This window comes from Scyliorhinus canicula, chromosome 19 (assembly GCF_902713615.1).
Source record: "Scyliorhinus canicula chromosome 19, sScyCan1.1, whole genome shotgun sequence".
Taxonomy (NCBI): Eukaryota; Metazoa; Chordata; class Chondrichthyes; order Carcharhiniformes; family Scyliorhinidae; genus Scyliorhinus; species Scyliorhinus canicula.
Genome location: NC_052164.1, coordinates 7305233 through 8431199, shown reverse-complemented (window position 1 = coordinate 8431199; position 1125967 = coordinate 7305233). Strand labels below are relative to the sequence as shown.

Sequence of the window (1125967 nt, the reverse complement as noted above, 5' to 3'; positions counted from 1 at the left end):
CCCCCCCCCCCCCCCCCCCCCCCCCCCCCCCCCCCACATTGGTACCGAGTGGAGGGTACCCTGTTTCTCCAACACAAAATGAGTGTTTGTACCGTTTGGCCTTGTATATATTTTTTACTGTTTTAATAAAATGATCTGAAGGTGAGCTGGATCAATGCACAGTTCAAATGATGGCAACGTTGACGGTATTTTGGTGTAATGTCTATACTTCTCCTGGCGTCAGCGATGTCTCGAAGCTAAGATGCCATCATTACGTTGCCCAGAAACCAAATGTTCACCAGGAAGTTTAATCAATACACGCATTTCTACACCCCGCCCCTTTCTCCCCTCCCGTGTCCAAGATTCTTAAAACAACAAATGACATTTATGTCGAACCAACAAGGTAGTGAAACCCTAGGTGCTTTTTATTTGCTCATGGGATGTGAGAGTGCTTGGAAAAGCTTGAATGTATTGCCCATCCCTAATTGCCCTTGAGAAGGTGGTGGTGAGCCCACTCTTGAACCGCTGCAGTCCTGTGGTGTAGGTACACCCACAGTGCTGTTAGGGAAGGAGTTCCAGGATTTTGACCCAGCGACAATGAAGGAACAATCCGTATAGTTTCAAGTCAGGATGGTGCGTGGCTGGGCAGCACGGTGGGCATTGGTAGCACTGCAGTCTCACGGCGCCGAGGTCCCAGGTTCACTGTCCGTGTGGAGTTTGCACATTCTCCCCGTGTCTGCGTGGGTTTCGCCCCCACAACCCAAAGATGTGCAGAGTAGGTGGATTGGCCATGCTAAAATTCCCCCTTAATTTGAAAAACAATAATTGGGTAATCTAAGTTTATTTAAAAAACAATGGGAAGGTTAAGGTTACAAATTGGAGAGGTTTTAAATTCTGCCTGGTTCTCAAAACAACCCAAAATGATGTGCAGGGTAGGTAAATTGACCGCACAAAACTGACCCTTAATTGGAAAAAAGTATTTGGGTAATCTGAATTTATACAAAAAAACAAATTGGAGACTTTTAGGGAGGAAATTCGAGAATTTAGAGCATAGATTTCTGAAGGCAAGTCTACTAACAATTGGGTGAAAGAAGTAAAGGATACACAGGTGTCCAGAGTTGGAGGAATGCAACAGGAAGAGGTTATAGATAAAGACGAGGCAAGACTATAGGGGTATTTTAACATGGGGAAATAGGTTTTAGAATGGAGATGGTGACTTAAGCACTGAACTATTGACAGAGGATAACAAATTTACACCAGAGGTTACAATTTAATTATTTTAAGAATTCCCAGCTTAGAGAATCTGAAGACACGTGTTGTACATATGGGCTCCTCACATTTGTTTCAATATGGCTGCAGCTGCAATCAATTGGCATTGCGATGAAGCTGTTTTACCAGGACTTTGCTACAGATTTGGGATTTGGAAAGGGGCTGCAGTAATATAGGAAACACACAGCTAGTGTGGGCATATCACACTGCAGTAATATAGGAAACACACAGCCAGTGTGGGCATATCACACTGCAGTAATATAGGAAACACACAGCCAGTGTGGGCATATCACACTGCAGTAATATAGGAAACACACAGCCAGTGTGGGCATATCACACTGCAGTAATATAGGAAACACACAGCCAGTGTGGGCATATCACACTGCAGTAATATAGGAAACACACAGCCAGTGTGGGCATATCACACTGCAGTAATATAGGAAACACACAGCCAGTGTGGGCATATCACACTGCAGTAATATAGAAAACACACAGCCAGTGTGGGCATATCACACTGCAGTAATATAGAAAACACACAGCCAGTGTGGGCATATCACACTGCAGTAATATAGAAAACACATAGCCAGTGTGGGCATATCACACTGCAGTAATATAGAAAACACACAGCCAGTGTGGGCATATCAAAGTGCATGAATTGCAATACCATCATGACTAGTTCATCTGTTTCAATGATGTTGGTTAAGGGACACAACAGTTCAATGGGATCTTTTGCTTTCACCTTAGAGGGCAGATGGGGCCTCGTTTGCTCATGTCTTACTTTTAAAAATATTTTTGCATTTAAGGCTCTACGAAGGGACTTCAACCATACGTACACCTTTGACCCAGAGGCAAGAGTAAAGCCACTGACAGCTATATAAACGGTATAGAAACTTGACCAGTGCTGTTAAATATAAAGTTAATTTTCCAAGAACATAGAACAACATAGAACATACAGTGCAATAGGAGGCCATTCGGCCCATCGAGTCTGCACCGACCCACTGCAGCCCTGACTTCCCCCCTCCATAACCCAATAACCCCTCCTAACCTTTGTGCTCGCTAAAGGCAATTTATCATGGCCAATCTATCTAACTTGCATATCTTTGGATGGTGGGAGGAAACTGGAGCACTGGGAGGAAACCCACGCAGACACTGGGAGAACGTGCGGACTCCGCACAGACAGTGACCCAGTGGGAATCGAACCTGGGGCCCTGGCGCTGTGAAGCCACAGTGCTATCCACTTGTGCTATTGTGCTGCCCTGTGGTCAGCATAGTGGCACAATGGTTAGCAATGTTGTCTCAGGGCGCTGAGGTCCCTGCTTTGATCCCGGCTCTGGGTCACTGTCCGTGTGGAGTTTGCACATTCTCCCCGCTTTTGCGTGGGTTTCGCCCCCACAGCCCAAAGATGTGCAGAGTAGGTGGATGGCCAGTTTAAATTGCCCCATAATTGGAAAAAATGAATTGGGCACTCTAAATTTATTTTTTTTAAATGTTGGCCAGACACACACCAGATACACTGGTGTGCTGTAAAATATAGAGTGCCACTGCATAGACACGTGCTTTCATTTACCCTGACAGAGAAAATTATAGTCTTTAGGGAAAAGCCACGGGACCAAGTTAGGTGCAGCAAGAATAAACAGAACTGGATGATTATTTAATGTGTTTCAGATATTAGGAGCTCCATTGGCAGGACATATATCGAACAATGAGTACGCAATTGCACCAGTACTGAATCAATATTTATAATTTTGGTTAGAGTGTGGCCAGTCAGATTCTGTTGGGAATAGTTGATTCCTCTTTGCAGTCTGCTTGTCAATCTGGACTGGAAAACATTCTGGGTTTTATCTCATTATTTTTTTTTGCAGAACATCCATAGAATCCTAGCGTTAGCACTGCTGCCTCACAGCGCCGAGGACCCGGGTTTGATCCTGGGCCCCAGTCACTGCCCGTGTGAAGTTTGCATGTTCCCCTTGTGTCTGCGTGGGTCTCACCCTCACAACCCAAAAGATGTGCAGGGTAGGTGGATTGGCCACGCTACATTGCACCTTAATTGGAAAATTCAAAACTAACAAAAAAGAAACAAATCTGTGCGAATGTGATGACGGCCTGTGCAGGATAGAATTTAAAGACACCAGAAATGGAAAGCACTCCAAAAATGAATTGGGTACTCTAAATTTTTTATTTAAAAAAAATAAATTTAGAGTACCCAATTCATTTTTTCCAATAGGGGGGCAATTTAGCGTGGCCAATCCACCTACTCTGCACATCTTTGGGTTGTGGGGGTGAAACCCACGCAAACACGGGGAGAATGTGCAAACTCTACACAGACAGTGACCCAGAGCCGGGATCGAACCTGGGACCTCGGCGCCGTGGGACTCCTCTAAATTAAAAAAGAATGACTGGAAATTATACATTGGAGTTAATCACGAAAACCAGAAAGTAGAGATGAGGTGGAAGCCTGGTTTTTGAAATCTGAGATTGAGTAAGAAGGCAAAATAATAATAATAATCTTTATTAGTGTCACAGGTAGGCTTACATTAACACTGCAATGCAGTTACTGTGAAAATCCCCTAGTCGCCACATTCCGGCGCCTGTTCGGGTACACGGAGGGAGAATTCAGAATGTCCAATTTATCTAACAAGCACATCTTTCCGGACTTGTGGGAGGAAACCGGAGCACCCGGAGGAAACCCACATGGACACGGGGAGAACGTGCAGACTCCGCACAGACAGTGACCCAAGCTGAGAACAATAATCATGCTATATCCTGATGACCCTGGAATAGAATGAGACGTTTGACAGTATGAGCTGGATTTTCGGAAATCAACATTCATGGTGAATATAAAACAGAAAGGTTACTTTAAATTTTAATGTGATTGCAAATCTGTCTCACATCCACCAATGGAACTGTAGAATCATTGTAGATACAGTGTAGGTACAACCATAGTACGGTTACGGAGGGAGTTCCAGAATGTTGTCCCATCGACAGTGAAGGAACTGGGATATATTTCCAAGTCGGTAGCGGCACGGTGGCACAGTGGTTAGCACTGCTGCCTCAAGGCGCTGAGGTCCACGGTTCGATTCCGGCTCTGGGTCACCGTCCGTGTGGAGTTTGCACATTCTCCCCGTGTTTGCGTGGGTTTCACCCCCACAACACAAAGATGTGCAGGGCAGGTAGATTGGCCACACTAAATTGCCTCTTAGTTGGAAAAAAATTAATTGGGTACTCTAAATTTAAAAAAAAATAAAATAAAAAAATATTTCCAAGTCGGGGTGGTGAGTGACTTGATGGGGAATCTTCAGATGACGGAGTTCCCAAGTCTCTGCTGCTCTTGTCCTTCCAGATGGTAGTGGTCGTGGGTTTGGAAGGTGCTGCCTAAGGAACCTTGGTGAGTTCCTGTTGTGCCTCTTGTAGATGGCACAGACAGCTGCTATTGTTCGTGGTGGTGAAGGGTTTGAATGTTTGTGGAAGGGGTGCCAATCAAGCGAGTTGCTTTGCCCTGGATGATGTCATGGTTCTTGAGTGTTGTTGGAGCTGCACTCATCCAGGAAGGTGGAGAATATTCCATCACACTCCTGACTTGTGCCTTGTAGATGGTGGACAGGCTTTGGGGGGGTCAGGAGGTGAGTTACTTGCCGTAGAATTCCTAGCCTTTGACTGGCCCTGGTAGCCACAGTATCAATATATTCTTTATTAGTGTCACATGTTGGCTTACATTAACACTGCAATGCAGTTACTGTGAAAAGCCCCTAGTCGTCACATTCTGGCGCCTGTTCGGCTAGTCTCATTAATGGTGACCATGATGTCAGTGACCAGGTACCATCAATTGTTGTAAAAACCCAACGGCAGCACGGTGATGCAGTGGTTATCACTGCTGCCTCACGGCGCTGAGGACCCAGGTTGAATCCCGGCCTTGGCTCAAAATCCGTGTGGAGTTTGCACATTCTCCCCGTGTTTGCGTGGGTTTCATCCCCCACAGCCCAAAGATGTGCAGGCTAGGTGGATTGGCCACGCTAAATTGCCCCTTAATTGGAAAGCAATAATTGGTTACTCTAAATCTATTTTAAAAAAATTGTTGTTAAAAACCCATGTGGTTCACTGCACCGTTCCGGGAAGGAAATCTGCCATCCAGGCCCTCATGTGACACAAAGTCCCAGAAATGTAGTTGACTCTGAAATGGCCGAGCAAGCCATTCAGCTCAAGGGTAATTAGGGATGGGGAACACACGTTGACCTTGCCAGTGATGGCCACATCCCATGAATTACAAAAAGTGACTTATATTATGCTTTATATGGCCACAGTCCAGCCCAGATAAAACACTGACATGCAATTTGAAGTGCAGTTACTGATGGTTTAAGAAGGCAGCTTACCACACTGTTTATTAAAATAAATTTAGTGTACCCAATTCATTTTTTCCAATTAAGGGGCAATTTAGCCTGGCCAATCCACCCACCCTGCACATCTTTGGGCTGTGGGGGCGAAACCCACACAAACACGGGGAGAATGTGCAAACTCCACACGGACAGAGACTCAGAGCTGGAATCGAACCTGGGACTTCGGCGCCGTGAGGCCGCAGTGCTAACCACTGCGCCACCGTGCTGCCATTACCGCCCCCTTCTGAAGGGAAACAGGAATGGACAACAAATGCTGCATTTGCAAAGTAATGTCCACATTCCATGAAATAACATACAGTGAAGCTCTCCAGATGTAGGACACAACGCAAGCAAGGTCTGCACAGCAAATTCCCCAAAAACAGCAACGTATTCATGCCCAGACAATCAACTTCTGTGATGTTGATTGAGGGGATAAATACTGGCAGCACACCAGGGATAACTCCCGTGCCCCTTTGTGAAGTCATGGCAAGGAATGTGTTGTGCTCACCTGAGAGGGCCTTCGGTTCAGTTGCTCATCCAGAAGCTCATGCCTCTGGGGTTGTGGTTGTTGTGACGTTTTGGCAATCTGGGATGGCATATGACTTTTGTTACCATGGCAACCAGGAATCCCCCTAATGCAAAAAGCTTAACGCAACCGAGGAATTCCCTCTAATAGAATCATAAATACAGTACCATATCTCATGACATCATCAGCGCAGCAACAATCATTAAACATTAAACTGACATTGGAACAGCTGTTTGCAGTTTACAGCAGTGACACTAATCTCAGCATCAGTATTGCTTTCAAAGCGGTAATCCCTTGGTATGTCTTTGAAGTCTTTCGTGCTGCAGCATTGCATTTATACCACTTACTCCCACATTCTGGGAGACTTTAGCCCTTCGCCTACTGAATAATTAAATGGCAAGATCTCTGCAGACCAAATGTACACAATTACAAATCATTGGATTAAAAAAAAAACACCCTTTACCAGAAATGTGCTGGAGCATGAAGCGAGCCACGAACCATTTGTGGAGAATGTGTAGACCCCACCGTCAATGCCGAGTGACTGAAGATCCACTTACGGCAATTGAACAAATCTGAATTCGAACGCCACCAAGCATCTTTATTTGATTTCTGAACTTTCCTTCCTTGTGCCAAGAAGAACTCAGAAATCTGACTGAAGGGAGTATGATTTAAGTGTCAATCAGGCACAGAGGGAAAGTAGTTTTTTTTGGGACACTTAACTGCACTCTTGAGATTTTTAAGGAAAGGGAAACAAGTTGCATTTTATACAGGATTTTTCACAATGTCTGGATGGCCCAAAGTACCTTACGGTCAGTGAATAGCATTGGAGGGACATCCCACTGCGATGTTAAAATGCAGCTGCCCAACTATTGCACAGCAAGATCCCAATAAGAATAATAACCTGCCTCTGGTGACTTTTTGGGAGGACTTTTTTTTAAAATTTAGAGTACCCAATTATTTTTTTCCAATTAAGGGGCAATTTAGCGTGGCCAATCCACCCAACCTGCACATCTTTGGGTTGTGTGGGTGGAACACACACAGACACGGGGATAATGTGCAAACTCCACACGGACAGTGATCCAGAGCCAGGATTCGAAACCGGGTCCTCAGCGTCGTAGTGCCAGTGCTAACCACTGCGCCATGTGCCAACCTGTCTCTGGTGATATTGGCAACTTTCCCAATGCCTGGCGACTTCTGCAATAACCTTGCAATTGTAAGAAAGGGTCCATTGATGGATGAGATATTTTAAATAAAATAAACAGGATTAGACAGGGCAGACTCAGAAAGAATGTTCCCGATGGTGGGGGAGTCCAGAACTAGGCGTCATAGTTTGAGGATAAGGGGTAAAGCTTTAGGACTGAGGTGAGGCGAAATCTCTCCACCCAGAGAGTGGTGAATCTGTGGAATTCGCAATCGCAGAAAGTAGTTGAGGCCAAAACATTGTGTCATTTCAAGAAGGAATTGGATATAGCTCTTGGGGCTAAAGGGATTAAGGGATATAGGGGGAAGGCGGGTATTGAACTTGATGATCAGCCATGATCAGAATGAATGGCGGAGAAGGTTCGAAGGGCCGAATGGTCTCCTCCTGCTTCTATTTTCTATGTTTCTATGGGTAAAGGTTCTCGTGAATCCAGCCATTGGAATCCAAGGCGAGTGTGTTCCCCCAGATAATCACATATAATAATCCAGTAGAGAAACTCAACATACCTCAAAGGTATAAATTACATCAATATTAGCAAAACCAGCAGGGACCACTGTGTTAAATGGATGCGGAAATACAGCGTATAGCATAGCTTTATGGAGAACCTGTGCTGTTCTATGATAACAGAGCCGGTGTAAGATTAGTTTATTGGTGAAAAGAGATGGGGCGAGGGCGCCTGGATTTGAGCCAGGGATCACATCATCTGCAGTCAAATGTTCGACAACTGAATTACACCCCTAGAGACAGTCAGTCGAATTATGTACTTTAGTATAACATGACCCGTTAGAACAAGGGTCACGAAAAAGAGCCAGGGTCATTTCAAGCAATTATTAGAAAATATTAAACATTGCTTTCAAAATATTCTGTTCTTTCGAAACCGGTGCGAAGAATTTAGATAGTTGAAAAGAAAAACAGACTATGATAATTACGATGCAGAGGGAGGTGGCGTAACTTTTATTCTTTGGGGGGGGGGGGGGGGGGGGCTCACTGAGGAGGGATTTGAATTTGAGCCAGAGAACTTGGGAATTTACAAGTTCTTACGCTGAATTAAATCCACTCGCAGCTGACACTGCTACATCAATTTTCAACCAAATATTTCACTCACTTACTGGGGGTACCCTGGGGCGAGAGAGGTGATATTTAATGCGCTAACTGTGAAAAGTTTTTTGTTTTGAAGACGATTTTTCTGGCTGGCTGTCACATTTTCTGGGTGCATGGCCTGGTTCTGAGGGTGCTCATACAGACTGCACCACCCTCAACATCAGCCCAGGGATCCGTACTGGATAAAATGTTAGTGTGTTCCAGCTCCCCGATGCTCAAGACTTGAACATACAACCCAGGCTGACATTCCAGTCCAGCACTGAGATTGCTGCAATTTCAGAGCATCAAAAACTAAAGGCTTACCTGCTTCCGCAGGTCGACTTAGGAGACCTTATGATGCTTTTTTTTGAAGAGAAGCCCTGAGCTACATGTATCCATCAGCCGAAGTGTGTGGGATCTTGCTATGTAACACCATGATGGCTGCCACCAGCAGTAAAAACACGAGTTAAATTTCAATGATTTTCAGACACATTGGTGGCACAGTGGGTTAGCCCTGCTGCCTCGTGTCGCCCAGGTTCGATCCCGGCTCTGGGTCACTGTCCGTGTGGAGTTTGCACATTCTAGGGCAGCAGGGTGGTGCAGAGGGTTAGCCCTGCTGCCTCACAGCGCTGAGGTCCCAGGTTCGATCCCGGCTCTGGGTCACTGACCGTGTGGAGTTTGCACATTCTCCCCGTGTTTGTGTGGGTTTCACCCCCACAACCCAAAGATGTGCCGGTTAGGTGGATTGGCCAGGCTAAATTGCCCCTTAATTGGAAAAAAATAGTGGGGTACTCTAAATTTATAAAATAAAAAAAAATGAGTTTGCACATTCTCCCCGTGTTTGCGTAGGTTTCACCCCCACAACCCAAAGATGTGCATGGTAGGTGGATTGGCCACGCTAAATTGCCCCTTAATTGGAAAAAGTGAATTGGGTACTCTAAATTTATTTTCAAAAAAATGTCAATGACTTTTTTTTCTATTGGTTTATGGGGTCTCCATTGGCTAAGCCAACATTTATTGCCCATCCCTATTGCCCCCTGTAGCTGGTGGTGAGCTGGCCCCCCCTGAACCCGCCACAGTGCGTGTGGCGTAGGTGCACCCACTGTTCGGTTAGGGAGCGACTTCCCAGAATTCGATCCAGGGACGGTGAAGGGACGGCCAATAATCTCTGTGGTTTGGAAGACACCATGTCAATGGCAGGGTTCCCCGGCATCAGCTGTCCTTGTGCTTCCAGGTGGCAGCAGCCGTGGTGAAAAACAATGAAAAATGATTATTGTATAGACTCGAATAATCACAGACCTTCTGCGCTGCGACATTGTGAATCATATTTATGGAAATGCGTTCAACATGGAGTCACCTCATTCCTTTTTTAAAATAAATTTATAGTACCCAATAATTTTTTTTCCAATTAAGGGGCAATTTAGCCTGGCCAATCCACCTAGCCTGCACATCTTTTGGCTTGTGAGGGCGAAACCCACGCAAACACGGGGAGAATGTGCAAACTCCACACGGAGTTGGAATCGAACCTGGGACCTCGGCGCCGGAGTCACCTCATTACTGGCACCATCTAACTAACAATTGCGGGAGGCTCTCAAAGGGGACCCTGCTGGGGACTCGTGTCCCTTTATGGGCAAAACCTTGCAGCGGCTGAAAGAGCTGGTTAGTCAGCCAAAACTGCAAGAAAATGGGCGGAACCTTTTTCGAGATATTATTGAGGAGGCATTTTTGAGGTGTTAAGCGATGATGAGGAATGAACTGTCTGGGAGGACGGGTGGGAACAGATTCGACAACAATGCTCCAAAATAATTTGCTCAGTACTTGAATGGGAAAGTGACTTCTCAGTGAGGGAAGAACAATTGTCTGAGGTGAACTGGATAACTTGTTTCACCTCCAGCATCCAACCCGCTGTGGGAAAGGGTACTGTCTTTGCACTGTCTGTGGGAAAGATTTAAAAACTAATTTTAAGTTTTCCACTTTTCTTGCTGCCTGGTGTCACGCAGAATATTTGCACAGGATGTTCCACTCTAATCACCATCTGAGGCTCAGTGGTTTGCCCTGACAGCACTAAGTTAAAAGATTATTCCAGTTCCAGTTTGCCCTCCAAAGAGTTCAGCCCCCTAATCCAGGCTGGCAGCTCAATGCAGTGCTGAAGGATTGCCGTATTGTTGCAGGAGGCATCTTTCAGATTACAAGCTAAACCAAGGACTTGCCTACCTTCACAGGTGGATATCATAGAACTTACAGTGTTGAAGGAGGCCATTCGGCCCATCGGGTCTGCACCAGCCCTTGGAAAGAGAACCCTACTCAAGCCCACGCCTCCATCTTATCCCAGTAACCCGACTTAACCTTATTAGACACTAAGGGCAATTTAGCATTTACATACACAGATACATAGAAGATAGGAGCAGGAGGAGGCCTTTTGGCCCTTCGAGCCTTCTCCGCCATTCATCACAATCATGGCTGATCATCCAACTCAACAGCCTAATCCTGCTTTCTCCCCATAGCCTTTGATCCCATTCTCCCCAAGTGCTCTATCTAGCCTCCTCTTGAGTATATTCAATGTTTTAGCATCAGCTGCTTCCTGTGGTAATGAATTCTACAGGCTCACCACTCTTTGGATGAAGAAATGTCTCCTTATCTCTGTCCGAAATGGTTTACCCTGAATCCTCAGACTGTGACCCCTGGTTCTGGACACACACATCATTGGTAACATCTTCCCTGCATCTACCCAGTATAGGATATAAAAGACACAATTTGAAGAAAAGTCCTTGACTGCTCTTATCCCGAAGTAACCAGACACGGAATAACGTATCTGCTGATTTATCGCTGTCACAATCTCTTGACCACTGCCTCTCTAACCAAAATCCCAACTGATGCATTGGTAAACCTGAGGGACGATTTTGGTAAACCACCATTCTGAGAAACTAGCAAAACTGATTTTAATGATCGCAGAACTACAATGCCTGGCAGATTCCATTATAAATTCCTGTTTGGAAAACAAATGCAATATTGAGGGGTGGGGGATTGAGGGGGGGGGGGGGGACACCTTAATTTGAACTATGGGCTTCCTGATCTGCAGTCAGATGCTATACCCACAGCAGTACAGATGCATTGACCAGAATCAAGGAAATGCACATGTGTTAGCACTTGTCATACCCACCAAAATAAATAACCATTGCCCCCAATTGGACCAGCAACACTTTCACATGTCCCATGAATGTCATTTGTACCACAATTGACTATAGCCAGAACTAGCTACTGAACAAAGTGCTGCAACTACAGGGAAAACAATCCTACGGTACGATTCCCAACTGGAAAGACTTGGGGGGCACATGGATTTAAACCAAAAGCCATGTGATGCCCCCACATCCACACACACTGGGCTTTGCCTTATGCATTATGCACCTGATAGATGATGGTCTACACTTCCCACAGAACTATCAACCCCACTTAATGGAGGCTCATTTCCATCTGGATTGGAGACTTACCAGCATATCCTTGGGCGGCAGGTTTGCACAGTGGTTAGCACTGTTGCTTCACAGCACCAGGGACCCAGGTTCAATTCCCAATTTAGGTCACTATCTGTGTGGTTTCCTTGTGTCTGGGTGGATTTCCTCCGGGCGCCCCAGTTTCCTCCCACAAGTCCTGAAAGCCGTTCTTGTTGGGTGAATTGGACATTCTGAGTGTGGCGACAAGGGGGTTTTCACAGTAACTTCATTGCATTGTTAATGTAAGCCGACTTGTGACACTAATAAAGATTATTGTTGACCTCATTCCTGCCACAAAAGCATTGACATATGTGGCAAGGTCTCACTGGTAGATATCCAGAATTCAACCAGCTGTGGGGAGATCCTCTTGTCAGTTCACTCACCTCCAAATTTAAAAAAAACTATTTTTAAGATTCTCTCTTCTTCTTGGTGCGTGGTTTTGGTTGAAGAATACTTGCATAGGCTGCTCCACTCTAATCATTGGGTTGGGCTCAGTGACAGGAATTTCACCTATCAAATCTAAGATTGCATATTTCTCTGAAGAAGTGATCCTATTGGCATAAAGCTCAAGAACTAAAGGACACTGAATTACGGTGATTGGCAAAAGAGACAAAGACAAAATGAGGTAAAACCTTTTAATGCAGCAAACGATTAGGTTCTGGAGTCCACTGCCTGTGTGTCTGATCGGCGCAGGTTCAGTCGTGGCTTTTAAAAGTCAATTGGATAATTACCTGCACTTTTAAAAACTTGCCCAGCTTTGGGAAAAGCAGGGGAGTGGTACTAGTTTCACTTAAATACAACCAGCACTGACACAATGGCCTCCTTCAGTGCTGTGACTATTCCAACAGCAACATCCCAATTGATCCATTCATTACATTAAAGGGGTGATGTTGGTGAAAAACCTTTACAAGGAGCTCTTATCACTGAAAACAATGATCACACAGGTGCAATGCAGAAAGGATTACATGATAACATTGCATCTCCAAAAGGATACTAAAGGGGGCATCCGGACTTGAACCAGAGACCTCTTGATCTGCAGTCAAATGCTCTACCATTGAGCTATACCCCCAGGGGTAGCTTGTTATGCACTTCAGAATAAAAAAGTTTATTGAAAAAGACAGCATCAGTGCTAATTGGAAATTTAATAATAACAATAATAACTTTTATTGTCACAAGTAGGCTGACATTAACAATGCAAATAACTGCTGTGAAAATCCCCTAGTCGTCACATTCCGGCGCCTGTTCGGGTACACAGAGGGAGAATTCTGAATGAATAATTCACTTAACAGCATGTCTTTTGCGACTTGTGGGAGGAAACCGGAGCACCCGGAGGAAACCCACGCGGACATGGGGAGAACATGCAGACTCTGCACAGACAGTGACCCAAGCCGGGGTTCGAATCTGAGACCCTGGCGCTGTTAAGCAACAGTACTGTGCTACCGTGCCACCCTTTTGAAGGGGATTTGGGCCATTTCATGAGATATTTGAGACGATTAAGATACAATTTTTTAATGCACGGAATATGTTGTGAAATGTACTGGCTGAAAGGCTGGTGGAAGCAGATTCAACAGGCACAGACAAAAATGGAATTTGATTCATTCCTACAGGATTATGAAGTAACAGCAAGCATTGCTGATCAATTGGCTAGTTCTCAAGGGCATCATGGTTGCGCAGTGAGTTAGCATGGCACCGCCGAGGTCCCAGGTTCAATCCTGGCTCTGGGTCACTGTCCGTGTGGAGTTTTCACATTCTCCCCGTGTCTGCGTGGGTTTCACCCCCACAACCCAGGTTAGGTGGATTGACCACGCTAAATTGCCTTGTAATTGGAAAAAATGAACTTGGGTACTCTAAAATTAAAAAAAAAATTGGCTAGTTCTCTTGAAGAGCTGGCACGATGGCACAACAGGTGAATGGCCTCATTCAATGCTGTACAATTTGATGAATCCAGAGCTGGTGTAACATTAGCAAATCTTAAATGCGAAAATGAAGTCAGAGGTATAGCCGGGGTGAATGCATCTCCAACAATCCACAAGAAGCTTAAAACCTTCAGGGAAACAGCAACCTGCCTGATTGACACCCCATCCACAAACATTCCTTCTTTCCACACCGATGCAGCCGGATACAGTGTTTTCCAAACTATTTTTCCAGCGACCCACTTTTACAAAAAGGTCGCTTCTTGCAGCCCACGCCACACTCAAAATAGAGTCTCAATAGTTACTTTTTTAAAATGTTGCATTCATTGGCAGTTCTGTATTATTCAATGTAAAAATTATAAATAAAACATTTATTCAATTTTTCATTACTTGGGAATTCAAATAATTTGTAATTTTCCCCTGACTGGGACGGATGGAGTTCTGAACCCACACCCATAGAATCCAAATAGTGCAGAAGGAGGCCAATTGGCAAGGTGGCATGGTTGCACAGTGCTTAGCAATGCTGCTTCACAGTGCCAGGGATCCAGGTTCAATTTCGACCTCGGGTGACTGTCCGTGTGGAGTTGGCATATTCTCTCCATGTCTGTGTGGGTTTCCTCCCACAGTCCAAAGATGTGCAGGTTAGGTGGATTGGCCATGCTAAATTACCCCTTAATGTCCAAAGGTTGGGTGGGGTTATAGTGATAGGGTGGGGGATTGGGAATAGGTAAGGTGCTCTTTCAAGGGTCAGTGTAGACTTGATGGGCCAAATGGCCTCCTTCTGCACTGTAGGAATTATATGACCCTCTGAAAGAGCATCCTACCTCGACCAACTCCCCATCTCTATCCCCATAACCCCACCTAACCTCTGGACACTAAGGGGCAATTTAGCATGGCCAATCCACCTAACCTGCACATCTTTGGACTGTGGGAGGAAACCGGAGCACATAGAGGAAACTGATACAGACACGGGGAGAACGTACAAACTCACGCAGACACGAGGATAATGTGCATACTCCGCGTATACAGAATTAAACCTGGGTCCTTGGTGCTGGGCTAATCATTATGTCACCCATCTCTCCCCACCCCCTCCCCACAACCCACCCCCCTCCCGAGGTTGAGAATGGGTCAAACATGACTCAGCCTCATAGCAATGGACCAATTAAAGGTGACGAGAGCCCCACAGGATGCACAGGAATTATCTGCTCAATTGTGTATATGGGAATCCTCTGGCTACAAGTTGCTGACTGGAATATTTGTGGAACAATAATCCAGTAGGCAGTCATTGGGCGGGAGAGACATGCCTGGTAAAAAAGAGCAGAAAGCACTACTGGAAACTGACTGTTTAGAAGGAGTATCTTCAGGAAAAAGTGTGAAGGGAATTGACTTATCTGGTAAACTCCAGTTTTAGTTGCAGGTGCTGACTAACCTGGCTGATCAGCTGCTGCAGAAACAGGAGTCACTGCTGAGAGGTGTGTCTATGGCTGTGACTGTAACAGTGACCCCGGGGCGCCACAAAAGACCACAGCACCGTCTTCTACATCAGCTTCATGTACTGCAGTGAGAATTTACCCAGAGAGAAAAAGGAAAAAATGGTCAGGCCATCTTTGCGGATAATTTTCGGTGACCTCTTGGCAACCCATTTTTCACCATCCTGTGACCCACTCACGGATCATGACAACCACTTTGAGAAACACTGATCTACAAGATGCACAGCAGGAACTCACCAAGGCTCCTTCCAAACCCACCACCGCTACTATCTAGAAGAACGAGGGCAGCAGAGACACAGGAAAACCACATCCTGGAAGTCCCCCTCCAACCACTCACCATGCTGACTTGGAAATAAACCACCGTTCCTTCACTGTGGTCGCTGGCTCAAAATCCTGGAATTCCCTCCCTAACAGCACTGTGGGTGTACCTACACCACATGGACCGCAGCGGCTCAAGAAGGCAGCTCACCGCCACCTTCTGAAGAGTAATTAGAAAGGGGAAATTACTGCTGGCTGAGCCAGCAGATCCCATCCCTTGAATGAACATCCAGTTAGTAAATGAATGGATTTGAACCAGGAACCATTTTATCTGTAGTCAGTTGCTTTGCTGGTGATGTTTACCCAGCATACCTAAACTCCCTTGCAAGAGCTTGCGGCCAAGTAATTCAACAGATGATGGGCTAAGCTTACCACACAACTCTCACCATTTGGTTGTCATATATTTCCAGCCAGTAAAGACATTCACTCATCCCTGGGAAGCCCCACTCCAGTTCTGCGATCGCATTTCTGACACCGGAGTGTTGACGTTTGTGGGAAGATCTCACCACTAAATGCGCTGAATAAAACCTGCTGCATACAAGTGCCGGCCGCAAACATTCAAACGCTATTTTTAGATTTCTATTTTTCTTGGTGTACGGTCTTGTTCGGAGGACGTTCAGACTGAGTCAAAATAATGTGAGTTCAAGCTCGACGAATTGCAGGACTTTGTCAAATCCAGGCTGATAATTAGGCACAGTATTGAGATAATCGTTGGCGGAACCTTTATCAGATCAAATTTTATCCTGAGAGTTTGTTTCGCTTCTGAACAAGTTGAAAAGCTTATGGCACTATTTTAAGAGCGGCACAACAGAAGGATTCATTGTCCAAACATTTATCTCATTGCTGCTTTAAAAAAAAAAAAATTTAGACTACCCAATTCATTTTTTCCAATTAAGGGGCAATTTAGCATGGCCAATCCACCTAGCCCTGCACATAGAACAGTACAGCACAGAACAGGCCCTTCGGCCCTCGATGTTGTGCCGAGCAATGATCACCCTACTCAAACCCACGTATCCACCCTATACCCGTAACCCAACAACCGCCCCCTTAACCTTACTTTGTAGGACACTACGGGCAATTTAGCATGGCCAATCCATCTAACCCGCACATCTTTGGACTGTGGGAGGAAACCGGAGCACCCGGAGGAAACCCACGCACACACAGGGAGGACGTGCAGACTCCACACAGACAGTGACCCAGCCGGGAATTGAACCTGGGACCCTGGAGCTGTGAAGCATTTATGCTAACCACCATGCTACCCACTTTTTATTCCAATAAGACATCTTTGGGTTTTGCGTGTGAAACCCACACAGACACGGGGAGAATGTGCAAACTCCACACGGACAGTGACCCAGAGCCGGGAATCAAACCTGGGCCCTTGGCACCGTGAGGCATCAGGGCTAACCCACTGCGCCACCGTGCTATCTCATTGCTGCTTTTGGGAAACCTGCAGTACAGACATCACTGCCTCTGTCACAGAATCCTCAATCTCCATCATCATTTCACTGAGTATATTTTGGTGACGAACCCTTAGGAAGTGTTTTTGTCAACTGCTCTTAATTATCACAGAACAGGATTGCAGGAACGACTGTGTCTTGAATTAACATTTATGAAATCATGTGCAACACTGATGAGGGCAGCACGGTAGCACAGTGGTTAGCACTGTAGCTTCACTGCTCCAGGGTCCCAGATTCGATTCCTGGCTTGGGTCACTGTCTGTGTCCGGAGTCTGCACGTTCTCCCCGTGTCTGCGTGGGTTTCCTCCGGTTGCGCGGGTTCATTTCCCGTACCAGCCTCCCCAAACAGGTGCTGGAATGTGGCGACTAGGGGCTTTCCACAGCAACTTCATTGAAGCCTACTCGTGACAATAAGCGATTATTATTAATATTGTGATCTGGAAAGAATGATATTCAAAAAAGAATTGGATGGAGACCTGAAAATTTACAGAGCCGCGGGGAAAGAGCCGTGGAGTGGGGTGAGCTGGATCATTGTCTCCCACAGAGCTGGCAAAGGCACGATGGGCCGGGTGGCCTCCTTGCCGCTGTTCCTTGCGTGTGTTTTTGATTCTGGGTTATGCAGCGTAAAACCATAAATTAAGCTTCGGGTTTAATGTTCTATTCTGGAAGCAGAGGGCCATGATCACAAAGGAATGCAATGCAGACCGTGGTTACACTAAAGCCACATTTGAGATGAATCATTTGATGATCTTAGAGTCGACTTTAATAACAGGCTTCTGTCCCAAAGTGCTCCAAGGGACGATTCACCGGGCCTGCAATTTAATGTCACACTGTCCTCTTTAACCATTCACTGCATCTGCTTCGTCCCCGTTCCAGTCACTCAACCTTAGATCTGACAAGGTTTGGACAGGTTTGACGATGTGTTGTAACTGGGAAGGGTGCGGTTAGATTCAAGAATAGTGAAAGGTTGGAATAGTCGAGTCAACAGGAAATTGAGTATCTGACTTTTTTGTTGCCGTTGAAGACATAATTTGATTCCTGTTTATCACAGGAGATTGCGGGTTAGCCCTGCTGCCTCACGGCGCCGAGGTCCCAGGTTCGATCCCGGCTCTGGGTCACTGTCCGCGTGGAGTTTGGACATTCTCCCCGTGTTTGCGCGGGTTTCGCCCCCACAACCCAAAAATGTGCAGAGTAGGTGGATTGGCCACGCTAAATTGCCCCTTAATTGGAAAAAATGAATTGGGTACAAAAACCCGAAGACGATCATCTGCAGCCTGCAGAATCAGTTCCAACACCACCCTCAAAATACATCCAGACGTTCACTCATCTCTGCAGCCTTTGTGGGATCTTGCTGTGCTTGGGTGGGGCTGGGGGGGGGGGGAGGGAGGGGGCGTTGCTCAACTTCACCGCAATCGCCGTCTGAGTCAAAATACGACCTAAATGCAAGTCTCGGTGTTAAGAAATCGGATTGTAACTGTGATTCGCCACCACTGTCTGTTCCATGTGATTTAGACAACTCTGAGATTCTGAGCTGCAATGACCCATCACATGGCAGCCCAGCCGGTTCAGCCGCTAAAATTTAAACATTTGCGACCAAATATTTTTTTTGTAAAGACGGATCAATGATTTGGCAGCATTCGGGGCGGGGGTTAAAGGCCAATGTCCCTTTCCTGCAGCAACTGGCCAATCTAACTGACAATAATTCCTTGCTCAGAGAAAAGCCAGTGAGATTCAATAAAACCTAAGGGATTTGTTGAATTGCTGTTGTGACCGCTTCTCCCTGTTGGTCAGGAATCGGAGCCACCCCTCAGCTCTATCTGTTGGTCAGGATTCGGAGCCACCCCTCAGCTCTATCTGTTGGTCAGGAATCGGAGCCACCCCTCAGCTCTATCTGTTGGTCAGGAATCGGAGCCACCCCTCAGCTCTATCTGTTGGTCAGGAATCGGAGCCACCCCTCAGCTCTATCTGTTGGTCAGGAATCGGAGCCACCCCTCAGCTCTATCTGTTGGTCAGGAATCGGAGCCACCCCTCAGCTCTATCTGTTGGTCAGGAATCGGAGCCACCCCTCAGCTCTATCTGTTGGTCAGGAATCGGAGCCACCCCTCAGCTCTATCTGTTGGCTGCACATTTGATGGTCACCAGCGAGGTTGCTGTACAATTTTCAGTGATGTCTTCAGATTATTACAGCGTCCGTTCCATACCATATTGGATTCATTTTCACTTTGTAATTGTAGCGCGCCTTTGCAATGTATCTGTCAGCCGCCTCTCCAATAATTGCTTAAAAAAACGTACAGAAGTGTATAGGAGTCACCTCCACACTAATTGGTCCTGGATCGCATACACACACACACCCTCACTCACTCACTTCCCACACTTTCACTCACCCACATCCACAAATATTATTTCCCACCCACACATCCTCACTCACACACACACTCATCCTCACACCCATCCAAATTCTCACACACATACACACCCTCACACCCAAACCCTCGCACACACACACACCCTCACATCCACACACACTCACACACATACTCATCATCATATTCACTCTTACACACACACACACCAACTCATCCTCACACACACACACAGAGCCCACACACTCATCCTCACACACACACACACACAGAGCCCACACACTCATCCTCACACACACACACACACAGAGCCCACACACTCATCCTCACACACACACACACACAGAGCCCACACACTCATCATCACACACACACACACACACAGCCCACACACTCATCATCACACACACACACACACAGCCCACACACTCATCATCACACACACACACACAGAGCCCACACACTCATCCTCACACACACACACACACAGCCCACACACTCATCCTCACACACACACACACACACACACACAGCCCACACACTCATCCTCACACACACACACACAGAGCCCACACACTCATCCTCACACACACACACACAGAGCCCACACACTCATCCTCACACACACACACACACACACACACACAGCCCACACACTCATCCTCACACACACACACACACACACACAGCCCACACACTCATCCTCACACACACACACACAGCCCACACACTCATCCTCACACACACACAGCCCACACACTCATCCTCACACACACACACACACACACACAGCCCACACACTCATCCTCACACACACACACACAGAGCCCACACACTCATCCTCACACACACACAGCCCACACACTCATCCTCACACACACACACACACACACACAGAGCCCACACACTCATCCTCACACACACACACACACACACACACAGCCCACACACTCATCCTCACACACACACACACACACACACACAGCCCACACACTCATCCTCACACACACACCACACACACACACACAGCCCACACACTCATCCTCACACACACACACACAGAGCCCACACACTCATCCTCACACACACACACACACAGAGCCCACACACTCATCCTCACACACACACACACACAGCCCACACACTCATCCTCACACACACACACACACACACACACAGCCCACACACTCATCCTCACACACACACACACAGAGCCCACACACTCATCCTCACACACACACACACACAGCCCACACACTCATCCTCACACACACACACACACACACACACAGCCCACACACTCATCCTCACACACACACACACAGAGCCCACACACTCATCCTCACACACACACACACACACACACACAGCCCACACACTCATCCTCACACACACACACACAGAGCCCACACACTCATCCTCACACACACACACACACACACAGCCCACACACTCATCCTCACACACACACACACAGCCCACACACTCATCCTCACACACACACACACACACACACACAGCCCACACACTCATCCTCACACACACACACACAGAGCCCACACACTCATCCTCACACACACACACACACACACACACAGCCCACACACTCATCCTCACACACACACACACAGAGCCCACACACTCATCATCACACACACACACACACAGCCCACACACTCATCATCACACACACACACACACAGCCCACACACTCATCATCACACACACACACACAGCCCACACACTCATCATCACACACACACACACAGCCCACACACTCATCATCACACACACACACACACAGCCCACACACTCATCATCACACACACACACACAGCCCACACACTCATCCTCACACACACACACACAGAGCCCACACACTCATCCTCACACACACACACACACAGCCCACACACTCATCCTCACACACACACACACAGCCCACACACTCATCCTCACACACACACACACACAGAGCCCACACACTCATCCTCACACACACACACACACAGAGCCCACACACTCATCCTCACACACACACACACACAGCCCACACACTCATCCTCACACACACACACACAGCCCACACACTCATCATCACACACACACACAGAGCCCACACACTCATCCTCACACACACACACACACAGAGCCCACACACTCATCCTCACACACACACACACACAGAGCCCACACACTCATCCTCACACACACACACACACACAGCCCACACACTCATCATCACACACACACACACACACAGAGCCCACACACTCATCCTCACACACACACACACACACAGCCCACACACTCATCATCACACACACACACACACACAGAGCCCACACACTCATCCTCACACACACACACACACAGCCCACACACTCATCCTCACACACACACACACAGCCCACACACTCATCATCACACACACACACACAGAGCCCACACACTCATCCTCACACACACACACACAGCCCACACACTCATCCTCACACACACACACACACAGCCCACACACTCATCCTCACACACACACACACAGAGCCCACACACTCATCATCACACACACACACACACAGCCCACACACTCATCATCACACACACACACACACAGCCCACACACTCATCATCACACACACACACACAGCCCACACACTCATCATCACACACACACACACAGCCCACACACTCATCATCACACACACACACACACAGCCCACACACTCATCATCACACACACACAGCCCACACACTCATCCTCACACACACACACACAGAGCCCACACACTCATCCTCACACACACACACACAGAGCCCACACACTCATCCTCACACACACACACACAGCCCACACACTCATCCTCACACACACAGCCCACACACTCATCCTCACACACACACACACACAGCCCACACACTCATCCTCACACACACACACACAGCCCACACACTCATCCTCACACACACAGCCCACACACTCATCCTCACACACACACACACACAGCCCACACACTCATCCTCACACACACACACAGAGCCCACACACTCATCCTCACACACACACACACACAGAGCCCACACACTCATCCTCACACACACACACACACAGCCCACACACTCATCCTCACACACACACACACAGCCCACACACTCATCATCACACACACACACACAGAGCCCACACACTCATCCTCACACACACACACACACACAGAGCCCACACACTCATCCTCACACACACACACACACAGAGCCCACACACTCATCCTCACACACACACACACACACAGCCCACACACTCATCATCACACACACACACACACAGAGCCCACACACTCATCCTCACACACACACACACACAGCCCACACACTCATCCTCACACACACACACAGAGCCCACACACTCATCATCACACACACACACACACAGAGCCCACACACTCATCCTCACACACACACACACAGCCCACACACTCATCCTCACACACACACACACAGAGCCCACACACTCATCCTCACACACACACACACAGAGCCCACACACTCATCCTCACACACACACACACACAGAGCCCACACACTCATCCTCATCACACACACACACAGAGCCCACACACTCATCCTCATCACACACACACACACAGCCCACACACTCATCCTCACACACACACACACACAGAGCCCACACACTCATCCTCATCACACACACACACAGAGCCCACACACTCATCCTCATCACACACACACACAGAGCCCACACACTCATCCTCACACACACACACACAGAGCCCACACACTCATCATCACACACACACACACACAGCCCACACACTCATCCTCACACACACACACACACACACACAGCCCACACACTCATCCTCACACACACACACACACACACACAGCCCACACACTCATCCTCACACACACACACAGCCCACACACTCATCCTCACACACACACACACACACACAGAGCCCACACACTCATCATCACACACACACACACACAGCCCACACACTCATCCTCACACACACACACACACACACACAGCCCACACACTCATCCTCACACACACACACACAGCCCACACACTCATCCTCACACACACACACACACACACACAGCCCACACACTCATCCTCACACACACACACACACAGAGCCCACACACTCATCCTCACACACACACAGAGCCCACACACTCATCATCACACACACACACACACACAGCCCACACACTCATCCTCACACACACACAGAGCCCACACACTCATCATCACACACACCTGATCTCACACACTCAGCCCACATTCACTCGCTGTCACACGCGCACACACCCTCATACTCTCTCACACTCACACTCATTCACCCTCACAGACTCACAGTCAGTCACACACATACACAGACCCTCTCACAAACACACAATTACATGAAATATTTTGCTTCTCAATATTGTGCTGGTCTGCCACTTGACACAGAATTCAAGCGTTCCCCCTCTCTGAATAGGAGCCTTCATTCCCATTTGCCATAGACACAGATCACATTCTATAACTGGGCATATCTTATTCCATAGATTGTGCATTTAAAAGTGTTAGAAATATGGGAATATATAGCTCCCTTCCGCCACTATTATGTTGAATTTTATAACAGAATGCTTATTTGTTTTAAATTAAGTTCATTGTGTGGGTCTGTTGTATCGGGGAGGGTCGCCCCAGTTTGAATGGATAGTTGTGAAGCTGATATCTGTTGGCACTGGGTCAATTTAATGTCACCCCCATTGGTCCCATATCTGAAATATTAACCATTTTTGTTTCTTTCACAAAGATACAAACCACTCATTTGTATATTTCCAGATTGTTCTTGGTTCTGGATTCTGTCCCAACTCTACTTTTTAAAAAAATTTAGAGTACCCAATTTATTTTTTCCAATTAAGGGCCAATTTTAACATGGCCAATCCACCTATCCTGCACATCTTTGGGCTGTGGGGGCGAAATCCATGCAGACACGGGGAGAATGTGCAAACTCCACACGGACAGTGACCCAGAGTTGGGATCGAACCTGGGACCTCGCGCCGTGAGGCAGCAGTGCTAACCACTGTGCCGCCGTGCTGCCCACCAACTCTACTTTTGGGGGACAGTGGTTATGCTTTGGTTATGTTTTTTATCCTGTCTTACCCTTACCTTGTGAATCTCTTATGTTTGTCTGGGTGGAGGGTGGTACTGGGTTTTGGGTTTAGGTAGACTTGTAGACCATTGCTCTGTTATTCCTCAATATATATATTCCTCTTTTATTTTTATTATTATTAAACAGTTTGTTCATGTTCTACTTATTAAAAATATTTTAGTTCTGTGTGTGTGTGAGTCTGATGACTCGGAGTTCACTCCGGTTCAGTAGATGCAGAAACCTGACGTTGGATTGAGGAGCGAGCTGCGGCTGGATTGCAAACTGCATCTGCCGATCCTTTTCATCTTTCTTAGAACTGTCATATCGATTATGGAAGTCTGAAATAAAAACTGAAAGTTCTGCTGAAAACATCAGCAGGCCCGGCAGCATCTGTGGAGAGAGAAACAATGTTAACGGTTCGAGTCTGTGTGGCTGCTTCAGAACTTCCCAGATAAACCAATGTTTCACTGACTGGCTTACTCTGTTTTCATTTAAAAAATTTTTTTAGAGTACCCGATTCATTTTTTCCAATTTTGGGGCAATTTAGTGTGGCCAATCCACCGACCCTGCACATCTTTGGGTTGTGGGGGTGAAACCCACGCAGACACGGGGAGAATGTGTAAACTCCACACGGACAGTGACCCAGAGCCGGGATTGAATCTGGGACCTTGGTGCCGTGAGGCAGCAGTGCTAACCACTAGGCCACCGTGCTGCCTTTGGCTGGCTTCCTCTTGAGGACTAATTCATTTTCCTTTACCACACTCCTGCTCTATAGCGGATGGCTCTTGTCACTTTCCATTCAGTTCCAGGCCTGACTGGGTGGGCAGCACTTTGAGTCGGATGGTCGCGGGTTCAAGAACTAATCTAGAGATCTGAGCAGCAACCTCTAGGCTGGTTCTGTCCTGGAGCTGTACGGAGTGCCGCACTGTCAGAGGTGCTGCCTATCGGATAAGATGTCCAGCTCCTCTGCCCCCTCTAAGTGGATGCGAAAGATCCTCGGTCACCGAAGATGATCGGGAGGGGTCTGACGGAGAGGTTGAACGGGAGGGGGAGAAGGTGGAGAGGGAGAGAGGTGAAGAGAGGCTAAATTGGCAACTCCTGCTCCTTATTCCTGTGTCCTAAGAACATAAGAACTAGGAGCAGGGGTAGGCCATCTGGCCCCTCGAGCCTGCTCCGCCATTCAATGAGATCATGGCTGATCTTTTGTGGACACAGCTCCACTTTCCGGCCTGATCACCATAACCCTTAATCCCTTTATTCTTCAAAAAACTATCTATCTTTATCTTAAAAACATTTAATGAAGGAACCTCAACTGCTTCACTGGGCAAGGAATTCCATAGATTCACAACCCTTTGGGTGAAGAAGTTCCTCCTAAACTCAGTCCTAAATCTACTTCCCCTTATTTTGAGGCTATGCCCCCTAGTTCTGCTTTCACCCACCAGTGGAAACAACCTGCCCGTATCTATCCTATCTAGTCCCTTCATAATTTTATATGTTTCTATAAGATCCCCCCGCATTCTTCTAAATTCCAACGAGTACAGTCCCAGTCTACTCAACCTTCCTTGTAATCCAACCCCTTCAGATCTGGGATTGACCTAGTGAATCTCCTCTGCACACCCTCCAGCGCCAGTACGTCCTTTCTCAGGTAAGGAGACCAAAACTGAACACAATACTCCAGGTGTGGCCTCACTAACACCTTATACAATTGCAGCATAACCTCCCTAGTCTCAAACTCCATCCCTCTAGCAATGAAGGACAAAACTCTATTTGCCTTCTTAATCACCTGTTGCACCTGTAAACAAACTTTTTGCGACTCATGCACGAGCACACCCAGGTCTCTCTGCACAGTGGCATGCTTTAATATTTTATCATTTAAATAATAATCCCTTTTGCTGTTATTCCTACCAAAATGGATAACCACACATTTGTCAACATTGTATTCCATCTGCCTTACCCTAGCCCATTCACTTAACCTATCCAAATTCCTCTGCAGACTTCCTGTATCCTCTGCACTTTTTGCTTTACCACTCATCTTAGTGTCATCTGCAAACTTGAACACATTGCACTTGGTCCCCAACTCCAAATCATCTATGTGAATTGTGAACAATTGTGGGCCCAACAGTGATCCCTGAGGGACACCACTAGCTACTGATTGCCAACCAGAGAAACACCCATTAATCCCCACTCTTTGCTTTCTATTAATTAACCAATCCTCTATCCATGCTACTTTACCCTTAATGCCATGCATCTTTATCTTATGCAGTAACCTTTTGTGTGGCACCTTGTCAAAAGCTTTCTGGAAATCCAGATCTACCACATCCATTGGCTCCCCGTTATCTACTGCACTGGTAATGTCCTCAAAAAATTCCACTAAATTAGTTAGGCACGACCTGCCCTTTATGAACCCATGCTGCACCTGCCCAATGGGACAATTTCCATCCAGATGCCTGGCAATTTCTTCCTTGATGATAGATTCCAGCATCTTCCCTACTACCGAAGTTAAGCTAACTGCCCTATAATTACCCGCTTTCTGCCTACCTCCTTTTTTAAACAGTGGTGTCATGTTTGCTAATTTCAAATCCGCCGGGACCATCCCAGAGTCTAGTGAATTTTGGTAAATTATCACTAGTGCATTTGCAATTTCCCTAGCCATCTCTTTTAATACTCTGGGATGCATTCCATCAGGGCCAGGAAACTTGTCTACCTTTAGCCCCATTAGCTTGCCCATCACTACCTCCTGAGTGATAATAATCATCTCAAGGTCCTCACCTGTCATAGCCTCATTTCCATCAGTCACTGGCATGTTATTTGTGTTTTCCACTGTGAAGACCAACCCAAAAAACCTGTTCAGTTCCTCAGCCATTTCCTCATCTCCCATTATTAAAACTCCCTTCTCATCCTCCAAAGGACCAATATTTACCTTAGCCACTCTTTTTTGTTTTATATATTTGTAGAAAGTTTTACTATCTGTTTTTATATTCTGAGCAAGTTTACTCTCATAATCTATCTTACTCTTTATAGCCTTTATAGTCTTTTCTGTTGCCCCCTAAAGATTTCCCAGCCCTCTAGTCTCCCACTAATCTTTGCCACTTTGTATGCTTTTTCCTTCAATTTGATACTCTCCCTTATTTCCTTAGATATCCACGGTCGATTTTCCCTCTTTCTATCGTCCTTCCTTTTTTTAGTATAAACCTTTGCTGAGCACTGTGAAAAATCTCTTGGAAGGTTCTCCACTGTTCCTCAACTGTTTCACCATGAAGTCTTTGCTCCCAGTCTACCTTAGCTAGCTCTTCTCTCATCTCATTGTAATCTCCTTTCTTTAAGCACAAAACACTAGTATTTGATTTTACCTTCTCACCCTCCATCTGTATTTTAAATTCCACCGTATTGTGATCGCTCCTTCCGAGAGGATCCCTGGGCGCGATTCTCCCAACGGGAGACTGAGTGCCGACGCCGGAGTGAAACCTGGTGTGTTTCATTCTGGCGTCGGAGGCCGCTCCTCGCCCCCTATTCTCCCCCCCTGGGGAGCTAGGAGCGGCGGCGCGTGAATCCCGAGCGCCCGGCCTTGACGCTTGCGTCAAAGCGAGCGCCGGGAATGACGCGGCCGGCGGCACCGAAGTGACATCAGCCGCGCATGCGCAGGTTGGCCGGCTCCAACCCACGCATGCGCGGTTGCCGTCTTCTACTCTGCTGCCCCGCAAGACATGGCGGCTTGATCTTGCGGGGCGGCGGAGGGAAAAGAGTGCGTTGTTTACAGATGCTGGCCCGACGATCGGTGGGCACCAATCGCGGCCAGACATCTGATGAGCACGCCCGTGTGCTCGATCCTCCCTCCGCCCCCCACAGGCCCCACACTCACCTGTCGCGCACTGTTCACGCCGGCAGGGACCAGGTGTGGTTGGCGCCGGCGTGAACCGGTCGGGTTCAGCAGGCCGCTCAGCCCATCCAGGCTGGAGAATTGCTGGTCGCCATGAGAAACGGCGAGCGGTGATTCTCCGAGCGGCCTGTCGAAAAACGCGACACACCATTTTTGGGGGGTGGGAGAATCGCGGAGGGTGCCAGGGCAGTGTGGCGTGATTCGCCCGGCCCTCCCGTGATTATCCCACCCGGCGTGGGGTGCGGAGAATCGCGCCCCCTAACTATGAGATCACTAATCAATCCTGTCTCATTACACAGGACCAGATCTAGGACCGCTTGTTCCCTCATAGGTTCCATTACGTACTGTTCTAGGAAACTATCACAGATACATTCTATAAATTCCTCCTCAAGGCTGCCTTGACCGACCTGGTTAAACCAATCAACATGTAGATTAAAATCCCCCATGATAACTGCTGTACCATTTCTACATGCATCAGTTATTTCTTTGTTCATTGCCTGCCCACTATAATGTTACTATTTGGTGGCCTATAGACTACTCCTTTCAGTGACGTTTTCGCCTTACTATTCCTGATTTCAACCCAAATGGATTCAACCTTAGAAAGAACAAAATAACAAAGAACAAAGAACAAAGAAAAGTACAGCCCTTCGGCCCTCCAAGCCTGCGCCGACCATGCTGCCCATCTAAACTACAATCTTCTTCACTTCCGGGGTCCGTATCCCTCTATTCCCATCCTATTCATGTATTTGTCAAGATGCCCCTTAAATGTCACTATCGTCCCTGCTTCCACCACCTCCTCCGGCAGCGAGTTCCAGGCACCCACTACCCTCTGTGTAAAATAACTTGCCTCGTACATCTACTCTAAACCTTGCCCCTCGCACCTTAAACCTATGCCCCCTAGTAATTGACCCCTCTACCCTGGGAAAAAGCCTCTGACTATCCACTCTGTCTATGCCCCTCATAATTTTGTAGACCTCTATCAGGTCGCCACTCAACCTCCGTCGTTCCAGTGAAAACAAACCGAGTTTATTCAATCTCTCGTCATAGCTAATGCCCTCCATACCAGGCAACATCCTGGTAAATCTCTTCTGCACCCCCTCTAAATCCTCCACATCCTCCTGGTAGTGTGGCGACCAGAATTGAACAGTATATTCCAAGTGTGGCCTAACTAAGGTTCTATACAGTTGCAACATGACTTGCCAATTCTTTTCCTCAATGCCCCGGCCAATGAAGGCAAGCATGCTGTATGCCTTCTTGACTACCTTCTCCACCTGTGTTGCCCCTTTCAGTGACCTGTGGACCTGTACACCTAGATCTCTCTGACTTTCAATACTCTTGAGGGTTCTACCATTCACTGTATATTCCCTACCTGCATTTGACCTTCAAAAATGCATTACCTCACATTTGTATGGATTAAACTCCATCTGCCATCTCTCCGCCCAAGTCTCCAAACAATCTAAATCCTGCTGTATCCTCTGACAGTCCTCATCGCTATCCGCAGTTCCACCAACCTTTGTGTCATCTGCAAACTTACTAATCAGACCAGTTACATTTTCCACCAAATCATTTATATATACTACGAACAGCAAAGGTCCCAGCATTGATCCCTGTGGAACACCACTAGTCACAGCCCTCCAATTAGAAAAGCATCCTTCAATTGCTACTCTCTGCCTTCTATGACCCAGCCAGTTCTGTATCCGCCTTGCCAGCTCACCCCTGATGCCGTGTGACTCCACCTTTTGTACCAGTCTACCATGAGGGACCTTGTCAAAGGCCTTACTGAAGTCCATATGGACAACATCCACTGCCCTACCTGCATCAATCATCTTTGTGACCTCTTCGAAAAACTTATCAAGTTAGTGAGACACGAATTCCCCATCACAAAACCGCGCCGCGTCTCGCTAATACGTTCATTTTCTTCCAAATGAGAGTAGATTCTGTCTCGAAGAATTCTCTCCAGTAATTTCCCTACCACTGACGTAAGGCTCACCGGCCTGTAGTTCCCTGGATTATCCTTGCACTACTCTTCTTTTTAAATAATAGAGTACCCAATTATTTCCCCCCCCCCCCCCAATTAAGGGGCAATTTATCATGGCCAATCTACCTACCCTGCACACCTTTGGGTTGTGGGGGTGAAACCCACGCAGACATGGGGAGAATGTGCAAACTCCACACGGACAGTGACCCAGGGCCGGGATTCGAACCCGGGTCCTCAGTGCCGCACTCCCAGTACTAACCACTGCACCACCGTGCTGCCCTATGAAAGAACTACTCTGATTGATATCACCATCCAGCTCTTGGTCTGTAGCACTAATATGGTGTTCATGGTCAACAACGGGATTCCTTGATTAACATGAAGATCGGGATTACGGGGAGAAGGCAGGAGAATGAGGATGAGGAACATATCAGCCATGATCCAATGGTGGAGAAGACCCAATGGGCTAAATGGCCTAGTTCTGCTCCTACATCTTCTGAACTTATGAACTCACTGCCTGAAAGGATGGTGGAGGCAACATCACAACATTTAAGAGGCAGTTAGATGATCACTTGAAAAGCCATTGCATACGAGGGTATTAGCCAAATGCTGGAAAATAGGATTAGGATAGTTGGGTGCTTGATGTTGGCACATGGATGATGGGCCGAATGGCCTCTTTCTGTGCTATAAAACTCTATGACTCTATAACGTTATAACCTGAAAGCTTTCAGTTTCACCTGATGCTGCCTCAGTGTTAAAATGAAAGGTGAGTTGTAGGATACACACCCAGTCCTATTAAACTCAGAATTCATTTTCTGGGGCGTGATGCATTTGGAGCCCTGCATCCTTGACTTTAATTATTCCGTTATACCTTTCCTAAATTTCTTCACCTCTTAACCTCTTACCCTATTTAAGATGCTCCTTCAGACTTCCCTTCTTCATAGAGCTTTTGATCACTGACCCTAATACCTTCTTGGCTGGGTGACATATTTTGTGTGAAAACTGCATTTTTGGGACTTTTTAACGACGTGACAGGCGCTCTCTATATACAAAAAACAAATACTGTGGATGTCGGAAACAAACACAGAAAATTCAGGATAAACTCAGCAGGTCAGGTAGCATCTGTGGAGGGAGGAACAGAATTCATTCGATCCCAGACCCCAGACCCCAACAGTGGCTAGGATACTGGACTCAAACCTCAATATTTCATCCCAATTTGGAAGACTGAGGAATGGATACCTCGCTCCAGGAGTGATTTCACGGAGAAATAGGGACATGGTAGATTTTTAAAAATCAATTTAGAGTACCCAATTCATTTTTTCCAATTAAGGGGCAATTTAGCGTGGCCAATCCACCTAGCCTGCACATCTTTGGGTTGTGGGTGCGAAAGCCACGTAAACACGGGGAGAATGTGCAAACTCCACACGGACAGTGTAGCCACCTGGGGTGGCCACGTCCCGATTCCAAAATGGACATTCGCAAAGAGTGCAGGGAAAATTGGACAGTGCTAGAAAAACAAGCAGGTACAAGGTTTCCTGTGGATTGGAACTTGCAGCTCCCAGACAGAACTGAAACTACAAGCCATTAGCATAGTAATGAGCTATCTCCAGGGACAAAAGAGAAACATTTAAACAATCGGTACCAGGGCAGACTCCCCGGCGCCAGTGGAGACTAAAACAAAGGCAGACCAACTGTTACCTAGGGCCCGGCCAGCAATCGGGGAACGACCCCGTTATTGGAGAGAATCAATACAAACGATTGGGACATGGTCCAATTAATTGGGGCCAAGTTCAGGAACTGCCCAGAAGGGCGCGAAACCCTTTGGGTATAAAGAAGAGTCCCCGAGGTCAGTTCGCTCTCTTCTTCTTCACCTTCATCTTGGCCTTGGCTCTCAGCGACGATAGACCCGTAAAGCACCAGCCAAGTAAGTCTAAGGTCAACGCACGCTACGAGATAGGCGCTCCTCGCTACTATTCTATACCAGTTCGAAGCCAGCAGTATCAGAACTGGACAATGGCCATTGTTCCTCTGACTGAGTGGGCCACTCGAAGCTAAGTATAGGCTTTTAGTAGTAGTTGTAGTTTAGTGAGTAGAGTTTGTGCATGAGTAATAATTGACTGTGTGTGTAAATAAATGTGCTTTGATTTCAAACTTACTAACTGGTGTATCAAGTCTTTGATCAGTATCTGGTTTTGAACCTTGTGGTGGTATCAAAAAGATACCTGGTGACTCTTGAGCAAAGGTAATTAAAACAGAGCAAATTAAGGAAAGCATAATGAGCAACAGGACAGTGACCCATAGCCGGGATCGAACCTGGGACCTCGGCGCCATGAGGAAGCAGGGCTAACCCACTGCGCCACCGTGCTGCCCTGGGATACGGTAGATTAAAACAAATTTTATTACTAACACAGTATAAAATCTTTAAATACACATCAAAAAATAGCTTATAATTATCCCTTAAACTATACAATTCGATACAGTGAATACAATGCCCTTAATTGCTATCTTCATTCCCACTTAAACAACAAGAAAAACCCATCTCAGCTCTCAATCCATTTTACTACCAATACACAGAGGAATACATGTTTTCCAGAGATGTTCTTTGAGAAAGAGAGACCTTTTGAAACTGCTTTAAAGACAAGATCTGACTCCTGTCAGACCCATGCACAAACCCTGGTTGTATGTTCTCAGAAGATCCTTCTCAGTTTGTTTCTGCTGCCCCTTGTTCCCAGACTAGTCTGCAATGCTTTAAAGATTGTTAATCTCTTTTAACTGAACTGCAGTAAGAGTAAAACAGCTTCACTTCTGGACACAGCTTCATTCAGTTCAGAACTGCACTGCTTTCTCAAAATGCCTGGTGCCTTAGCTCCACCCAGCACCGACATCACCTTACTGAGCTGAAAGCTAATTAACTCCACTGAGTATCCCCTTAATCCAAACAAAATTCCATTAGCCCAAGCTTTTTACTCTGCTTTAATTGCACCCCTGGCTCCCAACTTCTCAAACTAAGATTTATTTTAAAAACATGACTGCAGCAGTCACCCACACCAACTCAGGTTTTTAACTCTTACTGCACCAAATACTTTCATACAATTCATCTGAAATTCCTACATTCATCACATTCATCGCACATCACTGACTCTTACCAACTTTTACAGATGCACCATAGAAAGCATCCTATCTGGCTGCATCACAGCCTGGCATGGCAACTGCTCGGCCCAGGACCGCAAGAAACATCAGAGAGCCGTGAACACAGCCCAGTCCATCACACGAACCTGTCTCCCATCCATTGACTCCATTTACATCTCCCGCTGCCTGGGGAAAGCGGGCAGCATAATCAAAGTCCCCTCCCACCCAGCTTACTCACGCTTCCAACTTCTTCCATCGGGCAGGAGATACAAAAGTCTGAGAACGCGCATGAACAGACTCAAAAACAGCTCTGTCCTCGTTGTTACCAGACACCAAAATGACCCTCTTATGGACTGACCTTTTTTTTTCATAAATTTAGAATATCCAATTCATTTTTCCACTTAAGGGGCAATTTAACTTGGCCAATCCACCTAACCTGCACATCTTTGGGATGTGGGGGTGAAACCCACGCAGACACGGGGAGAAGGTGCAAACTCCTCACAGACAGTGACCCAGGGCCGGGATTCGAACCCGGGTCCTCAGCGCCGTAGGCAGCAATGCTAACCACTGTGCCACCGTGCCGCCCCCTTATGGACTGACCTGATTAATACTACACTCCTGTATGCTTCACCCGATGCCGGTGTCTATGTACTTACATTGTGACCTTGTGTTGTCCTATTATGAATTTTCTTTTCGTACACTAAATCACGCATTATCAAACTTGGGGGCGTGACCCGCGGATGGGTCGCGGACAGGTGTCGGGTGGGTCCCGGAGCCGGTGATCGGGCACGCATGCGCAGTGCGACTGCACCTTTTTATACGGTGGCAGCCTTTTTTTTTTACAAGTTCTGGGGGCCAAAGGGACCCAAAACCATTTCCTCCATTTTTGTCACCAACAAACAAGGTAAGAGAAAATGGTGGGTCGCGCAGGTCAGCCGGCCTGGGCCGCGAAGATCGGCTGGCGAGGGTCGCTAAGGTTCGGCTGGCGTGGGTCACGGAGGTCGGCCGGTGTGGGTCGCGAAGGTCGGCCGGCGTGGGTCGCGAAGGTTGACCAGCGTGGGTCGCTAAGGTGGGCCAGCGTGGGTCGCTAAGGTCGGCCGGCGTGGGTCGCGAAGGTTGACCAGCGTGGGTCGCTAAGGTGGGCCAGCGTGGGTCGCTAAGGTCGGCCGGCGTGGGTCGCGAAAGTCAGCCGGTGTGGGTCGCTAAGGTCGGCCGGTGTGGGTCGCGAAGGTCGGCCAGCGTGGGTCGCTAAGGTCGGCCGGCGTGGGTCGCTAAGGTCGGCTGGCGTGGGTCACGGAGGTCGGCCGATGTGGGTCGCGAAGGTCAGCCGGTGTGGGTCGTGAAGGTCGGCCGGCGTGGGTCGCGAAGGTCGACCAGCGTGGGTCGCTAAGGTGGGCTGGCGTGGGTCACGGAGGTCGGCCGGTGTGGGTCGCGAAGGTCGGCCAGCGTGGGTTGCTAAGGTTGGCCGGCGTGGGTCACGGAGGTCGGCCGGCGTGGGTCGCTAAGGTCGGCCAGCGTGGGTCGCTAAGGTCGGCCGGCGTGGGTCGCTAAGGTCGGCCAGCGTGGGTCGCTAAGGGCGGCCAGCGTGGGTCGCGAAGGTCGGCTGGCGTGGGTCACGAAGGGCGGCCAGCGTGGGTCACGAAGGGCGGCCGCGTTGGATCCCGAAGGTTGGCCGGTTGGTAAAAATGGGTCCCCGGAAAAAAGTTTGGAAAACACTGTACTAAATGATCTGTTTGAGCTGCTCGCAAAAAAATACTTTTCACTGTACCTCGGTAGACATGACAATAAACAAATCCAATCCAAGTTGACGTAAAATCTGGGCATTTCCAGCATTTTCTGTTTTTTTTTTCAAATGTGCTTTTGCAGAGATAATGCTAACTGATACAACAAGCTTCCACAAATTCACAGTTCTGCCTGTATTTATAATTATGGTCTCCATTAAGATGCTTCAGCTGTCAATTTCAGTGTCAGGGTCACTGACTTAAGTCTTGTCACTCTCAATATTTGGAAACAATTTGAGAAGAGTCAGGAACCAGTAACAGATTTTTTTCAAAAAGGATAGAATGGTTCTCAGTCAAAAGGCAGAGGCATGTTGCCCAGTTCCTTCCCTGGGGCAAACACTCCCCTCTTAGTGAATGTCTGTCTTTCTCTGTAATTAATGGGTTGTTGAAGAAATCACATTCTCAGAAGTAACACTCTGAAAAGTTGCACTCTCCTGCCATTTTGTTAACATTCATTAAAATTACAGTGAGAGAAAAATCCACAAGATTTATTGCAATTTCTGGAAAACTTTGTGAGTTTCTTATTAACTGTTGGTTAAATGGCAATAATTAGTGAGCGAGCTGCAAGTTTAGAAGCAGAGGTGACTGGGCTGTTTCAGTGTGTTCGCCACTGGCCTTTCAGCCTAGGGTGTAGCCCAGAGTGAGAGGGGAGCATCTTCTCTCTCTGCTTGCTGTAAGTGTGCTGCATGGCATTGACTTGGCGGAGGTCACTGACCTACAGAAAGCTGCTCTGAATTTAACATAATTAGCCGTGTCATTCAGCAGACTGGAATGGGAAATAGAAAATTGTGCAGTTAGAGGTGCTTTTCTGAGGTTGGGGTTGAGACAGATCATTTGGGCGAAGTTGAGGAGTTTGACCGACTCTGAATTATATACCTGGGACTGCCTTATGTTGATGAGGGCCGGGATTCTCCCCTACCCGGCAGGACGGGGGGTCCTGGCATGTTGGAATGGCGTGAACCACTCCGGCATCAGGCTGCCCCAAAGGTGCGGAAGTCTCCGCACCTTTAGGGGCCAAGCCCTCACATTGAGGGGCTAAGCCCGCGCCGGAGTAGTCCCCGCTCCGCCGGCTGGCGTGAACGGCCTTTGGCGCTGACGTCATCCCGGCGCATGCGCAGGGGAGGGGGTCTCTTCCGCCTCCGCCATGGTGAAGACCATGGCAAAAGCGGAAGAAAAAGAGTGCCCCCACGGCACAGGCCCACCCGCCGACCGGTGGGCCCCGATCGTGGGCCACGCCACCGTGGGGGCACCCCCCAGGGTCAGATCGCCCCACGCCCCCCCCCCCCCCCCCCCCCAGGACCCTGGGGCCCGCTCGCGCCGCCTGCTCCCACCGGTAAGGTAGGTGGTTTAATCCACGCCGGCGGGAGAGGCTTGTCAGTGGCGAGACTTCGGACCATTGCAGGCAGGAGAATCGCCGCGGGGGGCCCACCCACCGGCGCGGTGCGATTCCCGCCCCCGCCGAATCTCGGGTGGCGGAGAATTCGGGACACAGCGGGGGCGGGATTGACGCCGGCCCCGGGCGATTCTCCGACCCGGCGGGGGGGGTCGGAGAATCCCGCCCATGGTAACTGAGCGTTCCATTATCGATGATCTAACATCAATATTCCTTTGCCCTAATAATACAAGAATATATGAGCTAAGTCAGTGAGAAGGTCATTCAGACTTTAAAATCTATTCCACCTTTGATAAGATTATAATTGATCTACTACCTCATGCTCATCTTCTCATTCTGCTGCCGTGCCCTTTCATTCTCTCAATATTCAAGAACTTACCAGTCGCCGAGAATTCACAGCCCTCTTTCTCCTCGTCTGAGTTCCAAATGGCCAATGCCTCATTTTGATGTTGTGACCCCAAGTTGTAGGTTTCCCAGCTGGGAAAACATTCTCCCAGCAACTATTCCATCAAACATTTTAAGAATGATTTATATTTCAGGGAGATCGCTTCTTCTAAACTGCAGGGAAAATAAGGTGAGTATTGATTCAACAAAATACATTCCAGCAACATAAAAAGTCAGAGGTGCGCTAATGACTGAGTTATTATAGAGTCGGAATGGCACAGAGCCACTTTGCTGAACTACACAAACCCGGAAAGGCACATGAATCCCAGTCTGCACTGAGATCTGGACTTTGGTCAGAATTGAAGACAACTTCCATTAATCAGCTCTTAAACTGGCAAAAGGAATTACTATCTAAAGTTAGTGAAGGCAGTGGTGTAGCGGGATAAATTTTTTTTTAGAGTATCCAACTCTTTTTCTCCAATTAAGGGGGCAATTTATCGTGGCCAATCCACGATACGCTGCACATCGTTGGGTTGTGGGGGTGAGACCCACGCAGACACGGGGAGAATGTGCAAACTCGGCACAGACTGTGACCCAGGGCTGGGATTCAAACCCGGGTCCTTGGCGCCCTGAGGCAGCAGCGCTAACCACTGCGCCACTGTACCGCCAGTGGCATAGTGCAATTGCCACTGGACTAGTCATCCAAGAGACCCAGGGCAATGCTTTGGGGGACCCAGGTTCAAATGCCAGTTGGTGAAATTTGAATTTAGTAAAATAATCTGGAACCACGAAACCATTGTCAATTGTCGTGAAAACCCATCTGGTTCACTAATGTCCTGTAGGGAAGGAAACCTGTCGTCCTTACCCGGTCTGTCCTACATGTGAGTCCAGACCCACAGCAATGTGGTTGACCCTGAACTGCCCTTTGAATGGCTACTCAGTTCAAGGGCAATGAGTGAGGGGCAAAGTATGCTGGCCCAGCCAATGACAGCCACATCCTATGAATAAGTTAAAGAAAAAAAATCTCAATTACTCCTAATTACTGCCTATCGAGCCCTGTCAAAAGACAACCATGCACCGATGGACATTGGGAAAACAATGCTAGACCCACTAAACACAATAATGGCTTTTTGAGTGAGCTGTCAGAGGGCCTGAAACCTGGAACCATATCCCAACAAAAATTAATCTTCTGGGAACAGTGGGGAAGAGGAGAAGAGAGAGAAGCAAACTGAAAAGAGGTTGCCAAGAAGTAAACTACAAGGAATTTAGAGTTCTTCTTCTTCAAGTATTCCTGAACTTCCCTTTGCTGCCGGGGCTGGGCAGGTTGGGATCTGTATTTCAGAACATAAAATCTTATTTAAAAACTGTGAAAAGATTGGCTCCAGTTCTGTCCTTCACTGCCTATCGTTCTGAAAGATAATAGGGACAGAATGGGAAGGAAGGTGACAAAAGGGATCAGATACAACAGAAGAGAAGGGAATAGGATGTGATGACCCAGAAATAGAGAAGGGGCAGAATGTATCAGTTGATGGGGAAATCCAATTGAGAGTCCGTACATTCCATCTGCTCCCTTCTCATAATTGGCACTCTCTCCACTTTCCTCTCCTCCTTTAGCAATCTACTTACAATTCAGCTCTTCGGACATGTTTTGGTCACTGATTCTAATAGCTTTCTTTTTGGCCTCTGTGCTAATTTTATATTTGACTGCATCGCTCTGAAGAGCCCTGGGACATATTTCTATGGTAACAAGTTGTTGTCAAGTGAACACTGAGAGTATTGAAAGAATGGTAATATCCAAGCAAGATGTCTGGAAGTTACATCTCACATTCTCTATAGCACGGGTTTATTGAAAAGCCTGGATGAAGTGTAGCAGTACGGGAAGAAACCATTTGGCCCCAATTAAGATAGAGATGAGCAGAAGGACTTTCGCTCAGAGTCATGAATCTTTAGAACTATCTTCCCTGGAGAGGAATGGAAGAAGGATCATTGAATAAGACAAAGGCAGATAGGTTCTTGACTAACGAGGGATCAAAGATTATCGAGTATAGGCAGTATGTGGGGTTGAGGCCGCAGTCAACCATGATCTTATTGAATGGCAGAGCAGGCTCGAGGGGCTGAATGACTTACTCGTAAGCTTGTATGTTGTGTTATGGCTGTCATGATATGCAGACGTGCAGATAATGATATACAGACAAGCACAGACAGGCAGCTAATGAACACAGAGAACAGGACATGACCAATGAGCAGGCAGGACACTCAGGGGTGGTATCTCACTTTAAAAGGCACGAGGAACTCACACTCCGCCTCTTTCCACTGATGAACATCTACAGAGTGAGTCAGGGTGTATGTACAGTATCACACCTCCAGCACGTGGCTAAGAGCTAGTCTGGTTCAGTCAGACAGAGTAACCACACTTAGGTTAGCAGAGAGTCGAACTCGCAGAGAACTGTGCTAACTGTGCTACTGGTTCAATAAATCAGATTGAACTAACTTCAAGGTCTGGAGTATCTTTTGGTTAAAGCTGCATCCAGTTGCAGCCTGCGTTACCCCAGAGTACATAACACAACAGTGGCGTTTACACCAACAAGGTTGAAATGAGGTAACACCCAAAATGTAAGAACCTAGGAGAATTTGGGAAGTTTAACATTTAATGAACTTTGAACTGCAGTTATTGTTTTATCTAGGCAAATGCGGCAGCTACTTCAGGCATAGCAAGATCCCACAAAGAATAAAGCCATAGAATCCCCACAGTGCAGAAGGAGGCAAATCAGCTCATCAAGCCTGCACCGACTCTCCGAAAGAGCACTCCACCTAAGCCCAACCCTTGCCCTATCTCCGTAACCTAACTTAGATGAGATTTAGATTTTTTTTTAAAAATAATTTTTATTGAGAGAATTTTTTACATGAAGATATTTACCCCAACTAACTATAAAATATTACAAAATATTCCCTCTTAACAAATATCCCCCCCCCGCCCGAACTCGCGCGCGTTGTCCCCCCCCCCCAAAAACAAACAAAGCAACAATCAACATCAGATATGAACTGCGAGCAAATTTGCCCGCGTTTCAACCGTAAATAACCCACCACACCCGTTGTTGCCCCCCCCCCCCCGGGTTGCTGCTGCTACGACCTCTGTACCCTATCTCTGAGCCAAAAAGTCGAGGAACGGCTGCCACCGCCTGAAGAACCCTTGTACCGACCCTCTCAGGGCGAATTTGACCCTTTCCAACTGAATAAAGCTTGCCATGTCATTAATCCAAGTTTCCACGCTTGGAGGCCTCGCGTCCTTCCACTGTATTAGTATCCTTCTTCGAGCAACGAGGGACGCAAAGGCCAGTACTCCGGCCTCTCTCGCCTCCTGTACCCCCGGCTCCACCCCAACCCCAAAGATCGCAAGCCCCCATCCTGGTTTGACCCTGGATCCCACCACCCTCGACACCGTCCTTGCCACCCCCTTCCAGAACTCCTCCAGTGCCGGACATGCCCAAAACATATGGACATGGTTCGCTGGACTTCCCGAACACCTGACACATCTGTCCTCACCCCCAAAGAACCGACTCATCCTTGTCCCCGTCATATGGGCTCTATGTAGCACCTTAAATTGAATGAGGCTAAGCCTCGCACACGAGGAGGAAGAATTAACCCTCTCCAGGGCATCAGCCCATGTCCCATCCTCTATCTGTTCTCCCAGCTCCCCCTCCCACTTGGCTTTCAGCTCCCCTACTGATGCCTCCTCCGCCTCCTGCATTACTTTGTAGATGTCCGATATCCTCCCCCCTCCGACCCAGACCCCCGAGAGCACCCTATCACTCGCCCCCCTACTGGGGAGCAAGGGAAACCCTTCCACCTGGCGTCTAGCAAATGTCTTCACCTGCAAATGTCTAAACATGTTTCCCGGGGGGAGCCCGAATTTCTCCTCCAGCTCTCTCAGGCTCGCAAACCTCCCATCTACAAACAGATCCTTCAGCTGCCTGATGCCCACCCTGTGCCAGCTCTGAAATCCCCCGTCCATGTTCCCCGGGATGAATCTATGGTTCCCTCTTAACGGTGCCTCCATCAGACCTCCCACTTCCCCCCTGTGTCGCCTCCACTGCCCCCAGATCTTGAGGGTGGCCGCCACCACCGGGCTCGTGGTGTACCTCGTGGGAGGGAGCGGCCATGGCGCCGTTACTAGGGCCCCCAGGCTTATGTTGCCACAGGACGCCCTCTCCATTCGTTTCCAAGCTGCCCCCTCCCCTTCCATCATCCACTTGCGCACCATCGATACATTTGCCGCCCAGTAATACCCCGAAAGATTGGGTAATGCCAGCCCTCCACTATCCCAACTCCGCTCCAAGAAGACCCTCCTCACCCTTGGGGTGCCGTGCGCCCACACGTAGCTCATGATGCTACTCGTCACCTTTTTGAAGAAGGCCCTAGGGAGGAAGATGGGCAAGCACTGAAATAAAAACAAAAACCTCGGGAGGACCGTCATTTTAACGGACTGCACTCTGCCCGCCAGCGACAGCGGCACCATGTCCCACCTTTTAAATTCCTCCTCCATCTGTTCCACCAGCCTGGAGAAGTTCAGCTTGTGGAGAGTCCCCCAGTTCCTTGACACCTGCACCCCTAAATATCTAAAACTCTTTCCTGCTCTCTTAAACGGGAGTCTCCCAATTCCCTCTTCCTGGTCCCCTGGGTGTATCACAAATACCTCACTCTTGCCCAAGTTTAGCTTGTACCCCGAAAAGTCCCCAAATTCTGCTAGCAGTTCCATCACCTCCGGCATTCCCCCTTCTGGGTCTGCCACGTATAGCAGCAGGTCGTCCGCGTATAACGATACCCGGTGCTCCTCCCCGCCCCTTGTCAGCCCTCTCCACCCCCCTGAGCCCCTCAGTGCCATCGCCAACGGTTCAATTGCCAGTGCGAAGAGCAGGGGGGACAAGGGGCACCCCTGTCTGGTCCCCCGGTGGAGCCCAAAATATTCCGACCTCCTACCATTCGTCACTACACTTGCCATCGGGGCCGAATAGAGCAGCTTCACCCATTTAATAAACCCCTCCCCAAATCCAAACCGTTCCAGCGTCTCCCACAGGTACTTCCACTCCACCCTATCAAATGCTTTCTCCGCGTCCAATGCCACCACTATCTCCGCCTCACCCTCCACTGCCGGCATCATGATGACGTTTAGCAGTCTCCGCACGTTCGTATTAAGCTGCCGCCCTTTCACAAAACCCGTCTGGTCCTCGTGTATCACCCCTGGCACACAATCCTCTATCCTGGTAGCCAGGATCTTTGCCAGCAACTTGGCGTCCACATTCAGGAGCGAGATAGGCCTATATGACCCACACTGCACGGGGTCCTTGTCCCGCTTCAAGATCAGAGAGATCGGTGCCTGCGACATTGTCGGGGGCAGAGCCCCCCCCTCCCATGTCTCGTTGAAGGCTCGTACCAGCACAGGGCCCACCAAATCCGCATATTTTTTGTAAAATTCCACCGGGAACCCGTCTGGCCCCGGCGCCTTCCCTGTCTGCATATGCCCAATCCCCTTGACTAGCTCCTCTAACCCCATCGGCGCCCCCAGCCCCTCTACCAGCTCCTCTTGGACCTTGGGGAACCTCAATTTGTTCAAGAAGCCCTCCATCCCCCCTCCCCTCGTCGGCGGCTCTGACCGATACAGCTCCTTGTAGAAGTCTCTGAAGACCTCATTTACTTCTGGCCCCTTCTGCACTCCGTTCCCACCCCTCTCCCTCACTCCCCCAATTTCTCTAGCCGCATCCCGCTTGCGGAGCTGATGCGCCAGCATCCTACTCGCCTTCTCCCCATACTCATAAATCGCGCCCTGCGCCCTTCTCCACTGTGTCTCTGCCTTTCTGGTGGTCAACAGGTCGAACTTAGCCTGCAAACTGCGCCGTTCCCCCAACAGCCCCCCCTCTGGTGCCTCCGCATATCTCCTATCCACGTCCAAAAGCTCCCCCACCAGCCTCTCCCTCTCCTGTCTCTCCCTCCTTTCCCTATGTGCCCGTATGGAGATCAGCTCCCCCCGGATCACCGCCTTCAGGGCCTCCCAAACCATCCCCACCTGCACCTCCCCCGTGTCATTAGTGGCCAGATATCTTTCAATGCTCTTCCGGACCCTCTTACACACCTCCTCATCCGCCAGCAACCCCACATCCAGGCGCCACAGCGGACGCTGGTCTCGCGCCTCCCCCATTTCCAAATCTACCCAGTGTGGCGCATGGTCTGAGACCGCTATGGCCGAGTACTCCACTTCCCGTACTTTCGGGATCAGTCCCCTGCTCAATACAAAAAAGTCAATTCTAGAATAGACTCTGTGGACATGGGAGAAAAAGGAATACTCCCTCGCCCTCGGCCTCCCAAACCTCCAGGGATCTACCCCTCCCATCTGCTCCATAAACCCCTTTAACACTTCTGCCGCTGCCGGCCTCCTACTCGTCCTTGAACTCGATCTGTCCAGCACGGGGTCCAGCACTGTGTTGAAGTCCCCCCCCATGATCAGGCCCCCTGCCTCCAGGTCCGGAATGAGGCCCAGTAGGCGCCTCATGAAGCCAGCGTCGTCCCAATTCGGGGCATACACATTAACCATCACCACTTTCTCCCCCTGTAGCCTACCCTTCACCATGACATATCTACCCTCTTTATCCGCCACCACCTCCGCCGCCACGAACGACACCCTCTTCCCTACCAGGATCGCCACCCCCCGGTTCTTTGCGTCCAGCCCTGAGTGGAACACCTGTCCCACCCACCCCCTTCTCAGGCGGACCTGGTCCGCCACCTTCAAATGGGTCTCTTGTAGCATTGCTACATCCGCCTTCAGTCCCTTCAAATGCGAGATTACTCTCGTTCTCTTGACCGGCCCATTCAGCCCCCTCACATTCCAAGTGATCAGCCGGGTCGAAGGGCAGCCCGCCCCTCTCCCCTGCCGACTAGCCATATCCTGTCACCTGCTCGCCCCGAGTCAGCCCTCCCCTTCTGACCCGCTCCCCATGGCGATGGCGCCCTCCCCCCACCCCTCCGGTCCTCAACTTCTCTTCCCTGGCCTTTTCAACAGCAACCCGGTAGCCCCCCCCTTCCCCCCTCCCCTTCCCCCCCCCCCACCCCCCTCCCCCCCCCCACCCCCCTCCCCCCCCAGGCTAGGACCCTTCCTAGCCGCGATGCACCCTCCATAGTACTTCCGTAAGCCAGCTGGTTTACGCTGACCCGGCTGCCCCTGCCACAATCCGACTCCTCCCGGCATGGGGGACATCCCCCCCCTTACCACCCCTCCTCGACTCCGCTCCAGCGCGGGAAAGGGAGCCATTGCTGACCCCGCCCCTTCCTCCCACCCTCCTCCCTCCTCTGCCCCGCGCGCGGGAGAGATTTAGATTTATTATCATGTATACCGAGGTACAGTGAAAAGTATTGTTCTGCGTACAGACCAGGTAGAAGGCTCCATACATGAAAAACATAGGACATACAATAAATACATAATTTAAATACACATCTTCGGACACTAAGGGCAATTTAGCATGGCCAATCCACCTAACCCGCACATCTTTGGATTGTGGGAGGAAACCGGAGCACCCGGAAAACCCACGCAGACACGGAGAGAACGTGCAAACTCCACACAGTCACCCGAGGCTGGAATCGAACCGGGCCCCTGGCGCTGTGAGGCAACAGTGCTAACCGCCGTGTAGATAAATGACTCATTCTTCTGTCATTGATGGTGTTAGAAGAGGGAGAAATATCGGCTAGGCCACAGTCCTCTACTCTTCCATGGGATCTTCACCATTCCCCTGAACGAGCAGACAAAATATCCACAGAGTGGGTTGCAGTCAAATTCCATATTTTAAAAGCATGTATGGTGTATGAGGAATGGGGCAGTGAAACAGTTAAGGTGATCTACAGGCTTTAGGTGCTTGGCAAGTACAAATCAGCACAGGGGTTTGAGTTTGATGTGTCTGGATTTAATTCAGAAAATAATCTCCGGGAGAGGGAGGCGAACAAGCCAGGTGTTGGATGGATTGAGATTCGGCTGAATACAGGAATCTGTAAGAAACTGATTGGGGATTGTATTCAGGGGCTTGCATTCCCAGGGCAGACGCAGCCTATGTCTGAATGGCTACTAATGATCTCATACTTCACACTCCACAACAATCAGGCCTGACGCCTTTAGCAGGGTTTGAAGTTAGGCTGAGCTCTGTACAGCTGATCACCTTAGCCCTGCTGCTTGTCATGATATGCTCTCATGTACATAATGAGATACAGACAGGCAGTGACAGACACCCAGAACAGCCAATCAACACACAGGACAGAAGAAAACCAATCACCAGGCAGAACACTAGAAGGTGGTCTCCCACTATAAAACACACAAGGCATCAACACGCTGCCTCTTTCCACTGGTGACAACTGTAGTGACAGTCAGGGTGTATATATCAGTTAGCACCTACTACACGTGGCTCAGAGCTAGTCTGGTCTAGTTAGTTATAGTAAGGGCGCTTAGATTAGTAGAGTGTTAAACCCACAGCAAACTGTGTGCACTGCTTAACAAGTTCAATAAAGCGTATTGAACTAACGTCACAGTTTGGAGTCTACTTTCAAGTACAACTGCATCCAGTTGCAGTCTGTGTTACCCCTGGGTGAATAACACCACATGGTACCAGTGGTCTACTATCTCTACGTGGTTTTCCTCGAGTGATTCCGTGACGACCAGCAAGTGCCTTCCAGCGGCCTGGAGAAGATCCAGGCCCCTCCACAGCTACGGATCTCCGGCAATCTCGGCGCCAACTGGCGGGTCTTCAAGCAAAGGTTCCTTCTCTGCATTGAGGCCTTAGGCCTCGAGGATGCGTCCGATGCCAGAAAAATCACGCTGCTCCTATCAACTGCGGGGAACCAAGCTATCCAAATTTTCAACTCGCTTAATTTTACCGACAGCCAGGACAAGACCAAATTCAAGGCCGTTTTGGAGAAGTTCGACAGTCACTGTGAAGTTGAAACAAACGAGAGCTTTGAGCGCAATATCTTGCAGCAAGGCCTTCAGGGTAAGGATGAATCTTTCCAATCCTTTCAAATTCATCTCCGTATATTAGCGCAGTCCTGCAATTATGGTGACACCGCTGATTCCATCATCAGGGATCAGATCATGTTTGGGGTGCACTCCGATTCCTTGCGGGAGCAACTCCTCAAAATTAAGCAAATAGGGCAGCACGGTGGCACAGTGGTTAGCATTGCTGCCTGTGGCACTGAGGACCCGGGTTCGATTCCAACCCCGGGTCACTGTCCGTGTGGAGTCTGCACATTCTCCCCGTGTCTGCGTGGGCTTCACCCCCACAACCCAAAAGATGTGCAGAATAGGTGGATTGGCCAGGCTAAATTGCCCCTTAATTGGAAAAAATAATTGGGTACTCTAAATTTTTTAAAAAATTAAGCACATGACTCTGCCAGTCGCAATCGAGACGTGTATAGTACATGATCATGCGAGAAATTGGTACTCCCGTCTCAAATCGGCAGAATACGAAAAACTTGCCTCCCACGAGGCAGGGAGTGTACAGGCCATCGCCCGGATGCAGCACCTCAGTATCGATGAACGCGGCCATTTCGTGCGCTTTTCCCGGGGCACCACGCATGCGCAACACGAACGGGAGAGCGAAGCAGCCGAAAACCAAACTGCGCAGGTTCGCATGTCGGCTGACCGCACTGAGCATGTGCGACGACGCATGGAGCTTAACAACGTCAACGTCATGACGTGCCCGAACTGCGGCACCGCCCACTTAAAACGGCAATGCCCTGCAAAAGGGAGGCGATGTTTAAATTGCGGGAAGCCTGGGCATTATGCAGCCGTGTGCAGGTCTGCACCACCAGTCAAGGGCCAGCGATCCCAATTCCAACGCCAGCCCGTTCGATGTGTACAGCAAGGTTTACTGGATTCTGATCTTGGTAGCAATACGGATCCAGAGGACGACAGCCTGGAGTCCGCCTATCGTGTGGGCATCATCACTACATGTGAATATACCTCCTCAACTTCAGCAAGAAGCCTATCTATCCTCAATGTGGATTCCGCGGACGAATGGCGCGCTGCCATACACGTAAATCAATGCAACATCCAGTTCAAGCTGGACACTGGTGCTTCTGCCAATCTCATCTCTCAAGCTGGTTTTGACCGCATTATGAAGCAACCCAAAATTCTTCCGCCAGCCTGCCAGCTCCTCAATTATAATGGCAATGCCATAACTGCACTAGGATCTTGTCATCTATTCGTCTCCAACAAGACCATCAGTGTCAGACTGCGATTCGAAATCGTCAAGCCTGATAAGGCATTCCTGCTCGGTGCCCATGCATGCAAGCTACTCAACCTCGTACAGCCAGTCCATGCCATGTCCGCATTCAATGTGGATCTTCAGGCTGACATTCATGACATCCTTGCTCAATATCCGGATGTGTTTGATGGAATGGGTACTCTGCCATACTGCTACAAGATCCGACTCAGGCCTGATGCCACGCCTGTAATCCATGCACCACGCTGGGTACCGGCTCCTCTGAAGGAAGGTTTAAAGGCTCAGCTACAGGAGCTCCAAGACCAGTGACGGAACCGACTGACTGGGTCAGCTCGATGGTCTGGGTGAAGAAGCCCTCAGGAGAGTTGCGGATATGCATAGATCCCAAAGATCTTAACCAGAACATAATGCGGGAACACTACCTGATCCCGAAGCGGGAGGAATTGACCAGTGAGATGGCACATGCCAAATTCTTCACGAAGCGAGATGCATCGCGTGGTTTCTGGCAGATACAACTGGACGAGTCCAGCAGGAAGGTCTGTACGTTCAACGCATCATTTGGCCGGTACTGTTATAACCGTGTCCCGTTCGGCTTTGTCTCAGCCTCTGAAATCTTCCACAGGATCATGGAGCAGATGATGGAGGGCATTGAGGGTGTGCGTGTCTACAATGAAATCATATGGTCCACGACCCCCGAGGAACACATATCTCGTCTCAAACAAGTCTTCGACGTGTCCATGCAAACGGCCACAAGCTGAACAAGGCCAAGTGCTCCTTTGGCATGTCAACCATCAGGTTCTTGGGTGACCAGACATCCCAACAGGGTGTACGACCAGATTCAGACAAAGTGAAGGCCATTAACGCCATGAAGACCCCGGAAGACAAAAAGGCGGTACTACGCTTCCTCGGAATGGTCAAACCTCCACGGACGCAACCCAGGACGGCATTGGTGTGGTGCTCCTCCAGAGGGATGACTCCTCGTCCTGGGCTCCAGTTGTTTATGCGTCAAGGGCCATGACTCCTACTGAACAGAGGTGCGCCCAGATAAAAAAAGAGTGCCTGGGCCTCCTAACCGGCATTGTAAAGTTCTGTGACTACGTCTACGGTCTACCAACATTCACAGTGGAGACTGACCACAGACCCTTGGTCCATATCATTCATAAGGACTTGAATGACATGACGCCCAGGCTTCAGCGCATTCTCCTTCGACTCCGAACGTACGATTTTGAGTAAGTATACAAACCAGGCAAAGAGCTGATAATTGTGGATGCCCTGTCCCGCTCCATCGCCCTGTGAAAAGGTTGACTTCATCCACCAGATTGAGGCACAGGTGCAGCTGTGTGCCAGCAACCTCCCAGCCTCAGATGAAAGAGCGATCAGCATTCGTAAAGAGACTGCCAAAGACCCTCTTCTGCAGTGGGTAATGCACCACCTTGCAAATGGCTGGCAAAAAGGGCAATGCCCTCAGTTCTTTAATGTGAAGGACGACCTGACAGTCGTTCGGTGGGATCCTCCTCAAGCTAGATCGTATCGTTATTCCTCACAGTCCGCAGAGCTTAGTGCTCAACAAATCCACGAGGGACACCTAGGTGTTGAAAAGTGTAGGCGCGGGGCCTGCCAGGCTGTCTATTGGCCTGGAATCAGCCAGGACATATCCAACATGGTCCTCAATTGTGCAACCTGCCAGCGTTTCCAGCCTGCACAAACAAAAGAAACACTCCAGCAACACGAGGTCGTGACCTCTCCGTGGTCCAAGGTGGGAATCGACCTTTTTCACGCCAAGGGGCGTGACTATGTGCTCATCATAGATTACCTCTCAAATTACCTGGAAGTTGTGAAGCTGTCAGACCTCACATCGAGGACAGTCATCAAGGCCTGCAAGGAGACATTTGCCAGGCACGGTATTCCACTCACTGTCATGAGTGACAATGGTCCCCGCTTCCACAGCCAAGAGTGGTCCAATTTCGTCGAGTCGTACCAATTCAACCACATTACCTCAAGCCCACACTACCCGCAGTCCAACGGGAAGGCTGAGAAAGGGGTCTATATAGTGAAGCAACTGCTCTGCAAGGCTGCGGACTCTGCTTCTGACTTCAATCATGCGCTGTTGGCGTACAGGGCAACCCCTCTGTCCACCGGTATGTCTCTGGCTCAACTCCTCATGAATAGAGACCTGCGAATGACTGTTCCAGCCATACACTTACCAGACCTGGATCACCTCCCAGTGAAGCAAAAGGTGCAGCAACTCAGGAACTGGCAAAAGCTGACGTATGCTACCGATTTGCCTGTGCTATCTCCGGAAGATGCTGATCGGATCAAGCTACCTGATGGAGGCTGGTCGACAGGCTGCTCCCAGATCGTTTGTAGTTCGTATGGCTGATGGCTCCATTGTCAGGCTCAACAGAAGGGTACTGCGCAAAGTTGCCTGGCCACCACCAGATCCTACTTTTCCAGATGTTGTTATGCCTCCTCCGGACACCTCGCACCACGAGGCCACCAATCTGGCAGCAATCCCACCTGTCAAGGCGCCGTCGTCCCCACCTCCACCTCTCAGGTGGTCGACAAGGATCAGACGCAAGCCCTAAAGATTAGCCTTATAGACATTCATCTTGTAAATTTTGTTATATATCTGCACGCTAGACACCTCTTATGTATATATTCATCCACTCGCCATTTAATGTAAGTAGTTATTCATTTAAATGCAGTCGCATATGCACCAAGCAACCAATATTTATTTTTAAAGAAAGGGGAGATGTCATGATATAAGAACATAAGAACATAAGAACATAAGAACTAGGAGCAGGAGTAGGCCATCTGGCCCCTCGAGCCTGCTCCGCCATTCAATTAGATCATGGCTGATCTTTTGTGGACTCAGCTCCACTTTCCGGCCCGAACACCATAACCCTTAATCCCTTTATTCTTATGTTCCTTTTAGACACAGCAATGATATGCACTCATGTACATAATGAGATACAGAAAGGCTGTGACAGACACCCAGTACAGCCAATCAACACACAGGACAGAACACAACCAATCACCAGGCAGAACACTAGAAGGTGGTCTCCCACTATAAAACACACCAGGCATCAACACTCTGCCTCTTTCCACTGGTGACAACTGTAGTGACAGTCAGGGTGTATATATCAGTCAGCACCTTCTACAGGTGGCTCAGAGCTAGTCTGTTCTAATTAGTTATAGTAAGGGCGCTTAGATTAGTAGAGTGTCAAACCCACAGCGAACTGTGTGCACTGCTTAACAAGTTCAATAAAGCGTATTGAACTAACGTCACAGTTTGGAGTCTACTTTCCAGTACAACTGCATCCAGTTACAATCCGTGTTACCCCAGGGTGAATAACACGACACTGCTAATTTATACTAAAGTAGCAATTTAATTGAGATGACCCATGAGGGTGGATGAAGACCTCGACCTTTTAGCTGCTGTCAGTGCTGCCGTTTCTTCATCGACAATGCCACAACCTAAAAGATTCACCAAACCCACTTCGCCAACCTAAACTGGTTGGAGCAACGCTACTCAAAATATTACAAACGGATTCATCATTACGGACCCACCCCAGCTAAATGATAATACTTTATAACACTCATAATATGACAATGCTGCAGGTAGAGAGTGTTTTAATAATGTTTTTTTAAAGACGACATACTTACAGATATTCAATTACAGATTGCTTTTAGACACAGCAATCTTCATGTTGTTCTCAGTGTACTCTCCGCTCCTGGGTGAGACAGACAGTCCACACAGCCCTGCCCTCCTGGCTGACCCCAAACCCACACCCAGTCTCCTATCTGAAAGACCACCCCTGCTCGGTAAGCACTCACAGATCCCTCTGGAATATTAGTCCAGTTTGAGAGCCCAGTTTGGGTTCGTGTAGACCTGTAACACTTTTTAAAAATTACATTTAGAATACCCAATTCTTCTTGTTTCCAATTAAGGGATAATTTAACGTGGTCAATCCACCAAACCTGCACATCTTTGGGGTGTGGGGGTGAGGCCCACACAGACACGGGGAGAATGTGCAAACTCCAGGCAGTGACCCGGGGCCGGGATCAAACTCAGGTCCTCAGCGGCATGAGGCAGCAGTGCTAACCACTGCACCACCGTGCCGCACACCCTGAATCAGTTTTGCAATGGGATATTAACCCTGTTTCTCGCTCCACAGATGCTGGTGGAGGAACCTGCTGAGTATTTCCATCACTTTCAGTATTTCTTTGAGTGACCAGAAAACACAGGAATCCCCCCCTGCCCCCCAGCCCCCCCAAACCCACCCCCCCAACCCCCCCAACCCCACCCCCCCAACCTCACCCCCCCCCCCCCCCCCCCCCCCAGCTCCCCCAACCTCACCCCTTCCCCAGCCCCCACAACCCCACCCCCTCAGCCCCCACCCCACTGTGTAAGTCCTGGACTATAACATCAGGACAGGAGTTGGCCATTCAGCCTTTCTACCGCCGCTTAGATGAAACATTTAGCAGAATGCTTTGAACATTGGAACGTTCTCCATTCTCTCCACAGACTTGGTTTAAACAGCATTCCTGTTGTTGTTGCCAGTTTTCGACAGGAGGTGGCAGAGTGGTTCTGAGTTTGTTCTGAGGTGCCGCAGTGCAGGGCAGAATATTCTAATGTATATTCCATTTTTCAGATGTTTCAGTCCCCGGCTCGGCTGATTGTCAGCTCCAGCCCCCTGTTCTAGGCTCAAATAGACTATTATCATTAGTTTAGATTTTATAAGATCAGGAATAGATTGAGTGTTTCACAATGTTCATCTTCCAACCTTCTCCAGGTAACCTGCAAGTTGATTATTTATTCTTCCTGTTTTGCCCGTCAGTACCTGGGCTCTGCTGGCTACCTACAAGGAACAGGAGGAGGCCACTCGGCCCCTCGAGCCTGCTCCGCCATTTAATAATATAATGGCTGATCTGATCACAACCTCAAATCTGCATTCCCCCTACCCCCTGACAATCTATCACCCCGACAACCCATCACCCCCGACAACCTATCACCCCCGACAACTATCACCCCCGACATCCAATCACCCCGACAACCCATCATCCCCGACAACCTATCACCCCTACAACCTATCACCCCAACAACCTATCACCCCCGACAACCTATCACCCCGACAACCTATCACCCCAACAACCTATCACCCCCGACAACCTATCACCCCCGACAACCTATCACCCCAACAACCTATCACCCCCCGACAACTTATCACCCCGACAACCGATTACCCCCGACAACCGATCACCCCGACAACCTATCACCCCGACAACCGATTACCCCCGACAACCTATCACCCCCGACAACCTATCACCCCGACAACCTATCACCCCCGACAACTATCACCCCCGACAACCTATCACCCCGACAACCTATCACCCCCGACAACTATCACCCCCGACAACCAATCACCCCGACAACCCATCATCCCCGACAACCTATCACCCCTACAACCTATCACCCCAACAACCTATCACCCCCGACAACCTATCACCGCGACAACCTATCACCCCAACAACCTATCACCCCCGACAACCTATCACCCCCGACAACCTATCACCCCAACAACCTATCACCCCCGACAACCTATCACCCCGACAACCTATCACCCCCGACAACCGATCACCCCCGACAACCGATCACCCCCGACAACCTATCACCCCGACAACCGATTACCCCCGACAACCGATCACCCCCGACAACCTATCACCCCGACAACCGATTACCCCCGACAACTGATCACCCCTGACAACCTATCACCCCCGACAACCTATCACTCCTGACAACCTATCACCCCCGACAACCGATCACCCCCGACAACCTATCACCCGACAAATGATCACCCCCGACAACCTATCACCCCGACAACTTATCACTCCTGACAACCTATCACCCCCGACAACCCATCACCCCCGACAACCTATCACCCCGACAACCTATCACCCCTGACAATCTATCACCCCCGACAACCGATCACCCCGACAACCTATCACCCCAACAACCTATCACCCCCGACAACCCATCACCCCCGACAACCCATCACCCCCGACAACTATCACCCCTGACAACCTATCACCCCTGACAATCTATCACCCCCGACAACCAATCACCCCGACAACCCATCATCCCCGACAACCTATCACCCCTACAACATATCACCTCAACAACCCATCACCCCCGACAACCCATCACCCCCGACAACCCATCACCCCCGACAACTATCACCCCCGACAACTATCACCCCTGACAACCTATCACCCCTGACAATCTATCACCCCCGACAACCCATCACCCCCGACAACTATCACCCCCGACAACTATCACCCCTGACAACCTATCACCCCTGACAATCTATCACCCCCGACAACCAATCACCCCGACAACCAATCACCCCCGACAACCTATCACCCCTGACAACCTATCACCCCGACAACCTATCACCTCAACAACCCATCACCCCCGACAACCCATCACCCCTGACAACCTATCACCCCGACAACCTATCACCCCCGACAACCTATCACCCCGACAACCGATCACCCCCGACAACCTATCACCCCTGACAACCTATCACCCCGACAACTTATCACTCCTGACAACCTATCACCCCCGACAACCGATCACCCCCGACAACCTATCACCCCTGACAACCTATCACCCCGACAACTTATCACTCCTGACAACCTATCACCCCGACAACCTATCACCCCTGACAACCTATCACCCCGACAACCTATCACCCCTGACAACCTATCACCCCGACAACCTATCACCCCTGACAACCTATCACCCCGGACAACTGATCACCCCGACAACCTATCACCCCTGACAACCTATCACCCCGACAACCTATCACCCCAACAACCTATCACCCCGGACAACTGATCACACCGACAACCTATCGCCCCCGACAACCTATCACCCCGACAACCTATCACCCCGACAACCGATTACCCCCGACAACCGATCACCCCCGACAACCTATCACCCCGACAACCGATTACCCCCGACAACTGATCACCCCTGACAACCTATCACCCCCGACAACCTATCACTCCTGACAACCTATCACCCCCGACAACCGATCACCCCCGACAACCTATCACCCGACAAATGATCACCCCCGACAACCTATCACCCCGACAACTTATCACTCCTGACAACCTATCACCCCCGACAACCCATCACCCCCGACAACCTATCACCCCGACAACCTATCACCCCTGACAATCTATCACCCCCGACAACCGATCACCCCGACAACCTATCACCCCAACAACCTATCACCCCCGACAACCCATCACCCCCGACAACCCATCACCCCCGACCACTATCACCCCTGACAACCTATCACCCCTGACAATCTATCACCCCCGACAACCAATCACCCCGACAACCCATCATCCCCGACAACCTATCACCCCTACAACATATCACCTCAACAACCCATCACCCCCGACAACCCATCACCCCCGACAACCCATCACCCCCGACAACTATCACCCCCGACAACTATCACCCCTGACAACCTATCACCCCTGACAATCTATCACCCCCGACAACCCATCACCCCCGACAACTATCACCCCCGACAACTATCACCCCTGACAACCTATCACCCCTGACAATCTATCACCCCCGACAACCAATCACCCCGACAACCAATCACCCCCGACAACCTATCACCCCTGACAACCTATCACCCCGACAACCTATCACCTCAACAACCCATCACCCCCGACAACCCATCACCCCCAACAACCTATCACCCCGACAACCTATCACCCCCGACAACCTATCACCCCGACAACCGATCACCCCCGACAACCTATCACCCCTGACAACCTATCACCCCGACAACTTATCACTCCTGACAACCTATCACCCCCGACAACCGATCACCCCCGACAACCTATCACCCCTGACAACCTATCACCCCGACAACTTATCACTCCTGACAACCTATCACCCCGACAATCTATCACCCCTGACAACCTATCACCCCGACAACCTATCACCCCTGACAACCTATCACCCCGACAACCTATCACCCCTGACAACCTATCACCCCGGACAACTGATCACCCCGACAACCTATCACCCCTGACAACCTATCACCCCGACAACCTATCACCCCAACAACCTATCACCCCGGACAACTGATCACCCCGACAACCTATCGCCCCCGACAACCTATCACCCCGACAACCTATCACCCCCGACAACCGATTACCCCCGACAACCGATCACCCCCGACAACCTATCACCCCGACAACCGATTACCCCCGACAACTGATCACCCCTGACAACCTATCACCCCCGACAACCTATCACTCCTGACAACCTATCACCCCCGACAACCGATCACCCCCGACAACCTATCACCCGACAAATGATCACCCCCGACAACCTATCACCCCGACAACTTATCACTCCTGACAACCTATCACCCCCGACAACCCATCACCCCCGACAACCTATCACCCCGACAACCTATCACCCCTGACAATCTATCACCCCCGACAACCGATCACCCCGACAACCTATCACCCCAACAACCTATCACCCCCGACAACCCATCACCCCCGACAACCCATCACCCCCGACAACTATCACCCCTGACAACCTATCACCCCTGACAATCTATCACCCCCGACAACCAATCACCCCGACAACCCATCATCCCCGACAACCTATCACCCCTACAACATATCACCTCAACAACCCATCACCCCCGACAACCCATCACCCCCGACAACTATCACCCCCGACAACTATCACCCCTGACAACCTATCACCCCTGACAATCTATCACCCCCGACAACCCATCACCCCCGACAACTATCACCCCCGACAACTATCACCCCTGACAACCTATCACCCCTGACAATCTATCACCCCCGACAACCAATCACCCCGACAACCAATCACCCCCGACAACCTATCACCCCTGACAACCTATCACCCCGACAACCTATCACCTCAACAACCCATCACCCCCGACAACCCATCACCCCCGACAACCTATCACCCCGACAACCTATCACCCCCGACAACCTATCACCCCGACAACCGATCACCCCCGACAACCTATCACCCCTGACAACCTATCACCCCGACAACTTATCACTCCTGACAACCTATCACCCCCGACAACCGATCACCCCCGACAACCTATCACCCCTGACAACCTATCACCCCGACAACTTATCACTCCTGACAACCTATCACCCCGACAACCTATCACCCCTGACAACCTATCACCCCGACAACCTATCACCCCTGACAACCTATCACCCCGACAACCTATCACCCCTGACAACCTATCACCCCGGACAACTGATCATCCCGACAACCTATCACCCCTGACAACCTATCACCCCGACAACCTATCACCCCAACAACCTATCACCCCGGACAACTGATCACCCCGACAACCTATCGCCCCCGACAACCTATCACCCCGACAACCTATCACCCCGACAACCTATCACCCCGACAACCGATTACCCCCGACAACCAATCACCCCGGACAACTGATCACCCCGACAACCTATCACCCCCGACAACCTATCACTCCTGACAACCTATTACCCCTGAAAACCTATCGCCCCCAACAACTGAACAGCCCGACAGTCAACCTCAGCCCAATCGTGCACAAAATGCCAGCTTGGCACCCTAGCTGTGCCAGTGCGGCATATTGACAGTACCAGGTTGGCACCAGCAATACCAGGCCAGCCCCCTGCCCAAAGGACATGCGGCTGGGGGCTTCCGATCCCCATGGAGACCGCCCCACAGGTATCAAAGGGAACTCACCCAAGATCCCCAAAGCAAAGGGATTGAATCCCGAAGCCTCAGGTATCTTGGGAATTTGCATTTTAGAGTAAGGCTTACTGCCAAGCTCCAATATGCAGATTTGCCAAAAACTAATCCCGCCCATTGTGGATCGGATTCCCCTTGCAACGTGTCACGAGATTGTGTTGAATCTTGCGAGGTGTTGCGAGCTGGGTAGGTCCCTGGGTCTCCCGGATTTCAGTGCCCGTGCTGCACCGCGCGCGAGCTGCTTATTTCCGACGGAAAATCACGTCCTTAGAATTTTTATCAGCCCTCGGGAGCTGAACTCAGAGATCGGGCCGCCATTTCGAAAAGGTTCCCCACACCCCCCTCCCATGGGAAATGTCAGCCCCCACACTCATGGACACTATCCCATAACCCCTCAAGTGAGGACAACGCGCTACGGGATCCCTGGGGACCCCTTCTTCAGGCCCCCCAAGCCCACTTAAAACTCCACCCTCCTAGGACCCACACCTGTCTCCCCTCCAATATCTTGGAGGCCACTATTTACCCCTCTGCATCCCCACACCCTTCAAACCCCCCACCCTCCTTTCATGGACTTGGCCCCCCCACGGCCCCTGACCCTTGGCAGTGCCACCTGGGCACCCGGTAACCCTTGCACTGCCGCCCTAGCATCCGGGTAATGCTCCTGCCAGCTTGGCAGTACCACCTGGGCAGCTTGGCAGCACCAGGGTGGCTGTACAAGGTGCCAGCCGGGCAGTGTCAAAGTGCCCATGTTCCAGAGGGAAGGCCAGGGAGCTACCCAGCACTGACCCTGACCGACCGGGGTCTCCAACGGCCTGGGAGAGCCCTGCCAGGTGCTGTTCTGCCTGGTCCCTGGAGAGGGCGGTGAATTGAGGGAGGCCGGTAGATGCTGGGTAGGTGGGCCCTAGGTAGGTTTACTTCCTACTTTAGCAAGCGCTGTTTGGTCCTGCCCCTTTTGGGCGGAGTTCCGACTCTGATTCCCCGCGGGACCTGGTGGCTGCTGGGAAACCCGAGGCTACAGGAGCAGGTCAGAGGCCAGGATTTTACAGCCAGTAACTCACGTCCTTACTTACTGAAGCATGCGCCAGCTACAAGGCACAAGTCAGGAGTCTGATGGAATACTCTCCACTTGTCTGGATGAGTTCAGCTCCAACGATACTCAAGAAACTCAACACCATCCAGGACAAAGCAGTGATGGTCAATAAATAGTGGCCGAGCCAACGAAGCGCGCTGCTGCGAAAGAACACGCAAAAATGACGTTTTACCTTGAGCCTGTTCTGCCACTCAGTTGGATTGTTGGTTGATTGATTCCATAACTCCATTTGCCCATGTTTGTGCCCCTGATGGAAAATGAGACTCTCTCCAGGGTGAGCATAATCTCCTCTCTGCTCGACCACATTTCTCTGGAACAGGCCGCTCAGTTCATTCCCAACAGTGTGAGGTTGGGGGGGGGGGGGGGGGGTTCAAAATGTCATCCTCCCCACCCTGGGTGTCTCCTGCTCCCTCCCCCTGTACACATCCTGGCTGATCAGAAAATACTGCACTGCCCAGTGTTCACCAAATCTAACCATAGAAACATCACTGAGACCCAGAGAGAAAAATCAGACGTAGATTGTTTTGTGGAAAGATGTAAATACAGTAACAACAACTTGCAATTGTGTCACACTTTTAATGTTCTAAAATATCTCAAGGCACATCACAGGGGCCCAATCAACAAAATTGGTCACTGAGCCATTTAAGGAGACATCAGGACGTGTGGCCAAGTGCTTGGCCAATGCGGTAGATTTTAAGGAATGCCTTAAATGAGAAGAGAAGAGCGGCACGCTGGTGTAGTGGTTAGCACTACTGCCTCACGGCGCTGAGGCCCCGGGTTTGATATGGCTCTGGGTCGCCGTCCGTGTGGAGTTTTCACATTCTCCCTGAGTCTGCGTGGATCTCACCCCCCACGACCCAAAGATGTGCAGGGTAGGTGGATTGGCCGCATTAAATTGCTTCTTAATTGGAAAAAAAAGAATTGGGTACTCTGAATTTTTTTTTAAATGAAGCGAGAGAATTGTAGGACTGGAGGAGGTCACAAAGATGGGAAAGGATGGGGTTGTGGTGGTATTTGAACTTGGTGGATTGGTAAATACAATAATGAGGCAGGAAATGGTTATTGCATTATAGGAAGTAGCTGACACACTTAATGTGTCATAAATGTTACAGTGAGGAAAGAAGATGATAAATAAATTTATTTTGCCTTAAACGTTCAGGCTATGAGCAGAGTAACACCAAAGCTGAACTATCATTAATCCTCTGGCATTATTGCTCAGATACAATATACAGGCATCTCGTCCTTTATCCAGCAGATGCTCTTCTTTCATTTTCTCCTTCCCCTCCTCTTTGCCTTTCTCTCTCCTTTCCTTTACCTTTTGTCCTGTGCAATTTACTTTTATCTCTTTATCTCTCCCCTTTCTGTATTCATCCTCTCCTCCCATCTTTCCACACATCTCTTTTCCCTTTCTTTCCATCCACCCATCTTCTGTTCTTCTGTTGAATTATTCACCTCTCCATCCAGTTCCCTCCATCCAGTTCCCTTCCCTTCCTTTCCTCATCTACACATCCTAACTTTGCTGTCATTTTTCCATCCTCCCATTTGCCCTCTCCATTCATTCATCCTTCCTGTCTTTTTTCCCTTCTTTTATCTCACTACTTTCATTGTCACCCTGTCTCCCTTCCTTCTACTTCTTCGTCTCGCATCATCTTCCTTTCTCCTTCATTTCATTTCTCCACTCCCATTCCTTGCAGGAACAAGCATTGAAAAGGTTACAGAGTAAACAAAGCAACACTTTCACTCGATATTGAGTCAAATCTAATTCATACCCTAATGCAACCTATCTCCAATTACTGTATTCAATGGTTAAATCATCAAATTGTTTCTTCAGCTAATGAGACAAAGCTCTAATTACAAGAACAGCTTTAATTAAGTTTATTAAATCTCTTCTGTGCGTTTGCGGAGGTGGTGAAGGAATTGAGCTTGACATTTTCTCTATGTGAGTCTGATGTAGTTTAAAAGGATGCTGACAAAGTCTGTGGAGGTAATGTTTTTACCTGTTTGATAGCTTCTTTGTTGGTAAACAATATATCTCAAGTAACAATGGATGGATTTCAGCAAAACACAGATAAAGTATAGGCCACGGAAGAAGAGATCTAGTTTTTGGCAAAGATGTGGATTCAGATCCAGATCCTGGAATCGTTTTGAGGATCTATTAACATTGGGATAATAATAATAATCTTTATTGTCACAAGTAGGCTTACATTAACACTGCAGTGAAGGTTCTGTGTAAAGCCCCTAGTCGCCACATTCCAGCGCCTGTTCTATGCTACCATGATAGGGCAAATGGACTTTCGGTTTTAGAATGTTGTGGATTTGTTTAGAATATTGTGGATTGTCTCAGCAGCTGTGGTGGAATATGCGTGGCATGGTAGGACAGTGGTTAGCACTGTGGCTTCACATCTTTGGACTATGGGAGGAAGCCGGAGCACCCGGAGGAAACCCTTGTAGGCGTGGGGAGTCCGTGTAAATTCCACACAAAGTCTCCACATACCAGCACTTTCCATGACGTGCTTTGAAATTTCACTCGTGAAAGGTCTAACGTTTAGCCCATGCGCCCCTCCTGTCAATGTGTCAATATATCAGAAAGTCCAATTACATTGTTAAGCTAATTGCCTAATTAAAGACAGGTAATGACTGTTGGCTCAACCTCCAAAATAGTATAAATGGACCCAGCCGGAATAGTTGTTGTGGGGGTAATTATAAGGTGTTGGTTGCAAAATAAACTTGCTGAAGGTAAAAGACAAGCTGCTGTATTATTTCTCCATCACATACTGACATTTAATATTGACACCTCCTTCTTCCACCAACCAATCCTAGATTCCCCAACAAGCGGGAATGCTTTCTCTCTATCTCTTTCACTTAATGTCTGGAAAACCCCGATAAAATCACCCCTTTATCTTTTAACCTAATCTAATTGAGGCTTAACATTGATAACGGAACTTGATTTCACAGATATAGAGAAACAATGTCCTCTGGGGTGAATCCAAATCAGGAGAACACAATTAAAACATTTAGAACTTGAGGGTAATTAGGAGTCACATTTTCACATTTGGAGACTTCAGGACTGAGATGGATAGATTTTTATTATGTTTTTTGAACCCCCGGCCACCCCCAGATTGAAAGATTCTTGCTGGGTAAGGATAGCAAGGGATGTACAGAGTAGGATTAGATCTGGGGTCAATGTCAAGCACTCTTTGGGAATAGCACAGAAGATCTCTCCAGTACCTGGTTAATATTTATCCCTCAACTTAATGCTGATTATCTGGTTGTTATCTTGTTGCTATTTCTGGGAGATTGCTGTGTGCAACCTGACTGCCACCTTTCCTACAATACACCGGTGACTACACTCAATTGGCTGTAAAGCGCTTTGGGATGTCAGGTGGTGCTATATTAATGCAATTTTTAAATTGTCTTTCTGCTCGGTCAAGATCCTGGCACTCCCTCCCTAACAGCACGGTGGGTGTACCTACACCACATTGAATGCAGCGGTTCAAGAAGGCAAATAGGGCTGGGCAGCAAAAATGTTTGCCTCGGACATCCCATGAAGGAATTAAAATATGTTGCGTGGAACAGGCAGGCCTGAGCAGCGAAGCCCACATCCCTTCAATGAATATTAATAAAGAGGACCCCCAAGAAAAAATATGTAACACTAAACATATGAGTGAAAGAGAAGGTATCTTTCCAAAGGGATACAGTTTGTGAACATATTATCGATCATTAATACTATCTCATTTAGTAATTAAAAATTGTTTTTAGAGTGTCCAATTAATTTTTTCCAATTAAGGGACAATTTTAGCGTGCCGAATCCACCTACCCTGCACATCTTTGGGCTGTGGGGGCGAAACCCACGCAAACACGGGGAGAATGTGCAAACTCCACACGGGCAGTGACCCAGAGCTGGGATCGAACCTGGGACCTCGAGGTCACAGGTTCGATCCAGGCTCTGGGTCACTGTCCGTGTGGAGTTTGCACATTCTCAGCGCCGTGAGGCAACAGGGCTAACCCACTGCGCCACCGTGCTGCCCCATTCAGTAATTTAGTGGAGATTTAAAGTAAGATGTTTGTCATCTCTCTTCCCACAGACCCAGGGAAACAAGTTAAGTATTTGAATTTTGTAGAACAAGTATATCAGGAAGAGTTTGTTTGGAAGTCTTCTCTGTATCAAGAATGAATTTGAACTTGAGGAAACAGAGCCTCAATTTAATTAACCATCTCATTTATGGATTGGTCATTTGCAGCCTTTCAAAGTGATTTCTTCAAACCTTCACTCTAACCTGACGCTGCAACGTCTGAACTACAATTGAGGGACAAATGCTTAAAATTACACCCACATCAGCACACACCCTGATTATTAAAGCAATACCAGTCTTTTGTTAATAAATGTAGAGCACCCAATTATTTTTTTCCAATTAAGGGGCAATTTAGCGCGGCCAATCCACCTAGCCAGCACATCTTTGGGTTGTGGGGGCGAAACCCACGCAGACACAGGGAGAATGTGCAAACTCCACACGGACAGTGACCTGGAGCCGGGATCGAACCCGGCGTTTCGGCGCCATGAGACAGTAGTGCTAACCACGGCGCCACCGTGTCGACCTAAGACATTATGAGTCTTGCTGGCTCGAGTGGTTTAAGGCATTGCCTTCTGGTCACAATCTGACTCTGAAGGTCAGAGATTTCCACTCCCGACAGTCTCTTTCGCATCTCCTGGAGGGTGGCGAAGATGTGGAACCTGTTAACACATGGTTGAAGCAGGTAGTCAGATATGTTACGGACATTATGGTGGAGGTAGAAATGAATAGAAGGTTTTGCAAATTAAATCAGATAAACTTAGATGGAGGAGGCTCATAAACACTGGAGTGGACTGGTTGGGCAAAATTGTCAACTGCGCTGTAAATTCAATGTAAAAATTGATACCACGTTGAGATGATAAAAAGTCTCTTTATTATTCTTTCAATATGTATCTAAAGCTCAGAGAATATTCCTTTGCTTCAGAATGGGAAGTCTTGTGCTGTAGCCGTTAGTGCTCCTGTCTTTGAGCCATGTGTTCTGGGGCTGGTGGGGAGGGGCTGGTGGGGAGGGGCTGGAGGGGAGGGGCTGGGGGTGAAACTGGAACAAATAACATTGCTGCAATGCCTGGTAAAGTCTGAGTGAACATTTAACATTCAACACCATCTCCCCTATCCACAGTCACTCTGCATCACATTACACAGCAAATGTTAACGGCGTGAGCAACACGTTACAATATTAGGCTCAGCCTTGTACTGGCTGAGTACCTCACGGTAGCTACTGGGATCTGCAGAGTATTGTTTTTACTGTCGTTTCTGTAATTAGTGTTTCTCAGTGAGGTGATGCTGGTTAGAGGGAGAGGGTGAATGCAGCACCTCCTTCTCCAGTCACCGGAGTTGGATTATCAATGTGTGATCAGGAACCTAACACTCGGATGTATTCTGGACCCCAACCTTGTGCCCTGGTTTTGTCATTCTTATGATCTGATTGTTTTTTTTAGATGTAAATGGCTTCACTGGGCAGGAGGAGAGTTCAGTGTCAAATTAGAGGCTCTGGACATGTCCAGGAGGCAGGAGCTGCCTGCCTGGCATCAGCAGCAAAGTCAGATGGCAGCCATATGGGCCTCAGAGACCTCGGGTGAGCGCCCGCACTGGTCCATACAAATGGGGACCAGCTAGAATGGCACTGGTGGGAGTCTCCCAGGGAATCTGTGGCCCCCAGCAGCATGTCCTTTGGGCAGGGTAGTGCCTTGTTTGAGCCACCTGGGTGCCACCCTGACAGTGCCAGCCTGGCACTAATGTGGTAGGGGGATGGGAACAAAAAAAAAAGGCAACACGGTAGCTTCGCAGCTCCAGGGTCCCAGGTTCGATTCCCGGCTTGGGTCACTGTCTGTGCGGAGTCTGCACATCCTCCCCGTGTCTGCGTGGGTTTCCTCCGGGTGCTCCGGTTTCCTCCCACAGTCCAAAGATGTGCAGGTTAGGTGGATTGGCCATGATAAATTGCCTTTAGTGTCCAAAATTGCCGTCAGTGTTGGGTGGGGTTACTGGGTTATGGGGATAGGGTGGAGGTGTGGGGTTGGGTAGGGTGCTCTTTCCAAGAGCCGATGCAGACTCGATGGGCCGAATGGCCTCCTTCTGCACTGTAAATTCTACGATATTGGAAACTGTCGCTACCTTACCGATTACAGCAGGCAGCTCCTGGGTAGAGCACGGAGGCTGAATGAGGCTGGTAGGGGCCTGGCATGAGAAGGTAAAGCCAGGACACATACCGGAGGTAGTTGGTCTCACAGATTTATTGCCAAGGCAATCACAGAGAATTTCATTGGGGCCCCATGGTGCACAGTACAGTACGGGTTCACTGGAAATTAATTTGAAAATGGCATTCGGGAACATGAGGGAAGGAGCTTCAGGGATCATTTAGTTGGCAGAGACTGTGTTCCCTGCTCCCTCTTTCCCAGCTCTTTCAAATATTCAAAACTGTGCCAGAGGCATCGGCATCCATGATGACCCCAGGGCCATGATTTTTAAAGCCCACCCACAGCAATAAATGACTCCGTCAGTCTTTGGAATTATTGGCCTTGGTGTCAGTTGTGAGGCATCCCCAGTCCAGCAGAGGTTAGATAAGGCAAAGCAGGGCAGCACGGTGGCCTAGTGGTTAGCACAGCTGCCTCACGGCGCCGAGGTCCCAGGTTCGATCCCGGCTATGGGTCACTGTCCGTGTGGAGTTTGCACATTCTACCCGTGTCTGCGTGGGTTTCGCCCCCACAACCCAAAAATGTGCAGAGTAGGTGGATTGGCCACGCTAAATTGCCCCTTAATTGGAAAAAATAATTGGGTACTCTAAATTTATAAAAAAAAGATAAAGCAAAGTTCCCTCTAGTTTTTCCTAAACCTCTAAAAAGTTTCCAGCATGTGTAAGGGCCCTTCCTGCTGATTACCTTATTTCCCTTTTCTTTACATTTGCCGTTATCATGTGTGATCCATGGATGCTCAATGGACGTGTATCTTTGAGTCAAGCAGCAGAGAGAAGGAGAAATTGAAGAAGCTGCAACACGGTATATGGTGTTTGAACAGCAAGACCCAGACTTTTCGGCACCTGAGAGATGGGGTGGGGCTCAGTTCAATTGATTGGCTGGTGGCCAATGAATTGGCCAAATGGCCGTATTCTGTCCGGTAACAGGTGGTGATTGGACCTGCATGCACAGAGACAGGGACCTGCTCTCTCTCTCTCCAGAAAGGCTGTGAGTTGATGCATTCCTGAACCTACAGAGATCTGAATGAATCTACAGTGAAACCCTCAAATTGAAAGCAAAGTATGAAGAGAAGTAAGGTGCCAGCAGCAACCACCTGAAACAAAGACTTTTATCTTTTGATTTTCATCCTTATTATTTTCATCCCTTTCCTCCCCTCTATGTTTGTCTGTCTTGTGTGTGTGTAGAGGGTGGGGCAAGTCAAAGTGGTGGATTGGGAATTAGATGATAGTTAACCAATTCTATTGACTGCATATAGTTCTTATTATAACTAAAAAGTAATTGTGTTTAAATTTACAAACCTGGTGACTGTAATTATGGGGCAGCCAAAGGCCAAAGACATCAGGAATTTTTCTAAGAATTATTGATTAATTATTTTCTTTCAAAATAAATTTAGAGTACCCAATTCATTTTTCCAATTAAGGGGCAATTTAGCGTGGCCAATCCACCTACCCTGTACATCTTTGGGCTGTGGGGGTGAGACCCACGCAAACACAGGGAGAATGTGAAAACTCCACACGGACAGTGACCCAGAGCCGGGATCGAACCTGGGACCTCGGTGCCGTGAGGCAGCAGTGCTAACCACTGCGCCACCGTGCCGCCCTTTATGGTTGTATTCTATGCTATGGGGCATTGATTCACCAGATGGGTTGGGTCACCATTACTGAGATTGCCTTTATATTCCAGATTAATTCATTAACTGAATTTAAACACCACAATCTGCCATTGTGGGATTTGAACCAATGGCTTCAAAGCGCTAACCTAGGCTAATAGAGGTGGACTATTAGTCCAGTGACTTTACCACTATGCAACCATCACCTCCATTGTGGTATCATGGTTTCATAGGTCCACAATTAGCAACCGTTGGGCAATGAGGACACTACATGAAGGGAGAGATATAAATTCTTATTGGAAGAAGAAGCACGCACGCAAACAGCGACAGGATCAACTGCGTTATCTCACAGGAAAGTAGCATGTGGTCAATCACAACCTACAAGCATCTTGGCTGCGATCTGAACACACACAGACACCAGCAACCTTCTGGCCTATGTGAGTCAGATACACACGGCATTTGCCAGCTGCGTGTGCCACACCGCTCAGAGGACTTGTTCAATGGCGAATGAGAAATGTCGCACTGAGTTGTGGCTGGTACAGAAATCTGCTTTGATGCTTGAGTTGAATTGTAGGAACAGTGAAGAGGAATGGCATTGTTTTAATATTAATTTGATTTAATTTTATTCTTAATCATGAAGAGCCTGATTGTATTGCAGGTTTCCCCAGGGACATTTGTACATGAAACATCAAAGGAGAAGGCTTGAATACAAATCGAACAAAAGCACCAACTGTTCAAAAGCAACCAAGGGAAATGTAGCAACTCATCAAGAACTAAAATAAGGCTGCAAGATTCTGGAATTATTCATTCCTTTGATTAAAGCCCCTCCTTTTGTGAAGGTTCTGATTCCGCCCTGCAGCCCAATTCCACCGACATCTGCACACTCCAGTACATTACCTGAGTGGCCCTTCTTTATGTTATTGCCAGCTATTCGTATCTTGGAGGCATCGCACTTGAACCCAATCCTGTCGTCTGCACATGTGCAGTTTGAAACCTTTGGACAGTGGTGAGGGACAGGGAGTCCTTTTTTGAAGTTTGTCTTGCCTGGCTTGGAGCAGCAGAGATTAAGCTCAGTACTCTTACAACTATGCAGGATTGGCTAACTTGGCGAACAAGCAGGAAACCAAGGCCGGGATTCGCCAGGCGGGAGGGGCACGAGAATCCCACCACGCCGCTCCGGCGCCAGGCCGCCGATTCTCCGGTCACCGGAGAATCGGCGGCCATCGCACCCGCGTGGTCGCCGTGTCGCCCCCGCAGCGATTCTCCGCACTTGACGGGTCAAGTGTCCGCCGAGTCCTGCTGGTGTGGTTTACATACGGTCCTACCTGGAGGGACCTCGGCATTCTGGCTGAGGGGGCCGCCCTGGTGGGGGAGCGGGGGGTCCGACTCTGGGGAGGGGGCCTCCACGGTGGCAAGACCCGCGATCGGGGACTACCGATCAGCGGGCGCACTCATTCCGGGGGGGGGGCCTATGTTCCTCCACACAGGGCCCCTGTAGGGCTCCGCCATGTTGCCCGGGGGCCGGCGCGGAGACGGCCGTGGCGTGCATGCGCGGACCCGCGCCGGCCGAAGAAGAGGAGGATAACTGGGCCTGGAGGCCCATTAACACCGGTGTCGCTCGCGCCGGTTTTGACGTCGGCGTCAACACTTGGCCGAGATATCGGTAGATCCGGCTCAAATCTTGGACTTCCTTGTTCTCTATGGGTCTGTACCACACCGGGCACTGCACTTACCTAAAACAGTCCCTGGCAACAATTCAAAGTGAATTTTTCTGGAAACCATTACTTGATCCAGGACTGTGACAGAGGTGCAAACATTTATCTTGTTTGTTCAATATTACAAAATATTACAATCTTTTATTTTTCCATTTTGCAGCAATGCGTAACGATTATCAGGTCCGATTGAAGAAAGAACTTGCATTTATATAGTTATGGTCGCTTTGTCGTACAGAACTAGAGTGTTGCTGCTAAAGGGGCTTTTCACAGTAACTTCATTGAAGCCTACTTGTGACAATAAGCAATTATTATTATTAAAAGAGACATCTTGCTGAACCTTTTCATCTTGCACTCATCGGGAAAGATTTGCAAGAATGCCAATTCTAAAGGAACAACCATTTATACTGCATGAGAAGAGAATGGTTGTTTGTGGGCATGTGGACTGAGATTGATGGAGCCCTGCCATGGAGAATGCACCAGGGAACAATTAACTGCCAAGTTTTGTTTATGTTTAGTTATTTATTTATAGTTAATAGTTATTTATTAATTGTTTATTTATATGGTTCCTTTTACAACCTTAGGACATATGAGAGCCACTTTTCAGCCCATTTAGTACTTCTTAAAGTGAGTCACCATTGTAATGTAGGAGATGCAGCAGCCACTTTGTGCACAGCCAGCTCTCACAAAATGCAGTGAGATAAATGGACAGTCATCTGTTTGGATGAAGATAATCATGGGATAAATATGGCCAGGATAAACAGTTCACTAGGGACCAGAGTGTGTGAGCTGCACACTACCATTCGCTGTGTCATTCCCTAGTTTGTTTTTATTGTTCACGAGATGTGGGCTTCGCTGGCTAGGTCAGCATTTATTGCCCACCTTTAATTGCCGCTGAGAAGGGTCTCGCATCCCCCCGGGGATCCCGACCGCTGCGTGTCCAATCCTTTGGGACATCTTTGGGTTGTGATCCACGCAGACACGGGGATCCTACCTTAAATTCAGTATAAAAAAATAAATCTGAGGATAAAAATCAGCCAGAATAACCTTATTGGATTGTCATTAAAAACTCAACTGGCTCACCAATGATCTTTCGGAAAGAGATGCTGTGACCCAGTCTGGCCGATCTGTAACTGCAGATGTTCTCCACTGTGGTCTCACCCTGACTTATCAAACCATTCCGTTGGAAAAGGGCAGCTCGGGGTGGTCAGTAAATACCGGCCTTGCACTTTCCAAAAACGAATAAAAGAAAACAAGAGAGACTTAAGTTGAGCAGGAAAGATGGCCATTGGGAGTAAAACCAGGCTGAATAAGAGGTCAGATTGTAAGTAATTGAAAGGAAAACCAATCAGATGGCTGAATGTCAGACCCCATCCTTTCTATTCGGTCTTTCGACAGTGCAGCCAGAGATAGTTTGTTATTTAATTACTGCCATTACTTATTTCAAGACCCACGCTGACAATTGACACCCACCTTTCTTGCAGGAACTTTGTAGCTGTAAAGATGAGAAACAAAACAAATAAAGACTGTTCCAGAAAGCCTCCCCCATGAACTGTTTTAATTGTAGTCAGTAAACAACTCGTTACACCCTTGGCTAGCCTTCATTTTCATTTCCCAATTTGCGTTATATCAAACGCTGGGAAAATGTAAGAGTTGCATCAAACATTCAGCACCCAGCTGAAGGTTAGAATTCATTTGAATGATTAAGTAGATTTCTGCCATCTGGAGGATGTTGGTGGTTTTGCTCAAGCCAAACACTGTGAAAACACAGCAGGAGGCCATTCAGCCCATCTTGAAGAGAGCTATCCGATCGGTTCCAGTTCTCAGCCATTTCCTCACAGCCCTGCAAACGTTTCTTATCTTCAAACACTTGCGGTGCATGTCCGCACTGACGGCACTGCCCAGAGGCACTCGGTGCCATGAATAAGGCGTTGATGGAACCGGTAAACACAGTCAGGACACCGGGAGGCTTATTACAACCTTAATACCCGGCATTCTGGTTAGAAGGCAGCACTGATGGTTTCAAAGTGTGAAACCTTTCCTCGGCTGCCTTCCTTTTACTGCAACGCTTCCTCTTGTTTGAGATGGATGATGGACTTGGGCTTGATGTAGGAATGGTTTCAAGACCTGTGTATTGAGTCAGCTTCCACATGAGGATATTCCCTGTGGCTCAACTCAGTAGAGAGAGAAAAAGACACAACGACAACCTGGAGAGATGGCTATTTAATCAAGCTTGTTACATGTACACGGAGAACACACCTGGATATCTGCCAAGATCTGTTCTGCTGAACAAGGACCAGAGCACAGTACTTACACAACGTTCAAAAATCAATGGCCCACCCCAGTTGGACATGATCCAATCCCTGAAGCTGCTACGTTTAAACCTATCCAATAGAATTGCATGCAGTGTTTAAAATTCACCCAATAGAATCGCAAGCAGCGCATGATTGATCCTCATCCTGACAGCTGAGTTTACTAGTAATTTGCTGTTCATTCACTGTCTGTGAAAAGCAGGACAACAAAACCCGCTTCCTGCATTGTTTCACAAAGACAAGATACCAGGGGCGAAATTCTCCGACCCCCAGCAGGGTCGGAGAATTGCCTGGGGCCGCTGAAAATCCTGCCCCCGCCGTGGCAGAGATTCTCCGCCACCCGGGAAGTGGCGGCGGCGGGAATCTCGCCACTCCGATCGGAGAGGCCCCTGCGGTGATTCTTCGGCCCGGATGGACCGAAGTCCCGCCGCTGGGAGGCCTCTCCCGCCGCCGAGGTTTGAACCACCTCTGTAACGGCAGGATCAGCGGCGCGAGCGGGCCCCGGGGTCCTGGGGGGGGGGCGGGGGGGACGATCGGACCCCAGGGGGGTGCCCCCACGGTGGCCAGGCCCGCGATCGGGGCCCCCCGCTCAGACTCCGGGCCAGTGCCCAGGGTGCACTCTTTCTCCTTCCGCGGCCGCCACGGCCTCCGCCATGGCGGAAGCGGAAGAGAACCCCACATCACGCATGCGCCGGTGGTGACGTCAGCGGCAGCTGGCCGCTGACATCACTGCCGGCGCATGCGCCGACCGGCGAAAGCCTTTCGACCAGCCCCGCTGCCGGGGGCGCCGGTTTTTTGCGCCAGTCTTCTGGTGCCAACCGCTCCGGCGCGGGGCTAGCCCCCAAAGGTGGGGAGAATTCCCCACCTTTGGGGAGGCCCGACCCCGGAGTGGTGGGCGCCACTCCCCTACGCCGGGACCCTCCGTCACGCCGGGTAGGGGAGAATCCCGCCCCAGAAGTGACGTCCTTTTGATCAAGTTAGCTATCCTAAATCCCATTTTATTACTTATTACTGCTATGTCCTAAAAAGACATGTTTAATGGTTAATAATGATTACTCAGTCCCATAATTCATCTCAATCCTTAATAAAGTAACTTATGTAAAACTACTCTAGTGGCATGCCAACGATTCAGTTTTAAGAGGTATCATCGCTGAACCCCCTCCTTCAGAGCTGAAGATCGGAAAGTAGGAGCAGGCCATTCGGACCCTCAAACCTATCCTGCCGTTCAATAATATTGCGGATGATCCGTATCCTACCTCGTTCACCTGCTGCAGCTCCAAATCCCTTAAGCCACTTGACTAAAAAAAATTTGCTCCATATCGGAGAACAGTTAGGGTGTTGAAGGAGGCCATCAGCCCACCGGGTCTGCACTGGCATTCCAAATGAGCACGATGACATTAGTGCCACTCTCCTGCCTTTTCTGCGTAGCCCTGCACATTTTTTCTATTCATACATATTCAAATAACCATCTAATGTTTGAATGCCTCAATTGAACCTGCCTCCACCACATTTCCAGGCCGAGCATTCCAGACCCCAACCACTGGCTGTGTGAACTTTTTTTTTCTCACATCACATTTGCTTCTTTTACAAATCGCTTCAAATCTGTGTTCTTGATCCTTTAATGCATGGGAACACTTTCTCCCCGTGTGGTTAGCACGGTTGCATGGTGGTTAGCATAAATGCTTCACAGCTCCAGGGCCCCAGGTTCGATTCCCGGCTTGGGTCACTGTCTGTGCGGAGTCAGCACGTCCTCCCCGTGTGTGCGTGGGTTTCCTCCGGGTGCTCCGGTTTCCTCCCACAGTCCGAAGATGTGCAGGTTAGGTGGATTGGCCATGCTAAATTGCTCCTTAGTGTCCAAAAAGTTTAGGTGGGGTTACTGGGTTACAGGTATAGGGTGCAGACATGGGCTTAAGTAGGATGCTCTTTCCAAGGGCCAGTGCAGACTCGATGGGCCGAATGGCCTCCTTCTCCACTGTAAATTCTATACTCTGTTCTGCCCCCTCAATATTTTAAACATCTCTACCAAATCTCCTCTTGGCCTTCTCCTCTCCAAGGAGAACATCCCTGGAAACATTTTTGTAAACCTCTTCTTGCACTCTCTCCAATGTGTTCACATCCTTCCTCTAGTGAGGTGCCCAGAACAAAGAACAAAGAACAATACGGCACAGGAACTGGCCCTTCGGCCCTTCGGCCCTCCAAGCCCATACCAGTCATGATACCACCCTTGGCCAAAACCTTCAGCACTTCCTTGTGCCCATCCACTCTATCCATGTACCTCATAATCTTGTAGACCTCTATCGGGTCAGTCCTCAACCTCCGTCGTTCTAATGGAAACAGTACACAATACTACAGCAGAGGTTGAACTAGTGTTCTATACCAGTTCAACATAACCTCAATGCTGTTGTACTCTATGCCAATATTATTAAAGCTGAGGATACTGTAGCATTATTAACTGCTCTCTCCACCTGTACCCCTTAATATTCTTTTTTTTTTTTAAATTTAGATTAGCCAATTATTTTTTCCAATTAAGGGGCAATTTAGAGTGGCCAATCCACCTACTCTGCACATTTTTGGGTTGTGGGGGCGAAACAGGGAGAATGTGCAAACTCCACACGGACAGTGACCCAGAGCCGGGATCGAACCTGGGACCTCAGCGCCGTGAGGCGGTTGTGCTAACCACTAGGCCACCGTGCTGCCCTTCCCCTTAATATTCTTGACTAAGAAAAATGTATCCATATCAGATTTTGGGTTACTAATTGAGTGAGCATATACTTCTTTTTGAGGGGTGAATCCCACACTCCTACCATTCTTTGTGCGAAAAGTCATTCCCTAACTTCTCTCCTCAATATATTAGGTTGGGTTAGTGGTTAGCACTGTTGCCTCATAGCGCCAGGGACCAGGGTTCAATTCCGGCCTTGGGTCATAGTCTGTCTGGAGTTTATACATTCTCCCATGTCTTGCTTGGGTTTCCTCCAGGTTCTTAGGAATGGGTTAAGAGACATTCCAATGACATGTCAAATTGATGTTAAGTACCCAATAGTTGACACTGATATGATGTTAATACCCAATAGTTGACACTGATATGTAAAGGGATTGCAGGTGGCACTTGTGGTGGTGATAGAGTTTTGTACAGAGTGTGCCATCGAGTGTGTTATAGAGTGTGTCATAGAGTGTGTCATAGAGTGTGTCAGAGAGTGTGTCATAGAGTGTGTCATAGAGTGTGTCAGAGAGTGTGTCAGAGAGTGTGTCAGAGAGTATGTTCAAGGTAAATAAAGGTGTCTTGGAAAAGGAGCAGAACCCTTGACTCTTCATTCAACAGCAGCCAGAAGCTAACACTGGTTTCCACCCACTGCACAAGTTAGGTGGATTGACCATGCTGAATTTAATGTTCGGGGATGTGCAGGTTAGGTTACAGGGTTAGGTGGGGTGGAGGGGGAAGAGGAGATATGTGGAGTGCTCTTTCGAAGGGTCGATGCAGGCTCGATAGGGATTGTACTGTAGGGATTCTATAATACATTTCTATCTTTCCTCTGTCTTGTTAAGGGTAATTACCAACAAAAAACATGAACTCTTTCTCTCTCCACATATGCTGCCTGACCTGCTGATCATTTCTAGTATTTTCTGGTTTTATTTCAGAGGTTTCCCTCACTCGTAGTATGTCTTTCTTGCCTTAATGGTCTGGTTCTGATTTCAAGGTTATGCCCCCTTCTCCTGGCCAGCCCCACGGTTGAAAAAAGTTTCTCTCTATCTGACCCACAAATTACTTCCAAAGTCCTCAGAGCGTCAAACTAATCACAATGCTCTGATAGAACAGCAGAGCAGGCCCAAGGGCCTAATCCTGCTCCAATCAGCGTGCTTGATGCAGAGCTATTATCTCAAACTCTGGTTATTTTACAGACACCAGATGTGATGAAGTCTTTGTAGAACTGCCTCTGTTGTACACGATGTTTACGCTTTCAACACATCCTGCAAATAAAGATTTATTGACGGTAAATAACAGAACAGCGACGAGCACGAGCTTTGATTCATCATTTTAGAAAAAAATCTTGGTGTGCATTTTGGAACCTTCAAAGCCTGGATGACAACGGCGACCAAAGAAAGGTTTTCATTTCAGTTTAATGCTCAGCCGCGGAATCAGTTGTTGCTGACACAAGTGGCGAATGGAGTTTGTCCTCCATTAGACTGACAAATAAAAGCATCCCAAACTCTCCAGAGACAGACGCAAGGGGGGGGGGGGCAGAGGTCTTTTTAACAACTTCTCTTTGTTTGAGAGCGGAGAAGGTGAAGGCGAGATTTAATAGGGGTGTTCAAAGTCGCGATGGAGTTTGATTGAGTAAATGAGGAGAAACTGTTTTGAGTGGCAGACGGGTCAGTAACCAGAGGCCACAGGTTGAAGATAATGGGCAAAGGAACCGGGGCCCACAACACAAATATTTATTTTTAATGCAACCAGCTACGCTGATGTGGAATGTGCTGCCTGAGAGGAGGGAGGAAATGGTAACTTTCGAAAGGGAATGGAATTAGTTGAAGGGGATAAAGAATTGCGGGACTATCCGGGGGTACGAGGAGAGTTGGACAACTGGTGGAGTAGTAACGTCGCAGGACTATTAATCGTGAGGCCCAGGTTAATACTGCGGTGACATGGGTTCAAATTCCACATGGCAACTGGTGGAATTTAAGGTCAATTAATAAACCTGGAAGAGCCCATGTGGCTCACTGATGTGCAGAGATAAAACTACGGTGCAGAAAGAGGCCACTCAGCCCATCGTGTGAGTAAAGAAAACAGCTCCTCATTTTAATCCCACTTTCCAGCACTTGGTCCATAGGGAAGGGAAATCTGCCGTCCTTATCTGGTCTGGCCGACGTGTGACTCCAGACCCACAGCTATGTGGTTGACTCTTAACCGCCCTCTGAAATGACTTGGCAAGCCACTCAGTTCAAGGTTAATTAGAGATGGGAAACAAATGCTGGACAAGACAGTGCTTCCCACATTCCATGAAAGTGTTGTGGTGATGCTTACCTGGAACGATCTCAGGAGACTCAGGTACAATGCGATTGTTTATTCTTTCAATGCATACTGGGAGAGAACTACATCAGAGGGACCTCAGAAGCAGAACTCTGCCAGTTTACAGATCTGCCAGCACCTTTATACACTGAAAGTCACGTACACACAACATTGTTAAGACTCCAATGCTGCCTGCATGTAGGTTTATATTAAACCGATATCTCTAGTTCCAGATGTTAACGAGGTTCGCGAGGCAGGGACCTCCTTTCTTGGGCATTGTCTGTCCTGCCCTATCTTTCCAGAGGATATATCTAATCTGTGTCTCGATGTCTGTTCCTTCGATAATAAACAGCCACGGCCTCGCATTGGAGTACAAGATTTGACTGGGAAACTCATGGTACTGATATGTGTTGTAAGTTAACCGCCCATGTAAACATATAGCTAGTGGCACCCTTTACCCCATGTGCACTGTAAGTGCCCTTCCTGCTTATTCCCTTATTCCCCCTTTCTTCCATTTTCCTGTTATCAATTTTGATCCATGGGTGATTAATGGACATGTGTCTTTAAGTCAAGCAGCAGAGAGAATGGGGAGTTCAGAAGTTACAGGAGAGAACACACTGTGCTAGTCTCTGCTAGTTTGAACAGGAGCTTCAGTCTTTACAGCACCAGAGAGAGAGAGATGGGGTGGGACTGGGCTTGATTGATTAGCTGGTCGTTGATGAATTGGCCCAAAAGGCTGCACTCTGCCCAGTAACAGGTGCCACTTTACCTGTGCTGGCGATTGGCCCGGGGGTGCTGTGCCCTTATGAGGTGGGGTGGGGTGAGAAAAAAAAAGAACCATTCTTATTATGTTGAAGATTCAACCCACAAAAATAGATTGTTATTGTGCAATAGGACATACGAAAACAGATTCATAAAAGTATTTTCTATTTCTTACATGTATATTTATATTAAAATTATTCAACAAATACTTAAGTCTTACCTTCAATTTGTTATTTTTAAAGGGAGGAGTGATGCTGACCCTTTGCTCACACGTTGGTTCAATATTGGGAGTACCGCTGGTGGGCTGGACTCTCATATCTGACACATTCACAGACACACATCCAGAAGAAGCACACACACAGTCACTCTCTCTCACATACATTTCCCTCTCTCTCTCATACACACATAGACACACTCCCACCGCCCTTGCTCTCTCACACACACTTAGCCCTCTGTCACACAGTCCCTCACGCAGACTCTCGCCGTTCACTGACATACATACCCACACCTTCCCTCATTAACACCCTCTCGCCTCTTGCACACACACACTCAACTCTCACTCACATACACACTCTCGCCTCTCCCTCGCACACTCTTGCCTCTTCTTCACATGCTCTCGACTCTCCCTCCCACATACGCTCGCCTCCACACACACACACACACATTTACAAACACACACTTGTCTCTCCCTTAAAAACAAACTCTTGCCTCTTCCCCACACATATACACCCGCACGCCTCTCCCACACACAGACACCCACCTCTCCCTCACACACTCTCTCTCACATACATCTTTACCTCTCTCATGCACACACTCACTTGTCTCTCTCACTCATGATGTGTTGGGTAAGCTGGGTCTGCGAGGATTGCGTTTACTGCAGCAGTGAGAGAGACAGGCTTCCAACACTTGAAGAAATGCAACTCGATTTTATTGAACTCTTAACTATGATACATACTTTAACTGTGGGTTGACACTATGCTGAGTTGACTGGAGACCTGAGGCTAACCTGACCAGACTATCCTACTACCACATGGTGGATGTTCTAGTTGTTGCTCACAGGCTCTGGCTGTCTCAGAGGCTGCATCCCGAGAGAGCGGGAAACCTAGTGCCCTCTGGCTTTATAGTGGCCGTGTCCTGTCTGGTGATTGGCTGCTGTGTTCTGCGTGTTCATTGGTCATCCTGTGTGTCAATCAATGTCTGTCTGTGCACCTTCATATACTTGTGTGTATATTATGACAACTCACTCTCACCTCTCGCTTACACATGCATTTACACAATCACCTTTCCCCCTCTCTCATACACACTGACACCTCTCACTCTCATACACACAAACACACACATACACACTCACACCTCTCCTCCAAGTTTGTCTCCTCTCCTGCTCTGGCCTCCCCTGCCCCTGGCCTCTCTGGCCCGGGCCTCTTCCGCTCTGCCCCGGACTCTCCTGCCCTGACCCGGGCCTCTCCTGCCCTGACTCGGGCCTCTCCTGCCCTGACCCGGGCCTCTCCTACCCTGACCCGGGCCTCTCATGCCCTGACCCGGGCCTCTCCTGCCCTGCCCCTGGCCTCTCCTGCTCTGGCTTTGGCCTCTCCTGACCTGCCCCTGGCCTCTCCTGCTCTGGCTTTGGCCTCTCCCATTCTGGCCCCAGCGGCAGCCTTGGTACCCCAGTCGAGGTTTCAATTTGAAACAATGGTTGGCAGTTCACTGTCAGTCACCATCAACTGGTTCCTTGTCCATGGCAGCGTCTCTACCAATCAATGCCCACTTGCCTCTGCTCTGCAGTCTCCTCTGATACAATGTAAAGCTGTTATTTCCCCTAACATTATATTCTTGTGATTGTCCTGATCAGGACAAGACGAGAAGCTTCCGACAAAATGTCTCTTTCTCACAAAACTCCGGTTCTGTGCTGCCAAACTACAATTCATAAAGAAATGGAAAACTTTGCTCTGTTGCTGTGGTTTTTACTTCACTGCAATCTCTGGGAAGTGGAAATGTGTCACGTGTCTTTGTGATACGTCTGTCCCCCTCCACAGCTCCATTTTTCTCCTCGTCTGGGTATCCAGCGCCTCTCACCCCCACAGCAGTGGGTGAGAAATGAAAACATCTGCAATCATACAGCACCTTTCACAGCCAATTAAATACTTCTGAAGTGTTGTCACTGTTAAAATGCAGGAAATGCGGCAGTCAGTGTGCGTGCAGCAAGCTCCCACTGAGATTGCCAAATGAGGTTAATGACAATCTAACCTGTTTTTAGCGATGTTGGTTCAGGGGTAGAAATTGGCCCAGCAGCAGTGAGAGAAAGAACATTTCTTCAGATGGTATAATGAAATATATGGGGCTGGATTCTCTGTTTTTGGGACCATGTCCCCACGACATCGTTAAAGCTGTGGGCGGAATTCTCCGCTCCCGGGGAAAATCGGGAGGGCCGTCATGAACTCGGCCGAGTTTCACAACGGCCTCGGAGGCCGCTCCTCGCCCCCTATTCTCCCCTCCCGGTGGGGCTAGGAGCGGCGCTCCGTGACTCCCGGCCGCGGGGGCGTCGTGCAGAGAATGTCGCGGCCGGCGCGCCTAATGACGTCAGCCGCGCATGCGCAGGTTGGCCAGTTTCAACCCGCGCATGCACGGATGACGTCATCGCGCAGACGGCACGAACCCGCGCATGCGCGGTTAGCGTCTTTCCCCTCAGCCGCCCGGCAAGACGTGGCGGCTTGATCCTGCCGGGCGGCGGAGGGGAAATAGTGCGTCCGATTTGGACGCTGGCCCGATGATCGGTGGGCACCGATCACGGGCCTGTCCCCTCCCGAGCACAGTCGTGGTGCTCCCGTCCCAATCGGCCCCCTAGAAGCCCCAAACGGGCATCCGGCGCCCGTTTCACAACGGCAGCGACCAGGTGTGGTTGCCGCCTTCGTGAAACGGTCGTGAACGGCCGGCCGCTCGGCCCATCGGGGTTGAAAAATCGCCGTGAAAAACGGCGAGCAGCGATTCTTCCGAGCCGGGGGGTGGGGGGGGGGGGGGGGGGGGGAGAATCGCGGGGGGCGTCAGGGGGGCGTGAAAATTGTCAGGGGGGCCCTTCTACGATTCTCCCACGCCGCGTGGGAGACTCAGACTGCGGACCTGGACCACGGAAATAGTGCCCCCGATCGGCCGCTCGCCTGAAAAAACCCCAGTCCCGAATGAGGCCCCGCACTGATCGCCAATCGACCATCCCCCGACTGTGGCGGCACCGGGCTGAGTCTGCAGCCACCACACGGCTATCACGGACAGTGGGACCATGAGTGGTCAATGCCGTCGGGAAATCGGCCGGTCGGGGACGGAGAATAACAGGGCGGATCTCGGGCAATGGCCTCAGGCGGTGGATAATCGGCGCAGCGTACTCCCCGGGAGGCGGAGAACGGCGGAACCGCCGCCGACCACGATTTCATGCAGGAAACTGGATTCTCCGCCCCGCCGCCGACCGCGATTTCAGCGTTGGGGTGTGGAGAGTCCAGCCCATGATATCCACCTGAGGGAGCAGATGTTTTGCCTCTCATGCGAAAGTCAGCACCTCTGACAATACAGCATTCCCTCAGATCTGCAGTGGAATCATGGGGCCCCTCGGTAATACTGCAATACTGGGAAAGGACAAGACATGTTGTGATTTTCCCACATTTCTCTTCCCCTTTCATATCTCCCACCTTTCCTTTAATATTTGCTCAGCACTTCCCATCATCTTTCTGACTGGAGACATGGTGGTTTGAGGCTGCAGATGTCTCCATGATCAATACTGATCTGACTCAGTAATCAGAGGAATAAACTCTATTGCGATGACTGAAAGGCAAAATGAAGACAGGGAGGCCCAGCCTCCGACAAACGCTGATGATTCTTCGCTCTGGAAAGAAGTTACGGTCAAAGTCTGCTACAGGACTTGAAATTCTGCCCTCTTGATTGACAACGTTTGCATTCAGCAACTTACCATCTCTGTCACATACATTTGACACGCATGTGTTTATATACATAAAACATATCATTACAGAAGTCCACTGACAAGAATATTACAAAAACAATCTACGACCTGGAATCTACTGTCAAGTCAATGTACTGATGTTGTTATTGATCTTTATGTCAATCAGCGTGACTGGAATTTGCAGGTTTAACTTGAACTGCCAGAATGATCACTACTGTTTACTGCCTCCTTCATCAGCCAATCGGATTAGATTAATGGATGACAAAAATCCTACCGGTTAGCAGTTTGGTTTATTGGTAGTTTACTAATAAGTATTAGAATCTAGTTTCCGGCCTGGTGGAGCATTCCTGCGGAACATGCCGTAGGTTGCTTGGAAAATCCCGCCCACACAGTGCCTTTCACGACCATAGGATGTCCCGAAACATTTTTCAGCAAAGCAATACCGTCCAGTGTTCCAATGTAGGAAATGTGGCAGTGAACTGTCTCACGGTGAGATCCCACAGACAATAATGTCTAAATAATCTATTTTTCATAGATTATCATAGAATTTACAGTGCAGAAGGAGGCCATTCGGCCCATCGAGTCTGCACCGGCTCTTGGAAAGAGAACCCTACCCAAGGTCAACACCTCCACCCTATCCCCATAACCCAGTAACCCTACCCAACACTAAGGGCAATTTTGGTCACTAAGGGCAATTTAGCGTGGCCAATCCACCTAACCTGCACATCTTTGGACTGTGGGAGGAAACCGGAGCACCCGGAGGAAACCCAAGCACACACGGGGAGGATGTGCAGACTCCGCACAGACAGTGACCCAGCCGGGAACCGAACCTGGGACCCTGGAGCTGTGAAGCCATTGTGCTATCCACAATGCTACCGTGCTGCCCAACTGTTAGTTGAGGAGTAAATATTAACCAGGACATCAGGGATAGCTCCCCTACCCTTCTTTCAAACAGTGCCATGGGGGTCTTATACACGTACTAAAGAGAGCAGAGGGATTTTTGTTTTGACACATCGAAAGAATAACACCAGCAACACTGCAACACTCCTTCAGTACTGAACTGGGAGGTTTAATTTAGTGCTCCAGTGCGGGACTTAAAAACCACAGCTTTCTGATGCAAAGTTAGAGAAACATTAACTGAGCCATAACTGACATATCATGGAATGCAATATCTGTGGCAGAGTCAACATAAGACCATAAGACAAAGGAGTAGACATAGGCCACTTGACCGAATCGAGTCTGCTCCGCCATTCAATCATGGCTGATATTTTTCTCATCCCCATTCTCCTGCCTTCTCCCCATAACCCCTGATCCCCTTATTAATCAAGTACCTATTTATCTCTGTTTTAAAGACACAGTGAATTGGCCTCCACAGCTTTCTGCGGCAAAGAGTTCCACAGATTCACCACCCTCTGGCTGAAGAAATTACTCCCCATGTCTGTTTTAAAGGATCGTCCCTTTAGTCTGAGATTGTGTCCTCTGCTTCTAGTTTTTCATAAAAGTGGAAACATCCTCTCCGTGTCCACTCTCCAGGCCTCGCAGTATCCTGTCAGCTTCAATAAGATCCCCCCTTATCCTTCTAAACTCCAACGAGTCTCGACCCAGAGTCTTCAACCGTTCCTCATACGACAAGCTCTTCATTCCAGGGATTATTCTTGTGAACCTCCTCTGGACCCTTTCCAAGGCCCAGCACATCCTTCCTTAGATACGGGGCCCTTAAACTGGAATGCCACTGAGGTTGTTACAGAACTATTGTGGAGGGAGTCATCAGTTCCAGACACATCCCTTATACATGTGGCCTCATGTTTCACAGAAAAACGAGTGAACATTTACCTGGGAAGGTGCTATGAGGAGAACGATATCTGATCAGCCGCCTGTTATATGCAGCATCTGATATTTAGTTCCACTATATACTAGAACAGAGTACCAGGTGCTGCAAACCCATAACCCCACCTAACCTTTGGACACTAAGGGACCATTTATCACGGCCAACCCACCTAACCTGCGCATCTTTAGACTGTGGGAGGAAACTGGAGCACCCGGAGGAAACCCACGCAGACACGGGGAGAACATGCAAACTCCACACAGTCACCCAAGGCTGAAATTGAACCCGGGGTCCCTGGCACTATGAGGCATCAGTGCTAACCACTGTGCTGCCGTGCCGCCCTAACCTCTGTGCCTGTTACTGCCCAACAAAAGTTTTCGCACCAAACTCTTTGTACTGAGAATCACTGACTACATGCACACCCTTATACAGGGAGTCACTATTTCTAAGTTGCTATAAGGGAGTGAATTATTATTATAGACTCTCTTCTCAATCTTCATCATCTTTAAAAATATGAATTCACAAGGCCCATTTGGATGAGGCAAAATCTCTGTCTCATCGTTATTTATTTATTTATTTATTTTTAAATTTAGAGTACCCAATTATTTTTTTCCAATTAAGAGGCAATTTAGTGTGTTCAATCCAACTAACCTGCACATCTTTGGGTTGTGGGGGTGAGACCCACGCAAACACAGGGGGAATGTGCAAACGCCACACGGACAGTGACCCAGAGCCAGGATCGTACCTGGGACCTCGGCGCCATGAGGCAGCAGTGCTAACCCACTGCGCCACCGTGCTGCCCGTTTCCGCCTCATCTTGACTCAAGCTAGGTACCGGAGCTCGGATACATCACCAACACACACATGGAGTCTCAAATACCCGAGACATCAAAAAGAAAGAACAACTGAAATATGGAGAATATTTGTTATTTTCTGGAGAGATTTATTGAGTGGAAACATCAATGTTTCTCTCATTAATAATTGACTGTCTTCAGGGGACATCTGTTCAGGCTGTTCATGTGTAAAGGGAAGGGGAGGGAGATGGAGAGTAATGGCTTCTTTGAACAGATGCATTGATTTTCAAATGATTCAAAGATGTTTGCACTCAGATTCCGGGTAATGACAAACTCTTAATAAATACAGCAAGAATTCTTCGGACTGTGGGGAGGGGAGATCGAAATAAACAACCATAATGTGGAGCCAGGCCATTCAGGGGTACTGTCAGGAAGCACTTCTTCAGACAAAGGGGACTGACATCGGGACCCCCCCCCCCCCCCCCAAATCCTGCGGAGTCTGGGGGGGTCAATTGAAACTTTCAAAATTGTGATTGACAGAATTGTGTTGAGAATTAAGGATTACAGAATCAAGGTGATTGAATGGAATTAAGGTACAGGTAGGGCCTGGCCTAAATGAATTAAAAGAAAATTAATTAATTGAACGTGACTGTAATAAGCCCATGGAGGCAGAACTCTCTTCACCAGAATCCCTTTTATTAACAAAGCCAACAGAAGTACGACCATGTGCACTCAGCTTACTGGCTACTCTGGGAGTGCAGAGGACCTGACACTCCCTGTTATATACACAGAAGGGGTTCCTGATTGGGCCACTAATCAGGGCCACTAATGATTATTGGGCCACTAATCAGGGAACTTGTATTCCAATTGGCCAATCTTAATCTGGGCGCTGCCTGACCATAGCCAGTCACAGAGGTACATCTCACAGGCCTGGTCTAAGTCATTAGAGTGAGCATCACTGGCAAAGTCGGCCTTTTACCCCACGCTTAACTGCCCTTTACTGAGCGGCTTGCTGGGCCAGTTCAGGGGGCATCTCTGAGTCAATCACGTTGCTCTGCGTCTGGGGCGACATACTGACCAGACCAGTTAAAGACAGAAGGTTTCCCTCCTCCAGGCATCAGAGGTGTTGTTTTTAGGATGTGGTGTTGAAACTGAGGCCCCATTTGCCTCTCAGGTAGACACAAGCGATTCCTTGGCACCACCTTGGAGAATAGGAAGTGGGTTCTCCAGGTGACCCGGCCAATATGCATCCCAAAGCCAAGGCAGCACGGTGGTGCAGTGGGTTCGCCGGATTTTCGGCAGCCCCAGGCGATTCTCCGACCCTGCTGGGGGTCGGAGAATTTTGCGCCAGGAATGTGAAGGAAGGGCAGCACGGTGGTGCAGTGGGTTAGCATTGCCGCCTCATGGCGCCGAGGTCCCAGGTTCGATCCCGGCTCTGGGTCACTGTCCGTGTGGAGTTTGCACATTCTCCCTGTGTCTGCGTGGGTTTCACCCCCACAACCCAAAGATGTGCAGGGTAGGTGGATTGGCCACGCTAAATTGCCCCTTAATTGGAAATGTATTTATTTTTAAAATTCATCCCAACACCAACACCTGAAGCAGATCTCACAGCCATTCATCTCATTGCTTATAATCTCATTCACCAGAGGAAGGAGCAGTGCTCCGAAAGCTAGTGATTCCAAACAAATCTGTTGGACTTTAACCTGGTGTTGTAAGACTTCTTACTGTGCTCACCCCAGTCCAACGCCAGCATCTCCACATCATGGTTTATAATCTTTATTATTGTCACAAGTGGGCTTACATTAACACTGCATTAACACTGTGAAAATCTCCTAGTTGCCACATTCCGGCGCCTGTTTGGGTACACTGAGAGAGAATTCAGAATGTCCAATTCACCTAACAAGCGCGTCTTTTGGGACTTGTGGAAGGAAACCAGAGCACCCGGAGGAAACCCACGCACACATGGGGAGAACGTGCAGACTCCGCACAGACAGTGACCCAAGCCTGGAATTGAACCCGAGTCCTTGGCGCTGTGAACCAACAGTGCTAACCACTGTGCTGCCTTGTTCTGTGCAAATCGGCTGCAACACATAATACATTGCAAAAATTAGTTGTCAGGTGCTTTGGCACATCGTGAATGTGGGAAAGGTTTTATATAAACGCACAACTTATTTTCTTTTATTCACAGTACATTGTCACTGCAAGTGCAATGTTGATTGATCCCAGTTGGTTTGGTACGGGAGTTTAAATCGGTCACAGCGCCTCAAAGAAACGATGAAGCATTCGATTGCCATCCAGTGCCTCATGATGAATAACGTGTGTGTGTGGTATGTTGAAGTTTGTTGCAAAATGGTTAGCAGAATGGGAGATATCCAATTGAAACATGCACTGTTCTGGGACGAGGGTAAATGCTGAGGGACTGTCTGCCCTGATTGAAGAATCTAAAACCACAGGGGGTCAACCAATTAGGACAGGGAGGAGGAGACGCTTCTTCATTCAGAGGATTGTGAATCTTTGCAAACCTTTTATCGCAGAGACCTGCGAATGCTCAATTGGTGAGTAGTGTTGTTGCTTCGCTGTTGCTTCACAGCGCCAGGATCCCGGGTTTGATTCCCGGCTTGGGTCACTGTCTGTGCGGAGTCTGCACGTTCTCCCAGTGTCTACTTGGGTTTCCTCCGGGTGCTCCGGTTTCCTCCCACAAGTCCCGAAAGACGTGCTGTTAGGTGAATTGGACATTCTCCACTCTCCACTTGGCTCTCCACTCTGCAACTGGATCCTTGACTTTCTGACCAACAGACCACAGTCAGTAAGAATGAACACCAACACCTCCTCCACAATAGTCCTCAATACCGGTGCCCCACAAGGCTGCGTACTTAGCCCCCTACTCTACTCCCTGTACACACACGACTGCATGGCAAAACTTGGTTCCAACTCCATCTACAAGTTTGCTGACGATACGACCATAGTGGGCCGGATCTCGAATAACGACGAGTCCGAATACAGGAGGGAGATAGAGAACTTAGTGGAGTGGTGCAGCGACAACAATCTCTCCCTTAATGCCAGCAAAACTAAAGAGCTGGTCATCGACTTCAGGAAGCAAAGTACTGTACACATCCCTGTCAGCATCAACGGAGCCAAGATAGAGATGGTGAGCAGTTTCAAATTCCTAGGGGTGCACATCACCAAAAATCTATCCTGGTCCACTCATGTCGACGCTATCACCAAGAAAGCACAACAGCGCCTTTACTTCCTCAGGAAACTAAGGAAATTCGGCATGTCCACATTAACCCTTACCAACTTTTACAGATGCACTATAGAGAGCATCCTATTGGGCTGCATTACAGCCTGGTATGGCAACTGCTCGGCCCAGGACCGCAAAGAACTTCAGAGAGTCGTGAATACCGCCCAGTCCATCACACGAACCTGCCTCCCATCCATTGATTCCATCTACACCACCCGCTGCCGGGGGAAAGCAGGCAGCATAATCAAGGATCCCTCCCACCCGGCTTACTCACTTTTCCAACTTCTTCCATCAGGCAGGAGATTCAGATGCCTGAGAACACGGATGAACAGACTCAAAAACAGCTTCTTCCCCACTGTCACCAGACTCCTAAATGACCCTCTTATGGACTGACCTCATTAACACTACACCCATGTCTGCTTCATCCGATGCCAATGCTTATGTAGTACATTGTATATAATGTGTTGCCCTATTATGTATTCTCATGTATTTTCTTGAATTCTGTTTAATTCCCTTTTCTTCCCATGTACTGAATGATCTGTTGAGCTGCTTGCAGAAAAATACTTTTCACTGTACCTCGGTACACGTGACAATAAACAAATCCAATCCAATCCAAAATCTGAATTCTCCCTCTGTGTACCCGAACAGGCGCCGGAGTGTGGCGACGAGGGGATTTTCACAGTAACTTTCTTGCAGTGCTAATATAAGCCTACTTGTGACACTAATAAAGATTAAAATGTTGTTCAAGGCTGAGATCGACAGATTTTGTTTGGGCTCTAAGGGTGTCAGGTGATATGGTCACTGGGCAATGAAAGTGGAGCTAAGTCAAAGATCGGCCACGATTCTATTGAATGATGGAGGAAGCTTGAGAGACCAAAAGGCGTATTCCTGCTTTCATTTCCCATTCCCATTCTTCCATGTGCGTGTTGGTGTAGGATGGTATTTAAGCCGTGATTCATCATTCCAGAGTCCAAGTGCTCAGGCCGACGGAGAATCGCAACAAGGTCACTCTGCCGCTAGGAGCGCCGGTGGGGAGTAATTCACGGAATGCTAATGGCCCAGCACACTGGCAACCTGCAGACCACCCAGATCCCCAGGAATCTGATTCACTGGGGACGGGAAGCCCATCGAGAGACTGAGAGGCTGGAGCAGCTTTTAAACGCCCCACACAGCCCACACTCTCATTTGCAGCCAACAGGATGCTGGATACCGTCAAGGAGAGGAGAGGAGATATACCCTCTTCCTCAGGAAGGGGCAGAGGCAACAACCAGTTATAGTGAACAAAGCCAGAGGAGGTGGCAGGAGAAGGGAGTGCTGGCAACGTCAGCAAGAGGGCTAGTGCGCAATGCAGGAAAAAGATGGACAACCTCCTTCCCGGACCATGGGACTTGCGAAGGAGGCTGAAGAGATGGTAGTGGTTGACATGGGGTTCAGCATGTGGCGACGAAGTGAGTCCAATGTAACTATGGTCTCCCTATCACAAGTGAGTCTCTCCTCTCCCACAGATCAGTCCTTCCCATGATCTGACCCCGTGTCTTTGTTCTTCCAAGATCCTCATCAAACAAGACCGGTCTGTCCAGAGTCACAGCCCCTATCTAGGCCTTCAGAACACCCTGGAGCACTACCCCGGGGAAGACACCAACGTCTCGGCACCAGCACCATCCACCATCGCAGAGACTGTCACATTGTTATTGATCAGGCTCCTGGATCACCCTCTGGTGGGCACCACACACTTGCTGCAGCACGTTGGGTGGAGACAGCGACTGTCAAGGGGGTGGACGGTCGGAGGGCATTGTCCGATCCCAGGGAACCTTTGCCCCCAAGACAGATGTTGCGCTTGTGGAAAAGATGACCCCACCACTGATCTAGATGCTGAAACAAAGCCAGAATTGACAGGAAGGGGTGCCAGCGACTTTCCAATGCCTGCAAGTACAGCTGGCAGAGACTAGCCACCTTCAGGCAGAGGAGATGTTTCCGACAGTACGTGGCACCCAGGCCAACATTGAAAGGAAGATGAGGATGGTGTTCAGGTGGAGCCAGGTGAGGACCTGGAGCTGGTATAAGCTCCAGGTCCAGAAGCTCCAGAATAAAGGGATTAAGGGTTATGGTGTTCGGGCCGGAAAGTGGAGCTGAGTCCACAAAAGATCAGCCATGATCTCATTGAATGGCGGAGCAGGCTCGAGGGGCCAGATGGCCTACTCCTGCTCCTAGTTCTTATGTTCTTATGGTTCTTTTCACAATGGAAGGCCTGGGGCAAGAGGTCAGAGCGATATGTCAGGATGCCCCAGGCTTGGACACTCTCTGCTTTCCATGGTTGAGGCGGAGAGCAGGAGAGCTCAGTCACAGGCGGACATGTCCCGGGAGCACATGGACATTGCTGTGGTGCTCCAGAGTTCAATCCATTCGAAAAGGGTCATGGCTGAGAGAATCAAGTGCATTGGCTGGGCGCTGTCTGACCATAGCCAGTCACAGAGGGACATCTCACAGTCACAGAGGGACAGGACCAAGGCAATGAGGGACATGGTTCACTCGCTGAGGGATATGTTCCAGTCATGGGGCTTCATGGCTGAGGGCATCGACACCGTGGTTCAGGTGAGGGCGGGCCTCCGGACTGGCAGGGCCAGTTGCTGTGGCACCCCCCGAGCTCACCCTGTCTTCACCTCTGCCCCATAGAGTAGCCCAGGGGCTTGCAAGCAAACCAAGGTAGAAGGAAGTGATGGACCACATCCTGAACCTCCCACAGGAACACTTCACTGCTTCCGAATTTTCCGCACTCGACACTGGCGCATCTGCTAGCAAGTGGGCAGAATGGGGTGACACGTTATCACCCGTGACAGCCGAAAGTCAGCTTTCCCCATCCAGGCCCGCCAAGGAGATCACATGGCAGAGGATGAGCAGGCCGCCTCCACTACTGATGTGCCGCCTGGGGCAATAATTAGAAGGAGCAATAGAGCACAAAAGAAAAGAAAAATAGATGATACACAAGATGGCAGAGGTGCAGTAGATTGTACACGGGCAGAGGAGTTACCGGTTGTTTGGCCACCTATTCGGACAATCAGGATGTGATCACCTGGTGCATCAGTCCTGACTGACCCGTTCAGCGGCCTGTCGAGCCAGCTCCAGGTCTTTACCTGGCTCTTCCCGGAGAATGGGAACGAGACTGCCGCCCGATGTCGATCCCATTTTTTGGCCGATGCTCCATTCTCTGTCTGATTGGAATTCCTGATCGCTGGGGCAGGAAATAGTCCTGTCCTTAGTGCTGGCTGTTATACTGTCCTCGCCTTATCGCTGATTCCCATTGTCCCTTCTGGCACATGATAAAGATTTTCACAGTAACTTCATTGCAGTGTTAATATAAGCCTGCTTGTGACACTAATAAAGATTATTATTACATGGTGACAGCGTGAGATTCCCGACATCATCCAATGGAATTGCGCCTCAGGTTCGAGGCTTCGGGAGTGGTGTGGAAGGTGAGAACTGAAACAATTTGAGAGGCAATCTGACATTTAATTAATCTGCACTGCAGGAATTATTACAGAAGGAAATCCCAAAAAGCTGAAGTAACCAATTCATTAATAATAATAATGAATGTTTCACTGTAAAAGACACTGAATTAAGAGAACTCTAGATACTCCACAAAGTTCAATTAGCTTCAGGTCTTCTCTTCCATTTGGAACAGGCTGAAATGTTCATTATCACTGGATGAAACATTTTAGTGAGAAAAGCAGTAAGGGTCTGGTTTAGCTCACTGGGCTAAATCGCTGGTTTTTAAAGCAGACCAAGCAGGCCAGCAGCACGGTTCGATTTCCGTACCAGCCTCCCCGGACAGGCGCCGGAATGTGGCAACTAGGGGCTTTTCACAGTAACTTCATTGAAGCCTACTCGTGACAATAAGCAATTTTCATTTCATTTCATTTCAGTATTGTTACAATGGACTGTTTGGACTTCAGGGGCGGAATTCTCCGACCCCCCGCAGGGTCGGGGAATTGCCTGGGGCCGGCGCAAATCCCGCCCCTGCCGTGGCCGGAATTCTCCGCCACCCGGGAATTGGCGGGAGCGGGAATCACACCGCGCCGATTGGCGTGCCCCCGCGGCGATTCTCCGGCCCGCGATGGGCCGAAGTCCCGCCGCTGACAGGCCTCTCCTGCCGGTGGGAATTGAAGTACCTCTGGTGTCAGCGGGATTGGCAGCACGAGCGGGCCCCCGGGGTCCTGGGGGGGGGGGGGGGCGCAGGGCAATCGGACCCCGGGGGGGTGCCCCCACGGTGGCCTAGCTTGCAATCGGGGCCCACCAATCAGTGGGCGGGCCTGTGCCGTGGGGGCGCTCATTTTCTTCCGCCGCCACGGCCTCCACCATGTCGGAGGCGGAAGAGACCCCTCCTACCGCGCATGCGCCGGTGGTGACGTCAGCGGCCGCTGTTGCACTGGCGCATGCGCGAACCGGTGAAGGCCTTTCTGCCAGCCCCCACGCCGGGCGGCGGGCGCCAAAGGCCGTTGGCGCCGGTTTTGGCACCAGTCGGTGTGGCGGAAACCACTCCCACACGGGCCTAGCCCCTAAAGGTGCGGAGAATTCCGCACCTTTGGCGAGGCCCGACGCCGGAGTGGTTGGCGCCACTCCGCTACGCTGGGACCCCCGCGCCCCGCCGGGTAGGGGAGAATCCCGGCCCAGCACCCTACCTGACCCTGAATAGGGGCTTCCAACTCTAATTCCTCTCCATCACCATAGCCTTCAATGTCCAGTATTGCAACTGTGCATTTACATCTACTGCTAAAAGCTTCAGTGGCACCTTAGTCACCTTCAGTCTCGACTATTCCAATGCTCCACATATTGGTCTCCCACCCATTGTAAACTATCATTTCATTCAAACACGGCTGCTACATTTCTGAATTATAAATTCTCTCTCAGCGTGTACCTGAACAGGCTCCGGAGTGTGGCAACTAGGGGCTTTTCACAGTAACTTTATTGCAGTGTTAACGTAAGCCTACTTGTGACAATAATAAAGATTATTATTATTATTATTATTATTAATAATAAAGAAAATAAACCGAGGACAAAGTAACGGGGGCAGCCCTTTAAAGGTACACTGCCTTAAACGAACACAAAGAGTAAATGAAACTTCCAAAATCAAACCAAAATGTGGTTAAAAGTTAAAGCACATGAGACCCTGCGGTGCCCACCAAGAATGGAATGTCCTGATGGTGCCCATGGACACCACATGCTCCCTCTCCAGGGACACCCACCATGACTGAGAAGTCTGCCTTCCTCTAACATATCTGATTTCCATCGTACGATCATTGATTTCAGCTGTCAGGACCCGAGAGTTAGGAATTCCCTCCCTACATGTCTCTGCCTCTCTGCCCCTCTTTGTCCCCCCTTCTTAAAACTTGCCTCTTTAATTAGGCTAATATCTCTGAAAGTGCCTCAGTGTCAAAGCTTGCTGAATGAGCCTCCTGTGAATCTCCTTGGAATGTTAAAGGCGGTGCATGAAATACGAATGCAGCTGTTGCAGCCAGATGTAAATAAAGCAGCTTTGACGTGAGCCTGAAGCAGAAAGTGAGACAACGGCTCCAGTGAGAAATTCGGCCTGATGTTTGGAAGGACATTGTTGTTATTACATAAGTCATTACATAACTTAGTGTTATGTAATGAGCCAGAATTGATAAAAGATCTTAAAGTAAGGGAACACTTAGGAAGCAGTGATCATAATATGGTAGAATTCAGTCTGCAATTTGAAAGAAGGAAGGTAGAATCAGATGTAAAGGTTTTACAGTTAAATAAAGGTAATTACAGGCGCATGAGGGAGGAACTGACGAAAATCGACTGGAAGCAGAGCCTAGTGGGAAAGACAGTAGAACAGCAATGGCAGGAGTTTCTGGGAGTAATTGAGGACACAGTGCAGAGGTTCATCCCAAAGAAAAGAAAGGTTATCAGAGGGAGGATTAGGCAGCCATGGCTGACAAAGGAAGTCAGGGAATGCAACAAGGCAAAAGAGAGAGCCTATAATGTGGCAAAGAGTAGTGGGAAGTCAGAAGATTGGGAAGGCTACAAAAACAAACAGAGGATAACAAAGAGAGAAATAAGGAAGGAGAGGATCAAATATGAAGGTAGGCTAGCCAGTAACATTAGGAATGATAGTAAAAGTTTCTTTAAATACATTAAAAACAAACGGGAGGCAAAAGTAGACATTGGGCCGCTCCAAAATGACGCTGGTAATCTAGTGATGGGAGACAAGGAAATAGCTGAGGAACTTAATAAGTACTTTGCGTCTGTCTTCACAGTAGAAGACATGAGTAATATCCCAACAATTCAGGAAAGTCAGGGGGCAGAGTTGAATATGGTTGCCATCACAAAGGAGAAGGTGCTAGAGAAACTAAAAGGTCTGAAAATTGATAAATCTCCGGGCCCAGATGGGCTACATCCTAGAGTTCTAAAGGAGATAGCTGAAGAAATAGTGGAGGCGTTAGTTATGATCTTTCAAAAGTCACTGGAATCAGGGAAAGTCCCAGAGGATTGGAAAATCGCTGTTGTAACCCCCCTGTTCAAGAAGGGAACAAGAAAAAAGATGGAAAATTATAGGCCAATTAGCCTAACCTCGGTTGTTGGCAAAATTCTAGAATCCATCGTTAAGGATGAGATTTCTAAATTCTTGGAAGAGCAGGGTCGGATTAGGACAAGTCAGCATGGATTTAGTAAGGGGAGGTCGTGCCTGACAAACCTGTTAGAGTTCTTTGAAGAGATAACAAATAGGTTAGACCAAGGAGAGCCAATGGATGTTATCTATCTTGACTTCCAAAAGGCCTTTGACAAGGTGCCTCACGGGAGACTGCTGAGTAAAATAAGGGCCCATGGTATTCGAGGCAAGGTACTAACATGGATTGACGATTGGCTGTCAGACAGAAGGCAGAGAGTTGGGATAAAAGGTTCTTTTTCGGAATGGCAACTGGTGACAAGTGGTGTCCCGCAGGGTTCAGTGTTGGGGCCACAGCTGTTCTCTTTATATATTAACGATCTACATGACGGGACTGGGGGCATTCTGGCCAAGTTTGCCGATGATACAAAGATAGGTGGAGGGGCAGGTAGTATTGAGGAGGTGGGGAGGCTGCAGAAAGATTTAGACAGTTTAGGAGAATGGTCCAAGAAGTGGCTGATGAAATTCAACGTGGGCAAGTGCGAGGTCTTGCACTTTGGAAAAAAGAATAGAGGCATGGACTATTTTCTAAACGGTGACAAAATTCATAATGCTAAAGTGCAAAGGGACTTGGGAGTCCTAGTCCAGGATTCTCTAAAGGTAAACTTGCAGGTTGAGTCCGTAATTAAGAAAGCAAATGTAATGTTGTCATTTATCTCAAGAGGCTTGGAATATAAAAGCAGGGATGTACTTCTGAGGCTTTATAAAGCACTAGTTAGGCCCCATTTAGAATACTGTGAGCAATTTTGGGCCCCACACCTCAGGAAGGACATACTGGCACTGGAGCGGGTCCAGCGGAGATTCACACGGATGATCCCAGGAATGGTAGGCCTAACATACGATGAACGTCTGAGGATCGTGGGATTATATTCATTGGAGTTTAGGAGGTTGAGGGGAGATCTGATAGAAACTTACAAGATAATGAATGGCTTGGATAGGATGGACGTAGGGAAGTTGTTTCCATTAGCAGGGGAGACTAGGACGCGGGGGCACAGCCTTAGAATAAAAGGGAGTCACTTTAGAACAGAGATGAGGAGAAATTTCTTCAGCCAGAGAGTGGTAGGTCTGTGGAATTCATTGCCACAGAGGGCGGTGGAGGCCGGGACATTGAGTGTCTTTAAGACAGAAATTGATAAATTCTTGATTTCTCGAGGAATTAAGGGCTATGGGGAGAGAGCGGGTAAATGGAGTTGAAATCAACCATGATTGAATGGTGGAGTGGACTCGATGGGCCGAATGGCCTTACTTCCGCTCCTATGTCTTATGGTCTTATGGTCTTGTGGACCACGGAAGCAGTTTGCCCATCTCGGTGAAGTGCACAGAGTGGATTGGTATGGCTTTATGAAGCAGAGGGCAGACAGTACGGGTACAGTAGTGCTCTGACTGTGAATACAGTAATAACGCTGGACCCAGGTTCACGCACAAAACATCAGACCACACACACAGTCAAAAATACAATTTAAAAGTTATTGATCGATATCCTGCAATCAGACCCACTGAAGTGGAATAAAGGATTGGAACCACAGTTTTTAATAAGAGGTAGCTGTCACCACTCCGACATAGAGAGGAATGATCTCACACAGAATGTCAGGCTTGTGACAATAACCTTCATGGGAGACATTTGACCGACAAGTCTTATTGGTTTCTGACAAAATGCATTAAAAAAATTCTATCAAGGGATGTTGGCATCGCTGTCAAGGCCTTCATTTATTGCCCATCCCTAACTGCCCCTGGGAAGGTGCTGGTGACCTGCCTCCTTGAACTGCTGTTGCCCATGTGGCGTGGGTTAGAAGAGAGTTCCAGGATTGTGACTCTCTGACAGGGGAGGAATGCGGATATAGACAGTACGGTATGTGACTTGGAGTGAAACTTACAGTTAATCAGGTTTCCCTGCATCAGCTGCCCTTATCCTTCTAGACGGTGGAGGTTGCTGGTTTGAAAGATGCTGTCGACATGTGGAAGAATAGGTGGAAGATATTGCTGTTCATGCTCATCACTGATGGAGTGAATGAATCTTTCGGGTGGTGGAAGGTGTGCCAATCGTCCTCGATGGCGTTGACCTGTTTGGGTGTTATTGATACTGCTCTCGTGGACAGTATTCCTTCACATTCCTTTAAAAATTTTTTTAGAGTACCCAATTCATTTTTTTCCAATTAAGGGGCAATTTAGCGTGGCCAATCCACCTACCCTGCACATCTTTGGGTTGTGGGGGCGAAACCCACGCAGACACGGGGAGAATGTGCAAACTCCACACGGACAGTGACCCAGAGCCGGGATCGAACCTGGGACCTCGGCGCCGTGAGGCTGCAGGGCTAACCCACTGCGCCACCGTGCTTCCCTTCCTTCACATTCCTGGCGCGAAATTCTCCGACCCCCAGCAGGGTCGGAGAATCGCCTGGGGCTGCCGAAAATCCGGCCCCCGCCGTGGCAGAGATTCTCCGCCACCCGGGAAGTGGCGGCGGCGGGAATCTCGCCACTCCGATCGGCGAGGCCCCTGCGGCGATTCTCCGGCCCGGATGGGCCTAAGTCCCGTCGCTGGGAGGCCTTTCCCGCCACCGAGGTTTGAACCACTTCTGGAACGGCGGGATCGGCGGCGCGAGCGGGCCCCCGGGTCCTGGGGGGGGGGGGGGGGGGGGGCGGGGGGCGATCGGACCCCGGGGGGGTGCCCCCACGGTGGCCAGGCCCGCGATCGGGGCCCCCCGCTCAGACTCCGGGCCAGTCCCCTGGGTGCACTCTTTCTCCTCCGCGGCCACCATGGCGGAAGAGGAAGAGAAACCCACATCGCGCATGCGCCGGCAATGACGTTAGCGGCCAGCCCCGCTGCCGCTGGCGCCGGTTTTTTGTGTCCGTCTTCTGGTGCCAACCGCTCCGGCGCGGGGCTAGCCCCCAAAGGTGCGGAGAATTCCCCACCTTTGGGGAGGCCCGACCCCTGAGTGGTTGGCGCCACTCCCCTACGCCGGGACCCCCCATCACGCCGGGTAGGGGAGAATCCAGCCCCTGATGTGTGTCTTGTAGATTGTGGACAGGCTTTGGGAAGTCAAGATTTGAGTTACTCCCCTCAGAATTCCCAGTCGCTGATCTGATCTTACAGCCATTTTGTTTATGTGGCTGGTCCAGTTCAGTTCCTGGCCATTGGTAACCCCTACTATGTTGGTGCTGGGAGATTGAGCAATGGTAATGCCACTGAATGTCATCGAGAGATGATTAGATTCTCTCTTGTTAGAGATGGTCATTGCCTGGAAATTATGTGGAGCAAATATTATTTGCCACTCAACATCTCAAGACGGAATGTTGTCCAGGTATTGCTGACACAAACCCCTTCAGTATCTGTGAATTGCAAATGGTGCTGAACGTGGACAATCATCAGGAAACATCCTCACATCTGAATTTCTGAAAGAAGGGAGGTCATTCGTGTAACAACTGGAGATGGTCGGCCTCGCACCCCCCGCTGAGGAACTCCTGCAGTGATGTACTGGGACTGAGATTATTGGCCTCCAACCACCACAACCATCTTCCTTTGAGCTTGGGGTGACTCCAGCAAGGGAGCGATCCCCCCCGATTCCCACTGACTTCAGATTTGCTGAGGCTTCATGATGCCACACCCGGTTAAATGCCACCTCAGTCAAGAGCAGTAATCTCAATTCCCCTCTTTTTTTTTCCAATTAAGGGGCAATTTAGCGTGACCAATCCAACTAACCTGCGCATCTTTTGGGTTGTGGGGCGAAACCCATGCAAACACGGGGGAATGTGCAAACGCCACAAGGACAGTGACCCAGAGCCAGGATCGAACCTGGACCTCGGCGTCGTGAGGCAGGAGTGCTAACCACGGCGCCACCATGCCGCCCTCAAGTCCCCTCTTTTGTCCGTGTTTGGAACTAATCTGTTATGAAGTCAGGTGTTGAGTGGCTCTGCGGGAACCTGAACTAAGAATCAGTGAGCAGGTTATTGTTAAGTAAGTGCCACTTGATAGCACTGTTGATGACCCCTTCCATCACTTGATTATTGAGAGTAAACTGATGGGGCAGTAATTGGCTGGGTTGGATTTGTCCTGTTTCTTGTTACTGTACTGGTTACAGCTTGGCTAGGTCTTCAGATCTATATTAGTGAAGAAAACTTGCATTGAAGGTTAAGAAAGCAAAGTAAAAAGAAAACTTGCATTTATATAGCAGTGTTCACCACCTTGGTACATTTCAAAGCACTTTACAACCACTGAAGTAGTTTAGAGATGCAATCACAGTTGTAAATGTAGGAAACGGGCAGCACGATGACACAGTGGTTAGCATTGCTGCCTACGGCGCTGAGGACCCGGGTTCGAATCCCGGCCCTGGGTCACTGACCATATGGAGTTTGCACATTCTCCCCGTGTCTGCGTGGGTTTCACCCCAACAACCCAAAGATGTGCAGGGTAGGTGGATTGGCAACGCTAAATTGCCCCTTAATTGGAAAAAACACGATTGGGTACTCTAAATTTATAAAAAAGTAAATGTAGGAAACACAAAAGCCAATTAGTGGGCCATGAAATCCCACAAACAGTCATGGGTTTATGACCAAATAATCTTGATGTTGGCTGAAGGATAAATATTGGGCAAAACAGCAGGGTGAATTCTGCTCCTACGTTTAAATAGTGCTGCAGAATCTTTTCCATCCAGGTTTGACGTGGCCTTGATCTACCATCTGGTAGGATTGAATACCTACAGTGCAGAAGGAGGCCATTCGGCCCGTTGAGTCTGCACCGACCCTCCGAAAAAACTGCGGCCCACTCCCTCATCCTAACCCCACCTAATATTTGGACACTAAGGGACTGGTTGTGAGATAGCCCACTTGTGAGGGCAGATGGGACCTGGCATGAGCATAAGTGAAAGACAGCGCTGCCAACAGTGTGGCACTTCCTCAGCACTGCACTGGACAATCAGCCGAGATTCGCAGCTTAGGCTTTTGAACTGGGGCTCGAAACACTAGAATGCTTCAAAGGGCTACAACTAAGATGGCATCCTGTCTGGCATTCTAACAAGGGCACACAACAAACTCTTCAATCTGATGAGAGACGAAACGATGCGCTGAATGACTCGAGCCTGGTTTTGCTTCTGCCTGGCAGTCCGCTAAGGTGTCAGCTCGCTATTCCTTTTCCTACAGAAAACTGTAATGACAAAAACATTCCAATAAGGCAATAGCGTCTTTCATTTCCTCCTGAGGTTATTTAATGCAATCCTTCATTTCAGACTCCTTCCTTCTAACATGCTTAGAATACGAAAAGAACATTAGCCGCTATTTTATTTGAAGAACAGTTTCCCCAACTGAAGATAGGATTGTCCAGCTGTGCAATTAAACCAAACTTAAAACGACAATTCCATTTTGACTGATGGTAATAGCACTGACTCTTAATATTTTTCCACATTCAAATCTAGCGTTACAGGAATTAACTATCGGGAACGACTGATCAGACTGGAGGTGTTTTCTTTAAAAGAGAGAATGTTGAGGAGTGACCTCATTGGGGTTATGAAGGTGTTTGACAGGCCAGGTGTAGAGGAGTTTCCCCTTGTAGGTGAGATCAGAACTACTGACCTTAAAAAGAAAGTGTATTGTCCATCACAGAGAATCTAGACAGTGTTAATAACATTCATAGAGGTTGCTTGACAGACAAACCCCATAGTCTCTTGGTAAAATGCATCCTGGTGCTGATCACTTGCATTTAAAAATGATCAGAATCAATCTAAAGAATTAATAATAATAACAATCTTTATTATTTTAAAAAATAAATTTAGAGTACCCAATTATTTTTTTTCCAATTAAGGGGCAATTAAGTGTGGCCAATCCACCTCACCTGCACATTTTTCAGTTGGGGTGAGACCCACGCAGACACAGGACTCTACACAGACAGTGACCCTGGGCCGGGATCGAACCCGGGTCCTCGGCGCCGTAGGCAGCAGTGCTAACCACTGGGCCACCGTGCTACTCTAGCAATTATTATTATTGTCACAAGTAGGCTTACACTAACACTGCAATGACGTTACTGTGAAAAGCCCCTAGTCGCCACACTACGACACCTGTTCGAGTACACTGAGGGAGAATTCAGAATGTCCAATTCACCTAACAGCACGGCTTTCAGGATTTGTGGGAGGAAACCGGAGCAGCCGGAGGAAACCCACGCAGACATGGGGAGAACGTGCAGACTCCGCACAGACAGTGACCCAAGTGGGAATCCAACCCGGGTCCCTGGCGCTGTGAAGCAACAGTGCTAACCATTGTACTATCATGCCGCCCAATGACTGAGTGATAAATATTGGCCAGAAGAACTGGTCTGCAGGTGCTGCTGGAGTTTGTTTGAGTGGTTGAAACACTTACCACAGGGATAACTCGCCTGCTGTTCTAAAGGATAGTGCCGTGGGATCTTCAGCATTCACCTGAGAGAGCAGATAGGACTTGATTTGAGGTCTCATTGGAAAGGGGGCACCTCCATTCAGTACAGCGATAGAATGCCAGCCTAGATAGTTGTCGCAAGTCTTGATGATGGACTTGAGCCCTTAACATTCTGACTCAGAGGTGCAAGTGCTCCGAGCTCACCAGAATAACCAGCGAATCTGCTTTTCGGTGTTGATTGAAGGGTTAGTACTGTCCAGGATATTGAGATGACTCTTTTGCTCGCCTATGAAATAGTGAATATTTGATTCACAGCTCAGGAGGAAGTCCTGGCTTTTGTTTAACATTTCATCTGAACCAGGAAGAAAAGAATAGAAAGGAGTGTTGATGGTGTAATATCGGAGGAGGTTTGTGTGGAGGGCAAACAGCAGAATAATAATAATGCTAATCTTTATTATTGACACAAGTAGGCTTACATTAACACTGCAATGAAGTTACTGTGAACGTGAGGGGCAGGATTGCCTTTCTCCTCTGTAGAATTCTAGGCATTTGATTGCATCACATTTGGTCCCCATGAGGGGGCGACTTTCAAAGGCTCGGTTCTGGGTACCAAATCTTCCGATGTCAGTGAAGCATGGCAGGGGGAACACATCATCACAGTTGTAGGTCCTGCTCAGTTTAGCAAGACTTTACATTGGCGACAGAGTCCCTCGATACCCAGCCTGATGTACCCGTACCAGCCTCCCCAAACAGGCGCCGGAATGTGGCGACTAGGGGCTTTTCACAGTAACTTCATTTGAAGCCTACTTGTGACAATAAGCAATTTTCATTTCATTTCATTTCATGTACTTTGGAAACTGAGCCTGTTGTGCATCTCCTCCCTGCTTACATTTTCTTCTCTTTCTTCTTTAAATTTCTGAATTGCCTAGAAAGCAGTTCCTGGGTACAACTCGAAGAGTCATTTTTCAGACTATTTGACCAAGTGATGAATCATAGCCCGGCCTAGTCCTGCTCTGATGATGATACTCACATTTGACAGGATATGGGTGAGAATTAAACACCTTATTGGAGTGGGCCACCATGGGCTTCCAAATTTCCCCCATCATAGCAACAGTGGATGACCTCACTGTTAGGAGTCCTGGTTAAGCCAGCCTTTAATGTTTGTCCGGCTGCAGTTCATGGATGTCTGGAGGTGAGGTATTGAAAAGAATGGTGACAGTTCCATTCATGCTTCCGCTTGATAAGTATTGTTTGGATGGACCATATTTCACTTGGGAAAAGGCAAGTATGAGCCAGTTTCTCATTGCCTTCCTCGTGCGCATTTGAAGGGAAGACAAACCCTCTTCCCAGAGGTTCCTCTGCCTGACAGCAGCCAATTGCTGTCCTCTGAACTCATGTCTCCTCCACCTGCAGTGGCAAACAATCCATCGCATCCACTGTTGCTCATTATGGTAACCTTAGGGCAGCACGGTGGCGCAGTGGTTAGCACTGCTGCCTCAAGGTGCTGAGGTCCCAGGTTCGATCCCGGCTCTGGGTCACTGTCCGTGTGGGGTTTGCACTTGTGTGGGTTTCGCCCCCACAACCCAAAGATGTGCAAGGTAGGTGGATTGGCCACGTTAAATTGCCCCTTAATTAGAAAAGTGAATTGGGTAATCTAAATTTATTTTAAAAATTATGGTAACCTTGAGCACAGGACCCTTCCAGGTGCTCCCAGCCAGGCCAGCTGGACCTGAGGGCTCAGAAAAGGGCAGAATCAACCACTCTCTGGGGGTCATTCAGATACCCCTACTAACTTGTCAGAGAAGCTGAAGAGGAGTTTAACCAGAACGGCTTCAGGGATGAGTGGCTTTATTTTTTGTGTGGAGAGTCCAGACAAGCTGATATTGTACTTCCGAGAGGAGAGAAGGTTAAGGGATAATTTAATAGATCGGTTCAAAATTCCGAAGGGTTTTGATAAAGTAGATAGGGAGGAACTGTTTCCACTGTCAAGATGGTTGGTAATCAAGTTTTAAGATAATTGTCAAAAGAGCAGGGGAAATCAGAAAGATTTTGTTTCAGTAGCAAGTTATGAGTTAAGAACATAAGACCATAAGAACTAGGAGCAGGAATAGGCCATCTGGCCCCTCGAGCCTGCTCCGCCATCCAATGAGATCATGGCTGATCATTTGTGGACTCAGTTCCACTTTCCGGCCCGAACACCATAACCCTTAATCCCTTTATTCTTCAAAAAACTATCTATCTTTATCTTAAAAATATTTATTGAAGGAGCCTCAACTGCTTCACTGGGCAAGGAATTCCATAGATTCACAACCCTTTGGGTGAAGAAGTTCCTCCTAAACTCAGTCCTAAATCTACTTCCCCTTATTTTGAGGCTATGCCCCTAGTTCTACTTTCACCCGCCAGTGGAAACAACCTGCCCGCATCTATACAATCTATTCCCTTCATAATTTTATATGTTTCTATAAGATCCCCCCTCATCCTTCTAAATTCCAACGAGTACAGTCCCAGTCTACTCAACCTCTCCTCGTAATCCAACCCCTTCAGCTCTGGGATTAACCTAGTGAATCTCCTCTGCACACCCTCCAGCGCCAGTATGTCCTTTCTCAGGTAAGGAGACCAAAACTGAACACAATACTCCAGGTGTGGCCTCACTAACACCTTATACACTTGCAGCATAACCTCCCTAGTCTTAAACTCCATCCCTCTAGCAATGAAGGACAAAATTCCATTTGCAACATTCACCTGTTGCACCTGTAAACCGACTTTTTGCGACTCATGCACTAGCACACCCAGGTCTCTCTGCACAGCAGCACGTTTTAATATTTTATCATTTAAATAATAATCCCGTTTGCTGTTATTCCTACCAAAATGGATAACCTCACATTTGTCTATATTGTATTCCATCTGCCAGACCCTAGCCCATTCACTTAACCTATCCAAATCCCTCTGCAGACTTCCGGTATCCTCTGCACTTTTTGCTTTACCACTCATCTTAGTGTCGTCTGCAAACTTGGACACATTGCCCGTGGTCCCCAACTCCAAATCATCTATGTAAATTGTGAACAATTGTGGGCCCAACACTGACACTGTGTTAGAATGCACTTGATTAAAGATCGCTGGAAACTGATCTGATAATAACCTCCAACAGGAATCTGAAAGCATACTCAAAAAGGCACAAATTGCAGCGTTATGGGGAAAGAACAGGTGGATGGAGGTAATTGGATAGCACTTTCAATAAGCCGGAATATGAATGACGGGCTGTATGGCCTCCTTCGATGCTGTAAGTTTCTACAAAGCTAAGCGACACATTTACTAAGTGAACCATTGAGGTTCCAATGTTCCGAAGTGTAGCTCAGCCAAAGATTACTTACATTCTATAAATGTTGGACTGTTCGCATCACCTGCTGAGAAATATTTTCACAAATCCAATGGCTCTTTAAATCAACAAGAGTTTTACATGCAATGCAGCTGAATTGCATTTAAATGAATTTTTGGAATAAAGATACACTATAAATTTGTAACAGATAGCCTAATGCAGTAAAGGCGATGGGATTCAGGCACTTACTCATGGATTTACATCTTCGTATTGATGCTCAAGGCAGCCTCTTAGATTCTGCAAAATCACTTCATTCCCTTATGCACAGAAATGCCTCATAATTCTCCGTAACCCAGCCTTTCTCAGGGTCAGTTGTTTTACTCAAGGAGAGTAATTGGAAAACCATTGTCCATGTGTGTGGGGGAAGGCGCAGAAAGAATATTGCCTGGTAAATAAAGTACCAAAATGCTGAAAATATATTGAACATAAAACATACAGTGCAGAAGGAGGCCATTCTGCACCGACCCACTTAAGCCCAGTGCAGAAGGAGGCCAAGTCTGCACCGACCCACTTAAGCCCTCACTTCCCCTGTATCCCCGTAACCCAATAACCTCTCCTAACCTTTTTGGTCACTAAGGGCAATTTAGTATGGCCAATCCACCTAACATGCACGTCTTTGGACTGTGGGAGGAAACCGGAGCACCCGGAGGAAACCCACGCAGACACGGAGAGAACGTGCAGACTCCGCACAGACAGTGACCCAGCGGGGAATCGAACCTGGGACCCTGCCGCTGTGAAGCCACAGTGCTATCCACTTGTGCTACTGTTCTGCCCCATGTGGACATCACTGGCTGGGCCAGCCTTTGTCGTCCATCCCTGAGGTTAATTAAGAGTCAACCACATTGTTGTGGATCAGGAGTCACCTGTAGGACAGATTTCCTTCCCTGAAGAATATTCTGAAGCAAGCTTTTGACCACAATCGACAATGGTTTCATGGTCATCATTAGACGTCTAATTCCAGATTTCTATTGAATTCAAATTTCACCATCTGCTGTGGGTGGGATTCGAACCCGGGTCCCTAGTGCACACCACGGGTCTCTGAATTACTAGTCCAGTGGCAATACTGTACCACTACGCCACTGCCTCCCTGTATATTATATTTTCTTGTTCCTTCGCAGGATGTGAGCTTCACTGGCAAGTTTAGCATTCATTGCCCATCCTTAATTGCCCTCGAGAAGATTGAGCTGAGCTGCCGTCTTCACAACCAAATAACTTGTGAGGCCCCTCAGAGAGGATCAGTAAATTGTGTTGCTGTGAGTTTGATATCACAAACAGGGGCCAACAGATTTCCTTCTCTCAAGTACCTGAGTGAAGCATGCAGATTTTTAATGACAATCCAGTGATTTCATGGTCACTGCTACTGATTTCAGTTTTATTCAGTTAAGTTAATTTAAATCCCCCAGTGGCCGTGTGGAGTTTGAATTCATGTTGCTGGCTGCCGAGTCCAGTAGAATGATCAAAATGCTCCCATTCTCACTCTATCCTTATTCAAATTCTTAAATACTCTTATTAAAACAATAATAACATTGGCTGGTAGTCAATTCAATCAATAAAGTCCTTGAACCATAATTTATATCCTATTTACTGCCTTTGGCTGACATCTTTGATCTTCATTGATCACCAGTACATATTGAATTACAGCAGCGAAATAAGCCATTTGGCCCAATTAGCCTGTGCTAGTACTTATGCTCCTCATGGGACGATGAAATCTGAACTGAACCTCTCTGAGGGTATTGCATTATTGCATTATTATTGCATTTTAAAAATAAATTTAGAGTTCCCAATTATTTTTTCCCAATTAACGGGCAATTTAATGTGGCCAATCCACCTACTCTGCACATCTTTAAGTTGTGGGGGTGGGACCCGCAGGGACAGTGACCCTGGGCCGGGATCGAACCCAGCTCCTCAGCGCCCTGAGGCAGCAGTGCTAACCATTGTACCACAGTGCCGCCCTGCTATTACATTTTTGGATTCTGAATGAAGTTAAGATTCTAACATGTCTTGCCTTGTGGTTGAATTAATGGTCAAAATATCAGATGAGAAACAAAACAAAAATATTGAAATGCTTGACACAGTATTTATATTTAAGTAGTCTATTCTAATGGGCCAGGACATGCACACACAGGGCCGGCTCAAGGCACCGGCAACTCGGGCAGTCGCCCGGGGCGCCATGTGCTAGGGGGCGCCAGACTCGGGTCCCGCGCATGCGCAGTTGGGAGGGCGCCAACCAGCGCATGCGCGGTGGCCGCACTCCCCCAGTGTGGCCGCACTCCCCCAGGGCGGCCCCCCCCCGGTCCGTCCCCTCGGTCCGCCCCCCCGCTCGGTCCGCTCCCCCCCCCCCGCCTCGGGTCCGTCCCCCCGCCCCCCCCTCGGGTCCGCCCGCCACGCCCCCCCCTCGGGTCCGCCCCCCCCGCCCCGCCCCCCCTCGGGTCCGCTCCCCCCGCCCTCCCCTCGGGTCCCCCCCCCGGGTCCGCCCCCCCCGGGTCCGCCCCCTCTCTGCCCCGCCCCCATCTCGGCCCCGCCCCCCCTCTCGCCCCCCCCTCTCGGCCCCGCCCCCCCCTCTCGGCCCCCCCCCTCTCGGCCCCCCCCCCCCCCCAAGGGCGCCGAAGTTCAGCTTGCCCGGGGCGCCAGCAACCCTAGGGCCGGCGCTGTGCACACACTCCAGCATCTGTTGAGATTGAGTTGGTGATACTGCTGAAAGGTTTCTTTCTGTTTGTGCATGGGATGCTGGTGGCTAGACCAGAGTTTATTGTCCATCCCTAATTGCCCTTCAGAAGGTGGTGGTGAGCCGCCTTCTTGAACAGCTGCAATCCCTGAGGTGTAGGTACACCCACTGTGCTGTTAGGGAAGGGAAGGGGTTTCAGAAATTTGACCCAGTGACAACGAAGGTGGCTTCAAAAATTCCCTTGGTACTGCAATGAGCTTACTTCTTGCACAAATCAGTCAAGGTGGGTGTGTGTGTGTGTGTGTGTGGTGGGGTGGGGGTGGGGGGTGGTAATCAACTGAATATTTTAAAACTGATATTGATAGATCTTCGTCAGGCAAGAGTGTAAAAGGTTGCAGAAGCAGGGGGGGGGGCTAAGATACAGATCAGCCCATGTTCTTGATGCATTGGGTGGAACAGACACGGAAAGCACAGAAAACTGGCCATTCAGCCCCACAGGGTCCATGCTGGAATTTTTGCTCCACGTGGGCCTCGTCTCACTCGAACCCATTTTATCATATCATCAAATAATTAAATTCCTTTCTTCTTCATGTACTTATCAAGCTTCACCTTCAATTCATCTGCGATGCTTATCTCAAATTGCACACGTAACAGCAAGTTGCACATTCTAACCATTCTCTGGAAAATAAGTTTCTTCTGAACTCCCTGAAGAATACAGATTGTATTTTATGACCCTCCCCCCAGCTAGATTTGACCTCCCCCACAACTATAAACATCTTATTTATGCCTACTCTAACAAATCCTTTCACAATTTGAAAGATCTCTGATGGGTTACTCTGAAGTCTCCTCTTTTTTTCGAGAAATCTCCAGACGGCTCAATCTTTCCGGATTATTACTCCCTGGGACATTATATTTTCATCTGGGGAAATATGAAGAGTCCGTGCTATTGTTACCAGTCAAAATAGAATTGTCGTTTTGATATTTGGTTTCATTACACAGATGGACAATCCTTTCTTCAACGGGAAAACTGTTCTGAAAATAAAACAGTGGCTCAAGTTATTTTTATACTCTGAACATGTTGGGAGGAAGGAGTCTGAAATGAAGGATTGCATTAAATAATCTCATGAGGAGAGGCCTCACAGAAATGAAAGACGTTATTGCTGAGACCTTATTGGAATGTTTTTGCCATTAGAGTGCAGAAGACAGTTTTCGGTAAAATGAATAGCAAGCTGACACTTTAATGGACTGCTAGGAGGCAGCAAACCCATGCTCGAGTCACTCAGCACATCGTTTTGTCTCTCATCAGATTAAGGAGCTTATTTTGTGTCCTTGTTAGAGTGCCATTCAGCTTGTGGCGTCAGATGTAGCTTTGCTGGGAGCATTCTTCACTCTGTCAGAATGCTACGGATCTGAGTCCTATTTCAGAAACCCCAACACAAAATCAGGCCTGACACACAGTGCTGCATTGTTGGAAATACTCTTTTTTGGAGCGGATGTTAAACCAAGACTCCGCCTGCCCTTATAGATGTGCCACCTGTCAAACTTTCCGATTACTGTTCAGGTTAATGGGGGTGGATTCTCCCTCGCCCGCTGCGGAATTTCCGATGCAGCGGAGAATCCAGTGGCGTGGGGGAAAAAGCTGTCCGATGCTCCGGCCCCCAGTTGGTGACGGCATCGAGGTTTATTGAATGGGCTGGCCACCGGATTCTCCACACCTCCGCGATTCTCCGGACACTCTGGGCCGGGATTCATGCGGGCGTGGGTTTGTACAAGTATTTCCCAGTGTGGCTGCACAGTGGGGCAAGGGGGTAATTGTTTAAGGTAGGTGTCCCTATCAGAGGCCACTCCTCTTTCCACATTGAAAATCCTGCTGCCCCCCCAGCCCCCTCCAGAACCTCCCCACCCACCAGCTCCCCCCCCCAACTAGACCCATCTTCCAGGCCCCCCCCCCCATCAGACCCCCACCAGACCCCCACTAGACACCTCACCAGAGACCCCCAACAGAGACCCCAGCAGAGAACCCACCAGTCCCCAACCAGAGACCCATCACCTGTCACCCCCACGAGTGACCCCCACCAGTGACCCCCAACAGGGACACCCAGCAGAGACTCCCCCCCAGCATAACAGAGACACCCCATCACTCACTCCTGCCTGGAAGCTCAGACAGAAACAGTGAAAAATCACTCCTTTAAAGCTCACCCGTCCCTTAAACCAGCTGCCTCAGGCAGAGAGAGTAGCAGCTGTAACTTCAAAGAAAGTGAATGTCACAACACCAGGGTTTAAGCTCCCTGAGATCATTTGATCTGCAAGGCTTCTATGCACTTCAAAGAGAAAACACTTTTATTGGGCTTTATTCCAGATGTCTGGATTGTATAATTTAATTTCCCTTCACGCGTGAATGGGTCTCAAGTACTGTGCTTTGAATCTGACTGCAATATTTAGAAACATTTAGTATTTAAGTGCTTTCACTTTCTCTTTTTCTCAGCAGAAAGCACTTAAATGCTTTTGATGTAGTCATGCATCGTCAGTCATAGCTAGATGGGGCAGCAGGTGTAGGGGAAAGGTGAGTTTTAAAGCAGTGATATTTTCTCTGCTGTGGGGTACTGATAAGGGGGTTTCTCTCATGAGGGTCTCTGATATGGGAGGTCTCTGATATTGGGGACTCTGGTGCAGGGTCTCTGGTGGGGGGTCTCTGGTGAGGGGGGTCTCTGCTGAGGGGAGTCTCTGGTGGAGGGATCTTTGGTGGTGAGGTTTCTGGTGCGGATCTTTGGCGGGTTCTCTGGTGGGTGGTCTGGGGGGGGTCTGGAAAGGTGGTCTTTGGTGAGGGGGTTCTGGTGTGGGGGCAGCCATGCCACTCTGAAGGTAGGTGGCTGGGTGGTGGGGGGGTGGAATTGCATTGTGGGGGAGAAGGGGGTAAATGCTGGACCTCGCTATTGGGCCACCTGCTCAAAATGGCAGCCCGATAGCGGGATTCGTGTCGGAATTACTTAAGATCCCCGCCATGCAGTGAATCGCCCCTGGACGCGGCTCACAGTGCAAGCGCAAACCAGAGGCGATTCTGCTCTGGCCGGAGTACATCGTCTCTCAAACGGAGAATCCCGCCCATGATCGGCTAAGTCAGACCTCTAGGAACAGTAATTTTCTTTTAAACCCGCTTTTCATTGCTGCACCATTGGCGGCAGCATTGCCTTCGCTCCCTCGGCCCTACAGTTATGGGGATCGGGTGGAGGCGTGGGCTTAAGTAGGGGGCTCCTTCGGATGGCCGGTGCAGACTCGATGGGCTGAACGGCCTCCTTTTGCACTGTAAATCCTATGATTCTAAGCTGTAGAATTCCCTTCCTAAACCTCCCCATCTCAGCTCTGGGCAGCGATCTACATTCTCCCCTTTGGGAGCGTAAGTGGATTTTCCCAAAACACCCAGTGCAGAAATGCCAGCCACGATGGCAAAGTTCAAATAATTGGTGGGGGTGTCTTTGGTGGCGAGTTCTCTGGTGCGGATCTTGGTGGGGGTCTCTGGTTGGGGGTCTCGGGTGGGGTGTCTGGTGGGGGTGTCTGGTGGGGGTGTCTGGCGGGTTCTCTGGTGGGGGTGTCTGGAGGTGTGGTCTCTGGTGACCCTCTCACCAGAGGTATGGGGGCAGCCATGTTACTCTCATGCATGCATTCTCTGAGGGGGGGGGGAGGGGGTGGCTGGGTGGTGACTTAGCAACACCCGTGACTGGGGTGGGCTTCGTTGGGCGTATCTGCACTATTGCATCTGTCAGACGGCACTTAATCCGAGGCCTTCTCTGATTTCTGTGGGAAATGTTAAAGATTCCACAGAACCTTTGAAGAAGAGCAGGCGGGTTCCACCTGCTTCTCTGGGCCAATATTTACCACAGAACAAACATCACTAAACCAGGTTATTTGGTCATAAACTACTTGCTGTTTTGTGGCACCTTGCTGTGTTCAGGTTGTCTGTTATGTTTCCTACAATACCATAGTCGCTACCCTTCAAAAATATTTAATTGGCTGTAAAGCACTTTGGAATAACCTGAGGTTGTGAAAGGTGCTATACAAATGAAAGTGTTTCTTATTGTTCTGGTGTCTGCTGAGCGTTACAGATTCCATAGTGATGAAAACAGCAGCATATTGTAAATCCATTTTGCACAGCAGATTCCCTGCAATGTATATTCGATGTCAATTTAAGCTGAACATAAAGCATTGCAGCAAACACTGTTGTCTTACTGTTAGCTCCATGACTGATTGGTATTGAATAGACCTCGTCACTCAGATAATCCTTCAATCCCTTCAGATCCAGTTGCCAATGTCTCTTCACCAGGTGCCACCTCCCTCCTTGAAAGTACATCTCCCTGGACTCACTTCCTTTCCATAGCTTATCTGAATTATTCTTATAAAAATAACTGTGCAAGTTTCAGCAAGCTGCAGTTTATGTAAAAGCCCCAGAAATGCTTTCAGTGACTCCACTGGGAAAAGTTGGTTGTTAGATGCGTGTTAAGTTGGCTATATTTGGATTCTCAGTAGCTTTGCTGGTGAACATATGAAGCAACGACAGATATTTCAACATTTATACACGTCCTTTTTCTGTACTGTGTTGGTAATGATGACCGAACGAGAGAACTTGTGTTTCAATAGCTCTTTCCTTGACCTCAAGAAGTCTCCAGTCGAGTTACAGCCACTGAAGTACTTTTGAAGTGTGGACCCAGTTGCGTGCGATTTGCTGCAGTCAATGTTAATGAATAGCGGCGGCACGCTGGCGCAGTGGTTAGCACTGCAGCCTCACGATGCCGAGGTCCTGGGTTCGATCCTGGCCTTGGGTCACTGTCCATGTGGAGTTTGCACACTCCCCGGGCGGGATTCTCCCGCAATTGACAGGATGGCCCGACTCCGGCGCCAAGAACGGTGCCAATCACTCCGGCGTCGGGCCAACCAGAAGTTGCGGAATCCTCCGCACTTCCAGGGGCTAGGCCGGTGCTGGAGGGGTTGGCGCCATGCCAACCGGCGCCGAAGGGCCGGTGCAAGTTGGTGCTTGCGCAGAACTGCCGGCGTGGTTCCGCGCATGCGCAGACCGCCCGGCGTCTTTCCTGTGCATGAGCAGGGTGGTTCTTCTCTGTGCCAGGCATGGCGGAGCCCTACAGAGGCCGGCGCGGAAGGAAGGAGTGCCCCCACTGTACAGGCCCGCCCACAGATTGGTGGGCCCCGATCGCTGGCCAGGCCACCGTGGCCCCCCCCCCCCCCCCCCCCCCCGGACCGGATCCCCCTGCGCCACCCCCCCCCCCCCCCCCCCCGGACCGGATCCCCCTGCGCCCCCCCCTCTCCCCCCCGAGGACTTCAGTAGCCGGCCTACAAGCCAGGACTGGCCAGGGACCAATGGCCGCTCAGCCCATCGGGGCCCAGAGTATAGCCGGGGGGGCAGCGGCCCTCGACCGGCGCGGTGTGATCCCTGCCCCCGCCCGAAAACATGCGTCGGAGAATATGGCAGCCAGCTCGGAGTGGGGGGTGGGGTTTCACGCCGCCCCTGGATATTCTCCAACCCGGTGGGGGGGGTCGGAGAATCCCGCCCCACGTGTCAGTGTGGGTCTCAGCCCCACAACCCAAAGATGTGCAGGGTAGGTGGATTGGCCACGCTAAATTGCCCCTTAATTGGAAAACAAAAACTATTTGGATACTCTAAAATTAAGAAATAAATTTTGTGAAGAGCAAGATTCCACAAGGAGCCACCTTTCCCATGGGGCTGTTCAGCAATTGGGAATCCACTACAAAGAAATGTGAGAGGGAACATTGTAAACAGAAAGTGATGACGACCAAACAAAATCTGTAACATTGATAAATATTGTCCTGGACTTTGGGAATATCCTGTCATTGGAGGCAGTCCAGGGAAGGTTCACCAGGTCGATCCCAGGTATGGAGTGATTATCTTATGAAAGCAGGTCAAGCAGGTTGGGCCTGTACTCATTGGAGTTTAGAAGAATGAGAGGCGACCTTATTGAGTTATATGGGGTATGACCCTCCGCCCATGCTGCGCTGAAAAGCAACTCGCTGCAGCGCAGAGTGGCCATTGAAAGCCAGGAGACCCTCCCCCTGGGATCCCATATTGCATTTGGGCTGGGGGGGGGGGGGGGGGGGGGGGGGGCGCGGGGGGGGGGGGTGTTGTCGGGTTTGGGAGCCTCAGAGGTCGGGAAGCTTTAAATGGCGTCCCGATCTCACACTACTTCGGGGCGCTTCCCTTTGTAAAAAACGGGGCTATGTGCGGCCTTGGCCGTGAGTTCCCCATTCAGGCCCCTTATTCAACTCAGTGCTCACCCGGGGAAGATCGTGGCCATCGGATTCTCAGGGGGTTGGACAGGGTCGATGCTGAGAGATTGTTTCTTCTTGTGTAAGAGTCTCGGACCAGAGGGCATAATCTCAGAGTGAGGGGTCACTCATTTAGTTGAGGAAAAATTCCGGGTGGAATTCTCCATTTCTGCGGCTAAGTGCCGACTCGAACGAAAAATCCGCAGGGGGTTCACGTCAGGGAAATCGTCACGGGCCCGTCACTGATTCCGGTACCGGTGAGAGGGCTAGCACCTGGGCCACGTGAAATTCCTGCGGAACATGCTGACAACGGCCGGGGAATGGCCGGGTTCTGGGCCACGCATGCCCACGGCTGACGACCTACACCGGTCGCGCCGTACAACATGGCGCCGGCCGTGCGAGTAACCTAACCCTAAAACCGCGACCCCACAGCACACTCCCTGCCCCCCCCCCCCTCCCCCCCCATCCCTAGCAGATGCCTTTCCGGCCAGCGGCATGGATCCCGGCTGAGTGTGGCGGTGATGGACACAGTCTGCAGCCGGCACGCCGACTCAGATCACACGCGTCCCGCGTCGTTGGGAACTCGGCCCATCGGGGGCAGAACATGGCGCGTAGGCCGGCCGATGAGGCACCAACAGCCTTGCGACTGTGCGTGCCGCGTGTCACGATGACGCCGGTTTGGAAGGGGCGGAGAATCGCAACCAGCGTCACACCGGTGCCGGCACCGATTCCGATTTCAGCTTCGGGAAGCGGAGATTCCCGTCCTCCTTCTCTCAGAAGGTAGTGAATCTGGGAAATTCTTTACCACAGAGAGCTGTACAAGTTGGGTCGTTAAGTATGTTCAAAGCTGAGATGGAGAGATGTTTAATCAGTAAATGAATCAAGGGTTATGGCGATAATGCAGGTATTTGGAGTTGAGGATTATATCAGATCAGCAATGATCTAATTGAACGGTGCTGCAGACTCCACGGGCCAAATAGCCGACTTCTGCTCCTATGTCTTCTGGTCTTATGAGAAGGTGATGGAACTTTGTTTTAAACGATTGCATTTTCCATTGATACAATTGATTGGCTCAGTTACTTTGTACGACAGTTAAAATTCAATATGAGGACTGGTCTATCATTAGGTAAGGATGAAAGATTTCCTTCCGCTAAAGGACATGAATGAGCCAGTTGGGTTTCGACCCCATGGTCACTTTTAGTTATGACAGATCAACCTGCTTATGGTGGTTTTAGAATTCACTTTCTTTAAGGCTAGTCCTTTCTGGTAACACTAACAAAATCCTTTGTGGACGAGAAAGCATGTTAGTAAAATCAAATCACACAAGAGAAAACAGAATAGAAGGAGCGAAGAACAGATTTTGCATGAACTCAATGTAACAAGGAATGGCTTGACTATAGATGTCAGGATTTCCATTAATGATAGGCCAATAATTGCTTTCAGTTTTACTCAGGCAGCAAAGCTTCCAGGAACATGAGGGCATCAGAACATAGGACCCTTGAGGGAAAGGGTATCAGACTGAACAAAACTCACACAAACCTCCACTTCTCTTACAAATAGATGTAAAATTCCCATGGCACTATTTGAAGAAAAACAAGGCAATTCTCCCCGGTGCTGTAGCCCATATTTATCCCTCGGCATCATTAAAAACAGATTACCCAGTCATCACCTCAGTGTTGCTTGGAGCTTGTTGTGCACAAATTGGCTGCCGTATTCCTGACGTTATAGCAGGTTTCAAAAAACTCTTTCATGGGATGTGCACATCCTTAAAGAACCATCCTAATTGCTCTTGAACTGAGTGGCTTGCTGGGCCATTGCAGAAGGCAGCCAAGAGTCTACCACACCTGGAGTCACACAGAGGACAGCCCAGATAAAGACAACAGATTTCCTTCCCACATGGACATTAGATAGTTTTTAGAACAATTAGCTTGCAATCACCTTGACTGAGGCTAGAGGATCGGGACTTTCTAGTCTTGCTCCTGGGCTGCCAATATGTATTGAATGGCAAGTGACGAGACAATATTCAATCACGCCAGTGATTTATTTAACTATGAAGAACTTTAAATACTGCACAGGTCTAGTTCCCTCGACTCCCAAACATACTCTGACCAAATGCCAACAGCCAGGACCAAGCCCAAACACCTGATAGATAGGCTAACTTTTGCGTGCTCTGTCCCCATAGGCTCCGGGACTGTCACCTGTCCCTTGAAGGATCGCCCCTTAAAAGGGCCACGCTACCACACATCCAGTTGCCTCTTAAACATATTTACATGAACTATGTCAATGACCTTAACTGGTAACCAATTACTCAAACTTATGAACTCTTGTAAAAATCAGTTTAATCCAAATTGTCTTCCTAATTTTAAGCTGGAACGTTTTCTGAACACTTTATCATGTAAACAATATTAATTAGATTTTCAATGTAACTCCACCACATACTAGTCTCAAATTCACAGTATTTTTCTACAGAAGTACGTACCTGGTGTGTTTCTCCACCCCCCACCCCCCGCTCAGTCTCTCTCCCTTTTCCCCCACTATTCCTACTCCTAACCAAAGTGTTAGGGTACAGCAAGTACACAAGCTTGCCATTGATTCTGTCTACACATCCCGCTGCCTCAGGAAGGCAGACAGCATTATCAGACACCCCTCCCACCCAGGCATTGCCTTCTTCCAGACCCTTCCATCAGGCAGAAGGTACAGAAGTCTGAAGACCCGCACATCCAGACATAGAAACATCTTCTTTCCCACAGCTACAAGACTCCTCAACGACTCCCCCCTCGGAATGATCTGTTCCCTGTAAGAACACTATTCATGACGCCCTATGCTGCTCTTGCTCATGTATTTGCTTTGTTTGGCCCCTTGTTCCGCACTGTAACCAATCACTGTTTGTCGATGTACCATTGTCAATGTTCTCTGTTGATTATTCTTTTTGTTTTCTATTACGTACTGTGTATGTTCCCTTGGCCGCAGAAAATACTTTTCACAGTACATGTGACAATAAATCAAATCAAATCAAAATCAGTTGGGAGCAGTTCTACCATTCCAAATCTCAGTGACCATTCTTCATGTACGTGCGTTGCCAACCCTCCAGGATTGCCCTGGAGGCTCCAGAGGGGAAAAAAGAGACAGGTTTACTAACAGTCAAAAATCATTGAATGAGGTATAACAGTGAGCCACAAGTATGGGCCTGTCAGGTGACCAATGATAGGGGTGTAGGGAGAGGACAGTTGAAGACCTGAGGCCATGTGATGTCACCTCCAGGAACACGTCCAACCAGAGGTCACAACTCTACTGGACAAGGAGGCTAGTGGGCTCCTTTGGAAGCCAAACGTTGGAACCAGAGACCAGGGGTTCCTCTCCTCACCCCCCTTTGGGCTCAAGGTGTGCGTTCGAAATGTAACATATAAATTGGGACACCAGCCAAAAGATTATCTTCAGGTAAGAGTTGCTGATGCCAGTTTCAGTGTCCTCACCTCCACAACATTACTGCCAAAATAGGTTGCCAACGGCAGTCCGAGGATTGAACAGGCGACCCTCTGTGACCTGTACTTAGTTTAGTTGCACAGTGCATTTTGTTCACTCATCTATCTGGCGAGATCAAACTGATTTGAATGCAATGGCATGATATTCCCCATTTTGTGTACAGGCGAAATCATTCATAGCTCTCCAATTAACAAGATTGCATTCAATTAAGAAGCTTGAAGTAACAAGTTAACTAGCCTTGATACATACCCATTCAGAAGGGGACGGCACACTTATTCTGCTGACACTTCATTCTCTGCACGTTCCCGGACATTTGATGCAGAGAGAGCCATGAAATTAAAAAGTTGTCTGATTCAGCGAACAGAGAAAGAAGTCACCCTGGCAGCGCTTACACTGCTTGAAACAATATTAAATGCCATATGAATAAACATTGAAAAATGGAAAACTAAGGATGAACAGATGGTTCCTTCAATGTGATCAACATAGCCTGCAACCAAATGATTGCCTTGCGCTTCCCGATAAGACCATTGCAAAACAAGTTGGAAAATCTGATGAGACCAAACTAGGTTTGATTAATTTTGTGGCTGGGTATGGTCGCACTGTGAATATGTTACTAGACCAGTAACCTAGAGGCTAATAACTCAAGATTTCAGTTCAAGACTTATCACTGCTGTCGGGGAATTTAAATACACGTAATTGAATTAAAATTTGTGTTAATAATGGTGACCATGAAACTCGTGGGTTGTTGAAAGAAGCCATTGAGCTCACAAACGTTCTTCAAAGGAGCCTTACCCAACATGTGTCTCCAGGTATATGGTTGACTCTTTGTTCCCCTGCGAAATGGTCCAGCACACCTCATCACCACCTCCTCGTGGGCAGATAGGGATGGGCAATGAATGCTGGTCTTGCAAACAATGACCACATCTGCGGGATGGATAGAAAAACTGTTTCCCTTTGGGAGCAGCCCTATCTTTGGCTAACTTGAATTGATTACACATTTATACGCCACCACCAAATGGTAACCTAAAATATTCCGGCAAGTTCTCTCGGGCACTGCAAAAAATGACAAGTAAACAATAAATAGCTGGAGTGACATAATATAGTGAAACAAAATAACAATTAGGAACAAGAGGACGCCATTCAGCCCCACGATCCTAATCTGCCATTCAATGCTGAATATGTCTTAACTCCATCCACCCGCTTTCGTTCTGTAACCCTTACAACTTTACCCAACAGAAATCCATCATTCGCTTTTCAAATTTTGAATTGACCTCTGGCCTCAACAGCTTTTTGTAGCGAGAGTTCCAGATTTCCACTCCCCTTTCTGTGAATGGGCTGATCTATAATTTTAACTTTATACTCCCTTCTTCTGTACTCCACCATAGGAAATCGTTCCTCTCTCTCTCTAAACTATTAATTCTTTAATCATTCTGTGAACATCAATTGGATCACTCTTTAATCTCGCGTTTCAAGGGAATTCAAGCCTTGCCCATGGAACATGTCCTCATAATTGAACCCCTCAGCTCTACTCTCATTAAATCACAATATGGGACATCACAGGTGGAGAAGGTAGTCAAGAAGGCATGCAGCATGCTTGCCTTCATTGGCCGGGGAATTGAGTATAAGAATTGGCAAGTCATGTTGCAGCTTTATAGAACCTTGGTTAGGCCACACTTGGAGTATAGTGTTCAATTCTGGTCGCCACACTACCAGAAGGATGTGGAGGCTTCAGAGAGGGTGCGGAAGAGATTTACCAGGATGTTGCCTGGTATGGAGGGCATTAGCTATGAGGAGCGGTTGAGTAAACTTGGTTTGTTCTCACTGGAACGACAGAGGTTGAGGGGCGACCTGACAGAGGTCTACAAAGTTATGAGGGGCATAGGCAGAGTGGATAGTCAGAGGCTTTTCCCCAGGGTAGAGGGGTCAATTACTAGGGGGCATAGGTTTAAGGTGCGAGGGGCAAGGTTTAGAGTAGATGTACGAGGCAAGTTTTTTACACAGAGGGTAGTGGGTGCCTGGAACTCGCTGCCGGAGGAAGTGGTGGAAGCAGGGACGATAGTGACATTTAAGGGGCATCTTGACAAATACGTGAATAGGATGGGAATAGAGGGATACGGACCCAGGAAGTGTAGAAGATTGTAGTTTAGTCGGGCAGTATGGTCGGCATGGGCTTGGAGGGCCGAATGGCCTGTTCCTGTGCTATACTTTTCTTTGTTCTTTCTTAATTATTGTGAATATCGATGATCACCTTGCTACCTGGTGCTGCCAATCAGGTGTAAAACCCCCAGAAGTACCGATGGATACTGTATTCTCCCTTTTCAGGCCTAAGCAGTCATGGACAATACCACAGGCAGTCAGAACAGTTACAGCCCCCCTACCCCCTGCCCACCCCACCGTGCACCTGTTGATTGCTTCTTTTCTGGAGACAGGCTGGTAAGGGGCAGAGATTGATGCTTTGGAACCAATAGGTATTAATGATCAGCGGCAGATTGCGTTCGTATGACCTTCTTTTCTTGCCTGCTCTGTCAGCAGGGAATATTTGTCCATCGTGCAGAGAGACGGTATTTGTTAATGAGCCCTTTGTGAGTTACAATCGGCTACACAGCTCCAACGTGGCAATGCAGAACACACTCAGTCTTGGATCGGGTGTAGCGTGTCAATACTAAATCACTCCCAACAACATCATTGGCCAGCATTGCTCATTGGCCTGCTGTTGTCAAGGTTGGTGCTGACAGCAATGTTTATTTACTTACTTATTTTTAAAAAATTAATTTTTGTATCCCGTCCTCAAAGTTACAAGGCAAATGCACAGAGTGGACACAGCAAACCCTTAATCCATCGCATTGCTTGCTCTAATTCTAATTTAAATTGAACCCAATTCATGCTGTTGGATTCTCCGCTGGTGGGAGTCTCCGCTTTGCCGGCAGCGCACCCACGCCTGCGGGTTTCCTGAAGGTGGTCACAATGGGAAACCCCATTGGCCGGCTGAGGGAACGGAGGATCCCGCTGACGGCGAGGCAGCGCCGTGCCAGAATGCAAGGCTGACGAGACGGAGAACCCCGCCCACCGTCTCCGTAAGAGAGACATGCAAGTTCCAAGCTGACAAGAAAAGGCGTTGCACCTCATCTTGGGTTTGGTCTGATGCTCAATCTTCGCCAAAAGACTGAGGAGCGATGACGGCGATGTTTATATCCTTGACGCGGAGGTGGTTGTGTCATGGTATTGTCACAGGACTAGTAATCCAGCAGACCCATGTTAATGATCTGGGGACCTGGGTTCAAATCCCGCCATGGCAAATGGTGAAATCTGGAATTAAAATCTAATGATGGCCATGAAGGCTTTGTTGATTGTTGTAAAAACCCATCTGGGTCATTAATAACATTGAGGGAAGGAAATCTGCCGTCCTTACCTGTGCGTACATCTGACTCTAGATCCACAGCAATTTAGTTGACTCTTAAAATGCAAGGCACAGTCGGGCAATTAGGGATGGGCAATAAATATAAAGGGTTGTAGGCACCCTCCCAAATAGAAGGTGGACTTGCATTTATGTAATTTCTGGATGTCCCCTGGGTAATTTCAACACAATGAAGAACTTTTGATGGTTGGATTCTTGCAAACATTTCTGCCTCAAGGCTTTTCAATTTAATTTGCCTTACAGTTAACTGCTTGTCCAGAAGGATTTGTCTTTGTTTGAAGAAAAGAGATGCCTTCAAATCAACCTTTAAAAGGCAGCAGTACTTCATGTTTCATGCCACTGTCGACTCATTCAAGAGAAACCTGGATAAACACGAGGGATAAAGAAATGCCGAGTTCTGGGAATAGTATTAAATAAAATGAGTTATGAGAAGGCTCATGTGGAACATAAACACTGCTATGGACCAGTTGGGACAATTCAAAGTAAGAAACTGACCGCAAAATATGTCAAAAATGCAAGAAAATATTCTTATCACTCGCGACACTGTGGGTTGATTGGGAACATGTTCCTCTGACCGCTTTTATGCTATTAGCAAGAATCCTATTTCTATCTGACATTACAGAGCACAATCCACAGGCACAGTTGCTGTTTTGAAATCAGATGGGATCAATTTACAAAGTCTCGCCCTGTTACACAATAAAGGGTCCAGGCCGGCTTTCATCGCTCCCACCAGTCATGGCTGTACCTTCAGCGGTCTCGTTGTGTAAACCCGAGAATTCCTCACCAAACCTCTCCATTTCTCACTCCCCCTTTAAGATGCTCTGGCCACGGGGAATTAAGGGAAATGGGGAGTGAGCAGGAAAGTGGAGATAAAGCCCAACACTAGCTATGATCCTATTGAACAGTGGGCTGCTCCATATCTCCCCATGTGACTTGATGCCACATTTTGTTTGACAATGCTCACGTGAAGGGCCTTTACAGTGCTATAGTAGTCTCCTGCCTCCTCCCTCACTTATGCTAGAACATGATTCCAGTCTTCACCCGACACTTGGCCATTCTGTGTTAGGGATTGGATTGGATTTGTTTATTGTCACGAGTACCGAGGTACAGTGAAAAGTATTTTTCTGCAAGCAGCTCAACAGATCATTCAGTACATGGAAGAAAAGGGAATTAAACAAAATTCAAGAAAATACATGAGAATAGGGCAACACAAGATATACAATGTAACTACATAAGCATTGGCATCGGTTGAAGCATACAGGGTGTAGTGTTAATGAGGTCAGTCAATAAGAGGGTCATTTAGGAGTCTGGTGACAGTGGGGAAGAAGCTGTTTTTGAGTCTGTTCGTGCGTGTTCTCAGACTTCTGAATCTCCTGCCCGATTGAAGAAGTTGGGAGAGTGAGTAAGCCTGGTGGGAGGGATCCTTGATTATGCTGCCCGCTTTCCCCCGGCAGCGGGAGGTGTAGATGGAGTCCATGGATGGGAGGCAGGTTCGTGTGATGGACTGGGCGGTATTCACGACTCTCTGAAGTTCCTTGCGGTCCTGGGCCGAGCAGTTGCCATACCAGGCTGTGATGCAGCCCAATAGGATGCTTTCTGTGGTGCATCTGTAAAAGTTGGTAAGGGTTAATGTGGACATGCCGAATTTCCTTAGTTTCTTGAGGAAGTATAGGGGAACAATTACATAGAATTTAAAGCACAGGAACATGCAACTGGCTCCACGATCACCATCACAAAAACAGACTATCTGATCATTATCACGTTACTGTCTGTGGGAGTTTACCGAGTGTGAATCGCCTGATCCATTTTCCACGTTAGAACGGTGACAACACGTCTGTGGTCATTCCAGGAGGTGCGCAGTGAAAGGCCACACGGGTTTCTTTTAAACAGAAAATAAAACCACTACCACACCTCACAAAACAAACGTCCTGGACAGAGACTATTGGGAACTGCCGGTCTGGGAACTACATTTAAAGGTCTCGCTATCGAGACCCAGTTGGGCGGGTCACCGGCCGCTCATCACGGGAACCAGTATTCTACGAAGCCCAGGGGAGATTAATCAGAGACCCTCCAGTGGTCTGCGTGGGAGTTATCACAACTTCAAAAGCACTTTGGGCCGTCTGGTGTTTGTGAAAAGTGCTGTACAAATGTACGTCTTTCTTTAAAAAAAATAAATTTAGAGTACCTAATTCATCTTTTCCAATTAAGGGGCAATTTAGCATGGCCAATTTACCTACCCTGCACGTCAGGAGCTGGTTTAGCACAGTGGGCTAAATAGTTGGCTTGTAATTCAGAACAAGGCAGCACCGTGGGTTCAATTCCCGTACCGGCCTCCCCGAACAGGCGCCGGAATGTGGCCACTAGGGGCTTTTCACAGTAACTTCATTGAAGCCTACTCGTGACAATAAGTGATTATTATTATTTTGAGTTGTGGGGTAACCCACGCAAACACGGGGAAAATGTGCAAACTCTACATGGGCAGTGACCCAGAGCCAGTTTCGAAGCTGGGACCTCGGCGCTGTGAGGCAGCAGTGCTAACCACTGTGTCGCCATGCTGCCACGTCTTTCTTTTTAAATAACTCTTTTACCCCATCTGTCTGGGTTCAACTGAAACCAGGGCCCCAGAGGTAAACAGCTCTGGCTCACAACAGCAACAAATAATATCATTTATATAGCACAGTTAATATAATAAAACTCTCAATGCGATTAGGTTTTAAGAAATGTTCAAAGAGAGAGGTTGTGAGAGATGGAGGGGTTTAATAAGGGTATTGCAGAGCACTTACCACGTTATTATAATGAGTTACAGTCACCATTGAATGCTGGAGAACAGATATCACTTTCCAATTCTCAGGGGTGAAATTTATCGTGGGCATTTATGCTAAATGGGCATTAGTGAAGCCACAGTCCATTTTGCACTCTGTCCGATTTTATTTTCCAATCAAGTGACCCATCTCTAGCGGATTGGAGCAAGTCTTAATTATCCCTTGGTCCAGGTAACATTCTCAAGTGTGTTTTCAGCCTCTCATTAAAAACTCTGTACAGGGTGGCGCAGTGGTTAGCACCGCTGCCTCACGGTGCCAGTTCAATCCCGGTCCCGGGTCACTGTCCGTGTGGAGTTTGCACATTCTCCCCGTGTCTGCGTGAGTCTGGCGCCCACAACCCAAAGATGTGATTGGCCCCGCTAAATTGCTCCTTAATTTAAAAAAAAGAGCACGGTGACGCAGTGGCTAACATTCTTGCCTCACTGTGCCAAGGTCCCAGGTTCGATCCAGCCCCAAGTCATTGTCCGTGTGGAGTTTGCACATTCTCCCTGTGTCTGCGTGGGTTTCCCCCCACAACCCAAAGATGTGCAGGGTAGGTGGATTGACCATGTTAAATTGCCTCTTAATTGGACAAAATGAAATGGGTACTCTAAATTTGTATAAAAAATTAAAAAAAACATCTGTATGATCCAGAATTCCCTTAGCCCATCTCTGCTTATCCTTCACCCCCTTTTGCCCGAATTAGATTTGCTTCATATTGAGGTTTGGGTCCACTGGTGCCAACTACCCTCCAGTGCCCTTTCCTTTTTTTAAATATTTTTATTGGTGTTTGGAGATGGATATAAAAAAACTGAGTTTTGCATATAAATGACAATGCAACAACAATAACAACAAAAAGTAGAAACAACACTATTTGAGTCTCTCGCTGTCACTATAACCATGACTGGGGCACCAATACGTATTTACATTTACATCTTTACAGTATTGTGAAATGAAAATGAAAATGAAAATGGCTTATTGTCATGAGTAGGCTTCAATGAAGTTACTGTGAAAAGCCCCTAGTCGCCACATTCCGGCGCCTGTCCGGGGAGGCTGGTACGGGAATCGAACCGTGCTGCTGGGTCTGCTTTAAAAGCCAGCAATTTAGCTCAGTGAGCTACACCAGACCCAATTGTTTGGTTTTTACAGTGATTTGATAGGTTTCAGCTGGGTGGTGGAGGCTGCCCCCAGCTTTACCCCCATATATACAGATATTTTCCTTTTCAAGTTGATTATTCTCCCTGTGGACATTAAGCATGGTAGAGTATTAAATCACAGAGGGTAAGCATGATCCTATAATTGCAAATTGAACTTCTATCAGCAGTAACTGAGATAGTAATGCAAATAAATGGGTAGATCCCTGCCTCTGAACAGGAAACTCCAGGTTCAAGTTCCACCCCAGGATTTGATGGCCAGCAAAGGTGAGTCCATAACACGCCAAGCAGATTTGAGTATCAAGCTGCAAACCCTTCCGACTCACCAATGGCAGGTGGGAAATAAATTGAAGCTTCTTCATCACTATCCCTATCTCCAACTACAACATGCATGGAAAGTGTCTGTTGCCATAGCAACTTGGGCTCCGGCAAGTGGGGTGGGGTGAACTGGCTGGCTCCAGGGGCGGGTGGCAATCAGATTGGTGCCAACAGGCTAGAGCTTAATTCCTATTCTGGCTGGGGTAGAGTTGGGACCTGCCCCCTTGCCATAGCTGTGGCGGAGATTGTGACTGAACAAGAGGAATTTGCAGCACTGGCCATTAACTCATCCAATCTTGGGGCAGCACAGTGGCGCAGTGGGTTAGCACTGCAGCCTCACGGTGCTGAGGTCCCAGGTTCGATCCCGGCTCTGGGTCGCTGTCCGTGTGGAGTTTGCACGTTCTCCGCGTGGTTGCATGGGTTTGGCCCCCACAACCCAAAGATGTGCAGGGTAGGCGAATTGGCCATGCTAAATTGCCCCTTAATTGGAAAAAATGAATTGGGTATTCTAAATTTATAAAACAAAACTCATCCAAGCTTACCTGTAAAACCCTCTTTTCTTCTCTTCCTCGTGTACTAACTTCTCTTTCAACACAACTATATTCTTCAACTCAGCTATCCCATGTCATAGGAAGTTCTTGATGGAACCATCAATTCACCAGACACGTGTTTCCGATATGAATATAGGCTTTAATCTACTTACTACAGAGCCAGCCTGTTACCCGTTGATGAACTCTCGGTTAACTGCAGGCTGACTCTGGACAAGGGTATTTATACAGCAGCACATGGGGAAGGAGTCATGGGCGGAGCCAAGGGTGGAGCCCTGTACAAGCTCCTGAGCATTCCCAGAGCTACTCCCCCTAGTGGTCGGATAACGCTACTGCACTTACAAGATACAGTGTGAATTACCATGTTACATTCACCACATTCACCCCCTGCAAAAAAATCAAGTGTGGCGGGGGTGGTGGTTTACAAAGTCAGTCTGTCCGGTGGTCGATCTGTCCGCTGTGATCTGCGGAGCACCGGGGTTGCAGCCTCTTGCGGTGGCTGGATAGGTGTTGTGTGCTGGGCTATGATGGCGGAACCCAGGGAGGGTTGTATCCAAGCTTCATACTCTCCTGGTTCGACCGGGGACTGGGGGCGCTAGGGGCTGGCCGGCGCGGGTGCACGGAACTGGTGGAGCGAGCTCGTGGGCTCAGGAGCGCGAGGGGGTGGCAGCATGGGGTGTAGGGTGAGAGATCCTTCTGTGGGGGCAGAGGGGGCGCTGGATCCGGCGGGTGCCAGATCCCGGAGGGATACGGTGTCCTGACGGCCGTCAGGGAACTCGACGAATGCGTACTGGGGGTTGGAGTGGAGCAGGCGCACCTTCTCAACAAGGGGGTCGGTTTTGTGCCCCCTGACGTGTTTCTTCAGAAGTACGGGGCCCGGCGTCCTCAGCCATGCCGGAAGTGAGACCCCCGTGGTAGTGCCCCTGGAAAAAATGAAGAGCCTCTCGTGAGGGGTCTGATTGGTCGCTGTGCACAAAAGGGACCTAATAGCGTGGAGCGCGTCTGGAAGGACTTCCTGCCAATGGGAGACTTGGAGCTTTCTAGATTGGAGGGTCAGTAGGACGGTCTTCTAGACCGTCGCGTTCTCCCTCTCCACCTGCCCGTTCCCCCTGGGATTGTAGCTGGTAGTCCTGCTCGAGGCAATGCCCTTGTCGAGCAGGTACTGACGCAGCTCGTCGCTCGTGAAGGACGAACCCCGGTCGCTGTGTACGTAGCTGGGGAAACCAAACAGGGTGAAGATGCTATGCAGGGCCCTAATGACTGTGTGGGAGGTCATGTCGGGGCACGGGATAGCAAAAGGGAAACGGGAGAACTCGTCTAAGACGTTTAAGAAATAAATGTTCTTGTTAGTTGAGGGGAGTGGCCCTTTGAAATCAATCGCAAGGCGTTCAAAGGGCCTAGAAGCCTTGACCAGGTGGGCCCTGTCTGGTCTATAGAAGTGCGGTTTGCACTCCGCACAGATCGGGCAGTCCTTGGTGACCGCTTTTACCTCCTCATTGGAGAAAGGCAGGTTTCGGGCTCTGATGTAGTGGGCGAGTCGGGTGACCCCCGGGTGGCAGAGGTCATTGTGGATGACTTTCAATCGGTCAATCTGCGCGCTGGCACATGTCCTGCGGGATAGGGCATCCGGAGGCTCATTGAGCTTCCCGGGTCGATACTTAATATCGTAATTGTAGGTGGAGAGTTCGATCCTCCACCTCAGAATTTTGTCATTTTTAATTTTGCCCCTTTGCGAGTTGTCAAACATGAAGGCAACTGATCTTAGGTCGGTGATGAGGGTGAACCTCCTACCTGCGAGGTAGTGCCTCCAGTAACGAATAGCCTCCACAATGGCTTGTGCTTCTTTCTCGACTGAGGAGTGTCAGAGTTCTGAAGCGGAGAGGGTACGGGAGAAAAATGTGACTGGTCTCCCTGCCTGATTTAACATGGCTGCAAGAGCTACCTCTGAGGCGTCGCTCTCAACCTGGAATGGAGTGGATTCATCCACCGCCCGCATGACCGCTTTGGCGATGTCCTCCTTGATGCCGCCGAAGGCCTGGCGTGCCTCGGCTGACGGAGGAAATCATGTGGCCCTAAAGAGTGGGCAGGCTTTGTCCGCATATTGAGGGACCCACTGGGCATAGTAGGAGAAGGGCCCAAGCACCGTTTGAGGGCCCTGGGGCAATGGGGGAGGGGGAGTTCTAAGAGGGGGCGCATACGGTCCGGGTCGGGGCCCAGGATTCCGTTTTCCACGACATAGCCGAGGATGGCTAGTCTGGTTGTGCGGAAAACGCATTTCTCCTTGTTGTATGTGAGGTTCAGTTTCTGTGCCGTCTGGAGAAAACGGTGGAGGTTGGCGTCGTGGTCCTTCTGGTCATAGCCGCAGATGGTGACATTGTCCAAGTACGGAAATGTGGCCTGCAGCCCGTACTGGTCCACCATTCGGTCCATTGCTCGTTGGAACACCGAGACCCCATTAGTGACGCCGAAAGGGACCTGGAGGAAATGGAAGAGGCGGCCATCGGCCTCGAATGCCTTGTAGTGACGGTCCTCCGGGCGGATTGGGAGCTGGTGGTATGCAGACTTCAGATCCACCGTGGAAAAGAGCCGGTACTGGGAGATCTGGTTTACCATGTCTGCAATCCTGGGGAGGGGATACGCATCAAGGAGCGTAAATCTATTTATGGTCCGACTATAGTCGACAACCATTCGGAATTTTCCCCCGGTCTTAACGACCACCACCTGAGCTCTCCAGGGACTATTGCTGGCCTCTGTAATCCCCTCACTGAGAAGCCTTCGGACCTCTGCTCTAATAAATACCCTATCCTGCAGGCTATACCGCCTGCTACAAGTGGCTACGGGTTTACAGTCCTTTGTGAGATTGGCGAAGAGAGGAGGGGGGAGATTCGCAGCGTAGCGAGGCTGCAGATAGTGAGTGGAGGCAGGGGCCCTCCGAAGCTGAGGGTGAGGCTCTTAAGGTTACATTGGAAGTCTAGGCCTAATAAGAGTGGCGCGCAGAGTTCGGGCAAAACGTAGAGTTTGAATTTTGAGTAGCTAGCGCCTCGGATTGTGAGTGTTGCGGCGGTGCGCCCCTGGATCTGGACCGAATGGGAGCCTGAAGCGAGCGAGATAGTTTGCTGCACGGGGAAAATGGGGAGCGAACAACGTCTTACAAGGTCTGGATGTATGAAGCTCTCAGTGCTCCCGGAGTCGGAGAGGCATGGCGTTTTGTATCTGTTGATATGGACCTCTGCCATCGAATTTCGCAGATGCTTCGGGCGTGATTGGTCCAGAGTGACTGCGCTGAGTTGCGGGGAGTCGGCAGCTCAATCAGCTGTGCTGGAGTGGCCCCGTGATGACTGCCCTCTGAGTTCATAGTCGTTATAGTCGTATTCTTCCGCTGAGTTGTCCGAGCGCGGAGATGCAGGTCGGGCCCGTGGATTGCACGTGGCGAGCGGCGAGGAAGATGGCGCCCAAGATGGCGGCCCCCATGAGTCGCACGTGGCGGGTGGGGGCGGAGTTGGGGCATAGGCCGCAGCGTTTCGGGCCCCGCGGGCCTGCGGGTGTGGGGAGCGATTACTTCATGCCTCTGGGGAGTTGGAAGCTGGGGCCCTTTTAGCGAGGCACACTCTTGCGTAGTGTCCTTTCCGCCCGCAGCTGCTGCAGGTCGCGTTGTGGGCCGGGCAGTGCTGCCGTGGGTGCTGATTCTGGCCGCAGAAATGGCAGGCTGGAGCAACGTAGTGGCTGGCAGGGGCAGCATAGTGGCTGGGGCAGCATAGTGGCTGGCTGGGGCAGCATAGTGGCTGGCTGGGGCAGCATGGTGGCTGGCTGGGGCAGCATAGTGGCTGGCTGGGGCAGCATAGTGGCTGGGGCAGCATAGTGGCTGGAGCAGCATAGTGGCTTGCTGGGGCAGCATAGTGGCTGGCTGGGGCAGCATGGTGGCTGGCTGGGGCAGCATAGTGGCTGGCTGGGGCAGCATAGTGGCTGGCTGGGGCAGCATAGTGGCTGGGGCAGCATAGTGGCTGGAGCAGCATAGTGGCTGGCTGGGGCAGCATGGTGGCTGGAGCAGCATAGTGGCTGGAGCAGCATAGTGGCTGGAGCAGCATAGTGGCTGGCTGGGGCAGCATGGTGGCTGGAGCAGCATGGTGGCTGGAGCAGCATGGTGGCTGGCTGGGGCAGCATGGTGGCTGGAGCAGCATAGTGGCTGGCTGGGGCAGCATGGTGGCTGGAGCAGCATGGTGGCTGGAGCAGCATGGTGGCTGGCTGGGGCAGCATGGTGGCTGGAGCAGCATAGTGGCTGGAGCAGCATGGTGGCTGGAGCAGCATGGTGGCTGGCTGGGGCAGCATGGTGGCTGGAGCAGCATAGTGGCTGGAGCAGCATAGTGGCTGGGGCAGCATAGTGGCTGGGGCAGCATGGTGGCTGGAGCAGCATGGTGGCTGGAGCAGCATAGTGGCTGGGGCAGCATAGTGGCTGGGGCAGCATAGTGGCTGGAGCAGCATAGTGGCTGGAGCAGCATAGTGGCTGGGGCAGCATAGTGGCTGGAGCAGCATAGTGGCTGGCTGGGGCAGCATAGTGGCTGGGGCAGCATAGTGGCTGGGGCAGCATAGTGGCTGGAGCAGCATAGTGGCTGGCTGGGGCAGCATAGTGGCTGGGGCAGCATGGTGGCTGGGGCAGCATGGTGGCTGGAGCAGCATAGTGGCTGGGGCAGCATAGTGGCTGGGGCAGCATAGTGGCTGGGGCAGCATAGTGGCTGGGGCAGCATAGTGGCTGGGGCAGCATGGTGGCTGGAGCAGCATAGTGGCTTGCTGGGGCAGCATAGTGGCTGGCTAGGGCAGCATGGTGGCTGGGCGGCTGCGTGCCACAGGCCTGGGGGAGTCGCTGGTCGGGGGCCCATGATTGGGTTGCGGGGTCCGCGGGGAACGGGTTAAGGCTGCGGAAGGAGACCTCCATCATGGTCGCAGCTTCCACAGTTGTTTCTAAGTCCTGGGCCCCCTTTTCCAGCAGTCGTTGGCGCACATAATTAGACCTGAGGCCCGCTACAAAAACATCGCGTACAGCAAGTTTCCTGTGTTCGGCCGCGGTAACCGCTTGATAATTACAGTCATTTGACAAATTATTGAGTTCCCTTAAAACTTCGGCGAGTGATTCTGTCGGCCGCTGGCGGTGAGTCGTGAACACATGGCGAACGTAAACTTCGTTAACGGGCCTTACATATATCTTATCGAGTATCGCTAGCGCCGCAGTATATGAAGCGGCCGAGTTTAGTTGCGTTGAGATTCTATGGCTCACCCTCGCGTGCAGTAGACTTAACTTCTGTTCCTCTGTCGTTTCGGCTGAGCTCGCTTCTGCCAGGTAGGCCTTAAAGCACCGCAGCCAGTGGGAGAAGATTTCTTTAGCCTCTACATCCTGCGGGTCGAGTTCCAGGCATCCAGGCTTGAGGGCTGATTCCATGATCGATCTTGACTGTTCTTAAGTAGATTAAATTGATGGAACCATCAATTCATTAGACACGTGTTACCGATATGAATATAGGCTTTAATCTACTTACTACAGAGCCAGCCTGTTACCCGTTGATGAACTCTCTGTGAACTGTAGGCTGACTCTGGACAAGGGCATTTATACAGCAGCACAAGGGGGAGGAGTCGTGGGCGGAGCCAAGGGTGGAGCCCTGTACAAGCTCCTGAGCATTCCCAGAGCTACTCCCCCTAGTGGTCGGATAACGCCACTGCGCTTACAAGGATACAGTGTGAATTACCATGTTACATTCACCACAGTTCTACATTGTAACTTTATGGGTGAAGAAGGCTTCAGTTATCCTTATCCTGATTGCAATGATGAGGAGCAAGCCCATGGCCATCAAAGGGTATCAATTGATTTTGATCCCTTCTATCAGTCAGGACCTTCTACCAGGATCTCAAATCTGTGCTTTCCCCTCTCTACTTGAGGCAGTTCACTTCATGAGCAACTGCATGACTCAATTATTAATCCTTATCTGATGGATGTCTGCATTGACTCACAAACTTCTATAAATGTGCCATGGAGAGCATCCTGTCTGGCTGCGTCACAGCTTGGTATGACAACTGCTCAGCCCAAGATCGGAAGAAGCTGCAGAGTGTGGTGAACTCAGCTCAATGTATCACACAAGCTTGCCACCCTCACATTGATTCTGTCTACACCTCCCGCTGCCTCAGGAAGGCAGACAGCATTGTCAGAGACCCCTCCCACCCAGGCATTGCCTTCTTCCAGACCCTTCCATCAGGCAGAAGGTACAGAAGTCTGAAGAACAGCTTCTTCCCCACAGCTACTAGACTCCTCAGTGACTCCCCCTCGGACTGATCTGTTCCCTGTAAGAACACTATTCACGACGCCCTATGCCGTTCTTGCTCATGTATTTACTTTGTTTGGCCCCTTGTAACCCATTGTAACCAATCACTATTTGTCAATGTGCCATTTGTCAATGTTCTCTGTCGATTATTCTTTTTTGCCTACTATGTACGTACTGTGTACGTTCCCTTGGCCGCATACTTTTCACTGTACTTTGGTACATGTGACAATAAATCAAATCAAATCAAATGACCTTTATCAAGTTTTACAGCAGGCACTTGTGGGAGATTTCCCCTGTGTGTTGTGCGTGTCAAAATCATAAAACTGTTTAAAAAGAAATGTTCCTGCATCGGTATCAGAGTCACGCAAAATATTCCCATGAAGAAATTGTGCATTCGTCCAAGAGTTCTCACAATCTCTGTACAGGGCAAAGTGTTATCTGCACTACACAGCAAAAAAAAACGATCAGATCTCAAGGTTCAGCCATTTCCTAAACTATGAGAGAAAAGCTCGAGTAATTTATAACTCTCATCAGAACCAGTCAATTACACAGAACCTCACACTCACCACGAGGGATTGGCTCTTCTTCCAATAATTTATTGCACAGGATTAATTTAATGGGGCATCTCCGGATTTGTCACCAAAGCTGAAGAGGTTATGAGCCTGGGAGTCAATAATCAGCTATCATATCTTGTTGAAGGCTCACTCTCAGAAATGCTGCATCACACAGCAGGGAGGGGGGGGGGGGGGGGGGGGGGGGGGGGGGGGGGGGGGGCATGGATAAGCTCCCGTGGGCAGCCAGCAAACGGAGGTCTACATCAGAGAGAGAGAGAAAAAAAACAATCTGCAGATCAATATTCTGGTCAGGCTCGTTATCTGGAAGCTGGAGTGATCCGGTGTCCTGATAACATTCCTTGCCTTGCTCAGTTTGAGAGGGAGTGGCCTTCGAGCTCGGACAGTCACGAACCTGCAGTCAGTTGACTGTGAAGGTTAGAGTATTTTTGAATTAATATTTACTTGTGGGGAAGACACGCAAAGCTAAAGGGATGGTGTTGAGTCGACTCAGTTGGCTGCACTGTGAACACTGAACTGAAAGATTATGAGCTAAGCATATTCTAAGGTGACACTTCAGTGCAGCAACATCAACTTGCATTTATATAGCCCCCTTTAATGTAGTAAAGGAAAGGCACTTCACAGTGTTATCAAACAAAATCTGACACGGAACCACCTAAGATTGGGATAAGTGACCAAAAGCTTGGGAAAACAGATGGGTTTTAAGGAGCACTTATAGCTTTAAATTGAGGGGAGATAGATATAGGACAGATGTCAGAGGTAGGTTCTTTACTCAGAGAGTAGTAAGGGCGTGGAATGCCCTGCCTGCAACAGTAGTGGACTCGCCAACACTAAACGCATTCAAATGGTCATTGGATAGGCATATGGACGATAAGGGAATAGTGTAGAGGGACTTTAGAAGGGTTTCACAGGATGGTGCAACATCGTGGGCCGAAGGGCCTGTACTGTGCTGTAATGTTCTATGTTCTATGTACTTTTAAAAAATGTATTTACGGGATGTGGAGCTGCAGGATGGGCCGGCATTTATTGCCCGTCCCTAATTACCATTCCAGAGTCAACCACATTGCTGTGGGTCTGGAGTCACATGTAGGCCAGACCAGGTAAGGAGGGCAGGTTTCCTTCCCTAAAGGGCGTTAGTGAATCAGATGGGTTTTTGCATCAATTCACAATAGTTTCATGGTTATTCTTAGACTTTTAATTCCAGCTTCTTATTGAATTCAGATTCCATCATCTGCCCTGATGGGATTTGACCCGGCGTGCCCAGAGTGCTACCCTTGGTTTCTGGATTATTAGCCCAGTGCCAATGGGACATAGATCGGAAGAAACGTTTCCCCTTAGTAGAGGGGTCAATACCGAGGCGGCATAGATTTGAGGTAAGGGGGCCAGCACGGTGGCACAGTGGTTAGCACTGCTGCCTCACAGCGCTGAGGTCCCAGGTTCGATCCCGGCTCTGGGTCACTGTCCTTGTGGAGTTTGCATATTCTCCCCGTGTCTGCGTGGGTTTCACCCCCACAACCCAAAGATGTGCAGAGTAGGTGGATTGGCCACACTAAATTGCCCCTTAATTGGAAAAAATGAATTGGGTACTGTCAATTAAAAAAAAAGTCTAAAAAGATCCGAGGTAAGGGGCAGGAGATTTCGAGGGAATTTGTGGAAAAACGTTTTCACCCAGCGGATGGTGGAATCTGCAATTCGCTGCCTGAAAGAGTGGTAGAGACAGGAACCCTCACAACATTTAAGAAGCATTTAGGTGAGTGCCTGATACACGGCTACGGACCAAGAGCTAGAAAATGGAATTAGAATAGATAGGTGCTTGATAGCAGGAACAGACACGATGGGCCAAACAGCCTCTTTCTGTGCGGTCAAACTCTAGGCTGTATTACTGTATTACCACTATGCAACCACCTCGCCAATGAAAGAGCTGGAGAAGTGGAGGGGTTTAGGGAGAGAGTTACAGAGTTCAGTGTCCAGTTAACTGTCCACCAATGGTGGAAAGATGGAAGTCAGGAATTAGAGGAGAGCTGAGCAAGTGCGATCACCCCAAAATTGATGTCTCTAAAACTCCTCCGATTCTGTTATATTCCTCCCCCCGATTATATCATCAGGGCATCAGCCTTTGAACAATTGATTTTCACAGGCTGGAACTCCTGAACGCCACCTCTGGCTTTGAAGCAGCTCTCTCCTCTTTTCAAAGACTTCAACCTTAATTGTGCCTTTGGCCGCCGTGCGGATTGTACTCCGCTCCAAACTCCCACCTTTGAAGTGCTTTGGAATGTCAAACTGCATTAATTGATAGTCGACAAAAGTTGTTGATTTGCTGTTGAGCAACACCCTTGCACGTAATAATTCAGATGGGGAATGGAGAAGACATCTGATAAATTGTCTTAAGTTTTTGCTTTGAGGGTTTGCAATCCTTGGTGTACCAATGACTGACAACAAGCTGTTACTCTGTCTGCATCACTTGCTTTCTTAGTTAATGAATCATTATTCAAGCCTTCAGTAAACACACAGCACTAGCCTAGAAATGAGATGTCAAGTCTGTTGATGTTGGAAATTTGTCTTTGCTGTTCAGCCGTCTCAGGTTTGTAACAGCTGGTACCATGACACTGGGGCACGTCAATTTCACTCTGTGGAAAGCGGAGATACGTAACTGGGAATTGTAGGGTACTCAGAGCCAATTCACCTCCCCCCCCCCCAAACTCCATCTTCCCAGTTTATAGTCATAGAAGTGAAGGCACAGGAGGAGCTCAATTATCCATCATGCCAGTGGCATTCAAGTGGACTTTCCTGTTCTTTTTTCAAACAAACTTTAGAGTATCCAGTTCATTTTGTTTCCAATTAAGGTGGCAATATTACGTGGCTCATCCACCTACATTGCACATCTTTGGGTGAGATCCAGGCAGACGGGGAGAATGAGCAAACTGACTAACCTGTTCTAATCACCATTCGTACGCAGCACCCTGGAGTCGCTTTATATTGTCAAACATTTATCAAGTTCTCTTTTAAGTGAGATTACAGTCTCGACCTCTTCAGGGAGGGCATGTCGCACTTTCTCTGCTGCAGTCCAGCTCCATTGGCTGACCCAAATGTCTTGTCCAACGGGCCATTTTTCAAATGCGGAAGTAGTTGAAGGATGCAAAACAGGTCAATACCTGTACTGAAGCAGAGGGAATTAAACCTAGGTGTACCGGAAGGCTGGTTGTTGAGCAAGGGAGAGGAGAAGGTGCAAATATGTGTCGCAGCAAACTTGCAACATTCACTTTCTACCAAATCAACCAAATCAATGGTTAGGCCTCAGATGAAGATTGTGTTCAATCCTGTGCTATATGTGACATTATACAAATGTACAGCATGTGAAGAGTTAATGCTATGTTAAGCCTAGCCACTAGAGGGAGCTAAGAAACAGTACTATAAATTGCACTGGCTTAAGGGGAGGAGTTCATACTGGAGCTGAAGAAGATAAGTTCGATGGTGTATTGCAGAGTTAGTTAAGATATACTAGTTATTATTAGTAGATAGAGATAGTGTTAGTGAGTGTAGTTTAATTCTTACATGTATGTTTGCTATTCAGAATAAGTGTCAAACCCAAATTTGGTAGTGTTAATAAAATTAATTTAGTTCTTCAAAAGAACTTTGTGTATCTTTGTGATCACTACGACGTCCATCCTTAAACCTCCTCACAAAGATCACCACACACCATACTTTAAGAAGGATATCAGGGCCTTGGAGAGGGTACAGATTAGATTTACTGGCACAGTACCAGGAATGAGGGACTTGAGTTATGTGGAGGAGCTGCACTCATTCTCTTTAAAGCAGAGAAGGCTAAGAGGAGATTTGATAGAGGCATTCACAGTAGCACAGTGGTTAGCACTGTAGCTTCACAGCACCAGGGATCCGGGTTCGATTCCCGGCTTGGATCACTGTCTGTGCGGAGTCTGCACATTCTCCCGTGTCTGCGTGGGTTTCCTTTGGATGCTCCGGTTTCCTCCCACACCGTCCCAAAAGACGTGCGTGTTAGGTGAATTGGACATTCTGAATTCTCCCTCAGTGTACCCGAACAGGCGCTGGAGTGTGGCGACTAGGGGCTTTTCACAGTAACTTCACTACCTTGGTAATGTAAGCCTACTTGTGACAATAATAAAGATTATTATTATCATTAAAATCATGAACCGATTTGATACAGCAAATGGCAGACGACCAGAGGAGAAGGATTTAAGATGTTTGGCAAAAACCCAGTGATTATATGAGGAAACCTATTTTAATGCAACAAGTTGTTGAGATCTCGAATTAATGGTGGAAAGTGTGGTGGAAGTAGATTTAATCATAGCTTTTCAATGGAGATGGGGACTCCTGAGGGGGAAAGACTTGTCGAGCTGTGGGGAAGAAAAGGGAGTGGGAATAACACTACAGCTTACCCAAGCAGACACGAGGCTCTTTCTGTGCTGAATGGTTCTCTGATCCTACAGATAGCAACCAGGAGCAGAAAATCTCCAACAATGTGCAACTGCCGAACGTAGAGACACTGAGCTTCCCCATGAGGCCAGCATTGCGGATCGGGATTGGGCAGAGAGTCGGGTGTCCAGCTGAAATTGAAACCAGCTATTCCTTGGCCTTCTGTTGATCACAGGATGGGGGTTCCCACCCGCGCGCCAGCGGGAGGATGCTAATGGATGCCAGCCCGGCACCAGATTCTCCGGGCACTCGCGATTCTCCAGTACTTGGGCCGGGATCATGTGGGTGAAGATCACTACTGGTATTTACCAGATGGCTCTGATCTCCTGGCCCTCACTGTGGGCCGAGGGGGTCACCCCTTAAGGGTGATGTCCCCAAGGTCCACCTGAGGGCCAGCCACAATGCACAACCTGCCCACCCCTCCCCTACCAGACCTCCACCGCCCCCCCCCCAGAGACCCCCCAAAATGGCAAACATCCCCAGAGACGCCCTAGATTTGGAAATCCCCCCACAGAGACCCCTATGCTAAAGGGGCCCCCACAGACCCCCTGTAGAGGTCCCTTTAGTTAGGGGGTCTCTGGTGGGCGGGCGGGTCAGGTCACCCCCGTAACTTGGGGGAAGGGGGAGGGACCCAGAAAATCTGGGGTTGGCGGTTGAATCGCGATACGGGGGGGATTCCCTCGTATTCCTCACTGTGCTTAAATTGGTATGGCGAGGGATACTGAATTGCTTCCTGGTTTCTGCTCCTAACGGGAGTGCAAACCAGTTCGACTTCACCTCAGACGGGAGAACATAGAGCGCCATGTACCGGCCGCGATCTGTCGGAACCGGGGTGGCACGCGGCCAGTGGATCCCCAGGGTCTCTGCCGGGAATCCCAACGGCCATAATGCCCTGCGGGATCGAACCAGATCTTGTGAGATGTCGCGATCTGGGACCCACCCATTGTGCACGGTTCATCTTTGCAATTCTCTCAAGCCACTTTTTGACGTAGTGCTTGGCTTTATACCTGACAACATGTTGACTCATTAGTAAGTGCCAAGGTGCCAAGGCTGACAGTTTGTCCACACTGGAGATGGGACCCAGGGGTGCCCTGCCTGTGTGAGTTGGAGTGTGGGTGGGGGGGCTCGAGGACCCCCTTATAGTTGAGTTGGGGCACTGGGGGGTCCTGGGGTCACGCCGGATGGTTGGGAGATCGAGGTGCCATTTACAAATGGTGTCCCGATCACTTTCTGCACTGAGCAGCTTTGTTCTTTGGAGATGCTCAGTGCAGGAAACGACGCTAAAGCAGCCTCGATGTGGGGACCGTTCCCCGCTGGAGCCTGGAATAGCAACAGAGTGCTGTTAGATAGCGGGGCCGTTCCCGGTGCGACTCGCCCTGGAAACCCCCGCTGCGTTCTTTGTTCTTTACGGTTTTGGCCAAGGGTGGTATTATGATCGGCACAGGCGTGGAAGGCCGAAGGGCCTGTTCCTGTATTGTTCTTTGTTCTTCTCTTTGTAATCTCTCTCCCCACACTAACACAACGGACTCTGTTTTTTTTGGTTAGATTGCGACCATAATCTCCCAAATGGTGAATCCTACCCACTGTGGTTAAATGTAAAACCTCCACTCACATGCTATCTAGGATCAGATACTTTGGCACAGGGTGGTGGGGGTGGGGGTTAACAAGGTCTGAAAACCTGATCTGCTTATCTCAATGCCACTCTACAAGGAACATGACAATTCCCAATCATTTAGTGAAATATCCTCCCCTCCCTTCCCAGTCACCAATGTGACTTGTACGACACTAGTTTTTTTATACAAATCTTTTTATAAATTTAGAGTACCCAATTCATTTTTTCCAATTAAGGGGCAATTTAGCGTGGCCAATCCACCTACCTTTGGGTTGTGGGGGGTGAGACCCACGCAAACACGGGGAGAATGTGCAAACTCCACACGGACAGTGACCCAGGGCCGGGATTCGAACCTGGGACCCCGGTGCCGTGAGACAGCAGTGCTAACCACTGCGCCACCGTGCTGCCCCACCTCCCCCGTTTCTATATAAATTAAACCATGTCAATCAATTTAACTAAATTTGGCTGCAAATTGCTGCTGTAATCTACACTGCACAGGAAAGTCGGAACCCAGTAATTTGTTAACTAAAATAGAACAATATAGAACAATAGAACATTACAGCACAGTACAGACCCTTCGACCCTTGATGTAGGGCATCTACACTATTCCCTTATCATCCATATGTCTATCCAATGACCATTTAAATCGCCCTTAGTGTTGGCGAGTCCACTACTGTTGCAGGCAGGGCATTCCACGCCCTTACTACTCTCTGAGTAAAGAACCTACCTCTGACATCTGTCCTATATCTATCTCCCCTCAATTTAAAGCTATGTCCCCTCGTGCTAGCCATCCCCATCCGAGGAAAAAGGCTCTCACTGTCCACCCTATCTAATCCTCTGATCATCTTGTATGCCTCTATTAAGTCACCTCTTAACCTTCTTCTCTCTAACAGCCTCAAGTCCCCCAGCCTTCCCTCATAAGATCTTCCCTCCATAACCAGGCAACATCCTGGTAAATCTCCTCTGCACCCTTTCCAATGCTTCCACATCCTTCCTATAATGCGGCGACCAGAACTCCAAATGCGGCCACACCAAAGCATCTGTGCTCTTTATTCAACTTGAACCTGTTCCTCAAATTGACGTTTGTATTTCCTCCACTCTTCTCAGCACAGACACATGAACAATTTTATGGGACGGGGTATAATTCTGGTTTTGCGCTCGCTCAAATTGACTCCTCACTGAAACCAAAGGAGAGTGAAATTGGACTGGATTAAACTGGTCATCGGACTGTCAACCCACTCATTTCCTGCATGGTGGGCTTGGTTAGAACTGAACGGAGGGTGGCGATAGAGGACGTAGCGTCTTGGGGGATGTATTGACTGGCACAAAGGCAGAGAGATTCCTCAACCCAAACCACAATAGAATTACAGGCTGTTGCCGGACTCCTACTTTAGAGGCATGAGGCACTCAGTCACATTGACACCAGCTACTGAAACATCTGTTGTCTTTAATTCTTTCCCTGTGCTATTTTTCAAGCGCCCATTAATGAAATCCCAATAATGCCAGACTGTGTGTTTTTTTGAAGTGGCATTAAATAACCCAGGCTGGACTTTAAGCACAAAATGTTGCTGGATACGTCAAAGGAAGACATGGAAAGGTCGGCACCCGTGGTGCAGTGGTTAGCACTGCTGCATCACGACGCCGAGGACCCGGGTTCGATCCCGGACCCGGGTCACTGTACGTGTGGAGATTGCACATTCTCCCCATGTCTGCGTGGCTCTCACCCCCACAACCCAAAGATGTGCAGGGTAGGTGATTGGCCACGCTAAATTGCCCCTTAAAAAATAAAATAAAATTGAGAAAAAAACTTGCATATCAGTTACACTTTTCACAAATACCTCTGTGTCTCAAAGCTTTTAAAATTCATCGACAGGACGTGAACATCACTGACAAAGCCAGAATTCTTTAGGGCAGCACGGTAGCACAAATGGATAGCACCATGGCTTCACAGCGCCTGGGTCCCAGGTTCAATTCCCCATTGGGTCACTGTCTGTATGGAGTCTGCACGTTCTCCACGATCTGTGTGGGTTTCCTCCGGGTGCTCCGGTTTCCTCCCACAGTCCAAAGATGTGCGGGTTTGGTGGATTGGCCATGTTAAATTGCCCTTAGTGACCAAAAAGGTTAGGAGGGGTTATTGGGTTACGGGGATAGGGTGGAAGTGAGGGCTTAAGTGGGTCAGTGCAGTCTCAATGGGCCGAATGGCCTCCTTCTGCACTGTATGTTCTATGTACCCCCTAAAATATACTTCATTCATTAAATTTTTAAAGTTCAAATCTGACATTACATAAAGTATAATACAGATGAGTTTTTTCAGTCCAGTATCAGAGGTGCCTCATGACACTGGCCATTTCAGGTTATATTTACAATATTAATTTCTGTTCAAACATATAGCTGAACTTTCCAGCCCCTTGGGTTTAATGTAGAACATAGAACATAGAACAGTACAGCACAGAACAGGCCCTTCGGCCCTCAATGTTGTGCCGAGCCATGATCACCCTACTCAAACCCACATATCCACCCTATACCCGTAACCCAACAACCCCCCCCTTAACCTTACTTTTTTATTAGGATACTACGGGCAATTTAGCATGGCCAATCCACCTAACCCGCACATCTTTGGACTGTGGGAGGAAACGGGAGCACCCGGAGGAAACCCACGCAGACACGGGGAGAATGTGCAAACTCCACACAGACAGTGACCCAGCGGGGAATCGAACCTGGGACCCTGGAGCTGTGAAGCATTGACGCTAACCACCATGCTATCCCTTTGCAGCAGCTGCCCCTGTCTGTGTCCCTCCGCTTGCAGCTCTGGGCCTTCTGCATCACTCGATCACCAGCAGTCCCGTGTAGCGGAAGAGCAGGAAGTTTCGGGTCTACCAAAGAACACCTTTCTCCGAGCTGGCAGTCCTCCGGCAGCGGTTGACATTTATCTCGCTGTGCTTCCCTGTAAAGAGTGGCGAGAGCTCAGAGGAAAAAGGAATGGGGGGGGTAAGGGGAGGTACCAAAGACGTTGACATCAACATTGATCCCTTGTCCATTGTTTGGATAAAATGGTTGGCCTGAACCATGAGGTTGTATCAGTGCCACAGTCCCCCCACATTAAAAGACTCCACACACTTTGCCACAAGCTGCACTCTGTGGCAATTATCCACTGCTCTTCCAGGGACTACCAACAGAAAAAGGATAAAATGGACAAAAAATTCAATCAAAGTCTGGCTAAACATTTTGCTGCTTTACTTAATGGAATTTTAAACCCTAATTGTAACAGAATAGTTTGTATCATTGATGCAACATAAGTAAATGCCTTTTATATGGTCTTCAATTGGTGAGTCTAATGCTTTCAAACTTAATCAGGGACAGAGAGACCAGATGGGGGAATACTCTGATGGGATGCACGGATTAGCCAGGCTGCTAGACAGTCTGACTTGGAAAGGATCTTGCGAAGAATTTTCTTTTTATTCACTTGTGGGATTTGAGGTTCGCTGGCTGCGCCATTGTTTATTGCCCATCCTTAATTGCCCTTGGGAAGGTGGTGGTGAGCTGCCTTCTGGAGCCGCTGCAGTTCCTGAGGTGTAGGTACACCCACAGTGCTGTTAGGGTGGGAGGTCCAGGGTGTTGACTCAGTGACAGCCGCCCAGCCCTGCCAGTTGGTTTCGCCATTCAGTAAGATCATGGCTGATCTTCCAGCTGAAACCCATTTTGTCACCCTGCTCCCTTATCCCTTGAATCTCTTGAGTCCAAAAATTTATCAATCTCCATTTGGAATATGCTCAACAACTGAGATCCGCTGATCCTCTGAGGTAGAAAATTCCAAGAAAATACAAGCCTCTGAGTGAAGACGTCTCCTCGTCTCAGTTCCAAATGGCTGCCCCCTCATCCTGAGATGTGGCCTCCAATTCTGAATCTTCAGCCAGAACAAACAGACTAATGGTTGACTTCACAACAATGATGTCCAGACTGTGTCACGAAGCAATTCCAAAAGCTAATGGCACGGGGATATTTGGTCAGATCTGAGTGGTATAAAGCTGTTGACAGCGTGTGGAGGCTGTGCAGGCACTAAAATATCTTCTTACCCTTCTCCCAGGTTTTCTCCAGGACATGGGTTGAAGGAGACGGTCCAAGGCACCAAAGACAACAGAGAGAGAAAGGAAAACGTGAGGCGAGTTGCTGTGGTCTGGAACACACTACCTGGAGTGGAAGCGGATTCAACAGTAACATTCAAAAGTCAATTGCATAAATATTTGAAGGGAAATAATATGCTGGCGTGCGGGGAAAAGACTGGGGAGTGGAATTAATTGGATAGCTCTCCCAAAAGCCAACACTGGCGCGATGGGCTGAATGGCCTCCTTCATGTTGAAACTATGAAATTTAGCCTTTGCTAGTTGTGAATTCTTGACTAGACAGGAAGAATGAAGAGCTCTCATCAAGTCATAGGCAGAACATCAAGCTGACATCTGTCATGTGATGCATGGTAACAACATCTATTTTCCCTGTGTATTTTCCAGCTCATTCTCTGATCGTGTCCAGCTATTATCTCAAATCCATGTCTTACTCAGCAGTAGAAGGCAGAAAATTATGTTTTAATTTTTCAAGGCAGGGACAGAACCTAGGCTGAGACCCCCAGTCTAAGAACTGAGGGAGTTCTGCACTATCATGACTACTGTCTATTAAACCATCTGCCCTCTAAAGGATTTCATGTCATTATTTCAGGGGAGTACTTCCTGGTACCATGGCCAATACCATGGCCAATACCTATCCCTTAAACATCATGCCAAAAATAGATTATCCGGTGATTATCATATTGCTGCTTTGGGATCTTGCTGTTGTTGTGTTATGCTGCTTTGTGTAGCATAAGCTGCTTCCTTGATACATGCTTTGACAAAGGAAGCTCCAGACTATGAAATGAGTTCAACGTGTTACACTTCAAAAAGCAAACTCAGCTGTACAGGGCTTTGGGACAACCATAGCAACAGAAGGAGCCATTGGATATTTCTGGCTACTCAAGAATTGCTTTCAAGTCAGTTACCATCCATTTTGTTTTCCCCTCCCTCCCCCTAAGTTTTTTTTTCCTCTTTTGCTTCTATTAGGTAACTGTAACTTGTTACTGAGATCATTTTTTCGCTTTTCTAGAAGCCTCATATCCTTCTGAACTCTTTTGGGGTTTCTGGTAGCAGATTTTCTACTTTAGGGGCTCCTCCAGACAATCACCCAAGCTGGGACCTTCACCAGACCTACAACACTCCAAGATCTCTGCGTCGCTCCATATCTACCCCCCCCATGCCCATTCCCAATTCCATTGGCGGCAGTCCCTTGGGCTTTGTGGGGTCTAATCTCCGGAATTCCTTGCGTCAATCTCTCCGTCTCTACGTTCCACTTGTCCTTTAGGATTCTGCTTAATACCGATCTCCTTGACCAAGCTTTTGGTCACCTGACCGAATATCTCCCTGCGTCTCGGGATCACGTTTTGTTTGATAGTGCTCCTGTTAAACATTTTGGGATGTTAGGTGCTATTTAAATGCAGGTTCTTGTTGATGCTGTTCGATGACGAGGCAAAAGAGCAGCACTGGGAAAAAGAAAGGAATGGTTGAAGGGTGGTCAACAGAGGGAGATAAACTCATAGGAATGCTAAACACATCCAGGAGCCCAGGACAAGCCCTGTACTTAAGGGCAGCATGGTAGCATTGTGGATAGCATTGTGGATAGCACAATTGCTTCACATCTCCAGTTTGATTCCGGCTTGGGTCACTGTCTGTGCGGAGTCTGCACATCCTCCCCGTGTGTGCGTGGGTTTCCTCCGGGTACTCCGGTTTCCTCCCACAGTCCAAAGATGTGCAGGTTGGGTGGATTGGCCATGATAAATTGCCCTCAGTGTCCAAAATTCTATGATTAACCTAGGACAAAAGTTTGGCACAACATTGTGGGTATTTCTCTATAACTTCTATAACTTCTCTGAGGAACACTGCACAAGGAAACTCTACTTCTCCGGGGGGGGTCAGTGAACAGTGCCATTTTTTATAACTGACATCCACAGAATAACTCAACTCCTGACTTCCCAAAGCATGTCCACCATCTACAAGACACAAGTCAGGAATGTGATGGAATACTCCCCACTTGCCTAAACGAGTGCGGCTCCAACAAGACTCAAGAAGCTCAATGGTATCCAGGACAAAGCAGCCTGCTTGAGTGGCACCTTACCCCCGACCTTGCAAATTCGCTCCCTCCACCACAGGTGCACCACGGCAGCGATGTGGACCATCTGCAGCAACTCGCTAAGGCTTCTTCAACAGCACCAAGTCAACACCATTCATCCCTGACAGCAGCGTGGGTGTCTGTACGACACACAAACTGCAGGCGGTTCATGCAGGCAGCTCACCAGGAATGGGCACTAAATACTGGCCCAGTCAATGACACTTACATCGCATGACCAACTTTCAAACAAAGCTGATGTATCAGTTCCTGATGTGGTCAAGGTCATTCTGGCTTATACGTCTTTGCCGCTGAATCTTTTCAGGCTGCTATTTCATAGAATTTACAGTGCAGAAGGAGGCCATTCGGCCCATCAAGTCTACACCAGCTCTTGGAAAGAGGACACTACCGTACCCCACACCTCCACCCTATCCCCATAACCCAGTAACCCCACCCAACACTGACGGCAATTTTGGACACTAAGGGACAATTTATCATGGCCAATCCACCTAACCTGCACATTTTTGGACTGTGGGAGGAAACCGGAGCACCCGGAGGAAACCCATGCACACATGGGGAGAACATGCAGACTCCGCACAGTCAGTGACCCAAGCCGGGAATCGAACCTGGGACCCTGGGGCTGTGAAGCAGCTGTGCTAACCACAATGCTACCGTGCTGCCCATGTTATCAGGTATCAATAACACCAGTCAACCTTTGTGTTAGCATTAAGCAGGTGATTGATGCCGAATTGGGCCTGGCTTTCGTCATTTCCCCTTTCGACAGTGGGAAGCAGTGGGAGAGGACACCCCCAGATTGCAGCCTCCAACAATAGCACAGCCAGGAGAGTGATTCAGCAATCGCAAAGGACAGGACAGGAGGTTCAAAGGGTGTTTGTGGAGGATTTTCATCGTCGCTTTCACGGTAATAAGTAGCAACAATGAGTATGCCAGCTCTGACATGCCACAATAAACACCACCTCATCCCATTTATTGTTACAGCATCGCTACCTTTGCTGTTACCACACAAATCCAGCAGCACACCAGAATCAGTCAAATGGTCAGATTCTGTTATTAAAATATATGGTCCAGGAAACCAGTGTGAAAAGCAGACTTGCCTCATTTGGGCTGAGCAAGGTTCAGATGTGAGTAAGATTCTTTACGCTGCCACAGCAATGACCCCACACTCCACGTCACCTCATACAGCCACAGTGACGCATATATTTTCACCAAATATATGCCTGCAGTCAATTCTGTGTCAATTGACTCAGATTTACAGATTGCTTTATGTCACAAATCTACGCAAAATTGGATCAAAGCTGCCAAAACCCACCTCACTTAGATCAATTAGTGACAGCAGAGATAGATGATTTCATAGTGGGGGACTGTGCCCGTGCGTTCCAGTCTGTATTATTTCTGTATCACACTGGGCACCATGGGTCTGTAAGATTACCTTTATATTAATGTTGCAATGGTATTAGTGTTAAGGCATGGTATCTGTTGGTTAGCACTGTTGTTTCACAGCGTCAGGGTCCCAGGTTCGATTCCCGCTTGGGTCACTGTCTGTGTGGAATCTGCATGTTATCTCTGTGTCTGCGTGGGTTTCCTCCGGGTGCTCCGGTTTCCTCCCACAAGATCAGAAAGATGTGCTTGTTAGGTGAATTGGACATTCTGAATTCTCCCTCCGTGTACCCGAACAGGCGACTCGGGGCATTTCACAGTAACTTCATTGCACTGTTAATGTAAGCCGTCTAGAGACAACAATAAAGATTATGGGCGGAATTCTCCGCTCCCGGGAAAAATCGGGAGGGCTGTCGTGAACTCGGCCGAGTTTCACGATGGCCTCAGAGGCCGCTCCTCGCCCCCTATTCTCCCCTCCCGGCGGGGCTAGGAGCGGCGCTCCGTAACTGTCGGCCGCGGGGGCGTCGAGCCAAGAAAGAGTACTAATGACGTCAGCCGCGCATGCGCAGTTTGGCCAGCTCCAACCCGCGCATGCGCGGCTGATGTCATGACGCTGACGGCACGAACCCGTGCATGCGCGGTGGCCGTCTTTCCCCTCAGCTGCCCTGGAAGACGTGGCTGCTTGATCTTGCGGTGCGGCGGAGGGGAAATAGTGCGTCCAATTTGGACGCCGGCCCGACGATCGGTGGGCACCGATCGCGGACCGGTCCCCTCCCGAGCACAGTCGTGGTGCTCTTTCCTTGCTAGGCCACCTACAAGCCCCAAACGGGCTTCTCACTCCCGTTTCACGACGGCAGCGTGAAACGGCCGCAAACGCAGGCCGCTCGGGCCCACCTGGGTCGAAGAATCGCCGTTCGCCGTGAAAAAAGGCGAGCAGCGATTCTTCCTAGATGGGGTGGGGGGGAGGTTGGAGAATCGCGGGGGGCGCCAGGGGGTCGTGAAATTTATCGGGGGGCCCTCCCGCGATTCTCCCACCCGGCGTGGGGAGCGGAGAATCATGCCCTATAATTATGAAGGAGGGGGAGGTGTTGGTACTACATTAATTTAAAAAAATTATAAATTTAGATTACCCAATTATTTTTTTTCCAATTAAGGGGCAATTTAGCATGGCCAATCCACCGATCCTGCACAACTTTGGGTTGTGGGGGTGAAATCCAAACAGACACGGGGAGAATGTGCAAACTCCACACGGACAGTGACCCAGGGCCGGGATCGAACCTGGGACACCAGCGCCGCAGTCCCAATGCTAACCATTGCGCCATGTGCCGTCCTGGTACTACATTAAACAATCAGGTTATCAAAAGCAAAGAAAAGAAAAATAGGAGCAACTACTGGCTATTTGACTCTTGCGCCGGAATTCTATGTCCTCTCCTTGGTGGGTTCTGAGGCTGGATGGGGGTTGGGGGAGGGGGAATTGCAGGAAGGGATTCTCTCTGAATTCCTGCTCACCCTGACCTCATGGTAACTCTGTGCCAAGGTGGGCACGGCCTTGGATGGGATGCCTGCCATTGTCCAAATTGTGGTGAATGTATAACCTATAAATCCACACTGTATATCACTGTGTCGCTGTGGGCTCCATCTGTGAGCCGTTGCGCGGCTCTGCCCACAGGGGGAGATGAGGAGCATGTACAGGGCTCAGCCCTTGGCTCCGCCCACAACTGGAAGTATAAAGTGCTGCGGTCCTGCGAGCCTGCCTTCAGTTCAGCTAGTCGCAGGCAGGCTCAGTTGTAAGTCGATTAAAGCCACAGTTTACTTCAACTCGTGTCTCTGAGTGAATTGATGGTCGCACCACAAATTATGGCTCTTAAGTGGCCTTTTTGATGACCACTTGAGGGCTCTTTCCTGCCCAGCCTCAATTGATAGGCTGGCGGGTGGAAAAAGCTTGTGCAGGGGGCGGGGTGAGAACCAGAAATGAAGAGAGTTAGATCACGTTGAGTGGAGGGAGGCACCTTTACCAGAACATCCCTCCTGATTGGCGAACCCTCCCCTTAAGGTCCTGTGACTTCTGGACCCCCCCCCCCCCCCCCCCCCCCCCCCAGCCACGACCTGTCCCACAAGATATCAATCATCCCCCTCGTGACACTCTGGGCCGTTGCTTCCCTCCCCACCCAGACCCCTGACACATCTTTTTCGCTCGTTCCCTCGACTTAGGCATGTGACCCTCTTGCAGTGCCTCTCCTGGCCACTGCAGCACTGTTCGTGAAGGGACTGGAGAGCTGCCAGCGAATGTGATTGGTCGGCAGCTCTCCAAGGCAGGACCTCCTCTCAAGTGAAGGGTGGAAGTCCCAATTATGTCAATCAACGCTCATTCAAGTGTATTATGGCAGTGGGGCTGTAGTAGTCGGCGGGGATGTGTTTTCCGCTCATTCTATGGATGGCATGAGCCGAACTCCGTCCATCCTAAAAATGCAGACATGAGTCTATTCCACCATTCAACAAGATCACGGCCAATCTTCCACCTCAACTTCTCCACATTCTTATTCTCTCTTCAAATCCCTTCATTCCCTTTGTATCCCAGATTTCATTGAACTCTGTCCAAAATATCAGGTCTGTATCGTATACCCCAGCGACCCAGGTCTGTGTCGTATACCCCAGCGACGCAGATCTGTGTCGTATACCCCAGCGACCCAGGTCTGTGTCGTATATCCCAGCGACGCAGGTCTGTGTCGTATACCCCAGCGACGCAGGTCTGTGTCGTATACCCCAGCGACGCAGGTCTGTGTCGTATACCCCAGCGACGCAGGTCTGTGTCGTATATCCCAGCGACGCAGGTCTGTGTCGTATACCCCAGCGATGCAGGTCTGTATCGTATACCCCAGCGACCCAGGTCTGTGTCGTATATCCCAGCGACGCAGGTCTGTGTCGTATATCCCAGCGACGCAGGTCTGTGTCGTATATCCCAGCGACACAGGTCTGTGTCGTATACCCCAGCAACGCAGGTCTGTGTCGTATACCCCAGCGACGCAGGTCTGTGTCGTATACCCCAGCGACGCAGGTCTGTGTCGTATACCCCAGCGACCCAGGTCTATGTTGTATACATGATTGATGTAGGTCTGTGCTGTATATCTGAGCGACGCAGGTCTGTGTTGTTTTCCGCAGTGACCCTCGTCTGTGTCGTATACCCCAGCGACCCAGGTCTGTGTCGTATACCCCAGCGACGCAGGTCTGTATCGTATATCCCAGCGATGCAGGTCTGTGTCATATATCCCAGCGATGCAGGTCTGTGTCGTATACCCCAGCGACCCAGGTCTGTGTCGTATATCCCAGCAACGCAGGTCTGTGTCGTATATCCCAGCGACGCAGGTCTGTGTCGTATATCCCAGCGATGCAGGTCTGTGTCGTATACCCCAGCGATGCAGGTCTGTGTCGTATCTCCCAGCGATGCAGGTCTGTGTCGTATACCCCAGCGACCCAGGTCTGTGTCGTACACCCCAGGTCTATGTTGCATACATGATTGATGTAGGTCTGTGTTGTATACCTGAGCGACGCAGGTCTGTGTTGTTTTCCGCAGTGACCCTTGTCTGTGTCGTACACCCCAGCGACGCAGGTCTGTGTCGTATACCCCAGCGACGCAGGTCTATGTTGTGTTCGGATTACACAGTGTGTTCACATCTAGATGTTAGTGTTACACTGGGCATTGCTACACACACTAATCCATGGGGAAGCCACACGGTGGGGCCATATATCAGGTACGACAGATTTAAATATTAAGAGAGTGCTGTGTTGTAAATTAGACTGCGCTGTTGGCATAATAATGTCCCGTGAACATCAAAGTCACAATTCACAGAGCCCAACGAATGCATTTTCTATCAGGATTAATCTATTGAGGATCCTGAAAGGGACTAATAAAAAGAGCAGATTAACATGACATGATTGCTTTAACCATCTGAGTGCTAACGGAGGAGATAATAAAGGAGTCATTTTTTATGAAATTGTTACCAGCAGCACATTGCAAGTTGTTACAGAATCTGATTTCCCTGGGGACTGCTAGCTGCTAGTATTATTCCAACTCTCACCCCTCCATCCTGGCAAAGGAGAAAAATCCACAGCTGCATTCTATTCCCAAAAGCAGCTGATGCCTATGCCTAGCTGTGGCTGCGGCAGTCACCATTGCATTGTGCCATTGCAGCTATGCATACGTTTCAACCCCTGTGCGCTGGCTGAGAATCACCCAGCGAGTGATAATGCTGGAAGCCAGCGTCAAGGCGCCCATGATGGGCATTGGCACTTTTCAAAACTGGAAAAGCTAGCTGGAAGGCAAAGGCCAAATGTGTGTTGTGTAACCAGAGCTGGAAACAACAGGACAGGAGGCAAGGTAAATCAGGAAGAAGTGAATAGTTGGTTCCAAACTTGGGCGTAAGATAGGAATCGTAGGTATTTTGGGTAAAACATTGCAGAGATTGAGGTCGCAGGCAAGGTGGAAGTAAAACTTTTCAAGAACATCTTTAGGATGTAGGCAGATTCAGTGATTACACTGCAGGGTGCACATCACCAAAAATCTGTCCTGGTCCACTCACGTCGACGCTATCACCAAGAAAGCACAACAGTGCTTATACTTCCTCAGGAAACTAAGGAAATTCGGCATGTCCACATTAACCCTTACCAACTTTTACAGATGCACCGTTGAAAGCATCCTATCGGGCTGCATCACAGCCTGGTATGGCAACTGCTCGGGCCAGGACCGCAAGGAACTTCAGAGAGTCGTGAATACCGCCCAGTCCATCACACGAACCTGCCTCCCATCCATTGATTCCATCTACACCTCCCGCTGCCGGGGGAAAGCGGGCAGCATAATCAAGGATCCCTCCCACCCGGCTTACTCACTTTTCCAACTTCTTCCATCGGGCAGGAGATACAGAAGTCTGAGAACACGCACGAACAGACTCAAAAACAGCTTCTTCCCCACTGTCACCAGACTCCTAAATGACCCTCTTATTGACTGACCTCATTAACACTACACCCCGTATGCTTCATCCGATGCCAATGCTTATGTAGTTACATTGTATATCTTGTGTTGCCCTATTATGTATTCTCATGTATTTTCTTGAATTTTGTTTAATTCCCTTTTCTTCCCATGTACTGAATGATCTGTTGAGCTGCTTGCAGAAAAATACTTTTCACTGTACCTCGGTACACGTGACAATAAACAAATCCAATCCAATCCAAAAAGCAATTAATTGGCTTTATAGCTATTTAGGACATCTGCAGTTCATGAACATGGTCATATGCTCCAAGTTTCTTATTCTCTCCTCTAAAACAAAAGCAGAAGTTTACTAAATGGCGCTCAGCAGTGCTATGGTTATTGAAGGTGTAATTTTAGAATGGTGCATTAGGGAGGGAGTTCCAGGATTTTGAACTGGTAATGATGAAGCAATGGTGATGTATCCATGTGTAACCCAGAAGGCAGATGTGGGTGGTTGTGTTCCCATGTGTTTTTTGCCCTTGTCCTTCTAGCTGGTAAAGGGTTTGGAAGCTGCTACCTAAGGTGAGTGGCTGCAGTGCACCTTGTAGACGGTACACACAGTGCCGCCCCACACGGTAGCAATGTTGTACCATGATTCTCCCTCTTGTACAACTTGCTCTTGTAGTTGGCAGGAATAGAGATTTGTTTCTTGTTTAAGGTTACCAAGTGTGGTGGCCCAGGGAAGTGAATGAGCGTGGGGTGGGTGGGGGTGTGTAAGCATTCTAAGATGATGCTTTCAATCGGCAAGACCCATTCTCCAAATTTCCTCCCTGAATTTCTCCCTCTTTACCAGCATTGTGGTACACCACATGGACTACAATAGCTCAAGAAGGCAGCTCATTCCCACCTTCTCAGGGGCAATTAGGGATGGGCAATAAATGCTGGTTCACCCCGAAGATCCACGTCCCCTGAATGAATTGAGAATAAACCCTCCCAATCTTCATTTCAAACCCACCAGTCTGACCAAGCTTTTGGTCATGGCTCTTTACTATCTCCTTCTCTGGCTTGGCCTCTATTCTTGCCTGATACTGCTCCTGTGTAGCAACTTGCATCATGCACCTATGTTAAAGGTGTTGAATGAATGATGTTAATTATTTATAGTTATAGTAGTGTTAGTATTAGTAGTTGTGGTAGGATTAGTAGCAGTGGTTGGAATTCTAAACGTTACATTATCAGTAGCAATAACAGTTGTAATAGTAATAATCATTTTTAAAATCATCTTTATTAGTGTCACAAGTAGGCTTACATTAACACTGCAATGAAGTTACTGTGAAAAGCCCCTAGTCACCACACTCCGGCGCCTGTTCGGGTACACTGAGGGAGAATTCAGAATGTCCAAATTACCCATCAGCACGTCCTTCGGGACTTGTGGGAGGAAACCGGAGCACCCAGAGGAAACCCACGCAGACACGGGGAGAACGTGCAGACTCCGCACAGAGAGTCACCCAAGCCGGGAATCAAACCTGGGAACCTGGAGCTGTGAAGCAATAGTGCTAACCACTGCGCTACCATGCTGCCCAACTTTTTTGATGGTCAGTCAGATTTCCCGTCCCGCCCACAATGATTCCTGTGGCCAGCGGGACTGGAAGATTTTGCCATCTCTGTGAACAGTTGACACACCAATAGAAGTATTAATATTAGTAGCAGTAATTGTATTATTAAGTTAATAGTAGTTTGCAATTGTCTCACGATCAGATGTTCCAGGTCGAATAGACACGCTCAGAGGATTAAAGAAAGCAGCAGTATAAAGTTGGGAATGCAGGGCATGTCAATTGATGCTGTGCTACTCCCCATCATGGGGGATGGCACAATCCAATTACATACAGGTCAGAGTCACTTCCTGGGAGATTCCATTTTGAAAGCGGGGGTCGGTTAGCTGAGTTGCCCAGATATTTGGAGTGTGGAGCAGAATGAAGCACAGATGCAATCCCTGTGCTGTCTGTTGTCGCTCACGTGGGGGCAGCAGCCTCCTTGTCTTGCCCGTGCTTGATGTGGAGTGGTGCCCCCTCCAGCTACCACCTGTGTCTATCTAATGGAGATAGAGATGCCCATGGCTCCTCATGGCCCACAGCACTCTCAAAAAAGCCAGTGAGTTTCCAGAATCAAATCCAGCCCCCTGGGTGAATGACGCAATTCCAGCTCCCATTCCACATCTGCTAATGATGTGAGCATTCATTTGCTTTCCTCTTAGTATGTAAAAATTCCGAATGTGCTCAAAGGTTAATTAGCTGTAAATCAATCAGGGAATTGGGTGTTTACCATGTTTTCATTATACAGCAACGTAGATGCCAATGCAGCTTGGAAATTGCTACAATTGGGTTTTTCATGTGCAGCCTGACCTATTCACAGGGATTGAATTAGTGCCACTGAACCTGATCTTTAACCACATCCACACAGATCTGAATGCATACATTCAGCTTCACAAATTCACATTCACCATTGCCACTCACTGAATGGAGATCACACCACTAATTCCCCAATCCATTCCCACATTGCTAAACCCAGAGCCAGATACTCTGCTGTGTCCATTGAATTTCAAATCCAGTTCACACACAGTCCAGACAACTAATGTAAAAGAAAATTTGCCATTCCTGAATATTCACTTCCATCCTTTAGACCAGCGCTGTCCAATATAAGAATGTAAGAACTGGGAGCAGGAATAGGCCATCTGGCCCTTCGAGCCTGCTTCGCCATTCAATGAGATCATGGCTGATCTTTTGTGGACTCAGCTCCACTTTCCCACCCGAACATCATAAACCTTTATTCCTTTATTCTTTAATTTTAGAGTACCCAATTCATTTATCCAATTAAGGGGCAATTTAGCGTGGCCAATCCACCTATCCTGCATATCTTTGGGTTGTGGGGGCGAAACCCACACAAACACGGGGAGAATGTGCAAATTCCACACGGACAGTGACCCAAAGCCGGGATCGAACCTGGGACCTCGGTGCCATGAGGCAGCAGTGCTAACCACTGCGCCACCGTGCTGCCCTTTATTCCTTTATTATTCAAAAAAATAAGAACATAAGAACTAGGAGCAGGAGTGGGCCTTATGACATGTTCGCCACTCGTCACTTGTGGCGAAATAGCCGTGGACTATTGCTGGTGAACTGTTGCTACGTATTGGGTGAGGACTTAATCAGATGGACATTAGGAGTCTGTGAGCAGCCCATTCAACTGAGGACCCAGTTCCTGACTTTGTTTGCAATCCATGTAAAAAAGTTGAAAAGCTGAAATAAATTCTTAACATTAAAAAACTGTAGCCTATCTTCATTAAGGTATGCGTAAAGATATTCATCAAATGGGTGAGGCTGCTCTACGCGGCTCCGATGGCAAGTGTAGTTACAAATGGAAGGAGATCGGAGTACTTTAGGCTCTATCGTGGGACCAGGCAGGGGTGCCCCCTGTCCCCCTTGCTCTTTGCACTGGCGATTGAACCTCTGGCTATGGCGTTGAGGGAGTCAGGGAGATGGAGGGGTTTGGTGCGGGGTGGGGAGGAACATCGGGTATCGCTCTATGCGGACGACCTGCTGTTGTATGTGGCGGACCCAGAGGGGGGAATGCCGGGGGTGATGGAGCTGTTAGCGGAATTTGGGGGCTTCTCGGGCTATAAACTAAATTTAGGAAAGAGCGAGGTATTTGTAGTGCATCCGGGAGATCATAGAACATAGAACATAGAACGATATAGCGCAGTACAGGCCCTTCGGCCCTCGATGTTGCACCGACATGGAAAAAATCTAAAGGCCATCTAACCTACACTATGCCTTTATCATCCATATGCTTATCCAATAAATTTTTAAATGCCCTCAATGTTGGCGAGTTCACTACTGTTGCAGGTAGGGCATTCCACGGCCTCACCACTCTTTGCGTACAAAACCCACCTCTGACCTCTGTCCTATATCTATTACCCCTCAATTTAAGGCTATGTCCCCTCGTGCTAGCCACCTCCATCCGCGGGAGAAGGCTCTCGCTGTCCACCCAGATCAAGAGGAGGGAATTGGGAGGCTCCCTTTTCGGAGGGCAGTGAAGAGTTTCAGGTACCTGGGGTGCAGGTGGCCAGGAGTTGGGGGACTCTCCATAAGCTTAACTTCACCAGACTAGTGGAGCAGATGGAGGAGGAATTTACAAGTTGGGACATTGTGCCGCTGTCATTGGCAGGCAGAGTGCAATCCGTCAAAATGACGGTTCTCCCGAGGTTCTTGTTCCTCTTCCAGTGCTTGCCCATCTTTATCCCTAGGGCCTTTTTTAAAAGGGTGACCAGCAGCATCATGGGCTTTGTTTGGGCGCATGGCACCCCGAGGGTGAAGAGGATCTTTTTGGAACGGGGCAGAGATAGGGGGGGGGGCTGGCGTTGCCCAACCTCTCGGGGTATTATTGGGCGGCCAATGTGTCGATGGTGCGCAAGTGGGTGATGGAAGGGGAGGGGGCAGCATGGAAACGGATGGAGATAGCGCCCTGTGGGGATACAAGCCTGGGGGCCCTGGTAACGGCGCCGTGGCCGCTCCCTCCCACGAGGTATACCACGAGTCCGGTGGTGGTGGCTACCCTCAAGATTTGGGGGCAGTGGAGGCGACATAGGGGAGAAGTGGGGGGCTCGATGGAGGCTCCGTTGAGGGGGAACCATAGGTTCGTCCCGGGGAACATGGATGGGGGATTTCAGGGTTGGTACAGAGCGGGCATCAGGCAGCTGAGGGACCTGTTTATTGACGGGAGGTTTGCGAGCCTGGGGGAGTTGGAGGAGAAATTTGGGCTCCCCCCGGGAAACATGTTCAGGTATCTGCAGGTAAAGGCATTTGCTAGGCGGCAGGTGGAGGGATTCCCTTCGCTTCCCGCGAGGGGGGTGAGTGACAGGGTGCTTTCGGGGGTCTGGGTCGGAGAGGGTAAGATATCCGATATCTACAAGGTTATGCAGGAGGTGGAAGAGTCGTCAGTAGAGGAGCTGAAAACTAAGTGGGAGGGGGAACTGGGGGAACAGATCGAAGACGGGACATGGGCTGATGCCCTGGAGAGGGTAAATTCTTCCTCCTCGTGTGTGCGGCTTAGCCTCATTCAATTCAAGGTGCTGCACCGGGCCCACATGACTGGGACGAGGATGAGTAGGTTCTTTGGGGGTGAAGACAGGTGTGTCAGGTGCTCGGGGAGTCCAGCGAACCATGCCCATATGTTCTGGGCATGCCCGGCACTGGAGAAGTTCTGGAAGGGGGTGGCGAGGACGGTGTCAAGGGTGGTGGGATCCAGGGTCAAGCCAGGATGGGGACTCGCGATTTTTGGGGTTGGGGTGGAGTCGGGAGTGCAGGAGGCGAAAGAAGCCGGTGTTCTGGCCTTTGCGTCCCTAGTAGCCCGGTGGAGGATGTTGCTACAGTGGAAGGATGCGAGACCCCCAAGCGTGGAGACCTGGATCAATGACATGGCGGGCTTCATTAAGCTAGAGAAGGTCAAATTCGCCCTAAGAGGATCGGTACAAGGGTTCTTTAGGCGGTGGCAACCTTTCCTCGACTTTCTGGCTCAACGATAGGGTACGGGGACAGTAGCAGCAGCAACCCGGGGGGGGGGGGGGGGGGCGGGGGGCGAGGACTATGTTTGTTTATTTATTTAAATTTGATTTATTTAATTTTAATTTATGGTTAAGTTCTCTTGTTGGGGTTGGGGGGTGGGGGGATGGGATACATGTGTTGATACGGTTTGGGGGGTGTTACGGTTGTTATGGGGTAGTTTGTTGCATATTATTGTTTGTTGTTATATTTCTTTTTATATTTTCTGTAAAAAATTCCAATAAAAATTATTAAAAAAAAAAAAGATATGCGTAAAGATGTCCCCACGGAATGAAGTGAAGGCATGTTTTTTAGCTCCCTGGCCTGCCCCAGCACACGGTCACCTGTCCCTTGCTTTCAGTTGCTTCTGCTATCTTATCTTTTGCCGTTATTAGCACTTTTCACCCCTGTTCGTGGCACCGTTAACCGATGCCGTATGGCCATGAGAAATTTGTCCATCTCTCCTTTGCCCTGACCCACCCTTGTTCTTCTATTCACCCCCACCTCCTCCGCCCCCTTTCCATCCGCAGAATTATTTACATTTCTACCTTTTTCAGTTCTGTCGAAGGGTCACTTACACTCGGTAAGACCGACTTTAATAAGATGGGGCAGCAAACTGGGAAAATCTACGAATGGGTAAAACAACTGAAGGACAGTGGAAGAAGATTAAGGAAACATTTAACGCAACAGGGAACCAGTTTATTCTCCTGAGAGGGAAAAGCTCCACTTTGCAGAAACAAACAGCCATGGACGGCTAAAGAGATAAGGGACAGCAGCAAACTAAAAGAAAGGGCTTAAAGAAATGCAAAAAGAGCACAAAAATCCGACCAAATGGGAAAGATACAAAAACCAGCAAAGAGTCACAAAGCAGCCTGTAAGAGCTACTAAAAGGGATTATGAAAGGAAACTTGCAAGGGACGTCAAAATCAATAAGAAGATTTACAGTTACATAATGGGAAAACAGGTGGTCAGGAGCAATACGGCCCACTGGAAGCTGAAAGGAGGGATAGTGTCAGTGGCTATGGGGACGTGGCAGACATGTTGAATAATTACTTTGCCTCAGTATTTACAGCAGAAAAGAAGGATAGCTGGGGCAGCACAATGTTGTTGTGGCTAGCACTGCTGCCTCACGGCGCCGAGGTCCCAGGTTCGATCCCGGCTCTGGGTCACTGTCCGTGTGGAGTTTTCACATTCTCCCCGTGGCTGTGTGGGTTTCACCCCCACAACCCAAAGATGTGCAGGGTATGTGAATTGGCCAATCTAAATTGCCTCTTAATTGGAAAGAAATAAATTGGGAATTCTAAATTTATTTAAAAAAAGGAAAGAAGGATGGCTTGTTGGAAGTCCCGAGGACATTAATAGTGAATCGGAGACAAGGGCTAAACAAAATGAATGTCAGCAAAACATTGATAATGAGGAAATCAATGGAATTTAAGAGTGACAAATCCCCAGGACCTGATGGTTTCTATCGGAGACTATTAAAGGAATTAGGGGAGCACATTGTAGATGCCCTAATTATAATCTGACAGAGTTTCCGGGATTCAGGAGCAGTCCCTCTGGATTGGAAAACTGCTTATGCTACTCTGCTTTTTAAGAAGGGTGAAGAGGAAAACCAGGGAATTACAGACCAGTTAGCTCAACCTCTGTGGTGGGGAAATTGGAGGAGTCCATAATCAAGGACAGGGTAACCGAAAACCTCAGAAACCTTTCAGTTAATCAGGAATAGCCAGCATGGATTCAGACAGGTGGGTCATGCCTGACAAACCTCATTGACTAAGGTAGTGGACGGGGAATGTCAGTGGATGTTGTTTATATGGACTTCCAGAAGGCATTTGATAAAGTCCCACATATAAGACTGTTAACTAAGGTAGATGCAGAAGGGAATGAAGGCAAATACTGACTTGGTGGGACATTGGTGACAGAAAGTATAGATAACGGGTAATTACTCCAGTTGGCAGCATGTGGGGGCTAGTGGTGTCTCACAGGGATCTGTGTTAGGACCTCAATTGTTCACATTATTCATTAACGACTTGGGTATTAGAATTAGAACCGTACAGCACAGAACAGGCCCTTCGGCCCTCAATGTTGTGCCGAGCAATGATCACCCTACTCAAGCCCACGTATCCACCCTATACCAGTAACCCAACAACCCCCATTAACATTATTTTTTTAGGACACTAAGGGCAATTTAGCCTGGCCAATCCACCTAACCCGCACATCTTTGGACTGTGGGAGGAAACCGGAGCACCTGGAGGAAACCCACGCACACAGGGGAGGACGTGCAGACTCCACACAGACAGTGACCCAGCCGGGAATCGAACCTGGGACCCTGGAGCTGTGAAGCATTGATGCTAACCACCATGCTACCGTGCTGCCCGTAATGGCATAGAAATTCAAATACCCAAATTTGCTGATGACACAAAGTTGGGCGGCATTGTAGACAATGTAGATGACAGCATAAAATTATAAAGGGACATTTTATAGACTAGGTGAGGGAAGAGACAGGGAACAATAGAGGAGAGCCAGGGAGGGGGAGAGGGGAGGCAGGGAAACGTTAACAAACTTGGCATCCACAGGAACAGAGAAAACGGGAAGATGGGAGGGCCGCAGAAGCGGAAGTGCGCACGAGACGACAACGGCAGCGAACTCCGTCCGGGAGAAGCAAGGGACAACACCACGAACGGATGCCTACATATGTGTGTAAACAACCTTGCCAAGTGTACAGAGCTGCTGCTGTTGGATGGGGCATAATACCGTCCGTTGACCTCTCGGGGTCAACTTAGATCACCAGGCTAAATCGCTGGCTTTTAAAGCAGACCAAGCAGGCCAGCAGCACGGTTCGATTCCCGTACCAGCCTCCCCGGACAGGCGCCGGAATGTGGCGACTAGGGGCTTTTCACAGTAACTTCATTGAAGCCTAATCGTGACAATAAGCGATTTTCATTTTTCATTTCATTGCATTTTCAAATTAAACGTCAGCAGCAGCAGCGATCCATGGGGGAGGGGGGGTGGGGGTGGTGAGTGCTCCTTTGGGAGGGTGTGGGAAGACTGAGGCACGTGGGGTAACGTCTAGCTAATTGCTATTGTATATTCTCTTTCCGCACTATGTTAATATTCACTCTATGTTGCTGTGTTAAGTTTATTACTATTTATTATGAAAAATTTTGCAAAAAATATTTTTTTTAAAAATTGATAGACTAGGTGAATGGGCAAACTGTGGTGGATAGATTTCACTGTAAGTGAGTGTGAGGTTATCCATTTTGGTCCCAAAAACGATGGATCGGAGTACTTTCCAAATGGTATGAAGCCAAAATCAGAGCATGTCCAAAAAGACCTGGGGGTTTGGGTGCAAAGATGCCACAAACAAGTGCAGAATGTAATCAAGAAGGCTAATGGAATACTGGCCTTTATATCTAGTGGGCTGGAGTATGAGGGCCCAGAGGTTACTCTACAGCTTTACAAAACCCTGGATGGACCCAACTTGGAGTCACTGTGAGCAGATTTGGGCACCAGACCTCAGGAAGGATATTTTGGCCTTGGAGTGAGTGCAACATAGGTTTACAAAAATGTTAGGTGGACTTCAGGAGTTAAGTTATGAGGAGAGATTACACAATTAGGCCTATTTTCTTTAGAATTGAGCAGGTTAAGGGGCGATCTGATCAAAGTATTCAAGCTGTCAACAGGAAAAGACAGAGTAGATAAATATAAACTTTTTCCACTGGTTGGAGATTTTAGAAGTAGGGGGCAGAGTCGTGAAATTAGGGCCAGACCGTTCAGGAGCGATGTTAGGAAGAATATCTTCACTCAAAGAGTGGTAGTGGTTTGGAAATCTCTCTCCCACATACGGTAATTGATGCTGGACCAGTTGTTAATTTTAGATCTGAGATAGATAAATATTTGCTTAGCAAAGGTGCTAACGGATATGGGCCAAAGGCAGATAAAGGGGTTGGGATTCTCCATCCTGCCTCCCCCGTTTTCCCACTCAGCACGCCCTCTCTGGCAGCGGGATTTTCCATTCCAGCAGCTGGCCAATGGGCTTTCCATCAGGAAAACCGTGGGCGCGGCTGTGCTCCTGGCAAAGCGGAGGATCCCGCAGGTGGAATTTGGCCACGAATCAGCCATGATCTCATTGAATGGCGGATCAGGATCAGGGGGCTGAATGCAACATTTACTTTATTCCTCTCCACTGTTGCCGCCAGATCTGCTGAGCTTGTCCAGCATTCTCAGTTTTTATTGGAAATATCTTATTTGCTGCATCAGAATTGGATTCTGTGGACGCCATTCAACTAAATGAGAACAAAATCCCACAGAGAGCGCGTTTAGCCGCGTGCTTACCGGCTCGCGCAGCACTGAGAAACACATGGCTATAAAACGCCACTTGCATTAAGCAAGGGGCCTCAGCGGGGAACGTGCAGCCGAGGCTGCATATAGCCCCGTTCTCTACACCGAGGAGCTCCACTCACCGCAACTCCTTCGTGTAGGAACAGATTGACCTGCTATTAGAAAATGGTATCCCGATCGCTGAGGCCCCCCCCTAATCCCCGCACCTCCCCAATCCCCGCACAGGACATCCCCAGACCGATCGCCAGCATGTCACCTTGGCAGTGCCAACCTGGCACCCTGATGGCACTGTCAGCACCAGGATATCCAGGTGGCACTCACAGTGCCAGGGCACCCTCTTGCCCAAAGAGCATGCACCTGGGGGCCTCCGATCTCCTGGGAGACCCCCATGAGCGCCGTTCTGTCTGGTTCCCATTTGTGGAGACCAGTACTGAACAGCACTCACCCGAGGTCTCCAAGGCAAAGGGAGATGGGTGCTACCCCTCGGGTATCTCAGGAATCTGCACATTAATGTGCGACTAGCTCTCTCATTGTAATATGCAGATTTGGTAAAAAGTGATCCCACCCACAATGGGCAGGATTTAGAACATAGAACATACAGTGCAGAATGAGGCCATTCAGCCTATCGAGTCTGCACCGATGCACTTAAGCCCTCATTTCCACCCTATCCCCGTAACCCAATAACCCCTCCTACCCTTTTTTGGTCACTAAGGGCAATTTATCACGACCAATCCACCTAACCTGCACGTCTTTGGACTGTGGGAGGAAACCGGAGCACCCGGAGGAAAACGCACGCACACACACGGGGAGAACGTGCAGACTCCGCACAGACAGTGACCCAGCAGGGAATCGAACCTGGGACCCTGGCGCTGTGAAGCCACAGTGCTAATCGCTTGTGCTACCGTGCTGTTGCAATTTACATCGCAATGTCTCGCGAGATTGCGTTAGACCTCGCGAGGCGTTGCGAGCTGTGTAGATGCCAGGAGTGGGGTCTCCTGAGTACTTTAGGCCACGCTACGCCGTGGCGTGCTGCTTTTGAATGGGTGCTGCAACTAAAAACGTGCTTTGACACAGCTGCTGTTACGGTGCTGTGCCCAATACGCATCTCGAGTCCTGCCCCTCAATCACACTTCACCTTTGGGAGAATTAAATAAAATTCACCCTATCCTTTTTTTACATTTTGCATCATGTGGGGAATATAATGATCAGTTGCCACAAGTGTGGCGAGCAGTAAAATCCTATTGGGCGACATTGCCCTTCAATAACATGACAATCACATTGGCACCTACTCACATACAAACTGTGTGCAGAAACACTGCGACACTGGGCGTAAATTGTGTCCTAATTAAAGGCAATGATGGAATGGTGTCAGACATGGCAATTACTGCTGCAGTATAAACTTTTCTCATCCGTAATCAATGAAGGATTAAAACATTAACCGTCAACAATTCTTTCCTCAAGGACCCACAGGTTAATTAAAATATATAAATCTAGTGGCTGTTTGGTGGCGATGTTTGTTGTGAATTGGATGCAAAAGTAAGAAATTGGCAGAGATCGAACTAAATGAAGTGCCTGGAAGGAGGCTTATGTACAAAGATACAAATTAAGAGCAGGCTCGGGCCACTCTGCCCCTCGAGCCTGCTTTGCCGTTCAGTAAGATCCTGGCTGTTCCTGTGTGCCACAACTCCATTTCCCTGCCTCCACCCTTCTCTCTGGGAATGGTAATGTCACTGCTCAGTGACACAGGCTAATGTGCTGGGGACAGAGGATCAAATCCTATCATATCTGCTGGTGGAATTTAAATTCAATTATTAAATCTGGAATACCAAGCTAGTCTCAGTGATAAATGTTTTGTTATGCTCTTGGCGTTGCATAAGCTGCTTCCTTGATAGTCACTCTGACAAAGGAAGGTTCAGACGTGAAGATAACTTCAACACGTTTATTAAACTATTTACAATTCTCCTACACGGATTCGCCACTATTGTTAATCCTGCTATAGCTACTCAGACTGACGAACCAGTCTGCTACAATCCACGTGGTGGGTGTGATGTTGAATCAACCCTGTGTCTGTACTCACTGAGTGTCTCCACTGGAAAGAGGAAGATCCTGTGTGCTGTGTCCTTTATATATGGGCTGGTGTAATGCCCCCTGTGGTAGTGTCACCTCTGTGTGTATCGTGAATGCCCATTGATCGTGTCCTATCTTACTGACCTATTGGTTGAGTGTCTGTGTGTCATGTCTCTGGTGCTCCCTCTAGTGTCTAGCTAGTCTACGTGTACTTACATTAACCCCTTGTGTATCAGGGGCTGGTTTAGCTCACTGGGCTAAATCTCTGGCTTTTAAAGCAGATCAAGCAGGCCAGCAGCACGGTTCGATTCCCGTACCAGCCTCCCCGGACAGACGCCGGAATGTGGCGACTAGGGGCTTTTCACAGTAACTTCATTGAAGCCTACTCGTGACAATAAGCGATTTTCATTTCATTTTCATCTACAGTGATGCATAACACCACGATAATGACCATAGAAACTGGCATTGAGCACACACACCACTGGACGTGACAAGGGAAAAATGGGAGGAGGACTTAGGGTTTGAAATAGCGTAGGGACTCTGGAGCGAATCACTGGATAGGATCAACTCCACCCCCACTTGCACAAGGCTAAGCTTAATGCAGCTGAAAGTGGTACGCAGAGCTCACTTATCTAGAACCCAAATGAGCAGCTTCTTCCTGAAGGTGGCGGACAAATGCGAATGGTGTCTAGAAGGCCCAGCCACCCACACCCATACGCTGGGTCTGGCCCTACGGCCCTACACTTGTGGGGTTCTGGACAGCCTTCTTTGAGGCAATGTCCAAGGTGCTGGAGGTGAGGATGGACTTCAGGAGCCTTTGCCCGAGAGTGGCTGTCTTTGGGGTATCTGAACAGCCAGATCTCTTCATTGGGTATGGGGGCCGTATCCCTTGCCTTTGCCTCCTTAATCGCCTGTTGGGGAATCCTGCTCGACTGCCGATTAGCAGCACCACCCAAAGCTGCAGACTGGCTATCCGAACTGTCGGAATTTCTCCAGGTGGAGAAAATTAAATAGCTCCCGGTTGGGACTATGAAAATGCCGGTCCCACTTCGGGCCGGCTTTCATAGAGCAAGGTAACGAGCCCTGGCTGAATGGGCCTCTGACCACTAATGGGGAAACTCGTATTCTATGAGTCCCATGGGGAGGTGGATTAGTGTATCCCCCTGGGCCTTGTTATTACAAGTTCCATAGCCACAGGTGGTGCATCCTTCCCAAGAGCCCTTCTTTCTCACTACAATGTATCTTTGCTGACTCTTATTTGTTATGCTCAAGTGAGAAGGTGTGAATTGGCTCCTCTCTATCCAGCCTGCACTGGCCATCAGAAAGGTTTAAATTTATTTTCCACGAGGGTATACAACTTGCCCGAATCCAAAGGTATTTACTGTTAAATAAGGAGCCAATAAAACAAGGTTTTCTTAAGTCAAAGAAAGTGCGGATTTATTAGCCACAAAACCTGAGGGGGGAAAAAAGTAATAAAAATGCAACATCACACACCCAGGTATCAGTAATAGGGAAAGTTAGAATCCAATAAGAAATTAATTAATAGAATATATGATTAAATATCCTTTGATTGTTCTTGAGGCGTAGATTGTTAAACACTGCGGCCAATTTAGGTTATCTAGATTTTTGGATGTAGTCAGCTGGAGAAGATGTTGCAATTCTTATGAGACCATGGCTTGTTGGTAGATTTCTGTTATGTTGAATTATCGAACCAGTTAATTTGCTTGTTCCATGAGAGAGAGAGAGAGAGAAATCTTTTCAGCCTTTCCCTTCTGCTAAAGCCTTTTGCAAAATTCTCCCTTGAGGATCTGCAGCCTGCTTCGTTATCCCTCGCCCCTCATCCCTCACTCCCTCTGCATTTCCGTGGGATTTTGGGGGGCTCCATCTGTGGCAGGCATCGTTTCATTATCCAGAAATCTGCATTTTAATGTCTCTTCCTTGGAAAGTGAAGAGTTTCAGTCGGTGTCTGGGCTATGAAGTGACTCTCTTCACACTTCCTTGAGGGCTCACCTTGTAATGTGGCATTGCATTTTAAAGCAGTTTAATCTGGGCTTGATTCAGCCAAAAGGGAACAAAGACCCCTAGCGAGCACGTTTAGCTGTGGGATGGAGGGAGGCAGGGGTGAGCTCTGGAAGACGCCACCGTCACCTGGCGCTGCCAGTCCTGGAAGCCCACTCTCGTCTGCCCCGGGGTGGCAATGCCCTTTGCAATGACACATTGAGATTGGGTTATGTCTCTCTGTGTCTGTGACATGCCATTCTGTGACTGGCCAACGTCAGTCAGCACCCGGGCCAATGCTTTCGGTGTCCTCAGCCCTGACTCTCTGTGAATGGGCCAAGCTCAGGAAGGCCGCAGCAATGTCCATGTGCACCTGGGGCATGACCACCCGTGACTGGGCTCCCCTATCCTGTGCCTCAGCCATGGATATCACAGTGTGTCCCAAGCCTTTGACGTCCTGACACATGGCCCTGATGGCTTGCCCCAGGCCGTCCACCGTGGACACCACCCTTTCAGTGTTGGCCTGGGTGCCACACATTGTCGGCACCGTCTCGTGCACCCAAAGGCAGCTGGACTCCTCCAGCTGTATCTGCAGGAGCTGGAAAGTTGCTGCCACCTCCCTCCTGTAGAATCTGCCTCCGCTTCTGCACCAGGGACGGGGTCAACTCTTCCAGAAGAGCAACATCTGCCTGGACGACAGCTGTCCCCTGGGTTGGGCAGCCCTCTAACTGTCCGTTCCCTCGGGAGACCCTTCCTCCACCCGATGCCCTGCAGCATGTGTGCAGTGATCACCAGAGAGTGGCCCAGGAGCCTGATCACTAACATTATCCACTGAGGTGATGGTCTCTGCCATGGTGGAGGATGCAGGTGAAAGCAGTGGCAAGACGTTGGTGTCTTCCCTGGAATGGTGCTCCGGGGTGTGCTGAGGATCTGGCTGGGAGGCAGCGACCCTGGACAGAATGGCCTCACCTGATGGTGATCATCCACGACAAAAGACATGGGAAGGGATCTACCAGTCACGTTGCGCCCGAAAAGCAGCCTGGCATGACGCAATGCGCCCGGTAGATTCCAGTAGATCTCACTTCCAGGATCTACCCTGCTCGCCATGCGTCACAAGATCTAACGCGATGGCGCGAGATGTTGCAATGTGAATCCCACCCATTGTAGCAGGGGCACTTTCTGACAATCCACATATTAGAGTCAGGCAGCGAGTCTGACTCCAATATGTGTTCCTGAGGTCTATCTAACAAACAGAGACCAGGCTGAACCTCCCTCCTGGCCTCCACTGCGTCCAGCAGCCTTCCCAGCTCCGTGTCTCCAAATCTTGCGGCTGGGCCTCTCAGTGCCATGGCTGCGAGCTGAGTGGGGTCGGTTGAGCAACTGCTGTTTCAGTGCTGCTCGACCTTGTTAGCGGGCGAGGTTGGCGAGCGCGGATCCGGGGAATCAGCTGGCCAGGCTTCGTTTGCAGCGGGAAGCCCGGGAGGCCTTGTTGAATGGACCAATTAACGTTGAATAGCATTACTGGCCTCGCCGGGCGGAGGGCCGGGGAAATCGCGGCAGTTCCCGCTCGCTACCACACTGTGAAATCTTTCTGGAGAATCGCGTCCTTGGTCTTCCAATTCAAAGTGAACATCACTCCCGAACATCCACTAGATTTATATATTTTAATTAGGTCCTTGAGGAAAGAAATTTGTCAACCTTTAATGTTTTAATCCTTCATTGATTCTGGCTAGCGAAGTCTGCACTGCAGCATCTGTGATTGCAATATCTGACATTATTTCATTGTCTTCAATGATGACACAGGCTAAATTTGATGCTGGAATTTGCACCTGTGTGCATTGTGTGTCTCTGTAAGTGTGTGTGCATTGTGTGTCTCTGTAAGTGTGTGTGCATTGTGTGTCTCTGTAAGTGTGTGTGCATTGTGTGTCTCTGTAAGTGTGTGTGCATTGTGTGTCTCTGTAAGTGTGTGCATTGTGTGTCTCTGTAAGTGTGTGCATTGTGTGCCTCTGTAAGTGTGTGTGCATTGTGTGTCTCTGTAAGTGTGCATTGTGTGTCTCTGTAAGTGTGTGTGCATTGTGTGTCTCTGTAAGTGTGTGTGCATTGTGTGTCTCTGTAAGTGTGCATTGTGTGTCTCTGTAAGTGTGTGTGCATTGTGTGTCTCTGTGAGTGTGTGCATTGTGTGTCTCTGTAAGTGTGCATTGTGTGTCTCTGTAAGTGTGTGTGCATTGTGTGTCTCTGTGAGTGTGTGTGCATTGTGTGTCTCTGTAAGTGTGTGTGCATTGTGTGTCTCTGTGAGTGTGTGTGCATTGTGTGTCTCTGTGAGTGTGTGTGCATTGTGTGTCTCTGTGAGTGTGTGTGCATTGTGTGTCCCTGTAAGTGTGTGTGCATTGTGTGTCTCTGTGAGTGTGTGTGCATTGTGTGTCTCTGTGAGTGTGTGTGCATTGTGTGTCCCTGTAAGTGTGTGTGCATTGTGTGTCTTTGTAAGTGTGTGTGCATTGTGTGTCTCTGTGAGTGTGTGTGCATTGTGTGTCTCTGTGAGTGTGTGTGCATTGTGTGTTCCTGTAAGTGTGTGTGCATTGTGTGTCTCTGTAAGTGTGTGTGCATTGTGTGTCTCTGTGAGTGTGTGTGCATTGTGTGTCTCTGTATGTGTGTGTGCATTGTGTGTCCCTGTAAGTGTGTGTGCATTGTGTGTCTCTGTAAGTGTGCATTGTGTGTCTCTGTAAGTGTGCATTGTGTGTCTCTGTGAGTGTGTGTGCATTGTGTGTCCCTGTAAGTGTGTGTGCATTGTGTGTCTCTGTGAGTGTGTGTGCATTGTGTGTCCCTGTAAGTGTGTGTGCATTGTGTGTCTCTGTGAGTGTGTGTGCATTGTGTGTCTCTGTGAGTGTGTGTGCATTGTGTGTCCCTGTAAGTGTGTGTGCATTGTGTGTCTCTGTGAGTGTGTGCATTGTGTGTCTCTGTATGTGTGTGTGCATTGTGTGTCCCTGTAAGTGTGTGTGCATTGTGTGTCTCTGTGAGTGTGTGTGCATTGTGTGTCTCTGTAAGTGTGCATTGTGTGTCTCTGTAAGTGTGTGTGCATTGTGTGTCTCTGTGAGTGTGTGTGCATTGTGTGTCTCTGTGAGTGTGTGTGCATTGTGTGTCCCTGTAAGTGTGTGTGCATTGTGTGTCTCTGTAAGTGTGTGCATTGTGTGTCTCTGTATGTGTGTGTGCATTGTGTGTCTCTGTGAGTGTGCATTGTGTGTCTCTGTAAGTGTGTGTGCATTGTGTGTCTCTGTAAGTGTGCATTGTGTGTCTCTGTAAGCAGGGCCGGCTCAAGGTACCGGCAACTCGGGCAGTCGCCCGGGGCGCCATGTGCTGGGGGCGCCATCAACGAGTGCGTGACCGGCGTCAGAGACCTGCCGACAGAGAGACCAGCCCGCCGATCGGTGAGTCCCGATCATATACCAGGTCACTCCCCCCCCCCCACCCCCCCCGGACCCGACCCCCCCGACCCGACCTCCCCTCCCCCGACCCGACCCCCGCCCGACCCAACCCGACCCGACCCGCCCCCCCCACCCGAAGTTCAGCTTGCCCGGGGCGCCAGTAACCCTAGGGCCGCCGCTGTCTGTAAGTGTGTGCATTGTGTGTCTCTGTAAGTGTGTGTGCATTGTGTGTCTCTGTATGTGTGTGCATGCATTGTGTGTCTCTGTAAGTGTGTGTGCATTGTGTGTCTCTGTAAGTGTGTGTGCATTGTGTGTCTCTGTAAGTGTGTGTGCATTGTGTGTCTCTGTAAGTGTGTGCATTATGTGTCTCTGTAAGTGTGTGTGCATTGTGTGTCTCTGTAAGTGTGTGTGCATTGTGTGTCTCTGTAAGTGTGTGTGCATTGTGTGTCTCTGTAAGTGTGTGTGCATTGTGTGTCTCTGTAAGTGTGTGCATTATGTGTCTCTGTAAGTGTGTGCATTGTGTGTCTCTGTAAGTGTGTGTGCATTGTGTGTCTCTGTATGTGTGTGTGCTTTGTGTGTCTCTGTAAGTGTGTGTGCATTGTGTGTCTCTGTAAGTGTGTGTGCATTGTGTGTCCCTGTAAGTGTGTGCATGCATTGTGTGTCTCTGTAAGTGTGTGTGCATTGTGTGTCTCTGTATGTGTGTGTGCTTTGTGTGTCTCTGTAAGTGTGTGTGCATTGTGTGTCTCTGTAAGTGTGTGTGCATTGTGTGTCTCTGTAAGTGTGTGCATGCATTGTGTGTCTCTGTAAGTGTGTGTGCATTGTGTGTCTCTGTATGTGTGTGTGCATTGTGTGTCTCTGTAAGTGTGTGCATGCATTGTGTGTCTCTGTAAGTGTGTGTGCATTGTGTGTCTCTGTATGTGTGTGTGCATTGTGTGTCTCTGTAAGTGTGTGTGCATTGTGTGTCTCTGTAAGTGTGTGTGCATTGTGTGTCTCTGTATGTGTGTGTGCATTGTGTGTCTCTGTATGTGTGTGCATGCATTGTGTGTCCCTGTAAGTGTGTGTGCATTGCGTGTCTCTGTATGTGTGTGTGCATTGTGTGCCTCTGTATGTGTGTGTGCATTGTGTGTCTCTGTATGTGTGTGCATGCATTGTGTGTCTCTGTATGTGTGTGTGCATTGTGTGCCTCTGTATGTGTGTGTGCATTGTGTGTCTCTGTATGTGTGTGCATGCATTGTGTGCCTCTGTATGTGTGTGTGCATTGTGTGTCTCTGTATGTGTGTGCATGCATTGTGTGTCTCTGTAAGTGTGTGTGCATTGCGTGTCTCTGTATGTGTGTGTGCATTGTGTGCCTCTGTATGTGTGTGTGCATTGTGTGTCTCTGTATGTGTGTGCATGCATTGTGTGTCTCTGTGAGTGTGTGTGCATTGGGTGTCTCTGTATGTGTGAGCATGCATTGTGTGTCTCTGTGAGTGTGTGTGCATTGGGTGTCTGTGTGTGTGTGCATTATGTGTCTCTGTATGTGTGTGTGCATTGTGTGTCTCTGTGAGTGTGTGTGCATTGGGTGTCTGTGTGTGTGTGTGCATTGTGTGTCTCTGTGTGTGTGTGTGCATTGTGTGTCTCTGTATGTGTGTGTGCATTGTTTCTTTGTGTGTGCGCATTTTTACCCTGATTCAACCAATTGGGAGCAAAGTCCCATAGCGAGGGCGTTTAGCCGCGTGTTTCCTGGCGCTCCCAGCTTTGGGAACAAATGGCTATGCAACGCGATTCGCTTTGTGTAAGGGACCTCAGTGGGGTACACACGGCCAAGGCCGCACTTTGCCCTGTTTTGTACACTGGGGAGCTCTGCTAGCTGGAACTCCCCAGTGTAGCGAGAGATCGGGTGCCATTGTTAAATGGCGTGCCAATCTCTGAGGCACCTGAAGCGACCCCTAACCCCCCCCAGCCCGAACGCACTATGGGGGTCCTCGGCCCCCTCTGAATTCCCGCCAACACCCAAGCACGGCACCGCGGCCTGATTGCACGCGTGCAGAAAATGCACCAAACTGACACTGTGGCACCTTGGCAGTGCCACCTGGCCACTTGCCAGTGTCTGCATTTGGCTGTGGAGAAGGAAATTGGTCAACAGTCAGCCAGGGCATCCATCCTGGGACCCGCAACTACCACCCCCCGCCCACCCCAACCCTAAACACCTTGTCCTCAAGATCCTGGGAGCTGAACAAACATCACTCTGCCCGGCTCCCTCAGCCATCATGCCTGGGACCCTCAGCCTTTGCCATTGAGGGAATCTCCCCCTAACTTGGATTGGAGAGTGATGAAGCTGAGATTGGTGAGACACACTGACGATGGCCAACTGCCTGTGGCTTGATTTGCTGGACTGTGAGCGGACACAAGATCTAACTAGGGCAGCACGGCAGCACAGTGGCTAGCACTGTGGCTTCTCAGCTTCAGGGTCCCAGGTTCGATTCCCGGCTTGGGTAACTGTCTGCGCGGAGTCTGCACGTTCTCGCCGTGTCTGCGTGGGTTTCCTCCGGGTGCTCCGGTTTCCTCCCACAGTCCAAAGACGTGCAGGTTCGGTGGATTGGCCATGATAAATTGCCTTTAGTGTCCAACAAGGTTAGGAGGGGTTAGTGGGTTAAGGGGATAGGGTGGAAGTGAGGGTTTGAGTGAGTCAGTGCAGACTTGATGGGCCGAATGGCCTCCTTCTGCACTGCATGTATGTTCTGTGTTCTCACAGAACCATCGAGGGAGATCCAACACTGCACAATTGATGCCCCACCTTGGACACCCCGAGGTCTTATTGCAGCCATCCCATCATGCTCCTTGTGCTTTTAAACTCGGCTGAGAGGCCATGTTGGAACCCTCACTCACCCTTAACCTGACTGTCCCACCTCCTCTCTCTGAGTGACAGCCAGCGAGCCACTTGTGCCAGCAACCTTCATTCCCACCTCGACCAGAAACTCCAAGACCCCAGGCTACGGGCAGCAACATCAGCAAGGCCGTGCTCAGCTCACTTCCACTCATCGTTCGGCCATGAGAGGGCCCTTAGTGGCGATCCTCTGCTCTTTGATGTATGCATGTTGCCAGTAGATTCTACGGTGCGAATGGACCTCTGGTGCAGCCTGCTAGGCATCAAAGGTTGCAGGAGACCCAGTCTATAAACATTTCTCTCAGACAGGGTACCTGCTCGTTTGAGATGGCACTTCAGAGTTCACGGATCGTCATGTACAATCGCAACTAGCGAGGTTAATCCCTCCTTTGAATTAGCCGTTAGCTGCCAAGCTAGAGGTTGCTCACAGTCAATGGGCACTGAAAAGGACTTTAAACAAGCAGGAGAAAAGGCGAATCTACAAAGGGGGTGAAATAGATTTTCAAGAGACAAGCTGCAATCTGTCTCTGTCCTGCAACTGTTTTGTAGGCTGCAGCTGGGATTTATCCTGTTATGGGTGTTTACCAGAAATAAAGCTGGTTTCAATGCTCCACATATCCAAAGCCCCCTCCGCCCAGTCCACAGGTCACCCCCGACCTGGCTCCCACCAGCTCCCCAACCCCCAGCACCCTTGAAGGACGCCCCCACATCCCCCTCCCCACACAGCACCCGGTCAGCAGCTACTGTTCCCTTGTGCTGCCTGGAGGTACGTGGAGAGGGCTGCTCACCTCCTTGCTCCCTCTCGGAGTCCATCACACCTGGTCCCCGCTTTTGTAGAGCCGTACAGAATGACGCCCACGTGACCTCCCACTGGAGGGATGTGGGTGGCAGCTGGACTGCTCCTGCATTTGACTGTAATCTCGCGAATGAGATCAAAATTAATGCATGAGGTGTGACCACGTTTTTCCCCTTTCAGGGCAAGGGCCGGGATTCTCCCCTACCCGGCGGGGCGGGGGGTCCCGACGTGATGGAGTGGCGTGAACCACTCAGGCGTCGGGCCGCCCCAAAGGTGCGGACGTCTCCGCATCTTTAGGGGCCAAGCCCTAACATTGAGGGGCTAGGCCCGCACCGGAGCGGTTGGCACTCCGCCGGCCGGTGGGAACGGCCTTTGGCGCCATGCCAGTCTGGGCCGAAGGGACTTCGCCGGCCGGCGGAAGTCCGTGCATGCGCCGGAGTGTCAGCAGCTGCTGACGTCATCCCCGCGCATGCGCAGAGGAGAGGGTCACTTCCGCCTCGGCCACGGTGAAGACAATGGCGAAGGCGGAAGGAAAAGAGCGCCCCCACGACACAGGCCCGCCCACTGAACGGTGGGCCCTGATCGCGGGCCAGGCCACCGTGGGGGCACCCCCCAGGACCCCGGAGCCCGCCCGCGCCGCCAGCCCCGCCAGCCCCGCCAGTAAGGTAGGTGGTTTGATTCGCCGGCGGGACCGGCATGACAGCGGCGGGACTTCGGCCCCTCGCGGGCCGTAGAATCGCCGGGGGGGGGGGGGGTGCTGCCGACAGGCAGGGCGTGATCGTGATTCGCGCCCCCGCCGAATCTCTGGTGCCGGAGACTTCAGTCCTGGTCACGCCAGCGGGAGTGAGACGATGGCAAACTGTTTGTGCCCGGGGCATTTTGGGGGCTCTCCCGCAATTCAAACAAACAAAGAACAAAGAAAAGTACAGCACAGGAACAGGCCCTTCGGCCCTCCAAGCCAGCGCCGACCATGCTGCCTGTCGAAACTAAAATCTCCTATACTTCCAGGGTCCGTATCCCTCTATTCCCGTCCTATTCATGTATTTGTCAAGATGCCTGTGGTGATTGTAGATCTGAGCAGATGCAATACAACTGAGCAAGCACTAGAGGGAGCACAGGAGAGCTATAAATACACAGGGACAGGAAGTGAGGACACACTTCACAGAAGGGGGACTTGGCAGCAGGACTGGCAGACACAGGCAGGCAGCATTTGAGGTAGCTGTAAGTTAAGCTCTTAAGACAGAACAAATTCACAATAAAGCATCTTCTCCACCTTTGAGACAACGAGCTTTATTAAGACACAAGGATCAACACATGGTACCAGGAGTGGCTTCAGACGCTTACTACAAGACAACTCAGCTGCAGACACAGAAAGACCAAAATGGCAAGAATAACTGCTCCTGGACATTCGACTTGGGAAGACCTCGCTTATTCGAGGATGTGGCTTGGAACCCCACCTCAGCTGGACATGACCGCCAATGTAAGAAAAAATTTAAACAAATGTTCGATTTTTATATCATAGCTAATGATTTAGCAGCAGCCTCAGACGAAATTAAAATAGCAATGCTCATCGCAGGACATGAAGCTAGAAAAATATATACTGGATTTAAATACTCAAACACTGAAGACAGCAACAACTTACAAATAATACAAAAAAAATTTGAAGAGTACTGTATGAAATTTGAACAAACTGCACAGAGACTGAGTGATGCAAAACTCAAAGAATCACTAAAAGAACACAAAGGGTTCAGTCAAGAAATCGAGAGTGAAAAGTACAGATCAAAAGGAAGAATAAATTTTTCACAAAGCCAAAACGCTGAAATCCAGTCCAGATCGAAAGGAAAAGGTAACTTACAACTTTCAGAAAGAAAAAAACGCTGAAATCCGTGCTAAAATGGCGTTGGAGGACATTTTACAGACTCTGGGAGACAAAGAACTAAAATCTGCGTCTGCGCACACGCAGGAAACGGAAGCCGCGCATGCGCAGTGGACACAAAACCGCACAGTAAAGGAAGGCCGATGTGCGCATGCGCGATTGATTCGTACGCATGCCGTCACGAGCGTCATGATGTCTGAGGATCCGGACCACACCCACTTAAAAGGGAAATGCCCGAAAATTGAAAACAAGATATTTAAAGCTGTAAAACCAAATTTTCTTGCCTCAGAAGACAGAAAAACTCCTGAACTTAAACCAGCAGCTGAAAATAACTCTCACAACACCCTGGAAAAAGCAGTTTGCACCACCCAAAGTGAAGAGAACAAAAAAAAATTCGAAACAAAAAAAGATGATTTGTTTTTCGAACAATACTACTCAGATATGGCTGAGTTATTCGGATCTGCTGATCACAACATCAGCGACACAGTCGCAAAGCTCAACACGAATCTACTCGTGGTAGATGAATCCAACACCATGGTGCCATGGCAGATCGTCGATACATTGGATGACAGCAATACCCAAGACGAAGACGACGCCACACAGAGAGCACAGAAAGACTCCACAGAGAGTGCGATGACAGGCTCCACAGTGAGAGTGATGAAAGACTCCAAAAGGGAAGCAAGCAAACACTCCCTGGCGAACACCATGCATGAACAAGACCATGAAGGTCAACCCACCGTATCTGAGCAACCGCAAGCAGACTATGAAAGTCTACCAAGCTCACATAATCAAGAAGAAGACAATGTACATCTACCCACTGCATGCGAAAACAGTGACAAGGTGATCACACTCAGGAGGTACAGGATCACAGCGAGACTGACAGTTTTCAGCTTGTCTGTACAGAAGCACAGAGTAGGGCCACACAAGAGTCCAGTGAGACCCCGCCAATAGAAACCATGCAGATTTTGACTCCAGAAGAGGAGCGCCAAGAGTCCAGTGAGACCACGTCAACTGAAATCATGATGATTTTGACTCCAGAAGAGGAGCACCAAGAGTTCAGAGAGACCGTGTCAAATGAAATCGTGAAGAATTTGACTCCAGAAGAGGAGCACCAAGAAAGCAAAGACGAGGAATTAAATCCACCACAAACGACTGATGTCACCAGCATCAATGAACATCAGATCATTCTTACCATTCTCGAGACGAAACGTTCAATGCAACAGATTCCACAAAGGACACTCGCACCAATAACTGTGACAATGACTCAAATTATCCACACGGGACACTCATTGAGCATAACAAGAAAAACAAAAGCCACAAGAAGCACTGCAGAAACAAGAACAACAACAGCACCAACAAAAACTACAAGCACAACGACAAAAACTACAAGAAGAACAACAAAACCAACAAGAAGCATAACAAAGATAGCGACAACAACAAAGACAGAAACGACAAAATCAGCAACAAGAACGGCAACGAACAACAAAGACAGGAACGACAGAAACAACAGCAATGAAACAACGACTTGTACAACTCTGCACATGAAGGACAATGCCACAGCACACTGCAATGCAATGACAAGACTACAAACATGCCATGGGATGACAACGAATCACACAAACTCACATCTGCTCCAGAACAAGCAAGCACACCAGCTTTCAAGGCAGATGACATACTAAATCGATACCACAAGCACAGAAAAAAGTCCATGTCAGTCAACATCAGTGGTTCGACCATGCAAACACCATGGGATGACGTATTGGTTACTTAAAATAACAAGAACACTGACAACATTCACCACGTCAACAACGAAAAAGAAAAACTCAGTGAACAAATTCATCAAGTTTGGACTCATAAATGTTTTTATTACGATTGGACTCATAAATATAAATTGGCTTTGTAAAATATGCAATAGCACCATCTCTTGTATAGATACACATACCGTAAGTAATCTAACTGTTTTGTACAATTTTCTTTAACAATGTACAGAAAATATGTAAAGAAAAAAGGGGGGATGTGGTGATTGTAGATCTGAGTAGATGCAATACAACTGAGCAAGCACTAGAGGGAGCACGGGAGAGCTATAAATACACAGGGACAGGAAGTGAGGACACACTTCACAGAAGGGGGACTTGGCAGCAGGACTGGCAGACACAGGCAGGCAGCATTTGAGGTAGCTGTAAGTTAAGCTCTGAAGACAGAACAAATTCACAATAAAGCATCTTCTCCACCTTTGAGACTACGAGCTTTATTAAGACACGAGGAACAACACAATGCCCTTTAAAGATTCGCCCGGATTAGCGCTGGGCGCAATGCAGCCAGAGAATTGCCCTCAATGTCGTGAAGTTTATTTTCCGTGTGAAGCTCCCTCCACCCCGCCTGATCGCCTGCTATTTCTTCCCACTTGTGTTTATCTACCTTCCCCTGAAAAACATCCATACTATTTGCCTGGAGCTGATTCATGTGGGAGAGAGTTCCACGTTTTAACCACTCTTTGTGCAGAGAAGTTAATGCTTCAGGATAGGTTATTAAAGATGAATTTAAAGTGGTTTCCTGCTTCCACAATGTATTGTGGCCAAGTTTTAACCAACTTTATTGTTGCTGTAAAAGTTAATTGCTTGTTTAACATGAGACACTCTCAGAAGCATGGAGAGGGAAGGGTGATAGATGTTTTATTCTTCTTAATTCAATAACAATCTCTGAATGACCTTTAGTTGTGTATTGTACTGAGTAAGACAAACACATGATCAGCTGCAGGCAGGCATTATTGAACTAACTTTATATACACCTGCCCACTTAAAAGAAACAACTCATATGTCAAAATATAAAACGTACATTATTTCCCAGAATACAATATAACGAAACATTCACAATGCCTGAAATTTAATAGATTGGGTTGCAAACTTGTTCTCATGGAAATCACAATTAAAACATATGTGACTGAAACTATTTCAATGTAAAATAAATACTTTTTCTACACCCCAGAAGGTGTTTAACAAAAATATTTGCATTCGACAAGAAATAATGAAAAGAACAACTTTCTCTTCTTCTTTCCTGTACATACTGTCAATTAACACGTCAGTTTCATTCTCTTTCTGTCTTCGTATCTCCTAATATTTATTTTTAAAAAATAATTTAGAGTAAACAATTATTTTTTTCCAATTAAGGGGCAATTTAGCGTGGCCAATCCACCTACCCAGCACATCTTTGGGTTGTGGGGGTGAAACCCACGCAGACACAGGGAGAATGTGCAAACTCCACACCTACAGTGACCCAGAGCCGGGATCGAACCAGGGTCCTCAGCGCCGTAGGCAGCAGTGCTAACCACTGCGCCGCCGTGCCGCCCCGTCTCCTTCTATTTCTATCAGCTCTGCTCTTTCAGCATCTCTGACTGCTTCACATCTGAACTTAGACTAACTACAAACTCCACTTAACGGTTGCGGCTGCGACATTGATTGATTTGAATTACTCCAAAACCCCGACCAAAATTTCCATGAACACGGAAACGCTCTACATCTGCACGAAAAATAACGCAAAGGTTTGAATCCTGTGTAAATCAGCAGCCGCCTCCACCAGGTCGGGGCCTGAAGCTCAAAGTCTGCAGATTAAACCTGGCATGAGAAGGTTTGAACCTTGCGGATCTCTTTGAATCGCCAGGTACCTTTCCTCAGAGATAAGGGACGAGACTCTCCGACCTCAGCACCGGAATTGCGTGGGGGCGGAGAAAAGCTGTTCAAGCCGGAAATCCGGTGCAACGGGCTTCCGCGATTTTCCGCGGACCCGCCAGGCGCGCCGGCGACGTGGCGATTCTCCAGGCTCGACGAGCCGAGTGCCTGCCGAGTTACGCCAAGTCCCACCGGCGTGGTTCAAATGCGGAGGGATCCGACCCTAAGGGGGGCCTCCACGGTGGCCAGACCTGCGATCGGTAGCTACCGATCGGCGGGCGCACTCATTCAGGGGGTGCCTATGTTCCTCCGTGCCGGGCCCCTGTAGGGCTCCGCCATGTTGCGTGGGAGCCCATGCAAAAACGGTCAGCGCGCGCATGCACGGACCAAAGGCCATCTGGCATGCACATGCTCGGTTGCACAGGTGTAACTGCAGGGCCCCGCCGGCAGCCAGAGCTGTGGGACGCAAGCCTGTGCCCTGCTAGCCCCCTTGAAGACGGAGAATCACCCCGGACTTTCTAGGAAAAATTCCGGAGTCATTCTCACCCATTTTCCGGCAGGCGTCCCCAGAAGGGAGAATCCTGCTCATGGCATCTCTTTGGATATGGTTCGTTTGGGAGAGGTCAGGTGCCCTTTGAGATTGCTAAAATGTAGACTTGAATGTGCATACAAAGGTGCAGAAACTCACTGGAACTGTCAAAGCTGACAAAGAGCTACCAAGGACCTATCAAAGCTGCCTGGCATTTAACTCTGCTGGGCTTTAAATTTAAAAAAATGTGTGGAGTTAAGAAAAATAGTACTGGCTATTTCATGGTTCCATTAACATAAACCTAAGGGTTATCATTATAGGATTTGTGTTGCAAGACTGATTTTACAACCTTACATCATCTCAGTTGAGTGCCTGTTAAGTGAGCAGTTTGATTGATAGTTCCAAGTGGTTATAAATAGAGATGTTTGTTTTCCTAATAGATTAAGTACTCAAGTAAAATGATTGTTTTTATAAGGGAAACTTAAGTGCTTAAGTAAAATATCATGAGAAATTAGTTGAAGGAATCTCATTGTATTGAACATTTTTTAAAAATCAGAGTTAAAAAAAAAAGTTACATAATTGGGCATTATTTTATGTTTTCTTTAATTAAAAAAAAACTTAGAGTGCCCAATTTGTTTAAATTAAGGGACAATTAGCATGGCCAATCGGCTTACCCTGCACATCCTTAGGTTTGTAAGGGTGAGACCCACGTAGACACGGGGTGAATGTGTAAACTCCACACGGATAGTGACCTGGGACCGGGATCGAACCCGGGTTCTTAGCGCTATGAGGCAGCAGTGCTAACCATTGTGCCACCCAACATTATTTTATGTTGACAGAGTTCCTGAGGTTTGCCCATGATGGATGCTAGGTAAATTGTCATAAAGGTGTAAAGTCAAACATTGATGGGCGGGGGGTGGGGGGGGGGGGTGGGGGGGGGGGGGGGGGGGGGGGGGGGGCACAAGTTGGCATGCGTTGGCACTAAATTGACATAGTGTGGCATGGGGGTATAAAGGTCTGTGGAGGCTATGTACAGGGACATAGACTGAAAAAGAGGGCATGGGAGTCCATGGGGGATGGCTACAGGGACATATGTTGGTATGGAGGGTATAGGGGTTCATGGGGGTGGATACAGGGACATAGGTTATTATGGGGGCTCAAATGGGGTGGATACAGGGGCATAGATTGGCATGGGAGCTATGGGGGTCACTGGGTCCATGAGGTAGTCTGTGTTGGCATGGATGGGACGTGTAAAGTATATGGGGTTGAGGAGGGGTGAAGGGTGAAGGTAGAGGGATATTTGAATGTTTTTTCAATGTCCACACAGTGCAAGTGCACAGAGGAGGCTTCCAGCCAGCTCACATCCACACCTGGCAGTCTCCACGTGCATTCCAGGGCCAGTGGGCTCAACCTCTCAAGCAGCCCACTGCTCCCCCGGACCAAAATCCCCAACCTGCAGGTCTCTTTATTCTGGGTTGGGTAAGCGGAGCTGGGAAATGTCCCGACTCTGCCCACCCTAACCTGGAGCAAAATCCAGGTCCCTGACTCACTTTGCTATACAAGTGGGTTCTGTAATATCGGCAAACCTTCAGTTTCATTTTGATGATGAATGTAGGTGCATTTAAGGAGAAGCTGGATAAGTTACGTGAGTTAGAAAGAAATAGGAGGCGGATAAGGCGGATGAAGAGCCTCTGCTGTAAATATGATATCATTGCGGAGTCTGCACGTTCTCCCCGTGTCTGCGTGGGTTCCCTCCGGGTGCTCCGGTTTTCTCTCACAGTCCAAAGATGTGCAGGTTGGGTGGATTGGCCATGATCAATTGCCTCTAATGCCCAAAAAGGATAGGTGGGGTTACTGGGTTACAGGGATAGGGTGGAGGTGTGGGCTTAAGTAGAGTGCTCTTTCCAAGGGCCGGTGCACACTAGATGGGCCGAAAGGCCTCCTTCTGCCCTGTAAATTCTATGCAAACCTGAAACATGAACTGTTTTTTCTCTTTACTGATGCTGCTTGAGTATTTCCAGATCATCCCGTTTTAGTTTCAGATTTCCAACATCTGCAGGATTTTGCTTTTGCATCCAAAATCAGCTGACATGCACTTCTTTCACTTTAGTTGTCTCTGCTGCTCACAAGCGCGAAGGTCAAACATGCAACCCCGAGCTATTTTAATTTAATTCTCCACCCCACTCCCGCTCGGCCCTCCCTGTCCTCACCTTCCATACTTCTCATGAAGCCCAGTGGAAGCTTGAGGAACATCACCTCATCTATTGATTGGCCACTTTACAGCCTCCCAGATTCAACTTCGAGTTCACCAATTTCCGATTCTAACCACCACCTCCATTTTACACAGACAGAAGGTGCTGCTAATTTATTTTTGCTGTTGCCACATGCAGCTCCCACCATTTCCCCTTTTGTTGTTCAATTTCTCCTGACGTCCGCCCAGTGACAGCCCATCCATATTGTTCTTTCCCTCACCTCGCTGCCTCCACCATCGCTTAAAAACTGTTCCAACTTCTTTCTGATGAACAGTCGTCAAACTAAAATGTTCAATCAGCTCCTCTCGGTTTCTCTCTCTCATTAGCTGCTGCCTGGTCTGCCTGAGTATTTGCAACATCTTCTGATTTGAATCAGCTCCCAGATCTGGCACGGAACCTCCTGGACAGGCTGAGAATAATCCATGTTGGATCCCTGGAAAGGAGTGACATTCATTTTCAGAGCAGATGGAGAACTGCTGAATATGCGGAGGGCAAAAAATTAAAGAAGCCATCATTCACGGCCCAAAGACCTGGAGGCTATCAAGAATTGTGTTGCATCAGCTGCCAAGAAGTACAGTCAATCCATCAATCTGTACAAGGCAAATTATGTTCTGGTTCTGCATCTGATTTACACTCCCATCACTCCCAGCTGAGCTCAATCCAGTAATTTACCTACTTGGGCAAGTGCCAGTCAGAAGCATCTCCAGATAAAGATATGCTTCATTATCTGCAAAAGGTTTGCCCAATTTCCTTTTCTGATGGAGGTTGTGGAGTGAAATTGATCACAAAGCTCCACGTTCGATGAAGTTATGTTTGTGTTGCCTTTTTGAATGGCTGTGTGGCATCTCAGGGGCCACTGGGGACGGGCAATAAATGCTGGCCCTGCCAGCGATGCCCACATCTTGTGAATGAATTAACAAAGTGAGCTCAATTACGGGGGCAGTCTGCCAAATCTTCTCTTGTGATCCCTTCAGGGCAGCGATTGAGGAGTAGTGTAATTATGGTGTTTGCAATGATAAAGTGATTCAATACGATAAGATAAAGATGAACTATTTCCTCTGGTCGGGGTGCGTCCAGAATGCCCGGGGGTGGGGGACGGGGGTGGGCGGGAATGGGTGGGCAGTGAGGGGCACAATCCTCAAATTAGAGCCAGACCTATCAGTGGTGATGTTGGGAAGTTCTTCACAGAAGCAGGAGTGGAGATCTGGAACTCTCTCCCCGCAAGGCTGCGGTTGTTGGGGTCAATTGAAACCTTCAAGACTGAGGCTGAATTTCCTGCTCCTGCCAACGGTGGGAATTGTGACGGGCAGAGGCACTAAATTTGACATTATGGAAAAGACAGTTCTCTGCTGGCAAGAACTTACTTCCGTAGTTTTTTCTCCCGACTTTCAAGGTGGGTTGGATTGGATTTGTTTGTTGTCACGTGTACCGACGTACAGTGAAAAGTATTTTTCTGCAAGCAGCTCAACAGATCATTAGGCACATGAATAAAAAGGAAATAAAAGAAAATACATAATAGGGCAACACAAGGTACACAATGTAACTACATAAACACCGGCATGGGATGCAGCATACAGGGTGTAGTGCTAATGAGGTCAGTCCAAAAGAGGGTCATTTAGGAGTCTGGTAACAGCGGGGAAGAAGCTGTTTTTGAGTCTGTTCGTGCGTTTTCTCAGATTTCTGTATCTCCTGCCCGATGGAAGAAGTTGGAAGAGTGAGTAAGCCGGGTGGGAGGGGTCTTTGATTATGCTGCCCGCTTTCCCCAGGCAGCGGGAGGTGTAGATGGAGTCCATGGATGGGAGGCAGGTTTGTGTGATGGACTGGGCGGTGTTCACGACTCTCTGACGTTTCTTGCGGTCCTGGGCCGAGCAGTTGCCATACCAGGCTGTGATGCAGCCCGATAGGATGCTTTCTGTGGTGCTTCTGTAAAAGTTGGTGAGAGTTAATGTGGACATGGCGAATTTTCTTAGTCTCCTGAGGAAGTATAGGCGCTGTTGTGCTTTCTTGGTGTAAGCCACAATGCAAAAGATTCAGCCATGACAACCCCACACATTTATAGCTACAAGACTCAGGGATGAATAAGGCGAAGATATGTTTTTATATCTTCATGTTTTGATGCAGGGGACACTCCAACACCTTCAATGCCATCCTCAATGTGCCGCCAAAGGTCAACAATCTCACAATGATCACTGAGGAAGCGTAAGTGACCTTCAACCCCAATGATGGGGTGATTCCTGGAAGGAGCAGTAGCCCAGGAAGCATATGGCTTCTGTGGAATGTCCTTCCTGCTGCGCAAGTGCACAACCTCAAGCAACTGCCCAAAGTGAAGTCCTTTCGATGATAACACCAACAAGTCAGTGTCCTTCACGAGGGTTAAACGCTGTTGGACACATCAATCCACCCATGCATGCATTGCTGCAGTGTAGCAAGAGGAAAAACGTTTGTCAGTGGTTAGGGCTGGACCATCTCAAGGGGGAGCTGCAACTGCGCAGTGACATCTCCACGGCAACCCTCATGCAGAGGCCGCATCCAGGTGCTGACACCCCCGAGATGCCATTGGACATCAGGACGCAGCGATGAGTGACATGAGTGGGTGAACCCAAAGATAGACGTTATATTAGTCAGAAATGTCCTCACTGACAGTGCTTCAGCAGGACCATTATGTGATTATTGAGTCATTACCCTACATTAGTCGGAAGCCTGCCAATGTTACTTCCTGGATTACTTTGGTATCTGGCAGATACATCGCTCACACAGCTTTGACATGGCAGTCAATGACATCTTGCTCACTTCATCAATACTCAACAGCAGATGCCAGAGTGTCGTTTTCACACCATTACAGTGCTCAAAATTGACTATCTCATCAAGGCCAATCATTTCTTGGAAGAATCTTGGATCATAGGTTTTACAGTGTAGAAGGAGGCCATCTAGTCCGCACCGGCCTTTTGAAAGAGCGCCCCATTTAAACCCATACTTCCAACCCATTCCCGTAACCCAGTAACCCCACCCCACCTTTTTAAGGGCAATTTTAGCATGGCCAATCCACCTAACCTGCACATCTTTGGCCTGTGGCAGGAAACCGGAGCACCCAGAGAAAACCCATTCAGACATGGGGAAAATGTGCAAACTCCACACGGATACTGACCCAGGGCCGGGATCGAACCCGGGTCCTCGACACCGTGAGGCAGCAGTGCTAACCATGAAAGCCGAAGTTAATGAGTGCACAGCCATGTCATTTATTAAATTTCAAATTGAGTTCTTTGGTCTCAGATGATTCCGTGAGGCAGCTATTTGGGGGCAGCACGGAAGCACAGTGATTAGCACTGTTGCTTCGCAGCGCCAGGGTCCCAGGTTCGATTCCTGGTTTGGATCACTGCATTTGAGTGAAGATTGCTTATGCAAGATAATTATTGCATCCACAAACTACAAAGCTCAGTGCGACAGCATCAGGATTATCATTAACCTTAATTCCCAGGAGCACACATTACCTCTGCCTCAGATGCAAGGGTTACATGTGTCTTATGCAGCCAGAATTTTGATGTGTGAAGTGCCTTTGTTAGAACAAATGAGGGAGAAATGTGATGGATTATCTTTAACTCTGAAGAAGAGTCATGCAAGCTCAAAACATTGGGCTGGATTCTCCATTTGGGACTATGTTCCTACGCCGGTGTCAAAACGATGGAGTTTTACTCCTGAAAATCCTGGATTAAAGGGACACGAATTCCCAGCCCTGTGGGGGGGGGGGCTAGCAGGGAGCCGGAGTAAATCTCGCAGCTTTTGCTACAGATACGGACCCCAGCAATTCTGGGTCTGAGGCCGCGCATGCGCACAGCGGTGGCCTCCAGCGGCTGTGCCGTGTTCCATGGCGGAGTTGGACCATGGAGGTAGATCCACAAAGGAGACCCTCCGATCGGCTGCGTGCCTGACCTTCAAACCCCACACGGACATTCGCCGGCCGCCAAAAACGTCCCCCCCTCCCCCCGGCTTCCGATCCGCCCGCCCCGACCAGGGCGTCCACGGACTGAGTCCGCAGTCGCCACGCAAGTATCCCGGCCGGCTGGACCAGGTTAGATCCACACCGTCGGGACTTTGGCCAGTCGGGGGCAGAGGATGTGGGAGGGGGGCCTCTGGCAATGAACCCTGGCGGCGCGGCGTACTCCCCGGTGACACCGCTTTTCGGTGCCCGGAGAATCGGCAAACCGGCGCCGGTCCCGATATCCGGATCACACTGGATTCTCCGCCCCTGCGCCGGCCACGATTTTTGGCGTCGCGGTGCAGAGAATCCAGCCCCATTAACTCTGCTTCTCCCTCCACAGATGCTGCGTTTTTCCAGCATTTTCTGTTTTACTTCAGATTTCGAGCACCCACAGTTTTTGCTTTGACTTCACACTTTTTCACTGTGCCTTTTATGCCCTTACCGAACTGTTAGGAAATGGTGATAAAATGGAAAGTAAGGAAATTCAGTAATTGGGAACGTGTTCTGGTGGTTAAATGTTGAAAAAACAAACTATTTAAGAATGGAAATTTTAGCACTGACAAGTTGGCTGGGTTGGTGAAATTAGTGTTTTGGTATGTTGGTAAGCCGAGCCACACTGTAAACAGATGTTTGTTTACCTAAGGCAAGTTGGTAACAGTGGAGGATAAAATTTCAAAAGTGTTAGTAAATATGTCAAAAGTTCAAAGGAGAAAACGGCGTGTGAATGTCACAATTACATTCTAAAAGGTGAATTCACAAAACTAAGATAATTAAGAATGACTTCTGAGAAGGTTAGTTCAAATAAGAGGAGAAGCAAATGGATACCAGTCTGTCGGGAGCAAGTTCACCGTACGCAAGCTAGCTGTTTTTGAGAACGCAGAACACAGCACGAAGCTGTGTCAACTCCCAACAAGCTGTGCCTGGAGAAACGCCTGCTTGAGAAGCTGGTCGATCTATCTGAAGTCGGGAGCAACACTGAAAGATATAAGGGCCTGGTGTGGTAACTATTGCTGGATTTTGCCTATAGTTGTAAAACCAATGGGATGTTGCTTGGGGAGGTTTAACCTGAAGTTAGGAAAATCGAGGGATTTTGGAACTGGGTAAATTTACAGATACTGTATACAGCCCAAAAGCTAGTCAGGTGTGTTTTTAGATGACTTTCATGTGTGTTTTATTGCTTAATAAACCTTTAATTTGCTTAAAATCATCACAAAAAAGGGTTCTAACATCCTTCACAAGTCTTTACATCTTTCATCACATTATACTAAATTGTAAAGTACAGTTGAAGTAGGCGTTCAAAGCCTCCTTTCTGGAATTTGTAATTCCCTGGCTTTTAACATCAGTTATGCTCTTAACATTAACATAGAACATAGAACATAGAACAGTACAGCACAGAACAGGCCCTTCGGCCCTCGATGTTGTGCCGAGCAATGATCACCCTACTCAAACCCACGTATCCACTCTATACCCGTAACCCAACAATCCCCCCATTAACCTTACACTACGGGCAATTTAGCATGGCCAATCCACCTAACCCGCACATCTTTGGACTGTGGGAGGAAACCAGAGCACCCGGAGGAAACCCACACACACAGGGGGAGGACGTGCAGACTCCGCACAGACAGTGACCCAGCCGGGAATCGAACCTGGGACCCTGGAGCTGTGAAGCATTTATGCTAACCACCATGCTACCGTGCTGCCCACGGTAACCCGTGCCCAACATAACCCAGGCCGGTCAACCCCTCACCCCCGCCCTGCATTAATCCCCCTCCCCACTCCCCCACCACTCCCCCTTGTTCCTCCCCCATCTCCTTGCCTGTACATTTGTTCTGCTGAATCACGCTCGCAATTTTGGGGAGTGCGTTGGGGTGGGTTACGCGAGGCGGGTCCAGGAGGGGCACGGAAACTCTCGGCTGGGATCTTTCTGTGCGAAGTCGCCGTGAGCCTACGATGGCTCAAATCAAGGTGCGGTTATGGGGCACCCCCTGGCGAGGTGAGGTTCGTTGTATGTGTCATTCAGGCTGGCGCTTGAGAAGACATGGCTTTTTATAGAGAAATAAGATATATATAAACACTCAAAACTGAATGTACACTTGGATGTACAATGTAAATAGGTTGTGTTATGTCCGTCCCCCCCCCCCCCCCCCCGCCGGAACGACCTGACCCTGCGGCCACCCACCCCTTCCCTCCCGCCCTTTGTTATCTCCTCTGACCCCCCTGCTCTGGGAGTGTCATCTTATACTCGAAGGAGCCAGTCCACGTGGTAGGGGTCACAGTGTGTTTTCACAATCACGTTTTTACTTTCTGCTTTTATTTTGTCAGTGTTTTATTTGAATAAATACTTTTGTGTCAAAAAAAAACAAAAAAACAAAACATAACCCAGGCCATCAAAGATAGCTTCTCGCTGGACTATTTCTCAAGCTCATCCCGAAGTGTTGATTATGAAGGTGACATAGAAACTGTGCTCTGTATCTGTCAGGAATTGCAATCCTAGTTCCCCACACAACACAAACTTTACCAATGGAGAACTCATTGTTCTGCATTTTAAAAAAAATCACCTGATTTCTAAATCCATTAGCTGCGTTGGCCACCTATTCACTGTTTTAAAATAAATTTAGAGTACCCAATTATTTTTTTTTCCAATTAAGGGGCAATTTAGCGTGGCCAATCCACCTAACCAGCACATCTTTGGGTTGTGGGGGTGAAACCCACGCAGACACGGGGAGAATGTGCAAACTCCACACGGACAGTGACCCAGGGCCGGAATCGAACCCGAGCCCTCAGCGCCATAGTGCCAGTGCTAACCATTGAGCCACATGTTGCCCGGCCACCCACTCACAGATAATCACATAACGATGCCAATACAGGGTTGCTATATGTTTTCTACCAATGCTGTGAATGGCAACTCATCCACGTGTGAACGGAAACATGTACCTTTCCTGTTGAGATCCACCTCGAGTAGGGATGGTAATCTACATATAGCTTGGGTTTACAATGATCTCCCAATTATCTGTATTTAATGTCTTCCGACAAGAAGACAGAATCAAAAGCCATCTCTGTGATCGGGCTGCTGCTGAAGTGGGTAACTGGAGACTTTGGATTCCGAATAGCCGTCAGTGGCTTCAGCCAGTTTCAATTGTGAAATTACGACTGTCCAAGTATTTATGACATCTTCTTACTCCCAATGCTTCTCGTTGTACCTGAGCATAATGCCGCTCACTGGCATTGAGGATGCATGAGGCAAAAGCAATCAGTCTATCCTCATCATTATCCAACGCATGAGAGATCACAGCACCTACCCCGTGAGCAGAGACATGACTTGCCTGTTAATCTTTTTGGGCACATTGTAATGTGCAAACATTTACCATCTACCACTTAACTCTCACACAACTGGAATGATTTGTCACACTCCCTTATCCAATTCTATGGACACCCTCCCTCAAGTGTTCATTCAATGGATGCAGTAGGTTGCCAAGGTTGGTATAAATTTTCTGTAGTAATTCACCAAGCCTAAAAATACATGAGTATAGATGTATTCTAAATCTGTAGCTCTCGCCCTCGAGAGGTGAGCCCTATATATGACCTTCAGCTGTATCAGCCCCAACCTCGCCCATGAGGCTCACTCTTCATTGCACCTCACACCGCAAACCCTCTTCCATTACCTCCCCAACTCACCTTCAAACCTGGCCTTAATCCCTTCTGTGGACACAGCGTGTCTTTTGGATTAGCAGGGGCGAGTGAATTCGTGAGCATTTCGTACACCCCTAGACCGGCTTCTGTCAGAAATAGTAAGAAGTCTTACAACACCAGGTTAAAGTCCAACATGTTTGTTTCAAACACCAGGTCATTCACCTGAGGAAGGAGCAGCGCTCCGAAAGCTAGTGTTTGAAACAAACATGTTGGACTTTAACCTGGTGTTGTAAGACTTCTTACTGTGCTCACCCCAGTCCAACACCGGCATCTCCACATCTGTCAGAAATATCAGCCTTTCCCCATCCTGCACAAGCTGATTAACAGCCTGTACATCGAGGATATTGTTAGCAGTGAGATACATCGCTCGCTGCTCCAGATAAACACCAAAGACTTTCACGCATGACTGTACTCTCACAGTCACCCACTAATACATGTGGATGCAGCGTTCTTCAAAAGTTAGCTGTTTACAGACAGCCTTTTCACGAAAACTTGATTTTTAATACAAAAAACTCACAGTTCTACTTGTTTGCTGCAACCAAATTTATTCAGCTGGAGAAACTAAAATCCTATCCTCGTCGCCAGACTGTGATATCTTTGCAGGACAGAAAAGAGGCATTGTGGCACATGGAAAGCCTAGTACCAAATGAAACTGGTTTAATCCAGTTTTGACAATATATACATACATACATACACAAATGGCACAAGGAGGTGCATTATGTAGATAATTGGTTCAGGTTCAGATGAGCAATGATATAGTTGAAGGACAAAATAGCCTCGAAGGGCTGAAGGACCCATCCCTGTCCTATTTTCAAATGATTCTTGAGCACTGCTGCTGCAGCAGTCCATAGATAATCAGTGTCACAAGTAGGCTTACATTAACACTGCAATGAGGTTACTGTGAAAATCCAGTGAATGTCAGTGCTGTTATGCACTAGATGTGTTCAATATGGTGGCCAGGGTGTGTGGGAATTGGATAAGGAAAATCTACATCTGGAAGATAAATTTAAACAGATAAAAATCACAATCATCAGCAAAAATATCGCAGAAATGGACACTTACTCAGCAGAGTTTTATTGACCCTCTTCTCCCACTAAGCACTTGGTTGCCAAATCAGACATGGTTAGACATTTCCAGGTCATGACCTTTTATCCAAAGTCAGATCCTCATGGAGACGACAGCACAATTCGTGAAGGTTGGCAACCATTGCACACAATGTGCTATTGTTTTTATTCAAAAGCAATGGGCTAGATTCTGCAGCTAAGTGCCGATGCCAGCAAGGTACCCATGGTGTTTCACGACGGGGAAAACGGCGCATATCCCTCACCGATTCCGGTGCTACATAGAACATAGAACATTACAGCGCAGTACAGGCCCTTCGACCCTCGATGTTGTGCCGTCCTGTGAAACCCCTCAAAAGCCCATCTACACTATTCCCTTATCGTCCATATGCCTATCTAATAACCATTTGAATGCGTTTAGTGTTGGCGAGTCCACTACTGTTACTGTTACAGGCAGGGCATTCCACGCCCTTACTACTCTCTGAGTAAATAACCTAACTCTGACATCTGTCCTATATCTATCTCCCCTCAATTTAAAGCTATGTCCCCTCATGCTGGACATCACCATCCGAGGAAAAAGGCTCTCACTGCCCACCCTATCTAATCCTCTGATCATCTTGTATGCCTCAATTAAGTCACCTCTTAACCTTCTTCTCTCTATGAAAACAGCCTCAAGTCCTTCAGCCTTTCGTCATAAGATCTTCCCTCCATACCAGGCAACATTCTTGTAAATCTCCTCTGTACCCTTTCCAATGCTTCCACATCCTTCCTATAATGTGGCAACCAGAACTGCACGCAATACTCCAAATGCGGCCGCACCAGACTTTTGTACAACTGCAACATGAACTCATGGCTCCGAATCTCAATTCCTCTACCAATAAATGCTAACACACCGTATACCTTCTTAACAACCCTCTCAACCTGGGTGGCAACTTTCAGGGATCTATGGACATGGACACATGAGATCTCTCTGCTTGTCCACACTACCAAGAATCTTACCATTAGCCCAGTACTCTGTCTTCCTGTTATTCCTTCCAAAATGAATCACCTCACACTTTTCTGCATTAAACCCCATTTGCCACCTGTCAGCCCAGCTCTGCAGCTCATCTCTGTCCCTCTGTAACTTGTAACATCCTTCTGCACTGTCCACAACTCCACCGACTTTAGTGTCATCTGCAAATTTACTCACCCATCCTTCTACGCCCTCCTCCAGGTCATTTATAAAAATGACAAATAGCAGCGGCCCCAAAACAGATCCTTGTGGTACACCACTAGTAACTGGACACCAGTCAGAACATTTCCCATCAACCACCACCCTTTGTCTTCTTCCAGCTAGCCAATTTCTGATCCAAACTGCTAAATCACCCTGAATCCCATGCCTCTGTATTTTCTGCAATAGCCTACTGTGGGGAACATTATCAAACGCTTTACTGAAATCCATATACACCACATCAACTGCTTTACCCTCCTCCACCTGTTTGGTCACCTTCTCGAAGAACTCAATGAGGTTTGTGAGGCACGACCTACCCTTCACAAAACCATATTGACTATCTCTAATCACATTACTCCTTTCCAGATGATTATACATCCTACCTCTTATAAACTTTTCCAAGACTTTTCCCACAACAGAAGTAAGGCTCACTGGTGTATAGTTACCGGGGTTATCTCTACTCCCCTTCTTGAACAACGGGACAACATTTGCTATCCTCCAGTCTTCTGGCACTATTCCTGTAGACAAAGATGACTTAAAGATCAAAGCCAAAGGCTCAGCAATCTCCTCCCTAGCTTCCCAGAGATTCCTAGGATAAATCCCATCCGGCCCAGGGGATTTATCTATTTTCACACTTTCCAGAATCGCTAACACCTCCTTCTTATGAACCTCAAGCCCTTCTAGTCTAGTCGCCTGTATCTCAGTATTCTCCTCGACAACTTTGTCTTTTTCCTGTGTGAATACTGACGAAAAATATTCATTTAGCACCTCTCCTATCTCCTCGGACTCCACGCACAACTTCCCACTACTGTCCTTTACTGGCCCTACTCTTAACCTCGTCATTCTTTTATTCCTGACAATGTGCTATTGTCTTTATTCAAAAGCAGCAGGCGGGATTCTGCGTTCCTGCGTCCCTGGTGAGGGACTAGCACCGGTGCCGAGTGAAACACCCGTGGATTGCGTGGAGAATGGCCTGAGAATGGCCGGGTCCCGGGTTGCACGTGCACAGCGCTGACAAGCATCAGCCTTCACCCCTACCGGCCGCGCCGGAAAACATGGCGCTGGGTCATGCTGGACCGCCTACCCGTCCGCCCAGGCCCCGCCCCCTGGCCAGCCCCACCACACCCTCCAGCCCTAGCAGAAGCCACCCGGCCAGTGGCACAGATCTCGGCCGAGCGTGGCGGCGCTGGACACTATCTGCAGCTGGCATGCCAGGCTCACAGCCGCTGGGACCACATGTGTCCCGCGCCGTTGGAACCTCAGCCCCTCGGAGATGGAGCATTGCGGGTTGGATGGCTGATGATGCGCCAACGGCGTTGCGACTGCGCGCGTCCTGATGACGCTGATCTGCAGGGGGCGGAGCATCACGAACCGGTGTCAAACCGGCGCTTGCCCTGATTCCGATGTCGGAAGCCATTTTCCGACCGATCGCCGTTCCCGATTTCAGCCCATTATGTTTCAAAGTTGACCTCTGCACTTACGCCTTGATTCCAGATTTGAAAGCTGGACTGTACAGTCCCACAAACATCACTGGAAAGACAGATCTGCAGTGCAGTAATGCATGAAAATAAACACCTTATTAATCCTCAGCTTGCTTTGAATGTCAAGGAGATAAAAATAGCTTGTGTGTTGCACACTGCCATTTTAAAAGGGAAATGAGCAGTCCGCTCTGGGCTGTGGTAATTTACTGTCAGGTAATACTTCAAACTATCACTTTGATGCCGCAAATTTGAATTTCATTAAATATCTTAAACCAGAAGCTATGGTGATGTTTTATATTGGCAAATACTCTGGGGTAGGAATTCAGCTCAGGAAAATTTCATTTTCATTACAGCTGTGGGGGGATATACCTTCCTCTGACCAGCATGCTCTCCCCATCCACACGGTCAATCCCCCCTTCCTACGCTTCTAATGGCACTATTCACAGGAATAGCAGAGTTAAAGAGGGTACAGAGGCACTGGAGAAAGGGCAAAGGGAGATTTGGATGGATGATGCTCGAACAGAGCAGTCATGCCCACCAGGAACGACTGGACAAGCTGGAACTGCCTTCTGCAAAAAATAAAGGACTGTGAGGGGTGAACAAAGTTAGATCTTTAAAACTTTGTGAGGGTTTGATGCAGTAAATGTCACTGTGCCTCCACTTTTTTGGGGAATTGAAACTAAGGTCCATAAATACTAGATGTTACTCAACCCAAGAGGGAATTCTGGAAAAACATCTTTACCTGAAGGGTGGGATTGTAGTGTATAAGCGACTTCAAGTTTACTCCCTGTTTATTCCTTTATTTCTCCTTTCTTTTATTTTGGCAGTTATATTTTTGATCCATGGATGATTAATGGACATCTGGCTTTAAGGCAAGAAGCCTGTACCTTTAATTCCAGCCGGAAGAATCCGGAAGGCTGTGCCTTAAACAGAAGCTGCAGACTGGCTGCAGTCAGTGACAAAGAGATGGGTTGGGACTTGGTTTGATTGATTTAGCTGGTGGCCAATGAATTGGCCAAAATGGCTGCGCTCCGCCTGGGAACAAATTGGACCCTATTCCACTGGGATGTTTTTCAGAGTTCCGAGGTTAGGTTTCAGTTTTCATTCTGGCAGCACAGTAACAGAGAGATCCAGCTAACTCTCCCCAGAGAGACCCAGCTAGCTCTCCCCAGGCAGATCCAGCTAACTCTCCCCACAGAGATCCAGCTAACTCTCCCCAGAGAGATCCAGCTACTCTCCCCAGAGAGATCCAGCTAACTCTCCCCAGAGAGATCCAGGTAACTCTCCCCAGAGGGATCCAGCTAACTCTCCCCAGAGAGATCCAGATAACTCTCCTCAGAGAGATCCAGCTAACTCTCCCCAGAGAGATCCAGCTAACTCTCCCCAGAGAGATCCAGCTAACTCTCCCCAGAGAGATCCAGATAACTCTCCTCAGAGAGATCCAGCTAACTCTCCCCAGAGAGATCCAGCTAACTCTCCCCAGAGAGATCCAGCTAACTCTCCCCAGAGAGATCCAGCTAACACTCTCGCCAGAGAGATCCAGCTAACTCCCCCAGAGAGATCCAGCTAACTCTCCCCAGAGAGATCCAGCTAACTCTCCCAGAGAGATTCAGCTAACTCTCCCCAGAGAGATCCAGCTAACTCTCCCAGGGAGATCCAGCTAACGCTTCCAGAGAGATCCGGCTAACTCTCCCCAGAGAGATCCAGCTAACTCTCCCAGAGAGATCCAGCTAACTCTCCCAGAGAGATCCAGCTAACTCTCCCCAGAGAGATCCAGCTAACTCTCCCCAGAGAGGTCCAGCTAACGCTCCCCAGAGAGATCCGGCTAACTCTCCCCAGAGAGATCCAGCTAACTCTCCCAGAGAGATCCAGCTAACTCTCCCAGAGAGATCCAGCTAACTCTCCCCAGAGAGATCCAGCTAACTCTCCCAGAGAGATCCAGCTAGCTCTCCCCAGAGAGATCCAGCTAACTCTCCCAGAGAGATCCAGCTAACTCTCCCAGAGAGATCCAGCTAGCTCTCCCCAGAGAGATTCAGCTAACTCTCCCCAGGCAGATCCAGCTAACTCTCCCCAGAGAGATCCAGCTAACTCTCCCCAGAGAGATCCAGCTAACTCTCCCAGAGTGATCCAGCTAGCTCTCCCCAGAGAGATCCAGCTAACTCTCTCCAGGCAGATCCAGCTAGCTCTCCCCAGGGAGATCCAGCTAACGCTCCCAGAGAGATCCAGCTAACTGTCCCAGAGAGATCCAGCTAACTCTCCCAGAGAGATTCAGCTAACTCTCCCCAGAGAGATCCAGCTAACTCTCCCAGGGAGATCCAGCTAACGCTTCCAGAGAGATCCGGCTAACTCTCCCCAGAGAGATCCAGCTAACTCTCCCCAGAAAGATCCAGCTAACTCTCCCAGAGAGATCCAGCTATCTCGCCCCAGAGACATCCAGCTAACTCTCCCCAGAGAGATCCAGCTAACTCTCCCCAGAGAGATCCAGCTAACTCTCCCCAGAGAGATCCAGCTAACTATCATAGAACATAGAACATAGAATGATACAGTGCAGTACAGGCCCTTCGGCCCACGATGTTGCACCGGCATGGGAAGTCAAAAACTAAAGGCCATCTAACCTACACTATGCCATTATCATCCATATGCTTATCCAATAAACTTTTAAATGCCCTCAATGTTGGCGAGTTCACTACTGTTGCAGGTAGGGCATTCCACGGCCTCACCACTCTTTGCGTAAAAAACCTACCTCTGACCTCTGTCCTATATCTATTACCCCTCAATTTAAGGCTATGTCCCCTCGTGCTAGCCACCTCCATCTGCGGAAGAAGGCTCTCACTGTTCACCCTATCCCCAGAGAGATCCAGCTAACTCTCCCCAGAGAGATCCAGCTAACTCTCCCCAGAGAGATCCAGCTAACTCTCCACAGAGAGATCCAGCTAACTCTCCCCAGAGAGATCCAGCTAACTCTCCCCAGAGAGATCCAGCTAACTCTCCCCAGAGAGATCCAGCTAACTCTCCCCAGAGAGATCCAGCTAACTCTCCCCAGAGAGATCCAGCTAACTCTCCCAGAGAGATCCAGCTAACTCTCCCCAGAGAGATCCAGGTAACTCTCCCCAGAGAGATCCAGCTAACTCTCCCCAGGGAGATCCAGCTAACTCTCCCAGAGAGATCCAGCAAACTCTCCCCAGTGAGATCCAGGTAACTCTCCCCAGAGAGATCCAGCTAACTCTCCCCAGAGAGATCCAGATAACTCTTCCCAGAGAGATCCAGCTAACTCTCCCCAGAGAGATCCAGCTAACTCTTCCCAGAGAGATCCAGCTAACTCTCCCCAGAGAGATCCGGCTAACTCTCCCCAGAGAGATCCAGCTAACTGTCCCCAGAGAGATCCAGCTAACTCTCCCGAGAGAGATCCAGCTAACTCTCCCCAGAGAGATCCAGCTAACTCTCCCAGAGAGATCCAGCTAACTGTCCCCAGAGAGATCCAGCTAACTCTCCCCAGAGAGATCCAGCTAACTCTCCCCAGAGAGATCCAGCTAGCTCTCCCAGAGAGATCCAGCTAACTCTCCCCAGAGAGATCCAGGTAACTCTCCCCAGAGAGATCCAGCTAACTCTCCCAGGGAGATCCAGCTAACTCTCCCAGAGAGATCCAGCTAACTCTCCCCAGAGAGATCCAGCTAACTCTCCCCAGAGAGATCCAGATAACTCTCCTCAGAGAGATCCATCTAACTCTCCCCAGAGAGATCCAGCTAACTCTCTCCCAGAGAGATCCAGCTAACTCTCCCCAGAGAGATCCCACCAACTCTCCCCAGAGAGATCCAGCTAACCCTCTCCCAGAGAGATCCAGCTAACCCTCTCCCAGAGAGATCCAGCTAACTCTCCCAGAGAGATCCAGCTAACTCTCCCCAGAGAGATCCAGCTAACTCTCACAGAGAGATCCAGCTAACTCTCCCCAGGGAGATCCTGCTAACTCTCCCCAGAGAGATCCAGCTAGCTCTCCCCAGGGAGATCCTGCTAACTCTCCCAGAGAGATCCTGCTAACTCTCCCAGAGAGATCCAGATAACTCTCCCCAGAGAGATCCAGCTCACTCTCCCCAGAGAGATCCAGCTAACTCTCCCCAGAGAGATCCAGATAACTCTCCTCAGAGAGATCCAGCTAACTCTCCCCAGAGAGATCCAGCTAACTCTCTCCCAGAGAGATCCAGCTAACTCTCCCCAGAGAGATCCCGCTAACTCTCCCCTGGCAGATCCAGCTAGCTCTCCCCAGGGAGATCCAGCTAACACTCTCGCCAGAGAGATCCAGCTAACTCTCTCCCAGAGAGATCCAGCTAACTCTCCCCAGAGAGATCCAGGTAACTCTCCCCAGAGAGATCCAGCTAACTCTCCCCAGAGAGATCCAGATAACTCTCCTCAGAGAGATCCAGCTAACTCTCCCCAGGCAGATCCAGCTAACTCTCCCCAGAGAGATCCAGCTAACTCTCCCCAGAGATCCAGCTAACTCTCCCCAGAGAGATCCAGCTAACTCTCCCCAGAGAGATCCGGCTAACTCTCCCCAGAGAGATCTGGCTATCTCTCCCCAGAGAGATCCAGCTAACTCTCCCCAGAGAGATCCAGCTAACTCTCCCAGAGAGATCCAGCTAATTCTCCCCAGGGAGATCCAGCTAACTCTCCCCAGAGAGATCCAGCTAACTCTCCCCAGAGAGATCCAGCTAACTCTCCCCAGAGAGATCCAGCTAACTCTCCCCAGAGAGATCCAGCTAACTCTCCCAGAGAGATCCAGCTAACTCTCCCCAGAGAGATCCAGCTAACTCTCCCCAGAGAGATCCAGCTAACTCTCCCCAGAGAGATCCAGCTAACTCTCCCCAGTGAGATCCAGGTAACTCTCCCCAGAGAGATCCAGCTAACTCTCCCCAGAGAGATCCAGATAACACTCTCGCCAGAGAGATCCGGCTAACTCTCCCCAGAGAGATCCAGCTAACTCTCCCAGAGAGATCCAGCTAACCCTCCCCAGAGAGATCCAGCTAACTCTCCCCAGAGAGATCCAGCTAACTCTCCACAGAGAGATCCAGCTAACTCTCCCAGAGATCCAGCTTACTCTCCCAGAGAGATCCAGCTAACTCTCCCCAGAGAGATCCAGCTAACTCTCCCCAGAGAGATCCAGCTAACTCTCCCCAGAGAGATCCGGCTAACTCTCCCCAGAGAGATCTGGCTAACCCTCCCCAGAGAGATCCAGCTAACTCTCCCCAGAGAGATCCAGCTAACTCTCCCAGAGAGATCCATCTAACTCTCCCCAGAGAGATCCAGCTAACTCTCTCCCAGAGAGATCCAGCTAACTCTCCCCAGGGAGATCCAGCTAACTCTCCTAGAGAGATCCAGCTAACCCTCTCCCAGAGACATCCAGCTAACTCTCCCCAGAGAGATCCAGCTAACTCTCCCCAGAGAGATACAGCTAACTCTCCCCAGGGAGATCCAGCTAATTCTCCCCAGGGAGATCCAGCTAACACTCCCCAGAGATCCTGCTAACTCTCCCCAGAGAGATCCCGCTAACTCTCCCAGAGAGATCCAGCTAACTCTCCCCAGAGATCCAGCTAACCTTCTCCCAGATAGGTCCAGCTAACACTCCCCCGAGAGATCCAGCTAACTCCCAGAGAGATCCAGCTAACCCTCTCCCAGAGAGATCCAGCTAACACTCCCCATAGAGATCCAGCTAACACTCCCAGAGAGATCCAGCTAACACTCCCAGAGAAATCCAGCTAACTCTCCCAGAGAGATCCAGCTAACCCTCTCCCAGAGAGATCCAGCTAACTCTCCCCAGACAGATCCAGCTAACTCTCCCCAGAGAGATCCAGCTAACTCTCCCCAGAGAGATCCAGCTAACTCTCCCCAGAGGGATCCAGCTAACTCTCCCCAGACAGATCCAGCTAATTCTCCACAGAGAGATCCAGCTAACTCTCCCAAGAGATGTCAAGCTAACTCTCCCCACAGAGAGATCCAGCTAACACTCTCCCCAGGCAGATCCTGCTAACTGTCCCCAGAGTGACGAAGCTAACTCTCCCCAGACGACCACTATAAGGGCTGACTCTCTCCAAAAAGCCTCTGGCTGCTGTTGTCCTGGAACTACAGAGGCCTAAAGATGAACCACGAACTAAAAGCACAGTTTGATGAGAAAGAAGGTGCCTCTGCAGGGAACGCTATGAGTAATGCATTTCTAAACTACAGAGTACCTGAATTAATTAATGAATTTACAAAGAAGGTCATTGCAGGCGAGCAAAGACTTTGGGCGGGATTCCCCGAACCCCTGCCGGGTTGGAGAATTGCCGGGGGGGCGGTGTGAATCCCGCCCCGCCGCTCCGATGCCGGCTGCCGAATTCTCCAGCGCAGTTTTCGGACGGGGGGGGGGGGATCACGCCACGCTGGTCGGGGGCCGTTGGAAGCACCCCCTCCCCCCAGCAATTCTCCAGGCCCCATGAGCCGGGCGGCCGCTGATTTTTCGGCCAGTCCCGCTGGCGTGAAATGGACATGGGCCCACACGGCGGGACCTGACTGGTAGGCCGTCAACTGGAGTCCTGAGGGGTGGGGGGGGGGGCGCAGGAGGATCCGGCCCTGGAGGGGGGCCCCCACTGTGGCCTGACCCACGATCGGGGCCCACCGATCTGTGGGCGGGCCTGTGCATTGGGGGCACTCCTTCCTTCCGTGCTGGAATCTGTAAGGCTCCGCCATGGCTGGTGCGGAGAAGAAACCCTCTGCGCCTGCGCAAGAACACGTTGGCGGTTCTGCGCATTTGCAGGACCATGGCGGCCCTTCGGCGGCGGTTGGCATGGCGCCAACCTCTCCATCGCCGGCCTAGCCCCCGGAAGTGCGGAGGATTCCGCAACTTCCGGGTGACCCGACGCCGGAGTGGTTCACAACGTTCTTGGAGTCGGCCCATCCTGCCAATTGCGGAAGAATCCCGCCCTTTAATCTGGAAGCTCGCTGTGAGCAAGAGTATGCGAAAGAACCATTGTCTGAAACAAAGACTGCTTTTCCCTCCACTTATGATTTTTACCCCTTTCGAACCCTCTGTGTTTGTTTGTCATGTGTGTGCGTGTGTGTCTGTGTGTAGAGGGTGGGGGCAAGGTAAAGAGGGAATTAGGTGTTCACTTGCTGGTAACCAGTTGTTTTTACTCCATATTTCATGATAGTCCTTGTTATAAATAAACAGCAATCGTGTTTACATTTACAAACCTGGTGACTGTAATTACTGGGCAGCCAAGGGCCAAAGACTTTGGGTATTTTTATAAGAATTATCGGTGAATTCACTGGCGTTGTGACTCCAGGGTAGTTGGGGTGGAATCGATGGCGCATTAACCCAGGGTGACGCCACAAGTGGTTGAGGCAAACTGCAATGATATATTGATGGGAAAGCTGGATCGGCAAATGAAGGAGGAAGGAAGAAGAGGATATGGTGATACGGTTCAGTGAAGTAGAGTGAAGAAGGTTTGTGTGCAGCATAGACATCAGCAGTGACCAGTGGGCTAAATTACCTGCTATAGTGCTGCTATTAATTATATGCAATGTAAATTCATTAACAGTGTTGAGCATGCAAGTATGAAGCTGGCGATTCTCTCAGATCTGTGACCAAGCAGAATACTGAGACAATTAATGAGCAGCTGCAATACCCACATCACAATTGTAACATCAAAAGTTAACATGGAAGAATTTCTTCAATGCATTTCAGATTTCCTTAGGGAAGCTGAGCTGACTCTGAAGCACTTACTTCTGGCTCTTATAATCAGATGGAACCCTTGAATAACAGGCATAAACAATACAGACGATCTAAATTTTTAATTGACCCTTCAGCACAAAAGACATGTTGCAAGCAGCCCTCGTCGCTACATTGCTGTTATGTTTGATGAGGCAGTTTGTTGTTTAATGCATGATAATAGAGTGGGGAAATATTTAATATTTGGGGGCCACTTGCAGGTGGGGCTCAATCGGGAACATCCTCGCCTCTCAGCAGAAGGTTGTGGGTTCAAGCCTTGCTCTAGAGACTTGACGAGTCTGTGCTAACCCAGTGTTGAGGGAATGGTGGACTGTCATAGTTGCTGCTCTTCAGGTGGGCTGTTGAACTAAGGTCTCATTGGGTGAATACAAGAGATGCCATCTCATTACTTGAGGAAGAGCAGCTTCTGATAGCTTGGCCAAAATTTATCCCTTACCCATTTTCATAAAACAGATGACCTAGTCGTTTATTTAATTGCTGTTTGTGTTTTGCAAGGTGGGAAATCCGATGGAGAGTTGGTGTGGACTGCACCTGAACAGCCGCCTCTCCGCTGTTTGTGAGAATTCTGAAAGATGTGTGACGCTGGGGCAGGATTTGTGGAGTTCAACGACAACAAAACTGGCGCCGTACCTGGACCGATTCAGCGACTGTGGAGGGGCTAGCACCGGCGCCACGTGGATTCTAATGAGAAACGGTGCCGGATTCGCCAGGTCCATTATTAACACTCGGGAGGCTGACAAGCTGCAGTCGCATGTTAGCACTCCACTCCCCACACACACTATGCCAGCCAACAAGATGCCACTGATAGTGCTGGAGCACCCATTCCACTTATGGGTCGGCTGGGGCAAGAGGGCACCCAAGGGGAGGTTGCCGGGAGTGACACCCATACGACCTGTAGCCCTAAGTTCACAGAGGGCAGTCAGCGGGTGCACAGCTGAATGCCTGCCTTGCCGGCTGCGGCAATTGTGCCCCACGCCCTTCCTCCCTGACCCCACAGCCCACCTCTTGGCCATCCCCCGATACTCCCCCCCAGCCCTGGCAGAAGCCCCCCGGCTAGCGGCACGACTGTCAGCAAACTATGGCCATGTTGGACCCTTTCTGTACCCTCTCTCTCTCCCTCAGCGGCCATGGGACCTGTTCACGATTTATTTATTTCTAAAAAAAAAAAAATTTAGAATACCCAATTCATTTTTTCCAATTAAGGGGCAATTTAGCGTGGTCAATCCACCTACTCTGCACATCTTTGGGTTGTGGGGGAGAAACCCACGCAAACACGGGGAGAATGGAAAACTCCACATGGATAGTGATTCATTCATTCAACCTGATGAGGAATTTACCCTTGATTTTTCTGACATTTTTGTGAGCGAAAGCGAGACCTTCACAACTTCAGGACCTCCTGTTGTAGACGGAGCAAAGACTCCAAAGAAGCCAGGCTGACAGGGTACAAATCTCTTTACTCCACACTGGTCAGAACGATCTCTCTCGCCACTCCCCGCAGGGTCACCTTCCCCGAACTGCTTCCAGGTCAGGATTTATATCCTGTGGGGAGCTCCTCCAACTGTGAGGAAGCTCTGCCCCCGAGTCACCTGGTAGCTCATACTCTGAGGTATAGGAGGGGAATCGGATATTATACACGTCCATCCCTGTAGGGGGTTGTGACACCTCCCATGATGCATTACAGCCAAAAAATAACTTTTTTTCTTTTTTTAAAATAAATTAAGAGTACCCAATTATTTTGTTTGCCAATTAAGGGACAATTTAGCGTGGCCAATCCACCTACCCTGCACATCTTTGGGTTGTGGGGGTGGAACCCACGCAGACATGGGGAGAATGTGCAAACTCCACACAGATAGTGACCCAGAGCCGGGATCGAACCTGGGACCTCAGCGCCGTAGGCAGCAGTGCTAACCACTCTGCCACCGTGCAGCCCTACTCGCTTTTGTAATGTAGGGAACATGACAGACAACTTGTGCACAGCAATCTCCCACAAACAACAATGTGACAAAGACCAGGGATCATCCTTGGGTCTTGAAATAAATGGTTAGTGAGATATTTGAATCATTGGTTTTAATTTTTCAAAATTCCCTAGATTCGGGGCAGGTTCCATTCATTTCGAAAGTAGCAAATGTAACTCCTTCATTCAAAAAGGGAGAGAGACAGAAAGCAGGAAACTACAGGCCAGCTCGCTTAACATCTGCCATAGAGAAAATGTTAGAAGCCATCATTAAAGATTCATTAGCAGGGCACTTTGAACAAATCAGGTAGAGTAAACATATGAAGAGAAATCATGCCTAACCAATTTACTGGAGTTCTTTGAAGGTGTCACATGTGCTATGGATACAGGGAAACAGGTGGATGTACTCTATTTAGTATTCCAAAAAGCAGTTGAGAAGGTGACACATCAAAGGTTGTTATTGAAAATAAAAGTTGGTGTATGTGATAACATATTAGCATGGGTTGAAGGTTGGCTAGCTAACAGGAAACAGAGGATGCGATCGAACGGGCATGCTGCACTGGAAAAGCAGCGCACCACGGTGCAGCATGGCCGACAGAAGCCGGGAGACCCGCGGGGCAATTCCCCGAGCCCCGCGCCGGGCCGGAGAATCACCGCAACCGGGCCATTTGCCAATGATACAAAGATAAGTAGAAAAGTAAGTTGTGAAGTGGAATCAAGGAAGCTACAAAGAGACATGGATAGGTTAAGTGGGCAATGATCTGGCAAATGGAGCGCAGTGGAGGAAAAGTGAAATTGTCCACTTTGACAGGAAGAATAAAAAAGAAACGTAGCTGAATGATGAGAGATTGCAGAACTCTGAGACTCAGAGGGATTTGAATGTGCATGAATTATGAAAGGCTGGTGTGCAAGTGCAGCAAGTAATTAGGAAAACTAATAGAATGCTACATTTTCTTGTGAGAGAAATTGACAACAAAAGTAGGGAAGTTATGCTTCAGTATTGCAGGGGATTGGTAAGACCACATCTGGGCACTGTATACAATATTGGTCTCCTTATTTAAGGAAAGGTGTAAATGCATTAGAAACAGTTCAGAGAAGGTTTACTAGACTCATACCTGGAATGGGCGAGTTGTCTTATTAGGATAGGTTGGTCAGGTTAGGCTTACACACACAGGAATTTACAAGTGTAAGAGGCGGCTTGACTGAAACCTGAGGGGTATTGACAGGGTGGATGTGGAGAAGATGTTTCCTCTTGTGGAAGAATCTAGAACTAGGGGGGGTCACTGTTTAAAAATAAGAAGTTGCTCATTTTGGACAGAGATGAGGCGAAATCTTTTCTTTCAGAGGGTCGTGCGTCTCTGGAACTCTCTTCCTCAAAGGGTCAGTGGAAGCAGAATGTCGGAATATTTTTAAGGCAGAGCTGGATAGATTCTTGGTGAACAAGGGGGTGAAAGGCTATTGGGCGGAGGCAGAATGTGGTGTTGGAGGCCCAATCAGGTCAGCCATGATCTTATTGATTGGCGGAGCCGGCTTGAGGAGTCAAAAACAAGGGGGGGGGGGGGGGGGGGAGGCCAGGGAATTACGCACCAATCTGCGAGGAGCCTTTAAACTCACCGGCAGGAAATCCCTCCAAGCGTGGCCTCAGCTGGGAGAACTGCCCAAGGCCAATAAAAACGGCAAAGTGCTGTTGATAGAGGGATCACTGTCTGTGCGGAGCCTGCACGTTCTCCCTGTGCCTGCGTGGGTTTCCTCCGGGTGCTCCGGTTTCCTCCCACAAGTCCCGAATCCATTGGTCATGAAAGTTGCTATATAAATGCAAATGTTCCTTATCCTTTGCGGGCAGGATGGAATTTAGCCGTCGCTCCCCCATCACCCGTAGGGGATGTTTGGTAACATTTGTGTCTGAGTTAATCTGTGAGGATCGGGCCACTGGGTTGATGTTTTGAATGTTTCCTTTGTCAACATGAGTCAGCAGAGGAGGGGGGAAAATCGAGCAGCTCGTTAAAAAACGTCGTGTCGCAAGCTTGATTTCACCAATCCACAGAGTTTAATGAATGAGTCGGTAATGTAGTCTGAAGCTGGTACTCCTATTCAGATTGCCATCCTCCTATGGCACTGCCTTCAGGTTTAAATAGAATTGGGAAACCTCCACACACTAAAGACGAGGACTACACAGGAACAGGAAGGAAGATTAATTCAGATTGCATTTCATCTGTGTTATTAATGAGAACAGATACACACATGTGAATTTAAGACTTGTGTGATGTCACTCGCAGATGGAATTACTGCCTTGAAGTTCAATGGGAGGAGTCCATTACATTCTGTTTGCTTCATTATCAGTCTGTGGAGAGCTGATGGGACTCTGTCTCGCTCTCTGTCTGTTTTATTCTGTGTGCAGGTATCCTCTGGTTATTGAAGACCCCAAGGGAAGTTAAAGTGCCAAATTCTACAGTGCAGGGAGACCACTGAGGTTTAACAGAGCGGACTAAAAGGTGTCGTGAATCGAGAAGCACTTATTCGATGACACGAAGCTGGAAGCAGGAGTGGACTGGACAAAGGTGTGGAGAGTATGGCAGGTAAAGGGCCCCACACTTGCTGGGGCGAGCTGATGCAGGAGACGGGGCAATGGACCTCAGTTTGACTGGGGTGAGGAGACAGGGAGGAAACAGCAGCAGAGTCTTTCTAATGTTGATGCCATTCCAGAGTGCAGCTTCGTCCTGAATGTGCACCTGGAGGCTCCACAGGCAATTTTTATATTCTGTAAATAATCAACGCCAGAGCACATGTCGAACAAGTGGAAAGGGTTCTTTGCTCAAGTGTGATCTCCACTGGTTGATAATGGTGTACAGCTCACCGGAGACACATCATAATTGGACAATTAATGGACCCGACAAAGGCAGGAGCTCAGTTCTCAAGGTTACAATGAATACTGACTGATAATGTATCAAGAGAAGATTCACTGAGATAAGTAAGATTCTTTCTTCCTAAGTGTTGGCATTTCTATTTATACCATTTCCTCTCCTGGATGTGCAGTTACTCTTTTTTAAAAACATTTCCAATTAAGGGGCAATTTAGCCTGGCCAATCCACCGACTCTGCACATCTTTGGGTTGTGGGGGTGAAACCCACGCAGGCACGGGGAGAATGTGCAAACTCCACATGGTCAGTGACCCAGGGCCGGGATCGAACCTGGGTCCTCGGCGCCGTGAGGCGGCAGTGCTAACCACTGTGCCACTGTACCTCTCTGATGTGGAATTATTCTGATGTACAGTGTCACAAAGCTGTTTACCTGATGGTGCCTCAGCTGAGTGTTAATCCTGTGCTCTTTCTGGACTGAGGTGTGGCCTGATGGAGGTTGTTAAGATTACAAAGTGGTTCCTTAAAGTAGAGACGGAGAAAATGTTTCCACTTTTGAAGACCAAAATTCGGGGCCATAAATGTGGCATAGTTGGCAGTAAATCCAACAGGGAATTCCGGAGAAACCTCTTTGCCCGGAGAGTGGCTAGAACTTTCTACCATACAGAGTGGTCACAGTGAATAACATCACTGTATTTAGGGAGAAGCGAGGTAGGTACATGAGGGAGAATGGGTTGAAAGGTTATGTTGATAGGGTGAGATAGAGTAAAGTTGAAGAAGGCCCTTGTGGAGCCTGTTCCGATGCAGTAATTTTAAGGAATGTAGATTGATTCATATCGTAAAATGTGTAGTGCCCAAAACTGTTTGTGACAATGCAGAGGCGGAGGCGGAGTGGTATTATCACTGGACTAGTAAACCAATAATCCAGGGTAATAATCTGGGGTCCCAGGTTCAAATCCCGCCACTGCAGATGGTGAAATTTGAATTTAATAAAAATCTCGAATTAAAAGTCCAACGATGACCATGAAACCACTGTTGATTGTCATAAAACCCATCTGTTTCAGTAATGTCCTTTAGGGAAGGAAATCTGCTGTCATTACCTAGTCTGGCCTACATGTGACTCCAGACTCATGGCAATGCGGTTGATGCTTAACTGCCCCTTCAAGCCCATTTAGGGATGGGCAATAAATGCTGGCACAGCCTGCGACGCCCACATTCTATGAACGAATAAAAAAAATATAACAAGCGGAATAATTAATGAGCAACTGCACCACCCACACCAGAACTGTGATATTAAATGTCAACATGGAAGAATTTATTTCCTTGGTTTAATTTCAGGATGTTTCAGGAAATCAAGCAGGCTCTGAATGAGAGATTCTAATGCATGATCCATGAAATTAACTGTTCAATTGTCTAAGGAGTCTTGCCCTGTTCTCACCCAACACATTCACACAGGAGCCATGGTCAGTATTGAAGAATGGTGACTGTTTTCTTCCAAACCCAGACAAACATAACTCCCGCACTGCTGAACCAATAGACATTAAATAACTCGGAGACTTGAGCATGGGGTGAAGGAGCACTGGAGCGTGTGGGGCTTGGGACTGGACACTCAATGCTTTTGGTCACAGGCACCTTCCACACTCGAGCTCTCGACCAGTTACCCTGGACAAATATGGGTTTGTTATAGAGGAAGACAGCTATATTAATAATAGAGAATAGGGAGATGGTACAGAAACTAAACAATTACTTTGTACCTGTCTTTATGACAGAAAGTACAGAAAATGTTTCAGAAATACTAGGGAACCAAGTGGCTTGTGAAAACGAGAAATTGAAAGACATTTGTTTTAATAAAGAGGTTCCATTGCAATTCTTTTCCCGTACCTAACGCTGCACTAAGGCAAACTTTTGTCTGTTTCCATGACTAGTAATTCCTGGAACAGGTCGCTAGTCTGTCACCAGGGGCTTATAGCTTGAGAGGCCATGCTCCCTATCAAGTGAGGCTGACAAAGAGGTGCAGCAAACAATTAGTAAGGCGAATGGTATCTTGGCTTTCCCTGCAAGGGGATTTGAGTAAAGGAGTAAAGATATCTTGCTGCAATTGTATAGAGTCTTGGTAAGACCTCACCTGGAGTATTCTGGACAGGTTTGGTCTCTATATTGTCATGTGAGAGTACCCTTAAGAAATGGGTGTTTCAAAAATGTACCTTTAAGAAATGGAGCTGCTCATGTTACTGGAGTGATGTCAGAGTATGGGTGGAGCTGAGCTCTACTTCTGCTTTTTAGTTTCAGTTTGAGAAAAGCTTGGGTATGTCTGTGTTTTTCAGTGAGCTGCATCTGGAGTTAAAAACAAAGAGCTATACTGTTGATCTCTGCCATCCAAAGACTGTCTATGGATCATTTGGTGAACCCAGAATTTTAAAAGCCTCAGTATTGAATGCAAACCTAATGTGCTCCTGTTTGAAGGTTTATTAAGTCTTTTGGATGTTAAAAGGACAGTTTACAGGGTTAGTCTTTGGGGTTGTATTTGAATTAATGATTGCTTAGGTGTTCACTGTTTGTTTTAAAAAAGGTTAATTTGAGTTCATAGAATAAACATTGTTTTGTTTTTAAAAAATACTTGTCCATTTCTGCTGTGCCACACCTGTAGAGTGGGCCATGTGCTCCCCATACCACAATCTATTAAAAGTTGTGGGTCTGGTGAACTCCATGATACACTTTGGGGTTCTCTAAACCCTGGCCTGTAACAATATCTAAGGAAGGATACACTTTTCACAGAGGAAGCGCAACCAAGGTTCACCAGATTAATTCCTGGGATGGTGGGATTGTTTTATGAGGAGATATTGAGGGAAATGGGATAGTATTCTCTTGGGTCTTGAAGAATGGGCGGGATCTCATTGAAACGTATCAAATTCTCACAGTGATGGGCGGGATTCTCCATCCCGCCCCCACTGGCAGCGGGATCCTCCGTCCTGGCAGTCGGCTAATGGGGTTTCCCATTGTGGGAACAACACGCCGTCGGGAAATCCATGGGCATGAGTGTGCTGCCGACAAAGCGGAAGATCCCACCAATTGGGACTCCAGTCCGTTGTTTCCCCTGGTTGGTGAGTCCAGGGGACATAGTCTCAGAATAAGGGGTTGGCCATTTAAGACTGAGATTCCTTCACTCAGAGGGTGGTGAATCTTTGGAATTCTCTATCCCAGAGGGTTGTGGAAGCTCCATAATTCCGTTCAGGACAGAAATCGATCGATTTCTGGATATTGATGACATCCAGGGATATGGGGTTAGTTGGGAAACATGATGTAGAGATAGATGGTCAGCCACAATCTGTTTGAATGATGGTGCAGGCTTGATGGGCTGAATGGCCTACTCCTGCTCCTAATTCTTACGATATTATTGGCCTTGAGCTGAATCTCAGGGCTGTAAAATGGGCCTGAAGGGATTGGCTAGCCGGTGAATATAATCTGTGCTATTGTCCTGCTTGGTAGGTGAGGACCCATTCCAGTATTTCCAACTTTGCCCCATCACCACGAATTCACATGGCCCCCTTAGCACTGTCCTGAAATTCAGAGGAATGGTTTCTTGTCTGAATGAACTTTCTCCGGGCTTTGTTTGGAGGTAGGCTGCATTCTGAATTGGTGGAGGCCATTCTGCCCCTCAAGTCTGTTCCACCATTCCATTAGACCATGATTGATTTTCACCTCAATCCATTCCCCAGCTCCACTCCAAATCTACTGATACTCTTACCCAGAATGTGTCAATGCCTTTAAAAATCCAGCTGGCCCCCAGCACCCATAGAATGGAGAGATTTATAAACCTAGACATTTCTCCTACCCCTTGTGTGAAAGTGCTTCCTCATTTTGGTCCAGATCAGCCCAAGTCTAATTTTAAGATTATACCCCATCAATCTGGGTAGTTTCCAGCAAAGGAACTAGTTTCTCTGGAAGGGATCTTCTGGGCTATGGGGAAAAGGCGGGAGAGTGGGACTAACTGAGTTGCCCTTGCAGACACCCAGCATGGACTCTGTTCCTTCCCAGTGGTGGGACCTTCTGGATCCGTCGAAGTTGACGCCCACCTGAGGGGATCTGTGCAGGGGTTTGCCCGGAGGTGGCGACCATTTATTGACTTCTTTGCGGGAGAGTGAGCGTCAGCGGGGGGGGGGGTAGAGTAGAGTAGGAGGGAAAATATGGCGAGTAGTACCGGTGGGAGAGGAGCAGGCTTGTGCAATATGTTACGATGGAAGTATTGAAAGTACGTGGATGTTTGCACATTTTTGCCTTTTTTGCTTTCTTTCTGATGATGTCTGTAACTGTTTATAAAGCCAAAAACTACCTCAATAAAATTGTTTATTAAAAAAAAAGTTGACGCCCGCCATAGTTCCCTGGCGGCAGGACCAGTGAGCGGTGAGCCAAGCAAAACACTGGAGACTTCAATAGGACTGCAGGATCCCACTCGTGGCCAATGGCAAGGCTCCTCCTTCACGGGGGAAAGCGTGTCGCGTCTTTTTGTCCGACGTCATTTCGTCCAACGACACTTCGTCCACGTCTTTTGGTCCAACGTCTTTTTGTCCGCCCGTCTTTTGGTCCAACGTCACTTCGTCCAATTAAAAAGTTAAAAAATCTAAAAATGCATTTAAAAAGATCTAAAAGTTTACTAAGGATGAATTCCCGAAATTACTTAAAATTGATGTAAATTGTGAGCAACATTCCTCAAGAAATCAATTTTCGCTGTAGGAACATATTCAACGACCAATGTTTTGAGGCATTCAGTTATTTTCTTGTATCGCGTACATGACGTCGACTGATCTCCCCTGAAGAATTTGAGCCTTTTTGCCTATTATTAGCCCTTCCCTGAACTTTGCCATTTCGGGATGGGCGAATTCGGGATTAGGAAAGAGACCGATAATATCTATCCTTTAACGAGGCTCGTTAAAGGGGAGAGAACGATAATAACTATCCTTTAACGAGGCTCGTTAAAGGAAAGAGGCTGGTAATAAAGATCCTTTATTGTATATTATGTGCATTTGAGAAGATTTCTATTTACAAAAGTTAAAGTGGAGTGGAGTGCTACTAAGCAAGTTTGGTCATGCTAAATTACTAAGCTACTAAAAAAGTCTTTGACAAAAAAAATCATCCGACAAAAACACGTAAAAAGTCACAAAAAATCTTTGACGAAGAAAATCATCCGACAAAAACACGTAAAAAGTCACAAAAATTCTTTGACGAAAAAAAATCACCGGACAAAATGACGTTGGACCAAAAGACGAGCGGACAAAAAGACGTTGGACCAAAAGACGTGGACGAAGTGTCGTTGGACGAAATGACGTCGGACGAAAAGACATAGCACCGGGGGAAAGTGCCCCGGGGTTGGGGGGGAAGCTTGTAAAATCCAGTTAATAATTCTGACTAACCTATCAAATCATGTTCACATGCCAAACTCCTCGATCGTTTCACTCCCTCCATCTTTTTTAACTACGGGAATAGTAGTCACGTTTATGCAGCCTGCCCTCCTTATTTCACTGCCGAGGCCCAATGTCAATCTGGTGAAGTGACATTAACGATCTGGAAGAAGGAACTGAGGACACTGTTGCTAAGTTTGCAGACGATACAGAGATATGTAGAGGGTCAGGTAGTATTGAGGAAGCAGGGAGCTGCAGAAGGATTTGGACAGGCTAGGAGAGTGGGTAAAGAAGTGGAATACAAAGTGGAAAAGGGTGAGGTTATGCACTTTGGTCAGAGGAACAGAAGCATAGACTATTTTCTGAATGAGGAAAGGCTTTGGAAATCTGAAGTACAAAGGGATTTAGGAATCCTTGTTCAAGATTCTCTTAGGGTTAACGTATAGGTTCAGTTAGCAGTTAGGAAGGTAAATGCAATTATAGCATTCATTGAGAGAGGGCTAGAATACAAGAGCAGGGATGTACTTAAAAAAAAAGTAAATTTACAGTGCTCAAATCTTTTTTTTCCAATTAAGGGGCAATTTAGCGTGGCCAATTACCTACCCTGCACATCTTTGGGTTGTGGGGGTGAAACCCACGCAGACACGGGGAGAATGTGCAAACTCCACACGGACAGTGACCCAGACCCGGGATCGAACCTGGGTCCTCAGCGCCATGAGGCAGCAGTGCTAACCACTGTGCCACCATGCCACCTAGAACAGGGATGTGCTGCTGAGACTGTATATGAGGCTCTGGTCAGATCCCATTTGGAATATTGGGAAGAACTTACCGGTTGTTCACGCCGCCATGATATTCCGGTCCCTTGACAGCACACGGGTTTCCCAGCGACGAGGGGAGAAAGCAACGGGAAATCCCATTGTGGGCCACCTCTGCCACCAAAAGCCATGAAGCAGGTCGGCTGGTAAATCCCACCCGTTCTGAGCAGTTTTGGGCTCATATCTAAGGAAGGATGTGCTGGTCTTGGAGGGGGTGCTGAGGAGGTTCACAAGAATGATCCCTGGCATGATGGACTTGTCCAATGAGGAGCAATTGAGGATTCTGGGTGTGTACTCACTGGAGATTTGAAGGACGAGGGGGGATCTCAGTGAAACTTAGAGAATATTGAGAGGCCGAGGTAGAGTGAATGTGGGGAGGATGTTTCCACTAGTAGGAGTGACTAGAACCCAAGGCCACAGCCTCAGACTGAAGGGACGATCCTTTAAAACAGGGATGGGGAGTAATGTCTTCAGCCAGAGGGGGGTGAATCTGTGGAACTCCTTGCCGCAGAAGGCTGTGGAGGTCAAGTCACTGAATGTCCTTAAGACAGAGATAGATAGGTTCTTGATCAATAAGGGGATCAGGGGTTATGGGGAGAAGGCAGGAGAATGGGGATGAGAAAATATCAGCCATGGCGGAGCGGATTGGATGGGCCGAATGGCCCAATTCTGCTCCTGTATCTTATGGTGTTATGGCTGTGGCAATATTACGACTAATTAAAATTTGACATTTTCTGCTATTAATAGCTTGTCGAGATGGCATAGATATGTTAACCAGAGTGAAGCTCCACCACCAATGCCCAGGCGCTGGTTCAGCACACTGGGCTAAATCGCTGGCTTTTAAAGCAGACCAAGGCAGGCCAGCAGCACGGTTCGATTCCCGTACCAGCCTCCCCGAACAGGCGCCGGAATGTGGCGACTAGGGGCTTTTCACAGTAACTTCATTGAAGCCTACTCGTGACAATAAGCGATTTCCATATGGAAAGTGTGAATTGAGATGTGCGATACCTTCAGCTGCACTTGAGGGAATATATATGGCTGGGATCAGCTACTAAATCTGTTCATTCCATTGTCTAATAAGTGATAGAAATCACACAGCCCGCCCAGACCATTGGAGTAATTAATATTGATCATCAGGCGGTGACCTGGCCAATTTGCAATGCCTGTCAGGTGAAGTGCCGAGGAGGAGCCCAGACAATTTAACGAGGAGCGGCAGTGAGGGAGAATCCCTCATCAGATGGAGCATTGAGGGAGGACCTGTAACGGCACAAGTCCCAGTGCATTCCCAGAATTCCAAAAGAGCAAATTCAACACTGACGTCACAGACAGTACGTAGTTGGAGCTCGGAGCTTGGGTAAATCAGGTGAGTAAACAGCAAAAAAATTTCCTTCTTTCAAATAATTCAGAGGGCCTGGAGGTAAGGAGAGAGGAACTGAAGGAGTTTGAGAGCTGAGATGAGCCCCAAGGAAGTGTGACCGTCAGGAGCAAGGTTTAAAAAAACAACTGTAAAAAAGAACTGACTCAGCAAAGGGTAGGTATTGATTGGTCAGTCGCTGGCGAGTTTTTTCATTACTGTGGTAACGTGGCCCCTTTAAGGGGTCAGGCTGCATGGACCACGTGACCGGCTTGGGGCCAATCGGACAGGTGCACTCAAATCCTGGCCAATGGGGAGATTGCGCGGAACCGTGGGAGCAGGACCCCAGACAGTATAGACCAGGGAGCTGAAGTATAAAGACCTATCGCAGTGTGATCTGTGCCTGTCATCAATAAACTCCTTGGGTGGGATTCTCTGACCCCCGCTGGGTCGGAGAATCGATGGGAGGCGGAGTGAATTCCGCCCCCGCTGGCCGCCGAATTCTCCGGCACCGGAGATTCGGCGGGGTGGGAATTGCACCGCGCCAGTCGGCGGCCGCTGGCAGCGCCCACCCCGGCGATTCTCCAGCCCACAATGGGCCGAAGTGCCGCTGCTTCTATGCCGGTCCCGCCGGCGTAGATTGAACCAGGTCCCTTACCGGCGGGACCTGGCGGCATGGGGGGGACTCCAGGGTCCTGGGGGGGGGGACGGGGGGATGCGGGACGATCTGGCCCCGGGAGGTGCCCCCACGGTGGCCTGGCCTGCAATCGGGGCCCACCGATCCGCGGGCGAGCCTGTGCGGTGGGGGAACTCTTTTCCTACGCACCGACCATCAGTCTCCGCCATGTCCGACGCATAGGTGAACCCCCCCCCCCCCCCGCACGCGCGAGGATGACGTCGGCAGCCGCTGACGCTCCCGCGCATGCGCGGACTCGCACCGGCCGGCTGAGTCCCTTCGGCCCCGGCTGGCATGGCGCCAAAGGCCTTCCACGTCAGCCGACGGGGCGCCAACCACTCCGGGGCAGGCCAAGCCCCTAAAGATGCGGAGGATTCCGCACCTTTGGGCGGCCCAATGCCGGAGTGGTTCACGCCACTCCGTCCCGCCGGGACCCCATGCCCCGCCGGGTACGGGAGAATCCCGCCCCTTTTGTTTACTGCTGGAAGCCTCCAGCGTGTGTCTCGAGCCACCACACTGGCGAAGAGGTCAAAGTGTTTGATCGCAGCCGATTGTCATCGTGAATCAAGGGGGGAAAGAAGTTGAAAAAGTTGAGAAGCTCCAGCAAGAGTCGGAAACATTTAAACTGTGAGTGGGAACTAGACCCAATGACCAAGGGGTTGAGTAATGGAGTCGGTACATCGACCGGCTCCGTTTCTTCTTTACCGTGAATGGGATCACAGGCGAGGACAAGAAGAGGGTGATACCTCTGACAGTTTAAGGGTGGCCAACATATAATTTGATTCAGAACCTCACGCCCCAGAGGCACCCGACTCAAAGACCTTTGACCAGATAGTGAAATTTGTTAAAGAACATTACAGCCCAAGGCTCTCAATTATCCTCCAAATTTATATGTTGGACTCTGTAGTGAGGGGTCATGAAGAGTCTGCCTCAGTCTTCATAGCCAGGCTTCACCAGCTTGCTGAGCACTGTGAGTTTGGGAACGCACTGAGCAACATGTTCCACAGCTTTGTGGGATACATAACCTTAATATACAGAAGAAGCTCCTGGCGGAGATCACAATTATGTTGGGAGAAACGATTGAGATAGCTCAGGCACTGGAGTGCGTTGAAAAAGGCACCACTGAACTTCAAAGCATGGCCAAAGAGTGTGACGACTTTAGGAATATTTGGATTCTAAGTATTGGGCAATTTATGGATTAAATGCCTGGGGTTAGAGTGTGTTTGACTGCAGTGGTCATGTTTTTTTAAAAATAGCTCTGTTTTTGCAGGCCCTGTGTGCTTCTAGCAGCCAAACGGTGAAATTGACAAAGGAATGTGTTTTTCAGTCTGGGCTAATGGACTATGGTTTGACTGGAAATGTCCCTGGGGAGTTAATGTGCTTTGCTGCCTGCAGAGATAATTTGTTTTTCAGCTTGGGGAAATTAGGTCATTGCTGGGAGGAGCCAAGGAATACAGAGAGACATTTTGAAAGGCTTTAAAGAGGCAGTTTATGGAGAAACTATAGAGAGAGGAGTTGAATTCTGATCTGCCTGACACTGAGTCCATAATTCTCTCACAGTAATATAGATTGAGATCTGTATGTTTTTTTCTTGTTGTTTAATGGGAAATTGAGTAGTAGTGTTTAAGGGATAATTTTAATCTGTTCTTTTTGGGTGTGAAGCTAAGAAAGTTAATATTCTACTCACAATAAAGTTTTACTTTAAAAATACCAAAGCCCTATTTCTTCGTGCAATCACCCTGGAGCGAATCATTCTTTCTGCACAGTATTACAAATGAACTAAAATATTGGGGTTTTGGTCCAGTGTCCAAGCTAGTATTGGGGTCTGGGCTGGGGTCGTAATAAGGAGAGATTAGCTAAGTAGGGGGCGGTACGGCCACATGGTCTGTGCTGGAATGACCAGTGATAGCTCAGAGACAGAATACATTCCCCGGGACAGGACCAGAACCTAAGCAGTGGGAAGGAATCGGGGCTTCAAACCAAATCCCAGGAGACCTGCCATGTTTGCGAGATTGTGTGCTTCCGTTTCAACTGAAGGGGGAACATTTAAGCATGTTGCCGTGTGAGGCAATGTGCACTATTGCAAAGAGAAACAGCAGCAGCAGTCCACAGCACCACAGAACATGGTGGGGATGAGCTCTGAAAAAGAGTATGCAATGCATCGGCTGAATGCCATCCAATGGAATAAGATGACTCCAATTGAAATTGTCTTGAGTATAAATGGTAAACCCCTTAAAATGGAAGTCAACACCGGGGCTTCGGCGGTGGGTGAGCAGACCTCCCGATATTTTTGTGCAGGAGCAAAATCTTTAAGCTTGAAGAGTATGACAGCCAGGCTTTCAACACACACCGGGGAGATTTTGAAGCTCCTTGGAACAGCCAAGACCACAGTGCCACAGAGGGCAGGAGGCCCATCTGCCTTTGGTTGGCGTGGGAGGACATAGACCCAGTCATAGAATCGTATCATAGAATTTACAGTGCAGAAGGAGGCCATTCGGCCCATCATGTCTGCACCGGCCCTTGGAAAAAGCACCCTATTTTTGTCCATACCTCCACCCTATCCCAGTCTGGTGGGAAGAGACTGGTTGCAGAAGATTAGGCCCATTAAGCCCAACTGGTTCCAAATCTTCAAAATATCTGACGGTGTTCTCCACCATATCTTAAAGAGATATGAAGACATCTTCCACAAAGAATGGGGCCGGATTAAAGATGTAGATGCCAAGATATATGTCAATCCGGATTCGATACCCAAGTTCTTCAGAGCCAGACCAGTGCCATACACATTGCATCAGAAGGTTGAAGCAGAGTTTAAAAAAAAATTTAGATTACCCAATTATTGTTTGCCAATTAAGGGGCAATTTAGCGTGGCCAATCCACCTACTCTGCACATTTTTGGGTTGTGGGGGCGAAACCCACGCAGACACGGGGAGAATGTGCAAACTCCACACGGACAGTGACCCAGAGCCAGGATCGAACCTGGGACCTTGGCGCCGTGAGGCAGTTGTGCTAACCACTAGGCCACCGTGCTGCCCTTGAAGCAGAGTTAAAGAGATTGGAGAGCTGGGTATAATCAAGCCGCTGCAGTTTTCAGAGTGGGCGGCGCCGATAGTCCCTGTCCTTAAACCTGGTAAATCGATAGGGATTTGTGGGGACTATAAACTGACCATAAATCAAGCTGCCCAGGTTGGTCGGTATCCGAATCCCTGAATTGAAGACCTGTACACCAAGCTGGCAGAGGGGGACTCACCTATTCAAAATTGGGCCTCAGCCACGTCCACCTGTGACTAGAGTCGGACGAGGAATCTCCGAAGCTGCTCCAATTATACCCATAAAGTCCTCTTCCAGTTACCAGACTGGCATTCGGCATCACTTCAGCCTGTGCTATCTTCCAGCGCACAATGGAAAATCTCCTCCAGGGAATTCCCACGGTGATGGTTTACCTTGATGACGTGCTAGTCACCGGCACTACACCAGAAGAACACCAGGCCAGTCTAGAGGAAATATTAAAGACGGTGATGCAGGGATCCATTTAAAATGTGAAACATTTACTTTTCAGGCCTCCGAGGTGACGTACCTAGGGTTTTGTGACAATGCGACAGGGTTGTACCCAGTGAAAGAAAATGTCACGGCCATACGGTACATCCCTGCACCCAGAAATGTCAGCGAGCTGACCTCCTTCCTTGTTATGGTCAATTACTATGGAAGGTTTATTTTGAATCTAGCCACAACATTGGCACCATTACACCAGTTATTAAGGAAGAATCACGGGTGGCAATGACACATTGCTAATGCGAGTGCACAAAGTCGCTTGCCCCTACCCAAAGGCATTCCACCACCACTGTCGCATTCTAGGCCTAAACCTCCTAAACACCCTGCCAGTGACCGCAGGGAACATCCACAGCTGAACCCAAAGAGACCCTCTTCTTTCACAGCTTAAACGAATGATACAGCCTGGCTGGCGTTACGAGACGTCCGAACAGCTGAGGCCCTGCCTCACTTGTCAGGATGAGTTGACATATCAAGATGGTGTGATTCTGAAGTGACCACGGGTGGTCATCCTGCCTCAAGCCAGGGGGCCTCCCTTGAAGAGTTTCACAGGGCCCACCCAGGACAAGCAAAGATGAAGATGTTGGTGCGCAGTTATGTCCGGTGGCCAGGCATAGACTAAGCCATTTAAAAACTAGTACAACAGTGCCACCCTTGTCAAATGCAGAGATCTTTGCCACCTTCTGCCACCCTTCTCCCCTGGGAATGGCCAGGTTGCCCATGGAGCACGGTCCACGTTGATTATGCAGGCCCATTCCTGGGCAAGATGTTTTTGATGCTGGTTGCTCACTCGAAGTGGCTATCAGAGTTGGGGACCATGTCCTCGTCGGCCACGATAGACGCCTTGTGCTGAATATTTGCCATCCAAGGGCTTCCCATGTTTTGGACAATGGCACCCCTTCGATAAACCACTTCGCCAGAGGTTGCCTAATTTTTTGCTGTCGCACAACTCAACCCATCATTCGGCCACAGGGGTCACACCAGCCGAGCGGCTCATGGGTCATCGGTTGAGAACCTGATTGGATCTTGTATTTCAAAATTTGTCGGGGCGGGTGGAGGCACGTCAGGCCTCCCAGAAGAGTCAGTGGTCAGAGCAGAGCGGTGAAAGATCGTTCTGGGTGGGAGACCTGGTTTTTATTGATCAGGCTTGTTTGGGGCCTAATAAGGAAGGATGCATTGCTGGACCTGGTTCTGCAGAAGGAGACGGGCCAAGTGGATTAAGTGTCGGTTGGGGAAGGCTTGGGGAACAGTGATTATGAAATCGTAAAGCATTTGTTATTTATAAGAAAGGAGCAATCCAGAATAAAAATATCAATTGCAGAAGGGCTAAGTTCAATGGGATGAGAATGGAACTATTCCGGGAACATTGGAATCGAAGGTCCTGGAAAAAGGAGAATGGAAGACGAAGTTGCCTTTTAGGAGGAGGTGGTTCAGATAGAATCAAGGGTGCATTCCAACCAGGAGGAATGGTAAGCAAAAACAGAGCTCCCTGGAAATAGAACATGGGGGTTTATGGAAAGACGGCAGGTTGCTAAATGAGAACAAGCCTGAATGGAGAAAGTTCAGAGGAGATGTCAAACGAAAATTTGAGAGGCAAAGTAGTGAGAGAAGAGACAGGCAGGTACCATAAAAGGCAATCCAAAAGTCTTCTGCAGGCACATAAATCGTAAAAAGCGTAGTATGGGGGGTAGTCAGGCTGGTTAGGGACCAACAAGGGGACATGAGCATGAAGTTAGAGACTGTGCTTGATGTACTAAATGAGCACTTTGCAAGTATCTTTACCAAGGAAGGGACAGTGTAAAAGCAGAAGTAAAACAGGAGCTAGTTGAGATACTGATACCGGATAGGCTAACAGTTGATAAAGAGAATGTATTAGAAATGCTGGCTACACTTAAAGTGATACGTCACCAGGGGCCAAGGCTGCTGAGAAAAATAATGGTGAAAATCGCAGGACTGACCATAATTTTCCAATTCTCCTTAGATACAAGGGCAGTGCCAGATGACTTGTGAATGGCAAACGGTACAATTTTGTTCTTCGCGCTCTGAAGCACGGTAGCATTGTGGAAAGCACAATCGCTTCACAGCTCCAGGGTCCCAGGTTCGATTCCGGCTTGGGTCACTGTCTGTGCGGAGTCTGCACTTCCTCCCCGTGTCTGTGTGGGTTTCCTCCGGGTGCTCCGGTTTCCTCCCACAGTCCAAAGATGTGCAGGTTAGGTGGATTGGCCATGATAAATTGCCCTTAGTGTCCAAAATTGCCCTTGGTGTTGGGTGGGGTTACTGGGTTATGGGGATAGGGTGGAGGTGTTAACCTTGGGTAGGGTGCTCTTTCCAAGAGCCGGTGCAGACTCGATGGGCCGAATGGCCTCCTTCTGCACTGTAAATTCTATGATCTATAATTGTGTTAAAATAAAAAGTGGTCCCCGTTGCCTGGTCTCAGGATGTTATTGTGGAGGGGGATCTGTTCCATGGGATGGCCATTGGCCCCTGCGCTTGCTCTTTGTGAACTGTGGTTATGTTTCTCCTAAGCACATTGGGTTAATGCATCTTGTCATTTTGCACTGAAGATGAAGGAGATTTGGGTTTATATCGCATCTTTCATGATCTCAAGATTACCACAAGTTTTTCATGGCAAATTAAGTACATTTGAAGGGTATTTACTGTTAGAATGTAGGAGATGCAGCAGCCAATTGGCACACAGCAAGCTCCTACTGTGATATTGACCAGATAGTTTGTTTCTTTGTGATGATGACCGATGGGTGAATGTTAGCCAGGACACTAGGAAGAGCTTTTCGTTAACACAGTACCTTGGGATCTTTGATGGCCACTTGAGCGCCCAGGCGGTACCTCAGTTCAATTTCTGTTCCTAAAGACAGCACTTCCAACAGTGCAGAGCTTCCTCAGTACTGCTCTGGGCAAATCAGGCAGAACTAAATCATCTAGCCTCTGGAGTGAGGCTCAAATCAGGAAGGAGCTGAGTTTGAGGGTCTCCTTTGCACTGAGTTAGATGACTGGCACAGCAGGGTGGGCAGTACAGCAGATGATTGGCACAGCAGGGTGGCAGGACAGCAGGCAGATGACTGGCACAGCAGGGTGGCAGCACAGTAGATGACTGGCACAGCAGGGTGGGCAGCACAGCAGATGACTGGCACAGCAGGGTGGGCAGCACAGTTGATGACTGGCACAGCCGGGTGGGCAGCACAGCAGATGACTGGCACAGCAGGGTGGCAGCACAGTAGATGACTGGCACAGCAGGGTGGCAGCACAGCAGATGACTGGCACAGCAGGGTGGGCAGCACAGCAGATGACTGGCACAGCAGGGTGGCAGCACAGTAGATGACTGGCACAGCAGGGTGGCAGCACAGTAGATGACTGGCACAGCAGGGTGGCAGCACAGCAGATGACTGGCACAGCAGGGTGGGCAGCACAGCAGATGACTAGCACAGCAGGGTGGCAGCACAGCAGATGACTGGCACAGCAGGGTGGCAGTACAGTAGATGACTGGCACAGCAGGGTGGCAGCACAGCAGATGACTGGCACAGCAGGGTGGGCAGCACAGCAGGCAGATGATTGGCACAGCAGGGTGGCAGCACAGCAGATGACTGGCACAGCAGTGTGGGCAGCACAGTAGATGACTGGCACAGCAGGGTGGCAGCACAGCAGATGACTGGCACAGCAGGGTGGGCAGCACAGCAGGCAGATGATTGGCACAGCAGGGTGGCAGCACAGTAGATCTTACAACCCTGGGCTGAGCAGACGAGGCAGCAAAAATCATCTTGGTTTCCCAATTTCTCTCATCTGAAGCCTGTTGAATAGTGAGCGTGGAGGGGGTGGCACGATGGCGCAGTGGTTAGCAATGCTGCCTCATGGCATCGAGGTCCCAGGTTCAATCCCGGACCCGGGTCACTGTCCGTTTGGAGTTTGCACCTTCTCCCCGTGTCTGTGTGGTTCTCACCCCCCCACTGTCATAATATACATCCATGTATATGATGGAGTGCAGACAGGCAGTGATTGACACACAGGATGACCTGTGAGCACACAGAACACAGCAGCCAATCACCAGCAGGACACGACCACTATAAAGCCAGAGGGCACCAGTTTTCCCGCTCTCTTGGGATCCAGCCTCTGAGACAGTCAGAGCCTGTGAGCAACAACTAGAACATCCACCATGTGGTAGTCAGTTAGTCTGGTCAGGTTAGCCTCCGGTCTCCAGTCAAGTCAGCATAGTGTCAACCCACAGTTAAGCATGTAATATAGTTAGGTATTCAATAAAATTGTGTTGCATCTCATCAAGTGTTGGAAGCCTGTCTCTCTCCACACTGCATCAAGCGCAGTCCACACAGACCCAGCATACCCAACACATCACTCACAACCCAAAAAGATGTGCAGGGTAGGTGGAATGGCCATGCTAAATTGCCCCTTAATTGGCAAAATACAAAAAGAGGAAGAGTGAGGTGTGCCCAAGTGTGGGAGCCGGGCTTGGCTATGACACTACCCCAACCCCTGAGGCTGCAAACTCTGGATGCTTTTCCGGGGGTTTTCATCACAGGACCTCCTGCCTCTAACTGGCCCACCCCCACATCCCTGCCATTGGTTGGCTGAAACGTCCATCACGACGGTGCCCCGCCTTCTCACAGCCAGTACAAAAGATACACTCAATACCTCACAACCTGCTATCCAGCTTTTTGTTCCCCCAACATTGCATTTTTTTTAAATACAGCAGACCAGGAAATATGTTGAAAGAAATGTTTCATTGCCCCCAATATAAAAACACACCGTTTTTTATTTGAATGTCCCCTCCCCCTTGGCTTGTTTGCAGTAGTGTTTTGCGGGGTTCATCTTTAACCCTATCGCAGACTCTGGGACAAACCCGGAACCCAGCGGCGCAATGAATGGGTTGAGGGGGTCAATGGGACTGAGCTTCAAGTGGGGTGCTGAGCTCAGTGTGTGTTAACCGGGGAGGGTTAGGCGTCCTGCGTCTTGCTGTGAATTCAGCTTCTCTGCCTCTGACAGTCAGTCACATTGCTGGGGATGAGCTCCAGGCCGGTGACCGTGGGGGGATATACACTGTGCACCCTGCCAGACCCCTGCAGGCAGAGCCATGGCTGCTGGACTCCGGAGCCCTACTGCCTGCACTCCCTGCCTCCTCCTGGAGGAGTGGTCCAGGGCTCATTATAAATACCAGCTGCAGGGGCTGGCACCAAAGCAGACGCCTATAGCAGCGAGGGTCCTTTAACTGGAGAACACATTAATCTGTCATGGGCTGATTTTTTTCTCCCCCCCCCCCCCCCTTCTTCATTCCTGCTCTCCTGTGCACACGCTCTCTCTCACACATTCACTCACTCACACACACACAGACACACACTCTCTCTCTCCAACACTAAACTGAACGTCGTCAATGGTCTACTGGATCTGAACCACAGCTGAGTGTCTTACAAGATGGGAAATACTCCTTCTCAAGGCATGTCATCCAAATCTCCATGCATTGTTAAATAGAAGGTATTTATTTGTGTTCTCAAATGCAGCGTTGCTGGTGACTTGATATGGGGGGGTGGTGGTGGGGGAAATTTGTTAATGCTGGCAGAGGGCTGGCTCTGTTGATGGCAGGGAGGGGGAGAAAAAGAGGGGGGGGGGGGGTTGCTGTCAACTCTCTTCCAGGTAAGTAGACAAGGCACGCTCTTCAAAGGAGGAAAAAAGCATTGGTGCCTGAGCTCACTCTCTCTGTGTGTGTACTGCATGCCTGAAGGATACTAATCTTGTCGTTCGTGTCCAATGTCGCTATCTCGTGATATCTCTGGGACTAGATGAGGAGTATCTGTTGCGGGATGATCTAGGTTGCTCAGTAAAAGAAGGCTGTGGCTGCCTCTATCTCTCTCTTTGCCTCTCTGTTGCTGTCTCTAATTGTAAATCTGCTCGGACTGAACAATGTCTTGATTCTAACTGCTGTTGTGTAAAAAAAAGTAATGTGTCAGTGCTCTCTTGTTGGTACACTCAATACAGTGAATATTCTACTTGCTGTTTGATGCTGCTTCTATTGCCAGGCGGATGGCTGGGTTTATCTGACATGCTCCGTGCAAATCCCAGAGCAACCTGGGCAATATGGGGGACGAAGATTATTCTGCCTCCTGTGGCAATGGATCTGTGGGTTTTACCTTGGTGTTGGAGTGCAATCTCGTTTGAAGCCTTTTTCTTAAAAAAAAAATCTGAATTGCAATTGTTCAGTTCGCAGGAAAAAACGAATATTTCATTTTGCATTAAGTAGATTGTGCATGCAGTGTTTGACTGCAAGGGGGTGTGTGTGCTCCATCTGTGCGTTAGGAGCACTGGTGTATCTTAAAACTAGAAGCACTCGCTCTCTATCTGGGCGAGCTAGGTGTGTCCAGTCTGTGAAGCTCAGTGGGCTGTTAGGGAGGGGAGAGTGGGATTTGGGGGGGTGGGGTGGTAGGATAATTATTGTTGGAAAAATAGATCGGACAGTTTGGAAATAATGGGCTTAAATGATTTCCTCACACTGCCGCCTTCCTGGGATTTTGACAGCTGGGCTGGGCTGCATTGACTGGAGTGGTTATGTAAATAATTTATTCCTTTTCCGGAATGGCCTGAAATATTGGACAGACGCTGAGGTGCGGTTAACTATAGGACCGAGCAGAGAATCTGTCACTCGCTGTGCACATTTCATGTCGCTGGCGGTGATCAGGGGGAGATTGTTGAGGAAAAGGGGCACTTCAGAAAAAAAAACCAAGTTGCTTGTTTCAGTATGAGGCTTTTAAAAAATGTTTTAAAAATATATGATGGGCACAAGTCGTGGATGATGATCACCAATGTGTGTTTCTCAACCTGATTAAGTGCCCAGCAAGGCAAGGGGCAGAGATGCCAGCAAGCTGGTATGGGAACTAGGTCTCAATGGGGAATTTAATAGAGGTTATCAAATTCATGAAGGTATAAATAAGGAGAAACTGTTTCGAGTGTGTCGGTAAGCAGGGGGGGGGGGGCACAAATTTAAGGTAATTGGCCAAAAAGCCAGAAGTGAGGTGCAGGGGATTATTTTCAGAGGACAAGTGTGATCTGAAACTGGTTCCTTGACAGGGTGGTGGAAGCAGGTTCAATAGTAACTTTCAAAAGGGAATTGGATAAGTGCTTGAAGAGGAGTGAAGCTTACAGAGCTATGGAGAGAGCAGGGGATTGTGCGAATAATTGGGCAATTCTTTTAAAGAGAGCTTGCTCCTGCATTGGATCATTCTATTCATCAGCCTGAAATGTAATTAACAATACAAGTCACCATTAGTGAAAATTATATCCTGAATAAATAGCTGGATTTTATTCATTATTAGCATAACAGTAAAATAACAGCTTTGTGTTCAATGACATTATTAAATGTTCTTTTGTAAATGTGGGGCTGGGTTTTCCGGTCCTCAAGCCGTCTGGCTCTCAGCAGCGGGCCATTCGTTGGCAGCGGGATTCCCATAGAAGCCACCCCAGGCCGCCGGGAAACCCACAGGCCGGAGTGCCCGGCCAGCAGGACAAAACATCTCAATAGCCGGAGAATTCTGCTCCAGATTTATATCTCATTAATCCCAGGTCACAGTGCAATGAGCAGATATTGGGCTGGGTTCTCTGATTCTGAGGCTATGTCCCCCATGCTGGGATGGGAACAATGGCGTTTTGCTGGGGGCTCGCAGGAAGGCAGCCAGCTCTAGCTGCCGATACTCCCCGGAGAATTGCCGGGTCGGAGGCTGCGTATGGGCACAGTGGCGGCCTGCAGCGGGCGCGCCGTGATGCATGGCGGCGGCCGCTCGCGGACCCGGCCAGCGAAATAGTCCACCACCCCTTCGGCTGGCTTGCGCGACCCAGACCCCCCCAACAGTGCCCCCAGCCCCGAATAATGTCCCCCCTGCCCACAGATTGCCCCCCCCCCCAATTGTGGCAGCACTGAACTGAGTCCACAGCCTCCATGCCAAGTCCCCGACGGGTGAGACCATGAGAGACCCACGCCATCGGTAACTCAGCCGGTTGGGGGCGGAGCATCGGGGGGGGGGGGGGGGGATGCGGCACCCCATGCAGAGCCCCTGATTTGGTTGGAACTGTCACTGGGCACCGGTCGCCGAACATGATTTCGGTGTCGATGACTGGAAAATCCAGCCCATCGACTCTAAAACAAGGACTTGGATATTTAAAGCATGTTATCACATGGGAATGGTCGCTCATGTGACTAATAGTTGGTGTAACTCTGGAAGACCCTGGGCGGGATTCTCTGTCCCACCAGCCCTGTTTTCCGGGCATCGCACTCCCACCAGCAGTGAGAGTTTCCGTTCCCGCAGCCCGCCAATAGGCTTTCCCACTCCTACACCGTTGGGAAATCCTTGCGCTGCCAGCGAAACGGACAGCACGGTAGCATCGTGGGTAGCACAATTGGTTCACAGCTCCAGGGTCCCAGGTTCAATTCCGGCTTGCGTCCCTGTCTGTGCGGAGTCTGCACATCCTCCCCGTGTGTGCGTGGGTTTCCACCGGGTGCTCCGGTTTCCTCCCACAGTCCAAAGATGTGCAAGTTAGGTGGATTGGACATGATAAATTGCCCTTCGTGTCCAAAATTGCCCTTAGTGTCCAAAATTGCCCTTAGTGTTGGGTGGGGTTACTGGGTTATGGGTATAGGGTGGAGGTGTTACCCTTGGGTAGGGTGCTCTTTCCAGGAGCCGGTGCAGACTCGATGGGCCGAATGGCCTCCTTCTGCACTACAAATGCTATGATCTATGACAGAGGATCGCGCTGCGTGTTTTTTGAATTTCTGCATGTGACCATATTGTGTCCGCTGTCCCTGTGATGTGTCTGTTTTCAAGAAAAATACGAAAACTACTTGCATTTATGTAGCCTGTTTCCCAACCTCTGAACATCACAAAGCACTTTACAGCCAATTAAACTCCTTTCTGAAGTCTGAAGTACGAATGTCAGCTAATTTGCACATAGCAAGCTCCTACATGTATCCTGGCAATAACAAAGAGATACACTGTTTTGTCATGATTTTTGTGGAGGATTACGTATTGGCCAGGGCAGTGGGGACAAGTCCATTTTTCTTATTTGAAACAACGGCGTGCGATTTTTCTTGCATTCAGCTGAGAGAACAGACTGGTCCTCGTTTTGAGATCGCTTCTTCAAGCCAACAGCACCTTCAACAGTGCAGCACTCCCACAATACTGCCACTGGGTGTGTAAACCTAGATTAAGTGCTCAGATCACTGGAGTTGGATTTGAACTCACAATCCTCTAATTGGGAGGTGACCATGTCTCCGAGTGATGCTTCAGTGTAGCACTGAACATCAATTGTAAGATATGGTCTACGGATAAAACCGAAGATCACCAAGTTTCTGTTTATTATGCATGCTTATATCTAGCTGTATGTTTCCAGCTGTTGTACATTTCCAGTGGGATTCATGCAGCTCTCAACAACCAACGCTCACAGACACTCTGAAGACAGTCTCAGGAATTATAATCCTTGGAGTTTGTTGAGGCTGTAATTGGAGTGAGATATTCCACAAATCTCCCTGGTCTGGGGCTGCAGGAATCTTGTCCTTGCATCTCTCCGTCCTGAATATCAAATCATAACTAAAGAAAAGGACATTTTAGAAACAGGGGAAAGCAATTTGGCAAAAATAAAAACAGCTTGTAGCTCCACATCACTGAGGCAGGTGTGGGGATACAGAATAGACACTGTTCCCAGGTCAGAGACGTCACCCCGAATCCCTGAGATAGTGGCATTTATATGGCTGGGAGTTGATTGCGATGTTAGAGCAGCTGACAACCGCTCCCAGCTGAGGTCCCTTCAGCTTTCCTCCATGTTCAGTTGTAAAAGGAGACACCCGGCCCCCAGACAAGGGAATCGATCTTGCAGGATCAATAACACCGCGTAGTAATGGTCTGGACCTTTCACATTGCCTCCAAATGCATTTCAAGGGCATAAGAAATCAAATTTCCTGGGGAGGGTCCAGGACAACCCCCCAACACACACACACACACACACACACACACCCTCCCTCACCAGTCTTTAAATACATTGCACTGACTGAATGTGGAACCTGCAGTCGGAATATCCACCCATTCCCCACAGCCCACAACCCAAATTTAATGCACCAGACTAAAGAGGATGGTGTTAGTGGAACTGGGGGGGGGGGGGGGGGGGGGGGGGGCACTGTAAAATCTATCTCTTCAATTCTCCAATCCCCTACCTTCTCCACCCACCCACCCCCTCCCTTGACAAGCATACAGGGAATAACTTCTCCACTCTTCTCCAAAGAGTGCAATGTGATCTTCATATCCACCTGGGAAGATAGACGCGGCTTCGGTTTTCCATCTCATATAAAAAAAGGCATCTCTAACCATGCAGCACTCCTTCAGTACAGCACTGGCTGTGTCGGTCTAGATTAAGTGTTCACGTCTTGAAATCAGACTTGGCATGGGCCATCTCCTACCTGAGCAACACTGATGAGCTTGTCCTCCATAACACTAACACCCCACTCCTCGGAAGGCTCAGAAGAAGATCCAATGCTGGACGGAGTCAATTCGAGCTGAAGTTCCCAATTTCAGTTCTTCAGTGTTACCGGGTCAGCTGATGACAGACACAGGGGTGCTACTATTGACCTCAGTCTTCCTCCATTGGGCAGAGACAAGTAAATCTGATCTTTGTCCAGTGACCCCTGCTGGGAGAGTACTTTAGTGGACCATAGCTGAGAAGTGAATAGAGCATGCCTTGATAGCTGTGCAGTTTGCACTGTTTCAGCTGGTAGTTAATAAATAGCCACTTCTGTCTGTGTGGAGTTTGCACATTCTCCCCATGTCAGCGTGGATTTCACCCCCAAAACCCAAAGATGTGCAGGGTAGGTGGATTGGCCATGCTAAATTGTCCCTTAGTTGGTAAAAAAAAAAGAATTGGGTACTTTAAATTTAAAATAAATAAATAAATAGCCACTTGGATGAGAGTGACTGGAGTCCATTGAATCCGTTGCAAATTCCACTGGACAGGTAAAGAATGTTCATCACTAGCTGCACATGGGTTCAATGGTGACCAGCTAGCAATGGAAGGAAAGAAATCAGTAGAAAAAAAATGTCCTCCAAAAATCAGTGACAGATCAAATAACGGTAATGGACTCGATTTGCCCTGCACTATGTCGCTGGGATTGAAGGAGAAAGGGGGTTAATGTTAGGCCTCTTGTCCAATATGTATAACTTCTTACCTGTTTCATGTTACACAAAGCCTTGCGCGTGAACCCAACAACTTAATAATGATCTGGGTCATTACGTCTTTGCTATTTTGTGGGAGCTTGCTGTGCCAAAGGTAGCTGCTGTGTCCCTGACATTACCGTCCACTTTGAAAGTTGTTAATGTGCGTGTTGGGCCATTCTGAGGCTGTGAAAGGTGCTCAATAAATGTGGGTCTTTTCTTTAACTTTGCGACCAGGCCGTGATTAAATAAAGTAATTTGGAACATTCCAGGGATAAATTGGTGGTGCTTTTGTGTTTGTCAGGTATGTTTGGCCAGGTAACATGGAGATGTTAACCCTGGTCATCTTTTGTTTCCTAAATTGCTAAGCTCACTGCTCACACGCCGGAAGGAGGTGTGACTCGGATGTAGGTCAGAAGCACTGCAGCTCTCATTCCGGACTGACATTCCCAGCGACTCTAAAATTCTGCTAGTGAGGTGATAGTCAGTGTCGGGCAGCATAGTTGTTATAGAACATAGAACAGTACAGCACAGAACAGGCCCTTCGGCCCTCGATGTTGTGCCGAGCAACTATCACCCTACTCAAACCCACATATCCACCCTATACCCGTAACCCAACAACCCCCCCCCCTTAACCTTACTTATTAGGACACTACGGGCAATTTAGCATGGCCAATCCACCTAACCCACACATCTTTGGACTGTGGGAGGAAACCGGAGCACCCGGAGGAAACCCACGCACACACGGGGAGGACGTGCAGACTCCGCACAGACAGTGACCCAGCCGGGAATCGAACCTGGGACCCTGGAGCTGTGAAGCATTTATGCTAATCACCATGCTACCGTGCTGCCCTGTGACACTGAGAATGTTGTGTTATGTTGTGACACTGAGAATGATCTGGAGATACAAGTTCAAATCCCTCCTGGGTAACGGGGGCATTTAAACTCAATCCAGCTGTACTGGGAGATGGTGGTAATGTCGCTGGAGTAGTCATCCAGAGGCCAGGCGTGGATTTAAAATGCCACAGCGGCAGCTGGTAGAATTGAAATTCAGTTAATAAATCTGGAATTATAAATCTTGTGTCAGAAAAAGTGACCATGGCAGTTATCATCGATTGTTGTAAAAACCCACCTGGCTCATTAATGTCCTGTTGGGAAGGAAATCTGCCGCCCTTACCTGGTCTGGCCTACACGTGACTCCAGACCCACAGCAATGTGGTTGACTCTTCACCACCCTCTGAAATGACCCAGCGAGTGCCACAACTCAAGGGCAACGAGGGGTGGGCAACAAATGCTTGCCGTGCCAGCGACACCCATATGAAGGAATATCAAAAACGAAATAAATCTGGAATTTACAGGTCGTTGAAAAAACCCTTCTCTCTGATCAACCTTTTGGTCACCTGTCCTTGTTTCTCCTGGTGTGGTTAATTTCATTTTTGATTGATAATGCTCCTGAGAAGAGCTTTGGGATATCTTGCTCTGTTGAAGGTGCTGCAGGAATGCATGTTGTTGTTGTACACGCATGGTTACTTAGGGATGGTATCAGAGAATTGCGTGAGGAGCTTTTGTGCTTTATGGACAGGACATTCCAGCGGGGGCGGGGGGGGGGGGGGCGGCTTGCACTGAAATTGAAGCACCAAATGCATGGTACAGGCGAGCACCCGAGTACCAGCCCCTTGAGACACAGGACTCCGCAGGAATTCTAGTTGCGTGAAATATGCGTAAGCCTGAAATAGCATCCACCTGAGCCAAGCTGCACAACACCTTCGAACATGTAGCAAAGCCAGGTCATGCGTAAGGACATGGGTAAATAAAACTATTTAATTGAAGTGATGTTTCCAACAAAATCCCACACTGACCCTTTTGGGCTGCAAATAGAAAGCCAATTTGGAGTACTCTCTAACGGCACTGAAGCATAGACAGAACTGAAAAGACAAACAAGGAACAAGTGACTGCTGATTAAAATTACCAGGATATACATAGTGACGTGCCTACACTTCCAGTGCACACGAACACAGTATTAATCAGCAAATAGCTTGTGCCACATAGCCAACAGAGGAGCATCAGTACCATGTTACATGATCTGATGGTTGCTGTTAAAAAATTCATGAGTTATTTCTCCCTGAAATGTTGATGTAGTTCAGGTCTATGGATCAATCCTGATGACTGCAGCATTGTTACATACTTGATACTCTGAACTGAGGGAGGGGTGTGAGGTAAGGTTGGAAACTGTGGGTTGGACTTTATTCCTGGTGGTTTCATCATGTGACCTCTTGTCTCCAACTGCTCCGCCCACACTCCTGCCATTGGTCACCTGGCATGCCTATCATCCCGGGGCTCTATCATGTACAGCCAGAGAAATGGCCAGACTGCTAGTTACCTCAAATAGGCAGCATGTGGCGCAGTGGTTAGCACTGGGACTGCGGCGCTGAGGACCTGGGTTCGAATCCCCACCCTGGGTCACCGTCCGTGTGGAGTTTGTACATTCTCCCCGTGTCTGCGTGGGTTTCGTCCCCACAACCCAAAGCTGTGTAGGGTAGGTGGATTGGCCACGCTAAATTGCCCCTCAATTGGAAAAAAAAAATTGGGTACTCTAAATTTATTTTTAAAAATTTACCCGTCAAACAGCCTTTTTTTTATCTCCAATCTAAATATTCAAAGAAAATGAAATGATCAAGCCTGGATAGTTTTTAATAGCCCGATAGTTTTACGGCTGGGTGTTACCTGCAGCAGTTTCCTGCAGATGAATTTTTAATTGCTGGAGGGTTGGAAACACAACAGGGAGGTTAGAGGACAGTTATTGTGTCTGTCTGTTGGCCTCAAAATAGTGGCGCTCATTTTCTAATCAAGATGTAAACGGTATCTGAGCCCAACAAAGTGTTTCAATTGGCTACTAAAATGTTACTATTGCACATACCTGTATCTTTGATATGCCCAACTTCCTTTCCATCACATGACTGATCGGGAGCCTCTCCCACTCTGACTGTCTGCACCTTGACATGTGTTGAAAATATTTTCAGGTGAAAACTCAAGTTTGGCTGCCTTATGAACAACCCTCCCTTGGTCATCAAGTCCTGAGGTTGGAATTGTAATCAGACCATCTGGATCAAGGTTAGGGACACTATCCACTGCACAGCAAGAGAACATAAGAACATAAGAACTAGGAGCAGGAGTAGGCCATCTGGCCCCTCGAGCCTGCTCCGCCATTCAGTGAGATCATGGCTGATCTTTTTTGGACTCAGCTCCACTTTCTGGCCCGAACACCATAACCCTTAATCCCTTTATTCTTCAAAAACTATCTATCTTTATCTTAAAAACATTTAATGAAGGAGCCTCAACTGCTTCACTGGGCAAGGAATTCCATACATTCGCAACCCTTTGGGTGAAGAAGTTCCTCCTAAACTCAGTCCTAAATCTACTTCCCCTTACTTTGAGGCTATGCCCCCTAGTTTTGCTTTCACCCGCCAGTGGAAACAACCTGCCCACATCTATCCTATCTATTCCCTTCATAATTTTATATGTTTCTATAAGATCCCCCCCCCCGCATCCTTCTAAATTCCAACGAGTACAGTCCCAGTCTACTCAACCTCTCCTTGTAATCCAACCCCTTCAGCTCTGGGATTAACCTAGTGAATCTTCTCTGCACACCCTCCAGTGGCAGTACGTCCTTTCTCAGGTAAGGAGACCAAAACTGAACACAATACTCCAGGTGTGGCCTCACTAACACCTTATACAATTGCAGCATAAACTCCCTAGTCTTAAACTCCATCCCTCTAGCAATGAAGGACAAAACTTCATTTGCCTTCTTAATCACCTGCTGCACCAGTAAACCAACCTTTTGCGACTCATGCACTAGCACACCCAGAGAGGCTGTTAGGCATAGGGTTGTTCTCCTTGGAGCAGAGGAGGCTGAGGGAGGACCTGACTGAGGGGTACAAAATATAATAATCCTATAATAATCTTTATTGTCACAATTCGGCTTACATTAACACTGCAGTGAAGTTACTGTGAAAATCCCCAAGTCGCCACACTCTGGCATCTATTCAGGTGCACAGAGGGAGAATTCAGAATGTCCAATTCACCTAACAGTACGTCTTTTGGAACATTTGGGAGGAAACCGGAGCACCCGGAGGAAACCCACGCAGACACGGGGAGAAGGTGCAGACTCCACACAGACAGTGACCCAAGCAGGGAATCGAACCTGGGACCCTGGCGCTGTGAGGCAATAGTGCTAACCAGTGCGCCACAGTGGCATAGATTGAGTAGATAGGCAGAAACTTTTACCCTTTGTAGAGGGGTCAATAACCAGGAGGCACAGATTTAAGATACGGGGAAGGAGTTTGGAGGGAATTTGAGGGAAAGCTTTCTCACCCAGTGGGTAGTGGGAATCTGGAACTCGCTGCCTGAGAGGGTGGTAGAGGCAGAAATCCTCACAATGTTTAAGAAGCATTTAGATGGTCATTTGAAATGTCATAGCAAACAAGGTTACAGACCAAGTGTTGGAAACTGGGATTACAATCGATGGGGACTTGATGGCCGGCACGATGGGCCATTGGTCCTCCTGCTGTGCTGTAAAACTCTACCACTCTCACTCTAATCACTCCACATTGAAAGCCGTGCCTCCAGCCCCTAAACTCTGGAAATTCCCCTGAAAACCCTCTGCTTCCCTCTCCTTTCAGATGCTCCTTAAACCTCCTTGACCAAGCTTTCTGTCATGTGACCTAATGATAAAATCCCGACAATGCAGAAGGAGGTCATTCGGCCCATCGAGTCTGCACTGACCCTCTGACAGAGCACCCCAAACCCAGGCTCACGCCCCAAAGTCCCACCTATCCTTTTGCACATTAAGGGGCAATTTAGCATGGCCAATCCACCTAACCTACACTCTTTGAACTGTGGGGGGAAACTGGAGCACCCGGAGGAAACCCACGCACACACACAGACAGCTTCCAAACTCCACACAGTCACCCGAGGCCGGAATTGAAACCGGTCCAAGGCGCCGTGAGGCAGCAGTGCTAACCACTGTGCTGCCACCGTGTCTCCTTCTGTGATTGGGTGCCACATTTGACCTGAATGACTGCATGAGAGCCGAGGGTTTTTGTTATATTTTTCAGATTTAATGGTTAATAAATTTGCTCCTTCTTTGACTCAGAAAATCCTCGCTTGGCTGGCTCCTCAGTACTCACAGTTTAAATAGTAAAATCCATTCTGATTTGGAAAAGGATATCCTCATCAATACATTGTTGTGACCAACCCAGGAGGTTGACTAGAGGGGGAGCTGGTTTGCCTCTTCTCACCTGCTTGTAACAGAGTTGGCCCCAGTGTGAAATGGAGGTGTAGAGTTGTCTGTGGTTTAAAATGGCTGCCTATCCAATTAAGCCAATGGTCTTTTTTGCGATATTACAATGATTCCTCCCCCCCCCCCCATCCCCACCAATAATGTCCCTAACCGCACCCCTCATCAATGGGCTTGAGCAATTGATAGTGTGGTGAATCTGGAAGTGATGATTCTGAGACCCCATCCTCAGTGGAAAGTGGCATTCCGAGGAAACTGTGGACATGCCACCCGTTATTTCCCAGTTGTGTCCCTACGGATCACAGCAAATATCAGCTCAGCAAATTTACCCTATCATGAATCAAGCTGCTGAATAAAGTTTGAAGAGAAGAAAGACATCTATCATATAGACAATGTATTTCAGATAACAGTTAAAACACGTTTCACTGTCGTGTCAGTTATGCAGCACAGTCAATAATTATCAGAGGTTTCACAAAGTACTGAGATAAAGTCTGCTGGCACTGCACACTCGTTTATACTGTACATAAAATATTTACAGATTCTTTGTTCCTCATTCACACTTGCACATGAAGCATTGGCAATTGAACAACATACTGGTGTGGAGGCTGGAGGCACTGTCCCTCCTCGTGAATGGAGGAGGAAATCCCCATTCAGCACTGAGTGTATATTCCGGCCCTACCTATTCGGGGCCGTGTCCACCTCAGCCCTGGCTAGCACTCTTGCCTCTTCATTCGAAGATTCTGGGTTCAAGCTCTGCTCTGGATATTTAAACTGATTGACACTTCAGTCCAGTAATGCTGCAGCGTTTGAGGTACTATCTTTTAGATATTAAATTGCTGCTTCAGATGGTTATAAACGCTCTCACAGCACTATCTGAGGAAGATTAAGGGTGTTCTCCTGGTTACTATTTGTCGCTCAAATGGCTGAAAGAAATGATCAGCTCTATTGTAATAATAATAATCTTTATTAGTGTCACAAGTAGGCTTACATTAACACTGCAGTGAAGTTACTGTGAAAAGCCCCTAGTCGCCACATTCAGGCGCCTGTTCAAGTACACAGAGGGAGAATTCAGAATGCCCAATTCACCTAACAGCACACCTTATCACATTAGTGTTTGTTGGAAGCCTCAGGTGGTACAATGGTTAGCACTGCTGCCTCATAGCTCCAGGGACCCAGGTTTGATTCCACCCTTGGTTCACTGTCTGTGTGGCATTTGCATGTTCTCTGCGTGGGTTTCCTCCGGGTACTCCGGTTTCCTTCCACAGTCCAAAGATGTGCGGGTTAGGTGGATTGACCATGTTAAATCACTCTTAGTGTCCAACAAGGTTAGACGGGGTTATGGGGATAGGGTGGGGGCATGGGCCTAGGTAGGGTGCTCTTTCGGAGACTTGGTTGAGACTCAATGGGCTGAATGGCCTCCTTCTGCACTGTAGCGTTTCTATGATTCCATGATCCTGTGTGAAAATCAGCTGCTGTGTTTTCTACATTCCAACAGTGGCTATATTTCAGAAAGTAATGAATGGGCCATAATGCTGAGGTAGTGAAGCTTGCTATAAGATACATGCATACAGTTTCAAAGTAAAACAATGGATTCAGTTTTAGCGGGAGTAGAGTTCTTCTTCCTTCCCTTCAGGGTTAATGATTGGAGAAGACCAGGATTTCTTCCCAAATTAGAAGAGTTAAGGATGGGAGAGGGTGTGGGAATAGGAAGAGCCATTCCCACATCTCGCTCCTTCCATTCACCAAATGCTCTGTCATGGATTCTCGGCTGAGAGACTTAGCCACCCAAGTGAAACATCTAACCTCCGATGTGATCTTCCAGAACGTTCTATTTGACCGCACATACTATGTTATCTATTGTTGGCCAATTATCGTCTTTGGTGTGACACCTCCATGGCCAGGACCGAATTCCATTGACCATTCAGTCTTTTCTACCAGTACCTTTCCTTAGAAATCCTCCATCTCCTTAATCAGCTATCCCTCCAATTCTTTTCCATAGTTTTTGATGAGCATGATTATGAGCTATTGTACGAGGCATCAAAATCCCCACTGTGATGTGGGTGGCACGGAAGCACAGTGGTCAGCACAGTTGCTTCACAGCGCCAGGGTCTTGGGTTCGATTCCCGGCTTGGGTCAATGTCTGTGTGGAGTCTGCACGTTCTCCCCGTCTCTGCATGTGTTCCCTCCAGGTGCTCCTGCTTCCTCCCACAAGTCCTGAAAGACGTGCTGTTAGGTGTATTGGACATTCTGAATTCTCCCTCTGTGTACCTGAACAGGCGCCGGAATAGAACATACAGTGCAGAAGGAGACCATTCAGCCCATCGAGTCTGCACCGACCCACTTAAGCCCTCATTTCCACCCTATCCCTGTAACCCAATAACCCCTCCTATCCTTTTTGGTCACTAAAGGCAAGTTATCATGGCCAATCCACCTAACCTGCACATCTTTGGACTGTGGGAGGAAACCGGAGCACCTGGAGGAAACCCACGCAGACACGGGGGAGAATGTATAAACTCCACATGGACAGTGACCCAGGGCTGGTATCGAACCCAGGTCCACGGCGCTGTGAGGCAGCAGTGCTAACCACTGCCCCACCGTGACGGCCCACAAATGGAGTATAATGTGGGCAAATGTGAAACTGTCCATTTTGGCAAGACAAATAGAAAAGAAACGTATCTGAATGACGAGATACACAGAGCTCTGAGGTGCAGAAGGATCTGGTTGTCCAAGTGCATGATCACAAAAGGCAAGTTTGCAGGTCCAGCAAGTCATTAGGAAAGCTAATAGGATGATACTGTTTACCGTGAGGGGAATTGATTGCAAAAGTAGGGAGGTTATGCTTCAGTTGTACAAGACATTGGTGAGACAACATCTGGAATACCACATACTGTACTGGTCTCTTTATTGACGGAAGGATGTAAATGCATTAAAAATAATTCAGAGACAGTTTACTAGACTAATACCAGGAATAGGCAGGTTGTCTTATGAGGAAAGGTTGAAGAGATTAGGGGCTGGATTCTCCGTTTCTGCGGCTAAGTGCCGATGCCGGCGTGGAGCCCGTGGTGTTCCGCAACTAGCAAATCAGCGCAGAGCCCTCACCCATTCCGGTACTGGTGAGGGGCTAGCACCGGTGCCGCGTGATGCACCTGCGGATCACGCAGAAAAAGGCTGGAGAATGGCCACGTCCCGGGCCACGCATGCGCACAGCTGACGACCGACACCGGTCGCTCCGTACAACATGGCGCTGGCCGTGTGTGTAACCTAACCTGCAAACCACGACCCCACAGCCCACTCCCTGGCCAACCCCCACCCATCCCCCCTGCTCTAGCAGACGCCATCCACCCCCGGCCGGCGAGTGTGGCGGCGCTGGACACAGTTCGCAGCCGGCACCCTGGGTTCCCGACTGCTGGGACCACACGTGTCCCGCACCATCGAGAGCTTGGCCCACTGGGGGCGGAACATCGCAGGTGGGCCGGCCGATGACGCGCCATCGCCGTTGAAACGGCGCACGGCGCGTGTCACGATAACGGCAGTTTGGAGGGGACGGAGCATGGCGGACCGGTGTAAAACCGGCACCGATCCCGATTTTGGCGTGTAAATCCATTCTCCGCCGATCGGCGAACACAATTTTGGTGTTGGGTTACAGAAATTCCTGCCCTGGGTTTGTAACCACTCGTGTTTAGAAGAGTCAGAAGTGACTTGGTCAAAACTGTTAAGATCCTGAGAGGATTTGACTGGGTGGATATGGAGAGTATGTGCCCTCTTGTGGGAGAATCTAGAACTAGGGTCACTGTTGAAAAAACAAGACAGAGGTGTAGAGAGTCTTTTTTCCCTCAGGGGGTTTGAAGCTCTGGAATTCTCCTCCCCCCAAAGGCCGTGGAAGCGGAATCTTTAAATTTTTTAAGGCAGAGCTGGATTGATTCTTGCTGAGCAGGAAGAGTAAAGTGTTATCAGGGGTCGGGAGGAATGTGGAGCTGAGGTTATAATCAGGTCAGCCATTATCTCATTGACTGGCATAGCACAATCGAGGGGGCGGGTGACCTACTCCTCGTAATTCGTATGGACGTATCTATGTTCATATGTTTGTTGGCTTGTGTGAGGTTACAGAGATAGGAAGGGTGGAAGCCATGCGGGGGGCGGGCGGGGGAGGGGGGGGGGGTGGATTTGAAAATTTTGAAAACAAGCCTTGCCAGATCAGGAAGCATTGGGGGTTCCTGAACACAGGAGTGACAGATAAACAGTGCCTGATATCTGTGAGACTCAGATCTATTTTGTTCCACTTGTCTCTTATTCTTTCTCACAGCATTCAAGGAGACACAGCATAATGTTAAGGTGCCAAAAGGGAATTCCAAGTTTAATCTAATTTTTAGCAGATAGAATTGTGGAGCAGTTTACCGGTGAGGAAATGGGCCCACAAGGCCATGGCAGGGTTTAAAAGACACAAATGGACTATTGGTCCGAGAATCACAGCAAAAAGCCTGCTGGGAGATTAGGAAGGGTAGGCGTGATGGGCCAGTGGTTTAATTTGGCCCAAAACATTTAACTATTCTTTTTTTAATATAAATTTAGAGCACCCAATTCATTTTTTCCAATTAAGGGGCAATTTAGCGTGGCCAATCCACCTAGCCTGCACATCTTTGGGTTGTGGGGGCGAAACCCACGCAGGCACGGGGAGGATGTGCAGACTCCGCACGGACAGTGACCCAAGCCAGAAGGGAACCTGGGACCCTGGAGCTGTGAAGCAATTGTGCTATCCACAATGCTACCATGCTGCCCATCTTTGGGTTGTGGGGGTGAAACCCACGCAGACACGGGGAGTATGTGCAAACTCCACACGGTCATTGACCCAGAGCCGGGATCGAACCTGGGACCTCGGCACCATGAGGCAGCAGGGCTAATCCACTGCGCCACCGACATTTAACTATTGTAAGATGGAAGTTTGTTCATATATTTTTAAGGAGCCTTTTCAAGTGTTAAGGACATCCCAAAGTGATTCGCATATAATGAACGTGTAGTTATTTTTGTTATGCAACTGATGAGCATTTCATAGAATTTACAGTGCAGAAGGAGGCCATGCAGCCCATCGAGTCTGCACCGGCTCTTGGAAAGAGCACCCTACATCCACCCTATCCCCATGACCCAGTAACCCCACCCAACACTAAGGGCACTACACGGAGAGAATGTGCAGACTCCGCGCAGACAGTGACCCAAGCCAGAATCGAACCTGGGACCATGGAGCTGTGAAGCGATTGTGCTAACCACTATGCTACCGTGCCCTGCCATTTTCCAATTCTGATGAAAATTCCTTGATGGGAGATGTTAAGGATATTTTTTCTCATGCATGCTGCCAGGCATACTGAGGGCTTTGATGCAATATCTTGTTTTTAAATCAGATATGTAATTAGTTATGCAGGATAAAGGAAAAAACATTGGCCAAGGAACCTGGGACAACAATTGCTTCTTTTCAAATGGGATCTTTCAACATACGTCTGGAGGCAGCGAATAACCTCACCTGAAAGAATGCACTCCCTCAGCACTCGAGCATCAGTTTAGATTAACACTTGGAGTGGGATTTGAACTCATAACCTTTAGATTCAGAGGCAAAGATCCTTCCAAATGTGGAACGTCACAACATAGAAGCTGAGCTTCACACCCGCTGGCAGTTTACAGAATCATAGAATCCCTACAGTGCAGAAGGAGGCCAATCGGCCTGTCGAAACCCACGCAGACACGGGGAGAATGTGCAAACTCCACACGGACAGTGACCCAGAGCCGGGATCGAACCTGGGATATCGGCACCGTGAGGCAGCAGTGCTAACCACTGCGCCATGTGCCGCCCAATATTTTATTAATTATACACACATCCCTGTGCAACAGTGATGCACAGTAAAGAAATACTTGCATTTTTAAAAAAAAATTATTTCTAATTTAAAAAAAAAATGTTTTTTTTAAAATATAAATTTAGAGTACCCAATTATTTTTTCCAAATTAAGGGGCAATTTAGCATGGCCAATCCACCTGCCCTGCACATCTTTGGGTTGTGGGGGCGAAACCCACACAGACACGGGGAGAATGTGCAAACTCCACACGGACAGTGACCCAGAGCCGGGATCGAACCTGGGACCTCAGCGCCGTGAGGCGGTTGTGCTAACCACTAGGCCACCGTGCTGCCCATACTTGCATTTATATAGTGCCTTTCATAACCCCAGTATATTCACGGTGAGTTACTTTCAGGAGAGTTGTGAGGAAAGTAGCGGCCAAGTTGTGTGCAAACTCCCGCAAACAGCAAAATGAGCAAGTAATCGGTTTTGGTGATGGTGGTTGAGAGTCCAACACCAGGGAGAACGTCACATCTTCGAAATAACACCATGGGATGTTTTACAGGCGTCTGAAAGGGCAGGCGGTCAACACTGTATCTGAAAGACAGCACCGGTGGTAGTGGAGCACTCTGTCAGTACCACCCTAAACGCCTGCCTAGTTAGTGAGTTTGAACCCATGACCTTTTGACTGAAAGGCAAGACTACTATGTACTGAACCAAAGGCTGACGCTTGCAGCTTATGCCCTGGTTGTAATAAGGCATTTGGAAGGTTGTTAATGAAGTTTCCAGTGTTGCAGAGGGTGGATTGCCTTCAATGAAGCAGCTGTGTAAATTGTACTTTGTTCCTGTGTAATGGAGCTTTCATTTCTGTTTCTATGTTCAGGGTTGCTGACGAACAAATTACCCACTTTACCCACAGATCAATGACTGGAACAATTAGAGGACTAATTTGGTGTTTTTTACGGCTGTGCATTTTCTGATGAACCATTTTAACGTTTCGTGTTCAACATTTGGAATTCCATCACCAGGGATACTGCATGGTGATAAGCATTGACAGAGGAATGGATGGAAGATCACTGCCCAACAGAAAACTTTGTGGAGATTATTTAACATTCGTCCGTCCTCCAGTTTAATCCAACTCTTGGGTCCCTTATTAGAATAGTTAACAGAGAATTAACAGAAAAGTAGTTTAGCTGCTAAGATCACCACAAGGAGTGGACCATTCACCTCCTTGAACCTGTAAGAATTATGTTTTATCTGAATGTAATCTCCATTTGAGCCTTGTTCCCCCCTCACCCCCACTGCCACCCCCCCCCCCCCCCCCCCCCCCCCCCCCCGTTCCCCCCTCACCCCCACTGCCACCCCCAATATCATTGTGTAACAAAGATCTATCCAGCTCAGTCTGGGAATTTTCAATTGTCCTCCAACATCACCAGGTTCTGGGGGAGAGAGTTCCAGGTTGTGTTTCCTGACATCATCCTTAAATGGTCTAACTCTAATTTTAAAGTTAAGCCTCCCTTGCTCTGAACTCCCACCGGAGAGAAAATAGTTTCTCCCTAACAACCCTATTGAATCCTTGCTAGATCTTAAACACCTCAGTTAGATCACCAATTAATCTTCTATACTCAAGGGAATGCCAGACTTGCCCATGCCAGCTGGCTTCATAATTCAACCCTTTCGGTCCCAGTATCATTCTGATAAAATCCGACTCGAGCATCACCTCGTCCCATTCCCCACTCCCTCAGATTTACAATTTTAAAACAATTTCCCCACAGCCCTGACCCACCATTTCTCTGATACCTCCTTCAGCTCCACATGATTCTTCCTCCATCGCCCCCCCCCCCCCCCCCCACTTCCCTCTGCTCAGCCTGTTAAACCCGCAAAGGTGACAAAATCTTTTTGATTGCATTGAAATAAAATTTCTTTACCTCCTTTGCTCCTGTTTGCCTCTCCTGAAGGCAACAACTCCAAGCTGATCTCAATCACCTCCCAGTACTTTACCCAACTTTGTCAATTGTGAATATCGGAAGGCTGTTCAACAATGGGGCAGCACGGTAGCACAAGTGATTAGCGCTGTGGCTTCACAGCGCCAGGGTCCAGGCTCGATTCCCCACTGGGTCACTGTCTGTGCGGAGTTTGCACGTTCTCCCAGTGTCTACGTGGGTTTCCTCCGGGTGCTCTGGTTTCCTCCCACAGTCCAAAGACGTGCAGGTTAGGTGGATTGGCCATGATAAATTGCCCTTAGCACCCAAAAAAGGTTAGGAGGGGTCTTTGGGTTATGGGGATAGGGTGGAAGTGAGGGCTTAAATGGGTCGGTGCAAACTCATTGGGGCGAATGGCCTCCTTCTGCACTCTGTGTTTTATGTTCCAATGGGGATCTGTCTTGGTCAAGTCCACACGAGCTGGTGCACAGCTGGTTAGCTGGTTCTCCCTATCTTCGGGACACTAAGGCTAATTGCAACCTTCCCACTACATGTGGCTGAGACTCAGACTTGGCCACTGTTCAAACCTGGAGTATTGCACCTCTCTTGGGCAGCAGCTCAGGATTGAGGATGACTTGCTTCCGCTCTGGTTCGAGGGGCTCTGAAGTGGCTGATAAGGCCAGAGTGCGGTCTGCAGAACGTGCCACATGTGGGCCAATTGAGCCTGAATTTTCATAGTCAGAAGGACAGGGGAGCAGCCGAACACCAATTCTGGAAGTCCTGTCCCTGAACCCGGAATCCACCATTTCCACTGGGAAGGAAAATGAAAGATATGATGACAGTGAGAGATGAGCAGGATGGGAGGAGTGTCATGTGGAATATATAGACAAGCATAGATCAGTTAGGTAGAATTTACCTGTTTCTGTGTTTCAGATATTTTTATCTAACCCCTTACAATGAACGGAATGTCGCACTTTGCCTTTCTCAGCTGCTTACTGAGTTTTATTGAAACCCAATACATCAGTCAAACCAAACAGGAGAGGCAGATGTGTATAATGATGCACCATTGTTGCAGACGCCACCACACAGATAATATGAATCTATGCAACATTCTGTTATTGAATATGGATGAAGAGTATGGATAAAAGCAACTGATGAATTAGAGATCTGGACCAGGGGGGACAAAGGAAATGTATCTTTTAAGAAATGTTTAGACCTTGTGCAGGCTGATCGATGATGATGGAAGTCCCTATTTCCCTTTGCTGCATTGTTACTGAAGAAAGATGAGATGTAGACGTTACTGCACATTGCATTTAGCAGGAATAAAATAGATGTAATTACCGAAACATTTATCTTCACTCAATATTCCCGTGGCCAATTTACTTCCCTCTCTTAAGAGAGAGTCACGTGGAGGGAAAACATTCCCTCCACAACAATAGCTTTCATTTGGATTGCGCCGTGAATATACAAACATTCACCATAGTCAGGCAAAGGGCAGCTGGTCTCTCAATGCTATCCGAGTAAAACATAATAAAACCTCTTGGGATGCTTCACAGGAACATGTTCAAACAAAGATGAGACACTAAGCCACAGAAGGAACATAGGAATGGGAGGAGACCATTCAGCCCCTCGAGCCTGTTCCACTATGCAATGAGATCATGGCTGATCTGCACGCTCACTCCACAAAATCGCCTTTGCTGCATATCCCTTGACGTTTTCAGGTAATAAAAATGCATAAACCTCAATTTCAATAGAGGGAGATTTTAGGAGAGCTGATCAAATGCTTGGTCAACGAGGTAGATTTAAGGAGGGTCATGAAGCAGAAGAGAGGGCCACAGAGGTTTACTGGTGGAAGATAAAAGCTCAGGGCCTGGGTGACTCATGATACAGTTGGCAACAGTGCGGTGAGGGAAATGAGGGATGTGCAGGAGGCCAGAATTTGAGGAGGGCAGAGACCCTCATAACTGTGCAAAAGGCGGTACAGAGTGTGTGCCTCGTGCCAGCTGCCCGCTGGTGAAGGGGAAGGCTCTGATGAACCATCCGGATGAACCTAGTCTTTCTCTCGCATATCCACTCTGCATTTCCTCATTTATATTCCAGTTATATGAGCCGACTGCATTTTCTGTATATTAATGATTGTGTAACAGAAACCCTTATCACGTCTCGCAAAGTACTTTCCTTAATGAGTTTCTTTGAAGTACAATTACTTTTAACTAACTTATTGTATGCAAAATGCTAAGAGGCAAATCTGAGAAAAACGATGAGCCACCATGTAAATTCAATTCTTTATGATCCAGTCACAATTACACAGGAATTGCACAGCCAGGGTCTATTACTGACACGAAGTCCAACTCCCTCATTTATTGGCTTAACTCTGATGTTTATGTTTGACATGAACCTCCTCCCAGCCTTTATCATCCTCTTCATATTGTCTCCCTGCTTCCCCAACTCGTTGAATTTCAAATCTGTTTCTTAATTAAACCTTGCCAAGGCCTTGCCCCATCCTAAGTCCCCTCCTCCTGCTTACACCCTCTCCCTGCAACTTCCGGCCTCCTAATTTCAGACATACCCGGCCAAGATATATTCAGGCCTTCCATTAGGCCCTCTCCCCATCACTGACAGAATCTTCAGGCACCTGACTCCAACTTTCTGGAATACCCTTCCGTTTGGAACCCTCCATCTTTAAGGACCTATCAAAATCCAGCTTTTCAACTCATTGCTGTATAATGCACACGGTTGGTGATGACAGCATCACCGCGTTGCTTCGTGCAGTAAGGTACTAGATTGTTCCACGACATCCATCTTACCCTGTGACACAACCACAATCCTTTTTTTGAAAATTGTACGTGCCGTTAAAATAACCAACAGAATTTGCAACATTCCAGCCGCTCATAAGAACAACGGCAACCTATATTGTAAAAGTCAGATATTTGGCCAGGGAGAATTAGACCATAAGATGTAGGAGCAGAAGCCAGCCCATTGGCCCATCGGCTCTGCTCCGCTATTTAATGAGATCGTGACTGATCTGATCTGACAATCCTCAACACGTCTTTCCCACCTTCTGCCCAGAACCCTTGATTCCCTTACTGTTAAAAATCTATCTATCATTGAACATACTTAACCCAACCTTTACAATCATCTGCAAAAAATAATTCCACAGATTCACTATCCTCGGTGAGAAAAAAACTCTTCCTCATCTCTGGGTGACCCCTTACTTTGAGATTATGCTCTCTGGCCCTAGACTCTCCCGACATTGACGACTGTGTTTTTAGCTGCCTAATCCCTAAGCTCAGGAATTGCACTCTAAGAAAGGTTGAAGAGGTCAGGCCATTTCCCATTGGAGTTTAGAAGAGTGAGAGACGATTTTCTGGAAATATCTCGGATCCTGAGGGGATTTGACAGGGTGGACACCGGATATCTCCTCTTGTGAGTGGGATTTGAACTCGGGGGCAGAGTTTTTAAAAAAGACATCTACCTTTTAAGATAGAAATGAGGAGAATTGTAGTTGTGTCACAGAGTAACACGGTGGAACCGTCTTGTCCATTATTGCAACCAGGAAACACTGCTGAAGAAAATGACTCCAATGCTGTGATACTGTGCATTATACGGCAAATATACGGTAATCGTAATCTTTTGAGATCATATCACTTAATTGATTATTCACCTAAAACACTTGTGGCAAACTACAATGCACAAAATGGCTGACAGCCTAATCCCTCGGCATGGTGTACCTATGTCGTGTATTCAATATGGGGCGAAGAGATTGTGGGACGCACAAGAGGCCTGGTTGGGGGAATATAGGCTTGTTTGAGTTTGTAGTGTTGGAACAGATAAGATGAGAAAGTGTGGAACCAGGTGTAGGAGTCCCACTGACAATGCAGAAGTTAGAGATTAATGGAACCTATTTTCTCTCCATTCGCTGGTTCTTTTAGGCTGGGGTTTATTCAATAAGTGCCAATTCACGTTCTCTGTGCCCCATCCAAGTGGCCAATTTTCAACTAGTCAGTGTTAACTTCCTGGTTAATCATGGGAGTCACAACTTCCATTGGGATAACTCGAAAATGAGCAGGAGTATGTTCCATGGACCAGAGCACAGCTGTGGCTATGGTTCTTTACGCTATTTTCAGATATGTAGTAATCCAGGAGACACAAAGCGGAAGGTTTCAAAAGATTTATTCTGAACTCAAAAATAAAGCTGCAGCCACGGCAGAATGTGGGTGGCACGGTGGCACAGTGGTCAGTACTGATGCCTCACAGAGCCAGGGACCTGGGGTTAATTCCGACCTCGGGTGACTGTGTGGAGTTTGCACTTTCTCCCCGTTTCTGCTCTCCTCCGGGTGCTCCGGTTTCCTCCCACAGTCCGAAGATGTGCAGATTAGGTGGTTGGTCATGCCAAATTGCCCCTGCAGGAATAGGGTGGAGATTGGGCCTAGGTAGGGCAGTCATTGGAAGAATCTGCAGACTCGATGGGCCGAATGGCCTCCTTCTGCACTGTAGGGATCTAGTATTCTATGAAGTGTCCGAGCCCTGGGACGACATTTAAAGGACTCAGTAACGAGTCCCAGCTGGGCGGGCCTCCGCCCGTTACCATGGAAACCCGTACTCCACCAGCCCCACAGGGAGACTGATAAGTGATCAACCATGGTGCTCATGATGGTTATCAGAAGGTGACTGTTTTCAAATGTTTCAGATATCCTGCAATGTGCGATCTGTGATAAAAATCATGCCCAATAGTTCTGGGACAATTTTTATGACACGCAGGCATAGTATTCCAATTTATTCCCTAGATTAGGATCTCTGACCAACTTTACCACTTGTTGCTTTCCTTGTTTTTTTGTAAATAATTGCGCTGTTAGAACTGATAAGAGGGAATGTCTGACTGTTGTTGGCACGCTCAAGCAGGTCTGGTCGTTTGCCATTCAGTTTGAGCACATTAGGTTCATCCAGTCAGGAAGCCTTATTTTCAGACCAGGTGATTTGAGTGTAAGATTTATCACTTGGAGTTGCAACTAACACAAGTATTTTTCTAAACACTGCCATAAATCCAGTGTGCCGTTTACCTCGCTTACACTCTGATGCTGAAAGTGCACAATTTTCCCATCTGTAGTCAACAGCAGATAACCTGAAACTTGTGCCATCATAAATAGCTGAGATTAAAACTGTCACCAAAGTCGAACGCGTTGGTGCTCTTTTCTCAAGTGAACTGAGGGGTGACTTGATAGAGGTGTTTAAGATCACGAAAGGATTTTGATGAGGTGAACGTAAAGATGATTCCCTGAGTGTTGGGGCAAAGACAAAGAGCCATTAATATAACACATTTACCACTGAATGCAATGGGGAATTCAGGAAAAACGCTTTCTATGGTTGGAATGTAGAACCTGCTATCACCAGGGGTGGTTTGAGGTGAATAACATGGAGGCACTTAAGGGGAAACCAGATAATGATGAGGGGGGAAATTAGAGAGGGATATGTTGATGGGTTGGATGAAGAGGTTCAATTCGAGCATATACACTGGCATAGCCCAACTGGGCCACATTTCCTGTCCCTCTATTTTATCTTCATTCAGAATCACAGAATTGTTACGGTGCCGAACGAGGCCATTTGGCCCAACGTGTCTGCACCAGCTCTCCAAATGGACACGTTACCGATGCATATTCCCTCGCCTTCTCCCCATCACCCTTTCATGTTCTTCCCTTACAGAGAACAGTCCAATGCAGAATTTACAGAATACAGAATTTACAGAGGGTCTATCATAGAATCTACACTGCAGAAGGAGGCCATTCGGCCCATTGAGTCTGTACCAGCCCTTGGAAAAAGCAACCTACTTAAGCCCACACCTCCGCCCTATCCCCGTAACCCAGTAACCCCACCTAACCTTTTTTTGGACACTAAAGGCAATTTAGCCCTACCAATCGACCTAACCTGCACATCTTTAGACTGTGGGAGGAAACCGGAGCACCCGGAGGAAACCCATGCAGACGCGGGGAGAACGTGCAAACTCCGCACAGTAACCCAAGCCGGGAATCAGACCTGGGACCCTGGAGCTGTGAAGCAACAGTGCTAACCATGTGTCGTCTGAAGGCAGGCCCCTGATGGATAATTGCTGAACCACCGCAAAGCATCATGGGCTGGATTCTCCGCTGTCAGGATTCTCCATTGCGCATTAGCGCACCCGCGTCCGGGGATTTCCCGACGGATGGGGCTGCCCACAATCGGAAAACCCATCGGCTGGCTGGCGGGACGGAGAATCCCGCCCCATGAGTTTTGAAGGGGGAGGAGGCAATCCGCGACGTTGACATTAACCTGATCCCCACACTAGCCGTCTAGCCAACTGAGCTCACCCCTCCCCTCCAGAGCTCACCCCTCCCCTCCTGAGCTCAACCCTCCCCTCCTGAGCTCACCCCTCCCCTCCTGAACTCACCCCTCCCCTCCAGAGCTCACCCCTCCCCTCCCGAGCTCACCCCTCCCCTCCAGAGCTCACCCCTCCCCTCCAGAGCTCACCCCTCCCCTCCAGAGCTCACCCCTCCCCTCCAGAGCTCACCCCTCCCCTCCAGAGCTCACCCCTCCCCTCCAGAGCTCACCCCTCCCCCTAATACTTTTGTGAGGTTCAATAAGATTTGAGTCTAGTCTAATTTTAATTGTTAATGCCTACTCAAGGGAATATTCATTGATCACATCGGTTGGATAAGGCACAGAGTACCTCCTGCGATATGAGGGATTGCATTTCCATTCTGCCTGTGTTACTGGTAATCCCAATGTAAACAAAAACAAACTTTAAAAATGACTTTAAATGATACCATCCCCCTGTCTGGTTTATAAATAGAACAATGAAAGTAAATACGGATATTCCCAGTTGTCACTGCCAGATGAAAAAAATGAAATGAAAATCGCTTATTGTCACAAGTAGGCTTCAAATGAAGTTACTGTGAAAAGCCCCTAGTCGCCACATTCCGCCGCCTGTTTGGGGAGGCTGGCACTGGAATTGAACCTGCCTTGGTCTGCTTTAAAAGCCAGCGATTTAGCCCTGTGCTAAACCAGCCCCTTGCTAAACCAGCCCAGATAGACTCCATATTCTCCTTGTTCCAATATTTACAAATCATTCCCCAAACATTCCTGTTTTATTCCTTGTACAGAAACCACATTACTTCCCATCCAATCTTATTATGTACAATTGCATCAGCTAAAAGCACTGCGCATTGAACCCCACTGAATTCCAGTGGTCAATTAACAAGGTCACTTCCTATTCACTCCTGTGGTGTGTGCATGTAACAGGGAAAATGGCTCCCATTGTGCAAAATTCCAATGAAACAAACCACTTTGTAGCCAAGCAGTTATATGGGCCGGAATTATTTGGTTGTTCCCGCTGGCAGGATCTTCCTGCCCCGGCGATGGCAACTGCCCTGATCGTGGGTTTCCCAGCATCAGAAACCTTGTTGTCAGCGGTGGGATCAGTAGATCCTGCTGTAGGCCGGCAGTGTGTCACCTTCGCGGCTGCGAAACACGTGTGAGGAGGAAGGAAGAGCACGGAAAAACCCCACCCATAGAGTTCTGCTTTATTGTCACTTAAAATATACATATTCTTGGGATGTGGGCTTTAATGGCAAGGCCAGCATTTATTCCTGTTAATTAGATGTGCTTGAGACGGTGATGGTGGAGGGCAGCACGGTGGCGCAGCGGGTTAGCACTGCTGCCTCACGGCAGGTTCGATCCCGGCTCTGGGTCTCTGTCCATGTGGAGTTTGCACATTCTCCCCGTGTCTGTGTGGGTTTCGCCCCCACAGCACAAAGACATGCCGGTTAGGTGGATTGAACGTGCTAAATTGCCCCTTAATTGGAAAGAATGGGCGCGATTCTCTGAAATGGAGACAAAGTCCTGATGCCGGAGTGAAAACCGGAGTGTCTCACTCCGGCGTGGGAGCCCGCTCCCAGCCCCCTATGCTCCCCCCCCCCCCCCCGGGAGGCTAGGAGCGGCATCGCGTATTTTACGCGACGCCACTTTGTACACGGCGCCAAGGCCCAGCGTACCCCCCCCACCCCCACAGGCCACCTCCCTAGCGTTCACGCGCTGTTCCCGCCGGCAGCGACCAGGTGTGCATGGCGCCGGCGGGAACCTGCCATGTTGGGACGTCCGCTCGGCCCATCCGGGCCGGAAAATCGCCGCTCGCCTTTTGCAAACGGCGAGCGGCGATTCTCTGAGCGGCCAGCCGTGATTCTCGCCGTGCTGGTTTGGGGGGGGGGGGGGGGGGGGTGGGAGAATTGCGTGCGGGTGCCGGGGCGGCGTGGCGGGACTCGCCGGTGCTCTGGCTATTCTCCCACCCGGCGTGGGGGTGGGGGGGGGGGGGGGGGGGGGAGGGGGGGGGGGGGGAGAGAGGGAGAGAGAATTCCGCCCAATGAAATGGGTACTCTAAATTCATTAAAAAAAAGAGAGGGTGTTGGTGGGTGGGTTTCTACTTGAATTCCTGCAGTCTACATGATGTAAGGCCCTTTTTTACCATTTATTTACAGGGGGTGGACATCACTGGTTAGATCAAAATTTGGTGCCCATCCCTAATTGCCCTCCTTCAGAGGGTATTTAAAAGTCAGCCGCATTGCTGTGGGTCTGGAGTCACATGTAGACCAGACTAGGTAAGGACGGCAAATTTCCTTCCCTAAAGGGCGTTAGTGAATCAGATAGGTTTTTACGATATTCGACAATAGTTTCTTGGTCCAGATTTTTAAATATTCAGTACAAATTCACCTCTGCCGCGATGGGATTCAAACTGGGGTCCCCAGGGCGTTACCCTGCGTCTCTGGAGTGACAATAACAGTGCGCCACCGCCTCCCCTTGCACTCCAGTAGGTAGGAACGTAGAAACACGTCATTTATCCTCTTGACCTCATTCCAATGAGATCATGGCGGAACTGCGGTCGATGACCTTTCCCCTTTATTCCTTCATATCTTTCATTAACGAAAATCAATCTCAGATTTAATATTTACAACTGAGCTCGGCATCAATTGCTATTTGTGGAAGAATGTTTCAGACTTCTGGAACATACATAGAATATACAGTGCAGAAGGAGGCCATTCGGCCCATCGGCTCTGCACCAACCCACTTAAACCCTCACCTTCCACCTTATCCTCGCAACCCAATAACCCCATCTGACCTTTTTGGTCACTATGGGCAATTGAGCATGGCCAAGCCACCTAACCTGCACATCTTTGGATTGTGGGAGGAAACCGGAGGAAACCCACGCACACACGGGGAGAACGTGCAGACTCCACACAGACAGTGACCCAAGCCGGGAATCGAACCTGGGACCCTGGAGCTGCGAAGCCACATGCTAGCCACTTGTGCTGCCGTGCTGCCCTAAGTGGTTGTACTACCACTTTATGTGAAAATTAAGTTTCCTAATTTCCCACTTGAAAAGTCTAGCTCTGATTTTTATGCTATGTTCCTTTGTCCTTGATTTCCCAACCTGGGAGTGCCAGGATTTTGATCCAGTGATAATGGTGGGTATAATTAGATTGGTGAGTGACTTTCAGGTGGTGGTGTTCCACACACTTCCTGTCCTTGTCCTTCTCGATGTGGATTTGGAAAGTGCTGTTGAAGGGACGTTGGCAAGTTTCCAGAGCTAATTCCTTAAATAGTACACACTCAGCCAATGGTTGGAGGGCTGAGTTTTTAAGTTGGTGGTTATGGGGCTGATCATAAAATAATCAAAACCAAATGTCTCTCCAAAAAACACCCCTCAGCAATTCCTTTTACTGCATAAAATAAATGAAGTGCAACATAATTTACTGGAAACCTCAGAGATTTTTTGACAGGTTTCTGCATGAGCACATTCCCATTAAAGTGAATGCTGTGAAAATAGATGGGGTACAAAGTTGGAAAGAGGAGGAGAAACCAAAGAGTTGGCTGATGGGAGCAATGGCTCGGTGGTCTCACCTCTGACCCCGAAGGTCAAGGTTCAAGACTTACCCCAAGAACTTGATCCCATAATCTAGCCTGACCCACTCAGCGCAGCGCTGGGATGGAACCGCCTTGCCTGCTCTCTCAGGTGGATGTATAAGATCCAATTTATTTATTTGGATGAAGAACTGGGAATTTCTCCCCACTAACATGGCCCGTGGTCAACATCACTGAGGAGATTATTGCTTCATTGCAGTCTGCGGGAACTCATTGTGTGCAAATTGGCTCTATTGCTCGGCAGTGGTGGAAAGTTGTAAGAAGCGGGTCCAGCTGTGACATTGGCATTGTAATGGACAAGGACTATCATGGGCAGAGTCAGGAGTATAATGCGTGCTGCATGTAGCAGTTGGGATATGTAACGGATGGGGTCTATCACTGGAGGGTGTATAAATGGTAGTGATACTTAATGGCCAGTATCCATAACATCTTTGCCTCTCACTGACGTCCTGCACAAGAAGCGGGGCCTACCATGCACTGGGTCTCCAACAGGAATTATGTGTATAAGACAGAACATCAGACTGGCTGAGTATAAAGGAGAGGGTTGTGTAAATGGCACAGTGTAACCAGTTGTGTACATAATGAGAGGATTGTGTAACCAGTTGGGTATGTAATGAGAGGTGTGTGTAACCAGTTGTGTAACGAGAATGGTATGTAACCAGTTGGGTATGTAATGAGAGAGGTGTGTAAACATCTGGATGTATAATGAGAATGGTGTGTAACCAGGTTGATATATAATACGAATATGTAACCAGTTGTGTATATTTCGAGAGGAGTGTGTAACCAGTTGTGCATATAACGAGGGGAACATAGAACACTTAACAGGCCCTTCGGCCTTTGATGTTGTGCCGAACTTTGTCCGAAACCAAGATCAAGCTATCCCACTCCCTGTCATTCTGGTGTGTTCCATGTGCCTATCCAATTAGCGCTTGAAAGTTCCTAAAGTGTCCGACTCCACTATCACAGCAGGCAGTCCATTCCACACCCTAACCACTCTCCGAGTAAAGAACCTACCTCGGACATCCCTTCTATATCTCCCACCCTGAACCTTATAGTTATGCCCCCTTGTAACAGCTGCATCAACTCACCTCCTGGCTCCCCAAACTACATAGCACAAGAGAAGAGTGTAATGGAATACTGGCCATTTGTCTGAATGAGTGCAGCTTCAACAACACTCGAGAAGCTCAATATCATCCAGGATAAAGCAGTCTGCTTGATAGGCATCCCATCCACAAATATTCACTCACTTCATCACCGATGCACAGAAGCAGCAGAGTGATGCAATGCAGGAACTCACCAAGGCTCGTTAGACAGCACCTTCAAACCCAGAACCTCCGACATCCAGAAAGATAAGGACAACAGATCCATGGGAACATGACTTTCAAGTCACAAGCCATCCTGATTGGAAATATATTGCTGTCCCTGGATCAAAATCCTGGTACTTTCTCCCTAACAGCACTGTGGGTATACCTACACCACATGGACTGCAGCAGTTCAAGAAGGCAGCTCCCGAACACCAGAACAATTGGGGATGGGCAATGAATGCTGGCCTGACCACATCCCTTTGATGATGTTTTTTAAAAAAGTACAGTAGCCCGGGGGTGTGTGCGTGTTTGTGTATATAACTAGGGGGATGTGTTTTTGTATATGACGAGGGGGGGTGTACGTGTTTGTGTATATAATGAGAGGGGTGTGTACGTGTTTGTGTATATAATGAGAGGGGTGTGTACGTGTTTGGTTATATAACGAGAGGAGTGTGTATGTGTTGGAGTATATAATGAGAGGGGTGGGTACGTGTTGGGGTATATAACGAGAGGGGTGTGTACGTGTTGGGGTATATAACGAGAGGGGTGTGTACGTGTTGGGGTATATAACGAGAGGGGTGGGTACGTGTTTGGGTATATAACGAGAGGGGTGTGTACGTGTTTGGGTATATAACGAGAGGGGTGTGTGTGTGTTTGGGTATATAATGAGAGGGGTGGGTACGTGTTGGGGTATATAACGAGAGGGGTGTGTACGTGTTGGGGTATATAACGAGAGGGGTGTGTACGTGTTGGGGTATATAACGAGAGGGGTGGGTTCGTGTTTGGGTATATAACGAGAGGGGTGTGTACGTGTTTGGGTATATATAACGAGAGGGGTGGGTACGTGTTTGGGTATATAATGAGAGGGGTGTGTACGTGTTTGGTTATATAACGAGAGGAGTGTGTACGTGTTTGGGTATATAATGAGAGGGGTGTGTATGTGTTGGAGTATATAATGAGAGGGGTGGGTACGTGTTGGGGTATATAACGAGAGGGGTGTGTACGTGTTGGGGTATATAACGAGAGGGGTGGGTACCTGTTTGGGTATATAACGAGAGGGGTGTGTACGTGTTGGGGTATATAACGAGAGGGGTGTGTACGTGTTGGGGTATATAACGAGAGGGGTGTGTACGTGTTGGGGTATATAACGAGAGGGGTGTGTACGTGTTGGGGTATATAACGAGAGGGGTGTGTACATGTTTGGGTATATAACGAGAGGGGTGTGTACGTGTTGGGGTATATAACGAGAGGGGTGGGTACGTGTTTGGGTATATAACGAGAGGGGTGTGCACGTGTTGGGGTATATAACGAGAGGGGTGTGTACGTGTTGGGGTATATAACGAGAGGGGTGGGTATGTGTTTGGGTATATAATGAGAGGGGTGTGTACGTGTTTGGGTATATAATGAGAGGGGTGTGTACGTGTTTGGGTATATAATGAGAGGGGTGTGTACGTGTTTGGGTATATAACGAGAGGGGTGGGTACGTGTTTGGGTATATAACGAGAAGGGTGTGTACGTGTTTGGGTATATATAACGAGAGGGGTGGGTACGTGTTTGGGTATATAACGAGAGGGGTGTGTACGTGTTGGGGTATATAACGAGAGGGGTGTGTACGTGTTGGGGTATATAACGAGAGGGGTGTGTACGTGTTGGGGTATATAACGAGAGGGGTGTGTACGTGTTGGGGTATATAACGAGAGGGGTGGGTACGTGTTTGGGTATATAACGAGAGGGGTGGGTACGTGTTTGGGTATATAACGAGAGGGGTGGGTACGTGTTTGGGTATATAACGAGAGGGGTGTGTACGTGTTTGGGTATATAACGAGAGGGGTGGGTACGTGTTTGGGTATATAACGAGAGGGGTGTGTACGTGTTGGGGTATATAACGAGAGGGGTGGGTACGTGTTTGGGTATATAACGAGAGGGGTGTGTACGTGTTGGGGTATATAATGAGAGGGGTGTGTACGTGTTGGGGTATATAATGGGCAGGTTGTGGAACACACAGTGTATATAGCAGGCAGGCCAGACTATACAGGGTCTGGGCTATGGGGTATAATAACTGATCCACTATTGCCCCATTTCATTCCACCACCGAATGTTTGAATTGGCCTTTGATTCTGAGTGGGACTGTGCTGTGGGAGGAATGACGTTCGAGTCCTCCCGGGATGCCTTGTGGACCAACAGCAATTTTCTCATTTATGTAAATGTTCTCCCTAGTGAGGCCAAATGTGAGATTGTCAGATTTGTGGCTGACAGTTCTGTAAGAAGAAGAATAAAAACCAAAGATTCAGCCAAGGATATGGACGGGGATTTCGATCCGTTATGCAATTGGGCAGACAGATGGCAGATTGAATTTAACAATGGCAAATGCAAAGTATTGCTTATTGGATGGAACAATGTGCAATATAAATACAAAATGAATGGAATACAATTAGCATAAAGAGATGCAGACTGAGACCTGGGGCGTAACAGGGCAGCCATCACTGTCAATCTGGCGTGGCAGTTTACAAAAGCTGATCGCCTGATCAGTGGAATATTGAATGTGCTGAGCGTGTACCAAGCCCACTCCACATGTGCTGGGCACTCTTTCCGTTACCAGATATGTACTCATTGGAGGAACTGCAGTTCCTTCCCTGTCGCTGGGTTAAAATCCTGGAGCTCCTTCCCTAACAGCACAGTGGGTGTATCTACACCTCAGGGACTGCAGCGGCTCAAGAAGACGGGACCACGACCGGATCAGCCTTAATCTTACTGAATGGCGGAGCAGGTTCAAAGGACAGCATGGCCTACTCCTGCTCTGATGTTCCCGAGGCGGAATTGTACGCCCACCCGTAGTGGGGGGGGGGGGGGTAGCATAAAATTGCATAGACGGAATACCCTCCAGGATCCCACCCACCCCAACACAGATGTAATTTCACACTTGGGCGGGTAGGGCCGCAGACGGGAAGCTCATCCATCACCCATTCAGGCCTTTAAGCCACCACTTCAGGGCCAATCAAGGGCCACTTCCTGCCCAGCCTCAGTTTTGTGGCTGGTGGGCAGCAGTAGAGCAGAGTTCAACCTCCCAGGGCATTCCCTACCCTCCTGCCCCTCGATCCCCTGTACTTGGCTACCACTGTAGTGTTGCCCCGCAAAGTTCAGACATGGCTCAGCAGCACCATTCTGGCCAGTGCAGTTTTAATGAAATGGATACAGCGGGGGGGGGTTTCCAAATCTGTGTTGTGGTCACGGGCTAATCATTTGTAGTCTCGAGCTCCAAGACAGAATGGCAACTATTGAGTTCAGATGCACAAAGTTCTTAAATTTATTTTTCCCAAATCGTTGGTCAATGGGACAGCTTTGCACTTTTACCCATTGAGTGTCAGCCTTAACGCAATGGTAGCACCCGTCCCTTTACAGGAGAAAGTTGTGGGTATGAGGCCCGCCCCCCGCCCCACAGACTGGACACGTAATCCAGACCTGACTCTTCCAATGCAGGACTGAGGTCAAAGCTTGGGCGGGATTCTCCGCGATCCGGCGGGGTGGGCCACCCTGGCGCCGAGCAGTGGCGTGAACCACTCCGACGTCAGGGTGCCCCGAGGGTGCGGAATCCTCCACAACTTCAGTGGCTAGGCCGGCGCCGGAGTGTTTGGCACCGCGGCAGTAGGCTCGGGAGGGCCCGGCCAGTGGAGTTGCCACATGCGCGGGAGCGCCAGCGTGTGCTGGCATCAACCCAACGCATGCACAGGGAGGGGTTCTTCTCCGGACCGACCATAGCGGAGATTGACAGCGGCCGGTGCGGAGGTAAAGAGTGCCCCCATGGCACAGGCCCGCCCGCGGATTGGTGGGCCCCGATCGCGGGCCAGGCTACCGTGGGGGCACCCCCCGGGGGCCAGATCCACCCACGCCCCCCCCCCCCCCCCCCCCCCCCCCCCCCAGGACTCTGCAGGCCACCTGTGGCACCAAGTCCTGCCGGTAAGGACCTGTTGCGATTCACGCCGGCTGGACCGGCCAAAAGTGAACGGCCACTGGGCCCATCGCGGGCCGGAGAATCGCCGGGGGGGGGGCGCGCTGCCAGCAGCCGCCGACCGGTGCGGCGCGATTTCCGCCCCCGCGCAAAACCCCGGCGCTGGAGAATTCGGCAGCCGGCGGGGGCATGATTCACGCCCCCCCCCCCCCCCCCCCCCCCCCCCCGGCGATTCTCTGATCTGACGGGGGGGTCAGAGAATCCCACCCAACATGTTTCAGATCAGTTAAGGTCATCTTGGATTAACATGAAAACCACATCGGACTGTTATCAAGAAAATCAGGGGTGTTTACTTGGCCTCCTGGCTCATGCTTATCGCTCAACAAATACCACTACAGCAGATCATCTGGGCGGGATTCTCCGACCCCCTCGCCCGGGGCCGGCGTCAATCCCACCGCCGCCGTGTCCCGAATTCTCTGCCCCCCGAGATTCGGCGGGGGTGGGAATTGCGCCGCGCCGGTTGGCGGGCCCCCCGCAGTGATTCTCCGGCCCGCAATGGGCCGAAGTCCCGCCGCTGACAGGCCTCTCCCACCGGCGTGGATTAAACCACCTACCTGCCCGGCGGGATTGGTGGCGCGGGCGGGCTCCGGGGTCCTGGGGGGGGGGCGCGGGGCGATCTGACCCCGGGGGGGTGCCTCTGCGGGTTTTTCTTCCGCCTTCGCCATGGTGTTCACTATGGCGGAGGCGGAAGAGACCCCCTCCCCTGTGCATGCGCTGGTATGACGTCAGCAGCCGCTGACGCTCCGGCGCATGCATGGACTTACGCCAGCCGGCGAAGTCCTTTCGGCCCCGGCTGGCATGGCGCCAAAGGCCCTTCACGCTAGCCGGCGGAGTGGGAACCACTCCGGCGCGGGCCTAGCCCCTCAATGTGAGGGCTTGGCCCCTAAAGGTGCGGATCTTCTCTGCACCTGTGGGGTGGCCCGACGCCTGAGTGGTTCACGCCACTCCAACACGCCGGGACCCCCCGGCCCGCCGGGTAGGGGAGAATCCCGGCCTCTGTTTGTGTCTGATCGTTGTTTGTGGGAGCTTGCTGTGCAGAAATTGGTTGCTGCACTTCTACATTACAAACAGTGGTTACACTTCAAAAAGCAGCTGGATTATTGTGTGCAGTTCTGGAATCCACATTATAGGAAAGATGTGATACCACTGGAAAGGGTGCAGAGGAGATTTACCAGGATGTTGCCTTTTCCCTTTGGTGGAGGGATCAGTGATCATAGATCATAAAATATATACAGCAGAAGGAGGCCATTCAGCCCATCGAGTCTGCACTGGCCCTTGAAAAGAGCACCCCATTTAAGCCCACACCTCCACTCTACCCCCATAACCCCACCTAACCTTTTCTTTGGACACTAAGGGCAATTTATCATGGCCAATCCACCTAACCTGCACATCTTTGGACTGTGGGAGGAAACCGGAGCACCCGGAGGAAACCCACGCAGACACGGGGAGAACGTGCAGACTCCGTACAGACAGTGACCCAAGCCAGGAATCGAACCAGGAACCCTGGAGCTGTGAAGCAACTGTGCTAGCCACTGTGCTACCGTGCTGCCCCAGGGTGCATAGATTTAAGATGATGAGGAAGCTTAGAGGGGATGTGAGGAGTAACGGGCGGGATTCTCTGTTGCCCGACGCCATTATTGTAATCGCCGATCGGGCAGAGAATCCATTCCAAAGCCCAAATCGGGGCCAATGAGGTTTGACGCCAGTCAGCCATGCTCAGCCCACTTGGAAGTGGCATCAACACATCGCGTGCTGCACGCCGTTGCAACGACATCGGCATCGGCGTGTCATCGGCAGGCCCTCCCGCAATGCTCCGCCCTGATTGGCTGAGTTCCTGACCGCGCGGTTGACGTGTGGTCTGAGCGGTCAGGAATCCAGCCTGGCGGCTGCGGACTGTGTCCAGCGCTGCCAGACTCGGCCGGCATCTGTGCCGCTGGCCGGGGGGGGGGGGGGGGGGGTTCCACGAGGTCTGGGTGACTGGTGGGGGTGGCCAGGGGTTGGCCTCTGGGGTTGCGGGTGGCGGGTCGGACTTCCGCGTCATAAAACGGCCACAAATTCTCCGGCACTTAGCCGCTGGAACGGAGAATCCAGCCCATCGTTTTCACCCAGTGGGTAGGGGGAGTCTGGAACTCGCTGCCTGTGGAGACAGAGACCCTCATAACATTTCAGAAGTATTAAATGTGCACTTGCGATGCAAAGGCTATGGGCCAAGTGCTAAAAAATGGGATTAAAATGGTTGCTTTGACTGGCACTGACGTGATGTAGACCTCTATGATTCTATATCTCTCTTACCTCATTGGCTGCAAAAGTTCCTTTAGATGATCGGAACAATACAGGTGACAAGCTACCACCCCTTCATATTCTAATTGCTCACAGAGAAGGTTGGATTGGATTTTGGTTATTGTCACGTGTACTGAGGGACAGTGAAAAGTATTTTTCTGTGAGCAGCTTAGCAGATCATCAAGTACATTAAAATAAAATAAAAATACATAATAGGGCAACACAAGGTATACAATGCAATTCCATAAACACCGGCATCGGATGAAGCAGACAGGGGTGTAGTGTTAACCAGGTCAGTCCATAAGAGGGTCATTTAGGAGTCTGGTGACAGTGGGGAAGAAACTATTTTTGAGTCTGTTCGTGCGCGTTCTCAGACTTCTGTATCTCCTACCCGGAGGAGAAATTGGCAAGAAGTAACTACGGGGGCCACAGAGATCGGTGCTGGGACCCCAGCTATTCACAAAATATATTAATGATTTGGATGAGGGAACAAAATGTAACATCTCAAAGTTTGCAGGTGATACCAAGTTAGGTGGGAGGGTGAACAGTGACGAGGATGCAGGGATCCTACAGCATGATCTGGACAGGTTGGGCGAGTGGGCAAACCAATGGCAGATGCAGTATAATTTGGATAAGTGTGAGGTTATTCACTTTGGAAGCAAAAACAGGAAAGAAGATTACTACCGGAGTGGTTGTAAATTGGGAGAGGGGAGTGTGCAACGGGACCTGGGTGTCCTTGTGCACCAGTCGCTGAAGGTAAGCATGCAGGTGCAGCAGGCGGTAAAGAAGGCTAATGGTATGTTGGCATTCATTGCGAGAGGTTTCGAGTATAGAAGCAGGAATGTGTTGCTGCAATTGTACAGTGCCTTGGTGAGGCCACACCTGGAGTATTGTGAGCAGTTTTGGTCTCCTTCTCTGAGGAAGGATGTTCTTGCTCTCGAGGGAGTGCAGCGAAGGTTTACCAGACTGATTCCAGGGATGGCGGGACTGTCATATGAGGAGAGATTGACTAGGTTGGGATTGTTCTCGCTGGAGTTCAGAAGAATGAAGGGGAATCTCATAGAGACTTACAAAATTCTAACTGAACTAGACAGGGTAGATGCAGGGAAGGTGTTACCAATGATGGGTGTGTCCAGAACCAGGGGTCACAGTCTGAGGATTCAGGATAAACCATTTCGGACAGAGATGAGGAGACATTTCTTCACACAAAGAGTGGTGAGCATGTGGAATTCATTACCACAGGAAGTACTTGATGCTAAATCATTGAATATATTCAAGAGGTGGTTAGATATAGCACTTGGGGAGAATGGGATCAAAGGCTATGGGGAGAAAGCAGGATTAGGCTATTGAGTTGGATGATCAGCCATGATCGGGATGAATAGCGGAGCAGGCTCAAACGGCCTGGTTTAGGGGCTGGTTTAGCTTACTCGGCTAAATCGCTGGCTTTTAAAGCAGACCAAGCAGGCCAGCAGCACGGTTCGATTCCCATACCAGCCTCCCCGGACAGGCGCCGGAATGTGGCGACTAGGGGCTTTTCACAGTAACTTCATTGAAGCCTACTCGTGACAATAAGCGATTTTCATTTTCATTTTTTCATTTCAAAAGGCCTCCTCCTGCTCCTATCTTCTATATATCTATGTGTTCCAACAAGGGCTGCAGTTCATTGGCTGAATGGCACTTCGAGATAGTGCCTGTAGAAATACAACTACTTAATTTTCTTTTTAATGTCACTTATCGCCATGGAAACCACTGATGCATCTTCATCCAACAATGAGTCGTCGAGTTTTACAGCACAGCAAGAGGCCTTTTGGCCCATCACGTCTGTGCCGGCCATCAAGTGTCTGAGAATTCTCTTTTATCACAATGACGTGATCCAACTGCTTGCCGGCACGTGAAAGATTGAATGTGAAATTTTCCATCAGACTCTCTCACCTTGTGAGTGGGCCGGGAGCCCCCTGCTCCTTTCAGATTTCACATCCTTTGTGTCAATAACAGATTTATTTTTGAAACCCAACACAGTTTGTGCAAGAACTCTGACCTCTTTCAAATGCACAATTTCACCTCTTCACTACTGGCAGTCATGGGGACAGCTGTCTGGGCCCGAAGCACTGGAATACCCTCCCTAAAATTCTCTATTCGCCTTTTAATTTTTTCCTTAACGCTTAATATCTCTTTTTGCGGTTCGGTACGGTTTTGTGTCTGATAACCCTCCAACAGAACACCTCAGCATGTCTTCTTGCCAAAGGTCTCGTACACATTCAAGTGATTGTTACTTGTTGAACCGGATCACAGCCTCAGTTAAGAGATGAAAGAAGCAGTTGATGCTAAATCATTGAATATATTCAATAGGTGGCTGGATATGGTACTTGGGGAGAATTAGATCAAAGGCTATGGGGAGAAAGCAGGATTAGGCTATCGAGTTGGATGATCAGCCATGATCGTGATGAATGGCGGAGCAGGCTCGAAGGGCCAAAAGGCCTCCTCCTGCTCCTATCTTCTATGTATCTGTGTGTTCCAACAAGGGCTGCAGTTCATTGGCTCTGTTTCGTGATATCTGTGCTCACTGCCTGTCACCATCTCTAACGTGGTGCAGTGGAGTGGGGCAGTGGGGGGGGATGTAGAAAGTAAAGGTGGTAAGAGAGATTATTGGTCTAGAACGAAGCAAGATTGCAGTCAGGAGCTGATGTGTGACTGACAGTCACTGTCACCTGTGTCTTTACTTGCAAGTAAATAAATAGACATCACCAGAACTTCAACTCCCTCATTAGTCAGTGAAGTTGAGTGACATATGTACCTTTCTCATCAAGTTAGGCATTGAGCTATGGCTTTCCCTTGTGTGGTACATAAAATAGGCTGTCAGACGATAAAAAGGCCTTCTTTTATTGGCATTCACCTTGAGTTCTCACCTCACTGAATTAAGCACAAACTACATCGCCCTGAAGACGGCCTTGTGGTAACATTGCGTCCTTAATGTTATGCTTCCAATCAATTAATCCTCTCCAGCAGAGTTGGATTGTTTGCTGCATTGAGGGACGTGTCTACTCGCAGAGGCTTGGCTCCAAGTGACACGCAGAACACAACAATAAACTGTCCATAGTTTGGCACTGAATTATCAAGGTGACTGGCCAAGGCCATAGGGTGACTGGAGGAGATGTCGCATTTCTTTACCCAGAGAGTAGTGGGGGCATGGAATGCACTGCCTGTGGTAGTAGTTGAGTCGGAAAATTTATGGACCTTCAAGCGGCTATTGGATAGGTACTTGGATTAGGGTAGAATAAGGGAGTGTAGGTTAACTTCTTAAGGGCAGCACGGTAGCATTGTGGATAGCACAATTGCTGCACAGCTCCAGGGTCCCAAGTTCGATTTCGACTTGGGTCACTGTCTGTGTGGAGTCTGCACATCCTCCCCGTGACTGCGTGGGTTTCCTCCGGGTACTCCGGTTTCCTCCCACAGTCCAAAGATGTGCAGGTTGGGTGGATTGGCCATGACAAATTGTCCAAAATTCTATGATTAACCTAGGACAAAAGTTCGGCGCAACATCGTGGGCCGAAGGGCCTGTTCTGTGCTGTATTTCTCTATCTCTATCTATCTCTATCAAACAATAAGAGGGAATTTCAACGAGCTTTGAGATGCCAGCATGTGGAGCTCTGGGATTGTGCCTGACCCAATGATACACCTGATCTGAAGGTCACTGATGCTGTCACGGGAATGACACACAGTGCCCTATTCCTCATCAGCATGGCCATACCATTATAAGAAAAGTTTAGCTCCATGAAAAGGGTACAGTGACCATTGCTATACTTCTACCAAGACCTAGGAATTAGATTTACAAAGGAAGGCTTGGCAAATTGGTCATTTTCTCACTAGAACAAAGGTTAATTTGGAAGTGGAGAGGTGGGGAGGGGCGGGGTGGGGATGGTGGGGGCGGGGGGGGGGGGGGGGGTCTCACTAAAGGTTTACAATTCATCTGGAAGGGATATTTCCATTGGTTGGCTAATCAGCAATAATGGAGTTATAAACTCATGGTCATCGTAAGAAGGGGGTCGTTCGGAGAACATTGGTCACACACACAACTCTGAGAATAGCCAATAGTTGAAAACCCTGTTTTTTGAGAAGTGGGTGGCATCTTTTCAAAGGGAATGGGACAAATGTTTGGAAACTGGAGACTATGAGAAGATGAGAAGATGCTGGGAAATGAGATTGCGATCTTTGGCTGATTATGCTTGTGTGAGGTGCTCCGGGGAGAGCCTTCTACATTAAAGGAGTTTTATAAATGCAAGTTGTTGATTTGTAAACAGTTGCGGTTGAAGAACTGCTGCATGCACAGGTGTGATGGGGCAAATGGTTTATGTCTCTCATTGCAGAGGGGAGCATTTTCAACTCTGACACCAGCAGTGAAATACTGAGTGAATGCTGTACTGTTGGGAACAAGGACACAAGAAGGTTTCTCACAAAGGCAAACATGAAATCAAATCCCCTTTGGGTCATAAGTAACACAATTGAATTATGTTTATTTAAGAGCTCTGTCATGATATGCAAACATGCAACCAATGAACACTCAGATTAGGACACAGCCAATGGGCAGTCAGGACACTCAAGAGGTGGCATCACCACAAGGGGGCATGACATAAACACTATAAAAGGGATCAGGCACTCACACCCTGCCTCTTTCCACAGACAGACATCTAGAGAGTTAGACAGGGTTGATCAGCAGCATCACACCCCAGCATGTGGCTTAGAGCAAGCTGGTATAGTTAGACTGAGTTACTGCAGTTAAATTAGCAGAGAGTCGAACTCATTTGAGAATTGTATTAATAGTTCAATAAACACGTTGCACTCATTTCAGAGTTTGGAGCATCCTTTAGTTAAGACTGCATCAAGTAGCAGCCTGTGTTATCCGAAGCAGAAGAACACAACAAGCTCTACCTAATTATATTTGGTTATGTACCATGGATAGGAGTGGGCGCAGATTGAAATATGACATCTTTAAATGAGTTCACATTCAGCATTCACAGTAGACACTGCTGATGAAATTGGCATCAATTCAAGATGCAGTTAAAGGTTTCAAATTGTTTCAAATTCACATTTCCGAATTTGGCCGAATTGGGAAATGCAGCCTCCAATTTATCCATTTTGGACAGCACACTCGTTCTGAAGGGTGATTCTGCGGGATCCTGACAGATATTGGAGATTTGGTAATATCTATATAGTAAGACAGGAATTGTTCAACAACAGTAGATCACGGACGATCTAGTCACCTTCTACCGTTCTGGTAATCAAACAATACAAGAATGGGGTTGTTGATTAACCACAGGAATCAACCTATGTCAATGGGTCTACAACAGGCCCAGAGATGAGACGAGGTAGATTTTAAGGAGCCTCTTAGGGAGATATTTAGGGAGGGGATTCCAGAGTTAAGGATCCAGGCAGCTGAAGGCACGGCCGCCATTCTTGGAGAGATTAAAATCAGGGATTCGCAAGAGGCCAGAGTTAGAGGAGTGCAAGGGATTTGGAGGATTGGAGGAATTAACAGAGATGGGAAGCAGCCAGGCCCTGAAGGGATTTGAAAAAAGGCCAAGAATTTCTCTTGACTGGGAATTGTTGTAGGTCAGTAAGCACAGGGGTGATGGGTCAATAGGATTTGGTGTGAGCATGGCCACGGGCAGCAGAGTTTTGGATGACTTCATCTTTATGGAAGGCAGAATGTGGGAGACAAGTGTTGAGGTAACAAAGGTGCGAATGAAGGTTTCAGCAGGGGCTGAGCTGAGGCCGAGGGTATGAAATCTCTTTAAAATCACAGATGGAACGATCCATATCCTGGGTCCCCTCCTTGTTTCTTCCAATTGCAATGATGCCGATGACAGAACATAAGAGAGCGAAGTCTTGGGTAAAATCACCGATTTAATTCCGATCCACAAACTGTTCTAGGAGGAACTTGTTCACCCAAAGGGTTGTGAATCTATGGAACTCCTTGCCCAGTGAAGCAGTTGAGGCTCCTTCATTAAATGTTTTTAAGATAAAGATAGATAGTTTTTTGAAGAATAAAGGGATTAAGGGTTATGGTGTTCGGGCCGGAAAGTGGAGCTGAGTCCACAAAAGATCAGCCATGATCTCATTGAATGGCGGAGCAGGCTCGAGGGGCCAGATGGCCGACTCCTGCTCCTAGTTCTTATGTTCTTATGATCTCAAATCATTGTCTTACTTGGGGCTTGATAAAGAACCCCCCCCCCCCTCAGAAAGATGTGAAAATAGGAGACCAAAACAAATGCCAATAGCCTTATTAAATTATCGGAGGAATCTCACAGTTCAAAAAAATAAATCTAGTGTACCCAATTCATTTTTTCCAATTAAGGGACAATTTAGCACGGCCAATCCACCTACCCTGCACATCTTTGGGTTGTGGGGGCGAAACCCACGCAAACATGGGGAGAACGTGCAAACTCCACACGGACAGTGACCCAGAGCCGGGATCGAACCAGGGACCTCGGCGCCGTGAGGCAGCAGGGCTAACCCACTGCGCCACTGTGCTGCCCCGGAGGAATCTCAGTCAATCATTTGTCACCTAAAATCATGAGCAAAAGCCACGCAAAAAATTATTTTAATCACAATAATCGCTTATTGTCGCAAGTAGGCTTCAATGAAGTTACTGTGAAAAGCCCCTAGTCGCCACATTCCGGCGCCTGTTCGGGGAGACCGGCAAATAAATGGAGCAATGAGATTGAGATCGCCTTTCTGAAGTGTAAGGAACCTCATTGCATGGCCTTTGCAATGAAGCTTTCCGTGTTATACCAGCAGCTTTCGCATTATTCCATTACTGAACGACCTGAGCAGTAATTGGAAACGTACTTTGAAAGGCCAAGCACTCGAATAGAAGCAGAGTAATTGATAAGGAGAGGAGAAAAAGTCACATTGAGTGGAGGCTGCACCTCACATATTCAACACTTAAATCTGGCAGATGCTTTAATGATCTGACAGTTGTCTGAGAGCAATATTTCAACCCCCCAAAAAAACCCCGCAGAGGGGTGAAAACAGTGTTTTGCATAATTTCCAAATTGTAGCTGATGCTGTGACATGTGGCATCATGATTGTAGGTTAATACTCCTCACTGTGGTCGTCATAACTACAGTTCGGATCCAAGACAGCACAATTTGTCTTACCTTGCTGCAGCTTTGGTCTCTCTGCCTGAACGGTGCTGGAAACAGATTCAGTCGTCACCTTCTGAGATTCAGGAAGACCTGGGTCACGTTGTCCATGAATCGTAAAAGGCTGGTATACAGACACAGCAAGTAATTAGGAAAGTGAATAGAACGTTATTGTTTATTGCAAGGAGAATTGAATAGAAAATTAGGGAGGTTATTCTTCAAGGCATTAGTGAGACCACACTTGGAATATTGTGAACAGTATTGGTCACCCTATTTAAGGTATTATGGAAATGAATTGAAAGCTGTTCAGGGAGGGCTTTTTAAAAAATATTTTTTATTCTCCTTTTTCACATTTTCTCCCAAATTTAAACCCAACAATAAACAATAATCAGTAATGAATGTAATGTCAATCCCCGTGTTAATAACAACAATCCCATCCTCCCACCAAACCCCCAAACATTAGCCCGCATGTTAACATAAACAAATAACAAAAAGGAATCAGGAATCACCCATAGTCACCATTAACACATACAGTCACCCCCCCCCCCCCCAACTCAACTAACCCCCCCTAATGTTCGATGTAATCCAATTCTCGAAAGTGCATACGGAATAACGCCCATGAATTGTAGAACCCCTCCATCTTTCCCTTCAGTTCAAACTTGATCTTCTCAAGAGTCAAGAATTCCAGCAGGCCCCCCCCGCCCCCCCCCCCCCCACCTCCCCCCACCCCCCGCCAAACCAGGGCACAGGGTGGAGAGGTTGATCTCGATCCCAACAGGATCCGCCTTTCCAACCACGGCTGGGCCGACACCCCGAATATGGCCTCCCGAGGGCCCGGGTCCAGTTTCACATGCACCACTTTAGAGATTACCCTAAACACCACCTTCCAGTAATCCTCCAGCTTTGGACAGGACCAAAACATATGAACGTGGTTTGAGGGGCCCCCTCCCGCAATATTCACACACATCTTCTACCCCCCTCAAAGAGCCGGCTCATCCTCGCCCTCGTGAGGTGCACTCTATGCACCACCTTTAGCTGTATCAGCCCCAACCTCGCGCACGAGTTGGAGGTGTTCACCCTCCGGAGCACCTCACACCAGAACCCCTCCTCCATATCCTCTCCCAACTCTTCCTCCCACTTTGCCTTGATCCCTTCCAGCGGCGCCTTCTCCTTTTCCAAAATAGCCCCGTAAACCGCCAACACTACCCCCTTCTCCAGTTCCCGTCATCAGCACCTCCTCCAGCAATGTGGAGGCCGGCTCTACCGGGACGCTCTGTGTCTCCTTCCTGGCAAAATCTCGAACCTGCATGTATCTAATTATTTCCCCCAGCTCCAGCCCATACTTCACTTCCAGCTCCTTCAATCCTGCAAACCCACCCCCAAGAAACAAATCTTTTAGTGTCTTAATTCCTTTCTCCTCCATCTCCGAAAATTTCCATCCCATTTCACTGGCTCAAATCTATGGTTCCCCCGAATCGGCAGTCCCCTTGACCCTGCCCCCAACCCTAAGTGCTGGCGAAACGACCTCCAAATTCTCAACAAAGCTATTACTACTGGACTCTGTGAGTACCTCATCAGGGCCGTCGGGAGCGGCGCTGTCGCTAGCACCTTCAATCCCGACCCCCTTCACAAACTCCCCTCCATTCAGACCCACTGGGAGTCAACCCCTCTGACCCAGCTCCACACCTTCTCCACATTCACCCCCCCAGTAATAATACATCAGTTTCAGGAGACCCAAACCCCCTGCCTGCCTTCCCCTCTGTAGCAGCACCTTTCTAATTCTGGGCACCTTCCCTCCCCATGTGATCAAGGTAATCATCCCTTCAATCTCTCTAAAAAAAAGCCTTTGGCAGGAAACTCGGCAGGCATTGGAAAATAAACAGAAATCACGGCAACACGTTCTTATAACCGCCTGTACCCGGCCTGCCACTGACAGAGGGAGACCATCCCACCTTGCCAGATCGGCTTTCACCCTCCCCACCAAACTAGAAATGTTGTACCTACGGAGCCTCCCCCCAATCCCGAGCAACCTGCACCTCCAGGTATCTAAAATGAGTCCCTGCCCTATGGAATGGCAGCCCCCCCCCCCCCCACCCCTGCTCCCACCCTCGGCCAAAATACCACAAAATACTCACTCTTGTCTAGATTTAATTTGTGCCCTGAGAAAGACCCAAACACCCGAAGCAGCTCCGGTATTCCCCCTATAGACACACTCAGTTCCGACACGTGTAACAGCAAGTCATCGGCATATAAGGACACCCTATACTCTATCCCTCCCCGTACTATCCCTTTCCATACCCCCAAACTTCTTAACGCGATGGCCAACGGCTCAATCGCAGGGCAGTTCAGGGAAGGTTTATCAGGCTAAATACCTGGAATGGGCTTGTACCCATTGGAGTTTAGAAGAGTAAGAGGTGACTTGATTGAAATGTAAAAGATCCTGAGGGGTCTTGACAGGGTGGATGTGGAGAGAATGCTTCTTCTTGTGGGAGGATCTAGGACTAAGGGTCACTGTTCTAAAATGATGGGTCGCCCATTTAAAACAGAATCATAGAATCCTGACAGTGTTGAAGAAGCCCATTCGGCCCATCAAGTCTGCACCGACCATCTGAAAGAGCACCCTACCTAGGCCCAATCCCCACCTAAGCTTTGGACACCTAGGGACAATTTATCACGGCCAATCCACCTAACCTGCACATCTTTGGACTGTGGGAGGAAACCGGAGCACCCGGAGGAAACCCGCGCAGACACGGGGAGAAAGTGCAAACTCCACACAGACAGTCACCCGAGGCCGGAATTGAACCCGGGTCCCTGGAGCTGTGTGGCAGCAGTGCTATCCACTGTGCCACCCTGTCACAATGAGGTGAGATAATTTCACTCAGAGGATTGTGAGTGTTTGGAACTCGCTTCCTGACGGAAGCAGAATCTTTGAATATTCTTAAGGCTGAGATGGATAGATTCTTGGTAAGAAAGGGGGTGATAGGTTATCTGGGGGTGGGGGGGGGGGGGGGTGAGGTAGGTGGGATGCAGATTTGAGGTTTCTATCACATAAGCCACGATCGTATTAAGTGACAGAGCAGGCTTGAGGGGCTGAATGGCCCACTTCCGGTTCTTGTCCGATTGTTCAAAAAATAAGGAGATAAATATTTGGAAAAGAGAATTTGCAGGTCAGTGGGAGAGAAAGGGACTAATTGGATTAACATCCGGCAGCAACATATAAAAAGCTGAATGGTCTCCTTCTGTGCTCTAAGATTCAATGTTACCACTTGAAAATAAATGAAAGAGCATTTCTATATTGTGCCCTCCGATGTCACAAAGTGCTTTACAGCCAATGAACTTTTAGTATGTAGTTATATAGGAAAAGCATCAGCCTTTTTACACTGCAAGATTCCAAAGGGATTGGGATAAATGATCAGATAATTGAAGTCGGTTGATGGATAAATATTTTCGCTGATGTGTAAATATTTTTGAGAACATTGGTAAGACCTCTCATGCTCTTCTTGAAAGACGAGCGTGGGATCTTTCACATCCTGCCGAGAGGCCAAGAAGAGGGTCGGTTTGACGTTTTGTCTGTAAAATGGCGCATCCAACAGTCTGGCGTCCCCATAGTACCGCAAGTCTATTCTTGTTCCTCCCCTGGGCTTGAACCAATGGGAAGCTGTTATGGCAGAAAATGGCCGATTCCCATTTAAGTTCTCTGCCCAGCTAACAACCGGTGCAGCCAATCACTGGGAAGCATATTTGGTTCCTCATATGTGGATGAGCTACCAAATCTTCCTCTCTTTCTCCGGGCAATCCACCCCTGCCTCTCCCCAATGGTTCAATCTCTGAATGTCCAAGGCAATTTAGGAAGCAGAAGATTTTGCTTCAGGCCATCCAAATGTCTCCAAGATCGATTCCAAATTAACCTTTGCATGTGGTCAGTGGACAGAATATTTCTTTCATTATTATCTTCCACAAAAAGCAGGATAAATCCAACCCGACCAATTACCGCTCCGTCACTCCACTCTTGATCAACAGCAACGTGATGGAAAGGGTCATTGACAATGCTGTCAATGGCGTTAATGAAATGAAATGAAAATCGCTTATTGTCACGAGGAGGCTTCAAATGAAGTTACTGTGAAAAGCCCCTAGTCGCCACATTCCGGCGCCTGTTCGGGGAGGCTGTTACGGGAATTGAACCGTGCTGCTGGCCTGCTTGGTCTGCTTTCAAAGCCAGCGATTTAGCAATAACCTGCTCACTGACGCTCTGTTTGGACTTCACCGGGGTCACTCAGCTCCTGACCTCAGTACTTCATTTGTCCAAACATGGACAGAAGAATTGAACTCAAGAGGTGAAGTGAGAGCGACTGCCCTTGACATTAAGGCAGCATTTGACCGAGTGTAACTCGGAGGAGTCCGAGCAAAACTGGAGCCAATCGGAATTAGGGGGGAAACTCTCTACTGGTTGGAGTCACATCTGGGACAAAGGAAGGTGGTGGTGGTGGTGGTTGGAGATCAATCATCTCAGTTCCAGGATATCACTGCAGGAGTTTCTCAGGGTAGTGTCCTAGGCCCAACCATCTTCAGCTGTTTCATCAATGACCTCCCTTCCATCATAAGATCAGAAGTGCAGATGTTAGCTGATGTTTACACAATATTCAGCACCATTCATGACTCCTCAGAAACTGAAGCAGTCCATGTCCAAATGCAACAAGACCTGGACAACATTCAGACTTTGGCTGAAAAGTGGCAAGTTAGATTGGTGCCAGGAAATGACAATCTCCAACGGGAGAATCTAAACATCTCCCTTTGATATACAATAGCATTACCGTTGTTGAATTCCCAACCATCAACATCCTGGGGGTTATCATTGACCCAAAACAGAACTCGAGTATCCAATAAACACTGGGGGTGCAAGAGCTGGCCAGAGGTTAGGCATCCTGCAGGGAGTAACTCACCTCCTAACTCCCCAAAGTCTGTCCAGAATCTACAAGGCACAAGTCAGGAGTGTGATGGAATACTCTCCACTTGCCTGGATGAGCATAGCTCCAACAACACTCAAGAAGCTCAACACCATCCAGGGCAAAGCAGCCCAATTGATTGACACCCCATCCACCGCCTCGAACACCCACTTCTGACGCACAGTGTCAGCCGTGTGCACCATCTATAAGGTGCACAGCAGCAACTCATCAAGGCTCCTTTGACAGTACCTTCCAAATCCATGACCAGTACCAACTAGAAGGAGAAGGGCAGCAGATACATGGGGACACCTCAGGTTTCCCTCAAAGCCACACACCATCCTGATTTGGAACTATAATCACCATTTCTTCACTGTCTCTGGGTTAAAATTCTGGAACTCCCGCTCTAACAGCACTGTGGATGTACCTACAGCACATGGACTACAGCAGTTCATGACAACGGTTCACCACCTTCTTCTCAAGGACAATTAGGGATGGGCAATAAAAGTGCTGGTTTAGCCAGTTCAAGAATCTGAAGACTTGCTTTGGGGTGTTATATGGTAGAACATAAAAATTGTTTAATTGACAAAAACAATCCACACAGCCGTTCTAGTTTGTCTTCAATCATCCAGGTAGTCATGGACTCTGGGGGATGGTTTAGCTCAGTTGGCTGGACAGCTGGTTTGTGATGCAGAGCGAGGCCAGCAGTGTGAGTTCAATTCACGTACCGGCTGAGGTTATTCATGAGCCTTCTCAACCTCACCCCTCGCCTGAGGTGTGGTGACCCTCAGGTTAAATCACAACCAGTCAGCTCTCCCCCCTCAAAGGGGAAAGCAGCCTCTGGGACTATGGCAACCTTTATATACTTTTTGTCATATAATATCTTCATATTTTCCCTGCCATTGTCTACGGTAGCTCATGAGGTACAGTCTGAGACCGAAGCTTGTGGATTCCTGACCAACTCCAGAGACTTGGGGATAAAGTCTCCACCCAACAGCACAGAATTGCCAAAAAACATTTTTCTTGGAGCGAGTGCCGTGTAAATTTACTAGAATGATACTTGGATCCCAAGGGTTCAATTCGGGGGAGTGTTTGCACAGACCAGAGATGTGTTGCCCAGCATTTAGAAGATTAAAGGATGATCTGGTAGAAGTTTTTGAGGTATTAAGAAGAACAGATCGGGGAGGTAGAGAGAAATATCTCTGCTGATGCAGGCTCCATACAAGGGAGCATTGTCTAAAGATTAGAGGCAGACCTTTCAGGGTGAAATTGAGAAGCAGTTCTACACAAAAGGGCTATCAAAGTTTGGAACTCTCTTAGACCACCAACACTTAATGCTGGTTCAATCCTTAATTTTCATACATGTTGGATAATCTAAGGTATGAGACGGGGCAAAGCTGTATACATGGTGGTAGGTTGCATATCAGACATTAACTCATTGAATGGTGGTCCAAGGTTGAGGGGCTGAATGGCCTTCCCCTGTTCCTAATTCCTAGTTGTTGTCTTTCGGTGAGACGGTGAACTGAGACCCTGCTTGGTCTCTCAGATGGAGGGAACAAACCTCTTAAGACTATTTTGAAGTAGATCCGGGGAATTCTCTCTGATGATATGGACATGATTCACCTGTCAACCAGCGATTGTGGTCATAGATTATCATAGAATTTATCATAGAATTTACAGTGCAGATGGAGGCCATTCGGCCCATCGAGTATGCACCGGCTCCTGGAAAGAGCACCCTACCCAAGGTCAACACCCCCACCCAACGCTAAGGGCAATTTGGGACACTAAGGGCAATTTATCATGGCCAATCCACCTAACCTGCACACCTTTGGACTGTGGGAGGAAACCGGAGCACCCGGAGGAAACCCACTCAGACACGGGGAGGATGTGCCGACTCCGCACAGACAGTGACCCAAGCCGGAATCGAACCTGGGACCCTGGAGCTGTGAAACAATTGTGCTATCCACAATGCTACCGTGCTGCCCACTGTGCTGTGGTAATGTCACTGGATGAGTATTCCACACGCCCAGGCTAATGCTCTGGGGTGGGTGGGGGGGGTGGCTGTTTGGGGGGCGGGGGGGGAGGGGGGGAGTGCAGGGCTTAAAATGCCACTGTGGCATCTAGTGGAATTTAAATTCAATCAATAAATATCGGGAATAGAAAGCTGGGCTCATTACTCATTAATGGTGACCAGGAAACTATGATAAATTGTTGTAAAATCCCATCTAACACAGTGGTTAGCACTGCTGCATCACTGCACCAGGGTCCCGGGTTTGATTCCCGGCTTGGGTCACTGTGCGGAGTCTGCACGTTCTCCCCGTGTCTGCGTGGGTTTGCTCCGGGTGCTCTGGTTTCCTCCCACAAGTCCCGAAAGACGTGCTGTTAGGTGAATTGGACATTCTGAATTCTTCTTCTGTACCTGAACAGGCGGCGGAATGTGGCGACTAGGGGCTTTCACAGTAACTTCATTGCAGAGTTAATGTAAGCCTACTTGTGACAATAAAAGATTATTATTATTATTATTATTATTATTAATGCCATTTAGGGAAGGAAACCTACAAGTGACTCCAAACCCACAACCATGTGGTTCACTCTGAACTGCCCTGTGAAATGGCCGAGGAAGGCACTCAGTTCAAGGGTAACTAGGGATGGGTAAAAGATGCTGGCTTTGCCAACAACACCCACATCGCATGAAATAATAAAGGAAAGAAAAGCTATTAACTTATTGCTGTCTTTGTGGTCTTGCTGCGTGCAAATTGGTTGTTACGTTTCCTACTGTACAACAATGTCTACACTCATCGTTTGTAAAGCTCTTTGAGACGTGCTGAAGTCACGGAAGGCAATGTCCTTTTTCAAAAGCAATTTGATACCGAGAGTGAATTATAATCGAGGTTCCTATGACTTCTTGGTCTGCAGGCCAACCTTTTCTGTCCTGTGCAACTTGCGCAATGTAAAGCAGAGTTTTCACTTACCCTGTTAGTGGACCTTGTTGGATGCTTGTCTTCTGTTGACAAGTGGCTGATACCCTTTTCTTCAGCTGACTCTGAACGAAGGAAGCGAGAGACTGCAGTTGTCATATATCAATCCACTTCTACTTTTATCCTGTCAAACAGGCTCACAAGTATCGCAGTCAAATGAATGGCAAAGGCATCACAGGCCACCTTAAAGATCAACTAAACAATAACACGTTCATATCTATGAGAGACAGAAAGAATACCACATTAATAATTGTCTCAGTTGATAAGACATCTCGGCTGCTCCCTCAACATCACCTCACTGGATATGTTTACATCACAGTAACCATGGGGATTAAAAGAGAGTCGAGCCGCGGTTGACAACGCAAGTCAGTGAAAACAAAGACAAATTAATCTAATGGAAAAGCCAGAGATAGTTCTCCAATAACCATGTTTATTATGAAAAGGAGATCAGCCAAATATATTCTCATCACAGCAGCAGCAAACACAAGACAAATAACCTATTTTTCACACTTGAATGATTCAAATTCACTTAATTCCAATCTGATTTCTGGCACTAAATTCCCACTTGGTCGTATTATCTGTGCTGCTTGATTCAAATCATTACATAATTCCATTTTTCTTCACATGTTTGAATTACCAGGAGCAGGCCTGTGACCATCACACATGTTACCACTGCTCGTTTCACAAAAGATTTGGTAGTAACTCCTTAGACAGATGTCCAATTCCAAATCGCCAACAACGTCTGCAAGAAAAAACATGTCACCCTTCCCTCCGCTTCAGCCAATTCCTCTCGCTTGCCCCGTGTTTTACTCCACCCCACGCCTTGTGGCCTTCTTCAACTGGAGGGTGAGGTAGTTTTCTGTCATGAATATCTCATTGCTGCCCTTGACTTTGTGACCATACCCTCAAAGTTGCCCACTCTCCCTCCAATTTCTACCATCCGTCTCACACTTAGCAACGGCACAGTTCAAGTTGGCAACTCAGCGGGCAGGACTGACTGCGCTTCTAATAATATCATTTATTTTAGTGCCCAGCTCGAGCACGAACTGACAGCTGTCCCCAGGAATGTCAAAACCATGAAGATTATTACAAAGGTAAAGGAGTTTGCCTTGACTGCAGATATATAACATGATACCTAGCCAGAATTCACAAAGGTTTGAGTCTTGCTGGCTGACCCAATCCCAGTCCATCCACCTCCAGGAGTTCATTCAAAGTTCTAATAATATCAAACTTGCAGAGGTCAACTAAACCCCTTCGGCCTAGAATGGTATGCTGTCTTTATCTCATTATTACAAAAACTTTTTAAAAAAATGTTTTTTATTGGATTTTTGCAGAGTATATTTTGCCGTTATTTACACAGGATATGATAGGTCTATATATATATGTAAGTAGGCATCCGTACATGCCGGCGGGGCACTTCCAGAGGGCAATCCTCGAGTGGGTCTGGTGCCGGTGTTGCCCCTCGCTTCTCCAGGTCGGATTTGCCGCCGTTGTCTTCTCGTGCGTGTTGCCGCTTCATACGGTCCTCCCGTCCTCCGCATGTGTTCTCCTTTTTCTCTGTTCCTGTGGATGTCACGTTGGTTTACGTTTCCCTATATCCCCCCCGCCCCCCGGGGTTTGCCTTTTCTTCTTAGAATGAGTTGCCCCCCCCCCTCCCGTTCTATCTCTCCCTCTCATGTTTTGGCTATTTTCCCCTGGTTCCTGGCTACCTGGCTATTTTTCTCCTTGTTTGTTGGCCACAAACAGGTCCCAGAACAGTTGCATGAATGGCTCCCACGTTCTGTGGAAGCCGTCGTCTGACCCTCGGATGGCGAATTTGATTTTCTCCATTTGGAGAGATTCCGAGAGGTCGGACAGCCAGTCTGCAGCTCTGGGTGGTGCTGCTGACCGCCAGCCAAACAGGATTCTACGGCGGGCGATCAGGGAGGCAAAGGCAAGGGCGTCCGCCCTCCTCCCCAGGAATAGATCTGGCTGGTCTGAAACCCTGAAGACCGCCACTATCGGGCATGGCTCCACCCTCACCCCCACCACTTTGGAGATTGCCTCGAAGAAGGCAGCCCAGTACTCCCCAAGTCTGGGGCAAGACCAGAACATGTGGGCGTGGTTGGCCGAGCCTCTTTGGCACCGTTCACATCTGTCCTCCACCTCCGGGAAGAACCTACTCATACGGGTGTTAAGTGGGCTCTTACAAAAACTTTTTGAGTGATGTACAATAAAGGTTTGGGTGGAGAAGTACACAGTCAAGGAATTACAGAGTTGTATCAGCACAGAAAGAAGCCACCTGCTCCCAGTAGCCCTGCATAATCTTCCTTTTCAGTTAACAACCCAGTTCCCTCTTAAATGCCTCAATTGAACGTATCTCCACCGCGCTCTCAGGTGGTGCGTTCCAGATCGTAACCATTGCTGTTTGTAAATGTTTTTCCACATGTCTCCTTTGCTTCGAGAATTTGACAAAAATAACAGCAATGCACACAGTCCCTCTACTTCAAATCCCTTCTCCGATTTAATTAAACTAGATCTGGATTCAAAGCCGATGACCATCCTGAGGATGAATGGCCTGATGTAATCTTTGAACGATAACACATTTTAAACAATGTGATCGTGGAGCGATTGCAGTAAATGAGCAAGTGAGTTCTCGCAACTGTGCTTTTAAATCTGAGACCAGCCCAGATGGAGCACTCCTTAAACTCCTGCACTCAAGGCTAGTGCAAATCTTGGTGTTTACGCATTCAGCAACCCTCTTGCACTTACTGCACGAAGGTTGTAGGTTCAAGCCTTACTACAGGATATTTTTCTAGCCTGATTGTCAAATCCAATGCAGTTCTCGGGAGAACTACGTTGTTCAGGTGATAGTCTTTGGGTGATTTGCCTTCGATATTTGTCTTAGTTTGGAGTAGGGGGCTTTCTGGTTCAATGGGTCGTGACCCTGCCCCTGATCCAGAAGCTCCATGGTCAAAGCCATCCAGAACCTGATGGCCAAGAGAGTTGGCGGGAATCTCCATCCCGCCAGACCCGTTTTCAAGCCCAGCGTGCCCCGCGGCAGAGGAATCCTCCATCCCAACATCCGGCCAATGGGGTTTCCCATTGTGGCCACTCCCACGCCATTGGGAAACCCACGGGCGCGGGTGCGCTGCCGGCAAAGCGGAGGATCCCGCCCTTATGTTTAGAATGTGGCTGGAAAGGTTAAGTATCAACTTGTAAATCCTTTCAACGCATGTCAATGGAAGGTCAGTCATGGCAGGAAAGAAATTGGAAAGCCTGCCATCACTACTCATCGCGGCAGGTTACAACATGCACATAAAAATGTTAGTTGCCGCAGCGGCTAGGATTCCTTGTGGAGCTGGATGGCCAATGTGAAGCAGGGCTGGAATTCTCTGGCTGTTGGGGTTCTCTCTTCCCAATGGCAGCGCGCCCCCCTGCCCACAGGTTTCCCGGCGGTGTGGGGGGTCTTCAATGGGAAATCCCATTGACAAGCGGCGGGAGTGGAGAAGGTCACCGGCAATGAACGGCGCGCCGCGGAGAAACAGGTGGCTGGGGGACCGGAGAATCGAACCCCACATTGCTGCCAACACTCCTGATCTGGCTGCTGTGGATTTGGGACTCGGCTCTTTGTCCTACCCACGGTGGAGACCACGGCACCGCGGGTCATACCTGCTTTTGGGCAGGAAACTGTTTCATAGAATTTACAGTGCAGGTGGAGGCCATTCGGCCCATCGAGTCTGCACCGGCTCTTGGAAAGAGCACCCTACCCAAGGTCAACACCTCCACCCTATCCCCATAACCCAGTAACCCCGCCCAACACGAAGGGCAATTTTGGACACTAAGGGCAATTTATCATGGCCAATCCACCTAACCTGCACATCTTTGTGACTGTGGGAGGAAACCGGAGCACCCGGAGGAAACCCACGCACACACGGGGAGGATGTGCAGACTCCGCACAGACAGTGACCCAAGCCGGTAATCGAACCTGGGACCCTGAAGCTGTGAAGCAATTGTACTATCCACAATGCTACCGTGCTGCCCTGTTGAAGAAGTTCAGAGTGGTCGTGGAAGAACATTGCTACAATCATGGTGCAGTATCTCTGTGGCAAGCCTCGCTGCGGGGGGTTAGACATCTTTATTTGAAGCTGTACTCACTGGGTGTTAATTCAATGTATAAATTATTCCTGTTTTTCACACATCTGAAGTATTTCGTGAGAAAAGACTTTTCCTAATGTGGTCACAGAATAAATTCCAGTAATTATTAAACAGCCCTCATTATCTGGCACATTAATCTCCGTGTTAGTCAGACGCAATTAAAGAAAGACATACATTTTATACAGTGCTTTTCACATTTCAGAATGTCCCACTTTTGAAGTCCAGGTATTGCTGTAACATCGAAAATATGATAGCCAAACTGCGCACAGTGAGATCCCATGAGTGGCAACAACATGATAACGGCCAGGTATTCTATTTTCAGGTATGGGCTGAGGGTTAAATATTGGTTCGGACACCTTGAGAAACTCCCTCCTCTTTCTCAAAATAGTGCGACGGAGTTTTTGATATCCGCCTGATGGGAGTGATGGGGCCTCGGACCCCGGATCTCCACCCCCGGAGCCTTCAGCACGTTATACAGGCTGACCCATGGGTGCAGTACTGAGGGAGTGCTGCACTGTCAGACGTTCTGTCTTTCTGATGTGATTAACTGACATCCTGTTTGCCTGCCTGGTGGATGTTAATGATTTCAGAGCACAATTCAAATATTTATCTCTCAGCCAATACCAACAGAATTTGATTGATTGGTCTCTCATTACCCTGTAAACCAGTTACTGTGTTTACCTACATAACAATCGCTCTACTTTAATGGTAACCCATTGGTTGTAAAGCACTTTGAGATGATTTGAGGACATGAAAGGTAAATTATCAGTGCAAAGTTTTATTCTTCCATCTGAAGAAACTTAATGAATAGAGCAGTATCTTGAAAGACAGGCTCCCACCAGGTAGATCAACGAATAAACAGTTTATTCAGTTAAGTAACTATTTACACACAGAGAGATAAAGGTTACCATACTCCACGCCTCCAGACTCCTAACTCCCCGGGGAAATCAGCGCCAGGATTTGGAAGATCTGGCCCGATTGGCTGAACGGGACACGTAACTCTTTGGGAACTCAGCCCTCAAGGGAGTACGTTACCAGATTCCTCCCCCTTTAAGTTCCCCATTCACTACTTTGAATAACAAACAATCTACTTGCAATATTATACAACAAATGGATCTCAACCCAGTCCCTTATAGGGATGTTGATCTGGGGACTTTGGGAGCTGGTGGGTGCTCCAGTGGTAGAGGTGGGTAGGGGTGTGTGGGGTGGTAGGGGGTGTGGGGGGGGGGGGTGGTAGGGGGTGTGGGGGGGGTGGTAGGGGGTGTGGGGGGGGGGGTGGTAGGGGGTGTGGGGGGGGTGGTAGGGGGTGTGGGGGGGGGTGGTAGGGGGGGTGGGGGGGGGTGGTAGGGGGTGTGGGGGGGGTGGTAGGGGGGTGTGGGGGGGGTGGTAGGGGGTGTGGGGGGGGGGGGGGTGGTAGGGGGTGTGGGGTGGTAGGGGGTGTGGGGGGGGGGTGGTAGGGGGGGTGGGGGGGGTTGGGTTGGGGGGTTGGGGGGGGTTAGCGGGGGAGGAAGCTGGGGGTTGCTGTCCTGCAGCCTCTGCATTCTGGCTGTACCTATATCAAAACTCCACAGGCTGCCATTTTAACCCCACAATTTCTCAGAGAAAATGATTGGCTGGAGGGAAAGGTTAAATTAAAAAAAATAACAAAATGATCTAACCTGATATAAAAACAGAAAGTGGTGGGAAAACCCAGCGAGTCAGGCAGCATCTGTGGAGAGAGAGTTTTTAAAAAAATGTTTTTTATTGGGTTTTTGAATAAAGTATAATTACAGTTATGTACACAGAATAAAGTATATATATATATAGAAGAGAAAGAAAAAGACTGGTATGATATTGTCCATTAGCTCAACAACAGCAACTCTGTACAGGTAGCGATATTATTTTTAACAAATAGGTAGTCACCTGTTTGTGGTTGGGGGGGGGGGGGGGGGGGGGGTGCGGGGGACTGGAGAGGTACATATATATTTGGGTGCCGGAGAAACAATTACATTGGTTATGTCCAATACAGGGAGGGCAAAACGAGAATGGATCTGGTGTTGGTGTTGTGACTTGCTTCTCCTGGACGGTTTGGAGAGAAACAGAGTTAATTTTTCATCAGAACTGAGAAAAGTTCGAGATGTAACAGGTTTCAAACGTGGAAAGGCAAGGAAAGGGGTGGGGGGGGGGACAGGAAAGAATTAAAGGGAAGGTTGATGTTGGGTTGTTGCAAGGAGGGATTAAGTGACAGGATAGATGATGGAGCAAGGACTAGGTCTGACTTGAATTTTTTATCAAATATTATAAAAGCATGATGTAAAAATCTAGATTTCCCCCCCTATTATTTTCTGACATCTTTGCATTCAATTGTTAGACCCTGGGTTTTAGGATTTGCTTTCCTTCCCTTAAGTAGCCAGAAGGGGGCAGACATGACCTTCTACATTGTCCTGAAGTTGGTGACATTAGATCAATTACCTGGTTTGGAACCGAACCAATGTTAATCTACTGATCTATCTGAATTAGTCCTCGTGAGCAACTTCACTGATGCAGGAAATTACTGCCCACTGGATTAGTAGCAAACTTGTATCTCATTATTTGGCAGCTAATAAATGCCTCACCTCGCACACTGTACTATAACCCTCTTTACTGGTGTAAGGTAATGTGCAGATGGTCACTCTTCTCTCTAACTCACCACCCACAATGATACCAATTGTGCGAAAATAGAAAAGTGACCAGTGATTACATAAAGGAATTGAGGGGGGCAAGAGAATGGATCTCGATTTGGAAAAGAGACAATAAAAAATTTGGAATGAGCAGGTAAAGAACGAAGAAGACGGGTTGGATTCTTCCGCCCCCGCCCCGCCCCGCCCCGCCCGCCGCAGTCTCGGGCGAGACGCCAACAATGGAAAAGCGGGAATTGGCGGGATTCTCCGGTCACCAACTGAACGTGGCCAGAGAATCCTGCCCTAAATAAAGACTTGCATTTATATAGCATCTTTCACAACCTCCAGGCAGCTCAAAGTGCTTCACAGTCAATAAAGCATTTGAAAGGGTAGGCATTGTTGTAATGTATGAAATATGGCAGGCAGTTTGCTGACTGCAAACGCCCGCAACAGTAGTGTTGGAATGGCCACACAATGTTGATTGAGGGATAAATATTGGTCAGTGACCCAGGGAAGCACTCCGCTCTTTCTCTTTGAAAAACGGGCTATACTGTATTACGATCACAGAGAGGGCAGACAGCACCTTGGTTTACCATCTCATCAAGGAAGGTAACACCATGGAGAGTGCAGCACCCACTCAGCACTGCACTGGAGTGTTGGCCTCGCCTTTTGTGTCCAAGCTTTGGTGTGGGACTTGAACCCAATTCCTGCCTCAACAGCAACTAATCCAAGGCTGACACCAAATCTCACTTGTATTTAAAAACAGGCCGCTTTCACCATAAAACCAAAATTTGTTCAACATCCTGTGACATCACTGGGACATTAACCAGATGGGGGAGAGGAAAGTGTCTTTTAGTTGGAATTATTCATAATAATAATAATCACTTATTGTCACAAGTAGGCTTCAATTAAGTTACTGTGAAAAGCCCCTAGTCACCATATTCCGGCACCTGCTTAGGGAGGCTGGTACGGGAATTGAACCTGTGCTGCTGCCTTGTTCTGCATTACAAGCCAGCTATTTAGCCCAGTGTGTTAAACCAGCCATGCACCTTAACCCTAAACCATAAACCCAAAGTAAAAAGTCTTACAACACCCGGTTAAAGTCCAACAGGTTTGTTACAAACACAAGCTTTTGGAGCACTGCCCCTTCCTCAGGTCATTCACCTGAGGAAGGAGCAGTGCTCCGAAAGCTAGTGTTTGAAACAAACCTGTTGAACTTTAACCTGGTGTTGTAAGACTTCCTACTGTGCCCACCCCAGTCCAACGCCGGCATCTCCACATCATAATCCCAAAGACTGAGAAGGCTGATTATTTGGCGGAGAAACGGGATGTGATTCTTAATGTCTTGAGTTTCTGACTGTGTGGTACTGCTGACAACAGAGACGTGAATCAACAGCCAGGTGTGAGAGTCATCCCAATTCATCCTTTGGTTTAATGGTAGTGTTGACGAATATGTATGTGTGGGTTCGCCATCTGGGATGTGAGCGTTGCTGGCAAGGCCAGAAGCTGTTGTCCATCCCTAATTGTCTTTGAGAAGGTTTTTCCTGGACACAATCTCAGAATCAACCCTGGATGTGTCTTGATGTTCGAGGAATGGACCCATTGTCACTCCATGGACTTATCTGAGGTGATTGATTGATTTGATTGATATTTTATTGTCACATGTGCCGAAGTACAGTGAAAAGTATTTTTCTGCGGCCAACACAGTACGTACATAGTAGACAAATAAAAACAAATTGACAGAGTACATTGACAAATGGTACATCAACTAATAGTGATTGGAGAGCAGCATAGGGTGTTGTGAATAGTGTTCTTACAGGGAACAGATCAGTCCGAGGGGGAGTCATTGAGGAGTCTAGTAGCTGTGGGGAAGAAGATGTTCCGATGTCTGGATGTGCGGGTCTTCAGACTTCTGTACCTTCTGCCTGATGGAAGGGTCTGGAAGAAGGCAATGTCTGGGTGGGAGGGGTCTCTGATAATGCTGTCTGCCTTCCTGAGGCAGCGGGAGGTGTAGACAGAATTAATGGAAGGATGGCAAGCTTGTGAGATGCGTTGTGCTGAGTTCACCACACTCTGCAGTTTCTTGCGATCTTGGACTGAGCAATTGCCAAAGCAGGCTGTGATGCAGCCGGATAGCAAGCTCGCTTTGGCACATCTGTAGAAGTTTGTGAGAGTTGATGCAGACATGCCAAGTTTCTTTAGCCTCCGTAGGCAGTAGAGACGTTGTTGGACTTTCTTGACTGTCCCATCAACGTGAGGAGCTCCCTCAATGGAGAAAATTATTGTTCACTTGTTTGTAGCAAAATTGTATCTTACCGTTTGGAAAGTTGTAACTGTTGATTCGACTGACCCCCAATCCCTCACACAGCCAACTAGTGTGTTGACACACATTTGGCTCACACGTGGAGATTGGATATGTTTCCACTGGCCCTGTGGCTGCAGAGGATTGGGAGAACCTTGGATGAGTTCCAAGTTGTTGCTTCTCTGGGTTGACGCAAGTCTCAGTGTGACAACAGGACTATTTACATGAACGTTGCACAGTTTCTGGAGTTGCAGGATCTCAGCGCCATTTGATTATTACATTATTACTCTGTAATAATATCATTATTAAACCATGATCTTATCAGATGGTGGACCAAGCTCTAGGGGCTGAATTGCGTGTTGATATATGTATTATTGAGTGACAACTGAGAGATGGTGCACCCGCTAGATATGAGAAGACTTGACTCATCCCAATTTATCCTTAGGTTTAAGGTGGTATTGACGAATATGTAAGTGGATTAGCTGCCAGCCATCTCAATGTCAGAAACTGTATCCATGTAGATAGGGAAGCTGCCCTGATGCTTTAATAGATAAAATAACTGCAGTTACTGAGCGACACAATGCAAGGTTCGAAGTTCAACCCCTGCTCTGTATTTAATCTGCTGATCTTAATCAGGGCATTGAGGACTTGGAATGGGCCCATTCCCTTCTAGGTAATGGAAAAGAAAAATTGTTAACTAGTCTCTCTTTTTTAAAAATAAATTTAAAGTACCCAATTATTTTTTTTTTCCAATTAAGGGGCAATTTAGTGTGGCCAATCCACCTGACCTGTAGATCTTTGGGTTGTGGGGGTGAAACCCACGCAGACACGGGGAGAATGTGCAAACTCCACACGGGCAGTGACCCAGGGCCGGGTTTCGAACCCGGGTCCTCAGGACCAGGAAGGGGTTAACGGCCAAGTCAATTGTTGCTGCCCACAGGCACTTTACCCGACCCTGGAGACTGGTCACAATGGGATAATGTTGGTGGTGTGGTACAAGGCAACATGTGGAGGGAGTGGGGTGGGGGGGGGGGAGAAAGAGTAATTTATAAATTCTAGTTTCTGTGCCATGGCTGATACTGCCTTGCACGGTTGTCAAGGAAACACGTCAGTATGATGTTGTTCTGGGTGAAGTGCCTGTCAGGGCTACCATTGGGATGCAGTGCATGTTTTCAGTGGGTGGGTGCTGTCTCGGTGAAATACAGACAGTGGAAAATCAGATGTTAATAATTTAATTGTATCAAGTCTTGCTGACAGCTCAGAGCAATGTGAAAACAGGCTATTGAATTAATTGTAAGGCTGGCCTTTCTTAAAAAAAAATCTGAAAAATTGAAATCAACCTGTACGGTGCAGTCAGTTGCGTTTACTCCTGCACTTCTGAATTTAACCCTTTGCTTATCATAACCATATCACCCAACAGACTTTGAAATTCCAAGTGGCTGTGTAAGTCTCAGGGCTTGGATCTTTTCTTGCTCGAGAGCATTAGAATTTCTTCCTGCTTCCGAAATGGGTGACAGAAAATTCGGGAGAGTATGTTTAACAATGAGACTAAGTTGACGTATCAGACTGATGTTAAAAATTAAAATGTGTAACCTGCTGTCCACTAAGCATAAATTTTTCCTCATTGATGAGGTCCCATTAATACTGGAAAGTCGGCAGATGTTCAATACCCAGAGTTTCCAGTAGTAATAACTGGGTTGCCAAATTTCCAGGATTGGTCTGATGTCTCTCGGAATTGAAGATGAATTTCCATTTCAATGCTGTGAGCAAACCCAGGGAAAGAACCTATTGCGCATTGGATTGTACTTTTTATTCCATTCGATTTCCACACTTTATTTATTAATTGTATAATATTGGAGGTTGGAAAAGTCGCCGGTCAACAGTCAAGAATGATTCACTTGGTCAACTAAGCTTGCTCTCCGATTGGCTGTGGAGAGGTGATGGAGCAGGGGGATGGTCATGTTGAGGGGGTGATGGAGCAGGGGGATGGTCATGTTGAGGGGGTGATGGAGCAGGGGGATGGTCATGTTGAGGGGGTGATGGAGCAGGGGGATGGTCATGTTGAGGGGGTGATGGAGCAGGGGGATGGTCATGTTGAGGGGGTGATGGAGCAGGGGGATGGTCATGTTGAGGGGGTGATGGAGCAGGGGGATGGTCATGTTGAGGGGGTGATGCAGCAGGGGGGTGGTGATGTTGAGGGGGTGATGTTGAGGGGGTGATAGAGCAGGGGGATGGTCATGTTGAGGGGGTGATGGAGCAGGGGGATGGTCATGTTGAGGGGGTGATGGAGCAGGGGGATGGTCATGTTGAGGGGGTGATGGAGCAGGGGGTGGTGATGTTGAGGGGGTGATGGAGCAGGGGGATGGTCATGTTGAGGGGGTGATGGAGCAGGGGGATGGTCATGTTGAGGGGGTGATGGAGCAGGGGGGTGGTGATGTTGAGGGGTGATGGAGCAGGGGGATGGTCATGTTGAGGGGGTGATGTTGAGGGGGTGATGCAGCAGGGGGATGGTCATGTTGAGGGGGTGATGTTGAGGGGGTGATGTTGAGGGGGTGATAGAGCAGGGGGGTGGTCATGTTGAGGGGGTGATGGAGCAGGGGGGTGGTGATGTTGAGGGGGTGATGGAGCAGGGGGATGGTCATGTTGAGGGGGTGATGGAGCAGGGGGGTGGTCATGTTGAGGGGGTGATGCAGCAGGGGGGTAGTGATGTTGAGGGGGTGATGGAGCAGGGGGGTGGTCATGTTGAGGGGGTGATGGAGCAGGGGGGTTGTCATGTTGAGGGGGTGATGGAGCAGGGGGATGGTCATGTTGAGGGGGTGATGCAGCAGGGGGGTGGTGATGTTGAGGGGGTGATGGAGCAGGGGGATGGTCATGTTGAGGGAGTGATGCAGCAGGGGGGTGGTCATGTTGAGGGGGTGATGCAGCAGGGGGGTGGTCATGTTGAGGGGGTGATGCAGCAGGGGGTGGTCATGTTGAGGGGGTGATGGAGCATGGGGATGGTCATGTTGAGGGGGTGATGCAGCAGGGGGTGGTCATGTTGAGGGGGTGATGCAGCAGGGGGGTGGTCATGTTGAGGGGGTGATGGAGCAGGGGGGTGGTCATGTTGAGGGGGTGATGGAGCATGGGGATGGTCATGTTGAGGGGGTGATGCAGCAGGGGGGTGGTCATGTTGAGGGGGTGATGGAGCAGGGGGATGGTCATGTTGAGGGGGTGATGCAGCAGGGGGGTGGTCATGTTGAGGGGGTGATGCAGCAGGGGGGTGGTCATGTTGAGTGGGTGATGCAGCAGGGGGGTGGTCATGTTGAGGGGGTGATGGAGCAGGGGGATGGTCATGTTGAGGGGGTGATGGAGCAGGGGGATGGTCATGTTGAGGGGGTGATGCAGCAGGGGGGTGGTGATGTTGAGGGGGTGATGTTGAGGGGGTGATAGAGCAGGGGGATGGTCATGTTGAGGGGGTGATGGAGCAGGGGGGTGGTCATGTTGAGGGAGTGATGCAGCAGGGGGGTGGTCATGTTGAGGGGGTGATGCAGCAGGGGGGTGGTCATGTTGAGGGGGTGATGCAGCAGGGGGTGGTCATGTTGAGGGGGTGATGGAGCATGGGGATGGTCATGTTGAGGGGGTGATGCAGCAGGGGGTGGTCATGTTGAGGGGGTGATGCAGCAGGGGGGTGGTCATGTTGAGGGGGTGATGGAGCAGGGGGGTGGTCATGTTGAGGGGGTGATGCAGCAGGGGGGTGGTCATGTTGAGGGGGTGATGCAGCAGGGGGGTGGTCATGTTGAGGGGGTGATGGAGCAGGGGGATGGTCATGTTGAGGGGGTGATGCAGCAGGGGGGTGGTCATGTTGAGGGGGGTGATGCAGCAGGGGGGTGGTCATGTTGAGGGGGTGATGGAGCAGGGGGATGGTCATGTTGAGGGGGTGATGGAGCAGGGGGATGGTCATGTTGAGGGGGTGATGCAGCAGGGGGGTGGTCATGTTGAGGGGGTGATGTAGGGGGAGATTGTCTGCTGAAACCCCCAGTAAGATATTCAACGAGTCCCTAAGTAGGAAAGGAGTTAGCAAGTTGGGACGCACCCATGATCAAAGAGGTGGGATTTTGGGAAGGTTTTGAAATGGAGGCAATGGTAAGGTTACGGGGGCGGGGGGTGGGGAGGAGTTTAAGATGAGTTTGGGAACGTGGCTGACGGCTCCTAGTATTGAGGACAGAAAATGAGAATGTAACATTAAAATTGATTTCAACAACTTAATCGCAGTGACGACTTTCTAGAACCAGGGGCTGAATTGTCCGTTTGGTTCGATTCAATCAAATGGGAACAATGTCCCACAGTGAGCGTGTTTAGCTGCGTGTTTCCCGGTGCTCGTAGTGGCGCCAGTATAAGGGGCCTGAACGCGGAATGCACAGCCGACTCCACTCAAAGCCTCGTTTTGTACAGTGGGGAACTCTACTCACCAGAACTCCCCAGTGTAGCGAGAGATCATCTGGCATTTGTAAATGCCGTCCCGATCTCCTAGGCTGCCGAAACAATCCCTGACCCCCCCCCCCCCCCCCCACGCAGTTCTAAAGCACTATGGGAAGGTCCACAACCCCCTCCCCCCCCCCCCCCCCCCCCCCCGGCAATAGCCACGCAGAGCATCCCCAGCCCAATCACGTGCGCAATAAATACCAGCTCAGAACCTTGGTAGTGCAAACCTGGGGCACCCTGGCAAAGCCACCTGGGCATCTTGGCATTGCCAGTGCTGGCACCCAGATGGAACCTCCAGGGTTCCGCAGCAGCGCCAGGGTACCACCCTGCCCAACGGGCATGCACCTGGGGCCTCCGATCTCCTGTGAGGCCCCAGGAGATCCTCAACATACTGAGTCTGACAATGTAGTTGAAAACACCTTAATTCATTTTCCTGTTCTGGAGGTTTTTCCACCAATCTCTCCACCCTGTTTCTAATTTATTTCATCCGCTTGACTGCCGTAAAACGTTAAACTGTGGGCTATTAGCAGCAGCGGAATTGTGCCGCAGTTCCCGATACACCTCCCATCTACCATTCCCACAAAGCCAGGGGATCAACCCTAGTTCTATGAAGAGTGCAGGAGAGCATGCCAGGAGCAATATCAGGCATATATGAGGTGACAACCCGGTGAAGCTACAACACAGGACTACTTGTGTGCCAAACAGCGTAAGCTGGAGGTGCTCCAGAACTTTCCACACCTCTAGCCAAACTGTTCCAGCACGGCTACCACACTGGCATCTACCTGGAAATGTGGAAGGTTGCCCAGGTGTGTTCTGTACTTCAGAAACAGGACGAAACCAACCCAGCCGATTACCGCCCTATCAGTCTACTCTCCATCATCAGTAATGTGATGGAAGAGGTCATCAACAGTGCTATGAAGCGGCACTTACTCAACAATAACCTGCTCACGGATGCTCAGTTTGGCCCCTGCAAGACTCGCTCAGCTCCTGACCTCATTACAGCCTTTGTCCAAACATGAATAAAGGAGTTGAACTCCAGAGCTGAGGTGAGAGTGACTGCTGTTTGACATCAAGGCAATCTGAGCGAGTTTGGTATCAAGGAGCCCAAGCTAAACTGGTGTGAATGTGAATCAGGGGGGAAGCTCTCCACTGGTTGCAGTCACACCTGGCACAAAGGAAGATGTTTGTGGTTGTTGGAGGTCAAGCATCTTCGCCTGATTGAGTGCAGCACCAATAACACATCAGCCCGACATCTTACAGGACAAAACAGTTCGCTTGATTGCTCCCCTTTCACAAACATTCACTTCCTCCCCCACTGATGCATAGTTGCAGCAGTGTGTACCAACTGCAATGTTTCATTTATCACGGCCCATCCACCTAACCTGCACATCTTTGGACTGTGGGTGGAAACCGGAGCACCCGGAGGAAACCCGCGCAGACACAGGGAGAAAGTGCAAACCTCACACAGTCACCCAAGGCCACAATTGAACCTGGGTCCCTGGCGCTGTAAAGTGGCAGTGCTAACTGTCCAAACATGTGCAGGTTAGGTGGATTGGCCATGATCAATGCACAGGGTTACAGCCTGGGACAGTGGAGTGACCTACGGCAGGGTGCTCTTTTAGAGGCTCGGTGCTGACCCGATGGGCCAAATGGCCTCTTTCTGCACTGTAGGGATTCTATGGATTCTATGATGCATTGCGGGAATGTACCAAGGTATCAACACCAGCATGTTCCCCTCCAAGTCACACACCATCATCACTTGGCAGCATATCGTTGTTCCTTCACTGTCACTGGGTTAAAATCCTGCAACTCGTTCTCTAACACAGGGACTGCAGCGGTTCAAGAAGGCAGCATACCATAACCTTCTCAAGGGCAATGCAGGACCAGCCATTGGCTCTTACATCCCGCGAATCAATTTTACGGAAATTTGCCAGGGATGGCCGACTAAATGTATTTGACTTCGCACCTTCCTAATTGCATTAATCCAAAATGCAAACCACAGGCTGAAACTTTCTAAAGGCCCTTTGTTCCTGGGCTAAGTTAAAGTTTAACAAAGATCTTAACTGCCCTATGATACTGTAGCAAAATTCAATTCTGTTGGCAGCAAATTAATCTTGAATGAATTAATTGAAGAAATATTGCCTTGGGGGTGGCAATTCCATTTGAACAAAGGACCTTGATGGACCTTTTGGGGAAACTCCAGTACAATCAGCCAGTATACCGTTTAAAGTTTACACTTGTGCCACATTTGATTTGTTTAATAACTGTGTTCAGATTAGTGCAAATTTATGGTGGTTTTGCCTCCTTGAACTTAACATGTCTGATTGAGGCAAGGCCATTCAGACCGTGTCGTACTGTATCCAGAATGCATTTATCATTAGGACGCCCATTTATCCTGCACTTAAAGACATGTAATCTTAAAAGCAATTTAATATTCCAGCGTCTACTGTGTCAAACAATGAATTGAAGACAGGATGGGACTTCCAGCAAAGATAATCTATTTAAATAGCGCACGATAGCAAACAGTCCACAGAGTCTAGTTAACAACTACAGCAGATATAATTCATTACCAAATGTAAAGCCAAGGCTCCCAATGAAAGCATGGCCATTTCTTCAACAAAGTATAGAGAACCGTTGCATATGTTTGGAGTCACAGCAAAGCAGACTCCAGAGGAATTATCCAATCTTGTCCATCCTGCCTCAGACTCGCTCTATGCAGCCATTTAATATGTGCTACTCCCCCTTCTCAATCACTTCCATTCCCATGTTAAAGCTTTGATTGCTCCCAGAGTTGTTACCTTCCTGGGAGTCCATTCTATATCCCCACTGTCCCAGGGGAGTATTGAAAAAAAACAAAGCTGGACTCAAAGGACATCATTCAACTATTTTATGATCTGGCATATTTTTGTACTGGTTAAACCCCGGGGTTTGACTGTCGTTCCAGGCCCACAGTAGCATGATCAGCCACATCTAAACCATGCATTTCACATATATGTTTAAGAATAAGTTTCTGCTTTCTTCCCATTGATGCCCCTTAATTCCCAATCTCAAAAAAGCCCTCTTACTGCCCTAGTGTGAAGTTTTCTGTTCCATATGACTTGACAATGAGTGAGGCTGTCCTATGCAGTTCCCTCAGGACACTTGGAGTCATCAACAGGAGACCTTCACAAAATACAATTTGAGTTGGATAAGGGTCCCAGTGTCTGAAAAAGTCAAACCACTGGATCCCATTAAACTTTCACTCCAATTGAATATTGTTCAAGGTGACAAACTAATAATGGTTTGAGACCTGACAATATAAGAACAGACATTGATGAGACAATATCTGGCGCGATTTAACCAAGCGATTTCTGTGGGTAAAGTTCTCCCAAAAGGGAACAAAGTTCCCTAGTGAGTGTGTTTAGCCGCATGTTCCCGGCACTCGCAGTGCCAAGAAACACATGGGCTGGGATTCTCCGCCCCCGTGCTGGGTCGGAGAATCCCCGGAGGGGCACGAGAATTGTGCCATGGCGCCCCGACGTCGGCTCGCCAGTTCTCTGGCGCCGATTTCCGGGGGGCCCGGGGGATAGCCGGCGCGCCGGTTGGAGGCCTCGAACGGGCCGATTGCCCGCTGAGTTCGGCCGAGTCCCGCGGCGTGGATTACGTAATGGTCTCACTCGGTGGGACCTCGGAGTTCTGTCAACGGGGGCCGGCCTGGTGGGGTGAGGGGGGAGTCTGACCCCCGGGGGGGGGGGGGGGGGGGGGGGGGCCTCCATGGGGCCTGGCCCGCGATGGGGCCAACCGATCGGCCGGGCGGGGCTAGTTCCGTGGGGGGCCTATATTCCTCCACGCCGGGCCCATCTAGGGCTCCGCCATATTACTCGGGGGGCCAGCGCGGGGGGAGACGGGAACCCACGTGCATGCGCGAACTCACGCCGGCCGTAGCGCGCCAGCTTTCGGGTGCCAGAGCAGGTGAGACCACTCCGTCGCTGTACTAGCCCCCTGGGAAGGGGTGAACAGCTGCCAGGTGAGGCACATTGATGCCGGAGTGGCTCGCGCCACTTTTCATGCTGGCGTCAGAACTTGGCCACAGGATTGGAGAATCCCGGCCATGGCTATTCAACGCGACTCGCGTGCAACTCACTCACTCACACTCACTCACTCACACATTCGCTCACTCACTCACACACTCACTCACTCACTCACCCATTCACCCATTCGCTCACTCACTCACACACTCACTCACTCACCCATTCGCTCACTCACTCACTCACCCATCCCCAACACTCACTCACTCACTCCAACCTCACACTCACTCACTCACCCATTCGCTCACTCACTCACTCACTCACTCACTCACTCACTCACTCACTCACTCACTCACTCACTCACTCACACACTCACTCACTCACTCACTCACCCATTCTCTCACTCACTCACTCACTCACTCACTCACCCATTCGCTCACTCACTCACACACTCGCTCACTCACTCACACATTCGCTCACTCACTCACACACTCACTCACTCACTCACCCATTCGCTCACTCACTCACACACTCACTCACTCACTCACCCATTCGCTCACTCACTTACTCACTCACCCATTCGCTAACTCACTCACACACTCACTCACTCACTCACCCATTCTCTCACTCACTCACTCACTCACCCATTCGCTCACTCACTCACTCACATTCACTCATCACTCACTCACTCACTCACTCACTCACTCTCCGAAAAACTTACTACTTTGGCCAAGTATTAAAACATGCTGCTGTGCAGAGAGACCTGGGTGTGCTAGTGCATGAGTCACAGAAAGTTGGTTTACAGGTGCAACAAGTGATTAAGAAGGCAAATGGAATTTTGTCCTTCATTGCTAGAGGGATGGAGTTTAAGCCGAGGGAGGTTATGCTGCAATTGTATAAGGTGTTAGTGAGGCCACACCTGGAGTATTGTGTTCAGTTTTGGTCTCCTTACTTGAGAACGGATGTACTGGCACTGGAGGGTGTGCAGAGGAGATTCACTAGGTTAATCCCAGAGTTGAAGGGGTTGGATTATGAGGAGAGGTTGAGTACACTGGGACTGTACTCATTGGAATTTAGAAGGGTGAGGGGGGATCTTATAGAAACATATAAAATTATTTTTTTTTAATTTTTTTTTTTATAAATTTAGATTACCCAATTATTTTTTCCCATTAAGGGGCAATTTAGCATGGCCAATCCACCTACTGTGCACAATTTTGGGTTGTGGGGGCGAAACTCACGCAGACACGGGGAGAATGTGCAAACTCCACACGGACAGTGACCCAGAGCTGGGATCGAACCTGGGACCTCAGCGCCGTGAGGCGGTTGTGCTAACCACTAGGCCACCGTGCTGCCCGAAACATATAAAATTATGAAGGGAATAGATAGGATAGATGCGGGCAGGTTGTTTCCATTGGCAGGTGAAAGCAGAACTGGGGGCATAGCCTCTGAATAAGGGGAAGTAGATTTAGGACTGAGTTTAGGAGGAACTTCTTCACCCAAAGAGTTGTGAATCTATGGAATTCCTTGCCCAGTGAAGCAGTTGAGGCTCCTTCATTAAATGTTTTTAAGATAAAGATAGATAGTTTTTTTGAAGAATAAAGGGATTAAGCATTGTGGTGTTCGGGCCGGAAAGTGGAGCTGAGTCCACAAAAGATCAGCCATGAACTCATCGAATGGCAGAGCAGGCTCGAGGGGCCAGATGGCCGACTCCTGCTCCTAGTTCTTATGTTCTTATGTTGTTATGTTCTTTAGTCCCCTGTTCAGATACTCCATATGTGTCTCAATGACAAACTTTCGCTGCTAATGCTCCTGTGACACACACTGACTCATTTTAGTGCATCAAAGGTGCTATATAAATGAAAGTTATTGCTGTTTCAGATGAGGACTGGTCCCCAATCCCACTGTCCCCCTTCCCTACAGTTGTACCCACTAAGAGACAGGGATGAATAGTAGCCAACTGGATGAGGTATTGCTGTCAGTGAAACTGTGTTACAGGAGGCAGTCAGTGCCTCTTGGCAAGGGAGGGAAGGGAATAGAAATTGAGGAGTAAAGAAAAAAATATCAATTCAGAGGGTCCCTTGCTGCGATGGAAGAAGCTGGTGATAGTGTAACAATTTCTCTGCTGCTTCTCTGCTAAATGGTGCTGTCTGCAGCTGATAAACTATGGAGCTTCGCTACACCCTCCTTTCATATTAATCATACCCCACATTCCATTCGGGATATATATTACCTGCAGAACCAGAAGAATTTCAGAAGGTTTGAAGGTTCTATTTAATCTCATTGGGGCACAGCTCTGTTAATTCTCGCACGGCAGCGATGTTGCTGGTTGACGAAGGAAGGGGCCAGTCTCGCCAATTTGTTGTGCCATCTTTCATTGAGGTCGTAAAGTGCGAACAGTATTCTTGGGCACTGGGCACGCGGTTGGCGCAAAAATCACAAAAGCAAAATGTCGCGGAGAGCAGAAATCAGAAATACAAGCAGAAAGTGCCGGAAACACTCAGCAGGTGAGGCAGCAGCTGTGGAGGGAGAAGCAGGGTCCTGCCAGCAGCGGGCATCATGCGGGCGGGATGGCAACATGTGGTGTTTCCACCACTGACGGCACCGGAAAATGCTGCCCAACCTGTCAGGTCTGCCAACTTCCATCACCAGGACAGTTCTGATGGAAGGTCACAGACCCAATATGTTAATTATCCTCCATAGGGGTGGGTTGATACAAGTCGCACAAGCAGGAAACCTGATCAAAGCCCATCACCACCAGAAGCTTGGGCTGAAATTCAGGTGACACTTGAGAATGAGCCAACCTTTGCGAACTACCTGATGCCTGGTCAGAACCAAGGAACGCAAACAGACCAGATGAGAGAATTAGAATCCATTTGGCCTGTTCCAAAATTGGAAAAGTACCTTGGACACCCCCCCCCCACCCCACCCCCCCCCCCCCCACCCCCTCCCCCCACCCCACCCCTCCACCCCCCACCCCCCCCCCCCCCTTGGACTGTTCCAATTGTATTCCCAGTCAAAGATATATCCATTCCTCTCTGAGTTTATGATTTACTATTATTAGCCTCCAAACAGGCGCCAACATAATGCAGAGATCCATGGCCAAGTCAAGTCGCAATAAAGGCCCTATTTTAAAAAATATTTACAGTACGCAATCAATATTTGTCCAACTTAAGGGGCAATTTAGCCTGTCCAATCCACCTACATACACAACTTTGGGTTGGCTGGGGTTGCAACCCACGGCAGACACGGGGAGAATGTGCAACTCCACACGGACAAGTGAGCCCAGCGTCAGGATTGAACCTGGGACTCGGCACCTTGACTGGCAGCAGTGCTACCCACATGCGCCGCCCTTAAAAGAGCCCATACTTTCAGCTCACTCCACTCTATCCCCGTAACCCCACCTAACCCTTAGAACACTAAGGGTAATTTAGCATGGCCAATCCACCTAACCTGCACATTTTTGGACTGTAGGAGGAAACCGGAGCACCAGGAGAAAACCCACGCACACACGGGGAGAGCATGCAGACTCTGCACAGACAGTGGCCCAAGCTGGGAATCGAGCCTGGGTCCCTGCTGTGAAGCAACAGTGCTAATCACAGTGCTACCACACCGCCCTTCGTGATGAAGAGTAGGGGGCACCTGGATTTGAACCAGGAATCTCCTGATCTGCAGTCAGACTCTTCCACTGAGCTATACGATCAGCCATTCCATGTAGCCGAATTGTCATGTTTTCTTTTACATCTCGCCAGGTAAGGACGCTAATAAGATTTTTCTGTCATTTAAGTTTCTTGGCTGAGTTCAGTCTAGACTGAGATTGACTGGAATAGGAATCATGGTGAGTTCTGAGGTTCACTTTGGTGATAATACATTGAAACCCTTTTTAGCCGCACTGTTGGACCTCACGCCACTGAATTGGGCGAAATGCAGCCGTGGTGTTTAGTTTGCATCTTCAAATTTCCTGTAAAGACCAAGTTAATGATAATAGGATTTTCGGGTCTGTAGCTGGACATGGCTCAATATTGTGTTTAGCCTCTTCCTTACTCTTGGCGGCTCTACAGTTACAACTTGTCCCCAGATCTGTTCATGAAACAAACACATACAACACTGGCAATTTTCTTCAGCTTTCTCCAGTATGGCTTTTGACAAGTTAATTGCTCAGGCAGTTACAAATGCAGGCCTGCAAAATAAAGGCTTGAAGCCTGCTTCCTTCTTTATTGGCTCATAAAATGTTTTATCTTTGCCCTGTTGCACTGGACCAGGTAATTAAATGCTGCGAGGAACACGGACATTTCCGGAGCTACTGGGGCTACGAAATGCCATGATCAAGGATGAATAACGTGGGAGTTTTGACTATCGGCCTCGGACAGAATAAGGTGTAATGTGACCATTTCCTCACTCCTCTGAGCACATCCGGAGAAATAGCTGCCCATATTGACTGTCTGCACTGATTCATGAAGAATGGCAGCTCGTAGGACACAGCACCACGTTAAACGATACCCTAGAGTCGATTATCATTCCAGGAAAGGGAGGGAGAACATTGAAATGGGATTGTTGGACACAGAAATGCCTGTATAATAAAGCAAAAACTTGATGGGTGAGAGGGAAGTTATGACACAAATCATGTTGGGATATTGCATATTAAAATCCCAACGTGCCCGCAGGGATTGAGAGTTCTGGTTCTTTGACACTTGTGGAATAAATGACTGAACTCCCGTTCCAAGCCAGCCAATCTTTTCTCCAGAGAGACTCTGCACTTGCTCGTGTTCCCCTGATTTTCCCCTATGGAAGTTACTGGGCAGCGTGAGCAGACGTGCTGCATTTATTCAACCTTTTCTCTCAAGCAACGGCTCCCATTTGTCTAGAACTGTACGAGGCAATCGGATGGCTTCTGTGCTGATGAGATGCAGAGCCAGCGCAGCAAGGCACTTAATCAAAGTGTGGGAGATGTTATTGCAGACTACACTGCTGACAACACCTTTGCACAACATTTCATTGAGAATGGAGAAGATGGGTTCATATCTGGTTGATTTGTGGTTGCCATTGTGAGGCGGTGCTCTCTTCTCTGTACTGTTCCCTCAACTCATATTTCAAGGGGCATTATGCTGTCTAGGGTTGGATAACAAGATGAAGCAAGCACACCAGGAGTCGATATTTTGTGGACTCTGGTTTAATGGGTGTTAGCACTCTTTTGACTGGCTCATTTCTGATTTTAAGTGTGGGGCCCAATTGTTGTCCATCCCTAATTGGGAAGGTAGTGGTGTGTGGCCTTCTCGAAGTGCTGCAGTTTGTACGGTTTATGTGTAGGGCTGTTTGGGAGGCAGTTCCTGAATTTTGACCCCCTTCGATGGTGGAACAGGGGAATGTTTCCAAGTGAGAGTGGTGCGGGAATGAAAGAGGAAGTTGGAGGTGGTGATGTACCTCTGCATCTGCCCGCCTCACCCTTCTCGTTCCTGTGCCTGCCCTCCATCTTGTCCTTCTCGTTGGTAACACATCTTTTTGACTAAGCTCTTGGTCATCTAACCTAATATTTCCTCATGCAGCTCAACTTTGTTTTATAATGCTGCTGCCAAGTGCCTTGCAGTGATTTATGATATTTAAGGTGCTATAGAAATGCAAGTTGCTGTGGCAGGTGCTGGCTAGTGTTGCTGAAGTTGCCTTGCTGAGCTGCTGCCGTGCATTCTGCTCTTCGTGGAACGGTTTCATCCACGAGTCGCCTTGCTTTTGTGAGTGAAAGTCAGCCAACTGTGTGTCGCACTGAAGGGACCTCACACCCTACGGTGCACAGATAGGGGGCGCAATTCTCTTAAAACATTTCTAAGTTCATTTGTGGCGGGCTTTTCATGGAGTTTCTGCCAGCGTGTTCCCCACCGCTAGTCAATGACACTTAGTAACTTTTTTGGGCCCTGGTGGAGTTTCTCACTGGTTTCGCCCACACTTAGGGTGCCTCTTCCCAAAAGGGAACAACGTCCCCTCGCGAGCAGGTTTCACCGCGTGTTTCCCGGTACTCGCAGTGCCGACAAACCCATGAATAATCAACGCGATTCGCCTAAACGGGAACGCGTGGCAGAGGCCGCACATCGCCACGTTCTTTTACAATGAGGAGCTCTGCTCGCCGGAACTCCCAGTTGTAGCGAGAGATCAGGCGCCATTTTTAAATGGTGTCCCGATCTCCGAGGCCCACAAAGGAAATCCCCAACCGACCCCCCCCCCCCCCCCCCAGCCGGAACGCAGCATGGGAGGCCCCCCAGACCCTCCTCACAACCCCAACACCCACAGTGGGCAACCCCGGCCCAATCACGCATGCGCACAAAATGCTGGCTTGGCAGTGCCAAGTGTCACAAGGGCACCTTGGCAGTGGCAGTGATCGCAGGGCTGAGGAGCTGTGGCACTGTGGTGTCCGGGTTGTGTCGGCAGAACAGGTGTTTGTTATCAGACTTGGGAAATCTCCAGAAACGATAGAAGGATAGAACTGGAGCCAAACTTTACACATTTCTATATTTATTTACAGGGTTCTACATTACAAGCGTGCGCCTCCTAATCCAAAAATATAGTTTCACTCTGTGCCTATTATAGGGGTTCAAGTGAGCCCTCAGTTGTTGCCCACCACCTGCAAACAATTAAAAATGACTAAAACGTGCAATTAACAAAATCTGGTGAGAAGCTGATAACTTCTCGACTGCAGCCAAAGGGAAGAGGCTTTTATTTCTTTAGAAAGTCACAAGGTTCCAACAGAGTGGTAGGGCTCAGCTTTTAGTGGGTTGGTAGCAGATGGGGTTGCATTTCTGACCTTCCTTTGAGACACCATGTTAGTAATGGATCCACACCATGTCATGTAAAAATATTTTAAATATATTTTCGAGATTTCCAAATGGCAGGCCAGACTTCAGCTGCACAGAGAGGGTGTCACCTCTTTGCATTCTCTCACATAGTTATGAACTTGAGCATCAAGTACATTGAGCAAGATCTTTCCTCATTCTCCATAAACCTGAGCTGACCCATATCCTCTTGTCCATATTCTACTTCACACCAACACCTGCTCACCCATCACCACGACTTGCAGATTTTACATTGGTTCCCAGCTCACCAAGTCACCAGTAGTTATACCATTTCAATTTGGAGCTTGGTAGACATCTGGATGAATTGGAGCAGATATCTGGAGACATTTTAACATTAAAAATTCTCATCCTTGCATTCAAACTCCTCCATGGCCTCATTTCCTCCGTCTCGGTAAGCTTCTTCCAGCCCTACAACTCTCAAAGATCTCTGCATTAATCCGTTTTGGGTTTTGACCCACCATTGGATGCCATGACATCATCTTAAGCCCAGGGATCTCGTCCCTAAGTCCTTCGGCCTCTCCCCTTCCCTCTCCTTCATTTTAACCCCCCCCCCCCCTCCCAAAAAAACTTGTCCCGTCAACCCAGCTTCTGTGGTTCCTTATGCGCCTTGGTGTCCAAATTCTGGTTGATGGTTGCTCCTGTGAAGTATTTTATTCGCTTCAAGAGGCTATGGAAATGTAAGTTGTTGTTGCAGGGGTCACACAAAGTTGTGCACACATTCCGGCACCGGGTAAAAGAATGGCACTGCGTTGGCCAGTGACACAAGGGCAGAATTTTATTGTCTTGCCCCTTTGACGGGGGTTGACAATTTAATGGTGCGGATGTTGTCCATGTTCTTCATGCAGGGAGGATACAATAAGGGGAAGCTGATCCTAGCTGCGACAAATCAAAACTCTTCCAGCGCTACCTCTTGCCCTTTGCCTGTCCTAGAACTTGCATTTCTAATTCCTCCATTCCATTCTGCTGACTGACCTTCCCCAAGGTGGTTGCTGCCCGATTGTAGAAACACGGGGCCATATTTATTAAAATCTAGTTGAACACGCAGGGAAGAGCTTAAAGAAAATTCAGCAACAGCTCCCCTGTGGTATGGGAATAATGAGGCATTCTGAGCCAGATTGACTCTGGTGCAGGGCTTGCTGGTGCTTTACAGTATTCCAGGCAGCCTATTATTCAGTGCACATACACTCTTCGGAAAAACAACACGTCACAAAGAAGCATGTGGCACTTAATGACTTTTACGCTTGGCAGCTGATTGCTTGCTCTCATGTACAAGTCACATCAGGACCAGCTCTCAGATTGTAGCCTGGCCCGATGAAGGGGCGCCTGAAGGTAGATTGCGTTGTGGGTTCTTTTTTCCCTTTGTTGCTCACTTGGATTGAATCGGATGGAGAGCGTTTTAATGCACCACTTCTCTGTGAGCAGCAGGCCTGGAAGTGATGTGAAAGTAGGGTCCAGTTTGGTTCCCTATTTGACTTAATTTTATTTTGCGATTGCTTCTCTTCACACAGAAGAAATTTCTCCACTCAAGTTGGCTAACCCTCCAGGGATTGTTCCGGATTCCACAGGAACGAAAGAATGTATCCTCCATGGTCTTTGCCCCTGCCCATCTCTGTTAACTCCCACTTTAAACTTCTGGGATCTTTGCATTCCTCCCATTCTGGGCCTCTTGTTTAACTCCGATTTAAATTAGTCCACCATTCACATCTGCACCTTCCTGGGCATTAAGCTGTGGATAAAACATTGCCACGTCTTCATGTCTCTCCCCCTTTTCGATCTTGCTAACCCTTGACCAGGTCTTTGGTCACTTGTCAAATATCTCCCAATGTGCCTCCATGTCAATTTTGCCACATACTCTCCAGTAAAGCTCCTTGGGGCATTCTGCAACACCAAGGGTACTGTATAAATGGGTGCAGGAGCGTTCTGCAGACGAGTGTTGTGCAGACGAGTGTTGTGCAGACGAGTGTTGTGCAGACGAGTGTTGTGCAGACGAGTGTTGTGCAGACGAGTGTTGTGCAGACGAGTGTTGTGCAGACGAGTGTTGTGTTGTGCAGACGAGTGTTGTGCAGACGAGTGTTGGGCGGACGAGTGTTGGGCGGACGAGTGTTGGGCGGACGAGTGTTGGGCGGACGAGTGTTGGGCGGACGAGTGTTGGGCGGACGAGTGTTGGGCGGACGAGTGTTGGGCGGACGAGTGTTGTGCGGACGAGTGTTGTGCGGACGAGTGTTGTGCGGACGGGTGTTGTGCGGACGAGTGTTGTGCGGACGAGTGTTGTGCAGACGAGTGTTGTGTACGTGGATTGTGTATAGGAGTGTTGGGTACAGGAGCGTAAAGGTACCAAACATAAGATATTCCGGTTGCTCCCGCTGACAGGATCTTCGGGCCCCTCCGAAGTGATGGGGATTTATATGGACAGCCTGCGGGAAACCGCGCTATGCTGAGGCTGGAAAGTCTTGATGAGAATCTTTGAGGATTTTCCGGCCCTTCCCACAGTTGGGATCTTCCCATCCTGCCAAAGGCAACCCCCCCCCCCCCCCCTCCCCCCCTTCCCCCTACCTCCACTGCGGGATCCCTGGCAGTGGCCAGGCAAGGCTTGCAAAATACCGGAGACATCGTAGGATCCAGAAGATCCTGCCAGATGCCAATGGCAAGCCGGGTCTGCTGCCACGCGAGAGTCTGGGAAAACCAGCCCATCCTCTCTCAGAATGTATTTCTTCCACCTGTTGGACAGCCGCTGACACATTCAGAAGAAAATCTTCCTTGTAGACCTTCATGGTGTAGTGGTCCAACACGGGTGCCATTATTCTCATTTGATCGGATGGGGGTTCAAATATTCACTCTATTCCTTTGAATTCAGATTTATCCCAGTCCATCTAAAATGATTGAATTGCCGGCAGAATTCTCCCCATTTTGCCACCTATTTTCCTGTGCTATATGCGATAATCCAGATAAAAGTATCACAAGATCTTAAGACCACTAAACATGCCCCCAAGACATTTAAATCTATCACAATTATTTGAAATCCTGTTTGCATTGATATTTAACTGTGCATCTGTCAATATGAAGAAAAGGCTGAGAGGAGAGAGAATCCAGTCGAAATCAAATAATCAAACAGATTGCTATCTTCATTTTCACCATTGAAACAAAAGCAAAATGGAAATTGGAGAGCTGTTTGAGATGGCAAACTCTCAACAAAAGGCACAGATTTACTTTTAGTGTTCCTCAAACAAGACTGGAGATTGGAAATGTTTTCTTGCCTCGCCTGGATCTGGAAAAAGCAATAACATCTTCAAAATGGAGCTAGATAAATGTTTGATGGGAAGTGGATTTGTGCCAAGCAGCTAGATACAAAATGATACCAACACACGGCTCAACCTTTCCTGCCATTCACACATTCTAATCTCTTTATGTTCCAGTATCGGCAGCCTTAATTACCCCCATTTACATTCCTTTTGTCTTCTGTCCTCGACATCTTTGTCTGTCTCCACCTATCACTGCTCCCTACCCAGCCCCATGTCACCCCCCCTCCCCACAACAGCATAAATCTGACCCTATTTCCAATTCTCTCCAGCTTCGACAAAGAGCCACCCAGATTTGAAACGTTAGCTCCCTCCTCTCTCCACAGACACTGTCAGACCTGCTGAGATTGTCCAGTATTTTCTGTTTTTGTTTTAGTTGCAAACTGGGATGGCCCAAGGCAGGGACAATGGTTCCTGTACGGTGGTAGAGAAGGAGAACATTAACCAGGAGACAGCAGACCAGAGTTGTGCAGTGAAGATGTACGTGTGGATGAATATCTTGGAGTTTGCTTGGTAATATGTCGATGACATCAAGCTGGTGGATCATTCATGGTGGGGGGGGCGGGGCCTCCATGATGGCCAGGCTTCCGATTGGTGCCGGTCTTTTTGGTGCCGGTCCGCGCTGTGGGTCGGGCATGTCGCGTGGGGCAGCCACCAAAGGCCGCCGCCGTGCGCATGTGCGGACCCCCGTCCGGAAGTGCAGGGCCCAGTATCAGCAGGCGGAGCTGCGAGGAGCACTCCGGGGCCCTGCTAGCCCTCTGTAAATCGCAGAATCACCCTGGACTTTCTCCAGGTAAGTCCAGAGTGATTTGCGTGCGTTTTCCGCGGGCGTGGGGACATAGCCCCATTTTTGGAGAATCCCGCCCCCTATCTTTGGCTTAAAAGGGAGACCTCTTATTCTTAAACTCTGCCCCCTGGTGCTAGTCTCCCCCACATGAGGAAAATTCCGTCCAATATCCACTTTATCCTCTCAGTGTCACCTCTCAGTGTCATCTCTCATTCTTCGAAACTCCAATGGGTGTGGACCCAAACTGTCCACCCTTTTTTCATGAACCCTTGATCCCAGAAATGAGTCTGTGAACTGTTTCTCACGCAATTACATCCCTTTTCAAATAAGACCAAAACTGTTCATGACTTCAGAATGTCCCAAAGCCCTTTAAAGCTAATAATGGAGTTTTGATGTGTAGTCCGTGGTATAAGGATGGATGGATGACAGTCAATTTGCACACAGTAAGGTCCCATCCTCGACATTTAACGTGAATGTTTTTGTGATAAATATTGACCGGACCACAAGGGAAACTCTTGGAACAATGACACAAGGTCTTTTACATCTGGGACCTGATCATTGAGCAGTTTCTCGAGCAATGCAAAATACTTTTAGTGCAAAACAGGATGTTGGCCAACTCTCTGAAGTGCAACATTATAAAAAATTAATTTTTACGGGATGTGGGTTGTCGCTGGCTAGGCCAGCATTTATTGCCCATCCCTAATTGCCCCTTGAGAAGGTGCAGGTGTGCGGCCTTCTTGAACCGCTGCAATCCATGTGTTGTAGGTACACCCACTATGCTATTAGGGAGGGAGTTCCAGGATTTTGACCCAGTTTCAGTGAAGGAACGGGAATATATTTCCAAGTCAGGATAGATAGATAGATAGATAGAGAAGTACAGCACAGAACAGGCCCTTCGGCCCACGATGTTGCGCCGAACTTTTGTCCTAGGTTAATCATAGAATTTTGGACAATTTTTCATGGCCAATCCACCCAACCTGCACATCTTTGGACTGTGGGAGGAAACCGGAGTACCCGGAGGAAACCCACGCAGTCACGGGGAGGATGTGCAGACTCCACACAGACAGCGACCCAAGTCGAAATCGAACTTGGGACCCTGGAGCTGTGAAGCAATTGTGCTATCCACAATGCTACCGTGCTGCCCTTAAGAAGTTAACCTACACTCCATTATTCTACTCTAATCCATGTACCTATCCAATAGCCGCTTGAAGGTCCCTAACTTTTCCGACTCAACTACTTCCACAGGCAGTGCATTCCATGCCCCCACTACTCTCTGGGTAAAGAACCTACCTCTGACATCCCCTCTATATCTTCCACCATTTATCTTCAATTTATCTCCCCTTGTAATGGTGTGTTCCACCCGGGGAAAAAGTCTCTGACTGTCTACTCTATCTATTCCCCTAATCATCTTATAAACCTCTATCAAGTCGCCCCTCATCCTTCTCCGTTCTAATGAGAAAAGGCCTAGTACCCTCAACCTTTCCTCGTATGGTGAGTGACTTGGAGGGGGACTTCCAGGTGGTGGTGTTTGCATGTGCCTGCTGCCTTTGTCCTTCCATAGGTGGTAGTGGGTTGTGAGGTGCTGTCCCAGGAGCCTTGGTGAGTTCCTCCAGTGCTCCAGTAGATGGTACACATGGTTCCTGGTGGCGGAGGGAGTGAATGTTTATGGAAGGGGTGTCAATCAAGCAGCTGCTTTGTCCTGGATAGTATTGAACTTCTTGAGTGTTGTTGGAGCTGCGCTCATCCAAGCAAGTGGAGAGTATTCCATCAGACTCCTGACTTGAGCCTTGTAGATTCTGGACAGGTTTTGGGGAGTCAGGAGCTGAGTTACTCGCTGCAGAATTCCTAGCCTCTGACCTGCTCTTGTAGTCACAGTATTTATGTGGCTGGGTCCAGTTCAGTTTCTGATCAACGTTGACCCCGAAGATGTTGATAGTGGGAGATTCAGCAATGTTAATGCCATTGAATGTCATGGGACGATGGTTGAATCCCTCTTATTGGAGATTGTCATTGTCTGTCATTTGTGTGGCATGAATGTTACTTCCCACTTGTCAACCCAAACCAGGGTATTGTTCAAGTCTTGCTGCATTTGCACGTGGACTGCTTCAGTGTCTGAGGAATTGCGAATGGTGTTGAATATTATGCAGTCATCAGCAAACATCTCCACTTCTGACCTTATGTTGGAAGGAAGATTATTGATGAAGCAACTGAAGACGGTTGGGCCCAGGACACTACCCTGAGGAACTCCTGCAGTGATGTCCAGGGACTGAGATGACTGACCTCGAACAACCACAACCATCTTCCTTTGTGCCAGTGGAGTGTTTCCCCCTGATTCCCATTGACTCCAGTTTAGCTTGGGCTCCTTGATGCCGCACTCGATCAAATGCTGCCTTGATGTCAAGGGCAGCCACTCGCACCTCTGGAGTTCAGCTGTTTTGTCCATGTTTGAACCAAGGCTGTAATGCGATCAGGAGCTGAGTGACCCTGGCGGAACCCAAACTGAGTGTCAGGTTATTGCTGAGTAAGTGCCACTTGAGAGTACTGATGATGACCCCCTTCCATCACTTTGCTGATGATGGAGAGTAGGCTGACAGGGTGGTAATTGGCTGGGTTGGATTTGTCCTGTTCCTTGTGTACAGGACACGCCTGAGCAATTTTCCACATTGCCGGGTAGATGCCAGTGTAGTAGCTGTACTGGAACAGCTTGGCTAGGGGTGTGGCACGTTCTGGAACACAAGCCTTCAGTACTATTGCCGGAATATTGTCAGGGCCCATGGCCTTTGCAGTATCCAGTGCCATCAGCCATTTCTTATTGTCGTGGGGTGAATTGAATTGGCTGAAGACTGACATCTGTCAGGCTGGGGACCTCCGGAGGAGAGTGAGACCGATCCTCCACCCAGTATTTGGCTGCAGATTATTGCGAATGCCTCAGCCTTGTCTTTTGCACAGATGTGCTGGGCTCCCCCACCATTGAGGATGGGGATATTTGTGGAGCCTCCTCCTCCAGTGAGTTGTTTAATTGTCCACCACCATTCACGGCTGGATGTGCAGAGCTTAGATCTGATCCCTTCGTTGTTGAATTGAATTGATTCGCTCTGTCTATTACTTGGCCTGCGAATGGTCCTGTGTGGAGCTTCACCAGGTTAATCCCACATTTTCCGGTATGTCTGGTGCTGCTCCGGGAATGCCCTCCTGCACTCTTCATTCAATCTATAACCTAACAGCACGGGCAGCACGGGAGCACAGTGGTTAGCCTTGTTGCTTCACAGCTCCAGGGTCCCAGGTTCGATTCCCAGCTTGGGTCACAGTCTGTGCGGACTCTGTACGCTTGTTAGGTAATTTGGACAATCTGAATTCTCCCTTTATGTACCCGAACAGACGCCGGAGTGTGGTGACTAGGGGATTAACTTCATTGCAGTGTTAATGTAAGCCTACTTGTGACAATAAAGATGACTTTAACTTTAGAACATGGCAGAATTCTCCGCTCCCGTGAAAAATCGGGAAGGCCGTCGTGAATTTGGCCGAGTTTCACGACGGCCTCGGAGGCCGCTCCTCTCACCTTATTCACCCCCACCCGGGGGGCTAGGAGCAGCGCTCCATAACTCTCAGCCGCCGGGCCTTGACGCTTGCGTCGAGAATGACGCGACGGCGGCGCCTATGTGATGTCAGTCGCGCATGCGCAGGTTGGCCGGCTCCAACCCGCGCATGCGCGGCTGACGTCACGACGGCTGACGGCTCCAACCTGCGCATGCGCGGCTGACGTCACGACGGCTGACGGCTCCAACCTGCGCATGCGCGGTTGCCGTCTTCCCCTCCACTGCCCCGCAAGACGTGGCGGCTTGATCTTGCGGGGCGGCGGAGGGGAAAGAGTGCGTCGCTTGGAGATGCCGGCCTGACAATCGGTGGGCACCGATCGCGGGCCAGTCCCCACCCGAGCACGGCCGTGGTGCTCACTCCCCTCTCCGCCCCCCCACAAGCTTCAAACGAGCATTTGGCGCCATGTTCACGACGGCAGCGACCAGGTGTGGTTGCCGCCGTCGTGAACCGGTCAGGAACGGCAGGCCGCTCGGCCCACCCAGGGCCCACTCCGAACGGGGGGTGGGAGAATCGCGGGGGGCGCCAGGGGGGGCGTGTCGTGAGTCGCCTGGCCCTCCCGCGATTCTCCCACCCGGCGTGGGGAGCGGAGAATCGCGCCCCATATATTGCAGAAGGAGGCCATTCGGCCCATCGAGTCTTCACCGACCCATATTAATCCCTCACTTCCACCCTATCCCCGTAACCCAATAACCCCTCCTAACCTTTTTGGACACTAAGGGCAATTTATCACGGCCAATCCACCTAACCTACACATCTTTAGACTGTGGGAGGAAACCGGAGCACACGGAGGAAACCCACGCAGACACGGGGAGAACGTGCAGACTCCGCACAGACAGTGACCCAGCGGGGAATCGAACCTGGGACCCTGGCGCTGTGAAGCCACAGTGCTAGCCACTTGTGCTACCGTGCTGCCCAATGGCGTAGATGCAGCCAGCTAAAAATTATCCAAGGTATAAGAAGGTGGAGGAGCTTGTGTTTGTTGAAGCCTGAGTAAGGATGAATTTGAATTGCAGATTGTGCAACAAGTCTCACATTCAATGTAGTGGCGATGAAGTGTGGGTGTGTGAGATGACTTTAGGGTAATGCTGACTATGCTGATGTTCCTGGATTAGAGACATCTTAAAGCTCAGCTGGCGGAGCAAAAAAGGAGATTTGGGTCCCATCATTCATAGTTAACGTGGCAATTATTAATGATAAATAGTTGGAATTTTAAATTTCTACTCTTGCTTCCAAATCCCTTCATGACCTCATCCCTCCATATTTCTGTAACCTCCTCCAGCTGTCCGCCCCTCTGGGATCTTTCTGCTTCGTCAATTCTGGCCTCTTGGGAATCCCTGATTTGAATTGCGTGCTCTTTCCAAGAGCCGGTGCAGACTCGATGGGCCAAATGGCCTCCTTCTGCACTGTAAATTCTATGATCATCGATAACCGTACCTTCAACACGAGGGTCCTGAGCTCAGGGATTCTCTCTCTTAACCATCTCCACCTCTCCAATTCATTTTCCTCCTTCAGACCCACCCACTTTGACTGTCAGCTTTTGGTCACCTGACCTCATATCTCCTTCTGCACTGTCGGGGTTGTGTGAATGTACGATGTGGCTCAATGTCAAATTCTGTTGGCGAACACTCCTATGATTGCCTTGGGACATTTTGCCATGTTAAATGTGTTATATAAATGCAAGTTTTAGTTTGTCACAGCTCCTTAACCAATTTCATCAGGCATTTTGCTTTGAGTGAGAAAGGATAGAGAGAGAGAGGGAAAGAGAGAGATTTTTGAGGTCCCCACATCCACTACACTCACTGCCACAGAGGATCACGTTCCAGCAACTGTGTCACATCAATTTTACATCAAAGCAAAGAAAAACCGTCAGCTTTTAAAAGATTAATGATCGAGACCAAACTAAATGTTTCTCTTTTTTTTCCCCAATTATTGGACAACGTAACAATGGACGGCAGCCAGACCTGGGAAACCAAAGATTCGAACTATCGGGGAACACTAAAAGGGTTGAAGATCTTTCCTCCAGGAAACAAAAAGGTTTAGGGGGTGACCTGGCAGAAGCCATATGGAAGGGGGTTTGACAGGGTTGTCAATGTATCTACTTTCAGAGGAGTCCGGACTCGGGGATCATAATTATAAATCAGTGAGGGCAGCACGGTGGTGCAATGGGTTAGCACTGCTGCCTCACGGCGCCGAGGTCCCAGGTTCGATCCCAGCCCTGGGTCACTGTCCGTGTGGAGTTTGCACATTCTCCCCGTGTTTGCATGGGTTTCACCCCCAAACCCAAAGATATAATTATGCACCACTGTGCGGAGTTTGCACATCCTCCCCGTGTGTGCGTGGGTTTCCTCCGGGTGCTCCGGTTTCCTCCCACAGTCCAAAGATGTGCGGGTTAGGTGGATTGGCCATGATAAATTGCCCTTAGTATCCAAAATTGCCCTTAGTGTTGAGTGGGGTTACTGGGTAATGGGGATAGGGTGGAGGTGTTGACCTTGGATAGGGGGTAGAGTGCTCTTTCCAAGAGCCGGTGCAGACTCGATGGGCCGAATGGCCTCCTTCTGCACTGTAAATTCTATGTAATCTATGTAATGTGCAGGGTAGGTGGATTGGCCACGCTAAATTGCCCCTGAATTGGAAAAAATTAATTGAGTACTCTACATTTATAAATAATTTTTATTGAAATTTTTGAAAAATGTATAACAACAAAACAATAATAATAACAATAATAAACACCCCCCCGGACCCGTAACAACGCATATAACGAGCCCCCCCACCCTCCCCAAACCCGATGAACAACAAAATAAATTAAAAATAAATTAAATTAACATAAACAATACCTCCCCCCCCCCCCCCCCCCCCCTCCCCCCCGGGTTGCTGCTGCTGCTGACCTAGTTCCCTATCGTTGAGACAGAAAGTCGAGGAAAGGCTGCCACCGCCTAAAGAACCTTTGTACCGACCCTCTCAGGGCGAATTTAACCTTCTCTAGCTTAATGAAGCCCGCCATGTCATTGATCCAGGTCTCCACGCTTGGGGGTCTCGCATCTTTCCATTGCAACAAGATCCTCCGCCGGGCTACTAGGGACGCAAAGGCCAAAACACCGGCCTCTTTCGCCTCCTGCACTCCCGGCTCCGCCCCAACCCCAAATATCGCGAGTCCCCAGCCTGGCTTGACCCTGGACCCTACCACCCTCGACACCGTCCTCGCCACCCCCTGCCAGAATTCCCCGAGTGTGGGCATGCCCAAAACATATGGGCATGGTTCGCTGGGGTACTCTACATTTATAAAAAAAAGTTAAAACTAAGACACAGCTTCCTTCTTTGCTGGAGAGCATTTATTGGCTTTGTTCACAATCGACACTGCTACCAGCCAGTGTCCCAGCCTTCCCCATTTATAGGTGTACAAATACCCATCACCTGTTGAACAATGTAATTGCCATGAATCCTTAACAATGTAATTGATATTGACAAAATGGAGCATTAAACAGCCGCACACAACAGTTTGATCAAATGGCTTGTTTCTGTATGTCCTATGTATGTGAATGAATATAAATTACGTTAAAGATTTAAAAAAAAATCTCACTCATAAAGTGGAATAAACATTTGGAATAATGTGATGGGAGGAGTAGTGAAATGAAACCTGCAGAGTAAAGATTTCAGCACCAATAGACTTAATGTTGGAGAACAAGGGGCGGCTTTCTCCCAACCCATGGTGGAGTGTCCACGGCGTCATAAACGCTGTCGCGCTTTACAATGGCGTGAATGGGCCGCTGCCAGGTGTTATTCTGTCCCCCACAGGGGGCCAGTACGGCGCTGGAGCGGTTCGCACCACTCCTGCTGCCGATCCCGGTGCGAACTGTGTGCCACAGGATCCGTGCATGCGCAGTGGTGCTGGCACCAATGCAGGCATGCGCAGTGGCCCCCTTCAACGTGCTGGCTCCGCGCAACATGGGTACAGGGGCCGGCGGTTAGTAAAGGAGGCCCCCAACCAGCAGGGCCTGCCCGCCGATCGGTGGGCCCCGATCGCAGGCCAGGCTACCACGGAGGCCCCCCCAAGGGGTCAGACCCCCTCCCCTTCCCCCACAGGCCCCACCCGATCCTTCACCCCCGAGGTCCCGCCGGCTCAGAGCAGGTTAGAACGGCGCCGGAGGGACACGGCCGCTCGGCCCACCCGGCGCGGGGTCGGAGAATCCCCCCCCCCCGCAATGTCTTCCAAACTCATTCAGCGCATCTACCACAATTTTCATTATAGAGCCAAAGAATTAAAAGGCTGAATCAATAAAATAGAAGGTTTAGAAATACCATTGTCATAATATAGTGCAACCACATAATTGAAAGCCACAGAATTTAACCTTGCAATAACGATTAAAAATCTTTGATCTAACTGCGGAAGGCATGAGGAACATTACGCATCATTTGTTAATTTCTAGTGTCCGTGGAGCTGATTTAAAAAAATATACCCAGCCACAAAGAGGAAAAAGAAAAAAATAACGTCCCTCTGTTTGAATTCTGAAACCTGGACAAGGCAGGAGGAACTGAGATCAACCAAGTGGGGTGGTTGGTCGATGTCAGGCTTTATCCTTAGTTTTCAAGGTTTGGGAGAAGGTGTGTCTGTGGGAGGCAAGGGGTGGAGAAGAATGGACTCAGAGTAGGAAGTGGGGTTTGATTTCAGCGACTGAGGATGGAGGATAGCGTATTTTATCTTACTATTTTATTCTATGAATCACCACCCTAACTTGGAAATATATCGGCCGCTCCTTTACTATTGCTGGGTCAAAATCCTGGACTCCCTCCCACTGTGCGGGAAGCACAGTAGCATAGTGGTTAGCGCTGTTGCTTCACAGCGCGCGAGGGTCCTGGGTTCGATTCCCAGCTTGGGTCACTGCCTGTGCGGAATCTGCCCTTTCTCCCCGTGTCTGCGTGGGTTTCCTCCGGGTGCTCCGGTTTCCTCCCACAAGTCCCGAAAGTCGTGCTGTTGGGTGAATTGGACATTCTGAATTCTCCCTCAGGTGACGGAATGTGGCGACGAGGGGATTTTCACAGTAACTTCATCGCAGTGTTAATATAAGCCTATTTGTGACATTAATGAAGTTGATTATTATTAACAGCACAGTGGGTGTACCTACACCTCAAGGACTGCAGCGGTTCAAGAAGGCCGCTCACCACCACCTTCTGAAGGGCAATTAGCATCCTGCCTGTAACCTGACGTTCCTGAGACAGGATCCAAGTCTGGCTCCTTGCAATCTCAGTTGAAAGCCCGAGTCAGGAACTGAGGACAGGGTAGCCATGGTAACGTACCCTGAGAAGAGCAGTTTGAGCTGAGGGCAAACTTCTCTTTCCAGGAGATGGATGTGAGCGGCCATCGTTCCTAACCTGGAGGGATTCAGCCATCTGCTGCGTTCTGGGCCACAGTTCATTATCAAGAAGATGGGCTATTTTTGTTTAAAAAATATTAGCGTGTAATACCCTGCTGCCTTGTCACAGTGCTGACTGGGTATTGATGAGCCCTGTCTGTTCCATCAGGGAGGGATGGCCTTAATCTTGCCGATGTAACCTAGAATCACAGAATTATACAGCATGGAAAATGGCCAATCAGACCAGCCTGCCAGTTCCTCCTCTTTGATCTATCCAATTAGCCCATTTCCCGGCATCTGCGAATCTCTACCATTCAAACACTTATCCAATTCCCTCTTGAAAGTTACAGGACGGGATTCTCCAAAATCGGGAAAGGCAATTGGGTGGAGAATCGGTTCCAACGCCGAAATCGCGGAAGGCGCCGATTTGGCACCGAATAGTAATGCTCCAGCACCTTGGCAGCGGCATCAACGCACATACAGTAAACACCGTTTGTGTATCATTAGCGGGCCGGACCCGATATTCTCTGGGGGCCTCTGCAATGCTCTGCCTCCGATTGGCCGAGTTCCCGACGGCGCGGTTCACATGTGCTGAGGGAGAGAGAGGGGGTGTGAAAGGTGTCCAACAGCGCCATAGTTCACTGAAAGTTGTGCCGCTGGCCGAGGGGCTTATGCCAGGGTTGGGGGGAGTAGTGGGGGGTGGCCAGGAGGTGGGCTGTGGGGTCTGGGTGGCAAGGAATATCATTGCCGCAGTTGGCAAGGCAGCCACGTGCACGTTGCTGAATGCCCGCTGTGAACTTAGGGCCATGGGCCACATAGGTGCAGAATCTGGTGCTGGAGAATACGGCAGCCAGCGCCGGAGCAGCGGGGCGGGATTCTCTGACCCGGCGGGCGGTTCGGAGAATCCCGCCCACTGTCTCAGAAATGGAGAACCCCAATGATTCTTCTTTCAAACTGCGTTCCAGATCATCACAACATGCTGTGTAAATGTTGTTCCATCACTGCTGCCTCGGATTCTTTTGTCAATCACCTTGAATCAGTCTCCCCTGGTGACTGAATCTTTTTTAAAAAACTCATACGCCGGATGTGGTCATTGCTGGCTTGACCAGCGTTTATTGCCCAACCCTAATTGCACTTGAGAAGTTGGTGGTGAGCTGCCTTCTTGAACCGCTGCCGCCAAGCCAATGTGGTGTAGGTACACCCATAGTGCTGTTAGGGAGGGAGTTCCAGGATTTTGACCCAGCGACAGTGAAGGAGCGGCTGATATATTTCCAAGTCTGCCACCAGAAAATGTTTCACCTCATTTATTCCATGAAAATCCATCACGATTATGAACATCTCTATCAAACCACCGCCCTTTACCTTCCCTACTTTCAGAATAATCCCAGCTTCTCGAGTTTCTCCATATATTTCGGCCCCGGTACCTTAAGATTGATCACTTACATTTTTTGACATTAAAATGAGCCAGTTATGTTGAAGGTTTGGCGTATTAATCTTTCTAGATATTTTTCAGAATGTAGACAGTGGCTTTAATGAATCAGAGGCCAGTTGCATTAAATCAAAGATTTCTCAGTTGACGTGCAGGGAAAGCAGCCATCACCTGTGGCTGATTCACTAAATGTGCCTAGAATAACATCAAGCTGATTCTTAGGCCCAGGATGCTGGTCTATGAGGCCTGAGCTCTCAGCACCTTTTGTGGCTGTGAAACATGGGCAATTTACAACTATCAAGAAAGGAACTTTAATCTTTGCTGTTTGTGGCTCATTCTGGGTGTCAATTGGAAGGGGAAAATTATGAAGATGACGAGCCTCTCAAAGGCAAAGCTCCCAAGTATGTTGGCCCACATCAAGCAGAGGCAGTGTCGCTGGCTTGAGCATACCCGCAGGCTAGACACCAGTCGCGTACCTAAGGATTTTCTGCGTGATGAAGTAGCCAGAGCCTGACGGCCAATAGGACGTCCAAATTCAGCTTCAGTGAGATGAGATGGGCCAAAGGGCCTCTTCTGTGCTGTATGACTCAATGACAGAGGAAAATGGTGACATCCCCTGTGGGCCAGCGGGTACCACCATGATAATCGCCGGCTACAGGGTCTTGGCATCAGGCGCCAGCCAACACCGGGATCAACAATCCTCAATGGACACCTGATAACCACATCACTTGTTGTCCTCTCCATCAGACTGAAACATGGAAGGAGAAAATGCCGGAACACTCAGTAGGTCAGGCTGACGCTGCTGTGAGGGAAATAGAGTTGAATGTCACTTCGGACCGAGATGAGGAGAAATTTCTTTACACAGAGAGGGTTGTGAATCTTTGGAATTCTCTACGGCAGAGGATTGTGGAATCTCAGTCATTGAGTAGGTTTAAAGCAGGGATTGATCGGTTTCAGATTAACAATATGGTAAAGGGTTATGGGGACAGTCGGCGTAAAAGGCTTTGAAGAGTCCGATTAACCATGAGCGTATTAAGTGGCAGGGCAGGCTTGATGGGCTGAATGGCCTACTCCTGTTCTCTGCTGTGGTGGGATTTGAACCTGTGCCCCCAGTGTGTTAGCCTGAGCCTTGGATTACGAGTTCAGTGACATTACCAACTTGCCACTTTCCTAAAGTGAACCTTCATTACAAGTTTCATTTTTAATAGCCAGGAGGTTCACTGAAGAAGTATATTTGGAAAGATCAAAGTTGCATTTCTATAAAGAAGAGCCAGTACAGATTTGTTGAGGGCAAATCATGTTTAACTAATCTGATTGAATTTTTTGACTGGGCCATTCGACCCCTCCATTATGTTCTACCATTCAACTAGATCATGACTAATCTGTATCTAACTCCAACTCTACCTTGGTTCTGTATCCCTTGCCCAACAAAAATGAAACAGTCGCCTTATGAAGTTTTTAATTCAACTTGGCTCCAAAGAGATGATGTTGCAAAGCAAAAAGGTACAAGTAAAGAAATGACAGATGGCTCCAGTGCGATATAAATGGTTACCCTCTTGTTGAGTGATTGGTTTCAGCATTCTCCACCATTGTGGTGATCATTTCAAAGGCTCATCTTCTCCCAGAACTGGAGCCAGTATCTCTCCCTGAATGGAGAAGGGCTTTCTCCAGCTCATCAAATGTTACATACACACTCTGAATCTTGCATTCTTTTTCTTCAATCTTCCTCCACCTTTTGGTGAGGCCACGCAGCGATTTGAAAACCAAGATGAGAGGATTTTTAAATCCACGAGGGTACGTCATCAACAGCACAATTATATATCTGCAGGATCTGGAAGTCATAAATCTTCGAGGCAACGGCTTGTCCTATAATTTGGGGCAGCTCAGTTGTGAATGAACATTAGTTGTTTTTTGCAAACTATGCACCTATTGCAGTCTGAGTTTCACAATAAGTCTGCCTCACTTGCTGCCTGGCTGGGCAAAAAAAGATTTGTTCAAACTTCCTCGTGCACCGCAGCAGAAGATGAAGCGACAGACTGTCACGGTTCCACTTCATAACTTGCAATGGGTTCTGCTGTCGGCTGCAAACACATTTGGAATATTTTTAATGAAAACAACATCTGCTTTCTAGCACAGCTCTGCACTGGTTTCGTTTTTTTTTTATCAGTCAGGAAATCTCCCGAAAGAATATATTTGAAAAGGTCGGTAAAGGAGGGGTCAGTATGGATGTGTTGAGGGAATATCATGTTTGACTAACCTGAATGAGTTTTTTGACGAAGAGTTGTCGGGGCAGTGCAGTTGATATTTTGCGTCTGGAGATTCAAAAGTATGTTTGATAAGGTACCACACAATAGGTTTATTCGCGAATGAAAAGGGTAGTTGTAGCACTGAACAAAATAGACTTAAGAGATGCAACACAGAAAGTTTTTGTGTATGTCTTTTATTTGGACCGGAAGGAGGTACACGGCGGTGTTCCCCAGGTTTCAGCACCTGGAACAGTGCAGTTTTTGATGTTGGTAAATTGGACATAAGGGAACAATATCATAATATGACGATGATATGAAATCTGGAAGTATAAGTAAACCATGAAGAAGATAACAAGAGACTTCAAGACAACATAACCAGTTCAGTGCAATGGGCAGACACATGGCTGTCGTGTTATTGTAATAATTTATTGTGCAAGAATCGAGGCACCAATCACTCATAGGGGGGACTGGGTAAATGTGTTGTGGGTTCATGAGGCACATGAGGAACTTTAAAGATATAAAGCTTGAAGGCATCAGAGCTGTGTGGGCATGCTCTGCTCAAGTGAAGCTACAGTAAGAAGTCTTACAACACCAGGTTAAAGGCCAACAGGTTTGTTTCAAACACAAGCTTTCGGAGCACGGCTCCTTCCGCAGGTGAATGGCGAGGTATGTTCCAGAAACATTTATATAGACAAAGTCAGAGATGCCAGACAATGCTTGGAATGCGAGCATTTGCCGGTAATCAATTCATTACAGATCCAGAGATAGGGGTAACCCCAGGTTAAAGAGGTGTGAATTTAGCTGGTTTAGCTCACTGGGCTAGATTGCTGGCTTTTAAAAGCAGACCAAGCAGGCCAGCAGCACGGTTCTATTCCCGTACCAGCCTCCCCGGACAGGCGCCGGAATGTGGCGACTAGGGACTTTTCACAGTAACTTCATTGAAGCCTACTCGTGACAATAAGCGATTTTCATTTCATTTCATTTGAATTGTCTCAAGCCAGGACAGTTGGTAGGATTTTGCAAGTCCAGGCCAGATGGTGGGGGGTGAATGTAATGCGACGTGAATCCAAGATCCCGGTTGAGGCCGCACTCATGCGTGCGGAACTTAGCTATAAGTTTTTGCTCGGCAATTCGAAGTGAAGTGAAACTAAGACTGGATCACATGACTCATTTCCCATCCAGCAATGTCAGGCTGATATCCCCTAAAAATGGTCGGCAATGGTCAATGAAACTCCTCACAAAAGTGTGAGGTGATATATTTTGATAGAAGGCAAGGCAATATAGGCTCAATGCAATACTTGCTATGGGGATGCAGGTTGAGGAAATTTGATAGAACAGCAAAAATAAATATTGACATTGTGTGCAAAACATAGCAAAGTGAACCAAAGTGTGACATGTGATCATTGCCAACAACATTTGACACCAAGTCCTAAAGGGAGATGCGAGGGCAGGTGACTATGGCTTGGTAAACAAAATAGGAAAGGAGTTTCAGAATTTAGGATCAATGCAGCTGAAGACATGGCTGCCAACAGCGGAGCGAAGAAAACTGGGATGCTCAAGAGGCCGGATTTGGAGGAACATCGAGATCTTGGAGGGCTGTGGAACTGGAGGATGTTACAGGACTAGGGGATTGTGGGGTAACGAAGGGATTTGAAAACAACCTCTCGAACGTCCCAGGACCAATGTCTGCACCTTCCATCAGTTTTCACAAAAGCTCATGCTGTATGTGGCAATGGCACATGGGTAACACATCCCCTCGCTGGCAATGTGTAAAGAACAGTTATTGTAACCAGAGGCGGATTTAGAGTTCATAAGGCCCTGTGCCAAGTTTCATTTTCGCCACCCCACCCACCCCTCCATGCTGGGTCTGAAGGCCGAAGCCCACTCCTCGCACACACACTATCTCCCTCATCGCCCCTCGGACACACTCTATCTCCCTCATCACCCCTCGCACACACTCTCTCCCTCACCATCCCTCGCACACACTCTATCTCCCTCATCACCCCTCGCACACACACTCTCTCCCTCATCACCCCTCGCACACACTCTATCTCCCTCATCACCCCTCGCATACACTCTATCTCCCTCATCACCCCTCGGACACACACTCTCCCTCACCATCCCTCGCACACACACTATCTCCCTCATCACCCCTCGCACACACTCTCTCCCTCACCATCCCTCGCACACACTCTCTATCTCCCTCATCACCCCTCGCACACACTTTCTCCCTCACCATCCCTCGCACACACTCTATCTCCCTCATCACCCCTCACACACACTCCCTCACCATCCCTCACGCACACACTCTCTCCCTCACCATCCCCCTCACACACACTCTCCCTCACCATCCCTCGCACACACACTCTCTCCCTCACCATCCCTCTCACACACTCTCTCCCTCACCATCCCTCTCACACACTCCCTCCCTCACCATCCCTCGCACACACTCTATCTCCCTCATCACCCCTCGGACACACACTCTCCCTCACCATCCCTCGCACACACTCTATCTCCCTCATCACCCCTCGGACACACACTCTCTCCCTCATCATCCCTCGCACACACTCTATCTCCCTCATCACCCCTCGGACACACACTCTCTCCCTCATCACCCCTCGCACACTCTCTCTCCCTCACCATCCCTCGCACACACTCTCTAACTCCCTCATCACCCCTCGCACACACTCTCTCCCTCACCATCCCTCTCACACACTCTCTCCCTCACCATCCCTCGCACACACTCTCTCCCTCATCACCCCTCGCACACACTCTCTCCCTCACCATCCCTCGCACACACGTTCTCCCTCATCACCCCTCGCACACACTTTCTCCCTCATCACCCCTCGCACACACTCTCTCCCTCACCATCCCTCGCACACACACTCTCTCCCTCACCATCCCTCGCACACACTCTGTCCCTCACCATCCCTCGCACACACACTCCCTCCCTCACCATCCCTCTCACACACACTCCCTCCCTCACCATCCCTCGCACACACACTCCCTCCCTCACCATCCCTCTCACACACACTCCCTCCCTCACCATCCCTCGCACACACACTCCCTCCCTCACCATCCCTCTCACACACACACCCTCCCTCACCATCCCTCGCACACTCCCTCCCTCACCATCCCTCTCACACACTCCCTCCCTCACCATCCCTCACACACACTCCCTCCCTCACCATCCCTCGCACACTCCCTCCCTCACCATCCCTCTCACACACTCCCTCCCTCACCATCCCTCACACACTCTCTCTCCCTCACCATCCCTCACACACACTCTCTCCCTCACCATCCCTCGCACACACACTCTCTCCCTCACCATCCCTCGCACACACACTCCCTCCCTCACCATCCCTCGCACACACACTCCCTCCCTCACCATCCCTCGCACACACTTTCTCCCTCACCATCCCTCGCACACACACTCTCTCTCTCTCACCATCCCTCACACACACTCCCTCTCCCTCACCATCCCTCGCACACACACTCCCTCCCTCACCATCCCTCGCACACACTCCCTCCCTCACCATCCCTCGCACACACTCTGTCCCTCACCATCCCTCGCACACACACTCTCTCCCTCACCATCCCTCACACACACTCCCTCTCCCTCACCATCCCTCGCACACACACTCCCTCCCTCACCATCCCTCGCACACACTCCCTCCCTCACCATCCCTCTCACACTCTCTCTCCCTCACCATCCCTCGCACACACACTCCCTCCCTCACCATCCCTCGCACACACTCCCTCCCTCACCATCCCTCTCACACTCTCTCCCTCACCATCCCTCGCACACTCTCTCCCTCACCATCACTCTCACACTCTCTCCCTCATCATCCCTCGCACACACTCCCTCCCTCACCATCCCTCGCACACACTCCCTCCCTCACCATCCCTCTCACACACTCCCTCCCTCACCGTCCCTCGCACACACTCCCTCCCTCACCATCCCTCACACACACTCCCTCCCTCACCATCCCTCGCACACACTCCCTCCCTCACCATCCCTCGCACACACTCCCTCCCTCACCATCCCTCTCACACTCTCTCCCTCACCATCCCTCGCACACACACTCCCTCCCTCACCATCCCTCTCACACTCTCTCCCTCACCATCCCTCGCACACACACTCCCTCCCTCACCATTCCTCGCACACACTCTCTCCCTCACCATCCCTCGCACACACTCTCTCCCTCACCATCCCTCGCACACACTCTCTCCCTCACCATTCCTTGCACACACTCTCTCCCTCACCATCCCTCGCACACACACTCCCTCCCTCACCATCCCTCGCACACACACTCTCTCCCTCACCATTCCTCGCACACACTCTCTCCCTCACCATCCCTCGCACACACACTCTCTCCCTCACCATTCCTCGCACACACTCTCTCCCTCACCATCCCTCACACACACACTCTCTCCCTCACCATCCCTCGCACACTCTCTCCCTCACCATCCCTCGCACACACACTCTCTCCCTCACCATCCCTCGCACACACTCTGTCCCTCACCATCCCTCGCACACACTCTCTCCCTCACCATCCCTCGCACACACCCTCCCTCACCATCCCTCGCACACACACACCCTCCATCACCATCCCTCACACACACTCTGTCCCTCACCATCCCTCACACACACTCTCTCCCTCACCATCCCTCGCACACACACTCCCTCCCTCACCATCCCTCACACACACTCTCTCCCTCACCATCCCTCGCACACACACTCCCTCCCTCACCATCCCTCACACACACTCCCTCCCTCACCATCCCTCACACACACTCTCTCCCTCACCATCCCTCACACACACTCCCTCCCTCACCATCCCTCACACACTCCCTCTCCCTCACCATCCCTCGCACACACTCTCTCTCTCCCTCACCATCCCTCGCACACACTCTCTCTCTCCCTCACCACCCTTCTCACCAACCCCCCCCCCCCCACACTCGCTGGTACTCCTCCCCCCACCACCACCCCGGCTAGCGCCAGTGGTGTTGTGGGAAATGTTGAGGTGCAGGAGCTCTAAGCTTTGGTCATATAATTTTATCTTGTGTTGTTTTCCTATGTATTCATCATTTGAGTTCCCAAATGTGAGACAAACTTAGCCTTTCACGTGAAAAATCTAAGTGCCGGTTAGCATTTTATTTCGAACCATGAATCACTGAATCATCCGTCTTTAGCATAGCTAGACATTCATTATGCAACAGTTTATGTAATTCAAGCCTGTGAAAAACAATGAATTACAGAGTTTTACTGACAAGCTATGGAACAAAACAGTGTAAATAGAGTTAAGATGCAGACCAGCCATCACCACAAGACAAGATTAAAGGAGTAAATGGCCTGGTCTTCTCCCTACTTTCCTATCTAGATATCAATGGGCAGGACTTGGCACATGTGTGCAATGCATTCACACATTCTCCAGTCATTTCAACCGAGTCTATATATGAGTCTACATCTGAAAGAACTATTGGTCAGCTAAAAGAGAGTCATATAGTACCTCTCTGATTTTCTACGGCATTCAAGGTTAAATGTTACCAGGTCCAGCAACCTGGTCAATCTTCAGTGCCTCAAACCAAGCTAAGGCCATTTACAGTCAAAGATGCAATGGCTAAAGCATTTGTACCTATCGCTGTATCACCTTCAATAGAGAAAACGAACACAAAACATAAATTTACATTTCAGCCATAGAATACATATCCGAGCCACCATGCTTAATCTTTCAAAGGACCAATGTGGCTTTTCCGACCACTAACAGAACAGATAAATCTTTACTGTGGGAATGCCATCCGATCAGTTATTTTCCCCCCCATTGCATTTCTGGCACTCACTTGTGACTTTAGTTAACATCAGCTGAATCTGATGCCTACACGTACAATCTTACCAATGTTTTATACTTAGTGAAATATTTATTTTTGAGGCTACTTTATGATAACTTATGTAAACAACTTTATTTTTCTTCGCTATAACTTATTTCCATCAACTGGCAGGCCCCAATCTCCATTTTTGAAACTGTTCTTTACACCTGCAAATTAAACCCATTCAACAGCAGGAAACAAGTTGGCAGCAGCTGTAAATTTCACCCCAAACGAAATCTGATGATTGTATATGAATTGAGGGGTTCCTCGGACCAGAGACAGTGACAGGAATAGAATCCATCTCACGTTCATATCTGGAATAAAAAAGAGAAGTGTGGGGAATAGGACAATGTGGATGGTTCTTTCTGAGAGCTGTGAAGTGTCAATGATGTGCTAAGTAGCTTCCATCTGTGCTGTGAATTTTTACCATTCCCACATGGAAATCAGATTTCATCCCAGGAGTGCTGCTATCGATTAAATCCATTACTTCCCGACATATTGAGTAAGGGAGAAATCCTAGCCTGCACCCTCAACTATCTTTTCACTGCCTCTATTGAATAAGGGGGCCTCACGGTAGCATGGTGGTTAGCATCAATGCTTCACAGCTCCAGGGTCCCAGGTTCGATTCCCGGCTGGGTCACTGTCTGTGTGGAGTCTGCACGTCCTCCCCGTGTGTGCGTGGGTTTCCTCCGGGTGCTCCGGTTTCCTCCCACAGTCCAAAGATGTGCGGGTTAGGTGGATTGGCCATGCTAAATTTCCCGTAGTGTAAGGTTAATGGGGGGATTGTTGGGTTACGTGGGTTTAATTAGGGTGATCATTGCTCGGCACAACATCGAGGGCCGAAGGGCCTGTTCTGTGCTGTACTGTTCTATGTTCTAAGGTAATGCAGCCAATTTCTGGCCAATTATCATCGTTACATAATATAGTGTCATGGGAGCGGTGTTTTCAGAACCCCAAAATGTACCATGGAGTTGAACCAACCTCTCCCTTTAATATGTTGCTGCTTTTGAGGCACACGGCTTGGTCTCCAGGTGTGGTATTACAATTATGGACACGTGGGTTTTTAAACACAAAACAATGTTTATTCCATGCATTCAACTTAATCTTTTTAAATAAACATTGGATCATTTACCACCCCTTACTCCAAAGATAACCCCAAAAATAATACAACACTAAATAATTCCTCAAAATGTTCCTTCAAACCTCCAAAAGACTTCACACCTTTTAACAACAGAAACACATCAGGTTAAAGACATTACTATTATGAGTTTAAATCACCCAAATGATTCAGAGATAGTCTTCCATGGCAGAAATCACAGCAAATCCAGCTCCCTGCAAATCACAGACACACCCAAGCTCTTTTCCTCAAAACTGAAACTAAAACACTGCAAAATGGCTGAGCTAAAAACCCAGCTCCACCCACACTCTGACATCGCTTCAGTAATATGAGCTGCTCTATTTCTTAAAGGTACATTGCTTAAATATCCATTTCTTAAAGGTACTCTCACATGACAATAGGTAAGCTAATTTTAGGTATTGTGGTTATGCTTCAGATGGGATGAATTAAGTGATTGACAAAACTTTGGGGAGCTAACGAAATCTACATATTCTTGGAGAATTTGGCTTTATGTGAACCAAGTCTTGTTACTTATTAGGTTGGTGTTATAACTTGCCTGCTTACCACTGGCTGGGGACTACTAACAATCCCACAATCCTATGGGAATATGAGCTTCCCCAATGAGGGGGGCGGAGAAATCATTAGCAGACTCCCTGCATAAATAGAGCTGGCCCGTTTGGAACCAGCTAGAGAGAGAGAGGCGTGAACAGCAAGGGAAGTTGCTGCTGTTGTGTATATATATGTTATTGTAAATAAATGTTATTTCTTTGGATCCTTAAAACTCGGGCTGGATTCTTCGTGGTCCTCACAAAAGTTGGGAAGCCTGAAGAGGTCGCAGGCCTGGTCCTAGTATTCTACAATAGACGCCATTGCCTAGATTTGCTCCTGCCTGTGATAACACAAAGGAAGAAAGGACATTAACTGAAAAGCAGAATACATTGTTCTTTCAGAGGGAATTCAGGCTTAAAATGGACTGACTCAGCCTCCTGAATGGGGAGTAGGTCTTACGAGGAAAGATTGAGGGTGTTAGGCCTTTCCTCATTAGAACGGAGAAGGATGAGGGGAGACTTGATAGAGGTTTATAAGATGATCAGGGGAATAGATAGAGTCGACAGTCAGAGACTGTTTCCCCGGGGAGAACAAACCATTCCAAGGGGACATAAATTTAAGGTGAATGGTGGAAGATATAGGGGGGATGTCAGAGATAGATTCTTTACCCAGAGAGTAGTGGGGGCATGGAATGCACTGCCTGTGGAAGTAGTTGAGTCGGAAACATTAGGGACCTTCAAGTGGCTATTGGATAGGTACATGGATTACGGTAGAATGATGGGGTGTAGATTAATTTGTTCTTAATTTAGGACAAAAGTTTGGCACAACATCGTGGGCCGAAGGGCCTGTTCTGTGCTGTATTTTCTATGTTCTGTGTTCAGCCTCACCTCAGTGCTAGAGTGAGGGATTTACTTACAGAATGTGCTTCTCTTTCTTGCTAAGAGGGTAATCTCCTGCACACTACGTCTTACTGTGATGTTGGCTACCCTTTGAACACCTCCAGTAGCCAATCCACCTAACCCACACATCTTTGGACTGTGGGAGGAAACCGGAGCGCCCGGAGGAAACCCACACGGACATGGGGAGAACGTGCAGACTCCACACAGGCAGTGACCCAAGCCGGAAATTGAACCTGGGACCCTGCCGCTGAGAAGCAGCAGTGCCGACCACTGTGCTGCCCAACCTGTGAATGCCTCCACAGTATCTGCCCAGAAGCGAGAGCTGCAATGGATCAAATAGATCGTGGCCCCTCATCTGTGCTTGGCTGAGAATAGTGGCTGACTTTTCAATTGATGTTGCAATGTATGTCTGTACCAGATTGGCTGTGAGCAACATAAATCAGAGAGCCTGCAATTTGGTGCTCCCCTGCCTTTGAGAGCCCCGTGCCAGGCATGGTGTGTCTGCTCCATTGTAAATCTGCTCTTGTTTGTAACCGTAGGCTTGTGCCTTTCTAGTTGCTGTCTCACTGGCTGGATTGTATGAGACCATCCTGTTCTTCTGTTATCTTTCTGTTAAACCCTCTTAGGACTGGGATAGCCCTTGTCTTCAATGCTCAAGATCCAGGGAATGTTTAGCACAGGGCTAAATCGCTGGCTTTGAAAGGAGACCAAGCAGGCCAGCAGCACGGTTCGATTCCCGTACCAGCCTCCCCGAACAGGCGCCGGAATGTGGCGACTTGGGGCTTTTCACAGTAACTTCATTTGAAGCCTACTCGTGACAATAAGCGATTTTCATTTCATTTTTCATTTTTCATTTTCCTCACTCTTGGATAAGTTATTTGTTTCAGTCAATGCTTAATGCCACCAGAAACTGACATCTTCAGAACCATTCATGCAAAATTGTGTTGCTGAAGGTGCAAATTGCCCGAGACTCTGTAAGTGTTGACATTTGTGGGATCAGTAACAAGATATTGGTCTGCTTCAATATCACTTGTTCTACATCCCTTCTTAAATCGGATGATGAGATCTACAGCCAGGTGGAAGTGATTTTTTTTCACAGGGTGAAGCAGACTTTGTTGCTGTTGTAAATCGCTCTGAAACTCACGTTATTTGTCAACCCTGGTCAATCAGTACCTCAAACCTCATTTGCCACCCAGGTTAATAGGGCTGTTAAGAAGGCATATGGTGTGCTAGCCTTTATAAGCAGGGGGATTGAGTTTCGGAGCCACAAGGTCATGTTGCAGCTTTACCTAACTCTGGTGCGGCCGCACCTGGAGTACTGCGTGCAGTTCTGGTCACCACATTATAGGAAGGATGTGGAAGCTTTGGAAAGGGTTCAGAGGAGATTTACTAGGATGTTGCCTGGTATGGAGGGAAGGTCTTACGAGGAAAGGCTCAGGGACTTGAGTTTGTTTTCGTTAGAGAGGAGAAGGCTGAGAGGTGATTGAATAGAGACATGTAAGATAGTCAGAGGGTTAGATAGGGTGGACAGTGAGAGTCTTTTTCCTCGGATGGTGATGACCAACACGAGGGGACATAGCTTTAAATTGAGGGGTGGTAGATATAGGACAGATGTCAGAGGCAGTTTCTTGACTCAGAGAGTAGTCGGGGTGTGGAACGCCCTGCCTGCAACAGTAGTAGACTCGCCAAATTTAAGAGCATTTAAGTGGTCACTGGATAGACATATGGATGAAAATGGAATAGTGTAGGTCAGATAGGCTTCAGATGGTTTCACAGGTCGGTGCAACATCGAGGGCCGAAGGGCCCGTACTGCGCTGTAGTGTTCTATGTTCTATGTTCTATGCTGATGCATTTCATCCATCTGTGAGTCCAGGAGGGGAAATTCTCTTGCTGTGCCAGTTCAAACGCTGGTGTGATTGGGATTTTGTCCGATGCTCAACTCATTTTGCCCCCTTTACATATTCCTGGAAGCTCTTTTTAACCCGGTACCATTTTGCGACCGTTGACTCCGGAGTCGTTGGTGCTGGTTATCACACCGGCGTGGGGACATAGCCACATTATTAGAGAATCACGCCCATGTGTCAAGAAATGGAGAAGGTTTTAATGTGCTACATATTCCATGGCACAATCAGGCACGGCATTTTTCAGAAGGGTTGTCTGCCATATCAGGTGATATCATTGTATGAGATTTGATACCATTGAAAGAATATCGTGAGAGGGCTCATAGAAACGTACAGCACCAACGAGGTCATTTGGTCCATCGTACTTGCCTCATCTGGAAAAGCTCTCCATTCATTCCACTTCCCTGCTCTTTTTCTATTGTCCTGACATTTTTCCCTTTCTGAGTAATAGACCCAATTCCCTTTTGAAAATTGCTGAGACATATTTGATCAACTGTTCGAATATCTCCTGATGTGGGTAGGTGCAAAATCTTTGATTAATAATACTCCTGTGAAGCTCCTTGGAATGTTTCAGCACGTTAAAATTGTTACAAAGAACACAGAAAAGTACAGCACAGGATCAGGCCCTTCGGCCCTCCAAGCCCGTGCCGACCATGCTGCCCGACTAAACTAAAATCTTCTACACTTCCTGGGTCCGTATCCCTCTATTCCCATCCTATTCATGTATTTATCAAGATGCCCCTTAAATGTCACTATCGTCCCTGCTTCCAACACCTCCTCCGGCAGAGAGTTCCAGGCACCCACTACCCTCTGTGTAAAAAAACTTGCTTCGTACATCTCCTCTCAACCTTGCCCCTCGCACCTTAAACCTATGCCCCCTAGTAATTGACCCCTCTACCCTGGGGGAAAAGTCTCTGACTATCCACTCTGTCTATGCCCCTCATAATTTTGTAGACCTTGTCAGGTCGCCCCTCAACCTCCGTCGTTCCAGTGAGAACAAACCGAGGTTATTCAACCGCTCCTCATAGCTAATGTTGTGAATGAAATAAACTTTCTTCTACTCATCCTTGCAGCAAAACGTATTCTAGAGCAGAGCAACTCAACACAATAAAAACAATTCTCCTCTTCTTCTCTCTGGTTCTCTTGCTAGTTATCTTAAATTTATGGCCTCCGCTTATCGATTCGTTCACCAGAGTAAACAGCTTCTCCCTGTCTGCTCAATCAAAACACTTCATACTTTTGAACATAATCTATAATTCTCCTGGCATCCTCGGCCAGTCTTTATTCATCAGCCAACAGCACTTGAACAGATTATCTAATCATTATCTCATTGCTGTTTTGTGAGATTTTGCTGTGTGTGAACAGGCCACGGCGTTTCCTCCATTACAATAGTATCCAGTTCTGAAAAGTGCTGTACTTTTGGATGTCTTGAGGTCATGAAAGGCACGTTTAAATGTGAACACTTTCTTTCATTTTCTCTTTACACACCGATTATTTTGCGATATCTGCTTTGACAGATCTTGCTATGCAAGACTGACCTTCAAGGACAAAAAAAATCTCCAGCTCTGTTAGGTTTGTGTCTCTTAAGAATATTTATTGCCGCTCTTCAAACGGGTGAATGGAAATTTGTTCCCTTTTTTCTGATATACAGACTCAAATTTAATTTCCTGATCATTATTTTTCAGCGACTGTCTTTTTCATTTAACAATTTCTATTTTATTATGATGCCAGACCAGACCCCAACAGTGGCTAGGATATTGAACTGAAACCCCAATATTTTATTTTAATTTTGTAAGACTGTGATTAAAGGATACGTTGCTCCAGAAGTGATTGCACAAAGAAATAGGGATATGGTAGATTAAAACAAACTTTATTACTAACACAGTATTAAAATCTTTAACATCACATTAGAAAATAGCTTATAATTACCCCTTAAACTATACTACTCAATCGGTGAATACAATGCCCTTAATTACTTTCTTTATTCCCACGTAAGCAACAAGAAAGAAAAATCTCAGCTCTCACAGAATCCCTGCAGTGCAGAAGGAGGCCATTTGGCCCACCCAGTCTGCACCGACCCTTTGAAAGTCTGCCCTACCTAGGCCCACTCCCCCGCCCAATTCCCATAACCTCACCCAATTTTTGGATCTATCCCTGTAACCCCACCACACCTGCACATCACTGGACACTAAGGGACAATTTTAGCATGGCCAATCCACCTAACCTGCACATCTTTGGACTGTGGGAGGAAACCCGTGCAGACATGGAGAGAATATTCAAACTCCACACAGACAGTCACCCGAGGTCAGAATTGAACCCAGGTTCTTGGTGTTGTGAGGCAGCAATGCTGACCACTGTGCCACTCAATCCATTGTTAAATACCACCGGCACTCAGGAATACTTGCTTTACCGATATGTTCTTTGAGAAAGGAAGATCTCTTGGCACTCCTTTAAAGACAAAATCTGACTCCTGTCAGAAGCATGCAGAAACCCTGGCTATATGTCTTCAGAAGCTGCTTCTCAGCTTTTTTCAGCTCCCCTTTGTTCCCAGAAAAGTCTGCACTGATTTAAAGACTTCACTTCACTGCTTCACTTCCGGACACAGCTTCACTCAGAGCAGAACTGAACTACTTTCTCAAAATTCCTGATGCCTCAACTCCACCCAGCAATGACATCATCATAACCAGCTGAAATCTGATTAATTCCACAGAGAATTCCCCTAATCAAAAGAAAATTCCAAGCTTTTTATGATGCTTTAATTGCACCCCTTTCAAATCCCAACCTTTCAAAATAGGATTTATTTTAAAACATGACAGCAGCACTCAAACACACTCTAACCCAATCTTTTAACCCTTACTATAATGCAAACACCTGAAATTCTTACATTCATTTCATTTCTTTCTTCTCTTTCTTTTGCTCCTGTGTCACATTTCCTTTCCCCCCACTTGGGTCCTATAGGTTACTTGCTCTAATTTCCAGAACTGGGTGATCAAATCAGTGTTAAGAGGTTGGGACTTTCCAGCAGTGGAGCTGGCTCGCCATTGACCGTCCGTGGGGTCTTCCAGTCCCGTCGATGTCTGCGGTATCTTGCGTGGCTCACACACATCCCACCGTGAGGTCTCACCTTCGGCAAGACCGGAGGAACCCGCCTGTGGGAAATGTCGGAATATCGTGCCCAATATATGTGTCTATTGGGGAGAGAAAAATAAGTAGGATAAATTCGGTAAGAGAATAGCGAGCCCACTAACGTTCAGAGGAATTTCCAGTCATTATGGAGAGAGATCCTGGGAGCCATAGAACTGAACCCAGACCGAGGGTCAAGACTATTCGGGAAAAATCAGCAAGGGGAGAATGTAAGAGATGAAAACAGACGAAAAATCGACAATGTGTTGAAATAGTTATAATTTAAAGGTTCAACATTGAAAACTACTAGGGTGTGGCCAGGACCAATGGAATTGGAATTTCAGCAGGTTAAAGCAGGGTGATTTGATAAAGTGGATTCATAATTGGCTTAATGATAGGAGACAGAGGGTGATGATAGATGGCTGTTTGGTGTTTGGAAGCCAGTGACCAGTGACATACCACAGGGACCTGTGCTGGGTGCCCTATGGTTTCTCATTTATATCAATGACATAGGTGACTATGTGGGGGGTAGGATCAGCCAGTTTGTGGATGACACAAAGATTGTCCGGCTGGTTAACAGTGAGGTTGAGTGCCTTGGATTACAGGAGGATACAGACGCAATGGTCAAATGGGCAGATAAGTGGCAGATGGAATTTAACACTGCAAAGTATGAGATGATACACTTTGGAAGGAGTAATTTAACAAAGAAGTATATTATGCAAGGTCTGACAATGGGAATTTCCGAAGAACAAAGGGACCTTGGTGTGTTTGTCCATAGATCTCTGAAGGACAGGTTAACGGCGGGGGGGGGGGGGGGGGGGGGGGGGGGTGGAAAAGACGTATGGGACACTCGCTTTTATCAATCGGGGCATAGATTACAAAAGCAAGGTCATAGAATCATAGGATTTACAGTGCAGAAGGAGGCCATTCAGCCCATCAAGTCTTCAAAAGTGCACCCAACCTAAGCCCAGAACTCAACCCTATCCCCCTTAACCAAACAACCCCACCTAACCTTTTTTTTTAACACGGCCAATCCAACTAACCTGCATATCTCTGGACTTGTGGGAGGAAACCGGAGCACCCGGAGGAAACCCACGCAGACACAGGGAGAACGTGCAAACTCCACACAGACAGACAGTCAGTGACTCAAGCCGGGAATCAAACCTGGGACCCTGGAGCTGTGAAGCAACTGTGCTAACCACTGTGCCTCCCCACGATGGAACAGTATGGAACTTTGGTGAGGCCACAGCTGGAGTACTGTGTGCAATTTGGTCGTGACATTACAGGAAGAATGTGATTGTGATTGCACTGGAAGGGATGCAGAGGCGATTCACCAGGATGTTGCTGGGATGGAACATTTAAGTTATGAAGAGAGGTTGGATAGGCTTGAGATGTTTTCGCTGGAACAGTGAAGATTGAGGGGCGACCTGATCGAGGTGTACAGATTATGAAAGGCATGGACAGGGTGGAGACAGAGCAGCTGTTCCCCTTTAGTTGAAGGGTCAGTTACGAGGGGATACAAGTTCAAAGTGAGGGGTGGGAGGTTTAGGGGGCGATTTGAGGAGAACCCTTTTTACCCAGAGAGTGGTGACAGTCTGGAATGCACTGCCTGGGAGGGTGGTAGAGGCAGGCTGCCTCACATCCTGGTTGAGTACTTGGCACGTCGTAACATTCAAGGCTATGGGCCAGGTGCTGGCAAATGGGATTAGGTGGGCAGGCCAGGGCCTTTCATGTATCGGTGCAGACTCGATGGGCCGAAGGGCCCCTTCTGCAATGTAGTATTCTGTGATTCTATGAAAAGAGGTGAAATGAAAATCGCTTATTGTCATGAGTAGGCTTCAAATGAAGGATGGAGATCAAAAAATAGAAAAATAATGACAATGAGTTTAAAGTCAGTGAAATGATGTTTATATTACAGAAGGAAGCCCCTTTCTCCTGTTTTTGACTGGTTTTATCACTGTTGTAAGCAATATAAAACCACGATACAGTTAGTTGCCAAGGAGAGTGACATTTCCCTTAGCCAAATGACATTGAAGGCTGACATTATACAGCACTCACTGTGATATTAAACTCATCTGAGATGGACTCCTGAAAGTGGGGGTGAAGGACTTGCTCACTTCACATCTCTTTGCCTGGTAACCCCAAGTTATACTGTCGCTCGTGTGTTAATACAGACCCAGCACTGTTTGAGTGATGCAATAATCCTGAGAAATCTCGGTCCTGAAGGCTCGTTGACCATGAAAAGGAAAACAACATTTGTCAGATGCCAGTAAAATAATTACTTGCACAGGGAGGAATAGAGGGAGTAAAGCAGGATTTTAAACATCATCATATTCAGTGAGCGTGACGGGGTAGCTGGTTGCTGTGAGGCACTGTTCGTTGGTATCTCTCAGGCATCCCGTGTGACTGACAGGGCTGTTGATATTAATGATGTAGATGGTTGCTAGCATGGCACATTGCACAGCTGACAGATCTCCTCTCAAACTCGCTGTCTGTTTGTTAGTGCTGCCTTGATTATGCATTTGCACAAAGTTTAAAGGGGCAGTGTTTCATCAAATACTCACTGGATTATATAGAGTTGGGTTGTCAATTCTGGTTGGATATGTATTCCTGGAAGTTCCCATCTCCAACCACCTCTCCATCAGTCAAACACTCTTTCCCTCACCCTATTAGAATTTTTAAAATCACGATTAAATATGATTTTCAAGGATGTGGCGAATATAAAAAATTATCACACTTTATAGTTTGTATTTTTGCAGTAATATTATTAAAATCTAGGTTAAAATGCTTACAGATAGTATGTCTGCTAGAGCTCATTAAAAGCGAGGTAATCTGATTTTTGCAGGGAAAGTGTTTTGCTAATAAATACTAAAAGCCATTTTACCTGTTTGCAAATAGAGAGATAATGTAACAGTCTGATCATGGCTAAACAAGTCAAGGCGCATCTTATAACAAGAGACAAAAGAATGCTGTGTGCATTGAGTGCCACTGGTCTGTCTGGAAAAAAGGAGTTGCTTCCAGGGCTCTAAGCTGAGCTGGATGTTTTCAGCTTGCTCCATAGAACCCATAGGAACCCAACAGTCCAAAAGGAGGCCATTTGGCCCATCGACCTTTCACCGACCATCTTCAAAATCATCCTACCTAGGCACAGTCCCCGCCCTATCCCCGTAACCCCACTTAACCTGCACGTCTTTGGACACTTAAGGGGAAATTTATCATGGCCAATCCACCTGACCTGCACATCTTTGGACTGTGGGAGGAAACCAGAGCATCCGGAGGAAACCCATGCAGTCACTTGGAGAACATGAAACCTCCACACAAACAGTCCTAAAAAGAGGTTTCTCTCTTCAATAACTCTGCACCAAGATATGCAAGTAAAACCTGGTTGTCAATTTTATACATAAATGGTATTTGAAATATGCAGGTTACTTAATTGGAACGTAGAGGCAGGTTTCGGGAAGCAAGTTACAATGTTGAACCTGTTAACTATAACGCTATTTCTTTCTTGCAAATCTGCTTAATTCTGTGTTCCAATTAAGCTTTCTTTTTAATATAAAAGCTGTCTGCTGGTCAGTGTTAACACTCCTGTGGGGCAGTAACGTCTCTTCACAGTTTTAGCAAAATGTAAATAGTTGGGTTCTAATCCGGGATCTTAATCACAATTGGGATCTGGTGCGGGCACATAACAAGAAAAATGATAAAACATAGCATTTAGCTGAGAGGAATTTGAAGTAATCTATTTGAAACATAGAAGAATGAAGTGGCTTGACAAGGGTAGCTGCTGAGGAGAGGTTTCCTCTAGCTGGGGAATTGAAAACACGGGGGCATGTTGTCAGAATAACGAGTCAGTCGTTTAGGACTGAGGTGATGAGTGTTGAAGAAAAAAATAGTCAGCACTTCGAGTTTTCGCGAAAGGTCCTTTATTTAACACAAAGATCGTGGAGGGAATTAGAATGACCCCAGTCTTTCCAAATGTCCCTGCTTTACAAAGGTAAGGCGAGTAATTTATATAATACAGTAATCAATATCTAGGACGAAGAGGCATTCTTTAGATTAGTCAAGAAGATAGAAAAGCGAGCAAAGTTTAATAACAGGCCTTGAGTTCCTCGCCTAAGAAAAATAATTATTGTCTGCTGTCAGCAAAACAATGTGCAGTTGTACGCCTGTTTACATTGTATGATCTTCTGACTGTTTCATACAGAACTTCGAACTTTTTGACTAAAAATAAGGCTATATATCCATCATGCTTTGCCAAGTGCCCATTTCCATGAAATATAGTCAAGCAGCTGATTAAAATAACATAGGGTATTTAAGGCAACTAATCCGCCAACTAAAGCCCCTTCTACAAAGAGAAACTTCTTCACTCCAAGGGTTATGAATCATTGGAATTCTCTGCCGTAGAGAGTTGCAGATGCTCAGTTGTTCAGTGTGTTCAAGTCAGAGGTTGATATGCTTTTGGGTACTAAGGGGATTGAGGGTTACAGGGACAATGCAGTGTTGACAATGATGTAGACATTGAAGCCATGAAATCTTGTTAAATGGCGCAGCATGCTCAAGAGGCCAAAGGGCCTCCTCCAGCTTCTATTTTCTTATACTTCTCTTGACGCCTTGCTCTTCAGTTGCGTAGTACGTTGTCCAGGAGAATAATCTTGAACTCTTAGAGACACCAGGACAAATCTGGGGGGCTGATACCCAGTTCAGTGAGGTCACTGTATTGGAATGTGACTCCAGAATCCTACTGTTGGTGTTCGTGGGGAAAAAGTCTCCCTCCCCTTGCGATATTCTTCCCATTGTCATTCCCTCTTCCTCCAACCATCTGTGAGGGGACAGAGGTCTTACATTTTGTCCTCACACCCACAGGCGCAGCTGAGTGAATTAAAAAGGACAATTCACACTTTGTATATGTCATGTGGACGTAGGGAGTGGCTGAAGAAGAGAACGGAAATTCTCCCAAATGTCCTGTCTGACATTTATCCCTCAACCATATGTAGCACAGGCTGTGAGATTCTCTGGAGAGGCTAGTTTGTGCCTACACCTACCCAACAAATTCCTATTAAAAAAACAATTCTGTTTGTGTCCAGCCCCTCAAAATACCTTCAGCGCAGTGTGAACTTTGCACATGATTCACCTTTTTAAGATTTACCATAGTACGATCCAATTGCAGACTAATTGAACTGATGGACATTTAAGCAGGGCAGAGAATTCGATCTTAAATGACGAAGGGGTCAGATTATGATCCAATTAAATGAGTTGAGTGAGTGTTAGATAGTGCAGAAGGAGGCAATTCAGCCCATCGAGTCTGCACTGGCCCTTGGAAAAAGCACCCCACTTATACTCGCGCCTCCACCCCATCCCCGTAACCCAGCAACCTCTTCAGACACTAAGGGCAATTTATCATGGTCAATCCACCTAACCGGCACATCTTTGGACTGTGGGAGGAAACTGGAGCACCCAGAGGAAACCCACGCAGCACAAGGAGAATGTGCAGACTCCGCACGTACAGTGACCCAAGCCGGGAATCGAACCTGGGACCCTGGAGCTGTGAAGCTACAGTGCTAGCCACTGTGCTACCGTGCCGCCGGGTTGCCTCCAGTTTCCTCCCATGGTCAATTGGTGATTGATGCTCCTGTGCCATCAAATGGGCTGCAGTGTTGTCACGTAGGAGACATGACCCTCAATTTGTGCACAGCAAGCTTTAACAAACAGCAGTCAGAGATGTCAGCAAACAATCTTTCGTGATGTGGGTCATGGATAAATGTTGACCAGGAGTAACAGGGAAATACAGCCTCCTCTTTTCAGTTAGTGCCAAGGGACCTTTTAAGTCCGTTTGAGAGGAGAGGCAGGGCCCTGGTTTAATGCCTTGTGTGCTTTATTTTATAACGGCAGTTGTAAAGTAAACAAGTCTGCTCAAAGTCAACAATGTGTGGGATCTTCTCTGACAAGGCCCGTTTTAAATTGTTTCTTTGCTCTGCAGAGTTGGGTATTGTCTTTTAGCCAGGATCCTCTCTGTTGCCTAGTGACCACTAACAGCTAGAAGGTAGACAGAGCACGGAGGTAAACATGAGCTTTACATTCGGACCTTGGAAGGCCAGTTGGGTGGTTAATGAAGTTTAGAGAATGTTTGCTATGTTGTCATAGAAACGACAATTGTATTTTACAGCTGAACCTATCACCAGATCATTGGGAGCCCCCCAAAAATAAATGAATCCAGAGGTGCTTGCTATTTACACTAGTCCAGGCTTACATTTTTTGAGAAACGTTTGAAGGTTGCTGTGTTGTATGTTGCGAGCCTTACTCGAGTCTATGCTTTGCTTTTGAAGAGCTCCATGTCATTCTGCTCTGCATTGCTCGTAGCCTCTTATTAGTAATCAGTTGGGTTGTTCATTCATGTATGTGTTTGTGTGTATGTTGACTGGGGCCCATTGGGCCTGGTTTATGTGTGGCTTCTGTACAGTGACGATTCTATGCAGCTATGTTTGTGAAGGAGATGGGAACAAACTTACAAATCACAGCTTACTCTCAAACTTCAAATGGTTTGGAAATAAATTTGGAGTCAAAGCTCCCAAACTAACTGGTCCTGTGCCCTGCGTAAAACTGAGGGTTATTGGTCCACACTGGAATAAAATCTTCTGCTAAACTGCACCTGACATATAGGCTTCCTAAATCCCTTTAATTCCATTTCTCCCTGAGTTGGGAAAGTGGTGTAGGGAGACGACAATATTATATAAATCTCCAAATACAACAGACAGAGCTGCCATCATCACTGTACGAGTTACTGTAAGATCTGGACTCTAAACTACAACTATGTACAAGTCACATATACACATTTGAAGAATTCGAGGTGCAAGAAAGTCCAGATTTTACAGAGAAATGCTTCCCCTTGAGCTGGTGCTTTTCAACTCGCGAGTGTCTATGCCTTGCGGATATCACTGGGGAAATCGGAGCAGTGCGGTAGAATTGGGCCTCAGCATTCCCAGCAACGTTTGTGTTGTACGGACACTAAATAGCTGCCGGCTATTTGAACCGAAAGATTATTGAAAGTGACAGTCATTTAATAAACCTGTTTGCTCTGTTCTAGATGAATTTGGGACATTTAGAGGTATTTGACTTGCAGAGGTGATTCCTGTTGATGTTTATATTTATTAGCTGTTTTGAGAAATTAATAAATGCATTTTCCTAACTGTTCCTAACTGCTGAATGTGGTGAGCTGCCTGCCATGTAATGAAAGATAAAGAGATGCAACACTGTGGGTCAGTGGAAGGACTGACAAGGTGAAAATGAGGAGCAACAAACTAGTAAGTCATATATATATATATGCGTATATATGTATATATATATACAATATATATTTAGCCCCACTGCCCAATATATCATTGAAGTTATTAATGGTCATCTAGCAAAGCAGATTACCTTCATACAACCCATGTCTATACCGTGGTGGGTAGGGAAGGAATAATTACCTAAACCCTCTCTGCCCCACTTCCTCACAGATTCATGAAAAAATTGATCCTGAATGAAATACATGCGATTAATCAGTTTCCCTTTCATTCTCAAAACCCTTTGCTATTTATCGCTTGTTTTTTGGAAAGAACATAATTTGTTCCCCCATCTCCCATGTCCAAATTAATAACTGAAAACATCCTGATTCATGAGTGAAAGACCAAAGCTTTAAAAAATGTCTGTAATTTTTAATAATTCATATTGCAAATTAAACCTCCTTGTGCAGGTTATGTCCGTGATACCATTTGGAATGAAATTTTGCAGAGTATGAGAAAAGGTTTTTGCACGATGCGGACTAGAATCAGGCGGAGGCCGTACGCCCCCTCGACCGAGCCTGTTCCACCTTTGAAGGAGATCATGGCTGACCTGGACCATTCACCCGCCTTTGTTCCATATATTTTAATGCTCCTTATAAAACACCTTCAATCTCAACTTCAACATTCTCAATGAACCCCCTCAGCTTTTTGGAGGGAAAGGACTTCCCATGCCCTGTGTGTGAAGAAAGGCCTCCTGTCATCACCGCTGAACAGCCTAGCTTTAATTTTCAGGTAATGCATCTTGATTCCCGTCACTTGAGGAAAAAAGTCTCTCTCTATCTGTCCTGTTACTTCCTCGAATCAAACCATCACTCACCAAAAGGCCTTTCTATTACAACTACCTGCTCCTCCAGTGAGTAGAATCTATATTTTGTGGTAATGAGTTACATGCACCAAGAAACTAAGATCTAGGAGTAGGCCATCTGACCCCTCAAACCTCCTCCGTCATTCAATAAGAGCATGGCTGACCTCTTTGTGGACTCAGCTCCACTTACAAGCCCACGCACCAAAACCCTTAATTCCTTTACTGTTCAAAAATCTATCTATCTTTGCCTTAAAAACACTCAACGAGGTAGTCTCAACTGCTTCACAGGGATTTCCACAGATTCACGACCCTTTGAGTGAAGACGTTCCTCCTCAACTCAGTCCAAAATCTGCTCCCTGTGGTGATATGCATCACTGTAAATACACAAGGGATTAATGTAAATACACTACGACTAAGCAAACACTAGAGCGAGCATCAGAGACGTCATGACATGCAGACATACAGCTAATGAACACATAGAATAGGACACGACCAATGGGCAGTCAAGACATGCAGAGGTGACGCACTACCACAAGGGGGCATTACACAACCCATATATAAGGACAGGGCACACATGCTCTGTCTCTTTCCACAGGCGATACTTAGAGAGTAGGACAGGGGCAGATCAGAAGCATCACACCCACCATGTGGCTTAGAGCAGACTGGTTAGTTAGACTGAGTTACTATAGCAAGATTAGCAGGAGAGTGGAACTCATAGAGAACTGTGCTAATGGTTCAATAAATCACATTGAACTTACTTCAAAGTCTGGAGTATTTTTTGGTCAAAGCTGCATCGAGTTGCAACCTGTGTTATCCCAGAGTACATAACACAACACTCCCCCTTATTTTAAGGTATGCCGCCTAGTTCTAGTTTCACCTGCCAGTGGAAACAACCTCCCTGCTTATATCATCTATTCACTTCATCATTTTATATGTTTCTGTAACATCCCTCATTCTTCTGAATTCCAATGAGTATAGTCCCAGTCTACTCATAAGCCATCCTCTCAACTCTGGAATCAACCTAGTGAATCTCCCCTGCACACCTCCAATGCTAGTACATCCTTTCTCAAGGAAGTAGACCAAAACTGTACACAGTACTCCAGGTGTGGCCTCACCAGCACCCTATACAGATGCAACATAACCTGCCTGTTTTTAAATTCCATCCCTCTAGCAATGAAGGACAAGATTCCATTTGCCTTCTTAATTACCTGCTGCACCTGCAAACCAACTTTTCGTGATTCATGTCCTATTGCAGCAGGTCTCAGCGTGGACAGTAGTGAAGGTGCTGACTGGCGTCAGATTCAAGGGATTCGATAGACGAGGACCAGTCTGGCTTTTCCTGATTTCCTCGGTCATTGGCCACATCTGGAAATATTCACACTCCAACATCTGGAATCAGAATTGGTCAAGACTGAAATGATAACTGTACAGCTTCTCAAAAGGAGAAATGAAGAATTATTGTTCAATGCTTTCAGTCCAATAGTACACAACCTTCACTCTGTAGCCTGTGGACAGTTTCCTTCTCACAAATCACAGAATCCCTACAGAGCAGAAGGAGGCCATTTGGCCCATCGAGTCTGCACCGACCCTCCGAAAGAGCACGCTACCTAGACCCACTCCTCTGCCCTATACCTGTAACCCCTCCTAACCGTTGGACACTAAGGGGCAATTTAGCATAGCCAGTCCACCTAACTGCACGTTTTTGGACTGTGGAAGGAAACCGGAGCACCCGGAGGAAACCCACGCACACACGGGGGGATGTGCAAACTCCACACAGTCACCCGAGGCCGGAGTTGAGTACGGGTCTCCGGTGCTGTGAGGCAGCAGTGCTAACCACTGTGGCACCCTGCTGCCCCATAAACATAGTTCACACCCATACAGCAGATAAAGCCAGCATTGCCAACTCTGTTGGACATTCCTGGAAGTGTCATCATTTAAAAAAAAATTTAGATTACCCAATTATTTTTTTTTCCAATTAAGGGGCAATTTAGCGTGGCCAATCTACCTACCCTGCACATCTTTGTGTTGTGGGGGTGAAACCCATGCAGACATGGGGAGAATGTGCAAACTCCACACGGACAGTGACCCGGGGCCGGGATCGAACCTGGGCCCTCGGCGCGGTAGGCAGCAGTGCTAACCATTGCACCACGTGCCGCCCTTGGCAGTGTCATCATGTGATCCCTCATCTCAAAGTGGCCTGCCTCCACTCTCCTTTTATTGGTTGCCTGACAGATCCACCCTCTGGATGTTATGTCTTCTCAGGTCAATTGTAAAGTGAAGGGTCTTTCTGTAACTCAATTCCCAGCTGTCAAGCAGTCAATCTTCCCATCTCTAATGCGTCTGCAACTAATAAATGAAAATGCTCATCGAAAATGAAAACAAAAATACCTATCATGGCCTCTGCTCATGATTTACAGGAACATCCGTTCAGTCTCTCAAACCTGTTCTGCCATTCTCCAGATGTGGAGATGCGGGATGGGCACAGTAAGAAGTCTCAGAGCACCTCCTTCAGCAGCGTGGAAACTTGTGCTTTCAAATGAACCTGTTGGACTTTAACCAGTTGTTGTGCGACTTCTTCCTGTGCCATTCAATCAGATCATGGTTGACCTGTCTCTTAATTCCAATTACCTGTCTTGGTTGCATATCACTTAAAACAAAGGTCTGTCAGCCTCATTTTTGAAATTTTCAATTAATCCCCAACTTTAACACCTTTTTCAGGTGATGGGGTGCAGGGGTTGGGGGTAAGTACTGCAACTTGACAAGCAGCCTGATTCCTTCCTTCAATCCCCCTGCCTGCCACAAGGAGTCCAATTAAACAATTAAATTAAACAAAAGCAAGATTATTTCCACTGGTCCATTCAAACATTGGACTTTGTGAGGGTAAAATTCAACCTTTGGAACATGAAATGGATGGCAGTAACTTGGTACTTGTAATACACCCAGTCCAACAATCTGTATCAGGGCGGGGTTAGTCCTACCCCTGAAATTTTGACAAAAACTAAGAATTAAAATAACAGCCAATTTAAGGTTATCGGTTGGGTTCACAGAGAGGCCCACCTAATTTTGCCAGATGTTACACATATTCATACACAGTAGGGACCTGCCCTCTGCAACCAGAAGGAACACGTCCAGTCATTGTGCCTTTTTGAATTAAATAAAAGCATGGAGGCAATAGTTGCCTGGTACATTCTCCATGGCAAAGTCTTGACCAATCAGAGTGGACTTGCCAATCAACCAGAATCCTTTTCTCATGCAGTGTTAATAGTTGCTCCCTTTGCAATTTAATCTTTTTGCAGCTGCTCTGGTGAGTGCAAGACGAGAAGCTTTGACAGCATGTTGCCTTTTTTTCAGCATTACCCAAAGGCAAAATGTTGCAAAGGCCAGAAATCTGAAACAAAAAGGGAAAATTCTGGAGCCACTCAGCAGGCACCTGCAGCATCACTGACGAGAAAAGCAGAGTTAACATTTAGATCGATGATTTTTTTTCAAAACTGTTTGACAACGCAAAAGTCAGAACTGGACCTGGAAACACAGCATCGTGAATTTTGCCTTTCTGTCTCTGAGCAATATACCTGAAGCTAACTGTGAATACCTGTACAGCTACCTCCTCCTCCCTGTGCAAGCTCTCTGCCATCAATTCTTCTGAGAGCTGGCACGCAGAAACACATCCAATATTTGCTCGCATTTATTCAAGAGACTGGAATTGTGTTTGTTTAGTTTGTGACACCTTTGCCCCTGACTCTCTGAAAAATCTGTTTGAGTGGCGTCAACAGCTCTTAGCTCAAATATCATTTTCTGACCTCAATTAGCCGATAAATTTTATTTTTCAGAATAGTTCCTGGCCATCTCCATTCTAATGTTTCAGTCCAATGGCATTATTCAATTAAAAATTGGGTCTGGCCTAGCCAGCTATCAGATGAATATCTGACCAGTCGCTTCATTGATTGCAAGTGATCCCTGCTGTCGAACAGGCTGAATTCCACCCATATTATGTATGGAATAATGCAGCTGAATCTTATCACCTATTTATTGGTCTTTCCCACTCAATATCACAAATTAAAAGTGATATTTGAGCTTGAAGTGTATCTATAAATATACAACTCTTTTAGTTCACCTTCGATTCCCTCTGTCCCAATTCTCATCCCAATTGTAAAACCACAATCTTTGACCCAAACATTATTTTTTCAGCAGTTTGATTCGGCAGTGTGATTTTTTTCCCGCATTGTCTTATTTTTCACACTCCAGTTCCTGTTCTGAGCACAGCAATCTCCTCTTAACACATTTCCCACAATTTCAATTCAATAGTAAATCTATATTGTGATACGATTTCAAATAAGTGACTGGAATTATTGCAAGGGAGCCTATAGCCTGGTTCATGCAACCCTTACCTAACTCTTTATTTTAGCCAATCCAAATGTTATGTTTCGTACTGTAGAGTCCTGTCGAGCTTTCCAATATCTCATTCAAATGGCCACTTTTAAAAACGAGTCTCGGCCATGATTGCAGGCCGACCATCTTAATCAGCAAGTTCGGTCATATTTTGCCAGTTTCAACGCTGGCCAATGGGAAAGCCCCTTGGAGGCGGAACCTCAGTTAATTTCTCACCCAATAGCAAAGCACATTTCTTCACATCCCACTATGGACTCTGGCAATCCCACTGCCAGCATGTCGTCTAACGACAACTAATTCACTTTGAGAATCAAATCTGAGATAGTCAAACAAACATAGAACATACAGTGCAGAAGGAAGCCATTCAGCCCCTCGAGTTTGCACTGATCCATTTAAGCCCTCACTTCCACCCCATCTCCGTAACCCAATAGCCCCTCCTAACCTTTTTTAGTCACTAAAGGCAATTTAGCATGGCCAATCCCACCTAACCTGCACATCTTTGGACTGTGGGAGGAAACCGGAGCACCCGGAGGAAACCCACGCAGACACGGGGAGAACGTGCAAACTCCACACAGACAGTGACCCAAGCCAGGAATCGAACCTGGGACTCTGGCGCTGTGAAGCCACAGTGCTATCCACTTGTGCTACCGTGCTGCCCTGGTTTAGTTCTTCAGCAAATCACTTTCCCACCAAGGAAAGATTTGTTTGGTTGTTAATTAGTTAATACGGTTGAATCGTGAATAACCTGGGTCAAAATGATTCTGGTCCAAGCTCCCATCCCACTGATATCTGGAGCAACCAATGTAATGAGATACACACCCAGAGGTTCGTGTATAGGAATTGGGCGGGAAATACATTTTGGGAATAGGAAGTTAGGATTTAGGAACAGAAGTAACCATTCAGCCCTTTGAGCCATTCTATAAGATCATGGTTGATCTGGTTGTATCTCAACTCCACTTTGCTGACTGCCCAAATAACCCTTGACTTCCTTGTTTATCAAAAACCTGCTTCACTCTCCCTTGGATAAGTATAAGGATGCAGCACAATCAAACCACCCACCCGCTATTTCCTGCGGACACACTGAGTTCAGTTTGGTTGAAGTTCCCGTGGGAGAGGGGGCCAATGAGGGAGAAACACAGGTTGCATGCATTCAGTGTAGAGGACAGCTTGGTTAGTGTAACTCCTGGTCTTGCTGTGCCTGACAATATGAGAAAGCTGAAGGAGTGTGACCCTGCAATTTCAGCTAGGTCAGTTAATTCATCTCCTTCATTCCACTGACTAAGCAATGCCCACAAGTAATGCTGTCAGAATTTACTGATTTAAAAGTATCCCTGACAGAATTAGACAAATAGAAAGATGCTAATGTTAACCCTGCTAAGTTTTAATACTGAGCATCTATTTTTCTTCGGATGTTCTTTATAAAGACAACTGATTAAGGATGCAAAACCAAATTTGAATGGTTTATCCCTGCTAATGGATTGTGCTTGAAGAATCCTTATTCCATTGGAAGTTGGTGAAAATTCTGCAGTCTAGTAATGTGATGATATAATTGGAATTAATTTTCAATGTTATGGGATGTGTGGCACATTGATGAAATAAGCAATAGGATAAGTAGAACATCACACCATTGATGGTGTGTTACTAAAGTTCGGTCACTCATGTGAAAGATCGCCCGCTTCTACCCCGCCATGCCCACCATCTCCCTCCACCACACCACTCATTAATTACGGTGCTTTCGCACTTGTGGCGAGACTCCAGTAATGCACCATCACCGGTGTGATGTCCTTGTATTCATTCAGCAACGCTCGGTCAAGCAAGCTGCTGGCACAACCCAAATCATTGGCACAAACTGTCACTGTCTGCCTTACCCCATAGAAACGTGCCTCCTGCCCGCTGACCCACAGAGAGGCATTGCACTTGGAAGCTGCGAAGGAGTGTGTGACCCCCTCGCCCATTTACCCGGCTGGAACACATGGAGCAGAGGTGAGTGGTTACAACTTGAGGGTCAGGTGGTGATTTGAAGAATCTAAGTCACATTCGAGGGGAGCGGATGTGGAAAGTTGTTCCAAAAAAAAAAGCAGCACGGAATTAAAAGAGTAACCTTGTCTTTGTAGAAAAGAGATTGTCGACAAATTGTCCTCTTCCTCTTAAAGCCAATATGGACATGGAATCGCCTTCTCTCTCCTGGAGTGGTAGGTCATTGGAATGGGAAACATGAAATGTGTGCAAAATAGAGAGGTGTACATTAGCAAGGTGGAAAAGAAACGTGTTATGGAGTTTCCATCAGTGGGAAGCTGTTGTTAGCAGGTTGTTCAGGAACTGGGATTTAGGTTTAATTACAGTTTTGAGCTATCCAATCCTGTGGTTTGGGTTAGTCAGGCTGCATCAAACTTAGTTCAGGCACCAAAGGAAATTAAAGGGTTTGAGGCAGGTTCACAGGGATTCAGGAATGTTGTGTTCTTCGTTACAAAGAGAAAATCCAAAGTACTTTTCATTGCAGTAAAAAAGCTGAAAAGGGGACATGATCATTGGCGCGCTGAGCGGGTTGGATAATACAGATGTCAGCTGGTTATTTAATTTGGACAGAACTGGAGGACATGAGGCTAAAATTAATGAGGCTAAAAATGACTCACATAATTCAATATTTTCTCCCCGTCATTAAGCAAAACACATGCTGTGGAGACTCTCATTATAAAGTTAATGCTGTGACTGTTGGCACAGTGTCTGGGAGTGGAACCTGATCACCAAAACACCAAATGTTGCCACCATGAAAATGCCAAGCCGGAAGCGCACCTTCACTAAGTGACAGGCAGGGCTCAGTTGGTAGCACTCCTGTGTCTGAATCAGAAGGTTGTAGGTTCAAATCCCGCTCCAGGGGCAAAGATCTCCCATCTGGGATTAAGTCCCGTGGTGGGGACAGGAACGGGGAGTGCTTTCTGCTGTGGAGGCTGGAGGTAAACCATACCAAATCGTCAGGGGTTTAGCATTCCGCGGTGGGGTGGATATGATAGCGCACGTCATGTCGTCATGTCTGGGTGAAGCTCCTGATTAATGAAGACGGATCTCCAGGAACACACTGTGGCTGGAAGATTAACCTTCTCAATGACAGATTCCAGAAGATCCACCTGTAGAATTTCCCCCAACAAACCGCTGTGGTGTTCCGACATTCAGGCTTGCTGGCGGCTTCCATCCCGAACACCAGAGGCAGGCCCAGGTGAGTCCCGACTTGTACACGGCAGTTATTCCCACACGCGTTCTGAACCAGTGTGTTTTCCTGCTGGCACCATGGAGAGTTGGGCATGGGTGGTAGATTCTGGTTGGGCGTTCATTGGCATCTCATTAGTGGGATGCAAGTCAGTTTCACTCCGGCCTCCCATGGGTTTCCTGATTTGCCATGGCGGGCACCAGCAGAGGATCCCATGGGAAATACGAGCCTCGGACTGGAGCACAGAAACCGCGGCTGACACTGGATTGTGGCACTGAGTGGTCTGGCGGAGGGACTGCCGCTCAGATGAGACATTAAACATCTGCCCGCTCAGCCGCACGGAGATATCCTGTGACACAAATTTGAAGAAGGAAAGGGACTTACGTTTGGTTTCCTAATCAATGTTCATCAACACCCCAAAGCAGATTACCTGGTCATGATTGTACTGCTGTAATAATAATCTTTGTTGTCACAAGTAGGCTTACATTAACTCTGCAATGAAGTTACTGTGAAAATCCCCTCGTCGCCACATTCCGGCGCCTGTTCGGGTACACGGAGGGATAATCCAGAAATGTCCAATTCACCGAACAGCACATCTTTCGGGACTTATGGGAGGAAACCGGAGCACCCGGAGGTAACTCACACTGACACGAGGAGAACGTGCAGACTCTGCACACAGTGACCCAAGCTGGGAATCGAACCTGGGACCCTGGCAATGTGAAGCAACAGTGCTAACCACTGTGCGGCCGTGCCGAATTTCTATGGATCAGAATAAGGAGGGATACGTTTAATGTTTCTCTGCACCAATTAGCTGCTGGCTACCCACATTACACCAGTGACAATGCCGGAGAGATACTCCATTGTTGTAAAGTGCTCTGGGACAAGCAGTGCCTGTGAAAGGCGCTGTATAAATGCAACACATGTTCTTTCTGAGTATGTTACCGCGCTAACAATGACTGGATCAAATAACATATTGCAAAGAACATTAAATTACTCTAAAGGTGATAGGACCAAACGACATAGTCCAGATTATCTTGTACATTACTGGAACAATCAGCTCCCGAAAACTTGTGTTGCAAATTGATGCCGCCAAAGGTTTGTGCTGCGTAAACTAGGCAATTATTATCGAAGGTTACAGGTGGCTGGGTAGCATACTGAGCACTGCTGGGAGATCAAGGGAGTGTCAACTGTGGACAGTAGCCAAGCAGGTTTAATGGCTGAGCTGTAAGCATGAGAGCTGATTCGACGATTGGAGCTCCCGGTGAGATGCGCCACTCGCAGGAACGGAGGATGAAGGATGTGTCTTTTGAGCATGTGATTGTCTAGATTGTGTTTACTGTAAGCACCACTTTCACTGGGAGTGACTCATTGTAGAATTGGCTCTTTGATGTCTCACCTTGATTATCTTCAAGGCTCAGGGAAGCAATTTTCAAAAATTGTGCAAGGAGATTAAATGGATGGGTGGAACCCATGATGTTCCCTGCAAGGAATTAGATTGATGAGCCGAATGTCTTCATCAAGTACTTTCCTGCACCACCAATTAGTTCCTCAGGCTCTCATTATGACGCACGCTTGATTACGTGATCTCTGGCATAGCTCAATGTTTGAGTTGCCAATTCTGGTTGGATGTATGGTTGAAAACGTCACCATACCAGCTACCTGCTCCAAATGCCTTCCAGTCAAACGGCAGATTTTTTCATCTCCAATATTTCCAAGTAACAAATAAAAATGCCCAAAGAAATCGAAGACAAGAATTATTTTTATGTTCCTATGATCTTTCTCCTGTATTGCTCACTGCGGGAGCTGAGATTAATCATTCGTTCCTGAAGACTCCAGGCCACCTTACACAACATACGCCCATTCGCATCAGGAACTGTAAAAATACTTTGTGCATGATCTACTCATTCTCTAACCAGCTATGAATTCCCATGTGACCTATTTTACATGGTTTATATATCGATTCAGGTGTGATGCAGATTGAATTGGACCATTTACAAAACTCCAATTTCACAGTTTGAGTCCAATTAGTCTTCAGTTTCCTAAATTCCTCTTTCAGTGATGAGGTTTGTGTATCTAGAGGTGAACATTCTGGTGTGCGTACATATGATTGTGATGTGCATGTGTGCATGCATGTGTCTACATGTGTGTGTGTGCATGCATGTATATGTGTGTGCATGTGTGTACATGTGTGCGCATGTATGTGCATGTGGCTGTATGCAAACACGTGTGCGTGTGTGTCTGTGCGTGTGCATGTGTGTATATATGAGTGTGTGTGTGTGAGTGCGTGTGTGTGTGAGTATGTGTTTGTGTATATTAGTGTGTGTTTGCGTATATGAGTGCATGTGTATGAGTGTCCGTGCGTATCTGTATAAGTGCATGTGTGTATATGTGCATGTGTGTATATGAGTGCTGTGTGTGTATATATGAGTGAGTGTGTGTTTGTATGTATGTGTCTATGAGTGCATGTGTATATGAATGCATGGGTATATGAGTGTGTCTGTATGAGTGCACATGTGTATTAGTGTGTGTGCATATGAGTGCATTTGTGTGTATATGAGTGCATGTGTGTGTATATACGAGTGCATATGCATATGAATGCATGTGTATGTATCTGAGTGTGCTTGTGTGTATATGAGTGCATGTGTGAATGTGTTTGTGTGTATGTGTGTACAAGTGCATGCGTGTGTATATGAGTGCACATGTGTGTATACAAGTGCGTGTGTGTATGAGAGTGCATGTGTGTGTATGTGTGTACGAGGGCATGTGTTTGTACATCAGTGTGTGTTCATATGAGTGTGTATGTGCGTGTGAGTGCGTATGTGTATATGAGTGCATCTGTACATGAGTGCGCGTGTATATATGAGTGCGCGCCTGTGTATACAAGTGCGTGTGTGAGTATGTGGGTACAAGTGCATGTGTGTGTATATGAGTGCACGCGTGTGTATACAAGTGTGTGTGTATGCAAGTGCATGTGTGTGTATGTGTGTACAAGTACATGTGTGTGTATATGAGTGTGTGTTCATATGAATGTGTGTGTATGAGTGCGTGTGTGTATAAGTACATTTGTACATGAGTGCGTGTCTGTATATGAGTGCACATGCACATATGAGTGCATGTGTGTATATGAGTGCACGTGTGTGTATACAAGCGAGTGCGTGTGTGTGTGTACAAATGCATGTGTGTATGAGTGCGTGTATGTTTACACGTGCGCGTGTGTGTATAGGTGTATGAGTGCATGTGTGTGTGTATATGATGAGTACGTGTGCATATGAGTGTGTGTGGATGTGAGTACGTGTGCATATGAGTGTATATGGGTGTGTGTGTGTGTGTGTATATGAGTGTGTGTGTGTATATGGGTGTGTGTATATGAGTGTGTGTGTATATGAGTGTGTGTGTGTATATGGGTGTGTGTGTATATGAGTGTGTGTGTGTATATGTGTGTGTATATGAGTGTGTGTGTGTATGAGTGTGTGTGTATATATGGGTGTGTGTATATATGAGTGTGTATGTGTGTGTATATGGGTGTGTGTGTATGAGTGTGTGTGTATATGGGTGTGTGTGTGTATATGAGTGTGTGTGTGTATATGAGTGTGTGTGTATATGAGTGTGTGTATATATGAGTGTGTGTGTATATGAGTGTGTGTGTATATGAGTGTGTGTGTGTATATATGAGTGTGTGTGTGTGTGTATATGAGTGTGTGTGTATATGAGTGTGTGTGTGTATATGGGTGTGTGTGTATATGAGTGTGTATGTGTGTGTATATGGGTGTGCGTGTGTATATGAGTGTGTGTGTGTGTATATGAGTGTGTGTGTGTATATGAGTGTGTGTGTATATGGGTGTGCGTGTGTATATGAGTGTGTGTGTGTGTATATGAGTGTGCGTGTGTATATGGGTGTGTGTGTGTATATGTGTGTGTGTGTGTATATGAGTGTGTGTGTATGAGTGTGTGTGTGTATATGAGTGTGTGTGTGTATATGAGTGTGTGTGTGTATATGAGTGTGTGTGTGTATATGAGTGTGTGTGTGTGTATATGAGTGTGTATATGGGTGTGTGTATATATGGGTGTGTGTGTGTATATGAGTGTGTATGTGTGTGTATATGGGTGTGTGTGTGTATATATGAGTGTGTGTGTGTATATGAGTGTGTGTGTGTATATGAGTGTGTGTGTATATGAGTGTGTGTGTGTATATGAGTGTGTGTGTGTATATGAGTGTGTGTGTGTATATGAGTGTGTGTGTATATGAGTGTGTATGAGTGTGTATGTGTGTGTATATGAGTGTGTGTGTATATGAGTGTGTGTGTGTATATGAGTGTGTATGTGTGTGTATATGAGTGTGTGTATATGAGTGTGTGTGTGTGTAAATGAGTGTGTGTGTGTATATGAGTGTGTGTGTGTATATGAGTGTGTGTGTATATGAGTGTGTGTGTATATGAGTGTGTGTGTGTGTAAATGAGTGTGTGTGTGTGTATATGTGTGTGTGTGTGTATATGAGTGTGTGTGTATGTGAGTGTGTGTGTATATGAGTGTGTGTGTGTATATGAGTGTGTGTGTATATGAGTGTGTGTGTGTATATGAGTGTGTGTGTGTATATGAGTGTGTGTGTGTGTATATGAGTGTGTGTGTGTATATGAGTGTGTGTGTGTGTATATGAGTGTGTGTGTGTGTATATGAGTGTGTGTGTGTATATGAGTGTGTGTGTGTATGAGTGTGTGTGTGTGTATATGAGTGTGTGTGTGTATATGAGTGTGTATATGAGTGTGTGTGTGTGTGTGTATATGAGTGTGTGTGTATATGAGTGTGTGTGTGTGTGTATTTGTAACAGCAAAAAGGCCAATTTTCTTTCTTATTTTTCTTGCTTTGGTTGCTGGTTTTCCTTTACAGCAGTGTGGCGGCGTATCATACAGTGCAGAAGGAGGCCATTTGGCCCATCGAGTCTGCACCGGCCCTTACAAAGAGCACCCTACTGAAGTCCACGTATCTACCCTATCTCCGTAACCCAGTAACCCCTCCTAACCTTTTTGGACACTAAGGGCAATTTAGCATGGCCAATCCACCTAACCTGCACATCTTTGGACTGTGGGAGGAAACCGGAGCACCCGGAGGGAACCCACGCAGACACGGGGAGAACGTGCAAACTCCGCACAGACAGTGACCCAGCCGGGAATCGAACCTGGGACCCTGGAGCTGTGAAGCAACTGTGCTAACCACTATGCCACCGTGCTGCCCACATGCTGCGTGTGTGTGTGTGTGTATATGAGTGGGTGTGTGGAGGAATAAGGTTTGGTCCTGAGGGGAGGGATAAATTCCTCATGTTTTGGTTGCTCTGTGGTTGCTAAGTCATGGGCTTTGTGGAGATGAAAGGCTTTAGAGTAAGCGCTTTAAAAACAGGTTGATAAAATTGGTTGTGTTCTTTCAGCAAAAACTCGAATCAGAAGCTGCAGTGGCAGCAGAAGAAAAGGAATATTCTACCTTACGTTTCTTAAAATTAGCAAAATGTTGCTGAGTCCAAAATCAACCTTGGATAAAACAGAGGACCATTAAACAACGATGAAATGTAAAGTCATCAGAGCAAGACAATGTGACTTCAGGAGATAAGACTGAGAGGACCCTTTTGATGCATTTGGACCTGACTATTCGAATGGTCTCCCAACCAGTCTCCATCTTCTTTCCTGCATAAAGTTGATCTGAGCCAAAGTTGCTGAAGTTCTTAACCATAAGACCATAAGAGCAGAATTAGGCCACTCAGCCCATCGAGTCTGCTCCACCATTCAATCATGGCTGATATTTTTCCCGTCCCCATTCTCTTGCCTTCTCCCCATAACCCCTGATCCCCTTATTAATCAAGAACCTATCTATCTCTGTTTTAAAGACACTCAGTGATTTGGCCTCCACAGCCTTCTGCGGCAAAGAGTTCCACAGATTCACCACCCTCTGGCTGAAGAAATTCCTCCTTATCTCTGTTTTAAAAGATCGTCCCTTTAATCTGAGATTGTGTCCTCTGCTTCTAGTTTTTCCTATAAGTGGAAACATCCCCTCCACAACCACTCTATCCAGGTCTCACAGTACCCTGTAAGCTTCAGTAAGATCCCCCCTCATCCTTCTGAACTCCAACAAGTACAGACCCAGAGTCCTCAATCGTTCCTCATACCACATCAAGTTCCATTCACCCATCATCCTTGTGATCGCTGACATGGATTGGCTCCAGGCCCAGCAGTGTCTCAGTTCCTTGTTTTTGCAAATCCCTCTGTGGCCCTTGCCCCTTCCTACCATTGTAATCTCCTCTAACTCTACAACCCTGAGATTTTGCACTCCTCGATGTCTGGCCCCTTTGCACTTCCACCATCAGCTGCTGATTTGAAACTCTGGGACACACATAGTCCAAAATTGTCTTTGTGTAAATGCAATAATTGGCAACCACCAGTTTGCTAACTAACAACGACCGGGTTTATTATAAATTCAAACTATATACAGAGCAGCAAACTCAATGTTTTCATTCTCAGCACTGGGATCACAACTGGCTGTAAAAGCCCTCGCTCCGCACCGAGATCCCCATTGGCTGATCAGAGCACATCACTCTTCTGATGCAAAACCCCTTAAAGGGGCCAGCTACTACATCCCTCCCCCTTTAAGTCCCTTATTCCAGACTACATTTTTAACTTATATAACTTGCAAAACATTAGCAATAATAAACAATTTATAACGCAGTTCATCAGATACTCAGTCTGTCAAGGGACCTTCTCTGTCTGCGGGAGTGACACAGCTCAGCTAGTTGAGGTTTGCTGTAAATGGAGCTTCGGTTGGATCTGCTTCGATCTCCCGGTACCCAGCACATCACTTTCCACTTTCTCCCCGGTTCCATTGGGAGCAACACTTTGAGCTGTTCCCTGGCTGTTCACCACATCACAAACACTACATGCAGGCACTATTGGATCAGGCAGTAACACTGGCTCTTGGGGCGGCTCCCGTCTTCACAAATTGTTTCTTCAAAAACTTTTGCTTTGTGGACAACTCCCGGGACCAGCTTGGTCCACTTCCAAAATTCTTCACAAAAACTGGATGGTCTATCTCAAATGCTCTCTACCTGTTTGCTAAATCATGGTTCCTTTTCTAGCAACGCTGCCTTACTGCCACCCTCTCTGCCAAATTTGGAACGAACCTGGTTCCCAAGCCCATCAGCAGCCCAGCTGGAGCTAGGCCAGTAGTGGGATGCGGGATTGTTCTGGAACCGCGCCATCTTGGTTCCCAGTGACGCAGCTGATTGCTTCTTCAAACCAGCCTTGAATATCCGAACTGTGTGTTCAGCCAACCCATTTGACAAAGGGTGATAAGGTGCGGTCCGAATATGCTTTATCCCGTTAACCGTCAGGAACATCTGGCATTCCACACTTGTGAATGCCGTTCCGTTGTCAGAGATGACGTCAGGTACGCCGAGGGTGGCGAAACGTTGGCACAGGTTCTCAACTGGGGTGTAGGAAGTTGTGGACTTCATTTCAAATACCTGCATCCATTTTTAATGGGTGTCCACTAACAAAGGGCACATCACGCCCATGACTGAGCCGCATAACCCACATGAACTCTCACCTATGGCCAACCCGGCCATTCCCAGGGGTGCGAGGAAGCTGCAACTTGCAATCTATGGTGTGACTGGCATTGGTTACTTTCTTTCACAATCCTTTCCACATCAGCATCGATGCCAGGCCACCAAACATAGCTTCTCGCTCGCATTTTCATCTTGATCACACCCGCATGGACGTTATATAATGCTTCAAGCAGTAATTCTCTTCCGGGTATGGCGACTACCCCTCTCGTTCCCCAAAGGATGACACCATCCAGGAAACTAAGCTCATCTTCCCTGAGCTAATAAGGCTCAATCTCCCCTGAAGCTTCCTCATTCCGCCATCCATAGAGCATCATCTGTTTAACCTTCGATAGCAATGGGCCTCTATTAGTCCAGTATTTAACTTGTTGCACCGTCACAGATAAGGGGTCCAGAAAGTTTCAGGGTTTTACAATCTCTGTCGGTACGAGAGGGGGTAGTGCGCTTTCTGGAAAGGGAAGGTGACTAAGGGCGATTGCATTGGCTGGGTGAGCCCCTGGCTGATGTTTGAAGGTATATTTGTGCCAATAAGAAGAGCGCCCAACATTGGGGGTGATTCTCCGAGCCCCGCGCCGGGCTAGTGAACCGCCGCAACCGTGCCACGAGGCCCCGACGACGGCATGCGATTCTCCGAGGTGTAGAGAATCAGCGCGGGCCGCTGGAATCGGCGGGGCCGCCGAATCTCCGGCCTGGATGGGCCGAGCGGCCGCGTGAATACGACAGAGTCCCGCCGGCGCCGTTCACCCCTGGTCGCTGCCGGCGGGAACTCTACGCGAAGGGTCGGGGGGCAGCCTGTAGGGCGGGGAAAAGCGATCCTTCACCGGGGGGGGGGGCCTCCGATGGGGTCTGGCCCGCGATGGGGGCCCACTGATTGGCGGGCCGGCTTCCCCCACCCCCCGCCGGGCCTACTTTGTTGCGCGGCCGGCCCCTGAACACCGACGCCATGTTGAGTCGGGGCCGGCACGAAGAAGTCCCCCGCGCATGCGCAGTTTGGCGTGGCGCCCATTTGGCGCCGGGAATGAGGCTGGAGCGGCGTGAACCGCTGCAGCGGCATGCTGGCCCACTGTGGGGACAGAATCGGTCGTCCTTGTGCCCGTTTTGCGCCGTCATGAAACGCGATGGCGTTTACGGCGGCGCGAACACTTGGTCTCCATTTCTGAGAATCGCCCCCATTGAATCCCAGCAGAAGCAATTGGTGGAATCGCTTTGTCTTCTTTGAAAGGTCCTAAAAGTGGCCTGTGGTCTGTGATGGCAGTGAACTGTCTCCCGTGTAGGTGCTGATGTCTTGATGCCAAGGCAGCACGTGGCGCAGTGGTTAGCACTACTGCCTCACGACGCCGAGGACTCGGGTTCGATCACAGCCTCAGGTCACTGTCCGTGTGAAGTTTGCACATTTTCTCCATGTCTGCGTGGGTTTCACCCCCACAACCGAAAGATGTGCAGGGTATGTGAATTGGCCACGCTAAATTGCCCCTTAATTGGAAAAAAATAATTGGGTACTCTAAATTTATTTTTAAAAACTTCTTGATGCCGTAGATAATCGCCAGACCTCCTTTCACGATTTGCACATCTGTTAGGATTCTTTACCCGTACTCCATTGAGGTGATAACCCATCCCGACCCCATATGGTGATGCATTGCATTTTCTTAGAGGCATTGAAATGCACTAGTAGGCATGAAGACTGAAGAGCCTGCTTAACATGGTTAAAAGCCTCTTCCTGTGTTTTTCTCCATCACCATCTCTGGCACTTCTTTAATGGCACATGCAATGAACATAAGAACATAAGAACATAAGAACTAGGAGCAGGAGTAGGCCATCTGGCCCCTCAAGCCTGCTCCGCCATTCAATGAGATCATGGCTGATCTTTTGTGGAATCAGCTCCACTTTCCGGCCCGAACACCATAACCCTTAATCCCTTTATTCCTCAAAAAAGTATCTTTATCTTAAAAACATTTAATGAAGGAGCCTCAACTGCTTCACTGGGCAAGGAATTCCATAGATTCACAACCCTTTGGGTGAAGAAGTTCCTCCTAAACTCAGTCCTAAATCTACTTCCCCTTAATTTGAGGCTATGCCCCCTAGTTCTGCTTTCACCCGCCAGTGGAAACAACCTGCCCGCATCTATCCTATCTATTCCCTTCATAATTGTGCTCGCAATGTGAATAGATTTGGGAGGAACTGCCCATAATAGTTGGCCATCCCCAGGAAAGCACTCTGCTTCTCTAAATCTACATGTTCCTGGGAGAGACTCCCTCGCACCGATAGCACTCTATTATTCCAAGGCTGCGGCTCATTCGGTTTCCACGTTATTCTCTCTCCTTAAGCCAGCACCTTCACTCCTGGTGCCGCTTGCTGCTTGCAGCTTCCGGTCTTAACTAGTGGACCTCATCGCTCTGTGCACTTTGATGCTCCTGGGCTCCCGTTTTGAATTCTTTATCACTGACACTATCTCCAGAGTGTGGAGTTTGAACATTCTCCCCATGTCTGCGTGGGTGTTACCCCCACAGCCCAGCTTGCCCAACACATCATGGTACCAGTGAGTAATGCTGAAGTTTGACGGACCTACCTTGAGATAATCTGCCTTTGACCAGCGATCAGCCATCCGGTAACGTGGACAGCGTCCGCCCTCCCCCACAGCTCCGCATCGCCGGCAACCTCAGTACAAACTGGAAGATTTTCAAGCAGAAGTTCCAGCTATATCTTGAAGGCACCAACCTTGAGGCCACATCGGAAGCCAGGAAGATCGCATTCTTCCTTTCTACAGCTGGGGACCACGCTATCCACGTCTACAACGCTCTCACATTTGCTGCAGGTGAAGACAAAACGAAGTTTAAAACGGTCCTGCTGAAGTTCGACAGCCACTGCAACATTGAGGTCAATGAGAGCTTTGAACAGTACGTGTTCCAGCAGAGGCTTTGGGGTAAGGATGAACCTTTTCAGTCCTTTTTAACCCATCTCCGCATCCTCGTGCGGTCATGTAACTATGACTCGACAACTGATTCCATGATCCGGGATCAGATTGCTTTCGGGGTCCACTCAATTCCCTTCGCCAGCAGCTCCTAAAGGTTAAGCAGCTCACCCTTACCATACCATCGAAACCTGCGTCCTCCACGAGCACGCTAACAACCGGTACTCCCATATCAGGGCAGCAGAAACGGCAAGGCTAAACCCCCACGAGGCAGAACGGGTACAGGCCATCAAGCAAATGCAGGGCCTGAGCCTGGATGAGAGTGGCCATTTCACGCGCTTTGCCCGGGCTCCAGCGCATGCGCGCCACGACCGAGGGGACGGCGAGACCGACGACCAGCCTGCGCAAGTGCGCACGTCGTTCGACCGCACTGTGCATGTGCGGTGGTGCACGGAACGTCCAGATGTTGGCGTCATGACTTGTTCCAATTGTGGCTCCGCCCACTTAAAGCGGCAATGTCTGGCAAAATCTCGACGCTGTCTCCAGTGTGGCAAGCTTTGCAGATCTGCTACACTGCCCAGCACACAGCGATCCCAGCCACAGCGCAGGAGCATCCGGTCAGTACAGCAACCCGTGACAGACTCCGACACCGACAGTCTACCAGATCCCGACGCTGAGTGCCTCAAATCCCCATTCCGGTTGGGCATCATCACCAAGCATACACTGCCTTTCTCAACGATGGTGAAACAACTCCCAATTCTGAGCATTGATCTGGACGACGAGTGGTGTGCCACCCTTACGGTTAACAAGGCTCGCATACGCTTCAAGCTGGACACCGGCACTTCAGCAAACCTCATTTCAAAGTCTGACCTCGACACCATCCGTGTCAAGCCAAGCATTCTTCCACCGGCCTGCCAGCTCCTCGACTACAATGGCAATGCCATTGCTGCCAGTGGCTCATGCCAGCTTGTGGTGTCCAATAGGTCACTAAAAGCAACACTGCGATTTGAAATCGTAGGAACCAACAGAGCTTCCCTGCTCCGTGCTCGGGCCTGCAAACTCCTGAATCTGGTGTAGCGGGTTCACACCATGTCGTTCGCACAGGCAACAGCGTCGCCAGATGATAACTTCCAGGCTCAACTCGATGACATCATAGCGCAATACCATAGCGTGTTCGAAGGTATGGCACACTCCCATACCGATACAAAATCCTATTGAAGCCAAATGCCACCCCTGTGGTTCACGCACCGCATCGGGTGCCGGCACCCCTCAAGGACCGCCTCAAGCAGCAGCTGCAAGATCTCTAGGACCAGGGCGTCATTTCAAAGGTCACGGAACCCACGGACTGGGTTAGCTCCATGGTTTGCATCAAGAAGCTGTCAGGGGAACTTCGAATCTGTATCGACCCCAAAGATTTGAACCGCGACATCATGAGGGAATACTACCCAATACCTAAATGAGAAGAGCTAAGCAGCGAGATGGCTCATGCCAAATTCTTCACGAAGCTGGACGCCTCCAAGGGGTTTTGGCAAATACAGCTGGACGCGTCCAGTCGAGAGCTGTGCCCAGTTAATACCCCCTTTCGGTCGCTACTGTTACAACCGAATACCCTTTGGCATCATCTCCGCCTCGGAGGTGTTCCACCGCATAATGGAACAAATGATGGAGGGCATCGAGGGGGTGCGAGTGTACGTCGATGATGTCATTATCTGGTCCACAACTCCTCAAGAACACCTCGATCGCCTCAAGCGGGTGTTCCACAGGATCCACAAGCCTGGCCTCCGACTCAACAGAGCCAAATGCTCATTTGGTCGACCAGAATTCGTCGCCCGCCAGAGACTGAATTTTTTTTTTTAAAATTTAGATTACCCAATTATTTTTTCCAATTAAGGGGCAATTTAGTGTGGCCAATCCACCTACTCTGCACGTTTTTGGGTTGTGGGGGCGAAACCCACGCATACACGGGGAGAATGTGCAAACTCCACACGGACAGTGACCCAGAGCCGGGATGGAACCTGGGACCTCAGCGCCGTGAGGCGGTTGTGCTAACCACTAGGCCACCGTGCTGCCCTACAGAGACTGCATTTATAGACTGAATGTTGCATTACCTCGTGATCTCAGCGTTTACACATCTGTACATATTATTTTTTTTCTCATGTTTTATCTGCCCTCTATCTGCACTAGACATCTTCCCATGTAGATACGTTAGCATATTCTGTATATAGTCAGGTTCCTGTACACACATTCATTATTTATTGACCTGAACACATATTTATTTTTTAAAAAGGGGGGGATATGTCATAATATACATCCATGTATATGATGGAGTGCAGACAGGCAGTGATTGGCACACAGGATGACCAGTGAGCAAACAGAACATAGCAGCCAATCACCAGACAGGTCACAACCTCTATAAAGCCAGAGGGCACCAGTTTTCCTGCTCTCTCGGGATCCAGCCTCTGAGACAGTCAGAGCTCGTGAGCAGCAACTAGTACAAACACCATGTGGTAGTCAGTTAGTCTGGTCAGGTTAGCCTCAGGTGTCCAGTCAAGTCAGCATAGTGTCAACCCACAGTTAAGCATGTAATATAGTTAGATGTTAAATAAAATTGTGTTGCATCTCATCAAGTGTTGGAAGCCTGTCTCTCTCTACACTGCATCAAACACAGTCCACATAGACCCAGCTTGCCCAACACATCAATTATCAGGGGTCAGAAAGGAAAATTGCTGATGCTTTCACTAGTTCCGAATCAAAGGAAGTTGCTGAAGGATGTCGTATTCTACATGCGCATAAGTTAGAGCAGCTGGACAGAGTTTTATATGAATGGTTTTCATTGAAATGCTCAGAGGGTGCCCCCATCTCCAGCCCAATGCCCATTGAAATGGCGAAACAATTTCACGAGGAAATGAAGTTGACTGAACTACGTCCATTTTGTGACGGTGACTTGTGCCCATCAGACTTCGTCACGGCATGAGGAGATTAGACGTGCCCGGTGAACAATGACTGTCTGACCCTGGGGAGGCAGAAAAATACAGTGAATTTTCTGACATGTGAAGCGCTGAAAATAATCCAGCCCTTGGTCAAACTTATGACGTGGACAAAATTGGCTGATGTCGGCAATGTTTGCTGAATTCTACCTCGGAGGTGCGAGTGTATCAGGCTCTGCTGCCTTTAAGCAGAATAAAGGTGGAATTCCGGTGATTATGTCTGCAGACATAAAGTAAACAAGTTCTTGGTGCTTGGAAAACGTCAAGACTCCTGGGTCATTTGAAGGTGTTGCACAGATACGGATACCTGTAATTTACGATGCACAGGTTAATGCATGAATAGACAAATAAAGTGTTCGAGAATGGTTTCCTCGTGTTTTTGAAACCGCAGTGTAAGAATGTTTCAGAAAGATAGGCAAGCCTGAAGATACCGAAACGCTTCAATTGCTTGATAATTGTCGAGCTCACCCGTATGAATCTGAGTTAGTGAAGGTGGCTTACCAGTTCCTGCCTCCCAATCTAACCTCATTAATTCTACCAATGGACCAGGGTCGTCCAGATTATGAAATGTAGGGGGTGATTTAACAGGAGAAAAATCACAGTTCGCTTCTGTGCACATTTAGTGGGGAGCTCTTCACCTTCTGCAGTGATGAGAATAATCCCATTATTCCAAGTTTTTTTTGTACTTTGATGGGGCGACTCTCATTTCCTGCACGGAAGAGCTCAGCTCGCCAGTGCAGGAAGGTGACTCATGGATCGAGGCCCCATTTTTAAAGGCAGCCCCAATCTTTCGACCCCTTTCGGCAGTCCCATCACGGCTTCCAGATCTCCCCCCCCCCCAACGTACCTCTTCCAGGGTCCTTTGAGACCCCCCTCACCCCACCTCTTAAGGGCACCCTGGACCCGATCCTTGGCACCGGACGCTGGGTGGCACTGCTAGGGTTCACTGGTGGCAGTGCCAAGGTGCCTGGGTGCCAGCAGGAGTGCTAGGGTACCAGCATGCTCAGACCCCGACCACTCAGGCACTTCAATGGCCTGGGAGACCCCGTCCCCCGGTGCTGTTACGACTGGTCCACGTTTGTGGACCACGCTGGGAAGGCCATTAGTTCCAGGGCCCTGGAAGAATACGGCGATGACAATTTTAAATGAGCTTAATAGCTCACTGAAATATACTTATCTTGATCAGGCCCAGTGGGGGCGCGTTTCATATCGCGGCACCTTGCGATGTTGGGTTGAATCTCGAGTCTCAACCGTGAGATTGAGAGATTCTCGTGAGATTCAATAGCCTCATTGTGACACTAAGTCGAGTGCGATGAGGCCGGTAAATCCCGCCCGTTATTGCAGACGAGGTTTCTTGAGAAAGTTAATCAATCTTGAAGGCGCTATACCAAACTTTCAATCTGTTTGGAGCATAAAAGATGCAATTGTTAATATGGCCTGCACCTGGAAATCAGGGACAGGAGCAGCATTGAGGTGGGCTTGCAGGAAACTGCTGTCCAATGTTACGTTTGTATAATTATCTCACAAGATGTAGGCATCATTGGCCAGGCCAGCATTTGTTTCCATCACTGCTTGCCCATGAGAAGGTGGTGGTGAGCTGCCTTTTTGAATCGTTGCAGTCCATGTGGTGTAGGTACACCCACTGTGCTGTTAGGAAGAGAGTTCCAGGATTTTGACCCAGTGACAGTGAAGAAACGGTGAAATATTTCCAAATCAGGATGGTGAACGGCTTGGAGGGAAAAACCCAGGTGGTGATGTTCCCCTGCACCTGCTGCCCTTATCCTTCTACCTGGTAGAGATTGTGGGTTTGGAAGGTGCCATTGGGTGGGGTTACTGGGTTATGGGGATAGGGTGGAAGTGTTAACCTTGATGTGTTCCTGCAGCGCATCTTGTGGATGGTACACACAGCTGCCATTGTGCGTTGGTGGTGGAGGGAATGAAGGTTTGTGGAAGGGGTGCCAATCAAGCGGCCTGCTTTGCCTTGAATGGTGTGGAGCTTCTTGAGTGTTATTGGAGCTGCATTCATCCAAGCAAACGGGAGTATTCTCTCACGCTCCTGAATAGAGTCTTGTAGATGGTGGACAGGCTTTGGCGAATCAGGAGTTGAGTTAACTGGCACAGGATTCACAGTCTCTGACCTGCTCTTATAATCACGGCATTTAATGGCTGGTCCAGTTCACATTCTGGTCACCGATTGTCCCCAGTTGTTTATAAAAGGCTGTTCTGTTGAAGAGCATTTTGAATTATTCAATGTAAGGCATAGAAAAGATACATTATCCAATATTCTGGAAATGATCAATGATACTCCGTTTACACTCCCAATCAGCAAACTGCGTGCAAGTGAGATAGAAGCATTGGGTTGGAGCTGCCACAAAGGCTGAAGTGACACAGACTGTGAGAAGCACAGCAATCACCGAGAGTGCTGTGAATCCTTTAAAGCTGAAGGAGACCGAAAAAGACTCTGATTAAGAAGATTTCACGAAGAGGAGAAAATAGCTAGAGCTAATGCTGCTTCAGCTTTTGATACATTGGTTACATGAGCTGAAATACAGGCTTGTTACTCTGCACAAGAAGATATGCAATTGCATTTTCTGCACTCTACTCTCAGCTGAAAAGGCAGACGGTAAATAGGCAAAGTGACCTCAGGGATTTATTCAATAGAGCCCAGTCCGGTCTCCTATTCCTTCAAATCTTCAGGAACAGTTGTAAGAGGTGCTCAGGATTAGCTCTCTTAATACCTGTACACTATTATCGTATGCTTTAATTTATGTTTTAATGTACTGTTGAAAATTAGAAGTAAAAGGAAACTTGTTACTTTCTGAATACTTGTGTATTATTTTGCACTTTATTCTTTGCAAGTTCATGCCACAAGTATTGTGCTGTATTCCGTCAGTAAATGGAACTCTCAGTTAACCTGCACTTTTCTCATGAACCAGCAGCGTCTATTCTCTGCATATGTCAGATAATAAAGATTTGACTGTATTTGTCAGCCCAAGTTTGATTGCCAAAATGGTGGTCGATTTATTACATTCGGTATTATTAATGTGTAAATTGCCCATCAATAGGTGCGAGGAAAGGGTCACATCGTGAACTTCAAATTGCCATGATTTGCTGGTCAGGATTCTCAGCCTCTGACCAGCTCTCTCAGCCTCAGTAATTGTGTGGCAGGTCCATCTAAGTTTCTGTTCAATGTTGTTGGTGTAAGGTTCGATTCTGCTAATGTCATTGAATGTCAAGGGGAGGTGGCTGTACTCTCTCTTGTTGGCGATGGTCAATATCTGGCACTTGGGCGGCACGATAGCACAGTGGATAGCACTGTTGCTTCACAGCTACAGGGTCCTAGCTTTGATTCCCAGCCTTGGGTCCCTGTATCTGCATGGGTTTCCTCCAGTTCCCTCCCACAAGTCCCGAAAGACGTGCTGTTTAATTAATTGGATATTCTGAATTCTCCCTCTGTGTACCCGAACAGGTCCCTGAATGTTACTTGCCACTTACCAGCCCAAGCCTCAATGTTATCTAGGGGTTGATGCATGTAAACATGGACCGTTCATCATTTGAGGTAACGTCATTAATGAAGCTGTTCTTCCTTTGCACCAGACTTGACTCCAGCCAACAGAGTCTTTCTCCCTAATTCACATTGACTTCAATTTTACTCGCGGTCCTTAGCGCCATACTCAGTCAAATGATGCCAAGAGCAGTCATTGACACCTCCAGCTTTCTTGTGTGTAATGAGGCCTGGGGCTAACTTGACTTGGCAGAACGCAGTCTGAGCACTGGTGAGCAGGTTGGTCTATTGACCGCACAGTTTACCAAGATCCCAAATACCCTGTTGCCCTTGCTACACCCTCCTGCAATGCAAAATACTTTAGCTAAAGGATAAGGGGGAAAAAGTGTAATTAATGGTGCATAGCACGATGCCCAAATCCAGGAAATTCTGGGCCAATCCACTAACAATTCATTTTTATTCCATAAAAGGTTATTTTTATAAAATGTAAATATCTGTCGCAGTTGGAGATGTCACACTCTGTTGCAGATAAAAGGGAACTGAGAATATATCTTTCTAGCTGGCTTTACAGACCTTGGGAGCAGTCAGGGATTTGTAATCTTCCGGCAGTGCCCAGGATAACAGCCCCCCCCCCCCCCCGTGATTAACCTCAGCATGCTCTTAATGTGTTTCAATAAACCCCTCCCCTGAAGCGAAATTAGTGCTCCTAAAATGGTACATTGTAAAAAATATTTTTACTTTTAACATATTGCAAAAGCAGGATAAAATTAAAATTAATCAACATTAACAACAAGGGCAGCATGGTAGCACAGTGGTTAGCACAGTTGTTTCACAGCACCAGGGGTCCGGGTTCGATTCCCGGCTTGGGCCACTGTCTGTGCGGAGTTTGCGCGTTCTCCCCGTGTCTGCGTGGGTTTCCTCCGGGTGCTCCGGTTTCCTCCCACATGTCCTGAGAGATGTGCTGTTAGGCGAATTGGACATTCTGAATTCTCCCTCCATGTATCCGAACAGACGCCGGAATGTGGCGACTAGGGGATTATAGTAACTTCATCGCAGTGTTAATGTAAGCCTACTTGTGACACTAAAGATTATTATTATTATTAGAATTTATGAAGAGTCTTTAACATAGTACAAATCCCCAAGGTGTTTTGAAACAGGAAAAATGGACAACCCTTGAAGATCCAAAGAAGGAGACAAGAGAAAGATCAAAAATATGGGAATAGGAGAATTAGGCTGTATGGCCACTCAATGCTGGTCAAGGTAATGACATATCTCCAACCTTTACTCCTGATTCCCTTCTTATCCCTGTATCCATTGTATCTTTAGTGCCCAAAGATCTATTCATCTCATTCCTGAAAAACACGATGACTGAGCATCTGTAGCTCTTTGTGGTCGAGAATTCTAAAAATTCATATCCGTCTTACTGAAGAAATTTCTGCAGACCGTGGCCGGGATTCTCCGGCCGTTGAGATTCCCTTTTCCCGCCGGCGGCTCACCCTGGTCCACGGGTTTCCCGGCGGCATGGGGCAGCTTCAATGGGAAATCCGGAGAATCCCGCCCCTTATTCCTAAATGGCTGACCCCCATATCCCGAAGTTATGATCAAAAGCCAGGAACGGGCAGGTTGGAGGTGGGTTTGGGTTGGGAAATGGACATTTCACACTTTAGGTCCTTTACCTGATCCAAACTCACCTGTTTTGTTCAGGTTAGAGTTCAGCCCCAAGAATCCTAATTCTCGGTCCTCCAGCCCCTGGATTCAGGCACTCAGTACCTATCCTGCTGCCATGGACAGAATCTATAGCTGGGATCTTCTCGGTCCCAGAAGTGGGATTCGCGATCGGCTGCCAAAATTGGGATTCACGCCGTGCGTTAGACCCGTTGCAATTGTCCAAGCCGTCCTGCTGGCCATAATGGGATCCCCGCCCCATGGCAGTGGGAACATGCAAAGCACAAATCAGCATTCATTTGAATGTGATTGATGGGCTGGAAGCCGCTTCACCCTCAGCCCATGATGCTCCACATCCCCCCCACTCCCCCCCCCCCCCCCCCGAGCCAGGGGTCACGCGGGCATAATTTGGTGCAAGCGCTGAGGAACATGGACCTGGTGGCTTGCAGTCTGAGTAGTGGTAAGGAGATAAGTACCTTCCTAACAATTGGCGCCAAGGAGGTTCCTTCATGGGAGGGAGGGGTCAGGGGGCTTGTGCTGAGGTGGAGGGGCTCAGGTCAGGGCTCCTTCCTGGGATTCTGCTGGTTTGGCTGCTCTCTCCACCTGCAGCCAGTATGTAAAAGTTAAAGTGTTCTCATAATAAAGTGCAAGTGTTCTCATCTGTACTCCTAAACCTTTTAGAAAATCTGTCAGTATGCCAAGTTTAAACGTCTGTGAAATTAAGGTGAAAGCAATCCCTTTGAAGTAGAGGACACCTTTGAAGTATTTTTCACATATTCAATTTCATTGCCCGTTAAAGTATAGAAGTCTGTGTGTACTCCGAGAAGACTGAAAGCTTTGATCTGCGTTGTTTACATTCAATTTCATGCCCCATTGCCTGCTATTGGTTTCTGATTGACAGGTCGAGGCAGTTTCAAAAGGGAGAATCAGATTGCTTATTTATATAGATCTGCAGGGATCCAGTAATTTCAGGGTAGCAGGTGTTTTACTAAGTCTGCCTCTTTGTTCTCAAGTGCTTCCGAGAAAATGCAGGGGCTGAAACGGGATTCTGAGGGGAGAGGTGGGGGCGCACTTGCCAGCGATTATGGTGGGATCCGAGCGCTCTTCAGTGGAGTGGGACCTGTCAGAGAGATTATATCCCACCCTCCTCGGTTGCAGCGTGGACCCCAGTGCGCCATGGAATGGCATGGAAAACCCGTTTGAGAAAAAAAGAACATTCTCAGTGACATGGCATTGCACACTTGTCCCAGGCTTTAAAAATGCTTTAAAATGCCACCTGTCACTCACTTGACTCACCCACACTATCACCCTCGCAAATATTGGATACAGATGAGGGGAAACCATTTTAATTACAATTTATGATTGTCTCAGTCTTTCTTTAATGGAAAGTCTGCCGTTTCTTGGATGAGTTGATGTTATAGTGGAAGTGAAGGTCTCGTATTTTCACTTAAATTCAAAGCCTCTTGTAGCCAGCTTCTCAGAAGATTAGTTCTCAGGTAAATTTGAAGGTGGAACTGGATGTGGAGAGCCCTTCATTTACAAGGTGCGATTGTTTATTCCTTGGCTGCTTAGTTGAGGTGCAGTGAGTTTGATAGTTGTCTGATGGAACCCTGCAGAACAGCTTGTTGCTGTTTTAAACGCAGGCGACAAACATGTCTGCCTCACCATGTGACCAAAGTCCTTTTCCAAATAAGTTGGGTGGCTTGGTCAATTGTACATCCTGTCTGATGGCTTTTAAACCTTGAGTTTAGGACAGACAATGCCTATGTATCTGAGTGACCCATTCATTTGAAATTACCCTTTTTAAAAAATATTTTTATTCAAGGTTTTTTTACATTTATACATAAAAGTATCAGAAGACCAAAACATCAACATGAAGCAAAACTAAATTACCCTTTTAAATTAGTTTCAGGCAAAGGCATTGAGTCAACATCAATCTGGAAAGATCCCTTTGTTCCCCCCTGAGACAGCACTATGTTTAAATCCACAAAAGAAGTCAAGTGATCCGGGGCTGACCATCTTTTTGTAGCTTTTTAAAAGTATTATGTATTGACTGAAGGTTCAAAATGTACTGGAACATGGCACTGTCAAGGCCTCGAAGAATTGTACACCTTTCGAGGAGATCATCTCTCATTTTTCTGTACTCCAGAGGTTTAAGAGAGGTGGTCAACAAGCTTGGTCAAAGAGGTTGATTTTGCGGACAGTTTTAGAGGCGATAATGATGGAGGTTTAGGGAGGGAATTCTAATGCTTAACGACTAGGCAGCTGAATGGAGGGTCACCAATGTTGGAGCAAAGAAATTGGGGACACACAAGACATGAGGGTTGGAGATCGTAGAGTTCTCAGTGGAGGTTACAAAGAGTTCTGTGGGTTGTAATGATAAGTGTCCCTTCATTGCTTTCCCCAACCCATAGTCTCCCTGTCCCTTTGTAACATCCATAGTTGAATAGCTAATTAGGTGACCTTGCAAGATCTTTTATGACTTCTTGTGAGAACATCTCCTTGTGTGCTCTCTCCTTTTCGTCTACTTTTTTTTCAGAGTTTTCTTTCTTTCTGCCAGTATCGTTCTTTCTCCAATGCCCCGAGGCTAGGCAAAGATCTTCCAAACTGCCCCGATAATGTGTCTTAATTCCAATATTACAAGTCATTTGCAATTGGAGTGAGACTGCCTTAATTGCCACCAATCCATACCACCATTATAGGGCAGGATGATTTCAAATTGAATTTTGGAGCTCACACGTAAAATTCATAAAGATATCTGATGGAGATTTCACATGGATGCAGTAAGGGATGCTCTTTGGTGATTGGGATCAACACATATCGTGAAGGGAATGTAGCGGGAGCAGATTTTACACCTCACCTGTGCTGTGTACCTGATGTGCCAATAGTGGATCAGGTAGCGAATGCAATGCTTGACTCTGCATCTCATCCCTGCTGTGCCTGGTCTCGGAGTTGTCATTGTTGATCTTTGGAAACAATCATTTAGTAAATATTCCTCGTTCTGACATCTGTAAATTATTTCGCTGAGGGTGGTGGAATTCAGCACTGCAGGACTGTTTTAACAGATTGCGCTGTGATTACCCTTTCTTTTTATACCAATTTATTTTTATACTGAGGGAGGTGTAATGTCTGTTTCCTGAATCCAGACTCTTGTGTAAGATGGAGTTCAATTTCATGAATGATCCAAGGAGCAGTACGTTGTTTGCTGCTGTTGGATTTTTAAAAATTGGTGTTCATAAATATTCTAATCTAAATGTCCCTTCCTCCTCCCACTATCTTTCCCCAGCTGTCCAGCCCCTCAGTAACTAAGCACGTATGATTCCCTGGCTTCCTGCCACATACCCCCTGAACACATCTTGGCATTCAGACAGCCGGACTTGGCTGAGACGCACCCAGTACCATAAACAACAGTAGAGTGCATCATATTGTGGGTGTGTGAGAGCAAGAGAGATAGGGGGCAGAAGGCCAAGAGAAGGGGAAAAACAAAAGGAAATATTTTTTATAAACCTCTTTGAAAACAATAGGCAGCTGCTAAGGAGAGTGCTCACCATCCTTGTTGATAAGGGGACAACTATGAGAAGGGGGTGGTGAACGCAGGACTGAGAGTGTTGTACCTAAATGCGCCCAGTATACGAAACAATGAGCTTGTAGCGTATATGGAAATTGGCGGGTACGATGTCATGTACATCACAGATAAGCGTCTGCAAGGGGATCAAGGCTGGGAACTAAATATCCAAGGATATGTGTCCCATCGAAAGGACAGGCAGATGGACAGGGGGGCAGGGTTGCCTTGTTTGTCAGAAATGAAATTGAATCGATAGCAAGAAGCGATATAAGGTTGGCAGGTGTAGAATCTGCATGGGTAGAGTTGAGGAATCGCAAAGGAAAAAAGACCCTGATGGGTGTTATGTACAGACCGCCGAGCGGTAGTCAGGATGTGGGGCAGAAAATAAATCAGGAGATAGAAAAGGCATATTCGAAAGGCAAAAATACAGTAATCATGGGGGACTTCAATATACACGTGGACTGGGAAAATCAGGTTGGTAGCGGATCCCAAGAAAAGAAGAAACGGAATTTGTGGAATATCTATACGCTGGTTTTTGGAGCAATTTGTTGTGGAGCGCACAAGGGAACAGGCAATCATGGATTTGGTGATGTGTCATAAGGCAAACTTGATTAGGGAATGTAAGGTGAAGGAACCCTTAGGGAGCAGTGACCACAATATGATAGAATTTACCCTGCAGTTTGAGAGGGAGAAGCTGCAATCAGATGTAACGGTATTACAATTAAATAAGGGTAACTACAAAGACATGAGGGCGGAACTGCCCAAAGTTGATTGGAGAAGGAGCAGAGCAGGGAAGACAGTGGAACAGCAATGGCAGGAGTTTTTGGGGGTTATTCGGGAGGCACAACAGAAATTCATCCCAAGGAGGAGGAAACATGCTAAGGGGAAAGTGAGGCAACCAAGGCTGACAAGGGAAGTCAGAGACAGCAGAAATCAATGAAAAAGCATACAAAGTGGCGAGGATTAGTGGGAAGCCACAGGATTGGGAAGCCTTTAAAAACGAGCAGAGGACAACTAATAAAGCAATAAGGGGGGAGAAGATGAAATATGAATGTAAGCTAGCTAGTGACATAAAAGAAGATTGCAAGAGTTTTTTTGATATGTAAAAGGTAAGAGAGAGGCAAGAATGGATATTGGACCACTGGAAAACGAGGCTGGAGAAGCCATGATGGGGAATAAAGAAATGGCCGAGGAGCTGAACAGGTACTTTGCATCAGTCTCCCAGTGGAAGACACCAGTGGCATACCAGAATTTCAAGAGAGTCAGAGGTGAGTGTAGTGGTCACCACTAAGGGGAAAGTGCTGGGGAAACTGAAAGATCTGAGGGTGGATAAATCACCCCGACCTGGATGGACTACACCCCAGGGTTCTGAAGGAGATAGCTGAGGACGTTGTGGAGGCATTGGTGATGATCTTTCAGGAATCACTGGAGGCAGGGAGGGTCCCAGAGGACTGAAAAATGGCTAATGTAACACCCCTGTTTAAGAAGGGAGGGAGACAGAAGATGGAAAAGTAAAGGTCGGTTAGCCTGACTTATATCTTTGGTGAGATTTTAGAATCCATATTAAGGATGAGATTTCAGGGCAGCACGGTGGCGCAGTGGTTAGCATTGCTGCCTCACAGTGCTGAGGACCTGGGTTCGATCCCGACCCTGGGTCAATGTCCGTGTGGAGTTTGCACATTCTCCCTGTATCTGCGTGGGTTTCGCCCCCACAACCCAAAGATGTGCAGGGTGGGTGGATTGGCCATGCTAAATTGCCCCTTAATTGGAAAAAATGAATTGGGTACTCTAAATTTATTTTAAAAAAGGATGAGATTTCAGAGTATTTGGAAGTGCATGATAAAATAGGACTGAGTCAGAACTGCTTCATCAAGGGAAGATCATGCCTGACAAATCTATTAGAATTCTTTGAGGAGGTAACAAGGAAGTTAGACAAGGGAGAGCCAATGGACGTGATCTATTTGGATTTCCAGAAGGCCTTTGACAAGGTGCCGACCCGGAAGCTGCTAAATAAGATAAGAGCCCATGGTGTTAGGGGTAAGGTGCTGGCATGGATAGAGGATTGTCTGACTGGCAGAAGGCAAGAGAATGGGGATAAGGGGGCTTCTTCAGAATGGCAGCCGGTGACTAGTGGGTCAGTGTTGGGACCACAATTATTCACAATATATATATTAATGATCTGGAAGGAGGAACTGAGGGCATTGTTGCAAAGTGTTCAAATGATATAAAGGTTTGTAGAGGGACAGGTAATGTTCAAGAAGTGGGAAGACTGCAGAAGACATTGGAGAGGCTAGGAGAGTGGGCAAAGAAGTGGCAGATGAAATACAAAGTGGAAAAGTGTGAGGCTATGCCCTTTGGTAGGAAAAATACAGTCATAGACTATTGTCTAAATGGGGAAAGGCCTCGGGAATCTGACGCAGAAAGGGGCTTAGGATTTAGTTCAGGTTCTCTTAAGGGTAACATGTTCAGTTCACAGTTAAGAAGGCAAATGTAATGTTAGCATTCATTTTGAAAGGGCTGGAATACAAGAGCAGGGATACAGCTATGTGGCTGTATAATGTTCCAGTCAGACTCCATTTGGAAAATTGTGAGCAGTTTTAGGCCCTGTGCCTAAGGAAGGATATGCTGGCCTTGCAGGAGGTCCAGAGAAGGTTCACAAGAATGATCCTGGGAATGAAGGGCTTGTCATATGAGGAATGGTTGAGGACTCTGGGTGTGTACTCGATGGAGTTTAGAAGGATGAGGGGGGTATCTCTTTGAAACTTACAGAATATTGAGAGGCCTGGAGAGAGTGGGCGTGGAGAAAATGTTTCCACTAGTAGGTGAGACGAGAACCCAAGGCCACAGCCTCAGACTGAAGGGACAATCCTTTAAAATTGAGATGAGTAGGAATTTCTTCAGCCAGAGGGGGGTGAATCTGTGGACTACTTTGCCGCAGAAGGCTGTGGAGGCCAAATCACTGAGTGTCTTTACGACAGAGATAGATAGGTTCTTGATTAATAAAGGATCAGGGGTTATGGGGAGAAGGCAGGAGAATGGGGACAGAAAGATAACAGCCATGATTGAATGGCAGAGTAGTCTAGATGTTCCGAATTCTGCTCCTACACCTTATGCTCTTATGATACAATAATATTTGTGACCTTTGTATAATTGATGAAAGTTGTTGCTAGTGTGGCCTTTTTAAGAAGCAACTATATCCAAAAATCTGTCTTGTGTTAGATTAAAGAGGTTCCTGTGCCCAATCCTTGTTACACTGCGTTGGGTGCACTTTCCTTGTTTAGTACGTTAGTTCAAAAATAATTATGGAAAGGCATGGGTTTGGCGGGAATGATGTGGCTGTGTGTGTCATTGAATTCTTACAAAGGCAATGCCCTTTTATTGTTAGATGTAAACATTTAATCCTGACCACCTACCCAAAGAGAGAAAAAAAGGGTAATTTGTTCAAGATAAAGTTTCCTTATGAACTATTTCCAAGAATTCAGGGATTTCTTTCTCTCAAAGATTGAGGGGTATATTCCCTCTCTCCTTCTACCCCATTACCAACCACCTCCTTCTTCAACCTCACATCATTTTGCAGCATCTCTCATATCTTAAAGTCTTTTCCCAACGTTCATCTTCTCAATGAGACTCACACCTGCTGATCACCTTCACATCCACGCCTCCACCACTTGAGTATCTATCCTGTCTCCATGTCCCAGAATCCTAATTCACCCCTCCAACTACCATCCAATCTCCAACTTTCCTTCTTGGTCATTTTAATGGTCACAGGAGAGTCCGGCTCAAAAATGTGGAGAAAATCTATTTATTGTTTCAGCAAACTATATACACCCAACATTTAGGTCCCAGATGGGACTACTCTCACTCGGCTCCTATCTCGACCGGCTTTTATGTTCATTACTCTATCGATAGGACCCCCACCGCTCATCGGGGAAGCTCGTATTCCACCAGGCTCACAGAGGGGTGGGGAGGGGGTGGCTGATCGACCCATCCCCATTGATCTCGTGCGGGTTCTAACAATCATGATCTTTGGATGTGATATGGCCTGCAAACTTACTTTCCCAGTTTTTCAGTTCTCTGTTTACATCATTTCTGTCTGCTTTCTACACTGTTCACAGCAGTGAAACCACTCAGGTCATAGTCGCCCATGAACCAGTCTGTGACTGTGACCATTCCACTTTCACCCTCTTTGACATCTCTGCAGCATTCACCATGATCTCAGGCCATCCCCTTCCTCCTCTTTCCCCATCTTCCCTCGGTGATCCGTCCTTGCCGTCTGGTTCTATGAGCAATATGTACTGAAGGAAGAATAAGGAAAGGACCCACAAGTGACAGATCTACTGTCACTATTAATGGTCAGATAACACGCAGAGACAATATTACAAGACATCACCAGCACGATTGAGTATTAGTCTGACAGGAAACAGAGGGTAATAAATGAGTCATATTCTGGTTGTCAGGATGTAATGAGTTGTGTGCAACAGGGCTGTAGCCTCAACATTTTACAATTTCTATATAATTGTTGGATGAAGTGTCAAAGGTATGGGGCGGGATTCTCCAACCCCGCGCCGGGTCGGAGAATCGCTGGCAGGCCGCGTGAATAGCGCCACGCCATCCCGACGCCGGCACGCAATTTAATCGGTGCCATTGGCGCCGACATGGTTGGCGTTGCGCCGGTTGGGGCCGCTCTTCGCGGCTGGCCCACTGATTCTCCGGCCCAGATGGGCCGAGCGGCCATTAGAAGAGAGCCGAGTCCTGCTGGCGCCGTTCGAACCTGCTCTGGGCCGGCGGGACCTCAGCGTATAAGGGTCGGGTGGCGGCCTTTGGGGGGGGAGGGGGGACAGACCCTGGGGGGGGGCCCTCTGATGTGGCCAAGTCCGCGATCGGGGCCCACCGTTCGGCGGGCCGGCCTCTATGGCTGGGGGCCTCCTTTCCTATGTGCTGGCCCCTGTAGTCCTGCGCAATGTTGCGTCGGGCCGGCGCGTTGAAGGAGGCCACGGCACATGAGCGCGTTGGCGCCGGTGCCACTGCGTATGTCCTCGTTGACGCTGGCGCAACTGCGCATGCGCGGATCCCACGGCGCACAGTGCGCGCCGGGATCTGCAGCTGGAGCGGCGTGAACCGCTCCAGCGCCATGATGGCCCCCTGTAGGGGCCAGAATTAGTCGTAGGAGCGGCCCGTTCACGGCGTCATAAAACGCAACGGGGTTTATGATGGCGTGGACACTCTGCCACGGGATTGGAGAATCCCACCCTTGGCAGCTAAATTTGCTCATGACACAAAGATTGGTAGGAAAGTGAGGCGACAGAGGGATATAGATGGATTAAGTGAGTGGACAAAGAACTGGCAAATGGAGTGTAATGTGGGAAAGTGGGAAATTATTCATTTTGGCAGGAAAAATAAAAAATAAGCATATTATTTAAATGGTGAGAGATTGCAGAGGTTTGAGAAGCAGAGAGATCGGGGTGTCCTAGTCCATGAGTCACAAAGCCTCGTATGCAGGCACTGCAAGTAATTAGGAAAGCTAATAAAATGTTATCATGTCACCAAAATGTTACCAAAAGTAGGGAGGTTATGCTTCAGTTACACAGGGCAGCAATGAGACCACGTCTGGATTATTGTGTGCAGTATTGGTCTCCTTTTTTATGATAGAATGTGAACACAGTTCCGAGAACATTTACTAAACTCTGTTTCTCTCTCCATAGATACTGCCAGGCCGGCTGAGTTTATCCAGAATTTTCTGTTTCAATTGCCAATCTAATGGGGCTTGTCTTATGAGGAAAGTCTGGACAGGATAGGCTTGTAAATCCTGGAGTGCAGAAGAGTGAGAGGTGACTTGATTGAAACGTAGTAGATCCAAAGGGTTTTGACAGGGTGGATGAGGAAATGATGATTCCTCTTGTGGGAGAATACATTGCTGGGGTTCACTGTTTAGAAATAAGAGCCACCCATTCGGGGCAGAGATTGGGAGGATTTTTTCTCTCTCAGAGTTCTGACTCTTTGGCATTCTGTTTGAATATTTTTAAGGCAGAGCTAGATAGATTCTTGATAAGCGAGGGGGTGAAAGGTTATCAGCAGTCAGCAGGAATGTGGGGTTGAAGTTACAATCAGATCGGACGTGATCTTATTGAGTGGTGGAGCAGGATCGAGGGGCCGTGTGGCCCACTCCTAATTTGTACGTTTGTGTGTGCCCTCCAGAGATTTCATAATGGTCAGGCCAGACTGTGTGTGTGTGGAGGACTACGGACAGGATTGGTAGCAACAGTTCAAAAAGGGAGTGATGGAAGGAAGATTAATATGAATGGTCCCAAGTGGAATGGGATGAGCTGCCAGAAGAAGTTGGAGAAATTGGAGGATTGCTGCTCAGAGAGAGGGTCAGCAAATCAATTTGAGATTCTCTGAACCACTGAGAGTGGATCCTCACAATTTACATCCTTTGAGGACCAGGGTACACTTGGATATCTTTGGACATCCTAGTCAAACGAACATCATGACAATCCAGGTTAACGTAGCATGGTCACGCCTGCATGGTCATGGGTCCATGTGATGGTAGCTCCGTTGGCTGGGCAGTTGGTTCATACAGAGATGTATCGGCTGGGGTTACCGTGAGGTTACCATAAAGACCCTATCTTCTCAACTTTGTCCTTCACCTGAGATGTGGCGACCCTCAGGTTAAACCATCACTAGTCAGCTCTCTCTCTCAAAGATCTATGGTCCTCTGGGACAATGGCGACTTTCAATTACCTTTTCAGGTGATGTTGGAAATGGAAGTTGATCACCTTGTGGACTGAGCATCTTTGATCGTGCCAGGAACTGCTCTCAGCTGTGCCATAGTGTTGTCTGACTGTGTATACATCCCAGCTGCATTCCTCGTGGATTTCATTTGGAGAGAATATCACCGTCTGGTCAGGGAATAGTATTGAAGGAAAGTCAGCAAATGGCCATTGCTCAAGCAAGGACTGATGGAAGAGATGCATGCAAGCCAGATTGATGTAAAATATGTTTGCTGTGGTGCGTCCCTCCATGTGGACCAGCTGAGGCCTAAACAACATGGCATCCCATTGGCTAGGCACCTGTCCTCTCAGTGAAAGGGGTCAATTAACTTATAAATGCTCAGCTATAGCTGTCCAAGTCGGGAACCTATTGCTTCCAACAGCAACCTTCCTTAAAAAGATACCATTTCATTGCTGCACAAAAATGCTGGATAATTCTAAATGCAGGAAGTGGGCTAATCCATTACTCCCTGAAGGAAATCTCCCCATCTCCGTTTAAAAATCTTGAGAAAGAGAATTCAATATAAGAACTGCAAAGAGATACAGCCTCAGCTGAGACATGCTTTGTCAATCACAATACATTTTTGGACCTTTGGCTTTTTGCATCTATAAATAGTTTAGGAATATAGCATCTATTACATCATGTCTGGAGCGCAAAAATAGGCCATTTGGCCTGACCTAGACTCTGCCAGTGTTGATGTCCCACAACACAGTGCTTCATCTAACCCTATCAACAGATCCTTTTATGATTTCCTGCTGCCTTTTACCCTCAATATATACTTTATTTATAAAAGTACATTACATGATTGTTCAAAGTTGCTGCAAACCAGCTTACGTAAGGTGCAAACCAAATCAGTTTCTTTTCAAAATTGTATTTTACTCCAAACAAAGAACAAAGAAAAGTACAGCACAGGAACAGGCCCTTCAGCCCTCCAAGCCTGTGCCGACCATACTGTCCGTCTAAACTAAAATCTTCGACACTTCCTGGGTCCGTATCCCTCTATTCCCATCCTATTCATGTCAAGATGCCCCTTAAATGTCACAATCGTCCCTGCTTTCACCACCTCCTCCAGCAACGAGTTCCAGGCACCCACTACCCTCTGTGTAAAAAACTTGCCTCGTACATCTCCTCTAAACCTTGCCCCTCGCACCTTAAACCTATGCCCACTAGTAATTGACCACTCTACCCTGGGAAAAAGCCTCTGACTATCCACTCTGTCTATGCCCCTCATAATTTTGTAGACCTCTATCAGGTCACCCCTCAACCTCCGTCGTACCAGTGAGAACAAACCAAGTTTATTCAACCGCTCCTCATAGCTAATGCCCTCCATACCAGGCAACATCCTGGTAAATCTCTTCTGCACCCTCTCTAAAGCCTCCACATCCTTCTGGTAGTGCGGCGACCAGAATTGAACACTATACTCCAAGTGTGGCCTAACTAAGGTTCTATACAGCTGCAACATGACTTGCCAATTCTTATTCTCAATGCCCTGGCCAATGAAGGCAAGCATGCCGTATGCCTTCTTGATTACCTTCTCCACCTGTGTTGCCACTTTCAGTGACCTGTGGACCTGTACACCTAGATCTCTCTAACTTTGAATACTCTTGAGAGTTCTACCATTCACTGTATATTCCCTACCTGCATTAGACCTTCCAAAATGCATTACCTCACATTTGTCCGGATTAAGCTCCATCTGCCATCTCTCCGCCCAAGTCTCCAAATGATCTAAATCCTGCTGTATCCTCTGACAGTCCTCATCGCTATCCGCAATTCCACCAACCTTTGTGTCGTCTGCAAACTTACTAATCAAACCAGTTCCATTTTCCTCCAAATCATTTATATATACTATGAACAGCAAAGGTCCCAGCACTGATCCCTGCAGGACACCACTAGTCACAGCCCTCCAATTAGAAAAGCACCCTTCCATTGCTACTCTCTGCCTTCTATGACCTAGCCAGTTCTGTATCCATCTTGCCAGCTCACCCCTGATCCCATGTGGCTTCACCTTTTGTACCAGTCCACCATGAGGGACCTTGTCAAAGGCCTTACTTGTCCATATAGACAACATCCACTGCCCTACCTGCATCAATTATCTTTGTGACCTCTTCGAACAACTCTATCAAGTTAGTGAGACAAGACCTCCCCTTCACAAAACCATGCTGTCTCTTGCCAATACGTCCATTTGCTTCCAAATGGGAGTAGATCCTGTCTTGAAGAATTCTCTCCAGTAATTTCCCTACCACTGACGTAAGGCTCACCGGCCTGTAGTTCCCTGGATTATCCTTGCTACCCTTCTTAAACAAAGGAACAACATTGGCTATTCTCCAGTCCTCTGGGACATCACCTGAAGACAGTCAAGGCCTCAGCAATTTCCTCTCTAGTTTCCTTCAGTATTCTGGGGTAGACCCCATCCGGCCCTGGGGATTTATCTACTTTAATATTTTTCAGGACGCCCAACACCTCGTCTTTTTGGATCTCAATGTGACCCAGGTTCTGTATACACCCTTCTCCAGACTCAACATCCACCAATTCCTTCTCTTTGGTGAATACTGATGCAAAGTATTGATTTAGTACCTTGCTCATTTCCTCTGGCTCCACACATAGATTCCCTCCCCTCTCCTTCAGTGGGCCAACCCTCTCCCTAGCTGCCCTCTTCTTTTTATGGACGTGTAGAAAGCCTTGGGATTTTCCTTAACTCTATTTGCCAATGACTTTTCGTAACCGCTTCTAGCTCTCCTGACTCCTTGCTTAAGTTCCTTCCTACTTTCCTTATATTCCACACAGGCTTCGTCTGTTCCCAGCCTTCTAGCCCTGACAAATGCCTCCTTTTTCTTTTTGACGAGGCTCTCATTTGGATATCTCTTTTGGATATCTCTCATTATCCAAGGTTCCCGATATTTGCTGTATTTATCCTTCTTCCGCACAGGAACATGCCTGTCCTGAATTCTTTTTAAACTTACATTTGAAAGCCACCCACATGTCAGATGTTGATTTACCCTCAAACATCCACCCCAATCTAGGTTCTTCAGTTACCGCCTAATATTGCTATAATTAGCCTTCCCCCAATTTAGCACATTCACCCTAGGACCACTCTTATCCTTGTCCCGCAGCACTTTAAAACTTACTGAATTGTGGTCACTGTTCCCGAAATGCTCCCCTACTGAAACTTCTACCACCTGGCCGGGCTCATTCCCCAATACCAGGTCCAGTATAGCCCCTTCCTTAGTTGGACTATCTACATATTGTTTTAAGAAGCCCTCCTGGATGCTCCTTACAAACTCTGCCCCATCTAAGCCCCTAGCACTAAGTGTGTCCCAGTCAATATTGGGGAAGTTGAAGTCTCTCATCACAACAATCCTGTTGTTTTTACTCGTTTCCAAAATCTGTCTACCTATCTGCTCCTCTATCTCCCGCTGGCTGTAGTAAACCCCCAACATTGTGGCTGCACCCTTCTTTTCCTGATCTCTACCCATATAGCCTCGCTGCTCTCTGAGGTGTCCTCCCGTCGTATAGCTGTGATATTCACCCTAACCAGCAGCGCAACTCCTCCACCCCTTTTACATCCCCCTCTATCCCGCCCGAAACATCTAAATCCTGGAACATTTAGCTGCCAATCCTGTCCTTCCCCCAACCAGGTCTGTGTAATGGCAACAACATCATAGTACTAATCCAAGCTCTAAGTTCATCTGCCTTACCCGTAATACTTCTTGCATTAAAACATATGCACTTCAGGCCACCAGACCCGCTGTTTTCAGCAACATCTCCCTGTCTGCTCTGCCTCAGAGCCATACTGGCCCTATTCCCTAATTCTCCCTGAATTGCTTTCACCTTCTGACCTATTGCTCCGGTATCCACCCCCCTGCCATACTAGTTTAAACCCTCCCGTGTGACATTAGCAAACCTCGCGGCCAGGATATTTATGCCTCTCCAGTTTAGATGCAACCCGTCCTTCTTATACAGGTCACACCTGCCCCTGAAGAGCTCCCAGTGGTCCAGATAACGGAAACCCTCCCTCCTACACCAACTGTTTAGCCACGTGTTTAGCTGCTCTATCTTCCTATTTCTAGCCTCACTGGCACATGGCACAAGGAGTAATCCCGAGATTACAACCCTAGATGTCCTGTCTTTTAACTTTCTGCCTAGCTCCCTGAACTCCTGCTGCAGGACCTCATGCCCCTTCCTGCCTATGTCGTTAGTACCAATATGTACAACGCCTCTACCTGTTTGCCCTCCTCCTTCAGGATGCCCGCTACCCGTTCATAGACATCCTGGACCTTGGCACCAGGGAGGCAACATACCATCCTGGAGTCTCTTTCACGTCCACAGAAGTGCCTATCTGTGCCCCTGCCTATAGAGTCCCCTATGACTATTGCTGTTCTGTGCTTTGACCTTCCCTGCTGAACATCAGAGCCAGCTGTGGTGGCACTGCTCTGGCTGCTGCTGTTTCCCCTGATAGGCTATCCCCCCGACAGTATCCAAAGGGGTATACCTGTTCGAGAGGGGGACAACACAGGGAATTCCTGCACTGACTGTCTGCCCCTTCTGGTGGTCACCCATCTCTCTGCCTGCACCTTGGGTGTGACCACATTTATATAACTCCTATCTATAATGCTTTCTGCCACCTGCATGCTCCTAAGTGCATCCAACTGCTGCTCCAACCGAACCATGTGGTCTGTGAGGATCTCCAGTTGGGTGCACTTTCTGTAGATGAAGCCAATCGGGATGCTGGAAGCCTCCCGGACCTGCCACATCTCACAGTCAGAGATTGACATTGCGTCAATTAATTATTAAATTAAATTTTAAAAAAAAGTTTTTTTAAAAAGTTACTGTTAACTATATGTTTCCTAGTACTAGGTTACAACTATAAATGTGAAAGCTGAATACAGTACTCTCCGATCTCTGGCTTAGATACCCCTCTAAATTATAATTAAGTAATTAAGTAATTATGTTTAATTAGTTTAACAATGCTTAATTTTTAAATTTAGTGTAGATTCCCAACCAGCCAATCAGGTCACAGCTTTACTGTGATGTCACTTTAGTTTGCCCCCACCCCCACACAATTTGAAAACGTAACAAATATAAAAATAAAAATCACTTACCTTCCCAGGATGCTCTCTGGTTCTCTCCCTGCAGATTAAAAGATACAGGCCAGAAAAAAGAGAACAAAACGGTCGGGACAAAGCACCTTCTCCCACTCTGCACCAAATTACCACGTTCCAATTCCCACTCTGGATGTGCCGCACTCCAGCTGTGTCTCCTTGACATGCGCCAAGCTACTCTGATACAATTACACTAAATATTTAAAAGGCCGCACGCGATCTAACGAAATTGGGACACAGTCCCAGGATGGGCACGTTTAGTCGGGAGTTTCCCACGCGCAGTGCCAAGAAACATCACGCTGTCCACCGGGACTCTGGTTCAAATCGGGGTCTGAGCGGGGCACTACTCAATCAGGCCGCACTTAGTCCCATTTCATGCACTGAGGTGGTCGACTAACCGGAACTCTTCAGCGCAGGGAGCGATCGGGACAATTCCCCCTGTCACACTGGCATCCAGGTGGCACTGTGGCACTGCCAAGGTGCCCAGGCGGCACTGCCGAGGTGCCCGGGTGGCATCAGCAGCACCAGGCACCCCCCTGCCCAGAGGACAAGCACCTGGGGGGGGGGGGGGCAATCTCCTGGGAGACCCTCACGAGTGCCATTCCGCCTGGTCTCGGTTTGTGGGGACCAGTACTGAGCAGCACTGGTCTGAAGTCTCCGAGGTAAAGGGGATAGATCCCAGCACCTTGGGTATCTCAGGGAAATGCATGTTAGAGTGAGACTAGCTGTCAGGCAACATCCTGGCAAATCTTCTCTGCACCCTCTCCAGTGCAATCACCAAAATATTGTGCAGCTCCGACATAACCTCCCAGCTCTTATAATCTATGCAATGACTGATAAAGTCAAGAGCCCCACATGCCTTCTGAACTGCCCTATTAATCTGTCCTACTGCCTTCACGGATCTGTTGACAAGCACCCCAAGCTTCCTAGTGTCCTGCCATTCGTTAAGTACTCCCTTGTCTTGTTATTCCTTCCAAAGTGCATTAGCTCACACTTTTCTGGGTTAAATTCCATCTGCCTCTGATCTGCCCATCTGAGAAACCCATATATATCTTCCTGTAATCGAAGATGTCCCTCGCTATTAACCACCCTTCCAATCTTCATGGCATCCGCAAATTTACTGATCATCCCCCACCCCACCCCGCATTCTCATCTATATCGTTTATATGCACCATGAACAATAAGTGGACCAATCACTGATCTCTGTGGTACGCCACAGGACACTGGCCACCAGTCACACAAAACGTCTTCCAACACCGCCCTCTGTCTCCAACCACTAAGCCAGTTTTAGATCCAACTTGCCAAGTTACCCGAGATCCCATGTGCTTTACCATCTTCATCAGTCTCCCATGGGGGTTTCCTGCGGGTGCTCTGGTTTCCTCCTGTAGTCCAAAGATGTTTAGATTAGGTTAAGTGGTTATTGGGATAGGGCGGGGGAGTGGGCTTGGGTTAGGGTGCTCTTTCAGAGGGTCGGTGCAGACTCGATGGGCCGAATGGCCTCCTTCTGCACTGTAGAGGTTCTATGATTCTATGATGATTCAATGTGGGACCTTGGCAACGGCTTTGCTGAAATCCATATAAATGATATCAACTGCACTCCCCTCATCCACACACTGATCGCCTCCTCGAAAAATTCAATCAAATTTATTAGGCATGACGTCCCTCTAACAAAGCCATTCTGACTATCCCTGATCAAACCTTGCCTCTCCAAGTGGAGATTAATTTTTTCCTTCAGGATTTCTCCTATAGTTTCCCTACCACCGGTGTGAGATTCATTGGTCTGTAATTCCCTGGTTTACCTCCACGACTCTTCTTGTAAAGTGAAACCACATTAGCTCCAATCCTCTGACACCTCCATGTGGCCAGAGAGGAATAAAGAATTTGGGTCAGAGTCCCTGTCATTTTCTCCCTTGCCTCCCACAGCACTCTGGGATATAACTCATCCGGACCTGGGGCTTTATCCACTTGTCCTGTGTTAATGGAGTTGCTCAGGATGAATCTCAGCAAAGCCCACTGCATCTCGTTGCAGACTTTCTGCGCAATGGCACATTCTAGAAGGAGGTGGCCGGCGATCTCTTCTCCACCCAGTCACCTCAAGAGCAACATGTGGAGGGGGTGAGATTCCCCTTTAATGCATCTGTACTTTTTGCCTGAACTGCTCAGTGTTGTAGACAGTTCCATTTTCTCACTGTCTTCAGCATTGAACATAGAACATACAGTGCAGAGGGAGGCCATTCGGCCCATCGAGTCTGCACCGACCCACTTAAGCCCTCACTTCACCCCATCCCCATAACCCAATAACCCCTCCTAACCTTTTTTGGTCACGAAGGGCAATTTATCATGGCCAATCTACCTAACCTGCACATCTTTGGACTGTGGGAGAAAACCAGAGCACCCGGAGGAAACCCACGCAGACATGGGGAGAACGTGCAGACTCCGCACAGACAGTGACCCAACGGGGAATCGAACCTGGGACCCTGGTACTGTGAAGCCACAGTGCTAAACACTTGTGCTACCGTGCTGCCCAAGTAGGCTTTCTACCTCCCTACAGAACACCAGGAATGTAAAAACATTGACTGCTCCTTTGCTTGTTAATGAGTCTGAGAGAGAGGGAGATAAGATTAGCACAAGGGCAAATTGTCAAAGTACACCAAAGGAAATTAGTTCTGGCTTCAGCTCCTGAATAAATTATGCAAATGAGAGTTGGATAACACAAATTCATTCAATGATCCGTGTTCCACGTGTGCTGTGTCGATATGGTTTCGTCTTGCTGAATTTTGGGTTGAAGGAGCATTTAAAGCAACCTTCCAAACCTTGTACCCCTTCAGACTCATCTCAGAGTTTTGTCAGTGTGTGTGACAGAAGAGACTGATAGATTGAACTATTGTTAAGATGGGGAGTAGACACTTGAAACCTGTGGGAAGAAAATGCTAATCAATGATGAGTCATTCCAAAATGGAATATTGCAATGGTTACTTTTGGGCAGCACGGTAGCACAAGTGGCTAGCACTGTGGCTTCACAGCGCCAGGGTCCCAGGTTCGATTCCCCGCTGGGTCACTGTGCGGAGTCTGCACGTTCTTCCCGTGTTTGCGTGGGTTTGCTCCGGTTTCCTTCCACAGTCCAAAGACGTGCAGGTTAGGTGGATTGGCCATGCTAAATTGCCCTTAGTGACCAAAGGGGTTATTGGGTGACGGGGATAGGGTGGAAGTGAGGGCTTAAGTGGGTCGGTGCAGACTCGATGGGCCGAATGGCCTCCTTCTGCACTGTATGTTCTATGTACTAATTTTATTCTATAAAGTTGGGAGTGACTACACTGGCGTTATTAATACATTGGAGTGAATATGTTGGGGTTATTTTTGAGGAAGGGTGTTTGTGATCTGGACACTAGACTCATTTCAGAATAAAGTGCTGGTAAAGGATTTCCACAAGTCTTTAGCCACCTAGGCCTCAAACTCTGGGATTTTCTCCCCACATTGCTCTGCCGCTCTACCTCCCCTTTCTCAAGTGGATCCTGAATAACCTAATTTGACAACCAAGCTTTTGGTGACCTCCTTCTTTGGCTGAAGCTTCCAGCCCAGTGATCCACCTTGGGATGCTTTCCGATGTTAATGTTGCCATATAAATGCATATTGTTACTGTTGACAGCAGGGATGGTATTCCGCAAGGGAAAGAACAGTCAGGCCAAAGGTTTTTTTTTGTCCAAACTTAATTTTGAATTTATAATTTTAATTCCAAAAATGTGCAGGTTGGGCGGATTGGCCCCTAAGTGTCCAAAGCTTAGTTGGGGCTGTGGCGGTGCGGGGGAGTGGGCCGAGGTAGTATTATAAGGTCCGGAAAAGAGTCCACACCAAGCTGAACAAACAGATTGAGTCAAGGGAAAAAGGTTTAATGCAACAGAACAAGAGTATCGAGCAGGTATTCTACTACAGGAGCCAGCACACAGTTCATGGCCCTCCAGGATGTAGAAGGTAGCAGCTTGCCCCTCAGTAGGAGAGTGTGCATTCCCCATAATCCTTTGGGAATATCAATCTCCCAGTATCATAAGTGACCAATGAGCTGCTTAACGAAATGAAATGAAAATCGCTTATTGTCACGATAAGGCTTCAAATGAAGTTATTATGAAAAGCCCCTAGTCGCCACATTCCGGCGCCTGTTCGGGGAGGCTGTTACGGGAATCGAACCATGCTGCTGGCCTGCTTGTCTGCTTTCAAAGCCAGTGATTTAGCCCTGTGCTAAACAGCCCCATAACCCCAGGTTATGACAGGTACGATGCTCTTTCAGAGGGTCGGTGCAGATTCAATGGGCTGAATGGCCTCCTTCTGCACTGTAAGGATTCTATGATTCTAGGGGCAGCACGGTAGCATTGTGGTTAGCACAATTGCTTCACAGCTCCAGGGTCCCAGGTTCGATTCCCGGCTTGGGTCACTGTCTGTGCGGAGTCTGCATGTTCTCCCCGTGCGTGCGTGGGTTTCCTCCGGGTGCTCCGGTTTCCTCCCACAGTCCAAAGATGTGCAGGTTAGGTGGATTGGCTATGATCAATTGCCCTTGGTGTCCAAAATTGCCCTTAGTGTTGGGTGGGGTTACTGGGTTATGGGGATAGGGTGGAGGTGTGGACCTTGGGTAGGGTGCTCTTTCCAAGAGACGGTGCAGACTCGATGGGCCAAATGGCCTCCTTCTGCACTGTAAATTCTATGAAATTATCAATCCTGCTCACAATATGATTCACTTACGCTTGGTAGAAGCCACATAATTTCATACACAGCAGGGGCCTGCAGAAGGAACATGTCCAGGTGTTGCACCTTTTTTGATTTTATCAGAAGCATGGTGGGGGAGGGTTAATAGATCCCTGATGCCTCCTCAATGGTGATGCCTTGACCAATCAGAATTGATTTGGTAACCAATCAGCCCCCTTTTCTAATGCATAATGAATCGTTGCCTCCTTTGAAATTTGGCACTCTTGCATCTGTCCTGAATGATCACAGGATGAAAGGCTTCAGCAGCGAGACTCAAGATAATTTCAGGAGTACTTCAATAGCCGAAGAAGGTTTACTGAATCCACTAGGTCAGCGACAGTGAGTGTGTTTCTGTGACACTTGCATAACAAACAGCAGCCTTTTTCAAAGCAATTTATAAGTCAGTTATTCGCTGATTTCCATGCAATTGATCTGAAAATGTGAAATTGAATCAACTTCAGAGATATTTGTTGGAAATAGTTACTGAGGGCAGTTTCCTGGGAGAAATGATTAAATCAGCGGGTGGTTGTTTATTCCAAAACACAGATAGCACGGTTCCCATTTGGAGAGGAGAAAGAAAGAGGATTGCACACAGTCGTGCTGACATTTTTAAGAGCACCCCTTTCAATTTTGTAAATGAGCACGCATCATCAGATAGTTCAGTCTGGACTGTGCGAATCTCTGCAACACTGCATTCAGACACCGAGAGATTTCTTTCCCTTTAGCTTTGTGGCATGCACCATCGCTTTCCATGCCTTCAAATAGTCTCCTCAGTGACTGGGAGAGCTTTATTCTGCTCTCTAGTATGCTGTCATGCAATTAGTTGCAATCAGAAAGCAAGTTCAGCTTCACTCCATTTATCAATATTTCTGTCTTGCTGTTATTAGAGAGCCACTGTTGATGCTGAGAAGTGTTTGTCAAGCCTTTTCCGCAGAAATGGTCGCACTCAGTGATTGAAAAGGTTATGGGTCCCAGCTCCAGTCCACGGTTTGAGAGCATAATCTAGGCCGATTCCATTGTCAGAAATGCCTTCCTTTGGATGGTTTATCATACCGAGGCTCCACCTTCCTAATTAGGTCGATTTTAAAAGCCCCTACAATATTATTTAGGAAATAGCGGGGAATTCCCTCGGTACCTTCCCCATTCATCTCTCAATCAACACCACTAAAAACAAGTAGATTGGACAATGTGGGACAATGTTGGGGACAGAATGGGCATTTATCAGTGCAATTCTGAGGATCTGCAGTCCCCCAACCCTTTTCTATGCCCACACTTCCTTCTCTCCACCGTTGGTGACCAAACCTTCAGCTGCCGAGTCCCTGAACTCTGGAATTACCTTCCTACCTCTCTCTCACTCCCTTTTGATACAACTCACCCTAATATCGCCTTTTACTGGTTGGTATTAAATTTCACTTGCTAACGCTCCTGTGAAGTAGCTTGGGGATTGGGACATTTTACCACGGGAAAGGTGCTATATAAATGCAGATTGTCGTGAACATTCCTGTGCCCAGGATGCACATGAAGCACTTTGGGGGGAAAGCAATGTGAAGTTATATAAAGTTATAAAAAGCAATGTGAAGTTATAAAAAGCAATGTGAAGTTATATAAAGGCGAGTCTGTCTGTCCTGTCCTCTGCATTCCTAAGTGTTTGTCAGTCAGGACTGGAGTGCTGTTACATCTTATTTTGTCTACACTTTGAGTCTGATAGCCATTCCTTTCTGATCACAGTGCGTGAGGAGCATGCTCTCGCTTGGATAGATTGAGTTAGAGGTGCAGTCAGGTGGAATTGAACACGGAAAGTGAATTATCCTATTCTAAGCAGTAACTAACACATCAAAGGAACTAATCAAGCCGAAAACAAGGACCTAATGGAAAAAGCAGTGGGAGAAAATTTAACACTCGACCCAACTGGGAAAGTGGACAATGCAGCCTCCTCCCCCCCAGTCACATTGATGTATTTTATGGTCGATATTCTCTCCGAATTGGTATCACCAGCCTTTGTGAACACATCTTCTGTCCCCAACAATCTGGAGTATCTACTTTCTAACAATGTGTAGGTAAATAATAACAAGACCCAAGGATCATATCCGAATATTTAATGTGTTGTATTAAAAAGAAACTACTTGCGTTGATGCATCACCTTTCGTAATCTCAGGAGACCTTAAAGCACTTTGCAGTCAATGATGGATTTCTGAAGTATCATAACTGTTGTTGTGTCGCTACTACAATTTTCCAGGTGACATTATGCGATTCTCCTCGCTTTGAAAGGGGCCTGAATACTCTCAGAAAACTGACACACAGGCTTTTAAACCAACAAATAGCTCTATTTACACATGGCAAATGGATGAATAGTAAAGAGTGTAGTACAGTGGCACGCACCTTGCTCCACACTCCTCGATTCATAAAATAATAATGACAGCGTTTACTTCCTCACGAAAGTTAGCCTTCAAACAGGAACGTATTGACTTCATTCTTTCCTGCTTCTCCAGCCCAAAACCAGAAAGAAAACCATGTAACCCAGCGGTTGTTTGCTCCACAGCGAATGTAGACTGACCCTCCGATAAAGCAGAAATTAAATTGGACCTCCTCTTGACGTTTTACCAAAGACAAAACCGATGGGCAAATCTCTTTAAATTAGGAACATAACAATAACAACTTGCATTTATATAGCATCTTTAGCACGCCCACTTCAGAGGAGAATGAACAAACACAAGTTAACTCTGAGCCACATCTATGAAGTTCGGACAAGTGAGCGAAATGTGCGTCGAACGTTTCACAGAAGGGCCAAATGAACACGAAAAGGCCATTGAGCCCCTCGAGCATTCTCCTACATTGTAGTTTATGGCTAATCTTGACTCCACCCAGACAGCTTGGTTCCATTACCCTTAATGCCCGTGTCTAACAAAAATCTATCAATTGCAGTTGTGAGAAATTTAATTGACACTCAGCTTCAACTGCCTTTTGTCAGAGAGCTCCATATTTCCACTACACTGGTGTGAAGAAGTATTTCCTGCCCCCCCCCCCCCCCCCCAGCTGAAGTAAGGGTTATTCTCCCTGTCCAGACTCTCAGCTCCTTCAATCATGTCAATCACATCAATAATTACATTAAATAGACATTCAGCAATATCGAATGGTAGTCAATCTTGACATTTAAGAAATGGTTCAGGTTCAATGTATTGGCTCAGGTTAATCAAACAGGCCACCCTTCAGATTTACACATTGTGTCGATAGTTGAGACTTCTTTAAAATAAATTTAGTGCACCCAATTAATTTTTTTTTCTCAATTAAGGGGCAATTTAGTGTGGCCAATCCACCTACCCTGCATATCTTTGGGTTGTGGGGGCGAAACCCACGCAGACACAGGGAGAATGTGCAAACTCCACACGGACAGTGACCCAGAGCTGGGATTCGAACCTGGGACCTCGACGTCGTGAGGCTGCAGGGCTGTAATTGAGACTTGTCTTGTGACACCCTGATACCCAAAACTTTGGCTCGGAGGGCTTGAAGAATGCTTTGTCTGATCTTAGTTGTCAATACTAATCTAAAAACCCAATGCAATCAAAAAGCATGTGTTCTTTTCACAATCCTGTCCCCAGCCAATCTCGTTCCGGTTTTACGAAAAAGACGTTGACCTGGATTCCCTGATGACATAGGGATTCCTGAGGTGAGTTTCGAAGCTGGAGGGCTCCAGGTGGGGGGCCTGCTGCATTCCTTCCTCTACCCCGATTAAGCCTGGGGTAGGAAGGCTCATGAGCCGTCTTCGTGCCCTGATGCCAATTGAGGCCTTTAAGTGTGCAACCCACTGGTACTCAACCAGCAATGGACAACATGGGCACCACATGGAGAGTCCGAAAACAAGACAGATTTGGCTGCTTAAGATTAATTCAAGGACCAAGCATAGAGAAAGGAGGTTTTCCACTGAGAACGACCCCTCTGCCCTTTCTTCCAAGCCCTGTTGCCCTCCTTCACCACCCACCAGCTTCTTTCACCCATCCCCCCTCCCCCACTACCACCACCATCATCCTGCCCTCATTCACCTATGACCTGGTTGCCTCACTGATCATGGGTCCCTGCTGGGTTTATTGTCGGAAGCTACATGGCTCCCCAGTGGCACTGATAGCGACAAAATGTTCTTACCCTCTGACTAGCCAGCAGGACGCAGGAGTTCCATCCCAATGGCCCTTGATCTCAGGGAACAACAGTGACCTTTCCAAAGAGGTGATGAGGATCCCTCACTGTTGTCTGGATTAACTGGTGTCCATTGTGGGTAATGGTACCAGGAAAGTACCACTGACTTCGGAGGCCAATGAAGAGTCCAGCAGAAGCTTTGGTGAGTTCTGCCTTAATTGGTGTCAGTGGGTCAGCAATTGGGTGTTACAATAGACCCCAGTATATCTGAACGAGGGAAATATTAAGCAGAGTTCCCACTCTGACCACTGTCCAATAATATCTCCTGGACAGCAAATAGAATTGGAATCTGGCAGAGCTGCTACTCAACATAAAGGCTACATGTAAACCGTGGTCGAAGGTGGGCAAGGGTATCCGAGGATGACTGACCTGTGGAACAATACTGTAAGGTGGTGTTCTGGTTGTGTTAGTGAGATAATAATCCTGCCAACATGACTTCAAATCCCAGCATATAGTTTGAGAAGTTGGGTTCAGTTTCTGTTTTTAAGAAGGTTGGCATTAATATTAATGATCATGAAGCTGTTGATAAAGTGATCAGAAAGCCATTGTTAATTGTTCTAAAAACCGAACTGCTTCTCTTTCGGAACAAGACCGTTGTTTTCTTACCCTCCTCAGTGTACACGTTGACACACAATAACATGGCTGAGCCTTAACTTCTCTCTGAAGTGTTTCGTCATCGGAGCTTATAGAATAGAACAGAACCAGGCCGTCTAGCCGGTCTCCGTGAAAAAGTGAAAAGAAGCTCAAATTACGTCAGACCTTGGAAGTCTGAAATAAGAACGGCAAATGCTGAAAACTCTCAGCAGGTCTGACAGCACCTGTGGAGAAAGAAACAGTTAACGTTTTGAGTTCAATCTGACTTCATCAGAACACCTCATTCATACTAGCTAAGGCAGCACGGTGGCACAGTGGATAGCACTGCTGCCTCACGGCGCCGAGGTCCCAGGTTCGATCCCGGCTCTGGGTCACAGTCCGTGTGGAGTTTGCTCATTCTCCCCATGTTTGCGTGGGTTTCGCCCCCACAACCCAAAGATGTGCAGGGTAGGTGGATTGGCCACGTTAAATTGCCCCTTAATTGGAAAAAATGAATTGGGCACTCTAAATTTATTTAAATAAAAGTTCATACTAGCTGAACAACAGCAATTAGCCTCAAGTTGACCTCAGCTTGAAATATCTGCCTTTCATCTCAATACTTTTGACATTAACGTGTGAAATGTGATGGATGTTCACAAAATGATTATACAGATAGACTGAAGCCCCTCCAGCACAACACACAGCTCCAGATTACCTGAGTCCATTCATAAAGTGTCATCATTGGATTGGTGATAGATGGCCCGGGCGAATGTTTCCATTGAAACTGGCCATTCTATCTTCACCATGCATCATCAATTCATTCCTTTTCCCTATCCCCGAATGTTTTGAGAGCTTGCCGGAGTTTCAAAGCTTTAATTCTCGTGATATTGGCATCGTTGGCAAGGCTGGCATTTTCTCGCTGCCCCTCCCTAATTGCACTGAGACGCTGGTGGTTGTGAACCTTTTTCTTGCATGGCTGGCAGTGGTTTGATTGAACTGAATGACTTGCTCACTAAAGATCAAGATATTGAGTCAGGCATCACCACTGCCAGTCAAGTGAATTGTTGTCTCTGGGATGTTTCTTGGGTGTTGCTGTAGCTTCACCCACCCTGATGCAGTCTATTTCAGCACACTGACAGAGTGAACAGCTCCTGACTTGCTCTTATGTTTGGCCCAAGATATCGTTTGGGAATGCTGATCCTGCAAGATGTTGATGATAATGGGAGGAGGAGCAGGGTTTGAGGGGCGGTGGGAGGGTGGGCTCAGTTACAATGGTACCATTTTATTTGCATTCAAAACAGTAACTATTTACCATTGGTCAGTCCAAGTCAAGGTGTTATCCAGCTCAATTATGGGTAAGCACGGATGAGTACCACAAAGGAGATTCTCTCCTTTCCTCTTACACTTAACCTTTGGATCATGTGCTGACCAAGGCTGATGACGTTGGAGTTGGGTCTTTCTGGTGGAACCTGAACTGAGTATCAGTGAGCAGGTTGTTATTTTATATCTTTAAAAAATTTTGTTAGCTGGTTATTAATTTTAACTTTCCCCTGGAGTTACAAGTGAGTGGACAGGGTAAGCCGCTAATTCGTCACATTGCTGGCTCCAAAAATCAAGTCAATTTGAACCCAATTCATGGAATCCACAAAAGAGACAAATAAGATTCAAGCTGATAAGAACAGCCATCACAACTGATTTCAATCTTGGGTGAGTGAGCGGGTTATTGGGTGAGTGAGCGGGTTATTGGGTGAGTGAGCGGGTTATTGGGTGAGTGGGTGGGTTATTGGGTGAGTGAGTGGGTTATTGGGTGAGTGAGTGGGTTATTGGGTGAGTGAGCGGGTTATTGGGTGAGTGAGCGGGTTATTGGGTGAGTGAGCGGGCTATTGGGTGAGTGAGCGGGTTATTGGGTGAGTGAGCGGGTTATTGGGTGAGTGAGCGGGTTATTGGGTGAGTGAGCGGGTTATTGGGTGAGGGAGCGGATTATTGGGTGAGGGAGTGGGTTATTGGGTGAGTGAGCGGCTTATTGGGTGAGTGAGCGGGTTATTGGGTGAGTGAGCGGGTTATTGGGTGAGTGAGCGGGTTATTGGGTGAGTGAGTGGGTTATTGGGTGAGTGAGCGGGGTATTGGGTGAGTGAGCGGGTTATTGGGTGAGCGAGCGGGTTATTGGGTGAGTTAGCGGCTTATTGGGTGAGTGAGCGGCTTATTGGGTGAGTGAGCGGGTTATTGGGTGAGGGAGTGGGTTATTGGGTGAATGAGGAGGTTATTGGGTGAGTGAGCGGGTTATTGGGTGAGTGAGTGGGTTATTGGGTGAGTGAGTGGGTTATTGGGTGAGTGGGTTATTGGGTGAGCGAGCGGGTTATTGGGTGAGTGAGCGGGTTATTGGGTGAGTGAGCGGGTTATTGGGTGAGTGGGTTATTGGGTGAGTGAGCGGGTTATTGGGTGACTGAGCGGGTTAAAGAGGAGTGAGGAGGTTATTGGGTGAGTGAGCGGGTTATTGGGTGAGTGAGCAGGTTATTGGGTGACTGAGTGGGTTGTAGGGTGAGTGAAATAACTCACTTACACTGAGAGTGCCTCGTGTGCAGGTCCCAAACTCATGTCAATCTGAACGCATTCTCCAATTTGTAGCTACCAAAGTATTAATGCCTCGTTCTATTCGAAGAGTTAGGGCGGGATTCTCCGGCCCAGTCTGTGGTGCTGCCTATTTGAACGTGATGTCTGCTTTGACCGCTCTGCTCCTTCCCTGCAGCTCTGCAAATGTTTCACCAAGAATTTCATCCAATTCCTCTTTGAGAGGTATTGCTAAATCTGCTTGCATTAACCTTTTCAGTTGATGCAATCCAGATCATAACTCCTCATTGAAGAAAAGATTCTTTATGTTGCCTCTGGGTCCTTGACCAATTACTTTAAATCTTTCAACTCTGGGTTGCCAATTCTTGTGTCATTGAGAACAGCTTCTCCTTATTTACTCCATCAAGATTGTTTCTGCTTTTTAACAGCTCCATCAAAGCTTCCCTTAATCTTCTCCACTCTGTGGAATATTTGAGCCTCATACTTTTGAAATGAATAATAGGCGTCATCAAATTAAGTGAGGTTATTGCTAGCACAAGACCATTGCATCCAGCTTGCCCAGGCAAATTAGTACCCCCCCCCCCCCCCCCCCCCCCCCGTCACCGATTGCATTACCAGCAGCAACCACCACACCTCAGGGCAGTGCATGCAATGGAAAGTGGCTGGCTTCTGGTTGGTGCTGGTCGGTGTGTGGGATTTCTGCTCCTGGATTCCTGAATCCTTGGCAAGGCCCAATGTTGGTTTGTTAATCCAATCGTGCCTCTCCCTCAGAAGGCACACTGGTTTCCCACCGGTTCTCCATCAGCTGAGATGAACCCGTGTTACTGGCATGGAATCCCACCTATTTTTTCTTGAGCACCCAGCCATCTGCTCATTACTGCAAGATCAGAAAGTAATTGCCGTTTCCTACTCCAGCTTAATTAAGGTTGTTTTTTTACTATGAGCATGCGGAGAGTAAGGGCTTGATTAAGAATGACCAATCTATATCTCCAATAGGACTCGGCAGTTTGGGACATATTTCAGTCTTGGGCCCAGAGATGATAGGATGGTACATTATAACCCATTCAACCATCCAAGTATGAGTCCACTGATATTGCAGTAAAATTACTAATAGCTCCCACTTCAGCCTATCCAGACTTTGTCAGGGAACACTCTGCATGCAGAGGCAAGGCTCCAGACCGCAAGACAGTTCCTGATCCCTATCACCCTACCCCCAACAAAAGCTTTTTCATCCCACATCTCCGATTCCCGCCAGTCATGACCCTTTTTAAAATAAATCACACTGGAGAGCCTCAGAATATTCAGAAAGTGGCTACCTTTGTTATCACTTCCCCTCAAGCCCCGTGAATCGATAAACATCAATATTTGAACAGTGAACAACATCAGTCTTGTCGGGATAATAGAAGAAGCAAAGGCTGGGCAATATTTGGAGTCTCTCAGCATTGACAGTAAAGGTAATGAATCTCAAATGTGCTGTTTCCAGGATTCCCAGGACTGAAAGGAACTACAGTCATGGGGGATGGGCGGGTGCTACCACAGCACCCAGGATCAGGGAGGAGAGAGGTCAGCCAGGGCTCCTGGTCCTGATTGCAATCGTCCTGTGAGAACATTGGACAAGCGACATATTTAGCTGCCGTGCGCCTCATTGTCGATCACCTCCTGTTTCTGACTTCTCATCAAGAGAGAAGAGAGACAGCTAACCCAGTGAACTCTACTGCGGCAGAGCGTCACCTTAATCACAGTAGTTTGGTAGTTAGAGGATAAACTGTTACTTGAAGGGCTTCTCACTGGAACCACCGCCTGTGAGTGCTGAAGGACACCGACTGCGTCAAAGCTGACAAGAAACCATTTCAAAAAGAAGTTCACCTCCAAACGTACATGTCAATCAAAATAGCTTCTGATCAGTTCAAAAAAACGTCAAAAGGAAAGATCTAAGAGGAAGCAGAAAAGAAAACCTTTAAAATTCAAAGGATCAACGCCTCTCCATTAACCCATTGTTAGTCTAGCTGCCGTGAGGTTTTACAGGATTTTATAATTTGTGATTATAAAGCACCTTATCACATTATCGGAATGTCTGAGAGCCCTTCACACAATAAATTTGAAAGGCAGTGCTTGTTCCGTCGAGAAATGAAGCACAAATCTCCACCAGCATGAACTGCGATGAATTCTATCAGATCAAAGTGTATAAAATATTAAGATAGATGCAGAGACAATATTTCCTCTGAAAGACACATCAAGAACAAAGGGACTTCATCTTCAAATTAAAGTGAAGGACATCAGGAAGTGCATTTTCACAAAAAAAGGCTTGTGGAAATGAGGAATTCTCCCCCCAGAATGCTGGGAGAGCTGGAGTTTATAAGACTGACATCAATAACTTTTTTTTTTGATTCTGGGTATCAAGAAGCGTCTCCTGATCCTGTCACCTGCTGCGCATCAACTCTGACTCAATAGGTAACACTTTCACCCCTGGGTGAGAAACTCCCACGTCAAAGACATTAAACATGTAATGACACATCAGTGCTTCATAGTTACAGGTGCCACCTTTCCAAGGAGCCATTAAACCGAGCTGCCATTTGCTCCATCAGGCGAAGATCCCACTGCACCATTTCAAAGAAGAGCAGGGCCGACCTCCAGCACGGGAGCATAGTGGTTAGCACAATTGCTTCACAGCTCCAGGGTCCCAGGTTCGATCCCCCGCTGGGTCACTGACTGTGCACAGTCTGCACGTTCTCCCTGTGTGTGCGTGGGCCTCCTCCGGGTGCTCCGGTTTCCTTCCACAGTCCAAAGATGTGCAGGTTAGGTGGATTGGCCATGATAAATTGCCCTTAGTGTCCAAAATTGCCCTTAGTGTTGCGTGGGGTTACTGGGTTACAGGGATAAGGTGGAGGTGTGGGCTTGTGTAGGGTGCTCTTTCCAAGAGCCGATGCAGACTGGATGGGCCGAATGGCCTCCTTGTGCACTGTAAATTCTAGGATCTCCCAATGCCCTGCCCGGTATATTTCACTAAAACAGATGTTCTGGTAAATATCGTATTGTAATTTATGGGACCTTACTGTCCAGAAACTGGCTGCTACATTTTCTACATTACAACAGTGACTACGCTTCAAATGCTTCATTAGCTTTGGGATATCCTGAGCTCCTGAAAGTTGCTATATAAATGCAAGTTCTTTTGGTTTCCACGCCTCGATATTGTGCATTGGAAACTGTTCAGCACAAATCTTACTTACAAAGACATTGTTCCTTTAAGTATCTCTTCTTTAAACCACCTATTGTCTGCCTGCTGTTCCATCACATCTATCCCCTGGGTTACATATGGAACAGAACAATGTTGTCGTGGCTTTAGCAAGAATTAAAGAAAAGATGTATCAATATTTAATGAGGATTTTGTTAACAATACAATTTGCATGGTGATGTGTACTATTGAGTCTGGCAGGAGGGATTAAAGTCGTTACAATCATCTGCAAAGCAGGAGCATTGATGGGGAGGTGGGGAGGTGTTTGACCAACCTCGACTGTACGTGTGTGAATGGTGCCCTGGTTGGCATTCCTTGGCATTCCTTGGCATTCTGGTGAGACCCATTCATTTTGCAGAAAGGAACACATGAGCTTGAAGCCCTCAGCTGATACAGAAAATGATGGAGCTGTGTTTGGGAACATGTCCATCACTTAAAAAGTACCTCACGTGAAGAATACGGACATCCCGAGGTTGAGAGGAGCTAAATAAATTCAGGTTCTTTATTGCTTTTACCGAGACCTTTGCCCTCTCCCAGTTTAGGAACTGAGAAATTGTTTTTGGGGTTTTGGGGAATATGACCTTCTGAGTTCTGTGTTCCTCCAACACTGGCTTCTTCCACATTTCCCAATTTCCATCCCACCTGCCCTGATATTTGGTAACCCTCCCGTGAACAGAAAATTACCCATTCACAATTCACTTCTACTGTCGTCCCTTTTTGAATCACATCAGGTCTTGTTCCACTGACTTGGACTGAAAAAACTGTTAGACAAAGGTCATCATTCTAAATGATCTTTCTAAATTGCTATTTAATACCCTTAAACAAGCTCACATCTCTGTAATAGCTACTTTCTTGTTACAGAGCAGGACAAATGGTTCGTGACCCCCCCCCCCCCCCCCTCCCCCTCCCCCTCCCAAACCATTCTTCCCTAAACCCCACGTCACTTACGGGATGTGGCGTCGCTGGGAAGGTCAGCATTTATTGCCCATTCCTGCTTGCCTTTGGAAGTTGATGGTGAACCACTGCAGTCCTTGAGGTGTAGGTACACCTATTGTGCTGTTAGGGAGAGAGTTCCCTAACAGCACTATGGGTGTACCTACACCACATGGACTACAGTGGTTCAAAAAGGTGCCTCATCGCCACCTTCTCAAGGGAAGGCGGTGATGTAGTGGTACTGTCACTGGACCAGTAAACCAGAGACCCAGAGTAATGCTCTGGGATCCTGGGTTCAAATCCCGCCACTGCAGATGGTGAAATTTGAATTCAATCAAAGAAAATCTGGAATTAAAAGTCTAATGTTGACCATAAAACCATTGTCGATTGTCGTAAAAGGTAATCTGGTTCACTAATGTCCTTTAGGGAAGGAAATCTGCCGTCCTTACCTGGTCTGGCCTACATGTGACTTTATAGCTGGATGGTTGACGCTTAACTTCCCCCTCAAGGGCAATTAGGGGTGGGCAATAAATGCTGGCACATCCTTCAACATCCCATGAATGAATAAAAATAAATTAGGGATGGACAATTAGGGATGCTCGCCTATCCATGAAAGAATTAAGAAGGTCGCTTTTGGATGTCCCGAGGTCATGAAAGGCACTATATCAATGCAGGTTCTTTCCTTCCAATTGCATGTAGCCCAAGGTTAAAAATTATTTTAAAAATCAGATTGAATCATTCTCAATTTCTAATCCAGAACATAGAACATAGAACAGTACAGCACAGAACAGGCCCTTCGGCCCTCGATGTTGTGCCGAGCAATGCTCACCCCACTTAACCCACGTAACCCGTATACCCGTAACCCAACAATCCCCCCATTAACCTTACACTACGGGCAATTTAGCATGGCCAATCCACCTAACCCGCACATCTTTGGACTGTGGGAGGAAACCGGAGCACCCGGAGGAAACCCACGCACACACGGGGAGGACGTGCAGACTCCACACAGACAGTGACCCAGCCGGGAATCGAACCTGGGACCCTGGAGCTGTGAAGCATTGATGCTACCGTGAGGCCCCTGGAACATATCTGGGAGAATGGAAATCATGGAGATAGTTGGACATGGATTGGATTGGATTGGATTGGGTTGGATTGGATTGGATTTGTTTATTGTCACGTGTACCGAGGGACAGTGAAAAATATTTTTCTGCGAGCAGCTCAACAGATCATTAAGTACATGGGAAGAAAAGGGAAGAAAAGAAAATATATAATAGGGCAACACAAGGTACACAATGTAACTACATAAACACCGGCATCGGATGAAGCATACAGGGTGTAGTGTTAATGAGGTCAGTCCATAAGAGGGTCATTTAGGAGTCTGGTGACAGTGGGGAAGAAGCTGTTTTTGAGCCTGTTCGTGCGCGTTCTCAGACTTCTGTATCTCCTGCCCGATGGAAGAAGTTGGAAGAGTGAGTAAGCCGGGTGGGAGGGGTCTTTGATTATGCTGCCCGCTTTCCCCAGGCAGCGGGAGGTGTAGATGGAGTCAATGGATGGGAGGCAGGTTTGTGTGATGGACTGGGCGGTGTTCACGACTCTCTGAAGTTTCTTGCGGTCCTGGGCCGAGCAGTTGCCATACCAGACTGTGATGCAGCCCGATAGGATGCTTTCTATGGTGCTTCTGTAAAGGTTGGTAAGGGTTAATGTGGACATGCCGAATTTCCTTAGTTTCCTGAGGAAGTATAAGCGGAAGCATTGTGCTTTCTTGTTGGTAGCATCGACGTGGGTGGACCAGGATAGACTTTTGGAGATCCTTAGGAATTTGAAACTGCTAACCACCTCGGCCCCATTGATGCTGACAGGGGTGTGTACAGTACTTTGCTTCCTGATGTCAATGACCTGCTCTTTAGTTTTGCTGGCATTGAGGGAGAGATTGTTGTTACTGCACCACTCCACTAGGTTCTCTATCTCCCTCCTGTATTCTGACTCATTGTTATTCGAGGTCTGGTTTGTTGTATCGTCAGCAAACTTGTAGATGAAGTTGGAACCAAATTTTGCCACACTGTCGTGTGTGTACAGGGAGTAGAGTAGGGGACTAAGTACGCAGCCTTGCGGGGCCCCGGTATTGAGGACTATTGTGGAGGAGGTGTTGTTGTTCATTCTTACTGATTGTGGTCTGTTGGTCAGAAAATCGAGGATCCAGTTGCAGAGTGGGGAGCCAAGTCCTAGGTTTTGGAGCTTATATGGGTTATATATTTGGACAACAAATGTGAAGTCTCTTTTTATCTCAAAATGCTGACCTTTTAAAAATCTTCCTCTTTTCTCCACACTCAGTCCCAGCTCATGCCTTTCCAAATCCTTGTTAAAACCTCACCACAGGTGTGTTCTGATAATTAACACGCTTATTTTACGAAAGGACCAAGTTCCTTGAATCAATAATCAAGTTTGAAGCATATTTACACTTGAACGATCCGTTTAGAGCAATTGTCCTCCAACAAAGGAAGTAATGGAGCTGATGTAAGGTGGCGTTTTCCAATTTCCAATGTACCCGTTTCAATAAAATCTTTGAATGGTGGAAGGTACAAGGCCAGACTTAAAACAGTTCACGTCACTGGAACACCTGACAGGTATCCGGGAATGAGGGATCTCAACAACGTCAGAGGAGCAGAGAAAGTTAAGAGGAGATTTAATAGACGTGTTCAAAATTTCTGAGGGTGTTTTGATAAAGAGTGGACAGGGAGAAGTTGTTCCACGGGCAGTGAGGTTGTTCCCTGGAGGACACGGATTTGAGATAATTAGCCAAATGTTTCAGTGAGAAATTTGAGATTTTGTTTTTTGGGGGCAGTTGGAACACTGGTAGACATGGTGGTGAGGGCAGATTCAACAGGAACTTTCCAAAGGGGAACTGGATAAATACTTCAAAAGGAAGGAAATGCAGGGATCTCGGGAACAGCAGGATGTGGGAGTAACTGGATAACACTTTCAAAGGGCCAATGCAGACCCGGCCTGTATTCCACACTCCCCCCACTGGCAGGTTTTTAGACGGGGGGGGGGGATAACACAAATGGACTTCCAGCTGGGCTCCCACCCACCGGCCTCGACCTCTCGGTGATTTTATGCCGGGGCGGACGAGGCCTCGGATAGGCGGTCCACACTTGGCCCAATGGAAGCCCTGACGTGGCCTATTATTGACCACTTAAAGGAGCTGTTTCCCACCCAGCCTGGATTTCTAGAAGCCCAAAAATGGGGTTAGACCTCGAACAGGAAGGGGAGGGACCACCTCCGTCAGAAGCCCCTAGATCTGAAGACTGCTGGACTTCCCTCTGACTCCCCCCCCTCCCCCTCCCACCACCCGCAGCCTCTCTTCAAGTACCCCAATCCCGAACTATTCTCTGCCAGCCCCCCAGGCCTTCCCTACCCCCTCTGCCCTGAGACCCCGACCACCCACCTTTTTGTGCACTCCAGAGACTTTGGCTTTGTGGAACTCACAAAGTTCCACTTCTGTCCAGATGTGTTTCCCGCCGACGCCTCCAGGTGGCGGCAATGGAGACCTCGCCACCCGAAATATCCTGGCTAACATGTCAGCTCCTTATCCCAGCATTGGTATTCTAGCTGATGAAGATTAACAAATTCACACGAGACGAAGAATTGAAGTGAACAGTGGTTTTAATCAGCTAGATCTGTGCCTGCCTGCGACTGCTCTGTACTGAGTGCCGCCTACAGGCTGCAGGTTTATATACCACCCCCGAGGGGGCGGAGCCACAGGCAGAGCCCACAGGGGCATCAACATAATACAATACAATACGTGGTAAATTGTAGTAGCAATACGTTCACCACACAAATGATCTGTGATGTCTCTGGGGCGATCAATTAGATTCTCTGAGGTTGTCTTGCTGGGAGTGGCCTGGTGTCTGTACCCAGATTATAAACTATCCCGCAGTCTCAAAGAGTTAGCAGATGTGAGAAGATTATAGATGCGAGGTTGAGAGCGGCAATAAATTAGCGGTTATCCAACCCTCAACCCATCAATCCCAGGGATACCAGCATTTTGAGGTTCTAATAATCTAACTGAAGAGATGCTGGACACGGCAGCCGGGAACTGGCTTTTATTTCAGAATCAAATTCTGCTTTCCCCTCCTCATTTCCATAGATTTCCTCGTCCGCGGAAACACCTTCCTCCTGCAGACGTAGCCCCGAGGGACTTGTTTGACTTTCATTTGACATCAGCAAATCCCGGAGGACCCTCTGAGATAGTCTGGTTCTGACTCCCGTGCATTCCAATCAGCTCAATGTCAGCAATCTGGTTACATTGTCTTTTGAAAAAATAAATCAAGGTCTCTCACTTTGAAATGTAAACCAGTGAATTTATCCTCCAATGACACAAAGGATTATTGAGTTTGTTTAATGTCTCCCAGGTGGACGGACGCGATTATGCCAAATGCTTATTGCTGTGGTGGGTGGATACCCATTATGCCAGCTCTGGCTGCGTGGGCAGAACTCTCACCTCGAAGGCAGAAGGTTGTGGGTTCAAGATCACCTCCAAAGAAGGGAGTGGAGTATCGAGGCTGTTTGCCTCGTGCTGCATGGGTGAAGGTGCTTTGTTTAGGGTGGGCCATTAACCAAGACCCCAGCTGCCAGGCATTAACGGTGCCAGAGCATTATTTTAATAACTTTCCCCAAACCAGCATCACTGAATTAAAAACAGGCCACCTGCTCATTATAATGTCACTGTGTGTGGGATCTTGCTGTGTGCTAATTTGCTGCTGTGTTTCCTACATCACAACAGTGACCACTTAAAAAAAAAACTCAATTGGTTGAGGTCATGGAAGGATCCAAGGAAATGCAAATTAAAGAGCACACTAGCGCCTGGAGCCAGGGGTCCTTGCAGCTCGGAATTAAAGCTGGATTGCTCACATGGGGATGGGAATAGTCATTTCCTTTCGGCAGGGGAAGAGTTTGTGAAAAGGCCATTCCTTCTGGCTAGCAGAAACAGTAGGAGGAGGGGAAACAGGACTGAACACTCACATCAACACACAACACACAACATCAACACACAACACACAACATCAACACACAGCATCAACACACAACAGCAACACACAACATCAACACACAACACACATCAACACACAACACACAACATCAACACACAACATCAACACACAACACACAACATCAACACACAACATCAACACACAACACACATCAACACACAACACACAACATCAACACACAACATCAACACACAACATCAACACACAACACACAACATCAACACACAACACACAACAGCAACACACATCAACACACAACACACAACATCAACACACAACATCAACACACAACACACATCAACACACAACACACAACATCAACACACAACATCAACACACAACATCAACACACAACACACAACAGCAACACACATCAACACACAACACACAACATCAACACACAACATCAACACACAACACACATCAACACACAACACACATCAACACACAACACACAACATCAACACACAACACACAACATCAACACACAACACACAACATCAACACACAACATCAACACACAACACACAACATCAACACACAACATCAACACACAACATCAACACACAACATCAACATACATAAGAACATAAGAACATAAGAACTAGGAGCAGGAGTAGGCCATCTGGCCCCTCGAGCCTGCTCCGCCATTCAATGAGATCATGGCTGATCTTTTGTGGACTCAGCTCCACTTTCCGGCCCGAACACCATAACCCTTAATCCCTTTTTTCTTCAAAAAACTATCTATCTTTACCTTAAAAACATGTAATGAAGGAGCCTCAACTGCTTCACTGGGCAGGGAATTCCATAGATTCACAACCCTTTGGGTGAAGAAGTTCCTCCTAAACTCAGTTCTAAATCTACTTCCCCTTATTTTGAGGCTATGCCCCCTAGTTCTGCTGTCACCCGCCAGTGGAAACAACCTGCCCGCATCTATCCTATCTATTCCCTTCATAATTTTAAATGTTTCTATAAGATCCCCCCTCATCCTTCTAAATTCCAACGAGTACAGTCCCAGTCTACTCAACCTCTCCTCATAATCCAACCCCTTCAGCTCTGGGATTAACCTAGTGAATCTCCTCTGCACACCCTCCAGCGCCAGTACGTCCTTTCTCAAGTAAGGAGACCAAAAATGAACACAATACTCCAGGTGTGGCCGCACTAACACCTTATACAATTGCAACATAACCTCCCTAGTCTTAAACTCCATCCCTCTAGCAATGAAGGACAAAATTCCATTTGCCTTCTTAATCACCTGTTGCACTTGTAAACCAACCTTCTGTGACTCATGCACTAGCACACCCAAGTCTCTCTGAACAGCGGCATGCTTTAATATTTTATCGTTTAAATAATAATCCCGTTTGCTGTTATTCCTACCAAAATGGATAACCTCACATTTGTCAACATTGTATTCCATCTGCCAGACCCGAGCCCATTCACTTAACCTATCCAAATCCCTCTGCAGACTTCCAGTATCCTCTGCACTTTTCGCTTTACCACTCATCTTAGTGTCATCTGCAAACTTGGACACATTGCCCTTGGTCCCCAACTCCAAATCATCAATGTAAATTGTGAACAATTGTGGGCCCAACACGGATCCCTGAGGGACACCACTAGCTACTGATTGCCAACCAGAGAAACACCCATTTATCCCAACTCTTTGCTTTCTATTAATTAACCAATCCTCTATCCATGCTACTACTTTACCCTTAATGCCATGCATCTTTATCTTATGCAGCAACCTTTTGTGTGGCACCTTGTCAAAGGCTTTCTGGAAATCCAGATATACCACATCCATCGGCTCCCCGTTATCTACTGCACTGGTAATGTCCTCAAAAAATTCCACTAAATTAGTTAGGCACGACCTGCCTTTTACGAACCCATGCTGCGTCTGCCCAATGGGACAATTTCTATCCAGATGCCTCGCAATTTCTTCCTTGATGATAGATTCCAGCATCTTCCCTATTACCGAAGTTAAACTCACTGGCCTATAATTTCCTGCTTTCTGCCTACCTCCTTTTTTAAACAGTGGCGTCACGTTTGCTAATTTCCAATCCACCGGGACCACCCCAGAGTCTAGTGAATTTCGGTAAATTATCACTAGTGCATCTGCAATTTCCCTAGCCATCTCTTTTAGCACTCTGGGATGCATTCCATCAGGGCCAGGAGACTTGTCTACCTTTAGCCCCATTAGCTTGCCCATCACTCCCTCCTTAGTGATAACAATCGTCTCAAGGTCCTCACCTGTCATAGCCTCATTTCTATCAGTCACTGGCATGTTATTTGTGTCTTCCACTGTGAAGACCGACCCAAAAAACCTGTTCAGTTCCTCAGCCATTTCCTCATTTCCCATTATTAAAACTCCCTTCTCATCCTCTAAAGGACCAATATTTACCTTAGCCACTCTTTTTTGTCTTATATATTTGTAAAAACTTTTACTGTCTGTTTTTATATTCTGAGCAAGTTTACTCTCATACTCTATCTTACTCTTCTTTATAGCTTTTTTAGTAGCTTTCTGTTGCCCCCTAAAGATTTCCCAGTCCTCTAATCTCCCAGCAATCTTTGCCACTTTATATGCTTTTTCCTTCAATTTGATACTCTCCCTTATTTCCTTAGATATCCACGGTCGATTTTCCCTCTTTCTTCCGTCCTTCCTTTTTGTTGGTATAAACCTTTGCTGAGCACTGTGAAAAATCGCTGGAAGGTTCTCCACTGTTCCTCAACTGTTCCACCATAAAGTCTTAGCTCCCAGTCTACCTTAGCTAGTTCTTCTCTCATCCCCTTGTAATCTCCTTTGTTTAAACACAAAACACTAGTATTTGATTTTACTTTCTCACCCTCCATCTGTATTTTAAATTCCACCATATTGTGATCGCTCCTTCCGAGAGGATCCCTAACTATGAGATCATGAATCAATCCTGTCTCATTACACAGGACAAGATCTAGGACCGCTTGTTCCCTCGTAGGTTCCATTACATACTGTTCTAGGAAACTATCGCGGATACATTCTATAAACTCCTCCTCACGGTTGCCTTGACCGACCTGGTTAAACCAATCGACATGTAGATTAAAATCCCCCATGATAACTGCTGTACCATTTCTACATGCATCAGTTGTTTCTTTGTTTATTGCCTGCCCCACCATCTCGTTACTATTTGGTGGCCGATAGACTACTCCTATCAGTGACTTTTTCGCCTTACTATTCCTGATTTCCACCCAAATGGATTCAACCTTATCCTCCATAGCACCGATGTCATCCCTTACTATTGCCCGGATGTCATCCTTAAATAACAGAGCAACACCACCTCCCTTACCATCCACTCTGTCCTTCCGAATAGTTTGATACCCTCGGATATTTAACTCCCAGTCGTGACCATCCTTTAACCATGTTTCAGTAATGGCCACTAAATCATAGTCCTTCACGATGATTTGTGCCACCAACTCATTTACTTTATTCCGAATACTACGAGCATTCAGGTAAAGTACACTTATGTTGGTTTTTTTACCTCTGTTTTGAATCTTAACATCTCCAGTTTTATTCCTTTTGTTATTACTGGGCCTATTCACTGTGCTCCCCTCAGTCACTGTACCTTGTACTGTCGCCCTTATGGATTTCTGACTATGTCTTCTCTGCCTTGCACTTTTCCCCTTACTTCCTTTTGTTTCTGTCCCTGTTTTACTACCTTCCAACTTCCAGCATTGGTTCCCATCCCCCTGCCACATTAGTTTAAACCCTCCCCAACAGCTCTAGAAAACACCCCCCCTAGGACATCGGTTCCAGTCCTGCCCAGGTGCAGACCGTCCGGTTTGTACTGGTCCCACCTCCCCCAGAACCGGTCCCAATGCCCCAGGAATTTGAATCCCTCCCTCTTGCACCATCTCTCGAGCCACGCATTCATCCTATCTATCCTGACATTCCTACTCTGACTAGCTCGTGGCACTGGTAGCAGTCCTGAGATTATTACCTTTGAGGTCCTACTTTTTAGTTTAACTCCTAACTCCCTGAATTCCGCTTGTAGGACCTCATCCCGTTTTTTACCTATATCGTTGGTGCCTATGTGCACCACGACAGCTGGCTGTTCACCCTCCCCCCCTAGAATGTCCTGCAGCCGCTCCGAGACATCCTTGACCCTTGCACCAGGGAGGCAACATACCATCCTGGAGTCTCGATTGCGTCCACAGAACCGCCTGTCTATTCCCCTTACGATCGAGTCCCCTATCACTATAGCCCTGCCATTTTTCTTCCTGCCCTGCTGTGCAGCAGAGCCAGCCACGGTGCCATGAACCTGGCTGCTGCTGCCTTCCCCTGGTGAGCCATCTCCCCCAACAGTATCCAAAGCGGTATATCTGTTTTGCAGGGAGATGACCGCAGGGGACACCTGCACTGCCTTCCTACTCTTGCTCTTTCTTTTGGTCACCCATTTTCTATCTCCCTCAGTAACCTTCACCTGCGGTGTGACCAACTCGCTAAACGTGCTATCCACGACCTCCTCAGCATCGCGGATGCTCCAAAGTGAGTCCATCCGCAGCTCCAGAGCCGTCAAGCGGTCTAACAAGAGCTGCAACTGAACACACTTCTTGCACGTGAAGGAGCCAGGGACAGTGGACGTGTCCCTGAGCTCCCACATCGCACACGAGGAGCATGACACGGGTCTGGGATCTCCTGCCATGTCTTAAACCCTTGGTAAACTTAAACAACTACAATTTCAAAATAAAAATAAGTAAATTAGACAATGAAAAGAAAAAGAGAGACTACTTACCAGTCACTTACCAGGGTTAAAGAGCACCTCCTCACACTCTGCACCGAATTACCTCACTGCACCAAATTACCAAATTTCAATCCTCCACTCTGTACGAGTCTCACTCCGGATGAGTCTCCTGGAAAGTGCTTGCTTACTTTGTGCGCAGTCTCTCTGTCTTTTATACAGACCTCAGCTAACCGATGACTCAAAAAAATACCTTAACTTCAAAGAGAAGAATACAATGTGCCCCTAAACAGGCCTCAACAGGCCTCAACACATCAACACACAACACACAACATCAACACACAACACACAACATCAACACACAACATCAACACACAACACACAACATCAACACACAACATCAACGCACAACATCAACACACAACACACAACATCAACACACAACAGCAAAACACAACACACAACATCAACACACAACGTCAACACACAACATCAACACACAACACACAACATCAACACACAACACACAACATCAACACACAACATCAACACACAACACACAACATCAACACACAACACACAACATCAACACACAACACACAACATCAACACACAACATCAACACACAACACACAACATCAACACACAACACACAACATCAACACACAACACACAACATCAACACACAACATCAACACACAACACACAACATCAACAGACAACATCAACACACAACATCAACACACAACACACAACATCAACACACAACATCAACACACAACACACAACATCAACACACAACAGCAAAACACAACACACAACATCAACACACAACGTCAACACACAACAGCAACACACAACATCAACACACAACAATAAAACACAACACACAACATCAACACACATCAACATCAACACATAACATCAACACACAACAGCAACACACATCAACATCAACACACAACATCAACACGACATCAACACACAACATCAACACACAACAGCAACACACATCAACATCAACACACAACAGCAGCACACAACAGCAACACACAACATCAACACACATCAACATCAACACACAACATCAACACACAACAGCAACACACATCAACACACAACATCAACACACAACAGCAACACACAACAGCAACACACATCAACATCAACACACAACATCAACACACAACAGCAACACACAACAGCAACACACATCAACATCAACACACAACATCAACACACAACAGCAACACACAACAGCAACACACATCAACATCAACACACAACATCAACACACAACAGCAACACACAACATCAACATCAACACACAACATCAACACACAGCAGCAAAACACAACACACAACATCAGCACACAACATTAACACACAACATCAACACACAACACACATCAACACACAACATCAACATCAACACACAACAGCAACACACAACAGCAACACAAAACATCAACACACAACATCAACATACAACAGCAAAACACAACACACATCAACACACAACAGCAACACAAAACATCAACACACAACAAAAACACACAACATCAACACACAACAGCAACACAAAACATCAACACACAACATCAACACACAACAGCAACACTCAACATTAACACACAACATCAACACACAACATCAACACACAACACACCCTGCTGGGTTTGATTTTTTTTAAATAAACATTTTATTGAGGTATTTTTGTATTATAACAACACAATGTACATGAAACTATAAACATAGTGCAAAAGCCGTCTCCCTCCCTTACAGGTCCCACCTTTATTAACCCCCTACTCTAAGCTAAACTAACGCCCCCCCCCCCCCCCCCCCCACCCCCTTCTGCTGATGATTAATTTTCCGCGAAGTAGTCGACAAACGGTTGCCACCTCCAGGCGAACCCTAACAGTGACCCTCTCAGGGCGAATTTCATTTTGTCCAAACAGAGAAAGCTAGCCAGGTCCGATAGCCAGGACTCCGACTTCGGGGGCTTTGAGTCCCTCCAAGCTAATAGTATCCATCTCCGGGCTACCAGGAAAGCAAAGGCCAGAATGTCTGCCTCTTTCTCCTCCTGGATTCCCCGGTCTTCCGACACCCCAAAAATCGCCACCTCTGGACTCAGGGCCAACCTTGTTTTTAACACCGTGGACATGACGTCTGCAAACCCCTGCCAAAATCCCCTAAGCTTCGGGCATGTCCAGAACATGTGGACATGGTTCGCTGGTCCTCCTACACATTTTGCACACCTGTCTTCCACCCCAAAGAACCTGCTCCTCTGGGCCACTGTCATGTGAGCCCAGTGAATGACCTTGAATTGTATCAGGCATGATCTGGCACATGTTGCGGACGCGTTGACTCAACGCGTTTGCCCATAAACCATCCTCTATCTCTCCTCCCAGCTCCTCCTCCCACTTGTGCTTCAGCTCCTCGGTCTGTGTCTCCTCTGACCTCATAAGTTCCTTGTAAATGTCCAAGACGCTCCCTTCTCCGACCCATCCTCTGGAAACTACCATATCCTGAATCCCCCTTAGCGGTAGGAGCGGGAAGGTTGACGCCTGTTTACGTAGGAAGTCCCGCAATTGCAGATACCTGAAATTGTTTCCACTCGCCAACCCAAACTTCTCCAACGCCCTCATACTTGGAAAGCTCCCCTCTATAAACATATCCCCCATCCTCTCAATCCCTGCTCTCCACCATATCCGGAACTCTCCATCCATACTTCCCGGGGAAATCTGATTATTACAGATTAGGGACCAGGCTGATGCTTCCTCTGCTCCCACATGTCTCCTCCCTCTGTGTTTGCTTAGCCAATGTCATAGGGTCATTACCGCATGGAAGGAGGCCAATTGGCCTATCAAGCCTATGCCTGCAGAAATTGGATTTACTGAGGGGCACCTCCCTATATTTAAACAGAGGACGGTGTGATTCTGCAGCCAAATATGCTCCCACTGAGCGACACCCCCAGGTGGTAGAATGATACCTACGGGAAGGTGAGGGTAGGGGGGGGCAATATCTAGACTGTTGATTGCGAAGAAAATACTCTGGGGATTTTCTTGGCGAAGTGTACGGTTTTCACTGAGAGCTTGATATATTCCAGCCCGAACTGGGATCCATGATTAAACCAATATTTGTCCTTTTGGAGAATCACGCCAGGGACTAATATGGACAGGGAAAAGTGATGCTTTCACTGGCAAATGAGGTGCCGATGAGGATAGTTGAGCAGACCGACAGCTACAGAATTATTGTGGCCTAATGGAGGGCCAATCTTTTGATACTGTGAAAGTGCAATTGGAATTGACTTTGGGGAGAGCGTTTTGGGGGCGTGTGTAGAAGGAGGTGAGGGATGTAGGAGTTGAATAGCACAGTAAATTCCCGCTTAATGTTGATCCACTTTATCCTTGTTTCACTTTAACGTCATTAATAAAGTAATGTCGACATATCCACTTCACTTCAACTTCGTTGGCCACTCTTTTCTTGCCTGTCTGCTCGAATGACATTTCCCCGTAGTGTTTCAGCCCTCAGCCTCAGTCCCTCTTCATCCCGCTCACACCCTTGCCGACCCTCCAGCATTGTCACTCCCTGGCTCAGTGACTCCTGGCCTCTTTTCTGACCATAGTCCTTGGGGTCTGATCTTCAGTGTCACCAAATTCCTGGGTACTGACTTCAGGCTTAGTTTCTGAACTCACACTGATGTCCTGGGCTCCACCTAGTGGCAGATACTGGTTGGTGCAGATAGTTCCGGGACTTCGGCTGCTACTTGCACTGACTGCACTGTGGGGCTGGTTTAGCTCACTGGGCTAAATCGCTGGCTTTTAAAGCCGACCAAGCAGGCCAGCAGCACGGTTCAATTCCCGTACCAACCTCCCCGGATAGGCATCAGAATGCAGCGACTAGGGACTTTTCACAGTAACTTCATTGAAGCCTACTCGTGACAGTAAAGCGATTTTCATTTTTTCATTTTCACCTTCGACCACTAGAAGGAGCTGTACTGAGGAAAGTAATGTAAATTTTAAAAAACACTTTATTTGTATTATATACTGTATTTCTTTTATATTTAGTGATGAGTTTTATTTTGCAAGTTATTCCAGCTAGGAATGCACAATGTTGCACCTTTGTGGGACAGTATTTCAAGTTGTATCTTATTGTTTCTCAGTGAGCAATGTCCGAAGGAACCTAACTGTGGCTTTAACATTGATTCCTATGGGAGCACACGATTCACTTAAAGTTGTTTCTCTTAACTTTTAGCAATGCAACCACAACTTCAAGTGAGAGCTGACTGTACAATGTGTGACCAGACCTTGAGAGTAGAGGATGCACACGAGGTGACAGGGTCCAGTGGTGGGATGAATATGGGTTAAACAAAGAAAGAAGCTGCATTTATCTAGCATCTTTCATATCCACAGGACTTCCCCATGTACTTTTCAGCTAATGAAGCAGTTTTTGAAGTGTGAACGCTCTTCTTTGGAGGGGGCAGTTTGGAGAGATTGGTGCAGGCGGGGGGAAAAGGGCAATGGGAACTGAGATGGAGATTGAAATCAGAGAATGCTTCAACATTCTGAGGGCAGAGATTGAGGGGGGAAAGGGCAGAGAGTTGGGGAAGTAATGTTAGAGAAGAAGAATTTCAGAGGGAATGTGAAATAATTGAGAAACTGGCAGGAGGAGGAAAGGGTAGCAGAGGGCAGGGTGAGCCTGATGAACAATGGCTTTGCTGACTGGATTTCACTCTCTTGCTGCCTCCAGAGATGGGCTCGTAATATTGACAGAGCAACAAAAGGCAAGTGCATCACTTCCCTACCCCTGCCACCATGGAGGGCACATTTGACAATACAGTAGTCCTTCAACAATTGCTTTTACATTATGGCATTTTCAAATTCCCAATTTGTCAACATTCCATCACGGTCCTCCCTTCTCCTGATTCGCCCATAAGGTTAAGAAAGTTAAAAATGTGAAAAGGAAAACATTTGAAGGGCTGTGGGGGAAAAGCGGGTATAGTGGGATTAATTAGATAGTGCTTTCAAGGAGCTAGCACAGGCTGAATGAGCTGAATGGCCTCTTCAAGTCACCTCATACTTTAAGTAAAGGACACATCTGGAGCCAGTCTTTTCCTTCATGTAGATTTATTCAGACGAACATAGCTAATGGGCGCGATTCTCCAAAATGGAGACTAAGTGTTTACGCCGTTGTGAACGCCATCGCGTTTCATGATGGCGTGAAACAGCCGTGGTGACAACTGATTCTGGCCCCCATAGGGGCCCAGTACGACGCTGGAGCGGTTCACGCCGCTCCAGCCTCCCTTCCCGGCGCCAAATGGGTGCCACGCCAACCGCGCATGTGCAGTTGGGCCGCGCCAACCTGACGTCTTCGGCGCTCCGGCCCCGACGCAACATGGCGCGGGGTTCTGGAGCCAGAAGCGGAACAAAGTAGGCCCAGGGGGGGGAGAGGCCGGCCCACCGATCGGTGAGCTCCGATCACGGGCCAGACCCCTTCGGAGGCCTCCCCAGGTGAAGGAGCGCTTTTCTCTGGAGTCAGAGGGTAGAGTGCAGTGCAGCACTCTGCCATTCCGCTTGGCCGCTTGACCCATCCGGGCCAGAGAATCGGCGTTCCGGCCTCGTACAGCGGCCTGCGACTGGCACCGTGCCAAACGCGCCAACGCAAATGCTGGCGTTCCTCCACACCTCGGAGAATCGCCCGCCGGCGGCGTGGCGCGGTTACGGCGATTCTCCGGCCCGGCGCGGGTCTCGGACAATTGCGCCTAAAGTCTCCCCTTTTCCTCCTGTAAACCTGTTCTTATCCACTTAAGAATAATTCCTTAATCCAATTAGTAACAGCTGTTCCCATTTACAAACCAAAGCTTAAACTTCATTGTGCAGAGATTCCAACATTAAAGAAAAAAATAGCAAGGCATTTTTATCTTCAGACAAAAAAAATAAGTCACACGTTTCCAAGACTCACATCATGAATCATCCTTGTCGTACTCCAAATAATATCTCACCAGAAACGTTTCCTTTGGTGACCGGTATCTACCCATTTGAGTTTGGAGATTTCCTCTCTGTTCACCATTTGTTTTAGACTCGCAATATAGTTTCTCAATCTGTTTTCAATTATCAATAGAATAGACGGCAATTCTCCTGGAACTCAAAGCCAAGGGGCAACATTTCCCATTCTATCCCCCCCCCCCCCCCCCCCCCCACCCCACATTTGGTATTCAAATCTGAGACATCAAAACTTGTAACCAATCTTGTCCATGTGCCAAATGTCCAACAGGATTTTGCACTATCTCCAATTCACCTTTGGAATCATCCGCATCGTTCTGTGAGGACCGAGCCTGATTGACTGTGATGGGGTTAAGTTTTTCTGCACAAGGTTGTTGATGTAAAGCAAAATCAGGCCCAATATGTTTAAAGGCGACAGAAGACTGACTCCCAACCTTAAATTCTGTTTGAATCTTGTCATGGACATTGGGCAAGACCTACTGACTGTGTTCCGCCCACAAGGCAGCGCAGTGCGGCTGGGAGATGCTGGGTGATCCTGCTTCTGGGATCTACCTGGTTCCCCACGCCTCGCCAGATCTAACGCAATCTCGCGAGGCGCCGTGATGTGAATGAGCGAGATCACCTTTTGACAAATCTGTATATTAGAGCGACACAGCTAGTCTCACTCTCATATATAATTCCACAATGTACTCAAGGCGTGGGATCCACCCCCTTGCCTTGGAGATCTCAGGCGAGTGCCGTTCAGTGCTGGTCTCCACAAGTGGGGACCAGGTGGAACGGCACTTGTGGGGGTCTCCCAGGGATTGGAGGCCGCCAGGTACTTGCCCTCTGGGCTGGGTGGCAGGCTGGCACTACTGGTGTCACCTTGGTACTGCCAGTCGAGCACCCTGGCATTGCCACCTGGGTGCCAGCCTGCCACTGCCCATGTGCCAGGTGGCATTGCCAGGCTGACATATTTCCTGTGATTGGGGGGGGGGGGGGGCTGAGAACCCCCTCGAGGTGAGTTGGGGGTGAGGGCGTGGTTTGGGGTCAAGAGATCATTTTAAAATGGTGTACCAATCTCATCCTGCACTGACTTGATGGGCCAAATGGCCTCCATCTGCACTGTAAGAATTCAGTGGTTCATACGTTGAGTAAAAGACACATTTGAAGCCAATTGTTTCCTTAATACACGTTTATTCACAAAAGCACGGACTCCATTTTTCTCCCTCTCCACCGGTATTTCAATCAATCCAAAATAGTAAAAATTCCACTTGTAAATAAAATTAACAAGATAGGTTTACTTGTCGTCTTCGGTGTAAAGACACTTTTTTTTTAAATTTAGAATACCCAATTATATTTTAATCCATTTAAGGGGCAGTTTAGTGTCCCAGAGGAAATTGTTTCTCCGTATCAGACATGACCAATGGGAGGCACCCTCAGCTCCAGTCGGAGGTTGTGGTTTCAAGCCCCACTCCAGAGATTAAACATAAAATACAGGTAACGTTCCAGTACTGAGGGAGCCCCGCACTGTCAGAGGGTCAGTACTGAGGGAGCCCCGCACTGTCGGAGGGTCAGTACTGAGGGAGTGCTGCACTGTCACAGGGTCAGTACTGAGGGAGTGCTGCACTGTCAGAGGGTCAGTACTGAGGGAGTGCCGCACTTTCAGAGGGTCAGTACTGAGGGAGTGCCGCACTGTCAGAATGTCAGTACTGAGGGAGTGCTGCACTGTCAGAGGGTCAGTACTGAGGGAGTGCTGCACTGTCAGAGGGTCAGTACTGAGGGAGTGCCGCACTGTCAGAGGGTCAGTACTGAGGGAGTGCTGCACTGTCAGAGGGTCAGTACTGAGAGAGCGCCGCACTGTCAGAGGGTCAGTACTGAGGGAGAGCCGCACTGTCAGAGGGTCAGTACTGAGGGAGTGCCGCACTGTCAGAGGGTCAGTACTGAGGGAGTGCTGCAGTGTCAGAGGGTCAGTACTGAGGGAGTGCCGCACTGTCAGAATGTCAGTACTGAGGGAGTGCCGCACTGTCAGAGGGTCAGTACTGAGGGAGTGCTGCACTGTCAGAGGGTCAGTACTGAGGGAGTGCTGCACTGTCAGAGGGTCAGTACTGAGAGAGTGCCGCACTGTCAGAGGGTCAGTACTGAGGGAGTGCCGCACTGTCAGAGGGTCAGTACTGAGGGAGTGCCGCACTGTCAGAATGTCAGTACTGAGGGAGTGCCGCACTGTCAGAGGGTCAGTACTGAGGGAGTGCTGCACTGTCAGAGGGTCAGTACTGAGGGAGTGCTGCACTGTGAGAGGGTCAGTACTGAGGGAGTGCTGCACTGTCAGAGGGTCAGTACTGAGGGAGCGCTGCACTGTCAGAGGGTCAGTACTGAGGGAGTGCTGCACTGTCAGAGGGTCAGTACTGAGAGAGTGCCGCACTGTCAGAGGGTCAGTACTGAGGGAGTGCCGCACTGTCAGAGGGTCAGTACTGAGGGAGTGCCGCACTGTCAGAATGTCAGTACTGAGGGAGTGCCGCACTGTCAGAGGGTCAGTACTGAGGGAGTGCTGCACTGTCAGAGGGTCAGTACTGAGGGAGTGCTGCACTGTGAGAGGGTCAGTACTGAGGGAGTGCCGCACTGTCAGAGGGTCAGTACTGAGGGAGTGCTGCACTGTCAGAGGGTCAGTACTGAGGGAGTGCCGCACTGTCAGAGGGTCAGTATTGAGGGAGTGCTGCACTGTCAGAGGATGAGTACGGAGGGAGTGCCGCACTGTCAGAGGGGTCAGTACTGAAGGAGCGCCGCACTGTCAGAGGGTGAGTACGGAGCGAGTGCCGCACTGTCAGAGGGTCAGTACTGAGGGAGTGCTGCACTGTCAGAGGGTCAGTGCTGAGGGAGAGCTGCACTGTCAGAGGGTCAGTACTGAGGGAGCGCCACACTGTCAGAGGGTCAGTACGGAGGGAGTGCCACCCTGTCAGAGGGTCAGTATTGAGGGAGTGCCACCCTGTCAGAGGGTCAGTACTGAGGGAGTGCTGCACTGTCAGAGGGTCAGTACGGAGGGAGTGCTGCACTGTCTGAGGGTCAGTACGGAGGGAGTGCCGCACTGTCAGAGGGTCAGTACTGAGGGAGCGCCGCACTGTCAGAGGGTCAGTACTGAGGGAGAGCCGCACTGTCAGAGGGTCAGTACTGAGGGAGCGCCGCACTGTCAGAGGGTCAGTATGGAGGGAGTGCCGCACTGTCAGAGGGTGAGTACGGAGGGAGTGCCGCACTGTCAGAGGGTCAGTACGGAGGGAGTGCCACCCTGTCAGAGGGTCAGTACTGAGGGAGTGCCATCCTGTCAGAGGGTCACTACTGAGGGAGCGCCGCACTGTCAGAGGGTCAGTACGGAGGGAGTGCCGCACTGTCAGAGGGTGAGTACGGAGGGAGTGCTGCACTGTCAGAGGGTGAGTACGGAGGGAGTGCTGCACTGTCAGAGGGTCAGTACTGAGGGAGTGCTGCACTGTCAGAGGGTGAGTACGGAGGGAGTGCCGTACTTGCCCCTTTTCCATCACTCCATCATTGGCAGTTGTGCCTTCAATTGGTTTGGCCGAAGCACTGAAACTTTCTGCCAAAATGTCTTTGACCGTCTCTCCTCTGCCAATATACCCATCGTACCAAGTCACCCTGGTGCTTGCTGATCCGTATTGGCTTCCGGCCTGGCACTGTCTCATATTGGCCGCACGGAGGACAGTGGCTAGCACTGTGGCTCACAGCACCAGGGTCCCGGGTTCGATTCCCCCTTGGGTCACTGTCTGTGCGGAGTCTGTACGTTCTCCCCGTGTCTGTGTGGGTTCCCTCCGGGTGCTCCGGTTTCCTCCCACAGGTCCTGAAAGACGTGCTGTTCGGTAATTTGGACATTCTGAGCAGGATTCTCCCAGCCCCGTGACAGGCCGTAGAATTCTACGCAACTGCGCCACGCCGCCCTCCCCCCCCCCCTCCCCTCCCCCCCCCCCCCCCCCCCCCACCCCCGACGCCGGTACGCGATTCTACTCGGAGCGGAGAATCGCCGCCATTGGCGCCGGCACGTTTGGCGCGGTGCCAGTTGGGGGCCGCTCTACGCGGCCGGGCCACCTGTTCTCTGGGCTGGATGGGCCGAGCGGCCACTCTAAAAGGGCAGATTCCGCCAGGGCCACCCACACCTGGGCGCAGCCGGCGGGAACTCTGCGCGCAGGGTCAGGAGCGGCCTGTGGGGGGGGGGGGGGGGGGGGGGGGGGGGGGGGGGTCCGACCCCGGGAGGTGCCTCCGATGGGGCCTGGCCCGCGGTCCGGGCCCACTAATCGACGGGCCGGCTTCTCGCTCCCTGGGCCTATATTCTTACGCGCGGCCCCTGAACCCCCGCGCTATGTTGTGTCGGGGCCGGTACGTTGAGGGAGGCCACGACGCATTCGCAGGTGGGCTCGGCGCACAGTTCACGCTGGAATGAGAGGCTGGAGCGGCATGAACCGCTCCAGCGCCGTGCTGGCCCCCTGTAGGGTACCCCCAGCGGCCCACGACAGCGTTTCCGACAGCGTGGACACTCTGCTGCCGAATGGGAGAATCCCACCCTCTGAATTCTCCCTCTGTGTACCCAAACAGGCACCAGAGTGTGGCAACTAGGGGCTTTTCACAGTAACTTCATTACAATGTTAATGTAAGCCTACTTGTCAGAATAATAAAAGATTACTCATTACTAAGAATTTGGTCACCTGTGTTAATAGTTCCTATTTCCTTCAGCAGTTTGTTTGATAATGCTGCTGTGAAAACCTTTCATTTGATGTTTCACTGGGTGTTAAAAGTGCTATACAAATTCAGGCTTTTGTTGTTGTTCACTGGGCCTCTTTGGCAAACATGGCTCAGCTTTGCACAGTTGTATAGAAGTCGAGTTTCAGATCTCCCAACATTTTGAATGTCCTGGAATGTATTATTTTGCAGATTAAATCCCCAAAACCTTTGTGTTTTTAACACTCAAAATGGTTTAAATGCCAATTTACAGCCCTGATATAATTGAGCATTGCTAATTAATACAGAAAGGAATCTCTGGTTCTGAGCGACTGATTGGATTAGATTGGATTTGTTTATTGTCACGTGTACCGAGGTACAGTGAAAAGTATTTTTCTGCGAGCAGCTCAACAGATCATCATGAAGTACATGGGAAGAAAAGGGAATAAAAGAAAATACATAATAGGGCAACACAAGATATACAATGTAACTACATAAGCACCGGCATCGGATGAAGCATACAGGGTGTAGTGTTAATGAGGTCAGTCCATAAGAGGGTCATTTAGGAGTCTGGTGACAGTGGGGAAGAAGCTGTTTTTGAGTCTGTTCGTGCGTGTTCTAAGACTTCTGCATCTCCTGCCCGATGGAAGAAGTTGGAAGGGTGAGTAAGCCAGGTGGGAGTGGTCTTTGATTATGCTGCCTGCTTTCCCCCGGCAGCGGGAGGTGTAGATGGAGTCACTGGATGGGAGGCAGGTTTGTGTGATGGACTGGGCGGTGTTCACGACTCTCTGAAGTTCCTTGCGGTCCTGGGCCGAGCAGTTGCCATACCAGGCTGTGATGCAGCCCGATAGGATGCTTTCTATGGTGCACCTGTAAAAGTTGGTGAGGATTAATGTGGACATGCCGAATTTCCTTAGTTTCCTGAGGAGGTATAGCCGCTGTTGTGCTTTCTTGGTGATAGCGTCGACGTGGGTGGACCAGGACAGATTTTTGGAGATGTGGAGGAATTTGAAACTGCTCACCATCTCTACCTCGGCCCCGTTGATACTGACTGATTGACATTTGACTCCAGACCTGTTTCAATGTCCTTTTCCCACAGTAAGGAGAGAGCTTTTTAATATTTTGCTGCAATCCTAGAGCAAGGCGTCTCAAGCCTGGGCTTTGACTGAAATTACTTTGATGTGTTTCTCCATTGGGATCAATCAAACTATTAACTGTAAAGTTATTCAACATCAGACGGGTTGACCTCTGCTCACTGTTCCCTTGCTTTTAAATGTTAATGAAATCAGGGAGTAGAAAGTTATGCTGCAAAGAGATTTTTAAACTTTCTTCTAATTTTATCGATTGCAACAACTGGGATGCTATGCTGAACTTTGCCAATTATTCCTTAGGCCTCTGGGTGGAAAACTGCATCCAACTTTCGGAAATAACACTTTGGGAAAGTTGGCAAAATCTGGGCGCGGGCGTCTGCGAGATTTACCAAAATGGTACCAGCTCGGGCTGGAGGGACTTCAGTTATATGGAGAGACTGGAAATGCAAGGATTGTTCTCCTTAGAGCAGGGAAGGTTCAGGGGAAGATCCAATAAAGATGTTCAAAATCAGGAAGGGTTTCTTTTGTGGAATCATTTAGGAGATGTTTCGGGTGGGATTTGAAGGCGGGGGGGTGTAGGAGTATGGGGGTGGTGGGGAGTAGGGGGGGGTATGGGGAGGGGGGTGGAGACAGGGGGCAGCAGGAGGTGAGTAGTTGAGGAAAAAATATTTTGTGCAGTGAATTGTTGTGAAGTGGAAATTGATGGCGGAAGCAGATTCAATTAATAACTTTCAAGAGGAAATTAATTATACCCATGAATAGGAAAGATTTACAGAGCTTTGGGGAGAGTAAAGGGGAGTGTGACTCACTGGATAGCCCAGGCAGGATGGGCTGAATTACATCCTGGAGGATTCTGCGACATACACACCTACAGACCTATTTGTCTTTGCAGCTATTCGGGCTGGACTGACTTCCCATCCAGTTGGAGGGTTTGTGAGAGCGAGTTTGCCGGTTAATGTTTGTTTATCTCAGTTCTGCTCCTCTGTCTGAGTGAGGGTTGCAGTTTTAAGCAGGGGAGCAGCCTCACAATGCTGACTGCTACACACCCCAAGTGCCCACTTTTAACACAGGAACTCAAAGCTGATTGCCACAGGGCTATTAGTTCAAATTTGTTTTACTTCCATGGACATTGCACTGTGCAGTTAGAGGGGCTGGAGTCCTGGCTGGCATACGGAGCGTATTGCCACCTACCCACTGACACCAGCAGATAGCAAAGTTGACATCTATACCCTCTCTGACCCACAGCCTCAGCTCCAAGCAGCCACTGATTGTGAGTAAGATTCAACTCATTGCGGTAATGGGCTCACTGCGTCCATTTGTAAAATATCCTTCCCTGTTGTGAGAAGCCCAACTGCAAACACAAATTTCTCGGGATGCGAGTGTCACTGAGAGGGATGACAATGAGGCATCTTCTAGTTGCCCTTCGCAGGCGATAGTGAAGGCGGTTTTCCTTGAACCGATGCCCATGGTTTTTATATAACTGTTTAGTCCGGTACAATGAAGAGGTAACTGTGAAAATGACTTGCTGAGTGCCTCCAGCATTCTCCTGTTTTTATTCAGGGTGCATCAATGCAATAAAAGTTCAATGTCAATCTGGAAAGACCAGCCAGGGTAAGGATGGTAAATTTTCTTCCCAAAAGGCATCATTGAACCAGTTGGATTTTACAAAGAATCTGTCAGCTTCATCCCTCATGCATTTTATTGAAGTCAAATTTTCAAGCTGTCATTCATGGGATTTGAACTCCCAATCTCTGGTTTACCAGCGCCAGGCACAGAACCACCGCACTGCTGATTGTCCGCCTGCAGTTTCTTTTACAGAGAAAACAGGCAAAATGAGGGGAGAGGCGAGGCAGGAGATGGGGGCTCTGTGGTCTGGAGTTATTCCAGGACAGTCGTGCATTAGCAGCACAGATAGAAAGGGCAGGAGGATTTCAAAGGAAGCAGAGGAAGACAGCTTGTCTCCCAGAGAAACGGCCTCACCAGACTCGGCTAATTGGCCCTTTCCTCCCCGGAAGGCTTAAAAGAGGCCGAAGAACAAAAAGAGATGCAGAATGCAGAAGATCAGAGGGGCAACTAAAGGATGGCCTCAGAGGACGGAACACAAAGCCGTACGTGGTTGTAGCAGTGTAGGCAGAACAGCAACCTCCCTCCAATGCATCCTGAACCATGACACCAGCCTATTTGCAGCTTCTTACTAGCCACATACTGTACTGGCAAAATGTTCCATTATCCTTAATCTTAATGCTCAGTGGTGAGAAACTGATTGGTTCTCTTTCGGTTCTGTAATTCTTACAATTTCTATCCATTACTGTACAATAAAAGGACCTGCTGTCAGCCACTGCATTGTAAACAGGGTCCTCAAGGTGACCTGCATGTCTCAATGATATTAAAAGCTTTCTGTTCAATCTTATCATTTGTCGTGTTACCTTCAATCAGACCCCACAGCGGCCACTAAAACCTTGTCAATTTCACAACCATGTAACCAGTGGCAAATTGGGTGGGGGAAATGTCTGGCATATCTGATGGGTTGTCTCTGTGACTAATTCATCACTTGCCTCTGTCCACCCAATCCCAACTTCGCTGCCCCCCCCCCCCCCCCCCCTCCCAAACCCATTCTGCCCACTCCACCCTCACTGCCATCAACCTCACCCCGGTCAGCTCCAGTCCCAGGCCTCACCAACAACCAGAAATGCCCCAACCTCATTTCTGCTCCTCCCCAGTAGCAGGCATCACAATCTCCACCAGCCTGTGAGCTCAGGGATTGCTGTCACTGCCTCCAGTCCCGAGGATCTCTTTATTTAGTGGGTCTCTGGGGGGGGGCATTAGGGGGGTCTGGTGGGGCAGGGTGGAGAGGTCTTGCATTGTTGAGGGGGAGGGTGGCCCTCGAATGGACTTTCAGGACAACCCCCCGCCCAGACCCCCTCCGTAAGGAGCTACCCCCTTGGCCTGTACAATGTCCACCACGTCAGGGCCACGTTGTCCATATCTGCTGTGATTCTCATTCCCATGATCCCTGGCCCAGAGGACTGGAGAATCACGCGGGCCTGGGCAATATGGTTCCCGGCCCACTAAGTAGATGCAAGTGGGACATGAGGACTCATTTGCATCCATCCTCCCGTTGGCGCACGGATGCGAACCTCGATCCCGATGCCAGAGGGGGGCTGTAGCATCGGAAATGAGTCGGTGCCCGTCGCTGATCCTGATTTCTCCCCGATGCTGGATTCTCCGCTGCATCAGGAACTCCGCTGCTGGTGGCAGGCGGCGGAGACTCCAGCCAGATGGACATTAACCCAAAGCCTCAACCAACTTCTCAAGAGGATGTGAAAGCTTCGATGATACAAGACAAAGAATCGGGCAATTCTCTGCAATGTCCTGGCCAATATTTACCCCTCAAACAACACCCCCAAAAAAAAACAAATTAAGTGGGCGACGTGGTGACGCAGTGGTTAGCATTGCTGCCTCACGGCTCCGAGGTCCCAGGTTCGATCCCGACTCTGGGTCACTGTCCGTGTGGAGTTTGCACATTAGAACATAGAACATAGAACAGTACAGCACAGAACAGGCCCTTCAGCCCTCGATCTTGTGCCGAGCAATGATCACCCTAATTAAACCCATGTAACCCGTAACCCAACAATCCCCCCATTAACCTTACACTACGGGCAATTTATCATGGCCAATCCACCTAACCCGCACATCTTTGGACTGTGGGAGGAAACCGGAGCACCCGGAGGAAACCCACGCACACACGGGGAGGACGTGCAGACTCCACACAGACAGTGACCCAGCCGGGAATTGAACCTGGGACCCTGGAGCTGTGAAGCATTGATGCTAACCACCATGCTACCGTGAGGCCGTGTTTGCGTGGATTTCGCCCCCACAACCCAAAGATGTGCAGGGTAGGTGGATTAGTCACGCTAAATTGCCCCTTAATTAAAAAAAAGTAATCTGATGCCTTAACGCATTGTTGTTGCTGGGACCTTACTGTGCACGCATTTCCTTCATTCTTTTTAATAAAAAAAAAATTTTAAGTGGCCAATTATTGTTTTTCCAATTTATCATGGTCAATCCACCTCCCCTGCACATCTTTGGGTTGTGAAGGTGAGACCCAGACAGGACAAGGACTATGTAAAGGTCCATTGACCTCGGGCGGGAATTTGCGGTCCCCCCGCCAGGCGTGGCCGGAGAATCCCGCCTCTCATCTCAGTAATGGTGACCGCGTAACTATCATTGATTGTTGTAAAGACACATCTGGTTCACCAATATCCATCGGGAAGTAAACCTATCTGTGACTCCAGACTGTCAGCAATGTGGTCGACTCTTAACTGCCCTGTGGAATGGCCTCGCAAACTATTCCACTCAAGGGTAATTAGGGATGGGCAACAAACGTTGGCCAAATCAGCAACACCCACATCCCATGAAAGAATAAAGTAAATGCTACTGTGAATAAATCTGCTGCTATTTAACACAGGCACAAAGTGAGATGTGGATGAGTATTGGCTGCAGCCGTTAAACAATAAATACTTGGTTACAATTGGTTGGTGTGGAGCACAAACCCCAGCATGTGTCTGTTGGGCCGAATGGCCCAACATAAAAGAAGGAGCCAAAGTGTCAGCTTGAAAGAACAGCATCCCTTTGTTGGAGAATTTTCAAGCAGTTCCTTGGAAAAATTTGAGATATCCTGTTCCGAATATTCAAATGCAATGCTATCATGTTGGCTGATGGAAAGGAAGAGTTGGAGTTTCAACCTTGACACCAGTGATCTCCATTACCACATTGGACAAGACACGACAGGTAGGCATTCTCCCCGTGTCTGCGTGGACTTCGCCCCCACAACCCAAAGATGTGCAGGATAGGTGGATTGGCCACGCTAAATTGCCCCTTAATTGGAAAAAAAATGAACTGGGTACACTAAATTTATTTTAAAAAAAGACACTACAGGTATCCTGGCTACTCTTGTTAGCCACTCAACTCTGGTTGATTGTTTCCAATGACCAAAGATAACACCCACTACCTGATTGAGCAAGTCATACATAGCTGAGTATTGATATTGTAATCTATTGATCCAGTCCACATTTTTGTTCTGACACTAACTTAAGTTTACTGATGGATGCCATGTTTTATTTCCGACACTAATTGCCGTATTTAACCAATCCAAATTTTCGATCTGGCATTTAGGGCCGTATTTTCCCATTTGCAGTGGGAATTAGGAGGCGGGTTCGATTCCGGGTTGTGAACCTGCCCCTCAGAGAGAAAAATTCCAGCATTGATCCATTCCAGCTCTTGTATCCGACACTAACTTAGTTTCGTGATCCACTCCCATGTTTTGTTTTTGACATTAATGTAGGCATCGAATCCATTCCACAATTTGTATCTGACATCAGCATTAGCCTGAATGTGAATTTCAGGGCGAGATCTACCAGCTGCGTTGCACCCGAAACGCTGCAAGGCGCAATGCGATCGACAGATGTCGGGAGATCCCCCTTCAGTGATCTACCCGCTCGCCACACCTCACGAGATCTAATATGATCTTGCGAGACATCACGATGTGAATCCCACCCATTGTGGGCAGGATCGCTTTTGTGCCAATCTGCATATTAGAGTGAGGCGGCTAGTCTCACTCTAATCTGCATTCCCGAGAACTACTCAAAGCATGGGATGGACCTCCCGCGCCTTGGAGACCTCCGCCGGGCGTCGTTTAGTGCTGGTCTCCATCAATGGGGTGGCACTTGTGGAGGTCTCCAGGGGATTGGTGGCCCCCCAGCTGCTTGCCCTCTGGGCATGGTGCCACCCTAGTACTGCTGGTGCCACTGGGCACCCTGGCACAGCTAGCCAGGCACCCTGGCACAGCTAGCCAGGCACCCTGGCAGGACAGTGCCAGGCTAGCAGTGCCAAACTGGCATTTCCCTGTGACGGGGATAGGACCCAGTGGTGCCCTGTGTGGGTGCAGGAAGGTGCGGTTGGGGGGGTGGGGCCTGAGAACCCCATATAGGTGAGTTGGGGCTTTGGGGGGGAGGTTCTGAGGTCGTGGGTGGGGGGGGTCCAGAGATTAGGACACCATTTAATAATGGCATCCTGATCTCCTGCACCGAGGAGTTCAGGCAAGTGCAGTAAAAGGGGTTAAGCTGGCCTCGTCAGAGCGTTTCCCACTGAGGCTCTGTGTCTGCCCGAATGGGCGCTCGATAACGTGGTGTTTATCGGCTCTCTGAGCATCGGGGAAACACCTGGCTAAACGCATTTGCTACGGGACACTGTTCCCATTCGGGTAGATCACCCCCTCAGTTGTAATCCAGAGTTGGCAGCAAAGGAGATTTGTGCCCAACATAACAGAGGTCAAGTGTGACAACTGCAGGAAGCCATTGTCTCCAGGCTGTGTCGAGAGGCCTCCTTGACCAACACATCAGAACTATTCAACTGTATTTACCATAGGCGTCTCAGTGATAATGTGTGAAGACAGTGAGCCAGGTCTTATTGCCTATATACCTCAACACAGGGACATCGGATCGTTGAAGGAGGGGGAGGGTGGAGAATGAAATTAGGCCGAACACGATTGGCACATGGATTCCTGGTGGGCCGTGATCTCCTGGAGCCTTCTCCATACCGTCTCTCCCAGAGATTCTACCAAACAACTGAGCAGAAGGGGAAGTGGGTGGCAAATTTGGGGCAAAGGCCTCCCACATCCCCTTAACGTCACCACTAATTCTGTCATTTGTGAACACCTTCATCCATATTTTCTTCTGCTTTGAGTTCATGTTTGGGTGTATTAAATTTCATACCTTTTTCTGTCTTCCATAGATTTCTCCATGACTCCTATGAAACTTGGATCATACAAGTACAAAACCACCTATAACCACCCACCTGTTACACAAGGTATTTCTCAATCTGAGAGGGGATCTCACTCTACTACATTCTCTCGCTCTCTCTCTCTCTCTTTAATTTGAAGGGGTTACTTTGTGCATTTGACAGGTGAAGTTCGAAAGAAATGGAGGTTTTTTTTATCAAGCAGATTCCATAGGTGTTCCAATCGGATGTGCGGCTTCCAACCGTGTTACCATGGTAACAACATCAATGGCAACCTCCACAAAAATAAAAGCCTTCATTCACTGGCTCTTTCTGGGTAACAGGATGGTGGGGAATTACGATACGCTAAAGGTGAGAGATGGCACCACTGGGAACGGACCTGATTCTGAAGACCTGCTGCTGCCCAATTATCAAACCATGAGTTACCATGAGAACGGGTAAAAGGAGAGCAATAAGAGTGGAAGGAGTGGGGAGGAATATGTTATGATATTGCAATCAGGAACTTCAGATTGACATCATTAAACCCAAGCACAGTCCATGAGATTGATTGAGGCTCAAACCTCAATAAATCTCTCATCTTCTACACTGTCTTTGAACAAGACACATTTCCAGGTTGTCCACGAATATTAATGTGATTTCCTTCCTCTGAATGAATGTGATTCCCAGATTAGATGGGCAAAGCCTATTAGACAGCCATGGAACGGTATTACATAACTGAGATCAGGCCATCGCTGAGCCTTCAAGAGCAATCAATAACCCCTTGACTGGGCATCATTGTTGGCCAGTGAGCTAGAATCTTCAGAAAAAAGAAGAAAAATCATTGAGTAAGTCTTTTTTTAAAGGTTGTGTAAGAAGATAACAAACCTCAATAATTTAGGCGGAGGTGGTTGTGTAGTAGTAATGTCCCTGGTCTAGTAATCCCGAAGCCCTGGCTAATACTCTGGGAACATGGGTTCAAAACCTACCAATTGATGAATGTGAAATATAAAGCTAGTCTCAGTAATAGTGGCCGTGTTGATTGTTGTAAAAACCTATCCGGCTCTGGAACGTCCTTTTGGGATGGAAATCTGCCATCCTTACCCGGTCTTGCCTATTTGTGACTCCAGGCCCACAGGGTTGATTCTGAAATGCCCTCTGAAATGGCTGAGCAAGCCACTCAGTCCAAGGGCAATTAATGATGGGCAACCCATACTGCCCCTGCCAGAGATACCCACATCACAAGAAAAAGAATAAAAAATCCTTTGGGTGTGCTAGTCTCCTTCATCAAAATGTCTTCCTTCCTCATAAGCATGAATATTTACAGAGAACCACAGGCCTGTTCCTTCACTAAGAATTACTGGAGACAACAGCACCGAAACAGGCTACTCAATCTGACTAATTTGGGCTGGTGTTTATTTTCCATTTGAGATCCTCTCAGTCTAATTCTCTCTTCTGGCCTTGACCCCCAAATTCCTCTCATTCCCACCTCCCTCATATATTTACATTGCATCTTTCAGGAGCTCCGGATGCTCAAAGCGTGTTACAGCAAATGAAACGTTTCTTGAAGCGTAGTGGCAGGAAAGAGGGCAGCCAATATGTGAACAGCAAGCTCCCACAAACAGCAATGAGCTTATGACCAGACCATCTATGTTGGAGATGTTGGTTGAGGGATGGCCATTGGGCAGGACACCAGAGAGGACAATCCTGCTGTTGAAATAGTAACTGGGGGATCCATTCCATCCGCCCTGGTTCAATGTCTCGACCAAGAGAAATCACCTCCGATCGTGCAGCACTCCCTCAGTATTGCCGTGGGAGTGTCAGCCTAGATTTTGCGCCTGAAGTCCCCGGAGTGGGACCTGAACCCACAGTTTTCACATTCAGAGCAGCTTCCCATTAATAGCAGAGTGACAGAAGCCTGCAATCGCTGCCTAATTCCATTGGTCCATTTTGGTGCAATTCCCCAGCACAGAAGATGGTGGAATTTTGAATGTAAATTCTCTTCAGGGCACATTGAGTTCCTGCTATCATACAGTGCAGAAGGAGGCCATTCGGCCCATCGAGTCTGCACCGCCCCACTTAAGCCCTCACTTCCACCCGATCCCCATAACCCAATAACTCCACCTAACCTTTTTGGTCACCAAGGGCAATTTGTCATGGCCAATCCACCTAACCTGCACGTCTTTGAAATGTGGGAGGAAACCGAAGCACCCGGAGGAAATCCACGCAGACACGGGGAGAATGCAGACTCCCCATAGACATCTTTTGCAGTCATTTTAAAATCATCATGCTAGAAGCTAGCCCCACCTACAAACCTAGCCGCACCCCAGGACAAATGAATTTCCATTGGTCGTTTCTGCTAACTGTGCTCGTTTGTGGGACTTCAAAGTGTTATGATCCCAGTTATTGGACGGGAAGATCCCGGAATGGAATTCTGCCTGGAAAGACCGACTTTTACTTTTTTTATAAAACGTGGTGTACACAGGACAACTAATTAGTTTTAACAACAAGAAAAAACATTTATTAAACATGAAAAATTGAATTATGATACAATACTCCTTTACTCACCCCTTTAGCTGCACACAGGTTTTAGGATTAACCAAGATTACAAAATGCATCTTAAACTATAATGGTCCCATTAATGCAAAGTTCCTTTTAAGCACACAAGATGGCTGTGGTCAAATACATTCTCCACTCTGGACCCCAAATTAATGTTTGTGGATGTCTCCTCAGAATCCCCCCAGAAGATTATGTGTTTCAAAACTCCACTCCGCAAAATACAGGTTAAAATCTTCTCTCACAATGATGCTGTCCCTCGGTGGTTTGCATTCCGAAACCCAGACCAGGTTTTCCAAATTACACTTTTAAACAAAGCTTCTGCTCCACTTTTAACAGTGAATCCAGTCCAGGATTTTACATCAACCCCATTAGGATTTCTTTGACTTGACTGCTGTGCAAACAGTTCACAATTGCTTTAACACTCGATTCATGAGAACATAAGAACTAGGAGCAGGAGCAGGAGTAGGCCATCTGACCCCTCGAGCCTGCTCCGCCATTCAGTGAGATCATGGCTGATCTTTTGTGGACTCAGCTCCACTTTCCGGCTCAAACACCATAATCCTTAATCCCTTTATTCTTCAAAAAACTATCTATCTTTAACTTAAAAACATTTCATGAAGGTGCCTCAACTGCTTTACTGGGCAAGGAATTCAATAGATTCACAACCCTTTGGGTGAAGAAGTTCCTCCTAAACTCAGTCCTAAATCTACTTCCCCTTATTTTGAGGTTATGCCCCCTAGTTCTGCTTTCACCCGCCAGTAGAAACAACCTGCCCGTATCTATCCTATCTATTCCCTTCATAATTTTAAATGTTTCTATAAGATCCCCCCTCATCCTTCTAAATTCCAATGAGTACAGTCCCAGTCTACTCAACCTCTCCTCGTAATCCAACCCTTTCAGCTCTGGGATTAACCTAGTGAATCTCCTCTGCACACCCTCCAGCGCCAGTACGTCCTTTCTCAAGTAAGGAGACCAAAACTGAACACAATACTCCAGGTGTGGCCTCACTAACACCTTATACAGTTGCAGCATAACCTCCCTAGTCTCAAACTCCATCCCTCTAGCAATGAAGGACAAAATTCCATTTGCCTTCTTAATCACCTTTCTGTGATTTCTTAATAACCAACTTTCTGTGACTCATGCACTAGCACACCCAGGTCTCTCTGCACAGCAGCATGCTTTAATATTGTATTGTTTAAATAATAATCCCGTTTGCTGTTATTCCTACCAAAATGGATAACCTCACATTTGTCAACATTGTATTCCATCTGCCAGACCCTAGCCCATTCACTTAACCTATCCAAATCCCTCTGCAGACTTCCAGTATCCTCTGCACTTTTCGCTTTACCACTCATCTTAGTGTCATCTGCAAACTTGGACACATTGCCCTTGGTCCCCAACTCCAAATCATCTATGTAAATTGTGAACAATTGAGGGCCCAACACGGATCCCTGAGGGACACCACTAGCTACTGATTGCCAACCAGAGAAACACCCATTAATCCCCACTCTTTGCTTTCTATTAATTAACCAATCCTCTATCCATGCTACTACTTTACCCTTAATGCCATGCATCTTTATCTTATGCAGCAACCTTTTGTGTGGCACCTTGTCAAAGGCTTTCTGGAAATCCAGATATACCACATCCATTGGCTCCCCGTTATCTACTGCACTGGTAATGTCTTCAAAAAATTCCACTAAATTAGTTAGGCACGACCTGCCCTTTATGGACCCATGCTGCGTCTGCCCAATGGGACAATTTCTATCCAGGTGACTCGCTATTTCTTCCTTGATGATAGATTCCAGCATCTTCCCTACTACCGAAGTTAAGCTCACTGGCCTATAATTTCCTGCTCTCTGCCTACCTCTTTTTTTAAACAGTGGTGTCATGTTTGCTAATTTCCAATCCACCGGGACCACCCCAGAGTCTAGTGAATTTTGGTAAATCATCACTAGTGCATCTGCCATTTCCCTAGCCATCTCTTTTAGCACTCTGGGATGCATTCCATCAGGGCCAGGAGACTTGTCTACCTTTAGCCCCATTAGCTTGCCCATCACTACCTCCTTAGTGATAACAATCCTCTCGAGGTCCTCACCTGTCATAGCCTCATTTCTATCAGTCACTGGCATGTTATTTGTGTCTTCCACTGTGAAGACTGACCCAAAAAACCTGTTCAGTTACTCAGCCATTTCCTCACCTCCCATTATTAAAACTCCCTTCTCATCCTCTAAAGGACCAATATTACCTTAGCCACTCTTTCTTGTTTTATATATTTGTAAAAACTTTTACTGTCTGTTTTTATATTCTGAGCAAGTTTACTCTCATACTCTATCTTACTCTTCTTTATAGCTTTTTTAGTAGCTTTCTGTTGCCCTCTAAAGATTTCCCAGTCCTCTAGTCTCCCACCAATCTTTGCCACTTTGTATGCTTTTTCCATCAATTTGATACTCTCCCTTATTTTCTTAGATATCCATGGTCGATTTTCTCTCTTTCTACCGTCCTTCCTTTTTGTTGGTATAAACCTTTGCTGAGCACTGTGAAAAATCGCTTGGAAGGTTCTCCACTGTTCCTCAACTGTTCCACCATAAAGTCTTTGCTCCCAGCCTACCTTAGCTAGTTCTTCTCTCATCCCATTGTAATCTCCTTTGTTTAAACACAAAACACTAGTATTTGATTTTACCTTCTCACCCTCCATCTGTATTTTAAATTCCACCATATTGTGATCGCTCCTTCCGAGAGGATCCCTAACTATGAGATCATGAATCAATCCTGTCTCATTACACAGGACAAGATCTAGGACCGCTTGTTCCCTCGTAGGTTCCATTACATACTGTTCTAGGAAACTATCGCGGATACATTCTATAAACTCCTCCTCAAGGTTGCCTTGACCGACCTGGTTAAACCAATTGACATGTAGATTAAAACCCCCCATGATAACTGCTGTACCATTTCTACATGCATCAGTTATTTCTTTGTTTATTGCCTGTCCCACCATAACGTTACTATTTGGTGGCCGATAGACTACTCCTATCAGTAACTTTTTCGCCTTACTATTCCTGATTTCCACCCAAATGGATTCAACCTTATCTTCCATAGCACCAATGTCATCCCTTACTATTGCCTGGATGTCATCCTTAAATAACAGAGCTACACCACCTCCCTTACCATCCACTCTGTCCTTCCGAATAGTTTGATAGATTCCTAGACTGTATTAAAGTATCATAAGCTGTTTTATTTACCTGCTGACCCACTTTAAATATGGTTAATGCAGTTGTCTCTTTAACTCAGAACACTTTATTTACTCTTCCTTAAATTCTTCTGAACAATACCTTGGGCTCAGTTCTTTTAACTTCAAGCGTCTAAATGTTCTTTCTGTCCCAATTCCCCGGTTATCGGGATTGCATCTTGTTCCTTAGGAAGCCTGCATCTTTGCAACTCTCTTGTCCTGTCCAGCTTCTCCTGGCAGTGTTGAGAGCTGTTCACTCTCCAGTGATCTACCACCAACTGCTCTGGCTTCCAGTTATAACTAAGAACAAAGGAAAACCCTTCCCTCTAGGAAGTGGGCCATTTAATAAGGACACGAGGATCCACACCAACTAAAATAAAAGAAACAAAGTACAGCACAGTATATGCACAGCCCGGTCAATAGAGATCCTCTGCCCCTACCATGCGCCACGGGGAAGATAATCATACACACCCATAGGCCCCATGCTGGCTATTATAGGCTCCTGTACCCATTACTATTCTTCACTCTGTAGCCCTCTCTAAGCACAATAGAAACACATTTGGAACTTAACCAACTCCCACACATACAAAGACCTTTGTCCAGCATAAATATAACCATAGGTTTTATCCTTCCAGGCCCAGAAACATTGAACTAAACCCACTTAAATCTATACCTTATTTCTAACGTGAACAAATTCAACTATAAACCCCTTAAAACCGCCTTTATTTTCCTAACAAAATAAGCACTAAAAAATAAGCCAGAGCTTAAGGACACCAGTGAAGATATATTTAAATAATTTTGCATGTATTTCTTTATATTTATTCAGGAACTCACTGCTTGCATTCAATCTAACTGGAAGATAGATCTGTGTATTTTCTTAAATTCACTTTCAGTAATTTAATTCACAAATTGTGGATTGACAGTAATTCAAGTGCATGTTAATTCTGCGAAAACTATTTTTAACTGTGTTACTCAAACTTTACCCAGTTACTACTTAATATTGCAAGGAACGTTTTTTAAAGGAACATTCTTTTGTCAAAAAAAGTCAATAAAATAAAAAATGAGGAACATAGATAAGGTAGATAGTCGACATCTTTTTCCAGTGATAGAGGAGTCCGGAACTAGAGGGCATAGGTTTAAGGTGAGAGGGGAGAGGTACAAAAAGGACCAGAGGGGAAATGTTTTCACACAGAGGGTGGTGAGCATCTGGAACGAGCTGCCAGAGGCAGTGATAGAGGCGGGTACATTTTTGTCCTTTAAAAAGCAGTTACATGGGCAATGTGGGTATAGAGGGATATGGGCCAAATACGGGCAAGTGGGACTAGCTTAGTGATAGAAATGGGGCGGCATGGACAAGCTGGGCCGAAGGGCCTGTTTCCATGCTGTCAACATCTATGACTCTGACGCTAAAAATTTAGACTTTAAAAATGCAGTCTAATTCTGCTGTTTCGTTGTAAATTCAACCTCTGGCAAAACGTAATGAGCTGGCAGTAAGTTTTTTTAAGAATCCACTTCTTATAACGTTTAAAATCCATCGCCCAAGAAACACAGTAAAATATGACCATGCAGCAAAAAACAAAAACCTTCTCGGTGGGTCATTGATGCTGCCTTTATTCTGATTTATAGTGACTCCTTTATGTTAAATTCCAAGGTAAGTATTGAGATCAGTGTTGGCAAAGCATCAGTCACTTCTGTCCCTCTACCATAGACTGGTTAAAGGGGAAATTGTGAGAATATCAACTTCTTACCTGTTCACTCTGCCACAAGAAGACCTATTGTCCCCGGAGAGGAGTTACGTTGTTAAAACTAGGAAATAATTAATATTCTGTCTCTGAGTTCCTACCTGACTGGAGTATTAATGGGACTCTGAATGCCTTTAGGTCTAACTACAGAATACGGCTGGTACTGTGTGAGGTACGAGAAATCTTTTACAACATGCAAAGTATTTACATTATATATCTTAATCTTTCAAATTTCAGCAAATCATTATCTACCATTTGTCCGGCAGCAGGTTCAATTTGATTTACTTGCCAGGGAGGGATTTACAGAGCTCCAGACAAAGCACAGGGATGTGGGATTAAGCACTGCCACGCTGTCAAAGAAACGGGCCAAATGGCTCCCTCTGTGCTGTAAGTTTCTGTGATTCTCATAACTTTCAAAAGAGAATTGGATTAATTCTGAAGGGGGGTAATTTACAGGGTTATCGAGAAGGAGCAGTTGAGTGGGACTAATTGGATAGCTCGACCAAAGAGCTAGAACAGGCATGATGGGCCGCATGGTCTTCTTCCAGGCTGTATTATTCAATGAAACTTTTCCTCCTGCCAAGAACATTTATTCTTTCTTCCCAACTGTCTGCGTTTCCTGACACAGGGAACAAACCCAAATTCAGTGTCACCGAACTCAATATTGTTTTGATCCACCCTCTCTTCCCTCCAATTGTTTTTAACCTCCATCTTACATTTTACCCCTGGTCTTTCCACTAAGCTTCACAATCAGGAAAAGGTGTGGCTACACATAGATCATAGATCATAGAATTTACAGTGCAGAAGGAGGCCATTCGGCCCATCAAGTCTGCACCGGCTCCTGGAAAGAGCACCCCACCCAAGGTCAGCACCTCCACCCTATCCCCACAACCCAGTAACCCCACCCAACACTAAGGGCAATTTTGGACACTAAGGGCAATTTAGCATGGCCAATCCACCTATCCTGCACATCTTTGGACTGTGGGAGGAAACCGGAGCACCCAGAGGAAACCCACGCACACACGGGGAGGATGTGCAGACTCCGCACAGACAGTGACCCAAGCTGGAATCGAACCTGGGACCCTGGAGCTGTGAAGCGATTGTGCTATCCACAATGATACCGTGCTGCCACATGTCCCCATGTGTCCAAACTGTTCTGCCCTTGTCACCGGCTGCTTTATATCTGCCTTGAATCTGTTCTTCATTCCCACAGTTGACATTCTCCATTCGCATGATGAGTAACTAAATCTATCTATACATAGAGAGAAAAGCAGCGTCGACTCTATCATATCAGAGAGGATAGCTGACACGAGGTAATAAAACTATCAGTTAATGGAGGAATGACCTTAAACCATGAAAAAAAATTAAGCGTTTTACAGGGATCACCTAATCACCTTGATTTAAATTATAGGCTTTGTTCACCGTACTATCTGTAATTTATTATAATCCATATCGTGGTATTAATCAGATACAATCATCCTTAATGAGAGTTAGAAGAGCTAAAATGATACTAATGAAATAGCTCATGACATCGATGCAGAATAAGAGGGTCACATGATTCTCTGTAGGTTTTAAGAAGGGAATAAATTGCCTGGTTGAATTTTTGAAAGATTATCCTTTCTATGATAGTCAGCTTGGGTTCATTGGCCTGCCTGTTTGTTGATTTGCCCTTCTGATTCTGCCGCTAAATGATTCACGTGGAACCTGTGACTCATTGTCCAAGTCTGACTTTCCAGTGGGTGAACTTTCCCTTAGCTGTGAGGTCAATCACATGAGGAAGGGCAGAGATTTAAAGTAAATGGTGGAAAGGTTAGTGGGAAGTTGAGGAGAATTTTTTACACCCAGAGGGAGGTGTGGGCCTGGAATTCACTGCCTGAAGGATTAGTGTTGTTAGAAATCGTTACCTCAATAAAAAAACAGTTGGACGTGCTGTTGAAGTGCTGTAACCCGCAAGACTATGGACTTGGTCCTGGAAGGTGGTATTAGACTAGATGGTTCATTTCTGGTGTGCAGGAACACGCTCAGATGATCTCCTTTTATGTCATACATTATTCTCTGTTTCTGTATCCCTACGATTTAACATTTAAGGCTATTTTTCAGCCTGTTGTTACGACTCGGTGAAGACAGGTGAAAGGGCTCCCCCTTTTCTCCCACTCCTCGTTCGATCGTAACAAGATTTTTTTACATTTCAGAGAATTAATGTGTTAATTCAACGCATGTACTTAAATGTTGATGCAGCTGATTGCAAAAAACTCAGTCTGACAGGCTTCCTTGAGTTTAAACGAATAAGGACACGATTCTCCCATAAGGGAATAAAGTTCCATAGTGAGCACATTTAGCCCGTGTTTCCCAGCGCTCTCAGTGCTAAGAAACACATGGCTATTCAGCAGCCAGAGCCACACATAGGCTTGTTTTATACAGTGAGGAGCTCCGCTCACCAGAACTCCCCAGTGTAGCAAGAGATCGGGATGCCATTTTTAAATAGTGTCCCGATCTCCAAGGTCCCCAAAGTGATCCCTGACCTCACAGGCCACCCCCGGCCCGATCGCGCATGCACAGAAAATGCCAGCTTGGCACCTTGGCAGTGCCTACTCAGCAGTTCCCATGCCAGTGCCACCTGGTCACCTTGGCAGTGCCAAGCTGGCACCCAGGAGGCACAGCCAGGGTGCCCAGGTGGCAACAGCAGTCTCAAGGTCAGGGTACCACCCTGTCCAAAGGGCATGCAGCTGGGGACCTCCAATCCCCTGGGAGAACCCCCACGATTGCTGTTACATTTGGTCCCTGTTTGTGGGGACCAGTGCTAAACAGCGTTCACCCGAGGGGCGGAATTCTCCGCTCCCTCGATAAATCGGGAAGGCCGTCGTGAACTCAGCCGAGTTTCATGACGGCCTCGGAGGCCGCTCCTCTCACCTTATTCACCCCCACCCGGAGGACTAGGAGCGGCGCTCCGTAACTCTCGGCCGCCGGGCCTTGATGCTTGCGTCAGGGCGGCGCTCCGAGAATGACGCGACGGCGGCACCTAAGTGACGGCACCCTGGAGCAGGTTGGGCGGCTCCAACCCCGCATGCGCGGCTGACGTCTTCCCCTCTGCTGCCCCGCAAGACGTGGCGGCTTGATCTTGCGGGGTGGCGGAGGGGAAAGAGTGCGTCGCTTTGAGACGCCGGCCCAACGATCGGTGGGCACCGATCACGGGCCAGTCCCCTCCCGAGCACGGCCGTGGTGCTCATTCCCCTCTCACCCCCCCCCCCCCCCCCCCCCCCACAAGCCTCAAACCAGCATTTGGCGCCATGTTCACGACGGCAGCGACCAGGTGTGGTTGCCGCCGTCGTGAACCGGTCGGGAACGTCAGGCCGCTTGGCCCATCGGGGCCGGAGAATTGTCGGTCGCCGTGAAAAATGGCGAGCGCCGATTCTTCCGAGCGGGGGTGGGAGAATCGCGGGGGACGCCAGGGGGGCGTGTCGTGAGTTGCCCGGCCCTCCTGCGATTCTCCCACCCAGCGCGGGGAGCGGAGAATTCCGCCCGAGGGCTCTGAGGAGAAGGGGATGAATCCCAACACCTCAGGTATCTTGGGAATCTACACATTCCAGTGCGACTAGTTGTCTCGTTCTAATATGCAGATTTGCTAAAAATTGATCCCGCCCACAATGGTGGGAATTTACATCGCAATGTCACGCGGGATCATGTCGGATCTCACGAGGCGTTGCGAGCCGGTAGATCCCCGGAACAGGGCCTCCCGGCTCTTATCGGCCACACTGCACCGCGGTGAGCTACTTTTCCAGTGCAACGTGGCCATTGGATCGCGCCCAAAGTGTTTTCTTTGTGCTTCATAACACAACCCGGTAAAGATATTAAAATATTAAAACACCTGAATAAACATTGCATCACACACACAGCGCAGGGATTTTGTAGATGTCTGGCCTTTGATACGCGATGGGAAATAGTCGATAGTCTATTCATGTTAACAAAGGAGTTTCCACCTCCCTTGGTCAAAACTATCGACATACAATAGAGGCAAATAGATCTCCTCAACACGTCTCGTGCTTAATCAGTTGCATTAGTTCTCCTTAGTTACCTGGTTGCCCTGGAGACACAAAATCTGAGGTCTGATTGGCCTTGCCCTTTTTGGGGTAAATTCTGAAAAAATGGGCCAGCTGGGGTTGTCTTTCAAAGGGCTGGTGCAGACTCAATGGGCCAAATGGCTGTTCTAATAATAATAATCATTATTGTCATAAGTAGGCTTACATCACACTGCAATGAAGTTACTGTGAAAAGCCCCGAGTCAGGGCAGCACTGTCAGGGCAGCACGGTAGCGCAGTGGTTAGCACTGCTGCCCCACGGTGCCAAGGTCCCAGGTTCGATCCCGGCTCTGGGTCACTGTCCGTGTGGAGTTTGCACATTCTCCCTGTGTTTGCGTGGGTTTCACCCCCACAACCCAAAGACGTGCAGGGTAGGTGGATTGGCCACACTACAATTGCCCCTTAATTGGAAAAAATTAATTGGATACTCTAAATTTAAAAAAGAAGAAAAGCCCCTAGTCGCCACATTCCAGCGCCTGTTTTGATACACAGAGGGATAATTCAGAATGCCCAAATTACTTAATACGCACGTCTTTTGGGACTTGTGGGAGGAAAACGGAGCACCCGGAGGAAACCCACGCAAACACGGAGAGAACATGCAGACTCCACACAGACAGTGACCCAAGCTGGGGATCGAACCTGGGACCTTGGAGCTGTGAGGCAACAGTGCTAACCACTGTGCTACTATGGTCATCACCCATTTGTTGTGCAGGCAAACCTCTAACTCAAATCTTACATGTGAGACTTCAGTTGCTTAGTGGGAAGAATAATTGAGGTCGTTTTCCATGATCTTCAACTAATGGTTCCCACGTAACCCTGACAATGAGGAGAGCGTGCGTGAGGAAATCAGCCAGGGATCCTGGTTGCAAACTGTAAACATCAGTGTGCTGGATTGGATCCGATGTGAAGCTCACCATAGCCCACCAATACTCACTGACTAGATTCAGAAACAAACGTTAAGCACTGGGGATGGGGTGTAATCATGCCCAACGACAGACTGTATTGTCAAGGTGCAAGATAGGGGCAAGATGGATTAAAGTGAATAAAACTTTGTGTCTTTCAAAGGCAGCACAAACTGGGCAAACTTCATTTTAAGTGATTTTTGATTTAAGATATGTTTTAATTCCCAGGATGCTGGAAAGGTCAGCATTCTAATGCCCAACCTGAGTTATCTTCATTGCTCAGAGAAAATCAAATCACTGCGGATGCTGGAATCTGAAACAAAAAGTGAAAATGCTGGGAAATCTCAGCAGGTCGCCTGAAGAGTTTCCACTGATGCTGTCAGACCTGCTGAGATTTTCCAATTTTCTGTCTTTGATCCTCACTCTTAGCTATATTTTTATGCAGTCCCAGCATGTGGGCTTTGTTAGATAGGCCAGAACTTATTGCTCATCCCTAATTGCCCCTTGAGAAGGTGGTGGTGAGTTGCCTTCTTGAGCCGCTGCAGGCCATGTGGTGTAGCTATTAGGGAGCGAATTCCAGGGTGTTGCCCCAGCGGCGATATATTTCCAAGTCAGGGTGGTGAGTAGTTTGGAGAGGAACCTCCAGGTGGTGGGGTTCCCAGGTATCTGCTGCTCTTGCCCTTCTAGCTGGGAGTGGTCAATGAATTTAGAAGGGTGCTGCCTAAGGAACCTTGGTGAGTTTCGGCAATGTATCTTGTAGATGGTGCACACGGCTGACTCTGTTCATCTACTGGAGGGACTGAATGCTTCTGGATGGGCTACCAATCAAGCGGGGCTGCTTTGTCCTGGATGGTGTCGAGCTTCTTGACTGTTGTTGGAGCTGCACTCATCCAGGCAAGTGGAGAGTATTCCATCACACTCCTGACTTGTAGATGGTGGGCAGGCTTTGGGGAGTCAGGAGGTGAGTTCCTCGGCACAGGATTCCGAGCCTTTGACCTGCTCTTGTAGCCACAGTATTTATATGGCTCGTCTACTTCTGTTACTGGCCAATGGTAACTCCCAGGATGTTGATACTGGGGGATTCAGCGATGGTAATGCCATTGAATTTCATGGAGCAACGATTAGATACTCTCTTGTTGGAGATGGTCATTGCCTGATACTTGTGCACACAATATTACTTGCCACTTGTCAGCCCAAGCCTGGATATTGTTGAGGTCTAGCTGCACTTGGACATGGACTGCTTCAACATCTGAGGAGTGCAATCATCAGCGAGCATCCTCACGTCTGCACTTATGGGGGAAGGAAGGTCATTGATGAAGCAGCTGAAGATGTTTGGCCCGATGACACTACCCTGAAGAACTCCTCAGGAAATGTTCACAGGTTAGTTAAGAATATATCATATTGGGGTGCGACTGGAGTCACCTATAGGCCAGAGTGGGCAGGTTTTCTCCCTGAAATGACATCAGTGAATCAGAGGGATGTTTATGACAATAAAACAGTTTCATGGTTATTTTTACAATAATCATTTTTTTTTATTTCCAGAATATGATGTTTCTTAACCTAACTTTAAACTTTTACATTCTTATGTGGGTGGGGCTTAAACTCTTGTTCTCTGGGTCAGTAGATTAGAAATAATACCACTAAATTATCATACTTATCTTAATTAAGATTGTCATAAAAATTTTCTTTTCAAAGCCTGTCCTTTCTATGAACTCTGGACTCCACTTCACCGAAATAATTAATGATGAAAATTTGACATTGGTGGAAGAAGCCGAGTGCAGAACACGTGCCATTATCCCACCTCGATTTCTGGCCAACTTTATGTCCAATTATAATCATGGCTGTGAGGGATCTGTGGGGCAGTTTGATGCTGTCACTGCCCGCATTGTTCAGCAGCTGGCTTCATTTTTTATGGAATGTCCCTGACTACCCCAGTGTGAAACCCCAACGCCCAGAAGCAAAACGCGAACACTGGAAGATTTTCTGGTATGTGGGAGGGCAAAGGTCATTCAAACAACTGGATCCGTGACCTACTGACAGCACAGAGTGATGTGTACAGCTCAGCCTTTCCCCACCCACATATTTCTACTCTTGACATAGTTCTTTATTTCTCCTCTGGGACAATGGTTAGCACTCTCACCTCTGAATCAGAAAGTTGTGGGTTCAAACCCCACGGCCGAGACCAGAGTGCAAAATCCAGGTTGCACTGGTGGGTCTGTCATCTTTCAGATGTAACATTAAACCAAAGCCCCGCCCATCCTCTTAGATGGACATAAAATATCCTATTGCCCGGCTTTGAGGTGAGGGAAGGCAATTTTACGTATCTTTATCTGTACCCATCCTTTAATCAACATCTCTGAAGAAAGGGCAGCACAGTGACGCAGTGGGTTAGCCCTGCTGCCTCATGGCGCCCAGGTCCCAGGTTCAATCCCGACTCTGGGTCACTCTCCGTGTGGAGTTTGCACATTCTCCCCGTGTCTGCGTGGGTTTCGCCCCCACAACCCAAAGATGTGCAGGGTAGGTGGATTGGCCACGCTAAATTTCACCTTAATTGGGTAAAATGAATTGGATACTCTAAATTTATATTTAAAAAAACATCTCTGAAGAAACAGATTACCTGCCTATTATAAAATTGATGTTTGTGGGAGCTTGCTGTGCAGAAACTGTCCTCTGTGTGTCTGCTCTACACTTCATAGCAATAAATGACTTTGTCTCCACAAGGACTGTGCCGTGGTCACTTCTACCGATACTGCCATGGACAGATGCATCTACAGCAGGCAGGTTGGTGAGGATGAGGCCAAGTATGTTTTTCCCTCTTGTTGGTTCCCTCACCACCTGCTGCAGTCCCGGTCTAGCAGCTATTGTCCTTTAGGACCCAGCCAGCGCGGTCTGTGGTGGTACTACCCAGCCACTCTTGGTGATGGGCATTGAAGTCCCCATCCAGAGCATACTCTGCACCCTTGCCACTCTCAGTGCTTCCTCCAAGTGGTGTTCAACATGGAGGAGAACGGATTCCTCAGCTGATGGTGGCCGGTACGTAGTAATCAGCAGGAGGTTTCCTTGCCAGTGTTTAACCTGGAGCCCTGAGACTTCATGGGGCCCAGAGTCGATGTTGGGGAATCCCAGGGCTCCCGATCCCGATCCCAGTCAGAATCCCTCCCGACTGTATCCCACTGTGCTACCACCTCTGCTGGGTCTGTCCTGCCGGTGAGACAGGACAGACCCAGGAATGATGATAGTGGTATCTGGGACATTGTACGGTATGATTCTGTGAGTGTGACTATGTCAGGCTGTTGCTCTCCAACTTTCAGGACGTTGCAGGGTCGGCAGGGCTGGGGGGGCAGGGCTGGGGGGGGCAGGGCTGGGGGGGGCAGGGCTAGGGGGGCAGGGCTGGGGGGGGCAGGGCTGGGTTTGCCGTTGTCGTTTCCGGTGCCTGAGTCGATGCTGGGTGGTCCATCCCATTTCATTCCTTTTTCTTGTGCATTTTCGTAGCGGCTAAGTACAACTGAGTGGCTTGCTCGGCCATTTCAGACCCACATTTGAAAATCGCTTATTGTCACGAGTCGGCTTCAAATTAAGTTACTGTGAAAAGCCCCTAGTCGCCACATTCCGGCGCCTGTTCGGGGAGCCTGGTACGGGAATTGAACCCGTCACATGTAGGCCAGACCAGGTAAGGACGGCAGATTTCCTTCCCTAAAGAACATTATTGAACCAGGTGGGTTTTGACGGCAGTGGTTTCATGGTCATCATTAGACTTTTAATACCAGATGCCAAGTTAGCCAGGAAGGACCTAAAGGGAGAGTTAAGAAGAGCGAGGAGAGGACACGAAAAGTCGTTGGCGGATAGGATCAAGGAAAACCCTAAGGCTTTCTATAGGTAGATCAGGAACAAAAGAATGACTAGAGTAAGATTAGGGCCAATCAAGGATAGTAGTGGAAAGTTGTGTGTGGAATCAGAGGAGATAGGGGAAGTGTTAAATGGATATTTTTCGTCAGTGTTTACACTGGAGAAAGACAATGTTGTTGAGGAGAATACTCAGGTACAGTCGACCAGGCTAGATGGGATTGAGGTTCACAAGGAGGAGGCGTTAGCAATTTTGGAAAGTGTAAAAATAGATAAGTCCCCTGGGCCAGATGGGATTTATCCTAGGATTCTCTGGGAAGCCAGGGAGGAGATTGCAGAGCCTTTGTCCTTGATCTTTATGTCGTCTTTGTCGACAGTAATAGTGCCGGAAGACTGGAGGATATCAAATGTTGTCCCCTTGTTCAAGAAGGGGAGTAGAGACAACCCTGGTAATTATAGATCTGTGAGCCTTACTTCGGTTGTGGGTAAAATGTTGGAACAGGTTATAAGAGATAGGGTTTATAATCATCTTGAAAAGAACAAGTTGATTAGCGATACTCAACACGGTTTTGTGAAGGGTAGGTCATGCCTCACAAACCTTATTGAGTTTTTTGAGAAGGTGACCAAACAGGTGGATGAGGGTAAAGCGGTTGATGTGGTGTATACGGAGTATACGAAATAAGGTTGGGGAACTGGCAGCATGGGTTGGTACCTGGGACTTCGATGTTGTGGCCATTTCAGAGACATGGATAGAGCAGGGACAGGAATGGTTGTTGCAGGTTCCGGGGTTTAGGTGTTTTAGTAAGCTCAGAGAAGGGGGCAAAAGAGGGGGAGGTGTGGCGCTGCTAGTCAAGGACAGTATTACGGTGGCGGAAAGGATGCTAGATGGGGACTCTTCTTCCGAGGTAGTATGGGCTGAGGTTAGAAACAGGAAAGGAGAGGTCACCCTGTTGGGAGTTTTCTATAGGCCACCTAATAGTTCTAGGGATGTAGAGGAAAGGATGGCGAAGATGATTCTGGAAAAGAGCGAAAGTAACAGGGTAGTTGTTATGGGAGACTTTAACTTTCCAAATATTGACTGGAAAAGATATAGTTCGAGTACATTAGATGGGTCATTCTTTGTACAATGTGTGCAGGAGGGTTTCCTGACACAATATGTTGACAGGCCAACAAGAGGCGAGGCCACATTGGATTTGGTTTTGGGTAATGAACCAGGCCAGGTGTTAGATCTGGAGGTAGGTGAGCACTTTGGAAACAGTGACCACAATTCGGTGACCTTTACGTTAGTGATGGAAAGGGATAAGTATACCCCGCAGGGCAAGAGTTATAGCTGGGGGAAGGGCAATTATGATGCCATTAGACATGACTTAGGATGTGTTGGTTGGAGAAGTAGGCTGCAAGGGTTGGGCACACTAGATATGTGGAGCTTGTTCAAGGAACAGCTATTGCGTGTTCTTGATAAGTACGTACCAGTCAGGCAGGGAGGAAGGGGTCGAGCGAGGGAACCGTGGTTTACCAAAGAAGTGGAATCTCTTGTTAAGAGGAAGAAGGAGGCCTATGTGAAGATGAGGCATGAAGTTTCAGTTGGGGCGCTTGATAGTTACAAGGAAGCGAGGAAGGATCTAAAGAGAGAGCTGAGACGAGCAAGGAGGGGACATGAGAAGTCTTTGGCAGGTAGGATCAAGGAAAACCCAAAAGCTTTCTATAGGTATGTCAGGAATAAAAGAATGACTAGGGTAAGAGTAGGGCCAGTCAAGGACAGTGGTGGGAAGTTGTGTGTGGAGGCTGAGGAGATAAGCGAGATACTAAATGAATACTTTTCGTCAGTATTCACTCAAGAAAAAGATAATATTGTGGAGGAGAATGCTGAGACCCAGGCTATTAGAATAGATGGCATTGAGGTGCGTAGGGAAGAAGTGTTGGCATTTCTGGACAAGGTGAAAATAGATAAGTCCCCGGGGCCGGATGGGATTTATCCTAGGATTCTCTGGGAAGCCAGGGAAGAGATTGCTGAGCCTTTGGCTTTGATTTTTAGGTCATCATTGGCTACAGGAATAGTGCCAGAGGACTGGAGGATAGCAAATGTGGTCCCTTTGTTCAAGAAGGGGAGTAGAGATAACCCCGGTAACTATAGGCCGGTGAGCCTAACGTCTGTGGTGGGTAAAGTCTTGGAGAGGATTATAAAAGATACGATTTATAATCATCTAGATAGGAATAATATGATTAGGGACAGTCAGCATGGTTTTGTGAAGGGTAGGTCATGCCTCACAAACCTTATCGAGTTCTTTGAGAAGGTGACTGAACAGGTAGACGAGGGTAGAGCAGTTGATGTGGTGTATATGGATTTCAGTAAAGCGTTTGATAAGGTTCCCCACGGTCGGCTATTGCAAAAAATACGAAGGCTGGGGATTGAGGGTGATTTAGAGATGTGGATCAGAAATTGGCTAGTTGAAAGAAGACAGAGAGTGGTAGTTGATGGGAAATGTTCAGAATGGAGTTCAGTTACGAGTGGCGTACCACAAGGATCTGTTCTGGGGCCGTTGCTGTTTGTCATTTTTATAAATGACCTAGAGGAGGGCGCAGAAGGATGGGTGAGTAAATTTGCAGACGACACTAAAGTCGGTGGAGTTGTAGACAGTGCGGAAGGATGTTGCAGGTTACAGAGGGACATAGATAAGCTGCAGAGCTGGGCTGAGAGGTGGCAAATGGAGTTTAATGTGGAGAAGTGTGAGGTGATTCACTTTGGAAAGAATAACAGAAATGTGGAATATTTGGCTAATGGTAAAATTCTTGGCAGTGTGGATGAGCAGAGGGATCTCGGTGTCCATGTACATAGATCCCTGAAAGTTGCCACCCAGGTTGATAGGGTTGTGAAGAAGGCCTATGGTGTGTTGGCTTTTATTGGTAGAGGGATTGAGTTCCGGAGCCATGAGGTCATGTTGCAGTTGTACAAAACTCTAGTACGGCCGCATTTGGAGTATTGCGTACAGTTCTGGTCGCCTCATTATAGGAAGGACGTGGAAGCTTTGGAACGGGTGCAGAGGAGATTTACCAGGATGTTGCCTGGTATGGAGGGAAAATCTTATGAGGAAAGGCTGATGGACTTGAGGTTGTTTTCGTTAGAGAGAAGAAGGTTAAGAGGTGACTTAATAGAGGCATACAAAATGATCAGAGGGTTAGATAGGGTGGACAGCGAGAGCCTTCTCCCGCGGATGGAGGTGGCTAGCACGAGGGGACATAGCCTTAAATTGAGGGGTAATAGATATAGGACAGAGGTCAGAGGTGGGTTTTTTACGCAAAGAGTGGTGAGGCCGTGGAATGCCCTACCTGCAACAGTAGTGAACTCGCCAACATTGAGGGCATTAAAAAATTTATTGGATAAGCATATGGATGATAAGGGCATAGTGTAGGTTAGATGGCCTTTAGATTTTTTTTCCATGTCGGTGCAACATCGAGGGCCGAAGGGCCTGTACTGCGCTGTATCGTTCTATGTTCTATGTTCTATGTATATGGATTTCAGTAAGGCTTTTGATAAGGTTGCCCACGGTAGGCTATTGCAGAAAATACGGAAGTATGGGATTGAAGGTGATTTAGCAGTTTGGATCAGTAATTGGCTAGCTGAAAGAAGACAGAGGGTGGTGGTTGATGGCAAATGTTCATCCTGGAGTTCAGTTACTAGTGGTGTACTGCAAGGATCTGTTTTGGGGCCACTGCTGTTTGTCATTTTTATAAATGACCTGGAAGAGGGTGTAGAAGGCTGGGTTAGTAAATTTGCAGATGACACGAAGGTCGGTGGAGTTGTGGATAGTGCTGAAGGATGTTATAGGTTACAGAGGGACATAGATAAGCTGCAGAACTGGGCTGAGAGGTGGCAGATGGAGTTTAATGCGGAAAAGTGTGAGGTGGTTCACTTTGGAAGGAGTAACAGGAATGCAGAGTACTGGGCTAATGGCAAGATTCTTGGTAGTGTAGATGAACAGAGAGATCTCGGCATCCAGGTACATAAATCCCTGAAAGTTGCCACCCAGGTTAATAGGGCTGTTAAGAAGGCATATGGTGTGCTAGCCTTTATCAGTAGGGGGATTGAGTTTCGGAGCCACGAGGTCATGCTGCAGCTGTACAAAACTCTGGTGCGGCCGCACCTGGAGTACTGCGTGCAGTTCTGGTCACCACATTATAGGAAGGATGTGGAAGCTTTGGAAAGGGTTCAGAGGAGATTTACTAGGATGTTGCCTGGTATGGAGGGAAGGTCTTACGAGGAAAGGCTCAGGGACTTGAGGTTGTTTTCGTTAGAGAGGAGAAGGCTGAGAGGTGACTTAATAGAGACATATAAGATAGTCAGAGGGTTAGATAGGGTGGACAGTGAGAGTCTTTTTCCTCGGATGGTGATGACCAACACGAGGGGACATAGCTTTAAATTGAGGGGTGGTAGATATAGGACAGATGTCAGAGGCAGTTTCTTTACTCAGAGAGTAGTAGGGGTGTGGAACGCACTGCCTGCAACAGTAGTAGACTCGCCAAATTTAAGGGCATTTAAGTGGCCACTGGATAGACATATGGATGAAAATGGAATAGTGTAGGTCAGATAGGCTTCAGATGGTTTCACAGGTTGGCGCAACATCGAGGGCCGAAGGGCCCGTACAGCGCTGTAATGTTCTATGTTCTATATGTTCTAAATGGCACCTTAATTGATTCCAAGAATGAATCAGGCTCAATGACGAGTGTTATAACCCACATGAGATCTATGGGGTTGGAACAGTCAATCGCCCCGTGGGCCTCGCCGAGTACGAGCTCCCCGGCTAATGGGGTGGGAGCCCGAGGACATTCGTGGTTAAGTTCTTTATAAAGTTGGCCAGGTATGGAACCGACAGAGCAGACCCACCTGGGATCTGATGTATATTGTAAATATAATTGCTTCGCAATAAACATAGCTTTTTTTCACCTACTCGATTTGGGACTCATCTGTGGCTTACCAAACTGGCAACGAGGATAAAATTGGACTACTGTCGATGCTGCTACACTGTCGGATGAACAATCATCTCCTTTCCACTGCTGGACTAAGGTTGGAGTGAATTTCTTTTTCTATCACAAAAAGGTCGGACGTGTTCGACGCAAGCATAGAGGGTTGGACACAGTGCGCAGAACCCATGCGTTACTTTTTCTGGGCGAACACTATCACCGATGTGGATCGACAGACAGTGATATTACTGACTGCATGTAGAGTTCATACCTATGGAGTGATAAAGGGCCTTGCATATCCCGCAGCTCCGGATACTAAGACTTTTGAAGAATTGGTAACCATAGTAGCTCAACACTTCAACGCTAAACCGTCCGTTATGGTGCAGTGATACCATTTTAACGTGGCAGAGGGGATGTTTGGAGAGTCCCTACAACTAAGGGGAACAGCTGCTCCCCCTCTATCCTGTCTCTGCCCCTCATAATCTTCTACACCACAATCAGATCGTCCCTCAGTCTTCTCTGCTTCAATGAAAACAACCCAAGCCTATTCAACCTCTCTTCATAACTTAAAAGTTCCATTTCAGGCAACATCCTGGTGAATCTCATACACACCCCTTCCGTGCAATCACATCCTTCCTATAATGTGGTGACCGGAATTGCATGCAGTACCCCAGCTATGGCCTCACCTAAGTTTTATACAACTCCAAAAGAAGAGCAGTGGGGGGGGGGGGGGGGACACAAAAAGATTAGGGTTAGGGTTTACCCTTCCCCATCGCAGAAGCATCACCCACACCATTGTGATGACATTTTGTGGCATTCTATTTGCTGTTGGATTGCTGATTTCGGAAGAGTGTAGGCTCCTGGCTGACAGTAAAAATCGATCCAAGTCAGCAATCAGTCTTTTTGTTTTCCAATACGCGGAGGAAGATGTGTCAGACGGATGGTTTTGTTGGCTGACTAATGGCTAGAGCATGGGGTCAAGTCATGTATTGAAACCTCCAGGAATACATTCGATCACAATTGGCAGCCCGAGAGTAACATGAAGTGGGGATGAGGTTGAAGTGGGGGGGTGGGGAGGCAGGGTGTAGGGAGGCAGGGTGTGGGGAGGCTGGATGTGGGGAGGCAGGGTGTGGGGAGGCAGGGTGTGGGGATACAGGGTGTGGGGGGCAGGGTGTGGGGAGGCAGGGAGGCAGGGTGTGGGGGGCAGGGTGTGGGGAGGCAGGGTGTAGGGAGGCAGGGTGTGGGGAGGCTGGATGTGGGGAGGCTGGATGTGGGGAGGCAGGGTGTGGGGAGGCAGGGTGTGGGGAGGCAGGGTGTGGGGGGCAGGGTGTGGGGAGGCAGGGTGTGGGGAGGCAGGGTGTGGAGAGGCAGGGTGTGGGGAGGCAGGGTGTGGGGAGGCAGGGTGTGGGGAGGCAGGGTGCGGGGAGGCAGGGTGTGGGGAGGCAGGGTGTGGAGAGGCAGGGTGTGGGGAGGCAGGGTGTGGGGAGGCAGGGTGTGGAGAGGCAGGGTGTGGGGAGGCAGGGTGCGGGGAGGCAGGGTGTGGGGAGGCGGGGTGTGGGGAGGCAGGGTGTGGGGAGGCAGGGTGTGGGGATACAGGGTGTGGGGAGGCAGGGAGGCAGGGTGTGGGGAGGCAGGGTGTGGGGAGGCAGGGTGTGGGGGAGGCAGGGTGTGGGGGGCAGGGTGTGGGGGGCAGGGTGTGGGGAGGGCGTGGGGAGGCAGGGTGTGGGGAGGCAGGGTGTGGGGAGGCAGGGTGTGGGGAGGCAGGGTGTGGGGAGGCAGGGAGGCAGGGTGGGGGGGGGCGGGGTGTGGGGAGGCAGGGTGTGGGGAGGCAGGGTGTGGGGAGGCAGGGAGGCAGGGTGTGGGGAGGCAGGGAGGCAGGGTGGGGGGGGGGGGCGGGGTGTGGGGACGCAGGGTGTGGGGAGGCAGGTTGTGGCGAGGCAGGGTGTGGGGAGGCAGGGTGTGGGGGGCAGGGTGTGGGGGGGCAGGGTGTGGGGGGCAGGGAGGCAGGGTGTGGGGAGGCAGGGTGTGGGGAGGCAGGGTGTGGGGAGGCAGGGTGTGGGGAGGCGGGGTGTGGGGAGGCAGGGTGTGGGGAGGCAGGGTGTGGGGATACAGGGTGTGGGGAGGCAGGGAGGCAGGGTGTGGGGAGGCAGGGTGTGGGGAGGCAGGGTGCGGGGAGGCAGGGTGCGGGGAGGCAGGGTGCGGGGAGGCAGGGTGCGGGGAGGCAGGGTGTGGGGAGGCAGGGTGTGGGGAGGCAGGGTGTGAGGAGGCAGGGTGTGGGGAGGCAGGGAGGCAGGGTGTGGGGGGCAGGGTGTGGGGGGCAGGGTGTGGGGGGCAGGGTGTGGGGAGGCAGGGTGTGGGGAGGCAGGGTGTGGGGGGGCAGGGTGTGGGGAGGCAGGGTGTGGGGGGGCAGGGTGTAGGGAGGCAGGGTGTGGGGATACAGGGTGTGGGGGGCAGGGTTTGGGGGGCAGGGTGTGGGGGGCAGGGTGTGGGGAGGCAGGGAGGCAGGGTGTGGGGAGGCAGGGTGTGGGGAGGCAGGGAGGCAGGGTGTGGGGAGGCAGGGAGGCAGGGTGTGGGGAGGCAGGGTGTGGGGAGGCAGGGTGTGGGGAGGCAGGGTGTGGGGAGGCAGGGTGTGGGGAGGCAGGGTGTGGGGAGGCAGGGTGTGGGGGGGCAGGGTGTACGGAGGCAGGGTGTGGGGAGGCAGGGTGTGGGGAGGCAGGGTGTGGGGAGGCAGGGTGTGAGGAGGCAGGGTGTGGGGAGGCAGGGTGTGGGGAGGCAGGGTGTGGGGAGGCAGGGTGTGGGGATGCAGGGTGTGGGGAGGCAGGGTGTGAGGAGGCAGGGTGTGGGGAGGCAGGGTGTGGGGAGGCAGGGTGTGAGGAGGCAGGGTGTGGGGGGCAGGGTGTGGGGATACAGGGTGTGGGGATACAGGGTGTGGGGATACAGGGTGTGGCGAGGCAGGGTGTGGGGAGGCAGGGTGTGGGGAGGCAGGGTGTGGGGAGGCAGGATGTGGGGATGGTTTATTTGCAGCGCACAATCATGGCAAAACAAATGAACTCCTTTTGTAGACTCTGAACAGGTAATAGTTACAGTCACACTGAGGGTGGAGCATTGTCTTTAATATATCGCCCTGGTTTTAATTGCTACCAGGACCATGTGAGGCAGATCTTCATTTTAATCAGATTGCAGCAGTTCTATTTAGACAGCCTCTTGGAACTCTGAAAATTCCAATGTTTTGGCAGTCCCAAACGCTTTAAGGAACTGGGGTTTAATTGTTTACCGAATTCCTGTGTATGTGACAGAGAAGCTGACATCACTTCATATTTCTTTTACGTGGTTTCTACAGATGGGTAGAGTCCTGGAGACTGACCGGGAATCTGTTTGGCCCATTGTGCTGGGGGAAGTACTTTTTAAAACTAGGATACTCTGAAAATGCAGCAGGCCCGTCAGCAACTGAAATGCACCGTACAGGCTAACGGTAAACAGGGAAAGAAAGAATTTGCATTTACAGAACATAGTTCAAAGCCTCAGGGATTTACAAAATGGTTCGGGCCGCTGAATGGCTTTTTGAAGTGGAGTGACAGCTGTAACGTGGGAAACGCTGTAGCCAATTTATAAACTGCCAAAATCAACAGTTTAATCAACAGCCATTTTGACATTGGTTGATTAATATTAGCCAGGACACCCAGGAAGAAGTCCTTCTTCAAATAGTAATTTAGAATCTTTTGCCTCTCTCTGAGAGGCCAGAATATTAAAGTCAGGTTTAACATCGCTTCCAAATGACGGCACCTGCGATAATCCGACGCTACCTCAGTATTACACCGGGAGTGTCAGCACAGATTATGTACTCAAGGTTCATGCAGCAGGTCAAGATCTTCAGGTTCAGAGGTGAGGGTTCTACCCACAGAACCAAGGCTGACATTGATGCCTCACATGTCGGTTAAAAATTGGATACTGGGTTTATTTCTGGAGGGATTATATTCATTGGAGTTCAGAAGAGTGAGTGGGGCATCTCATTTAAACTTACAAAATTCTAACAGGATTAGACAGGGTAGATTCAGAAAGAATGTTCCCGATGGTGGGGGAGTCCAGAACTAGGGGTCACAGTTTTGAGGATTAGGGGTGAACCTTTTAGGACTGAGGTGAGGAGAAATGTCTTCACCCAGAGAGTGGGGAATCTGTGGCATTCACTATCACAGAAAGTAGTGGAGGCCAGAATCTTGTGTATTTTCCAAAAGGAATTAGATACAGCTCTTGCGTTGCGGCTAAAGGGATTGAGGGATTTGGTGGGTGGGGAAGGCGGGATCAGAGTATTGAACTTGATGATCAGCCATGATCGTGATGAATGGCGGAGCAGGCTCGAAGGGCCAAATGGCCTCCTCCTGCTTCTATTTTCTATGTTTCTATGGGTAACGTTATGCTAAACATTGTATTGAGCCATGGTTAGACTTTAGTTGGAGCACTGTGTATAATTCTGGTCATTATGTTATCCAAAGATATAGAGGCAGTGGAAAAGGTTCAAAAATGATTAACAAGGTGGTACCAGGTTTGCCTATCAGAAGAGGACAGATACCCAGGAGAGGGTTCTCTTGAACAGAGAAGGCTGGGGGGTTGATCTAATACAGGTCTATAAAATTAGGGAAGCTTTTGGTGGGGCTGACATGGTGAGAATGTTACCCGCTGTGGGGAAGAGCAAAAGCGGAGGCCATCAATATGAAATAGTCACCCAGAAATCAAACAGGAAAACCTCTCTACCCAGAGAGTTGTGAGAATGAACTTGCGACCAACAGGGTATAGTTGGTGTCTAGACTAGGGGAGGCTAGTTAAACACGAGAGAGAGAAGGACACAGAAGGTTTGTTTGGTAAGAGTTACCTGAGAAAAACCTGGAGAAGACATGAGGGGAACATAAATACCAATGTGGACTAGTTGGGTGAATTGGTCTGTGCTGCTTCTCATCCTTATGTATGTAAGGGATAACAATGATTTCCCTAATCTAGAGGTGCTGAAGTAAACGTAACCCCATTGTGCACAAATGAATCAGCTTCATATTTGCTGGATTCCGTGATGGCGTAGCCACTTGTTGAAAACTGGAGAGTGGAAGGTGTTTGGGTACAGTCTAACCCGCTCTGCCATTAGGTGTCTCGATTACTCTCTCTCTCTCTCCACTTCCTTCTCACTGTAATGACTGCAAGCTGATGTGGCCCGCTCAGGCGAGACAGAGAGGTTTTGAGAGGCGGGCAGCCTTGAGATTTGGAGTCCCATCTTGACTCTGTTCAACCATTTGACTTAACACCGAGCCAGCCTGAGGAATCAGCAACATTTCTTGATTCACAAAGAGCAGCGGGTCGACAAAAATATTCCCAATCACCCAGTGCTGAGTCGCGAGAAGCTGGAAAATAATGTCCCAGTAATAGAACACCGAGATAAGAAGAATGAAAAATCGATTCCAATCTGTTTCTCTCATTGAATTGGATATTGATTCTATCTGTGTAAGATCTGTTAAGCTGTGCCTGGTGGAGACGGGCAATTAATATGCATTTCATCAACATGAATCTGACAGTACAGAGGGATCTTAGAAAGAAAGTGGCATCTTTCGGATAAGATATTAAACTGAGGCTTCATCTGCCCTCTGGATGTAAAAGATACCATTGCACTATTTCAAAGTAGAGCATTAAAGTTCACCACCAAGTCCCGAGTCAATATTTACACCTCAACCAATATCACTTAAAACAGGTTATCTGGAGATTACCTCATTGCAGTTCATGGGATCTTGCCGCACAGAATTTGGTTCTACATCTCCGAGACAGGGACTTCAGGGGCACTTTGCTGGTTGCTCAGCACCTTGGGACATACACAGGTCATGAGAAGGGTTATAGAAATTCTTTCCCTCAATAATAATAATAATCTTTATCAGTGTCACAAGTAGGCTTGCGTTAACGCTGCAATGAAGTTACTGTGAAAATCTCCTCGTCGCCACATTCCGCGCCTGTTCAGATACACAGAGGGAGAATTTAGAATGTCCAATTCACCTAACAAGCACGTCTTTCAGGACTTTTGGGAGGAAACCGGAGCACCCGGAGGAAACCCACGTAGACACGGGGAGAACGTGCAGACTCCGCACAGACAGTGACCCAAGCCGGGAATCGAACCTGGGATCCTGGTGCTGTGAAGCAACAGTGCTAACCACTGTGCTACCGTGCCGCCAGCCAATGGACTGGCCCAAGAGAAAGAGGTAGAATTTGTATTTGGGCTTTCACGGTGATGTCACAGGATTTCTACCTTCCCCTGTGAAGGCCGAAGGGGCCTCGATTTAAAGTTTCATCCCGAAGAACACAGATCCCAAAAAGGCAGCACTTCCCGGGTGCTGCACTGAAAGTACCGGCCTGGATTTTCTATTCCAGTCTGCTGCTTAGAATCATGACCTTCTGACTCAGACGCAGGAATCTTACCAACTGAGCCAATGTTGACACCTTACTGATAAATATAGTTCGGTAATAAATGTAGCATAAGGCAGGTTCTGAATATCACACTGCTCCGAATGTAGGTTTGCGAAACAGATTGACATATTTCTAACAGCTTTTGATGCCTTCATTAAGTTTCCAACGCACTGCTGGATCTCTGAGAATTGATAGGTATCTAACACTACAATGACTTTTTGAAAAGGGTTGATTTTTGCTTGTCAGAACCTTGAATTCAGAAGCAAATTTCTGTGAATACATTCGGAATGCTAATTGCTGGGCTTTCCTTCCATATCTTGCATTGTAATGTGTGAGGAACATTCCTGTAGCATTAGAGGAAGGGTTGCTCTAAGGGTGGGATTTGCCATCTCCCCCACCCCCAACTCCCATGGCGTGCAGCTTCCCATTGGCTACAGCCACGATCTTCTGGTCCCGCCGATCATTTCGCGTTTTGCGTGGCTCACCTGTCGTGCAGCGGAAAATGTGTCATGGGGGAGGGGGGGGAATTGCCTTTGCTGGGACGCCACAGCCAACAATCGCCTCGCCCGTCTCACCAGCACTCCCTCCCCACAATGCCCGATGCCCCCTCCGATGCCTCCCCTCAATGCCTGCTCCCTCCCCCACTACAAAGGCTAGAAAATCCCCCTCAATGGCAGATCCCCCCTCCACATACCTGCAAGACCCACAATTGCTGCTTCCCCATCACTGCCAAGTACCCCCCCCCCCCTCCCTTCAAAGGCCTTGGCCCCCTCCTCCCCAATTACCACACATAATGGGACTGCCCCGGCACTGGCTTCTGGCACTGCGCCAGGGCACAGGTTGACATCGGCTGGCACTGATAAGTTGGCAGTGCCATTCTGTGCCAGGGCAGTGCTAACTTGTGCCTGGGAGCAATGAAAGGGCAGTTCCTGGGCTTGTTCCTCTCCCCCTCCCCTCCCCCCTTATTCTTACCTTTACACCTCCAAGGAGGTCCCCTCGACAAATTGACGCGGCCATATATCTGTTGTAATGGTAAGAATGTGAAGTGAGGGGGGATCCTATAGCGGGAACCCATTAATTACATTGAGGTGCTCACCATTTGTGGGCAGGAACCTCATTACGCCATCGATGAGGTGTGTTGAAAATCAGAAAATGCAATCTTGCCGGCGAGGATCGGCCAACCCGAATCGCGCAATGTCTTGTGTCCACGGCGCGGTTCTTGCTGCCGGCCAACACAGGCGCAAAATCACCCCCTCAGCCTTGGAATTATAAATTTGGAGAGGTTCTGTTAACTTTGGGTAGATCACAAGGACATGTCTAGGTTGGTGTTCACACCAGTAATTACAAAATGTTGCGAGGTTGGAGGAGAGGGATGGCGGAGCCAGTGAGACATGGGGGGGAACGGAAAACAAGGCTGAGAATTTTCAAATCGAGATGCTGCTTAACCAAGACCCAAAGTGCTAGTGTAGAGGGGAGGAAGAAAAGTGTCGGACAACATATTTGGAAATTGAAAAAATAAGAGAAAAGTTCAAAGCAATCAATGACCGTAATGTCAAATAAATAGAATTGGGGGCAGGATGGTGGCGCAGTGGTTAGCACGGCTGCCTCACGGCGCTGAAGTCCCGGGTTCGATCCCAGCTCTGGGTCACTGCCCGTGTGGAGTTTGCACATTCTCCCCGTGTCTGCGTGGGTTTCGCCCCCACAACCCAAAGATGTGCAGGGTAGGTGGATTGGCCACACTAAATTGCCCCTTAAAAAAAATTGAATTGGTAATGATGCTGAATGAAAGATTGTCCATCAATGCACCAGACGTTTGTCATATGTTGTCCAGGACTGAGGGAGAACTATAAGAAAAGGATGTTCTGATATAACAGCTGAGGCTAAGTCTTGAACAAAATCAAAGCTTTTTTTTGATGGGGTAATTAAATGTTTGGCATGGAAACTGTTGAATAATTTCAACCAAAAGGAGGAATAGTCTCCAACAAGGTAGCCCTTTCAAGATCATACATCAACGATAAACGTTTGTACACGGAACAAGCATGTCAAGAACGTTGCGTTACTTTCTACGGTAGCAACATCACACTTGACTGAACCTTCCTTCTTTTCAACATGTCACTCGGATCCTCTCTCTCAAGTCCCACAGAGAAACTGAGGCAGAAAATAAAAGGGGGAGGACATCAGGTGTGATGAAAATCTAGAGGAACTACACAAACTTGCTTCTCACACCCCTGCCTTGCACCGACTCAGTATGGGATCTCCAGGTAGCTCGCAACGGCAGCTTCAAAGGTGATTGCTCATCTTCAGGTGTCTTTTCAATGTGAACATTCGTGGATGTGAAGCGGCAGAACAGGGCACAGAGTTCTGCATAACCGTAGCGATGAGTCTCAGGTGCCTAGGGATTGGATCTAATTCACCCGGAGCATGAAGAGGAGCCATGGTCACTCGGCCTGAATATGGTGAAAGCAGCAATTCCAATCCCAGGACTTTGGGTGTTCACCTCAGTTCAGAAGTAGAATCAGTGCTGGTGAGTGGGAGGGTCATGGCTTCGAGCCGCACTCTGACACTGGGCTTACCTGTGGCCTAGCTGACTGGGTTGGCCTTCAAAGGATGACTAGCAGCAAAAAGGTAAGTTTAACAAAAATGTCCAAATATGGAGCTGGGGAGGGAGTGGGTGGTTGGCTACAGGAGTGCCCCTCCCCAATTCCACACTGAAAACACCAGCCACTGCTGACCACTGCTCCCCCCACCCCGTCAATCCCCACTCGTCACATCCACCTCCGCCTCCCAATCATCCATCACCTCCCCTGATAGCCACATTCCCCACTCCTGCCCCTCTCCCGATGTCCACATCATTCCACAGCCCCCCCACCCCACACCGCCTTTGCTTCCCCTGTAAATACTCACCAGGTGTCAATGGCAGCAATGCAGAAACGCAGTGGTCCGATGTTACAAACATCTTTGGCAGTGAATAACCCGTAACTCCCAGTCGGTGTCTGGTGGTATTTATTTGAGGTTGTGCCCAATATCAGGTGAGCATCGGGACAACTCACTCGGACGTGGGGTTTAATCCCCACAAGTCACTGCCCCGGGGTGTCAAGGTGCTGTTGGGTTGCCAGTGCACTAGATTGCCCTCAAGTCTCCAGAAATCAATGGTAAACCTCCTGCGCGCTCTAATCGAAAGCTGGGAGAAAAACCACACGAGGCATTAAATACTCCACCTTTTATTCATTTTCCTTGACGACTTTATTTGTTGTGGAAGTATTGGATATGGGGGGAAAGTGCTATTTGACAAGGTGGGGCAGTATGAGACAGGACATCATGAGATAAACCGCCCCCCAGGAAGGCATCTTGCCACATTTGGCCAGTGTAAATGATTGAGAATCAAGTTAGTTCCAGGCAGTGTCCTCTCTCTCTCTCTCTCTCTGCAATGTTATATGTTGATTGCTGAAGCAGCTTGTTTGTAATTCTGAGAAGCATTAACAACGAATTGAAGCAAAAGCAAAATGATCTGATGTGACCACTGAGGGAATTTAAAATCAAACTAAATTTTTACCGATGTACTGGAAAGCAGAACGACTTTACCGGAATAATGAGAACCTCTACATGTTCATCCCTTCTCACACGTATCTCCAGCATTGTATCAGTGAGAGGCAGAGAGCTGTACTGGTGATGCTGTCAGTCACACAGAGGTCTACATTGACACTCTGCACCTTATCACAGCCCAGCACAAGCAGCTTTACTTGTTTCTCTTTCCAGAAAATAGAACTTCACAGCACAGAAGGAGGACATACAGCCTATCAGGCCTCTGCCAGCCCTTCTCAGGGGCTGTCCAGTTTATTTCCGTGCTCTAATTCCTTCCACATAACCCTCGAAAGGATGTAGTACATTTACGGGCCTGAGGGAAAGGTTTGTCTATTTGTGTTCCATCAAAGCCCCACACAACTTTGAATGTTACTATTAGGTCATCTCTCTGCTTTGAGGTGAACAATTCCATCCTCTCCAGTCTCTTTTTAAAAACATTTATTGAAGAGATGTGGATGTCCCTGGCTAGGCCAGCATTTACTGTCCATCCCTAGTTGCCCTTCAGAAAGTGGTGGTGAGCTGCCTTCTTGAACCGCTACCGTCCCTGAGATGTAGGTACACCCACAGTGCTGTTAGGGAGGGAGTTTCAGGATTTTGACCCAGCAAAAGTGAAGGAACGGCGATATATTTCCAAATCACAATTGTTTCATATAACTGAACTTCCTCACCCCGAGAATCATCCCGGTAAACCTCTTCTGTGCCCTCTCTAAAGCATCTCTAAAGCATTTGGGCACAACTCAATGGGACAAAAGGAGAGACCTGTTTTGGGTGTTTGGCGACGAGGCTTTGCCCTTTTTTTTGGCCTTGGTGAGCAACGTCCTGCCGAGATTGCACTTACCTCATTTCCTGCACTGACAATCCCAACTCGCCAGTGCAGGAGAACGACTTGTGGATCCGGGTGCCATTTTTAAATGTCGCCCGATCTTTCGACCTCCCCTCAATGACCCCAGCGTGGTCTCCTGGACTCCCCTCCCCCCCCCCCCCCCCCCAACTGCACCCAATGTACCTCTTACATGATCCCCGAGTCGCTACTCAGCCCACCTCTGAAGGGCAGGCAAGGCACCCTCAGGCCTGATCCCTGGCATGGGCAACCTGGCACCCGGGAACCTTGGCACTGCCCACCTGGCATCCTGACAGCTGCCCTGCCAGACAGGCAGTGCCAAGGTGCCTGGGTGCCAGTGGGAGTGCAGGCGACAACCCTGCCCAGAGCCCGACCAACGCGGGAGTCTCTAATGGTCTGGTTAAAACTCACGAGTCGTTTGGAGCGTCATGAATCTTGTGAGAACCTTCTCGCAGGATTCAATGGCCTTGTCACGTCTCCAAGTCGGGCTTGACGAGGCCGCTGAATTGTGCCTGTTGATATTTTTCCTACAGTTTGGTCACCAAAATTGGACACATACTCCAGTTGAGGCCTAACCAGTGATTTGTGAAGAATGTAATCCTTATTTCCTCAAGAATCTCTTTAACCTCTGGTTGGTCATGAGTAACTGCCCCTGATGTAGTCCATAACCATTTATAATCGTGAAATGTAAGGATACAGACAGGCAAATATAGTTTTGTTTAATTGCTCCCCATTGATGCAGTGTCAACACTTAGTAAGTCCAGTTGGACGCATTTGCTCGACGAATCATCGCTTAACCTTCCATCTCTAACCATCCACCCCCCCCCCCCCCCCCCCCCCCCCCACACATACACACACACACACACACACACGTTTGCCATTGCTCCATCCTTTGGGTACCCTACTTCCAATGGCCAAGCGGAAAGCTGACTGACTCTTTATTATCCAATTTGATTCATCTTGACTTTGTCAAACATCCTCTTTTCCCTCAAAGGCAATATTTTTTACAACCAGTCAATAACAGTGGCAGCGCCAACGACCTAAGTTTAATTCTGGTCTTGGGTGACTGTCTGAGTGGAGTCGGCACGTTCTTCTCGTGTCTGCGTGGGTTTCCTCCGGGTGCTCCGGTTTCCTCCCACAGGCCAAAGATGTGCAGGTTAGGTTGAGGAGTTATTGGTATGGGGGGGAGGGGGGGGGGGGGGGGAATGGGCTTGGGTAGGGTGCTCTTTCAGAGGGTCGGTGCTGACTCGATGGGCCGAATGGCCTCCTTCTGCACTGTAACATTCTATGATGATTCATTCCAGTAGAACTAAACAACAACAACACATTTCTGCTTGGTCCTTTTTAACAAAATAAAACATTCCAAGGCATTTTTATTTTTTAAAATGACACTGAGAAACATAAGGAGATACAGGTTAGATAAGAATATAGAAACAGGAGTAGGCCATTCTGCCCCTCAAGCCTGTCTCACCATTCAATGGGATCATGGCTGATCTGTGACCTAACTCCATATACCTGCCTTTGGCCCATATCCCTGAATATCTTTACTTAACAAAAACCTATCTCTCTCAGATTTAAAGTTAACAACAGATCTAGTTTCAGCTTTGTGGGAGAGAGAGTTCCAAACCTCTACCACATTTTGAGTGAAGAAGTCATTCCTAAAATCTCTCCTGAACGGTCCAGCCCTAATTTTTAGATGATACCCCCAAGTTTTAGAATCTCCAACCAGTGGAAGTAGGTAATCTTTATCTAACCTGTCTTTCCCTGTTAATATCAGAACAACCCTGAACCGTCTACATTCTAGCATTAACAGGTGTAATTTGAGTAATCTCGCCTCATTACTCAACCCTTTGTAATCCAGGTATCATTTTTGTAAACCGACGTTGCTCTCCCTCCAAGACAAAAACATCCTTCACAAGTGTGATGCCCAGAACTGCTCCCTCCAAGTGGGGTTGAACCAGGGTTTTATATGGCTGCAGCGTAACCCATGCCTTTGTATTCCAATACTTTATATATAAAGGCATTCCATTAGCCTTTTTGATTATTTTCTGCACTTGGTCCTGGCATTTTAAGGATCTCTGCACCCGAGCCCCCAAGTCTCTTTGGACAACCACTGTACTTAACCACTATCCATTTAGAAAGTTAGAAAGTCTTTTTTTTGGTCCAAAATGGATAACCTCACACTTGCTTCAATTAAATTCCATCTGCTACAATTTTGCTCCTTCACCTAGTCTGTCAATATCGCCTTGCAATGTTATGCTATCATCTAGGGCTAGGCTGTCTACAATGCTACCTAACTTTGTATCATCCGCAAATTTGGATTCATGACTTTCTATGTCATCATCCCAAGGTAGTAATGAATAGTGTGAATAATTGAGACCACAACACAGATGCCTGTGGTACCCCACTAGTCACCTCCTGCCAATTAGAATAATTACTCATTAACCCCAGTCTATCACCCTGCCACTCAACCAGTTTCCTAAATAGGTTAATAATTTGCCCTCAATTCTGTGGACTTCCACCTTAGTTAACAGTCTCTTGTGAGAGGCTTTACCAAATGCCTTCTGATGACTACATAAATAACATCCATAGAACATCTCCCTGTCCACTACCTCAGTCACTTCCCCACCAAATTCATAAAGATGAGTCAGGCGTGACTTTCTCTTCACAAATCCATGCCGGCTCTCTTTGATCGACTAAACTTTTTCGAGGTGTTCAGTTACCCCCATCCCTGGTTATAGACTCCAGCAATTTCCCCATCACAGACGTTAGTCTAACTGGTCTGTAATTCCCTAGTTTCCCCCTTTCACCCTTCTTAGAAAGTGGAGTGGCACGTGCAATTTTCCAATCCAGAGGGACTATTCCTGAATCTAGGGAACTCTGAAAGATTATAGTCTCCTGTGTATCTACAATGTGCTCCCCTACTTCCTTTAACACTCTTGGATGGAGAGAGTCAGGCCTTGGGGATTTGTCACTCTTTACTTCCATTAATTTCCTAGTTACTGATGCTATACTTATGTTAATTGTATTAGATCCCTGTATTATATCTGCTATTCATTTTTTCGGGACTTCCAGCAAATTATCCTCTTTTTCAACTGTAAACACTACAGGCAAAGTCATTTTTTAGCATATCTGTCATTTCCCCGTTATCACTAACAATATCTCCATTTTCAGCTTTTAGTGGCCCACATTGCTCTTCACCAGCTCCATTTCCTTTATATAACTATAACATTTCTTCTTATTGATTTTGACGTCCCTTGCAAGTTTCCTTTCATAATCCCTTTTAGTAGCTCTTATAAATTGCTTTGTGACCTTTTGCTGGTCTTTGTATCTATCCCGTTCGTCTAGATCTGTGCTGCGCGTTGCAATTTTTTGCAACCTATCTTTTAGTTTTATGCTGTCCCTTATTTGTCCCTTATTATGGCAGCACGGTAGCATTGTGGTTAGCACAATCGCTTCACAGCTCCAGGGTCCCAGGTTCGATTCCGGCTTGGGCCACTGTCTGTGTGGACACTTCACATCCTCCCCGTGTGTGCGTGGGTTTCCTCCGGGTGCTCCGGTTTCCTCCCACAGTCCAAAGATGTGCAGGGTAGGTGGATTGGCCATTATAAATTGCCCTTAGTGTCCAAAATTGCCCTTAGTGTTGGGTGGGGTTACTGGGTTATGGGGATAGGGTGGCGGTGTTGACCTTGGGTAGGGTGCTCTTTCCAGGAGCCGGTGCCGACTCGATGGGCTGAATGGCCTCCTTCTACACTGTAAATTCTATGATCTATGATTATTTCTTTAGGTGTCCATGGATGTTTTTTCGGTGAAGTCGAGCTTTTCCAGCTCAGGGGTTAAAACTGGTTTTGTATCTCGTTCAATGTTTATTTCAATATTTCCCACTGACCGTAAGTGTAGTAATCCACGGGAGGCAGGAGTTCCGTCACCACACCAATATTTATTTACAATAACGATATTACAGGAGCAGCTACAAACAGTGCTGCTAGCAGCCCAGTCAACTTAAGACTGGCTCACAAAGCCTACACAGGTGATTATATGGGCCCAATCAATGAGCTATCATTGTGGGAGCTCATACTCCAATTGGCCAACCAATAAAGCCAATTGGAGTTCATTACAGTAAGCAGAGACTCAGAGGCAGGATTTAACAAGTAACTTAAAGGATGAGAGGGAGGCAGAGGCGGAGCAGGGTAGGGAGAGAATTTCAGAACTTTGGCACTTCTTATCCACCCTAACCAGTCTCCTTGTAATTTTATCCACCTCAATGATATCTCTCTTCGGACCTTTGGCCTCTCTGTTCCAAGAAAACAACCCCAACCTATCCAATCTTTCCTCATTGCAAATGTTCTCTATTCCTGGCAACATCCTGGTAAGACCCAATGACCCTGCCGAGTGTGGTGACATCCTTCCTGTAATGTGGTGAACACAACTGAACACAGTACACGTGCTGTTGTCTCGCAAAGAAAATATATGAATAAATAGGAAGAATTTATATGTTTTTAGGAATTTATAGTTTAGAATTTAGAAAGTGGACATATGTTCAAGTGTAGGCATTTCTATCCAGAAGTTTTAAAGCAGACAGCTCGCAGCACGAGGCGACAGCTTGAGTTTCGACAAGTGACTGGAGACCCCGGGAGCGACGGTGGGGGGGGACCTGGAGGAAACGGTCACTGACCAGGACGAGCGGATCAGATCGCCTCGCTCGAGGCCGAGATGGCAAGGTTGGTAACAACCCAGTGAGTGCTCAAGGGGAAGGTTGATGATCAGGAGAACAGGTCCGGTCACCAGGACCTGAGAATGGTCAGGCTACCCGAGGCCACAGAGAGCAGAATCCTGAGGGAGTACGTTGCGAGGATGCTCGGGAAGCTGGTAGGAGGGGGAGGGCTTTGCCAAACCCCCCAGAGGTGGACTGGGCCTACAAAGTCAGGCGAACTGCCGGGGGCAATAATAGTCAAACTCCATGGCCAGGATTCTCCCTTCTAGGGACTAAGTCCCCACGCTGTCAGGAAAACCGGTGCCAACCACTCCGGTGTCAACAGCCGCCGAAAATAAGGAATTCTCTGCACTTTCAGGGGCTAGGTTGACGCTGGAGGGGTTGGTGCCGCTCCAGCCGGCAGCGAAGGAATGGAGCGAGTTTGCGCATGCGCGGAACGGCCGGCGTGATCTCGCGCATGCGCGGACCGGCCAGTGTATTTCCACGCATGTGCAGGGGTTCTCTTCTCCGCGTTGGCCTCTGGGCAATATGGCAGAACCCTACAGGGGCCTGTGCGGAGGAAAGATGTCCCCCCACGGAACAAGCCCGCCCGCAGATTGGCACGCCCCGACTGTGGGCCAGGCAACTATGGGGCACACCCTGCTGTCGGATCCCCCCCCCCCCCCCGTGCCCCCCCCCCCCCCAAGGACCGCCCCTGCATACTCACCTGCCAGGTCCCGCCGTGTGTGAGGTGAGTAATTCACGCCGGTGGGACTGGCAAAAACTGGACGGACGCTCGTCCCATCAGGGCCTGGAGAATCGCCGGGGGTCGCTGTCAACGACCCCTGACAGGCGTGGCGGGAATCCCGGCGCCGCCTGAAAAATGGCACCGGAGAATAGGGCATCCGGTGTTGGGGTGGGGGGGCTGGATTCGTACTTCCCCTCCGGGTTGGAGAATCCCGGCCAATATGTTTCAGGACAAAGAGTAGCTGCTGGACTGGCCCACGCGGTCGTGTAGATGGGAGGAACATGCAATCCGCACCTCCCAGGACATTGGAGCCGACCTTGCCCAGTGCCGGGTGGAATTTAATGGGGCCAAAGCGCCTTTATTTAAAAACTGCTGTTCAGCATGTTGTACCCAACGAGACTATGGTTTACCTACGACATTAAAGAGCACTTTTTTAACACGGCGGAGGAAGCAAATGAGTTAATCTGGAAACATGGGTTGGGTGGGGGAGGGGAGGGGGCTAGAGGGCAGAATTCTGCTCACAAGAGCAGCACGGTGGCGCAGTGGTTAGCACTGGGACTACGGCGCTGAGGACCCGGGTTGAAATCCCGGCCCTGGGTCACTGTCCATGAGGAGTTTGCACATTCTCCCCGTGTCTGCGTGGGTTTCACCCCCACGACCCGAAAGATGTGCAGGATAGGTGGATTGGCCGCGCTAAGTTGCCCCTTAATTGGAAAAAAATAATAATTGGGTACTCTAAATTTGTTTTTTAAAAAAGAATTCTGGTCACAACAGGTCACATATGGAGGAGGTTGGAAAGTGGAATGTGTTGGAGGCCATCTTGGATGGCCCATAAACAACATGAAATCCCGGCATGCAGGGGCAGGTCCGCGAGGTAAGTATGGCTGACCCCACAGGAGGGGGTAGAGGAGGAGGAGAGAAACCCCCCCTCCCCCACATCAGAATAGTCATCTAGAATGTGAGGGGACTTAATTGGCCAGTGAAAAGATCTAGAGTCTTTGCCCGTCCAAAAAAGCCTGAGGGCCGACACTATCTTCCTTCATTAGAGACACCTCCCACAGATGTGCTAAAAGCAATGGTTTTAGAAAGCTGAAGAGAGAACATGTCTCTCCGCTTTTCTCTAAGACAAGCCATACAATGGAGTTATGATTATCTAAAGAGCAATGATCTCAGGAGAGTAGAGAAATGAAAAGAAGTTTCCAGCTGGTCTGAGGTTAAAGGTGTGAGAACAGAAGACTGTTTAGTAGACAGATAGAACTCAGAAGAAAGCTGAGAGGCCATAAGGACATCGGAAGTGGTTTTCAGGTTTGTAACATTGTACTGTGGAATGTGAATTGAAATATCTGTGGAAATGGTGCCTGGACCTCAAGTGTGTAAAAGCAGTCAAGACAAAGAAATCCTAAGAGGCATTGATGTGAAATCTGGAGTGGATTCGCTGGTATAAATGGAATGGAAGCTCAGTTCAAAAGAAACCCTTGGAAAATGTGAAAAGCAACTTGTAAATGGAAAGGTTTATTGCGAGAGAATGTTTTAAAGCGTGCTTTTGGGAGTGGAGTTTGGAAACTCTCATGTGACAATCATCTGGGCAGATTCTGGGGAGAAATCCACACTCACTAACTTGGGTTTAGAGTAGGGAGTGTTTTTGACCACAGCCCAAACTGTGTGTTTTAAAAAGAGACTTTGTGTGATAATGAGACCATTGTATTAATCTTCAAACCTGTGTGTAATTGTTAACCTATGGAGGCAGTAAAGGAATAGTGTACTATAATCCATTTTTTCCATTGTTAAAACTAAGTAGGGGTCCTGTGAATTTTTAAAGTATAAGTTTCATCTTCTGAGCCAGGGTTCCATCCTGGGATCTTCCCATTCAGTTATAACATCAACTGGGATCGGAACAAAAGTCATTTTCATAGAAACTTTAAAAGCTTTTATGATGATATTGTCTGTCCTTATCTATTCAGGAGAGATTCTTCGAACCTACCTCAGCAAATTAGAACATAGAAGATGGAACATACAGTGTAGAAGGAGGCCTTTCGGCCCATTGGGTCTGCGCCAACCCACTTAAACCCTCACTTCCATCCTATCCCTGTTACCCAATAACCTCTCCTAATCTTTTTGGTCACTAAGGGCAATTTACCATCTCCAACCCACCTAACCTGCACATCTTTGGACTGTGGGAGGAAACCGGAGCGCCCGGAGGAAACCCACGCAGACATGGGGAGAACGTGCCAACTCCACAGACAGTGACCCACCAGGGAATCAAACCTGGGACCCTGGCGCTGTGAAGCCACAGTGTTATCCACTTGTGCTGCCCCTCTGCTTAAAGACAGATTACTGTCTGCCTACCATCTACTTAAAGACAGACTTTAAAAATATATTACTCTGTGAAAAGTTTAAAATCGCTTTCATAAAAAAAAGGAACAATTGGATGTAAACAAGAAAAATATTCGGGCATTTTTAAGTACATTATGACCACATATAGACTCACAATGTGGATAATAAAACCATTAAATAATAGTGAATAGTAAGGACCACATCTAAGAGGAGGAACTAATTAAAAAGTAACACCCATTACTGCTAAAGAATGATGTCATCTGGTTGAGAAAGATGTAACTGCTCCAATCGAGGAGTTGGATATTGTAAAGCAGACAGCTTTTCTGTCCAACAACCAATTCACTCAGGATTCAGGGCAAACATTACTTTTAATACTGATGGGTATTCTTCCATTGATATTAGCTGAGGCACTGTAATTTAAAAGTTTATTAAATTCTGTATTTGAACTAACGCTGCGATATGCTTATCCACTTTATAGTGTTAAATAATGCTGTAATAAACTTGTAAATAAGTTGGTACAATATAATGTCTCTTGTAGTCTCATGCATTCAGTATAAGAACCAACTTTTCTTGTATTTTCTGAACGTGGGAAGATACAATTTTTGAAGACAGACCCCCACCCCCAGACCCTTTCAATATCCGAGTAGTTATAACTTGGCTAACAAATCATTCACCTGAGGAAGGAGCAATGCTCCGAAAGCTCGTGATTTGAATCAAACCTGTTGGACTTTAACCTGGTGTTGTAAGACTTCTTACTGTGCTCACCCCAGTCCAACGCCAGCATCTCCACATCATAACAAATTATTTGACAGGATATCTGGGAAAAGGTAATATCTCTTAAGAGTCTTCTTGAGGGAGACATGGCTCACGTTCTCAGACCCAAAATAAGTGTCTGCGTGAAGTTGCTGCCTTGAACTCAGGTGGGGGTGATTGTTGATAATCTATATTTGGGGCTGGAGTTAAAATCCACTTCAGCTAACCGAGCATTTTATACAGTTTTTAAAAATTAATTTACGGGATGCGGACGTCGCTGGTTAGGCCAGCATTTATTGCCCATCCCTAATTGCCCTTGAGAAGGTGGTGGTGAGCGGCCTTCTTGAACCGCTGCAGTCCTTGAGGTGTAGGTACACCCAGAGTGCTGTTAGGGAGGGAGTTCCAGGATGTTGCCCCAGCGACAATGAAGGAGCGGTGATATATTTCCAAGTCAGGGCGGTGAGTGACTTGGAGGGGAACGTCCAGGTGGTGGGGTTCCCAGGTATCTGCTGCTCTTGTCCTTCTAGATGGCAGTAGTCGTGGGTTTGAAAGTTACTGTCTAAGGAACCTTGGTGAGTTGCTGCAGTGCAACTTGTAGATGGTGAAGGAACCTTGGTGAGTTGCTGCAGTGCACCTTGTAGATGGTGCACACAGCTGCCACTGTCAGTCGGTGGTGGAGCATTGGAATGCTTATGGATGTTCGAGCAGAGATTCCCTACTGTAAAACATTAGGCCTGAACCCATTTTCTATCTGCTTTTAGGGATTTGTAAACATGCACGCCAAGGTCACTTTGCTCCTCTACACATTGCAGTATCCTATAGTTTATTGTGCATTCCCTTGTCTTGTCTGTCCACCTCACTCCCCATTATTAGGAAAGGCTTGGGCTCTTTTCCCTCGAGAGAAGAATGCTGATGGCCTTACGGGATATACATCGCAAAGAAGGGTCAGCAATATAGGATAGTTAGTCAACATTCACACAGGGCTTCAGGAGAAATGTCTGTACCCAAAGAGTAATGTGAATGGCAACTAGCTGTCACAGGGAATGGTTCAGACAAATAACAGAAGGGAAGCTAGTTAAACATACGAGAGAAGAAGGAATAGAACCTTATGTTGATAGCATTAACATCAGAAGGTGAGGAGAGACTGGTATGGAACACAAACTCCTGTCTGGATCAGTTGTGCCAAATGGCCTGTTTCTGTAAATACTGTGTAAATATATATCTTGAGTTTTATTTAATGCAGTATTATGTAATTGTATTTGTATCCAGCAGATGGAGCTGAACCTTTTATCCATCCATTCACAGGATGTGGGCATCGCTGGCAAAACAGCATTTGTTGCCCATCCCTAATTGCCTTTGGGGAGGTGGTGTCGAGCTGCTTTCTCAAACCGCTGCGGTATGTGCCCAGACCCACCGTGCTGTTGGGGAGGGAGTTCCAGCATTTTGACCCAGCAACAGTGAAGGAACAGCGATATAGTCTAAAGTCAGGATGGTTGCGGCTTTGGAGAGGAGCTTGCAGAGGGTGATGTTCCCTTTGCTTCCAGTTGGTGGCGGTCACAGATTTGGAAGGTGTTGTTGGATAAGACTTGGCCAGTTGCTGCAGTGCATCCTGTCGATGGTGCACATTGCTACTACTCTGCATCAGTGGTGAATGCTGAGTGATGGTTGGGGTGGCTGATCAAGTGGGTTGCTTTATCCTGGAGATAATTCCTGGTTGGAATGTCCAGGACCTAGAAAGGTTACTGGGGTCCGAGTTGAATCAATGGTTTCTGTGGCAGCTAATCAAAACACAGATAAAAAGAAAACTGTTTCAATTTAATGAGTATTATTCAATCCAGTTCCACCACACACAGTTACCAGCTGCTACCCTCAAGATGTTCATTCTCGGGTTATTAACCCTGGTCTCCGCAAATCAAACGTGAATCGCTAGGACAACCCAGGAAAGAAAATCATACGATTCATTAAAAAGTCAAGTTTCCATAAATGGTCTTTGAATGGTTTTGTTCATAAAAATCAAGGTCAACCAATCGGGTAATGAGAATCTCCTATTGGTGTGGGAAGTCAGGGATGGTCTTGTTGGGTGACCAATCACAGGAGCGTGAGAGGGTGAGGTGGCTGTAGGAAGGGGGTCATGTGTTGATACATAGACATAGAATTTACAGTGCAGAAGGAGGCCATTCGGCCCATCGAGTCTGCACTGGCTCTTGGAAAGAGCACCCTACCCAAGGTCAACACCTCCACCCTATCCCCATAACCCCATAACCCAGTAACCCCACCCAATAATAAGGGCAATTTTGGACACTAAGGGCAATTTATCATGGCCAATCCACCTAACCTGCACATCTTTGGACTGGATACCTACAGGAAAAACTTGGAATTGTGTCATGGGGGAGGGAGATAAGGATGGGGTGGGCGGCACGGTAGCACAGTGGTTAGCACTGTGGCTTCATAGTGCCAGGTTCCCAGGTTCGATTCCCGGCTTGGGTCACTGTCTGTGCGGAGTCTGCACGTTCTCCCCATATGTGCGTGGGTTTCCTCCGGGTGCTCCGGTTTCCTCCCACACAGTCCCAAAAGACGTGCTTGTTAGGTGAATTGGACATTCTGAATTCTCCCTCAGTGTACCCGAACAGGCGCCGGAATGTGGAGACGAGGGGATTTTCACAGTAGCTACATTGCAGTGTTAATGTAAGCCGACTTGTGACAATGAAGATTATTATTATTATTATTATAAAGGAACGGAAATGTGTCCATTGTTTTGCTCCTACCCAACCCTGTCATGGTCTGACACCCACGGGCCATTCCCCATTCCTGCCCCCTCCACCCACTTTTTCAGCAACTATTGCCCCATCCTCTGAAAGTCCCTCCCAGAGTCCCTCTGACTCACGTTGCCACCTCCCAAACCCCCCGTCCTCTTTTTAATGTTGAACGTTGTTGCTTCCTCCTATCTTCCTCGACTGAATGATCTCAATCTTGCTGTATTGGACTCAGCTGTAACTGTCTCCATGAGGGTTGCCGCAGGAATGTGAATTGCCGTACAGACCTTGGATACATGTGAATAATATGTTTCTCTTCACCTATTTAACATAAATCAATTCTCTTATCTTCAACATGCCCACAGTAAGATCTGTGTGCTGTGTCAGCTCTTTCTCACTGCTCTGTCCCCTCGCTCTACCTTAATTCATAATTCTCAATATAGCCTCAACTTCTATTGTTTTTATAAATTTAGAGTAACCAATTATTTTTTTCCAATTAAGGGGCCATTTAGCGTGGCCAGCTCACATATCCTGCACACCTTTAGGTTGTGGGGGTGAGACCCAGGCAGACACAGGGAGAATGTCCCCACTCCAAACGCACAGTAACCCGGGGCCAGGATCGAACCAGGTCCTCGGTGCCGTGAGGCAGCAGTGCTAACCACTGCGCCACCATGCCACCCAAATTCTATTATTTTAATGCCAAATGGCTCTGGTGTGAAGACAGAAATCTCCTGAAGACATGCGTTCTATGAAATCCTGCTACTATAATGAAGGACGTACATTTATTTCCTCTTTTAAAATAAATTTAGAATACCCAATTCATTTTTTCCAATTAAGGGGCAATTTAGCGTGGCCAATCCACCTACCCTGCACATCTTTGGGTTGTGGGGGTGAAACCCACGCAGACACGGGGAGAATGTGCAAACTCCACACGGACAGTGACCCAGAGCCGGGATCGAATCTGGGACCTCAGCACCGTGAGGCTGCAATGCTAACCACTGCGCCACCGCGCTGCCCATGAAGGACATACATAACAGGACTAAGGAAACCATGTCCGGGTTTTGCATAATGGACTTGTGTTAAACTGTGTGACTGTCTGACTCAAGGAAATCAAGTGGCACTGTTGCCTTTTTTACCTGCGATAACTATGGCAGTCAATAAGGTTGCCCTTCTTTCTTTAGATCTTGATATTATGTTGCTCAGAGTCGCCAGGTATCAATGATACCACCACAAGGTTCAACCGGATATCGATCAAAGAGCCAAACACCAGTTTGTTAGTTCAAGGTCAATGGTACTTTATTTACACACTAGATTTACCATGCAACATAAACACTACTCGTTATACTACACCTATCAACACTGACAACCTGTACTTAACTTCAGGCACCCGGATTAGGTCAGAGGAACAGTGGGCATTGTTCGAATCTGGATCTATTGGGTCTGGAGCAGTAACTGCTGCCCAGCTGGGCCCATCCGTCTGGTAGCGGGCGTTGAACTTGAACTTGCTTCTGGTGGTGCTGCGATTGGAGATGGACGTTGCCTGAGCGCCAGGTCCAAGACAGGCCGAACACATGGCGGTGTCTCACTTTATCCTTGGGGAGTTTTGCGCTCTTTTGCGCGGTCCTTCGGATTGGACCCCACAATTTGGGCAGTTCCCGATCACTGTATTCGATTTGAGCCAATAAAGGGGCGGGGCCTTGATGGCTGGGCGTGTCCTAAGCGGTCATTGACCCTGTTGTTGATGCTTCCTGAGCACAGGGAGTGGCGCCGAAATATCTGGGATTGTATCGGTTACTCAAGTATCAGTCCTTTGTCTGACGGAGATGGGCCATCAAAATGCTAATCGGTTGGGGGTTTCGATGCTGTCTGGATTCTTTGCTCACAAATACACATTCAGGCTCAGTGCCTGCCTGAACCTTACATTGTCCATATTTCCCGTTGGGCTTTGCGAACATCCATGTTTCTTGTTGTAAGTGGCCATCCCAGATTGCTACAGCATGGTGGGACGGTGGTTAGCACTGCTGCCTCACAGCGCCAGGGACCCAGGTTCAATTCCGGCTTTGGGTAACTGTCTGTGCGGAGTTCCCACGATCTCTCCGTATCTGTGTGGGTTTCCTCCGGGTGCTCTGGTTTCCTCCCACAGTCCAAAGATGTGCAGATTAGGCAGATTGGGCCACGTTAAATTGCCCCTTAGTGTCAGGTTAGGTGGGGTTACTGGGATAGGGGAGTGGGGTCTGGGTGGAGTGTTCTTTTGAAGGGTCGGTGCAGACTTGATGGGCTGAATAGCCTTCTGCTCCACTGTAGGGATTCTTTGATTCCATGGCTGGGATTTGTGTAACGGAATGCATTAACCTATTCTGATATGTGGGCTGAAAATGAATATGAGCAGGATCTCTGCAAACGGAAAAGCAAAATACCAAGAATGGTGAAAATCTGAAATCAAAGCAGAAAATCCTGGGAATACGCAGCCAGCCAGGTAGAAAATCCTGGGAATACACAGCCAGCCAGGTAGAAAATCCTGGGAATACACAGCCAGCCAGGTAGAAAATCCTGGGAATACACAGCCAGCCAGGTAGAAAATCCTGGGAATACACAGCCAGCCAGGTAGAAAATCCTAGGAATACACAGCCAGCCAGGTAGAAAATCCTGGGAATACACAGCCAGCCAGGTAGAAAATCCTGGGAATACACAGCCAGCCAGGTAGAAAATCCTGGGAATACACAGCCAGCCAGGTAGAAAATCCTGGGAATACACAGCCAGCCAGGTAGAAAATCCTAGGAATACACAGCCAGCCAGGTAGAAAATCCTGGGAATACACAGCCAGCCAGGTAGAAAATCCTGGGAATACACAGCCAGCCAGGTAGAAAATCCTGGGAATACACAGCCAGCCAGGTAGAAAATCCTGGGAATACACAGCCAGCCAGGTAGAAAATCCTGGGAATACACAGCCAGCCAGGTAGCATCTGAGGAGAGAGAAATAGAGTTTAAAATTTTTAAAAAAAATTTCAAGCACCCAATTCACTTTTTCCAATAAAGGGGCAGCTTTTAGCATGGCTAATCCACCTACCCTGCACATCAAACACGGGGAGAATGTGCAAACTCCACACAGACAGTGACAGAAAAATAGAGTTAATGGCCGGGATTCTCCGGCCCGATTCCAGGTCGGTCTCGCGCCCTGCTGCCGGCTGCACCATTCTCCGCCGCCGTTTTTCGGGGGCCGGCGGGATTCCCGCCACGCCGGCCCCCCCGGCAATTCTCCGGGCCCCGATGGGCCGAGTGGCCAATGAGTTTGGCAGAGACCCTCCGGCGTGGATTACTCACCTCCCACACGGCGGGACCCAGAAGGTAAGTGTGCGGGGGCCGTCCTGGAGGGGGGAGCGGGGGGATCCGACCCCGGCGGGGGGGCCCCCACGGTGGTCTGGACCGCGATCATGGCCTACCGATCGGCGGGTGGGCTGGTTCCGTGGGGGCCTATTTTACTCCGCGCCGAGCCCCTGTCGAGCTCCGCCATATTGCCCGGGGGCCGGCGCAGAGAAGGGAACCCCGCTCATGCGCGGGAATATGCCGGCCGTTCCGCGCATGCGCGGGAATACGCCAGCCATTCCGCACATGCACGAACTCGTGCTGGCCATTCCCCGCTGGCTGGAGCTGCGGGAACCACTCCAGCGGCAACCAAGCCCCCTAGAAAGGTGGGAATTCCTCAGATTCGGGGGCCGTTGACACCGGAGTCGCCCACGCAGCTTTTCATGCCTGTGTGGGGACATAGCCCCACTTTTAGAGAATCCCACCCAATGTTTCTGGTGGATGATCTGTCATCAAAACTCTGGTCATCAGTCTGAAAAGTTAATTCTGTTTCATTCTCCATCGATGCTGCCTGACGTGGTATCTTCTGCTTTTCTTCCATATAAATGGGCCTGGATCAGCCAAGAAACAACCAAGTCACCAGCCTATGAAAGGAAAGGTTAATATTCATGTCAACCCTTTTGTTGAGTCCAGGGGAAATGTTTCCATTTTCACCTCATCTCAGAGAATATTCATTTTCAGGATTTTTTACGATGATATTTTCAGCCTTTCTCGCTGTTCCTCCCTATCAGGTCTGGATGAATAGATGTGCACGAGCCAGCTCTGTGTAAGGAAGACTTAACCTCATCTTTACAAGTGGACCTGGGCTAAAACACGGTTTGATTTCCCGCAGGGATCGTGGATGTATCCAGTTCACAACCGATCTTCTATTTCTGGGAAATTGTAGAGATCGCCCAGCTCCAACCACTAATAGAACATTCAAGATGCATGAGGGAGGGTTTCACACATGATAATTATAGGGCAGCAGAGCTGGGCAGGTTTGTGGCTGGTTTAATAGTTTAGACCAGGAGTGGATATGGTAAGGGGAAGAGAGAGATACGTGCCAGTAAATGGTCTTACATGAGGCTTGTGAGTGCATCTATTTGCGAGAGGATTTATATTTAGTCAGCAATTTACACCCACAATTATATATAAAAGGAGACTTGATTTAGCTTGAAACAAAATATCAGCGAGAAGTGAATGATGGATAATCATCATAGAATTTACAGTGAAGAAGGAGGCCATTCGGCCCATCAGGTCTGCACCGGTCCTTGGAAAGAGCACCCTACCCAAGCCCACACCTCCACCCTATCCCCATAACCCAGTCCACCACTAAGGGCAATTTTGGACACAAAGGGCAATTTAGCATGGCCAATCCACCTAACCTGCACATCTTTGGACTGTGGGAGGAAACCGGAGCACCCGGAGGAAACCCACGCACACACGGGGAGAACGTGCAAACTCCACACAGCCAGATAGTCAGTGACCCAAGCCAGGAATCGAACCTGGGACCCTGGAGCTGTGAAGCAATTGTGCTAACCACTATGCTACCGTGTATATGAGGACAGTAGGATGTTCCAAGGTGATGTTGGAACCGGGATCAGGAGTCAGTTTGGTGAAGCCTCTCCTTCCCCATGGGGAAGGGATATTCAGCTTGGAGATCTTTCTCTCAGCTCTCTTTGCACAGTCTGAACATTCCCCCTGAGGGCAGTGACTCCACTGTGATCCACCAGTCAGTCCATCAATTTGTCAAAGCAGATTGACATAATGAACGCCACACCAAATCCGGGTAGTTGGAAGAGCGAGCAGTCATCAGTTAGACGATGGGTGTCCACCATGCATTCCAACACACCTCAGGTTGTCTCAGTGTTTGACAGCAAATTAAATACTTTTGAAGTGTGTTGACTGCTGTAATAGAGTCATGGAGCACATCATACCTGTGGCATTTCTCTGAAAGAGCTATCCGGTTCAACCCATTCCCCTGCAAATATTTCCTTTTTACGCATTTGTTCAATTCCCTTTCAAGAATTACTACTCAGTCTGCTTCCTTCCACCCTTTCAGGCAATGCATTCCAGATCAGAATAACTTGTTCACAGAATCACTGATGTACCATCAACTCACTGCTAGATGATGAGAGCGAGAGAACATGGGCTTTATTACACAAGAACTTGCCTGCCTGAGATCGCTGTAACAACTGAGCGCCGCCCCCAGGTGGCCGGTCTATATACCGTCTGGGGGGAGTCCAGGGGAGTCCAAGGGGAGTCCAGGGCCGGTCTATATACTGTCCAGGGGAGTCCAGGGGAGTCCAAGGGGAGTCCAGGGCCGGTCTATATACTGTCCAGGGGAGTCCAGGGGAGTCCAAGGGGAGTCCAGGGCCGGTCTATATACTGTCCAGGGGAGTCCAGGGGAGTCCAAGGGGAGTCCAGGGCCGGTCTATATACTGTCCAGGGGAGTCCAGGGGAGTCCAAGGGGAGTCCAGGGCCGGTCTATATACTGTCCAGGGGAGCCAGAGGCGGAGTCCACCAGGGTTCCAGTACAATACATGGAAAGGAGATCATATTACCATTCCCTGGCCATAGGCCACGGTACTATACAGATTATGGTGAATACATTCACCACAATCACAGAATTGTTACAGGGAGTAAGGAGGCCATTTGGCTCATTCTGACTGCACCAGCTCTCCAAACAAGAATCATGATTTTGTGCCACTCCCCTGTCTTTCCCCTGTACCTCTGCCCATTGTTGCTATTCAAATAATCATCTGATGCCCTCTTGAAAGCTTGGAGTGAACCTGCCTCCACCACACTCCCAGGCCGTTCATTTCAGACCCCAAACACTCATTTGCTTCTTTTGAAAATCCTGTTCCACGTTAAATCTGTGCCTCTTATTCTCGATCATTTTACAAGGCGGAGCAGTTTCTCAATGTCTACTCTGTCCAGCGCAGGGCGGCATGTGGCACAGTGGTTAACACTGGGACTGCGGCGCTGTGGATCTGGGTTCGAATCCGGCCCTCGGTCACTGTCCGTGTGGAGTTCGCACATTCTCCCCGTGTTTGCATGGGTTTCACCCCCACAACCCAAAGATGTGTAGGTGAGGTGGATTGGCCACGCTAAATTGCCCCTTAATTGGAAAAAGAATAATTGGGTAATCTGTCCAGCCCCCTCATGATTTTGAACATCTCTATCAAATCTCCTCTTCGCCTTCTTCTCTCCATGGAGAACAGACCCAACCTCTTCAATCTATCCTCACAACTGAAGTTTCTCTTCACTGGAAACATTCTTGTAAACATCTTCTGTACTGTCCCCAATGTGGTCACATCCTTCCTATAGTGTGGCTCCCAAAACGTTACACAATATTCCAGCTGAGCTTTAACGAGTATAAAATTAGCATAACCTTCTTGCTCTTGTAACCTACGCCCCTATTAATAAAGCCAAGCATGCTCTATGCTTCATTAAAGGCTGTCTCCACCTGTCCTGTCACCGTCAATGATTTCTACACCTATACACTCAGGACCCTCTGCTCCTGCAGCAACTTAAGAATTGTACCCCCTATTTTCTATTGTCTGTTGTGTAAAAAAATATTTGCTTCACCTCCTCCCCTGGCATTTTTGCCATGTTGCTTAAATCCATGAATACCTTCCGCCAGTGGAAACACTTCCTTCCTCTCTACCCTATCAAAACCCTTCAGAATTTTCAACACTTTTTACTAAATCTCCCCCTTTACCCTCTCCTATCCAGGGAGAATAATCCCAGATTCTCTTGTCTCTCCACATAACTACAGCCCCTCATCTCTCGTGTCTTTCCCATCAATTCCTCGCATCCTCTCCGAGGTCTTGACATCCTTCCTCTCCATGTGTTGCCCAGAATCAGGCTTGATGCTTCCTTCAGCTGAGGTCGAACCAGATTTGTGACAATGTGCGTGTTGTTTAATGCATGCCCTCTTATTCTCCTTTAGATGCCGACAAATCCAGCTCGCACATGATCTCTGCAGATGATGCTGAATACCCCAGGGAGTATAGGACCCTGGGAAATGGAACTCGACGCTTTTCCAACGTGGGCCTCGTTCACACCTCTGAGAGACGGCACACGGTGATCGCAGCACAGAGCCTGGAGGCCCTCACTGGCATGCAGAAGTCAGACATGGAGAGGAAGAGGGAAGCCTTCCTTGATCACCTGAAGCACAAGTACCCTCACCACGCCACAGCAATCCGGGGGCAACAAGAACGGCTCAGAGAACAGGTACAACAACAGCACTTACTTCTCTCCGTATCACATTGAAGAGGGGCCTGGAGCACTTGTACAGAAAAGTTAACTAATGAATCTTGAAACTTAAAAGCAGACTGTTATATTTTGAAACAACTTCAAAATGGAGACTAATTAGCACCAGAAAGTTAGCACTTTCATCTGGAATTTACATTTAACCCAGATTAGTGGGATAAAGCCTTCCCTCTCTCTCTTGCACTGTTAGAGCTCAGGTTTAATGTAGAGTGAACCAGTTAATTGTGGCCGTGACTACATAACACAAAAATGCTAATACCTGGGTCCTAAATCCTTTCACGTTAGTCTGTAGGGAAGCCAGTGGAATAATGGATGCTCTTATTGAGGATATCCATTCAGATATATTGTCGGGTCACCTTTACCAGAGTCTTTAATCCCTGTTGTAGCTGACCTGGGAGTGCCTGTTGCTGATGCTGGATATATTCAATGTTACTTTACTTGCCGAAAATTAAAATCCTGAACCACCCGACGGAAACTTGCATTTAAAGAACTTTCTATAAATCTAGAAAACCTTCACAAAGTGAATCAGAGAGATCTGATCAATGGTGACACAATCAAAGGAGGTAGCTGAAGAGAGGTGACCAGAACAATACCCGAGACCCATCTCGTAGACGGCGCTGCTGTCAGAGTCTGTCTCTCACAGATTGGTCACGTCAGCCATCAGCAGAAGTGCACCAGATGAAGCCACCCCATCCCTAATAGGTTTGCTGCCTGCCCATGTCGGCTGTCAAAGCAAGGATCCTGTCACTGTTGCCAATGACAACACCCAACAGCCTAGTCAAGGAGGAAAATGTTAAGGAAAGGAGGGATAATGGAAGGTAGATCCAGATAGAACAGTACAGCACGGTAGCATGGTGGTTAGCATAAATGCTTCACAGCTCCAGGGTCCCAGGTTCGATTCCGGCTTGGGTCACTGTCTGTGCAGAGTCTGCACGTCCTCCCCGTGTCTGCGTGGGTTTCCTCCGGGTGCTCCGGTTTCCTCCCACAGTCCAAAGATGTGCGGGTTAGGTGGATTGGCCATGCTAAATTGCCCGTAGTGTCCTAAAAAATGTAAGGTTAAGGGGGGGTTGTTGGGTTACGGGTATAGGGTGGATACGTGGGTTTGAGTAGGGTGATCATTGCTCAGCACAACATCGAGGGCCGAAGGGCCTGTTCTGTGCTGTACTGTTCTATGTTCTATTGTGGTTAAAGACATGGCTGCCGGTGGTGAAGGAAGACAGAAGGTTTGCGCACAAGAGGCCAGAATTGGTGGAAGAGAGAGTTCTGGGGAGTTTGTGGGTCTGGAGGATGTTACCGAGTTAAGGACAGCAAGGCATTGAGGGAATTTAAATATCAGGCTGACAATTTGAAATTTGAGGTGTCGGAGTGGCTGGAAGCCAATGTAGGTCATCAAGGACAGGACTGATGGGTCAGCAGGACCTGGTGAAGGATAGATTATGGGCTGCAGAGTTCTGGGTGTGGCTTAGAGAGTCGAGAGGGAGGCAATCGGAGTCCTGTGTGATAGGCCGGAGGAGAGGGAGATTTGGAGGTCATCGGGCCTTGAGGAAAGGGTGTCCCCAGTCAGAAAGGATCTTCTGATGGAGGCGCACTTCCTGCCCAAGATCCAACTATCTTTATTTATGCACATCCTCCCCCACCTGAGCTGTCATCTGCCCACCAGCCTACAAATTGAGTGGGAAATGCCCCTATGAGTGGGTGTGGAGAGCATTAGCTATGAGGAGCAATTGAATAAACTCGGTTTATTCTCACTGGAATGAAGGAGGTCGAGGGGCGACCTGATAGAGGTCTACAAAATTATGAGGGGCATAGACAGAGTGGATAGTCAGAGGCTTTTTCCCAGGGTAGAGGGGTCAATTACTAGGGGGCATAGGTTTAAGGTGCGAGGGGCAAGGTTTAGAGGAGATGTACGAGGCAAGTTTTTTACACAGAGGGTAGTGGGTGCCTGGAACTCGCTGCCGGAGGAGGTGGTGGAAGCAGGGACGATAGTGACATTTAAGGGGCATCTTGACAAATACATGAACAGGATGGGAATAGAGGGATCTGGACCCAGGAAGTGTCGAAGATTTTAGTTTAGATGGGCAGCATGGTCAGCACAGGCTTGGAGGGCTGAAGGGCCTGTTCCTGTGCTGTACTTTTCTTTGTTCTTTGTTCTTAAGTGACCATTAAGTGACCACTTAGTGACCTTATATGGGACAAGATGGGGCAAGGGCAGTTTCCCGTACAAGGCCCTGCTTGCCTCAGCGTAAGATTGCTTCCAGGTCAGGGTGGATGGGAACCCAGAGGGAATCCCATCCGTGCTATTTCACACACTGCCCCCACCCCTCACCCCCCTTCTCAGAACCTGTCGGGGAAGCATAAAATGATGGTCCTGTGCTGGATGATGCCTCTAATAGGGGCACCACATACATAAGGAATAGGGATAGATCAAGGATAAATCGCTAGGGGCCCCCAGAGATAATGGTGCAACGGTGGAAAGTGGAACCATTGTGGGAGATGCCTTGTCTATGTTAAGATAGGTAAGTGTGAGGGCAGCACGGTGGTGCAGTGGATAGCACTGCTGCTTCGCGGAGCCGAGGTCCCAGGTTCGATCCCGGCTCTGGGTCACTGTCCGTGTGGAGTTTGCACATTCTCCCCGTGTCTGTGTGGGTTTCATCCCCACAACCCAAAGATGTGCAGAGTAGGCAGATTGGATATGCTAAATTGCCCCTTAATTGGAAAAAAAATGAATTGGGTACACTAAATTTATGAAAAAAAGATTGGTAAGTGTGGAGTCAGGTGAGAGCTGGAATTCATAGAACTGGGCAGTGAAGGAGAGATGATGGAGGAGAGGTGGTATGGTCAAAGGCTGCTGAGTTATGGAGAAGGATTGGGCCACCATTATGGCTGGAACAGAGAATGTCATTTGTGACTTTTATCAGGGGTGTTTGAACAGTGTAGCGGGAGTGAAAAGCTGATCATACAGATTCAAGTATGGAGTGTGAGGGGCATGGACTCTGGGGGGGGGGGGGGTGATGCATGATCTATTGCACAAAGACTCAGATTGGGTACAACTGTGGCTTTATTGCAGTCAGATGGGTGGCCTCCTGCTGCAGCTGGCGAAATGGCAGATCAATGGAGGACACGCATATTTATACAGCTCCTAGTGGGCGGAGCCAGCCGGCAGGGGCTACCAGCGAACCTGTAGTACAGGTCCTACCTTACATTCCCTAATACAGGTGTACACAGTGGTTCACCACAGGGGGGCATTGGAATGTTGATGAAGTTTGAAGAGGAAAGGAAGGTTGGTGATCGAGATGCCATTTGGAAAGAGCACAGAGGCTGGGTGGGTATTTTGAGAGGGTTGACGGTTCTGAGAATAAGGGAACAGTACCTGAGGCCAGGAAACCATTTACGATGTCAGCAAGATTAGGGTTGAGGGAGCAACTTTTAAAACTTTCAGTTCCATCCCACGCACAATAGAGGTAATGGCACCAGGCTGGATATAGATACATAGATACATAGAAGGTAGGAGCAGGAGGAGAAGCCCTTCGAGCCTGCTCCACCATTCATCACCATCATGGCTGATCATCCAACTCAAAAACATATCTTGGTTATATTATTTTATACATTTGGAATTTAATCTTGTTGCATGCGCTGCTTGCCTACTCAATTTGCTGATTCAGTCTATATAACAAAATGGTGATTTGAGTGTTGCCGATACTTTCCGATGCTGGAGTGATCGTCACTCCGTGATGCAACAGGCTTGTAGATAGACGCGCTCATCTTTGTCTCCAGGCCGGTGCACGGCCTCACCCCTCCCTCAGTCTCCAAACCCCTTCAGCTCCACATCCCTCGAGATATCAGCCTTCCTCCAATTCTTGTCCCTTGGGCATTCCCAACTCGACCATTGGTGGTTGTTCCTAGACTCTAAACTCTGGAATTTCCTCCTTAGATCTCTCTACTTCTGTCTCCTCCTTAAAAACTATCACTTTGACCTGCCCCTAATATCTCCTGATGTGGCTCAGGGTCAGTTTTTTTCTGGAAAACATTCCTGTGAACCACTTTACTAAATTAAAATTGCTCGATAAATGCAATGGCTGAGGACAGAATTGTGCACGGCTCATAATCCTCAATCAAATACCTCAAACATAGGCATTAGCCATTTATTGAAGTGGCTAATCACTGAACGAAGGCATGACATGAGTTTGTTTCTAAACCTGCATTTATATAGCACCTTTCATGGTCTCAGGAAGTTCTAAAAAGCTTTACAGCCAATGGGGCACTTTTTAAAATGCAGTTATTGCTGTAATGTAGGAAACACAGGAACCCATTTGAACACAGCAGGATTCGGCAAACAGCAATTTGATAGTTGCCAGATTGCCTGTTGGTTGAGGGGTAAATATAGTCCAGAACACCAGTAAAGGCTTATCCTTGAAAAACGCATTGGGATCTTTACTATGTACCTAATAGGGAAAACCAGGGCCTCAGTTTAACATCTCATCCATATGGAGAAGCTCCGACAGCGCAGTATCCCTCAGTGTTACGCTAGTAGTTCATGTCCAGATTTTGTGCACAAGTTAACTGACAAATTGCTGACTCAGAAGCTACCAATGGAAGCACGGCAGACACGTTTACTTGGGTGTTATTTGGCATGACTTGGGTGGCACTGTTGAATCACAGCGTCAGGGTCCCAGGTTCAATTCTCCGCTGGGTCACTGTCTGTGTGGAGTCTGCACGGTCTCCCCATGTCTGCGTGGGTTTCCTCCGGGTGCTCCGGTTTCCTCCCACAAGTCCTGAAAGACGTGTTGTTTGGTAATTTGGACATTCTGAATTCTCCCTCTGTGTACCCGAGCAGGCACTGGAGTGTGGCGACTAGGGGCTTTTCACAGTAACTTCATTGCGGTATTAATGTCAGCCTACTTGTGACAATAATAAAAATTATTATAAATCAGCTCAGGAGACAATAATGTTTTTAATTATAAATTTAGATTACCCAATTCTTTTTTGTTTTCCAATTAAGGGGCAATTTAGCGTGGCCAATCCACCTAACCTGCACATCTTTGGGTTGTGGGGGTGAAACCCACGCAGGCACGGGGAGAATGTGCAAACTCCACACGGACAGTGACCCAGGGCCGGGATTTGAACCTGGGACCTCAGCACCGCAGTCCCAGTGCTAACCACTGCGCCACGTGCCACCCCTTGCTCAGGAGACAATCATAACCCATCATGGGACTGACATGATAATGAGATATTGGCAACTCCTTTCACTCTGTTGATGATATTTGAGCTCCTTGTATTGCCAGTGCCTGGCAATGTGATTCAGACTATTGATTGTCGCACATTTCCCTGTGAGAAATGCCTGTGTATCTGATGCCAAGAATAAAGGTGAGACCTCACTTACCTTCACCCGTCATCTGTGCAGCACAGGTGTGGTTCCTGCACCGTATGAGGTTGAAGAAGGACTCCTCTGCTGAGCTAGTGATGTATTCAGGGAGCGGACAGCTTCAGCACTTGCAGACGACAGCAGAGTTTCCACCGGTGCAGAGTGGCTGTCAACATTCTGGGATGACGTGATCTCAGTGAGGGTTCAGGTTGTCATTTGCAGTGTGAAGACAGAAACAGCCCTGACTGCTGAGAGTTCACGGAGACAGGAAAAGCGGGGGAGGAGAGGTGAAAACCAGGTGCACTGAAGACCCTCAGCCAAACTTAAGAACAAGTCCATAACCCAGCACTCTTTATTATAGAATGGTATAGCATAGAAGGAGGCCGGTCAGTCTATTGTCCCAGTGCTGGCTATTTTGTTGTGTTGTGCTGTTTCGGATAACACAGGCTGCTACTTGATGCAGTCTTAACTAAAGGATGCTCCAGACTCTGAAATGAGTTCAACGTGTTTATTGAAATGAAATGAAATTGAAATGAAATGAAAATCGCTTATTGTCACGAGTAGGCTTCAAATGAAGTTACTGTGAAAAGCCCCTAGTCGCCACATTCCGGCGCCTGTTCGGGGGGGCTGTTACGGGAATCGAACCGTGCTGCTGGCTTGCTTTGGTCTGCTTTCAAAGCCAGCGATTTAGCCCTGTGAGCTAAACAGCCCCTGAGAACACAGTTCTCAAATGAGTTCGACTCTCTGCTAATCTAACTGTAGTAACTCAGTCTAACTGTAGCAGCTTGCTCTAAGCCACGTGCTGGGGTGTGATGCTGGAACAGATTGGCTCTTTTGCTGCAGGTGATCAGAGAAAATTTTCCCGTTCTGATTATGATGTCACTGACAGGGAGTGACCAATCCAAACTCGCTTCTCTTTTTCGGCGGTCACTCGTTAACGGGTATGATCATCAGGGTCGTGTTTCTGGTCACGGGTTCTGCGGGTTCTTGCGTGGCTGATGATCCGGATCCTAGACCTACATCTTCAACCGCACATTTGACGGGTGTTTCCAGGAGCTGGGATCGGTCCTTACACTCTAGATCGCTGGTATTCCTTCCTCAGGCTCCTTTTCCTGGCCTCCTCATGTCATTGGGTGTCTTGAACGATTGTGTCCCTTCCATCAGGAGCTTCCTCCGGGTAGGTCTCTTCCGAGTAAGGGTCTCCCAGGCGGTGAAGACTATGTTGCATTTCGAGGTAAGATTTCAGGGTGTCTTTGAAGCACTTCCTTTGTCTTTCTCTCATTCGGAAGCCTTCCTTCAGTTGGGCAAAGAAGGTTTGCTTTGGCAGTCGGGACACATGGTCGGCCCAGCGGAGATGGTTTCAGATGATCATGGCATCGATGCAGATGCTCTTGGTTCCTGTAAGGACACTAATGTTAGTCCGCCTGTCCTCCCAGCTGATGCGGAGAGTCCATCCCAGACAGCGTTGCTGGTATCTCTCCTGGGCCTTGAAGTGGTGTCTGTAAATAGTCCATGATTCTGAGCCACGTAGAAGAGTTGGATGGATGACAGCTTTGTACTCGAGGATCTTGATGTCAGCACGGATGTCACGGTGTTCAAAGACTCACGTCCTTAGGAGCCCGAAAGCAGCTCTCGTGGATTGGATACAATGTTGGATCGCCGCGTCGATGTCAGCCTCGGAGGAGAGGTGATTCCCCAGGTATGGGTAAGGTTCCACGTTTGGTAAGGTTTCTCCATTGATCTTGGTGGAGGGAGAGACCGGATCTTTCCCAGGGGCTGGTTGGTAAAGGACTTGACTCTTCTTGCGGCTAAGGCTGAGACCGATTCTTTGGTATGCTTCCACGAAGGTGTCAAGCGCGGCTTAGAGATTCTGTTCTGAGAGAGTGTAGATGCCGATGTCATCCACATACTAAAGTCCCTCGAGTGATGTCACTATCATTTTATTCCTGGATTTCAAACGATTGAGGTGGAAAGGTTTTCCGTCCATCCTGTGGACGATGTCCACTCCATAGGGAAGTTTGTTCTTGACAAGGTGGAGGATGATGAAGATGAATAAAAGGGTGGGGACGATGACCCATCCCTGCTTGACTATTGTCTTAACCTCAAAGCTTCCAGTCTTTTTCCATTAGCGAGGGCTGTCGGCGACATTGTTACTATACCCTGGGCTAGTCTGCGAGCAATCCCAGCCCCAATTTACCCAGAGTCGTAACGCAGGTGACATTAACTCGTAATGTTAAAAATACCGTAAGTCTTTGATCATTGGCTGCCCAATAACTAGTCACCAGGCTTGTAAATTTAAACACATGTAACTTTTATCAATAACAGTAACTATAATTAAATAGGTAGAACTGCAACTGGTTAATTATTTTATAATTTCCAATCCCCCCCCCCCCCGCCCGCCTTTTACTCTCCCCACCCTCTGCACACAAATAAGACAAACAAACACAGAGGGGACGGGTGTAAAAAAACCGAAAAGTAAAAGGTTAAAGTCTCTGTTTGAGGTGGACATCTTCCAGTTAGATTCTTTCTGTCTAGGCCTCCAGTTGGATGTCTTTACCTTCAGTCTGCAATTGTTTTCATTGTAGATTCATCAGGATCTCGAGACTCCCCTGCAGACTCAGAAACTGCAGGCAGGAAACATTTGGGAGAAAGAGAGACAGAGAGAGCAGCACACAGCCATTCCCCTCAGCATCTAGGAGCTTTCTGCCAGTTCCTCTGAAAAAAGCCCTCCTGGTAGGACCCAATCACTGTCTGTTGCTGGGCAGAATATGGTCCCTGGTCAATCCATCGGCCACCAGCCAATCAATCTTCAGCTCTTTCCAGTTTTCCTTCACTCTATTAGAATGGACACTTTGAAGATTTTGGAAAGACATTGTTGGAAGTTCATTAGCATGCTTGGATCTTGAGGCCGCTCAACATTAATCTTTTTTATGCGCTGTTTCTTCATCTTCCGCTGCTTCCAATGGAGTTTGATGAACATAGGGGAGCGGATGAGCCGGTGGTCTGTCCAACAGTCATCGGCACTGGTCATCGCTATGGTGATGGGGGCATCCTTTGGTCTCGGGATCGGGCGGTGACAAAGTCAATCATGTGCCAGGGCTTCGATTGTTGGTGTCTCCAGGAAGTCTTGAACTTGTCTTTTTGGTGGGACAGTGTGTTAGTGATGTTCGGTGGTGTTCCGCGCATTTGGCGAACAGGAGAATCTGGTTAGAGTTCCAATTCCCAATTCCTTCCTTTCCGATAGTTCCTTTTCCAGATTTGGGAGTCCTTTCCAATCCTAGCATACAAACTCCCACACTTGCCCTGGACAGCCACTGTTGGGACAGTGAAGAAGGAACATGCTATGAAACCTCATGTTCGCTCACCTGTAATTGCTCGATGTTGGTAACTATTGACATCGGAATATGGCCGAAGGTTACGCTCAAGAAAGATTTGCGGAATGTTAGTTTGTGCCCAGCACGTGATTTTTAACTATATCCAGATAAACTATTTACTTCAACTTCATTTACTCAACTTTGTTCCATATACCTAGTGATCCAGAGATCTGTTGTTCTTGCTACGATCCCATCCCAGTTGATGTTATATCAGGACAGGAAGATCCCAGAATGAAACTCTGACTCAAAAGAGCATAACTTTTACTTTTATTTTCTAAAACATGGAGGAATAGAGTCACAGGATCGCTAATTAGTTTCAACAAGGAAAACGTTTATTAAACGTGAAAAGTTAGGTTATTATACAGTATTCCTTTATTCCCCCTTTGCTCAACAAATACACACAGATTTACAGATTAACATGGATTACAAAATACATCTTAAACTACAATTGTCTCATTAACACAATGTCCCTTTAAATACCGAGATAGATGTGGTCAAATACCCACTCCACTCTGAACCCCAAGTGAATATCTGTCGGTTTCTCCTCAGAATCTCCCAGACGAAGATCATTCTCCGATATCTGGCGGGCAGGCCATACCGGCGCCAAAGAGTGGCGTGAACCACTCCGGCATCAGGCCGCCCGGAAGGTGCGGAAGGTTCAGGGGTAGGCCGGCGCTGGAGTGACTAGCACCATGCCAATCGGAGCCGAAGGGTCTCCGGCGGCCGGCGCGAGTTGGCGCCTGCGCAGGAGCGCCAGCGTGTCCTCAGAACCGCTGGCGTGATTCCTGCGCATGCGCAGTGGGTTTCTTCTCCCCACCGGCCATGGCGTTGCTTTACAGCGCCCGGCGCGGAGGTAAAGAGTGCCCGCACGGCACAGGCCCGCCCACAGATCGGTGGGCCCCGATTGCGGGCCAGGCCGTCGTGGGGGCCTCCCCCAGGGCCAGATCCCCCTGCGCCCCTCTGCCCCGATGACTCCACAGACTGCCCGCAGAGGCAGGTCCCGCCATTAAGAACCTTGTGTAATTCACGTTGGCGGGGCAGGCCGAATACGGGCGGCCGCTCGACCCATCGCGGAGCGGAGAATCTTGGCCCCGACCGGCGCGACGACATTCCCGCCCCCGCCAAAAATACAGCACCGGAGAATTCGGCAGCCGGCGTCGGGGCGGGATTCACGATGCCCCTCGGCGATTCTCTGGCCCGGCGGGGGGGTCAGAGAATCCCGCCCCAGATAAGAGTTTCCAAACTCCACTCCCATAAAACATGCTTTAAATCTTCTCTCATTATTATGTATTCTCTTAGCAGTTTGCATTCTGAAATCCATTCCAGGTTTTACAAATGACTCTTTCAATGCCCCATTTTCAAAAGCAAATCCAGGCCAGAATTATACACCACCCCCTTTGAGGTTTCTTTTGTCTTAAATGCTTTTACACAAAATTTGAGATCGAGCCATCAATTTCCATTGTTATTTCAACTCACGTTCCACAGGTTATAGTAAAATCTCACCATGCTGAAAATCACATCAGATGTCTTTCTGGTGTCTCAGCCTTCTCAGCTCTGTCTGTCTGTACTGAACAGTTCCCTGTTCTAGCACATTTAATCTCAGACTTCTTGGAAACTTCTCTTCATTTCTCTAGTTTCCGTAGCTAGCTGCTCATCAGGGGCTGAATTCTCCCCTACCCGGCGTGACGGAGGGTCCCGGAGTAGGGGAGTGGCGCCAACCACTCATGGGTCGGGCCTCCCCAAAGGTGGGGAATTCTCCCCACCTTTGGGGGCCAGCCCCACGCCGGAGCGGTTGGCACCAGAAGACTGGCGCAAAAAACCAGCGCCCCCGGCAGCGGGGCTGGCCGAAAGGCTTTCGCCGGTCGGCGCATGCGTGATGTGGGTTTCTCTTCCACTTCCGCCATGGCGGAGGCCGTGGCGGCCGCGGAAGAGAAATAGTGCCCCCAGGGCACGGGCCGGGAGTCTGAGCGGGGGGCTCCGATCACGGGCCAGGCCACCATGCGGGCACCCCCCGGGGTTCGATCCCCCCCCCCCCCAGGACCCCGGGGCCCGCTCGCGCCACTGGTCCTGCCGTTACAGAGGTGGTTCAAACCTCAGCGGCGGGAGAGGCCTCCCAGCGGCGGGACTTCGGCCCATCCGGGCCGGAGAATCACCGCAGGGGCCTCGCCGATCGGAGTGGCGAGATTCCCGCCACCACCACTTCCCGGGTGGTGGAGAATCTCTGCCACGGCGGGGGCGGGATTTTAGGCGGCCCCAGGCGATTCTCCGACCCTGCTGGGGGTCGGAGAATTTCGCCCTAGATCTCTGCACTTGTTTTCCTTACCCTTACTCCATGGTATGTTTTTTCTTCTGACAAAGCTGAGAGAGATGTTCCCTCCATAGCCTCCCAAACAAACTGCCTTTAGGAGACGAAAGGGAAAATGCTGGAAAATCTCAGCAAGTCTGGCAGCATCTGTAGGGAGAGAAAAGAGCGAACGTTTCGAGTCCGATGACTCTTTGTCAAAGCTTTGTCAAGCAGGGCCTGAGAGGGGTCATGGCCATGAAGAGGGGGAATTGAGGGGGTGCCTTAGGGGGGCCAAGAAGGCAGCGGGAAGCCTGAAGGGGGGTGCATGGAGGGAGGGGGTTTCTGATGGGAGCATGGAGAGGAGTCTGAGGAGGGATTATGAAGGTGGTGCCTGAGGAGGCGCATGGAGGGTGGGGGGGGGGGGCTGATAAGGGAGAGGCTGGAAAGGGGGGGGGGAGCCTTAAAGGGGGAGAGGGGGGAGGGGGAGTCCTTCAGTGACCCCCGTAGCTGGATATCGCTCACTGAGGGGGGGGGGGGGGGGCAAACCCAATGCAGGCAAGGATGGATGGGATGAGGGAGTGGGTCACCCTAATGTGTGCGTGGTTTTGAGGAGGGGAGGTGATGTGGATATTTAGTGGTGGGGGGAGTTTGCCCCTCCTATGTCATGAGTTGGAAATGTTGCCCCTGTCTGCAGGGGGGGTCATGATTTCTGTGAGTGGGACATGTGAGGGACCTTCAACCTAACTTCAAGATCGGGGCACGCTGTATAAACCATGTCCCAATCTCTGAGGAGCTGGTCTGTCAGCGCCTTTAGCTCCACACTGCAGATAATATTGGAAGTGTGGGAAAATTCAGTTGGAATCTTCCCAAGCTACAACAAAATTCTTCAACTCGCGTTGAATAAGGGGCCTGAATGAGAAATGCACGGCCAAGACCACACATAGCCCCGTTTTGTACAGTGGGGAGATCCGCTCACCAGAACTCCCCAGTGTAGCAAACGATTTCTGACCCCCACCCCCAGCCCGAATGCAATATGGGAGGGTCCACAGCACCCCCCCCCCCCCCACCCCCCCCCCCCCCAACACCCACACCGGACAACCCTAGCCCGATCGTACAATAAAATTGCAGATTGGCAGTGCCAGCGACTGACGGGCCAACGAGAAACATGTGGCTCAGGGAGCGGAGAACCCCACACTTGGTCATTGTTTTGGGGAACTGCCCCCTTAGTCTCCGTTTATCAATGAGGTTCCACAATCATAAAACCCACTAAAATCTACCAACTCTGCTGAATATGTTCGATTGACACACCCCGACCCCAGTCACAACTGTTTTTTAGTGACACTGCCCTCTGTGTGAAGCAACTCTCCCCGACATCACCCCTGAATCCCCCAGCTTTAATTCTCAGCCTTTGGCCAGGATGTTATGGCCTTGCTGCCTGCTGGGATATTACGAGGCCGCTGAAGTGATTGGCAATTTAAATGGCCCCCAGTATTAACGGGGGGGGGGGGGGGGGGAAGAGACGCACCATGTCGGGCTGGAAGACCCCGGCCTATGTCTCCTGACATCAGAGGAACTATTTCTCTCTGTCTACCCTGTCAACTTTTAAAATCATCTTAAACACCTCAATCAGATGATCTCTTAATCTTCCATAATCAAGGGAATTAATGCCTCGCCTATGCAGAATGTCATCATAATTGAACCATTTAAATTCTATCATCTGCCAATCTCATGATTCACCTGGAAAATTAATTCTCAAGGGGTGGGATTTTCACCCCCCCCCCCCCCCCCCCCCAACCCTCCGGAAGATCCCGCTGACAGGAAGGACCAGGAAATTCATTAATGTGTGCCCTCACTACTGTTGGACAAAAGTTGAATTTCCGCCCCCTGCCACAAATATGGTTTTATTTTAATAAAATATGCGTTCATAAAAAATGAACATGATCTCATTCGTTGATCCAGCAGGGAGAATACTCCCATCAACACACCTCTCAAGTGGCAGAGCAAATATAGAGTCTAAGGTATTGAGCAGATCTGTTCGAGCACATCATTGTATATCAAGTGCACACAGTCCTTTTATCTACGTTTTGTTGTAGTGTTTGTTTAGCTACTGTGTGGACCATTGTTGTACCAGCAAGATAATTCCAAGAGTCAAACTGTGTGGGAAGAGGGTTTCGAGACTTGAGAAATCCTCCCACTTACCTACAGTTGCGGTCTGCTTTCTCAGGGAATATTTTATATATTAATCACTCTCCAATGAGAAGTCAAATCCTAGGACGTTATTAACATTGGCCAGGTTGTTGAAGGGTCGTGGAGGGGTAAATTGATCCAACATGACTTTCATTTCTTTACAGTTTAGGAGATGGGAGGGGGGGGGGGGGTGGAGCGGGGGGTGATCCGTTTGAGGTATGTAAAGTGCTATAAGGATTCAATAGGGAGAAGACAATTTCCTCTTCTGGGGGTTTTAAGAACATGGGAACGTCAACTTAAAATTATAGCTGAGCCATTCACTGGTGAAATAAGGACACATTTTTTCCACAAATAGGATGGTGGAAATCTAGAACTTTCTACTCCGGTAGGCTGTGGGTATTTGGCCAATTTGAGCTGACGTGATTGAGATGGGTAGGTTTGTATTAGGTAGGGCTCTCGATAGATACATGGCAAAGGCAGGAAAATGGAGCTAAGCTACCGATCAGCCATCTTCCAATTGAATAATAGAATGGACCAGTTATTTGCTGAATGGAGACATTGGGCGGGATTCTCCGCCCCGCCAGTCGGCCAATGGGATTTCTCATTGTGGGCAGCCCCAATGCCGACAGTAAATCCCCGGGCGTGGGAACGCTGCTGGCTCTGCAGAGAATCCCGACAGCGGAGAATCCCGACAGCAGAGAATCCACCCCATTGTGTATTGGAAAACACAAAGTCGCTTCGAGCAGACAGTTCAGTGGAATTTACCCTGACTCCGTGGCCAGAGATACACCGACTGGAATTCTCTGCCCATTGGGATGCTGTTTTACCGCCGGCAGCGGACCCTCACCCACAGATTTCCCAATGGCGTGGGGTGGCTTTAATGGGAAATCTCATTGACAAGCGGCGGGAGCAGAGAACCCCCCCCCCCCCCCCCCCCGCCCCCCGCCAGCGAATGGCGCACCACCGAGAAATTGGGGGAACAGAGAATCACACTCACCATATCCAATGGAAGATCCATAATGTGACTTGCATTGGTTCACGCTGGCCCCTGGCCACGTAGCATCCTTCAAATCAGCATTGAGTGAAGACGGTTGTGTACTTAGCCCCTCACCTCTGGCTCATTGGTCATTGACTGGCGTGGCTAGATCCTCGGGCTGGACTGTTCGGGGTGATGTCAAGACGCACTTCTTCACACAAAGGGATAGTGAAAGTTTCGAGCTCTGACTGTTGAGGCAGAGTTCTATTGAAAATGGGTGGCACGGTGGTACAGTGGTTAGCACTGCTAATGCGATTTCCCATTAAAGCCGCCTCACGTCGCTGGGAAATCTCTGGATGGGGAACGGCTGTTGGTGGCAAACGAGAAGCCGCAGAATTCCAGTCAGGGTTATGAGATCAGGGTAACTGTCTGGTCAAAACGGCTTGCGGTATCCAATACACAATGTGTCTATTCAGCAAATAGCTGGCAGGTCAAAAGTCAAGTGATTTTTTTTTTCATCAATTATTAATAATAATAATCGCTTATTGTCACGAGTAGGCTTCAATAAAGTTACTGCGAAAAGCCCCGAGTCGCCTCATTCCAGCGCCTGTTCGGGGAGGCCGGCACGGGAATTGAACCCACGCTGCTGGCCTTAGAACATAGAACATACAGTGCAGAAGCAGGCCATTCGGCCCATCGAGTCTGCACTGACCCACTTAAGCCCTCACTTCCACCCTATCCCCGTAACCCAATAACCCATCCTAACCTTTTTTGGTCACTAAGGGCAATTTAGCATGGCCAATCCACCTAACCTGTACGTCTTTGGACTGTGAGAGGAAACCGGAGCACCCGAAGGAAACCCACGTAGGCTCATAGAATTTACAGTGCAGAAGGAGGCCATGCGGCCCATCGAGTTTGCACCGGCTCTTGGAAAGAGCACCCCTCCCAACCGCAAACCTCCAGGGAGAACGTGCAGACTCCGCACAGACAGTGACCCAGCGGGGAATCGAACCTGGGACCCTGCACTGTGAAGCCTTGTTCTGCATTACAAGCCAGCTGTTTAGCCCACTGTGCTGAACCAACCCCTTGACAGGATGTGAGCATCACTGGCAAGACTAACATTTATTGCCCATCCTTAATGCTCTTGAGACGTTTGTGGTGAAGAATCAACCACATTGCGGTGGATCTGGAGTCATATATAAGCCAGACTGGGTAAGAATGGCACATTTCCTTCCCTAAGGAACATTAATGAACCAGGTGGCAATCCGGCAGGATTACTGATACTAGTTTATATTCCAGACTGATTCAATTAACTGAGTGCATAATTCCCAGCAGTCATCCCTTGAGATTATGACTTCAGTGACCCAACCACTATGCTGCTGTACTGTTAAAAGGGCAAAAAGAAATATAGGTTTCGAGGGGTTTGGGGTCCAGAGAGTGGGGTCAAGGCAGCTAAAGTCACAGCCCCTCCAAAGTTGCGTCAAGGGGGAAGGGTACACAGAAGGGCTGCAGGACACGGGAGGTCTAAAGCAGTCACAGGGAAAAGGTGCAGCAAGGTCCAGGGGGAATTTGAAGACTGAATGAAATGTTTATATTGAATACTTTGGAGAGCAGCAGTGAAATATCAGCGATGAAAATGGAGATGATGGGTAGCATGGTGGCGCAGTGGTTAGCACTGCTGCCTCCAGTGATGAGGACCCGGGTTCGATCCCGACTCCGGGTCACTGTCCGTGTGGAGTTTGCACGTTCTCCCCGTGTCTGTGTGGGTCTCACCCCGACAACCCAAAGATGTGCCGGAAAGGTGGATTGCCCCTTAATTGGAAAAAAAAAGAATTAGGCACTCTAAATTAAAAAAAAAGAAATTGGACACGATGACTGGATGGGACTTGGTGTGGGGTAAGGTATGTTTTCGAACAATTGGGATGGGAATGCGGTGAGGAGTGTACGGGAATAACCAAACCTGAAATTGCATGGACATATTGCAACCCAGCACCGTACCAGCTGGCGGATGAACATGATTGCCCTCCTGGGAAATGATTGTCTTATTAGGGTTAATTTGCAGAGAGCGAAATGGAAAATTGGCAGGGAGGACATATCCACAAGCTTCTCACAAATGAGCTCAGACCAAGGGACATGGGCCCAGCTCCCAATTCTGGGAATAGACTAGGGTGTCAAGACTGAACCCAAATGGTGAGGAGAAATCGTTAGAATGAAAGGAGAATCAAAGCATCCAAAATGATTAAAGGATCAACGAGCAGAGGCTGTTTGACCGCAGCATCACGGAGAATCTCCATCGCTATTTGTGACCTGAGGTAGTCACTGGGTGTGTCTCCTGGATCGATGCTGTTTGTCAAAGACGCCCCCTGGCCTTGCCCCTCCCCTACCCACCCAGCACCCTACCCCACTCCCAAATCTATAACATCCAACCCGACAACCTCCAAGATCTCAGCATCCTCCAATTCCGGTCACTTCCACCCCCCAATTTTCATCATTCTACTACTGCGGACCACCTTGAGCTGCATAGACTCTGAGCGCTGGAATACCATCCCTAAACCCTCTAGTCACTCCATAAAACCTGCCTCCTTAACCATCTGTTTCACTATCTTCTTATGTGGCTCAGTGCTTACCAAAGCTCCTGGGGAGCACTTTGGAACATTTTCACTGTGTCAGAGGCATTATATAAATGTTTGAGAGGTGAGAATGGATCTCATGTTCGAACTGCGAAAGAAAAATCAATGAAGGTGCATGGTTTATGCCCGAGAAATAACTGATCGTCTGGACCTGCACTGGCCACTTGACAGACAAATGCCCAAATGTCTCCATTTTATTTCTTCTTATTTCTTGACCAGATGTTTAAGATGCATTTTGTGGGACTAAAGTGTTTGGAGAGGCTTCTTCTTTATTTGTTATGTTGCATTGGTGTGCAAAATGCAAAACCAGAACATTAGGTGAGCCAGTATCAGCAATTTTTAATATCTGCAGATTGATTTAAACAGTAAACCTGGCTTCCTGAGATTTGATGCTTCATCTCAAAGCATCCCAGAAGCAGTCAAGGCTTAGAACATAGAACAGTACAGCACAGAACAGGCCCTTCGGCCCTCAATGTTGTGCCGAGCCATGATAACCCCACTCAAACGCACATATCCACACTATACCCGTAAGCCAACAACCCCCCCCCCCCCTTAACCTTACTTTTATTAGGACACTACGGGCAATTTAGCATGGCCAATCCACCTAACCCGCACATCTTTGGACTGGGAGGAAACCGGAGCACCCGGAGGAAACCCACGCACACAGGGGGAGGACGTGCAGACTCCACACAGACAGTGACCCAGCCAGGAATCGAACCTGGGACCCTGGAGCTGTGAAGCATTTATGCTAACCACCATGCTACCCTGCTGCTTGGACTGGATATTGCAAAAACCATGGAGAACTCTTCGGGATTCTTATGGGAAAAGGCGACACTGATAATACTGGAACTTATAGTTGTAGAATTTACAGTGCAGAAGGAGGCCATTCGGCCCATCGAGTCTGCACCGGCTCTTGGAAAGAGCACGCTACCCAAGCCCACACCTCCATCCTATCCCCATAACCCAGTAACCCCACCCAACACTAAAGGCAATTTTAGACACTAAAGGCAATTTAACATGGCCAATCCACCTAACCTGCCCATCTTTGGACTGTGGGAGGAAACCGGTGCACCCGGAGGAAACCCGCACAGACACGTGGAGAACGTGCAGACTCCACACAGACAGTGACCCAAGCCGGGAATCGAACCTGGGACCCTGGAGCTTTAAAGCAATTGTGCTAACCACTGTGCTAACGTGCTGCCCAACTGTTCAGGGGAAATCTCCTGAATTTCCTATATGGGGCAGCGTGGTAGCACAGTGGTTAGCACAGCTCCAGTGTCCCAGATTCGATTCCCAATTTGGGTGACTGTCTGCGGTGTGACCGGTATTAGATTCTGACAGGCGGACTAGAAGTTCTTAGCTTAGAGGTGAGGGGGCGGGGGGATTTGTTCAACACTGCAAAAATAATTTCTGGTCCCAGGACTTACGTTTTGGATGGTAGCAGGTGACCAAAATGAGTTTAGTCTTTGAACGTAGACTATAATAATACTTTGTGTTTCAGTAATTGAACTTACAATGTGACCACATCTTTTCTGCTTCAAAGTGTTGAATGTTTCTTACAGCAGGGCTTTGAAGCTTGGAGTGCCTGCGAGTTCAGGGATGCAGGGAACAAGATAGAGGCAAAGGTAAGTGAGATTATTATAAAAAGAATGAAGACTAAAAGGAAAACTAGACTGATGATTGGATGGAGCGGTTTGCTATCATGTTGGGAGAAGTGGGGGAAAGTGGCATCTGCACTGGGAAATATTAACGTTTTGGCAAGATCTCAACCCAAAGTGTGAGCAATGTGGCTGGGGAAATCCAGCCAAAGGGTGATAGAACTTCAGAATGGTATGTGGTGTTTTTGAAACAGAAATAGCAGCATTGAAGGTCTCCCTTCCTACCAGACCCTCAATGTTCAACAGGACCATTGAGCACCATGTTAATAGACCATGCAACTACATCCATGTACATAGACTGTGTGCATACATGATGTAAATACACCAATGTAAAAACACCCATGTAAATACACCATGGAAATACACCCATGTAAATACACCCATGTAAATACACCCATGTAAATACACCCATGAAAATACATCAATTTAAATACATCAATGTACATATACAATGTGGATGCACCATGTAAATACACCTGTAAATACACCCAAGTAAATACGTAATGTAAATATGTGCAGGTACATACACTCATGTAAATACACCCAAGTAAATACACCTTGTAAATGCACCCAAATACTCCATGTAAATACACCATGTAAATGCACCCAAATAAATACACCATGCAAATGCACCATGTAAATACACAATGTAAATACACCCAAGTAAATACACCTTGTAAATGCACCCAAATACTCCATGTAAATACACCATGTAAATGCACCCAAATAAATACACCATGCAAATGCACCATGTAAATACACAATGTAAATACACCCAAGTAAATACACCTTGTAAATGCACCCAAATACTCCATGTAAATACACCATGTAAATGCACCCAAATAAATACACCATGCAAATGCACCATGTAAATACACAATGTAAATACACCCAAGTAAATACACCATGTAAATACACCCAAATAAATACACCATGCAAATACACCATGTAAATACACCATGTAAATACACCATGTAAATACACCATGTAAATACACCCATGTAAATACACCCAAGTAAATAAACCATGTAATGGTGCTGGGCAGCACGGTAACATTGTGGATAGCACAATTGCTTCACAGCTCCAGGGTCCCAGGTTCGATTCCCGGCTGGGTCACTGTCTGTGTGGAGTCTGCACATCCTCCCCGTGTGTGCGTGGGTTTCCTCCGGGTGCTCCAGTTTCCTCCCACAGTCCAAAGATGTGCAGGTTAGGTGGATTGGCCATGATAAATTGCCCTTAGTGTCCAAAATTGCCCTTAGTGTTGGGTGGGGTGACTGGGTTATGGGGATAGGGTGGAGGTGTTGACCTTGGGTAGGGTGCTCTTTCCAAGAGCCGGTGCAGACTCGATGGGCCGCATGGCCTCCTTCTGCACTGTAAATTCTATGCAAAAAAAATTCTATGAAATACACCGTGAAAATGCACCATGTAAATACACCCATGTAAATGCACCCATGTAAATACGCCATGTAAATATGTGCATGTACATACTCTCATGTAAATACACCCAAGTAAATACACCATGTAAATAAACCCAAGCAAATACACCTTGTAAATACACCATGTAAATGCACTATGTAAATGCACTATGTAAATACACCATGTAAATACACCCATGTAAATGCACCATGTAAATACACCATGTAAATGCACTATGTAAATACACCATGTAAATCCACCCATGTAAATACACCATGTAAATACACCATGTAAATACACCATGTAAATGCACTATGTAAATACACCATGTAAATACACCATGTAAATACACCATGTAAATGCACTATGTAAATGCACTATGTAAATGCACTATGTAAATACACCCATGTAAATACACCATGTAAATACACCCAAATAAATACACCATGTAAATACACCATGTAAATACACCCATGTAAATACACCATGTAAATACACCATGTAAATGCACTATGTAAATACACCATGTAAATGCACTATGTAAATACACCCATGTAAATACACCATGTAAATACACCATGTAAATACACCATGTAAATACACCATGTAAATACACCCATGTAAATACACCATGTAAATACACCCATGTAAATACACCCAAATAAATACACCATGCAAATACATCATGTAAATACACCATGTAAATACACCATGTAAATACACCCATGTAAATACACCATGTAAATACACCCATGTAAATACACCCAAATAAATACACCATGCAAATACATCATGGAAATACATCATGTAAATACACCATGTAAATGCACCATGGAAATGCACCCATGTAAATACACCATGAAAATACACCATGTAAATACACCATGTAAATACACCATGTAAATGCACTATGTAAATGCACTATGTAAATGCACTATGTAAATACACCCATGTAAATACACCATGTAAATACACCCATGTAAATACACCATGTAAATACACCATGTAAATGCACTATGTAAATACACCATGTAAATGCACTATGTAAATACACCCATGTAAATACACCATGTAAATACACCATGTAAATACACCATGTAAATACACCCATGTAAATACACCATGTAAATACACCCATGTAAATACACCCAAATAAATACACCATGCAAATACATCATGGAAATGCACCATGTAAATACACCATGTAAATGCACCATGGAAATGCACCCATGTAAATACACCATGAAAATACGCCATGTAAATACACCATGTAAATACACCCAAGTAAATACTCCTTGTAAATACACCCAAATAAACCATGTAAATACACCATGTAATGGTGCTGGGCAGCACGGTAACATTGTGGATAGCACAATTGCTTCACAGCTCCAGGTTCCCAGGTTCGATTCCCGGCTGGGTCACTGTCTGTGCGGAGTCTGCACATCCTCCCCGTGTGTGCGTGCGTTTCCTCTGGGTGCTCCGGTTTCCTCCCACAGTCCAAAAATGTGCAGGTTATGTGGATTGGCCATGATAAATTGCCCTTAGTGTCCAAAATTGCCCTTAGTGTTGGGTGGGGTTACTGGGTTATGGGGATAGGGTGGAGGTGTTGATCTTGGGTAGGGTGTTCTTTCCAAGAGCCGGTGCAGACTCGATGGGCCGGATGGCCTCCTACTGCACTGTAAATTCTATGAAAAAAAAATTCTATGAAATACACCGTGAAAATGCACCATGTAAATACACCATGTAAATACACCATGTATTTACACCACGCAAATACACCACGCAAATACACTACGTAAATACACCGTGTAAATACATAATGTAAATAAACCATGTAAATACACCATGTAAATACACCCATGTAAATACACCCATGTAAATACACCCAAGTAAATACACCATGTAAATACACCATGTAAATACACCATGTAAATGCACCCAAGTAAATACACCCAAATAAATACACCATGTAAATACACCCATGTAAATGCACCATGTAAATGCACCCAAGTAAATACACCCAAATAAATACACCATGTAAATACACCATGTAAATACACCATGTAAATGCACTATGTAAATACACCATGTAAATGCACCATGGAAACGCACCATGTAAATACACCATGTAAATACACCCATGTAAATACACCCAAGTAAATACACCATGTAAATGCACCATGTAAATACACCATGTAAATACACCCAAGTAAATACACCCAAATAAATACACCATGTAAATGCACTATATACACTATGTAAATGCACCATGGAAATGCACCATGTAAATACACCATGTAAATGCACCATGGAAATGCACCATGTAAATGCACCATGGAAATGCACCATGTAAATACACCATGTAAATACACCATGTAAATACACCATGTAAATACACCATGTAAATACACCATGTAAATGCACCATGTAAATACACCATGTAAATACACCATGTAAATGCACCATGTAAATACACCATGTAAATACACCATGTAAATGCACCATGTAAATACACCATGTAAATACACCATGTAAATGCACCATGTAAATACACCATGTAAATACACCATGTAAATACACCATGTAAATGCACCCAAGTAAATACACCCAAATAAATACACCATGTAAATACACCCATGTAAGTACACCATGGAACTGCACCAGGGATGTTCTTTCCCAAATTTGGAATATTTTGAATATTCCAGCTTTCGTTGTGGTATGATGTCGCAGTGTAGTAGATTACCTTCCTGGGAAGGTGAGTGTCCAAGGACTTCTCCTGGAACTTGAGAAGTTGTTGTTGTGACAGTGTTCCCATTATGGTGTTTAATCGGGAATTCCAGGAATATTGACCCTTTGAAAGAATGGTCCAAGTCAAGATGGAGTGTGACTTGGAGGTGAGGGTGTTGCCACAAATTTGCTGCTCTTGTGCTTCGTGATAGTAGAGGTCACAGGCTAGAGCAGTGATCTTGAAGCTATTTTGGTGAGTTATCACATGTGCTTCTCATTCTGCAACTACATTGTGCCGATGATGGACAGAATGGACATTAGGTCAAGCGGTGGCAATAGTGCTCATGGGAGCTGTTGATTCTTGGATGGTGTTGAGCTTCTGGAGTTTTGTTGCAGACATGCCCATGTAGAGAGTTCCATCTTGGTCCTGACTTCAACCTTGCAGATCCTGGGGGAGTATTGAAGGGGTCAGAAACTTATGCTTTCTTCACCCCCTCCTCTGCTCTTGTATCACTGTATGTTTCATCCAGTTCTGGGACTGGCTGTAAGGGGCAATTCTGATCTGAATATCAACAAAGTAAAGTAAAGCACTTACAAAATGGACAGAATTAATCAGTAAACGTCTTAATGATGCCTGTAAAGTGAGCATTGTCATGTGTGAACGCAGATTGATTATTGGAAACCAAACTATACCAGCTGAGGAGTTTTTTTCCCGGTTAAGATTATTCCTCCTTCTTACCAATTTCCCCTTTACTCCCACTCTGCCCGGCTTGTACAAGCGTGCCTGATGCCAGAGACTCTCCTATCGTAATCAGCCAATCGTTGTGTTGCTGACACCAGACAGTTTTTCTTCCCACTTGCAAATGAGTCAAAGGAAGTTCAGTGAAGATGTGGAAGTTGCCAAAAATGTCAATGACCATACAGATGACCAATTGTCAAAAGGGAGAAGGCATGTTGTCTGGGCATTAAAAAAAAAGCCAGGGCGGCACGGTGGCACAGTGGTTCGCACTGCTGCCTTACAACACCAGGGACCCGGCTTCAATCCTGGACTTGGGTGACTGGCTGTGCGGAGTTTGCACTTTATCCCCGTTTCTGCTTGGGTGTCCTCCGGGTGCTCTGGTTTCCCCCCACAGTGCAAAGATGTGCAGGTTAGGTGGGGTTAAAGGGATGGGGCGATGGAGTGAGCCTCGGTAGGTGTTCTTTCCGAGAGTCAGATTAGACTCGATGGGCTGAATGGCCTCCTGCACTGTAGGAATTCTAATTCTATCCCTCCAGCTCTCATCCTTCACATTCCCATGTCAGCTCATGACGTTCCCCCCTCCGCCCCACCAATCCCCATGGCTCTTCAGACCAACTCAGGCATCGTTCCCACCCCAATGGCCCTTGAGAGCCCCAATGCTAACTGAATGCCAACCTATGCTCCCCAGACACCACCTTTTCCCCCTTAGAGCTACCATGCCAATTTACCCAATATGCACCATGGGCAGACCCAGGATCCATGCTGAGATTAAATAAAGATCTTAAGTGTCTATTGATGAATTCATCATTGTAAATAAACACTGATAAACTCATTGATTACAGTTAACCTTCTTTAATCCGCTATAAAAACAAACATTGGAATACATAGATTCACTTCAAACAGTGTATAACCACTTGGTCGGGGCGGCATGGTGGCGCAGTAGTTGGCACTGCTGCATCATGACGCCGAGGACCTACCTGGGCTCGATCCAGGCATCGGGTCACTGTCCGTGTGGAGGTTGCACATTCTCCCTGTGTCTGTCTGGGTTTCACCCCCACAATTGCCTAATTGTTTCTAAATTGAATAACCATTTGGAGCTGTCAATCAAACCGTGCACTGACAGCCCCCCCCCCCCACCCCAAGGGAACCTGACCTCTCCCAAAGCTGTCTTGGGACCATATCCAAAAGGCACCTCTTCTAAGGGTACCCCACTTCTCCAAAAGACTCTGGAAGCATTAGACCTTCTCCCAGCAGATCTAAAATGCACAGTTAATGTTTTAGCCATCCCACCAGCAAAACTCAGATCGGCATGATGTTGCACCTTAACAGATGCAGTTGCCTCTGTGAACCATAGATATGCAATCTAGAACCTACCCCCTTTGACCGCTGTGAAAATGGTGGATGCCGTGTTTGTGGGCTGGACTTCCGGATTCCAACCCTCTGCTTTGGGGCTCTCCTTCATGATGAAAATTCCGGCTTATGTGATCGTCCTGTTTCAAGATCCTGTGATTTCCCCGCCTTTCACTGAACCAATCTATTCTTAAAATGCCGACGTGACCTCTGCTTCAATCGTTATCTCTGACAGTACATTCCACTACTTCTGTGCAAAACAATGTTTCTGCTATTTTCTCATAAATATCTTCCATTTAATCTTTTATCCATGTTCCTCATTATAAATCCCAAAATTATTGAAAGCAGCCTGACTCTATCTACACCATCTGATCTCTTTGCAATTTTAAATACCTCTATCACTCTGTAATCATCTCCCTTTTAACAGAAACAGCCCCGATTGCTCGATGCATAAACTCACTGACCTAATGTGGCTTCAGGTATTTCTTTATACGACTGGGTTCGGTGTCTCCTCTGAGTCCTGATTCTTTTGATATCATCAGAACTACAGTTTAAACAGGGCAGCACGGTGGCCTAGTGGTTAGCACAACCGCCTCACGGCGCTGAGGTCCCAGGTTCGATCCCGGCTCTGGGTCATTGTCCGTGTGGAGTTTGCACATTCTCCCCGTGTCTGCGTGGGTTTCGCCCCCACAAGCCAAAGATGTGCAGAGTAGGTGGATTGGCCACGCTAAATTGCCCCTTAATTGGAAGAAATAATTGGGTAATCTAAAATTTAAAAAAAAAAAGAACTACAGTTTAAATAATAACAGACGACAGAACGAATTAAAGGATGCTCATTCTTCCTTGAAAAGTTTCAACCCGAGAAAATATGTCCTCGGCCTTTCGCTGATTCCCGGGTTCACAAAACCTATGGAGAAAGCTGCGAGTGGCATGTGTTAGTCTCGCTTGAAATGAAGTGATTGGGAGAGGAATACATGAAATATTTCAAACCTGTGTTCAAACCCCTCCAAGGCCTCACTCCACCCGATCTCTGTGACCTTTTCCAGCTCTGTAACCCTCTGAGAACTTTGTGCCCCTCCAACCCTGCCCTCTTTGGCAGCCCCAGTTTATTTTGCCCCACCAATGGTCGCGGTGCCTGCAGCCACCTTGAGGCACCGAGTCTGAATTCCCTTTCGAAACCTCACTGCTTATTCATTTCTCTCTCCTCCTTCAACACATCCCTATGTCCAATCTCACTAGTCCTCACACCTCCATCTTCAGCTCAGTGTGAATTTTATATTGTCCTGGAAAGTATCTTGTGATATTTTACTATGTTATATAAATATAAATATAAATACAAGCCATTGATATAGTTAACCAACCAACAGATTAGAGATGGTGGACTGGATTCTCCCAAAATGGGACCATACCCCCCACGTCGGGGGGGCCCTGCCGGGGGCCAGCAGGGACCCAGAGTAGTTCACACAGTTTTAGCTGCGGATACGGGCCCCCGCACATCCGGTTTTGAGTCCGTGCATGTGCATGGAGGCGTCCTCCAGCAGCCGCGCCGAGCGCCATGACGGACTCGGACCGTGGAGGCAGATTAAAAATGTAGACCCCCCCCCCCCCCCCGATTGGCCGCGCGCATCTGACAGCCCGGATCTGTGTCCCCCCCCCACGCTGCCGATAAGGCACCCCCTCCCCCGCGTGTCCGATCCCCCCGCCCCGCACCAGGGCGGCCGTCGACTGAGTGCGCAGCCGCCATGCTTGCATCCCGAATGGCAATAGGTGGTTAGTTCCACGCTGTTGGGAAGTCGGCCGGTCGGGTGCGGAGGATCGCTGGGCGGGCCTCTGGCGATGGGGCCCCCAGCCGCGCGGATTACTCCGCCAACGCGCTGATTCTCCGGTCCTGGAGAATCGCCAGACATGCGCCAGGCCATATTTCGGCGTGAAATTGGATCGTCCGCCCCCGTGCCGAACATGACTTCGGCGCTGGACTGAGTAGAATCCAGCCCGGTACATTTGGAAGTCGATTTAAGGCAGAAGAGTACAATCGTTAGGAACAGGGGAAGGCCATTTGGCCCCTCAAGTCTGCTTCTTTGTTCGATAAAGTCATGATTGATCTGATGTGGCGTTGCCCCCACCTACCTGATCCACCCCACCCCTCTCCCCCCCCCCCCCCCTCCCCCAAGACCTATGGCTGAACTGAAACAGTAGGATAAAGGGTCAACGTTCAAACTGAGAATAGACGAAATAGAACAGATATCAGGAGATGGTTCTGCACACACATCAACAGACGGTACAGACGTCCAGGTGGGACAGTGGGGGTAAAGATCCCTGGAAACAAGTAACAAACAATTGGATGCTCTGACTGAGGAGGAAGGCTATGGCCATCATTGGATAGCTGGACCAAAGTGACCCCCTAATCGCCGACTGTGAACTGTCACAAAGTCATCGGGCTGGATTCGCGCCCGCAGCAAGATCGCCAAATACAGGACGGGAACCATGTTAAGGTCCGTTGACCTCGGGCGGGAATTTCGGGTCGGCAGGTGGGGACGGCTGAAGTATCCCACCCACAGAGTTTTACAGAACAGAAAGAGGCCGTTCAGCCCATCGTGTCTTTTCTAACTATCAAACACCTATCTACTCTAATCCCATTTTCCACCACATGGCCCGTAGCCTTGTACGCTATGGCGTTTCAAGTACTCATCTCAATGCCTCTTAAATGTTGTGAGGGTTCCCGTCTCCACCACCCTTTCAGGCAGCGAGTTCCAGATTCCCACCTTCCTCTGGGTGAAAAAGATTTTCCTCAAATCCCTTCGAAATCTCCTGCCCCTGACCTTAATTTCATGTCCCCTGTTGTTGTTCATTACATCATTTAAAAATTAGAGCCAGACCTTTCAGGGGTGAATTTGGGAAACATTTCTCCACGCAAAATTTAGAACATCTCAAAATGATGCTACATCAATTGTAATTTTAAACCAGAGATTAATATTTTTTGTCAGCTAAGAGTATGAAGAGATGTGAGACTGGAGTTAGGTCACAGATCAGCCATAATCTCAACGAATGGCACAACATGTGCTGGAGGCTGTGGCCTCCTCCTCTTCCTATCTTGTTCAAATCCAGCTCCTTATTCTTCCCAAATGTGCCATGTTCTGAGTGTGGCCTACCAGAATTTTGTTGACCATTGCCCACGCGCAGGGTTGCTACTTTCCACTGATCTCCATCTGTGTAGTTTAGATCTTAGATTATAGAATTTACAGTGCAGAAGGAGGCCATTCGGTCCATCGAGTCTGCACCAGCCCTTGGAAAGAGCAACCTACCAAAACCCATGCCTCCACTCTATCCCAGTAACCCCACCTAACCTTTTGTACAGTAAGGGACAATTTAGCATGGCCAACCACCTAACCTGCACATGTTTGGACTGTGGGAGGAAACCGGAGCACCTGGAAAACCCCATGCAGACATGGGGAGAATGTGCGAACTCCACACAGACAGTCACCCGAGGCTGGAATTGAACCCGGGACCCTGGAGCTGTGAGGCAGCAGTGCTAACCACTGTGCCACCGTGCCACCTACCGATGTGACTGAGGTGATACACACATAAAGCGAGGGCGAGTGAATTGAGTGAAGTGATCGCTCACAACATTGACTGTAAGAGCCGTGCGCTCCCTCGGCCTCCAAAGTGTAAATAATCCTTTTGTTTTTACCATACGATGTTGATGACAGTTCTATCAATATATAAACGATTAAGCATTTTCTCTAACTTGTTGTGAAATACTTGGCTTGTATTAAATGTATTTAACCTTATTCATGGGGTAATGGTTAGTGAAGAAGCCCTGATTTCACTCTTGTGGCCCAATGAGATGAAGGGGGGGTTGGACACACATGTGGTCCACCCTGGGTTGCCCATCACTGGTTTAGGCGACTTGAAGAAACTTTGTGATTTCGGTGCTGTTAGCTTGGTCCAACTGCGATGAAAAAATACCCCACTTTTTAAAATACCCAGTGGGGGTTTTATCTTTCTTTGCATCCCTCTGGATTTACTCCTGGGTGTCACACGCCGCACATCCCAAAGATTAATGTTAAATTCCGGGAGACCCCAGGGTGATATCCGGAGGATTGTCAGTTAGTGCTGTCAGCCTGTGTCAGGTTCCAGGCTGCACTCTGCTGCTGATATCGAGGAGGGGAGGAGAGGGGGAGGGGAGAGAGGAGGGGAGAGAGGAGGGGGGAGAGAAGGAGGAGAGGAGGGGGAGAGGACAGGGGGGAGAGGACAGGGGGAAGAGGACAGGGGGAGAGAAGGGGGAGAGAAGGGGGAGAGAAGGAGGAGAGGGGGGGAGAGGAGGAGGAGAGGGGGAGAGAAGGAGGAGAGGGGGGAGAGAAGGAGGAGAGGGGGAGAGAAGGAGGAGAGGGGGGAGAGGGGAGGAGGAGAAGGAGGAGAGGAGAGAAGGAGGAGAGGGGGAGAGAGAAGGAGGAGAGGGGGGAGAGAAGGAGGAGAGGGGGAGAGAAGGAGGAGAGGGGGAGAGAAGGAGGAGAGGGGGAGAGAAGGAGGAGAGGGGGAGAGAAGGAGGAGAGGGGGGAGAGAAGGAGGAGAGGGGGAGAGAAGGAGGAGAGGGGGCAGAGAAGGAGGAAAGGAGGGGAGAGAAGGAGGAAAGGAGGGGGAGAGAAGGAGGAGAGGAGGGGGGGGGAGAGAAGGAGGAGAGGAGGGGGAGAGAAGGAGGAGAGAAGGAGGAGAGGAGGGGGAGGGGGAAGAGAATGAGGAGAGGAGAGGGAGGGCAGGGGGGAGAGGGCAGGAGGGAGAGGGCAGGGGGGAGAGGGTAGGGGGGAGAGGGCAGGGGGAGAGGGCAGGGGGGAGGGCAGGGGGGGAGGGCAGGGGGGAGGGCAGGGGGGGAGGGCGGGGGAGGGCAAGGGGGAGGGCAGGGGAGAGGACGGGGGAGAGGGGGCAGGGGGAGGGCAGGGAGAGGGGGCAGGGGGAGGGCAGGGGTAGGGCAGTGGGGAGAGGGCAGGGGGAGAGAGGGCAGGGGGAGAGGACAGGGGGGAGGGCAGGGGGGGAGGGCAGGGGGGGAGGGCAGGGGGGAGGGCAGGGGGGGGAGGGCAGGGGGGGAGGGCAGGGGGGGAGGGCAGGGGGGAGGGCAGGGGAGAGGACAGGGGGGAGGGCAGGGGGGGGAGAGGGCAGGGGGGGAGGGCAGGGGAGAGGACAGGGGGGGGAGAGGGCAGGGGGGAGGGCGGGGGGAGGGCGGGGGAGGGGGGGGGGGGCGAGGGGGAGGGCGGGGGGACGGGCAGGGGGAGGGCGGGGGGAGGGCAGGGGGAGGGCAGGGGGAGGGCGGGGGGAGGGCAGGGGTGAGGGCGGGGGGAGGGCAGTGGGGAGAGGGCAGGGGGAGAGAGGGCAGGGGGAGAGGACAGGGGGGAGGCCAGGGGGGGAGGGCAGGGGGGAGGGCAAGGGGAGGGCAGGGGAGAGGACGGGGGGAGGGCAGGGGGGGAGGGCAGGGGAGAGGACAGGGGTGGGGAGGGCAGGGGGGAGGGCAGGGGGGGAGAGGGCAGGGGGGGAGGACAGGGGAGAGGGCAGGGGGGGGAGAGGGCAGGGGGGAGGGCGGGGGAGGGCGGGGGGGAGGGCGGGGGAGGGCAGGGGGAGGGCAGGGGGGAGGGCAGGGGGAGGGCAGGGGGAGAGCAGGGGGGAGGGCAGGGGGGAGGGCAGGGGGGGAGGGCAGGGGGAGGGCAAGGGGGAGGGCAGGGGAGAGGATGGGGGAGAGGGGGCAGGGGGAGGGCAGGGACGAGGGGCAGGGGGAGGGCAGGGGTAGGGCAGGGGGAGAGAGGGCAGGGGAGAGGACAGGGGGGAGGGCGGGGGGGAGGGCAGGGGGGAGGGCAGGGGGGAGGGCAGGGGGGGAGGGCAGGGGGGAGGGCAAGGGGAGGGCAGGGGAGAGGACGGGGGAGGGCAGGGGGGAGGGCAGGGGGGGAGGGCAGTGGGGGAGGGCGGGGGGGAAGGCAGGGGGAGGGCAGGAGGGAGAGGGCAGGAGGGGGAGGGCAGGGGGGGAGAGGACAGGGGGGGAGGGCAGGGGAGAGGACAGGGGGGGAGGGCAGGGGGGGGAGAGGGCAGGGGGGAGGGCAGGGGAGAGGACAGGGGGGGAGAGGCAGGGGGGAGGGCGGGGGGCGGGCAGGGGGGAGGGCGGGGGGAGGGCAGGGGGAGGGCGGGGGGGAGGGCAGGGGGAGGGCGGGGGGAGGGCGGGGGGAGGGCAGGGGGGGGAGGGCGGGGGGAGGGCAGGGGGGAGAGGGCAGGGGGGAGGGCAGGGGGAGAGGGCGGGGAGAGGATGGGGGGAGGGCGGGGAGAGGATGGGGGGAGGGCAGGGGAGGATGGGGGGAGGGCAGGGGAGGATGGGGGGAGGGCAGGGGAGGATGGGGGGAGGGCAGGGGAGGATGGGGGGAGGGCAGGGGAGGATGGGGGGAGGGCAGGGGAGGATGGGGGGAGGGCAGGGGAGGATGGGGGGAGGGCAGTGGGAGGGCGGGGGAGGGCAGGGGGGAGGGCAGGGGGGAGGGCAGGGGGGGAGGGCAGGGGGAGAGGGCAGGGAGAGGATGGGGGGAGGGCAGGGGAGGATGGGGGGAGGGCAGGGGAGGGCAGTGGGGAGGGCAGGGGGGAGAGGGCAGGGGGAGAGGACAGGGGGGAGAGGACAGGGGGGAGAGGACAGGGGGGAGAGGACAGGGGGGAGAGGACAGGGGGGAGAGGACAGGGGGGGAGGGCAGGGGGGGGAGGGCAGGGGGAGAGGGCAGGGGAGGGCAGGGGGAGAGGGCAGGGGAGGGCAGGGGGAGAGGGCAGGGGAGGGCAGGGGGAGAGGGCAGGGGAGGGCGGGGGGAGAGGGCAGGGGAGGGCAGGGGGAGAGGGCAGGGGAGGGCAGGGGGATGAGGGCAGTGGAGAGGGCAGGGGGAGAGGGCAGGGGAGAGAGGGCAGGGAAGAGGACAGGGGGGAGGGCAGGGGAAGAGGACAGGGGGGGAGGGCAGGGGGAGAGGACGGGGGAGAGGACGGGGGAGGAGGGGGCGGGGGGAGGGGAGAGGGGGGCGGGGGGAGGGGAGAGGGGGCGGGGGGAGGGGAGAGGGGGCGGGGGGAGGGGAGAGGGGGCGGGGGGGAGGGGAGAGGGGGCGGGGGGGAGGGGAGAGGGGGCGGGGGGAGGGGAGAGGGGGCGGGGGAGGGGAGAGGGGGCGGGGGGAGGGGAGAGGGGGCGGGGGGGAGGGGAGAGGGGGCGGGGGGGGAGGGGGAGAGGGGGCGGGGGGGGAGGGGAGGGGGGGCGGGGGGAGGGCAGGGGGAGAAGAGGGGGAGAGAAGGGGGTGAAGTGAGGGGGAGAGGACAGGAGGGTGAGAAGGAGGGGAGAGGAGGGGGAGAAGTGAGGGGGAGAGGACAGGAGGTTGAGAAGGGGGAGAGAAGGGGGAGAAGTGAGGGGGAGAGGACAGGAGGGTGAGAAGGAGGGGAGAGGAGGGTGAGAAGGAGGGGAGAGGAGGGAGTGAGGGGGAGAGGAGGGAGTGAGGGGGAGAGGACAGGAGGGTGAGAAGGGGAGAGGAGGACGGGGAGAGGAGGGGGGAGAGGAAGGGGGAGAGGACAGGAGGGGGAGCAGGAGGGGAGAGGACAGGAGGGAGAGAGGGGGAGAGGACAGGGGAGAGGATAGGAGGGTGAGAAGGGCGAGAGGAGGAGGGGGAGAGGAGGGGGGGAGAGGTAATGGGGATGAATTACTGAACAAGCGGTACTGAAGGGATTGGCTGGCCAAGGAGCTGTGGCCCTGAATCAGCTGATGGACAATCCGACAGCCTCACACTGTGAGGAAGCTCAGTCACTCCTCCTGGCCCAGCCCATCAGTGACGCCACCGGGATTCACCAACTCGCCCACAAAACAGATAAATCCCAGAGTAAATGGGGGAGAAAAGGGAAAGTTGGTCAATCGTTTTGCAGAGGGAAAGAGGACAAAGGAAGAGTTGAGTGAGTGAGCAGGAGATTGCAGCCCGGAGTGGAGAGTCTGTGTGGGGTGACAGCAGCAGGAGGAGGAGGTAAATCAGGCTTTGCTGCAAAGGCAGCTAAAAACGCAGAGTGCTGCAGCTAAAGACTGTGCAGTGAAACAGCCCAGTGTGTGTGTGTGTGTGTGTGTGGAGACAGGTGGAGTGGTGGTAACCATGGAGAGAGCGCACTTCCTTTTTTAGGAATGCAGTGATATCACGTTGCAAAGGTCAGTATTGGGAAAGACATTTCAGTGGCGAGTTCCCGGGAGCGCTGTTAGGCTGAAATGTAACAACAAGAAATTACCTTCACATGTCGGAGAGGATATAACCCCAGGGGAGAGGGCTCTTGTCCGTACGGTTTGGCAGGATGTTTGGGTTGCCACAGCAAACATTGTCACTCAGGTGGATTCCTGTAGATAGCTGAGCGGACCCAAGGAGCTTACCTGTTCACCCCAAAATACCTGCTGCTCTCCAGGTAAGTCCAGACTCACCTGAACTTCTTGACCTGTTTGCTGTGCGTTTGACCAGCCCCAGCTCTGTGCAATGACAGCTCCTGTCCAAACTGCTCACTTAATCCAGCTAGATTAGCTAGAGGGAGGGAGGGAGGGTGGAGGTGGAGGAGGAGGAGGAGGAGGGGGAGGGGGGGGGGGGGCTCTGTTCCTCTGGTCCTCTGGTCCTCTGGATGACTGTCATCTGATTTAAAGTTGTACAATCATTATTGTTGATTAACAACATCAGCCCCGGGAGTGTGTGCCATCTCAGCCAACTTCGGTCTGTGGGCAATGGTTCCAGTGATTCTATGAGCAAACAGATCAAAGTTCTGACGGTTTTATGTGGTAATCTGAACCCAGAACTTTTCTTACAGTTCAGTCAGTAACAGGTAGCCAGGATAAGTGTCAGGTTGGAATCTAATCCGGGGTGTTCTGTTACTTATTAGTCGAATGCTGGGTCTCTGATAGTGAGTCACACTTAGGAATCAAATTGAAAAGTTCCAAATACTTATTTATGGAGTAAGTTACAGGCTGGAATCTATTTGAACAATTTGAATGGTCTACATCGATCTATATGTGGCACAATGCAGAAACAGGAGTTTGTCTGTGTGGAGTTTGCACTTTCTCCCCAAGGGTTTCCTTCGGGTGCTCCGGTTTCCTCCCACAGTCCCATGGATAGGTGGATTGGCCAAGAGAAATTGTCCCTTAAGAGTCCAAAGTTGTGCAGGTCAGGTGGGGTTGCAGGTACAGGGCAGGGGCATGGGCCGAGGTGGGGTGCTCTCTGAGGGTCGGGGAGACTCGATGGGCCGAATGGCCTCTTTCTGCACTTTCGGGATTCTGTCGGAGTGAATTACAGACTGAAATCTAATATTTGAGGTCATAAAAAGTAGTAAACCTAGGGCGGGATGCGACGTAGTGGTTAGCACTGGGACTACGGCGCTGAGGACCCGGGTTCAATCCCAGCCCTGGATCACTGTCCGTGTGCAGTTTGCACATTCTCCCCGTGTCTGTGTGGGTTTCACCCCAACAACCCAAAGCTGTGCTGTTTAGATTGGTCATGCCAAATTGCCCCTTAATTGAAAAAAAATAATTGGGTACACTAAATTTATTTTAAAAAAAATAAAAGATTATAAACCAAGAGTTAATGTTTATAATGGTCCTGAACTCTTAAATTCAAATGATTAAATAGATAGATAGAATTTACAGTTCGGCCCATCAAGTCTGCACCGGCTCTTGGAAAGAGCACCCTACCCAAGGTCAACACCTCCACCCTATCCCCATAACCCAGTAACCCCACCCAACACTAAGGGCAATTTTGGACACTAAGGGCAATTTATCATGGCCAATCCACCCAACCTGCACATCTTTGGACTGTGGGAGGAAACCGGAGCACCCGGAGGAAACCCACGCAGACACGGGGAGGATGTGCAGACTCCGCACAGACAGTGACCCAAGCCGAAATCGAACCTGGGACCCTGGAGCTGTGAAGCGATTGTGCTATCCACAATGCTACCGTACTGCCGTTGTGACATTAATATACACATTTGACCAATGTAGGGGGAGGGGGAAAGCTGTATAGGGGAAATACGTCTGCTGCAGCTGGCCCACAAAGAATGCTGAAACATCACCTTGTCTGGCGCAGCTACCTCCCTTTCGCTGCCACCTTTCCCAACCTTGGGAAACCGGGCTTCCAAATGTACTGTGGGAATCCTGATTTAAATATGTCAACGTAGAGTCCACGTTGGATTCCTTGGGCATCCTGATATTAGCCGTCATAACAGAGGCAATGGCCACAGTCAGGATGTAATTTTGTATTTGGCTCTTTAACCTCCTTCACCATCCTCCTGCTTGTAAGTGACGAGGCTACGGGAGAAGTAATAACGAGGCTTTAACGCTGGGAGTTCAAGCGGGTTGTTTAAGGATTCCCAAACCACCAGCTCTGTGTTTGTTGAGCATTAACTTGCAATCGATTACAACATGTGCTGCTCCTGTCACCTTGGTTGGTGTAATATTCATAGAGCGAAGTCAGTTATTACTAAGAGTTAGCAGTTGCTTTGTCCAGGGGCTGTTTTGGAAAAATGCCCTTTTGGGTGGCAAGTCTTAAAGATTGTGGCAGAGTTTGTCACACGACAGAAAGTTCATGCCTGAAGTCTATAGTGTCATTGGAAGGAAGGGCCAGTGTCATGGGGGCCTCGCGTGTATGTTGGGAAACATTTCCTGTTTACATTACTTTAAAAAGGGATCTTATGAAAGTGGTTAGCCCTGCAGCCTCACGGCGCCGAGGTCCCAGGTTCGATCCCGGCTCTGGGTCCCTGTCTGTGTGGAGTTTGCACATTCTCCCTGTGTCTGCATGGGTTTCACCCCCACAACCCAAAGATGTGCAGACTAGGTGGATTGGCCAGGCTAAATTGCCCCTTATTTGGAAAAAATTAATTGGATACTCTAAATTTTTTTTTTTTTTAAAGGGATCTTGCCTCAATTATCTTATTAAAGAGTCAGTCAGTCTGCTGTTGATTTGAGGAAAGAAGTTACATTTTGGGTGTTCTTCAATAACATCAATGAAACACTCAGGGACTTGACAGAGTCGATGCTGGGAGGATGTTTCCTCTGGTTGGGGTATCTAGAACCAGGGGTCACAGTCGCAGAGTAAGAGATCCACCAGTTTGGGACTGAATTGAGGAGACATTTCTTCATTCTTCACTATGAATCTTTGAAATTCTTTACCCAGAGTGCCTTGAATATATTCCGAGATTGACAAATATTTGGATATTGAAGGAACCTAGGGATATGGGGATAGTGCAGGAAGGTAGAAAAGCTGCCATGATCCCATCGATTGGATTGGCTCACGCCTGCTCCTATTTATTATGTTCTTATGTAATACAAGGCTGAGAAAGTTGTGGTCAAATTATACAGGGCTTCGATCGGACTACAACTTGAGTACTGTGTTCACAAATGTCGCCAAGACCCTAGGGAGACACTCAAGATTGGAGAGGGAATGCAGAGATGATGCAGGAGCTTGATCTCCAGTGCTAAAGATTCAGTCGAAAGATTGGAGAACTTTGGACATTTCTAAATTGAAAGTTGTCCGAAAGGTGATATTATGAATGATGTGAGATTAAGGACTGGAAAAGATGCATCTGAAATATTTCTGTGAACTAAATTGGAAAGATGAAACGACTCGCAGTTCAAACTAGCAAAAGGCAAATTACGGACTGATATCAGCAAGCCCTTATTCACGGAGAGTAAACGATACAGGAAATAGACTGCCAGATACAGTAGTACACCTGAAATCCCTGGAGTCATTTAAGAGTTGATTGGATGCTGCAATGCTGGGATTTGAAGGCTTTTTTGGGATGGATGCATGAAGGTGGACCTAATGATCTTCCTTGTGTGTTATTGACTTGTGGCCTCTTGTTACTGAGGTCTTTAGATTGACCCCTCCCCACCAACAACACCACCAGCTGACTCCACTTCTGACATTCCAAATATGTTTAAGTTGAGCACCGTGGTGAAGGTATTGTACTAACCATTCACCATGTATTACACTGTATCACGCTGTTGCCCATGTGGGCTCCACCTATGGACCGTTGTATGATATTACATAGAATGAATCCGCCCCTGGCTCCGCCCCTTGAGGGGAGGTATAAAGAGCAGCAGCCCTGTAGGCAGCTCTCAGTCACAGAGCAGTCGCAGGCAGGCACTGTTCTAGTCGATTAGAGCCACTGTTCACTTCAACTCTCTGGCTCGCGTGAATTGATGGTCGCATCAAGCATTAACAGAGGAACTGAGTTTCAGAAATTCCAGAATCTCTCAGCATGAGGAAGCAACCAATTTACAATTAATGAGGCAACTGGGTCACTCATTGCATTTTGTGGCGTGTTCATTCACTTAGAGCAGGGAAAGGAGGAATTGTTAAGAAGTCGATAGATGTTATGATCGCAGCTTTGCAGGTTCTGTTTGGATTGATGAATTCAATAGTTTTCCCCGTGTGTATTCATTTGTCTTGTGATCTGTATCTCCAACTCTTTCACAAACAACAAAAAGACTTACATTTATATAGTGCCTTTCATGATGAGTGTTGGGTTGATTCACTCAGTTGGCTAGTATGTAACGCAGAATAATGCCAACGTTATGGGTTCAGTCCCCGGACTGGTGGTTCACAGAGGCCTGACCTCCTCATCTTACCTCACAGTGATGTGGTTGCCCTCTAACTACATATAGGGTGCGATTCAACCGGGAAAAAAATCTATGTCCAGTTTTGGGCATGTTAACCATGGCTGCAACATCGAGAAACACTTGGCTATGCAACGGCCCTGCTGGGTTTTTTTCAGCCTCAAGGAGTTTCTTTCTGCTGAGGCCGCACTCGGAGTCATTTCCTGTTGAAGGTCAGCAGGAGGAAAGGCTCCTCGTAGATCGGGTGCCATTTGAAAATGAATGAAATGAAAATCGCTTATTGTCACGAGTAGGCTTCAATGAAGTTACTGTGAAAAGCCCCTAGTCGCCACATTCCGGCACCTGTCCAGGGAGGCTGGTACGGGAATCGAACCGTGCTGCTGGCCTGCTTGGTCTGCTTTAAAAGCCAGCGATTTAGCTGAGTGAGCTAAACCAGCCCCATTTTGGAAGGCTGACCACTCTCCGATCCTATTTTCCCATTTCCCCCCTCTCCCATCCTATTCAGCCCCCCCTCCCCATTATGTTTGATCCCTCCTCCTCCCCACAAATCCCGGGGAGGCTGCGGGGAACACCCCCTCAACCCCGAGGCCCCCACCCCGGGCACGACCCTTGGCAGTGTTAACCTGCCATCTCGGCACCCTGTTACCCTGGCAGCACCCAGATGGCACTGAGGGAATACAGAGGGAATGCCATGATGCCACCACGCCCTGTCCCCGACCAACTAGGGTCTCCTTTGGTCTGGGAAGTCCCCCCCCCCCCCCCAACGGCTCCTCCTCAAAATGGTGTCCTGGGATTTATTTTTATAGATTTAAACTTCTTTTTTCCAATTAAGGGGCAATTTAGCATGGCCCATCCACCCACCCTGCACATCTTTCTGGGTTGTGGGGGTGAAACCCACGCAGACACGGGGAGAATGTGCAAACTCCACACGGACAGTGACCCGGGGCTGGGATCAAAGGCTGTGGGGCAGCCGGGCTAACCCACTGCGCCACCGTGCCCCCCTCGTGACCTGGGAAATTTTAAATTAAACACCTGATGGGAACGATGAACTCTGCTTTAAAGATTTATTTGCTTACGGCCAGATCGGCATTTACTGCTGATCCCTACCTACCCTTGAAGCTGGTGATCTGCCTCCCTAAACCGCTGCCATCCCTGTGCTGTAGGTATACCCACAGTGCTGTTTGGGAGGGAGTTCCAGGGTTTCGAGCCAGCTTCATCCAACAGGCAGCTGCTGAAGCAGTGCTGCACTCCCTCAGTGGGTGTGGCCGCTCTGCATTTTGTGGTCGTGTCTCAGGATTGCGACTTGAACTGACGATCTTCGGACTCAACAAACATTTCTTGTGCTCGTGAGCTCTATTAATAAGACAGAAAAATATATTCAAAGGGAAATTGAATTGTGAAGTGTTTGCCCTGCATTGGCACTGCCATTGTCTTCCCAGAATTTAATAGCACCGTTGCAGAGATTCTGCTGAATATACGATCAAGCCAAAACAGCATGGGCGCGATTCTCCGATCGCAGGACAGAGTGCCCGCGCCGTCATGAACGCCGTCGCATCCCACAACGGCGCAAAGCGGGTGCGGGCAGTAGCGATTCTGACCCCCATAGGGGGCCAGCACGGCACTGGAGTGGTTCACGCCACTCCAGCCTCACTTCCTGGCACGCACCGGGGGCGCCGCCAACCCTAGCATGTGCAGTGGCAACTCGCCAACCCGCGCATGCGCGGTGGCCTTACTGAACGCGCCGGCCGCGACGCAACATGGCGCGGGGGTTCTGGGGCTGGACGCGCAACAAAGTAGGACCGGGGGGGGGGGGGGAGAGAGACCGGCCCGCCGATTGGTGGGCCCCGATCGTGGGCCAGACCCCATCGGAGCCCCCCCCCCCCCCCCCCCCCCACCCTCACAGGCCACCCCCCCGACCCTTCGCGCAGAGTTCCCGCCAGCAGCGACCAGGTGTTGACGGCGCCGGCGGGACTCTGCTTTTTCCACATGGCCTCAGGGCGGCGTGGCGCGGTTGCGCCGATTCTCCGGCCCGGCGCGGGACTGGGAGATTCGCGCCCCATGTGTCCAGGAGCATGGATCACATGACTAGACTATTGGCAGCCGTGCCTTCAGCTGCCTTGTCCTAAGTCCTGTCATTCCTTCCCTAAACCTCTCCACAACTTCCTCTCGTTTTAAGGGCCTCCTTATAACTCTCAGACTTTAATTAAACTTTTACTCACCTCTCCGATGTCCTTCCCTTCAGCATCATTTTTATATTCTCAAATAGCACTTCTGCAAATCACCCACGGATGGGTTTCTGCCTTAAGCAGAATATAAATGCAATCATTTGTTGTGAGAATAGATTGCAAAGCAGCCTGCCACCAGGATTTACCTCTTGTTAAACTGTGCTCTGGTGAAGGTTCAATGGAGTTGTGGGTGATTACATGGTATCAGACTGTTTGCCCAGGTTTCTGCCTGTTGTTCCTGACTCTGTGTAATCTGCCGTGCAGTATAAACACGGTAGACAGTGTGTTGTGCTATATTGTTGTTGGTTACTAATTATCCAGCATGAACTGTCGAAAGGTAGGACTACTTTTATTTTATGGTTTTAAGAAGTTACACATTCAGCAGTTTACTAAGTCCCAAAGATGTACAATCTTCATAATTCAACAAAGACTATGTTGTAGCTCAATGCCTCCAGTCTGGAGCTACTTGTTTCAGTCTTGCTGGACAGATAGCAATGTGTTGTTAATGTTGTGTTAGTGATATACTCCATTATTGATGTGACAATTGGCCACCAGGTTAGAGTGTTATTAACTATTTCAATTGACGCCTGCTTGTCCTCCTATAATCTACCCTCCATAAATTTGAGGTCATGCAAAATGCTGCTTCCTGTGTTCTAGCGCACTGCAAATCCTGTTCCTCTTTCAGTTCTGTGCCCACTGACCTATTCTGACCCCCAGTCTTGAACTTAAAATTCTCCCCATCCTTCTTTACAAAGCCTTCCATGTCTTGCCTCTCCCTATCCCTGTAATCCTTGCCTCTCCTTGGGCTGGATTCTGCAACCCCCCGCTGGGTCGGAGAATCGCCGGGGGGGGGGGGGGGGGGGCGGTGTGAATCCTGGCCCCGCCATCTCCCGAAGTCTCCGGCACCAGAGATTCGGCAGGGGCGGGAATCGCGCCGCGCCTGTCGACCCCCCCCGCCCCCCCCTTCCCCCAGCGATTCTCCGGCCCGCGATGGTCCGAAGTCCCGTCGGCGGGAATCAAACCACCTACCTTACCGGCGGAACCAGGCGGAGCGGGTGGGCTTCAGAGTCCTGGGGAAGCAGGGGGGGGGGCGCGGGCCGATCTGGCCCCAGGGGGTGCCCCCACGGTGGCCTGGCCCGCGGTCGGGGCACACAGACCGGCGGGTAGGCCTGTGCTGTGGGGGCACTCTTTTCCTTCCGCGTTGGCCACAGCCTTCACGATGGCGGACGCCGAAGTGACCCCCTCCCCTGCGCATGCGCGGGGATGATGTCAGCAGCCGCTGATGCTCCGGCGCAAGCGTGGACGTCCGCCGGCTGGCGAAGTCCCTTTGGCCCTGGCTGGCGTGGCGCCAAAGGCCTTTCCCGCCGGCCGGCGGGGCGCCAACCACTCCGGCGCGGGCCTAGCCCCTCAATATTAGGGCTTGGCCCCTAAAGGTGCGGAGAAATCCACAACTTTGGGGCGGCCCGATGCCGGAGTGGTTCACGCCACTCCATCCCGCCGGGACCCCCCGCCCCGCCGGGTAGGGGAGAATCCCGGCCCTTATCCCTGTAATCCTTACCTCTCCTTTCAGTTATTTGGGCCTCAAGCACAGGAATGCCTTTCCTAATCCCCGCCACCTCTCATTTGCTTTCCTCCTTCAAAGCACTTCTTAAAAACTATCACTAGACTAAGCTTTCGCTCACCTGACCCACTATCACCTTCTAGACCCTGTGTCATATTTTGTTTCATGATATTCCAGTGAAGTTTCTTTGGGATGTTTTATTACATTAAAGATGCTATATAAACATAAGCATCCTATCTGGCTGCATCACAGCCTGGGTATGGCAACTGCTCAGCCCAAGACCATAAGAAACTACAGAGAGTCGTGAACACAGCCCAGTCCATCGCACAAACCTGCCTCCCATCCATTGATTCTGTCAACACCTCCCGCTGTCTGGGGAAAGCGGGCAGCATAATTTAAAAAAATAAATTTAGAGTATCCAATTATTTTTTTCCAATTAATGGGCAATTTAGCGTGGCCAATCCATCTAACACGCACACCTTTGGGTTGTGGGGGTGAAACCCATGCAGACACGGGAAGACACGGCTAACTCCACATGGACAGTGACCCAGGGCCGGGGTCGAACCTGGGTCCTCAGTGCCATAGGCAGCAGTGCTAACCACTGCGCCAGAGTGCAGCCCCAAGCGGGCAGCATAATCAAAGACCCCTCCCATCCGGGTTATTCTCTCTTCCAACCTTTTCCATTGGGCAGAAGATACACAAATCTGAGAACAGATTCAAAAACAGCTTTTTCCCCACTGTTGTTAATAATAATCTTTATTAGTATCACAGGTAGGCTTACATTAACACTGCAATGAAGTTACTGTGAAAAACCCCTAGTCGCCACACTCCGGCACCTGTTCGGGTATACAGAGGGAGAATTCCGAATTTCCAATTCACCTAACAGCATGTTTTTCGGGATTTCTGGGAGGAAACCGGAGCACCCGGAGGAAACCCACGCAGACAGGGGGAGAACGTGCAGACTCCGCACAGACAGTAACCCTAGCCGGGAATCGAACCTGGGACCCTGGCGCAGTGAAGCAACAGTGCTAACCACTGTGCTCCCATGCTGCCAGACTACTGTTATCAGACTCCTGAATGACCCTCTTATGGACTGAACTGATCTCTCTATGCACCTTCTCTCCTGAGTAGCACTATAATCCATTTGCTTCACCCAATGTCCATGTATTTACGTTGGGCGGGATTCTCTGAGCCCGGGGCCGGGCCGGAGAATCCCCGCGACCAGCGCGAATCGCGCCACGCCGTCCTGACTCCGGGATGCGATTCTCCGCTCTGCGGAGAATCGGCGCCATTGGGGCCGGTGTGGTTGGTGCAGAGCTGGTTGGGAGCCGCTCTACTACGATTCTCGGCCCGGGATGGGCTGAGCAGCTGTCGGGAAAAAGCTGAGTCCCGCCGACACCGTCCACACCTGCTCTCAGCCGGCGGGAACTCGGTGTGGAAGGGTCGGGGGTGGCCTGTGGGGGAAGGGGGTGGGGTCTGACCCGGGGGGGGGGGGGGGGGTGGCCTCCGATGTAGCCTGGCCTGCGATCGGGGCTCACCGATCGGCGGGCCGGCCTCTGTGGCTGGTGACCTCCTTTCTTCCTTGCCGGCCCCTGTAGTCGTGCGCCATGTTGTGTCGGGGCCGGCGCGCTGAAGGAAGCCGGCGTTTCTGACATCATCAACACTTAGCCTCAGGATCACAAAATCCTGCCCATTTTATATATATATATATATATATTGTATGTCGTACGTTTTTGATGTATGAAATGATCTGCCGGTCTACGCAGAACAATACTTTTCACTGTACCTCGGTACACGTGACAATAAATTTAAATCTCATCTAAAGATATTGTGTTGATAAAGAGTTATGCTGTGAATTGTGAATCTCCAGAAGATGCTGGTTGATTTACCCTGTTTGCTGTTAGTAAACAGCATCTCCAGTTCCTCATTATTTTTAACAATCTGCTGGATTTTCACATTAATTGCCCATTTGGCAGAAAGTTAGGGCTTGTACACAACAGCACAGACACTATTTTAATGGTGGGTTAATTGATAATGATTGTCAATCACCTTTTCCAGAACAGAAAGGGAACTAATTCAAATGTTGAGTTTCATTCCTGCAGAGACTAAATTCTTAGAGATTTTAAAAAATTGTTTTTTCTTGCTGTACCTTTCTCCTCCTCCGATCTTTATTTATTTCAGTAAGAAGTCTTACACCAGGTTTTATTTATTTCACTTTCTCTTTTTGATTTGACACTAATTCACCCCCATTTCCTTCTCCGTGGTTCTGAGTCCTTCTCTGTCCTGAAATGTCATCAGTTATAAGCAGACAGACGTGTTCGCAAAGTTCCCCAGATGCTCTGTCGCCCTCGCTCTGCTATCAGCTCTCACTTTGAGCAAGTTGCTGAAAAGATATTTTTCGAGCAGAAGGCTGGAGGAAGAAGCTCAACAGAACAGTACGTGGTGTCCAATTCCGACAAGATCTGGCTTGTTATTGCACAGGAGACTGGTACGACGAGAATCTTCCAATTTTGAAACCCAGCGGAACTGCAGTAATAACAGCTGTTAGCATCGATGAAACCTTGAGACTGAGATCACTTATCAAAGAGAATGAGATGGTTTGAAGTCCACTAAAACACACGAGGGCTTTGCTTATTTTTAAAAGTCCGACTCATTAATATCTCAAATATCTTACTTTAAATGGAGTCATTCTGGTTTAAATAAAAACCCTTCTCTTCAACTTGCTGTCAATATTCAGACTATTGGAGTCTCCATTAGTTCACTGACCCTCTCCTGACATAATCCGTCTCTAGGAGACTACGTTACTGCTTACTGCACCGTCAACAAGGCCATTCCAGAGTCATTTCCTGTTTGGATCGGGTGACCTCCTGACCTTTGTACAGTTTTGGATTACTGGGGGAGGGGGGAGGGGGAGGGGGGGGGTAATAACCGCCACGGGGAAGCCATTCTTGATCTCCCCGCGGGGCCCGTGGAGTATGAGATTTCCAAATGAGGGGCAGAGGCCTACCACCTGGGGGCTTGTTGTGAGCTAACATAAAAGCCGGCCCAAAACAGGGCCTGGTGTGGTTCGCCCCCCCCCCCCCCCCCCCCCCCCCCCAGCTAGGATTGCACTGTTAGCGATATGCTGTGTTGTGCAGACCTTTGTAAATAGTGTAAATGAAGCTACGTTCATTTACCACCAGCCTTCTCTGAGTCATTAAAGGGGAAAAAAGAAATTGATCTTGATTAAAGGTGCAGCAATTCCACAATCATGGAGCAATATTTTGTTTGTTGTCCGAGAGGGTTTGTTTTTTTTTTTAGCCCATAAATTGGGATGATCGAGTGGTTACTGGGTCCCAACTTTATCAATAATATTTCAATAATGTTGAATCTTATCGTTAAGATGATTCCCCTTCACGGGAGAGGTGGAAAGGCAGCATTGAAAAATTTTCCCAGACTTAATGGGGCGGAGTTTTCATCCCAAAGTGAGGAGCGCGAGTCGGGAAGGTTCCTGACCTGGCTTGTCCACATTGAGAGAAAGTGTCCACAAATACAGGATTTTAATTCTCGGGGGAGCAGGTGCAAACTGCAGTCAGGCAAGTCGACTCAGCAAACAGTTTTGGAGGCAGCCACAGGGGCTTCTGGGTGGGGGTGGGGGTCAGAGAGCAGAGCTATTAATCTAGCAATGTTTTCCCTGGGGATCAGGTGTTTCAGTACTATAATAGATGAGTGGGCTGAGTATGACTCCATGAAAACTGTAGAGAACCAGTGTGTGCTTATTTCCACATTTGAGTCGGCCAGGTCAGAGGTGCATTGTGTGGGCTCACAACCTGAACCAGCCTATGTGCTTAACAGGTACTCCCGAAAATTGGAAAGACCGGGAATGGGGTTGGAAGTACCGTAATCGGAACCTGCGTTTTAAAAGGGCTCCCGAGTCATCCCAACTTGACAAAAGTCCAGCCCAGTAACTTTGAGCTTTACTCACGTGCAGAGCGTGACTCAGTATTATTGCAAATTAACTGTGCATTTTGCACATCCTCAGATGGTACTGTGGGTCACGGGGGGAGGATTACAGCTGTAACCATCGACCTCTCAATGCTGTGCAGGAGCTGTCCCTGTTTATGACTCTTTGAGTGCAGAGTGAGTGAATCAGCTAATGTTGGACAGCTGAATGGGGCCAGTCTTCTGCAATTGAAGGTGGGGTACAGAGCAGATGGGGAGAAGGAATGAGTCACTGTCTGAGGTTTGCTTCACTCTAACTTACCAAATGAGTAAACTAGAAACGAGTATATGATGTGAAGAATTGAAATGATAGGTTCAGAAAGAATGTTCCCAATGGTGGGGGAGTCCAGAACTGGGCGTCATAGTTTAAGGATAAGGGGTAAACCTTTAGGACTGAGGTGAGGTGAAATATCTCCACCCAGAGAGTGGTGAATCTGTGGAATTCACTCCCACAGGAAGTAGTTGAGGCCAAAACGTTGTGTAATTTCAAGAAGGAATTAGATTTAGCTCTTGCGGCTAAAGGGATTTGGGGGGGGGGGGGGGGGGGGAATCAGGGAATTGAACTTGATAATCAGCCATGATCATAATGAATGGTGGAGCAGGCTCGAAGGGCCTAATGGCCTCCGCCTGCTTCTACTTTCTATGATGTTGGTTTCCTTTGCCATTTTCCTCTTCAAAGGGAACACCTTTATTCGCCCTACTGCGTGAGACCTTTGCCTTCCACCCCCCTAAAATATTCCCATATCCCTCTGATATTTGTAATTGTCTCTCACACCTTTGGCCTTTACCTCCCTGCCCTTGAAATCTATCTCCTTGATGATGTCTTTGGCTTCTCCCCAAACAGTAAATGCCAATAACAATCTGAATGCTTGGAGTTGCTGATACAGCGGGAGAGAGCCTGTCCTCACCGGTTCAATTTCAAATAGCGTGTCATTTCTGTATTCCCCAAAAAACGTTTCACATCACTGAAATCTCATGTGTTCCCCACCCCCACCATTCTCCTTGTTTCCAGCTCATTGATCTCCTAATCCTCTGAACATCACTTGAACATTATTCAACAACGTGCATTCTGAGTAAATGCAGGTTCCTGCTTGGGTTGCTATCGTATTTATGGCATCACGGACAGACGGTGCAATCATGCATTTGATGATGTGCAATAGCTTTTACGCACACACACACACACACACACACACGTGCATGATTTCATTGTTTTGAAATGTTTTCCGGGGAATAAACTAATGACACACTGCTCCCACCTGTATCAGCTGCTCCTAGCTTTCAGTAATATGACAGATTGTTACTGGCATTATTTACTGATTCGCTGATTCAGAGAAGCTGCTGACGTTTCCTTACTGTCGCAGCTGTGGTTTGTGTCACTGGAATGTGTGGTGATATGCCTGTCGATAATATTCCGTGTATGCAGCAGTGTGACCTCCCACCAGCAGGTGGCATCAGATATAAGCCAGGGCAGATCTGGTGATCCTCCGAAGGGTGTAAGATGTACATGAGGACACTCGTGCATAGGGGTAACTCCAGGGGAGTCTAAAGAAACTCTACGATAACTTGCTCTGTATCAAATCATTACCTTGCATGTACATTCCTGGTTTGGACAAGTCACCTGCAGTTCTGTAGATTCCTTGCGAGACAACGAACTCCAAATGGAACAGAATGGCTCGGTATTGTGGGTAGGTGGTTGGTGCTAGAGGGGAACTGTTTCTGGGACACAGTGGGAAATTTGAGCTTTTCCTGGCTAATGTCTTGGATCTGCCTTTCCCAGGAGATGAGACCTGCTCACCCTAACCGAACACCCCTTGCATCAAGCATTTCGAGCTATTGTTAGCAAATTGGTCAGACCAATGTCCCCTCAATTGTGTCCTCACAGGCCCTGGTTTCCAATTGTCACTGTCTTGTATAGGCACAGTCGCACTGAAACCCCTGTTGCCACCAGGTCCTCCTGGCCACCCTTGGTGAGGCTCCGAGTGCAGAAACATGCCACTCAAAATGCTACTACGGTGAAGATAAAATGAGTTAACAGCCATGTTCAGATACAGATAGTGATTGAACGTAAGTGCTAAAATCACCAATGTTTATTGCTAGACCTGGTTACAACATGTTTGATGCGACTGATCTAATAAGTTTATATAAAGTACAGTAAATGTATCAACAGGGCAAGTTGGATTCTGTGGGGAAAAGTGGCTGTTTCACTTTTACTGCAGCAATGATCCTGCAGCCCTCTGAGAGTTATTCCTGCCATACAACTGCACATCTAATTAGATCTCCAAAAGCTTTGGCCCTTAATTCAGTCTCTGTGTGTTTAGGAGCAGTGAAGTTTTATGCAGAGTCTGTCCCATTGCACTTGCTGAAGAGAGAGATTAATCACTTTCCCCTCTTCCCTCAATGAATTGCGGAATATTTTAACTCCATGAAGATAATTGACAAAGTTAAGCACAATTCACTATTTGGAGGATGACATTGTGGTTTTCTGTGTTAAGGAAACCATGTTTCAAACTGTACGGTGTGCTGGTGAGTCAGCACCTGGGGTGGGGAGGTGAGGGGGTGGCGGGGGTCCTGCATCCATTTCTGGGCACTGAGGACAAAGAATGATACAGCACACAGAGAGAGGGTGACCATTCAGCAAGCTGTGTCCATACTGGCTCTTTGGGAAAAGCCATTCCACTGCCCTGGGCTCTCCCCACAGCCCTGCAGCAGTTTCCTTTTCTAGACGATAACCTCATTTCCTTTTTAAAGTCACTATTGAATCCACTGTCTCCACTCTTTCAGACAGTGCCTTCCAGATCTAGATTGGAAGAAATTCTCCTCGCTGGCCCGTCTATCGAGTACTTTAAACCGGTCCCCTCTGGTTTTAATGGCAGAAGCTTCACTAACCAGTGTCTCCTTATTTACTCTATCAAAACCCTCTATAGAATTATCCCTTAACCTTGCCTGCTCTATGGAGAGCAACCCCAGCTTCTGCGATCTCTTCACGTTGAAGGTGTGTACAATGGGACTTTCCCAGATAAAAAGATAGCTAATGGCGAGGAAAATGGTGAGTTGATGGCAAACTAATCACCTCAAATCACCATGGCATGAGGCCCAGAGAGAGGCTGACTGACTTGGGCTTGGCACAAACTGCGGTCCATGTCCAGCGTCCAGCTGGTTTCGAACATTGCTCAGTGGGATCCGTTGGAACCCGGGTGTTTCCTAAAAACTTACTCCAGGAAAATTATTTGAGAAAGTGGATTTGGTTGAATTCTCCACTCCCAGCATCATACAATTTACAGTGCAGAAGGAGGCCATTCGGCCCATCGCCTCTGCACCGGCCCTTGGAAAGAGCACCCTACTTACGCCTTCACCCTATCCTTGTAACCCCCTAACCTCACCTAACCTTTTTTTGACGCTAAGGGCAAATTAGCGTACCCAATCCACCTAACCGGCACATCTTTGGACTGTGGGAGGAAACCGGAGCACCCGGAGGAAACCCACGCACCCACGGGGAGGATGTGCAGACTCCGCACAGACAGTGACCCACGCCGGGAATCGAACCTGGGACCCTGGAGCTGTGAGGCCACAGTGCTAACCACTGTGCTGCCCGATGCAGGGGCGGAAAATCTTGCGGGAGCCAAAAGGTCAGAAACCCGCTGGCCTAAAATCCGCTGTAGCCCTTGTCCCAGTGGCTGGTCAGCCTACCCACTGACCGGTGGCAGGAATCCCATTTGCATTCATTTACATCTCATGAATACGCCTCAAACCAGCTGCCCACCATAATCCTGTCAGGCCTTCCAATCCCACATGACCCCAGCGGGGAATTATGTCGATCTCAAACCTAGTTGCTAAGAGTGGCATGCACAAGGGTGCCAGGCTGGCAGTGCCAGTGTGCCCAGGTCACACCAACAGTGCCAGGGTACCACCCTGCCCAGAGGGCATGTGCCTAGGGTCCTCCAGTCCCCTGGGAAACCTGTATGAATGTCGTTCCATCTGGTGCCCGTCTGTGGAGACTAGTACTAACTGGCGCTTGCCCGAGGTCTCCAATCTCCAAGGATAGATAGGGGATACAGCCCTATCGGCAAACTGCACATTGAGTGAGACTAGCTGTCTCACTTTAATATGCAGCTTTGTCTAAGGTGATCCCACCCACAATGGGCAGGATTTACGTTGCAACGTCTCGCCAGATCTAATCCGATCTCGTGAGCTGGGTAGATCCTGGGACGGGGTCTCCTGGCCTCTATTGGCCACACTGTGCCGCAGCGAGCTGCTTTTGACTCCTAGCTCTAGGTTCTCCCACAAGGGGAAACATCTTTTCCACACCCACCCTGTCAATACCCCTCAGGATCTTATATGTTCCAGTCAAATCACCTCTTACCCTGCTTAGCTCCAGCAGGTACAGGCCTAACCTGTCCAACCTTTCCTCATAAGACAACCCAGTTTTCTGAACTGCCTCCAACTGCACAATTGCTGCTGCCTCCCAATCTCATTGCTATTAGAGAGTGCAGCTATCAAAGTACAGTGACAGCCATGAATCAGTTGGTAGCAGTCTTGGCTCTGGCATTGTGGGTTCAAATCGCACGGCAGAACATTGAGTACAAAACCAAGGCTGAGACTTGCAGTGCTGCCCCGTCAGAGGTGCTGTCTTGGAGGTGAGATAGTAAAAGTGCTCAGATGCACATAAAACATCCCACCGATACGATTTGTGGAACAGCACTGGAGATATTTCCAGCCCCCTGGCCAATATTTATCCCTCACGTAACATCACCAGAACAGATTCTCGGGCCATTATCACATTGCTGAGTGTGTGATCTTGCTGTGCACGGATTAGATGCCACATTTCCTGCATGACTACAATTCAGAACGCATTTCATTGGCTTCAAAGAGCTCATTTTCATTTTTCATTTCCAGACATTCTGAAGTTATGAAATGTGTTATATAAATGGCAAGTCCTTCTTTTCTCCAATTCAGCAAAGATGAGGTTAGTGGAGGCAGCACCTATCTACTGCCAGAGGCAATAGTGACACAGAGCTACGATCCGAGACGCAAGATGTCTATGGTTTCTAATACTCTGACCCGATATAAACACTGAGAAGATTTGGGGAACCTACAAAACCTTTACAAAACCTAACTAATCTCAGCATTTGTTGCCATTGCTATCGCTTCTCAAAGGCATTCACAAGTTAGTTGGAGTGCAACGATTGTTATGTTGAGACATCAGATTCATTTAAATGTACCCACATGACCTTCAAAACAAAAAGAAACAACGTTTGATTATTGTGTTGTGTACTCTTCAGCTTCTGTCTCATCAAGTCACTAATTCTTCCAAACTGTTTACAGACCTTGAGAGGTACACAACGTCAATGGAATGAGGAAAATGGAATATAGAAGTAGGGATGTTTTATTACAGTTAACCATATCTGGAGTACTGTGTACAGTTCTGGTCTCCTTATTTACGATCGGATACAAATGTGTTGGGAACAGTTCCAAGAAAGTTCACTTGACTGACACTTGGTCTCGGGAGGTTATCTTAACGTAAGGTTGGACAAGTTGTTCTGTTTTCAATGGAGTTGAGAGGAATGAGTGGTGATCTTAAACGTAGAAGATCCTGAGGGGAGTTGACGGGGAGGATGCTGCGAGGCTGTTTCCCGCACGGGAGTGATTAGAACAAGGGAGGGGCCCGGGTTAAAAATAAGGGTTTGACCATTTAGGAGGGAGATTAGAAGAGGGGAGGGATTCTCTGACCCCCTCCCGCCGGGTCGGAGAATCGCCGGCGGCGGCGTGAATCCCGCCCCCACCGGCTGCCGAATTCTCCGGCACCGGAGATTTGGCGGCGGCGGGAATCATGCCGCGCCAGTCGGCAGCCGCTCGCAGCTCCCCCGCCGCCCCCCCCCCCCCCCCGGCGATTCTCCAACCCACGATGGGCCGAAGTTCCGCTCGTTCTATGCCGGTCCCGTCGACGTAAATTGGACTATGTCCCTTACCGGCGGGAACTGGCGGCGCGGGTGGGCTCCGGGATCCTGGGGAGTGCGCGTGTGCCGTGGAGGCACACCTTTACTACGCACCGGCAATATAGGCCTCCGTGATGGCCAACACAAAGGATAAACACCCCCCCCCCCGCACATGCGCAGGGATGATGACAGCAGCCGCTGACGCTCCCGTGCATGCGCGGACCTGCGCCGGCCGGCGGAGTCCCTTCGGCCCCGGCTGGCGTGGCGCCAAAGGCCTTCCACGCCGGCTGGCGGGGCGCAAACCACTCCGGCGTCGGCCTCGCCCCCGATGGTGTGGAGGATTCCGCACCTTTGGGGCGGCCCGACGCGGAGTGGTTCACGCCACTCTGTCCCGATGGGACCCCCCCCCCCCCCCCCCCCCCCCCGCCCCACCGGGTACAGGAGAATCCCGCCCGAGATTTTTTTTCTCCTTGAGCATTCCGAATCTTTGGAACTCTCCTCCCCAGAGAGTGGCAGAGCCAGGTGCCATTGAATTTTTTAAGGCCGAGATAGATAAGGGCCGGGATTCTCTCACCGCCTGTCGGGTCGGCGAATCCCCGGGCGGAGGCGCGAATCCCGCCCCACCGCCCCGACGCCGGCTGCGCTATTCTCCGGTGCCGCTTTTCGGCGGCCGGCGGGATTCCCGCCATGCCGGTTGGGGGCCGTTGACCGTGGCGACCTCCGCCCCCCCCCCCATTGATTCTCTGGGCCTCGATGGGCCGAGTGGCCATCCCGTTTTGGGCAGTCCCGCCAGCGTAAATTACTCACCTCGCGCACGGCGGGACCTGCCAGGTAAGTGTGCGGTGTCGGTCCTGGGGAGGGTCTGGGGGGATCTGACCCTGGAGAGGGCACCCATGGTGGCCTGGCCTGCGAGTGGGCTGTTTCCATGGGGGCCTTCTTTCCTCCGTGCCGCCCCCTGTAGGGCTCCGCCCTATTGCCCCCAGGGCTGGCACATGTGCGGAAAAACGCCGGCCGGTCTGCGCATGCGCGGAAAAACACAGGCCGGTCTGCGCATGCGCGGAAATACACCGGCTGGTCCATGCATGCGCGAACCCGCGCCAGCCCTTCGGCACCGGCTGGAGCGGCGGCAACGTCTCCGGCGGCAAACTAGCCCCCGAAAGTTTGGAAAATTCCTCAGTTTCGGGGGCTGTTGACGCCGGAGTGGTTGGCACCGATTTTCCAGCCGGTGTGGGGACTTAGTCCCCAGAAGGGAGAAACCTGCCCAAGATTATTGACTAACAGAGGGAGTCAAAAGGGGGAGAGAGGGCAGGTGGAATGTGGAGCTAAGGCCACAATCATCAGCCATGATTGCATTGAAATGTGGAGCAGGCTCGAGGGGCCGAATGGCCTACTCTTGCTCCTAATTTGTATGTTTGTGTGCAATTTCCAGTATTCCTCTCTTGATTTCCTCACTATCTGTCAGTGGTCTCCGTAGTACTGGGGAACAGTATTCACTCTGTGTTCCGATTAAAAGCAGATAGCGCGCTGCAAAAACGCTTCTTTGTGCCCAGTCGAAGGGACATTGTGATCTCGCCAGACAGCCAACAGCCACTTTCAAACCCCATCAACTCTGTCAGAATGACCTGACGAGGAGAGGGTGGGGGTGTAAGGGGGAAACGAGCCTGAGAGTTCACATATGTTGTGATAAGATGGTGTGCACGGCAACTAGATATGACTTGTAACAGATATTGAGTAATCACATCTGCAGTGCTCATTCTAACCACAGGCCACTACTTTCACTACTGTCACTGTGAACCGATGCTCACACCCAGAGGTGGCTGGAGGCCACACTCTTGTGTATTTGAATTTGCAGGGATTGTGGTCATGTACACACTACATCAGCACTGCCAACAGTGACAGAAAATTCAACACTGCTCACTAGCACGGTGTTAGCGCTGTTCCTTCACAGCGCCAGGGTCCCACATTCAATTCCCGGCTTGGGTCACTGTCTGTGCGGAGTCTGCACGTTCTCCCCGTGTCTGTGTGGGTTTCCTCCGGGTGCTCCGGTTTCCTCCCACAAAGTCCCTAAAGACGGGCTGTTAGGTGAATTGGACATTCTGAATTCTCCCTCAGTGTACCCGAACAGGTGCTGGAGTGTGGAGACTAGGGGATTTTCACAGTAACTTCATTGCAGCGTTAATGTAAGCCTACTTGTGACAATAAAGATTTATTATTATTATTATTATTACTATTATTATTATGGGGCATTTACTCAAGTCGAGCTGAACCCATCTCTGTAACATCATGCCTCTGACCCCTGCCCTTTAGCCCATCCCTCCACCCTTCCAAAGGAAGTAGGGGGGAGGGATGGGCTAACGGTCAGATGTTGGCAACTGGGCCTTCAGCTGCCAAGACCAGAGGATCCGTGATTCCCTCCCTAAACCTCTCCACCACTCTATCCTCATTAAAACTATCCTTGAAAACCTGTCAAGCTTTAGTCACCTGTTCAAATATTGGCGTATGTGACTCAGTGTTAATTGTTTCTTGGGACAACATCCTGTCAGGTGTTTTACTACATTGGTGCTGGTAAACACAATTGTTTTGTGGAAACACACAGCATTCTTCACCAGCTTCCTGTCGGAGTCACTTTACCGACTGATGTACAGTGTGAGGCAATGTATTTCATTGCTTTGCAATCTGTTTACATTTCACACAGTAACATGCGCACTTTACTTATTACATTATTATGCCATGTTCTCAATTGGCAAGCCCTTTTGTGTTTACAGAAACAACCTCAATCAAGGATTATCCTTCTAATATTTTTACGCTGATGTTCCCTTCATTTTGCCAGTTTTAAAAAATAAATTTAGAATATCCAATTCATTTTTTCCAATTAAGGGACAATTTAGTGTGGCCAATCCACCTAACCCTGCACATCTTTGGGTTGTGGGGGTGAAACCCACGCAGACACGGGGAGAATGTGCAAACTCCACACGGACAGTGACCCAGGGCCGGGATTCAAACTCGGGTCCTCAGCGCCGTAGGCAGCAATGCTAGCCACTGTGCCGCCCCTCATTTTGCCAGTTAACGAACTGTGCAGAATGCCAGTGGTTTGGAATTTTCTACTGGGCTCCCTGGCCCAGTCCCCTGACCATCTCTGTACTGCCTCCAACTCTGTAACACACTGAGCTCATAGAATCATAGAATTTACAGTGCAGAAGGAAGCCATTCGGCCCATCGAGTCTGCCCATGCATCCACCCTATCCCTGTAATCTCGTAACCCCCACCTCACCTTTTCTTTGGACACTAAGGCAATTTAGCATGGCCAAGCCACCTAACCTGCACATCTTTGGACTGGGGGAGGAAACCCACGCAGACACGGGGAGAACGTGCAGACTCCGCACAGACAGTGACCCAAGCTGGGAATCGAACCTGGGACCCTGGAACTGTGAAGCCACAGTGCTAACCACTGTGCTACCGTGCCGCCCAGAGCAGATACCTCTCCTCTAATTCAGCCCTCTTGACCATCCTTCAGTTTTCGTCGCTCCACCACTGGCAGCTGTGCCCCCAGCTGCCTCGACTCAACTTGCTACGTCAATGACCTTGCTTCCATCACAAGGTCAGAAGTGGGGATGTTTGCTGATGATTGTTCGGATACTGAAGCAGCCTGTGTCCAAATGCAGCAAGACCTGGACTCAACATCTGGAATCCCCCCCGCCCACCTCAATCCACCCACCCTGCACATCTTTGGGTTGTTGGGGGTGAAACCCACGCAGACACGGGGAGAATGTGCAAACTCCACACGGACAGTGACCCAGAGCCGGGATCGAACCCGGGACCTCGGCGCCGTGAGGCAGCAGTGCTAACCACTGCGTCACCATGCCGTGCTGCCTGTGTTGCTAGAACTAAATAGAAGTAACGAATTTTTTTTGAAAGCGAGGTATTGCTGGTGCCTCTGTCACTGGCTTTTGTAAAACACAAGCGATGCAACCATGTTAGTTGATTAGATTTCTTTTTTTCTCCATTCTAAGTCATGTACCTTTGCTCAGGGAGATTTGGCAGTTGTCCCTCAGGCCTGTTTTAGGGGGTGCGGGACCCCCACTCTCTGAATCAGATTAATTATGGGCTGGATTCTCCGGTGCGCCAGCCGCTTATTTCTCGGCCGTTCGCTAGCGGCAGGATTTTCTCTCTCAATGGGATTTCCCTTTGAAGTCACCCCACACCGCCAGGAAAACCCAGGACAGGGATGCGTTGCCACGGGAACCAGAGAATCCCAATGGGCGCAGAATTCGGGCCCAATATCTGCACAAAAATCCCAAGGGGCATTACAGACGATAAAGTCCTGGGGCGGGATTCTCCGACCCCCCTCCCTCCCCCAAAACCGGGTCAAAGAATCGGCGGGGGGGCGGCGTGACTCCCGCTCCAGCCGGCTGCCAAATTCTCCGGTGCCGGGGTTTTGGCGGGGGCGGGAATCGTGCTGCGCCGGTCGGCGGCCGCTGGCAGCGGCGCCCCCCGGCAATTCTCCGATGGGTCGAGTGGCCGCCCGTTTTCAGTCAGTCCCGCGGGCGTATGTTACACCAGGTATTTGCCGGCGGGGCTTGGCTGCGCGGGCGGCCTCCGGGGTACTTGTGGGGGCGCAGGGGGAACTGGCCCCGAGAGGTGCCCCCATGGTGGCCTGGCCTGCGATCGGGGCCCACCAATCCGTGGGCGGGCCTGTGCCATGGCGGTCCGCCATTGCCGGTGCAGAGACAAGCCCCTCTGCGCATGCGCTGGGATGACGCCAGCACATGTTGGCGCTCCCACGCATGTGCCAACTCGCGCTGGCCGGCGGAGGCCCTTCGGCGCTGGTTGGCGTGGCGCCAAGCCCCTTCCCCACCGGCCGGCGCGGCGCAAACCACTCCGGGGCCGGCCTAGCCCCTAAAGGTGCGGAGGATTCTGCACCTTTGGGGCGGTCCGACGCCAGAGTGGTTCACGCCATTCCTCGGCGCCGGGACCCCCCGCCCCACCGGGTCGGGGAGAATCCCGCCCCTGTTTTTGAATGTCGTCACTGTTCTAACACAGGAAAAGTAGCAGCCGAATCGTGCACAGCAAAATCCCACAACTACAATGTGATCCATGACCAGACAATCGATTTGTGTCAGTGACTCGGGGCATAATTCCCCTGTTCTTCAAAATAGTGACGCAGGATTTTTCACATCCGTCGAAAAGGGTAGTCAGGCCTCCAGCTAAATCCAAAAGACAGCACCCCCAACAGTGTGACACGCCCTTTGTACTGCACTGGGAAGGTCGACCTGCATTTCCATGTTCAAGTTCCTCAGGGTCGTGTCCTCGGCTCAATCATCTTCAGCTGCTTCGTCAATGACCTTGCTTCCATCACAAGGTCAGAAGTGGGGATGTTTGCTGATGATTGCTCGGATACTGAAGCAGCCTGTGTCCAAATGCAGCAAGACCTGGTGACAATATCTAGGCTTGGGCTGACAAGGGCAAGTAACGCTTGCGCCATTCAAGTGTTAATGCGGGCCTGTGCCGTGGCAGTCCACCATTGCCGGTGCAGAGACAAACCCCTCTGCGCATGCGCTGGGATGACGCCAGCACATGTTGGCGCTCCCGCGCCGGCCGGCGGAGACCCTTCGGCGCTAGTTGGCATGGCGCCAATCCCCTTCCTCACCGGCCGGCGCAGCGCAAACCACTCCGGGGCCTGCCTAGCCCTTAAAGGTGCGGAGGATTCCGCACCTTTGGGGCGGCCTGACGCCGGAGTGGTTCATGCCACTCCTCAGCGCCAGGACCCCCCGCACCCCCACGAGTACCCCGGAGGCCACCCGTTCAAGATGACCATCTCCAACAAGAGAGAAACTAATCAGCGCCCCACGACATCCAATGGTATTGCCATCACTGAATCCCCCACTACCAACATCCTGGAGGTTACCACTGACCAGAATCTGAACTGGACTAGCCATATAAATACTGTGGCTACAAGGGCAGGTCCGAGGCTGAGAATCCTGCGTTGAGTAACTCTCCTAATGTCTCAAAGCCTGTCCAGCACCCACAAGTCAGGAGAGTGTACTAGAATACTCTCCACTTCCCTGGGTGAGGGGTGCTCCAACCACACCCAAGAAGCTTGATACCTGGAAAATCCTGGAACTCCCTCACTAACAGCACTGTGGAGCTACCTACACCTCCGGGACTTCAGCGGTTCAAGAAGCTCAGCATCACCTTACCAGGGGCAGGTAGGGATGGGCTATAAATGCCGGACACCCACACCCCATGAATGAAGCAAGAAAAGTCTCTGAGTCGTGACTTAAAGCAGCTCAGAGAGAGGCATACCAGCTTTAAATTAAGTGGGTATCATGCCCTCCTCCACTACTTCCATTCTGGATAAAAACGATTCCTCACTGTGCACAGAAAGCTGGCTGATTATTGTAAAGTCCGCAGAATGGGGAGGGGGTCCGCTGTAGGGTTGCTGGTCAAGGGGATTGGAGCTGTGCATCTGGTTGGGTTGATCCATCAGTAAGTGGCATGTCTCCTCCATCCCCTTACTGGGCAGGCTGCTTTCACACAGTCGGTTGGAAAATTGACGCTTTGTGATCTAATTGGATTCATCTTAAATGTTAGTGAAACAGCTTTCGCCCTATCACCAAGATTTGAATGTCGCTGACAAACGTTTCCAAAGAAAAGGATGTTGAATATGTCGATAATTGTTTTCTTGGACTTGCTTGTGGCATCATCTTGGAGGTTAATCTCCAATTTCAGAAATTTCTGGGCCAATCCGACAGGGTTGGGGGGGGGGGGGGGGAGTGGTGAGGGTATACACTAGGGGGCGGGGGGAGGAGAATCAAAACTGCTAAGTATTGACATACCCACACATCTGATTCTCTTCACACATCACTGAATACTTGGTTGGACCTCTTTGCATTCTGCATGTTCTGTTGTAAAAGCAAACAATACCTCACAGAAGGTTTTTCATTACAATCGTGCAACTTTTGATGGTAAATAGCGAGGACAATGTCAGTCCCTCCAGCTCTTTAGTTAAAACTTCCCAGTAATGAAGGTAGCGTTACCTGTTCCCATGGTAACAAAGTGCTGCCGATGAAAGAATAGCTCCATAGGATCTTTCTCAAAAGATTTTTGTGTGCCAGTCTATTGTTTAAAGTCTGCCCCAGTAATTAACCAAGTAGTACAGTGAAGGCACGAGGAATCTGATGATTAGTAGCAGTTCAAGTCACGATGCCAGCAGTGACTGAGTCTAGTGTTACCAAGGGAACAGGATGCCTGTACTGTGCCTAATTGATGAACATGATGTTGGGCCAAGGAAAGAAAATAAGAGTTCACTATTACTACCATTATTATTAAAGTGATTGTGTGTGTGTGTGTGTGTGTGTGTGTGAATGTATCTGTGTGTGTGTGTATGTATGTGCCCATGTGCATGTACCTGTGTATGTATGTGTGAATATCCGTGTGTGTGTCTGCGTGCATGTATCTGTGTGTGTGTGTATGTATGTGTGTCTGTGTGCATGTATCTGTGTGTGTGTGTATGTATGTGTGTCTGTGTGCATGTATCTGTGTGTGTGTGTATCTGTGCGTGTGTGTATGTATGTGTGAATGTCCGTGTGTCTGTTTCTGTGTCTGTCTGTCTGTGTACCTCTGTGTGTGTGTATGTATGTGTGAATGTCCGTGTGTCTGTTTGTGTGTGTGTCCGTCTGTGTGCCTCTGTGTGTGTCTGTGTGCATGTATCTGTGTATGTGTCTGTCTGCACATGTCTGTGTGTATCAGGGGTGGGGAGAGAATGTGGACATCAGGTAAGGTCATAATTGGATATGGTTGTGACGCTTTCCTTAGTTGAATACTCTTGAACTCAGAGCCCCGGCGCACCATTAAAGCAAAGTATGAGCTGTGCAATTCTGAGGGTGATCACTGCAGGGAAGAAATGGGGAGAAATCTGAGCAACAATAATAGCTTATTGTCACAAGTAGGCTTCAATGAAGTGACTGTGAAAAGCCGCTCGGCGCCACATTCCAGCGCCTATTCGGGGAGGCCGGTGAGGGAATTGAACCCGCGCTGCTGGCCTTGTTCTGCATTGCAAGCCAGCTGTTTAGCCCACCGTGCTAAACCAGCCCCTCAGTACGGGGCCTGGTGGAACTACTGCAGTTGATGGAAGAAGATTGAGTGGGCGTGTGCTCGCCAAAAGGGAGGGAGGAAGAGCATTTGACAAGCCGAGCCCCCAATTCAACGAGCTAGAGGCTTTAATTATGGGGTCAGGTTGCACAGTCTGGGTTTGCGTTCCGCTGTGCATAAGAAATTGAGATGTGATTGCACTGAGGAGTAGGTAGGGTCAATAGAGAGAAACTGATTCCTCTGGGGGAGGAGTCCAGCACAAAGGGGGACATCATCTTAAAGGTGGAGCTAGAGTTTAGGAGTAGTGTCAAACAGCATTTCTTCACGCAGAGTGGATCTGGAACTCACTGCCACAAACACGTGGAGGCTGTGATTCAACTGAAAATTTCAACTTTGCGTTTGACGGATGAGTGTTGTGTAAGGAGGTTAAAGGTTACATGACCAAGGTGGGTAGTCAGGGTGAAGATACAGAGCAGTCAGGATCTAATCGAATGGGAGAACTGTGACGAGGTGCAGAATGGCCTCTTCCCATTCCTGAAGGAAAAATCAAAGGCAAGTCGACCCCTCATTAAGTTTTGAATAATTCTTATCAGACAGTTACGAAGAAATACTGACATATACTTGGCAGTAAACCCTTTATCCAATCACTTGGCCGGAGAGTTGTTGGGAGAGGAGAGGGTTTGTCAGGAGGGTGGGGGGGGGGGTGAAAAGAATTGTTTCAAAATATTGACGTGTGGAGCGAGTGTTGGAAATTGAAATGACCACGGCTGACAGTGTTGTCTGTGAATGAGTTGAAGAAACAAAGACAGACTGTGCTCCACGAAGGTTGAGTGGCTCCAGGGTGAGATAGCATCTGAAATCTGTCTTTGTTGCCGTGTCTCTCGCGTTATTTAGGGAGTTGCTTTTGTGGCAGACTTGACATTGTGGATTTCTGTTGTCTACGGAGCGGAGAAGTTGAGTCCCACAATCAATACGAGTACAAGAGCCAAGGCAAGGCCATTAAACATTTTATCCATTTTCATTATCCACCTCCTATATTATGACTTTGACCACCGTGTCACACTTTTCCCAATCACTGTATATCTTTGGTGGGCACAGTAAGAAGTCTTACAACAGGTTACAGTCCAACAGGTTTGTTACAAACACGAGCTTTTGGAGCACTGCTCCTTCCTCAGGTGAATGGAAGGAGCAGCGCTCCGAAAGCTAGTGTTTGAAGCAAACCTATTGGACTTTAACCTGTTGTTGTAAGACTTCTTACTGTGCTCACCCCAGTCCAACGCCGGCATCTCCACATCATATCTTTGGTGAATGAGAGGATAATTGAGACCTTTTTAAGTGCTTCAGTAGAGTTAGTGTTGGGGGAGGGGGGGGGGGGGGGGGTCTTGTGGCGCTGTGGGTAGGGTCCCTTCCTCTGAACCAGAGGTTCCGACTCTCACCTCAGGACTTCACGGTTCAGAATGCGGCCAAACAGGTTGAGTAGCCAGCTGTACATTCTTCCGACTTACGCCAGTGACAGTCGGTAAGAGTCGCCCCCCCCACCACCACCACCACCACCACCATCGCTATCCACAGCTCCAGACTACAACATCCTGTTGTGTTATGTACTCTGGGATAACACAGGCTGCAACTGGATGCAGCTTTAACCAAAAGATACTCCAGACCTTGAAGTTAGTTCAATCTGATTTATTGAACCAGTAGCACAGTTAGCACAGTTCGCTATGAGTTCGACTCTCTGCTAACCTAAGTGTGGTTACTCTGTCTGACTGAACCAGACTAGCTCTTAGCCACGTGCTGGAGGTGTGATACTGTACATACACCCTGACTCACTCTGTAGATGTTCATCAGCGGAAAGAGGCGGAGTGTGAGTTCCTCGTGCCTTTTATAGTGAGATACCACCCCTGAGTGTCCTGCCTGCTCATTGGTCATGCCCTGTCCTCTGTGTTCATTTGCTGCCTGTCTGTATATTATTATCCGCATGTCTGCATATTATGACACATTCCTGAGTGAACTGTAACACACCAGAATGAGTATTTACTGCACTAGCTGCCACATAGTCTGTATAGGGAGGATCTGCTTGAAATTCTTACATCTTCAAGTTTAGATCACAGCTTTCGTTACTTGGTCGGAAAAAAAACCCCCCCCGATACACTCCGCGAGTGTCTCTCACATTCGCGGGATGACCCAAAGCACATTAAGTATCTAGTCACTGTTGTAAAGTAGGAAATACATCAGCCAATATGCATGCAGCAAATTGCCAGCAACAGCAAAGTGATAACGATCAGATAATCCGATCTGTCTGGAGATGTTGGTTGATAATCCTGCCCCTGGGCCCTCCACCAATCTTCCGCCTGAATAGAATCCTGGAATTCCTAGGTAAAATGCATCGGAGCTGGCTACAAGAGGAAAGAATCGACAAATGGAGAGAGAGCAGTGCTCCTGTTTTCTTGCTCATGTGAAATGACTGCCTTGTGTTTCTTGAGTCTGAACCCTTCATTAAGTTGTGTATGTGTATTTCCTGATTCCAGTGTTTGCTATGAAGCTTTGTTTTAACGGATGCGGAGTGGGCCTTGCATCTTTCAGCCTGTCTCCCATTCCCTGATGGTGGCGAAGAGGCATTTGAGATGCTGCTGTTTGCGATTGGCTGGGGTAGAATCAGACAGTCCGCATGAGGCCCATTTGCTCATCAAGCCAGTACCACCAAAAAACTACTAATCTGCACTGATTCCACGTCCCAGCACTAGGCTGTGAATGTTGTGACATTTTGAGTGCTCGTCGAAGTGGAAGATTGTGAGGTTTCCTGTCTCAACTACTCTCCCAGGCACTGCGTTCCAGCTTCCCGGTGGAAAATTGTTTCCCTCAAGTCCCCTCTGATCCTTCTACCTTTCACGCTTGTTAATGACCCTTCAGCAAATGGGAACGACTGCTTTTTACCCACCCTGTCCATGCCCCTTATACACCTCAAGAAGAAGTCTGTTCCTCAATTCAACCACCCTCGCCTGTGAGACACCCATGCCCCATGTGAAGCTCTAACCACCGCACCTGGAGTCTTTGTGCATCCCCTTCCAGTAACCTTTGACCTCACTTGTTTGTCAACTTTATCTTCGCCAGGCCACTCCATACCGGTTAAACCTCAGACCTTTGCTGCGATGGCTGCCTGAGCCCCCCAGCACAGCGCTGTCCAGATAGACACTGGTGTGTGGCACCAGGGGGAAGGAGACGCCTGTCATCCCCAACCCCAGGCACCGTGCTGACCCGAGACGGTGACACAGGACGGTCCCTGGGCCCAGCAGCACGGTGCTGACCATGAAGACCAGCTCGGCCTGGAGATGGAGGGCAGGGGCCGGTCTGCCCCAGCAGAATGGTGAACAGCACAACACTCTGGCAGAAAGGCTGTTGCACTGATCGCAAAGTCGCTTGCACACTGAGGACCTCCCTTGTGTACGCCACTCTTTAGCATAATTTCACACTGGCAAGATTGAAATGTCCAATAGGAAGCTGGTGGGAAGCTGTTTCAATAAACATTCATCAGGTGCAAATGAAGCCTTCACACCACCAATCAGTGGGAAGACCCACCCACCATTAAGTGAATTGCTATGTAATTTTGCGCCTGCCACCTAACCCACAGGCAGGATGGGAGAATTCACCCTATGTGTGCCTGCCTAAATGTATGTTGAATGTGTGGGCATGCGTGTGTGCGTTGTGTATGTCTGTATGTGTATGCACGTATGTCTAAATTTGTGCGTGTGTGTATTTGTGCATGCCTGTGTGGCTGTGTATCTGTGCATGCCTATGTTTGTGTGTGTGTGTGGCTGTGAATTTGTGCATGCTTGTGTTTGTGTGTCTGTGTGTGTGGCTGTGTATTTGTGCATACGTGTGTGTGTGTGGCTGTGCATTTGTGCATGCCTGTGTTTGTGTGTGTGTGTGTCTGTCTATTTGTGCATGTCTGTGTGTGTGTGTGTGGCTGTGTATTTGTGCATGCCTGTGTGTGTGTGGCTGTGCATTTGTGCATGCCTGTGACTGTGTGTCTGTGGCCGTGTATTTGTGCATGCCTGTGTTTGTGTGTGTGTGTCTGTGTATTTGTGCATGTCTGTGTGTGTGTGTGGCTGTGTATTTGTGCTTGTGTGTGTGTGTGTGTGGCTGTGTATTTGTGCATGCCTGTGTGTGTGTGTGCGGTTGTATATTTGTCCATGCCTATATTTGCGTGTGTGTGCGGTTGTATATTTGTCCATGCCTGTGTTTGTGTTGTATCTGTAAATCCTCAGATACTTTCGACCAGTTCACTTAATCAAAGGTTTTATCTAGGGTGTCTTTATTTACGAAGAGAACAAACCACAAACACAAGTTCAAATTCAACAATATTTATTTAACACAATTAACCCTCACATTACCCACAAAATATTAGCAGTACCCAAGATCAGTGTATACTACCCGCAAAGATGGCTTGGTAGGGGTATGGGTCTGATCGCTGGCGTTCCACTGGCCCGTCTTCATGAAGGTGGTTCTCGCTGGCAGTCCCTTCCTTCCTTCTGGTCTTCCCTGGCCTGGTATTCACTTCTCTGCTCGGGTCAAGGTCTCCTCCCATGCCGAGTCTTCACTGCCGAGGAGTCCGGAGTGCCTGTTTTTATCCCTCTCCGGCGTTGTGCCCTTTTCCCACTTCCGGTGGCCTTTAGCCAATGGGGTATTGAAAGTGGCCTTTTGTGTCCAATGATCCAATTGATGACCCATTGACAGGTCACCTCGGCACGCCCCAGGTGTCCATCTCCAGTGGCCGTGTTTGCATGTACACATTGCCAAATAAGGTGATGGTGCGAACTCTTGGCACCCGGAAGTCTGGCTCGGCCTGGGTTTGCAACAGTAAGCCAGTGCATATCAATCGGATCGATTATCCTGGTTGGCACGGTAGCACAGTGGTTATCACTGTTGCTTCACAGCGCCAGGGTCCCGGGTTCGATTCCTGACTTGGGTGACTGTGTGGAGTTTGCACGTTCTCCCCGTGTCTGCGTGGGTTTTCTCCAGTTTCCTCCCAGAAGTCCCGAAAGACGTGCTTGTTTGGTGAATTGGACATTCTGAATTCTCCCTCCCTGTACCCGAACAGGTGCTGGAGTTTGGAGACTAGGGGCTTTTCACAGTAACTTTATTGCAGTGTTAATGTAAGCCTACTTGTGACACTAATGAAGATTATTATTATTATTATTATTGATGGCCGATTGACAGCTCGGGTGCAGACACATCTTGGCAGCCTGTCTGACCTCCAGTGTATTCGAACTTGGCCACTCCGAAGTCCAGCACAGCCTCTTGGGAGCGACTGTGCTTTGTCTTAAAGTGCCCAATTCTTCAATTGAAAATGGCCAATTTCAATTGTGCCTAAGCGCAAGACCCTGCTTGGTCACCACATTTCTGTGGGTGTGTATTTGTATGTGTTTGTGTTTGTGTGTGTGTGGGGATGTGTGTGTCTAAGTTAGTGTGTATATTTGTGCGGATCTCTGTCTGTGCGTGTGGATGTGTACTTGTATGTATCTGAGTTTGTGTGTGAGAATGTATTTGTGCATGACTGCCATTGAGTCTGTGAGTGTGTATTTATGCATGTCTGTGGGGGTGTGTGCATATGTGCGTGTTTGTGGCTTTGTATTTGTGCATTTGTATGTTTGTGTGTGGGTGGGGGGTCTGTGTGTGTCCATGTTTGTGCATGCCTGTGTTCTTGTGGGTGTGCTTGTGTGGGTTTGTATTTGTCTGTCTGTACTTGTGTGTATGGGTATGTGTTAGTGCATGTCTCTGTGTGTGAGTGTGTATTCATGCGTGTCTGTGTGTGAGTTTGTGTGTATGTGTGGGTGTGTGTGAATGCCTGCATTTGTGCCTGTGTGTATTTGTGTGTATTTTTGTGTGTGGATGTGTATCTGTGTGTGCAAAATAAGAAATGTGGGCATCTATAGCTCATGAAATAAAATTCCCCAGAATAGTTGCTGACTGTTAACTTGGCAGGCAACACACCATTAATCTTATATCGGGGTTAATTCATGTTTAAATTTAATTACAAACCCAACAAATTTCTTTTTCCTATTAAAATGACACTTACCTTGAAAAATTAATACATGAAATTCAGCATTAAAATTACCGTAACTAAATGATTAGAACATTACACCCTGCTCAAATTCCAAATTATTTTAAGAAATCCCTGTTGGCCAGTAGTTTCATGTTTTTACAGCTGGGAATTAATTTTTTTTTGTGTACACTAAATGCGTTTTTAAAAATCTGTTTTCATCTGAAATGCTGATTCCAGCTTTCACCTGACTGCAACCCCCCCCCCCCCCCCCCCATCGTGGGGTTCACCTCAGGCAAACTGCGCCCCACCCAACTCCCTTGCCAGCCGCTAACATAAGGAGAAGGTGGCTGTGGGGTTGGGGTAGAGGGTGGGTGGTGCAGTGACCGATGGTGCTTTCTGTTCCCCATTACTGTCTAACGAGCTTTGATGTTAAGGGTAGGGACATGTGGCGACGGTAGGTGCGGATTGAGCGGCCTAAGAACTCCCTCATGGCTTGCAGTGGGCCAGAGCGTTCCCCTGAACTGCACCTCAGCAAAATCGCAACACCTCCGTGAAATGTGGAAGATTGTTTTTCGGGAAAATGAGGAGTGGGGTCACAGTATGTCCAAAACTCAAGAAACTGGGAAAAGCCCCAATTCAAATTTGGGAAAGCTGGTGTGTCAACTGAAAATTTCAAATCTGAGATTGTTTGATTTTTTTTTATTGTACAAAAAAACCGATGTTACCAAGGTCGGTAGGAGGAGTTCAGATCAGCCATGTGATCGTCTAGAATGGCCAACCAAATATAACGGGCTGAATGGCTGTGGTTCCGAAAGTGTGCCACATTTTTAGCGGTAATTATTACGAGAATTCTCTCTTCACACTTTCCATTTTTTAAAAAGTGTGTCTCCACACGCACACTATTTGTTCCTTTGGGGAATGGTGGGGAAGCGCGGGGAGGATTTCTGGGTTGATTATCAACCTGTTGACCCACATTACGAATGGCCGTTCCTTAGACTCGGATCTGGTGCCAGTTGTACCCAGGAATGGTCCCAGGGACACTCTGCCTCTATACCTCCTAAGACTGTCCTTAGAACATAAAAACTAGGAGCAGGAGTCGGCCATCTGGCCCCTCGAGCCTGCTCCGCCATTCAATGAGATCATGGCTGATCTTTTGTGGACTCAGCTCCACTTTCCGGCCCGAACACCATAACCCTTAAACCCTTTATTCTTCAAAAAACTATCTATCTTTATCTTAAAAACATTTAATGAAGGAGCCTCAACTGCTTCACTGGGCAGGGAATTCCATAGATTCAAAACCCTTTGGGTGAAGAAGTTCCTCCTAAACTCGGTCATAAATCTACTTCCCCTTATTTTGAGGCTATGCCCCCTAGTTCTGCTTTCACCCGCCAGTGGAAACAACCTGCCCGCATCTATCCTATCTATTCCCTGTATGTTTCTATAAGATCCCCCCGCATCCTTCTAAATTTCAACGAGTACAGTCCCAGTCTACTCAACCTCTCCTCGTAATCCAACCCCTTCAGCTCTGGGATTAACCTAGTGAATCTCCTCTGCACACCCTCCAGCGCCAGTACGTCCTTTCTAAGGTAAGGAGACCAAAACTGAACACAATACTCCAAGTGTGGCCTCACTAACACCTTATACAATTGCAGCACAACCTCCCTAGTCTTAAACTCCATCCCTCTAGCAATGAAGGACAAAATTCCATTTGCCTTCTTAATCACCTGTTGTACCTGGAAACCAACTTTTTTGCGACTCATGCACCAGGACACCCAGGTCTCTCTGCACAGCAGCATGCTTTAATATTTTATCATTTAAATAATAATCCCGTTTGCTGTTATTCCTACCAAAATGGATAACCTCATATTTGTCAACATTGTATTCCATCTGACAGACCCTAGCCCATTCACTTAACTTATCCAAATCCCTCTGCAGACTTCCAGTATCCTCCGCACTTTTTGCTTTACCACTCATCTTAGTGCCGTCTGCAAACTTGGACACATTGCACTTGGTCCCCAACTCCAAATCATCTATGTTAATTGTGGGCCCAACATTGATCCCTGAGGGACACCACTAGCTACTGATTGCCAACCAGAGAAACACCCATTAATCCCCATTCTTTGCTTTCTATTACTTAACCAATCCTCTATCCATGCTACTACTTTACCCTTAATGCCATGCATCTTTACCTTATGCAGTAACCTTTTGTGTGGCACATTGTCAAAGGCTTTCTGGAAATCCAGATATACCACATCCATTGATTCCCATTGTCTACCGCACTGGTAATGTCCTCAAAAAACTCCACTAAATTAGTTAGGCATGACCTGCCCTTTATGAACCCATGCTGCGTCTGTCCAATGGGACAATTTCCATCCAGATGCGTTGCTATTTCTTCCTTGATGATAAATTCTAGCATCTTCCTTACAACCGAAGTTAAGCTCACTGGCCTATAATTACCCGCTTTCTCCTTACCTCCTTTTTTAAACAGTTTTTAAAAAATCACACCCAAAGTGTGCATGTCGCTAACATCTGACCTCATGTCTGTGGTGATATGCATCACTGTAAATATACAAGGGGTTAATGTAAATACACTAAGACTAAGTAAACACTAGAGGGAGCACCAGAGACATCATGACATGCAGACATACAGCTAATGAACACATAGAATAGGACACGACCAATGGGCAGTCAAGACACCCAAAGGTGACACTACCACAAGGGGGCAACCCATATAAAAGGGCAGGACACACATGCTCTCTCTCTTTCCATAGGCGACACAGAGAGAAGGACAGGGGCAGATCAGAAGCATCACACCCACCGCATGGCTTAGAGCAGACTGGTTAGTTAGACTGAGTTACTATAGCAAGATTAGCAGGAGAGTCGGACTCAAGTAGGAGAATTGTTAACTGTTCAATAAATGTGTTAAATCTATCTCCAAGTCGGAACCTTCCTTTGGCAGAGCATACATCAAGGAAGCAGCTTATGCTATATGAAGAAGCGTAACACAACAACGTCAGTTGATGATTACACTTGGAGGTGTGTGTTTGTGTGTGTTTAACACCACAGATGATCAATCACTGCACCTCTATATATAAATATGGATCATTTAAAAAGATTAGGAGCAATTTTACTGATCCTGCACTCCCTACAGGAAACCGCACTTAAAGGGGGTGTGAGTCAGAGACAGTGTTAACACTCTGCATCCCCTTTTTCTGATCTGAATTCATTGTTGTTCCATTGCAATTTGGGAAATTACCTTGCCGTGCGCACTGTGGAGGCCACTGTGGCTAAAACAAGTTTCTCTGGAAATAAAGGCTGGAATCCTCCAGCTGCTGCGATGCTCTCCTCTCGCCGGCAGCACACGCCCGCCCGCGGGTTTCCTGGCGGTATGGGGGGGGGGGGGGGAATTCAATGGGAAAATCCACTGACAAGTGGCGGAAAGAGAAAATTCCGTTGCCAGCGAAGGGCGTGAAGCCTTGAAACACGCAGCTGGGAAACCGGAGAATCCCGGCCAAAGAATGTTCATTTCACTCTCGCCCACTTCCATAGCTAGTTATTCCTGAAACTGGTTGCTTGTCTATCGTTGGGGGCTTCTCGCTCGAGGGACGACACTCCACATCAAACATGGCTGACCAGGATTCTCTCCTGCTCCTACTGCCACCCATTGGTGTGTTTTGGATTCAGGTTTGAGGTTTCAGGTTGATGCTCAACCTGTTTGGCCACATTACGGTTGTACGTTCCTTGGACATCAATCCTGGAGTGGGACTCGAACCCGGAAACTCTGGCTCAGAGGCAGGGAGGCTACCCACTGCACCACAGGACCAGGAACATCCATCATTGCATCACAATCATTGAAATACTTTAGCAGTATTGTAACGTAGAAAATGAGAATCCAAGTTAGAAAGCAGCAATGAAATAACGATCAGATAATCTGATGTTTGTTGAGGGGCGAATGTTGTCCAGGACAGGATTGCCCTGCCCTTCTGGGAAATAGTGCCTTTTATATATAACTGAAAGAGCAGATTCAGCTACCGTTTAAGGTCAAATCTGGAAGCTAACTCCCTCAACAGTGCAGAGGTCCCTCAGCGCTGTACTGGAGTGCCAGCCTCCATTACCAGTCTTGACTTTGATATCTTTTGACACCGAAACTTGGGTGCTGCTATCAAGCCACATCTGGGACGGGATTGTCCGACCCCCCCCCCCCCCCCCGCTGGGTCGGAGAATCGCCGGGGGTCGGTGTGAATCCCACCCCCTGCCGTCCTCCAAATTCTCCGGGCCCCCAAAAATCGGCCCGGTGTGAGTTGCGCCGCCCGCCTCGGAGAATGGCGGGGGTCCGGCGCGACTCAATGGGCCCCGGGGCTGCCTGAATTCTCCGGCCCGCGATGGGCCGAAGTCCCGCCCGTCTTTTGCCAGTCCCGCCGTTGTAAATTGAGTAGGTCCCTTACCGGCGGGACCTGGCGTCCCGGGCGGCCTCCGGGGTTCTTGGGGGGGCACGGGGGGGGGGGGGGGGGGATCTGGCCCCGGGAGGTGCCCCCACGGTGGCCTGGCCCGCGATTGCGGCCCACCGATCCGCCGGCGGGCCTGTGCCATGGGGGCAGTCTGTCCTTCCGCACTGGAGGCTGTACCGGTCCGCCATTCCCGGTGCGGAAGCAAAGCTCTCTGAGCATGTGCGGGGATGACGGCAGCACACGCTGGCCCTCCCGCGCATGCGCCGACTCGCGCCGGGCCGGCGGAGGCCCTTCGCGCTGGTTGGCGTGGTGCCAAGCCCCTTTCCCGCCGGCTGGCAGGGCGCAAACCATTCCGGGGTGGGCTGACCCCCTGAAGGTGCGAGGACTCCCCACCTTTGGGGCAGCCCGATGCCGGAATGGTTCACCCCACTCCGTCCCGCCGGGTCGCGGAGAATCCCGCCCCTGATATGTGCAATATTATAAAGTAAAATACTGCAGGTGTTGGATATCTGAAATAAAGACAGAAAGTGCTGGCAAAACGCAGCAGGTCTGGCAGTTTCTGTGGAGAGAGAGAGACAGAGGGCAAGATCTCCTGGATGTTCACGGTGGTGGGATCATTCTGCCCCGCCAATGGCGTATCCTCGCCATGGGTTTCCTGACGGTGTGCGGTGGATTCAATGGGAAATCCCATTGATGGTGGCAGAACCCAGAAGATCCAGCCGGTGGCCAATGGCAAGTGCCTGCCATTGCCGAGAATCACGCTACAGGGAGGCTACAGCATCTCACCCAGAGATAACGCTTTGAATCCGGTATGAACAAAAGGTTCCGGAGAAGAGTTGTGCGGACTTGAAACATTGAGGGTGATTCTCCGCCCGCATTGCACCCGGCGCACATCCCGCTATTCCCGGAGAACAGCGGGGGAGCCCCTAAACGGGATTCGTGCCAGCCTGTGGCACTGGACACAATCTGTTACGCCCAGCGTGATCACTCTCCCGCTAGGTGTGAACTGGATGAGTATATTCAAACGTGACCTGTTCCGGACACGGGAGAAAGTCTGCCTTAGTGACCTCTCAGTGCAGGTAGAGAATTGGAACCCTCCCTCTCCCTGTATCCTGCAAACCATCGACATTACAAAGTGACCACAATGCAAAAAATGTAGCTACATAGCATTTTGTGGGTGAACTGAGGCCATGGAAAGGACTCTATAAATGCACGAATGTTTTTCTTTCTGTGGTCGAGTGTTTTTATTAATGTTAAACCAGTTTACAGTAACACTCCCCAGTGAATAAGCGACTGATCTAGTTTTCTGCAATCTGAGTTTAAACACTGGCTCCAATCTCTGGCAATAAACTGTTCTTAATCAGTCCCACCCAGGTCACTGCAACCCACTGCACACATGCAGCAAATCACACTCCTTCCCCCTTCCTCTCTCAGTAATGGTGCTGATTGTTGTGCTCACAGCAGCTCACACTCCAAGAAACCTTTTGTCCAGAGATTGCTGGAGATACAAGTCATACCCGGGGAAAGGACAAGAGCTCTTTTCATATCCTCCGTTCGGCTGAATTGAACTTTGAACAGGTTTTTCAAGAAGAGTTTTCTGCTGAGAGAATGGTGGTGGGGGGGGAGGGGGGGATGTTTTGGATGCTTTAGAAAAGGGCTAGCCCAGAGTCAATGGGCCAAACGCCCGTGGATTTCTGAAATTCAAAGGAGTGAAATCACAGGCGAATCTTTTCATTTAGCTGATAAACAAATTCCTTGCCAGCTATTTACTCTCGACGCTTTCAATATTTGGGGGGAAAAAAGTAACCCTTGAAATATTTTACCACAATTGTGCTCAGAATTATTAACAATTAACTTTGCAGTTAAATGTGTGAGGGACTCGCACGCCCAATGTGCGGCTCTGGAATAAAGTTCCCACATTCCATCTCTCCTTCGAGAGGGAATGCCGGAGAAACGGGATTGTTCTGTCCCTCTTCAAAAGCTGTGTATATTAGTGGCAGCTCGGAGGCCCAGTGGGTTAGCGCTGCTGCCTCACGGCACTGGGGTCCCGGGTTTGAATCCCGGCCCTGGGTCACTGTCCGTGTGGAGTTTGCACATTCTCCCTGTGTCTGCGTGGGTCTCTCCCCCACAACCCAAAGATGTGCAGGGTAGCTGGATTGGCCACGCTAAATTGCCCCTTAATTGGAAAAAATGACTTGGATACTCTAAATATATTTTTAAAAATGGAAAAAGCAGAGTATATTTGGAAAGGGCCTTCCTGGTGATAAAATGCCCAAGACAATCCATGGGTGTGTGGTCAGATAGAAAATGAAATGAAAATCGCTTATCGTCACAAGTAGGCTTCAAATGAAGTTACTGTGAAAAGCCCCTAGTCGCCACATTCCGGCGCCTGTTCGGGGAGGCTGGCGTGGGAATTGAACCGTGCTGCCGGCCTGCCTTGGTCTGCTTTCAAAGCCAGCTCTTTAGCCCTGTGCTAAACCAGCCCCAATAGAGTTTCACAGAACGCTGAGAACAGAAAGGAGTAAAGAGGGCAGGAACAGTTTGGGGAGAAGATTTCGCAGCCTATGCATCCTCTCAGCCCGGGACTGGGCCGGAGAATCGCCGCGACCAGCGCGAATCACGCCACGCCACCCCGACGCCGGGATACCATTGGTGCCGGCGTGGTCGGCGCGCCGCTGATCGGGGGCCACTCTACGGGGCCCCCACCGGCGATTCTCGGCCCGGGATTGGCTGGGCGGCCGTAACAAAAAACCTAAATTCCGTCGGCGCCGTTCTCACCTGGTCTTATCGGCGGGACCTCGGTGTGGAAATATCCGGGGGCGGCCTGTGTGGGGGGGGGGGGGGGGGGGGAGTGTGGGCTGATCCCGGGGGGGCCTCCGCTGTAGCCTGACCCACGATCATGGCCCACTGATTGGCAGGCCGGCCTCTTGGGCTGGGGGCCTCCTTTCTTCCGCACCGGCCCCTGTAGCCGTACGCCATGTTGCATCGGGGCCTGGGCGGAGAACGTTGGCGCTGGTGCCACTACGCATGCACACATTGGCGCTGGTGCCACTACGCATGCACGGACCTCACGGTGCCCAGTTGGCGCCGGGATCAGCAGCTGGAGGAGCGTAAACCGCTCCCCTGTCGGGAAACGCGATGGAGTTTACGACAGCGTCAACACTTAGCCTCAGGATCAGAGAATCCCACCCCCTGACTTGGACAGTTAATGGCATGGCACACCCACCAGTGGGGAGCCATTGAAATAGTGTTGTGCAAGAGGCCAGAATTGGTGGAATTAAGTGGCAAGGCGGTGCAGTGGTTAGCACTGTTGCCTCATGGCACCGAGGACCAGGGTTCGATCCCGGCCCTGGGTCATTGTCCGTGTGGAGTTTGCACATTCTCCCCGTGTCTGCGTGTGTCTCGCTCCCACAACCCAAAAGATGTGCTGGGAAGGTGGATTGAACGTGTGAAATTGCCCCTTAATTGGGAAAAAAAAAAGAATTGGATACTCTAAATTAAAAAAAAACAGAATTGGTAGAATGCGGAGAACTCAGAGATTTGTGTTGACTGGAGGAAATTGTTCCTGGATTCAGGAAGTTAGAATGTTTGTGGCCCAGAATTGAAAGAATTTGATGTGAGGGAGCGACTGTGGAAGTAACATTTCGGAAAGTTTGGGTCTGTTACGGAAAGCAACTGATAGCCCCCGCAGTCTAAAAACATCAGCTGAAACCTTCGAGAAGAAATGGGTTTTCTCTGCTTCCATTTTGCTTGTGGAGAATGGACATGTGAAAACATCTGCCTTTTGAGTATTTATCTAAGTCCTTTTTGAAAATGATGATTGAATCTTCTTCCACAACAATTTCAGAATCCTGTCTTGCTGCGGGAAAAACAGCATTCTTCCTGTCCTGCCACTAGGTATTTTCGCAATCACCTCGAATTTGTGTCCTCCGATTACCACCTTACTGTCGATGGAAACGCTTTCTCCCTGCCTACTCTATCAAACCCCTCATTATTTTCAACACCCTATTAAATCTCCCCTTAATCTTCTCTGCTCTAAGGACAACAACCCCAGTTACATTGGACGCGCTGCGGGGGAAAAGCAGCTCGCCTACCCGGCTCACAACGCCGTGTGGGATTCAGTGTAATCTCTGCCAAGGTGGCCAGGTAACACTGCCATGTACACACGATTGGGCAGGGGGTGCCAGGTGTGGGTGTTGGGGGCGGGGACCATACCATAGTGCGTTCGGGGGGGGGGGGGGGGGGGTGGTTGGGATCTGTTTTGGGGGCCTCTCGATGTCTCGCTACATTGGGGTGTTGCGGCAAGCTGAGCTCCCCATTGTACAAATCGGGGCCTCAGCCGCACGTTCCCCATTCAGGCCCCACATTGAATCGCCATGTGTTTCTTGGCACTGCGAGCGCCTGGAAACACCCGGCTAAGTGGGCTCGCTACAGAACTGGGTTCCCTTTTGGGAGAATCGCGCCCATTCACTGAAGCCTCTCATCCCTGCTACAATATTAAGAAATCTTTTGTGCAGCCTCTCCAAGGCTAAGCCATCCTTTTCTAAAGTGTGATCCAGAATCCGACCTAATACTTCACCCCAACTAACTTTCTGGACAGGGTGTAATTTATCGGCACTTTGCTGTTTGTTTTGGCCTTGGTGAAGAACGCCTTGCTGAAGCTGCACTTCTATCAGCATATTCACGGATCAAGGCACCATTTCTAAATGCGGCTCTGATCTTTTGACTCCCCTCAGTCACTGCATCGTGGCCTCTAGGCCCCCCCCATCCCTCCGCTGCACCCAACTTACCTCTTTCAGGCCCCCACCCTCACCTCACCTCTTAAGGGTAAGGCACCCCATTAACTGATCCCTGGCATGGGCAACCTGGCAGTCCCAGGATGCCTGGGTGGCAGTGCCAAGGTGGCCAGATGCCAGAGGGAGTGCGAGGGTACCACCATGCCCAGAGCCTCGCCATCCAGGGGTATTTAATGGCCTGGGAGACTACCCCAGATACCGTTACAGCTGATGTCGCCCTGGCGGGTTCTCGTTAGCAAGGCTGATACTTCCCATCCCTGGGAGAATATGGCGCAGACGTATTTGAATGAATCTAGTGGCTCACTTAAATATGTTCATGTGGATCTCGTCCAGTGAAGGTGAGATCCAGATCACGTCACCTCGGGAGATTCCGTTAAGTCTCACAAGACATGTCAAGCATCGCGCATCTTCCGAGAGGCCTCTCGCATGATTCAATGGCTTTATCGTGTCACCAAGTCGGATGCGGCGAGGCCATTAAATTGCGGCCACACTATAGCCTAAATGACCTTGGGCCGATGTTCTCCCGCCGGAGCTGAATTGCTTATCGTGGCACTTGCACTACGAGCGACGGCAACAAGCGATTGACTCTCCCCAGCCTGGCAAAGTTATTTATTTATTTATTTTAAATTTAGAATACCCAATTCATTTTTTTCCAATTAAGTGGCAATTTAGCATGGCCAATCCTAGCCTGCACATTTTTGGGATGTGGGGGCGAAACCCACGGAAACACGGGCAGTGACCCAGAGCCGGGATCGAACCTGGGACCTCGGCGCCGTGAGGCTGCAGTGCTAACCCACTGCGCCACCGTGCTGCCCCCAGCCAGGCAAAGTTATGCATGGTGGGGATCGCACGGGATTCCATCATGAATCCTGCTATCAGGCTGCCCGCTCAAAATAGCGAACTCTGGCATTTGGTCCCCGCAACGCAAATCCCCCCTCCCCCACCCCCGTCGATGGCAAGTAGGGGCATCCTCCCTTTTCCCTTGCCTCCCTTAGGAACTCCAAGGTCACCCTACCCCCACAGTACTCATGCGTGAGGGTGACCAGAGGCACCCCCATTTCAGAGACCGCCCATTACAGTGAACCTAACTGCAATGTTTATAAATCTCTAGCTATGATTGACAGCTCCTGACCACATCAAAAGCAGTTAAGTGCTTTCTGCGGAGATGTTTATAAACTTTGAGGTTAGGTCCAAAGCAGGCTACTTGAGACACATTCAAGCATATAGGAAAATGAAAATAAACAATCCAAACACCTGGCTGTCTGGAAGCGTTCAATGACTGGCCACTAAAAGCTATTTCTCTTTGGGGAATAGAATTCTTACAGATAAAAAGATCTAAGGGGGTTTAAAGCCTTAGCTTTCTATGACGTCACAGCTGCTGCTTTCTAGACATATGTCTGAGGCAGCATGTATAAGGGACAGGTGTGTGAAAAAGCAGTGTTTTTTTTCACTGTTTCTGTCTGCACTGTGATTTAGCTTCCAAGTAGGGGTGACTGATTGGGGAGGGGTGTTCTCTGTTATTGGAGGGGGGAGGGGTTCTCTGATACGTGGGGGTATCTGTTATGGGGGATCTGGTGGGGGTCTCTGATGGGGAGGCTGGGAGATGGGGTGGCTGGGATTTGCATGGTGGGGGGGCCTCTGTTGGCCTTTGGGGGCACCTACCTTTAAACACTTGCATCGGGAATGTCGCGACCAGTGTGTCTCAGCATCCTCCCACCCCTTAACTACTACATTTGAGATAATTTTGTGGAGTATTTTTCCTAATGGATACTCAATTGCGAAACACCTCCTCCCTCTCTCTCTCTCTCTCTCTCTCAATTGTACTGGGAAATGATCATATTGAGAGAGTGCACAGTTGAGGTGAGAGAGGTCAGACCAATGGACCCCTCTCCCACTCAATGGCACCATCAAAGATTCATAGAATGGTTTTCGCACAAGAAGGAGGCCGTTCGGCCCATTGTCTCCATGGCTGCTCTCCACAAGTGAAATCCAGCTTCACTGCCCTTTCCCTGTAATCCTGCAATAACGTTCTCCTTTAAAAGCCACGATTGAAGTTTCTCTTCACCGTTTAATGATTCACTCATGGAATGTGGGCATTGCTGTATTTATTACCCACCTCAAATTGACCTTGGGAAGATGGTTATCAGTGGCCTCCTTGAATATAACGGCCTTGCTGGGCCATATCTAAGAGTCAATTACATCACTGAGTCTGGGGTCACATGGCGGCCGGATTTGTTTAATTAATTGAGTTTAAATTTACCTGTCTGTGGTGGGATTTGAATTCAAGCCTCAAGATCTTTAAACAAGGTCTCTGGATCACTCTGGGATCCTGTTTCATTATTCGTGTAACAAAAATACAAGGCAGGATTTAACCAAAGCAGGAGGAGTCCCGTTTAGGGCGGGGTGTTTCTCAAATCCCGCAGCACCGCGAACAACCCCAAAACTGGGTTTAGGGGGGGGGGGGGGGGGGCCTCTGCAGGGAACGCCCCACCCAGGTCACACTTACATTCATTTCCTTTACTGGCGAGCTCAGTCATTTTGAAATGCTGCACCGATCTCTCAACCTCTGGACCCATCGATCATTCCAATTTACCGATTACAAGATCCTCGACCCCCCCCCCCTCCTTGCAAGGGCTGATTCCTGGAATAGAACATAGAACAGTACAGCACAGAACAGGCCCTTCGGCCCTCGATGTTGTGCCGAGCAATGATCACCCTACTCAAACTCACGCATCCACCCTATACCAGTAACCCCCCTCCGATTAACCTTATTTTTTTAGGACACTACGGGCAATTTAGCATGGCCAATCCACCTAACCCGCACATCTTTGGACTGTGGGAGGAAACCGGAGCACCAGGAGGAAACTCATGCACACACCGGGAGGACGTGCAGACTCCACACAGACAGTGACCCAGCCGGGAACCGAACCTGGGACCCTGGAGCTGTGAAGCATTTATGCTAATCACCATGCTACTGTGCTGCCCCCAATGGGCAACCTGGCACCTGGGCACTGCCCTGCCAGCCTGGCAGTGCCATCTTGGCACCCTGTCAGTGTCAGGTGAGCACTGCCAGGGTGCCTGAGTGGCAGTGCCAAGGTGCCATGCTGACATTGGGGTGCCAGCGTACCACCCTGCCCAGACCCGGAGCCCTCCGATCACCTGGGAGGCCACCCCCCTCCCCCCGAAGCGCCATTACCCCCTGGTCCACGTTTGTCGAAACCAGTGCTAAACGGCGGCGCGAGGCAGGCGTTCAATCCCAGGCTTGGGGTAATCTGCCGTAGACACATTTGTGTGAAGCTAACGGCTCAATTAAATATGCAAATCTGGATCCCTCCCAGTGAAGGCGAGATCTAGATCGCAACGTCTCGCGAAATCTAATTAGATATCACAAGGCGTCCGAGCATTGTAAACTTCGCTTTAATGGGCGTGTTGCGTCACCCAGTTGGACGCGATGAGGCGTTTCGATCAGGTCCATACTTTTTCGACCAGTATCTGAAAGAACATTACAAACTGGCCATCATATGATATTCATGTTTTCTACATAGACCCCGTCAATCTCTGAGGTACCTCTGCTTGCTCAGTCTTTTTAAAAAAAAATCCTTTCTCAGAGTTACTGAGCCAATGCACAGAGTAGATAGGGCTTAACCCACCTCCTTCCTGGCTTCTAAAACCAATTAAAATTGAATCCAATTCATGGTCCTCACTTCTTTTCACATTCTTTATTTGTGTTCCTTTTCTTTCAAGACTTTTTCTTTAAATTTAGAGTACCCAATAATTTTTTCCAATTAAGGGGCAATTTAACATGGCCAATCCACCTACCCTGCACACCTTTGGGTTGTGGGGGTGAAATCCACGCAGACACGGGGAGAATGTGCAAACTCCACACGGACAGTGACCCAGAGCCGGGATCGAACCTGGGTCCTCAGCGGCCCAGTCTCAGTGCTAACCACTGCGTCACATGCCGTCCCCTTTTCTTTCAAAACTGTTGTCATCGTCACAATGCCGTCCTCTCTGCCTCTTGGAAGGACCTAGAGAATGTTGTTGCCTCCCAAATGCCATTTACCCTACAACTCCTTGTTCGAACAATTGGGTTAAAATGGTACTAACCCAAGTCATAACTTGAAAACTCTGACAGTAACCGTGATGCTCTATTCACAGTTTCCACTAATCATGTGTGGCAAACGCAATTCTCCCAATTCCCCGTGGCTCAAGTTGGATTATGGACTCTCCTCAAGTGGAACTTGACCCCACCACCTTCTGACTCCGAGGGCAGAGTGCTGCCTCTTCAGAATCTGTGATTCCATCCACCACGCCAGACACACACATCCGATTTTTCTTTTCCCAGCCAGGAGCAGGAACTCTGCATTCATTCATTCACAAAGGCACAGTAACCGTAAACTATTTAAACGTAGAATAAATTATGCTAAACACAGATGGAGGGCTACATTAATCAACAATGCTGAGTAGCAGACAGTTGTATGGCCCTTGTGTGTAGAATGGGTTTGAATTACCCACCAATGTATTGACACAGGGGATGATTGTTTAATAAGGTTTCTTTCGCGACAGGAAAACAACTTCTGGGTTTAAAAATATAAATTCTCCTAACCCCCCTCCATATTAAAATTAGCTTTCAGTTTATCTGTTTATTAATGAATGAATACTTAATTCTTTGATTCGGAATTCCTTTCTCTGTCGCTTTACTGTTGCCTCATTTTTCGGGGGGAAATTAGGAACAATGAGAAATTCCTCAGACTGGACAAATCAAGGGGCAAAGTTTAAAACCAGCAAAGTTTCAAATATCAAAAACTTTCAGCAAGGAAGGGAAACATTGGTAAACTATTCTTTGTACTTTCATTAACAGTCACGGAAGTAGATGGCACGGTGGCGCAATGGTTAGCACCGCTGCCTCACGGCGCTGAGGACCCGGGTTCGATCCCGGCCCCGGGTCACTGTTCAGGTGGAGTTTGCACATTCTCCCTGTGTCTGCGTGGGTCTCACCCCCACAACCCAAAGATGTGCAGGGCAGCTGGATTGGTCACGCCAGATTGCCCCTGAATTGGAAAAAATGATTGGGTACTCTAAATTTGAAAAAAGTCAGGGAGTAGAGACAAGAGTCACTGAGAACATTGCCTTTCCTGAGTTAACTTCATGCCACAGAGGTGGCACGGTGGCACAGTGATTAGCATTGCTGCCTGCGGCGCTGAGGACCCGGGTTCAAATCCCGGCCCTGGGTCACTGTCTGTAAGGAGTTTGCACATTCTCCCTGTGTCTGCGTGGGTTTCACCCCCACAACCCAAAGATGTGCAGGTTAGGTGGATTGGCCACGCTAAATTGCCCCTTAATTGGAAAAAATGAATTGGATATTCTAAATTTAAAAAAAAAAAACTTCATGCCACAGCAGAACCTCAATTCAAACGGCCAATAACAAGAACGTGAAGGAATTTAATTTAGGGGTTGCTGCCTTTGTGTAAAAATATTGAACAATCTATTTTACGACAAGCATTCAATGCAAAGACATAAATCATCCTGAATTGTAACCTCCAGTGAGTTTGTCCAGCATATTGACACAGGAGGGGTAGCAGTTACCCAGGTAAACACAGTTGTGATGTGCACGTTCTCGTATCGGGAACAAGCCAAACCGGTTCAATCGACCGTCCCAAACTGCGTTAACTGTTAATAAAAAAAAACAAATGACTGCGGACGCTGGAATCTGAAACAAAAACAGCAAATCCTGGACAATCTCAGCAGGTCTGACAGCGTCTGTGGAGAGAGAAGGGAGCTGACGTTTCCAGTCTGGGTGGCTCTTTGTCAAAGCGTTAACTGTTCTCGGCCTATTGACCTCAGTGTTACTGGGCTAGCGGGGGTGGGGGGGGGCAGTGGATATCAGCCAGGAGATCTGATCACTCTACCCTCGTGTACTGGGCTGTGGGATGACGTGAAAACATGCTTAGTCCTGATTGCCCTCCCTCCCCACGACATGGTGGAATTGCCTCATCGTTTCCAGTCGCTTATTGAACTGTGCGTAATCCGGTTAGTCGCTGGTGCCAGTGATGTGTTGCTCGATGGGAGTAAAAACCTTTATCATTCAAGGCAAAAAGAAGGATAAAAATTGGAGGGAGAGAGAAGCGGACAATAACTTTTTCCTCCCTTCCAAAACCTTTTGGTCTTTTCACGGGTTTAATTTCAGATATTCATGGTGTAATACAGTACTGATAAAATCTAACCAATAACTCATCTATTAATTTTACCATTGCAGTCAAACTATTGGAGTTTCAAGGTCAGTACCGTTTCTGTGCAGCCATTTCTGCATGTGCTCTGCATGAACAGCGTGGGTCTGCTCAGTGACCAAGTCACCATTCTTTGTGCACTGTCTTCATTTAAATGCGGCTTGAGGGATAAAAGGGAAGATGCTTATTTTCCCTCCGATGTTATGGCGCTGTCTTCATACCTGCTGGTCTGTCTGCCTTTACCAGGTTGCCTCACCCCCCCCCACCCCCCCTCCGCCCCCACTCCCACCCCCACCCCGCCCTCAAATCTCTGTTTTTAAAAAAAAATGCTATCTCTGGACCAAACTGATTGATGCGCAGGTGGTGTTAAATTCAGTCTGTCCGATAAAGAATGCAGAGATGTTAAGTGAAAATATTCCACCAGGATTGAACAGAGGACACCTGTGTGAGGTGCTTCAAGTATAATTTCAGTGATTGCCCGAGAAATCAAAGGTACGATTTTACTGGGTTTTGGTTGGGTCAGTTTTTTGGGGGATTGACTTTATCAGGAAACAGCACTGATTGGGGGTGGGGGGGGGGGGGGTAAAGTACCACCACCCCCTGTCAATTGGTGGAGTCCAGGAAGTACCCTGGCTGTTAGGGAACTGCAACCAAAAAAATAAAAGTTTTGTTGACGAGTGAGCGTAAATGTGGGAATGGCGATTTTATTACATGGATCCAGCCCCAACAGTGATAGGGTGTGTTGTGTAACTGAACTCTCGTTACAATTGCTGTCTATTACCAGAATGTTCTGGTTTCTGTCACATTTGCAGCAATTAGTCACCCTTTGTCTGCCCACATTGAGACTGGCAACATTAACTTGCATTTATGTAAAACCTCTGGCGTAGTAAAATGGCCAAAGTATTTCACCGGACCATTGTCAGGTAAAATGTGGCACTGAGGCGCATAAGGAGATTCATGCAGGGAGATGGGTTTTAAGGAGCATCTTGAAGGATGAGGGAGATGCAGAAAGGTTTGGGGAAGGCATTCCAGAGTTTCGAGCCTTGGCAGTGAAATCTTAACCGCCAATTGCAGGGCAAAGGCGGCGGGGTGGGGTGGGGGGGTACAAAGTGGCGAGAATTTGAAGGGTGCAGCGATGATGGGACATTATCACACAGCAGCTTAAAATTCTACTGGTTCGGGAATGTGTTTGTGCTGACTGCTGTTGTTATGGTAGATTTATTTTTTTCTCTAAGAAACCAAGGGCAGCAAAGTGGTTAGCCCTGTTGGTTCACAGCTCCATGGTCCCAGGTTCGATTCCCGCCTCGGGTCGCTGTCTGTGCGGAGTCTCCCCGTGTCTGCATGGGTTTCCTCCGGGTGCTCTGGTTTCCTCCCACAGTCCAAAGATGTGCAGGCTAGGTGGATTGGCCATGCTAAATTGCCCTTAGTGACCACAAAGGTTGGGTTGGGTTACGGGGATAGGGTGGAGGTATGGGCTGAGGTGGAGTGCTCTTCCCAAGGTCCGGTGCAGACTCGATGGGCCGAATGGCCTCCTTCAGCACTGTAAATTCTATGATTCTATGAACTCATTCCAGTGCAATCTGATTTGAAACCCATCTCCTGAGTCCAAAGCTATGCTGCATTATCATAGAATCAGAGAATCCCTCCAATGCAAAAGGAGGCCATTCAGCCCATCGAGTCTGCACCGACCCTCTGAAAGAGCACTCCACCCAAGCTCACTTCCCCACCCTATTCCTGTAACCCTTTAATATAACCTGCACATCCCTGGACACTGACGGACAATTTGGCATGGCCAATCCACCAAACCTGCACATCTTTGGATTATAGGAGGAAACCGGAGCACCCGGAGGAAACCCACACAGACATGGGGAGAACGTGCAGACTCCGCACAGTCACCCAAGGCTGGAATTGAACCCGGGTCCCTGGCGCGGTGAGGCAGCAGTGCTAACCACTGTGTCGCCGTGCCGTCATTTTGGTGCTGTCAATATTCAGGCTCTTCTGAATGATGCAGTGTAAATGGGCAGGATGACTACAAACGTTTCAATCCACTCAATTCACCAAATAAACAGAAAATTATCACTGGCTCATTCGTCAACAGGACAGATTCTCGAACATGAACAGATGGAGGCTTTGACAGTTCTCTTCTATTTGTTTGTTTTATTTGATGGGGTTTTTTCCAAGCTAATATTGAATTCTTAATTTTTTCGGCATTGTTCAGGGATAGAACATAGAACAGTACAGCACAGAACAGGCCCTTCGGCCCTCGATCTTGTGCCGAGCAATGATCACCCCACTCAAACCCACGTATCCACCCTATACCCGTAACCCAACAACCCCCCCCTTAACCTTACTTTTTAGGACACTATGGGCAATTTCTCATGGCCAATCCACCTAACCCGCACATCTTTGGACTGTGGGAGGAAACCGGAGCACCCGGAGGAAACCCACGCAGACACAAGGAGAGCGTGCAGACTCCACACAGACAGTGACCCAGCCGGGAATCGAACATGGGACCCTGGAGCTGTGAAGCATTTATGCTAACCACCATGCTACCGTGCTGCCCACGGCAGCATGATGTTTGAGAGGTTACAAGTGGCCTCAATGAGCCCAGGTTTGAGAGGGTTTAACAGGTTCAGCTGTATTGCCATTCATGATCACGACCTAATTTCGATTCCAATTCATGTTCTTTCCAATTCTTGCCAGCCATGATCACAAAAAACGTTGGGTTCCCACGAGCAGACACGAGCATCTCAAAGTTAAATCTTACCCGTGTGATGGTGAATGGGAGTAACTGATTGAAGGGCTAACAGTATCACCCTTTTTTGCATTGAGGATTGTGTGAGCTTCCTTGATCAAGTGCTCTTCTCCAGCCAGTTTGGGCTAAAATTATTAGTTAGATTTATTTGCATGGAATGTAATTAAGCAGAAGCAAAAGACTTTATCAGAGGACCAGAAACATAGGATGGAATGTGGGTTTCCCGGTGGCTTGGGTTGGCTTCAAAGGGAAATCGCATTGACAAGCGGCGGGAAGAGAGAATCTTGTTGCCAGTGAATGAAAAATACGCGGCTGGGGGACTGGAGAAACCAGCCCTGCACATCAAACTATCAAACCGCACAGCAGTAGCGTTTTGGGAACAAAATCAGGAAGCACTTTTTGGGACAGAGGGCAATGGAAATGTAGAACTCATTCCCCTTAAATGGCTGCTGAGGTTGATATAGTTCTGTTTGGTAAGGACTTCGGGAACCAAGATGGCGAAATGGGGTTAAGACATCGATCAGTCGTGACCTAACTGAATAGCAGAAGAGGTAGGAGGGGCTGAGTGGCCTTCTCCTGTTTCTATCTCCCAACAGTCCAACACCTTGATGCCTTTTTCCAAATCTTTTAACTGTGCTCTTGATGAATTCGGTGTAGGTAATGAAATCTAAGGAGCCTCTCTCTCTGTCAAACTATTTCTCTGTCAAACTATGAAAACCTGCAGGCTTGCAGCTAATTGAACATCTTGGGACCTGTGCTCAGATATAATTCCTGTCTTTCCTTGAATTGGAGGCCATCAGCCAAAAAAAAAAGACTCTTTATCTCCAGGCAGCCAAGCGTGTTATTTATTAAGTGTGCCATTCAAACAGATATGAACAACATAATTCCTGATACATCTGATGGGCATTATATTGCTTTAAGCTTACCTATCAATTGTATCTGAGAACAGCGTCTGAGGGAGACATCTGTAAATTTTGAATGCATTTAACATTTCAAAGTCACGAGGGAGTTTCTGATGCAATTAGCTTCTGAGTATATGTAACGATTTCCTTCCAAGAAATGAGCTGGTCCAGACGGTCACCGTTGAAATGTAGATCTCCAGAGACGATATTGTTGTATTGTCTTTACTGCTACAACAATGGCAAAACAGCTCTTTTCAGAATGGAAGAGGCAGCTGAGGTTACTGGTTAAACCTCTCATTTTTTTTTGTCTAGCTAAGGTTTTGTGCACAAGTTGCAGTGCGGAAATGACATACGTTGGAATTGTGGAATATGTGAGAAGGTTGGATTGAGATACAATGTCCGCCGTGGACAAAGAGTTTTTATTTCTATAGCGCATTTACAGCCAATGAAGTATGGCTGCTGTTAGAACATAGAACATAGAACATAGAACAGTACAGCACAGAACAGGCCCTTCGGCCCTCAATGTTGTGCCGAGCCATGATCACCCTACTCAAACCCACGTATCCACCCTATACCCGCAACCCAACAACCCCCCCCTTAACCTTACTTTTATTAGGACACTACGGGCAATTTAGCATGGCCAATCCACCTAACCCGCACATCTTTGGACTGTGGGAGGAAACCGGAGCACCCGGAGGAAACCCACGCAGCCACAGGGGGAGGACGTGCAGACTCCACACAGACAGTGACCCAGCCGGGAATCGAACCTGGGACCCTGGAGCTGTGAAGCATTTATGCTAACCACCATGCTACCCTGCTGCTGCTGTTGTAAAGAAGAAAAATGCAGCTGGCAATTTGTGCGCAGCAAGGTCCCAGAAACAATGGGCGTCTGCAGCATCGAGAGCGACCCCGCTATTAAACCGGAATTTTTGAGAGGTTTTGGCACGGATAGCCCGGACGAGGCCGCACTTACATTCATCTCATTAGGTCTCGCAAGGTGTCCCCCACAGGTCGTAAATATCACGAGAGGCCTCGCTGCGTCAGCAAGTCGGGCTTGACGAGGCCATACGATCGTGCCCTGTAACTGTTAATAGGATCCAAAACAGTTGGTGATACCAAAGCAATACACAAGGGGATGGATTCTCCGCTGGCGGGATTCTCCGGTGGGATTTCCCAATGGGATTTCCCATTGTGGGCAGCCCCACGCCGTCGGGAAATCCCCGGGCGTGGGTGCGCCAGCAGCGCACCCACGCCCGGGGATTTCCCGACGGCGTGGGGCAGCCCACAATGGGAAGTCCCATTGGTCGGCTGGTGGCACGAAGAATCCCACCCAAGAGGTTTTCTTCATCAATAGAGTTTATTGGCTAGTTCGTTCTTCGAGCTCTCCTCTCACACGCCCGGTATCCCACCTCTCCCCTATATACACTCTCTCTTCAAAAAATACATTTTAGAGTACCCAATGACTTTGTTTCCCAATTAAGGGGCAATTTAGCATGGCCAATCCACCTACCCTGCATATCTTTGGGTTGTGGGGGTGAAACCCACGCGGACACGGGGAGAATGTGCAAACTCCACACGGACAGTGACCCAGAGCCGGGATCGAACCTGGGACCTCGGCGCCGTTTGACAGCAGTGCTAACCCACTGTGCAACCGTGCTGCCCCAATTTAACTCTTTTAATAAAACTAATAATCAATAAATTAAACAAAAATGACAGGGGTGATAGCCCCTGGGCAGAACTGCAGCTAAGACAAAACATCAAAGGAAACTTTACTGAACCAAAATATCAAACCTAGGAGGGTGATGTTGGACCTCAGCCCCCGTGGTACCAACTGGTCACAGAAGACGTGAAGTGTGCCCATCGAATCCCCTATTTATATTTGCTCAAAGGCAATTAATATTGATGACCTATTTCTCTTCATCTTAACAGCGTTAATTGACATTAACAAACTTTAATGATGTAATTGATAAGACATTAATGATAACCAGATGATCTATTTTTAGTAATGTTTCTGAAGAATAAATCTTGGCCAGGACACGGGGGGAGTTTCCTGGCGTTACTGTTACTGCAAATATTACCCGGGGATCCAGGGGATAGCAACACCCTTAGCACAGCTTAACGCCTCGGCTGAAAGACGGGATTCTCCGATTCTGCGGCTATCTCCACAGGATCTGAATGGCGTTAACACAAAAAAGCCGGCAGTGCCCCCGCGCCGATGCTCCGCCAGGTGGGAGTGGGGGGCTGCCAGCTGCGCCTCTTAAAGGCCCCGGCTTTACCTGCCAATACGGACGCAGAATGGCCGGTCCCGTGGCTGTACATGCGCATGGCTGCGGCCTGCAGCAGCCACACCTTACAACATGGACCCAGCTTGCCAATAACTTCCCCACCCCCCACCAATCCCCTCCCCCCCCCCTCCCGACTACGGAGGAGCTGGACACAGTCTGCAGCCGCCACGCCAGGTTTACAAAAAGTGAGGGGACACGTGTCCCACGCCATCGGGAGGTCTGAGAACACGCACTGACAGTCTGGAGTAATAAGTGATGATTACTCATGAACAACCTCTCTGGACCTGAAAAAAATTGCAGTATAAGCATGGAGCCTCATCTCCACTGAAGAAATTAAAAATAAAAAGTTGCATTTTTTAGCCTTTCTGTTTTTAACTTTTTAAAAAAAATATTTTTATTCTCCATTTTCACATTTTACCCCCCCCCCCCCCCCCCCCCCACCAGCAAACAGTAAACGGTAAAGAATACAATGTCAATCCCCTTATCAACAACAACAATCCCATCCTCCCACCAACCCCCAATCAACGGCCACTTGACAATATAAGCATCAAATGAAACAAACCTTTCCAAGGAGGAAAAAAGAAAAAGGAATCAGGACTCGCCCCTGGTCACCGTTGGCACATATAGTCCACCACCCCCCCCCCCAAATATTCAATGCCATCCAATCCCCGAAAGAGTACTGTGAATGGCACCCATGAATTGTAGACGCCCCCACACCCCCTCCCAGACTCCTCCCCTCCACTTCCTGTTGTAAACTCCTCCCCCCAACCTCGGTTCCTTCCCCCTACTTTTCACCCCGGCTAGACTCACCGAAACCTGTTCTACCAGGCTCCGATAGCCGCAGCCCATCCCCCACCACTCCCGTTCACTGGCCGGCTTAAACCGGACAGTGTGGAAGCCCCCGCCCGGGTCTCCTTCCCCCTTTCCCGGTCCCAAAAAAACCCCTTCAGCACAGAACCACAGCATACACACCCAAGCCCCAAAGAACCATCATTACAAATCAAAGTACCAACTCTTCCCTTGTCCAAATATACAGTGTTGACTCATTTAGTACAGACACCAAAACACAGTGCGAAAATAAAGTTACGTGAGGCTACATTGTTACACGGCCCGCTCTCAGTCCCAATTCTCAATTCTGCCACAGTCCTTCTGCCTTCGCAAACCCCTCCGCCACCTCCGCCGTCCCAAAATAAAAGTCCTTGGATTTGTAGGTCACTTTCAGCTTCGCTGGATATACAATGCCGCACTGCACCTTACTGATGTACAGTGCCTTCTTCACCCGGCTGAAGGCAGCTCGCCTCCTCGCCAGCTCCACCGTAAAGTCCTGGTATACACGTATACCAGCTCCAGCCCACTACACCACCTGCTTCTGCTTTGCCCAGCACAGGGCCTTCTCCTTTATGCTGTACCTATGGAAACACACAGTTACTACCCTTGGCGGCTCACTCGCCTTTGTATAGGCCTTCCACGACTGATGAACCCGTCCAGTTCATATCGGGAGGGATCGTCCCCCTCCCCCAATAGCTCCGCCAACATCGTGGCGAAATACTCCGTCAGCCTCAGGCCTTCTACCCCTTTGGGCAGACCCACGATCCTCAGATTCTGATGCCAGGATCTGTTTTGGCTCGTAGACCCTTGTTGGTCTCAGTCACCTTCCGCAACTCCTTCCCCATCGAGGTGAGTTGATGACTGTGCTACGATAATGCCGCTTCCACTTCTTTCAGTGTCTCCCCTTGCTCCCGCACCTCCGTCACTGTGCTTGATACCGCCATCCTCACCGGGGCAATCGCCTCCTCCACTAGCACTTTCAATACCGCCCCCATCTCCTTCTTCATCGCTTCCATGTGCTTTGTGAACTGTTTTTCAAGTTCCACAGCCATCACCTTGTTCATTTCTTCTGCTGTGAGCGATGCGGCCTCCCCTGGTGCTCCAGCCTCCACTTCCCTTCCAGTTCCTGCGCTGACTTTTCCACTCACCAGCAGACTTTCGTTAACCCCCTTTTTCACGGCTGTTTTTTTCCCAAGCTTGGACATTTCTCCTCCCTGTGCCTTCTTACAGCTTTTTCAGCCTCCGTTGCCCCTGGGACCGGGCGTTAAAACCCCAAAATTTCTATTCCCGAGCGGGAGCCCTCCAGTGTGCGGCTGCCTCCCGCCCGCCGTCACCGGATGTCCCTCTGTTTTTAACTTTTGCATCTCCGATACTCCTATGTGCATTTCCTAATTTTTATTTGTTTCCTTTTCAAATTTGTTTGTTCATACTCCCTGTATTTTTACTTCTCTGCTTTGTGCTCTGCGTGGCTCAGTGAAGAGTCTTCAATTTGATTGGCTGAAGAGCCTCCCAGCTGCTTTCCCGCCTCATGACACCACAGATCCCCTGTAACGGACACGGAGAACTTGAAATCTTCCCTGACACACCTGCAAAATATCTGTGAGCAAAAGTGTGGGAGGTGATTGGCCAAAACCATTGCTTTGCTGCTCACAGCAAGATCTCGGCCACCATTGGCTCATTGTCGTATTGCTGTTTGCGGGACCTTGCTGTGTGCAAATTGGCTGCTGCAATTCCTGTGTTACATACTGCGGCACGGTAGCACAGTGAGTAGCACTATTACATCATAACGCCAGGGTCCCAGGTTTGTGTGGTAGTATGACTAGGGGCATTACGGTACCTGGGAGTGTGAGCTGCTATTGGTGTAGACAGCTCGCTGCCCATTGGCCCAAGTGTTGTCTTCTCATTGGTCGAGAGGAAGGTAGCTCCGCCTACGAGGCAGAGTATAAGAACCCGTGTTTCCAAACAGCCAGGTCATTTATGTACTCAAGCTGCTGGGCACACTTCTTGTAGATTAAAGCCTTCGATTTGGACTACTCCTTCATTTCTGTGTTCATTTATCGTGCATCAGTTTGATTCCCGGCTTGGGTCACTGTCTGTGCGGAGTCTGCACGTTCTCCCCGTGTCTGCGTGGGTTTCCTCCGGGTGCTCCGGTTTCCTCCCACAATTCCCTAAAGAATTGGACATTGTGAATTCTCCCTCCATGTACCCAAACAGGCGCTGAAGTGTGGCGACTTGGGGCTTTTCACAGTAACTTCATTGCAATGTTAATGTAAGCCTACTTGTGAAAATTTTTTAAAAAAGATTATTATTATTATAACATATTAGCTGTAAAGGGCTTTGGAAGCTCATGGTGGGCACTATAGAAATGCAAATCTTTGCGGATAATTCACACAGTGATCACATTTGTAAAGTAGATTTGCCATTCTGTCTGTTGCCTTTTTGAGTTGTGTTCCTTTCCTTTGTGTAGTTCATGTGATGGATCAGTAATGATATGATTTTATCGAGTTTTAATTCTGACCTGTACCTCGCCCTCATTATTACTCTGCTGTTTATGCAGTATAATCGCTGAAAACCATAATCTCCCTTCTCATGAGCTCTTGTCCAATTTTAATATACTATCTGAATAATTACTCCATAAATTTGTGCTATGAATGGCCTCTCTTGCCAGTTATTGGAAGGGACTCTGTCGTTAGGAGGTTTTAGTCATTCATTTATTTTTAAAAATAAATTTAGATTACCCAATTATTTTTTCCAATTAAGGGGCAATTTAGCGTGGCCAATCCACCTAGCCTGCCCATCTTTGGGTTGTGGGGGCGAAACCCATGCACGGGGAGAATCTGCAAACTTCACACCGACCCAGAGCCGGGATCGAACCTGGGACCTCAGCGCTGTGAGGCGGCTGTGCTAACCACTAGGCAACTGTGTTGCCCTCGATTTTAATCATTAATTATCAGACCCTGAACCTGTGATGGGAAAGGGTGGGGTATTTTAAATCTTATTTTAATGATTGTCTCCACTGGCATCTCTTGTTTCTGAAACGTACCTGGTTCCTGCAGAGAGCATGAGACAATAGAATGACAAAAGAGGCTGTTCAGCCCATCATTCCTGTGTATGCTCTTTGAAAGAGCTTTCCAATTAATCCTACACTCCTACTGTTTCAATAAATGTGTAACCTGTCCCCCTTCAGGTATTTATCCAAGTCCGTTTTGAAGGTCATTATTGAATTTGTTTGCACCAGGGAGAGGATTCCAGATCATCATAACTCTCTGCCGAAAAGTAATTTCTCCTCGTCTCACCTGGGGTTCTTTTGCTGAAACCCAAAGTAAATTTCTCCCCTCTGATTATTGACCATGGCGTGCTCTAGCTCGGGCCTAGCCAGTGATCTGGAAAGGGTTACCGTGGTGCCCTTGCTTTCCTTTGTTACGCCTCTGTTTATAAAACCAATGATTCCATATTTTGTTATTTAACAGCCTTCCCAACTTGCTCTGCCATCTTCAAAGATCTGTGCATAAGCACTCTGAGATCCTGGTGCTCCTATATTGCCCGTAAGCTTGCACCATTGATTTCATTTTCCCTCGCCTCCCATTTCCTACCAAATTTAATCATTTCACTTGTCTAAGCGTTAAGTGACATCTTTGCCATGTGTCTGCCCATTTCAGCAGCCCGCCTGTTTCATCCTGACGTCGCCCTCCCTCATTACATCGTTTGCAAACTCTGCAATTATGCCCAGTACGCCCAGGTCCAGGTCACTGATGTGTATCAAAAGGAGCAGTGGCCCCTAACTCTAACCCTTCCAGGTCTGAGAAACAATTGTTCGTCGTTATTTTCTGCTTTCTGCCTCTCCGCCAATTACATACCCAGGCTGCCTCTATCACCTCAATCCCATGGGCCTTAAATTGGCTTTTCTATCATGTGGAACTTAATCAAATGCCTGTTAAGAGTCTGTACATCAACCACAATACCTTCATCAATCCATTATTTCATCAAAAAAAAAATGTAGCCGGGTTAGTAAAATGATTTGCCTTTTCCAAATCTCTGCAGGCTGTCATTTATTGACCGAGGCTTTTCGAAGCAACAATTTTGACGCAGATATTTTCTCTGTCACAGACGTTAGGCTGACGAGCCTGTAATTACTGGGATTGTCTCGCTCTATCTTTTGGAGCGGGTGTGTGACATTTTGCAGTCTGAAGAAGGATGGGAATATTGTGGTCACAGTCCCTGCTATCTCTATTTTTCCTTTCCTCAGTAATTAGAATGCATCCAGACCAGGTGACTTTTCCATTTGGGGCTCTGCTAACCTTTTAAACGCCTCGTCTTTAATCTATTTTTCATAGACTGCTGCAGTTCCTGCGTTACAGCAATGACTGTGCATACTGCGGCACGGAAGCTCAGTGGTTCGCACTTGGAATCCCTACAGTACAGAATTAGGCCATTTGGCCCATCGCGTCTGCACCGACCGTCCGAAACAACACCCCACCTAGCCCCTCCCCCCCCCCCCCCCCTTCCCCCAAACCCTGTCCCCATAACCCACCAAACCTGCACAGGTTGGGACACTCGGGAAATTTAGCATGGCCAATCCACCTACCTGCATATCTCTGGACTGGTGGGAGAAAACCGGAGCATCCGGAGGAAACCCACGGGGAGAACGTGCACACTCCACACAGACAGTTACCCAAGGCCGGACTTGAATCCGTGTCCTGGGCGCTGTTGGACAGCTGTGCTGACCACTGCCACCGTGCCGCCCTATCCAATTATCATATCCAATCCCGCAGCTACCTCATCCTTTCTCCTCCCTCTTCTTAAGCAGTCCCTCAGCACCAAGGTGACTTTCTTCCACTCCGGGGCTGGTGGGTCCTCAGGTGGCTAGAAAATCCAAAGATGAAGCCACACCCTCTGCCCGAGGTGGGGTAGGTAATGTTCAATGAGGCGTGTGGGCAGGAAGCGCAGATATCGGTACGCACCTTCCGCTGGCTGATCGGGTCATATGGTAGCACGGTAGCATTGTGGATAGCACATGCTTCACAGCTCCAGGGACCCAGGTTCGATTCCGGTTTGGGTCACTGTCTGTGTGGAGTCTGCACATCCTCCCCGTGTGTGCGTGGGTTTCCTCCGGGTGCTCCGGTTTCCTCCTACAGTCCAAAGATGTGCAGGTTAGGTGGATTGGCCATGATAAATTGCCCTTAGTGTCAAAAATTGCCCTTAGTGTTGGGTGGGATTCCTGGGTTATGGGGATAGGGTGGAGATGTTGACCTTGGGTAGGGTGCTCTTTCTAAGAGCCAGTGCAAAGTCGATGGGCCGAATGGCCTCCTGCTCTGTAAATTCTATGATTTATGATCCTTCCAATGCATGCCCCCTTAAGGGGCGAGCTATACATCTCTTACCCCTCCCATATTGGCCAAATCATGTTTCATTTTCTGACAACGCTGCCTTACTGCCGTCCTCTCCACCAAATTTGGAACTATCAGGTTTAACCTGGTTCCCAAGCCCATCAGCAGCCCAGCTGGAGCTGGGCCAGTAGTGGGATGCCGGATTGTTCTGGAACCGCGCCATCTTGGTTCCCAGTGACGCAGCTGATTGCTTCTTCAAACCAGCCTTGAATATCCGAACTGTGTGTTCAGCCAACCCATTTGACAAAGGGTGATAAGGTGCGGTCCGAATATGCTTTATCCCGTTAACCGTCAGGAACATCTGGCATTCCACACTTGTGAATGCCGTTCCGTTGTCAGAGATGACGTCAGGTACGCCGAGGGTGGCGAAACGTTGGCACAGGTTCTCAACTGGGGTGTAGGAAGTTGTGGCCTTCATTTCAAATACCTGCATCCATTTTTAATGGGTGTCCACTAACAAAGGGCACATCACGCCCATGACTGAGCCGCATAACCCACATGAACTCTCACCTATGGCCAACCCGGCCGTTCCCAGGGGTGCGAGGAAGCTGCAACAAGATACTGATGAAACATCTTAATGCCAGAGATAATAGCCAGGCCTTTTTTCGATTTGGGAATATCCTCTTTCCGCGTCTGTTAGGGTTCATGATACATACCATGTGGGTCTCTAGGACGCTCATACATTGTCTGGGATAACACAGCCCCTATCCCATACAGTGATGCATCGCTTGGAAGTATTACCTTCTTAGAGGGATTGAAATGCACTAGTAAGCATGAAGACTGAAGAGCCTGGTTAAAAGCTTCTTCCTGTGTTTTTCTCCATCACCATCTCTGGCACTTCTATAACGGCACATACAATGGGGCTCGCAATGTGAATAGATTTGGGAGGATTAGAAGTTGACCATTTAGGAAAGTCCTGAGGCGTTCTTCCGGGCTGGTGTCTCTTTAATTGCTCTCAGTTTGTCCTCCATGGGGTGTAATCCCTCGGTGTCCACCCGATAACCAAGATAAACCACTTTTTTTGCTTGGAAGGCGCACTTTAAATGCACTCCTGCTTCCTGAAACTTCTTCAAAACTTTGTCCAATTTGACCAGATGTTCCTCTTTAGTGGTTCCGATTCTTAAAACATTGTTCAAATAAACGCCAACCCTGGGCAAACCCTGAAGCAAACTCTCCATCGTCCACTGGAAGATGGTGTAACCCCAATGGCCAATGGTATCACCCCTTAGAAGTATTTATTGTGACATATCCTCTTGAAACGTAACTGTTGGTAAGTGTGGTTCATACCCAACTTGCTTTATATCAAATCCGCTGGAAATCTATAGGAATCCTCTATTTTCCCAACTAATTTTGCGGTTAGATTTACTGTCAGCTTGTAATCTCCACATGGTTTGACTACTGGCACAATGGGTACTGCCCACTCCTCAAATTGTATGGGTCAAATGATGTCCAAATCTTCCCATCATTTTAATTCGGTTTCTACCTTCTCTACAATTGCGTAGGGCATGGTCCTTGCTTTAAAAAATCTTGGAGTCGCCTCTGGGTCTATGTGAATTTTTGCTTGCAATCCTTCCCTCTTTCCCAATTCCTTGTGGAAAACATCTTGTTTTTTCTGACTTTGAGTAGGCCGCACTTCATCAATTAAAATAATTATAGCCAGTCATGCCCCATAAAACTCAGTCCTTGGCCCAGACCTATCAATGGCAGCTGTGCAGACTGCTGTCTGTAACTCACTGGAGCCATGGTCATCCTGACTATTTGTTTGGCCTCGCAGGTATATGTAGCCTGTTTAGCTGCAGTATTCTTCAACCTCAGGGGTGGAACCACTTCTTGGAGAGTCCGGTAGATCTGTTCCATCACAACAGTAGATGACACCCTCTTATCAACTCCCAAATTCCATGGCTGGCCGTTCACTAACAGCACCTTCCAATCACCAACTGGGCAATCCTCCAGACTATTCACTGGAGCAGCATTATTTACTCTGCTGGTACTGGGCAGGCTCTGCTTGTATTTACTCCTGTGCTTCAAATGTCCTTTTCTACCACGTGCAAAGCACTCTGCTTCTTTAAACCTATACACCCTGGGGAGTGAGTTCCTCGCTCTGAGAGCACTTTGTCCCATTCCTCGGCTGTTGTTTAATTCTTCTATACCTTGAGGCTCTTCTGTCTTCTGTGCTATTCTTGCTCCTTAAACCAGTACAGATTCCCACCCTGACTGGCGGACCTCATCGCTCAGTGTCCTTTGCAGTTCCTGGGCACCCTTCTCGATTATCTCTAACGCTAACCCCATTTCCAGCGCCACCTTGAAAGTAAACTCTGATTCAACGAACAATTTTCTCTGCATAGCTGTAGGGTTGACACCACATATCAATCTATCCCACAACATATCTTCCCAATGCTGACCCAAAATCGCAGTGCTCCGTTATTTGTCTTAATCTTGCTACAATGGCCTCAATGGTCTCCCCTGGGCTTCTCCCCATGGAGTTAAATTTGTATCTTTGTAATTTATTGAGGGCTTTGGGTGGTAATGCCTCTTTGCTAACTGAATGAGCTCTGTAAATGTCTTTGTGTCGGGAGAATCTGGGGACGTTAAACTCTGGATCAAGTTATGCGCCTGGGTCCCACATGCAGTCAGAAAAATAGCTTTCTTCCTATTCTCCTCCACTAATTCATTAGCACAGAATCAATATTGCAAATGCTCCACATGCTGTACGTACCCTGTCCTCTGTAGCGGCGTCTAATTTCCTGAGGAGAGGCATGGCTACCTTTTCATTTGGACTTGACTCTTGCAGCCAAACGTGCCTTCAAGCTTGTCCGCGGGGCGGCATGGTGGCACAGTGGTTAGCACTGCTGCCTCACAGCTCCAGGGACCCGGGTTCAATTCCGGCCTTGGATGACTGTCTGTGTGGAGTTTGCACTTTCTCCCAGTGACTGCATGGGTTTCCTCCGGGTGCAGGTTAGGTGGATTGGCCGTGGTAAATTGCCCTTAGTGTCTAAAAAGGTTAGCAGGGGTTACTAGGTTATGGGGATAGGGTGGAGGTGTGGGTTTAAGTAGGGTACTCTTTTCAAGGGCCGGTGCAGACTCAATGGGCCAAATGGCCTCCTTCTGCACTGTAAATTCTATGAAACATTCTTTTTTTTCTCGGTGCAATCTGAGTCACTGTTGTCTTTCCTTGTCGCCAGTGTAGTAAATGCAATGATTGGCAGCCTCCAGTTGGCTGATGAACAACAGAAGGGTTTATTAACAAACAAACTATATACTGAGTAAATAAACAATGGCTTCATTCTTGGCACTGGGGTCACAATGGGTTGCAAAAGTTGTGCTCTGCACAGAGAGATGCGCTTGTTTCCCATTGGCAGATCGGGTCACATGACCTTTCTGATGTGCGCCCCCTTAAAGGGGCGAGCCTGTAAATATATATATGATGACATTTGGATGTCACTGACATCAATAGCAATGCCTTCTGAGCCCTCTTGCGATGTCACCGAGCTCTAACTCTGTAATTGGTACTGCCTGGATGTGCCATGGGGCTGTATTAATCCTTTGCCAACCCTCTCCCTCTGCCTCTCTACTGCCCGGAGAAGGGAAGGTGTGTGCACCAATTCAGCTTCTGCACGCGTGGAGCAGCAGTGAGGTTACAGCCTGCAGTCTGAGCCAGGAGGAGGCGCTGTGACCTAGATAAACGTGTTCACATCTCTCCTTGCGAGTTAATTAAGCAGGATCGAAGATGAAAGGTGTTGGGTTATTATGCGGCAGGATAATAATATCTGTAATTCCTGGAACCTATTCTCTCCCCTTGAGACTTGATTGTGAAACACAAGCCTTATTTATCAATTCCTGCTATCGATTAAACCATTTGAGGAGCAGAGAGTGATTTGTGCTGGGGAGCTTCATCTTGTGTTTGGTAAATGGCGGCAGGTGTCACTCCTCTGTCTCCCCTGGATGCAGATCACACAGACGTTGCTGGGTTAGCGAGTCTCAGCAGGGCTGGCAATGGGGGCAATGTCCTGAGTTAGCCATGTTTCCTACCCCTGATCACTATAAAGTGACTTTTCCAGGAGTATGTGTGTGCACCTGTGTGTGTGCAGCTGTGTGTGTGCATACGTATGTGTAGGGATATTTCTGAGTGCTGAGTGATCGTGTCAATGTGTGTGTAGCTGCCTGCATGAGTGTATGTAGCTGTGTGCGTGTCTGTGTGTGAAATGAATGTGGTATGTGTGCACGAGTGCTTCAGTGTACACTTGCTATGCACACACTTGATTTTGTGTATGTGTGCCCACATATTTGTGTGTGTGCGGCACGTTCAGGTTTGTGTCTGTGGATGCCAGGTTATTGCTGGATTGGGGCTTTTGATAATACCCCTCCTGTGTGAGCCAAATGTCACTTATTGTTCTGGGTCCACCCTGGGGAATGGCCATTTGTCCCAATGTTTAAGTGCTGTGGGGGGTACTGGAAGGGTAAATAAAAATAAGCAAAATTGCGATGCCTGCCCGTTGTGATCCCGCCGCTGGTACGAAACAGTTGACCCAAGATCAGAGCAGAAAGGAAATTTCAAAACCATATTTAAAGAAGATTGAACAAAAGATGTGTCCTGGAGGTTTTCAATAACTGCCTGTTATAGTGACCTCTTACATGATGTACAGCCAGTTGATTGTGTTGGGTTTAATATTCAGAATTCCTCTTGTGCCGTGGAAATCTTCACGTGCATCACTTAAATAGTTACTTCTTGTCTGACCACACAGCCCGTCCTCGTGTCTGTATCACAGGCTGTCCATTACCTGCAATTCGTCATCAGTTTTTTTTTAATGTGGCATTTCTGTCTCCTGATCTGAAACATAGGGGGCAGATCTTTTTGAATATTGAATGACGATCAAATGTTTCTTTGTTTTCTAATTTTTCCCAATTAAGGGGCAATTTAGCGTGACCAATCCACCTAACCTGCACATCTTTGGGTTGTGGGGGAGAATGTGCAAACTCCACACGGGCAGTGACCCAGAGCCAGGATCGAACCTGGGACCTCGGCGTCGTGAGGCAGCAGTGCTAACCACTGCACCACCGTGCTGCCCTGATCACATGCTACTTGAGTCATTGGTTTGGGGTGAAGTCAGTCTTATTATAGTCAGTCTACAAACTGCAGACCCACTTACTATGCTTGACAGCAGGGTGTGGGGGGGGGGGGGGGGGGGGGGGGGGAGATCGATTACTGTTGTTGTTACACAAATTCTAATCGCTTATTGTCACAAGTAGGCTTCAATTAAGTTACTGTGAAAAGCCCCCAGTCGCCACATTCCAGCGCCTGTTCGGGGAGGCTGGTACGGGAATTGAACCGTGCTGCTGGCCTGCCTTGGTCTGCTTTAAAAGCCAGCGATTTAGCCCAGTGTGCTAAACAGCCCCTGTGGATGGGACTCAAAGTGGGGCAGCCTAGAGAATAATGGGAAGATTGGTGTATGACCCAGAGCAGTGTTTTTAAACGTTTCTTCCCGGGACTGACGTTGGCCAACTGTCCGGCCTTTGGGACCCACGTCACATTCGCTTACCCAGTCTCTCCGGAGACAAGGCAGTCTTTGGGACATTAACGTTTTCCTGCCCCAGGCAAGGGGCAGAAACAAAATCATCCCATTTTCCTGTCCAGCATCATTATCCAGTAGCTCCTGGTGTATTAGCTGGCTGTTAGTCCTGGTGTATTAGCTGGCTGGTAGTCCTGGTGTATTAGCTGGATGGTAGTCCTGGTGTATTAGCTGGATGGTAGTCCTGGTGTATTAGCTGGCTGTTAGTCCTGGTGCAAAAACAGCTATGAAGGAAGATCCAGAAACACTACTCTATGATGGACTCGACTTACAAGTTAATTTCCATAGGGAAAGTTCTGCAAAACTTCCCCATGACTTCAAATCAAAGAAAACTTGAGGATATCTGTGCATTTCCACGCCCCCGCCGGGTCGGAGAATCCACGGTTGGAGGCGCAAATCCCGCCCCGACGCCGGCTGCCGTATTCTCCGGCGGCATTTTTCGGGTGGGGGCGGGATCACGCGGTCGGGGGCCGTTGACAGCAGACGCCCCCCCCGGTGATTCTCCGGGCCCCAATGGGCGGTTCTCGGGGGGGGCCCGACCCCAGGGTGGCCTGGCCCGCAATTGGGGCCCACCGATCTGCAGGCGGGCTTGTTCCGTGGGGGCACTTCTTCCTCTGCCATATTACCTGGGGGCCGGCGCGGAAAAGAGAAGCCCCCGCGCATGCGCGAGAATACACCAGTCGGTCCGCGCATGCGCGGGAATATGCTGGCCGATCCACGCATGCGCGGAATCATGCCGGCCGTTCTGTGCATGCTGGAGACTTTGGCGCTGGCTGGAGTGGCGCCAATCCCTCTGGCATCCACCTAGCCCCTGAGACAGGTGAGAATTCCTCACCTTGGGGGCCGTTGATGCCGGAGTGGTTGGCGCCGGGTTTCCCGCCGGCGTGGGGATATAGCCTCCGGAGGGTAGGATCCCGGCCTGTACTCTCCGATATCAGAAAACTCATCAAACATTATACAATATTTACAAATTAATGCCTTGTAAAAATATAGAATTTCTTACCTTCCTATTTCAGTGCTCAAAACATTATCCTTCTTGCCACCATTCCAAAAATAGAGTCAGGAATATACATGAGATTTCGAGGGCAAACTTCAGGTTCCCATGCACCTGCCGCCATTATCATTCTGTGAGGCGGAGGTCGCAGATTCGGGGCCTACGTCACGATGGAATATGTCTGGGTTCCACTTCTGCTAATGTTCAAAGTGTGGAGGGGCAAATACTTTTAGTGTGGGCTGAAATAAATCACCAGGCGAACAGATTCTGGTGACAGCAACTGTCTCCCAACACTGAGCAGTTGCAACAAGTCAGGTGTGGGGCTACGGGTAGTGAGCGAGGTGGCACACAGCCAGCACAAGACATTCACTGCACACGGTTAAGTAAGTGAGCTCAGTGACTAGCCTTTGTTTCAATATTGTCCCCATCCCTTCTGTCACAGAACCGTCTCTCATTCACTCTCACCGAATTGGTCGAGGTACAGGACTGTGTGTCCACGGACCTGAATACCAGGGCCCTTAACTCCGTGACCCCTCTGACACCTGCCCGCGACCCGCCCACGGGTCACAGCCTTCACTATGATAAATCCTGACCTAGAGGGTTCTGTGTTCTGCTACATGTTGATTATTAAGATCACAGCACTAATCCCCAGTATTCTGCTGAATCACTGCTACAACCAGAGAGTTGGATAGTTTCTAATTCCACACATTTTTATCTCGGAAGAATTAAACCCTTAATTCACACCGTTTGATCTCTGGACTGACAGCTCGCACCACGTTCTGTGTGTACATTGTAAATATGTAGGATTGAAACAAGGGCAGCATGGTAGCATTGTGGATAGCACAATCACTTCACAGCTCCAGGGTCCCAGGTTCGATTCCGGCTTGGGTCACTGTCCGTGCGGAGTCTGCACATCCTCCCCGTGTGTGCGTGGGTTTCCTCCGGGTGCTCCGGCTTCCTCCCACAGTCCAAAGATGTGTGGGTTAGGTGGATTGGCCATGATAAATTGCCCTTAGTGTTGGGTGGGGTTACTGGGTTATGGGGATAGGGTGGAGGTGTTGACCTTGGGAAGGGGGTAGGGTGCTCTTTCCAAGAGTCGGTGCAGACTCGATGGGCCAAATGGCCTCCTGCACTGTAAATGCTATGTAAAAAGTGGCAGCTCGCACCATGTGGCAGCAGGGTGGCAATCTAGTGGCAGGAGGGTGGCAATCCAGTGCTGGGAAAGCAGCTATTGAGAGGCAGGAGGGTGGTGTGGCAGTCGGTATTACGGAACCCTGGACAATGCTGTAAGACCATTGGTGTGGGAGGTACCTGAGGCTGCTGTATCATTGGTGAAGCCTGCCTGCTGGTTCCGCCCAGTAAGGCGGAGTATAAGAGCCCGTGTCCCCCCAGCAGCTGCATTCTGTACCTGTGCTGTACCATTGATCGAGTATCAGGTGGTCCGCAAGTCACTGATGACAAAAGATGCCGAAATGACACAAGGAAACATTTGTAACACCGTGAAGCTGTTGTAACCTGGAGCACATTGAAAAGATGGTGGGTTTGATGGTAACATCCAACAGCAAATTGGTAAACATTTGAAGTCGAAAAAATGCCAGGGCCCAGGGTTTGTGCAGTAGAATGCGGCTAGCTTTGGCACAGAACCAGCAGTAGGTGCAATGGGAAGAATGGCCTCTTTCTGGTGCTATATCATTCACAGCCCAGAATGGTGGCTTTGAAAGGTCAGTCGGGTATAGACACAATGAGAAACTGTAGAACTGGTTATTAATTCCACTCTGTAGCTTCATGATTGGTTATAAGGGGGGGGTTAGTGTTGTTGTTGGGGGTCGTCTTGTTCGATATGAACTGCATCGCTCTGTGTGGACCATAGCACTGCCCTCTAAGTGCCTCGTGGTCTACAGCTCAAGATGGTGGCACACGACTGTGGTGTTCTTTGTGATTCTGTTATCAGGATGGATGTCGTAGTGTTCACAAAAGCTAAGTTCATTAACGAACATAACTTTTATTTACACTATTTATTAAAGCTTGACCACTTACTCCGAGAGTAAACAATAATGTAGTGATCTACAATCTACACTCTACTAACACTAGTGTCTATACTCTATCTATAACTGTACTCTACATTCTCTAGACCTCTCCTCTGTACTCTTTCTCGCCCTCTCCCAGAAGCCTGTGGGTCAGTGCTTTATATAGTTCTGCATCTAGCTCCATCTAGTGGTCAATTATGATAGGACATTAACCCTTTGCATTCTGAACATTTCACATAATATCACAATGAGCACCATCTCATGGGCAGCTAGGCATGGGCAATAAATACTGACCAGCAGGTGCCGCTCATATCTGCTTTGATGAATTGTGTTTCTGAAGCTGTATTCACCATGCCTTTATATAGATGCTGTGGGTTATTGGCCCATTGTCATCCGACACTGGTCTGCCTGGAGATATCATCTACAGTTATCATTAACTGGTTTCCCCCAGGAGATCACTTCATTGATGTAGAAGATTTCTTTCCTGCAAATATTTTCTTGCGATTCATCTCTGCTCACCACCATTGATAGCAGGGATTGTGCACAATTCTGCTCGCAGATACCTAGATGCGCCAACATTCATGGCGCCATGAGCAATGGCAAGGTAATGAGTCATGCCAGCTTGCTGGGGTTGCCAACCCTCCAGCATCGTCCTTGAATCTCCTCACCTCTATCAAATTTACTCGAGGGAGAACAGCCAAAGCTTCTCCACAGTCTCTCCACGTGATTGAACCATCTCATCGCTGGTCCCATTCTGGGACCTCTCCACTGTTCCCTCTCCCTCACATTGACATCCTTCCTGAAATGCGATGCTCAGAATTGGCCACAATACCCAATCCATAGCCAAATGGTTTATAAAGATTTACCATAATGTCCTTACTTTATCTCTGAAGGATCTGGTATCCATTTTCACCATCACACCCAAAAACACACAGGATTAAAAATGGTCCCGAATATGTCATGGGTGCTAATTTCATGACAGTGAGAGATGTCCTATACCTCGTCGGCAATGTGAGATTCTATTTGACTGCTTAGCTTTTAAATACCTTCCTGCACAGCCCGGCCCTTTAATTTCTAATTAAACTCCGTCCCTGTGTTTAACTCCAGTTGTCACATTCCAAGCTGTAAAATATTGCATTGAACAGCCGGAGAATGGATTTGCATGTGATTGCAAGGTCTTGATTGGAAAGTCTTTTTATTTTACGATCATTCCAGACTCGCGACGCCTTCTGATAGTAGCTCATCTCCCGTTAATTATGGCCCTGAAGCAAAAGCCCATAAACATTTGTCTCAAAGTGGCAGCGACTGAAAGCATCAGCTCTGTTTGAGCAGCAGTCGGACGGTCAACCTGTAGCCGAGTAACCGTGATCTTGTCCCGGCTTAGCCCATTACCATGCTGCCGGGGAAACCTCCTGACCCAGGGGAGTGGTTTAAACATGGATATCACATTGAGCATTTGAGGCCAGCAGCATAGCTACATATACGTGGGAAGCCTGATTATCAGAGCCCCCCCCCCAAGGGCAGCACGGTGGCCTAGTGGTTAGCACAACCGCCTCACGGCGCTGAGGTCCCAGGTTCGATCCCGGCTCTGGGTCACTGTCCGTGTGGAGTTTGCACATTCTCCCCGTGTCTGCGTGGGTTTCACCCCCACAACCAAAAAACGTGCAGAGTAGGTGGATTGGCCACGCTAAATTGCCCCTTAATTGGAAAAAATAATTGGGTAATCTAAATTTATAAAAAGAAAAAAAAAAAAAAAAAAATCAGAGCCCCCCCCCCGATAACAGGGAACCTTGCATATCAGAGACCCCCCCCCCAATAACAGGGAACCTTGCATATCAGAGGAACCCCCCCCCCCCCCCCCCCCCCAATAACAGGGAACCCTGCATATCATATCACGATGCCATAACAGGGAACCTGAATGTCAGAGATTCCCCCCGAACAGGGAACCTGATCATCAGAGACGCCCACATAACAGGGAACTCCATACAGACAGTGACCCGGGCCGGGATCGAACCTGGGTCACTCCTCAATGTTCAATAGTCCAGGAAATACCAGGAAGGTTTGAGCGACTGGAGAGAGAGTGCTGCACTGTCGAAGTTGCAGTCCTCCGTAGTGAAACACGAAACCAGGGCCTTCATCTACAGGTGGGCCCTAAAGATCCCATGGTGCTTTTCAAGGAGCAGGGAGTTCTACCAATGGCTTAATCTCACAACCAGCAAAAATAACTACACAGGATATTGCACGGACCAACTGGGTCACTGGGGCAGATCGACCTGTTTGTGCCCTATTGAGAAGCCAGTGCTTTGCAATAACCAATTCAATGTTCCCAGGATTCTAGAAATCTCTGCCTTATGTACATAATGGGTTTGACACAAAATAATTTTGGGAAAAAAAAAGTCAACTGAGTTACGATTAAAGCATTGCAACAGTGCAGTGAAATAGCAAGTGTCCGTTTAACCTTAGACTGAGAACTCGTGAATCCTGAAATGTTTTGCTTAATTTTAGCTTGCTGGTTTTGGCAGTGAATCATATCGCATTAGGATCTATACGACTTGGAGCAGAATGTGACTGTTGCATGGGCCAAAGGACACCATAAACAATCTGGTTTAAAAAGTGCTGAGCAGGGGGATCATTTTGAATTTGCTGTGGATGCTCGGGCTCAGCTGCTATTAGAGAAATACTTCATTTTCTTTCGGACAATGCATATGCATATTTTGCAAAATCACTCGGTATAAATTAAGAGACTGGGATCCTCAGTACAGGCGAGAAACTGCAATGTTTGAGATAAATTAATGGCACTCCTTGGATTTCACCTGTCGGGCAATTAGCCAATCAGTACCTCCCCTCATGCTGGTTAAATGGATTAAATTCCTTCCCATTCATCGCAATATAGAGAAAACTTTATATTGGTATAGTTACGGGTATAGGGTGGATATGTGGATTTGAGTAGGGTGATGATTGCTCGGCACAACATCGAGGGCCGAAGGGCCTGTTCTGTGCTGTACTGTTCTATGTTCTAAGCCGAGGGGCTGAATGGCCTCCTCCTCATTCAGCTGTTTGTAAATAGCTCCATTCTCTGTCACTCTCTCAATCTGTGAAGGCATTGTGTTGAGCCAAGTCACGTTCATCCCCATCATGTGGTGTTGCTGATCCCAAGATAATATTTAAATGAAAAGTCTGTTACCAGCTTAATTGCTGCATGCTGAATTTGCATTTTTAGTTGTCAGAGGTCCTAACCTGGTCAGTTCTGTACATTTTACAGGTCCTCTACCAAGACTGTCTTGCAATAAATCACATTTACTCGCTGAAAATATTTCTAATTTTGATTTTTTTTTTTGTTTCCCACATCATGACTGAGCTGCGATTCAGTCAGGATGAATTGGTCTCTCTTGTAGGCGGAGTTTACAAAGAATCTGCGCTGAGTTGGGTTTTAGTACATTTTTTCGGCCCTTTTTCACCAGAACTGAACGATAATTTTTCCTCACTGCAATGAACTGTTTTGCAGGGTGGTACTCAAACCTCCTGTCACACAACATCAAGTCCTTAATACTGAATGAACGTCATTGTGAAGATCTGTCTGTACAGGCTGCAAATGATTGGCAGTATCAACTGGTAGCTGCTGTACACGTTGGCATGGCATTTCTCTGCTATTTTAATGCGGGCGTTAAGCTGCGTTAATAACGTGTTAAACAGCTCTGCTGAAACAGGGAATACAGGAATGTTGCACTGGAGAATTCAGCATCCACCACTCATCTCAGCAAACCTTTTCCTGGCATATCTCTTCGCTGTTTGGTAACAAAAGATAGAATAGAATAGAACAGTACAGCACAGAACAGGCCCTTCGGCCCTCGATGTTGTGCCGAGCAATGATCACCCTACTCAAACCCACGTATCCATCCTATACCCGTAACCCAACAACCCCCCCCTTAACCTTACTTTTTAGGACACTACGGGCAATTTAGCATGGCCAATCCACCTAACCCGCACATCTTTGGACTGTGGGAGGAAACCGGAGCACCCGGAGGAAACCCACGCACACACGGGGAGGACGTGCAGACTCCGCACAGACAGTGACCCAGCCGGGAATCGAACCTGGGACCCTGGAGCTGTGAAGCATTTATGCTAACCACCATGCTACCCTGCTGCCCTATATTTATCAACCCCCAAAATTAACAGCATTGTCGCACATCAGCGCAAATCCGGAGCTGCCCCATGCTATCGAACAAATAACCCAGAGATCTGGCCTAATGATCGTTCGATGCACATTGGTTCAACTCCCACCAAACAACTGGGGAATTTAAATTACATTCCAAATTTATTTAAATGAACTCGATGTGAAATTTGAAAAAGAAACATGTATCGATAACGATGAACATTAATCTGTGTCGTTAAAAAAAAATGGGTTGACTAATAAATACCCTTTAATGATGGCAATCGACTGACTTAACCTGGTCTGGCCAAGGTGTGTCTCCAGATGTGGTTGGGACATAACTATCTCCTGAAACGGCCTAGCAATCCATTGGGTTATATCAGATGGGCCTTACCCAGTGATGCTCAATCCTGTGAATGAATAACAAAAAAATTCTTTAGCTCTTGTCATAAACCGATGGCCCTGTAAAGGGACAGGTAGAAAATCTGCCCCAGCAAATCTGATCTACGTTGTAGATAGAGTTTAACCCAATCTCAGCCCAGTTTCCAGCTCTAACCATTCAGTTTCCTCCATCCTTCCTGGCTTAAGTTTCTGTAGTTCTTTTTCAACCAGTTTGAATTGCTCATTATTTACTTTCATCATTCAATAATCACATTTATCAAATATGTCCCCCTCCCTCCAACAATTAAAATATTCCACCCAATCACAGGCCTCTCTCGAAATTGAAGCCACCCAAATCAAATTTACCACATAACATCGAACATTCAAAATTAAACTGAGACTTACCTGTAAACCTGGCCTCTGGGAGGATCTTGTCTGGATTTTAACAAGATTGTAATTTCCATTCTTCCAGTGGCTCTGGAATGAGTACATCGCGGGCTGGATTCTCTGTTCTGGAGACTAAGTGGCCCCACCGGTGGGGACTCCCTACTGGTCTCCGCAGACGCTAGGAGTGGCGCCCAGGTGCGATTCCTTCTCCTTTCCCCAGGTTAGGGTGACCCGACCCCCTTCCAGCCCCCCATGAAACACTATCATCAAACCATTCCCAGCAGCTTTCACTTTGTCTTTTGCAAAATAGAAAGCACTTAGCTGCTTTTGAAGGGGTGAGGAACTATCAATCGTAGCAAGAATGTTTATGAACATTGTGGTTAACGTCAAAATAGGGTAGTTGAGATGCATTAAAGCATGAAAGGAAAGATATATTAACAATCCACAAAACAGCTGTGCCTGGAGTAATAAAACTGTCAATCACTGACTAATGCAAAGTGTGAAATTTACTGGAAGATTTGCATTTCAAAGACTGTCAAAGGATTTAAGGCCCTTTGAATGTACTTTCAAGGAAGCCTCTGACACTTGTAACAGCTGCTGCTTTAAACACTTTTGTCTGAGGCAGCAGATGTTAGGGAAGGGTAAGTTAAAATATTGTGATTTTTCACTGTTGTCTGGACTGTTAATCAGCAGAAGTCTCTGGGGGGAATCTCTGTTGGGGGGATCTCTGTTGGGGGGGTCTCTGTTGGAGGGTCTGTTGGAGGGTCTCTAGTGGGGGTGTCTGATAGTGATCTTGGATGGGGTTCTCTGATTGGGGGAGCTGGGGCTTTGGCGGGAGGCAGGACTTGCGTTGTGGGGGGGGGGGACACCACAGTTATTGCACTGACCCCTTTACCGACCTCAGGATCCACCGTGACAGTAACACGCTTGGGAAACGTGCACCAAATCCCGCCGGGAGGGTTTCCCACTGTGGGGTTTGGTTCTTGGGGGGGGGGGGGGGGGGAGGAGGGTGGAGACTGGGTCTTACAGCCCATTAATCAGATCAAATGGGTGCAAATCACTGATTTGCATCCTCCCGCCGGTGTGTAGCTCACTGCTGCCACCACTGGTAGGGCCGGAGTAGGGCACCCAACCCATTTTTCAGCCGATGCTCCATTCTCCGCAAGATTGGGAAACTTGCCCCTGGTATTGGGCAATGGAGAATCCCACATGTTGTGGAATGGACTGAAGCTTGGGGTGGCAATGGGGATGCCAAGCGCTGACCTCATTGTCCCTGTGCCACAGAGGGCAGTGAATCAGCCAGTCTTTCCAAATCTGTCTGGTGTTTAATGCCCCCTTCCTGTGATTGGCACCCTTCTCTCCTATCCGCAGCCTCGGAACTTTTGCGCGGTCTGATGAGGTCATCCGCATTTCCTTTGATCGTTGCAGAAGCCAATCCTGGAAAGACGTTTTTCCTTCCCGGTGATGTGAACTCTGCTGTCGCCTCGATTGAAGGGCTGGCGTCTGCTGTGGAGTTTCTGAAACGATGGCCGGGATTTTGAAATTCCTGCCGAAAGTCGATGGGCATTTTGCCGGGTGGCTGAATTTTCCGCCCTGCCCACGACGGGTCCCGCAATCCCGGGCCCACGGGCGAACCCCTGCCCACACCTGGTGTCGCCATTCCCTTTGGTTGCCAGCTCGAATCTCCCACCTGTTGTGATTAACACTGGCGGCTTTTCTGTCTCTTTTGACAACATCTGGAAATCGGAGTTTTGGGGGCCCTGCTCATCTCTGGGCATGGACGATTTCCCCATTGTGGAATATCCTTGAGGATGAGTCTATCTTCCAACGCACAACCCCAAATAACTGGCCCACTCCCTCGGCCCACTCATAAAAGATGGGAATGAAGCATTGGAGGTTGCTGAAACCTGTAAACAGTGCAACAGACATGATTTCAATTTGTTATATCTTGTCAAGGAATACATGGAGTCTTTTACTCAGCACATGGGTTACACTGAGCTGGAGATGGGACGTGGAGAAGAACGACTAAGTGACAATTGAGGAGGAAGATTACAAATTGGATTTTGAAGGATAGGAGTGTGAGATGAAGTTGTTTTTAGGAAGGGGCTGGCAGAACGGGAGCATTGACTGAAGGTTCTACCTCCAGTGGAGAAGGGGAAAAGCAGGGACAAACAGGATTGGGAAGCGAAGGGTACTATCTCAGAGATCATGGTAGATCAGCTCCTGCAGCGAACGTAAGGTAAATCTTGGAAAGTCAAAACTCCTGAAATCCAGATAGGAGTCTCCATTTGGGAGACTCATAAATGAAATGAAAATCGCTTATTGTCACGAGTAGGCTTCAATGAAGTTACCGTGAAAAGCCCCTAGTCGCCACATTCCGGCGCTTGTCCGGGGAGGCTGGTACGGGAATCGAACCGTGCTGCTGGCCTGCTTGGTCTGTTTTAAAAGCCAGCGATTTAGCCTTGTGAGCTAAACCAACCCCATAGAACAGTACAGCACAGTATAGGCCCTTCGGCCCACGATGTTGTGGCGACAATGTTCTCCCACCGGTGTAGAATCACTCCTGGTCAGCACTGTCAGTAGGTGCGGCGCCCAGGAGCGATTCACTCTCCCTTGCCATGCTAATTTTGGGCCACCATTTTGAGCTCACTGTCCTGAAGCTATTACCTTGTCAATTACAGCCTACAAAAAGGTATTTCTCTTTGAAAGTAAATAGAAGCCTCGCAGATCAAAGGATTTGAGGGAGTTTAAGGCCTTTTGATGTGTTTTAGTTTTCTATGAAGTAACAGCTGCTGCCTTCTACACTTCTGTCTGAGGCAGCAGATGTAAGGGACAGGTAAGTGAAAAAAGCAGTGTTTTTTTTCACTGTTTCTGCATGGACTGCTTCCAGGCGGAGGTGATGCTGGGCGGTCTCTGATATTGGGGTGGGTCTCTGATATCATAGAATCAGAGAATTTCCAGTGCAGAAGGAGGCCATTCAGCCCATCGAGTCTGCACCAGCCCTTGGAAAGAGCACTTTACTTAAGCCCACGTCTTCACCCTATCCCTGTAACCCAGTAACCCCACCTAACCTTTAGGACACTAAGGAGCAATTTAGCATGGCCAATCCACCTAGCCTGCACATCTTTGGACTGTGGGAGGAAACCGGAACACCCGGAGGAAACCCACGCAGACACTGGGAGAATGTGCAAACACCACACAAACAGTCACCCGAGGTCGGAATTGAACCTGGGACCCTGGAGCTACGAGGAAGCAGTGCTACCACTGTGCCTCCCACATATTGTGGGAAGTCTCTGATATTGGGGGGTTCTCGGATATGGGGAGGTCTCCGATATGGGGTGGTCTCAGATATGGGTTATCTGATACTGGGAGGGGTCTCTGATACTGAGAGGGGTCTCTGATACTGGGAGGGGTCTCTGATACTGGGAGGGGTCTCTGATACTGGGAGGGGTCTCTGATACTGGGAGGGGTCTCTGATACTGGGAGGGGTCTCTGATACTGAGAGGGGTCTCTGATACTGGGAGGGGTCTCTGATACTGGGAGGGGTCTCTGATACTGGGAGGGGTCTCTGATACTGGGAGGGGTCTCTGATAGGGGAGAATCACTGATATGGTGGGGTCAAATGAGGGTGTCTGATGGGGGCTAGGGTGGACAGGATTTGTGTTGTGGGGGTGAGGGGTTCCCCCCCCCCCCCAATGGACTTTGGGGGCATGTACATGGCATACTTAATCCCTTGACCCACCTCGAGGTCCATGCTTCAGGATCACGCTTATAAACACTTGCCTCAATCCACAATCCACCTGAATCCTGGTAGAGAACCGTGCATCGGAACGAGAGAGATCGGCGCCCGGTTTGCCCGATGGGCGATTCTCCATCACACCAGGAACACCCCTGCCGGCATTGAGCAGTGGGGTGTCCACTCCCATGTATTGGCAGACAGAGAGCCAGGAGTGATGGTGTGAATCTCTGTACTAACGGGGCAGGGGCAGCAGAACTCTGCATTTGCTGATGTCTTATTTATTTTTGCTGATTCACATTTCTGCAAGGCACCTTGGGATATCTTTCTACATTCAAGTTGGTGTCAAAAAGCAAGTTATGATTACCAGGAGGGAGGAAAGTAGTCAGAGTATTTGAGAAATGACGTCTTGGGGGTGATTAAGATGTGGATTGGAGTTGTGGCAACGGGGAGGGGGAGAGGTAAGGGTGTAAGCGAGTCAGGGGGTGGTTTAGCACAGGGCTAAATAGCTGGCTTTTAAAGCAGACCAAGGCAGGCCAGCAGTGCGGGTTCAATTCCCGTACCAGCCTCCCAAACAGGCGCCGGAATGTGGCGACTAGGGGCTTTTCACAGTAACTTCATTTGAAGCCTACTTGTGACAATAAGTGATTTTCATTCATTTTTTTCATTTTATAAAAGTGAAAAAATATCCCAGAAGACCGTGTTTCCGTGGGTTTCCTCCGGGTGCTCCGGTTTCTTCCCACATTCCAAAGATGTGCGGGTTAGGTGGATTGGCCATGCTAAATTGCCCGTAGTGTCCTAAAAAGTAAAGTTAAGGGGGGGGGTTGTTGGGTTACGGGTATAGGGTGGATACGTGGGTTTGAGTGGGGTGATCGTTGCTCGGCACAACATCGAGGGCCGAAGGGCCTGTTCTGTGCTGTACTGTTCTATGTTCTATGTTCTAAGACGCAGCACCTTCAGGAGAGGAAGGATATAGGAAAGGTGAAAGCACACTGCGGCATGTTGGGTCAGGGATGAACTGCCGTTAAAGGTAGAGGCTGCCCAACACTCGCTGGACACCAATCAAATGGGCCGCTCTGATGGGAACCCCAGGAGATTTTAATCTGTGATTATCGAGCTCTTATTTATTGCATGTAAAATAATAGTGGAATTTCTAAGAGCAAGGTTTACCTTTCAGATCACGGACAGGAACACAGCTACACTGTTCCGATTCAGATCTCTGCCCATCTGGAAGCTCTCGCCAATCTCCCAGCCACTCATCCTACCCCCTCACCATGCCGTACTCACCCACTCCCATCCTACCCCCTCGCCATCCCGTACCCACCCACTCCCATCCTACCCCCTCGCCATGCCGTACCCACCCACTCCCATCCTACCCCCTCACCATGCCATACTCACCCACTCCCATCCTACCCCCTCGCCATCCCGTACCCACCCACTCCCATCCTACCCCCTCGCCATGCCGTACCCACCCACTCCCATCCTACCCCCTCACCATGCCATACTCACCCACTCCCATCCTAACCCCTCGCCATCCCGTGTCCACCCACCCACTCCCATCCTACCCCCTCACCATGCCGTACCCACCCACTCCCATCCTACCCCCTCACCATGCCATACCCACCCACCCACTCCCATCCTACCCCCTCACCATGCCGTACCCACCCACTCCCATCCTACCCCCTCACCATGCCGTACCCACCCACTCCCATCCTACCCCCTCACCATGCCATACCCACCCACTCCCATCCTACCCCCTCACCATGCCATACCCACCCACTCCCATCCTACCCCCTAACCATCCCCTGTCCACCCACTCCCATCCTACCCCCCTGCCTCCCATTCTCCTCCTTCCACCTCTCATTCTGCCCATCGCCTCTCGTTCTACCCCCACCGTCTCACGTTCTCCCCGCCTCTTTTCTCCCTCCCTCCGTCTCTCGTTCTCACCCTCCACCCCCTCTCGTTCTCCCCCCTCCACCCCCTCTCGTTCTCCCCCTCCGCCCCCTCTCGTTCTCCCCCTCCACCCCCTCTCGTTCTCCCCCCACCACCCCCTCTCGTTCTCCCCCTCCGCCCCCTCTCGTTCTCCCCCCCACCCCCTCTCGTTGTCCCCTCCGCCCCCTCTCGTTGTCCCCTCCGCCCCCTCTCGTTCTCCCCCTCCGCCCCCTCTCGTTGTCCCCTCCCCCCCTCTCGTTCTCACCTCCGCCCCCCTCTCGTTCTCCCCTGCCCCTCCGCCCCTCTCGTTCTCCCCTCCGCCCCCTCTCGTTCTCCCCTCCGCCCCCTCTCGTTCTCCCCCCCACCCCCTCTCGTTCTCCACCTCCGCCCCCTCTCGTTCTCCCCTCCGCCCCCTCTCGTTCTCCCCCTCCGCCCCCTCTCGTTGTCCCCTCCGCCCCCTCTCGTTGTCCCCTCCGCCCCCTCTCGTTCTCCCCCTCCGCCCCTCTCGTTGTCCCCTCCGCCCCCTCTCGTTCTCACCTCCGCCCCCTCTCGTTCTCCCCTCCGCCCCCTCTCGTTCTCCCCCTCCGCCCCCTCTCGTTCTCCCCTCCGCCCCCTCTCGTTCTCCCTCCGCCCCCTCTCGTTCTCCCCTCCGCCCCCTCTCGTTCTCCCCTCCGCCCCCTCTCGTTCTCCCCTCCGCCCCCTCTCTTGTCCCCTCCGCCCCCTCTCGTTGTCCCCCTCCGCCCCCTCTCGTTCTCCCCCTCTCCGCCCCCTCCTCGTTCTCCCCGCCCTCCGCCCCCTCTCGTTCTCCCCTCCGCCCCCTCTCGTTCTCTCCCCTCCCGCCCCCTCTCGTTCTCCCCCTCCGCCCCCTCTCGTTCTCCCCCTCCACCCCCTCTCGTTCTCCCCCTCCGCCCCCTCTCGTTCTCCCCTCCGCCCCCTCTCGTTCTCCCCTCCACCCCCTCTCGTTCTCCCCCTCCGCCCCCTCTCGTTCTCCCCCTCCACCCCCTCTCGTTCTCCCCCTCCACACCCTCTCGTTCTCCCCCTCCACCCCCTCTCGTTCTCCCCCCACCCCCTCTCGTTCTCCCCCTCCGCCCCCTCTCGTTCTCCCCCTCCGCCCCCTCCCGTTCTCCCCCCCGCCCCCTCCCGTCTCCCCCCTCCGCCCCCTTTCGTTGTCCCCTCCGCCCCTCTCGTTGTCCCCTCCGCCCCCTCTCGTTCTCCCCTCCGCCCCCTCTCGTTCTCCCCTCCGCCCCCTCTCGTTCTCCCCCTCCGCCCCCTCTCGTTCTCCCCTCCGCCCCCTCTCGTTCTCCCCCTCTCGTTCTCCCCCCCGCCCCCTCTCGTTCTCCCCCCCCGCCCCCTCTCGTTCTCCCCCCCCGCCCCCTCTCGTTCTCCCCCCCGCCCCCTCTCGTCTCCCCCCCCCCCCCTCCCCCCCCCCCCTCGTTCTCCTCCCCCCCCCCCCTCGTTCCCCCCCCCGCCCCCTCTCGTTCTCCCCCCCGCCCCCTCTCGTTCTCCCCCCCGCCCCTCTCGTTCTCCCCCCCCCCCCCCCTCGTTCTCCCCCCCCCACCCCCTCTCGTTCTCCCCCCCCCACCACCCTCTCGTTCTAGCCCCCCCACCCCACTCTCGTTCTCCCCCCCCACCCCCTCTCGTTCTCCCCCCCCCCCCCCCTCTCGTTCTCCCCCCCCCCCCACCCCTCTCGTTCTCCCCCCCACCCCCTCTCGTTCTCCCCCCCCACCCCCTCTCGTTCTCCCCCCCCACCCCCTCTCGTTCTCCCCCCCCACCCCCTCTCGTTCTCCCCCCCCACCCCCTCTCGTTCTCCCCCTCCACCGTCTCCTGTTAACTCCCCAACACTTCCCAGTGCCGTCCCCATCCTTCCTTATCCTAACCTCACCTTCTAACATTCTCCCCTCACCCTCTCACATTCTCCTCCTCTCTTCTATTTCCTCCTCTTTCTGTTCCTGGGTCTTATCTCTGGTTCTGGCAGTAAAGCTCCTGTCTCCTGTGAGTGCATTGCCCCTCCCCTTTGAACATTTGCCAAGAAACGAGGTTTACAAGGGCTTGTTTGACAAAGTGATTCACTGCCTGCAACTGGTGAAGCGCTCTCATTCATACCATTGTATGGGACGGGAAGGAGCCTGTGAATTTAACCAAAGGAAGATTTAAACATGGGTCGCAGTCTTTTTGATTTGTGACGGTCAACGTTTTCCCGAAGTGTCTCACCTTGGCCTGAAGGACTCGAGTGATCTTCCTGACAGGCACAGAGTGTGTGGGGGTAGGGGTGGGGCGGGAACACTTGTTGACTGTGGAACCTGTACAGCTGACAGTCGAACTGTGGTTGAGTTTTACACAGCCAGACCCGAGGTAAGATCCAAAGTGGATTTGCTCCTAGTTTAAGTTTTGCAAACTGGTCAACCTACTTACGTCTCATGTAAGATATTGGGTTTCAGTCTGTGTGAAACTTTTTTCTGGTAAGTGCCAATCTCCGTACAGTTCACAATCTGTACCACTGGTCTGCTGACAGCAGGGATCCTGGGTGTTGTCTAGAAATAATAACATTGTCGAGGAGCAAACTATTTGTTTAATCTTTTGAGGATCTCTGAAGTGTTTCAGTTGTGAATCAAGCTGGAGTTTCCTGGTGAGGATAGAAGGCTGAAAATGCCCATTAACATTTTGTACATACCTTCCCTGGTGGTTGAGCACTTCACTTCACAGCGTGGCACTTACTGGTGAGATAATGAAGTGATTGGCATCAAGCCTTGTTCAGTGTTGATTACTCGTTCTCTGCCAGTGGTGCCAGTGAAGCAGTCGGTTGCAAAATCTCAAGAAAGACCAGCCCAGGAGATTCTGCTCCAGACTTCCAGTTGGGGGAAGGTCCTGCTGGCTGCGATGCCTCTGCTGTTGAATTTCCCTTGACGTCCACTGAAGGTGACAGTGGGCCGCTTGCCCATGAAATTACTGAGAAGCCTTCATGTATCCAGCAGCATCCCGGCTACTGGCAAAACTAAGAACAATACAGACACAAAATATGGTGCGGCAATAATTTGTCTGTTGTGACGGGGAGAGTTTGTTTTTCAAAAAAAAAACCTGCCAAGCTATTGAACAGGTAATGCTCTGAGGGATTTCTGTGAATTGGGAAACAGCATCCCTGTGCAGAAGTGTTATCCTAATCACTTGAACTGGTTCATTAAAGAATACAGACGCTGATCCGAGATAAATTAAAGAAATTAAGAGAGTGATTAACTACAAGGTTAAAAGTATTAATTGAGATAACAGGTGAGAGAGAGAGTTACAAATTCCACTGACAGATTAAACGGCTTAACTGAGTGTAAAGGTAGACTGAGAGGATTTGATTGAAGTGAAATTCCGGTTACAATGACTGAGGGACATGGGGCGAGGAAGAGGCCATTCAACCCCTCAAGCTCATTCTGTCATTCAGCCAGATCGTGTCTGGTCGGTATCTTAACTTCATTCACTCACTTGCAACTTAAGACATACCATTTCAGGTAGCTGCAGCTGGAATGCACAGTTGGAACAAGTGATGAAATAGCACTTTGCAACAAGGCTCTTAATTATCCTTTAATTTTACATTTGAGATGCAAAGATCTCTCATTCCGTCCTCCCGGGAGTCTTCTATCAGTCATCTATACACAACTGTGATATTACGATAGTCTTTCAGACATCAATCAGTCCATTTTCCTTCCTCTTCTGTCATTAGTGCTCATTTAGTTTGATTACACTGCAGAATGCATATTAGGAAATGCAATCAAGTGGTTCAAATCTTCATAAACTACTTGAGTTTGGTTCGTCTGTTTGTCATTTGAACCCATTCATTAAACTTTAGTCGATGAGTAGCCTTGTTATTCACTTGTAACCACAACTAATGTGTATATAAGTGAGATAGAAATAAATACTAAATGGGTCATGCGGTATTACACTGAGAGGGGCTTAGAACATAGAACATACAGTGGAGAAGGAGGCCATTCGGCCCATCTAGTCTGCACTGACCCACTTAAGCCCTCACTACTGCCCTATCCCCATAACCCAATAACCCCTCCTAACCATTTTGGACACTTAAGGGGCAATTTAGCATGGCCAATCCACCTAACCTATACATTTTTGGACTGTGGGAGGAAACTGGAGCACCCGGAGGAAACCCACGCAGACACGGGGAGGATGTGCAGACTCCGCACAGACAGTGACCCAAGCCGGGAATCGAACCTGGGACCCTGGCACTGCGAAGCCACATTGCTAACCACTGTGCTACCGTGCTGCCCTTTACTTGGGGTTTGCTGTGATATCACACTGCCTTCTCTTGGAAATCCTCTCTTCAAGACTTTTAAACCACGGGACTGGCTCAGCCTGATACAATTCAAGGTGGTCCACCAAGCACACACGTCGCGGGCCAGATGAGCAGGTTTGTTGGGGTGGAGGGAGGTGTGTGCAGGAGGGCCGCAAACCATGTCCACATGTTTTGGGCAGGTCCGATGCTCAGGGATTCTGGTAGGGGTTTGCCGATGTCATGTCCACGGTGTTAAAAACAAAGGTGGCGCCGAACCCAGAGGTGCCGATCTTTGGAGTGTCGGAAGACCTGGGAGGCCAAGGGGGCGAGAGAGGCTGACGTTCTGGCCTTTGTCTCCTTGGTAGCCCGGAGACGGATATTACTAGCGTGGAAGGACTGGAAGCCCCTGCGGTATGGGTTAGTGACATGGCTGGGTGATGCGACCATCAATTCACACGAGACGAAGAGTTGAAGTGAACAGTGGTTTTAATCAGCTAGATCTGTGCCTGCCTGCGACTGCTCTGTACGGAGTGCCGCCTACAGGCTGCAGATCTATATACCTCCCCCGAGGGGGCGGAGCCATAGGCGGAGCCCACAGGGGCATCAACATAATACAATACAATGCAATGCAATACAATGGTGAATGGTAGTAGTAATACATTCACCAAACTGGGTTTCTCGGACTTGAGAAGATTAAGTTCGCCCTGAGAGGATTAACGTTGGGGATCGTTCGGAGATGGTAGCCGTTTATCGACTTCTGCGGAGAAAACTAAACTGTTCGCAGATTCAATAAGATGGGGGATTAGGGAGTAAGGGGGGGTAGGGGCGAGTTAGGCTATTTTTTGTCTAGATTAGGCAGGAACAGTGGGAGATGGAGGGATGTGTTACGCACTGAACTATAATTACATTTGTATTTGTATATTTTATTGACATAAAACCATAAATGCCTTAATATAATGTAAAAAAGAAACATGGGGCTGGATTTTATGCCTCTAGGTGGGCTGAGGGCAGCGGAAGGGAAGCTGAGGGTCTGCTTGCTCCTGCCCCGCCGTCTCTGCAGGTCCAATCAAACGTTGGATGGGCAGTTAGAGGCTGTCTGGCGGGTAAGTGGCCAATTAGAGATGCAAAGGAAACTTATTTCCCAACCAGAAACCAATCCCATTGCTCCTTTCTGACCTTGCAGTTATTCTCAGGACCAGATTCTCAGACCTGTTTTTCGATGCTACATTAATAATGCAAGAATGTAATGTTGGTGTTTTGCAGCTAGGTTCACAGTGAAATATAAATTGCACATTGGTGCGTGTATATAACCTGTGGGTTTTGACAATTTGTTTACTGTAGGCTGGGACATCATGTGGCAAAGGGATAATGCAACAGTCATGGCGAGAATTATCAAGGCCTCCTGCTCTTAGAATCAGCCCTTATTATTCATTGAAGGCACAATAAAGATTTTTAATATCATTAGAAAACATGCAGACATTGCCACCTTCCCCAGCAGAACCTGCTGCTATATTACTGGTGCAGCCAGAATGGGCCGAAGGGCCTTTCCTGTGCTGTAGATCTCTTATGGTTCTATTCAACCATGGTCCCAGTGGCAGGCCTTTCTGACCACTCTTGTGCCGCCTCGTTGTAGCTGGCATGAACGATTGGCAAACGTTTCTGTGCCTAACGCCTGAAAGATGCATTGGGAAATGAAGTTTGCACCCGATTGGGTGGTTAACAAGTTTAGTAGCTCGTTAATTAATGATTTGAAAATAGCAGATAGGCTCTGATTTCTACGCCCGGGCACATTGCGTATTATCAGAAACGGGCGTAAAGCTGTCAGGATCCTCACGACAAATCTTTTGTCAGTGAGGGTGGGTAAAATCCAGCCCATTGGAGGAGGGCGGGATTCTCTGATCCTGAGGCTAAGTCTTGACGCCGTCGGAAACGCCATCACGTTTTTCGACGGCATCAACATGGCCTCAGGATCAGCAATTCTGGCCCCTTGCACGACACTGGAGCGGTTCACGCCACTCCAGTTGCTGATTCTGCCGCGAACTGGGCGCTGCGGGACTGCGCATGCGCAGTGGCTCCCTTCAACGCGCCGGCCCCGACGCAACATGGCGCAGGGCTACAGGGGCCGGCACGGAAGAAAGGAGGCCCCCAGCCAGAGAGGCCGGCCCACCGATTGGTGGGCCCCAATCGCGGGCCAGGCCACATGAAAAAATGAAATGAAAATCACTTATTGTCACGAGTAGGCTTCAATGAAGTTACTGTGAAAAGCCCCTAGTCGCCACATTCCGGCGCCTGTCAAGGGAGGCTGGTACGGGAATTGAACCGTGCTGCTGGCCTGCTTGGTCTGCTTTAAAAGCCAGCGATTTAGCCCAGTGAGCTAAACCAGCCCAGCATCGGAGGCCCCCTCCCCAGGGTCGGACCCCAGGGTCGGACCCCAGGGTCACGGGGATTCTCTGACCTGGCCCCGGGCTGTGAGAATCCCGCCCAGAATGTCCAAACGCAGTGTCTTTATTCCCTTTGTGCTGGGATCTATTATTAACGTGTCTCCTGAGACATGACTTTGATTGGAAGCAAGACCCTAAAGACCGGGAGAACAGAGCCCAATGTTTCTACGTTAACGGGGGGGGGGGGGGCAGGCAATGGCGTAGTGGTATTGTCACTGGACTAGTAAACCAGAGACCAAGAGTAATGCTCTGGAGACCCAGGTTCAAATCCCCCCACTGCAGATGGTGAAATTTGATTTCCATTAAAACATCTGGAATTAAAAGTCTAACGATTGTCATAAAATCCCATCTGGTTCACTAATGTCCTGTCGGGAAGGAAATCTGCTGCCCTTACCCGGTCTGGCTTACATGTGACTCCAGGCCCACAGCAATGTGGTTGACGCTTAACTGTCCCCTCAAGGGCAATTAGGGATGGGCAATAAATGCTGGCACAGCCTGTGACACCCACGTCTCATGAACAAATTTTAAAAAAAGGAATGTTTTTATTCTCTGCACTGTGGCAAGCGATCAAACCATTGTCAACATTTCCTTCAGAACACTTCCTGCCAAACACCGGAGAATGTTTTATTGTGTTCAAGTTGCGATGTAAATGAAAGTTCTTGCTCCGTCCTCTGTTGCTTAAAATGGTCATTAAAGGTTTTAATTGTTTCCGAAATCCCACATCAGTCGATTTAAACTTGTGGGAGTTTGACCCCCTTGGGGACCAAAGACTGTGTGCCATTCGATTTCTCTCTTTCATAGCTGAGTATGAACTCTCCCAGTAATTGGTGGGCGAGGGCAGCACGGTGGCGCAGTGGTTAGCACTGCTGCCTCACGGCGTAAAGGTCCCAGGCTCGATCCCGGCTCTGGGTCACTGCCTGTGTGGAGTTTGCACATTCTCCCCGTGTCTGTGTGGGTCTCACCCCCACAACCCAAAGATGTGCAGGTTAGGTGGATTGGCCACGCTAAATTGCCCCTTAATTGGAAAAAATGAATTGGGCACTCTAAATTTTTTTTTAAAAGAACAAGAGAAAGCCACTCTGTATGAAACCCAGAGCTGGGTGTGGGTCAGGAAGAGTGGCCTTTTGGGAGGGGGGTAGTAGTTTTATGAATTGTATGTATGCCGTAATAAACCAGTCGTTGATTTCTACCCTACTGTGTGATCCTGCTGTCTTTCCCGTTAGGGTTCCACAGTGAATAGTTTCATAACCTAGGTGGGGGACGGGTGTGAGGGATTATTAATCCATTTGAAAAGGGAACTCCAAACTAAACCAAAGTGTTTGAGAGGCAGTGCACTGATCTCTGTGATTCACAGACTGGGGAACCCTGCATGTCCGCAGAGATTGTCTAGCCAGTGCCCAAAGTAATTTTTCTGATATGAATGAGAGAGAGAGAAGGTACACAAGGCAGGCACGAGAAGGAAGAATACAAAGCTCGCCCACTTTATATCAATGAATGTTGATTACTCATACCCAGTTGCAGGAAGTGTCAATCGCAATAGAAAGCTGCCTCATTCAGCAACTCCACAAAGCTGCGATATGACAGGCTGGTAAACATGATGAGACAGAATGCACAACTCACAACAGGTAGAATTTTTAAACAAGTCTTTTGTGAAGTATTTTCAGATGCACCACTATTGTTGGAGATTGAATCAGCCATGAATGAGGATTATAAACCAACTGTCATTGTTTGGGGGGGGGGGGGGGGGGGGGGGAAGCAACTCATGGTTTGTATAGCCGATTTCCTGGGCTGCATTTTACAGGGCAACATGTTTCCCACCTTCACCTCCTGACACCTCAAACTTTGAGGAGGAGCCCTTCCACCCACCATCCCAACAGCTTCCCTGCAGCATTTTAACGTTCGGAGCAGCATTAATTACTTTCAGGTGAGTCTTCCATCCCTATCTTGGGAGGAAGGGCCGCCATTGAGGAGTGGCGGACAGTCAGCAACCCAGTAGTCCCAGCAGTGCCAGCTGAGAGTGGTGGGCATTGCTGGGTCGAAGGCAGTCGGCCCACACTGAGAGCCCAGGCAAATCCGGGGGTCTCGACGAAGGGGGTCAGAGGGTTGTGTGGGTGGTGGGGTACTGGGTTCAAGAGGTTGGGGGGGGGGAGGCAAGGCGAAGGCGGGTGGTTGAACTTGTGTGAATTCGGGAGGGCGACGTGCCTCCGGGGGCCCATCGAGGAGGTCCCCCCCCCCCCCCCCCCCCTGCCCCCACCCCTTTCCAGACACCAGCCTGCAAAGCCCGAGCTGCCAGACTTCCTGAATGGCATGGGCCTTCCCCCACCGTGGGTAAAAGGCTGGTGGGAGCTGATGAGCTTGCGGGCCTACCCAGCACACTATAAATTTCAGACAGGTCGCGGGCAGGTAGATGGCAGGAATGCCACCCCGGTGGCTTGGATGTGCCCCCCCCCCCTCCCCGCCTGGCTTGGATGTGCCCCCCCCTCCCCGCCTGGCTTGGATGTGCCCCCCCCCCACTGGATTGGATGTGATTGCCCCCCCCCCCCCCCCCCCCCCACTCCCCCACCACCGATGGCGCCTTCAAATCCAGTCATTGGACAAGCGTAAATTCCGCACTTGACTTTAAAGAATTTCTGCGGTGATTCATAGGATGGTGGGATTGGCATTACTGGGTGCAGGTGAAATATAGGCCGCGATTCAACAGGAATGAGTCAGAGTTTTGTGTCGAGCGCATTGAACCGGGTGTTTCCTTCAGCTCGCAGCGACAAGAAAGACTCCGCTATCTAACGGGACTCTGTTTCAGATTGGGCCTTCAGCAGGGGGCAATGCCAGGGTGGTACTGCCAGGGTGCCCGGGTGGCATTGAGGCCAGGGGATCACCCTTCCCAGAGCCCGGCCACCTAGGAGCCCCCAATCCCCTTGGAGACCCCAAGTGCTGCTACACCTGGTTCCAGTTTTTGGAGATCCGTGGTAACCAGCGCTCGCTCGGGGTCTCCAAGGTGTGGAGGTCAGATCCACGTAACTCCGGGAGTGCATATAAGCAGCACTTTAATATGCAGATTAGCCAGATCTGGTTCCTGTCCATTGTGGGCGTGGCAAGCAGGGAATCTCGCGAGATTTATTGGCTGCGTCACGCCCCAGCTCAGGCACGGCTGTTCGATTTCACCCAGAATTTCATTTCCAAATATCTGATGGTGGAAGGACCAGTAGACACTGATTGAAGGTTTTGGACAAGAGCTTGCAGGATAAAGTTGAGGAAGAACGTTTTTACTCAGCAAGTGAGCAGGAACCTGCTCCCCGAGAGGCTGCAGGAAGTGCAGACGATCCATGCTTTCCAAAGGAAATTCAGGGAAGTTAAGCGTGCAGGACGGCAGTGGGAATTTGGATTGGCTTCCTATGGAGAGCCAAATGGGCCGAATGGCCTCCTTTTGTGTCGTTACGACTCTTTTAGTCCAGTTTGCAATGCCAGCGTGTATTCCTGGGCGCCGTGTGTCTGTACCAATTTAATATTTGGATGCATTGTTCAGATTGTGGCCATTAAGGTGATGAGTATTTTATTCTGAGGCGAAGATGTGGGATGCAGTGCCTGGAGGAGAGGAAGCTGCAGGCTCAATAGTAACTTGGAAAAGGAAATCAGATAACTATTTGAAAAGGATAAAGATGGTTTCGTTAGAGAGAAGAAGGTTAAGAGGTGACTTAATAGAGGCATACAAAATGATCAGAGGGTTAGATAGGGTGGACAGCGAGAGCCTTCTCCCGCGGATGGAGGTGGCTAGCACGAGGGGACATAGCCTTAAATTGAGGGGAAATAGATATAGGACAGAGGTCAGAGGTGGGTTTTTTTACGCAAAGAGTGGTGAGGCCGTGGAATGCCCTACCTGCAACAGTAGTGAACTCGCCAACATTGAGGGCATTTAAAAGTTTATTGGATAAGCATATGGATGATAAGGGCATAGTGTAGGTTAGATGGCCTTTAGTTTTTTTTCCATGTCGGTGCAACATCGAGGGCCGAAGGGCCTGTACTGCGCTGTATCGTTCTATGTTCTATGGTAGGACTGTGTAGAAAGAGTGTGGGAACTGGACTAATTAAATAGTTCTTTAAATGCCTTCACAGGACTGATGGGCTGAATGGTCTCCATGTGTGCTATAAGATTATATATCCTCTGACCTCCTTCTGCTGCATCCCATCAATGTGCCTGAACCCCCCCCCCCCCCATCCCCCCCAAGCTGTGCTTCTCAATGTGCTCCTGTGAGGTTTCCGTTAATTTGCGATATATTTTCTGTGTCTGATGCCCGTTAGTAGGGTTGGCTTCGCCCAAGCTCATTCTCTGTCCGTACACCCTTTACAGCCAACCAGGAGAGGCGACTTCCACCTCATCAACCCGGAGAAACGAACAAAGGTGAGTAAAACTCATCCAGAAAATGTTTGAATCGGAATGCCTTGACCGAGGAGTGTAATCGGAGACGGGATTCAGTCCCCAGGAAAGTGGCACGCCATCAGGTTACCAAAGGTTTGTCCGTCACTCTCTTCCATCTGCCACCAATGCGGTCATTGCCTGGCCAGGGCGGGACACAGAGGTCAATCAGGGGTTAAAAGGTGGCAAAGCTCACTGGCCTGTGAGAGACTGTTGGGTGGTTACAACAACAACTTGCATTTGCCCAGTGCCTTTAACGTAGTAGGAATTTGCCAAGGCCCTTCACAGGAACATTGTCAAAGACCAGCCCCATGAAGAGGCAGTAGGACAGGTGAGTCAAAGCCTGGTCGAAGGGGTGGGTTTTATGGTAGATTCTTAAAGGAGAAGAGAGAGATAATGAGGAGGAGAGATGTAGAGAGGGACTCCCAGAGCTGAGGCCCACAGAGCTGAAGGCACCCCGTGGTGGAGAGTGATGAAAATCGGGGATTGGACAAGAGGCCAGAATTGGAGGAGCACCGATATCTGGGAAGGTTGTGCGGCTGAAGAAGATTCCAGAGATAGGGTGAGGCCGTAGAGAGATTTGAACACAGGATAAGGGTTGTATAATTTGGATATTGCTGGACAGTGAGCACTGAGGCGGTGGATTGACGTGATTGGGTGTCAGTTAGATCCCAAGCCAGCAGTGTTTTGACGAGCCTCAATGTATAGGGGTTGGAATCGGACAACAGGAGAGCATTGGAATAATTACAGAACATGCTTTGATTATCAGTGAGGACCCAGTGCCCTCCGCCATCCTCCCAGTGTAATGCCCCCTGGAGGTAATCATAGAAAGTTCCAAAACCAAATTGCTTGAAGGGCAGTTATTAACCTGACACATGAGCATTCGCCCAGGGAACATTGGGCGACTGATGAACTGAAAAGTGATACAGTCCCATCAATGTTCCTGTGATGTGGTCTGCTCGAGGTCAGGGTTCACAGCACCATGTGTCAGGAAGGATCAGTTACTCTTGCTGAACTGCTAAAAGGTATTGGCTGCCCCTAAAAATAAAACCTAATACACCGATCCAGAAAAAAGGGTAAGAAAGACTGACTATAATGGTGCACCAGAACAGGCTTTATTCATGGGAAAGAGTGAATCAATACGAGTATTTCGCTGTGTGGTGTTGTGTTCAAATATCTATGCGTAAAATGTTCAGACTGCAAAGGGAAACTGTAAAATAAACAATCACCCGAAGTGTGTGAACTGGAAAAGGAAGTCATTGATCCAATTGTGACTCTGGAGAAATAAATGATTGTAAAATATGGAGAGAAGGTGGGATTGAGATCACTTGAAGCTCTATTTGAGAACGATTGGAACATTGATAATTATCAGTTATATAGTAATTTAAAAAATAATAATAATTTAGAGTACCCAATTCCTTTTTTCCAATTAAGCGGTAATTTAGCCAGTCCGCCTACCCTGCACGTCTTTGAGTTGGAGGGTGAGATCCACGCTGACACGGGGAGGATGTGCAAACTGCACGTGGACAGTGACCCAGGGCCGGGATCGAACCCGGGCCCTCGGCGCTGTGAGGCAGCAGTGCTAACCCACTGTGCCACCGTGCCGCCCGGTTGTACAGTAAATAATAAAACTGATAACCCTCAAAAGCAATCCAGCCTCTCCATCAGGTAGAATGTTTGCCAATAAATAGTCTGACAACAGCCATTAGTTTGAATCACCCTCATTGCTGTCTTCAACCAATGGATAACGTCCAAAATTCTCCATAGCTCCATCAGTGCCATTGACAAACCTGTCAGTGCCCCCACTGCTGCCCACCGATTGATACATTGGCACTCAGTTCAGGATTCTTTCTTTAGCCATAATTATACCATATTTGTGCGTTCCTGTGAGTGTCTGGTATATATGTATCCATGAGCATGATTGCTTGTGGGTATGTGTGTGCGTGTGCACCGCTCACGTCTTTAGTACAGAAATACTAACCAGTAAAAACAGTGCAGTGTATGGACAGAGAATGTTTATGGTTTGGAGAGCATTTGGAACATCAAAGTAATAATTGACAAAATGTGAAGATCATAGAGCACTCTTCAAAACAATGTTATAAATATATTGTGCTACCCTCCCATGCAGCCACCCCCCCATGCAGCCCACCTCCCATGCAGCCACCTGCCTTTGCAGTCACCCCCATGCAACGTCCCCCCCCCCCCCCCCCCCCCACCCAGTGCAGCCACACACCGTGGTGCAGCTAGCCTCCCAGTACAACCAACACCCCCCCTCTCCCCGGTGCAGCCAACACCCCCATGCAGCTAACGCCCCCCTGCAGCTAACACCCCCATGCAGCTAACACCCCCCTGCAGCCACCTCTCATGCAGTCATGCTGCACAGTTGCACACTGCACAGACACCCCTGCACAGTCAGACCCTGGAGAGTCACCCTGGGGAGAGATTCACTGCGTACAATCAGATAGAATCACACTGCACAGAACCCCACAGTCACCCCATACATCGACAGGCTGCATTGGAACATGCAGTGCATGGGCACACCATGCACAGAGGCACCACTATATGGACATACCACGCAGGGTCATGCTTCGCATACTCGCTGTCATTGGCTCTCCAAGCATCCTTCTTTAACAGTAAACATTTTCAATGTGCACAAAAATGCACTCCCTCCCATCCCAAAAAAAGCTGAAACAACAAACACATTCCTCAGCTCACATCAGAATTCTTCAAGAGCATGGAGGCCGCCTGTTAATAATTAAATGTTATGGAGACTGGGTGGTGCAGTGGGTTAGAAACATCGCTTTTATCCTGGTCACTTGGGTTTGGATCCAGTCCTGATTCTCCACCCTCTATGAAGGCCTTAACTGGAACAGCTCTTCAGCAGTTTCAGCCCCGATTCCCAGCGGGCAAGTGTCTGGAATGTTTACTCGCTTGTAAGCAACTAATCTTATTCTTCTTCAGGTTAAGTTTGGGATAAAGGATGAGGATTGGAGGTGGAGAGCAGTACACATTGCACGTGTTCTCCCCAGGTAGCCTGTTCCTCCTCTTTCCTCCACTTGCTCCTGGATCTGAGAGTGATTGATGTCGACACTGGAAGCAGTGGGGAGAAAGAGAGAGCGAGAAAAGCCACAAGTTGAGATGGAGGATGGTGCCAGGCCGATGCTGTGAGGATATCTCGCTGCCATCTGTCCTGTCCATCTGTGCAGCTCGCCCCTCTCTCCGGCCGTGCTGCTGTGTGGAAGGGAGGTTTGGTGCAATGGGCATTTCACCTTCTATTCCTCAAATATACAGGGATATGTGGAGATCGTGTTTGTTCCGGATGTGGAAACTATATAGTGTATTGAATGCAATTAATGTCCCTTCCACTTATGCCCAGCACAGGCTGCCTGCCTCCCACAGCCTGTGCTGTGTCCCGTTTTGATGATCTCTCCTCCATGTGTTGAACACAATCAGCAGAGCTCAAAACAGATGGTATAATGCATCCAGCGACACCATGGTGTGATCGATGGGAGTTTGTCTTTGCACCCATCACAGATATGTTAATGCAAATTTGAAAACCACTGAGGAAACATCCTGTGTGCTTTTTTGGCCTGCAATCCAGACATTGTTCATAACAATCCGATACACAATCCTCCCTTGTTGCTGCATTGTGCATTGGTTACGTTGTGGGCACGCTCGCCTTTCAGCCGAGTAGCCATCTAACTTCTTGCCCGTAGATATCGTCATGGTACCCAACATTTTAACTTGTCCCCACTATCCCATTCCAAATGAAATGTTAAACATTCCATGATCTCTACAGGTCTGTGAGTTGGAATGTTGAAACCAGACTTGGTGATGGCAATGAGAGTTCACCAACCTGGCTTGCTGCTTTGACATTGCCCAGTCCTGCAAACAAATTAATTTAGTAATAAAAGAATCCTTGTGTGAATGGGAGGTCGATGAGATATGGAATAATTGGTTAGAGACATGTTGGTACCTGGCATCCAATTGTCACATGGAGAGTGCACATCACTCCGAATACCATTCTGCTGGAAAGAACACCAGGGACTCGAAGAAGGCCACTCAGCCCTCGAGACCGTTCACCGTTCAGTCATGGCTGATTCTAACCCCCGTCCACCCACCTTGGTTCACCAATCCTTAATATTCAAACAAAAGGGCAGCTCGGTGGCCTAGTGGTTAGCACAACTGCCTCACGGCGCCGAGATCCCAGGTTCGATCCCGGCTCTGGGTCACTGTCCGTGTGGAGTTTGCACATTCTCCCCGTGTCTGCGTGGGTTTCACCCCCACAACCCAAAAATGTGCAGGGTAGGTGGATTGGCCACACTAAATTTCCCCTTAATTGGAAAAAATAATTGGGTAATCTAAATTTATTAAAAAGAAAAAAAAGTCCAAAAACCTAGCAATCTAAGTTTTGAAATTTTCAACAGTTTTGGGAGTGAGAAGTTCAGATTTCCCTGTGTGTGAAGACAGCTTCCTGCCACCATCCCTCGGAGGCCCAGCTCACTTTTCATGGCCTGGCCCCTTATTCTGGAGTCCATCACAGAGGAGAAAAGGGTAAATAGGGAGAGGCTATCGACTACATTCATCATTGTAACCGCTCTTGTGAGAATGTCCCTTAAATATTGCTGCAAATAGAGACAGGTTGCTGAAGCTTTTCACCGTGCACTCATAAGGACAAACACAAGAATACCAAATTTCAAACTATCACAATTTATGCTACAAGAGAAATGGATGCTGATAGGTTGGCAAGTTGGCTCTGATTGGCTTGAGGTGTTGCCATGGCAAAAAACAACAGGGAGCTAACTATAGTCTCCTCAAGCCCACAGGTTATTCAAAAAAGGTGCAAAGCTCGAACACATTCCTTTTGTTTGCAGAGATGGGTCCCTGTGTATAAATGTGTGTCACTTCTGGCAAGCGCGATTGAGCCACTTTACGATTGTCTTAAATTGGTTGTTAGTGTAGCTATTAGCGCACTGAGGATTGTTCAGCAATTGCTGCCCAATCGTGGAATCACATCGAACAGTAAATGTTTTGTTTGTTTTTTGCAAGGTGGGCTGGTTGAGTACATTCTATTATGAATAATAGAAGGAACGTGTTTGATTGGAAAATCTCCAGCAACGCATCTCCCTTTTCATCAATGTTTAAGTTCTGTACCACCAAGTGACCGTTCATCCCCTCACCTTCTATTCTCAAGAAAATGCAAGCCTCATCTTTACAGCTCGTTTTCATAATTTAACCCTTTGGCCCAGTTAGCAGGGGCTGGTTTAGCTCACTGAGCTAAATCGCTGGCTTTTAAAGCAGACCAAGCAGGCCAGCAGCACGGTTCGATTCCCGTACCAGCCTCCCCGGACAGGTGCCAGAATGTGGCGACTAGGGGCTTTTCACAGTAACTTCATTGAAGCCTACTCGTGACAATAAGCGATTTTCATTTCATTTTTCATTTCATTATACATTCACCATCGGGTGAATCTGCACTGCACACCCTCTAAAGCCAATATAGTTTTCCCCGGGTGCACTGTCCAGAACTGAATGGTGTGCACTTTAAATGGGGCTTAATCAGACAACTACAGCACAATTTCCACCCCTCTGTAATCCAGGAACTTGTCCGACATGAGAATCTCCTGGTAATATTGCAATAATAGTCCTGTCACATCGATGTGGGTGCTCTAGTTGTGAGAGTGGTTGCTGCTAACTGAGGAAAGGTTAAGGCATTATTCTTGGGAAGACATGAGAACAGATTTCCACCTGTGTGTGGGCAATGGTGCAAATGGACACTGTGCCTGTGTTCTCTGGGTTATGTGAAGAAACTTGATTTAGGAAAGACTGGCTCCAGATTCCTCCTTTGTTCAGTGAATGAGCAGCGAGTCATAACATCCCCAGCCTCGAAAGGACTAATTATATTAACAGGCTCATTCACAACACCCTTGGCTGACCTTCCTCTGGCTCTTAGTGTGGTGGACATAATAACCCCTTCAGTATATATGGGTATAGAACATGTGACAACAGGATTCATTCAAGTCTTTTTGCAAGTGTCATTTCTTGGTTATATCGTCCAGACATATTTTGCGGAGATTTACTCAATGCCAGAGCTGCAGTGATAACTCTGATCAGCAACGTCAATGCACCACCCTCAAGAGTCATGTGTCACCTCTTCCTTAATATGCTCCTTTCAGTCATTCGTCCCTGTTCCGCCAATCTCTGACCCACCCAGTGCAGGTCACTGGGAAGGAATGGATTTCCTGTTGAGGGCATTTCCTCATCGTGGGGAATGGATTTTCCAGCCGAAGCAGAAAATGGAACATCCTGGAGCAGTCGGGAAAAAACCCAGGAAGTCTTCTATTGGACAGGCCTGCTGCTAGTCTGTGTGAAGGATTTCATACCGTTCAGTGAACACTGCTTCCTGGCATGTTTTCCATTCAATTCAGCGTCAGCCTTTATCACAGGAAGAGATGTTGATGAGAGCCTTGTTATTTTGTCCCTGGATTTCAATCTAATTCTCCCTCCATTTCCTCTTCAGAGAGTTGGATTTTGTTGTGGTGCTTTACCAAGGGGTAATTCTAGGAAGGTTATTCAACAACAACGTATAGTTGTATAACGCCATTAACATAATGAAACATCCCAAGACGCTTCACAAGAGCCCTATGAGCCACATGACGAGATGTTAGTTCTGATGTTCAAAAGCGTGGTCAGAGTAGTGGGTTTTAAGGAATGCCTTAAAGGAGAAAAGCAGAGTAGAAAGATGTATCATAGAATTTACAGTGCAGAAGAAGACCATTCGGCCCATCAAGTCTGCACCGATGGGAAAGAGCACCCTACATAAGCAGACAGCCCCACTCTATCCTTACACCTCCACCCTATCTCAGTAGCCCCACCTAACCTTTTTTGGACACTCAGGGCAATTTATCATGGCCAATCCACCTAACCTGCTCATCTTTGGACTGTGGGAGGAAACCGGAGCTCCCGGAGGAAACCCACGCACACACGGGAAGAACGTGCAGACTCCGCACAGACAGGGACCTGAGCCGGGAATCGAACCTGGGACCCTGGAGCTGTGAAGCAACTGTGCTAACCACTGTGCTACCGTACTGTAGTGAGGGTATTCCAGAGCTCGGGTTCCAAGCAACTGAAGGCACAGCTTCCAATGCTGGAGCAATTTTAATTGCAAATGTACAAGAGGCTCGAATGATAGAGGTTGTGGGGCCAAAGGAGGTAACAGAGAAAGAGGGTCAAGGCTGTTGAATTTGATAACGTACCCCTGAGTCTATCCCTGCTTGATGTCAGGAAGTCTTAATTTCCCAACGTGAATCATTGTTAATGATCAGCGACAGGAGCCCGGGTTTATTCCCCCCTTCGTAACGTTATCAAAACTCTGCTATTGCACTGAAAGACGAGAGGGGGGAAGGTGAGTGCTCGACAGGAGAGATGTTGTGAGCATTTTGCCCCTCTTGCGGAATCGAGAACAGTTGGAAAGATGTTTCCAATTTAAGATGGAGATGAGGAGTAACTTTCTCTCACAGACAGTTAGCAATGTTTGAAATTCTGGACTTACAGTCCGAGACCGTCACTTCCTGCACTGAGGGGAGCTAGGCTCGTCAATGCAGGAAGAGATTGGGGGCGTCATTTTAAAATGCCACCCCGATCTCCCGACCCTCCACCGCAGCCTCTGGACGTCTCTGTTTACGGGGTCCTCGAGCACCCCCCCCCCCCCCCCCCCACCTCATAAGCACTGGGTACCCTCAGGCCTGATCCCTGGAGCGGGCAACCTGGTACCTGGGCACATTGGCACTGCCACCCTGGCAGTGCCAAGCTGGCAGCAGGAGTGCCTGGGTACAACCCGGCACAGAGCCAGACCATGCGGAGCCCTCAATGGCCTGGGGGACACCCTCCATCCCCTCCCCTCCATCCCCCCCCCCCCCCCCCCCCCCCCCCTCGCCAGGTGCTATTGCACCTGGCCCACATTTGTGTGAACTGGTGCCAAACATCGTAATAGCGAGGTCTCCCAGGCGTGGGCGTTTGTTCCTGACCCTTGAGAGAATCAGGCGCTGACCTACTTACGCAATCCTAACCATTTAAATACATAAATCTGGGATCACGGCCAGTGAGGTCAAGATCCTCATTGTGACATTTCCCGAGGCGTTCCGAGCGTCGATTTAACAGCTCCGTCGCATCACCGAGTTGGGGGCGTCGAGGCGGCTCGATCCCGGCCATCGTTACAGTTTCAAGTCCCTTCTCCAGGATGAGCTCTAATATCAGAGCTGCAAGGGCAGCACGGTGGCGCAGTGGTTAGCACTGCAGCCTCACGGCACCGAGGTCCCAGGTTCGATCCCGGCCCTGGGTCACTGTCCGTGTGGAGTTTGCACATTCTCCCCGTGTCTGCGTGGGTTTCACCCCCACAACCCAAAGATGTGCAGGGTAGGTGGATTGGCCACACTAAATTGCCCCTTAATTGAGAAAAAATGAATTGGGTACTCTAAATTTATTTTTTCTTAAAGTCAGAGCTGCTACTTCAATGCCGGGAGTACTGCGTTGTTAGAGGAGCCGTCTTTCAGTTCAGGTGTTAAACCGAAGCCACATGTCTCTGGAAGGATGTCAAAGAGCACGTGGCAGTATCTCCGGGAAACCGAGTATCTGGTCATTATCACATTGCTCTTCATGGAGCTTGCTGCATTTCCATTGGCTGCCCATTCCTGTATTACGCCAATGGCCACACTTCAGAAAGTTTTTCACTGTTTGTGAAATGCTTTTGAGACATTAGCTGATTGTGAGGTTTTTCTCTTTAACCGACCGCACGAGAGCCGAATTAAACCCGAGGACACGGCCAGTTACTCGGAGCAAACCCGTGCATATCCCTCTTTATGTCGATGATGTCAGCTCCTCCTGCTCAGCACACTCTCCCCTTTTCAGCAGCCAGTGGCTGTGCAGCGGGGACAATGAGAGCAGATTAAACTGTGGGGGATTTTAATTTGTAGCCAACAGTGATGCTCTTGTCTCTGTGTGATTCTCAGCCAGACAGAGCGGGGTTACTGTTGTGAACAGCACAAAGAGCAGAGAATAGTCAGCAATCTGCCCGCTTTGTGGCCCCTGGGCTCCGGCTGACTGAGTTTCTGTCCAATAAAAGTGATGACCGCGTTTTATTTTTTCTTTGCCTTTTTAATGGTTGGAAAATCCCAAGTGACGGGTCAAGGCTAAGAGAGGAAAGGTGACTGACACAGGGCTGTCCGGCACATCAACACTGGACCAAGGGTGTGCTACCCGTGACCTTCAAACTCAGTTCAGCCCCAATCTCTGACACACAGGCTCTTGAGTAACTCGGCCTTATTCAGTGGTTTGAATGATATGGTCCTGGCCAATTTAGAAAGAGCGGGTTTTAGTTCTGTGACCTCAATAGTGAATAATCCCCGGGTCCAAACTGCGCGACCTAGGAAGCTGAGAATAAGCCATTCAGCTCCTGAAGACTGGCTCTTGTGTCTGAACTGTGACCCAAATTCACCTTTGCCCCATATCCCTAAATGACTTTGGTTAACAAAATGTTAATTCTGGATTGATGGATTTAACAATGGACTCAGCAACAACTGCCATTTGTGGAAGAGGATTTGACATTTTACCACTTTTTGCATGTAAACTTGGTCTTAAAGTTGATATAATTTTGCGGGTCAGGGATGTGACGAGATGGATAGTTCTTCCAGAGATGGTTCAGGCACAATGGCCACGTGCTGTGATCTAAAATTCGGAGTCCCAGAGATCTCATGACATTCAAAGAGGACCATTTGTTTTGTACAGCACATTTCACAAGCTCAGGATTCACAGTGCATGCCGTGAGGTTGCTCCTGTAATGTCGGAAAAGCAACAGTCCATTTGCTCACAGCAAGCTCCCCAGAAAAGCAACATGACAACGACCAGATCAACGGTGATTTTCTTTGAGCGACAAGTATTGGCCTCCACATTGAGTCATAGAATCATAGAATTTACAGTGCAGAAGGAGGCCATTCAGCCCATCGAGTCTGCACCGCCTCTTGGAAAGAACACCCTACCCAAGGTCAACAACTACACCCTATCCTCATAACCGAGTAACCCCACCCAACACTAAGGGCAATTTTGGACACTAAGGGCAATTTATCATGGCCAATCCACCTAACCTGCACATCTTTGGACATTGGGGACAAATGTTCCAACGATGCCAAGTCGGACTCAAAATGTTCGCTTGGTTTCTCTCTCCACAGACGTCATCTGACCTGCTGAGGGTTTCCTGGCTGAAGACCAGAGAGAGCTCTCCCACTCTTCTTTGAAATGATACCAGGGAATCTTTTCAATGTATCTAAGAGAGAAGGCAGTGCCTTGGTCCGAACGACAGCACTTCTGACAGTGCAGCACTCCCTCAATATTGCACTGGTAACGTCAACCTGCATTTTATGCTCAAATCCTGGAGTGGGATTCAAACCCACATCTGTCTGATGCAGAGGCAAAATTGTTACCCACTGATCCACGGTTTTCCTTTTCACCTTGGTCACCCCACATTGACCAAACTTGTGGATGCAAATTCCTACAATACAGTCACCTATTGATGTTGCAGAGAAAGATAAAACATCTCTTTAAAAAAAACCCAGGAAATTCTCTGGGAATCTCCTCCCTAACTCCATGGAAAACCAAACCTAATGGCCCATTTGTATATGCCTGTGCAGTATTCCCCGGGGGCCCGGGAACTAACGGCTGTTCCTGGGAGACCTTGAGATGGTGCCTGTTAGCGCTGGTCCACACAAACGCGGAGCAGTGGTAACGGCACCTGGGGGGGGGGGGGGGGGGGGGGGGGGGCTCACAAGCCATTAGAGGCTCCCAGGTGGTCGGGTTCTTGGGAAGGTGGTACCCTAGTGCTCTCACAGGTGGCAGGTTGGCTTTATTCATATAGCACGGGTTGCTTTGGGGGTTGCCCTGTGGGATGCTGCGGGGCACTGAGGACCCCCTTATACATGGGTTGGGGCTTGAGGGAGGTTGGGGGTTCATGTTGGGGGCCTGAGAGATTAGGGATCTCTCCCTGCACTGAGGCATTCCGGTGAGCGGAGCATCTCAGTGCAGGGAACGGGTCTAAGTGAGGCCCAGGCTGTGTTCCCTGCTGACGCCTCTGATGGGCGTCAGATAGCGGGGGGTTACTCGGTGCTCGGAAGCACCTGGCTAATCACACTGTGGGATTTTGTTCCCATTCGGGTAGATCACGCTCAGGGTGGCGGCTTTTGCTGTGAGTTTCCCGTCAGCTCTGTCGGCGGATTCCCCACCGCTATCTAACCTCACACTCACTGTTTTTGACCCTTGAGCAGTTTCCCCGGTCAAGCCCACATTTGGAAATATTTTCATCACTGGGGAGGTGAGCTCACGAGCCAGAACGGCTCCTCCGAGATCGGGCCACCATTTTGAAAGTGTTGTCCAATCTCTAAGTAGGCCTGTGGGTGGGTTCCCCACACCTCCCAGCCATGGGTAATGTCACCCCCCCACACACATGGGCCGTAGCCCACACCCGCCCCCCTTTCAGGCCATCCCACGCCCCTTTCGGGCCCCTCACCCTTCCAAGACCTTCTCCCGGCCCAACCGGAGGCCCCTTCATACGCACCCTGCAGCCCCCACTCTTCGTGCCCCCCTTCCACTCTCCCTTCATGGGAATGGCTCCCCCCAGGCCGTGACTCTTGGCAGTGCCACCTGGGCACCTTGGCAGTGTCCGCATTCCAGGAGGAGGGTCAGGGGGCCACCCTGCCCTCTTCCTGACCACTCCGGGTGCTTTCCATCCAGTCCACGCTTGTACTGAACGGCGCCCGGCTGGCGAGCCCTGAGGGGGATGTTAGATGCCGGGATCCGATAGATCCGAGGTGAGCACGTTTAAGTGGGTTTAAAACCGACTTAGACGCGTGAGGCTTGGCCATGGCCGCTGTGGGCGGGATCCTGATTGCGAGGTGGGGATAGATCTTGCGTAGCGTACTAACTGCTGGGAAGCCCGGGGGGGGGGGGGGGGGTCTTCGCCCGGCCATACCACGCTCCTGTTCGTGCACGAACCCGCCGGTAGATCACGCTAACAATTTCAAGTGTGATTTTTAATTCATTTTTGGGATTTTGCCGGCTAGGCCAGAATTTATTGCCCATCCCTAATTGCCCCTTGAGAAGGTAGTGATGAGCAAGCTGCTTTGCTGAATCACTGCGGCCATATATGGTATGGGACTAGGTAGACTGACGCTGCAGTTAGGGAGGATTTTGACTCGGTTCCAATACAGTCCCAAGCCAGGATACCATGTGATCTGGAAGGGAATTTGGATCAATGCCTTATCTTACCAAGTTTAATGATCTAAAACTTTATTAGCCAAGCAATACTTTCAGTGACCCGACTTGATTTTCCTATTGTTACCTCAGACTGCTATGAACCTTTGATCAATATCTACCCCGAAGACATCTTTCCTGCTCCGACACATGGGCACCCATGCGGGCAACAGCAAATTCTTCATTTGCCTGTCCGACTAAATACAATCCTGCCCGTCTCCATATTAAATAACATCTGCCATTCGTGACATCATGCACTTGTCTAAACGTGCTCTCTCTCAATCCATGCCTACAATTTTATATCATCGGCAAAATGTCATAGTTTTATTGATTCCTGCGTTAAAATCTCCTCTCGATGTATTAAGGTGCAACGTTGCGTGGTGTAGGCTCTGACATCGCAGTAGCAGAGAAACTTTGTGTCGCCTCTCCCTCAGACGCCGTGACATTCTCTGAGGATGGGTTTGCGCCCCAGGGGCCTCCAGTGAAGGAGGCTGACTCAACGCTATCCCGACATCACACAACCCAATTGGCTTCTGTGACCCCAGGATTCCAACTTTGGGCAATGCCGTCTATTGGCCACTGTGTTAAGCTGAACCCAGGAACCTACACTTGGTTTATTTAAAGGGGTGGGCACCCAGATTGCAGATTTATTCATTTCTCAGAAGCTTTTTGATTGTCAAGTGTCTGTATTTACTCTGGGCAAGTCTTCCTGGGGGATCTTGTGTGTGGAGCTCCTGCACTTGTTGCTAGGCGATCACATTTTTAGACCCTCACATCTGCGCACAGTTCCTATCCATGTTATTATTGTGACTCCGCCTCTGTAAACCAGTCGTGTGGTAATATTCCCTCTGTCCCGGAATGGATGCAGAATGGAATTTATGATAGAAAAATAAATGTAGGAACAGAGTACCTTGCGTTGAAATGAATTGTGTCTGGAGTTATTGCTCCAATCACCCCCCCCCCCCCCCCCCCCCCCCCATCCTCTAACTTTGCTTCATCCCAAGACCAAAGAGCTAGTCTTGATTCACAGGGCGCCATTAAACGCGCAAAGACGAGTCTCCTTTGGGTGTGTAGAGTGGGGTCTGTCAGTGTTTTCAGCACTGGGAACGACCACGTTATAGGTCGGGAACGTCCCTCTGTGGCTGCATCTACCTCACTTCCAGCAGGAGGAGATTGGAGCCATTTATAAATGATGTCCCGATCTCCTGGCCCCTCTCGGAATCCCCACTGCGGCCTCAGGACCACCCCCCCCCCCCCCCACTGCTCCAACCTACCTCTCAGGGGTCTTCAGACCCCCCCTCAACCCACCTCTGAAGGGCATGGCACCCCCAGGCCCCAATCCCTGGCACTGCCAACCTGGCATCCTGATGGGGAATGGACATTGATAATCGGAAATTTGTTGTCATTGCAGATATCCATTCAGTTTCTAGTTGTGTGTGTGTGTTTGTGTGCAGGTGTGTGTGTCTGTGCGTGTGTGTGTATGCGTGTGTCTGTGTACACTGATGGTGTGTATGCGTGTGTGTGCGTACGCCTATGGTGTGTCTGTGTGGTCTGTGTGTATGCGTACGCCTATGGTGTGGCTGTCTGTGCGTACACCTATGGTGTGTGTGTGTGTGTGTGCCCCTGTGATTTGTCTGCAGTGTATCTGCCTGTGAGGTGTATGCCTGTGTGGCTGCCTGTGATATGATTCTATGTGAGTGTGTGTGTGTGTGTGCGTTTTGTGTGGTGTATGTGTGTGTGTGTCTGATGTCTGTGATGTGTGTGCCTCTGTGTTTGTGCCTGTGTTTGTGTGTGTGTGTGCCTGTGATGTGTGTGTCTGTAGTGTGTATACTGTCTATATGTGTGTGTGTGTTGTCTATAAGTGTGTGTGTTGCCTACGTGTGTGTATGTTGTCTATATATGTGTGCGGGTTGTCTATGTGTGTGTTGTCTGTATGTGTGTGTGTGTGTGTGTGTTGTCTATATATGTGTGTGTGTGTGTTGGTTGTCTATGTGTGTGTTTATATGTCTGTATGTGTCTGTGTATATGGTGTCTATATGATTCTCTGTGTGGTGTCTATATGTTTGTGAGTGTGTGCATGACATCTATATGTTTGCATGCGTGTATGATGTCCATATGTTTCTGTATATGCTGTCAATATGCTGTGTGTGTGTGTATGGTGTCTATATGTTTGTATGTGTGTATGGTGTCTATATGTTTGTGTGTAAGTATGATGCCCATATGTTTCTGTATATGCTATCAATATACTGTGTGTGGTGTATATATGTTTGTGTGTGTGTGCATGTCTGGTGTCTATATGTTGTGTGTGTGGTGTCTATACATAGTGTGTGTGAATATGTATGTACGCCGTCTATATGTTGTGTGTGTAGTGTATATATGTTTGTGTATGGGTGTTCTATATGTGTGTGTGTGGATGTTCTATATGTGTGTGTGTTTGTTTATATGTGTGTGTGTTTGTTGTCTATATGTGTGTGTGTTTGTCGTCTATATGTGTGTGTGTGTTGTCTATATGTGTGTGTGTTGCCTACGTGTGTGTGTATGTTGTCTATATATGTGTGCGGGTTGTCTATGTGTGTGTTGTCTGTATGTGTGTGTGTGTGTTGTCTATATATGTGTGTGTGTGTGTTGGTTGTCTATGTGTGTGTTTATATGTCTGTATGTGGTCTATATATATATATATATGTGTGTGGTCTGTGTGTGTGTATGTGTGGTCTATATGTGTGTGTGTGGTCTATATGTGTGTGTGTGGTCTATATGTGTGTGTGTGGTCTATATGTGTGTGTGTGGTCTATATGTGTGTGTGTGGTCTATATGTGTGTGTGTGGTCTATATGTGTGTGTGTGGTCTATATGTGTGTGTGTGGTCGATATGTGTGTGTGTGGTCTATATGTGTGTGTGGTCGATGTGTGTGTGTGGTCGATGTGTGTGTGTGGTCGATGTGTGTGTGTGGTCTATATGTGTGTGTGTGTGGTCTGTGTGTTTATGTGTGGTCGATGTGTGTGTGTGGTCTATATGTGTGTGTGTGTGTGGTCTATATGTGTGTGTGTGTGTGGTCTATATGTGTGTGTGTGTGGGGTCTATGTGTGTGTGTGTGTGTGGTCTATATGTGTGTGTGTGTGTGGTCTATATGTGTGTGTGTGTGGGGTCTATGTGTGTGTGTGGGGTCTATATGTGTTTGTGGTCTATATGTGTGTGTTTGTGGTCTATATGTGTTTGTGGTCTATGTGTGTGTGTGGTCTATATATGTGTGTGTGTGGTCTACATGTGTGTATGTGTGTGGTCTATATGTGTTTGTGGTCTATATGTGTATGTGTGGGGTCTATATGTGTTTGTGGTCTATGTGTGTGTGTGGTCTATATATGTGTGTGTGTGGTCTACATGTGTGTATGTGGTCTATATGTGTGTGTGTGGTCTATGTGTGTCTGTGGTCTATGTGTGTGTGTGTGTGTGTGTATCGTCTATATGTGTGTGTGTGTATGGTCTGTGTGTGTGTGTGGTCTATGTGTGTGTGTGGTCTATGTGTGTGTGTGGTCTATATATGTGTGTGTGTGGTCTACATGTGTGTATGTGTGTGGTCTATATGTGTTTGTGGTCTATATGTGTATGTGTGGGGTCTATATGTGTTTGTGGTCTATGTGTGTGTGTGGTCTATATATGTGTGTGTGTGGTCTACATGTGTGTATGTGGTCTATATGTGTGTGTGTGGTCTATGTGTGTCTGTGGTCTATGTGTGTGTGTGTGTGTGTGTATCGTCTATATGTGTGTGTGTGTATGGTCTGTGTGTGTGTGTGGTCTATGTGTGTGTGTGGTCTATGTGTGTGTGTGGTCTATGTGTGTGTATGGTCTATGTGTGTGTGTGTGTGTGTGTATCGTCTATATGTGTGTGTGTGTATGGTCTCTGTGTGTGGTCTGTGTGTGTGTGTGGTCTATGTGTGTGTGTGGTCTATATGTGTGTGTATGTGGTCTATATGTGTGTGTGTGGTCTATATGTGTGTGTATGTGTGTGGTCTACATGTGTGTGTATGTGGTCTATGTGTGTGTGTGTGTGTGTGTGGTCTATATGTGTGTGTGTGGTCTATATGTGTGTGTGTGTGTGGTCTATATATGTGTGTGTGTGTGTGTGTGTGTGTGTGTGGTATATATGTGTGTGTGTGTGGTATATATGTGTGTGTGTGTGTGTGTGGTCTATATGTGTGTGTGTGTGTGTGTGGTCTATATGTGTGTGTGTGTGGTCTATATGTGTGTATGTGTGTGTGTGTGGTCTATGTGTGTGTGTGTGTATGGTCTATGTGTGTGTGTATGGTCTATGTGTGTGTGTGGTCTATGTGTGTATGTGTGTGCAGTCTATGTGTGTATGTGTGTGTGGTCTATGTGTGTATGCGTGTGTGGTCTATGTGTGTGTGTGGTCTATGTGTGTGTGTGTGTGGTCTATATGTGTGTGTGTGTGTGCTCTATATGTGTGTGTGTGTATGGTCTATGTGTGTGTGTGGTCTATGTGTGTGTGTGTGTGTGTGTTCTATGTGTGTGTGTGTGTGGTCTATGTGTGTGTGTGGTCTGTGTGTGTGTGGTCTATATGTGTGTGTGTGTATGGTCTCTGTGTGTATGTGTGTGGTCTATGTGTATGTGTGTGGTCTATGTGTGTGTGTGTGGTCTCTGTGTGTGTGTGGTCTATATGTGTGTGTGTGTGCTCTATATGTGTGTGTGCGTGTGGTCTATGTGTATGTGCGTGTGGTCTATGTGTGTGTGGTCTATGTGTGTATGTGTGTGTGGTCTATGTGTGTGTGTGTGGTCTATATGTGTGTGTGTGTGTGGTCTATATGTGTGTGTGTGTGGTCTATGTGTATGTGTGTGTGGTCTATGTGTGTGTGTGTGTATGGTCTATGTGTGTGTCTGTGGTCTATATGTGTGTGTGTGTGTGTGGTCTATGTGTGTGGTCTATGTGTGTGTATGTGCGTGAGTGTGGTCTATTTGTGTGTGTGTGGTCTACGTGTGTGTGTGTGGCGTCTGTGTACATGGTGACGATAGGTTTGTGAATGTGTGTGTATGGTGTCTATGTTTATGTGTGTGTGTATGTTTATGGTCTCTATATGTTTGTGCGTATGGTGCCTGTGTGTGGTATCTATGTGTGTGTGTGTACGGTGTCTATACGAGTGTGTGGTGTCCACATGTTTATGCATGGTATGGTGTATATGTGTGTGTGATGTCCATATATTTGTGTGTATGGTGTCTATTTGATTATGTGTGTATGTATGATGTCCATGTGTTTGTGAGTTTGTGTGCATGTATGGTGTCTATATGTTTGTGTTTTGTGTCTATATGTTTGTGTGTATTGTGCCTATATGTTTGAGTGTGTATGTATGGTGTCTATATATTTGTGTGCATTTGTGTATGGTGCCTGTGTGTGTGTGTGGTGTCTATATGTTTGTGTAGTGCCTATATGTTTGTGTGTGTGTATGTTGTCTATATATTTGTGTGTGTGTATGATAACTATATGTTTGTGTGCATGCATGTTGTCTGTGTGTATGTGTTGTCTATATGTTTGTGTATGTATGGTGTCTATACGTTTGTGTGTATGTAGTGTCTATTTGACTGTGTGTGTGTGGTGTCTATACCTTTGTGTGTGTATGGTATCTATATGTGGGTGGGTGTGTTGTGTATCTGTTTGTAAATGTGTATGGTGTGTGAGTGTATGGTGATGAAGGAGCTGTTCTCCGAAAGCTAGTGATTCCAAACAAACCTGTTGGACTTTAACATGATGTTGTAAGACTTCTTACAGTGCTCACCCAGTCCAACGGCAGCATCTCCACATCATGGTGTCTTTATGTTTGTGTGTATGGTGTTTATGTAAGTGTGTGCATGATGTCTATACGTTTGTGCATGTTTGTGTGTGTGTGGTGTCTGTGTGTGTGTGTCTGTGGTGTTGATGTTTGTGCGGTGTCTATGTTTGTGTGTGGTGTCTATATGTGTGTGTGTGGTGACTGTGTGTGTGCGCTGTCTATATGTTTGTGTGTGTATGAATGTTGTCTATGTGTCTGTGCGTGCGGTGTCTATGTGTGTGCGTGTATGGTGTCTATATGCTTGTGCACATGTATGGTGTCTATATGTTGTGTGTGTGATGTCTATGTGTTTGTGTGTGTGTCTGTGTGTGGTGTCTGTGTGTTTGTGTGCATGGCGTTGATATGTTTGGGAGTGTGTGTGTGTATATTTATGGTCTCTATATGTCTGTGTGTATGGTGCCTATGTGTGTGTGTTGTCTATGTGTGTGTGTGGTGATTATGTGTTTGTGGTGCCTACATGTGTGTGTGTCTGTGTGACACCTATACGTGCATGTGTGTGTGTGTGTGTGTGTGGCACCTATATGTGCATGTGTGTGTGTGTGTGTGACACCTATATGTGCATGTGTGTGTGTGTGTGTGTGTGTGACACCTATATGTGCATGTGTGTGTGTGTGTGTGTGACACCTATATGTGCATGTGTGTGTGTGTGTGTGACACCTATATGTGCATGTGTGTGTGTGTGTGACACCTATACGTGCATGTGTGTGTGTGTCTGTGTGTGTGCGGCACCTATATGTGTTTGTGTTTGTCTGTGGTGCCTATATGTGTGTATATGGTGTCTATATGTTTGTGTATATGCTGTATATATGTTTGTGTTTGTATGGTGTCTCTATGTTTGTGTGTGGTGTCTTTGTGTATGCATGTTGTCTGTGTTTATTTGTGTATGGTGTCTGCATGGGTGTGTATGTATTGCATCTAAATGTTGTGGGTAGGTATATGGTGTCTATATGTTTTGTGTATGCATGTTGTCTGTGTCTTTGTGTGGTGTCTGTGTTCATGTGTGTATGTATGTATGGTGTATATATGTTGTGTATGGGGTCTATATGGTATCTGTGTATGTATGGTGTCTATATATTTATGGTGCCTATATGTTGTGTGTGTGGTGTATATATTTTTGTGCGTGGTTTCTATATGTTTGTGGTGTCTATGTGTGTGTATATGGTGTTTGTATATCGGTGTGTGGTGTCTGTATGTTTGTGAGTGTGTGTGGTGTCTATGTGTGTGGTGTGTTTGTGCTGCCTATATGTGTGTGTGCCTGTGTGTGGCACCTTTTTGTGTGTGTGGTGCCTATATGTGTGTGCATATGCTTTCTATATACATTTGTGTGTGGGTTCTATGTCTCTGTGTGTGTGTCGTGTCTATGTGTGTGTGTGGCGTGTATGTGTGTGGTTTCTATATCTTTACGTGCATGCTGCTGATATGTTTGCGTGTGTATGGTGTCTATTTTTATTTGTGTGTGTGTGTTTCTGGTCTCTATTAGTTTGTGTGTATGGTGTCTATATGTTTTGCGTGTGTGTAGTGCCTATGTGTGTGTGTGGTGTCAGTGTGTATGTGGTGTCTATGTGTGTCTGTGTGCGTGGTGCCTATATGTGTGTGTGTCTGTGTGCGGCGCCTATATGTGTGTGGGTGGATGTGGCACCTAGATGCGTGTGTGCTTTCTATATGTGTGTCGTGTCCATGTGTGTGTGTGGTTTCTGTGTGTGTGTGTGGCATCTATGTGTTTGTGGTCTCTATATGTTTATGTGCATTGTGTTGATATGTTTGAGTGTGTGTGTATGGTGTCTATGTTTATGTGTCTGTGTGTAAGTTTATGGTCTATATGTTTGTGTGTATGGTGTCTATATATATATATGTGTGTGTGTGTGGTGTCTATATATGTGTGTGTGGTGTCTTATGTGTGTGTTTATGGTGTCCATATGTGTGTGCGGTGTCTCTATGCGTGTGTGTGGTGTATATATGTGTGTATGTATTGTGTCTATATGTTTGTGTGTATGTGTGGGATCTATGTTTGTGTGTGTCATCACCGTATGTGTGTGTCTGGTGTATATATGTTTGTGTCTGTGTATGCTGTCTATATATTTGTGAATGTGTGTACAATGTCTATATTGTGTGTGTGCATGGTGGCTATATGTGTGTGTGGTGTCTATGTTTCCGAGTGAGTGTGTGTATTGGGTCCATTTGTGTATGGTGCCTATATGTTTCTGTGAATGTGGTGTCTACACATTTGTGTGTGTGGTGTTGATACCTTTGTGTCTCTGTGTCCATGTGTGTGTGTGTGGTTGTGTGTTTATAGTTTGTGTGGATGATGTCTGTGTTTGTGTGTGTGGTGTCTATATGTTTCTGAGTGAGTGTGTGTATGGTGTTGACGTATGTGTATGGTGCCTATATGTTTGTGTGTAAGCAGTGTCTATAGTCTGTGTGTGGTGATATACATTTGTGTGTGTCTGTGGTGTGCATATGTTTGTGTGAGTGTGTGTATACGGGTGTGTATATGTTTGTGAGTGCGTGTATGATGTCTATATGTTTGTGTGTGTTGATGGTGTATATGTTTGCGTGTATGATGTCTATGTGTTTGTGTGTGTTGATGGTGTATATGTTTGCGTGTATGGTGTCTATGTGTTTGTGTGTATGAGGTGTCTAAATGGCTGTGTGTGGTGTCTATATGTTTGTGTGTGTGTGTGCATGATGTCTATATGTGTGTGGTGTCTATGTGCGTGTGTGTTTGGTGTCTACGTGTTTATATGTTGTGTAGATGTTTGTTAGTGTGTATGGTGTGCGTCTGTATGTATGGTGTCTATCTGTGTGTGCAGGGTGTCTATATGATTGTGTGTGCGTGTTGTGTATATGTTTGTCAGTATGCAAGGTGTGTGTGTGGTGTCTACATGTCTGCGAGCGCATATGGTGTCAATGTGTGTGAGTGTATGATGTATAGATGGTTGTTTGTGTGTGGTGTCTACATGTTTGTGTGTATGTGGTGTGTACATGTTTGTGTGCGGTTTTCACATGTTTGTATGTGTACGATGTCTATATGTTTGTGTGTGTTATGTTGTCTCTATGTCTGTGTATGTATGGTGTCTATGTGAGTGTGTGTGATATCTATATGTTTGTGTATGTGTGTTTATGGTGCCTGTGTTTGTGAATGTGTGTATGGCGTTTATATGTGTGTGTGTGGTGTGCATATATATATGTGTGTTGTCTATGTGTGTGGTGTCTAGATGTGTGTGTGTGTGATGTCTATATGTTTGTCTGTGTCGTGTCTGTCTGTGTGTCTGTGTATATGGTGTCTATATGATTCTCTGTGTGGTGTCCATATGTGTGTGAGTGTGTGCATGACATCTATATGTTTGTATGTGTGTATGATGTCCATATGTTTTTGTATATGCTGTCAATATGCTTTGTGTGTGTGGTGTCTATATGTTTGTGTGTGTGTATGGTGTCTATATGTTTGTGTGTAAGTATGATGCCAATATGTTTATGAATATGCTATCAATATGCTGTGTGTGTGTGGTGTCTATATGTTTGTGTGTGTATGCAAGTTGTCTGTGTTTCTGTGTGTGTATGGTGTCTATATGTTGTGTGCGTGTGTGCATGTATGGTGTCTATATATTGTGTGTGTGTGTGGTGTCTATACATTGTGTGTGAATATGTATGTACGCCGTCTATATGTTGTGTGTGTAGTGTCTATGTGTGTGTATGGGTGTTCTATATGTGTGTGTGTGTATATATGGTGTTCATATCTTTGTATGTGGTGTTGATATGTTTGTGAATGTGTGTATGCCTGTGTGTGTTGTGTATTTGGGGTGCCTATTTCTATGTGTGTGTGGGTGTGTGTGTGTGTGGCATCTATATGTGTGTGTGTCTGTGTGTTTGGCGCCTCTATGTGTGTACATTTGTGTCTGGCAACTATGTGTGTCTGTCTGGCATCTGTGTGTGTGGTGGGTGGGTGTTCTGTCTGTGTGTGCGATGTCTATGTGTGTGTGTGGTGTCTATATTTTTGTGTGGTGTCTATATATGTGTGTGTGTGTGTGGTATTTATATGTGTGTGAGGTGTCTATGTTAATGTGTGTTTATGGTCTCCATATGTTTGTGTGCATGTATGGTGTCTATGTGTGTGTGCATGTGGTGTCTATGTGTGTGTGTGGTGTCTATATGTGTGTGTGTGGGTGTTCTATACGTGTGATGTGGTGTATATATGTGTGTGTGGTGTGTGTCTGTATATGTGTGTGAGGTGTCTGTGTGTGTGTATGGTGTGTCTATACGGTGCCTATATGTTTGTGTGTGCACGGTGCCTATATATGTGTGTACATGTGGTGTCTATATGTTTGTGTGTGTGTGATGTCTACATGTTTGTGTGTGTTGTCTGTCTGTTTGTGTATGTATGGTGTGTATATGTTTTTGTGTGTGCATGATGTCTATGTATGTGTGGTGTTTATATGTTTATACATGCATATGGTGTCTATGTATATGTGTGGTACCTGTGTTTGTGTATTTATGGTGCCTATATGTTTGTGTGTATATTGTGTCTATATGTGTGTGTATTGTGTCTATATATTTGTGGTTGTATTGTGTCTATATGTCTGTCTGTGTATGGTGTCTATACATTTCTGTGTGCATATGGTGTCTGTATATTTGTGTGTGTACGGTGTCTATATATTTGTATGGTGTGTGTATATGGTGTCCATATGCGTGTGTATGGTGTCTATATGTTTGTGTGTGTGTAGTGCCTATGTGTGTGTGTGATGTCTGTGTTTGCATGCGTGTTTGGTGTCTATATGTTTGAGTGTATGCATGTTGTCTATATGTGTGTGATATCTATGTTTGTGTTTACGTGTGTGGTGTCAGTGTGTGTGTGTGTGTCTGTGTGTGTGGTGTCTGTGTGTGTACGTGTGTGTGTGGTGTCAATGTGTGTATGTTTGTGGTGCCTATATGTATGTGTGTGTCTGTGTGTATGATGCCTATATATATATGTGTGTGTGGCTGAGGTGCCTATATGTGTGTATATGGTGTCTATATGTTTGTGTGTATAGTGTCTATGTGTGTGTGTATACTGTATATATGTTTGTGTGCATTTGGTATCTATATGTTTGTGTGTGTATGGTGTCTATATATGTGTGTGTATGGTGTCTATATATGTGTGTGTATGCTGTCTATATGTTTCTGTGTGTGTTGGCTATATATTTGAATGTGTGTATGGCACCTATATTTTTCTGTGTGTGGTGTCTATATGTCTGTTTAAGGTGTCTACATGTTTGTGTGTATGGTGTCTATATGTTTGTGTGTATGGTGTCCATATGTTTCCGTGTGTGTATGGTGTATATATGTTTGTGTATATGCTGTCTCTATGTTTGTGTGTATATGTATGGTGTTTATATATTGTGTGTGTATGTATGGTGTCCATATGTTGTGTATGTGTATGGTGTCTATATGCTGTGTGTATACATGTTGTCCATGTGCTTGTGTGTGTATTGTGTCTATATGCTGTGTGTGTATGGTGTCTATATGTTGTTTGTGTTGTGTCTATATGCTGTGTTTGTGGTGTCTAGATGTTGTGTGTGTATTTGGTGTTTATATGTGTGTGTGTGTGTGTGTGTGCATGGTGTCTATATGTTTGTGTGTGTGGTGTCTATATGTTTGTGTATGTATACATGGAGCGCAATTCTCCCAAAGAGAGACAAACAGCCGACGCCGGAGTGAAACCCGGAGTGTTTCACTCCGGCGTTGGAGGCCGCTCCTCGCCCCGGGGGGCTAGGAGCGGTGTTGCGCGAATCTCGGGCGCCCGGCCTTGACGCTTGCTTCAAAGCGGCACGCCGAGAATGACGCGACCGGCGGCGCCTAAGTAACGTCAGCCGCGCATGCACAGGTTGGCCAGGCTCCAACCTGCGCATGCGGGTTGCCGTCTTCCCTCCGCTGCCCCGCAAGACATGGCGGCTTGATCTTGCGGGGCGGCAGAGGGAAAAGAGTGCGTCTCTTAGAGACGCCGGCCCGACGATCGGTGGGCACCGATCGCGGGCCAAACATCTGATGAGCACGCCCATGGTGCTCGATCCTCTCTCCGCCCCCCACAGGCCCCACACTTACCTGTCGCGCGATGTTCACGCCGGCAGCAACCAGGTGTGGTTGCCGCCGGCGTGAACCGGTTGGGGTCGTCAGGCCATCCGGGCCAGAGAATCGCCGGGAAAAACGGCGAGCGCCGATTCTCCGAGCGGCGTGTCGCAAAACGCGACACGCCATTTTGTGGGGGGTGGGAGAATCGCAGGGGGTGCCAGGGCGGCGTGGCGTGATTCGCCCGGCCCTCCTGCAATTCTCCCCCCCGGCATGGGGAGCGGAGAATTGCGGCCATGGTGTCTATATGTTGTGTGTGTGTGGTGTCTATGTGTTGTGTGTGTGTGGTGTCTATGTGTTGTGTGTGTGTGGTGTGTTTATGCTGTGTTTGTGGTGTCTATATGTTTGTGTGTGTGTGTGGTGTCTATATGTTGTGTGTGTGTATGTGTGGTCTCTATATGTGCGTGTATGGTGTCTTTATTTGTGTGAGTGGCTGTGTGTGTGTCTCCGACTGCATGTGTTTATGTGTGTCTGTATGCCTGTGTGTGGTGTCCATGTGTGTGCGGTATCTATGTGTGTATGTGGTGTGTGTTTGTGTGTGTGCCCATTCCTGTCATGTGTAGCTTGCGTACTGACACTATCCAATTTAAACCTGTAACAAACCTGTAGAACCTGAGAATAACATCAAGTCACACGGATACAGATAGAGAAACAGAACCGGTTCTCCGGCATGCTGCCTGTGAACATGGAACATGGTGCAAGAGGGGAAATAAAGAAAAACAGTGGCCTGGATTTTCATCCTCAAGGGAGATATAGGGAGTCAGAAAAAATCCACTCGACCCTCCTCCACCTCGGGGGAAAGTGCCGCCAATGCGGGTTACTGATTGCTGTGGGCTGGGTGCGGGTTAGAGTCAGCTCAGTGCTGTGGAACCGTGTCCCAATGGAAAAAAATAACACAAAGGCCTCCAGCCCTCACATCCCCATACCCGCTAAATACCCCCCATGACAACTCAAGCCCCTCACTCACCCTCTAAAGCCCCTCATGACTCCTGTGCCAGGCCTTGCGCCCTCATCCATCCCCTCTGTCCCTTTGTGCCCCTTTACAGGTTCTATCCCCTCTCATTACGTACACTTGATTCAGAGTCCTGACATTTGTTCGAATAACAGAACACCTGCTCCCCAGTGGAATCTTTGTTTGATTGACCGCTTGGGCTCTCTGATCTCTAACGTCAATTTCACAATGTTTGTTGACACAAGTTAGGTAGATTCAAGTGCTTGTGGTTTATGGTTTTTGAAACTTCAAAGGGCTTGGATGATTGACACTTTTGTTAGTTTTCAGTCAGAACCTTTTTTTTCCAGAGGAGAAATTTATCAATGAAGTACGTTTTTTAAAAAGTTTTTTTTTACACATCCCAGTTTACACTGTGATGTTCATTGTGTCTAAAAAGTGTACAGTGGGTCAATGGGCATGTAGGTGTAAGGGCATTGGATGAGGCGACATGGGGTGGGGGGGGGGGCAGACCTTGTCATGGGGACATGAAGGAAATCTTTTGAACCTACCTTTAAATGGTCCCCTCACACACCAGGGTTCATGACTCGTCTCTGGATGTATGAACATAGAACACACAGTGCAGAAGGAGGCCATTCGGCCCATCGAGTCTGCACAGCCCCACTTTAAGCCCTCACTTCCACCCTATCCCCGTAACCCAATAGCCCCTCCTAATATTTTATGGACACTAAGGGCAATTTAGCATGGCCAATCCACCTAACTCGCACATGTTTGGACTGTGGGAGGAAACCGGAGCAGCCGGAGGAAACCCATGCAGACACGGAGAGAACGTGCAGACTCCGCACAGACAGTGACCCAGCGGGAATCGAATCTGAGACCCAGGCGCTGTGAAGCCACAGTGCTAGCCACTTGTGCTACCGTGCTGCCCACGAACCATGACTTGTTCAAATCCTCACTCAACTCCATTTGAATTGCGGAGCAGTAGGAGATGCCTATCTCCTCAATGGAGTTGGCCAGTTTGGGAATGCCAGGCAGGAGGCAGCCTACACCCTTTAAAGGCACCCCGTGAAAATCAGACAGGCTGGGAATGGGATCAAGGATTCCGGAATCAGGCCCCGCCCTGATAAACGGCTCCCCATTCAACCCGATTTGGTAAAAATCCAGACCATCGTCTCCCCTTTTCCTCCCCTTCTGCAGCCACTCCCTCATAAACACTCCCACGGCTGGTGAGGCCGACTGTAGCGAGGACAGCCGTGCAATTTCCACTGTCTCAATCCTGGAAAATCCAATGTCTTCCAAATTCTGAACTCAACCATCATCCAAAGCCAACTCTCGTGATTGGTCTAGTTTATGAAGCAGCCTTAGAGATCGTTACTCGATTGTTGAATACCTGTGTCTTCAAATAAACTTAATTTGGTGAAGGCACTAAAGCTTAGAAAAGGTGTGTCCGAATGAGGAAAGCCTTTCAGCTCATCGAGTGGTAACTGATCCCACACCGCTCCTTACGCCGTCAATGATGAGAGGGTTTTGCCTCCATTTACCTTCCCGGGATCATTGATCAGATCTCCTCGACCTCGACAGTCCTGAATTTGCCTTTCGTGTTTTGAACTTGTTTTCCCTTGTGCTAAACTCCTGGTTTAATTTGAAATACCAGGTGAATCTCAGCTTTTTGAATAAGGCTCCATCGCAGCTGATTCTTTTCAAGGCTGAGATTCTCTGGTCTGATCTCAGTTTTTGTGGCCAGGTCAGCCATCGTTTCCAAGGCTCAGATGTTTACCTTTGCTGGAGACTGAGGGAAAGTCTCATTCTGTTCATTAGACGTTGCTGAAACCTATTTTCTCCCACCCGACAATGTGGCTCAGGTCTAGTCAATTTTCTCTCCAACAAGGTCCAGAGTCAGTGACGATCTGAAAGCTGGGTGACTGACTGATCTACTGAACAGTCATTATATATGTACGTCGCTTTAAGCCTCTGCATTATCTCCCCAGACACTGCACTGATGAATTTAGTTAATGACTTGTAAAGGGGATTTAGAGACTTGCATGTGGAAACTGTTGATGGATATGGAGCCATGTATCGAGCGAGGGATTTAATTACTGTAATTTTCACTGAGATGTTTGCAGATGCCCAGCATGGCTATTAAAATACTTATGTCCCTTTTTATATTAAAAAAAAGTGCAGTTTGTGGAATTATACCTTGCTGCCAGATCCAGAGTCTGCTGTGTTGGAAGAGAAAAGTAGGTTCCAATCTGACTCGGACTATCCAACAGTAACCAGTTACCCTCACTTTCACTTTCAACACTTTTTACTCTGACTCCATGAGCTGCCGAGGTTTATTTATCCTCTAGTTTGTAGACCCTCACACATACATTCAGACCGAATATCATTTGTTACTGTTCGACCCATCTGAAGATTATGTCTGGCTCCTTTTGTCGGACTTTCACTGCTTCCTCCGACTCGACGGGCGAGATTCAGCAGACACCTTGGGGTGCGTTTGGCGGGGTGATTCCCGGCGGCTGAGACCCACCCCGCTATTCAGCGGCACTTTGCTGTTTCCTTTTGGTCCCTTTGTTTCTCTTCGCCAGCTGATCTCGCCAGCAGGAATGGCTGTTCACAGATCGGGGTACCATTTTGATCAGTGGACCTGATCTTTACCCCCCCCCCCCCCACTTTATCACCCCCCCCCCCCCAACCTTGTCAAGGCCCCTGAGAACCCCTCTGCACGAACCCCTCCAATTGGCAAGGCCACCTCCCCCGGGTCCAACCCCTGGCAGTGCCAACCTGCCACCTAGGCAGCCTGACCATGCCAGCCCAGTACCCTGGCAGTGCCTCTGTCACCCTGGCAGTGCCACCCAGGCACCATGACAGTATCTGGGTAGCACTGCCAGGGTGCCAGGCTGGCTGTACCAAGGTGTCTGGGTGCCGGGGAAGTGCCAGGGTCCTACAGCGATGGCCCGCAAGATGTCTTGAGGTGCCTTTACTTACGCTGATCCGGATCTCACCCAGTGAGTCAGGTAACTTGCGATCAGTCCAGTGCCGGGCACGGAACCTCGCACAATTCACCTGCTGTGCCTGCCGGCCCCAACGGGGATCGCTGAATTGTGCCCGATTTCCCCACCACTATCGAGTCAATGTCGGCTACAGCGTTAACCAACTTGCACCAAGTTATAGAAGCCAAGTTTATCTCTGCGATGAAGCAGGGTCCACAGCATTCTGGGGGCATCCGACCTCATCCATTGATTGTTGAAACGCTCTGACATTGAATTGATTCTGATATTGGAGCTAAGTGATGCTGGCAATGTGAACATCAGCAGCCCCTCAGTGATGAGGCTGAAATCGTGCCCTATTAACCGGGTATCCCACATCCTTCCAATACAGCAAGGCCAGCTCCCTGGAATTCTTTGACTCAAGATTAATAAGGGGGTCAGGGGTTATGGGGCGAAGGCAGGAGAATGGGGATGAGAAAAATATCAGCCACGATTGAATGGTGGAGCAGACTCGATGGGCCGAGTGGCCTAATTCTGTTCCTATGTCTTATGGTCTTTACCCAGAATGTCTTTGCAGAATCCAGCACAGAAACATCCGTGCTGCTGTTTATTCTTCACAGTAGCAAACTTTTCGATCTTCTGTGGTCGATGATCTGTGCTCTGAATATTCATTTCTTTTGTTGAAATTATTATTTCATTGTTGGAAATAGGGAAGATGCAGCTGCGCTTCCCGAAGTACCAATTGCTGATGCTTCCTGCTGTTTGGTTATAAAATAGCGACACTATCACGACCATTGGCTGTGCAAAGTAAACCTCAAGGTCGCAAAAGAAAGGAAATGTGAAACATTTCTTTCAAAAGGAGACACTGAGTCAAGACATTCCCACGAAGTGAGTTGAATTTATGCCCACACACTGTCTGCAGCCCGGTTTTGATTCTTTCTTAGTAACCAAAGGCTCAACAGATTAGAAAAGGGAAATTTGAGGGGTGACTTTCGAGAGAATTGGAAAATACTGAAGGGGTTTAACAGCGAAGAGCTGTTTCCGCTGTCGGAATCTAAAACTAGGGGCGATTAAATATGTGTCTGCTGTGATCCAGTTGGGAGCATTCTTGCGTCTGGATCAGAAGGTTATGGGTTCGATCCCAATCTAGGACTTGGGCACAAAAATGAACAGCTGACGCTCCAGCACAGTACTGAATGGGTCTGGATGTTAAACTGAGGCCCCTGAAGAAATTAACGGAATTAAAGAGTGACAAATCCCCAGGATCAGACGGTTTCTATCTGAGGGTGTTAAAGGAATTAGGGGAGCACATTGTAGATGCCCTAATTATCTTACAGAGTTTCCGAGATTCAGGAGCAGTCCCTCTGGATTGGAAAACTGCTTATGCTACTCTGCTTTTTAAGAAGGGTGAAGAGGAAAACCAGGGAATTACAGACCAGTTAGCTCAAGTGGGGAAATTGTTGGAGTTCATAATCAAGGACAGGGTAACCGAACACCTCAGAAACCTTTCAGTTAATCAGGAATAGCCAGCATGGATTCAGACAGGTGGGTCATGCCTGACAAACCTCATTGACTAAGGTAGTGGACGGGGAATGTCAGTGGATGTTGTTTATATGGACTTCCAGAAGGCATTTGATAAAGTCCCACAAGTGTTACGGCGAACATCGATGGTCGTATAAACTCCCCGAGCGAGACCTCCAGAGGCCACATGACCCCCCTGAGCTACCCGGACAGAGCGTGGGAGATTCAAGCAGGCGGGAGCCTTTAAAATCTGCAGAGCAGATCCAGTCTGGGAGAAGAGTTGGAGTCGCTGGCTGGTATTGTAATGTTCCTTTCTACTTTCTGCAAATAGTTTTTGCCTCTAAGTAAACTGTCTGGTGCTGTTATCCGCTGATGGTCGCCTGGAGTTCCTGTCGTTTCAATAAGAGACTGTTAACTAAGGTAGATGCTGAGGGAATTGAAGGCAAATTACTGACTTGGCTGGGAAATTGGTTGAGTGGCTGGTGACAGAAAGTATAGATAACGGGTAATTACTCCAGTTGGCAGCATGTGGGGGCTAGTGGTGTCTCACAGGGATCTGTGTTAGGACTTCAATTGTTCACATTATTCATTAACGACTTGGGTAATGGCATAGAAATTCAAATATCCAAATTTGCTGATGACACAAATTTGGGTGGCATTGTAGACAATGTAGATGGCAGCATAAAATTGCAAAGGGATATTTGATAGACTAGGGCATGGGCAAAACTGTGGCAGATAGAGTTCACTGTAAGCAAGCGCGAGGTTATCCATTCTGGACCAGAAAAGAGTAGATCGGGGTACTTTCTAGATGGTGTGAAACTGAATTCAGTGGATGGCCAGAGAGACCTGGGGGTTTGTGTGCAAAGATCTTTAAAATGCCACAAACAAGTGCAGAAAGTAATCAAGAAGGCTAATGGAATACTGGCCTTTATATCTAGTGGGCTGGAGTATGAGGGCCCAGAGGTTACTCTACAGCTTTACAAAACCCTGGATGGACCCAACTTGGAGTCACTGTGAGCAGATTTGGGCATCACACCTCAGGAAGGATATTTTGGCCTTGGAGGGAGTGCAACATAGGTTTACAAAAATGATACCTGGACTACAGGAGTTAAGTTCTGAGGAGAGATTATACAAATTAGGCCTATTTTCTCTTGGATGGGTCCAGATGACTGGTACAGGCTTGGAGGGCCAGAGGGCCTGTTCCTGTACTGTATTGTTCTTTGCTAAGGGGTGACCTGATCTAAGTATTCAAGATGTCAACAGGAAAGGTCAGGGTAGATAAAGATAAACTATTTCCACTGGTTGGAGATTCTAGAACCAGAGGCCATAGACTAAAAATAAGGGCCAGACCATTCAGGGGCGATGTTATGAAAAACTTCTTCACTCTAAAGGTGGTAGAGGTTAGAAACTCTCTCCCACAAACAGCAGTTGAAGTTAGACCAGTTGTTAATTTTAAATCTGCGAGAGATAGATTTTTGTTAAGTAAAGGTATTGAGGGATATGGGCCAACGGGAGTTATATGGAATTATGCCATAGATCAGCCATGATCTTATTCAAAGGTGAAGCAGGGTGGAGGGGCTGAATGGCCTCCTGATCTTATCCCCTCTCAGTTAGTGGGAGATTGATGTCTGCAAAGTAGCTGCTGCACTTCCCACAGCGACTGTGTTTGATTGGTTGCAAAGAGCTCAGAGACGGCCCGAGGTGTTGGAAGGCATTATATAAACGCAAGCCTCTTTATTGTTTTCATTCGTGGCTTCTTATTACTCACGGTGCCACTGAAGTAACTCCCCATTTACGTGGGGGTGTTGTTATCAATCAGTTCAGTGGGAATCCAAACGAAAAGACAGATGTTTGATTTCCTAGCCATGTTTATCCTTCTGTAAGTGATGGGACAGGGGTTGTGGATTGGTGCCCGACTGTGAAATATTCTGCATTCTAATGTGCCCAGCTGTTGCCTTGCTTATTGATGTGAACGATGGATTTAAGCAATGTTTGTGAGATATTACCCAACAGACGGAATCTGAACAGATAATACGGAAGAAGCCACCAGTCTGCTTTCTGGAAAAATGAGTCCACCCTCATAATTATTGATGATTCGAATGTTGATCTGTTGATTCCTTCACCGGCTTTTGCCTTCATGGTTTCTGCTACTGGTTCTCTGAACATTGCTACTGTATCAGCGTGCCTGATGGGTAGTAATCGCTCCCGGGTCTGCACGCTATTGGTCCAAGTCCCACTCTAGAGCCTTGAGCACCAAATCAATGCTGAGGTGGCAGTGACAGTAAGAGTACTGAGTGGGTGCAATCTGCCCACCAATGTGCGTGTAACTGAGCTAATGGCACTGTTCTGCAAAATAGGAGAGCATTCATTTGATACAGAACTTGAGTGTTGCTGGGAAAAGAGAAATGCTGGTCAGAGATTTCCGGACGTTGGGATTTTCTCTTCCCGCCGGTCGGGCACGCCCTCCCATGGGTTTGCCAGCAGCGCGGGGAATTTTCAATCGGAAATCACATTGACAGCGAATAGAGAAACCCATCACCAGCAAACGACACGCTGCCAAGAAACACGTAGCTGGGGGACCGGAGAATCCCACCCACGTTCTCTGCAGGAGAGGCAATGGCGTACTGGTATTGTCACTACACTGGTAATCCAGAGAGCCCGAGTAATGCTCCAGGGACCTGGGTTCGAATCCCACCACGGGAGATGGTGTAATACAACAAATTAAAAGTCTAATGGTGCGTATGACACCATTCCCGATTGTCGTAAAAACCCAACTGGTTCACTGATGTCCTTGACTCTCAGCTGCCCCTCTGAAATGGCCACTCAGCTCAAGGGCAATTAGGGATGGGTAACAAATGTTGGCGTTGCCAACGACGCCTACATCCCATGATAAAAGAAAAAAAAAGCTTTGCATTTTGCACTCACCCAGGCAGCTATTCGAGATCAACCAAAAGTAAAAGGAACAGCAAGTTATACCTCTTGAGAAGAGAGATCTGATTAGTTGGCAAGTGGACAATTAGTCAGGTGTTGTCATGGGGAATGCAGCAAAGAACTGTTCACTTTTCTGTTTCGAATTCAAACCAGGCAGGTCGACTGACTGGTCAAAGCATTGCCGTGGGGAATGAACCAGGGAATGGCTGTCCCCCCAGCTTTTGTTTAGTTTGGCTGTAAAGGATTGGGCCCTGTGAGGGGGTATATGTAGCTTCTCACATCTGAAATTGGTTGTCTGTGTACTCCTTACACAATCAGGATTGTTTAGCATGCGCTATCCAATCATGGAATCCTATCCAGGGCGGGATTTCCCAGCCCTCCCCCACAGGCGGGATATTCTGGTGACACGAATGGCGATCTCCCTCCACGAGTTCCCCAAAGGCAGATGGTGGCAACAATGGGAGGCCCCAATGAAATGGCGAATGGCGGGACCAGAAGTGGTGGGGGGGGGGGGGGGGGGGGGGGGGGGGGTGGTTCAAGAATCCCACCCCTTCTCATCGGGTGGGTTGGGCAACGGGAGCTGAAAATACCGCGAGAATTACGTTAGCATGGAAACTTGACACAATTGGCCCCTCCCCCATCAGTGATGGGCTGCGCTTCCTGGAATTTAATGCCGGGAACATGTTATTAACATATCATTATCAGGCCCATCCACCAGAATGATCGCCCCAACGTCACAAACTCCACCCATGGCTGCATAATGGCGTAACAGCGCAAAGCGCGGCTGGTCTGCGAAGAGATACAGCTGGCGAGCCCTCCCAGGGCAGCTCAGTGGGTGCAGTCCTCGGGGGAGAGGGTCAAGTACAGGCTGGTTAGACATGGTCAGCACTTTGCCTGTTGTGAACAGTCGTCGGAATGTGCTGTTTGATACAAGCGGTCGCGGTCAACAGCCATCATGGGGGGGGAGGGGAGCGGGGATCGGGGGTGGGTGCGGGGAGTGAGCACGGGCTTCACAAAGTGTAAATCCACCTCTGCTTCAGGTTGTGTAGACTTTCTCACTCGGAGGCAGGGCAGGTTGCTCCAGGAGTTTGGTTTCAATCTGTTCCATTGGTTTCCGGTATCGCTCACGGGGTTGTTAATGACAAATATCTTTGAACAACTTTACTCCAGTACATGGGGCGCAATTCTCCACTCCCCAGGCCGGGTGGGAGAAGCGTGGGAGGGCCGCTCTGGCACCCCCCGCGATTCTCCCCCCCCCCCCCCCACAAAATGGCGTGTCGCGTTTTGCCCGGATGGGCTGAGTGGCCTGACGATCCCGACCTGTTCACGCCGGCGTCAACCACACCTGGTCGCTGCCGGCGTGAACAGCGCGCGAAAGGTGAGTTTGGGGCCTGTGGGGGGGCGGCGGAGAGGGGAATGAGCTCCATGGGAGGGGACTCTTTCCCCTCCACCGCCCCGCAAGATCAAACCGCCACGTCCTGCGGGGCAGCGGCGGGGAAGACGGCAACCGCGCATGCTGACGTCATTAGGTGCCGCCGGCCGCGTCATTCGTGGCGCGCTGCCTTGACGCCAGCGTCAAGGCCCGGCGGCCGAGTTTGACGAAACGCCGCTCCTAGCCCCCCCTGGGGGGGGGGAGAATAGGGGGCGAGGAGCAGCCTCCGACGCCATCGTGAAACACTCTGGAGAATTCCGCCCATGGTGCCCGCAGCACACTAAACATTACTGATTAGTGTGAATTGTACAATCACTCTCTGACCGGATGCAAATTGAAAATTGCCAATGACTCTGAAAGGGAGGTTTTGTAGTGTGCAGATTTCATGAGGTTCGAACTGAATGCTGTTTCAGGAGACTTTTATTGCTCGATATGTTACCTCCCCTGCAATCAAAGCCCCACTTATCCAAATAAATCAATAAAAGAAATACTTTTCCTTATTAATTCTTGATTGATCTCCTGTGGCATTGCTCAATAAGAGTAATGTGGAGATCTGTTGTGGCCAATCAAGGATGATTCGGGGACTATGTATGGTGCTAAAGAGAGTGAAAGTAGAATGATGTTAGTGCTGGGAGTCCTGTTGATGTTATCCCATCCCTTGTGTCTCCAACACCAATCAGTTCCTCTGCTGTCCCAGTTTCACACTTTCAGTCCCACAGCGGGTATAAAACACTGTTATTGCCACGGCTTGCTTTAGATTTTTGCCCTTTCAACATTCAGATAGCTCATACATATATACAGGCACAAACCCATTATCATATAGATAGTTTCTCGTCCTGGTGACAGGTCCTGCAAGAGACTTTTGTGTGGTTTTAAGCAGGATGCTCATTTGTGATTATTTGAAATGCAATGAAATGAAAATGAAAATTGCTTATTGTCACAAGTAGGCTTCAAATGAAGTTACTGTGAAAAGCCCTTAGTCACCATATTCCAGCACCTGTTCAAGGAGGCTGGTACAGGAATTGAACCGTGCTGCTGGCCTGCCTTGGTCTGCTTTAAAAGCCATCTCTTTAGCCCTGTGCTAAACCAGCCCCTTTCGATAAACTGATCGGTTTAACACGAGTATTAAATTGCAGTGTAGTCAGTGATTGACTGGAGCCACAATACAGACTGTCCAGTACTGGCCATGAGATCCGGATTGCTCCCTACACAGTCCACTCTTCCCTCCCAACCACCAGGAAAGTTAAAGGGTGCGGTTTCAGCAAACATAAATCAAAGTCCGCTTTCAGGCATGTTTGGCATGGTGTTTGTTGACGGCTGCCGTGCTGAGATACACCCCACTAGTCACCGGCACTTTGCTGGTTTTTTGGGGCTGGGAATTTCGCTTCAGTGATTACCTGCGCTGGGGAGCTGAGCGCACCACCAAGACCGGCTCCTCGCAGAGCGGGGCGCTATTTTGACCAGCAGCCCCGATATCTACATCAACCCCCTTTCAGGCCTCACCCTTCTTTACCCCCCTCTAATGGCAAGACCCTCTGGGCCCACCCGCGGGCACCCCGGCACTTTGGCATTGCCAACCTGTCAGTGTCCCATGGCACCTTGTCAATGTGCTGGAGCACCCTGAGGGTGACAAGGTGCACAGGGTCAGGAGGAGGAGTTCCAGGGTTCCACCTTGCCTTGTCCTTGACCACCTGGGGGTCTCTAATGGCCTGCGAGACCCCCAAGGTGCCATCACACTTGGATAACGTTTGTGGAAACAGGTATTAAATGGCGCCCCGTCGAGGTCTCACAGGCTCGGCCGTCAACCCCCGGGTCGGCTAGGTATGTAAATGAGCCTCATGGCTCATAGGAATATGCTGATCTGAATCATGTCCAGCGAGGGCGAGATCAAGGTCCCCCCGGGTGGAGTGAGTCGGGTGACCCGCGATCAGCCCGGCACCCAAGGCGGAGCTCAATTTGGGGCTATCGTTGGGGGCAACACGGTGGCTGAATCGTGTCCAATGTTTCTTCCTAATGCCTGTCGCGTCATCTTGGTAAAGCGTAACGAAGATGGGAATCTACCGTAACAAATCCAAGGGATGGGGAATAGAAATGCTGGTCTAGCCAGCGATGTCCATGTCATGCAAAGAAATAAAATAAAAAGAAGCTGTGCGAGAAGGGAAACAGTTGCACCATATCTTCATTCTGAAGTCTGTCAATGGCTTCAAACCTGTGGCACCTCGATATGAGTCTCTGGTTTCTGTAATCAACCTCATTCATAGAATCATACAATTTCCAGTGCAGAAGGAGGCCATTCAGCCCATCGAGTCTGCATCGGCCCCTAAGTAGAGCACCCTACTCACCCACGTATCTACCCCATCCCCGTAACCCAGTAATCCCCACTTAACCTTTTTTGGACACTGAGGGCAAATTAACATGACCAATCCACCTAACCTGCATGTCTTTGAACTGTGGGAGGAAACCGGAGCATCCAGAGGAAACCCCGCAGACACGGGGAGAAGGTGCAGACTCCACACAGACAGTGACCCAGATGGGAATCGAACCTGGGACCTTGGAGCTGTGAAGCAACTGTGCTAACCACTACACTACCGTGCTGCCCATTGAGCACAGACTATGTGAGTGGCCAGGGTGAAATGTGCCAGAGAATATTAGTCTAGTCTGACTAGGACTTGCTGTTCTGTAAAGTTTGGATTAAGTTGGACAAATCAAACCTCAACAACAGCTTGAATTTATAGATCGCTCCAAACAGACTAAAGTATCCTGCAACACTTCACAGGGGTATTTTGTCGCAAGTAAGATTTGACTCTCCTAGCCACATAAGAAGATCTTTGGTCAGACGGCTAAAGCCCTGGGGTAGATGTTAAGGATGTAAAAGCATGGTGGAGAGATACAGGGTGGGAATTCTACAGTTCTGGGCCTAAGCAATCGAAGGCACGGCCACCAATGGTGCAGTGATTAAAATCAGGGATGCTGAAGGTCGGAATTAAAGGAGCGCAGAGATGATGAGGACTGTCAGCTGGATGGGATCACACAGCTGGGAGGGGTGAGGCCACAGAGAGATTTGAAAACGACGAGAATTTTCAAATCAAGACGCCAAGATGTTTATATTTGTACATTCTTATGACCACATAAAGTGAACCACTAAGTGAGGACAGAGATGTTCCTCTAAAATCTAAACCCTAACTCTCCCGGTGTCAACACTCACATTTGAGGAATGACCCATTTGACAAGGGGTTCAAGGATAGGCAGTGACAGCACCAATCAGCAGGTTCAGAAGAGGCAATGAGAAAGTAAACCAGAAACATATGTACTTAAATTAGGTTTAAATTAACTGTGGGCCCTGTTGGCAGTGCAGTGAAGTGACAGGGCGGTGCATTGAACTGTTCTGCAGATGACAGGCAGATTAACATTAATGGTCATTGAATAAATGACAGTATTTCATTTGGATGATAACTCATTTACAGAAAACAACCAACAGTTTGCACTCAATGAAACCTCGGGGCCTTTTTTAAAGACAGACAGATTATTTCCACTGTTCATTGAAGAGTTGGCATTAAGTAGCTTCGGAGTAATTGTCTAACCAGCTCAGTCCCATTGAGCTAAAACATCTTTCAGCTTAACAATTAATATTAAAGTGAATTTGCTATTTCTGCCCATGGGTATTTCCTTCTGTGTGAGTCTGACCTTTGAGACAGATTGACCCCAGCTTCTCGTTGCGTTATTGCACAATTCCTTTGATATAGATATAGAACGATACAGCGCAGTACAGGCCCTTCGGCCCTCGATGTTGCACCGACATGAAAAAAAAACTAAAGGCCATCTAACCTACACTATGCCCTTATCATCCATATGCTTATCCAATAAGTTTTTAAATGCCCTCAATGTTGGCGAGTTCACTACTGTTGCAGGTAGGGCATTCCACGGCCTCACCACTCTTTGCGTAAAAAACCCACCTCTGACCTCTGTCCTATATCTATTACCCCTCAATTTAAGGCTATGTCCCCTCGTGCTAGCCACCTCCATCCGCGGGAGAAGGCTCTCGCTGTCCACCCTATCTAACCCTCTGATCATTTTGTATGCCTCTATTAAGTCACCTCTTAACCTTCTTCTCTCTAACGAAAACAACCTCAAGTCCATCAGCCTTTCCTCATAAGATTTTCCCTCCATACCAGGCAACATCCTGGTAAATCTCCTCTGCACCCGTTCCAAAGCTTCCACGTCCTTCCTATAATGAGGCGACCAGAACTGTACGCAATACTCCAAATGCGGCCGTACCAGAGTTTGGTACAGCTGCATCATGACCTCATGGCTCCGGAACTCAATCCCTCTACCAATAAAGGCCAACACACCATAGGCCTTCTTCACAACCCTATCAACCTGGGTGGCAACTTTCAGGGATCTATGTACATGGACACCGAGATCCCTCTGCTCATCCACACTACCAAGAATTTTACCATTAGCCAAATATTCCGCATTCCTGTTATTCTTTCCAAAGTGAATCACCTCGCACTTCTCCACATTAAACTCCATTTGCCACCTCTCAGCCCAGCTCTGCAGCTTATCTATGTCCCTCTGTAACCTGCAACATCCTTCCGCACTGTCTACAACTCCACCGACTTTAGTGTCGTCTGCAAATTTACTCACCCATCCTTCTGCGCCCTCCTCTAGGTCATTTATAAAAATGACAAACAGCAACGGCCCCAGAACAGATCCTTGTGGTACGCCACTCGTAACTGAACTCCATTCTGAACAGTTCCCATCAACTACCACTCTCTGTCTTCTTTCAACTAGCCAATTTCTGATCCACATCTCTAAATCACCCTCAATCCCCAGCCTCCGTATTTTCTGCAATAGCCGACCGTGGGGAACCTTATCAAACGCTTTACTGAAATCCATATACACCACATCAACTGCTCTACCCTCGTCTACCTGTTCAGTCACCTTCTCAAAGAACTCGATAAGGTTTGTGAGGCATGACCTACCCTTCACAAAACCATGCTGACTATCCCTAATCATATTATTCCTATCTAGATGATTATAAATCGTATCTTTTATAATCCTCTCCAAGACTTTACCCACCACAGACGTTAGGCTCACCGGCCTATAGTTACCGGGGTTATCTCTACTCCCCTTCTTGAACAAAGGGACCACATTTGCTATCCTCCAGTCCTCTGGCACTATTCCTGTAGCCAATGATGACCTAAAAATCAAAGCCAAAGGCTCAGCAATCTCTTCCCTGGCTTCCCAGAGAATCCTAGGATAAATCCCATCCGGCCCCGGGGACTTATCTATTTTCACCTTGTCCAGAATTGCCAACACTTCTTCCCTACACACCTCAATGCCATCTATTCTAATAGCCTGGGTCTCAGCATTCTCCTCCTCAATATTATCTTTTTCTTGAGTGAATACTGACGAAAAGTATTCATTTAGTATCTCGCTTATCTCCTCAGCCTCCACACACAACTTCCCACCACTGTCCTTGACTGGCCCTACTCTTACCCTAGTCATTCTTTTATTCCTGACATACCTATAGAAAGCTTTTGGGTTTTCCTTGATCCTACCTGCCAAAGACTTCTCATGTCCCCTCCTTGCTCGTCTCAGCTCTCTCTTTAGATCCTTCCTCGCTTCCTTGTAACTATCAAGCGCCCCAACTGAAACTTCACGCCTCATCTTCACATAGGCCTCCTTCTTCCTCTTAACAAGAGATTCCACTTCTTTGGTAAACCACGGTTCCCTCGCTCGACCCCTTCCTCCCTGCCTGACTGGTACGTACTTATCAAGAACATGCAATAGCTGTTCCTTGAACAAGCTCCACATATCCAGTGTGCCCAACCCTTGCAGCCTACTTCTCCAACCAACACATCCTAAGTCATGTCTAATGGCATCATAATTGCCCTTCCCCCAGCTATAACTCTTGCTCTGCGGGGTATACTTATCCCTTTCCATCACTAACGTAAAGGTCACCGAATTGTGGTCACTGTCTCCAAAGTGTTCACCTACCTCCAGATCTAACACCTGGCCTGGTTCATTACCCAAAACCAAATCCAAAGTGGCCTCACCTCTTGTTGGCCTGTCAACATATTGTGTCAGAAAACCCTCCTGCACACATTGTACAAAGAACGACCCATCCAATGTACTCGAACTATATCTTTTCCAGTCAATATTAGGAAAGTTAAAGTCTCCCATAACAACTACCCTGTTACTTTCGCTCTTTTCCAGAATCATCTTCGCCATCCTTTCCTCTACATCTCTAGAACTATTAGGTGGCCTATAGAAAACTCCCAACAGGGTGACCTCTCCTTTCCTGTTTCTAACCTCAGCCCATACTACCTCGGAAGAAGAGTCCCCATCTTGCATCCTTTCTACCACCGTAATACTGTCCTTGACTAGCAGCGCCACACCTCCCCCTCTTTTGCCCCCTTCTCTGACCTTACTAAAGCACCTAAACCCCGGAACCTGCAACAACCATTCCTGTCCCTGCTCTATCCATGTCTCTGAAATGGCCACAACATCGAAGTCCCAGGTACCAACCCATGCTGCCAGTTCCCCTACCTTATTTCGTATACTCCTGGCATTGAAATAGACACACTTCAAACCACAGACCTGAACACTGCCGCCCTCCTGCGAAGTCAAAACTGTGCTCCTGACCTCTCTACTCTCAATCTCTCGCACCCCAAAACTACAATCCAGGTTCCCATGCCCCTGCTGAATTAGTTTAAACCCCCCCAAAGAGTACTAACAAATCTCCCCCCCAGGATATTGGTGCCCCTCAGGTTCAGATGTAGACCATCCTGTCTATAGAGGTCCCACCTTCCCCAGAAAGAGCCCCAGTTATCCAGAAATCTGAATCCCTCCCGCCTGCACCATCCCTGTAGCCACGTGTTTAATTGCTCTCTCTCCCTATTCCTCATCTCACTATCACGTGGCACGGGCAACAACCCAGAGATAACAACTCTGTTTGTTCTCGCTCTGAGCTTCCATCCTAGCTCCCTAAAGGCCTGCCTGACATCCTTGTCCCCTTTCCTACCTATGTCGTTAGTGCCAATGTGGACTACGACTTGGGGCTGCTCCCCCTCCCCCTTAAGGACCCGGAAAACACGATCCGAGACATCACGTACCCTTGCACCTGGGAGGCAACATACCAAACGTGAGTCTCTCTCGCTCCCACAAAATCTCCTATCTGTGCCCCTGACTATTGAGTCCCCAATTACTAATGTTCTACTCCTTTCCCCCCTTCCCTTCTGAGCAACAGGGACAGACTCCGTGCCAGAGGCCCGTACCCCATGGCTTACCCCTGGTAAGTCGTCCCCCCCACAAGTATCCAAAACGGTATACTTGTTACTCAGGGGAACGACCGCAGGGGGTCCCTGCACTGACTGCTTCTTCCCAGTCCCTCTTACAGTTACCCATCTATCTCCAGTCTTTGGTGTAACTACTTCCCTGAAGCTCCTATCTATGACCCCCTCTGCCTCCCGAATGATCCGAAGTTCATCCAGCTCAAGCTCCAGGTCCCTAACACGGTTTTTGAGGAGCTGGAGTTGGGTGCACTTCCCACAGATGAAATCAGCAGGGACACTGACGGCGTCCCTCACCTCAAACATTCTGCAGGAGGAGCATTGTACTGCCTTCCCTGACATCCCCTCTAGATTAAAAAAAAAACAAGAAAAAGAAAAAGAAAGGAAGAGCTTACCTGATATTACCTCAAACCCTGATCCCGCTGAAAGGTAAGCAAATTCAAAGGCACTCACTCACCTTCACGACAGGCCCCTGCTCCCGCTTCCCAACCACCGTGGGGTGGGGGGGTTGGTTAGAGGAGGAGGTAGGGTGGGAAACACTCACAAAGTGTTTCGGGTTTAACTGTCACTTGCCGACAGCCCCTCCACAAACCACCTTCAACTTAGGCTGACCGCACTGCACGTATGCAAATTTCCCCAGAACAGCTGATCAGTAGCTCTGCTCTGCTGCCCTCTGCTGGTTGCTTGCCTTTACTCAAACTCCTTGGGTCTTCTTCGCAGGTTCACCTTCAACTTAGGCTGACCGCACTGCACGTATGCAAATTTCCCCAGAACAGCTGATCAGTAGCTCTGCTCTGCTGCCCTCTGCTGGTTGCTTGCCTTTACTCAAACTCCTTGGGTCTTCTTCGCAGGTTCACCTTCAACTTAGGCTGACCGCACTGCACGTATGCAAATTTCCCCAGAACAGCTGATCATGCTTATGTTTATTGCTTAGACCGTTTAAGAAAATGCTCTGTTTTACACAGAATTACAAAATATATGCACACAGAGAACAGGTCCATGCTGGTGTTGATGCTCCATGTGAATCTCTTCCCATCCACTTTATCTCTCAACATAATCTTCTATTTCTCTCTCCCTCATCTGCCTATCTGTCTTTTCCTTAAATTCATCTTTACTATGCGCCTCCACTGCTCTACATGGTAGCGAGTCCCACATTCTCTCTGCTCTATGGATTAAAGAAATAGTGCCAAATTTCCCTATTACCTCTCTGGGGTAAGTCAATCTGGTTACCAGGAAACCTGATAATTGATCTCCGAGCAGCCAGCACCAATGGTGGTAGATGCCTGCTCTGCCAATGCTGTGACCATCTTGTAAAACAGAGACAAACAGGCAGATTGAAGCAATGCCATTTTGGTGAAATATTGCATTGCAGGGAAAGATCCCACAAAACATTCTTTATTGTGAGCAGCCTGTTTACTTCAATGCAAGGTACATTTAATTATTTTACACGGCTATGTATGCGCAGTATCTCAAAGACGATGGCATGCACGGTACCTCACAATGGCTTTGCAGCCAGGCATGATGGGGGGGATCTACCAGTTGTGTTGCTCGCAACGCCTCACAAGATCTAACACAATCTCGCGAGACATCGCAATGTGAATCCCGCCCATTGTGGGTGGGATCACTTTTTGGCAAATCTGCACATTAGAGCGAGATAGCTAGTCTCACCCTAATATGCGTCCCTGAGATCTATCCAAGGCGTGGGATCTAGTTCCCTCCCTCACGGAGGCCTCGGGCAAGCACTGCTCAGTACTGGTCTCCATGAGGGACAAGACGGAACCATCGGCATAGGAGCAGAATTCGGCCACTCGGCCCATCGAGTCTGCTCCGCCTGGCTGATATTTTTCTCATCCCCATTCTCTCCATAACCCCTGATCCCCTTATTAATCAGGAACCTATCTATCTCTGTCTCAATGATATGGCCACCAGAGCCTTCTGCGGCAAAGAGTTCCACAGATTCACCATGCCTGTGGGGGTCTCCCAGGAGATTGTAGCCCCCCAGGTGGAGGCCTTCTGGGCAAGGCACATCTGGTGCCACCTGGGCACCTTGCCATTGCCAGCATGGCAGCCTGACACTGCCACCTGGGTGCCAGCCTGGAACTGCCAAGGTGCCAAGCTGGCATTATTTGAGTGGCGGTGGTCGGGCTGGTGGGGTGTGCCCTGCATGGGTGTGGGGTGGGGTTGGAGGGGTACCCCCTTATAGTGAGTTGGATCTCGGGGTGGGGGGGGGGAGTTCAGGGGTCGCATCAGGAGCTCGAGAGATCAGGACACCACTTCACAATGGTGTCCTAATCTCTCTGTACTGAGGAGTTTTAGCGAGTGGAGTTCCTCAGTGCAGAAGACAAGGCGAAGTGCGGCCTCCTCAGGGACCTCGCTGCTAAGGCCCTCGATCTACCTCAACGGGCATTAGGCAGCGGGATGCTTCTCGGCTTTCCGAGTGCCGGGAAATTCCCGCTAATCTCACGCTACGGGTCTCTGTTCCCATTTGGGTCGATCATCCCCAATGTGAGCTTATGGAGACTGCATGGTGGCGCAAAGATTTTCACCCTCAAACCTTCCATTGTGAAATTTCTAATCTCAGTTGTGCTTTTCTGAGGGGAGGGGGCCATGGGGTGGTGCTGTTTGGTATGAAGGGCAGTGTGGTTCTCAGGAGTTAGGGACCCTGGGCCCCTCCACCCTCTCGGACTCTCCTCTCTCATTACAATGACCCTGATCCCGGGTGTGACTGGCAGAAGCAGGTACAGCTGTTACAAAATGTCCAGATCTGCCTCCGGCCAAGAATTAAAGTCACTGTTCAACTATGCTCTCTCATTAACACACGTCAACACTGGAATGTTTGCCCACAAGCTCAATCAGTGAGTCAAACATAACTGAATTTGTACAAGAATATCACAAAACGTATCGTTAATGGTGCCTTAACCTAGTAAAACATCCCAAGGTGGATCAAATGAGTGTTATCAAATCAAATTTGATGCTAAGGTATCAAGACAGGTGACCAAACTTTGATAAAAGTTTCAGTACATCCTGAAGGAGGAAGTGGAGAGATGAAGAGGTTCAGGAAAGAAACCCAAAACTGAGGGCCCAGGCCTGTCAGCGGCAGAGTGACTAAAATTGGGAAGAGGCTCAAGAGGCCAGATGTGGAGGAGTGCAGGGATCTCAAGAGGTATGTAGAGCTAGAGGAGGTTACAGAGATGGGGGCAGAGTGAGGCCCTGGAGGGATTGGAAGGTAACGAGGAGAATTTTAAAATCACAACACTGTTGGACTGGGAGCCAATGTGGGCCAGTAAACAAAGGAAGATGGGGGGGAAGGAGATTTGGTGGGGGTTTGAATATGGGGAGCCGATCATAAGGAAAAATGGATTGAACTGATCACTCACCCTCATAGTGGTTATGTTACTGGACTAATAGTCCTGGGGCCTGGGCTAACAATCCAGAGACGTGAGTTCAAATCCAACTACAGTAGCTGGGGAATGTAATAATAATGATACTCGATTATTATCACAAGTAGGCTTCAATGAAGCTACTGTGAAAAGCCGCTAGTCGCCACATTCCGGCGCCTGTTCGGGGAGGCCGGTATGGGAATTGAACCGGCGTTGCTGGCCTTGTTCTGCATTACAAGTCAGCTGTTTAGCCCACTGTGCTAAACCAGCCCCCAAACAGTTCATGAAAGAAATCTGGTATTAAAAACTAGTCTCAGTGATGGTGACCATGAAATGATCAGTTTGTCGTAAACACCCACCTGTCTCCCTTTAGGGAAGGAAACCTGCCGTCCTTACCTGGTCTGGCCTACATGTGACTCCAGACCCACGGCAATGTGGTTGACTCTGAAATCTCATCCTGACTTAGCTTCGCAAAGCACTCGGTTATGTATCAAATTCACCCTGCGGTGTTCACGCTTTTGAAAACGTACTGAAAACAATGTATCTTCCAACATGGTATTCCCTGAGTAACCACTGTGTTTATGGGGCGGGTTTGAAATGCTGGCAACGTGTTGGATAAATACAAGTCTGCCTTTCTTAAAACTGTTGCCTTTTGGAGTCTGGAGGAGGTAAGCGGCACTGAAAGAGTTAACTCATGCTGTTTGTGCAGTGGTGGGAAGTTGCAGAATTCATCCCGACCAAACGAACCCACCAGGCAGCTGTTGTTTCTGTTCCGTTCCTTTTTTGTGAAATGAATTCATTCCGAACAGCAAGTTGTTTTTTTTGTGTCCGTGATCAGGACCCCATCAAAAAAAAAGCTTAACTCAATGACCGCTCTTGAGATCCCTGCTCTCCTCCAGATCTGGCCTCTTGTTGTTGTGAGAAGGAATTAAATAACAGGCATTGAGAGAGTTGTCTTGTCACACCTCTCCGAATCTCCCAAAGCTATTTACATCCAGTCAATTGCTTCTTATAAAGAAAGGCGCAGTCACTGATTGGGAAGGAAACACAGCACCAGTGTTTCAGAGTCCCACAGGTTAAAGTCCAGTAAGATGGTCGAGTGAATCAGAAGGAGTGGCTGTTGAGGAGGGGTGGGATGCATATGGACGCAGTGAGAATCCTGTTCTGGTTTATTACAGACATGGATATGCAGCAGGCAGGTGTAAATATTCTAATACATTAAAGCTGTAACGACCTGCATGGGACACGGTGTGGGGTTGATAATGTTGCCCCTGCTCATCGAGGAGCTAGGGGCAGGGTAACTTACCTGGACTTGTATTAAAGGTCGACCTGTCTGATAGGAGGGAGAGCACCTTTACAATTGCTGTAAAGTAAATGTTGTTTACTATTTGCTTAGTTTGATATGGCACTCCCCGGGCTGGATTAAAAAACATTTCCATTGCTCTTCCCAGAGTTCCCTTACCCTTTCCCCCTCCCTCTACCCCTCCCTTTTCTCCTCCCTCTACCCCTCCCTTTTCTCCTCCCTCTACCCCTCCCTTTTCTCCTCCCTCTACCCCTCCCTTTTCTCCTCCCTCTACCCCTCCCTTTTCTCCTCCCTCTACCCCTCCCTTTTCTCCTCCCTCTACCCCTCCCTTTTCTCCTCCCTCTACCCCTCCCTTTTCTCCTCCCTCTACCCCTCCCTTTTCTCCTCATTCCTCTCTATCCCCAAATCTGCACCCTTCCCTCACTCCCTTTCTGCCTCTGTTACCCCACTTTCCTTCCTCTTCTCCGCCCCCACCCTATCTGACAAATGGTACTTGTGTAAGTGGCTCAGAGCGGCTGTGATATGAGCCATTTGTTTTGATGAAGGTTGAGAGGAGTGTTTGTTTGGCAGGGAGGCTGCAGATTTTAGCAGAAAGCTGTTCCAATGGATTGTATACCAGAAACAGGTGCTTTAATTAAAAATGAAACCACTGCCGCCTCGAGGAGACACCTGTTCCCATGGCAGCGCGGCGTAACAAAGCACAGGGTGTAGAGCAGGCTGTGACTGAAGCTTAAATTGTGCCGGGGTCCAGTGGGGACAGGGGTCTAACAGTGGACCTAACAGTCTTCACCTCCCCACCAGCTGGCAAGGTGCCCTCCCCCAAACCGCTACACCTCCCCACCAGCTGGCAAGGTGCCCTCCCCCAAACCTCTTCCCCTCCCCACCAGTTGGCAAGGTGCCCTCCCCCAAACCTCTTCACCTCCCCACCAGCTGGCAAGGTGCCCTCCCCCAAACCTCTTCACCTCCCCACCAGCTGGCAAGGTGCCCTCCCCCAAACCTCTTCACCTCCCGATCTCTCTTTCCCCCTTCAAGCCTAATCCAAGACCAAGCTTTTGATCACCTGCCCTACTATCTCCTAAAGTGCCTCATTGTTACATGTGATTTGATCAGGTGATGCAGCTTGTTCCCCCCCCCCCCCCGCTGAATTAGTAGCAATACCCCCCTTTGGGGAACAGATTGGTACAGCCCATGATTGAACCAGGCATGGTCCCCACACTGTGCAGATTTCCCTCAAGGGGTGCCGATTGGGACATGGATATAAAGAAGGGAAGAGCTTGCATTTCCATCGTGCCTTTCAGATTCTTAGGATCTCCCGAGTGCAGTTAATTTGCATAGAGGAAGCCCCCATAAAGAGCCATCGCTATGATGTGGTATAAATATTGTCCAGGCCACCAACTGCTTTTTTCTGGGGGGGGATATAGCACCAAGAAATCTTTTATATCCACCTGAGAAGGCGGACAGGGCTTCACCTGAAAGTCGGCGCCTCCAACAGTGCAGCATTCCCCCGGTACTGCGCCTCCAACAGTGCAGCATTCCCCCGGTACTGCACCTCCAACAGTGCAACATTCCCCCGGCACTGGGCCTCCAACAGTGCAGCATTCCCCCGGTACTGCGCCTCCAACAGTGCAGCATTCCCACGGCACTGGGCCTCCAACAGTGCAGCATTCCCCCGGTACTGCGCCTCCAACAGTGCAGCATTCCCCGGTACTGGGCCTCCAACAGTGCAGCATTCCCCCGGTACTGCGCCTCCAACAGTGCAGCATTCCCCCGGCACTGTGCCTCCAACAGTGCAGCATTCCCCCGGTACTGCCCCTCCAACAGTGCAGCATTCCCCCGGTACTGCGCCTCCAACAGTGCAGCATTCCCCCGGCACTGTGCCTCCAACAGTGCAGCATCCCCCGGTACTGCGCCTCCAACAGTGCAGCATTCCCCCGGTACTGGGCCTCCAACAGTGCAGCATTCCCCCGGCACTGTGCCTCCAACAGTGCAGCATTCCCCCGGTACTGCGCCTCCAACAGTGCAGCATTCCCACGGCACTGGGCCTTCAACAGTGCAGCATTCCCCCGGTACTGCGCCTCCAACAGTGCAGCATTCCCCCGGTACTGCGCCTTCAACAGTGCAGCATTCCCACGGCACTGGGCCTTCAACAGTGCAGCATTCCCCCGGTACTGCGCCTCCAACAATGCAGCATTCCCCCGGTACTGTGCCTCCAACAGTGCAGCATTCCCCCGGTACTGGGCCTCCAACAATGCAGCATTCCCCCGGTACTGCACCTCCAACAATGCAGCATTCCCCCGGTACTGCGCCTTCAACAGTGCAGCATTCCCCCCGTACTGCACCTCCAACAGTGCAGCATTCCCCCGGTACTGTGCCTCCAACAGTGCAGCATTCCCCCGGCACTGGGCCTCCAACAGTGCAGCATTCCCCGGTACTGGGCCTCCAACAATGCAGCATTCCCCCCGTACTGCACCTCCAACAGTGCAGCATTCCCCCGGTATTGCGCCTTCAACAGTGCAGAATTCCCTCGGTACTGCGCCTCCAACAGTGCAGCATTCCCGCGGTACTGGGCCTCCAACAGTGCAGCATTCCCGCGGTACTGCACCTCCAACAGTGCAGCATTCCCCCGGTATTGCGCCTTCAACAGTGCAGAATTCCCCCGGTACTGCGCCTCCAACAGTGCAGCATTCCCGCGGTACTGCACCTCCAACAATGCAGCATTCCCCCGGTACTGGGCCTCCAACAATGCAGCATTCCCCTGGTACTGCGCCTCCAACAATGCAGCATTCCCCTGGTACTGCGCCTCCAACAGTGCAGCATTCCCCCGGCACTGCGCCTCCAACAGTGCAGCATTCCCCCGGTACTGCACCTCCAACAATGCAGCATTCCCCTGGTACTGCACCTCCAACAGTGCAGCATTCCCCCGGTACTGTGCCTCCAACAGTGCAGCATTCCCCGGTACTGGGCCTCCAACAGTGCAGCATTCCCCCGGTACTGCGCCTCCAACAGTGCAGCATTCCCCCGGTACTGCGCCTCCAACAATGCAGCATTCCCCCGGTACTGTGCCTCCAACAGTGCAGCATTCCCCCGGTACTGGGCCTCCAACAATGCAGCATTCCCCCGGTACTGCACCTCCAACAATGCAGCATTCCCCCGGTACTGCGCCTTCAACAGTGCAGCATTCCCCCCGTACTGCACCTCCAACAGTGCAGCATTCCCCCGGTACTGTGCCTCCAACAGTGCAGCATTCCCCCGGCACTGGGCCTCCAACAGTGCAGCATTCCCCGGTACTGGGCCTCCAACAATGCAGCATTCCCCCCGTACTGCACCTCCAACAGTGCAGCATTCCCCCGGTATTGCGCCTTCAACAGTGCAGAATTCCCTCGGTACTGCGCCTCCAACAGTGCAGCATTCCCGCGGTACTGGGCCTCCAACAGTGCAGCATTCCCGCGGTACTGCACCTCCAACAGTGCAGCATTCCCCCGGTATTGCGCCTTCAACAGTGCAGAATTCCCCCGGTACTGCGCCTCCAACAGTGCAGCATTCCCGTGGTACTGCGCCTCCAACAGTGCAGCATTCCCGCGGTACTGCACCTCCAACAATGCAGCATTCCCCCGGTACTGGGCCTCCAACAATGCAGCATTCCCCTGGTACTGCGCCTCCAACAATGCAGCATTCCCCTGGTACTGCGCCTCCAACAGTGCAGCATTCCCCCGGCACTGCGCCTCCAACAGTGCAGCATTCCCCCGGTACTGCACCTCCAACAATGCAGCATTCCCCTGGTACTGCACCTCCAACAGTGCAGCATTCCCCCGGTACTGTGCCTCCAACAGTGCAGCATTCCCCGGTACTGGGCCTCCAACAGTGCAGCATTCCCCCGGCACTGGGCCTCCAACAGTGCAGCATTCCCCCGGCACTGGGCCTCCAACAATGCAGCATTCTCCCGGTACTGGGCCTCCAACAGTGCAGCATTCCCCCGGCACTGGGCCTCCAACAGTGCAGCATTCTCCCGGTACTGCACTGTGTTGGGTATTCTTAAAGGCATTAAGGTGGACAAGTCCCCAGGTCCGGATGGGATCTATCCCAGGTTCCTGAAGTGAGTGAGAGAGGAAATAGCTGGGGCCTTAACAGATATCTTTGCAGCATCCTTGAACACGGGTGAGGTATCGGAGGACTGGAGAATTGCTAATGTTGTCCCCTTGTTTAAGAAGGGTCGCAGGGACTTCCGGTTGCGGCTATGACTAGCTAAGCCGCACATTTGGAAGCTCCTGCAACAAAGGTGTTTTTGGGCCAATTGGAGGGCCCCAACGGCGCTGAAAAAACGAATCCCGGTGGGGGAAGGTCCCCTGAGGAGAACTAGACCGATTTTATGGTCGGTACCCGGAGCGGAGCGGCAAGAAAAACGGCAGCAGCTCCCCAAAAAAAGCGGGGGAAGAAAATCAAAATGGCGGCCGGCGGTGCACCGGAGGAGTGGAAGAAATGGGCGGAGGAGCAGCAGGCCGCTCTCCTCCGTTTTTTCACGGAGATGAAAGTGGAACTCTTAGAGTCCATGAACGCGACGGCCACCAGGTTGGTGGGAGCCCAGGCGATCCAAGAGGCGTCGATTAAAGATCTGCAGCAGGAGATGGCCGCGAGGGAGGAGGAGGCCACAGTCATCGGGGCAAAGGTGGAGGCGCACGAGGCACTCCACACGAAGTGGCAGAGCCGCTTCGAGGAGCTGGACACTCGGATGAGGAGGAAAAATTTGAGGATCCTGGGCCTGGAAGAAGGCCTGGAGGGGTCGGATCTCCCGGGATATGTGGCGGAGATGTTGAGCTCCCTGATGGGGGAAGGGGCCGGTCCGGCGCCCCTGGAATTGGAAGAGGCATACCGGGTCATGGCCAGGAGGCCTAGGGCAAACGAGCCCCCGAGGGCGGTGCTGGTGCGGTTCCAGCGGCTAAGTGATCGAGAGAAAGTCCTGAGGTGGGCTAAAAGGGAGAAAAGCAGCAAGTGGCAGAACTCGACGGTAAGGGTGTACCAGGACTGGAGTGCGGAGGTGGCAAAGCGGCGGGCCCGGTACAACCGGACAAAGGCGGTGCTGCACGCGAAAAAGATCAAATTTGGAATGTTGCAACCGGCGCGCTTGTGGGTCACCTACAAGGACCAACATCATTATTTCGAGTCCCCAGAGGAGGCCTGGACCTTTGTACAAGAGGAAAAGTTGGACACGAACTAAAACCTGGGAGCACCGGCGGTCGTAGCCGCCGGGGGACTCTTGATTGTGCAAGTGGCCCTTTTCTTTTTCAGGCCAGGTCGGAACTGGGTAACAGTTTCGTGGAGTGTTTGGGGTGTTTTTTCTCGAACGGTTGACTTTTCTGAATATTTTGAAGGTTTCGAGTTGTTGGGTGTTTCTGTATATTTGTACTGTTGAAATCTCTATTGTGGGTCGTTGGCTTCTTATGGGGTGTTTTTTCCCGTTTCCAATTTCCCTTAGTTATTTACCCCTCCTACCCTTTTTCTTTGGGTGCTTGGGGGGGTTTTTTGGTTCTTTTTTTTTCTTTTCGGGTTATGGTTATCTGCGGTTATTTATACTGTTTGATGGAGGGTGATGGTTGGGCACGCGGTTAGTTGATAGTTAGTTAATTATTTTGTTATTTAAGTATGTAGTTAAGTATTTATGTATTTAGTTGCCATTGGGTATTTGTATTTATAGCGTTAAGTTGGGGAGACGGGACGGGGGGGAGCGGGTTGATTATGCGGGTCTTTCTCGGGGGTTTTAAGGGGATCTTTCACGGGCGCAGATGGGGTGAACCGGGAGGAGTCGGAATGTGGCAGGAGCAGCCGGGTCAGCGGAGACCAGCTGACTCTCGGGAGTACGATGTGGGGTACATCGCGGCTAGGAGGGGTCCTAGCCAGGGGGGGGGGGGGGGGGGGGGGGGAAGGGGAGGGGACTGGGGGGGGACACCGGGTTGCTGCTAGAAAGACCAGGGACGAGAAGGGGAGAGCCGGGGGGGGTGGGGGGGGGGCCATCGCTATGGGAAGCGGGTCAGAAAAGAAGGGATGACCCGGGGCGAGCAAGGGACAAGACATGGCTAATCGACAGGGAGTAGGGACGGGTCGCTCTGCGACCCGATTGATCACGTGGAACGTAAGGGGGCTGAATGGGCCGGTCAAAAGATCAAGGGTCTTCTCACACCTGAAGGGACTGAAGGCTGATGTAGCAATGCTGCAGGAGACTCATTTGAGGGTAGCAGATCAGGTCCGCCTGAGAAGGGGGTGGGTGGGACAGGTGTTCCACTCAGGCTTGGATATCAAGAACCGGGGGGTGGCGATTTTGGTGGGAAAGAGAGTGTCGTTTGTGGCGGCAGAGGTGGTGGCAGACAAGGAGGGCAGGTACGTGATGGTGAGGGGTAGGCTGCAGGGAGAGAGTGTGGTACTGGTAAATGTGTATGCCCCGAACTGGGACGACGCGGGTTTTATGAGGCGCCTGCTGGGCCTCATCCCGGGACTGGAGGCAGGGGGCCTGATCATGGGAGGGGACTTTAATACGGTGTTAGACCCTGGGCTGGATAGATCGAGTTCCAGGACGAATAGGAGGCCGGCAGCGGCAGAGGTGTTAAGGGGGTTCATGGAGCAGATGGGAGGGGTAGACCCATGGAGATTTGGTAGGCCTAGGGCGAGGGAGTATTCTTTTTTCTCCCACGTCCACAGAGTGTACTCTAGGATCGATTTTTTCGTATTGAACAGGGGGCTGATACCGAGAGTGCAGGACACGGAGTACTCGGCCATTGCGATATCGGACCATGCACCACATTGGGTGGACGTGGACATGGGGGAGGCGCGGGACCAACGCCCGTTGTGGCGCCTGGATGTAGGGCTGTTGGCGGACGAAGAGGTGTGCAGAAGGGTGAGAACGGGCATTGAGAACTATCTGGGTACGAATGACACAGGTGAGGTGCAGGTGGGGACGGTCTGGGAGGCCTTGAAAGCAGTGATTAGAGGAGAGCTGATCTCCATAAGGGCACACAGAGAGAGGAAGGAGAGGCAGGAAAGGGAGAGGCTGGTGGGGGAGCTCCTAGAAGTAGATAGGAAATATGCGGCGGCGCCAGAGGAGGGGCTATTAAGGGAGCGGCGTAGCTTGCAGGCCAGGTTCGACCTACTGACCACTAGGAAGGCGGAAATGCAGTGGAGAAGGGCGCAGGGTGCGGCGTATGAGTACGGGGAAAAGGCGAGCAGGATGCTGGCACACCAGCTTCGTAAGCGAGATGCAGCCAGAGAGATTGGGGGAGTGAGAGAGAGGGGTGGGGATGTAGTGCAGAAGGGGCAAGAGGTGAATAGGGTCTTTAGGGACTTCTATAGGGAATTGTATAGGTCTGAACCGCCGAAGAGGAGAGGGGGAATGAAGAACTTTCTCGACAAATTGGGGTTCCCAAAGGTACAGGAGGAGCTGGTGGAAGGGTTGGGGGCGCCGATAGAGCTGCAGGAGCTAATTAAAGGGATAGGCCAGATGCAGGCGGGGAAGGCGCCGGGGCCGGATGGGTTCCCGGTGGAGTTTTACAGGAAATTTGTGGACTTGGTGGGTCCAGTGCTGGTGCGAGCCTTCAATGAGGCGCGCGAGGGGGGGGTTCTGCCTCCAACAATGTCGCAGGCCCTGATCTCCTTGATTTTGAAGCGGGACAAGGACCCGGTCCAGTGCGGGTCCTACAGGCCTATCTCCCTCTTAAATGTAGATGCCAAGCTGTTAGCAAAGGTCCTGGCAACCAGGATAGAGGACTGTGTGCCAGGGGTAGTCCATGAAGACCAGACGGGGTTCGTGAAGGGACGCCAACTTAACACAAATGTTCGGAGATTGTTAAATGTGATTATGATGCCAGCAGTGGAAGGGGAGGCGGAGATAGTGGTAGCGCTGGACGCGGAGAAGGCATTTGACAGGGTGGAGTGGGAATACTTGTGGGAGACGTTGGAAAGGTTTGGGTTTGGGGAGGGATTTATCAAGTGGGTAAAACTGCTCTATTCAGCTCCGATGGCAAGTGTGGTAACAAACGGGAGGAGGTCAGAATATTTTGGGCTCCATCGAGGTACCAGGCAGGGATGTCCCCTATCTCCCTTACTCTTTGCATTAGCGATTGAGCCGTTGGCGATGGCACTGAGGGGTTCAGGGGGGTGGAGAGGACTGACAAGGGGAGGGGAGGAACATCGGGTCTCGCTCTATGCGGATGATTTGTTGTTGTATGTGGCAGACCCGGAGGGGGGAATGCCGGAGGTAATGGGGATACTAGCGGAGTTCGGGGACTTTTCGGGATATAAATTAAATCTGGGGAAAAGTGAGGTCTTTGTAATACACCCGGGAGACCAAGGGGAGGGAATTGGGAGGCTCCCCTTCAAAAGAGCAGTTAAAAGTTTTAGGTATTTGGGGGTGCAGGTGGCAAAGAACTGGGGGACCCTACACAAGTTGAACTTTTCCAGACTGGTGGAGCAGATGGAGGAGGAGTTTAAGAGGTGGGACATGGTGCCGCTGTCGCTAGCAGGGAGGGTGCAGTCAGTTAAAATGACGGTCCTCCCGAGGTTCTTGTTTTTGTTCCAGTGTCTGCCCATCTTCCTCCCCAGGGCCTTTTTCAAGAAGGTAACGAGTAGTATCATGGGGTATGTGTGGGCACATGGCACCCCGAGAGTTAGAAGGGTCTTTTTGGAGCGGAGTAGGGATAGTGGAGGGCTGGCGTTACCCAACCTTTCAGGATATTACTGGGCGGCAAATACATCGATGGTACGAAAGTGGATGATGGAAGGGGAGGGGGCAGCCTGGAAGCGCATGGAGAGGGCGTCCTGCGGCAACATAAGCTTAGGGGCACTGGTAACGGCACCATGGCCGCTCCCTCCCACGAGGTATACCACGAGCCCGGTGGTGGCGGCCACCCTCAAGATCTGGGGGCAGTGGAGGCGACACAGGGGGGAAGTGGGAGGTCTGATAGGGGCACCACTAAGAGGGAACCACAGATTTGCGCCGGGAAACACAGGAGGGGGATTCCAGAGCTGGCAGAGGGCGGGTATTAGACAACTGAGGGACTTGTTTATAGAGGGGAGGTTTGCGAGCCTGGGAGAGCTGGAGGAGAAATTTGGGCTCCCCCCGGGGAACACGTTCAGGTACCTCCAAGTGAAGGCATTTGCCAGACGACAGGTAGCGGGGTTCCCCGCGCTCCCCGACAGGGGGGTGAGTGATAGGGTGCTATCAGGGGTCTGGGTCGGGGAGGGGAAGATCTCGGACATCTATAAGATTATGCAGGAGGTGGAGGAGGTACCAGTAGAGGAGCTGAAAGATAAGTGGGAGTTAGAGCTGGGGGAACAGATAGAGGACGGGACATGGGCAGACGCCCTGGAGAGGGTTAACTCGTCGTCGTCATGTGCGCGACTAAGTCTCATTCAATTTAAGGTACTGCATAGAGCCCACATGACGGGGACAAGGATGAGTCGGTTTTTTCGGGGGTGAAGACAGGTGTATTAGATGTTCGGGAAGCCCTGCGAATCATGCACATATGTTTTGGGCATGTCCGGCACTGGAGGAGTTCTGGAAGGGGGTGGCAGGGACGGTGTCGAGAGTGGTGGGGCCCAGGGTCAAGCCAGGATGGGGACTTGCGATCTTCGGGGTTGGGGTGGAACCGGGGGTACAGGAGGCGAGGGAGGCTGGAATATTAGCCTTTGCGTCCTTGGTGGCTCGGAGGAGGATCCTGATTCAGTGGAGGGACGAAAGGCCTCCGAGTGTTAACACCTGGTTAAACGACATGGCAAACTTTATCCAATTGGAAAGGATCAAATTCGCCCTGAGAGGGTCGGTGCAGGGGTTTTCCAGGCGATGGCAACCCTTCCTAGACCTCTTGGATCAGAGATAGAAACTGAGGCCATGACAGCAGCAACCCGGGAGGGGAGGGGAGGGCGGGAGGGGGGGAGGGGGGGGGGGGGGGAGGGGGGAAAACGACGAAGGAAGTACGGTAGCGGCGGTGGCACGGGCAAGGCCTGCCCGAGGACGCTGCTAGAAATGATAAGTTGGTCTGACTGTCGGTTCGCCGGCGGGGGGGGAGGGGGGGGGATGCGCGGGTAGGGGGGGGGGGGGGGGGATTCTTTTTCTCTTTCTTGTTAAGTAGGGGGGTTTGACTTTGTGTTGTTATAATTTAAATGTAAATGTAGGGGGGGTTAAAATGTTTGTATTTTGAAAAATTCAATAAAAATTATTTAAAAAAAAAAAAAGAAGGGTCGCAGGGATAATCCAGGGAATTATAGACCTGCGAGTTTGACATCAGTGGTAGGGAAGTTGCTGGAGAAGATACTGAGGGATAGGATCTATTCCCATTTGGAAGAAAATGGGCTTATCAGTGATAGGCAACATGGTTTTGTGCAGGGAAGGTCACGTCTTACCAACTTAATAGAATTCTTTGAGGAAGTGACAAAGTTGATTGATGAGGGAAGGACTGTAGATGTCATATACATGGACTTCAGTAAGGCATTTGATAAGGTTCCCCATGGTAGGCTGATGGAGAAAGTGAAGTCTCATGGGGTCCAGGGTGTATTAGCTAGATGGATAAAGAACTGGCTGGGCAACACGAGACAGAGAGTAGTAATGGAAGGGAGTTTCTCAAAATGGAGAACTGTGACCAGTGGTGTTCCACAGGGATCCGTGCTCGGACCACTGTTGTTTGTGATATACATAAATGATCTGGAGGAAGGTATAGAAGGTCTGATTAGCAAGTTTGCAGATGACAGTAAGATTGGTAGAGTAGCAGATAGTGAAGAGGACTGTCAGAGAATACAGCAGAATATGGATAGATTGGAGAGTTGGGGGGAGAAATGACAGATGGAGTTCAATCCAGGCAAATGCGAGATGATGCATTTTGGAAGATCCAATTCAAGAACAAACTATACGGTCAATGGAAGAGTCCTGGGGAAAATTGATGTACAGAGAGATCTGGGTGTTCAGGTCCATTGAACCCTGAAGGTGGCTGCTCAGGTTGATAGAGTGGTCAAGAAGGCATACAGCATGCTTGCCTTCATCGGACAGGGTATTGAGTACAAGAGTCGGCAGGTCATGTTGCAGTTGTATAAGACTTTGGTTCGGCCACATTTGGAATACTGCGTACAGTTCTGGTCGCCACATTACCAAAAGGATGTGGATGCCTTGGAGAAGGTGCAGAGGAGGTTCACCAGGATGTTTCCTGGTATGGAGAGCGCTCGCTATGAAGAGAGGTTGAGTAGATTAGGATTATTTTCATTAGAAAGACGGAGGTTGAGGGGGGAGCTTATTGAGGTCTACAAAATCATGACAGGTATAGACAGGGTGGATAGCAACAAGCTTTTTCGCAGAGTGGGGGACTCAATTACTAGGGGTCACGAGTTCAAGGCGAGAGGGGAAAAGTTTCAGGGAGATATGCCTGGAAAGGTCTTTACGCAGAGGGTGGTGGGTGCCTGGAACGCATTGCCGGCAGAGGTGGTAGAGGCGAGCACGATAGCGACATTTAAGATGCATCTAGACAGATACATGAATGGGCAGGGAGCAGAGGGATACAGATCCTTAGAAAATAGGCAACAGTTTTAGATAGAGGATCTGGATCCGCGCAGGCTTGGAGGGCCGAAGGGCCTGTTCCTGTGCTGTAATCTTTCTTTGTTCTCTTGTTCTCTTGATAGTGACAGCCGATCGGGCTTCAGTGTAGACTGGAGAGTAGGCAGAATCAGCTGGCATTCCCCATTGGAATCCAGGAGCTCCGGCTGGACAAGGGCAGGGTCAAGCTTGAGGTCAAAATGATCAGTTAGCACAGAGTCTGAGCTTCCACGTGGAGACTGGGCGCCGTGCCATCGAGGCTTGACAACACGACTGGAACTGCATCACCTCAGCTGAGGTCAGTTGACTTAGTACAGAGCAGGAAGCAGACCATTGACCCTCCAAAGTAGGAGTATCAGAGGCCATTCAGTCTCGGCCCATTCCACCATTTAATTAGATCATGGTGCATGATCATGGTGCATCTGTATCTTCACTCCACCCACCTGCCTTGGTTCCCTTATCTAAATAACCGTAAAAATATTATCAACCCCAGTTCTGAAATTTTCAATTGATCCCTGGAATCAACAGCTGTTTGGGGAGAAAGCTCCAGATTTCTTTGTGTGAAAAGATGCTTCCTGAAATCACCCTGAACAATCTAGCCCTAATTTGAGAGTTTTTCTCTCTTGTTCTTATGCACCAGCTGTGGTTCAGCAGGTTTCTCTCTGATCTCTGAATCACAAAGGGTGGGATCTAGCGGTCGGATTGCTGCCGAAAAGCAGCGCGGAGCAGCACCACTAGTAGGTGCCGGGAGATCCCACTTCAGGGATCTACTCAGCTAGCTACACCTCACCAGATCTAATGTGATCTCGCGAGACATTGCAATGTGAATTCTGCCCATTGAGACAGGTGAGACAGATAGTCTCATTCTAATTTGAATCCCCAAGATCTAACCGAGGCGTGGGATCTATTCCCCTCGCTTTGGTGACCGCGGGCCAGCGCTGTTCAGTGCTGGCCTCCACAAAAGGGGACTAGATGGACCGGCACTTGTAGGAAGCTCCCTGCTGAGGCCCCCGATCTACCCGGTAGCACCCACCAGGAAGCACGCACTCATCCCGCACTCTGTCCCCATTCGGCTAGATTGTGCCCAAAGTTTCAGGTTCCCCGGTCGTTCGCTGGTGGGGCGGGGGGGGGGGGGGATTTGTTGGTTCCGGCGGCAGCAGCCCTGCTGGAGGGTTTCCTGGCAGCCTGTGGGGGGGGGGGGGGCTTCAGTGGGAATTCTCATTGACAAAAGCAGGGGCAGAGAATCCCCCCATCAGCAAACGGCGCATCGCCAGGAAACACGCGGCTGGGAGGCCGGAGAATCCAGCCCCACGGGTGATTCCCGCAAGCCTCGCGTTGTGCTGGTGGGTGGAGCCGGGAGAAATTGGCTTTAAGCCGGTTCTGCATATTTAAATCAGAGTTTTGATCCGCTAATCTGGTTCAGACCCAGCGAGGGCGGAAACCGGATTATGTCTGCTGGGAGGGCCCGGGAACGTGCAAACTGTTTGGTGCCCAGCGAAAATCCCGATTCTGGGCCCACCCAGTATTTTCCCGACACAGGGGGATTGACTCCGGGCGCAACGCAGCCAGAAAATCGCCCCTGTTGCCTGGTCATTATCACATTGCTGTTCGTGGGATCTTTCTGTGTGAACATTGACTGCTACATTTCCTACATTACAACAATGACTGCATTTCAGAAATGACTTCATTGGCTGTAAAACACTTTGCGACGTCGCGCAAAACGCAAATGCAAGTGTTGTTTATCTAGTTTATCTCTACCTAACCTGCCAAATATTTCAAACGTCTGAAATACTTCAATTAGATAACCCATGAATGGTCCATATGTAAGGTTTTCAAGTCTTACTTTGTATGTGTGGCCTCTTATCTCCCCCAGTTGCTGCATTTCCCAACAGGCATTCGTGAGGTTTTGTCCAAGTGTTGTATTTTGTGTTATACTGTGGAATTGGTAAGATTGAGCAAGCAGCTGACACTTGCGCAGCGCTGCTGTGTGTGTGTGTGTGCCCGGACTGCCCTTAGCCACTCTGAACAACCCACATAGTGGCTCCATCTGCTGGTTCCCTGAGCCCAGGGAGTGACGGTATCAACGGTGACTCCAAATGGCATCTGCAACAGCAAGAGAGCTAATCCTTTGAAAATCTGCCCCCCCCCCCCCCCCCCCCACTTCCTGCCAGAGGAAAGTGTGGAATGGTGGGGATTCAAAGCTGAAATATTGCACGTTTTATTTGAAGATTCTAATTCTAATTCTAATTTGTTTCTTGCCAGTGGAGGCTGCATCGGCAAAATGTTAAAATCTCCGCAGCAAGAACAGGTTTTTTTTAAAATTTAAAATACCCAATTTATTTTTTCCAATTAAGGGGCAATTTAGCGTGGCCAATCCACCTACCCTGCACATCTTTGGGTTGTGGGGGCGAAACCCACGCAGACACGGGGAGAATGTGCAAATTCCACACGGACAGTGACCCAGAGCTGGGATTGAACCTGGGACCTCGGCGCCGTGAGGCAGCAGTGTTAACCACTGTGCCACCGTGCCACCCTCGCAGCAAAAACAGTTGATGAGAATGCCACTTGTGATGTTCCATTCACTGATCTGTTTTGCTTTTTAATCTCTGTTGTGTTTCCAGCTCCTTAACTTGCTAAATTGTCCGTGCATGGGATCGGCCAATCAGCATGGATTAATCATTGGTGTCCTCTGTTCACCATGATACCCATCCCCGCTGGTCATCAAGTAGCCAGCAGGAGGCGCAATTCAAGCCCGGCTCCCATTGTGATCATAAAAGCGAATCACTGCGGCCGCAGGACTCCGAACCCAAAGCAGAAAAGGCTGGGCAATCTCAGCCGTTCCCGCAGCATCTGCGGAGAGTGAAGGGAGCTGACGTTTAAAACGATGCAGAGGCCCTGGGGAGGACACAAAGAAGATTTATGAGGATGAGATTTAGCCACCCAGACTCGAAACGTGAGCCCCCCTTCTCTCTCCACGCATGAAAAAATGAAATGAAAATTGCTTATTGTCACGAGTAGGCTTCAATGAAGTTACTGTGAAAAGCCCCTAGTCGCCACATTCCGGCACCTGTTCAGGGAGGCTGGTACGGGAATCGAACCATGCTGCTGGCCTGCTTGGTCTGCTTTCAAAGCCAGTGATTTAGCCCAGTGTGCTAAACCAGCCCCTATGCTGTTGGACCTGCTGAGATTGTCCAGCGTTTTCTGTTTTTGTCCCATTATGATCGGTCACCCCCCCCCCCCCCCTTCCCCACCCTCTGGGGTTACCCCCTCTCCTGTGTTTCTCTTTCCAACAGACCCACCATTTGCCTGTCTGAGAATTGAAAGAATTGAATTATTATGTACAATTCTGATTGCCACATTATTAAAAGAATGCAGAGGTCCCTGGGGTGGAAGCAAAGAAGATTTATAAAGATGATAACAGAGATTTGAGGTTATACCTCTCGGGAAAGGAGGATCCAGTTTTTTTTTCTCTAAGAGGTGCGACCTAAAACCTTTTAAAACTATGAAAGGTTTTGATGGAGTGGCGACAGAGAGTGTTTCCAGTGCTGGGAACAGTTTGAATAGAGGCCATCAATATCGGATAGTCACCAGAAAATCCAATAAAGAATTCAGAAGAAAAGTCTTTACCGAGAGAGAATGTGGAATTCGTTGCCACTGGGAATGGTTCATGCGAATGGCATAATGTATTTAGGCGCAAGCTGGGCAAGAATATGGGCGGAAGAGAAGAGAGATGCACGGTAGCACAGTGGTTAGCACTGTTGCTTCACAGCACCAGATCCCAGGTTCGATTCCCAGCTTGGGTCACTGTCTGTGCAGAGTCAGCACGTTCTCCCCGTGTCTGCGTGGGTTTCCTCCGGGTGCTCCGGTTTCCTCCCCTAAGATGTGCGTGTTAGGTGATTTGGACATTCTGAATTCTCTCTGTGTACCCAAACAGGTGCCGGAATGTGGAGACTAGGGGCTTTTCACAGTAACTTCATTGCAGTGTTAATGTCGCCTTCTTGTGACACTAATAAAGATTATTATTATTGCAATGATAGATTCATAGAACATACAGTGCAGAAGGAGGCCATTCGGCCCATTCCCGTTCACAAAGGGCAATTTATCATGGCCAATCCACATAACTTGCACGTCTTTGGACTGTGGGAGGAAACCGGAGCACCCGGAGGAAATCCACGCAGACACGGGGAGGACGTGCAGACTCCGCACAGACAGTGACCCAGCAGAGAATCGAACCCGGGACGCTGGTGCTGTGAAGCCACAGTGCTATCCTCTTGTGATACCGTGCTGCCCACAGTGCTACCATGCTGCCCACATGAGGGAAGTTATTTGGAGGCTCAGGTAAAACACAAATACCAACAAGGACTGGTCGGGCCAAATGGCCACATGGTTCCGATGGCTGCGTCTCCCATGTAATTCTGTGTAATGTGACACAAAGCTGAAATCACTCCTGTGTGACAGCTGGACGAGAAAAACTGTTCCCCTTGGGGAATTCTCTTTTCAAGAATCGCCAATTCCCTTTTGAAAGTTACGACTGAAGCACATTTTCATAGCAACTCACTGCGTCTCGTGTCTGGTTTGACAATTTGTGTCCTCTGGTACCGAACCTCACGCCAGTAGAAACAGCTTCACCCATTTCACTCGATCAAAGCCTTTCATAAATTGTGAACATTTCCATTGAATTATCACAACCTCCAATTCCACCATGTCCATTCCAGAGTAAAGCCCCTCTGCACACTCAGTCGTCAGCATCCTTCCTTAAAGTGTGTTGCTAAATTTGAGCACAATATCCCAGACAAGGATTGCCATTTGAATTATAAAGGTTAATTATAACCTACTTGTATTTATATTCAATGCCTCTATTTACAAAGCCAAGGATCCCGTATGTTTCTTCCAACAGCTCGATCAACTTGTTCTACCACCTTCTTGCCTCTGCCAACCTGCCCTGTGTTTATATTTACAGGCCTGTTTTCTTTTAAGTGATCTTCTACCCTTGTTTACTCCCTCGCCAATTATCATCGATATCTTCAATAGAAGATTGGCAGCGTGATTTGCCATTCCGTGCTCTCTCTGCACAGATTATGATGCTGAGGCATTGCCGAGCGTGGGGATGAGGAATTAAAATCATTCTAGAGAATTCCATCAGGGAAGAGCAGCAGTGATGGTCACGGGGCCCATGTACATTGGTCACTAGTACCCAGAGCTCAGGGCTACTGGTACCGAGACTTTCACAATGCACTGCTTCCAAATCTGTGCGTGTGATGGCGATCAATAACCACAGAAATGAAGGAGTAGTCTGAATTGAAGGCTTTAATCTACAAGATGTTTCCCCAGCAGCTTGAGTACGGAAAGAACGATGGCTGCTGGGAAACACGGGTTCTTATACCCCGCCTCATTGGGCGGAGCTACCTTCGTCTTGACCAATGAGAAAGCAACACTTGGGCCAATGAGCAGAACACCTTCTCCACCAATAGTAGCTCACACTCCCAGGTACCGTAGTACATCTAGTCTTACTATCACAGCGTGAAACTCCTATAAACTTGCAAAGCTTTGCCTCTACATGTATTATAAACCGATAATTGGGGGGGGGATTTTCAGCAGGTGTTCGCCACGGGGGTGAAAATGGCAACGGCAGCGGAAAATCCCACCAGATCGCAGGAACGGGAATCTGGCCCAGCAAGGTCATGTTCTCGCATCTGGCCAATCCCTTACGGTGCCACAACCAGTTTCCCACCCAGATCTCATTTACATATTGTAAGGATATGTATAATCTGAGCAGAGTAAAGGGTTAACTAGATGATGTTGATGTATATCAATACTAGATGGCATCACCGATGGGGCAGCAGGGTAGCATGGTGGTTAGCATAAATGCTTCACAGCTCCAGGGTCCCAGGTTCGATTCCCGGCTGGGTCACTGTCTGTGTGGAGTCTGCACGTCCTCCCCCTGTGTGCGTGGGTTTCCTCCGGGTCCTCCGGTTTCCTCCCACAGTCCAAAGATGTGCGGGTTAGGTGGATTGGCCATGCTAAATTGCCCGTAGTGTCGTACAAAAAGTAAGATTAAGGGGGGGTTGTTGGGTTACGGGTATAGGGTGGATACGTGGGTTTGAGTAGGGTGATCATGGCTCGGCACAACATTGAGGGCCGAAGGGCCTGTTCTGTGCTGTACTGTTCTATGTTCTATGAGTAGTCTTATAAAAGGCTGCATCTTAAGCATGCTGGGAGAAGCTGTTGGAGAAGATAATGAAGGACAGTGTGAGGTTAAGTTAGAGTATAAGGTTGTATTACAGAGAGATAATTAATTACCGTAACATAGATTCAACACTATTATTTTGTGAGTTGTTACTCATTGTAGTGTGTGAACCATTTCAAGTAGTGTAAAATAAACTAGCTTTGGTTTAAACATATAGCTTCATGTTCTTTGCAAATACTACGGCTTCGGCTATCTTGGAGAACAATACAAGGAACGCAACACATATATTTAAATAAATGTAAATGTATTCAAGGGGCTTCCCTGCCATATCTCCCACCCCCCCTCCCCCCCCAGGTTGGGCAATCCCCCTGTTAACAACAGTTATAGCAAAGTTGGCAACTGTCCAGGTGACCCCATAGGGTGGCAGTGAAGTATAGTGCCCGGGAGGGGGCGGGCGGTGGAGACATGCTCCAGCAGTGCCCCTGTTCTCTGGTGAGCCCCATTAGGGGGATTCCCCTTAGCTGTGGGGGAGGGGAGTTGCCCCGGTGCTTGTATGTGTGGGGTGGGAGGTGTTGTCCTGTTGATCTTCCTGTTTATTATGGTGCAGTGCATGTACAGAAGTACATTAACTGAGTGAATATCACCGCCGGTATAACCCTGTCAAAGAAAATGGCAGAACCCCTGTCTCAAACTCTATTGGGTGACATTTCAAACGTACTTCATTGGTTGTAAAGTCCTGAGGTCATGAAAGGTGCTATATAAATGCAAGTCCTTCTATGGCTAAATAGATAATTGTCCAAAAATGGGGGGACTATTGAAGAGCACGCCTGGAGAGCAGGAGAAGGAATTTAGACTGGGTGGAAGTGAAAGGTAGAATATTGGTGGCTGAATGTCCCCTTTCTGTGCTCGGACTTGTATATGGAGCAAGGGGACAGGTTGTTACTTGACTATCACAGTTTTGGCTGAGATCTGTGGCCAAGTGAAGATGGAACTTGGAATTTATCCAGCGGACAAGACTCGAAATAATTCTGAACTGAAAATTCACCACAGAGTTGGCAACAGGGGGAAGAGTAGAATGTGTGGGAGGAAGTCAGCATTTCTTTTTGAAATGATACAATCAGAGAATTGTTTATACTCTAATCTTTGAGCATAGTTTATCTTGCAGTCTGGAGTTCTCCTTTCACTGAGAGGACCCTGCAGATTGGAGCTATTTTTTGATTAATATTTTCTGTTACAAAGTGTAAATACAAGGTGCAAGGCTCAGTGAGCCCATGGTCAGAGTAGTCACATATGGATTACCCTGTGCACTGGAGAAATCAGTCTGAAATGGTAATAGTGGGAAGTTGAGGAAACAATTTAATCTGAGAGAGAAAGACATGGGAGTACCATACTTCAGCTCCGGTCGATTGTTGCCCCTGAGTTCATCAGATTTATTTTGAAGGCTGGTGCTAATTGTATCAGTGTGGAGTTGTCTGAACCTGTGTTTGGTTGTGTACTGGATTTAATAGGATGGAAATTACTGCGGATGCTGGAATCTGAAACAAAATAGAAAATGCTGGAAGGTCTCAGCAGATCTGACGGCTTCTGAGAGAACGGAGCTAATGTTCCGAGCCTGGATGTCTCTTTGTGCAGCTTTGACAGGTTATAGACAGGTCCAGACTCGAAAAGTTATAGAACATAGAACAGTACAGCACGGTACAGGCCCTTCAGCCCACAATGTTGTGCCGACCATTTATCCTGATCTAAGATCAACCTAACCTACACCCCTTCAATTTACTGCTGTCCATGTGATTGTCTAAGAGTTGCTTAAATGTCCCTAATGACTCTGACTCCATCACCTCTGCTGGCAGTGCATCCCACACACCCACCACTCTCTGTGTAGAGAACCTACCTCTGACTCTCCCCTATACCAGTGTTCTTCAAAGTCGGGGGTGCGACCCGTGGGTGGGTCGCGGGAGGGTTGCGGAGCCGTTGTCCGCGGCGCTCCCGATCGCGCAAATCCCCGCGCAGCAGCCGGCTTTTCATAACGCCGGCTGCAAGCGGCCTTTAAAATGGCCGCAAACATGTAAACATATTCAGCCGCAGTGTGCGCGCACGCACGATCATCGGCGCGCATGCGCAGTGCGGCCGCTATTTTTAAAACCGCCTCAGCTTAATCGCTCACTTGTGTATGAACAATTTATCATTTCACTTCCTTGTTCCTTGATTACCTGGAGTAATTTTAAAAGGTGCAATAAAGTAAGTAGTTTATGTGTGTAATGTTCCTGTCTCCATCTATATTAGAATAAAAGGAATGCAAATCATGATTAGTCATACTCATTCTTGCATTACCTTTTTCACAAATGCTATTTCCATGCTCATCTGTTCCTCTGTAACCTTTTTTATTCAGTTATTTTATTCATTTATTTTTTATTTTTTCATTTATTTTATTCATTTTATTATTTTCTTTACATGTTCGGGGGGGGGGGGGGGTTATTTAATAAAATTTTACGGAAGAAAAGCAGAACTTTGGACAGATGGAGACTCCATACTTTCCGACACCGGAAGGCTTCACCTTCATCCAACTGGTTCCATTGGAGGAGCGTGTACGAGGGCCAAAGGGACCCAAAACCATTTCCTCCATTTTTATCAGCAGCAAACAAGGTAAGAGAGAATGGTGGGTCGCTCAGGTCGGCCGGCGTGGGTCACAAAGGTCAACCGGCGTGGGTCGCGAAGGTCGGCCGGCGTGGGTCGCGAAGGTCGGCCGGGTTGGGTCCCAAAGATTGGCCAGTTGGTAAAAATGGGTCCCCGGGAAAAAAAGTTTGAAGAACACTGCCCTATACCTTCCTCCAGTCACCTTAAAATTATGTCCCCTCGTGACAGCCATTTCCGCCCTGGGGAAAAGTCTCTGGCTGTCCACTCTATCCATGCCTCTCATCACCTTGTACACCTCTATCAAGTCTCCTCTCTTCCTTCTTTGCCCTAGTGAGAAAATCCCTAGCTCCCTCAACCTTTCTTCATAAGACATGCCTTCCCGTCCAGGCAGCATCCTGGTAAATCTCCTCTGTACCCTCTCCAAAGCATCCACATCCTTCCTATAATGAGGCGACCAGAACCGGACACAATATACCAAGTGTGGTCTAAGTAGAGTTTTATAAAGCTGCAGCAAAACCTTGCGGCTCTTAAACTCAATCTCCCTGTTAATGAAAGTCAACACACCATACGCCTTCTTAACAACCCTATCAACCTGGGTGGCAACTTTGAGGGATCTCTGCTCTGTCTCCACAGGCGCTATCTTACCTGCTGAGCTTTCCCAGCATTTTCTGTTTTTGTTAATAGGATCGAATATTGGCTGAAGTTGTTTTCAGGAGGCAAGGGACAAGCTGCAGGCAGCAAGAAGGAGGGAGTGCAGCAATGGAGAGGAGAGAAGGAGGGAGTGCAGCAATGGACGGGAGAGAAGGAGGGAGTGCAGCAATGGATGGGAGGGAAGGAGGGAGTGCAGCAATGGATGGGGGTTAAGGAGGGAGTGCAGCAATGGATAGGAGAGAAGGAGGGAGTGCAGCAATGGATAGGAGAGAAGGAGGGAGTGCAGCAATGGATGGGGGTTAAGGAGGGAGTGCAGCAATGGATAGGAGAGAAGGAGGGAGTGCAGCAATGGATGGGAGGGAAGGAGGGAGTGCAGCAATGGATGGGGGTTAAGGAGGGAGTGCAGCAATGGATAGGAGAGAAGGAGGGAGTGCAGCAATGGATAGGAGAGAAGGAGGGAGTGCAGCAATGGATGGGGGTTAAGGAGGGAGTGCAGAAATGGATAGGAGGGAAGGAGGGAGTGCAGCAATGGAGGGGAGAGAAGGAGGGAGTGCAGCAATGGATGGGGGTTAAGGAGGGAGTGCAGCAATGGATGGGAGAGAAGGAGGGAGTGCAGCAATGGATGGGAGAGAAGGAGGGAGTGCAGCAATGGATGGGAGAGAAGGAGGGAGTGCAGCAATGGAGAGGAGAGAAGGAGGGAGTGCAGCAGTGGATGGGAGAGAAGGAGGGAGTGCAGCAATGGATGGGAGAGAAGGAGGGAGTGCAGCAATGGAGAGGAGAGAAGGAGGGAGTGCAGCAATGGATAGGAGAGAAGGAGGGAGTGCAGCAATGGATAGGAGGGAAGGAGGGAGTGCAGCAATGGATGGGAGAGAAGGAGAGAGTGCAGCAATGGATAGGAGAGAAGGAGGGAGTGCAGCAATGGATGGGAGGGAAGGAAGGAGTGCAGCAATGGATGGGGGTTAAGGAGGGAGTGCAGCAATGGATAGGAGGGAAGGAGGGAGTGCAGCAATGGAGAGGAGGGAAGGAGGGAGTGCAGCAATGGAGAGGAGGGAAGGAGGGAGTGCAGCAATGGAGAGGAGGGAAGGAGGGAGTGCAGCAATGGAGAGGAGAGAAGGAGGGAGTGCAGCAATGGAGAGGAGAGAAGGAGGGATTGCAGCAATGGATGGGAGAGAAGGAGGGAGTGCAGCAATGGATGGGAGAGAAGGAGGGAGTGCAGCAATGGATAGGAGAGAAGGAGGGAGTGCAGCAATGGATAGGAGAGAAGGAGGGAGTGCAGCAGTGGATGGGGGTTAAGGAGGGAGTGCAGCAATGGATGGGAGAGAAGGAGGGAGTGCAGCAATGGATGGGAGAGATGGAGGGAGTGCAGCAATGGATGGGAGAGATGGACGGAGTGCAGCAGTGGATAGGAGAGAAGGAGGGAGTGCAGCAATGGATAGGAGAGAAGGAGGGAGTGCAGCAATGGATAGGAGAGAAGGAGGGAGTGCAGCAATGGATGGGGGTTAAGGAGGGAGTGCAGCAATGGATGGGAGAGAAGGAGGGTGCAGCAATGGATGGGAGAGATGGAGGGAGTGCAGCAATGGATGGGAGAGATGGAGGGAGTGCAGCAGTGGATAGGAGAGAAGGAGGGAGTGCAGCAATGGATAGGAGAGAAGGAGGGAGTGCAGCAATGGATGGGGGTTAAGGAGGGAGTGCAGCAATGGATGGGAGAGAAGGAGGGAGTGTAGCAATGGATAGGAGGGAAGGAGGGAGCGCAGCAATGGATAGGAGGGAAGGAGGGAGCGCAGCAATGGATAGGAGAGATGGAGGGAGTGCAGCAATGGATGGGAGAGAAGGAGGGAGTGCAGCAATGGATAGGAGAGATGGAGGGAGTGCAGCAATGGATGGGAGAGAAGGAGGGAGTGCAGCAATGGATGGGAGAGAAGGAGGGAGTGCAGCAATGGATAGGAGGGAAGGAGGGAGTGCACCAATGGATGGGAGAGAAGGAGGGAGTGCAGCAATGGATGGGGGTTAAGGAGGGAGTGCAGCAATGGATGGGAGAGAAGGAGGGAGTGCAGCAATGGATAGGAGGGAAGGAGGGAGTGCAGCAATGGATGGTAGAGAAGGAGGGAGTGCAGCAGTGGATAGGAGAGACGGAGGGAGTGCAGCAATGGATGGGAGAGAAGGAGGGAATGCAGCAATGGATAGGAGGGAAGGAGGGAATGCAGCAATGGATGGGGGTTAAGAAGGGAGTGCAGCAATGGATGGGAGAGAAGGAGGGAGTGCAGCAATGGATACGAGGGAAGGAGGGAGTGCAGCAATGGATGGGGGTTAAGGAGGGAGTGCAGCAATGGATGGGAGAGAAGGAGGGAGTGCAGCAATGGATGGGAGAGAAGGAGGGAGTGCAGCAATGGATAGGAGGGAAGGAGGGAGTGCAGCAATGGATGGGAGAGAAGGAGGGAGTGCAGCAATGGATGGGAGAGAAGGAGGGAGTGCAGCAATGGATAGGAGAGATGGAGGGAGTGCAGCAGTGGATAGGAGAGAAGGAGGGAGTGCAGCAATGGATAGGAGAGAAGGAGGGAGTGTAGCAATGGATGGGGGTTAAGGAGAGAGTGCAGCAATGGATGGGAGAGAAGGAGGGAGTGCAGCAATGGATAGGAGGGAAGGAGGGAGCGCAGCAATGGATAGGAGGGAAGGAGGGAGTGCAGCAATGGATGGGAGAGAAGGAGGGAGTGCAGCAATGGATAGGAGAGAAGGAGGGAGTGCAGCAATGGATGGGGGTTAAGGAGGGAGTGCAGCAATGGATGGGAGAGAAGGAGGGAATGCAGCAATGGGAAGGAGGGAGTGCAGCAATGGATAGGAGAGAAGGAGGGAGTGTAGCAATGGATGGGGGTTAAGGAGAGAGTGCAGCAATGGATGGGAGAGAAGGAGGGAGTGCAGCAATGGATGGGAGAGAAGGAGGGAGTGCAGCAATGGATACGAGGGAAGGAGGGAGTGCAGCAATGGATGGGGGTTAAGGAGGGAGTGTAGCAATGGATAGGAGAGAAGAAGGGAGTGCAGCAATGGATAGGAGGGAAGGAGGGAGTGCAGCAATGGATAGGAGAGATGGAGGGAGTGCAGCAGTGGATAGGAGAGAAGGAGGGAGTGCAGCAATGGATAGGAGAGAAGGAGGGAGTGCAGCAATGGATAGGAGAGAATGAGGGAGTGCAGCAATGGATGGGGGTTAAGGAGGGAGTGCAGCAATGGATGGGAGAGAAGGAGGGAGTGCAGCAATGGATAGGAGGGAAGGAGGGAGCGCAGCAATGGATAGGAGGGAAGGAGGGAGTGCAGCAATGGATAGGAGAGATGGAGGGAGTGCAGCAATGGATGGGAGAGAAGGAGGGAGTGCAGCAATGGATAGGAGAGATGGAGGGAGTGCAGCAGTGGATAGGAGAGAAGGAGGGAGTGCAGCAATGGATAGGAGAGAATGAGGGAGTGCAGCAATGGATGGGGGTTAAGGAGGGAGTGCAGCAATGGATGGGAGAGAAGGAGGGAGTGCAGCAATGGATAGGAGGGAAGGAGGGAGCGCAGCAATGGATAGGAGGGAAGGAGGGAGTGCAGCAATGGATAGGAGAGATGGAGGGAGTGCAGCAATGGATGGGTGAGAAGGAGGGAGTGCAGCAATGGATGGGAGAGAAGGAGAGAGTGCAGCAATGGATAGGAGGGAAGGAGGGAGTGCAGCAATGGATGGGAGAGAAGGAGGGAGTGCAGCAATGGATGGGGGTTAAGGAGGGAGTGCAGCAATGGATGGGAGAGAAGGAGGGAGTGCAGCAATGGATAGGAGGGAAGGAGGGAGTGCAGCAATAGATGGGAGAGAAGGAGGGAGTGCAGCAATGGAGAGGAGAGAAGGAGGGAGTGCAGCAATGGATAGGAGAGAAGGAGGGAGTGCAGCAATGGATAGGAGGGAAGGAGGGAGTGCAGCAATGGATGGGAGAGAAGGAGGGAGTGCAGCAATGTATAGGAGAGAAGGAGGGAGTGCAGCAATGGATGGGAGAGAAGGAGGGAGTGCAGCAATGGATGGGAGAGAAGGAGGGAGTGCAGCAATGAATAGGAGAGAAGGAGGGAGTACAGCAATGGATGGGAGAGAAGGAGGGAGTGCAGCAATGGATGGGAGAGAAGGAGGGAGTGCAGCAATGGATGGGAGAGAAGGAGGGAGTGCAGCAATGAATAGGAGAGAAGGAGGGAGGGCAGCAATGGATGGGGGTTAAGGAGGGAGTGCAGCAATGGATGGGGGTTAAGGAGGGAGTGCAGCAATGGATGGGGGTTAAGGAGGGAGTGCAGCAATGGATGGTGGTTAAGGAGGGAGTGCAGCAATGGATAGGAGGGAAGGAGGGAGTGCAGCAATGGATAGGAGAGAAGGAGGGAGTGCAGCAATGGATAGGAGGGAAGGAGGGAGTGCAGCAACGGAGAGGAGAGAAGGAGGGAGTGCAGCAATGGATGGGAGAGAAGGAGGGAGTGCAGCAATGGATAGGAGAGAAGGAGGGAGTGCAGCAATGGATGGGGGTTAAGGAGGGAGTGCAGCAAGGGATGGGGGTTAAGGAGGGAGTGCAGCAATGGATGGGTGAGAAGGAGGGAGTGCAGCAATGGATGGGGGTTAAGGAGGGAGTGCAGCAATGGATGGGGTTTAAGGAGGGAGTGCAGCAATGGATGGGGGTTAAGGAGGGAGTGCAGCAATGGATGGGGGTTAAGGAGGGAGTGCAGCAATGGATGGGGGTTAAGGAGGGAGTGCAGCAATGGATGGGGGTTAAGGAGGGAGTGCAGCAATGGATGGGGGTTAAGGAGGGAGTGCAGCAATGGATAGGAGGGAAGGAGGGAGTGCAGCAATGGATAGGAGAGAAGGAGGGAGTGCAGCAATGGATGGGGGTTAAGGAGGGAGTGCAGCAATGGATGGGGTTAAGGAGGGAGTGCAGCAATGGATGGGGGTTAAGGAGGGAGTGCAATAATATGTGGGGGTGGAGGACTGGGTGTTAATCAGGCCACAAACATTTACATTTTCTGAGATGGTAGTGATCTGTAGTTGACGTGCAGGTTAGGTGGATTAGCCACACTAAATTGCCCCTTAATTTGGGAAAAAATAATCGTGTATTCTAAATTTTTTTTTAAAACATTGAACAGATCCCCTATATTTTATTTTTGTACAAATATATAATTCATTAGAACAGTCTCTGTGGTGGACGTCTATTCCTTTTTGATAGAGTTTGGCGTTTCTGAACTCGGCTGCTTGCGACCTCAGAAGTGGCCTCATTCCTTTCTGTCGATGCTATTTTTTGACTGGTTATTTCAGTGTCTGTCTTCAGTACAGGCATTTTAAAATCCTCAGAAACACAATCGGAACTCATCACCGTTTCTGGTCTCCATTCCGAAGTATAACTTTAAAATGTAGATACCCTTGAGGAGTTTCTTCAAACTCAGTGGCTGCAAGTAACTGATCAGCATGATGTTGCAAAACTCTTTCATCATCGCCCGTCTGTACGGTGTAGGATATTGGAACTGTCTTTGTAAGGATCATAGCTAGTATCCATTTCCCATTGGTGGTGCAATTCCGAGTTAACACACTCTCTCTCTCTCCCTGGCTGGAAGATTTTCGCCGTCCAGCAATTTGTGCTTTTTGTTGTTGTTTGACAATCTCTGGAGTATCAGGTGGAGTTAACAAATCAAACTACGTCCGTAGATTCCTCTTGAACAACAGCAGTGCCGGTGAACTTTGCACGGTAGCATGTACAACGTTCCGATAAGATAATAGAAATTTGTTCACTCTTCTTGGTAATGTTTCCTTCGATGTTTTGATAATGCTTTAACGGTTGCACAAAACGTTCAGCCAATCCATTTGTTGCTGGATGATATGGAGCTGACTTGATATGGTGTTTATCGTTCCCTTTTAAGTTGTGTTCAAACTTCTTCAAAGTAAACTGTGTATCATTATCACGGACAATCTGCTCCAGTGTTCCAAATCTTGCAAATACTTTGTCTAGTTTCTTAATGGTCTGTTCAGTCGTCGTTGACTTCATTATCATAACTTCTGGCCATTTCGAGTGTGTGTTCACGATCACTAAGAACATGTGACCCTCCAGTGAACCAGCATAATCGATGTGTATTCTCTGCCATGGCTGTGTCGGCCATTCCCAGGGATGTAATGGCTGTAATTATTGTTATTATTAATGGTGGATGTTCCTTAGTTTCACACAAGATTGGTATTGCCCAACTCTCTTTCCAATTTGAGCATCTAATCCTGGCCGCCAAAAATAACTGCGTGCCATTTCCTTCATCCTCACACCAGGATGCCCCTCACACAGATGGTCAAGGACTCTACTACGCAAGCATGGAGGAATAATCACATGGATTCCCCACAATAGAACTCCATTCTGTACTGTCAACTCAAGTCTTCGTTGTGATGTAGGGTTTGAGGTCTGGATTTTTCTTATGGACGTCTGAACAGTTTTTGACATTTTTGGACCTTCATCACCTTCCCCACCTGGATTGGTTCTTGTACATGTTGAAACTGATTAAGTCGCAGCTACACTATCCATGAGCGAGAAATACAAAATATTGATTCAATGTTTTTCTGGGTCATGCTTGACTTTTAACAGTAATTGTGATGAAGCATCAGCATTTGCATGTTGCTTGGACTTGCGATACTGAATATTGTAAATGTGTGTCAACAATCTCAATGACCACCTTTGCAATCTACTAGCTGCCAAAGAAGGTGCCTTTATACAGCCCAAAGATTGGGGTCGAGGGTTGATGATCTGTCAAAAGGGTAAAATGACACCTATAAAGGGAATGGTGGAATCGTCTTACTCCTAAAATGATGCTCAAAGCTTCTTTTATCTGGCTGAGTGTAATCTGTTTCTGTGCGAGTAAGTGTGTGTGAAGCAAATACTCTCGGTTGTTCCTCTCCTGACGGCATAATGTGGGAGACAACTGCACCAACCCCATAGGGTGAGGCATCGAAAGCAGGTTGCAACTTCAGTTTGGGATTATAATGAACCGAGAGGATGTGGAGGCTTTAGAGAGGGTGCAGAAGAGATTTATCAGGACGTTGCCTGGTATGGAGGGCATTAGCTTTGAGGAGAGATTGAATAAACTTGGTTTGTCTCACTGGAATGACGGAGGTTGAGGGGCGACCTGATAGAGGTCTGCAAAATTATGAGGGGCATAGACAGAGTGGAGAGTCAGAGACTTTTACCCAGGGGAGAGGGGTCAATTACTAGGGGGCATAGGTTTAAGGTGCGAGGGGCAAGGTTTAGAGGAGATGTTTAGCACAGGGCTAAATCACTGGCTTTTAAAGCAGCACAAGGCAGGCTAGCAGCACGGGTTCAATTCCCGTACCAGCCTCCCCGAATAGGCGCCGGAATGTGGCGACTAGGGGCTTTTCACAGTAACTTCATTTGAAGCCTACTTGTGACAATAAGCAATTTTCATTTCATTTCATTCATGTACAAGGCAAGTATTTTTTCCACAGAGGGTGGTGGGTGCCTGGAACTCGCTGCTGGAGGAGGTGGTGGAAGCAGGGACGATAGCGACGTTTAAGGGGTATCTTGACAAATACATGAATAGGATGGGAATAGAGGGATACGGACCCCGGAAGTGTAGAATATTTTAGTTTAGACGGGCAGCATGGTCGGCGCAGGCTTGGAGGGCTGAAGGGCCTGTTCCTGTGCTGTACTTTTCTTTGATGTGGAGATGCCGGCGTTGGACTGGGGTGAGCACAGTAAGAAGTCTTACAACACCAGGTTAAAGTCCAACAGGTTTGATTCAAACACTAGCTTTCGGAGCGCTGATCCTTCCATTCACCTGAGGAAGGAGCAGTGCTCCGAAAGCTAGTGCTTGAAACAAACATGTTGGATTTTAACCTGGTGTTGTAAGACTTCTTACTGTACTTTTCTTTGTTCTTTGTTCTTTGAAAGCTCGGACTTCAGTTAAAGCTTCTTTCACATCATTGTTTACATTTTCACATTCTTCTGACCAATGCCATAACTGCTTGACACGTTGCAAAGTGTGAAAAGGCTTCTAAATTGTTGCTAAATGTGGCACAAATTTACCAGAATGATTGATCAAACCTAAAAACAACGTAAATTGTGTCACATTTTGATGACGTGGCGCTTCTGAGATCGCTGACATTTTCTTCGGCTGTGTGTCATCCGTCTTTGTCGATAATATGACCAAGGTCATTTATAGATGGCGTGGAAGAAGTCAGACTTTTCCGTCTTAACTCTCGCGTTATGGCTCTGTAAACGCTTCAGAGTAGCTTCCAAATTTTGCAAGTGTTGCTGTTGACTCGAACCGCTGATGGGTTGTCATCTTTCTAAACCACATTGCACTCCGTTCAACCCAAAGATCCATGGATCTTTGAAAAAAAGCAGGCGCAGATGTTGGGCGCGATTTAATTGCCTCGTCAAGCCCGACTTGCTGACGCGGTGATGTTGAATCTTGCAAGAGGCCTCTCGAGAGATTTAAACAGCTTCATGAGGAATGTTTTCCCAGATACTGGAACACACAGATTATCTGGACATTATCACATTGCTGTTTGTGGGTCCTTCTGGGCACTTATTGGCTGCATCATTTCCTCTGTTACAAGAGTGGATACATTTCAAAGGGACTTCATTGGCTGTAGAAATATTTGGCATGTCCTAAGGAAGCAAAAGGCGCTATATAAATGCAAGCCCACTCTTTTCCTTTCACTCTACTGCAACCACAACTTGTGAGCAGATAAACTAACCCAGGTCAGGGATCGAACCTGTGACCTACTCTGTAGCTCGTGATCACATTGGACTGCGCAATCTCCCACTCAGGTGCCAGACTCCGTTTAACTTTACTCTGAGATTTACTTTACAAAAGGAGACGGTGTCTACTCGATAAACCAGCCGGCCAACATCGCGCCCCGGGGTGCCACCTGAAACCGCAGCCAAAGTTCAGGGCTGGACGGGAAATGGTTTTCTGGCCCAGCATAGCTGTGTTGGTGCAGGAATTATGGAGTTGGGCAATGGGTTAATTCTGATTGTTTGAGATGCTGATCAGACATGGTGTCGACCATTACAGGAAGTGATGCAACACCACATGACTTGCTCTCCTGCAGCATTCTGGAAGCTGAGTTCCGAGCACCGAGATGTGTTCCGATGAAGCTGATGTTTTATAGACCTTTGTAGATTCAGTAAATATCCAGCATCAGTCAAATAACAATAAGAATATTATAATGGTCCTCACGTGGTTAGTTCAAGCATTGACTGTTTCTTTGAGCTGGTAGTGACAGTGAAATCCCATGGTGTGAATTACAGGTGTTCCAGTGAGAGAGATTGGGGGCGGGATTCTGTGATCCTGAGGCTAAGCGTTGACGCCGTCGCGTGTCTCAACGGCGTCAACACGGCCTCAGGATCAGCAATTCTGGCCCCTACAGTGGGCCAGCACAGCACTGGAACGGTTCACGCCGCTCCAGCTGCTGATCCCGGCGTCAACTGGGCGCCGCGGGACTGCGCATGCGCCGTGGTACCACTGCCAATGCGCGCATGCGCCGTGGCTCCCTTCAACGCGCCGGCCCTGACGCAACATGGCGCAGGGCTACAGGGGCCGGCGCGAAAGAAAGGTGGCCCCCAGCCAGAGGGGCCGGCCCGCCGATCGGTGGGCCCCGATCATGGGCCAGGCCACATCAGAGGCCCCCCTTGGGGTCGGATACCCCTCTCTCCCTGCCCCCCCCCCCCCCCCAACCGGCTACACCCCCGACCCTTCAACACTGAGTTCCCGGGCCGAGAATCGGCGGACCGGCACCGCGGCAATCACGCTGGCGTCAATGGCGATAATTCTCTGCTCTGCGGAGAATCGCGTGCCGGCGTGGCGCGATTCACAGCGGTCGCAGGGATTCTCCGGCCCGGCCCAGGCTTCTCAGGAAATCGCATTAGACTCGCGCTGATTTCAGTGATGTTTTAAACTACAAAACCTTTCAATTGAGGTGAATGTATTACAGTGAGCTGGTTCACAAATAATAAATGGAATTAAGAATGGAAATTCTGGAAATACTCAGTGAATCAGATGGGAGAAACAGAGTTACAGGGTGGGATTCACCATTCTCCGACGCCAATTTTGTAATTGGTGATCAGGCGTGGAATCCCTTCTGATGCCCAGATCAGGGGCTGGCTTAACGTCGGTTTTCTATCCACCACCCCCTCAGAAATGGCATAATCGTGTCGCGCGCCTTATGCCGTCAGAACGCGGTTGGTGCGTCACCTAAAGGCCCTTCCCTGATGCTCCGCAAAAGGGTGTCCCGATCTCTGAGGAGCCGGTATTTCCGGCAAGTTTAGTTCCCCCACTACAGATGAAAATGTAAGTGTGAGATTTACCAGTGAGAAACTCCCCAATCTCCATAAAAATGACTAAGGGAGCGATCTACCTGAATGGGACAGAGTCCTGAAGCGCGAGATTAGCCGGGTGTTTCCCGGAGCGCTCAGAAACGCCCCGCTATCTACCGCCCATTCGGGTCGATAGGGAGCCTCCGAGGGAACCTGCAGCTGAGGCCGCCCCTCGCCCCGTTTTTTACACTGATGCACCCTCAGTGCAGCGAGAGATCGGGACGCCATTTTTAAACAGTCTCACAAGCCCCCAACGTGACGCCCGATATCTCCCTGGTGAAGGGTATAGATCAGCGCCGGCCCTAGGGTTGCTGGCGCCCCGTGCAAGCTGAACTTCGGCGCCCTTCGGGGGGGTGGCCGAGGGGGGGGGGGGGCCCGGAGTGACCACCGGCGAGCCTGGATCCATCCGCCATGTTTGGGCGGGGCGGCCTGAGGGAGGGCGGCCACCGCGCATGCGCTGGTTGGCACCGGCCCAACTGCCCATGCGCGGGACCCGAGTCCTTTACGCGGCGCCGGGTCTCTGACGCCGGTCACGCACTTCTTGATGGCGCCCCCTAGCACATGACACCCCGGGCGACTGCCCGAGTTGCCGGTACCTTGAGCTGGCCCTGGTATAGATACCAACACCTTGGTTACCTCAGGGAACTGCTACAAGATGGAGACTAGCTGTCTCACTCTCATGTTCAGATGTTCCAAAAAGTAATCCTGGTCACAATGGGCAGAATTCACGTTGCAACGTCTCACTAGGTCGCGTTAGACATCACGATGCATAGCGAGCCGGGTGGATCTTGGGAGTGGGGTCTTCCTGGCATCGACCAGCCACATTGTGCCGCAGAGTACTGACTTTCAGCAGCAACGTGGCCGGTCGATCACAGTGTGGGTGAATTTCGGTTTGGACAACATTTCAAGTCAATGACTTCAGATGTACTAATGAAAGTTCTTTAAAACGTTAACCGGTTTTCTATTTTAAATATTTTCCATTTTCATTTCCGATTTCCAGTTTGTGCCGATTTAGCGTTTGTATACATTCCATGGAGCTGTGGTTTGATTCCTATTGAACTGGATGGATTTGGATTGGATTTGTTTATTGTCACGTGTACCGAGATACAGTGAAAAGTATTTTCCTGCGAGCAGCTCAAACAGATCATTTAGTACATGAAAATAAAAGAAAATAAAAATAAAATACATAATAGGGCAACACAAGGCAATGTAAATACATAGAAACCAGCATCGGGTGAAGCATACAGGAGTATAGTATTAATCACATCAGTCCAGAAGAGGGTTGTTTCGGAGACTGGTAACAGCGGGAAAGAAGCTGGTTTTGAATCCGTTCGTGAGGTGTAGATGGAGTCAATGGATGGGAGGCAGGTTCGTATGGTGGACTGGGCGGTGTTCACGACTCTCTGAAGTTTCTTCTGTTTTGGGTCGAGCAGTTGCCATACTCGGCTGTGATGCAGCCAGATAGGATGCTTTCTATGGTGGATCTGTAAAAGTTGGTAAGAGTCAGTGTGGACATGCTGAATTTCCTGAGGAAGTATAGGGGCTGTTGTGCTTTCTTGGTGGTAGCGTCGACATGGGTGGACCAGGACAGATTTTTGGAGATGTGCACCCCTAGGAATTTGAAGCTGTCAACTATCTCCACCTCGGCTCCGTTGATGCAGACAGGGGTGTGTACAGTACTTTGCTTCCTGAAGTCAATTACAAGCTCTTTAGTTTTGCTGTCATTGAGGGAGAAATTGTTGTCGCTACATCACTCCACTAGGTTCTCTATCTCCCTCCTGTATTCTGACTTGTCGTTATTCAAGATGTTTGAGTGAGATTACAATCCCATTAAACTGAATGGATCTGTGTTTGAGTGAGATTACAATCCCATTTAACTGAATGGATCTGTGTTTGAGTGAGATTACAATCCCATTTAACTGAATGGATCTGTGTTTGAGTGAGATTACAATCACATTAAACTGAATAGATCTGTGTTTGAGTGAGATTACAATCCCATTTAACTGAATGGATCTGTGTTTGAGTGAGATTACAATCACATTAAACTGAATGGATCTGTGTTTGAGTGAGATTACAATCCCATTAAACAATGGATCTGTGTTTGAGTGAGATTACAATCCCATTGAATTGAATAGACCTGTGTTTGAGTGAGATTACAATCCCATTGAACTGAATAGATCCGTGTTTGAGTGAGATTACAATCCCATTAAACTGAATGGATCTGTGTTTGAGTGAGATTACAATCCCATTGAACTGAATAGATCTGTGTTTGAGTGAGATTACAACCCCATTTAACTGATTGGACCTGTGTTTGAGTGAGATTACAATCCCATTTAACTGAATGGATCTGTGTTTGAGTGAGATTACAATCCCATTTAACTGAATGGATCTGTGTTTGAGTGAGATTACAATCCCATTTTACTGAATAGATCTGTGTTTGAGTGAGATTACAATCCCATTTTACTGAATAGATCTGTGTTTGAGTGAGATTACAATCCCATTTTACTGAATGTTACAGACTCATTGAATCATACGGAAATGTGTTAATTTAGTTACAACGGTGGGGCAGCATGGTGGCGCAGTGGTTAGCACTGCAGTCTCATGGCGCCGAGGTCCCAGGTTTGATCCCGGCCCTGGGTCACTGTCTGTGTGGAGTTTGCACATTCACCCAGTGTCTGCGTGGGCTTCGCCCCCACAGCCCAAAGATGTGCAGGCTAGGTGGATTGGCCACGCTAAATTGCCCCTTCATTGGAAAAATGAATTGGGTACTCTAAATTAAAAAAAAAAATTAGTTACAACGAGATGCCCAGATTACATTTCTATCTGCAGTCCAAGAAAAAAATGCAAACGAATCTAGACTGTTGCGCAGTGTGCAGGGTAATGTTGGCATCACAGTGATTGACAGCTGATTCTGTGTTCAGCTGTCCACGAGGAGGATGCTCGTCACAAATCTCACTGGAATCGCCTGGAACTGGATCTGAATATTTTGAATCTTGATGCCGCAGGGGGAGAGGGGCGGTTGGATGATCCTATTTTATGGATCCAACAGTGTTAAAATGGAACTGAATTGGATGAATTACTTTTTAAAAGTTTTCTTCTCCTTTTTCACATTTTCTCCCACATTTACACCCAACAATAAACAATAATCAGTAACGAATGTAATGTCAATCCCCATATCAATAACAACGATCCCATCCTCCCACCAAACCCCAGACATTGACCCACATGTTAACATAAACAAATGATAACAGGGAATCAGGAATCACCCATAGTCACCATTAACACATACAGTCCCCCTCCCACCAACCCTCCCAGCCCCCCCCATGTTCGATGTGATCCAATTCTCGAAAGTGCATAATGAATAACACCCATGAATTGTCGCACCCCTCCATCCTTCCCCTCAGTTCAAATAATAAATAATAATAATAATTGCTTATTGTCACAAGTAGACTTCAATGAAGTTACTGTGAAAAACCCCTAGTCGCCACATTCCGGCGCCTGTTCGGGGATGCCGGTACGGGAATTGAACCCACGCTGCTAGCCTTGGTCTACATTAAAAGCCAGCTATTTAGCCCACTGTGCTGAACCGGCCCCAAATTTGACCTTTTCAAGCGTTAAGAATTCCAGCAGGTCCCCCCGCCACGCCAGGGCACAGGGTGGAGAGGTTGATCTCCACCTGAACAGGATCCACCTTAGGGCGATCAACGAGGCGAAGGCTGCAACATCTGCCTCTGCGCTCGTTTCCAACCCCGGCTGGTCTGACACCCGAATATGGCCTCCTGAGGGCCCAGGTCCAGTTTCACAAGCACCACTTTAGAGATTACCCTAAACACCTCCTTCCAGTAATCCTCCAGCTTTGGACAGGACCAAAACATCTGAATGTGGTTTGCGGAGCCGAATCGGATGAGTTACTGATGATCATTAGGGATAGTGGTGAGGATCATGCCGAGTGATGGGTGTGAGGGGTAATAGGAGTGTGCAGATTGGGGGGGGGGGGGGGGGGGGGGAGCGGTGGTGAGGCTGAGTTTCAGCTGCACTCCCTTGTCTGTGCAACAACACACTAATATATCTCACACAGGGATGGAGTCTGCTTCTTATTAACAGTGAACCTCCCATGCCAGGCTCAATGAAGGTCCCAGCAGATACCCAATGGATCAGATCAGTGAGACAGGCAGCGGTAGAATTAATAACTGTTGTATTGTACTGAGTGAGCACCCAGCATTGAGGTGAGAGGGAGCTTGTTGCTGTTACTTGCTCAGATTTGTAAATAAAAAATAATAATTTTTTTAAAAAGGAGACCCAAAATTTAAATGGAATCACAAAATGCAAGGAAATTTTCATGGAATCTGGCCGCATCTTCTGCAGGAAATGAAATGTTTGAGGAAGGGTGAAATGCCAAACACTGTTTTCATCATAACAAACATCTAAAGATGTATTGTCTGGCAGTGATCAATGCTGCTGTGTCAGTACTGAGGATTAAAGAGAGGATTGACAATTGCCATTACAAGGAAATACAACCTTTTTCTTTTTAAATAACTTGTGTTTGTTTTGTTCACAACAATGATACTGCAATTAAAAGGATTAAATGATGCGGCTGTGTTGCACAGTTCTGGTTTGTATTCCCTGGGATATACAGAATGACAGGATGGTAGAATTGTTACAGGGGTGAAATAGTCCATTCGGCCCACTGACTCTCCAACTGAGCAATTCACTTAGTGCCATTCTCCCCCTTCTCCTCCTAACCCTGACCACCCGTCACCGATCACAGCCTAATTCCCTTTTGAATGCCACGATTGAACCTGATCACACTCTCTGGCAGTTCATTCCAGCTCCCAACCACTGTCTGAAAATATTTTTCCTCATCTCGCCATTGCTTCTTTTGTCAATTACTTTGGGCACGATCTACCTGAATGGGAATAAAGCTCCATTGCGCGTGCGATTAGCTGGGTGTTTCCTGGTCTTCGGAGCACCGGAAAGCATCACGCAATCGAACGGTCGTTCGGATAGATTGGGACCTCAGCGGGGAATGCACGCCAAGGCCACATTTAGTCCCGTTTTGTGCAATGCGGACCTCCATTTTTAAATGGTGCCCTGATCTCTCGACCCACCAACACGATTCCTGAAACCCCCCCCCCCAAGCCCTAACTCACCTGTAACGGGGTCTTCAGTGCCCCGCCCTATCCTCGTCACATGGAAAATGCCAGGCTGGCACCCAGATGGCACTGCCAGAGTGCTAGGCTGGCAGTGCCCAGGGTGCCACCCTGTCCAGAGGGCAAACACCTAGGAGCCTCCAATGCCCTGTGGCATCTCCATGAGTGCTGTCCCGTCTGGTCCCCATTTGTGGAGACCAGGACCGAACAGCGGGATCTCCAAGGCTAGAGGGGGATGGATCCCACGCCTTGATTAGATCTCGAGAATGCATATTAGAGTGAAATTGCTGTCTTACTCTAATATGAAGATTTTCTAGAAAGTGATTTGCTAGAAAGTGATCCCGCCCACAGTGGGCAGGATTCAGATTGCAGCCATCGCGCGAGATCACATTAGATCCCACAAGGCATGGCGAGACGGGTAGATCCCAGACATCTACCGGTCATGGTGCTTTTCGGGTGCAACGCGGCCGGGATATCTCACCCTTTCTCGTGAATCTTTCCTGCACTCTCTCTCTGCCTTCACGTCTTTCCTGAAGGGCAGTGCCCATAACTGGATGCAATACTCCAACTGAGGCCTAACTATTGTTTTACACACGTTTCACATAACCTCCTTGCTCCTGTGTTCTATTCCCCTGTTAATAAAGTCTGTGCTTCAATAACTGTGCTCTCAGCATGCCCTGCCACCTTCAATGACTTATGCACCCAGCGCCCTCTGCTCCTGCACCCAGTTGTTGAAGATGGGGGCAAAGGTTGTTTAACTCTATTTCAGCAATGAAGAAACGTGTTTGCTTTCTAACTTGGAAAGCAGATTGCCAAGAGGGTGGGCTTGTTGAGTGGCCAATGGCAGCAACTTGGGACAGGGTGGTTGAAGGTGGAAAGGTCAAGTGGTGAAAGCTGCCAGATTAGGTCCACCAGAGTTCGCGATTCTATCCCCACCATTTCAACCCAATTCACGGAGTGACTGTTTCTCACCCACTCATTGTGTGGTGTCCCTCTTTCTTCTGAATTAGTTTCATCGTCTACTCTTCTGCCCATTACTAGATTTTATTTAGCTTGCTCTGTAATTTCTTAGGTGCCTCATCTCACAATCACAGAACTCGAAACATTCCATCTTTTTCTCTCTCCAAATGTCGGCAGACCTGCTGAGTTTATCCAGCATTGTCTGTTTTTGTTATTGTGTTACTCCTGCCTTCGGACTGGAATCTTTTGAATATTTCAGTCGATTATCTCAATTCATCAATTGGAGAGGAACTGGAGGTGACAGGCTACAGTTGAAATGTATAATGTTGCATTGAGGCTGTGCCTAGCCAGCCACATATAGACCTTGATCTTAGCCATAGGCAATGATGAGCTGGATAGGAAGTTTATGGCAGTGCTGGTGATTAATTAGAGAGTGTTGGTGACTTCTGTTTCCTATTTCCTGCATCATCCTGATGCGAGCAGTTTGATGGTTCTCTTTCTACCAGTGATTCCAATGAAATCTCTGGGCAAACAAGTTTTAAAATATTGATGCTGGGCAGTGATTAGCGAGGTGCGGAGGAGGGTGTTGTGGAGACATGCATGGTTATTGGGATAAACAGCAATGGGACAGAGACTCCGTGACTATTGTTGGGGATGAATTAGAATTAAAGAAAGACAAATACTTTTTTTTCTTTTTCTTCTATAAATTTAGAGTACCCAATTATTTTTTTTCCCAATTAAGGGGCAATTTAGCTTGGCCAATTCACCTACCCTGCACATCTATTTGGGTTGTGGGGGGGTGAAACCCACGCAGACACGGGGAGAATGTGCAAACTCCACACGGACAGTGACCCAGGGCCAGGATTCGAACCCGGGTCCTCAGCACCGCAGTCCCAGTGCTAACCACTGCGCCACCATGCTGCTCTGAAAGAAAGACTTGAAAGTGAATTAGAATTATAGAATAAGAAAGAAAGACTTTGTATTTCTGTAGCACCTTCTGTCGCGCCTTTGGGTTCCCTAAAGTTCTGGAATGAAGTACTTTTGAAGTGTGGTCATAATGATGTGGAAAACACAACAACCAATTTGTGCACAGCAAGCCCCCACAAGCAGTAATGGAGAAATGCTGCATGGTAGTAATGTTGCTGTGCTGATAATCCAAAGGCCTCAGACTAATCTCCCGGGGACATGGGTTCAAATTCCACCACGGCAACTGGTGCGATTTAATTAACAAATCTGGAATTATAAAGTTAAGACTCCATAATGGTGACCATGACAACTGTCATTGATTGTTGTAAAAATCCAGTTCACTAATGTCCTTCAGGGAAGGAAATCTGCCGCCCTTACCTGGTCTGGCCGACACGTGACTCCAGACCCACGGCAATGTGGTTGACTCTTAACCACCCTCTGAAATGGCCGAGCAGACCAGTTCAAGGGCAATTGGAAACGGGCAACAAATGCAGGCCTAGCCAGCAACACCCGCATTCCATGAAAGATTAAAGGGAAAAAATGAAGTAAGTGACCAGATAATCCGTTCCAGTAACGTTGTTTGAGGGGTAAATATTCAGCAGGTAAATTCGTGTTTGGTCCAAGGGTTCTTATACAGACAACCTGAGGAGGCAGGTGTGACCTTGGATTCCCATCTTGTCTGAATTACAGAAATCCCATAAAATGCCAGAGCTGTTTCTTTTCTTTTCAAAGTTATTTTGAAATGTGTCCAAATCCTGGGCAGCACAGTAGCACAAGTGGATAGCACTGTGGCTTCACAGCGCCAGAGTCCCAGGTTCGATTCCCCGCTGGGTGACTGTCTGTGCGGAGTTTGCACGTTCTCCCCGTGTCTGCGTGGGTTTCCTCCGGGTGCTCCGGTTTCCTCCCACAGTCCAAAGACGCGCAGGTTAGGTGGATTGACCTTGATAAATTGCCCTTAGTTAGGGCAAAAAGGTTAGGAGGGTTATGGGGATAGGGTGGAAGTGAGGGCTTAAATGTGTTGGTGCAGACTCGATGGGCCGAATGGCCTCCTTCTGCACTGTATGTTCTATAGGAGAACATAGAACATGTGCGAGGTTCTCCCTGCTGCCTGACAGCACGCACGCGTGCATAAAAGTGGTCGGGAGAGGTGGGGGGTTACAATCCGAGTTGTTGCTATAACTGGACGGGAAGATTCCAGAATTGACCCTGGCTTAAAAGACCATGGGCGGAATTCTCCGCAAACAGGCTGGGCGGGCCACTCCGGCGCCGAGGTGTGGCGTGAACTACTCCGCCGTCAGGCTAGGCCGGTGCCGGAGTGGTTTGCGCCGCGCTGGCCAACACGGAAGGGGCTTGGCGCCGCGTCAACTTGCGCCGAAGGGCCTCCGCCGGCCAGCGCGAGTTGGCGCATGCGCGGGAGCGGCAGTGTGTGCTGGCGTCATCCCAGCGCATGCGCAGGGGAGATTCATCTCTGCGCCAGCCATTGCGGACTGTTACAGCGGCTGCACGGATAAATAGAGTGCCCCCATGGCACAGGCCTGCCCGCGGATCGGTGGGCCCCGATTGCTGGCCAGGGCACCGTGGGGGCACCCCCCAGTGCCAGATCCCCCGAGGACCCCGGAAGGTGCCGGTCCCGCCTGTTGTAATTTACAGCAGCAAGGCCGGCTGAAAACGGGCGGCCATTCGGCCCATCGCAGGCCGGGGAAATCACCGGGGGGGGGGGGGGGGGGGGGCGCTGCTAGCAGCTGCCGACTGGCGCAACGCGATGCCCACTCCCGCCAAAACCCAGGCGCCGGAGAATTCGGCAGCCGGCGGGCGGGATTCACACTGCCCCCCCCCCCAAGCGATTCTCCGCCCCATAACTTTTACTTTGTAGCCCTCTCTAAGCACAACAGGATCACAGTTGGAACTGAAACAAACCACCACACACACAAACACTTCCCTCCAGCATGAATCTAACTTTATGCTTTGCCTTCCAGTACAGAAACCCACTGAAAACTATATCTTATTTCACAAAAAGCTTTCTCATTCTTTTACAGAACGGTAAAGATCTCGGGCAGTTTATCCGGGCTCCAAGTATTGAATATTGGGCATCATGCAGAACATGTTAATGAGACTGAGTGAGGCAGTCACGTTATTTCTTATGTTTACCAACACAAATATAAATCCTTTACAATTGCCTTTATTTTCCTATCGCATGGAAATAGATTATTTCTAAAATATGTTTTTAAAAACCTAGTGAAATGATAACTCCTATTTGACATCTAGATACAAATATTGTTCGATATTTATGCACGTGGTCCATTAATATTAAGAGCCGCAACAATACAATGTAGTGTTGGTTTGTGTGCACACTATAGGTGGTCCCACCACGATTATTAAACCCGAGAGTACAAATTTTACTTTATTAGCATCGTGCAATACTGTTAATTTGATAAGAACAATATCCCATTAAGCCATTTATAATACCGTGCAGACGATAACACTGATTTTTGTGACTGCCTCTCTCAGTCTCATTAACATGTTCTGCATGATGCCCAATATTCAATACTTGCAGCCCACATAAACTGCCCAAGATCTTTTCCGTCATGTAAAAGAATGAGAAGACTTTCTCCTGCCTGGGTGCATGATATTATTCAACATAATTATTTCATAGAAAGGGTGTAATTGAATTCTATTTTGTCGGCAATCTCACGTGTTAGAAAAATCAAATGCCTCCTGAGCAACTAAGTGGATGACTGGACCACATAGATCTTCATTGTCAGTAAGAAGCATTGGAGTTCTCGGGTGTCTGCCTCTCTGTGACACTATTGTAAGCGGTCAGAGGACTGAACAGTTCACTATTATATCTGTGTTTTCTTGATCAGCAAGTCTGCTGCTTCCCCCTACAGTATATTCTCAATATCTACTGTGCAACACAACTATCATGATACTATATTGCTCAAAAACTCATAAAAGCACCAAGATAGATTGGGATAATAGGTAAGTAGACAAAGCATAAGATTAAAGTTAAGGAATAAGACTCTGGAGAACCATGTACAGTTGTAAAACCGGTTACTGATTTGTGAGCAGCCCGTTACACACTCCTGTCCTGGCAAAGCCGACTCACTCTAAACTTTCATTAGCAACAAAAGAAACTGAACACCAGCCATGATTCCACCCTCTGTTCGCAAGGTAATTATGGATGACAAAGGTCACCCAGCCCACCTCCTCTCATCCATCCAGATTAACATATGAATGTATTAGGAGTAGGCCATTCAGCCCCTCGAGCCTGCTTCACCATTTGAACAGTGGCTGCAACTCAAAAATATTTAATTGGCTGTAAAGCACTTCCAGACATCATGGAAGCTGCTATACAAAATGCATGGTTTGTCTATCTTTCATTACATCAGGCAGAATGAGTGTAGCGATGGTGAAATTGACAGCCCGGTGATGATTCTTTGAGGATAATTAATCCCAGAGCAATAACAGAAAGTGGTTACAAATAACCCACTACACTTGCAAAGCATTTCAACTCTGTAGCTAATACTACCTTACCGTTCTGACTTCTCTGTGTACATAAATGATATCTGGCCTTGTATGAGAATGACGCTATCCTTATGTGTGATTTATCAATGAGACATCTACCAGCATCTTGGGGAAAACATTGTTAGGTGGATTGGCCGTGATACATTGCCCCTTAGTGTCCAAAGATGGTAGGTTAGATAAAGGGTTTATTGGGATAGGGCGGTGGAATGGGCTTGGGTGGCGTGCTCTGTCAGAGGATCGGTGAATTGCCTTCTTCTACACTGTAGGGATTCTCCAGATTGAACTGTTGATCTGAAATTTACGGGGAAGAATCATAACATGGTGCATAAATTCAGTGTGGCCTTGACTCAAGAAGTGGATTTTTTTGCTTTCCCCCAGAAGCCATCATACTAACCTGAACCCTAATGTTGCACACTGTGAAAATACAGCCTAAAATGGAAAAATGTGGTGGATAAATTAAAAGCTCCAATATCCCCACCCCACACCACCCCCTCCAACAATCTCCCCAACCACCCCCCCTCCCCAAGGCAGTCCCTTAATCTCCCCCATCCTCTGTCACCCCTAAACTCTCACACACCCTAAATTCCCCCACCCCCTCCAACACACCCTAAACTCCCCACCCTTCCGACACCCGCTAAAAAAGTGGGCAGCAGGGTAGCATGGTGGTTAGCATAAATGCTTCACAGCTCCAGGGTCCCAGGTTCGATTCCTGGCTGGGTCACTGTCTGTGTGGAGTCTGCACGTCCTCCCCGTGTGTGCGTGGGTTTCCTCCGGGTGCTCCGGTTTCCTCCCACAATCCAAAGATGTGCGGGTTAGGTGGATTGGCTATGCTAAATTGCCCGTAGTGTCCCAAGAAGTAAGGTTAAAGGGGGGGGGAGTTGTTGGGTTACGGGTGTAGGGTGGATACGTGGGTTTGAGTAGGGTGATCATTGCTCGGCACAACATTGAGGGCTGAAGGGCCTGTTCTGTGCTGTACTGTTCTATGTTCTAAACTCCCCCACCCCTCCAACACCCCCAAACACTCTCATCCCTCCAACAATCCCAAACTCCCCCACCCCTCTGACAACCCCTAAACTCCCGACCCTTTCAACAGTCCCAAACTTCCACCCTCCAACCAACCAACCCCCCCCCCCCCCCCCCAAACAACCCCAGAACCTAATTGGTTCTAAAATACTTCACTTCCCATGCTTCAGGCAAGATCGCTCTCAGTACCCACACTCCTGCTGCTATTGTCCTTTGGGCAGCTTCGTGGTTTTCGGGCAGGCTTAAAAGTCTGCCCGAAACTCAGGAAGCAGCAGCCACAGCAACACAGTCAAACTGACCTGACAGGCCAACTTTCAAAAAAATTGGGACTCACAGGCTTATGGTTCCAATTGCTACTCTTTCAGGTCTGCAGCTCTGTCTCTGGCTGCTCAGGCGGGGCGGGGGGGCAACAAGAAAGGCAGTTTAGATCAAAGAGTCAAGGCCCCCCCGCCCCCACCTTCCTGGGCCCTGTTTGAGGGAGGAGTGTGTTAGCCAGAGCACCAGGTGATGCATTAATGCATCACTCAGCGACAAGACCACACGAATATTGATTTGACAACTTGATCCTTGGAGTCAGGAAGGTTGTGAGTTTCAGTTTCGGTCCCGTTCCAGGATTTAAGCAGAACAAAGGGTAAGATTTTCCAGCTCCGCCACACCATGTTTTCCAGTGACAGAGGCAGCTCGCCATCGATGGGGTCTTCCAGTCCTGCCGATGTTTATGTCGTTTTGTGTGGCTCGTCCTTCCCGCCAAAGGGAATCACCTCCAGCGGGAACGGGAAGATGGCACCTGCGGGATGAGCTGGAAATTCCCGCCCAAATCCTGACACTGTTAGATTGCAGTGTGGACATGTCTTTCAGCTCAATGATAAAGATACCAACTCACCAATTTAAGAATTGGAAGAATCTTTATTATTGTCACACGTAGGCTTACATTAACACCGCAATGAAGTTACTGTGAAAATCCCCTCATCGCCACATTCCATCGCCTGTTCGGGTACACAGAGGGAGAATTCAGAATGTCCAAATTACCTAACAGCGCGTCTTTCGGGACTTGTGGGAGGAAACTGGAGCACCCGGAGGAAACCCACGCAGACACGGGGAGAACGTGCAGACTCCGCGACAGACAGTGACCCAAGGCGGGAATCAAACCTGGGACCCTGGCATGGAAGAGCGTGGAGTCCTGGCCAACTTACCTCCTTCATCCAAGAGTGGCTGCACGTGAAAAAGTAATTCATTACATTTGAGCTGCTTGAACCATGAGGCAAAAGATGTCAGTTAATCTCAGGATTTATGATCTCACACCTCTTAATAGACATAATAGCAACTTGCGCCTGACTCCCATAATACATTGCAGAATGTCACATGGCCTAGTATTCCCTCCACTGCAGTTTGGTATTGTGTCTTTTCCTGTGTGCTGTCTGAGATTCAGGCAGGGCCATTGTGAGAGACCTGTCTAATGGAATAAGGCAATCTGTCGGATTTTACTTCAAATATGATATTGCTTCAATTCCATTCTTGGGTTTAAATAGAATGGTTTTTTCGTCATTCGCCCTGGTGTGAGAATTGCTGCTAATTGCTCTTTGCTAGTTTGGAACTGACAGGCCTGTGTAATTATAGCTATAGCTTTCTCAATTATTTGCACCCTGCACCTTCAAACAACAGCGTGTTTGAGTTCAGCCGTGAACAAGAGGCAGTGGGAATGACAGACAGGTTGTATGTTTGTATCAGTCGGAGAATAGAACAACGTGGTTTCAGAGTGGTCTGTTTTGTGCAGCCCAGGGCTATCTACTGATTTATGCAACATGATCCATTACCAAAATATTTGTGTGGAAGGTGATCAGTCACTCAATTACCCACGCCGTTTCCAAGTTGTGGCACCCAATCCGTTAGTTACCAGAATGTGGACGATTTGATTTCAGTGCATATCTACTGAACATAGAACATACAGTGCAGAATATGGCCATTTGGCCCATCGAGTCTGCACCGACCCACTAAAGCCCTCACTTCCACCCCATCCCCGTAACCCAATAACCACTCCTAACCTTTTTTGGTCACTAAGAGCAATTTATCATGGCCAATCCACCTAACCTGCACGTCTTTGGACTGTGGGAGGAAACCGGAGCACCCGGAGGAAACCCACGCAGACACGGGGAGAACGTGCAGACTCCGCACAGACAGTGACCCAGCGGGGAATCGAACCTGGGATCCTGGCGCTGTGAAGCCACAGTGCTAGCCACTTGTGCTGCCCCTACTGACCAGCCAATTGCCACCTCCATGTCAATACAGAGATCGGCAGACGAGGGATTTGATATTGGGGAGCAGTGCTGGAGGGACTGGAATGGGTCGGAGCTCACAAACAGCACAACAACAAGGCAGTGCAGTCAGCAAAGGAGACTTCCCACCTCAACTTGTTAGCTTTAGATCATCCAAACCTCTGTTTCTGACTGACAATGGTTCCTGGATTGTGTTCGAGGACCGAATCCAGGGACAGCACTACAGGGGCAGTAAAGCCTGATGGGAAGTAGCCGGGAGGATTCTGGGTGTTAAAGTTAGAGGGGAGAATCTGGATTAAACCAGGAGAATTAGGGCAAGAAGAGAGAAACTAGGCCCAACCCCGGGCAGAAAGGAGGGTATTGACCATACAGGCTCGGGGGGGGGGGGGGGGGGGGGGGGGGGGGGGGGGGAGAGAGGGGACGATGGAGATGGGACGATGGAGATGTGAGAGGAAGAGAGGGCAGGATAAAGAGAACATCAGCATGATCTGGGCCAGGATCAAAGTGGTAGTTTGGAGAGACAGAGCAGAAATAGCAGCAGGAAATTGGAGGGGTAGAGAGTCTGTGGGACATGGGGAGGGAGGGAGAGTCTGTGGGACATGGGGAGGGAGGGTGAGTCTGTGGGACAGGGGGAGGGAGAGAGAGTCTGTGGGACAGGGGGAGGGAAGGAGAGTCTGTGGGACATGAGAGGGAGAGAGAGTCTGTGGGACATGGGGAGAGAGAGTCTGTGGGACATGGGGAGGGAGAGTCTGTGGGACATGGGGAGGGAGAGTCTGTGGGACATGGGGAGGGAGAGTCTGTGGGACATGGGGAGGGAGAGTCTGTGGGACATGGGGAGGGAGAGTCTGTGGGAGATGGGGAGGGAGAGTCTGTGGGACATGGGGAGGGAGAGTCTGTGGGACATGGGAGGGAGAGTCTGTGGGACATGGGGAGGGAGAGTCTGTGGGACATGGGGAGGGAGAGTCTGTGGGACATGGGGAGGGAGAGTCTGTGGGACATGGGGAGGGAGAGTCTGTGGGACATGGGGAGGGAGAGTCTGTGGGACATGGGGAGGGAGAGTCTGTGGGACATGGGGAGGGAGAGTCTGTGGGACATGGGGAGGGAGAGTCTGAGGGACATGGGGAGGGAGAGTCTGAGGGACATGGGGAGGGAGAGTCTGTGGGACATGGGGAGGGAGAGTCTGTGGGACATGGGGAGGGAGGGAGAGTCTGAGGGACATGGGGAGGGAGAGTCTGAGGGACATGGGGAGGGAGGGAGAGTCTGAGGGACATGGGGAGAACATAGAACATAGAACAGTACAGCACAGAACAGGCCCTTCGGCCCTCGATGTTGTGCCGAACAATGATCACCCTACTCAACCCCACGTAGAGGGAGGGAGAGTCTGAGGGACATGGGGAGGGAGAGTCTGTGGGACATGGGGAGGGAGAGTCTGTGGGACATGGGGAGGGAGAGTCTGTGGGACATGGGGAGGGAGAGTCTGTGGGACATGGGGAGGGAGGGAGACTCTGTGGGACATGGGGAGGGAGGGAGACTCTGTGGGACATGGGGAGGGAGGGAGAGCCTGTGGGACATGGGGAGGGAGGGAGAGCCTGTGGGACATGGGGAGGGAGAGTCTGTGGGACATGGGGAGGGGGAGTCTGTGGGACATGGGGAGGGGGAGTCTGAGGAACATGGGGAGGGAGGGAGAGTCTGTGGGACATGGGGAGGGAGGGAGAGTCTGTGGGACATGGGGAGGGAGAGCCTGTGGGACATGGGGAGGCAGAGTCTGTGGGACATGGGGAAGGAGAGTCTGTGGGACATGGGGAGGGAGGGAGAGTCTGTGGGACATGGGGAGGGAGGGAGAGTCTGTGGGACATGGGGAGGGAGGGAGAGTCTGTGGGACATGGGGAGGGAGGGAGAGTCTGTGGGACATGGGGAGGGAGGGAGAGTCTGTGGGACATGGGGAGGGAGGGAGAGTCTGTGGGACATGGGGAGGGAGGGAGAGTCTGTGGGACATGGGGAGGGAGGGAGTCTGAGGGACATGGGGAGGGGGTTCAATGGGTAGTGAGTCAGTGGGAACATTGGGAGGGGATTTGAGGGCTAGGGAGTGTGTGGGAATATAGAGAGAGTGTTTGAGGGGTAAAGAGTCTATGGAAACATAGGGTATGGTTTCACGTGATACTCTGTGGGAACATGAGGAGAGGGTTTGATGGGTAGAGAGTCTAAAGGAACATGGGGAGGGGGTTTGAGGTTAGATAGTCTGTGGGAGCATCGGGAGAGGCTTTGAGTGGTAAAGAGTCTGTGGGAACATTGGGAGGGGATTCGAGGGGTAGGAAGGAGGGGGTTTGAGTGGTAGAGAGTCTGTGGGAACATTGGGAGGGGATTCGAGGGGTAGGAAGGAGGGGGTTTGAGTGGTAAAGAGTCTGTGGGAACATTGGGAGAGGCTTTGAGTGGTAAAGAGTCTGTGGGAACATTGGGAGGGGATTCGAGGGGTAGGAAGGAGGGGGTTTGAGTGGTAGAGAGTCTGTGGGAACATTGGGAGGGGATTAGAGGGGTAGGAAGGAGGGGGTTTGAGGGGTAAAGAGTCTAAGAGCACATGGAGACGAGGCTCGAGGAGCAGAGAGTCTATGGAAACATGGGGAGGGGCTTTGAGGTTAGAGAGTCGAAAGTAACATGGGGGGAGGTTAAGGATACACAAAAACATACATAGAAAATAGGAAGAGGAGAAGGTCATCAAATTCAACCTTCTGATTCAGCCTACCCGCCCCCCAATATCCCATCAAATTCAACCTGCTGATCCAGCCTGACCCCCCCCCGCCCCCCAATATCCCATCAAATTCAACCTGCTGATCCAGCCTAACCCCCCCCCCGCCCCCACCCCCCAATATCCCATCAAATTCAACCTGCTGATCCAGCCTGACCCCCCCCCGCCCCCCAATATCCCATCAAATTCAACCTGCTGATCCAGCCTTCCCCCCCCCGCCCCCCAATATCCCATCAAATTCAACCTGCTGATCCAGCCTAACCCCCCCCCCCCGCCCCCACCCCCCAATATCCCATCAAATTCAACCTGCTGATCCAGCCTGACCCCCCCCCCGCCCCCCAATATCCCATCAAATTCAACCTGCTGATCCAGCCTAACCCCCCCCCCGCCCCCACCCCCACATATCCCATCAAATTCAACCTGCTGATCCAGCCTGACCCCCCCGCCCCCCAATATCCCATCAAATTCAACCTGCTGATCCAGCCTTCCCCCCCACCCCCCAATATCCCATCAAATTCAACCTGCTGATCCAGCCTGACCCCCCCCGCCCCCCAATATCCCATCAAATTCAACCTGCTGATCCAGCCTTCCCCCCCCCCCCCAATATCCCATCAAATTCAACCTGCTGATCCAGCCTAACCCCCCCCCCGCCCCCGAATATCCCATCAAATTCAACCTGCTGATCCAGCCCACCCCCCACCCCCCAATATCCCATCAAATTCAACCTGCTGATCCAGCCTACTCCCCGCCCCCCAATATCCCATCAAATTCAACCTGCTGATCCAGCCTACTCCCCGCCCCCCAATATCCCATGATCCCTTCAGCCCCAAGAGCTATATCTAATTCTTTCTTGAAATCGCACAATGTTTTGGCCTCAACTACTGTGTCGTTGGTACCGATGTGCAACACGTCTACTGGCTCCCCCTTCCCCCTCTAGAAGGTCCTGTAACCGCTCCGAGACATCCCTGACCCTAGCACCAGGGAGGCAACATACCATCCTGGAGTTTTGTTTCAGGCCACAGAAACACTTATTCCCTAATCGTATCCCCTGTAACTATTGCATTCCCACACTTTTCACTCCTCCCCTCTGCAGCAGAACCAATGGTGGTACAAAGAATTTGATTCTTGCTGCCTTCCCCTCAACTGTATCCAAAGCGGTGTATCCGTTTTGCAGGGGAATGGCCACAGGAGATTCCTGCTCTACCTGCTCTCTTTCTCTGTCTGGTGGTCACTCATTCCCTTCCTGCCTGTGGAGTCTGAGCTTGCGATGTGACCGCCTTTCTATACGTGCTATCCACGATACACTCCGACTCGCGGATACTCTACAATGTCCCCAGCCGCCGCTCCAGCTTCGAAACCTAGGCTTCTAGGAACTGCAGCTGGAGGCAAGTCTTGCACACGTGCTAGTCCTGGGAACTGGAAAGTCCCTTTCTCCCACATGGAGCAAGAAGAGCATACCACAGCTTGGAGCTCTGCTGCCATGTCTTACCCTTTAAATTAAATTAACTTTTAATATCAAATAATGTTTTTAAATAATTTACAGGATGTGGGCATTGCTGTTAAGGCCAGCAGTTATTGGACATCCCTAGTTGTCCTTCAGAAGGTGTTGTTGAGTTGCCTTCTTGAGTTGCTGCAGTCCTTGAGGTGTAGGTACACTAACTGGTAACGGTTAAAGACTTACCGACCTTACCCATTACTTACTAATCAGCTCTCTCCCTTGTAGCCTCACTGCAGCAGGGCAGGACCACTCTGAAGATTTAAAAGTGACAAAGCAAGGAGAAAAAATAAAAAGCACCTCTTCCCACTCTGCACCGATTTCCCACTCTGATTCAAATTCCCACGCTTCAAACTCACTCTGGCCGTATCTCACTCTGGATGTGGACTCCCCCACTGCTCGCGCGCAAAGCTCACTGTGAACGCACTTTGAAGCCCCTTTCTTAAATAGAGATGAAATGGGCTGAGATTCCTCAGGTGACTCACACATTAGTTAAACCTCAAAAGTATGTCATCAACACCTGCCGACTCCTAATCAGGCTGCCGGTGATTGACAGATAACTGGCACGCCGCTATTTGGGTGGGGCAGCTCTTTGTTAACCATAGTAACTGGACTCCAACCTTTAAAAAAACAGGAACGAGGGAAAGACTTGCTAATTCAATTCCCACTCCTGTTTCAAATTCCCAAGCTTCAAACTCACTCCAGCCGTGTCTCATTCTGAAATCTGTGGGAACATGGGGAGAGTCTCGTGGTGTGGAGAGTCTTTGGAAACATGGGGGGGGGGGGGGGGGGAATGATGGGGATGGGGGGGGGGGAATGATGGGGGGGGGGAATGATGGGGGGGGGGAATGATGGGGGGGGGGGAATGATGGGGGGGGGGGGAATGATGGGGGGGGAATGATGGGGGGGGGGGAATGATGGGGGGGGAATGATGGGGGGGGGAATGATGGGGGGGGGGGAATGATGGGGGGGGGGGAATGATGGGGGGGGGGAATGATGGGGGGGGGAATGGGGGGGGGGGAATGATGGGGGGGGAATGATGGGGGGGGAATGAGGGGGGGGGGGAATGATGGGGGGGGGAATGATGGGGGGGGGGATGATGGGGGGGGGAATGATGGGGGGGGGATGATGGGGGGGGGAATGATGGGGGGGGAATGATGGGGGGGGGGGGAATGATGGGGGGGGGAATGATGGGGGGGGGGAATGATGGGGGGGGGGGAATGATGGGGGGGGGAATGATGGGGGGGAATGATGGGGGGGGGAATGATGGGGGGGGAATGATGGGGGGGGGATGATGGGGGGGGGAATGATGGGGGGGGGAATGATGGGGGGGGAAATGATGGGGGGGGAATGATGGGGGGGGGAATGATGGGGGATGGGGGGGGAATGATGGGGGGGGTGGGGGGAATGATGGGGGGGGTGGGGGGGAATGATGGGGGGGTGGGGGGGGAATGATGGGGGGGTGGGGGGGGAATGATGGGGGGGGGGGTGGGGGGGGGAATGATGGGGGGTGGATGGGGGGGAATGATGGGGGGGGAATGATGGGGGGTGGATGGGGGGAATGAGGGGGGGGGAATGAGGGGGGGGGGATGATGGGGGGTGGATGGGGGGGGAATGATGGGGGGGGAATGATGGGGGGTGGATGGGGGGGGAAGGATGGGGGGGGAATGATGGGGGGTGGAATGATGGGGGGGAATGATGGGGGGGAATGATGGGGGGGGAATGATGGGGGATGGGGGGAATGATGGGGGGTGGGGGGGGGAATGATGGGGGGTGGGGGGGGAATGATGGGGGGGTGGGGGGGGAATGATGGGGGGGTGGGGGGGGGAATGATGGGGGGTGGGGGGGAATGATGGGGGGGTGGGGGGGGAATGATGGGGGGGTGGGGGGGAATGATGGGGGGGTGGGGGGGAATGATGGGGGGGGTGGGGGGGAATGATGGGGGGGGGGTGGGGGGGAATGATGGGGGGGTGGGGGGAATGATGGGGGGTGGGGGGGATGTGGGGATGGGGTGGTGGGGGGAATGATGGGGGGTGGGGGGGATGTGGGGGGGATGGGGGGGATGGGGATATGGGGGGATGGGGGATATGGGGGGGATATGGGGGGGTGGGGGGGATATGGGGGGGCCTTCGAGGGGTAGCGAGTCTGTGAGAAGATGGGGAGGGGACTTGGGGTTCAGAGAGTCTGTGAGAACTTGAGAAGGGGGCTTGAGGGGTAGCATGTCTATGGAAACATGGGGGGGTTCGAGGGGTAGAGAATCAGTGGAAACATGGGAAGGGGGTTCGAGGGATACCAAGTCTGCGGGAACATGGGGAGGGGATTGGATGGGTAGAGAGTCTGTGGGCACACGGAGAAGGGATTTATGGTTTGAGGGGTAGAGAGTTTGAGGGAACATGGGGAGGGGGTTTCAAGGTTAGAGAACCTATGGGAAAAGGGGAGGGGGTTTGCATGGTAGAGAGTCTGTGGGATCAGCGTTTGTGGAGATCTTACACAATTCGCTCTCCACAGTTTTGATTAGAGTTGCTTGGAATCTCTATTTGATATTATGTTATTTTTAAAGTTCCCTCAGTAATGGATAAATGCTGCAATAATGAATTAAAAAAGAGAAGTAATCAATTTCCAAAGGACCTGAAGCATCATTTTCAACCCTGAGCCAATCCTTTAAATCCCCAGACAATTGCGACTTTCGCCTTCATTGTCAACTGAAATACTGGGAAATGTGCCAAATACATGGTCAAAATCTGATCAGACATTATCCAATAAAATAACAGAACAGCCTGAAGGGGTTGAATGGCCTACTGCAGTTCCTATAATTCAGGGGGAGGATGTTTTAGTCATTCACAGGTGTGGGCATCTCTGGTAAACTGAGTATTCATTTCCATCCCTAATTGCCTTGAAAAGGTGGTGGTGAGCCGTCCTCTTGACCACGTCATGTAGGTACACCCACAGGGCTGTTAGGGAGGGAGTTTCAGCTTTTTGACCCAGTGTCAGTGAAGGAGCAGGGAGATCGCTCCAAATCAGGATGGCTTACGACTTTTTAAAAATAAATTTAGAGTACCTGATGTACCATCAATTGGACTCAAGACACGATTAGAATCCGAACTGTGGCTTTAATCAGCTAGTTGTTAGCCCGGTGGTCGACTACAGAGTAAGGCCGACCGTCGGGAACTCTGGGTACTTATACCCCACCTCGGAGGCGGGGTCTACTTGCCTCTCGACCAATTGGTGAGCAGTCACATGACTAGTCCCAGCCAATCGGACGAGAGGCACATGACCAGCCAGAGCCAATGGGAAACCCATGCTCTGCACCAATGGCAGTGCTCACATTCATACCACCACAGTACCCAATTCATTTTTTCCAATTAAAGGGCAATTTAGTGTAGCTAATCCACCTAGCCTGCACATCTTTGGGTTGCGGGGGGGCGAAACCCACACAGACACGGGGAGAATGTGCAAACTCCACACGGACAGTGACCCAGAGCCGGGATTGAACCTGGGACCTCGGCGCCGTGAGGCTGCAGTGCTAACCCACTGCGTCACCGTGCTGCCTTACCGTGCTGTTCTTTGGCTTGTGGCTTTGAGGGGAACTTGCAAGTGGTGGAATTTCCGCGATTCTGCTGCGCTTGTCTTCTAGGCCATAGAGTTGTAGTTCTGATCAAAGGAATGCACAGTGGAGGTTAAAAATGAGTGTAAATTGGGGAAGATAAATGGTGCAATGCTGAGCAAGCATGGCCCATGCCCTCTTGCCAATGTCGAGCTGAGGTTTAAGTGCGTGTTTAACTGGACGGGCAGGTTCATCCCAACAGCAAAGATGAGCTTTGCATTTACACCATACATTTCACATTCTCAGTTCTTCAAAAAATGCTTCTCCGCCAATAATTGCTTTTGAAATGTTGGCAGCCAATTTGGTGGTTGAGGTCTAAATGTGAAGTGAATTCCCTCCAGACAAGGCCTGGGCTTAACATCTCTTCTGAAAGATGACATATCCAACAATACAGTTCCTCTCAGTACTGTACCGAGGTGTCAGCGCCTTATACGAGTGGGGCTTAACCCTTCAAACTGCAATCTCAGAGGGGCGCGTGCTGCCACATCCATGTCAGTTTCAAGGATTTTCTTGCGCAGAGGGAAGGAATGTATTTCTAAATACACATTCTGCTATATCGCTACTATATTCGGAAAATGAATGCAAAGCATCAATATGTTAGAAAACAAAAGTTTAATTTCTTGTGTTCATTTTAATATGCAGGTATTACGTATTAACTCATAAATTGAGTTAATGTTTTCATTCAAATTCTACCAGTGGATATTTTGAAAATTCAAAACAACACAATTTGCAATTGTATAGCGCTTTTAACATAGTAACAGGAGCGTCATCAAAGTTTAACACCAAACCATCGAGGGCAGGTATTCATAGAATCATAGAATTTACAGTGCTGAAGGAACCTATTCGGCCCATCGAGTCTGCACCGGCCCTTGGAAAGAGCACCCTACCCAAGCCCATGCCTCCACCCTATCCCCATAACCCCACCTAACTTTTTGGACACTAAGGGGCAATTTAGCATGGCCAATCCACCTAACCTGGACATCTTTGGACTGTGGGAGGAAACCCACGCAGACACGGGGAGAACGTGCAGACTCCACACAGGCGGTAACCCAAGGTTGGAATTGAACTCAAGACCCTGGAGTTGTGAGGCAGCAGTGCTAAGCACTGTTCAAAAGCATGGCCAGAGGTAGATTTTAAGAAAGGTCTTAAAGGAGGTGAGGGAGGGAGGAGAGGCAGAGATTTTGAGAGAGGGAATTGTAGAACGTAGGATCTAGACCAGTGATGGGCAACATAGGCTGGTGAGTGGGCCACATGAGTGACTCTCCTTCATCTGAATGGGCCACAATATTGAAATCGGGATTGTTCACTAGCCATGTCGCCGTGAATAAGAGTGGATGTATTTAATACAAACCGAATAGTTCATAACGATTTATAGAAAATGCTTAAATCGTTTATATATTAATAGAACTGTCAACAATGTGAAATGGTAAAACAAAGTAAATATTTACACTTTGGGCACAGAGGGAGCGCACGGCTCTCACAGTCAATGTTGTGAGCAATCAGCACCCACCTCACTTTACTCACCCTCGCTTTACGTGCAAATCGCTTCAGTCATACCAGTAGGAAAAAAAACTAGACGGACGGATCTCAGGGGAGTGTGGCGACCCTGCGCGTGGGCAACGGTGAACAAAGTGTCTGGTGTCTCAGAACCCAAATGGTCAGCATGTAGCCCCCGAGCTGCAGCTTGCCCACCATTGATCTAAACGGTGAAAAGCATGGCTACCAATGGTGGGGTGGTGAAAATTGGTAAGAGGCCAGAATTGGAGGAGTGCAGTGATCTTGGAGCACTGTGGGCATGGAGGAGATTATAGAGGTAGGGAGGGCAAGGTCATTGAGGGATTTGAAAATGATGAGAATTCTAATAGTAATAATCGCTTATTGTCACAAATAGGCTTCAATGAAGTCACTGTGAAAAGCCCCTATTCGCCACATATTCAGGGGGGGCCGATACGGGAATTGAACCCGTGCTGGTGGCATTGTTCTGCATTACAAGCCAGCTATTTAGCCCAATGTGCTAAACCAGCTGTATAGAATACTATACAGCATACTGGGGGACGCGCGGTAGCACAGTAGTTAGCACAGTTGCTTTACAGCTCCAGGGTTTCAGGTTCGATTCCCGGCTTGGGTCACTGTCTGTGCGGAGTCTGCACGTTCTCCCCGTGTCTGCGTGGGTTTCTTCCGGGTGCTCCGGTTTCCTCCCACAGTCCAAAGATGTGCAGGTTAGGTGGATTGGCCATGATAAATTGCTCTAAGTGTCCAAAAAGGTGAGGCGAGTTGAGGTGGGGTTACGGGGATGGGGTGGAGGTGTGGGTTTCGGTAGGGGTGCTCTTTCCAAGGGCCGGTGCAGACTCGATGGGCCGAACGGCCTCCTTCTGCACTGTAAATTCTATGATACCTTTCTACTTAGCGGAAATTCAAAATAAAATAAAGCTGGGGTTCTGAACTCAGGAGAGAAACAATGGAAATACACAGCAGGTCAGTCAGTATCTGAGATAGTAAATATAATTAATGTATTCCACCTGAAGCATTAACCTCTCCATCTCTCTTTGTGACATTCCGAGACCTGCTGTGTATCAGCATCTCCTGCTTTTTCCTGTATCCCTTCTCCACAGGCGGGTTTAATGAATGTGAAATCTGGGAGTATGTGAGGATGTAGTTCCTGCGTTGATCTGTCTGTGGGCAGAATGACAGGACAGCAGGATGCTGAAATCTGTGGGCTGCATTGTGTCATTGCTCCACACATGGGTGAAAGCAGCAGCTCTAAAGCTGTTGTAAGTCAGAGCGATGTACACACTGGAGAAATTCACAAACTAATGCCAACCTTCGATCTCGGCTGAAAGGGGCCCAGTTGACGAAACTTTTTGTTTAAAAGAAGGAATCCTGATATCATGAGGATATAACAAAACTTACCTTCCTATAGCGTCTTTCACAACCTCAACAGGCCCCCAAGTGCTTTACACCCAATTAAGAACAAGAAGCGTAGTCACTGTTGTAATGTAGGAAATGCAGGAGCCAGTTTGTGAACAGCAAGCTCCCACAAACAGCAATGTGGTGGTGGCTAAATGACGACAGAAAGGGAATCAAGTGCAATGAAGATGAGGCGGGAAAATGGAATTGAGGATTATCATTTCAGATCAGTCATGATCTCATTGAATGACGGAGCAGACTCGATGGGCCGAATGGCCGATATCTGCTCCTATGGTCTCATGATCTGTTATCTGTTTATATACCTCCATCAGTGAATCTGAGTGGGAAACTGGGAGAGTTTACATTGACTTTGTACTCCGCTCCAGTGGGAATTCAACCCAGAAACCTTTGATTCAGAAGCAAGAATATTACCAATTGAGTCTGGCACCAATTCTCCTATCCCACTGTTGCCAATTTGCACTGGAGACGCCAATATTGTTGCCCTTTTTAACTGGATACTGATATGACACATTAATGATAATATTGCTTTTCAGAGTCGCCAGGTATCAAATGATGCCACCACAAGGCTTTACCGGGTATCAATCAAAGACCAAACAACCAGTTAGTCAGTTCAAGTTCAATGATAGTTTATTTACACACCAGGATTACTTCGACATGCAACATAAAACACTACAAACTAAATTACACCTAACACTACAACAACCTGTACTTAACTTCAGGCACCCGGCTTTATGCAGGGGAACAAGGCCTTTGTTCAGATCTTGGGTCTGGAGAAGTGACTTCATTTCTGCTGGGTTCATCCGTCTGGTAGCGATCGTTGGTCTTGAACTTGTCTTCTGGTTGTGATGCTGTACTTGGTTTTAGGCGTATGTCGGGGCCACGAGAGACCGAGCACCGGGGCCAAGAGAGACCGAGCACATGGCTGTGTCTCTCTTTATCCTTCTGGGCTTTTGCGCCCTTTGGGGCGGTCCTTAACTTTGGACCCAATAATTCGGCAGGCTTCAATCACTGCCTTCAATTTTGGCCAATAAAGGGGCGGGTGCCTTGATGGCTGGGCGTGTCCTGAGCGGTCATTGACCTTGGCTTTTTGGGCTCCCTGGGTAAAGGGAGTGGCGCCGATGAGTCTCTTTCTGTATCTGAGTACAGGTCTTTTGTTCTGGGGAAATGGGCTATTAGAATGCAAAGTAGCTGGGGGTTTCGATAGCGTCTAGTTATCTGAGTTGCCAATATACATCAGCTTTGAGCGTCTGAGTCCTGGGTTGACCATATTTCCCATGGTCCTTTGCAGGTGGCCATATTTCCTGGGATCCTTTGTAAGTGGCCATCCAGATGGTTGCACCACTCTCGGGAGGCACCGAAGCACTTAGACCATAAGACTAGAAGCAGAAGAAGGCCATCGGGTCTACTCCGCCATTCAATGACATCATGGCTGATCTGATATAATCATCAGCTCAACTTTCCCACTTTTCACAAACAGTGAAATACTCTTGAAGTGTTGTAACTGCTGTGTGTTATGGATTTTTAAGACCAGCCAAAGGCTGTTGAGAGAAGTCAGGAAATCTGCCCCACCATACCTCTCTATCGCTCCCGCACAGGAATGCATCTAATTATCTTGAAACTCTATTTTGTTTCACCAGGCTCCCATGCTAACATATTGCCCATCTCTTTACTACCTGGGTCAACAAGTTGACTCTGACTTTCCCTATTTAAATTCCTAACTTTTATTTATCCACGTCATCCAGTACAGAAGCCTTCATTATAATAGACAATCACCTTATTCCCTTCATTCATGGTCAAACCCGTTCTTTGGATTTTTGTGTTCACTGACGTATTTTCCTTCCAACCCAGTAAAATGATCATTAGAATTTTACAAGGTATTTCCAGCATTGGGACAGTCAGCCAACTGGTCCATGTGGTGTTTAAACCCCACACAAAACTCCTCCCACCCGTCGCATCTAATCCCATCAACATATTCTTCCATTCCTTTGTCCCTCATGTGTTAACCTAACTTCTTCTTAAATACATCGCTGCTGTTCACCTCAAACACTCCCTCGGGAAGCGACTTCCATAATGTCTCATCAGTCTCTGGGTAAGAAGTGTCTTCTGGATCCCTGATTGGATTAGTGACTGCCTCATATTGATGGCACCTGGTTTTGGTCCCACCCACAAGTGGAAATAATTTCTCGACCCCCACCTTATCAAACCCTTCCATAATCTGACCTTTATTACATCACCTCCCAGACTTTTCAAGAGAAAAGATCCCCAGGCTGATTAATTGTTTTCTGATAGCTTTAACTATAATATTGTTCTATCGTTGAAAAGAGAGAAATGTTGCCGAAGCTTTTTGTCTTGAACTCACAGGACAAACACAAGAATTCCAGATTTCAAACAATCGCAATAATTTATACTACAAGAAGAGTGCTGATTGGTTGGCAAGTTGACTCTGATTGGTTGAAGCATTGTCATGGAGAAGGCAACAGGCAACTAAAGGCTTCCCAAGCATCTGGGTAATTTAAAAAAAGGGCTTGATTTGATTTATTGTCACATGTACCGAAGTACAGTGAAAAGTATTTTTCTGCGGCCGAGGGAATGTACACAGTACGTACACAGTAGACAAAAAGAATAATTAACAGAGAATATTAACAATGGTACATCGACAAACAGTGATTGGTTACAGTGTGGAACAAGGAGCCAAACAAAGTAAATACATGAGCAAGAGCAGCATAGGGCGTCGTGAATAGTGTTCTTACAGGGAACAGATCAGTCCGAGGGGGAGTCGTTGAGGAGTCTAGTAGCTGTGGGGAAGAAGCTGTTCCTATATCTGGATGTGCGGTTCTCCAGACTTCTGTACCTTCTGCCTGATGGAAGGGTCTGGAAGAAGGCAATGTCTGGGTGGGAGGGGTCTCTGATAATGATGTCTGCCTTCCTGAGGTAGCGAAGGTGTAGACAGAATCAATGTGGGGGTGGCAAGCTTGTGTGATGCGTTGGGCTGAGTTCACCACACTCTGCAGTTTCTTGCGATCTTGGACCGAGCAGTTGCCGTACCAAGCTGTGATGCAGCCGGATAGGATGCTCTCTATGGCACATCTGTAGACGTTTGTGAGAGTCGATGCAGACATGCCAAATTTCGTTAGCTTCCGTAGGAAGTAGACACGTTGGGCTTTCTTGACTGTTGCATCAACGTAAGTGGACCAGGACAAACTTGGTGATGGTGACCCCCAGGAACTTAAAGGTATCAACCATCTCCACTTCGGAGCCATTGATGCAGACGGAAGTGTGTGCCATGCTACGCTTCCTGAAATTGATGATCAGTTCCTTGGTCTTTCCAACATTTAGAGAGATGTTGTTTTCGGTACACCATGCAACCAAGTGATTTATCTCCCTCCTGTAGTCTGATTAGTCATTGTTCGAGATACGGCTGACCACAGTCATATCATCCACAAATGTATAGATTGAGTAGGAGTTAAATCTCCCCACACAGTCATGTGTGTATAGGGAGGACAGTAGAGGACTGAGCACACATCCTTACCTGGCTTGAACGCATTTGTCATGATACCCTGGGCTGTTGCATGGTCAATTCCAGTCCCACTTCCAGGATCGCAGGTGAAATTAGATTTTATTTAAAATAAATTAAAATAAATGTCCTTGGCTGAGCTCAATAAATTACAGTCACCGGGTTTGTAACTTTAAAACACAAGTAACCTTTTATTACGTACAGTATTATAATTAATCAGACAAAAAATGTAGCTGACCATCTACTATTCCTTTCCCAACCCCATCCACTTTCCTAATCTGCCCCACCATCTACACATGCGCACACAGACAAACAAACAACGGCGGGAAGGGTGGTGGAAAGGGAAAGAAAAGATTAATAATAAAAGGATAAAGGTCTCTGATACACGGGGATGACTTCCAGTCAATGTCTTTCTGAAGTTCAGCCTTTTGTTTTGTTACTTCTTTCTTCTAGGCTTGAGATGGTTTTCTCTGGCCATGTTGTCTACTTTCTGTGCAGACTCGACATCATTATAGATTCACAGCAAAGCATGTGCTGAACAATCACTGCTACAATGGAACATTTATTTTACTTCAGCAAGCAGGAGAGAGAATTTCTTTCACTTCCAAGGTCTAAACGCTTCTGCTGAGTTTTCTCAGAAAGCATCACCCAGGAACCAATCACTGACCATTGTCAGAAGAACACTGTCCCTGGCCAACCCATCAGTTGTCAGTCACCAATGAGACTGGCTCCCTCCACAACCGGTTCCTAAGATCTACCCAGTGCCGAAGAGTCTAGCTTCTCTTCTCCAAAATAGAAAACCTAGGAACACAGTGTCCTGACCAGCAGGCTGTTTTCAACATTGGGTCTTCTGCTTTGAGGCACATTCCGATTATGGGTCCATGTACCAAAATGATAAAAATAAAATAAAATAAATGGGAACAAAGGAAATAAACAGGAAGACTCTTATATATTATTTTAGTTGTAGGGAAAAGGTTCTTGTGTATGAATGTGCCACTTCTAGCAAGCGTGAATGAGCCATGTCACAAGCTTGACTGATCACCTCAAATTGGTGGTTAGTGTGACGATTAGAGCACTCAGGATTGTTCAACAAGTGCTGCCCAATCGCAGAATCACATCCAACGATAGATGTTTTGGAGTTTTGCACGCTTTGGGTTGGTTGGCCATTATGAACAATCAATGGATCATGCTGTTTGACTCGATCAGCCAATCACTGTGATGTATGCTTTAAGTACCTGGCATTACACTAGCACTGAAATTTACACACAACATTGTCCAATTGTGTGGTAAGTTGCTTTCTCCATGGCAACACTGTGGCCAATCAGCATTGACTTGTCAACCAATCAGCACCCTTCTGTAGTTTAAATTGTTGTGATCGTTTAAAATTTGGCATTATTTCATTTGTCCTGATACGTGCACGACAGAAAGCTTCGGCAATATGTGGGTCATTTCAGCAAGATTCAAGTTCTGTATAAGCAAGCAACTGTTTGTACTTCTGTTAAAGTTCTACTAAATCTCATTCTTGCCCTTTCCAGTGTCTCTGGATCCTTCATATAATATGGAGACCAGAACTGTCGGCGGTCCTTCGATGCAAATTTAATATAATTTCTCTGATTTTTAATCCAATTCCTCCAGAAATGTTTGTGTGTCTTAATGGCTTTATTGACCTGCATCTCTACTTTTAGTGTTGTGTGTACCTATACCCCATGTATCTCTGTTCCTCAAGCCCAATTTAGACAGGATGAGTTCATTATTAGAATCTTGCCCTAGATTAGTGGAGGGTCTGTATTCAATCCTTAATTCCGTTCTCTTCCTTGATGCTGAGTCCACCTCCCCTCCCGACAAGGGTTGCTAAGTTTTCAAGTTCAAAAATACACCCTGGAGAGGGCAGCATTGGACAAATGGCTTCCTTCCTCTCGAAGCCCTGATACCTTAGCTTAGATAAAATAACCCAATCAAGACCAGTGCTTGGACGTGGGGTTGCTCACACTTGCATGGCCCAGATATTCATTAAATTAACTCACTTGGCCATTGGGGAAGAGCTTCCAAACACACAAGATAAAAAAGCCAACGCAGTGCGTTAAAGTGATGTGTTTTTTGGGGAGGCAGCAGGCATTCTCGATAAGGAAGCACTTATTTGTAGAAACGCTGAGCTGCCAGGAGAATCCTCCAGGGATGACGTTCTTGTACAAAGAGCGATGTAACAAAAGCTGTCTGTCCTGGTTTTCACTGTTGTCGTACTAAAAGGATAGCAAAACAACAGAATAATGTATTCAGCAAAGATTAACAGTCCCACCGCCCACATAAACTGAATATTGCCATCTCTGAAGCAGGCATCTGTCATCTCTCTTAACTCGGTGAATAAAAAGGGCTAATTTGCCAAATATCAATCCGCCCTTGGGCCAATGAAATAATGGGAAAGTATTCTGATTGAACATTATTGCAGAACTGGGGTTACGCTACCAGCCCAGAGGGGCAATACTTTGCTTCCATCTTGTTGAAATGCAGTCAGTATTTATTATTCCCTCAGGCTAAGTCCTTACATAAAGGGAGAGTTCTCTCAATGAGATGAGTCGGATCTACAGTGTGACACCAGCCGCCATTAAACCTTTCACGATTTTCTGAGCTAGCTCAAAACAAAATATTCCACCTTCCAGGTTTAAGTGTGCGTGAGTGGTGCAAATACTGGGAGATGTGAACCATAAAGAAAGAAGAACTTACTGAGGTTGTGAAAGGTGCTGTGGAAATGTATGTCCCAAAGGATTTTACGGCCAATCAGGTGCTTTGTTTGAAGTGGACTCGCTGTTGTGCTGAGTTGAGAGCTGTTATTTGGAAGCAGTACAGAAAGAATTGCATTAATAGAGCATCATTGACAGCCATTGGAAAAGCACTCTGCAGCCAATACTTATGAAATATAGGAAGTACAACCAATTTGCATACAGCAAGCTCTTTCACACACACGTACATACATATATACATATAAAGATGTAATTTATATATATATATGTGTGTATGTGTGTATTTATTTAAATATATATTTTATATTATATCTAGATCTGGGCCTGCATCCTGGTTGTATGTCACTTGTGTATTGAATGATGACTGTACAGGCAGATATGTGAGTGACAAACCCTTCCTTCCAGCAGGTCCGCTGTTCTGCTGCTCATTTCTTTTGCCCTCTTCCTTTTCCACGCCCTTCCTAGCTGCTCGTCTCCAGTCACTCGGGCCGGTAACAACGTCCCAAAGTATTGACTCCAGTCCCAGTCAACTTGATGTCTGCTTACAGATCTTGTTGCGTCGCGGAGAGGGGTGACCTGTTGTTGGTCACGTGTTGATAGCAAGTCCGCCATGGAGAGTAACATTGGGTCATCTAATTGGCCCGCATGACCCAGCCGTCTGACTCAGTGGGGATAGTCCTCATGCTGGTGGGTTCCATAATCCGCATTCGACCTTGTCAGGGGAGACCCGAATTCACCCGAGGCAGCGGATATGGAAATTGACCAGCCGCTTCTCTTGGCTTGTATAAGTTGACGACGCCTCACTACTGTGATGGAGGTGCTGAGAACAGAGGCCTGGTCCACACGGAGCTTTGTATCTCAATTCATTGGCTGTTGTTGTCAAAGACGGATCATCTGCTCAATTGATTGCTATTGATTTTTTTATTGTCACACGTACTTAAGCAGATTGAAAAGTATTTTTCTGCGACCAAGAGAACGCACACAGTACATACAAAGTAGACAAAAGAATAATCGACAGAGAACATTGACAATGGTACATCAACAAATAGTGATTGGTTACAGTACGAAACAAGAGCCCCAAACCTGTAAGAAAACCTAGAAGAGCATTATTAGTAATTATATATGAAGTGGAAAAGAGGGCGGGATTCTGTGATCCTGAGGCTAAGTGTTGACACTGTCGGAAACGCTGTCACGTTTCTCAACGGCGTCAACAAGGCCTCAGGATCAGCAATTCTGGCTCCTACAGGGGGCCAGCACGGCACTGGAGCGGTTCACTCCGCTCCAGCTGCTGATCCCGCCGTCAACTGGGCGCCGTGGGATCCGCGCATGCGCAGTTACACCGGCACCAACACGCGCATGCGCAGTGCCTCCCTTCAACGCGCTAGCCCCGATGCAACATGGCGCAGGGCTACTGGGGCCAGCGCGGAGGAAAGGAGGCCGGCAGCCTGAGAGGCCGGCCCGCCGATCGGTGGGCCCCGATCGCGGGCCAGGCCACATCAGAGGCCCCCCCTCTGGGGTCGGACCTCCCCCCCTCCTCCTCCCACACAGGCCACCCTCCCCCGACCCTTCCACGGTGAGGTCCCGCCGGCTGAGAATCGGGAGCCGGCCGTGTAGACCGGCCCCCGACTGGTGCCGCGCCAACCACGCCGGCGCCAATGGCACCGATTCTCCGCTCTGCGGAGAATCACGTGCCAGCGTCGGGGACAGCGTTGCGCGATTCGTGCTGGTTGCGGCCATTCTCCGGCCCGGCCCCGGGCTGAGAGAATCCCGGCCAGAGTTTTATTAGGTCAGAACGGTGATAAGAGATAAAAAGAAAAGGGTCTGGTTGAGAGAGCTCACAGAGAGTGGCCATGCTCTGGTGCCATCTTGAGCTGGTTTGAGGCCTTTAGCCTGCAACTTACCACGTTTGAGAGGAGAACCCTTATGAACTACAATCAAGTTCCCAACAAAGAAAATCTCGGTGCTCTTGGAGCGGCCAAAATAAAGTCTCCACAGACTGCTCCGCACTGCTCCAAACAATGTTGGATTTCACTAGAAAACTTTTTTATTTGTACTCGAGGTGTGGATGTCGCTGGATGGGCCGGAGGGAGTTCCAGGATTTTGATCCAGCGACAGTGACGACCACATGGACTGCAATGGTTCGTTGCCATGGAGAAGGTGGTGGTGGACTGCTTCCTTGAACCACTGCAGTCCATGTGGTGTAGGTGCACCCACCGTGCTGTGAGGGTGGTGTGGGGGAGTTCCAGGATATTCACTCTCGCTGGGCCAAAATCCTGGAAATCTCTCCACAGGATGTGCAATAAATGCTTTCAATGAACATGCACCCACAACAAATGTGAAAAATAAGCATACAACCTGCTGTTGAATCGAGGGCAACTAGAGGGATGTATGAAGGGACGAAGAAAGCAACGGTTTTGAAGGCAAAGGAACAGGTGACCATCATTGAACCTTGCAAACACATGGGAAGATAGGTGGAGCACTAACACAAAATCTACACAATGGAGAATGTTGTCACTGAAGAAGCTCTCGGTGCCATTCCAGACTTTGCTGACATGAAGATAATGGACATTGAGCCCAGCATTGTGGAGCTCAACAAGGTTATTGTCCATCTTGCCAGAGGGAACCAATGGCGTTCGACCTGAAAGTTCCCACAGCTAACTATGATGATGACCAGATTGGTTTTTTTTGATGTCGATTAGGGGGGTAACCATTGACCAGGATGCCCTGCCCTTCAAAATAGCAACATTGGATTTGCACGTCCACCTGAGAGGGCAGGTGGGGCCTTAGTTTAATGTCCCATCTGAAACGTGGCACCTCCGACAGGGCAGCGCTGCGTTGGAACGTGAGCCTTCATGGTCGTGCTCGAACTCTGAAATGGAACTTGAACTCACAACCCTGTGATTCAAAGGAGAGAACGCTGCTCACTGCGCAACAGCTGACATGGAGGTGTTAGAATTTATCGGAGCTGGTGAAGAAGCCAAACAAGTGTCAGTTAATCCATTCCCACTCCGCCATCCCTGCCCGAAAATGGGCACATTTGAGCGTCACATGAGGAAAACATGCTGTACTGCCCCCAGTATAGCCAGATGGCACTTGTTGTCTGGGGCCACACATAAAGAATGGCAGCTTAGGTTAACTATGGGTGGCATGGTAGCACAGTGGTTAGCACAGTTGCTTCACAGTGGCATGGATCCGGGTTCGATTCCCGGCTTGGGTTACTGTCTATGCGGAGTCTGCACCTTCTCCCCGGGTCTGCGTGCGTTTCCTCCGGGTGCTCCGGTTTCCTCCCACAAGTCCTGAAAGATGTGCTTGTTAGGTGAATTGGACATTCTGAATTCTCCCTCAGTGGACCCGAACAGGCACCGAAATGTGGCGACTAGGGGATTTTCACAGTAACTTCGTTGCAGTGTTAATGTAAGCCTACTGGTGACAATAAAGATTATTATTGTAAGTATTAGAGGACTTTCTGGCTCTTGGAGTCACATCCCAGCGAGAATGGACACACTTGGAAGAGGAGGGTTACGTTGGTTAAAATGACAGAATGATTACAACACAGAAGGAGGCCTTTGGGCCCATTTTGTCCGTGGTGACTCTCTGAAAACTCCTCAGTTACTCCCACTCCCCCGTCAGAGTGAAGGCAACTCCTGTTGCTAAGTTTCATTTTGTTCCATGACCAGGAGTGCTAGCCTTTCTGACTTGGTCCATCTCCCAGTGGGTATTGAAAGCAATCCTCATATGACAAGCCCTTCATTCCCGGGATCATTCTTGTGAACCTCCTCTGGACCCTCTCCAAGGTCAGCACATCCTTTCTTAGTTACGGGGCCGAAAACTGCTCACAATACTCCAAATGGGATCTGACCAGAGTCTTATACAGCCTCAGAAGTACATCCCTGCTCTTGTATTCTAGCTCTCTCGGCATGAATGCTAACATAGCATTTGCCTTCCTAACTGCCGACTGAAACTGCATGTTAACCGCAAGAGAATCGTGAACTAGGATTCCTAAGTCCCTTTGTGCTTCAGATTTCTCAAGCCTTTCCCCATTTAGAAAATAGCCAATGCCTCTATTCTTCCGACCAACGTGCACAATCTCACACTTTTCCACATTGCATTCCATCTGCCACTTTCCCCTCTCTCCCGCGCTGCCTTAGAACCCACTTGTGCCATGCCCCCGGCTGTCCATGACATCACTTCCACCAACATAATAATAATAATCTTTATTTTTGTCACAAGTAGGCTTACATTAACACTGCAATAAAGTTACTGTGAAAATCACCTGGAGTCTGTCCAGCCAGAGTTGGTAACCCCGCCGTTGATTGAGATGAGATCTGATGCAAGGAAGTTTACAATTTGTGATGTTTCAATGCAATAATAACTTGAAGTGGAATTAGTTCAGGCACATAGTCTGATAATATCCATCGTTCTATCCTGGGTTCTGATATTGTGGAAGATGTGAGGTCGTTTTTTCCATTTTGCACATGGAAAAGCACACTCTCGTGTCTCCAGCAGGGAGAACTAGCTCTGCAGGGTCTGGGCCGATAGACTGCCTTCATCTGATTGCATCATCCACTGGCTAAGATTGCTCATTAGGTTCTGGTTCTCTTCCTCCCTTTCACGAGCTGTCTCACTATATATAGAATCCTAGAATCAGGCAGAAGACCCATCTAGGCTGTACTGCACGTTCATTGAAAGTGTGATCCAATTAGATCCATTCCCCTGCTCTTTGCCCAGAACCCTGCACTACAGAGGCTGCACTCGGAATTCCACGGAGCTGCCACTCCACAGAACTTTCAGCTTTTGACTGCAGAAGCAAGAGATGATGGTTCTTTGTAGTCTCCAGCAGAGCCCAAATATTCTGTAGAAACAAATCTTTCACAGTATCCCAAAGCATTTGACAGACAATGAAGAACATTTGAAGCAGTCAATGCGGCGATGTCCGAAACACAGCAGCCAATTTGAGCACAGCAGGATCCCAGAGACAGTAATGTAATAATGATCCGATTATCTCTTTTTGAGGTGTTAATTAAGGGGGATGTCCAATGCTGCTGCTTCACGATAATGCCACGCAATCAGTTACAATCCCCTTTGTGAACCAACATGAGAGAGAGTGCACCTTTCACAGTGCGGCACTCCCTCAGTACTGACCCTCTGACAGTGCGGGGCTCCCTCAGTACTGACCCTCTGACAGTGCAGCACTCCCTCAGTACTGACCCTCTGACAGTGCGGCGCTCCCTCAGTACTGACCCTCTGACAGTACGGCACTCCCTCCATACTGACCCTCTGACAGTGCAGCACTCCCTCAGTACTGATCCTCTGACAGTGCGGCACTCCCTCAGTACTGACCCTCTCTCAATGCGGCACTCCCTCAGTACTGACCCTCTGACAGTGCAGCACTCCCTCAGTACTGACCCTCTGACAGTGCAGCACTCCCTCAGTACTGACCCTCTGACAGTGCAGCACTCCCTCCATACTGACCCTCTGACAGTGCAGCACTCCCTCAGTACTGACCCGCTGACAGTGCAGCACTCCCTCAGTACTGACCCTCTGACAGTGCAGCACTCCCTCAGTACTGACCCTCTGACAGTGCGGCACTCCCTCAGTACTGACCCTCTGACTGTGCAGCACTCCCTCAGTACTGACCCTCTGACAGTGCAGCACTCCCTCAGTACTGACCCTCTGACAGTGCAGCACTCCCTCAGTACTGACCCTGTGACAGTGCGGTGCTCCCTCAGTACTGACCCTCTGACAGTGCAGCACTCCCTCAGTACTGACCCTCTGACAGTGCAGCACTCCCTCAGTACCGACCCTCTGACAGTGCGGCACTCCCTCAGTACTGACCCTCTGACAGTGCGGCGCTCCCTCAGTACTGACCCTCTGACAGTGCGGCGCTCCCTCAGTACTGACCCTCTGACAGTGCAGCTCTCCCTCAGTACTGACCCTTTGACAGTGCTGCACTCCCTCAGTACTGACCCTGTGACAGTGCGGCGCTCCCTCAGTACTGACCCGCTGACAGTGCAGCACTCCCTCAGTACTGACCCTCTGACAGTGCAGCACTCCCTCAGTACTGACCCTCCGACAGTGCAGCACTCCCTCAGTACTGACCATCTGACAGTGCAGCACTCCCAGTACTGACCCTCTGACAGTGCTGCATTCCCTCAGTACTGACCCTGTGACAGTGCAGCACTCCCTCAGTACTGACCCTCTGATAGTGCTGCACTCCCTCAGTACTGACCCTGTGACAGTGCCGCACTCCCTCAGTACTGACCCTCTGATAGTGCTGCACTCCCTCAGTACTGACCCTGTGACAGTGCCGCACTCCCTCAGTACTGACCCTCTGACAGTGCAGCACTCCCTCAGTACTGACCCGCTGACAGTGCATCACTCCCTCAGTACTGACCCTCTGACAATCTGGCACGCCCTCAGTACTGACCCTCTGACAGTACGGCACTCCCTCCATACTGACCCTCTGACAGTGCAGCACTCCCTCAGTACTGACCCTCTGACAGTGCAGCACTCCCTCAGTACTGACCCTCTGACAGTGCAGCACTCCCTCAGTACTGACCCTCTGACAGTGCTGCACTCCCTCAGTACTGACCCTGTGACAGTGCGGTGCTCCCTCAGTACTGACCCTCTGACAGTGTAGCACTCCCTCAGTACTGACCCTCTGACAGTGCAGCACTCCCTCAGTACTGACCCTCTGACAGTGCAGCACTCCCTCAGTACTGACCCTCTGACAGTGCGGCACTCCCTCAGTACTGACCCTCTGACAGTGCAGCACTCCCTCAGCACTGTACTGGGAATGTCAGTCTAGATTTCTGGCTCGAGGTCTGGGGAGTTGAAGGGCGGGTTGAACATTTTCCAGGAATGTTACCAATTGAGCCACAAGTCAGGGAGAACTTTCAAAGATGAAATGGTTACTGTATGCAAATAGCAAATACATGAGTGTGATTCAAGTGTGGCACACATTTGGAAGTGATTGTTGGAACCAATTGGTCCAGTTGTGTCCTCAACACTTTATAGACCCTCGGTTTGCACCTCTGGTGAATAGAACTGAAAACCCTGCATTCATGCTCGTCCATCAATTTGTCAAATTGTTTTTGCTGTTTTTTCTCTCCATGATAACGTCAACAAGAATTACTAACCAACAAGGATTACTAATCAAATATTACTAACCAGCTAGGATTACTAACCAAATATTATGAACCAGTTAGGATTTCAACCAAATATTTCTTACCAACTAGGATTGACTGATTGATTTATTGCCATATGCACCGAAGTACAGTGAAAATAATTTTTCTGCGACCGATGGAACGTACACAGTACGTACATAGTAGACGAAAAGAATAATTGACAAATAGTAGATCGACAAACAGTGATTGGTTACAGTGCGGAACAAGGGGCCAAACAAAGCAAATACATGAGGAAGAGCAGCATAGGGCGTCGTGAGTAGTGTTCTTACAGGGAACAGATCATTCCGAGGGGGGAGTCGTTGAGGAGTCTAGTAGCTGTGGGGAAGAAGCTGTTCCGATGTCTGGATATGCGGGATTTAGACTTCCTTATCTTCTGCCTGATGGAAGGGTCTGGAAGAAGGCAATGTCTGTGTGGGAGGGGTGTCTGATAATGCTGTCTGCCTTCCTGAGGCAAATATCCACAATCCCAGGCTGCCTCAGATTTACTTTGCACTGGGACAAAAAAATCTTTCCACACAAGATTTGGCCATCAGGCCTGAGAATTCAGACCTCGGGTTACAGAATGGAGAACTTGTTGAATTGGTGAAAAATTGGCAAAATATGATTCTTGTGAAGTGAATGAAGCCTTTACTAATTACCCTGACATCTCTTCAAAACATGACAGTCAAATGGAAGGTGATTGAGAAGAGCGACTGATCTTGATAATACGTCGAACAATCAAATACTTTGTTCTAAGTACTGTGCCAGTCATTGTACATTCGACAGAGCCAAGAAATAAATGTTTTCCCAGAGTGCCCCAGGGTGGTAGTGTGAGGTAAACAGGCGGATTGAGGAGACTAGGCCGATATCCTCTAGAATTTAGAAGAATGAGAAGCAATCTCATTGAAAGATTTTTAAAAAATCTTAAGGGCCTTAACAGAGTAAGTGCTCAGTGGACATTGTGAAGTATAGCATCAGGGGCCGTAACCTCAGAATAAGGGGTCAACCATTTCAGGCAGAGATGAGAATTGTTTCCACTGAAAGAGTTGTGAATCTTTAGAATTCTCTAACCAGAAAGTTATGGACTCTCCGGCATTAAGTATATCCCAGACTGAGATTGGTACCTGCCTGGAAGTTTGTGGTTGTTGATTTTGTAGATTTGGTAGGTTTTTGAAGACAAAGGGAATTAAAGAATTATTGGGATAGGGCAGGAGCTGCGATAGAAGATCAGACATTTCATTTGAATGGTGGAGCAGAATCTAAGTGTTCAATGGCTGCTCCTCCTGCCATAGGGAAACAAATTGCTGAAGCAGAAATCAAAGAGAGAGCTGACGGGCGCAATTCAGCCAAACAAATTCTGGGCACCATCTGCTGACCACCTCAAGCTCCAATGGGAGTGCGATGTAACTGGTAGATCCCGGGTGATACCACCCGCAGGTTTCCCGCCAGCCACCATGCCTGGCGGGGTCGACTCAAGTCCGGCACGACGTCAGGATCAGGAACCCGCCCACAATGGGCAGGACCAAGCCACGCTCACGTAAGGAGGCCTTTAACCTACTTGCCCAGTATCTACTGCCGTCCCCAGGGTGGTCGCAGCTGGGCGCCATTCAATACTGGTCCACACGAACGTGAACCAGGCAGAACGGCCGCCGGATGGTCGCCCAGGCCATCGGAGACCCCCGGGTGATCAGGGATAGGTCAGGGTGGGCCTGTGCCCCCCCCCCCTCCTGTGACGTGGGCACCGTGGCACTGCCAGGCTGGGACCAGCACTCCCACGGTGCCTGTGGCATTGCCAGGGTGGCAGTACCCTCCCGGAACGTGGGCACTTTGGCACTGCCACAGTGCCTGTGGCATTGCCAAGTTGGCAGGACCGAGGGGGGGGGGCACGCACAATGAAAGGAGAGTCTGGGGGGTATGAAAGATGGGGTGTGCAGGGCAGGAAAGTAGAGGACTCTGAGAGGTTGGGTGGAGGTGATGGCTGGGGTTCCTGGAAGGAAGGGGCATGTAAGGGGGTGTGGGGGGACCTAAAGCGAGAGGGGGCCCCCAGGGACCACATAGTGGGGTGTCCTCACTTGGGATGCAATAATGCCCATGTTTGTGTGAGTGGATTGCCCATGGGTGGAGACAAGCTCACTTAGAGATCGGGGCACCCTTTCAAAATGGCGGCCCGATCTCTGCGTTTAGCACAGTGGCTAGCACTGTTGCTTCACTGCTCCAGGGTCCCAGGTTCGATTCCCGGCTTGGGTCACTGTTTGTGCTGACTCTGCACGTTCTCTCCCTGTCTGCGTGGGTCTCCTCCGGGTGCTCCGGTTTCCTCCCACAAAGTCCCTAAAGACGTGCTTGTTAGGTGAATTGGACATTCTGAATTCTCCCTCAGTGTACCCGAACAGGCGCCCGAGTGTGGCGACGAGGGGCTTTTTACAGTAACTTAATTGTCAATGTAAGCCTACTTGTGATAATAAGGATTATTATTGTAAGTATTAGAGGACTTTCTGGCTCTTGGAGTCACATCCCAGTGAGAATGGACACACTTGGAAGAGGAGGGTTACGTTGGTTAAAATGACAGAATGATTACAACACAGAAGGAGGCCTTTGGGCCCATTTTGTCCGTGGTGACTCTCTGAAAACTCCTCAGTTACTCCCCCTCCCCCGTCAGAGTGAAGGCAACTCCTGTTGCTAAGTTTCATTTTGTTCCATGACCAGGAGTGCTAGCCTTTCTGACTTGGTCCATCTCCCAGTGGGTATCGGGGATTTTCACAGTAACTTCATTGTGAGCCTACTTGGGACAATAAAGATTATTATTATTAAAGCTCCCCAGTGATGAAAATAATTCTGTTAGTGCGATTTAACTAATGGGAACAAATTCCCACAGTGAGCGCGTTTAGCCATGTGTTTGCCGGTGCTCACAGCAGCGAGAAACTGAATGCTAATAAATGCTATTAAGTGTCCCACGGGTTAAATAAGGGGCCTCAGCGGGGAACACGTGGCCGAAGCCAAGGCCATACTCTGCCCCATATTTTACACTGAGGAGCTCCGCTAGCCACACCTCCTCAGTGTAGCGAGAGATTGGGACACCATTTATAAATGGCGCAGTGCAGGAACACTGCTCATGGATCGGGCCGTCATCTTTAAAGGCAGCTGTGATCTTTCAACTCCCTCCTCAGCGACCCCACCATGGCCAACGGACACCCCCACTTAGAACATAGAACATAGAACAGTACAGCACAGAACAGGCCCTTCGGCCCTCGATGTTGTGCCGAACAATGATCACCCTACTTTAAACCCACGTAACCCGTATACCCGGTAACCCAACAATCCCCCCATTAACCTTACACTATGGGCAATTTAGCATGGCCAATCCACCTAACCCGCACATCTTTGGACTGTGGGAGGAAACCCGAGCACCCGGAGGAAACCCACGCACACACAGGGAGGACGTGCAGACTCCACACAGACAGTGACCCAGCCGGGAATCGAACCTGGGACCCTGGAGCTGTGAAGCATTGATGCTAACCACCATGCTACCGTGAGGCCCCGCAACCTATCTCTATCGGGGTCTTCACGCAACTTCACCCAACCTGTCTCTATCGGGGTCCTTAAGCCCCCCCCCCCCCCCCTTCCATCCCACCTCTCATGGGTAAGACACGCCCGGGCCTGAACCCTGGCACGAGTAACCTGGCACCCAGGCACTTGGCACTGACAGCCTGGCACCTTGGCAGCATCCCTGCCAGCCTGGAAATGTCACCCAGGCACTTCAGGTGCACCTGCCAGGGTGGTAGGCTGGCAGTGCCAAGGTGCCTCCAGGTGCCAGTGGGAGTGCCACCCTGCCCAGGTTCTCGACCATCCTTGGGTCTGTAATAGGCTGGGAGACCCCCAGGTGCAGAACGACTGGTCCACGTTTGTGTGGACCGGTACTAAACGGCTCCCTGGTGAGATCTCCTGGCACAGCCGGTGAATCCCGAGCCTCGGGAGAATCCGGCAAAGCATATTTAAATGTCGCGAGATTCAATGGCCTCTTTGCGACACCAAGTCAGGTGTAACAAGGCTGTTAAATCATTTCCCATTCGTGAAGCCAGTTCAACACCTACTGTGAGGAAGAAGTTGTCTTGTTGCTGGAGTAAAACAATGTGCTTGCGGCCAAATATTATTCTCCTCATGTTGCAACAGAAAGAAACTCTTGTACGTCCATCACTCCCAGGCAAATCATTGCCTTTCCGCCTGCATATCCGCTTTGCTTCTTCTGTTCCGGCCAATATTCATCCCTCATCAATATCACTGACACAGCTCATTGTCACATTGCTGCTTGTGGGATCTTACTGTTCATAGTGTGTGTGCTGAATTGCAATGGTGGCTGCCCTTTATCAGCACTCCCTTGGCTGTTAGGCAGTCTAGGGATGTCCTGATATTGTGAAAGTTTTAATATCTAAATTCCTCAAGGTTCAGGTTCTGCGTTATGGATGGCGTGCGAATCCTTGCTGCAAAGAGTTAGCCAGAAGCACTGCTCCCACAGAATCCTTCCATTCAATGTCACGTGCCGAGGAGGTAAATGAAGGGCCAATGTGGTCAAGAAGGGATATTATGCCCAATGGTACAGCCCTTCACAATAGTACCATTGGGAGAGGATAAATGCCCCCCACTATTGATTTGGTGAATGGTGAATATTTTTGTCTCCATCAATCTACCCGGCTGAAACCCATCACCATGCTTATCATACACAACAGTACGGTAGCACAGTGGTTAGCACAGTTGCTTCACAGCTCCAGGGTCCCAGGTTCGATTCCCGGCTGGGTCACTGTCTGTGTGGAGTCTGCACGTTCTCCCCGTGTCTGCGTGGGTTTCCTCCGGGTGCTCCGGTTTCCTCCCACAATCCAAAAATGTGCAGGTTAGGTGGACTGGCCGTGATAAATTGCCCTTTGTGTCCAAAGAAAAGGTGGGGTGGGGTTAATGAGTTATGGGGACAGGGTGGAGGTGTGGGCTTGGGTCGGGTGCTCTTTCCAAGAGCCGGTGCAGACTCGATGGGCAATCTGGTAGCTTCATGTTCATAGTAATAGGACTAGCCTTTTGTACTGGATTTATTAATTACATGGAACATCGGAGCAGGAGTAGGCCATTGAGCCATTGAGTCTACCCCACCATTCAATTACATCATGGCTGACCATCCACCACAAAAGCAATTTCTTGCACTATTCCCAAATCCCTTGCTGTCATTAGTATCCAAAACTCTATCGATTTCTGGCTTGACCATGTTCAGTGATTGAGTTTCCACAGCCTTTGGATAGAGAATTCCAAAGATTCACCACCCTCTGGGTGAAGAAGTTCCTCCTCAGACACCTAAATGACCCTCTTATGGACAGACCTGATTAACACCACACTTCTGTATGCTTCACCTGATGCTAGTGTTTATGTGGTTATATTACGTACCTTGTGTTGGCCTATTATGTATTTTCTTTTCTTCCCATGTACTTAATACTGTAATCTGTTGAGCTGCTCGCAGAAAAATACTTTTCACTGTCCCTCGGTACACGTGACAATAAACAAAATCCAAATGGCCAACCGCTTATTCTGAGACTGTGTCCCTGGTTCTGGATTCATCAGCCAGGGAAACATCTACATCTACCCTGTCACACCCTGTGAGAATTTTATAAGTTTCAATGAGATCACCTCTCGTTCTTCAAAACTCTCTGGAGAATCCAGGCAAGGTTTCTTCAATCTCTCCTCACAGGACACCTCTCCATCCCAGGATGGTCTGGTGAACCTCCATTGTGCTCCTTGTAAGTGAAATTAAATTCCTCCAATCACCGTGATGAGGTTTAAACTCACATCCCTGGCACGGTAATCCAGACCTCTGGGCAGCGCCGGCCCTAGGGTTGCTGGCGCCCCGGGCAAGCTGAACTTCGGCGCCCTTCGGGGGGGGGGGGGGGGGGGGGGGGGGTAGGGGGGGCGGGGGCGGGGGGTAGGGGGGGCGGGGCCGGGGGCTGAGTGGGGGGCGGGGCCGGGGCCGGGGGGCCAAGGGGGGGCGGGACCGGGGGGGCCGAGGGGGGGGCGGGGCCGAGGCGGGGGGTGGCGGGCGGGGCCGAGGCGGGGGGGGGCGGGCCCGAGGCGGGGGGGGGGCGAGGCGGGGGGGGGGCGACGGCGGACGGAGGGGGGGGGGCGGGCCGAGGGCGGACGGAGGGGGGGGCGGAGGGGGCCGCCCTGGGGGAGGGCGGCCACCGCGCATACGCTGGTTGGCACCGGCCCAACTGCGCATGCGCGGGACCCGAGTCTCTGGCGCCCCCTAGCACATGGCGCCCCAGGCGACTGCCCAAGTTGCCGGTGCCTTGGGCCGGCCCTGCCTCTGGGTTTACTATTCCAGCAACAATACCACTTTGCTACTGTCCCCGAGACACGCCCTTAAAGTTCCTTGACCTTTGACACAATGGTTTGACCAACATCAGGGGATTTTGGGATCCACTGAGTTCCTTGACTACAAGGAGCCTGTAGGAGGAATATATTAACACTCCAGACTGCTGCAGTGGGAATGATAAATGTTGGGAGGGGGCAGAGGGTTAAAGATAGCTTGTTTGCCCCTGGGGTGGGGGGAGGTTTGTTAGGGTTGGAGTTGGTGGGTGTGTTCCTCAATTCGGGTGAGTGTTTTGGTGAAGCTTCACAGCTCATTGTGGGTGGCCATGAGTTTTGCTTTGAGGCTACAGCACTTGGAGTGTGGCCTGTTCCTTCAATGGAGAAAGAATATTTTTCTGTCAGATGTTTCCATTCAGTGAAGCTGAGAATGCTAATCAGTGTGACGCAGATAGTGTGCTCACAGAGCAGCCTAACCGCACTAACTTCACTGTCAATCGCAAAAAAAAATCATTTTCCAACAAGTCCCTATTTCATGAGCAAACAGGAGCTGACTCGCCAGAAAAGAAAGATAATTTGGTTCCTGCCTGTCACTCACAGATTTACAGGATTGGGGTGGAATAGTTTTCTCCCAAGGTTCTCAAATGAAGCTTTGGCAAGTGAAGGCCTGTACTTTTCTTTGTTCTTTAAGATTTTAGTTTAGACGGGCAGCATGGTCGGCACGGGCTTGGAGGGCCGAAGGGCCTGTTCCTGTGCTGTACTTTTCTTTGTTCTTTGTTAAGGCATTGTCTGTCACCTGCCTCTTTTAAGTGGTTTTAAACTCAATTTGCCACCTTCATCCCCAGATTAAAGGGTAGGCTTGGCAGAGATGAGACGGGCGTTACAGTACGATGGATATTAACCCAGCATCCGATTTCTATCATTTTGTATCATTGTAAATTATTGATTTTCAATCTGGACCTATGACATCATCTCCGTACCAACACTGCCCCTCGGAACCGTGCCCCCCCCCCCCCCCCCAACCCTGTCTCGTCCACACCACAACTGTGAATCATAGAATCACTCGGTGCAGAAGGAGGCCATTTGGCCCATCAAGTCTGCACCGCCATCTCAAAGAACATCCTACCTACGCCCACGGCACACCATATCCCTGTAACCCAATAACCCCCACCTAACCTTCTGGACACTAACAGCAATTCAGCATGATCAATCCACCTAACCTGCACATCTTTGGAATAGGGGAAGGAACTGGAGCACCCGGAGGAAACCCATGCAGACACAGGGAGAAAGTGCAAACTCCACACAGACAGTGACCCAAGGCTGGAATTGAACCCGGGACCCTAGCGCTGTGAGGCAGCAGTGCGAACCACTGTGCCACCCCAAAATCTCTCCTCAATCAATTTCTGTGCTGCCTCTATTTTTAGGTTGAGGAGTATATACCAGAGTGTTAGCACTGACAGAATTGCAGGGGGAAAGGTGCATCAGGAAGCACATTCCTCCTGCGAGTTGCTGTTTCCATTATTAGAATAAGTGTGTGGCTCACCCTCATTGAAAGGGTTACACTTTCAACATCAGCAAGGCCACAATTGTCTGCATGCTGTATGTGTAGTGAATTTTAAAATGGACACATTAATAAGAGAACAGTACTCTGAGTTTACTGTCGACAGAAACACAGAGGAAACCTTCCTCGAGGCTCATTACCCTGTCATCATCTCCAGGTTCCTGCAGCATCACTCTGGGTTTTATAAAAGGATTTTGTTGTCTGCCTTCAACATAAACACACAACAGCCTGAGAGCCCTTGGCTGCAGAGGAAAGTGCCCGCAGTTTGCGCACAGATTGTTTGAGTGTCCTGTGCACAAGATGAATAATTATCTGTGGGTGCGATCTGAACGGGAAAACGAATCAGAGTCGGTTTGTGCCAGCAATGACCCCGCTATCTAATGGCACACAGTGGGGATTGTCCCCCAAGGCTCACTCAGTCACACTCTGACCCCTCACCCCCCCATCACACTCTCTCCCTCTGTCACACTCTGACCCCTCACCCCCCATCACACTCTCTCCCTCTGTCACACTCTGACCCCTCACCCCATCACACTCTCTCCCTCTGTCGCACTCTGACCCCCTCCCCATCACACTTTCCACTCTGTCGCACTCTGACCCCTCACCCCCATCACACTCTCTCCCTCTGTCGCACTCTGACCCCTCACCCCCCCATCACACTCTCTCCCTCTGGCACACTGACCCCTCACCCCATCACACTCTCTCCCTCTGTCACACTCTGACCCCTCACCCCATCACACTCTCTCCCTCTGACCCCTCACCCCATCACACTCTCTCACTCAGTCACACTCTGACCCCTCACCCCATCACACTCTCTCCCTCAGTCACTCTCTGACCCCTCACCCCATCACTCTCTCCCTTTGTCACAATCTGACCCCTCACCCCCCATCACACTCTCTCCCTCTGTCGCACTCTGACCCCTCACCCCATCACACTCTCCCTCTGTCGCACTCTGACCCCTCACCCTATCACACTCTCTCCCTCTGTCACACTCTGACCCCTCACCCCCATCACTCTCTCACTCTGTCACACTCTGACCCCTCACCCCTATCACACTCTCTCCCTCTGTCGCACTCTGACCCCCCACCCATCACACTCTCTCCCTCTGTCGCACTCTGACCCCTCACCCCATCACACTCTCTCCCTCTGTCGCACTCTGACCCCTCACCCTATCACATTCTCTCCCTCTGTCGCACTTTGACCCCTCACCCCCATCACACTCTCACTCTGTCACACTCTGGTCCCGCACCATTCTGGTCCCCACCCTCTCACACTCTGTCATACATCACGCTCTGACCACACCCCAATCTCACCCTCACTGCTCCATTCCCCTGTTGTTCAATATTCTATTTACCTATCAAACCCAATGAAATCCCAGAATATCTGTGCACCTGTGCGGTTGCATCCAATTAGAGACAATATTTCTATCAATTTTATTTTGGTGGTGGGGACAGGAGTCCTCTGATATTCCAGCCTCACAAAGAGTAATTGTGTGAGTCACCCTGGGAGACGGAGAGTTCCCCGGGAAGCAGTTAAACGGGAGTGTAGAAATGGGCGATAAGATTTTTTGAAAATATAAATTTAGAGTACCCAATTATTTTTCTTTTCCAATTAAAAGGCAATTTAGCGCGGCCAATCCACCTACCCTGCACATCTTTGGGTTGTGGGGGTGAAACCCACACAGACACGGGGAGAATGTGCAAACTCCACACGGACAGTGACCCAGGGCCGGGATTCGAACCCGGGTCCTCAGCGCCGCAGTCCCAGTGCTAACCACTGCACTACGTGCTGCCCCGACATGGCGGCTAAGATTGAATAATAACTTTCAAAAGGAAATTGGATAAATAATTGAAGGGGGAAAGTGTGGGGAAAGGACAGGGTTATGAGCTAATGCAAGAGGGATTGGGGCTGGTTTAGCTCACTGGGCTAAATCGCTTGCTTTTAAAGCAGACCAAGCAGGCCAGCAGCACGGTTCGATTCCCGTACCAGCCTCCCTGGACAGGCGCCGGAATGTGGCAACTAGGGGCTTTTCACAGTAACTTCATTGAAGCCTGCTCGTGACAATAAGCGATTTTTTTTCATTTCAAATGGCTTCCTTTGCTGAAGGTTTCTATGAGATATCGGATCCTCACATTCCGTTCTGTCTGGGTGTTGTCTACTCTACATTTGGATTCTTTGCCTTGAGTAGGAGATTAAGTTGTGATCTAATTAAGGTATTGGACATGATTGAAGGAATTGGTAGGGTAGATACAGAGAGAAACTATTCCCTCCGAGGGGGAATCATAGAATTTACAGTGCAGAAGGAGGCAATTCGGCCCATCAAGTCTGCACCGACCCTTGGAATATTCGCCCTACCCAAGCCCATGCCCACGCCTGCACCCTAACCCTGTAACCCAGTAACCCCACCCAACCCTTTGGACACTAAGGGGCAATTTATTTTTTAAATTTAGAGTACCCAATTCATTTTTTCCAATTAAGGAGCAATTTAGTGTGTTCAATCCACCTAGCCTGCACATCTTTGGGTTGTGGGGGGTGAAACCCACACAAACACAGGGAGAATGTGCAAACTCCACACGGACAGTGACCCAGAGCCGGGATCGAACCTGGGAGCTCGGTGCCGTGAGACTGCAGTGCTAACACTGCGCCACCGTGCTGCCAGACTTAAGGGGCAATTTAGCATGGCCAATCCACCCGACAGCACATCTTTGGACTGTGGGAGGAAACCGGAGCACCCAGAGGAAACCCACGCACACATGGGGAGAACGTGCAGACTCCGCACAGAAAGTCACCCGAGGCTGGAATTGAGCCTGGGTCCCTGGCGCTGTGAGGCTGCTGTGCTAATCATTTCACAACTGTGCCACCCAGGAATCCAGGTGTAAGGAAGCACTGGATAGACAATGTCTGGAGTGATTTGTGATGAGAAAAGATAGATACAGACCACTGGAGAGGGTTGGTCAGTTCAGAACTCTCACTGTGGAGGTCAGTTATCGCCATTGTCAGTACTGACCTGACAGATGAGGATTTAGTGAAGGTAGTGATGATGTTGTTCCCACCAAGGACACCTTGACGTTAACATGACGTTCAATTTCACAGCACAAACAGCTCAGACTTTTCTTTTTCAAAAAACAGAAAATTATTTGAAGAAAAAAGCAAGGAGACGGAAAGGCTGCTAACTGCACGCTCTTTGCCTACGAGCGATACTATTTTTTTTTAGTAAGAAGTCTTAAAACACCAGGTTAAAGTCCAACATGTTTGTTTCAAACCCGAGCTATCGGAGCACTGCTCCTTCCATTCACCTGAGGAAGGAGCAGTGCTCCGAAAGCTAGTGTTTGAATCAAACCTGTTGGACATTAACCTGGTGTTGTAAGACTTCTTACTGTGCTCACCCCAGTCCAACGCCGGCATCTCCACATCATATATTTTTTTAACCATAGAGCAAGGACGGAGCAGCTTAAAATGAGAGCATTTAACAAGTGAGAACAGTGCCAAAAGTGTGAAAAGCAAATCAAGCTGGCAATTCAAAAGGTTAATGCTTCATGTTGAAGCAACAATTGTTTTCATCTTGAATTCCTGTTGAAATGTTTTGGTGCTGCAGCATCAACCAGGGCTTGTTGATTGGGACTTCAGGCTGAGTTTAAGGCTGGTGTTCCTTGCACAGAACCAGCCATGGTCAGTACTGAGCCCAGCAATGCAGCAATCTATTGTTTCTGAGGGTCCTGATCTCCTCTCCTGCTGTGGGTGAGCTCATTGTGGTTAAATCTATTCCAGCCACAGATTACACCATGCCTTTACTTTCTAATTTCACTGAATACAAAGTGCCCCAAAAACGCAAAAGCAATTTTCCAAAGAACATTCCAGAATCACCGCACTGCAGAAATGACCGTTTACTGTCTTTTTTGTCCTGATTTCTCACTGCAATGAAACAACTTCTTCCTCAGAAACACATCTATTTCCTGGTCTGACCTACAAGAATGATTGAAAATTTAAACATTCATGAATCTTCCGAATCAGAAAAGCTCATCTAATAGTTTGATGGTTCTTTTATCAAGTGAAATAAATTAGGCAAAAAGAATAATAATTTTGAAAAATGTCACATCAACTGGATATTAATATCTTATTGCAAACCTTCTCGTACAGAAAGAGAATGGAGAAAGGCAAATTTCACCTGGAAAATTTAAAATGGGAATATCTTTATTATCTCCACAGTGGAAGAATTTAGTACTTTACCTGTATGTAGTTACACGCACAAACACTTTTATATTCGTATGCACACACAGCACTTGCAGACGTGCGCACACTCATTCACATTTACTTACACATCCATACAAGTTTGCACATATGCTCACAGACAAGCACACGCACACGCAAGACACAGGAAGGATTTGAATTGTCGGTAGCTTTGACATCCTCTGCTCTGGATAGCCTGTCGAAATCTACTGACAAGCACCTACCGATGCGCTAAGACAGACTTTCATCTGTTTCCACAGCCGGTAATTTCTGGAACAGGTCATAGAATCATAGAATTTACAGTGCAGAAGCAGGCCATTCGGCCCATCGAGTCTGCACCGGCTCTTGGAAAGAGCACCCTACCCAAGCCCACACCTCCACCCCATCCCTATAACCCTTTAACCCCACCCAACACTAAGGGCAATTTTGGACACTAAGGGCAATTTATCATGGCCAATCCACCTAACCTGCACATCTTTGGACTGTGGGAGGAAACCGGAGCACCCGGAGGAAACCCACGCACACACGGGGGTCACTGGACTGTCGCCAAGGGCGTGTGGTTGAGCGGCACCAATCCACATCAAGCGTGGATGAACAGGAGTCTCTCACACCCTTACCGCCAACCATTAGCACATTTGGAAGGATTGACACTCAACCTGTTTGGCCACGTTATGAACTCACCTTCATTGGCCATCAAGTCCTGCGGTGGGTCTCAAATCTGGAGCCTCTGGCCCAGGGGCAAGAAGACTACCCACTGTACCAGAAGACCACATGGACCATGGCTGAAGTAAGTCGCCACAGTCCCAGCTGACCAGAGGCTGCTTTCCCCTTTGAGGATTTAACCTGAGGATCACCACACCTCAGGCAAGGGGCAAGGTTGAGAAGGGGGGGGCCTTCATGAATACCCTCAGCCGGTAGGGGAATTGAACCCACGCTGCTGGCCCCGCTTTGCATCACAAAGCAGCTGTCTAGCCCAATGAGCTAAACCAGCCCCCAGGTTAGTTATTAGAGGGCAGCTGGTGTCCATGGGACTTCTGTTCAGCGAGGAAGTTGCGATCTTCAGGGGAAGAAGAAAAACATTTTCCCCAAAGCATTTATCATAACAAGTAGTTTAACTGGATATAGAATCTGGCTCATTGAATGGGTAAAGATCAGGAGCTATTCACAGCTTGAAAAGAGTTTAAAAATAAATGTTAGGTCAGTCTTGATTGGATGGCTAGGAATTGTCTTGTTGCTAAGATTAATGAGGCCAGATGGAAGCTATTAATTTAACCAACGGCAATAGCATCTTTTCAGCAAGCTCCGTGATCTGGATCTGCTCTATTTCTGCAAAGTTCTGTATCACAGTGCTGTCCACTTGTGCTACCCCTACACAGGATCAGCAGCACAGAAAAAGTCAATTTGGCCCAACTGTTCAAAACAATTTGTCCCATTCCATTGTTTTTCCTCATAACCCTCCAAATATTGTATTTTCGAGTACTTATTCAGTTCATTTTTGAAAGATATTACTGAATCTGTTTTCATCTTCATCCCCTAGCAGATCATAAAACTCTGCATGAAGTAATCGCTCCTCTGCCCTGACCCTCCTGCTAGGGGAACTTTTTAAAAGAACATTTACTCTCTCAAAACCCCACATGATTTTGAACACCTTTATTAAATCTCCCCTAACCTTCTTTACTCTCAAGGAGAACAACTCCACTTCTCTATGCCTCTCGATATAACTGGAGCCTTGGCATGGCTATGTTAAATCTCCTCTACATCCTCTCCATGTTTGATTTGATAGTATTGAGGAACTTTTATTTTTTATTTTTTTTATTTTTTTTATTTTTATTTTTAAAATTAAAAAATAATAAATTTAGAGTACCCAATTAATTTTTCTCAATTAAGGGGCAATTTAGCGTGGCCAATCCACCTAGTCTGCACATCTTTGGGTTGTGGGGGCGAAACCCACGCAGACACAGGGAGAATGTGCAAACTCCACACGGACAGTGACCCAGAGCCGGGATCGAACCTGGGACCTCGGCAGCACCAGTGCTAACCACTCTGCTGCCCTCAGTATTGAGGAACTTAAGTATTGTGTGGTTTGTCACAATGTTATGACGCCCCGGGCTGGTGTGTCACATTCGCCACGATTTTCGGAGCAGCCAATTGTTTCTTTTTGTGATGCCTATGTATATAATGTGTATAATGCCATGGCTGTAATGACCTTTGAGATCGGCCAATTAGATTAGCGGCCCAATCAGGGAACCCCTTTCTCTGTATACAACAGGGACATTCAGGTCCTCTGCACTCCCAGTGTAGACAGTAAGCTGAGTGCACATGGTCGTACTGCTGTCAGTTTTATTAATAAAAGGGATTCTGATGAAAGGACTTCTGCCTCCTTGGGCTTGTTACAGTGCCCATGGGCAACGTGTTACAGTGGCCATGGGCAACGTGTTACAGTGGCCATGGGCAACGTGTTACAGTAGCCATGGGCAACGTGTTACAGTAGCCACGGGCAACGTGTTACAGTGGCCACGGGCAACGTGTTACAGTGGCCACGGGCAACGTGTTACAGTGGCCACGGGCAACGTGTTACAGTGGCCACGGGCAACGTGTTACAGTGGCCACGGGCAACGTGTTACAGTGGCCACGGGCAACGTGTTACAGTGGCCACGGGCAACGTGTTACAGTGGCCACGGGCAACGTGTTACAGTGGCCACGGGCAACGTGTTACAGTGGCCACGGGCAACGTGTTACAGTGGCCACGGGCAACGTGTTACAGTGGCCAAGGGCAACGTGTTACAGTGGCCACGGGCAACGTGTTACAGTGGCCACGGGCAACGTGTTACAGTGGCCACGGGCAACGTGTTACAGTGGCCACGGGCAACGTGTTACAGTGGCCACGGGCAACGTGTTACAGTGGCCACGGGCAACGTGTTACAGTGGCCACGGGCAACGTGTTACAGTGGCCACGGGCAACGTGTTACAGTGGCCATGGGCAATGCCAGGCATTAGCAAGTTTGAGAAGATGAAAAGTCTTAATCAGATGGCAACAAACTTGTTTTCGTAAAGGTTTCTGGATTGAAAGGAAGACCGACTGGGAAACAGAAACATGTCAAGAGACGATTAAAAGTCTTGTTGTATAACAGGGAGCTGTAGTTACAGTTTGACTTACCAGTGCAATGCTTGACATCCCACAGCGCTTATCAGATCGCCCTCAGATCGCGAGAGTTCACTCCAACAATGTTATCTGTTCCCATCAAAATGCTGAAGGGATACCCAGCAAAACATGACAACTGAACCTTTCAGACCTTTCTTCATTCAGTCACTTTTAATGATTCCCAGCGAGCAATAGCTTTTCACCTTGGGTCCACTGTTTGGAATCGACTCTTGTTTCTCACTCTCTTCTTTCTGATGTTGTGTTAACACTGCTGAGTTATGTTTGATTTATATTGGTGGTTTAAAACAGTCATTCTGGAGTAACTGTGTACAGTTCAGGGCACCGCATCTTAGAAAGGCGATAGAGGCCAGGTTTTCACAAATCCCATCACGGCGTGTCTCCCCCTGGTAGATGCGTCGGGACATTTAAATAGCCCTTTCCTTTGGCAGAACCGTGATATCCCGGTGGGAAGGTAGACTGGAAAATCCTGGCCATTTGCTTTGGAAGGAGAAGCAGATTCACCAGAGATTGCATGAACAAAATTTGTAATCCCCGTAGAAGTGCTGATGTGATTAAGATTTTTAGGATTGTGGAAAAGGAGAAATCTTGCCTGTGTGACCCAAGTAGCTGCTGCAATGTTTCATCATCACCTAAAGTGTTACTTCCAGATAGGAACCGTGCATGATTGACTGAGTTCAGCTTTCTGGAAGGGCTGGCCACCTATCAAATAGTCACTTGCAATGATTCACTGTCATTAATAATCTCCAGTGCGTTATTGCGAAATGAAAAGTGAAACTCCTGCCTTCTAACCACTTGGAGTTTGATCCTAGCTCTCAAGCTAACTTCCTGCTGTTAAGTATTATGTAAACCAAAGATCTGATTAAGGGATTTTTTTCACATCTCCTGACCTTGAGTAGACACTCGAGGGGCATTTCTGTTTCCCTAATCCAATCTCTCAGTAAAGAAAAGAGCTGTACATTCCATGCTAGCCATCCTTAAATCACATGACAATGTGACCTTCAACCTTCATAGTCTTCAGCTGCTGGACCAATCAGCCAAGAGCTGTAGATTTTCAGCAGATGAAGTTATTCATAAAATTTAGACCTTATTAGACCACCTTAAGTTGATTTAAAAATGGGTTGAACTGTAATTGAGCCATAATAGGGGTGATACGGTGGCACAGTGGTTGGCACTGCTGCCACACAGCGCCAGGGACCCAGGTTCGAATCTGACCTAGGTGACTGCGCGAAGTTTGCACGTTCTCCCTGTGTCTGCGTGGGTTTCCTCTGAGTGCTCCGGTTTCCTCCCACAGTCCAAAGATGTGCAGGTTAGGACGGGTTACGGGGATAGTGCTGGGGAGTGGGCCGAGGTAGGGTGTTCTTTCAGACGGTTGATGCAGACTTGATGGGCCGAATTGCCTCCATCTGCACTGAGGGATTCTATGGTTCTATAATTCTGTCCACAATGACTTGGGAAGCATGTTTGAAGCTTTGGGATCGAAGCATTGATTGACTGGTAGCTTTTCAAAGGGAATTGGATACAACTTGGGAGGTCAAGAAATGACAGGGGTTGGGGGCAGAACCCGAGCGTGAGGCCAATTGGTTTACTCTGGAAGGAGCCGTCACAGACTCAATGACCAAAGGCCTCGTCCTTTACTATACTATTCTGACATGATCATATTCACAGAATGTTTCAGACACCACCATCACCAACACTGAGTAAGTAACCGTCCCACCAGCAGGACAGACACAACAGAGGTGGTGGGCAGAACAGTGATACACAGAGATAGGTTCCTGGGAGTCTTAAATGAAGTCTCATGGCATCAGGGCAAACTTGGGCAAGGTAACCTCCCTCTGATTACCATGTACCACGCCCCCTCAGCTGGTGAATCAGGGGCTGGTTTAGCACAGTGGGCTAAACAGCTGGCTTGTAATCCAGAACAAGGCCAGCAGCGCGGGGTCAATTCCCGTACCAGCCTCCCCGACCAGGCGCCGGAATGTGGCGACTAGGGGCTTTTCACAGTAACTTCATTGAAGCCGATTTGTGACAATAAGCGATTATTATTATCAGTCCTCCTTCATGTTGAGAACCACTTGGAGGAAGCACTGAGGGTGATAAGGTCACAGAATGTACTCAGGGTGGGGGACTTCAATGTCCATCACCAAGAGTGACTCGGTAGCGCAACTACTGACTGAGCTGGTCACTCAGAGTCCTGAAATATGGGCGGAATTCTCCGCAGGGGGCCGAATTCGTGAAGGCCGTCGTGAACTCGGCCGAGGTTCACGACGGCCTCGGAGCGCGCTCCCCGCACCTAATTCACCCCCACCCGGGGGGCAAGGAGCGGGCCTCCGTCTTTCTCGGCAGCGACCTCGTCACGGCGAGAATGTGACGTCATCCGCGCATGCGCGGGTTGCCGGTTCCAACCCGCGCATGCGCGGATGACTTCATCGCGCAGACGGCACGAACCCACGCATGCGCGATGGCCGGCTTTCTCCTCAGCCGCCCGGCAAGACGTGGCGGCTTGATCTTGCCGGGCGGCGGAGGGGAAAGAGTGCGTCGGTTTTGGACGCTAGCCTGACGATTGGTGGGCACCGATCGCGGGCCTGTCCCCTCCCGAGCACAGTCGTGGTGTTCCCGTCCCAATCGGGCCCCTAGATGCCCCAAACGTGCAGCCTTGACAGGGTTATCCCTGCTGAGGCCCTGAATTGTAACAGAATCCCTTTGATAGTGTGGTTTTTCTCAGTGTGTGCGCGCCAAGAAACCCCCGGCTAAATGTGCTCGACACGGGAACTCTGGCAATTCGGTGAGATCGCGGCCCATTAACCTCTAATTGCTGCAATCTATACCCAAAGTGGACCAAGATATTTTTATTGAGTTAATCAAATTTAATAAAGATGGGAGGCTCTTGGAGAGTTTGCAGTAATGAGACGAGAGTTTTTGATTTTGTTTATGAATTGGATCTAATTGGGTGACTTGGAACAAGCATCGATTTCCAGAAATGAATATTCCTTTAATTGGTGGAATTCATTAGTTTTATTACAAGTGATTTGAAATTGCACACTGTGTCTAATTAAAATTCCCTGTCCTATGATGGCTGGACAACATTAATCCAGAATTAGGCCGAATTAAACACTTTCAGATAATCCTGTCCTACAAAAAGGGCAGCACGGTAGCATTGTGGGTAGCACAATTGCTTCACAGCTCCAGGGTCCCAGGTTCGATTCCGGCTTGGGTCACTGTCTGTGCGGAGTCTGCACATCCTCCCCGTGTGTGTGTGGGTTTACTCCGGGTGCTCCGGTTTCCTCCCACAGTCCAAAGATGTGCAGGTTAGGTGGATTGGCCATGCTAAATTGCCCTTAGTGTCCAAAAAGATAGGGTGGAGGTGTTGACCTTGGGTAGGGTGCTCTTTCCAAGAGCCGGTGCAGACTCGATGGGCCGAATGGCCTCCTTCTGCACTGTAAATTCTATGTAAAAAACGCATTTTAAAATTAACTACTCTATTGTTCACTGTCCCCATTTTGTTGTTCTTGCTTATTCTTTTCTCTCCCTTGCCAATTGAACCCCTCACATCTCCAATATCACAGAATGCTACGGTATTGAAGGAGGCCATTCACCCCACCATGCGTGTGCTGACACTTTGAAAGAACTATCCAACTAGTTCTTCTCCTGGGAGTATTGGGTCATTTAGCCCAAGTAGCCACTTGTCTACTGAATATTGTGAGGATTGAGACTCGAGAAGAATGGCACCAACTGCTCACGCACAACATGGAAATAATAATAATAATCTTTATATTGTCACAAATTGCTTCACAGCTCCAGGGTCCCAGGTTTGATTCCCGGCTTGGATCACTGTCTGTGAGGAGTCTGCACATCCTCCCCATGTCTGCGTGGGTTTCCTCCGGGTGCTCCGGTTTCCTCCCACAGTCCAAAGATGTGCAGGTTAGGTGGAGTGGCCGTGCTAAATTGCCCCTAAGTGTCCAAAAACGGTTAGATGGGGTTACGAGGATAGGGTGGAGGTATGGGCTTGGGTAGGGTGCTCTTTCCAAGGGCTGGTGCAGACACGATGGGCCGAATGGCCTCCTTCTGCACTGTAAATTCTATGATCTAAGTAGGGTCACATTAACACTGCAATGAAGTTTCTGTGAAATTCCCCTAGTCGCCACACTCAGTGACCCAAGCTGGGAATCGATCCTGGGGCCCTCGAGCTGTGAAGCAACAGTGCTAATAACTGTGCTACCATGCTGCCCACAAGTTAACTCCACAATGTGGAGCTGTGGTGGATTTCTTCTGGAGGAGGGCAGGGTGAATATTTTCAGAACTCTTCCTTGGCAGGTGAAGCAGATGAGGTACAGTGACCAATGGAGTTAATTGAAAACAGTCTTTGGAAAGGGCAGAGTTGATGAGAAGCGATTGGATTTTTCCCGTTCCATAATCCCTTTAGGATCTATACAGCACCCACGACCATGTCCCCTTCTTCCTGACTCATATCTCCTGTTACTACCATTATTCCTGCTCGGTTATAAAGTGGAAAGAGTATCTTTGCGCCAAGAAAGAATGACCTTGCATTTATGATTGAAAACACACCTTTCCCAAACTCAGGACATTGCAAAGTTCTCTACAGCCAAGAAAGTATTTTTTGAAGTGCAGTCACTGTTGTAATGTTGGAACTGGAGAAACGAATCTGCCCACAACACGGTCCCACAAACAGCAATGACCTGATCATCTGCGTTTACTAATGTAACTTGAGGAGGAGATGTTTCCCAGGACACTGTTGGTAAACTCACCTTCTCTTTTTTGAAATAATGCCATGGGATACATGATGTGGAGATGCCGGCGTTGGACTGGGGTGAGCACAGTAAGAAGTCTTACAACACCAGGTTAAAGTCCAACAGGTTTGTTTCAAACACGAGCTTTCGGAGCACGGCTCCTTCTTCAGGTGAATGGAAAGGCTTGTTCCAGAAATGTTTATATAGACACAGTCAGAGATGCCCCGGAATGCGAGCACCTATGGTGCTCGCATTCCGGGGCATCTCTGACTGTGTCTATATAAACATTTCTGGAACAAGCCTTTCCATTCACCTGAAGAAGGAGCCGTGCTCCGAAAGCTCGTGTTTGAAACAAACCTGTTGGACTTTAACCTGGTGTTGTAATACTTCTTAATGGGATACATGAAGAAAGTTGGTATCTCTATTAATGGCGATGATTTCTGGTCGACCGTGTCACTGCCAAAAAGAGTGCTATTCTTCGAGCCATAATTCAGGCAGTGGTGTATTTAAAAAGGTGATTAATAATGTTCAAGAGAATTATTTTGCATAGACTCAATGAGCCAAATAGCCTCCTCCTTTGATGCACCATTCCAAGATTCCAAGTGGAAATATAGCTCCTGGGTTAATCTCTCCAGTGAAAGACAACAGCATCAATGGTGCAGCGTGACCTCTGCACTGGGGGTCAGCCTGGAATTTTAGCTCAAATGGGCCTTGATCTCAGAACCTTTTAACTCTGGGGCGAGAATGGTGCCGATTGAGCCACAGGTGGTGGGAAAGCCAGGCCTATCCTGGACTCAACAGGTAGGAAGTGGGAGGAAACTTCGGGCAGTTTGCCAACTGTCTACATGGATGGTGGGAAGACACCTGTTCCCTTTTGACTTGGAAGCTGACAAATGAAGGGCTGTTCCTTTTTATCACTTGTTCTTCTGGTTGGATTGAGAGCTGTGCTGGGCCAAATGATGTTTCTTGCCTTTGGGCCCACAACTTGTTTGAGTGGTGCGGCCGTACATTTCAACATCATGCTGCATGTTGATGGCGACATCTTTTTTTGCCAAACTATTTTGCAGACAGCAATGCCCCTTTGAACGTCACCTTTGTGTCGAGGTTTGGGTTTCGCTGCACGTACTCGTTGTCCCACACGGGCCACCTATTGCACTGTGCTGCCATTAACAATTGGATTCCAATTGTGCCGATGATTGTCAAACTAAATATTGATGATCATTTGCAATCACCTAACTGGATACAAAAATGAAACCATGTGGGCCTGTTTATCTGCAGGTTGAACCTTTTCTTCTGAAAGTATTGGTTTCAGCAAAGCATGGCTGTATGGGGGCTGACACCCTGCTCCTTTGTTGTCCAAATGCTGTCCTTGCAATGTAAATAATGCACTGCGTTGCCACACATCATCTCTCAATATAACGCTGCCACAGTAGATTCTCATCCAGTGTGTGTATCGCTTTTGCTTTCAGAGATTGACCGGTTAGGATCAGAAGTGGGAACCCTGGTTGATTAATATTCCCTACCTGTCTTGCTGCTCCATCTCTGTCCCACCGAAGATCAGTTAACTCAGCACAGACTGTGGTTTGACACTCAGATCTCTTTGATCTACATGGGATTTTTCAGGCTATTTTCCACGTGCATTTTGCCCACTTTTATACCATTCCCCAGTGAAATGATATTGGTGCTCCTTCACATCAGCAAGCTTTCATTTTTCATATCACTTTGAGTGTCTACAGTAGACGTGTAAAGGTACAGACACTCAATATTTCAGAGAACCATGTAGCACAGAATGAGGCCATTTGGCCCATTGTGTTATGTGCAGCCCTTCAAAAGTGCTGTCCAATTATCTCCACTCTTCCATAACCCTGGAATATGTTCCCATCAAGTGTTTATGCAATAACATCTTAAAAGTTACGATTGAATCTGCTTCTGCCGCCCTTTCAAGTAATGCGTTCCGAATCCTCATTAACAAACTGCGTGAAAAAATCCTCTCTTCTTTCGTTCATTTGCCAATTATCTTCAATCTGGTTCCTCTGATTCCTGACATTTCTGTCAGTGTGTCTAAACCCTTCATAATTTTGAACACCTCAATTAAATAAGCTTAATTAAGTTTGTTAAACAGGATTGCATTCCTGTGCAGTTCATGTATTGCCTGTAGAAAATAAATGGGTTAACCCCTGTGTAAAATTATGATGCCACAGAAGTGTAACGACAGCAGTTTAAATGTTTGTACGTAAATTTAGACAGTTGGAATTTCTGTCCCATCTTTTATTCAGAATCAGTGGGCGCAGTTCTCCAGCCCTGTTGCGCTCTCGTTTGAGGGAAACGAGGTCAGTGGATAGCGGGAGAGGTTGAAAATGAGAACCGCGCCAAGGGGCCATAAGGTTTGCGACTCAACCGGCCCTCTGCCATAGGTGAAATAGGGATCTTGCCGTAGCGTGGCGAGAAATTAATCGTCGCCACTTAACCCCATTTCCATATAATTAACAGGAGCCATCCCTTATCCAACGGCCTCCTGTCATTCAGCACCTCCCCAGCAAGTGGTCACGCTGGTGCCGATTAGTGCTCCTTTTGAAAACCGTTAACCTGGAGGGAGGGATTCCACGGGGAGCCGAGGAGGGGAGTAGCCATCTTTGCTCGCAGACAAAGACCCCGCGTGCCGGGCTTGCCATCTCAGTGCTCGGCGGGGCGTGGGGGACCCTCCGCAGGGGTGGGCCGCCATGGGAGGGTGGGGTGGAGGCGCTGGGGGTGGGAAGGGGGGCAACCACTCATGGCACGGCCATGCCAACCCCTGGATTGTGTGTATCCATTCCAGGGGCAACCCTTGTCCCTGCCCGTCTGCCCCACCGATCACCCAACACCCCGGCCAACCGCCGAGGCCTCTGGCCGTGCGGCTGAAGGCCATCGCTAATACGGAATTGGAACCGTGGTTAAGTGAGCACTTCACACAACCCAAGTGGATTCCCGTGTGTGGGCGGGCCATGCAGCATGTGGGAGGCATTGCCTGGCATCCCAATCAGACCGCGATGTCTGGACACTGTGCCTGAACACTGGGTAACACCACGCATGCAACATCCGAACACGCAGGGCATGGGTCACATCATCCCAGGGTGCTGGGACTGTGTCGGCACCGTTAGCGACTCACTGTCGAGGGCAGGGGGGTGATGATAACCCACAGAGAGCTAAGCGGCAGTGCTCCTCAATCTATGTCATAGTCTGACCCCTGCCTGTCTGCTGAGCGCTCGCTCACACCCATCACCTCCATGCGGTGTGCCCGGGGAGGGGGGAGATGCCTGGAGAGATGGGCCAAGGGTTCGGAGGTCAACCCACATTGCAGAAGAAAGAGACAGAGGCGTCATACTGGTTATGGACAAGGGTGATTATTGTGTTTTACAATTTCCCCACCCCCCCCGATGGTGCCACCCAACCATCCCCCTCTTCACACCCTACCTACCCCCCACCCCACCCTATTCCCCCCCACCCCCCTCGGTGCCCTCGATGATCCTCAGTGTGCTTTGCCTTCCCAGCTCTACTGTTACATCTGGGGTGGAGGCAGCCAGCTGCCTACCACGTCCCGTGGCCCTCGATGCCCCTGGCGGGTGTCCTCTGGGAGCTCTGCGGCTGGAGGGCCCGGCTCACGTGTTGGCGCCACATGTCCAGCCGTGTTATCCTGTACCAGGTTCTGACTGTGAGACTTGGCCTTACCAGAGGGGTGGAACCCGGGGAAGCTGGTAGCCACCATCGCTGCCGCATGGGATGGGTCCGGGTTGGCACTCAGCACCCCCTCCTCCCGGCCTGTGCCTGTAGGGCCCTGGGGTTCACCTTGGGACAGGGGGGCTGCTGGTTTGAGCCCGGGCTGCCCCTGCTCTGGCTCTGTCAGCCTCGGCGGCTCGCCGTAGTCTGCACCATGGTATCGTCGCTCTTGGCGATGCTCCTCAGTGACTGGGACAACCCCCACCGTGCCTCGGCCATTCCCATCTGAGAGTGGGACATGTCCCGCAGACTTGATCAAGGTCAGCCTGGTACTGGGTCACATCCCCCAGTGAGGTGGACAGTCTGCTGAGACCCTCAGCCATGGCCGTCACAAACTGTGCGATGCCTTGGACACCTTCAATCCTGGTGCTGGCATCGTGCACCAGGCTCTCCACTGCGGTCGCCACCCTGGCAGTGTTGGCCTCAGTGCCACTCATTGCTGGCGACATCTCCTGTGCCCATAGCCTCTGGGACTCCTCCAATCGGCCATGGATCTGCTGGAGTGACGCTGGCATCTCCCTCTGAATGTCCCGGCTGCTCCCTATCATCTCCATCAGCTCCGGGAATACCTTTTCCACAGGCTCAGCATCAGACTGGGACCCAGCTGGGTCCAGGGATCCAGCAGCCCTCCGACTGCTGCCTTGCCGGGGGGTTCCTGCCTCCACCTAATGTCCATCAGCAGCAATGTGGGGCTCAACAGATTGTGCCCCAGAAGCCTGACCACTAACATTTCCCACCGAGGTGAGTGTATCGGCGCTGGTGGAGGGTGGGGATGACAGCTGTGCCGCCTCGATCGTGTCACCCTCGGAGCTCCCATCTGAGGTGGTCTCCGGGGAGGTTGGAGACGGGGCCGCCCGGGATGGGCCGGTGCTGTCGGCTGGAGGACCGGCGGGAGAATGGACATGTGGTCAGTGGGAGGGATGGGTCAGTCAGTAAAGCAATAACAAGTTTGACAGGTCCCCCGGCTGGAGTCCTCACCTCTGTGGCGTCCGTCAGCCTCCATGTTGGTTACCGCTCTGTCCTCGGCCACACCGGTCACCTCCAGGGCCCGCTCCTTAAAGGAGGCGAGGATTCGTATGTCCGGCACCCGTCTGCCAGTCTGGACCCTCTCCCAGCAATTGCGGGAGAGCTTTTCCTGAGGAGATACAGAGAGGACATCGTTAGTCACACATGTGGTTCACAGTGGTGGGAAGGGGGGTGAAGGAAAAGTTGGGGAGGGTTGAAGGGAAGGGGTGATGGAGGGAGGGTTGAAGGGAAGGGGTGATGGAGGGAGGGTTGGGGAGGGTTGAAGGGAAGGGGTGATGGAGGGAGGGTTGGGGAGGGTTGAAGGGAAGGGGTGATGGAGGGAGGGTTGGGGAGGGTTGAAGGGAAGGGGTGATGGAGGGAGGGTTGGGGTTACATGGAGAGTTGGGGGAATGGATGCTCGCATGGGGAGGGCAAGGTCTTAGGGTGTGGGGGGGGGGGGGGGGGGGGGGGGGGGTCTACTCACTCGTGCTGCCCGGTGTAGCTTGTTGATGTTTTTCCAGCACTGGAGGCCAGTCCTCCTGGACACACTCCTGGAGCTCACAGCCGCTGCCACCTCGTCCCAGGCAGCACAGGCTGCCCTGTGGTTGACCCTCCGAGACCCTCGAGGGAACAGGACATCCCTCCTGGCCTCCACTGCGCCTCGGAGCCTCCTCAGGTCAGCGTCCCCGCATCTTGGGACCTATCACAATATCCACTCATGTATATAATGAGATGCAGACAGGCAGTGATTGACACATAGGATGACCAATGAACACACAACACAGAACAACCAATCACCAGACAGGACACCACCACTATAAAGCCCACAGGGCATTAAGACTCTCCCTCTCTCGGGACCCAGACACTGAGACAGTCAGAGTGCACAAGTCAGTGGACATTATTGCCATGTGGCAGCTAGTAAGTCTGGTCGAGCCAGTAAGAGGCCGTCAGTAGGATTAGTAGAGTGTCAACCCACAGCTGAACATGTACAGTCGTTCATAGTTTAAATAAAACCGCGTTGGATCATCTCCGGTGTTAGACGTTTGTTTCTAAGCTTCCCTGCATCCAGTTGCAGTCAACGTCAAACCAACCTGCCTAACACATCAGGGCCCGTCTCCTGGGTGCCATGCTTGCCAGCTGGCTGGGATTGGCTGAGCAAATGCTGCTTAAGTGCTGCTCGACCTTGTTAGCGGGGGACTGGCGAGGGCGGTGCCAGTAAATCGGCTGGCGAGCCTTCATTTGCAGAGACAAGCTCCTGTGTCCTCATTGTGGATCGGCCGAACAACGGGAAGCTCTCGGCAGTTCCCGCTCGCCACCACACTTAGAAACCTTTCCGGAGAATCCCGCCCAGTATCTGACACTATTTCAATTTGCCAGCAGATTTGGGGACGTGTACACAGACAAAATACAGAAAATATTTAGTTAGCTGAGCCTAGAATACAGTTTACAATGTTACTTTTACACTATGGTAGCATTTCTTGTTTCCACTTAATCTAGAATTAGAAAGGAGTTTAAAAAGTAGCACCTTTCTCCCAATCACGCATTCCCAGGCTATTCCTGGCAAGGTGGGAACGATTCCATCTGTTCCAGAGAGACCTGTATCTGAAACTCCACCTTTTAAAATGAATAATGACCACGGATGTGCAAGCTGTCTTCATTACAACGAGCTGCTCAGAAACCATCCAGCACGACAGAAATTCTGAGGCAGGGACACCAAGGTAAATAAATCAAACGCTGTGGTTGGTAACAGGTGATTGGCAGCAGCTTCCCTATGAGTGGGCAGTGTTGAACAACATTAACTTGCATTGTATAGATCATTTAACATTGAGAAAACGCTCTAAGGTGCTTCACAGGAGCATCATGAAGCTTACTTTAGCATCAAGTCACATTACGAGATATTAGGATAGGTGGCTAACCGTTCAGCAAAGAGGTTGGTTTTATGGAGTGTCTGGTAGAGGGGGAAATCCCAAAGTTAGGGACCTTGACAGCTGAAGGCACAGCCGTCAATGCAAAGTGCATGTTTTCACAAAAATATTTGCCCTTCCTCGGTTCTGTACCGTTGCTTTGAAGGTGGGTTTTGTAGCTCAGCCCATATCAAGAGCTGTAACTGAGATTATCCAACTCTGATTGGGCGTGTGCCTGCAGGTTCCCTCCAATCACCCAACCCCAAATCCCAGCCAGCTCATCCTCCCCGTGAGCTCCCTTCTTAAATAATCGCAAATCAGGCGTCTTCATCGGCTGAATGGAGTCTCCGTCAAACCGCCTTCGTCCCCTATCTCCAATATCTTCAGAACTAACAAATAAAGAAGCTCAAAGAAATAGGCCAACTATTCGGAAATGAGGTGAAGTCATGTCAGCTGTGGTTCTGTCACTCAGTCACAAGGTTCGAGGTTCAAGGTTCACCTCAGGGCTTGGAGTGCAGAGGTTTGGCGCTGCTGCATTGCTGAGGGAGAGCTGCATTGTTGGAGGTGCTGTCTTCCACACGAGTGCTTGGTTGGATATAAAAGGCCCCATGGCCATTTTTTCAGAGTACCCGATTATTTTTATTTTAAGGGACAATTTAGCGTGGCCAATCCACCTACTCTGCACATCTTTGGGTTGTTGGGGGTGAAACCCACGCAGACACGGGGAGAATGTGCAAACTCCACACGGACAGTGACCCAGAGCCGGGATCGAACCTGGGACCTCAGCGTCGCAGTCCCAGTGCTAACCACTGCGCCACATGTCGCCCCCAGAGTGCCCCTAATTATATATATTATATATATATATATACATATATATATTCCTGAATCAACATCACCACAAATACAGATACTGGTCATTATCATATTTGTGGGATCTTGCTGTGCCCTAGCTGCTGTTGGGCACGATCTTCCCAAAAGAAAACAAAGATCCCGAGCGAATGTGTTTAGCCGCGTGTTTCCCAGCGCTCGCAGTGACCGCACAAAATGGCTATTCAATGCGACTCACTTTGAATAAGGGGCCTGAACCCAAGGCAGAAGCCCCGTTTTGTAAAGTGGGGAGCTCCACTTGCCGAGGCCCCGAGAATAATCCCTGACCCCCCCCCTCCCAGCCCGAACACAATGTGGGAGCCATGATGTGGAGATGCCGGCGTTGGACTGGGGTGAGCACAGTAAGAAGTCTTCCAACACCAGGTTAAAGTCCAATAGGTTTGTTACAAACACGAGCTTTCGGAGCACTGCTCCTTCCTCAGGTGCCCCTAACCCTAATTGACCTGAGGAAGGAGCAGCGCTCCGAAAGCTCGTGTTTGTAACAAACCTATTGGACTTTCACCTGGTGTTGGAAGACCTCTTACTATATGGGAGGGCTCAGGGTCTACCAGCCCCCCCACACTCCCAATACCCACACTGGGCAAACGTGGCCTGATCACGCACAAACAAATGCCAACCTGCCACCCTGGCAGTGCCACCCAGGCACCTTGGCAGTGTCAGACTGGCACCCAGGTGGCACGAGCCGTCGCAGGGCACCACCCTGCCCGAAGAGCATGCAGCTGAGGGCCTCCAATCCCCTTGGAGACCCCTACAAGTGCCATTCCGTTTGTGGGGACCAGTACCAATGGGGCTCACCTGAGGTCCCTGAGGCAAAGGGATTGAATCCCAAAGCCTCAGCTGGCTCAGGAATCTGCACATTAGACTGAAGCTTACTGCCTGGCTCTGATATGCAGATTTGCTAAAATGTGATCTCACCCATTGTGGACGGGATTCACATCGCAACATGTTTTGAGATTGCGTTAAATCTAACGAGGCGTTGCGAGCCGAGTGGATCCCAGAAGCGGGGTCTCCTGGCTTTCACCGGGCACACTATGCCGCGGCGCGCTGCTTTTCCGGTGCAGCGTGGCCGGAGGATCGCGCCCGTCACGTTTGCTACATTACAGCAGTGATTGTTGTTGGAACCAACAATTCTACGGACACGTGCTTGTAGAATTAGAATAGCGGTTTTAATATACTCACAACAGAGCCAGCCGGTTAGCCATTGAACTTTCGGTGAACTGGCCGGCTGACCATGTGGCACGGATCTTTATACAGCAGCTCCAGGGGGAGGAGTTCTGGGCGGAGCCAAGGGAGAAGCCCAGTACAATTCTCGAACATTCCCAGAGCTACTCCCCCTGGTGGTCAGGTAGTGCAACTGCACTTACAATATAGGCACATGTATATACAGATTATAATCCGGTGTGAATCACATTCACCACAATTGTGTAAAGTGCTTTCAGATGTCCATTAGGTGCGAAAAGTGCTTTGCTCAGGTGGCTGGGAATGTTTGGAATTCCTCCCTTTGCACACAAAGGGAATCAAAGGCTCTCAGGATAGAGCTGGCAGTGGGATTGACGGAGAAGCTCAGACACATCGGGCGGGATTCTCCGACCCCCCCCCCCCCCCCCCCCCCCCCCGCTGGGTTGGAGAATCCACGGGGGGGCGGCGCGAATCCCGCCCCGACGTCAACTACCGTGTTCTCCGGCGCCATTTTTTAGGCGGAGGTGGGATTCCCGCCAGGCTGGTCGGGAGCCATTGGCAGCGCCCCCCCCCCCCCCCCCCCCCCCCCCGGCAATTCTCCGGGCCCCCAATGGGCCGAGCAGCCGTCCATTTTTGGCCAGTCCCGCCGGCGAGAATCACTCAACTCACGCACCGGCGGGACCTGGTAGGTAAGTCGGCGGGGGTGGTCTTCAGAGGGATGCGGGGGGATCCGACCCCGAAGGGGGCCCCCCCATGGTGGCCTGGCCCGTGATCAGGGCCCACCAATCTGCGGGCGGGCCTGTTCCGCGGGGGCACTTCTTCCTTCCGCGTCGGCCCCTGTAGGGCCGGATCTGCCATGGCCGGCGCGGAGACGAGAAACCCCTGCGCATGCGCCAAATAGGCCGGCTGGTCTGCGTATGCGCGGAATCACGCCCGTGGTCCCTTCGCCGCCGGCTGGAGCGGCGCCAACCCCTCTGGCGTCCATCTAGTCCCCCAAAATGCAGAGAATTCCGCACTTTCGGGGGCTGTTGACGCCGCAGTGGTTGGCACCGGTTCTCCCGCCGGCGTGGGGACTTAATCCCCAGAAGGGAGAATCCCGGCCATCGTATTAAATGGCAGAGCAGGATTAAAAGATTAAAGGTGTCTTGAGGTGCTGAGGTTGTGAAAAGTGGTGCCTGGTTTTAGACGGGATTGTCCATTTCATTTTCCAGTAAGCTTACATTAACACTGCAATGAAGTTACTGTGAAAAGCTCCTAGTCACTCATTCCGGCGCCTGTTCGGGTACACTGAGGGAGAATTTAGAATGTCCAATTCACCTGACAGCACTTGTGGACTTTCAGGACTTGTGGGGGGAAACCGGAGCACCCGTAGGAAACCCACGCAGACACGGGGAGAACGTGCAGACTCCACGCAGACAGTGACCCAAGCCGGGAATCGAACGTGGGACAGACATTATTTGCGGAATCCCTTCCTCCCACGAACCTCGGAAAATACAGCAAGTTGCCCCCAGGTGTACAGACCCTTTAGGCTGACACACCGAGTACAGTACTGAGGGAGCGCTGCACTGTTACAGGTGCCAACTTTCAGATGTGACATTAAACCAAATACCCTGTCTGCTGTGCACAAATTGCTGCATTTCCTACATCGCAACAGTCACTACACTACAAAAGTACTGAATGGACTGTAAAGTGATGGAGAATATTTTGAAGTTGGGAAAGGTCCTATGTAAACATGAGTCTTTTGTATAAACCTTGTGAGGTGGAATTGTGTTGTGCAGGCTTCTGGTGTCTGTTGTTGTTGCTTTTGTCACTCTTGATATTTAACAGGATTGTAACAGCAACCAGAAAATTGAAACATTCCCCAGTGCTAGTTGATTAGCATTGTCCAAGACTCGGAGGAGATTTTACATAAACACATTAACTCGCTTCACAGTTGCAATGTGGGAAACCATGACCACTTTTATTAAGCAAGCTTTCTGATGCCGTACACAGGGTATAGATGAGGTATTGATGAGCGATTGTGGAGAAATGACATTAAAATTCGGATAGTTGAATTTAAAAGCCAGCACCCTTAAAATGTCATTTCTGCCTTGTTTTCTTTCCCATCTTATTTTGTCTTTTTTATTTTGGGTGATTTTCCCCTGACCATTTCCTCCCCTCCGCTCTGCTCCTGTCTGCGATTCCTCTCCCCCCCCCCCCCATTTGAACTGTTTCAGAACTGCTGAGAATTCTTAATTGGTGAAGACACTGTTTGTGCATCAGATGTGAACCAAGTCTGATCATCCACACAACGCCACTCCCCAGCACAGGTCACTGGATATCAGGCAGTGGGGACCCACCACACTGGGTTAGATCACCTAGTTAGGAGAGATCAGGGTGCAGATCCAGGACTTACTTTGTTTTTCTACCTCAACACCACAAAGTGACACATAGAACATAGAACGATACAGCGCAGTACAGGCCCTTCGGCCCTCGATGTTGCACCGACATGGAAAAAACTAAAGGCCATCTAACCTACACTATGCCCTTATCATCCATATGCTTATCCAATAAACTTTTAAATGCCCTCAATGTTGGCGAGTTCACTACTGTTGCAGGTAGGGCATTCCACGGCCTCACCACTCTTTGCATAAAAAACCCACCTCTGACCTCTGTCCTATATCTATTACCCCTCAATTTAAGGCTATGTCCCCTCGTGCTAGCCACCTCCATCCGCGGGAGAAGGCTCTCGCTGTCCACCCTATCTAACCCTCTGATCATTTTGTATGCCTCTATTAGGTCACCTCTTAACCTTCTTCTCTCTAACGAAAACAACCTCAAGTCCATCAGCCTTTCCTCATAAGATTTTCCCTCCATACCAGGCACCTTCACAGTCCTGCAATTGGGATCCCTTATCAATAAATTCTCACCAGATCAGTCTTAGTTCAGGATTCAGGCATGTTCATTGTTCAATTCTGTGGTGCTGTTGCTATTCAAGCAGCTTGTTTAGCAACTTAGAATCATAGAATTTACAGTGCAGAAGGAGGCCATTCAGCCCATCGAGTCTGCACCGGCCCTTGAAAAGAGCCCTACTGAAGCCCATGCCTCCACCCTATCCCTCTAACCCAGTAACAACACCTAACCTTTTGGACACTAAGGGCAATTTAGCATGGCCAATCCACCGAAACCGGAGCACCCGGAGGAAACCCATGCAGACACGGGGAGAACATGCAGACTCCACACACCTGAGGTCAAAATTGAACCTGGGTCGCTGGCGCTGTGAGGCAGCAGATCTGGTGGTGGGGCTGCATCTGGAAGCCATGTTCCAATAGTTTGCGCTCTCTGGCACCAGGAAATCCACCTCTCCACCTCTTTATCTCTCTATCTCTCCATCTCTCTACCTTTCTGCCTCCCTCTTTGATCAAGCTTTTGGCCATTGTCTCTTTATCTGCTCTGAATTCGTTGTTTGTTTGATTTACTGCTGTGAAAATGCCTTGGAATGTTTTTAGTTTGTTAAAAGCATTTTAAATGCAAGTTGTTGCAGCGATGAGTGACCGACCTCAGCTGTCGGATGATTTTTACTATTTAATCCTGGATCTTTGCAAACCCAAAACCTAAATCAACTCCAGACCTGTAATCTATTGCTGGCTACCAGCGAAGCAGCTGCACGTAGATAATGTGAAGGTTTAACGACTCTCATTTTCCAGAATTTGTAACTCTCTAAACTTGCACTGATTACCAAACACTCAGTGACTGTTTCGCGCTAATCGCAGCTCCACAGTTCTGCCAGGACCAGCTTTCGAACTCCTGATTAAAACGGCACGTGTTTGGACAATTTAATGAACCTGACATCAAACGTGGGAGCCTCCTGCTGCACGCTGGAAACATTTGAAGCTGGGTTGGAAAATCTGACAGTGCAAAAGGAGTGCGTATTCTGCTTTTGACCCAGTTAACTATTCTCAACCTGAAGCGAGGCGTATTTAGGATTTAAACTTCTGACATTCATCATTTTATTGAGTGTTTTTTTCAGTGATTTCCTTCTTTCTTGTTGCAACCCTCTGTGATATTCCCTCCTGTGAGACTATTCTTCTTCTTGTCCTGGTGATTTACACACTTATTCAGTTTTAGTATTTTTTTTCTTTTCTGCGCAATTGTAACAACAAAATCAGTTTATAATTTACGTAGCGTCTTTAATGTACTGAAATGTCTTCAAGGGAACATTATCAAACAAAATATGTCACTGAGGAACTCAAGGAGGTGTGGCCAGGTGACCATAATCTTGCTTAAAGAGGCAAGTTTTCGGGAGGGTCTTAAAGAGGGAAATGAGAAGGAGAGACAGGTGTAGAGAGGGAAAAACAGATCTAGGGACCTTGGTAACTGAAGGCTATGGTGGCAGGGCAGTATGGTGGCACAGTGGTTAGCACTGTTGATTCACAGCAGTTCTCCCGTGTCTGCGTGGGTTTCCTCCGGGTGCTCCGGTTTCCTCCCACAGTTCAAAGATGTGCAGGTTAGGTGGATTTGCCATGACAAATTGCCCCTTAGTGTCTAAAGGCTGGTGAGGTTACGGAGATGGGGCAGAGGATTGGGCCTAGGGAGGGTGCTCGTTCGAAGGGTTGGTGCAGACTGGGCGGGCCGAATGGTCTCCTTCTGCACTGTGTGAATTATATGATTCTATGAAATTGGGGACGCTCAAGAGGCCAGCGTTAGAGGGGTGCGGGTATCTTGGAGGGTTTTGAGGACTGGAGGAGATGACAGAGATAGGGAGGGGCGAGATCATGGGGAGATTTGGACAGGAATGAGAATTTTAAAATCAAGATGTTGCTCGACCAGGAACCAATGTTGGTCAGTGAGGGCAGAAGAGGTAGGGGAACGGGACTTGGTGTGAGTTAGTTACAGGGTAGCAGGATTTTGGATGACCTCAGATTTACAGAGTGTGAGTGACCAGTGAAAGGTCTGTCAGATTAGTCGAGTCTGGATGTAACAAGGGCAAGAACAATATCCCATTTTATGTCATTTAATCTTTTTCCATTAAATTTTGTCCAATTTTTCCCTTGAATCATATTCCCTTTTGAGTAATTGTATCCAGAATCTACAGCACAAAACAAACCATTTGAGCAAATGGTTTAAGAGAAGCACAGACTTAATCTGGTGACTGTTCTGCCCTCAACTGAAGCCATGAGAAACAGTTGAACTTGTCATTAATCTCTTTCCGGGGTGTGAAACAATTGTTATATTGCCTTACGCAACAACAGATTTAAGACCTCACAGAATTGTTAGGGTGCAGAATGAGGCCATTCAGCCCATCATGTCTGCCCTGGCTTTCCAAATGAGTCAGTGCCATTCTTCTGCCTTTTCCCCGAACCCTAACAGCCAGGGCGGAATCGCCCCACCCCAAAAAAATGGCAAAGTGTCAGGTTCTGACTGGAAACCCATGTGCGTCTCTCCAGAAACACAGCCGGGTTTCTGACCACATCTTCTGACACTCTGTCAAAACAAATTGGGGGTGGGGGGGTCTGATAGGGCCAGCAAATCCATCACCACAGAGATCAGGCCTCCATTTAATGATGGCGTCCCAATCTGTGAACAAATATAACCCCCTCCCGCTGCCCCTATGGCCATGGAGGACCCCCCTGACAAGCTTCGGGCGGGCAACCCACCCCCCCTGCCCCCTCCCCCCACTATGTGATTATCGGGGTGCAGTCTCCCCTCTCTCCCTACCACCATGTGTGGTTGTCGGTACACACCCCTCCCCCCACCACACATAAGGGGAATTCCCCCCCTCCCCCTCCAATGGAGGAATGTTACCCCCTGGCAATGCACTCTGGCAATGCCCACCTCAGTGCCCACCTCAGTGCCCCTGACAGTGGCAGTGGGCGCTGCCAAGATGCCAGCCTCAGCCTTCACCCCGGGACCTGCAGGCCGGCATGACGTGGAGCTGGACACGATGGTGTCAAGCTGCTCAGTGACATTTAAATTCATGTAAATTCATGGGAATCTGGTCTCACGAGCGTAAATTCCATGAAATCCCTCTTGCAAGATTGACCAACTAACGAATCTGCAAAATCACACCCCCTGTTTCTATTCAAATAATCATCTAATGCCCTCTTGAATGCCTCAATTGAACCTGCCGAGACATTTCGGAGAAACATCAAAAAAACACTGGGCAAATTTATGCCAGTCTGTAATCCTTTCAACCACAGGCAATTTCTCCAATGTTGCAAATTGCAGCTGCAACCAGACAGTGCAGTTACTCGGAGACAAAAGAGACCTCTTTCTTTTCAGATTCCAGCATCCGCAGTAATTTTGCTTTTATCCAGTTACTCTGAGAGTTGTTCTTAAAGCAGAGAAGGATTAAGGGAAGGTTTAATAGTGATGTTCAAATTTACGGGGAGATTTGGTAGAGCACGTTAGGGAGAAACTATTTTTGCTGTCAGATGTCTTGACAGCCAGAGAGCACAGATTTAAGATAATTAAGATCCATGAAAGAGGAGCAGGAGTAGACCGTTCGGCCCATCGAGCCTACTCCGCCATTCAATATCTTCATGGCTGATCATGAGCTTCAATTTCATCTTCCCTGGGCAGCACATTGGCGCAGTGGTTAACACAGTTGCCTCTCTGCGCCGAGGTCCCAGGTTTGATCCCGGCTCTGGGTCCCTGCCCATGTGGCGTTTGCACATTCTCCCCGTGTCTGCATGGGTTTCGCCCCCACAACCCAAAAGATGTGCAGGGTAGGTGGATTGGCCACTCCAAATTGCCCCTTAATTGGAAAAAATTCATTGGACACACTAAATTTTTTTTTAAATTTCATCTTCCTGCCCATTCCCCATTTCCCTTATTTCCTGAGAGACTCCAAATCTGTCTATCCCACAGTCTTCAATATATTCAACGATATCCAACTTATACGAAGCCTGTGTGGAATATAAGGAAAGTAGGAAGGAACTTAAGCAAGGAGTCAGGAGGGCTAAAAGGGGTCACGAAAAGTCATTGGCAAATAAGGTTAAGGAAAGCCCCAAGATTTTTACACGTACATAAAAAGCAGGAGTGTAGCCAGGGAAAGGGTTGGCCCACTGAAGGATAGGCAAGGGAATCTATGTCAGTATTCACCAAAGAATATCGTTTGGAGACTTGGGCGGAGAGGTGGCAGATGGAGTTTAATCCGGACAAATGTGAGGTAATGCATTTTGGAAGGTCTAATGCAGTTAGGGAATATACAGTGAATGGTAGAACTCTGCAGAGTATTGAAAGTCAGAGAGATCTAGGTGTACAGGTCCACAGGTCACTGAAAGGGGCAACACAGCTGGAGAAGGTAGTCAAGAAGGCATACGGCATGCTTGCCTTCATTGACGAGGGCATTGAGTATAAGAATTGGCAAGTCATGTTGCAGCTGAAAGTGAAAAGTGAAAATTGCTTATTGTCACGAGTAGGCTTCAATTAAGTTACTGTGAAAAGCCCCTAGTCGCCACATTCCGGCGCCTGTTTGGGGAGGCTGGTACGGGAATTGAACCGTGCTGCTGGCCTGCTTGGTCTGCTGTAAAAGCCAGCGATTTAGCCCAGTGTGCTAAACCAGCTGTAGAGAACCTTAGGCCACACTTGGAGTATAGTGTTCAATTCTGGTCACCACACTACCAGAAGGATGTGGAGGATTTAGAGAGGGTGCAGAAGTGATTTACCAGGATGTTGCCTGGTATGGAAGGCATTAGCTATGAGGAGCGGTTGAATAAATTCGGTTTGTTCTCACTGGAACGATGGAGGTTGAGGGGCAACCTGATAGAGGTCTACAAAATCATGAGGGGCATAGACAGAGTGGATGGTCAGAGGCTTTTTCCCAGGGAAGAGGGGTCAATTACTAAGGGGCATAGGTTTAAGGTGCGAGGGGCAAGGTTTAGAGGAGATGTACGAGGCAAGTTTTTTACACAGAGGGTAGTGGGTGCCTGGAACTCGCTGCCGGAGGAGGTGGTGGAAACAGGGACGATAGTGACATTTAAGGGGCATTTTGACAAATACATGAATAGGATGGGAATAGAGGGATACGGACCCAGGAAGTGTGGAAGATTTTAGTTTAGACAGGCAGCATGGTCGGCACAGGCTTGGAGGGCCGAAGGGCCTGTTCCTGTGCTGTACTTTTCTTTGTTCTTTGTTCTTTGATGGAGATCACAACGCTCTGAGATAGAGAGTTCCAAAGATTCACATCCTTTGGGTGAAGTAACTGATGTGTTATCTGTGTTGGTCTAACATCGACTGCAACTGGATGCAGTAAAACGAGAAACAGGCTTCTGACACAGGAGATGGTCCAACACTGTTTTATTGAACCTGCTGATTGCTGTACATAATCTGCTGTGGGTTGACACTCTGTTAACCTAACTGATAACCTCCTACTGGCTTGACCAGACTAGCTCTCTACCACATGGTGGTGATGTTCATCGGCCTGTGCACTGTGACTATCTCCCTAGCCGTGTCCTGTGAGAGAGAGCCTTAACGCCCTGTGGACTTTATAGTGGTGGTGTCCTGTCTGGTGATTGGTTGTTCTGTGTCGTATGTGTTCATTGGTTATCCTATATGTCAATCGCTGCCTGTCTGCATCTCATGATATACATGAGTGCATATTATGACAGTAACTTCTCACCGTCTCAGGCCTGAATTGTCAGCCCTTTATCGTGTGACTGTTATAGATACCCCAACCAGCAGAATCAATCTCTGTGTAACTCCCTGTCAAACCTTCAGAATCCGGAGTGAGATCACCTCTCCCTCTGCTGAACCCCGGAGAGCATAAGCCCAACGTACTCAGCGTCATTGGGCAAATCTCTGTCCCAGGGGACTAGTTTAATAAACCTTCGCTGCACCCCCTCCTCCAGTGTAAGTCCCATTGGCAAAGCCAGAGGGGGAGATGGGAGGTTTTCTTTTAACGCTGCATGTTTTAAAAAAAATTGTTCATGGGACGTGGCCGTGATGCCCATTCCTGAGGGCAGTTGTTGCTAGGTGTTGCTTTTACTTAATTGCTCTGTTTAATAACCTTTGCTCTCGAGTCGCCTGGTATCTTTCTGATACCACCACGAGGTTCAAAGCCAAGTGCTGATCAATAACTCAATACACCAGTTAGTAAGTTTCAAATCAAAACACATTTATTATACACACAGTCAATCACTACTCATGCATAAAACTCTACTTATTAGACTGTCACTACAACTAAAGGCCTATACTTAGCTTTCAAATGGCCCACCAGGTCAGAGGAACAATGGCCTTTTTCCGGTTCTGAGGCTTCAAGCTGGTATGGAATAGGAGCTAGGAGCACCTATCTCGTAGCGTGCGTTGACTGGGGATTTACTTGGTTGGTGCAGCTGCTAGGCAGGTCTCTCTTTGTTGAGAGTCACGGTCAAGAGTTCTTCGAGAACTGCCAAGAGATCCTGCCAAGAGCGACGAGCTGAACTTGGGGACTCTATTTTATAGCCCCCAGGGGTTTCGCGCCCTCTTGGGCGGACCCCAGACCTGGTCCCAATTAATTGGACCATGTCCCAATCGTTTCAATCGATTTCTCCAATACTGGAGCTGTTCCCTGATCGCTGGCCGGTTCCTATGTGTCCGTTGGCCTTCCTTTGTCCTGGGTCCCGCTGGCGCCGGGGAGTCTGCCTTGGTCCCGATCGATTCAATGTATCTAATTGTTTCTGGCGATCGCTCATTAATATGTAGATGGCTACTGGATTCGATGCTGTCTGGGTTCTGCAAGTCTTAATACACAGGAAACCTTGCACCTGCTTGTTTTTCTGTGCCTGGCCAATTTTCCCAGCATTCTTTGCGGGCCTCCATTTTGGAATCGGGAAGTGTCCACCCCAAATGGCTACACAGTTCAGAGTCAACCACATTACTGTGGGTCTGGAGTCACATGTAGACCAGATCAGACCAGGTAAGGACGGCAGATTTCCTTCCTTCCCGAAAGGACATTAGTGAACTAGATGGGTTTTTATGACAATTGACAATGGTTTTGTGGTCTTCATTGGGCTTGTAATTGCAGATTTTCTTTATTGAACTTAAATTCCCACCAACAGCCCTGGTGGGATTCGAACCCAGGTCCCCAGAGCATTACCCGGGGTCTCTGAATTACTAATCCAGTGAGACACCTCCCCCTGAAAGCACTGTCTGAATGGATGGTGGGAGCAGATTCAATAGTAATGTTCAAAAAGGGAGTTGGATCAATATTAGAAAATCAAAAAATTGCAGCTGCTACCACTGCAGGGTTATGAGGACGGGATTAATTGGATAGCCATTTCAAAGAACCAGGGACAATGGGCCGAATGGTCTCCTTCCATGGGGCAGCACGGTAGCACAACTGGATAGCACTGTGGCTTCACAGCACCAGGGTCCCAGGTTCGATTCCCCGCTGGGTCACTGTCTGTGCGGAGTCTGCACGTTCTCCATGTGTCTGCGTGGGTTTCTTCCGGGTGCTCCGGGTTCCTCCCACAGTCCAAAGACGTGCAGGTTAGATGGATTGTCCATGATAAATTGCCCTTAGTTACCAAAAAGGTTAGGAGCGGTTATTGGGTTCCGGGGATAGAGTGGAAGTGAGGGCTTAAGTGGGTTGGTGCAGACTCGATGGGTCGAATGGCCTCCCTCTGCACTGTATGTTCTATGTTAATGTTGTATGGTTCTATGAATTGGCTGTCTGCTTGTGTTTACGTACATGGAGCCCTTTCTCTGCCTTTACTCAAGGACAGAATGCGCTGTGCAGTGTAATGGACTGCTGACTGCTCACATCGCAATCCCACTCTTAAACCCGATCAGAAAGGGTGAGAATCCAGAGAGGAAAATTATTCCAAGATCAAAATAAATTGTTCACTCTGACTTTTGGCTTCACTGCCTTCTTCAGAGATTCCTTCTTAAGATGGCCTCCAATCTAATAGACCTTTCGAACTCTCCAGCTGTCGTTTTAGTTGTTGTAGCGTTTAATGTTATTGAAATTTCCACACTTCAAACAGGACCTGCATTATGTGATCTGCAGAGGATTGCTTGACTGATTACTCACTGAGTGCTCACACACAAAAGTTTTATTTAAAGAGCTTGGCTGGTCTCAGATGAGCAAAGGTGCCCGTCACTGATCAAAGGAAATGCCGAGGTCTTCGAGCTCACAATGAAATCCAGGACACCCTGTTCTCCAATTGTAAGTTTCAACTAGTTTCCAAATTGAATTCTGCGTACTTGGCACATGCAGGGTTATCAGTGAGGAGTTGTGGAGGGTGACATTAGTCTTGTCACGCACTATCGTCTTGTATTTAATCTCCCTGACCTTGACTTTCAGCAGAGTTTTGTACTTTGACCAGCGTGTGTGAAGAATGTTTAATCAGCTTCTCATCAGTAAAGAGTTTCAGTAAAGAAGGGCTCCTGAGGAAGCCATGTCTCCTGGTGGTGGTTAGTGCCTGTCTCTTCCCTGCTGAGACACCGCTGCTGGATAAAGTCTGTCCCCCATCCACCATCTATTTCTAATCAGCAACAAACAGATGTTAGTTAAATGGTTGTTGTCCCATTCGGTGACTTTGTGCTGTGAACCTGGAGAGATTCTTCGGTTAATTCTTCGGGCAGAACGCTGGCCTACTCGGAGTCAGAAGGTCATGAGTCCAAGTCCATTCTCTCGGACCATTCACATTCACAAATTTTTAACAGTAAGATGGACAACTGATGGATCACAAGGTCAGAAATTTGTACAACTTGGGATGGTGGATGATCATTGCCGTGACGTGGCTCAGTGGGCAACACGCTAACTTCAGAATCAGACGATAATGCGTTCAGTGTGACGCAGTGTTGATGAACCCTTGACAATCCAAGGTGTCTTTCAGATGAGACGGGGCGGCACGGTGGCACAATGGTTAGCACTGTCGTTTCACAGCGCCAGGGTCCCAGGTTCAATTCCTAGTTGGGTCACTGTCTGTGCGGAGTCTGTACGTTCTTCCCGTGTCTGCGTGGGTTTCCTCCGGGTGCTCCCGTTTCCTCCCACAGTCCAAAGATGCGCGGGTTAGGTGGGTTGGTCATGATAAATTGCCCGTACTGTCCAAAGTTTAGGTGGGGTTGCTGGGTCACGGGTTTGGATGGAGGCATGGGCTTAAGTAGGGTGCTCTTTCAGGGGCCGATGTAGACTCGATGGGCAGAATGGCCTCCTTCTGCAGTGTAAATTCTATGATCTCTAAGTCTATGATGAGACACTAAACTGAGGCCCTGTCTGTCATCCCAGGTTTATAAGAAAGATCTTGTGGCCACATCTCCTGAGGCTGCAGTTACTCCACAATCAACATCTAGAATAAAAACAAGTAGTCAGGTCACTATCACGGATTGGCTGCCACATATGACAACAGTGATACAGTCAAAGCACTCCATAGGCTGTAACCCGCTACGGCATGTCCTGCTGCAACCCGCTACGGCATGTCCTGCTGTAACCCGCTACGGCATGTCCTGCTGTAACCCGCTACGGCATGTCCTGCTGTAACCCGCTACGGCATGTCCTGCTGTAACCCGCTACGGCATGTCCTGCTGTAACCCGCTACGGCATGTCCTGCTGTAACCCGCTACGGCATGTCCTGCTGTAACCCCCTACGGCATGTCCTGCTGTAACCCGCTACGGCATGTCCTGCTGTAACCCGCTACGGCATGTCCTGCTGTAACCCGCTACGGCATGTCAGCTGTAACCCCCTACGGCATGTCCTGCTGTAACCCCCTACGCCATGTCCTGCTGTAACCCGCTACGGCATGCCCTGCTGTAACCCGCTACGCCATGTCCTGCTGTAACCCGCTACGGCATGTCCTGCTGTAACCCGCTACGGCATGTCAGCTGTAACCCGCTACGGCATGTCCTGCTGTAACCCGCTACGGCATGTCCTGCTGTAACCCGCTACGGCATGTCCTGCTGTAACCCGCTACGCCATGTCCTGCTGTAACCCGCTACGGCATGTCCTGTTGTAACCCGCTACGGCATGTCCTGCTGTAACCCGCTACGGCATGTCCTGCTGTAACCCCCTACGGCATGCCCTGCTGTAACCCGCTACGGCATGTCCTGCTGTAACCCGCTACGGCATGTCCTGCTGTAACCCGCTACGGCATGTCCTGCTGTAACCCGCTACGGCATGTCCTGGTGTAACCCGCTACGGCATGTCCTGCTGTAACCCGCTACGCCATGTCCTGATCTTGTGGAAGAAGCTGCAGAGACGCATTTATAAAATGAGAAATTGAATTCCCTCAAATTCAGTTCTGAAGGGGTTAAGGAGAAAGCAGAAAAACTGAGCAAGATCTGATCTGACGAGGAAGCCAGAAATAGTTTTCCTTTCGTACAAGTATTACACATATCAGTGAATTGGTGTTTGAAGTGCTGTCTGATGTGCTTTTCATTGCCAACACTTCATCAACTTTTCTCTCCTGTAATGAAAACTGGCTCATGGTGAATATGCTGTCAGCTTTGCTGTGTATATATATTATATATATCCTATTATCAGGCCTCCCCATCCTCACTTTGGGCTCACCCCCTTTCAGGACCTCCTTAACCCCCAAACCTTTATGAAATTCCTTCATGCCAACCCTTCACCCCCCCCCCCCCACCTTTCATAACCTCCCAGGATGGCACCTGGGTGGTACTGACACTGTGCAAAGCTGGCAGTGCCAAAGTGCCCAGGTGGCATCAGTAGTGCCAGAGTACCACCCAGCCCAGAGGTTGACTTCCCAGGGGCCTCTGATCCGCTTAGTCCATGTTTGTGGACACCAGTGCTAAACGTTTTCATTACTGGACAGCACGGTGAAGGGATTTGAACCCAGGCGTTGGGTAGATCTGGCGCAGACACTTTCCACTGAGGCCATCTACTCAATTGAATATGCAAATGGGCGGGACCCAGATTGCCACACTTTGCGGGATCCCGTTAGATTCCGGGAGGCATAACAAGCCGGGTAAGCCTCACGAGAGGCTCCTCCAATCTCTCCGGGTTTTCCACCAATCCCGAGGACCCCTATTGTGGGCTCCAAATTGCCCCCGAACGTTTTCTTCATTCCTTAACTTAATTTTCTGAGGTTCATGTTTAATGTTGGGCCAAGCCAGATGTGGGGCAGCTGCTGCTGGGTTTCTCGCTGAGGGGGAGTGAGAGGCTCACAGGAGTCTGATTGATCTTTGGAGGGCTGGCAAAAGGGGTTATTCGTGCTCCAATAGGAACAGGAAGCGTTGAGAATTCTCAAGATATCTGTGCAGAGAAACCGAGGTCAGTGACCCTTCGTCAGACCTGGTGCAGGCCATGAACCTGAAGGGTTGACGCTGTGTCTCTCTCCACAGATGCTGCCTGGCCTGCTCAGCATTCCTGGTACTTTCTATGTTTCACATTTCCAGCGCCTACAGTACTTTGCTCTCCTGTTGCTTCCTGTTTGCTTCCTGCTGGCATTTGTAATTTTGGTCAATTTCAATTTAAAATGAGACAATATTGATCACTGGTTGCAAAGTGAGATGAGGGATCCAGAGAAAGTGGTAGCACGAGGGTCGATGTTTGCACTCCCTTGCTCTGGAGGGCACAGGAGGACTCAGGCAGCTGCCCACCTTGAACCTATTGAGGCCTTTAAGGAGCCAATTAATTTCCAATTAAGGGCCTCATCCCCCCCACCACCGGTAATTACCCATGGCAGGGGGGTGGTCTGAGCCATCCAGGAAGCCCAGTGCCTTCAGCTGTGTGTGCTGGTGTTGGGAAAGGGGGTGGTCTTTCGTTGGAACCTCTGCGCTCATCAGAGATGCCCGACCCAAGGCCATTCCCCGGGGTTTCGCGTTTAGACAGAGGATGAAGGTTCACTTACCAGCTGGCCTGCAGAAGCTGCTGGGATTTCTTCCTCTGCAGTGTGGGCCTTGGTGAGAGAGATTTGTGATTCCACCCGGTGTCCATCCAGCAAACAGAACGAGGGCTGAGGAAGAAACTGGGCCCGTTCAACATCCACAGACCAAACCGCCCCCACCCCCCGCCCTGCCTCCCTCAACACCCCGATTGTGAAACAGACAATTGAATGTCAGCCAATGGAATGTTGGCCTTTATTAAGGGGGTGGAGTTGGTGAGATCACACCTGGAGTATAGCGCACAGCTTTGGTCACCTTATTTAAGGAGGGACAGACTCGCATTGGAAGCTGTTCTGAGAAAGTTCACTCGGCTGAATTCTGGGATGAGGGCCCTGCCTTATGTAGAAAGATGTAGCAGAATGGGCGTAGGCTCATTGGGGTTTGGAAGAATGAGAGGCGATCTTACTGAAACATATAAGATTCTGGGGGGTGCTTGACAGGGAAATGTTGAGAGGACTTTACCCTTCTTGAGAAATCTATAACTATCACATAGAACCATAAAATTCCTACAGACGGAGGCCATTCGGCCCATTGAGCTTGCACCAACCCTCTGAAAGAGCACCCTGCCTAGGCCCACTCCCCTACCCGTTTCCCCGTAACCCCATAACCCCACCTACCCTGCACGTCATTGGACACTAAAGGGCAATTTAGCATGGCCAATTCACCTACCCTGCACATCTTTGGACTGTGGGAGGGAACCGGAGCACCCGGAGGAAACCCACGCACACACGGGCAGAAGGTGCAAACTCCACACAGTCACCCAAAGAATTGAACCCGGGTCCCTGGCGCTGCAAGGCAGCAGTGCTAACCACTGTGCCGCCTTGCCGCCATCTATGGGCACGGTTTAAAATATGAGGTTGCCGATTTAACATGGAGATGAGGAGGAATGTTCACTCGGACAGGTTCCGTAATCTGTGGAGTTCTCTGGGGAGCTGTGGAGGTTGGGCCTTTGAATATATTCAAGGGGGAGTTAGACAAATCTTTGATTGATGAGGGCAATGGGGCAGGCAGCAACGAAGAATGTTTGGGCCACAATCAGATCATATTGAATGGCCAAGCAGGGTCGAGGGGCCAAATGGTCTACCCCTGCTCCTCATGCTCTTTTATCACTGAATCACGGAATGAAGCTAAGCCTAAGAACCGGAGCAGGAAGTTGACATATCGACAGAGACAAGGGCTGCATGTTTATGAGCAGATTTCAAGACAATGGGAAATGTATGACAATAACCCACAGACAGGTAGAGGGAGCTTTACTCTGTTTCTAACCCCATGCTGCACCTGTCCTGGGTGTGTTCGATGGGGACAGTGTAGAGGGAGCTTTACTCTGTATCTAACCCCGTGCTGTACCTGTCCTGAGAGTGTTTGATGGGGACAGTGTAGAGGGAGATTTACTCTGTATCTAACCCTGTGCTGTACCTGTCCTGGGAGTGTTTGATGGGGACAGTGTAGAGGGAGCTTTACTCTGTATCTAACCCCATGCTGTACCTGTCCTGGGAGTGTTTGATGGGGACAGAGTAGAGGGAGCTTTACTCTGTATCTAACCCCGTGCTGTACCTGTCCTGGGAGTGTTTGATCCGGACAGTGGAGAGGGAGCTTTACTCTGTTTCTAACCTCGTGCTGTACCTGTCCTGGGAATGTTTGATGGGGACTGTGTGGAGGAAGCTTTACTCTGTATCTAACGCCGTGCTGTACCTGTCCTGGGAGTGTTTGATGGGGACAGTGTAGAGGGAGCTTTACTCTGTATCTAACCCTGTTGTGTACCTGTCCTGGGAGTGTTTGATGGGGATAGTGTAGAGGGAGCTTTACTCTGTATCTATCCTCGTGCTGTACCTGTCCTGGGAGTGTTTGATCCGGACAGTGTAGAGGGAGCTTTACTCTGTTTCTAACCTCGTGCTGTACCTGTCCTGGGAATGTTTGATGGGGACAGTGTGGAGGAAGCTTTACTCTGTATCTAACGCCGTGCTGTACCTGTCCTGGGAGTGTTTGATGGGGACAGTGTAGAGGGAGCTTTACTCTGTATCTAACCCTGTTGTGTACCTGTCCTGGGAGTGTTTGATGGGGATAGTGTAGAGGGAGCTTTACTCTGTATCTATCCTCGTGCTGTACCTGTCCTGGGAGTGCTTGATGGGGACAGTGTAGAGGGAGCTTTACTCTGTATCTAACCCCGTGCTGTACCTGTCCTGGGAGTGTTGGATGGGGACAGTGTAGAGGGAGCTTTACTCTGTATCTAACCAGCGCCGGCCCTAGGGTTGCTGGCGCCCCGGGCAAGCTGAACTTCGGCGCCCTTGGGGGGGGCGGACCCGAGGGGCGGGGGGGGGGGGCGAGGGGCGGGGGTGGGGCCGAGGGGGGGGGGGGGCGGGGCCGAGGGGGGCGGGGGGGGCGGACCCGAGGGGGGGCGGATCCGAGGGGGGGGCGGGGGGGGCGGACCCGAGAGGGGGGCGGGGGGAGGGCGGACCCGAGGGGGGGGGGCGGGGGAGGGCGGACCCAAGGGGGGGGGCGGGGGGGGCGAGCGGGGATGAGGCGGGGGGGCGGACCGAGCGGGTGGGGGGGGGGGGCCGACCGGGGGGGGGGGGCGGACCGGGGAGAACGGGCGGGGGGGGGGGGGGGTGGGGGGGGGGGGGGGGGGGGGGGGGGGGGGGGGGGGGAGGGGGGGGGGGGGGGGGGGTGGGGGGGGGGGGGGGGGGCGGGGGGCGGACCGAGCGGGGGCGCCTTGGGGGAGGGGCGGCCACCGCGCATGCGCTGGTTGGCCCCGGCCCAACTGCGCATGCGCGGGGCCCGAGTCTCTGGCGCCCCCCGGCACATAGCGCCCCGGGCAACTGCCCGAGTTGCCGGTGCCTTGAGCCGGCCCTGTATCTAACCCCGTGCTGTACCTGTCCTGGGAGTGTTGGATGGGGACAGTGTAGAGGGAGCTTTACTCTGTATCTAACCCCGTGCTGTACCTGTCCTGGGAATGTTTGATGGGGACGACGTAGAGATGGAGAATGAACGATAAATCTGTTTATAAGTCTGCCTCAACCCCTTAATCTTGAAGTTCCCAAAATGAGTAGTTTTGCAGACAGTTGTTTTAGATTAATGTGGAATTGTGGTTCAGACTGAGAATGGGTTTCACCACTAGCTTAAAAAAACGCAGTCACTTGACAGAGTTTCTGAAAAACTGGTGTCAGGTGATTCAACGTAGATTAAATTAAGTTGAGGTCACTGTTTAAAAATAAGGGTCGTCCATTTGAGATCGAGACGAGGAGAAGTTTTCAGAAGGTCACCATTCTCTAGAACTCTCTTCCTCAAAAGGCCGTGGGAGCAGAATCTCTGAATATGTTTAAGGCCGAGCTGGAAAGATTCTTGATAAGCAAAGGGGGTGAAAGGTTATCGGGGGTAAGTGGGAATGTGGAGTTGAGGTTGCAATCAGATCAATCATGATCTAATTGAATGGCGAAGCAGGCTCGATGGGCCGAGTGGCCTTCTCCTGCTCCTAATTTGTACTTTAGTATATTCCCAGCTGAGCACCCTTTTTTTCACCCTCTCCTTCACCCTTGCCCTTTGTCATCGGGGCTGGTTTAGCTCACTGGTTTGGCTGGGCAGCTGGGTTTGTGATGCAGAGCAAGGCCAGCAGTGTGGGTTCAGTTCCCCATACCAGCTGAGGTTATTCATGATTATCTCAACCTTGCCCATCGCCTGAGGTGTGGTGACCCTCAGGTTAAATTACCAGCAGTCAGCTCTCCCCCTTAAAGGGGAAAGCAGCCGATGGTCATTTGGGATTGTGGCAACTTAACCTTACCCCCTTAGTCTCAACCTCTCCCTCTTCCTCACCCTTTCCATGTCCCCCATCCACACCCTTTCCCCCTCTCTCACCATTTCCTTTTCCCTCACTCTCTCCCCCTTCTTGCCCTCGATCAGCCTCAGTCCTCCCTCTCCCTCCCCTTTTCTGTTGCCTATTCCCTCATTCTCTGCTTCACCCTCTCCCTCGCCCTCATACTCATCCTGAAGACAGATCCTCAACTGGAAGAGTGACATAAGCAGAGACTCAATTTTTTACTAAAATCCTTCTCTCCCATTGGGTGAGGGAAGTATGTAACACTAAGGGCAGCTCAGACCCGTGTTCCCGCCCTGTCCTGGAGACTGACTTTAGCCGTAAATATTTCGCAGCATCTCCTTTAGTTTCCTCCACTCCCTGCTGAACTCTACCACGGGCACAGGACACTTATTCTTGTGCCTCAACAGTAACTGTCATGGGCTGATCGACCATGAAGAGCATCACTGTTTATCCAAAACCTGACCACACCCCACCCCCCAGCAGCTGTGGCCAGCAGATGATGAGAAGCAGGCACTCAGAAAGAGGCCTTCCCCACCCTAGTCAGCCCAGCCGTCAGTTATTGTCAATGTGGCCTAAGATGTGGTGGTCATGGATCTAGACTAACAGAGAATGCTGGAGATGATTCTGTTCGCAAACTCTCTCATTCAACACCATGCTACCTATTTACAAGGTAGACTCTGCACGAGGTTCTACTTAGAACTATCTCTCTCCGTGCTCTATTATCATGTGATCTGATGTCACCGGTGTATTGTCGACCATATATTTACATATTTAAGATTATATGATAACGGGTTTATAATCCTCCTGAATGCCCAGTCTGAAATGTCATTAACATTTGGCAGTGATACCCACATACTAAGCATGTCCGACCAGCTCAGGAGTAAATCTGATCCTTCCTGGCTTGGCAGCTCAGTCACTCGACCCTCTGAGGGAGCCCACTTACATTTAACTCCTTCCTTTCATGGCCTCAAGTGCCTCTTCAGAGGCTTGAGTAGCTGATCGAGTGTGGTACTCCAGTGCAGTACCGAAGGTGTGTAACTTCCTTACAGGTGAGATGTTAAACTGAGGCACCATCTGTCCTCTCAGGCAAGTGGAAACAATCTCATTACATTAACCTATGGGGTGTGAGGACCAATTAAGAAATGAAAATTTCATAATGAAAATCGCTTATTGTCACGAGTAGGCTTCAATGAAGTTACTGTGAAAAGCCCCTAGTCGCCACATTCCGGCGCCTGTCCGGGGAGGCTGGTACGAACCGTGCTGCCGGCCTGCTTGGTCTGCTTTCAAAGCCAGCGATTTAGCCGAGTGAACTAAACCAGCCCCTAATTAGGTAGTTCTTCTGAGGAGCTGGCACATGCATAATATAATGAATGGCTTCCTTTGTGTTTCATTCAGAGAAGGGCAGGAATTCTTTCTAGGAATTCTGCCAATATTTATTCTTCAATCAATAGGACTAAAAGAGATTATCTGGTAGTTTATCTCTGTGTTGGTCGGGGGGGGGGGGCTTTCTGTACACAAATTACCTGCTGTGTTTCCTAAATTACAACACTGATCACACTTCAAAAGTACTTAATTGACTGCAGAATGTGTTGGCGCATTTCAAAGGGTGGTGAAAGGTGCCTTATTAATGCAAGTCTTTCTTTCCTATATCATGTTCTTCACATGAAGAAAGTCCCAGAAGACTTTGCTAGATGGTGGTGGATACTCAGTGGGAAAAGAGAGAAATTGTGGGGTGGCAATGGAAGGGTTGAAAAGTTCAGTCTTTAGGAAGGCAAAGGAACAAGGGGGAGGTGAAGTAGTTTTGAAGACAGTCTGGAGAGGGTTTGGAGGGTCAACATTTAGGGATCAATCTCTGATGTTAAGAAGAGCAGAGTTGAGTCTTAGTAATAACTCAGACTCTCAGGATGGAATACAGAGTATCGTATTGAGCTAGACTGCCTTGATGTTTGTTCAGACACTGCTCATTGTTACTTATGCAGCAAAATAATTCACCTTTACCCCTAAGAGAGTCTTCAACCAATGATGGAAGAGGACAGTAACTGTTCTAATGTGTGAATTGTATTTGTATTTGTAATTGTGTCAATTGTAGGCTGTCATTGAACCAGTTAACCAGCAGGTATCAAGTCTGCCTCAGGGTTTCTGAAACTTCCAAATATAAATGACAATTTCCAAACATATGAATATATGGATTAAGAGCAGGGGGAGGCCATTTGACAGCTATTCCTCCAAAGGCACATTTCAAACTCATGACCTCTATCTCTAGAAGGACAAGGGCAGTCCATGGAGGGAACACCACCACTTGTTAGTTCTGCGCCAAGTCACTCACCATCCTAGTTTCGCTATTCCTTCACTGTCACTGGGTCAAATTCCTAGACCGTCCTCCCTAACAGCACTGTGGGTGTACCTACATAACATGACCTGCAAATCGGCCCCTCAGGCCTGCTCCACCATTTGATAAGATCATGGTTAATCTGATTGGCACCTCAACTTTATTTTCCTGTTTTCCCCGCCATAACCCTTTGACTCGCTTGTTAATCAAGAATCTATCTAATTCAGCCTCAAGGGTATTCAATGCCGCAGACTCCACATCTCTCTTGGGAAGAGAGCTCCACAGACTCACGACCCTCTGGGAGAAAACATTTCACCCCATCACTGTCTCAAATTGGAGACACTAAACTGCAATGCTCAATCCTTAGGAAGGAGGAAGATAAATCTGAGGAAGGATAGGAGATAATTCTGAGGAAGGATAGGAGATAATTCTGAGGAAGGATAGGAGATAGTTCTGAGGGAGGATAGGAGATAATTCTGAGGGAGGATAGGAGATAATTCTGAGGAAGGATAGGAGATAGTTCTGAGGGAGGATAGGAGATAATTCTGAGGAAGGATAGGAGATAATTCTGAGGAAGGATAGGAGATAGTTCTGAGGAAAGATAGGAGATAATTCTGAGGAAGGATAGGAGATAATTCTGAGGAAGGATAGGAGATAATTCTGAGGAAGGATAGGAGATAATTCTGAGGAAGATCGGAGATAATTCTGAGGAAGGATAGGAGAGAATTCTGAGGAAGGATAGGAGATAATTCTGAGGAAGGATAGGAGATAATTCTGAGGAAGGATAGGAGATAATTCTGAGCAAGGATAGGAGATAATTCTGAGGGAGGATAGGAGATAATTCTGAGGAAGGATGGGAGAGAATTCTGAGGAAGGATAGGAGATAATTCTGAGGAAGATCGGAGATAATTCTGAGGGAGGATAGGAGATAATTCTGAGGGAGGATAGGAGATAATTCTGAGGAAGGATAGGAGATAATTCTGAGGGAGGATAGGAGATAATTCTGAGGAAGGATAGGAGATAATTCTGAGGGAGGATAGGAGATAATTCTGAGGAAGGATGGGAGAGAATTCTGAGGAAGGATAGGAGGTAATTCTGAGGAAGATCGGAGATAATTCTGAGGGAGGATAGGAGATAATTCTGAGGGAGGATAGGAGATAATTCTGAGGAAGATCGGAGATAATTCTGAGGAAGATCGGAGATAATTCTGAGGAAGATCGGAGATAATTCTGAGGAAGGTCGGAGATAATTCTGAGGAAGATCGGAGATAATTCTGAGGGAGGATAGGAGATAATTCTGAGGCAGATCGGAGATAATTCTGAGGGAGGATAGGAGATAATTCTGAGGAAGATCGGAGATAATTCTGAGGAAGATCGGAGATAATTCTGAGGAAGATCGTAGATAATTCTGAGGAAGATCGGAGATAATTCTCAGGAAGATCGGAGATAATTCTGTCGAAGACCGGAGATAATTCTGAGGGAGGATAGGAGATAATTCTGAGGAAGGATAGGAGATAATTCTGAGGAAGATCGGAGATAATTCTGAGGAAGATCGGAGATAATTCTGAGGAAGGATAGGAGATAATTCTGAGGAAGATCGGAGATAATTCTGAGGAAGATCGGAGATAATTCTGAGGGAGGATAGGAGATAATTCTGAGGGAGGATAGGAGATAATTCTGAGGAAGATCGGAGATAATTCTGAGGAAGATCAGAGATAATTCTGAGGAAGGATGGGGGGTCAAGTCTGTGCATTCTTTCTTAAAAAAGGAAACCTGAAACGCTACATCACGAATGTGTCCAATTTGTGGACAAATGTATTCCAAATGATACAATGAAAGGAATAGTGATTGGAACGATCTGTCTTTGACTGAATGGCTATCACTCTTCAAGCAGAAATTCTGACTTCCTGAATGATGACTGGACTGCGCTGCGCACCTGTTTTAGCTGTTACCTATTTGTCTCTGATTAGCTATTCCCAATGTCTCCTGGGTCAGTCTGATGGTCTCTGAATGAAGCTGTGGGCAGCAATGGGGCTGGAGTGCCAGCAACTATTGGATACAAGTAGAACCATTTTCCACCCGGAAACTGATGAGATTGGGTGCAATGTTGGAGTTAACACCCCGTCCAGTTTTACTCTCCAGAACACGAGCGGGCATGGATACAAAACAGGGTTCCACCCATTCCCATGGGTTTCCTGGTTGGTGGTTTTGAAAAAAAATGATTTGATTTTAACTTTTTGTTCCTGAAATGTGAGCACCAGTGGCTAGGCCAGCATTTACTGCCCACCCCTAATTGTCCTTGAGAAGGTGGTGATGAGCTACCTTCCTGAACCTCTGCAGTCTATGTGGTGTAGGAACACCCACAGTGCTGTTAGGAAGGGAGTTCCAGGATTTTGACACAGTGCAGGGAAGGAACAACGATATATTCCCAAATCTGAATGGTGAATGGTGTAGGGAACTATGGCAATGGTGTTCCTCTGCTTCTTCTGTCTGTCTCTGTCAAGGCCGCAGCTTTAGAAGGTGCTATTGAAGGAACATTGGTGAGTTGCTGAAGTGCATCTTGTAGATGGAACACACAGGTGCCACTGCGCGTCATGGAGACAGTGGATGTCTAAGGTGTTGGCCAATCAAGCGGGGCTGCTTTGTCCTGGGTGGTGTCGAGCTTCTTGAGTGTTGTTGGAGCTGCGCTCATCCAGGCAAGTGGAGAGTATTCCATCACACTCCTGACTTGTGCCTCATAGATGGTGGACAGGCTTTGGGGGGGTCCAGGAGGTGAGTTACTCTCTGTAGAATTCCTAGCTCTGACCTGCTGCTGTTGCCATGGTATTTATATAGCAAGTCCAATTAAGCTTCCCCATAATCTCGGTAGCATAATCCCGCATGCTTCCTTCTCAATGTGGCATCCTACTCCAATATCCGTGTGCAATCAGCGTATCAGTATAAATAGGAAAACAGGAATGCGACTTATGAGCAACTCTCTGCTGAACTTGGAACAAGTTACCGTTGATGTGCAGAGGTGCCTCATGCTATTTGGCCAGAGACAGGTTTAGCGACATCTGGTTAATGTTCTCTCACTCTCTTGTTTCCCTTGAACAGACTCGTAGTCCCAGACATTCCCAGAGCCAGCAATCTGGATTGGCGGACCAAGCAGCCAAACTACCGTTTGCATCGGCAGAGTCTTTGGAAACCATGTCAGAGGCCGAAGTCCCGATCGGTTTCACTCGATCCAACCGTTTCCGACAGAGTCTGCCCCTGTCTCGATCCACGAGTCAGACCAAACTTCGCTCACCAGGTAAGCTGATTTCTGCTGAGTCTATCAGTGGGAGAGACTGCACCGACTCTCCCCGCTTCCACTTAGTTTGATTGACCTTGTCGTGGGCAATCAACACTTTGGTCATTTCACAAGACATGCACTAATTGATGATCATGACAAGCTAGCAGTTTAGTTGGACTCTCTTCTGCCCCTACTGAAAAGATAATGATTAAATGGTTCTGCTGAAAGATCATTGAGCTGAAATGTTTCGCTCGATCCAATGGCCTCGCTGCGCTGCAGAGAGCTGCTTTTCGGGAGCGGCGTGGCTGGTGAAAGCCGGGAGACCCCGTTCCCGGGATCTACCCGGTTCACAACGCCTCACGAGATTTAACTCATCTCCCGAGACATTGCGATGTGAATCCTGCTCACAACAGGGAGAAATCACCTTTTAGCAAATCTGCATATTAGAGCGAGACAGCTAGCCTTACTCTAATGTGCAAATTCCCGAGGTATCTGAGGCTTCAGGATTCAATCCCTTTGCCTCGGAGACCTCAGTCGAGTGCCATTTGGTACTGATCCCCACAAACGAGGACCAGACTGAACGGCAGTCATGGGAGTCTCCAAAGGGATTGGAGCCTCACAGCTGTGAGCCCTTTGGGCAGGATGATGCCTGCTTCAGGATCAAGGAGAGAGATGCCTGGGTCAGCGTGGCCGGCAACACCACCCAGGGACACGGAATCATTAAAAATATCCAGCAAAAGTGGGATCAGCTGACCAGCGAGCTGTTTGTAAAATTCAATGAGAACCCATCCGGACATTTTGCCCGCCTGCATTAACTGAATACAGCTCATGATCTCTTCCGGCCCTAACTCAAACTCCTGCCTACTCTGCTGTGCCGCCTCTGGAAAGGTCGATCGTCCAAAAATTGATTCATGGACAAACTCTCCTCTGGGGGCTCTGACTCATACAACCCACTGTAGAAAGCCTCAAACACCTCATTAACCTTCTCTGGAGCAGAAACCAACCCGCCATGCAAGTCCCTAACCAGCATTATCTCCTGGGAAGCAGCCTGTCGTCTCAGCTGGTGAGCCTGATCATAGAGTTTACAGTGCAGAAGGAGGCCATTCGGCCCATCGAGTCTGCACCGGCTCCTGGAAAGAGCACCCTACCCAAGGTTAACACCTACACCCTATCCCCATAACCCAGTAACCCCACCCAACACTAAAGGCAATTTTGAACACTAAGGGCAATTTATCATGTCCAATCAACCTAACTTGCACATCTTTGGATTGTGGGAGGAAACCGGAGCACCCAGAGGAAACCCACGCACACACGGGGAGGATGTGCAGACTCCGCACAGACAGTGACCCAGCCGGGAATCGAACCTGGGACCATGGAGCTGTGAAGCGATTGTGCTATCCACAATGCTACCGTGCTGCCAACAGACAACTGATCTTCTCCCCATACTCCTAAAAAGTTCCCCTCGAGCGACGCAGCTAGCTAGCTTACTGTGCTACCTGTTGACAACAACTAAAAATCCATTTGCAACTTCTTTCTTTCCGCCAATATCTCTGGTGTCAGGGCGATCGAGAACTGGCAGTCCACCTCGAGAATGAAATCCACCAGCTTCTGCCTCTCCACCATTCCAGATTTATCCCTATGCACCTTATTAGAGATGACCCCCCTCCCTAATAGCCACCTTCAGGGCTTCCCAGAGGGTAGAAGACGAGACCGCCTCACTCCTGTTGAACTCAATGGCAGAGGACATCCGCTCACAAAATGCCTTATCTGCGAGCAATGCCGTGTCTATTCTCCACAGGCGTCTCTGGGAGTCACCTGGCTCCAACATCAGGACCACAAAATGCATGGCATGATCTGAGATAACGATCGCAGAGTACCCCGCCTCCTCACCTCAGGGAGAAGGGACAAACCCACCACAAAGAGGTCAACCCAGGAGCAAACCCGATGGGCGTGGGGAAAAATAGAAAACTCCTTATTCCTCGGAAACGTAACCTTCCTCGGGCTTCCCCCCCCCCCCCCCCCCCCCCCCCCCCCCATTCCCATCTGTTCCATGAACACCAATAACTCCTTTGCCACCCCAGATGGACTCAGAGACTTGACCTATCCAACCTAGGATCCAAAACACAATTCAAGTCCCCCCCACCCCCCGCCATAATTAGAGGATGTGAATCAAGATCTCGGATAGACGCCAGCACGTTATTAATGAATGCCGTGTCATCCCAGTTCGGTACATACACATTGACCAACTCCACAGGCATGCCCTCCAATGATCCACTGCTGATTCCGTACATCAGACCTGGGTCTGCTAATATATTAACCGCAGAAAAAGCCACCCTCTTATTAATCAAACACCGCCCCTGCCCCCCACCCTACAATCAAATCCCGAGTGATATACCTGCCCCACCCATCTCTTCGCAACCTTGCTTTAACCTTGATTCTCAAATGTGTCTCCTGCAGAGACATCAACACGCAGCCCCCCCTCTCCCCATAAACATCCAAAACACCTACAATGCAATATTCAAACCTTCCATGTGCCAAATAGGACAGAAAATAACTTGTTGGAGTCAAAACCTAAACAGTGCCAAACCTCTTGAACAGAAACTCAACAGCTTAAAATCAGTGACAGTCTTCATAGAGAATACAATGGATTAACACCAATGATAGTCTTCATTGAAAACTCAACAGGTTATCTTCATTATGAAGGTCAGGGGTGAGCAGGTGAGACCAGGGGAGCCCTACATTAGATAAGGGCAGAGCCTGACTGGGCTATCATTCCCTTTGGTGGAGGAGCAATGAACCAACATTTCCTGTTTCACTTCGCACATGGAGTGAAGCCACTTCGATGGGGTGTGGAAAAACCCAAGGAACCGCATCAGTGGGAATCACAAGCTCCACAGGGGAGGAGGAGGGAAAATTATATGAGAGATGTCAAGTTTACTTAAGTATAAAGCAGAACCTATGCTCAGACTATGAGTTATGATTGTGACTATGCTAAGGATCTAATTCTAACTGATGTGTGTGCTCTCTCGTTCCGGCAGGGGTGCTATTCCTTCAGCATGGGGATGAAACCAGACGTGTCCACGTTACTCATGAAATCAGCAGCCTGGATACCTTGTATGCTCTGATTGCCCACATGTTCCCTCAGAAACTCACAATAGGAATGCTAAAGTCATCTAACACAGCGATCCTCATCAAGGATGAGTCGAGAAATGTATTTTACGAACTGGAAGATGTAAGGTATAAAGTGCCAGTTCCCCAGAAGTAGTGTCTGGACTGATATCGACAGAGATTTATCAAATGCATAGCGATTTTTTTTTAAAAAAAGGTCTGACCTGTTCCATCCTAGCAGATCTCACCTGTGCTCAGGTAAACTTTGTACCCAATAACCCAAAGGACAGTTGACATTTCCAAACAGTCGCCATAAATGACATCTAAATTGTCTGGACTGAATATCCAGTAAGTAAACAAGAAAGCTTTGTGTGGAATGAATGTTCTGTCACTGGGTGCCAGTGGTTGACGTGAGTGTGTCTCAATGTTACTGGACAACAGAAGCAACTTGCATTTATATAGCCTTCAACAGAGTGAAATGTCCCAGGATGTTTCAAACATAATTTGACACTGAGCCAGGGATCAGGGCTGAGGAACTTGTTCTGTGGGAGGACTGGAGAAATCCTTAGAGCTGCCAAGAATAAAGGGAGATTTAATATGGTTCAAGTTTATGAAGTGCTGCGAGGGGGAAGCTGCTTTCAGTGGCAAAAGGCTGCGTGATTAGAGGACACAGATTCAGGATAATTAGCGAAAGAATAAGTGTGCTTGGGAGATGAAACTGTTTTTCTTGGTGTTGAATTGTTTTGATCTGAATACACGGTAAAGCGGGCCATTTGACTCTGGGGGGCGTGGTCATCCCTGCCCTTCCATCAGTCACTCCAGGTCCAGGGAAGGGTCAGGATTATGAGCTGTGGCCAATGGCGTAACCAGGAAACCTTTGTTGGTAGTGACAGAAGATCTAGAACCTCAAGTTACACCAGCTGCTTCCAGACAGAGGATCCTCATCGAATCACAGAATTTACAGTGCAGAAAGAGGCTATTCGGCCCATCGAGGCTGCACTGGCCCATGGAAAGAGCACCCTACATAATCCTACACCTCCAACCTATCCCCGTAACCCAGTAACTCCACTTAATTTTTTGGATGCTAAGGGGCAATATCGCATGGCCGATGCACTTAAGCTGCACATCTTTGGACTGTGGGAGGAAACCGGAGCACCCGGAGCAAACCCACGCAGACACGGGAAGAACGTGCAAACTCCATACAGACCTGAGGCCGGAACTGAACCTGGGACCCTAGATCTGTGAAGCTGTGAGGCAGCAGTGCTAACCACTGTGCCACCATGCCGTCCCAGAGAACCTGTGCTTCCTTTAAGCACATCGGAAGGAGGCAACAGTAAACCACCTCTAATCTTTGCTCCAATCATATTGTTCACTGTTCATGGAAAATAGGGGATGTCTTATGAGCAATTGAAGAGGAAGGTGCAGAACTAGGTGGTGTGGGGAAGTGAACAGGGGACTTGCCCTGAGGTAGATCATTATTGCTACAGTACTGCCTGAAAGAGCAGCAGAAACAGATTCAAACTTTCAAAAGACAGTTGGATAAATACTTGCAAAGGGCAAGTTTGAAGGGCAAGGGGAAGGAGTGGGTGGGGCATATTGGGCAGCTCGTTCAAAGAGTCGGTAGAGGCTGGATGGGCCAAATGGCCATTCCAAGATTGCATTGGTTGTTATCATGGTGATTTTGGGTTGGACCTGACCTGAAAGGCAATGCTAAACTGTTCAGGCTCTACAAACAGGAACAGGCTGTGGAGGAGGGGTGGGAGGCAATGGGGAGGCCCTGTTCCGGGGGTTCCATTGATATCCACATCAGATCAAATCTTCCCTTTGTCAGATTGGATTGGCTCTGACTCGTAATACACGAGGGTCAAGTCACAGATTCGAACAATATGAGCTCCAATGCCTCAATGTACTCGGTAGTGACTCTCGCAGGAATGCTGTTCTCCGCCCACCACTAAACCCCTCACTCAGCCCCTTCTGGAAGTCAGTTAGAATCCACACTCTGTATTTGTACAATCTGAAGTCTATCCGTTTTGTCAGTTGGGGTAAGAATGAATGCCAGGGATCTTCAGTAACAAGTGGACAGAATCAATCAGCAATGTTGCCTTTTTAGCTCCTCAATATATCACTGCTTATTTCCTCTCTTCCAGGGATATCCAAGATCGAAGTATAATAAAAATTTTCAGGAAAGATCCCATCTATGCACCGTATCCTGCTTCCCATATTGCGAATGGAGATCTGAGGGTAAGACATCAGGAAACCTTCAGAACTTTTCGGCAATCTCTCGTATAAACGCGTCAGAAAAGCCAAGGATGGCCATTTGGTCCATTGAATCCTATCCCCAATTATCATCATTCTTCTGTAACATCGTCAGAATGTCTTTTAACCAGCCCATCACTCTGTAAAAAAAAACCCATTGAATTCCATCAATAGGTTATGCTTTAAGATGTCGGAAATTGATGTGACAGAGGAGATTGGCACTGTCAAAAGGAAGCAAAATAAGCTAATGAATACAAGTTGATTACTAATGAGATGCTTGGGAGGTGAATACTAATCTTGCCCCACTGACTGCTCTCTTACAATAACACTTCAACTAACATTCATTGAAAGACGTTTCTGTATCTGGGAGATCTGACAGCAAAGGTCACCATTTGCATATGGGAGTGCTGATAATTACTGACGAGTAATTCAGCCGCTGCTCGAAGGAAGCAGTTTGTGGATTCCTGAGGCTGCTCTCATTACGAGTAAATCTGGTTCAGAGTTGCTGCCTGATGTCCTCTGTTGTCTATTACTCACTTCCCCCGTCCCTGTCGCCCCATGGTACACACTGGGACACACTGGGTTTAGTGCACCTCATTTACATTGCACATGAGAGGTGAACGGGTTATTTAACTGGGTCAATAATCCAGAGGTTGCGTTCCAAATCCAGATTGGAGAGACCTGGGCTTTCCAACTTTGACAGGTGAGCTACTGGACCTCGGAAATATCTCAGGGAAGCTAAACAATCTGGGAAAAGTACTTGGAAACATTTAAATTCACAAGGATTCACAATCTCAAAAGGACGAGTGCCAGAAAATCCTTGAACAAATGAGAGCCTTCCACATGTACATTGGTCCCTGAAGGTAACAGAGCAGGTGGAGACAGTGGTTCAGAAGGCATTTGTAAACGTGCCTTTATTAGCAGAGGGATTAGAGTTTAAGAGCAGGGAGGTTATGCTGGAATTGGTTAAAATGTTGGTTAGGGTCACAGCGAGAGTATTGTCTGCAGTTCTGGAATCCACTTTATAGGAGGGATGTGATAGCACTGGAAAGGGAGCAGAGGAGATTCACCAGGAGTTTTAGTTATGAGTAGAGATTGGATTGACTGGGATTGTTTTCCTTGGAGGAGAGGAGACTGAGAGGGTCATGACTGAGATGTATAAAACTATGAGGGGCATAGATAGAGTAGACAGGAAGAAACATTTCCCCTTAGTGGAGGGGTCATTGACTAGGGGGCATAGATTTAAGGTGAGGGGCCGGAGGTTTAGAGGGGATGTGAGGAAATATGTTTTCACCCAGAGGGTGGTGGGAGTCTGGGACTCGCTGCCTGAAAGGGTGGTGGAGGCAGAGACCCTCATAACATTTAAGAAGTATTTAGATGGGCTGCTGCAATCCCAGGGCAGACAAGGCTACGGGTCAAGTGCTGGGAAATGGGATTAGAATAATTAGGTGGTTGATTTTGACCGGCACAGACGCGATGGACGAAGGGCCTTTTCTGTGCTGTAGACCTTGATGACACACATGGATTTCCCGTCGAGGTAAAACTACCTGGGATTGTTTAAACATCAGCTGATTTCATGATATGTAACCAGTGGTCTTTCTGATTGGATGAAAATGGACAAATGATCTTCCTCATTCATATTAATCTTCTGAATATTTGGGACTGTCTTAGAGTCAGCGATTGTCACATGTCAGACTTCTGTTGGGCGCAGGTTAAATGACTGGCCGAATAATTGATGTTCTTTGTGTTAAACAGAGGGAGATGGTTTACACATCTCGGGAATCTTCACCCACTCGTCGCCTCAGCAACGTCACCTCCGGCTCCCCACATTTAGTGTCAGGCTCCCCAACGCCTGGGCTGCAATCCTCTTCCCCATCCCGTTCCCGGATGTCGTACAGCGGTGGGCGCCCACCTTCCTACACCGGGAGCCCGGTTCACCACTCGGAACGTCACAGCGGCATGTCTTCCTCCCAGCCCATCTCGCCGAGCCCCAGTGCCATCTTGGAGCGGAGGGACGTGAAACCAGATGAAGACATGAGCAACAAGAATGTGGTACTGATGAAAAACGAAGGCTTGTACGCGGACCCCTACAACATGATGCATGACGCCAGGATGAGTATTGCATCCACGCAGTCGCTGGCTGGACTGCAGGACCCATTCTCTTACCCAGGAGGCCTTTATCGACGTGGCTCCATGCGGTCGCTCAGCACATATTCAGCTGCAGGATTGCAGGGTGACCTGGAGGACGCTTTTTACAAACCGAGCCCCCAGATTTATAGTGACGGTTACGGCACTGGGATAAGCTACAGAATGCCTCCTTCATCACCTCAAAAAATCCCCGACAGCAGAATGATGGACATCCAACAAGGGCAGAGTCCGCACAGTCCTTACTCTGGGCCACCCAGCAGGTCCTCTCCGGTACGGCAATCTTTCCGGAAAGACCCAGGAACCGCAGTCGTTATTGAGACCACTGTGACAAAATCCAGGAATGCCAATCCTGCCGTCGCAACAGAAGCTCTTCCAGAACCAAGTGAGAGGCCAGGGGCAACTGAGAGGCCAGCGTCTGGGTTCAGCTCCCCACTGGCTGTCAATGACCCAGAAACCAGGTAAAGCAATGTACAACTTTCATTCAATACAGAAATCTCAAAATGTTGTCTTTATTTGGTGTTAAAAGTTTGCTTTTGCTCAACTGATGATCTGGGGATCATTGAGGTGAAATCCCAGCATGAACCATGAAACTGAAACTCATACATTTGGTAATTTGTGACTTTGTACCACAGGCCATAGCAAATAAAGTGACCATGGCTCACTGCAGTACCATTGACAAGACACACTGCTGCAACTTGCAATTGTTTCTTCAAGAACACCTTCCAAACCTTTAACCTCTACCATCTAGAAGGACAAGGGCAGCAGGCACATGGAGACTCCACCAGCTGCAAGTTCCCAGCCTAGTCACTCACCATCCTGTCTTGGAACGATATTGCTGTTTCTTCACTGGGCAAATTCCTGGAACTCCCTCCCTGGCAGCACCTTCAGCACACAGCCTGCTCACCACTACCTTCTCTCAGTACGAATGGTGATAGATGTCTCAGTTAGGATGGCCTGTGACTTGGGGAATAACGTGGAGGCAGTGACGTTTCTAGCTGTCTGGTTCGGTTGGTCCGGTTGGTAGAGGTGGGTGTGGGAGGTGCTGCCAATGAAACCTTGGCCAGTTGCTGCAGTGTGTGCTGTAGATAGGACACATTAAGAATCATGGGAGAGTCGCTGACAGATTGCACAGCGATGGTACTCTTGTTGTGTCGCTGGAATGGCCTATTTCACAGAGACGTTGAGGGTTAATAAAGCTCTTTGGGGGGATTCTCCCTTCCTGAGACGAAGCGGTGATACCGGGACAGGATTTGTGTAGTTTCACTGCAGCAAAACTGGCGCTTCACCTGGACCAATTCAGTGACTGTGGAGGGGCTAACGCCAGCGGCACGTGGAACACAATCCATTCCAACGAGAAACGGTGCGAGATTTGCCGGATCCGTGATTGACACTCGGGAGGCTGACAAGCTCCAAGTGCATCTCCACATTACACTCCCCACACACACCATGAAATGAAATGGAAGCCAACAAGATGGCATTGGTTGTGCTGGAGTGCGCCCATCCCGCTGATGGGTCGGCTGGGACCTCGGACGGGGGTGGCCTGGGAGGACACCCATACGATCGGTGGCACTAAGTTCACAGTGGGCAGTCAGCAGCTGCCTTTCCAGCTGTGGCAATGGTGTTCCATGCCTGTCCACCCTGACCCCACGACCCACCTCTTAGTCACCCCCTGCTACTCTCTCCCCCCCCCCCCCCCCCCGCAGCATCGGCCCTGGCAGAAGCACTCTGGCCAGGGGCATGTCAGCAAACTATGGCGATGTTGGACACTTTCCTTACCCCCTCTCTCCCTCAGCAGCCATGGTGCCTGTTTCATGATTGTTACAAGCACAAGCGACCCTCGCTGTTGGGAATTCGCCCCAGTGGAGGCGAAGCATCGCAGAGGCCCCAGAGAATACCGGGTCAGGCCCACTAATGATATAATAATAATCATAATAATCTTTATTAATGTCACAAGTAGGCTTACATTAACACTGCAATGAGGTTACTGTGAAAATCCCCTAGTCGCCACACTCCGGCGCCTGTTTGGGTACACAGAGGGAGAATTCAGAATGTCCAATTCACCTAACAGCACGTCTTTCAGAACTTGTGGGTGGAAACCGGAGCACCCGGAGGAAACCCACGCAGACACGGGGAGAACGTGCAGACTCCGCACAGACAGTGACCCAAGCTGGAAATCGAACCTGGGACCCTGGCGCTGTGAAGCAAAAGTGCTAACCACTGTGCTACCGGGCTGCTCATGTGAACCAGCTGCCTTTAGCTAACAAAATGGTGACTGAATAACCAACCTTAAATAATCCAGTTGGTGAAGCCATTTGGCATTAAGAACGAGGCTGGAGTTCCCCTCTGAGTGGGAAACAGGAGCTGGGCCGGTTTCCAGGTTCTAAACCTGGGAGGGAGGACTGTGTGGGAGGAAACCGGACTTCCCGTACCAGCCTCCCCGAACAGGCGCCGGAATGTGGCGACTAGGGGCTTTTCACAGTAACTTCATTTGAAGCCTACTCGTGACAATAAGCGATTTTCACTTTTTAATTTCACCCGGAGGAAACCCACGCAGACACGGGGAGAACGTGCAGACTCCGCACAGACAGTGACCCAGGCCGGGAATCGAATCTGGGACCCTGGAGCTGTGAAGTGACAGTGCTAATCACTGTGCTGCCCATGGCCTTTAATCCAAATGGATTTACTGTACGGACGGTCTGGAATGCACTGACGCTACTGTCGAGGCACCACACCAGAGAATTGTGATTTTGGTGAAACCGGCACCTGCCACAATTCTGCCGTCAACGGCAATTCTCCGCCCAGTCCCGTTTCCCGATTCCGGCATTGACCGACGGAGAATCCCACCTCTTGAGTGTCTTTTGATTCAGTCTTCTATGGGGAAGTCCGGGGTAAATATTCATAGGAACCTTGGATAGTACACACTTCAGACACTGTGAACCAGTAGTGTGAGGAAGTGATTGTTAATATTTTTCACTCCACCTCTGAAATCCATTGGTGCTAGCCAGTCCCTTTACTCGCCTGTTTCGAGAAGGATACAATCACGGGGTCAGAAATACGAAACACATCCAGAGTCAAGTGAAACTTCAGGTTAATCACCATCACAGTGGAGACTTGAAACTTTTGATTCACTTGGAAGAGCAAGTTCAGCGGCATTAATTTCCATTACTGATTACTAGTGACAGAGCGGAATTGAAGATAGCTCCTTGCACTGTGCAGTGCTCTGTGTCTCTGGATCATTAGTATTCAAGGAGCCTATAATAATAATTACCTCTAAGAGGCATCTTCCATCACCCTAGCAGATCAGCAGTCTGCTGGTTTGTTTTATTTTACCATCCATTCATTCCACTTCTTACACTCTCCTCTCGTGTGCCTTCAATATTTAACTGTTACAGGGATCTACTTGTTCAATTCTTGCTACCTCTTCATCTTTCTCTCCCTCGCTCACTTTCCCTCAATTCAATCTCTGTCACCCTCACTCACTCTGTCACCCTCACTATCTCTTATCTGCGGGTCTGCGCCTCTCTCCAGTTCCGGTATTCTCACTGATTGATTCTGTCTCTGGCTTGATTCCCCTTTCTCTGTCATTCTTAATCTTAGTCACTCTCACATTCTGTCTGTCTGCCTCATTCAATTCCTCATCTTCAATCTCTCTCTGTTCTTCCCCCTCGATTTGTCTCCCACTTGACTGCTCTCCTGAACTTTGTTTCTCAGACTCACTTACGCCTGGAGTTTCACCAAGTTGGGATGACCTTGGGAGCCCTATAAAAATGGAGGGCAGACTTGGATTCCTGACATTCCCAGAATATCTGATTTTAAGGGTGTGGGCTGGTTCGAGTGGTAAGGCCGCACCCTGCACTCGAACCTGGCAGGCTCCATTGCAGGGCTGCGCATGTCCTAGCCCTCTGCTATTTTCACAAAGACACGGTTCATAGCACCTCGGGGATGTCATGAACCAGCCTGTGTGAGCGAAAGTTTGAAATGTAAGTTTAAAAAGCCCCTCCTCGTACTCCCAAGCCAAGTTATGCCCCCCGCCACCATACGTCCTTTGGCCCCTCATGGTCCCCATGCACGAGGGGCCATAGATGGTGTGGGGGGGTTGCATAAGCGAGCATAGATGGGGCATGGGAGTATGTGAGGGGGGGGGGGGGGTTGATGGAAGGTGAGGACTGGGGGGGGGGTCTTTCTGGTTTCATTATAACTGGGACTATGTCCCACAGCACCGAGTCAGACCTTTTAAACAGCTCGCCCTGCACACGACAACACCGGGTGACTGCCTCAGAATATTTTCCCGGGTCGTCTGACCTGACTACAGCCTCATTATGTATTCTTGGCTGGGAGCAGACAGCCATTAGAGTACTAAAGCACCTGAGCCCCAAGGAAAGCGTTACTCTGTTGACAGTTTTGGCTCTCTTTACCATCCTGCCAATTTCACATTTTTGTAAATGCTGAAGAGGTTTTAGGTGCTGGTTTTGCTGCCATGGATATCGTAACAGGCACAGATGGGAAATATTACACCTATCGATCCATATTCCTCCGAAACACAGTCCCTGCAGCATACAGCATCCCTCTGAAACACAGTCCCTGCAGCATACAGCGTCCCTCTGAAACACAGTCCCTGCAGCATACAGCGTCCCTCTGAAACACAGTCCCTGCAGCATACAGCGTCCCTCTGAAACACAGTCCCTGCAGCATACAGCTTCCCTCCAAAACACACTCCCTGCAGCATACAGAGTCCCTCTGAAACACACTCCCTGCAGCATACAGAGTCCCTCTGAAACACAGTCCCTGCAGCATACAGCATCCCTCTGAAACACAGTCCCTGCAGCATACAGCGTCCCTCTGAAACACACTCCCTGCAGCATACAGCATCCCTCTGAAACACAGTCGCTGCAGCATACAGCATTCCTCCGAAACACAGTCCCTGCAGCATACAGCGTCCCTCTGAAACACAGTCCCTGCAGCATACAGCGTCCCTCTGAAACACAGTCCCTGCAGCATACAGCGTCCCTCTGAAACACAGTCCCTGCAGCATACAGCATCCCTCCAAAACACAGTCCCTGCAGCATACAGCGTCCCTCTGAACCACAGTCCCTGCAGCATACAGCGTCCCTCTGAAACACAGTCCCTGCAGCATACAGCATCCCTCTGAAACACAGTCCCTGCAGCATACAGCGTCCCTCTGAAACACAGTCCCTGCAGCATACAGCATCCCTCTGAAACACAGTCCCTGCAGCATACAGCATCCCTCTGAAACACAGTCCCTGCAGCATACAGCATCCCTCTGAAACACAGTCCCTGCAGCATACAGCATCCCTCTGAAACACAGTCCCTGCAGCATACAGCGTCCCTCTGAAACACAGTCCCTGCAGCATACAGCATCCCTCTGAAACACAGTCCCAGCAGCATACAGCATCCCTCTGAAACACAGTCCCTGCAGCATACAGCATCCCTCTGAAACACAGTCCCTGCAGCATACAGCATCCCTCTGAAACACAGTCCCTGCAGCATACAGCATCCCTCTGAAACACAGTCCCTGCAGCATACAGCATCCCTCTGAAATACAGTCCCTGCAGCATACAGCTTCCCTCTGAAACACAGTCCCTGCAGCATACAGCTTCCCCAAATGTGTGAATTAATCAATTTTTTTTTTACCGCGACCTGAAGAAACGTTCCGCCCATTCCTCTGTCCCACCCCTCCCCTCCCTCCTCCCCCATTCCCCTGCCCCTTCCCCTCCTCCCCCCCATTGACCTCCTCCCCCATTCTCCTCCCGACTCCCCCTCTCCATTCCCCTCCTCTCTCCCCCTCCCCTTTACCTCTCCACCCTCCCTATCCCCTCGCCTTCCCCCTCCACATTCTCCTCCCCTCCACCTCCCCTCTGTACCCTCCCCTACCCCAGCCCCATACCCCTTCCCTCCCTATTCCCCCTCCTCATTCCCCCTCCCCTGCATCCTCCCACCTCCCCATCACTTTACCCCTCCCCTTCACCCTACACCCTCCCTCGGGCAATGGCCGACACCCCCCCTCGGGCAATGGCCGACACCCCCCTCGGGCAATGGCCGACACCCCCCCCCCTTCGGGGAATGGCCGACACCCCCCCCCCTCGGGCAATGGCCTACACCCCCCCCCCCCCTCGGGCAATGGCCTACACCCCCACCCCCTCGGGCAATGGCCTACACCCCCCCCTCTGGCAATGGCCTACACCCCCCCCCCTCGGGCAATGGCCTACACCCCCCCCCTCGGGCAATGGCCGACACCCCCCCCCTCGGGCAATGGCCGACACCCCCCCTCGGGCAATGGCCGACACCCCCCCCCTCGGGCAATGGCCGACACCCCCCCCCTCGGGCATTGGCCGACACCCCCCCCTCGGTCAATGGCCGACACCCCCCCCTCGGGCAATGGCCGACACCCCCCCCCCTCGGGCAATGGCCGACACCCCCCCCTCGGGCAATGGCCGACACCCCCCCCCGGGCAATGGCCGACACCCCCCCCCTCGGGCAATGGCCGACACCCCCCCCCCTCGGGCAATGGCCGACACCCCCCCTCGGGCAATGGCCGACACCCCCCCCTCGGGCAATGGCCTACACCCCCCTCGGGCAATGGCCGACACCCCCCCCCTCGGGCAATGGCCTACACCCCCCCCCCTCGGGCAATGGCCGACACCCCCCCCCCCCTCGGGCAATGGCCGACACCCCCCCCTCGGGCAATGGCCGACACCCCCCCTCGGGCAATGGCCGACACCCCCCCCCCTCGAGCAATGGCCTACACCAGTAATGGCCCAGCTGAGGTTGCTGAGTTGTGGACTCTTTGATTGGTCCAGCTCTCAGAATAGAGGCGATAACCCCGGCAATGCCCACCAATCAGCTGCCACTAGGAAAAGCCTCGCCTGACCTTTCCGCTGGCCAATGAGGGCTCACCTCCTCAGCCTGTGTCACAAAATTCAGCCCTTTGATTTTACCCACCCTGAATTATTTCTGTTCTCTGACTAACCTCCCTCTGTCTCTTCAGAGTGCACAAAGATAGATTGGCTCTTTATGCCAAAGCGGAAACCAGTCAAAACCGGTCGGGGTGGGGCTGCTGTTTCCTCTATTGCTGACAAAAAATCATTTGAAAGCCCGAATGACTGAAATCTGTCCAGCAGCAGCAAATAGAATCTAAAATCAGCTGCTTGGAAATGTAGAAATTTTCTCTTCGCAAAGCTCCTGTCAAATCCATCAAAACCTGGGCTATTTGATTCTGAACTGCATTGCAGGCAATTCTAGTTCTTGTTCAGTTGGCTCTAAGATGTGGTGCTGCTGCGGTTATATTGACACAATGAACAGTTCTACATCATCGGGCAGCACGGTAGCACAAGTGGCTAGCACTGTGGCTTCACAGCTCCAGGGTCCCAGGTTCGATTCCCCGCTGGGTCACTGTCTGTGCGGAGTCTGCACGTTCTCTCCGTGTCTGCGTGGGTTTCCTCCGGGTGCTCCGGTTTCCTCCCACAGTCCAAAGACGTGCGGGTTAGGTGGATTGGCCATGATAAATTGCCCTTAGTGACCAAAAAAGGTTAGGAGGGGTTACTGGGTTACGGGGATAGGGTGGAAGTGAGGGTGTAAAAAGGGTTGGTGCAGATTCGATGGGCCGAACTGTCTGTTCTCTGTAAATCACTTTGAAGCATGAAAGCTGTGTGCTGCTTTACGTTCACCAAATAAACTAATCAGCAAACTTTGGGGTAAAATAAAAAGACAGTTTCTTGGAAGGATACTGCGTCAAAGCAGACATAATCTCAAAGGAAACCTCAACCACATTTTGTTATGATGTTTCCAGGCCTCTTCCTGCTCTTGATTCAAATGTTCATGTGTGAGAATGCACCCGTCTCCACGGTGACCAGGGAGGCCTCGATGATGCCGGCGGACACTGCCTGCTCCCTCTCCAGGGACACCCGGCAGCAAACATAGCCACGGAACAGGGGGAGGTAGTAGGGACGGGTGACCCCCTTGACCACCCACTATCTGGACCTAGCAATGGCCAGCTTGGCTAGGCTCAGGAGGAAGCCTGTCAGGAGGTTCTCCTATCCTCCTATATACCTACCTCTGCCCGATTTGTTGCCCGAAGATCAGGAGTGTGTGTGTGTGTGTGTATGTGTGTGTGTGTATGTGTGTGTGTATGTGTGTGTGTGTGTGTGTATGTGTGTGTGTGTGTGTGTGTATGTGTGTGTGTGTATGTGTGTGTGTGTATGTGTGTGTGTGTGTGTGTGCTCTGCTCAAAGCAAAATTGAAACTAAGACCGGATCACATGACACATTTCCCTTCGAGTGATGTCAGGATGATAACAAAAGGTGTTTCTGATAAGGCCACATTAATGGCTCATCCTTAGTTGCCCTTTGACCTGGATAAGTGCAGCTCCAACAGCACAAAGCTTCACACTGAGCTACAGAAGCAGATATTACATCAGATGATCAAGAGCTTGGGCAAAGAGTTAAGTTTTAAGGAGCGTCTGAAAGGAGCAAAGTGAGGTAGAGAGGTGGAGGGTTTAGGGAGGGGATTCCAGAGCTACGGCCAACAATCACAGAGCAATTCTAAGTGGGACTGCAGAAGAGGCCAGAATTAGAGGATGTCTGAGGTTGTGGTGTTGGAGATTACAGGGCTAGGAAGGGGCAGGGCCAAGAAGGGATTTGAAAACAAGGGTGAGAATTTTAAAATCAGGACCCTTCTGAACCGGAGATGATGTAGGTCTGTGAGCCCTGGGGAGAACATCCAGGATAAAGCAGTTTGAGGGAAACAGTTAGATTTGGGAGGTGGACATTGCCTGACGCCTGTCTGGTTTAGATGTTTCCCACTTACCCAGTCACTTACCCATCCAAACCAGAATGTTGTCCAGGTTCTGCTGTGGACAAGTTTAAGCTGCTGCATTATTGAAAGAAATGTGAATGAGATTGCTCTCAATCCAGGTTTAATTTGGTTTATTATGTATTTCATGGGGGCGATTCTCTGCGCCCCGCGCCAAGCCGGAGAATCGCCGCAACCGCGCGCCCGACGCCGGTACACAATTCTCCGGGGTGTGGAGAATCGGCGCCATTTGTGCCGCCGACAGCCATGCCGGCGCCGTTCACCCCTAGTCGCTGCCGGCGGGAACTCTGCGCGAACGGTCGGGGATGGCCTGTCCGGGGGGGGGGGGGGCTCCAATGGGGTCTGGCCCGCGACCAGGGCCCACCGATGGGAACGCCAGCCTCTCCCCCGGGCCTACTTTCTGGCGCGGCCGACCCCGAACACCGACGCCATGTTGAGTGGGGGCCGGCGCGCTAAAATCCCCCGCGCATGCGCAGGTTGGCACTGCCCAACTGCGCATGCGCGGGTTGGCATGGCGCCCATTTGGCACCGCGAAAGGAGGCTGGAGCGGTGCGATCCACTCCAGCGCCGTGCTGGCCCCTAGTGGGGGCCAGAATGGGTCGTACCCGGGCCCGGTTCGCGCGTCGTGAAACGCGACGGCGTTCACGACTGCGCGAACACTTGGGCTCCATATTGGACAATCGCCCCCCCCATATACCGGTTGAATGAAGAATTCAGACATAAACAATACGTAACACAAAATGGTGCTTGCTTGATTTTTCAATCGAAATGGAACAGTTTTTATAACCTGCGTAACTATGTGTGTGTTGGATTTTTGATTCTGCCGTGTTCATTTCTGCCTCATTGTAAAAGGAATTGATCAATTTCTCACAGGACCCTCTCATTTGCTTGTGTTCCTCCATTTAAAACTATTTGTTTGCCCAGTCCAGTTGCAAAGCACACAGCCCAAGGTGAGAAGGCTTTCTGGCCGTCATAGAATGGTACAGCACAAAAGGAGGCCCTTCGGTCCATCGTGGTAGCAAGTTACTTTCCATCAGTAAATGCCTGGATCCTTCTCCCAGATTCAGCGCCTCCACGGAGCAGGGAGAGGAAGATGGTGATGGTTGTTAAATACTGTGGGGATAAAAGCTCCTCCCCAAGCGTTTCAATAACAGACTGCAGCCCCAGCATATTGACTGCTTTGAACAAAGATCCCAGCAGTGAAAGGGCACTGACTAACCCACTACCCTGCTGAGTCCTGTTTCACATCAGATTGTTTATAGACACCACTGCTTCCGTTAATGAATTGTAGGAAGGCGGAAATTAAGTCAAACATTCCCTTTCGAAAGTGAACAGAGTCCACTTATTCAGCAAACAGCGTCGATCTAGAAAGAGCCTCTATGAGCGACCATAACAAAACCCGGGCGCGATTCACCAGAAACATTTCCAAGTCCGGTTTTGGGGTGTTTGGTGAGGTTTCCCGAGATTGCCACCGCTATTCAACGGCAGTCCGCCGTAGTTTTGGGCCTCAGGCGTTTGTCCATATGGAGGCCACACTTGGAAAGTTTTCCTGCATTGGGGAGCAGATTGTGCCAGAAGGACCAGCTCATCGCATGTCAGGGTGCCGATCCCTGCACCTCCCACTCGTCCCCTCCCCTTTCAGGAACCCCCCCCCCCCCCCAACCATTCTGATGACCCCTCAAACCCCCCACCCCCTTTCATGGGCATTGCCCCCCCCCCCAGGCCACAGCCGTTGGCAGTGCCAATCTGGCAGGCTGGCAGTGCCTGGGTGCCAGGGGAGTGCCAGGGTGCCCCTGTCCCTGACCACCTGGGGGCTCTAATGCCCTGCGAGACCCCCCACCCAACCAGGTGCCACCACATTTGGTCCACAATTGTGGAAACCCATTGTAAATGGTTTAGGCCTCGTTGACTCCTGGGCGGCTCGGTGAATATGGTGTCAGGATATTTAAATTTAAATATCATTATCCGGATCACGCCCGGATGCGTTGGGAAAATCGAACCCCTCCTGATCGAAACTGCTGCAACGTCCACCAGTAAAAGCAAAATACAGTCAGTGGGGGATAGAAACTTAATACTAACCCTGAACATAAATGCAATCCCAGTCATTCAACAATCTCTCCATTCTGGCGAGGATTGGTGGTGTTACCGCACCTGGACACCTGACATGGTTTGTTTGATGTTTGACTGTATTCTGCTGTCTTTATCTCTTGTCACAGGGAACGGATGGAAGCCATGGAGAAGCAGATTGCCAGTTTGACAGGACTGGTACAAAATGCACTTTTACGAGGGAATGAGGGAGAACCTGTCAGGTAAGGAGTTCCAAACTCGACATTCTCGGCCTCCCGCACTGCTGCCTTGTACCTGATTGGTTGAAACAACAAGTGCAACAATAACTTGCATTCATATAGCAGCTTATACGGGGAGGCGGTGGCGTAGTGGTATTGTCCAGAGACCCAGAGTAATGCTCTGGGGTCCCAGGTTCAAATCCTGCCGTAACAGATGGTGAAATTTGAATTAAATAAGAAAATCTGGAATTAAAAGTCTAATGATGACCATGGAACCATTGTCGATTGTCGTAAAAACCTATCTGGTTCACTAATGTCCTTTAGGGAAGGGAATCTGCCGTCCTTACCCGGTCTGGCCTACATGTGACTCCAGACCCACAGCAATCTGGTTGACTCCTCAATGCCCTCAGGAATGGGCAATAAATGCCAGCCCAGCCAGCGATGCCCACAACCCACGAACCAATAAAAACACAATTATGTAGGAAAGCATCACAAGGTGCTGCACGAAAGTTCAGTGGTACCAAAACGGAAAAGGTTTACCGATTGGGAAAGATTGAACAGACTGAGGCTCTTTTATCCAGAACAGAGAACTGAGGAAACATTGGATCAAGGCCTTTAAGATTACGATATGGTTTGATAGGATCTACTTTCGGGTGTGACTAGGCACCAGATTCTGGCACAGTCGGAAAGACTCTCCAGACTTTATAAACCATCGGCAGAACCGAGATGAGGCGGGTGACAAACTCTTTTTGAAAATACTCCTGTGAAGTTTCTTACTGCATCGAAGCTGCTATACAAATGCAGATTGTTGTTGCCCGACATGACAGGAGGTTGTATGTTCAGCTCCTACTCATAAAGCCAGCTTCAGATTTAATGCTTATTTTTAATTATGCCATTTTCCATTTTCCTCAGTGATAAATCCGAATCAATAAATGGGAGCTCGGGCACTGGAAGTGAGTATAATCTTCACCTGTGTCGCTCACTGTCACCTCAGCTTTTTGAAGGTTTTGCGATGATCCCTGTAGGAATGAATGCAGCATCATTGAGTCCTCCTGGGGAGAGTGAAAGACCAAATTCAGTGAAGGATATATTCCTCACTCCAGGAGACGCTGCTGTAGGAATGGTTTCCCAAACTTTCCAAATCAGCCAGGTCCCTCCTGGGTCCAGTGATTCTAATCCTGAACACAGCATCGAAAATCCGGGCTCTAAATGTCCCATCCCAGTGCTCCAACCCATCGTCCATCCGCCGCCCTCCCCCTCTCGCCACCCTCCCCCTCTCGCCACCCTCCCCCTCTCGCCACCCTCCCCCCTCGCTGCCCTCCCCCTCTCGCCACCCTCCCCCTCTCGCCACCCTCCCCCCTCGCCGCCCACCCCTCTCGCCGCCCTCCCCCCTCGCCGCCCTCCCCCTCTCGCCACCCTCCCCATCCCCCCGCTGACCCTCTGACAGTGCGGCTCCCTCAAGACTGACCCTCTGACAGTGCAGCACTCCCTCAGTACTGACCCTCTCACAGTGCATCACTCCCTCAGTACTGACCCTCTGACAGTGCGGCACTCCCTCAGTACTGACCCTCTGACAGTACAGCACTCCCTCAGTACTGACCCTCTGACAGTGCAGCACTCCCTCAGTACTGACCCTCTGACAGTGCGGCACTCCCTCAGTACTGACCCTCTGATACTGCAGCATTCCCTCAGTACTGACCCTCTGACAGTGCGGCACTCCCTCAGCACTGACCCTCTGACAGTGCAGCACTCCCTCAGTACTGACCCTCTGACAGTGCAGCACTCCCTCAGTACTGACCCTCTGACAGTGCAGCACTCCCTCCGTACTGACCCTCTGACAGTGCGGCACTCCCTCAGTACTGACCCTCTGACAGTGCAGCACTCCCTCAGTACTGACCCTCTGACAGTGCGGCGCTCCCTCAGTACTGACCCTCTGACAGTGCAGCACTCCCTCAGCACTGACCCTCTGACAGTGCAGCACTCCCTCAGTACTGACCCTCTGACAGTGCAGCACTCCCTCGGTACTGACCCTCTGACAGTGCAGCACTCCCTCAGTACTGACCCTCTGACAGTGCTGCACTCCCTCAGTACTGACCCTCTGACAGTGCGGCACTCCCTCCGTACTGACCCTCTGACAGTGCAGCACTCCCTCAGCACTGACCCTCTGACAGTGCAGCACTCCCTCAGCACTGACCCTCTGACAGTGCGGCACTCCCTCAGTACTGACCCTCTGACAGTGCGGCACTCCCTCAGTACTGACCCTCTGACAGTACAGCACTCCCTCAGTACTGACCCTCTGACAGTGCGGCGCTCCCTCAGTACTGACCCTCTGACAGTGCAGCACTCCCTCAGCACTGACCCTCTGACAGTGCAGCACTCCCTCAGTACTGACCCTCTGACAGTGCGGCGCTCCCTCAGTACTGACCCTCTGACAGTGCAGCACTCCCTCAGCACTGACCCTCTGACAGTGCAGCACTCCCTCAGTACTGACCCTCTGACAATGCAGCACTCCCTCAGTACTGACCCTCTGACAGTGCGGCACTCCCTCAGTACTGACCCTCCGACAGTGCGGCACTCCCTCAGTACTGACCCTCTGACAGTGCAGCACTCCCTCAGCACTGACTCTCCGACAATGCAGCACTCCCTCAGTACTGACCCTCTGACAGTGCGGCATCCCTCAGTACTGACCCTCTGACAGTGCGGCTCCCTCAGTACTGACCCTCTGACAGTGCAGCACTCCCTCAGTACTGACCCACTGACAGTGCGGCACTCCCTCAGCACTGACCCTCTGACAGTGCGGCACTCCCTCAGTACTGACCCTCTGACAGTGCAGCACTCCCTCAGTACTGACCCTCTGACAGTGCGGCATCCCTCAGTACTGACCCTCTGACAGTGCGGCTCCCTCAGTACTGACCCTCTGACAGTGCAGCACGCCCTCAGTACTGACCCTCTGACAGTGCGGCACTCCCTCAGTATTGACCCTCTGACAGTGCAGCACTCCCTCAGTACTGACCCTCTGAGAGTGCGGCGCTCCCTCAGTACTGACCCTCTGACAGTGCAGCACTCGCCCAGTACCAGCGCCGGCCCTAGGGTTGCTGGCGCCCCGGGCAAGCTGAACTTCGGCGCCCTTGGGGGGGGGGGGGGGGGGGGGGGGGGGGTGGGGGGGGGGGGGGCGGACCGAGCGGGGGGGGCCGCCCTGGGGGAGGGCGGCCACCGCGCATGCGCTGGTTGGCACCTGCCCAACTGCGCATGCGCGGGACCCGAGTCTCTGGCGCCCCCTAGCACATGGCGCCCCGGGCGACTGCCCGAGTTGCCGGTGCCTTGAGCCAGCCCTGCTCAGTACTGACCCTCTGACAGTGCGGCACTCCCTCAGTGCTGACCCCCTGACAGTGCGGCACTCCCTCAGTACTGACCCTCTGACAGTGCAGCACTCCCTCAGTACTGACCCTCTGACAGTGCAGCACTCCCTCAGTACTGACCCTCTGACAGTGCGGCACTCCCTCAGTACTGACCCTCTGACAGTGCGGCACTCCCTCAGTACTGACCCTCTGACAGTGCAGCACTCCCTCAGTACTGACCCTCTGACAGTGCAGCACTCACTCAGCACTGACCCTCTGACAGTGCAGCACTCCCTCAATACTGACCCTCTGACAGTGCAGCACTCCCTCAGTACTGACCCTCTGACAGTGCAGCACTCCCTCAGTACTGACCCTCTGACAGTGCGGCACTCCCTCAGTACTGACCCGCTGACAGTGCAGCACTCCCTCAGTACTGACCCTCTGACAGTGCGGCACTCCCTCAGTACTGACCCTCTGACAGTGCGGCACTCCCTCAGTACTGACCCTCTGACAGTGCGGAACTCCCTCAGTACTGACCCTCTGACAGTGCAGCACTCCCTCAGTACTGACCCTCTGACAGTGCAGCACTCCCTCAGTACTGACCCTCTGACAGTGCGGCACTCCCTCATTACTGACCCTCTGACAGTGCAGCACTCCCTCAGTACTGACCCTCTGACAGTGCGGCACTCCCTCAGTACTGACCCTCTGACAGTGCAGCACTCCCTCAGTACTGACCCTCTGACAGTGCGGAATCCCTCAGTACTGACCCTCTGACAGTGCGGAACTCCCTCAGTACTGACCCTCTGACAGTGCAGCACTCCCTCCGTACTGACCCTCTGACAGTGCCACACTCCCTCAATACTGACCCTCTGACAGTGCAGCACTCCCTCAGTACTGACCCTCTGACAGTGCGGAATCCCTCAGTACTGACCCTCTGACAGTGCGGCCCTCCCTCAGTACTGACCCTCTGACAGTGCGGCCCTCCCTCAGTACTGACCCTCTGACAGTGCAGCACTCCCTCAGTACTGACCCTCTGACACTGCAGCACTCCCTCAGTATTGACCCTCTGACAGTGCGGCCCTCCCTCAGTACTGACCCTCTGACAGTGCGGCCCTCCCTCAGTACTGACCCTCTGACAGTGCAGCACTCCCTCAGTTCTGACCCTCTGACAGTGCAGCGCTCCCTCAGTACTGACCCTCTGACAGTGCAGCACTCCCTCAGTACTGACCCTCTGACAGTGCGGCACTCCCTCAGTACTGACCCTCTGACAGTGTGGATCCCTCCGTACTGACCCTCTGACAGTGCGGCACCCACAGCGTAACCGGGCCTGGCCAACATAACCCGGCCTCCTCAAAATAACCTGGCCCACGCAACGTAACCCGGCCCGGGCAACGTAACCCGGCCTGCTCAACGTAACCCGGCCTGCTCACCGTAACCCGGCCTGAGCAACGTAACCCGGCCCGGGCAACGTAACCCGGCCTCCTCAACGTAACCCGGCCCGGGCAACGTAACCCGGCCTCCTCAACGTAACCCGGCCCGGGCAACGTAACCCGGCCTCCTCAACGTAACCCGGCCTGCTCAATGTAACCCGACCTGCTCAACGTAACCCGGCCTGGCCAACGTAACCCGGCCTGCTCAACGTAACCCGGGCCGGGTAACGTAACCCGGCCTCCTCAACGTAACCCGGCCTGCTCAATGTAACCCGACCTGCTCAACGTAACCCGGCCTGCTCAACGTAACCTGGCCTGCTCAATGTAACCCGACCTGCTCAACGTAACCCGGCCTGCTCAACGTAACCCGACCTGCTCAACGTAACCCGGCCTGCTCAACGTAACCCGACCTGCTCAACGTAACCCGGCCTGCTCAATGTAACCCGGCCTGCTCAACGTAACCCGGCCTGCTCAACGTAACCCGACCTGCTCAACGTAACCCGGCCTGCTCAACGTAACCCGGCCTGGCCAACGTAACCCGGCCTCCTCAACGTAACCCGGCCTCCTCAACGTAACCCGGCCTGGCCAACGTAACCCGGCCTCCTCAACGTAACCCGGCCTGGGCAACGTAACCCGACCTGCTCAACGTAACCCGACCTGCTCAACGTAACCCGGCCTGGGCAACGTAACCCGGCCTGGCCAACGTAACCCGACCTGCTCAACGTAACCCGACCTGCTCAATGTAACCCGGCCTGCTCAACGTAACCCGGCCTGCTCAACGTAACCCGACCTGCTCAACGTAACCCGGCCTGCTCAACGTAACCCGGCCTGGCCAACGTAACCCGGCGTCCTCAACGTAACCCGGCCTCCTCAACGTAACCCGGCCTGGCCAACGTAACCCGGCCTCCTCAACGTAACCCGGCCTGGGCAACGTAACCCGACCTGCTCAACGTAACCCGACCTGCTCAACGTAACCCGGCCTGGGCAACGTAACCCGGCCTGGCCAACGTAACCCGACCTGCTCAACGTAACCCGACCTGCTCAACGTAACCCGGCCTGGGCAACGTAACCCGGCCTGCTCAACGTAACCCGGCCTGCTCAACGTAACCCGGCCTGGCCAACGTAACCCGGCCTGGGCAACGTAACCCGGCCTGGCCAACGTAACCCGGCCTGGGCAACGTAACCCGGCCTGGCCAACGTAACCCGGCCTGCTCAATGTGATCCAGCCTGGTCAATAATTTACCCCCCTTTGTAACAGTTGATTGCCTCCGAAGTGCCTGAGCAGGTCTCAGCCACATCAGGTTCTGCAGATGTTTGAGAAACTAAAAAAGATGTTTTTGAAGCTAGTAAACGCTGGCTTTGCCAGTCACACTGACTTCTCCAGAATGAATTAAAACCAGTTTGGATAAAATTTACGGGTTAGCTGAAGAGCAAGAGAATTTCACAAGTAAATGTGAGGAGTTTTCTCGCTGATATCACAGGGGCACAGCCATATCACTGATCTACAATATCGACAGGAATCGCGACCTCTCCACGCTTTGTGTAAATGGTAGCCAATCGCTGCCTAGCAACTGAGCATTGCTCCTCTGTAATGTGTGAAACAGCAATTAATTCCAAGCAAAGCCACCCTGTAGCTCTGACATGGGCAGTGAGTGGTGTTGGTTTGTGGTGGTGTTACTGGAATTCTCGGCAGGCCTTGCTCATTCCTCTGTCTCTGGTACTGTTGACACAGTTGGGCAGCAAGATTGAATGTGATGTCTCCAAAGTAAACTCTGCAAAAGCTGATAAACAAAATCGAAGCCAGTGAAGTGGATGATTTGTCAGGAGCAGCTCCCGGCATTTCACACCATTACGTTGTCCTAATCCCCAGGAACCGGGACCCTTCCCGCTTTGCTTACCGCAGGGTCCTGTGCTCGTTCTCCTGGGAGTTTTAACCTTGCTCAATAGCTCGTTCTGTTGCCAGCTCCTCGCTCACACATTGCATGTTTTCTTTCTCCCCTTCTGCTTTCAGCTCTCAGTCCTTCCGTTCGGAGCACTGTGACCAGCTCAGCGCCAGCAGCGTCCATCAGCCACCCCACTGCCATCACCAGGCTCCAGATGCAGCTCCATCTCCATGACCTCCAGCAGAATGCCAGCGACCTGCGCAACCAACTTCAGCAGCTGCGCAAACTCCAGGTATCTAACTCCCTCCCTCACAACTTCAACAAAATGTTTATGCCACGCTTTTCATAACCACAGACATCCCACAACACTTTCCAAACTAATAAAGTCACTTTGAAGTGTGGTCACTGTTGTAATGCTGGAAATATAGAGGTCAGTGAGGGGACAGCAAGCTCCCACAAACAGCAATGTGATAGTGACCAGGTAAACTGTACTTTTTGTGATGTTGATTGAGGAATAATAAATATTAGTCAGGACACCAGGTTTAACCCCCCCTGCTCATCTTTGGGATGGTGGCCTTGGGACCGGGTTTTTCCGGCTGAACAGTTAGACGAGGCCACAGTTTAACACGAGGACCGTTCAGCACACTCCGCCTATCAGCGAGATAATGGTTGATCTTCTATTTAAACGCCATATTCATGGACTATCCCCAGACCCTTGGTGTTTTTAACAGCGTATCTGACAGGGCAGCTCTCAAGCTCGAGACTGACACTTGAACTCAGAATCTTGGGCGGGATTCTCCGTTGAAGCGGTAGTGTATTGACGCGGTAGTAAACGCCGGAGCGTTTTACAACGGCTTCATCTGGCCGCTAGGAACAGCGATCCCTCAACCCACAGGGGGCCAGCACGGCGCTGGGGCGCCTCAGGCTCCAGCTGCCGAAACAGGCCCCAGCACTTACCCAGTGCATGCGCGCCACAGCCAGCGCAGGTCCACGCATGTGCGCCACAGCCAGCGCAGGTCCACGCATGCGCGCCGCAGCAGGCGCAGGTCCACGCATGCGCGCAGCAGCCGGCGCAGGTCCACGCATGTGCGCCGCAGCCGGCGCAGGTCCACACATGCGCGCCGCAGCCAGCGCAGGTCCACGCATGCGCGCCGCAGCCGTCTCTGTGGCAGCCCCCATGCAACATGGCGGAGCCCTACAGGGTCCCGGCGCGGAGGAAAATACCCCCCCCCCCCTCCCGGAATGAGCCCCCCCCCCCCGCCGATCGGTAGCCCCTGATCACGAGCCTGGCCACCGTGGAGGATCCCCCCCCAACCAGGACGCCCCCGCAGCCAGAACGCCGAGATCCCGCCGGCTAGGACCATACGTGAACGACGCCGGCGGGGCTCTGCGAGCATTCGGCCCATCGAGTGCGGAGAATCACCGGGCCGGGGGGGGGGGGGGGAGCCGCTACCACTATCCCGGCGCGGGCTGGGGGAATCCCGCCCCTTGTTGCTCGGAGTAAAGACTGTGACTGAGCGAGCCAAGTGCCAGGGGCAGTGCCAGGACACTATCCTGCCCTGTCCCCGCCCACCGGGGAGCTCTAATGTCCCCCAAGATCCACCACCCCCCGGCCCGAGGGGCTATCACATCTTGTCCAGAACTGTTCGCGACTGGCAGCTCTTCATCCCCGAGTTACTGTGGCATATTCTTCAACCTTATTACAGAAGCACCAGAACTCTCTCAACAAATGGACTACAAATGGACAATGAATGCCAGTGTCACCCACACCCAGAGAGCCAACAAAGTGAAAGGTTTCTGAGAGGGAGGGCAGGGTTAATCTGATTCAGGTGCATTTTTGATAAATTGTGAATTGGGTACTGGGGCATTTATTGCCCATTGGGTGTTCACACGTGGCTCCTCCTTCCAGATGGAGGAGGTCCCGCGTTTGGGAGAAGTGTAATTAAAACAGAAAGTGCCGGAAAAGCTCAGCTGTTCTGGCAGCATTGGTGAGGACCTGCGCGATTCACCGGATAAACGTCAAAGTGCGGGTTGGGGTCCGGTTGGCACGGTGTTCAGCGACAGCTGCTACGCCGAGATGGCGACCACCGAAATGGGCCTGGGGGAGATTCCCCCCGGTCAAGGGCAGACTTCGGAATTTTCCCGGGATTGGGGATCTGAACCCGGCAGCAGAACCGGTACCTCACGGATCGGGCACCATTTTGAAATCTGCCCCGATCTCTACCCCCCCCCCCCCCCCCCACTTTCATGGGCATGGCCCCCGTGCCCTGACCCTTGGCAATGCCAAACTCTAGCGTGGGCACCTTGGCACTGCCTGCCTGGCACCACCATGTTGCACAGGTGGCACTGCCAGGGTTTCCAGGTGCCATGGGGAGTGCCAGGATTCTACCCTGCATTGTCCCCAATCGCGTGATGAAACTCTAATGTCCTCAGGGATTCCCCACCCAGGTGCCACCATGTGTGGTCCACGCCAGTACTAATCACTGAGACCTCAGTGCGGACGTGGGGCGGGATTCTCCCCTACCCGGCAGGGGGGGGGTCCCAGCGTAGCGGAGTGGCGTCAACCACTCTGGCGTCGGGCCTCCCCAAAGGTGCGGAATTCTCCGGACCTTTAGGGGCTAAGCCCTCACATTGAGGGGCTAGGCCTGCGCCGGAGAGGTTGGCGTCACGCCGACTGGTGGAAAAACCGGCGGCAACAGCCTTTGACGCTCGGCCCCCGGCGTCGGGGCTGGCTGAAAAGCCTTCACCGGTTTGCACATGCGCCGGTGCGTCAGCGCCCGCTGATATCACCACCGGCGCATGCGTGCTGGGGGATTCTCTTCCGCCTCCGCCATGGTGGAGGCCATGGCGGCGGCCGAAGAAAAAGAGTGCCCCCACGGCACTGGCCCACCCGCCGATCGGTGGGCCCCGATCGCGGGCCTGGCCACCGTGGGGGCACCCTCCGGGGTCCGATCGCCCCGCGCCCCTCCCAGGACCCCGGGGCCCGCTCGCGCCGCCGATCCCGCCGCCACTAGAGGTGGTTCAAACCACGGCGGCGGGAGAGGCTTCTCAGCGGCGGGACTTTGGCCCATCGCGGGTCGGAGAATTGCCGCGGGGGGTTCGCAAATCGGCGGGGCGTGGTTCCCGCCCCCGCCAATTCCCGGGATTTCCGCCGGACCCGGGCGATTCTCCGACCCTGCGGGGGGGCCACTTCCAGATTGTCTGCTTGGTCCTGCTAGGGTCACCCTAGACCCAGGTGCCCAGGTGCTGGGTTGGCACTGCCAAGCACCCGGCCCCGAGGGGGGGCCATGCCCATGAAACGAGGGGTATAAAGGAGAATTGTAAAGGTTGGGGAAGATGGTGAAGGAGGGGGTCCTGAAAGGAGAGACCCTCAGTAACCCCATAAGGGAGTGCCCTGTCTCAGGGTGGTGGGGGAGGGGAGGGGTGTAATGCCCATGTCCGTGGGGAGGGGGGGGGGTGGCATTGTCTGTGGGTGGGGAGGGGTGTGGGTCCCCCAATTTCACTTACAGTTCGGGGTCCCTTTTAAAATGATGCCCTGAATACTGAGGAGCTGGTCCCGTTGGTGAGGCTCCATTGCTGACTGGGTAATCTCCCCAAGACCAAAGAAATGGTGACGTGTGGGTGAATACCGCTGTGCATCTCTCCAAACAGCCGGCAAAAAAAACCCAAATTTGCCCAAAATGACACTTTTTTGGGTGAATTGCTAAGGTTTTAGTTGCTGACAATTAATCCGTGCGTCAAGTCAGCATAATAATAATAACAATCTTTATTGCCACAAGTAGGCTTGCATTAACACTGCAATGAAGTAACTGTGAAAATCCCCCATCAGGTATGGAAGGGATGGAGTAATATTGAATCTATCATCAAGGAAGAAATAGTCAGGCATCTGGATAGAAATTGTCCCATTGGGCAGGTGTAGCATGGGTTCATAAAGGGCAGGTCGTGCCTAACTAATTTAGTGGAATTTTTTGAGGACATTACCAATGCAGTAGATAACGGGGAGCCAATGGATGTGGTATATCTGGATTTCCAGAAAGCCTTTGACAAGGTGCCACACAAAAGGTTGCTGCATAAGATAAAGATGCATGCCATTAAGGGTAAAGTAGTAGCACGGATAGAGGATTGGTTAATTAATAGAAAGCAAAGAGTGGGGATTAATGGGTGTTTCTCTGGTTGGCAATCAGTAGCTAGTGGTGTCCCTCAGGGATCCTTGTTGGGCCCACCATTGTTCACAATTTACATAGATGATTTGGAGTTGGGGACCAAGGGCAATGTGTCCAAGTTTGCAGACGACACTAAGATGAGGGGTAAAGCAAAAGGTGCAGAGGATACTGGAAGTCTGCAGAGGGATTTGGATAGGTTAAGTGAATGGGCTAGGGTCTGGCAGATGGAATACAATGTTGACAAATGTGAGGTTATCCATTTTGGTAGGAATAACAGCAAAAGGGATTATTATTTAAATGATAAAATATTAAAACATGCTGCTGTGCAGAGAGACCTGGGTGTGCTAGTGCATGAGTCACAGAAGGTTGGTTTACAGGTGCAACGGGTGATTAAGAAGGCAAATGGAGTTTTGTCCTTCATTGCTAGAGGGATGGAGTTTAAGACAAGGGAGGTTATGCTGCAATTGTATAAGGTGTTAGTGAGGCCACACCTGGAGTATTGTGTTCAGTTTTGGTCTCCTTACCTGAGAAAGGACGTATTGGCACTGGAGGGTGTGCAGAGGAGATTCACTAGGTTAATCCCAGAGTTGAAAGGGTTGGATTACGAGGAGAGGTTGAGTAGACTGGGACTGTACTTATTAGAATTTAGAAGGATGCAGGGGGATCTTATAGAAACATATAAAATTATGAAGGGAATAGATAGGATAGATGTGGGGAGGTTGTTTACACTGGCGGATGAAAGCAGAACTAGGGGGCATAGCCTCAAAATAAGGGGAAGTAGATTTAGGACTGAGTTTAGGAGGAACTTCTTCACCCAAAGGGTTGTGAATCTATGGAATTCCTTGCCCAGTGAAGCAGTTGAGGCTCCTTCATTAAATGTTTTTAAGATGAAGATAGTTTTTTGAAAAATAAAGGGATTAAGGGTTATGGCGGGAAAGTGGAGCTGAGTCCACAAAAGATCAGCCATGATCTCATTGAATGGTGGAGCAGGCTCAAGGGGCCAGATGGCCTACTCCTGCTCCTATTCTTATGTTATGTTCTTCTGTAATATGATTAAACATTCCTGAGGATTCTCATTATTCCCAACACAGCATTTTCCATTTCTTTTTAGTGAATTTCCTCAACAGGTTGGGTAAATATTCTGATTGTGGCTCGGAAACAGGAGTGTTGTTGTCCTGAATCATGGGGGAGGGATCAGGAGTCAGGATTGTTTCCAGGTCGCACATGTGCTCCTGGGGTAAGCAGTCCCACGCTAGGGCTTTTGCAGACCCTTAGAGACAGGCTCTCTGCCAGATTAAAGATGGCGGGAAGGCACATGAAGCTAGAGGGCCAATCAAAGGCCTTCCAGCCTGGGAGGGTAGCAGCAGAGGGTAGCAAGGCGGCCCGGTGGTTAGCACTGCTGCCTCACGCCGCCAAAGACCCAGGTTCGAATCCCAGCTCTGGGTCACTGCCCGTGTGGAGTTTGCACATTCTCCCCGTGGCTGCGTGGGTTTCACCCCCACAACCCAAAGATGTGCAGGATAGGTGGATTGGCCACGCTAAATTACCCTTTAATTGGAACAAACCGATTTAGGCACTTTAAATTTATTTAAAAATAGAAATGAGAGAGCGCTTCAACATGGAGGCACCATCTCAACACCTTTCTCAAAACTTTCAGTACAACACAGACTCATCAGCACGGGTTTGGAGAGTGGTTGGGTGGGAGGGAAAGTCCCTCGACAAGACGGCCTTTAATTTCAGCCACACACAGGCAGGCAGGGAAGTACCGAAGGCCTGCCTGGCCCAGTGGCCTGTTGCCGGGTACCCGCCTGCAAGTTACTCCCATCAGGCCAGAAAACGCGAGGCCAACTGGAAAATATTTGGCTTGTTGATGCCCTTTGGCCCAATTGACAACCACCTCATGGAAAACAATGGCCTCCACCGGTAATGGCTTCGGGATACCGCTGCTCCGATCTACACCGGTATTTCCAGGCTTCCCGGCCTGGATTCCTGACCATGACGGTGCCCAGATATTCCGGCCCTGGTTTCTGGGAGTTAAGGCCAGGCCTTGCTCCTTTCTTTATTTATCCAGTTTCCTACTATCAGCATCAATACTTTTCATCTCAGTGACTCCTCGTCACGGTAAGATCTACATTCTAACCACACTCCTGGTTAAAAAGCCATCTCCGGCAATCCCTAATGGATTTATTGATGACCATCTTATATTTATGACCTAATTCTGGTCTCCCCAGATTTTTATAGAGAAAATACTTCCAGTTTGTTCAGCTTTCCTGTTGGGTAGAAGCTTGCTGTATCAATTGTTCATTACTCTCCCCCTCTCTCTCTCTCTCTCTCTCTGACAGGTCCAGAGCCAAGACACTATGAAGAACATGATGAAGCGTTTGGAGTCAGAGATAAGTGTGAGGGTGACGGAAACTCTGAGGAAGGCAGGAAGATCCTCTCCATCGCCAGCGTGCTCTGGTAGAAGGAAGAGCGACAGAAATACCTAAATGAAGAAGAGATGATCATACAGCAGCTGAAGTAGGTTCCAAGTCATTCGCTAACTCAGATAGCATCATAGAATTCCTACAGTGCAGTAGGAGGCCACTTGGCCCATCGAGTCTGCACTGTCCCTCTGAAAGAGCACCCTACCTAAGCCCACTCCCCTGTCCTATCCCCGTAACCCCACCTAACTTGCACATCGTTTGAGAAAAAAAAACTTCCAATTAAGGGGCAATTTAGCGTGGCCAATCCACCTACCCTGCACATCTTTGGGTTGCGGGGGTGAGACCCATGCAGACACGGGGAGAATGTGCAAACTCCACACGGACAGTGACCCAGAGCCGGATCGAACCTGGGACCTCAGTGCCGTGGGAGGAAAGCCGGAGCACCCGGAGGTAACCCACGCAGACAGGAGGAGAAAGTGCAAACTCCACAGAGTCACTCAAGGCAGGAATTTAACCCGTGTCCATGGCGCTGTGAGGCAGCAATGCTAACCACTGTGCCGTCCATATGCGTGAACTAAGGCAGGTTGCAGAGCATTGAGCTCAATGACTGTACAATGACCTTAACACGACAATTGTCATCAAACCCATCTGGTTCACTAATGTCCTTCAGGGAAGGAAATCTGCCGCCCTTACCTGGTCTGGCCTACAGACCCACGGCAATGTGAGTGACTCTTAACTTCCCTCTGAAATATCCGAGCAAGGCGTTCAGTCACACCCAGGAAGCTGCCTTGTCACTACCTGCTCAAAGGTAATTAGCAATGAGCACAAATGCTGACTTTGCCAAGGACATCCATATCCTATGAGTGAACAAAGAAATGGAGCATTTGCGAGAGAAAGAGCACGGAAAGCGAGAGATTTCCTCCATTAGGATTACAAGTATCTTCCCTGACAGCCCAACCTGAAGTCCTCTTCAATAAATTATGAGTACCTAATTATTTTATTCCCAATATGGGGCAATTTAGCGTGGCCCATCCACCTGCTCTGCACATCTTTGGGTTGTGGGGGTGAGACCCACGCAGACACGGGGAGAATGTGCAAACTCCACATGGACACTGACCCAGGGCTGGGATCGAACCTGGGACCTCGGCGCCATGAAGCAGAATGCTAACCACTGCTCCACCGTGCTGCCCCACACAACCTGAATTCCTGATGGATTCTCTCAGAGTGGAAATCTCCACAACAAGTACATGAGGGGAAGGCCGAGAGCTGGAAGGAATTTCTCCCAGTTGAGAGGTTCTGGGTTAAAATGAGCTGCGCAGGAGTTAACACACGCCAGTCTCAATATCAGTCCAGTCAGGGTGGCTGAACACGGGATCTGGGGGAGCTTTGCACTTGGAGCTGGGGAGAAAGTTCAGAAAAACATCACATAGTTTGACTTGCCGGGGATCAGCGGCGTTTTGTAATTAGGGCATTAATTAAATGGGGAGGGTGTACAATTTTCCAAGGTGCTTCACAGGTACAATTCCCGAAGCAAAAACTGGCATCAAAGCCAAAGAAAGCCGGCACCAAAAGCTGGAACAAAGGGTTTGGTTTTAAGAAGCAGCTTGAAGGAGACGGGAGGGGCTGAGATGTTTAGTGACGGAAGCTCAGAGCTTTACAGCTTGAAGGAGACGGGAGGGGCTGAGAGCTTTAGGTCCAGGCAGCAGAAGGTAGAGTCACAAAAGGGAGGTGAAGTAATTCAGGGACGTTCAAGAATTGGAGAACAGTCAATTTCTCAGAGTTTCACTACTGGAGGAGTTTACAGAGAGAAACTGACTGAAGGGACTTGAAGACAAGGAAAGGAGCTTCAAAATCAAGGCGTTGTCAGACTGAGAGATGGTGGAGAAAGGGGCAGCTTCGTAACATCCAGCCCAGCCCAGCCCAGCCCAGTCCAGCCCAGTCCAGCCCAGCCCAGCCCAGCCCAGCCCAGTCCAGCCCAGTCCAGCCCGGCCCAGCCTAGCCCGGCCCAGCCCAGCCCAGTCTAGCCCAGTCCAGCCCAGTACAGCCCGGTCCAGCCCAGCCCAGCCCGGTCCAGCCCAGTCTGGTCCAGCCCAGCCCAGTCCGGTCCAGCCCAGTCTGGTCCAGCCCAGCCCAGCCCAGCCCAGCCCAGCCCAGCCCAGCGCAGCCCAGTCCAGCCCGGCCCAGCCTAGCCCGGCCCGGTCCAGCCCAGTCCAACCCGGCCTAGTCCAGCCCGGTCCAGCCCAGTCCAACCTGGCCCAGTCCAGCCCAGTCGGTCCAGCCCAGTCTGGTCCAGCCCAGTCCGGTCCAGCACAGTCCAACCCAGCCCAGTCCAACCCAGCCCAGTCCAACCCAGTCCAGCCCAGTCCAGCCCGGCCCAGTCCAGCCCAATCCGGTCCAGCCCAGTCCAGCCCAGTCCAGCCCGGCCCAGCCTAGCCCGGCCCAGTCCCGCCCAGTCCAGCCCAGTCTAGTCCAGTCCGGCCCGGTCCAGCCCAGTCCAGCCTGTTCCAGCCCAGCCCCTCCAGCCCGGCCCAGTCCCGCCCAGTCCAGCCCAGTCTAGTCCAGTCCGGCCCGGTCCAGCCCAGTCCAGCCTGTTCCAGCCCAGCCCCTCCAGCCCGGCCCAGTCCAGCCCGGCCCAGTCCAGCCCAGCCCGGCCCAGTCCAGCCCAGCCCAGCCTGTTCCAGCCCGGTCCAGTCCAGCCCAGCCCGGTTTAGCCCGGTCCAGCCCAGTCCAGCCCAGTCCGGTCCAGCCCAGTCCAGCCCAGTCCAGCCCGGCCCAGCCTAGCCCGGCCCAGTCCCGCCCAGTCCAGCCCAGCCCAGCCCAGCCCAGCCCAGCGCAGCCCAGTCCAGCCCGGCCCAGCCTAGCCCGGCCCGGTCCAGCCCAGTCCAACCCGGCCTAGTCCAGCCCGGTCCAGCCCAGTCCAACCTGGCCCAGTCCAGCCCAGTCGGTCCAGCCCAGTCTGGTCCAGCCCAGTCCGGTCCAGCACAGTCCAACCCAGCCCAGTCCAACCCAGCCCAGTCCAACCCAGTCCAGCCCAGTCCAGCCCGGCCCAGTCCAGCCCAATCCGGTCCAGCCCAGTCCAGCCCGGCCCAGCCTAGCCCGGCCCAGTCCCGCCCAGTCCAGCCCAGTCTAGTCCAGTCCGGCCCGGTCCAGCCCAGTCCAGCCTGTTCCAGCCCAGCCCCTCCAGCCCGGCCCAGTCCCGCCCAGTCCAGCCCAGTCTAGTCCAGTCCGGCCCGGTCCAGCCCAGTCCAGCCTGTTCCAGCCCAGCCCCTCCAGCCCGGCCCAGTCCAGCCCGGCCCAGTCCAGCCCAGCCCGGCCCAGTCCAGCCCAGCCCAGCCTGTTCCAGCCCGGTCCAGTCCAGCCCAGCCCGGTTTAGCCCGGTCCAGCCCAGTCCAGCCCAGTCCGGTCCAGCCCAGTCCAGCCCAGTCCAGCCCGGCCCAGCCTAGCCCGGCCCAGTCCAGCCCAGCCCGGCCCAGTCCAGCCCAGCCCAGCCTGTTCCAGCCCGGCCCAGTCCAGCCCAGCCCGGTCCAGCCCAGCCCAGTCCAGTCCAGCCCAGCCCGGCCCAGTCCAGCCCAGCCCGGTCCAGCCCAGCCCAGCCCAGTCCAGCCCAGCCCGGTCCAGCCCAGTCCAGCCCAGCCCGGTCCAGCCCAGTCCAGCCCAGCCCGGTCCAGCCCAGTCCAGCCCGGTCCAGCCCAGTCCAGCCCAGTCCAGCCCAGCCCAGCCCGGTCCAGCCCAGTCCTGCCCGGTCCAGCCTAGCCCAGCCCAGTCCAGCCCAGCCCAGTCCTGCCCGGTTTAGCCCGGTCCAGCCCAGTCCAGCCCAGTCTGGCCCAGCCCAGTCCAGCCCAGCCCGGTCCAGCCCAGCCCAGCCCAGTCCTGCCCGGTTTAGCCCAGTCCAGCCCAGTCTGGCCCAGCCCGGTCCAGCCCAGCCCAGCCCAGTCCAGCCCAGCCCGGTCCAGCCTAGCCCAGCCCAGTCCAGCCCAGCCCAGTTTAGCCCGGTCCAGCCCAGTCTGGCCCAGCCCAGCCCAGCCCAGTCCTGCTCGGTTTAGCCCAGTCCAGCCCGGTCCAGCCCAGCCCAGTCCAGTCCAGCCCAGCCCGGTCCAGCCCAGCCTGTGGCACCAGACCAGACTGGCCAAGTTCTGAAAAATCAAACGTGATCTGAAGGAAAGCCGATAAGTGATTGGTTGGTGAGTATTTTTCACCTTTACCTTTGAGACCTTATGCAGTTTATTTGTAATTGGGACGTTTTATTAGTGGCAGTGAGGTTTCCTAATTGTAGTAAAGTTTATTAGCTGTAGTAGGATTTATTATAAAATAAATTAACATATAATAAAATGTGGCCGTACAGGTGATGTTTTGCGATGGGGGCCGTTGTTTCCCGTGTCATCCGGGACGGAACAGTCTGCGGATTGCGGAATTCAGCTCAGAGTGATTGAGCCGGAATCCGAGCTGTGGACACTGCCCATCGATCAGGGAGGGAATATTCCTCCTTGTCCCCGCAGGAGAAAATAACACATAAAATGCGGGAAAACCCCTCCCCGCCTGCCTGTCGTCCAGCCCACCCCCTGGTGGCCGATCCCCATGCCCCCCACCCACCATAACACCCACATCAGCCGCGACTCCAAATTTCCGCCAAGTGGAACCACATTAGAATCACGGCGGGGGGACTTGGCGGGCACTCGGGCCGTCGAGTGCGGAGAATCGCCGGGGGGGGGGGGGGGGTGCTACCCCGACCGGCGCCACGTCGATCGCGCGCGGACAGCAGCGATTCTCCGGTCGCCAGAGAATCGCGTTCTGGCCTATTTTGGGTAATTCTCTGCCCCCCGCGCTGAGCACGATCTCGGCACAGACGGTCGTAGAATCCCGTTCAGGCAGTGGGGTATCTGTATTAATTAAGGACGTCATCAGTGCAGCAGGGAGAGATTACCTTAGCTCAACAGAGCAAGAAGCAGAATCAATGTTGGGCGAGATAGGAGTTCACTCCTGGGAGTATTTTATCGGACCAGCCCCCTCCCCACCCCCCCCACTTGCCCACTAACAGTCACCACACTGTAGGACAGGGTGTACAGGAGGAGATTAAATCGGTGTAAGAAAGCTATTGCAACAATCATGGGTAACTTCAATCTACATGGAGATTGGGTGAATTTATTGCCCATCCCCAATTTGCCCTGGAGAAGATGCCCACTTGAACTACATATCATGTTGGTACACCCACTGTGCTGTTAGGGAGGGAGTTTGTGAATTGTGACCCAGCGACAGTGAAGGTACAGCAACATATTTCCAAGTCAGGACGGTGAGTGGCTTCAATACAATAACTTCATGGCAAATGAGCCTTTAGGTAACAGTGATCATAATATTATTGAATTTCATGTTCAGTTTGAAGGTGAGAATTGGGAGTCTAACACTAGTCTTTTAAACTTGAATAAAGGTAACTTTAAGGGTGTGAAATCAGGACTAGCTAAAGTGAACTGGGAAACTCAGTTAAAAAGGTAGGACTGGAGAGATGAAATGCAGACTTTTAAAGGAGATAGTTAAAGATTTTTTGCAGTAAGAAAGAAAGTCGGAGTGCGATTCATCATCTGCAACTTAAATAAAATTAAGGATAGATTCAAATTGAAAGAAAAACTGTACTAATTTAGAAAATCTCAGCAGGTCCGACAGCATCCGTGGGAGAAAACAGAGCTAATGTTTCGAGTCTGGACAATTCATTGTCAGAACGGACTCGAACTCAAAGCGTTCACTCCGTTCTCTCTCCATAGATGCTGTCACATTTTCCAGCACATTCTGCTTTTGTTTCAGATTCCCCCATCCGCAGTAATTTGCTTTTATCTTAACTGTAGAAATCTGCAAGGTTTAGTGGTTGGGAAGAAGATCTGTCATATTTTAAGAACCAGCAAAGCATGACAGAAAATAATAAAGAGAGACAAAGTGGAATATGAGAGAAAGCTCCTACGCAATATAAAAACAGAGAGTAATATAAAGACAGAGAGTAATATAAAAACAGTGAGCAATATAAACAGAGTAATATAAAAACAGAGTAATATAAAAACAGAGTAATATAAAACCAGAGAGCAATATAAAACCAGAGAGTAATATAAAACCAGGGAGTAATATAAAACCAGAGAGTAATATAAAACCAGAGAGTAATATAAAACCAGAGAGTAATATAAAACCAGAGTAATTTAAAAACAGAGTAATTTAAAAACAGAGTAATTTAAAAACAGAGTAATTTGAAAACAGAGAGTAATATAAAAACAGAGAGTAATATATAAACAGAGAGTAATATAAAACAGAGAGTAATATAAAAACAGAGTAATATAAAAACAGAGAGTAATTTAAAACCAGAGAGTAGAGTAATATAAAAACAGAGAGTAATATATAAACAGAGAGTAATATATAAACAGAGAGTAATATATAAACAGAGAGTAATATATAAACAGAGAGTAATATATAAACAGAGAGTAATATATGAACAGAGAGTAATATAAAAACAGAGTAATACATAAATAGAGAGTAATATATAAACAGAGAGTAATATATAAACAGAGAGTAACATATAACCAGTGAGTAATATAAACACAGTAATATAACAGCAGACAGTAATATAAAAACAGGGTAATATAAAAACAGAGTAATATAAAACCAGAGAGCAATATAAAACCAGAGAGTAATATAAAACCAGGGAGTAATATAAAACCAGAGAGTAATATAAAACCAGAGAGTAATATAAAACCAGAGAGTAATATAAAACCAGAGAGTAATATAAAACCAGAGTAATATAAACAGAGAGTAATTTTAAAACAGAGTAATTTGAAAACAGAGAGTAATATAAAACAGAGAGTAATATATAAACAGAGAGTAATATATAAACAGAGAGTAATATATAAACAGAGAGTAATATATAAACAGAGAGTAATATATAAACAGAGACTAATATAAAAACAGAGTAATATAAAAACAGAGAGTAATTTAAAACCAGAGAGTAGAGTAATATAAAAACAGAGAGTAATATATAAATAGAGAGTAATATATAAACAGAGAGTAATATATAAACAGAGAGTAATATATAAAGAGAGAGTAATATATAAAGAGAGAGTAATATATAAACAGAGAGTAATATATAAACAGAGAGTAATATATAAACAGAGAGTAATATAAAAACAGAGAGTAATATATAAACAGAGAGTAATATATAAACAGAGTAATATATAAACAGAGTAATATAAAAACAGAGAGTAATATGAAAACAGAGTAATAGAAAAACGGAGAGTAATTTAAAAGCAGAGAGTAATATAAAAACAGAGTAATATAAAAACAGAGAGTAATATATAAACAGAGAGTAATATAAAAACAGAGAGTAATATATAAACAGAGAGTAATATATAAACAGAGAGTAATATATAAACAGAGAGTAATATAAACAGAGAGTAATATATAAACAGAGAGTAATATATAAACAGAGTAATATAAAAACAGAGTAATATGAAAACAGAGAGTAATTTAAAAACAGAGTGTAATTTAAAAACAGAGTAAAATAAAAACAGAGTAATAGAAAAACAGAGAGTAATTTAAAAGCAGAGAGTAATATAAAAACAGAGTAATATAAAAACAGAGTAATATATAAACAGAGAGTAATATAAAAACAGAGAGTAATATAAAACAGAGAGTAATTTAAAAACAGAGAGTAATATATAAACAGAGTAATTTAAAAACAGAGAGTAATATAAAAACAGAGAGTAATATAAAAACAGAGAGTAATATAAAAACAGAGAGTAATATAAAAACAGAGAGTAATATAAAAACAGAGAATAATTTAAAAACAGAGTAATATATAAACAGAGTAATATAGAAACAGAGTAATATAAAAACAGAGAGTAATATAAAAACAGAGAGTAATATAAAAACAGAGAGTAATTTAAAAACAGAGAGTAATATATAAACAGAGTAATATAAAAACAGAGAGTAATATAAAAACAGAGAGTAATATAAAACAGAGTAATATAAAAACAGAGTAATATAAAAACAGAGTAATATAAAAACAGAGTAATATAAAAACAGAGAGTAATTTAAAAACAGAGAGTAATTTAAAAACAGAGAGTAATATAAAAACAGAGTAATATATAAACAGAGAGTAATATAAAAACAGAGAGTAATATAAAAACAGAGAGTAATATAAAAACAGAGAGTAATTTAAAAACAGAGAGTAATTTAAAACAGAGAGTAATATATAAACAGAGAGTAATATAAAAACAGAGAGTAATATAAAAACAGAGAGTAATATAAAAACAGAGTAATATAAAAACAGAGTAATATAAAAACAGAGTAATTTAAAAACAGAGTAATATATAAACAGAGAGTAATATAAAAACAGTAATATAAAAACAGAGGGTAATTTAAAACAGAGAGTAATATAAAAACAGAGTAATATAAAAACAGAGTAATATAAAAACAGAGTAATATATAAACAGAGAGTAATATATAAACAGAGAGTAATTTAAAAACAGAGAGTAATATAAAAACAGAGTAATATAAAAACAGAGTAATATAAAAACAGAGTAATATATAAACAGATAGTAATATAAAAACAGAGAGTAATATAAAAACAGAGAGTAATATAAAAACAGAGAGTAATTTAAAAACAGAGAGTAATTTAAAAACAGAGAGTAATATAAAACAGAGTAATATAAAAACAGAGTAATATATAAACAGAGAGTAATATATAAACAGAGAGTAATATATAAACAGAGTAATATAAAACAGAGTAATATAAAAACAGAGAGTAATTTAAAAACAGTAATATATAAACAGAGAGTAATATAAAAACAGTAATATAAAAACAGAGAGTAATTTAAAAACAGTAATATAAAAACAGAGAGTAATATAAAAACAGAGAGTAATATAAAAACAGAGTAATATAAAAACACAGTAATATAAAAACAGAGAGTAATTTAAAAACAGTAATATATAAACAGAGTAATATAAAACAGTAATATAAAAACAGAGAATAATTTAAAACAGAGAGTAATATAAAAACAGTATATAAAAACAGAGTAATATTAAACAGAGTAATATAACAGAGAGTAATAAAACAGAGTAATTTAAAAACAGAGAGTAATATAAAAACAGAGAGTAATATAAACAGAGAGTAATATAAACAGAGAGTAATATAAAAATTTAAAAAGAGTAATATATAAACAGAGAGTAATATAAAAACAGTAATATAAAACAGAGGGTAATTTAAAAACAGAGAGTAATATAAAAACAGAGTAATATAAAAACAGAGTAATATAAAAACAGAGTAATATTAACAGAGAGTAAATATAAACAGAGAGTAATTTAAAAACAGAGAGTAATATAAAACAGAGTAATATAAAAACAGAGTAATTAAAACAGAGTAATATATAACAGATAGTAATATAAAAACAGAGAGTAATATAAAAACAGAGAGTAATATAAAAACAGAGAGTAATTTAAAAACAGAGAGTAATTTAAAAACAGAGAGTAATATAAAAACAGAGTAATATAAAAACAGAGTAATATATAAACAGAGAGTAATATATAAACAGAGAGTAATATATAAACAGAGTAATATAAAAACAGAGTAATATAAAAACAGAGAGTAATTTAAAAACAGTAATATATAAACAGAGAGTAATATAAAAACAGTAATATAAAAACAGAGAGTAATTTAAAAACAGTAATATAAAAACAGAGAGTAATATAAAAACAGAGAGTAATATAAAAACAGAGTAATATAAAAACACAGTAATATAAAAACAGAGAGTAATTTAAAAACAGTAATATATAAACAGAGAGTAATATAAAAACAGTAATATAAAAACAGAGAGTAATTTAAAAACAGTAATATATAAACAGAGAGTAATATAAAAACAGTAATATAAAAACAGAGAGTAATTTAAAAACAGAGAGTAATATAAAAACAGAGTAATATAAAAACAGAGTAATATATAAACAGAGTAATATAAAACAGAGAGTAATATAAAAACAGAGAGTAATATAAAAACAGAGAGTAATATAAAAACAGAGTAATATAAAAACAGAGTAATATAAAAACAGAGAGTAATTTAAAAACAGAGTAATATATAAACAGAGAGTAATATAAAAACAGTAATATAAAAACAGAGAGTAATTTAAAAACAGAGAGTAATATAAAAACAGAGTAATATAAAAACAGAGTAATATATAAACAGAGAGTAATTTAAAAACAGAGAGTAATATAAAAACAGAGAGTAATTTAAAAACAGAGAGTAATATAAAAACAGAGAGTAATTTAAAAACAGAGAGTAATATAAAAACAGAGAGTAATATAAAAACAGAGGGCGGGATGCTCCGCCGCCGGGATTTTCCATTTAGCCGGCTCCCGAGTGTTTCCCGACGGCTTGGGGCTGCCACACCCTCGGAAACCCCATTGACCGGCCGGCGTAACGGAGAATCCCGCCAGCGGGTCGAGGCAGAAATGTGGCGCGGCGGGGCAGAGAATCCAGCCCAGAGAGTAATAGTTTCTTTTTGAAGGGTACCCGGATCTCTGTGAAGCTGGGCTTGCTGGCGTGTATAGACAGCGCCCCCTGTCAGTGCCAGAGCAAATCACTCCTCACGCCAAAAAAATGACAGTGAGGGAAGGTTGTGATGGGAATCACGGCGGACAAGCTGGCATGATTCACATTGATTTACTCACCCAAAATGACACTTAGGCTGAAATTTCCCTTCCTGCGGGCAGCGCTCCCCTGCCCAAGTTTCTCGGTGGGGATCGCCAGCGGTTTCTATGGGAAATGCCATTGACAAGCGGTAGGAGCAGAGAATCCCGCTGCTAGTGAACGGCGTGCCGCTGGGAAACACAAGGCTGGGGACTCGCGAATCCAGCCCCAGATCGTGAGGGGACTTCATAGGGTGAACATTCCCACTTGTGGGGGAGACTGGAACGTGGCGGCACAGTTGAAGAGGTCTCCCTTTTAAGACAGCGATGAGGTTATTTCTCTCTGAGGGTCTTTAGTCTGACGGGCCAAATGGCCTCCTCCGGCTCCAAGCCCTATGATGGTCAGAGGACACATGGGGTGATATTTGCCAGTTCCACCTATACTGTCAGGTTGGAGGGTCACCGAGTGGCTGGGTGCAGCTTTTAGTTAACAAACTAAGTCCCACTGCTGGTTACTGAGAACTAATTTCCTCCCCTCTGGGAGAGTGGACTGCACACCTATCAGCCACATGCTGTTACCAAGCAACAGCAACATCACACATCCTCAAAAATATCCAACTACATAACTCATTACTGATAAACTAATCCACTTGAAGACCTTTCCTTGTGGTCAGATTTTGGTTTAACAGGATCCAATAGAAGTTTGCTGTTAACTGAGGCAGGGGTACAGAGAGACAATAATATCCGTTTCAGAATCAGGACACAATTGGATCAATTTGACCAAAATAATCAGGTTTATGTATTTCTATGGAAGTGATGTTAAATTTGTGAATGCAGGGTCATAGTGTATGTGATGAATGTTATCAGTAGCTGATATAATGGTACCTTACCTTTAATGCATTGGCCCTTTAAGACCGGGCTTGGGACCCTGGGGGACTCCGCCTCTGGATCCGCCCCAGGAAGCGGTGTATAAGATAAGGCTCACTCAGGCAACATGTGATGAGCACACTTTTTACGGCTGCTGTACAGTTCTCATGACTGAAGCCTTTGAATCATCTATCTTCTCTCCTGTGTCGTGATTGAGGGTATCTCAGTGTAATAGATTAGGAATTGACATGGGAGGGGAACGGGTGCTTTCGTGTTACATTTTTGTTGCTCAGTTACACAGTTTATTCCTGTTGTTGAAGGAGTTGGGATTTTAATGGCTGTTGGGGATTATACTGAATCCGATAAGAAATCTTTGACAGAAATATTTACCCGTGTCAATCTTGGCCGATTGGGTAATAGACTCCGTTGTCCCTGAAGCACAATGATGTGGTTACAAGTCCCAATCCAATCACAGGAACGCACTATCTCAGCTGACACTCCCAGTTGAGTATTGAAGGAGTGCTGCGCTGTCAGAGGTGCATGGTTACATCTCGATGTTCTCTCACCAATGCCCTGTGCCAAAGCTGCCCTAATTGTACACTCCAGACACCTTGCAATAAAGGTCAATATTTTCCTTTTGCCTTCACAATTACTTGCTGTACCTGCGTGCTCACTTTCTGCGATTCATGTACAAGACTGCCCAGATCCCTCTGTAAGGCAGCATTCTGCCACCTCCCTCCATTTGAAGAATATTCTGCTTTTCTATTTCTCCCAGCAAAAGTGGAAACAATCGAGTGATTTGTTAGATCGGAAGGATGAGAGCTCTCCTGCACTAAAGGCTTTTTAAAAATTCATCATCACTTGCCCGGTTACCAGATTTTTTAATGCTGAATTCAAATTCTTAAGAGTGTTATGATGGGACTTCAAATTCCCAGGATTATTAACCCAGTAATTAAACTATTTCTGCTAATCCAGCATCAACAGTTCAAGGCTGTAACTGGTTGGGCTAAACCAGATTTTTACTTTGTCCTAATTGCCCTTTGAGATAACTACCCTGAGCGTTAGCGCCATTTGTTTTAATCAGTTCTGCTTGGAGCTCAATGAACAGTGTAAGTATCACCTTGAAATGACCGCCCTGGCTTCAGATGGAGAGGCAAGTTTCTGCAATGAGCCAGTTACATATGTGAGGCTCTACTGCCCCTCACTGGTTGTACTCGGTACTACCATGAAGAAACATCTTTCACCATTGTCAATTACCAACTTTCTGTATTAATTCACAGGCTAAGTCAGTGTCTTACTGGGCCACTTCGAAGGGTTATTCATAGTCAATTACATTGGATGGAGTCCGGTTTGGGCCCAGATGGGTAAGGTCAGAGAGCCGGGGTGCACTTTAAAAAAGATTAACGGCATTTTTAAAAAAAAGTCTAAAGGAAGAGATTGGATTCCAAACAATTCATTGCACAAAGCACGTGAGCACATATCGATGATGTGATAAAGCAAAACGTAAATGCCAATATTTCTGATTGCAACAAGGGTGAGGCTTGAGCATCAATCAAAGACTGACAAATTGGTCAACAGTTTTGACCTCGGTTGACTGTTTCTCTGAAGGAGGTTGGAGTCTAATTTATGTTCTTGTTAACAGCGACTTGGAGAGGTCAGTGGAGGATTTACAGCGAGACTCAGTGCTGAATCAGAGGTTGATTGCGGTGCAGGAGCTGGAGGAGAAGGCATTGGTCCTGCGCCAGTTGGGAGAGACTCTCACAGAACTGAAGGGTAAGGGGCCGAAAACCAAACAGGAGGATTCCCCACTGCCCATTGCTCTGAAAGAGGTGGGGGGGTGTGGGGGCCGGGGGGGTGGGGGGGGGGGGGGGGGGGGGGGGGTGGATAATGACGCAGAGGCAGGAATTTTCTATCCTTGTGGATGTTCACTCCCTCCTTGGAGTATCAGTCCAGGAACGCTGGGGTGCCTTTGGCCTACATTGCAACAGCAGGCGAGAGAGTTCAGCAGAGACAAACATCCACAAAATCTCCCCCTGATTTTTGAACAGGGACCATTTTTTGGAAGGAGATGATGCCCTGGTTCATTAATCCCTCCCCATTAACCCCTACCCTTACCCCCAACCCATATATACTCAGATGTTTGGATTGTAACAACCCTACAGGTCAACTAATGGATTAGGGAACAAGCCTTGATTCCTGAGGCAGGTTTGTGATTGGGGGAAGAAAGGGAATGGGAATGGATCAAAGCCAAATGATGAAGCACCCAAACTCAACTCATCTCCTTGATAATAGTATTTGTCACAGGAGACAGTCCTGCAGTTTCTGTCTACTATCTACGAGCGAATGGCCTGTTGAGAGTCGATCTGATTCGAGTCTGGAATCAAACCATGACCATTGCCTGGGTATCTTTCACAACATAATCAGATTCTCCTTTCAAAAAAACATATAACGCATTACAATAATTCTTATAACTGATTGTAACACAAATATCCCTCTGCTAGGGCAATCATTACGAGCAAACATTTCTCTTTGTAAAACTGTCTGATAATTAGGGACTTGTGAGTTTGGAAATCTCTTTACTCTCCAACATTTCCTTCAGCAAAGTCAACCTTAACCTTTCTCAGTGACTTCCTTTGTCAAATTAACATTCCAAAGAGAACAATTAACCACACAACACTCCATAGGCAAACTTTTCTCAGAATAGCTCTTGCATAGGATTTGCTTCAGAATGTTAAATTCCACCCACACCCAGTCGGACCCAAAGATCCACCTGGAAGATTGACATGAGGGCTCTCACTAAAAGGACTAACTTCATATCTTTCTGGTCAAAGGCTGCGAGTGTGCATTCCTCACAATTGAATTTTAAGGATTTATTTGCCGTTGGAACCTCCATACTTTAGCATGCCTCATCATAGTTATCAGTCCCGATACATCATCTCCGGCATTGGGTCTGGTCTCCGAGTACAGTCAGTTTAACTGTCCAATCAAACTTCGTAACTTGGCTCTTCCTTGAAGGCAAAATCATTTTTCTGTGAGGACTTGGCCCCATTTATTGGGACATTATAACACTTCTAGATGTGATTGTTGATTCAAAGTTACTCCCAATTTAAATCTGATTAATGTCTAACTCTGTATATTTAAAGGTCCTAAAGCTGGACTATCGATCTAAAATTCCCCCTTAATCAAGAGCCCATAGTGTTCAAATTGCACAGAACTTCTCCATAGGAAATCATTGGTGTGCAACATGAAGATCAACGTGATAACAGCAGAACGTTGCTGGGCCTCTTTGCAGCTGAAGAAACTTACTTCCAGCAAGTCAGACCTAACTGAGAAATACCACCCCATTCACATGTCATTTAATCCATAAACGTATTTGTTTAATTTCCAATGCTCCCCTTCTACATCACTCATTCGTTTCAAAAACATTGCTATTAGAAATTTTTCACTCTTTGAAAATGCGGTTTTTATGTTGAAACCCACGAATATGTGATTAAGAGAGAAAACAAGGGAGAGGCAGCACGGTAGCACAGTGGTTAGCACTGTAGCTTCACAGCGCCAGGATCCCAGGTTCGATTCCCCGCTGGGTCACTGTCTGTGTCTGCGTGGGTTTCCTCCGGGTGCTCCGGTTTCCTCCCGCAGTTCAAACATGTGTGGGTTAGATGGATTGGCCATGCTAAATTGCCCTTACTGTCCAAAAAAAGTTAGATGGGGTTATTGGGTTACGTGGATAGGGTGGAAGTGAGGGTGTAAAGTGGGTCGGTGCAGACTCGATGGGCCGAATGGCCTCCTTCTGCACTGTATGTTCTATGTTCTAAAACTCTTCAAGATTATTTTTCCGGCTGAGAGTGAGTCCGCTCAACATCTTGATCACCAAGTCGCTCTTCGAAACCCTGAGCCACTAGTTTGCCTGACATGTCCCATCGGGAAGTAGTTTCCCCCTGTACATACCGCAAATGTAAAGTAGCTGTCCGTCTCTCTGGCATTTCAGAGTAAACACAAAATACTTCCAACTATGCAACTCTTTGGGTTTTTTTTACGTGTTATCGATTTATCTTCCAATTTGTTTGTATCCACCAAAACTTCCAGACCATAATTGGCTGGCATTTCATGGTGGTGTTCTATAATCCTTGATCTAGTTAGACTATGGCCTCTACTAGCCCACCTATTTTGTTCTGGATTACTGCTACATGGCCTCACCTTTCCATGATCAGAAGTTCCGTTGTCAGCGTGTGATCATTCCGAAGGGCCACAGTCATATCCTGATTAGCTGTGGGACCCGATACTGCACCTTCCACATACATGAACTCTACCACCCAGAAGGACAAGGGCAGCAGATAAATGGGAACTCCACCATCTGCAAGTTCCCCTCCAATCACACACACTCCTTCCTTGGAAATATATCGGCCATTCCTTCACGGACACTGGGTCAAAATCCTGGAACTCCCTCCCTAACAGCACTGTGGGTTTACCTACACCTCAAGGACTGCAGCGGTTCAAGAAGGCAACTCACCACCACCTCCTCAAGGATAATAAAGGCTTGTCTAGCCAGGAACGGCCACATCCCATAAATTAATAAACCAGTATTTTCTAGCCTTCCACAGTTTTATCTCATTTTGCTGATCTCCAGATCTCGCCTCTTGTTTATTATCTTGAACATTTAGTCAATGTTTGAGTTTGCAGTGGCTTTCTTTGCTCTCATTGGTCGCATGCCTACATCACTGGATTCTTCCGGTATGTATGTTGTTCTACGACTAACATTGTTGTTCTTTGGAATAAATATCCCTACCCTATGGATCAGTATCACCTTGTCTATCATCTTCCAACCCTTTATCTACCGGATTCTGCTCCTCCGAGCTGTTGAGTCTGTGCGATGAATGGACCCTAATACCCTGTTGGAGAATTACTCACTTCACAAGACACCATCATTTTACTCAGAGCTTTCTGACCCTCCCAGGATTCAAATTAATCTATGATGATCAAGGTGATGCCACAAGGCACCACATTTTCTGACACTTCGATGAATGCCCTTTGCCCAGCTTGTAGGGTATTCAGGTCGGCAGAAAAGCTGGAACTAGTTGTGGTCCGGGGATGATCACACATCACCATTTTTGGATTTCCTCCATAGACCAGTCTAGTCCCTGTCCATTTTTCCAATGATTTTATGTACAATCACTCTTTTATCTTTAGTGTATTACTGTAGACAAACTAAATCTTGTTTTCATGTTTATCAAATGTAAAATTAAATATGTTTCTGTCCTTGTTTCACACCTTTAAGTCCATAGCCACTAGTCTGGTGTTAATGCGTGTCTTACAAAAGCGTAGTCTGTGATGGCGTCTCCAACACCTTTGCATCGGTCACATTTTTCATTAATCTCTTCAATACTCATTGTCAATACCCCTGCATCGTTTAATAGAATTTTAATCTGTAACAGGAAGGATGAGTTAATTGTCGATGTAATTTAAGACAATATGCTTTTTTTCTCTCAAATGACCATTCGACATTCTTCAACATACTGGTTGGAGAGGCTAGGTTTGGGTAAAGAGTTGCAGAGTTGCAATTATGTCTTGATTGAGTAGCTTCAAAATCTACAGACTTTCCAAGGACAATTGCTTTCTTATGATCCATGTCCAATATCATTTTCACGGATCGCTTGTTCAGCATTGAAGCTTTCTCACTTGATACCACATCTGTACAAATAAAGTGGCTTACTCCAGCTACGATACAGGGAAACGTCACTCAGTGACCGTAACTGGTTGTCATCCCCGAACCAACTTTATATTCCTTGACCTGACTTTGCTCCTTACTGCTGAGTGAGTCCAAATAATGTTTCAACCAATCCATTCCATATACTGTGGACATGTAATCACTGTCTAGAATGGTGCAATTAAACAAATCCATGATGGGTACACCCTATGCCAGACACAAGCTTTTAGTGACCAGCATTATTCCTTCAGACTTTTCAATATCATCTTCCCCTTCAAAATCATGCGTCACCTCAAAAACCTTCATTTTGGACGATTAACCGCAACATAACATTTCACATCACCTCTGAAACACCTGTTAATTTCCCAGGCATGCGTTGGCTTCATTCTTGTGCTATTATTACTCATTCCTATCGCCTGCCAGATGAGTCAAAAAAGGCCTCCATCCATCTGTATGCACTCTGCACTCTGTTGCACCGAGTCTGTACCGTGTATCCGGACAGCCTCAAACTGAGGTGAGCGCTGGATCCTCCATGTTTTGTCACATGGTTGAATGTCCCATTTGTGCCATGGAAGCCGCTGAAATGTCTGTTTTCCCAGGAATGTTTTTGAAGTTTTAGACATCTGATCCAAAATCATGGCCACGATCAAACGGCCACGCTGCGCCTGAAAGATGCCAGGGGACCCCGTTCCCTGGATCTACCCGGCTTGCAAAGCCTCGTCAGATCTAATGCGACCTCGCAAGACGTTGCAATGTAAATCCCGCCCATTGTCGGCAGAATCACTGTTTGGCACATCTTCATATCAGAGCGAGTCAGCTAATCTCACAGTAAAATGGAGTTTCCCGAGGCGTTGGGATCTATCCCCTTCGGCTCGGGTGAGGGCCGCACAGTACAGATCTCCACAAACGGGGACCAGACGGAACGGCACTCGCGGGGGTCTCTCTGGGCAGGATGGTACCCTGACTGCCAGGATACCAGGTTGGCACTGCCAAGGTGGAAAGCAGGCATTTTTTGGGCGATGGCGATCGTGCCAGGGGTGCCCTCCGCGGGTGTTCGGGGCGTTGGCGTGGGGGCCCGATGAACCCCTGATAGTGAGTTGGGGCTGGGTGGTCGGGGGGCATGTCGGGGGTTCCAGAGATCGTGGATACCATTTTATAAATGGCATCATGATCTCTCGTGACACTGAGGAGTTCCGCTGAGCTCGGCCAGGGATTCCCCACTGAGGCCCCCTATCTAACTGGAGGGTTGTCTTTCCTGGCGCTGCGAGAACTGGGAAACACGCAGCTAAACACGCTCACTATGGGACTTTGTTCCCCTTTAGTTAAATCTCGCCCCACATCACTTTCCGAGAATCTAAGTCCAGTTAAGGCTGGAACCTGTGACACTCAATTCAACATTTGAAAGCGAGCACTGAACCAGATATTTCCAAATAATTTCTGTCACCTTGCATCTAGTCTGTTAAGTTCCATGATATAGTCTTCTATGGAATAATCATCAGTCTTTCTAAATTTATTAGATTCTGACCATACCATGTGTACGTTTAATAGATTATCTTTCTTCTCAATTTTGTCATTAATTTTTATAGAATATCCAAACTTTCCTCAGTGTCCAACTGACCAGCCCCTAGCTCCAAAAATACATTGCACCTGATCTTAGTTTAGTAAGAAGTCTTACAACACCAGGTTAAAGCCCAACAGGTTTGTTTCAAACACTAGCTTTCGGAGCACTGCTCCTTCCTCAAGTGAATCATTCAGTGCCCACCCCAGTCCAACGTCGGCATCTCCACATTATGATCTTAGTTTAGTCACAGGATGCAGCCTTAAAAACTTCTCCCTCCAAACTACCAGCCCAGTATCGCCGCCTCTCTTTGTACAGTTTTGGGTAAAACAAGTGAGCAATTATTGACCCACTTTTATACTCGTGTCGACAAAACAAAAATCAATAAGTTCAACACAAATGGGAGTGGGGGTGATAATTACTAATGGGACACTGCAACTAAAACAAAACATCAAAAAGGAACTTAAATTAAGTTAAAATGCCATTCCCCGGAGGTGATGATGCACCCCAGCCCCTGCGGTGCCCACTGGTCACGGAAAGCCGAAGGTATGCTGGCGGGCACCATGTGCTTCCTCTCCAAGACCACCCAGTCTCCGTAGAGGAGCCAACAGTCGAGTCAGATGTTCCTCTCAACCCCCTATCTGGTCCTTGACCCTCTTTGTAAGATACAGGAGCAGATTTAGGCCACTTGGCCCATCGGGTCTGCTCTGCCATTCAACCATGGTTGATATGTTCCTCATCCCCATTCTCCTACCTTCTCCCTGTAATCCCTGATCCCCTTGTTAATCAAGAAATCTCCTTCTTAATCAGGAACACCAGATTTGTGCAGGAGGTGCTGTTACCTACACGCTATAGACCAAGAGATGGATGGTGGAATTACACAGAGTAGTCCTTTCTTAGCTGCAAAGAGGCATTGATAGGATGCAGAGCTGGGCCGAAAAATGGCAGATGGAGTTTAACCCTGAGAAGTGCGAGGTGATTAATTTTGGTAGAAAAAATTTGAATGCGGATTACAGGGTCAACGGCAGGGTTCTGAGGAATGTGGAGGAGCAGAGAGATCTCGGAGTTCATGTCCACAGATCTCTGAAGGTTGCCACTCAAGTGGATAGAGCCGTGAAGAAGGCCTACAGTGTGTTAGCGTTTATTAACAGGGGGCTTGAGTTTAAGAGCCGCTGGGTTATGCTGCAACTATACATGACTCTGGTGAGACCATATTTAGAGTATTGTGTGCAGTTCTGGTCACCTCATTATAGGAAGGATGTGGAAGCATTGGAAAGGGTGCAAAGGAGATTTACCAGGATGCTGCCTGGTTTGCAGGATAGGTCTTATGAGGAAAGGTTGAGGGAGCTAGGGCTTTTCTCTTTGAAGCGGAGGAGGATGAGAAGCGACTTAATAGAGGTTTATAAGATGATGAGGGGGATAGATAGGGTGGACATTGAGAGACTGTGTCCTCGGGTGGATGTAGCTGTTACAAGGGGGCATAACTATAAAGTTCAGGGTGGGAGATATAGGAGGGATGTCCGAGGTAGGTTCTTTACTCAGAGAGTAGTTAGCGTGTGGAATAGACTGCCTGCTGTGATAGTGGAGTCGGACATTTAGGAACTTTCAAGCGGTTATTGGATAGGCACATGGAGCACACCAGAATGACAGGGAGTGGGATAGCTTGATCTTGGTTTCGGACAATGCTCGGCACAACATCGAGGGCCTAAGGGCCTGTCCTGTTCTGTGCTGTACTGTTCTATGTTCTTAGAACATGCGAACTCGGAGCAGGAGTCGGCAATTTAGCCTCTCGAGCCTTAACTCCACTGTCCTGCCCCTTCTCCATAACCCTTCAACCCATTACCAATTTATATTGCTCCCAGTCCTTAGCCAAGCAATTTTGATCATCTGTGAATCTTTAACAACATAAACAAGAGACCATTAACATGGAGTAGGGTGGGCTGGGAGAGTGATGTTAACATGGAGTAGGGTGGGCTGGGAGAGTGATGTTAACATGGAGTAGGGTGGGCTGGGAGAGTGATGTTAACATGGAGTAGGGTGGGCTGGGAGAGTGATGTTAACATGGAGTAGGGTGGGCTGGGAGAGTGATGTTAACATGGAGTAGGGTGGGCTGGGAGAGTGATGTTAACATGGAGTAGGGTGGGCTGGGAGAGTGATGTTAATGTGATATATTAACTCCCAGGCATGATTTAAATTCCAACGCTGACTTAAACCAGACAGGAATTAGAATGGGATTCGAGTGGAGTTGAGGAGAACGTTATTGACCCAAAGGGTGCTGAGGGTCTGGAACTCACCACCTGTAAGGGTGGTAGGCACAGAAACCTCATTGAAAAAACATTTACCCGGATATCCACCTACAGGGCTATGGGCCAAGAGCTGGAACGTGGGATCGCCATTTTTCAGCTGGGACAGACAAGATGGGCTCTTTCTGTGCCTTACCTGTTCTGTGATTGTATATGAATGACGAGGGGGCTGGGGGTGGAGGAGAGGCAAGAGCAGCATCTTCAATGAAATGCTTTCATTCATTAGTTATAGTTAGGATGTTTGACCATAAACAAAGAACAAAGAAAAGTACAGCACAGGAACAGGCCCTTCGGTCCTCCAAGCCCGTACCGACCATGCTGCCCGTCTAAACTAAAATCTTCTACACTTCCTGGGTCCGTATCCCTCTATTCCCATCCAATTCATGTATTTGTCCAGATGCCCCTTAAATGTCACTATCGTCCCGGCTTCCACCACCTCCTCCGGCAGCGAGTTCCAGGCACCCACTACCCTCTGTGTAAAAAATCTTGCCTCGTACATCTCCTCTAAACCTTTCCCCTCGCACCTTAAACCTATGCCCCCCTAGTAATTAACCCCTCTACCCTTGGGAAAAAGTCTCTGACTATCCACTCTGTCTATGCTTCTCATAATTTTGTAGACCTCTATCAGGTCGCCCCTCAACCTCCGTCGTTCCAGTGAGAACAAACCGAGTTTATTCAACCGCTCCTCATAGCTAATCCCCTCCATACCAGGCAACATCCTGGTAAATCTCTTCTGCACCCTCTCTGAAGCCTCCACATCCTTCTGGTAGTGTGGCGACCAGAATTTTTTTTTAAAAAAATGTTTTTTATTGAGTTTTCATATTTTATATACAATCTTCTGCACCCTCTCTAAAGGCTCCACATCATTCTGGTATGTTGGGAATTTGAAGGAGAGTGGCCAACACTCGAGAAGCCATAGCCTTCTATTGGTCACAATCCCGTCCAGCTGTAATCCACAGCTCAAATCACCTCCAGGTTTGCGGTGGGATTCTTAAACTGGAATAGTGGTCGAGCCAGGCAGGTGTCCAGCGGAGACAATGGAAGCCAGTGCCCACTTTCCAGAACTTGCAACTAACACCCAAAGTCCACTTTAACCTCCAGGATGAGCACAATTAAAATTGGGACAATCAAACGAAGCCTCATGAGAATAAACATGATCCACATGACCAAGGTTCAGATAACTTTGTTTAGACACACAAACATCCATAGCACGGGCTCTCTCAGTTCCTTTCTCTGTCTGCCTCTTTACCTTTCTCTCTGTTCTGTGTCTGTGACTCTGCCTCCCTCTATCTCTCTCTCTTTCCACCCCACTCCAGCAAGCTGATCAAGTCTGAGGCTCGGGTTTGGAAAGATGCTGTTTCCGTGTCTGTCATTCTGATTTGATTTGTGTGTGTGTGTGTGTGTCTCCCCAGCTCAGTTCCCCAATCTGCAGAGTAAAATGCGGGTGATTTTGCGTGTGGAGGTGGAGGCAGTGAAGTTTCTGAAAGAGGAGCCTCACAGATTGGACATCCTGCTGAAACGGTGCAAAACCATCACTGATGCTCTGGCCACATTGAGAAGGTAATATGACCGACGTCAGGCTCCTGAAACTTTAAATGATGGAAAGCCCAACGTGCTGGTTTCTCTGATCGCCGACGCTGAAATCGTGTTCGGCGATTGCCCGGAGAATCCCAGTTTATGCCGGAAGCCGGGGCGCTGTTTTTCTGATGCTCTGCCCCCTCAAAAACGGCGTTCTCCTCACACCTTAGGGGCGGCCTCACCTGAGGACCAACCCCGAAGGGCCGAGTCCTCGACGGCGTCGCTCGCGTGCGCCCACGCTGTTCGGGGTCCAGCGTCGCCCCCGGGGTGGGGGGTGGGGGAATCGTAGAGCTGGCTGGGGGGACTGGTGGGGGTTAGTCCAGGGGTGGCAAGGCTGGTTACAGGGGGGCGGTTTCTGTTAGGCTGGGTCCGCACGTGGCCAGTGCTATTCTCCGGCCGTATCCGCAGGTAAAGCCGGGGGCCATACGCTACGCGGCTGCTAGCCCCCCAACTGGACAGAGAATCGGTGCGGGGTCGGTGGGGTCGTTAGACCAAATGGATCCTGCGGACATAGCCACATGATCGGAGAATCTAGCCCCAAAGGCCCCCCGCCCCCCGCCCCCTGCACCGGGGGCTTAATAGCTAAAGATAAATCTCCTGAGCTACTGGGGGAGAAACACTTTTGCGAGCATTAGAATGTAATTGTATTTTGTTTGAGGGCAGTATTCCCCCCCCCCCCCCCCCGGGCCCAGGTGGGAGAATCGCCGGGGTGCCGCGTGAATCGTGCCACGCCGCCCCGACTCCCGCACGTGATTCTCCCACCCGCCCGAATCCAGTGCCGCGAGAATCGAGCAATCGCGCCGGGCCACTCGGAGAATCGCCGCAAACGCCGAGCGGCAATTCTCCGGCCCGGATGGGCCAAGCGGCCTCTCCAACACGACAGGTTCCCGCCGTGCCATCCACCCCGGTCGCTGCCGGTGGGAACTGTGCGGGAACGCTGGCGGGAGCGGCCTGTGGGGGGGGGGGGGGGGGGGGGAGGAACGCCCCTTCACCAGAGGGGGCCTCCGATGGGGTCTGGCCCGCGATCGGGGCCCACCGATCGACGGGCCGGCCTCTCCAGCCCCGGACCTACCTCCTTCCGCGGCCGGCCCCAGAACACTGGCGCCATGTTGGTGAGGGGCCGGCGCACGTAAGATGTTCCCCGCGCATGCGTAGGAGCGGCATGTACCGCTCCAGCGCCGTGCTGGCCCCCTGTGGGGGCCAGAATAGGCCGTGCCTGGGCCTTGTTCGCACTGTCGTGAAACACGACCCCGTTCACGACGGCGCAGGGCACTTAGTCCCGGGAGCGGAGAATACCGCCCTAAGTTTCTTTGAATACTTTTATTTGTTACTTATTGGGGACTGGGGTGAATTGAAGGCTGATCTCCTGATTTGGATCTTGTTTTTTTAGAATAAATTTAGAGTACCCAATTTAGCGTGGCCAATCCACCTACTCTGCACATCTTTGGGTTGTGGGGGTGAGACCCACGCAGACACGGGGAGAATGTGCAAACTCCACACGGACAGTGACCCAGAGCCGGGATCGAACCTGGGACCTCAGCGCCGTGAGGCAGCGGTGCTAACCACTGCGCCACTGTGCCGCCATTGATGTTGGTTTGCATTGATGGGCATTTTTGCCGAGGTAGCTTCAGACCCCAGCAAGGCTACCCCACCCCCACCCCCCCCCACCACCCCACCCCCCCACCCTCACCCCCACCCCCACCCCCCCCCCACCCCCCCCCACCCCCCCACCCTCACCCCCACCCCCACCCTCACCCTCACCCCCACCCCCACCCCCACCCCCACCCCCACCCCCACCCCCCCACCCTCACCCCCACCCCCACCCCCACCCTCACCCTCACCCCCACCTTCACCCCCACCCCAGGTCAGCAGCACGTAACTTCATTGAAGCCTACTTGTGACAATAAGTGATTTTTATTATTATTATTATTCTGGGGAGGGATGCCATTCTCAAAACCCCCACCTGGAATGAAAAAAACAGAACAAAATTATCAAAGTCCAGTAATAATCAGTAATACTGGAGTTTCAGTAAGTTTATACAAGTGATACCCTTTGCTTCTCAGCCCCCCCCCCCCCCCCCCCCCCCCCCCCCGCAGAGGAGTTCTGGCTGCCATATCTGATTACTACTTAAACTTCTGAAAAAACAGTGATGAGTGTGTGCCTCCAGGTTGAAGCATCCTTTCAATTACTTACCCCCTACTGCAGCATGTTGTTACCCTCAAACTGAAGGCCTATAGTTGGCCCTCCAACTTCGGGAACCTGCCTGCTCATCTTCATTCAACAGCAAACCTGTCTCCATGTCAGTTAAGGGAGCACCTTTGTGGAAGTTGCAAAGAGTGACTTTCTCCCTGGGTGCAGGTTTAGAACCTGGAAACCGGCCCAGCTCCTGTTTCCCACTCAGAGGGGAACTCCAGCCTCGTTCTTAATGCCAAATGGCTTCACCAACTGGATTATTTAAGGTTGGTTATTCAGTCACCATTTTGTTAGCTAAAGGCAGCTGGTTCACATGGGCAGCACGGTAGCACTTTTGCTTCACAGCGCCAGGGTCCCAGGTTCGATTCCCGGCTTGGGTCACTGTCTGTGCGGAGTCTGCACGTCCTCCCCGTGTCTGCGTGGGTTCCCTCCGGGTGCTCCGGTTTCCTCCCACAAGTTCTGAAAGGCGTGCTTGTTAGGTGAATTGGACATTCTGAATTCTCCCTCTGTGTGCCCAAACAGGCGCCGGAGTGTGGCGACTAGGGGATTTTCACATCGCAGTGTTAATGTAAGCCTACTTGTGTCAATAATAAAGATTATTATTATTTTCACTCTCAGTCGATTAGCTGTCTCCGTATCCTTCAGTTCCCCTTCCTGGCACGTTTGTTACCATTTACCTTCACAACCAAAGCATTTCACTCTCTCCGTCCCTTTTCGGTGAAGGAAGTAGTTCTTGCTGAACATTTAGTTTGTTCTGCGGTTCCTTGCTCATTTCAGATCATTAATGATGGCAACCCTTTGCTCTCCAATAGTGAACCACTTGGGAATGTGGAAGAGATGAGGAATTGAAGGTGTCAGAGAGTTGCGAGGCTGGAGAAGATGACAGGGACAGAGAGGGGTGCGGCCAGAGCGGGATTTGAAATCAAAGATGAGAATTGCAAAAGCAAGGCACTGTTGGAGCAGGAGGCAATGTAGTTCAGTGAGCACAAGGGGGGGGTGAAGAGTTAACAGGACAGGCTGTGAGTTAGAAGAGTTCTGGTCCAAATAATGTTGTACGTGTAAAACCATCCCATCGCAGACTATTCTTAGATTTGACAAATTCTGGAGCAAGTTACAGGATATGACCGAATCAGAGAATAGTGGTTTGCTCTGGGCATTACAATTAGAGATCTGTCTGGGGAACTCACAGCAGTAACTTGTTTTCTATCCTTTTGCTTTTCTTGCGTAGTTGCTCACCCCCCAACTCAGCCTATCCTGTGGAAGCCTGTCCACGACGCTTCAGCAGGTAACCACACCTGTTTAACATTGTGACCTTCTATTCTCCCTGATACCACTTGACAATTCCTCCTTCCTTCTATTGCTGCCTCTCAATGTTCCCTGGTTTTTTAAAGTTTATATATACATTAAGTTAAAAACCATAATGATGGAAAACATGAGGGTTCCTCTGAGCATCAGTCCTGGGTTTAAAGGTTTGTATTTATGTATCTGGTCTGTCTAGCCCGTGTTCACTATGTTTGTTCAGAGTAAGCATTTGTACCTTTCCTGATCTGAGGATGTCCCAAAGAGCAATTAGAACCAATTAATTACTTTGGAAGTAATCTCGGCCTGAATGTAGGAAACACTGTACATAATTTGTACATTATTAGGGCTGGTTTAGCACAGGGCTAAATAGCTGGCTTTTAAAGCCGCCCAAGGCAGGCCAGCAGCGCGGGTTCAATTCCCGTACCAGCCTCTCCGAACGGGCGCCGGAATGTGGCGACTAGGGGCTTTTCACAGTAACTTCACACTTGTGGCAAATAAAAGATAATTATTATTACATACACTCTGCACAAAGCATGTTTAAAATCAGTGCGTAAAGACAATCTGTGAGTCAAAGCTAGTAGCAAGATACACATATAAAGTACAGCACGATACATTCAAATGATATGTTTATAAGTAACAAGAGTGAAAGAACTAATTACAGAACTTAATTCTCAAGCCTACAGAACCAAAGCAACATGTAGGCTTGTTATCAAAGAAAGTGACTGCTTTTTTTCAAGGCATTACAGGCTAAAAGACTCAATTCATTCAGGAGATAGGGATGAAGACGCTGTTCTCATACAATCGGACTTTTTAAACTCCCTACTGAGTCCTGGGTAACGAGTACCAACTGATAAATGCTAAACCAATTAAACGAGAGAGCTTTGCACAGGGCCTTATGATACATTTCACTTGTTAAGTAAGTTGCAACCACAGAGCAAGGGCCAGTCAATAGCGATGGTGTCCTACATTGATTACAATTAAGCAGAATATAATATTAGGTTAATTGGTTAATATACATTGATTACTTGATCATTATACATAATTAAAGCATAAGTTAAACATAACTTTTCCTGCACTGAGCTCCCTCAGTACTGGCATCTTCAGGGAAAGGGGAAAAATATTAAACTAAAAAATAATGGGTGTGTGTAATTAGGAGGAGGAAGTTGATCATCTGCAGGGAATTCACACTTCTGTTGAATTTGGATATATTCCCCCAGACAAGCAAATGAGACCCTGCTGAAAGGAACTGAGGAGGTTTCTGTCCGATTGCCAAAGCACGCAAACACCGAGCCATACTCCCGGAATTCCGAATTTGACATTCCCACCAGCCCTCCCTCCAATTTCCAGGAAATGCACATGACCTCAGTGAAAAACTGGCAAAGCCACAATTCCGTCCTGGCTCAGTGTGGCCAGAATTCCCTGCTTCATGCTGCTCCTTCCCAGAATCCCCCAGGGATGGGCTCGGGGAACGCAACACACAGCAACTCGGTGGAGGAGCCTGCAGTAGCGTCAGGGAGGAGGAACACGGACCCAACCATCTCTGTTGAGGTAAGATCGTAACATTTGAGAACTTGAAAGTTTCAGAAGCGTCCATGGGGACGCTGTGTGCATCCTGTCCTTTTTATGTGATAATTGGACAAGCCATCACAATGACCTTTAACGCAAGTTCAGTTACAGGTCAGGCTAAGAAAATAAAAGGTTTGGATAAAGTTTATGACTAATTTTAGACATGATGTAAGAGACAGAGGGGCTGGTTTAGCACAGGGCTAAATCATTGGCTTTTAAAGCAGACCAAGGCAGGCCAGCAGCACGGGTTCAATTCCTGTACCAGCCTCCCCGAAACAGGCGCCAGAATGTGGCGACTAGAGGCTTTTCACATTTGAAGCCTACTTATGATAATAAGCGATTTTCATTTTATTTCATTTCATACATGTAGCTTGGGAAAAATAGGTGCTTCTGATTTCCAAATCTCTTCACCTCATGCCTGGGTCTGTTGTAAGCTTGTTGCTAGAGATTGACCACTCCTATTAATCAACAGCTCCCTTATCACTGGGTTGTTGATACCAGAAGGAGATCTAGATCTTTTCTAGTCTAGCCATCCCTGTTAAAGTCTCTCCATGCTGCTGTAAGGAGACTGCATACGTTGGGCTGAAGGGGAACCATGTGAGTTCACAGTGTGAAACCACATTTAATTTAGCACAAATAACAATCTCGTTCAAAGAGATGCAAGGGTGGATGATGGAGAAATTGTGAATTGTTGCGGTAAAGGCTGTTCTGTTGTCAAAGACAGAGCTTCGAGCCTTGGGATGGGGATTATAGTTAGAACAAAGCTACCACAGTTTATCTTCTGGAGAGCAGGCATGGGTTGGCACAAACCTTCTGCCTACAGCCTGAGGTAAAGAACTTCCAACCGCTATTAGCCCCCCCTCCCCCAAACCTCTCTCCTCACTATCCCATTTCCTCACCATTTTCAGATCCCCTCCCCTCTCCTCACAATCTCTCTCCATTGTGTCTGCTCCAGATTCTGTCCTCCCCATCCCCTCTCTCCTCCCTTCTTTCAAATCCTTCAGACCTCCCCAATCCATCTCCTTCCTGTTTGATCTCCTCCTTGTTCCAATAATACCCTCTCCCCTTCTCTCATCTCTCAGCACCCTCCCCATCCACCTCCCACTGAGCTCCATCCCTTCTCCTCCCCTTCCTCCTCACCCCTCACTTCCCTCCTCCCCTTTGCTCACTGCCCCCTGCCCACTCCTCCACATTCTGTCCCTCGCCCCTCTTCTCCCTGCCCCACCTCCTTCCCTCTGCTCACCGTCCTCTCCCTCCTCTCATTCCTCCTCCATTTTCACCCCTCCCCTACTTTCATCCCTCCCCTACTCCTTTCATTGTCCCCCCTCCACAGCTCCTTAGGTAAGGGAGTGAGTATTGAAGGACAGTTCATTGCTAACATTGGAGAAGGTTAGGGTTAGTTTATCTGGTTTAGCACAGTGGGCTACATAGCTGGCTTGTAATGCAGAATAAGGCCAGCAGCACGGTTCAATTCCCGTACCAGCCTCCCCGAACAGGCGCCGGAGTGTGGTGACTAGGGGCTTTTCACAGTAACTTCATTGAAGCCTACTTGTGACAATAAGCGATTATTATTACAGGTGATATGAAGAGTGGAAAGCTAAAAATACCTTAAAGGGGAAAGTACAAATCCTGTTGGGGTGGAATTGGGAGAATGAAAATTTTCCTCTTTGCTTTTTATCATTGATTCTTGAAAACAGTAAACTGGGTTTTACAGCCTCTACCTTTCCCACTGATTATAATCAAATTCTTCCTCTTTGATGTAAAATGGCAACAGAGAATCCATTTCCCCACGGCGTTCCGATCCCGTATTCTGGGGAATTTCTATGACTAAAATACGTTTTGTTGTGGACGGGATATTTGGCACTAGGGTAGAGCAGTAAGACTTGATGGGCAGGTCGGAGGGGATGGGGGGGGGGGACATCACCCCACTCTCATGGGAGTGGCTTGGAGGTTTTGGGGGCGTGTCATCAATGGGAAGGAGCAGGTCAGGTGGGCGAAAGCGTCAGTCAGCCTTCCCTCTCCTCAGCCAATTGGGAGCCACATTTTGGAGCTAGAGGCAGTGCACAAACTATACAACGGTAAGCTACATTCGGGGGGGGGGGGGGTGGGGGGTTAGTGAAGGGGGGCACCTCAGTGTTCCATGGAGGCTCCTGCTGGTGGTGGTAAAGACCACCCCACTGGAAACTCCCCCCTGCCCTCCACTCCAAATGCCTCCCCACCTATCAGGGCCTGACTGACTGTCTGCAGTGATGCTCTACCACCCCCCCCCCCCCCCCCCCCCCCCCCTGTCTCTGGTCCTAAGTCTCCTGCATTACCAGAAGTGGCCACCACTCCCAATGGTGCTGCTGAGACTGACGAGTTGCCTTCCCTCTGATTCGCCTGAGAAAGGAGCAGCGCTCCGAAAGCTAGTGATTCGAAACAAACCTGCTGGACTTTAACCTGGTGTTGTAAGGCTTCTTACTGTGCCCACCCCAGTCCAACGTCGGCATCTTCACGTCCCTCCGATTGGCCAGAAGCGCTTGGAGACGGGATCTTTACCTCCAAAGGCACAGAAATCCCGACAACAGGCTGCCCGACTGCCATTTCATTCCATCCGGATTGACAGCAGGACCCATGTTGGTCACTGGCAATCAACCCAGCCCCCACAACTTTGATCTTCATTCCCCAGGACCCTCTGGGGTGGGGCTACAAACACGTAACCTTCTTGCCCAGAGGCAGGAATCGTACTAGCGAGCATGTTATTTATACAGTTCAATTTTCATTTTGCTAAGGAAACTGATATTGATGTTTCACATTGGAAAGTCCCTGGGTTGGATTCTCTGCCAACGGGATTCTCCATTTTGCCAGGAGCCCGGGGGTTTCCCGACGGAGCGGGGCTGCCCCACAATGGGAAACCCCATTGACCAGCCGGCGTAATGGAGCATCCCACCGGCATGTGGCGGAGCGGAGAATCCAGCTCTGTGTGTCTGAGCAGCGTCCAATGGGATGGACGTCTAACTGCCAAGTTGTTTATTTACTCTTCCTATTCAAAGGCAGCAGAGAGAGACTGGGAGGAGAAACAAGCCAGTTTGACTCAGTTCAGTAACAAGGACATTAACCGTCTCCTGGAAGAGACACAAGCTGAGTTGATGAAAGCAATCCCTGATCTCGGATTCGCCAACAAACCAAAAATGGTCACCATGCCAACAGCTGAGCCGAAACAGACTAAACCCCAGCACGCACAAAAAACACTCACCAAGATAGATGCCAATGGACGGAGACACTCAGGTGAGGAGGCCTTGTACCATTCACCCCAAACCTCCAATTGGAGCTCTCCCAGACCACGAGAACTTTCTATATCACTGGTTCGGCCTGAGCTGGAGTATTGTGACTAATTCCAGGTACCACACTTCGGGAGATGTATAAGGATAAGGAGGAGCTTTGATGGGATATTCCCAGGGGAATAAGCTTCAGGTTTGAGCAGAGACTGGAAAAAGATAATTGGAACAGAAACGAATATTGGGTGATTGAGTTTTTCACAATGGTGAGGGATTTTGATGGGTTCGAGAGAAAAACTATTTACAGGTCTGGGATTCAAACTGATTGGATTAAGCTCTGGGCAGGAGTTGAGGAATATTTGTTTCACTGAGTTGTTGGGATCTGGGACTCTCAACCTGAGGTGATGGAAGTCAAATCCTTAAATCATTTTAAAAGGTTCTTGAGGGTGTGGGATTTACAGGATTACAGACAAAACGCAGGGAGTATGGGATTAGGCACAACTGCTCCATCAGGGGGCCAGTACAGGCTCAATGGGTAGAACAGCCTCAGTCTGTGCTGCAGGTTTCCAGGATTCCATCATTTAGCTCTGAGTCTCATTCCTTGTTATCAAAGAGTTAGAACGATTGCGAAGTCTCAGAATTGTTTGAAGTTTGATAGAAAGATGATGTAGAATTGCTTTGAAAGAGGATTATGAGGTAACACCAAAAGAGAATCATCTTCAAGGTGTATGCAAACAGGTAGATGTCAATCATCACGTTAATTCCTTAAGGAAATGTGATAATGACCAGATGATCTGTTTATTTATTGGCCAGAATAAGAAGCGATGGGTATTTAGGAGGGTCCCACGCTGGAACATGTGTTAATTGGCAGAAGGTGGGACTTCCTCCTAGTGAAGGACAGCGATCCCGCCATGAAGAGCTGTCAGCCAATGGGATTGGCTAGCAGCTCTCCAGTCATTCCAGGAACAGCACGGCAATGTCCAGAAGGGTCTCTGCAGCCAGCGCCTGGGACTAAGTGGCACCAACCAAAGGAAATGGAAGTTAAGTGACGGGTCAATTGGTGAGGGCTGGAGGTTAGGGAAGGCCTGGGGATTGCAAGTGAGGAGAACGGAGTCACAGGGGAAAGGTCGGGGGCAAGGGAGGTTCAGTATTACTGAGCTCCAAGTCATTAGGGGTTCAGATGGAGGCGCCACTCCCCCCGATCATACCCAACATCAACATTTGTTCAAATCCCCCCCCCCCCCCCCACCGCGCCCGTAGGTGCGGCGCTCCCTCAGTGCTGACCCTCTGACAGTGCAGCACTCCCTCAGTACTGACCCTCTGACAGTGCAGGGCTCCCTCAGTACTGACCCTCTGACAGTGCAGCACTCCCTCAGTACTGGACCTCTGGCAGAGCGGCACTCCCTCAGCACTGACCCTCTGACAGTGCAGCACTCCCTCAGTACTGGCCCTCTGACAGTGCAGCACTCCCTCAGTACTGTACTTCTGACAGTGCGGCACTCCCTCAGTACTGACCCTCTGGCAGAGCGGCACTCCCTCAGCACTGACCCTCTGACAGTACAGCACTCCCTCAGTACTGTACTTCTGACAGTGCGGCACTCCCTCAGTACTGACCCTCTGACAGTACAGCACTCCCTCAGTACTGGCCCTCTGACAGTGCAGCACTCCCTCAGTACTGACCCTCTGACAGTGCTGCACTCCCTCAGTACTGTACTTCTGACAGTGCGGCACTCCCTCAGTACTGACCCTCTGACAGTGCGGCACTCCCTCAATACTGACCCTCTGACAGTGCAGCACTCCCTCAGTACTGACCCTCTGACAGTGCAGCACTCCCTCTGTACTGACCCTCTGACAGTGTGGCACTCCCTCAGTACTGACCCTCTGACAGTGCGGCACTCCCTCAGTACTGACCCTCTGACAGTGCGGCACTCCCTCAGTGCTGACCCTCTGACAGTGCGACACTCCCTCAGTACTGACCCTCTGACAGTGCGACAGTCCCTCAGTACTGACCCTCTGACAGTGCAGCACTCCCTCAGTACTGACCCTCTGACAGTGCAACACTCCCTCAGTACTGACCCTCTGACAGTGCGGCACTCCCTCAGTACTGACCCTCTGACAGTGCGGCACTCCCTCAGTACTGACCCTCTGACAGTGCAGCACTCCCTCAGTACTGACCCTCTGACAGTGCAGCACTCCCTCAGTACTGACCCTCTGACAGTGCAACACTCCCTCAGTACTGACCCTCTGACAGTGCGGCACTCCTTCAGTACTGACCCTCTGACAGTGCAGCACTCCCTCAATACTGACCCTCTGACAGTGCAGCACTCCCTCAGTACTGACCCTCTGACTGTGCGGCACTCCTTCAGTACTGACCCTCTGACTGTGCGGCACTCCTTCAGTACTGACCCTCTGACAGTGCAGCACTCCCTCAATACTGACCCTCTGACAGTGCAGCACTCCCTCAGTACTGACCCTCTGACAGTGCAGCACTCACTCAGTACTGACCCTCTGACAGTGCGACACTCCCTCAGTACGGACCCTCGGACACTGCAGCACTCCCTCAGTACTGACCCTCTGACAGTGCAGCACTCCCTCAGTACTGACCCTCTGAGAGTGCGGCGCTCCCTCAGTACTGACCCTCTGACAGTGCAACACTCCCTCAGAACTGACCCTCTGACAGTGCAGCGCTCCCTCAGTACTGACCCTCTGACAGTGCAGCGCTGCCTCAGTACTGACCCCCTGACAGTGCAGCACTCCCTCAGTACTGGCCCTCTGACAGTGCAGCACCCCCTCAGTACTGACCCTCGGACACTGCAGCACTCCCTCAGTACTGACCCTCTGACAGTGCAGCACTCCCTCAGTACTGACCCTCTGAGAGTGCGGCGCTCCCTCAGTACTGACCCTCTGACAGTGCAACACTCCCTCAGAACTGACCCTCTGACAGTGCAGCGCTCCCTCAGTACTGACCCTCTGACAGTGCAGCGCTGCCTCAGTACTGACCCTCTGACAGTGCAGCACTCCCTCAGTACTGACCCTCTGACAGTGCAGGGCTCCCTCAGTACTGACCCTCTGACAGTGCAGCACTCCCTCAGTACTGGACCTCTGGCAGAGCGGCACTCCCTCAGCACTGACCCTCTGACAGTGCAGCACTCCCTCAGTACTGGCCCTCTGACAGTGCAGCACTCCCTCAGTACTGTACTTCTGACAGTGCGGCACTCCCTCAGTACTGACCCTCTGGCAGAGCGGCACTCCCTCAGCACTGACCCTCTGACAGTACAGCACTCCCTCAGTACTGTACTTCTGACAGTGCGGCACTCCCTCAGTACTGACCCTCTGACAGTACAGCACTCCCTCAGTACTGGCCCTCTGACAGTGCAGCACTCCCTCAGTACTGACCCTCTGACAGTGCTGCACTCCCTCAGTACTGTACTTCTGACAGTGCGGCACTCCCTCAGTACTGACCCTCTGACAGTGCGGCACTCCCTCAGTACTGACCCTCTGACAGTGCAGCACTCCCTCAGTACTGACCCTCTGACAGTGCAGCACTCCCTCTGTACTGACCCTCTGACAGTGTGGCACTCCCTCAGTACTGACCCTCTGACAGTGCGGCACTCCCTCAGTACTGACCCTCTGACAGTGCGGCACTCCCTCAGTGCTGACCCTCTGACAGTGCGACACTCCCTCAGTACTGACCCTCTGACAGTGCGACAGTCCCTCAGTACTGACCCTCTGACAGTGCAGCACTCCCTCAGTACTGACCCTCTGACAGTGCAACACTCCCTCAGTACTGACCCTCTGACAGTGCGGCACTCCCTCAGTACTGACCCTCTGACAGTGCGGCACTCCCTCAGTACTGACCCTCTGACAGTGCAGCACTCCCTCAGTACTGACCCTCTGACAGTGCAGCACTCCCTCAGTACTGACCCTCTGACAGTGCAACACTCCCTCAGTACTGACCCTCTGACAGTGCGGCACTCCTTCAGTACTGACCCTCTGACAGTGCAGCACTCCCTCAATACTGACCCTCTGACAGTGCAGCACTCCCTCAGTACTGACCCTCTGACTGTGCGGCACTCCTTCAGTACTGACCCTCTGACTGTGCGGCACTCCTTCAGTACTGACCCTCTGACAGTGCAGCACTCCCTCAATACTGACCCTCTGACAGTGCAGCACTCCCTCAGTACTGACCCTCTGACAGTGCAGCACTCACTCAGTACTGACCCTCTGACAGTGCGACACTCCCTCAGTACGGACCCTCGGACACTGCAGCACTCCCTCAGTACTGACCCTCTGACAGTGCAGCACTCCCTCAGTACTGACCCTCTGAGAGTGCGGCGCTCCCTCAGTACTGACCCTCTGACAGTGCAACACTCCCTCAGAACTGACCCTCTGACAGTGCAGCGCTCCCTCAGTACTGACCCTCTGACAGTGCAGCGCTGCCTCAGTACTGACCCCCTGACAGTGCAGCACTCCCTCAGTACTGGCCCTCTGACAGTGCAGCACCCCCTCAGTACTGACCCTCTGACAGTGCAGCGCTCCCTCAGTACTGACCCCCTGACAGTGCAGCACTCCCTCAGTACTGGCCCCCTGACAGCGCAGCACTCCCTCAGTACTAACCCTCTGACAGTGTGGAACTCCCTCAGCACTGACCCTCTGACAGGGCAGCTCTCCCTCAGTACTGACCCTCAGACAGTGCAGCACTCCCTCAGTACTGACCCTTTGACAGTGAGGGCTCCCTCAGTACTGACTCTCTGACAGTGCAGCACTCCCTCAGTACTGACCCTCTGACAGTGCAGCACTTCCTCAGTACTGACCCTCTGACAGTGCGGGGCTCCCTCAGTACTGACCCTCTGACAGTGCAGCACTTCCTCAGTACTGACCCTCTGACAGTGCAGCACTCCCTCAGTACCGACCCTCTGACAGTGCAGCACTCCCTCAGTACTGACCCTCTGACAGTGCGGCACTCCCTCAGTACTGACCCTCTGACAGTGCAGCACTCCCTCAGTACTGACCCTCTGACAGTGCAGCACTCCCTCAGTACTGACCCTCTGACAGTGCAGCACTCCCTCAGTACTGACCCTCTGACAGTGCGGCACTCCTTCAGTACTGACCCTCTGACAGTGCAGCACTCCCTCAATACTGACCCTCTGACAGTGCAGCACTCCCTCAGTACTGACCCTCTGACTGTGCGGCACTCCTTCAGTACTGACCCTCTGACTGTGCGGCACTCCTTCAGTACTGACCCTCTGACTGTGCAGCACTCCCTCAATACTGACCCTCTGACAGTGCAGCACTCCCTCAGTACTGACCCTCTGACAGTGCAGCACTCACTCAGTACTGACCCTCTGACAGTGCGACACTCCCTCAGTACGGACCCTCGGACACTGCAGCACTCCCACACTACTGACCCTCTGACAGTGCAGCACTCCCTCAGTACTGACCCTCTGAGAGTGCGGCGCTCCCTCAGTACTGACCCTCTGACAGTGCAACACTCCCTCAGAACTGACCCTCTGACAGTGCAGCGCTCCCTCAGTACTGACCCTCTGACAGTGCAGCGCTGCCTCAGTACTGACCCCCTGACAGTGCAGCACTCCCTCAGTACTGGCCCTCTGACAGTGCAGCACCCCCTCAGTACTGACCCTCTGACAGTGCAGCGCTCCCTCAGTACTGACCCCCTGACAGTGCAGCACTCCCTCAGTACTGGCCCCCTGACAGCGCAGCACTCCCTCAGTACTAACCCTCTGACAGTGTGGAACTCCCTCAGCACTGACCCTCTGACAGGGCAGCTCTCCCTCAGTACTGACCCTCAGACAGTGCAGCACTCCCTCAGTACTGACCCTTTGACAGTGAGGGCTCCCTCAGTACTGACTCTCTGACAGTGCAGCACTCCCTCAGTACTGACCCTCTGACAGTGCAGCACTTCCTCAGTACTGACCCTCTGACAGTGCGGGGCTCCCTCAGTACTGACCCTCTGACAGTGCAGCACTTCCTCAGTACTGACCCTCTGACAGTGCAGCACTCCCTCAGTACCGACCCTCTGACAGTGCAGCACTCCCTCAGTACTGACCCTCTGACAGTGCGACACTCCCTCAGTACTGACCCTCTGACAGTGCAGCACTCCCTCAGTACCGACCCTCTGACAGTGCAGCACTCACTCAGTACTGACCCTCTGACAGGGCAACTCTCCCTCAGTACTGACCCTCAGACAGTGCAGCACTCCCTCAGTACTGACCCTTTGACAGTGCAGCACTCCCTCAGTACTGACCCTCTGACAGTGCAGCACTCCCTCAGTACTGACCCTTTGACAGTGCAGCACTCCCTCAGTACTGACCCTCTGACAGTGCAGCACTCCCTCAGTACTGACCCTCTGACAGTGCAGCACTCCCTCAGTACTGACCCTCTGACAGTGCAGCACTCCCTCAGTACTGACCCTCTGACAGGGCAGCTCTCCCTCAGTACTGACCCTCAGACAGTGCAGCACTCCCTCAGTACTGACCCTTTGACAGTGCAGCACTCCCTCAGTACTGACCCTCTGACAGTGGAGCACTCCCTCAGTACTGACCCTCTGACAGTGCAGCACTCCCTCAGTACTGACCCTCTGACAGTGCGGAACTCCCTCAGTACTGACCCTCTGACAGTGCAGCACTCCCTCAGTACTGACCCTCTGACAGTGCGGCACTCCCTCAGTACTGACCCTCTGACAGTGCGGCACTCCCTCAGTACTGACCCTCAGACAGTGCAGCACTCCCTCAGTACTGACCCTTTGACAGTGCAGCACTCCCTCAGTACTGACCCTCTGACAGTGCAGCACTCCCTCAGTACTGACCCTCTGACAGTGCAGCACTCCCTCAGTACTGACCCTCTGACAGTGCGGCACTCCCTCAGTACTGACCCTCTGACAGTGCAGCACTCCCTCAGTACTGACCCTCTGACAGTGCGGCACTCCCTCAGTACTGACCCTCTGACAGTGCGGCACTCCCTCAGTACTGACCCTCTGACAGTGCAGCACTCCCTCAGTACTGACCCTCTGACAGTGCGGCACTCCCTCAGTACTGACCCTCTGACAGTGCGGCACTCCCTCAGTACTGACCCTCTGACAGTGCAGCACTCCCTCAGTAGAGGGACAGGTTGTGTTGAGGAAGCAGGGGGGCTGTAGTAGGATTTGGACAAGCTAGGAGAGTGGGCAAAGAAGTGGCAGATGGAATACAATTTGTAAAACTGTGAGGTTATGCAATTTGATTGGAAGAATAGAGGCATTGACTATTTTCTAAATGGGGAAAGGCTTGTGAAATCAGAAGCACAAAGGGCCTGAGAGGTCCTAGTTCAAGATTCTCTTAAGGTTAACATGCAGGTTGTGTCAGCAGTTAGGAAGGCAAATGTAATGTTAGCATTCATGTCAAGAGGGCTAGCATACAAGAGAAGGGAGGCACTTTATAATATGTCCTGTACTCATTGGAGTTTAGAAGGATGAGGGGGGATCTTATTGAAACTTACAGGATACTGCGAAGCCTGGATAGAGTGGACGTGGAGAGGATGTTTCCACTAGTAGGAAAAACGAGAACCAGAGGCCACAGCCTCAGACTGAAGGGACGATCCTTTAAAACAGAGATGAGGAGGAATTTATTCAGCCAGAGGGTGGTGAATCTGCGGAGCCCTTTGCCGCAGAAGGCTGTGGAGGTCAAGTCTGTGTCTTTAAGACAGAGATAGATAGGTTCTTGATTAATAAGAGGATCAGGGGTTATGGGGAGACGGAAGGAGAATGGGGATGAGAAATATATCAGCCATGATTGAATGGTGGAGCAGACTTGATGGGCTGAATGGCCTAATTCTGTTCCTGTGTCTTATGGTACTGCCCGTCTGACAGTGCAGTACTCCCTCAGTACTGACCCTCTGACAGTGCAGCACTCCCTCAGTACTGACCCTCTGACAGTGCGGCATTCCCTCAGCACTGACCCTCAGACAGTGCGGCATTCCCTCCATACTGACCCTCTGACAGTGCGGCACTCCCTCAGTACTGACCCTCTGACAGTACAGCGCTCCCTCAGTACTGACCCTCTGACAGTGCAGCACTCTCTCAGTACTGACCCTCTGACAGTGCGGTACTCCCTCAGTACTGACCCTCTGACAGTGCAGCACTCCCTCAGTACTGACCCTCTGACAGTGCAGCACTCCCTCAGTACTGACCTTCTGACAGTGCAGCACTCCCTCAGTACTGACCCTCTGACAGTGCGGCACTCCCTCAGTACCAGCACTGGGATTTTGTGATTAAATCTCTGCAGTGAGCCTGGTAACCCATGACCTTTCGTCTCCAAGGTCAGAGTTCCTCCCAGAATCAGTGGAAAGATGTGAGGTAACAGAGTTGATCAACAGAGTGAGCTGTAAAAGTATTTGAGAACAGTTTCCCTCTGTCTCTTCTGTCCAATACCCTGTTGAGTGAAATGAATTCAATCATGGCTTTCAAAAGGGAATTCGATAATTGTCAAAATGCAATAAATTGCAGGGGAGAGGGTGGGGTGGGAGTCGGTGATTTGCCCTGGCAGTGTGTTGGCACAGACGAGATTACCCCTCCCTGTGTGTGACCATCCTGACTCTAGAAAGGCAACTGTTCTGGATCAGCCTAGATTGGCGGTTCTTCTCACTCTCTTCAATCAGGAGGAAGGTTAGAGGATAAAATGATGGCCAATATTAACCAGTTAACATGTCAGTTAACCACCATTAACCAGTTAACATTCAGTTGACCAATATTAACCAGTTAACAGGTGAGTTTGTTTTTCAGAAGAATTAACAGTGCACAGATACAGGACAGAAAAACCATCCAAATCGCCCCCCCCACCACCTCCTCGACGCAGTTTCCCATCATCCCACGGCCTGACCACAGGAAGGACTGGAGAGGTCATAGTCACAAATAAAAAAGAAGCAACTCTCAAGGTTAGTGCCGTATCAATACCTTTCTGTCCAGCGTTAAAGGGGCAAAACTCTCAAAAAAGGTGGGTTGGCAAACAGGTTTCATGATGTCCCTTCAAAACACAATTATCGATAAAGAGTCCGGAATAAATCCAGTCGGGAAATATGGAGAAATACCTGAGCAAATAGTTTAACTGCTTTCAAAATGCAGTAAATGTGCGAAAAGGGAATAGAAAAATAGACTGAATGGCTGAGATGAGTCAGATGTAATGTGCGGAGATGTGAGTGGAGAGTCAACATTACAGACGAGTCGGGTCGGATGACCTGTTTCTGAGTAGTAATAGTCTATATAATTCTATACAAATCATGTGGTAGTCGCTATGATGTGGTGATTGGAGATGAACGGGATTCTCTATCACAGCTAACACCTTCACCCTAATAGGGAGCACAGTCAGATGTGTTGGACAGATTGCATCATTTGCTCATTATTGTCTCGCTGACTACATCATTGAGCCTGATCATCATCAGCGTAAAGTACTCCAATTTTAGGTTTTAATTCAATTTATGGGATGTGGGCTTCGCTGGCTATGCCACCAGTTGTTGCCTATCCCTAATTTCCCTTGAGAAGGCATCAAGGTGGCGCAGTGGTTAGCACTGCAGCTTCACAGCGCCAGGGACCCGGGTTCAATTCCAGCCTTGGGTCACTGTCTGTGCGGAGTCTGCACGTTCTCCCCGTGTCTGCGTGGGTTTCCTCCGGGTGCTCCGGTTTCCTCCCACAGTCCAAAGATGTGCAGCATGAGTGGATCGGCCATGCTAAATTGTCTCAATGTCCAAACGGTTAGTTGGGGTTTTGGAATTATGAGGATAGGGCGGGTACTGGGCCTAGGAAGGGTGCTCTTTCAGAGTGTCACCACAGACACGATGGGCTGAATGGTCTACTTCAGCACTGTAGGGATTCTATGATTCTTCTATGAGAAGGTGGTGGTGAGCTGCCATCTGCAACAGATTCAGTACAGCACACCCACTCTGCTGTTCGGGCAGGAGTTCCAGGATTTGACCCAGCGACAGTGAAGGAATAGCAATATATGTCCAAATCAGGATGGTGAGTGACTTGGAGGGGAACTTCCAATTTGTGCTTTTCCCATGTAGCTGCTGCCCTGTCCTGCTGCCCTGGTAGTGGTCCTGGATTTGGAAGGTGTCTAAGGGGTTTTGGTGAGTTCCTGCAGTACATTTTGTAGATGATACACATGGCTGCCGATGTTCGTCGATGGTGGAGGGAGTGAATGTTTGTGGAAGGGGTGCCAATCAAGCAGACTGCTTTGTCCTGGATGGTGTTGAGCTTCTTGAGTGTTGTTGGAGCTGCACTCATCCAGGCAAGTGGAGAGTATTCCATCAGACTCCTGCCTTGTAGACGATGGACAGGCTTTGGGGGGTCACGAGGTGAGTTACTCGTCACAGGATTCCCAGCCTCTGACCTGCTCTTGTGGCCACAATATTTATATGGCTGGGTCCAGTTCAGTTTCTGATCAATGGTAACCCCCAGGATGTTGATAGTGGGGGATTCAGCGATGGCAATGCCATTGCAAGTCACAGCGGTGATGTTAGATCCACTTGCAACTTGTCAGCCAAAGCCTGGATATTGTCCAGGTCTTGCTGCATTTGGACATGGACTGCTACAGTGTCTGGAGTCATGAATGGTGCTGAACATTGTGCAGCCATTAGTGAATACCCCTAATTCAGACCTTACGAAGATGCAAGGGAGGTCATTGATGAGGCAGCTGAAGATAGTTGGGCCTAGGACACTACCCTGAGGAGCAGTGATGTCCCAGGATTGAGATGATTGACCTCCAACCACCATAACCATCTTCCTTTGTGCCGGGTATGACTCCAACCAGCAGAGAGATTTCCCCCTGATTCCCATTGACTCCAGTTTAGCTTGGGCTCCATGATGCCGCACTCAATCAGAAGCTGCCTTGATGTCAAGGGCAGTCACTTTCACCTCTGGAGTTCAGCTCTTTTGTCCATGTTTGAACCAAGGCTGTAATGCGATCAGGAGCTGAGTGACCCTGGCTGAACCCAAACTGAGTGTCAGGTTATTGCTGAGTAAGTGCCGCTTGATAGCACTGATGATGACCCCCTTCCATCATTTTGCTGATGATGGAGAGCAGACTAATAGGGCAGTAATTGGCTGGGATGGATTTGCCCTGTTTCTAGTGTACAGGACACACCTTGGCAATTTTCCACATTGCCGGGTAGATGCCAGTGTTGTAGCTGTACTGGAACAGCTTGGCTAGGGGTGCGGCAGGTTCTGGAGCACAAGTCTTCAGTACTATTGCTGGAACATTGTCAGGACCCACAGCCTTTGCAGTATCCAGTGCCTTCAGCTGTTTCTTGATATCACATGGAGTGAATTGAATTGGCTGAAGACTGACATCTGTGATGCTGGGGACCTCCGGAGGAGACCGAGATGGATCATCCAGTCGGCACTTCTGGCTGAAGATTATTGCGAATGCTTTAACCTTGTCTTTTGCACAGATGTGCTGGGCTCCTCCACCATTGAGGATGGGGATATTTGTGGAGCCTCCTCCTTCAGTGAATTGTTTAATTGTCCAACACCATTCACGGCTGGATGTGGCAGGACTGGAGAGCTTGGATCTGATTAGTTTGTTGTGGGATTGCTTAGCTCGTAACTTCATTGCCTACTTGTGACAATAATAAAGATGACTTTGTCTGTTACTTGCTGCTTATACTGTGTGGCACACGAGTAGTTGTAGCTTCACCAGGTCGACACCTCATTTTTCGGGTCGAAGCTGGGGGGTCTTCCGGTTTCATTCCTGTTTAATGACTTTGTAGCAGTTTGATACATCTGCATGGGTTGCTGGGAATCCCTAAGTTTTTGTTGAAGCTTCTAAATCCAGCCTGTCCCGTCATTCTGAGCTGGCCCACAGAATCCTCTTTCCACTGAGCCGCCTTCGTTCAGTCCCGTGACTGTGGTCAGCTGACAGCGAAGGTCATTCCTTTGGCAATAGGATGAGAAAAGAAAAACGACAAGTTTGTGTTGGGTCTGTGAAGCAGAACGAACTCCTCTGACCTTGTGTAAGCGAGCTGGAAAATCGCTGCTTCCCAGGAACATTCCCAGAAGAGCAGGAATTGCAGAAGGCCAGTTTGTTTGAAAATTCATTTCTATGGGGTTGTGGGTATTTGCAGGCAAGGACGGGGTTTATTTCCCACCTCTACATAAACCGTTTGTTCGGCCATTTCAGATTGATATTCAGAGTCAGCCACATTGCTGTGAATCAGCTATTCACAAAATATATTAATGATTTGGATGAGGGAACAAAATGTAACATCTCAACGTTTGCAGGTGATACCAAGTTAGGTGGGAGGGTGAATTGTGACGAGGATGCAGGGATCCTACAGCAAGATCTGGACAGGTTGGACGAGTGAGCAAATCAATGGCAGATGCAGTATAATTTGGATAAGTGTGAGGTTATTCACTTTGGAAGCAAAAACAGGAAAGAAGATTACTACCGGAGTGGTTGTAAATTGGGAGAGGGGAGTGTGCAGCGGGACCTGGGTGTCCTTGTGCACCAGTCGCTGAAGGTAAGCATGCAGGTGCAGCAGGCGGTAAAGAAGGCTAATGGTATGTTGGCCTTCATTGCGAGAGGTTTCGAGTATAGAAGCAGGAATGTGTTGCTGCAATTATACAGGGCCTTGATGAGGCCACACCTGGAGTATTGTGGGCAGTTTTGGTCTCCTTCTCTGAGGAAGGATGTTTTTGCTCTCGAGGGAGTGCAGCGAAGGTTTACCAGGCTGATTCCAGGGATGGCGGGAATGTCATATGAGGAGAGATTGACTAGGTTGGGATTGTTCTCGCTGGAGCTCAGAAGAGTAAGGGGGGATCTCATAGAGACTTATAAAATTCTAACTGAACTCGACAGGGTAGATGCAGGGAAGATGTTACCAATGATGGGTGTGTCCAGAACCAGGGGTCACAGTCTGAGGATTCAGGGTAAACCATTTAGGACAGAGATAAGGAGACATTTCTTCACACAAAGAGTGGTGAGCCTGTGGAATTCATTCCCACAGGAAGCAGCTGATGCTAAATCATTGAATATATTCAAGAGGCGGCTAGATATAGCACTTGGGGAGAATGGAATCAAAGGCTATGGGGATAAAGCAGGATTAGGCTGTTGAGTTGGATGATCAGCCATGATGGTGATGAATGGTGGAGCAGGCTCGAAGGGCCAAAAGGCCTCCTCCTGCTTCTATCTTCGATGTATTTATGTACCTATGTATCGGCCAGTCTGGGGCTTTGGTGACCCAGGATTTTTTTTAATAACAATTGGTCATTTCCATGACTAACACTCACTTTGGTTTATTTTAAAATCCATTTTTATTTAATGAACTGAATTTAAATTCCCAGCTGCTGCACTGGGATTTTAACCCATTGGGTGGAATTTTGGTGAAAACATGGCAGTGTCCGGAGTCGGACTGAAAACCTCCGTCTTTCTCCCCACAAATACAGCCAAGTTTCCAAACCAGATCCTCCAACACCCAGTCAACTGAATATCAGGGTACAGGGTTTGGGCCGTTACTCTGGCCTCTGGGGGAAGTGAGTGGGGGGGGGGGGGTGAGTGGGGGGGGGGGTGGGGGGGGGTTGGGGGTGAGGGGGGGGTTGAGGGTGAGTGGGGGGGGTTGGGGGTGAGGGGGGGGTTGGGGGTGAGGGGGGGTTGGGGGTGAGGGGGGGTTGGGGGTGAGGGGGGGTTGGGGGTGAGGCGGGGGGTTGGGGGTGGGGGGGGTGAGTGGGGGGGGTTGGGGTGAGTGGGGGGGATTGGGGTGAGTGGGGGGGTTGGGGGTGAGTGGGGATTGGGGTGAGGGGGGATTGGGGGTGAGTGGGGATTGGGGGTGAGTGGGGATTGGGGGTGAGGGGGGGTGAGTGGGGGGGTTGGGGTGGGGGGGTTGGGGTGAGTGGGGGGGGGGTTGGGGGTGAGTGGGGGGGGTTGGGGGTGGGGGGGTGAGTGGGGGGGGTTGGGGTGAGTGGGGGGGGTTGGGGTGGGGAGGGGGGGTTGGGGGTGAGTGGGGGGGTTGGGGGTGAGTGGGGGGGTTGGGGGTGAGTGGGGGGTTGGGGGTGAGTGGGGGGGTTGGGGGTGAGTGGGGGGGTTGGGGTGAGTGGGGGGGTTGAGGTGAGTGGGGGGGGTGAGGTGAGTGGGGGGGTTGGGGTGTGAGTGGGGGGGTTGAGGTGAGTGGGGGGATGGGGGGGGGGTTGGGGGTGAGTGGGGGGGGTTGGGGTGAGTGAGGGCGGGTTGGGGTGAGTGGGGGGGGTTGGGGGTGAGTTGGGGTGAGTGGGGGGGGTTGGGGGTGAGTGGGGGGGGTTGGGGGTGAGGGGGGGGTTGGGGTGAGTGGGGGGGGTTGGGGTGAGTGGGGGGGGTTGGGTGAGTGGGGGGGTTGGGGTGAGTGGGGGGGGTTGGGGGTGAGGGGGGGTTGGGGTGAGTGGGGGGGTTTGGGGTGAGTGGGGGGGTTGGGGTGAGTGGGGGGGTTGGGGTGAGTGGGGGGATTGGGGTGAGTGGGGATTGGGGGTGAGTGGGGGGTGAGTGGGGATTGGGGGTGAGTGGGGATTGGGGGTGAGTGGGGATTGGGGGTGAGTGGGGATTGGGGGTGAGTGGGGGGGGGTTGGGGTGAGTGGGGGGGGTGAGGGGGGGGGGGGTTGGGGGTGAGGGGGGTTGGGGGTGAGTGGGGGGGGGGTTGGGGGTGAGTGGGGGGGGGTTAGGGTGAGTGGGGGGGTTGGGGTGAGTGGGGGGTGAGTGGGGGGTGAGTGGTGGGGGGGGTTGTGGGTGAGGGGGGGGTTGGGGTGAGTGGGGGGTGAGTGGGGGGTGAGTGGTGGGGGGGGTTGGGGTGAGTGGGGGGGGTTGGGGTGAGTGGGGGTGTTGGGGTGAGTGGGGGGTGGGTGGGGGTGGGGGGTCTGCGCTGAGAGGGTCAGTTGTATAGTTACCCAAGATCTAGACATGCATTTCTCAGTCTAGCGTTTTCATGTCCAGGTCAGTGAACCCAAAGTTTCTGACTTTAACTCAGGTTTGGAGACTTTTCAGAGGGTCCCAGGGAACAGCAGGAATGCCCATTGAAAGCTCAAACTTCCCGGGAAATTCCCGCTGGATTCTCCCAAAATGGGGCTATGTCCCCACGCTGGCGTAAAAATTGCACTCCCCAGTTTCCTGCAGAAACTAAAAGACTTACCTTCCCACTTACCTTCAGGGTTGCTGGCAGGGACCCGGGGAGCATCAGGCAGCTTTGGCAGCTTTGGCTGTGAATACGGGGCCCCACTATTCCGGCTCCAAGTCTGTGAATGCGCATGGAGGCGGCCTCCAGCAGTCGCGCAATGGAGAATCCAGCCCCCTTGTGTTGGGACTTCTGTGGGATCTCGTAGCGCATCTTCCAGGGTATGTCCAACTATCCGGAGTAGGGAGGATTTCTACAGCACCTTCCATGCCCCCAGGATGTCTGAGTGTTTTGCTGCCACTACAATACTTTAGCACCATAGTCACTGCTGGAATTACTGTTTGATTACAATCCTATGAAACACCTTTGAGTGTTTTATTGAGTTGAAGGCAGTATATAAATTCAAGTTTCTGAGATGAAAAATGTAATAACCAAGATCAAAGCTAAATTTACCAGGAATAGGCCCTCATGGAATGAAAGGCGAGAGGAAATTCTCTTGTTAAAGATTCTCCTCCTTTTTGCTGTTGTTAGAAAGCGGATTCTGATGAGACTGATGGGCCCAAACCACATGTCAAACTGAGAAGGACCATGTCAGAGGCAAAACCGCCATCAACACCCCCACCAATTGTGGCATCGGCCATTCGGGACGATGAGGACGAAGAAGATAGAATCATGGCTGAATTGGAGGTTTGTGTTTTTCTGGACAAACGCTGACATTGCTCTGGGGAAGAGTGAGTGAATGGTGTTAATATGTTCACCATGTGACACTGTAAAGTCCATTTTCAACTCGGCTGGTCTATCTTTTCACGGAAGTGAGAATTTTCACGACGAATTAACATCCAGGCTGGTGAAGGACTGTCGAATGGCATCAGGGTTTTGTCAATGACTGGCTTCGAAAGCAATGTCCCCCAGCTGAAGGGATCAGTATGGTGCCCGACAATCAGCTGCACAAACCTGTTTGCTTTGTGCTGGGCGCGTTTCTGGCCATACCGTGCAGAGCTGGGCCGGAATCAGTCTGCCCGATGTGTCTGTCCCAGAATAGGCTAATGGGCAGCACACTGTCGGAATTTCCATTCCAAATCTTCTCGGATTCTTGCTCTGGTAAGCAGCTCCGATAAATTGGGAGCCGGGATGACATTCCTAATTTGGTCCACATTGTTTTTCCTTAGTTTGTACTTGTGGCTGTCACCTTGGAAATGAACCAGTTGATGCCAAATAATTTATCCATTGGCACATTCACTGGGTTCCAATGATTCCACAGAAATAAATTTTTGTTCACCGTGTTTAAAACCGTCCCATTTTTTCAATTTGCAATTTGTCCGTACTTTGACCCTTGGTGGTTGTTATTGAAGGGCGTCGGAAAACGTTTACACAATGGTTTTTCATGTCTTTCTCCCCAATTTTTGGTCTCTCAGGTTTTTCAAAGAAGCCCTGTGTCTTTCACAGGCTCAAAGACAATAAGTGACCAGGGATTGGCTGCTATTCCCACTCCAGATCCCAGGTCTTGCTGGGTTTCCTTGCCAACCACAGGACTGAAGGTAAAGCCTTGTGGCTTCAAACGTCTTCTGAGCACTTCTCTAACTAGCCTGCTTCCACTTCCCTGACTAACCACTGCTACTGCCACCTCCCGCACACCTCTTTCCTATTTTCTCCTCTTCACTAGGAATCTTCGGCAAAGCCACACTCCTATTGTAACATTGACACTGTGGTGACAGCGAGTTTCAGCAGCACACTGCACAATTCAATCTGTGCTGATCAAAACCCCTCCTGGAGCACGTCATAAAGCCAACGGTTGAAGTAGCTGAGAGATGGCTGCGTCTAAACTAAAACAAGATTAGCATTGCAGCATTCGATGTGTGGTGAGATACACCTACAATCGTCCCCTCTCTCCCCCAAAAACAGCAGGGGGACTATGAGCTACTCCCTCACTGACTGCTCAGTAACATCACTCCCAATGGTTGGAGTCCAGGTGACAGATCAGGTAAATAGTGGAATCCAAGCTGTATCTCCAACTCTAGTCTGCGGAGAGAATTCTAGAAGAGGAGGCCATTCAGCCCCTCAACCCTAATGCAATGTCTGTATTTCCCAGACTCTCTGTCATAATTCAAATCGCCAATTGGTGTCCATTCCATTGTGTGCATGAAAGGGACTGAGCTGATGCTAGATTCAACAGATCCTTAACCCTGAGTGTAAGAAACCCCTCTCCCTCTGACCAGCCACATTCACCAGTTCTGCTGTTTGGTAAGGAATTGGGACAATGTGTCCAATATCAGGACGGTGGATCATCTTTGCTCTCAAATTGACTTGTACCGGGAGAGATTAACGAGCAAAGATTCTGGAATGAAAACATTCTAGTTCAGAACTTTATGAAAGACACCACCATGGCCAACAAATCCCAGGAATACTTTGTCGTTTGTGCTTTTCAGTTCATTTATATTTATCGCCCCATTTCCCTGGCTCTGTTGCTTGTTAAGGGTCCTCTGAACCCTTATTGAGCAGGTAGGTACCTCGGTGTCAAGGGTCAGTTAATGGTGCTATCTGATTGACCATTAGACCTGCAGAAACTGCCCAGATCGACTTCTTTTCCATTTTTTTCTCCCCTTCTTCTGATGTTCCCCAGCCCTCCGAATGAACTGATGGATAATCAAAACCCACTGTGTTAAACTTGGAGGGGCATGATCCTTACTGCTTGATGGCACAGCATGTTGCCATGTCAATGTGCCACACATTCCCATGCCAACAAGATACAAACAAAATGCTTTCTGGAAATGCTTTCCAGCACCTTGCCCTGTCCGACTGTACCCCTGCTGCCTGATAGATCATCCAAATATCTTCACCAACCCCGTTCTTAATACCCAAAGCTCTGGCACCAACCTGCTCTCCCTTTGTTCAATACGTCCCCACATTAACAGCTGCTTATAGCTTTCAGAGCTGTCCTGAGGGGAAAAAGAGCATCGATTGGTGGTGCCACAGAATGTTGGGACTGGGACGCGTGTCAATGACCCATGGAGGTGCCGACAGAGATCAAATTATTTTCTCCAGGGGAGGTAATTGAGGAATAGTTGGTTGTGAACTGATCACATTGTTGCTGTGACTAACGGAAAATGTAGGGAGGAGGGAGTCACGGTCCCTGTAAACCCTGGTAAAGCAACTTTTAAAATCAGCTCCAAAAAGTGGGCAGAATGTAACCCAGCCTACAACAGGGGGAGGAGGTGATGGCAGGGCAGACCCAGTCCACGGGGGGGGGGGGGGGGGGGGGTACAGGGCAGATCCAGCCCACGGGGGGGGGGGTACAGGGCAGATATAGCCCATAGGAGGGGGGGGGGTGACAGGGGTGACCCAGCCCACGGGGGGGGGGGGGGGGGGGGTACAGGGGAGACCCAGCCCATAGGAGGGGGAGGGGGGTGACAGGGGAGACACAGCCCACAGAGGGGGTAGGGGGGTGACAGGAGAGAGTCAGGAGTGGAGTGCATTGTTGCCAGCCCAAATCACTCAGGGGAAGGGTCTTCCAACCCAATGGCCAATAAGTGGCGTCCTGCCAGTGAAGGGGGCTCCCATCTGCCACATTCCGAGACCACCCGGTGAAATTTGGGGGGACGGATAGGTTCTCCTGATCAGACACCCTGCAACCCCGTTGCTCTCATCAACCACCCCACCGTCCTTGCTAGGAGACTGCCTGACTGGGCCTAGCGAGCCCGACCCCAATCACCATTTGAGGGCCTCCTCCATCATTGCTGCTCCTGGTGGCTGCAGTACCAGTAATAGCCTCCACTCCCAGCGGCGCTGCTGGGACTTAAGAGCTTCCAGTCCCCTGATTGGCCAGCAACTCCAGGAATTGGGATCTCTACCCTTAAAGGGACGGGAGCCCCAAAATCAGGCAGTTAATTGCCTGATTGGCATAGAATTCCGTTGGAACAGTAGCATTGGAGATCCACATCCACCCTGCCACCCCCCACATCCTGCCACCCCGGCTCCCCAACCTGCCCCCTCTGGCATTAAATTCAACTCACTCACACCACACGTTTTGCCAACAAGAACGGACGTGATTGAGAAATCCCCCCCGCACCCTGTAAATGACAGCCGGAGACTGTATAGCTGTGTATACAGTGGTTTGTGTAACTGTCCCAATCTCGCCCCCACTGCTGGAGCAATCCTCCTGCTGCTATTGGGAGACTTTGCTGCAGTTTCGGGCATGGGGCGAGATACAATGTGTGGACACCAAGCCACATAGAGAGATGTTGGGGCAGATGATAAAAGTTTGCTCAGATAAGATAGGTTTGAAGGAACAATCTTTTAACAGTGGAGAAAGACAGCAGATCCTAAAACTTACGATGTAGGCAATGGAGACTGAGAATGCCCACAAGGCAGTAATGGTGCAAATATCTGGGAGGGTTGTGGGACTGGAGGACTTCACAGAGAGGGAAGGATTTGTGTATAAAAATGAGAATTTCAAAATCAAGGCATTTGCGGGGGGGCGGGGGGGGGGATGCTAAACAACTTGGGGAAAGACATTTGCACCTCTCTAGGTTTTAAATAAAATTGAAATGTCCCCTCCTCTCCCCAGTTGTAAAGTTCACTATTTGATCCCTGCAGAATCAGTCTGTTCTAAAGTGACTGGTCAGGTTTACAGATGGAGGTTTCACCATCTCATCCAGCAGAGACTGAATCATCCTGGAATCTGCTGTTGATTACTGCCCAGTGCAGTGTTCAGGTGGAACTGTGATTTCTTTCACAGTCTACTGACATTCAGGATCAACGTAAATATGTCCTGTCAGAACTCAAATGTCACCCCAAATGCTGTAGATGCGGGAGCTTCATCGAGTATCCTTCCCGTTAACCCATGCACCTTTTTGGTAAGTAATGAGGGAGCTTAGAAATACGTGAGAAAGTTCCCCAGTTGCTTACGTGCAGGAAGCCATCTATCCTCAACTAATCACACCGGCAATACAATGGCTGAATTTGACGTCTGGCTGACATTGTGCAATAGCGAATCAGAACTCGGGCAATCCTGGGCCCCGTCTATCTGAGAAAATGAAAACTGGACAACAGGAAATCCATTCTGTAATCACGGGACATTATTTTCAAAAAATGGTTTGCGTACCTAGCAGACAGGACCCGCTCCAGGTATGAAGTGGACCTGGGTATGGATGTGGAATGGATTAGCGGAAATATTTGGGGTACTGTTTGGTGGAGGTATAGGGTGTTGGTGCATGTGTTTACAGCATGGATGGTTTGTGTATTGCACTAACACACACTCAACCGCAGGTTGCCATTAAGGTGGCCATTATTGAACTAACTTTATCCAACTCCTCAATACAGAGGGCAATATAACAAAACGCTCAGATCTTGCATTGTGCGATTGGTGCATGAGTTTAGGGCATCGATTGGTGCATGTGAATGTGGGGAATGAATTAACAGACCTGTTTCAGGTATAACTGGTGCACAGATACATTAACTGCACGTGCTCTGGGCGAAAGCGTGCCTTTTTAAAAAATGTAACAAACGCTATTTCAGATTGCTGCCTGTGTCCAAAAGGCACTGGAATCAGAATAAGTTGTGGAAACAAATGGTTCACTGCTATCACCTCACAGTCTGCATGAAGCTGATTTAGAAATCATTGGATTTCAATCATACTCTTCATCACAATTTCTTCCATCTCATTGTGGTGAATGTTTCAAATTAGCCAATGAATTCTAATTCTCTCATTTACTTTAAATCAACTCAGATCATTGGAATGATATAAACCAATTTGATTAATTCACATTAAAAATTATTTCTTAATGATTTCAAGAACCCTTCACACACTCCATTCAGCTCAATCTCCGTTAAAGATGTTAGCTTTAGGCAATTTAATTTCACCTGGTTTTATCTGTTTACACCTGTCATATCATGCATGTATTAATAATACCTTCCTGCAATAGTCACACTTACCTTCTTGTAACATATTCTGCGTCACACCCACTGGTGGCATCCAGATTGCCAGGAGCAATGCCACAGGAGATACTCGAGAATCATCCTTGAAAATATTCAAGGCCACAGACTCTAATTTATACGTCCATCACACACCAAATAAGCAATAACGAAGCAAAACCAAACGTTTAGTATCTCACATAATAACAACTTGCATTTATATAGAACATAGAACAGTACAGCACAGAACAGGCCCTTCGGCCCTCGATGTTGTGCCGAGCATTGTCCGAAACCAAGATCAAGCTATCCCACTCCCTGTCATTCTGGTGTGCTCCATGTGCCTATCCAATAACCGCTCGAAAGTTCCTAAAGTGTCCAACTCCACTATTACAGCAGGCAGTCCATTCCACACCCTAACCCCTCTCTGAGTAAAGAACCTACCTCGGACATCCCTCCTATATCTCCCACCCTGAACCTTATAGTTATGCCCCCTTGTAACAGCTACATATAGCACCTTTTAATGTGGGAAAGCATTCCAGGATACCTTAAGGAGCAACATTTGACATCAAATCATATAAAGATATGCAGAGCAAATGGCCAAACACACGATCAAAGAGCCTGGTTTTAAGAAGCATCGTACAGGTAGAGAAAGGGAAGTAAAGAGACAGAGAGGTCTAGAGAGGGAATCTCGGAGTTTATGATTGGCACAACTGGAAGGGTGGTCACCAGTGATGGAGGGCACAATTAGAGAAACACAGAGTCCACAGAGCAGATCGTGCCAGAAGTGGGTTGGGGTGGTGGTGGGGTGGGAGTGGGGGTGCAGTTGGGAGGGTTTCAAAACAAATAACCCAACCCCCAACTTCTGGTTTGAACAGAGGTGAGATCAAGGATCGGCCTCCACTTTAAATAAAATTTAGTTTTTAACACCTACAGTCGGAGTTTCCTGATCCCCAAGGAAACCCGTCCATGAAAGGAGATACAAAAGTTTGATCCACCAGGTTAAATGCCTCTAGTGCACTGTTTGCGGGTGAGGAGGAACAGCAATGTGTATAGAAACCTCCACCTCCACCCCATTCTCAGCTAACCCCACACCCCCAACAATGTTTAACTTGCCCTCCACCGCAGCACCCTTCTCCCCTCCCCCTCCCCTCATTCCACTGTCCAGTTCACCACCTCCTCCCATTCCTCAACATCAGTGTTCTGGGCCAGGGTTTAGAGAACCCCAGAGTGTATCATGGAGTTCGCCTGACCTACAAGTTTTAATAGATTGTGGTATGGGGAGCACACAGCCCACTCTACAGTGTGGGACAGCAGAAATGGAAAATTATTTTTTAAATGCAAAACAATGTTTATTCTATGAACTCAAGTTAACCTTTTTGAAACATACAGTGAACATCTTAGCAACCATCAATTCAAATACAAGCCCCAAAGAATACAACACTAAGTAATCCTTAATAACTTCCCAAACAACATCCAGAAGACAGAAGAAACATCTTTCAACAGAAGCACATCAGGTTTACATTCACTACTGAGAACATTTATAATTCTGAATTCACCAAATGATCAAGATACAGTCTTTTCATGGCAGAGAGAACAGCAGTACACCTGCTCTGTCTGGCTTCAGCTCCAACACGGAAAATGAAACTAAAACACACCCTGCAGCAAACAGCCTAAAACGAAAGTAAAAAAGCTGACGGACAGCCCAGCTCCACCCACTCTCTGACATCACTGCAGTAGTAAGCACCCATTTCTTAAAGGTACTCTCACTACAGATATTTATATACACACCCATTTATAAACATCCATTTCTTAAAGGTACACTCACATGACATCAGACTTAACTTACAATCAACTCAACATTCTCACCCGGTCAATTCCAACCAGGACATTTTGCATTCAACAAAAGAGAAAGATTCAAGAAAGGTGAAAGTAAACACTGTTGCAATTACTGCTGATTTATTAGCCTTCCTGATTAACCATTGGAATTGTTAAGATCAAAGAGTTTTCTTTGAATGCATCGCACTTTGACAAAAGTAACCTCAGCCCCAGTATATTGGATATTCTTTATTTTCGCATGTTTATGTCTTTATTCTTAGTGCATTACTGTACCAGATTTTTGTGACTAGTACTTGGAGATTTTCCATTAACCATTGAGATTCCTTCCATTAAGCCTGATAATGGAGCGAGCACTGTGTGTCACCTCAGTTGTGAGTCTGAATTTGGAGTGCTGAGGTTTGGGGTATTTACTGGTAACTAATTATTCATTTATTTCCTTATGTGTTATCCACATCTGCATCTGTAGGAAATAGACGTCCCAAGTTCTCCGAGCCTATTGCAGTTCCCTCAAATTGTGTTGCCGTCTGGTTGCTGTACTCCTCCTATTGTGTCTGAAGTGATGGAGTCGGAGGCTGAAGAAACAGCACCAATTAACACACACAAAGAGAGCACGGACAGGACAGTGGAGGGCAGAGAAACAGACAGAAGGGGTCAGGACTCTCTTCCTACGCAGGGTCAACAAGTGCTGTCCAGTTCTGAGAGCTGGATGCAATTTGTGCCGTCTGCAATAGTGTTGGAAGAGTTCATGCTGCTTGAAGCTGCCCTGATACAATCTGACCAGACGCGATCTGAATCCCCTTCTCCAGACCAGGAAAACCCGGAGGCGAAAGAAATCCAAGACAAGCGCCTGGAAGTTTCTCCAGCACCTGGATTAGAGCTTTCCACCAATCACATTGAAGAAGCAGCTTTTATTAGCGAGGCTGAAGAAAATGTGGCTTTTATGATCACGGAAAACCAGATCCAAGCTTTGTCCAGAAGAGAAGTTGAAGAACTTGTGAACGAGAAAGGTGAGGATATTCAGACCTGGAATATTTCTTCGGAGAAGGAAGAAGGTTTCCCGCCTCTGGACCCAATCCGAGCTCAAGCTGAGGAAAAAGAACCAATTGGCTCCTTGGACATGAAGCCAGTTGTTGTCATATTTGAAGAACCCATGGACATCAAAACAGCATACAAGAGATTGTCAACTGTATTCGAAGAGTATGATGAAGAATTTCAAACCGTGATGGAAGATAAAGACTCCAACAGGGAAACTCAAACTTCTTCAATCCCTTTTGAGCAACAAACAGAATCCTGGACGTTGTCCGCTGTTTCTGACAGAGTTAATGTGGCTTCCAACTCTGAATCAAACAATCGAATGTCTGTGAATAAGCCAGCAGGTGATCTGAAGTCTGATGACACAGCTTCAGAGGAGAAACCTTTACATTCCATTGCAAATGTTGCATCCCCTGAGATGGCAGACTTGAAAAATGGAAACTCAAGGAATGTTAAGATTCGGTTTCCCAAGGAACGGCTGAATGCGTTGACGAAAGCTATCGAATCGGGAACAAAAAGTGGAAGGAAAATCCTGCAAGTGGTTGTTTATGAGGAGGAGGAAAAGATAGACCAGATGACAGGTGAAAAAAAGCAAACCGAAGTGAAGAAGTATGAGATCAACCAGATTGAGAAGAGCAGATCATTGAAAACACAAAACACAACCACCGCTTTAGCCAGAACGGAGGAAATTAAAAACAGCACGTACAAGACGATGGACAGCCTTGAGGAGACCATTAGGGAATTGGAATCCACCATCACCCAAATCAGCCAACATCCATGCAATGATTTTATGTTTTCCAAAGAATTTTTAAGTGTCCCCAACATCTCTGAGACACGAGATCCCAACATTTACGCTGCATCTAACCAACCCATAATGGGAGAAAAGGAAGAGGATGTGTCAGGCTTGTTGGACCAGCCGCCTCCCACACCCTCCACCTCGCAAAAAAGCACCTCTCCAACGTCTAAAGTCAAGCCGCCTCTCCTCCCAAAGCCCCACCTACCGCCAGCAGATGCAAAGGTTCCGTTTTCATTTCTCTTACTTTCCCGCTGCTCTCCTGCGGCTCAATCTCCTCCTGGCTCTTTGCAGCACACGATAATTCAGTTAGTGCTGAATCACACCTCGATGCACTGCTCCTGTTCCTTAAACTCTTTGGCTATGCTTGAGTGATTTGCTACTTTTTATTTTCCGATTTAGATGTAGTTTCTTTCTGATTCCTTCAGTCTGAATAAAGATGATCGATAAACTGACTCCGCCTAAAATCCTGCCTGGATCTGTTTGTTTTTACTAATCTTTTTCAAGCGAATCAAATTTCTTTTCTTGGAATGCTGTGAATCCTGTTAGAATTGCAATTTTCAGATTTCTTCATTGATGCTTGTGTGTTCTGCTCTTGTGTAGTTTACTCTTGCTGTGCAATTTAAAGGGGCATTATCTTCATGGGGGAGGGGTAGAATTGCTAAAGTAAATTTTTTGGGGGGTGGGGTCGGTGGGAGGGGAATGTCATTCACATCATGGCAGGTCGTTGCAAATATGGACCATGTTCTGCACCCTAATCGATACGGAAGGCCCCTTTAACGCTGAACACAACTGGTAGCAGAGTGAGTCACATCCATGTCCAATTCAGTGAGCAGACAGTGAACGTGACCAAATAATCTCGGGAGTGGCGGAGATGGGGAAAGGGGCAGACAGGGAATGTGGGACGGGAGCTAGGGGGAGGTGAGTGACAATTGTCCCATCTCCATGCTCCTTCCCGGCGGGGAGTGGGGGGGGAACCAGGAACAGTCAGAAGAACAGATGCTGAGCACTCCCTTCTCCCTGCTTTTATCTTTGTGTTTATCAGTCCCTGGTGATGGGGACCAGGTGAGGGATTTGGGACGTTTTGGAGGGATCTGGGGCGGGGGAGGAAATGAAGACGCCCCTGTATTGAATGTCTGTCGGGTGAGGCTGTGTTGATTATTATTCTGTTCTGTCTCTCTCTGTTCCCAGACTGGGAGTGGTCCCTCACCCCAGAACAGGATTGCAATTCCAACAGCTCCAAAACTCAAGCAGCAATACAGCAGTAGTGAAAAACTGAAGCATAACAGACAACGAGAAGAATATCTGAAACTGCAGAGCCAGCAGGGCAGTCAGCAGGTAGTTTACTTCTAGACAACAAGTGAGCATTTAAACTAAAGCTGTCTTAATACTGAGTCAATATCCTCACTGCTGCACCAGCTCAGTCTGTGTTCCCCGCTCTCCTCCCTCTCGATCTCTGTTGACACACCCGCCAAATCTGACTTGTCTCCCATTTTGTTCATGGAACAGAGAGATAACCGCAGCAATCCTGAGGGGTAAGATGGAGCCAGCGAAGTCTCCTGAGAAAAGCAAATGACTGCGGACGCTGGAATCTGTAACAAAACCAAAAAATGCTGGAGGATCTCAGCTGGTCTGACAGCCTCTGTGGAGAGAGAAGGGAGCTGAGAGTCATCCAGACTGGAAACGTTAGCTCCCTTCTCTCTCCACAGATGCTGTCAGACCTGCTGGGATCCTCCAGTATTGTCTGTGTCTGTGTCTGAGCCGGGAGAGAAACTGGGGATGGGGTGAAATTGGTCAATGCCAGTGTGAGTGTGTGGAGAGACAGGAACTGTGCAGAGCTTTACATCGATGGGAATGAAATAGAAAATTGGGGTTACAGGGTGGTGGGGGGGGGGGGGGGGGGGTGTTAATCAGACGAGGAGGGTCATTCGGGTCAGAGGGGTCAATTGGGTGAGGGGTCAGTCAAACCACTCATCCACTTGGGAGCCAATTTTTGCAACATGGTCATAAAATAGGTCAGTCCTCAGACAGATCGGTGTCAACTACTCGAGTCTAAATACCAGAAAGCGTGTGTTTGAGAGCGTGTTTACACAGATATACATGGCAGTGTGTGTGTGAGAGCGTGTTTACACAGATATACATGGCGGTGTGTGTGTGAGAGCGTGTTTACACAGATATACATGGCGGTGTGTGTGTGAGAGTGTGTTTACACAGATATACATGACATTGTGTGTGAGAGCGTGTTTACACAGATATACATGACATTGTGTGTGAGAGCGTGTTTACACAGATATACATGGCAGTGTGTGTGTGAGAGCGTGTTTACACAGATATACATGGCGGTGTGTGTGTGAGAGCGTGTTTACACAGATATACATGGCGGTGTGTGTGTGAGAGTGTGTTTACACAGATATACATGACATTGTGTGTGAGAGCGTGTTTACACAGATATACATGGCAGTGTATGTGTGAGAGCGTGTTTACACAGATATACATGGCGGTGTGTGTGAGAGCATGTTTACATAGATATACATGACTGTGTGTGTGAGAGCGTGTTTACACAGATATACATGACAGTGTGTGTGTGAGAGCGTGTTTACACAGATATACATAGAATCACACAGATTGATGCTGGCCCCTGTGTATCTGCAGGTCAAAGAGGGGGGGTGAGTTAGTGAGTGACTGAGAGAGATAGTGAGTGAGGGAGGGAGTAAGTGAGTGGTCTGTGCAGGTGGGAGCAATCAGCACCCACTGTCCCCTCCTGTAACACAAGCAGAGTAACTCGCACAGGAACACTTGCAGACAGAACAGCAGTTATTGGAAACAAGCAACGAGTTTAAAGATGAAAGTGGCACAAACAAGTTGGTAGAGCAGGGCTCTGCAGAGGAATATTGAGCAGGTGGAGACTGTCAATGAACTGTCAGTTTACAGGAAAATCACTTGTTTTTTGGGCCGTCTCTGGGACAATTAATAAAACTCACTCCCAGTCAGTATCCCAAATGGAACTGTTAATCTCCACCTTTCCCTGTACTCAGTGATGCAGAAGTCAGGAGTCAGTGGTATTGTGATGGTTGGCACAGTGGTTAGCACTGCTGTATCACAGCACCAGGGACCAGGTTTGATTCCAGCCTTGGAGTTTGCACTTTCTCCCCGTGTCTGCGTGGGTTTGCCCCCACTATCCAAAGATGTTCAGGTTAGGTAGGGTTATGAGGTCAGGGTGGGGGAGTGAGCCTAAGTAGGGTCGGTGCAAACTCGATGGATCAAACGGCCTCCTTCTGCACTGTAAGGGATTCTATAGATTGTCACTGGATTAGTAATCCAGACGGCCAGGCTAATGCTGTGGGGACCCGGTTCAAATCCCACCATGCCAGATACAAAGCTAATCTTTGTTGACAACTTGTCATCGATTGTTAAAAATCCATTTAGTTCACCAAAGTTTTTTAGGGCAGGAAATCTGCCGCCCTTGCCCGGTCTGGCTGACATGTGACCCCAGACCCACAGGTTGTGGTGGTTGGAGGTCAATCATCTCAGTTCCAGGACATCACTGCAGGAATCCCTCAGGACAAATTGCCAATTAATTCATAAAATAACCAAAGAAAAGAGAGAAGATTTTTTTTAAAATGCAGTTCCGATCTAGAATCTGCAGCTTTGGCAATGAAAGCATATTCAATGGAATTTTAATTAAATACTTTTTTTTTCTTTTTTTAAAAGACATTTAGAGTACCCAATTCATTTTTCCCCAATTAAGGGGCAATTTAGCGTGGCCAATCCACCTACTCTGCACATCTTTGGGTTGTGGGGGCGAAACCCACGCAGACACGGGGAGAATGTGCAAACTCCACACGGACAGCGACCCAGAGCCGGGTTCGAACCTGGGACCTCGGTGCCGTGAGGCAGCAGTGCTAACCCACTGTGCCACCGTGCTGCCCTCTTAATTAAATATTCAAAGACAAAAGGCATTTGCAGGGCCTTGGGGAAAGTGTGGGACTATTTGAATAGCTCTACCAAAGGGCCAGCACAGGTACGGTGGACCGAATGGTCTCCTTCTGTTTCTCTATGGTTGTCTTAAATCTGTCCTGCCGTTGTAGATTGATCTTGCCATGAGATGGCAGCACAGCACTTGACAGCCATTTTGTGGTAAGCATGGAGTGTTTGCAAGCAGTCAATGGGATTTCAGATATTGATACATCTTTAATAGTTTCCTTTCCCTGCCCAGACTTCCACTTTCCCTTTAACACTGACATTTAATTTGCAAAGTTCTGGGGATGACATGAACACTGAATAAACTCGTACTGATGTGACTGTAACTCACCAACTAATACTCCTTTTCCATAGAATCCCTACAATGCAGAAGGAGGCTATTCGGCCCATCGAGTCTGTAATGACCCTCCGAAAGAGCACCCTACCTCGGCCCACTCCCCTGCCCTATCCCCGTAACCCTGTAACCCCACCTAACCTTTTGAACACTAAGGGGCAATTTATCATGGCCAATCCATCTAACCTGCACATCTTCGAACTGTGGGAGGAAACCGGAGCACCCGGAGGAAACCCACGCAGACACGGGGAGAACGGGCTTCCGGTGGCGGCCAGGGTGTGAATGGTGGCACACAGGGCAGCTTCTGCTAGAAGGCGTAAGAAAGAGTTTTTACTCAAAGTTGGGTGCAACCTCGACGTAAAAGTTTAACTGAAAGTCGGAGAAGAATTAACCTTGTGAGTGGCATGTCTGCTGGTTACCAAACCCGGTACAAGGTGAAGGATCTGGCCAAGGAGTTGGCAGCAGCCTGTGGAAGGATGGCTGAGGGGGAAGTCGCAAAGTCCAGATGGAACAACTGATGGCCTTCATCCAAAAAGAGTGCGTTAGCTGAGAAAGGAGATGCAGGTGAATCGCTTGAAGGCCTTTGAAGGGGCGATGGCGCCCTGAAGGGCTCGATGGAGAGGGTGTAAAAATGTCTTCAAGCTCAGGGATTGCAGATCTGAGAGATTAAGTGGGTGATCTCTGAACAGTGCTAGAGTGGAGCCACTGTAGGCAGAGGTGCGGCTCTTAGGAGACATTGAGAGCAAAGGTGGAGGAGCAGGAAAACAGTTTGAGGAGGCAGAACCTGCGAATAATGGGCCTGCCTGAAGGAGTGGAAGGTGCGAGGGCCACGAGGTTTCGAGGATGCTGGTGGTGGAGGGGATGCTGGACAAGGCCGCTGAGCTGGATAGAGCGCACAGGTCTCTGAGGCAGAAGCCAAGAGCTGGGGAGCAGCCGCGGGCGGCGATCGGGAGACTCCACAAGTCTATGGAGAAAGAGAAGATTTTGCAGTGGGCCAGGGAGAAGCAGAACTCCCTGAGAGGGGAATAAGGTCGGAATATACCGGGATATTGGAGCTGAATTGGAAAAATGGCGAGCGGGGGTTCAACAGGGCCAAGGCGATGTTATATCGATGGCAGATCAGGTTTGGGGTGCTCTACCCGGCAAAACTATGGGTAATTTACGAAGGTGGCAATATTATTTTGAGACCCCAGAAGCGACCAATGACTTTATCAAGGAGCACAAACTAGGGGAGGATTGAATAATTTTAGGAGATAAAGGTGTTGGCACTTTGGAATAATGGAGGATACGGGTGGAATGGGTGTTGGAGGGAGGGGGTAGGGGTAGCAGGGGGTGAAATGTTTGTAAGGGATGGCTGTCTCCCCCCCCCCACCCCGGTGGTTGGGTATTTTTCTTTTTGTTTGTTTCTGGGGGAGGTGACCTGTGGTTCGAGATAAGGCTTTGTTTGGGTGGGGGAGGGAGGGGTCATCGAGGAGCCTTCTTCACAGAACAGAGAGGTGGGGGTGGGGGGGGGGGCGTTCAGTCGGAGGAGCCTTTGGGCAAGAGTTGCCACACTAGCAGGTATTGCTGGTGAACGGACGTGAGGTGGGGAAGAAGGCCGAGGCGGGCATAAGGGGTGGGGGTAGGGAGGGAGACGCGAAACGGCGAGGTTGGAGAAGAAATATGGTCAGGGACCGAGAAAGAGGCCATCTTGGATGGGCCAGGTACAGGGTGAAACTAAGGGGGGTAGAACCAAAATGGGAGGATGGCGGATGGTAGAGAGGAATGGAGGCGTAAGCCTCCTGAATAGACCTTTGAAGAGATCTCGGGTCTTTGCGCACCTCAGGAGTTGAAAAGTCTTTCTGCAGGAGATGCACCTCCGCGTGAAGGACCAGGGCAGGCTGAAGAAGGGATGTGTGGATAAGGTTTTCTACTCTGGGTTTGATTCAAATTCGCAGGGGTGGCAATTTTAATGAGCAAGAAAACGGGGCTTGTGATCGCCAAGGAAGTGAGGGACCCGGGTGGGAGATATGTGATGGTGAATGGGGTATTAGAGGGGACGCCAGTGATGTTGGTGAATGTATATGCACCGAATTGGGGCGATGTAGGTTTTATGAGGGGGTTGCTGGCAGCGATCCCGGATTTGGCCACGCACCAGTTGATTATCATTGTTTCCGAGAGCCGATAGGTCAAGCCCCAGGTCAATGTGCAGAATAGGAGCTGGGTGGGTTTATGGCAAAGATGGGTACGGTGGACCCGTGCCACTTCAAGAACCCAGAGGGAAGGGAGTAATCCTTTATCCCACATGTGTTTAGGGTGTATTCAAGAATTGACTTTTTTGTGGTGAGCCGGGAGGTTTTGGTTGTGGTGGAGGGGACAGAATACGCGGGGATAGTAATCTCGGACCATGCGTTTCATTGCCCGGAGATTCGGTTTAGATCGGGATGGGAGCAGAGGCCGGGATGGAGGTTCGATTCGGGGTTGTTGGCAGATAGAGGGTTTTACGATAAAGTGTGGGCTGTGATTAAAGGTTATGTAGTCCGGAGGGGAGGAGATTATCTTGTTCACGGCACATGCGGATAGGGAAAGGAGGGAGGAATATGAATGGCTAATGAACAAGATGGTGGAGGTAGATAGGGAATTCTATTAGGGCGCCCACCATGGAGGGATTAGCGAGGAGAAAAAAATTGCAGGGGCAATTCAATAGGTTGACGTCGGGGAGGGCGATAGGACAGCTGCGTAGAACAAGGGGGTGCAATACCAACGCAGGGAGAAGGCGAGTCCAATGTTAGCACATCAGCTACAAAGGCAGGCCGGGGAAATATTGAAGATGGGGACTGGGACAGGGGATGTGATGTCGGAGCCAGGGAAGATAAACGAGTTGTTTAGGGATTACAATAAGGAGCTGTACAGGGCGGACCCAGGGAGTGAAGAGGGGGACATGGGACAGTTTGTGGACAGAGTTTTGTTACCTGGCGGAATTCTATAAGGAGATCACAACGGACCTGGCACCACATCTCTTGGGGGCATTTAATGAGGCATCGGAGAAGGGGGAGCTGCCAGAGACGATGACGCAGGCAGCAATCACATTGATACCAAAGAAGAGGAAAGATCCATTGGAATGTGGGTTGTTTAGGTCCAAATCGCTGTTAAATACGGATATGAAAGTGCTGCTAAGCTGGCCCATGGAAGGTTGGAAGGATGGAAGGATGTTTTTCGGGGATTGTTACGGAGGAAGACCGGTTTTGTAAAGGGCAGGAAACGTTCTAGTAATATAAAGTGAGTGTTAAACGTGATCATGACCCCGTCGCGAGTCCAGGAGGTAATGGTGTCCATGGACCCGGAGTGGCGGTACCTGTTTGAGGTACTGGGAAGGTTCGGGTTTGGGCCAAAATTTGTGGCGTGGACGCGCCTGTTATACGTGGCACCGAAGGCGCGTGTGCGAACCAACAACATGGGTTCAGGGAAGTTTGAACTGCACAGGGAACAAGGCAGGGGTGCCCGCTGTTGCGCTGTTGTTTGTGCTGGCTATAGAGCCTCTGGCAGTGGCTTGTAGGGGATTACGAGGGGATAAAGGGAGCATTGGGTGTCGCTATACGCGGACAACCTACAATTGTATGTTTCGGACCCGCTGGAGGGCATGGAGAGGATCATGGGCCTGTTGGGGAAGTTTGGGACGTTCTCAGGGTATAAGCTAAATGTAGGGAAAAGTGAAGTGTTCCAGGTGAACGAGTTGGGCCAGCGAGCCAATCCAGGGGGGATGCCATTGCAGGTGGCCAGAGACAGGTTTAGATACCTGGGAATTCAGGTAGGGAGGGAATAAGCGATGCTACATAAATGGGCTGCACGGTAGCACAGTGGTTAGCACTGTTGTTTCATTGCGCCAGGGTCCCAGATTCGATTCACGGCTTGAGTCACTGTCTTTGCGGAGTCTGCACGTTCTCCCCATGTCTGCGTGGGTTTCCTCCGGGTGCTCCGGTTTCCTCCCACAAGTCCCAAAAGATGTGCTGTTAGGTAATTTGGACGTTCTGAATTCCCCCTCCGTGTACCCGAACAGGGGCCGGAATGTGGCGACTAGGGGCTTTTCACAGTAACTTCATTGCCGTGGTAATGTAAGCCTACTTGTGACAATAATAAAGATTATTGTCACTACCTCCCTCAGAATCTTGCCCATCAGATACAAATTCTCCACATTCCCGAGGTGAGTATTTGTCCCATTCTGTTATGGCTCTGGTTGATGTTGCGAGAGGCCTTGGAGGGGGGGGGGAAGGAGGATTTGTTTTGGGAATACCCCACCCCAAGAAGCTCTTCAATCGTAGCAGCACCACTAGGTACAGTGGCCACGACTGGTACTGCAACCAAGTGGGAGCAGCGATGATGAAGAAGGCCTCAGAGCCCAGGTCAGTGGGTTCTGGCTCATTGGGGCCAGTCAGCAGGCGCTGCTGAGGTTTGGGGGTTGCTTGGTGAAGGTAAGGGGCTTGTCAATTAGGGGAGCCCCCGTCTCCCCAACCCCCCCCCCCCCCCTGGGGTGGTCTCGCCCTGTGACGCAGCACACACAGGTCACTGGGCAGGCAGGCCACTCGTCAAACCCCCAATCCTTCCACATCTCCGACTCCTGCACGTTTTGTGAGGCCTGTAACATCCTGACCCTGGAGCATGATGAACAGTTTTGATAGTATCTAAGGAAAGATATAATTGCCTCAGAGACGCCACAGCAAACGTTCACTGGTTTGGTTCCTGGGGTGAGGGGATTGTTTGATGACGCGAGTTTGAGTACATTGAGGCTATATGGTCCAGAATTTCGAGGAGTAAGAGGTGATCTCATTGAAACATACAAGATTCCGAAGGGGCTCGACAGGGCAGACTGTTTCCGCTGGCTGGCGTTTCCAGAACTCTTGGGCACAGTCTCAGGGTGAGGAGTTAATTGTTCAGGACAGAGGTGAGGAAACATTTCTTCACTCAGAGAGGTTTGGATCCTCAGTATGTTTATGGCTGGGGTAGCCGGATTTTGGGGTCTCTCAGAAAATCGAGGAATATGGGGAGTGGGTGGGAAAATGGAATTGAAACAGATCAGTCAGGGTGGTATTGAATGGTGGGGCAGGGATGGATGGTCCATTCCTTCTCTGTATTGTATGTCCTCTTGGTCCCTGTTCAATTGCTGTCTTCAGTCAATTATTTGTTACGTATCATTGTTGGCTCTAATATGAAGAGTATTCCATGTATGAAGATTCTAATGTTAATTTCTTGTCTCTTTCCTTCCTTTCCTCGCTACTTCTGCTTTGCTTTGCTGTATTTTTGTTGTGTTTTTGGACGTTCTCTGCCTGGCCCAGTAAGCCCAGTGCACACCCCTTCGGTCATTGCGTTCTGTAATAACGATGGGACTTTGCTGTTGTCATGGCCAAAGGTATGGCAAGCTTTGCCTCTCTGACCAGACTGCCTCCTGAAATCTGTGTTGAGACTTGTGGAGGTCCTCAGACTGCTGATGGGGGGTAATAAAAGGAGTTTCTTCTTCCGTGATGCTGCTGCTAAGGACTTTGTCCTGCCTCCAGATCCTGGTATAGATCCCATTCCTGCTTCAGCCTATTGTCCCGAGACTTTCCCAACCTCTGTTGAAAGCCTGTCATTATCCAGAACTGGATAGTGTTCCTGGCGAATCGCCAGCCTCCCTGCTCGTTGCTTGCTTTCAAACCTGTAGCCAGTACAGTGCACAGTCATTGACTATAGTGAAACCTTCCCATCATTGTCCCCGCTCCCTTCCATTCCAAAATATCTCGCTTTGCTTCTTCTGCTGCTGCCCTTTATGCTGAATCGCTGCGGCTCTTGGAGTCTTTAAAGAGCTTCCATTTCACCGGCTTCAAGCAACACGACCTTCTCTGCAGTCACACACCCCCCCCCCCCCCCTTTTCCAATTCTCCCTCTCCCATTCCCTCCTCTCCCACACCCACACCAGTCAAGGGGACTGCGAGAAGAGGATGATTGATTCACGGAGAATGTGCACCGTGGGCTCCAACGCTTCTGCCATCAATCACCATCTGCTAATCAGTCACCTGCTTTGATCCAGAATGCTAACTGGTCTCAGAGCTGTAGTGTGTTAGTTTGTATAGTGGAAACAGCACAAGTGATTTAGATATATCAAAGTAGAATAGATGTAAAAATGATGAAATATTTTGTAAAAAAAATGAAAACTGATAAAAACTCAACTCATTGTGTTCCTCTCTTTCTAAACTTAGACTCTAAATAACCTTTTACACTTTACTGGGTATTTAAGGTCTATGACCTTTATTGCACTGGGGTCAGCATTGAGAGACCATTTCCGCTGTGTTCCACTGTGTAATAAATGGGTATTGCATTGCGAACCAGCTCTAGTGGATGATCTTAACCGTATGGAAAATCATCTGCTTCAACTTCCCATTGCTTCTCAGAATGTCAGACTATTTACAACATGAAACACATGGAGGTGCAGACCTTCCCTTCAGATATGCAACCTCTGGTGTTGACGCACCTTAGTTTTAATGCATCACAGACAAGTTAAAGGTATCAGCATTGTAACCACAAGAATAAGCTGCAATGAGCCTGGCCCATCTCCAACCCTTCGTCTCAATTTGCATTCTAGATTTTAATGGTGGCTCTTAGTTACTTAATACTTAGGTAATGATTTAAAAAAAGCTTTATTTTCTAAATTAATGATGAGCACAATATCATAATATGATCTTGACTGATCAAACTCAGCCCTGCTATGTAGAGTGTAAAAGTGTTTATGTGAGGCTTTCCTTTATCAGTCAGTTTCTCCTTTTCTCTCACTCTTCCATGCTTTTGCTGTCTTTTACCCATTCCTTCTCCCTTGTCGTGTCTCTCATTTTTTTCTCGTGCTTCCTTCCCACTCATTCTCTCTGCTCACTTTCTCTCTCCCAATTACTCAGTTGGTGTGACACAGTACAGCTCTGAAACAGTTTGTATCTGATCTGATAATACTAGCCCACAATAAGGTCCAGTCCTGCTCAGTGGTTGCACTTGTAGAGTGGGTGAAACACCATGAAGTAGATAACTTTACCTTAAAATAAGAAAAATTAAATAAATTCCACCAGGAACAATATTTATGAAAGCACAGGATATGAAAAATAGAGAATATGAAGAATGATTTATTTCTGTTGAATCAATATCTAGAACTGCAGAGTATATATATATATATATATCACTGGCAAACTCAATGTATTCACTTATTCTTTTTGTATATTGTCTTAAATAGTTTTTGTACAAAGAATAGTATTCACAAAGCAATTACTTGCAATTGCAGGAAGTTTCTTTACATTTTAAGTGAAGTCTTTTAACACTTTGTATTAAGTTTATGTGAATTGTATCTGAATCCTTTTGTGAAGAATTGTTGATGTTTGAATGTGACACACAAAAAGAATTTGGTTCTGAAGTACCACAACTATTCAATACGTTGAATAACCACCTCATAGTTGAGCCCTCTCACAGCCTTAATAAAAACTCACAGGGACCAGCTTTCTCTTGATGTGGGGACTGAGCTCTGATTCCTCAGTCATTCCATTTGAAACCCTTCCTCTGGGAGATGGGAAAGATTGTTCTATAAAAACACAATCTGGCACCGGATGAATGAGGGCAGTTATTCGAGTCCTGGTATTTGCTTTGCTTTTGGTGAAAAGTCTTCAGTCTATACTTCATGAGGTGAAGAATTAATTGAAGGTATCGATAGGGAGCTTCTTTCCAAAATTTGTTGACCTGCTTTAAATTGTGAATATTCCAGTAGAAACCAACAGTCAGTCATACCACCCACTGTCCCTGTGAACAGTAATAACTAGATCCTGCTGATGAAGGACAAACATTTCCCCCTCATTTTCTAAATGGGAATTAATGTAAAAAATGTCTTGCTACTCATCGTGTTTCAATACCGTTCAGAATGTGTTCAGCCTTAGAAGCATAGAATCCCTACAGTGCAGAACGCCATTCGGCCCATCACATCTGCACCGACCCTCTGAAAAAGCACCCTCCCTATGCCCAACCTATCATCACCCTTTCCCCTTAACCCCACCGAACCTCCACATTAAGGGGCAATTTATCAAGGCCAAACCAAACACTGTGTGAAAAAGACACACAAACCAAGGAGAAATTGAAATAGGGTGCGATGGAACGGCCATGCTGTGCCTGAAAAGCAGTGCGCCCTGGCGCAATATGGCCAATAGAAACCAGGAGACCTTGACCCCGGAATCTACCCTGCTCACAACACCTCGCAAGCTCGTAAGATGTTCACCTTTTGGCAAATCTGCATATTAGAGCGAGACAGCTAGTCTCACTCTAATGTGCAGTTGCCTGAGGCATTGGGATCTATCCCCTTTGCCTCGGAGATCTCGGGCAAGCGACGTTCAGTATTGGTCTCCACAAATGGGGATGAGGTGGTACGGCACGTGGGGGTCTCCCAGGGAATCAGAGGCCTGAATGCCCTTTGAGCAGGGTGATATCCTGCCACTCCACCTCGGTGTCAGCCTGGCACTGCCAGGATCATTTGTTGCACAACGGTGATTGGGCTGTGGGGCCCGACACCCTGGACCCCTCATAGTGAGTTGGGGGCTTGGGGGGATGTGTCGAGAGCTCCAGAGATCGGGTCGCCATTCGATCTCTCGCTAACTAAGGAGCTCCAGCAGCGATGTCCCTCAATGCTGAATATGGAGCTATATGTGGCCTCAGCCACGCATTCCCCACTGAAGCCCCCATCTAACCTGACTGACGTTTAATAGCATTGTGTTTCCCAGCATTGCGAGAACTGGGTAACACGCGGCTAACGTGCTCGCTTTGGGACTTTGCTCCCATTTAGTTAAATTGCGCCCAAAGTTTCTCCACCTTACAAAGTGACACAATATCCCGGGGAAGAATGAAGCATCTATATTCTTAATGTACTTTGATCAGAAAATTTACGTGATATATGACATACAGATTCTAAAATGTTCGCAGTAAGCTAGATTTTCGTGTTTCTGGAGAAATGATAGAAATTGGCTGGGGTATAGGGGATGAATACTTTCATTTTCTATAGTTTGCATTATTGATGTTCCAATGTTGAGCCGCCCAGTCTTTTTGGGGGTGGTGACCTGAGAAATCAGCTTCCTAAGACCAATGCAAAAAGGAAACCTTGTTATGGGGAGGGACAGACCGTGAGGAAATTTCCATGCATATAACACTCCCTCCTCCCACATAATTTAACAACACCAGAAACATCTATATGTCTTTCCTGATGAAGGTTACCATTGCTTTATTTCATCGTTATCCTTCCTCTGGAGATTTTCCCTTTCTATCCAGGGTATTCATAAGTCCTTTTGGTCAATGTTTTATTTCTTGGCTCAAGAAGCTCCAGACCAGCGAACCAGTGGAGTCTGAATTACAGACTGAATTGAGTCACATTGTATAGAGCCTCACAACACCAAACTGAGGATATTTAATTTCGTAGTTGGGTGTAAACCTGAATAAAGTATTCCATTTCCCAGCACTGACATTTCGATGGGCACAAAACATTCACCCTTCCAATCCCCCCAAGAAAATATTTAATATCTCAAAAACTGAGAACTGTTAACATTTTACTCAAAATGATTGAGGTAATCATAAATGCAGTCAGTCGGTATGGTATCTTTCAGCATTCTCACAATGAACATCATTCACCTCATTTCTCACGTAAACAAAAAAAATGCAAATCATAACACACTTACAACATCAGAGAACTTTACAACCAATAACTGCAAGAGCAAACATCACTTTCATATTTGTTGTTTAAAATGAATTATTTTTGGTTTAAAGCAGAATGTGATGGAAATGTCTGTTCTGGATTTTGATCTTTTACAATTAGATTAAAAGGCAATGATTGGTTCGAGATGTATCAAATATGTGTGTGTTTAGAAGAAAACATTAAAAATAAGTTCTATTGAAGGAAAATGTAAAAGTGAAAAAATACAAAATGCCTTTAAGCATTTTTTTTTTACCTAAATGTGACATTTTTCATAGTCTCCTGAAGAATGTGTCAGTAATCATATCAAACATGAACTTCATTTTATTCCTGCTTTTAAATAATAAAGCATTCTAATTATGCATGTATATGCTAAGAAATTGCACGATGCATCTAGATTAGTGTCTGTACGTGAATCTTAATATAAAAAATTTGTGAAAATCTGGATACAATAGGAACATTTTTTGTTTAGACTGTGTATTTCTTTACTGATGCATGGGGCTTTACTGTTTGCTCAGTAAGAGCAGTGATTTAGTCATTGTATTGAACATATCTACAGAGTTTTTGTAAACTGGGATCTTCCATTGTAGAGTAGTGAGATGTGTACTGAAAGTCGATGCCATGACAATCTGTAATTAATGTGGTTTCTGTGAAGAGATGAAATAAAGGGATTGCATTTTTGTAAAAGTATTTTGAATTCCTTCATTGCCTTGTGTGCTTTGATTCCGACGCTGTTACAAAGCAGTTTACATATCCTTTGGTTCTCACCTTGGTCCTCACTTCCACAGCCTGCATTACCCTGTATATTATGGGGTGGATTTTGTGGGTGCGTTTATTCTCCATTGAAAGTGTTTCTCCTTTGTCACTGCTGCTTAAATGCTGAGTATTTATGGAAGTCAAAATCCTAGTTAATTGAGTGGGAGGATGCCAGGTGTGGACTCCACTACCTCCTGCCCTGGTTGGCTCCTGGATGGCCGCCTTGCCCCATCGCTAATTGAGGCCCTCAAATTGAAAATGATTTTAATTGAAGGTGAAGGGTCTCATTCCATTGTTTTCGATACTTAATAAAATCGATTCCCTAACCGGTTATCCCATGTGAGGAGGAATGAATTGACTCCCTTTCTGTATTCAATCCCCCTCGACTTGTCACAACAAAAATTAATTTTAAAAGATCCCTTCCATTGCAGGTACTTTTTCACAGCCCAATGTATTTCTGTTTCAAAAGGCGCTTGTTAAAGAAACTGAGTTTATTAGCCATTAAATGTGAGAAAAATGACAAAGCACATGCATACACATTCACACAGATTAGGAACGAGAATTTAGTCCAAATGTAAGTTTTTAAAAACATTAGTTTTTGACATGTGCTTGATGCATAAATGGTGGAACATTCGAACCACTGTGATTTATGACTCCAGTAGTGCCGACTTCAACAGGTGAATAGTGAAGTACCGTCAATTACCACGAGACAAGAATGATCAAGGCTTTATTGCACAAGACGTTGTGCCACCTGTAGCTGGAACCAGAATGGGAGCAGCGCATGAGAGCACACACTTTTATACTCCGCCTGCTGGGAAGAGCCAGCAGGCAGGGAATTACCGTAGTACTTGTAATACACGGGCAGTGCCGTAATACATACAATATATCACTAGCGGTGCTTACAACATTCACCCCCTGTTTAAAAAAAGAGTCCGGAGGGGGTGACGAAAACATTACAGATGAAGTCTGTCGGGGGCTCTGACCCTCCGCTGCGATCGCCTCAGTCCTGGTGGTAATGGGTGCGCTGACGTGGTCACCTGCGACTCCAGGAGCATGTTGTCCTCGTCTTTGTCACGCCCGAGTGGATCCAGTGGGAGGACGGATCCTGCTGGGGTGGGGGCTGCGGTGAGGTTCGCTGGAGGGAGGGTGGGTGACGCAGGGGTGAATGAGGCAACCGCGGGGGGGGGGGGGGGAGGAGCAGTGTCAGGTGAGGGTGTCGTGGGTGGGGACCCAGCGGATGCCAGGTCCCGGAGGGAAACTGTGTCCTGTCGCCCGTCGGGATGTGCCACGTAGGCATACTGCAGGTTTGTGTGAAGGAGGTGGACTTTCTTGATCAAGGGATCCGATTTATGGCTCCGCACATAACCGTCAGCCATGTTGGGAGCGAGACCCCGGAGGTGGACTTCCAGGAGAAGGCAAACACATGTTCGTGAGGGGTCTCATTAGTGGTGGCGCAGAGGAGCAACCGGATGGAGTGGAGCGCATCGGGGAGGACCTCCTGCCAGCGGGAGACTTCTACACCGAAGGGCCAGCAGGACGGCCTTCCCTCTCCACCTGCCCGTTTCCCCAAGGGTTGTAGCTGGTCGGCCTGCTTGAGGCAATGCCCTTTGACGCAGCTCATCACTCATGAAAGAGGATCCCCAATCACTGTGGATGTAGGTGGGGAAACCCAACAGAGTGAAGATGCTGTGCAGGGCTTTAATGACTGTGGCAGTGGTCATTTCAGGGCATGAGATGGCAAAGGGGAACCGGGAGTATTCGTCAATTACGTTGAGGAAGTACACGTTGCGGTCGGTGGAGCCCTTTGAAGTCCATGCTGAGGCGTTCAAAGGGGCGGGAGGCTTTCACCAGGTGCGCTCTATCTATCTGGCCGGTTGAAGTGCGGCTTGCACTCTGCACAGACTTGGCAGTCTCTGATGACAGTCCTGACCTCCTCAATGGAGCACGGCAGGTTGCCGGCCTTGAAAAAATGGAAGAACCCGGTGACCCCCGGGTGGCACAGATCATAGTGGAGAGCCCAGAGTCGGTCCACTTGTGCGCTGGCACATGTACCGCCGGATAGGGCATCAGAGGGCTCGTTGAGCTTCCCCAGGCGATACAAGATCTCATAGTTACAGGTAGAGAGCTCGATCCTCCATCTCAAGATCTTGTCATTTTTGATCTTGCCCCGCTGTGTATTATTAAACATGAAGGCAACCGACCGTTGGTTAGTGAGGAGAGTGAATCTCCTGCCGGCCAGGTAATGCCTCCAATGCCGCATAGCTTCCACAATGGCTTGGGCCTCCTTTTCGACAGAGGAGTGCCGACTTTCAGAGGCGTGGAGGGTGCAGGAAAAGAAAGCCACGGGTCTGACGGCCTGGTTGAGGATAGCGGCCAGAGCTACGTCTGATGCATCGCTCTCCACCTGAAAGGGGAGGGTCTCGTCGACTGTGTGCATTGTGGCATTGGCGATGTCCGTCTTGATGTGGTTGAAGGCCTGGCAGGCCTCAGCCATCAGGAGAAAAACTGTGGACTTGATGAATGGGCGGGCCTTGTCCACATAATTCGGGACCCACTGGACGTAATACAAGAAAAACCCCAGGCATCGTTCAGGGCCTTGTGGCAGTGGGGGAGGAGTTCCAGGAGGGGGTGCATGCGGTCGGGGTCAGGCCCTAGGACTCCATTTTCCACTATATAGCCAAGGATGGCTAAGCGGTTGGTGCGGAACACGCATTTCTCCTTATTGTAGGTGAGGTTAAGGAGTTTGGCAGTATGGAGGAATTTTTGGAGGTTTGCGTCGTGGTCCTGCTGATCGTGGCCGCAGATGGTGACGTTATCTAGGTACAGGAAGGTGGCCCACAGCCAGTACTGGTCAACTATTCGGTCCATCTCTCACTGGAAGACCGAGAACCCATTGGTGACGCCGAAGGGAACCCTAAGGAAGTGATAGAGGCTGCCATCTGCTTTGAACGCAGTGTATTGGCAGTCCTCCGTGCAGATGGGGAGTTGGTGGTAGGCGGACTTCAAGTCAACTGTGGAGAAGACTCGATACTGCGTAATCTGATTGACCATGTCAGATACGCGTGGGAGGAGGTACGCCATGAGCTGCGTGTACTGGCCGATGGTCTGACTGTAGTCAATGACCATCCTGTGCTTCTCCCCAGTCTTCACTACCACCACTTGAGCTCTCCAGGGGTTGTTGCTGGCCTCAATGATCCCCTCCCGCAGAAGCCGTAGGACCTCCGACCTGATGAAGGCCCTGTTCTGGGCACTGTTTCGTCTGCTCCTAGTGGCGACGGGTTTGCAGTCCGGGGTGAGGTTCGCAAACAGTGAAGGTGGATCTACCTTAAGGGTCGTGAGGCCGCAGTCGGTGAGGAGGGGGTGGGGGGGGGGGGGGGGGGGGGCAGACGTCCGCCGAATTTCAAAGTAAGGCTTTGGAAATGTCATTGAAAATCCAGGCCTAGCAACAGGGCAGCGCAGAGGTGGGGTGGACGTAGAGCCTGAAGCTTCTGAACTCTACGCCCTGGATGGTGAGGGTCGCGATACAGTACCCCCAGATTTCAACAGAATGGGATCCGGAGGCCAGGGAGATTTTCTTGGTTACAGGGAGTACCGGGAGGGAGCAGTGCCTTACCGTAGTGAGGCAGATGAAACTGTGCTTCCAGAGTAAAAGAGGCAGGTCGTCTCGTGCCCGCTGATCATCTTCACCGTCGTCGTAGCGGCCGCGAGGCTGCGGGGCCTGGACTGATCCAGGGTGATGGAGGCGAGCTGCGGAAGATATTGGGAGGTCCCAGGCTGATCAGCGGTGGCGGAGGTATCAGTAGGCAGCGAACGGCCAGACGAGCAGGGGTCCTGAGGCATGGTCCAAAATGGCGCTGAAGATGGCAGCGCCCGCAAGGCAGGCGGCATCAAAGAAGGCTGCGCCCACAGGCCGCACGTGGCTTGCAGTGGAGAAGATGGCGGCGCCCCTGGATCGCACGTTGGGGGTATAGAAATGCCGGGCCTGGAAACAGCGGCGACCGACCGGCCCTGGCAAACAGAAACAAGATGTCCCTTCTTCCCACACCCGTTGCAAGTTGAGCTCCGCGCCGGGCAGCGCTTCCTGGGGTGTTTGCTCGGTCCACAAAAATAACAGTTGGCCCCCCCGGAGTTGGCTGGCTGCCGCATGGCGCAGGCTTGCGGTGAGCTGGAGTCGGCAGCAGGTGGGGCCCATGATGCCCACGAGGGTGCCGCACTGTCGGGGGTGTAGGCCTCCAGATTACGGGAGGCCACTTCTAGTGAATTAGTGAGCTGCCTAGACCCGCAAGATCAAGCGTACCCCCTTCCAATAGTCGCTGGCGAACGTACGTAGACTTTATGCCCGTGACATAAGCGTCTCTGATTAATAGTTCAGTGTGTTGGACTGCTGAAACTGTCTGGCAGTCACAGTTCCTACTGAGAATCTGTAGGGCCCGCAAGAAATCGTCCAGAGTTTCCCCCGGGAGTTGCTGTCTCGTAATGTCCCTTTAGGAGCGTCATCGCTTCTGTGTAGGTGGGCGCATCCCGGATGAGGGGAAAAATTTCAGGTCTCACCCGTGAGTAGAGGACTTGGAGCTTCTGTGGGTCCGAGAGTTCTTCAGTGGCTGCTCTGAGGTAGCCTTCGAAGCAGGCTAGCCAGTGGTCGAAGGTGGACATGACGTTGGCTGCGTGAGCACTCAGCTGCAGGTGATCAGGCTTGATTAGGAAGGCCATCTTTTCAAATCTTGTGCGATAAATTGATGTACCTTCAATTACCACGAGATGAGAATGGTGAAACAATCGAGGTTTTATTGATGTTGTGCCCCCTGTAGCTGGAACCAGAATGGGAGCAGCGCAGGAGAGCACACACTTTTGTACGCTGCCTGCTGGGAGGAGCCAGAAGGCAGGGAATTACCATAGTACTTGTAATACACGGGCAGTGCCATAATACATACAATATATCACTAGTAATGTTTACCACAAAGTCAGTTTCAAGATTCCAGTGTTCTGCAGTTTGGCTAAGAAGCTACAGTATTTTATTTTCAGCTGTGCCGTTGCTGGCAACTTGTTCTAGCCTGTACATATTTTGCAGGGTCGCGGTGTTAGTCAACACTGACCAAGCTTTGCAGCTGGCTTTTATCCCAGTTTCTTCTTAGAAGGCAAAAATCCACAAATCGGTCTGAGACATTGCTCATAGGATAATCAGCTCCCATTATTTCCACAGGAGATGACAGTTTCTGAGTGGCTTTCGTAGTTTGATGTATCCTTGTCTAGCAACAGAATGTGATTCCATTGCCTCTCTCTCTTGATATAATCCACCAGCAATTCAGCCAGTGACTGAATTTATATCCTCAGGAATCTTTGGGTTGGACATCGATTTTTTAAACCACACAGAGTTTATTTAAAAATTCAGTATGTCTGTACGTTATTTGGGGTTTTTCTTCCATCATTGCGACATACTCAGGCAGTACTGGGTGGGGACTCGCCGGGGTAGTGGGGGAAGGGTTGACTCTGGACACTTTGTCTCACTGGCAGTTAATGGTACCGGACTCCTCCAACGGAGGCAATACAGGACTCACTGATTCTCCAGCACGCAGGCTGGTTAAATTCCAATCTCCCACAGTCAAAGCACACAATAGCACTTGTGAAGCTGCATGGCCAATTTGAAGTGAAGCCAGTGATGTTATTTCACAGGGTGTTGCTATGGCATACAAAGGAATTTTATATAAACATATTAATGAATGCACTTGTATAGCAAGTTAACCTCACTCCCTCACCAGTGGCACCTCAACATTCACTCTCGTCAGTGAAATTGAGAATTAACCTGCAATAACGGGCTCTAAACCGTTTGTCTTTAGGCCAGTTGGGTGGTCATCGTGGAGGCTCATGTACTTTCAGCTTTATGCTTCCTCAAAAACCTGCTGCATCCCACTCTGCAGTGACTCCAATGTAGGATTTATCCACCAATGAGAAAATCTTTCAGGCTCATGAAATTTAAAACTGAGCAAACTAGTTAAGAATTATGGAAATGGTCTGCAGTTTTTTGTGCTTCGATTTCGAGCTCTCTCATCCCCATCACTCAGCTATTTGCATCTCATAAATGTTTTCCTCACAATATTTAACCATTTTGTGAACTTTACAGGTCAATATTATTTGATTTTTCTGTCTGGAGTACCCCCCAATTCTCTTCACTTTGTTCTGTACCTTTTTAATGCTTTGTATCGGTAATATTTGTTGCAGTTCTGATAAGGTCACTCTCCATCCCAAGTCAGTGCTCAACATACAGCGTTCGATTCAAACTCCCACAGCCATGTAAGGCTCACTTGTGCAGTGGGCAGGACAAGTCCAGTTCATGAGAGCTGTCTGCCAATCAGGCAAAGTGGCCAGAAGCAGTACTGCTGCACAACACCTGGGACTAAGGCCTGGGACCTTTGACAAGTCTGTGGTGGAAAAGGGGGTCCCGGAGATCCAACATCCGGGGGAGGGCACCCCAACTCGGAGGGCCTTCAGAGAGAGCCCCCCGCCCACTTCTTGCACAAATGGGGAGAAGTGTAAATGACACTTTCCCCCTTCAGTGGCCGCCCATTCAATTTTACGATCCCCCAACCCAAAACCCACTTTGGGGGAATTGTAAGCTTCTGCCCATGGAGTTTACATGACAGATCAATAATGATCTTACTGAATATTGGATCAGCCAAAAGGGTTTCCTGTTCCTATACCCCAACATATCTGAAAGATCAACTCTTCCCTCTGGAGGTTTACTCAATGGTTTTCCCATTTGTTTTACTCTGGTTTCAGGGATTTCCAGTCTAATTTTTGATGGGACTGAGATACTGGGGCTTGAAGCTCATATTAGAACCTGGCTACATACTGAGAATGCCAGCCTTGAGCATCCTAACACTTGTAAACTAAGTAACCCCTGTGTCAAAGCCATTTTGGGAAAAACACTTGAAGAAATGTTGTCATCTTGTAGCAATAAATCTGGGGCAATGGGAAAACAGCAAGGACATTGCAACATTCTGATGATCAAGAAATTTGACGTAGCAGCCTTGACTATTTACAATTTCAACTCTGCAATAATTTTATAACTAATAAAGCATTTGGAGGTTTTTCACTCTTTCAATAATCCTTTTTTTTCTCAGTTACTTGGAGAATTCAGGGAAATACTGGAGAGTAGCAATCTGATTAATCACTGTTTTATTCTGAAGTGTCTCCGAGCCACACTGTGAATCAAACCTTTTGCGTCCAAGACAAAAAAAGTGCTAGGAATGTACAGCAGTTTGGATTAAATTGCAAGATGGGACTTGATTTTATGCTGGCCTGTTGGTGGGGCGAATTATAAAATCCGGCTGGTGGCCTGCCTACCTTCTACCCACCTGTCTTGGACCATTCTGAAATTTTACTGGGGGTGGGTATCGGACAGCCAGTCAGTCTTGGGCTTATCGAGGCCCTTGAAGTTGCCAATTACTGGCCATTAAGTGCCTCACTCCATTATCGCCAGTGTTTTATTTGTGACGGAGGGTGTGTGGAAGAGGCCACACTATGTGGGAAGTCCGGTTGCCTTGGCTGCACAAGTTACTATTGAGAAGGGAGTAGGAGATCACCAGTGGGCCAGAGGTATTTCCCTCTCCAACAGGTAATTTCCCCCTTTAACCCTCCTCCCTGGCCTCTTGAACCCCCTGTACAGCCTAACTCTTGACAAACATGAGGCTCAAATACTTGTGGCTCATTTGCCCATCAGACAGTTGTTGTTTGGTCTTAACTAGGAACTGAGGGAAAAAAAACAAGTGGTCTGGGGCTCATTCCTGGAGAACCATTCAACATAAACTATCTCCGCAATGCAACAACCCACCCTCTTGCTTTGAAGAACACACTCTGCAGGACCCTTCCGCATAACTGGACCAAACAAGTTGGCTCACCCACTCCAAAACTTTATGGGGTGAGACATGTTCCCACAGGTACCATGTAGTCAAAGTCAGCATGCACAGCGACTTCAGAAACTATGCTTGGGAAAATGTATTTTCAATGAAACTATAAAATGGACCCTTAAATCACGAAAGCTTCTTAAAATGGGAAGTAATTTCTGGAGACCTGAATGAAAAGAGAAAAACTAACACATGCCAATCTGTAAAATTCCATAATCAAACAAGTAAACTCTGACTGACCTGTGCTGCAATAATTAGACTTTGTGGTTTCGGAGGGATACAAATCCATCTGCACGGAATAACATTCCTGTCCAAATATTAAAGTGTTTTTATACAACTCATCATGTCCAATAGCACCAGCGATTCTCTACTGATAAAAAAGAAACCCACACTACAGACTTACTGGAGGGGAAGTCAGTTTATTTCCATTTTTATAAAACAGGATGGTGCATTATTTAAAGCATCTCCTTTAGCATGTACATTTTCAGTTGTAAACCCAAGAAGTTAATGCAGAACTAACAATATCACATTGTTCTTTTATGGCCAGTTGGCAAAGAGGAAAAAAACAATTTATATATCTATGTTACACGGTTTTTGTCAGAGTTGACATCCTAGAACATATTTACAAAATAAGCAGTTAACTTTACAGCAAATTTGCATAATTCAATAAACTGCACAATGTATATGGAGAAAGATCATGTAGACAGCTTTGTTCAATGCTCCATTGGAATGCCTGATTCTTTTTTAAAATGGAAGCTCTGAAATTCTTGCCTGCGAAACAATCTCAATACTGCAAGTAAACTGCAACATGAAAGAAATAACAATACAAGCTGGAAAAGTGCGGTTTAAAGCATCTCCCTTTACACGTTGCGTCTTATTAATTTTCTTCTTCTCGGAGTGGTATAAAGTTTCTTTTGACAGTGTAGTTTGTTGCTCCTTTAATCAAATCATGAGCAATCGGTATTTCATTCCCTGCCTCAATGCTAGATTTCATGCCCCTTTCCCTTCCCACAATCCCCAATCCCATTTTTTCCCTAGATTCAATCCAGATGCTCAATCAGGGTCACTGAATTTGGCGTCAGAGTTTGGACCATCCAAAGCCCAGATCGGACAAAGCAGACTATCAGCCAGTTATTGGTACAGGCGTGTGTGCAATGAGCAACATCACAATAGATGTGCCACACACAGCTCTGTCCTGTTTTTTTCCAGCATAGTTCATGAAAAACAAAATGTAATTTATGCATAACTACATTTACTACAGCTAGGCAACATTTGCCTTAAAAAACTTTTAAAATTAACAAATTTCATGGAGTGTGGAATCTAAACTCTTGTTAAGAAATGACTTGCAAAGAAAATGAGGCACTTTCCAAGGACAGGTAAATAAAACCAAAAGAGCTAACTAACTACAGTTACAGACTACAACTCAAAATTAAAACCATTATTGAACAATTTTGCCTGGTTTAAGGTGCATTTGCACATATTGTGGTAATTTTAAATTTCAGACACTTTGGAAAATATTTTCAGAAATTATCGAAAACATCTGAAGATGTCATGAGTGAAAAATATTCATATTTCATTAAGATACTTTTTGGCAAACTTTGATAGTTTTGGAAGTAGGATTCTGTGTATATAACATTTTAGAAAAGACAGTTACGAAGCAAGGATTCAGCAAAATGTTTTAAAATCTGGCACCATTGGTTAGAGATGCGGTCTTCATTTAAAGCCACGTTTTTACAGGAATGGACCACAATTTGAACTGCATGGAATTAAAACTTAGGGGAAATACCATGTGTTATCCTAGTTTCTAAACTTCAAGGAATTTCTGTACACAGTACCCATAAAATGTTCAGTATCAATATGGACAATTTGCCAACTTAACAAGCCATGTTTGTGAAAGCATCAACCGCACATTACAGCAATTTCAGACTGCAATGAACTCCACGCTATTTCAAACACGTAATAAAATCACAGGTTTATTTCATTATTAGGGTAGAGCAGAAAAGGAAGGAATCATAATATTTAAGCTGGTCTACACAGTAAAGTTGACTTTGTTTTGACAAAATGACAGCTTTAACTGGGTTCAAAGAAATGCGTGATTCAATGCCAATCAAAATTCTGGGAACTCACTGAAAAGCAGAATATGGGATCTCCATTTCTTTTATAAAAAATACCCATCACTGTACTTCCAAAAGCATGATTTCTCTATCAGCTCATCCTTTATTTCATAATTTTCAATGCCAAGCACCTGAGTTATTATGTTACGACTTTTCCTAGCCCTTATCCAATATCTATTGGTAATTTAATGGCTTTTAATGCAGAAACATGGCATTAAAGTGAGTTCACCTCTGGCTCTAGTTAAAACATTTTTAAAAATGCATTTGTAAGAATTGTTACTGAGTTTTTAATTCGACCTGAGCAAGCTGGGGAGCAAACGAATCGAAAATTAAAAAATCAAGTAACAGTAGAAATAAACAAATGTGCACAGGAGCACTAATGTAAACAATGCAAACAAAAATATATTATATATATTTTATATACACACACTGAGGTTAAATGAGCAATCATCAATACAAAACCATACAAAATTATATAGCCTCAACTATATTAAGCCAAAAGCATCAGGAGCCAGTTTACATGATAGTTTTGTTATCTTTCCCCAACTAACTGCAAGTTTAGCAGTGTCTGCAAATGTTGCCATTATGAATTCATGATACATCAGATCATTCATTATTAAATGGCAGAGCCGGCTTGTGGGGCCAAAATGGCCTACTCCTGCTCCTATCTTATGTTCTGAATTTGGTCTCATTGCATTGTTTTAAATAGTGACGGGGACAAGGCAAAAACAATGGAGTTACAGTTGACCTCAAAAGGTGAAAAATTGGAACTATGCAAGTGTAAGTCAGGGGAAATCAGAAATCTAAAAATTACACAGGACATGAACTGCTCTTCCCTTCCTCACGGAATTTAATATAAAAGCTTTCAAAATTTGAAATGAGAAAGGACAGAATCGCAGATTTAATAATAGTAAATTAGTAATGCGGCCTAAAAATAAAAACAACTATTAGCTACTCTACATTAGATGATCTGTACGCCAGAGTGTTCTATTCTCATCTGGTATCTCAGTACATTATAATAATATATAGATGGACAGAGGGTGTCATTACTTATGGAGTGGAGCAATACTTTTTCTTAGAACACCCAAAAATTTAAATTCCCTTTTCTCTACCCTCAAATTGTAGCAGTTGTCTATATAACAACACATATCTGAGTGTTACAAATTAATTCAGGGTGTGTTCTACTTGGAACAAAATCTATTCTACGGTACAACTGCTGCTGAATAATGTGTCAAGCAGTTGCTTTAACGGGAAAAACTATTTTTGAAAGGTAAATCCTAGTAAGGGGAGATTTTACCCCAAACATCCAGGCAGCAATTCTGTATTATTTTAAGAATCAGCATTGATCATGTGCTCTGGTTCTTTGCTTTCACTGGGTCCTTGACTGCCAACCTTCAAGATTTTACAGCGTTCTTAGATTTTTGATAAACACAAGACCATCTCACCACCGCCTCTTAGAAAAGCAAGTGATTTATCACATTATATAACGCTATAAACAGATCCAGATCATTACTTCAAATTCCGACAATAGGATAAGGAGGCACAAAATCAAAATAAATAAATTTTGGCCTATGTCAGGAAGTTGTTCTTCACATGAAGAATGACCAACACATGGCACTGAATTTGGGTACGGGAGTGAAACCAACAGAAAGAATGTGCATTTATATTGTCCATTGCAAGCTATACACAATAGGTTTGTGTAAACAGCAATAAGGAAAATGATCAGTTAATCGGTCAGTCAGGAAACTGGGAGATATCCCTGCTTTTCTTCGAATAGGGCTGCAGGATTTTTTACATAGGAAGTTGGCACGTTAATCAATGCAGCACTGATGTGACAGCTTGGACAGGTCCTGCAGAGGAGCTCAAATTCATAATCTTGAAATGAGATTGTTACAATTGAACTACGAAAATATAAATGGATGCTGCAATGGGGCAGGGAAGAGAGTGAGGGACTACAGGTTCTTCCTGTGTGTATGAACTCAAATAGGAACGTTTCATCCATATCTGTCTTGTGAATGAAGTGGATGAACAACAAACTGGGTAAAGTTTCCAGTTAAAGGAGTGAATGTATATCCTTTTTTCTTTGCTGGGGGGAGGGGGTGGGGGGAAAGAAAAGAAAACAAGGAAAGGAAAAAACAAGTCGGGGACAAAATACCGAGGCCAAACCATTTGTTGCAAAAGGTACTGGGCAGCTTGTCAAGCAGGAAATGTGGATTTAATACAGCTGTTCCAGAAGGAGGTTGGAATTAGTCTTTCTGAATTATCTACTTTTTACTGTGAGTTAATAGGAACATTATCTTTCTATTGCCAACCACACTATATTAATAGTTTATTTAAAATGTGTCAGAATAGACAATTTTAATCGTGTTCTGAAGTTTTCAAAATAAATTTCGAGTACCCAATTTTTTTTCCAATTAAGGAGCAATTTAACATGGCCAATCCACCCAACCAGCACATCTTTGGGTTGTGGGGGTGAGACCCACGCAGACACAGGAAGGATGTGTAAACTTCACACAGTAACCCATGGCCGGGATTGAACCTGGGTCCTCAGTGCCGTAGGCAGCAGTGCTAACCACTCCACCACCTTGCTGCCACATGTTCTGAAGAGTTATATGGATTTGAAACGTTAACTATTTTCTCTCTCCAAAGATGCTGCCAGATCTGCTGCGTTTTTCGAGCATTTTCTGTTTTTGTTCAATTGTGCTGTGTCCAGCAGGACTATCCAAACTATAATTGATAAAAAATAGGCACCTGGCCCAAGAAACCTGAGCAATTATGTAGTATTCTACTTTGGACTTATTATTTAACCGGTTTGAATTTTGTGGGTTGGAAGTTTAGAAATAGCTGTTCTTATCAGTGCCTCATTGGTGGATAAATCTAAAATCAAAACATTGTGATCTGCTTCTATCAGAAACTTGAGATAGATGTCAATGTTTCTATAACCTGTGACCTCCCATGGCATTCACCTGAAAATCTAATGAGATGAAAGCTTAACACCCATCCTCCTTGCCTCCCTTAATTGGTGTAACTGTAATATTTTATATGTGCTGCTGTGATGCACAAAGATGACACCAGCACATATTGCCCAAGATGTTAAATTCATTTGCAGAAGTAAACTAAATATTATTCCAGACTGGTTCAAGAACAGAAATGACCTGGTTACTATCATACTAGGAAGAATGCTTTATGCTGGAAAGCAGAAATGGAAGGAAATGAAAAATAATTCTGAGGCAATTAAATTGCTCATTTAATGTTTCTTCAGGTCCCTTAACAATTTCTATTTCTCTACTACAATATCCTCCACAACCCCCAAACTCCCCTTGCCCCTCTCCTGTTGATCATTCCATTCTCTTGAAATTGCAGTCTCTTTTTGGAGTATATTTTTTGCATAGAAGGTATGGCCATTGTTCATGTGCAAGGCAAATGCTAAATGTTCATTCTTGCCCCTTGCTAAGATCAATCAGCTCAGCAAAGACCAGGATCAAACCCAGGAACTTTGTCACACTTTAGCTACTCACTGGATTAACCAACTCAACAATAGCTGGTGTGATAGCTATAGATTGCATGTAGAATAGATATAAACCCTGTGAAGCTGCACTTTTAAAGGTGCAGAGTACTGAACATTAAGTGCTACCCCTGTATACCCCACTGTGATGAATATGAAATTGAAGTTCAATTTCATTTCAAACAGTACACAGTCTCTAAAAATATATTAAAGCTGCACTGCCTTCACAGAATACTATTTGGCAAATGTTTTTTCCAACTACATTACAACTGCAAAAAATGCATCTAAATTCATTAACACATCCTGGGACCTTTGTGTATACAGGAGAAAAAGGATGGGTGATTCTTTTAAGTTTTTATCTCTCAATAAAAACAATTTATCAAATATTTTAACATGGAGACAGCGTCCTCCAGAGTGACCTTTTAATTAAATAACAGTGTAATCTTGTTAGATTGGGAATCTAATCTTTAAATTAATAAATAAATACAAATATAAATAATTCAATGATTAGTGCATTAGTTGTAGTGAACTATAGGTACTTATTTTAAAAGAACAGATTTATCCTTTTTACAAACTGATTTCTTACCTATAATTTAAATTAAATCTGTGTTTACTAGCAGAAAGCTAACCTACACGAGCAAAATTCATTCGTGGATAGGTTGAAAATATTTGATCAACTAGCTGGTTAATGAGAGAACTGCCATTACTAAATTCTGGAGTAAATATTCAAAACAGATTTACGCAGCTACTTGATCTGTTGATAACCACTACGTCACAGCAGTCTGAGGGTCAAAGTTAAAGGAGGAACATGGAATACATCAACTGTCTGCAGCTTCATATCTCTGCCATCATGCTTAGACTGGGAATTTCCTCCTGGCAGTTCTTGTTTCTCCCTGTAATGCTGGCAGGAGTGCAGTCAAACCGCCATTTATGTGGATGAACATGGTTTATACATTTTCAGTGATGGAATGGCAGTTGAGTGGAAGCAGCTGCAAGGAAATTCCTGGCCTAGTGCTTCACTCCATTTATGGTACCAGTAACCAGTTATCTTCCATCCTCAGCTGAAATCACTTGCGGTTGACATACCCACAGGGGCCTATCGCTAAACTGATAGTTGCACATTATTCCAATTAATTGCTGGTTGAATCATTTGTTTAAGGACGTCTTTTGAACTTTCTTGAGACCTAAGATCAGGGAGATTGAAGTCATTAAAGTAAAGGTATTATTATGATTGTTCCTTTCTCTAAATTCTCTCAAAATTCTGAAAATTCAAAGATGTCAACAATAGAAATCCAACACATGATGTCATTGAACAGGTTGCACCTGCATCCAAGATTCATGGCTGGGTTTGTGAAAAACACCTAGTTGTTCTTGTGCTGCTCACAGCAAACATCCATGGGATAGTTCAAGGCAGGGAGCTGCCCACCTGCACCACGTCTGAGTCAGGGATGGGGCCCAGAATGGGCAAAATACAAGAAAGTGAAGTGGAGAAAATGAAAATATATTTGGAAAAAACATTACCAAATCCTCTCAAATTCAAATGTGGTGAAATTACACTTTAGTTTGCTCCCCACTTAGCTAGTTTCAATTATTGCAGTGGTAATAGTAAGGGCTAATTTTAGACTCAAATAAAAAGAGAAGGAATTAAATGACAAACTGATAAAAGATTTCACTACAATTCAGTGAAAGGAAACGGTTATATTTGTCTATAATAGTTATGTGACATTATTTTGGTAAATCAACTTTTTATGCTAGCTAAGGGTTTAACCATTTAATACAATTCCTTTTCTTTCTTTTGTGTAGCTGAAACTGGGAAGTCACATGTTCTTCAAGCAAACTAACCAAGACAGTTTTTCTATCTAATAGAACACCATCTTATAAGGCAGCTGCACTGAATTCCAGGTCAACCAAGTTAAACTAAGTAAACAAAGCACAGACTTTTAAAGTGAAAATCTTTTTACTAATGTCAAGAGATGCGAGTTCAAAAAAAGGATGCTTTCATGCAAACTGCAAATGCAGCAGCAAAATGTTAGTGTCTAACAACCCGTGAACTAAACCACCCAGTAACTACATACAACCAATTTACTATAATTTGCTTTATCCTGCATCCACCATTCCAAGCTCCTTAGCACAAATGCATATCAGGTGTCGCATCTGAAAAAAATACAGGTAATTATTTGGGTAGAGATTCTGCACCAAACAGTTCTTGTTTGGATCTCTAATCTATCTTTTTCAGAAGCTGAGATTGTTATGGTTGAAGCACATATTGTTTTTAGTTTGTGTTTCCTTTGCACTTGCAACGGTCATTTAAAATAAATCTACTCAGCCACTTTACCCAGGGCTGAACCCTGTAGCAAGAATTATACCTTTCTGTGGGTGGGGGTGGGGGGTGTGTGTGGGGGTGCGTGTGTGTGTGTGGGGGGGCGTGTGTGTGTGTGGGGGTGGGGGGGCGTGTGTGTGTGGGGGTGGGGGGCGTGTGTGTGTGTGGGGGCGTGTGTGTGTGTGTGTGTGTGTGTGGGGGGGGTGGGTGTGTGTGTGGGGGGTTGGGGGGTGTGTGTGTGTGTGTGTGTGTGTGGGGGGGGGGTGGGTGTGTGTGTGTGTGTGTGGGGGGTTGGGGGGTGTGTGGGGGTGGGGGGTTGGGGGGTGTGTGGGGGTGGGGGGTGTGTGTGTGTGGGGGGTGTGTGTGTGTGGGGGGTGTGTGTGTGTGGGGGGGTGTGTGTGTGGGGGGGTATGTGGGGGGTGTGTGTGAGGGGGGGTGGTGTGAGGGGGGTGGTGTGTGGGGGTGGTGTGGGGGTGGGGGGGGGTGGTGTGTGGGGGTGGGGCTGTGATTCTGGAAGGAGATCAACAGAACCTTCAGAGAAATAATGGAAGTAGCTGAAAAAGTCACTTTTTCCTGGGGTTTTACTGGCACCAGCTGGGGCTACAGTAAGAGACTAATTGAGCCCCTACAGAAATTCAGGGATCAGGTGTTCATAAAGTGAATGATGTAAGTTTTTTTGGGGACATAATTTTTCAGCAATTACTTGTCGTTTAGAAACAATGCTACTACTTGTTTTTTTTAAAAAGAGGATTTTTAAAAAATGTCCCTTTCGCATGTTCCTTTAGGGGAAAGGAGTAAGAATCAGAAAAAGAAAAAGCAGTAGTCAAGTCAATATTCTATAAAATGGAGTGAATGGAAAAAACAGTGAAAGTACAGCAAAAACAGTTACTTTAAACTGGACTGCCAGATACTGTTGTTCAGCTGATCTCTAAAAGAGGAGTGTTTAAAAAACTAAATATGGAATTCAGAGTTTTCCAACCTGTTATTTGGGGAAAAGGCAAACCCATATGCTGTCATAGCTCCTGAATGTTTTAGCCTCAACTAATTTCCATCAAAGGTACTCATGGAATCGAGAGGAGGGTGCATGTTTCTGAGCCTTTATGTCCGTTGAAGACTTGGTTGAATTTGAGTCACTGTCTCTAGCTTGGTCTGGTGCCGAGCTAGCTGATGGGGAAGACAGTGAAGTTGGTTGCCGACACTCTGAGTTGCTATTGCTACTCAACTGTTTACTATTGGATGCTGGCTGTTCAATTTGTAAATTCCCACTCTGGTGAATGGAACAATTTTGTGATTCTAAATCAATCGGTCTGAATATTTCCGTGGTTGTATGATCTAAATCCTGTTGTGCATTTGCTACAGTATCTGCAGCCTTCCTGGAATCAACTTTTTGACTCGTAGTGGATGGTTTTCCCACCTTGTGGCCACTGTCATTACTTTCCAGTAGCTTCTCTTTGCATTCTTTGAAGTGAAATTCTGATAAATCATTCTGCACCACTACTGTATGTCTCCTCCTAATGTTCTTCTTTCTCCTGGTCTCTGGGGAGTTTTGTTTCCTCAGCCCTACTCCAAACATATCATCTGCTGAGGTTTTTAATCGTGGCTTCATGTGGTCAGTCAGTGCTCGTTTTGATGTTTGGGTTGCATCTTTGTCAGGATCACTCTTGAGGATATTGTATTTGCTGGTGGAAGTGGGATCATATAAATTATCAAACAGATTTATTACCACTGGAGGCTCTTTATCTTCATTGATTTTTGTGTCAAGTTCATGTTCAGCTTTCGGCTTCGTCAACTTCTTTCTAGCCAAAGTATCACACTGAATTAATCTGTGAGAATTAAAAGATGGCCTACAGTTTAGCTTTTGTGTTGGAATCCCTTCTTTGTCGGAGCTTGTGTTGCTATCTGATTCACGGCGACAAAACCTGCCTCTTTCCTGCTGTGAATGAGAGCTTTTGCCTGGCATTGTCCGTGTAAGGTAGCCACTTTCACTGTCTGTTTCAATGTGGCCTCCGCATTCACTAATAAGCTCACTTCTTTCATCATCAGCTTCATCACCCCTGCTTTCAGCAATCGACTGTACCTCAGAACTCAAATTGTGATCCAGAGTTGTCGCTGTGGATGAAATAGTGGAATATCCTGAAACAACAGAGTTGGCATCGGTGGGAATCGGCTCTCTATGCTCCATCTCAGATATCCGCCACATCTTCTGCTTGGGGTTTCTGGAAAGCGCTTCACTATTACTGTGAGACTGAAGACTTGCAATGACTATCTGGTCATCTCCACAGTTTATTCTTCTATCAGAATCCAACAATTTAAGAGAGGTTCCTTCTTTAAATGAGCACTCAATACCAGCTGAGGGTGGGCTGTGTTGTGGACTAGATGAAGAGTTCAAAGTGGCTTCATCAACATTCTCCCACTGGGATGTCGGAATATGGTTCTTCTTGCAATTATCAGGCTCTCCCGATACCTTTTGGACTTCTTCATTAGCAATGGGATGGTGAATTTGCTCCACACCTCTGTTCCTGGTATTTGTCAACTGTCTCTCTCTCTGCCCTGTTGCATCCTTCTGTCTGTCCACCCCTGTCTTGTCTAATGATCCTTCTTTGTTAATAGCCTTAATAGGTTCATGCTCTGAATCATCATCTGTGCTACTTTCGAGCACCTTTGCTTCTTTTTGCTTTTTCCTCTTACGGTTGGCCGCTGCAAAGATTGACATCACCAGCTCCCTGTTGTACAGATCCTTCCTGGATCCCCAAGATCCCTGTAATTGTGCAGAACAAAAATTAGTTCCCTAAATCTTATCTAACTATCACTGAATAAAGGCATATTTGTAAAATAAAGATACACATAAATTGAAAATGCTGACAGCCCAAAATGAAAGAAGGCATAGCTCCCATGTCTGTCTCTGTAAAAGTAGTAAAATTTTAAGTAGGGTCAGGGCCTGAGGGGGCCATGCCCATGAAAGGAGGGTGGGGGGTGCAGGGTGGGTACGAAGGATCCTCTGGAAGGTTGGGGCCGGGGTGAAGGATGGTGGTCCTGGCAGGCGGGCCCTAAAGGGAGGAACCCTCAGCGATGGGCAGCACGGTGGCATAGTGGTTAGCACTATGGCTTCACAGCGTCAGGGTCCCAGATTCGATTCCCCGCTGGGTCACTGCCTGTGCGTAGTCTGCACGTTCTCCCCGTGCCTGCATGGGTTTCTTCCGGATGCTCTGGTTTCCTCCCATAGTCCAAAGATGTGCAGGTTAGGTGGATTGGCAATGCTAAATTGCCCTTCAGTTAGATGAGGTTGCTGGGTTACGGTGATGGGATGGAGGTGTGGGCTTGGGTAGGGTGCTCTTTCTAAGAGCCGGTGCAGACTCGATGGGCCAAATGGCCTCCTTATTCACTGTAAATTCTATGATCCCATAGCAGGTTATGATCACTTTGGAGGGGGGGGGGGGGGGGGGGGGGGGGAATGCCCAAATGTGTGTTGGGGGGGGGCGATATTGCCCATGGATGGGTGGGACCCATAAGCTCACTTGGACATTGGGGCACCGTTTCAAAATGGCGGCCCAATCTCTGGTAGCAAGCAGGAACTGCTGCGAGCTTCCCGACGGTCAAGCCGGCGAGGCCAACTTCAGAATCAAACGTTAACTTGTCCACTTAATTGTTATATTACTTGGAGTAATATATGTTACTCATTTGTTTATACCGAGTTGAACTTAACTTTGATGATGAATACACAAGGTTGTCCAGTGATAACAAATTATTTATTGAGTAACTAATCAATTTACTTGCGAGTTCTTTTCTGCAATACTTTTACTAGCGGTCAAATTAAACAAGATAGATTTAGAATAACTATGATTCTTATACTCTACACTCTGATCTTACTATACATCGGTTCTCTAGCTACAACACATCTGAAGAAGGGCGGGAAACAGCCTGAGCCTGTTTATATATTCCTGTTAGTGTTTCCCTCTCGTGATCATCTGACTGTACTGACTATACATTAACCCTTCATGTATTTACATATGCAGAGATCACTCCATTAACCAGGCCTCACGAGCTTTGCGCCTCAAATGACTGTCCTGCCGGCTGATTTGCTGGAACCGCACTCGCCTGTCTCCCCTAACTAAGCGGAGAGGCACTTAAACCGATTCTGCAAAGGTAATCCCACACAGCATGCTGCCATGCCACCAAGGAGACCGACTCCAAGATTTGGGGATGCTGATCTGGCCTGACTGCTGGACATGGTGGAGTCGCAGCAAGTGCCACCTGGGAGGAAGTGGCAATGGCCTGTCACCACCGCCAACCATGTGCCTGGCACTGCCCCCTGGCGCCCCGCATGCATGATGCTCGCGGTTCACAATGCCCTCTCTGTGACCCACAGGAGAAGCTGATCCCCATCCGACAGGAGAGAGCCCAGACGAGCGGTTGGGTGCTGGACATCAGAGTCCTCACCCAGTGTGTGAAACGGGCCCTCTAGGTTGTGGGGGTGGACGAGGACAGATCGGTCAGCGACGTCAAGATTGGCCTGAGCCGCAGAGTTGGGTAACCACCAGCCTTCACACTTTCTGGTCACATGAGTTGTACATGCCAGCATGTTGATTCTGCCCCCCCACTCCCACAGGATCTCCATCCGACAGCACCGGCCCACTAGGGGTGGTTTCCCCAATCCCCCATGCCTCCCAATAGAACACCACGGAGGAGAGCTCCGAGGACGCCACTGTAATAGTCGCAGCACAGCTTTCATCCCAACCCTCCACCCGTGCAGAGACACACGCCTCGGTGGGTGAAAGTAGTGGACAGGCTTCAGGGCACATTCTTGTGAGTACCACACAGTTATTGATGCACACCGGGTGGAGGTAGAAACATCCAGGCGAGACAGCAGTTGGAGGTCTGTTGGATCTCAGGACCCAGCTGGGTCACTGTCAGATGCCAAGCGTCTGGACTAGGTTTACCCAGAGCTGATGCAATTGGTAGGATGCGGCCAAAAGATTCAGAGGGAGGATGTCAGTGACACTCCAGCAAGTCCACAACCAATTAGCGAAGTCCCAAAGACTGAGGGCGCAGGGGATAGCACCGGCAATTCATGGCACGGCGGCCAACACTGCTAGGGTGACAACCAGAGTGGAGCACAACGTCAGCACTATGAGTGGTGGTGTCCAAGGCATTGCCCAGTCAGTGATGGCCATGGCTGAGTGCCTCGGCAGCATGTCCCAGACGTGTCCCTGACACAGGTGGACTTTTCTGAGGTGCTGGGGAGCATGTTCCATTTGTTGGGGGAGTGTCCTGGTCTCAGGAGAATCTGGCCGGGTTGCTGCGGGGCATGTCTTAGTCTCAGGTGGGCATTGCTGAGGTGCTCCAGAGCATGTCTCAGTCGCTGAGGACCGTGTCCCAGACGCAGGTGGACATTGGTGAAGCACTGCAGAACATGGCCCGTTCACAGAGGGGCATCATAGAGGTCGTCGACACCATAGTGCAGACATTGGGAGCCGTCAGAGCCAGATGACGCAGGGACATCTGGAGCTCAACAGATTATTTTTTTTAGTAAGTACCCAATTTTTTTTTTTCCAATTAAGGGGCAATTTAGCGTGGCCAATCCACCTACCCTGCACATATTTGGGTTGTGGGGGCGAAACCCACGCAAACACGGGGAGAATGTGCAAATTCCACACGGATAGTGACCCGGGGCTGGGATCGAACCCGGGTCCTTGGCGCCGTGAGGCAGCAATGTTAACCACTGCGCCACCGTGCTGCCCTAATCAACAGATTATTAATATGTGATTCTTGGTGAGCTGCTGATGCCACAGCAGAGGATGTTAAAGCTATTCCCTGTCCTCCTAAACCAGAAGTCACAGAAGGACATCTCTTCAGCATGAACCAATTTAAATAAAGAGTAATAACAACATCACCTTTATAAAAACAAAACATTTGATGAACCAGTTATTAATTCCTTGTAAATGTACTTATATGATGCATTTTATTAGTACTTTTAAAAAAAATCAAGCAAGTCCTCTGAAGAAGAAAGATGCAGCACCATCAAAGCTAACAAGGGAAGTAGTGATTAGGCGACACCAACGTAAGGTTTTAAAAGTCTGCAGATTATAAAAGGAAGTGAAGGCATTAAGAAGGCATTCACAGTTTTGAGCTCCTTGGAAGAATGTTTTAGAGGCAGTGAGATTTGTCTTAGTTTAAATAGTTAGGATACTTGGTAAAGCTACAGTGCGTCAATTGGCATATTTGAAGCCCAGGAAAAGAGGAATATCCAGGAGATATGGTCACAGTTGTTGGCAAAATAGTGAATAACTATAGTCTCCAAACATCAAGGGCAGCACGGTAGCATTGTGGATAGTACAATCGCTTCACAGCTCCAGGGTCCCCGGTTCGATTCCGGCTTGGGTCACTGTCTGTGCGGAGTCTGCACATCCTCCCCGTGTGTGCGTGGGTTTCCTCCCACAGTCCAAAGATGTGCAGGTTAGGTGGATTGGCCATGATAAATTTCCCTGAGTGTCCAAAATTGCCCTTCGTGTTCGGTGGGGTTACTGGGTTATGGGGATAGGGTGGAGGTGTTGACCTTGGGTAGGGTGCTCTTTCCAAGAGCCGGTGCAGACTCGATGGGCCGAATGACCTCCTTCTGCACTGTAAATTCTATGACTGTAAATTCTATGACTGTAAATTTTAGTCCTTACCTTAGACTTTGCTGAATCACTAGTGGTTGAATCTGCAAGTTTAACAAAAAACAAATGCGGAGATTAGGGGCTGCTTAGCCTATTAGTTATCACTGTGACCAACATGGTTAATAGTAAGGGTTAAAATCACAGGACAAAACACAGTTGTGTCAACAGGCCACAGATAAAGCAGTACACTGCAACATGGAAATCACAGAATGGCAATGGACTTCAAAATTAAAAGTAATTATTCACATTTTCAGTATTTATTGCTTTGAACTATACAATTGAGGACTTCCCCATAAGATTGGAGAACAACATTCAAGAAATTAATCACAAACGGTTGACATTAAGGATGTCAGTTTTTCGTTTCATTATCAGAACCAAACAAAATGTAATTAAGTCACCAAGGAAAATTAGAAACCAGATGCTACATCTGTGTTTTAAGAAAGAGTTCGGGAAGAAATCTGAAGAGAGCCATTTTGCCACAGCATCCATTAGCTTTCCTCTACAAAGGTTTCCAGCCAAAACAAGAAAATCTGAAAATGCAAATCTCTGACTATGTGCAAGTAACTTTGTTCAACAAGAACTCAAATTATTAACTCCAAGACAAACAATCAGCCAAGCACATTAGGAATTACAGGTAGAATACCTCAAATCTGGCAACCTCAGAACCCCAAAAGTCAATGTTGGATTTCAAAACTTGCCGATTTTTAAAAAAAGTCAGAACTCTCCTTAATTCAATGAATTGGGGACACAATATGGTCTTCTCTCTGGGTCAGGTGAGGTCAAGATTACCTAAACAACTTGGAGCACGGGAAAAAAGATCTGGTTTTGGATGGTGTCCGTTTTCACGTAGCTGGATCTGAGGTACTTCTACCTGTATTAATTATTAACATAGATATTGCTCATTTAGTGGCTTTGCCATGGAAAATTTACTGAAATTTCATATGTTGAAGGTGAAGGGCATTAGAGCAGTGTGTCACTTCCTGTTATCGGCAGCTTGTCACTATTTGGCAACACGGTAGCACAGTGATTAACATTGTTGCTTCACAGCGCCAGGGACCCGGGTTCGATTCCCGGCTTGGGTCACTGTATGTGTGGAGTCTGCATATCCTCCCCATGTCTGTGTGGATTTCCTCTGGGTGCTCCGGTTTCTTCCCACAAGTCCTGAAAGACGTGCTTGTTAGGTGAATTGGACATTCTGAATTCTCCCTCAGTGTACCTGAACTGGTGTGGCGACTTGGGGATTTTCACAGTAACTTCATTACAATGTTAATGTAAGCCTATTTGTGACACTAATAAAGATTATTATTATTATTTGGATGAGAAAAGGTCCAGCTGAGAGATTCCCTACTATAATAGTCTGTGGCAAACATTTTTATTTTCTTTTATGTTTTATATTCACTAGTCCCTTGATAACAGGGTAAATACATAATCTTCTCCCAATCTTGACTATTATTACGTACATTGACCAATGGAATTGATATGAGATGCAGCCTTGTTGACTCTCACCTTCCCCTTTCTTTCACCTCTCTATGGGGAAATATCTAGCCTCCATTTGGCCCTCCATTTAATCTCGTCGCAAGGGATTAAATCAGGAGCTTGGCAACAAAGGACCAAATAAAGCATCCTCCAACTTGGTCATGAAATGAGTCAGAGCTTCAATTCAATCCATTTCATTATCCAAGGCTTCTTATTCTTTCCTCCCAAACTCAAGATGCTCAGATTTTGAAATTCTATTCACGAGTACACTCTAGTCGGACACCAGCTGCTGGTTTCCCATCCACCTGATACACTACAGTGAGTCCACAGTGTGCAGTATAATGATGCCATACTAGAATATTTCCAAGTGAATAAACACTCCTGCTGTTGATCTGTTCACTGTTTTTAGGCAACTAAATCTCATTGTTGACATTGATTGCTGAGAAAAGGTGTTTGCCTCTGCCCTGAGCTGGACTTTAACTGAAGCAAAGTACAAAGGGATCTGGGAGTGCTAGTCGAGGATTCCCTAAAGGTAAACATGCAGGTTGAATCTGTGATTAAGAAAGCGAATGCAATGTTGTCATTTATCTCAAGAGGGTTGGAATATAAAAGCAGCGATGTGCTACTGAGCCTTTATAAGGCTCTAGTTAGGCCCCATTTGGAGTACTGTGTCCAGTTTTGGGCCCCACATCTCATGAAGGACATACTGACACTGGAGCGTGTCCAGCGGAGATTCACACGGATGATCCCTGGAATGGCGGGTCTAACATATGATGAACGGCTGAGGATCCTGGGATTGTATTCATTGGAGTTTAGAAGGTTAAGGGGAGATCTAATAGAAACTTACAAGATAATACATGGCTTAGAAAGGGTGGACGCCAAGAAACTGTTTCCGTTAGACGAGGAAACGAGGACCCGTGGGCACAGCCTTAGAATTAGAGGGGGTAAATTCAGAACAGAAATGCGGAGACATTTCTTCAGCCAGAGAGTGGTGGGCCTGTGGAATTCATTGCCGCGGAGTGCAGTGGAGGCCGGGACGCTAAATGGCTTCAAGGCAGAGATAGATAAATTCTTGATGTCGCGAGGAATTAAGGGCTACGGGGAGAATGCTGGTAGGTGGAGTTGAAATGCCCATCAGCCATGATTGAATGGCGGAGTGGACTCGATGGGCCGAATGGCCTTACTTCCACTCCTATGTCTCATGGTCTTATGAAAAAACAAACGGCAGGACCAAGTGCTATTGCCGCTTACTGTGAATGGCCAAACCATCTGGTAGATCTTATTTAAGATGAAATATTCAGAAGAATCACTCGAAATCAGAATATTGTTCCCATTGATACACTTCGTGCCTATCGATTATAGATGAACTATTCGTTCAGAAAAATAAAACCGTAAGAATGCACTTATACCATTTAAATAATTTTTGTCCTGGATAATGTAACACTTTCCATTTCTGACACCCAGTGTTCCTAAACAGAAGAGAACATATTAAGGTGATATGCTACTTTCCATTTTCCCAGATATGCCATCTTTTTTGAATGAGACTGCCAATTTAGTGCACACTTGGTCAGTTTTGTGCCATTCCCACCAGCAATTGGACTGTCTGCTCAAAACCCATTTCACGTTGGAGTTTTACAGAAAGAGGAGAATTTCATTTTATCAGTCGAAGATGGATTCAAACTCAGTTCCTGGAAGAAAATCAATGTTGTAACAACCAGCTAGTTCTCTAGGTTTGAATACAAACATAAATTTAAAATTCCTATTTAAATTCATTTTCTATTTATATCACAACTTTATGGCATAAGTTGAAGATACTTACCTCAGTATGGATCTTTACCAATTCCCAATGAACTATAAAATTCAACCTAACAATTTCTTAGAAAAGAATGGGGCCAAGTATAAACTGTATAAATGCAGTAACTATCTCTAATCACAGCAAAAAGTTGTAAGACATTTTACTGAGTCAGCAGCCTGTTACTATACTGCATGGGTATGGTGAGAACTTATGTATGGAAATATTTTTCAGAGCAATAATATTCCGATTTGTTTGGCATTTTGAAAGGTACTGCCTAAAATAAAATATATTTTTGTAGTAAGCAATAAAGAAACGAGCAGCTGCTTAAAATAGCTGATGCTGTATTTTAATATTTTCCATAGGTCTAACAAGGACATTACACTATAAGACATGATCTCTTTGGGCATAAAATATTTTATACACCCTCCATTTTTAACTGTATCATTTAACTTCTCAATGCACAAGTTTTATTAACATTAGTATTTTAAAAATTTATTTTTGTCACTTTAGGTCTGTGGCCGCCGCAAGAGAAACCAGAGCAATTCACCTAATGACTTTTTAAGTTCATATATTTCTTCATATGGTCCTTTCTGCAGGGAGCCTTCCCTCAACAAACTAACCAAGATCAGAGACCCACCATGATCATTTGAATTTTACTGTACCACAAAAGAATTTTAAAATGTTTATTTTTCACAGAAGAGCCAATCTATTGGCAAGTTGCTTTTTTAAACTGCTCATTTGTTAGTTAACGCAAATATTATTTCAAGACTAGAGGATCCAAAGTTAGGCAATTAAATGTTGAGTCACAGGAAGCAAAGCTGCTGCCAGAACCAAAATTGTTAATATTGAGACTTCACACAGCAAGCAAGAAAGACAGAATGGACTGAAGTATGAAACGTGGAGAAATGATGCAATTATGGCAGAGTGTAAACTATATAAATTTTAAAAACAAACTTAAAAAACTGAAATTGCACAGTTCTATAAACCCACATCTCTTTAAAGAAGTTGGCCTAAGTAATCAGATTACACTTTTGAACACCCTTCAAAAGTAGAGTAAAATATTCTACCCCATTATCTTTTCCTTAACTGCAGGTTTGCTATCTTGGATAAGAACAAATGACGAGATCAAACTGCCACGCTACGCCTGAAAAACAGCACGGTGTGACGCAGCATAGCCAATAGAAACCGGAAGACCCCGCTCCCAGGATCAACCGGCTCGCAATGCCTCATGAGACCTAAAGCAATATTCTTGGTGTGGCTCCTCTATCTTCCTGGTGTGGCTCCTCTATCTTCTTGTTGTGGTTCCTCTATCTTCTTGGTGTGACTTCTCTATCTTCTTGGTGTGGCTCCTCTATCTTCTTGGTGTGGCTCCTCTATCTTCTTGGTGTGGCTCCTCTATCTTCCTGGTGTGGTTCCTCTATCTTCCTGGTGTGGTTCCTCTATCTTCCTGGTGTGGTTCCTCTATCTTCTTTGTGTGGCTCCTCTATCTTCTTGGTGTGGCTCCTCTATCTTCCTGGTGTGGTTCCTCTATCTTCTTGGTGTGGTTCCTCTATCTTCTTGGTGTGGCTCCTGTATCTTCTTGGTGTGGCTCCTCTATCTTCTTGGTGTGGCTCCTCTATCTTCCTGGTGTGGCTCCTCTATCTTCTTGGTGTGGCTCCTCTATCTTCTTGGTCGGCTCCTCCATCTTCCTGGTGTGGTTCCTCCATCTTCTTGGTGTGGCTCCTCTATCTTCCTGGTGTGGCTCCTCTATCTTCCTGGTGTGGCTCCTCTATCTTCTTGGTGTGGCTCCTCTATCTTCTTGGTTGGCTCCTCCATCTTCCTGGTGTGGTTCCTCCATCTTCCTGGTGTGGTTCCTCTATCTTCCTGGTGTGGTTCCTCTATCTTCTTGGTGTGGCTCCTCTATCTTCCTGGTGTGGTTCCTCCATCTTCCTGGTGTGGTTCCTCTATCTTCCTGGTGTGGTTCCTCTATCTTCCTGGTGTGGTTCCTCTATCTTCTTGGTGTGGCTCCTCTATCTTCTTGGTTGGCTCCTCCATCTTCCTGGTGTGGTTCCTCCATCTTCCTGGTGTGGTTCCTCTATCTTCCTGGTGTGGTTCCTCTATCTTCTTGGTGTGGCTCCTCTATCTCATGGACTCATTTGGGATCCACTGCATGTCTCAAGGTTTTGGGCTTGCACATCTTTCTGAAGTTTCCTAGGCAGCACTGCACAGTGATTGCTGTGAAGTTTTTTGACACCACACTGTTGCCATGGTGTGTCACCCATCTTGTTGTGCTTTTCTTTTCTTGCCCTTTTGTTGCTTTAGGAGCTGGACTGTTGTGCTTGCTCTGTACCATGGTTTAACTTTGTCACACAAAATGGATTGGTTTTTCTGGCGGGCTTCCAATTGTCTGACAATTTGGGATGGCTTTTTACAAAGTCAGGCTTTCTTTAGATTGCAGTACATCCGAAAGAATATCAGCTACACCTATTACTATTCAGTCTCTTATGAGCTTCGACTTAAGGTCACCATAGCCTTCAGCCAATCTACATAACATAATTTATGAAATAGTCTACCGGTTCACCGTGCTTTTGGACTCTCTTGTTAAATTTTGCTCCAAAATTGTATTGATTCTTCAGTTAAAGTAGGCGCCAAGGGACATCATGATCTCTTCAAAGTTATCAAAAGATTCATTTATTCCTTGTTTGGCAAATGTGTTGTCAGCTATTGGACCTACTGAATATGATGTTTCATTTGTCCAGCTTCTATTTTCTTATTCGAGCCCGGTTCTTAAAAATATTCAATTTTTAAAACGTCCAATTTTACACCTGGTGCGGATCTCCCATCTGCCTTAATTGGCCTGGTAGTGTTGATTTTCCCTCCATGGCTGTTTTCAGCACGGGAGAATACAGATTTGATTTGATTTGATTTGTTAAATGGTACAGCAATCACTTATTTTTCTTACTGCGCTTATCAGGCTTTGGTGGGCTCCCCGGTCGCTGTTATGGACCAATTTCAAATCAGTGATTTTGCAAAAAATCTTCTGATCAAACCGCTTTGGCCAGCTGATTGTTTTCCTAAGCTTGGAAAACAGAATTGAAGTAGATTTTTTGTCCTGACTTCTTTTCAAAAACATTTTCTTCGATAGTGTTATCGCACCAATTCTGGACACGGAATGCAGTGTTCTTCAAATGTGCTTGTTAAAACAATCTGCTGGGGTTGCCTGGTCAGTGTACTGGAATTTTAAAGCTTATTTCACCTTTTTTTTGGTGTTTGCACATATTCTTGCGATCTGGGTAGGTCTTTTGCATTTGCTTTTGATTGGGTCTCACAACAGACCTTCACGTGCTCTGCTGGAGTTCTTTTACACTGCACAGAAACTTCTCCTGCCCTTCAGCCTCCAAGCCTGTAATGGAGCTTCTTTGGTGAGCTCCAACTGTTTATTTTAAGTTTTCAAATTAGGCTCACTTCTCAATTTCTTTACTTCTTCCTTCTTAGAGACTTTGGGATCCTTCTCCCGCTACCACCATTTTGTAAGATTGCATGTCATCTCATGAAGAGGTCTAGAGGCTTTTATGGTTGAACTATAACTGTTTATTAATAACACAATTATATATGTATATATTAATATACACAGGATACAGTCCTGACTATCTTCAAGTTGACTTCTGCCACATTTACAATTACACTCTTCTACACCATGTAACTCTCGTCATCATAATGTTCCTCAGTCCCACATTAACTCTTACAGTCCTGAACACAATTACCACTACATTTCTCATCGATTACATGCACCACCTTAATGTGATTCATGATATCAATAACATGGATCTCATTAGCTGAAGCAGCAGTCCTTGCAGCAAGTAGATCGATTCATATGTCAAGATTCACATAGCTACACAAGGTCCTTCAATGCAATTATCTGCATGTTTTAATGTTATTAATAACACAGCATGTATTCGGTTTGTTCTAATTTGTACCAAGACCTGAGGAAGAGAATTTTTGGACATCTCAATAATAAATAACCCTATAATTCCAATAGTATAGTTTACACTCTGCATGAGATGGCAACTATAGTTGTCGTCATAAGTAAGAGGAGAGATCACACGTGTTCTGGAACACAATCTGGTACACCACCAGCATCATACAAACTATAAAGAGCACTGACAATCATCTGAGTTTTGGTCATGGCAATAGAAAGTATTGTCAGATACAACTGTGGGCAATTGTGACTATGCATGCAAGAAAAGTAAAAAGGTTTTATGAAGCATATATGCTGCATTACATTTTTTGGTGAGTGGTGGGGGTACAGGAGGAGAGGAGGGGGAGGAAATAAGAGTTATGGCATTTCATTTTCTGTCTGTCAAAATGAAAATTGAAATTCCACAGCAAAATAATTAATTAAATGGTAATCATGGTGCAAGTTATATGGCAATGGTTTGTTTCAATTGTTTTACTGATTAAATGTGTAATTTGTGGATGGTGTGAATCACAGAACCTCAAGCATCAAGTCAGTCGCATGTGTGCATGAGTTGTACACTGCATAAAGTTAACTTGCAGCTTTAGAGAGTTAGGAAAACACTTCCATTTGAGACAATTCCCAATCAGGCCAATGTTTAGAATTTTAGATGGATTACTTCAGTGAATTGCACTAGTGCTATGCTTCTGTTAAAATCTTACCTATATAATTGAGAATGATAATCGATGGGGCATAAACTTCGTAAAACCAGACATTATTTAGCAAATTCTGGTGAAAATAAATCTATATGTAATTGTAAAGATATGTCAGTTGATGCTCTTTTTAAATTTGTTAACTGGGGTACACACAGATGTTGCAGATCACGCACAAACCAGCGACGAATGTACTCCCCCAACATAACAAACATGTGTTTCTTTTGAACTCAACAATGCAACAGAGGAACCAAATCATACCCAGTTTATTTCTCCACGAGGTCCGCTTTAGGAATAAGAGACAGTAGAAAGATTTTAAGGAAATAGCCAACAGAGAGAGGAAATTGAAAAAAAGATTTTTTTAAAATCCGCCAAAACCCCTTCATCTCATCACCTTTATCACTTTTGTGCATTTGAAAATTAAGACCAGCATTGTGGCATTTAACGAGCTAATTGCACAGTCAAAATACCTTTAAACAAATTAATCATAGTTTATTAAAACATTCCCTAAGTAATGCAAATTCCTACTTAGGTTCTCTTTAAGTTGAGGTGCGGAGTCTTCTCCCAACACACATTTATAATGATTCGAGAAGTGTCCTGCTTGACCCACCTACTGCTTTTCCTTATTTCCACTGCAAGTCCCACACTTACCTATCCTCCCTCACAATAGTTGCAACCACATTAAGCAATATGTGCTCCATCCTATGTCTGATTATCCTATGTATTTTGTTCTCAAGAATTACTAACCATGTAGAGATTCTACTTTAAAATGTAGATACTTCCAAATGAATGGACTGAAAATGGGTACAATACTGTAGTGGCTATGTTACTGAACTAATAATCCAGAGATGTGGATGAATATTGTAATGACGCGAGTTCTAATCCCTCAGCAGTTTGAGAATTTGTATTCAATTGTTGAGAATCTGTAAAGTGACCATGAAGTGTCTAATTGTCATAAAAACCCAGCTGGTTTACCAATGCCCTTCAGTTGGCCTGTATGTAACTGCACATTAATAAGGCCCACCTTAACTGTCCACTAATGCAGCCCAGTGTGCTACTTCAGCTTTATCTAGAGATGGGCAATAAATTCTGGTTTTGCCACTGACACCCACATCTAGAGAATAAAGTAAAATTTCAGAATTTGCTGCCTCGTCTTGTTATTCAGACCTCCATAACAACTACTGTCAAAGGCACATGACTCCAATATCACATTAATATAAAATACACTCTACTTGCATGATTTTGGCATGTTTTACATCTTTATAAAGATGCTATGTAAAGGCAAGTTGTTTAGAATAACATTCAAATATGGAAAAAAAAACATCATTTTACAGTTATTTGCTTCACAAAGTGATAAAACATGATGGAGATTTACAGAGTCATCATAAGCAGAGAAAACCTATTAGAAGAACATATGTTGGAGAAACCCAAAAGGAACACACACAAAATAAAGAAAGAACAGCGCCTGTTTGATGCATCATTTTGAAATCATGGTATAACCCATCTCTGGACAGCCTGAATGTTCGTCGGTCACCATACCACATTCTGCTGAAAATGTATAATGGTGGTTTCAATTATCAGAATTACTTAAATGAACAAATGGGTTAAAAAAAATACTCTTGTACAATAATTTATATCAAACTGTGAATTATATCACATGCAGTGCCATTATCATGAATCATTTTTCAAGTAAACATTAGTTTTCCAAATAGTGGAAGCATATTTCCTTTGAAAATATATTTTGACAATAATGTTCAAAGCATTAACCACCTAAACCCCAGAAAACAATGAATACGAATATCACCTCTAGCTAAAATTGAATCAAAGCCAGAATTATGAAGGGTGTTGTTCTCTATGTATGCTAAGGATGTTCATTCCACTCTGCACAATTTTGATTCAGGTACTAACATCCACTTTCACAGTTATCAGAGGAAGGAGTGGGTCCTGGAGTGGGCCAAGAAGAAATCGTTACATTGATTGGGAAGGGCACACGGTGAGCATCTATCAGGAAATTAGTGCCGAGCTGGTGAAAGCGCAGGCGGCCTTTAGCTGTACAACAAGGGTGTGCAGTTTGTGTGGTGTATTCAGCGAGTCTGAGAGTCGTGATAGACGCAAAGGATCACTACTTTGACACGCCGGAGCACGCGGAGGCGTTCATCAAGGATAAAGGACTGGGGCAGGTTTGAGGAGAGCTGGCGGGGTTTTGTATGTGAAAGTCCGGACTGGTTAATTGTAAATAGTGCATATATTGGGTTGGTTTTCGGCCAAGCCCACTGCAAAATCGCCATGGACGGGACACTGTGTAAAGGTTCATTGACCTCGAGGCCGCGGCCCAAGAATCTCGTCCATTGTGTTATTTCTTGGTTCTTCTTTTTAATGGAGGTTGATGAGGAGATCTTTCTTGAGGCTAGGATCATGGGGGATGGTAAAGCAGGTGGGATTGATATGGTAATTAAAGGGAAAGAGGAGCATGATGAGGATGCTGGGATTTGGATAAGGAAGGATGGGTTGGGAGATGGTGTTTCTGGCTTTTTGTGGCCATGTTTTGAGTGGGACCCGGGGAGGGGGAGTGGGACCGGGGAGGGGGGGCGGGCGGGCTTGCTAGCACTAAGGCGTGTGCTAGTGAACGGGAGTGGTGTGGGGGAAGGGGCTGAGACTTGTTGGGCTAGTTTGGTGAGGCCCGATGCGTCTAGAATTGTTTGTTTGGGAGGGAGTTGGTTGAGGCGGCAGGCAGTCTGCTAGTTTGGGGGGTTGGGAGGAGGGTGGTAGGGACCAGGGGATTTTCTTTGTTCCAAACATTGGGTGGGGCAGGTGGCCATCGGGTCTAGGAACTGGTGGTTAAGTATGATGCACCACAGTGGTAATGGCTGACTTGAGGGTGAGGGGCCACAAGGTTAGTCACCTGGAATGTATGAGGCCTGGGGGGCGGGAGGAGAGACACAATTTAAAGAATTTGGGAGCCGACATGGTGTTTTTACAAGAGACCCATTTGCGGGTACAGACCAGATAAGCTTGGGTGAATCAAATATTTCACTCGGGCTTTAATAGTAGGGCCCCGGGGGGGGGCGGGGCGGCGGCGGCGGCGATCTTAATCAATAAGAAGGGCCTGTTTCGGGCGGAGGGAATCATTGCTGATCAGGCGAGACGGTCCTTAATGGTATACTGGAGGGAAGTCGTGGTCGTAGTATATGCCCCGAACTGGGACGACGTATTGTTTATGCCAGAGGCAGTGGTAGAGACGGGTACGATTTTGTCTTTTAAAAAGCAGTTAGACAGTTACATGGACAGACTGGGCATAAAGGGATATGGGCCAAATGCGGGCAAGTGGGACTAGCTTATTGATAGAAACTGGGCGTATGGACAAGCTGGACCAAAGGGCCTATTTCAATGCTGTAAACATCTAAGACTATGAAATGATTGCTGGCTACAGTAATGGATCTGGATTTTGGGGGTGTGATATGAACTGTGTGTTGGAGCCGAAGGTGGATCGCTCCAGGCTTAAGTCATTGGCCCCGGTTGGGACGGTGAAGGTATTGTCTGCATTTGCGCATCCTGGGGAGGAGTTCTCGTTCTTTTCCTCTGCAAACAAGGTGTATTCAAGGATTAATAATTTTATTATGAAATGGACTCTTCTTGCTGGGAGAAAGTTGAGTAGTTGGCGGTGGTTATTTCAGACCATGCCCACATTGGGTGACCTGGTGTTGGAGGACAGTCGAGTGCGTAGTAGGGGTGGCGATTAGATAGGGCTGTAGATCTTATGAGGAAAGGCTGAGGGACTTCAGGCTGTTTTCGTTAGAGAAGGTTAAGAGGTGACTTAATTGAGGCATACAAGATTATCAGAGGATTAGATAGGGTGGACAGTGAGAGCCTTTTTCCTCGGATGGTGATGGCTAGCACGAGGGGACATAGCTTTAAATTGAGGGTAGATATAGGACAGATGTCAGAGGTAGGTTCTTTACTCAGAGAGTAGTAACGGCGTGGAATGCCCCGCCTGCAACAGTAGTGGACTCGCCAACATTAAGGCCATTTAAATGGTCATTGGATAAACATATGGATGTTAAGAGAATAGTGTAGATGGGCTTTAGGGTGGTTTCACAGGTCGGCGCAACATTGAGGGCCGAAGGGCCTGTACTGCGCTGTAATGTTCTATGTACTCTGACTTGGGGTTCTGTGTGAGGACGTCAAGGGCCATATGGGAGTGTGTAAAGCATAACGATAACAGGATGGTCTCACCCTCAACTTTATGGGAGGCGCTGAATGCGGTGATCAGAGGAGAGATCGTAGCGTATACATAGAACATAGGGCACATGTGGATGGGGAGGCAAGGGAAGAGCGACAGAAACTGGCGGATGAGATTCTACGGGTGGATCGAAGATATGGGAGGGACTCAACCTGGAGATCTTGACGTGCAGGAAAAAACTGCATATACAGTTTGACCCGCTGTCCACAGACAGGGCGGTGCGACAACTGAGGCAGGCAAAAGGGGCGGTATAGGAGTGCGAGGAGAAGATCAACAGACTCTTGGCTCACCATCTAAGCTGCGGGAGATTATTCAGGTTAGTGATTCGGAGGGTAGGCTGGAGTCTGCCAGGATGAAGTGTTCAGGGGCCTTTTATGAGAGGCTGTATAGGTCAGAGTCGCTGGAGGAGGAATGGGGAATGGCAGAGTTCCTGGTGCATTTGGAGTTTTCTAAATTGGGGGAGAAAATGCGGGAGAACGTGAAGACTCCACTGGGCTTGGAGGACATTTAGATACCGTTGTGGCACATGCAGGCAGGGAAGGTACCGGGGCCGTATGTGTGCCTGGTGCAATTTTATAAGTTTTCGGATCAGTTTGTCTGTTGCTGCTGAGCATGTTTACGGACTCTTTGCAAGGGGCGCTCTCCTGGAGACACTGGGGCAGGTGTCTATCTCTCTGCTCCTGAAAAAAGGATAAGAACCCCACAGAGTGTGAGCTGTATCGGCTGATCTTCATGTTGAATTTGGATGCCGTTATTGGCCAAGGTGTTGTCTTTATAGCTTGCCTCCTGGAGGTTGTGGAGGAAGACCAGACTGGATTTGTGAAGGGTCAGAGGTTGTCGGCCAATGTGAGGGAGTTTGTTGAATATGAATGCTTACTCCTGGGGCCAGGCCAGAATCGGAAAAAACATATCATTGGATGCAGAGAAGGCATTCAAACCGGGTGGGTGGAGGTACCTTATTGCAGTATTGGAGAAGTTTGGATTTGGTTCTGGGTATGCCTGCTTTTTGCGGCCCCGTTTGCTACTGATTGTACCAGCCCATGAGCTTGGGGTCTTTCCGGTTTCAAACGGGGTACGAGGCCAGGGGTGTCCAGTGCTGCCCTTGTTGTTTGCATTGACAATTGAGCTATTGGCCGCTGTTTTGAGGGCCTCGAATGTGTGGAGTGGGATTGTTAAAGGGGGAGTGCAACATATGGTATTATTATATACAAATGATTTGCTGCTGTATGTGAGGGTCCCGGGTCATCCATAGGAATATTATGGGTATTTTGAAGAGCTTCAGTGCTTTCCTCCGGTTACAAAATGAAATATAGGGAAGAACGACACACACATGTTCTGGTTCTATACCAGCTGGCAGGCTTTTTTAGGGTCCTTTTTTAGCACCATGTCGGCAAATCCCAAAGACTGAGCTAGAGCTCTGTCCTTTGGTGGCTATCCTTGGGGTTTCAGATGTGCCAGAGCTGCCAACAGCGACGTCTCCAACCTCCACGGGTGTGTTGTGAGAGGCCCGACCCCACTTCCAAATCCACACAATGCAGAGCATGATCAGAGATCACTGTTGCCGAATACCCTGCCCCCACCACCCCAAGCAGCAGGGACCTACCAACCAGAAAAGAAATCGATCCTAGAATATACTTGATGTACCTGAGAGAAGAAAGAAAAATCCTTCTCATCTGGGTAAAATCCTCCACAGGTCTGCTCCCCCATCTGCTCCGGAAGGTCAAATGTACCTTTGCCACCCTGTAGCCTCATAGCCTTAAGCTTCGACTTAACCAATCGAGGATCCAATACACAGTGAAAGTCCTTTCCCCCGGATTAGCTGGTGTGAGTCCAAATCGGGGATCAATGACAGTACCTTTTTGATAAAAGCTGTGTCATTCAAGTTTGGGGCACATACATTGACCAGCACCACCGGGCACCCACCAACAAGCCACTAACCATAACATATCTACCATTTGGATCCGTCAAAATCCCGGGTTATATCCAGAATGAAACACTTGCCCCACCCAACTTTTCCGCAACCTTAACTGATCACTAACCTGCAAATGGATCTCCTGCAACAGCACCACACAGCCTTCAAACTCCTAAGGTGCACAAACACCCTAGATATCTTTGCCGGTCCACTCAGCCCCTCACATTCCCTGTGACCAGCTGGATGGGGCGTCGTTTAGCACCCCCTCCCTTAACCAGGGTAAGCCATTCCTTCCCTGTGAGGCAGTCCAGCAACCTCTCAAGGAGAGCCGACACCAGGCCCACCTAAAATGGCTGCCATATCCCCAACACTACCACAAAAAGAATACTCTTCAGCCACCATCCGAAAACTAACCCCCCACATCACACCCAACCAGTCGAACAAGCATCAACCAGACAACCAAGGACTCCCCCCTCACCGCCCCCCTAAACCCTACCCAACACAAAAACAAAATACATAAGCTCCTACTTACGACTTATTTTATGAAAACAAAATACCTAAGCTCATACTTAAAAGCCCCATAGGAGCTGCAGCTATCCCCATCCCTTCGCTCCCGTTAAACTATTTTAGCTAGCTGGGTTGCCCCCACGGAGTACAATTCATCAAAATTCCCAAATACCAACCAGCCCCCTGCCCAAATCCAACTTTATTATCTCCAAAGGAGAAGGAGAAAAAAACACAAAAGGAACATGAACATAATCAACATCCCTCCCTCCAATTCCCACAATAACATTGCCCATTAAAAAACAACTCCAAACCTCCCAAGAAACACCCCACCGATGACCAGAAATCACCCGCCTCGCCTCCATACAAACATCACCCAACCAATATTAAAAACATTAATCTCAACACCAGTCCATTTCTCTCCACGAGCACTTTGGTCTCCTCTGGAGTCTAAGTAATAGTCTCTACTTTTGTAAGTCACACAGAGGCACTCGAGGTAAACCACACCAAATCAAATCTTACTGTAATACAACGCAGCCTTGGCCTTATTAAATGCAGCACACCTCTTGGACAGCTCCCCTCCAATGTCTTGATAAATTCTCACCGCATGGCCCTACCATCTGCAATCACTATGATCCTTTGCCCTTTCTTTGACCTAAAACCTATGCTGGCACACGATGATTGCATGTGGTGATTGACTGCAAGGAGCTTCTACCTCAATAACCTGTAGACATAATCCAGCTCAGGGGGTGGTGGGGGGGGGGGGGGGGGGGGGGGGGGAAGGTGCATTTCCTCTTCACCCACCATCTTCCAAAACAACTGTGGCATGAACTTTGTTAATTTCAGGCCCTCTGACAACTCAACCACCCTCAAGTTCTGTCTACGAGACCATTTTTCAAACTTGCCACCTTGTCTTTTAATACTTTGTTATCGGCTGCCACCCGTACCATCTCCCCTTCCAGGTCGGTGATCTGATCTCTCTGCCTAGACAGAGCTACCCCCACAGCTACAGGTACTCATACAAAGTACCTGCACCTTCACCACCTCATCCCCTTAGCCAAGGCCATTTGAATCGAGGATACCGGCACCTCAATCCTCCCCCCCCCCCCCCCCCCCCCCCCACCCACCCACCCACGAGACCTCCTGCCCTAATTTCTGGAGCTCCACCACTAAGATCTCAACAGTTAGTGGAGTGGACCCTGATACTGCAGCAGACTCCACCATTTTATTTTGAGACCAAACTCTCGAGCTGCCAAACTCACGCTAATTATTTATTTTCCTGCTGCCTGATCCAGTATCTATTGGGTTTTCGCCTTGATGTGGGACACTTAACCCATCACTAAAATCAAACTTTAGCTCAAAGTTCCGGGCAAAAAACATCTTAAATAAGTTCTCTAGCGGGGGCCACCTCATGTGCAAATTCTTCCCTACATGTCCCCACTGGAAGTCCCTTTCAAATGGTATTCAACATGGAGGAGCACTGATTCATCAGCTGAGGGAGAGCAGTAGGAACTAATCAGCAAGAAGTTTCCTTGCCCATGTTTGACCTGAGTCCATGAGACTTCATACGGTCCAGAATCAATGTTGAAGACTCCCATGATCACTCCTTCCATCTATATATTTTACTGTGTTGCCAACTCTAGTGGCTCTGTCCTGCTGGTGGGACAGGTCATACCCAGGGTTGGTGAAGGAGAAGTCAAAAACAATGGCTATATGGTGTGATTCAGGAGTATGTCTGTGCCAGGTTGTTGCTCGACCAGTCTGTCCAACAGTTCTCCCAACTGGTTGGGAACTGACTATTCGTTATTTGGCATACATTGTTTAGTGAACTTGAATGTTGGTTGCTGAACCTATTCCCAAAGACTTCAAGAAACATTTGAAGACTGCATATGAACATTCCAATAACAGGCAATATTTATAGTTTTATAGTTTGATCTGTTTGTCGATGTACCATTTGCCAATGTACTCTGTCGATTATTCTTTTTTTGTCTACTATGTACGTACTGTGTACGTTCCCTTGGTCGCAGAAAAATACTTTTCACTGTACTTCGGTACATGTGACAATAAATCAAATCAAATTGAAGCAATTTGTTAGAAGCACCACCTATTTAGGAAACAGGGGAGGTAAGCTTGGATTTACTTAGAAATTTACATTTTCATACAAAGTATGCGAACATCAAGTTACGTTAGGCACGGTTCGCATAGAATCTTTGCAGAATGCGTTATAAAATGTCATGCCATGTTATATCAATTAAAGGAGTGTGCTCCTGTCTTTTTTGAGTAGCTTTGGATATCTTGTTGATTTATCCAGTTAATATGAATACATAATGAAAATAAATGGAAACAGATCACTATATTGTTTGGGCTGTGCTATTAAAAACCAAGGAAATTCCCCATTGAAATTTGAGAATGAAGTCTACACCTCAGCATAAAACAGTGAGGTGCCACCCTAGAATTCAAGCTGATATTGAAATCAAGTGATCAACATTCTAATTATTATAAGCTTTTCATTTGAAATCTTATTATTCAGTTACTTTGCTTATACAATCATCAAAATAAAATAAAAAGTTTAAAAGGAAATGTCTTGAAGCTATTTGGAATTCTTTCCAGGGCATACACACATCTCAGATCTGATATATTCTGCTTTACACCATGACACATCAATTTAGAAGGGTCAGACCTATACAGTACTAAAAAGTTTCTATTACCTGAGATATCGCCTGGTGCTCCTCCTGTTCTTCCAATGTTTGACAGCAGATGGTCTATGTTTGGTACTGGCTGTAACTCTGTACTATCTACATGGTCAACTGGAGCCTAGAACATCAAAATACATTTTAAAGAATGTGTTTGCTACACTACTACATTGGCTACACTTCCAAAGTACTTCATCGGCTGTAAAGCACTTTGAGACATCTGGTTGTTGTGAAAAGCACGATACAAATGCAAGTCTTTCTTTTTCAATGTTTAAAACATTGTTTCTGGGTTGTAAATATTTACACCTGTCTGAACATTCATGTTTCTTGGGTCATTCAGAATAGTAAAGTTAGATGCAAATTTCTCTGCAATAAAAATTATTTGGTGCTCAAGAAGTGATTGAAGAGAGTATTACTCTGATTTGAAGACTGGCAGTCCTCTACTGCCAACAGTGCCACTGGGCATGATGCCTGCTGCCAGTAATGTTCTGGCGACTTCACCTGGGATCATCATTGGGTCCCTGGACGCAGGGGAATGAAGATGGGAGGGGGTTGCAGGGAGGGGCCTAGTGGGTTAGGACCAAGTGTAGGGTTGGATTTCAGTTTTACCCCCTTTCCCAATGATGGGTCCCTTGAGAGGCATGGACTACCTGACAACAAGGGGTCCACCACATAATCCCCCCATCCCAAACTGCTGGCAAAGCCAACAAGTTTTACTGGGGGCCTTATGGAGACACTGGAAAATCTTGCAGCTCCTATTAATCCATGAGCTACAACTAAATTCTGGTGGACATGAGGTTGATTGGAGTCAATTGGCTCCTTAATGAGCCAAACTGACATCTCGGCATGAGCAGACGGGTTCCTCATAACAGCCCCCTCCTGCCTTTTGACTTAATCGCAGGAGGTTTTCCCCATTTCCGGTTTCCCTGACCCATGGCCTCTCCGGTGATTAAGTGAGCGTGGCCACTATGTTTCCCGATTACATAAGAACATAAGAACTAGGAGCAGGAGTAGGCCATCTGGCCCCTCGAGCCTGCTCCGCCATTCAATTAGATCATGGCTGATCTTTTGTGGACTCAGCTCCACTTTCCGGCCCGAACACCATAACCCTTAATCCCTTATTCTTCAAAAAACTATCTATCTTTACCTTAAAAACATGTAATGAAGGAGCCTCAACTGCTTCACTCGGCAAGGAATTCCATAGATTCACAACCCTTTGGGTGAAGAAGTTCCTCCTAAACTCAGTCCTAAATCTACTTCCCCTTATTTTGAGGCTATGCCCCCTAGTTCTGCTGTCACCCGCCAGTGGAAACAACCTGCCCGCATCTATCCTATCTATTCCCTTCATAATTTTAAATGTTTCTATAAGATCCCCCTCATCCTTCTAAATTCCAACGAGTACAGTCCCAGTCTACTCAACCTCTCCTCATAATCCAACCCCTTCAGCTCTGGGATTAACCTAGTGAATCTCCTCTGCACACCCTCCAGTGCCAGTACGTCCTTTCTCAAGTAAGGAGACCAAAACTGAGCACAATACTCCAGGTGTGGCCGCACTAACACCGTATACAATTGCAACATACCTCCCTAGTCTTAAACTCCATCCCTCTAGCAATGAAGGACAAAATTCCATTTGCCTTCTTAATCACCTGTTGCACTTGTAAACCAACCTTCTGTGACTCATGCACTAGCACACCCAAGTCTCTCTGAACAGCGGCATGCTTTAATATTTTATCGTTTAAATAATAATCCCGTTTGCTGTTATTCCTACCAAAATGGATAACCTCACATTTGTCAACATTGTATTCCATCTGCCAGACCCGAGCCCATTCACTTAACCTATCCAAATCCCTCTGCAGACTTCCAGTATCCTCTGCACTTTTCGCTTTACCACTCATCTTAGTGTCATCTGCAAACTTGGACACATTGCCCTTGGTCCCCAACTCCAAATCATCAATGTAAATTGTGAACAATTGTGGGCCCAACACGGATCCCTGAGGGACACCACTAGCTACTGATTGCCAACCAGAGAAACACCCATTTATCCCAACTCTTTGCTTTCTATTAATTAACCAATCCTCTATCCATGCTACTACTTTACCCTTAATGCCATGCATCTTTATCTTATGCAGCAACCTTTTGTGTGGCACCTTGTCAAAGGCTTTCTGGAAATCCAGATATACCACATCCATCGGCTCCCCGTTATCTACTGCACTGGTAATGTCCTCAAAAATTCCACTAAATTAGTTAGGCATGACCTGCCTTTAACGAACCCATGCTGCGTCTGCCCAATGGGACAATTTCTATCCAGATGCCTCGCAATTTCTTCCTTGATGATAGATTCCAGCATCTTCCCTATTACCGAAGTTAAACTCACTGGCCTATAATTTCCTGCTTTCTGCCTACCTCCTTTTTTAAACAGTGGCGTCACGTTTGCTAATTTCCAATCCACCGGGACCACCCCAGAGTCTAGTGAATTTCGGTAAATTATCACTAGTGCATCTGCAATTTCCCTAGCCATCTCTTTTAGCACTCTGGGATGCATTCCATCAGGGCCAGGAGACTTGTCTACCTTTAGCCCCATTAGCTTGCCCATCACTCCCTCCTTAGTGATAACAATCCTCTCAAGGTCCTCACCTGTCATAGCCTCATTTCTATCAGTCGCTGGCATGTTATTTGTGTCTTCCACTGTGAAGACCGACCCAAAAAACCTGTTCAGTTCCTCAGCCATTCCTCATTTCCCATTATTAAAACTCCCTTCTCATCCTCTAAAGGACCAATATTTACCTTAGCCACTCTTTTTTGTCTTATATATTTGTAAAAACTTTTACTGTCTGTTTTATATTCTGAGCAAGTTTACTCTCATACTCTATCTTACTCTTCTTTATAGCTTTTTAGTAGCTTTCTGTTGCCCCCTAAAGATTTCCCAGTCCTCTAATCTCCCAGCACTCTTTGCCACTTTATATGCTTTTTCCTTCAATTTGATACTCTCCCTTATTTCCTTAGATATCCACGTCGATTTTCCCTCTTTCTTCCGTCCTTCCTTTTTGTTGTATAAACCTTTGCTGAGCACTGTGAAAAATCGCTTGGAAGGTTCTCCACTGTTCCTCAACTGTTCCACCATAAAGTCTTTGCTCCCAGTCTACCTTAGCTAGTTCTTCTCTCATCCCCTTGTAATCTCCTTTGTTTAAACACAAACACTAGTATTTTGATTTTACTTTCTCACCTCCATCTGTATTTTAAATTCCACCATATTGTGATCGCTCCTTCCAAGAGGATCCCTAACTATGAGATCATGAATCAATCCTGTCTCATTACACAGGACAAGATCTAGGACCGCTTGTTTCCTCGTAGGTTCCATTACATACTGTTCTAGGAAACTATCGCGGATACATTCTATAAACTCCTCCTCACGGTTGCCTTGACCGACCTGGTTAAACCAATCGACATGTAGATTAAATCCCCCATGATAACTGCTGTACCATTTCTACATGCAATCAGTTATTTCTTTGTTTATTGCCTGCCCCACCATATCGTTACTATTTGGTGGCCGATAGACTACTCCTATCAGTGACTTTTTCGCCTTACTATTCCTGATTTCCACCCAAATGGATTCAACCTTATCCTCCATAGCACCGATGTCATCCCTTACTATTGCCCGGATGTCATCCTTAAAATCTACTATTGGCTATGAGGAGACAGCAAAGCAGAAAGCATAGTTTTTAATTGCTGTAGCACAGATAATGGTCTGAATGGCCTCCTTCTGTGTAATAAACCTCTACGGTTCTGAGTCAAGATGTTTCTCATGTGACACCTACAAGCTTCATAGAATTTATATTTAGGTTTTTAAAATTCCTTTTGGGTTTTCACTGAGGCCCATAGCGGCTCAAATCATTTCAAACTCCCTTTTGCCTCCACTGATACCAGTTTTCCTGATAAATTAAGAATCTCTTCATTTCTTTTCAGAATGTCCCATTTATTAAGTGCCATGCCATTATTCCCTACATTATGTTTGGTAAGAGATTTTCCTTCTTTATTGTTAAATAATTCCTTAAGTATTTTTTCCATTTCATGTATTGCATTATTTTTTCTAAAGAAGGTATTGTTTAATGCCTGTGAGTTAGGTTGAAGAGTACTTACGTTTTCATCCAGGTCCCGGTCTTCATTGAAAAACCAATCACACTGAAATAAATACAAACAAACTGATTACCCTGAGAAAAAAATAACAATACTGTAGACTGAGGAAACATTCTTAACACAATCTAATTTGAATTGCTTTTTTCTATTTTTTTCTGCTTTAAGCAATAGGTTTTGGTGTCCAACATCAAGAAAACACAAAAATAGGCCATCTAATGTCTGGAAATATAATGTGCAGTGATTTTTTTCAGGACAAGATTATAAAAAATATTCACAATCAAAGAATGTGGATTTTAACTCGTACTGTGCTCAATGCCATTCCAGATGCTGGATTGAATCAATGAATTACAATTTATTATTCCAAAGGAAAGGGACAGGTTACTGTTTGTGTATCGAGAGGGATGAAGAGCAGCCTTGTCATCCGATAGTTTATATGCTTAAGGACATTCAAATCTTCACACACTGTGGCTGAAGACTGTTGTCTGTGGTGCTGTGTGGCTGAAGCTGCTCCCTGTGGTCGCTGTGTGGCTGAAGCTGCTCCCTGTGTGGCTGAAGACTGATCTCTCTGGTGCTGTGTTGCTGAAGAACAAGGAAAGTACAGCACAGAAACAGGCCCTTCGGCCCTCCAAGCCTGCACCGATCAGGATGCTTGTCTGAACTAAAACTGTCTGTACTTCTGGGGTCCATATCCCTCTATTTCCATCCTATTGATGTATTCGTCAAGATGCCTCCATACGCCACTATCGTATCTTCCCTCTGTGGTCCCAGCTGGGTGGAAATTGCTCTCTGTAGCATTTTGTGGTTGAAAATTGCTCTCTGTGGCATTTTGTGGTTGAAAATTGCTCTCTGTGGGCGCTGTGGCTGAAGACTGCTCTCTGTGGGCGCTGTGGCTGAAGACTGCTCTCTGTGGGCGCTGTGGCTAAAGACTGCTCACTGTGAGTGCTGTGTGGCTGAAGACTGCTCACTGTGAGTGCTGTGCGGCTGAAGACTGCTCTCTGTGGGCACTGTGGCTGAAGACTGCTCACTGTGAGTGCTGTGCGGCTGAAGACTGCTCTCTGTGGGCACTGTGGCTGAAGACTGCTCACTGTGAGTGCTGTGCGGCTGAAGACTGCTCACTGTGAGTGCTGTGCGGCTGAAGACTGCTCTCTGTGGGCACTGTGGCTGAAGACTGCTCACTGTGAGTGCTGTGTGGCTGAAGACTGCTTTCCTGAATGTCATCAGTGTCAGGGGCCATGGAAGGCGGGAGGGCAGGTTTGGTGGGATTACCCCCTGTCTTACAGAAGAGTGCCTGTATGTGATGGGTGCAGTGCAGGAGGACAGTGCCATGTGCAGTATCCTGATGCCAAGCGATGGAAGAGAAGGGCCGCCCATCTAAACCGAGGTGAATGTCAAAGTCAGTGGGCACAACATTTTGCTTCACACCTGGCTGCAGTGCTGCAAAACGTTCAATGATCTTTTGTGGTCAGCAAGAGCAAGTGCAGAAATGCCATGGAGAGGCGTAGTCAAGTGTCCGTTCCTCTGGATGCTCAGATATCGGTGTGTGTATGCCAACTGGCATGCAGTCTGCCCTCCAAAAGCTGGACAATCAGCACAACAGGCTGCAGTGCATTGGGAGGGAAGGTGTGCCATGGTGAAATGGCCTGCTAAATGCCCATGTGGAGGGGAGGGGGCATCTGGAATGGTCCTCAAGGAAGGTGGAACCTTAATGACTCTTTCTAGTGTCCCGTCAGAAGACAGGTCACAATACTGCGTAGCATCACCAAAAAGGTGAGGGATTCCCTAATCTGCTGGTGCTGACAAGGAGTTAGAGTGATGCTCTTGAGTTAGACTACCACCGGCCAGCTGGTGCCCATGGTCCTGGTGAGACAGGGATCTAGGATGAAGGCAAGTATGAGCATCACAGATGTGTATGCCACGGGTACGGGAGAGGTCACAGGCCCCTATCATCAGAAAGTGATCTGTCCCAGCCAGAGTATCCGTTGAAACTTCAATGCAGATGTCACAGTGCAGCATCACGCCACTGTCTCAGCAGGCCAGCCAGCATGTATAGTAACGATGATGATTTAATTCACTGATGTTGTGCCTTCCTTCCGCAGATGAGCCAACTGTGCCAGCCAAGGGTGACCCTGAAATCCCCCATCAGGCACCCAGGATGACATTACTCACCACCCCCACCCCATCCTCCCAAACGCAGGGCACCCCTGCCCGAACATCGCCATGTAAAAAAAAAAAACAGCTTGGCACCTTGGCAGTGCCCCTGGTGGCACTAGTGCCAGGGTATCACCCTTCTCAGAGGGCATGCACCTGGGGCCTCAAATCCCCTGGGAGACCCCCATGAGTGCCATTCCATCTGGTCCCTATTTGTTGAGACCAATACTGAACAGTGCTCGCCTGAGGTCTCCAAGGCACAGGGGATAGATCTCAACGCCTTGGTTACCTCAGGGAACCGCATATTAAATTGAGACTAGCTATCTCGCTTTAATATGTAGATTTGTCAAAAAGTGAATGTGCCCACAATGGGCGGGCTTCACATTGCGATGTCTCGCAAGATCGCGTTATATCTCATGAGGCGTGGCGAGCTGCTTAGATCCCGGGACCAGAGTATCCTGTCATTTATTGGCCACGTTGCATCGCCACGCGCTGCTTTTTCGGGCGCAGCGTAGCCAGTCGATCGTGCCGAGGTCTTCTGTGGTACTGGACTTCAGACATTTGTCAGTAGTTGTTGCACTGCTTGTATACTCTAGCCGCTAGGTGTACTCCATTCAGACTCCATGTATGACTATCATGGATTTTGGACCATTTCAGTCCTTATTAGTTCCTTTCAAAGAAATCATCATATAATTCAATCATAAGGAGAAAGGTTAAACTTACATGCTGTATTAACGTTTCAAGGATTTTGTACCGATCCTGCATGTGCGTCACCATGTCAATCATTTTGTCTTCGGATGTCCTGACAAGGGTTGGGCCAAATACCAATGCTAAATTCCGTGGTTCCATCTGAGAGGAAAGGAATAAAACACAATGTCAGGCTGGAGTACAAGTTTTTGTTCAGAGGAATCTTGGGCATATTAAAAATATAAAGATAAGAAAGAGTCAATCTGTTGTTATAATAATAACAATTTTTCTTAGTGTCACAAGTAGGCTTACATTAACACTGCAATGAAGTTACTGTGAAAGCCCCCTATTTGCCACATTCCGGCGCCTGTTTGAGTACATGGAGGGAGAATTCAGAATGTCCAATTCACCTAACAAGCACGTCTTTCGGGATTTGTGGGAGGAAACCGGAGCACCCGGAGGAAACCCACGCAGACTCCACACACACAGACAGTGACCCAAGTTTTACAAGTAAAACTTTCTCCTATCGAAGACACAGACTTGATGCGGAACAAGGAGCAGTAGAATAACAGCATTGGAGACAGGTTTATATATGCATGCTATGGGAGGACTCTGAATGAAATATGATGTGAAGATGCTGGCGTTAGCACAGCAAGAAGTCTTGCAACACCAGGTTAAAGTCCAACAAGTTTGTTTCATAACACTAGCTTTCGGAGCACTGCTACTTATAGAACATACAGTGCAGGAGGCCATTCGGCCCATCGAGTCAGCACCAACCCACTTAATCCCTCACTTCCACCCTATCCCCGTAACTCAATAACCCTTCCGAACCTTTTTCTTCACGAAGGGCGATTTATCATGGCCAAGCCACCTTTCTACACATCTTTGGACTGTGGGAGGAAACCGGAGCACCCAGAGGAAACCCACGCAGACATGGGGAGTGGGGAGAACGTGCAGACTCTGCACAGACAGTGACCGAGCGGGGAATCGAATCTGGATGAATGACGATGTTGCGGTTGGTCTTGAGAGCGCAGATGGCAAACTTCCTCAGGTGAATGAAGAGGTATGTTCCAGAAACTATATATAGACAAGTCAAAGATGCAAGACAATGGTTTGAATGCGAGCATTTGCAGGTAATTAAGTCTTTACAGATCCAGAGATAGGGGTAACCCCAGGTTAAAGAGGTATGAATTGTCTCAAGCCAGAACAGTTGGTAGGATTTTGCAAGCCCAGGCCAGATGGTGGGGGTGTGGGGGTGTGTGAATGTAACGCAACATGAATCCCAGGTCTCAGTTGAGGCCATACTCACATGAACTCAAGTTCATGTGAACTTGGCTACACGTTTCTGCTCGGCGATTTTGCGTTGTCGAGTGTCCCGAAGGCCGCCTTGGGGAACGCTTACCCGGAGATCAGAGGCTGAATGCCCTTGACTGCTGAAGTGTTCCCCGACTGGAAGGGAACATTCCTGCCTGGCGATTGTCGTGTGATGTCCGTTCATCCGTTGTCGCAGCGTCTGCATGGTCTCGCCAATGTACCACGCTTCGGGACATCCTCTCCTGCAGCGTATGAGGTAGACAACGTTGTACTGCTGAAGTGTTCCCCGACTGGAAGGGAACATTCCACATCAAGAACAGGAAGCTCGAGAAACTCTGCATCACCACCAGCAGCAATCAAGCCTCCCCCAGTACCACAGTAGAAAACAATACAGGGAAATCTATTGTCAACTTGTCGGACCAGACCCTTCAACCAGACGAAATCGAAATCCTCAGCAGAGGGCTCAATTTCTGCACCACCACCAAAATGAACTCCATCAGTCTCACGGAAGACATGGAGGAATTCACTAGGCAAATGAGGCTCCGTTCTTCCACAGACCACGAGAGGTCGACAGCGAACCCAATGAGTCAACTAATGAACCAGAACAGCAGACCGAGAGATCTGCGGTGCGGCAACCGAAGGGGAAAGGGTCGAATTGGACCCCTCCGGAAGGCCGCTGCCCTAGACTCGACATGTATGCTCAAGCCGTCAGGAGTCGCGTCAATGCCAGTTTCATCAGTCGCATTCAGAAGACAGCCCCGAACGTCACCCAAGCACAACGCAACGCCATCCGCGCTCTCAAGACCAACCGCAACATCGTCATCAAACCAGCAGACAAAGGAGGGGCCACCGTCAAACTGAACAGAACGGACTACTGTAAAGAAGTGTACCGACAACTTAACAACCAGGAACACTACAGACAGTTACCCGCAGATCCGACCAAAGAACACACTCGCCATCTTAACAGACTGATGAAGACCTTGGATCCAGACCTTCAGAGCACCCTACGTGGTCTCATCCCACGTACTCCCTGCGTTGGAGATCTCTACTGCCTCCCAAAAATACACAAGGCCAACACACCAGGCTGTCCTATCGTATCAGGAATGGTACCCTGTGTTAGAACCTCTCTGGCTACATCGAGAGCATCTTGAAACCCATCGTACAAGGAACGCCCAGCTTCTGCCACAACACGACGGACTTCCTACAGAAACTCAGCACCCATGGACCAGTTGAACCAGGAACATTCCTTGTCACAATGGACATCGTGGCACTCTACACCAGCATCCCCCATGACGATGGCATTACTGCAACAGCCTCAGTACTCAACACCGACAACTGCCAATCTCCAGACACAATTCTGCAACTCATTCACTTCATTCTGGATCACAACGTCTTCACCTTCGAAAAGTTCTTCATCCAGACGCACAGAACAGCCATGGGGACCAATTCGCACCTCAATATGCCAACATCTTCATGCACAAGTTTGAACAAGACCTCCTCACTGCACAGGACCTTCAACCGACGTTATACGCCAGATACATCGATGGCATTTCTTCCCTTTGGACCCACGGCGAAGAATCACTGAAACGACTACACAATGACATCAATAAGTTCCATCCCACCATCAGACTCACCAAGAACTACTCTCCAAAATCGGTTGCATTCTTGGACACACTCATCTCCATCAAGGACGGTCACCTCAGCAGGTGCATCCCTATCATCTGCTTTGGCATGCTTCCTGCTCAAATTCTCTCCATCTGTCTTCATGTAGGCCAAGCTCGACAACACTAAGAGGGAGATGTTCCTAAATGGTGGTGGGATGCTACAGATCAGGGCCTCCACCCAGTGTGAGGATTGTGCAGTACACATGGCTGGAGGAGACCGGGACCACGTTAAGACCGGCAGCGCAGACCTTTTTGTAATTCATTTCTTTTCCAATCAGGGGGCAATTTAGCATGGCCCATCCACCTATACTGCACTTCTTTGGGCTGTGGGGGCGAAATCCACGCAAACACTGGGAGAATGTGAAAACTCCACACAGACAGTGACCCAGAGCCGGGATCGAACCTGGGACCTCGGCGCCATGAGGCAGCAATGCTAACCACTGCGCCACCGTGCTGCCGGCAGTGCAGACCTAAGTAAGGACTCTGCACCAGCTTATCTTTCTGACAGTGAGTGCAATTTCATGTCTTAGAGTCTGTTGCTATACACTAATTATCTCTACTCTCTTTCATAGGCACCACAGCCAAGTGCACCAGGGACACTGGAAGCCAGTCCCTCATCACCATCCCTGAAGACACCTCGGCTGAGGATTTTGAGGGTTTACTTGTGGAAGACCCGTCACATTGCTCATCCACAACCTCTGCCAGTGCAGAGGTGCACATATTGTGGAGGATAGATTTCAGCACCATTTCGGGGGTTTTGCCTGTTTATTGGAGCCTGGTCCCCTGGAAGCCATATTCGGGGTGTCGTACTGGCTGGAGTTGCAGATGGGTGCGGGGGCAAAAGTTTTAGCCTTCACGTCCACTGTTGGGGTGGAGGTCAGCTTCTCCATCCTATGCCTCGGGGGACCTGCTGGTATTCTTTGCCCTGGAGGTGAAATTTGCTCTAAGGTGGGGCGTGTGATTGGTTCTACAAAAGTTGGGTTTTGTTCATTCTGCATTTTGGAGAGTTGGTTACCATTGACTGTTGAGGGAAAGGTGGGGGAGGTATGGATGGGCAGGGGGGCTTAATGTGCTGGGTGTTTTTTTTATTGTTGTAAAATGTAAAACTGTTGAAAAATTGGAATAAAAATACTTTACAAAATGCAAAAAAAACCATTATTGATACAATGCAGGGAGATCGATGATTGGAATGCATCGGAATTAATCTCACATGAATGTGCCATTTTCATTGAAGGCTCCAGATTTCCTCTATCGCTATTAAGATACTCCTAATATGTCTCAGCTGTACATTCCTGCTCTTTTGGTAATACAGATTCCAGATGGGTGAGTCTTTAATTAGCCCCACAGTGCTGTGATCCACTCCTTCCAGAAGCCAAACAGCCCTCCCCGCAACGGTTTCTCTTAGTTTCACTTTCAGCTGTACCATTGCTCGAGGTTCCACGGTAGTTGTCCTCAGGATCTATGGATATGCACCCCAAGGTCCCCCTGTACCGTACACTTTTCAGGGTCAAATTCCCTTTGCTACTGTTCTGCTCATCTGACTAGCCCGTCTGTACCTTCCTGTAATCTAAGACTTTCCTCCTCGTTATGTACCACACCACCAATTCTTGTGTCATCTGCAAATGTATAAATCATACCTCCCACATGCCGGTCTAGACAATTAATGTACACTTTTTATGATCCCGGATTTGACCCTAACAAGGCCCATAAGGGACCAAGGGGAAAATCTGAGGGTGGAGCCAGAGGACACTGGTAGTGTGTTGAATGAATATTTCACATCTGTCTTCATCCAAGAGAATGAGGAGGTAGATATGGAACTCAGGGAGAGAGACTGAGGTCCTTCAGCAAATTGACATAGGCAGTGGCAAGGTATTGGAGGTGTTATCTGGCTTAAAAGTGGACAAATCTCCAAGTCCAGATGAACTGTGTCCCATGCTGCTGTCGGAAGGAAGGGAGGAGAATGTGAGGGCTCTGACCCAAATGTTTGATTCCTTTCTGGCCACAGGGAAGGTGCCAGAGGACTGGAGAACAGCTAATGTGGTCCCACTATTTAAGAAAGGTTGTAGAGATTAACCTGGGAACTACAGACTAGTGAGTCTCACGTCAGTGTTAGGGAAACTATTGGGAGAAAATTCTGAAGTAGAGAATCAATCGAGGCATTGATTACAAAAGCAAGGAAGTCATGTTGGAGTTGTATAGAACTTTGATGCGGCCACAGCTGGAATACAGTTTGCAATTCTGGTCGGCACATTATAGGACATTACAGGTGCAGAGGAGATTCACCAGGATGTTACCTGGGATGGGATGGTCAAGTTAATAAGAGAGGTTGGATTGTTTTCACTGGAGCAGGGAAGACTGAGGGCTGACCTGATCGAGGCGTACAAGATTATGAGGGGCATGAACAGGGAGGATAGGGAGCAGCTGTTCTCCTTGTTTGAAGAGTGAGTCACAAGTTCAAGGTGCGGGGCAGGTGGTTTAGGGGGAATTTGAGGAAAAATATTTTTACCCAGAGGGTGGTGACAGTCTGGAATGCACTAACTGGGGGAGTAGTAGAGGCAGGCTGCCTCACATCCTTTAAAAAGTACCTGGATGAGTACTTGGCATGTCATAACATTCAAGGCTATGGCCAATTGCTGGCAAATGGGATTAGGTAGGTGTGGTAGTATGACTAGAGGTACTACGGTACCTGGGAGTGTGAGCTGCTATTGGTGGAGAAGGCTCGCTGCCCATTGGCCCAAGTGTTGTCTTCCCATTGGTCAAGAGGAAGGTAGCTCCACCTAAGAGGTGGAGTACAAGAACCCGTATTTCCCAGCAGCCATCGTTCTTTCTGTACTCAAGCTGCTGGGCACACTTCTTGTAGATTAAAGCCTTCGATTCGGACTACTCCTTCGTTTCTGTGTTCATTAATCGCGCATCAAATTAATCTACAAGATTTTAAAAGGATGGAGCTCCGCATCAAGCCTGAGTGTCTACGATTCAGCCCCCACGCAGCGAACGCAACAGCCACATTTAAGCACTGGCTGGCTTGTTTCAATAGCTACCTTAGTATGGCGGAAAACGTACCGACGAAGGAGCAGAAGCTACACATCCTCCACTCGTGCATCGGCACCACCATCTACACGCTCATCGAGGACACGACCGACTACGACGCGGCCATGGACCTGCTCAAAGGACACTTCATCCGGCCGGTAAATCAAGTCTACGCTCGGCACTTACTGGCCCCAAGGCAGCAGATCCCTGGTAAGTCGCTGGACGATTTTTACCGTGCCCTCCTTGTACTGGGGAGGAACTGCGGCTGTCCACAAGTGTCTGCTAATGAGCACACTGAACCCCTCATCTGAGATGCCTTTGTTGCAGGCCTGCAGTCCCCACAGATCTGCCAGAGACTATTAGAAAGAGAAACCTTGAGCCTCACGGAGGCACGGTCCCGCGCTACCTCCCCAGATGTCGCGAACAGAAACGTCCGCACATTCGCCCCCGACCGCGGGCCGGCCCCCTGGGCAGCGTGGAATTCAGCGTCTCTCTCCCCCACAGACTCGGACTGCCCCCAGGCCTGCGCCGCAGGACGCCCCGAAAAACTCGCAGTGCCCCACTGCTATTTTTGCGGCCAGGCGAAACACACCCGACAACGTTGCCCAGCCCGATCTGCAACCTGCAAGGGCTGCGGGAAGAAAGGCCACTTTGTGGCCGTCTGCCAGGCCAAGGCGGTCGCTGCGGTCCCGGGCAGCGACCGCGGGACTCCCCCTTCTCTCTCTCCAGGGGCCCCGTGCAGCCCGCGGACCTCGCTGCCCCCATCCCCCAACACCACGTGCGACCTCCGGGCGCCGCCATTTTACGCCTCCGACGCCACGTGGGCCCCCCGGGTGCCGCCATTTTGTGCCTCTGACGCCACGTGCGAGGGACGGGCACCGCCATTTTGTCCACCCTCCACCATGTGCGACCAAAGGGCGCCGCCATTTTGGATCGGCTCCGAGGACCTCGCGGGTGACTACGCACCGCCCGATGAAGACTCCGGCTATCTGCCACGACATGCTTCAGTCACTCTGGACCAGTCTCGACCCCGCACCCTCTCTATGAAGATCCTGCTCAACGGGCACGAGACGACCTGCCTGCTGGACTCCGGGAGCACGGAGAGTTTCGTCCACCCTACCACGGTAAGACGCTGTGCTCTCCCTGTCTATCCCGTCAAGCAAAAAATCGCCCTGGCCTCTGGCTCAGTGGAGATCATGGGGTGTTGTATAGCGGACCTCACGGTCCGGGGAGGGAGTTTAAAAATTACAGACTCTACGTCCTTCCCCACCTTTGCGCGGCTGCACTCCTGGGGTTAGACTTCCAGTGTAACCTCCAGAGCCTAACATTTAAATTCGGCGGCTCTATGCCTTCCCTCACTGTCTGCAGCCTCGCGACCCTCAAGGTCGATCCCCCATCCTTGTTTGCAAACCTCACCCCGGATTGCAAACCTGTCGTCACCAGGAGCCGACGGTACAGTGCCCAGGACCGGACCTTCATCAGGTCCAACGTCCAACGGCTTATGAAGGAAGGGGGTCATCGAGGCTAGTAATAGCCCCTGGCGAGCACAAGTTCTGGTGGTAAAGACCGGGGAGAAGATTAGGATGGTCATAGACTACAGTCAGACCATCAACAGGTTTACGCAGCTGGACGCGTACCCTCTCCCCTGTATATCCAACCTGGTCAACAGGATCGCACAGTACAAGGTTTTCTCCACGGTGGACCTCAAGTCCGCCTACCACCAGCTCCCCATCTGCGCAAGCGATCGCAAGTACACTGCATTCGAAGCAGACGAGCGGCTGTACCACTTTTAAGGGTTCCCTTCGGTGTCACAAACGGGGTCTCGGTCTTCCAAAGGGAGATGGACCGAATGGTCGACCGATACGGTCTACGGGCAACCTTCCCGTATCTCGATAATGTCACCATCTGTGGCCACGATCAGCAGGACCACGACACCACTCTCCGCAAATTCCTCCAAACCGCAAAACTCCTGAATTTGACTTACAACAAGGACAAATGCGTGTTTAGCACCGACCGTCTAGCCATCCTCAGCTACGTAGTGCGAAATGGAGTGATAGGCCCCGACCCGGAACGCATGCGCCCCCTGGTGGAGCTCCCCCTCCCCCACTGCCCCAAGGCCCTGAAGCGCTGCCTCGGCTTTTTCTCATATGGGTCTCATATCAACCCAGTGGGTTCCCAACTATGCCGACAAAGCCCGTCCCCTTATCCAAACAGTCACATTCCCCCTGTCGATGGAGGCCCGCCAGGCCATCAGCCGCATCAAAGCGGATATCGCAAAGGCCACGATGTGCACTATCGACGAGTCCCTCCCCTTCCAGGTCGAGACCGATGACTCCGATGTAGCTCTGGCAGCCACCCTCAACCAAGCGGGCAGACCCGTGACCTTCTTTTCCCGTATCCTCCATGCTTCCGAGATCACTCATCGGTCGAGAAGGAAGCTCAGGCCATAGTAGAAGCTGTGTGACACTGGAGGCACTATCTGGCCGTTCACCCTCCTCACAGACTAACGGTCGGTGGCTGTCATGTTTGACAATGCACAGAGGGGCAAGATAAAAAATGACAAGATCTTGCGGTGGAGGATCGAGTTGTCCACCTACAACTACGATATCTTGTATCGTCCTGGGAAGCTGAACGAGCCTCCCGATGCCCTGTCCCACGGCACCTGTGCCAACACACAAGTGGACCGCCTCCGAGCCCTCCACGCGGACCTCTGCCACTCGGGGGTCAGCCGCTTCTTTCACTTTGTAAAGACCCGCAACCTGCCCTACTCCATCGAGGCCAGGACAGTCACTAGGAATTGTCACATCTGCGTGGAGTGCAAGCTGCACTTCTACCGCCCCGAAAAAGCGCATCTGATAAACGCTTCCCGTCCCTTTGAACGCCTCAGCATGGACTTCAAATCATAGAATTTACAATGCATAAGGAGGCCATTCGGCCCATCGAGTCTGCACCGGCTCATGGAAAGAGCATCCTATCCAAGGTCAACACCCACCCTATCCCATAACCCAGTAGCTCCACCCAATACTAAGGGCAATTTTGGACACTAAGGGCAATTTATCATGGCCAATCTACCTAACCTGCACATCTTTGGACTGTGGGAGGAAACCGGAGCACCCGGAGGAAACCCACGCACACACGGGGAGGATGTGCAGACTCCCCACAGACGGTGACCCAAGCCGGAATCGAACCTGGGACCCTGGAGCTGTGAAGCAATTGTGCTACCCACAATGCTACCGTGCTGCCCCGTCATCTCGGCATCTTTTGTCCCCTCCACTCTACCAACCACAACACGTACTTCCTCAACGTGATTGACGAGTACTCCCACTTCCCGTTCGCCATCCCCTGCCCCGACATGACCACACCCACCATCATTAAAGCCCTCCACACCATTTTCTCCCCGCTTACATTCACAGCGATAGGGGGTCCTCCTTTATGAGTGACGAACTGCGTCAATTCCTGCTCAGCAAGGGCATTGCCTCAAGCAGGACAACCAGTTACAACCCCCGGGGTAACGGACAGGTCGAGAGGGAGAACGGTACGGTCTGGAAGACCGTCCTGCTGGCCCTACGGTCCAGAAATCTCCCAGTCTCCCGCTGGCAGGAGGTCCTCCCAGACGCCCTCCATGCAATCCGGTCACTACTTTGCACATCTACCAATCAAATGCCTCATGAATGCCTTCTTGTCTTCCCCAGGAAGTCTTCCCCAGGGACCCGACCTGGCTGGCTGCCCCGGGCCCATCCTGCTTCCGAAACACGTGCGGGCGCACAAGTCGGACCCGTTGGTCGAGAGGGTCCAGCTGCTCCATGCTAACCCGCAATACGCGTATGTGGAGTACCCCGACGGCCGACAGGACACGGTCTCCCGACGGGACCTGGCGCCCGCCGGATCCCCGCCATTGCCCCCGATACCAGCCCCACCAACCCCCCTCCAACCACAACTGCTCCCCGCAGGCACTCCCCTCCCTGGCCCACCAACCCCCTCACCCGCGCCGCTTAGAGGACCAGACGCGCCCCCCCCCCCCCCCCAACGGCCCGGCTCTCACCAGCTCCGTCTAGGGGTGTGGAAACCTCCACGAGGACCGGATCATCGCTCCCGGAGTCATGGACACCCGCATCTCCAATGTCTCCGACGAAGCTCCGCAGGTCGCAGAGGACGTCCAAGGCCCCCGATGGGCTGATCGAGTCGATATGAACTGTTAATGGACTTCTTTGTTCTCTCGTTTTCCAACTCTGTAAATAATTACCGTGTGATAACACACCCCTGTATATAGTTACGGGCCAGTAGGCAGCCCCCGTTGGAGAGGTATAATCCCATATCACTAGTCATACTACCAGTATCTTGTCCCACCCGCACGGGACGGCTCCCCCCCCCCCACCCAATGCTCCTCCGGCTTCTCAACAAGCACACCACCCCCGCCCCCTCCCCCGGTCCCTTTCTCAACAAGGGGTGAATGTGGTAGTATGACTAGACTAGAGGTACTACGGTACCTGGGAGTGTCAGCTGCTATTGGTGGAGAAGGCCCGCTGCCCATTGGCCCAAGTGTTGTCTTCCCATTGGTCAAGAGGAAGGTAGCTCCGCCTACGAGGTGGAGTATAAGAACCCGTGTTTCCCAGCAGTCATCGTTCTTTCTGTACTCAAGCTGCTGGGCACACTTCTTGTAGATTAAAGCCTTTGATTCGGACTACTCCTTCGTGTTCATTGATCGCGCATCAGTAGGCAGGTCAGGGCCGGGATTCTACCCTATTTGGCGGGGCGGGGGTCCCGGCGTACCGGAGTGGCGAGAACCACTCCGGCGTCGGGCCTCCCCAAAGGTCCACGCCGGAGTGGCTCCCGCTCCGCCGACTGGCGCTAACGGCCTTTGGCGCCCTGCCGACAGGCGCAGGGCAGGCCGAAAGGCCTACGCGGTTGGCGCATGCACCGGAGCATCAGCGGCCGCTGACGTCACCACCGGCGCATGTGCGGTGGAGGGAGTCTCTTCCGCCTCCGCCATGGTGGAGGCTGTGGCGGCGGCGGAAGAAAAAGAGTGCCCCCACGGCACAGGCCCGCCCGCTGATTGGTGGGCCCCGATCGCGGGCCAGGCCACCCTGGGGGCACCCCTCGGGGTCCGATCGCCCCCCCCCCCCCCCCCCCCCAGGACCCCGGGGCCCGATCACACTGCCTGCTCCCGCTGGCACCAGAGGTGGGTTAAACCACATCGGTGGGAGAGGCCAGTCAGCGGCAGGACTTCGGCCCATCGCGGGCCAGTGAATTGGCGCGGGGGGCCCGCCGACTGGCGGGGTGCAATTCCTGCCTCCGCCGATTCCCGGGTGGCGGAGAATTCCGGCCACGGCGGGGGCGCGGTTTACGAAGGCCCCGGGCGATTCCCCGACCCTGCGGGGGGTCGGAGAATTCCGCCCCAGGTCTTTTTCATGCATCGGTGCAGACTCAACTCAGGGCCCCTTCAGCACTGTATTATTCTGTGATTTTCAGATTCCAAGAGAGATTTCACACAGGCATAGTGATATGGTATATTAAAACAAACTTTATTACCAACACAGTATTAAAATATCACTCAAGAATGTTATGAGCCAGGGCTTAGAAACTCCAAAGTATATTATGAAGTTCTCCTAACCTACAAACTTTATATTGAATTTGGCTATGATGAGCACAAGAGTCTTCCCTTCAGTTGTGATTCATCAATCTTCCTAGACACTTTAACCAAAACATGTTTTATTCTAAGAACTTAATTAACATAAATATATACATAAACACACTGCAAGAATTTTTATTCATTACAAACATAAAGACACCACACTGCTACAGTAATCTATGTATAACACAATGAATTCCCCCTTATCTGTTTCAATTCAAAAATGAAATCCAATAAACAAAAAAACCTATTTCAAGGGCATGGCTGAGCACTCTGCATTCTCACTTGAATGAGACTGGCTTTCCCAGAGATTCTGATCCCGTCTCACCAGCAGGTTTAAACCCTTCCGGAAAACAAACTATATCTTTTAAGTTACCAAAACAGGTAGCTATCATCAATGGGTTTGATGTGGAGATGCCGGCGTTGGACTGGGGTGAGCACAGTAAGAAGTCTTACACCAGGTTAAAGTCCAACATGTTTGTTTTTCAAACACTAGCTTTCGGAGCACAGCTCCTTCCTCAGGTGAATCAATGGGTTTGGTACTGGAACAACTCTTTAAAATTAAACCATAGAAAGGCAGGAAAAAAGCATTTATTTTTCCCTCTGAGCCCACAGCAGTCAAACTGAAAAGGAAACTGAAAAACCTCACAGCCGCAGCTTAGCTCCAGCCATAAATGACATCACTAAAGCCATGTGATAAGACAAAAACCTTTCTTAAAGGGACACTCCCATGACAATAACATCACACAAGAAAATAGCTTATAATTACCCCTTAAACAATGCCAATCAATACAGTGACACAATACCCTTAACTGTTATCTCTACTTGCACTCAAACAACAAAAACACCTCAGGTCCCAAACCACTTTTCAATATAGTTAGCGCTCAGGAATACATCCTGTACAGAGATGTCTTGAAGCTTCACTTTGAAAAAGGGAAATCTGAGAGTGCTTTAAAGAAAGGGACCTGACCCTTTCAGAACAATGCAGGTTCTCTAGCTGAAGTCGTCAGAAATTGCCTTCATAGCTTTACTTCCAGATCCCAATTAAAACATTAACCGTTAATCCCCGATTGCTCCAACCCTTGCTCCTCCCATGAATTACACTCATTTTTGCTAACTGAACACAATGGGCGGGATTTTCTCCCCCCCCCCCCCCCCCCCCCCCCCCGAGTGTGAATACCGCCCCACTGCCAGCTGCCGAATTCTTCGGTGGCGGTTTTTGGGAGAGGGCGGGTATTGCGACGCGCCGGTTGGGGGCCGGTGGCAGTGGCACCCTCCCCCCCGGCAATTCTCCAAGCCCCGATGGGCCGAGCGGCCGCTCTTTTTCAGCCAGTCCCGCTGGCATGGATTAGACAAGGCCCATACCGGCGGGACCTGGCTTTGAGGGTGGCTTGCGGAGTCCTCGGGGGGGGCATGGGGGTTCCGGCCTGGGGGTGGGTGGGGGTGGTGGTCTGGCCCGCGATCGGGGCCCACCAGTCTGCGGGCAGGCCAGTGGCCATGGGGGCACTCTTTCCCTCCGCGCCGCCATGTGCGACACGGGGAAGAAACCCCCTGCACATGCGCAGGAATCACGCCAGCGGTTCTGCGCATGCACCAGAACACGCTGGCGCTCCTGCGCATGCGGCAACTCGCGCCAGCCGGCGGAGGCCCTTCGGCACCAGTTGGCGCAGCGCCAACCACTCCAGCGCCGGTCTAGCCCCCGTAAGTGCGGAGGATTCTGCACTTTCCGGGCGGCCGGACGGCGGAGTGGTTCACAGCACTCTTTCGCGCCGGCACGCCCGCCCCGCCGATTACGGGTGAATCCCGCCCAATGTCTCTAATTACCTACTTCACAGGGAACCCTCTTAATATAAACCATTAATAAAAATCATTAATATAAGCCATTAGCCCAAGCTTTTACAATACCCAACTGTCTTGCAAACAGGGATTTTTAAACCTACCACTGCAGCAGTCACACAACCAAATGCAGACTTTCAACCCGTACTGCACCAAATACAAATAACACAATATAACTTAAATTCCTGCGTTCATCACACACTACAAATAACAACAGACCCAAAACAATCCTGCGATACATCACTGGATATAGGCTGCCAGTCACAAAAATAACCTTCAACCGTTACCCTCTACTTCCTGCCACTAAGCCAATTTTAGGTTCAATTTGACAAATTGCTTTGGATCCCCATGGGCTCTTCACTTATTGATCAGTGTCCCATGCAGAATCTTCTCAAAAGCCTTACTGAAGTCCATGTAGACTACATTAATGGCACTGCCCTCATCTACACACCTAGTCACCTCCTTGAAATTATCAATTTTGTTCGACTTGATTTCCCTCTGAAAAAGCCATGTTGATTATCCTTGATTAATCCTTGCCTTGTCAAGTGAGATTAATTCTGCCCCTCTGAATTTTTTCCAATAATTTCCCTACCATTGATGTTCGACTCACTGGCCTGTAATTACCTGTCTTTTCCATTCTTGAATAATATTACCACTTTAGCTCTCCGCCAGTTCTCTGGCAACTCTCCTGTGGCCAGGCGGGATTTGAACATAGCAGCCTGGGATACATCTTTCTACCAATGTCTCTGTACTAACGTGAACCATGACCTCTGACTGTTCACCATCTCCTTTCAGAATGTCCTGCAGCCATTCAGTGACATCCTTGCCCCTGGCACGAGGGAAGCAATACAAAATTCTGAAGTCACGTTTGTAGCCGCAGAAATGCCTGTTTGTGCCCTCACTATTGAATCTCCTACCACTATTGCTCTTCCACTCTTACTTCTCCGCCCCATGGCCACTCACAGTACCGTGAACCTGGCTCTGGCTGCACTCCCCAGAGGAACCGTCATTCTCACCATTTTCCAACACAGAAAAACTTCTCGACTGAGATGCACTCTGGGGCTTCCCTGACTCCCTACCTTCCCCCCTTCTTCTGACTGGTGGTCACCCAGTCCCTCTCTGATCTCATTATAAATGTGTGTTACCCCAGAGTCGTTTGAGGTGGAGATGCGTATGCCCCATGTGTAGGTCTTACCTCTCTCCCTCTTGAGGCCTACTATACTGCAACATATCATCCCCCCCCCCCGACCATTATGTCCCAACAACTGCATTACCGTTCCCAATCTACAGGCTGTAGATGCCTCGCCTGACTGTGACTGCACCAACAGCATGATACTATGCCAGAACATGGCACAGTGGTTATCACTGCTGCCTCAAAGCACCAAGAACCTGGGTTCAATTCTGGCCTTGGGTTACTGTCCGTGTGGAGTTTGCACCTTCACCCCATGTCTGCCAGGTGCTCTGGCTTTCTTCCACATTCCACAGTCCAAAGATGTGCAGGTTAGGTGGATTGGACATGATCAATGCGTGGGGTTAGGGGATAGGGAGGGGAGTGGGCCGCAGCAGAGTGCTCTTTTGAGGGTTGGTGCAGACTCTATGGGCTGAATGGCCTCCTTCTGCACTGTCGTGATTCTGCAGTTTCTATGAAACCCCCGAGATCACTGTGCCTGAGGTGGTGCCCATGTCATACGTACATTATGCTGGGCATAAATGACAGTGAACTGGCATGCTACCCCCCCCCCCCCCCCCCTCCCCGGACTGTGACAAGGACCATCTTTGGCAGCTCAGTAATGCAAGCGTTTAGCACTTCTTCATTGTGCAATCTCCCACTCTGCGCTCCGACTTGCTCATGCCCTTCTCAAGGAGGCTCTCTCCCAATTCTGACCCAGACTTATTTATGGCCTTCGAGGAAACTCTCCCAATTCTGACCCAGAGGTTACTGAACACCTCCCATTCCAGTCACGTGTCCGAGTACAACCTTCCCCAGCTTCCCCCCCCCCCCCCCCCCCACCCAGTCTTGCGTCTGAGGTGAAACCTTCCCAAGTCTCCACTCAGTCAAGCCCTTGCCCTCCGGCCCTTCTCTGGCCTCTCTCCTATCTCCTGACATGGTGCAATGGGACAAGCACACCATCATACAGACTGGAAGTAGACAATCACAATCTGCTTTTACGTTGACGGGAAATGGACTTTCACTCCCAGGATATTTTCCTTTCCCGCTCGCCATTTCACCCGCCACAGACTGGACTGAAAAATCCTGCCTACAGCTTTGGCCAACTCTCCCAACAACTTTGCCAACTCTCCCAACATTATTCCCACTACTGCTTGACGTTGTAAGCAAATGTTACATTTAATAATTGACCACATATGTATAAATATAGCAAATAATGTATAAATATAGCAATATTAGTTTTGGCATCCGAGTAATTGCCAAACTGGTACACGATACCTTGTTCTTTTCAGAGTGATCCGCCACTGTCTTCAGGTGTCCTGTGAGGAACTTCAGGGTTTCAAAATAATTTTCTGGTAAGTTCCGAAGCTGAAATAATATAAGTTACATTAAATACAACACATTCATGCTTAATTATTATAAATTCTAATGCAAGAGAATTTGTGTCTAAAAATTAAAAACATAAATGCTTCAGTCCAATCTTTGACCTCTCAGATGAAAGATAAAAGTTGAGAGAAAGTGGAGTTCAGTGAACAGTTGAGAGGGGAAGTTACGGTGGACTACAGCACTTTCGGTTACATACAAATGATTTGCACTTGGGTTTGGAGGGCATAATTTCAAAGTGTGCAGGTGACACACAGTTGGAAATGTAAATAGTGAGGAGGATAGTAACAGTCATCAGGAGGACAGGCTAGTGAAATGGACACATGCATGACACATAGAATTTAAAGCAGAGATTTGAAGTAATACACATTGGACGGAAAAACAAAAAGACGGTACAAACTAAATGGTACAATTTTAAAGGGAGTGCAGCATTAGAGACCTGGGAGTTTGCATAAATTTCTGAAGATGACAGGACCAATTGATAAAGCCATTAAAAGAACATAAATGTAATTCCAGTGGCATGGAGTGGGTGGTCGCACATTTGGTGGCCCCGTTCAAGGTGGAGTTTTTCGGTCCTTCCCCATCTGAATGGTATTTTGAGGGCAAGAGAATATAAGGGAAGGTAATACTCCTCTGGTGAGGCTGGTGTATGGATCAGCGGATGAGAAGTGCCACGAAAAAGAGAGTGTAGCTGGAGCAGGAAAGTCTTGGTGGTGCGCTACAGGTGAGTATGGCAAAGGGCAAAGGGGCAGCGCTGCCCACCCAGTGGTCGATGGAGCAGCTGGTGGAGGATTTGAATAATAAATTCCGGCAGCAGAGGAAAAAGGCTTTGGAGTATTTGGCCAAGGTGATGGAGCCACTTAGAGCGGCGATTGAGCGAGTGGAGCGAACCAGAAGGTGGAGTCGGTGGGGGTGTATGAGGATTGGCTGATCTCACTGGAGGCGGAAATGGGGATGGCGTTGAGCAGCCAGAAGAAGCTAAGAGAGAAATTGGAGGATCTCGAGAACCACACCAGGAGGCAGAATCTTAGGATCGTTGGGATGCCCGAAAGCATCAAAGGTGCAGAGGCCACCAAGTATGTGGTGGGCATACTGGAAAAGTTGATGGGGGAGGGGAGCGTTGAGGGGATCCCCTTGAGGTGGATCGGGCGCACAGGGCGCTGAGGAGGAGGCCGCAGGTGCAGGAGTTGCTGAGAGCGATGGTGGTGAGGCTGCATCGATTTTTGGACAAAGAAAAAATTCTGGTGGGTGAGGCAGATCAAGAAATATACCGGAGAAGGGAGTGAGCTGCGTATTTACCAGGACCTGGGTGCAGAGCTGGTGAAGCAGACGGCCATTACAACCGGATAAAGGTTAAGAAGGGAGTGAAGTTTAGGGTTTTGTACACTGCCCGCTTGTGGATGACACATCAGAAGTGGGAATTTTATTTTGACTCACCAGAGGCGATGGACTTTACGAGGGACTATGGAATGGGAGGAGTATGAGGACATTGAACTTTGGGAGGAGTTTTGTGTTCATTGTGGGGCAAACGAGGTGGGCAATGTGGGGTGGGCTTCGGCAGGGAAGCGGTGATGGTGAGTGTGCCTTTTGTTTCACTTTGTTTGTTGGTGGTTGGTAGGAATGGGGTGGGAGTGGGGAGGGTTGGACTGGAGGGGTGAGAGGCAGTCAGAGACCTTGGGCTGGGGCCACTATTTTAGCTGGGTGGGCTAATTAACTGGAGTGAAGTGGGGGGTTGCCAGGAGGAAGGCATGTCGGGGTTTGGGGCAGGGTTGGATTTTTATTTGGTGGTGGAGAGGGGTTGCTGACATGGGTGTCGTTAGTGTGACGCAGTTGAGAAGGGAGAGATGGTGGTGGACACCTGAGGGTGGGCCTGGAGGAGCGTCTGACGTGGGAGCCCCCCCCCCCGACAAGGCTGGTCCTGTGGAATGTGAGAGGGCTGAATGGCCAGTTAAACGGTCCCGTGTTTTCATGCATTTGAGGAATCTGAAAGCGAATGTTGTTTTTGCAGGAGATGCACCTGAGGCTGTGGGATCAGATAAGGTGAGGAGGGGATGAGTGGGGCAGGTGTTTCACGCGGGGCTGGACATGAAGACGAGGGGGTGGCGGTACTGGTTGTTAAGAGAGTGGCTTTCGAGGTGGGAAGCATTGTGGCTGATCCGGGGGGTAGATGTGTGATGGTTAGTGGGACGTTGGAGGGAATGCCGGTGGTGCTGGTGTATGCCCCAAATTGGAATGACGTGAACTTTATGAGGCGGGAGTTAGGGAAGATGCCGTACCTGGACACACACAGGTTGATTATGGGGTGCGATTTTAATATGGTCCTGGACCCGAGTCTGGATCAGTTGAGTCCTATGTCGTTGAGGATGTCAGCAGTGGCGAGAGTTGAGGGGGTTCATGGAGTGCATGGGGGTGGGACGAGAAGAGCGGACCCAAGGATATTTGCGAGGTCGAGGGCGAAGGAGTTTTCATACTTCACCCATGTGCACCGGATGTACTCCCGGATCGATATTTTTTGTAATGGAGAAGGTGCTGCTTGCCGGGGTGGCCAACTCAGAGTACTCGCCAATTGTGGTTTCTGACCACGTGCTATATTGGGTGGATTTGCGGGTGGTTCAGGGGAGGCCCAACGGCCGCAGTGGAGGTTAGATATGGGGCTGTTGGCGGGTGAAGGGGTGTGTGAGCAGATGAGGGCAGCCATTCGGGGCTTTGTGGAGGTGAACGACTTGGGGGAGGTCATGGCCGCCACACAGTGGAATGCGCTCAAGTCGGTAGTTTGGGGGGAATTAATTTTGTTTCAGGCGCATAGGGAGAAGGTGGAGTGGGAGGAGAGAGCAAGGCTGGGAGATTAAATTCTGAGGGTGGATTGGAGGTACTCAGTGGCACCGGAGGAGAGATGCAGATGCTCCAAATGGAGTTTGGATTAGTGTCCACAGGGAAGGCAGAGGGCCAGGGGAGCAGTGTCTGAGAACGAGGAGAAGGCTATCAGGATGCTGGCCCATCAGTTGAGGAAGCAAGCAGCGACGAGAAGAGATTGGTAGGGTGAGGGACGAGAGGGGAAAGGTGGTGAAGAATCCAATGGGGCATTTGAGGCCTTCTGGGGTGGTTGGGTATGGGCAGGGGTTTGTGGATTTGGTCTGGCTGCTGAACAGGATGAAGGTGGCGAGTGTTCAGACAAACCGGATTGGGGGGGGGGTGTGCCGTAGGGTTTTGCTCTGTGCGGGTAATTATGTTATATATCTCGGACCCGGAGGGCGGAATTGGAGGGATTATGGTTTTCGAGGTGCTTTTGATCAATGCTGGAGGGCAGGAGAGGAGATTAGGGGAGTTGCTGTTCAGGTGGTGGGGCGAGCTTTAGGTATTTACAAATACAGGTGGCGTGGAGCTCGGCCCAGCTACACAAATTAAACTTGACCCGATTGGTGGAGGGAATGAAGGCGGATTTTAAGAAGTGGGATGTGTTGCCGCTGTCACTAGCTGGGTGCATGCAGGTGGTGAAAATTATGGTGTGCCCAGGTTTTTGTTCGTGTTCCAGAACCTCCCTATCTTTGTCCTCAAGCCCTTTTGCAGGAAGGTTAATTGGATAATTTTGGGGGTTTGTGTGTGGGCCGGGGGTGCGGGGGGGACTTTGCGGGTGAGACGGGTGTTCTTGGAGAGAGGGTGAGGGGGAGGCATTGCCGAATCTGATAAATTACTATTGGGCAGCGATATTGCGATGGTGAGGAAGTGGGCTGTGGAGGAAAGGTCGGTTTGGGGGCGGGTGGAGGCAGCGTCCTGTAGGAGAATGAGATTGAGGGCCATGTTGTTGGCAGCTCTTCTATTCTCGACGGCCAAGTACTCCGTGAGCCCGGTGGTGGTGGTGGCATTAAGGATGGGGAGCTAGTGCTGGCAACAGTTTGGGCTGGAGAGCATGTTGTTGTGGGCGCTGATATGCAACAACCACAGGTTTGTGCCGGCGGGGCTGGATGCAAGGTTCCGGGAGTGGCGGCAGATGAGGATAGAGTATTTTAGGGACTTCTTTATAGGCTGGAGGAGTTGGAGGAATTGTATGAGTTGCCCAAAGGGAATGGTTTTAGAGACCTGCAGGTGAGGGATTTTGTGAGGAGAGAGCTGCTGTCCTTTCCCGGGCTGCCGCCTCTGGTATTGTAGGATAGGTTGCTGACGGAGGATGAAGTAGGGGAGTGTGTCGGAGATACACAAGGAATTAATGGCGCTCCGGTGGAGGAGATCAAGCGCAAATGGGAGGAGAAACTGGGAGGGGAGGTGTGGGCCGGTACGTCGGCAGAGGCCCTGCGGAGGGTGAATGCCTGCTCGTTGTGTGTGAGGTTAAGATCATTGAGTTTAAAGTGGCACATAGGGCCCACATGATGGCGGCGAGGATGAACAGGTTCTTTGCGGGGGTGGAAGACAGGTTTGGGCGGTGTGCGGGGGGGGGGGGGTCACGTCCACATGTTCGTGTATGTCCAACATGGGTTCTGGCAGGGATTCATAAGAACTAGGAACAGGAGTAGGCCATCTGGCCCCTCGAGCCTGCTCCACCATTCAATGAGATCATGGCTGATCTTTTGTGGACTCAGCTCCACTTTCCGGCCCGAACACCATAACCCTTAATCCCTTTATTCTTCAAAAAACTATCTATCTTTACCTTAAAAACATTTAATGAAGGAGACTCAACTGCTTCACTGGGCAAGGAATTCCATAGATTCACAACCCTTTGGGTGAAGAAGTTCCTCCTAAACTCAGTCCTAAATCTACTTCCCTTTATTTTGAGGCTATGCCCCCTAGTTCTGCTTTCACCCGCCAGTGGAAACAACCTGCCCGCATCTATCCTATCTATTCCCTTCATAATTTTATATGTTTGTATAAGATCCCCCCTCATCCTTCTAAATTCCAACGAGTACAGTCCCAGTTTACTCAAACTCTCCTTGTAATCCAACCCCTTCAGCTCTGGGATTAACCTAGTGAATCTCCTCTGCATATCCTCCAGTGCCAGTACATCCTTTCTCAAGTAAGGAGACCAAAACTGAACACAATACTCCAGGTGTGGCCTCACTAACACCTTATACAATTGCAGCATAACCTCCCTAGTCTTAAACTCCATCCCTCTAGCAATGAAGGACAAAATTCCATTTGCCTTCTTAATCACCTGTTGCACCTGTAAACCAACATTCTGTGACTCATGCACTAGCACACCCAGGTCTCTCTGCACAGCGGCATGCTTTAATATTTTATCATTTAAATAATAATCCCGTTTGCTTTTATTCCTAACATTGTATTCCATCTGTCAGACCCTAGCCCATTCACTTAACCTATCCAAATCCCTCTGCAGACTTCCAGTATCCTCTGCACTTTTTGCTTTACCACTTATCTTAGTGTCATCTGCAAACTTGGACACATTGCCCTTGGTCCCCAACTCCAAATCATCTATGTAAATTGTGAACAACTGTGGGCCCAACACGGATCCCTGAGGGACACCACTAGCTACTGATTGCCAACCAGAGAAACACCTATTAATCCCCACTCTTTGCTTTCTATTAATTAACCAATCCTCTATCCATGCTACTACTTTACCCTTAATGCCATGCATCTTTATCTTATGCAGCAACCTTTTGTGTGGCACCTTGTCAAAGGCTTTCTGGAAATCCAGATATACCACATCCATTGGCTCCCTGTTATCTACTGCACTGGTAATGTCCTCAAAAAATTCCACTAAATTAGTTAGGCACGACCTGCCCTTTATGAACCCATGTTGCGTCTGCCCAATGGGACAATTTCTATCCAGATGCCTCTCTATTTCTTCCTTGATGATAGATTCCGGCATCTTCCCTACTACTGAAGTTAAGCTCACTGGCCTATAATTACCCGCTCTCTGCCTCCCTCCTTTTTTAAACAGTGGTGTCACGTTTGCTCATTTCCAATCCACCGGGACCACCCCAGAGTCTAGTGAATTTTGGTAAATTTTCACTAGTGCATTTGCAATTTCCCTAACCATCTCTTTTAGCACTCTGGGATGCATTCCATCAGGGCCAGGAGACTTGTCCACCTTTAGCCTCATTAGCTTGCCCATCACTACCTCCTTAGTGATAACAATCCTCTCAAGGTCCTCACCTTTCATAGCCTCATTTCTATCAGTCACTGGCATGTTATTTGTGTCTTCCACTGTTTAAAGACTGACCCAAAAAACCTGTTCAGTTCCTCAGCCATTTCCTCATCTCCCATTATTAAATCTCCCTTCGCATCCTCTAAAGGACCAATATTTACCTTAGCCACTCTTTTTTGTTTTATATATTTGTAGAAACTTTTACTGTCTGTTTTTATATTCTGAGCAAGTTTACCCTCATAATCTATCTTACTCTTCTTTATAGCTTTTTTAGTAGCTTTCTGTTGCCCCCTAAAGATTTCCCAGTCCTCTAGTCTCCCACTAATCTTTGCCACTTTGTATGCTTTTTCCTTCAATTTGATACTCTCCCTTATTTCCTCAGATATCCATGGTCGATTTTCCCTCTTTCTACCGTCCTTCCTTTTTGTTGGTATAAACCTTTGCTGAGCACTGTGAAAAATTGCTTGGAAGGTTCTCCACTGTTCCTCAACTGTTCCACCATAAAGTCTTTGCTCCCAGTCTACCTTAGCTAGTTCTTCTCTCATCCCATTGTAATCTCCTTTGTTTCAACACAAAACACTAGTATTTGATTTTACCTTCTCACCCTCCATCTGTATTTTAAATTCCATCATATTGTGATTGCTCCTTCCGAGAGGATCCCTAACTATGAGATCATGAATCAATCCTGTCTCATTACACAGGACAAGATCTAGGACCGCTTGTTCCCTCGTAGGTTCCATTACATACTGTTCTAGGAAACTATCGCGGATACATTCTATAAACTCCTCCTCAAGGCTGCCTTGACCGACCTGGTTAAACCAATCGACATGTAGATTAAAATCCCCCATGATAACTGCTGTACCATTTCTACGTGCATCAGTTATTTCTTTGTCTATTGCCTGCCCCACCATAACGTTACTATTTGGTGGCCTATACACTACTCCTATTAGTGACTTTTTTGGCTTACTATTCCTGATTTCCACCCAAATGGATTCAACCTTATCCTCCATAGTACCGATGTCATCCATTACTATTGCCCGGATGTCACCCTTGGATGACATCCGGGCAATAACAGAGCTACACCACCTCCCTTACTATCCACTCTGTCCTTCCAAATAGTTTGATACCCTTGGATATTTAACTCCCAGTCGTGACCATCCTTTAACCATGTTTCAGTAATGGCCACTAAATCGTAGTCATTCACGATGATTTGCGCCATCAACTCATTTACTTTATTACGAATACTATGAGCATTCAGGTAAAGTACACTTATGTTGTTTCTTTTACCTCTGTTTTTAATCTTAACATCTCCAGTTTTATTCCTTTTAATATTACTGGGCCTATTCACTGAGCTCCCCTCAGTCACTGTACCTTGTACTGTTGCCCTTTTTGATTTTTGACTTTGGCTTCTCAGCCTTACACTTTCCCCCTTACTTCCTTTTGCTTCTGACCCTGTTTTACTACCTTCCAACTTCCTGCATCGGTTCCCATCCCCTTGCCACATTAGTTTAAACCCTCCCCAACAACTCTAGCAAACCCCTCCAGGACATCGATTCTCGGATGTTATGTCTGAGGTTCTGGGTTTGGGGTGGCCCCGAGTCCGGAGTTGGCGATATTTGGAGTGAAGGAGGATCCGGGAGATGGGGTGTGGTTGATATAGTGGCCTTTGCCTCCCTGATAGCCTGGAGACGGATTCTGTTGTGTTGACGGGACTTGGAGGCGCCGAATGCAGGGGTGTGGGCAGGCAGCCTGGCAGAATTCCTGAGGTTGGAGAAAACCAAGTTCGCTTTGCAAGGGTCGGTTCACCCGGAAATGGAAACGTTCATTGAGTTCGTCTGGGAGAATTGAGGGGTCAGCAAGGGGGGGGGGGGGGGGGGGGGGGGGGATGGAAATAAGGGGATAAAATTGGGAAGGCGGGATGTGGTGGGGTGTTGGTATCAGGGATTTGTGGTGCTTGTTTGGGCTGTTGTGTTGTTCTTCTGATATTTTGTGTATATATGTAAAAAGCCGTGAATAAAATATTTACAGTAAGAAGTCTTACAACACCAGGTTAAAGTCCAACAGGTTTGTTTCAAACACTAGCTTTCGGAGCGCAGCTCCTTCCTCAGGTGAGTGGAAGGAGCAGTGCTCCGAAAGCTAGTGTTTGAAGCAAACCTGTTGGACTTTAACCTGGTGTTGTAAGACTTCTTACTGTGCTCACCCCAGTCCAATGCTGGCATCTCCACATCTTAAAAATATTTAAATAAAAAGAACATAAATGACACCTGGCTTTAAAAATAGAGGCAGAGCTCATAAGCAAGGAAGTGATTGTAAACCTTTATAAATCATTGGTTTAACCTCATATAAAGCATTGTCCAATTCTGGATACCGCAATTTAGCTGGAATGCCAACGCCTTGGAGAGTGTACAAAGAAGACTGAACAAAATGGTGCCGGAAATGTGGCAACTCCAATTACATGTAGAGATGAGAGAAGCTGGGATTGCGCTCCATGTAATAAAGAAGATTAAGGGAGATTTAAGAGAAGAATTTAAATGATCTGTACGCTCTTAAAAGGGACTTTGTCAGCTTTAATTTTTTAATGCATTTCTAATAGACCCTGAAAATGTTAATTTTTGATATTAGCTGTGAATGCAGGTTTGCCTATCCAGAGTTAGAATATACTCAAAGGAGTGACAGATCAGAAATGTCGTCGAGTAGGATTTACCAGTTTCTTAAATCTTTGAAGTCTTTCTGTTGCATCCTCCAGTCTGTTGGTTTCAATGAAATCATTGTATTTATCTGTAAAGTATAGGAAACATCACTATTCAATTCGCAGCAGTTACTTATCAGCTTGGTTCTGCTGGTAATGCATTCACATCTGGACCAGAAGCACAGTTTTGGATGAGCTCAAGTTTATGAAAGGTGGAATATGGGAGATTAGCCAGGCGAGCACAAAAGGAGCAAAAACACAGATGTAGATATCAGCAGCTGTTCTTGCTGAGGGAGAGCATATGGAGGCTGAAGCTCATTTCAGGGTCAAATGGAATAATAATAATCTTTATTGTCACAAGTAGGCTTACATTAACACTGCAATGAAGTTACCATGAAAATCCCCTAGTTGCTATATTCCAGCGCCTGTTCGGATACACTGAGGGAGAATCCAGAATGTCCAATTCACCTAACAGACGTCTTTTGGCTGAGGTTAGGGTCTCAGGTTTGTGCAACTTGAGACGGTGACCAGGTGGAAGAAAGGAATCAATGGCTGGGGGACGGTATTTGTGGCAGGGGCTGATGACAATAGCTTCTGCCTTCCACACAAACATAGACCAGACGAAACAGCACTCCGGGGGCTCACGGGCCATCAGAGACCCCTGGGTGGTCTGGGCCAGTGCAGGGTAGCTTCCTGGCCCTCCCCCTGGAACGTGGGCACTTCAGCACTGCCAAGGTGCCTGGATGGCACTGCCAAGCTGGCCGGAGCACCACCTGGGTGCCAGTGAAAGGGTGTGCAGGTGCCTGGGTAGTACTGCCAAGGCCATGCCCATGAAAGGAGGGTGGAGGGGAGGTTTGAAGGATGGGGGTGTGCAAGGCAGATAAGTAGGGGCCTCCAGGGGTTTGGGGGGGTGACAGGTGGGGCTCCTGGAGGGAGCGGGTGCTGTAAGGGTGCCGTGGGGGTCTGAAGAGTGGGGGCCCCCAGAAACCCCATAGCGCGATGTCCTCACTTGGTAGTGCCCATGTGTGTGGGGGGTGACATTGCCCATGGGTGGGGGGTCTGGGGGACCCACGAGTTCACTTAGAGATCAGGACATCCTTTCAAAATGGCAGCCTGAAGCGTCATTGAATAGCGGTGGGGAATTCGCCGGCAGGAAACTCCCTGAAAAACCCGGCACAAAGTAACTGAAACTTTTGTGGGGGAATTGCACCCAATATTTCCAGGACGACTTCCTTTAATACTCTGGGATGTAGATTATCAGGCCCTGGTATTTGTCAGCCTTTAACCTCATTAATTTCCCCAACATAAGTTTCTTGCTAATTCTGATTTCCTTCAATTCTGTCCTCTGGCTAGACTCTTGGTTCCCTAACATTTCTGCGAGGTTATTTGTGCCCTCTTTTGTGAAGACAGAACCAAAGTCTGTGCCTAATTCTTCTGCTATTTCTTAGTTTCCCATTGTAATTTCCCTGGCTTCTGACTGTAAAGGACCTACATTTGTCTTTTCTAATCTTTTTCTCTGCGCATGTTTATAGAAGTTTAAATGGTCAGTTTCTATTGCTCCCTGCAATTTTACTCTCATACTCTTTTTCTCCCTCTTGATCAAATTTGTTGTCCTCTTTCGCTTAATTCTAAAATGCTCCTAATCCTCAGACTTGCTGCTTTTCTGGCAATTTTGGTTTAATATTATCTCTAATTTCCTTTGTAAGCCATGGTTGAAAAGAAGGAAGTTTTAAAGAAAGAGAGTTCAATGGTACTTACTTATCAAGCATCCCAAAAACAAATGAACTAGTAATTTATCACATAGCCACTTAAAGAATCCTGCTGTGCACAAATTGGTTATTTTGCCTAGATCACAGCCACTGTACTTCAAAGTTATTCTTTATAAGTGAAAAATTGGTTAGATGAGAAAAGGCACCAAATAACTGAAAAGCTATCTCTCCCTTTTTTCTGTGAGACCTAATGATCATTTTATGTGACTTCAAAATTATAGATCTCAACTTCCTAAACAGACATTTATTGCTGTAGCTTTTATATAATGACTGCTAAATTATGTGCAGAATTGTACAATGATTGACTGTTTTCAAATTGAAACCAATGAATTATTAAGATGTTTTATTCACCATCTGTGAAGAGAGGCTCAGGCAGCTTTCGGAAGAACAGTTTAAGCAAACTGCTGATCACATTCAGGTCCTGCCATTTCTGCAAAGACAAAATTACTCAATATGAGCAACCATTAAATGCAATGAGGGAGAACACCACAGAAATACAGATCTCCACTATTAACCATTCTTTTGCGAAGTATGGCAACGATAACAGAAAGTCAAGATTAAGAACTACAGATGTCTCTTTGAAGCAGTGATTCAAATGTGATGTTTCTTATGGCTTCTTAAATGAAAGCTGACAAATTGTGTAGCTTTGCCCTCAAGTTCATGACAATTATACGTGGTCATTAGAGTTAATCCGAAACCGGAGCAAAACATTAATGGTTCTCAGATAATTTCCTACAAAACAAGCCTCTGAATGACTCGTACAAAAACAAAACAGAGAAAGGGATAGTTATATGTCTTTTGAAGAACTAGAAGCTTACTTCTTCTGAGGTATTGAGATCAGTCATTCCCTTATTGAGTTGTTCCTGTAGGCTGGAGACCATGGCATTGTTCCCTGGTACCCTATAGATCCCTGTGTACTCCAAACCCTTTTCCTCCACCAATTTACAACAGATCTCCACGATCAATGGAATAAACTGAAAGAACAAATACAAATGCACATAAATACTTGAACAACATATTGCGGCCACCATACTGTAACATTTAGCTACGTTTCAAACAGAAATAAAGAACAAATGAAACAAAGTTTTTCTTCAACAAACAAGTGCAACAACAAATTACTTGCATTTATACGTTTTTAGAATGTGTCCTTGGGCTGTGAGCTTCACCAAGCAAGGCTAGAATTCCTTGACCACCCCTAATTAAGGTATACATTAGTAGTTTGGTGGTACAGTATTGCTTAAAAAATAGATTGTTTCTCAAAGATTTTCACATGGCACTCATCAAGGCAATCACAAGAATACAATGCAAGGGAAATCAACAAAATTGTACGGTATAAGAGAATGCTGATTAGTTGGTGAATGGACTCTGGCTGGTGGAGGCATTGCGGTGGAGAATGCACCAGTTTCATTTTATTCATTCATGTGATGTGTGTGTCGCTGGCTGGGCCAGAATATGTTGCCCATTCCCAATTACCCTTGAGGAGCTTGTTTGGCCATTTCAAAGGGCATTGAAGAGCCAACCACATTGCCATGTAGGCAAGACTAGGTTAAGACTGCGGATTTCCTTTCCTGAGGGACATTTAGTGAACCAGATGGGTTTTTACAACAATCGACAATCTTTTCATGACCATCAATAGATACTTTTAAAATTGAATTCAAATTTTGACATCTTTCTTAATGTGATTCGAACAGAGCATTATCCTGGGTCCCTGGATTATTAGTCCACTGACAATACACCACCGCCTCCCCCACCAGTTGATAATGACTGACCGTTAATTGCCAAGCATTGTTTGAAATTGCACCAAGCTCCCTGGTTTAAATTTCAAACAATATTTGGCAGTTAACTTATCAGTCATGCTGCTGGAATGGCCAAGAAGGAGCTGGAGCGTGCAGAGGGGATCAGGATGGCAGTCTGTCGCTGTGGGAAACGGGCTGAGAGGGGGGCGCGGGCACGTGGCGGACTACGGAAGGGTGATGGCTAGTCGACGGGGGAGAGGGGCAGATGGCCCTCCGATCCGGCTGATCACCTGGAATGTGAGGGGACTGAATGGGCCGGTCAAACAGTCCTGCGTGTTCCCGCACCTGAGGGGGCTGAAGGCGGACGTGGCTATGCTTCAGGAGACGCACCTGAAGGTGGTGGATCAGGTCAGGTTGAGGAAGGGGTGGGTGGGCCAAGTGTTTCATTCGGGGCTGGATGCAAAAAACCGGGGGTGGCGATCCTGGTGGTGAAGAGGGTGTCATTTGAGTCGTCGAGTGTGGTGGCAGACAGCGGCAGGAGGTACGTGATGGTGAGCGGCAAGCTGCAAGGGGAGCAGGTGGTGCTGGTCAATGTATATGCCCCGAATTGGGATGATGCAGATTTCATGCGGTGCATCTTGGGCCGGATTCCAGATTTGGAGGTGGGGGGCCTGATAATGGGGGGGGGATTTCAACACGGTGCTGGATCCGCCACTGGATCGATCCAGTTCCAGGACGGGTAGGAGGACTGCGGCGGCTAAGGTGCTGAGGGGGTTTATGGACCAGATGGGAGGGGTGAATCCTTGGAGGTTCGCGAGGCCGAGGGCCAGGGAATTTTCATACTTCTCCCATGTGCATAAGGCCTACTCCCGGATCGACTTCTTTGTTTTGAGTAGGGAGCTGATTACGGGGGTAGTAGACGCTGAGTACTCGGCGATAGCCATTTCTGACCATGCCCCGCATTGGGTGGACCTCGAGCTGGGGGAGGAGAGGGACCAGCGCCCGTTGTGGCGCTTGGAGGTGGGGCTGCTGGCGGACGAGAATGTGAGGGGGGGGGATGCATCGAGAGGTACCTGGAGGCCAACGATAATGCGGAGGTCCGAGTGGGGACGGTCTGGGAGGCGCTGAAGGCAGTGGTTCGGGGGGAGTTGATCTCTATTCGGGCCCACAGGGAGAGAGGGGAGCAGAGAGAAAGGGAGAGATTGGTGGGGGAAATGGTGAGGGTGGACAGGAGGTACGCGGAGGCCCCGGAGGAGGGATTGCTGAGGGAGCGGCGCAGCCTTCATGCTGAGTTCGACTTGTTGACCACCAGAAAGGCGGAGGCTCAATGGAGAAAGCCTCAGGGCGCGGTGTACGAGTATGGGGAGAAGGCGAGTAGGATGCTGGCACACCAGCTCCGTAAGCGGGATGCGGCTAGGGAGATTGGTGGAGTTAAGGACCGTGGAGGAAATGTGGTGCGGATGGGGGTAGACATTAATGTGGTCTTCAGGGACTTTTATGAGAGACTATATCGGTCCGAACCTCCGGCGGAAAAGGGGGGGATGGGGCGCTTTTTGGACCGGCTGAGATTCCCGAGGGTGGAGGAGGGACGGGTGGAGGGTCTGGGGGCGCCAGTTGAGCTTGAGGAGCTGGTTAAAGGGATAGGGAACATACAGTCGGGGAAGGCGCCGGGGCCGGATGGGTTCCCGGTTGAATTTTACAAGGCGTATGCAGACCTGCTGGCCCCCCTGTTGGTTAGGACCTTCAACGAGGCGAGGGAGGGGGGGGGGGGGGGGCTTTGCCCCTGACGATGTCTCGGGCGCTGATCTCCTTGATCCTTAAGCGAGACAAGAATCCCCTGCAGTGTGGGTCATACAGGCCGATCTCACTCCTGAATGTGGACGGCAAGTTGTTGGCAAAGATCTTAGCCACGAGGATAAAAGACTGTGTGCCGCAGGTTATCCACGAGGATCAAACGGGGTTTATGATGGGGAGGCAGCTGAACACTAATATACGGAGGCTCTTGAACGTTATTATGATGCCGGCGATGGAAGGGGAGGCGGAGATAGTGGCGGCGCTAGATGCGGAGAAGGTCTTTGATAGGGTTGAGTGGGGCTACTTGTGGGAGGTGCTGGAAAGGTTCGGGTTTGGGGAGGGGTTTGTCAGTTGGGTGAGGCTGTTGTATGAGGCCCCGATGGTGAGTGTGGCCACAAATAGGAGGAGGTCGGAGTATTTTCGACTATACCGAGGGATAGGCAGGGGTGTCCCCTGTCCCCCCTACTTTTTGCGCTGGCAATTGAACCCCTGGCTATGGCGCTGAGGGAGTCGGGGGATTGGAGGGGGCTGGTCCGGGGTGGGGAGGAGCACAGAATGTCGCTCTATGCGGATGACATAAGAACATAAGAACTAGGAGCAGGAGTCGGCCATCTGGCCCCTCGAGCCTGCTCCGCCATTCAATGAGATCATGGCTGATCTTTTGTGGACTCAGCCCCACTTTCCGGCCCGAACACCATAACCCTTAATCCCTTTATTCTTCAAAAAACTATCTATCGTTACCTTAAAACGGCAGGGGAGGGTTCTGTTTTGTTTTTTTTTGTTCTTAGAATTTTCTGTTATTGTTTTCTTTTTTGTGAAAATGTGAAAATTTGAATAACAATTATTTTAAAAAAAACTTATCAGTCATTATCAACTAGTGCATTCTAAACCATGGCAGCATTTCTACCGTATCCACATGCCAACAAATCAGCACTCTCTTCTCATACAGTATAAATTTATTGATTTGCTTTACATTTTTTGCTGTGAATTTCCTGATAAGTGCAACATGAAAAACTTGGGACAAAAAAATATATTTTTCTACTCAGCAATACTTAGGGTCTTGGTGAGCTGTCATCTTGAACCATTGGAGTACCCCCAGTACAATTTTTGTACAGCTTGATGCAACTGAGTGGTTTGCAAGGCAATCTTAAAGAGCAGTTTAGAGTCAACCACATTGCTGTGGGTTTGGAGTCACATGTCAGCCAGACCAGGTGAGGATTGCAGATTTCTACCCCTGAAGGATATTACTGAACTACATAGGATTTTATGGCAATCTGATAATTTCAGGATTATTAATGAGACTAGCATTTTATTCCAGATTCATTCATTAAATTTAGGCTACCCCTATAACTCACTGGTTGGATTTTAGGACCTTCCACCCAGGTGGGTTTTTGGCAGGGAGGCACAGAAAATATGGCAAATATCCAGCCCACTTACTTTTCTCAACCCGTTTCCATTAATAAGGGGTTGGATAATGAGCTCACTGGGCTGCCCGCCCTTAAGCCTATTGAGGTCCTTAGCTGCCCAAATTAAATGTCAATTCAGAATCTCAATCTGCCTCTACTTCCATAAACCACTGGGCAGGCAGCAAAAGCCATTTTTGAAACAGCTTCTTTGAAAGGGTGGGAAGGAACGTGGGAGAGGAGAGAAGGTGGCTTCATCAGTTGGGCCCCGCTTGTGCCTCCCTGTCCAGGCTTCCAAAGCCTGCCTCCCCAACCTCATGTTTTCCTCCTTCCCTCGGTTCTCCAACCCCCTCACCATGCCAAATACCAGGGATTTACCGGTCTCCAGAAACGGTGATCTTCCTCCCGGGGCCTCCTTGCAGTGCCAGCAGCACCCACAACTGAATTGTGGCGCTGGGACTGCTCGAGCGGCTGGTCAATCAGGTTGGCTCTCAGCTCTTGAGGATGGGACTTCCTTTCCACTGAGTGGTGGAAGTCTGACCTTCTGACCTTCAGAATGTTCAGATTGCACCCAGCATGTTATCGCTGTGGGGCAGGCTTTTTAAAAAGTCGGTCAATTTGGGACCAACTTTCCTTCCGGAGATTAGTCAGTCTGCGCCCTGTGAAATCCAACCCCATGTCTCCAGAGCATTACTCCAGGCCTCTAGCTTACTAATTCAGTAACATTACCACTGTGTTACAAACTCCCCTAGTACCCTTAAACAACCCACGGCACTTCATAGGTCACAAACAAAGTCTGGCATCAAGGCACTCAGGGCATGTGACCAGAAATGAAATGAAATGAAAATCGCTTATTGTCACGAGTAGGCTTCAATGAAGTTACTGTGAAAAGCCCCTAGTCGCCACATTCCAGCGCCTGTTCAGGGAGGCTGGTACGGGAATTGAACCATGCTGCTGGCCTGCCTTGGTCTGCTTTAAAAGCCAGCGATTTAGCCCAGTGTGCTAAACTAGAAATGTGGTCAAGTTCCAAAGAGTATCTTAAAGGAGAGAGAGATTGAGCTTCAGAGAGGTTTTGGTAAAGAATGCTTGAGCAGAAGTAAAACTCCAATTTAAATAATAAGCAGGAACATATGTCAAGAGAAGGTCTTGTGGCTCAGTGGGTGGTGTTCCTGCCTCTGAGCCAGAAGCTCCAGACTCTGGTCCCACCCTAGGACTTGATGATCAAGGAAGGTGCATTCACAATGTGGCCAAATAGGTAGAGTATCAATCTGCAAAATCCTTCCAGCGCACCCATGGCAAGTGGTAAGAGCAGGAGAGATTCCTGGTCAGGCATGCTTGATGCGGAGTGGCGTCCCTCAAGCTCTAAGCCTCTGGTGACATGCTAGCAACCGGTTCCAGGAAAAAAATCGCAATGTGAATAGATGAAAGTCTGCCTTCTGCACCACTAGATGTAGGAAGTGAAACAACAACAAATACCAAGGTATTCATGCATGAATGCTTACAGCGTAGCAAAGGGAAGCACACACAATCAACTACCTTGTTATGTACACCAGGCTGACACTCCTCTAATCGAACACCAAAAGCTGCTCCAGAAACTGTTTTTTTAGTTTTTTTCATTATGTTCAACCAAGAACTCTTGTCCTTAGGGAGGATACTTTCATCTGGAAAAAGAAACAGACAGAACAGTGATTCACTACTTGGAACAAGAAAAAAATCCCTAAGTCAGATCATTTTTATGCATGTTATTTTATGGAAGAGCTTCAATACAACCAAGTCCACTCTTTCCTGAACTTTAGGACAAAGCTGAAGTTCTCTTAAAAAAACATTTGCAGTCATGAACACTTTTGCTATCAAGCATAAATAGATTTGAACCCCTCTATTCAAGGAATAGCATCATGCAAGCTGTGCAACTGATGCACGATTCAGCCAAAAGGTTTCTTAGGAACTGCCGCCAGCTTCCTGGTGTGACTGCCACTGCAGTACAACTTTAATTGATCCACTTAAGGGGGCTCCATGGGCTTCATACCACAAATCAAGGCTTGCCAGCCAATTCTCCGGGACCGCGTGCGCCAGCCCCCCCCCGCTAACAAGGTAGAGCAGCACAAAAAACTGCTCTTGCACAGCTAATCCCACTTAGCTTGCAGTCACGGCACAGAGATGACTGGTCACATGATTCAGGGATGCAGACGTGGGGAGGCTTTTAGAGGTGGTCAAGGCCAGGTGAGATGTCCTGGTCCTCCAAGGGTCCCAGAGAGTAAGCCACAGGGCAGCCAGTGTCACCTGGGAGGAAGTGGCAGTGGCCATCAGCTCGGGCAGTGTGAAAGGAGGACCGGCACTGTGCCAGGGGGCAAACATTGGCCCCATTTAGCCAGGGTACAAAGGTGGCACCCAGCATCCATTTTGTGACAAACCACGATAGGGACTTTGTAGTTCAGAACTGGCACCACAGAGAAAATGGTGTCCTGGCTGGACATAGCAAATCTGAATCAGCCCACACCCTCAAAGACATTAGCACAAAGTCACACGGATAAGACATTCAATCTAAGTTTCTGATAATAGCTGAAACCAGACAGCAATCAAGGATAGATCAACCCAAGATCCTGATAATAGTTGAAAGCAGACAGCAATCACGGATAGCATTAGTTAAAACAAAGAGCAAGGGAACAGCAATTTAAAAAACAAAGGCAGAAGACCGGGTAGGGCTCACTTGTTAAAGGCTGGTTTCTATGAATGAAACCCATGTGGCCCGCCTAAGAGTGGACGCTCCTGTTCTCTCATGAATGCGGAGTGCTTACTAGGCTATCATTTGGAAATGTATTTTTATGTCTCTAACCCTTAATACAAGGGTTATGTCTTTGGCAGGTAGGATCAGTCTTTGGCAGGTAGGATCAAGGAAAACCCAAAAGCTTTCTATAGGTATGTCAGGAATAAAAGAATGACTAGGGTAAGAGTAGGGCCAGTCAAGGACAGTGGTGGGAAGTTGTGTGTGGAGGCTGAGGAGATAAGCGAGATACTAAATGAATACTTTTCGTCAGTATTCACTCAAGAAAAAGATAATATTGTGGAGGAGAATGCTGAGACCCAGGCTATTAGAATAGATGGCATTGAGGTGCGTAGGGAAGAAGTGTTGGCAATTCTGGACAAGGTGAAAATAGATAAGTCCCCGGGGCCAGATGGGATTTTATCCTAGGATTCTCTGGAAGCCAGGGAAGAGATTGCTGAGCCTTTGGCTTTGATTTTTAGGTCATCATTGGCTACAGGAATAGTGCCAGAGGACTGGAGGATAGCAAATGTGGTCCCTTTGTTCAAGAAGGGGAGTAGAGATAACCCCCGGTAACTATAGGCGGTGAGCCTAACGTCTGTGGTGGGTAAAGTCTTGGAGAGGATTATAAAAGATACGATTTATAATCATCTAGATAGGAATAATATGATTAGGGACAGTCAGCATGGTTTTGTGAAGGGTAGGTCATGCCTCACAAACCTTATCGAGTTCTTTGAGAAGGTGACTGAACAGGTAGACGAGGGTAGAGCAGTTGATGTGGTGTATATGGATTTCAGTAAGCGTTTGATAAGGTTCCCCACGGTCGTCTATTGCAGAAAATACGGAGGCTGGGGATTGAGGGTGATTTAGAGATGTGGATCAGAAATTGGCTAGTTGAAAGAAGACAGAGAGTGGTAGTTGATGGGAAATGTTCAGAATGGAGTTCAGTTACGAGTGGCGTACCACAAGGATCTGTTCTGGGGCCGTTGCTGTTTGTCATTTTTATAAATGACCTAGAGGAGGGCGCAGAAGGATGGGTGAGTAAATTTGCAGACGACACTAAGTCGGTGGAGTTGTAGACAGTGCGGAAGGATGTTGCAGGTTACAGAGGGGACATAGATAAGCTGCAGAGCTGGGCTGAGAGGTGGCAAATGGAGTTTAATGTGGAGAAGTGTGAGGTGATTCACTTTGGAAAGAATAACAGAAATGCGGAATATTTGGCTAATGGTAAAATTCTTGGTAGTGTGGATGAGCAGAGGGATCTCGGTGTCCATGTACATAGATCCCTGAAAGTTGCCACCCAGGTTGATAGGGTTTGTGAAGAAGGCCTATGGTGTGTTGGCCTTTATTGGTAGAGGGATTGAGTTCCGGAGCCATGAGGTCATGTTGCAGTTGTACAAAACTCTAGTACGGCCGCATTTGGAGTATTGCGTACAGTTCTGGTCGCCTCATTATAGGAAGGACGTGGAAGCTTTGGAACGGGTGCAGAGGAGATTTACCAGGATGTTGCCTGGTATGGAGGGAAAATCTTATGAGGAAAGGCTGATGGACTTGAGGTTGTTTTCGTTAGAGAGAAGAAGGTTAAGAGGTGACTTAATAGAGGCATACAAAATGATCAGAGGGTTAGATAGGGTGGACAGCGAGAGCCTTCTCCCGCGGATGGAGGTGGCTAGCACGAGGGGACATAGCCTTAAATTGAGGGGTAATAGATATAGGACAGAGGTCAGAGGTGGGTTTTTTTACACAAAGAGTGGTGAGGCCGTGGAATGCCATACCTGCAACAGTAGTGAACTCGCCAACATTGAGGGCATTTAAAAATTTATTGGATAAGCATATGGATGATAAGGGCATAGTGTAGGTTAGATGGCCTTTAGATTTTTTCCATGTCGGTGCAACATCGAGGGCCGAAGGGCCTGTACTGCGCTGTATCGTTCTATGTTCTATGTTCTACAATGAAGTAGTGATTATCTTTGATGGGAAAACTTCCAGTCAAATTGAACTGTGTGAATGTATCTTTCTACAAAGTGTATAAATGCTGAAACCTTTCTGTTGATTATTGGAGAAGCACTGGGATAGACCAGGCGCTTTTCTCACCAGTGTAAAATAACCTACTTTTGAAGGCTGGAACAAGACTGAGCATGGAGTGACTTCTCCAAATTTATGGGCGGCACGGTGACACTGCTTCCTCACAGCTCCAGGGACCCCGGTTCAATTCTGGCCTTGGGTGACTATCTGTGTGGAGTTTGCACTTTCTCCCCGTGTCTGTGTGGGTTTCCTCAGGGTGCTCCAGTTTCCTCCCACAGTCTAAAGATGTGCAGGTTAGGTGAATTGGCCATGCTAAATTGCCCTTAGTTTTCCAAAAGGTTAGGTGGGGTTACTGGGATAGGGTGGAGGTGTGGCCTTTAGTAGGGTGCTCTTTCCAAGGGCCGGTGCAGACTCGATGTGCCAAATGGCCTCCTTCTGCACTGGAAATTCTATGATTCATCCCCGCTAACAGGCACCCAGTGCCTTAAGAAAATTAGCTCCCCATTCAACAAAAATTAACTTCTTAAGGTATTTCAAGTTCTTTACTATTTTAAGATGAGTCTTAGTTTTGCAAACACAAGTAAAATGTAATAATGGCCACCTTTTGCACAGGCAAACTCACATCGATAGCAAAGGACAGGCTCCAGCAAATTCTACACTGAGGATTGCTTCTCTAATTTGAAAACAAAAAGTTAATTTGGGGAAGTTTCTCAGTAGCATACTTGGCTGGAAAGCACATGATCGATAAGAAAGGAGCTCTTGAAAAATGGGGCAGGACTTGGGTTCTATGCATCTAGCAATAATGTAATGATTAATGCTTCTGCATTATAACACATCGAGATGAGAGTTAAGGAAAAGAGAATTAAAAATAGACTTTTGAAATCAAGTTAACATTTAATGATCTCTGGACAACACACCAAACAAACCCTGTCATTTGGGGGACTACAGTTACATGTTTTCCACACTCAAGTGGGTCAAACAGCAAATTTCAAAAAGGCGTGCAACAAAAATGAACGGAATTTTTAAAAAGCTGTGGTTTTCACAAAAGCCATGTCAATAAATGAAGATTAAAAAAAGCAAATAAACATTGTATGTGAAAGGGTCAGTGTATGTGCGTAAGTGAGTGAGAGTGTGGAAGTGCGTCTCCCACACAGTGACTCGCTCCTCCCCCACACACCCACCTACATACCCAGCCACTCGCTCACCCCACGCACACACCCAGCCTCTCGCTCCCCCCATCCACACACCCAGCCACTTGCTCCCCCCACCCACACACCCAGCCACTCGCTCCCCCCACCCACACACCCAGCCACTCGCTCCCCCCCACCCACACACCCAGCCACTCGCTCCCCCCACCCACACACCCAGCTACTCGCTCCCCCCACCCACACACCCAGCCACTCGCTCCCCCCACCCACACACCCAGCCACTCGCTCCCCCCACCCACAGACTTAGCCACTCGCTCCCCCCACCCACACACCCAGCCACTCGCTCCCCCCACCCACACACCCAGCCACTCGCTCCCCCCACCCACACACCAAGCCACTTGCTCGCCCCACCCACACACCCAGCCACTCGCTCCCCTCACCCACACACCCAACCACTCGCTCCCCCCACCCTCACACCCAGCCACTCACTCCCCCCACCGACACAAAGTGACTCGCTCCCCCCACCCACACCCAGCCACTCACTCTCCCTACCCACACACACTCAGCCACTCACTACACCCACAAACATCACATGCTCCTCCACCACACACGCTCAGCCACTCGCTCTCCCCACACACACACTCAAATCAGTTGCTTCAACCACACAAAACACTTGCTCCACACAACTCGCTCCCGTATGCCCCCACACTCACTGCCACCCGTGTGCCCCCACACTCACTGCCACCCGTGTGCCCCCACACTCGCTGTCACCTGTAACGCACCCACACTCACTGCCACCTGTACGCGCCCACAATCGCTCCACCCAGACACACCCACAATCGTTCCCATCCGCCCACATCTGCTCACACTACGAATCCCACCCACCCACACACTCCCACCCACCCACCCCCACACTCCCAACCACATACTCCCACCCACTCACCCACACACTCCTGTGATAGTCACCACTAGCAGTATTACATGCATTACAGTAAGGCCCGTATAGTAGAGGTACATGGGTAAATCCCTGCCTGCTGGCTCCGGCCAGTAGGCGGCGTATAAATGTCTGTGCTCGCTGGTGCTGAAGCCATTCTGGTTCCAGCTACAGGAGGCACAACATCTTTGCTCAATAAAGCCTCGATTATTCCACTACTCTCACCTTTGTGATAAATGGTAGTGCATCAATTTATTGGGCAAAGATTTTTTAAACGATGGATCTCCGCATCAAGCCTGATCTCCTGCAGCTGAGCCCTCAAGCAGCCAACACTACGTCCGCTTTTGACCACTGGCTAGCCTGCTTTGTAAGGTACCTCCAAACGTCCGCTGAGGAACCCTTGGACTCGCAGAAGCTCCAAGTCCTTTATTCACGGGTGAGCCCTGACATTTTTCCTCTCATCCGGGATGCGCCCACTTGCTCCGAAGCAATGGAGGTCCTGAAAGGACATAATGTTCGACCAGTCAATCAAGTATACGCCAGGCACCTCCTGGCCACGAGACAGCAACTCCCCTGGGAGTCTCTGGACGATTTCTGGCGTACCCTGAACATCCTAGGTAGGAAATGTGACTGCCAGGCAGTTTCGGCAGTCCAGCACACAGACCTTTTAATTTGCGACGCTTACGTTACGGGCATATGGTCTGCGTACGTCCGACAGCGGCAACTGGAAGGGGTTATGTTTAATCTTGCGGGAACTAGGCAGCTCGCTAACTTGTTAGAAGTGCCCTCCAGTAACATCCAGTCATACGCCCCCGACCGCACAGCACCCTCGTGGGCCCCACCAGCTGCCGACTCCAGCTCATCGCAAGCCTGTGCCGCGCGGCAGCTAGCCAACCCTGGAGGGCCCAAGTGCTATTTTTGCGGGCAGAACAAACACCCCACGCAGCACTGCCCGGCGCGGAGCGTGATCTGCAACGGATGTGGGAAGAAGGAACACTTTGTTTCCGTTTGCCAGGCCCAGTCGATCGCCGCTGTTTCCAGGCTCGGCGTTCCTACACCCCCCACATGCAACCCAGGGATGCTGCCATTTTCCTCCTCGCAAGCCACATGTGGCCCGTGGGCGGCGCCATCTTCTTCACCGCAAGCCACGTGCAGCCCGTGGGCGGCGCCATCTGTGATGCCGCCTGCCATGTGCGCCCCATGGGCGCTGCCATCTTCGCCACCATTTTGGACGGCGCCTCAGGACCCCTGCTCGTCTGACCGTTCATCGCCTGCCGCTATCTCCACCGCCGCTGACCAGCCCGGCACCTCCCAGCATCTGCCGCAGCTCACCTCGATCACCCTGGATCAGTCCCAGCCCCGCAACCTCACGACCGCAACAACGACGGTGAAGATCGATGGGCACGAGACGACCTGTCTTTTTGACTCCAGGAGCACAGAGTGCTTCATCCACCCCTTGACAGTAAGGCACTGCTCCCTCGTGGTATACCCAGTTACCCAGAAAATCTGCCTGGTCTTTGGATCCCATTCCGTGGAAATCCGGGGGTACTGCATCGTGACCCTCATCGTCTAAGGCGTAGAGTTTAGCAACTTCTGGCTCTACTTCCTCCCCCACCTTTGCGCTGCCCTGTTACTCAGCCTGGACTTCCAGTGCCACCTCCAAAGCTTAATCTTAAAAATCGGCGGACCCCTAATCCCCCTCACCGTATGCGGCCTCACGACCCTTAAAAGTCAATCCACCTTCCCTGTTTGCGAACCTCACACCGGATTGCAAACCCATCGCCACCAGGAGCAGACGGTACAGTGCCCAGAACAGGACCTTCATCAGGTTGGAGGTCCAACGGCTTCTGCGGGAAGGAGTCATTGAGGCCAGCAATCGCCCCTGGAGAGCTCAAGTGGTAGTACTAAAGACTGGGGAGAAGCACAGGATGGTCATTGACTAGTCAGACCATCAATCGGTGCACGCAGCTCGCCGCGTACCTCCTCCCACGCATATCTGACATGGTCAATCAGGTTGCGCAGTATCGGGTCTTTTCCACAGTGGACCAGAAGTCCGCCTACCACCAGCTCCCCATCCGCCCGGAGGACCGCCAATTCACTGCGTTCGAAGCAGATGGCCGCCTCTATCACTTCCTTAGGGTTCCCTTCGGCATCACCAATGGGGTCTCAGTCTTCCAACGAGAGATGGACCAAATGATTGACCGGTACGGACTGCGGGCCACCTTCCCGTACCTAGATAATGTCACCATCTGCGGCCACGATCAGCAGTTCCACGGCGCGAACCTCCAAAAATTCCTCCTGTGCCAAACTCCTTAACCTCACCTACAATAAGGAGAAATGCGTGTTCCGCACCAACCGCTTAGCCATCCTTGGCTATGTCGTGAAAATGGAGTTTGAGGGTCCGACCCCGACTGCATGCGTCCGCTCATGGAACTCCCACTCCCCCACTGCCCCAAGGCCCTGAAACGATGTCTGGGGTTTTTCTCCTACTATGCCCAGTGGCTCCTTAATTATGCGGACAAGGCCCGCCCACTCATTCAGTCCACAGTTTTTCCCCTAATGGCTGAGGCCCACCAGGCCGTGAACTGCATCAAGGCAGACATCGCCATGGCCACGATGCACGCGGTAGACGAGTCCCTCCCCTTTCAGGTCGAGAGCGATGCATCGGATATAGCTCTGGCCGCCACCCTCAACCAGACGGGCAGGCCCGTGGCCTTCTTTTCCCGCACTCTCCATGCCTCCGAAATTTGGCACTCCTGTCGAAAAGGAGGCCCAAGCCATTATGGAAGCTGTGCGGCATTGGAGGCATTACCTGGCCGGCAGGAGATTCACTCTCCTCACTGACCAACAGTCGGTTGCTTTCATGTTCAATAACACACAGCTGGGCAAGATCAAAAACGACAAGGTCTTGAGGTGGAGGATCGAGCTCTCCATTTATAATTACGAGATTTTGTATTGCCCGGGGAAGCTCAACGAGCCCCCTGACGCCCAACGAGCCCCCTGACGCCCTATCCCGCGGTACATGTGCCAGCGCACAAGTGGACTGATTCCGGGCTCTCCACTATGACCTATGCCACCCGGGGTCACACGATTCTTCCATTTCATCAAGGCCCGCAACCTGCCCTACTCCACTGAGGAGGTCAGGACCGTCACCAGAGACTGCCAGGTTTGCGCAGAGTGCAAGCCGCACTTCTATCGGCCGGATCGAGCGCACCTGGTGAAGGCCTCCCGCCCCTTTGAGCGCCTCAGTATGGACTTCAAAGGGCCCCTCCCCTCCACCGACCGCAACACGTACTTTCTGAACGTGGCTGATGAGTACTGCCGGTTCCCTTTCGCCATCCCATGCCCCAATAGGACTTCTGGCACGGTCATTAAAGCCCTCCACAGCATCTTCACGCTATTCGGTTTCCCTACCTACATCCACAGCGATCGGGGCTCCTCCTTCATGAGTGATGAGCTGCGTCAGTTCCTGCTCAGCAAGGACATTGTCTCGAGCAGGACGAAAAGCTACAACCCCCGGGGAAACGGGCCGGTAGAGAGGGAGAACTGAATGGTCTGGAAGGCCGTCCTGCTGGCCCTGCGGACTAAAAATCTCCCGGTCTCCCACTGGCAGGAGGTCCTCCCCGACGCGCTCCACTCCATCCCATCGCTCCTCTGCACCGCGACTAACGAGACCCCTCACGGACGTGTGTTTGCCTTCCCCAGGAAGTCCACCTCCGGGGTCTCGTTCCCAACATGGCTGACAGTTCCTGGACCCGTCGTCCTTCGCAAGCATGTGCGGAACCATAAGTCGGACACCTTGGTCGAAAGAGTCCACCTCCTACACGCGAACCCGCAGCACGCCTACGTGGCACACCTCGACGGGCGCCAGGACACAGTCTCACTCCGGACTTGGCACCCGCTGGATCCCCACCCACAGCCCCCGACCTGACACCGCCCCCCCCGGGTTGCCTCATTCACCACTGCGCCACACACCCTCCCTCCAGCGAACCTCACCGCAGCCCCCGCCCCAGGAGGATCCGTCCTCCCACTGGTTCCACTCGGGGGTGATGAAGACGAGGACAACATGCTCCTGGAGTCACAGGTGACAAAGTCGGCGCCCACATCACTACCAGGACTGAGGCAATCGCAGAGGAGGGTCAAGGCCTCCGACAGACTGACCTTGTAACGTTTTCCACCACCCCAGCCGGACTCTTCTTTTAACAGGGGATGAATATGGTAGTCACCACTAGCAGTATTACATGTATTACGGTAAGGCCCGTATAGTAGAGGTACATGGGTAAATCCCTGCCTGCTGGCTCCGCCCAGTGGGCAGCGTATAAATGTCTGTGCTCACCGGTGCTGCAGCCATTTTGGTTCCAGCTACAGGAGGCACAACATCTTTGCTCAATAAAGCCTCGATTATTCCACTGCTCTCATCTTTGTGGTAACTGATAGTGCATAAACTCCCACCCACCCACACACTTCCACCCACCCACCCATCACACTCTCCTACTCACCCACAGCCCACACTCCCACCCACACCCACCACACTCTCCGACCCACCCACCACATACAGCCCCACACTCCCATCCACACACTCCCGCCCACTCTCCCACCCACCCTCCCACACACCACACACTCCCACCCACCCACCACACACTCCCACCCACCCACCACACCACACACTCCCACCCACCCACCATACACTCCCACCCACCCACCACACCACACACTCCCACCCACTACACACTCCGACTCCCACCCCCACACACTCCGACACCCACCCACTCCACACACTCCGACTTCCACCCACACACCACACACTCCGACTCCCACACACCACACACTCCGACTCCCACCCACACACCACACACTCAGACTCCCACCTACCACACTCCCACTCCCATCCACACACTCCCACCCACACGCACACTCCCACCCGCACACTCCCACACACCACCACACACTCCCACCCACCCACACAGCACCACATTCCCACCCACCCAGACAGCACCACACACTCCCACCCACCACCCAAACCTCTCCCACACACTTCCACCCACCACACTCCCTCACCCACACACTCCCACCCACCTACCACACCACACACTCCCACCCACACCACACTCCCAACCACACCACACTCCCACCCACCCACACCACACACTCCCACCCACCCACCACACTCCCACCCACCCACCACACACTCCCACCCACCCACCACACCACACACTCTCACCCACCCACCACACCACACACTCCCACCCACCCAGACAGCACCACACACTCCCACCCACCACCCAAAACTCTCCCACACACACTTCCACCCACCACACTCCCACTCACCCACACACTCCCACCCACCTACCACACCACACACTCCCACCCACAGCCCCACCCACACCACACCCACCCACACACTTCCACCCACCCACCACACACTCCCACCCACCCACCCATCACTCTCCTACTCACCCACAGCCCCACACTCCCACCCACACCCACCACACTCTCCTACCCACCCACCACATACAGCCCCACACTCCCATCCACACACTCCCGCCCACTCTCCCACCCACCCTCCCACACACCACACACTCCCACCCACCCACCACACACTCCCACCCACCCACCACACCACACACTCCCACCCACCCCACACACCCACCCACCCACACCACACTCCCACCCACCCACCATACCACACACACTCACCCACCCAGACAGCACCACACACTCCCACCCACCCAGACAGCACCACACACTCCCACCCACCCAAACAGCACCACGCACTCCCACCTACCACCCAAACAGCACCACACACTCCCACCTACCACCCAAAACTCTCCCACGCACACTTCCACCCACCACACTCCCACTCACCCACACACTCCCACCCACCCACCACACACTCCCACCCACACCACACACTCCCACCCACCCACCACACCACACACTCCCACCCAGCCACCACACCACACACTCCCACCCAGCCACCACACCACACACTCCCACCCACCCACCACACCACACACTCCCACCCACCCACCACACCACACACTCCCACCCACCCACCACACCACACTCCCACCCACCCACCACACCCTCTCACCACACACCAAACTCCCACCCACCCACCACACCACACACTCTCACCCACCCACCACACCACACACTCCCACCCACCCACCACACACTCCCACCCACTCACCACACACTCCGACTCCCACCCCCACACCACACACCAACCACACTACACACTCCCACCCACCACACACTCCGACTCCCACCCACCACACCACACACTCCCACCCACCACACCACACACTCCCACCCACCCACCACACCACACACTCCCACCCACCCAGACAGCACCACACTCCCACCCACCACCCAAAACTCTCCCATACACACTTCCACCCACCACACTCCCACTCACCCACACACTCCCACCCACCTACCACACCACACACTCCCACCCACACCCCCACCCACACCCACCCACCACACCACACACTCCCACCCACCACACCACACACTCCCACCCACCCACCACACCCTCCCACCCACCCACCACACACTCCCACCCACCACACCACACACTCCCACCCACCACACCACACACTCCCACCCACCACACCACACGCTCCCACCCACCCACCACACCACACACTCCCACCCACCACACCACACCCACCCACCACACCACACCCACCCACCACACCACACCCACCCACCCACCACACCACACCCACCCACCACACACTCCCACCCACCACACCACACACCCTCACCCACCCACCACACCACACACTCCCGCCCACCCACCACACACTCCCACCCACCCACCACACACTCCGACTCCCACCCCCACACCACACCCTCCCACCCACCCACCACACCACACACTCCCACCCACCACACCCTCCCACCCACCCACCACACACTCCCACCCACCACACCACACACTCCCACCCACCACACCACACACTCCCACCCACACATCACTCCCACCCACCACACCACACGCTCCCACCCACCCACCACACCACACACTCCCACCCACCACACCACACTCCCACCCACCCACCACACCACACACTCCCACCCACCACACCACACTCTCACCCACCCACCACACCACACTCTCACCCACCCACCACACCAAACTCCCACCCACCCACCACACCCTCCCGCCCACCCACCACACACTCCCACCCACCCACCACACACTCCGACTCCCACCCCCACACCACACACTCCCACCCACCCACACCACACACTCCCACCCACCCACCACACCCTCCCACCCACCCACCACACCCTCGCACCCACCCACCACACACTCCGACTCCCACCCACCACACACTCCCACCCACCACACCACACACTCCCACCCACCACACCACACACTCCCACCCACCACACCACACACTCCCACCCACCCACACCACACACTCCCACCCACCCCACCACACCACACACTCCCACCCACCCACCACACCACACACTCCCACCCACCCACCACACCACACACTCCCACCCACCCACACCACACACTCCCACCCACCCACCACACCACACACTCCCACCCACCCACCACACACTCCCACCCACCCACCACACCACACACTCCCACCCACCACACCACACACTCCCACCCACCACACCACACACTCCCACCCACCCACCACACTCACCACACACTCCCACCCACCCACCACACCCTCCCACCACACACTCCCACCCACCACACCACACACTCCCACCCACCCACCACACCACACACTCCCACCCACCCACCACACTCCCACCCACCCACCACACCACACCCACCCACCACACCACACTCCCACCCACTACACCACACCACACTCCCACCCACCACACACTCCCACCCACCCACCACACCACACACTCCTACCCACCCACCACACACTCCCACCCACCCACCACACACTCCGACTCCCACCCACCCACCACACCCCCACCCACCCACCACACCACACACTCCCACCCACCACACCACACACTCCCACCCACACCACACACTCCCACCCACCACACCACACACTTCCACCTACCACACCACACTCCCACCCACCCACCACACCACACTCCCACCCACCCACCATACCACACACTCCCACCCACTCACCACACCACACACTCTCACCCACCACACACTCCCACCCACCACACCACACTCCCACCCCACCCACCCACCACACCACACACTCCCACCCACCCACACCACACACTCCCACCCACACCACACACTCCCACCCACACCACACACTCCCACCCCACACACTCCCACCCACACCACACACTCCCACCCACCACACACTCCCACCCACCACACCACACACTCCCACCCACACCACACACTCCCACCCACCCACCACATCACACACTCCCACCCATCACACCACATCACACACTCCCACCCACCCACCACACACTCCCACCCACCCACCACACACCCACACCAAACAATCCCACCCACCCCACACACTCCCACCCACCCTACACACTCCCACCCACCCTACACACTCCCACCCACCCACCACAGTCTTCCACCCACTAACCACACCCACATGCTCCCACACCCTCTCTCCCACACACACCCACAGCACCGTCTCTGCCCTGGACATACAAATCTTAGTGTCAACTTGGCCCTCTCAGGACCTTGACTTGGCCCAACTCGAACTTGCCCTCCATGGACTTCAGGTACCTGATATACTTGGCTCCCGGGATGCAGCCTCGCCATTATTTCACTTCCCTCAGCCCAGGAGCGTACAATATGCTCACCAATTCCAGCGTTAGCTGCTCCTCCAATCAGAGACTGTTTCTCTCACTTATTTGCTGCTCATAGGCTCAATGGTCCGCCTATCAGAAGCAAAAGCGGGAAAGTCATAGCCTATGATTGGAGGATAAGGTCCCAGACGAATCTTACATTGAAACCCACCTTTTTGACCAGGATTTTGAAACTTGGCACCAGGGACCACACAGAGGAGCTTTGTGGGCCACATCCGGCTATTGGACCGTACTTTGGACAAGCTTGCAATAAAATAACTTGTTATTCACAGTTTTTAAAATAATTTCTGAAACTAAAGGACATAAATGTATTCCACACATTCAATTACATGTTTTCTTGTCCAAATTTCACTTAAAATCATTGCATGTCTAAGGTTATGTATTTTTTCAGAATAATTTTAATAGCCAATTTTTACTTCTTCGCTCTGCCAGAACATCCAACATTTTTCAGCTTGGGTTAGGGAGTTGACCTGCCACCAAGCCTTTGGGTCTGAGCATCCCCAGCAGAAGCAGCATTCTTCCATTTTACCTCCTTCTCTGTGGAAATCTAATTTTGCAAAGTCTTGAACTTTGTTCTATTTGAAACAAGAGTGCCCTCTGGTGCAATTATTACCTCCTACGGCTACAGTCAAGCAAGTGTTTCTCCTTAAACACCTTTAAGTTACTGAGGGGCACAAGCCTACTTTGGGTTTTGTTTCACTGGCAGTTTTGCTGTGGAAATGTAATAGCGACACATCCCTACTGAACAACACATTAATAATGAAGCTCAAAAGGCTTCAATAAATATGTTTCTTACTCAATTCTTTACCAGTATCTTGAATTTGCAAAATCTCTCACCTCCTTCAGTCACTCCACATTCCTGTAATAAACAGGCTTCCAAAATTTATATCTGGTGTTAAATAAGTACTATTTACTTAGTCCTTCGACTTTGAACCATGATCCTTTATTGAAATTTCTCAACAAAAATCTCCTGGCTAAAATAAGATGTAATATTCCTGGCAGGACTGTTCTATAGGCAATGCACTCAATGCTCCGGCAACTCTCAAAGAAATTATCCATAATCTTTGCTTTCATTTCTCTTACTGTAATTTTAATTACTTATGACTGACTCCAAACAAAACAAAATAATCATTTTTACATTAAATTCTCTGTATTTGGAAAATCTCAATTAAACCGATTAGGGGCGATTTTCAACCCACGTTAACCGTCAGTAAGAATGACAACGTGGGCAGAAATTCAGACGAGAATCGGAAAACGTGATTCACACAGGCAAGATAGTGTTTTCCGATTTTCCACTCCTCGCTGGTGACAGAACCAGGTTCACACCTGGAAAGGGCAGGAACCTCATTTAAATATATTTCAATATACTTACTGAGCAGCCCCTCACCACAATACTCCCCCCTCATGGAATATTCATTCCTTGCCGACATGATGTCACGACTGCGAAGTTTACAACCGGTTCTGAGGCCTCGTCACAGTGACAGCATAAGCCACGTCTCCTGAATTTGTTTATCCCCAGAGGGGCACAAAATCTGGACTAAAAACTCAGCTGTACAACTGGAGAATTACACGGCAGGTTTCAGTCAGAGCCTGACACTCTTGAGAAAATATGGGAGAACTACACCCATTATCTTTTCTTCAGAAGACAAAATGACACCAATTTTACAAGTAAACTGCAGCTTGTTTTTACTCACTGTGGTAGTCACCACTGATGTATATATTGTATATATAGGATATTTATATAGGTGCTTTACGGTAAGGCCCCTGAACTACAGGTACAGGGGTAGATCCCTGCCTGCTGGCTCTGCCCAGTAGGCGCAGTATAAAAATGTGTGCTCCCCGTACAGCAGCCATTTTGTCAGCTGCTGCAGCAGGCCACACATCTTAGTGTAATAAAGCCTCGATTAAATCGTACTCTCGTCTTTGTGTGATTGATCGTGCATCAATTTATTACATTGAGATGTGTGGCCTCCTACAGCAGCTGACGAAAAAGACTTTGAACATTGGCTAGTCTGTTTTGAAGCGTACATCGGGTCTGCGCCAGACCACAATTCCAGAAGCACAGAAGCTCCATATCCTTTACACGCGGCTGAGCTCCAACGTCTTTCCACTCGTCCAGGACGCACCGACCTACGCAGAGGCCATGGTGCTACTGAAGGAAAACTACGTCCAGCGGACTAACAAAATCTATGTCAGGCACCTCCTCTCCACGCGCGCCAACTTCCCGGTGAGTCGGTGGAAGATTTCTGGCGCGCCCTCCTCGCCCTAGTTAGAGATTGTGACCGTCAGACTGTTTCGGCCACGGAACATTCGAATTTGCTAACGAGACGTGCGACCTCGCAGCGACCAAAAAAAACTAGCGCTCTCACTTACGGTCGCATCACGCAACATTCAGGCCTATGCCCCCGACCGCGACTAATGAAACCCCCCCACGAAGGTCTGTTTGCCTTCTCTAAGAAGTCCACCTCCGGGGTTTTGCTCCCGACATGGCTGGAGGCTCCAGGACCCACTGTCCTCCATAGACACGTTCGACTCCACAAGGCGGACCCGTTGGTTGAGAGGGTACAGCTACTTCATGCCAACCCGCAGTACGCTTATGTAGTGTACCCTGACGGCCGCCAAGACACAGTCTCCCTCAGGAACCTGGCACCAGCTGGTTCCACACACAGCCCCCCTCTGCCCCGGCGCCACCCTCCCTTCCCCCAGCGTACTCCACTGCAGCCCCCGCTCCGAAACAATCCGTCCTCCCCTTGCTCACACCCGGGGATGAAGAGGATTTTGACACGCTGCCAGAGTCACCGAAGACCAAGCCGCCACCTGAGTCGCCACCAGCACTGCAGCGTTCTCGACGACAGATCAAGGCACCGGACCGCCTTAATTTGTAATATTATCTGTACTTTTAAACACAACTTTCTGTATATAGTTCTCCACCACCTCCGCTGGCCTCATTTTTTAACAGGGGGTGAATGTGGTAGTCACCACTGATGTATATGTTGTCTATATAGGATGTTTACATAGGTGCTTTACGGTAAGGCCCCTGTACTACGGGGGTAGATCCCTGCCTTCTGGCTCCGCCCAGTAGGCGGAGTATAAATATGTGTGCTCCCCGTACAGCAGCCATTTCGTCAGCTGCTGTAGGAGGCCACACATCTCAGTGTAATAAAGCCCCGATTACTCTCGTCTTTGCGTAACTGTTAGTGTATCACTCACACTGATTTGAGTTGAATTATGAGGGTGGAAAGTGATGAGATTCGTAGCACTACATGGGTTACAAGGCTGTGGCAGTCACATTATAGAATTTTAAGCTGAATTACCTTTGTTTGCATTGTCTTGCCTGGGAGATCGTGGACGTCGAGTGATATGGTGACGAGATCCTTTTGGTGAAGAATCAGACTTATTATTTGCAGGGCTGCAACACAACACAGACACAATCTCAATGATGTAATACATTCAATTCAAATTGGCAGCACAGTAATTCATTTTCTGTGTTTTGACACATGGCTCCATACCCAAAACATACATTTTTTTAAGAAGTGCACTGGGTTTGAATTTAAGACTATTTGACCAAATCATTGTTTTTTTTTTACCAATTTGGGTAGTTAAATCACTTTCCATTATTTAGCTATAATACTGTTTCATTCTGTCACATGGCTATTCACCCATCCTTTATTCTCTGTGTTACTATTCTTGTCATGACTGAAAACATCAACATTAGCAGAAACCAGTTCTTCAGACAGATTGACTTTTGTGTGAACTGTAGCAAAGGACAGATCATATATCTTTAAGAGTTGCTTGACTGAGAAAAAGAGCTATAAAGTAATAACGATTGCGAATGATATTCCTGATCTCTGGAGAACATAATAAACTTACATGGCTATACAGAAAAACAAAGTACGAGTATGATCTGGCAGCAGTCCTGCTATACAACACAGAGGAAGAAGTGTGATCAGAGGAAGAGTGATTAGGGGCAAAGTGCATAAGTTAGAGAGTTGTTAGGATACTGCACCAGACCCCAGCTTCTGTTGGGATACGAGACAAGAACCTCAAACAATTATTCAATTTGTAAAACAGAGAACGAAGGATACTTCATCCCGGGAGTAATAACTCTGACCAATAGCTATTTTTTGTGTGCACATAAACTTTAATTTAAACAGAATTAACCACATTAACACCAAAGAAATAGCTTCACAATTATTGCAAAGGCTATGGGCCCAGACAACATCCCTGGAATTGTACAGAAGACTTGTGCTCCAGAACTGGCTGCACCCCTAGCCAAGCTGTTCCAGTACAGCTGCAACACTGGCACCTACTCAGCAATGTGGATAATTGCCCAGGTGTGTCCTATAGAATCATAGAATTTACAGTGCAGAAGGAGGTCATTCGGCCCATCGAGTCTGCTCCGGCCCTTAGAAAAAGCACCCCTACCTAAGCCCACACCTCCACCCTATCAGTGTGACCCAATAACCCCCACCTAACCTTTTTGGACAATATGGGCAATTTAGCATGGCCAATCCACCTAACCTGCACATCTTTGGACTGTGGGAGGAAACCGGAGCACCCGGAGGAAACCTTTGCAGACACAGGGAGAACGTGCACACTCCGCACAGACAGTGACCCAAGCCGGGAATCGAACCTGGGACCCTGGAACTGCGAAATAACTGTGCTAAGCACTGTGAAAGTGGAAACCACCTGCAGAAAGAAACAGGACAAATCCAACTCAGTCAATTACCGCCCTATCTGTCTACTCTCCATTATCAGCAAAGTGATGGAAGGAGTCATCAACGATGTTATCAAGTGGCACTTACTCAGCAATAACCTGCTCATGGACACAGTTTGGGTTCCACCAGGGCCACGCAGTTCCTGACTCACTACAGCCTTGGTTCAAACATGGACAAAATAGCTGAATGCCAGAGGTGAGGTTAGAGTGGCTGCCCTTGATATCAAGGCAGCTTTTTACCGAGTATGGCATCAAGAAGCCCATGCTAAACTGGAGTCAATGGGAATCAGGGGGAAAACTCTCCGCTGGTTGGAGTCATACCTGGCACAAAGGAAGATGGTTCTGGTGGCTGGAGATCAATCATTTCAGCTTCAGGACATCATTGCAGGAGTTCCTCAGGATAGTGTCCTAGGCTCAACTCCCTTCAGCTGCTTCATCAATACCTCCCTTCGATCATAATGTCAGAAGTGGGGATGTTTGCGGACCACTGCACAATGCTCAACACCACTCATGACTCCTCAAATAATGAAGCAGTCCGTGTCCAAACGCAGCAAAACCTGGACAATATCCAGGCTTCGGCTCACAAGTGGTAAGTTACATTTGCACCACACAAGTGCCAGGCAATGACTATCTCCTACAAGAGAGGATCGAACCATCGCAGGCAGCCCACCGTCTACAAGGCACAAGTCAGGACTGCAATGGAATACTCTTCATTTGCCTGGATGAGTGCAGCTCCAACAACACTCAAGAAGCTCGACACCATCCAGGACAAAGCAGCCCGCTTGATTGCTCCCCCTTCCACAAACATTCAAACCCTCCATCACCGACTAACAGTTGCAGCAGTGTGTACCATCTACAAGATGCACTGTAGTAACAGCATCTTCAAATCCTACAACCACTACCATCTAGAAGGACAAGAGCAGCAGATACCTGGGAATCCCACTACCTGGAGGTTCCTCTCCAAGTCACTCACCACCCTGATTTGGAAATATATTGCCATTCCTTCACTGTCGCTGGGGCAACATTCTGGAACTCTCTCCCTAACAGCACATTGGGTGTACCTATACCTCAAGGATTGCAGCGGTTCAAGAAGGCAAATCACCGCCACATTCTGAAGGGCAACTAGGGATGGGCAGTAAATGCTGGCCTAACCAGCGAAGCCCACACCCTGTAAATGAATTTTAAAAAATTAGCTGCACAATTATCAGTTAAATAGTTCTTAAATAAAAGGAAAAGCTTTAACTTACTATCTACACCTGCCACTAATTCCAATTAAGCAACCTAATACAGTTCCAATGCTACTTATAAATAAAGTCAACACAGCAGGTTCCTTGCTTGAGAGAGAGAGACCCTTTTCAGAAACAATCTGAAAATCCTTCTGTCTTGTCAGTCTCTTGTGCACAACCTAACAGCAATTGGCTGAACTGCAAACTACAGGCAGACCTGAATCCTCCCACAAATTACATAATCTGTACCCCACTAAGATGTCCTACCACCTGCTTAGTTAGGACAAAATACAATCCCTCATAAATTATCTACTCTCCAGGGAATCTTCAGCAATCAAACCAATACTCTATTAGCCAGTGGTGAGGTGAGGCCGTGGAATGCCCTACCTGCAACAGTAGTGAACTCGCCAACATTGAGGGCATTTAAAAATTTATTGGATAAGCATATGGATGATAAGGGCATAGTGTAGGTTAGATGGCCTTTAGATTTTTTCCATGTCGGTGCAACATCGAGGGCCGAAGGGCCTGTACTGCGCTGTATCGTTCTATGTTCTATGTTCTATCTCTCTATAAACAAGTAAATGATTATAAACAATGGTTACCTCACTTTTCACGACACCTTAATTACAACTTTATTAGACAAACTGCCTGTAGTATTTTAAACCAGGGTTTTTAATAACATTACTGCCATAAATGTGAAATATAGTATATAACATTTAGGGGCTGGTTTAGCAGACTGGGCTAAATCGCTGGCTTTTAAAGCAGACCAAGGCAGGCCAGCAGCACGGTTCAATTCCCGTACCAGCCTCCCCGAACAGGCATCGGAATGTGGCGACTAGGGGCTTTTCACAGTAACTTCATTGAAGCCTACTCGTGACAATAAGCGATTTTCAAATTTTCATTTCATTTCATAACAATTTCTACATTAATCACAAGGTCAGAGGTCTACTTTTTCTATACAGTGTATTCAACAATTTTGGTCATGACCTTGAAGCAATCTCAGCCAACTACATGCTCAGCAAGGACAGAAAAAATATTAGAATAAATAAAACAATGATATTTCATAGAATTTACAGTGCAGAAGGAGGCCATTTGGCCCACCAAGTCTGCACCGGCCCTTGGAAAGAGTATCCTACCCAAGAACACACCTCCACCCTATCCCGTAACCCAGTAACCCCCACCCAACCTTTTTGACACTAAGGGCAATTTATCATGGCCAATCCACCTAACCTGCACATCTCTGGACTGTGGGAGGAAACCGGAACAGCCGGAGGAAACCCATGCAGACACAGAGGGAACGTGCAGACTCCACGCAGAGAGTGACCCAAGCCAGGTATCAAAGCTGTGACCCTGGAGCTATGAAGCAACTGTGCTAACCACTGTGCTGCCAGACTGTCCTATGTCACATTCCTTATGCAATAGAAGTTCTTTCACAGTAACCAGTTCCACTGTCTGCTGCTTGCCCGGTCACAGCAATAGAACGCTTGAGGCTCAATGTTAAATGGGCTGTTACGAGGGGATGTCCCTTCATTTTTGAAAGTTTGATTTTTTTCTCCTTTCACCTGACTGGAAATTTGGTAATTTGGTAACAATATGTAATTTCTCTTTTTAAGCCCCCAATAAAGCACATTTTCCTCACCTGCAAAGTATTAACTCTTGCACTTTCATTTTGTAAACGCAGAATGCTTGGACACAAAAATGAATGTAGTGGAGGAAGCAAAAGGAAGTAAAGAACGAAGTATGACCTTCAAAAACAGTTTTGTGGGACATTCAAAAACAGTTTTACAGCCTTTACTGAGAAATACCTATTGCTACAATGCAGGAAAGACGGCAACCCAATTTGAGCACAGCAAGGTCTCACGTGCAGCAACATCACAATGACCAGACAATCTCTTTTGGGTGCTGATAAAGGCTTAAATATTGAGCATGGCACAGCAAAGAACTGTTCATCAAAACAGTGCCATAGTATGTTCCATCAGCAAAATTTTACATTAGTTAGCAATCAAAGTTATTATTAAGTATACTACTATTACTATAAAGAATTAGGAATTGGTGGACTCTCCAGTGCTTTAACTAGTTGTTAAGGAAAGGACAGAGTTTAATTCTCAGTCCAAGACAAGTTATTTGATTTCCAGTGGAAAGGCTGCAGGCGTTCCATAAGACCATAAGACATTATAGGAGCAGAAGTAGGCCACTCGGCCTATCAAGTCTGCTCCGCCATTCAATCATGGCTGATATTTTCTCATCCCCATTCTCCTGCCTTCTTCATAACTGATTTTAATGCCCTTCAGGTTAGGTTTCAGATTCCTATCCACCAAACTGTTGCTACTAATGTGCTGTATAAATATCAGAGGAATATCAAATCAGGCTCAAACTCCCTTAGCAAAATAGTTACATTCGCAGCAAAAGAATGGTCACCTGGACATTGTTCCTTGGAGCATATAGTGTCAGTCAAACCATACCCAGAAAGGTAATCAACACATTCAGAAGAGGAAGGAAGATCACAAAAAAGCACTGTGCTTTTATAAAACCAAAAGCAGCTCACTTCACTTAGATCCCTGTATGGGACAACACACACTGAAACCAGCAACGTTTAGTGATTTAAACATTCCTGGGAAGGACAAAGAGTCTTTGCTTCCTAATATTTTGGCACTGGTATTAGCTCCAATGCCGACACTTACATTGTTAGGCCAAATATAGCACTGTATAAGGTTGCATACCAAAGGATGTTTGCCAAGTTCTGGTAAATGTCCAAAATGTTTTCCCCATCGGAATTTCTTTTTTTAAATAGTTAAGATTTTTCCATGAAATGACACATTCAATGCATAAGACCACAACAGTACCACAAATAATGTTATATTTTGATGTACGCTATTAAGTGCATACAAACCAGATAGCAACCAAATTTCAAGAGAAAGATGCGTAGAATTTGAACACTGTCTGGGATCTCTTGTTTTTTTATTAGTACATTTAACTGTTCTATTGTCAAAAACTTTTAAAGGAAACTGGATAGTGTGAAAGATCAGCACCAGATCAGAAGATTATTACAGAGATTGAAGGCCATTTGGTCTATCATCGATCTAAAAATTAATTGTTGTTTAGAGAAATTATTTATAACACTGTTCACGTCCTTTACAACATTTAACATTTCTGAAATGTTCTCGGTTAACAAGAATGAATAATAATTATCTTTATTGTCACAAGTAGGCTTACATTAACACTGCAATCAAGTTACTGTGAAAAGGACTTCCGGTGTGCAGCATGGAGTGAGTGAGCACACAGAGGCAGCTCCTGCCCAAGGTTACAGAAAAGAGCTCTTTTTTGGGCGGCACGGGTTGGAATTTCGATGAAAAGCCATAGGTGAATGTTCGAGGAGTACTTTCCCCCAGGAATAGTATGTTTCTTGGTTATCAGACCCTCAGAAACAGTGCAAGATTGGGCGGAAGCAGCAGCAGAGAAAAGCCTCTACAAGCAGGCAGGCGGGGGAAGGGCCAGCTTATAGGTCTCAAGCTGACTTGAGGGCCTTTATGAAAGCTGAATTCTAGCAGCAGTCGACGCTGTCCCGACGAATCCCAGTGGGGGAAGGTGTCTAGAGGAGCATTCCCCATAATTTATGGTGCTCACCCGGAGTGGGGCAAAGGAAAAAGCTGCAGCAGCTCCCAAGAAAAGCAGGGGAAGAAAGACAAAATGGCGGGCCGGCGGAACACCCGAGGACTGGTGGAAGTGGGCGCAGGAGCAGCAAGCCTCTCAATTGCGCTGTTTTGCGGAGCTGAAGGCTGAGTTGCTGGACTCCCTGAATGCAACTACAAACAAGCTGCTTGGGACCCAGGAGGCACAGGAGGTGTCGATTCGGGAGTTGCAGCAGCAGGCCGCTGAGCGGGAGGAGGAGGCCGTGGTCCTCGTGGGGAAAGTGGAGTTGCACGAGGCACTTCACAAAAAGTGGCAAGACCGCTTGGAGGAGCTGGACGTTCGCATGAGGCGAAAGAATCTGAGGATCCTGGGCCTGGCGGAGGGGCTGGAGGGGTCGGATCTCCCGTCGTACGTGACCACGATGTTGAGCTCGTTGATGGGAGCGGGGTCCTTCCATTTGCCCCTGGAGCTTGAGGGAGCTCACAGAGTGCTGGCCAGGAGGCCTAAGGCAAATGAACCCCCGCGGGCGGTGCTGGTGCGGGTCCATCGATTTAGTGACCGGGAGTGTGTGCTGCGCTGGGCCAAGAAAGAGAGGAGCAGCAAGTGGGAGAATTCGGTGGTGCGAATCTACCAGGACTGGGGTGCGGAGGTGGCAAAGCGGCGGGCCGGGTTCAACCGGACGAAGGCTGTGCTGCATGCCAAGCAGGTCAGATTTGGAATGCTGCAGCCTGCGCGTCTGTGGGTGACATATAAGGACCGGCACCACTACTTCGAGTCCCCGGAGGAGGCGTGGGCCTTTGTACAGGCGGAGAAGCTGGACTCGAACTAGGGTCTGGGGACACACTATGGCCGTTGCTGTTTTCGCTGTTGCTGTTCTCCAATTTTGACAGGTGTTATTTTTATGCTGGTTTTCTTTTTGCTCTGTTTCCGGGTGGGTTTGTCTGTTGGGTATGGGTGTGGGGTATGTGGGGAACGTTGGGGGTATGTGCTTTATATGTTCTCTTCTGTACGGGGCTGGGGGGTTGGGGTGAAACTGGATTTTGAGGAGCTGCGTCAGAAGGGTGGGGTGTGGCAGTGTGAAAGCGCGGGCTTTCCTCTGGATGTCCGCGCTGCGGGGCGGGGGGGGGGGGGGGGCAGAGCTGGCCTTCACTGGTTTTCTTTCCCCGCTGCAGCAATGCCAAGGAGGTGTGGCAAGAGGGGGATGACCCCATGCCGGGAGGAGATGGGTTTTGGTGGGAGCTGCCGGGTCAGCAGAAGTCAGCTGACTCACGGAAGTACCGTGGAGGGTGCGTCGCGGCTAGGAGGGGTCCTAGCCTGGGAGAGGGGGGGGGGGGATACCGGGTTGCTGCTGGAATGGCCAGGAAGGAGCTGGTGTGGGCCGGGGGGGGGGTAGAGGAGAGGCGTTATCGCCATGGGGAACGGGTCAGGCGGGGCGAGCTGGCCTGGGGCGATCAGTCGATAAGCTATGGCTAGCCGGCGGGGGAGAGGGGCAGGTTGCCCTCTGATCCGCTGATTACCTGGAACGTGAGGGGGCTGAATGGGCCGGTTTAAGAGAACTAGGGTATTTTCTCATCTGAAGGGGCTGAAGGCGGACGTGGCTATGCTCCAGGAGACCCACTTGAAGGTGGCGGACCAGGTTCGTCTGAGGAAGGGGTGGGTGGGACAGGTTTTTCACTCAGGATTGGACGCGAAGAACCGGGGGGTGGCGATTCTGGTGGGGAAGAGGGTGGCGTTCGAGGCGGCTGAGGTGGTGTCGAACAAGGAGGGCAGATATATTATGGTGAAGGGTAGGCTGCAGGGAGAGAAGGTGGTGCTGGTTAATGTATATGCCCCGAATTGGGATGATGCCGGCTTCATGAGGCGCTTGTTGGGCCGCATTCCGGACCTGGAGGCTGGGGGGCCTGATCATGGGGGGATACTTTAACACAGTGCTGGATCCCCCACTGGACCGGTCCAGTTCAAGGACGGGTAGGAGACCGGCGGCGGCCAAAGTGCTGAGGGGGTTTATGAACCAGATGGGAGGGGTGGATCCCTGGAGGTTTGGGAGGGCCGAGAGCGCGGGAGTATTCCTTTTTCTCCCATGTCCATAGGGTCTATTCCAGAATAGATTTTTTCGTCCTGAGCAGGGGATAGCGATAATCGGCCATAGCGATTTCAGACCATGCTCCGCACTGGGTTGATCTGGAGATGGGGGAGGCGCGGGACCAGCGCCTGCCTCTGGCGCCTGGATGTGGGGATGCTGGCTGATGAGGAGGTGTTGTAGGAGGGTCCGGGGAAGTATTGAGGGGTATCTGGATACCAACGACACGGGGGAGGTCCGGGTGGGATGGTCTGGGAGGCTCTGAAAGCAGTGATCCGGGGGGAGCTGATCTCCATCCGGGCCCATAGGGAAAGGAGGGAGAGGAAGGAGAGGGAGAGACTGGTGAGGGAGCTCCTGGATTTGGACAGGAGATACGCGGAGGACCGGAGGAGGGGTTGCTGGGGGAACGGCGTAGTTTGCAGGCCAAAATTTGACTTGTTGACCACCAGAAAGGCGGAGACACAGTGGAGGAGGTCGCAGGGCGCGGTATATGAGTATGGGGAGAAGGCGAGCAGGATGTTGACGCATCAGCTCCGCAGGCGAGATGCGGCTAGGGAAATTGGTGGAGTGACGGATAGGGGTGGGAATGTAGTGCAGAAGGCGACAGAAGTAAATGGGTTTTTAGGGACTTCTACGAGGAACTGTACCGGTCAGAACCTCCGATGGGGAGAGGGGGGATGGAGAGCTTCACGAACAGGCTATGTTTCCCAAGGGTTCAAGAGGAGCTGGTAGAGGGGCTGGGGGCGCCGATAGAGTTGGAGGAGCTAGTCAGGGAGATTGGACAAATACAGTCAGGTAAGGCGCCGGGGCCGGACGGGTTCCCGGTGGGAATTTTATAAAAAGTATGCGGATCTGGTGGGCCCCCTGTAGGTGCGAGCCTTCAATGAGGCATGGGAGGGGGGGGGGGCTTTGCCCCCGACGATGTCGCGGGCACTGATCTCTCTGATCCTGAAGCGGGATAAGGACCCCTTGCAGTGTGGATCATACAGGCCTATCTCACTCCTCAATGTTGACGCTAAGTTGCTGGCGAAGATCCTGGCAACCAGGATAGAGGACTGTGTGCCAGGGGTGATACACGAGGATCAGACAGGATTTGTCAAGGGACGGCAGCTCAACACGAATGTGCGGAGACTGCTAAATGTTATTATGATGCCGGCAGTGGAGGGGGAGGCGGAGATAGTGGTGGCGCTGGATGCGGAGAAAGCGTTTGATAGAGTTGAGTGGGGGTACCTGTGGGAGGTGCTGGAGCGGTTCGGATTTGGGGAGGGATTCATCAAATGGGTGAGGCTGCTCTACGCGGCTCCGATGGCAAGTGTAGTTACCAATGGAAGGAGATCGGAGTACTTTAGGCTCTACCATGGGACCAGGCGGGGTGCCCCCCTGTCCCCCTTGCTCTTTGCACTGGCGATTGAACCTTTGGCTATGGCGTTGAGGGAGTCAGGGAGATGGAGGGGTCTGGTGCGGGGCGGGGGAGGAACATCGTGTATCGCTGTATGCGGACGACCTGCTGTTGTATGTGGCGGATCCAGAAGGGGGAATGCCGGGGGTGATGGAGCTGTTAGCGGAATTTGGGGGCTTCTCGGGCTATAAGTTAAATTTAGGCAAGAGTGAGGTATTTGTAGTACACCCGGGTGATCAGGAGGGGGGGAATTGGGAGACTCCCATTTAAGAGGGCAGTGAAGAGTTTCAGATACCTGGGGGTGCAGGTGGCCAGGAGTTGGGGGACTCTCCATAAGCTTAATTTACCAGGCTGGTGGAGCAGATGGAGGAGAGGAATTTAAAAGGTGGGACATGGTGCCGCTATCGTTGGCGGGTAGAGTGCAGTCCGTCAAAATGACGGTTCTCCCGAGGTTCTTGTTCCTTTTTTAGTGTTTGCCCATCTTTATCCCTAGGGCCTTTTTTAGAAGGGTGACTAGCAGCATCATGAGCTTTGTTTGGGCGCATGGGACCCCGAGGGTGAAGAGGGTCTTCTTGGAGCGGGGTAGAGACGGGGGGGCGGGGGGGGGCTGGCGTTACCCAATCTCTCGGGGTATTATTGGGCGGCCAATGTGTCGATGGTGCGCAAGTGGGTAATGGGGGGGGGGGGGAAGCATGGAAACGGATGGAGAGGGCGTCCTGTGGAGGTACAAGCCTGGGGGCCCTGGTAACGGCGCCGTGGCCGCTCCCTCCTACGAGGTATACCACGGTCCGGTGGTGGCGGCTACCCTCAAGATTTGGGGGCAGTGGAGGCGACAAGGGGAGAAGTGGGGGGCTCGATGGAGGCTCCATTAAGGGGGAACCATAGGTTCGTCCCGGGGAATATTGATGGGGGATTTCAGCGTTGGCACAGAGCGGGCATCAGACAGCTGAGGGACCTGTTTATGATGGAGGTTTGCGAGGCCTGGGGGAGTTGGAGGAGAAATTTGGGCTCCCCCGGGGAACATGTTCAGGTATCTGCAGGTAAAGGCATTGCTAGGCAGCAGGTGGAGGGATTCCCTTCGCTTCCCGCGAGGGGGGTGAGCGACAGGGTGCTTTCGGGGTCCTGGGTCGGAGAGGGGAGATATCTGATATCGACAAGGTTATGCAGGAGGCGGAGGAGGCGTCAGTAGAGGAGCTGAAGCTAAGTGGGGAGGGGGAACTGGGGGAACAGATCGAAGACGGGACATGGGCTGATGCTCTGGAGAGGGGTTAATTCTTCCTCCTCGTGTGCGCGGCTTAGCCTCATCCAATTCAAGGTGCTGCACCGGGCCCACATGACTGGGACGAGGATGAGTAGGTTCTTTGGGGGTGAAGACAGGTGTGTCAGTTGCTCGGGGAGTCCCAGCAAACCATGCCCATATGTTCTGGGCATGGCCCGGCACTGGAGGAGTTCTGGAAGGGGGTGGCGAGGACGGTGTCGAGGGTGGTGGGGATCCAGGGTCAAGCCAGGATGGGGACTCACGATTTTTGGGGTTGGGGTGGAGCCGGAGTGCAGGACGCGAAAGAGGCCGGTGTGCTGGCCTTTGCGTCCCTAGTAGCCCGGCGAAGGATCTTGCTACAATGGAAGGATGCGAGGCCCCCAATGCGTGGAGACCTGGATCAATGACATGGCGGGTTTCATTAAGCTAGAGAAGGTCAAATTCGCCCTGAGAGGGTCGTACAAGGGTTCTTTAGGCGGTGGCAACCTTTTCTCGACTTTCTGGCTCAACGATAGGGTACAAGGACAGTAGCAGCAGCAACCCAGGGGGGAGGGGACGGACAATGACTATGTTTGTTTATTTAATTTAATTTATTTTTAAGTTCTTTTGTTGTTCATTGGGGTTGGGGGGGGGGTGGGGGGATGTGATACATGCGTCACGTACGGTCTGGGGGGTGTTACAGTTACTATGGGTTATTTTGTTGCATTTCATTGTTTGTCGTTATGTTTATATTTTCTGCAAAAAATTCCAATAAAAATTATATTTAAAAAAAAAAGTTACTGTGAAATTCCCCAGTTGCCACCACTCCGGCGCCTGTCTGGGGTACAGAGGGAGAATTCAGAATGTCCAAATTGACTAACAAGCATGTCTTTCGGACTTGTGGGAGAAAACCCTGGAGCAAACCCCGGAGGAAAGCCGTGCAGGACTCCAGCAGACAGGGACCCAAGCACGGGAAGCAAACTTGGGACCCGGGCGCTTTGAAGCAACAGTGCTAACCACTTGTGGCCACCATGCTGCCCAGTTTACCTGCAGGGTTCAGTGAGCAAGCATTTGTACATGACAAAGATCAGCAGATTGCCTCAATTGGCGAATTGCGACTGGGAGCAAGGTAGCCATTCTCTAACACAGTAGTAGATGAGTACAAAATATCGATCAGTTGTGTCATGAGCAAGACAACGTTAGCAAATAATTCCAATATCCGGACGAGATTTATTAACCTTTGGTTCCTGTACTCTTTTAAGTTGACTTCAATCAATCTTGGCACGTTGTGTCCTAATAATAAAAAAGGACAACATTTAAAAGCAAATCCATTAACATTGAAAAAGAAATCTCTAATGTGTCATTACAGAATAAAGAGGACAGGATGAGCAGCCAATCCTAAACCTCTGGTAACTGTAGCTGGTTGACATCATTTGCCCACAATTTTCCACATTTATATGGCCTGACATTTAGAGAGAGCCAGGGAGGGTGTGGGGCGTGCGGGAAAATTTGGCAAGACCAAGGACATGTAGATTCTTATGAAGTTAATGGCAGAACCTGTTTAGAATTTTCTTTATCCCTATCCCTCCTGGTATCCAGCCAAATTGACACGTTGACAAGCAGGAAAGTCAGTGTGGGAGGAGATTACACCTGGGGAATTTCCCCGATATAGATCTGGGTTTACTGGTAGGGGTAGAAAGAAAGGACAATCAGGAAGGAGGGAACAATGGTGCTGGGATGGGGAGAGGAGATGCTGAAAGATTCTTCGAGGGGCTGGGGCTAGGAGTACGTCAGGTCTTCCAGGCCCACTAAGTCGGTTGTAAAAGGCGCCCTCCTTTTGGAGTCACCAGCACTACCTCCATTTCACTGTAGTGTTTCCTGACCTCTGGGGAACCCGACCAGCAGCTGTTACATTAATATGGCTCACATTACAGTGGCAGTCCTTATTTAAATATTTTAATTGAGCAACATGCTTCTGGAGGGCAGGTCGGTGCTATGTCTTTTCGTCCAACGTCATTTCGTCCAACGACACTTCGTCCACGTCTTTTGGTCCAACGTCTTTTTGTCCGCCCGTCTTTTGGTCCAACGTCACTTTGTCCAATTATCCAATTACAAATAGTTTAATTTAGTTTTTCAATGTTTACTGCTCAAGGATCCTCTCCACCTATTTCGCCTCTTGAAGTTGAGTTCTGCATTTGTGCTGCTTGATCTCCAAGACAATTATTAAGATAAGCTGCAGGATATTCACCCATGTATGCTCCAGCGTGATGAGAGCCATTGTATCTGATGGAATATTGGATCATTTCAGACCTGTATGTCAGAACCCACTGTCAACCAAGGTTTTTAATCACTCGACGAAAATCGAGTTTAAACCTGCTTCTTTCAGAACTGCACTCATTGTCTAAATCCAATTAGACTCCCACTTATATCTGTGTCTGTCGGAATTGGTAGAATAGCAAATCATCTTGTCCTCATCCCCATTATTCTCTCTCGGGTACAGTTCTGGAAATCTAACTTTTAGGGAATTTCGGGAATTTACAATTTACATCAATTTAAGTAATTTCGGGAATTTTAAGTAATTAGTAAACTTTTAGATTTTATAACTGCATTTTTAGATTTTTAACTTTTTAACTACATTTTTCAACTTGCATTTTACTTGCATTTATCAATTACTTGCATTTAGCAATTAAATTCACTTGCTGTATTGTACTTGCATTTTATCAATTAAATGGTTTTATACGGAGTTAATTTGTATTGGATAATTGGACGAAGTGACGTTGGACCAAAAGACGGGCGGACAAAAAGACGTTGGACCAAAAGACGTGGACGAAGTGTCGTTGGACGAAATGACGTCGGACGAAAAGACGCGACACGGGGCAGGTCACAGTAAAAAACAGCAACAGTGGAGGTGGTCTAATTTCAGAGTCACAAAATAGTTACAGTGCATAAGGATGCCATTCGGCCCATTGTGTCAGCAACCGCCTCACTGAATGCGCATTATGACTCGTGCCATTCTTTAGCCTTTGCCCCATAATCAGCTTTATACCGTCTTGAGTGCCTCGATTGAACCTGCCTCCATCACACGTCCAGGGCAGTGCAATCGAGACCCGAACCACTCGCTGTGTGAAAAGCTTTTTCTCACATTGCATTGCTTCTTTGGCAAATCACTTTAACCTGTGTCCTCTTGTTCTTGATGCTTTTATGAGCGGGAACAATTTCTCCCCATCTACTCTGTCCAGCCTTCTCATGATGTTTGAACACCTCTATCAAATCTCCACTCTTGCCCTTCTCCTCTCCAAGGTGAACTTGGAACCATTTTGTAAATCTCTTCTGCACTCTCTCTAATGTGTTCATATCCTTCCTGTAGTGGCAAGTACCCAGACTGACACAAATACACCAGCTGAGGTCTAACTAGTGTTTTATACAAGTTCAGCATACCTCCATGCTCTTGTAACCCATGTCCTTATTAATAAAGCTTCGGATACTGCGAGCTTTATTTATTTTTAAATATAAATTTAATGTACTCAATTCATTTTTCCAATTAAGGGGCAATTTAGAGCGTGTCCAATTCGCCTATCCTGCACAGCTTTGGGTTCTGGGGGCTAAGCACACGCAAACATGGGGAGGAATGTGGTAAACTCACAACGGACAGTGACCCAGAGCCGGGATCGAAGCTGGGACCCTCTGCGCCGTGAGGGCAGCAGTGCTATCGACTAGCGCCACCATGCGGGCCCTGCTGTAAGCTTTATTAACTGCTCCTCTCCATCACCTGTCCTGCCACCTTTAATGACTTATGCGGTCCCCTCTGTTCTTGCACATCCTTTTGGAGTTTATCCCTTATTTCATATCATCTCTCCATCTTCCTTTCTAGCAAATGAATCACCTCACACTTTCAGGTGAAAAACGTGCCCCTAATCTTTCAAGTTTTAAACCCCCACTTTTCCATCTGCCATGTGGAGAAAACATATCTTTAAATGTATCTAAAACCATATTGATTACAACAGTTCAAGGGCAATTAGGGATGGAAAATAAATGTTAGATCTAGCCAGTGACGGCCCTCATCTTAACAATATATTTTTTAAATGCCAATAACTTTCAGGGGTGCGATTTTATGGACATGCTGCGCCCTAAAAGCAGCTCGCCGCAGCACAGCGTGGCTGATAAAAGCCAGGAGACCCCGCTCTTGGGATCTACCCGGCTCGCAACACCTCACGAGATCTAACATGATCTCGCCAAGACATTGCGATGCAATCCTGCCCATTGTGGGCAGGATCAATGTGTGGGGATCAATCTCCTTCGCCTTGGAGACCTCGGGTGAGCACTGTTCAGTACTGTCTTAACAAGTGGGAAGTGGAGGGAAGGTCACTCATGGGGTTCTCCCAGGGATCGGAGGTGCCCAGGTGCATGCCCTTTGGGCAGGGTGGTACCTTGGCACTACTGGTGCCAGGATGGCACATTGGCAGTGCCACATTGGTGCCAGACTGGGCACTGCCAAGGTGACTAGGTTGGTATTGCCAGCTGGGCAGAAGCACTCCCAGGGTGCCAGGTGTTGGCACTGCCAAGGTGCCAAGCTGGCATTTTTTGCACGGGTGCGATCTAATCGATGATGCCCCTCGTGGGTGTTGGGGGTGGAGGGGCAGAAGATATCCTCCCATGGTATGTTGGGGCTTGGGGGAGGGGTTCGGGGCGCCGTGCCTCTCGCTATACTGAGGAGCTCTGGCGAGCGGAGCTCCTCATGCACAAAACGGGGCTATAATTTTATTATTGTCACAAGTAGGCTTACATTAACACGACACTGAAGTTACTGTGATAATCCCCCAGTCTCCACACTCCGGAGCCTGTTCGGGTACACTGGGGGAGAATTCAGAATGTCCAAATTACCTAACAGCACGTTTCGAGACTTGTGGGAGGAAACCGGAGCACCCGGAGGAAATCAACGCAGACACGGGGAGAACGTGCAGACTCTGCACAGAGGGTGACCCAGTGGGGAATCAAACCTGGGACAGTGGTGCTGTGAAGCAACAGTGCTAACCAGTTTGCTACCGTGCCGCCCAATGTGCTTCCACGGCTGTGCGTTCCCTGCTGAAGCCCCTTATCAAATGCGAGTGGCATTTGCTATGGCACTTTGTTCCCATTTAGTAAAATTGCACCCTTAAATTCTGTTGTGCCATCATCACGAATGATGGGCATAGGTTTGCTTGCTAGCCTTTTGTGATTTATGCACGAGGACCTCCAAATCGCTCTGTGCTGTAGCTTTCTCCATTTAAGTAATACTCATTCCTTTATTCTTCCTCCCAAAGTGCATAACTTCGCATTTTCCTCCATTATAATAATCTTTATTAGTGTCACAAGTAGGCTTACATTAACGCTGCAATGAAGTCACTGTAAAAATCCCCTAGTCGCCACAATTCTGGCGCCTGTTCAGGGTACACTGATGACAAATTCAGAATGTTCAATTCTTCTCACAGCACATCTTCAGGACATGTGGAAGGAAACCGGAGCACCCGGAGGAACTCACGCAGACATGGGGAGAACGTGCAGACTCTGCACAGACAGTGACCCAAGCCGGGATCGAAACCAAGGACCCTGGTGCTGTGAAGAAACAGTGCAAACCCACTATAGTTCATCTGCCAGTATTTTGCCAACTCACCTGCTTGTGCAGTTAGTAACGCCCAAATTTAAACCTACAGGATGAGTCAAGGGTTCATTAAAAAAAAACTGTACTTACTTCTCCTTCTGTTTTACTGTTTTCTTGGATAAATTTAATCCAGTTCAACATATCATCTCTATCCTCAGCTTGGAACAGGTATTCACAGAAATCTGACGTGGTGAGCCTGAAAACATTCTTCCTTTTCGTCTCACTGTACGAAATATCAATCAAACAGGCCTTAATACAAATGGGCTGCTCGTCCTCGCAAGGGGAAGAAACGTAAGTCACTGCGTCTTTTCTATCCTTGTACAGGTACAGGGAATGTGATCGCAGGACAGCATACACCTTTTTCCAAGATCGAATGCTGCTCACAACTCTCTGTTAAAAAGAAACAGAACAATGACTGGATTTGAATGGCCTAAATGGAAAACAACAGAACGTCAGTACATTCTAATATTTAAAAAAGTAAATATGCTTAGTCTCTTTGTACAGTTAAAAGAAAACTAGTGATCGAGAAAAATAATTTCCCTAATTTTGGCAACATATGAATAACTGTATTAGCAAATCATTCAATAGACCATCACAACTAATGGATAAGTAAAGAAACAAATGAATAAATCGTTAGATAATCAAAGAACATACAAGCCAGCAGATCATGTAAAACTGTAATATCCTTTGCCCCCCCAATTCATTTACTCCTAACCAATAGGTAGCTGTCTCCCGTAAATTTCCAATTGTACAATAAAGCAGTATTCTTCTTGACTAATACAGCACTGCCATAAAATTAAATATTTGTAACTAAGAGATCACCACAAATGAAGACATCAATGACTGAATACTTTTCTTATGTGAGATTTGTTAATACTGAAAGTATTGACATCTCTGTTCACCAGAAAAAAATTCCTTTGGGTTATTTGCCCATTGTTGATATTGCATTGAGGCAGACAGAACAGTCGCCAAGATTAACATGCAGAGTTCCCCTTGAGAAAAGGACACCAGTACTTATATGCACAAAATGTTCGACTGACTTTAGCTATTATTTCTCCTGCATGGAAATTGCATTTTAATTACTTAACAGTTAGTGCTATGTTACAGAATCCTGAGCTGTGTGTTTGTTTCAAAAGAACGTCTTGGGTGTACGCACTATTGGTAAGGAAGAGGGAAAGATAAAGAATTCCCCATGTATAAATTGCAACCAGCAAATTCTGGAAATAAACAAAATGTAGAGAGTTGTTTTTGAGAGTTCTTTTACTGGATCCTTGATAAAGGCTGCCACCCAAAAGGTAAACCTTTCTCTTTAAGATACTGACTGACAAGCTGTGTTTATCGATAGATTTTGATTTATTTGCTAATTGGATTATGTCCCCGGAGTTGTGTCTCATCCCCTGCGTGTTCAGATGCTGGCTATTGCATGTATGGTGTTGCCTCCCGCAATCTTCAAGCACAGTGTCCAGGCATTGAGGTGTGATTGGGTGGCTAGGCAATGAGCTGCACAAGCTACATGGCCCACCCACCCACAGGAATCCACTTGGGTTGTGTGAAGTGCTCACTTAACCACAACTGCCAATTCCCTATTAGCAATAGCCTTCAGCTGCATGGACATGAGAATCCCGCCCTAAACTTCCCCCACTCTACCTCTACTTTCAAAATTGCTTTGAATTTTGTCGAAACATAATTTTATAAAAAGGTGAATGGCTTTAAAATAGGGCAAATTACATCTGAACATCCTGGTTCAATAATTCCAAACTTTCAAAGCTGCTTCCCTTTAAAACTATGAGTTGGTCACTTGACTCTTCTTCTGCAATGATACAAGAGATTAAGCCATGATGTGGAAATGCCGGTGTTGGACTGGAGTGAGCACAGTAAGAAGTCTTACAACACCAGGTTAAAGTCCAACAGGTTTGTTTCAAACACGAGCTTTCGGAGCACTGCCCCTTCCTCAGGTGAATGGACCTCCATTCACCTGAGGAAGGAGCTGCACTCCAAAAGCTCGTGTTTGAAACAAACCTGTTGGACTTTAACCTGGTGTTGTAAGACATCTTACACGAGATTAATTAAGACACAAGTGCAAATTTAAAAGTTTCCATATAACAGTAACTACAGTGCAGACACAGAATGTTTTGGAATGTTATACAGTCGTGAAAGGCGCTGTACTGTGCAAATACAAGTTCTTTCTTTCCAAATTAGTAAGCAGTCTGCTTAAAAAAGTGTTGATGCTACTGTGGAGTTAGGACTTACCTTTCCCTTTTCTGTGACAAGCTGTCGAAAGTACAACCATCCTTCATTCCTGACATCACTGAAGGTTACATCATAGAGTTCAGATGTGGAATGTCGCTTCGACCGGTTGTTTTCGGTAACATCCAAATTCTCCATGGACTAAAAAGTAAATAATAAAATTGAAATTATTGTCCTTAAAAATTGTGAAACCAGAATTTTAATTTCTATTTCATTCCTGCACCATCATGATTTAACATGCCTGATTTTGCAGGCAGAAGAGTGCGAGTCAGGCGTCAGTCATATTCATGCAAATCGGGATCCTACTCCATCAATGAGACCAGAATGCCATCTTAACCAGGAAGTTAGTGGGCGCCACTCCAACTGCAGGCACCTGGTCAGATCACTTAAGAGGTACTGCAGTACAAGTTTTCAAATTTTTATTTGTAATGCCAGCTTCCGAAGTCAGATCGGCCCTTCCTGAAAGTGAACCCTCGGAAGGTGACAGGTCCAGATGGGATCCCTGGTCGTGCACACAGAGCCTGCGTGGACCAGCTGGCAGATGTGTTCACGGACATCTTCAACCTGTCCCTACTCCGCTCCGAGGTCCCCACCTGCTTCAGGAAGACCATAACGGTGCCAAAGAAGAACCAGGCAACGTGCCATAATCCCAGCCAAGCTCATTTCAAAGCTTCTCTGCCAGGAACAATTGATTTGCGAAAAACCTATAGTCACTTGATGAACGATGCCTTATTAGAATGGTGTCAGAATCTAATAAATGCTATTAGTTCTGCTTCTCAACAGCTATCAATGGTTTGGGGGGCCCCACCAGAAGGAGGACACAACATCGTCCCTGGAGTTTGGGTTTTACGTGAAGAAAGTACATAAAGAATCTCTGGATGCTAAGTGGGAAGGACCTTATTAAGTGCTACTGACCACCAAAACAACTGTTAAAATCCAGGGGACGAAAGCTTGGATTCACACATTGCACATTAAACAAGCACACTGTGATTAAAACTCCTATCTTTTAAAGGACAATTCTTATTTGCCAACGGTATAACCATAATTATTGTATCCGCTGCTTGCTTTTTCAGTTTTTGCATTCCTTGCTTTATCATTCTCATTCTGTTTTGTGTTTTTCCCTCTCAAGACTACCCGTCAGCCCCTCTTGCCTAATAAGCGTGCTTCCTATATTTAAAGGATTGTAACAGTTTATCAGCTTGCCCATTCCAGTGTTGAAGGCTGTTCTTAAACAAAGGGACCATCAAAGGCATCTGTGAAAGTGTTCCTCTGCGATATTTTCCGTCTGCTTGCTTTTATTGATTCATTCTTTTCTTCTTACTTTTTTAGAAGAATCAGAAGGGGGGATTGTGGGGAAATATCAAAACCAAGTTTCGAAAATATTGTAATTGTGGGAAAGTCAAATAAAGAATTAGTCGGGGTGTAGATGAAATACAAGCTTGTATTGTTCTGAGTAAAGATCAGGTTGTATCTTTGCAGTTTGGGCGGTGAGAAAGTGAAATTGTCACACCAGCCTTTCAGGATCCAGACTGCAAATGTGCACAGCCAGTGAGTTAGATACCAGGGTGAGTGCTGATATGGAGCATCATTCAGAAGTCACAATTTAAATATTGTAAGCCAATTAGGGGCAGAGAGGGGGGCGGTACCAGAACGTACAGATAAAAAACTCTTGGTGCTCTCTCTCTTCTTTGTTCACTTTCCATTGTTCCCTTTCTTTTGCCCTGCTGGGCCTTTGTTTCTTTTGTTTACATTTGAAAGTGTCCTAATCAGGTTTTGTACTAAACTCAATCTCGAAACTACCACCTGACCCCATCTCATATTAGAAAATAAGAGATCCAACAAACGAGGCGCCCGGTTCCCTAGAAGCCATATTTGGGGTGTCAGACCGGCCGGAGCTGTGGATGGGTACGGAGGCAGATGACTTAGCCTTTGCCTCGCTGGCAGGTCATGGGGTGGAGGTCAGCATCTCCACCCTGTGCCTCGGCGTGGTCGGGGGACCTGTTGCAGTTATTGATCCTGCAAAAAGTGAAATTTGCTCCAAGTGGGGCGAGTGATGGATTCTACAACTAGAACATAGAACATAGAACAGTACAGCACAGAACAGGCCCTTCGGCCCTCAATGTTGTGCCGAGCCATGATCACCCTACTCAAACCCACGTATCCACCCTATACCCGTAACCCAACAACCCCCCCTTAACCTTACTTTTATTAGGACACTACGGGCAATTTAGCATGGCCAATCCACCTAACCCGCATATCTTTGGACTGTGGGAGGAAACCGGAGCACCCGGAGGAAACCCACGCACACAGGGGGAGGACGTGCAGACTCCACACAGACAGTGACCCAGCCGGGAATCGAACCTGGGACCCTGGAGCTGTGAAGCATTTATGCTAACCACCATGCTACCCTGTTGGGGATTGTTTATCTTGCATTTCGGGGTGTTGATTACCATTCAATGTTGAGGGGGGGGGGGGGTGGTGAGAGGATTTGGTGGGTTTGTGGGGCTGTTGTAAATTGTAAAAATGTTGAAAATCTTGGAATAAAAATACGCAAAGAAATATGTTATTCAAACACTTCTAGGAGGGAATTCCTAGGCCTTACTAACCACAGCTGAGGTATTAGAATTTAAGATGTTCATTTGTATGAATAAGGACATGAATTTTCTTGTTTGTTATAAGAGCATAGTAACTTTTATGCACATTGCTTATAACTTTTAAGGTCAATGTACAAAAATAATAACACTAATCAGATACACCAAACTCTCTTTGGTTTACTCCATTAGTGAGGCTTCACTATGTTTGAAAATGCTCTGGATTCTTCCGGCCCACCAGGCGCAAGATTATGGTACACGGGCAAGACGCGGACAATGGAAAAGGCCATTGACCTCGGGCGGGAGAATCCCGCCCATAATTTTGTGAAATTCCATGCCAGATTGTTTTCTTTCTACCTCCCTTGGAGACGCTCACTACCTCCTGGCCATGATCATTTTCCAATACCGTGGCAAATCGCTGCTGTTTCTTTGCGACTTGATGTGGAGATGCCAGCGTTGGACTGGGGTGAGCACAGTAAGAAGTCTTACAACACCAGGTTAAAGTCCAACAGGTTTGATTCAAACACTAACTTTCGGAGCGCTGCTCACTTCACCCCAAGGAAGGAGCAGTGCTCCGAAAGCTAGTGTTTGAAACAAACCTGTTGGGACTTTAACCTGGTATTGTAAGACTTCTCTCTTTGAGACGTGACAGTGAGGATCAGAAGGCTATCTGACAGTGGGAAAAGAGGCATCAGAGCCACGCCCAATTTCATCCTTACCAGATATAACAAGTTAACCAGTGACACTTCCTCACAGCAAAGGTCACTGTTTACTGCTCCAAGAGTGGGAATACTGGATGATTACTCCACCCAGGGAGAATTAAGCCAATTTTAGTTTTCCTGCTGCTATGCCACTTGAAATTAACTGACTCAGCATAGTCCAGGGATCAAATTCAATTCATTACCATAGCCAATGGACTCACAGGCTGAAATTAAATCGATAAAATATACTTTTAAAACTAAAATGTTTGATGTTACACCCAAATTATTTTAAAATAGTCAGAAAATAGCTAATTGTGCACCTTTACACCTCACCCCAGCCCGTCCTTGGAGAATGAATGAATCTTCATTTTTTTAAATTAGAAAGCTTGCCTTAATGTTTTGTGGCATATCTTGAGTTTGTTCTGTTAACAAACACATTTTAAAAACTATTTCCCGCCTATAAATTGTGCATGCACTCCCAAGGATTTTAACCACCTCTCAACCATCTCTACTTTTAAGGAGAATAACTGTGTCTTCCATCAAATTGTGTTTTTATTTACCCTCCCCCCCCCCCCAAACGTCTTTCAGTTCCTGCATCCTTTTTAGAATTGTACCCTTTAATTTTTCTTGCCTCCCTTCATTCCCCCTATCAAAATATATCACCTCACATTTCTGTGTTAATGAAATTCTATGAAATTTTGTTGCCACATGTCAGCCCATTCCACTAGCCTGTCCACATCTCGGGAGGTCTATCGCTATCCTCACAGTTCACTATATACTTCCAAGTTTTGTGTCATCTTCAAATTTAATTCAACTTTAAGCCATCATATGTAGCTTTGTCAGCAATGAAAGCTCTGTACACCACTCCAGCAAATAGCATATTTATAGATTATATACAATATTTATAGATTCAAAGTTTACATCACTTTTCCATTATGTCATTTTAGTTCTTACTAATTGGCACAGAAATTTAAAAAGTTGTTTTTATAAATAAGACAATCGTTTAGTTATTTATAATCACAGATCATAACTTTGCTGTATATTAAAAATGGATTAATCATTACCACAGATTTAACAATTTCCCTGGGCAAAAGTTATGCTTAAAATTTGATTGCTGAAAGCACAATCTCTAAGGATTTTATTTTCAGTATCCTAACTACATACTCCTTAACTGTTGATTGTCTGAGATGGAAACAGAAAATAGTAGTATTGCAGATCAGTAAGCATCTGAAAGACGACAGCGGTTATAATTTTGGTCATGACTAGCCAAACTGATAAAAGCTCTTGACTAGAAAGGTGAGCTCATAAATGTCAATGGTATGGTATGTTACCTCCCTGGTGCAAGGATCAAGAATGCAGGACATTCTGGGGGGGGGGGGGGGGGGGGGGGGTAGTCAGAATAGGAATGTCAGGATAGATAGGATGAATGCGGGGCTCGAGAGATGGTGCAAGAGGGAGGGATTCAAATTCCTGAGGCATTGGAACCGGTTCTGGGGGAGGTGGGACCAGTACAAACCGGACGGTCTGCACCTGGGCAGGGCTGGAACCGATGTCCTAGGGGGTTGTTTGCTAGAGCTGTTGGGGAGGGTTTAAACTAATGTGGCAGGGGGATGGGAACCAATGGAGGAAGTCGGAAGGTAGTAAAACAAGGACAGAAACAAAAGGCAGTAAGGGGGAAAGTGTAAGGCATAGGAGCCACAGTCAAAAATCAAAAAGGACGACAGTACAAGGTACAGTGACTGAGGGAAGCTCAGTAATACTAAAAGGAATAAAAGAGGAAGTAAAAACGTAAATGGTAAGCAACGCTGCACGTTGTTACATGAAGATATGGGTTCAACGACAAGGAAAATTAGGAGAAATGTAAAGAGGAAATATAACTTAGGAGAGGTTACTGATCGAGGTGTTAAGATTCAAAACAGAGGTATAAAAGCCAACATAAGTGTACTTTACCTGAATGCTCGTATTATTCGGAATAAGGTAAATGAGTTGATGGCGCAAATCATCGTGAATGACTATGATTTAGTGGCCATCAATGAAACATGGTTAAAGGATGGTCACGACTGGGAGTTAAATATCCAAGGGTATCAAACTATTCGGAAGGACAGAGTGGATGGTAAGGGAGGTGGTGAAGCTCTATTATTTAAGGATGACATCCGGGCAATAGTAAGGGATGACATCGGTGCTATGGGGGGATATGATTGAATCCATTTGGGTGGAAATCAGGAATAGTAAGGCAAAAAAGTCATTGATAGGAGTAGTCTATAGGCCACAAATAGTAACATTATGGTGGGGCAGGCAATAAACAAAGAAATTTTATGGTGAAACAGTTGAGGAACAGTGGAGAACCTTCCAAGCGATTTTTCACAGTGCTCAGCAAAGGTTTATAGTAACGAAAAGAAAGGACAGTAGAAAGAGGGAAAATCGACCAGAGATATCTAAGGAAATAAGGGAGAGTATCAAATTGAAGGAAAAAGCATAAAAAGTGGCAAAGATTAGTGGGAGTCTAGAGGATTGGGAAATCTTTAGGGGGCAACAGAAAGCTACGAAAAGAGCTATTAAAAAAAAAAGAGTAGATTGTGAGAGTAAACTTGCTCAGAATATAAAAAGATAGTAAAAGTTTCTACAAATATATAAACAAAAAAGAATGGCTAAGGTAAATATTGTTCCTTTAGAGGATGAGAAGGGAGATTTAATAATGGGAGATGAGGAAATGGCTGAGGAACTGAACAGGTTTTTTGGGTCGGTCTTCACAGTGGAAGACACAAATAACATGCCAGTGACTGATAGAAATGAGGCTATGACAGGTGAGGACCTTGAGATGATTGTTATCACTAAGGAGGTAGTGATGGGAAAGCTAATGGGGCTAAAGGTAGACAAGTCTCCTGGCCCTGATGGAATGCATCCCAGAGTGCTAAAAGAGATGCCATGGGAAATTGCAAAAGCACTAGTGATAATTTACCAAAATTCACTAGACTCTGGGTGGTCCCGGCGGATTGGAAATTAGCAAACGTGTCACCACTGTTTAAAAAAGGAGGTAGGCAGAAAGCAGGAAATTATAGACCAGTGAGCTTAACTTCGGTAGTAGGGAAGATGCTGGAATCTATCATCAAAGAAGAAATAGCGAGGCATCTGGATGGAAATTGTCCCATTGGGCAGACGCAGCATGGGTTCATAAAGGGCAGGTTGTGCCTACCAAATGTTGTGAAATTTTTTGAGGACATTACCAGAGCGGTAGATAACGGGGAGCCAATGGATGTGGTATATCTGGATTTCCAGAAAGCCTTTGACAAGGTGGCACACAGAAGGTTGCTGCATAAGATAAAGATGCATGGCATTAAGGGTAAATTAGTAGCATGGATAGCGGGTTGGTTAATTAATAGAAAGCAAAGAGTGGGGATTAATGGGTGTTTCTCTGGTTGGCAATCAGTAGCTAGTACTATCCCTCAGGGATCAGTGTTGGGCCCACAATTGTTCACAATTTACATAGTTGGGGGACTAAGAGCAATGTGTCCAAGTTTGCAGATGACACTAAGGTGAGTGGTAAAGCAAAAAGTGCAGAGGATACCGGAAGGCTGCAGAGGGATTTGGATAGGTTAAGTGAATGGGCTAGGGTCTGGCAAATGGAATACAATGTTGACAAATGTGAGGTTATCCATTTTAGTAGGAATAACAGCAAAAGGGATTATTATTTAAATGATAAATATTAAAACATGCTGCTGTGCAGAGAGACCTGGGTGTGCTCGTGCATGAGTCGCAAAAAGTTGGTTTACAGGTGCAACAGGTGATTAAGAAAGCGAATGGAATTTTGTCCTTCATTGCTAGAGGGATGGAGTTTAAGACGAGGGAGGTTATGCTGCAATTGTATAAGGTGTTAGTGAGGCCACACCTGGAATATTGTGTTCAGTTTTGGTCTCCTTACCTGAGAAAGGACGTACTGGCGCTGGAGGGTGTGCAGAGGAGATTCACTAGGTTAATCCCAGTGCTGAAGGGGTTGGATTACGAGGAGAGGTTGAGTAGACTGGGACTGTACTCGTTGGAATTTAGAAGGATGAGGGGGATCTTATACAAACATATAAAATTATGAAGGGAATAGATAGGATAGATGCGGGCAGGTTGTTTCCACCGGTGGGTGAAAGCAGAACTAGGGGACATAGCCTCAAAATAAAGGGAAGTAGATTTAGGACTGAATTTAGGAGGAACTTCTTCACCCAAAGGGTTGTGAATCTATGGAATTCCTTGCCCAGTGAAGCAGTTGAGGCTCCTTCATTAAATGTTTTTTTTTCTTTTTAAAATTTTTTTTAGATTAGCCAATTATTTTTTCTAATTAAGGGGCAATTTAGCATGGCCAATCCACCTATTCTGCACATTTTTGGGTTGTGGGGGCAAAACCCACGCAGACACGGGGAGAATGTGCAAACTCCACACGGACAGTGACCCAGAGCCGGGATCGAACCTGGGACCTCAGCGCCGTGAGGCGGTTGTGCTAACCACTAGGCCACCGTGCTGCCCATTAAATGTTTTTAAGATAAATAGTTTTTTGAAGAATAAAGGGATTAAGGGTTATGGTGTTCAGGCCAGAAAGTGGAGCTGAGTTCACAAAAGATCAGCCATGATGTCATTGAACGGCGGAGCAGGCTCGAGGGGCAATATGGCCTACTCCTGTTCCTAGTTCTTATATTCTTATATTGATGCTTATTACCACCACGTGGCAAGGACAAAGAGACAAAGGGACTCTCTCTCTCTCTCTCCTGGTTGAGTGGGGAGAGAAGACAAAAGAGAGAAGAAAAAAGAGACTTGTATTTCTGTTCTCCAAAAGAAAACTGGTAAAGAGAAAAGGGGTAGGGGAAATAAATTTAAAAAAAAAAAATAATAATAAAAAAAAATATATATATATATAATAATAAATAAAATAAAAATAGGGTGCGGAAAAGGGGGAAAAGAAGAACAAGGAGAGAAGAAAAGATGAGGGGGAAGGGGGAGAAAAAATGCCAGAAGGGAACCAAGAGAAAGGGGGCACCGGAAGTAGACGGGGCAAAGGGCAAGCCAGCTCGGGCGAACGAGTCAACACGCGAAGCGGCGGGAAGGATGTTTCGCCGCATCCAGAAGAGCTGGACGGGCGGGCAACCTCTCCCCTGGGGTTAGAGGGGGGCGTGAATTGGAAGGAAGCCTTTGCCGAGGTGGTGAGGGAGCAGCTGCAGGCAATCAAGGCAGAGTTAAAAGCAGACGCAGAGGCCGCAGCACAGGCAGCAGTGTCCAGGGCCATGTCAGGGGTGCAGCAGGTTCTGACCAGATTGGAGAAGAAAGTGGATGCCCAAGGGAAGATACTGGAAGCCCAGGGGGCAACCATTAAAGAGCTGGAGAAGGCAGCGACTGACGCGAGCGACCGGGGCATATCCCTGGAGAGGGGAATGGTGAAACTGAGTGCAACACATGGGAGCCTGAAGGGCAGGGTAGACGACCAGGAGATCAGCTCGAGAAGGCAAAATATTAAGATAGTGGGCCTGCCAGAGGGGATAGAGGGTAGAAATCCCACAACATTCGTGGCTGCGATGCTGGGCTCCTTAGTGGGGCGGGAAACTTTTCCCACCCCACCGGAAATGGACAGAGCTCATCGGTCACTGCGCCCGAAGCCCAAGGAAGGGGAAAAACCGAGAGCAGTTATAGCCAGACTGCACCGGTACCGGGATAGGGAGACAATCCTGCGCTGGGCCAAGGAGAATAGAGCCTGCAATTGGGACGGGCACGCCATCCGAATCTACGAGGATTTTGGAGCGGACATAGCTAAGAGACGGGCGGAGTTCAACAGAGCGAAAGCAGCTCTCTATAAGAACAAAGTACGTTTTGGTATGCTGTACCCAGCAAAACTCTGGGTCACATACCAACACAAGGAATATTTCTTTACAGCCCCTGCCGAGGCGAATAGATTCGTCGAGGAGCACGGGCTGGAAAAACGCCATGGGAAGTAGGGACGAGGGGCCCATGGCAAGGAGATACGTCATGCCGACGGGGGGGTGGGGAGGGGCGAGGCAAAGCCAGCCCCCTCCCCCCTGGCAGGAACACCCAGAACGAAAAACAACCCAATGCCCAAGGGCCCGCTCCAGGTGGGAGGCCAGGCCCCGGCACGAGGGAACGGGAGTACTGGAGAGGGGAGAGGGGAAGCGGGACAGCAACCTCCGAGAGGGGAGCCACCGTGCTAGCAGGAAAGCTAGCGAAGGGGGCGCGCAACAGAGCAGGGCCGCAGCGCACCCCCAACAGGGGGGAAGGCGCCAGGCAGGGGAGGGGGGGGATCACCCATCAAAGGTGGGAGAGCAAATGGGGATAGGAATGGGGGAGAGAGGGGCAATGGAGGGGTATACAGGGGTATCCCCGAAAGGGATAGAGCGGGGGGGGGGGGGGGGCACTCGGGGGGCGAGAGACCAGGGAGGGGAAATGCAGGGACGAAGGGACAAAAGAGGCCAGTAAGGGAATAGGGCCACAAAGTGCCACAGACAAGGGCTCGAAACAGGGAACTGCTGCAAGCACCCACCCAGTACGGTCTGTGGGTGAAGGGGCCCCCCGGAGTGCAGGGGACTACCCGCGTGGCGGACACACAGTGGACGGCCATGGCGGGTGTCCCCGGGACAAGGGGGAACCCCGGAGCGCAGGGACCCGACCGCATGGGGAGAGCAGTGATAGTGGACATCCTGGACGGCCCCCTAACAAAGGGAAACCCCAGAGGGCAGGGGCGCGTCCACCGGACAAATATGGTTAACCCCACAGGAGCAAGGGGGCAGAAGCCCCCCACCAGAATAGTCACCTGGAACGTAAGGGGACTTAACGGCCCAGTGAAGAGATCTAGAGTCCTCACCCACCTTAGAAACATGAGGGCCGACATAGTCTTCCTCCAAGAGACGCACTTGAGGGAGCAGGACCAACTGCGGGTAAGAAAGGGCTGGGTGGGACAAACCTATCATTCCTGTTATGGGGCAAGGGCCAGGGGGGTGGCGATCCTGATTGGCAAGAGGACAATGTTTAGGGCGCCAAAGACGGTTACGGACCCAGGGGGACGGTATGTCATGGTCAGCGGGGCCCTGGATGGGGCGCCGGTAGTTCTAGTTAACGTGTACGCGCCCAACTGGGACGACACGAGCTTCATCCAAAAGACCATGGCAGAAATCCCGGACATAGCGACGCACCGACTAATCATGGGGGGGGACTTCAACTGTGTACAGGACCCAACGACGGACAGATCAAACCCCAGAACGGGGAGAACCTCAAACATGGCAAGGGAACTCAGCCACTATATGGAGCAGATGGGAGCAGTAGACCCCTGGAGATTCGCCCACCCGGGGGAGAAAGAATTCTCTTTCTTCTCCCCAGTACACAACGTGTACACCAGAATTGACTTCTTTGTGGTGGGGAAAACGGTGCTTCCAGAGATAGACAAGGTGGAATACTCCGCAATTGTGATATCAGACCACGCTCCACACTACATGGATGTGCGGCTAGAGACGGGAAGGGCCCAGCGCCCCAAATGGAGGTTGGACGGTGCCTTACTAGCTGACAAGGCCTTCAGCGAAAGGATAGCGCAGGCCATAGCGGAGTACACTGAGATCAACCAAAACGGGGAGGTCTCACCCTCCACGTTCTGGGAAGCGCTTAAGGCCGTACTAAGAGGGGAAATCATAGCCTACAAAGCGCAAAGAGATAGGGAGGAAAGGGTGGCTAGGCAGAAGCTGGTCGACTCCATACTGGAGGTAGACCATAAATACTCCGAGGCCCCGACTGTAGAACTCCTGGCGGAGAGAAAAGAATTACAAAGGAACTTTGACCTGCTCTCCACCAGGAAAGCAGTACACCAACTTCGCCAGGCACGCGGGGCCCTATACGAACACGGAGACAAAGCCAGCCGCCTGTTGGCCCACCAGCTGAGAAAGCAGGCAGCCAGCAGAGAAATTGCGCAAATCAGAGATACCAGAGGCACGTTGGAAACAGAACCAGAGAGGATTAACAAAACCTTCAAGGCCTTCTACCAAGAGCTGTACACCTCAGAGCCCCCAACGGGGAAGGCTGGGATGAACCGGTTTCTTGACGGACTGAACATACCAGTTGTGGGAGAGGGCAGAAAACGGGATCTGGAAGCACCACTAGCACTGGGAGAGATCATGGAGAGCATTAGCTCCATGCAGGCGGGGAAGGCGCCGGGACCGGACGGATTCCCGGCGGACTTCTACAAAAAATTTGCGACAGCGCTGGCCCCGCACCTGCGGGAGATGTTCACAGACTCACTAGCTAGGGGCACGTTGCCACCCACGTTAGCACAGGCCTCAATCTCGCTGATACCTAAGAAAGACAAAGACCCAACGGAATGTGCGTCATACAGACCCATATCTCTGCTGAATGCAGACGCCAAAATACTGGCCAAAATCCTAGCCAAAAGGCTAGAAGACTGTGTACCTGAGGTGGTCACAGAGGACCAGACGGGCTTTGTCAAAGGTAGACAGCTGACCGCGAACATCAGGCGCCTGCTGAACGTGATAATGACCCCCTCCGGGGAGAGAACACAAGAGGTGATCGTCTCCCTGGACGCAGAAAAGGCCTTCGACAGAGTCGAGTGGAAATACCTCATAGAGGTACTGGAGCGGTTCGGGCTTGGAACAGGGTTCACCGCTTGGGTAAAGCTCCTGTACAACGCTCCCATGGCGAGTGTACAGACCAACAATACCAACTCCCAATACTTCCAGCTGCACAGGGGCACCAGACAAGGATGCCCACTGTCCCCGCTGCTGTTCGCACTAGCAATTGAACCGCTAGCAATCGCGCTCAGGGCAGCAAAAAACTGGAGGGGGATCCGAAGGGGAGGTAGAGAGCACAGAGTCTCACTCTATGCGGATGATCTGCTCCTCTATATCTCGGACCCACAAAGCAGCATGGACGGAATCATCGCGCTCCTGAAAGAGTTTGGAGCCTTCTCGGGCTACAAACTCAACATGAGCAAAAGTGAGATCTTCCCATTACACCCGCAAGGGGGGGGGGGGGGGGGGGGGGCAGCACTAAAGGGGCTGCCGTTCAAACAAGCCCGACATAAATTCCGCTACCTGGGGATCCAAATAGCCCATGACTGGAAAGGGATCCACAAATGGAACCTCACCAGCCTGATGGAGGAAGTTAAAAAGGACCTGCAAAGATGGAACACACTCCCGCTCTCCCTCGCGGGGAGAGTTCAGACGATCAAAATGAACGTACTGCCCAGGTTCCTCTTCCTGTTTAGATCCATTCCGATCTACATCCCCAAGGCCTTTTTCAAAGCGCTGGACAAACTCATCATGGCGTTCGTATGGGGGGGGTAAAAATGCTAGGATCCCAAAGAAGGTCTTACAAAAAACAAAAACCAGGGGAGGGTTAGCCCTCCCGAATCTACAATTCTACCACTGGGCAGCAACAGCCGAGCGAGTAAGGGGATGGATCCAGGAGCCAGAAGCTGAGTGGGTGCGTGCGGAGGAGGCCTCCTGCATGGGAACCTCCCTCCAGGCCCTCGCCACGGCAGCACTCCCATCCCCACCCAAAAAACACTCCAGCAGCCCAGTGGTGACAGCCACCCTCCAATCCTGGAACCAACTGCGGCAGCAACTTGGCCTGACCAAAATGTCGAACAGGGCTCCCATCTGCAACAACCATAGGTTCAAACCAGCACTGACCGACGCCACCTTCAAAAGGTGGAGGCAGGACGGGGGGACACTGACAGTCAGGGACCTATACACGGACGACAGGATCGCAACACTGGACGAACTGACAGAGAAATTTCAGCTAGCTGGGGGGGAACGAGCTACGGTACCTGCAGCTCAAGAACTTCCTACGAAAGGAGACAAGGACGTACCCACAACCGCCACGACAGACACTACTGGAAGACCTACTGGACGCAAGTATCCTAGAGAAAGGGAACTGTAGTGACATGTATGACCGACTGGTAGATAGGGACGACACCGTACTGGACGCAACAAGGAGGAAATGGGAGGACGACCTGGGGATGGAGATAGGGTGGGGACTCTGGAGCGAAGCACTACATAGGGTCAACTCCACCTCCACGTGCGCAAGGCTCAGCCTGACGCAACTAAAAGTGGTACATAGAGCCCACTTAACAAGAACCCGTATGAGTAGGTTCTTCCCGGAGGTGGAAGACAGATGTGAACGGTGCCAAAGAGGCCCGGCCAACCACGCCCACATGTTCTGGTCTTGCCCCAGACTCGTGGAGTACTGGACAGCCTTCTTCGAGGTTATGTCCAAAGTGGTGGGAGTGAGGGTGGAGCCATGCCCGATAGTGGCGGTCTTCGGGGTTTCAGAACAGCCAGATCTATTCCTGGGGAGGAGGGCGGACGCCCTTGCCTTTGCCTCCCTGATCGCCCGCCGTAGAATCCTGTTTGGCTGGCGGTCAGCAGCACCGCCCAGAGCTGCTGACTGGCTGTCCGACCTCTCGGAATCTCTCCAAATGGAGAAAATCAAATTTGCCATCCGAGGGTCGGACGACGGCTTCCACAGAACGTGGGAGCCATTCATGCAACTGTTCCGGGACCTATTTGTGGCCAATGTACAAGAGGAAGAATAGTCGGGGGAAGGTAGCGGGAGGGGGGGGGGCTACAGGTTCGTTACGGGGGTTCGATGGCTAGCTGAGGCCCAAAACCAAACTAAATAAACATGTTGAGAGGGGGGGGGGGGGGGGGGGGGGGGGGGGGGTGGCGCAGTTACTACTACGAAGATGCTTACCTGTAAATATGTATGTTAATTTTTGCGTGTTTGTTTTTTTTTCTCTCTCCTAACAATTTGTAATTTGTTCAATATAAAATATGAAAACTGAATAAAAATATTTATAAAAAAAAATATTGATGCTTATTGATCAGTTGTACAATTCCAAATTCAGTTTTTTGTCCTAACAGAAATCATTCACTTATCCTAACATAAAGAACATGACCCATGAATCTTTAGGGCTGGATTTTCATCCTGGAGGCAGGTAGCAGGAGTTGCAAAAATTCTTGGAGCAGTCCACCCACCTTAGGAGAAAAAGTGCCCATAAGGACAGGATTTTCATTATGGCGGAGGTAGTAAACACTGCGGTCAGGCCAGCCAACCTGGAAAAATGCACAGAGGTAGCCACAGGGGCTGTTGGGTGCGGAGATGGTCCATTTAAAAAGCCCACATCACTGATGTGGGATTTTGTCCGAGTTCAAGTAAACACAAAAAGGCCCTCCAGCCCTCATGCTCCATTCATGTCATGACATGGAGATACCAGCGTTGAACTTGGGTGAGCACTGTAAGAAGTCTTACAAGACCAGGTTAAAGTCCAACAGGTTTGTTTCGAATCATTAGCTTTCGGAGTGCAGCTCCTTCCTCAGGTGAATCCTGAATCAGCTGAGGAAGGAGCTGTGCTCCAAAAGCTAGTAATTTGAAACAAACCTATTGGACTTTAACCTGGTTTTGTAAGTCTTCTTTCTGCACCTATTCATGTCACTTCATGCCCCCTACCTCTTATGGCCCCGTGCCAAACTATGGTATTTCCGTGCCCATTCACCCATTCCATATCATTTAGCAGAAATTAAAGCGATAGTAGGATGTGCAAAAAACTTGAACAGTCACTCATTTATACTTCCACTTTTGTCAGAAAAACTCTATTTTACTACAGCCAATAAAAATGGCAATTATCCAGAACTATTAAAGTGTTAACAGCAGAAACTGCAAGCACCTGAAACCACTTTCTCTTGTGTAAATAAACATTGTGAAACTGACAACATAGATTAGAGAGCCAGATCTGTCAATCAAGCAAAGTTTTTTCTGGCGTTCAGCCATTTCAACAAGCCAAAGTTTTCAGGGCTCTCAGCCAAGCCTTATTATGTATTCTTGGCTGACAGCCCAAACCCACATGAAAGTACTAAAACACTTGATTATGAAGGGTATAGGGGATGTTTAGGGGAAGCAATCTTTGAATGGGGCAAAAGGAGGATCCTAAATTTGCCTTTCAAAAAGATACCCTCATGCAGACTATGATTCAGGGAACCCATGAGGCGCCGCAACCCATTACTCTTTAAAAAGCTGGCAAGATTCCATGAAAATTGTAGAGGGCTAGTTGATGGCTATCCCCAAAATGTAGTTGGCCAGGTCAGGAGTGCAGGGCGTGATCTTTTGAACCAGTGATGATGCTGTAAAGAACTTTTTGCATGTATGGTAAATCAGCATTATTCATTTGTTTCTTCGGAATTAAATAAAGGCTGTTTTTCCTACTAATACGTTTCTGTGAAACATGGATGACAAAAGGTCATAATCGGAAATGTTAACTTTTTTTCTCTCTTCACAGATGCTACCAGGCCTGCTGACTACTTCCAATATTTTCTATCTTTATTTCAGGCTTCCAGAATCTGCAATTTTTTGATTCTGTATGGGTGTTTCTTAGTTGGTGTTATGGTGGCAATTTAAGAAACAGGTTAATGAGGTTCATCTACACCTTCTGTACTTTGTAGTATAAAGTATTATTAATGATGATTCCACTGGTAACCAATACTGTAAATCACTCATTTTCCTTCACTTTCATTTGTAAAATCAACTCTTACCCCATCCATGAAAAAGTTCCTCAGGAGCTTCAGACTAGGAACCCGTTTTGGCAATTTCCTAATAAAAATGAACAAGAACATAACTAGGATCAGAATATATTAACTTCCATGGCATATCCTCATCCAATTATCATGGAATATGGTTAGGAATTATAACTATTATTAGGTCACACTTACATTTTGTTTCCTGTTGTAAAAAGGTATGCATTATATTCATCACAAATGTTGAGTCCATAACAATGTACAAGGTGTGTTCACACACAGGATTTCTTAGTGATAACTAGTGTGAAAGGTGGTGCATTATCTCATCTTTTAGTGAGATTAATAACACCAATGAAAATCAAGACAGATAATTCAGATGATCAGTCCCACAAAAAACGCCGTGTTTCTTTTCAGGTGCAGTACAGCCTGACGTGCACATCTGGTATTTTGTTCTTATTTTAATTTTAATTGACTCTGCCACATTAAATGGGTCTTGGCCTTTAAAACATGCTTTCAGCTGCAGATCATAGAATCCCTACAGAGTAGAAGGATGCAATTCTGCCCATCGAGTCTGCACCGACCCTTCGAAAGACCACCCTACTTAGGCCGGATTCCCCACCCTACTCCTGCCATCCCACCCTAAGTGGCAATTTAACATGGCTAATGGCTAATCCATCTAACATGCACATCTTTGGACTGTGGGAGTAAACCGGAGCACCCAGAGGAAACCATGCATAAATGGGGGGGGAAAGAGAATGTGAAAACTCCACACAGACTGTCGCCTGAGGTCATAATCAAACCCGGGTCCCTGGTGCTGTGAGACAGCAGTGCTAACCACTGTGCCACCACAAGATTCCGACTGCAATTATTTTTTTTAATGCACCGTACAATGATTCTGCTAATATGGAGATAGCGTACAAAGAAAGGGGTTAAAAGGATATTGTGTACCAGTGCAGTACTACTTCAGTTGTATCCAGAAACTGAGACATCACCAAGAAGCAGACAGCTCTACCAAATTAAAAATACAGTTAGAGGCTATGTTAAACTTCCAGATTCAGGTTTCTTTCTTTAATGTGAGCAGTGTTTACTGTATTTAAGGGGTAATTGTAAGCTATTTTGGGTGTGATGTTAAAAAGTTTAAGATTGTGTTTATAATAAAAGTTTTGTTTTAAAATAGCAAATCCCTATTTCTTCCTGCAATCACTCCTGGAGCGAAATATTCTTTCCAACAAGGCTTACAAAATTAAATATTGGGGTTTCGGTCCAGTATCCTAGTCATTGTTGGGGTCTGGTCTAGGATCGTAATAATAGTCCAGGCACCTTTTTTCCCAATTAGACATTGACTTTTTAAAAGAAATAATTTATATTCAAAATTTTCATAAAATATCAACAACAAAAAGTAACAACATTTTTTACAGAGAACAAAAAAAAAACACAGTACCCCCCCCCCAATACACAAAGGAAGAGGTAAATTAACCCCCGCCATTCGCACAAAACACGCGCCCGCCCCTTCGACAAAACCCCCCATGTATACATAGAGAAAGAAATAAATCGACACCCGCCATTAGCATAGAACAACTATGCCCGTCCCTCCGGTCCAAAACAACGAAAAAAACCCCCACCGGGCTGCTGCTGCTGCTGCTACTGGCCTTTTCCTATCGTTCTGCCAGAAAATCCAGAAATGGCTGCCACCTCCTGAAAAACCCCTGCACTGATCCCCTTAGGGCAAATTTCACCTTCTCTAATTTAAGAAACCCTGCCATATCGTTGACCCAGGCCGCCACGCTTGGGGGCCTCGCATCCTTCCACTGAAGAAGAATCCTCCGCCGGGCTACTAGGAACGCAAAGGCCAGAACACCGGCCTCTTTCGCCTCCTGCACTCCCCGCTCCACTGCAACCCCAAAAATTGCGAGCCCCCAGCCTGGACTGACCCTGGATCCTACCACCCTCAACACCGTCCTTGCTACTCCCTTCCAAAATTCCCCCAGCGCTGGGCATGCCCAGAACATATGGGCATGATTTGCTGGGCTCCCTGAGCACCTGATACACCTGTCCTCACTCCCGAAGAACCGACTCATCCTTGTCCCAGTCATGTGAGCCCTATGCAGCACCTTAAACTGTATGAGGCCAAGCCTTGCACAAGAAGAGGAGTTCACCCTCCCCAGGGCGTCTGCCCATGTCCCCCCCTCTATCTCCTCATCCAGCTCCTCCTCCCATTTACCCTTTAGCTCCTCGACCGAGGCCTCATGTTACAGTTGTATAGGACTTTGGTTAGGCCACATTTGAAATACTGCGTGCAGTTCTGGTTGCCACATTACCAGAAGGATGTGGATGCTTTGGAGAGGGTGCAGAGGAGGTTCACCAGGATGTTGCCTGGTATGGAGGGTGCTAGCTATGAAGAAAGGTTGAGTAGATTAGGATTGTTTTCGTTGGAAAGACGGAGGTTGAGGGGGGACCTGATTGAGGTCTACAAAATTATGAGAGGTATGGACAGGGTGGATAGCAACAAGCTTTTCCCAAGAGTGGGGGTGTCAGTTACAAGGGGTCACGATTTCAAGGTGAGAGGGGGAAAGTTTAAGGGAGATGTGCGTGGAAAGTTTTTTTACGCAGAGGGTGGTGGGTGCCTGGAACGCTTTACCAGCGGAGGTGGTAGAGGCGGGCACGATAGATCATTTAAGAGGCATCTAGACAGGTATATGAACGGGCGGGAACAGAGGGAAGTAGACCTTGGAAAATTGGAGACAGGTTTAGATAAAGGATCTGGATCGGCGCAGGCTGGGAGGGCCGAAAGGCCTGTTCCGGTGGTGTAATTTTCTTTGTTCTTTGTTCATCCGTCTCCTGCATCACCTGGTACGCTGCCGAGATCCTCCCCATACCAACCCACACCCCCGAGAGCACCCTGTCCTCGATCCCACGCGGCGGCAGCAGAGGAAACTCCGCCACCTGCCGCCTGACACCCTTACCTGCATGTACCTAAAGGCGCTCCCCGGGGGGAGCCCGAACTTCCCCTCCAGTGCACCCAGGCTCGCAAACTTCCCGTCTACAAACAGGTCCCTCAACCTCCTAATACCTGCCCTGTGCCAACTCAGGAACCCGCCATCAATTCTCTCCGGTACAAACTGGTGGTTGCCCCGTATCGGGGCCCCCACCTCCCCCCTGTTCCGTCCCCATTGCCCCCACATTTTGAGGGTAGCCGCCACCACCGGGCTCGTGGTATACCTCGTTGGAGGGAGCGGCAGCGGCGCCGTTACCAGCGCCTCTAGGCTCGTGCCCACACAGGACGCCATCTCCATCCTCTTCCATGCTGCCCCCTCCCCCTCCATCACCCATTTACGCACCATTGCTGCATTGGCAGCCCAATTGTACCCACAGAGGTTGGGTAGCGCCAGCCCCCCCCTATCCCTGCCCCGCTCCAAGAACACCCTTCTCACCTTCGGGGTCCCATGTGCCCACGCAAACCCCGTAATGCTCTTGTTAACCCGCCTGAAAAAGGCCTTCGGGATAAGGATGGGGAGGCACTGGAACAGGAACAGAAACCTCGGGAGCACCGTCATTTTGACTGACTGTACCCTACCCGCCAGAGACAGCGGCAACGTGTCCCACCTCTTAAACTCCTCCTCCATTTGCTCCACCAACCTTGTGAGGTTAAGCTTATGCAAGGCCCCCCAACTCCTGGCCACTTGAACCCCCAAGTACCTGAAGCTCCTCTCCGCCCTTTTCAGTGGGAGCCTGCCAATTCCCCCCCTCCTGATCCCCTGGGTGTACCACAAACAGCTCGCTCTTCCCCAAGTTGAGCTGGTATCCTGAGAAATCCCCAAATTCCCGGAGAATCCCAATCACCTCCAGCATTCCCCTCACCGGGCCCGCCACATACAATAGGTCATCCGCATAGAGCGACACTCGGTGCTCCTCCCCACCCCGGACGAGCCCCCTCCAATTCCCCGGCTCCCTCAGCACCATAGCCAGGGGTTCAATTGAAGGGGCAGGGGGGACAAGGCCCTGCCTCGTCCCTCGAAATAGCCGAAAATACTCCGACCTCCTCCTATTCGTGGCCACGCTCGCCATCGGGGCCTCATACAACAGCCTCACCCAACTAACAAACCCCTCCCCAAACCTTTCCAACACCTCCCACAAGTACCCCCACTCAACCCTATCAAAGGCCTTCTCCGCATCCAGCGCCACCACAATCTCCGCCTCCCCTTCTACCGCCGGCATCATTATAACGTTCAAGAGCCTCCTTATGTTGGTGTTCAGCTGCCTCCCCTTCACAAACCCTGTTTGATCCTCGTGGATAACCTGCGGCACACAGTCCTCTATCCTCACGGCTAAGATCTTTGCCAACAGCTTGGTGTCCACATTCAAAAGTGAGATCGGCCTGTATGACTCACACTGCAGGGGATCCTTGACCCGCTTAAGAATCAAGGAGAAGACATTGACTCTTAACATTAACATCATCATAATAATAATAATTGCTGATTGCCACAAGTAGGCTTCAATGAAGTTACTGTGAAAAGCCCCTAGTCACCAAATTCCGGCGCCTGTTCGAAGAGGCCGGAACGGGAATTGAACCTGCGCTGCTGGCATTACAAGCCAGCTGTTTAGCCCACTGTGCTAAACCAGCCCCAGATTTGTAATATAACTAATTTATCCAATGTATTTTCATGCCGTGCTTGTTACTTGTATTTTCTAAATAGTTCAGATCCTCCCATGTCACAAAATATTGGTCTTGTGGTCTTTGACCTGAGTGTGTGACATGCTTTTAATGTAATTATTGTAATCATGAATTCCTTATGAAGAAACACTACGGCTTTTTACCATACATTCGAATGAGAGAACCTGTCCATAAAAAAAAACTTACGAGTACACTTTTCCCTCATCCCGATATGTATTCAACCCTTCATCACAGGACTTGGACCTCTCTGTTGTTATGGCAAGAAGGTAAGATGAACGTCGACTAGCTTTTATGTTGCCTGATTAAAGAAACAGAAAATGTAATAGACAATAAATCAGATTTTGAGGCCATAACAATACCTACAGCATGAAATGGTCAGTTCTCTGTTACAATTTGAATGCAGTGGCTGGAGTGCCATTGCCAATATTGAATGTGCATTGGCACCTGCTATATTTTTGTTCATTGTTGATTATAGATAATGTACTGCAGGTTTCATAGGAAACTTCAAATACGTAACATTAATTGTCAAACAGTTTGTACCAGTCAAACAGATCTTGGGCTTTTCTTAGATAATGGGTATTGGTCAAGACATTTCATTCCCCATTGGCTCCCTGTTAATACAATCAAACTCGACACTATTAAAATGCACATATAGAACTTTACTGTAAAAACACACATGAGACAGCATCCCAACTTCCACTCCAGAAATCAATTGACAGACTCGCGTTCAACACTAATGAATTCAAGTTAACCTATTTCTAGGAGTCTGCAAATTTTACTGGATAACCTTTGGTTTCCAAACTTCCCTATGCCTAGCTTGATGTGTCCCCTTACAGCATGAAAGATTAGAAAGCCACAGCATAGGGAAATTAACTAGGCTAGGAATCCATATCTTACAGTTACAATGTACTTCACAATGGAATCAGCTAAATTTAATGCCTTTAAAAAGTGCTCTACGCTAAATATCGGAGCTAATTCCGTTGAGTGATGATTGAACGTCACAATCTACACTAATTTATTTAACTGCCATTATTACCAATAATTTTTCATGCAAATTCTAAATTAATTCATATCAATATATAATTTGACAAACAGCCACATTCCAAGAAAGAAAACATTAAGAAGTTCAGCAGTTCACATTTGTTTCCCTTGATCTTCAAAACCTACAGTGGCAGAACTGCAACGTGATTCATTAGCTGGGAAATATTTTAAGGTGATTTTGAGACTCAATAAGGCATTGGGTAAATAGAATATTGCACAAAAGCATAAGGGGAAATTTATTGGGAGGTAAAACATCTCAATTTAGTGAAGGTTTAGCTAGACAGCAATTTTAACATTTCCCCACATAGAAAGTGCCTTGATTTTTGTTTATTCTGACCCAATCTGCAGCTTTTAAGAGCAAACCTGTGCTATTGTTACTTTCTGGTAAAAGGATCACAATAGGATGCCCTCTGTAAATAAAATGAATAACCTAAATATATTCCATTCTCAGAAATTAATGCCATATCCAAGAGATATTGAAAGGTGAGAATAATGCCATTACTCAATCCTCTCATGTTACATTAGATCAGACAATTAAAAAGCCAAAATCTTATCATTTTCACAGCCCCCAGCAGTTTTGAACTACATTTCAGGATACATTTTTGTATTGTGTTTAATATGCACTTTTAATTTTGGGGGGGGATTGGGGAAGGGGTGCACATTACACTCAAAGACTGCTGTGCATTAAGAAGTCATACATCTTCCTTTACTGATAAAAATCATTTGTTTCAGTATTATATCATTACATAGTCAGTGTCTTTAAAAAAAATAATTCTAGGGATCTGGCCGTTACTGGCTCGACTGCCATTTCTTGCCTATACCGAATTGCTCTCGAGTAGTTGGTGATGCTTTATCTTCTTGAACTGTTGTAATCAATGTGGAGTAGGACAGTACACCCACAGCGCTGTTAGGGAGGGAGTTTCAGGATTTGGACCCAGTAACAGTAAAGGAACAGCATTATATTTCAAAGTCAAGTTGGTGGGGGGCTTGGAAGGGAACTTCCAGGTGGCGGTGTACCCATATGTCTACTGCCCTTGTCCTTCTAGATAGTAGAGGTTGCGGGTTTGGAAGGTGCTGTCGTAGGAGGCTTGGTGAGTTACTGCAGTGCATCCTGCAGATGGTACACATTGCTGCCACTCTATGTGAATATTTGTGGATGGAGTGCTAATCTTGAGATCAGAAGATTTCTTGTCATTTTCAGATACAGATTAAAGGGTGATGGTACATGTACCAAGTTTCCCTTTGGGATTTGTTTTACTCAACAATTAACAGCTGCAGTGGGCATAACAAGCTATACTGGAACAGCCTTCGGTACTACTGCCAGGGCCCAAAATCTTTGCAGTACTTTATTTATTTGTTCATGGACGGCACGATAGCACAGTGGTTAGCACTATTGCTTCACAGCTCCAGGGTCCCTGGTTCGATTCCCTGCTTGGGTCACTGTCTGTGCGGAGTCTGCACGTTCTCCCTGTGTCTGCGTTGGTTTCCTCTGGGTGCTGCGATTTCCTCCCACAGTCTAAAGGATGTGTAGGTTAGGTGGATTGCCCTAGTGTCCAACAAGGTTAGTTAGTCCAACAAGGTGAGTTACTGGGTTATGAGGGTGGGGTGGAGGTGTGGGCTTGGGTAGGGTGCTCTTTCCAAGATGGTCCGAATGGCCTCCTTCTGCACTGTAAATTCTATGACTCTATGGGATGTGGGCATCGCTTGCAGAGCCAGCGTTTATTTCCCATCCCTGAGGGCAATTGAGAGTCAACCACATTGCTGTGGATCTGGAGTCACCTGGAAGCCAGACCAGTTAAGGACGACAGATTTCCTTCCCGAAGGGACATTAATGAACCAGATGGGTTTTTACAACAATCGACAATGGTTTCATGGGCACCTTTTTTAGACTTTTAAGCAGAGTTTTATTGAATTCAAATTTCACCATTTGCGATGGCGGGTCCCCAGAGCTCGACTTTGGGTCTAGGGATTACTAGTCCAGCAATAATACCACTACGCCACTGCTTCCCCTTAATCCAGTGCCTTCAGTCCTTTCTTGGTATCATGAGGAGTGAATTGAATTGAACTGAATTGACTGAACACAGACATCTGTGATACTGGGGACCTTGGCACCTCTGGTTGAAGATTGCTGCAAATGCTTCAGCCGTATCTATTGCACGCCCCATCATTGGGGGGGGGGGGGGGGGGGGGGGGGGGGGGGGGAAAGGAAAAGGATATTTGTGGAGCCTCCAGTGAGTTGCTTAATTGTCTACCACCATTCTCACCTGGATGTGGCAGGATTGCAGAGCTTAAATGAATCTCTTCGCTTTGTCTATTGTTTGCTGGTTATGCTATAAAACATTAGCAAAATTAGTTCATATGCAAACTCACTGCAATCCTGAGAGTAATGCCGTGAGTAAACGAAGGGGAAGGTGAAAGTTGGAGAAGCAGGACTAGTGATGATAGTTGGAGCTGAATTCTGACCACCGGAAACAACAGCTGAGGCAGGGATGTGACCTGCCACCAGGTCAATACTTGGACTTGTTGGTTCATCTGTGGAGGAAAAGAGATGGAGGCAGAAAACAATTAATACATTAAACAACTACATCAATGTTATACAACACCTTTATACATTACTTCATTCAGAGGAACAAAACTGTTAATTATTCACAGGTTTTGTACATTAATATAATCTTTACTGTCACAAGTAAGTTTACATTAACACTGCAATGAAGTTACTGTGAAAAGCCCCTAGTCGCCACATTCCAGCGCCTGTCCTGGTACACGGAGGGATAATTCAGAATGTCTAAATTACCTAACAAGCACATCTTTCAGGATCACTGCATAAACACCATTTGCAAATCAATTCTTTCACACCTCAAACCAATTATCAACAAAAATAATATGTCTGGCTATTAACTATTTAAATGCGGGTATCAATATTTTTGTCATTTCCTTACACTAAACAGCACAACATTACAACTTAGGTAGAGTCCGGACAAGAAATATTTTTTATACCCATCAGATTTAAATAGAACTTTAACAGAAGATGGAATTGTTTAAGACTGGCAGCCATGGAATCTTCATAGAATAGGGATAATGGAATCCTCATAGAATAGGGATAACGTACACAGCAAGATCATAGTTATTACCACTGCAATAAAATTAAAACCATTAGATCTTACAGAACAGAAAGAGGCAATCCAAAACTAAATCAATTTCCCCATAGACATTTATATTTATCTGCAGTACATAATTATCCAGATTTCCCTTAAAAGCTGCAATGGTTTCTGTTTCAACCACTCTTTGTGGAGAAAAAATTTCCAAACTAAAATAATCCCTTGTGCAAAAGTATTTCCAACTTCTCTTCACTCTAATGCAATTTTAATCTGATTTGCCTTGTTCAACAACTCCTCGACAAAGCAAATAATTTTTCACTAATTGTCCTATCAACACACTTCAGAATTTTATAAACGTCTATTAAATATTCTCTTAACTTTCTCTATTCCAGTAGAGATAGTTCCAATATCTCAAGTAACTCCAGACAACAAATGAACAGATCAAAAATTAATATGACATCTGGAAATAGAAAATATTTCTATGGAATCCAGAGTCCATTTTTTTTTCTGCAGGGGGCAGCAGAGCAGAGCTTCTGATTGGCTGTTCCGGGGAGATTTGTATACGTGGTGCGGTCAGCGTAAGTTGAAGGTGCACCTGCATCAGTGACCCGAGGAGTTCGACGGAAGTCAAGCATCCAGCAGGGGGCAGCAGAGCAGAGCTTCTGATTGGCTGTTCCGGGGAGATTTGCATACGTGCAGTGCGGTCAGCGTAAGTTGAAGGTGCACCTGCATCAGTGACCCGAGGAGTTCGACGGAAGTCAAGCATCCAGCAGGGGGCAGCAGAGCAGAGCTTCTGATTGGCTGTTCCGGGGAGATTTGCATACGTGCAGTGCGGTCAGCGTAAGTTGAAGGTGCACCTGCATCAGTGACCCGAGGAGTTCGACGGAAGTCAAGCATCCAGCAGGGGGCAGCAGAACAGAGCTTCTGATTGGCTGTTCCGGGGAGATTTGCATACGTACATTGCGGTCAGCGTAAGTTGAAGGTGGTTTGTGAAGGGGCTGTTCTCGAGTGACAGCTTTACCCGAAACACTACTTACGTAGTGTCTCCCACCCATCCTCCTCCTCGAACCAAAAAAAAAAAGTTCTGTCCGTTGGATTGCTAAACTAACAAGTTTTTTATTTTTATTTTTCAGTAGTTGGAAAGTTAGTTCAGTGGGAATGGAGGCTAGGGCAGTTGAATGTTCCTCCTGCAGAATGTGGGAGGAAAGGGTCACCTCTAGTGTCCCTTCTGACTACATCTGCGGGAAGTGCACCCAACTTCAGCTCCTCGAGAGCCACGTTAGGGACCTGGAGCTGGATGAACTTCGGATCATTCGGGAGGCGGAGGAGGTTATTGAGAGGAGTTATAGGGAGGTAGTCACACCTCAGGTAAAAGAAGAAGGTACCAAGCATAGACTACTTTCTAAACGGTGAGAAAATTCATAATGCCAAAGTACAAAGGGATCTGGGAGTGCTAGTCGAGGATTCCCTAAAGGTAAACATGCAGGTTGAATCTATGATTAAGAAAGCGAATGCAATGTTATCATTTATCTCAAGAGGGTTGGAATATAAAAGCAGCGATGTGCTACTGAGCCTTTATAAGGCTCTGGTTAGGCCCCATTTGGAGTACTGTGTCCAGTTTTGGGCCCCACATCTCAGGAAGGACATACTGGCACTGGAGCGTGTCCAGCGGAGATTCACACGGATGATCCCTGGAATGGTGGGTCTAACATATGATGAACGGCTGAGGATCCTGGGATTGTATTCATTGGAGTTTAGAAGGTTAAGGGGAGATCTAATAGAAACTTACAAGATAATACATGGCTTAGAAAGGGTGGACGCAAAGAAACTGTTTCCGTTAGGCGAGGAGACGAGGACCCGTGGGCACAGCCTTAGAATTAGAGGGGGTAAATTCAGAACAGAAATGCGGAGACATTTCTTCAGCCAGAGAGTGGTGGGCCTGTGGAATTCATTGCCGCGGAGTGCAGTGGAGGCCGGGACGCTAAATGGCTTCAAGGCAGAGATAGATAAATTCTTGATGTCACGAGGAATTAAGGGCTACGGGGAGAATGCTGGTAGGTGGAGTTGAAATGCCCATCAGCCATGATTGAATGGCGGAGTGGACTCGATGGGCCGAATGGCCTTACTTCCACTCCTATGTCTTATGGTAGATGGGTTACCGTCAGGGGAGGGAGAGCGAACCGGCAGGCAGTGCAGGGATCCCCTGTGGTCGTTCCCCTCTATAACAAGTATACCATTTTGGATACTGTTGCGGGGTAAGCAATAGGGCACAGGTCTCTGGCACAGAGTCTGTCCCTGTTGCTCAGAAGGGAAGGGAGAAGAGGAACAGAGCACTTGTCATTGGGGACTCCATAGTTAGAGGAACAGACAGGAGGTTCTGTGGGAACGAAAGAGACTCACGGTTGGTGTGTTGCCTCCCAGGTGCCAGGGTTCGTGATGTCTCTGATCGTGTTTTTGGGATCCTTAAGGGGGAGGGGGAGCAGCCCCAAGTCGTGGTCCACATAGGTACCAACGACATAGGTAGGAAGAGAGATGGGGATTTGAGACAGAAATTCAGGGAGCTAGGGTGGAAGCTGAGAGCTAGAACAAACAGAGTTGTTATCTCTGGGTTGTTACCCGTGCCACGTGCTAGTGAAGTGAGAAATAAGGAGAGAGAGGAGTTGAACACGTGGCTACAGGGATGGTGCAGGAGGGAGGGTTTTGGGTTCCTGGATAATTGGGGCTCATTCTGGGGTAGGTGGGACCTCTACAAACAGGATGGTCTTCACCTGAACCAGAGGGGTACCAATATCCTGGGGGGGGAGATTTGCTAGTGCTCTTCGGGGGGGTTTAAACTAATTCAGCAGGGGGATGGGAACCTAAATTGTAGTCCCAGTGTACAGGATGTTGAGAGTAGAGAGGTCAGGGATAGGGTTAAAAGTTCGAAAGAGGGCACCGGCAAGCAGGACGCTGGTTTGAAGTGTGTCTACTTCAACGCCAGGAGCATCCGCAATAAGGTGGGTGAGCTTGCAGCATGGGTTGGTACCTGGGATCTCGATGTTGTGGTGATTTCGGAGACATGGGTAGAGCAGGGACAGGAATGGTTGTTGCAGGTTCCAGGATTTAGATGTTTCTGTAAGAACAGAGAAGATGGTAAAAGAGGGGGCGGTGTGGCATTGTTAATCAAGGAAAGTATTACGGCGGTAGAAAGGACTCTTGAGGACTCGTCTACTGAGGTAGTATGGGCCGAGGTTAGGAACAGTAGAGGAGAGGTCACCCTGTTGGGAGTTGTCTATAGACCTCCGAATAGTTCCAGAGATGTAGAGGAAAGGATTGCAAAGATGATTCTCGACAGGAGCGAGAGTAACAGGGTAGTTGTTATGGGGGACTTTAACTTTCCAAATATTGACTGGAAATACTATAGTTCGAGTACTATAGATGGGTCAGTTTTTGTGCAGTAGGGTTTTCTGACACAGTATGTAGACAGGCCAACAAGGGGCGAGGCCACATTGGATTTGGTACTGGGTAATGAACCCGGTCAGGTGTTAGATTTAGATGTAGGTGAGCACTTTGGTGATAGTGATCACAACTCGGTTATGTTTACTTTAGCAATGGGCAGGGATAGGTATATACCGCAAGGCAAGAATTATAGCTGCGGGAAAGGCAATTATGATGCTATTCGGCAAGATTTAGGATGTATAGGATGGGGAAGGAAACTGCAGGGGATGGGTACAATTGAAATGTGGAGCTTTTTCAAGGAACAGCTACTGCGTGTCCTTGATAAGTATGTACCTGTCAGGCAGGGAGGAAGTTGTTGAGCAAGGGAACCGTGGGTTACTAAGGAAGTTGAAGCACTTGTCAAGAGGAAGAAGAAAGCTTATGTTAGGATGAGACATGAAGGCTCAGTTAGGGCACTTGAGAGTTACAAGTTAGCCAGGAAGGACCTAAAGGGAGAGTTAAGAAGAGCGAGGAGAGGACACGAAAAGTCGTTGGCGGATAGGATCAAGGAAAACCCTAAGGCTTTCTATAGGTATATCAGGAACAAAAGAATGACTAGAGTAAGATTAGGGCCAATCAAGGATAGTAGTGGAAAGTTGTGTGTGGAATCAGAGGAGATAGGGGAAGCGTTAAATGGATATTTTTCGTCAGTGTTTACCCTGGAGAAAGACAATGTTGTTGAGGAGAACACTCAGGTTCAGTCGACCAGGCTAGATGGAATTGAGGTTCAAAAGGAGGAGGTGTTAGCAATTTTGGAAAATGTCAAAATAGATAAGTCCCCTGGGCCAGATGGGATTTATCCTAGGATTCTCTGGGAAGCCAGGGAGGAGATTGCAGAGCCTTTGTCCTTGATCTTTATGTCGTCTTTGTCGACAGGAATAGTGCCGGAAGACTGGAGGATAGCAAATGTTGTCCCCTTGTTCAAGAAGGGGAGTAGAGACAACCCTGGTAATTATAGACCTGTGAGCCTTACTTCGGTTGTGGGTAAAATGTTGGAAAAGGTTATAAGAGATGGGGTTTATAATCATCTTGAAAAGAACAAGTTGATTAGCGATAGTCAACACGGTTTTGTGAAGGGTAGGTCATGCCTCACAAACCTTATTGAGTTTTTTGAGAAGGTGACCAAACAGGTGGATCAGTGTAAAGCTGTTGATGTGGTGTATATGGATTTCAGTAAGGCGTTTGATAAGGTTCCCCACGGTAGGCTATTGCAGAAAATAAGGAAGTATGGAATTGAAGGTGATTTAGGCGGTTTGGATCAGTAATTGGCTAGCTGAAAGAAGACAGAGGGTGGTGGTTGATGGCAAATGTTCATCCTGGAGTTCAGTTACTAGTGGTGTACCGCAAGGATCTGTTTTGGGGCCACTGCTGTTTGTCATTTTTATAAATGACCTGGAAGAGGGTGTAGAAGGATGGGTTAGTAAATTTGCAGATGACACGAAGGTCGGTGGAGTTGTGGATAGTGCTGAAGGATGTTATAGGATACAGAGGGACATAGATAAGCTGCAGAGCTGGGCTGAGAGGTGGCAGATGGAGTTTAATGCGGAAAAGTGTGAGGTGGTTCACTTTGGAAGGAGTAACAGGAATGCAGAGTACTGGGCTAATGGCAAGATTCTTGGTAGTGTAGATGAACAGAGAGATCTCGGCATCCAGGTACATAAATCCCTGAAAGTTGCCACCCAGGTTAATAGGGCTGTTAAGAAGGCATATGGTGTGCTAGCCTTTATAAGCAGGGGGATTGAGTTTCGGAACCACAAGGTCATGCTGCAGCTGTACATAACTCTGGTGCGGCCGCACCTGGAGTACTGCGTGCAGTTCTGGTCACCACATTATAGGAAGGATGTGGAAGCTTTGGAAAGGGTTCAGAGGAGATTTACTAGGATGTTGCCTGGTATGGAGGGAAGGTCTTACGAGGAAAGGCTCAGGGACTTGAGGTTGTTTTCATTAGAGAGGAGAAGGCTGAGAGGTGACTTAATAGAGACATATAAGATAGTCAGAGGGTTAGATAGGGTGGACAGTGAGAGTCTTTTTCCTCGGATGGAGATGACCAACACGAGGGGACATAGCTTTAAATTGAGGGGTGATAGATATAGGGCAGATATCAGAGGCAGTTTCTTTACTCAGAGAGTAGTCGGGGTGTGGAACGCCCTGCCTGCAACAGTAGTAGACTCGCCAACTTTAAGGGCATTTAAGTGGTCACTGGATAGACATATGGATGAAAATGGAATAGTGTAGATCAGATAGGCTTCAGATGGTTTCACAGGTCGGCGCAACATCGAGGGCCGAAGGGCCCGTACTGCGCTGTAGTGTTCTATGTTCTATATATGTATACTTTTTCCAAATAAAAATACAAGCATTCCACATGGGAAAATGTATTTTTTTTAAATATTGGTGCAATACATCCGTCCATACGAATTCGGAGAAGTAGGCCATTTGGTTCTTTGGGCCTACTCTGCTATTCAATAAAATCATGGCTGCTCTGATTTTATCGACAACACGCTCCTGCCTCCTCCGATAACCTTTCACCCCTTTGCTTATCAACCTCTGCCTTAATGATATTCAAGGACTCTGCCTCAACTACCTTTTGAGGAAGAGAGTTCCACAGTCTCTCAACCCTTAGAGAGAACCAAAATTCCCTCATCTTTGTCCTCATTGGGCATCCCTTTATTTTGAAAGTGATCCCAAGTTCTAGATTCACTCACAAGAGGAAGCATCCTTTCCACATCCAAGTCCTCAGGATCTTGCATGTTTCAATCAAGTTGCCTGTTATTCTTCTGAATTCCAGCAGATGCCAGCTTGATCTGCCCAGCCTTTCCTCATAAGACACACTGCCGATTCCAGGTGTTAATCAAGTAAACCTTCTCTGAACTGCTTCCAATGTATTAACTTATTTCCTCAAATAAGTAAACCAATACTGTACACAGTACTCCAGAAGTGCTCTCACCAATGTCCTAAATAACTGAAGCATAACTGATAACATACTATTAGCTTTGCTAATTACTTGCTGCATCTGCATACTAACCTTTTGCAATTTTTAGACAAGGACAACCAGATCCTTCTGCATTTCAGAGCTCTGCAGTTTCTCACTATTTGGATAACATGCCTTTTGTTTTATTTGGCCTGCTAAAATGGACAACCTCATATTTTCCTATATGGGAAGTGGTGACAAAATTGTATTGTCACTGAACTAATAATCCAGAGACCCAGGATAATGAGCTGGGGACCTAGGTTCAAATCCCACCATGGCAGGTGATGGAATTTAAACTTGATATTAATCTGGTCCAAACCTAAACGTTTGCACTGTTGTACACTTGTTTAGAAAGGGACATCTCTCCCCTTATTGCTTGTAGAATTTTTGGCAGGACTTAAATAGACTAGAAAACCACTTTCTGTTCCCATATTCTGATTGGTCCCAGATAGATTCAATTCTGCACCCCACTGGACCATCTAATAGAAGTCCTGGCTTCTAATGAAACGTTCATTACCAAATACAAACACAGTGGCTGTTTACTTACCTCATAAGTAAACTTTGCAACTGTTGTGCTTAAAAATATCAACTTTTTATGAGCATATATCGAGCAGGAATTATCAGAAGAGTGAGGAAGATGATAAGAGGAGATGGTGGTGTAGTGGTAATGTTACTGGACTAGTAATCCAAAGCCTAAGACTACAGAGTCTCAGGTACAAATCCCAATTTCCCAGCTGGTGAAATTGAAATTCAACTAATAAAATCTGGAATTAAAAAGCTAGTCACAGGAACGATGACCATGAAATTGATTTTATGGTCACCATTCCTGATGATTTTCAATCATATAATTGGTTGTCATAAAACCTATCTGATCTGCTCTACCCGTGCACATGTCTTTGACTTAGCTGCCCACTGAAATGCCCCCTGAAACACCCGCTGAAATGCCATAGAAAGTAACTCAGTTCAAGGACAGTTAGGAACGGGCAACAAAAACATTCCCACTGTGTTTCTATTGTGCTTGAGAGGGTTATGGCATGAAGAATAAACTGAAGTAAGTCAGTAACGGAGTACTTAGCAACAGGAGGCCACTTCCAGAAGGAAGGGTTTTCCTTTGTTCTTAGTTTTAACTGGAAGCCAGAGCAGTTGGAGATAGATCTCTGGAGAGTGAACAGCTCTCAACACTGCCAGGAGAAGCTGGACAGGGCAGGGAGTTGCAAAGATGCAGGCTTCCTAAGGAACAAGATACAGATAACCAGGAAATTGGGACAGAAAGACTGTGAGATCAGTGTTTTATTCAGAAGAATTCAAGGATGAGTAAACAAAGTATTCTGAGTTAAAGAGACAATTGCAGTAACTAGATTTAAAGTTGGACAGCAGACTTCAGAGGTAGATGAAATCTTTCATGTCATTTTAATAGAGTCTGGGAATCGAATGTTAAAGCAATTGTGAGCAGTTTGAACAACAGTAAAGACAAAGAAATCCCAAAGGAGTTGGTGTGAAATCTTGGACTGGATTAACTGTTAAAAGTGGAGTGGAAGCTGTGTTTGAAAATTATATTTGTAAAACCTGCTCTGAAAATAGGAATGCAAACCACTAAGGGAAAGCATTAATATGAGAGAAGATTTTAACGCATGGGGCAGGTTTAGCTCAGTTGGCTGGATAGCTGGTTCATGATGCAGAGTGTGGTCAACAACACAGGTTCAATTTCCGTGTCGGCTGAGGTTATTCATGAAGGCTTGTCTTTTCAAACTTGCCCCTCGCCCGAGGTGTGATGATCCTCAGGTTAAATCACCACCAGTCAGCTCTCCCCCTCAAAGAGGAAAGCAGCCAATGATCATCTGGGACGATAGCAACTTTTACTTTAAAGCATGTTTTTGAGAGGTTGGTTTTGGAAACTCATGTGACAATCATCTAGGGGAATTCGGAGGAGGAAATCACCAACACTAACTTGGGTTCAGAGTGGAGTCAGAGAGTCATCTTGTGTGCTAAAAAGGGAATTTTGTGTTAATGAAACCATTGTAGTTTAAGATGCAGTTTGTAATCCATGTTAATCCTTAAATCTGTGTGTATTGGTTAAACTAAGGGGGAGTAAAGGAAACAAACACTGATACCAAGAGCTTCTATAAATACATAAAGAGAATAGCTGAAGTAAATGTTGGCCCTTTAGAGGACGATACTGGTGAGGTAATAAAGGGGAACACTGAACCAATATTTTGCCTCTGTCTTCACGGTAGAAGGTAATAAAGAACTGCAGTTAATGCAGAGGAACTTAGTGCAATAACCATCACTAGGGAGAAGGTATTGAATAAACTAATGGGACTAAAGGCAGATAAGTCTCCGGGACCTGACGGCCTGCACCCTAGGGTATTAACCTGAGGGCTGGTTTGGCACAGTGGGCTAAACAGCTGGCTTGTAATGCAGAACAATGCAGCAGCGCGGGTTCAATTACTGTACCGGCCTCTCCAAACAGGCGCTGGACTGTGGCGACTAGGGGCTTTTCACAGTAACTTCATTGAAGCCTACTCGTGACAATAAGCGATTATTATTATTATTATTAAAGGAGGTGGCAGCAGAGATAGTGGATGCATTGGGTATGATATTTCAAAATTCCCTGGATTTGGGAAAGGTCACGTTGGATTGGAAATAGGATGATGTAACTCCCCTATTCAAAATGGGAGAGAGGCAAAAAGTAGGAAACTATAGGCTTGACCTCTGTGGCAGGGAAATTGCTGGAATCAATCATTAAGGAAGAGATGACTGAACATTTGGGAAGACAAAGCTCAATCCACCATTGTCAGCATGGTTTTATGAAGGGCAAGTCATGCTTGACAAACTTGCTTAAGTTCTTTGAGGACATAACCAGCAAGGTGGATGACGGGGTACCTATGGATGTGGTACATGTAGATATCCAGAAGGCATTTGACAAGATGCGGCATAAAAGATTGACCCAGGTGAGATCGCAAGGGTTTGGGGGTAGAATACTAGATTGAATTGAGGATTGGCTGACTGACAGAAAGCAGAGGGACGGGTTAAATGGGCCCTTCTCTGGTTGGTAAACTGTAACTGTTTACAATCAATATAAATATATACAATATAAAGCGGGATCAGAATGCAACATGTCAAAATTTATGGATGACACTAAAATAGGTGGGAAAGCAGGCAGTGAAGAGGAAATACAGATTTTATAGAAGGATACAGATAGGCGAGAATACTGGGCCAAAATTTGGCAGATGGTGTTTAATTTATTTTTTGTATTTGTTCATGGGATGTTGGCATCACAGGCTGGGCCAGCATTAATTGCCCATCCCCAATTGCCCTTGAGGAGGCAGTTAAGAGTCATCCATGTTGCTGTGGATCTGGAGTCACATCTTGGCCAGACCAGGTAAGGACGGCAGATTTCCTTCCCCAAACCAGATGGGCTTTTACACCAATTGACAATGGTTTCATGGTCATCATCCTCCTATGTCAACCTTTACATCCCCCGAATCAATCTGGTGAACCTCCTCTGAACTGCTACCAATGCCCCTGCATCTTTCCTCAAGTAAGGAGACCAAAACTGGACACAATACTCAAGATGTGATCCCACCAACACTGTCTCCAATTGCAACAATACTTCTCTACTTTTAAACTCTAATTTGCCTGTCTTTTTTCGGCCAAAATGGATAACTTCACACTTATCCAGGAGGCAGTGGCATAGTGGTATTGTGGTCTTTTAATTCCAGAGTTTTTTTTAGTGAATTCAAATTTCACCGCAGGATTTGAACCTGGGTCCCCAGAGCATTACTCAGAATCTCTGGTTTACTAGTCCAGTGACAATACCACTATGCCACTGCCTCCTGGATGAGTGTGAAGTTATCCATTTTGACCGAAAAAAGTCAGGCAACTTATTGTCGAAATGGAAAGCCGATTCAAAATGCGCCTGGACAGAGGGATCTGGGTGTCTCTGTTCATAAATTTCAGAAGGCCTGATGCAGGTACAAAATGTAATAAGAAAGTGAAATGGAAAGTTAGGGTTTACTGCAAAAGGACTGGAGTTTAAAAGTAGAGAAGTATTGTTGCAATTGGATATGGTGTTGGTGAGATCACATCTCAAGTATTGTGCCCAGTTTTGGTCTCCTTATTTGAGGAAGGATGTGGGCATTTGTAGCAGTTCAGAGGAGGTTCACCAGATTGATTCCGGGATGTAAAGGTTGACATAGGAGGCGAGATTAAACAGTTTGGGTTAATACTCACTGGAGTTTAGAAGGACGAGAGGGGATCTGATCGAGGTATATAAAACACTAAAAGGGATTGATAAAGTAAATGTAGACCAAATGTTCCCCGTTGTGGGGTAATCTAGAACAAGCGGTCACAGATATAGATTGAGAGGTGGTAGATTTAAAACTGAGATGGACGCACAACTTCTTGCAGAGGGTGGTGAATTTATAGAACTCGCTGCCCATAGTGCAGTGGAGTCGAAATCATTAAATGGTTTCAGAGGGAGATTTCTGATTTTAAAAAATGGGTTAAAAGATATGGGGAACAAGTTGGAAGGTGGATTTAAGACTAGGAAGAGATCAGCCATGATCTGATTGAATGGTGGAGCAGGCTCGAAGGGCTGAATTGCCGACTTGTGTCCCTAATTCCGATGTATTGTTTTATAATCCAATTTTTATGTTTAATTAATGTTTTTATCCTTGTTGTTAAAAGTAATTAGCACCCCTGTGACTCAGTTCCTTCATGCTTTGTGGAAAATAATCTTACATTTTTTTGAGCCAGGGTTCCATTCTGGGATCTTTCCGTCCAATTATAACATCAACTGGGATTGTGTCATCTTCAAAAAAGTAAGTAGAATGGGATAAAGCAAGGCAGAATTGTTTAGGAAGAGAATGTGGGACTGTGTAGATACCTTGAAGGATCTACCACTAGTGATGAGCGACAAAACTGAATTAATAAGATTCTATCTGTAATAATAATGAATTCATGAATGGAAGAATGTGAAGCCGGTCACCAATGATCTTTGTGCATTGAAACTCAGCATTATTTCAGTTACAATGGAAGCTACTGTATATTATATCTTTCATTCACAAAGTATCAATGTCTGTATTTGTTTGCAATAGTTCAGAAAGTAAAATGAACAGATGCAGATGGAAGGTTGATACATTGGTATCAGGCCCTGCTTTACACACTGCCATGCTACTGAGTATTAGAATTGTTGAGAACACAAGATCAGGACAGTTCAATTGGAACACAAGATGCTGCAGATGCAACACACGTGACTGGGTTAATAAAACTCACTGGATTAATTATGATTTTTAAGTATTCAAGCCCATGTTACCACAGAATTGTTGCCACGCAGAAGGAGGCCATTTGGCCCAGCATGTCTGCACCAGCTCTCCAAACGAACAATGTGGCTTAGTGCCATTACCCCGCCTTTTCCCCATACCCCTGCATATTGTTTCTATTCAAGTAATCAGCTAATGCCCTCTTGAATGCCTCAATTGAATCTGCTTCCACCACACTTCCAGGCAGTGCATTCCAGCCTGAACCAGCCTGAAAAGATTTTTTTCACATACCATTAGCTTCTTTTGTAAATCACTTTAAAGCGGTGTCCTCGCGCTCATGATCCTTTTACTGTGGGGAACAGTTTCTCCCCATCTACTCTGTCCAGCACACTCATGAACATCCCTATCAAATCTCCTCTCAGCCTTCTCTCCAAAGAGAAGTACCAACCTCCCCAATCTGTCATCATAACTGAAGTCAGTTATGATGCCCATAAGAGTATTCCTCACACAAATACTTTTGGAAGTAGACTCCCGGAAGAACTTTCCCCAAATATATACCCAACCATGTGATGGAGAATACAAGGCCTTAAAACTGGTGATTTTCTTTTACAGAAGCAGCTTAGTGCTTAGGCTGGGGTCTATCCTCCAACAAATCACAATTCAGGGGGGATAATCTGCATCCTCGATGTTGACTTGCTTCTTGTTGTTCTATCAGACTCTTGACCAACTAGAGCCAGTCTAGTTTGCTGGTTTTTCCATTCTCCCCTTCCCCAACCATTCAGCTGTTCACACAACCTCTGTCTCATGTATATCTTTTGTTTCTCTTATTCTACTTCTGACTGTCAATTTTTTTCAGAGAAGGAAATATAGCTGTTCAGATCTTTAAGTGCATTTGCATACATCCCAAGAAAGATCTAACCACTTTCAACTTTCAAACCAAAGAACTATAAATTGGGACTAAAACAGAAAATACTGGACAATCTCAGCAGGTCTGACAACATCTGTGGAGAGAGAAGAGAGCTAACGTTTTGAGTTTGGATGACTCTTTGTAAATTGGGATTAGGTTGGATAGGTTCTTCTGGCTGCCACAGACACAATGAGCCAAATGTCCTCCTCCTGTGCCGTAAATCTTATATTTCTAACTGTCATATTTATGTAGAATATTAAGAAAAACACTACTCCTTCAGCCGCACATCCACTACCTCAACACTATTCCATTTCTGGCAAGATTTGCAGCTTTCTCAGTTTAATTCTAACAATTTAATAATCTTTATTGGCACAAGTAGGCATTCATTAACACTGCAATTAATTTACTGTAAAAAGCTCCTAATCGCCACATTCCGGCGCCTGTTCGGGTATGCAGAGGGAGAATTCAGAATGTCCAAATTACCTAATATCACGCCTTTCAGGACTTGTGGGAGTTTGCAACTTCTTCCCTAAACTTGATGCTTTCTTCCAAATCATTGAAAATGCTGCCTCAAAACTGTAAAATTTTAACAACTGTGCTTTCAATCAACTCCTTCCTTTTTTACTTTCTGTCCATGCTCCCCCAAGTAGTTTACCTGAGGAAATTTACCATGTTAAAACGTGCTATGCAAATAAAATTTGTTGCTGAATTTCCCAAGCAATAATTTTAAAAATGGTAATCCTGGTGGGTTATTCTGAAGGGCACACAAATGCCGGTGTTACAATGGTGGTTTTGCTTCTGAAGCTTCCTGGGCTCATATGCTTATTTAGACGCTCCCAGACAATTTCCAGATATAGCTGGCATTATTTTGTATTTGTTCATGGGATGTGGGTGTCACTGGCAAGCCAGAATTCATTGCACACCCCTAATTCCCCTTGAGAATGTGGTGGTGAGTCACCTTCTTGAACAGCTGCATTCCATCTGGTGTCAGTAAACCCACAGTACTGGTTGGAGGGGAATTCCAGGATTTTGGCCCTCGACAATTCAGAACGGCAATATAGTTCCAAGTCAGTATGGTGTGTGGCTTAGAGGAAAAATTGCAGGTGGTGGTGTTTCCTGCTGCCCTTTTTTTTTCTCTAAGTGGTAAAAGTCACAAGTTTGGCAGATGCTGTCAAAGGAGTCTTGGGCAGTTCCTGCAGTGCATCACATGGATGGTACACACGGCAACTGTCATGATATGTATATTGAGTGAGATGTGAAGAGTTAACAAGTTAATGATAATGCTTCTTACCAGTAGAGGGAACCACAGAACAGTCATATTCATCATGTGAATAGGGATTCTGGGATTAGAAGAGGATTAGATGATTAGGAGTTGAAAGTTAGGAGAGAGCTGGATAAGATAGTCAGGCATAGAGAGCAGTTGCACACTTGAGAGTTCTGTAAGTTAGAGATAACAGTTTTATACAATAACCTTTGACTTTAGGAATTTGAGTGAATCTTAGTAGTGTAATACATTTATAGTTTTGTTTGTTAACATAGCTTTGTGTTCTTTATTCAGCACTACACATCCAAGCCACCCAGGTAAAGCAGAATAGAGAATACAACATGGTACCAGAAGTGATCTTAGAGTAGATTAGTAAGAATGAAAGAAAGCATCTCAGCTTGAAGAAAAAGAAAATGTGCAAAGAAGAATCTCAACCAGACTCCAGTAGCAACAATAAGACTCCAGCATCAACCAGAAACATCACAGAAAGAAATACCCAACCAAAGTGTCATGGAAGGTCTGCAGTTTCCAAAGGCATTCAGCATATCAGGTAATGTAGATGTAAACTGGAAAATAATCAAACAAGCGTTTGAACTATATCTCTCATCCTCCAACCTGCCAGTGATAAGCGAAAAACTACTTTATTACTGCTAATGGCTGGACAACAGGCTATAGAAATGTATAACTCATAGAACATACAGTGCAGAAGGAGGCCAACTGGTCCATCGAGTCTGCACCAACCTACTTAAGTCCTCACTTCCACCCTATCCCCGTAACCCAATAACCCCTCCTAAATGTTTTGGTCATTAAGGAAAATTTATCATGGCCAATCCACCTAACCTGCACGCCTTTGGACTGTGGGAGGAAACTGGAGCACCCGGAGGAAACCCACGCAGATGCAGGGAGAACGTGCAGACTCCGCACAGACAATGACCCAGCGGGGAATTGAACCTGGGACCATGGTGCTGTGAAGCCACAATGCTATCCATTTGTGCTACCATGCTGCCATTTTCACTCATTCCATTTTGAGAATGAAATTGAAAAAAAAACTTTGAACTGGTTATTGAAAATTTGATCATTATTGTGAGCTTAAAAGAAATGAAAGGCTCAGTAAACAACCGCAAAAGAAACAAAAAATAAGGCTGCAAGATTCAATTAAAATTTCCCGTGCGACTAAAGATTCTAAAAATAGAATTCCCAGTCTCAAACTTGAAACTCAATTGGCACCCCAACCACCACCTTAACCATTCACTCCCTTCACCCAAATTTGACAGTGGCAGCAGTTTGTACCATCTACAAGATGCACTTACCAAAACCCCTTTAGCAGCACTATCCGAACTTGGGACTTCCAGCAACTTAGCACTTTATCGGCCCAGTTAAGTTTGTGGTTAATGATGACACCCAGGATGTTGATGGTGGAGGATTCAATAATTTAAAGTTCAAAAATATATATATTAACTTATGGAACATGAGCGTCGTGAGCAAGGCAATTATTTATTGTCCATCGCTGCTTGAAAAGGTGGTGGTGACCTGCTTTCTTAAACTGCTGCAGTCCAAGTTGTAGGTACACCTACAGTGCTGTCAGTGAGGGAATTCCAAGATTTGACCCAACGATGGAAGGCAACATATTTCCAAGTCAGGACGGTGAGTGATCTGGAGGGGAGCTTCCAGGTGGTGGTGTTCTTAGGTATCTGCTGCTCTTGTCCTTCTAGATCAGGGGTTCTCAACCTTTTTTAACCCATGGACCCCTTTTCCTCTTTATTTTTTTTTGTGGTCCCCCATAGCCATTCCACAGAAAAAAAAGCTTCTTATATGCCTGGTAAACTAATCCTAAAGTCCATCTACCGTACCGTGAGGGTTGGAAACGGATTAGCGGTATTTTCGTACGTTGCCAAACTTATTCTAATATGAAAAGTAATGAAAAAAACTTTTTACTGACTAAATTGAATTAAATTACTCTAAAAATAACCAATTCATATCAAATATACACAGTTTCTAGTGATTACTGTGTTAAATCATTCATTAACTTGTCAAGGAGAAATGTGACATAAGCGTCAGGTCAACCGTGGGTATTTAATAAGCTGCTTCTGCCATTAAAGGCTGTTCCTAGGGGACAATAGCCCGGGCAATCTTCAACAACAACTGTCATTAAAGCACAATAAACCCATTTGTCATCAACCGGTATGGATTTTTTTTTTCTCAGAATACAGTACCACAAAATAAACACAGCAAATGCACCTTTTTGGTTCTGAGCCCCTTCAGCCCTCAAGGTAAATTAGATAGATTATAATCTCTCTTTGACCTTTGTCAGTGCGAGAGAGAGAGAGAGAGAAAGGTGAATATTCATCATGAAAACAAACATTTTCTTCTTCTACTTGATTCTCAGTAATAACAATTGTTCTGAAGTAGAATTGCTCTATGGACCACTAAAATATCACCGTGGACCCCCAATTCGGTATTTTTTTTGTGTGGACCCCGGTTGAGAACCACTGTTCTAGATGGTGGTGGTCACGGGTTTGGAAGGTGCTGTCTAAACCGGCTTGGTGAGGTTGTGCATCAGTGGTGGTGTGGGAATTGAATGTTTGTGGAGGGGGTAACAATCAAGTGGGCTGCTTTGTCATGGATGGTGTTGAGCATCTTGAATGTTGTTGGAGCTGCAATCATCCAGGCAAATTGAGAGTATTCTATTACACTCCTGACTCATTCCTGGTAAATAGTGGATAGGCTTTGGGGAGTCAGGTGGTGAGTTACTCGCTGCAGGATTCCTAACCTTTAACCTGTTCTTGTAGCCACAATATATATATTTTTTAAATGTATTTATTCAAAGTTTTTCAAAATGTTTTACAGAACACTCCAAAAAGGAAAATAATACAAAGAGAAAAGGGCAACATGCCAACCAAACAGAACAACTTAACCCTCTAAACGATAAACAGTTTAACAAATTAACAACCAACTCAAAACAAAATAGGGCAAGCGTCCCTTTCAAAAAGGAAAATAAACCAGCTCCCCCCCACCCCCCCCCCCCCCCCCCCCCCCCCCCCACCGGCCGGGTTGCTGCTGCTGTTGACCTCCACCTAAAGTTCCGCAAGAAAGTCAAGGAACGGTTGCCACCGCCCGGAGAACCCCTGCAAGGACCCTCGCAAGGCAAACTTTATCTTCTCCAACCTAAGAAATCCCGCCATGTCATTGATCCAAGCCTCCACACTTGGGGGCTTCGCGTCCCTCCACAATAACAAGAGTCTTCTCCGGGCTACCAAGGAGGCAAAGGCCAGAACTCCGGCCTCTTTCGACTCCTGCACTCCCAGATTCTCTGATACCCCAAATAACGCTATCCCCCAACTCGGTTTTACCCGAGTGTCCAAGACCTTGGACATGACCTTTGCAAAGCCCTTCCAGACCTCCGCAAGCGCCGGGCATGCCCAGAACATATGGGCGTGGTTTGCTGGGCTCCCCGAACACCTCACACATCCTCGCCCCTGTCATATGCGCCCTGTGTAACACTTTAAACTGGATCAGGTTGAGCGTGGCGCAAGATGAGGAGGAACTGACCCTGCCAGGGCGTCAGCCCACAGGCCCTCATCCAGCTCCTCCTCCCATTTGCCCTTCAACTCCTCCACCGAGGCTTCCTCCGCCTCCTGCAGCTCCTGGTAAATCTCCGAGATCTTACCCTCTCTGACCCACACACCCAAAATCACCCTGTCCTGTATCCTTCGGGCAGGCAGCAATGGAAATTCTCCTACCTGCTTCTTGACAAACGCCCGAACCTGCATGTACCTGAAGGCATTTCCCGGGGGTAACCTGAATTTCTCCTCCAGTACCCTTAAGCTGGCAAAAATCCCGTCAATGAATAGATCCCCTAGCCTTCTAATTCCCACCCGGTGCCAGCTTCGGAACCCACCATCTATCCTGCCCGGTGCAACTCTATGATTATTCCATATCTAAGGCTCCCGTCTCCCCCCTGTGCCACCTCCATTACCCCCAAACCTTCAGCGTCGCCGTAACCACCGGGCTCGTGGTATACCGCGTCGGCGGAAGCGGCAATGGTGCCATCACCAGTGCCTCCAGGCTAGTACCTACACAAGACGCCGCCTCTAGCCTTTTCCATGCCGCCCCCTCTCCCTCCATCATCCACTTCCGAATCATCGACACGCTTGCTGCCCAGTAGTAGCTACACAGATTCGGCAGCGCCAACCCCCCGCCGACTGCACTCCAAGAACAGTCTTTTAACCCTCGAGGTCTTATTGGCCCACACAAATCCCGTGATACTCTTGCTCACTCGCTTAAAAAAGGCCTTAGGAATGAGGATGGGCAGGCACTGAAACACGAATAAAACCTAGGGAGGACCGTCATCTGGACAGACTGCACCCTACCCGCTAGGGAGAGCATGAGAGTTTGGTCAAGTTAAAATCAGAGCTTGATGGGAAATGGAATGTCAAGTTTGTATACCAACTTTGTGAAATGAATAGTTCCTGTGAGAAGGCGTTATCACGACCTTGACTGTCTGTGAGAATCTGTGGTGGGAACGAAACACAGCCGGGGCAAGAGTTACTCCTCAGGAATTTTGATAAAGAATTACTATGCTATGAAACTAACTGTATTACTAATGATGGGAAGAAAATAATTACATAAAGGAGGGGCATAATGAGCTAATTGTATGACTAATGATTGAAAGGCTTGATGGGTTTTATAAGAATATATAGTCAACTGTAACTAAGAGAAATTTGCTTTTTCACTTGCTGTAACTCAGTTACACTTATGCTACAGCCCCGCGGTAAATAAACGGCTCTTTGAAGTTATCTGGTGTTCAACTACTGATTACCTCCGGACTGCAAAATTTAGTATTATCAAGCGGAAGCATGTCCCACCTCTTAAAGTCCTCCTCCATCTGGTCCACCAGCCGCGCCAGATTGAGCATATGCAAGACCCCCCAACTCTTGGCCACCTGAATACCCAAGTACCGAAAACTCCTCTCCACCATCTTGAGCGGCAGCTCCTCCAACCTCTTTTCCTGGCCCGCGCATGCACCGCCAAGAGCTCGCTCTTTCCAACATTAAGCTTATACCCTAAGAAGTCTCCAAACTCCCCGAGGGTCTGCAGAACCTCCCCCATCCCCTCTACCGGGTCCGTAATATACAAAAGCAAATCATCCGCATATAGTGAGACGCGGTGCTCCTCTCCCCCCCGGACCAAACCCCTCCAAACTTCTAGATTCCATCAGCGCCATGGCCAATGGCTCAATTGCCAAAGCACACAGCAGGCGGGACAGAGGGCACCCCTGCCTCGTTCCACGATATAGTCTAAAGTACTCTGACCTCAACCGGTTCGTCGATACACTCGCCACCGGGGCCTGGTATAACAATTTAACCCACCCTATGAACCCCTCCCCAAACGCAAAGCTACCCAGTACCTCCCACAGGTACTCCCACTCCACCCGGTCAAAGGCCTTCTCCGCGTCCATAGCCACCACCACCTCTGCATCCCCCCCGTCCAAGGGCATCATAATCATATTCAGAAGCCTCCGCACATTTGCATTCAACTGCCTGCCCTTCACAAAACCCGTCTGATCCTCATGTATCACTCCCGGGACATAATCCTCAATCCTAGTGGTCAGGACCTGCGCCAACAACTTGGCATCCACATTAAGGAGTGAAATCGGCCTATATGAGCCACACTGCAGCGTGTCTGTCTCGCTTCAGAATAAGCGAGATCAGAGCTCTCGACATCGTCGGGGGAAGACTTCCTTTTTCTCTCGCCTCGTTAAAAGTTCTCAACAGCAACGGAGCTAACAGTTCCGAAAACTTCCTATAAAATTCAATCGGGAACCCATCCGGTCCCGGGGCCTTGCCCGCCTGCATACTCCCCAACCCCTTAACCAGCTCTTCCATCCCAATCGGGGCCCCCAAGCCCTCTGCCTGCTCCTCCTCCACCCTCGGAAACCTCAAGTGGTTCAGGAACGGCCGCATCCCCCCCCCCCCCCCCCCCCCCCAATCCGGGGCACTGATTTGTACAAGTTCTCATAAAAGTCCATAAAGACCTCATTTATTCTGACTGGACCTCCGCACCATATTCCCTCCCTTGTCCCTGATTCCCCCAATTTCCCTAGCCGCCTCCTTCTTCTGCAGCTGATGCGCCAGCATCCGACTCGCCTTCTCCCCATATTCATACGCTGCTCCTTGTACCTTCCTCCACTGGACCTCAGCTTTCCCGTCGTCAACAAGCCAAACTCCGTTTGGAGGCTCCAGCGCTCCTTCAACAGCCCCTCCTTGGGGATTCCGCATATCTCCTATCCACCAAGTATCTCTCCTACCAATCTATCCCTCTCCCTCCTCTCCCTCTTCTCTCTGAGCCCTGATGGAGATCAGCTCCCCTCTGACCACAGCCTTCAGCGCCTCCCAGACCACACTAACCGAGACCTCCCCATTGTCATTGGCCTCCACATACCTCTGTCTACACCCCCGGATCCACCCACAGACCTCCTCATCCGCCAATAATCCCACATCCAAGCACCACAATGGGCGCTGGCCCCTCTCTTCTCCAAACTCCAGCTCCACCCAATGCGGGCCGTGATCCGAAATCGCGATGGCCGAGTACTCTGTCCCCTCTACTCTCGGGATCAGTGCCCTGCTCACCACGAAAAAGTCTATCCGTGAATAGGCCTTGTGCACGTGGGAAAAGAAGGAGAACTCCCTCGCCCTTGGCCTAGCAAACCTCCACGGATCCACTCCTCCCATCTGATCCATAAACCCCCTCAGGACCTTCGCCGCAGCTGGCCTCTTACCCGACCTAGACCGATCCATTGCCAGGTCCAGTACCGTGTTGAAATCCCCCCCATAATTAGGTTCCTCACCTCCAAATCCGGGATCCAACTTAGCATCCGCTTCATGAGCCCTACATCGTCCCAATTTGGGGCATGGACATTCACCAGCACCACCCGGGCCCCCTGCAGCCTACCACTCACCATCACATACCGGCCCACTTTATCCGCCGCAATGCCCACCGCCTTGAAAGTCACCCGCTTGATCACCAAAATTGCTACCCCCCTGTTCTGTGCGTCCAACCCGGAGTGAAAGACCTGCCCTACCCATCCCTTCCGCAGCCTGGTCTGATCCACAACTTTCAGTTGCGTCTCCAGTAGCATGGCTACGTCTGCCTTCAGTCCTTTTAAGTGCACAAATACCCGGGCCCTCTTGACCGGCCCATTTAGGCCTCTCACCCGCGCTCACAGTCCAGGCTGACCCTGCCCTCTATGGCGCAGCTCCATTCTCCTACAACCTCACCCCCATTCCCAGAGGCCGAGGGTTCCCGGCCCCTTCTACCCCCACCAAACGCGGGGAACAACCCCTCCCAGATCAGCGCCCGCACAGAAAAAGAAAAGAAACACAAATATCACCCTCTCCCACTCCACAACATCCCCCAAAACATGCTACAGACCACTAATTTGAGTCCAGCTTCTCATTTTTGATAAAGGTCCATGCCTCGTCCGGCCTATCAAAATAGTGGTGACGGTCTTGATACGTGACCCATAGTTGCATGGGCTGCAACAGCCCAGATTTCACCCCCTTTCCGTGGAGAACCGCCTTGGCCCGATTGAATCCTGCCCTCTTCTTGGCCAGCTCTGCGCTCCCATCCTGGTAAATGTGAATTTCAGTATTCTCCCACCTGCTGCTCCGCTCCTTCTTCGCCCATCTCAAGACGCACTCCCTGTTGGTGTAACGGTGAAACCTCACCACCACAGCTCTCAGCGGCTCATTCGCCCTCGGTCTCCTCGCCAGGACTCTGTGCGTCCCATCCAGCTCCAAGGGCCTCGGGAAGGTTCCCGCGCCCATCAGTGTGCTCAGCATCGTGGCTACATACGTCCCAGCATCCGACCCCTCCGCACCTTCAGGGAGACCCAGAATCCGCAAATCCTTCCTTCTCGACCTGTTCTCCAGATCCTCGAATTTCTCCTGCCACTTTTTATGGAGCGCCTCATGCGCCTCCACCGTCACTGCCAGGCCCAGGATCTCGTCCTCGTTATCAGAGGCTTTCTGCTGCACCTCTTTAATCGCTGTCCCCTGCATCCTCTGGGTCTCCACCAGCCTTTCTATCGACGCCTTCATAGGGGGCAACATCTCTGCCTTCAATTCCGCAAAGCAGCTTCGTAGAAACTCTTGCTGCTCCCGCGACCATTGAGCCCACGCTGCCTGGTCTCCGTCCACCGCCATCTTGCTTTTTTGCACCCGTTCTCCTCTCTTCTCTAATGCCCCTTTTCTGACCGCACCGCTCCTGGTCCACTCCACACAGTGCTGGGGGGGACCTTACTGCCGTCTTCCCACACCGGGAATCGTCAACCAAGTGCCGCTGGGGCTCCTTAAAAGGGCCCAAAAGTCCGTTTTCGGCGGGAGCTGCCGAACGTGCGACCTACCCAGGCTTAGCCACAACCGGAAGTTTCGTAGCCACAATATTTAACCAAAGAGAAAATGTTGGGTTATGGGTATAGCGTGGATACGTGGGTTTGAGTAGGGTGATCATTGCTCGGCACAACATCGAGGGCCGAAGGGCCTGTTCTGTGCTGTACTGTTCTATGTTCTATGAATGACACTGGCGGAACTCTGACTGAGCTTACACGAGTAGGTTATTGCTCAGTAAGTGCCGCTTCATAGCGCTGATGATAACCCTTCCATTACTTTACTGATTATCGAGAATAGATGGGGTGGTAATTGGTCAGGTTGGACTTGTCATCTTTGTGTACAGGACATATCTGAGCAATTTTCCACATTGCCGGTAATGCCACTGAACATCAAGGGGAAATGGTTAGAAGCTCTTCTGTTGGAAATGGTCTTTTCCTGGCACTTGTGTGGCATGAATAATACTTGCACCTTATCAGCCCAGGCCTGAATGTTTTTCAGGTCATGCTGCACATGGGCATGAGCCGCTTCAGTACCTATCGAGTTGCAAATAGTACTGAACACTGCAATCATTAGCCAACATTCCCATTTCTGATCTTGTAATGGAAGGTATGTTTTTGATGAAGCAGCTGAAGATGGCTAGACCGATGATCCTACCCTAAAGATCTCCTGCAGAAATGTCTTGGGACTGAGATGATTGGCATCCAACAAGCACAATCGGCCTCCTTTCACTTCAATATGCTAGAGCTCGTTGATGCCACACTTAGTCAATCTTTCAACTCTGCTGATGTCAAGGCAAGCATTTCATCTCACGTCTGGAATTCAGCTCTTTTGACCATATTTAGACCAAGGCTGTATTTTGTTCTGGAACTAAGTGGCCTTGGCAGAAACAAAGCATTAATGACCAGGTTATTGCCAAAATAAATGCCACTTGATAGCACTGTTGTTCACACCCAAATTATTTTGCTGATGATTGGCAGCTAGATTGTTGGGGTGTTAACTGGCCAGATCAGATTTGTTCTGCTTTTGTTGGACAAGAGAATTTTCCCCATTTCTGGGTAGATGGCAGTGTTATAGTTGAAGTGGAACAGCTTGGTTAGGGGACTGGTTAATTTTATAGCAAGAGTCTCCATTACTACTGCTGAGATATTGTCAGAGCCTGTAGACTTTGCTGTATCCAACCTGTTCAACCATTTCCTGATATCATGTGAAGTGAATTGAATGGGCTGAAGACTGTCATCTGTGATGTTGTACACCTCTGGAAGATGCCAAGATCGATCATTCACTCAACATTTTCTGACTGAAGATGGTTGCAAATGTATTTGTCTTTTGCACTGAAATGCTGAGCTACCCCTTCATTGAGAATGGGGACGTTTGTTTTTTTAACCACATCCTTTAATCTGTGGAATTCCCTGCCCAGTGAAGCAGTTGAGGCAACCTCATTAAATGTTTTTAAGGCAAAGGTAGCTAGATTTTTGAACAGTAAAGGAATAAAAGGTTATGGAGAACAAGCGGAGAAGTGGAGCTGAGTCCACAAAATGATCAGCCATGATCTCATTGAATAGGCATGATGTGGATTCACCTGAGGAAGGAGCAGTACTCCGAAAGCTAGTGTTTGAAACAAACCTGTTGGACTTTAACCTGGTGTTGTAAGACTTCTTACTGTTATTATTGAATAGGAGAACAGGCTCGATGGGCCAGGAGGCCGACTCCTGCTCCTAATTCTTATGTAATTAATTGGTTAGTTACTCACAATCCTTCATCTCTAGATGTGATAGGATTGCAGAACTTTGATCTGATCTGCTGGCTGTGTGATCACTTCGATCTTTTCAGAACATGCTGCTTCCACTGTTTAACATGCATGTAGCCCTGTATTATAACTTCACCAGGTTGGCACCTCAGTTTAAGTACACGTGATAGAGCTCCAGGCATGCTCTTTTTTTTTAAGACAGTATTTTCATTGGTTATTTACATTTGTCTGGTAACCATGTTGTTACACCTGTATTTACACACATAGCAGCGAGACCAAAAAATAAAAAAATAAAAGGTATCCGCAGAGAATGTACAATATAGAATAAAATGTCAACTTGGAATTAACGTCTTTTGTTATACTTCACTTGAGAACACATGTCCAGGTTTTGGGGCCTGTTTGTATAAGTTCCCGTAAGTTGGGTGCCCGGTCACCCTGTTCCGCTATTTGTGTGGTTCCTTGGTATTAAAGCATACCAGGGACTTGTTTGCGGTCACCCAGGTGTGTCCTTCTACTTGTTGTTTTTGACAGCCTTCCTAGGCTTTTCTCCCAATCTCCGATACCTGTTTGGTCCATCAGCCCTGTTTATCCTGTGTACTGGGTCATTTCCTCCCTTCCTCCTTCTTTGATTCTTTCTCCTCCCCTTACCACCCACCCACCCGTCTTCCGCTCCCGTTTCCCCCCACCCCCGATTCCCCCCACCACTGTTCGCATTTGTTCTCCACCTCTGAGAAGAACCCGCTCATGCACGTTCTGGTCAAGTGTGGCCTGTACTATGCTGAGCCCTGCGCACGAGGTGATGAAGTTTGCCCTGTGCAGTGCCTCGCTCCAGAGTCCTCCTCCTATTTCCATGACTCGTTCTTCCCCCCACATATTTCCCTGGTCTTGTCCAGTGATGACCTTGTTTCCTCCAGTAGTCGTCCGTACATGTCAGCGTCGTTACCGTCCCCTAATTGTCCCGCAGTCAGAAATCTGTCAAGCAAGGAGTATCCTGATCATCGGGGGAACGTTGCTGTCTCCTTGCAGAGGGAGTTCTTAGTTGCATATATCACAACTCATTCCCTTTTGGGGGCTGCAGTTTATCTGTCAATTATTCAAAAATCGCTATCCTGTCATCTACGTATAGGTTCCCTCGTCCTGTCTCCAGCTTTTGAAGGAGGTGTCCAACATCGCCGGGGTGAATTTATGGTTCCTGCAGATGGGGCCGGGGTGAATTTATGGTTTCTGCAGATGGGAGATGTCGGAAATTGCTACTAGTCCGTAGTTAGTTCAATATTCTGAGCGTGGCCTCAGGCAACCCCACTATCCTCAGGTTCTGGTGGCGGTATCTGTTCGCCTAGTCCTCTACCTTCCGTTTGAGCGCTCCCTGGGCCGCCACTAACATTGTCATCTCAGTCGCCAGTGCGACGATCCCGTCACCCTGGTCTGTTGCAGCTCTTTCCAGTTCTCGTACCGTCTCTGCCTGGGCTTTCAACGATCTCTTCGTGTTTTCCATTGCCACTTTGAAAAGGTCCAAAGCGATTGCTGCAGCTGCCTTCACGGTCTCCACACGGACAGTGACCCAGAGCTGGAATGGAACCTGGGACCTCGGTGCCGTGAGGCAGCAGGGCTAACCCACTGCGCCACCATGCTGCTCGGGAGGTAGTAGTAATAATAATAATCTTTATCAATGTCACAAGTAGATTTACATTAATACTGTAATGAAGTTACTGCGAAAATCCCATAGTCATCAACACATGGTGGTCCATCCAACTTTATTCTTTTTCAACTTTTTGCAGTGGTTTGGTAAAACTGAATGGTTGTTAGGCTATTACAAAGGGCAGTTAAGAGTTAACTACATTGCTATGGATCTGGCGTCATGTGCAGGCCAGACAGTGTAGGATAGCAGATTTCCTTCCTTGTAAGACATTAGTGAACAACATGGGGCTTTACAACAATCCAGTTATTTCATGATCATCATTACCGAGACGAACTTTCATTCCAGTTTGAAATTAAATTTCTCAACCCGACATGATGGGACTTGAACTCATGACTTTGGAACATTTGGATCCGTTCCCAGTCAGATGACCAGGGCGGTACGGTATTAGCACTGTTGCCTCACAGCTCCAGGGACCCGGGTTCAATTCTGACCTCGGGTGACTGTCTGTGTGGTGTTTGCACGTTTCCTCCGGGTGCTCCAGTTTCCTCCCACAGTCTAAAGATGTGCAGGTTAGGTGAATTGGCCATGCTAATATTGCCCAAAATGTTAGGAGGGGTTACGGGGATTGGCGCTCTATCGGAGCAAAGGCTGGTGCAGACTCGATGGGCCAAATGGCCTCCTCTGCACTGTTGGGATTCTGCACTGTAGGGATTCTCTGATTCTATGATTAGTATGGACCTCTGGATTACTGGTTCAGTGAGTCATTCAATTGGAGAACATGAAGCAGACATACAGATGTGGATTAACGGATGCAGTAAACCATTGCTCATACGATGACATCAGCATTGATCATTATTCCCATTCTGAATGCCTTAGGAATAATGATAGTACTTTAGATGCAGATGACATGTCGCAGAAAGATGTTTTAAAAATGTTTTTATTATGCTGGATAACAATAATGATAATGAAGTTTTTCCACTATAATGTTCCACACAAAAAGGTGTGAACAGAGGAACTGTGGATCTTGAAAGTGCAGGCTGTGGACTGATTAATATGTCACAAGTTTATTAAATATTCACAAACTGAGTGCAATGGTGGAGACAGAGTATCAATACCCTTTGAGTGTCTACTCCTTATCCTCTCTATTTCTAACTGCCACTATTCTATTTCCAGCTTACAGCCAATAACTATTTTAGTGCTCCTGAGTTTAGCTCACCAGATTTGCAAATCAGAAGTTTACTCACTATCATTCCTTCCTGCTCCAACTGTAGCTGTGTTTTCTTTTCATTTACTGCCTTAATTAATTTTGATTTCTAGCAGTTTCTCAATGGTATTTATCTACAGAAAAAAATATTTGAGATATACAGTACAAATAGTCTTCAAATAGCATTGTTTATGTTTGCGTATCTTTTTGCTGTTAGGATCCTATGTGAAGTAAGTTTGAATAGCTGAAGCTGCGATTGGGCATACACTTGCAGCACAGGAACACCGATAATTGCCAATTCATTTAAAGAAGCTGTAGAAAGACTGGGATGTGTAACATGAAAATATTAGCACTGGTGAAATAGGCACTGCTCATCTGATGTTAGAGTTAAGAAACATTGCTGTGATGGCCTACATCTGGCAATGTAAATGTGATCAGACAGTCTCTCATTCATAGATCATAGAACTTACAGTGCAGAAGGAGGCCATTCGGCTCACTGAGTCTGCAGCGGCCCTTGGAAAGAGCACCCTACCTAAGCCCATACCTCCACCCTATCCCCACACCTCCACCCTATCCCCGTAACCCCATCTAACATTTTTGGACATTAGGGGCAAGTTGGCATAGCCAATCCACCTAACCTGCACATCTTTGGACTGTGGGAGGAAACCGGAACAGCCAGAGGAAACCCACGCAGACACGGGGAGAACATGCAGACTCCACACAGACAGTGAGCCAAGCCAGGAACCAAACCTTGGACTCTGGAGCTGTGAAGCAACTGTGCTAACCACTATGCTACCGTGCTGCCCAGACACCCAGATGCCTTTATCAGGATATACACTAATATTCCTCTCATTGAAAAATACACCATTGCACACGCAGATTTTATTCACTAATGGAATGCGGGCTTGGCCCAATGGCATTTATTTCCTCATTCCTAATTATCCTTGGAGGTGCTGGTCATCTTCTGGAACTCCTGCATACCATATGGTGCAAGTACAACAGTGCTCTTAGGGAAAGAGTTCCAAGATTTTGACCCACGAACCATCTCAGTCACCATTTTCTAAAGATTTTGTGCCAGTCTGTATTATTACTCAGGTTTTCTTAACACCCTTTCTTCATGATCCTCCTAAAAACAACATCTACATGGAGTGCATGTACAGGCAAGCACAACGTCCTAACAAACTGTAACTTATCCTCACTTGGCTATGTATATCTTTATGCCATTGGGTTTATGCTGGAAATAGAAGTAAATTGTTCAGTGTAGACTGTTGATCTTTCTGATAAATGGATAAAAAAGAACACTAAACCTTATTTATAAGAAATACAGAGAAGCAATGGGAAATTAAAGATGAGAAACTTTTAGATTCAGAGCAAACATGTCTCGCACAGCATTAATTGTGCATTAAAAGGAAACTACAGTATGGAGAGTTTTCGGTGTAGGGAGTTCTCTTTTCTCTTTGCCTCCCACCATCTGATTGCAGGAAGACTTCAGTCAACCGTCTTGTTTCTGTTAATCGCCAAAGCAGTGTTTGACTCTCTGATAATGTATGCCATTTTATGAAATCAAAATAACAAAGTAATTCACCTTAAGACAACCTCCATCTGAAAAGAAACTGAAGCGACTGGATTGATAATTTTTTTACGATCCTTCCTGATTTTATTTTCCATTGCCTTCTTCGGAAATCAGGTGGGTGTAAAACAAGCAGCCAATCCAATTCAGTCAGTTTCCTGTCTGGACAATTCAGATAAAATCACCACCAAAGTGTTTTAAATTCTTAACTGAATTGGTTGGCAAAGTCTTTTCATAAGCACAGCTTTATTGCAGCAAAAAAAGCTCAACTGGAAATTAAAACATTAAAAAACCGCAATAATTATAGCTGATGTGTCGTATTTGGCACCTCAATAACAAAAACAAACCTGTCTCAATTGGCAAGTATTCTTGAAGAAATTCCAATGGATTTCTCAATCAACATTATTACTTTCACAAGTGGATGGCTTGTAGAAAATAGCCTAGTGAATTATTCACCAGTACTTGAAAACAAACTTTGACCTGGCACCTCTTCCAAGAGCCACTACAATTAGCTCACATCTGTCACTCTGCAAGCATGCATTTTTTCAGTGTATCCACAATGGCTTCATCCTATCAAACACAGCTGCAGTGGCCCCAATTTTAAAATCTCAGGTAACATGGTCTAGCTAAAATATATGAAAAGTCAGAAATTAGAAATATTTAAGAACATCAGTCAATCTGTCTGACAATGTAACAAGGGAGTCAAGACTAAGGGCTGGATTCTACGCGTTTCTCGGTGGCACGCCATTCGCTGGCAATGGGATTCTCTACTCCCACCACTTGTCAATGGCATTTCCCACTGAAGCTACCCCACCCCAGCGGGAAACCTGGGTAGAGGTGCGCTGCTGGCGGGATAAGAGAACCCCATTGGCCGGAGAATTCGGCCGAAATGTATTCTTTAGATTAAGTGGGGTTAGAGTGTAGTTGGGCATATAGGTAAAATTCACTCCTTATTTTAAAGTCATGCATTCTGTACTTTTTTAAAAACTCTGATTCTTCTTCATGCTAGCTTCATGTGGCGGAGAAGCCGTAACATCTTCCCTGCTCAGGCCACCAGTTAAAATAGCATTCAGGACCCAATGACATAATTACAGACTGAACTGTATATTTAAACAAAGACCCCGGTGGTTAAAATTGAAGAGTTCTGGAAGGGAGTGGCACCTCTGCAATTAAATCTCCCAGGCAATTTTAAATATCCATCCACCAGACAGGCAGTTATAATTGCCTCATTTTAGTTGCAACAGCCACCATCACTTCTATATCGTACTGCATGGATCAGTTTCTTCAGAAACTAGGCAAATACAAAACACATGTTTGGCTCTCACTGTGTGTTAAGAGGATTACCCAAACTATATTTTTCCATTGAGATCATTTATTTAATAGTTGTTATTTTAGATTCCAGAGACTGAGCTGTTCATTCCATGTCCTGCCCAAATTCAAATACCAACCTACTGCTATTGCTTCAGAAAATATACCCTCAAGATATTCACTTTTTTTTTTAAATTTAGAGTACCCAATTCATTTTTTCCAATTAAGGGGCAATTTAGCGTGGCCAATCCACCTATCTTGCACATCTTTGGGTTGTGGGGGCGAAACCCACGCAAACACGGGGAGAATGTGCAAACTCCACACGGACAGTGACCCAGAGCCAGGATCGAACCTGAGACCTCGGCGCCGTGAGGCTGCAGTGCTACCACTGTGCCACCGTGCTGCCCTAAGATATTCATTTTTTTCCTCTTTTGTTGACTCAATGCTTTCTTTTATTACCTCAAAATTGAAAGAAACTCATCATTGTCTAATATTTTAGCAAAACATGTACCTGAAAATGGAGTAATTTTAAGGAGTCATGAATACAGGGAACTTGATAAGGTGGATTCAAAGCTGGCTGAGCTGCAGGGAACAGCGGGTGATGACAAAATGCTGCATTAGTGACTGGAACCCAGTGTGTCCACAGGAATCTGTGCTATGTCCCTATTATTTGTCATTTATATAAGTGCCTTAGATAACTGTGTGGGGGAAATCAGTAAGTTTTCAGATGACACAAAGATAGACCAGGTGGTTAACAGTGAGGCTGAGTGTCTTGGGTTACAGGAAGATATAGATGGGGTGTCACATGGGCAGAAAAGTGGCACATGGAATTTAATACTGAAAAGTGTGAGGTGTTACACTTGGAAGGAGCAATTTGACAAGGAAATATTCAATGAATGACACCACACTGGGAAGTCCTGAGGAACAAAGAGGCCGTTTCGGTGGTGGTGCATACTTTGCCTTTGACTGACATGGCGGCTCGTTTGGTCACTTATATTGGGGTAAATATCATGGGGTCCAGCCTCACTCCGGTGGTTTACGGGAACTAGTCGGTGCGCTTTCCTCTCATTGTTGTACAAGGCAATGGCCCTAGCCTGTTGGCCTGTGATTGGCTACACCAGCTGCAGTTCGATTGGCAGCATAGCCTCCATGTGTGGTCTGGCAGTTTGTGTACGGTACTGAGCAAATTCCCGGAGGTTTTCAAGCCTGTTTGGATACCATTAAAGAGGCTGTGGCTAAACGACAAGTGGACCCAGAAGCTCAGCCCCTATATTTTCGTGCCCACCCAGTTCCTTATAGTGAAGAACGTTGAGACTGAAATTCAGTGTTTGGAACGTTTGGGCATTATTCAGCCTGTGCACCTCGCTGATTGGGCAGCGCTGGTTGTCCCCTTCATGAAAGCCGGATAAGACAGTCCACCTCTGCAGCGATTATAAATTGACAATGAACACGGCTTCAAGATTACACAGCGATTATGAATTGAGAATGAACACGGCTTCACGATTACATCTTTACCCTTTACCTCACATTGAGGATTTAGATGCAACATTGGCCGGTGGCTGTACATTTACAAAATTGGATGCGAGTAACGCTTATCTACTGCTGGAGCTCGATGAATCTTCACGATTAGTACACACAAGGGACTATGAGTACACCTGTCTTCTGTTCGGAGTCTCTTCAGCGTGCACAATTTTCAGAACATCCTGGTGAATTGCTGCGCATTGCGGTTTAATTGTACGACACAGGAGCCACAGAACAAGAACATTTGCAGACCTCAAGGCAGTGTTAAAGCAGTTTTCTGATTATGCGGTCCACCTGCGCCGCGGGAAGTGCATGTTTCAGGCGAAAGAAGTGCTTTATTTGGGATATCGGATGGTCTACACCCTGGTCATGGAGAAGGTACGAGCAATCAAAATGGCCCCCACTCCACGAGACACCACGGAAATTCGCTCTTGGATTAGTGAATTATTATGGACGCTTTATTCCGAATTTGGCTACCATCCTTGCCTTCGTTCTCCCCTCCTCACCCCCACCCCCGCAACTTGCTTTTGAAAAAGCACCAGCCTTGGGCTTGGGGCAGACCAAGGATATGACGTATTAAAAAGGTGAAAGCGGCGGTTAACTTCTTGAGGCATGTTGACACATTTTGACTCTTCAAAACCATCGTACCTCATGTGCGATGCTTCATTGTATGGCATTGGGGCAGTTCTGTCCCATCGGATGGGCGACAGCCGTAACCATACAATCCCTTTCCTGCTTGGACACTGGCTGCAGCTGATAAAAAGATGCCCAAATCGAAAGTGGTCTGGCAGTCTTATTCAGTATAAAGCAATTTCACCAATACGTCTATGGACACCATTTTTGTATTATCACCGATCATAAGCCAGTGCTCGACATCTTCTGTGAAGACAAGGCAATCCCACCAATAGCGTCTTCAAGGATTCAGGGCTTGGTTCTATTATTGACTGCTTACGAGCACCGCCCAGGGACCCAAATTGTGTATGCTGATGTGTTAAGCTGTCTTGTCCTGCAGATCAAATCTGCAAACTCTCCTGCACCAGACAGAGTGATTGTGTCCTGAATTTCATGTGACTCCTTGCCCATCACTGCCTTACGTGTTCATGACTGGATGCAAACCGACCCTGTACTTGCCAAGGTGCATCATCTGCTGCTGTACGATGGGCAGAATCGCCAGCTACTAAGGGAGTTGAAGGCTTTCTCCTCAAAATTGTCAGAACTAACCATGGAGAATGCATCCTCCAGTGGGGCACGAGAGTTGTTGTCCCAGCGGAGCGACAGGCTGTCGTGCTGAAGGACTTTCCCAACAGACATCCTGGAGTGTCCAAAATGAAGAGGCTGGTGACAGGCTATGTCTGGTGGCTGGAATTGGACGTGGAAATCAAGACGTTGGCCCAGCAGTGCTCCATCTGTCAAGAGCACCAGAAGCTTCCCGCAGCGGCACCCCTACATCATTGGGAATGGCCAGGGTGCACTTGGGCCCCGTGCACGCTGATTTTGTCAGTCCCTTCTTTGGGTTCGCTGATTCTTGTTCGTGTGTGTGCCCACTTGAAGTGGCTGGAGGTCCAGAAGATGGTGTTGATCATTTCCCGGGAGACCATCGAGCGACTGCGCATTTCTTTTTCCACCCACGGAATCCCGGAGTTACTGAAGACTGATCACGGGGCCTCGTTCATAAACAAAAGGTTTGTCGCTTTTCAGAGAATTTACAGTGCAGAAGGAGGCCATTCGGCCCATTGAGTCTGCACAGGCCCGGAAAGAGCACCCTACTCAAGCCCACGCCTCCACCCTATCCCTGTAATCCAGTAACTCCACCCAACCTTTTTGGACACTAAGGGCAATTTATCATGGCCAATCCACCTAACCTGCACATCTTTCGACTGTGGGTGGAAACCCACGCAGACACGGGCAGAATGTGCAGACTCCACACAGCCAGTGATCCAAGCCAGGAATCGAACCTGGGACCCTGGAGCTGTGAAGCAACTGTGCTAACCACTGCACTACCATGATGCCCTCTTTTGTGGCGGGATTCACCATGTCTTCACCGCTTCATACCATTTGGCATCGAATGGTTTGGCAGAGAAAGCCATGCAAACGGTTTTAAACGGGAGCTCAATAAACTGATATCCAGCTCAATGGACACAAGACTGGCAAGATTGTTATTTCAGACCATGCAGTATCTGCGGTAGCCTCCACTGAGATGTTAATGGGTCATAGACTTTGTATATGTCTGAATTTGATTCTATCAGACATCAGCGCAAGATGTGTTGTAACCAAGATTTGTAAGAGCGTTGCCCAGTTCGACATCAACCTCGTTGCTGCTTTGCACTTGATGGTGTTCATTTGTAATTTCAACGAACAGTACTCGCTGGCTCTCTGGGATTGTTGCCTTTCAAACGGATCAGTCTCTTACCAAGTTCAGGTCCGGGGGCACCTAATGAAACGACACCTGTATCACATTCGCTCTCGAGGTTGCTGCCTTGTGAAGTGCCTCGAAAGAAGCCTGCCCTGGATCCTCCGGCCCCATCGGTAAACCAGTGACCTGTAATGACTCCAGTCTCTCGACGCAAACATGCTCAACGTTATGTATTCCAACTCAGAGATGGAGACCCAGACCTCGGACGGTACTCTGAAGTTCAGCCGTTTCCTGACAATTGTCTGCATGTCGTTCACCGACGCGATATAAGCTTATCCGGCGCACCAGCTCTATGAGGACTTACCGGAGCCAAATAGACTCTCACGTACTCCATCTGCTCCTCATCCTTCTACGTCCCATCATTTGTCAAAGGGGTCTTCGGACTTGGGGAGGGCATTGTGAGATGTAATATTTTGCACGGCACCTACGGGGTGGGAATTCTTGCCTTCCCGTGCTCCTTCAGAAGTACGATCTCCCCCGCTGAGGCAGGGTATCTCAATTACCCAGGGTATATAAGGTCGGCCAACAAGGCACCAACCAGAAACCAGAAGGAACCCGGTAGTGGTCTACCGGGAAGGTTATATATTTGTAAATAAAACTTTGTTCTTATTTTTGCTCGATGTGGACTCGTTGTTTCCTTATTAAAATCATAATGGTTTATATCTATTTGCAGTGTGAATTAATCTATCTTATTGCGAATGCTCCACGCATTAAGACACAAAGCTTTTAGATTTGACTTTTTACCGTTGTTAGTCATTTTAGCTTTAATCTGCATTTTGGCCCTTGTTTTTTCTGCTTTCCACTTTTGTTTCTTACATTTCTGTCTTTTGTTTCTGTCATTATTTCTCCCTCCTCTGGTTCCCATTCACCTGCCATTCTAGTTTAAACCATCCCGACAGCACTGGCAAATTCCCACCGCACTCCCCATCCCTCCAGACACGGTCCCAATGTTCCCGGGATGTGAATTCCTCCCTCCGACACTATTTCTTCAGCCACTTATTCATCTAGTCTATCCTGTTATTTTTAATCACGTAAGCATACGGCGCTGGTAGTAGTGCTGAGATTACTATCTTCAAGGTTCTATTTTTTAATTTATGACCTAACTCCCTATTATCTGCTCATACCTTCATGTACTTATGTCGTTGGTATATACCGACATATACCATGGCCACTGGTTGTTCACCCGTCCCTTCAGAATGGAATCTCTTTTGTAGCCGCAGAAACACCCGTCTGTTCCCCTTACCGTTGAATCTCCTATCATTATATCCTGCTATTCTTCTTCCTGTCCTCTTGTGCAACTGAGCTACCCATGGTGCCATGGACTTGGCTTCTGTTGTTATCCCATGAGAAGTTGTCCCCTCCCAATAGTATCTAAAATGGTAGATCTGTTAGAGAGGGGGAGAGCCACAGGAGTTAGAAGCTTTAAATTCTTGGGGGTATACATCTCCAAAAATTTGTCCTGGCCCACCGACGTCAACGCTACCACCAAGAAAGCACAACAGCACCTATACTTCCTCAGGAAACTAAGGAAATTCGGCATGTCCACATTAACTCTTACCAACTTTTACAGATACACCATAGAAAGCATCCTATCGGGCTGCATCAAAGCCTGGTATGGCAACTGCTCGGTGCAAGACCGCAAGAAACTTCAGAGAGTCGTGAACACAGCCCAGTCCATTACACAAACCTGCCTCCTGTCCATTGACTCCATCTACACCTCCCGCTGCCTGGGGAAAGTGCGCAGCATAATCAAAGACCCCGACCACCCGGCTTAATCACTCGTCCAACTTTTTCCATCGGGCTGGAGATACAAAAGTCTGAGAACACACACGAACAGACTCAAAAACAGCTTTTCCCCCCAGACTTCTAAACGACCCTCTTATGGACTGACCTGATTAACACTACACCCCTGGATGCCAGTGTTTATATAGTATCTTGTGTTGCCCTATTATGTATTTTGTTTTCTTTTCATGTACTTAATGATCTGCTGAGCTGCTCGCAGAAAAATACTTTTCACTGTACCTTGGTACACGTGACAATAACAAAATCCAAAATCTAATCCAATCCAATCCTGCACTACCTCTCATCCTCTACTCTGCCTGGTAGTCAACAATCCCCTTTCTGCCTGTTCAGCCTTTACCTGTGGAGGAACCACCGGACCAAACGTGCTGTCAATGATAATCTCAGCATCATGGATGCTCCCCAGTGAGTCCACCCACCTCTTCTGCTCCGGAATGTAGGTAGCCAGTAGCTGCAGTTGGACTGATCTCCTGCACACGTGGTCGGCAGCACAGGAGGAGCACATCCCAGGTGTGAATTCCAACTCCCATGATTTCTCTTTAGATAAGTTTGTTAGTTACTCCCTTAAAGAATACTAATTATGCTAGGGACGCTATTTCACTCCAAACATTCCAGCTGCAATGTAAAGGGAGAAGAAGAGAAAAAGAGTAATTGTTCAGGTAGCTTTTGAGGAAGTTATATGGTTTACTCTTTGACTACAGATTACGCCAAATATTTATTTTTTTCCACATAATTTTTTTTCTCAAGATTTGAAAACAATCCAGAAATTGAAGCAAAAGGAGGTGTTCCAAAATTAATCACAGTTTAAAATTTCTCAGGGAAAATCAGTCTATTGTTCCGCCAAACATCAGGGGCTGGGTTCTCCCATACTCGGCGGGGCGAGGGGGGTCCCAGCGGGATGGAGTGGCGTGAACCACTCCGGCGTCGGGCCGCCCCAAAGGTGCGGATTTCTCCGCACCTTTAGGGGCCAAGCCCTCACCTTGAGGGGCTAGGCCCGCACCAGAGTGGTTGCCGTCCCGCCGACTGGCGGGGAAGGACTTTGGCGCCACGGCAGCCGGGGCCGAAGGGACTTCGCTGGCCAGCGGAAGTCCGCGCATGCGCGGGAGCATCAGCGGCTGCTGACGTCATCCCCACGCACGCGCAGGGGAGGGGGTCACCTCCGCGATGGGCATCGCGGAGGCTATGGCCGACACGGAAGGAAAAGAGTGCCCCCACGGCACAGGCCCGCCCGCGGATCGGTGGGCCCCGATCGCAGGCCAGGCCACCGTGGGGGCATCCCCTGGGGCCAGATCGCCCTGCGCCCCAGGACCCGGGAGCCCGCCCGCACCGCCAGTAAGGGAGGTGTTTGATTCATGCCAGCGGGACAGGCGTTACAGCAGCGGGACTTCGTCCCATCGTCCCGGAGAATCGCCAGGGAGGCCGGCCGACCAGCGCGGCGCGATTCCCGCCCCCGCTGAATCTCCGGTGCCAGAGAATTCAACGGCCGGCGGGGGCGGGATGCGCACCGCCCCCCTGGCGATTCTCCGACCCGGCAGGGGGTTGGAGAATCCAGCCCCAGGCTTTTTACAATTTGCATTCTTTAACCTTTTCATTCAATTAAATATTCAGAAAAAATATTCAAATTTGACCTTAAAAATTACGCAAGGGTTCAATTGGGTTGATGTGGAAAAGTTGTCCCACTGGTAGGGGAGTCCAAAACCTGGAGTCATAAATCTTAGATAGTCATAAATAAATGAATTACCCAGAGAGTGGTTACAATGTGGAACAAGCTATACAAGGAGTAGTTGAGGAAAATAGTATAGATGCATACATAAATTCTATGTAATCAGCTCTGGAGTTCTCGGAAAATTTACGTTAGTCCTGAGGTTAGGAAAGGCACTATATAAAATGCAAATTCTTTCAGTGGGCACCAGAAGAAGGGTATTTGGAATGAATGTAAAATATGCACTAGCTTTGTGCAACGTGCCCTGTTATTCATAGAATCCCTGCAGTGCAGAAGGAGGTCAGTCGGTCCATCGAGTCTTCACCGGCCCACTGAAAGACCATCCTACATAGACTCATTCCCTCGCCCTATCTCCATGACCCCACCTAACCTTTAGACGTTAAGGGAAAATTTTAAATGGCCAGTCCACCTAACCTGCACATTTTTGAACTTTGGGAGGAAACCGGAGCATCTGGAGGAAACCCATACAGACACGGGGAGAACGTACAAACTCCACAGACAGCTACCCAAGGTCAGAATCGAACTTGGATCCCTGGCGCTGTTTGGCTGCAGTGCTATCCACTGTGCCACCTTGCTGCCCCTACTCCCTGTATTCCCCTACCACCTGACTCCCAAGCCAGAAAATAAACCAATAAGTCAATACAATCATTTATTTAATGTATTGTCCTGTAATTGATATATTTAAATCAAAGAGGTTTGCTAGAATGTATTTGGAACTAAAGATGCAAGTTCAGATTTTACATATTACATGAGTTGTAACTTGTTGTGACAGAGTTGTGATGTGTTTATAAGACTCATTGTTTTTGCCAATCTTTTGAAAATCAGAAGATCCATTTAGTATGTTATCTTCAGCTTCTGAATGACTAAATTTCAGTAGAAGAACATGAGAATTAAACCCAATTCCCATCACAATAGAAACTGATTAGATTAAAGTTATGTTACAACATTCATCAACTAAAGTATAAAACAGAATTGGTAAAATGTTCCATCAAACAAATGTATTACTTATTAAAACAAATCAATATGTCACTGTAATGCCATAGATACAATGATGATTCAAAAGCCAAAAATATGCCTTAAAAGGATCCTTAATAATGAGTATCAGCACAAACCTGTATCCTCTCAAATAGGCAAATGCAGCTACAATCAGGTTTACCTTAATTACTACAAATGCAACCAGTCCAAATTTGTAAAGCATCTTTCAAATCAATGCAATACATCCTGTGCTTTAGTCCAGCCGATATTGTCTGATCAATTTGGTACTTGTCTACTGCACAATAAAAATTAACAGCCTCACAATTTACATCTCTGTACCAACATTGATAAATGGCAAAAATAAATATCCATCAATCATTCTTGCAAACTAGCAAGCACTACGTCTTCATAATTGCAGTTAATCACAAAGCTTGAGGATGATTTAAGAAAATATTACCCTAATTCCTACACCTGGTTAAACAAGGCCATGTCGGATAAGATTCAGATTTTTCATTAATGTCTATTTACAGTGGAATGTCTAATGGTTAGAGGTCCAGGTCTTACAGGAGGATTAGATAATATTACATGTCATATAGTGTGATGTGACAGGATTAATTATTGACCTTAGAGTAAAGGCACCCCTAGGTAGAAGAGACCCACAATATAACTGAATTTTACATCCAGTTTGAAGGGAAATGAGTAGGTCTTAGGTTAGAATTTTAAACTTAAACCAAGAGCAACTATGTGGGCATGGATGCTGAGCTAGCTGAAGTGAACTGAGCTATTTGGCTGGGAGATATATTAATAGAGAAGGATTGGCAGACATTCAAGTGGATATTTCAGTATACTCACAATAAGTATATTCCTATTATAAATAATGGGCGGCACGGTAGTACAATGGTTAGCACTGTTGCTTCACAACGCCAGGGACCCAAGTTCAATTCCAGGCTTGGGTCACAGTCTGTGTGGACTCTGCACGGTCTCCATGTGTCTGCATGGGTTTTCCTGGGCCATCTGGTTTCCTCCCACAAGTCCCAAAAGCAGTGCTTGTTAGGTGAATTGGACATTCTGAATTCTCCCTCAGTGTACCCGAACTGACGCCGGAGTGTGGTGACTAGGGGATTTTCACAGTAACTTCATTGCAGTGTTAATGTCAGCCTACTAGTGACACCAATAAAGATTATATTCTGAAGAGAAATGTAATGGTAGCTAAATTTGTATACGATACCGTGATAGGTAGGAAAGTATTTTATGAAGACATATGGAGTTTGCAGATGGATATAGATAGATTGAGTGAGCAGGCAAAGATTTTGCAGATGCGAGTATAATGTGGGAAAATGTGAAGTTGTTCACTTTGGCAGGATATAATAAAAAAAATTCAGATTATTATTTGAACAGAGTGATTGCCGAATTCCGTGGTGCAATGGGATGTCGGTATTCCAGCGCATGTATCACAAAAAGCTTGTATACGGTACAGCAAGTAATTAAGAAAGGTTCTGGAATGCTATCCTTTATTACAAAGGGAATTGAATATAAAAGTGAGGATGTTATGTTTCAGTTATACAGGACATTGACGAGACCACATCTCGAATATTGTGTGCGGCTTTGGTCTTTTTTTTTAAAAGGAAGGATGTAATTATATTGGAGGCAGTTCAGAGGAAGTCTACTAGATTGATACCTGGAATGAGCATGTTGCCTTATGAGGTTAGGTTGGACAGGCTGGATTTGTTTCCTCTGGAGTTTAGTAGAGTGAGGGGTGACTTGATTGAAGTATACAAGATCCTGAATGGTCTCGACAATGTGGACGTGGAAGGGATGTTTCATCTTATAGGTAAGTCAAGAACTATGGGGCACTGTTTTAAAATTATCCCTGATATATATTGTTATGGGAGAGGTGTTTTCAGAACCCCAAAATGTATCATGGAGTTCAACCAAACCTCACCTTTAATGGATTGTTGCTTTTGAAGCACACGGCTTGTTCCCCAGGTGTAGTATTACAATTATGGACACGTGGTTTTTAAAACGAAACAATGTTTATTCCATGAACTCAAATTAACCTTTTAAATAAACATTGGATCTCTTAACACCCCTTACTTCAAAGATAACCTCGAAAATAATACACTACCCAATCCTGCAAACTGTTCCTTTACACATCCAAAAGACTTAACAAATCCTTCAAACAGAAGCACATTAGATTTATATTCAATACTGAGACATTTTTACAATTCCGACTTCACCAAAGGATTAAGAGATAATCCTTCATGGCAGCGATCACCAGCAATGCTGCTCAAAGCCACACCCAAAGCTTTCTTCAAATTGACTAAAACTCCCAAAAAGCAGAAGTGAGCTCAGCTCCCCCCGTGACATCACTTCAGTAATATGATCAGCTTCATTTCTTAAAGGTACATTTCTTAAACATCCAATTCTTAAAGGCACTCTCACATGACAATATATCACATAAGACATGGATGAGGAGAATTGTTTCTCTGAAGGCTGAGATACTTTGGAACTCTGCCTCAGATGGCGGTGGAAGTAGGGTCATTAAATATTTTTATGGCGGAGGTAGATTGATTCTCTTGCCGAACAAGAATCTAAGGTTATCGGGGGTAGATGGAAATATAGAATACAAACAGATCTGCCATGACCTTATAGAATGCAGAGCAGATTTAAGGCTTGAGGGGCCGGGTAGCCTATTTCTGTTCCTTTTTCATATTTGTATCAGTTTTATTCTGCAGTAGCACTTCACCTTCTAAGTCAGAAGATTGTAGCTTTGGCACGTAACCAAGCATGGTAATTTAATTAGCACTGAGAGAGCACTTGACCAATTTTTAAAAAATATATTCAAAATATGTTGGCTTCGGTGGCTAGGCCAGCATTTATTTCCCATCCCTAACTGCCCTTGATGAGGTGGTGGTGAGCTGCCTTCTTAAACCGCTGCAGCCCATGTATCATAGGCACACCCATATTGCTGTTGGGGAGGGAGCTCCAAGATTTTGAAATAGTAACAGTGAAGGAACAGCAATATATTTGGACTGTGAGTGATTTAGAGATGAACTTGCAGATGGTGATGTTCCCATGTATCTGCTACCCTTGTCCCTCTGGCAATGGTCGTGGGTTTAGGAGATGCTGCCTAAGGTTGAGGTAATTTGTCAGATAGGACATTAAACCAGAGGTTTCTTTTGCCTGAACATCATGTTTAGAGTTTCCATGGCACTATTAAGGAAGAAGCTCTTTCGGTGTCCCAGCCAACATTCTTTCCCCAGCAGTTGGATGAACTTTAAAAAAAATTGAATTTGCTTTGCGCAAATATGCTGTGTGCTTGTTCACATAACATTGACTGCACATCAAGAATATGACCCCTGACAAAGAGTCATCCAGACTCAAAAAGTTAGTTCCGTTCTCTCTCTACAGGTGCTGCTGAGATTGTCCAGCATTTTTCTGTTTCTGGCAAAGAAAATTATCAGATCACTCTGAGGCATACCAAGGAAGTAGAAAGTATCTAATTAAAGTGCTTTCATCTTCCTTGTTTTTTCCATTCCCACTTCTTTCATCATATAAATATTTTTTTATAACTTTGAAAATTAATCATTTTCATTCAGAGACAAATTAATTTCATGCATTCTTATTTATTTATTTTTATTTAAAATTCTCTCATGGAAAGGTCAGAATTTGGAGTGCCCAGCCGTAACTGCCCTTGACAACGGGTGGCTTGCTAGGCTATTTCAGAGGGCAGTTAAGTGTCAACCACAATGTTGTGGATTGGAGTCACTGTCGGCCAGATCAGGTGAAAAGTTCAGATTTCCTTCGCTAAAGTACAACAGTGACCAGATGGGTTTTATGACAGTGATAGTTTCATCAAAGCAAATTGATGGAAGAAATGAAATAATTAATAGAAATTAAAATTGGGTGAAGGTGGAGGAGAGAGTTCACAGTCTGAAGTTGTTGAACTCAATATTAAGTCCGGAAGGCTGTAATGTGCCTCATCGGAAGACGAGGTGTTATTCCTCCAGTTTGCGTTGGGCTTCACTGGAACATTGTATCAGCCCTAGGACGGACATGCAGACATGTCATAGTCATCAGTCCTGGGACTTGGGATGGAATTTAATCCAGGTGACAGGATTCTGCATACCAGACTGACACTTATTACAGGTTGCCTTCCCTGGGATCAAGGACCCCTGGGCATAAGTCCCACGACCGAAAGCTGTCAGCTAATTAGATGAAGGGCAGGAAAAGGCTCGCAGAGACACCCCATTCTTGATGTTGTGTCCCGCGATCAGGCACTAATTGACCCCCCCCCCCCCACAAACACCCATGTCTTTGGGCTTCCTGCATGGCGATTGCCCTGACATTGTTGGTTGAAAACCAGGAATTAATACACACTTATGGCCTCAATTGGCTTAATCCAAGGCAAGGCAGGAAGACAGCGGGGTCATAACGCTACACCCTCCCGCCCGATTAAATGCTTCCTCCACCATGAAACCCACCTCAGGAGAGTGGATTAAATTTACCCCCAGCTTTCAATTCAAGAATTTTATTAATTGAATTTGCTAATTAATTGAATTTAAATTCCATCAACTGCTATAGTGGGATTTGAACATACACCCAAACATTAGCCTGTGCCCTCTGGATTACTAGGCCAGTGACAATACCACTGTCTCCCTTGTTTGCCTAATTTACAGTATGAATTGGCCTTTGTATTATAAATATTGCAATGTTGCTGCCTCTAGCTTCTGGGAGAACTATGTGTGTATGCCTGTTGTGCAAAAGCAGTCAGTGCACATTGGGAAATTTCATCCTGGTGCTGATAGCACCATAAATGGAAGTAATGCTGAGGGAGAAGGCACAGCCACTTTAAAATAAACTTGGCTTCCATCAGCTTTTGTGATTAAAGCTCTTCCATGCAGTAAAACTGCTCCTTAATACACCTACACAGAAATTCCTCTGCCACAAGCAATTTTGCCTGACAATTAAACTGATTTCAAGATCAGAATAGGCTCCTCAAATTCTTTACACTGTACAATCATAATTTATAATATTCATATTCAGAAATGTTTAAACAACTTTGTTTATAAATGCTTTATGATGAATAAATAGTACATATCTTGAAGTATATTCTGCCCATTACATGTGCTTTGAATTTAAACTTCTACAAATTAAATTTTGCATAATTTAATCTAACTTGCAAAGTTTATTTTGTTTCAATGGCATTGAAACCAACCTGAAAACAACTGATCTTTTTGGTTTCTAAAATGTAAATAATGCAGCATTTTCATTTTATCCTTCCATTTATCATTTCTTCTACATACCTATATATGGAATTGAGGCCAAGGAATCCTCTGATGATTTTGCAGCTGTTCCTACCAGCTTTCCATTTATCTGCTCCAATGACACGTTTTCAGATTTTTCAACTGGCAACAAATTTGTAGGTGGTAGCTCTGGTAAATCCACAGCTCCCAGGTATCCTGGGTGCCTGAGAGGATGTGGCACCCTACGGCCAGTAGGAGGTTTTTGCCTTAAAACAACAGCCTCGTTTGTTTGTGATATTTCCTGATCCTTCTGTAAAGACCCCAAAGGAATTTCACTGACACATTCAGAGATTTGAGAAGCTCCAGGTTTTGTCACAGCAAATGGTCGGATCTCATGTTGAGGTGCTGCAACCTTGCCAGAGTTCCCGTCCGTCTTTTGTGGATACAATCCACTCTGCCGATCATGATTGGTCAGTCTTTGGTCTCGAACCACAGGCACATCAATTCTCTGGACTTGATAGGGTGCACAACGGTCAGCCTTGGGAGCACTAGGAGGCAGAGCAGAACCAAATACTGACCTATCTGAAACAGAAGATATTTTATTTTTAGAAACACTGACAGACAGGTGATCTACATGTGCAACATCTGTTCTCTTCACAGATTGAGCATGACCACTATTGTTCCTGCATTGTTGCTGAGGAGGAATAGATACCCTAGAGTTCCTGTTATTGTAATATGCATTCATGTTGCCAGAGTTCTGTTGGGATGAATGCTTCTGACCATGCATCGTAGGATTTCCTGATGAATGCCCTGCCGGTCTATACTGTTGCCAAAAGATTTGTTCTTGTCCACCAGACCTCAAAATCCCATCCGATGTTGCTCCAGTTCTTGAACATGTCCATATTAATCTATCCCCACCTGCTGAAAAGGCATCGAAGGTTAAATTCTCCAAAGATCGATCACATTTTCCCAGATAATCTTCTGACCGAGTTCGATAACTCCATGATTCACCCATAGGTGCATGTAATGTGTCCTGGGAAGCACTGTGAGGCCAATGTTTGTGTAACGAAGTTTCCTCAAGTCTGTCCTGTGAGAAACTCCTGTATTTCGGGGGCATGGCAGAACAGCGATCCTCGGATGAGCTTCGGCGTGGTAACTGTGCTGATTGCCAGCTGGGTAGGTTATATTGCTGTTTAATTGTTTTAGGGCTGCAAAGTCGTTCCCATGATGTCCTAACATCAGAAGGAAAATAGTCATTTTTCACATTGTCCTCAGAGCTGATGTAACTCCTCTGACCTATATTACTCTTTGGACCTGAATAAATGTTGTGGTTTGAGATTGATGAAAAAGGAATATTTTTAGAATGTCCCTCATACCTATCTTGCACAGCAGTGTTACCTGAACCATATTTACCGCTGGCTGGGCCTTGCTTAACAGAACTACCTTGGGCTGCCTTTGACGAGGAAGAAACAGGCATTCCTCTCACTACAACTGATCTTGGTTTCATTCCATACTGCATCTCCTCCATGTGGTGCAAATGGCTTGAATGACTGACTCCAATTTCTGCTAAAATATCTGACGATCGTGCTCTAGCCCTTCCTTCGCTCCATATGCTAGCAGGTGGGCTAGTTGTAGTAACACTGTCCAGAGGTGAGGATGGGTTAGAATAGAATCCTCGATCAGAACCTGAGCCAGCGTTATAAATCCTGTTGTCCACCTGCTTTGCCCGTGAAGACTCTGTCAGTAAAGGCTCCTTGGTTTGGGTCATGGCCAAATGTCGAGGGTAGCATATAGGAGGTGGCTCTGGTATGTGCCGAGCACTACCAGAATATGGATCATTGCCTTTCAGATAAGCATCCTGAGAGTAGGCCTGCAAAATTGAAGAAAACAAAAATGATTACGCTTGAAAAATTGATGATTGTTTCAACTGATGGCAGGTAATCCCAGATTCTCAGCAAGTTGAAGATTTAGCAGCCAAAAATCACTTAAGTAGTTAGTCAGCTTACTGGGAAAAAACATTCACCATTTAAGTTGTATTAGTCACCGTAGCAGTTAAGCTATGAAATTCTAAGTTTGGGCTAACACTTTCACAAACCTACCCAGCAGCTTTAACACAGACTGAGAGAGAACAATTTATTGCCAGTCACTAAAGTAGAGCTAATTCCTAAGCCAACTATTTCATAACAGGCCTAAATTCCACTGAAATTCTTAAAAGTAGAAGTGCATTTTTTAATCAATCAATCTTGATGTAACCATCTACAATTTTCATTCTTATATAGCATACACAGGAATGTTGTTTATTTTCTTGTTACAGATGCTGATAAACCCTGCTGTCTAACATCTGACATCTTCATTTTAGTTGAATTTGACTTCTGTTAATCAAAAGTTTTACTCGAAGAGATGAGAAACTACAATTATTAAAAATTATACTCACATTATTATAATGTTGTAAGCAGTTGGTAACTTTAAATAGCTGCTAAATTATTAGATTGTAACAACAAAACAATTTTCATACTTCACTTTCATGCAAACTGATGGTTACAAAGGAATGAATACAATAAAATCTTGATACCCAGGTAATCAGAATTATGTACAATCTAACAAGTTACTACTGGATGTAAAACATCACACAGACATCCTCCCCACTCTATCTTAACTATTGTTTGAGAGTAAGCAATGCAGAAATGGGTTCAGCACATACTTCATCAATGCTTGTTGTGACTTAAGCATGTGAAAGGGTAGAAACATCTCTATAAATGCGCTCATGACTTCATGGTAAATATTGTCTGTTAAAGTACCAGCCTCTGTTATTTTGCTGAATGTATGGCATTTCTTGTTAATCGGCTCTGTAACAGTTAGTAATAAATTACATCTTATTGTGATAATGTTCTTCAGTTCTAGGTCAAGCCATGTGGTTGTGGAGGGGGTGGGGGAGAAACCTGTGGTAGCAAAGAAATCAGGTAGGAAGGATTCTCTGAGGCTAAAAGCTATTTTAGGTCATCTCACCTCACAAGTGTCTACTGTCAGCTGAGCATGGGGTGGCATTGGTGCTGAAGTCAGGCAGAAGTACACAGCTTGCTCGCCTGCCTTCCCAACTGAAGGAGGCTGCATAGAAGCAAGAACGAGGAGAAAATAATGGGAAACAATTAAAGAATACCCTGAAAAAACTTCAATTTTCCTAGGGTAGTTAGAATTAAAAGTGATTCGACAAAAGCCAGGAGTCCATATTGCATTATAAGCAAAATGAACAGAAGTTAATATTCAGCTATTTGAAAAGCACATTCACAATTAAAGAGAGAAACAATCTTGTTAACAAATCAGAGAGAATTCCTAATTGGTATATTTGGGATTAGTTTTTCTTTAGCTATAAACCCTAGGGGCATCATTGGAGAACTTGCTTGAATATGAAAAACTGAGGGTGAACACGTTAAACAGCTCAATAACATTAGAGGAACAAGTATTAACTCTAGGTGCAGAATTCTGCTCCATTAATTATAGCTTCAGTAACTCGTCCAAACCATTTGACCACATTTCAGCAGTCACTGTACTTCAAAGTAACTCAGTTGATTGATACATATCCCTCAATGTCAACAAAACAAGATTTAGTTTTAATTGTTTAGATATATATTTGCATATACAAACAAAGGCAATGGGAATGGGTAGAAAATGAGATATAGAAAGTGACTCTTACTCAAGACTATTTTCTAATTGAAATTGTGTATTCTGCAATGTTTTTCTACTTATTATTCACGTTGTGAAACAAGTCAAAAACATCAAAAAAATCTTTGAAATGTAGCAAGGCTGTGCAAGCCCAACTCATGCCAGGTCAACATGTATAGAATGGGATTCCAGAATTACTCAATAAAAACAAGAAGCAATACACCAAAACTTAAAAAGAGGTTCATTTGAAAAGCTGGTGAGGTGCTGAATCAACACAGACATGCCATGCACTCAAATTTAGTGAAAATCTAAAATTTTGTTGAATTGAGGACAAATAATATGATGTAATCAGATTTATAATATGAAGCATACGACAACAGCACAGTAAAAAAATCCATTCACCCACTCTCATTGACAAATTAAACTGACAAAGGGAAGTAAAAAACATGCCACGCCACTAACACAAGTTTCCCATCATTTTATGTGGCAATTTTTTATTTTAAAGAACAGTTGTTACATGGGCAACTATATTCCATATCGGAAAGGAAGTACAGTTTATACTGCATGCATGTTATACAAAACCAACCCGGTGTAACCACACAGCTGTTTCTTGGAACCTCTGAAGGTTTGATAATAGGTTTAAAGTCCTTGACTCTCATCGTGACCCACTTCCAACACCAAAACATGGGTCAGGTAATTCTCCACATCAAGAGAAGATATCAGAGGGCATATTAACTCAAACCATTCTCCCATGGTATTTTGTAATTGCTCAAGAATAGTTGAAAAATCTGTTTGCATCATTGCTTCATATTTTGCAAAGACTCCATATAAATGGAAAGGGTGAAAATAAATCAATTATTTACTGATTAATGAAATGGTGTGTAATGTGAAGAAACATGCACTATGCAAAACTACATATTTTATCTCATCTTTTTGGGTTATACTTTATAAAGTAAAAACAATTTCATCAGACAACTAGGTATTCAGAAAACTAAACATTAACATTTCCCCCCATCCCCAACAAATTAATTAGTAATAGCACTAACTCATACTTACTGCAAAACGCTTATAGCTGATATGTAGCACATTAGATTTGTACAACCTATATGTAGTTAAATAAGCTTTCTTACAGTACTCCCATGTGATTTGAAATTCATATACTTCACTAATAAAATACAGATTTTTCTATATACTACTTTCATCATAGTTTTCTCCAAAACACTGTTTTTTTGGCAACCATCTCCCAGGGCTCTGTTAACAGTCCTCCTAAAGTGGCTGTTATTAAGTACTTGAGAACAACAAACAAAGGTAAGCTTTCCAAATTTCCTTCCCTCTGAACAAGAGCCTCTATACCTGCTTGATGAATCTCTCAACAGTACAGATAGGTTTGAAAACCTGTTGCATAACCAATGGCGTGCAATACACCCATGGACTGCCAATTGAATGCTAACATCAATCAACAAATTATTCTATCTTTTTAAAAACAAGAGAATCTCGACTGGAATAGACTAGAGGTTCACATGACCTTAATAAAATATATTAAAACTAATGTATAATTAACTGGTGTTGCTCTTTGATAAAAATGTAGGCTTTTAGTCATTTCCGAGTGTCTTTTGAGTACAAAAGAAAAGGTAACAAAACAATACCACTGGAGTTTTCTTTACCTTGGATAACTTCACTTTGTTTCAGAGTTAGCTAGTAAAAACAAATCTCCTTAGCTGAATTACCTATTATAAAATCTCACTGCTGCTTCTGATTTGCAATTTGGTTTGCAAATAAGTAATTCACCATGTTCTTATCTTGCCATTGTGCAAGTACAGATCCTCCAGTACCGTGAACAGACCAGCAGCAATCTTCCGAATGATCCCTCTCTATCAGAGCCTTCTTGTGACATTTCAAAGTGACGTCAGAGCTGGGTAATTTCCTTGCATCCATATACGCACTTCACTGGCAGTTCACCTAAAACCACAGGAATGTAGCTACACCCAGACTTGGCCAGGAAAGCATGCAGATTAATTTGGAAAGAATACTTGGATCCATCAAAGTGCAGTCACGGTGGAAAAGTCAACATGAAGTTTTCACACAGTACAGGGGAGATTTTCCACCCAATCTTTCCTTTTGACCAGTAATTTTCTGAGAATGTCATTGCTGAGAACAGGACAATATACTTCCATTTCGTGCTTGTTTCGCACATAAACTAAGGGCAGAATCGTCCCCTCCTGCAGCGGGATTCATAGCAGGATGGAGCGGAAGATATGGCGGGGTGCAAGAATTTGGTTTCCTGGGGCGGGATTCTCCAATCCCGCAGCGGAGTGTTCACACCGTCATACGTGAATGGGCCGCTCCCAGGACTAATTCTGGCCCCTGCAACTTACAACTGAACCTACCTGCGACTAGCTGAACTGAAGGCAGGCTCGCAAGACCGCAGCACTTTATACTTCCGGTTGTTGGCGGAGCCAAGAGCGGAGCCCTGTACATGTTCCTCATCTCCCCCTGTGGGCAGAGCCGCGCAACGGCTCACAGATGGAGCCCACAGGGAAACAGTGATATACAGTGTGGATTTATATGTTATACATTCACCACCTGTTACAAAAATCAAGTCCGGCGGGGGTGACGGGTCTATAAGTTTAGTCGGTCCGGTGCTCGAATCGTGCGTTGGGACTGGCGGAGCACCGGAGTTGCAGCCACTTTGGATGGCTGTGGACAGATGTTCGGTGCGAATCCGAAGGTGGACTCTGGGGGTGGTTCTTCCAGAGCTTCGTTCCTGTGGACCGGTGTGACGGGTGAAAGGGGACGCAGGAAGCCTGTAGGTGCAGGGGCGCAGGGCGTGGGGGGTCGGGTGGGGTGTAGTGTGAGGGGTACTTCGGCGGTAGTAGTAGTAGTAGTAGTGGTAGATCTTGCAGGTGCCAGGTCCCGGAAGGAAACGGTCTCCTGTTGGCCTTCGGGGTGCTCGATACATGCATAGTGGGGGTTTTGAATGCAGGAGTAGGACCCTCTCTACCAGCGGGTCTGTTTAATGTGTCCGGACGTGCTTCCGAAGGTGGACAGGGCCCGGTGTCCTCAACCAGGATGGAAGCGAGGCCCACGTGGTAGTGCCCCTAGGGAAAACAAAGAATCACTCATGAGGAGTCTGATTTGTGGCCATACACAGGAGGGACCTAATTGCATGGAGCGCGTCGGGGAGGACTTCCTGCCAGTGGGAGGTCAGGAGATTCCTGGACCGTAGGGTCAGGCTCATCACTCATGAAGGACAAACCCCTGTCACTGTGGACGTAGCTGGGGAAACCAAACAGGGTGAAGAAACTGTGTAGGGCTCTGATGACTGTATAGGAGGTCATATCGGGGCATGGGATGGCAAACGGGAAGCGAGAGAATTCATCTATGATATTGAGAAAATAGATATTACGGTTGGTCGAGGGGAGGGGTCCTTTGAAATCAATACTCAGTCGTTCAAAGGGCCGGGATGCCTTTACCAGGTGGCCCTTGTCTGGTCTATAGAAGTGTGGTTTACACTCAGCGCAGATCGGGCAATTCCTGGTGACAGCTTTAACCTCCTCGGTGGAGAAAGGCAGATTGCGGGCCTTGATGTAGTGGGCGAGCCAGGTGACCCCCGGGTGGCCGAGGTCGTTGTGGATACCCTGAAGTCGGTCGTCTTGCGCGCTGGCGCATGTGCCGCGGGACAGGGCATCTGGGGGCTCGTTGAGCTTCCCCGGATCGTATACGATATCATAATTATAGGTGGAGAGTTCGATCCTCCACCTCAAGATTTTGTCATTTTAAATTTTGCCCCGCTGCGAGTTATCGAACATAAAGGCAACCGATCTCTGGTCGGTGATGAGGGTAAACCTCCTAACTGCGAGGTGGTGCCTCCAGTGCCGTACGGTTTCCACAATGGCTTGGGCTTCCTTTTCGACTGAGGAGTGTCGAAGTTCCGAAGTGGAGAGGGGTTGGGAAAAGAACGCTACTGGCCTACCTGCCTGGTTCAGAGTGGCAGCGAGAGCGACCTCTGAGGCGTCACTCTCCACCTGAAATGGAACGGATTCATCCACCGCCCGCATGGCGGCTTTGGCGATGTCCTCCTTAATGCAGTTGAAGGCCTGGCGGGCCTTGGCTGACAGTGGGAAGAGTGTAGTCTTAAATAGTGGGCGGGCTTTGTCCGCATACTGGGGGACCCACTGGGCGTAGTAGGAGAAAAATCCGAGGCACCTCTTGCGGGCCCTGGAACAGTGAGGGAGACGGAGTTGTAAGACTGTCAGGATCGGGTCCTAGAACCCCATTTTCCACGACGTAGCCAAGGATGGCTAGCCTGCTTGTGCGGAAAACACATTTCTCCTTATTATATGTGAGGTTGAGTTTTTGGGCGGTTTGGAGAAATCGGTGGAGGTTGGCGTCGTGGTCCTGCTGGTCACGGCCACAGATGGTGACGTTATCCAAGTACGGAAACGTGGCCCGCAGCCCGTACTGGTCCACCATTCGGTCCATTGCTCGTTGGAACATCGAAACCCCCTTCGTGACGCCAAAGGGAACCCGGAGGAAATGGAAGAGGCGGCCATCTGCCTCGAACGCCGTGTAGTGGCAGTCCTCCGGGCGGGTTGGGAGCTGGTGGTATGCAGACTTCAGATCCACCGTGGAGAAGATGCGGTGCTGGGCGATCTGATTTACCATGTCTGCAATCTGGGGAGGGGGTACGCATCGAGGTGCGTGAACCGGTTAATGGTCTGGCTGTAATCAACCACCATCCGGAACTTTTCCCCAGTCTTGACGACCATCACCTGAGCTCTCCAGGGGCTATTACTGGCCTCTATGACTATCTCACGTAAGAACCACTGGACTTCGGCTCTAATAATTACCCTGTCCTGCAGGCTATACCTCCTGCGAGTGGCCACTGGTTTGCAATTAGCGGTGAGGTTAGCGAAGAGTGGAGGGTCGATTTTTAGTGTTGCTAAACTGCATATAGTGAGATGGGGAAGGGGTCCGTCGAAGCTGAGTGTTAGGCTCCTGAGGTTACATTGGAAATCCAGTCTTCGGAGGAGGGGGGCGCAGAGGTCTGGGAGTACATACAGTTGGAAGTTGGTGTAGTCAGCGCCCTGTATCGTTAGTGTTGCAATAGTGCGCCCTTGTATCTGAACAGAGTGCGACCCCGAGGTGAGGGAGATAGTTTGCTGTGTCGGAAATATCGGAAGCGAGCAGCGCCTTACCAGGTCTGGGTGAACGAAGCTCTCGGTGCTCCTGGAGTCGAAGAGGCACGTATCCATTGATTTGGACGGACATCATGGAGCTTTTGAGGTGCTTTGGCTGCGACTGGTCCAAAGTGACTGCACTGAGCTGCGGGTAGTCGGTGGCGTGGTCAGCGGTGCTGGAGCGGCCCCGTGATGACTGCCCACGGAGTTCGTAGTCGTCGAGTGGCATATTGGGTGATGGCCAAGATGGCGGCCTCCGTTGATCGCACGTGGCGGGCGGCGAGGAAGATGTCGTCCAAGATGGCGGCCCCCATGAATCGCACATGGTCGGCCGCGTGGGGGAGGATTGCCAAGATGGCGGCCCCCATGAGTCGCACATGTCTTGCGGAGGCGGAGGCGGCAGACACGCTGCCACATTGCGGGGTCTGCGAGCCTGTGAGTTGGAGGGGCGAGTGTTCTGGTTAGCGGTCGAGTTGGAGTTTTTTGTTTTAGCCAGGCAGACCGTCGCAAAGTGCCCTTTCCGCCCGCAGCTGCTGCAGGTCGCGTTGCGGGCCGGGCAGTGCTATCGGGAGTGTTGGGCTGGCCGTAAAAGTGGCACGGTAGCCCTCCGTGGTGACGGGTGGCCGCGCGGCGCAGGCCTGAGGCAGTCTCTGGTCGGGGGTCCACGATGGGGTCGCGTGATCGGCCGGGAACGAGTTTAAATTTTGGAAACGAGGTCGCTAGTGTTACCGTGTACTCCAGGTTCTGGGCCCCTTTCTCAAAGAGACGCTGGCGCACATAATTGGACCGGACCCCTGCAACATACACATCTTGAACAGCGAGTTCCATGTGCTGGGAGGCTGTCACTGCCTGGAAGTTACATTCTCGTGCTAGAGCTTTCAGGTCGCGCAGGTAGTCTTCTAGCGACTCTGCAGGGCGCTGGCAGCGGATTGTAAAGATGTGCCGCACGTAAACTTCCATTTACGGGCCGCACGTACAGGCGGTCGAGTATCGCGAGGGCCTCAAGTTGAGTTGAAAAACGATGGCTCACCTGTGCGCGTAGAAGACTGAGTTTCTGTTCCTCTGTAACAGCGGAGGTAGTCGACGCAGCCAGGTAGGCCTTGAAGCACCGAAGCCAATGCAAAAATATTTCCTTCGCTTCTGTGGCCTGTGGATCGAGTTCCAGTCGATCAGGTTTGAGGGCTGATTCCATGGTAGTTTTTTTTAAGTCGATTAAATTGATGCGACCATCAATTCACTCAGAGACACGAGTTGAAGTAAACTGTGGCTTTAATCGACTTACAACTGAGCCTGCCTGCGACTAGCTGAACTGAAGGCAGGCTCGCAAGACCGCAGCACTTTATACTTCCAGTTGTGGGCGGAGCCAAGGGCTGAGCCCTGTACATGCTCCTCATCTACCCGTGAGCAGGGCCGTACAACGGCTCACAGATGGAGCCCACAGGGACACAGTGATATACAGTGTGGATTTATATGTTATACATTCACCACAAATCCTTTGTGGGAATTTACACCATTCCTAACAAGCATTTAGAACACTTACCTTACATTTGAAGCTGGCTGCACCCCCACTGGAGCTGACCGCAGGCATGATGCGTGCAACGATACAAATGTGGGTGCGATGTCTGGAAGAGATGAAGAGGGTGGGTGGAAGGCACAAAGGGTGGGGGGGGGGGGGGGGGGGGTGGAAAGAGGGCAGTTGTCCAGAGGAGAAGGGGCATTGCAGATAAAAACAGTGGCGGTGCAGCCACGATGGAAGGCATGAAGGGGGAGAGAGGGGATGGAGATGGACCAAATTGATTCAGTAGAAGGGTTCGTTTCAGTGAATATTGGAATCCTGGGCGCGAGGGGCGGGGTGGTAAAGAGAAGAACTGGGGATGCTGGTGATGGGAGCAGATGATGACTGTGAAGAGGGATTTGGAAGTGGTAGTGCGAGGGACTGTATATGGTGGGTATAGTTTTCACCCGGAGAACAATAGAATTGTTGTAGTGCAGAAGGAGGCCACTCAGCCCATTGATTCCGCACCAACCCTGCGAAAGAGCACCCCACCCACCTAACCTGCACATCTTTGGAATGCGGGAGAAAACTGGAGCACCCGGAGGAAACCAACGCAGACAATGAAATAAAAATGAAAATGAAAATCGCTTATTGTCACGAGTAGGCTTCAATTAAGTTACTGTGAAAAGCCCATAGTCGCCACATTCCGGCGCCTGTCCGGGGAGGCTGGTACGGAATCGAACCATGCTGCTGGCCTGCTTGGTCTGCTTTAAAAGCCAGCGATTTAATCCAGTGAGCTAAACCAGCCCCTGGGGAGAACGTACAAACTCCACACAGTCACCCAAAGCAGGAATTGAACCTGGGTTCCTGGTGCTGTGAGGCAGCAGTGTTAACCACTGTTCCTCCCTCTGGTGGGCTTCTCCGGTGGGAGGGACTGAAAGTCAGCACAACTGGACAATTAAAGGGAAACACTAATAATCATACGGAGATTAAAGGGAGCTTTTCACTTTCTAAATCTTCACTGTTTTATGAAGGTCACAGGGCAACAGGTCAGGGGCAGAGGGTTTTTACTGTAGCAAGATCCTGGCTGCACCCCCAGTGTTGTCATCTGCACTGCCTTCTCCTCTGGACAACTGCCCTCTTTTGACCGCCCCCCCCCTCTCCCAACCCTTTGTGTCTTCCATCCTCCCTCTTCATCTCTTCCGGACATCGCACCCACATTTGGAGGGCAGTGGAGACAAGCGAAATACTGTGAGTGGGAGGTTTCTCACATACGGCAGGCATCTTGTCAAAGAGCAACTCCTCCATGCGCAAACGCGTATTATGTGGAGGACCACCCATCCTTTGTCCCCCACTGGAACGGGTTGCATGTCCGCGACCATTAAAACAACTAGCAGCAAGAATAAACCCAGGAGACTTCCAATCGCTGCATAATATATATTAGCACAGTGAGCTAAACAGCTGGCTTGTAAAGCAGAACAAGGCTAGCAGCGCGGGTTCAATTCCCGCACCGGCCTCCCCGAACAGGCGCTGGAATGTGGCGACTAGGGGCTTTTCACAGTAACATCATTTGAAGCCTACTTGTGACAATAAGCGATTTTCATTTCATTTCAAAATAGAAAGACAATTATTGTATACCCGTCCTCCCCCCGACCCCCCCCCCCCCCCCCCCACCCCCCCCAACACCCTGGAGGGCACTCCCGGCCCAATGGCCTGCTTGGCACCTTGGCAGTCCAACCTGGCACTCTGGAAATGCCGTTGCCAGCTGGCAGTGCCACCTGTCAGTGCCACGCTGGCAGGCTGACCGTGCCAGGATACACCCTGCCCAAAGGTCATGCACCTGGGGGTCTCCGATCCCCAGCGCCTTTCCTCCAGGTCCCTGTTTATGGGGACCAGTTTTTTTTTTCAAAAAATATACTTTATTCATAAAATTTATCATAAACTTTACAGAACATTTCAGATTATCTTGGCTGTACATTTCCATCTGAGTTACATTCATTTGTCTTTCTTCAATTCAATTGGGATAACGTTACACACGTATCCTACTATAAGTTACAGTTCTTTCTTAAATATTTACATTGCTTTGTTTCTTTCATACATTGTGGTATTGAAGACTCGGACCGAGGGGTTTTACACTGTTACCAACCCCTCGGTGTACATTTGCTGGTAAGACCTTACACAGTGGTCTTTCCCCATTGCGACTTGGCGGCAGCTGCCCCAAGCTTGAGTGCGTCCCTCAGCACGTAGTCCTGGACCTTGGAATGTGCCAATCTGCAACACCCGGTCGAGGACAATTCTTTGCACTGGAAGATCAGCAAGTTTCGGGCAGACCAAAGAGCGTCTTTCACCGAGTTGATGACCTTCCAGCAGCAGTTGATATTTGTCTCGGTGTGTGTCCCTGGAAACAGTCCGTAGAGCACAGAGTCCTGTGTTACTGAGCTTCTTGGGTTGAACCTTGACAGATACCACTGCATCTCACTCCAGACCTGCTTTGCAAAGGCACATTTCACAAGGAGGTGTGTGACTGTCTCATTTCCCCCACAACCACTCCGAGGGCAGCGTGCATTGGTGCTGAGCCTTCGGGTGTGCATGAAGGATCTGACAGGGAGGGCCCTTCTCACCACCAGCCAAGCTAGGTCTTGGTGCTTGTTTGAAAGTTCTGGTGATGAGGCATTCTGCCAGATGGCTCTGACAGTCTACTCAGGGAACCATCCAACGTCCTCCACAGTCTCCCTTTCCCTGAGGGCCTCGAGGACATTACGTGCTGACCACTGCTTCATTGCCTTGTGACCAGTGCTGAATGGCACTCACCCGAGGTCTCCGAAGCAAAGGGGATGGATACCAATGACTTGGTTACCACGGGAAACTGCTTATTAGAGTGAGACTAGCTGTCTCACTCTAATATGCAGATTTGCTAAAAAGTGATCCCACCCAGGGTAGCACGGTGGCGCAGGGGGTTAGCCCTGCCGCCTCACGGCGCTGAGGTCCCAGGTTCAATCCCGGCTCTGGGTCACTGTCCGTGTGGAGTTTGCATATTCTCCCCGTGTTTGCGTGGTTTCCGCCCCCACAACCCAAAGATGTGCAGGTTAGGTGAATTGGCCACTCTAAATTGCCCCTGAATTGGAAAAAAATTAATTGGGTTCTCTAAATTTATGAAGAGAAAAAAAAGTGATCCCACCCACAATGGGCGGGATTAATATCGCAACATCTCACTAGATCGCATTAGATCTCGCGAGGCATTGTTAGTCGGGTAGATCCCGGGAGCGGGGTCTCCCGGCTTTTATCGGCCACGCTGCACCGCCGCGAGCTTCTTTTCGGGTGCAGCGTGGCCGTTGGATCGCATCCATTTACATAATTAACAATACTTCAAACAAAAACATTTTGCAAAAAATGTCTGCTTAATTAACTCAGAGCAGGGGTAGCACGGTGGCGCAGTGGTTAACATTGCTGCTTCATGGTGCCGAGGTCCCAAGTTCGATCCCAGTTCTGGGTCACTGAGTTTGCACATTCTCCAAGTGTTTGCGTGGGTTTCACCCCACAACCCAAAGATGTGCAGGGTAGGTGGATTGAACATGCTAAATTGCCCCTGAATTGGAAAAAATGAATTAGGTACTCTAAAATTAAAAAAAAAATTAACTCAAAGCTAAACATCCCTTTTAGGCAACAGTCCTCCTTGATTTTAATCTATAAAAATTCTAGTAATATTACCAGAAATCTGTTGTTGCAATAGAGGGAATCTAACACAGGCTTTTCTCTTTCATCCGATACTGGGGGCCATAGTTTGTATAAAAACCTTGCAGGCATAAACACATTTCTCGGTGTGTGATGGCAGCAGTTTTTCCACAGGTCAGTTTCTAATTCCCAATGATTCAGGATCTCATAACCACACCTACCTACAGTCTTTAACCTCTCTTTAAATATGTATTTTTTGTCTTTCACCGTTAACTCTAAAATTCTCATACGGGCAACCTCTTATCATTGAACCGTAACCCATACTTCTGGACTCTCCAGCAGGGAAAACAAGCTCTCAGCATCTATCCTGCCAAGCCCACAATCAATTTCATACATTTCAGTCAACTCTCATTCTGCTAAACACCAGAGAATATAGTCCCATTGATGCAACCATCAATTCACTCGAGTAGAAGTAAACCGTGGCTTTAATCAACTTAGAACAGTGCCTGCGACTGAACCAATACTGAGAACCGCCTACAGGTCGACTACTCTTTGATGCACCATCAATTGCACGCGAGGCGAGTGATTTACCAATGTCAGGCTTTAATTAACTAGAACACAGCCTGGCGATCGTCTACAGTGGAAAAGGCCGATCGTCAGGCTTCTGAGCATTTATACCTCGTTGATAGAGGCGTGGTTAACTCAGCCTCTCGGCCAATCGGTCGAGAGGCACATGACCGACCAGGGCCAATGGTAAGCCGACGTTCTGGCCCAATGGCAGACGAGTATGCAGATCATATCATCACATTCACCCCTTACGGAGAAGGAAGGCGGGGGGGGGGGGGTGTGAACGAGACCCGGGGTGGGGGGGGGGGGAAGAACTGATGATATGAGTAGCCGTCGGGAGAATAATTTTCTCTCCGTACCCTTGTCGAATTTGGGGGCTTGCCACTGGCCCAGACATAACAATATTTACAAAAGGAAGTCCATGGGACCGTAGAACTCTAGATGGATTCGATCAGTCGTTTGGTGGTCCTTGACGTCCTGGCCGAGCGCCGTAGTGGAGGAGGAGTCGTCGGATCGGCTGATGGTCCTGCTGATGTCCTGGAGTCCGGGAGCGATAGACCTCGAGTAGTCTCCGTCACCTGAGCTGGCCGTGGAGACGCCATGGATGAGGGATGGGGAAGCTGAGTGGGGTGCTGGGGTGAAAAAGGGGAGGGGGGGTCTGTGGTGGGGGGGGCTGCACGCCGGCGGGTGCCAGGTCCCGGAGGGAGACCGTGTCCTGCCGACCGTCGGGGTACTCCACATACGCATACTGCGGGTTAGCGTGGAGTAACTGGACATGCTCCACCAACGGATCGGACTTGTGCACCCGCACATGCTTCCGGAGCAAGATGGGTCCGGGGGTGACCAGCCACGTCGGGAGAGGGGATCCAGAGGACGACTTCCTGGGGAAAACAAGAAGACGCTCATGAGGTGTCTGATTAGTTGCAGTACAGAGGAGTGAGCGGATAGAGTGCAGTGCATCGGGGAGCACCTCTTGCCATCGGGAAATAGGGAGATTTCTAGACCGGAGGGCTAGTAGTATGGTCTTCCAGATGGTACCATTCTCCCGCTCGACCTGTCCGTTACCCCGGGGGTTATAGCTGGTCGTCCTGCTAGAGGCGATGCCCCTGTCAAGCAGGAATTGACGCAGCTCGTCGCTCATAAATGAGGACCCCCGATCGCTGTGAATGTACGCGGGGTAGCCGAACAGTGAGAAGATGGAGAGTAGGGCCTTAATGACGGTCGATGTGGTCATGTCGGGACAGGGAATGGCGAAGGGGAAGCGGGAGTGTTCGTCGATAACCGCCAGGAAGTAAATGTTGCGGTTGTTAGAGGGAAGGGGCCCCTTGAAGTCAATGCTGAGACGTTCAAAGGGGCGGGATGCTTTGATCAGGTGTGCGCGCTCGGGGCGGTAGAAGTGCGGTTTGCACTCGGCGCAGATGTGGCAGTCACGGGTTACTGTCCTGACTTCCTCGATAGAGTAGGGCAGGTTGCGGGCCTTAATGAAGTGGTGTAGGCGGGTCACCCCTGGATGGCAGAGGTCTGCGTGGAGGGAGCGGAGGCGGTCTATCTGCGTGCTGGCGCAGGTACCGCGGGACAGGGCATCAGGAGGCTCATTGAGCTTCCCAGGACGATACAAGATATCATAGTTGTACGTGGACAACTCGATCCGCCACCGTAAAATCTTGTCATTTTTGATCTTGCCCCTTTGTGCATTATCAAACATGAAGGCTACTGACCGTTGGTCTGTGAGGAGGGTAAACCTCCTGCCGGCCAAATAGTGCCTCCAATGTCGCACGGCTTCGACTATGGCCTGGGCTTCCTTTTCCACAGATGGGTGGCGGAGTTCGGAAGCCTGGAGAGTTCTGGAGAAGAAGGCCACGGGTCTGCCCGCTTGGTTCAGGGTGGCCGCCAGAGCTACTTCTGAAGCATCGCTCTCGACCTGGAAGGGGAGGGCCTCGTCGATGGCACGCATCGTGGCCTTTGCGATGTCCGCTTTGATGCGGCTAAAGGCCTGGCAGGCCTCCGTCGACGGCGGGAAGGTCGTGGTTTGCATGAGGGGACGGGCCTTGTCCGCGTAGTTGGGAACCCATTGGGCGTAGTATGCGAAGAACCCTAGGCAGCGTTTGAGGGATTTGGGGGTATTTGGGAGAGGGAGTTCCATCAGGGGGCGCATGCGTTCGGGGTCGGGGCCTATCACTCCGTTACGCACTACGTAGCCGAGGATGGCTAGGCGGTCGGTGCTAAACACGCATTTATCCTTATTGTACGTGAGGTTAAGGAGTTTTGCGGTTTGGAGGAATTTCTGGAGGTTGGCGTCATGGTCCTGCTGGTCGTGGCCGCAGATGGTGACATTATCAAGGTACGGGAAGGTAGCCTGTAATCCGTACTTGTCGACCATTCGGTCCATCTCCCTTTGGAAGACCGAGACCCCATTCGTGACGCCAAACGGAACCCTAAGGAAGTGGTAGAGGCGCCCGTCAGCCTCGAACGCGGTGTACAGTCGGTCACTCGCGCGGATGGGGAGCTGGTGGTAAGCGGACTTAAGGTCCACAGTTGAGAAGACCTTGTATCTCGCGATCTCGTTTACCATGGTAGAGATACGGGGGAGAGGATACGCGTCCAGTTGCGTAAACCGATTGATGGTTTGGCTATAATCGATGACCATCCGGTTTTTCTCCCCCGTCCGGACCACCAGCACTTGGGCTCGCCAGGGACTGTTGCTGGCCTCGATGACCCCTTCCGTCAGCAACCTCTGGACCTCGGACCTGATGAAGGATCGGTCCTGGGCGCTGTACCGTCTGCTCCGTGTGGCGACGGGTTTGCAATCGGGGGTGAGGTTAGCAAACAGGGAGGGAGGGTCTACTTTGAGGGACGCGAGGCTGCAGACAGTGAGGGGGGGTATAGGGCCGCCGAATTGAAAAGTCAAGCTCTGCAGGTTGCACTGGAAGTCCAGTCCTAGGAGTGCCGGTGCGCAAAGGTCAGGGAGGACAAGGAATTTATAATTTTTAAAAACCTTCCCTTGGACCGTGAGGTCCGCGATGCAGCACCCGGTGATGTGGACGGAGTGCGAACCTGAGGCTAAACCGATTTTGCGTGTTACGGGATGGACAGGGAGCGCGCAGCGTCTTACCGTGTCAGGGTGAACGAAGCTTTCCGTGCTCCCGGAGTCCAGCAGGCAGTCCGTCTTGTGGCCGTTGAGGTGGATCAGCGTAGTCGTTTTGGCGAGCGTGCGTGGATGAGACTGGTCGAGTTGAACGGCCGCGAGCCGTGGAGAAAATCCGTCGTCGCTGTCCGATTCCATGCTGGAGGGACCTTGCGTGGCAGATGTGGAAGTCGGTGGCCAGGATCCATATGTGGGGTGAACGGCCGCGAGCCGTGGAGAAAATCCGTCGTCGCTGTCCGATTCCATGCTGGAGGGACCTTGCGTGGCAGATGTGGAAGCCGGTGGCCAGGATCCCCAGGTGAGGTCTGTTCCCCAAGATGGCGGCGCCCAGGACCCGCACGTGGGGTCGGGGCCCCAAGATGGCGGCGCCCAGGACCCGCACGTGGGGTCGGCACCCCAAGATGGCGGCGCCCAGGAAGCCCTCGTGGCCGCTGGAGGCGGAGCTAGCGTTCCCGGCGCTGTGAGCGGAGAGGCGCGCAGGCCGGCTCCAAGAGGTGAGTGACCGGCATCAGCTGCGGGGATGCACAAGCCGGCTCCAGGACGCCGGCTAGGTGCATCAGCTGTGGGGATGCGGAAGCCGGCTCCAGGACGCCGGCTAGGTGCATCAGCTGTGGGGATGCACAAGCCGGCTCCAGGACGCCGGCTAGGTGCATCAGCTGTGGGGATGCGGAAGCCGGCTCCAGGACGCCGGCTAGGTGCATCAGCTGTGGGCGGAGGTAAGGCGCGCGGGCCGGGTGCGGGGGGCCGGGGGCGGGGGGGAGCCGAGTCGCGCTGCGGGCAGGCAGGGACCGGGGGGCCCGGAGAGGCGAGCCGGTCGGGCGCCGGGGCCCGGGGGTGGGGGAGCCGGGTCCGGGAGCGAGGGAAGCAGGGCCGCTGCGGGCAGGCAGGGACCAGGGAGGCCCGGAGAGGCGAGCCGGTCGGGCGCCGGGGCCCGGGGGGGGGGGGGAGAAACGTGCGCGGCGGGCAGGCAGAGGCCGGGAGGGGCCGGGGAGGTGCGCATGTCGGCCGGCGGGGCGCGAGTCGGTAGCAGCTGGGGCGGCCCTGGGGGAGAGAGGGAGGCACACAGGCCGTTTGCAGAGGCCTGGGGGAGGGGGGGAGAGTGCTGTGCAGCTTCCAGAAGCGCTGCAGCCAGCGTTTTGGCCTGGCAGACCGTGGAGTAGTGGCCCTTCTTCCCGCAGCTCTTACAGAGGGCGGAGCGGGCTGGGCAGCGCGAGCGAGGGTGCTTAGCGTACCCACAAAAGTAGCAGCGGGGCCCCGCGGATTTATCGGGGCGCCCCGCGGCACAAGCCTGAGGGAGGCCGGGAGCGGTGGGTAGCTGGTGGGAAGCGTGCCAGGAGGCGGCCTGGCCAGGGTCATAGGTGCGCGCGCTTTGATCTGCGACCTCCAGGGAGGCGGAGAGAGTCAGTGTCTCCGTTAAACTGAGTTCGTCTCTTTCCAGCATCCGCTGGCGGATCACGGGGGACAGCATCCCAGCCACGTAAGCGTCTCTGACGAGTAGCTCCATGTGCTCTGTAGCGGACACCGCTTCACAGGCGCAACCTCTCCCCAGGGCACAGAGGGCCCGGGCGTATTGGTCTAGAGACTCACCGGGGACCTGCTTTCTGGTGGCCAGCAGATGTCGAGCGAATACCCTGTTGATGGGTTTGAGGAATTGTCCTTTTAGCTTCCGTATAGCTTCATCATAGTCTGTTTCGTCTTCGATTATTGAGTAAGCGGCAATACCCACGCTGGAGTGGAGGACGTGCAGCTTCTGTGCCCCGGTGGGGGGGGTGGTTGTAGATGCCAGGAACCCTTCGAGGCAAGTCAGCCAGAGCTTAAAGAGTTCTGTAGAGTTCAGAGTTTGCGGGCTGATGCGGAGGCATTCGGGCTTGATGCGGAACTCCATCTTCAAAGTTGTAGTTGATTAAATTGATGCACCATCAATTGCACGCGAGGCGAGTGATTTACCAATGTCAGGCTTTAATTAACTAGAACACAGCCTGGCGATCGTCTACAGTGGAAAAGGCCGATCGTCAGGCTTCTGAGCATTTATACCTCGTTGATAGAGGCGTGGTTAACTCAGCCTCTCGGCCAATCGGTCGAGAGGCACATGACCGACCAGGGCCAATGGTAAGCCGACGTTCTGGCCCAATGGCAGACGAGTATGCAGATCATATCATCACACTCTTTATACCTCCTTTCAAGGGGAGGAGCCATGGGCAGAGCCCATACATGCCCCAACATGTTTCCCCTATGGATAATGCCACACAATGGCCCATAGGAGAAGCCCACAAGGGCAACAGCATAGCACAGATACAAATACAAGGGCAACAGCACAGATACAAATACACTGGTGGATTATTGGTATAATACATTCACCACACCCATTGTGCTCAATCACTCTTTGTAGGATAGCCCTCTCAGCCTAGGCATCAGTTTGCTAAATCTTTGCTGCAACCCCTGTAAGGTAAGTATATCCTTCCTTGGGTAAGACAACCAAAGTTTTACACAGCACAGTACTCCAAGAATGGTCTCAACAAAAGCCCTGTATAATTACAGCAAGGTTTCTTTACTCTTATACGCTAACCCATTGCAATAAAGGCCAAAATACCACTTGCCTTTCCAATTGCTTGCTGTATCTGCATATTAACCTTGTGATTTATGTATAATACACAAATCTTTTTTTTAAAAACCTTTTTATTGGCACTTTCAACATTATGCACAATGACATTAGTGTTTATTTATTGTACAATGTAACACAAAAATTATTTTATCTAACTTTATTTACAGATTACTTCCGTCTAATTCGGCGTGTTCCCCCTCTCCACCCGTGTTGTCCTTCTTTGCCCGTCTCAGACTCTCTACCCCCTGTCCCTCCCTCCGCCCTGGGTTATGCGTCCCTGGTGTTGCTCCTTGTCTTTTGGGTTTTTTTCCCTCTTTACTCCTCCAGTTCTCCCTCTATTGGTTGTTGCTGACCTCAAACAGGTTTTGGAACAGACCGACAAATTGCCCCATGCAGAATACAGGAGGGAGATAGAGAACCAAGTGGAGTGGTGCAGCAACAACAATCTCTCCCTCAATGCCAGTAAAACTAAAGAGCTGGTCATTGACTTCAGGAAGCAAAGTACTGTACACACCCCTGTCAGCATCAACGGGGCCGAGGTGGAGATGGTTAGCAGTTTCAAATTCCTAAGGGTGCACATCACCAAAAATCTGTCCTGGTCCACCCACGTCGACGCTACCACCAAGAAAGCACAACAGCCCGTACACTTCCTCCGGAAACTAAGGAAATTCGGCATGTCCACGTTAACTCTTACCAACTTTTACAGATGCACCATAGAAAGCATCCTATGTGGCTGCATGACAGCCTGGTATGGCAACTGCTCAGCCCAAGACCGCAAGAAACTTCAGAGAGTCATGACACAAATCTGCCTCCCATCCATTGACTCCATCTACATCTCTCGCTGCCTGGGGAAAGCGGGCAGCATAATCAAAGACCCCTCCAACCCAGCTTACTCACTCTTCCAACTTCTTCCATCAGGCAGGAGATACAGAAGCCTGAGAAAACGAACAAACAGACCGAAAAACAGCTTCTTCCCCGCTGTTACCAGACTCCTAAACGACTCTCTTATTGACTGACCTCATTAACACTACACCCCTGTATGCTTCACCCGTTGCTGGTGTTATCTAGTTACATTGTGTACCTTGTGTTGCCCTATTATGTATTTTCTTTTATTTCCTTTTCTTTCCATGTACTTAACGATGATCTGTTGAGCTGCTCACAGAAAAATACTTTTCACTGTATCTCGGTACACGTGACAATAAACAAATCCAATCCAATCCACGCATGTAAGGAAGACTTCCTCTGACCCTCGGATGACATATTTTATCTTCTCCAGGTGGAGAAATTCCGAAAAGTCAGCGAGCCAGTCTGCAGCGGTGGGTGGTGCTGCTGATCGTCAGCCGAGCAGGATTCTCCGGCACTTACGCCTGACTGAAATTGGCCATCTTAAGTTAAAGAATTGGGCACTTTAAAACAAAGCACAGTCGCTCCAGCACAGCCTCATGGGAATTCAGACTGGCCAAGTTCGAATACACTAGAGGTCAGACAGGCTGCCAAGATATGTCTAGACCTACGCTGTCAATCAGCCATCAAGAGATAATCGATCTGATTGATATGCACCGGCCAATTGTTGCAAATCCAGGCTGGTGCAGACTTCCGGGCGCCGAGAATTCGCACCATCACCTTATTTGGCAATGTGTACATGCAAACACAGCCACTGGAGATGGACACCTGGGGCGTGCCGAGGTGACCTGTCAATGGGTCATCAATCGGATCATTGGACACTAAAAGCCCTTTTCGATACCGCATTGGCTAAAGGCCACAGGAAGTGGGAAAAGGGCACGAAGCCAGTGAAGACTCGGCGTTGGAGGTGACCTTGACCAGACCAGAAAAGTGAATACCAGGCCAGAGCACAGCAGAAGGAAGGGACTGCCAGCGAGAACCACCTTCATGAAGACGGACCAGAAAAATGCCAATGATCAGACCCATATCCCTACCAAGCCATCTTTGCGGGTAGTATACACTGATCTTGGGTACCTCTAGCATTTTGTGGGCAATATAAGGGTTAATTGTGTTAAATAAATATTGTTGAATTTTGAACTTGTGTTTATGGTTTGTTCTCCGCGTAAATAAAGACACCCTAGATAAAACCTTTGATTAAGTGAACTGGTCGAAAGTATCTGAGGATTTACAGATACGACACCCTTCCTGTTGTTGAATTTTACTGGTTGGTCACTGGGTGCCTTGATGGTCACATAGATGCAACTAATTGTGTCCTGCACCTGGAGGAATCCGGTGATGCCAGTGGAATCAAATGCATTTGTGCCCAAGAGGCCTCATCAGTCATGAAATGAATGTATTGTCCAGCTCTGGCTTATAAAACATCAGTGACCTGTGGGGTGCAGTGGTGTACAAATGTTTGCATGATTCCACAAAGGGTCCACTGCTGACCTTGGATTCTGGCATGTTCCAGGCATGTTGAGAGCCACAGTGAATTTGATGGCTGGTGGTAGAGCACGGAGACCACTGCTGCGGAGTACCAGGTGTACAGCGACAAGGGTATGGATGTCATGCGACCATCTGCCGGGAAAATCATTGGGCGGAATCATCCCGGCAGTGCACCAAGTGCTGGCTGAGGGGAAAAAAACAACTTGCAACTCTCCAGCTGCACAGCCGAGTTTTTCCACCAGATTTTAATGCACTCCGCGCAAGAACAAAATCTGGGTAGTTTTTGCCGTCACTCTAGCATGTAGGGCATGAAATCTGGGCACCATCTTCAAAAGGCTTCCCGATCTGTGATAGCCCCCCACCCCGGGGTCACTGACAGGCATTTAGGCATACTCACCCACTAACAAGCATCAAGGTGTGCCCTGCCCCTCCCAAAACCCACAAGCATTGGTCATGCACCCCCCCCCCCCACACACACACACACACACACACACACACACAAGGGGAACCCTCCCACAAATGGGGCTCCCAAAGGGCACACCCCGGCACTGCCAGGGTGCAGTGCCAGGAAACTGCTCAGGTTTGTCCCCCTGTCCCCAGGACTATACTTCCCGTGCTGCCTCCAGCAGATTTCTCTCAACTGGCTCAAGTTTTTAAAAACTTGTTAACCAACGCGAGGTATAAATATTCAGTGAGGGGAGAACATATTGCGGAGATGTCCTGTAATGACATTTAAATTTATTAACATTTATTGAAATGAGGTTCCAGCCCTTCGTTACGTCATGGGCGAGGGGCATGGAAAATCAGGAAACAACATTGCGCCAGGAAGAATCTAATTTCATGACTCTCATGAGATCTTGGGCCCGTGTCACTAACGCATGCTCAAAATCTTCCCCAAGTGTGTGGCACTTGTTTTCAATCAACTCCGGAGAGCTCCTTCTTTGGCTGTATATCCTATATGGAGGATATGGACTCAAGTGTCTTTTCTGTCGCTCATCTTTCTCCCTTGCTCTCCTGATTCACAGGACTCTTGCCGGTGGATAACGTTTGTCCCTTCTCACCACTGCACCCAAAATTCGAGTCATGCTTCCACTGCCAGGTACTGCCTGCTCTCCAAATACCTTAGTAGCCCTTAATGAAGGCTCAGCGGGATCATATTCCCACCTGGGTGAACATGGCTGGCTCCAGGAGTAGCTTCGCAGAACTGGCAAGGGTATTTTCAGGCCCAGTCCAGCTCCATTCCCCTCCTTGGTGCGCCCAACATTTCAGCCCCATGTTGCAGATCTCAGCTAGTTTGTTGTGACCCATATTAGTAAAGGAAATAAAAAGATAAAATTCCTGCAGATTGTTGCTGGTTTTGTTATTTGTTCAGCATGTCACCAGTAGATTTCTCCTATTTATTTGTAGCACATTTTTTCTGATCAATACTGCTAAGTGAAAAAGTTTACAATTTCTCTAGAAATAGTGACCAAAGGAATTATTTCTAAATGCGTTCATCATATTACTGGATATTGCAGTGAGACACACATCCCCACTGCTGCTCACAGAATTACAATGATCTGTGGGAGAAGCTTCAGCTTCAATATCATGCAGACCATATAAAAGATGGAAATTTAGACAAAAATAAAAATGAGGACTGAAACAAGTGTTTTACTGAGATTATCTCGCAATCTTCTAAATTCCGGAGAATAAAGACCCAATTTACTCAACAACCCTCTTATGCCATGGACCTATCTAGTAATACTTTGTTCAGACGTTCTGGCCTTTGCTTCCCTGGTAGCCCGGAGACGGATACTATTAGATTGGGGGGACTCAAAACCCCTTAAGTCGGAGACTTGGCTTACTGACATGGCTAGTTTCTCTGTTTGGAGAAAATCAAGTTCGCTTTGAGAGGCTCACTGTTAGGGTTCACCTGGAGGTAGCGACCGTTTGTCGACTTCTTTGCGGAAAATTAATCGTTAGAGTAGGGGGTTAATAAAGGTGGGACCTGCAAGGGAGGTAGAAGCCTTTTTTTTGCTCTATGTTTATAGACTTATGTATATTGTTTATTTTGTCCATGTAAAACCAAAAAAAAACCTCAATATAATGTTTATTTAAAAAAAAGTAATACTTTGTTGTCCTGACTCCAATGCAGGTATATCTTTTCTTAAATATAGAAATCTAAAATGCATATAGTATTCCAGGTGTGGTGTCAACAAAGCCCCATACAAGTGTAGCAAGATCTCTTTATACTCCAATCCCATTGCAACATGCCATTTGTTTTCGTATTGCTTGCTGCACCTGTAAGCCATCAAACATGTAAAAACAAATAAAAGATGACAGTAGGGTGAAATGATCACATAACTGAAAAGTTGGTTTTTTTAAAAATCAGCAAGTCCTTTTATGATTTTCACAACAATCATAATGGTGCAAAGGTATACCACCTTTACATCTCATTCAAATATCTGTATCCTAACTTAATTATGTTTAATTTTAAAGATAATAATACCATAAATACCAAGCATCCTCCTGCCATAAACCTGACCCTGCAGAGCAAGGTGACCTCTGTCTTAGTTCCAAGGAGCCAGAATTCATGCACCTTAATTGGCCGAAACAAGGAAAGCAGAAAAATTAAGCTTTGTAACTTACCACCTGCAAAATGTCTTCATCTTTGGGCATAACTGAAAGTTCCAATACATCCTCACTGAATGCAGAGAGAAAAAAATTACATGTTTCATGAAATGTACATCAATGGCATAAATGTTAGACATCTTTTTCACTTGATTCCAGTCTATGGAACTATGCCACAAGAATTAGATTGTTGAGTCCAAGGACTCCTTAAAAGGAAAAAAAAAGCAATGAACCAAATAAAATCTTTATTTCCAACCATGGTATCTGAGGAGAGAGCTTGGAAGAGCAATTAACGCTATACCAATGAACTGCCTAATAATTGGTTGGTGATATGATTGAGGTATTGCGATAAGTACAGACTGACAATCAAACATTCCACAAGCTGCAATAGGTCTGCTAATGCAATGACAGCAGCCTGATATCCCTAATTATCAGATGCTGAAACATTGAGGCTAGCAGCACACCCAAAGCACAGAGCACGCCCAATGCGGTTCACAAGTAGGAAGGCTGCTGGGAACCTGCATGCAACTGATTATGTCCTGGACCTGGAGGCTTCCACAACATTTTTTTAAAATATTTTTATTCAAGGCTTTTTAACACAAATATACAGAATATAAGAATACATCAACCCAATAAACAACCACAACCCCCCCCCCGCCACGTCCAGCCTTCCCCATTTTACCTCCCCACCCACCACTGACCCCTCAATCCTCCTTGAAGTCAATAAATGGTTTTCACCTCCCGGTGAACCTTTCTACTGATCCCCGCAGAGCAAAATTGATTTTCTCCAACCTCAGGAATTCTGTCAGTTCGCTCACCCACACCTCTGCCTTTGGTGGCTCCGAGTCCCGCCAACGCAACAAAAGCCTTCCTCAGGCTATCAGGGAGGCAAAAGGCCAATATATTAGCATCTCTCCCCCGCTGAACTCCTGGGTTTTCTAACACACCGAATATCGCCACCCCTGGACTCAGGTCCACCCACACATCCAGAACCTCAGACATAACATCCGAGAATCCATGATCCATGCCAGAACCCCCTCAGTCTCAGACACATCCAGATCATGTGGACCTGATTCCCCCCCCCCCCCCCCCCCCCCCGCACACACCTATCTTCCACCCCCTCAAAGAACTTGCTCATCCTCGCCACAACCGTCATGTGGACCATATGCACTACTTTAAACTGGATGAGGCTTAACCTCGCACATGATGAGGACACATTCACCCTGCGCCATGCCTCAGCTCATGTCCGGCCCGACTTCCTCACCAGGCTCCTCCCACTTGCGCTTAGCATCCTCCACTGGGGCGCCCTCCCTCTCCATTTACTCCTCATCAATAGCCAACACCTTCCCTTCCTCTATTTCGTCCTCTGACAAGAGCCTATCCTGCAACACCGGAAGCGGCAGCCCCAGGAAGGACAACACCTCACTTCTCACAAAATCCCAAACCTGCAGGTAGGTAAAGCCATTCCCCTTGAGCAGCTCATAGACTTCATCCAACGCCTCAAGCCCCGCAAATTTTCCCCCTATAAACAAGTTCCTGAAATACTCAATCCCCACCTGCCGCCACCCCTGGAACTTCCAGTCTCGCCAGCACGAACATGGTTGTTGAAATCAGTGCCCACAATGACAAGTGCCAGCTGTACTACCCCCACGCCCTCAAAGCTGACACCACAACTGGGCTAACAGAGTGCTAACAGAGTGCCTGGCCGGCAAGAATGGCAAACGCACCAACAACAAAGCCCTCAAACTCGTTCCCCTACACAATGTTGCCTCCACCTGCTCTCAAACCAACTTCTCCTCCACAGCCCATTTCATCACCATCGCAATGTTTGCAGCCCAATGATAATTTATCAAATTCGACAATGTCAGCATTCTCCCCCCCCCCCCCCCCACCCCCACCATCCAAAAAAAGCCCGCCGAACATAGAGCCTTCCCAGCCCACACAAACCCCAAGATCAACCCATTGACTGTCCTGAAAACCAACCTAGGGGCAAAGATAGGGTGGCACGGTGGAACAGTGCTGCCTAGGGCGTTGTGGACCCGGGTTCGATCCCAGCCCTAGGTCACTGTCCGTGTAAAGTTTGCACATTTTCCTCGTGTCTACATAGATTTCACCCGCACAACCCACAGATATGCAGGTTAGGTAGATTGGCCACACTAAATTGCCCCTTAATTGGAAAAAAATAACTGGGTACTCTAACTTTACAAAACAAAAGATAGGGTGGTTCTGAAACATGAACAGAGACCTAGGCAGCACTGTAATTTTCACTGTCTGTATTCACCCAGCCAGCGACAGTGGCAAAATGTCCCACTCTTAAAATCTATCCTTCATATCCTCCACCCATCGGGTCAAATTCAACCTATGCAGCTGAGCCCAGCTCCGCGCCACCTGAATATCAAGGTATCTAAAGCTCGTCCCGACCACCCTGAACGGTAACTCCTCTAACCTTCGTTCCTGCTGTCTGGCATTGATCGGGAACTCTGCCCCATGTTCAATTTGTATCCCGAAAACATGAAAAATTCCCTATAAATATCCATAATCCCTCCAATGCTGCCTAACGGGTCCATCACATATAATAACAGGCCATCTGCGTACAATAAAACCCTATATTCGGCGCCCCCCCCCTTCCCTAATCTTTTGACGCCCTGAGGCCATTGCCAACGGCTCTATTGCCAAGGCGAACAACATCAGGGAGAGCGGGAACCCCTGCCTCGTCCCACAGCGATTCCCAAAGTACCCCAAACTCACATGGTTCATCCGCAAAATCGCCACCAGCGCCTTATATAGCAGCCGATCCCAATCTACAAACCCTACCCGAACCCAAACCGCCCCAGCACCTCAAACAAACAAACCCACTCCACCCGATAAAAAGCCTTTTCTGTGTCCATCGCTATCATTACAGAATTTACAGTGCAGAAGGAGGCCATTCGGCCCATCGGGTCTGCATTGGCTCTTGGAAAGAGCACCCCATTTAAGCCCACACCTCCACACCATCCCCATAACCCAGTAACATCACCTAACCTTTTTGGACACTGAGGGCAATTTAGCATGGCCAATCCACCTAACCTGCACATCTTTGGACTGTGGGAGGAAACTGGAGAACCCGGAGGAAACCCACGCAGACACGGGGAGAATGTGCAGACTCCGCACACACAGTGACCCAAGCTGGGATTCGAACTTGGAACCCTGGAGCAGTGAAGCAACAGTGCTAACCGCCGTGTTACCATGCCGCCCATACATCATAATCACATTAAATAACGTCCATACATTCGCCGACAACTGTCTTCCTTTCACAAAACCAGTCTAATCCTCCCCAATCAACAGCGGCACAGTCTTCGATCCACGATGCAAGCACCTTCACCAAAAGCTTGGCATCAACATTTAATAATGATATCGGGCAGTACAACCCATACTGTTCCAGGTCCTTGTCCTTTTTTTTTTAAGAAACAGGGAGATGGAAGCCTGCGATGTTTTGTGGGTGGAGGGGGGGGGGAATTCCCTCTCCCTCGCCTCATTATATGCCCTCACCAGCAGTGGCCCCAGCTCCGCCGCAAACTTTTAAAAAAACTCGAAGGGAACCAGTCTGGGCCTAGGCCCAGGCCCTTCCCTGCCTGCATCATCCCCATCACCTCCCGCAGCCAAATCGGGGTCTCCAGGCCCTGAACCCACCCCTCCTCCACCTTAGGAAACTCCAACCAATCCAGGAACCACCTCATCCCCTCCTCCCCGGCCAGGTGTTTTGACTCATAGAGCCTCCTATAAAAGGCCTCAAATATCCCATTCAACCAATCCGGGTCCATCACCACCATACCCCCTTCATTCCTCACTCTATCAATCTCCCTTGCTACTGCCTACTTCATCAACTGATGGGCCAGCATCCTACTCGCCTCCTTCCCATAGTCTTAAACTGCCCCTCTGCAACTGCTCCACCACCTTCCCCGTAGACACTAACCCAAACTTCATCTGGAGCCTGTCTCGCCTTCAACACCCATTCCTCAGGCGCCACCGAATACCTCCCATCCACCCTCAAGATCTCCTCAACCAGTCTTGCCCTCTCCTTCCACTCCACCCTCGCCCTGTGCGCCCAAATCAAAATAAACCTCCCTCTAACTATAGCTTAAGTGCCTCCCACAAACTCCGCTGTATCACTTAGCTTCGTATGGCAGTCCTCACCCGCTCACACACCTTCATCCAGCAACAACCCCGCATCTAACCTCCACTACGGCCATTGGGCCTCCCCCTGAACCACCTGAAAATCCACCCAATGCGGCCCGTGATCAGAGGCCACGATCGCCGAATACCCAGAATCAGCTACCCCCGCCAGCAGCGCCTTGTCCATATCGAATACAACCACTGCACATGAGAGAAGTATGAAAACTCCTTCACCCTCGGCCTCCCAAACCTCCACAGGTCTGCCACCACACCCTCCCACACGATCTATAAACCCCCTCAGCTCCCTAGCCACAGCTGACGCCCTCGACAACTGTGGACTCGACCGGTACAGACTTGGGTCCAGAACCATATTGAAATCACCCCCAATAATGAACAGATGCATATCCAAATGCAGAACCTTCCCTACAACACCCGCCTCATAATATCCACATGCATCCCAGTTCGAGGCATAAACGTTTACCAGGACCACCAGCATCCCCTCCAGCTTCCCGCTGACTGCAACATATCTACCCCCTCTGGAGTGGCCTGAATGCTCCCCACCTCAAATGCCACCCTTTTATTGAACGACACCGCCACTCAACTCATCTTCATATCCAGCCCCAAGTGGAACACCTGACCCCCCCCATCCGCACCCCCACAGCCTCGTCTGATCCCCGAACTTCAGGTGTGCCATAACGTCTACCTTCAGACTCCTCAAATGAGTGAACACACGTAACTGTTTAACCGGCCCATTAGGGGTTCTCATGATCCACGTGACCAGCCTGGTCAGGGGGCTCCCCTGCCGATCAGCCATACCCTTTCTTGAGCCAGCCCCGACCCACATCGCGCACCCCTTCACGCCCGCCCTTGGATGCCCACCACCATCTCTCCCTTCTCAACTGCACTACACCAACCACAGGCATGTCAGCAACCTCACCCCCCCCCCCCCCCCCCGCCCCAACTCCATCCCCAAACAAAGAACCATCCCCCCTCCCATTCCTTCCTCCTCACCACCCTCCACTTCACTTCTGTTAACTAGCCTGTCCAGCTAGCATGGTGGCCCCCGATGAAGGCGTCTAACTTCCTCATCCCCTCTAGCTCACCCCTCCCCCTCCTCCCAACCACTAGCAAACACCCACTCACCAGTAAACAAAGAACAAAAGGCACACTTCACTATCGCCGCTCCCCCCATCGAAACCCACTCCAAACTACTCAACCCAAACACTGTACCATAAACACAAAGCTCCTCTCCAAAGTTCACTGTCCTCACCCTCCTCCCAGTCCATGGTCCCTCAAAGTCCATCACCTCCTCTGGCGAGTCAAAATAAAGCTTGTGTTTCTGATGAGTCACCCATCAGCGGGCAGAATACAAAACCCCAAACTTCACTCCTTTCTTGAAGAGGGTAGCCAGCTCTCGTCTTTGTAAACTCCCCACCCAGGTTTTCGTAGACTCGCAGCTCACTCCCTTCCAAGGCGTACCTCTTGGTCTGCCTCGCACATTTCATCGCCCTCGACGGCTCTCCCACCTGCGGCCTCCTCCTCGGCAGCCTGTGCGTCTGGTCCACCTCGAGGGGCCGGTCAGAAGTCTCCTCCCCAATCAACTGCTCCAACATCCTCGCTGCATACTTGCCGGCCTCCACTCTCTCAATGCCCTCAGTATTCTGATGATCCTCAAATTCTGTCTTCTGGAACGATTCTCCAGGTCCTCCAATTCCTCTCTCAGCCTCTTCTGGTTATCCAAAACCATCCCTAATCTGTCTCCAATGAAGCTATGCACTGCTCTTGGTCCCCCACCCCGTCTCTTCCACCTTCTCAATCGCCATGCCCTGAGCCTCCAGCCTCTGCCCCACTCTCTCAATCATAGCTCTGAGTGACTCCACGGCCTTTTAGCCAGGTCTTCCAAAGCCTCCTTCCTCAGCTGCTGGAATTTGTTCAAAAATTCCACCAGCTGCTCCATCGACCACTGGATGGGCAGCACTGCCCCCTTGCCCTCTGCCATCTTAACCTGTGGCACGCCACAAAAACTGCCCTGCTCCAGCTGCTCTCTATTTCTTGTGGCACTTCTCGTCCTCTGATCCAGACACCGATCTCAGCAGAGTAGTATTACCATCCCTGGGATCTTACACACATTTTGCACTCAAAAAGCCCCCCATATGGTTGGGGAAGGACCAACAAAATCCACTTTGAGCAAGAGCCGCCAAATGTGTTATTACTCACTCCATGGCCACCACTGGAAGTCCAACAATATTTTAATACGTCTCGCTCACCAAAGTGCACTAGCCATATGACACCTCACCAAAACAGAAAGGGAAGGCCCTCTTTTTACCAGCATGATGATATTTCCTGTTGACTGCCAACTGACTTACAGTGACAGGTTTGTACATGTTACCACAATACCTTTGGAATTAAGGAAACTACACGGCAGTTATCACTAATATCAGAAAAATCAAATGGTTGTCTTTAATATGTTAACTCACCTATTTTGAATTAGGGATATTACTTGAGAATATGTTTTGCCAATTATACTTTCTGTATTCACCTTCACAATACGATCCCCTAAAGGAAACAAAATAGTTTTCAAACTGTGAATTTTGCGTTTTTGAATATACAACTTACTTTTTGGTTGAAGCAATATTGTTGACTCATTTGTTGTTCAAGGTGGTTACAGTAACATGTTTAAGTTCAAGAAAGCTTAGCAACTATTATAAAGGTTCTTTCATTTGTATATTTATAGTTGGAACATTAATCATTCTCTAAACTACAGGGTACAGTTACATCCTCCTAATATCCACATTATACAGATGCATCACTATCTTCTGAGATTTTTTTACATGTTACTCTATTAAATACACAAAGTGTACATTTTTCATTTACATAGGCAGTTGAACCAAGAATTTCAAAATCTAGGGCGCAATTTAACATTTTGAAGTGTAATTTTGGGCGCGGACTGGCAGGGTGTTTCTCGACGGCTGCGTTGGAGAGATCGCGGCCCGTATTAACAGCATTAATGCCGGAAATGAGCCCCCACGAGGTTCTTCCCATTACTGGCTGTCTCGCCGTCTGATTGGTCAGACTTGCATCCCAGCGTATCATTGCTAACAAGAGGAAGCTGCTTTAAACACTCTCTCCAGTCAACACACAAGCATGGCAGCACACCACAGACCTGCTCCTCGCTTAGCGGATACCGACCTGGCCAAGCTTCTCGATGCTATCGATGTAAGACAAGACATTGTGTTCCTCAAGGGGGTCAGAGGACCAGCAGCAGGGCCACCAATACCGTCTGGGAGGCAGTGGCATGACCAGGTGGACCAGCGTCCAATGTAGGAAGAGGACCGCGACCTCCACCGAGCTGCAAGGATAAGTTACCACCTCTCTCCTGGCATCCATTCAGCCTGTCATCGCTCAAATTTCAAACCGCATTTCGCTCCCTCTCCCCAGCATCCCCTACACACACACACAAATCAATAGTTAACACCTTGCACCCTCCCCACATCCAATCTTTGTGCTTGTTCCTCAGAATGCCCTGGCACCCACCAACACAACTGCTTAACTCCTTCATGTCCAGTTGTGACGCCCACACATGCCACCTGCCACTGACCCCAATTCCATCAAGCGCGCGGCTCACAAAACCCTACCTTTGTGAGTTGTTAATGTCAGGCAAAATGATGCTTCCCTCTCACTGACCACATGTCCATTCTCTCGCAGGGTCTCCATCTTGCAGACCACCTTGGTGGAGAGCTCGAAGGAGAGCAGCATCGAGGCATCACAGCTGTCAACCCCACCTTCCACACACCTCAGTGGGCGACATTAGTGGACAAGTTTCTGGGGCACAATCTGGTGAGCACCACACAGTTGCTGATGCACACTAGGTGGAGGCAGGATCATCCAAGAAAGTCAGCAGTCAGTGATCTGCTGGATCCCAGGCCAGTCAGATGCCAAGCCTCGGGGTAAGGTTATCCCAGAGCTGATGCAGATGCTAGTACATGGCCATCAGATTCAGGAGGGGATGTCAGCGACATTTCAGTTAGTGCATAGCCGATTGGAAGAGTCCCAAAGTCTATGGGCGCAGGAGATGATGCCAACAATGCATAGCACCGAGGCCAACACTGCTAAGGTGGCAACTACAGTGGAAAGCCAGGAGCAGGATGTCAGTGTCTTGAGTGGTGGTGTCCAAAGCATGGCTCAGTCTGTGGCGACCTTGGCTTAGGACCTCAACATCATGTCCCAGTCGCTGAGGGAAATGTCCCATAATCAGGTGGGTATTGCCGAGGCGCTGCAGAGCATGTCTCAGTGGCTGAGGAACATGTCCCAGATGCAGGAGGACATTGCTGGGCACTGCACAGCATGATCTAGTCACTGAGGAGCATCGCCAGGGGTGCCAACATCATGATGCAGTCAATGGGGAGGCACCAGAGCCGGATGATGCAGAGGCCTCTGGAGTTCACTCCAGCTGCCCCTCTGTCCCATGGAGACGCCCAGAGCCCGAAGGGCACCGTCAAGGAGGAGAAAGTGCTGGAGGCCAACCCAGGGCCTACCACGAAGGTGACGACAGTGGTCTTCAGTCCTTCAGATTACCCCCCCTCCTGACGCCGGTGAATCTCAACGGCAGAGGGCAGAACAAGGTGGCACAACAATGCCAGTGAAACCGGTAAATCGGCTGGGGCCTCTGGCCCCAGGCCTAGAGGGCGTCTGCCAACGGCATCATAGGCCACAGGGCACAAAAATCAGAAGGCTGCCTCCACTTCTGATGTGAACTCTGGGGCACACTTAGATGTAGCAGTAGACCATGAAAGATCAAGAAAATCAAGAATCGAGTGAGCAGTGAAGGTGGTGGTGGGGGAGGGGGGGGGGTGGGTGTCACAATTTGTAACTAGGGGGAATGGAAATGTCCATGTTCACTATTAAAACATGTTACCCTGATGCATGTGAAGCCCTATCACGTTAATCTTCACTGCAGGCCTGTCTGCACCCCCATTCCCTGATACCTTCCACTCTCTCCGTCCACAGTGGTTGACGATGAAACACCCCTGATGCAGATCCCGTTCAAAGAATGAGTGCCAGCAGATAGACAGGTGTCAGAATTTGGCATAAACAGAGTAGCACCAGAGCTTACCTCACAGCGAGTCATCACAGACCTGCCTTGTATATTGCCCTGCTGACAGTGCCAACACAGGCCCATCGCCCTGGGGTGATGTTACACAGATCCTGGGAGGTTGGAGAATTTGGGGGAGGGGAGGAGGTAGGAAGGTAATGAGGAGGGAGGAGGATAATTGGGGGGGGGGGGGGGGGAGAGAGACAGGAATGAAGCAGGGAAGGAGGAACGGGGGGGGGGGGGGGGGGGTGAGGCATGAGCTGATGCACAAAACTTCGTCCTATGAAATTCAGGTGAGGATCTCCCCCTGTCCCTCCAGGCATGCCAGACCCTTGATGCCATCTGTCCACACCCCTCTGGCTCCTCACCGGGCGTGTCCACCATCCTGCAGAGCACCACCAGAGTAGTCCAGACATCGGAACTGCATTTTCAGCAGTCCGCTGCACCGCTCAGAGACAGCATGGGTGGCAACATGGACGTTGTTGTACTGGGTTTCAGGCTCGGTCTCCAGTCTCCACACCAGCATCATCAGTGGGTATCCCTTATCACCCAAGAGCCAACCCGTCATGCTGGGGTGGTCCTCGAAGATACCGGAGATCTCCGACTGTCCCAGGATGTTGCTGTCATGCACGCTCCCTGGCAAGAGTGCACACATGTGCATGAATCCAGAGGTGGTGGTCACACACGAGTTGAACATTCAGGGAATGGAATCGCTTCCCGTAATCCCGTAATGAAGGGCACTCCTTGATACACCTCTCCGCGCAAGGCGACATGCGTCCCATCAATTACCCTCTGGACCTGGGGCATTCCTGCGATTGCGGAGAATCCTGCAGCCCGGGCATCTTGGTGGGCTTGATCCAGCTCATAGTTGATCTAGACTGCTGCCCGGGCATACATGACCTCAAGAATGTACTTGAGGGCGGTAGCTTGTGAAATGCAGCACATGTCACCCCTTGAGCCCTGAAGTGAACCAAATGCATAAAAGTTTAGGTCTGCTGTGACGTTCACAGCCACCAGAAGCGGTGTCCTTCTCCTCCATGGGGGCCAAGTCCACGAGGCTGCACTGTCTCTTTGTTGAGATGGAATCACCTGTAGCACATGCTGTCCATCATCTCCTAGAAAGACCAACGATGCTTGTACACTTTGGGCCATTGCTGGCATCTCCCTCTGGGCTCCTCTTCAGCCTGATGGGTGGCCGGGTCTTCAGAGTGTGCTGCCGCGCCCTGCACATGGGATGCTGCCTCTAGAATCGACTCTGCTGCCTTCTACAGGGTCTGGCCCCCTCCAGCCACCAGCACCGCAAGGGCATCCTCTGTAGAACCCACACCATTACCCATTTTGGCATCTGTAAGGAATTGGAGGAGGAGAGATGTTAGGGCTTCCACCCCAGAACCCTCAAATCCCCCTAAGCTTCTCGAGTGCCAATCACTGATGCAGTTGTACTGGGAAAACTCACTCTGCACACTCCACCCCCCAGGCCACCTCAGGAGCCCCTGGACCTGGGAATGTTAGGGAGACTGTGCTCAGGTGCCCTCCCTTGATTCACACACTCACCCTTTGGTCGCAAGGATATCCCCAGTGTAGAAGCCCAGCCCTTGAGTATTTAATTGTTGGCTGCTGTCTCTCTGGTGCTGACGCTCCTAAAGTTCAGGCAAAGTGTTAAGGTTTCAAAGTCTGATTGAAATACAAAATACGATGCAATAATCACCATCTGAGACACAGCATATGTACCAATGAGAAGCCACTTGAGAATATTTTGTTTATTAAATGGTCAACAATACCTTTATACAAAAAGATGAAAACAAATGACTTAACAGCCCATATATCGGACTCACCATTAAGCTACAAGGAAAAGGCACCGCACTTTTTTGCTACAGAATATCAGTAAAAACAAACCACTTCATTTCCACAAAGAATGTCAAATAAACAGTCAACAGTACATTAAAGTCACCAGCAATCTGCAAAAGCATTTCTTCAACACCTTCATTAAGTTATGAATTCAGAGCAAGCTGCCTCCCCCCCACCCCCCAGAAAGTCACATCGACGCAGAGCACACGAGAAGAAAGCATCTTTCCCCCTTCATCGTCCGTTTCCTTATTCCAGGCGGCAGAAACAAAGGATGCAGCAACAAACAAACACACGGCCTTCAGGATTTGCAACTACCAGCAGGAGCAATCAGCAAACGTAACCTGCAGCACCGCTTGAGAATATTTTGTTTATTAAACACTCAAAAGAAACAAAGATTTGAAAAGCAACTATATAACATTCCACATATCACACTAACCGTTACGTAACAAGCAAACATCACCATATCATACTGATACCAATGCAAAGATAGATCAGCTCACTTTCAGAAAAAAACATATAGCATCACCCCTTGCAGGTTCATCAACTGAAACAGAGGAGAAGCCTGAGAATGGGTCATCATCTCCAGAACTTTGCCGTAGAAATGCTCTGCCCATCAATATGTTACTTGCTCCACGTATCAGAGCCATTCTCCGTCCAGGAGCCGCAGCTGTGCAGGCCCCTCCCACACGGCCCAATCTCACTGGAACCAAATCCTGGCATCCACATATTCTACTGGCGCTCTAGATGCAGTTGAATACCCTGGACTTCCAGTGTGTTTAACCCACAGTGACATGCCAGTTAAATGCAGTACTCGCCACATCAGCAACAGAAGGATCAGCAACTGCAAAATCATTTCTTCAACTGTGTCATCAGGTAGCCCATTTGGATCAATGCCGCGCACCAGGTGCCCCAGCGTTTCCTTGCTTCAAATTGAATTGCCTTCTGGACTCATACATCCCCCTGAGCCCGATGTTCTAGGACCCAGGTATCTTAGAAAAAAATGTCCTTCTTTCCAGCTATAGAAAAGGAAGGCAACAGCAACAGCAGCCTCCTGGCATTTGAAGCCACCAGCAGGAGCAAGAGGCATTCCTTATTAGCAATAGCCTTCACCTGTGAAGCTTGAGGGTACTCAAAGTCAAAGGGAATTAAAGTGACCATCAGCATGAAGTCAAGAACAGGACTCTGTCCTGGATGTTTTTGGTAGGATAGCCAGGCAGAAGCTGTAATTTTCCCTGTTTGGGTATCAACAATATTTAAAGCTGGCTTGAAGGCCTCATGAATGAGAAACCCCACACTATCCCCCCCCCCCCCCTCCCCTCAGCCCAAGGCAACCCGACTTGGAACGCTGACCAAGCCCAACCCCAATCCCCCTGAGGGATCCCGGTCCCCGCTCGCAATATTCGGACGTGATGCGGCACTCGCCATTCGAGGCGTTCCAATTAAATAGCAAACTGATATGCGTCTGCTGCAAATCCTGGTTTTTGCCTTTCCCGCTATTTAACCGGCATGCCCAGATCCATGCCTGGCACACTGTGGTAATTAAATTATGCTCCTAATTTCTCACTGGCAGCACCTCCATTGCAATTCGTCCTCCAATTGCTCTTCATCTTTTTCCCTCTCTGTGAAAAATCCAGAGCCTGTGTTTAAAGCATGCACCAACAACTGTGTAGTTTCTTTTTTTAATTAATCTTGCATTGTCATGGCTGACCTGCACCGTGGTCTTTTGTAGGTACTTTGCAGCGAGACAATAGATATTATAACTGTAGTTCAGAAAGAGTAATTTTCCCATTTCCTCTCCCTCCTATCTTAACCTGGTTGGAAAAAGGAAAGGATATGAACTTCTCATGGGGATGTCAACATGTATTATAGTCAGTGCAGCATTTTTGAAATGTGGTCACCATCGTAGCTAAGCTGCACAAACAGCAATTAAATAAATCATCAGAGCATCTGTTGGTATTTCTGACAATGCAACACTTCCTCAGTGTTGTACTGAAGTGCTGGTCTAGATTATGTGCTCAACTCACTGGAACAGGTTTGAACTCTCACACTTCCAACTCAGATGATAGATCTATCACAGAGAAGGGAGACGTCTTCAGATGGCATAGCTAATGATCGGTCATGTGAAACATTCACCGACTGCCAAGTAGCATGTTGATGTTATCTGCAAGGGTATCCCAACTTGGAACAACGGTTCATGGGGGTATGTAGTTTTTTCTTGGTGTGAGGAGACAAGCAAAACTCCAGTGAGAATAAATAGCCTAATTGTGGGGTAACAATTATTAAAAACTATAAGTAAAGACAAATACACACAAACCAGACTACTCTACTTTCATGCAATTTAACATGTAAGAATTACGAAACACACAGTTTATGTAGAATGCACTCCTTGTTACACAATATATCCATGATATGCAAGACGTCCCCTGTTCCCCAAACAACTTCCAAATTGAATAACCAGTTATAGTCACCACACAATACAGGGATGATACTCAGATCTGGGAACCATCTATACCCATGGTCCAGCTAAGGTATTTCAAACTGCTGTTATGAAGGTTTTCTACATTGCCTTGATTCTAAGACTTAGAATTGTGTTTGCTATAAACCATGCTTTCAGGCTTGGTGGTTGGAAACTGGCCTGTCTACTTTCTGGGACTGCTAGATGGTAACTACCTCCCTTCTTTCTCAGGGTCGAGGCAATTATACTTTTGTTCTATTTTGATTATGCCTTCTGTGTATATGGCATGTATATCTTAGGGAGCTCCCCAATTGTCTATAATCTGTTTCTCCTTCATAAACTATTCACACTTGGTTAACTAAACTGCCATCCTAAACTTGTTACTGGGAGACACATATCAATTGAGGCTCTTTGAAAACTGTCTAGTCCTGACTCCAGCCAATTCATGACATGCTGTCCCCCGTCCCCCCCTTTTTAAAAAGTAAATGAAATGAAATGAAAATCGCTTATTGTCACGAGTAGGCTTCAATGAAGTTACTGTGAAAAGTCCCTAGTCGCCACATTCCGGCGCCTGTTCGGGGAGGCTGGTACAAGAATTGAACCGTGCTGCTGGCCTGCCTTGGTCTGCTTTAAAAGCCAGCGATTTAGCCCAGTGTGCTAAACCAGCCCCTTTGAAATGTCTTAATTTGAGAGACATTTCATTTCTCAACCTGTCTCTTTTTAGTTATATCTTATTAAATATTGCAGAGTTCAGAAGTATATATTAACAGAGAAAGATACCCCAGAAAGTTCCCACTGTTCCTAAAAGATTATTTCATACTTGAGATAAAGCTTCCGCAATGACGTTTTATGTTTGTAATAGCAAGCTCCATTGCAAAAACCGAATTGTCCGATCTTGAAACTTCTCCAGAAATTTTGAAACAGTTGGGTACCGTATCTGTGATCATCTCTGCCGAGTTGCTGGCAACCTAAATCTCAAAATGCTTTACGGGCAAGATCCTGGAATGGATAGAGGATTGGCTGACTGACAGAAGGCAGAGAGTGGAGATAAAGAGGTCTTTTCCAGGATGGCAGCCCATTACTAGTGGTGTGCCTCAGGGGTCGGTGTTGGGACCACAACTTTTCATAAAATACATAAACGACTTGGAAGAAGGACCTGAAGGCACTGTTGCTAAATTTGCAGATGATACAAAGATATTTAGAGGGACAGGTAGTATTGAGGAAGCAGGGGGGCTGCAGAAGGACTTGGACAGGCTAGAAGAGTGGGCAAGGAAGTGGCAGATGGAATACAATGTATAAAAGTGTGAGGTTATGCACTTTGCAAGGAGGAATGGAGGCATAGACTATTTTCTAAATGGGGAAATACTTAGGAAATCAGAAGCACAAAGGGACTTGGGAGTCCTTGTTCAAGATTCTCTTAAGGTTAACGTGCAGGTTCAGTCGGTAGTTAGGAAGGCAAATGCAATGTTAGAATTCATGTTGAGAGGTCTAGAATACAAGAGCAGGGATGTACTTCTGAGGCTGTATAAGGCTCTGGTCAGACCCCACATGGAGTATTGTGAGCAATTTTGGGCCCTGTATCTGAGGAAGGATGTGCTGACCTTGGAAAGGGTCCAGAGGAGGTTCACAAGATCCCTGGAATAAAGAGCTTGTCATATGAGGAACGGTTGAGGAATCTGGGTCTGTACTTGTTGGGAGTTAAGAAGAATGAGGGGGTGGGGGGGGGGATCTTGTTGAAAATTACAGGATACTGCGAGGCCTGGGTAGAGTGGACTTGGAGAGGATGTTTCCACTTGCAGGAAGAACTAGACCAAGAGGGCACAATCTCAGGCTAAAGGATCGATACTTTAAAACAGAGATGAGGAGGAATTTCTTCAGTCAGAGGATGGTGAATCTGTGGAACTCTTTACCGCAGAAGGCTGTGGAGGCCAAATCACTGAGTGTCTTTAAGACAGATATAGATATGTTCTTAAGTAATAAGGGGATCGGGGTTATGGGGAGAAGGCAGGAGAATGGGGATGAGAAAACTATCAGCTATGATTGAATGGCAGAGCAGACCCGATGGGCCGAGTGGCTTAATTTTGCTCTCATGTCTTATGGTCTTATGCCAGTAGTAGGCTTAAAGTCTCTTTTCTGGTGGTAGGTTCCAGGAAGTCCCACATGTCCTACGTGTTTGCATCTCGTGGTGCCAGTTGACCATGTTCACTATGTGTCTCAGATATAAAAGTCTGGACCTTAGCAAATTCACTTTTCATTCAGTTTCTCACAAGATTGGCTTTGTCTAAATCAGGGGTGGGCAAACTTTTCCGTGCAAGGGCCACATTCAGAAATTCACAATTTTAAAGGGCCGCATAGTATATTAAGTAAAATAATTAATATTTAAAATAGCCAAAATAAAAGGTTTTTAAAGAAAAAAAAAAGCAATTAATTTTTATTAATTAATATTTTAAAGTAGAAACTTTACATGAAACACATTTATTTGAAAAACAAAGTAACTCAGTTTAAAGAAAAAAAAGCAATTAATTTTTATTAATTAATATTTTAAAGTAGAAACTTCACATGAAACACATGTTGTGCCGAGCAATGATCACCCTACTCAAGTCAACGAATCCACGCGGCCCGCGAGCCGTAGTTTGCCCAACCCTGGTCTAAATGTTCAAACAGTTTCTTTATGCAGTGTAAGTGCTCTTCCCAATTCTGACTGAACAGTAAGTTTTTACTGCAGACAGCACAGTGGCTCCATCCTTGAATCGCTCTGTTTGTGAGCCTTTGACAGTTGCTTCGGCATTCTCCCTCCCAAATGTTTTAACATTGAATTGATAAAGCCATCGGGACATCACCTTTACCTTCCCAGTCAGAGGTACTTGCTAATAGCTCTTTAGCAAGGGTATGTGATTGATGAATTGTGATCGCCCAACACTTTTGATGCCGTATTCCAAATGTGGAATATGAAATGAGTCCCTCTGGGCAATGACATTCCCCCGCCTGTGGTTCGCACACAGTCTCAGGATTCTCTCCGGTTCAAGCATCATGACGATAGGGGAGCTCCAATCACGAGAACTCAAGGTCAGTCCTTGAGCATATACTTAACTGCCTTCTGTACCTGCAATAACTTAGATGGAGTTCACCTAGATGGATGTTGTTTGATTGGAACCACGTCCCCCACATCTATAGCACACACTGCTAACCCCATTCTACCTAGGCTATTCCTGCCAATACATTTATAGGACTGCAGTAAGTCTGCCAGTTCGCTCCGGCTCTCATCTGGGAGATGATGTAACCACCGGATTAAATGTTCCAGGGCTCGCTCAGTGTCCATCTGAATGATAGGAAGTCACTGACAGAATTTGATCTGCTTCATTACTAACGAGACCGCCTGCTTGTTCCCATCTCGAACCCAAGACTTTTTAAAACATATTCACATGATACACTGTGTGATTTGCGTCTATCTGGGTACGTACCAGATAGTTTTCTTCGCTCACTTTCCTTTTACTGTACCACGTCCCATTGAATGTAGCTTTCAGTGTTGCGCCTGACACAATTAACAACACGAGCACTCTCTCTGCGGTTATAAACTCTTGAGTCCGGCCTTCGTATCAGCCCTTGGTTTTACTCTCTGCTGGGCTGTCTTTAAATGCGTTACTTTTGAGTTACTTTGTTGCAATTCAACTAAACTCTTTGAATTGAATACATTTGCATTGCTCTCGGTGTCTGTCTCATTGTATCAGATAATGTGATCTCACTGGCCTCATCCTGGGCTCGTAACTCCTCCCTCTTTTGGTTTAGTTTATGAGCCTCTGATTGCATCACCACGCAATCCAGAAATACTCCAGGGGGCTCTGTTTATAATTTAATGTGGCAGGATTCTCTATCAGCTGTTTGACAACAGTAGACATGACTACCATTTGGAATCCCACAATATCATTCCCTAAAATGAATTGAGTGCCTACAATGGGCAAGGCTTCCACCATGCCTACATTACTTATCCAGTCTTCAAGGTACTTTGTCAGCTTATTTTACTAAAGGAATTTATTTCCTTTCTCAGAGGCTGCAGCTGATTAGCACCATTTCTTTTAATATCCCTTCTCAACGACTTCCGGTGGCTGTGATGGAGTAGTAAGCCACACATTTGGGAGCTCCCGTTTTAAAGAGATTTTTCGACTCTTTTGAGAGCCCAAAAAGGAAATGTTTCGACGTCTCCCGGTGGGGGAAGGTGTGCTGAACGACTTTCCCTGCAGTCCATGCCTCGAACTCGGAGTGGAAAGGGGGAAAAAACAGCAGCAGCTCCTCAGAAAAAACAGGGGAAGGGATCCAAGATGGGCGCCGACAGAGCTCCAGAGGAATAGAGACTCTGGGCCCAGGAGCAACAAACTGATCTCCTGCGCTGCTTTAAAGAATTCAAGGATGAAGTACTGAGCTCTCTGCAGGAAACAAACAGAAGGCTGTCAGAGATTCAGTCCACCCAGGGTGCTGCCATCAAGAAGTTGCAGACGCAGGCCACTGAACGAGAGGAGGCCGTGGTCCTCGTGAGTAAGGTGGAGGAGCACGAGGCACTCCACAAGAAGTGGCAGGAACGCTTCGAGGAGTTGGATCACCGCATGAGGCGGAAGAACCTGCGGATCTTGGGCCTTGCGGAGGGGCTGGAGGGATCGGACCTGACAGCCTATGTGGCTGTAATGCTGAATTCGCTAGTGGGGGCCGGGTCTCTCCATCTGCCCTTGGAACTGGAGGGAGCGCACAGGGTGCTGGCCAGGAGGCCCAAGGACGATGAACCCCCGCGTGCGGTGCTGGTGAGGTTCCACCGGTTCAGTGATCGGGAGTGCGTGCTGCGCTGGGCCAAGAAGGTGAAGAGCAGCAATTGGGAGAAAAGTGTAGTGTGGATCTACCAGGACTGGAGTGCGGAGGTGGCTAAGCGGCGGTCCGGATTTAATCGGACGAAAGAGGTGCTTTATAGAAAAAAGATAAAGTTCAGAATGTTGCAGCCCGCGCGCCTGTGGGTAACTTATTTGGACCGGCACCATTATTTTGATTCCCCGGAGGAGGCGTGGGCCTTCGTGCGGACGGAGAAACTGGACTTGAACTAGGGGTTGGGGGTTGCGAGGTCGGCTGTAAGATATTAGTGCTGGATTCTGCTGTTGCTGTGTTCTCTTTTTCTTCTGTTTTTTTTCTTCTTGTTTTAGTACTTTTGCAATTTTGCTATGGTTATTTACGGAGGGGTTGTACTGCTATGTTTTTGTTTTTGTGCAGTGGGGCATTGTTTGGGCTGTGTATCTTGAGGGGAGGGTCGGGGGGGTATGTTGTATTCTATGTCGGAGTGGGGGTATGGAGTGGGGCTGATATTTGGGAGCTGCGTCAGAAAGGTGTGGTGGGGCAGGGCGAAAGCGCGGCCTTTCCTCTGGTTTCCCGCGCTGCGGGGCTGGGGGGTGGAGACGGTGACGGCGGATGGCGGGGCCTTAACTGGTTTCTTCCCCGCGCTGGAGCGGTGCCAGGAGGAGGGATAGATTGGGGGATGATCCCATTTCGGGAGGGGTCGGGCTATTGGCGGGAGTTTCCGGGGTCAGCAAAAGTTAGCTGGCCCACGGAAGTACAATGGAGGACGGTTCGCGGCTGGGAGGGTTCCGAGCCTGGGGGGGGAAGGGAGGTGGGGAAAGGGGAATACCGGGTTGCTGCTGGTAGGGTCAAGAAGGAGCTGGTGGGGGCTGGGGGGACAGAGGTGAGGGGTTGTCGCTATGCGGACGGGGTCGAGCAGGGGGTGCTGGCCTGGGGCGGGCAGTCGACGGGCTATGGCTAGCCGACGGGGGAGGGGGGGCGGGACACCCTCTGATCCGTTTGGTCACCTGGAATGTGAGAGGGTTGAATGGGCCGGTGAAGCGGTCGAGGGTACTGGCTCACCTGAAGGGGCTAAAGGCGGATGTGGCAATGTTTCAGGAGACCCACCTGAGGGTGGCGGACCAGGTCCGCCTGAGGAAGGGATGGGTGGGGCAGGTTTTCCACTCGGGGTTGGATGTGAAGAACCGGGGTGTGGCGATTCTGGAGGGGGAAAATGTGTTGTTTGAGGCATCGGAGGTGGTGGCGGATAAGGGGGGTAGGTATGTTATGGTTAGGGGCAGGCTACAAGGAGAGAAGGTGGTACTGGCTAGTGTGTATGCCCCAAATTGGGACGATGCGGGCTTTATGAGGCGTATGTTGGGACGGATCCCGGATCTGGAGGCGGGAGGTCTGATCATTGGGGGGGACTTTAATACGGTGTTGGATCCTTCACTGGATCGGTCCAGCTCTAGGACGGGTAGGAGGCCGGCGGCGGCCAAGGTACTGAGAGGGTTTATGGATCAGATAGGTGGAGTGGATCCATGGAGGTTTGTGAGGCCGAGGGCACGGGGAGTACTCTTTCTTCTCCCACGTACATAGGGTCTACTCTCAGATAGATTTCTTCGTGGTGAGTAGGGGACTGATTCCGAGAGTGGAGGAGGCCGAGTATTCGGCCATTGCAATCTCCAACCACGCTCCGCATTGGATAGAGTTGGAGATGGGGAGGTGCGGCACCAACGTCCGTTGTGGCGGTTGGATGTGGGGTTGTTGGCGGAGGAGGAGGTGTGTAGGAGGGTCCGGGCAAGTATTGAGGGGTACCTTGAGGTGAATGATACGGGGGGAGGTTCAGGTAGGGATGGTCTGGGAAGCCCTGAAGGCAGTAATTCGTGGGGAGCTGATATCCATCCGGGCACACAGGGAGAGGAGCGAGAGGAGTGAGAGGGATAGACTGGTGGGAAAGATGCTGGAGGTGGAAAGGAGGTATGCAGAGGCACCAGAGGAGGGACTGTTGGGGGAGAGGCGCAGCCTGCAGGCTAAATTTGACTTGCTGACCACTAGAGAGGCGGAGGCACAGTGGAGGAAGGCACAAGGGGCAGTGTACGAACATGGTGAAAAGGCGAGTAGGATGCTGGCTCATCAGCTCCTTAAGCGGGATGCGGCTAAGGAGATTGCTGGAGTGAGAGACAAGAGTGGGAATGTGGTGCGGAAGGGGGTAGAGGTGAATGAGGTCTTCAAGGACTTTTACGGGGAACTGTACCGGTCGGAGCCAACGGGGGAGAGGAGGGGAATGGAGAGGTTCCTTGACAGGCTTTCTTTCCCGAAGGTGCAGGAGGAGAAGGTGGAGGGGCTGGGTGCGCCGATTGAGCTGGACGAGCTAGTTAAGGGGATCGGGCAGATGCAGTCAGGGAAGGCACCGGGGCCGGATGGGTTCCCGGTGGAATTTTATAAAAAATTTGTGGACCTAGTGGGCCCCTTGCTGGTGCGGACACTCAACGAAGCGTGGGAAGGGGGGACTTTGCCCCCGACGATGGTCGCGAGGCGCTGATCTCGTTAATTTTAAAGAAGGACAAGACCCCCAGCAGTGTGATTCATACAGGCCCATATCGCTCCTCAACGTGGATACTAAGGTGCTCGCAAAAATCCTGGCCACCAGGATAGAGGACTGTGTGCCAGGGGTTGTGCACGAGGACCAGACAGGTTTTGTGAAGGGAAGGCAGCTGAACACGAATGTGCGGAGATTGCTGAATGTCGTCATGATGCCGGCGATTGAGGGGGAGGCAGAGATAGTGGTGGCGCTGGATGCGGAGAAGGCCTTCGATAGAGTGGAGTGGGGGTACCTATGGGAGGTGTTGGGGAGGTTTGGATTTGGTGAAGGGTTCATTAGATGGGTACGGCTGCTATACGAGGCCCCGATGGCGTGCGTGGCCACGATAGGAGGAGGTCGGAGTACTTCCGGCTTTACCGAGGGACCAGGCAGGGTTGCCCCCCTGTCCCCCTTGTTGTTTGCACTGGCAATCGAGCCGCTGGCGATGTGCGTTGAGAGGTTTCAGAGAGGTGGAGAGGCCTTGGTGCGCGGTGGAGAGGAACATAGGGTGTTGTTGTATGCCGACGACCTGTTACTGTATGTGGCGGACCCGGTGGGAGGGATGCCGGGGATTGATGGAGTTGCTAGCCGAGTTTGGGACCTTTTCAGGTTATAAATTAAACTTAGGCAAGGAGCGAGGTGTTTGTGGTGCACCCTGGAGAACCAGGAGGAAGGAATTGGTAGGCTCCCGCTTAGGCGGGCAGGGGAGAGCTTTAGGTACCTGGGGGTGCAAGAGCCAGGACTGGGGGACTCTCCACAAGCATAACTTTACCAGACTGGTAGATCAGATGGAGGAGGAGTTCAGGAGGTGGGACATTGCTGCCATTGTCGTTGGCGGGGAGGTACAGTCCGTCAAAATGACAGTGCTTTTCAGTGCCTGCCCATATTTATCCCCAGGGCCTTCTTTAGGAGAGTGACCGGCAGTATTCTGAGCTTTGTGTGGGCACATGGGACTCCGAGAGTGAGGAGGGTGTTCCTGGAGCGAGGAAGGGATAGAGGCGGGCTGGCGCTGCCCAACCTTCTGGGGTACTATTGGGCAGCCAATGTGTCAATGGTGCGTAAACGGGTGATGGAGGGGGGAGGGGCGGCGTGGAAAAGAATGGAGATGGCGTCATGTAGAGGTACGAGCCTGGGTGCCATGGTAACGGTGCCGTTGCCGCTCTCCCCTAAGAGGTTTACCACGAGCCCGGTGGTGGCGGTGACCCTAAGAATCTGGGGACAGTGGAGACGGCATCGGGGGGAAACAGGGGGCTCGATGGAGGCTCCACTGGGTGGCAACCATCGGTTCATCCCGGGGAACACGGATGGGGGATTCAGGGGGTGCAAAGGGCGGGCATCAGCAAATTGAGGGACCTGTTTATTGGCGGGAGGTTTGCGGGCCTGGGGGAACTGGAAGATAATTTGGCCTTCCCCAAGGGAACATGTTCAGATACCTGCAGGTAAAGGCGTTTGCTAGGCGACAGGTAGAGGGATTCCTTTGCTTGCCCTCGCAGGGACGATGGACAGAGTGCTTTCGGGGGTGTGGGTAGGAGAGGGAAGGTGTCTGACATCTATAAGGTAATGCAGGAGGTGGAGGAGTCGTCGTGGAGGAGCTGAAGGCTAAATGGGAGGAGGAACTCGGGGAGCAGATAGAGGACGGGACTTGGGCGGAGGGCCTTGGAGAGAGTCCAACTCTTCCTCCTCATGTGTGAGGCTTAGCCTCATCCACTTTAAGGGCTGTACCGGGCCCACATGTCCGGGACTAGGATGAGTAGGTTCTTCGGGGTGAGGACAGGGCTCCAGATGTTCGGGGAGTCCTGCGAAAACACGCCCATATGTTCTGGGCATGCCCAGCACTGGAAGAATTCTGGAAGGGGTTGGCGGGGACGGTGTCGAGGGTGGTTGGATCCAGGGTCAAACCAGGGTGGGGACTCGCGATTTTTGGAGTTGCGGTAGAGCCGGGAGTGCAGGAGGCGAAAGAGGCCGTGTCCTGGCCTTTGCGTCCCTAGTAGCCCATCGAAGGATTCTGTTACAATGGAAGGATGCAAGGCCCCCCAAGCGTGGAGACCTGGATCAGTGACATGGCGGGATTTATAAAATTGGAAAAGGTCAAATTTGCCCTGAGAGGATCAATACAAGGGTTCTATAAACGATGGCAGCCTTTTCTGGACTTCCTGGCTCAGAGATAGGTAACTTGGTCAATAGCAGCAGCAACCCGGGGGGGGGGGTGCATTACTGTAGTGTTTATTCTGTAACTTTATAGTGTGTTAATTTGCGTTGTTGTTAAAATGCTGGGTTGTTCATGGGGATGGGGCGAATGTATATGATTGTTAATATTATTGTTATTTTCGGTATTTTACGTCAATGTTGTATAAAATCAAAATTTTCAATAAAATTATTTTTTTAAAAAAAATATCCCTTCTCAACAACAAATGTCTTTAGCTCACAACATTAGGGATTGATCGCCACTGTATCTTGTAATATTTTTCCCTTTTGAGGGGTAGCACGGTGGTGCAGTGGGTTAGCCCTGTAGTCTCATGGCGCCGAGGTCCCAGGTTTGATGCCTGCTCGTGTCCTTGTGGATTTGCACATTCTCCCCATGTTTGCGTGGGTTTCGCCCCCACAACCCAAAGATGTGCAGCCTAGGTGGGATTGACCACGCTGAATTGCCCCTTAATTGGAAAAAATTAATTGGGTACATTAAATTTATATTTTAAAAAATCATTTCCCTTTTGATTCTGTCCACATGGAAATATTTTATCCTGGCACACAAATTCTTTGAACATTCTTTAAACCTCAAAAAGTGTGAGGTTGTCCATTTTGGAAGGACAAATATGAAGGTGGAATACAGGGCTAACGGTAGGGTTCTTGGCAATGTGGAGGAGCAGAGAGATCTTGGGGTCTATGTTCATAGATCTTTGAAAGTTGCCATCAAGTGGATAGAGCTGTGAAGGAGGCCTATGGTGTGCTAGCGTTCATTAGCAGAGGGATTGAATTTAAGAGCCATGAGGTGATGATGCAGCTGTACAAAACCTTGTACGGCCACATTTGGAGTAGTGTTGTGCAGTTCTGGTCACCTCATTTAGGAAGGATGTGGAAGCTTTGGAAAAGGTGCAAAGGAGATTTACCAGGATGTTGCCTGGAATGGAGAGTAGGTCTTACGAGGAAAGGTTGAGGGTGCTCGGCCTTTTCTCATTAGAACGGAGAAGGATGAGGGGCAACTTGATATAGATTTATAAGATGATCAGGGGAATAGATAGAGTAGATAGTCAGAGACTTTTTCCCCGGGTGGAACTAACCATTACAAGGGGACATAAATTTAAGGTGAATGGTGGAAAATATAGGGGGGGGGGGTGGGTGTCAGAGGTAGGTTCGTTACCCAGAGAGTAGTGGGGGCATGGAATGCACTGCCTGTGGAAGTAGTTGAGTCGGAACATTAGGGACCTTCAAGCTGCTATTGGATAGGTACATGGATTATGGTAGAATGATGGGGTGTAGATTAATTTGTTCTTAATCTAGGACAAAAGTTCGGTACAACATCGTGGGCCGAAGGGCCTGTTCTGTGCTGTATTTTTCTATGTTCTATGTATGGCACCTGCTGGTCATTCTGTCCTGTGCAAGTTGTGCACATATTCCCATTGTCCGTTCCTTTACTTGGTGTACAAACCCAACCTGCTTCTTCTATTCTCCAGCCTCTAATTTCATATTTCCAGTTTTAAGATTTGTAATACCCTGCAGCCTATTGTTTAATTCCCAGCATAGTGACTTGGTGTGGCCCAATTTACTACACTGAAATATCTGACCTTTTTCATATCTCTCACACCCCTCAACAGACTGTTGCATTTTGAGATAAAGCCTCCTTGGAGTTCCCGGCCACTCCTTCTCTGGCTGACCTGTCCTCTCTTGCGCCTTTCCAATTTCTAATTTTCTTTCACCTAAAATTGGGTCTAAAAAAAGGCTTTGGTCTATGAACCAGCTCATAGTTATCCACAAGCTCCGTGGCTTGTGTGGCAGTTCTATCTTTCTGCTCCTCAACACGAGTTCTAATCACGATAGGCAAAAAATCTTTAAATTCCTGCAACAGAATAGCTCCCTGAGGCTTCATAGGTTTCTCCTATTTTCAAGGTCTTTACCCACCTGTCAAAATTACTGCTTAGCCCTTTCAAATTGAAGGTAAATCTGTTCAGTCGGTTTTCTTCCAGCTCTAAATTTCTGTCTGTATGCCTCAGCTACTAGCTCATACACCCCAAATATAGCTTTCATCATTGTCTCATAGTCTTTGAACATTTCCTTTGATAAGGACGCATAGACTTCACTAGCCCTACCCACAAGATTAGCCTGCAAGAGTAGGGTCCAGCAATCTTGGGGCAATCTCATTTGTTAGCTAATTTCTCAAAAGCACAAAAAATGTTTTGGCATCTCTCTCATCGAATTTTGGTGGAGATTGTACATATCTGATCATCTCCCCACTAGGATTCCGTCCAGAACCACCTTTCTCCATCGCCTGCTCTAACCTTTCGATTGCTGCTGTCTGTGTGCGAAGTTGGAAGACTCTTTCTTTCCTTATGCGACTTTCTCCATTTCCCATTTAAACTCCCTCTCTTCTCGTTCCTGTTGAAATGCTCTCTTCCTTTCTTTTTCCTGGTAAGAAATCTTACAACACCAGGTTAAAGTCCAACAGGTTTGTTTCAAATCACTAGCTTTCGCAGCACTGCTCCTTCCTCAGGTGGAGGAGCAGTGCTCTGAAATCTAGTGATTTGAAACAAACCTGTTGGACTTTAACTTGGTGTTGTAAGACTTCTTACTGTGCTCACCTCAGTCCAACGCCGGCATCTCCACATCATTTCTTTTCCCTGCATCTCTAACTTCTTAATTTCTACGTCTCCTTGTAATTGAAGCGCAATTCAAAATCCTCACTTCTCAAATTTTGGGTCCAGCTAACTCTTCTTATATATTTAAATGTGTTGCGACGCTTTTAATTATCTTAGCCTTCTTAGCTCCTGTAGATAAGGCCATTTCAAATTTATCTGACAATTCCCTCAATTTGGTTTTCGGCACACTTTTCAAACTTTCTACAATTACATTGCCCACATCCAGGTAAGATCGAGCTAGATAAAGAGCCATTTTCTGCAGCCCTTTTACTTAAAATATCACGTTCTTAATTGGTTCCACTTCTTTCTCATTGTTGTTACCTTCAAAAGTCAACAATTCCCTACACCCAAGGAATTAAGCCTATTTCAGATCTCAGACGAGCCCCCAGTTTTCTCTGATGTTATCTGCGAGGGTATCCCCACTTGGAACACCGATTCGTGGACGTGGATAGTTTTGTTTTGGTGAGGAAACAAGTGAAACCTCAGTGAGAATAAATAGCTCAGTCGTCGGGTAACAATTCTTCAAGACTATGTATTAAGGTAAAGAAAAGACAAATACATACAATCCAGGCTACCTTACTCTCATGCAAGTTAAAATGTATGAGTTACTAAATACACCTAGAATTTAGAATAATTGCAGAATGAGGCCATGAGGCCCATAAAATCTGCACCAACCCTCCAAAAGAGTACTCTGTGCCCACTTCCCTGCCCTATCCCCATAACCTAATAACCTAACCTACACATCTTTGGACACCAAGGGCTAATACACCTAACTTACATGTCTTTGGACTGTGGGAGGAAACCGTAGCACCCAGACAAAGTCCATGCAGACACGGAGAGAACCTGCAAACTGCACACAGATAGACAGTCATCCAAGGCCGAAACTGAACTTGAGTTGTAGCGCAGTGAGGCAGCAGTGCTAACCACTATGCCACCCTTTGCACTCCTTGTTTGACAATATATCTATGAAATCTAAACTCTGTAAGACTTCACATTCCCTAACCAACATCCAAATTAAATATCCAGCTATGGTTACCACACAATACAGGGATTCCCAAATCTGGCCCAGTGAATAAATTTCAAACCTGTTGTTACAAAGATTTTCTGCACTGCCTCGGCTCTAAGATTTAGAAGCTTGTTTGCGATAAACTTGGACTTCAGGCTTGGTGGCTGGAAACTGGTCTGTCCACTTTCTGAGACTGCTAAATGGTAACTGCCTCCCTTCCTTTGAGAGGGTCTGGGCAATTATACCTTTGTTGTTCTTTTATTAACTTCTCTGATTAAACATTAACATATGTATATCTCAGGATTTTCACAATCATCTATAATCTGTTCTCCTCCATAAGGTATTCATACTTGATTATCTAAACTACCATTCTAAACTCGTTACCGGGAGCAACTCATACCAATTGCGTCCCTTTGAATACTACCTTGTGCTAACTCCAGGCAGATTCATTGCACCGAACTAGACAAATACAGAATAATTAGGGAAAGCCAGCATGGATTCTTGAGGAATAATCATGTTTAATTAACGTCCTGTAATTCTTTTGAAGAGGTAACAGGCAGGGTTGATGAGGGCAATGCTGTAGATGTGGTGTACATAGAAGTCCATTAAATGACTTTTGGAAGTCCAAAATGCATTTGATAAAGTGCCACACAACAACCTTATGAGCTAAATTCGAGCTCATGAAATAAAAGGGATGACAGCAACATGGATACAGAATTGGCTGAGTGATAGAAAACAGAGAAATGGTTAATGGATGTTTTTTAAGATTCATTTACAGGATGTGGGCATCACTAGTTAGTCCATCATTTTATTTCCCACTCCTGGATGCCCTTGAGAAGATGGCAGTTAGCTGCTTTGTTCTGCATGGTGTCAAGCTTCTTCAGTGTTGTTGGAACTGCACTCTTCCAGGCAAGTGGAGAGTACATCACTCTCCTGATTTGTGCCTTGGAGATGGTAGAAAGTCTTTGGGGAGTCAGGAGGTGAGATATTCGCCGCAGGACTTCTAGCCTTTGACCTGCTCTTATGGCCACAGTATTTATACGAGTAGTTCAATTCAGTTTCTGTTCAATGGCAACCCCCAGGATGCTTATAGTGGGGGATTCAGTGATAGTGATGCAATTGAATCTCTGTTGTTGGGAGATGGTCTCGGCCTGGCACTTATGTGGTACGAATGTTACTTGCCACTTGTCAGCCCAAGCCTGCATATTGTCCAGTCTTGCTGTATTTGGATATGGGCTTGCTTCAGAATACTGAGTCATTGTGAATGGTGCTGAACATTGTGCAATCATCAGCGAATGTCTCCACTTCTGATCTTATGATGGAAGGAAGGTCATTGACAGAGCAGCTGAAGATGGTTGGGCCAAGGACACTTCCCTGAAGAACCCCTGCACTGTTCTTCTGGAGCCGAGATGATTGATCTTATACCACCACAACCATCTTCCTTTGTGCTTTATGGTCTTCTCACTGGTTGTCCAAGTAAGCAGGCGTATTGCCTCTATGTCTGGGCTTCTCCTAAAGAGGTGAGCAGTTATCTCTGTAAGGTATTTACTGTGTCCTGCTGGGATCCATCTGCAGACATTGGAAGCTCTCATTGTAGTTGCAGGCCAGCTGAATGCAGAGGGAATGGAAGTCCTTGCTGCTGGTGAATTGGACTGGCCTGCCACTAGGTGCCTCGGATGAATTCAATGATGCCCTGGGGGAACCCATCAATGGCAGCAAAACTCAATGCTCTCTTTGCCTGTGAGGCCTCAAATGTCATGAAATTAACATATTGTCCATCTCTGACATATGGAATTTCAGTAATGCCTTTTAAAATTTGTTCATGGAAATTAACACCATTGGCAAGATCAGCATTTGTTGCCTTCATCTAATTGCCCTTGAGACGGATGTGGTGAGATGTTTTTTGAACCACTGCCTCCATGTGGTATAGCTACACCCACATTGCTATTGGGGAGGGAGTACCAGGATTTTCACCCAGTGAAGGAAAGATGATATAGCTCCAAGTCAAGGTAATCATGTGGCTTGGAGGGGTTCTTGCAGGTGGTGGTGTTTTGTGACTGATTTCTTTGTCCTCCTAGGTGGTAGAGGTTGCAGTTTTGGAAGATGCCATTGAACGACTCCTAATGAATTGCTGCAATGCATCTTTTAGGCAGAGAAGGACTGGTGTACAGCACTGGCGAGATATCAAAGTTGATCCATGGAAGGAACCAAGTTTAGCAGTTCAAGGCCACAGTAGTAACTTCAATGGCTACTGGCAGGACATGGCAACAGGCGCTGTGAGGTAACCAACATTGAGGGCACAGGTGTCTGGAGATTCGCAGCTTCCTGTGGCACTGAGTTTTGGTCATCTTCGGGGAGCTCCTTCCATGGTGGTAGACCTTCAATACGGAGGATTTGGCATCTGGGTCCTTCCTGCCCCTTGTTTCGCCCCATGACCTCCTGATGCCCAGGGCTCTGCCCTTCCTGAAGAGAGGGTTACCCATCATTTCCACTGAGGTCAAAATCTGAGATATGTGCCTCCATTGCCACCTGGTGCTTTCCTTGTACTCAGCTAGTTGCCAATTTGTCCTGAGTTGATTTGCCTCCTGATCCTCTGCCAGTGCAATACCAGAGGATGGCGACCCCTGAACTGTCCTAGTGCTTACTCCCCACCATCTGCACAATGCCAAGACAGCTGTTGCCTAATGATCAAGCCCCCCACTACTCTGTTCAAACTTTAACTCCTCCAGGCAATTCCCTAGGGTCGCCACAAATGGTTTTTTACTCTGCACACTTCTCCTTTAGCCTGGTCTTCCCCAGACAGCATGTGAATCCTATGTGCCCCTGTGAAACACTCAACTCCCTCTGCGAATGAGCTATTAGGTCTCTGAGCACCTTACTTGGCATAAATCTGAAATCAGGCAGGGATCACAATCCGACATGAACCCTGTCCTAGTAAATGTGGCTGGTGGCAGGAATGGCATTGCAAGCCCTGCTTGCCAGCCTAGGACTCCCCTTGGAACATAGGGTTTAGGAGCAGGAGAAGGCGATTCAGCCTGTTCCGCCATAGTCTCAACTCCACTTTGTCATCAAATCTGTCAAACTCTGCCATGAATAAATTCAATGACGCAGCCTCCACTGCTTTAGGGGGAAGAGAATTCCACACACTAACAAACCTTTGACAGAAAACAAATTCTCCCTATCTCCATCTTAAACAATAGACCTTTTAATATTAAACTATGTCCACTGGTTCTAGTATCTTCCACAAGTGGAAACATCCTTCTGGCGTCTTGGGGTCTTATACATTTCAATAAGTCACCTTTCATACTTCTAATCACCTTTCATTCTTCTAAATTCCAATTGCTATAGGCCCAACTTGTTCATAAGATAAACCCCTCTTCCCAGCAATGAGTCGAGAACCTTCTGTGTACTGCTTCTAACGCAAATATATATTTTCCCCACAGAGACAAAAACTGTATGCTATATTTCAAATGTGAAGGCCCATATAGCTACAGTAAAACTCCCCTACTTTTATATTCCATTCGCCTTGCAATAAATGCCAACATTCCATTTGCCTTCCCAATGAAATGAAATGAAAATCGCTTATTGTCACAAGTAGGCTTCAAATGAAGTTACTGTGAAAAGCCCCTAGTCGCCTGTTCGGGGAGGCTGGTATGGGAATTGAACCCGCGCTGTTGGCCTGCATTGGGCTGCTTTAAAAGCCAGCTATTTAGCCCTGTGCTAAACCAGCCCCCTAATCACTTGCTGTACCTACGTACTAGCAGGAGATCCCGATCCCTCTGTACCACTGAGTTCTGCAATCTAGCCTGTACTAGTATTATTGGGCCTTATCCACCTCAATTCCCACCTTCAGCGGTGTCCAAAACTTCAGCCACGAAAGACCAAGACCGCCTAAATAATAATCTATCTTTGATGTTACATTATTGTACAAGTCTATAACAGGAATCAAATCACAAATTCTATTTGGGGCGACACGGTGGTTAGCACTACTGCCTCACAGTGCCGAGGATCCAGATTCAATTCCGAACTCAGGTGATTTTGCATGTTCTCCCCGTGTCTGCGTGGGTTTCCTCCGGGTTCTCCTGGTTCCTTCCACAGTCCAAAAGATGTGCAGGTTAGGTGGATTGACCATGCTTAATTGTCCCTTAGTGTCCAATAGGTTCGGTGGGATTACAAGGATAGGATGGGGGCGTGGGCCTAGGTAGGGGTTCTTTCCATGGTATGCTCGAGTAAATTACCCGATTCAAGACTCAGTAATGTGATCATGCAGCTCTGAAGAAAAACTCATCCATTCCCTTTCCATACACTTAGTGCTGGACAACTTCAATATAATACTCTAAAGCTGTACAAATATATAGTACTTCAAAGAGGTTTTTTTTCTCCCACTTCTTTAAATTACTGGGCACAGTAACAAGGGTGCCAGCCCTTCATGGCTTGGCACAGGTGATCATTCTTCATGTTCAAGTTCAATGAACATGAGCAGGCTATTTGACTGTCGGAGACATGACAACTAAAGTTCTATCCTCACCCAATATCCAATTCCAGCCAATGATTGGATAAATACTTTGGCTTATTGTTCTCTAGCTCCTGCCCCCACCACCTACCCCCACTTCACCACCACCATGCCCAAGGGGAATGAAATCAATTTTAGCCTTTCCCTATCCAAACTCAAACTCCAAAGAACAACTATCTTAGCATAAATTAAGTCGAACCGAACAACTTCTGTATATTTCAGTACCAAGTGGGGTAGTCTATTAACCAGCAAGCAAAAACGGAAAAGCAAGGGAATATGGACAGCCAAGAAAAATATATAAACATTATTTCAGATATTGCAAATGTAATGTAGTTTCATTTTTAATGCCTTATATTGTAGTGAGTGTTCTTTTGAAAATAAAGGCAGCTTCTCAGAATATGGTGGGAATTTTCATAAGTAAATGCAGGTAAAGTGATTTAATGGATTCCACAAAATGCCATATTCAGTATATTGTTCTCGGTTTGGTTGTGCTAATTCAGATGTATTAAACCATCTTAAATAGAAAAGATTAGCACTTAAATGGATTGTGTCAAACAGTAAGAAGTTAACATCTTATCACTGCAAAGGTGTTAACAAATATTCAGGTCATAAGATGTCACTGATACAAATGCAATCAATAGAGGGCTTACACACACATTATGGCCATCAAATGTCAAAGATGGCCGAACAGACAAAGAGACAAAGAATTAGTCTCTGTACCCCTGGCAAAAGAGAAGAAATCAGGCAACACTGCCTTTCTTGTTTACTATACAATTGGAATAGATTCATGGAATGGTTAGAGCACAGAAGATGGCCATTTAGCCCATTGTATTTGTGTTGGCTCTCTGCAAGAGCAACTCAGCCAGTCCCACTCGCCTGACTTTGCCCCATCACCTCTTCAGATAATTTCGCAATTCTGTTTTGATGGTCTCAATAGAATCTGCCTCAACCACATGGTTCAGGGAATGCATTCCAGATCCTAATCACTCACTATCACAGTACGTTTGCCCTCATGTCATCATTGCTTATTTTGCCAATAATCTTACATTAGTGACCTCTAGTGTTTGGCCCTTCCGCCAATGGGAACAGTTTCTCCCTATCTATTCTGTGCAGAACATTGTATGAAGTGTGCACATGTCGACACAAGGATAGGACAGGATTGGATTCACCTCATGTAACCAACAAAAAGTCAAGCCTCATACACAACCATTTAAGTGTTATACGAGTGAGTACTTGCATGTAAACAATGAGAGTATATGGGCAGCACGGTGGCAAAGTGGTTAGCACTGCTGCCTCACGGCGCCGAGGTGTCAGGTTCGATCCCGGCTCTGGGTCACTGTCCGTGTGGAGTATGCACATTCTCCCCATGTTTGCGTGGGTTTCGCCCCCACAACCCAAAGATGTGCAGGGTAGGTGGATTGGCCACGCTAAATTGCCCCTTAATTGGAAAAAATGAATTGGGTACACTAAATTTATTTTTAAAAAAACAGAATGTACATCAGAAAAAATGGTATAAAGTCAATGTTAAACCTTCAGTGTATGGTCTAACAGTGGGTGATGAGCGGAATTTGCCAGCTTCATAAAGTGAAATCAACTTTGGCTTAATCCTATCGAGCGGGGACAAAGATTCACTGTGACTCAGAAGTTCATATTACCTGTACATAGACCGGCTTGATATGCTGCTCCTCCTTCCTTTACACTTTTAACAAAGATGGTATCCATAGGCTCTGTGCGACTTTTCTGATGGCCTGTGAAGTAAAACAAAATCAATTTGTAAAGTCATACTATTAGGGAAACCCTTCATAAGGGCTCCATACAAAAAAACTGGAATGCACCTTCAGCTGAACTTTAATCTGCCATCGAGATGTGTCGAGACTCTGGCTGAATTTATTCCCATCCTTCAGTGTCATTAGAATATGAGGGGACAACTGCACATTTTATATTTGAGGGTCATGTCAGAATCAGATGACAGAACTACTGTGGTACAGGTGGAATCCAAGCCATAAAAATTCACAAAAATATTTTGAGTCCTCTTTGGGTGCCTGTCCTTGGCAGGGTACTGGTACACCCCACAGCTGACTGAACAGGTTTCCTTCACCAAATTTTGAATGCAGAGCATAGCAGGTGGTCCTTTCTTCCAAAGCTCAAACAAGAAAAATGGCAGGAAATATATTTTTATGTGTGGGAACACTTTATGCCACAGGCCCCATGTCCCAGATAAAGATTTTGGCAATGAAAATGGAAGTAATGGGCGGTAATTAGGGAAGTAATATTGGATTGAGAAGATACATTAACACAAAACTGCCTTGAGATCTTTGCTGAAATATATACTCCATACTTTTTCCATTTCTATTTCAAATCTATGATACAGAGCAATTGTCCTTTATTTCCAGTTTGCTGTGACTTAAAACTTTTACTCATGTCATGTGATATTTATCACTGTTTTGAAAATGTGTTAATTGTTGCCCTGGATTTTGCAGCAGTTTTGACAGGGATCTGACCTGCAACCTTAATAGATATGAGAAGAAATTACTTTTCTCAAGGGGCGAGAATCTGTGCAATTCACTATCCTAGAGTACAGTAGATGCCGGGCATTGAATAAATTTGAGAGGATAAACAGATTAATTAGCAATGGGTTGAAGGGTTATGGAGAACAGGCAGGAAAATGGAGTTGAGGCCGAGTTCAGCCATGATCGTACTGAATGACGGAGCGGGCTCGAGGGGCTGAATTGCCACCTCCTGCTCCTAGTTCTCATGTTCTTGATTAATGTGGAAGTCCTGAAGTTGCAGTCTGCCACTCACTGATTCTACTATTCAGGCCCTCCATAACTGCCAAAGCTAGAAAATCAGTTATGTGGCAGTTATGTCCCTTTTCTCCTCAATCATTGTTACAAATCGCACCCTGTTCAATTAGTCCAACTGCTTTTTAAATTGTGATCTATCTAACAGTTGCTGAACAACTGATGCAGCCCTGAAAAATATTCTTATATTTGCAAAGTGCGATTCAATACATCTGTTGTAATTAATAACTAGATTTATTAAACTAAATTTGAATTATTTTTGAAATTTACTTCATGATATTTGTGCTTCAACCTTCGCACAGAATTCACAGAAACAGAATGCATACAGGACAAGACTTAGTACTATTCTCCCGTCTTCTCCCCGTATCTCTGCCCATTCTTCCTTTTCAAATATTAATCCAATCCCCTTTTGAATGCCAGGCAGTGCATTCCAAACCTTGCCCACTCACTGTGTAAAAATATTTTCCTCATGTCACTGTTGCCAATCTGTATCCTACCGTTCCTTCTCCTGATCCCTGGAACCATTCATGAATCTTTCCTGCACACTTTCCAATCCCTTCATATCTTTCTTAAAACCCACCGACCAGGACCGAGGCAATAATCCTGCTCAGGCAAGTTCAACATGACCTCCTTGCTCTTGTAGTTTCTGCCCTTATTAACAAAGCCAAGAATACGGCATGCTTTACTAACTGCTCTCTCAACTTGCCCTGCCATCCTCAATGACTTATGCACCTATTAATCCAGGTCGCTCCTGCTCCTGCATCCACTTTAGAGCAATGCCCTTTATTTCACATTGCCTCGCCATGTTCTTCCTAACAAAATGAATCACTTCACATTTTTCCACATTGAACTTCATCTGCCACTCGTTTGTGCACTCATCAACTTAGACCATAATACAGCGGAGCAGAATTAGGCCACTCAGCCCATCGAGTCTGCTCCACCATTCAATCATGGCTGATATTTTTCTCATCCCCATTCTTCCCATAACCCCTGAACCCCTTATTAATCAAGAACATATCTATCTCTGTCATTTTTAAAGACACTCAGTGATTTGGCCTCCACAGCCTTCTGCAGCAAGAGTTCCACAGATTCACCACCCTCTGGCTGAAGAAATTCCTCCTCATCTCTGTTTTAAAAGATTGTCCCTTTAGTCTGAGGTTGTGCTTGTTGGTTCTAGTTTTTCCTACAAATGGAAACATCCTCTCCACGTCCACTCTATCCAGGCCTCACAGTATCCTGTAAGGTTTCAATAAGATCCCTCCTCATCCTTCTAAACTCCATCGAGTACAGACCCAGAGTCATCAACTTCTCCTCATACGACAAGCTCTTCATTCCAAAGATCATTCTTGTGAACCTCCTCTGGACCCTTTCCAAGACCAGAACATCCTTCCTTGGATACAGGGCCCAAAATTGCTCACAATACTCCAAACTTGTGAATGTCCTTTTGTAGTTCTTCACTATCCTCTTCACAGTCCACCATGGTTCCAGGTTTCATATCGTCTGCAAAATTTGAGATTTTACCCTGGACACCAAGGTCTAGGTCATTGATATGTATATATCAGGAATAAGAGGCCCAACACTGACACCTGAAACACTCAGTACAGGACTTTCTCCAGCCTGAAAAACATCCATTAACCACAACACTCCATTTCCTGTCACTAAGCCAGCTTCCGTTTTTTTTTTAAATTTGTTTTTATTCAAAATTTTACAAACCACTACAGAAAGAAAACAACAAAAAACATAATAATAAAGAAAAGCGAATTAACAACTTAACAAAGCAAGGTGGGGTTTCTGCCCTTTACAAATAAAATCTACCCCCCCCCCCCCCCCCCCTTTGCTGCTGCTGACCTCCACTTAAAGTTCCGCGAGAAAGTCAAGGAACGGTTGCCACCATCTGGAGAACCCCTGCAAGGACCCTCTTTTTTTTTATAAATTTAGATTACCCAATTATTTTTTCCAATTAAGGGGCAAGTTAGTGTGGCCAATCCACCTACTCTGCACATTTTTGGGTTGTGGGGCGAAACCCACGCAGACACGGGGAGAATGTGCAAACTCCACACGGATAGTGACCCAGAGCCGGGATCGAACCTGGGACCTCAGCGCCGTGAGGCGGTTGTGCTAACCACTAGGCCACCGTGCTGCCCTTGCAAGGACCCTCTTAAGGCAAACTTTATTCTTTCCAAACTTAGAAACCCAGCCATGTCACTGACCCAAGTCCCCACACTTGGGGGTTTTGCATCCCTCCACATTAACAAGAGCCGTCTCTGGGCTACCAAGGAGGCAAAGGCCAGGACTCCAGCCTCTTTCGACTCCTGCACTCCCGGATCTTTTGACACCCCAAATATCGTTATCCCCCAGCTCAGATTTACCCGAGTGTCCAAGACCTTGGACATAGCCTTTGCAAAGCCTCTCCAAAATTCTGTAAGTGCCGGGCATGCCCAGAACATATGGACATGGTTTGCTGGGCTCCCTGAACACCTCACACACCTGTCCTCCACCCCAAAGACCTTGCTCATTCTCGCAACTGTCATATGCGCCCAGTGCACTATCTTAAACTGAACCAGTCTGAGCCTGGCACAAGATGAGGAGGAATTGACCCTGCCCAGGGCTTCTGCCCACAGAACCCCATCCAGCTCCTCACCCAACTCCTCCTCCCACTTGCCCTTCAGCTCTTACACCGAGGCCTCCTGCAGCTCCTGGTATATGTCCGATACCTTTCCGTCCCCTACCCACACGCCCAAGACCACCCTGTCCTGTATCCTCCGGGCCAGTAGCAGTGGAAATTCCCCCACCTGCTTCCTCACGAAAACCCGGACCTGCAGGTACCTAAAGGTATTCCCCGGGGGCAACCCAAATTTCTCTTCCAGCGCCCTCAGGCTAGCAAAAGTCCCGTCAATAAACAAGTCCCCCATCCTTTTAATACCCGCTCTGTGCCAGACTAAGCCAGCTTCCTATCCATGGTGCTACTGTCCCTTTTATTCCATGAGCTATAACATTGCTCCACAAGTCTATTATGAGGCACTGTATCATGTGACTTTTGGAAGTCCATGTACACCACATCAACATCACTGCTCTTATCAATTCTCTCCCTACTTCTTCAAAAAATTACAGGAAGTTCGTTCAACACAATTTTACCGCAACAAATCCATGCTGGTTTTCCTTAATTAATGTGCATTTGTCTACATGACTATTAATTTTGCCCTGAATTATTGTTCCTAGATGTTTTAGCACTAACAAAGTTAAAACGACTGCAATTGTTGGGCTTATCTTTTACACCCATTTTTGAAGGTGGGTACAATATTTGCAGTTATCTGGTCCTTTGGCCTGGTGTCTAAGGAACATAGAACATAGAACAGTACAGCACAGAACAGGCCCTTCGGCCCTCGATGTTGTGCCGAGGAATGATCACCCTACTCAAACCCACGTATCCACCCTATACCCGTAACCCAACAACCCCATCCTTAACCTTACTTTTTAGGACACTACGGGCAATTTAGCATGGCCAATCCACCTAACCCGCACATCTTTGGACTGTGGGAGGAAACCGGAGCACCCGGAGGAAACCCACGCATACACGGGGAGGACGTACAGACTCCACACAGACAGTGACCCAGCCGGGAATTGAACCTGGGATCCTGGAGCTGTGAAGCATTTATGCTAACCACCATGCTACCGTGCTGCCCCACGGTATATTGGAATATTGCAAAATTATGGCCCATGCCTCTGAAATTTCCACCCTTACTTCCCTCCATATCCTTGGATGCATCTCATCCAGTCTGAAATTTCCACCCGCACTTTGCTCCATATATCCTTGGATGAATCTCATCCAGTCTGAAATTTCCACCCTCACTTCACTCCATATCCACGGTAGCACAGTGGTTAGCACTGTGGTTTCATAGCGCCAGTGTCCCGGCTGGGTCACTGTCTGTGCGGAGTCTGCACGTTCTCCCCGTGTCTGCATGGGTTTCCTCCAGGTGCTCCGGTTTCCTCCCACTAGTGCCGAAAGACGTGCTGTTAGGTAATTTGGAGATTCTGAATTCTCCCTCTGTGCACCAAAACAGGGCCGGAATGTGGCGACTAGGGGCTTTTCACAGTAACTTCATTGCAATGTAAGCTTACTTGTGACAATAAAGATTATTATCCTTGGATGCATCTTATTAATTTTTAATATAGGCAGCCTAACCAATACCTCCCTCCTCCTTACCCGTTTTAAATCCTTCTAGTTTACTACTAATTACCTCTCTTTCACGGTCACGCAGGTAGAATCTTCTTTCTTGGTAAAGCTAGATGTAAAAATTCATTTAATACATCAGCTAATCCGCCTGCCTCGATGCATAAACCCCTTTTTGATCCCTTTTGACTCCTCCTTTTACTATTTATATGTCAACAGTTGAGTTATGAATTTCCTTTTACATTAGCTATCAGTCTCTTTTCATACTCTCTTTTCTTCTCCCATTTCCTTTTTCACTTTCCCTCTGAACCTTTTTATATTAAGCCTCATTCTCAATGTATTTTCTATCTGACATCTGTCAGAAGCACACTTCTCTTTTTCATCTTAATCCCTATATCTTTTGTCATCCAAGGCGCGCTGGATTCATTTACCGTCTTTCTCCTTTGAGGGAATATACCCTGTGCCCGAAATGTCTCTTCTTTGAAGAGATATTTCATTGTTCAGCTACTATTTTTCCTACCAACCTTTGCATCCAATTTATTCAACAGAAATCCATTCTCACCCCACTCAAGTTGGCTTTCCTCCAGTTAATTACTCTTACTCTAGATTGGCCATTGTTCTTTTCCATAGTCAACCGAAACCTGATGATACAATGAGTACTTTCCCCTAAATGTTCTCCTATTGATGTCTGATCTACTTGGCCCACCTCATTCCCCTGAATCAGGTCTAGCAGTGCCTTCCTTCTCATTAGGCTGGAAACATACTGCTGTAGAAAACTTTCATGAATACATTCCAGGAACTCTTGTCCCTCTCTGCCCTTTCTACTACTACTATTCCAGTCTATATCAGCCAATAACGGATTCAGAATGGAATCCCTTGTGCTCCATGCCGTGCATAAATTTGCACATCTATCCTAATGCCAGCGCAAACCAGAAGCGACAGTTCAGGGAGGAGAACAGTCTCCCAAACGGGAATTCAGCCCCATATTTCCAAGTCAACCTGCACCATTAACCAAACTCCGTGCATTCATAACATGACCATAAATCCTGAATTACACTTTATTACTTTCTTCCTTTAGTCTGTCCCCACCTACTATTTCTTACTTTAGTCCTTTCTATCTCTCCAGTGTTCTGTGCACCTTGGTATTATTATTAATAATAACTTATTGTCACAAGTAGGCTTCAATGAAGTTACTGTGAAAAGCTCCTAGTCGCCACATTCTGGCGCCTGTTCGGGGAGGCCGGTATGGGAATTGAACCCACGCTGCTGACCTTGTTCTGCATTACAGGCCAGCTGTTTAGCCCACTGTGCTAAACCAGCCCCAATATTATCTTCTTGCTCCCACACTCCTGCCAAGTTAGTTTAACCACTCCCCAATAGCACTAGTAAATTGTCCTGCAATAAACTCAGACCCAGTTCTATTTCCATGCAACCTATTCAGCCAGTATAGGGTCTATCTCCCCAGCCTGTCCCAAATGTCTAAACTCCCTCCCTCCAATACTATCTTTCCGGTCACATACTCATCTGCTTAATCCTTCTATTTTTATGTTCACTTGTGTGTGGCACTGGGAGTAATCCAAACCTTACTACTTTGAAGTCCTGCTTGCTAATTTCCTACCTAGTTCCTCAAATTCTGGCTGCAGGGCCACATCCCTCTTTCTGACTAGGCTATTTGTACAAATGTGTATCACAACTGCTGGTTGTTCACCCTTCCCCCAGGATGCTCTGCAGTTAGAAATATCCTTGACCCTGGTATCAGGCGGAAACTCACCACCTTGGATTCAGGTCTGTGGTCACTGAAATGCCAGTCTATTTGCCAAACTATCATCTATCACCTATCATCACTGTTGCTCTTTCAATCTTCCTCATACAGCTGAGCCACCCTTGGCACCATGGACTTGGCTCTGGCTACACGCCCTAGGTGAACTATCACTCTCATCATTATTTAGATCCGAATACAGGTTGGAAGTGGGATGCACTTAGGAGACTCCTGCACTACCTGCCTTTTTATACGCACCTACCTGGTAGTCTCCTATTCCCTTTCTCCCTTGGGAAGACAACATCCATAAACATGCCACCACAAAGCTCTCGACCTCATGGATGCTCCGCCATGATGCCAGCGGCTGCTCTGGTTCCGACACTCAAGAGTTCAAGCTGCTTCAACTGATGACACCTCCTGCATAAGTGGTTATCCAGGACATGGAAAATGTCCTGGAGTTTCATAGCATAGAACATGAAGTTGGAGCAGCACTGCTTTTCCTCTGTTAGTTAATAACCTCGCTACTGACAACAAGGCTTGATATTAATAAACCTTACTAATACTGAAAAGCCCTAGCAATAACCCATCGACCACCTAAAACATTCACTCCCTCCACCACTGACACACAGTGGCCATATTGAGTACCATCTACAAGATAGCACTGCAGCGCCTCACCAGAGCTCCTTCAACAGCACATTCCAAACCCATAACCTCTACCACCTAGCAGGACATGGGCAGCAGGTACATGGAAACACCACCATCTGCAGGTTCGCCACCAAGCCACACACCATCCTAACTTGAACTATACTGCCGTTCCTTCACTGTCGCTGGGTCAAAATCCTGGAACTCCCTTCCTATCAGCGCTGTTGGTGTTCCTACTATGCTTAGACCGCAATTGTTCAAGAAGGCAGCACATCACCATCTTCTCAGGGCTATTAGGGGTGGGCAATAAATGCTGACCTAACCAGTGATGCCCACATTCCAGGAATTAATAAAAAAATACACCTTACTAGTAGTAATTATTCCCTAGTTTAAATAAGATAATGGAAAATACTCATCAGCCACTCAGTTACCTGCTTCCCTATGATATCACGGCCAGGATTCTCCCCTACCCAGTGGGGCGGGGGGTCCCGGCAGGACGGAGCAGCCGGCGGCTCCCGCTCCGCCAGCCGGTGCGAACGGCCTTTGGCGCCCCGCCAGCTGGGGCTGAAAGGCCTTCGCCGGCCAGCGGAAGTCCGCGCATGCGCCAGTGCGTCAGCGGCTGCATGCGCAGGAGAGGGGGTCTCTTTTGCTGGCATCATGGAAGAAAAAGAGTGCCCCCATGGCGCAGGCCCGCCCGCCGATCGGTGGGCCCCGATCGCGGGCCAGGCCACCGAGATCGCGCCCCCCCCCCTCCCCACGCCGCCAATCCTGTCGAATCCTGAGGTGTTTTAAACCATGCCGGCGGGAAAGGCCTGTCAGCGGCAGGACTTTGGCCCATCGCAGACCGGAGAATCGCCCCGGGCGGCCCGCCGACTGGCGCGGCGCAATTCCCGCCCCCGCCGAATCTCGGGGAGGAGAATTTGGCACACGGCAGGGGTGGGATTGACGCCAGGGTGGGGTTCTTCCGCCCCACATCTCTATTTCCATTCTGAATACGGCTCTGACCAGCGACTACTCCTGTTGCCGTTTTATCTCCCAAAGTCTCCCTGGTTGAAGTCTCATGCTCCCCTTACTGATTTACTTCCCAAAGTCTCGCAGGCTGAAGTTACACGTTCCCACTTACTGCTATATCTCCCGAAGTCTCCCTGATTGAAGTCGCACGCTACCCCTTACTGCTTTATCACCCCAAGTCTCCCATGTCCCAATGTTTATTGGGCTTTATAGACATTTTTTTTTTTTTTTTTATAAAGTGATTGGATTTTAGTGCTTTCCATTTGCTGTTTGGCTGTGAGAATACTTTAATGTGATTGGCTGTTCGGATAGCTTGATGATATCACTACAGCTTCACAGTGGGAATCCCCATTAAAAAATACTCCCAATTAATTTTAGCTATCATTGATTTTTATAAAAGCCCATCTGGTTCACTAATATCCTTTCGGGAAGGAAATCTGACTGGTGTGGCAAAGAACATAGGAACTAGGAGCAGAAGTAGACCGTCCGGCCCTTCGAGCCTGCTCCGCCATTCGATAAGATCATGGCTGATCTATTCGTGGTCTCAGAACCACTTACCCGCATTCTCGCCATATCCTGTAATTCCTATATTTTTCAAAAAAACATCTACCCTATCTTTAAATATATTCAATGAAGTAGCGTCTACTACTCCTTTCGGTAGGGAATTCCATACTTGAACCACCCTCTGAGTGAAGAAGTTCCTCCTTGATTCAGTCCTAAATCTGCTCCCCCTAATCTTGAAGCTATGCCCTCTTGTCCTACTTTCACCTACCAGTGGAAACATCCTTTATACTTCTATCTTATCCATTCCCTTCAAAGTTTTGTGTTTCTATTAGATCCCCCCTCAACCTTCTGAATTCCAGTGAATATAATCCCAATCTACTCAGCCTCTCCTCATACGATAACCCCCTGAACTCCGGTCAGCCTAGTGAACCTCCTCTGCACCCCCTCTAGTGCTAGCACATCCTTTCTCAAGTGTGGAGACCAAAATTGCACACAGTACTCCAGATGTGGCCTCACCAGCACCTTGTACAACTGCAACATTACCTCTCTACTTTTAAACTCAATCCCCTTCGCAACGAAGGACAACATTCCATTTGCCTTCCTAATTACTTGTTGCACCTGCAGGCCAACCGTCTGTGACTCATGCACAAGTACACCCAGGTCCCTCTGCATAGCAGCATGCTGCAGCTTTATACAGAACAGACTGGTCTGTTTACATTAGAGCTGTATACACAAATGTAAACACAGTTATAGACTAATCTTTTTGTCAAGTCATAGAGACATTATGGCACAAAAGGAGGTCATTTGGTGCATTGAGACCGTGCCGGCTCACGGAAGAGCAATCCAGTCAGTACTATTCCCCTGATTAATCTCCATAGTCCAGAGTTTTCTTCTCTTAAATTCTATTCCCCTCAAGTGTCCAATTGTCTTTTGAAATCATCCATCGTTTTTGCTTCCACCACCCTCATAGAAGAAAATTCCAGATCATTACCACATGTTGTGAAAAAATGTTCTCCCTCACAATCCCCTGCATTGCTTTCTCAAACCTTAAATCTGTGTCTCGTAGACCTTCTGCCATGAATGAATTGGAATAGCTTTTCTTAGTTCACCGAATGTAATACCATGAAACAGATTATGTTAATCTACTTCCACGACAGACACAGACAGGGAACTCTTAATCAAGCTCAAAATTCACACTTTTTAAAAAATGAACAAAACAGCCCCATTGTCTACTTTCCCTAGCTAGAATTGATGAGTATCTTCTCCCACACCATGGCACACTGATTTTATGCAAATATATTTTGTAAACATTAATAAAGACTCACCTCTTCCATTTCCATTTTCTTCATCCTACAAAAGAATCAAAATAAATGTAGTTAAGTATAACTGTTTTAATTCTTTGATTGTGACAATTTGATTGAGCAATGTAGTTACACCACCTTTGAATGGATGCTCTTGGTGAATTGCTATTAATTCCTCTCAATCTACTACAGACTTCACAATCAATAAAATGGAAAATTCAACGTAGATTGAAGGAGAAAACCCTTTAATATGGCAAAATATGTACTTCTTTTAAATATTCCTACTTAGCTGAAAGTTTTTGATTGGTCAACAAATGAATTGTATCATAACTGCACTGAGTTTAGCTCAACACATCTGCTGGAGATTCTCCGTCGGTGGATCCTCCTTCTCGCAGGCAGCGCACCCACACCCGCATGTTTCCTGACGGCATGGGGTGGCCCACAATGGGAAACCCCATTGGTTGGCTGCAAGAACGGAAAATCTTGCTGCCGGTGAGGGAGCACCGCATAGGTCTGATGTGTCAGATTGTACAAATGGAGAAATTAGGCATGTGTATAGCAAAGGCAGAGTAGTATTAATGGGGGATTTTAACTTGTACAGAGATTGGGAGAGGCAGACAAGCACCTGTTTTTAAGGTAGTGAATTTCTGGAATGGGCTAGTTTCCTGCAGCAATATGTTCTAGATGCAACAAGAAGACAGGCAATAGTGATCACAACATGATTGAATTTAGTGTAGCGTTTGAAAGTGAAAACCATGCTTCAGACACTAGAATTTTAGATTTAGGTAAGGCTGACTTTAATGGGATGAGACTGAGACTGTCCACAGTAAACTGGGAAGATCTGTTCATGGGCCAAACGATTGAGGATCAGTGGAGAATATTTTTTTTTTAAATATTTAACGAGATTTTACGCAGAGGGTGGTGGGTGCCTGGAATGCCTTGCCAGCAGAGGTGGTAGAGGCAGGCACGATAGCATCATTTAAGATGCATCTGGACAGATATATGAACGGGTGGAGAACAGAGAGAAGTAGACGTTTGAAAATAGGCAACAGGTTTAGATAAAGGATCTGGATCGGCGCAGGCTGAGAGGGCCGAAGGGCCTGTTCCTGTGCTGTAATTTTCTTTGTTCTTTGAGAGGAAAAGGCTCCACTTTACAAAAAAAATCAACCACGAAATCGAATTTGAAATCACACTCCAATTGGACTAGTTCAGGTTCATTTGATTAATTTTCACAATATGTTCAATTTAGACTTTTGGCTTAGCCTTTACCATTGCTGTGCATCTTATTCTATATTCCTCACCAGCATAACAGGAACAAATCAATGAAGCCTCACAATGATAAAATGTCTGTTTGTAAACTGGAGGCAGCATACTGCAGCTTTCTGAAAGTGACAATTCTGTCTGATCCCTGTTGTTTTGCTGTTTCTTGTGCCACTGGATTATCAGTCCAGACCTTATTTTTTTTACTTTTGTCAGTGGGATGAGCTAGCTCTCCCAGTCTTCTCCTCTTCCTCCTCCTTATTTTGACAATTGTTTTGCGAATTCTTGTGTGTTTATATTGAGGCTTGACAGTTTCTGATTTGGTGCTGGTCTACACCTTGTGCTCGGAGATCTGCGGAGTCTCAGGTGGATCCTGAGGTGCTGGTGCGTCATCACTGGGACACAATCTGACTAAAGGGACGATCCTTTAAAACAGAGATGAGGAGGAATTTCTTCAGCAGAGAGTGGTGAATCTGTGAAACTTTGCCACAGAAGGCTGTGCAGGCTAAATCACTAAGTGTCTTTAAGACAGAGATGGATAGGTTCTTGATTAATAAGGGGATCAGGGGTTATGGGGAGAAGGCAGGAGAATGGGGATGAGGAAAATATCAGCCATGGTTGAATGACAGGGCAAACTTGAAGGGCCGAGTAGCCTAATTCTGCTCCTGTGTCTTATGGTGTCCACACCCACTTCTGTGGCCTCAACGGGAAGTAGGAGCGTCTCGCTTTCCGGTACCTGGTGGAAGTTAGATCTACAGCAACAGGTGCTGCCCCTTCTTGGCTCGCTGGAGCATCGCTCAATGGCTCTTCACTCGAAATAACGATGCTGACACTCTCTGGTCATGACGATCCAGCCATTGGGTCATCGTGATCTTGTTCGAGAATATATGATTGATCCGTTGAGCTACAAATCGAGATAGTCATCAGCTCCTCCGCTGTTTCATTCCCGTAATCGTCAATCTGTTCAACATTAGAATTGCTATCACCGTATGCATCATCAATGTCTTCCCACTCATCCTCAGTGTCCTCGAGGATCAGGGAGTCGGCGATCGGAAGTCAGTTCAGAAGCCTGAAACGATTCACCGAGTACCTCTGGAGCACGCTTCTCTAAAATTGGGATGATGTTGTCTGTTTCGAGCTTGTTCAGTGGCTGATCCTCCGAGCAACTGCAAACTCAGTTTTTATTTTGGAATGCGCCATCTCAGAGCTTCCGCTCTTCCCAGTGTCCAGCGCAGTCTGGGCATCCTCCAGTACCACCCTTTCATTCCTTCCAAACCACCGGAGTAGTGCTTCTTGGGCCTTCTCATTAAGCCTGCCCTTGCTCCTGCAAAAAAGATCTACAAGCAGTTCATACTGGTCTTCAACTATCTCACCTTCCACGCCATTACTTCCCGCATCCTCTTTGAAGTCATCATATATATATATATTATATCCATAATGTGGAGATGCTGACATTGGATTGGAGCAAGCACAATAATAAGTTCTACAATACCAGGTTAAAGTCCAACAGGTTTGTTTCAAATCACAAGCTTTCAGAGCGCAGTTGAATGAAGAGGTGGGTCCCAGAAACACATATATAGACAAAGTCAATGATGCAAGCCAAAACTTTGAATGCGAGTCTTTGCAGGTAATTAAGTCTATCGAGGTTGAGACAGAGTGACTGAAGAGAAGGATAATCACAGGGTAAAGAGGTGTGAATTGTCTCAAGCCAGGACAGTTGGTAGGATTTCGCACGCCCAGGCCAGATGGTGGGGGGTGAACATAATGCGACATGAATGCAAGGTCCCGGTTGAGGCCGTACTCATGTGTGCGGAACTTGGCTACCAGTTTCTGTTCGACAATTCTGTTTTGTCGCTTGTCCTGAAGGCCGCCGTGGAGAACACTTTCCCGAAGATCAGAGGCTGAATACCCTTGACTGCTGAAGTGTTCCCCGACTGGAGGGGAACATTCCTGCCTCGGGACATACCCCACATGCTGCAGGAAAGGATGTCCTGAGGCGTGGTACATTGGCAAGATCATGCAGACACTGTGACAGCGGATGAACGGACATCGCGCGACAATCGTCAGTCTCCTCTCCACACCGGGTATGTTTACCCCATGATCCTTGGGGAATACAAGCTTCCCCAATGGGGTGGGGGGCAATCATCAGCAGTGCAAACTGTATAAATAAAGCTGGCCAAAGAGGGAACCAGTAATGAACTATGGTACTGTTTGAATATTGTGAATAAAGTTACTTTCTGTTTGACTCTACAAACTCGTGCTGGATTCTTCGAGGCCATCACAAAAGCCCCCTTACAGCGCCGCCGAACCCCCCCCCCCCCCCCCCCCCCACTTTCCAGGATCCCCACCCGTCAATCCCCCACCCCAACCCTCCTTACCTGTCCTGCACCCTCCTGTCATGGGCATGACCCCCCTCGTACCCTGACCCACAGCAGTACAACCCAGTCACTCTTGCACTGCCACCCTGGCAGTGCTCCTGCCAGTTTGGCAGTGCCAAGGTACCAGCTGGCCAGTGCCAAGATGCCAGCATCTCAGGAGGGTCAGGGAGCCATCTAGCACTATCCCTTGCCACCCAGGGGCCTCCGATGGACCGGGAGACACACCGGGTGTCGTTCCACCTGGTCCACTTTGTGTGGACTAGTACTGAATGGCGCCTGGCTGTGGCATCGCTGGGGAGGCTGGGAGATCCCAGGTAACCTTACCCAAGTAGGTTTAAAGCCTATTTAGGTGCTCACTGTTTGGTCATGCCACTTTTTGGCAGGATTTGTATCCCATGCGGCATAATGGCTACCGGGATGTCTGTGGAAGGCCTCTCCCGGGATCTCGCTGGAGTGCAATGCAGAAGGTAAACTGCGCCCTGTTTTTAGACCACCACCCTCCCTCCAGACAGGAGAAACATATTTCCTGCATCTCTTGTCGAACCCTGTAAGAATTTTTATTTTTCAATGAGATTGCCTCTCTGAAACTCTAGAAAATATAGTCTCCTGAATCTCAATAGGACAATCCCGCCATCCTAAGAATCAGTCTGGTGAACCTGCATTGCATTACATCCATGGAAAATATATCCTTCCTTTGGTAAGGAGACCAAAACTATACACAATACTCGGTGTGGTCTCAGCAAGGCTGTATACAATCGCAGCAAGACAGCTCCAGTACTCAAATCTCCTTGCACTAAAGGTCAACATACCATTTGCCTCAGTTTTGAGTCATCAGCTTAGAAACATTACATTTGGTCCTCATATCCAAATCATTGATATAGATCGTGAATAGCTGGGGCTCAAGCACTGATCCTTGTGGTGCCCTATTAGTCACAGGGTTCCAGCGTGAGAATGACCCATTTATTCCTACTCTGTTTTCTATTTGATAACCAATTCTCAATCTATGTCACCATTTAACTCAAATCCCATGTCTTCCAATTTGTTTACTAACCTGTTAATATTAATTATTGCTACAATAATAATGATATTAATAAATAATTAACAATTACCATTAATAAGCAGATTAAACTGAAGAAAACTTTTTTAATAATTAATTTGATCGGCAAATACATTTGTAAATTAGCACTGAAATTCACTGATAAATTCCAATCTCTCTCTCTTCTATTTCCAAGATATTAAACTAAATTTAGCACTAAGTGCTGCAGCTGGTTATTTCTGTGGAATTCTCAACTCAGTTTCAGAGGCATGAGGTCACCAGGCTGGATGCTAGGGATAAGGACCAACGCCCTTCACAGAAGCCCAAGTACGGTTTGCATGTTTCAGATAAATTTGATGACCCTCTGAGTGGAACAAAGTAACTATGGCAGAAATCTTTGAGAAAAATCTTCCAAAAATATAATTGGGGTGAAGAGATAATTCATTGTGAATTTAATACCCCTTTCATTTATTTAGGATTGTATTGAAACACAACTCAAGGGAATTCAACTCTAAATATACAGAAATGCTCCCTTTCCACTACTGGTGGCATTCTGGACAGTTTAGTGCAGAAATCAAAGTAAAGCTTTCAAGCGTGGATATATATGGATAATTACATGAGACTCCACGCAAGATGAAGTGCTACTTACGAGAAGGTATTGTAAGAGTATCACAAGAAAAGCCTGAGAAAATCACAGACAATGCCTGAAAGCAAATTAAGACAAATAAAAGCAAAGTCATGTCTCATTATAAAACTCCAATTCCACTAGTTAAACTGTAGCAAGGGAAAATTAGTCCATGTATCCCTCTCATGTAACTGGGACCCAGTTCATGTAACTGGGTTGAAAAGTAGTCTACGAATAGATAACCCAATTCTTCAAATTAGGAAATAATGCATGATGCGTAGGTGGGGGCTTCATAAAATACAATGGAAAAAGTTATGGAAGAAATGAAACAACAGAGAAGAATTGAAGGAGCTAATAATAATGTTATTAGTGTCACAAGTAGGCTTACATTAACACTGCAATGAAGGGGGCAGCACGGTGGTGCAGTGGTTAGCACTGCTGCCTACGGCGCCAAGGTCCCAGGTTCGATCCTGGCTCTGGATCACTGTCCGTGTGGAGTTTACACATTCTCCCTGTGTTTGCGTAGGTTTCGCCACCACAACCAGAAATTTAGACCGAAGTATCAAGGAATGTACACATCACCAAATACTAAGTGCAACTGTGAATATTGCTTGTATTCAATAACAAATTTATTCAGTCCTCATTAACACTACACCCTGTCTGCTTCATCCGATGCCAATGCTTATGTAGTTACATTGTATATCTTGTGTTGCCCTATTATGTATTCTCATGTATTTTCTTGAATTCTGTTCAATTCCCTTTTCTTCCCATGTACTGAATGATCTGTTGAGCTGCTTGCAGAAAAATACTTTTCACTGTACCTCGGTACACGTGACAATAAACAAATCCAATCCAATCCAATCCAGTTTCAAAGGATGAAAAGGATGATAATTGCCTTAGATTCAAAAGATACACTTGCTGGCCAAGCCAGTGGGTGCCAGCTGAGGGACTGCAGCAATTTCTTGACCCAAAATGTTTCATTTCCTTGAGAAATCAACTAAAATAATGATGTTCTCTTATAAGGATTGAGAACAAGAGAACTAAAAATAATGAATTTGCATTTAAAATATTGCCAAATGTGATTTTTCTTTGTAGAAGCTCACCTATGCATTGATCTATAAATCCTTGGAGTGGCAATCACCGGCAGATTGCCCCTCCAGAGTGACTTCACTGGAATTCCAAAGCCCCAGTCTCGCCCGACATTGCTGACTCAGGCCGGGTGAGAAAGGAACAGTGAAACTCCCACAGCAAAGTGAAAAAGGAATGCAACGAAGGAGGATACCCCCACTTTTCACGGCAGTAGCTGCCGTAAAGTAGGTGGGTTTAAAGGGACCATTGAAAGGGAGGAGGTAATCAAATGGGGTGTGGGAGTTCCGACACTAGGAGTGTTTGGGTCGGGGGGGGGGGGGGGTGGTGGTGGAGCATGTGTGTTTGGGGTTCCCATGTAGGGCTTGGTCTGGATCTTCAAAATTGTTGCTCCGAAGTTAAAAGTGCTTTTTCTCCATCTAACTTTTTCAGAGTAACTATAAGGGTAAAACCATTCAAAGTTAGTTTTGTTGGATGGTTCCCAGCCCAGCAAAATTGTCAATGGAAAGTTAGCCCTTCTGGACAATTGCCAGGTACCCTTACATAGGATCCTCCAAGAGAGATTCCCCATTGCACGTTTAGGGTATCCCCCAAATCCAACGCTGGAGAGCAAGGGAGTTATGGCTCAGTAAGAACTTGGATTCAGGCATACACCACCAGTCCACAAACTTTACTTCCCTTATAATTTTTAAATTATGTTTTGCTATCAGCATTCCCTATCCCTGGCTGAATGAAATTTCCCTGTCAGGCTATACCATTCCACCATCTGGCCCAGTTAAACAGTATGGTGGTGGAGATGTGACTCATATCATGTCTTCATCTGTCCCCTTATTCCTCTGGCACTTTTTATCCTCGCTTCAGCATCACTCCTTGTTCCACCTCTGACTGAAAGTGCACTTTTATATCAATTTAATGTTGCTATTTCACCAGTTACTATGCAATTTCATTTTCGGGCCACTAGGTTGCTCTACAGGCTCGGTTTCTTCACAATCTATTCATTAATGAACCATTTGCCAGTAACATATTATTGTTGGTAAAGTCAGAATTCAATCATGTGATTCAAATGATAGCTTTTCTTTGTTTATAACCAGATCACTTGACATACATATAGACTGTAGCCACACATGTTATCAAAGTAAAAATACTGTAATGTTTTCATTATTAGTGAAAAAGACAGTGAGCGAATTCAACTAAATGGGAACAAAGTCCCGCCTGCACGTTTAGCCGCGTGTTTCCTGACGTTCGGAGGGCTGAGAAACACATGGCTATAAAACGCCACTCGCATTAAATAAGGGGCCTTCAGCAGGGAATGCTCGACCAAGGAGTTCTGCTCGCTGAAACTCCTCAGGTAGTGAGAGATCGGGACATGACCCAAACGCACCCCCCCCCCCCCCCCCCCCAATGGGCGGATCCCTACCCCTCCCCGCCAAACAGTTGCACAGGACACCCCCAGCCCGATGGCTCCGGTGCAAAAAAATGCCAGTTGAGCACCTTGGCAGTAAATCTCGCGAGGCATTGCAAGCTGGGTAGATCCCGGGACTAGGGTCTCCCGGCTTTTATCGGCTTTATGCAAGCTGCTTTTCGGGCACTGTGTGGCTGTTGGATTACGCCCAGTATCTTTTTCACAGAACTGCCATACACTGATGAGACACTAATAGTGGCAGGAAGCAGTGAACACAATAGGCACTATGTAACAAAACTTTAAACAATGGGGACCATCTAAATGCTTAAGATTCCAGTGACATTCCTGCTCATGTCAGCAGAGATACAGAACAGTGGCGAACAAAATCCTCATTTATATTGGTTGAGCGGAAATAGCAAATCTACAACAACCTGCATTGATATAGGACCATAAACATAGAAAAAACAATTCAAAGAAATATAATCAGACAACAATGAATGCCTATCCAAAGCAGCGGATTTAGAAGATGTGAGAAAATACTTGATCAAAGAGGTGACTTTTGAGCAGAATGTGCAGAGGATGGCGTACAGAAGCTAAAAGAAAGAATTCCAGAACAAAGATTCCAAATGGCTGAAGGTGCAGCTGCCCGTCGGGAGATGTAAAAAGCCAGTTGGAAAACAGAGACTTCTGCCATGGGGTGTATGCTTGAAGTGACTCACAATATGGAGGGGGGGCCATGAAATATTTAAAAACAAGGATAAGAATCTTACGTTTGGATTCTGGATTTAGATCAGCAGGGGGGGGGGGGGGGGGGGGGGGGGTGATGAGGAGAGGAGCGGGGGGGAGGAAGAGCAAGAGAGAGAGAGCGGGGGGGAGAGAGAGAGAGAGAGCGGGGGAGGAGGAGAGAGAGACAGGGGGGGGGAGAGAGAGACAGGGGGGGGGGAGAGAGAGACAGGG

At 48.5% G+C, this 1125967-nt stretch overlaps 2 protein-coding genes and 1 non-coding gene across 3 annotated transcripts in view; 1 reads left to right on the top strand and 2 right to left on the bottom strand.

Moving 5' to 3' along the window:
* Positions 1–12910: 12910 nt before the first annotated feature.
* On the bottom strand, positions 12911–12982 carry trnac-gca. Its single transcript has one exon. It is a non-coding gene; the product is annotated as a tRNA-Cys (tRNA).
* Positions 12983–218876: 205894 nt separating this feature from the next.
* On the top strand, positions 218877–864173 carry LOC119954452 (SRC kinase signaling inhibitor 1-like). Its single transcript, XM_038779671.1, is given in 28 exon segments — positions 218877–219018; positions 339327–339434; positions 419325–419399; positions 470047–470330; positions 488745–488807; positions 551020–551040; positions 593378–593428; positions 761752–761947; positions 764968–765166; positions 767185–767278; positions 769049–769899; positions 780487–780579; positions 781468–781508; positions 787335–787498; positions 793712–793792; positions 793794–793835; positions 793837–793889; positions 806953–807083; positions 816288–816435; positions 819875–819931; positions 821166–821496; positions 824547–824781; positions 833548–833699; positions 840423–840578; positions 841307–841429; positions 848104–849687; positions 850654–850800; positions 859087–864173. Coding segments are annotated over 28 exon segments (5505 nt in total). The 5' UTR covers positions 218877–218996; the 3' UTR covers positions 859090–864173.
* A 16650-nt stretch (positions 864174–880823) lies between these two features.
* Positions 880824–1125967, bottom strand: part of LOC119954499 (rho GTPase-activating protein 21-like) — a 296828-nt gene continuing 51684 nt past the window's right edge. The window contains exons 3-26 of the mRNA XM_038779786.1: positions 1117248–1117272; positions 1106690–1106782; positions 1080355–1080433; positions 1073744–1073798; positions 1051413–1051511; positions 1048467–1050276; positions 1004263–1004424; positions 1001038–1001149; positions 996198–996255; positions 980334–980471; positions 978157–978473; positions 975730–975806; positions 973684–973738; positions 961471–961565; positions 944023–944147; positions 938372–938527; positions 937905–937983; positions 935800–935873; positions 926894–926983; positions 911011–911136; positions 908143–908184; positions 904021–904126; positions 886751–886782; positions 880824–882840 (exon numbers count right to left, since the gene is read on the bottom strand). Of these exons, the coding sequence (XP_038635714.1) occupies positions 881134–882840; positions 886751–886782; positions 904021–904126; positions 908143–908184; positions 911011–911136; positions 926894–926983; positions 935800–935873; positions 937905–937983; positions 938372–938527; positions 944023–944147; positions 961471–961565; positions 973684–973738; positions 975730–975806; positions 978157–978473; positions 980334–980471; positions 996198–996255; positions 1001038–1001149; positions 1004263–1004424; positions 1048467–1050276; positions 1051413–1051511; positions 1073744–1073798; positions 1080355–1080433; positions 1106690–1106782; positions 1117248–1117272 (5712 nt within the window). The 3' untranslated portion in view covers positions 880824–881133. The remainder of the gene's footprint in view (positions 882841–886750; positions 886783–904020; positions 904127–908142; positions 908185–911010; positions 911137–926893; positions 926984–935799; positions 935874–937904; positions 937984–938371; positions 938528–944022; positions 944148–961470; positions 961566–973683; positions 973739–975729; positions 975807–978156; positions 978474–980333; positions 980472–996197; positions 996256–1001037; positions 1001150–1004262; positions 1004425–1048466; positions 1050277–1051412; positions 1051512–1073743; positions 1073799–1080354; positions 1080434–1106689; positions 1106783–1117247; positions 1117273–1125967) is intronic.